General features: G+C 34.0%; 8 protein-coding genes and 1 long non-coding RNA gene across 41 annotated transcripts in view; 3 read left to right on the top strand and 6 right to left on the bottom strand.

Annotated features, from left to right (window-relative positions):
* Window positions 1-210,053: 210,053 nt before the first annotated feature.
* Window positions 210,054-577,288, bottom strand: LOC145944350 (uncharacterized). Its single transcript, XM_083052625.1, has 13 exons — window positions 577,204-577,288; window positions 574,177-574,218; window positions 557,792-557,852; window positions 520,045-520,257; window positions 519,908-519,949; window positions 448,782-448,902; window positions 309,289-309,391; window positions 288,874-289,146; window positions 288,694-288,735; window positions 255,158-255,218; window positions 248,515-248,995; window positions 212,284-212,463; window positions 210,054-211,862 (listed from the first exon to the last, which is right to left on the bottom strand). The coding sequence occupies exons 1-6, from the start codon at window positions 577,286-577,288 to the stop codon at window positions 448,842-448,844; spliced, it is 504 nt and encodes a 167-aa protein (XP_082908751.1). The 3' UTR covers window positions 210,054-211,862; window positions 212,284-212,463; window positions 248,515-248,995; window positions 255,158-255,218; window positions 288,694-288,735; window positions 288,874-289,146; window positions 309,289-309,391; window positions 448,782-448,841.
* LOC145934352 (latrophilin Cirl) lies at window positions 211,766-637,463 on the top strand. Of its 7 annotated transcripts, none has more exons than XM_083037539.1 (18): window positions 211,766-211,846; window positions 302,691-302,737; window positions 376,693-376,821; window positions 584,465-584,651; window positions 606,946-607,052; window positions 608,983-609,160; window positions 609,511-609,683; window positions 610,564-611,205; window positions 612,879-613,290; window positions 613,793-614,018; window positions 614,140-614,305; window positions 614,395-614,609; window positions 614,802-614,905; window positions 616,186-616,230; window positions 617,944-618,112; window positions 619,171-619,392; window positions 626,220-626,417; window positions 628,887-637,463. In XM_083037539.1, the coding sequence occupies exons 3-18, from the start codon at window positions 376,719-376,721 to the stop codon at window positions 629,742-629,744; spliced, it is 4,005 nt and encodes a 1,334-aa protein (XP_082893665.1). In that variant the 5' UTR covers window positions 211,766-211,846; window positions 302,691-302,737; window positions 376,693-376,718; the 3' UTR covers window positions 629,745-637,463. The 7 variants fall into 7 exon arrangements, with proteins under 7 accessions (XP_082893665.1, XP_082892088.1, XP_082895230.1 ...); XM_083035962.1 differs by lacking the exon at window positions 616,186-616,230 and adding an exon at window positions 270,812-270,910 and having other exon boundaries at window positions 211,791-211,846; XM_083039104.1 differs by lacking the exon at window positions 626,220-626,417 and adding an exon at window positions 270,812-270,910 and having other exon boundaries at window positions 211,791-211,846.
* A 230-nt stretch (window positions 637,464-637,693) lies between these two features.
* Window positions 637,694-738,137, bottom strand: LOC145945469 (ankyrin repeat domain-containing protein 16). Its single transcript, XM_083054514.1, has 3 exons — window positions 737,705-738,137; window positions 737,348-737,611; window positions 637,694-638,113 (listed from the first exon to the last, which is right to left on the bottom strand). The coding sequence occupies exons 1-3, from the start codon at window positions 738,030-738,032 to the stop codon at window positions 637,755-637,757; spliced, it is 951 nt and encodes a 316-aa protein (XP_082910640.1). The 5' UTR covers window positions 738,033-738,137; the 3' UTR covers window positions 637,694-637,754.
* An 8,995-nt stretch (window positions 738,138-747,132) lies between these two features.
* On the bottom strand, window positions 747,133-776,157 carry LOC145945422 (dynactin subunit 6-like). Of its 11 annotated transcripts, none has more exons than XM_083054442.1 (6): window positions 762,864-763,892; window positions 760,469-762,762; window positions 757,509-757,829; window positions 748,752-749,059; window positions 747,896-748,402; window positions 747,133-747,308 (listed from the first exon to the last, which is right to left on the bottom strand). In XM_083054442.1, the coding sequence occupies exons 2-5, from the start codon at window positions 760,743-760,745 to the stop codon at window positions 747,932-747,934; spliced, it is 1,377 nt and encodes a 458-aa protein (XP_082910568.1). In that variant the 5' UTR covers window positions 760,746-762,762; window positions 762,864-763,892; the 3' UTR covers window positions 747,133-747,308; window positions 747,896-747,931. The 11 variants fall into 11 exon arrangements, with proteins under 11 accessions (XP_082910568.1, XP_082910544.1, XP_082910553.1 ...); XM_083054418.1 differs by having other exon boundaries at window positions 747,133-748,402; window positions 760,469-761,551; window positions 761,655-762,762; XM_083054427.1 differs by having other exon boundaries at window positions 747,133-748,402; window positions 760,469-761,479; window positions 761,655-762,762.
* Window positions 776,158-777,315: 1,158 nt separating this feature from the next.
* Hr3 (nuclear hormone receptor 3 ROR-beta) lies at window positions 777,316-877,165 on the bottom strand. Of its 9 annotated transcripts, none has more exons than XR_014426842.1 (9): window positions 858,003-858,192; window positions 801,187-801,414; window positions 794,843-795,008; window positions 794,237-794,466; window positions 790,305-790,727; window positions 788,191-788,466; window positions 787,441-787,665; window positions 786,848-787,171; window positions 777,316-782,582 (listed from the first exon to the last, which is right to left on the bottom strand). XR_014426842.1 is itself a non-coding variant. In XM_083054367.1 (9 exons), the coding sequence occupies exons 2-9, from the start codon at window positions 834,174-834,176 to the stop codon at window positions 786,912-786,914; spliced, it is 1,932 nt and encodes a 643-aa protein (XP_082910493.1). In that variant the 5' UTR covers window positions 834,177-834,838; window positions 840,271-841,191; the 3' UTR covers window positions 777,316-786,911. The 9 variants fall into 9 exon arrangements, 7 of the variants coding, with proteins under 7 accessions (XP_082910493.1, XP_082910502.1, XP_082910484.1 ...); XR_014426843.1 differs by having other exon boundaries at window positions 777,316-782,385; XM_083054367.1 differs by lacking the exon at window positions 858,003-858,192 and adding exons at window positions 834,053-834,838; window positions 840,271-841,191 and having other exon boundaries at window positions 777,316-787,171.
* A 15,084-nt stretch (window positions 877,166-892,249) lies between these two features.
* On the top strand, window positions 892,250-908,121 carry Hdc (histidine decarboxylase). 2 transcript variants are annotated; one of them, XM_083054229.1, is made up of 16 exons: window positions 892,250-892,399; window positions 897,931-897,963; window positions 899,353-899,639; window positions 900,057-900,311; window positions 900,941-901,084; window positions 902,331-902,397; window positions 902,514-902,676; window positions 904,716-904,786; window positions 905,102-905,121; window positions 905,219-905,317; window positions 905,474-905,694; window positions 905,913-906,022; window positions 906,316-906,486; window positions 906,775-906,851; window positions 906,957-907,074; window positions 907,152-908,121. In XM_083054229.1, the coding sequence occupies exons 2-16, from the start codon at window positions 897,936-897,938 to the stop codon at window positions 907,487-907,489; spliced, it is 2,169 nt and encodes a 722-aa protein (XP_082910355.1). In that variant the 5' UTR covers window positions 892,250-892,399; window positions 897,931-897,935; the 3' UTR covers window positions 907,490-908,121. The 2 variants fall into 2 exon arrangements, with proteins under 2 accessions (XP_082910355.1, XP_082910346.1); XM_083054220.1 differs by lacking the exon at window positions 892,250-892,399 and adding an exon at window positions 897,257-897,538.
* Window positions 908,122-908,799: 678 nt separating this feature from the next.
* Window positions 908,800-920,558, bottom strand: Qvr (glycosylphosphatidylinositol-anchored protein quiver). Of its 3 annotated transcripts, XM_083054257.1 has the most exons (5): window positions 920,171-920,558; window positions 918,769-918,911; window positions 916,628-916,675; window positions 915,498-915,644; window positions 908,801-915,158 (listed from the first exon to the last, which is right to left on the bottom strand). In XM_083054257.1, exons 2-5 carry the CDS (start codon window positions 918,791-918,793, stop codon window positions 914,902-914,904), a joined length of 477 nt encoding a protein of 158 aa, XP_082910383.1. In that variant the 5' UTR covers window positions 918,794-918,911; window positions 920,171-920,558; the 3' UTR covers window positions 908,801-914,901. The 3 variants fall into 3 exon arrangements, with proteins under 3 accessions (XP_082910377.1, XP_082910368.1, XP_082910383.1); XM_083054251.1 differs by lacking the exon at window positions 920,171-920,558 and having other exon boundaries at window positions 908,800-915,158; window positions 915,498-916,675; window positions 918,769-918,908; XM_083054242.1 differs by lacking the exons at window positions 918,769-918,911; window positions 920,171-920,558 and having other exon boundaries at window positions 908,800-915,158; window positions 915,498-917,625.
* An 11,107-nt stretch (window positions 920,559-931,665) lies between these two features.
* The window catches only part of Gfrl (Glial cell line-derived neurotrophic family receptor-like), a 294,550-nt gene continuing 181,038 nt past the window's right edge, over window positions 931,666-1,045,177 (top strand). For 4 of the 6 annotated variants that reach the window (XM_083054331.1, XM_083054325.1, XM_083054282.1 and 1 more), the window contains exon 1: window positions 931,666-933,687. In XM_083054331.1, coding sequence (XP_082910457.1) covers window positions 933,258-933,687 — 430 coding nt within the window. In that variant the 5' untranslated portion in view covers window positions 931,666-933,257. Of the gene's footprint in view, window positions 933,688-977,676; window positions 977,900-978,355; window positions 978,399-1,045,177 lie in introns of those variants that run through there. The other 2 variants (XM_083054292.1, XM_083054306.1) reach the window with 2 other exon arrangements.
* On the bottom strand, window positions 975,207-976,905 carry LOC145935154 (uncharacterized). Its single transcript, XR_014425173.1, has 3 exons — window positions 976,815-976,905; window positions 975,691-976,002; window positions 975,207-975,252 (listed from the first exon to the last, which is right to left on the bottom strand). It is a non-coding gene; the product is annotated as an uncharacterized LOC145935154 (long non-coding RNA).

Genomic DNA, 1,045,177 nt, shown 5'->3' with positions numbered 1-1,045,177 from the left:
TGAAAATAAATCATTTATAAGTTTTATATTGTTTTAATTCTTACTTGAAACGTACATACATATACGTAAATCGTGCAAAATACGAATCTACGATAAGTAGATAACCTAACCTAACCTTAGTACACTTAATTGGCAATTCAGAGAATTATATATAATTACGCGTCACGATCGTTAATTGTAACAATAGAGAATGATACCATTTGTCTGTGATTAACAATTATCAGCCAGAGCAATTAATTAACTTACGTAATAAATAATATGTAAAAATATCCCGGCCGCATATTCATGTGAAACGGATAATATGTTCGCTTTATTCACTACATTCGTTTGAAATAGAAATCAAAGTGAGAAAAGATGGGAATTATATAAATTATTATATTTTATTGTACTATTTACAAGCAATAAATCTGTCTGTCTGTCTGTCTGTCTGTCTGTCTGTCTGTCTGTCTCTCTCTCTCTCTCTCTCTCTCTCTCTCTCTCTCTCTCTCTCTCTCTCTCTCTCTCTCTCTCTCTCTCTCTCTCTCTCTCTCTCTCTCTCTCTCTTCTCTCTCTTCAAATATATATTTTTGTCATGTCTTTGAATTTTCCATCAATTTAAATAATCGTTACTTTTAAATTATGTGTGAAAGAGAGAGGGAAGGGGGAGAGAGAGAAATATAGATCGCGCACAATAATATATAAAGAGCGCACACGAATCGTAGAATCGTTTAATGTCGAGTTATATCGAATCAAATAATCGATAATTCGATAATTGCGCGGCGGTGGAGGGGGAGACACGCCTGTCGCTATTTTTCGGCGGCGCACGCCGCTCTTGTTTACCAAGTACGCCGCGACCTTATCATTCGCGCGGGAAGCGGGAAGCGGGAAGTGTCCGTCAGGAAGGTTAGTGCGTTGAGCGCGAGACGCGTCGTTGTAATCTTTCGTCGAAATACGATCACGGTGAGTAATAGAAGATATCAAACGCGATCGCATATGTATATTACTTGCGAATTAGAGTTTCTCCATTTACGCGATCTACCAACTTTCGCGATTGACGATTCGTGACTATATTAAGGCAAGTATTTCCCACGATTTATGATGAATCTTGATTGTACATTTTCGAACGGTACATCCCGTCTTAAATAGCCATTAACTCGAATCGCTTACTATCACGCAATATCGTAGTTAACCGTTGTACTTTATTTGATTTAACTCCGATCGAAATCTATCGCGCGAATGGTCAGCAAAGCAATTTTTGCTTGTACATTATATCTGGATATTTATCTTCACTTTTACTTATATATTTATTCTTAAATTATAATGTAATCATCTCAAAACGAGAGCGTATATTATTTGTGCGAAATTGATTACGCAGTTCCTTAATTAATCTAACCAAACAAATCATAACCTTATTTTGTATGTGAATGTATTTTTTCTCTTTGTTTCAGGGACAATATAACGTACATCGCGTGTGATTAACGTCGGGAGTGCCGTGCAAAGTGCCGCGCGATTATATTATTTTATTGATTGGAGCGTGTGTAATCGTAGTTCGTGTTTTCTGCATTCACGAGTGAAGAAACAAAACGGATGAGCGAGAAAGGAGGAGGAGAAGGCTCGAGATGTGACGTCATGGGACGGCGCAGCATAGGTGAATACATATATTATAACTTATTTATCGTATATAATTAAAACATGTTTTTTATTTGATTTAACCCCGATCGAAATTTATCGCGCGAATGATCAACAAAGCAAAGACATTTTTGCTTGTTACATTATATCTGGAGATATTTATCTTCTCTTTTAACTTATATATTTATTCTTAAATTACGTTTTAATATAATCATCTCAAAACGAGAGCGTATATTATTTGTGTGAAATTGATTACGCGTAATTCTCTCTAATTAATCTAATCAAACAAATCATAATCTTGTATGTGAATGTATTTTTTTCTCTTTGTTTCAGGGACATCAACATGAGACGGCTCAACATAGGTGAGTACATATTATAACTTATTTATTTATCATCTGTGAAATTTGATATCTCCGTAATAATGATTTATTCTATATTATTATTCGTGTATTTTGCACAGTTATTTGTGGCGTCGATATTATTATAATTATATTTTATGCGAATAAAAAGTCGATCATAAATCGAGCATAATTATCAGTAACGGGATATGAATTTAAATATCTCTAAACGAAAATGGTCACTGAATAATTAATAATTAATTCGTAGCCCCTTTGTTTGATACTTAAATTATGCATGCTCTGGTGTAACCCGTTGTTCTCCGCAAAATTACTGTTAACGGAAACAATCGAAGAAATAAAGCACTTACACGTAGGAAACGGAGCAATGGGCTGGCTATTTAATAATTCCACTCGGTATCACGAATCGCCCGTAATGTGACCATATTGCTTGCATAATAACGTTAATAACACTCGACGTCAATGGAATCTATAATCGAATTACAATACTGCCATCCTACCACATCAGCCCTTGATGCTGTAATTCCGAAATATGTCGAACGGGCGGAAACCGCGAGTTTTGTGCGCGAGCTATCCGCACGCGAAAATCATTTTGATATAGACACATGAATATTTGCAATCATTGGCACTCATAACGATGTCGAATCGCAATTTTAGGCTGATGTGTCGTGAATATTTGCATCCCGATTTCAGCGTGTTGTTTAAGTCTTTCAGAGAGTGTACTGAAACTTCATTCATATATTAAAAGCGACAATTTTCATTCAATATCTTTTATGAGTCATAAAAGCGAAAAATTGAACAATTTTTAGTTTATTTTTTGTGGGTTATTTGTACATAACTAAAAAAATTGTTGAGAATTTTTTATGGTAGTATTTTTAAAAAATGTCATTATATAAAATGATGAGAGATTAATTTTCATTTTTGAAGTAATTCTCATATCTAAAATTATAATATGTAACAATTTATTTCCTGTAATTTTTAACTTAATCTTTTAATGAATACAACAATAATTCACTCATCCATTATCAATGCTAACAAAAGATATCTATCTATGTACTAAATCTGCAAAAATATATTAAAAACTATAATTAAAAATATCTATAATTAAAAATGATAATTAAAAACATCAAATTTGTGAATGATTAAATTATTACGCACATTGCATGTAAATTTTATTACTTCCAATTTTACACAATATCTCGGATTGTTATAATTTAGCATATTTACATTTATTTTTATATCGTTTATCTAAAAAATACAACTCATTTACATATATTAAAATATATATTTTATTTTCTTCCAAGTTGTAGAATAATATTGATTATTCTGATGGTTAGGTTAATGAAATAATGAAATAATGTTGAAAATAAAAATAATCGCAAGGTATATTGCTTGCAAAAGATATTATATTAATAAACGATAGCTATGGCTTAACAAAATGTAAGAGATTGTCATGGCACTACTTAGGAGCATTTTCTAGCTTATTATTTAATACAACAAATGCATCGACGATAATGCTTTGACGTCATGATACGCGGAATAATAGGTCGTAGAATAATAAACGCCGTCAGCGGGGATAGTTCGTTAATGAGAATTATAATTGCAAAAGTTACATTTGCCGTATTAATGTTGGGATAAAGATGGAAAAATATTGACTGTATTTTGTGACATGTGTTTAATCACACGAGAGATAAATATTAAGTGGCATTAACTGCGTTTGCAAATCTAAAGAGGTAATTTCCAAGTGATCATAGAGAATTTTACATTAATGTTAAATATGAATTATGTTTTTTTTTTCGTAGATAATATCAGACTACTTAATTTATCTTATATTCATATTTCTTATATACATTTTATTTTAATTCTGAATCAGATACAATAAAAATTAAAATAATTAAAAATTAAAATTGTTTAGTTAAAAAATTATTAATAGGCTTTTAATCTTAAATAAGAATAATTAATGCAATGCTATAATAAATTAGTGAATTAGCTTCGTTTCAATCGAAAACCTTGGAAGATATCTGAGCGAATCTTCGCTACTTTATATTCTCCATGTACGATAAGCTCTTCTGTGTTCCGAAATTCTCAAACGCGTCAATTCTTCTTGGAGGAAAGGGTTAAGTGGCCAACCTAAGACGCAAAAAAAGGAGTAAGATCAATTCGTTCCCGATACGCCACGGTAACGATCTCGATTTTTCTATCTCGAGGAAAAAGATTGGACAGGTGAAGAAGGGGAGTAAAAAAAAGTAACGAAGGAGCTATCGTTCAATCGGGAACACGTGTGCGTGCGCGTGAGAGTGCGAGAGTGGTAAAGATTTGCGACAAAAAGCTGGCAAAAATATTCGCAACAATTCGAGGCGATGGATCAATATAGGTGATAACGATCTTTTTATATAATCAGGATATATAACACATATTGTATGAACATTTCGCAATATAGATTTAATACGCGATATCACATTGTCGGTATAATATAATAGTATGAAAATATAAAATAAAAATAGCAAAAAAATATTTTAAAGTCTACATAAAGTCAACATACGTATACAGGACAAGTATATCTAAGGAGATTTTAAGATAGATAAATATTTCGTCGCAATGTTGCATGTATCTCGGCTAATTGTTTCCTTCTGAAACAGCAAATTTGATGTTTTTAATTATTATTTTTAATTATCATAGACATTTTTAATTATCATAGTTTTTAATATATTCTTGTAGATTTAGTACATAGATAGATATCTTAGCATTGATAATGGATGAGTGAATTAGTGTTGTATTCATTAAAAGATTAAGATAAAAATTACAGGAAATGAATTGTTACATATAATTTTAGATATGAGAATTACTTCAAAAATGAAAATTAATCTCTCATTTATATAATCACATTTTTTTTAAATACCACCAAAAAAAATTCTCGACAATCTTTTTAGTTATGTACAAATAACCCACAAAAAATAAACTAAAAATTGTTCAATTTTTCGTTTTTATGACTCATAAAAGATATTGAATGAAAATTGTCGGTTTCTTCTCGTGAAAAGGGAAATTAGGTCGATAGATGAGTTCGTTGAAGGGATTGGGAAGCCTTTTATACGGCCAATGGATCGTAATGATACTCAGGTACATTCCTGGCGCATTTTTGTGCACTCTTTGAAGTTTTATAATCCGTGACAAGTTTACATATGCGGAATACATGCTATTTAACGCGGCGCAAATGATGATACTTTGCAGTCTCGATAGCAATTTCATACGGTAATTTGCCGGTAAAGTAAAAGTTTTCCCCTCTTGTTACATATTTTTTTCCAAGTTTAATAATGCTACAATAATGCGGGACTTAAAAAATTTATTATTATTTTTCATGCGTAAATATATTAATATTTTTCTGTATTGAAATACAAATGAATACTTTATGATATTAATGATATTATTAAGGAAGTAATAATCTCATACAAAATGAATAAAAAATGTAGAACAAAATTTTTTTATGCGAAATTGTGTTTTCAAGAAAATAAATTATAAGATAGTTAAATGTTTTAAGAAATCTTGAGCACAGCAATAGAGTTTGCTGTGTTCATTTTGCTTATATCTATTTATTGCTAAGATGTTTACTTGTATTTAATAAAATATATTTAAATATAAAATGTATTTATTTATATTTCGATGTAGAAAAATATTATTCGATATTAATATAGTCTCATGCATGAAAAATAATAGTAAATTTTTGAAACTCCGCATTACTGGAGTATTATCTTTTGTTTCATAGATCGATATCACACTCAAGTCTATCTATGAGAACCTATCTTATCATTTCCTCATTCGCTTTTTGCTCCTTTATTATGCGCGCGTAAACTCAGACAGGTAGCAAAGCTCGTTCTATAAATATACGAGAAAGGAGTGTCGCACGAAGACAAAGGGAGCAAATGAACAATATTCTAATCGATCGACCGGAAAAAAAGCTTTCAGCCCCCATGAGGGCTTTTTTCTATCTCTCGCGTGCAATATCGATCCTCGATGAGAATTTTTTTCCGCATCGACTAAAATTGAAAACAGCCTCCAGTTTGCGACGCTGACTGTTCTTGCGAAAGATTGTTTTGTTTAAAGCAACCGCTGCACTTTTAATCGATTATAACAAGAGTTTTAGCAACAATTTTATTTTTCAGAGAGGAAATTATTTAATATTTTATATATATATGTATTTAAATATACATTATTAAATTATAATATATATATATATTTAAATATAATATTATTTAAATATTATTAAAAAATTAATATTTTTTTAAATGTTCAAAACTATATGTATATATTGAACATTTTAAAGAAGCATTAAACACATAATATACTGAAATATATCAACGTATTATAATGTATTCCATTATTACAAATAACATTATAAGTGATATGAAGTAAATTATAGAGTGACAGATCATCGATTATAAATTAAAAAAACAAAATCTTGCAGAAGTTAAGTGATTGTATATTTATTTGTTATTGCCCAGATATTCGTGCAATTATTCAGATTTCTGAATTCTTCAGATCGCGATTGATCGTACTGATAATTCGCGCGCGAAAAATGTTCCGCGTTCCTTCCGCATGCGTTCCACCCGCATATACGCAGATGCAGTCGCTACCGAATGTTGTTAAGCGGAAGGAACACAACAGGGAGTAGTGGGTACGCCCGGCGCGAGTTTAATAACGGTTTGGTATGATAATTGAGGCATAAAAGATCGAGTAATCTTCCGCGGTGCGATTGGTTGAAGAAAGAAAGGAAGGGGATACACTCGTCGCGCAGGGCCGCGTGTTTAAACGATTGCAAGAAAAGCCTATGAAAATTTTCTATGCGAAAAATCTAATACACAGAGAGAAGTTACTCTGAAAATCATGGTAATCGTGGGACAATATGGTATGGAAAGAATTTTATGAAAATTTCTCTGATTAATATTTATCACTATAAACATAATAATATCTACACGTTAAAATATAAAATATGTTTGAGTAATTTTACTATGCAGTTTAGTAAAATTAATCAAACATGTTTTATATTTTATTGTGATAGGTATTATTATTTTTATTGTGATAAATATTAATCAGAGAAATTCTCATAAAATTCTTTCCACACCATATTGTCCCATGATTACCATGATTTTCAGGGTAAATTCTAAGAGAAAATTCTCTCCGTGTACCAGTATATAGCAATGTTGATTTTATATTGGATTGATTTCTCTTATGAAGTAAAATAGACTTTAAATTGTACATATCACGTACTATACATATATCCAAGTTTTACCGCGTCAGTTGAAAAGTAATGAAATTGCTTGATGAGTTTGAAATCAATTTTCTTCTGTAGAAAGTTTAACGATACTTCTGATTACACAAATATTAGATACTGTAAAGATTCTTAACTCATTCAAGAATGAAATTTCAAGACTAATTACATGGAAGAACTGTGTCTCTCTTCTCTGTCTCTCTTTCTCTCTCTCTCGTTTTTTTTTTAGTAAATTTTATATAAACTTTATTTAAATAAAACTTAAAAAAGTAAAAGACTTCGAAATTTTTTAACTGGCTGTTGATTATATAAAGTAATTCGTTTCCGAATGTCCAATTTTTTTCAAACAGGAAATACTGTTTAAAATTGAATTTGAACGATTCCTTCAAAATCTCTTAAGACTTTGTTACGATAAATATCGATTTTTAAAAGGCGGTGTGGAACACATAATTATAATGGCCTGTTCTTTTTTCGACAAGAACTGTATGCGGCCCTGAACCCTCGCATCTCAGGCCCCGCTCGGCTCTATTACATACGCGTTGTACGTGCAAGTCAATTTACGGCGGAAAGTAGCTACGTGAAATTGTTCGTCTAAGGTAGTGGTTAATTTAGCCTCAGATTCCACGGCGGTGGCAAAGGAGAACAGAGCTGCATCAGGGCCCGCGGGGGCGGGTGGAAGCAGTGGGAGGCCTTCAATTCCTCATACGCGGCATTCCTCTACCTATCACGCAAATCGGAATGAAATTTTCCGCGAGCAAACGCGAACGTGGGTGCGCGCGGTTTCTCGGTTAGGGTTATTAAATTAGACGGTTATTACGGACGGTCTCCGGGAAGCAAGAAGCGAGGTCGGTCAATGGCGAAATTGGGAAAGGGCGTTGTAGGCAAGAATCGGCGGTCATTGTATCTCGATGAAATCAGTTAAGACACGTGAAAAATTTTAGTCGCAAGGTCGTAAACAAATCGACAATCAGAGTCAAACATTTTTACTACGTTGCATAAAAGACAATTTTTTTTATTATAACAGAATGATTGTTATAAAAGTAAACAAAATAGATTAAATTAGATCAATTTTTTCAATTCACTAAAATTTATTTGTTTGGAAGTTAATAATTTCAATCATAGAGAACATTCAATCATTAGTCAATGTATTTTATATCATTTTGAAAGCTACAAATTAAAAATTAAAAATTTATCAGATCCACCTTTTAGAGAATAATTAAAATAGATATAATATATAAAGGAAAAATCTTCGATTTTAGGAAAATAATTTTTTAATACGCTTTATTCATTCTTTTACCTTCAAATAGCATTGTGTGTGCGCAGGTCGCGTTTTTTTAAATATAAAATCTGCAGAGTCGTTGCATAAAATTCCGCACACGCGTTAATCCACTTCCGCGATGCCATGACGAGTCGCGGATTTAAATGCAACGAACACTTGCGCCGATAGACCCGTCTCGGCTGTGACGGTGATGCGCCCTTTGCATGTCGGCATCCGCGTTAAAGCTTCGGGCGGACCAAATGACCAGTCATAAAACTTATAATGAGCCAGGCCCACGGCCGATCGGTCCGTCCTTTAGTGCGCGCTTCTCTTCTTGTCTCCTCATCGTTTCTTCGTCTTCTCTCGTGTTCTCGTCGGAGATCCCTTGGAGCTGCTCTCTGGGTCTCGGTCCCTTTTCCTCCTCCCGACTCTTCCTTCCCTCCCCCGCTTGTTCTGGTCCCTTGCCCGATTCGGCCGATGGCAATCCATCCATCCTTCTCGTCCGCGGGTTTCTTCGATACAAACTGTACCCGGGTACAGTCGAGATAATGAAAAGGCGTTCTCTCCGCATTCGGAGGAACTTGTGGAATCCGTGCTGGCATTGTGCTAGCCGCCATTATCTCGCCCGCGAAAACTTGGAAACAACAACGGCGGCAACGATTGGATCCCGCGTTTTTCGTGTCTCGAGATCTCGCTTGCGAGACACTATGTAAATAATGAGTGCCCCTCTCAGAACGGACGGGAGGTACGGAGCGATTTTCGAGACGCCTTAGTACTTGGGCAAACTCGGTCGTTCGCGAAAGGTTGCGTATTTCAATCAAACAGAAGGATCGGAAGGGATTGGGAGAGAGAGGTTTCTTTAATTGCGTTTCTCGTACTCACGCAATGAATTAAACATTTGGCATCGAACGATGTATTGCATTGATAAAAAGATTTAAAGTAATGTAAATGGAATTTACACTTATATTGTATTAGAATGGAGAATATCTTGAGCATTCGCTGTAAATGCATTTCTACAATTGTAACGAGAACATTATTTTTATATTTTCAATTTATTATAAATATTTTTCATATATTAGATATGAAATCTAAAATAATTGATAATTTGATAATAGTTGATAATAATTTATAAATTTATTTATGTGGGTGGCCTTACATCATTGAATAATAAAAGAAAAACTATGGCATGTTAGAAATTGTTATTGATATAGTAATCTCTGATAATTTCCTGTTAACATCTTATAAAAATCTATCTCTGACACGTTTTGCATAACGTATATGTTGGAACAAGAAAAACAGACGATAGGAACTGCGAGAAATCATGACGTGTTTTGTGTTTGCGACGCGCACTGTACGCACTGTACGTCGAAAAAATAAAAAATAAAAAAAAAGGGACGACAGAGCCATGTAGAAGAAGAGGAAGAAGAAGCGGAAGAGAGAAAAGAAAAGTGAGACAGAGGCCAGTCGTCCCATGGCGTGCGATCTACAGAACGCCCGATTTTTTTCCATCCTTTTTCATTCCTGCCTCCCGTGCTCCCGGTGGGCCCCTCCGTCTCTCTTTCGCCTTCTGTCTCCGTCGAAAGTCGCCGCATGCGTGCTCTTCATCTTCTCTCCTGCCTCTCGTCCTTTTTCTCTGTACCGATCGTCCAACCAACGTTCCGTCTCCCTCGAGTTCTTCCCCTTCGCCTTTTTCCCTTGGCCCCCTGCCTCACGTGCGTGTACCCGGCCATTCTTTTGTCGAATCTCTTCCGTTCCTCCTTTCGTTGCCGCTCTTCGTGGTGCGGGGGTGGCGCGGCGCGGCGCGACGCTCACGCAGATGGAAAAAGAGAGAAGCGCAAAACGCGCCGGAATTACAGCGAGCGTAAAGTCGTGTGGCTAATGAAGTCGCAATTCAGCGTTTTACCATTTGCCGATTCCACCTTAAGTCTCACTGGATTGGGAAAGGGCCTGTGGGGGAAGAATGCGTAGGACCCGAAGGGAGACGCAGCGGAATTTATACCCGGTGCATCAAGACGCGATAGATCGCGAGAGTAAAATCCATGGTTTCCATGATTTTTTTACGTTTTGAATGAAAGATTTTAGGAAACCTTATAAAATTTTTTATAAAAAAAGGAAACTTATAAATCTTTTTTGATGATGAGCTACAAAATAGTAAACAGATCTCTTATTTATTCAATTATATTATTATAAATAAATATATATATAAAAATTCTTAATGTAAATTATACAATATATAAAATCATATATTGTATACGGAAATACGAAACTTAATGTGACCTAGCACAGACATGTCAGATTAAATGTATGCAAAAAATGTTTAGCATCGCGTCTTGTTAAAATTGTAAAATTAATATCATTTATAGTTTCCTATATTTTTACGAAGCTACAGGAGTTTTATATACACAGTAAGATAAAAATGAATTTAAAAATCCTCAAAAAAAAATATTGAACTGCTACTTCGCTGGAATATGATAGATGGAAAATACGAGTGAAAATATTCTCGACGTAAATAAACACGAAGGTCAATAGATTCTGTTTGCGTTCCACCCGCAGGGTTGCATTTCGACACGGCCGGTATTTTATGCATTTCGACAGGGTACTGAAATTTTCATTATGGTTCACTCCTGGCGCGCGGCAAGAAACAAGGAAATGAGGATTCCATCGATTTAACAGCTTCCTTCGGAATGCTGGCGCGTCCTCGCGTCGTATTACAAAACCACTTGGCACGTGTTAGCCGGATGCAAATGTTGCATACTTGCAGACTAACGCGATGTCAGGCTTGGCGCAAAAAGCGGAAGCCTCTTAACGATACTTTCGCTTATATGTTAAAAGCTATAAGCGTGACGAGTAACTCTGGTGCAGGCTCGGCTTCGCGTTGTCGCATACGTCCGATGGAGCTTAGGATTTTCAATATCGTCGAATTTATATCGCGATATTTTTGCAAGAAGATTTTAATCGCGTAAATAAATTCTGAAAACATTCAAAAAGGAATATAATTAATGCATAAGCATACTTAAGCAATCAAACTTTATCTTATATAAAATTTGTGAAGAATTTCTTGCCAATGTTACATTAGCGAAGCGTAAATTTTGTGGTAGTATATTAATTATCATATATACATATACTTATATATATACATATTTATTACACACATTTATATTATCATTATATTATTTGTCATATATATTATTCTACAATGTGATAGAATATATATCACATTGTAGAGAATTCTACCGAGAGATCTTTCAATTTTATTTATTAAAAGGATAATTTATGACTTTAATGTTTATTTCATATATTTGTAAATGCGTACATTTAAAATTATATTGTCCTATTTTATTTATTTAAGTTTATTATTTTTTATTACAATTTTTTTTAATGGAAATAATTACAACAATCTGATATGTATATGTATATACGGATGAGGGTTATTCGTAGATGGCTTCGATCGAGAACGAGCGAGCGATTGTGCTGGACCGTGTAATCGCCGCTGGTATTAGCGTGCGTTTTACGCCGATCGTAAGAAAGTTTGCATTGTCGCGTGGAACTTGGCGCTGATTAGCGAACTAACTTGATCATCAACGCAGCTCGTCGTTGTGCAACATCGTAGCTGCAGCCTAGCAGCAGCTACGATGTAAGAAAGGCGTTAAGTGAATTTTGCGAGTCGAGCTTTATGACGAGGGTTTTATTGAGAAGCCGTGGCTCATAATTGCGTCGTTCCGTTCGCTGTAACTCGCGAGAAATAATAACTCTCATTCTTTTATTCGATAATAAAAACGTTAGACATCGACCGATTACGGTTTATCTTGGACTGCTGAATATGTTAGCAAGTTTTCGTGAAAAAAAAATTTGTATTTTCTCTCGATACCGATTAGATCTAATTACATTAGATGTAATTGCGATCTGCTGTCAGAGTAATTTAAATAATATTTTAAGTGTAATTATTTTTTGGAGCAAAAAATTATACGAATATTACATACTTTTATCGTAGATTACACGAAGATTTATTTACGTTTATTTATGTCGAACATTGAAGACAGAAAATCTTAAAAATGTGTGACTTGGAATATTAAGAATTAACCATTTTTTCGATCAATTTTTATTTTTTCTTCAATCTATGCTTTTCGGATTGTTACTGAAATAATTATAATTTTATGTTACTTATCACGTGCTAGGATGCATAATATGAGTGTATGCATTATATGTGTAAAAGTGGTCGCGAAAACGTGCATTTATTGTCCTGTCGGGCATTGTTAGCAACTACGCGCAACAAGACATCAGTTTATTGCTGCCAAGGGACATTTTCTCCCCATACCGCCGTCCTGTCATGTCGCGTGTATCTACATGAAGGGGGTCGCGAAATTATCTCCACGTTAGCAAAGATGCTCGGATGAATGACAGATAGTTCATAACATAATAAAATAAAAAATAATAAAATAAAATAAAATCAATTATATGACTTTATTATACTTATTGTTTTATAGCTTACTATATTTTTTAGAATAAAAAATAGTTGTTTCTCTTTGCCTATACATGCACATTACTTTGTACAATTTCAGAATCTCTCAAAAAATTCAGAGAATCAAAATTAATACTATGAGATTATATGTAATAATTTTTTCTAACAATAAGTTCTATTAATTTTTCGAGGTATAAAAGTTTTAATTTTATTTGTGTATGTGTATATATATATATATATATATATATATACATATATATAATATATATGCGATGGAATATAAACTTAACAATTTAATATATTTCACTCTTCAATCTTAAATGTCTTTATCTGATTAAAGATTATTTACGTGACAATATAACGCATATGTTTCTTAAAATGCATTTTGTTGCATTTGCACTATTACAATCTTAATGAAACAAAAAAAATAATCTTCACGAAAATTGCTACTCTTAATATGCAAAGTAACAAGATTGACATTATGAAAGAATGAAAATGCCACGCGAAGAGTATTAAAAATTGAATCATACCTGTGTGCAAACAAACAATGGAAAATAAAAATGATATTTTGTGGAGAATTGTGTCGTGATTTCCGCAGAAGCATCGAGATAAAACTTGGGAAAAATACATCGAGAGCATTTGAAGTTCTGCTGTTTTAGACGTTTTCGACATTTGCCAAGATTCTGAAATAGTTGAATTGATATATCCAGACATTCTCGACATTTGGATATCAATTCAACTATTTCAGAAACAGACTAGGAAGGCGATTTCTTTTCATTCGAGTATCAACTTTTTCTCGTGCAGCAAACGAGAATGAGAGAACTAAAGGGAGAGTTAAGCACGGATATTACAACGCGGATTCTGTGATTTTGTTCGAGAAAATAAATAGAAGTCTCGTCATCTTTTTCAAGTATTATTAATATATAGAATTATTTCTCAAGGATGTTTCTTCTTAGAAATGTAAATTGCGATTTTTCTTAATATGGCAATGATCATGATTTGTGTGATTCATAAGAATAAAACTAAGATATAATAAATATATTTTTATCGAATTTTTATACGATTAAATGTCCTCATGCATAATAATATATTTTATATTTTAAAATTTATATGATCACATATAAATCAAATCACGCAATTAATTTTATGTATAATATGCATAATATAGTGTAAAAGATTGCTTATAATTATTTATTTATTTAGTAAAGGTAATTAATTTTATATATATGTAATCATAAAAAAATAATTGGGGGCCGAAAGAATCATACGTTTCAATGTCAAATCTTTATTGATTTAGGATGTCGATTATTTACTTATACTTTTTTTTCAATAAAGTCATATATTATTTCATGAAGGCACGAATCGTAATCCTAACGAAAACGCGTTTGTCCAGAAAATCGTTGATGCAGACGCAACGTACAATGCTCGACAGCCGGCTTCGATTATAATGACAATCGCGATAATAAATCACGAGGGTTCGTCAGGGGTGTTGAGAAATGAGAAGGAAAAAAAAGAGAGAGAGAGAGAATGCACGCGATATAACACGAAGGGGCTGAAAGGGAAAGAAAGAGAGTGCAGGCAGGGCAATATGCGGGTCTCGATCCGCGTTAACAAATGTCTCTATCCCGTGGCAACGTGTTTCTATAACACGGTAACCCCCGATGAGCCGTAAAAATCGTGGATTGGGGTAGGTTCTCCCGCGCGGCACACATGGCGTTAATTCGTCGCTCTGTATATGTACCTGTATACGTACACACTTTGCTCGCGTAGGGAGATGAACATAGCACGTGGAAAGCCCTCGCTGCGATTATCGCGTCACCGCTTTGAGAAATAGGAAAATTATGCTCTCGGTTCTGAGAGGCAACGTCGCCGCTCGATCCCCGATTGGCCCGGCGGTTTATTAGAGCGCTCGTAATTACGCGAGCTGCGGGGTTAATAATAAGAAGCCGCGCGTGTGAGTATGCATGCGCGTTCCGCGTTCGTCGAAGCGATTTTACGACTCAAGGCCTAATACGTGAGTCGGGCTAGTGTTTTATGTCCGCGTTAAAAGTTAGCCCTCGCGTTTGGAAGCTTGGTTGATGCCGCGTGTTCGGGGAATTTGACGTGTTTCATTAATTAAACGACATAGGGGAGAGAAAAACTTTGATTTAGAACTTAATTTTCTCACTCCTTTAAGAACTTAAACGTGAGAGACACCTTTTGGAAAATTTTGTTATTTTTATTGGGTGAAATATTTAATCAAGACGTGTATGAGTTAGACTCTCCTATTCCGCTTTCCGTATAGTTGATGTTTGCGTTTAAAAGCTAAATCGACGTCGCATGTTTATATTAGAAATGTTGAATTAACTCGTTACTGGAAGTGCAAGTTTTCAGGAATTTTATCTCGGAAATAAAAATTGCTTGCTTTGAGAATTTATATAACATTTCAAATATTATTTTATTATTCCTATTCGAAATATATTTGTTTTTGTGTTTAATTAAATAGTAAAAGCTGAAAGCTCTTCAGCTACGTCAAATATAACATTCTAGATAATTGAAGATCTATACGGTAACAAATGTCGAAATACGATAAAAAAATGTGAATATTTCAAAATTATATCGATCGCACGTCACAGATACTTGTCATTCAGGCGGCCGGCGAATACACATTCGTGTTCACCATCTGCCTTCGTTCCTCAGGAATGTGCCTCCGTTCCGAGGATTACGTATTAGTCCGGCATATAGCGTCCGGCGTCCTTACAAACGAGTCGAGCCACACGCCGCAACTTTGTAGCTAAGACAGCACAGGAGATGGGCATTCCGGTTCTCCGCTCCCGCCTCCTCTGTCGGAGCTGCCGCGAGTCGGCGAACCGGTTGCTCCTCTTATCGCCACAAATTCGATAAATCCCTGGGAATCGACCGGCGTTCTCGATCGCTATGCGTCCGCTATGCGTTTATTTAACGGGGTAAACAGAGCGAAGGTCGCGGAATCATGTAGGATCGCGAAACTACACTGAGTTTGTTCGAGCTCACACATTGACGCGAGAGGCATAATTACGACCTTGTAATTTATCGATTTCACATACAATCGCGAACAGGGAAAATAAAGCGGTCGGTCGATTGGAGCAATTAAAAAAGTTTTGATCTCACAAGAGATCTCAGTGAAAACATCGTGCGAATTAAACTGTTAATACTTGAATATTTAAAAGTAAATAATTGATTGTTTTAAACGACTTTAGAGAGTAATTGTGATTAAAAATTTTGTTCAGCGTTTTTCCATAAGATTTAAAATTTAGTGTTTATTGTTAATGTGGACAACTATAGTAAGAAATATTAACTATTGATGGAAAATGTTACATTGTTAAGAAAAAGACTTTGAGGTACGTCGACGAACTTTAATCTTGCAAGAACATTTTGTTTTATACAGTCTTCTTTATTAATTAATGCTATCTAGAGAAAACACGGAATATCAATTAAGTTATTGCTAGGATTAATTAAACAACATTGAGGAAATTGCAGTTAAATTTAGCTAAAGTTATTACAGTTTTTGTTCATGATTAATAATTTATACGATAATAGAAACGAAGGATATTATTCCATTAGCGTAAAATATCACATTAGCAAACCTAACACAAAACTTGCTCTATTATAGTATGAACGGTAATTTATCTTTCCAATACATAGATTTTTTTGACAAGGCAAATTATCATGCTATATAAAGAATATTGAGTTAGCTTCTTTTTTCTTTTCTAAAAAAATATTTTAATTTTATGTTTTCTATCAGATCATCACACACGTATATACATACATGTAGAATATGTATATGTATATATGAATCATGTATATTAATGTTTCATATTTATTACTTTGATCATTTATGTCGATGACTTCCTATCAAATATCGATTAATTTACCTTTGGTATCGTTTAGCTTGCAATTCAGCGTACTGTATACTGTGAAAATTAGCGAACTGCCTAACCGAGATCTCGATCGGGCTCGCGCGAAAATTGGAGCGGATTAATCGAGCGCAACTCTGTTGAAAGTTGCCGCTAATCGAGCGGCGTACGAGGCTAGCTTAAAGGGCCGATGATGAAGGTAATCAGCCCACTCTGCCGGCTAATGTAAGTGGTGATTTAGCGCGCGCGAAATCGATGAAATTAAAATACACGTCAGTTAAACGCCGGCCCGGCCAAATTGTCGTTTAAGTATAGTCCGTTTGTGATGTCGGCGAAACACGCCAGCCGATTCCGATAAGTCGATCCTTTGAATTTACGCAAAAGCTTCGATTGCAACTGGATTGTAACCCGATTACTGATAACGATGGTGATATAGCTTCTCGTGAATTTTAAACAATAATAGATTGAAAATGATAGAAACTTCGTATAACCTACATTTCATACATATTTGAAGCCTATTCAAGATCTCAAAAATGCACGAATATCGATGTAATATTTTTCAATATAATATTTATACATTAAATATATTAAATTTATATTTAATTGAATCTGGAATTAATCTCTTTTAACGGAATTTTATGGGCAATTTTAACAGAGATAAATTATTATTTATTATTTAGTTGCTCAATTGTTGAATACACACGCAAATAGCATTGCATTGATAACTATTGCCATATAGTTTTTCCTGAACACCTTGTATAATGCAAATGTCATCGCGATATAGCGCAATGAGTCAGGATATAATCAGCGATCTGTTACAAAGTGGTACATCGGTGTTACCGGCATGACGATGCGGCTCGGGACGAATCGCATTGGCACGATTATCACTCGCGAGAGAGATAAAACGAGGATGAAAGGGAAAGAGAGAAAGAGGGCGATAAATCGACGTATGCATAGAAGCGGCACGATCATCGAGGCTGATGGAATTTTTTGTGATGCGTCGCACCTCGCAATTTTCACAGAGGTTTGCCATAGTCATCGTTTATCGCGCGCGGTTTGTCCTTACCATAAGTAGAGGACTCAACCTCAATAAACATCGAGCCTTTCATTAACTCGGTAGATTACCGCTTAATTAAACATTTACTCCTTTATTTCGTTCCACGATACGCACAAAGCAGGCACTTTGATAACAAGAGGTCATTCTTTCGATGTGCTTGAGTTAAACCTTGGATCGTAAAATTACGATATATTTTTGACATTATTAATATAAATAAAACTTGGTGAAAATTATAGCAAAGATTAATGTTTGTATTGATGAACGTTATGCGATGCGCACTTACGATGTTTTCTACGCAAAATTTCGTGCAGCTCCAAGTTTAATTCATAGCTCTAAGATTTTTTAATTTTCGATTAAATTAGATATATATTTCAGTAGAAAGTTTTCGTGACAAAGGATTCAATACCGTTCCTTATCAGTAGACGTCCTTATCAGTAGACTAAATTGTCCGATTTTCATGCCGAATGACATCGTTGCGAGGCATTATCGCCGATCGTAGTTGGTGCACCGATCAGTACGACTGCGTCTGCTATTCCGGTGATGTTGGCGAGCGCAATTGTTCGCGGACAGTGTCCGTATAGATAGTAATCTGGGAATCTCGAGTGTCTACGGCTAGCCATCTCCGGATACGGTCTCCGCGCGAAATGAACAGCGACGGTCGTAGTGGTTCGCCGGACGTCTAAGATGCGTCGACAGTGTCCCCGACGACGCGACGGTCCCCTTGTCCATATTACACGTCGTTTCAAATTATATTATCGTCGTCATTCAGGATGCGCAACGAAGAGACATATTTAGCCTATATTAATATTTAGATGTTTGGGGCTATATTAATTATCAACGTTAATTAACGTTTCCCTAACAATAGTACGATATGATAATATTGCAACACATAATATTTATAAAGTAAACGGCAGAATAATTGCGAGACAAGTAAATGCGAGAATAATTGAAATAACGCACAGTATGTATATGTATTATGTAACAGAATGTTATATTTTAATTGTAGAGATACGCGCGTGACTGTACGACTAATGATTACGTAGGTTTGTTGAAGATTGGACCATGTCATATTATTGTGTTCAATATTAATTTCATTATTTAAATATGTCTACTTATAGGAGATTTATCTTAAGTTTAGAATACATTTTTTTACACTTTAAAACTAAAACAAATTTAACTTTTGAGTAAATAGTTAATAAAATGTTTATCTCATTAAGCTTTATATCATTAAGCTTTTCTTGCATAAATTCTTATATTCTTTCTTTACATAACTGCACATAGAATTGCATAGAATTGCATTTAAGGTGCATTTTCTCTATTTCTGCTTCGTAGTACGTGATTTTGCTTCCTTCTTTAATAAATGGTGAAATTGATATTCTAGCGGCATATATCTACTTTGCAATTAACGGCAATCGTGAACTCAGACATTATCGATTACATTATATATAGTCTTACGAGTTCATTGCGAATTTCTCGTTTTAACTATAATAAGGAGAACTTCCTTATCCAGCGGAATGAGGAGTCGCGCTGAGTCAGCCTGTAATCGTGGCCCGTTTAACAAGCAATTCGCCGTCGTAGAGCATGCATATCTAGATGAACATACCGAGGTTTGAGGTCCATTCAGCGCAGCTCGAGATCGTTGCACATGCGTATACGCATACCTGCGTTTGCGGTATTACGTGATTAAATCCCGGTAATTCCTGCCACATCTACATTCCCTCTGACGAGTAATCTTTGCACAGGCATGTATTTACGAGGATCACACTAGCGCGACAATTCTCTTTTTTTCTTCTTTCTTTTTCTATCATTCTTCATTACGTAAAATGCACCAGAATGTGTCCTGCGTTTTTTTTTTTTTTATTACTTATTACTATCGTTACGAATTAAATTCAGAATGGCAATATATTATATATAGATATGTCTCGATTTGGATAATGGGTTTGGAGAATTAAACGAAAGCTCATGTCTATCGACATTATTACCGGTGATAATGTTGATAGACATGGGCTTTCGTTTAATGGAAGCGAGACTGGAGCAAAATGATCTAGTATAGGCAGGAAACTGTCGCGGTCTCTCTCAAGTAAGACACACATGCGTGCACCGGAGATACAATAAGGTAATTGAATCCGGTATCGATGATCGATAGCTTCAGACGACATAGGCCCCTACTCTGTCTCTCAGTAACGTCGTCAGAAGGAATCGAAGCAGCCGCGTCGCCCACGCGACGCTCCGAGACGAGATTTATTTCAGAAAGCGTTCTACTCGCGTAAAAAGGAATGACGGAGTCGCCGCCGTGGCAAAGTCGAACTTTCGACGCTTTCTTTTCCCGCCGATTCCTTCCAATAATAGTTGTCGAAAGAATTATATCGATGGTCGCAGACAGAATTATTGTTTTCATCTCAAGTTAGTTTTAACAGTGATCGTTGAATTATTGGCTCTTTAGCTCAATACGTGACGCGATTTATATCCAGTTCACTTCTTTATTTTTTTTTTTATGGCTCGTCTTAGATATGCATGTCTTAGAAATCAAAAGCTTGAATTATTCTTCTCCAAATAATGCAGAAAATTTTGTAATGAAAATAATATGAAAAATTTACTGTAGACGAACGAAGATCTGTGACTGTAAGAAAAGAAAATGTAACAATTTATTTTAATATATGTAAATTTGACAATTTAAATATTTTAAAAATTGAAAAGACGAATTAATCATTTTAAAGTTTAAAAAACAAATACATATAGTCTTTGTGTTTTAAAGAGAAATAATTTTTTAAATATTTTATTCTAACATCTTTCTTTGTTACGAATCGATTTATAATGGAATTACACTTTTTTGAGAGTTTGATTACTTGCATCTCACACTGTACCTAAGACTTTAAATTATGATGCACATATAAAGCGAGTGTATGAGAAAATATAACGTATGCAGTAGACACGTTTATATTTCGCAATTATGTGATATAAAAAGGAGCGAACGCGGGCTGACATTAGTAATCCTTCATCTCCGTCGACGGCGACGGCGTCTCGACGCCACGAGAGTGTAGCTGTCGATCTTAATACGCATCTTTGATTATCGCCGGCGCGACTCTTCGATCTTTCGGGCTGGCGCATAAATCGCCGCCGCGCGGAAAATCGAGCGAATACCTCAAACGTGATTCGAGCCGACTATCGCGCGTCTACGGTGATAAATACCATATGATAAATTTTCATTCCGCGTGATTCACACGCACGAACGCGTACACGCGGCTTCTATACGGCCCCGTTGCAGCGGTTCATCAACGCGCCGTGAATACGACGTATTTAAGGTTGTTCGCGCCCTTCATCTCCCTCATCCCTTTCTCCACTCCACCTCTCACTTCGCTTCTCTTCGTTCAGATAGATGCGCCGTGTGCATGCAAGGGTCTCTGCCCCCTCACTACGTCTCTTGTCGTTCCTTAAAAGTCGCGTCACGCCGTGCAAATGGGATCACCCGCTAACTAAACTGTCAAAGTTTGATGGACTCACACTGAGGAGAATAATGCCTCCAGTTTTTACATATATTCTTATTTTCAGAATTAGAAATTTGCAATAAAATTGAATGAACAAGGCTGCGTACTTCTCGAGTATATAATAGACTTTCGGAACTATTTGTGCAAATTAATAACATTGCAACTTTAATTTATATTAAAGCTTATTCTGTATAAATGACAAATATTTTTCCACGTTCCAATTTTTCATTAAATGAATTTATTATTTCTTTTCGCGGCTGTTTTGATACACGATAATAATGTAAAAAAATAAAATAAATAATTTGTGAAATATAATGGAACTCGCGCAATCTCATGGTTTAATTATCCTGCGCAGTCCTAGAAAACGAAATATTTTTTACTCTTTTTTGTATTTCAATTCGGATTTCAAAGCAATCGTGAATAAAAACGTACGACAAGACAGCCAATGATTACACGCGAAAAATAATAACCACGTGCATACGCTGTATTTTGATTCGCGTCATTACTTGTCACATAATGTATTCGTGTGCGTGTGAAAACTTTTCGTATCTATAATTTCGCACTGCTCGGAACTTGCTCATTCTGCGCATATATTTTGCATAAAAACTGCGATTCTTTTCTTTGCAATGTGAACATACATATATATTACGTTATAAAATTTATGGTAATTTATTATAAGATTCTAGAACTAGAGAGAATTTAAAATAATTCTTTTTATATTTAGCGAAGACATTTTGCGCTTAACGCTATGCTTGAAATATAAATAGCGCTGGTTGAGGAAAATGTATGTATTATATTAAAATGACTCGATTTTTTTTTATACAAAAGAATCCGTATTTTTCTCATATAATATTATAATAGCATTACTGACTTTACTTATAGTATTAAATTATCAGACAATACACACATGAAGCGTTGTTACGTAATATATTTTTACGTAATGTTTGGTTCTCTGGGGGTATTTCATATAACTGGAAACAAATATCTTTAAAATGACCAATATAAATTGGCACGGTTTACCCTACTTCCTCAAAGTTCGAAACTCCTCGTATCTTCCTTCAACAGCGAGAGGATGAAATCCTTCGCAAGCTTCGACCGTAACTCAACAGTATCACATTGCAAAGGGCCAATAAGCCATCCGGATGCAGCTGCCGCTCGACCGCAGGAACGGAGGAGACGGATAGCCGTCGGACTTCCGTTTACCCGCTAAATCCTCCTTCTCCGCAGTTTACTCGTGGACGATCCTCGGAATGTTTACATCGTTCCCCGTTACATCGTCGCTAATGGGGTTCGCGCTATCGTCCGCGAACGATCTCGTCGAATGACCGGCTGCGCGCGAATGCAACTCGGCAAGTCTCGCCAATCGTCGAGGGCGTTAATAGCCGCACGATCGAAACGGGCCGCAGTTTTTTGGTCAGTGTTTTATCATTTGGTAGTGATCTTCCCCCTCGTGATCCTTCACGCCTTAACTTATTTCGCATGCAGCTCTCGCGCGCGCGCGCGCGCGAGATTTTGGGAAGGGAAGGGAGGCGAGATGCGACTGTGAACGACACGTTGTTGCAAACGGACGGTGTGTCCTGGATGCATTAAGCTTGTCGTATCTGTCGCGGGAGCGTCGCAAACGACCGATTAATCCGGGATAAGAATCCCCTCGTGTAAACGGATTGAGAAGCGATGCGACTCCTCGGACCGCTTCTACCTCCGACTCTGCTCCCAGTGCAGCGGCGTGGGGAGAGGTTAAGGATTCTCTCGAGTTCCGAAGTGTAACGGATGGGATTAAATCCATGATGGACTAGGTGCAAAGCAGTGATGGCTTCGATCGAGACCTCGTCTCGATATTCGCTCGTGTGAGTGAATCGTGGGAGAGGAATCGAAAGATTAAGTCAGATTCAATTCGATGAAATTCGAAGATCACTTAATGATCGATCGATCGCTTTTGACTCTTCAATCTTCACTTATTTGCATTTTGACTCTGTCTTGTTTTAATAATTTAATAATTAAACAAAATAACTGTGCGTAAAACGTGCACATAATAATGCAGGCAATTTTTTAATTATTAAAATCTGGTATTCTACTTGTAATGAATTTTTTGCGTGCTTTGCTGCATAGGGGAGCAAAAATATATCAAAAGTAATTTCTGCTGAAGCGTGATGTCTCTCACATGTGTTGTATTACTCACACTTGACATTATTTTTCTACAGTTAACAGCTATTTGATCTATTAGAGATATATAGGATCGTCGCGTAGAATCCGTTTGCTTCTTTATGAAGACGTTTTGAAAGTATCGGGTCGAAAGCTGATGCAGATGCAACAAATTGTACCCCACTCGACGGCGTTAAGTCGCGGGGCTCGCTTGTTATCGCGCGCGCGTCCATTAACATCCACTTCGGTTGCGGGTGCGTAGGTTAAAAAAAAAGAAAGAAAGAAAAGAGAGAGAAGAAGTAGTAAGGCTCGAGCTCGGACCCCGCTTGCAACAAGGTTTCGCATCGATATCCGACGTTGTTATCGATCTCGGCGCAGTTAAAGCGTGAAGCCTCGGACGGATCGGGCCTTAAGTGATAAAACATTGCCCGGAAATGTTGCTGTCCGCCCGGCGCGTCCCAACGTGTCCATTAACGTCTTCGACGACTGCCCGGGCATCGCGCCGGACCCCGAGTTCGGCAACAAAAAAGGTCCACATTCCCTGCCGCTTGTAACAAGGTTGCGGCCGCAACGACGTCGCGCCGGCAGGCGGCCCGTTGTCGTTTTTGTCCGCGGGAATCATCTTTATCCTCACGGCGGGCCCGCCGTGTCAAACCTGTTGACCGAAACCAGTCAGTTAAGCTCCTGCGATAGAGCGGTTTGGGGGGTGTGTGAAGCTGGCGTCTGATTTCGTGGAAATTCATAAATAATTAAGAGTTCTGGCTTTATTTTCAGTCGTTCTAGAGTTCTTGATAGTTTAAACAAATAGTTCTGGCCATTAAAGCAACGAAAATGCCTTGAGACAAATTGAGACATCAAGTTTAACGCAGCGTCTCACTTTGTCCTACCTGGCATTTTCCTTATCAGTAATTATCAGGATTAAAAAAATTTATATTTCTACATGAGTTCTAAAAAAAGTTTTGCCTTCTAAATGCAAAAAAAAAATTAATTAAACTAAAATAAAGACAACCGGATACTTATATTTATAGATATTGAAATGAGACGCCAGTCGATTTTCAAGAATTATAATTATTTTCGCGCGCACGAATGTGTTGCGACTCGTGGATATATCCATCTTCAATTCTAGCTTACATATTTATATGTAGAATTTATATGTATGTTATAATGCATAAAATAATATATTTTATATATTTAATATATTTTTTATATTTTATATGTATGTATAATGCAAAAAATAATAAGATTGCTCTAATATATGTATGTATTTTATTGTTATCACAGGTAGTACTGATAAGCTGTGCGCGAGTTCACTCCGGGATTCTCGAGTACCGAATAGATCGTTGCTTCGTGTGATCATAGTTTTCGCATCGTATTTTCTTATTGCAAGTGCAATGCGCGAAATACGCGTGTGTCTCATGCGTCGCGTCGGGAGTGCCGTGTAAAGTGTCGGGCGATCGTAATTATTCGCGTTTTCGCGAATATCGTGAGTGCTACACGACAATGACGGTCAACCAAGAGAAAAGGAGGAGGCCCGGGGCGGCATCGGGCGACAACGGGGCAACTGTGAGGTATGCAAAATAAATATAATTTATAATATACTCAATTTATTAATTCGTTATTGATAAAATTATTTGATTTATTTTCATGGAATAGGGATATATATGTATATACATAATTTGAATATTTTGTTTTCAGATCAATATGCTGTGACTACAACTCCGCTATTGCACATCTCGGTGAGTGAGAAATTGTTTATTTCATATTATTTCTATAGCGGTAATGGTGGGTCATTTCGAAAGAGTTTGCTCTCTCCTCTCTCTTTTTTTCTCACGTCTCTCCGATCTCATCGTATTTGAGCGCATGACTGTATTGTGCAATGTAATTTTTTGTACATTGTGTGTCGTAACCTCTTAACGAGATTTATAAGTGATTTTTTGGGGTGAATTTTATAATACGCCTTTTTTACATCATCTATCACGATAATTAACCACTTAAAACATCAGTTTTTTCTATTTAATATCAAAATAGATATTGCCCGATATGTGGAAGAATTTGTTTTATAACATGGAATCTATATTGAAAATAAAATAATTTATTTTTGTATCTTTCTTAAATCAACAGTTACATAATGCCATCCTTGTTTTTTATTTCTTTATACAATTTCATTTTAAATGTCAATTATTTTGCATTTATGCAAATATAGCTCGACATTTCTTATCGATATTAGCGATTAAAACAAAATTTCTCGTCTCGCAACGGCTGGAACGCAAACATTATAACATAAACATTCCTCTTAAAAATCTGCTAAAAGGTACGACAGAGATGCGCTCTTATCAAGTTTTACAAAATGAACGTCTGCTCTTATCCTCTTCGCGTACAGTATTTTTTATCACTTTCGTGCCGCTTTATCACATATCATTGCCACGACGCCCGTAAGGCGATGGAGAAGTCTCCACCCGAGTTAATCGCGACGTAACTCTCGAGAAAGCTGAAAAATTTGGTGGGCAACGAGGGTGTTTCGTTGTTGCTTAACGGCGACAATCCACCCCTCCCCCCCTTTGTCTCTCCCGCTCTTGGGAAGCTTACGTTATCCGATATTCGATAAGTCGGCCAACACAATCTCCTCGAGACGCGGTAATCTTATTAAATAGGGCCTCCCTCCTTGTTTTACGACCTTTTTGCGCGGGCTTTAAGGCCTTAAGCCTGACGTCTTCGGCTGCTGTTACTGTTGTTGCTACTGCTTCGGGATACATGTCGCCATATATAGATACGCGTTCTTTCGCCTTTTCGTACCCCACGGGATCAGTCCGAGACGAATCCCGTTTCGTCGCGATATTGACCTCGACGACACCGAAGAACGAATGTCCGATTATTTACGCGCATGAAATGCATATCATTCCTTCGAATTTTATAAGGCCAATAAGATCACCATGTGTATATATGTGACAAAATTAAAAATTGAATTTGCTTAATTGATTTATATAATATAACGCGAAGAGCTTTGGATAAAGAATTCTGTTCAAAAAAATTTAATGATTAATACACATCAAGCTACTTGTTATGATTATTCTAATATCATTTATATTTAGTTACAAGTAATGACTTTTACGGAGGGGTAATAATTTTATTTAAAAAACATAAATATATAAAATATAAAGATCGTAAAGAATCTTTTTAATCTTTTTAATAACAAGCTAGCCTTTCGGCGTCATGTTTTTTTCTGACAGAAAATTTGCGTTACGAGATCCGCGTTGAAAGTTCGCGGAAAGTGATAAATTGGCGAAAATGAAAATGATATTTATCTTGTACGTATCTCTTCCGTGCAGTAATAAGATTAAGTGGCGAGATACGTTATAGGCTCTTGCGGATGGAGCGTGCGTTCGAGAGGGACCGCATTCCCCGGATTAAAGCGCGTATAGTTTGATGTAAATTTAAGGTAGCTCACGGGAGGGATCCTCGTCGCGCGTTTCTTTCTTCCCCTTTTTCCTCAGCAGAAACATCGCGACACGGTATATGACTTAAATCAGATTTAAATCCCCTGCGTCGTAGATGCGCGCTGTCTTTTTGCTTTTACCTCCGCGCAAGGCGAACGAGCTCGCTTTTATACTTAATTTTTACAGTGTTGTAGGATTTGGCGGTTGCGCGGCGAGTAATACTGATGGTTGATACGAAAATCATAAAAATCTCGCATACGAATAGATAAACTGCAAGGATATATGCGCGAGCGTGTACTGTAGATTTGTTATATATTAATTATGTGTTTGACATTATATAAATTCATATTATTAATTTATTTGGGCGAAATAAAAAGTATAATAATACATATTATTGATCTAATTAAAAATTGAGAAATTGAATAAATTAAAAAATCATTGAAATTATATATGGAGGTAAAAATAATTTAAATTAAAATAATATTTTTAATATTGGAAATTTTTATTAAATGTAGCAAAAATAGTCTTGGTTACATATTAATTAACTATTTGTTATGTTATTGGTGTTTGAAATATTGCAATCGCGAGATGGCTCGATAAAATTGAACAACTCGATATATTTACAGATTAAACGGTGATATTCTTAAAGTGTTCAGCCTTGAATTCTTTGGAGAATACACGACAAGTATTTATCCTACGATAGCGGCTTAAGTCTGATTTAAGTCACGTGTATCACGTCTCGCCGTGGCCGTCAAAAAAAAGGAACGTCGCCGATGAGGGCTGTTTGAAATTTACAGCAAACCGTACTCTCTTTAATCCGATAACTCGCAGCGTGCGCAGCTCGACGCTACGTTATGATTGGCTAAATTAATAATGGAGTTTCAGTGTCGAGTTACCCATCAGCCGTATCTCACCTTTACAATTACCGCACACGTGCCCGCTTTTAAAATGCGACAACGAATAAAGGCGATGCTTTGGAGAACCGCGAGATAATCAAAACTATTTATAATTAGATGTTGCGCGTTTAGATGCGCGTTGTATCGTCATTTTTCTGTATTCTTATATATAGAAGAAACATAAACTTTGAAACAAATATAAAATTTCTCTATTTTTGAAAAGAAATAATTATATAATAATTTAACTCAAAATTCAGGTTTTGATTCTGTCAAACAGGACATCTTTAAAAAATGACAAGCGAACATCAGCTCTCGATAAAAAAAAAATTTTTTTTTAAGGAAAGTTATTTTTGTGCGGAAAGAATTTTTTTCAATCTTACATATGCATGCATATGTGAAAATGCATGATATTTCTAGTCTCTCATTTCACTTTTTATTCGAAAGAGACATATGGCTACAGAATGGAGCCATGAAGCCCGACTTTTATGTGGCTGTCAATTCTTTTCCTAGGACATTTTGATAGGTATGAAATAAATAAAATATAAATAAAACAATAAATAAATAAAAGGCAGAAGAATATTTTATCCACAAATAATCGCATATCGCTAAGAGCGGTTCGAAATAAAATGCGATTTCGGAGTTCTTTCACAATCTATAGTAATAAATTATTTTTTAGCTCGAGGATATTATTGAGAAATTTTGGAGAGTGGCATCAAAAATAAACTGGGTATAGTGTGTCACTGGATTAGATCCTAAAATATGCAGTTGATATGATGATTATATGTACTATATAGCGCATTTCTTTCCATGATGGTCGATTTCAATGACAGTGGGATTATAAAGATATTTTTTTCTTTTGATTCTTTTTTTGTTTATTTGATATTGAAAGCAAAACGTTAATAAATGGCACAAATATATTTTGATAAATTAAAATACATTTTTTATAATCAAATATTTATTACAAACATAGAAACAGAAGGTATTCAAAAAAGTGAAATTGAAATATAATAAAATATATATACATAGGAAAAATATAAAGAATATAAAAGATATGAAAAATGTTGCTCAAACTTCTATATCGTTTCGAATTTTTAATCTAAATTTATAGATGATAATTATGTCAGCTTATTTTTGTTTTGGAAATTATATTTTCTTATGTTATTGCTGTATCTTCTTAAAGGATTTGAAAAGTAATTTAACTACTTATTCCTCTGTAATCTTTGATAATAAATTATTACTTTATGTGAGGATTACATTGAGAACCAAAGATTCGTTTGCATGACTAAGTAGATATAATATTATTGAATTACTAAGTATGTGGGATTTAATGTCATGTTTGGCGGTTTAATAGATGATTAATTCCAATGACATTATCTTATCATATTAACTGATAGTTATTTAATCGAGTCTACATTTGTAATACTGATGGTTTATATTATTTATATTTTTCCGAGATATGACCGAATTTTCGTTCTTAAATAATTAAATATAGGTACTGTTATTATAGTTACGCTTAACGGTTTCAAATAATAATTACATCACCTTTCGAAACAGGATAATTATTTGAATTATATAATTATATTTATCTACTTCCGGCAATGAGTGTCGCGATAAATCACTCGCTATTCCTCGTAGCGCAAATACATATGTCTACGAGGTGTGAGGAATTCGTGGGAATAATGAAACTGTACTGTAATGAACGATTATCACAACTGATACGCCAAGGTTACAATTTAAAATGAGGAAGTCGCGTCTGGATTGCGGCCCAGAATGCAATGTTGCCATCTCGTCCCACGGTGTAGTGAATTTCTGACGCCGGTATGCACCTAATAAATTAGTCACGTGGGAGCGACGAGAAAAGGGTACCGTGCTACCGGCGTGCAAGAATGTGCATCATGCCGTGGATGCATCTCATTTTTATAATGTGGTGGCGGCGGCGGCGGCTTCGTCGAGCGGCGATACTTTCCGTAATTGACCCAGGCCGAGTCAGCTTTAGCTTCGCGTTGCTACCTTCAATTATTATCAGCGTCCGCATGAATTTTCGAAATATTAATTTTCACTTTTTTATTTCTGCATTTTTCATTTACTTTTTCTTTTATTCGCGAAGAGCAACACATTGAAGTGCAGAACATTAAGGTACTGTATATGGAATATTGAAGATCTTCACGGAATAAGAGAGAAGTTTTGATTATAAAATATTAAAGATCAAAGAAGATGTGTATGCATACATTTTTTGTCATTCAATTTTCTAAAGCTGCGAAATAGGAGAAAGAAAAATTCTCTTTTGTATTATGATGAAACTTAATGATGCAATATCTCATAAATATATATATACATATATAAGATGTCGAAGGGATTTTTGCCTCGGCAATTTATCGGACGAAATGTAAGAAAAAGTTAACCAATTAATGTTGTCATCCGTGGAGATCCGATATGTTCAAATCGAGTGATGCAAAACAGTTTGCAATGTGTTTACATTCTATTGAGAGCGAACAGATTTAAAAACACATTTCTTCCGTCCCGTTCTTCTACGATTTATTCAATCCGCGACACCGTATATAAAGCGTGGAAGCTTTCTGTCCGCCTGGCCAAAAACATTTTCGTGCCGCCGTCATAATTCAGACGGACGCGAGGTGGCCCCCTTTCGATGTCCGCCTTTAATTGCGTTTCTCTCGTGCTAAAGTCAGAAAAAGATACCGTCCGACTTAATTCGGCATATGCGCAATGGGCCCAGCAACGAGACGGGTTGGGCCGTGACGGGCCCCGGGAATAGGACTGCCATGCCGCCGCTCGCGGCGCGCCGAGAGATGATTCGCTCGTCGATTTATTACTTTTAATTAGTATTAAATTCAATCCTGACCGCGTCTCGCTGTAGGTGGCGCGTTTACATCATGTAATTCGTGTCTTCCGTTATGGTCATTTTGCCCGTGGCATGCCCACGCATTATCAAAATGACCGCCCGAGTCGCTGCCGGACTCATTACATCGCCGTCACGAAGTGCCCCTTCGTATTGGAAAATTTTGATTAATGTGAGTGATGAATAAATTCTGCGAATTTATTCATTCGCTTCTTTACGCATGGAATTATACCTATGCATTTTTTCTCTACATATATATTATATATTATGGTACGAAATACTGGTAAAAAAGTAGCTGATGTCATAATATATAATCTTTTTCTTCTAACAATGTTATATATTTTGCATTGATCCTAATCGACTTCGTTACTACGAGCGACGCCTAATGTCACGCGGGAATAAGCTTTTAATGCGATTGGGCTTCAGTCGAAAGGCAAGCACGAAGGGCGAAAAAGGCACGTCCTCGCCTGCACCTCCTCCGAAGAAACGAATGGGATGCCTATGGTGATATTTATTTAACTACCGCACTAAGTCGGCACCCCCCGCGGCGGTATATTTCGAGGACGCGATTCTGCCGTAATTGCAGTAAAAAGCGACCTTTCATTTCGGGGCCCGCGGGACGGATGCTGCTCTCGCGCGAGCAGCGGGGGCAGAACTGGCCGCGCGGGCCCAGCTTGCGAAATGAAGGACCCCGGGCCTGTTAAAATCGCGCGAGCCTTTTATTTTTCGCCATTTCACGCGGACGTCGTCGTGCTCTTTTATTTTCAACCCTAATATTCCGGATTGTGATACAGGGATGATGAGGCTCTTTAATCTCTCCCGATTCGCGACGTTTACCATTCGACCGCTGCAAACCTTTTTTTTTTTATTATTGTGCGTCATATAAGAAATACGTAATCGCTATCAGCATAAACTCATTTACCTCTGGACTTTGCAATTTCGTGATTTTACAGACTATTAAATATAATCGAAAAATTATCTTATCAACATACAGTTTTTATATACGCTACGATGTAATTAATTTGCTTCTCATTTTCCCTAACGAGTTATCTATTGCGAATTAAGAAGTCTTTAAGGATCTGTAATCTTCCTTTTATCTTTTTTGTATCTTTGCTGAATATTAAATGCTAAGTGCTTCTTAAAATTTACAGTTGTAGATAGAGATAGGTATATTTTATATTACACGAACTTTACATATAATTTATTGTTAAATAATCTTGTGATTGTTTAACAATAAATCATCATCTAATGATAATAAAACAGAAGAAACAAAAGATCTAAAATTTTTATTAAAAATTATAAATGTGCACACAGAGATTATTATATCGTTTCGTTAAAAGTTTCGCAATATGATAATTATAATATTTTGTAATATATTTTGAATTTATATATTTTAATTCCTAATATACACGCGCACTTTTTTATTTATAACTTGTCAGTCATTATTAAATCGCTAAACGATAATAGCCGCGGATCAAGAATGATCGAGAGTGACTGGAAGAAAGGAGGAGTGTGAAGAGTGGCGGGCAATTAAAGAGAACAGAAGGGAACAACTGGCTGGTCATGTAAATGATTTCGGGCCTTTCGCGGGGCATTAGGTTTACACACTCCGCCGACTAATTATTAGGGCCCATTACATATTATTTAAAAAAGAAGGTGTTCGGGGCCTCTCTCTCTCTCGCACACATTATAATGGGTTGCAGGTGTTAGGGCCCGCTGTACGATGGCCGTATTCATTCTTCGCGCTTCTCGAAAAGTGCCGCTATTATAATGCGTGGGTCGCATACGACGCGGGGAAAAAAAGCAGGACGCGTAAAAGGAACAACGGACCCCGAGAATCCGCGCCCGGGCAGAAAAGGCCGGGCCTTGCGCGCTCTCTTCCGCTAATACTGACGTGAGGCAACAATACTCGCCAGCGAGAAAAAACAGTCTTTGTGCCGTCGTGCGCAACAAAGGGCCGTGCACGAAACGTGTAAACGGGTCTGGGAAGAGGTACGCAGCTCGATACGCAGCTCGATTTCTTAACGACTCCTTAGTGGCCGGCGACATTGCGAATTCTAAGAACGTTTATTTGTACGTAACGAGTAATAAACATTTCGTATAAGACCCGACGAGTGGTAATCTATAAATAATCGAATTTGTTATCGAGTCGTATTTCTTGTGCGAAACTTCGTTTTCCAGTTTATTTTATTTTGAGCGGAATTTACGTAAATCGCCTTAACACGAAAATCTGTTAAAATTTACTTGAAATTATGAATTATCGGAATATGTCTCATAATTCATTTTTATGTAATGTTTCGCTTTTTTGTGTGTACCTAACATTCACCATAAATCGGAAATATCTTGACATTTTTGAAGAGAAATGATCAGTTTCGCGTATCTTACAAAACGATCCAACAAAGAGACTAACAATAAGAATTCGGGAGAAATGCGGGAGATGTATCCTCGCGATGCGCACACAAGCGTAGTCGTAATACGTATCGTACACGCCTGTCTTTTTCGCGATCTCCTTTTTGCTCGCGTCCCTCGCTGCATGATCGGAGCAACAACCAGTCCTCGTGTGTCCGATAAAATTTACGACGAAGCCTCGCGCACCACGCGGGCTTTATTTTAATACGTCAGGCAGGACCCTTTTCTCTCTCTTTCTCTCTCTCTCTCTCTTTTCGGGCCGGGACGCGCCGTCCCGCTGCGCCAAAAATCTTAAATATTCATAATTAAATATGCTAATGAGCGGGCGACTTCGACGGCAAAATGATTATCAAATTGTACAATGGTTCGGCTTGAAATATCACGACAGCCGACTGGCATCCGTCCGAAAACGCGTGAGTGCGTTTTGACTTTGCGACTCTCGGCTGCATAATTAATGAGAGAACGACGATTCTTGCGGAAATCGCATGTGTGCTTTAGCATCGTGAATTCCATTTCGTCTTGAATTTATGCGTGAGATGAATTTGTCGCTCAACAAGATTATCGCGTAACTATTATTTGATCTAATTATATTCTGCAATCGTGAAAAGATGCAGGAGATAAGGCATTTTTTTAAATGAACGAAGCCTTGATAAATAAAATGTTGTTTGACGCATTTGTGAGCTGAAGAGAAGATATCACACTTTTTTCTTTATATAATTAGTCAATAATACAACGAACACGGGATAATAAATTTCAACGATCTATATAAAGAATATGATCTCTCTTATTACGTATTATTGATCATCGAAGTACCATCTGCAGCATCAACCGTCACTCAAAACGGTATCAATTAATTACCATAATTACCAAATTAAGCCGGGAATTAAAATTCCACGTAAGTCATTAATAACACCCGTCGGACCCATCAATAATTCTAATCACCGCGCGTTTCGCGTCATCAATCTTAATTACAATTCCACCGTTTAATCGACCAACATGCCGCGAGCCTAAAAGCGTTAAAAAAAGCGTTATCGCGTTCTTTTCGACTTGAAATGTTTTTTTTTTGTTCCAATTCCATCGCTGAGACTTTAAAAGTTTAATCGTAAAAGAATTAATAAGAGAGAAAACGATACATTTTAATTATTTTATTAATCCGATCATGTTAATATTTACTTGTGCTATATATGTATTGTATATTCTTATTCTTACATATACATATATAGCTGAAAGAAGTAGTATAGATCGGAGCACTTCTATATATCCGTATGCATATAAGTTTTGTCTTCTACCTTTCTACAGTTGTCTTATCTACATTACGCTGATTTTAGCGTTCTACTGTTTATTACTATATTAAAAGTCCGTGATTGATTGTGTTACTTTAGAGGATGAGGGGGGAAAGAAGTAAGACGGGCAATGTACCGTCCCGCTGCGACGACAAACGCATTGCACGCGTGCGTGCGAGCGAATGAGTGAGCGAATGCATCGGAGGATAGAGCGTACCGAGTGCACGGCCACAAATCTACAGATCAGTGGTTGGTAGCCGGCGCAAGTAAGCATTCTAAAACATAATGTCAGTAATTAATTGTCTGCCAAGGAATGATGCGGCTATCTCACGCGACCGTACGCGAGGCCCTTCGTGGTTCTCTCGTCACGCTTTCTTATCCTCCTACTCCTTCTATCTTGCTCCTTCTCTTCTTAAACTTTTTCTTTTTCTCTTCTTTTTTGTCGATCAAAATTTTCTTCATATAATTGATCCATGAGGAATTGTCTTAAGATGTTTTATTCTAAAATATTAGGTATTTGTTACGATTGAGGTGGAACTTTTAACTTTTAATTTATATTCGGCAGATTCCTGATTCTAAAAGTTCTCAATTTTAATAACTGCATAAAAATGTCATAAATATCTGAAAATAAAAAAAAATAAATTTTATTAGATTTATCATAATTATATGTATTTTATAAATTAGAGAGATATATCAACATATTAGAAGGAATATCAATATATTAGAAGGAAATGAAATACGCGATGATCATTTTTATATTTTTATTTTTGTTCACATACAATTTTTTCTGAATCAACAAATCCTGCAATAAGAAATAGAAACATCTTTACATCCATGTACTTTCAAATATACTCAAACATACTCTTTTCCAACCTTGGATCCTCGTAGTTTGAATGTACAGGAAACTCGGAAGTTTGAAATTTACAATCCTTAGATCTATTCTATAGAATCGTCAAACTTTGCTATTTTTTAACTTTGTCATCTCCGAACAGTTTCGATTTGATCTGATAGTTGAGTCTATTTAAAAAATCACTCGATTCTTTATATTACATTGTTCGCGTTAATGCCATTGTTACATCGAGAAAAGTTATGCATACATAATTTGTGCGAGAATCGTTACTTTTAATGCTTCTAAAAATGGAAAAGTTACGTGATCAATAGATTGGCTTCTGTAACGTCTGTGACGTGTGTCGAAAACGCGCGACATTGACAATTAATTAATATTGACTCGATTCCATCTATCGAGTATTGTGAAAGGTTCGATGAAAGGAACGCAGGACATGCTCGTTCTTATTCAGGAAAAATGCAAAAAATCATTCGACGCGGCGATTTCTGTATTTCCGCAGTGTATCAATAACAAGCGCCGACAATTATTAAGCGGCACATTGTTCGCGTTTGATACGCGCATTGTCTCATTCGATGATACTTGAATTTGATCAAAGATAGGATATGAATAATAATTCCTATGAATGGTGCGCGGAATCGTTTGAGTGATCATAGATAAATCAGGCACGATGGAAATAGTGTGAACGTAAAGCTGAACAGGACATAAAAGAGTTATACACGCACGTAGATAATATTTTTTATCTGAAAATGTTGAGATATAATAAAAAGAAGTTGGATTAAATTTTTGAAAGTGTCAAAGATCAATATAGAAAAATGAATTAAATTGAATAAATAAAAATTTATAATTGAAACACATTTCATATGACAAATGTATTTTAATTTTGTGTTGACGTTGTCGTTACCATCGTGACGAAAGTTTCGACAGTAGGCACGTTATTATTCGTGGATTAGTGAAACAGTACACAAACGGTGCCTGATACTAATTGCGACAAAGCGCGAAGTCATCACAACGCCGGAGCATAAATCAATTTAGGCGCGTGTGTACTTTTGCTGTTAACATAGCACACGGCAATGAAAAGACTTCGTCGTCGACACTTTTTGCTGATAAAAAAAATTGGTACAAATTAAATAAAAAAAAAAATATATATAAAAGATAAATTTATAGTTCATTGGCGATTAAGAATGATTTGAAAATTAATCATTTGGAAAATGCCTTATCTCATTCAAGATAAAGCATGTATATAGACACATGAGAAATTGTTTCTTCTATAGTAGTTGAATTCTTATAGTCTTGAAATAGTCTAATCAGTTATTTAAAAAAATTATAAAATGTAAAAAACAAAATAATATTTTTTTTTCTTTTATAAATATTTCTTATAGATATTTCTTAAATATTTCTTAAATATCAAATAATATACGAAGTTTGCCGAATATTTTTTTCAAGCATATTGTAAAATTAAATATCGCGATCGAAATGCGATCGAAATATTCCAATACTAATCGTGCAAATTACGTAGAGCGAAGTTTAATTACATATTATTACTGAAATGCTCGCAGACGGAGGAGATTAAGAATGACATCAAATGTTAAGGTGGAGTGCGGTCGCGTAAAATTATTAAGCGTTATGCAAATTAGTCGCACGCCGCTTAAAACATAATTTAATCCTTTCCTCGCGTATTAATCTCCAGCATAACCGTCTTCGACGAAATACACATTAATTTCCTCGGTACCTCTCGGCGCGAGCGGCGACTTTTGTCTGCGCCGAAGGTATTCATTTATAAGGCAGGCCATTACTTACTTTGTAAGTAGTACCAACGGTATTTTATTCGCGATGGAGCGAAAAAAGAAAGGATAATACACGCCCGTCGAAAGAAAAATCGAAGGCCGCATGAGTGTGTCCGATGAAGAGAACAATCGCGATCACACCGCACTGATAAAGACACGGTGAAGCTGCACTTACAATAATAATATAGCCCATGTAAAAGAAGAATTACGTGGCACCAAAGACCTGTGGATCTTTACACGAAGAATCTCTTTAATTTTTTAACGTACGATGTTATCTCTTCATTTTATGATCTTTTACTTTTCGCAAAGAATCATATTTCTTCTAGTTAAACCTTAATTTCGAAAGTAACATGAGTCAGATTTCAAATATCTTGTTGAAATGAAATATCGAACTATACCTATATTTTTTAAACAAATACCTTGATTTTATTTATTTAACTTTAAATCGATTTAATTATTTCGGAATTGTATTATTTTTACATAGTTTGAATTTGAAAACTACATGAGACAATTTTTATGAAAAAGAAGAGAAAAAGATAAACAATTTCCAAAATTTAAAAAACTCGAAATTATTAGAATTAATGCTTGGTTTCTTTTATGTAAAATTATCTGATTGTCATCAGCTAATAATAACCATTATTTATTTTATAATCCCAATTAATAATTCCATGAAATTTGTGCAAAAAAGAAGGCAAAAGAGTCATTCATGGTAGATGGACGTCCGCATTCTGTTCTCTTATTGATTCCATTCATAACGTATTTTTTATCCTTATAATGCTCCCGCCGTGTGTGACATGAGAATCTTCATGCAAAACCAAATTCTTGGACCAAAAATACCCGGATGATCCCGGTGCGTTCTCGTAGAGCCGAAAAACTGGCATCTTTGTGATATCTTCGTGGCATATTTTCTTTAAAACGGGATTCAAAATATTTCGCCTCGCATATGCCATCTTCGTCCGCTAACGAAATTATCTCTCTTTGCCACTAACTACATCCGATAACATCGCTGCATTTTTTTTCTTTGCTTGAATATACTTAACTAAATTTTTTACGGATCTCTGATTTTTTTTTGTCTCTCTTTTTTATTAATCAATAAATTTCTGCTTGATCGATATAAGCAAATTGTCATTTCAATTGTATAATCCTTACAATTAATCATAAATAATGTATATTTATTCACATTAATAATTTGGCATTATTGTATCAGTTGTATGCTATTCCACATTCTATTTCTTAAAAGAATAGAGCAAATTTTTGAAGTATAAAACAAAATAAAAAAAAGTAAGAAAATAATTCTTCAAATTTTAATATTAGATTATGACGTTGATTATGTATAGTTTGTTTTAAATTATACGATATAAGTAAATAACAAAAACAATAAAGAGTTCATAAAAAAAAAAGAAAATAGGAAGCATGCCAAATATTTCCTTTATTTTCTATATCTGCAATTTAGCATATAAGTAACACGTCAGCCAAGAAAGCAGAATGTCTGCCAGCCGATTCATCCAGAAATTTCCTGGCAGTTATGAGAGAAAGGAAAATCACGAGGAAATAAAATGCTGTAAGAAATATCGCGGAATATTTTATCGATGCACGTAGGGAAATCTGAAAAAACCGGATCTTCTTTGGTTATATAAAATATATCATGTCTTTTATTTTTTTAAATATATTAAATAACATTAAAATTAATGATCCATTAAAAATCATATAAATTTTTCTTATACATTGCTGTATACACTTCCATCTATTTATAAGATTTTTGTGTATCGTGAGAAGCAAAGTTCTTTTAAACTATTCGTTGAGTTTTGTTCGTGTACCGAACTGCGAATCAACCGCGAAGGTAATAACACGAGAACCCTTACAAAACGCTGCTGTGTCGTTCTCGCTCAATCGCTTTCTAGATCCGATCGTAAGAGGGGTTTATATCCGAGGGCGAACACACTTCCCCAAGGGATCGACGGGTGCTCGTGGCTATCGCGCGGACCGCGGTTGAAAGTGGCAGATGCAAAGGATGGTTGACAGGCGAAGGACGCGCGGGCAAAGGGATTAATCTGGTTATGGCATGCGACCTAGTGCGTAGTAAGAGCCGGCTCGTCTAGATGGACCACAGTGACTTACGCCGTGGGATTACGCGGAATCACCGAAGTCACCGGTGTAAACCCATTGTAAATTTAAATCTATCCGGTCCGTGATGCCATCACGTGCGTCTCCGTAATCCAGCCTTACTTAAGGCGCCGAGTCATTGCTATTCCATTCTATTAGCGCGTGTAAGAACTAAGTTCTTATTAAGGTATTAACCACATATGGTGCTGGTTATTCTTTCATTGACAAGGCAATAAAATGTATTTACTATATATGACGAATTCGTTGGATATATCTATATGCATAACGACTTTGGTGTCGATTTTATTCGCGTTTTTTTTTTTAAACCTATTTTACATTCTCCAGAATTTTAAGAGATTTTGTTTCTAAAATCTTAAATCTTAAAACTATTAAGTTATTTAATGTATAATTTCAAAATAGTGTATATTAATTTTTTGTTCCATTTTGTATTCCCAGTTGGATAATTAATCTTTGCGTTTGTACAATGATCACAAAATCTTCTGAATACAAAACGAATCTGGATAAGAATATACGTAACATTAACGACACTGATGCGAGCTCCGGGATGAGCCTCGCAAACCTCATTGCGCGAATTCGACATTCAATCAGCGTGCACTTTTCGCGCGAGTTCAGCGCACATTGTCTCGTTCGGCGAGCGAACCTCCCTCGACGATGGCGTGCGAGTGATGCATTAACGCGCCCGGGTACAATCCACCAGCAAATGAGAGAGCCCCGACTCTTTCGCGAGCGCCTGGGTGAGCGTGCGACTTGATGGTCCCTACACACGCCTACGAAATTTTGCGATTCCGCGAATTTTTTCACTTCCGTGCGGGCGCCGCGACGCCTTCGCCGTGCCGCGGTTTACCCTCCGTAAACATAGCCATTACTGACTGCTGTTGATAATTAGAGCTTGCAAAATTTCTTACGAGCGAGTATAGACAAAAGGCTCTTTTCGCGGTTTTAAATTCGCTGTTCGATTTCTCTTCGGCACTCCGTTAGTTGGTGTCGTATATTGTCTGTTTTAAGTGTCAATACGCGCGCTCGAAAAATAAACAAGCAAGGTATTTTTCATTTTGCTTCAGTCTGCCTTTTTGGCCTTTTTTAATAAAAAATTTAATCTTCGTACAGAGAAAATACGCGTAAACAATTTATAATAGAAACGAAATACTAAACTAACATCCAACAACAACAATTGGTGAAAACCAATACAGCTTTATTTTTGTTTTTTGATCATAGAACATTCCCCGACATATTGCTCTCAATTTTGGACATATTCTTCACGTCTATAAATCTCTATAGGATTCGCGCGTGCAATTTATATAGCGAAACGGAGAGTGTAACTGGAAACGCGAATGTTTCGATTGTTTTACGTAGCCTCGTTATCGCTTTTCGCGCGATTGCGTGACATTTCGCGTCGCATCGCTCGCTTTATTAGCGTGACATTAATTATTCGTCACGTCGGAATATTTAAATATTCACGGTCGCGGTATAAGCGCGTGTACGCATCGCGCGGCGCCGCAGCGACGCGCAGATTTAAAAAATTGCAAGGGCTACACGAGTCGAGAACAAGCGACCGCGCACACGGCTGCCGTAAATCATAAAAACGGTGCAATATCATGAAACGCTAATGAGGACACCATTGGGACATTTTATATTCATTTCGCGGAATTAGCCTTTCGGTCGCAAACCGGCGTGACGTGTAGCTATGAGCGATAATAATATCTCGACACGATATGCAAATATTTCTTACAACATCCGATAAAGATGTATGAAAAACGATGTAACACAAATAACATGCATGTGCAAAATATGATGAATATGATAGAATTGTATGTTTCTACCAATTGATCGCGCTAGAGATTGTCTGGATATTTTATGCCTTTTCTGATAATAATATGAGATAAAATTTTTCGTGAATCATTATCACGTATTAATTTTTTTTATTATGAAGGAGATAAGCCGTTTATTGAGTAAATATCAATTTTAAAAAATTATTTCTTTTTTTATTATATATGATATAAATACTATAAATAAGTCAGTCATTTAATCATTGTTAAATTCTCACATATTTATGCTATTTTTTCGGGAGACACTTATTCGTAGCCTTATATATTATATATCTTGCTAAAAAAAAAAGGTGACAACAGAAAGGGCTGTTAAGAACTGTGCGATTGGTCAGTCGTCGAAACTATAGGCGACTCATTCTCATCGGAGTGTCTCGCCACCTCTAGGAAAAAAAAAGAGAAAAAGAAAAATAAGCATTTTCTGCCGACCGTGGTCTGCGGCGAGCAACGGACAGAAAGGCCCGTTCGCGCGCAATCTCGCACGTCTCGCTCCACGCCTTTCCTGCGTTTCGTGTAACGCGGCGTTCAATTTTTGCGCCCGCGGGAAAAAAAGGCCTCAGCTCGATTCTCTTAATCTATAGTGAAAATTACATGCAATTACCGCCGCCACCCAGCGCGCGCCGGCATCTGCGAGTCGGTGGTAGAACAGCGCGCTCGCCGTCGCCGTCAATGATCGCGTGATTTCTCGCGTGGCCGGCGAGCGAGCCGAATGCGCCCGGTCGCGAGGTATCGGTCCGGTTGAATATTGCGGCGTGTCACGACCGTCGCCTTTTTGTTGCATCGGAAAAAGGCATTAATGATACGCCTGCGAGAGATACTCTCACACTCCCCCTCTTTCTCCCCTCTCGTGTGTGCGCGCGCGCACGCGCAAACACGGAATACATTACAATGAATTATTTTGCGCTCTCTGACGCCCGTTTTTCGTACAAGCCGAATTGTTTCTCTCGTTCACTTCGAAGAGCGCCCGCGGAGATGTATTATTCTGGCGAAACGAATGCGCGGGTTGCAAAACTGCAGTCGACAAATTGTACAGCGGAGCTGTTAGGCTTATTTCATATGAATCGCTCTTCACGCAGTACCACTTTGTGAAGGTATCTCGTTTGTTTGTGTGTATTTCCGAACGTTTTGCCACACACAGGCCATTGTAATATCGCTACCGGTGAAATGTTTAAGAGTTTAAAAGAGACGATACCGTGATACGAGCACAGACTAGAATTTCGGGGAGTATATAAGTTTTTGAGATCTTAATCTTTCTTAAAAAATGTAATAAACAATACATTCAATTGTGAAAAAAAAAATTAATATTATCTCAATATTTAATTAAGTGATATAGAATTTTCAAAATTATCTTATATGTGAAAAATGACATTTAGAGACTTTGTAATTTTTTATTTTATAATTATCAGTTTGATTATATATGATACTTATATACAGAGTTGAATTTATTTCTTAAGATATTTCATTATTGTGAATTTTCTACATTATTTAATGTAGTGTGTGCGCTACGGATTATGAATAATTTTAGTTTGAACCATCGATGTTCATTTTCAAGGGCAACGACGACATCCCTATCGAGCCGTGGAATTTTCGCTTTAAGTACTTCTATAACGTAACTTCGTTGTCCGTCCGACATCAAGCTCCGTCCCGTTACTTCATTCCCCTTGTCTCCTCATCCTACTCCCGCGCGACTCTTTACGCTGATGAAGGGGTCCGCCTAATGAAAGGGTTGTGTGTTTGATACCCTTAAGAATTGAATTACGGCGAGACTGGGAAAGCCGGTAGCCATTTCGGAAAAGAATGAAACTTGCGCGCTAGTCGAATTTATCTTTCCTGATCTCCCAGTGTTTGTTTTAACGACGTCATTACTGCGCCTTTCGTATTTCAACAGTAATAATAACTACCGGTTCCGGGATATAAGTTTCAAGAAATGAAAAGAACCTCAACGATTTGAGGTTGAAACCTTGATTCCAATCAATGCACAGTAATGAGCGATATAAAAATTATCTTCATAGATAATTGTGTTGTTGTCTAAAAAACAGTAATTAATAGTTGACAAATAGTAATTGATTGTGTGTGAAAATGCAACAAAATTGATATTTTTTTATTTGTATTTTTTATTTGTATATTTTTATAAGTTGGATTGATTGAACCATATTTATACTCAAATTTTACAAATTTGGTGCAAATTTAACGTGTAAATATATTTAACGTGTCATAGGTTTCATTTTTTTACGGAAAATATGTATTAAATGTCATACAATAAGATTGCAACAGATTCGGTGAATATTATTTATCGAACGACAAACGAGAATCCTTTGCGAAATTAATGCAGGTGAATGTGTCGCAATCTCTCTTGGAGTGGCAAAATGCCAAGAAAAGAAACAACCAATCACGCAAATCAGGATACAAAGGACGCGTAGCTCGCTATTAATTGAAGTACGCTCGTTAATACGCGGATCTTTGTCGCATTAAGCCGACGCCTATCTCATCGTTGTCGCAACACAATTTTCGAATAGATTCGTGACAATATAATATCGCTCCTACAGTTGCACATGCACATCAGAAACCTTTATATTCGCGTCTATAAAGCTTTGTTTTTCTACCTTTCTTTTCCATCCAACAAACTATTTTTTTTTCACAATTTATTAGCGCACAGCATGTAACTGAATAATACTGTTCAGAAACTTCATCTACGGATTCTTTGATCAACTTGGAGTCAATTTTTTCTCTACAGAAATTTGATTTCTAGCATTAAATTTATAATTTAAAGTTTAAGTTATTTCAGTACACGTATAAGTTTTTAAAGAATATCGCACCAAATGCATTTATCGCCAAAGTAACAAGGGTCAAGAAGGAAGGTGCACAAAGTTAAATAAGACGATTCCATATGATCGTCTTCCGCGAGAAGGGGAGGGATAAGTTTTTATCTGAAGTCTGTGCCCACATATCGCGAACACTCATGGGTTAATCTCGCCGAGGTTTACGAGACGTCGCTAGAGTAACGCTCGACATATTTCATCGTCCGTATCGCGTTATACCGGGCGATTTTCTTCGGTATATACCTGCTCGCGCGCGCGAGCGAGTTATAAGCTCGTCGCTGAAATATCCGATAAACATGTACGACTTAATTAATGCTTTGTCACCCCGCTGTCTTACCACGCATCTTGGCCGTTCACGCACGCACGACTTCGTCTCTCGGAAAGTACGACGCTTTAAATCACCGTATTAACACGTACACGATGAGAGAGAGAGAGAGATTTCCTTCCGAAGATGTAAAAGACTAATGAGATACATTTCTGAAATATCTACCGGTGTGTGTCTGCTCTGTGTGTGTGTGTGTGTGTGTGTGTGTGTGTGTGTGTGTGTGTGTGTGTGTGTGTGTGTGTGTGTGTGTGTGTGTGTGTGTGTGTGTGTGTGTGTGTGTGTGTGTGTGTGTGTGTGTGTGTGTGTGTGTGTGTGTGTGTGTGTGTGTGTAGGATGAATTTATTACTTATTAATTTATCCTCTATAAATTCTACACGTACAAGAGATGTGGAGCTATTTTCGTTTCTCGCGTTCACGAACCTTTAACAACCTTATTCTTCCGCAATGCTCGCTTTAAAAAAATTCGTAATTATTAAAGAGATATCCCCGCTTTTCGCGCATCCGGACCGACTGCATTCGCGCCACAAATCACAAACCTAACACGCGCCTCCGCTCGCGAGATATATTCCCGCGACGCGAGAAATGATAAATCCCGGGCGCTGCAGAAACTCGCGCGCGCGCGCGCGTTCGCATCCGGTAACCGAGAATAAATGCCGAAACGTTAAATCGGAGAAAAAGGCCGGCCGCGGACCAAAACAGGGTACTTCATGAAATACCGATGCCGCAACGAACGGCAGAATCAAAAGAGCTACGACCACGCGCGCCAAAGCGGTGCGTTCTGCATTCAGAATCGAATGCATAACCGATAAGCCGCGTTCGCATACGTTGTGTTTATAATGCGTTCCGAAGTATTCATCGAGTATTTACGACGTCAATGGCAAATGCAGTAATCCATCATTCGCTCAAATATTTTTACAATCGTTCAAGTAACTTCTGATTTATATACATATTTGGAACTTCTAAGTTCAAAAATGATATTTTTCATACGCTTTTCTAATTGTGTCTACAACCCTGCATTACTTAACAACCTTTAAAAGAAATTTAGATAGATAAAATGATGATAGTTTTTTGATTGTAGAAATTTCATATTCTACAATCGTCGCTTTCTATTTTTCAATTCAGTTTCGCAACGTATTCGAGTCGATTTATAATCATTCCTAATCCCTTCACGTGACCCCTTCTAATCCGCCCTTCATCTGCGACCGCGCATAACGTTGAAATGATAAACGTAACATACACATACACACATATATACACGGGCATAAAAATGAGGCTTAATAGCGCTTTAAAACCAGTCACAATTCATTGTCTCACCTGACGTGCATATTCCGATGCACGTGAGCGATACATATGTCACGATCTCGTAGGGGAGGCACTTGGAATCGATCAAAAGGGTTGCTCGATTAACCGGGGTTTCTCTCTTTCTCTTCCTATTCGATGCTCTCAGGGCATTAACGTCGCGCCAAGCCGAATTTAATGCAGCTTCGGAATGTGTGACGTGCTGCAGGTGTTAAGAGCATTTTCGAGCGTTTTAACGAGCGCGAGAGCGCAATACGGCCGAATGCCGCGCCGAACGAATTACGAGGGTAATACGTAAAAGCTTCGACGACGTAAAAGATCGCAACGTAAGGGTTCGCGTGAGTAAGGACTCCGTGAATGCTGCCGATTTTCACATTTTACCATCGTCTTTATCGCGGCACTCGTCGCTCGAGAAATTCCGCTGTGATCGACACGAAGGAAATGTCTTTCCACCTTGGAAATGAAAGTAGTAACTTGTAATTGATTATATTATGTTCCGAAACCGCAGAGTATATTCGAAACTACAATATTGAAGGGAAGGAAAAGGGAGAAATATCCTTAAGATGTTCTCACGCGTTCGTATACTTGAAGAAATATTCCTCAAGTATCTTTAAGGATACTTTCAATTGTCATTTGTCACCAAAAATTCCCAGGATAATATCTGCCAACTATTCTCGTATTGTATAACAATTTGAGGAAACGTAAGATTAACTTACCAAAGTTATTTAATTATGAATAACAATAAAAAGTACAGAGCGAGAGAAAGAAATTATGAAAGTATGGTACATGATGGAACGATCAGAAGGAAAGTTGCGTAGAAAATATAAAGACTAATTTTTAGTTATGACGTCGGGGAAACTTTAGAATACTCGGGGAAATTGGCTTTACAAGTCTCGAGAAACTTAAGAATCGTGTTCGACTCCGCGACCTCGCGCATAGAAGAGCGTCGACAACGGCGTGAATCGTCGGTTATGCGACCGTCCCAGTTTTGAAAGCGATTTTGCAAGTTTTGTGTCATAAAGCATCGCATGTGCAGAGCATGTGTGTAGATACGCGAAAATACGCGGCCCGCGAGCTCAACCGCGCGCGCATATTCCATACGAGGAATTTTACGAGGACAGTAAAAACTAAACGGAATTTTTCCCCCGTTGATCCTTGCGTAGCCGCGACCGCCCGGCAATTTCGCGTTAAAAAGAAAAAAAAAACAATGTAGATCCGCGAACAAATATCCATGAGACGTTTGCGAAATGCGTTGCGATTCGCAAAGCCGCACAATTCTTTCAAACGCTCTTTTTTTACCGCCAAATTATATTTTCATGTATAAATTATGAAGGTTTCGGAGGATGTTCTCGCGGCATAAAACTAGCAATCTTGCATATGTAAAGGAGTTAGAAGAAAGTTTGAGGGAAAAAATAGACATTTCGATTTTTTACTTGCACATTGTAAAACGACTTGTTTTAAAATTCCGCAAGCTCGGCCAAGTTCGTCTCGGTTGTTGTCTCGGAAAGTACAAATCCTTCCTTCGTCGCGACGCGACGTTGGCAAAAAGCCGACCGAACACCGCCGAAAAAAACGTTGGTTCTAATTAGCGAGGGGCTAATTATTTCTACGCTGGCACGTGAGATCGCTCCGGACGAGAACCGCTGAGGGATAATCGCGATAGAAATGTCTTAATACCTACCGCGACGTGCCGTAATAACCAGACGGCTAATTACGATTTCCTGTTTCTTGCGCCGAGCTGAAAGCGATTGCGAGATCGGTTAGTCGAAGGCGGACATCTGCGACGAGGCTACCGCGTACTTTTACAATGATCGCATTGAATTGCTCTCATTATAAGTTCAGCGATTGCTCGCAAATAAATGCCTTTCTGACGTAAGGAATGAATGAGACAAATTTGCAATTATATACGCGAAATTGCATTGTAAAATTGGTTGGCAGATTTTATGATAATCGAGATTTTTAATTGAATAGCAAGAAAACATCCAGAATAATTTTTTTCTTGATGTGTACGTATTTTGTATATGTGAAAAAAAAATTAAAAGTAATTTTCTACATCTTTGAATGATATAAATTTTGAATTTTATTATATTTTAAACGAAGGCTTTATAAGAATATACGTGTGATTTTTTTTTAGAAGATGTCTAAGGAAGTTAAATATAAATCTGTAAATTAATTACATCCAGTATATATAATTTATAGACCATATCATACTTATACATATTAACTTCTAAATTCTAAACTGTAAAATTCAATGATTCTACTAACGAATTAAAGAATTAATCCAACGTTAATTTACGCAAGCAAAAATAAACAAGAAACGAAATTACAAGGCTAATAAATAGTATTAGGGTTTTTCCAATTTAAAAATCTAAGGATTAAACAAGTATTAGTTCTTGGAACCTGAGGCTTGCGTGCAATCGCAAATAGAGATGTACACTTATATAATGCTAGGCCGGAAGAAAATAGAAGCGGAAAAAGCCGCGAGCTCGTTTTGCTCACCTAATACGTTATAAAAAACGCGCGTGTCTGTGCGGGGTTTTTCGAAGCAGCCAAGAACGATGCGGATTAACATAATATGGCTGTGAAAAAATAATTGTCTTATTGCTGATAATAGGAATGTTGGCTCTTTAATACAGCATGATTCGTAATTAATCCATAAAACATTTAAAAAATTCTTTATTCACATCTGAATTAAGATATTTTTATGTCGAGAATGAAAAACTGGAATAAATGATGAACCGATATTTTAATAATTTTCAACTCACAAACAGATTGAAATAAAGAATTTACTTTTGATGTTTTATGCGTTGCGGATTATTTTAAGTAGCTCATTCGTCAATGTTCTGCTTTATATACATATCATTTTTATTTAGAGCAGCTTATTTCTATCTTTCTCAATCAATATATATATTTAATACTAGAATAACACAAGCGCGCGCTACGCGCACCATTCTTCGGTTTCATGTTAAAAAATGAAATCTTTTAAAAAATAATATAAAGTTTGTTTAAACTCGATTAATATTTTTTCATAGAAATTAGTTGATTAAAACGTTAATTTGCTAATTAAATTTTAAAATAATATGTTAAAAAATTAAAATAATTATATGTTGTAAATAATATGTTATAATATCTTATTTTCAATTAATATTTTTTGACAGAAATCAGCTGATAACTGTCAAAAATATTAATCGTGTTTAAAGTATTATAACATATTATTTAAAACATTATTTTAATTTTTATAAAATATTATTATTTTAAAAATTAATTAGCAAATTAACTCTTTAATCAGATGATTTCTATCAAAAAATATTAATAAAGCGAAAATTTGCTAATTAAATATTCTAGCTTACATATTTATATTTATATTGTGTATGTTATAATTTGGTAATTAAATTTTAAAATAGTAATATAATAAAAGTTATAAAATAGTAATATGTTGTAAATAATATATTATGATACCTTATTCTCTATTAATATTTTTTCTTTCTAAAGCTATATCTTTTCAAACGAATCTCCTTCGAGTTTTAATTAATTATTAATATTATATAAGTCATGTATATAGTATCGCGCGCGCGGTATTAGAGTGAAGTTGCCGATGTTTGTAGCCTCGGCCATTACCGAAACGCCGCGAGTATCAGACAGTTGGAGCTGCGTCCCGCTGTGATTAATTAGTAAGCATAATCGTTAGAAACGATTTCTAACCTTTGTATTGTAATATTTATCAATCGCATATCATAATTTCAACGTTAGTATGTAGTCGTAATTGTTCGAAACGTATATTTCGCGAAAAATTGGATGCAAAATCTCTTGCCAACATAACCCAACTTAATCTGTTTTCGCGCGCGCGAATGTGTTGCGATCCGTGGATATATTTATCGTTAATTCTAGCTTACATATTTATATTGTGTATGTTATAATGCGAAACAATAAGATTATTCTAATATATGTATGTATTTTATTTGTTACAGGTAGCATTGCGATACACAGTGCGATTCACACGTCGTGTCGGGAATGCCGTGTAAAGTGTCGCGCGTCGAGAGTGCCGTGTAAAGTTTCGCGTGTCGGGAGTGCCGTGTAAAGTATCGGGCGATCGTAATTATTCGTATTTTCGCAAGTGTCGTGAGTGCTACCATGGACCAAGAGAGGAGGAGGAGGCCCGGGGAGGCATCGGGCAACAGCGAGGCAACTGTGAGGTATGCAAAATAAAAACATTTTTTTCTAAATTTGTTGTAATACTGCATTGTTTATGAGATATTCGACACACACATATGTATAATATATAATTTGAATATTTTGTTTTCAGATCAATGTGTGCTGTGCACTACAACTCCGCTATTGCACGTATCGGTGAGTGAGAAATTGTTTCTTTTATAACATTTCTGTAGCGGTAATGGGGGATTTATATAATATGTTGAAAATATGTTTTAAATAATATGTTATAATATCTTATCCGCGATTAATATTTTTTGACAAAAATCAGCTGATAATTGTTAAAAATATTAATCGAATTTAAAATATTATAACATCTCTTTCTAAGAAAGTCATATTAATTATAAGTCGATTCTCGCAAGTATTGTTGCATCTTTTCCGCGATGCTCATAAACTGTTTCAATTCGCAATTATGCGTTATATTCGTAGCATCGAGAGGCTGTCATCGCGTGGGTTAGTAGTTTAACAGTTTGTTTAAAATAAAATAATATGTTTTAAATAATATGTTATAATACTTTAAACTCGATTAATAATTTTGATAGTTATCAGCTGATTTCTGTCAGAAAATATTAATCGCGGATAAGGCATATTATAACATATTATTTACAACATATTACTATTTTAATATTTTTAACATATTATTATTTTCAAATTTAATTAGCAAATTAACGCTTTAATCAGCTGATTTCTATCAAAAAATATTAATAAAGCGAAAATTTGCTAATTAAATTTTAAAATAATAATATGTTGTAAATAATATGTTACAATACTTTATCCGTAATTAATATTTTTTGACAGAAATCAGCTGATAACTGTCAAAAATATTAATCGTGTTTAAAGTATTATAACATATTATTTAAAACATTATTTTAATTTTTATAACATATTATTATTTTCAAATTTAATTAGCAAATTAACGCTTTAATCAGCTGATTTCTATCAAAAAATATTAATAAAGCGAAAATTTGCTAATTAAATTTTAAAATAATAATATGTTGTAAATAATATGTTACAATACTTTATCCGTAATTAATATTTTTTGACAGAAATCAGCTGATAACTGTCAAAAATATTCATCGAGTTTAAAGTATTAATATATTATTTAAAACTAATATTGTATTATTTTATTTTATTTTGAACAAACTGTCAAATTGCTAACCCTCGCGATGATAACCTCTCGATGCTACGAATATAACGCACAACGTGAATCTTGACAGCCATTGAGCATCGCGGAAAAGCGACAATAAACTTCGATATATGCGAGTATCGACTTTACATATCTATTTTGGAAAAGGATTTGAGTTTTAAAACAAATGATAAAATGATGTTTTCGAACACGTCGAACGGCTTCATCGTGATATTATAATAATTCCGGGCCAGTCGCGCGCTGTCTTTTCGACGAACGACAAATTTGATTATAATCGCCGGTGGCATTTCCTGCATACGCGGGTCGCGCAGTGCCGAAGATGCAAATGCGAGAATTACAATAACGATTAAGAGCTCACTGCAAGGCGCAACGCGTGAATCAATCAAAATCGTGCCCACGAGAGGTGAGAGCTGTGTTTACGGGCGCGCGCTTGATTCTCTCGGGAGACAGATATAGATGACGAGCAAAACGCACGTGACAATTAGCGCTGCACAGCAGGGCGGAATGCATCCCTTCGTTTATCTTGCCTCCCCCCTTTTCACACGGTTGCGTTTCTCATGCGCAAAAGAAAACAGAGAGAAAGACAAGACAGAAAGAGAGGAAGAAATATTATTTAATACGAAGTTTGGGAATAAGTTCCTTGAAAATACATTGTTATAAAACGAAATTAAAAATTAGTAAATTTTATATGCGAAGATATCTGTTTGATTACCAAAATTGAAGATTACATAATGAAATAAAAAGCTATTTCGTATGATCTAGGCATACATGTATTTATATACATATTATGTTCTTTTCTGTAGGTACACATGTATGTATAGTATATTCGTAATATATAAGTATCAAATTTTCAAAAATTTCAAATAATAAGAATAGGAACAATGTTAGATGGCAATCATTGAATCATTAAAGCTGGAATTTTTATTATTTGATCTGATCAGGATTAATACGGTTGGAAAATTCGAAATTAATTGTAAAAGATGACTTGATATGAGGAATGTGTGGAAAAAGTATGACGTGCATATGTGTTTTATAAAGCTGATCGGAAGGTCCTCCATATTCCTCGTGTCAAAGTGAACAGAAAGAATCAGAGAGAGTGAGAGAACAGCCGCGCCGGATAGACACTTTAATAGACGTAATGAGGGTAATTGAGTTTTCAAATCATTCGTTTTGATTACATCTACGCGCGGGGCCCGGTGGGCGAAGCATAGGGTAGGTAATTACGAACCGCCCAGTCCCAAAAGAGCAGGTGCCTTTCTCCCGGCCGAGGGATCGAGGTGTGAGGTTCAAATACTTGGACCGCCCTAATAGCCTCGAGGTTACGGGGCCCTTCGAGAACCGGAGAAACCGGGCATGAGGGGAGAGAGGTAGAACAGGAAGAGCGAGCAACAATGTGCCGCGTCGGACGAATATCGTGCCAGCGGTTATAACCGCCTGCGGAATATCTTGGACATCCTATATAGCAAGCGGAATATTTTGACTTTGTATAAATAAAGTCCAACGTCAGTTTTAATTATTTCGTGTTGAATATATTTCATGGGAGCGCTCTCGTGTCTTGGGATATTTATAAAACCAAACTAAATACTCCACTCGCACGCGCGTATATCCGCATACGCACATCTTTTTAAGATAATTTAGAGGCCGTTTAAAAAATCATAATCTATGAGAAAAAATATAATATTACACATTTTAAAATAAAAATTCTTCGTGTAGTGTATAAAATAAGATATTTTTGTTTACTATTTCAAAGCTTTATGGCAACGGTGAGAAGATTAATTATTGAAATTACTTGATTTAGCATTTTAGATGGATTTACTGATACTCGCGTAGAAATTTCGCACGTGATCATACATATGCCGTATCACACGTGTACTGTGTAAATAGTGGGACATCATCAGCGTCGCGACGGCCACGTGTATACCGGGCTTAGCGAGATATTCCGCATCGGTTTCGCGTCAGGATAACGGCAATACGCCTCGAATTGATAGGCTTTAATTAATACGGCCTGTGTGCAGTGCCGCCGCGACACCGACTCCGTAATGCCGGGTTTACGAGGGTTTTAGCCGGAGCGTGTCACTTCCACGACCCCGACTACCTTCATTTACGCGTGTCCGTACATCGGTATCCTGACCGTTTGACGAAGACGTTTTTATTCATGTGTGCATGCTCATGCGTCTACGTTGCATATTTATATGGTCAACGGTCTTGTAAGGTGCGACTATATTTTTTTGCATTTTTGCAAATGACTGCACACGAAGAAAATCTTGTAATGCAGAGATAAAATTTTATTATTCTTTTGTCGAAACACTTTTCTGCCGATGAGTTGAGCATTTTAATCACGTACACACAAACATACATAGATTTATATTATAATATTATTTATATATTATATTTACTATAATATTAATATAATATTATTTCAACTTACGATTTTTTTAATTTAACTGCATATTTTTGAGAAAAAAATTTTAACGCTTTAGAGACTTGAAAAATATGTTTACTCGTGTGAAAAAATATTTGTAAAATCAAGAAGATAGTTTAAGATTTTACATAAACATTTTAAGGATGTATATTTCATAAAATTCTTAAAATTTGAAAAATTCTTGCTTTATAATTATTATTGTTGATATTAAAAATAAATCAAACTAAATTAATTTACATTAAATTAATTGAAAAACAAATACATACATATAAGAGGGAATGCAATTCTATATGACTGTACAACACGATTTATATCATCGATCTAAGATTCATCAATGCACATCACTGTTTTCACATGCTCATTCTCATTGCGAAGTAGCTTCTCATCCAGACTCCCTAAGACGATTGTAAGCATAAGACGAGCAACGCGATGTTGAGCACGATGGGCCGTAAGGAATGTTTACTTTCGGTGATTCATTACGGGCTCGCTCCGAGAGTGACTTATGACGGAAGAGGCATGGCCGGTAGTGAAAAATAACAAATTATTGCAATATCCTTCAGTTGAGTCGACGGATCGTGCACGAGCGAGTGAAAGGGGAAAAGAGAGAAAGAGAGAAACAGAAAAGCCGCGAGAGAACGGACGATCAGCTTGCACCGGTAACTTCTCTCTCTCGGTTCGTTTTCTTCGCTTTTCCGTGCACGGTGGATGCCCGTACGCGAAGGGGTAATCAATAATGACTTAATGTCCTCCAATAACGGACACCATGGGTGGTTCTCGTGGCTCGCTCCCTCTGGGGGCCTCCAAGAGATCACTCGGCGCAGTTCTTGCCTCTCTTTGCTTTTTTTATACGCCCGGCGTTATTTGCCTGTCTCGCTCCTTCCTTTTTCTTCCTCTCTTCCTTCTCCGTCTCTACGCTCCTTTTACCTCTCCACCATGGCTAATATACACCCACGTTCCCGTTGTTGATCGTTAAAGCCGGGCATACTTTCACACACGCGGGGGTCGTTCGCTCTCCTCTCGTCCTCTCCTTTTCTCGCGGGTCCCGAGACTCGCGCTGCCCCCACGAGATCGCCGGGCCATTAACCGGCCCGCGAGGTTTTCTCCGCTTGTAATCTACACGGTGGACAACAGAGATAAATTAAAATATAGCCCGGCCGCGAATGACGATGGCGATGGTGCGCGTCGCCTTGCTAATTTCGTTTTATTGGCTCGCGGGGATTTTTATCGGAGCGAATCTCTCCCGGGTGACCATTTTCGGTTATTTGTAGAACCATCTTGAAGAACGAAAAATGAATTGGGATATCGTTAGTGTGAGAATTTTAGTAAATCACTGTCGATAAATTATAAATATGAAAAAGATACCGATAAAAATGCAAAAGTCGAGAATATATTAAATTTTCAATTTATTGTTTCGATTTATCTTTGGTTTATTTAAATAAATTTTGATATTAAGTTAAATAAATATTATAATAATGTTGAATGGGGGGAGGGGAGAATATTAAAAGTATTATGTTACGAAATTTTCGAAATATATGTAGTTCTTTGTAATTATTTTTAATTTCTAACTTTTAATTTATACTTTATTGAGTTTTTTTGGTGATTATATCTTGTATAAAATATGATTAAAAAGCCTTTATATATGTATATATAAATATATTTTATGATTATGTCAAGATAGTAAAATTTTCAGTATAGCAAACAATTCGGTATAATAATAACTATCATGAAGCGGATTAAGAAACCATGCCTCTCGTAAACATTCTTATTACCATTACTATGCTGAGCCATTCGTGTCGACTTGCATTTCTCCACCGAATTTGCGTACCCAGCAGGATGTAAGAAAGGATTAAGCTGCACGTAAAGCACGTACTAAATCTCGAATTTCGCTTTCTGGAACGGCACGAGAGAAATAAAGATAAATTCATATTATAGATGCTCGCGAAAAGAACAATCACAAAATTATATGCCGTTATTTTACACTGAATTTACGTGATTGATGGTAATTTCTGGATTAATTAAGTTTCGTTCAAAAATAGAAAAGTGAATTATCTAATGTATTTTAATATAACGTTCATGTCAGAGAACACGTTTATAATTTCTTGTTATATAATTTTTATAGGATATACATGGGATATATAAATGCACTGTTAAATTAGTAGAACATATGTTTATGTTCAGTTATAGTCCGAAGTTAAAGTTTGTTTTGTTGTTCTTAAGCAAGTGCTATAGAAACGTATGAATAAAAAAAAAGGTTTTTACTTCCTGAAAGCAAATATAGTCAGCTCAATTTATAATTTATAACTGTTTTATGTACTTTGGATATATCAAAATTTATTTTATGTACATTTGTGAAATTTTGTATTTTTAATACTCACTAAAATTTCTAGTGCGTTGCAAATTGTACATATCATAATTTCACGTATTCTAAAAATATGTAATTCTTATAAAAATTACACTGAAAAAAATTAAATTTTAGTCTTATTTTTTTAATTAAATTTTTCTGTTGTAAAATTAGTCTTTTACAAAATCTTTATGAAAAGACTATTAATCTTTTTGTAAAATTCCGAATTTTTAGTAACTCGACTTTTTATAAAAAATTTTAAGTAAAGAAGTTTTTTTGTGAACAAGCTAAAGTTTTACAAAGAACTTGCGACATATACGATATCAAGATATTTTCAAGTATACTTTAATATATTTATTCACTATTCAAAGCTAGGATGTTACTATATTTTTTTAAAAAAAGATTGAAATTGCTGAAGATGTTGCTATCCTCTTTTGTCAACATGAATTAATCATCATGATGGCATATAAATATAATTAATTGTAGCACAAAATTGATAAATATTTTGATCGACTCTCATTATGTTGATATGCAAGTGTAATGATAATAATTGTTACATCGCAATCATATACTTTAATATTCGCTGAAATAATGATTCGGTGGGTAGTTTCCACGTGAAAATATTTTGTTTGGTAATTTATCATTTTTTTGTGACAACGGCCTAAAGTAACCCGATTGATTTTATGCGTTATCATTTCACTTGTATTTTGTTTCTCCGTCGATCCGCTTTACCATATTTTTCTGCGAGACGACCCGAGATTTCGACGCAATTCCGTACCGCTTTTCTCTCCGGCTGTTTCTTCGTCTGCGAGACGTTTTATCATACTGTTTTTATACAGAGATAGGTTTTTCGCGGTGAAGAGAAATGCACGAGACGTTGCTCAGTTGAAATATATGAAGATAGCGTGTAAAGTTATGATCGCGAAGGGAGGTACGCGAGAAAAATGTGTCCCGCTGGCAAAATAAATAATAAGATTCGAAATATAATATCTAAATGAGCTTTAATTAAGCTTAATATTATTATGCAATGTGATATTTTTAATGAAATGTTATATATTTCAGTATTCCACAAAATGCAAATAAGTATTTATATTTTTCCAGCATTGTTTCATTTTATTTAACGAATAATGTATCACAATTCTCCGACAAATTTATTCACATTATTTAACTTTCTATATTTTAGTACATTAATCATCATTAAAGTATATTTTTCAAGTATGAATATATATGTATATTAAGTATTAATTTCTTTATAGTGTATTAAAGTATTAATTTTTTCTATAAATCTACATTTATTAAATATAAATAAATATATATATATATTTTATACATAATAAAATTAGATTCTATATTTTTATTGCTACAATAAGGGGATTGAAGAGCGCAAGAGCGCAATCAATCCACCCTAAGGGAGGAAAGGTCAATGGGATATACGCACGATCATTTAACTTCAGTACATAGATCCTTTCGGCTTTGCCAAGTTCCGCTAGTGGCACGTTGTATGTGTATGTTTCCCGCTCCGACAATAGATTCAAGTGAGTGTACATTCGGTGACACCGTGGGAACCACCGGATGCTCGAAAAGTCGCGAACGCGACGGAAAAGTTCCACGTGCACACAAACGCTTCGTAATCGCGCGTGCATGTTTCATTGTTTTTCACTCACGTCTCGCGTGTCGGTGAAAATTCGTAAGCTCACGTTCGCGAATGCACCGTAGCGTGCGAACAAAAGTTCGTAAACGTAATTCGCAATTGCCACTTACTAGACGAATAACTATGTGCTTTAGATACAGCAATAATACTTCCGGGTTATAGTTTTTCAGTTGTTTTATATTAAAAAAAAAAAAAACACGCAATATATTTTTCCAAAAATAGCGATAATAAAAAATCAGCTTATTAATACCAGCACAGCAATATGTAAATTCAATAAAAAATTTAATAAAAAGTACTCGTAGACGCGATTGAATAACATAATAATTTGATTATATTCAAGATTTTCATAATCATGAATATATAACTGATTTCTAATTGAATTAATTTTATATTATTTTGATGTATATCTCACACACACACACAAAATATAACTTTATAATCATATACTATATATACATATATTAATTTTAACGAAATTTTGTCCTCTGGTGGTCATTAAAACATTATGGAGTTTCTTATGTATGAGATGTCATAAATTTCGGTGGAAAGATTTTGGTAAAATTCCAATATAATATCGCGTAACTATGTTTCCGCATTCCGACACTGTTAATTCTCCTTCGGGGTGCATAATTCCAATTATTATAAAGTCTACAGAGTATATAGTCGCGCTTTTAGGAACGCGAAATGCGCAAGGTAAAGTTTCAGCCATTGTGTTGTGTCCGCAACGCTCGTTTGTGCTAACAATAGACGGGAACATTAAACACATATTCAAACGATGGGATCTACCGGGTGCATGCGGGGCCAATTCAGGAAAACGCGGCCTTCCAGATGATTTACGTGCGGTGGATCTGTTCGTTCCCGGACATGGCGATTGCGCTCGCATCATATTAGTATTGTTCTCAGCCCTAAAGTTATACTTTAAGGACTAATGCCGCATCTCGCACATTTCTCATAGTATTTTTAGTCGATCGATTCAACGCTGCTTTCTTTAGTACTATTAAATAGATATACCTATATGTAAATAAGCCATACAGATATATACATAGAATGCTATATATATAAAATTTTTCATATTGATCAGAATAGAATTTTTCATATTGCCTCTCACATTCTTGTCTCTTTAAGTATTTTCGAATGTGATTATTTTTGCCATAATTAATATCTGTTTAATAAGCAAAATAAATTTCAGATATATAATCAAAGATATATTATAATGGATAGTAAAAGTTGCAATATTTTGATAAATTGCATGTTTATTGTTACATCTTTTCTTACATGTTCTATAACATTATTTTAACTTCTTTTTCTTACTTTATACATATGAACAAGTTTTAAATTAATTTACTTTATTTTTGCGACGTTCCTCAACATGATAAAAGTGGCAGATGTAATGCCATGCTCATGAGATCGTACAAATATTTTATTAACTCCGCAAATAGCTTTTTTATACTGATCGTCTTACGCGTTGCGCGCTGTTCGTCGAGAAACTTAAATGGATATCCATAAAAGCGTGTACGTCTCTACACGGAAATAAGTCGGATAAGTTCGTGGTAAGGGTGGCAAAAGGTGGTAGCATAAAAATAGAAATGGAGGTGACATAAAGTGAGAAACCTGAGCGTCGCCTCCCTTATATAGCGAGGAATAATATCGGTCGGAGGAAAGGATTTTTGTTCGAAAACTCTTGCATGAGGAACGTATTTTGTATTACAGATAAGCGCAATAAGGTTTTTTAGCCGAAGAAAAAGATCGACTCAATATCCGTCTTGGAGACGGAAGCAATATGCTTGTTGTTGCTTCCCGGTAACGTGGTGCGTTTGTTCCAAAGCGTCGGAGTTTCGATTGATACTTATACTCGGAATTTCATCATTCTATATATAGATTTTATTGGAACCTTGTACCTCTCTTTACTGTTGTAAAAAAATAAGATATTTATATTTGAAGTTAATAATAGAATATTTTCTTATAATTTCTTTATTTTTAATCCGTATATAATTTTGTTTATATAAAAATTATATTTAAAAAATTTTGCACATTAAATTTTGCATGATATATTAGTTGTAAAATGATTGAACTGCAAAAATTATTAGCTGAAAGTTTCAATTGAATCTTTTAGACATTTTTTAAATATTTTCTCCAATTGTATATAATATCTTATCTTGAATATTTTATATTACACCACATTCCTCTCTTCTGCTTGATATTTTTTGTCATTCTCTCTATTTTCTTAGCAACATTTAATTATTTCAAAGAGAAACTTTGCTACACAAAGGGTTAAATAATTGAAAGCAGGTCGCTCTCTTTGATTATGCCTGACGCCGCTCGCTTATCACGAAATTCAGACACGCATGTCGAATCATACCTTTTCCTGAAACACGTGCGAGCCCTCGCGCACATCCGGTCGGATCCCACGTATCGGGTACCGTCCACGTACTATATACGTACACGTACATTTAACCTCTAGAGGAATTGACCGTCACGCTATTTCCTCGGCGAACGCCGATGCACTCTCTTTATAGCTGCGCATCGATATTTCATCGACGTGCATTAGCACCCCGTTTTCTCCCGCGTCTCGACGAAGGATATCCAGCATTCGGCACATCCTTCGACTTTCCGACGCTGTGGAATTCCGCTGCACCTTTCGGATCATGTTTAACGCGTAATATACGACTTATAGCCGAAGCGTGGATATCGTAAAAATTGATACACATTTTAGAAATATTTTTTTAAAATTATTTACTCTTATAAATTTTGTTTGATAAATAATTTTCTCTGTAATGCAATTAAATCATATTCTGAAAATTGAGAAACCTGAACAATATTTTGCTCTTCCATCAAATATGTTGGAGATTAATGTTTTTATAAGTATCGGTATTCTAAATAAATTTTTGATTTAAACGGATTCTATATTTTACTTTTAGAAAGATAAAATTTCTTTTTATTTTTATATTATGTACTATGTTACTAAAATCCGAAGGGTAGAACTTGCATTTCCCAGGATCGCTAACGCGTAACGATCTGGATCGTCTTGACGACGGTAATTATCTCGGCTCGATTGACAATTATATCTCGTGTATCTCAGATATTGCCAAGCCGAGATAGATATGATTATACATTTTCATCGATGCGTTACCCAGGAAGGGCAGATTATTGTAATGAGCTGTAGCGGCGTCCCTAAGCACGGTCCGATGATTCGAAATACGGATAACCGGCTCTCGTCTACTCGATTTATCCTCCCCCGCACATCTTAAATACCGCTCTCTCCGATTTTTATCTCTTTTGTCTATCTGGGACATCTCATTATCGACAATCTCGGACTTTTGACATCTGTTCGTCGTATAATAAAAATACTTTAAATATAATTAAAAAGTATTATATAATTATTACTATGTTTAAAAATGTATATACATAAATGTATATAAAATTAGATAAACGCACATTACTGTCTGAAATTTATGTCGTATCACTAGTACGTGCTTTTCATGCAAACGTATCTATCGCATTTTGAGTGCACTAACGCAACCATTGGCCCGACTGAGCTTTAATAGGGCTATCAGTGGGACCAGGTGAACCGCACTGACACGACAGTGACGCCTCACTGACGTGCGAGCTAGGCGGGAGCCTTTAATCAACTGCCATTCAAATTCCACGCGGCGCCCAACAGTCTCCATCAATATCCCGTGCTTTCCACGCGTCCCATCCAACTTGGTGCAGTCCGGATATACCGCAGGTATCTACTCCATTTCCGCGGAGACTTTCCTCCCACTTTCTTGTCACCACCCCCTCAACAACTTCCACATACACTCTCTCTCTCCCCTCTCTCTGTCTTTCTTTCTCTGTTTACGAACCGACATTGAGCCCATTAATAAAGCTCGAGACGGATGTACGCGGGAACTCCACGAGCTTTTAATTCCGCGGTGAACGTATATGTCAGGAGAGTCGTAACGGAACCGCAGGGAAGCGATTCTCGTCCCTTCTACTTCTCTACTTCCTCCCGTGGACCCTTCTTCCTCGCCCCATCCGACCGAGCTCTGGTTCCTCGAGTAGTCGCGGGGGTCTTTAATAAAGTGAACTTTAAGACTCTTGCTCGCACGAAGATAAAGTTTAACGCGAGCCATCGTTCGCTGGGCTCGTGCCACCCCTGGTGTAAAGGGGGTTAAGAAGAATAGGACGGGAGAGAGAGAGAGAAAGAGAGAGGGGTGGGAAGAAATAGCGCGGGGATTGAAGGGGGTTGAAGAACGCGGTGGCAAGTTCTCAACAAAGTTCGCAGGGCTTCCTTCGGACTCGAGGCGTGAAAAAGAGGAAGGAGACAGCGGAATAGTTTTCTGTTAGTTATACCGCGGCTGACCTCGACGGGCGTTCGTTATGTGGACCGGAACGGCTTTCGAAAAGTAACTTCCGGAGCTTACTCCAACGTGCTCCCCCTTTTCCCACAGCGCGTTCTGAAATTATCCCCGCCGAAAAATGCTGCGACAAATATTCTGCATTACGCGCGTTGACGCGTAAGATTATTTCGCGGTTGTTTCTCATGAATAATCGATATCGATCCGCCGAAGAAGAAAGACAGAAAGATTTCGAGCGGAATAATAAACTGTCGAAAGTTTGTTAGAGAGGGGAGGGAGACGTTTTATAATTTTAGATTTTGCTTATAAATAAAAATATATTAAGACTAGTCTAATATTAATTAATGTCTTTGAATATGAAATCTGAATTTATTTAGTTTTTATTTATATTACTTTTTACTTATATTAAATATATGTCATTTCATATTGTACATCTCACTTTTCCCTGAATATATTAGACTTGATGAGCGAAAGTAAACATATTACGAAGGATACCTAGTCACATTTTCAAAAAAAAAAAAAAAAAATCGGCGAAATACTCTTCGCAAATACACACTGTGCTCCCGCGTTTCTATCCCGCTCGGACGTAATCGGGGAAGTGAGTTAGGGAAGGAGGAAGGGGTGAGCGGTTTAATATTAAAACCCTTCGAGCGGAAGTATCTCGAGGCGAAACGGTCGACCGGAGTCATTTCGATTCGGCTTACGCATCGAGTCGAGTCGATGCGTTTTCAGTGCGCCGCGCCAGGCCTATTACCATACAAGGGCCAGTTCAAACAGACGTAGACTGATGTATGCGCGGTTCGTCAGCGTATTCGAATTTCGTATTCAAATGGCGCGTCTCCTCCTAGGATCCGGACGATGGCCGTCGACGGAAGACAAAGATGGGGGAGACGAAAGTATGCCGGGAAGGGTAGGGTATCGATGTAGACTTCATTTCGACATCAATAGACATCAAATCTTAACGTGTTTGGTTGCTTGAATCGAGAGAATATTCATTTTGTTGTGCTTTCCCTCTAATACTTTAATTATATATATATATATATATATATATAATTATATTACAAATGTGTGTGTGTATAATATAAATATTATTCACATATATGAAAAGAAATATATTTAATGTCGATATAAATTTTAAAATTATTTTCTATTTCAGTTCTCTCGAAAGAATAGAAAAAGAATTCTTAATTTGTTTCTGAAGTGATTGTTATCAAAAGCATATAAAAAAATTAAGGTCGTTTTGCATTAATCCTTTTTATAAGAAATAAATTAAAAAATTTTTCACATTAAAAGAGCAATTATTTTTAAATTTTCAGACGCTCTATATATCTTTTATAGTTGTATATTATTTGAAAAAGAATAGGAGAATTGTCATTATTCGTACGAAAATCGAATAGATGTTGAAATCAATATCATCGTTGGCGCAATTGCTCGCGACTGCACACTCCATTTATGTTAGTATTTTAACAGCGTGATGTGCAAACACAAGCTCTAAAAGAGAGAAATAGAGAGAAAGGACAGAGAGGGTGATAGTGATTGCCGATAGTCTCTTCAGTTTGGTCCCTTCAATCCTTGTTTCGCGACACCCTCGGAATATTCAGCGATTTGCAGTGCAGAGATGCGAGTGCACGTTTTAAGCGCAAGTGCATGTTACTGACTGCAGAAAATTCATTGAACAAACGATATATAACTATAACGAGAGATATTGTCTATGCCAAATTTTGTACAAATATTTCGATTCGTATTAATTTAATGGCAATTATCGCGATGGTCCATAAATATCAGAATGAAATAAAATAATCTACTTATTGTGTGCATTATTATGTCTTGTAACTTATATTTAACAACAGCGATTAACATTAAACAAAAGTTTCACTGTAGGATAAGATTAATAAAAAATAACTTTGTGCCAGATAAAATACATCATCTTTTAATATGCAAGGGAATAATCTTTCGACTCTTCATAGCTAAAATAGAAATTATGAATTATTTATATTAATATTTGTCTATACATTTTTTATGTATGATACACATATAACTAATCTTTATGCGCCAACAAATTTTATATGCATTTACCGAATAGAAAAGTCATTGTGAAACAATAAATTAAGAAATTTAATTGAATTATATCTATATTTGAAATGTCATTCAATATTATACTACCATTATAATACCATTTATTTAATTAATCTAATTTATAACAAATATTATAGTCTCTAATCTTGTGATATTTCAGGATTTATTTACAATGCACATATTTCTATGACTTCTATTTTCGATACTATAGTTACGTAAATATGTCACGTTCCCATTGTCATTAGACATAGACACTAGTTTCGAGAGTTTGCGATATATCAAAATCTGAATTCGTCAAAATTACATCGGTTTCTGCATTTAATTATTTCGCGTGGCAGCGACGATGTATCGCGGGAATCTCGTCGAAGCTCGTCGTGCGAATTTCGCTCACGAAACTGAAACTCTCCTACAAAGTCAAGCAAATGTATTCGAAATAAGAACCGAATCCTTACGCGCGCCCACGTCCTCGCATTTCGCAAGCCTCACGCCATCGAGCTCGAGAAGTCGATCTATCGCGTGAGAGCCCGCTCGAGCAAAAAGCCAAGTCGAATGTGAAATTTCGGAGGTAACACTATTTCTCTCTCTCTCTTTCTCTCGCACACTGTCTCTTCCCCTCTCATGGGGTAGGATTTAGCGATTGAGCGCGTCGGGGTCGGGTCGTGCACGCTTGATCCTGATGGTAGGGATGCAGGGGAGGATGGAAACCGGGATGGGAAAAAGGATGTCGCGGCGATGGTGGAGAGTACGAGTGGTCCGAGGGTACGGAAAATGAGAGAGGGAGGTGACGCGGTGAACGCGCGGAGCAAACTTTAAATGACTTTCACTGTTTTCAAAAGTTGAGCTACCAAAGGGACTCTCCGGGACGACGCGTCTACTCCCCTTTGCCCTTACCCTTCCCTCATCCCGGTCGCGTCACGCCGTTTCCATCCCCCGAATCACCTTCGACACCTTCCACCGAGCCCTGATGTGCTGTTTACAAACCTTGCTCCACTCGTAATGGAACTTTTTTCCAGTTATTTCTCAGCCGGAGAACTGCTAGTATGTTTCTGTGGCTAAAGTGTTGGCGTAAACGGTGGCGTTTATATGCTGCAACGAGTCTTTATGGATTTCAGCAATTACATTGTGAAGAAGAGAAAAGCAATATATCTATATATATAAGTCGAAAGATAATATAACGAAAGATTCTTCTCTCGAAAGCAAAACTTAAATCGTGTAAACACTTGACACTAACGGAAAACATAATAACTATAATTTTAATATTACGAAGTATTATCATGAATTTTGACAACTTTTATCAAAAATTGTATTGTGGATGTGTGTTTGTTTGAATTAGATTTTTATTATTTATAATCATAATGTCGCGTTACATATAAATGAGAATCGTTGTTACACACGATTGATGAAACTTACAAAGTTAAACATTTTAAAAGAAATAAATCTGTGTCCTACAATTTTAATGAATAATCTTTTATTTTATCGCATACACACAATATGAGGCTCAATAGATGCGTCAGTCGAATTACATTTCCATTTTACCACGTATCGAGCTGTCATGATAAAATATGCATCGCGCGCTTCTGTCATGACACTTCCGTTCGTGTAAAATAAATCACGAGCGTCGAAATATGTTTAACGAACAATACGCTTCAACATCGCGCCGCTCATTTTTGCGGTGAAATATTGTTAGAAAGCGGAGCGAAATTTAAAACATGAGAAATGCACGCAAGAACTTTGGTTGAAATTGAAATTGACGTTTTTGTTATAGCAATATTTTTGATTGTTCTAAAAACAGGTGAAAAAAGAGCGACAAATCGATGAACGTTCTATCGATAGAAACACACGCGGAAGAATTTTTTCAAACTAACGTATATTAATTAATAATTAATTTATTAGTTGCGGAATTTCAAAGAATCATAATGAGTAATTAATTTATTTAAACAGAAAGAGATTCCTCTTCTATAATCCCTCGCAATTACAATTGCATGTTTGAGCGTGTATATACATATACATATACCAGGTGTCCCATTTTAAAGGACCCACTCAAATATCTCATTGTCAGAAATACTGCGTTAAATCGAAAAATGTTTCCTACAAAAGTTGTAGGGTTTCGAGGGGGACATAACATAGTAATATTCATTTGACCTTGGGCGGCGTCTCCAAGGTTAGTGAAGGTTAACCTTAAGTGAAGGTGAGAATGAATTTTGAAGAAAATAAAAAAATGCTTCAGATAAAAGTTGTTCAAATTAATTAGTAGAAAAAGATGTTATAATAAAAAATATGGGTTTCCATTTAAAAAATTTATTCTCACCTTCACTTGACCTTGGAGACGCCGCCCAAGGTCATATGAATATTACTATGTTATGTCCCCCTCGAAACCCTACAACTTTTGTAGGAAACATTTTTTGATTTAACGCAGTGTTTCTGAGATATTTGAGTGGGTTCTTTAAAATGGGACACCCGGTAAATATTGCCATCTTATATATATTAATAATTATAATTATATTTGTACGATTCTCTCTCTCTCTCTCTCTCTCTCTCTCTCTCTCTCTCTCTCTCTCTCTCTCTCTCTCTCTCTCTTCTTTCTCCTTCTCTCTCTGCCAGTATTTCTCCCGCTTGATTTGACCGAGGATCGTGAAAATTCAACTCGGAAGGGCACCGTTTTGCCGGAACGGGGATGCGCGTGGGCTTTTAATGAGAATTGAGGGAAAGTTTCTCGGGGCTTTCCAACGTAGTCGAGAGTACGTCGCGTGCATTATCCTTAGGGACGAGGCGATATGTCGCGGCGGCGACGACGGGGCATCTACCTCCGTAACTCGACTCGTCCTTTCTCCCTTTCGCTCTTCCCTCCCTTTCTCCGCTCTCGCAGTGCCATTTTCATTTACGAGGACCTCTCGGACGACGTTAAGTTATTAGCCATGCGGAGTGCCGGCATTAACCGGACGTGGAGGGCCCTCCGCGTGCGAGCGGTATGCCGCCTCGCCGATCAAGATTACTCGCTATGCTAATTATAAGGAATTGCGGACGGCGGAATAAAGGCCTGACGGAATTAGTGGTCGCTTGGTAAATAATTACTTCTCTCATGTGCACTTTGGCCTTGTACGAGCACACCTTCGATTCGCTGTCATTTTACGTAGCGGTTAAAAATAACTCATATATACATATATAAGTTTTAAGTAGAATTCTTAGCTGAGCTCGTCTTTTAAACACGAGCTCTCGATCAATGGTTGAAAGCAAGACTCTTGCTTAGCTATTTATTAGAAAGATTTAATTTTATTAGAAATTTTATAACATTTTATTTCGCGTGAATTAGTTTTCTTTAAAAAATAAATTTGTTTTCTAAGAAATTAAATTAAATTTAATATCTTTAAAGATATTTTTTCTTTTAATTTTTGTTACATATTTTAATCTCAATACGATAGTAATGTCCAAAAATTGTGATATGTATCGGTGTGTGTGATATTCTTAATAACAATCGGTATGTATATTATGTTTATCATATATTTGTTATTTGGTAATCTTTCTCTTCACAATATTTAAACAGGCATATTGCTCGCGCATTCTTCTTGAAATTACGACTCGGCAATTTTCTTGCAAAATTTCTCGCACCGCAAACAAATCGTACGTGAATGCACACACAGTCATACATAACGGGAATGTATTTTAATGCATTTATGATGCATTTGCTAACAAGGATCTCTTCAACTCGATGATATGGCGTGTCTCGAGGGGGATGCACAAATTTGTGCTCTTTCGCTTCTTTTTTCGTGTTTTCCTCCGCGGAAAAGGGAACGAGGATCGAGCACGAGCAACGACAAGGAGGGTGGAAGATAGGCGCACACGGCTGTTGCAGTAAATTTTTGTTATTCATGGAATAGCGATTGCTTCCGTTGCTACGAGCACCGACAACCGACGACTAGCGAAGAATACGCTAATTTTACGAGCACTGTCGCTTTTTCTTTCGCGTTTTTTTTCATCCTTCATCTCTATTTTCCTCCTCTTCAAATGGAATCCTTGTTTAACAATGTTAACATTATCTCTCCTGTTTGTCAGATATTTGATAACATGAATTACACGTGTATTCAGAAGAATCTTGAAAAATCGAACTCTCAGTAATGTATTGTGTTTTTTAATTTCTTCTCGCATAAATATCGTTACTCTTAATTTTTAAGAACATTTTATTGTTTGCCCTTTCAATCATAATTTTATTCAATTCCTAAACATGTATTCTTCTTTTAATGGTTGTGTATTCTTAACAACATTAACAACATCTTTATGCATTAAATTTGACGGCAAATTTGTAACTGTTCGCGAAGGGAAGAACTGAAATGAAACCCTTAATAAACAATTTTCTTGCTCCCCCTTTCCATTGCTTGAGAATGTCGACAAGAAGGGTGCGCCGTCCATCTGGTAAACCCTCGCTCGCCCAATCATTATCCGATTCCATTAAGCCACCGTTTAGCTTAAGACACGATCGGGGATGGTAGAAAGGCGCCTCTCAAGGTATCCTCCGACGGCAACGCCGAGGACTTCTTAATCCCTCTTAAATAAGTGCGCGCATCGGCAAAGATGCCGGACGTTTGTCACGCGGCGCTTCGTCGACGGGCCCCGAGGGTTGCAGCCGAGGACCATTGGATTAAAACAGATCGCATCGATCTTGAAGCGGGGGTAGAAGATGCTAAAGGCGGCAGAAGAGAGAGGAAGCGATGAGAAGAGATTCTTTCTCTCGCTCTCTCTCTCCTTCTCTCTCTCCCTTTTCCCTCGCACGCGTCTCCTCTCGTCGAGTGTTCTATTAATTCCGCTTGTTCGTTAGTAATGGAAATTATTCTAGCTCTGTCGCGCAAACACCTTAACGCGCTTTATCGCCATTTTAATCAGCGAGTACTTTAATTAATTGTCCGTTACATAATTCATAGCGGCGCGTCGTTCTATAGTTCGCGGTAGCGTTCGCAATCGCGAACTATGAGCAATTCATAGAACGCCGAATTGGCCGTGGGAATTCGCGTAATAACGGCAATAACGAATGCAGCTAAGAAGAATGATGGAAAAACGAAATGGTATGCGTGGGATAAGACGCATTTAATTTGCAAAACGCACGCATTTAATTTGCAAAATGCTTCCTCTTCCTTATCCGTCCTCTATATATTAGGCGATTCCAATTAGTTTTACACGCGTTCTTCGTAAATACGTTTCATCCTCATTATCGCATGGTTCTCTACGATTGTTATGAGTTGAATCACTTCTTAACAAATTCTACTATCTAGCTGTTATCTCGTAAAGAATGAAAATTAATAGCAGAAAATGGCATTTTGTTTAACATAATGAATCATAATCTTATCGTTTACTCAACGGAATCTCCATAACTTCTTGAAAGAAAGTTTAAATCGACGTAAATCATAGTTTTATACGACAACATGTCAGAAATATAAACATTTGATAAAACATTAAGATGAAGAATAACACTTTTAGAAGAAATAGACACACACACAAACTCTTTTATCATAGTATCGTAATCTTTATTACGAAAAATTAGGAAAAAAGTTTAATTAGAAAAAAAAATATTTATATGATTTAATATCTAGAAATAATTTGAAAATAATAAATTTAATTAATATATTGTGCTTGTGAAAATATTACCGAAAATCAGGAACGAATTTTCTATATAGGTAAAACAAACTAATTTGTAAGTTTAGCAAAAAAATAATTATTTATCGCAACAACGAAAATAAATTAAATGTACATTGTTAATTGGACCAGATATAATGGCGATAGTCGAGATACATAATAATAATAAAATAATAATAACAATAATAATAAAAGCTTTATTGAGAAGTGCAATAACATATAGTATATAAAATAAAATGACAAACTGCATTATATATATTTAAAATTTCTGTTATACAATATATATATTTTATATTTTGTTATATATTTTGTTATATAGTATAAAATAAAATAATATAGTAATGCAATAATAGTATAACGTAGAGAGAATTTATCTTTTGTACTTTACATTTTTTTAACAAATTTGGAATTTTTCTGATTGATAAATCATTATTTAATAATGCAACTTTAAACTAGCTCTTTAAGCAACTTGAACAGTTTTTTTTGCATTATTAACTATTTGGAGAAATAGTTTTTCTAGTATTTTTTAAATTTCTTTTTTCTGGTATTTCTCAATAATGAAACATAAAATTAATTTTCTTTTAAAACTAAGCTTGTAATATTTAGATATTACAATTTTTCACATTGATAATCTTCTCTCTATATTTTATATCATCCTTTATATATTTTTATTTGATCGTGTTTTTTGGTGAGTTTACAGAATATAGCATGGATTGACGTTGATAGAAAAAAACCCGATAACGATTGAAATAAATAATTAATGCAAAAGGAGAAGGGCGGAAAAATAATTCCGGACCATCGACCGAGCGATCGCGATATATAAATTTGACGTCGAAAATGATTACCGCGCGATACTTTGCAATAAATCTTTCTCGGTAATAATCGACAGCGCGAGAGTCTCAATTTAATGTCGACGCGCCGAATGTGCCTGTACGAAAATTTAATTATTTATTTGATCCGACGTAATAATACGGGGCCATCGGAATTAATAAAATGCGAACGGATGGTATATACGGCCGGTGCGTTTTAAACATTGAGACGCATTAAATCCCTTTAAAACCAGTCATCGTTCATTTATTTAATTAAAACGCCCAGCTCGTTGCGCTGCTTTTCACAATTTAACATATTTAGTTTAAAGAATGCTAAACATGATACTTCGTTATGCGGCGAATTAAAAGAAACGGTAATTTCGCGAATAAATGTCGATGCGAACGAGCATTGATCGATCTGCCGCGCGGACTGTTAATAACAAATTTCCGATAAAAGCGCCAATACAATAGCGGCAGTAATAAATTTACTGAAATTCACGCGATATCCGCCCACGAATTGCCGCAGAACATTGGAAATATGCCGCGTCTTTTAAAAGCGCAACATATGCGAGCGAATCATCGATTTTAAATGGAATCGTGTTTAAACATTCTGTGAAAATTAAAATAACACATTCGATAAAATATTAATTGCATAATTGAAGCTGGAAAGTTTCAAACAAAATCATTATTTGACTTTTATTGTACATAGGCTGCTGCAGCGCACAAATTTATTTATTATATATATACTTGTAATACTTTTAATTGTTTCATATTTTAAAAAGATGTTTTTTACAAAGTATTTTTTAAAAATATTTTTTACAGTTCAATCTATATCCATTTGTTACAATTGTTATTTGAGATAAGCTTTAATAATTAATTTAGTTGCTTCCACATTCTATTATTGCAATCGTGTCATAATAGTTCAAATGGAAAATGCAACTGCAGTATTCACTATAGCATTTAATATGTTTATTATTTTTTAATTTTACTTTTTGCAAGTGCTGCATAATAATTGTGAAATTGAAATTTGTTAGAAAAACGAGAGCTTTTTTCTTAACACAGTGATGTTTGATGATACTTAAATAACTGTCCGTGGCATATAATTAAAGGCTATTTTCAGATTAATATAAGAGGATTTAGAGAATTACGAAAGAAAGCGTCGCGTCACACTTTCCAACTTGCGCGAAAATCGCTTTAACTCTGTTCCGAAACTTTAATCTTCTTTCAGTTCGCGGAAAACTGAAGTTTAGGATATAAAACGATAGATGCGGCCGTCTTGCATTTTGATAGGATATCGGCTGGTGAAAAACGCGATTATGTGAAATTTATTCAAGAAGTACTTCCCGAGAATCGTCATGTCAAATATGGAATTTATTAATTGTGTGCGTCGTACATTTTTTATATATCACATGTTATCCATCATTAATTTATTAAAATAAAATATTTATAACTACTCTCTCTCTCTCTCTCTCTCTCTCTCTCTCTCTATTCCCTATATATAATTATTTAATAAATTACTATATACTATTTAAAAATTTATTCATATAATTTTATCAAATCTATTATTTTACCTGCAAACATAAAACAAATAATTTATAATAATTTATATAAAATTTATATTCATAAAGACTCTTTCTCTCTCTTTCTACACTAAAAATATAAGCGCAGAAAAATGGCAGAAAAAAAGTCACAATTTTTCTTATGCACAAGACATATATACGCACGCAAGACAGATTAGGATTCCATTTGTCGTGTCGCAATTGTTTAACATTGTCCTACCGCATTGTTATGCAACATCGAGATGGTCGACAATCCTGCGCCCTAATAAGCCGTTAGCCGAAGTGACGCGTCAGGCGATATAACAAACATCACTTCATCTTTCTCTTGCGTCTACCATGTTTGCGGACGGTTCGTCAGCGAGCTCTGCTGCGGCTTTAAAGCTGGCTGCTGGTGTTTGATGATCCTCAACGACACCGCTCCAGGGCGAATAAGGTCACTCTCAAGGCCGACACCCGTCAATCGTTTCGCTCGGATCAACGTGTCCTCGCTGGACAGAAGACGGAGAACAAGGAGGAGGCGGATGCCTTCCTGTGTGTTTGGACAAAGATCACGGATTGTCTCGCAGGCTAATGAGATTCTCCTTGTCAACGGGCGCGATCTACGCGATACTACAACGGCGATAACGAAGACAACGACAACGAGGGATTTCGCGAGGGAGAAACTCAGTCGAGAATCCTTGTTAGCGAGGCTTTGTGCGGGCGCAGATAATGGCAGGTGTCGATTTTTGACGGGATCAAAGCTTATCCTCTTCACGTCTTCGAATCCTTAGGCTCCCGCCGAGTTTCACGTATCAAATATATATGTAGCTTTCAAGCTAACCGACTTTTTGTCAGATATTTTGATCTAAAGACTTATTTTTAAGAAAGAATCGCTCAAAGAATATATTTAAATCATTATATATAATGCCCGCTAAAGCATTTTTGAGTTTAATAATAAAGTTTTTTTCAAGTTAATTAATAAAAGGGAATTAGAGATGAGAAGAGACAATAGCAAATGTCAAATAGTATATCATATAAAATAAAAATTTTTTCGAGATTATTTTTTGAATCGTTGAAAATTTAACTCTTTCGCCTCCTTGGATTCTCGCAATTATGAGTGCCCAATTATAGAGACACGCATAGTGAATATACACAAAATTACTATTCTTTCGTTACTAAAGTAAATTCGCTTTAATCTGAGATTGAGAACTTAAACAACGATAACGCCAGGGAAAAGTGAGAATAAGCGATGCCTCTGTTTCACAGAACAAAATGATAAAAATAAAAAAATTCTTAGACGACGAACATATCGAAAAAGGATAATCGAATATAGAAGAAGAATATAGACGTCGCGTGAACGAACTTCGCGCACACGCACAAAAACGCTAGGACAAACAAAACCAATCAAATTACATCCCCGACACGCCCTACAAATTGCAAAGTGAGAACGCTACCAACTGGCGCGAGTAAACGAACTGAAGCGACGCTTCTCTTCCCGAGGGAGCACCCGAGGGATAAATAAGGATCAAGGTTCTCTGCGTGGCCAGGATCTACGAGAAACGATGGACGGGTCCTCGTCGTTGTCAGTGCACGGAGCTCGTGTTTTCTTCGACTTTTCATCAGCCGCGAGAATGGTTTTCCATTAAGGCGTTCGAATTGGCGGAAGAAATGAAGACAGGACAAATTTCAGAGGCGCGGAACGAGCTCGCCGGGGACAAGTGGTTAATTACGGTCGTCGGCTATAAGCCGGAGTTCTCGTTTAAAATCGTCATTTGGAGCTCGCGAGAGCTCTCGCGCTTTAAAGTCAAGTCAATTAAATATAGAGATCTTTGTAAACGCGTTGCGCTTGCACGAAGCTACTATATCCAGCAAAAGCAGGCATAAACGAATCAACAGTTAAACATCGCGCAATACGTGGACAGAGATCTTATAAAAATCGAGCGATAAATTTGCATTCGATGTTAAAGCCTGACGAAGATCTGTCAATTTATTAAATATTCCACAAGCAATATATTATCAAACGTGTTTTTAAAATAATATCTCGAAAGATAATTTCTAATATTAAATATAATATGATGTAAAACTGATATCTTTTTTGCCGATCATGTTCACTAACTGTTATTTATTTCACACTTCATTTATCGTGTGTGGATTAGGTTCGCGAAATTAATTACGGTTAAGTAGAATGATGTAGCAGGGAGTGAAGTGAATAAATGAGAAAGAGGACAATGACGCCGCGTTCGATCACCAATTAGCAGCGGTTCCTCCTCAGCAGCTTTTCTTTTTCCCCGCTTGCATCTAGATAGTGGCGATCATAACGAATCGTCCGTCGATGTCTGCCGCGAGGTATCGTTAGAGAAAGAGAGAAGAACTCTCGAGAGGAGAAAAGAGAACCAGTTTGGGACCGGTCGCGAAGAGATGGAACGACCAAGCGTATCCACCGATCGGATTCAAAATTGATATTCCTTTCGTGGGCTAACCGACTGCGATCTCTCGAAAAAATCGCAGAAGACTTTGGTGCGCGTTTCTCTCTCCTCTCTCTCTCTCTCTCTCTCTCTCATCTCTCTTTCTTTCCTCTCTCTCTTTCCTGCTTTTGGCGAACGACAGCTGCTGCGACCGCTGCCAAGACGCGTCGTTATACCACGAGCGATAACACAATGGCCGCTTCCTACGCGGTTATCACGCGCCGATCGCCGAGAGCGCCGATCCTCGGGAAATTATGGACTGTCACGATGTGCTCTCGATAACTGGCCCGAGGACGTCCGCGAATACACCCGGCTATCCCTGTGTCGTCGTCTCGAGATTTCGTCGCGCGACGATTCTTCGATAATCGGTCGAGCGAAGCGAAACGGTGGGAAACGTTATGCGGAACTTCTGGAATTTCAGACCTTCCTCTCCTTAAGCAGTAAAGACTTTTAAAAATATTTTTGGAAAGTTATATCATCAAAGTTTCACAAATTTCTAAGACACACATTATGACTATAATTATGACATTTGAAAAGATTATAGTTTTTTAAATTGTTATATATATTATTATATTATGAATATAGTAATATAAAATAAAATTAAATATAATTAAATAGTAATGTAAAAATCTATAGAATCTGTGGAAAAGAAATCTATAGAAAAAAGAAATCTATTTTAGAGTGTACTCAAGATTAATTATCAAAAAAATTAATACGAGTGGGAGATTCAACGTTTTGTGTCTCGCTTGAATGCTTGAAATTGCAATGTGATATTAATATTCGTACTAGATTGACTTGCATATCACACAGTTCGATTGAAGAAAAAGGACTTGTGAATTAGCACATCCTAAACACGAACAGAAACATCGAGCCGAGAAAATTATTAGATTTCTTAGAAGACGTCGATGAAATTATTCCAACAAGCGTTTTCTATCTTTATACGACCAACATAATTTTAATAGCATACGATCGTTCTCTCGCGTGGTATTTTAATTTTAATTTTGAGCGTGCCGGGGTCTGTTTGCACAGCATTTTAATTGGCTTCGATTGATTGCCGGACAGAAGAGAAGCACTCGATAATTGCGAGAGGCAGATTTATTTATTAATTGTTTACATACCTGAATGAGTTTTCTCGATTGACTCTCGCTTTGTTCCCTTGCTGATAATTCTAATATATAGTAATTATATATACAATTATATTTAATTTAGAAGTATATGTGTGTGCGTTTCTCTATTTAGATAGTTTTATTCCTAAATTTTAGTTGTGGTTGAAATTTTCTTCAAAAAAATTTACATCAGAATATATACATTATATATATAAATTCATTTTTTATTTTAGAATTTTATTTTTATTCACATCAGTATGTATATCAGTTTAAGTTTTCCATTAAAAGAGAGTACATGTATGATAGATTAAATATCTCTTTCGAAAAGATTCCTTTGAAAACACCTCGAAAAACTCATATTTTTGAAGACACATCTTGTGTAATTTACGATTGACAGCTAAGATATTCGAATCCCAACGGGATGTATCTTTCGTATCTTTCGACGTGCACCGATGAACATCCACCTCGCGGCCCTTTACTCTTGGTCCCATTGACTTATTTCACGATATCGTTGGAATTCCATCATCGCGTTTCCACTTTTATGCGCGTGGCACTCAGCCCTGATATTTAATTAACGACAGTCCAACGCGACTCGAGAACGATATATAAAAGGCGTCTCTGAAAATTTGCATCTCCACTCAAGTCACGTCGCGTGTGGCTCTTACCCACACCCTCGCCTATGGTCACCACTCGCGCACGTTAAGTCCCGATGGTCAATACTTAACGAACGATATCGTAAAATTCCGATCACCGTTCGCCGGATCGAAATACGTCAGACCGGCTTAAGTAGGAACACTCGTGATTAAAGACGAGACAAAGAACATAGCCATCAAAAAAGGAACGTTATTTATTCGGTGAACTCGTATATTTCTAAAAATATGTATCGTCCGCACACTAAATTTTATTCCACATAGTATTATATTTTTGTAAAGTTATTAGATGAAAAAGATTTTTTTTATTTAAAAATCTAATAATTGAGAGTTGAATTAAATAATTAAAAAGATTAACACAAAATTAGAGCAAATCAAGTGATGAGATTTAAAGTATCCGCAAGGCTAACGTTTTAAAAATATTTTATATAATATTTATTTTCTAGTTTAATAAACTAGCAAAATAAGAAGATGAAGAATCGAATGTCTTCTGTGTATTATAGGAATAATGGACTTTAAATCTACAAAGAATCTACCATTAAGATTTTATATATGTCGAAGAAATACGGCGTCGATATATTTTTGTCTTATACACTTCGTTTTCGGGGATTTGAGCAGCACATTTACTTTATGGACATACAAACGAAAGGATCGTAAAGTCACACGAACGTCACATTGACTCGCTGGCTCACTCGCGCGTAGAAAGTCGGAGCGACAAAATCGTAATCTCGGCGACACGTCGGATAATTATTCGGATATCCTCGAGAGAAGAATGCCCGAGGTATCTAGATACCTTTAATGGGGCAAGCTTTCAGCCGCTTATCTGGCCAAGGCTCACTTAGGCTTTTACCCGGTCCCTCTCTCACCCCCGCGCAGATAAAATACACTCGTAACACATCCTCTTCCCCTTCTTTCCCACTTGTCTTTTTCCGCCGCCGATATAATTAACCGCTATCGCCACGAGAGCGAACGGTCCCCCCGTTTTTCTGCCTTTTTTTCGCCGGATCGAAATTCCATTACGAGCCATTTATTTTATGCGTGCGTGATCGTCGTCCTTACGGGGAGAGAGAGCGAACGCGGTCCCGATAAGGGACGTCGGCTACGCCCTGGACTAACGTCGTTACGTTTGCGAATGAACGTCGCGAGAGGAGAAACGGTAAAGTTCTGGTAAATGGGAGATGTCCGGGGAATTGAAGCCCAAGGGTCTTCCCTTACGGGGATTGTCATCTTAAGTTCGAGAAAATCGTGGTGCTTTCGAAAATGCAGCGCACCACATTCTCTATTTGCTGTAGAATTTCTTGTAGAATAAATACAATAAGACTTTTAACGTCGCTTTTCAATTATTATATGATGGGAAATTAATCTTAATTATTAGAACAAATATTTCTTAAAATAGATATTTTAATTAAAAAATTTAATAAGATTTATTATAAATTAAATAGATTTTTCCAAAAGAAAAAGAAAATTAATTTTTTAATTTATCATTTTTCTCACATTTATATTTATATGATTGGTCTTTTGTTTTTTATTTTAAAAATAAGTAGTGATTAATGAAATTGACATTACACAATTATATATATATATAATAATCAAAGAAATTACTAAATAGGAAAATAAGATAATAATGGTGTGGTAATAATTCATAACTAATTACAATTCTAAATTGCGAAGCTACATTACGACGCACAGAGATAAATTACGTAAATTATCTTAATGCTGTATCAATACAGTATTGATGAGTATTGTATAGCAAAGTTATTACGTCAGGAATTTACTCCAATATTGTGTACATGTAAATTAATTAAAACGGATTGACAGGACGCGAGATTGTTCGCTGGATAGCTCGATTTCCACACTCGCCGCGGCTAATAAACCTTAATTAACGATCGTTATCTCGGATAATTTTCCTGGCGCATACCGATCGCGAGAACTTCAACGTAAGTTAATCAACGTTCTGTTAGTAATAAAAATTGCGATTTTTCCTCGATGGCGAGGAAACGACCTTCATCGCGTACACACAACGCGAGAATCCTCCGGCGGCGTGATTAAACTATATTGTTTCAAAATAGAAAAAGATAACGAGCTGATGCTTGGAAATTCGAAGTACGGAAGAGAGCGAAAGTTGTGCCGCGATATTAACTATCGTAATTTAATATTTTTAGCCGATCGAGCAGACTCGAAGAGTGACTCACTCGTACACCGTCAATCCATCTCCGGGAGTTAATCCCACGGGAACACGATTAATCCTACGGGATTATGTAACGCCGCAGTGTTTAAGCGCCGGGCCTCTAAAACTTCGCTACGTTCGCTTAGATTTAGTAAATTCTCCGCGATTTGCCCGGTACATTTTTATCAATCGAATTCGTACGCATGTTTGCAGCTCATCGGCGCTTGTTTATTGTCAATGAATTTATATCTAATATTAATCGATTGATTAATATCAATCTGTCGTTTACACACACACACACATGCGAATAAAATTTACAATTTTTTAGCATACTAGAACAACACAAGCGCGCGCTTACGCGCACGCCATTCTTCGATTTTATATTAAAACGAATGATATTTTTTTAAAAATAATATAAAGTTTGTTTAAACTCGATTAATATTATTTCACATAAATCAGCTGATTAAAGCGTTAATTTGCTAATTAAATTTTAAAATAATAATATGGTAAAAAATTAAAATAGTTATATGTTGTAAATAATATGTTATAATACCTTATTTTCAATTAATATTTTTTGATAGAAATGAGCTGATTAAATACTGTCAAAAATATTAATCGAGTTTAAAGTTTTATAAAATATTATTTAAAACATATTATATTATTTTATTTTATTTTATTTTGAACAAACTGTTAAACTGCTAACCCTCGCGATGACAGCCTCTCGATGCTACGAATATAACGCACAACGCGAATCGAGACAACCAATCAACATCGCGGAAAAGCGGCAACAATACATGCGAGAATCGACTTTGCATGCACTTTTTAAAAAGGGACTTTTTAGAAAGGGATAACCAGATACTATATAGTTCTAATATATTCAATAATTTATATAACTATTGTATTAAGAGAGAGATATTTCTATATTACTATCACTGCCGCTCTTACGCATTGTTATATCATTATTTGATAGCTGCAACATAAGATACTCTCTTTTTCTCTTCTCGCTATCTTGAAGCATGTATTACTTCAGTCAGAGCCATTCATGAAATGATGAATCTTTCAAGATATATTCCTTTTATTTATCGTCTCTGCAATATCTCTGCAATACGCAAGCTGTTATTCCGCTTCCGGCGTTGATCGGAATGTTTCTGCATGCTTTGTAAGACCGGTCTTCCGCATAGGAGCTTCGGCATCTTGTGGTTACCTATAAAAAAAAGAGTATAGATACGATTGCGGTTTATATTCGCCACAGCGCGAAACGTCTCCGCCGCTCTTATCCTTTCTTAGCAAACTGCTAGAAAGTATCAGAAGCAACGGCTTCCCTTATCAACTTCCTGGAGCTCATTAATGTCCAGCGATACTAATTAAAGAGACACGTTGGCATTTTGTCATTGTTTGCGTGCTTCCGGTGAATTTGTAATCTGCCGCATCGCGGTTCCAACTATCTGCCAAGAAAGGTGAGATAAAATCCGGTTGTCGACGCTATCTTCGTGCTAAATAAGGCAATCGAGATTCGTAATTACCACGCAGCATCGGTCGAGAAAAATCCAGGAAAAGCGAGATGCAGTATTTTCCGCGAATCCGGTCTGACGTTGGAATCCAGTTGCATCCTTGATTTGCATGTCAATATTGAAAAAAATGTGTTGCGTGGTATAAGTAAAAATATTATCGACAAATTAACATGAACTTAAACCTGGGAAATCAAACAACACTCGAATTCGCTTTTGATTATTTCCGGAATTTTCAGAAATAATTTATATGTATATTATAATAATTTGAATAATAATTTTGCAAATAAAGATACTGCATACTCTTTGCTAATGCAATGTAAGAAAATTAGAACAATATGTTAGAAGATTGGAAAAGGCAAATTTCTTTCAACCTTCTGTAAATCGTCATAAATAAACTTGAATAAACTTGAATAAACTTGAATAATTTTCAAAGTTATAGAAAAATGTATCAAATTTGATAAATATAATAAAATCACACAGTAGTATTTACATTGAAAATATTGCGGATTTTGATATATAAAGTCGTTTTTAACAAAGAATTACTTTTTTCTCAAACATGCAACTCCCTCCAATAATTATTCGCTATTCCACTCGCTTCTGTTTCTCCTACTTTCAATAATCGCGGGTTACCGAGATTTCGGAGTCAAGCTGGTTTCGGTCCACGGAAGGCATGTCTCAATATTTGGGAAGATATAATCGGCTTATAGTCTCGAGCCGGTAACTTAGGATCGGCTCCTACCTGCTCGCATTCGTGTTCCACGGACTTGACACATGAACGGGTCCAAATATCTTTTTAGAAGAATAAGTAAGAGGAGGAGTCAGAGAAGGAGATAACAGGAAGGGAAAGAGAGAAAGAGAGATGAAGAGGTGAAGGAAAGGAAACATCAGAAGGATGTAAAAGGGAGAGAGAAAGAGAGAGATGGTAGAAATGAGGCCCCCACACACGAACGTATCAACTCGGTAAGGAACACGAGATTTCAATTACTCGGCTACCATTTCATCAAACCAGAACTTTAGCTCTTCTTCGTGCCCGCAGAATTCTCTGGCGAAGCCGCCATGTCACCTTTAACGAACGACGAACGACGAACGATGGACGAGACTGCATACCGGACGACTTCGTTCTTCCCTTCCCTCTTTCGCCTCTCTTCCCTTTCGCTTAACCTTTCTTCTTTGTCAGTTTTTGGGACCTTACGGAGAATATTCGAAGAACTTGTGATTTTTTTCTTGTCACGCGCAATTTCCGGATAGAGGATGTTTTAAGCGTGCTAAATTTTATTTATGATTTCTTAAAATGCTTATTTTTTTTTTTTTTTTTAACAATAGATTCTATTAACCTTAAAAAATATCTCGAAATGCTCCAACCAAAAATTAAATTTCTCTAATTTAATTCTCCAATAAACATTTTATCATTGAAAAAATCAATTTTTCGGTTTTATTAGAAACCTGAAACCTGAAATGTATTCCAAAATTATTTAACGTTCTATGCAATGCCAGTGTTCGAGTTCTGCACTATGAATTGCACGGCTTTCAAGTTATAAATGAAATGAAGTGGAGAATAACTATAATTAACAAGCCATAGCAAAAAGCTAGTCGACGTATAGTGACAGGTATTACTGTCATGTTAAAATCCGTTTTGTGAAACTCGCTTATATTCGGAAATCCGATTATATTCGTTTTTAATTAGTTGGTCGCTATATTATATTTTTGACTTTTAGTCATGGAAGTATTTTAAACATTTGAGCACATTTAAAGTTTTATTTACACTCTAATAAAATAATATTCTGAAATAAAATATTGTTAGATAGTGTTTTTCCACTTAATTTTTGCAATCGTACGATTTGTTGTAGAATCGTCTGCGCAAAGAGAGATCTCATTCATCATTTATCCTTTGATTTGATTCGATTCGAGAAGCTTTTTTATTTTGCAACCCCTGTTGTAAATAACCGATCGTAAACCCCACGTCCGTTATCTGGCAGCAAAGTTCCGCGGAACATTATTATTACGCTCCAGTCCAAAACTGGGTGAAATTAAAGGAAAACAACGTCGGCCATATAGTTTAAACGCGCCATCGATAAGCCCGCGGGTTGGGCTTATTACTTTTTAATTAACGGCTAACACATTTGAGGTTTGTTCTTATCGACGGACGAATCATTTTCCTACCTTTTTTATCCTCATTCTTTTACTATAGTTGAATGATGGAAAGAATAATTTCGGAAAACATCATTTTTTGAAAATACGAAGATTGCGTGAGAAAAATTAATCGTAATTTTTTCGCAATCGTATCAAAAGAGATATTTAAAAAAAATCGCGTATGTCTATTAATAATTTTAAGTCAAAAAACAATAGTTTGAAAACACAAATACTTTATATATTTAAAAATTGATACACTAAATATTTTTTGAGTTTGGAAAAGAAATAATGTATTGTCATATGGATTGTCGTTCATCCAATCATGGATTTGCTGCAAAATATCTAATTCTTAGATCATCCGTGCATTTCCGTGTTCACGAATCGCGCCGAGCTGTAATAATATTTATCGAGTCTGACGGAAATGTATTGCATCTATTAAAATGTATCCTTCGATATAATCGTCCTTCGAACGAGATAAAATCGACTCGTAAGCCGTAATAAAATCATAACGAGATTGTACCGCGCGGGCAGGGTACGTGGGCCTCAATTATTTCGACGAGGCTCTGTCCCGGAGAAGGGGATGGCTTTCGCGGAGGAGGGAGAAGCCAGTGGATTTAAAGCGGCAGTATCGGGGGTTTATACCGGGAATTATTTTACAATTTTATAGGAAGAGAGCGACCGTGTTTCCCCGTTTTAAATTTTACAGAGGGCATATGTATCCCACCCCTCTCTTATCCACCTTCCAGTCCTGTTACATTTTACGCGCTTTCTCGCGCGCTATATATAAGCCACCTCGGTATAATCTCCAGAAAGAAAAAAAATGTGCACCTATTTCGTGGGCATTCCGGTTCGCGATTTATCGATGATTAATCGCGAATTAGCCTCGTGGATTCGAGTTCGTTCCCTTTGCGAATGAGTGCGAAATTAATAGTATGCAATGTTTATTAAGATATAAATATTAACGCATGCATTGATAACTTAAACACATCGCAGGGTTAATCCTTAATTCCTAATTAATATGTTAATTGTTAATAATATTATAGGGTTATTGATAATAGACAGTGCATGTCATTGCAGACGTTTTATATATATACATTGGAGAGTTATAATATTTATTATAATAATATTTAATTCCTATCCATTTTATATCGTTAAACAAATATTACGATATATCAAACTGTATAAGTATTTTAAAGAATGCAATTTATAATATTGTATAATATTGATGCATTTTATATATCATTTTATGTTCTTTGCTATAAATATTATGAGATTAATAACATATTTTTTCCCTCTCATATTTATGTGAAATAACATATGTTAGCATCATATCATTTAACGTACAGAGTAAGAATATGCAATGGTTACGTCCTTGAAAATCTGCTCTTAATTTAACGATTTGTTTGCCGAGTACTCGGTTATGATAACGTTATTCTTATATGTGAAGAGCGCATCAGACCGGAGTAATATCCTCGACGAAATATAATTGCCGGTGAAGATATTTAAGACGTCGTTTTCCTTTTCAAGCATACATATATCCTCTCTTTTTTCTCTGATCTCCTCTTTTATCCGCTCAGTCTCCACCATAATAATTGCAAGGACCAGAACGACGAATGCAAAGTCATTCTCCACACGCTGTTACACGTTTCAGCAATGAAATAATCAGTTAATTTCGCGACGCGCGAACTGCTCTCATCCTTTTTTTTACAACGGACTTTAAACTTCGTTGTTGTACGCCAATAAACAAATGTGCTATTTAGTCTTATTTTTTGCGTTAATCGTTCGCCTTTAATTTAATTGGTTAGTACATGTCGTTTGTTGGATATTTATATATATTTATGGAGAAGATATAAACTGCTCATTGTACGAATAATCGATACATGTTAAGTAACACTTATTATGCACATTTATGCTGGATTTTCCCAGTTTAATAACAGGTACACACGTGCATATAAATGTGAATAATAACTATTTAAATCTATTTAATAGATATTGATGCATCATGTTTCCTACATTATTGTTTCATGGACATGAGTGATACATTGTAGACTGGATTGATATCGATTAGTTAAATCATATTTAATTGATTCTCTGCAAATAATACCTTGTTGTAGATAATAATACTGATTATAATACATACAAGCGGATAAATTATATTTAATAAATTAAGAATTAGATAGACAGATAACAATTAATAACGATTTTATTTCGAATATTAGAAAATACAGAGAGAGAGTTTTAAATATTACATATGGAAATTCGATTAACAAAACGTGTTTTTAATGCATTTCTCGCGATGTCAGAATAAATTCGAATATCGCAACACGTTTCGCCAAGTCTCGCGACCCATCGTGCCCCGTCCTCGTGAATTTCGCGAGCCGTCGACGGCAAGAGAACGGCTCTGCAAGGGGACCCGCTGCGGACCCCCTCGCTCTCCCGCGACGAAATTTACTGGTCAAACGAAATTCAACTGTCATTCCAAATAACTATTTACAACTTGCTCACAAGAAGCCAAGGCGGATTCTTGCATACGAAAGTACGCGTGCGTCGGCTTCTGTCTGTTTACCTGGCTCAAGCTTGCCAGGAGAGAGGGACTCTCCGGCAGAGTTTGGGCCCGCCTGCATTTCGCCTGCAGGGCGGTCTGCCCTCATTAGACACCGCTCGCTCGCGCACGGACACGTACACGCGTCCCTCAGCGTACAATCATCCTCCGAGATCTCCGTCATTCTCTCGAATGACTTTTCGCCTTTCGTGCTGCGCGGACTCCGAGACTGAGGCTGGTACCCGCCCCCAGTTGGACTCGATGGTTGCACCCTAATCTGTCCTTCGCCTTCTCGTCTCGTCGCTCGCCGACAATTGTATATTTCGCGAGAAAGAGAAAGAGAGAAAATCATTATAACTAGAAAAATTATTATTTAAAAATTATATATTTTAATTTTTATTTAATTATAACAATATTCAGAAAATTTATACTTTATTAAAATATACATATGTGTGTGAATTTGTAGTTTTAGTGCGGATATTAGTTTATTTCTCTAAAATTAAAAGTTAGTGAACTTGACATCTGAAAGGCCTAAATGGCGTGTTGAATGCAAGATCACGTCTAATTTTTTCTTTTTTTTTTTTTGTTGAAACGATCCACATGACACGACGACTAATTCCGGAGATTCGTTACATGGAGTTCCAAAAAGTCGACGAGAGTAGACAGACGCATTCAAAATGATTCCCATCTCAAGCAAGATCGGACGAGAATCTGGCGTTCCGCGTCCCTGCATACGCAATCTCTTCCGCGCGTTCCCTTTTAATTCGTCTTACTTTCTCTCATCGTGTTCCTCCTTAGGTTGTCTCTTCGGTCGACCGTTCATTCGAATATTGCCAAATTTCTCGGGCAGATAAAGCAGCAAGGCCGTCTCCATGGCGCTTTGTCCGATGTGCACAATGGCGCAAGATGGGAGAATAATAAGAAACTGGTGAATTCTCGATACAACGAGCAGAGGAAATCGTAAAAGGAAAGGAGAGAATTGAAGGTAGAAAGAGAGAAAAGAGAGAAACATAGATGCTTTATAGAGACTGCGGGAGACAAAAGATAAACTCGGCAGATTTTGCGATACGATCTGCTAAATCTACACTTATATATTGCCGTCTTTTCTCTTCGATCTTTTCATGTCAGTTGAGTTTCTTAAAAAGTAATCAAATAATACGCTAAAATATTTTAATTATTTTAATTATCGATGTTTAAATATATAACTACTTAATTTGTCTCCATTTCAATTTATTCAAAATCAAGAAAATACACTCGTTTAACGCAATTCTAATAACTTGTATACGTCACAAAGAAGATATCTTTCGGAACTACCGTGCTTACGCAAAATCACCGGCATACCTGTCAGGATGCATCGGGTTCATGGTTCGACTCGAGCGAATCTAACGGCACGTATCGACGCGCCAATCATAATATATGTACGAATGTTCACACAACACATACATACACATACACACACAACCTGTCGGAATCTCTAGCGTTAGTGACAAGAAACGCCTCTCTCTCGAACGCGTGATCAGACCCTGCGGCTACCTCCGACATCCATAATTGGAATCGTTCTTCGATGACGTCAGTGACTAGGCAGCAGTAGTTGACGCCACGTGTTTTTCTGTAATCACATATAATCTTCTTTTTATTTGTTATACGCAATTTTAATTCTTGCATTAACATTCTAGTATGCTTTAGAGACTATAAAATGATTGAAATAATCTTAACAAGTGTCTTAAAATTATTTTAGCATTTTCAAAGCGTTTTGATAATTAAAATCTTTCATTAAACTTCTACTAAAATAAAATTAATACCTTTGTGATATATATTTTGTTTTTCTTTTACTTTGATTATATATTTTTATTTTAAATGGATCTTTATGTACGTTTAACAACCGGGATTTAGTTAAAACGTTAATTACTTTACTAAAATACTGATCTCAAACTTTATATTTCATTCGAGTTGAATACAACGCCATTTATAATTACATACTAATTGTTATATAACGAAAGATGAGATAATTATGCATAATCTTCAGACGTTCAAGTATGTGAGATATACATTCTAGGAACATGCGATGATGGGTAGTTAAAGTGTCTAATGTACAGAGTTGTCATTTTGGATATGAATAGAAACTTTCGTCATTATCTAGTCGTCAATGACGTCACGCTAAAGCTATTATTAACTTTGTATTACTTAAGTGTAGCGTCGAGCTCTTTACGAGTGTGACGAACATATTTACCGTTAGAAGCATTAAAATTGGAAAGCAGGATATTTTTATTTTTGCATTTTTATCCGTTGATGCGATGTACATGTATGTATTAATTAGTTGCATAATACTTTTAATATAATGAATCGTTTTATTTTTCTACGATATCCAAACAGCTTTAAAGTTATATTCTTTCCGGCAGTCTTTGCTTTCAGCAAAAATATATACATTTCAAAAATATATACATTTCAATAAATTCGTGAATCGTTTTCTTCGCTACAAAGTCTCTAATTTTGAATTAAAACGATAAAAGTTGTTACCGAACCAACCGCGTAATGACTCTTTCAAATCTTGCAAAACCACACACGAAAACGGTTTCCCACATTCACGCGAACTCACACCGCGCGTTCTCTACAAACCCGACAGAGAAAATCACAGTAAAAAACATCACAAAGCGACTTTGTAATACACGGGGGTCCATTTCAGTTTGGCGAAATGCACCGCCGATCCCAATACACAGTCGATATTCCGCAGTTACGAGCACGTAACCTCTGTTCGTAATAACTCTCTCGATCTCTCTCGATCTCTCTCTCTTTTTTTTTCTTTGTCTTTCCTTCTCTCCCTTCCTGCCCATCCTCGCTCTCTTCGGAGGTCCGAGAGAACCTGCCCTACTGGTCGGTCCACCGATGCTTCTTCGTAGTGGACTCTTCTGTTCGTCTACCGTTTACACGAGCAACACACCGTTCCGGTCCCTTACCGATCTTGTTGTTGCGATAGCATCGCCGAACATACGCGGACACGTTTTGTCTTCTAATGATCCAAATAGAAATTATTCTCGGGCCGCCTACGGAGCCCGACCCTCAATGCTGTCTCCTCTGATCCTTACTCAAAAATACATTCCTTAATGTGTGCTTGAGAATGTGAATCTGTCAGTTAATAAATTTTCCAATGCGTGAAATGATTAAATTTTTTGTTCAATTAGATTCCTTTATATTTATTTCTTTTCAAATATAACATAGTCAAATACTTTTTAAAGGTATTATAAAAAATATATAAAATTTATACGAAGAATTTTTGTAGAATTAAACAATATTTATATAAAATAAATATAAATATGAATAAATAAATAAAAAGAATTATTTGCATGAAATAGATATTTTTATGACAAATCAAATAATATGAATATATAAAATAAGTAAATCATTCACAGAAGTTGCAGATGAAATTAAAAGTATTGTGAAATATTTTTACTGCTTTTTTTCTTATGTGATCTGATCTTCTTTGATTCACAATTTATATGTATGAACGCGTATTGCGTATACATGTACATATATATCAGTAGCGTCGCTTTTCAAAATGACATTATCATGTCAACTATCAATCCATTTGACTGAGCTGCTTCCTCTCGGCACTTAACCGCAAGAAAGAAACTCCAGTTGTCGAATAGCGGATCAACAAATATCGAGTGTTTTTCGAAATTTACGAGAATTTCGAACGCCGTTCTCTTCTCATAAATCGGCGCGTTTCTTCTCGGGAGACAAAACAAACCGGCGACACGTGAAAAAGCAAAACGGAGAAAAAGAACGAACGAGAAAGGGACCATTCGGAGCGGCGTGGCGTCGAGAGGCGTCGAGACGCTAAAGTGGCGAGTGTCACAGAGGGAGAGGAGAGCCAGAGGTTTAACGGTTCGCGTTTACGGAACAAGTGGAGAAACGAGTCTGGAGACTCGGTGCGAGAATCGAAAAAATCGTCGTAAATTTAAAACAGCCCATAAGCACGCGTGCAGCCCTGTCTGGCAATCGGAAGCAATTTAACATATGGTCCTATAGAGCGTGCGATGGAAAGGACACCCACGAGCATAAAGATACGCACTTTTTCTTTGGACCACACTAGTTGCTGATTTATTTCACGCGTCGCGATTCTCTCCCTCTCTCTCTCTCTCTCTCTCTCTCTCGTTGAAAATTGTTAATCAATTTCATACGAATTGGGTGAAAATTATAATAAATGATATTTATGTACGCACAAAATTTATTTTCCACTTGGGCAATATCATAATTGTCCGTCTACTTCTGTCCTGTACGAAATAATTTATGACAATGCAGAAAAATACGCGGCCATTGCAGAGCTACGCATAATAATTACTATACTAACTCGTGCATTAAGGAGAACATGCAGGACATTTTTCAAATTTCACGCTACGCTTATTTGCGACGCACTAAAAGTCTGCGAAGCGTCGACTAAAAGACAGAACTGTCGAGAGAGCTGTCGTAAATTCAAAGCAGACTGCACGCATGCACGTACGCACGCACGCGGCTCTCTCTCTTTCTTGTTGGTCCCCTCATCGGAAGCAATTTACAAACACGTCCCCGTGCGCGCGCCACGTGGCAGGAAAAAGATTCGCATTACAAAAATCTGTCCGATTTTTCTCCGTTCTCGATGCTATTTCTTGGCACACCCCTTAGTACTGTCATAAATAATCGTATAATTCATCGAGCTCGATCGAACGCATCGCTCGCTACTTTGTCTGGTATATCTTCCGGTCTAATCGCGCACTATTATTTTGATGTACGACAGGAGAGCACAACGAGGAGACGAAACGAGAAAGAGAGAGAGAGAGAGAGAGAGAGAGAGAGAGAGAGAGAGAGAGAGAGAGAGAGAGAGAGAGAGAGAGAGAGAGAGAGAGGAAGCCAGATCCCATTTCACGGAACACGAGCCGCGATTGTATTCGTGAAACAATGCGAAATGTTATCGTAAATTACGAGCACTTGAAACGCAACGGGGTAAGAGGTGAGGAGAGACGAGATGAGTGGTGCGGAAATAGAAAAAAATCGCGGAGGGTCGTAAAAGCGGTAACTAGAATAGCGATGTATAGAGCACCATCGCACTGTGCTGGATCAATCGAAAAAATAATAAAAAGAAATCGAAATCATACATACACTCACACACCATGAACTGAGAATCCACCATAAAAATGAACACTATACTAAAATATGAATATTTTCCAGTATTGTATATAATCTATGTCGTAATGGGAATACTTAATTAGATTAGATCATATTGATGTTACTACTGAATATTTTAACAATGCATTAAATCTTAATAAAATATTCAATCTGTTTCTTCATGTAATATATTTTTTAGAATTTGAGATAGGGTATTTTGTTTTTCATTTTATTATTCTTATATCGAGGCAACATGAGAAAGAGAGAGAGAGAGAGAGAGAGAGATCTTAAATTCTCCCGACTATTGTGGGAGATTCCGCAAATTTCGTTCGCTCGCAAAGCATAACGAAAACGACGGAGCGGTTTAAACGGCGGAAAGCGACATCCGTCAGGGTCGATTCTCAACTGGACAGAGATGAATAGAGGTATAAATGTTTAGCGTGCTTCTACATCGAGCTTTGTATCCGTTGCACACGCACGTCGCACGTGCGTGCAGCATCCATCGCCGACGCAGCGTGCAACGAACATATACACTAACGTATTGATCTACACTCGTGTGTTGTATGACACATTGAATGTATACGGCCCCAATATTTGTATCATCCACGTGGACGTCGCGTTCCCTTCGCACAGTAGGATCAACAGTAAGCGTGATTCATTCTCCTCTCGATCATCGGGAGGCACAATAGAATGAGCTCTTTAGCAATTCAGCAAACTCGAAGAATAATAAACAAATTCAAAATGATAATAAGCATTCTTGTTAAACGGACGGACAAAATAGAAAGGAGGGGTTAGAGTTACTTCAAATCGTACACACTCACAATCAGTTATTTCAAATACACGCTGAATGATAAATCTGTTGTATTTTTTTTTACGCGCTTTTTGTTTTAATTAATCAATCGTAATGACATATTTACTTAATGATGCAGAAAAATAATTGATACTTTCTCATATGATTACAGTAATTTAAAATGTTAATGAATATATGATTGAATGTAAGTTTCACTATGAAACAAAGGCGATCGTTTGTTGCGAAATGTTTCAGCGTGGGAATCACAGATGTTACATGATGCCTTCCACTGAGAAACGATTTCCGGGCAACGAAAGTGATCTCATGCGATGGTAGATTTTAATTCCATTAACCTTGGCCCGGGAAAATGCGGCTCCCGGTTTAATTACCGTGTGGCCCGTGATTACGTTGATTACTAACAGAAATAATCTTGAGCGCCGCGTGGCATCGCGATGGCATTTCGAGCAACAGTTTTTTTCTCCAGCACTATATGTTGAGATATATACCCGGTAAATTGAAAATGAAATCGAGAAACGGAAACTCTTGCACATACATCATGCATGGTGAGATAGGATCGAGTGATCAATCTCAGATAACCTGTGCGATTTGAATATGCCCCACTGCATTTTTCCTTTTCTTCATTGCACTCGCGGAATTTGCATGCAGATTTAAACATGTGCAGAATTATGCTATTGCATTGACTTATTAGAAGCAAAATAGTTTATTTAATTATAATTATGGTACCATCATAATGTGCAGGCAATGTACTGTTGAAATATGTAAACAAATAATTTTTGGCGCGTTTTAAAATACTGAAAATTGAAATTTTTAAGCCGCGGATCCCATACGGCGCACAATTATATTACGTATATTACACCAAAAAGTTTGTAGGCTGGTATGGTGATGGTACCATCATAATGTGCAGGCAATGTACTGTTGAAATATATGAAAGATTAATTTTTGGCTTGTTTTAAAATATTGAAAATTAAAATTTTTTACCCGCGAACCCCATACGGCGCGGATTCATTTTACGTATATTAGACCAAAAAGGTAGTACGCTGGTATGCTGATGGTACCAAAATAATCTGCAAACAATACACTATTGAAACTTATATACGATTAATTTTTGGCTCGTTTTAAAATATAGAAAACTAAAATTTTTAAGCCGCGGATCCCATACGGCGCACAATTATATTATGTATATTATACCAAGAAGTTTGTAGGCTGGTATGGTGATGGTACCATCATAATGTGCAGGCAATGTACTGTTGAAATATGTAAACAAATAATTTTTGGCGCGTTTTAAAATACTGAAAATTGAAATTTTTAAACCGCGGACCCCATACGGGGCACAATTATCAGCTGATTTCTGTCAAAAAATATTAATCGAGTTTAATGTACTATAACATTTTATTTAAAACATATTATTTTATAATTTCTATTACATACTATTATTTTAAAATTTAATTAACAAATTAACGCTTTAATCAGCTGATTTCTATCAAAAAATATTAATCAAGTTGAAACAAACTTTATATAAAAATATCATTTTTTTTATATAATATTGAAGAATAGTGCGCGCATTGCGCGCACTTGTGTGTTGTTCTAGTGATATATAAAGTGCGTGTTATTTTTTATTGTTTTTGACTCGCATTTATGATTTTATGTTAATGATGAAATGATTGCGCGACGAAAAGGCTAAAGGTAGTGAGAAATTGTTGACTCGTACTACTTAATTTCTCTACATTCTTACCTTGCGCATAATAAAATTACGATATATAAAGTGCATATAATTTTTTATTGTTCTTGACTCGCATTTATAATTTTATGTTAATGATTAAATGATTGCGCGATGAAAAGGCTAACCGTACTGAGAAATTGTTGACTCGTACTACTTAATTTCTCTACATTCTTACTTTGCGCATAATAAAATTACGATATATAAAGTGCGAGTTATAATTTTATTATTTTTGACTCGAATTTAATATTTTATGCTCATGGCAGAGTAATTGCGTGACAAAAAGGTTGAATTCTTTTCTTTTTAAAGAAAGATATGTATAATCGATACTTGCATATATCAAAGTTTATTGTTGTCGCTTTTCCGCGATGCTTATTGGCTGTCAAGATTCGCGTTGTGTGTTATATTCGTAGCATCGAGAGGCTGTTATCGCGAGAATTAGCAGTTTGACAGTTTGTTCAAAATAAAATTTAAAAAAATAATAATATTAGGTTTAAATAATATGTTATAATACTTTAAACTCGATTAATATTTTTGAAAGTTATCAGCTGATTTCCATCAAAAAATATTAATCGAGAATAAGATATTATAACATATTATTTACAATTTTACAACATTTTACTATTTTAATATTTTAACATATTATTTTAAAATTTAATTACCAAATTAACGCTTTAATCAGTTGATTTCTATGAAAAAATATTAATCGAGTTTAAACAAATTTTATATTATTTTTTAATAAAACCGAAGAATGGCGTGCGCGTAGCGCGCGCTTGTGTTGTTCTAGTTATATAAAAAATATATGATATCAAGAAAATATTATATACATATAATAAATAATAAAATTATTATATTTTACGAATAAACGTATATTGTGCTATAAATATTTCGAATATGTAATAATATATGTATACATATGTATATACGATATACGCGCGCGTACTTTAATTGCTTCTTATCCAAAAAATGAATAACTTTAAAAGCTTGTTTTTCATGCAGTTCGGTCCATAGGAAGTGAAGTTGAGACCGGAGACATCCTGTAGCTTCCCTAGCTTCATCATATTAAAGAAAACGATACGTGATATTTTAGGGCGCGGAAGAGTCTGCTACGCGTGACACGATCGCACGGCGTTCGTTCAACCGCTATAAAGAGCGCGTTTTTATTATTATTACCGGCGATTAAATAGTAGTACCGCGTAATTACCCTAACATACTGGCGATTTTTGTGTAATAATCCTCCCGGCTGGTCGGCCTGGCGGTCGGTGTATTTTTTGCAGAAATTACACGAGATCGAGTCCGGTCAGCAATATAGTTTGCATTCTTGTGTATAAAGTACATGCGAGACAAGAGACTTAATTGTCAGATGTATTCTAATGATGATGACAATTATGCGCTTTGATGCGACTTAAACCGACGCACGCGTCGACACACAATCTGATCGAAGTTATTGTTGCGGAAGAGAAAAGAGAGAATCGTTAAAGAAATCATTTTGTGTCACACAATTTTATTGCAGACCCTGTCATCTATTCGTTTAATTACTTGACATATTTTTGCTCGAATGCTTGAATAATCTCAAGACGCGCAGAATTGTTACTACAAAATAATTTTCACGGACATTATTAGATTAATTAATTAGCTAAAATATTATTTTGAATACTCGGCTAATTTAAAAACGGAAAAGTATTATTGTTCTAATTGTTGAATAAATTGTTTGATATTTTCAATGTTGCATATCTTGTTTATATATGTACATATAATTTTTGATAATTGGTCAGATAATTATACTATTAAATCGTACCATTTAATGTTCAAATTTAATGTTCAATAATTGTGATTATTGTTTTACTAATTATCAAGAATATTTTTGTACTTTTTGAAACTCACACACACATCTAATCGACATTCTTCTTTCTATCGCGATTTTTAAGTAGTCGTAAAAATATTACAATGTGCATTGATTACTATTTGATAATGAAAGAAATATCTATATATAAAATTTAATAAGAAATGCGCGATATTATATAGTTGTTTAGATTAATGTTAAAAAAGGATTCTTTACAAAGTTATTTTAATCTGAAAAAAATATCTTTTTACAGATTCTTGAAACATCGAGAGTGCATTGGAATTATTGGGCATAAATCATACTTCGCTAATACTGTCATCTGATACATGCTGCGATGGTAAGTATTTTAAAGTTCAATTTACGAGTAAATCTTCTTCCCGCACAAACTTTTGACTTCATTTAAGTTGTTCCATTTCCACTGCAACACATCAAGTTGCTCCTTGAAACATTTGCTCTGAATGCCGTTTACTACCGTTTACTTCTTGACTTCATCGAACTATTCAGCGAAACTCAGATCTACACACGTTGCTGTAATTTCGTAAATTAATGTTTTCGATGTTTGAACTTCCCATATAAACAAGATAATTTAGTCATCAAATTTCCCAGATAATAATAAAGTATGAATGTATTATTAGATACTATTAAATTGATAACAAAATTATCCGTGAGATTTGCACTGCTATATGTATTTATTTGCGTTTTTTAAATTACACTAGAACAACACGCGCGCGCCATTCTTCGATTTTATGTTAAAACAGAATGTTTTAAATAATATGTTATAATACTTTAAACACGATTAATATTTTCGACAGTTATCAGCTGATTTCTGTCAAAAAATATTAATCGAGAATAAGGTATTATAATTTATTATTTACAAACATATTACTATTTTAATTTTTTAACATATATTAAAATTTAATTTTTTACCATATTATTATTTTAAAAATTAATTAGCAAATTAACGCTTTAATCTGATTTTTGTCAAAAATATTAATGAAGCGAAAATTTGCTAATTAAATATTCTAGCTTACATATTTATATTTATATTGTGTATATTATAATTTACTAATTAAGTTTTAAAATAATAATATGGTAAAAGTTATAAAATAGTAATATGTTGTAAATAATATGTTATAATATCTTATTCTCGATTAATATTTTTTCTTTCTAAAGCTATATCTTTTCGAACGAATCTCCTTCGAATTTTAATTAATTATTAATATTAAGTCATGTATATAGTATCGCGCGCGCTATTAGTATGAAGTTGCCGATGTTTGTAGCTTCGGCCATTACCGAAACGCCGCGAGTATCAGGCAGTTGGAGCTGCGTCCCGCTGTGATTAATTAGTAAGCATAATCGTTAGAAACGATTTCTAACCTTTGTATTGTAATATTTATCAATCGCATATCATAATTTCAACGTTAATATGTAGGCGTAATTGTTCGAAACGTATATTTCGCGAAAAATTCGATGCAAAATCTCTTGCCAACATAACCCAACTTAATCTGTTTTCGCGCGCGCGAATGTGTTGCGATCCGTGGATATATTTATCGTTAATTCTAGTTTACATATTTATATTGTGTATGTTATAATGCGAAATAATAAGATTATTCTAATATGTATGTATTTTATTTGTTACAGATAGCATTGCGATACAGTGCGATTCACGCGTCGTGTCGGGAGTGCCGTGTAAAGTTTTGCGTGTCGGGAGTACCGCGTAAAGTGTCGGACAATCGTAATTATTCGTGTTTTCGCGAGTGTCGTGAGTGCTACGAAGGACCAAGAGAGGAGGAGGAGGCTTGGTGGCATCGGGCGACAGCGGGGCAACTGTAAGGTATGCAAAATAAAAACATTTTTTCTAAACTGCATTTTTTTAAAACTGTTTATAAGATATTCGACACACACATATGTATATACATAATTTGAATATTTTGTTTTCAGATCAATGTGTGCTGTACTACAACTCAGCTGTTGCACGTATCGGTGAGTGACAAATTGTTTTTTTTATAACATTTCAATAGCGCTAATGGGGGTGTATATTATTATGTCCATGTATGTATATACGATATGTTGAAAATATTAAAATATTAATATATTTAAAATATGTTATAATATCTTATTCGCGATTAATATTTTTTGGCAAAAATCAGCTGATAATTGTCAAAAATATTAATTGAATTTAATATATTATAACATCCCTTTCTAAAAGAGCATGTTAAGTCGATTCTCGTAAGTATTGTTGCATCTTTTTCGTGATACTGATTGACTGTTTCGATTCGCATTGTGCGTTATATTCGTAGCATCGAGAGGCTGTCATTGCTAGAGTTAGTAGTTTAACAGTTTGTTCAAAATATAATTAAATAAAATAATGTATTTTAAATAATGTTATATATAATACTTTAAACTCGATTAATATTTTTGATAGTTATCAGCTGATTTCTGTCAAAAAATATTAATCGCGGATAAGGTATATTATAACATATTATTTACAACTTATTACTATTTCAATATTTCTAACATATTATTATTTTAAAACTAAATTAGCAAATTAACGCTTTAATCAGCTGATTTCTGTCAAAAGATATTAATAAAGCGTTAACCTGCTAATTAAATTTTAAAATAATAATATGTTAAAAATATTAAATATGTAGTAATAAGTTGTAAATAATATGTTATAATACTTGAAATTCGATTAATATTTTTTGACAGAAATCAGCCGATAACTGTCAAAAATATTAATCGAGTTTAAAGTATTATAACATATTATTTAAAACATATAATTTTATTTTATTTTATTTTAAACAAACTGTCAAATTGCTAACCCTTGTGATGACAGCCTCTCGATACTAAGAATATAACGCACAACACAAATCGAGACAGTCAATCAGCATCGCGGAAAAGAGGCAACAATACTTGCGAGAATCGACTTAACATACCTTTTTTTAGAGAGTGATTGATTAAAAAATGAAAATTCAATCAGTTTTTATTGTCTTGAACTATGCTGGCTTTTCTGAATTTATGATCGAATGCACGGACTTTTACGTGGCACATAAATTCAGGAACATAAATCACAATGTTTATGGAACGGAACATTAGGTATATTTGGCGAAATAAAATAAATTATATTACATATAAAAATGACAAATATATAAAGACACATTAATTCATGAAGGTTTAAAATCTAAATTAAATATACGAGTTGCACACTTCACAGATTTTATATTTCCTCGAATTATCTTACATAATATATAGTTCAATAAGAAACATAGATATTACATTCTTATTATCTATTTATCTATTTATTATTATTTATTTAAAAGTTATCAATTTTTATTTTTTCCTAATCTCAAATTTCAAATTGGATTTACTTAAGATATTACAATATCGATCTTGAATCAAACTATCGTTACGGAAAGATGGTTTGAAAATTTATCACGATCATTGAATAGAATATAAGTGACAGAATATAATAATGAAAAAAGAACTCGAACGCATATGCTGTAAAAAATGCTATAAAAAATGCTATAAAAAATTAGCCATCAAACTTCTTTATAAGTTTGGCGAACAATAGTCTTCCGCATTCATTCGAGGTGTTTCTTCCCAAGCATCGAGAATAAAGCTCGTTCTCTGTTTGCGCGTCGAGTGGTCAACCGATTCAAAGACATGATATCTTTGATTATAAGTTGGGAAAAAAAGAGCATCCTGACATATAACGTGAGAAACAAGCGGCTGCGAAAAGAAAAGACAACCCCGTAATCCCCGCCATCACTGCTGTCGCGTCTATATTCGATACCTTGCTCTCGATTATATACCTCATATAACACGTGACATTAAAGCGCAGTATTCCATTATTTAATGTATCGTTCACGTTTACGATTAAAATCTGCCAATAATATAAATATAAAACTATAATAGAATCTTAAAAAGTAGTACCTATAAGACTAATGAGTAAATAAATATGACGTAATAAGTTTCTTAATTAAGATTATAAGAATAATAAAAAATATTCAAAAAAGTCGAGGAAAAATCTTTATTACTTTAGTTGCTAAAATCTGGAATCTAGTTTTAAAAGGTTTGGATGTTTGTTTGCTAAAGAGAGTAATATCATCAGTATTTAAAGATAACTGACGAGATTCGAAATATCATCGTTCGTTTTACAAGCATTCTCTTTTCTTGACTCTGGATTCGATCTTGTTCGCACGTTTACTGCTTTTATCCACGATTCGTGGATCCGAACTGAGATTGAAAGCGCAAACTCAATTGCAAACTTAGCGAAGCGGTGTATAATTAACAGAAGTGGCGATGCAGTTTGAATATCGCTCAAACCAATCAACTGTTACAAATGGAATTCAAATTGATATGAAGAAATTTTGACAGATTTACCAAGATAATTTTAACATCTTTCAAAGAGATATATGCGGTTAAAGATTTATTCTCTCTCTCTCTTTCTCTCACCACACAGTTAAAAATGTAATTTTTAAAATATAACTTGACGAAAAACTTGAAATTTTAGTTATATTTTTGCAAATCACATATATTTACTTTATATCTATCTCAAATTATACATTCAGAAAAATTCATATGAAATATATAATTTACTAAAATTAAAAATTAATTATAATACGGTCAATGTTCTTTATCATAATTTAAGAGATATATAAATTTCTATGTAAATACTTAAATTAATTAATTTATTTGATTTTCAAATTTTGTGCACATCAGATAGATCAGCATATATAACGATTTTATTTAATATAATAATTATAACAAAATCAACCGATTATCGTTTTTACGGCGTTGCTGCGTTTATCGTGATTTGTATCCGAGATTCGCATATGCGGCATGCATTTGTTTGCTGTCCTATGTCCTGTATTTATTGTAGACGAGCCTTTACACGAATAGCGACTTGCTGCAGATTCATCAAGCGGAATGTTGTGCCGGCAATTTCTGGAAGATAAATTACGTCTGCATACACTCCGTGGATTCCTATTTGCGATGCCGCCTTGCTACAAGATTTCGCGGTTTGCTTGCATGTATTTGCAACGTCGAAGCACGCTTCCGATGTGCGAACAAATACATCCGTCGGTTACATAAATCAGTTGTACTACGTTAATTGGCAACTGTTTAACTTTCTCCTCGATAAAAATGTACCGCGACGTAATCTAATTTGATGAATCTTCGGTGAGTTTCTCTTTACAAAAATTCAACATTAATAACGAATTCTGTTTTTTCTTAGTAAAGATTCGCTATTTTATTACACATTTATATTTACAAATATTCTATATATTCGTGAAACATATAATATATGAATTTATTTCTCTCTCTTTGATTGTGCTTAAATATCTTTATTTGCTTAGCAAATTGCATGATCTTTTAATAAAAATGCATCTCTCTCTTTCTTTCTGCTCTTTCCTTCTCTTTTTAAAATAATTTAAACACGACGAGCATTGAATTATTTTCATCTTTATCTGGATTAGAGCTCGTTGGACGAAACGCATGCATCTGTTTATCCGTTTCTTAAACTACCGGAGCTCGACCGTTTGCGGAATTTATAGTGAATCACCGACGGTCGGGATGCGAATCGATTCGGACGCGAATCTCGTTTTAAACTGCGGCGCGAATGAAATCTCGGATACTCGCATTTCCGTTCGCTCTCAAACGATCCCAACAAGCTATCGAGATGCGATAACTGAAAAAGGAGATTCTCCTTTCGGATTGATAAATAGAATAAAATAGGAATGAATATATAAGAGTAAAGCAGGATCGATGAAAAAAGCGAGTAATAGATACATCTTATTGCATAAAAAAAATTTTAGCGACATTGACGATTTACTTTATGAAGATGTGATTATGAAAAAATCTTACAATTTAAATGTATTATAATTTGTATAATTAAAAAAAAGAAAAAGTAATATATATATACTTTATATATTAAGAGAGCAAAACTAGAAAATATGTATATACGGATCTGTTATACACACAACAAAATCTAATCCACATAAAATAATTAACAAAATATAATTTCACAAAAAAAGAATTGCTGCTATATTAGTAAAGGATAAATACATAAGAATATATTATATAAAACATAACAGAAAAAATAAAAATTAATTTTTGTTTATTAAAGACGAGGTGTATTCGAAAAGATACAGCAGTCGGCGACATTTAATTTCCCGACTCTACGTGTGACATTGTGTAGAAGATTACCATCAGTCCGCTCGTAAAACATCGCGAGATTTCCCATGATCCGGTCCTGCCGTCGTATAACAACTAAACGGAAGAGACACAATATAGATGTAGGTAAAAGCCTGCCGCTGTATTGATCTATCTTAAGGTCGATTTTCGTTGCCTATATAAAGAATCAAAGGATATCAAAGTTATAAAAACCCTAATTAAACAAACGATCTTAATTATTATGTTTAAATTAGGAATTTGAAAGAAAAATTATCGCTCCAGAATTATTACGTCGTTTAAAAAAAAATAGATTTTGATAATAAGATTGATGTTTTAAATAAAATGAATAAGAAATAAGAAACAATATTTTTAGCACTATCAAACACATAATATATCCAGGACGCGCTCATGTAATGTAACATCAAGTCCTTTATTTCGATCTCGCAGGATCTTTCGGAACGCTCGACTCTCAATATAAAGCGCACAGTCATTCAGGACGATAGTTGACAGCGCGGCTTTTATATCATTGTCATTTGACGTAACCCCGTGTCGGGCATTGCGTGAACCGATGCGACGGTTCCGAATGATTAAGTATTAAGTAATAAGCTATTTTATCTCCCATCTCTCTCTCGATGCAATGTCGGGTAAGGATTCCGCGCAAACAATCCGGCCGGCATCAGCTGACGGACAACAGCTTTCCACCTTGATTCGTGGCGGTCAGGTCTGGCCCAGACTCGAATCGGTTTCCCAGCATCGACGATTGCACGCAACCGGGACCCTGTGCCAGGCCTCGGGTTCGATCGCTTAGTGTAATCCGGTCGGTATAGTGTAAGTGGTTCACCTTGATAGGGCCTCCTTTACCTCGGGGCCCTCTTCCTCCTCTTCCCTCGGATCCGAGATCCCACCGTTGCTAGCTTCTACCATCGGGTCCCGTTTCCCCCAGCCTCTCGCCGCCACCTATTCCTTCTCCCCTATCTCTCGTTCTCTCACTCTTCCTTTCGCGTCCTTCTCGCATCCGGAGGGTCTCGGCAGGGCCGTGCGTTTTCTCCCCGTGACCCGAGGGCACCACGGGCTGGCCCGCCCATTTGTAGCGCCCATGTCTACGACCAGCCGCCCGCGGAGCGATACATGATTCGTGTGCATGTGTGTACCTGTGGGAATGTATATGTGCCGGGTATAGGCCGGAACGCTGAATAAATCCTCGAGGTTTTTGCTCGGTTCTACATCAATATTTGGCATACGCGGTCAAATTTGAGTTCGATTAATTGTTCCGAAAATTACTCGAAAAAAAATTGTATCATGTTTAGACTTGATATATGATAAAAGTAATGATTTTTAATTATTATTAGAATTCTTCTTATTATCTTTTTCCGAAAATTAAATATTTTATTAAGAGAGCAATAATATAATTATTTAATTTTTAAAGACTTCGAAATTATTTGTGCGCGCACGCAACATATACAGGCTAAAGTTCGATTCCAAAATCTTTCTTAGGAACATACGATTTTTGGATCTTAGATCTTAGATAGTATTAAAATCTTAATCTTCTAAATTCTTATATTTTATTATATTTTTACATATTTTTTATTTCTCAACAATTGTATGAACAATAACTGTCCATCTAGTTTTTCTCGAAATTCTTTTCGCGTAATAAAAATAAAATTAAAGTCGTTTATAAAATATATATGATTAATTTTAGTTGCGCGTTGAAGTACACACATCTTCGTCCTTCTACCGTTAGAGAGATGACCGTGCGACGTGTACGCATCCGCAAGTGGCAGAGCGTGTATGTACATAAACGCGCATTATAAATGCACGTTCATACGTGCCGCTGACTTTCTCGTGCTATTACAGTTCGAAAGAAAGAGAGAGAGAAAGAGAAACAGGGGTAGAGTAAGAGTATACAAGAAAGAGAAAGATCGTAGATGTAAAATGTCGTGCGCACACGCCCTGCCGTAATTGCAGTTTGCGTTTCTCACGCGAGAATCTTCGACGTGATCTTCGGCTTCGTATGAAGCTGCCGCTACAGAAGAAGACGATAATTTCTGATGCGCGATAAAATCGCTCGATTTATCTCGCGGAATTGAGAGACGGCGATTCCGACGGATTTTGGCAAAGGACGAGCTCAATCTCTTTCGTAATAATATCGGAGAGAAACGACATTTCTCGTGGGCGGATACGAGATTAATCTTAAATAGTAGTATATATAATTTCAGCACGATAAGATCAAGATTAAGACTAACATGCACCGATTGCTATTCTATCAATTATTATTAATTTTCGATTTAATTAGATAATAGACATTTCATCGACGACATTACTGATATGCGGCGTCAAGCCTCTCGTGGACAACTACTGATCCAATTGATTGTAAATTATCGTCGTGTATGATTGTTGATGTCGATCGATGCAATCGGTGGTAGCAGTGAGTTATGCGAACATCGGCATATATTGCTCTGATGAAATACACTTAAAAATGAAATGGTACGAATCAAACGTAATGGACATTAAAGTCATTTAGACTAATAATAAAGAACTTGAGTAGTCTCAAGTTCAAAGAACAAATAATTCAAAATAGGACATTCAAAAGGACTTTAGTCTCTAAATGAATATTTTTATTTATTACTTTTAGAGTATAAATTAAAATGTATTATGTAAAACTATTTTTATATATTATTATTTATTAATATTTTAATTTTTAATATTAAATTATTTTTTATTATAATATTTTCAATTTCTAAATTTTTTGCTTAGTTGATTAAAATATCTTATCTGACATTTATTAAACAATTGGCTGATACATTTAAATGAAAATTCACTTGAGCAATGCGTTCTTTTTAAATACAATTCATTGAGAATGCTGATAAACAAACGTCGCTCTTCTCTCATTCATGCAGAATGATGATAAATTATCGAATTATAATGCAAGCCGATAATTACACGAATTAACGACTCGCGGTCGCGTCAACAATTCAGATTAATTAAGCACTCGCGAGTCGCGAAAGCAAAGCAAATCTTGTATTTGCAATAGACCGTTATCCATTGTCTGTATTTCCAAAGACAGGGATTGTGATGATTCGTCACGTTATATCGATTGCAAAATAAATTTCGCGGAACACCGGAAACGGTGATCGCTTCGAAGAGAATAGGATGATCGGTCTCTTGACGAGGCCACTTGACAATGGCGAAAGAAAACATAGAACAAGGGAGCAGTTATTGCGGTAAATTACGGGTACGTGCGCGGAAGCGAGAGAGATCGATCGTTGTTATAAAAGTTTTAATCGCACCGCCGGTCACTGACAAAAAGCATTTCCGCCGTCTTCTCTCTCGAGTTGTCGAGGTGTGCCCGATAGCGGACGTGCGGGGTCAGGCCGCGGAGAGGCCAGGTTGATAGGTAGGTAAGAGTAACGCCTGGTTTGAGCCCACCACTAAAGATTAATGGACGCGTTTTTTGCCGCGAAAATAAATCGCCGCTTTGCAGGGACGTCGATCTGTCTATCGGCCGCGACTGATCCCGAGATCGAGCGTGTCGCTGATTGTGCGCATCGGAATTTCGCTAGTTATGGTCGGTTAGCCATCTGCTTGGTTTATTGGATTGAGTTGTCAATTTTGTGTGTGTGTGTGTGTGTCTATTGAATGATATAAGACAACTCGATATAGATTATTTTATGAAATCGGAATGTCTCATGTATATTCATAGAAGCATTTTCACGAATTTAATTTCTTTAAAAATTTTCTTTAATAATATGTATATCATAACTTTCTTTATATATCATAACGTGTCTCTTCGCAATAAACATTAATTTAAATTTCTCCATACGGATCTATCTGATCTTATTCATTATGATGAAATATGTTTATTAGATAATACAGAGATATTGAGATTAAATTAATATTGATTCTGATGATTTTTTAAATTAATTGAATATTATTAGAAAGAATATCCGATATATATTTTATTTGATTATTTTAGTTTTTGTTGGCGATAGATATAACCAAATAAACCGAATATAACATTAACTCAGTTGTTGCTGGTAGAGACTACATAGGTGAAAAAGAAAGGTGAACAAAAACGGAATACTGAACTATGTTCCAACTAATTATCAAAGTTCTGAAACGGCCGGTAAATCCATTATACAAACAATATTTACAGAGTCGCACCTTCCCCGATCTCGTTTCTCTTCTCTTCTCTTCTCTTCTCTCTTTATCTTTATCGTATTTCTTCACGCGAGTTCGCGACTGACGTGACTCTTTTTGCATGACAGCGAACGGCGTGAAAGCACGACGATAAAGAAATAATTGGTCCCCGCGGGAACATGGCGGAACGGGGATATAAATTGATTTCGATTTCATCACGTCACTGAATTCTCTCGAATAGAGTCAGATTCGGAAAAACAATATGTTTTACCGAAAGGTTAAACGGCTTAAAAGAGCGATAGAAAATTTATTACGAGTACTAAAAATCCGTAGTTATAAAATTGGCAGATTAATGACATAATGACTGTCTTCTGATTTTATTTTTCTATTAATACACAAATTCACTTTTAAGAGGTAGCAGTTTTAAAGTGGCAGAAATAATTTTTAGAAATTTACAGAGATTTTATAAAAATATTATTAGGTTAATTTAAAAAAATATTATCTCTGCTTATTTTATATATAAGCATTTTTATTCCATCCACGATTTTATCAAGCTTTCAGAATATAAAGTTTCTTTTTTTTAATGAAGATTTTTATTCGGAAAAAATGTATGTCGCGAGAGATTATCGCGGCGAGTCCTCATCGTGTTTCATCCTTAAGAAGAAACGAGTTGGCTTGAAACGAAACGTCGCTCGTTGGATTGAATTATTTCATGCCACCGTCGTCGTCCTTCTCCGAACGGACGTATTGGAAGCCACCGATGGCAGCAAGGGAGAATGATGAGGAGAAGGAGAATGAGAAACAAGGAATAAAAGAAGAATCACTGGACGGTCTATACCTCCGGCTACTGCATACGCATTTATTATAATCCACGAAATCCCGAAGAGAAGATTCCGCGGGTTATCCTCCGCGTTGCGGACAGGATCGAAGCGGTTGATAGAGGGAGGAAGGGGCGAATGGGAGCGAGAAGCCGAAGAGGGAGGGTTCTTCTCTCTCCCGATACGAAGAGAAAATATATCGTCGAAACAAAAACAAGATGAGTCCTTCTTCGTATGAGTAAAGACGGAGAGCGAAGCCGACGAGGATGAGGAAAGGGTTGAAAGAAGAGAGAGAAAAAGAGAGAGAGAGAGATAGGATGGGAGAGGTTGGAGGAAAAGAAGAGGGTCGGGTCGAGAAGATAGCTCCCTTCTCTGCGGTAACCTCAATTTTTGAGCATAACTCATGCGTGAGCGAGCCGCGTTTAAATCTTCTGTCCGAATAATAAGAGGAGCGCATTTACTTCGAAGCTACTGCAGTGACAACCTATCTAAAGCCCGTCGATGCACCACAACCGAGTATGAGGATAAAATAGAAGGAGAAGAAGAAGGGCACGTGGAGGGGCACGTTTGGCAAGGCCGAAGGAATCGTTATTCTTTGCCGGGTTGCCAATTCGCGAGATGGTCCTTTGATTTTACCGATCTTGAAGACAGTCAGAGACCGGTCGTTTCGACATCGAAAAGTCAAATCTAAAGAACGCTTACATTTGGATGCTTTCCGAATGTCTACATGACAATTGCATCCATTTTTTTCTAAATTGAAATTTCGATACTGATCTGTAGATATTAATTTTATGCTTGAAAAAACTTGTTTTCCAAATCTTATCATGAATTATTCATGAATTTGTAAAAGAAAAAAAAACTGACCCTTTCAATCGAGAATTTTTGAAATAGGATATCCATAATCATGTTTGATGCTTGCTTTAAAATTCATGCTATTAATTATTCCACATTCCCATGTAAACATGAATAATTAAATCTTATGTGTGACTATCGCAATTTTTCAGGTGTCCTTTAATGTGCTAATTCTTATTAAGTTTCCGTATTTCCATTAGATAGAATTCTTGCAAGGTTTACGCTTTACCAGACATTAACATAACGCGTCGCGAGCACTCCATCGAGAGCTGACGTCAATTAATATGAAATCATTCGAGCCAAGTGCTCACATGGAAATGGATTCTGCCGAGAACTCGAATTACCGGTTCTTCTAATGGTACAACAAAATAACAATCGAGTCGCGCACGTCTCGTTTATTCGCTATAATAATATTACTCTATTCTTCTCCTAGGGATAAAATTTCTTCTGACGAACGCGCACAAAGAGAGACGTGCAATGTTGATGAGTCGGTTATACATTAATAATATCGATGCGCATATCAATGTCTTTCGCCAAAGGTGCATGTCTGTAATACGTTAAGTAACGAGATTATCAAGCGGACTCGAGTGCACGTCCGGTCTGCGAGCTCGAATACTTATCTTGTTACGCGCACAAAGTATTTAAAGACGCATGCGAGCCGTTCTTATACAACGGATCTAATTAAGATCGGCATAGAGTGTGCGCGCAAAGCAAAAACATTTATATATACAGGATGTCTGTAAATTCTTTTTTTAGATTCCACGCGAGATTCTCTAAATTCGCGGATTCAATGATAAATGTCTAGGGATGCATATGCGTGCAAGCATATTATATCAATACATCTTCGCAAATATTAAATTTACGAATAAAAAAAGAGAAAGTTTTAGTAAATTTTTATTATATATATCTTATCATAATATAAATTATTTTAAAATCTCCTAAGTACAAATAAGCAAATACTATAAGATATCCAAATAAATATCTAAAGATCCAAACAATTTTTAATTAATTAAGAAATGTTAGGATGAAGAGAAATAGAAAGATGCAAAAAATACCAAGAATATTATTAAAACTATTATTTCTTTAATATTTTAAAGACGCAGTATTATACGAGAGACACTCCTTATGTACATAATAATGTTAATTCGATATTTTATGGCGATCTCAGAAATCATTCTATTGGTAGAGTTATTTCTCTTTCTCGGTTACTATTATCAGTAGGTTGAGATTTTTTTTTTTTTATTACTTGTGTTCCTCATTTATTGATTACTACACGATTTGTCACGTGTACGCTAAAAATAGCTTACGATATTTAAAGAATTTACTTTTTATACATCGTAAGCTATTTTTATCGTATATGTGATAAATCATATAGTAATCATATTGAATGAATAAACACTTGATTCAATAGGTACAGAAAAATGATTTTAAAGCGCTAACAGAAAACTTTCTCGCATGTGCAACTTCATTTCATTCAATTTAATTAGGAAGGAAACATCTGTGTACTAGCAGATTTGAGAATGTAAGAATTAATTAACAAATAGTGCGAATTTTAAGTGCGATTACTAAATAAATAATCAACTCGTGAATATTTTTTAAGCTTCAAAACTTACCTCTGTTAAGTTAGTACCTTCACCATAAAAAATCGAAATAACATATGTACGTCTGCACTTACGGTAATTATTCAGCGAGCATGTTATGATATGTACGATGTACGTACATAGTCACAAAATATTGCGTAATGTATCATGGCAGTACAGCAAATACTGAGCTTTCTAACCCAGCGATCGAATCGAAATTAATCGATACACGAAACTGGTTACGCAATCCTATCGCCTTCCGTGAAAGTGAGGCGAATCGAGATTTACGGGAAAACTAATAACCCGTTGCTTCTCGCATTTTTTTTATTTTCATATCTTTACGCATACAGAACATGCAATCGCGAATAATTACTAATACTTACCAAAAGGTCGATTATGTTGTCCGACCAGACCTTTGAAAGTCAGCTCTATACACGAAAAATATACTGGCTTTGAGATTAAATATCCGAATGGATCCTCAAATATATATACGTATAAAAAAATATTTCTCTTACCCCACTATATAATTGAAATATTTCCATAGAAATAGTATGACTAATTCATTCTCGATTATGAATGTAGGTATCGTAGACATATTTCTGAAAACAAAAGAGTGTTTTCCACCCAACGTAGTAAGATTAACGTTACATTATTACAAACAAACTAAAGATGTCATTGTTTATCTCTAACATCATAGCGCGATATTCGATCACTATGTTTATACGATATTGAGAGACACGGGGGGTCACAGGGGCTCTTCCGAAAAGAGCGCAAGCTAAATGCGCGCGAAAGAGAAAAGGGATGGCGGACTTTTTAATTTCCCGCAAAATAGAGTTCTTCTCCGCGCGCGCCAGCTCGCTTCCACGCCCATCCCTTGTCCCGCGCAGTGATAAAGCAAATAGAGCCGCTCCCGCCGTGCCGCAATAAACTCCATCCCGCCCTCTCCACCCCGCTCGCCCCCGTCCACTCCCGAAATCGCGCAATTTGAATAAATTTACATCCGTTTGTGTACGCGAATAAATTTCACTTCGTTCTTGGCGCCTCTTTCTCTCTCTCGCTTCCTCGCTTCTCATCCGATTCGCGCTTTCCCGTCCGCGACTCCTTGTCCCTTGCTCTCGCCGCGCGAAAATCATTTCGGGCCAGTCCCTGTCCCTGCGGTTTCTCCTTTGCCATCGTCGATGAATAATCAAAAAGGGGCGTCTTTCGCGGCCGACCGCTGGTTGATAGCTGCTGCCCGACCGAATGTCGTGCCGCCGATAAACGAATGCACAGTCATTCGCGAGTTTGTCACAGTTGCATTCATGCCTCTTGGTAATTTTTGATTACTATCGCCTTCTCTGTGCGCGAAGAGAAAAGGGAAGAACTTTTTTCCGCTCCGGGATCGAATATATAAGAAACGTCCGATTTCGATTTTGGATTTTTAACTAACTGGGATTGTGCGATTAATTTGCTGAGTATGCGTGGTATGAATGGAAGAAACTGCGTGGTGAACGCGATCATATATTTTTTTTTCGTCTTCAAATCGCACAAAAAAATAGCAGCGTAATTGCCTGCGCCTGTTAGCTCGCTCGATCACGTCCGATGCTTGTTTTGCGTTTATCGCGATACTTGACACATACAAGTCACGTTTTAATTACGCACTCGTTTATTCCCGATTAGCCGCCTCTCGCCGTGAAAAAAATCTTTCGCGCTCGTCGTTTTAAGCTAATGACTTGCAACGACGACACATAATGGAGAGGATTTCATAGCTTGAAAACACGATCTCGCGCTGCTCTATTTGCGAGTCTGACGTTCTGGTGATAGGATTCTCTCGCGGGACCATTATTCTGCACGGTGAGTCTCAAAACGGCTTTTTGAACCTTCTCACAAAAAGATGCGAATACGTCACACAGTGTTTGTATGCAGGATGTAAAAAAAAAAAAACAACAACATATAACAGAGTTATTTAAAATGTAATCTGCAAAAAAAATTACTAAAGAATCTTTGTATCTCAAGAAGCAGTTCTTTTTTCGTCGTAATTGTGGCTGTATATATCCGAGTAATAATAACGAGAGTACCAAATGTACGTCAGAGCGTACGAGAGCGTGATAAATATTTCGAAAGGGTTAAAGGAAAATGTCAGTCAAGCTACGCGAACTATGAATCGGCGTCGCAGTTTCTGCCGACAGTCGAGATAAGAAACGTCAGCGGGAAAACCTCGTGGAAAGCCTCAAGAGGAAGGAGACAACAGTTGGTATTCTTCCTTACCAGACACGCATTGTTTACCGCCGGGCATCCGTATATGCATACGCCCGGGCACGCGTGTACATCATCCAACCACACGCGCCGTGCAGGCGTGAATACATAATACGCGCGCACAGCAGAATCAATGGCGAGTCTCGGGGATGAAATACGACGCGTAGACGCGAAATAGCGTTCGCTCTTTCTGTTAACCCTATCCGCGCGGGTCGCGGAGGCGCATCCGGGGCGTGTAATAAAGCCGATAATAACACCGAGCCGCGGATATTTAGTACTAGCTGTAAATCTTGGGGCAAATCGACGCCCGTCACCGCCGCAGTAATGGCATTCGTCTGAATGCCATTACTGCGGCGGCAGCGAGCTGCACCGCGTATATTAACAACATGCGGTAGTTTCTTCAGGATAGAATTGGATAACTCGGGACAGAATTTTAAAAATATCTACACTTTGCTTAAATTTTTTTCTACGGGAATTTATAGCTTTATTAACAATAAATAAGATTTTATATTAATAAAAAAATTATAGAATTCTATTTGATGAACTTTGAAAAAATCAAAAGCAAATCTATTGTCTTAAATATTTCAGGTCAATAGCTTAATTAATTTTTAAATTTAATTATAATCTGTACAAATTATAATCGGTACAAAAAAACGTTGGCAAGATCATTCTTTGAATAGCACGGTGAATTAACTTATATGCGCGACGCTTTGGAAAAAAGTCATGATATCGTGACGACGAACTTGTCGAGTATACATATTTCGGTGAATCGCAGATCGAATTATGTAAATCGCACGAGGAAACTCTCGCTATATCAGCGGCATTATTCGTCCGCGGAATTCGTGTCAAAGGTGCGGCGCGGTTTAAAAGCAGTCGACATATTTGTTCCATTAGCGATGCCATTCGGCATTAAACATGCCGGATTTCCATACATTATGCAAATGACGGTCGTTTCGTAAACAAATATTATATATCGATTCATTAAAACAAACTATTGTCGAGCACGTTGTTTTGATCGACGCGCGCGTTGTATACAACATGTTCGCTGTCCGCTCGAACGAGCTGCCACCGTCTAATTACGAAGGAAGTAATCATCGCTTTTAGATAAGGACCAAGGCAAGTAGTATCGTTTCTCGGCGCCTCGAGAAGTTAATGATTATCATTATCAGCAGAGAGGCCAATTTATACGACTCACTCGTATTCTCGCTAATCGAATCCGGTTACTGTTAATTTGTAATTTTCTTTCACGAGATCGTGTGATATGATATAGTCTATCACGATCGTCAGATATACGTTTTATATTAGATTTTTAAACTTGGGTGGATTCTCTGAAAAAGGATGTTCTTCCCAGAGAACATAGTTATTTATATTCTTAAAAATTTGAATTACATTATAAAAACTTGTTTATTGAGAGATAAGAGTCGATCAATCGACTTCATTAAATGCTAATATATTGTATAAAGCAAATTAGATTATATTATAAATCGCGCAAAATTATGAATAATATTAAATTCTCAGAAATATCTTCTGACTAATATTCGTCTAATTTTTTTATTTTAAGTAATTTATTTTCATATATGATATATAATATATATTTCGCGCGACTATATGCGATGCATCAGGCACGTATCCGTACAATGAATAGGGATGTTTCGATTTAATCGGTTTGGGTGTTAGACGACGCCTACGGAACTTACTTAAAGCTTAAGAGGAGATCGACCGTTCGCGAGCAGCTGCTCATTATTCCATCTGTCTAGAGCCGCGTATCCGTACGCTCGACGCAAGAGAAGTCTAACACTGCCTTTCAATCAGGCTACTCTTACAGTATAATTATAGTGGCGCACATATGGCACAAACAGCAAAAGTTAATGGCAGTCGCTGAACTAGAGAGAGAGCAAGTGGCCGCGAGGTACGTTAAGTCTCGATATACAAGATACGGCCCGCTTCTACAGTATTAAGGTTTTAATGATAGGCTTCTTTATCGCCCGATTTGGAATCGGATTTTGCTTCAACAAAAGCATCGCAGCAATATATTTACATATAGAATTAATGTTTAAAAATAAAGTTTGCGAATTAAGATTTAATGAGAGTAAAGTAAAAAAATTAATTATCCTCTTGGATTAATTTCAAGATTCTGCTTTTTTAAAATTGTTTTCATATAAGAAATAAAATTTTCAATTTTTTTATCTCTCTGTTATAAAAGAAGTTTATAATATAAATTATTTTCTTATCAAATTGATTATTATGTCATGTCTAAAGACAAGATAAGAATGGATAAGGTAATTAAAATAAATTATCTTTGATAAGAACATTGAAGAAAATATAATTATTTTGGTGTGCGATGAATCGGTCTGTCGTTAAATTAAAGCGCGTTTAGCTCTTTATTACGGGGGAATTTCATGGTTCGAGGTCGTTTAATAACGAGACACCAATTTCACCATCGCTGCCATCGTTGGGGGATGAGATAGTGTTCGAGGGCGCGCAGTTTACGAATATCTCCCTGCTCGCCGAGGGATGCGTTCCTTTGGCAGGGCATTTTCTGAAGCCGGGACGACGCGCATTAGCATTTCCGTTACCGTTACCTTCCTCGTGGGTATCGTCCACGGAAATTTCTGTCGTGAAGCTGGCGATGGAGCCGCGAATATATGTATACTGCACAAGCTTGCAGCGCCCGCAGCGTAATGTGTGGAAACACCGGGCTCTCGACACGTCAACTGATGCACTTTAATGTCCACTACCAAGAGATGGATATGTTAACTTAACAAGTTAGGAAATTGAGTCATCCGGACAGTTTTCAACAATTCGGCAGAAAGCATAATAATTCTAATTGCAAATTGCAAATTTCTACTGCATAATAATTCTAATTGCAAAGATTCGAGCGAGTGAGACATGATTTTGATGATATTAAATTTTATTTCAATCGACTTAATGAATAGTCAAAGGGTTTAAAACGTTAACGTAAATATAATTTACCTCTACATCTCTCGTAAAGACTATTGAAACTCGAACTTCTAGCTACAACAGGAAGTATGCGAGGACTCAGAAGCTCGATAATTCCTAACGGGATCTCCGACATCCGTGCAGAATCGGCGAATTATTATTAAACGCCGTCAAAACAGCGAATTTATTTCGATGCGGTGTCTTATTGATGTAGCAACGGGGACCAAGGCTCCACGCCGCGGGGGGTGACCCGGGGCCCCATCCGAGCACTATAAGGATCATAAATTTCGTCGGGTCCAATATCATGCCTGTAATTCTTTAAGCGTTTAACCTCATCCCGGCCTGGCCTATCGTCGCGAGATTATTTTGATGCCGGCCGCCAAATATCAATCAGAACCGTTCTGGCCGGGCCGATCGATGGATCCAGCGATCGATCGCACCGATCCGCGCGCGCCGAACGTTGCGCGCTGTTTTATTTCCGGACGTATTACCCGAATAAAAATAACGGATTACGCAGTGTCGAGTAACGAGTCGGCGAAAAAAAAATTCCTCGAAATTCTATTCGGAGCCCGCGAGATATTCCGCGCTGCATTCGGTTTGCATTCCATCGCCCGCCGAATCGAGATACCGAGCTATGTGTATTTCACGGCTGATTGATAGCAGAATTTCTACAACGTCCGTTGAAATACGATGCGATAAAAAGCAAAATGAAATTGCGACATTATGAATTGTATATACGGCGATATTGTGATATTCTACAACAGAACTCGCGCTCCCAAAAGGCACTACATTCATTCATTTTTACGGAAAAAGAAAAAGTCACCCAGCGCTGTATGTGATGGCCGCTTATTTGTGTAATGCGTATGGGAATTCGTTGTTAAAATAAATTCGAGTAAAACGTATCAAATGCCATTTCCAGACAATATGTGTACTTGACGCCAAAAGGTACCAAATCAAATTCTATGTGCCCTTTGAGTCTATATTTAAAAAAAACACACGCACAAAAATGATATCACATGTTTGTCTTGTTTTCGCAATTGATTCGATTTTTGATGATAAATATTTTACATCTCTAATATTGTAATAAAGAATAGTATTTTGACAAGTATGTGATACGAACATGTATTAAAAATTAGGTTTAATTGGAATAAAGTGGTGAAATTATTTATATTGTACTAATATTGGACATGTTATGAAATGCTGGAAGCATATTCAATAGAAAAGGGAAACATGCCCCTTGGTGTTTCTGAATAATCGAAAAGGCTAAGTGCATGTTCATGTTACATTCGAACATCTTGAACATATATGTATATGCGATAAGGACACGTAAATTATCGGACAAGCAACTCGAAAATAACCACTCTCAAGAAAACACTTAATTCTACATCTTGTCCTTCTATAATATTATTACATCACATGGATTTTTTAATTATATATGCACGCATACACAGACACATACATATATATATGTATGTATGTATATATAAGCAATCGAAACATTATGAATTTATTTGTTGTGACGTAATAATTATTTTTTACATAGCCAATGTTATTATATATTCACATTGCATATTGCATTACATTTTTTAAACAAAGATTTTAATTTTATAATTATTATATAATGAACTTATCAAACATGCATTTATCAAAATTATTTTAATAATATATAATTTAAATATATTTTAATTCTCTAGCGCACACACACACATTCAGCACACAACTTATATGGTACATATAAAGCTTTTAAATATTTTTTTATTATTGCTATGTTTTTGATGTACTCACAAAACGTTTTTGTAACAAAGCATGAACGTGTAACAAAAATGCAACAGACACACTATGCCGTCGAATTGATAGAGTGTCGATGAAATATAAAATCTCGATCAGTATCGATATGCAGATGTACCCGATGCAACAGGCATGAGGTGAAAAAAAAAGGACGAGAGACTCGCGCATAGTTTGCTTTGCATACCTATGAATTATGAAGACGAGACCAATGTGTGTAGTCGTCTAGTCAAACTTTATGGTCACTTTAATCCGGCTTTGTGTCACTCTCCAACGACATATCGAAAACATTTATGAGTCGCATCGCTTATCGATAATATTCATATGATGTCATGGTATCAGTAATAACTTGAATGTAGAACATTCCGCTAATCCTTTTCACTTTAAATGTGAAATTGAGCACCGTCCTAGATTTATTTATAATTCGCACAATTGAACAGATTAACAATTCAGGGATGTAAAACCGCACAGTTTAAAAGAGTATTAAGACTAGTTTTTGTTATTTTGGTCATTTCAGAAAATTTTATTTTATTTGATTTTAACGAGTAATTCTATTTTTCTTCTAATAGAGAGAAATATAATGATAAAAATATAATCATTGACATTACAATTTGTAAATTCTTCTGTAGTTTTCTCTTTGAATTTTATACAAGTTTATATAAGTTTTAAAAAAAGGTTTCAAGTATCTATACATGTGTAAATTTCAAGTATAGATACTCTTATAAATTCAAAAATATGGATTACTTTCAGATGTTGATTACAAAATTGAAAAATAAATAGTCATAAAAGTCTTCTCATAATACATATTTGATTATGATAGCATCACAATAGCACATTTAAAACAATCACAATAATCATGAAAAATCCAAAACTGTTGAAAAATTAATATGAAAAAATAAGCACAAATTGCTGATTTAAATATTAAATATATTATCGCGTGCGATATTCCTCTTTTAAGCGTCATATACAATAGAAAACGGTAAAAATTATACAAGAGAAATCCCTCGAATATCCGCTGAATGTTTTAGCGTTCGAAACCCGCCGTGCATTCATTCTCGGCAATTTTTCTCTCTCTCTTTCTCTCCGCGGCATCTAATTTTTTTCTTTCTCTGTCAATGACCCGCGCGGGTCAGCACGCCGCTCTTTCTTTTCTCCGGGGTGTCCCGCGTTCCTACGGCATCCACGTCCTCCGTCTTCTCCTCATCCGGGGCGAATCGCGGTACGTGAAAGACGCGCGCTGCAAGAGAGCGTGTGGCCGACCGTAGAATAATAATAACTCGCCGATAATGACCGGACGGACGGACGGAGTCTCGGCCGGTGCAACATGCGACACGACCGTGCAGCAGATGCAATCTGCGCCTCTTTCTGTTCCCCTTCTCGGTCTCGTAGGGACCGGTGCGCTCCTCTTCTTCTCGGGGCGCAGAACCGGCGCTATCGGAGAAAAATCGGCGCGTATGACGAATGAAGTTCGCCCGCACACGCGGTGATGCAATCGGCGGGTGATGTATATGGGCTTGCTGATGGCGCTGATACTATGGCGACCGTGTCGATGCGAAATAAACTTCGAGATAAGCAATTGAAATCTGAATTTCAGAATGTCCTTCCTACGTTGTCGATACACTGTCATAAATTCAGATCGTTCGAGAAGCGACACACAGTGGGCGTTCGCATGTAAACAACATTTTTTTTATATTCATGGCTTCGGAGACTACCGTGTGCCTCTTGAGAGTCCGCATTTGGTTACTGTATAAATTGACATTTTATGCATAACTCATATATTAATCCATAATCTATATTTTACTATATAATTTGTGTACAAAATAACGATTACAGTGTTACATACTCTTTTCGGAGCAAGATCTCTCTAATGTATTCAAATTAAATTTATATTATATTAATTATTCTTTCACGATGCTATTTCTGTAAAATTATTTTTTTAAATCGCGAAAAAAATAATCATAATTATCAATCGCAACAAATTATCGCAATTAATTAAATCAAGGAACAAAATTAAAAATTAAATTTTATAACGAGTATTTAAGAATAACTATTTGCACATTGCTTTAAATTTACAATGAAAACTGTATCTGACAAGAGGAAAAAGGATTTTGGCTTATTTTTTAAAAAGTTCATAAGTTTCATCAATTATGTATATAATTTGATTTTTTCTTTTTTTATATATTTATAAGCGAATGTGTTAATGTGTCATGTATATCTATTAAAATTTTTCCAAAATAAATTCTGCGCAAAATAACTTGTGTGATACATTGAAGACAATCGATCGTGCGCGAACTATTTCTCTTGTCTATGTCATTTTCCGCGACACTTCTATTTAAATATAAATTTTTCTCTGCCTGCTTCTTGTTTTCTCTTTATACCGACATTTTTGATAACAAGAACGTGTGACATTGTTTTTTTCGTGGAACCCTAGCGTTTTTCATCGCGAGACAGGTTTCGCGGAACGATAAACTTTGCGGCGGTCGCATACAATCGATACATGATCATACGTTAGCATTATCATGAGTGTGGGTGCACATGGCTATCTGTAACGCGCGCGTGTACTTAGGCTTCTTTAATTTTTAATAACTACGGATGACGTACCATATCTCGTCGTGGAGAACGCGTGCACCGCGAATAATAGCGGCCTTTGACTCGGCCGGCCACCCACGCGCCCTAATGACAGTTCCATTATCGAGACGACAGTTTGCTTCTTTGTTCGTAAACTTGCAAGCAATCGTTGCAAAGAATATACATCATGTTCCTTGTATCGACATCTAGACGATTGCCTCTATTAGGCAACAATTCGCGAAATCGATTTCCTCGGGATATTTCTCTACAGAATTCACATAAGTTTTCAATATAAAATTGCTGATTTATACGACAATAAATCGGGAATATCAAATATGCGAGAGCATAATATCTCGAGATGTATTAAAAAATAAAATTATATAATTCTTTATTGAAAAAGAAAATAAGAGAAAGAGAAAATAAAATGAAACATTATTTTTTAATGTTATAAATATAATATATACAGATATCAAAATTCTAAAGAAAAATTATATGTTATGTTGCTTTTAGAAATTTAATTAATGCACAACTTAAATTTTATATTCCTATTATAATATTTTATACATTACGAAAATGTATACATATATGTATATGAAATATAAAAGTAAGATTATTTTCCGTGAAAGATTAAACTTAAAAATATTACACGTAGAGGAAGAAAAAGAGGAAAACGCTATATAAAATAATTAAAACAATTTCTTCTCTTCGTTCGGAGTAAAAATCTAAAGATATAGTAAAAAGAATGGCAAAATAACGTCATTAAATGCATAGGAACTAGAATCTCTGCACGAAAAAGATATTTAGCAAGGAAAAATCAAGCTTAATGATACTCAAAGATAAAGATCAGAAGATCATTTAGGTAAATTAAGATTTCATTAAATACACTAGTCGCGCATACACTGTTATTCACGGCATTGCACAGCGAGGTGACGCGACGCGCGGCGTTGAGTGTCAGGTACGCGGCGTTTGCAACGTCGTGGTCTTGCAAACAACGCGGTTTCACGAGAGCGCCAATTAGCTAACGACGAAAGTTTCGAGACATCGTCGGAAAGCTAATCAAGATCCTGCGGATATACCATAATCACCGATGATAGTGCCGCAAGATATCGCCGTGACGACGTCAACGTCGACGTCGCGCCATACACTGATTGTGAGATAAAAAAGAAAGTGGAAATCGCGATTCCAAAATAGTTGTCCCTATGCAATATTCGGATTTGACCGTTTTTATGCTGATTCTATTAGGAAATTTTATTCTTAATATTTTTTTGAAGCCTTAATAATTATTATTTATGTGACTTGTGCGTTAATATCTTGTTTAAATTATGAATGAAAAAATTGTATCTTTATATTTTGGTCCTTCTTAGAAGGATAAACTAGTATGTATGAAAGAGAATAGCTCTATTTAAGATATATTTAATATATGTTACAACATATGTCGATTTCTTCTTGATGTTATTTTTTCGTAATTTTTTAACCAACCATTTAGTTTTTAACCGAGCCATTCGAACCAGAATAATTTTTCACCGTAAATCAGAGAACCGGCTATTAATTTCGGCTGTCTTTTCGCGGCAACTCGAGTTTAATTGTACCTTTTCTCGTTTTTAATTGTACCTTTCGAAAATTATAAACGGCGATTCCACATGCGATGTTATCGATTTTTAATACGCGAGAGCTGGAAATATCGACGTATTGCGAATGTTCAGAGGACGAATCTCGGTAGCGAAATTTTTTTATCATGCCCGCGCGGGATGACAGGTAAATTGATTTGTGATTGGATCACGATACCGACTCCGGCTCAAAGTCGGGTTTTATGGGCGATTGTCGGCCGTGAGACCCCGGACAGCATGCTCCTCGTGTAGCGGGCCGGGCGTTTTTGTCGCGACGATCGTGCGATCGAGGCTCTGTCGCGATAGTGTCGGGACTTCATCATCCGTCATATGAAATGCGCGACACACGCCACGCGCAAGAAGGACTTGATTTTTGTAAACTGCATTGATTTTGATAACGATGAATAGACATAAATCATATATGACTATTTAGTCATAAACTGAGAAATAGATATTCAATAGAATCAGAACACTGCCGATCATATTTTTATAATTTTATTTCGCTTTCTTTGGTTATAACTATTAGTTAACATATATTACTAAGAAGAAAATTAAATTTCCAATTTTTAGAATAAACTATGAATCACAAATATTTTAATCTTGATGCAACTATATTTTTTGTTCGTCAGTAACATGGTTGAAATCCGCACGGCGTTTCTTTCTTGGAAAGTCGGAAAGAACTAGGTACATACATCGGACGTGTCGTGTTTCGAAAACGTACTTGCGATTTCTTCTCGATATCAGGATATATTCTTGTACACACAACTTGATTGTGTAAATGTCAATCGATATTGCAAATATTGAGTCACCGATAATACATTTTCCCTGATGCAAGAAAAATAATTTTTGTCAATATTTTATATTTTTTAATATTAAAAAAGAGAACTGGCGTTGTCTAACAAAATTATGCACTCGGATTTTCTATTGACTCCTCTTTCAAACAATTTATTAATTTTTCGGTGGCTTAAATAGTTACAACTATATTAGAACCAAATTTAATTAGTAATGAAAAGCAGATTGCGTGCAATTCTCGGTTTAATACGAAATTATAAGAGCTTTTAGAGCTAACAAGTCTTTAAATTTTAAGATAAGTAACAACAATATTTAATTAAAAAGCAAACTTTAATTATTACATATATATTATAAAATTATAATAATTATTCATTGATTAAATTTTATTCACAGTTAATGTTTAAAATAAAATTATCTATAATATTTACAATAAAGATTTAATGAAAATCCGTCCAGTCACTTTTTTCTGACAGAATGATAACAAAAAGAAAAACAAGCAGAAATTTAATATTTATATAGGTACGTTTCGACACGCGTTCGGCATCTTTAACCTCACATCGACAACTCAATCGCGATGTTTTCGCTACCCGTGGATCGATCGATACTCCGTAAATTCAACCGCGAGTCCGGCTTCTTTCGCACGGAAGGAAAAAGGAGTATGTCGTACGTGTCGTGTATTGGCAACTCACCGTCCCGAATCCGCGTACACGCGTCGGTACACATATGTATAGTTGAACAGACTCTACAGAACATCACGTGCTTTTTCTGACGAATACAAGATTGCTTTTGCACATGACCTTTTGCACTATCTATCCATATTTCGCAAATGTGTATAGTGTTAATTATTCGATCTCTAACATATACAGAAAATTGAGTTTCAACAGAAAGAAATGATCACATAAATGCATATTTTGAAAAAATCTATCTCACATGATTATAAATATATATTATATGTATATAATAAATTTTTAGAAATATCCAACAGCGAAGAATGTGCAAACTTCTAATTAAAATATAAATTACATTTTTAATTAAGAAATCACTTTTTACAGACGCTATTTTTGATGTAGAACAATGTATTAATTCTAAAAAAAAATAAGTTTCATTTATAGCATGGAATATCATGTCGGTCCTCACATACATACTTGTGGTCCTATTTGTCCTTATTTATCAACCCGCGCGTGTGAGTTTTTCTTCAATTCTCGATGCATTATCTTGATTGATTACCTGTTACGACGCTGATTTATATTCCCCATTGCTGTTTGGTGGATGGAACGAAACGCGAAGCTAGGACATTCGACATATCAAAAAAGGCCATTCCTTTTATGCAGTTTGCTTGAGAGTTAACATCTCAACGATGAGTCTCTTTTATATCGTTTTTTTTTCACATGTTATTTATAATAGAAATTTTAGCATATTATGCTTTTTCTATTTTAATAATCGTTTTGCAATTGATTGTTTGGAATTTTTTTATTTTTTTATTTTACATTAAAAAATGAAAAGAATTAAATTAAAAAAAATTGTTTAATAATAATATGTACGACAAAAACGCTGTAATAAATTATAAATTCTATAATATACTATAATGTGCATCCAGTTAGAACGTTTAAAATATAAATCGTGTTAGTCGTGTAAAGCGGTGTCTATATTTTTAAACTCTTTTTAAAACTTTTTGTAGATATAATAACTAAAAACGAATGTGAAGAGGCCTATATATTTCGTAATGTATTTTTTACAATTGAATTAAACCTTTGAGTGCCAAAATAGCTGCGAGCGACGCGAGAAATCGATTAAAATTACCAGTCTCGTCAAAGCGATGCGTAAAAAATCCGTTCGAAAATTTCATGGTTACAGAGTGTTCAAAATTTGTTTAAGCCGTGAAAAACAAAATAGCTCTTAATGTTGTATCGACATACGTTTCCGGGTAGCAAAAAAACACGTTTGGCTTTTGCAAATTATTATCGCTTGTCGAATATAAACAATAAGGAAGAGAATAAATAAACATTTGTGTTCCAAGCATTTTTGTAATGAATATTTGCGTTTTGTTAACAGTTTTGCTAAATAAAATTACAGTTTGGGGATATTTGAAGAGGATACACGTAAGAACAATCGCGAAAATCGCATCGCAGTATCTTGCGCTACTTATCATTGAAATGTGACATATCTGAAATATTTTTTTCTGACCATATCTACCGCGACTGGGGATATATGGAAAATGAAGAACTCATCAAAAAGCAATTTTCGGTCGCCTCCGCATTGCGGGTGTGAAGTAAACGCGCCATCCCGGTATATTTCGACATGCATTTCGTTTTCGCGGAAATCGAAAGCAATGCAATTGTCCGCCATTACTCATCCCCTCTCTTTTCCTAGTAGTAATCTCAAAAGCGCATTTTGTGTATGTGTGTATGTACACATACAGAAAAATGCTCATGCACATATCAATTCGGTCATCATGCGAGTAGCGAAAATGTCGCGCGATAAAGTAATTAGAAGGATCTCATATCGTTACTTTAAAAAATTTTTTTCTCTTTTTTATTTTTTTACTCTCCTTTTTGCTTTGTCACTTCTTTTTACTTTTTTATGCAGTTTTATACTATATTAAATAACTTTCTATATTTTTAACTTTTCCATTTATCTCATATTATCATAAAATATTTCTTGGCGTATAAATATACATATATAAGTGTCTCAGCTTGAAGAATATAACTAAAAAAAGATATATTTCTTGCAATTAAAGTCGACTTAAAAATATAAGAAATTTAAAGAAATTTAACCTAATTATCAAACTATATTTATTACATTCGCGAAAATTAAGGAATAAATATATTAACTTTCAATTAATATGTTAGATTGATTTATAATTAGTAATTAGTACCTCTAGAATTCGGAATGCCGAATAGACTAAAACTAAAATTAATATATTTCGTTATTTTCGGTTTTTTTTCATTATGAATGATTTTATGAATGACACACAGCATATTTCAATTGCATTCATCGAACTATCCATGTTATTATCGGCTAGCTACAAGCTGTGTAGCTCTAACTATTCTGTTAGCAGAAGCGTAACTAACTTGTTACGACAACCGATAGACCGCTAAATTAAGTATACTACTGACACAGTTGTTGCACACTTGTTGTTTGTTAACTGAAGTGCACGTAGACGCTAACAACGCGGATTACCATAAACCTGCTTTGTTGCCCTCATAAAGGGCGATCGCATTTGCGATTTAATTTAAAATTTGCACAATGTGCATATGAGCAATTCGATTTAAGTTGAACGTGTGAATTTTGCTGATCCATTATGCACGACAAGGAAATTAGGACATTTGCATATAATGATAAAATCATGCAGAAATAGAAAGAAATTTTTAAAAATTTTGATATGCAAAATAATATCATTTTTTTGTAATTAGAGAAAAACTCTTAAAATATAAAAAAATAAGCTAAAACACATAAAATACCTGATCTAGAATATATTCACGTTATATTTATAATCCAATGCTATGAAATATATTCGTAATATAAACAAATTTTTTTTCTTAATATTGCGCCCGATATTATTTCCAACAACGTTTTAATTTGGATCAATATTTCTTGCGTCAGAGAGAGAGACAGGTTTCTTCAGTTTCTGTCGGCGATGCTTATCTGTTTTCAAAACATTTTCGACTGTAGCTTAATTAACAGGCCACCGACCAATTAAAATCCGTTCGGGACCTTTACGAATCTTATCTACGAGTGCAGGACAGGCTTCGATAAGGACGATGAGCAGGGAGACGGTGATGTCACGACGGGGCGTTCGTTTCCTTTGAATTCTTAATAATCAAAAAACCGCGCTCATCGAGTAATGTCATGCATTAGGCAAGATCGCAGAGAGCCTTATGGAAAGAGAACAAACATAAACGTATATAATGGTGTTTCACCAACCGGCCAGGAATGCGCGGAAAGAACACTTGTTATTTCCGTACGTCGTCTTACCTGTGTTCGCGTTGAGCCTATTCGTTTCAATAAAACCTAGAAAAATTTGGTCGCTTTGCTTCAATGGTTTCAAAAATATAATAATTTTTGTTACCGTCATGACAATGATTGACAACACGTCTTATCAAAAATTATTCTACCTGCATCTGTAACGATTTTGAAGGAGAAATTTTAGGAAAGAAAAGAATCTTGTATACATATATCATCACGCTAATAACAAAATCGCGGATGCAACTTGCACTGATCGATACCACGTTGAACGTTACGAAAGATCGATAGGACGATTTCCTCCTCGACTGATAATGACATACGGCACGAAGAGCGGCGAAGACGAAAAGAAGCGGGCCACGGTTTACGCGAGACGTTGCGTATCGAGATATCGAAGCCCAAGCTCCGCCCGTTCCGCAGAAGCCCAGAGTCCACCAATGAAGATCTGAAACCACCAGCCAGCACGCGACCAGTTGGGCTAAGGGCAAACGTAAAACTCAGCGATCGGCAAGATAACTGGTGTTTAACACGCGAGCCGAACCGGCATTAAGCCCGGCCCACCGTGCGATTTCCGCAGCATTTCGTTCGCTCCACTGTCTCGCGGCGATTGATTTACAGCCCCGCGCCGGCTCTTCTTCCCGCGGAAAGAGACGAAGAAGAGGAAGGACGGGGACACACGCACGCGTGTGCGTGGCATCCGCTCTCGGGGAAAGAAAGGTGCTTTCTCGCGCTTACTCGTGTAACGCTGGAGTTCGTTGCACCGGACTGAGGAGAGTGCGGTTCGCGTGAAGCCCTCTGCGGACGACATGTTCGTTCGTCGGATATTCGACAGATTTTTGCGATATTTCGCACTTGCGGGAATTCAGTTGTAAGCATCCACATCTTTAAACAGATCTATCGACCCTTTGTCAAAATATTCCCGTGGAAATATCATGTTATATTCGGCTCATTTTCACATGTGCTGATTCGCTATAAGTACACGTTCAATTGTTACATCAGTGCTAGCTACAATCATTAGGGGTATACTCAGCGATTGCCCATTGTTCCAACATTAGTCCCCTTTGGCCATTTAATATATCAGCAGTAGCTATATATGGCTATGCCCAATAACCATTGGTATATATAATTGATGAGGGGTTTTACAACCCTAGGCATTAGGGGGTGGACGACAACTTTAAGCATTTCTTTAATAAAGAAGATTCAACTATTTAAATTTTATTCGAAATATTAAAACAATCTTCAGCTAAAGACGAGAAAATATAGTAAATTTCACGCACGAAGACAATAAATAAAAATTGAGGGAACAACAGATTTCTCTTTGGTTCTACTATTAGTCGCAACAAATTAATGCAGAGAATCGAATGCTATTTTAATGCTGATTATACATTCCCCTTAAAAGCGATCGCGCAATAACAGTTTTTGCGAAACAATCGCCTCCTTATTTTGCAGAAATGCGGCGGATAAGTATCGCGTATCTACAAAGCGATGGTTAAAATTCAGTCGCGGCCCGAAGCCGCCCCCTCATAAAGGAAGCGTCGGTTCATAAATTGCCCCCTCCCCTTCCACGTCCTTCTCTCTCCTTTCCACCTCACCCACGGCGCAACGATCTCAATTTTGAGGGTGCCAGCAGGAAACTACCACCCTCGACAAAACTTACTGAATTCATTATAGGACGAACAAAGGCACCACCGAGAAGCCTCAGGCGACGTGCTCGTCGCACGCCGTTGTAGGACGATGTAGTGTAGGGCCCCGATGTGTTGGAGGCCAATCGGGACCCTTCGTGGCGTGGGGAACCCTACTTGCGACGCCGCGACGCTAATAAGTGACAATTGCCTGCCATTAAACGTGTCGGTCATTGCGCGGCGAGAATGGACGCCGTGCTTTTTCTGAATACAATGAAAGTTGTACATGACGGAGAAGTGAAACCGACGTGAAAAACAAAGGGAGAGAATAAGTAACTAGCCAACGTGACTTAAAAACGACAGAGTTAATCCTCTCCTCGATATAACTTTTAATTAAATAATTTTTATTATTGCAGTTTTTAATATTATTTTTATTTTCAATACATCGAATATTTTAACATTAAAAAAAAATTTGAAGTAAAGTCTGTTTCTTAAATTATATTATATATGAAACTCTTTGCTTGCCGAAATTGCTTTAATAATAGAAGTAAATATATTTTATTTGTTTTTTTCTTGATTTATATGCGTTTTTGAGGATTGTTGAGTTTTCGAATATTATAATTTTTTTGAAAAATTAATATAAAAGAGTGTGTAGCAGTATTATTTTTGATCACATTAGAGAGATCACGCGGAAAAATTAATGTGTATGTTGTAAATTAGAAAATTAAAAAGATGTAGCATTGCAAAACGCATGGCCAGAGGTATCAATAAGAATAACTTATTACGTTTCGTCGAATTCGTCTAAATGGGCATTATTTTACGTCAAATTCTTGGCCGGATTTCATTCCATTCCCGATTTGTGGAATTTGATTCTGCGGGAGGTATGCGCACGAAATCGGCATAATCGTGTTTGTTTCGCATTACCTATCTCGCGGGCGAGCAACGCCGGTGCAGGAATGCGGTCCGATTATTCGGAGGAAGCCGTAGGATCCGTCCCGAGATCTTCGTAACGATCGAGACGTCAGAATCGCCGATAACGTCGCTCGAAAAACCCATCATGAATTCTTCATGTCACACCTCGCGTCGAAAAACCCTGCGACGAATCCGAAAACTTTCGGCCAGAATCGACAAAAAATTGATGACGCAGATGTTTATTGGTTATTATATATATCTAGCATATCTGATTGTGATTCATAAAATTGATGACTTAAGTTAACCAATCGTCAAATTTTCATTTAAGAAATTTGATTGTGTTAGAGAATTTGATAAAAATAATTAATTAGCAAAAAATGTGGTAATTAGCATAAATGTAATAATAAGATGAGTCTTCTTTTTCCTACATGGCTCTTCCTGTTTACAAGTTTTTTACAAACGTATACGGTTACATCGGAAGCCCCTTTGGTATCATTTTTTCAATGTAAAATAATAATGATCGGTGAGCGAGAGCAACGGGCGGACCAAGGAAAAAACCGACTTTTCACGCCCGTAAGGCGTAACTCGTCGCGCGCCGACAGGTGTGTAAAATCATTTAAATCGCCGGATCAAATTCGGTCCTGATCGAGCTGAAATACATGCGGAGGCGCGCGAGCAGGTGTTGCGAAAGGAGAATGAGAAACTACGTTCGCACACTTTTCTGTATCTTCGAGAGAGCAAAAAACTAATCAAAAGTACTGTCTGAATAATTTTAATTTAATTTAGATGAGTGATTGGTCACACTTACATTGGGATACAGTATACAGCCTCTGCCTATAATATTTAAGATAAACAGATAACTGTAATAAATTAACCGCATCGTCTGTATTATTTATCGAGTGAAAGGAATTCTACTTTTGTACACAGAAATTGTAGCGCATTTAAAAAAATCAATATATTATATATATAAAGCATATAGAAAAATCATCAGATGATATATAAATGCCAAAGTAAGATATATAATTATTTAACTCTTTGTCATAAGTTTCGGACGTTATTTTTGTATTTTTTTTTTGCTGGAAAATGACGGGAAAAGGTGTCAACTCTTTCAAAATATTCAAAGGAGACATGAAACCGAAAAGTTTGGGAACCCCTGGATTAAAGGAAGCAAATCGAGCTTACCTTCGCCGGCATCCCTCTCCCTGTCGAACACGCCTACCGTCTGATCTTGTAACGCCGCGAGTTCGATCGAAGATCGAATTTCACGGCGAGAAGAGATCTCACGAAGTAGGCCATCTTTTTTATCGCACATCTTTTAAACGCCCGCCGTAGGTCGCAGCTGCGGATGAGGTCGCGACGATCCATCGACTGACCTCACTTTTCTTGACAGGCCATTTCTATTCTTACCCTAACTCCGTAATGGAAAAAGCACAAGAAAGGGGGTGGAATTAGACTTATCTTTTTCTTAACATTATATATATTTTCTTTCCAGACCATTCAGACGATATACACTTTTTTCTCTTTTCTCCTTCTGTCTGTGAAAGCTAATTCTTTTATCTTACCTACCTTAAGTGTAAAAAAATATAAGAAAGTAAATACTGTTCAAGAAAGAATAAACTTGATTATTCAAGTGATGTATGCATGTGACTTTCATTTTTGTTTGTCACAATTTTATAAAAGGATAATGTAATTATTTAAATAATGCAAAATATCTATAATAATATTCCAGATCACACGTTATTTAATGCTTGCGAAATAAAATATTGTTTTTAAATAAGCAGAAAAATGTTAATTCTCTCTTCTCTTAAAATTCACATCGCGAATATTTTTTTAAAATGAAGAGTTAAAAAAAGATAGAGGATTTATAAAATATACAATAGAAATAGAATACACTACACACGCACTTGTCCGTATCTTCGTTTATAGTTTGGTTAGCGAAATTTCTTCTCTTGCGAGAAAAACAGCCCTAGAGAAACGCACGTGACTCAAGAGTCCGGCTCGGAATGCCGGTGCAGAATCCTCGTGGAATCCACGCGAGCAAATTTCCTATTTCCACGGTGCTGTCGGATGCGCCGTTTCTCCACCCGGCGTTTATCGTCCGCCAAAGCCACACGAAAGACGCACACATACTTGCGCAGCTACTTAGGCCGGTATTACACTGTCTGTGTGCCAGGTACTATAAGGTTGGCAGATTATTGATGAAGCCGCGGCCGCGCGAGGCACCGCACACACATCCTGCTCGCGAGGATACAGTTATGATTGCTACAAGCAACAGCGGAGCGTTGCTAACGTTATTAACGTGAGAAAACGTGACTACCTTCCTTTCTCCGTTCTTTCTTCTCTTTCCTCTCATGGTATCCCGAAGCTCGGCACTTGACATTATTTTGCACGTAGAACTGCCGATAATAATTGCGAATCTGTTCGAGAAGATAGAAAAGTAGGATGCATACTTTTCGAGAAAGGAGGCCAGAGTTTGACAAATATATTTTAGAAAAATAATTTTCCAAGTTTTGACGATGAGACGAATAAACATATTTATGATCAGAACCGCTAATCAAAATCTTATTAATAGTACGTTTATAAAAACATATTCCTTTAGTTTTGAAGCTATAAAAAAATTCAGCGCATGTTATATCGATAATAACATCCTGCAATCACCAGATGAATACGTCGAAAGTAATTCATGAAGGAAAAAAATCTATGATACAAACACATTGAACGAGGATGCCTTCCGTGATTAGCGCGCGACCAATCGTATAATAAAATTAATTTCCGGCCGGGTGGTTGACACGACGCGGCCGTTTGTTTCCGGTTGTATATTATACGGCCGAGTATCAACCGGATGACAACGGAGCGACTTGTCGATGAACCGAGAGAGGACAGCGGGGCCGCATTCCATCGGGTTAAGATTTATTTGCCGAATAAATGTTGAGGAGGTATTTTTAATGGCCGACAATAGCGGCCTGATAGTGATCTGAGAAACGTATTGTCGTTGAACGTCGTATATAATCCCAGAGGCATCGATGCAACCAACACAAAAAACGGACGCATATCAACCCCCCCTCCCCCTTATCTTTTTCTTTCACCCGTTTGGTCTCACCTCTCGTCAGAATCTCACCTTCCCTCGAAGAATATCTCTCTCTTCCTTCTCTCTTCTCTTTCTGACTCATCGATTTTAAAAGCGAATTTACATGATTCATATATTCTTGATGATCAAACTTTTTTATTTAGACATATCATCGATATTAGATTAATTAATACAATTCGATGCAATTTCATTCTTGACTTTGTAACCCCAATGCAGAATATATTACACTTAATTACAATACTAATCACAATACTAATCATTAATGCAATATTATCAATGCAGAATATATTACACTTAATTACAATACTAATCACAATACTAATCATTAATGGAATATTGCATTACACGACAGAATATTGCATTAGTAATACCTATTCTATTAAACATCTGTCGAGTATGTGATAGCTTTAAAAAGATTATGATATGTCAAATTAATCCACATTCTTTCACATTAGGAGTCACAGAAAATTGTGAAAATATTTTGTGTATGTTATGTTGAAATATATTTCAAGAACTAGCTTATGGCTTACGCATTTTATTTTGTGCGATCATTGGAAATCATTTAAATACGAGTAAAAATAGAATTTTAAACATTTTTGCGGAAATACTATTTCGACGATTCACTTTTCTTTCACTTCGAAAGACTCATCCGGGACGATCATCCAGAGTGAATCGTATAAATTTGCCTTAAGAGAGAATCTTTTGCGCTCTCGTCGCGCCATGATCTTTTCTTGTTCTCATTCTCTTGATCCACGTTTATTCTATCTATGCCTCTTTCTCTCTTTATTTCTTTTTGCTTGCTCACTCCTGCCTTTTTCCTCGTCTCTTTTCATTGCCTCACGAGCAACGGCGACGCGCGTCGCCAAGTAAAGCCTTTGAAGTCGATTCTTTTGTAAATCGATGTTATTATTGTAATTGAATACTTGTCTCCCAGAGGGGTATCCTTTCGGTTCGCGTACTTACGACGCGGGGATCAAATCGGATTTAACGCCGAGAGCGAAGTCCGGAATCGGTAGTCCAAGTTCCATGCTTCCACTTCGGAGCTTCCACTTTATAGAACGAATAACTATCGTGATTTTTTCATAAAAAAATATGATATCAATAGTAACATTCTGATGTTTTTTATTCAATAGCGAACCATAAGTATCGCATATTTTAAACAAAGTATGACAGATTATTCGTACATCGATTTTGCAAATAGTTAAAAAGAAACTTTATCTGAAAATTATTCATTCCGCGGATCGAACAACAAAAAGATATTTTTTTCTTTCTACGAGTTATTAAATATCATACTTTTTTTCACGTTAACAATTTATATATTATGTAACATCAAAATTTCTGTGAATTCAATTAATTTCACCGTTATTTCCTGTTTCCGTTTAACGCGCGTATAATTCGCGACATTACTGTCTTTCCCTTTTTCTTCCTCTCGGGCAAACCGGAACTAAGCTTACAAGCGCATTAGCGTACACGCAGCGCGCGAACGCGTCTTGTTCGAAAGTTAGAAATATCCGTTTTCTCGGCGAGGAGAGAGAGAGAGAAAGAGAGAGAGAGAGAAAGCGAATCTAGACGCAATTATGGGACGGCGCGGCGTCGCTGTAGAAGCTGGGTTTAATTGGACGACTTCCAGGCGCCATCGGGATATTAGGAACGCGGCAACATCCTGGGGAACGGAGGAGGATCGACCCGTCAGGATCGTGTATCGACTAATGTCGCTTTAACATTGTACCGAATTATCAGTCGCCGCGCCAGACCAACCGGATTAATTAAGCTAATTATTGCTTACACTCGGATGCACCCGACCGAGCCGTTTCGCACGGCTGCAGACGCGTTTCGAAAGCGCGCGTATAAGATCCGCGATTATTGCACGGTTAGACGGTTCGCACGCGACAAACATCATCGAGAAGTGCGCTCGCGAATTTCCGACCAAAGCTGCCGACATTTGGCAAACTGAAGCTCCCAATAAATCGGATTTCTGCGTGAGTTTCCAATAACGAAATTTGTTCAATTTAATACTTTTCTTTCCGTTGAGAGAATTGTATGTATATCTGAACAGTTGGTATATATGTATATTACAACTATTTTATCAACGCAAATGAAATTAAATTTTAATAGTTAATATACATATATGCAGAATTTCTGATACTGTTTACAATGAGAGGAAAATTATATAATCTGGATTAATATCAATGTTAAATAGTTGATATTAATAGACTTCATATATTAAAATAAATCTAATATTAACAAAATATTTTAATAGGCTTAAATTATTAATTTACTTGTCTAATCGTATTTGATTAACTCGAAAATGAGTTGTTTGAAATTATGTATCATACTAATTAATCTCGCCTGATTTCATTAATTGTCTCGTCTTTAATGAAAATAACAGAGCGCGACTATAGATAAGCTCTTTATCGGTATCAATACTTCGCAAAACTACATACGTGATGCACTTGCACTTTCCTTTGTCATCGACGGTTTCGATGTATGTGACTGGTTGCACATCGTATTTATCGGGTCGGTCGTTGCTGTTTCCCTTGTTATCCCGGCAGTCGTTACCGTTATTGTACGACGCTCGCCGGGTGCAAAGACGATGCTGAAGTGTACTTGCATCGCAGCCGAGAGATACGCGATTTGGTGCGATACGCGCCGAGCGTACCGGATTCGACACGAGTAAATTTTGCGCTCACGTTCTCTCTAAGTTGCACGTTAAGGATTACGCGCTCTAAGGAAGATGCCGAAGGAATCTCGAGGCTGCAGCATTGAAAATTACGCTCCCGCGCGATATCCATGCTTGAACGCGCGCGCATGTCCCTGTATTCTCTGCTAAATGCGTATTTTGTCAAGACAATAATACATTCCTCCTTGGGCGAGATAAATATTTATATCTTTGTTTCAATTTTATTTTTTATTTTACGCGAATGAGATTATACTGATTTTATTTTCGTACCTCTTGTCGCGTGTATCTTTTTCATTAATTATTTTTATAGAAAACCTATCAATCCTGCAAATGTGACAGACAATTGTTATTTTAGTTCAGCGAAAATGTGTTACGAAAAATATCTGTATATATTTTTAACTACCTTTTTTCTTCTCTTCTAAAAAGTTATTCTCAAATTATCGACGTTTACAAAACGCTTTTTGCCAAATAATTAAATGTATTCTTGCATTTTACGAATAAAATCTTTTTCGAAGAGAATTCTCGAATGTTTAGATACTGGACACTGTTCTACATCTAATAATTCAAATGATTATTGAGCTTCCAAAGTTTAACAACATGGCGCAACTAATTGCGTATCGATCCTAATGTCGATTTATTGCCTAGACAATTGTGTAATCGGCTTGCGTGCATTTCGCTGTTTAGCACATTAAGCAGATCGATGATATTTTGCAACGCGCATCATCATCCGCGAATTTGCTCGCGCATCTGTCATAAACGACGCTGTTGCAATTTCGACTCGCGTCATCGCCCTGCATTGCAGAATTTCGAAAGGGGACCAATGAGACCATCATAATTTCCCAGACATATTATTTCGGCAAACATTTCCCGGCACACTACCGGAACGGCGCGGTGTCGGTTTATTTTTGCGCGTAATGAATTCCGGTTCGACGAATTTGCCGTTTTATACGCTGTATTTGCCGAGATAAAACATTTAATTGCAATGAATTAACTTACTGCGCGGAATTAAATTATTCCGGCACGCTTGGGTTTTTAAATCCGCTCAGCTGCGTTTCATCACAATGATTTGCACGCATCTTTTTTACACCAAAAAACACATGCGTCCATATTTATATCATGAACCTAGAATAAGTTTCGAAATTAATATTTCTGTTATGAATAATTAAAAAGAAGGATTTAATATTGACGAAACTTTATAAAAAAAATTTAAATACAAATAATATTTTATTTATAAATATATAATATTTCTAAATAAATTCTTTTTTATAATAATATTGCTCTTATACACATTTTGTCGTACACAAGAAGGATAATATTCTGATATATTTTTTTCATAGACTTTTCACTTTAAATTTATTTTTATATTTGTAATAGGGATAATGATGTTCACGTTTTTTTAGACACGGCGCATTTTTGTTTAGCATGAAATCGATGTTACGAGCACGATTCGACTAGCGAAAGAGAATGGCGATTAATCTTGTCGCCGCTCTTAGCTTCTCCTTTTCCACCGCGAGCATAATCCACGACGCTGCTTCGGGTTCCACAAGGAAACCATAGATTCTCTCTCTCACCGCCGCGTCTGCCGTATCCTCGGTCCTCTCACCTTGTTTGAAACAAGACGGGCTTACACGCGTATTTATGTATAGCTCGCGCTTATGCTCGAAAGCCCGACGTACAAATTTTGAGCCCTTCCGAGCGAGGAAAACGTCAGCGGGAGATAAATTCCTCTCAAGAATTGAAAAATGCAAAACAAAATCTATTGGCTTCGTTCTTGATAATTAAATCAGATTATAATCTTATAAATAGAAAGATACAATAGAAAGAGACATCGATTTTTTATTTTAGTAATTGGATTTGATTTTGGCGAAAGAATTTATTTTGTTGAATTTATTGATCGTTCCATTTACTCATCTAAAAAATAACATTTATTTATTCAATTTAACAAGATGAAAAAAAAATAAATTTAAAATTACGCGTTAGACTGAAATATATATATTTTTTAAATATAATGAAATTATAACAATATATGATGACATACAAGGACAGAGTGTGAAAAATGTGGAAAAAATTAATTTACAATTGTTTCATTTAATGTGTTAAAATATTACAATGTTTTTATTGTGAAATTATTATGCGATATACATATACAAAAGTAATTATCATGAGTGCAAGCAGTGTTGTGACCCGCCAATATCGCTTGCAATTTCCTCGGATGAGTATCATAGCATCTAGAAATTATCGCAGCGCGACGTCGCGTCGCTCCATACGCAGTTGCAATCTCTGGGATGTAACAGCGCGCATATATGCGCCGTGCACGGTATAGTAATCGGATCATAATGTAATCTGCGATTGGATATAGCGGCCACTCGCTCGCGTGCTAAGGAATCGTATAATCGATCCGATCGATTACGTGAGAGGAGAGAATAAATTCACGAATTTGGAAAATTTCGGAGGCTCTACGCGAGATAAGATCCCACAATGATATAAAAAATAAACCTAATGTAAGAATCTGATATCTCTCTATGATCGCACGACTTAAAGGGGATGAAATCGTGTATCGTGAACTTAATTATATACAGGCTAAAAATCAATAAGAAAATTCGAGAAATTACGCACATGATCGCGATACGAACTCTACAAATTATCATGTTACATCGCTCTGCGCGCAGTTACAATTTCTAATATGTAACAGCACAGACGCCGTGCTCGGTATAGTAATCGGGTCATAATGCAATCCGCGCCGATGGATATATTCGACGACCGCTCACGTACTCCGAAATCGTGTAACTTTATTGGAAGACGACGAGGGACTTCCGTCCGGTTATCTCTTCGAGCCGACATGGCCGCCCATGGATCCTGAAGGGACGCGGACAGGGCGCAAGGGGTTGGTACTAATAGCCCTTAAGTTGGATGAAGTTCGCCATTGTACGAGCCGTCTGAGCGTACGTGATCAGTTTTACCCTTGGATAATCGCACCACCGGAAGCCCGATCTTCCTATCGTCATTCTTAACTAAAGACTTGCGCGGAAGACACTATATTAGTAGAATTTCCGTGAAAAGATGCGATATGTTTTGCGGTTTTTTTTATCAGCAAGACTTTTGAAATCGTAGAATATTATTAACAGAAAGAAATACTGAAAAATTTTCGAAAATATGAATAGCACAGTTTTAACATTATTATGTAGAGCCATGTAGTTTATACAAGTATTAATAGATTTCAATATCCATTTTTTTTTATATGCAGTTAATTTATTCGGATATTTTACGTGCTCAAGTTAAAAGAGAGAATAATTTGCATCTGTGTAATTAAATATTCGAATGATTATTTTCACATTCAGACATCAGTTATAAAGTGACCTATGAAAAATGTCTTATTTTATAGGGAAAAAAAAAATATTTTTCTCTAAAATTCTGTCTCTAATTTCAAACTTAATGATGCATATATAAGCGATATCAAAAAAGAATCTCAATAACTAGCTTATCATAAAAAATGACATATATTGACTACCATCGCAGATAAATTATGTTTTGACTATCCGGAAAAGAGTAAGCTGCTTTGACTTATGTGCTCTCCGTTGAGTATCAGACAGATAATCCTTAAAGGAATGAATTTATCGTTCTGTCACTCAACAACCGCGCCGCAGCATCCGAAGATCAATCTCGTAGCGGTAATCCGCGCCGCGCTACCTACAAATTACTCAAATAGCGACTCGACAACGACACAACGGTGCATGTACGTGCCGCTGACTCGACAACAGTACAATCATCATCGCATGATCGTCGATGTCCGGCGCGACGCGATTACACGCGTTTTACAATAGCGGAAGTCGCGAAGATGCGCGAAGGGCACGAAGGACAGAAAGGATAGAGGCGGCAAGTTACGCGAAGAAACATGCGTTAATGATTTCGGCAGGTTTGTACACACCCGGCAACATACATTGTAAGGGCTCGTTCACAAAAGAGCATTAAACTTACCGGTGACGATGACCTCCCTGCCAGTCATCGTCGATAATGACCCTTTCTCCTCCCATGCGTCCTCTTCTTCTTTCCTCCTTCTCCTGTTTCAACAATTCGTTCCTTCCTTTTCTGCTCTTCCTGTCTTTCTATTTCCATTTTTTATATAGTTGTAGTGTACTAATTATATATCGTATGCTATCAGTAACTTTTCTTCAAAAGATCAACATTTTTGTGTTTCTGATCTCTCATTAATTTATAATTAATATTTGATTTGCGCTATTTATTAAATAACTTGTCTGCATATTATTATACACACTTGATGCACCTTTTTTGTATCATTATTTCTTTCTTATCATATTCTCCGCCGCGGATGTTTCCTTCGTATATTTGTCAAGAGAGAACGTTTGCCTCTTCCTTCTTCCTCTTCTCGTCTTTTCTCATTCTCCTTTTCTTCTACCGCTATTTCTTCCTCTTCTGCTCTTCCTTCGCGCATTCTTTTTTTCGCGAGCGCATATACACGCGTGCCTTAATGACGCGTATGCAACGCAACCAGCACGCGTCTCCTAATAACCATCGTCATTAGCGCACGCGGAACCAACGCGCCGCGAGGAGGCGAAATTTTTGGGCGCGGCGACGACGCTTCAACAATACTACCCGTCATTTTCGGCGCGCTCGTGTGGGCACGTCATTAAGGCTTCTTTTATAAACGCATCTTTTGTCGCATTTCCTAACGCGACCTTCACAACATGTGCCGACGATGAATAGTATCAAATGAATTGATTTACGCGCATTCAGTACCTATCTGATTAATTTGTATATATAGCGAGGAAACAATTCTGCTTTTGCCACCTTAATTTTGAAAATGCTGGAAATTTTTCAAGAAATGCTTTTTTTTTTACCATTCTACTTACTAATCTTGCATCAGTATTGCAAAATTTTATACAATTCCTATTTATTAAAAAGGACAGGAAAGTAAAGAAACGAATATGGTTTTATAATATCCTTGCAATTTTATTTTATAACTTAAAAAATTCAAAAATTGTCTGTAAGTTTTTATTCAAGAAAATTGTGCATAATACATAACAAGTACATGGGACTTAATAATATAGATCTATACACTTAAGTCTCCGATATACTCCCTAATAATAATACCTCTAATAATCTCTGATATTTGATATAACTCCATAATAGACGACATCCAATTTGCGACACAAGCTTGAGAGAAATCTAAACTCCTCTAATAATAATAATTCCTTAATGAGTTACGGGCTCTCTCTCTTTCTTTAAAAATATTACTCTATTATAGATTTTTTTCGGGGGCATCATGGGTGGTACAAGTTGGTTAGATTTAAATGCAAGTTTCGCAAGAGACTAATTTCTAACGTCATTACGGGATATTAATCATCATCGTGCCTTTCCAACTAGTCTCTTTAAAGTTCGACGCAGCCGACGTTACATCATTACGTTACATCACCGTCAGGTAACTCGTGAAAAGAGCGACGGGTCGCAGTAGGAACCGGCTAACGGCTGCTGTCCGACGATCGGCGTAATTACAACGATAATTCCCGGTCGACGAACATGGAGCCATCGCGACGTCTTGCGTCGCAGCCGTCCACTCGATAAAATAATCCCGTCGCGATTCGCTACGTCAGAAAACCGCAATTGCAGTCCGATGTAGAAGCCATCATTAACATGGGAATAAATGTTTCAAACAGACTGCTGATAGAGTAATGCGTCGCATTTAATAGCATCGCATCGCTATTAAAATGATACTTTCTCTGTATATGTATATAATACATATACAATATCTCTGTATGTATGAATATAAATTGCATTTTTATTTAAATGTCTAATTCAATAATGCAAAAAATATTTCTGAGAATATCACAGTTTTGTTTAATAAAATGCTTCTTCATTTTTTTATTAAATATTTATTTATATTTTCTATACAATTACATTATTTTATACAATTATATTTAATTCTTTGTGATTCCGATTATTTTTTTAAATATTTTGTTTGAAATCGATTTTTTTTGCCATTTCCTGATTGTTAAGTACGATTGTGTATTCGATACCTTGCTTGCTAGAGTCGTTCCCATCGAAAAGCATACGTAGTAAATCGCGATCCATATAGTTGAGCGAACACGTGAGATTCCCGTAGCATGTTTTGCCACGCTCGAACCACGACGACCTTTCTTTGCAGAGCATTTTGCACGATCGCAATTGCGATCCAACGCGGCGCGGCGCAATTGCAAAAATCAGTGTAGCCGGTATATATAATTGATAATTGATAGATATACACCAGAGTGGGTAGATTAGCTGCGCCGCAAGTGTCTGAAGTGATCCATCGATATGTATCTGTTGTACAAGGTAAACGAGAAAAGTTGCAAGGACAATCCATACACACACACACACACAATCGCGGATTTAATTATATTAGATTATTATCTGAGTCACTGTTTTCCTTGAAAGAGTTGATGTATGGTATCCAGCTTATTTTTTTATTTTCAATATTAATCGTTTAGATATGTACTTTTAAATTATATTTAATTATTTTGTTTCGAAATTAAATTTGTTATCAAGTCTATTTTAAATAAAAATTTTGCTTAAATAAAAATTTACATTTATTTAGTAGGAAGCTTGATTCATCGGACGAACTTAGTTTGCATTATTAGATAATTTTCTGATTATAAGTTATTTGCATATTTTCTAAGAAAACATTGATGGTATAGATTTATTAAAATTTATCCTCTCATTATTAATACCCAGCTGTTAGTACTTTGTCTAACATTCTTTGAGCAAAATTTGCATCGGAGATCATACTATCAATGTATCGTTTATCGTTTCACTTTTGTTACTCGATATCATAAATGTTACACTTCGTATCATAAATGTTACATTAGAGCCAAATTGATTCCTACTGATCCCTAATGAGACGCATGTGTTGAATCAATGATTATATAATCTTTTCATCTCGATTTTTCAAAAATATATATAAAGAAATGCATAGTTTTATCCCAACTAATAAGCGAGACTGACAATTAATTCTTCTATTTTTTATATAAGTCTATTGCTAATTTATTATTTTAATTATTTACTAAACTATTTTGATTTCGTCTATATTCCTTTTTGTGTACTTATTTGGCCATAATTTTGCATATTTTATTTACTAATCACAATTCCATCATTTTATACTTTTAAGTCCTTATATATATAATTATATACACAATCTGTGATTTATTCTTATAAATATCCTTAGGACATTAAAGAATCATATGTATTTTCTTATTCATTAATCATTTTCACGTGATAAGAAATAAATCTCTCTCTACCTAAGAGTCTAAAAGGAACCGTTATATCTTTCTTAATGCTATCTCATGACTCACATTCGAAACCGCAACGGAGCACGTACAATAGATTAGCAATTCTTGTTAAGCTAATATTGTGCATGACCCCGCTTGCAATCACACATTCGTCACGGACACATAGGCACGCGTGTAATTATGTGATTTTTAAAATAAATTTTTCTGGAGAGTTTTGTCAAGGAAAACATATTTGAAAAAGAATGATTAGACACATCGCTATAAATATCATTTGATATTAGGAAAAATTTATTTCATTCATTTAAAAAAAGATTAGGACTCAATGCAGGATACGACGAATAAGTGCAGTAAGATATCCTTTTCTATATTTAATCGATTATTACAATTAATAATGAACAATAAGACAGATGTGAATTCAAAGATATTTCATCGTAGCATCGAAAGAATATTTGCAATTGTCGGAGAAATATGGTTGAATTAATCAAATAATGTAAAGAATTGCGAAAGCAACGATTATTCGTCGGCCGAAATATTATTTGGCCCATTGTTTCTTTATGTCTCGACGGATTTTAAATATGGTGGGCGCGCCTGCAACCATAAAAGAGTCATATCGTCTCGCGATTTTATTTCGCGATTTTCGCAAGGAACGAAATGCTTGTTCCCGGTAACTTCGCCAACGCGACGAATAATAGGATCTACGATCCGCCACATAAATCTTCTTAAGATCGGGGACTATGTGTCACATAAAGTACATGTTTTACGCGCAAGAAATACGCCACACAGAGAAGAGTGTGTGTGTATATGTGTGTGCGCGCGCACAAACGTCGTCGAGAGGATCGAGATAAGAATATATGTCATAAAAGATAATATTAGAAGGATAATTTCTATTTAAAGATATATGGATTTGAACACGACAATTTAAAATTTAAAAAGGTCTAAACCGCTATATAATTATATAATTATCAGTTTTACATTGATTGGTTGATATATGTAGTATTCCTCACCCAATTTAGTAGTGCTGAAATTGAAATTAATACTCGAAATAATACACGACACGTAAAATTTATTTAAAGCTAAAATAAAGGAATATTTAAAAACCCCTTTCTGAGAATAATTAAAATAATCGTAAAATTTTCAGGATATATATGAATGACAAGAGAATAAGTTTATAGAAGATATTCTCGATCGGAGATAACTTTACATTTGTAATGAAACCACAAATTATTTTTGATAATTAATCTAAATCAATTTATATATAGAATTATCAAATTATAAACAAAATTGGAATAGTAAAATATCATTTATTACATGACGATATAATTTTATATTATATTTTTTTTTACTTTGAGAAGTATCATGTTTTCATATAGAATTACGTTTAACGAATTAGTGCGTTTGAGACGTTTAACTACTATTATTAAATATAAATACCTTCTAAAAAATTACTCTTTCTGCCTTATATCTCACAATAATTTGGGCTATTATTTTTGCCAAACATTTTTCAAGAGATGTTTGTGTTATGAATATTTTATATCACACACATATCGGCATGAAATATATTTCTTGCGTTATACAAATTCTGCAAATCGTCGTCCTCGTATAAAATTTGTGCAGCGCGCAAGCAAAATTCTTATTATCACCTTCGCGATTTTACTTTCATATTTTTGTTAATGAATCCGACGGTTTCATTCACATCCCGTTCTCATCCTAGAATCCTCAGGCCAATCGCCTGGGACCTGATGGATCACCGATGGCCCGATAAACGCGGAATACGGAGCGCGCTTTATTCGCTCGCGTCCCCGAGGCGCGCGGCCGCGAATAACGGTGACTAATGAAAACATGCGTTCCCTCATCTCCTAGACGCGCGCGCGATAAGTTCTCGCATGATTCATTGCGCCATTACATCGCGCGGCCGACGGCTCAATACGTGCTCATTGTGATATCGGCAATTTATTGCGCGGGCGGGGTGGCGGCCGCCGTCGCGGCGGACCTGAGATCGATCGAAACTTTCGCCGCTCGCAAAAGTTTTGTCGCTCAAAGTTCGCCGTCGGGTTTACCTGGCAGGAAAAACAACTCGACGCCTTAAACTAGAACTAAACTAATGTCTAGTAATCGATCAAGACATTTTAAGTGTAGCATATAATCAAAACAAGTTAATATATCGGTTACGTATCTTTAACATACATCATTGGAATAACTAAGAAGGAGAGACAAGTTAATTTCTTCGTAGAATTAAATTGGATAGTTGAAATATAATTTAACGAGTCTCACATATTTTCGATAGCTAATAGATAAATATTAATTAAACTCACGATCAACTTGAGATGTTACTTAAGAATGTTGAATCGTCATTAAGTATGAAATATATTGATTATAGACTCTTTTAGCTCTTTCTATCGTCAATTTTTAATTATATTCTTTCATATAAAGATCAGTGACTCCGATTATTCTTTCTGATTTGATAAAATCCAAAATAAGCTTTTTTGTTTCTTTTATTATGAGATCAATATCTGTACGTTTTGAAAACTTATAAGCAATTGTCACAAGTTGATTTTCCTAATTCGCGTTGAGAAAAATGCTAACGTTATCATTAAACATCTGTGTTTCAAGAAATTTCATTTTGCAAATGAATAACGGATCGATTTGATAACGAGCTTAACGTCGATATTTTTATATTTCTCGCAAACTAGAATGTATATACATATACCTTACTTAGCAAGCTAATGAAGCATAAGAAATTTAAAAATTCATCGAAACGATAAATGTTGACTCTATCTCAATGCTCTTTCATTGAAAGTAAATTACCTATCATAAAATGGAAAATGTCAGTTGTTTAATCAGCATGAGTATTTTTTTAAATCTTTATATACACACAGGCTAGAATGCTGCGACAAAATGAAATATCGACGTGCGCGTAATCGGATTTATTATTTTTTATTACATAAAATTTTGTTACATATAAAATATTTATTGTAATTTTTTAAACAATAATTTTTTATTATATTAAATGGTCTGTGATATTTTATAATGAATTTTTCAAATAAAAGAGTAAGCAGCGATTTTATATATTTTTCGTATTATTTCTATTAAAATATTATGAAATTAAAACAAAAATATTACACTTTATCGTAATATTTTAGGGACGAAAATGATTTATGAATTATATAAAGGAAGATTATAATATTATTAGAATTATGTATAAATTCTAAGATCATGAAAAGATTATCTTAATCAATATTTCATATCGAATATTTGACGTTGCTCCATTCGTCACGTCCACAGCTTCGCAGAGGATATCTCGCAAGGTAATCTATAAAGACCCAGTTTGTGTGCGCACAATTTCGAGTAACGTTCCCGTCGATCATGGGTGACCGATGTCGGAAGTGTTGCATCGCATAATTTGCAAAATTCAACGTAATGTGCCACGCTGCCTTTATATTTTCTATCTCTCTCTCACGAAGGTGAAGACGTAAAAGCTTATCGCATACGCCAACGTAGGAGAGATGAGGAAATGCCTGTTTTCGTTAGTCACCGTTATTTTCAACGCGCGAGTGGTACGATGCACCGAACTATACCGTGCAAATGCACCGTTGCTTGTCTGCCTGCTGGGCATGTATCAAGCGTATATGTGCGAACACGTATGTGTGTATATATATATTTTATGTCTCGCTTCTATATTTATATATATATAAATATATACACATACACACCAGGAGAGTTTATCACTTTTAGAAATTTATCTCCCACGCGGACTACAGAAATAGTTAAACATTTCCACGTGCGTGGGAATGCACTTATCTAGGTTCATCTTCCATTTCTGACGTTAAAAAAATTATTTAAAAATAAAGAACTATAAATAGAACATTATATATAATTATAAGCAGTGAAATTAATCAAACATATTTTGAATGAAAAATATCTCAAAGTCTCAAAGAAAATTTAAAAATTTTATAGTGATTTAAAAGAAGAATTCAGGCATTTAAAAATTCAAAGATTCAAGTCTAAGAGATTTAAAGAATCGTAGATTGAAAGATCTGAAGATGCTGAATCTTTGATGCTAAGATAATGGATGTAGAATATAAAGTTATTCTACATTTTATATAATTTAGAAATCTAGAAATTCCAATATTCATTTATTAATTCAAAAACTGTAAAATTCAAAAATTTTATGATAAAAAGAATGAAGTGTAAAAAAGAGACTATGTGATAGAAAATTTAATAAAAAGGATAATTAAATCAAAAAGTCAGAAAAACATCGGAATTAAAGGTTTTTCAACTCAGCGTCCTTTTAAAAAAAGAACTCTCAAAGCCTATAGGAATCCAAATTTCCATATTCATCATAATTTAACGTATCCATCATAATTAAGGTAACGGACGGTAATCGCGACGTGGGAAACGCGTTACAACACACGCGCGCAATTATGCTGACAACGCATTACAAAATCACGGCGTCGTGACATCCGCACGTATGTATCGTCGATTTCTCGCCGCGCGTATATGGCCGTAGCATCGATTGTGATACGCGGCGAAAGGAGAGAACGGAAAAGGGATGAAGGAGAGGAAAAAAAGGCACAATGAGACGCGTCCCACGCGTCCGCGATACGAGAGGGAATGCATGTTTTCATTAGTCACCGTTACTCGCGCGCGACGCCCTCGCGCGCTGCATCGGCCCTCGTCGCAGCATCCACGATGCAACGCATCGTCAATATCGCGCAAGTATGTACTCTCTAAGCACGCCGCGAGGCACTCCGCTCGAGGAGCGCGCACATACCACGATCTTGACTCGGTGGCGAGAGAGAGCGTGTTTTGATATCGCGCGGGAGGAGGAGCACGTGAGTGCGCGCTGCTGCTGCATAAGCGGACGGGAATGTCCATGTGAGAAGCGGGGAATACGAGAAGAAATGGAGATAAATAACTGGGATAGCAAGGACATCTCTCTCATAAGCGAGATCGTCCGCGGTGAGCCTTGGTATCGTTCGGCGGGGACGATAACGCTGGAATGCAAGGTTCGAGCGCGTAGCGAATGCAATTTTCTGCGCAACTCGAATAATTTTAGGATTTTTATCGCAAACTATATGTTTATCTTGCGCGTTTATATCGTATAATATAGGGGATGGGGTTAATGTAACGTGTACAATCGTCGAAATTCTCTCATCGTTTCACGATGTATATATATATATATATATATATATATATATATATATTTTAAAGCAACAATTCTGTGGTTGTGTAATAATTAAACACTTTCGAAATTTTCATGAGCTCGAATAATTAATATTTCATAATTGAAGGGCGAAGTTGATAATATATTTTAGATTGTAATTATTATAAATTATTATTAAATAATGACGTTTCTTCACCACATTGTTTAAATAGATCAACATTTATTATCGGTCCCCGTTATATATAATCTCCATTGAAAAATCCTTTAATAATAATAGATAACGAAAATTACATATATATTGCTGATCCCACGCGGCCGATGAAATACACCTTCCTCATCGAGAATCGACGTGCAAATCGACAAACAATGCCGATGCTTCTAACCACGATCATCCTGATCGACCTTGAGGCCGCCATTGGAATCCCGTTAGCGATCGTACTTTATTAAGTGAGAAGGAAGTGTATCGTTTAGTAGGCGTGTATTATAATTTACAAGGATAAGGCCGCGTGCGATCGGTCCCGATTAATTGCGGGATCGATACGAACCGATAAAAGGCGAATGCGCTTACGCGCGCGATCGTCTGACGCGATTGTCTTGATCCTCTTGATCCTCTTAATCCTCGAGGCACCGCGCCAATCGGTTCGCAATTTTCATCTCGAGGACCGTTAGTCTCGCGAATAGTTCGCAGATTTGCGCGGATGCGTGCGAGCGGAGCGGAGCGGATCGGATCGACGCGCATTTTATCTAAAGCGCGAAAGCGTGGCGATTCCACGCCTTTTCCGATGCGTTACCCACGAACCGTTACTGATAAGACAATCAGAAGATTGCCTGGTTTGTCCGGAAATTATTAATGGAAGTCGCAGATTGACACAGAAACTGTCAATTATAAAATATTTATAATTTATTTTGACTATATATTATAGTTTAAATAATATGCTAACATTAAATATTGAAAATCATCAAGAAAAAATTGAAAAATATTTTATTTTAGTAATATTATAAAGTTTTTAAAATCTTGTCCTGTATTCTATATAAATGTTTCATAATTTACACACATTACTATATAATTGTGATAAATATTTTATTTATTATTTAAATAGAATGAATTATGTGTGTAAAATTAATTTGATAATTTTAAATAATTTTTAAATCGCTTCTTACTTTACGTACAACTGTTGTTGCTAGAATCAGATTATCGTGAGATGCTTTTCCATTTATTTCCGCGGAAAAATTCACAAAAAATTAGCTCGAAGATATTATATATTAAAATTACAATTGTACACTGCTTTATAATATAATAAAATATTTTTAAAATTTTACGATATATGTATATTATAATTCAATATTATAATTCCCGTTTAATATTTATTAACAAATTTACGATATTACAGCTGCCACCAAAGTTTAAATATTAGATTGCGATCATTAATTAATTCGTATTCATCAATTCTTCATTGGATTATTTCAATGTTCAGCTCGATCCTTGTTACCGCTTCCCAATTGCATGTATATATGTAATTCTGTGAATTCCGGTGTAAAATATATTGTATATAGAACTTGACCAGGTACGCCCAACGGTACCTGTATCGATTATCGTTTGACCAACTAAAGTACAAGGATGTTAGTTTAATGAATAACGACGTATTCAGCGACACGATGTTGCAGCTCATACAAGCCCATGTACGCGCGCATATGTAAAATCGATTTCATCGACGAACCATTGTCCATATTTGACGAAGCGAAACGAATGGCGAAGTGGCACGAATTCGGTTTTCGCATTCGCTGTTCGAGTTATATATTCGATGGAAATATTGCTAATCGCCGTCTCTCTGACAAGCTCAATATCGGCGACATTTGACTTTCGAAAGAAATGCCAATTAGCGTCCTTCGCTTTAAGCTTTAATAAAAAGTAAATTTAAATAAATTATGGCTCGTGTGTATTCTATAAATTAATAAATAAATAAAGGCCAACTTAAATGAGCTGTGTTAATTCCAGATATCAAATAAACTTTATTATTACGATTAACTTAACAATTCAATATATTAACTCACGTATACGTTTCGACTGTACGACAGTCATTTTCAATACATCTATATTTCTACAATTAATTTATAATATTTAATGATAACACATTTAAAACGAAAGATTGGATTTCTATGTCTAAAAGCGTATAAATCGCATGTCGATGATTAGTCTAATTAATGTAATTAATGTCTCCCAATGTTAAAATTTTTATTCTGGATCATGTTCCATAAAGGAAATTTTCCTGCTCCGATTTTGTCGTTACTAAGCGAAAAGTGAGGCAGTTTGATTTCTCTATAAGATGATCTCTTATTGAATTCCATAACTTGAAGGTAGTTCGAGTATTAATTTTAGTTATGGAATTTTATAATAATTATTATTTCTGTCGAATCTCCAATTATTATTTATACTTACAAATGTGTACAAGATTTCTTGCTGGTTTATCGTTAAGACTATTATTAGTTGTGTATGTTGATGTGCCAAAGGAACAGTTAAGAATAATAAATATCTATTGAACTGTTATAAATACATTAGCATGACTCACCCAATCTCTCAAGTACATCAAAATAACAACTATCCAGTAACTCGGTGTCTTTTTTTAAATTGATGCTACTTTTATGTTCCTTTATATGTATCATTTCTGATATTAATCTTTTATGATAATTGTTTTCGTAATCTAATATTCTTGTATTATCCCAATCGAATGTATGTGATTGATTTAATATATGTTCAGAAATCACTGAGTGTCTCGTTGAGTCTAATTTGATATTATTCTTATGTTCCCTGAGCCTAGTGTACAATTGTCTTTTCGTTTGTCCTATGTATGTTGCTTCACAATCCTTGCAATCAATCTTGTAAATGATGTTAGAATTTTTTGATAACTGATTTTTATCTTTTTGTGTTGTGATAATGTTATTTAGTTTTTTTATACAACGGTATCCCACTCTTGTCTTTGATTTTTTTATCGCTGACGCAACTAGTTCTGACATTCCTTCCACTAGAGATTCCACTTTAATAAAAAGATCATGCAAATAAAAATTTTTATTTTTAGAAAATTACAATAAAATATTTGTGTCAATTAGTGTGTTCATATATATTTATCTTTCTTTTATATATTTAAAGAAATTATATAAAAAATATATAAAAGAAAGAAAAAAATATAGTGTGTATACATATTAAAAATTTTATATTTCCAATATTCGTAATTATTAATTTAATATTTGTTTTTATTAACCAATTTCTGTGTTATATAATTTTTAAATAAAAATTTTCCGATATAATATGTGATATTTTTATATGTTGATAGTAATCAAATATTTTATAAATAATTTTTGTATATTGAAGAAAAATCAATTTTCCTAGGTATCAATATTTTATTACTGCGTTTTATTACATATTTATTCTGAATTTCTATATTAAACATTGAACAAACTTCAATCAATTGCATTACATAGTTTACTCGTGTGCAACTATCCGGACTGTATAGGTGAATTTCATATTTATTTTGTATCCGGCACGCTGAAAGCGAGCATAATTAGTAATCAAATGTATAGAAACACCTTTACAGATGGCTCGGGTTTGCATTTATGCATCTGTCTGTCCACTCTCGTCGGTCGGTTAAAATTGTCTTTGTATCGAATCTATAGTCAGTTGATTATTATCCTATTTCTATAGACCATGATGGCCTCCTGACAGTAACTCTGTTCTCTGTCTCCTATAATGTCCGTACTACTTATGGAATTGTGCTTATGGAGAATAGTGGCCCGTAGAAGGGAAGTAGAAATGTCCGATGCTCTTGACAGGTGCTCGTGTATTCACAAACGGACAGCCCTTCGTTGCTAATACATCAATCGCTATATATATATGTTTAAGACATATACGATCGATGTCTATACGCAAATCGCATAATCGAGTCGATATGTAAGCACTTCCTTCTATCGTTATTTTTTAAAGTGCTTACAGAAGAATAGAAGTCTACCATGCTGTTTATAAATAAATAATAAAATCATGTGTGAGGTAGTCTTCACGTCACATTCCTGTGTGTATTCTTTTATTTATGTTTTATGTAATTGTATTCAGAAAATGGATTACAATCGAAAATTTCAGACAGATTTTACACATTTAAAAATACTGAATAAAACGAATTTTAAATTTTTAGTATAATCGAAAAATATGTACAAAACCCTATATAATATATAATATAAATCTATAAGAAAATATATTGAAAAAAATGTTGGAAAGGGTAAGGTTCAACTGGTTTGATTAAAACTCGAATATAATAGGCCGAGCATAGTCAGCAATTTACAAGATTACGATGTACTTTCACTCTATTCACTTACGCACCGCTTCAAATTACTTATCGAACAGTGTCGTGAGTATCGAGAATAGAAAGGGAATAGACAGCAAGCTGTCTGATGTACTTGACAGGTGCTAGCTATTCATAGACAGACAGTCCTTCACTTTCAATGCATCAATCTGTATACACATCCCATATTGCAAGCTCCAGATACGTACATGTAGACACATGAGACCAAATATATCGCTACCGTAGATTTATGGCTGAAAAATCTGCACTTAAATAAAGATTAAATAAAGATTTTCTTGATTGCGCGCATCCGTGTATCCGTAGCAATATATATAACATGTAAAATTTTTTGAACTCACAATCACAAACTTACATTTCAAATTAATAATGAAAGATAACACAAATGCGCGTATTAAATATATGAATTTGAGATATAAATTGACATTTTATATTTTATAATCGTCGTCTCTACTCTTTACTTAAGACGTGCAAAATAAAATCGCCTAATTAATTTTTAAGCTAAATAATATTCTGTAATAAAAAGAATACATTCGTAGATAATGTGCGCAAATACGTCGGATTACTTATTGAATCGCACCTTACTCTATCGGGAGTATGAACGGAACAGACAGGAAGCTGAAATGTTCAATGTATTTGACAGGTGTCCGCGCATTCGCGTACCCTCAGCCCTTCACTCCTCTCTCTCTCTCTCCCTTCCTCTCCTTCTCACTCACTCTTTCTCTTCCCTGACACATCAATCTCCATATATATAATACATTTGAAACTACAATCGGAGCGTGTCGGTGTCATAGATTGGACGATACATTCATATCAGTCAGACACATCTGCATTTTCATTTTTTGTCATCGATTATTTGTGAACTTCGTATTTTCAATCATTTCTCTAGCATTCAGTATTATAAAATGCAACTTGATCTTTGAAAATGTACTCATAACATATATAAATGTAAAAATACATATTATATATGTATATATGCGTGTGTGTCTGTGAATTATATAATTATTTTTAGATAAATTTATTCTTCAAAATATCTAACACGGATAGATATTAAAAAAAGATATTAGCAAAGATGAATATAGCAACAAGTATAAATTTTCTAACATATTTCTAAATAAATTATAAACACCGAGTAAAATTAGTTTTATCAAATTTTCTAACTATAGTGCAACCATAACATATGCATATGCATTTATAATTTAGAATACGATATGAAATATAAATTATCTTTTACCGAGCTAAATCAATTAAATTTACTTAGTATCGATTAGAGTGTAACATATTATTTGATAAATTTCGAAATTAATTAAGCAAAAAAAATTAAATTTTTTTGTAGGTATACATTTTTTATAATAATATTCATTCATTAATTCTTCGAGAGAAAGAAAGATAAGTAATTTCTTATCTTTCTTGCTTGCGCGATGTAAATAAGAACTTCATTTTATTCATATAATTAAGTATAATGATTTTACCAAATAATGCAGAGTAAAACTATTTATAAATAAACATGTGACAAGCAAAAGCAATTCTTCTTAGTTTTAAATAAAGAACTGTCGGGATTTGTGGTAGAATGCGACGTTGCGTATATTTTGCAAATTACTTATTGAATCAGATTATATGTATGAGCTAGACAGGAAGTGGCCGATGCGCTCGTCGAATGTTCGTATTTACATGCAGCAGCCTGTGCTTTTACCGTATCGATCGCTATGCATGTATTTAAAGTTATGATCGAATTATGCTCGTTCATCGATCGCACGGTTTGTATGAACATGCAATACCCTGTCTATTATCTTTTTTTCCTGATTAATAGTTGCCATATCAATAGAATTAGCACCCAAAACGATTCTTTTGTAATTTCGTATAATTATCAAAATCTTTATATTTTTTAAAATATCTTTGTAATAAATCATCAAAACAAAATGTTGTTAAAATAAAAAATTCAAAATATTAAACGTAAAAATTAAATTTTGAATAACACAAAAAATACGATAAATTTGGAATATCTAATAAATTAAACGCAAAAACACAATCGTAATCTACTTCAATATGAGAATCACTACGGTATACGCCCGACGCCTTCGTCATCGGATGACATTCGAGCCAATGCACCAACGCGACCACCAGTGACGTCTATGCAAACTCAAATTGCCCAATTGTCCTGCCATAACTGCCTTGCTGAGATCGGCCGAGCGAACGAGAGAAACAGGATGACAGTCAGGAAATCAGGAAACGCTCCATGTGCTTGACAAGCTCCATACGTCGACCTGTATATCTCCTTCGATACGTGTGAATGCGTCTGTCGATCTAATCGCATTTACAGATTGATGGAGATGGATTGGTCGAACATTCGGCGATTCGACTGTACGATTAGTAGCACACATAATTATCGAATTCGTACAGAATTGCGTTGCATTTTGCCAAGTAATGCAGACTTTGTTTCATTATTGGCGACCACACGCGATCGACACGCAAGATCATCGCGACATGTCATTTTGGTGAACATTCGCTGAAAGAGTGCTTTGTTTCTGCTTGCGAATGCTGAATAACTCGCGTCTTCGTAGGATCGGCAATTGCGCGATTAAATGATGATGCAGACTATTTTATATAATTTGAGGTCGCAGTTGAACATTACCAAGAATCGAAAAATTATATATGCTATTTTTTGCACTATTATGAATAAATCACGTTTTCTTAGATTATAGCATTCGTATGCATAATAGTAGAGTAAAATAATGAATATTACTTCAATGTTCTCAGACTGGGATAATTAAAATATGTGACGTTTCTTTTTTCTACTTCAAGAAAAATTGATTGCGTTCTACTTCTAAAAAAGAAAGATATTAAAATATTAGCAAAGTTATTAAATCGATCATTCGACAGCTTTTTTTATATAATATGTATTATATATCAATCTGCTTTTGATAATATGTATTATATATTAATCAGGAATAATATACAAAGATTCAGTCTCTTTCTTTCTCTTTCTCTCTTTCTACTTTTCCATATTCTCAATATTAAATATTAAAACAGGTCATACGAAAAGTACAGTAAAAGTATTATGTTAAAGTAAAAGTAATTAGCAACATCACTCATAAAAAAAAATTTAATATAGTCTACTCCGAGTGAAAGCAGAATATGGAAAGTTCATCCTTGTACTGGCAAACATCCGCTACGGAAACGAGTGAAAATTAACTTCTGTTCAAACATCGGCAGATTAAACGGACGGATGGATAAAAGAGGTCTCCGCGCGAAATAGATATCGATCTTATGAAATCGATTGTAATTAATTAATAGTTTATTAATACGTTATTCCACATCGTTGAAATTCGATATTTTAACGCACTTTGTTAATTTCTTGCGTGTCGCCGCACGGTGAAAAGTTGCAAGTGTAAGAGAAAAGAATAATAAAATGCCAACTCAACTCTATATCTGTACACATAAATACTCGTATTTGTCTATAAATATTTTCCTGATCCTCTCTTTTGAAGAGAAAAAGTTAGAGAATTTGTTTCACTTTCTCATTTAATTTTCTATATAAATCTTTTTAAAAGAGAATTTTAAAGTTGATCCTCTAAAATGCATATATATAACTAGGCTTTGCAGACTATAACTGGTTATAGATTACAATGATTAAGTACGACCAATTAACCAAAATAGGAGCACTTGTTGAGTTTAACAGTACATATATGTATATAATGTTCCCGCACAGAACACCGAAGTGCGCTTCTTCATATTTAATTAGCAGCGACCGATACGACTGAGAATTGCAAATTACGGGAAAATATACGGACAGAGTATGGAGGAACCTCCCGTACGTACTCTCTCGCGTTGACGCGGCCCTCTTCTATCTGACAAGCGCGATAACTACGCGCCCGTAACGTCATCGCAAACGCGGCGTAAACGCGCAGCCTCCCGCGGCGCGGCAAAGGCCGGTCAGGGGGCCGCGATTACGCCACCGTACCGCGCCGGTTTGCCGACGATTGCTGCTCACGCAGGGAATTCCGACGTGCCGGCCACGGCCACCTGCCGCCGACATTTACTTTGTGGAAATCCATCGACGTGGCCCAAACAATCCTACGGCGTCTGTTCGAACATCAAAGTGGACAACGTCCATAATCCTACCCAGCGCGATTCAAAGGATGCAAACGTACGCCCGCGCGCGTGCAGACCGCGCCGTCACTGACCGTCCGTGTATATTCGAGATGCAAATACAGAGTGTCTCCGCGCGGACAAACACATTTCCTTGCGATGACAGACGTTATAGCATTGCAGGAAACTGGAGGAGAGCGAGCAAACGTTAAGGCTTTGATAGCGCGTTGAGCGAGAGATGAGAAAGATTGTCTAATCCTTGACCATATGCCGTGTAGAAGAAGTGATATTTTAATTAAAAGATATATATGTATGTATATAAATAGAAGGAATGCGCTGTCTTTCATTCGTGGCAACGACTGCGGCTTAAGCAATCACAGTAATATGGCGTGTGTGATTATGAATTTATCCAAACGGTATGTGCCGTTCGGAAGCATTAAAGTCGTAATTGCTTTCAAGCATTTCATCATAATTATCGTGTAGTATCTAGCGTTGAAAGGAAATGCTATTATAACACCCTGTATATACATACATATACCGTAGAAAGGAATATTATGTGGTATGGTATTACTGCGAAATATTCCCTCGCCGTGAGTTACAAGACGTTTTAACTACCGCGGCTGTTTGCTGCAAGGCGGGATTAACGGCGGAATTTTCATAAAATTACGTAGATTGTTGCTTTATTTATTATTCACACGCGCGATTACTTCAGCTCTTAGTTACGTGTAGATAAAAATTTTTACTAATAGCGCACAATCATCCGAGGAGCAAGATGATATCATATTTTTTTTAATTTCCTCGAGTTCAAACATTGACACAATTTTAATAACTCAATTAGCAGTTGTGTAAAAATTATATTTATTTTTTACTTAAACTAGAACACTACAAAGCGCGCGCTTCGCGCGCGCCATTTATTTCCTTCAACTATACAATATAAGCTGCGGTCGAGAATGTGCTACTAATATGGAACAAAGATAGAATGATGTTTCGAATTAATCGTAGCGCATTCTCGATCCACAGCTTGTACGTTAATTACATATTATACAACAATTATAATATTTATCTTTTCATTTTTTGGTACCATGCAGACACCAGCGTACAAATTTTTTAATACGATAAACATAAAATAAGGATGCGTCGCACAGGGTCAGCGGTAAAAAAGTATCGATTTCTAATATTTTAAGACGAGCCAAAAATTCATCGATTATACATTTTAATAGTACATTGATTACAGAATCATTTGGTGCCAAACAGACACCAGCGTACAAATTTTTTAACTTGATAAACATAAAATAAGGATGCGTCTCACAGGGTCCGCGTCAAAAAAGTATCAATTTCTAATATTTTAAGACGAGCCAAAAATTCATCGATTATACATTTTAATAGTACATTTATTACAGAATCATTTGGTGCCAAACAGACACCAGCGTACAAATTTTTTAACTTGATAAACATAAAATAAGGATGCGTCGCACAGGGTTCGCGTCAAAAAAGTATGGATTTCTAATATTTTAAGACGAGCCAAAAATTCATCGATTATACATTTTAATAGTACATTTATTACAGAATCATATGGTACCATGCAGACACCAGCGTACAAATTTTTTAATACGATAAACATAAAATAAGGATGCGTCGCACAAGGTCCGCGTCAAAAAAGTATCGATTTCTAATATTTCAAGACGAGCCAAAAATTCATCGATTATTCATTTTAATAGTACATTGATTACAGAATCATTTGATACCAAACAGACACCAGCGTACAAATTTTTTAACTTGATATACATAAAATAGGGTTGCGTCGCATAGGGTCAGCGGTAAAAAGTATCGATTTCCAATATTTTAAGACGAGCCAAAAATTCATCGATTATACATTTTAATAGTACATTTATTACAGAATCATTTGGTACCAAACAGACACCAGCGTACAAATTTTTTAACTTGATATACATAAAATAAGGTTGCGTCGCATAGGGTCAGCGGTAAAAAGTATCGTTTTCCAATATTTTGAGACGAGCCAAAAATTCATCGATTATACATTTTAATAGTACATTGATTACAGAATCTTTTGGTACCAAGCAGACAACAGCATACAAACTTTTTCATTTGCTATACATAAATTAAGGATGCGTCGCATAGGGTCAGCGGCATAAATGTATCAATTTCTAATATTTTAAGACGAGCCAAAAATTCATCGATTATACATTTTAATAGTACATTGATTACAGAATCATTTGGTACCAAACAGACACCAGCGTACAAATTTTTTAACTTGATATACATAAAATAAGATTGCGTCGCATAGGGTCAGCGGTAAAAAGTATCGATTTCCAATATTTTAAGACGAGCCAAAAATTCATCGATTATACATTTTATTAGTACATTGATTACAGAATCATTTGGTACCAAACAGACACCAGCGTACAAATTTTTTAATACGATAAACAGAAAATAAGGATATGTCGCACAGGGTCCGCGTCAAAAAAGTATCGATTTCTAATATTTTAAGACGAGCCAAAAATTCATCGATTATACATTTTAATAGTACATTGATTACAGAATCTTTTGATTCCATGCAGACACCAGCGTACAAATTTTTTAATACGATAAACATAAAATAAGGATGCGTCGCACAGGATCCGCGTCAAAAAAGTATGGATTTCTAATATTTTAAGACGAGCCAAAAATTCATCGATTATACATTTTAATAGTACATTTATTACAGAATCATTTGGTACCAAACAGACACCAGCGTACAAATTTTTTAACTTGATATACATAAAATAAGGTTGCGTCGCATAGGGTCAGCGGTAAAAAGTATCGTTTTCCAATATTTTGAGACGAGCCAAAAATTCATCGATTATACATTTTAATAGTACATTGATTACAGAATCTTTTGGTACCAAGCAGACAACAGCGTACAAACTTTTTCATTTGCTATACATAAATTAAGGATGCGTCGCATAGGGTCAGCGGCATAAATGTATCAATTTCTAATATTTTAAGACGAGCCAAAAATTCATCGATTATACATTTTAATAGTACATTGATTACAGAATCATTTGGTACCAAACAGACACCAGCGTACAAATTTTTTAACTTGATATACATAAAATAAGGTTGCGTCGTATAGGGTCAGCGGTAAAAAGTATCGATTTCCAATATTTTAAGACGAGCCAAAAATTCATCGATTATACATTTTATTAGTACATTGATTACAGAATCATTTGGTACCAAACAGACACCAGCGTACAAATTTTTTAATACGATAAACAGAAAATAAGGATATGTCGCACAGGGTCCGCGTCAAAAAAGTATCGATTTCTAATATTTTAAGACGAGCCAAAAATTCATCGATTATACATTTTAATAGTACATTTATTACAGAATCATTTGGTACCAAACAGACACCAGCGTACAAATTTTTTAACTTGATATACATAAAATAAGGTTGCGTCGCATAGGGTCAGCGGTAAAAAGTATCGTTTTCCAATATTTTGAGACGAGCCAAAAATTCATCGATTATACATTTTATTAGTACATTGATTACAGAATCATTTGGTACCAAACAGACACCAGCGTACAAATTTTTTAATACAATAAACAGAAAATAAGGATATGTCGCACAGGGTCCGCGTCAAAAAAGTATCGATTTCTAATATTTTAAGACGAGCCAAAAATTCATCGATTATACATTTTAATAGTACATTGATTACAGAATCTTTTGATTCCATGCAGACACCAGCGTACAAATTTTTTAATACGATAAACATAAAATAAGGATGCGTCGCACAGGATCCGCGTCAAAAAAGTATGGATTTCTAATATTTTAAGACGAGCCAAAAATTCATCGATTATACATTTTAATAGTACATTTATTACAGAATCATATGGTACCATGCAGACACCAGCGTACAAATTTTTTAATACGATAAACATAAAATAAGTATGCGTCGCACAAGGTCCGCGTCAAAAAAGTATCCATTTCTAATATTTCAAGACGAGCCAAAAATTCATCGATTATTCATTTTAATAGTACATTGATTACAGAATCATTTGATACCAAACAGACACCAGCGTACAAATTTTTTAACTTGATATACATAAAATAGGGTTGCGTCGCATAGGGTCAGCGGTAAAAAGTATCGATTTCCAATATTTTAAGACGAGCCAAAAATTCATCGATTATACATTTTAATAGTACATTTATTACAGAATCATTTGGTACCAAACAGGCACCAGCGTACAAATTTTTTAACTTGATATACATAAAATAAGGTTGCGTCGCATAGGGTCAGCGGTAAAAAGTATCGATTTCCAATATTTTAAGACGAGCCAAAAATTCATCGATTATACATTTTAATAGTACATTTATTACAGAATCATTTGGTACCATGCAGACACCAGCGTACAAATTTTTTAATACGATAAACATAAATAAGGTTGCGTCGCATAGGGTCAGCGGTAAAAAGTATCGATTTCCAATATTTTGAGACGAGCCAAAAATTCATCGATTATACATTTTATTAGTACCTTGATTACAGAATCTTTTCGTACCATGCAGACACCAGCGTACAAATGTTTTAATACGGTAAACATAAAATAAGGATGCGTCGCACAGGGTCCGCGTCAAAAAAGTATCAATTTCTAATATTTTAAGAAGAGCCAAAAATTCATCGATTATACATTTCAATAGTCCATTGATTACAGAATTATTTGGTACCAAGCAGACACCAGCGTACAAATTTTTTAATACGGTAAACATAAATTAAGGATGCGTCGCATAGGGTCAGCGGCATAAATGTATCATTTTCTAATATTTTAAGACGAGCCAAAAATTCATCGATTATACATTTTAATAGTACATTGATTACAGAATCATTTGGTACCAAACAGACACCAGCGTACAAATTTTTTAACTTGATATACATAAAATAAGGTTGCGTCGCATAGGGTCAGCGGTAAAAAGTATCGATTTCCAATATTTTAAGACGAGCCAAAAATTCATCGATTATACATTTTATTAATACATTGATTACAGAATCATTTGGTACCAAACAGACACCAGCGTACAAATTTTTTAATACGATAAACAGAAAATAAGGATATGTCGCACAGGGTCCGCGTCAAAAAAGTATCCATTTCTAATATTTCAAGACGAGCCAAAAATTCATCGATTATACATTTTAATAGTACATTGATTACAGAATCATTTGGTACCAAACAGACACCAGCGTACAAATTTTTTAACTTGATATACATAAAATAAGGTTGCGTCGCATAGGGTCAGCGGTAAAAAGTATTGATTTCCAATATTTTAAGACGAGCCAAAAATTCATCGATTATACATTTTATTAGTACCTTAATTACAGAATCTTTTCGTACCATGCAGACACCAGCGTACAAATTTTTTAATACGGTAAACATAAAATAAGGATGCGTCGCACAGGGTCCGCGTCAAAAAAGTATCAATTTCTAATATTTTAAGACGAGCCAAAAATTCATCGATTATACATTTTAATAGTACATTGATTACAGAATCTTTTGATTCCATGCAGACACCAGCGTACAAATTTTTTAATACGATAAACATAAAATAAGGATGCGTCGCACAGGATCCGCGTCAAAAAAGTATGGATTTCTAATATTTTAAGACGAGCCAAAAATTCATCGATTATACATTTTAATAGTACATTTATTACAGAATCATATGGTACCATGCAGACACCAGCGTACAAATTTTTTAATACGATAAACATAAAATAAGGATGCGTCGCACAAGGTCCGCGTCAAAAAAGTATCCATTTCTAATATTTTAAGACGAGCCAAAAATTCATCGATTATACATTTTAATAGTACATTGATTACAGAATCTTTTGATTCCATGCAGACACCAGCGTACAAATTTTTTAATACGATAAACATAAAATAAGGATGCGTCGCACAGGATCCGCGTCAAAAAAGTATGGATTTCTAATATTTTAAGACGAGCCAAAAATTCATCGATTATACATTTTAATAGTACATTTATTACAGAATCATTTGGTACCATGCAGACACCAGCGTACAAATTTTTTAATACGATAAACATAAATAAGGTTGCGTCGCATAGGGTCAGCGGTAAAAAGTATCGATTTCCAATATTTTGAGACGAGCCAAAAATTCATCGATTATACATTTTATTAGTACCTTGATTACAGAATCTTTTCGTACCATGCAGACACCAGCGTACAAATTTTTTAATACGGTAAACATAAAATAAGGATGCGTCGCACAGGGTCCGCGTCAAAAAAGTATCAATTTCTAATATTTTAAGAAGAGCCAAAAATTCATCGATTATACATTTTAATAGTACATTGATTACAGAATCTTTTGGTACCAAGCAGACAACAGCGTACAAACTTTTTCATTTGCTATACATAAATTAAGGATGCGTCGCATAGGGTCAGCGGCATAAATGTATCATTTTCTAATATTTTAAGACGAGCCAAAAATTCATCCATTATACATTTTAATAGTACATTGATTTCAGAATCATTTGGTACCAAACAGACACCAGCGTACAAATTTTTTAACTTGATATACATAAAATAAGGTTGCGTCGCATAGGGTCAGCGGTAAAAAGTATCGATTTCCAATATTTTAAGACGAGCCAAAAATTCATCGATTATACATTTTATTAGTACATTGATTTCAGAATCATTTGGTACCAAACAGACACCAGCGTACAAATTTTTTAATACGATAAACAGAAAATAAGGATATGTCGCACAGGGTCCGCGTCAAAAAAGTATCGATTTCTAATATTTTAAGACGAGCCAAAAATTCATCGATTATACATTTTATTAGTACATTGATTACAGAATTATTTGGTACCAAGCAGACACCAGCGTACAAATTTTTTAATATGATATACATAAAATAAGGATACGTCGCATAGGGTCAGCGGTAAAAAGTATCGATTTCCAATATTTTAAGACGAGCCAAAAATTCATCGATTATACATTTCAATAGTACATTGATTATAGAATCATTTGATACCAAGCAGACACCAGCGTACAAATTTTTTAATATGATATACATAAAATAAGGATGCGTCGCATAGGGTCAGCGGTAATAAGTATCGATTTCCAATATTTTAAGACGAGCCAAAAATTCATCGATTATACATTTTAATAGTACATTTATTACAGAATCATTTGGTACCATGCAGACACCAGCGTACAAATTTTTTAATACGATAAACATAAATAAGGTTGCGTCGCATAGGGTCAGCGGTAAAAAGTATCGATTTCCAATATTTTGAGACGAGCCAAAAATTCATCGATTATACATTTTATTAGTACCTTGATTACAGAATCTTTTCGTACCATGCAGACACCAGCGTACAAATTTTTTAATACGGTAAACATAAAATAAGGATGCGTCGCACAAGGTCCGCGTCAAAAAAGTATCCATTTCTAATATTTTAAGACGAGCCAAAAATTCATCGATTATACATTTTAATAGTACATTGATTACAGAATCTTTTGATTCCATGCAGACACCAGCGTACAAATTTTTTAATACGATAAACATAAAATAAGGATGCGTCGCACAGGATCCGCGTCAAAAAAGTATGGATTTCTAATATTTTAAGACGAGCCAAAAATTCATCGATTATACATTTTAATAGTACATTTATTACAGAATCATTTGGTACCATGCAGACACCAGCGTACAAATTTTTTAATACGATAAACATAAATAAGGTTGCGTCGCATAGGGTCAGCGGTAAAAAGTATCGATTTCCAATATTTTGAGACGAGCCAAAAATTCATCGATTATACATTTTATTAGTACCTTGATTACAGAATCTTTTCGTACCATGCAGACACCAGCGTACAAATTTTTTAATACGGTAAACATAAAATAAGGATGCGTCGCACAGGGTCCGCGTCAAAAAAGTATCAATTTCTAATATTTTAAGAAGAGCCAAAAATTCATCGATTATACATTTTAATAGTACATTGATTACAGAATCTTTTGGTACCAAGCAGACAACAGCGTACAAACTTTTTCATTTGCTATACATAAATTAAGGATGCGTCGCATAGGGTCAGCGGCATAAATGTATCATTTTCTAATATTTTAAGACGAGCCAAAAATTCATCCATTATACATTTTAATAGTACATTGATTTCAGAATCATTTGGTACCAAACAGACACCAGCGTACAAATTTTTTAACTTGATATACATAAAATAAGGTTGCGTCGCATAGGGTCAGCGGTAAAAAGTATCGATTTCCAATATTTTAAGACGAGCCAAAAATTCATCGATTATACATTTTATTAGTACATTGATTTCAGAATCATTTGGTACCAAACAGACACCAGCGTACAAATTTTTTAATACGATAAACAGAAAATAAGGATATGTCGCACAGGGTCCGCGTCAAAAAAGTATCGATTTCTAATATTTTAAGACGAGCCAAAAATTCATCGATTATACATTTTATTAGTACATTGATTACAGAATTATTTGGTACCAAGCAGACACCAGCGTACAAATTTTTTAATATGATATACATAAAATAAGGATACGTCGCATAGGGTCAGCGGTAAAAAGTATCGATTTCCAATATTTTAAGACGAGCCAAAAATTCATCGATTATACATTTCAATAGTACATTGATTATAGAATCATTTGATACCAAGCAGACACCAGCGTACAAATTTTTTAATATGATATACATAAAATAAGGATGCGTCGCATAGGGTCAGCGGTAATAAGTATCGATTTCCAATATTTTAAGACGAGCCAAAAATTCATCGATTATACATTTTAATAGTACATTTATTACAGAATCATTTGGTACCATGCAGACACCAGCGTACAAATTTTTTAATACGATAAACATAAATAAGGTTGCGTCGCATAGGGTCAGCGGTAAAAAGTATCGATTTCCAATATTTTGAGACGAGCCAAAAATTCATCGATTATACATTTTATTAGTACCTTGATTACAGAATCTTTTCGTACCATGCAGACACCAGCGTACAAATTTTTTAATACGGTAAACATAAAATAAGGATGCGTCGCACAAGGTCCGCGTCAAAAAAGTATCCATTTCTAATATTTTAAGACGAGCCAAAAATTCATCGATTATACATTTTATTAGTACCTTGATTACAGAATCTTTTCGTACCATGCAGACACCAGCGTACAAATTTTTTAATACGGTAAACATAAAATAAGGATGCGTCGCACAAGGTCCGCGTCAAAAAAGTATCCATTTCTAATATTTCAAGACGAGCCAAAAATTCATCGATTATACATTTTAATAGTACATTGATTACAGAATCATTTGGTACCAAACAGACACCAGCGTACAAATTTTTTAACTTGATAAACATAAAATAAGGATGCGTCGCACAGGGTTCGCGTCAAAAAAGTATGGATTTCTAATATTTTAAGACGAGCCAAAAATTCATCGATTATACATTTTAATAGTACATTTATTACAGAATCATATGGTACCATGCAGACACCAGCGTACAAATTTTTTAATACGATAAACATAAAATAAGGATGCGTCGCACAAGGTCCGCGTCAAAAAAGTATCGATTTCTAATATTTCAAGACGAGCCAAAAATTCATCGATTATTCATTTTAATAGTACATTGATTACAGAATCATTTGATACCAAACAGACACCAGCGTACAAATTTTTTAACTTGATATACATAAAATAGGGTTGCGTCGCATAGGGTCAGCGGTAAAAAGTATCGATTTCCAATATTTTAAGACGAGCCAAAAATTCATCGATTATACATTTTAATAGTACATTTATTACAGAATCATTTGGTACCAAACAGACACCAGCGTACAAATTTTTTAACTTGATATACATAAAATAAGGTTGCGTCGCATAGGGTCAGCGGTAAAAAGTATCGTTTTCCAATATTTTGAGACGAGCCAAAAATTCATCGATTATACATTTTAATAGTACATTGATTACAGAATCTTTTGGTACCAAGCAGACAACAGCATACAAACTTTTTCATTTGCTATACATAAATTAAGGATGCGTCGCATAGGGTCAGCGGCATAAATGTATCAATTTCTAATATTTTAAGACGAGCCAAAAATTCATCGATTATACATTTTAATAGTACATTGATTACAGAATCATTTGGTACCAAACAGACACCAGCGTACAAATTTTTTAACTTGATATACATAAAATAAGATTGCGTCGCATAGGGTCAGCGGTAAAAAGTATCGATTTCCAATATTTTAAGACGAGCCAAAAATTCATCGATTATACATTTTATTAGTACATTGATTACAGAATCATTTGGTACCAAACAGACACCAGCGTACAAATTTTTTAATACGATAAACAGAAAATAAGGATATGTCGCACAGGGTCCGCGTCAAAAAAGTATCGATTTCTAATATTTTAAGACGAGCCAAAAATTCATCGATTATACATTTTAATAGTACATTGATTACAGAATCTTTTGATTCCATGCAGACACCAGCGTACAAATTTTTTAATACGATAAACATAAAATAAGGATGCGTCGCACAGGATCCGCGTCAAAAAAGTATGGATTTCTAATATTTTAAGACGAGCCAAAAATTCATCGATTATACATTTTAATAGTACATTTATTACAGAATCATTTGGTACCAAACAGACACCAGCGTACAAATTTTTTAACTTGATATACATAAAATAAGGTTGCGTCGCATAGGGTCAGCGGTAAAAAGTATCGTTTTCCAATATTTTGAGACGAGCCAAAAATTCATCGATTATACATTTTAATAGTACATTGATTACAGAATCTTTTGGTACCAAGCAGACAACAGCGTACAAACTTTTTCATTTGCTATACATAAATTAAGGATGCGTCGCATAGGGTCAGCGGCATAAATGTATCAATTTCTAATATTTTAAGACGAGCCAAAAATTCATCGATTATACATTTTAATAGTACATTGATTACAGAATCATTTGGTACCAAACAGACACCAGCGTACAAATTTTTTAACTTGATATACATAAAATAAGGTTGCGTCGTATAGGGTCAGCGGTAAAAAGTATCGATTTCCAATATTTTAAGACGAGCCAAAAATTCATCGATTATACATTTTATTAGTACATTGATTACAGAATCATTTGGTACCAAACAGACACCAGCGTACAAATTTTTTAATACGATAAACAGAAAATAAGGATATGTCGCACAGGGTCCGCGTCAAAAAAGTATCGATTTCTAATATTTTAAGACGAGCCAAAAATTCATCGATTATACATTTTAATAGTACATTTATTACAGAATCATTTGGTACCAAACAGACACCAGCGTACAAATTTTTTAACTTGATATACATAAAATAAGGTTGCGTCGCATAGGGTCAGCGGTAAAAAGTATCGTTTTCCAATATTTTGAGACGAGCCAAAAATTCATCGATTATACATTTTATTAGTACATTGATTACAGAATCATTTGGTACCAAACAGACACCAGCGTACAAATTTTTTAATACAATAAACAGAAAATAAGGATATGTCGCACAGGGTCCGCGTCAAAAAAGTATCGATTTCTAATATTTTAAGACGAGCCAAAAATTCATCGATTATACATTTTAATAGTACATTGATTACAGAATCTTTTGATTCCATGCAGACACCAGCGTACAAATTTTTTAATACGATAAACATAAAATAAGGATGCGTCGCACAGGATCCGCGTCAAAAAAGTATGGATTTCTAATATTTTAAGACGAGCCAAAAATTCATCGATTATACATTTTAATAGTACATTTATTACAGAATCATATGGTACCATGCAGACACCAGCGTACAAATTTTTTAATACGATAAACATAAAATAAGTATGCGTCGCACAAGGTCCGCGTCAAAAAAGTATCCATTTCTAATATTTCAAGACGAGCCAAAAATTCATCGATTATTCATTTTAATAGTACATTGATTACAGAATCATTTGATACCAAACAGACACCAGCGTACAAATTTTTTAACTTGATATACATAAAATAGGGTTGCGTCGCATAGGGTCAGCGGTAAAAAGTATCGATTTCCAATATTTTAAGACGAGCCAAAAATTCATCGATTATACATTTTAATAGTACATTTATTACAGAATCATTTGGTACCAAACAGGCACCAGCGTACAAATTTTTTAACTTGATATACATAAAATAAGGTTGCGTCGCATAGGGTCAGCGGTAAAAAGTATCGATTTCCAATATTTTAAGACGAGCCAAAAATTCATCGATTATACATTTTAATAGTACATTTATTACAGAATCATTTGGTACCATGCAGACACCAGCGTACAAATTTTTTAATACGATAAACATAAATAAGGTTGCGTCGCATAGGGTCAGCGGTAAAAAGTATCGATTTCCAATATTTTGAGACGAGCCAAAAATTCATCGATTATACATTTTATTAGTACCTTGATTACAGAATCTTTTCGTACCATGCAGACACCAGCGTACAAATGTTTTAATACGGTAAACATAAAATAAGGATGCGTCGCACAGGGTCCGCGTCAAAAAAGTATCAATTTCTAATATTTTAAGAAGAGCCAAAAATTCATCGATTATACATTTCAATAGTCCATTGATTACAGAATTATTTGGTACCAAGCAGACACCAGCGTACAAATTTTTTAATACGGTAAACATAAATTAAGGATGCGTCGCATAGGGTCAGCGGCATAAATGTATCATTTTCTAATATTTTAAGACGAGCCAAAAATTCATCGATTATACATTTTAATAGTACATTGATTACAGAATCATTTGGTACCAAACAGACACCAGCGTACAAATTTTTTAACTTGATATACATAAAATAAGGTTGCGTCGCATAGGGTCAGCGGTAAAAAGTATCGATTTCCAATATTTTAAGACGAGCCAAAAATTCATCGATTATACATTTTATTAATACATTGATTACAGAATCATTTGGTACCAAACAGACACCAGCGTACAAATTTTTTAATACGATAAACAGAAAATAAGGATATGTCGCACAGGGTCCGCGTCAAAAAAGTATCGATTTCTAATATTTTAAGACGAGCCAAAAATTCATCGATTATACATTTTATTAGTACATTGATTACAGAATTATTTGGTACCAAGCAGACACCAGCGTACAAATTTTTTAATATGATATACATAAAATAAGGATACGTCGCATAGGGTCAGCGGTAAAAAGTATCGATTTCCAATATTTTAAGACGAGCCAAAAATTCATCGATTATACATTTCAATAGTACATTGATTACAGAATCATTTGATACCAAGCAGACACCAGCGTACAAATTTTTTAATATGATATACATAAAATAAGGATGCGTCGCATAGGGTCAGCGGTAAAAAGTATCGATTTCCAATATTTTGAGACGAGCCAAAAATTCATCGATTATACATTTTATTAGTACCTTGATTACAGAATCTTTTCGTACCATGCAGACACCAGCGTACAAATTTTTTAATACGGTAAACATAAAATAAGGATGCGTCGCACAGGATCCGCGTCAAAAAAGTATCAATTTCTAATATTTTAAGAAGAGCCAAAAATTCATCGATTATACATTTCAATAGTCCATTGATTACATAATTATTTGGTACCAAGCAGACACCAGCGTACAAATTTTTTAATACGGTAAACATAAATTAAGGATGCGTCGCATAGGGTCAGCGGTAAAAAGTATCGATTTCCAATATTTTAAGACGAGCCAAAAATTCATCGATTATACATTTTATTAGTACATTGATTACAGAATCATTTGGTACCAAACAGACACCAGCGTACAAATTTTTTAATACGATAAACAGAAAATAAGGATATGTCGCACAGGGTCCGCGTCAAAAAAATATGGATTTCTAATATTTTAAGACGAGCCAAAAATTCATCGATTATTCATTTTAATAGTACATTGATTACAGAATCATTTGATACCAAACAGACACCAGCGTACAAATTTTTTAACTTGATATACATAAAATAGGGTTGCGTCGCATAGGGTCAGCGGTAAAAAGTATCGATTTCCAATATTTTAAGACGAGCCAAAAATTCATCGATTATACATTTTAATAGTACATTTATTACAGAATCATATGGTACCATGCAGACACCAGCGTACAAATTTTTTAATACGATAAACATAAAATAAGGATGCGTCGCACAAGGTCCGCGTCAAAAAAGTATCCATTTCTAATATTTCAAGACGAGCCAAAAATTCATCGATTATACATTTTAATAGTACATTGATTACAGAATCATTTGGTACCAAACAGACACCAGCGTACAAATTTTTTAACTTGATATACATAAAATAAGGTTGCGTCGCATAGGGTCAGCGGTAAAAAGTATCGATTTCCAATATTTTAAGACGAGCCAAAAATTCATCGATTATACATTTTATTAGTACCTTAATTACAGAATCTTTTCGTACCATGCAGACACCAGCGTACAAATTTTTTAATACGGTAAACATAAAATAAGGATGCGTCGCACAGGGTCCGCGTCAAAAAAGTATCAATTTCTAATATTTTAAGACGAGCCAAAAATTCATCGATTATACATTTTAATAGTACATTGATTACAGAATCTTTTGATTCCATGCAGACACCAGCGTACAAATTTTTTAATACGATAAACATAAAATAAGGATGCGTCGCACAGGATCCGCGTCAAAAAAGTATGGATTTCTAATATTTTAAGACGAGCCAAAAATTCATCGATTATACATTTTAATAGTACATTTATTACAGAATCATATGGTACCATGCAGACACCAGCGTACAAATTTTTTAATACGATAAACATAAAATAAGGATGCGTCGCACAAGGTCCGCGTCAAAAAAGTATCCATTTCTAATATTTTAAGACGAGCCAAAAATTCATCGATTATACATTTTAATAGTACATTGATTACAGAATCTTTTGATTCCATGCAGACACCAGCGTACAAATTTTTTAATACGATAAACATAAAATAAGGATGCGTCGCACAGGATCCGCGTCAAAAAAGTATGGATTTCTAATATTTTAAGACGAGCCAAAAATTCATCGATTATACATTTTAATAGTACATTTATTACAGAATCATTTGGTACCATGCAGACACCAGCGTACAAATTTTTTAATACGATAAACATAAATAAGGTTGCGTCGCATAGGGTCAGCGGTAAAAAGTATCGATTTCCAATATTTTGAGACGAGCCAAAAATTCATCGATTATACATTTTATTAGTACCTTGATTACAGAATCTTTTCGTACCATGCAGACACCAGCGTACAAATTTTTTAATACGGTAAACATAAAATAAGGATGCGTCGCACAGGGTCCGCGTCAAAAAAGTATCAATTTCTAATATTTTAAGAAGAGCCAAAAATTCATCGATTATACATTTCAATAGTCCATTGATTACAGAATTATTTGGTACCAAGCAGACACCAGCGTACAAATTTTTTAACTTGATATACATAAAATAGGGTTGCGTCGCATAGGGTCAGCGGTAAAAAGTATCGATTTCCAATATTTTAAGACGAGCCAAAAATTCATCGATTATACATTTTAATAGTACATTTATTACAGAATCATTTGGTACCAAACAGACACCAGCGTACAAATTTTTTAACTTGATATACATAAAATAAGGTTGCGTCGTATAGGGTCAGCGGTAAAAAGTATCGTTTTCCAATATTTTGAGACGAGCCAAAAATTCATCGATTATACATTTTAATAGTACATTGATTACAGAATCTTTTGGTACCAAGCAGACAACAGCGTACAAACTTTTTCATTTGCTATACATAAATTAAGGATGCGTCGCATAGGGTCAGCGGCATAAATGTATCATTTTCTAATATTTTAAGACGAGCCAAAAATTCATCCATTATACATTTTAATAGTACATTGATTACAGAATCATTTGGTACCAAACAGACACCAGCGTACAAATTTTTTAACTTGATATACATAAAATAAGGTTGCGTCGCATAGGGTCAGCGGTAAAAAGTATCGATTTCCAATATTTTAAGACGAGCCAAAAATTCATCGATTATACATTTTATTAGTACATTGATTTCAGAATCATTTGGTACCAAACAGACACCAGCGTACAAATTTTTTAATACGATAAACAGAAAATAAGGATATGTCGCACAGGGTCCGCGTCAAAAAAGTATCGATTTCTAATATTTTAAGACGAGCCAAAAATTCATCGATTATACATTTTATTAGTACATTGATTACAGAATTATTTGGTACCAAGCAGACACCAGCGTACAAATTTTTTAATATGATATACATAAAATAAGGATACGTCGCATAGGGTCAGCGGTAAAAAGTATCGATTTCCAATATTTTAAGACGAGCCAAAAATTCATCGATTATACATTTCAATAGTACATTGATTATAGAATCATTTGATACCAAGCAGACACCAGCGTACAAATTTTTTAATATGATATACATAAAATAAGGATGCGTCGCATAGGGTCAGCGGTAAAAAGTATCGATTTCCAATATTTTAAGACGAGCCAAAAATTCATCGATTATACATTTTAATAGTACATTTATTACAGAATCATTTGGTACCATGCAGACACCAGCGTACAAATTTTTTAATACGATAAACATAAATAAGGTTGCGTCGCATAGGGTCAGCGGTAAAAAGTATCGATTTCCAATATTTTGAGACGAGCCAAAAATTCATCGATTATACATTTTATTAGTACCTTGATTACAGAATCTTTTCGTACCATGCAGACACCAGCGTACAAATTTTTTAATACGGTAAACATAAAATAAGGATGCGTCGCACAAGGTCCGCGTCAAAAAAGTATCCATTTCTAATATTTTAAGACGAGCCAAAAATTCATCGATTATACATTTTAATAGTACATTGATTACAGAATCTTTTGATTCCATGCAGACACCAGCGTACAAATTTTTTAATACGATAAACATAAAATAAGGATGCGTCGCACAGGATCCGCGTCAAAAAAGTATGGATTTCTAATATTTTAAGACGAGCCAAAAATTCATCGATTATACATTTTAATAGTACATTTATTACAGAATCATTTGGTACCATGCAGACACCAGCGTACAAATTTTTTAATACGATAAACATAAATAAGGTTGCGTCGCATAGGGTCAGCGGTAAAAAGTATCGATTTCCAATATTTTGAGACGAGCCAAAAATTCATCGATTATACATTTTATTAGTACCTTGATTACAGAATCTTTTCGTACCATGCAGACACCAGCGTACAAATTTTTTAATACGGTAAACATAAAATAAGGATGCGTCGCACAGGGTCCGCGTCAAAAAAGTATCAATTTCTAATATTTTAAGAAGAGCCAAAAATTCATCGATTATACATTTCAATAGTCCATTGATTACAGAATTATTTGGTACCAAGCAGACACCAGCGTACAAATTTTTTAACTTGATATACATAAAATAGGGTTGCGTCGCATAGGGTCTGCGGTAAAAAGTATCGATTTCCAATATTTTAAGACGAGCCAAAAATTCATCGATTATACATTTTAATAGTACATTTATTACAGAATCATTTGGTACCAAACAGACACCAGCGTACAAATTTTTTAACTTGATATACATAAAATAAGGTTGCGTCGTATAGGGTCAGCGGTAAAAAGTATCGTTTTCCAATATTTTGAGACGAGCCAAAAATTCATCGATTATACATTTTAATAGTACATTGATTACAGAATCTTTTGGTACCAAGCAGACAACAGCGTACAAACTTTTTCATTTGCTATACATAAATTAAGGTTGCGTCGCATAGGGTCAGCGGTAAAAAGTATCGATTTCCAATATTTTAAGACGAGCCAAAAATTCATCGATTATACATTTTATTAATACATTGATTACAGAATCATTTGGTACCAAACAGACACCAGCGTACAAATTTTTTAATACGATAAACAGAAAATAAGGATATGTCGCACAGGGTCCGCGTCAAAAAAGTATCGATTTCTAATATTTTAAGACGAGCCAAAAATTCATCGATTATACATTTTATTAGTACATTGATTACAGAATTATTTGGTACCAAGCAGACACCAGCGTACAAATTTTTTAATATGATATACATAAAATAAGGATACGTCGCATAGGGTCAGCGGTAAAAAGTATCGATTTCCAATATTTTAAGACGAGCCAAAAATTCATCGATTATACATTTCAATAGTACATTGATTACAGAATCATTTGATACCAAGCAGACACCAGCGTACAAATTTTTTAATATGATATACATAAAATAAGGATGCGTCGCATAGGGTCAGCGGTAAAAAGTATCGATTTCCAATATTTTGAGACGAGCCAAAAATTCATCGATTATACATTTTATTAGTACCTTGATTACAGAATCTTTTCGTACCATGCAGACACCAGCGTACAAATTTTTTAATACGGTAAACATAAAATAAGGATGCGTCGCACAGGATCCGCGTCAAAAAAGTATCAATTTCTAATATTTTAAGAAGAGCCAAAAATTCATCGATTATACATTTCAATAGTCCATTGATTACATAATTATTTGGTACCAAGCAGACACCAGCGTACAAATTTTTTAATACGGTAAACATAAATTAAGGATGCGTCGCATAGGGTCAGCGGTAAAAAGTATCGATTTCCAATATTTTAAGACGAGCCAAAAATTCATCGATTATACATTTTATTAGTACATTGATTACAGAATCATTTGGTACCAAACAGACACCAGCGTACAAATTTTTTAATACGATAAACAGAAAATAAGGATATGTCGCACAGGGTCCGCGTCAAAAAAATATGGATTTCTAATATTTTAAGACGAGCCAAAAATTCATCGATTATTCATTTTAATAGTACATTGATTACAGAATCATTTGATACCAAACAGACACCAGCGTACAAATTTTTTAACTTGATATACATAAAATAGGGTTGCGTCGCATAGGGTCAGCGGTAAAAAGTATCGATTTCCAATATTTTAAGACGAGCCAAAAATTCATCGATTATACATTTTAATAGTACATTTATTACAGAATCATATGGTACCATGCAGACACCAGCGTACAAATTTTTTAATACGATAAACATAAAATAAGGATGCGTCGCACAAGGTCCGCGTCAAAAAAGTATCCATTTCTAATATTTCAAGACGAGCCAAAAATTCATCGATTATACATTTTAATAGTACATTGATTACAGAATCATTTGGTACCAAACAGACACCAGCGTACAAATTTTTTAACTTGATATACATAAAATAAGGTTGCGTCGCATAGGGTCAGCGGTAAAAAGTATCGATTTCCAATATTTTAAGACGAGCCAAAAATTCATCGATTATACATTTTATTAGTACCTTAATTACAGAATCTTTTCGTACCATGCAGACACCAGCGTACAAATTTTTTAATACGGTAAACATAAAATAAGGATGCGTCGCACAGGGTCCGCGTCAAAAAAGTATCAATTTCTAATATTTTAAGACGAGCCAAAAATTCATCGATTATACATTTTAATAGTACATTGATTACAGAATCTTTTGATTCCATGCAGACACCAGCGTACAAATTTTTTAATACGATAAACATAAAATAAGGATGCGTCGCACAGGATCCGCGTCAAAAAAGTATGGATTTCTAATATTTTAAGACGAGCCAAAAATTCATCGATTATACATTTTAATAGTACATTTATTACAGAATCATATGGTACCATGCAGACACCAGCGTACAAATTTTTTAATACGATAAACATAAAATAAGGATGCGTCGCACAAGGTCCGCGTCAAAAAAGTATCCATTTCTAATATTTTAAGACGAGCCAAAAATTCATCGATTATACATTTTAATAGTACATTGATTACAGAATCTTTTGATTCCATGCAGACACCAGCGTACAAATTTTTTAATACGATAAACATAAAATAAGGATGCGTCGCACAGGATCCGCGTCAAAAAAGTATGGATTTCTAATATTTTAAGACGAGCCAAAAATTCATCGATTATACATTTTAATAGTACATTTATTACAGAATCATTTGGTACCATGCAGACACCAGCGTACAAATTTTTTAATACGATAAACATAAATAAGGTTGCGTCGCATAGGGTCAGCGGTAAAAAGTATCGATTTCCAATATTTTGAGACGAGCCAAAAATTCATCGATTATACATTTTATTAGTACCTTGATTACAGAATCTTTTCGTACCATGCAGACACCAGCGTACAAATTTTTTAATACGGTAAACATAAAATAAGGATGCGTCGCACAGGGTCCGCGTCAAAAAAGTATCAATTTCTAATATTTTAAGAAGAGCCAAAAATTCATCGATTATACATTTTAATAGTACATTGATTACAGAATCTTTTGGTACCAAGCAGACAACAGCGTACAAACTTTTTCATTTGCTATACATAAATTAAGGATGCGTCGCATAGGGTCAGCGGCATAAATGTATCATTTTCTAATATTTTAAGACGAGCCAAAAATTCATCCATTATACATTTTAATAGTACATTGATTTCAGAATCATTTGGTACCAAACAGACACCAGCGTACAAATTTTTTAACTTGATATACATAAAATAAGGTTGCGTCGCATAGGGTCAGCGGTAAAAAGTATCGATTTCCAATATTTTAAGACGAGCCAAAAATTCATCGATTATACATTTTATTAGTACATTGATTTCAGAATCATTTGGTACCAAACAGACACCAGCGTACAAATTTTTTAATACGATAAACAGAAAATAAGGATATGTCGCACAGGGTCCGCGTCAAAAAAGTATCGATTTCTAATATTTTAAGACGAGCCAAAAATTCATCGATTATACATTTTATTAGTACATTGATTACAGAATTATTTGGTACCAAGCAGACACCAGCGTACAAATTTTTTAATATGATATACATAAAATAAGGATACGTCGCATAGGGTCAGCGGTAAAAAGTATCGATTTCCAATATTTTAAGACGAGCCAAAAATTCATCGATTATACATTTCAATAGTACATTGATTATAGAATCATTTGATACCAAGCAGACACCAGCGTACAAATTTTTTAATATGATATACATAAAATAAGGATGCGTCGCATAGGGTCAGCGGTAAAAAGTATCGATTTCCAATATTTTAAGACGAGCCAAAAATTCATCGATTATACATTTTAATAGTACATTTATTACAGAATCATTTGGTACCATGCAGACACCAGCGTACAAATTTTTTAATACGATAAACATAAATAAGGTTGCGTCGCATAGGGTCAGCGGTAAAAAGTATCGATTTCCAATATTTTGAGACGAGCCAAAAATTCATCGATTATACATTTTATTAGTACCTTGATTACAGAATCTTTTCGTACCATGCAGACACCAGCGTACAAATTTTTTAATACGGTAAACATAAAATAAGGATGCGTCGCACAAGGTCCGCGTCAAAAAAGTATCCATTTCTAATATTTTAAGACGAGCCAAAAATTCATCGATTATACATTTTAATAGTACATTGATTACAGAATCTTTTGATTCCATGCAGACACCAGCGTACAAATTTTTTAATACGATAAACATAAAATAAGGATGCGTCGCACAGGATCCGCGTCAAAAAAGTATGGATTTCTAATATTTTAAGACGAGCCAAAAATTCATCGATTATACATTTTAATAGTACATTTATTACAGAATCATTTGGTACCATGCAGACACCAGCGTACAAATTTTTTAATACGATAAACATAAATAAGGTTGCGTCGCATAGGGTCAGCGGTAAAAAGTATCGATTTCCAATATTTTGAGACGAGCCAAAAATTCATCGATTATACATTTTATTAGTACCTTGATTACAGAATCTTTTCGTACCATGCAGACACCAGCGTACAAATTTTTTAATACGGTAAACATAAAATAAGGATGCGTCGCACAGGGTCCGCGTCAAAAAAGTATCAATTTCTAATATTTTAAGAAGAGCCAAAAATTCATCGATTATACATTTCAATAGTCCATTGATTACAGAATTATTTGGTACCAAGCAGACACCAGCGTACAAATTTTTTAACTTGATATACATAAAATAGGGTTGCGTCGCATAGGGTCTGCGGTAAAAAGTACCGATTTCCAATATTTTAAGACGAGCCAAAAATTCATCGATTATACATTTTAATAGTACATTTATTACAGAATCATTTGGTACCAAACAGACACCAGCGTACAAATTTTTTAACTTGATATACATAAAATAAGGTTGCGTCGTATAGGGTCAGCGGTAAAAAGTATCGTTTTCCAATATTTTGAGACGAGCCAAAAATTCATCGATTATACATTTTAATAGTACATTGATTACAGAATCTTTTGGTACCAAGCAGACAACAGCGTACAAACTTTTTCATTTGCTATACATAAATTAAGGATGCGTCGCATAGGGTCAGCGGCATAAATGTATCATTTTCTAATATTTTAAGACGAGCCAAAAATTCATCCATTATACATTTTAATAGTACATTGATTACAGAATCATTTGGTACCAAACAGACACCAGCGTACAAATTTTTTAACTTGATATACATAAAATAAGGTTGCGTCGCATAGGGTCAGCGGTAAAAAGTATCGATTTCCAATATTTTAAGACGAGCCAAAAATTCATCGATTATACATTTTATTAGTACATTGATTTCAGAATCATTTGGTACCAAACAGACACCAGCGTACAAATTTTTTAATACGATAAACAGAAAATAAGGATATGTCGCACAGGGTCCGCGTCAAAAAAGTATCGATTTCTAATATTTTAAGACGAGCCAAAAATTCATCGATTATACATTTTATTAGTACATTGATTACAGAATTATTTGGTACCAAGCAGACACCAGCGTACAAATTTTTTAATATGATATACATAAAATAAGGATACGTCGCATAGGGTCAGCGGTAAAAAGTATCGATTTCCAATATTTTAAGACGAGCCAAAAATTCATCGATTATACATTTCAATAGTACATTGATTATAGAATCATTTGATACCAAGCAGACACCAGCGTACAAATTTTTTAATATGATATACATAAAATAAGGATGCGTCGCATAGGGTCAGCGGTAAAAAGTATCGATTTCCAATATTTTAAGACGAGCCAAAAATTCATCGATTATACATTTTAATAGTACATTTATTACAGAATCATTTGGTACCATGCAGACACCAGCGTACAAATTTTTTAATACGATAAACATAAATAAGGTTGCGTCGCATAGGGTCAGCGGTAAAAAGTATCGATTTCCAATATTTTGAGACGAGCCAAAAATTCATCGATTATACATTTTATTAGTACCTTGATTACAGAATCTTTTCGTACCATGCAGACACCAGCGTACAAATTTTTTAATACGGTAAACATAAAATAAGGATGCGTCGCACAGGGTCCGCGTCAAAAAAGTATCAATTTCTAATATTTTAAGAAGAGCCAAAAATTCATTGAATATACATTTCAATAGTACATTGATTACAGAATCATTTGATACCAAACAGACACCAGCGTACAAATTTTTTAACTTGATATACATAAAATAAAGTTGCGTCGCATAGGGTCAGCGGTAAAAAGTATCGATTTCCAATATTTTAAGACGAGCCAAAAATTCATCGATTATACATTTTAATAGTACATTGATTACAGAATCTTTTGGTACCAAACAGACACCAGCGTACAAATATTTTAACTTGATATACATAAAATAAAGTTGCGTCGCATAGGGTCAGCGGTAAAAAGTATCGATTTCCAATATTTTGAGACGAGCCAAAAATTCATTGATTATACATTTTATTAGTACATTGATTACAGAATAATTTGATACCAAACAGACACCAGCGTACAAATTTTTTAACTTGATATACATAAAATAAGGATGCGTCGCATAGGGTCAGCAGTAAAAAGTATCGATTTCCAATATTTTGAGACGAGCCAAAAATTCATCGATTATACATTTTATTAGTACCTTGATTACAGAATCTTTTCGTACCATGCAGACACCAGCGTACAAATTTTTTAATACGGTAAACATAAAATAAGGATGCGTCGCACAGGGTCCGCGTCAAAAAAGTATCGATTTCTAATATTTTAAGACGAGCCAAAAATTCATCGATTATACATTTTAATAGTACATTGATTACAGAATCTTTTGATTCCATGCAGACACCAGCGTACAAATTTTTTAATACGATAAACATAAAATAAGGATGCGTCGCACAGGATCCGCGTCAAAAAAGTATGGATTTCTAATATTTTAAGACGAGCCAAAAATTCATCGATTATACATTTTAATAGTACATTTATTACAGAATCATATGGTACCATGCAGACACCAGCGTACAAATTTTTTAATACGATAAACATAAAATAAGGATGCGTCGCACAAGGTCCGCGTCAAAAAAGTATCCATTTCTAATATTTCAAGACGAGCCAAAAATTCATCGATTATTCATTTTAATAGTACATTGATTACAGAAACATTTGATACCATACAGACACCAGCGTACAAATTTTTTAACTTGATATACATAAAATAGGGTTGCGTCGCATAGGGTCAGCGGTAAAAAGTATCGATTTCCAATATTTTAAGACGAGCCAAAAATTCATCGATTATACATTTTAATAGTACATTTATTACAGAATCATTTGGTACCAAACAGACACCAGCGTACAAATTTTTTAACTTGATATACATAAAATAAGGTTGCGTCGCATAGGGTCAGCGGTAAAAAGTATCGATTTCCAATATTTTAAGACGAGCCAAAAATTCATCGATTATACATTTTAATAGTACATTTATTACAGAATCATTTGGTACCATGCAGACACCAGCGTACAAATTTTTTAATACGATAAACATAAATAAGGTTGCGTCGCATAGGGTCAGCGGTAAAAAGTATCGATTTCCAATATTTTGAGACGAGCCAAAAATTCATCGATTATACATTTTAATAGTACATTGATTACAGAATCATTTGGTACCAAACAGACACCAGCGTACAAATTTTTTAACTTGATATACATAAAATAAGGTTGCGTCGCATAGGGTCAGCGGTAAAAAGTATCGATTTCCAATATTTTAAGACGAGCCAAAAATTCATCGATTATACATTTTATTAGTACATTGATTACAGAATCATTTGGTACCAAACAGACACCAGCGTACAAATTTTTTAATACGATAAACAGAAAATAAGGATATGTCGCACAGGGTCCGCGTCAAAAAAGTATCGATTTCTAATATTTTAAGACGAGCCAAAAATTCATCGATTATACATTTTATTAGTACATTGATTACAGAATTATTTGGTACCAAGCAGACACCAGCGTACAAATTTTTTAATATGATATACATAAAATAAGGATACGTCGCATAGGGTCAGCGGTAAAAAGTATCGATTTCCAATATTTTAAGACGAGCCAAAAATTCATCGATTATACATTTCAATAGTACATTGATTATAGAATCATTTGGTACCAAGCAGACACCAGCGTACAAATTTTTGAATACGGTAAACATAAATTAAGGATGCGTCGCATAGGGTCAGCGGCATAAATGTATCAATTTCTAATATTTTGAGACGAGCCAAAAATTCATCGATTATACATTTTAATAGTACATTGATTACAGAATCTTTTGGTACCATGCAGACACCAGCGTACAAATTTTTTAATACGATAAACATAAAATAAGGATGCGTCGCACAGGGTCCGCGTTAAAAAAGTATGGATTTCTAATATTTTAAGACGAGCCAAAAATTCATCGATTATACATTTTAATAGTACATTGATTACAGAATCATTTGATACCAAACAGACACCAGCGTACAAATTTTTTAACTTGATATACATAAAATAGGGTTGCGTCGCATAGGGTCAGCGGTAAAAAGTATCGATTTCCAATATTTTAAGACGAGCCAAAAATTCATCGATTATACATTTTAATAGTACATTTATTAGAGAATCATTTGGTACCAAACAGACACCAGCGTACAAATTTTTTAACTTGATATACATAAAATAAGGTTGCGTCGCATAGGGTCAGCGGTAAAAAGTATCGTTTTCCAATATTTTGAGACGAGCCAAAAATTCATCGATTATACTTTTTAATAGTACATTGATTACAGAATCTTTTGGTACCAAGCAGACAACAGCGTACAAACTTTTTCATTTGCTATACATAAATTAAGGATGCGTCGCATAGGGTCAGCGGCATAAATGTATCAATTTCTAATATTTTAAGACGAGCCAAAAATTCATCGATTATACATTTTAATAGTACATTGATTACGGAATCATTTGGTACCATGCAGACACCAGCGTACAAATTTTTTAATATGCTAAACATAAAATAAGGATGCGTCGCACAGAGTCCGCGTCAAAAAAGTATCAATTTCTAATATTTTAAGAAGAGCCAAAAATTCATCGATTATACATTTCAATAGTCCATTGATTACAGAATTATTTGGTACCAAGCAGACACCAGCGTACAAATTTTTTAATACGGTAAACATAAAATAAGGATGCGTTGCACAGAGTCCGCGTCAAAAAATTATCAATTTCTAATATTTTAAGAAGAGCCAAAAATTCATCGATTATACATTTTAATAGTACATTTATTACAGAATCATATGGTACCATGCAGACACCAGCGTACAAATTTTTTAATACGATAAACATAAAATAAGGATGCGTCGCACAAGGTCCGCGTCAAAAAAGTATCCATTTCTAATATTTTAAGACGAGCCAAAAATTCATCGATTATACATTTTAATAGTACATTGATTACAGAATCTTTTGATTCCATGCAGACACCAGCGTACAAATTTTTTAATACGATAAACATAAAATAAGGATGCGTCGCACAGGATCCGCGTCAAAAAAGTATGGATTTCTAATATTTTAAGACGAGCCAAAAATTCATCGATTATACATTTTAATAGTACATTTATTACAGAATCATTTGGTACCATGCAGACACCAGCGTACAAATTTTTTAATACGATAAACATAAATAAGGTTGCGTCGCATAGGGTCAGCGGTAAAAAGTATCGATTTCCAATATTTTGAGACGAGCCAAAAATTCATCGATTATACATTTTATTAGTACCTTGATTACAGAATCTTTTCGTACCATGCAGACACCAGCGTACAAATTTTTTAATACGGTAAACATAAAATAAGGATGCGTCGCACAGGGTCCGCGTCAAAAAAGTATCAATTTCTAATATTTTAAGAAGAGCCAAAAATTCATCGATTATACATTTCAATAGTCCATTGATTACAGAATTATTTGGTACCAAGCAGACACCAGCGTACAAATTTTTTAACTTGATATACATAAAATAGGGTTGCGTCGCATAGGGTCAGCGGTAAAAAGTATCGATTTCCAATATTTTAAGACGAGCCAAAAATTCATCGATTATACATTTTAATAGTACATTTATTACAGAATCATTTGGTACCAAACAGACACCAGCGTACAAATTTTTTAACTTGATATACATAAAATAAGGTTGCGTCGTATAGGGTCAGCGGTAAAAAGTATCGTTTTCCAATATTTTGAGACGAGCCAAAAATTCATCGATTATACATTTTAATAGTACATTGATTACAGAATCTTTTGGTACCAAGCAGACAACAGCGTACAAACTTTTTCATTTGCTATACATAAATTAAGGATGCGTCGCATAGGGTCAGCGGCATAAATGTATCATTTTCTAATATTTTAAGACGAGCCAAAAATTCATCCATTATACATTTTAATAGTACATTGATTACAGAATCATTTGGTACCAAACAGACACCAGCGTACAAATTTTTTAACTTGATATACATAAAATAAGGTTGCGTCGCATAGGGTCAGCGGTAAAAAGTATCGATTTCCAATATTTTAAGACGAGCCAAAAATTCATCGATTATACATTTTATTAGTACATTGATTTCAGAATCATTTGGTACCAAACAGACACCAGCGTACAAATTTTTTAATACGATAAACAGAAAATAAGGATATGTCGCACAGGGTCCGCGTCAAAAAAGTATCGATTTCTAATATTTTAAGACGAGCCAAAAATTCATCGATTATACATTTTAATAGTACATTTATTACAGAATCATTTGGTACCATGCAGACACCAGCGTACAAATTTTTTAATACGATAAACATAAATAAGGTTGCGTCGCATAGGGTCAGCGGTAAAAAGTATCGATTTCCAATATTTTGAGACGAGCCAAAAATTCATCGATTATACATTTTATTAGTACCTTGATTACAGAATCTTTTCGTACCATGCAGACACCAGCGTACAAATTTTTTAATACGGTAAACATAAAATAAGGATGCGTCGCACAGGGTCCGCGTCAAAAAAGTATCAATTTCTAATATTTTAAGAAGAGCCAAAAATTCATCGATTATACATTTCAATAGTCCATTGATTACAGAATTATTTGGTACCAAGCAGACACCAGCGTACAAATTTTTTAACTTGATATACATAAAATAGGGTTGCGTCGCATAGGGTCAGCGGTAAAAAGTATCGATTTCCAATATTTTAAGACGAGCCAAAAATTCATCGATTATACATTTTAATAGTACATTTATTACAGAATCATTTGGTACCAAACAGACACCAGCGTACAAATTTTTTAACTTGATATACATAAAATAAGGTTGCGTCGTATAGGGTCAGCGGTAAAAAGTATCGTTTTCCAATATTTTGAGACGAGCCAAAAATTCATCGATTATACATTTTAATAGTACATTGATTACAGAATCTTTTGGTACCAAGCAGACAACAGCGTACAAACTTTTTCATTTGCTATACATAAATTAAGGATGCGTCGCATAGGGTCAGCGGCATAAATGTATCATTTTCTAATATTTTAAGACGAGCCAAAAATTCATCCATTATACATTTTAATAGTACATTGATTACAGAATCATTTGGTACCAAACAGACACCAGCGTACAAATTTTTTAACTTGATATACATAAAATAAGGTTGCGTCGCATAGGGTCAGCGGTAAAAAGTATCGATTTCCAATATTTTAAGACGAGCCAAAAATTCATCGATTATACATTTTATTAGTACATTGATTTCAGAATCATTTGGTACCAAACAGACACCAGCGTACAAATTTTTTAATACGATAAACAGAAAATAAGGATATGTCGCACAGGGTCCGCGTCTAAAAAGTATCGATTTCTAATATTTTAAGACGAGCCAAAAATTCATCGATTATACATTTTATTAGTACCTTGATTACAGAATCTTTTCGTACCATGCAGACACCAGCGTACAAATTTTTTAATACGGTAAACATAAAATAAGGATGCGTCGCACAGGGTCCGCGTCAAAAAAGTATCAATTTCTAATATTTTAAGAAGAGCCAAAAATTCATTGAATATACATTTCAATAGTACATTGATTACAGAATCATTTGATACCAAACAGACACCAGCGTACAAATTTTTTAACTTGATATACATAAAATAAAGTTGCGTCGCATAGGGTCAGCGGTAAAAAGTATCGATTTCCAATATTTTAAGACGAGCCAAAAATTCATCGATTATACATTTTAATAGTACATTGATTACAGAATCTTTTGGTACCAAACAGACACCAGCGTACAAATATTTTAACTTGATATACATAAAATAAAGTTGCGTCGCATAGGGTCAGCGGTAAAAAGTATCGATTTCCAATATTTTGAGACGAGCCAAAAATTCATTGATTATACATTTTATTAGTACATTGATTACAGAATAATTTGATACCAAACAGACACCAGCGTACAAATTTTTTAACTTGATATACATAAAATAAGGATGCGTCGCATAGGGTCAGCAGTAAAAAGTATCGATTTCCAATATTTTGAGACGAGCCAAAAATTCATCGATTATACATTTTATTAGTACCTTGATTACAGAATCTTTTCGTACCATGCAGACACCAGCGTACAAATTTTTTAATACGGTAAACATAAAATAAGGATGCGTCGCACAGGGTCCGCGTCAAAAAAGTATCGATTTCTAATATTTTAAGACGAGCCAAAAATTCATCGATTATACATTTTAATAGTACATTGATTACAGAATCTTTTGATTCCATGCAGACACCAGCGTACAAATTTTTTAATACGATAAACATAAAATAAGGATGCGTCGCACAGGATCCGCGTCAAAAAAGTATGGATTTCTAATATTTTAAGACGAGCCAAAAATTCATCGATTATACATTTTAATAGTACATTTATTACAGAATCATATGGTACCATGCAGACACCAGCGTACAAATTTTTTAATACGATAAACATAAAATAAGGATGCGTCGCACAAGGTCCGCGTCAAAAAAGTATCCATTTCTAATATTTCAAGACGAGCCAAAAATTCATCGATTATTCATTTTAATAGTACATTGATTACAGAATCATTTGATACCATACAGACACCAGCGTACAAATTTTTTAACTTGATATACATAAAATAGGGTTGCGTCGCATAGGGTCAGCGGTAAAAAGTATCGATTTCCAATATTTTAAGACGAGCCAAAAATTCATCGATTATACATTTTAATAGTACATTTATTACAGAATCATTTGGTACCAAACAGACACCAGCGTACAAATTTTTTAACTTGATATACATAAAATAAGGTTGCGTCGCATAGGGTCAGCGGTAAAAAGTATCGATTTCCAATATTTTAAGACGAGCCAAAAATTCATCGATTATACATTTTAATAGTACATTTATTACAGAATCATTTGGTACCATGCAGACACCAGCGTACAAATTTTTTAATACGATAAACATAAATAAGGTTGCGTCGCATAGGGTCAGCGGTAAAAAGTATCGATTTCCAATATTTTGAGACGAGCCAAAAATTCATCGATTATACATTTTAATAGTACATTGATTACAGAATCATTTGGTACCAAACAGACACCAGCGTACAAATTTTTTAACTTGATATACATAAAATAAGGTTGCGTCGCATAGGGTCAGCGGTAAAAAGTATCGATTTCCAATATTTTAAGACGAGCCAAAAATTCATCGATTATACATTTTATTAGTACATTGATTACAGAATCATTTGGTACCAAACAGACACCAGCGTACAAATTTTTTAATACGATAAACAGAAAATAAGGATATGTCGCACAGGGTCCGCGTCAAAAAAGTATCGATTTCTAATATTTTAAGACGAGCCAAAAATTCATCGATTATACATTTTATTAGTACATTGATTACAGAATTATTTGGTACCAAGCAGACACCAGCGTACAAATTTTTTAATATGATATACATAAAATAAGGATACGTCGCATAGGGTCAGCGGTAAAAAGTATCGATTTCCAATATTTTAAGACGAGCCAAAAATTCATCGATTATACATTTCAATAGTACATTGATTATAGAATCATTTGGTACCAAGCAGACACCAGCGTACAAATTTTTGAATACGGTAAACATAAATTAAGGATGCGTCGCATAGGGTCAGCGGCATAAATGTATCAATTTCTAATATTTTGAGACGAGCCAAAAATTCATCGATTATACATTTTAATAGTACATTGATTACAGAATCTTTTGGTACCATGCAGACACCAGCGTACAAATTTTTTAATACGATAAACATAAAATAAGGATGCGTCGCACAGGGTCCGCGTCAAAAAAGTATGGATTTCTAATATTTTAAGACGAGCCAAAAATTCATCGATTATACATTTTAATAGTACATTTATTACAGAATCATATGGTACCATGCAGACACCAGCGTACAAATTTTTTAATACGATAAACATAAAATAAGGATGCGTCGCACAGGGTCCGCGTCAAAAAAGTATCCATTTCTAATATTTCAAGACGAGCCAAAAATTCATCGATTATTCATTTTAATAGTACATTGATTACAGAATCATTTGATACCAAACAGACACCAGCGTACAAATTTTTTAACTTGATATACATAAAATAGGGTTGCGTCGCATAGGGTCAGCGGTAAAAAGTATCGATTTCCAATATTTTAAGACGAGCCAAAAATTCATCGATTATACATTTTAATAGTACATTTATTAGAGAATCATTTGGTACCAAACAGACACCAGCGTACAAATTTTTTAACTTGATATACATAAAATAAGGTTGCGTCGCATAGGGTCAGCGGTAAAAAGTATCGTTTTCCAATATTTTGAGACGAGCCAAAAATTCATCGATTATACATTTTAATAGTACATTGATTACAGAATCTTTTGGTACCAAGCAGACAACAGCGTACAAACTTTTTCATTTGCTATACATAAATTAAGGATGCGTCGCATAGGGTCAGCGGCATAAATGTATCAATTTCTAATATTTTAAGACGAGCCAAAAATTCATCGATTATACATTTTAATAGTACATTGATTACGGAATCATTTGGTACCATGCAGACACCAGCGTACAAATTTTTTAATATGGTAAACATAAAATAAGGATGCGTCGCACAGAGTCCGCGTCAAAAAAGTATCAATTTCTAATATTTTAAGAAGAGCCAAAAATTCATCGATTATACATTTCAATAGTCCATTGATTACAGAATTATTTGGTACCAAGCAGACACCAGCGTACAAATTTTTTAATACGGTAAACATAAAATAAGGATGCGTTGCACAGAGTCCGCGTCAAAAAATTATCAATTTCTAATATTTTAAGAAGAGCCAAAAATTCATCGAATATACATTTTAATAGTACATTGATTACGGAATCATTTGGTACCATGCAGACACCAGCGTACAAATTTTTTAATACGATAAACATAAATAAGGTTGCGTCGCATAGGGTCAGCGGTAAAAAGTATCGATTTCCAATATTTTGAGACGAGCCAAAAATTCATCGATTATACATTTTATTAGTACCTTGATTACAGAATCTTTTCGTACCATGCAGACACCAGCGTACAAATTTTTTAATACGGTAAACATAAAATAAGGATGCGTCGCACAGGGTCCGCGTCAAAAAAGTATCAATTTCTAATATTTTAAGAAGAGCCAAAAATTCATCGATTATACATTTCAATAGTCCATTGATTACAGAATCATATGGTACCATGCAGACACCAGCGTACAAATTTTTTAATACGATAAACATAAAATAAGGATGCGTCGCACAAGGTCCGCGTCAAAAAAGTATCCATTTCTAATATTTCAAGACGAGCCAAAAATTCATCGATTATTCATTTTAATAGTACATTGATTACAGAATCATTTGATACCAAACAGACACCAGCGTACAAATTTTTTAACTTGATATACATAAAATAGGGTTGCGTCGCATAGGGTCAGCGGTAAAAAGTATCGATTTCCAATATTTTAAGACGAGCCAAAAATTCATCGATTATACATTTTAATAGTACATTTATTACAGAATCATTTGGTACCAAACAGACACCAGCGTACAAATTTTTTAACTTGATATACATAAAATAAGGTTGCGTCGCATAGGGTCAGCGGTAAAAAGTATCGTTTTCCAATATTTTGAGACGAGCCAAAAATTCATCGATTATACATTTTAATAGTACATTGATTACAGAATCTTTTGGTACCAAGCAGACAACAGCGTACAAACTTTTTCATTTGCTATACATAAATTAAGGATGCGTCACATAGGGTCAGCGGCATAAATGTATCATTTTCTAATATTTTAAGACGAGCCAAAAATTCATCGATTATACATTTTAATAGTACATTGATTACAGAATCATTTGGTACCAAACAGACACCAGCGTACAAATTTTTTAACTTGATATACATAAAATAAGGTTGCGTCGCATAGGGTCAGCGGTAAAAAGTATCGATTTCCAATATTTTAAGACGAGCCAAAAATTCATCGATTATACATTTTAATAGTACATTTATTACAGAATCATTTGGTACCATGCAGACACCAGCGTACAAATTTTTTAATACGATAAACATAAATAAGGTTGCGTCGCATAGGGTCAGCGGTAAAAAGTATCGATTTCCAATATTTTGAGACGAGCCAAAAATTCATCGATTATACATTTTATTAGTACCTTGATTACAGAATCTTTTCGTACCATGCAGACACCAGCGTACAAATTTTTTAATACGGTAAACATAAAATAAGGATGCGTCGCACAGGGTCCGCGTCAAAAAAGTATCAATTTCTAATATTTTAAGAAGAGCCAAAAATTCATCGATTATACATTTCAATAGTCCATTGATTACAGAATTATTTGGTACCAAGCAGACACCAGCGTACAAATTTTTTAATACGGTAAACATAAATTAAGGATGCGTCGCATAGGGTCAGCGGCATAAATGTATCAATTTCTAATATTTTGAGACGAGCCAAAAATTCATCGATTATACATTTTAATAGTACATTGATTACAGAATCTTTTGGTACCATGCAGACACCAGCGTACAAATTTTTTAATACGATATACATAAAATAAGGATGCGTCGCACAGGATCCGCGTCAAAAAAGTATGGATTTCTAATATTTTAAGACGAGCCAAAAATTCATCGATTATACATTTTAATAGTACATTTATTACAGAATCATTTGGTACCATGCAGACACCAGCGTACAAATTTTTTAATACGATAAACATAAATAAGGTTGCGTCGCATAGGGTCAGCGGTAAAAAGTATCGATTTCCAATATTTTGAGACGAGCCTAAAATTCATCGATTATACATTTTATTAGTACCTTGATTACAGAATCTTTTCGTACCATGCAGACACCAGCGTACAAATTTTTTAATACGGTAAACATAAAATAAGGATGCGTCGCACAGGGTCCGCGTCAAAAAAGTATCAATTTCTAATATTTTAAGAAGAGCCAAAAATTCATCGATTATACATTTCAATAGTCCATTGATTACAGAATTATTTGGTACCAAGCAGACACCAGCGTACAAATTTTTTAACTTGATATACATAAAATAGGGTTGCGTCGCATAGGGTCAGCGGTAAAAAGTATCGATTTCCAATATTTTAAGACGAGCCAAAAATTCATCGATTATACATTTTAATAGTACATTTATTACAGAATCATTTGGTACCAAACAGACACCAGCGTACAAATTTTTTAACTTGATATACATAAAATAAGGTTGCGTCGTATAGGGTCAGCGGTAAAAAGTATCGTTTTCCAATATTTTGAGACGAGCCAAAAATTCATCGATTATACATTTTAATAGTACATTGATTACAGAATCTTTTGGTACCAAGCAGACAACAGCGTACAAACTTTTTCATTTGCTATACATAAATTAAGGATGCGTCGCATAGGGTCAGCGGCATAAATGTATCATTTTCTAATATTTTAAGACGAGCCAAAAATTCATCCATTATACATTTTAATAGTACATTGATTACAGAATCATTTGGTACCAAACAGACACCAGCGTACAAATTTTTTAACTTGATATACATAAAATAAGGTTGCGTCGCATAGGGTCAGCGGTAAAAAGTATCGATTTCCAATATTTTAAGACGAGCCAAAAATTCATCGATTATACATTTTATTAGTACATTGATTTCAGAATCATTTGGTACCAAACAGACACCAGCGTACAAATTTTTTAATACGATAAACAGAAAATAAGGATATGTCGCACAGGGTCCGCGTCAAAAAAGTATCGATTTCTAATATTTTAAGACGAGCCAAAAATTCATCGATTATACATTTTATTAGTACATTGATTACAGAATTATTTGGTACCAAGCAGACACCAGCGTACAAATTTTTTAATATGATAAACATAAAATAAGGATGCGTCGCACAGGGTCCGCGTCAAATAAGTATGGATTTCTAATATTTTAAGACGAGCCAAAAATTCATCGATTATACATTTTAATAGTACATAGATTACAGAATCTTTTGGTACCATGCAGACACCAGCGTACAAATTTTTTAATACGATAAACATAAAATAAGAATGCGTCGCACAGAGTCCGCGTCAAAAAAGTATGGATTTCTAATATTTTAAGACGAGCCAAAAATTCATCGATTATACATTTTAATAGTACATAGATTACAGAATCTTTTGATACCATGCAGACACCAGCGTACAAATTTTTTAATACGATAATCATAAAATAAGGATGCGTCGCACAGGGTCCGCGTCAAAAAAGTATTGATTTCTAATATTTTAAGACGAGCCAAAAATTCATCGTATATATATTTCAATAGTGTATTGTTTGCAGATTATCTTTGTACCATAAGCATACCAGCGTACTACCTTTTTGGTCTAATATACGTTATATAAATCTGCGCCGTATGGGATTTGCGGCTTAAAAATTTTAATTTTCGATATTTCAAAACGTGCAAAAAATTAATCTTATATACATTTTAACAGTACATTGTCTGCACATTATTACGAATTATGCGTGACTGCATGCATATATCGCGGTAATATATGTCGAAACTCATTTCTACTGCGCATTCGGATTTCGAATTATATCAAGATTATCGAAAAGTGTCGGACGAAATATATTTGTGACTCTAATTAAGAAAATAATTTTTATTTTAAAAATTATATCTACGAAACCTTAATTGTAAATTTGTATTCATGTCTCACTTCTATTCTTAACTTAATAAATATACTACTTCTTAATTAAATAAATATATTAGAAAATATTAATATAGTAAGGTAATTAAATTTTAAAATAGTAATATGTTATAAAAATTAAAATAGCAATATATTGTAAATAATATGTTGTAATATCTTATCCTCGATTAATATTTTTGTTACAGAAATCAGCTGATTAAAACGTTAATTTGCTAATTAATTTTTAAAATAAGAATATGTTAAAACATTTAAAATAATATGTTTTAAATAATGTAATATATAATTCCTTAAACTCGATTAATATTTATAACAGCTATCAGCTGATTTCTGTCAAAAAATATTAATCGAGTTTAAGGAATTATATATTATTTTAATTTTTATAACATATTTTTATTTTAAAATTTAATTGGCAGTGTAATGCTTTAATCATCTGATTTCTGTAAAAAAATATTAATGATGTTTAAACAAACTTTATATAAATACATCATACTTTTTTTAATAAAATCGAGGAATGGTATAACGCGCGCTTGTGTTATTCTAGTCTTTTTCTAAAAAAGACATATTAAGTCGATTCTCGCAAGTATTGTTGCCTCTTTTCCGCAAAAATATTAATCAAAATTTAATGTATTATAACATATTATTTAAAACATGTCATTATTTTATTTAATTTTATTTTGGACTAACTGTCAAACTGCTAACTGCTAACCCTCACGATGACAGCCTCTTCATGCTACAAATATAACACATAAGGCGAATGTCAAAAATATTAATCAAGTTTAAAGTATTATAACATATTATTTAAAACATATTATTATTTTATTTTATTTTATTTTGGACTAACTGTCAAACTGCTAACTGCTAACCCTCGTGATGACAGCCTTTCGATGCTACGAATATAACACACAACGCGAATCGACAGAGAGCCAATCAGCATCGCGGAAAAGCGACAACAATGTCAATAACATGCCTTTTTTAGAAAGAGGATAAATATTATATATTATAAATGTCGATCATATGTTTTTCCCTTTCTCGCGTTTGTTTTTTTTTACATTTATAAAAATTATTAAATTATTTTGTTTTTATCGCGCTTACCATAAAATGATATTTTATGTAAATAGAAAAAAGTAGGTATTATAATTTTATTCTTTCATTTTAATTTCCTTTTTCTCTATTTTATTAAGATTGTTACTCTCTAAGAAAGCGTCTTGCATTTTTTTTTTACGACACTCATGTCGTCATGATATATAAGCTTTCACATCACTGTCAACTGAAAATTAGTTCCCAAATGTGACAACGGTCAAACGGTGCAGCAACGGTTTCTCTGTCTCGACACGGCGTCGTATACATGATTTACCGAAATCAGTGATCGACCCTGCCTCTAGACACCTCCAGGGAAATGTCGGAGTCGTGTCGCGTCTCTCGGATTGGACCTGAACAGCATCCAACACGGTGGCGAGAGAAGAAAAAGAAGGATAAGTAGAATAAAAAAAAACGAGGAAGAGAAGAAAAAGGAGAGAAGAAGAATAGCGGGATGCGAACGAATGGAAGAAAGAGGAAAACACGGCCTCGTGGCGAGCCGGTCGCGCGAAGAAAGCGGGAGAAGAGGATGCGCCGAAGATGAAAATAAAGGAAAAAGGAGGCTGGAGTCGTTACGAGAAAATAGAGTGGCCTGGTGACACGTGGGAAATCCTGGGCGAGCGCGGAGGCGCCTTAGGTGCGCCGTCTATTTTGTCGCGAATTCGAGCACAAAGACGAGCCGAGACATGTGTTGGAACCATTCGGAGTCAGCGAATCTCTGGATGGCTCCGCAGGACCATACGGCAGTCCTGCATGCAGATTGGTTCGGTAATATCGAAATTCGCTCTCCCCGACACATCGCAGGTAAATTGTTAACAAATAAATTATTTATAAAAGAGGCATTTTATTAAAGAATAAAAAAGAGTAACGTAGCAAAAATGTAATATCGTTATTTCTGCACAAAGATAATTCATTAACGGAGATCCATTAGAGAGATAGGTAATAACCCACGGCTATTCCATAATAATTCCTTGTGCAAAGAAGTTTGAATACGCGCTCGTATGTTCACATACGAGTATGGGAATAACATGGATGAAATGCATCAACATATAATATGCACGCGTCGCGACATGAGACACCGTTATTTATATATTTATATTCGCGCTGACAATCACGATTTCGCGAACAAGTATCCAGCCGGATTTTATCGTCGTCGCCGGAGCTTTCTCTGCTCGGAAGGAATAAGATATTTCTCGTGTGTCTCTTTTCACACCATAAACAACGGTCGAGTTGTCGATACACCGAAGGGGCGAAGGCGCCAATGATGACTTAGCAAGGCATAAAGGCAAAACCCGGTAGTGGCATACAACGAGTTATACATTCGCCACGTGTCGCCACCTTTTTCTCAGTTCTTGCTCGTCGTATATAGCGCATCGTCGCGATGAAACGAATGTCCGGGGACTTTATGGTCGCCAATGTGGGCCAAGATGCGAACCGGAAAGATCGATACTCGATCAAAGAGCTTGCGAAAAGATAAACTTTTCTAGTATAAAATTTTAGAAGCAAATCAGAAGTATATATTTAATTATAAAATTACGATTTTTTTTATTTCGATATATATCTCGTGAGAAAATATAATAAGATTGTAAGATTTATATGAGAACTACTATGTCATTTTTTTTTAAATACAAATAGTGATACCAAATTGTTCAAGATATCCTTAACTCAACTTGAACAATTTCTCACAAGAATTATTACCAATAAATTGTAAAATCCAAATAGGCGTTAAAGTAATATTTTATCTCGCTCGATCTTTGCTCCAGGCTCCTATTACACACTTCACGTAAAACTATAATATCAGCGGTAGAATAGCACATTGTTGCACGCCGATCGTTAAACACTACGAGGTAACGCTTCTATGGGGATCGATCGAGCGTAAAGGTAGACGGATCACGGGAGAGAGAGAAGGAGAGTGAGACCGAGAGAAATCCATTTACTGCAGAGAAATGGGGGGAAGTGAGAGAGAGAAGGAAATAGTGGATCGATCGGCAAGCACGTCCGCTTAGAAATGCGATCGCGCAATTATTGCCAGCGAGCTCATATCGCCCATTTAGAATCCGGGTAACGAGTTAATATGCGCGCCAAACAATAGCGCGCGAAAATAGATTTACGAGGCGCACGTCGATTCACTAGGAAACGCATATAATTGTTTCACGGCTGAATGCCGGCGCATAATATTGCGCATTGTAACATGCCGAGCGGAATCGCGAAACGCCCGCGCGTTTACGTGCCCCGAATCGCGGCTGATAAATGCCGGGCGTACGCGGAATTCGTGCGTTTTATCGCGAAACGTGACACCTGTTACGGCACGCGAGATACGAAAGCGATCGCGCAACGCGTTCTCGCGGGACGCATCCCAATGTGTGTGCAATGTCGCGCAATTATTCCTCGCGAGAGATATGGCGATTACTTTCCCCAGGATTTGGGGAAATTAATCCCCACCTGTGCTTTTATGTTGTTAAAATTACCGTTCCTACGATTTTATTTTATTTTATTTTTTTTTCACTTTTCTGTACAATGTACATTTATTTAGAAAAGTGGATAAATCTTTGAGATATGCATCGGAGATATATTTTTGGTTCTCTCATATTTATTCTCGTTTTGCAGGATGTTAAATGTATTAGTTTATTACTTTTTCGTCATTCTATTATTATTCTTATGTGTATTATTATATATCCGTATTACTGTTATATTACTTAACTCTTGAATGGCCAATTTGAGATCAACCTATATTAAAACTCTTGCCATATGCATTTTACAATCTGAATTTTTCTATAATAAATTTTAATACATTCTTCAAAATTATATAATAATTTGAAGACGAAAAATAATAAAGAAAATTATATACACATAAACGTATCAGGCAAAGCGATATCGCTACATCTTCTTGAAGGACCTATAGACAGTTGCTATTTTTGGAGCAAAATAAAATATCTATACTTGTCCATTTTTCTTCTTTCGCTGTGTTCTCGCATATTGGCAAATTGCAACTCACGGCCGAGAGAACTGCAACTGAGAGACGCACCGATTGCGGCAGATCGGTTTATATGCGAAGATATCACGGCATCGATCGGTGGGGCAAGCCGCGCCAAGTTCGAGTCAACTGAATTATGTTCCGTCTATGTCGATTTGCACGCCATTCCTGCATTAGCTATTGGCAACGGATCATAACTGCCTCCGGCCAGTTCGCTGCGCGCTGCAAATCGCTTCCGTTACACTTTCGTGAGAATTTATATCGGAAGTATGCAGGAACCACACCAGCACCGGCCGTCTCTTCTCTTCCGCCCTCCCTTTAGTCTTTTCGCGATGGAGTAATTGGAGTAATCGCGCGCAATTGGGAGACGTTCCAATTTCGCGTCTGTTCTGTAAAAACAATGCGCAACTGTGCATCGCTTGATTGCAAAATGACAACGGCGATGCGGCCGCCGCGTTCGCTCTTTCGCTGCGTGAAAAATAAGTCCTACTCGTTTGTATTGGAAAATCGATACACAACATAGGTAAATGCATTCGCCTGTCTTCGTTCGAGCGAAGTTTGCGGACGATAAATGATAAACAGTATGGAGCGAGTATAACAATGTGATGCGTTCCCTTCGCAGTACGATCGATAAGATGAAGCAAACGAGCAACGATGCAATATATGAGACTTTAATCGAGTGATCACATAAGTTCACATAAGCGTTCAATTATTGGATGTATGATGTAAGTATATGAGATTTTCTTTTAGTTATAGGAAAGAAGATGTAAGGAAATTGGCCAAGTATAAAACTTGGAAATAATTTTTAAACATAGTGCTGGAACTCGTATTATATTGTGTGAAATAAAGACTTAATATATGAATGTGTGTATGTAAAATAATTTATCGAATGTTAGTCTCTATTAAAAATTTAGATATACTCAATGCATTGAACTAGTACATAAAATAACTCTAATCATAAATTAGAGTGACGCGAAAATCCTAGATCGATTCATAGATATATAGGTGTCCCTCCAATTTCATCAATGAAAAGTGTAATTGAAACAATCATCGGATTGCCACACCCGGTGTTCTTACATGATGGCTGTACGAACATCCACAAATTGCTGATCTGTCGGCAAATGACGCGCGCTTGTAAACACCAGACAAGGCGGATCGATGAGCAGAACCAGCAAGGCGAGTGTAAGACGAGTAAACTGCGCAGCCTTAACGTGTACATAGACGTGTTTGCGAGCAAATATAGCAGGGCACCTGCAAAATTGAGCGCTAGCAGGATGTGCATACAACATCCGGCACGGCCTGCAGATACTGCATCTGAAATTTAAACCGCTTCATTTATTTTAGGTCCTCTCTCTCTCCCTCCCTTTTCGTGTTTCCACGATTCGCGCTTTCAATAGTATTATTTGATGTACTATGGTACCGGGCAATTCACATAAAATGCTCCACGTAATGAAATTTCCCCAACAGTTGGATTTTAGTATTTCAGTCATGTATAAAACTAATCATGTATAAAAAATATACATTTAAATTAAATATTATTTAATATTACTTTTTATTTCTGCCTTGCTTTTTTGGTTGATTTGTAGTGCGGATATATTAATTATATTAATTATATTATTATATTTATATATTTATTATTAATTATAATATGGGATTATATTTATTCTATTAATCATAAATACTATGCAATTAGACTAGATAAATGAATTGTAATAGGTATCCCCTTCCCCTAGCATTTCAAATACATGTATAAATAATTTGATTTAGAATGTAATTCAATATCTATTAATAATTAATTAATTATATTTATATATTTAGTATTTTTCATTGCTAATCATTATTGGCTCGTTGATTCATCAGGATTGTTATAGTATACAATTTATGCGACACAAAATCCTGCCGCAACACAGATATTTATTTCACCGATAAAACTGTAATAGCAAAGCATTTCAATTCGAAATCTCGGAGACTACCAGAAAACCTTTTAATGAAAATATTCAAGTTTTATATGCGTTAAATTTTAATTAAAATATTTAATAATTTAATATTCCATGCTATATATAAAAAAAGGTCTAGTTAATAAAAAAGATAACAGAATGACGCATAGTTCATGAACAATCGCGCGCCCGATGTTCCCTCCTGTGGCTCCTACTTCATTGTTGCACAATTTCGTCAGCGCAGTCGCGAAACAAGCGTACTTGGAGCGACGTCGCGTCGTAACAAAGCGTGCGCGGTAAATCGCCACGGGAACGTTCGCATCGTTCTAAATTATGCCCATCGACCACGGGATCCCATAAAGATTGACAGTGACCGACCGCAAGCGTTCATCGAAAGTGGTCGGTCGATCTTCTCCGCGTCGCGTCGTCATCTTTCCTAAATGGAATTCTGGTATGACGAAACGAAAGTTATATAAAATCGAAATTTTATTGCGTCTAATGCTGAACAACGACAAGCACAATTTTCATTAACTTTCATTAACTGTCGAAAACAGTTTTCCGAGAAGAATGTAAATGTAAAGCGAATGAATAACGCGTTGAAAGTTTCTGTCACATAGAGAAGCAACAATATAAAAAATTATAAAAAAATTATATCAATTACTACAGGTTCATTGTAATTCTTCCAAATTATGCTATGGTGAAATGATAATACAAATATTACAATTATCGCACACGATTGCCAACTCTACTAGCGCTGCTAGAAACGATTCGCCGTGCGCTTTATGCTTGCGTAAAACGTAGTGCTCTCGTAAAAAAGGACGCTTACCAGACGAGCACGTGCGCGAAATTGTGGAAAGAGTACAAGAGGGCCTGATACGGTGAGCCTTTATGGATTTCTTAACAGCAGCGGCTTCATGAAAAAGCCTCGCATCGATCTCTTTCTAAAGGAATAAAAGAGTTAAACTATTCTATAGTCGTTCTAGCGAACTTATTATATCCTCCCATATACCGTATAATTGAATCGAATCATACAACTGCTGAATGAAGATCTTTACGCTGACAATGAGTCTAGAATAAAACAAAATAGTAATATATGAAAGATTATTATTTTTTTTACATATCAAACGCGAATGTCGTGTATTTAATAATTAAATTTAATGTGTTATTAAATAAATGCATAACACATTATTTATAAGTGGTGATTTTAATTAAATGTGCTGTTTTTGGTTTTTTCTTCAAAAAAAATGTTGAAAAATTCTCTCTCCTTCTCTCTAATTACAAACCTGCACAAAATTAAATTGCAAACTCTCTTTTATATATAGGTACATTATTATATATTACTTAAGAGATGAATATTAGAAAATAGCGTAACGTGCATTAAGAAATTTAATTGCAACAATGACATGTTTCTATCATGCAAGAAAGGAAAGATAAACCTGGATAGATTGAAATAACGCTTAAGGCGATCCTAGCAATAAATGACACCGCAAATTTTATTTTTATAGTCTCTCGTGTCTCTAACTTAGTTATAACTTCCATCTACGTCCTAAACTCACTACGCTCTTCTCATCGGAGACGATTGAGGAAAAAATCGATCACGTGCAAAAAGCCCAGCTCGTATTACACACTATATTTTTTCAAATACACATATTTGAACAGTTTTTCAGTGTATAATGTTACATTAAAAAATATGAATACTTTTAACAAAATGTATGAAAATTGTTAATTTCAGCTTACAAGCATACATACGCTTGAACAATACACAATACAATAAAAAATAAATATAAAATTTCTGGATTAAAAAATTTTTCTTTTTCAATAAAATACTTTTATAAAACTATTGTTATAAATGAGTAATTCTTTTTGTAATTTTAATATTATATATATAATAACTCAATTTATAATGCAACAACAAATGTTTTGACATCATGCAAAGATCCTAAAAGAATTCCCATTAAAAACATCTACATATTTTAAAATAATAATGCCAATATTTGACATACGTGTGTATATACGTATGTGCGTTGTGTGCACATGTATATAAAATGTATCATTTAAGATTAAAAATCTCTGCACCTTACTCGCGTTAACATGATAAAAGCTTCTTTACAATATCGTTACTTCGTCTCGATATTGCAATTCTGCTGAAACTAGCCGCGGGTATTTTTGCCCGGCGTTTCCAGTAGCCAGTGGCGATATGTAGCACTTTTGTTAATGCCGCGAAAAGCGAGAATCGAGCGATACAAGGCATTCCCGAGATAGCGTAATTGCCGACGCGTACAGAATCTTGTAAGGCATGCGCCATCCGCTCGAATGACAGTGCTCGATCACTGTCACCTGGATGCCGGGATACCGGCGTGCGGCAAGAAGAGGCTCTTTAGAGGACGAGAAAAAGAGGGAGAGGCCGAGGACTCGGAGAGTTGACGACACCGAGATCAATCATTGCTTACGTTTGCGCGAGAATAGCTCAGCCGGGGATAATAACGCCGATTTTCCTCTTATCGCGAGTAATTCTCGATTAATGCGGTTAATGATCTTTAGGAGTGAATCCTTTCGTTGCATTACGAGACTTGCTACAGCCGCGTGTTACAGTGATACAGAGATTTTTACATTGCAAAATTAACATTTTAAATAATAGTGAATAATAAGAAGAAATGCATATTATTCTTTTCCTTTAAATAAAAAGCTTTTTTGTGTTAACGTAATTTTAAAATAATTTTATCCTTATTCGTTAAAATTAATCTCAGAAATTACGTGTTACTATATTTTGTGATATATTTTTAGAAAATAAGAAACAAAATTGAAAAATACATTTAATTCCTAGATTTTTGTCAGGGATCTAATTTTGTTAAATAATCATTAATATTTTCAACGAGAGAAAAATAATATTCCGAAAATAAAAACTAAATCGATTTCTAGCTTTTCGAAAAAAGTATATAAAAATGCTCTAAAATATACTCTGGATAAAAATAGTCTGTATACATAGCGAATTCAAAAATTTATAATTACGTATCCACTTTTGCCAACAACTTGCGACAAACGAGCCGAGAAGACAACTTTCCTGTTAAATTTTTCTCGAATAACGAGAAAATATCATCCCCCCGGCACTGGAAGATCCTTTTAAGCCCGCTACTCTTCGGGCAAACAAAGTTTACAAACGAACGAAAATTCGATTTAGACTCCCATACATCATACGGCGCGCTCCTCTCCTCTCTCTTCTCACCGTTCCCCTAGTGTGTCGTCATTCCATCTAGGAAATTCACGGCGTAGTCCCGAATCTCGACGACAGACAACGGATATCTAATTTTTCTGTTTCGTAAAGTTTGTGGAACGAGTGCCGATCGTCGCAACATTCCGCGAATTCCTCGCGAATTCGTCGCACTGAAAAGTCGAGTGGAGTTGATCGTTTCTGTATTTCCGCCGGAAGATTCTGACAAATCACGTTTCGGGAAAGTCATTTTGCAGAATGTCGAGGAATGCCGTTCGTTTTTCGCCCACACGTTTTTGTCCATGCCGGTAGATGAATCACCGGAATTTTAGGCAAGTATATTTACAGTATATAAATATGTCGAAAGAAAGAAAAATGCGTGAATCAGATAAATATCTGGTAGGAATTTTTATTAGCGATTTCGTGTTGTTTTTTTCGTTTAATCGTCAGTTAGCTTCAACATTTTGTAATTCGCGCATACAAAACATGACTGCAGAATGTCTAGAATCATATGATGACGTGTGTAAAAACGTTTAAAAACGTGTGTAACATTTGCGTTATCATACATGCGAAGGATACTCTTAAAAACTTTGTTGTGACAAATATCTTGATTTGCATTTAGATCTGCCAGTGGCATGCGAACTTACATACATACATATATATGCTTCTATATGAGAGAAACCATTTTTAAAATGAGCATTATCCACGAGCGAAAAATTAATATTTTACAATAAGGAGATATACGATGTCCTTCTTTCATAATTTCTTGCATGGTATTTACACTTATTGAGACTTAACCACATGAACCGGTCGATCCTGCTGTCCGTTTTTATCACTTACGTCTGGTACACAACCGGCTCATAGCACGCGATGGCGACTCTCCCCACATCATCTTTCTTTCATGCCCTTCAATCTCCATGTTTCTCTCTAATCCTTAGTTTTGTTCGAAAATCTGAATCATTATTTCACTAAACTGTTTCAGACTTTGTCATAAACAATCTCACATATATATATATATAATTCAGATTTATTAGTTGTCGAAAAAATTGAAATTAAAAATAAAAAAATAATTTTGACTAGAAAATATCACCATTTGGAAGGAAATTAAAATATTATTTATATTATTTAGTTAACTCATATATACATATTTGGATATAGCTTATTTATAATTTATACACCCCTGTTTTAACTTTTTAAAAAGCCAATTTTTAAATATACTTATATCCACTAATACTTAACAATTTCATAATTTTATTCTCAATGATGAAAATATACAATTTTTCTCATCACTTGTAGAGCGCGTTGACATTTGGCATATCTCTGCCGTAGTGTTAATTGATTAAAAATATTTGATTAGAGTTGATCATTTTGTGATTGTTGACAAAACAAATTTAAATTAAAACCACTTTGCGCTTCAAACTTCAAACACCGTATAAGCTTTTGACAATTTCGATTTAACATATTTTTCTTTCGACGCCCGCGTCGAGACAAGATGAAAGCGATTTCGGCGGTAGGGCTAATCACAAAGCGCTTTTCAGTTTATATGAACATGCACGTCGTCGCCAGGATCAAAAGCTATGCGGGAGATCGACAAGCCGATCGCTTCACAAAGTATTAATTTTCTAAGGGAACGCGTTTTTTCTTTAATCCTTCCAAATTAATTTCCATCGTCAGAATATTTATTTTCGATATAGTGTAACTTTTAATTTCGTTAGTCACATGAGAAAATCAAACAGGTATTTGATATCGTTATGAAAAAAAAAACGCTTGATTAGAAAATTCAAAGATAGGATCCTTATTGACATAAAAAAAGCGCACAATTAATATACTATAATATTATACATTTCAAGTGTAGCAATCTTATTTTAATTTTTGTTTCAATTTATGAATTGCAAATCTAAAATAAACCATGATAAGTCTCCAATTATCTTCAAGCCTATATGTATAGAATAAAAATAGCACACGTAAAAACTAGTAACATTTATTGTTGGAATGACGAAGAGAATCTGCGTAAATACCATTGCAAGTAAATTACTACAACGTGCTCAAGGACACTTGCTGTAACTCGCATAAAACCATCAGCTTACTCATTCGCGAGCTCCGATCGTGAGTATACGTAAGTGCACTGGCATGTTCTCCTCCTCGCTTGCCTTCTCTCTCTTACTTCAACTGATGTATTAATTATCGCGAAACGCATCGTGCAAGTATAGTAATGGCGGTGAGACCGAGTGAGGTGGTGGACGGCTCTTAATGGCGCGAAAGGATGCAAAAGCGTGGCGCGGCATGTCGCTCCGAAGAACGCGGGATTAGGAGAGGAGAGGGGAAAACGTGTACACGAGGAGGGATGATAAGAACCCACTGTACACGTCAAACCGCAATCACTAATAGTACACCTCCGGTCAGAGATAATTATCGGGCCGGTCGCGAGAGGCTACACTCGAGCCGGTGGCGCACGAAGGTGTTTGCCGAGGATCCGGATCCTCTTTAAAACCCGCTTCTTTTATGCCGCGAATCGATTCGCATATATATTCCTTGCTTAATTTATTAGTGCGAAATTAACCGAGTCTTATTTTCCGCTCAATTTTAATTTCAACGATATAAACACACGTCACGCACAGGGTATAATGTGTATGCAAATGATTTCCACTCTCGTTTTCCGAAGCTTATCCATACTCGATTTTTACGTGCTCAGCCAATACGCTCTTTTATGCAAATGCACCCAAGCCTTTATGTCACTTTTATATTAAAGCATAAGTTTCTAAAGTTTTCTCTCGAGAATGAGAGAATACGCATAAGCATTTTGTGTCGTCATAATTTTACACCTTATAATAATAAGGCGTAAAATTCTATATCAAGAAGAATGTTAGGACTTTCGTATTATATAAAAGAAGGATTGAAAATGAAAAGTTTGGAAACTGCTGATCCGCGAAATAAATGTAAATTTGTGTCGTACGCGCGAGAGATATAATTTCCACAAAATTATAGTATAAAGAACTAGTTCCATCACCTTTTGCGACTAATAGAAGGAGGGCTTTCTGTGAGAAGCTCTCAGAGCATGAGAAAACGGCGTCTGCATGTTTTATACGAAAAACTAAGAGAGGGATAATAAAGGCGGAGCGGCGTGAAATAAAACACAGCATTGAATAAACGGCGGAATACAGGATACGCTGTTTTCATGTCAGCCATTATTCGTTCGGTATACGTCCTTTTTCAGTGGTGCAGCCATTAAAGCATGTAGCTGCTTTAAGATTTAGAACGAGCACGATGTCCCCGTTCGTTCTTAAGCGGGTCCGCGCTTCCGTCAATGAAAATTTCATTTCACCATGGGAATTGCCGTCTGTAGCTTTACGATTCCCGCGGGTAAGTTACATTAAGCAAAGCGATAAAACGACCGAATTAAAAAAACTGATTTGGATAGCCGACCGCACTCTCGCCGTAATAAAAGCGTAAGTCCTCGAAGCAATTACACCGCCGAGGATTAAGAAGTGAACGCGACCTGGAATTTCTCTCATTGTTAAAAAAAACTCTCCACCATTCCTCTTGCGATAAGATCCTAAAGAGAACGAGTTGTTTATATTTTATTGACGCAATCTCTCGAAGCTCGCTCAGTTGCCCATCGATTTTCTATAATTTGTTTTCTTAATATCGCAAATCTTCTTTGACCTGATATCTTCGTTTACTTTGAAAAGATAAAGTTACAAGAGCATTAATATATCTTAAATTTTCTATTTTAATAGCAATTAAAAACTCGAGAATAAAATTATCATACTTATTCCGTGTTTAGATTTTAAGAAAATTAATATAAGTCGTTTTTATTATGTGTAAGTATATCGTCAAATCTTGATAAGTATATCTATCTAATAGATGGACGAAATCTGTTGGTATTTTAAAACCAGAGAATTAATATATTTCTTTTATTACCCATTAAATTGTGCTTAAACTTTTCTCGTTATAACAGCAATGTAAATTAGGCTGTCCCGACTGAGTTCTTCATGTTCTTTAGATTGCGGGAGCTAGGAAATTTATCCAATTTAAGATTAAATACACCTCAATCTTTATATATAAATATACTTATATACATATATGTAAAGTATATCATTCTAAGATAGGGGAGAGAAGGAGAAGGCAATATTATTATTATTCGTGTGAATGTTACGAAATTTCGAATGCTAATTGATCAATAATTAATAACTTATTAATTGACGTTATCACTGTCGGAGAAATTTATTACTGACGCCCGATGTCGGTACATGTTTAGCGAACATAGTTCGAGTTTTACGTCGGAACTAATTCTCGAGCAATTAATGTTACCGTTACTCCGGTGTAATGCATACTTTAGTAAGGCGCGACACGTGTTTGCTGTTGTACGTAAATGCTACTCCGGGCTGATTCTGTGAGAACGCGCGCACGTGACACGTGTTGTTACTATTTTGTCGGTACGTGGGGCGAAAAGGAGAGAGGGCTGTTTGCAAAGTATATTTCTCTGTTAATTGTGTAAACGCGATGTCTTTGCAAGGCTTACCTGGTGCTTCCGATTCGTAATCGGAAAACAATCTACTCTAAAAGTCTCGTATTTTTTTCCGTGGAAATTTTAAATTCTACATAAAATATTTTAATCACGCGACATTACTACAATAAAAAATATTATTTCAATTTTTCAATCAAATTAATTTAAAAAATTAATTAAAAGAACAATTTGATGTTTTATTTTTTTTCCAATGTGCCTTTTGAGTTAATCGACATATTTGTATAAAAAATTACTTTGTCATCGTTGATCGGAAGGCTAGTATCTTTCATAAGTTTAACATCTTCCTCTCTGATCCTTTCTCGCGCCGGCCACCAAACGTATTTCGATATATAACGAAGAATCGCTTTATCGCATCCGGCGTTATTCAGCGATTAAATACGCCATTAAATCACTTCTGCTCGATTAGGAAGCGCGGGAAATTCATTTCGCGACGAGAATGCGCAATTTATGCGATAACGAACGACCGAACGATTAATGCAGTCTATCGGGATTCCTTTCTGACATCGCGCCGGGCATAAAGTAACTCCGGCGGCTCGCGTTCCGCTCCGTTTTACTCGATTGTTGTCAGAGTGAAAGGAATTGAATTTTCGGATAATATTCATCCACTGCCGATAACGACGTTAAAGCGTCGCGTGATAACGACGTTGCCACGGCAAATTGCATCGCCATGCGAAGAAAGCGGAAGCATCTATTTTCTTTATTCCACACTTTTCGCTTATCGAGTTAAACGTTCCACGTATTGATTAAGAGGAGGATGTATCACTCGCCTTTCAAGTTTTTAATTAATAATGATAGAGTAAATAAATCATGATTAATATAGTTTGAAAAATGCGGTATTGCTTATTATTAGCGCCGCGATAAATATGCGATTGTATGTGTTACGAGACAGCTGAAAAAAATTCTCATATCAAAGTGAATTATAAATTATGGTTTTTTTTTGGTACATTATGTAATGTATCGATTTCGTGTTTTATCTCATATGACGTCATTATTTAATCTCTAACAATTGTTCAGCTTTCTCGCGAAGCAAGTCGCGCGACAAAGGCCGGCGTTGGTATTAGGCCGGTTTAAATTGTACATGAATAAATCCAATCTTCCATCAGGAGAGAGCATGCTAATCTCGCGCGACAAAAGCTCTCGGGTTCCGGAAGCTGTACCAGTCGTTCGTCTACGTAGACATCTACATAACACGTGGCCGTTCGAATCCGCTCGCATTCAAAGTTTATTTCGTTTTAGACGCGAGAAACTCGCGTCATAAAACTCTCGCGAGGGTCGCAGCCGAGAAAGAGAGCGACCGGGAGGCATAGAGAAAGAGATAAAAGATCGTGTCATATAGACGCGAAAAGTTTTGAAATATTAGTTCCGCAGGCAAACGCCGGAAGTTGGAAACTGTCCGAAATTGACTACGTTACTAGCGAGCGCGGTGACGCGCGCTCACGAACGAATGGTAATTCTGTTTTCGTAACAACGCTGATCAAAGCGTCGCGATCAAACGGACTTCTGTAATATGGTGCACCGTCCTAATCGCGCGGCTTAATCGAGAAGCGAGTGTGAGCTTGTGAGCTAGAATGTATACCCGCTTGCTTGGCAAGCGAGTTCGGCTTTTCTGGCTGACGTCGCTTTAAAATTGTAATGTATTGTAATGCGGTATCTCCAATTCTTTTCTCTTTATTTCAGACAGGTGTCAAACGCTCGGTGAATTTTTAGCAACGATTTCGAATCTCTCTCTCTCTCTCTCTCTCTCTCTATAACGAGGATTAATAGAGCGTTGAAAAGACATTTATAGGAAGTAAATAAAGAATTAAAAAAGAAAACAAATATATATAATTTTTCTTAATTTAACAAAGCGTGAAGAAAATTTATCAATATTAAATTGTATGTAAATGATATATTGCATGTCAACATCCAGTTATTAAAAATAAATACGCAAAAATATTAAAATAATAATAATTTACGATAAATATAAATACAATGTATATACATATATATATAAAAAGATAAATATATTAAAAGATTAATAAAAATAAAATAAAAAAATAAAAGCATTTATCATGTTGAATTTAATGTTGATTTGTGTTACTGTATACGAATCTGAATAAGCAGGAATGATTTTTTCTCTTCGATAAACTGAGAATTCTTGGTCGATGACAGTAACACTTTTAATTTATGATTTCCTATCAGCTTTTTTAAGCATTCCTGAGGATATACTCAGCGGAACATACAAGCCGAATCCGTTTGTGGTTGGCAATCAAATTCCGCGATCAGATTTATCTGGAATCGTTTTCGGGACGGCAATGAGTACATAATGAAGCTCGAAGACTAATTAGACAAAAATGAGTCATTTTCCTCCACACGAAAATTTTCGAACCGGTTTAATCGAATTACGAAACTGAGTAAATTATTAAATAAAAAATATATAAAAGTCTGAAAGAATGACTATTTTAATTAGATGATTATTTGCTCGTAATTAATATACCTAACAATAATTAAACTGTGAAAGAATGAAATTTTATTCTGAAAATTATTTTAATTTTAATAAATCTCCTTTTCACTCATTTAAAATATAATAACTATCATGGATGATTGGAAAAACAGATCCCCTTTTTCTATGCGGACAAAGTCGAATAAGCGAAGACGCATTCGTGTGCATGCGTGTGCTTCAGAAAGGCAGACATAGCATTGCTTAAATCCCCTTTCTAGGCTTCGGAAACCTCCGCGGCAAGTGCATTTTGTTGTGCGCCCAGAAATCTGTTATTCAATTTGAAATGGCTTTATCGTGCGTCTGAAACCAACCCCAGATTTCGCATTGATGCCAAACTACATGGACTATGAAATCCGCCCTTCGCACACACTCAGCACGCAGAGAGACACGAACATACATACATACCTGCGTATCCATGCGCACGCGTAGGCTCTTCCCTCCGCGTTTTTCTCTAGTGAACTACCAACAATAATGGTGAGACTGAGTGCTCGAAACTTTCGAGCGTTCTTTCAACGACACTTCCAGCGTTTTCCTTCGAGTGCGTGGCGGGGTAGAAAAGGCCACGATCAGAAAGTAAAATACATCGCATTGGCGAAAAATAAATAATCCAAAAGAACGCGTCGCAGTATAATATGCGAGAAAATATAAGATTGCGAGAATGTAATTTTATTCAATATACATGTAAAATGATTCCATCACCTTGTCTCTTCATCGATCATTAATTTATTACATGTACACACGAATATCAGTTTGCTAATAAATAGTACAACTAAAATCTAATATATATTCAATAGTTTTTTATATTTTTTTTTTTTCTGAAATTATATATATCTGAATTAATATTTCTGAAATAATTAATTAATTCAGTATTTATATATTTCTATAAATATTATAGTTATAGGCATTTTGAACGTTATATTTTGAGAATTTGATTTATATTACAAAAAAAGAGAAAAACTTTTATTATAATATATGTGAAAGTTTTTTCAATACTTTTAATTTATACCTATAAATAAATATTGTATATAAAATATTTCAAGCAGTATTTAAAAAATAATATTCGCCAGGTAATAATATTTATTGGATAAAGGAGAATAAAAATACTTTATTAATATTTATTGGATAAAGAGGAGAATAAAAATACTTTATTTTTGTGTAAGAAACATACACACATATATGTATATAAGAACTCGATAATTTAATTCGAAGTAAAATATTTTGAAGAGCGAGGGGAGGGGAGGAGATATTTCTATTATTCACAAACAATTATTATTAATAAACCTATTATTTATTAATCGCAAAAAGAGAATTCGCAAGCGAAATTTAATAATAATTTTATCGGTTAAAGATGGAGTTTAAAATATATCAACAGTATTAATAATTTAATATTATTCACATGTCCGAGTTTTCAAAATATATTTTAAGCTTTACAGAGAGTCCAACGCGCTCCTGTGTGGTAAATAATTTTCGTCAAAAGTGTCAGCTGTCACGTTTTTCACGTGTATGCTTATCAATTGCTAGTGCTTCTGTTCACTCGGTATGACAGCTACTTGCAAAAGCTGCATACACCTGATAAATATATACCGCGACACACTTTCGGATGCTAGATACGGTGCGCTTACAAAAAGTATTCACGAATACGAAGAATCCCGTGAAGGCATGTGCATTCGCAGAATAACGAAGCGTACAAAACGGTGCATATCCATCCATACGTCGTGTACGACATCCGATAACATCCATGCAAGCAAGTGCATGTAGGAAGCATAGAGCCGAGTAACGTTCTCGATAAGAACACGGCAATTCCACATTTTTATATCTCACCGAACAGGGAATAAAAAGGGAGGGAAAAGGGAGAAAAGCAAAACGAAGAAATCTGCAGTTATTCCGATTTTAGATATCTCGCCTCGTGTATCTGCTAATCCGAATATGCACGAAATTAGCGGCGCGAACCGAGGATCGTAAAACGTTAACCCATTTTCATCTTATCGATCCGCTCTCGGGTCGAGCGGAAGTAAGAGAGAGAGAGGAGAGAGAGAGAGAGACAAACGAAGAGAAAGGGACAGCCGGGGAATAATGCCAGACTAGTCGTTAAACAAATCCTTAAAAGCGCTTAGATTGGTGTCTACCAATTAAAGCAGATGTAAAATCGAAACGACGCGTACGATTCCATCGAGTGTGCTGTTCAGATCAATTTGACTAATCCACCACATTATTGCTGGAAAAATGCAGTATGATAATAATTTTCAAGTTCGTATAATATAGATTATTATTATTTTATTGTCATTAAAGAATTTTGTATGAACAATGACAAGTTTGCTTATTGTTTCTGCTTAGTACTTATTTTTTCTTGTCAATGTAAGTAATAAGAAACTGATAGAGAAATATTTAAACGGGTCGAAATTGAAGGAAATTTCAAAGGTATAATAAAGCGAAATTTAATCACAAATTAATTTTATAATATATATAATAAAATTAAAAATCCATGAAAACAATTAACACGCTATAGAGAATCATTGTTATAAAAATAATCTAGAATATTTAACGACTTATAATAACAGTAAAAAATACGTAAATAACAAGAATCTAAGTGTTTCAACGCTGTTTCTGTCGCTGATAAGACCTTCTCTACACTAATATTTATGTTTCGCGAAAGAAAAGGGTTAAGAATAAAAATTGCAAGTTTTCACAAACGTCACCCCTTTCCTCTCTCTCTCAAGGACAAATGCGTGTACATATATATATCCTCACCCTTACGAACACATGTACAATCACACAGCCAGGGATGTGCGCGCGCGCGCGCGCGCAGTCGAGATTCAGGCCGGGAAGGCAGAGGTGGGTTCACCTCTTGCAGACTCGCAGGTACGTGCACGTAGGTATACGCGCACTCGATTGGCGTCGACTGGCGTCCCGGGAGGGGCGCGACGCCAGCCAAGAACGGATGTTGATACTAAACCGCGGACCGAGCTGCTCCGAACGACAGTTCAACGAGCGTGTGTTCCGAGGCCGGATCACGGTGGTCCATCCGAGCCGGCCGGTCGCGCAAAATCGATTCCGTTGATCGATCATCGGCCACGTTTGCCGCGAGCGAGAACGGCGCGGTGGAAAAGATCGCGATCGACAAATTTATTTCGCGAATCTTCGTGGTTGACGGACGTGTTCAAGATTTGATTTGGAATTTATGCCAATTGATTATCGCGCAATGTCATCATCGTCATCATCGTCGTGACACATCGGTGAATTAGTCACGTGACTCTCGCCGAAAGGGGATCAACCGGCGCGCTTAAGATCCTTTCGACAATTCTAGAGACTCTTCTCGCAGAACGTGCCAGGACGACGCACGAGGACAGTTGGATAGTTCTCGTACGTATGATACATGTGTATATCGCGCGTGTTTGTGTGTGTCATCTGTTGTGTGTTGATTGAGTCACAGTGTTGTTTGGTGGCGCGCGCTACCCCGAACGTGATCCAGCGGGTGAGTGCGATAGGAGTGCATTCGCGAGAGATAAAAGGAGAGAGAGGGAGAACGCGAGATTTGAATTCTCAAGTGCGTACCACTTCCGGCTAATCGGAAGCCTGCGTGCGAATGCCCCCGAGAGATGCGTCCAGCAGTGCGGTCGCCACGAGTGACCGCGACAGTGCAGCATCCGCTGCTGCGATCTGTTCGGCCGAGTGAGTTCCGGTTGCTGATTAATCCACCGATATAGTTCATTCGACTTTTCTTTCGCTCATCGGCGATCTCGTAAATCGTTTCTGCCGAGCCGACCCTTGCGTTCAGCTTCAGGTTCGTAAATCTAGTGATCCTGTGAAGCTGACGAAAGGGTCCAGAATTCGTCGAAAGTATAACAGGAAATGAGATAAAAAAACGAAACATGTCAATCGAATAGATGAATTTTATTTATCTGAAAATTGTGCAGATCGTAAATAATGATCTATGAAAGTGATAAATAAATTAATAATTCCACGTAAGAGAGCGATTGAAGATTAAAAATTAAATTTTACTTAACACGTTATAGTGATTGGACAGCGCTTGTTCATCACTATCAGTTTTGTATTCTTCATAAGACAATTCGAAACTTTTGGTTAAACAGATTTCGAAATAAAATGTGTGATTTAGTGAACCGTGGCTGAGAGCAAGATTTATTTCAATTCGATTATATTATTATTTCCCGAGGGAACGTTCAGGAAACTCTGTGTTCCACTTCAAGAGTGAGTCGAGGATGGAAAGAAGCTTGACTTAACATACTCGCTATACGAGTCTATATTGCTGTTGCTTCGTTATTGGTCACAAAACACGATACGAAATTTCTGCTACATAAACAGTGATCTAAGAAAAAAAAACAAGGGAATTTTTATATTTTAAATAAAGTTATCTTTCTATCTTTTACACGACCATTTAAACTTCGTAACTTTATTCAATAAAGCGATTCTCGGATAGGATATGAAGTTTAATTTAACTTAGAAGCGCATTGGCTTCATTCTATTTGTTTCAATTCATTTGTTCTTTCCTAGAATTATCAGTTCGTATTCTGATTCATAAAGGATCGTTCGTGTATGAGAAATGAATATTGGAAAGAGATTATTCTAAAATCGATGGTTCCATTCGTGAAGAAAGATTTTAAAGCGCAAATTAAAATTTGACTTAATGTATATCGAAACTCACTTCTCGATTCTTGAGAAATATCCGACGACAATTAAAGATCGGATCACCGCGGTTCTAATTAATCGACGGTCCTAAAAGCGCCGACAAGCGTCTGCGTCAATTACTCACTTCGCGAATGAATTTTTAAAGCAGAAGAAACGCAAGGGTCGATCGTTACTTCGTGAATGAATATTTCAAGGACACGCCGGTGGTGTTTAATGTGTAGCGAGTATAAGCGAGCTTCTCGAGATATAGAATGTGCAAATTGAGGAAAGGTTGATTATAAATGATCATAAAAGTTGATTAGTTGACTATAACGAGAAACGGGAAATACGAGAAAGACTTGATTGTTGCTTTCGTTTTGTTCCTTTCGAGAAGATTTCGGATTGCGAAAGTTCCGGACTGATATTACCGATCGTAAACAAGACCGATGCATTAAGGATTTTCATTTGTCGATAGTAGCATGAATGTTGTATGAGCGTGGTTTCTTGAGAGGAGGATCTTCCTTTGGAAGGTGATCGTGAACGTCGAATTGGAATATCGAATAGACGATCGAACATAGAGAGTTTACGTGTTGTTCGATAGACGAGTTGTTTGATAAACGCGAATGATCGCGACGATTAATCGTCGAAGAAGTAACGGTGTGCTATTATTAATAATAATTAACGGATTGCGCGACTGCGAATTCTTTGCTCTTCGGGATGGAAATATTATAATAAAGGACCAATAAAAAAAAATGAATCGCACAGTAAAATAATAATTGAAATAAAAGTGATTACGACTAATTATATCTAGATAATTAACACGTATCGAGAATCACGCTTCTGTGGAAGTATCGATAGGACGAAGAATGTATGCTATGTGCACGTGATCAAAGTGCTACATCAAAGGAACGTTTGACAAGTGACTAGAATTCGTGCATCGCTGCAACTAATTAATAGTCATTAACAGTAATTAATACTGTTTGAACCAATTCGCGAAACTGCATGTGTTTCAATCGCCGACAAAGGATACGAGTACCGAAGGAAGAAGTATTGAACCAGTACGTCGAACAATAATCTTGCATCGCTGACAGCTAATTGATAAGGAATAATTAATGACGGATGCGCATCGCGTTCTCTTGATTCTGACAATCATAAATCCTCACGAGTACCGATCAAAAGCAGGGAGAGAACTAGGACACACGGATGATTAAGACCTAGGACCTAGGTTTTAGTTAATTAATGAATAGTCACACGGTTGCTAATGTCTCATAAATGCTTCTTAATATATATTATACTGAATTACATGCCACTTGCAACTGCCGCTCTCTCTCTCTCCTCAAAGGACCAAAACGGGCGCAGTGACAGCGAACGCTCAGGTTCTGATTAATCAGGCTAATTAACTCTATGTGCTACAGTGTGTACGACGTTTCGCCCTTTGACAACGTCTCGTCTTCGCACGTGTGATGTATTCGCGTATGATTGAAACGCGCGATTTTGGAATGAAGACTTCGCAGTGTGACGTTTATGCGCAGGAATAATTAACGCGACCTAAGGACAGCTGAGGGATAGCGGAAACGGTCGCACGACGGGACATCTTCATTGACATCTTCATTGACGAATCGTTCGCCAAGAAAGGTCTTAATTAATAATCACGCAAAGCCATTGAGATTCGTGTGCCGTTTCGCATAATAAGGGAAGCGTTCGGTGGGGAGGAGAGGAAAGTAAAAGAGCGAGAAAAAGGACGGAGAGAAAGAAAGAGAGACGAGGAGTCGCAGAGAGAAAGGAAAGGCAGACGAACAGAGAGAGGAAGAGGCTCCCGGTGCTACTTCGTCCTCCTCTTTCACGTCTACTTTTTATCGTTTCGCGAAGGCCCGAAAAAGAGTTCTCACGCCGCACGCGAGAGAGACCCCGAACACGCACGCAGGCACGCACGCACGCACGCACTCGCTCCTCAGAGAGAGAAGCGGAGAGCCCGCGGCGCGCGAGGGATCTTGATTTCTTCCTGCTCGTCGATTTTTTTTCCCCCCTCTCGGATCTCGCCGACCGTGCCGAGTACTGCCGGTGCAACGCGCGAAGGTGAGTCCTTTTGATCCTGCAACGGCGGGATACTACTACTAATACTACTATAGAATAAGAAGCACGATTGAAAGAGCGCCAGAGACTAGTTCGCTTCTCTTTACAAATTTTAGCGAAACACCAACAGATGACATTTTTCATTCATTTTTTTAAATAAAGAATTATCGTGCGCTTTAGAAAATTTCTTTTGGAATAAATGGTGAAAAAAATTTTTATTCAAAAAATTTGGTACTATTGGTACCTGACATATCGTTTTATTAAGGGAACAAGGATGTTTAAAAACATACTCTTCTACATTTACCTATTTATGCTATAATATTATTATTGTGTGTGATTGTATAATTTGAAAACAAAATCTTCAGAGTTGTGATAAGAGTTGCGCTAATAATAGCACAATAATTACCAACTACGCGAATATTGGTCCATGTACCACATACCTGTTTGTGTGCGACTCAGAGGCGAATCTATTCCGGGACAAACTAGGGAACCGCCCGAGGCGTTGCATGTGCAAGGGCTTCATTAAGTCATAACTCCGACGCGCTATCCGGATCGATCATCATGTAGGTCTCTTTCAATCTGATATTGTGTACTAGAGATCTTGCGCATTACTCGGAGTTCTGTAAAAATATAATATAATAATTTGATTAGAGATTTTTATTATAAAAGAGTTCTCTCGCCGTATATACAGAAAAAAATTCTTTCGAAGCACACTTTCAAAACATATACATCATTAACTTCAGCCATCATAATTTATATAAATTACAACACATTTCATTCCAATATAATTACATCATTGTTATATTTTAAAAAGACACCCCGTTGAGCGCATATCCGATACTCTGAATGTCTCTCGACAAAAAGCTTTTACTTTCGCGCCAAATATATAACGGAAATTGCAGAACGGAAATTCTAGAAAATCCTTACGTATAAGTCTGCTTATAAGTTCCTGAATAAATACAACGCGGTACGTGAAGGGCCCACCGCTTAAATTACGGCCACGAAGGTATTGCACTTGTTCCGGTGCAACGCGCTGGAAAGAGACAAAAATGCGCCATTTTCCGGAACAAATGGTCCCTACATATGGAAGCATTACGCACCTCCATGCGCCCATCCTCGGTACGAAATTATAACGAAATATATCGCAACTTTCGCCCCATAACGCGCACTCGTGTGTGCACATAGTAGGTATATAGATAGTACGCCTCCGCGTGGATGATTTGTGCTCGTATTGCAAAAGTAAGAAGCGGAGAATTAGCAAGCAGCGTAATTTATCGATCGATATCGATATTAGCAACGAGGCGAAATATCGTAAATGTCAATTATCGGCTTCCATCGGCGGCGAGAATTCTCCACGGGATCCGAATTTATGACGTTAAACCTTAGGAAGATGCTATAAAGTTAATTTCACATTGTGAATCCTATTCGCTTTTAATATTACTCTTTAAGTTGTTGCGCTATTTCGCACCGTGTTGGTCAATGTTGCGATTTTTATTCCCTACGATCGTGATATAATTGCACGAAGCTATAATGCAATTGCAATATCTATTACATATACTCTTTAGTTAGAAAGTTTGTAGCTTGGACAGCACAAACAAAATTGGCAATCATTATTCTTAATTATTTTATGTTATGTACTCATTACGTAAACAGTCATATCCTGTCTTTAACGATTATACGATCATTATTCATCATTCGAAAATATTTCGCATGCACTCTACAATTACGTTGATTGGCAATATTTCTCTCGGCAACGTATGACACAAACCTGATATTTATAGTAAATTAAATTGCTTTTTTCTCTTTTTCATGTCGCGGAATATAATATACATTATTTTTAAAACTGCGTGAATCTAAATTACAGGATTTTCACGCGCATAGCGTGCTCAATTCGATATATATATATATATATATATATGGATTCTTAAATTGGAGCACCTCACATCTTATTCTTACATTTAATTACGTCCGGACCGTAATGCTCGGAAAGAGGCATTAATTAAGCGGAAACGTGACGCAACGACGCCGCTGCGCGATCGGGTCCGACAATGCAGCGATGCTATGCCTCCCGGTGTTAAATGCGCCCGAAGCATCACGCTCTCTCTCTCTCTCTCTCTTTCTCTTTCTCTCTTCTCGGAGGACAAGCTCTCCTCTCGTTCACCAGAGGTAGAAACTGGTTTCGGAAGAGAAGAGAGATGCCGTCTCTTGCCCTCTATGCCTTCGTCCTCGCTGCACATCCTCTCCGCTCCCTCATTCTCTTTCTCACACGCCGGAGCGGAGTCGATCAAGTCTCTCGCTCAAGCCGGGACCCGCTCGCTCGTCTTATTCTTCAGATTCTCTATCTCGACGAAAAATCTATGTCAACCGACATGTTGACACGTGTTCAAATGTTACGGGCGCGCGAGCTCGCGCGGAAAGAAGGGAATCAGGGAGGAGGCTTGGAAGTCGGGTTACTGGTATGCAGTGTCGGATTTCGCCGTGTCTCCTCCGAGAGAAGAGAGCGAAGGGGGAGATCGCGCAGAGAGAGGAACGCACACCTCGAGATGCAACGTAGGAGAGCGTATACGCATATGCGTATACACACGCGACACCCAGCCGTCTCTCATGAATCAAAACTATTCGTGACGGAGGGGGCGGACAGGGACAGAAAGAGGGAGGACATATACGTGTTTGCTTACAATAAGCGGGAGGTCATGTCGCGGTAGCTATATCGCATTGCCCTGATCTGAGATATGAATTTAATTTTATTATGACGTGAGTCGACCGGTTATCTTCGAATCGCGCCTTCATTCTCGTGGGGAAAGGGGGAGAGGCGAAGAAAGAGAGAAAGAGTGATATACGTAGAACGATGATGAGAAGAGAGAGATAGGACCGTGGACGACCTATTTTAATGTACCGACTGACCTTTTGAAAATGTTGCGTTCGGGGGAAAAAGGCAGAGACGCGTAATTGTTCTGTTGGAGAACGTTTGATCGGCGTGGAATCTGGAAACAATATAAACGGATAATAGTGAACGCGATGAATACTACTGCGCGAATCTCGTCAAGTTTCATTCCCTTGTAATCTCGCGCAGCTAGTTTGCTGGAATTGCATGCGCTAAGTCACTCCCAGGTGTTCCATGAAATAAGTGCTTGCGTAAAATCTATAATCACTTTCAGATATTCTGTAGCGTTACTACAGAGTCGTGAAAATTTAGACAGAATTGAATTGAAGTACAACAAGAATATAAGATAAAATACACTAACTATATTAAATATAAACTAAAAAAAATAAATAAATAAATACCGCATTAAATAATAAGGGAGTAGGCAGTAAGATACACATAAATGTGTTAATTGAATAAAGGGGTGATTTCACGATCAGAGAGAATAATACAGAAAGATGCAGAAGTTCAATCGACTAGTCGTAAAGCTCACATAACACGTTATAAATTTTCTATCGATTCAAGTTATATGAATTAAGAGAGATAACATCGGACTTGGAAATTAGAATATTAATTTAATATGAATTAAAGATTTCGCAGATTAATTGCATTAAATTGCAGGGCGCGCAATTTACATAAACAGGCTAATTAAACTGACAATGATATCCGGTGACTTTTATTGTCGCCTAGCATGACTGCATTTCGCGTATGCGTGCACGCGTGAAACCATGACGTGCACGCCATCACGACAGACAGACGCGGTTCGGTACTTTGCGCGCCGGTAAATTAATATTCGCGAGTGGGCGGCGCGCGTATAAATATTCAAAAGTAGGCACGTTCGGCCGTCTCGTCTGACTCATTGGTTCGCTGGCTGAGTCTCCCTGTCCGTTTTCACTTTCTGAACGTTTTCGCTTTTCAGCGCATCGCGGCTTACACACCCATAAACCCCGGATAACGTATACGTACGGTGAGAGTTAGCGAAAAACGCATAAATGCAATTTAGCCGACAAATGATTTAGGCGGCCATATTTGTGGCAATTAGCGCGAAGAATCGCATTACAGAATCTATTTAATTAAAAAAGACAGTCTGGCGAATAATTAATAAGCATGAGTAAAAAAAATTTTATCCGAGATTCACTTGGATTTACAAGAGTTATTTTTATATAAAAATATTTGTTATTATGATTTTTATTATCTCTTCAATATGTGAATCTATAAATACAAAGAAATGCATTTTAATCTTAAAAAAATTATGTAAAAATATATATATATTACATAATGTCATTTTATATTCATCAAATCATTGCATTACATTGCAAATTAATTTATTGGCTTATTATTAGGGTTTACGAAATATTTTCAATATAAAATAGTTTAAGATATTTTAAACACAAATATGAATGTTCTTGTTCACGACTTTAACTTGGCATGATCCTTTAATTTCATTTAGTCATCGTTCATTTACATCATATAGAGAAAAAAATGAATTTTGTATACTGCGGGATTAACGGGATGGAGTCATCGCGGTTTGAGGAATTAATTGCATCGCGTGGATAATTAATGATCCCAAATCGATGGCATTTGAATCAAAACTGATAGAAATGTAATGCCACTCGATTTATATCGTATGCAATTGGTGAATATTTAAATAATGCAAACGTGGTTCGTGTGGTATATTTATTTCAGTGCGCGAATAATCATCGCTGTTAAATAGACGGTGCTATTTCAATCATGGGTTATAAAAATGTGATAACGTATTGATTTTAAACAAATATTTTTTACCGTAGACAGAAAATGTGTTTTTAAATAATATATATTTCTTAAAAGCGATATATATGTGTGTGTAAAGTGATTTACGTTAGATTGTACAAGCTATTTTCTCAGAAATTATAGAAATAGTGAGACAAAATATAATAAATCGAAACTCTAGTCACGGAATTTTTTGAATGGATATTACTTTAATAGAATTTTAATCTTTGCACAGCACACACACACAATTAACAAAGCTACTTTAAAGTTTAAAAAATGAATTGGCATGAGAAAAAAGAATATTCAATTGGATTTTCACAGAGAAAAAATATTTGATCGCGCATTCACAGGGAATCTGCTTCTAAATTTTGATATAAACTTTATAAAATATATGATTTATTTGATACAAATACAAAGTGATTCTATATGCATATAATATATGTATAAATTAATTAAAATGTATATTTAGAATCATATGTGTATAAAATAATATTAAATTAATATAAATGTGTCATATTATTGAATAACCTAAACGCAGTATAAACACAGTAGCATATCTCTAGCATTTTCAATAAAACATAATTAATCTTTATAGTTACAACTTACCAATAATAATTAATTAACTTCAAGTAACCCTCTTTTATATAAGCAGAATCTTAATTTGCAACTCGAATGTCGCGTGCGCGTCTATATTTTTTTTTACACACGTCGTCTCGTCAACCAGCATGTAAAGAGCGTGCTCGTACCTACCGATTCTCGACAACCTTTTTTTTTCAAAAGGGCACGATGTGGGCGCGCATAACAAAGATGAGTTTACTGGGATGAAAGTCATCTGAAGCCGGAGCTATCTCTATTCACATAGCAAAGCGCCAGAGAGAATCGGCGCGCCGGGGTCAAGTCGCGCGCGCGAGCGTATAACTAGATACTTCAGGAACTCTCATTACGATGATCCGCCGGGGCAATAGTCGCGGCCTGCAAACCAATATTAAGAAAGCATTGTCGCGCATCATATCGGTGAATCACCTCGACACATACAGCCTGTCGAACAATGCACGGAGTCGTCGAATTATTAGCGCTTGCACCGATTGCGTCAGCAGTCTCCTCCCTCGATCGTAGTTTCAAGAGCATTTCAATCTGCTGACGATCCGTGATAATAATTAGCGGCCTCTTAATGAATTTTCGCATTCTATTCCATTCTATGCTGTGCCCGGTTAATGACAAATTTTTTTCGGAAGATAGAAATAAATCATACAAAATTTTTGAAATAAAAACAGTAAAAACAAGTTTTAATAAAACAGAAGCAGAGAGGCAAAAGTTGTCTTTTTTTTCTATATTTTTATTTTCCTGAAATTCATGTGGAATTGAGATTAATGAAAATTTATAAATTCAACATATAATATATTATTCCTCGTGTGACTTATAAGATTATAATAGAAATATATGACACACGGAAATGACGGTGGCAGAATAAATTGCCAGCTCATCATGATATTTTTGAATGAAAAGTATTTTCTTTAAATTCTGAGTTTTATTTCATTATAGTAGCTTTTATATTTTTAGGGCCGTAAAACTGCAATTTCTCGAAAAATATAAATTCAGTTATTTACTTATTAAGTTTGACATTATTATAAAAGATCGACTATACCTGTGCAATTCGTTAATTACAGTTGTTATTTAATACATTTATTTGCACGATTATTCTCTTAATTGAAGAAAATTAATCCGAAAGAGAGATAATCTAAATAAAAATACTTTTTGTATATTTTCTGCCGAGCAGTTTATACATATTTCAGTTGCAACAATGGTACACGATAAATATGCAAATAATTATGAAATTGTGTCGACATGACAAGAAATAATAGCGACGTCGTACCATTTCTTTCGTGTCGTTACGACCTACTTGGATATTAATAGTAATACAATTAAAAACGGCAGACCGCATCTAATTGCTAGATGGAATTAGTTATATGTATGTCGCGTACATTTATACATGAGATAATCAATCCGGAATTTTCATTATGGACATCTTTGAACTCTATACGATGTCTCGAATTTTTTCGTCTGTACAAAGGAACAAGAATATATATTTAATTGTCTCGAAGTATTTATGAATACCATTATACACTATTATATTTTCTTTAATGTAAATTTTAAGATTTAAAGATTCCTGAGATTGAATAAAATGAATGATATTTTATGTGATCTTATTTTAGCAAGATATTTAAGATGTACATATTATTATTTATGCAAATTTTATATCTTCGTATTTATTTTATTGTAGAAATTTAATTTAAATTAATTTTAAATTTATTCTTATTCTACAATTTTAAAAAATTCTTACACAATTGTAGCCACATATAAAAATTTTAATATTTTTTAAATATTTTTTCAAAATGTAAATTAAATTTTTGTGATAGAATTTTTTAAACTGCTCCAAAAACAGTTTTTGCGTTTAGCATTTTGTGTGGATACAGTCAAATTACATTTTAATAAATGTCACTGTCTCTGAATTCTTTTGACAGAACTTTAGTGATTTTTTTTATTATACGTGCTATTTTAGATAGACTGTAAAATAAATCACATAATTATAATATAAAATAAGACTACCGTTCTTCTTAAACTTTAACAATTAAGCTAGATGAATACTTTTTAAATGTCCTCGAGACTCGCTTTAATCAACATATTCATCACATTTTATTACGAAATCTTTATCATGATCGAGTCTTAGGCATTCCTATAGACATTCTTATTCTATCAAGATCATCATCATTGTTTCTCATCAATCAATGCCATATATTTTCACTAAAGTTAATATTAAATTCATCCATTTAAATTGGAAATTAATCTCCCACACAAATTTCGAATTAATTATCGAATTTAATACCATATATTAGTTTGAATCAACAAATACATCATTCATTTATGTCACTAACAGCAGCGAAAATAAGCCGTCGATAATAATCGACGCATATGAGTCTTCTGCGATAAAGAAGTAATAACGTGAAAAATTATATCTCAGTCATAGAACAATTTATGATATTGCGCACCTTGTTGCAGGATCAAATTATAATACCGCGATTATATAACTGCAGTATACACTTAATAATGCGACGCAAGCTGGTTTTCAGCTGGACCACGTCGCGGCGAAATGGTTAATGAAGGCGCAATCGTGGCTATTGCGGGACCATAAGCGGCATTAGCTTTATTAAATAAAATCGCATCAAGAGGATCGTATAGGACAGAGTTAATTGAATGATTGGGCCTTGTACGCTCACTGGGTGCGTTGCATACCGAGACACATATACACACACATACACACACAGACAGACAAGGTATATACGCGTTTGGCCTCTATTCAGCGCGCGTTCGTTCATACGTCGTAAAACACTTTGGTGTATTTCGTTTGACGCAGTTTGCGCATTAGTAATGCAAATTCCGCGCCGGCCGGTCGGCTTTGGCAGCGCGGGTTTTCAGAGATACCGATGCGCCCAGTGCCTTTTCGGCCGTTCGAGAGGGATGGAAATTCCGCATTGCCAAGGGCGCGTTAATTTTGATATGTACATCCGCAACCACCGGGCGAATTACACCGCCGCCATGCATAACGCATGGCAGCCGAATGGAAATCGACTGCATCACGGAGGAAGACGGAGAAGGAAAGCGAGATAGGGAAAAGAGGAACAGCCAAAGTAGTAATAGTCAACGTTGTCTTCTTCTCTCTCTCTCTTTCTCTCCTTTAACTGTCTAGCGATACTCCATGCTTCGCGATTCGCTATCTGAGAGCGAAACATTCCTCTCTGTTCTCCCGCAATTTTGCGACGTTGCTCTAAATATTAAAAGTTGTTTTCAATTTTAAATTCACCCGATTCACTGTTCTTAAAGCCGGAATGATATCGTGTAGGATCAAAACCTGGAAAAATATATGTGTCAAGAAAGAGAAAAAAATTACTATTCTTTCATAACCGACATTGTTTACGTTATTGCAAGTGTCTCTTAAAATTATTGTTGTTATTTTAAATATATTTATCTTTTACTTGAAAAAATAAATAATTCAAAGAATTATGCTGGATGGGATTGACAGATTTATGTAGCGTATACCGCGAAGCGCTAAAACTCGAAATGGATAATGCGTCATTAATTTCACTATAATCACGAAACGCATATTAGTGTTAAGATAATGAACAATTAATTTGTAGGATAAAATACACTCTAGATTGCCAAATTCCTATAATGTTATTCCGTCGTACGCCTGAAGCTGTACACGACTCCTTCGTCATGTAACACGTTTGTATAAATGTTAAAACAGATCACGATTATTTGTCGATGATTATCTCACACAAATCCTCTAAAATGAAAGAAGAGTTTATCATAAATAATGATAATATTTTACTATTGAAACATTTCAATAACTACGTTTGAAACAATTCTTTAAAAAATTATGACTTGTAAATTCGATCACGTACGATGTTGATTATGTTTATGTTTGATATTGCGTTTCTTTTTTATGTTGTTGGCACGGCTCGCCTTCCGTTATTGATCATTCTTATCTTAGAAAAAAGCTTTTTTCTCTTTGTAAGGGGAAAAATATGTTCCCCAGCAAATTTTTCCCAGGACAACTCTCAGAACAGGAGACAACCTTTTGATCTTTTATCATTTGCACCGTCGACCTCGCCCTTTCTCAACGTGTTACTTTGCATCGCTCCGCGTTTTGGTTTGTAAAATCGTCCCATCTGATGTCTCCGCTTTTCTTCTTTCTTGTTACTTTGTTCCTCACGAGATGCGCTTATTTTCGGCACCGACACAGTTCCGCAGGCGTGAAGGGCGCTCTCGCTTTGCAATCATTGCGGATGCTTTCGCGAAAGTATCAAGGGTCACTGCGGGCGCGCAAATTGCGGCACCCGCAACGGGTCACGCATATACAAGGGATGGATTCTTGGAGCAAATGCAAATGATGGCCGAGCTAGCTCGCTGTTTCCTTTGATCTTCCTGAGCATCATTTCTGAGATATTTACTTCTCATATCATTTTAATATTTCGTATGAAGCTGTATATCGTTATACATCAGAAGCACATTTTTTCGTACTTTACCCATCATTTTTTACCAATAATTTCTGGCGCGCTTTATATAAACATGACACAGTAAAGTGCATACAAAATTTTATAAATATATATTAAATTATTAAATCAATTATATATAGACTAGTTGAAGGAAAGTCAATTTTTGTAATGAAAAAATTAAAGCGAAGGATATAAGTTTCCTTCTATGAAATTATACAATGTAGAATATTATTGTTATATGATTTTTTTGTGATTTATTACAAGCCTCTTTTCTTTATGATCGAGTAAGAACAATATTTGAATTTTAAATTTTAAGATAATAATCAATAACCAACAAAAATGCGTGAAAATCGTCGTAATTCGGAAAATATATTTATCATAAATTTAATATTTTCTACAATTCAGAACTTACAAATATTTAATATATATGCATCATAATTCATACTTCTTTGTTAATTATGATTCTGCGATCGATGGATAAAATTCGACATTCGTGCGACGTGAACGCACAAACATGTAGATGTTATTATCACGAACAGAGACTATACGAGAGAGTTTCTGCCTCGATCAATCGGGATCTCTCGGATTACGTTCTACACGCTGGCCGATCCAATTCTGTTGCCACCCAGCCCGTTATCTACCTAATTAAACGAAACTAATACTGACGTTGCACGTAGCAGAGCTGAAAAGGAACCTATACACGTAGACGAGCTTGCCAAATCCATTTTTCTCACACGTCTTTACAGGAACGGCTAATTGTAAGCTGCAGCAATAAATACAGCATTGTAGAAAATCACATGTGATATATAGCGTTCATAATTGAGGCGGCATAGCAAGCAATATTTTCGAATTGTTTCATATATTATTCAGTACTTGTCCTTTCTTAAATGTACTTTGTTGGATAATAAATTTTAAAAAGCGATGCTAAAATTTCCGGTTTTCAATATAATTTTTTTTTTGTGTTTAATATAAATTTTTATAGAAATAATCTATAAATTTGCTACAAGAAAACTTATTCTCAAATAATAATTTTTATTTATCTGAAAGCTTTTGTTATTTGAGAAAGAGAAAAATAGGTTGTATGTGTGTAAAGATAATGTTTCTTTGCAAGTTTAAACTTGGAAGAGAAAATATAAAAATAAATCTCGATTTTGTCGCTATATCTCGTTTACAATCAAGATAATACAAATGGGTGAGCAATCGTTTTTCGAAAAGCGCCGAGTCCCGAGACACACTAATCAGCGGGTTAATCGCCTAGGACAACAGACTTTAGCTGCACGCAAAGAGGCGGTATCCTCGCGCAAAGATACGCAAAGGACATCTATTAGATGCGATTGATCTCGCAGGATTCTCCAACGAGCGACATTACTTAACTCTTAATGCCTCGTCCGAGGAACGATCGAGTTTAATCTCGCAGAAGCTATATACGTGCCACACGACAGAATGCAGTAGCTTTCGCATGCCTTTCTTCCCTCTTCCTTCTTTCCTCCCTCCCGCCTGCTCTTCCCTCTCGAGTCTTTCTCGCCGCAGGATGCAGCTACCAGGCAGATGAATAGATAGCGGCTAATTTTCAGCGTTCATTAGAGCTGCGGGTCTCCGTACGCGTGTATTCTCGTTGCGCTCGCGCGACACTTACTGCCGGACTCGTACTTGCATACGCAGGGCCGCAATAAGATCTCTCTCTAATCCATTTGCAACTGCGATGCAAACAGGTCATCGCTCGGTAATCGTTAACTCTTCACGAAATTGAGGATATTATATCTTTACAGAGTTCGGAAATAATTTCAACCAGATTCTGATGCTGTAAAGATGAAACTGATCTCTTATTTATTCGCGACGATCTATTTTTTGAAGCAAGCAAACTTTCAACAACATCCTAGAACGTTTTAAAGAATTTCACTTCGCTGTATAAAAACGAAATCTCCAAAATATCGCGCTGCAGTTCGGATTGCGCATCTCGGTAAAGCGAATGCATCATCTTTGGAACGGTTCGGTGGATGCAGCCCTGCTTGTACGATGCGAAGGCCGCTCGCGGAGCAACCGGTACACATTACGTACATGTACATACGTGTGTCTCTACGGTGGTGGCAGCAGAGAGATCGCAGCAGGGAACATACAGGCACGCCAAGAGAGCAAATAAAGAGATCCGGCATCCCGGAGAAATCTAATTCCTAATTGGTGCTTCGCTCTGTACTCTGCTCGTGTCGGTTATCTACCGCTATCGAAGCGCACGACTGGACTTTGTGTACCACTGCTGCTGCTTGCAGAAAGGATACTGTCGAAGAAGAGAGAGAGGGAGAGAGAGAGAGAGAGAAAGAGAAATGGAAAGCGAGTACGACAGAACAAGACGAAAAGAGGGAGAGGAGACGGGGGAGAATAATGGCTGCGGTTTAACTGTCAGACACAAAGGGGGTCGAAACTGCCGAATCCATACGAGGAGCGAGAGGGTGAGAGAGCGCGAGAGAGCCCTCCCGGGCTCGATTACAAAAATTGAATGTAGCCTCACCTGTCAGTCGGCGGGACGGACGCGTGCGTTATCGCGTTAAGTGTAGAGTACGCTTTATATCACCGCCAGATATTGGACTGGTTGAGAGATCTAGCGCACAAATATATATATATATATATATATCTATATATATACATATATATATATTTATCAATCTCGTAGGACGTGAGCGGATGAAAGTCGGATTCTTAGCTTGAGTTATTCTCATGGATAAATTATTTCCCATTGTGTTTAACGCGCCGGGGATCTATCGCGTGAATAGTGATTGAGAGGGCAAGTGAATGGAAGAGGTCTATATGTCATGCTCTTAAGCTGTATTATAGCCATAAATTGTTCTTCCTCACACCGAGTCATGCATACCGTCGATTAGTATAACGATATTACAGCCTTTTATAAATATTATCGATTACAATGCCGAATAATATTTAGCGAAAATTGATGAGTTATCGATGAATAAACTACGTTTGAAATCGCGAATCACACTGCTATATTATATGTATATCATATATTTTTTATTTTAAAACTCCCCGATAATTTTTAGATATCAGAAATGTAACAATCTTCACTTGACATCTCATAATGGATTTAAGAGAGTCGAAATTAAAGGGCATAAAATAAATATTGTTTACGTTTTAAGTATAGCAACGTAAATGCGCATTCGTAATAAATCCGCGAGCTATTCTTTTTGTTGTAAGGATCAAACTTTCTTCTCGCGCGTCGAAGAAAAAATTGACAAAGATGCGCCTCGGTGCTGTCGAAGGGTTAAGCACCACGCGGCCTTGAATGCGGATTTTTCTCACAGGAGTTAACTCGGCATAAAATAGAGCCGTGTCCGACGCACGCATCGCATCGCATACACTCATTCACTCACACGCTTGCCCGCGATTGCATTTACATCGCGTTGTTGTGTTTGCGAGAGAAGAAAGGCAGAGTAGCTAGCTCGCGCAATTTAACAGCGGCTCGTTCGTTAACCCTTCAATAGTTGCGCAGGTAATTGTAACGTTCGCGAATGATGAAAATCGCTTGCCAAAAATTTCGCATTTTTTAATCTTTCCCTTTTTATAAAAGAGAAATTTTTTAATACATAATCATGGAATTTATTTCTATAATTCTTCTAAAGGTAAGAGAAAATATTATCTAATATATATAGCAGTATAATAATGATGAGGGTAATAATGAGAGACACCTTCTCCAAGAGTAAGAGTAACGAATGACTGCACAAGTCGGCAGTCGGTCGCACGTGAAAAATTGTGTCACCCTAAAGACCTAAAGCAACGGCGTCGACGGTTTCTTTAGCATAAGAATGTCAGGATGCGCCACGAGATATTCGCGCATTGTTCGACGAAAGAAAAATACGTGGCGGCGGCGTCCGGCGAGTGATCGAGTGCAGTTATGACGCCCCGGACGGCGCACTCGTATTCGAATAAAAGCCGAGCGTGGGAGGTGAAAGAGTGAATAATAACTGTGAGAGTAACGTCCGCCACGCTCTCGGGGAGGCCCGGACTCGCTGTGACTACTCTCGCATCTCAATTCGTTCGTTTCACGCTTTCAATCGTAGGGGTATATTGTTTTTTACATGATATTTTTTTTATGCACACACAAACCATTTCAAAACTACAGCGTTCTCTTTTATGAATTTACCATTCGAAATTGAAATCGATCAGTCTTGGGATATTTGATCAAACATTAATTTACAGAGATAAATGCTTCAAATTAAATCTCCAATTAAATCTATACGAAAATAAATTCCACACGTAATTAACTAAAAAGGCAAGTTTACTTTATATTATCACAAAACTTTAATAAAAAAATATGAGATATCTTGAATAAATTAATGAGAACCATATATAATTATTACAGTTAATTTTACTTAATTAAAAGATACATTAAATTTATATCATATATAATAAATATCAAAATGTAGTAATTACACAAGTATTCTTTTTTTTTATTTTTAATTTACAGATGCAGTTTTCTATATGGCTATTAGATCTATAATAAATAATTAAAAATGTTTCATAAACTGTTGTATAAAAAATTGTTTTTCTATTTATATTGTGTGTGTGTGTGAATAAATTGACCTTATATTTATATGATTGGTACCGTAAGAAAAGTAGCTTATAGACGTTGAGTATGATAAATGTAAATTCTTAAATGGCTGCTGTAGGTGATAGCTCGCGACTCATAAGCGTATCGAACCGTGTCGAAGCAACTTGCTCGTCGTTCGAAAGGAAAAGTAAACGCGGAGGCAAGGCCGGGAGATATGAGAGACGAGGAGAAGACGAGAAGCGATATAGTATGCAAAACACGAAGTATCGTCCTGAGAAGCGAGCCGCTCTCGGCTGCACCGTAATTGGCCGCGCGCGGTGCATTCTTATCCTCTCGGAGTTGCAACTCGTGTACGGGCACTCTCTTAAATGTTGCGGGCTCTAAGCACCGGATATACGATAATTGCTGGCGGGAGTCGCGAGGGCACCGCGATTGTAAAAACGAGTCTCGCCCAGGGGCGAATCTAAAACCTTTCATAGCATTGAATTGAAAACTAGCATCCTCAGAGATCGTCCTCATTATTATTGTGCTGCCTCTTTATAGTTCATTAGTGTTCTCTAAATAATCATATTGTATAAGCTGTTAAAAACATAGAAGAGAATAATATTTTATATGCATGTATATAGAGTCCGCCTTTTTAATATCCCGCGAGTGCAATTCTCGATATTCATTATTTCATTTTCGATCTCTATTTCGATCGACTGACTCGCAGCTCACAGCGTGAACTAAACTATTATATATATGTTTTAAACATATTTTTGAAAAATTTACCTAAACGTGATCTGGTGTAGTTCCAAACGGAAAAGCGCATCAGCATACTGCCTTGAATTCCAGAAGTGGTAATTGCAATTCGAAATAGTTTAGCTCACGCTTTGAACTCGCGAGTCAGTCGATCGAAATAGAGAACGGTAAAATAACGAATATCGAGAATTGCGCTGGTGGGATATTAAAAAAGCGGACTCTATTAGCACACCCGACGCAATAAATGAATGACTTTTTTTTATGAGAAGAAGCAAACAAATACTGGTAAATTTTGTGTTAATTTTAAATCGAATACATTTTGAGAATGTATACGTATGCTTTTAAAATATTTATTCAAAGAGACAAATGTTATATATTTTTTATTCATAATGATGTAGAGAACGATGTAAATTGTATTTCTTGTTTATTTATGCTATCTATTTATATTAGCATAAAAATATATATAGATTTTTTTCATTATTTTTATATAATTAATTTATGAACTATTACAATGTCAGTGTATGTAATCCTTATTAAGTAAATTAAGATTTGTATAAAGCTGTATATAAACGTCTATAATAAATTGACCTATAGTAGACAGTTTTTTTTCGATGGAGTACAATGTATTATAAAATTATAATAATTGTCGAAAAAAAAAATATTTTTTTAATTATATATTTGGTACGAAACGCACAATCTCTCTTGATTGTTATGATACAAAATACTACCCTACATTGTCCTTTGCAAAATACTCCAAATGTCTATATTGTCAATTATGATATAGCTTGGTGCCTTTCATATAAATGCCATCGAAACGAAAGTCACGCAAAACGTTTCGAAGGGCTAACACTTCTTTGAGCGACGACGAATGTGAGGAAATTATACGTTGCGTGTATCTTTGATCGGCGATACGGAGGGAGAGAAGGTGTGTGTGCAACTATGTGTAATGACGTTGATGATGCGCCGGCATAATTGCGGCGATGCCGAGAAGTGTTTAAAGTACATGCGATTGCGATTTGGATGCCCGATAATGAGCCATTGTTTGCGGATATTATTGCATATAGTTGCATCATTCTATCTCTGAATTTTTCACACTTTAGTTGTAATGAATGTAAATTGCACGCCTTTTCTGATTCCCCCTTAAATAGATACGCGTGAAATATCGGAAAATATACACGAAGGTAAATCTCGTATTGCGCCAACGATAATTGTTACAAAAACTCCCAAGTTCGTGATGGTAACGCTAAGTATAATGTTAGATTTTACTGTTAAATAACAGCAATGAGTACTGAAAAAGGATTTGCGATCTAATGTAATGCTGTCCAAAGTGCTTGCGATCTTTTCTCTCTTTAAGTCTACGAAACCATTCAATTCTCGAGATGTCCTCTTACGATAATCCCATAGCGTTGCGAAAGACACGTGTTACCCTTAACCCGAGTCGCGTGCGAGCTCTCACAGAAGGACGACGCGACGGGAGCTTGGCATTTTCCTCGCGAAGGCGACGTTGACGTCTTCGGGATTCGCGGGCTTCGAGATTACGGCTGCTACTATGCCTTCTCCGTCGCGGCGAAAGGTGAGGTTGCCGAGCGGAGAAAAAGAGAAAAAAAATCCGTTCTCATGCATTTTGCATGAGGGGAACGGTTTTGTCAATACCGTTGTTGTGATCGAAAATTGCTCCTGGAAGATACGATTTGAATAAGAGGGCATCGGGGACCGTGCGGTCGCCTCGCGTTGAACTTGAATCGGGACCCGACTGTAACGAATAAATTGCTCGCATTACGTGCGTTGGTTGCCCGGACGCAACCTTTTTCGCGCCCGTCGAATAGACCAACTTTCGCATCCGCATTTCAGCGTAGCGATTTATCTGTGACACCCGCGTTGTCACATAAATCTATGATACGTACATCAGTTCGGAGTCCTGCTGGAAGAGGGCTTGCTAGAAAACTGTTACCGTGAAAATTCTTCGAATCCCTCGACGCGTGTGAACACTACATTTACATAGGAATTGCGCGTGTCGTCGTAATGTAATTTTTGGAGGATATAAAAAAATGATTCGGGTCTTTGTATCTTTGAGATCTCTCTCGAAGAAAAAGAAATTTAAAGCGCGTAAGAATTTATTTGATCGGAGTATAACATAAATGTCTTTGCATTATTAAGAATTTAGATAAAAATAAATAACGCGATATCAAAATAGCATATAAACATCGTGTTGAATAAATAAAAAAAATCTACTAATATTTTGATATCAGCGATGTCGTCAATATTAATATTTTAAGCTTCTACGTGATTTATTTCTCGAAATGTTAAGCTATATATTAATGTCGGTTTATCGTCGCCGATATTCGCGCTATTTGATAAAGCCAACTCATTAAAAACAGATCAATTACATGGCTCATATATCGCGTACCGAGTTAAGGGCCTTGAGATTTGCGACGATTCGTTCGTCGTGCCACTCATATGCGGTTCAGTCAGCTCGTTTCGCTATTGCAGACGAGTAACAGAATGACAAACTACGAACATCGCGCCGAAACGCAAACGTGAAGTAACGGTACGTGTTACACTGTTAGCACATTAATACGCGAAACGAACGGAAATCCTCTTGCACGAGAAATGATTCCATTAGTGAAATGACCGCACGAATGAAAAATCGTTTGCTATTGCGATTAAAAAGTGCGATCGCGGCTGTTATCGCAAAAGAAAGATATCCTTCACGAACGAAATTTCTTCATAGTCTATTTATAGACGCTTAACTTCAAAGAAAATATTAGTTTGTAATTTTTAATAAAGATTAAAATAAAAAAATCGCGCGAACAGCATGAAAGAACGGGCTATTGCATTTTCATCATTCTATCTTTATTTTTTATTTCACACCTATTTCTCCGCTTTGTAAAGAATATCATAGAGTGAACGTTCGCACGTAACGCAAACAATCAAGCCCTGCCTCCGAACACGGGTTGACGCAAAGCGTCCAGAATTGCATCCAGACTTTTATTGCTTGTCTTTTGCATTGCATCGATGCCCCGCGGCGCGTTAAAAACGAGCTTTTTTTAAAAAAAAATATTATGCACTTCGTTAGTCTTTTTCACATTTTACAAAAGCTGTATTACTTTCTACAAAAAAGTAAAATCACAATAAGAGTATTATCATTGCTATTACAATTAACAGATTAAATTTCTACTCTTTTAATTTTCTATTCTCTTTTTTTTTATTTTGCTTTTTATAATTTACATCATATATAGAATCAGAGTTTCACTAGTTGATAATTAATGATATAATAATGAATAAAAATTTTAATATCAAAATCTGATAAGAGAATCACACATCACCCGTTGTAATTCTCGTATAATTTCGTTTTTGGTTCTTTCTTTTTTATTTCGACATAAAGTAAGTTGCAAATCTAAATTACATCTAATCATACGTTATATGATAATGACAATAAAAATTGCCCGCTCACAATCACTGTGGATCATTCTGTCAAAACGAGCAGTTCTACATACGAGGACCTACGAGACGCACAGAAAGAAAAAGAGAGAAAGAGTTGGGAGAGAATGTTAAGCCGGCTATTAAAAGCACGTAATACCCATAGTTAACTATACGCGGGCGCGTTTAGCGCGAAACGCGCAAGTTACGGGCATTATTATCCATCCGCTGCGCTCGCGGCCTTTTTCCATTCGGCACGGCAGAATGCGAAGCTACCGTTCCGCCGCGCCGTAATAAAAGCTATTTCACTTCTTAATCCGCGCTATGGCAATTTTCCGAGTCGAAGCGAAACGTAGGGACCTTTTTGCCGGGCGTCTCCTGTATCCGTTTCGTTCCGTCCTATTCCGAACGTTTTCTAACGCGACTTTCCTGCCGCTATTCATCAGCGATCATACTATGCGTTTTTGTGCTTAGTTTCTCGGTTCGTTATTAGAATATTCTCTTTAGCTTTTTATCCGCGCGTATATATGTAATTTGCAGTCCGATTGCTCATTCATTAACGCTTTAGTTACAGTCTCGTATATCGATTTATTATACATATTTATCAGTTAAAATAGCGATTATATGACAGTAACAGATAATAAGCGTAATTTAATAATAGTAAATAATAATTGTAATAGAAGTAGGAATAAAAACGTATTGTATTGAGAGAACCCCATATGAAGTTACATATAATTTTGCTACGGATTTTTTATTGACATCTTTAGAAAAAGAATTATAATTTAGATCTGAAATTACGCGGACTTTTTTTATTTAATGATATATAATGATATATTTATTTTAAATATTGTTTTGTACATATTTGTATCTACTTTTAAGTTTTTTTTAAATCTCTGTTACTTTTAATATAATCGAATCATTCACATGAATGTATTTACATTTTCATTATGTGTATGTATTATTTCCTATGATAATGAAAAAGGATGATGCGAAAGAATACAGATATAAGTATATGAAATATCTCATTTCAAACATATGCTTTTGATTGTTCCATTATATAAATTTTAATATTACGCGCGTATATACAGTAGTATATAATTTATTAACTAAAAATATTCAATTATCATTTGTATACTGAAAGGATCGCTCGTCGATTTTATTTTTTTTTTTTCTCCATTCTTCGCGCGTCTCAGTCATTTTAATCATTTGATCATTTGACTCTTCCTTCTTCGCGAGCCATATTTACGGAGCACATCCCCATTATCCGCGACAAGCCGACTCCAGAAAGTTCGCGAAGCGTATGCGTGCAATAAAAAGAAGACAACATCGTGAGGAAGAGGACGACGAGGTAGGCAACGTTGGATTATAACGGCGACGGGTATTGACGTTAACGAGGATTTCCTTACGACAAGCGTCTCGAATAACGTACGTGAGATCGGTAGCTACACGCGCATGCATTGCAGACGTGTTATTTGCACCAAAGCACAAGCATAGGTCGTCTGTCTAACGGCCTGTCGTTACGTTTCGCAACCTTGTCGCATCCTCTGCCATCAATTAGTAGTCCTACGTTGCTCTAGATCGCCCTGGAAATTCTATACGGTCGTTGCGACATGCGAGCGTCGTATTAAAATAGCGCGATCCTGCATAAATCAATGAGAATATTTTTATGGAGAGCCAGATGTGTATAAAAACGCTGAAACGCCAGTGTGTAAAATGTTCTTCATGAGAAACTTAGCTGTTTAATGTCTCGCGAAGGTTGCCAGATTTGTCGCAAGAAAGGATATCCGAAGGGTTGTAAGCAAATTTAAAATTCATTCTTTCCGATCTTTTAATTTTCAGTAATAATGTCAAACCTGAGATGCACAATTCGTTATGAGGTAAAATTTGCTCGAGACTTTGTTTTAAAATCTTACTTATGTGTGTTTTTAATTTATTCAAATCTCAGTAGAGCAAATTTTCTTTTCACGCGTCTTAATTTTATTGGATAACAGAAAGAGAGATAAAGGTGTGAAACACGTCATTTAGTTCACAGCGCGCGTACTTGAAACGTCAAGTCTCTCGGTCTCCCTTTCTCTCCAGATCTTGCCTCGCGGAGACCTCACCTGCCATCACTAGACTACGGAATTCCACTCTTGCTCCTGCTTCTCGTCCTCCTTCTTCTTTTGCCGCTGCTTTGGCGAGAAGATAACCGATCGTTTCTTCGATACCGGCGCGCGGTCGCGCCGGATTCGTTTGTCCGGCCCCGTTTCGTTAATGGAGCCGTTTCTCAGAATAAGTAGAAGTGCACTCGGCACACACGCGCTCGCTCCTTTTACGCCGTCCGTCATCGAGGACTCGATCGCCCGCGTTTCCTCTCGCGATTCTGCTCCGCGCAACCCTTTCTTCGGCTTTGTTACATCGGCCATTCTTCGCACGATGTCCGACACGTTAAAGCGACGTCGACCCCGTTTATGGACATGTATAACCTCGACGGTCATTTCGTTCACCTTACAATAATGTTAATTAGAAAATAAAAAAAATTCTTGCTTCTCTCTCTCGCTCTTCTTTTAATGTTACACGTTAAATATCGTCTCGTTTTTTTTCCTCGCACTATGCGAGCCGCATTCATTGCCTTTGCTGCATCGAGACAATCACGACTTGAAGCTCTTGAACTCTTCGTTTCATTTATCAGAGACGAGATGTCTCTAAAATATTCTCCAATGATTAAAGATATATAATTATATAAGGTCCAATATAATTTCTATATATAAAAAAGTATGAATATGAATATTCTCAGCCATAGTTAGACATGCTTAGGTTTAAAGCCGATGTAAAACGATGTGAAATTTAAAACGCAGTTGCTAGCTTCCTTTTCCCGTCTCTTCCCCGTCGTACACGCGTATCCCTTTTATCGCGCCTCTCGTACGAAGACTTGGCGCGACCGCATCCTTCACTCACAGATAATGGAAGTGCGGATCGCGCTTCGTTGCACCGGCGCGGCGACGCAACGCGGTGGAGAATAGCGCAGCGTTCCGACAGGCGAAAGAAAGCGGTCGCTCGTTCGTTTTTCGCGTTCCACGGCGTTTTTTTGCGGGTCTCGAGTGTCAGAACGAACGGGCCGAGATTTGCACGCGGACCTCCGTGCAGGTAGCAATCGGCTTATTTCCAATCGATTCGGTCCGCAGCGAGTTTCTCCTCCTTTTCTCTCTCCTCTTCTTCGCCCATTGCCCTCATCTCCCATTCACGTGCACTTTCCGTTCTTCCTTTTTTTTTCAACGTTACGCCTCTGTCGCCCCTTCCCTTCTCTTTTCCTCCTCTTCTTTCTGTCTTTCTCTCTCTCTCTTTCTCATCCACCTTCCCCGAGATGCTCGTTCCTTTTTTTCTCTGCCGTTTCTTTTTCACTCGCCGGCTTTTTGCAATCTCGACATGGACGAGATTAAGGAAACCTTGTATTAACCGACCATATATTGGAGAAACATTTGGCGATTTCGATACGGCGGCAGATCGTTAGGCGCGATAGCGCGAATACAAGTATATCGAATTGACTACCGAATTGGGTTAATTTAAACTTTTAAGCGGACCGCGAGATAACACCACGATGGATGTAAAGGCATCCTTTGAGCGAGCAGGCAACGCGTTTGCCACTTTATTTTTTCGATGCGATTTGTGCATAGCAAAAGAGATTGTTTTTTCTACTACAGCTGATGACAAAATTGTTATATCAATGTAATATTTAATAATAAAATATTATTATTGCATAGAATATTATTGTAAGATTGTAATTCCAATTTCTTATGTGTATCGTGTACCTTAAATAAATTATATTTTTATTGCTCGAATTTGTTAAGAGTTTGTTTTAGAGAAAATAGATGCTGTACATTTTTTGTGTATGTGTGCTGTGTCATTTTTTTTATGTATTCTTATATTGTATCACGTGTGTTCCTCGTTTATTATTATTCATTTTATGTCTTTAAACTCTGAAAAATCTATTCGGCTTTAGATTCGCGGTTTTCTCCTCGATCTGGCTTGCTATCAAGTATAAGATACTTTTAAAGGGTCAAAGCGTCACACGGTAGAAGACTTAACGATTCGACGCGACCGCAATACGGTTTATCTGTTCACGGTTACGGCGCTTATCTGTGCGCGAAATGAATGGCTATGCGCTAAAATCGAAGCCATCTCTACTTGCGGAAATGGTTCGATTCGGCGAGCCTAGCCGAGACGATACTTTTCGCGAAGAAAACTCGATTTCTCCTTATCTCGATGCGAGGGAATGCTTCTCGAAGAGGAATCCGCCAACTGACCCTTTCGGACTTTCATCGTACTCCCTTTTCCCTCTTCTTTGGTTCTAATCGGACACTAATAGTTCCCTGAGGACGCCCACGCGGTCGAGAATTTCAACGCACGATCTCGTCCGCGTCCAATTACGGTTTACAAACATGTATACTGGGTGTGTCAAAGATCACACACTTTCTCTAGCTAGATTCTTTAACGAGATTGGCTTATAAACTCTTCGAATAGATCTTTCCTCACATCTAATACTAGTGATTTAAACTTAGAAAGTTTACATCAGTACTAAATTTACAGTAGATACTGTAGATAGTGTCTAGTATTAATGAATTAAGCTTAGAAAGTTTATTAATTTGCAATACTGTAAATGTATAAAAAAAACTTAATTTAATCAAATCAAATTTTAATTAAAATTTTAATTACCAGAATATTTAATGTTGCATAAATAATAAAAAGAATAATAAAGAAGATATAATGACATTTTTCTTAAGGAAAAGTCAGAAATCGTTAGAACAATTCAATAATAAAAGATATGCGCGTACATGTATGTATATGTGAAATATTTGCAATTTATTTCTTTAATATCTCTGAAGAATTTCGTATTTTCTTTCAGAACAAATTTAATAAATGGCATAGTTACTCAACATCGAATAAAAGATTTCGATGATTAAGTTTCAAGATTATAAATATAGGTTTGTTCCTTGTTCATTCAATGTAAAGTACACTTCGTTTTAGTAGAAGTTCCATTTAATTACTCCAGATACTCAATGCGAAAAGTTAGGAAAGTTGGAATAGCTAACAGTGTGTTCAATGAAATATCCATCAAAGAAAGCTTAATTTCATATTAAACCAAGAATCATGATAGCCGAAAGAAAGAGCGCGAATTTCTGATGCACCCTGTATACATATGCGATCTCTTTATTCTCTTCGTCCGAGGGCCGCGCCCTTCGTTCCGCCGCGTAGGCAAACGGCCCACGGCCCTTATCCTACATACCGCAACGTAGGAAGAAAATTAGGATATGGATACATCGCGAGATGGAATCGGACGTCAATGCTCTCTCGCAAATGTTTGAATTAATTCAATCTGTTAGACGACGACTCTGCATATTTGTCCTGCATCGTCTTCGTCTTCTCTTGTATATTTTCTAATAAAGTTCTCAAATTTTGCATAGGTCAATTATTCTATTCACATGGATAATTAAATAATTATTCAAATAATTTTAATAATAGCTTAAAAAAACCAATTCTAAAAGGCAAACAAATATGAATATATGTTTCGATGTCACATTCAAATAAAATGTATATATATTTTATTTATTAAATGTAATATATATTTTTGACAAATTCACCGATAAAATTACTATTTCATAATAAAAATGATCAAGCTTACAATAGCTTTCATGAAAATGGGCAACTGCCGTTTGTCCGTAAATTTCATTGACCTATGATACTTTTTAGTTGAATAAACTTTCTCTGTCTCTCTCTCTCTGACAATGAACTATATAAAAATAATCAATAAAATCCAAAAGTCCTTTTTTTAAACCGCTATTGTTTTTAAAAATAATATTGGTTAAAAAAAACCTTTCAATCGTCCGAATGCATTGCGTAATACCGACCTTTCTATCGGATAAATAATTCGTAAAGTTCGCTGAAACCATTTTTTATTTCCACGTCAAATCGCGCATGTTTGCATATATTCATACAAGGGATAAGCGTTAGTTTTTCTTTTCTTTTTTATACTTTCAGTCTAGGCGTAATTGGGGCAGAAACCTTCGAAGATAAGGGCCTTTTGCCTTCTGCCAGCGCTTTCTAATGTAAACACTTTTAGTGAAAAGTTTAAATTACCGACTGTACTTTTGTGCTATCTTAAGTAAAGTGGCGAGTTTTAAATCGTATGAGTATTAAACTAATTAAGGAAAATTATCCCGATAAACCTAATGGGCTTTATGTAACAAACTTTCGGCAGCGTCGTCGCGTTTTTAATCATCTCTTGTTTGGAGCAAGTTAATAGAGTGTGTTATCCTCACTATTTAATTAAATGGGGTCGCTGATATTAAATAGCGTTTTAAGTCATCGATACGCATCTCTCTCTTTGCCGCCTTTTAATTTTGTCACTTATTATTAATGGGTAAGCTATAATGAAAAATGTCTTTATGCGATGAAGCAAAGATTATATTCTCTCCCTGCGATTTTATATATATAGTCGCAGAGTTTTATTATTTTAATAAATTAAATATTTCAACATATTTACTTTATTATGATATTAGGTAATATTAAATAATTACACACACACCTATTTAATGATTTGATTAGATACAAACATTGTGTTATTTAATATTACCATCGCTATAATAAATATGTTCCAATATTTAATATATTAAAAATTTAAAATAGCAATTATCAGTAAATATTAAAAGTTATGCAAAAAAATTATGAATTACAAAAATACCAGCGTTCTATTCATTTATTGTGTGAACATTGTTGTATAAAATATTCCGTTTAATTCACATACATACACATTCTTGATGTTTTCTCGTTATTATTATAAAATAACGTAAAATTAAATAAAAAATGTTTCAAACTTTTTTTTAAATCTAAAATTTTTTATTGAAAACATGTCGTTAAAAATGTTAAGTATGGCAATGCAGCAAAAAACGAGATAAACTCCGATATTCCTGGCATTATTAGAGTTTCGTAGCAAATTGTGTAAATGAACGAGATGCGCGGAGGATCGAGCGGAATCTAACGACGATATACAAGAACGATGCGACGGAAATAGTTGCGAATGGTTTATTGATATCTCTCGACGAGACAGGATATTCCGCGATTAAGTAATTGTGACTCGCGACAAGTCAGGAAACACTTCTGATAACGACCTCTAACAGAAATTAATAGCAGGGCGGGGGCGAGTGATTACGCACCGCGCCATGAATCGACGCTTATTACAGACGTTGAATTTGAAATCAATCTCCATTAATGAGATTTATAATTAAGGACAAGGTCCGCCTGATGATCCGGGAGCGAAAGAGGCGAGAGAGAGAGAGAGAGAGAGAGAGAGAACCGCCGCGTTGCACCGCATCGCGCCGAGTGCCTCTCCTTGAGAGCCGCGCTGTGAATAGACAATAATTATTCTTTAGTAAATTATCGAGCCTACACAGCGCCACTTTTTCACGGCGATTTAATCGCGCTTAAGATACCTCTCTCGCGAGTTAACTCCGGCGGCGGCGGCGACGGCGGGATCGGGGCGCGAGAAATCGAGCTCTGCTCGCTAGGGATTTATCGACCAAGGCCGTCTTCTTCTTCGAAGCCGGGATCGTCGTTTCTGGGTAATCACCTCGCAACAATGTTTAATCACGGCCGCAAATATGGAGCGTTATAAATCGAGCGTGCAGTCACACCGAGGCACATATACACATACACGCACGCATCCGATGTATGTCCGCAATCGTTTATAGTGATTATAATGATGCGAGATCGCGCATAATTAATTGCCCGCAATGATGTACTGAAAGCGAAGAATTTTTGCGAATCACGCGGGTATGAGTGGTCTTGATTACTCAAGTAGAGTGTGATAAATAAAGCGTCGACTTTTTGTAACGTTGCTTACGAAATATTTTCTTTTTAGAAATATATTAAGAACGATATTACACATATGTATATTGCGTTACTTGATGAATATAACTGCAGTGAAGAATAGTAAGAATGTTAAAATGAGTGTATATATATATATATATATATATATATATATATAAAAAGATATAATGTTATAAATATATTTTTTTAATTTTACTGAAATGTATAACTCTTATTTACTAAAAACTTTGTAATGAATTTTCTATTCTTGGTACTTGGGTTTTATTACTCATATCTCGAATTATGGTAATAAAAATAAAGGAGTTATATGCGTTTTACGATTATGCTATGTTGTTAGCATTTCTTACATTGTAGACATTGTCTGTATTGATGAATTATATAGATCTAGCTATAGTACTCGACAGAAACAGCGTAGTTTTTGTAACGATCAGCTCGACGAATTGTCTGAGAAAAACGCATCTCTTTAACGCTCCGCTCAGGCATAACAATTTTTTTAGCTACTTAACTCGTACTTGATATCCTCTTTCTCTATCGCCTTCTCTTTTCTCCCCTGAAAGAACCGTTAAGTTGTTTTACAAGAGTCCACGTAATTCTTTCCTCGCCTTCTTCTTTAATGCCGCGGCTAAAAACGCAGGAAAGAGAATGACGAGAGTGTAGGAAGAGGGATAAGAAGGTCCGCCAGCGTTCTAATTGACCGCGACAAATAAATCATAATGAGGCGGCTTCTTTTTCATCACTACAGCGAACATTACGCTTTTTTACGCAATCTTCATTACCATTCATCGATTGCGCTCAAGCGAAGTAAGACGATAGATGAAGAGAGGTTCGAGAATAAATTCTCTCGTCTCCGATGTAATTTGTTTAATGCCGAATAATTACGTTTGTACCGGCGAGAAAATGATCATTTCTCTCATTCATAATCTAGATAATTAGATATTGCTTTTATGGGGCCCCGTATTTCAAAGCGCGTTCGCTTGAATAATATAGTTCCCTCGGCAGTCACGATGCAGCATGCGTTTATTCGCGACAGATGTTTCCTCCGGAATGCAATATAATGCCAAGTGCGCTCGCCGGAGTACGCACCAAACTGTGTTTCAGACAAAAACGTGTCGAGAGATACTAGCTAAGTTAAGTACATTATCGTTATCACGGGATGATCGAAAATGATTCACGCCGATAACAATATTGAGAATATCGTTTAAAGAATTTGAGATGAATCTAAAAACAAGAATATCGTAATTTTCGATTATTTCGATATTAACATATATTTTCATAAAAGGTTAAATTAAAATATTTTTTCAGATATAAAATATAGAGTAATTAAAATAAATAAGTTTATTAAAAAATTTTAGAGTCATTTCTGTGATCACAAACGTAATATTTAATAAAATCTCCAAATCATAAATCTCAATAAAGGAGAAGATTAAATACGAGAGCGATAAAGAAAAACGATAAAGACAATTTCGAGCGCAAGACCTGACGCGAAAATACTGTCGCTATTTTGTTACTCGGTTAAGCGCATTATCGTGCTCGAAACTTACGTAGAAGTGCAGAAAGATTTTTACTGGAGGCAGCATCATGTCGTTGCGGACCGAGCGGAATATGAAAGAAAGAGAGAAATGAAGAACGGCAAGGAAGGATGGACGACTCTCTCTCGACGTAGAGGTGGAGACGAAAAATCTTTTAAGAGACGCGACGCTTTAAGGACGTATTAAAAATGGCAGGCGGTAGTGAGGCCCGAGGTGCAGCCCGCAGTTTACTGTGGTATAAATTAGACTTGCTGTTCCAGCATAATCTGATATATTAACGAGTCAAACCTCAGCCCCACGCTCTTCTCCGCCCTCGTTTTCTCTCTCTCTCTCTCATCTCAAACGAGAACGACGAGGAGGGGAAAAGAAATGCACCGGTCATGATGCAGGCAAGAGAGGGATGCAAACGGGAGAGGCGAAGAGGCAAGCCCGCGGGACGTATCGTCGATTTTTACTTGCTTAGTATCTGGCTTATAGTCTCGCAGTTTTTACGGTTCGACGATCTTGCCTGGCTTAACGCCGTAATTGAAATTGTGGCCTTGCTTATCGGCCTGTCGTAACGCTGAGAAATGGATCTTTATTAGGGAGCCGTGGCAGAAGTGGCGATCGCGAACGGAAGAGGTGGGAAGAAGGGGTAGGCGAGGAGGGAGGATTAAAGCCAAAAGGCCCTGGAGGAAACGACTAAGGGCAAGATACGCTTCAGGGATTAAGATAAAGGGAGGGGGCACCGTTTCTCTCGCGACTGAAACAAAATGTGCGAGACTTAAATACTTGTGAAAGCATGAACATGAATATGCGCTCTTATTACCGCATTATTTCGCTCTTTCTCTCTCTTTCTCTTTTTCTCTAAAGTTCCATGAAATCCTGTTCGATCACCCTATCGCGGATTCTGTGAGATCGTAATGAGGCGCGCGATCCAGATGAGTGTGAATACTCGACCAGAATCCAGAATTCCAGCGCTTATAAATTGCGATATGTGTACGAACAAATTGCACATTTAGTGTGCGCGCGATTTTATCTCATCTTTTCGTGATAAAATATGTGACTCAAAATGCGTTTTGAATTCTCTCTGTTGTCGATCGCGATATTCTCCGAAAAAATTTATAAAGCTGCGATATAAGCAAAACAAACAATATATAGAGAATATATATATATATATATATGTATATGTTGGAAATTATTACAAGTAAATAATATAAAATAACATTTAGTCAATCGCTCTTTTGATTGTTCAATCTCCTCATTGTGATTAAGAATATCGCATTTTCACTGCGTTAAATTCTAATACCAAATTCCTTAATAAACATGAGATCAATCTTTCTTCTGCAAAATTTTGATGGAAAATTATCGTTTGTCGCAATGTTTTGATATTCAATATTAAAATTTGATATCGTAACAATTAAGTTTTAAGGATGAAAGTATGAAGTTGATAATTAAAGTAATCAATAGAAAAAAACAAAGTTATCTGTTTATATTTCTCAACGTAATTTGTAGGAAGTTATTAAATTTTTTTCTTTTAGTATAGCTTCTTTTAATTAAGATTTTCTCGAGAAAAATTATCTCAAATAATTGTATTCTCATTTTTTGTCGTAATATGTCAATATCTCGTAAGTAATTCAATAAAAATCATACAGAAGCTCGTCAATTCTTGTTACAATCATTCATATTTCCATGTAGTATCAACGTGAACGGAAAAAAGAATATTTGAAAGGGAGGAAACAATTCCAGAAAAAAATAAAATTGCAGAAGTGACAGCCGCGCGCACATGCGATTAAAATAATTGGAAATCTATTGCAAAAAAAATAGCGTCGGTTGCGAAATAATTGATTTCTCCGTGTCGATTCTTTTTCGCGTAATACGGGACATCGAGCCGCATTTGAATGATTTATTTGCAGCGCCGGCTTTTTCGAGTGCGCGCCGCCGGTTGATTTGATTGAATTAACGTGCGCGCCAAATGGTGCTCGCGTGTTTCGCAGGCATATATATATATATATATATATATATATATATATGTATATACATATATACGAATGCATATATGTTTATGATATGCTTGAACACACACGCGCCGACGAGATTATCGGTGGCCCGCGAATAAACTATCCACCCGACGCTAACTGCAATCCAATTGGCAATCCGCTGTAACTTGTTTCTCTATCAGTTGCAATTCGTATGTATAAACTTGTTGTGGGATAACGCACCCTGCGAGCTCGTTTCGTAGTATGGTGTCACTGCTTGGTGTCGTTAAAGCGCGTCAGGATCATTAGAAGGGTTCTATGCTATGAATTATCGTCGTATCCCGATTTTTGTAATTAGCGACATCGCAAGAGAGATGTTAGCGAATTGAATAGCAAACCGAATGCTTTTATGAGTCGCTTCCATCTGCATTAATAATGTATCTTATGAATTAAAATAACAATTCTGCAATATTTTGTTAATTTAGGATCTTGTACTAGTTAAATTGTGACAAATTATTAATAATATTATTAGTAATATTTTCATCAAAACTCTGTTGCATATAACTGCATATATGTAATAAGTCAATTTTCAATTATGTGCATTTAAATTGATTCGATATTTATTTTGTCCACAAAAAATAAAATGTTTTTTCCCAAATGCTGTTATTTATTTCTGTGAAATGCAATTTACGTTTATTATATTTTGATTGAAATCATACATAAAATATATCGTTGTGCAATAGTCAAATATATCCTAATTTAATGAAATTAATCAATTTGATTGAAATAGTCTGGTCAATATAATTGTATTAAAATGATATATGTGTGATATTATTAGCCCGTTTTGCCATTGTTCTTGAAATTATTTATATGTTGACTATAAACAGCATACTATAAACCTGGAATTGAGTATCTTTATGTGATTAGAGGCAACCCTTAGCGATGCGACAGTACGAGTCTGTCCTGAAACAGGTTTAATGTACTCGAGTTCACGGTACACACGGTCGCGGTATCGATGAGTCTCGGTTGAGTAGATAAAATCGCCCGGAATAATGTTTCCTGCGACCATTTTTCTTGTGTCACGACCGATAAACAGTACGACCGTATAACGATGTCATAAATTATTGCTCGCAAAAAATGCGCTCGCGCATTCAAATGAGAAAGTGGGATGTAATAGACCGCATAATTATATGCCACGATAAGCTGGTTAAGACGATAATGATAGGCCAGGCGTGCGTTTATGAATTTAGCGGCACTTTCGCGGACACGCAGACACAACGCGACTCGCAAAATTATTTTAGATAATGTCGCGCGAGAGAGTGTTCCGCGGTCGGCACTTTTTATTAATGTGCGTTATAATGCGCGCTATAACAACACAGGAAATATTCGCTACGCACAAATGTTAAGTACAAGTTTATATATGTATATAAATAAATCTCAGACAAAAAATGTGATCTAAGATTAAAATCTATATCGCGCAATTCTCATATTTAAATTCTACTCTTTTAAACTTCTGAAACTTTTTCCTAGCATTAATTGTTCGAGACTTTATTAAGTATGTTGCCCTCTCTATGAAGCGTCTACGATCGAATCTCCGGAACTTAACCGGAAGAAATCGGATCCACACGAAACCGAATTGTTTTCTGATCGATCGTTCGAGCTCGTTCTAAGCGTATGACGTCGAGCCGTAAGCCAAACACTCGCCTCTGATTGGTCGTCATATTCCTATTATCCTTACGGGAGAGCGCCTGCAGGATAAGCCGCTCAAGAAGTATACGATTGGTCAACTTACGAGACACATTATATCTATCTGCAGCAGTGGAAAAGGAAAAGAGCGGGAATGAAGAGAGTTTCCTAATAAGCACAGGAAAATAAGAGAAAACAAATAAAGAGGATTTGCCGAGATTTCTGATTTTCAGCAAGACCTACTCAGTCTTTGATAAGATTGCAGATATTTTTATACCCAAGTAAAGATTCCTTGAAATTAATCATAATTGTTTTAACTAGTTTTAATCATGAATGAGTAAAGAGAATTTATTGCGTTCTTTGTTCGTGACGTGACTATAATTTTTCCTGCTAAAACACGAATAAAGATATTTTATCTTCATTCATGACACATACAGTTTTTAAATACAAAGGTTAAAGATACATTAATTATGCTTGGAATAATGATGTTTTAATCTCACTTGCAAGAATTTAATGTTGCTTCCGAAATAAAAAATATACGTACATAAATTTTCTTGAAAATTGATTGTAGCAATGCAAGTTTTGTTGGCGAATTAATGTGTTACAATTTTCGCGGATAAATATATGTAGATTTCCTGACCAATTACAGTTCTCATATCTCGTTGGTAGTTAAGAATATGTTATTGTCATGTGCAATACACTCGTGTAAACGTATTCGCGGCAAGAAAGTCCATACGACGAATCGCGGAGTGTCTGTGCGGGAAGACTTAATGGCTTTGTTAATGTGTACCTTTGGTAATTAGTATAAAATTGCTCGCAATTTATAATTTAATTACGGCCACTCCCACCACCGAAAACATTTATTCACGTTCGCGGATTCGAGTTTGCAACTGGATATTCCCGCCGTGAATGCCAGCCGTCGTTCCACCGCGTCCAATGGAAACAGATTACGTTAATTATCGTCCTCCATATATATTCCTGCTTAACTCCCTTTGTTTTTGCAACTGAAATTATGCTGCCAGCGTACCATCTATCTCGAGGGCTCGACCGAACCAACACCTTTCGTCTGATTATATTTCGGAAGATGCTACAGATTTAGCACCATTAAACTAACATCGAACAAAATTAATATGGAAAGTGAAGATTAAATTTGAGAGACCTCTAAATTATATATTGGAAATCAAAGTGTGAACAAAATTTTGTAACATACGTATTAATGCTTGCATACGTTGACGCAAAATACGAATAAATTTCTTTCTTACGTGTTTTTAAAATTTAGACTACTATCCTTTTTTCCGTTTTCCTATGCAGGTACTGACGAACCAATAAAAAAAAGGATATCTGCACAAAAAGGGGATTCAGACGAACCGTAGTAATTTCTTAATGGTTTCAGAAATTATGCGCTCTAATTATGCGAGCCCGAGAAAGCAAGAGAGGAACGAAAGATGGAGGAAAGCTATTTTACTGTTTTAGAGATCCCATGGAATGGCTAATTGCCGTGCTTTGCCAATTTGATTGCAATTCTTCGCGAAGTATCGAAAAGAGACTGCAGAATATAAGGAAAAAGAGAAAGAAGCGAAAATAGAAATAGTTGTTTAGGAATAATTATTAAAAATAATTTCTCGCTATCAAGACAAAAGACAAATTGTGAAATAATTATAGAACAAAACAGTTTACGAGGTGCGTATAAGTGCGTATGCGCGCATATATATATACGTATGTTTACATACGTTGTATGTACAATACATGACGGTAATGGATAGTTGCTCGTTACCCGTGTGCTCTCTGCTAGGAAAACTGTTCGAAATTATAACCTCCGCGAATGTTTTACGACACCGTCGAGTATTGTGTACGAAAGCCCGTTTCCATTTTTCTCGGCAGCTCACGCGTCCCCATTTTTTTGGATCCCAACACAAAACCGTCGGGAATTTATGCTTTACTTAAGCCGGCAAACTCGGAATTTCGCGTGACACTTTCGGAAATTTTGACCAGCTTAATTAATTTATTACGGTATGCGATGACTTTCGACTAGAAATTGCTTCGGGCGACCTGATTTCTGGGATTGCTCGTGTGTGTAATTAAGCGGCGGGTTCTAATCAACGTTTGATGTTTTCTAGGAGAAATTGTTTCCTCTGTGACTGTTTCCTTTTTATTATATTTTTTCGCAAATAAAAAAATAAGAGTCCTTAAAAATTATAAGAACATACGGAAGAGTTTTCTCTCTCAGCATTGAATTAATTTTTACATTTTTCTTATTCTTATTATAAATTTTTATAATTATTATTCTTAAATATTTTCTTAAGTGTTTGTAGGACATCATGTTTGATTAATGCAGGACATCATGTTTGATTAACAATTTGTACTGTTGTATATTCTAATTTATTAAAACTGTTTCACTTTCAATATTAATGCAATCTTGTAATTATGCGATTATTAAAAAAAACTAACTGAAATGCAATCATGAGAGAAACATATTTATATTTCTCATATTTTTTTTATCTTTTTTACTTTCTCTTTTTAAAATGTAAATATGCACGCTAGTTAATTAATGATTTTCAGCGTTGGTTTTTCATAAATCCACAGAAAGAAATATATTAACTAAATTTCATAAATAATAAGATAATAAGATTTAATATAATAAACGTTTTAGCTCTGTATAAGTATGTAAAACATGGAAAGATCCTTTGGGATATTCGAACCACAATTAAAATTCATTAGAAAAACTTAAGAAAGGAAAACGCTTAATATGTTCAAAAATATCCTAAAAATTCTCCAAATTTAGTATAGAAATATGATAGCACCGATTCGCGTGAAATTTTAAATTGTTCTTTTAACAAAGACACTCTGTCCCGGAAGGGTTTAATCGTTCGCGAAAATCGCGCGGGGCTTTCTTCTTTTCAGCGAAGATGCACTTTGCCGCGCACAACGGCAGCTGCATTACAGTGGGTGGCGCATTAAAATGTTTGTTTTTCCTCCGGCGACGTTAACTCACCGGCTCGTGCTCCGCTCCCTAGAAACGCCTCGCCCGTAAATAACACTTTCTGCGCGGGTGTCACATAACGTCTTCTCGCTACATGGACTTCGTTTCAGGCACGTTTTTGCGGCGACCTGCGACGACGCATCGTCATATTCCTGGCACCGGCGCCAGATTCCCGGCGCTAGTTAATAAACTAAGAGCAAGAGGAATACTAAGCGAAAGAGACGGAGAGGTAGGTGGAGAGGATAGGGGAGAGAAGAGCGAATAGAAAACTTGTATTAAAGTGCACGTCAGGACTGGACCCGGTGAACTTACAGGCCGCCCTGAACTTGGCTTCTCACTTTATGAAATGCAACCCCATCTTTGCGTAGCCTCTCCATTCCACGAACTTGACTGCCTCCGAAATGGGAGAGAGAGAGAAAGAGAAGCGATGAACACTTGCCACACCCGTAGCTCTAAAATCATTTCGTGTTCAGGCTTCGAGTGAACTATCTATCTTCGAGTAATAAATCGACAAATTCTTCACATACACACGCACACACAGAGAGCGAGAGAAAGCGAGAAAGAGAGAAAATTCGTTCTCTTTCTCGTACATTTCGTACGTTTCGCTTCAGAAGACGCATTCCCTTCTTTACTACTTTTCTTACCCTTCTAGATTCACATATTTTCTCTCTTATTCTTTTCCTCTCTCCATGTTCATTTTTTGTTTCAGAGAAAAACCGAAACGAACATGCATCGCGACGAAGTCAGAATCCCTCCATGTTTGGACCGTGTTTTCCGCGAGAGGAAAATTCAATGTAACAGCGAGATCACTGAAATTATGAAAGCGCGAGACATTGTTTTCAGTGAATTATTAGATTTGATTTCACATTTTATACTTGCAAATGTTTACAAAGATGTCGAGAATAAAGGAGTAGAAAATTTTGGGACTGTTGTATACTATCAATAATTAATTTGTATATATTTTCTCTCATCAATTTAATTATAATATTAATATAATAGTAATGCAATGACGTTTACGTAATTTGAGAGAAGTAGATTATATGCCTTACATATATTTCATGAATCTACTTACCATTACATAAACGTCATATATCGCATTACTATTATATTAATTAACTATTTCATTATTTTATATATATACATATATATGTATATATGTATATGTGTGCAATATCTATTAATGATTATTAATTGCGATTAAATTGTGCCAATGTAGAATTAAATGCCGTTTATCGTAAATCAGAAGTGCGTGTGTGCATGATATTAAAATTTCAATTGTAAAATACAAAAGATTTTACAACGCTATCACAAAATTCAATATAAAATGTCATTCTCTCCCATATATCGCATATAATATTTCATACAACGATCATGGTCGCATCGATTTAATATCGCACACACAGAGCTATGATCTTTCAACTAATTCACTAGTAACCACATACAGCACAAGCATTGAATTGATAATATCTATAATATACATTCGGAAATAACCCCTGCGCAATCGATGGCAAACGCCATCTCGCTCTTTCTCTCCCTCTGTTATTCCGTGTGGGAGAACTTTGGCAATAATTCAGCGCGCTTTTTGCGCGCGTCGCGAATATAGATTGCAGCCTCCATCGCACACGCGCGCGTGCGAATCGATCGCGCGTCGCGCACCGTCGCTTTTTGCGGTCGCGCCAAGCGATGTTCGCGGCGGAGACAAATGAACTCGGGTCATGATCATTTTTCCAATTTCGCCCGGCGACTTCTTGCCGAACGGGGCGACGCGACAGGGACGAGCGAGTCGGTTGAAAATAAAAAAGTTAAAAAATGCCAGGGTTTTCCGCGAGTCGCGAGTTCAGGAGAGGAGCGTCTGACGCGCATGTGACTTTCCCGATAACTTGTAGCGCTTTTTGCGCGTTTATCGTGCTCGTAATACAAAGCTTCCATCCACGCGTGCCTGATCGTTTGTTTGCGACAAATGTTGCTTGTTTTTATCGATATGCGATTTTTCGCTTTCGCAAGCATTGTCGTTTATATACGTTATCCTTTCGTGCGGCGAATATATACGAAATGCAATTATATCGGATAAAAGAGTGTTAAATGAAATTAATATACGCTAACAACGTGTATCTCATCATTCGCGTATCCATGATATTTAATCTAAAATCCCTGCATTGCGCGAAATTGTCCTTCGAAGAATTCATCTGTGAATAAGATAAAATCAAACTCACCCACTCGCGTTTCCTCTTCTATGATCTGCGAGGTCGACGTTCTCTTTTCTTCCTCTATTCTCGTTCACTCTCTCTGATGCTCGTTCGGATTCCCTTGCCCTGCGGCTTTTCTTCTCTGTTCCTCCCTCTCTTTGTCTTTCTCTCTTTTCTGTACATCACTCTTTTTACTCGTCCTTCTTTGATTCTTCGAGTCTATCCTTCGCTCTCTTTTGGCGAGACTCTCTCCGGGCAATCTCGCTCGATAGAGCCCGCGTTAATTTGCATAGCCACTTCGAGAGCTGAACGATCAACGGCCGTTATTATACTGCTATAATTGGCGTAATATTGTGCTGGTATGAACCTATTGGCCGTTCATGTAGTCAGGAAGCAATATGACACTAATATTTTTCTTCCGCTCGTTTGAAACTTCGTACGACATCTTCGCACATCGCTCCCTTTGTCCAAAAGTATTGCATTTTGTAGAATAATACTTTTCACTAGTCTGAAAAAACAAAAAATAAATGCATCACATTAAAAATTTATGAATGAAACAAAAAATATATATAATTATTATATATATGCATCGTTTATACCGACGTATTTCAAAATGAGAATTACAACAAAAAAAAACAGCGATTAAATCATGACATATTTCACGCTGCTTTTATTTTTATATATGGTTTAAATTGTATCATTAATTAAGTATTAACAGGTTAAGCTTTTTAACGAAAATAAAATTGTTAATTTCGGTTTTTTAAATTAAGCTAGCCTTTTCTCATCTTACATTTTCGAAATAAATTTAAATCAAATCGCGTTTAGAAAAAAGAGTCAACTCCGATCGAACCTTTATTGTTCATTGTCATGTCAAGTCCTAGGGAAAAGATCCCGCATTCAAACTATCCGAAATTCAAGGCTTTCAATTACTCCTACAGATAAATTAGATCGCGACCGGCAGATTAAACCGGTCCGGCTCGAGCGCGGCGGTTATGACTCGTAAAAATCAAGTCGCATCGATCAGACGGTGAGCGAACGGGGGCTCGAAGAGTAGATATATATATACATATATGTGTTATATATATATACACACACACACACACATATATGTATATATGGCGAGCAGGGGGAGAAAGGGGGAGCGGGACAAAATATCCCTGGGTCGACGGCTCGAGCCCGATGTCACAACGAATGCCTTATCGATATCATCCTGTCGAATGCTCATACACGAGATATTCCGCATAGCAATGTCTCGGTAATTGGATACACGATCGGGCTGCGATGGTTTTCGTGTCGAAACTCGATCCGATTCGCGAACGATGGATCCAGAAATGTCCCGCGCAGGACACACCTGCCCGTTTCGACAGGCTATGATACGAATGACAATAGTAAATATAGGCGAGTTTGCACAACTCACTCTTAACGGTTGTCCCAGATAAGTCGTTTAAGTTGAGAGATAAGTGATTCGCGTAAACAAGGTTGTCATAAAAATCGATCCATATGAACAATAAATTTATTTGAGTAATCTAGACAACTTGTTTAAAACTACGTGCGGAGTTCAATTCCGAAAAATTGGAGAACAATTTTGTAAATTTTCTCCTTGTATTAAAATTTTTCATGCAACTGCATTTGCCATGAATTTATTTCTCATGATGTTTTCTAATCAAAAACTCGCTCGTATATTCAGCGAATGATTAATTCAGTATAAAGTCGGCTCTTAATATATTCCATACACACGCAAACGTCATCGATTTGCAGATTTCGACGTCGGGACATCGTTTGCAGATCGCCCGGTGCTCACAAGTTTGCGCAGATGACGCGATAAGTCCTTCGAAGTCATCAATACTTTTCATTGTGACCATTTGAATAAAATATCATCGCGAGCAGATGCGTTCTTCTCTGGCCGGAAATGCAGCAATGCGGTTGCACAGCCCAAGGCGAAATTAATATGCAAACTTCTCCAATGTCCAAGAAATGCGAAAGTCAGAGGAAACGCGACGTTATATTTTATTTCATTTTTAATTTCAATATATTTTCTATCTAAAGCCGATCCCTATATAGAACGGGAGAAAAAGAGAATAATTCTATATTAATAGAATTTTCTATTTAAGATGAGAAACAAGTACATGTTCATGTTTTTCGGAAAGAGGAAAAGAGAAAAAGGAAACGAGAGTAAAAAAAATAGTGCAGCTAAAAAAACCGGAATTGATGACATCGAGGTAAAGAGGAAGATTGAATAACGCGCTAGTATTTGCGAAAGATGCATTGCGAGTTTGTCTCGATTGGATAGCGAATTATTTGATCGATAATAATCCGCGTCGCCTGTAATAAGCCGATCGCGAAGTAATTAGTAATGCGCGCCGGTGACTGATTCTGGCGGAATTACGCGCCACTGATTAGCGCGGTACCGTAATCCCCGTAAATATGATTACGGAGGAAATGATTATCCGCGTAGCGAACCGACCGTGCATACCGATCGATATGGATCCATAAATAGATCCTTGGAGGATTCCATAAAGCGGACGTGCAGCATCACGGAAGTGATAAAATCGAGCAGATCGAGAAACGGCATGTGAGAATATTATTTACATCATTATATCTTACGCGCGGGATATCCGTATGTAATTTAATCTCTTGTAGAACAAATTCCCTATTTTTTATATAAAATTTATATAAAAATGTAGTTTTTCGCGATATGCAAGTGTTAATAGTAGCGATACTATTTTTTCACTCAACAAAATAATATCAATGCAAAATAACGATTAAAATGTTATAAAATTAAAAATTAACTTTAGAAATATGTCGATTTGACAAATAGTGTATGATAATTAAATGAAAAATATTTTATTTTTACGCAGTTTGTCAATGCAACTATAGTAATTTCTGAAACACTTTAATTATCTGTAATTTTTTTAAAACGTTATTCACATCGATGACCATACATTAATTATGATGCAGAAGAGCGTTATTTTTATTTTTTACGTTCGATGAATATATGTTATACTCGTATCATATATGCTACCGAGATTTTCATTTTATTCTATTCAAACTATGTCAAATACAAAATATTATCTCATAATTTTACATCGTTATATGTGCGATTAAGAAATTTACTTCAAGAATAACGAATTGTATTTTTGTATCAATTGTATAATTTTTTCTATGTTTATCGATACATCGGATGAGTTATGCATTGCGTTAAAGTTTGGTGCAAACTTAAACGTTCTTCTGTGAGAATTATGCAACTATGAATGAGACGATAGCAACAGATAAAGGGAGTCGGTGATTCGCTGACGCCATGGGATAGACGCAAATACGAGAAAAACGAGTTCGCGACTCGCTATCGTTCAGCCAGATAGACCCTAATGCTTACGCAGGAAATTTGTGACCCATTGGACCGGACTCGTGAGGGTGCAAAGCAAATGTTTTCTTTCGATGTCCTCCCTAATGCACACATTTAAGTGTACTCCGTTCGATCTATAACGACGACGGCGGCGGCCGCAAACCCAGAGCGCATCCTAGCGGGACAATATTATCTCGAAAAATATTTAACAGCGATATTTGGGTTTCGATTTTATTTAATATTACGTCGACGCGAGAAATATTCGGCAAATAAAATGACACGTACGATTGTTACAAGGTTGTACAGCGGTTGAATATATGAGATTCCACCTGTTTCGGCCAATTTCGAATTACAGAAGGATTAAAGTATTTTTGTTAACAGAGAGATGCTGACATTGATTTAAGAATGATCTCTCTTGATACATTTTTTATATTACAATGTCTTTTCATCAAGATGTATTGCTTGTGCTCTCATTATACCTACATATCTGCGATAGGTTCTTTTGTAGCGAGAATCGTATATAAGAGATTTGTAATATTATCGTGGCCAGCGTGTGTGAGTATATATCACCGCAAAAAAAAGTTCTCCGAGGAAACTTATTTAATCGCGATTGCTATCGATTTTCCGTACCAACTTATACGCCAGTGACGCGGGAAGCCGTGATGCGAATCGGGATCCTGCAGAAACTGCGATAAGATTTCAATGATGAAACGGCGAGCTACGCCGATGGCTTCAATCACGTATGAAGTGATCGCAATGAACGTTTACAGTATTGAAAGGCATGCTTCCACGGCGCGGACGCTATAACTCGTACCCCCCTTGCCATTAATATAATCTTGTATAGATCGTTTTAAAATCCCGTGCTGCAAGATGAAGCGAAGTAAGAGCCGGCTGTTACTGCTGATCTATTCAGCAGTATCGTTCGCGATGCAAATTGATTTGCAATTAATCGCGCCTCCGCGAGATCCGAAGATACGATATTGCGCATACTTTATAATTTATAATTTAGCGATATCGTGTTAGTTTGTAACTTTCCTTTGGTGCATATACTATTTTTCGATTCATATTTCAAACGCAATTAATTTTACATGGTCGTTATTCAGGAGTATTTAGTCTGCGATATGAATAACTTTGCAATTAAATCACGTCGCTATAGAATCTATAAGAATAGGATATCGTTATCCTTATTCAGTGCGTTTTCCTTATCCAGAGTGTTAATATTTTTTTATATTTAATTTAAAAAAAATCATATTCTCTTAAATAAACAATTTTAGAGTTAAAAAGAGGAAGAGGTTTAGCGTACCATTAAATCTTCCAAAAAAGCACACATTTTTTGCCACTCTAAAAAAAGTGTCTGTGTATAGTATTATTTTGTTCGTACGCATTAACGGCCTAACACACAATAGAAACGCACGGAGAAAATCCGGTGCGCTTTCAGTGGAACGCGGAACGCGTGAATCCAGCGTGATCGCGCGCGATCTCTTTTCTCTCTCTCTCTCTCTCGATCCGTAAATGAAAATTCCCGACTGCATTGATATGCATCTACAAGATTCCGACTGCGCTCGACGCGCTCTCGGCGTTCATTTCGTGCGATTTCAGGACTTTCCGGCGGAATCTCGTAAAAGCGAATTCTTCACGATCGCTCGCATCACCGTACCACCCTCTCAGAATTGCACCCCTGCATCGTTCGCCTTGATGCATTTCCAAGACAAGTTCTGAAGCTGCCTATCTTATCCTGTTTTTCGACGGCAAATTTGCGATAAGAAAATTATTATCGCAGATTCTCGATTGTGGATGTGGAAGATAAGGATTCAATGTATATGAAGAGTGTGTGCTGGAAGTTTCATTCTTCTTTCGGATATATTACGCATTTTTTCATGAATTTTATCAATATATTTTTAATGAAATCTCAAATAAAGAAAATACAAATATTCTTATTTAGTACATGTTTTAATGAATAACTGTTCTAAATATACTTAAGCTGATTTTTAATTATTCTCAATCAAAAGAGAAATTCATTTATTTAACTTATTTAATTAAATCAAATATGCTTTATGTGTCAACATAAAATAAACGTAAAAATACGAGCCAAAATTATTTTTTTACGAAAATATAATATTCCATTTCCACTTTTATGGGAAACAATGATTGTTCAGTATTTGGAAAATATTGTTGTTTTATTTGCATTAAATAATAGTCACTTGCTTTGCCCAGAAATAATCGTGTGTGTAACTTTTTTTTAATGAATAGATATTTCGTTTGCTCTTTGGCAAATAACACTCGAATTATTCGGCAATGATTACAGATCGGGAATTTTCACTAATCGACCGCCGGTTTTATGCGGAGCATTTAATACGCGACTGATCAATCTATTTCAGAGATCCACATCGCTTTCATTTAATAAAAGAGCAAACTGGATCAAAATATGACATCGAGGACCGATAATTCCAGTTTAAAAAAAAAAGCGCGAGCAGCGAGGTGTGAAAAAATAATTCGCTGCCGTATATTGCTAGCATGCAAATCTCGTTTTTGCTAGCATCATCCGGATACACAAGAAACAATGAATTTCGATGAATCAACTCGAAAAAAAAAGAAGAAAAATGCGAGCTCTGGGGATTAACTAGCGCTCCCGGCTGAAAACGAAATCACTCGCACGACGATAATTATATAAACGATTTTTGGAATCGACAATTTATGATGAACATAGTTCATCATAATTACTACTTTAAATCATTATTTATCGCTATTACCACGTTATAGTGTAATGTAATCGTGTTCTATAAATTCCTTCTGCATCCGGTCCAATTAATTTCGAGAATTGGCTAATTACTACACATATTACGCTGTTCTCCATCTCATTCCTCGAATTATGCTACGGCAATATACGATTACAGTTATCGATTATCTCAAACTTTTCTGAAATTTATAGGCAAACAAATCGATAAAAAAATATCGCTTCTCAATTTTTGTTTCCTATTGAATTATCATAATAATTTTCACTATACGCTTCAATTGTTATTCATTATCTTATGTAATACAAATGTAAAAATATAATTTTGAACACATATTTCATTCTCTCTGCGTATAATAAATATTTATGATTTAGCTTATATTATTCATTTAACTGCTATATTCTCTTCTCAATAATTTTATACACATAATATTTTCTTAAATATTCTACTATCCCTTTCTAAAAAAGGCATGTTAAGTCGATATTATTTAAAATTTAAAACATGTTACTATTTTTATATTTTCAACATATTATATATACCCCCATTACCGCTATAGAAATATTATAAAATATAAAATAAACAATTTCTCACTCACCGATACTTTACACGGCACTCCCGACACGACGCGTGAATCGCACTGTGTATCGCAATGCTACCTGTAACAAATAAAATACATACATATATTAGAATAATCTTATTATTTCGCATTATAACACAATATAAATATGTAAGCTAGAATTAACGATAGATATACCCACGGATCGCAACACATTCGCGCGCGCGAAAACAGATTGGGTTGGGTTATGTTGGCAAGAGATTTTGCATCCAATTTTTCGCGAAATATGCGTTTCGAACAATTACGACTACATATTAACGTTGAAATTATGATATGCAATTGATAAATATTACAATACAAAGGTTAGAAATCGTTTCTAACGATTATGCTTACTAATTAATCACAGCGGGACGCAGCTCCAACTGCCTGATACTCGCGGCGTTTCGGTAATGGCCGCTATTTTACGAACATCGGCAACTTCATTCTAATAGCGCGCGCGCGATACTATATACATGACTTAATATTAATAATTAATTAAAACTCGAAGGAGATTCGTTCGAAAAGATATAGCTTTAAAAGATATAGAAAGAAAAAATATTCATCGAGAATAAGGTATTATAACATATTATTTACAACATATTACTATTTTATAACTTTTACCATATTATTATTTTAAAATTTAATTAGCAAATTATAACATACACAATATAAATATAAATATATAAGCTAGAATATTTAATTAGAAAATTTTCGCTTTATTAATATTTTTTGATAAAAATCAGCTGATTAAAAGCGTTAATTTGCTAATTAATTTTTAAAATAATAATATGTTATAAAAATTAAAATAATGTTTTAAATAATATGTTATAATACTTTAAACACGATTAATATTTTTGACAGTTATCAGCTGATTTCTGTCAAAAAATATTAATTGAGAATAAGGTATTATAACATATTATTTACAACATATAACTATTTTAATTTTTTACCATATTATTATTTTAAAATTTAATTAACAAATTAACGCTTTAATCAGCTGATTTCTGTAAAAAAATATTAATCAAGTTTAAACAAACTTTATATTATTTTTTTAAAAATATTATTTGTTTTAATATAAAATCGAAGAATGGCGTGCGCATAAGCGCGCGCTTGTGTTGTTCTAGTTTAAAAAATTGTAGATAAGAAAAATGTAGAGATAGAGATAAAAGATAAAAAAGAGGAAAGCTACTAAGATGTTAAAATAACAAATTATATTATGAAAATATAGTAACATAAGAAAACTCTGTGTGTTTCATTTAATGACAAGTGAGCTGAAATGCACATGCGTCAATAGATCAGAATCGGTCTTGACGTAGCAATTCGTGGTTCAGTTTTCAAGCGTGTAACGCCGAACGACACGATGTCGTTACTTGCGAATCCAGTACACGAATGATATTGCATCGCAACTAGTAATCGAGAATGTCATGATGTGAATTATCATGCGATATCAACTCTCAAAAAACGCCAAAAAATATTATGTTCACTAGATATTCCAACGCCGCTGTTTTATCGCGTGCTATTTTTTGCATTTTAATGGGAAAGATTACATTTCGCTAGAAATTATATGCAATTGATGCACAATTATTAAATTTGAATTCTAGTTTGTAAATATAGATTCAAATAGTAAAATTTTATCAATTTCGGTATTTATTAATCAATATAAAAAAATTATAGATCTAAAAATTATAGATTCTTTATTGCATCAATTTGAAATCATTATGAGATGAATATCTCGTTATAATAAAAATAAAACAATCAAGCGTGTTAAATATATAAGAGCGGAATATCTTTCTTGCTATATTCAAAAATGTATTTTTATGATACAAAAATAATCTAAATTAATTCACAGTTTTGATGCAAAGTATATGTATAATAATCTTTAGATGCATCATGCTTTAAATATAAGTGTGAAAAATGTTAATGCAAAGAGAATTGCATATATAAATATATACAAAAATAACTCTGATAAATACAATATATCATACAATTGGATTTAAATATCGCAATAACCGATTACAATAGTTATTTATTGTACGATATGATATTGATTTTATGACATATATCCGCTTTAAAGGGCCAAAACCATACATTTTATCTTTCGAATTTTATTAATGTACCAAGATTTTCGGGTCGGCCTTCTACCTGGAATATAAATTTACTTGTACGTTCCACCTCTGGTCGAAAAATAATTAAAACGTTCGATTAAGATATAAGATGCGGGTATAATTCATGCTTGACAACGCGCCGTATTCTCGTGGATGATTTTTAGCGGCGATACAATACGTATATATCTCGCGCAACGTCAGCGATTATGTATTATATGTTGGGTGGTGTCTTCTCGATCGCGATTGGCCGTAAATTATACGGTTGCACGACCGCATATGGCTACGCTGATTGCACTCGCCTCAAGTCGGTCCCGACGGATATGTTTAATTCCATACTCGATAATGCAGCATACGTAATTAAATTGCCGAGTTTCACTGCTAATTAATAACTATTGTGCACACGTGCACATTTGTTGTCATTAACACATATCGCGAGTATTGGAATGCAATCAGGTTTCTACTTCCATTAATGAAGCATGTTGTATATATTTTGTAAGTCTTTTGCTTCGCGCAAGGATTAAACGATGACAAATACAAAATTCAATAATATATATAAAATTCAATAATATATATCACAATTCTAATTACACAAATATGTTAACAAAAATAATTTTTTTCGCACATTCTTTATGTGAATTTATCATTTAAAATGATAATTGCATTTTGTATATCAATGTAGATTTGTTTTTTCTCAAACATATCTTAAACATATTTAAGTTAAAAAAGAATAATTAGAAAGACAGAAACAATTAAATTTTAATAATCGTTAACTAAAATTTATGAAAAAAAATAAAGCAAGATCAATATTGTAGCTTTTGTATCAATAGTATCTTTACGTTACATTAATTTATTTTAACGAAAGTGCAATGGAATCAAACAATTATTATATCATGTAAAGCTATCCTATCAGAAGATTATCCGATTGATCAGCGAAAAATTGATAAGCAAAGAACCGCAGACACGCCAGAAACGAAATCCTCGATGCGCGATCATTGTATCGGTTAGTTAAGAAGTTCCCGGATGGACGACAGCCCGATGGAAACTCGGATCATTGTCAATTTATAACGATGTGATCATAAAGCTGATCCGCTAACGATCGGATCATGTTTCCTGGAGACGCCGATCCACGAACAATGAGACGTGTATTTTCTTTCCGGCCATAATCAAGCAATGGAACTACAGCAGCTCGCCACAAAACCTGCGGATTATGTCATCCATAAACTTCCTCGACAGCTTTCCTTGTTTGGACACCGTTCCTTTCCCTCCCCATATCGGTTCTATTTCTATATGCATGGGTAGAGCGCGATTTGTTTCGCCTGATTCTCGAGCTATCGTCGCATCGCGACGAATCCTTGTAGATTAAGACGAAGCAGTTGGACATGTTTGATTTGATGATATCGAATAAATTTGTCATATGACATAAATTATATGGCAGAAAATAATCACCGTCATTTATTAGTGGAATAAGAGATCATATAATAGAATAATGTGATAATTTATCCAATAATAAATAATAGCAATAAAATCTACGCTATAATAGAAGCTATTGTAATAATGAAATTAATCATATCGCACGTGATGTAATAATATATATATATATATATATATATATATTTCTTACGTGACCTAATAACGTTAACAATTTTATTCCGTGAGTTTCGTTAAAATCTCATCGAGTTGTCTTATCGATGGCGGCGCAGCTTATTACCACTCGGATATATTAAACGAGCGGCGATAACTTAGCCGCGGTGAGGGCGGCTATCGGGCACTGTCACTGGCTCACAGTGGTAGGATATTGTTTTTAGGCTGCGGTTTTGCCTCGATCTCTCTCCCACCCTCTCCTTGCTCTCTTCTATCTCTCTCGTATCCTCCTGGGAAATTGGACCTGAAGCGGCGCTGGCAACGCTCTCTCACTCGCCGCTCATTTATTATCGTTGCTTTACCTCTGGGTGGCCAAATTTACCAAACGCTGCGGTTCGGCCTCCGAATGCGTTCGCCGTCGCGGTGGACGACGTCACTCGACGTTACACAGTTGAAAACTAAGGGACGACCCAGCTTCATAAGTCCGAAAACATTTCATATTTTGTGTGACTTTTCGTTTGACTTGGTATTGTTGCGAAGTTAGAAATTAGAGAACGTTTCCGTGAGCATTTACGTCTAACACTTTCATTATGCGATATATTTATATTAACGTTGATATAAATTGACATTTTGTCAAATTTTATATTTATTTATATATATTTTTTAATTTGTTTTTCAAAATTATATAGCATATTAATTGTAATCGTATTATATTGTTCCATAAATTCTGATAAAGCTTATGCTTTTTAATATAATTTGATATTCACATATGTATTTCAATCTTTCATATTTCTGATATTATTTTGTCAAGCGTAATAATGTGCGAGGAAGACTTGCATGAATTTGTAGCACTCTTCGACGAATTCTCGTCTAACGCGGAAAAATATCTAAGAGTCTCACAAAGATAAAAATGTTGGCAAACACAGGAAAAATGTAGCTCGCGCAAAGACGTGCGAAGATGAGAACATCAGCGATGTATCTTCATTGTCGTTTCCGCTCTTTCGCAAATCTACTCTGCGTCTTCCAATCATGGAATCACGAAGAATAAGAAGGTGACGCCAAGTCGTACTTTCGGAGATGCATCTTGCTTATCCAACTGACAAATGCACACCTACCATTTGCAGTTATTTGTATGACTTATGATTCATCTTAATATAATTCTCAATGGATCCAAACAAGCTTCTCTCTAATTTTAATGTAAATTAATTTAAAAATCGTCACAGTCTCGCGTGATAAATATTGATAAAACATAAAATTGAATATTCAATAGCCCAATTAAACGATTCAATAAATGTCTTGCGGAAGATTGTTGATGTTATGACACAATTATTACAAATATATATCAAATACATATAATTTTAAAATAATTTACATTCTCTTGCATAAGCGCGTACAATTATTCTCGACGTGTTGCAGATTCACAGATCAATGTTGAGAGAAAATGTGGCACGAAACACGTATCGGAAGTCGTCGAGCGATTGTTTGCAAGATCGACAGCAAGCTTGTCCAAAATAAGGACAAGCCGTTCTGCTTATGTGTACACCAACCGTAGATCGTTCGTGTATTTATTTTCCTCTCTTCCACCGCATTTTATATATTCTCCTCGCGTGGCAAAAATGGACCGAGGAGATATGACGGTCGATGGAAGATGGACATAGCGCGGGTAACAAACCGGGTTCTTGAACACGAAGACGGCCACAACCGATACGATCGAGTAGTTCCAAGACCGCGGAATGATCAAACACACGCGTGTTCCTGTGAATATCTTGATGTAACTGACTACGCTTTTCTTGTACAAAAAGAAAAGAGAAAGAAATATCTACACGGTTTCTCTTATAAAATCTAGTGGTAAATTTTTTTTATACTTTCTCTATATATGTAATTTATTACAGAATATAATTTCTAGATGAAATCAGAGAGCATTACGTTGCATAAAACGTTAATGAGTTCATCTCAAAGTCTAATTCGTGCACTGCATTTTCGAAAAAATAGAAGAATATTATACGTATTTTTAAAAAGGTAAAATATACAACGTTAAAAAAAATACTACAAAAAGATTCTATTCAATAAATAACATGAAAAATTGAAGATTATATGAATATTTTAAAATAGCAATTTGATCTCATTTTAATGTTCCTTTCAATTTTCTTTATTCTATTTTCAGTTGATCGAATAATCTCAAATATTTTTGTTTCCATCTCTTGATAAAAAACGTAATAACATCTTATCAATAGCTTATCAAAAGCTTTACATTTTTTAATTTTATTTAGACAATTTTTCAAGAAATCAGCGAATTGAGTTATCGGATTTCTAGTGAAATAAGAAATTAACGTGCTCAATGTCGTTAATGTCTCAAGTTTGAAACGAGTAGTTTCTGATTTATACTGTAAATCGAGCAAATGGGAGGTGCAGCAAGCAAGAAGTGCGGAAAAAATACAGCGACAGTACACGAAACGCAGATATGAAAAAAAATGCTTAGTTATGTTTCCTTTTATTAAAAATAGCTGGTGAATTTCTGGTATTACGCTATTACACAAAGTTAGAAAATATCAATGTAAAAGTAAGTATGTTGAAACAAAAATACCAATTAGTAACTTTATAACTTTTTTACATTTTTTTTATTTTCTAAATTATAGTAATATGGCATAATAATATGCTTCCATAAATTTTATAATAAGCTTATATGAGAGAGAATAATATATGCTTACATCACCAATTATATATAAAATTAATATATCTGTAGCATCATGTTATGTTATGTTTAACATTTTTTTACATTTAAAATAAAATCATTTTCCACTTCAAGGTGGTTCAGAGAATTATACTAAGAAAATTAGACTCTCACAATAAAGATATATTTAGTCATTGCAGTGTCAATATGATCAAGATACGACAGCACTTTCTCGTGAGGATAAATCAGACATTGTATAGCAAGTTCTCGCAGGTTGGGGGTTGACCTGCGGTCAAGGATTATTGAGGGGCTCGAATGGCGCAAGAGGGTGGTTCAGGAAAAAAATACAGCGACAGTTCACGAAACGTAGATAGCGGCCGGCTTCACCTATCGCTCGCTTGTACTCGCGCGCTATAATGCGAAGAAGGGTGATCGAGAGAGAGGTCTGAACCCGTATAAGAGAGAGAAAAAGATAGCGAATGGTGAGAACGAGCCGTGAAGAGAAGGAGAGAATACGAACTGAAGGTGGTCTACGAGAGAAATAGTGAGCGAAAGATATACGATCTCATAATTCGCTTCTAAACATCGCTAATTGCAGCGCTGACCCTCTAAATCTTTTGGGATGCTATCTGCTCGCTCTTGAAAATGATCTTTCTCTCTCTCTTTCTCTCGTTGTCTCCCCTTCCTCTTGCACAACTGTCGAGCCGACATCTCGTTCTTACACATTCTCCTTTAACCTTATCGTGGCTAATCCATTTTTCAAATCAATGCAAGATACATCTCCAATGTTTTTTGAAGATAGAAAAGAAAAAAGATGTAACGAAAAAAGATTTCGCCGATAATAATTTATATGATATATATTTATGTTTTCATACAAATAGATTAGCGCTCTATTGAGTATGTTGCTACACATTATAACAGTGATTCGAATGAATGAAGATTGTTATTCTCAGCGAAAGGATTATTTTATAAATAACTGTACCTATTTAATATAATATTATTAGGATTTTTTAGATAAACACGAAGAATTACATAACAGGATAGATTAATAATCTCTTATTAACAATATATACCGTGATGTTCAACTGAATCTTTTAATAACAAAATCGTAAAGTTACGATATCATTCTAATAAGCAATAATGCTGATATAAATTTTTTGATGACTCATTTAATTTTTATTTAATCTAAAATTAATTAGTTATATGCAATAGAATTTTAACTTTGTAACTATCCGATGTTTTATTTGCAGTACATGATTCGATAGAGATAATGTAAAATATAAAAAAAAATTTCAACATAATTTTTATATATAAAAATATATAAATAGTATATATAAAATATAAAAAAGAATTTCAATGTAGCATATATGTATATTAAATTATATGTATTGCAAAAAAATTTGTAAAACGAATCCAATATACTGAATAAAAAATTATGACTTTCAAATGCATCGGAAAGTTAAATCGGAGAATTAAATGCATCATCTGTTTTCTGTAGAACAGAGAGTTTCCTCTTAAATTCTTGTATTTCCTCGTGCACATAATCGCGAGCTGTTAGATGATAACCATTCCGGCCTGCTATTACGGAATTGCAGTATCGAATATTTAACGCGGTATCGCGTTTAATTCGTCGCGCTCTCTTGCTCACAAAAGCGATATTGAGATAATTTCACCGCGGCCGGATGTTTCTTTAATGGAGAGGAACGATCTATGCGTTCGTGAGCCTTCGTCTCATATCGCGCCGGAAATGGGACAGACTTGACAGACATTGGCGCAACGCGCGCTTACTTATAAATCTTTATTAATATCTTGAGCAAGAGATGCTGCATTTCTTTCTCCGATTACGCAAACTATTTTCTTCGATTCCTCACAGTTTGCCGGCTCAGGAAGAGCCCGAAAAGACGACTAAAGGAGAATTCTATAAGGGAAGCGGAAAAAGGGGAACAGCGCTTTTCAATTCACTTTACGAGGCTGTTCCCTCTCTCCGAGAGAAAGAGATTTCTTTGTTTTATCGAGCCGTAATGAAATGCGAGCCGGCGAATTTCCCTAACGCTACGCGAATCACCGCGACCGTCCCTTCATGCATCAACATGGTTTCCTCCCATGTTACGTCTCATGCTCACTCGATGGTGATTACGATGTAATATGATGTGATTAGCTATTAAATATTTTAATCAAGCCAAAGTGCATAGCAGTTTTTTAATAAGCAATAGCTAACAAAAAGTTACACGAACATATCAATGAAATTGAGACTCATTAATGTGTTATAAATAAAATTTTACATGTGTTGTGCGCGAATATATATATTGAGAGAGAGAGAGAGAGAGAGAGAGAGAGAGGGAATCTTAATTAAAATTAGAATTTAGTAAAATATTCTTTTAACAATGGACATGTAAGATTATGTTATTCTTTCCCTATCTGTGATATAATACTTAATAAATATCTTTTTGGTTCGTCTTCCCCTAATCTCTTGCTGTAAACGCACCTATTTTAAAAGGAAGTAAAGGAAGTTTGAAGATAAGTGCAATTTTGCCACAGTAAGGAGGAGAAGCGAGTCGCTTTAAAAATAGCTTCCGTTGGAAGTGCATTTCGATTTCCCGCAAGTTTCCAAAGTCCGATCTTAACGTTGCTTCTCTCGAGAAGGAAATGTTACCGCATTTCGCTTTACGAATTTCGCCCAACAAGCCGAATGCGCTTTATATTCGTTTTTAACGGACTCTTTTGAGCCATCAAACGCCCGTCTATCGGAAGGAAATTCAATAAAATGGTCAAAAACATGTTTTGGCAAATGTAGAGCGGAGGGGAAGAATATGTGTTTGTGTGTGTGTGTGTGTGTGTGTATATATATATATACATATAACAATCTCTATATTGGATTTATATATAAAAAAAGAAACAGCGCTATTCTTTATTGCAATTATTTACACGAAATTCGCATCAGTTATTAAAAATCAATATTTTTTCAAAATTGTTATTTGCATTTATATTTCCGAAACGAAAGTTGAAAAAAATATATGACGTTAAAGCAATAATTTTATCGTCTTATGCGCAAAAGCATGTAGAAAATTTATCATTTTAATTTTTTTATCAAATTTCTGTTTATTAAAATTTATTCATTGCCAATATTTTAAACTGAACTCGTCTGATTTATTAGAATCTCTCTCATCACTAGACTAGACTTTTAAATCTGTGATTCTCCCTTTGCAAAGAAATTTAGAGAATTAAAGATTAAATTCAACTCTTTAAATTAATATGTTCTAATAAATAAAATTAAAATAAAATAGAATAATTTATTAAAAAAAATACATTTTAATAATGTGCAGAATTTCCAGCAATGATATTAAGAAACAGCTAACACGAGTTGAAATGAATCGTATTTCTAGGAATACGAACATCTTCCATCTGGTATTCTCTGCTTTTCGGAAAGTCGTATTCCATATCGCAGTGTCAAACATTTTCTTGTTAAAAGGGAAAAACGCGGCACAACCGAAAGGATCGTTCGAATGACTTTTCTCTCGCGCAGGATGGCATTCGTCAGGAAACAGGACTTATCGCAGAGCACGATCCTATACACACTTCACCCCATGAGGTTTGTTTTCCAGACGTGACTTAACCAAAACAAGCTCAGTAAACACCCGTTCCCGTCGCGTTCGTGTTCCAGTAATACGGCACGCCGTATATGTATATTTAAAGAGGCCGTTCAAGGGGTGCGCTGTGTTTTTGAAATGAAATCCGAAGCTGTCACCCGATGACGATGGCGGTCGGAATTTTTGAGCAGTATGTGGATATAGCAGTACGAATATGGCATGAAGGTTTCGATCATGGTTTTGTCACATGCACACATACACACACAACTCACGTGCTCTTTAGATAATCTTTAGAAAATCTAAGAAATTCAACAAAAATTCGATTTTGCGATATAAAAGCAGCAGTTCGAGTCATAATATCGATATAGTTTCATCTGTATTATAAGAAATTTAAGATTGGCTAAGAAGGATTGCAGAAATCAAAGTCGAACTGTAGAAGAGAAAGAGGAGGGAGAGACTTAACGATTTTTTAGTTACAGAAAAATAATAACTCGGAAACACAAGGCCACTCGCTTTAATTGATTGTTTGGATCAACCGAGAATAGCAACAGTCGTCGATTCTGTTTATAATTTATAATCCCAATGGTCCTCAACGCAGGACAGTTTTTCTATCTCTCTCTATTCCATTCTTTCTCTGGTTCGCGCATTTGCATGTAACGAGCGGGGCTGCCCGATGTCTACAACGCGCTGCAATCTTTTTAGTGTCGAATAATAGCTTCTAACCCTTATCCCGATGTTGTACAAAGGATGGCGGAAATAATTCCTAGCCAAAGCTTCGAGCCAATCAATATCACGTTTATCAAATAGTCCGCTCATTTAATTTTCAAAAGTCCTCGTCAATGTGTTCTTATGTTCCATGCGGTACAGAACGTAATCTGATATATTTAAATATTAAAATGTATTCAGTGAATTCGTTTTTCATTACAGAGTGTTTCATGAATTTACATATCATTCTTTTTTTGCAAAAAATTAATTAGTAACTCTATAGAAAATTAACTTTTTTGTGTATATACCGAAGAGTGAAAACAGATCAATTTATGATTATCATATCTAAAAAAATAACATTCAAATTTAAAATTAAATTAATATAATAATTTCTCTTATAAGTTTTGATCAAACATAATCGTATATCTTTAAATTTATTTCTTAACTATCTTTATGAATTTATTATAAATATATACACGTCTAATTGTAATTATAATTCATATAGCCCAAGTTGAGATAATTAATTTTTAATATATATTATGCATTGAGAATTTTTTTGTGTTTTGACATGTAAAGAATTAAGTGAAAGATTACAAAAAAATGTACAAATTAGAACTTATTGTTAGATGCTTCATTTTCGTGGGCGCGTAAAAATGTCTGCCGCTTCTGTTTGGTAAGCGTTGCTAAGTTGTTGCTGCACAGATTTTGTACTCTGACTTAATTTGAATAACCTTCATTAATCAAATTATTTCTACCCCGCTGTCATGGCAGGAATATAATATTTCCGAGATAGATTCTACCGTTAGACCAGCTCTTAACGAGCGACGACGCACGTACTTCGTCGTTTCGACGGAAATATAAATACACGCTACACTGCTATCCGTTCATTCTTGCCAGGCATTTTCGTGATAATAGCTCATTTTTCCGAAGCTTCTATTCTAATTAAAAAATAAATATAAATTTTACTACTTTTCCTTTCAGCCGATCTCACAATCGGTTAATTATACGAGTATAATCAAAGTTTTTCTACTTTAAATCAGTGTATGCATGTGTAATTTTTTTGGCATAAAGATTTATAAATCGAGCGCCATCTCATAAAAATATCGCTTTTACGTGATTATCTTTTATCGGTGTTTCCACTATAAGCCTATTTATCTAATTACCGGTAATGATAATTTATGGTTCACCAAATCGTTCGCGGTGCGGCGACTCGTAACGAGTCAATTTTGTCGGGCAACACTCGAGTATGTACATTCACCGAGGAATTAACCGGGAGGGCGGCGTGCGCTATCTGAGGAATTCTACTCAACTATCTTTAATCGCGCGAATTAATCGTCCACGGCGAATACCACTCGGAAACCACCCCGCGACATTTATCGTCGCGCGAATACGGCCGCGCGAGCGTGAGTTGACATTCCTCTCGTGAGCGACCGCGCTTTTTGCACGCGGTGTTCGCCTTTTCTCGTCCCGCCTTTTCCACTGTATCGTACGCCAGGTGGAAATATCTTTTCGCGATTAGGTCGGAGGCGGCAGGCGACGTTGTCACGGCACGGCAATGAGAAACGTTATTCCTCATGTTTTCGCGATACGTTAACAGAAAACACGAGAGTTTCTAGTACATACATATTATCGCGGGGGGCAGCGGGCCCTTGTGGCTGCGCGGCTGCCATGTCGGACTGGGGGTGGCCTGAAACCTAATTGTTCAGATACACGCATTTCACTGCCACCGCGACGCCACCCGCACACGCGCCGACCTTTATATGTATGAATCGAATAGAGGGTAGAGGGTGATTCAGCAGTGATGAATGAATACTATATATGTCTTTTATATATTATATAATATACATACATATATATATATATATATATATGTATATCAAATATAATGTAAACAAATATAAAAAAATATTGCTATCCCAAAGTTTTAATAAGAATTATCAGATGCTTTATCAGGTTGTACAAAAAGGACATGTCAAAATTATATTGTATATATGTATATATATAAATATTTTTTTTTTATTTTATAAATACTATAAATACTAAAAATATATTAATAAATATATTAATAAATACTAAATATGAATTTTAAAAAATTTATAATTAATAGCATTCGAAATGTATATAAAAAAAATTCGTGAATATTTTATATTGAGAATGCTGCAAGAGAGAGAGAAAGAGAATTATAAATTTATATAATATTAAAAATATTTCTTCCCTTATATATATGCGTGTTTTATTTGCGATACAAATATTTTATCAGCGATACAAATCATCTCTGAAAAGCACTGTAGTCGGCGCACGTCAATGACATACGCTCATTATTCTGTACAGGGGGTTTCGATCTAGCTACGCGAACCAGCGAGATTGTTTTAATGAAACCATTTCCCTCTCAAACCCCCTCGGTGCTTCCCCTCTTCACTCTTCCCCCTATCCCTCGCGATGATGCAAAGGGAGAAGAATTTCCGATTGATGGCACAGATAATGGAGCTGCCAAGACGCAAAGACCATCACGTCTGTTCGAAACGATATTCCGAATGAGAGGAGGATGAGGAAGAGACGCGGAGAGACGATGTCTCCAATTGACGGCAATTTCGCAAAAACGTGAAATTCTTTATTATCTCTGGTATTCGATTTCTCCCTCCCTCCCGTCCCTTCTCTCTTTCTCTCTCTCTCTCTCTCTCTGTCTCTCTGCCTAGGTAATTTCCGAATAGGACATGTGAAACTGCGCCCCCTCCAGGTTCATCGACCCGATTATCAGTGATTGAGACCTTCAATCCGCACCCGAATATTTCCAATCTCTCTCGATATAACCGAAGTCATTGTCTATCAATATTTAACCTTTTGCGGGGAAAACTACTAGTGCAAAAAAACAATTGATATGTGATAATTATGTTTCATAACAAAAATTCCTGTCATAATTATTTTTTTTATAAATACTAGAAGATTTTAATTATCCGCGATAGAGCTCTATAAATTGATCCGCAGATACGATCTATATCGCGCGATTCCCAACGCGGAAAACAGGCAATACATTTCGAGATTTTTGACAGGATTTCGAGACTTTCGAGAATCAATAACATGCCTTTTTTAGAGAGGAACATATGTTAAAGACCTTTTAATATATATATTAATATACCAAGATCTAATAAAAATTTATAAATACATATATATTTCTGCATGCATGTTGTTCAATCTTGTAAAAAAACGTTCCTCGTTTTAAACATAATCGTTTTAAAAAAGTTAAACGTATGTATTGGATATAGAGAGTATAATATGCATATCGGTGAACGGAAATAATACGACTGACGCTTTGACCGATCTCTATCACATGGATCACTATACGCTTCGCCGCGATAGCTAGTTGAAATTTTATCTTCGTCTGTGCGAAATTTTTTATTCCACCTGTTTTAAAATCGGAACACGATTTATTTTTCGCACAGAAGTTCACTAGAATAATCTCATAGCACGAAATCCAACATGCATATAAAGAACATTTGCCATATATGTAGAAGATGAAGTTGAAGTAATATTTATTATGCATCAGCACGAATAATAATATCATGAAAGTTTAATTCTATCAGAAATTCAACATTAATAGATAATTCGTAATGTGACGAAGATTTATTATAAACCATTCTCATATAGCTTTTGACATCTTTATTACCTAAAGACCTAAAGCTTTTTTTGAAATATTGCCATTATTATTCTGGATGTTATTTCGCACATGAATATCGCAATGTTTGGCTCATATCCAATGATAGATACATACTCAATAATCACATATACATATACGTATACGTCAATTATTATGTCAATGGTTTCCCTTAATCATTGAGGATATACTCAGTTATTACCCAATATAGCAATATTAATGCCCGTCATCATCGAATATGTCACAAGCGATCGCATTCTATAACAGATTTCAGTAAGCATGATATTTTAATTAACACAGTTTTTAAAGATATTCTTGATTTCAAATATTTTTCAATTGGAAATTAAATTAACCCTCACTAGCTTTGCTCAAATATAAGTTTTTTTTCTATATAAATTATCGTATAAAACATATCTAAATAATTTCATTAAAAATTGGTTCGCGCTTTTATTGCAATCATTTTTATAGAACTTATTTAAAGTATTATCACAAAAGTAATTAATCGTCAATCGAGTTACTTCAATATAATCTTCTCTGCTTTTTAAAATATTTGATTCTAAAATAATATATATATTGAAACAATATATGTATATATTGAAATATTTATCTCAATTTATATAATTATTATATTTCGAGAGATCTAAGACAGTCAACCACCACGAATAAAGATTTATAACCGCTTAATATAATTTTACAATAAATAATTTAATAAAGAATATTTGGGATTTTTTGTTCTTATCTTCTGCGAAGAAATCGAGTATGCGCACAGAAAAAAAATTTGTTATATGTTGTTTAGTTATAGTTGTATTAATTATATTATTATAATTTTCGCGTTAAACTTTTTGATTTAATTGTAATATAGATGACTTGATAATTATAAAGTCGCGGTAGCCATGTGTTCCATTTAGAACGTAATACAATTTCAACACTTTTTTTTAATAAAAGCAATTATGATAGCAATTTCAAAAACAAAATTCAAAAAGAGTGTGATATAATACAATTTCATAAATAAATTTGTTCTGTATAAAACACACAGGTAACACGCAGATCAATGTCGTTCGTTTTTATTAATTTATCGCGGTCGTAATATTGGAAGAATATTTCTCAATTTAATTATGATTGAAATTTTATCATCAGTTTTCTTTATGTCATAAAAATATAATTGATTTTATTTCTGTTTTGCAGCTAAAAAGTTTTTCAATTCTTATATATCAATATCATTATTTTGTATGAGCAGTATAGCATTTTAATTTATAATGCTAAATAACAGACATGATTTACTTTAGTTAAAAATTAGTTGATAAGTTAAAACGAAAAATGCAATATTCATGCAGTTGTAAATTTTTTTTCCAGGTATGGAAAAGGAAAAATCGCTTCTCAACCTGCAGAGACACACGCATTTTATTACGGTGCTGTTATGCTATCTCTTTCTGAAGACTTGAGCTTTTTCGGGTAACTATGCTAAGCAAATGCTATTGTGCATATTGCACAAAATGCGGTTACATGACCCTGTAATGAACGATTGACATGAACGATTTTGAGGGGAGTTCATAGTTCGTAGATAGAATCTAGATGCACACACAATTCGGAACAGAACTCGATTGGCCCAAGTATATTTTCATTTCATCAGCGTTGTGCCCCATTTACGATGTTCTTTGGTTAGGATCTTTACTTTTACGAAGGGTCGATCCCTCTAATGGCTGCCACAAATTACGATCAGGATGCATAGACTTGAGCTAGGCAAAATTCTATGCCATTATCGCATCACGAAATAGTTTGCAAAATAATTTAAATCGCTTTCAATTTTGTCATCAATATCTATCGAAAAAATTCCAAATTAATAAAATTTTATTACAAACTATTATAATTATTATTATATCTTAATTGATCATATAAATATAATATATTAAAATATCCATAACTTTTTATCACTCATTGTACATTTAAATTTTCTTGAATCATTCAAAACAAATAAATAAACTAAAAAGAAACCAGTAAGTTAGGCAAAATAAAATAGCTTTTGAATCAAAATATACATTATTCTTTCTTAAAAAATTGTGCATTATAAAATAATTTGCTATAGAAGAGACTTTCACAAAAAGTATATGCAATAATTAATGATTTATCGTATTTGGAATTTTTCACAATAGAATGATGAGGTCCACATAGAATTTTCGTTTTTAACACCTGATATTCGTGCGACGTCGCGACGCTGACGAAGCCAGAGCGAGAAACTGACTAGAGTAGAAGAAGAAGACGATAAAACGAGTCGCTAGGCGGTCTTATTTGCACAACATGTATATTTAATTTACCCGTGCATATACATGTCCGTCGTTTTTCCATCCTCCAGCAACCTACCTCTCGCTCTGCCGCCAGTAACCTCCCCGACGACCCGTTGCGCAAAACTTTTAGGGATTGCGCGCGTTCGCCTGAATATATTTGCATGCTCCACTTTTTCCGCGTTTTTATTCGCCGTCAGAAATTTGCGGTCCCCGAGCCGCGGCTGGCCGTCGTTGCGAGCTCTTGATCGTATAAACTCGCTGCGACACTTTAAGGCCACTTTACGCGATTTTATTGTGCGATAGTCGCATCTTTAAAATCATCAAATGTGAGAAGAAAGTAAACCATATAAACAATATTTTTCCAAAAATTATTTGTACTGAACGATGATACAAGTCTGTTTTCTACTTTCATTCACGATAAATTATTCGAAGTAAAATGTGGAAAAAATTTTAAGTAAGATTTTTTCACGTCAAATTTTTACGCGTGTATTGCGATATTATATTGCGCAATATGTACATAAATTAAATACATTCTGCAGCCTTCCAAGAGCCTTCTCAAAGAACTTGTATAAACATTACTTTTGGGAATTATATACATATACACACATCAAGTTTTGCGTACATATATCCAGATATAATGTTAAAGAAACATACTTCAACAATAGAGCAATATTTTTTTTTATACCGAGCAAGCATAATTACTTTTGCATGTTGGATGCCGGTGAGCGAGTCGCTTGATAACGCGGCGCATCGTCGGAGCGGCACGTTCGCGTCTTAGTTAGCCGAGTCGGCGCGTGCTTCGCGTTCGGTTTATTAAAAAGAAGAAACGTGATCACGAGGATTTCGCGCAAGCGGTATCGCGCTGGTTTTGCACGCGCAAGCATTTGGTTACATGCGTATTGTCAGACGACTAACGATAAGCTCGTGCATGACATTCCATTCGAAGATTGAAACTCTGTAGGCAAAATGACAAATGACCAACACGATTTTACGAAAAAACGAATTCGATGAAAATTATCACTTTGGTGCGAGTGCAATTAATTAAATATATCTTAACACTCTATGCGAATATGAGCTTTATTTCAATATTAAAACAAAGTTTAATATTAAATTTTATTTTAATATTAAAAAAGGACGCTTTGTTTTAATATTAAAACAAAATTACGACAAACAATATAGCTTTATTTCTGTAACACAGTTTTTTTTTAGATATTTTAAATTAGATTAAAATGTAAATCTCTCTCTTTTCATCAGTTTATGTAAATTACTGTTAATATCAGCATATATGGAATATAAGTTTTCTACGGGACAAAGTTTAGCTCTTCAAAATCTTCATAACAGACGTAATCAAGTGAAAATTCTCAACATATATAGTCCCGAGAAAGACGAGGAACAATTGAATTATACGCGAACACACGGCGCTGGATTTTCCCGCTCGGATTTCGCTCGGAAATTTCGAAAAGTTCCTTCCGCATCCTTTATTTGTCGGTATAACGATGTTGAACGGGCCGTCGACCCGCTGCACCATGTATTCAGTTAATGAAAACATTGTCCTACCCACACGACGCACACGTACTTACACACAGCACACACGGTTGCCCGCGTGTGCACGCGGTTAGCTTGTCACACAAGATCTCCACCGCATCTCTCGCGGTGCAACGATGCAGCGGTGTCTGCGTTTTGCGGAGAGACCATACATCGTATATCTTCAGGGCTAGTTGTAAAGGTTCGTGTATGTCTGCCTTTTGCTAACCGCTTCATATCTCTCCTCTCTCTTCATATAAAATATCGTAAAACAAAACCGATCATATTGTTTGGAAGCAACGTTTTTTATCAATTCATAAATCTCTCTGCGTATGATTTTAGATTTTTCCTTTAAACTGTTACAAAATACAGAACATGCATATGCATTCCCTAAATTAGAATGTTTCGAATGTATTTCTCTGATCGCCAGAGTATCAAAATTATTTTTTTTTTTAGATTAATAATAAATACCTGAAATATAAAGTATTCTAAAATCTTGTGAATTTTAAAGAGAAAAAAACTGTCTTAAATTAACGCAAATCTGATTGCGTGTGACTGCAATAATATTGCAGCTTGCAGATTGCACTTTCCTTCTCTGATATACACATATCTGTCAACCTACATAATATATACAAGAACAAAAACGGACACGCGTTCGTTGTCGAATATCACAGCATTGTTTAGCTGCACCGCGTTGCAAGCATCGCGGCGTTAGAGAATGATGCAATGCGTATACAATACATACACGCATGCCATACATATACGCATGCCATATTGTCGGTAAATCATCCGTGTGATGAAGCGAAAAGGTTAACACAGTAATAAGAATGTCAGAATCGAACGCTGCTATCTGTGAAGCATTAAATATATAAAAATCATATATGTATATATAATTATTTCTGATGATATTATTTGGCACCAAGCTCTAAAAGTTTTTTATTATTTTATAATTAAATTTATTGAGCCGAGATTTAAATATTAAATGAGATATAAATATTAGTTATAAAAATTGTTAGACTTTTGTAATACTTTCGAAGCTGCAATTATGTATCTGAATAATATATTCCGCGTGAAATTGCGAACGTAACGCGCCGTTTTCGATCTCAATGCAAACCTGTGTGCACTTCGCGCGTTGTGAATATTATTGCGTCAATATTTTTTAACTTTACGCGAGAGCACGTATGGCAGATACGGTACCTGCAACTTTTGTGCCCGGGCGTTTATCCCGATCTAACAACGTACCTAGGAGATCCCCCTCACTCTCTATTCTCAACTTGTTCTCTCGTGCGAGTTTCTCTCCTCGTACGTCGCTTTCTGTCGAGTTCTCTCTGTGATTCAAAAGCGACACGACTAAAGCGCTGTCAAACACGCTCTCGCGCGGGTATGAGCGGGTGACGAAGCAATCTCTGTGTCGACAAACGACCGTAATCATTATCAAAAGAGTAACAGAGAGAGAGGGAAAGGGTGCAAGAGAACGAAAGAAGGAGAGAGAGAGAGAAAGAACGAAACGGTGCGAGCCGTATTACGTACGTGTATAACAAGGTACGCGGGAAAGCAATGTGTGGTTCAGCAGTATACAGAGACACCGATAACGATGTCGTTACGTACGCACAGGCGTGACGACTGATTAGGATCGCCTGTACGTTCCTTATTCGCCGTTACTAATCGCGGGTCAACGATGTTAGTCACCGCGGTCTTTTGCGCATCGTTCGGAAGAAACGAAAGAGCCGGCGCGTCGCGACGCAAAGGCGCCTGGAGAAATCTTCTCCGAGAAGAAAAGACGTCATTTTAAAGTAATTACAGCATTTTGCTGGATTCGTATAATCTCTAATAATGATTCATGTTCTCCAGTGATAAACATGTACACGTAAAACAATTCTGTAATATGGCTCGTCCACCTTTGAAACAAGTATAAAATTACAACGTAATTGCTTAAAATACCTTTATAATCTCTAATGATAATTTTTATTCTCTAGTAAATATATATACGAAAAACAATTCTGTAATATATCATCCACAGATTTGAAGTATAAAATCAAAACATAATTGCTTAAAATAATATAAAACTGGAATATTTGTACTATTCTCAGTGTATAGGTTGAAAACGATTCTATAATAAAGACACAGAGAGTTTATATAACAGAGTAAAATTTTTATGCATAAAAACTCACGCTTACACACAGAAAAATGTAATTTTCAAGTAAGTTTATTCAACTTGAATTAAAATTTCGCAATCAATCATAACTTCTACATATGCTCGAGAAGTATTTTTTTGTTTGTCCTATATTCTTCTCCTGCGCGAAATTTAGATTTGATGAACGGGCGTAGGGCGCATTAGAAAAGTAATGTGTGCGCGAAGGGGTAGGTAAACCGGCGGGTTAAATATTAAAAGGCGCATGAATAAGCGCGATAGTGCTCGTATCTTAGCGCTCGGCTGCCACCCGGTGCATACATATTCATGTCTCTTTGCTCTTGCCGCGCCTCGGTGGCACCTCGAGCACCTCTCTTCCGTCCAGCACCCCTGTGTCCCGATCTGCTACCCTCCCTCCACCCCTTATCCACCACCCACACGTACATGGTTACGTACCTATCCCATGTGCCCAGAAGACGATTGCCGGCAGCGGATGCTATCGCCGTGAAAACACGTGGAGCGCGGCCCGGAAATTTATATCGAACTCACGGAGGTATTTTACATCGCTGAGTCACGTGCCTCCCCCGTTTTCTTCCTTTTTTACTTTATTTTTCTTTTTTGCTTATAGATGGTAACGGAACATCAAATATCGAAAATGTATTCTGAGCAACAATAGCTACTCTGTAACACATCGCAACAACTGCATCGAAGAGGATCGTCGATGTTCTGTATACAACGAGATTCAGTTAACTACAAAATTGTAGATTTATTTTAAAGATATTTATCGTTCAGATTTTTACAGAGGACAGTCTCTATAATTTTTTTTGCCCAATTTTTTATTTCTAAACAATTCTTTACTTCTATTTTATTTTCTCGCGATATTACACAGCTATTGAGGGATGATCTTTGATCTATTAAGATCTGTTAAGATCTTCTTCGAGGTTATTGCAATAGCGTGAATGAACCTGTTTGAACGTCCAAAATGAGGCGGAAACAAATATAAATCGCGAGTTAATAACGAGTTCTCTCTCTCTCTCGAGCTGAATCCAAAAAGAAACGGTCTCTCTTCGTGGCGATTTCTCTCGCAGATACGCTCGATTCCGATCACGACGACTGTATAGGATTAGACCGATGAGATCCACGATTAGTTAATTAGACGAACATCGAGGAGGCCCTGTTTGTCTCTAACAGTACATTGTCGAAAGCCGCTAACGATTCTTCCGCGTCGATTTAAATACGAGAGATAGATCCGCGAGAAGGAACGGGAAATCTAATCTGATAATCGCGCGTGCACGCTATATCCCTTTGTCTACCTGGATTTATCTAAATGTCAGAGATGTCGTCCGCTACTGCTATATGGCGATCGAGAAATAAATCCTCATGTCGAAACTGATAACTGTCGCTCACAGTCGATATTATTACCGCTTCGTTAGCTGCGTTCAAAGTAAATGCATTTGCATTTGAGAAAACTGTCGGCGAGACATCAACAGTCTCCGATAGAATTTCAATTTCAGTTTGTTGCATATTGAAATTATGTTACATCTTTCGCATTCATTGCGGTAAACTACTTGAAGTACTTGAAAATATATGGTTTATTCCATATCCTCTCACACACATACATTTATCCTTTGGAAAAATGATGTAATTTTGTAAAATATTCACAATATATGAAATTGGCGACAATTCTACATCTACGTGAGCGATATTTTGTTAAGAGATCTCTGAAACTTAGGATGCGTTACTGATAGTTTACGGTTGCTTTGACATTTCACCGCGGAAAATAAAAATTCTTTTGGAAAATTTCACAGTATGAATAAGAATATAATATTGGAAAGCTTCGTTAATGGACAACGTTTTTGTGAATATTTAAACATTCAGATTCCGCGCATCATTAAATTTAAACTGATCTGAACCATAGAAAAAAAAAGAACAATTTTCGAATATTTCATGCAATTTTCCAACTCTGTTTATCGAAGACCGACAACCATTTCATTCGACAAAACGGATTTTATTCAAACATCATAATATTTATATACAGAGATCGGATTAACAGACGATAAAAAAAAGGTTTATCGAAGCAAAGCAACGTTTATAAATAAACGAGCTCTCGCGTTCGATAGATCCCGGAATATTTGATACTATATTGAAGGTCCGAAAGATAGAAACACCATATGTATATTCAGAAAAATGTTCGCTCGGCAATAGCGGAATATTTTTCTGACACACATTTCACGAGCAAATCTTTTAAACGGGATGAAGACGACGTGCTAGGTTTTATGACAGCATAACCGGAATGCTGCTTCGCTGCCGGGAATAGAAAAGACATACCAGGAATGAAAATCGTTTCGCGAGCGAAGACTCACGCTCGCAATGAAGCGAAAATGTCTAGTAGCGATTATGTTACTACGAATCTGTGTGCTACTGAAGCTAGCTTGACGATTCAAATATAATCCTAGTAAAATGTTCGTTTGACTGTGTTTTAGAAAGCTGTCAAGAATTTCGGGTTTTAAACAAATTGAAAAATAAATTATTAAAAAAATATTCAATATTTCTTTTATATTGATTGATACCATTGAAACGAGATTTCCAGATGCACATATTTTATCTCACTTTACATTGTATATGTATTTGCTGTCGCCAAGTTTATCGTTGGCGACGCAATTATTCGCATGCCGTTAATTTTATACCTTTATACATTAATTTCTGCACGCAGAGACACTCGTGGTCTGTTTAGCAATAACGTTAGTTTCCACTCGCGTCCTGCGGAAAGTGGGATTACATTATCTTGATACACGTTTTTCGACGTGGCGTAATTAATACCCGGTGTACTCAGCACGGTGGGTATACATATCGTCGTGGGTATATATCGCGACGGATATAACGTGCCGTCGTCGTCGTCGGTCTCGTGTGCTCAGCTGCCCGCGCTTTCGTGAGCCTTGAAGAGTGTCATGAAACGAATGTAAAGCTTGCTGAAAAGCTCGATAGCGATAACGACGGAGGGCAAAGCGGAGCGTACCGAATCGCCTCGCACAGATTACACGGCTCTTGTAGTAAAATAAAAACTTTTATATAATATATAAAAGCTTTCTTCATCATTAATTTCATATAACATAGGAACCCTGATTATGAAAGTAACGTCCATTTTCATGTCTCACGCAATAATTTTTGCGAAATGCAGATACATAAACTTGTAAATTCTACTTCGTGTAAAATATTAGTTCGAGATTTTCATTGATTGAAAAACTATTACTCTTATTTATATGTATAATAACGTTATAATTTTACTTGATTTGACAAATTTGAAACAAATTGAAATTATATATTGCATTTTTCTCTCTTTTAAATAAGATTTATAAAGTATCTAATAAGTTATGATATATATTAATATTTTTAGAATTTTTAGGGTTCTTAGGATTTAAAAAAATTTTTATTTAGCTTGCTAGATAAAAAAATTAAACCGGCTCTTATTAGCTCATTCCTTTCAATTAAAAATTGATAACAACCATACATATATCTTATTACAAATATTTAAATATTACATAATTATCTAAATCAACTAAGTATATGTAATAGAAAAATTGTTATTAGAATCGATAATTCATATTTTTTTATTGCTTTTCACGTGTTATATCTATAAAAATTCTCTCTTTCTCTTTCTCTCTCTTTCTTTCTCGGCAGTAAAGTGTAAAAACGTGCACACAAGTTTCCAGAAAAGTACATTATGCCGCGACATTAAATGGATCGATCTCGACATCGAATGCAAAACTGCAATTAATAATCTGATTCTCGTCGCGCGTACGTCGTCCGAAAAAGACAAAAAAGGGAACAGGAAATTATCAAATCCGCGATGCATTCGCGATTCTGGGCAATGATTGATTGCCGGTGTCGCACGGCGCCGTAGAATGCACTAGATCGCACGGCGGCAACTTTGGTGCAAAAAAGAGCTTGCATGCAAATTTTCCGGGCGAGTGAGTGAGCGAGGGTGATCGCGAAGTGCATGTAATTCTCCCGGAATTCCGATTAAAACGACACAATTTTGTCCCGTGCGGACGAAATTGGCCGGCGGATTCTGCCGATTTGACTGGCGACCACGTGCCCTTTATTATAATTGCAGTTGGCACAGAATCGTCATTCGACAAGGATACGGAAAAATATATAGTCGTCTATACATAGAAAATTGCAATCAGAGAGTTGTAACCGGAAACGAAACGTGACACAATGCATATCGATTGCATACTTTGGGTGACAAATTTTTGCAATCCTACAGAATTATTTGTGAATTTCCGATACAATTTTAATATTCGTTAGCTATGCATGAACTCTTTATGTATTAACATTCTTAAAGTTTAATTGATTTCTATTCAATTGTGTTGTCTATACAGGATCAATATTATATCAAACTAATTATTGGAGACAATTAATAATATTTAAAAAAACAGCTGCAATTTAATAATTTGTTAATATTTTCAACTAAAAATGCTGCCTGAATGTGCAGAATTATACAAATTATATAAATTGCATATTACATAATTATGCAAATTGTAGAGCGTTTGACAATAGGAAAGTTTGCATAAGTATCTGTTATTTATGTTATAATTGAACGATGATATATATATATATATATATATATATATATATATCCTCGCGTAGTTACTGGATAACGATAAAATAAATAATTGATCCTTTGTTAATTATAAATTTGTGCATCCAAAGGATTTCGATAAAAAATGGCTCACTAATCGTTCATAGAATACCGGGCCGATATCATAGTACATTGGACGGATAAAACTGAAGATCGCGCCCCCAAATGAGCCGATTGCGTGCGTTTTCAAAGAAAATGTATTTCTGACGATAACAAGAAACAATATACATATAACTTAACGCTGCCATTATTAACCCTTCGCATTCCCATGTGACTATATGGCGAACGCGATACAGGGGGAATGTCCACGCTGTGTTTTTCGTATGATAAATCTTACTACGTACGACAGTGTAATACTTCATCACTGTCCATTCATATGCGCGATGTAAAATAAATGCCTAAATACAGATAACATTGCAATTAAATACTAATTAGAAGTTTCTGTGTGCGCGATGATAACAAATGCCATATTTTAATACCTACAAGCTATTTTTACGTAAAAATGTAGAGAATTTGCAGATTTTAAATAAAAATTACGATTTGAGAAAGAATATATTATATATATATATATATATATATATATATATATATTATTATATTATATTATATACAGCACCGGCCAAAATTATATCACCTTTTGATTTTTTCAGCATAACTTGTTTAGTGCACGGATCTCTATCAAATCATAACATGTTTTGAAGGTTGGTATAACATTGAATTATAATTCAATATATGTTATACCGTCCTTCAAAATATGTTATGATTCGTGTAGAGATCCGTGCACTTTAAAACAAGTTATGCTGAAAAAATCAAAAGGTGATATAATTTTGGCCGGTACTGTAGAACAATTAGTGCACTCTATTTATGTAACTTCATATAACGTTGTAACGTTCTTCTAACGTTTATTTAACAATAAGAAAAGTATATACTCGAAAAGAAATATATTTCCGTGCAATATTCTTTTCACATATCTAACATTTCAATATTTAATCATTATTAATCATTATATTTACAAATATGTCAAATCTTTTTATGTGAGAGAATCATACTGTGTATTTATGAGGAATTTCTATTACGTTGGTTAAGTTCGGTTCGATTTACCATCAATGAAATTAAATTAAATTAAAGTTAAAATAATCGCAGATATGCGCATATAATTGCATATTAATATTTACATTCAGATTGTAATTTATTGAATGTGTATTATATAATTTGTATTTAAACGTGGTTGAGAAAAATAATTATTCATGCACGTCTCATTATCTTTATATGCATTTGTTAAATATAATACCTGTTTGGTCATTAATCTTAATAATACTATTTAATACTATTAATCTCACCATTATTTAATTCTTCTTGAAATGTATATTTCGTTTTAACTTCTTTTACTTTAGATTTTTTTCAAGAAAGAAAAAAATTTTTTTTAAAGTGATTTACTTGTAGAAGGATTGTACAAACTGTTCGAGACTCTTTAAAGAAATGTAATTTATTCGATCGTGAAAGAAAGAGAACTATGTGAAAGAACATTCTTAATCTTCAAATAGCATCCTTTCTTAATCCTGAATCGATAATCAATCGGCTGTCATGAGTAACGTTTCGAATAGCGTTTGCTACAAAAACTGAAATAAGTTTACGAAAGCTCAAATGTTACACTCGGCATAAAAAATCTGTATAATCTTTTTTCAATATTGAAAAACCATTTTTGTTTTACATCAGAATATAACCAATGTTTTATCAGAATATAATGAATTATAAAATTAAGTGTAAAATATCAGGAATTTTTTTCTTTTTTCTAAATAAATCATAAGTTATTAATTTAGAATTTATGCAATAATATAATTAGCCCATTTTGTTATCGAATTCGCTGAATCTGAGTAAAAGTCTACCGAGATATTCTACAAATCACCATGTCAGATACGCGATATTTTTTCCTTCAGTGTTTTTCTCGCGGGTCCGCAATTCAAGTGGCAACCGCATCGTTTAGCTCGACGACGGTAGGCGCGTCTTTATCCCGGAAGTTCAAAGAAAACGCCGTAAATAGTGGATTGTGGAGACCATAACAAACTCGAATGGTACATTTCACATTTATCAAAGAGCCCTCGTTCTCCAGCTTTCGCATTACCGAGCTTAGAGGCGCCCGAGATGTTTCTTGTAATCCGTCGTTTCCTACACCATCCCCCGCTCTTTCTCTCTTAGTTGTACCCCCTTGTGTTCCCTCTCTACACTGTGTTCGGCCTCTACGCAGTCACCCCCGTTAACCGCCCTCGCAGGATAATGCTGAAAGAGAAAGACTTCAAACGGAATACTGTACCTCCGTACCGATATAAATAACAATCTGTGAAGCTATATTGATTTTGGACAGACGAGATGCACCGATGGAAAGTTTCGAAATGTATCGTGTTAGAAAAATACGGAGCGTTTCAAAGAAGATATTCTACGGCGGAAAGATTGTCTATCTATGAAAGAAATGGGAGAGGAAACTTGCTCGAGCAAGAGAGTCTCACGCGAGAGCTAATTGCCGGGAAATCCTTAGATCCCTCCAAGACGTCATCGTGTCTTACCGAGGAAAACTCGGCTTTGAGTTGCGTTAAATATATATATTGAGAAAATAAAACTTTTAAAAATGTCTTATTGAAACACTCTATACATTCCGCTCGGAGAAGGTAGTCTTTCAGAACTTCTTTCCGAGATGTGTTGTGGGCGGATGCGACGAGCGTGTTGGGAAATTGTATGAGAACTTTTGCACTATCGGGACTAAATAAATAGAGCGTGAGTGAAATATTGGCAACGGCCGCACGAAACGAAAGAGGCACGCAGCATCGACATCGATTGTCGTGGTATCGACGGGGGTATCAAAAAATACTGCGCACGCGAATGAGAGAATATAAATTTGTAAGTGTGTATATGTGTGTTCTCCGGAATCTGAATTCTTAAATGTATTCTTTATGTACACAAAATTTAAATTTAGAATATTGAAAAATCACATATTATAATCGCATTAAAAATAAAAAATGTGTTTTTATTCGAAAAAATAATCGCGCAAATTTAAATTTTAATGAACAATGGAAAATGAATTTCTTCCACGAGAGCGCATTTCCGCTTGATTAAAAAAGAACTATAGCAAGGGTACATCATACTTTACGATCCGACCTGCTGAATATTTAAGTCGTTTTTTTCGTCATTCCCTGATTAATGCATTTTGCCCATCGATCAACGATCCGCGTATCTTTCCGCGTCCCGACGTCGGACGTTGCGAGGTGCACGCCGTTTCTGTGCGAACGCGCACCTGTTTAACGGCGGTATATTCCTCAAGACCGTACACACGTCGGCACGACACCCGCCTAGTCCCGCGCAAAACTCTGAATCATCGGCGGCTGGTGGCCATTTTTCAAAGTTGCCCGAGCCGTGCTGCATTAATAACCAGCGGCTTCGTGCCGTGCACGAGCGGCGATAACAACGAGAACAAAGAAGTCGAAGGGGTGGATTTCAATCTGTACGCCGACACGGGACTACCGAGTCTCGTGATCGTGGCTCTAGGTAGCTACTCGATAATATCCCAAGCCATTAGAAGCTCTCGGCGATACACAGGCCCCCTCGAATCCTTGGGGTAATCGTCGCCCGAAGCGCGTCCGTGTCACTGTCGTTATCGCGCTACGATTCTGCGTAATTATTTTGTCATCGGATCTTAGTTTATTAGACAATCGTTGCGATTATGGTAATTCGAGAGAGAGTAGATCGATTATAAGACATTATATTTATTATAATTAGTATAAATGTTTATCAATTGTAACATGCAATTTTCAAGTTTATTGATTCTCGCAATGTTGATTCTATGGAATGTATACTTTATTTTTGAATAATATCGCTCATCATTATTCATTTTCGCGTTATTTAATTGTAAAATAAATATTTTCTCTCCCTCTCTTTTTCTCTTTCTCTCCTTTTTATCTATGTTTTTGCTGTTATTATGCAAATTTATTTCATGATGGTGTTACAGGCAATCGTGTTGAAAAACATAGAGATCTTAATTGAAACGTAGAAAGAGAGAGAGTTTATTAATATAATCAGTACGCGAACATTATTATTTTTAGATTCTTATTATATATACATATATTTATAATTTATTCTGGAAAAAGATGTTATAAAGATACAAAAATATGTATATAAAAGTCTAAAGATGTATTAATCTTGCGGATGATATATACGGATACAAAACTATGATTTATTTCATGGATCCGAAATTATGGGAATATAAAACGATGGCAGCATTCGCCATAGTTTTTTATTACTTGAAACATCTTTAATATTACTCAACCGTTCGGCTTACTCATCTATCTCTCGGACAGGATTCCAAATCCCGCTGTCAGTTTATCCATCTGTTGCTAAGATAGATGTTATAGACGTATACATTGAGGTCAAACAAACCATAATAGTATCGCTTATCTACTATACTGCATTTATTTTTCTAGCCCTAAAATAAATGTGTTACTGTCTTTTTACATATAAAAATACTATGTCAAAATATTGTTTTGAGAGATAAATAGTATAAAGTAACAATTTACTGATTTCATTTTATTATTAGAAAAAATAAGGATTTTTAGACCAATAAGAGCCTTTAAACCTTACTAGTGTTACCGTGATTGCATATATAACATTAATAATACAGTATTTTTAATTATTGTGAAGCTCTTTTAAAATTTTGAAAGATATAAATATATTTCTGTTTTCAAAATATATATGGTATTTTTTATTTTTATCTAAATGACATAATTTTTTGCATTTTCAATCTCCATAGTGATCTTAGATACTTGTTCTCTGTGGCAATGAAAAAATAAAATCAAGATTGATTCGAAATTTACGAATAATTGAGATTCTAAGCTTTCTGAGACAGTAGCGTGCTTGGTGGTGTATCTACGCAAGCAACTTGTAGGTATTTTACTGGCTTTACGCGGGAGATCTTACTCGCGCGCGCGCGACTTGCTCGTGACTTGGTCGTGAGAAGCGATTAGGCGAGGGAAAAAAATGATCAGGTATAAGGATAATGAGTGGCGGGCGAAAGGAGAATAGCAGAAGCAGCGGCGCGAAGAGGCGCATACTCGTGCCATAATTTTCGAGACGAAAATTAAGATTAAGTCTCAAGTAGTAACGTTAGCGATAAGGCAGACATCTCAGTATATGTATAAAATACTTTGAAAAAACGATCTTGAAATTAATAAACTTTTATAAAAAGATTATGCCAAACCTTTCGCGTTTATTTATTCGCGCTATCCGAGACGACAGACGCAGGAGATTAAGTCTCAAGTGATAACGTCAGCGATAAGTCAGACATCTCGGGGGTATACGTATGAGACACTTCGATAAAGCAATCTTGAAATTAATAAAGTTTTTTAAAAATATCATGCCAAACCTTTCGCGTTTATTTATTCGTGCTATCCGAGACGATAGACGTGGGAGATTAAGTCTCAAGTAGTAACGTCAGCAATAAAGCAGACATCTCAGTATATCTATAAAATACTTTGAAAAAACGATCTTGAAATTAATAAACTTTTATAAAAAGATTATGCCAAACCTTTCGCGTTTATTTATTCGCGCTATCCGAGACGACAGACGCAGGAGATTAAGTCTCAAGTGATAACGTCAGCGATAAGTCAGACATCTCGGGGGTATACGTATGAGACACTTCGATAAAGCAATCTTGAAATTAATAAAGTTTTTTAAAAATATCATGCCAAACCTTTCGCGTTTATTTATTCGTGCTATCCGAGACGATAGACGTGGGAGATTAAGTCTCAAGTAGTAACGTCAGCAATAAAGCAGACATCTCAGTATATCTATAAAATACTTTGAAAAAACGATCTTGAAATTAATAAAATTTTATAAAAAGATTATGCCAAACCTTTCGCGTTTATTTATAATAATGGAAGTTCGCGCTATAATACTCAAGATGAATAGAGGTGTCGGATGTTGGTGGGCATATTATTGAAAGAATCGCTCAAATATCTTTCTTAATTATTTTTATATATACGAGAAGTGCATTTATATAATTCGTTTGGAGGCACATCATAAAATTGAAAAAAAGCTTGACAAAAAACAAGATCTTTAATCGCACAAGAATAGAGAATGTAAAAATATTGATATCTAATATTAATTCGTGAAATTATTATACTAAATGAGATATTATTATTATACATAAGTAAATTTATTTGAATTCGCGAATCGATGAATAATTGATTGACATTAGAATAGAATATGGATCATTATCTCTAAATGATATCTCATATATTGATTACGTTAATTTCATTTATTATCCGTGATTTTCCTGCAAATTATTTCTCAAAAGGAAGCGATGACATAATTTAATTTCTTTACAAGATTTATCATAATATCATGTAATATTATGTAATCGATTCTCTCAAACATTGATTTCACATAGAATTATGTTCTATCAAAAATAAACCAATTAATTGTGATAACTTGTAATTTCTATTAAATAAGAAATCACTCATGGCTTTATTTTCTATAAAGTTATAATAAACACAAGTTTTTTTAAGAATCATTTTATCGAAAAGAAAATAAATACCACTAAATTAAATATTTAAAACTAAAAATGCAACTTGAGAAACTTTTTTTTTATAATTTAGATTAACTAAATTTAAAAAATGCTACTTTTTATTTCCTCTTTAGGAAGAGTCAGTATAATACTTAAAAGCATAATAGCGTCCAGTAACATTTTACACCAAAACCAGTATACTTCGCCGAAAATGATATTTGTGAGCGTACTGATTCAGCTTATCACTCAAATCTTCGGCCCCGAAATAAGAAGAACGTGCCGCGGAATTTCAGCGACGAGACAGTCTACAATCTTAATAATTTGCATTCCGTCGACGACATTCGATAATGAGCAACCGAGGGTATATTTACCGCGACAGTCCTCTCCTAACGACGATTGTCCATCCCCTCAGGCCTTCGACCGATAAATAACTTCCTTTTTCCAGGCCGTCGCTTTAAACCGCGACGAGGAAAGGAACAGAGGAGAATCAGAGAACGCGGCGTTTTAATTTCCACCAATTAGAAATAATTGCGATTAATTATCTCGAACAAGAGAGAGTGAGAGAGAGAGAGAGAGAGAGAGAGAGAAAGAACGCGAAAAAGAGAGGTAGCATCTGTTTAAAGGACGCTGACTGCCTAACAGAAGGAATAATTGAATCGCCCGAAGTTCCGACTTCGACAATGAGTGTTTCGTTTCACCTGAAACGAGCTTTCTTCCACCGCCAGCGCCGGCGGCGGCGGGCAAAGCTCGACGCGCTGTTAGTCTTTTGTTCCGGCGGAGCTTTCAATTAATGGCCGAAGCATGCGATCCGCCGGAGTAGCCACTGAAAATAAGGAATATCACGGATAAAAGAAGCCTGGATGTCTCACTCTGTCAGGCTTTCTTCGAAGAAATGCGAAGTCGCGACGATCAACTCGATGATTGATTAATTAAATTCAACGATAGCAACGGGCTTTTTTCCTAGTCTGTCCCGTTTGCATAATTTATGATGTATTATAGATATAATTGTATTGTGATGTTTAAACTGTTTCGTAAAAAATCAATACAAGTAAAAAGAAATATTAAAGCACATTTTTTCACACACAGAATTATTATATATTTTAATTACGTTTCATTGTTGTTATTAATTTTTCAATATGATCGTGACTTCCACTAATTTTTTTCAAGGAAAAATCAATACTGAAAATTTAGATTCACAAAAAGAAATAAATTTATAAAACAGGCGCACTCTAGTTCGAACAACATCGATTGCTAAAAAAATAAAATACATAAGTCTCTTAAAAAGGAGAATTGTTCTCAATAATTTTGATGACATTTGTAATTATATTTTTATATTCAGAATAAAAATTAATGCCCTTAAAATAATACGCTATGATTGATAGTGACTATCGAAACTTCTGTGATATAGCAGTATTATTATATTAACATTTCGGGACACGACGTTGCGAGGGAAAAGTAAAGTTTTAGTATAGTTCTAGTACATCGCGTGTACTTCTGTATACGTATAAATTCACTCAGGATGCTTCGGCGCGCAGGATGCTGGGGTACGCGCATGGGAATAAATCAGGTGCCTATTGATTTTGAGCCATACAATCTGTTTCCCAGTCCGCTACCTCTCGGCTGCTACTATGGGAATATCGAAGATGCCACTGCCGTATTTCTCGCCCGATTCGCAACGAAGGGTGTCGATTTTAGATTTTACAGATCGCTTCGCCGCGTTCGGGCGGATCCAGCAATCCTCGATATCAAACGCTATGTTAGCTGACTATAGATTTCACGCGATTCAATACAAATTTTCAGGCTAATTCCGTGCGAGCCATTTTCAGCAATACTTTGTGATTTCATGTGCAAAGTAAATGAATTTTAATAAACGAGTGGTACAATATTATATAATGTGCATTTTATTATTAGAAAATGTCGTTGTCAATTCACTATTATCGATATTTAATGCAAAATATTTATTGTATAACTGTTATATGTATATGTATAGATTCAATATAGATTCAATAGTAAAACTATTGAAAATAAAGCCAGAACTTAATTATTATATCATACACCTCCATTACCGCTATAAAAATGTTATAAAATAAACAATTTCTCACTCACCGATACGTGCGATAGTGGAGTTGTAGTACACAGCACATTGATCTGAAAATAAAATATTCAAATTATGTATATACATATGTGTGTGTGTGGGGAGGGGTGTGGATACACAGTGTTTTAAAAGTCTGAAAACGGTCGAATGTCTTAATGCAATTTAGAAAAAAAAGTTTTTATTTTGCATACCTCACAATTGCCCCGCTGTCGCCCGATGCCTCCCCGGGCCCCCTCCTCTCTTGGTCCATGGTAGCACTCACGACACTCGCGAAAACACGAATAATTACGATCGCCCGACACTTTATACGGCACTCCCGACGCGACGCGTGAATCGCACGCGTATTTCGCGTACATTTCGCAATGAGAAATATAACGATGCGAAAACTAATCGCACGAATCAACGTTCGTTCACACTCGAGAATCTGACAGTCAAACTCGCGCGCAGCTTATCAGCAATGCTATCTGTAACAAATAAAATAAAATAAAACATTACTTTTAATTTTTATAACATATTATTTTAAAATTTAGCAAATTTTTGCTTTATTAATATTTTTTGACAGAAATCAGCTGATTATAGCGTTAATTTGCTAATTAATTTTTAAAATAATATGTTATAAAAATTCAAATAATAATATGTTATAATATTTTTGATAGTTATCAGCTGATTTCTGTCAAAAAATATTAATCAAGAATAAGGTATTATAACTTATAATATATTATTTACAACATATTACTAATTTTTTACCATATTATTATTTTAAAATTTAATTATCAAATTAACGCTTTAATCGGCTGATTTCTGTGAAAAAATATTAATCGAGTTTAAACAAACTTTATATTACTTTTTTAAAAATATCATTCTTTTTAATATAAAATCGAATAATGGCGCACGCGTAACGGGCGCTTGTGTTGTCTAGTAAGATAAAAATGATAAATGATAAATGATATATTTAACATCGATGCCTAATTTCAAAGTCAAGTGTAAACGAAACATAGAATGAGGGGAAAAGACACAGTCATTTTGACTAATCGACTTTATGAATATTAATACCACGATAGACGGAGAGACATATCATAATAATTATGCATCCCGTATGCTATGACGGAAACGTGGAGAAAAGAGCGAAGAACGAAAGAAATGATTACCATGCAACGAAAATTATTTTCGTTGCGTAGACACAAACGGTAGATGATAAATCGATATATGTTTCTAAGAATTATTTTGATAAAAATTATTGTCAAACTGAATTTATATTAATGTTTCGAGAGTAATGAATAATAAAAGATTATTAATAATATAATTTGTATATTATGAGTTTAACTAATATAATAATTTACCAAAGAAAGAAAGAGAGAACCATTTTCGTTATTTTTTTAGTATTTGCATATTACAATGAATATCGAAACTTATTATGAACATCATATGTAAAAACATTATCACTTTCATTAATGCCGTATATATAAACTAATTATCCATTTTAATAATAAAGTTTCGATACAGGTTATAACAGGATCTTTAAAATCGCAAATGCACCATGCCATTCTTCTTAATGAGACTCATTATTGAATTAATAACGGAAATGCTTAAAAAATACGAAATAACTATTAACGCGCAAATATTATAAAATGGCCAGTTTATTGATAAACCTTGTATGTGTATGTATATGTATATACATATATACAATATATAGTATTATATATATATATATATATATATATATATATATATATATATATATTATATGCTGCTTATATTTCCATTATAACACCCCGAGTCCTTCGTCGGAGATGATCGTTATAATTCAACAGATAGAGATCGTTGAGAATTGAAATGATCGATAATGAATCCTTCCCGTACAATTCAAGCGTCTATAAAAATTTAATTCGTTTCCATCGTCTACTTAAAGGATTCAATTTTTTCCTCGAAGCTACCGTGCACCGATCACTTTACTAGTAGAATCGCTATGATTATTATTACATGATTATGGTGTAACGGGGAAATTGATGAACACTTTTCGACGATCAATAATAAAATCCTAAGCAGGAATTTCTGCCTTGATCGCCGCGCAAGATTATCCTCGTGATACATATATTTCCATGATATATACAAGTATTACTTTATTTCATTGCTATAGCTGAGACTGCGAAGTAATGCTTGGAGAATAAAATCCGTAGATTTTCTCTATGTTTTATTTATACATGTTGCAAATAACGTAAACGTCAAAATATTTATATTTTGGATTTACGAACATTTCACAACTTGTTGCGGCTAACGCTATACACATATCTGAGTCCACATCACATAAGCTATACAAGAGCAATTCACAAGTTGAACTTAAAATTGATTAACACATTAAAGCGCTAGTAGAAACAATAATTATTAACTTAGTACTATAATGCTTAGCACCATAATGTTCGACTATATTAAAATAACTTTTTTTTCAAATAATTACACATGTATAACAATTTCATTTATTAAATTATTAGAATAGAAATTAAAATATTAATATTAATTATTAAAATTAATATTTCTCAACAATAAAGAATACGTCGTATCTCATAAATTTAATGCGAATGCTTTTATCGTAAAATCTCCTATATTGAGAAACGCTGTGACAGAAAAGCCGATATTTAAATATGTAAAAAAATATATGTTACTGTATAAAGCTACTTGAATTTATCAATTTAAACTGGTCTTTACCCGTCGACGCAACCAAGGGTAACAACGACGATGACGGCGACACGACGGCGACACGATGACAACGGGCGCGGAGAAGGACGAAGGTGTCGAAAAAGAGGCAAGTAGGAAGGGCTCGAACCTCTCGGATTCCACGACCTCGGCTGCACCGGCAGATGCAGCGAATCTACGTACGTCCGCACGTATGTTGCATACAACGTCGCGCCGGTGCAGCCGAGGGGAAGAATAAGGTAGGCGTGTCGCGGCCGCGTTACGTGCGTGCGTGTATACGACAAAGAGAGATACGCGGGCATAAGCCGGCTTATTACGCGTCGCCGCGGGTTACAAATACGCCGAATAATGGTCGTGGCTCCGTGTGGCAGAGCGGGCGGTATATGCGTGTGTGCATGTATATATATGCGCTCCGGTATCGTATTAAATTATAATAATTCCGGTGCGAATTATTAGACCGACCGGGAGAGAGGAAGAGGGACAGAGAAAGAAAAGCGTACCGAGGGCCCGGATGGCTGGTTACGCACTTTCTACGTACCGTTGTGGCACCATATTGCGACCCAGGTGCGTCGCGCCGGGAGTTCCCCGACGTTTGTTAACAAATATTTTAAGCCGTAACCAGACACCCCCGTTGATTATGATTCGTCTGTGGAATTGTGCCACCAGAAGAAATCAATGGATGGAATTTCCAGAAAAGATTTCACCAGAGATCTGGCGCATGGATGCGAGTTCTTTAAATGAAGAACTTATAAATATTTATATAATAATTGACAAACGGAAACAGGAGAGAATTATTAAAACCTAATTTTTTTCTCCACAGAAGAGATTTAAAGTAATACAAATTTTAAATATAATTTTTTTTTAAATTTTGAATAGTGTATATATCAAGAGATTCAAATTTCTATTTCTATGAAAAAAATTTTAATGAAAGATAGAATAATTATAAATATTATGTAGCGCATAATAAAGAAAACATTTTCAATAAATTAAACTTTAAAAATGCTCTCTTGTTTGCCAATAAATAAATAAATAAATTCTCCTAATTATATACGTATATATTATTTATATTAAATATATACTATATATACATATATAATTAAATAAATCTGTTTAACTAAATTTTCTTTGAAAAAGAAAATATCTCTCTCCAGTATGGCTAAATGATAATTTAATGAATAATTTCTGAAAAATATAAAAACAAAAATTTCTGTTTTGCACACGTAGTGCGGATCAAGATGATTCATTATAAATGCTCTAACATTCGCTTCGAGAGAAACCTATTACCGCCATTTCTATTGCATAATGCATTTTGCTCGCAAGATGATGTTACATTCGGCGAACACGCAGCGTGCTATACGTCGCGATAATTCTCCGAATTAAATTGCAAATGCCGACGTATTCCCAAGCAGCGTGATATATGGCAACGGGTTAATTTGATTCATCTAGGTTGTAAATATATCTTTCTTCCGACCAACCCGCCCTGTACACTTCTGCACGATTAACAATGCGCATGCGGTAGATGAAAGCGTACACATCCGCAACAAAATATTACATGAATTATAAACCGGTGTGTGTGCATCATTATTCTCCGCCAACTCAGAAACGTCAATCAACGAATTTTTATCGTGAATTTATTCAGTTTAAAATTAGGGGTTAGGTGACACCTTTTTAAAATAAAGTCAATTGTGTTGATGTAAAAATATATAATAAATAATTAATTTTCAAAAAAATAATTGTACTTATTTGTATTTTTATTATGTACGAAGATTTTATGATTGTAAATTTGGAATACGCGAAATGATCAATCTCGCGCGTTTAAGAAAGACGTTTGTTAAACCCGAAACTGCGACGAACCTAGAAGGCCTAATTACACCGTCGAACGCAAAGAAATCGAGAACCCCGATATACTTGCTGACGATCGAGTTTCCGTATCTTTCGTGTCGGGGGAATAGCTACCAGGAGCCAATTATGGTTTCCTTCGTCATTGTCGAGCCCGGAGAGAGGTTCGCATTACCAGTGCGGGGAAGAACGGCTCAAGAAAAACGCGATAGCGAGAATCGTCTCTCGTATATACTCGCGGAGGGTTGAAACTATTTCGTGCGGGCTTTGTGTCCGATGACGAGTATGACAGGCACGTAAACGACGCGTTTCCGGTCTACGCACGGACAGATGCTGATACGCATAGGTCTCTATGGGGTCTGGCAAGGGGTCTACGAGGAACGGACGAGGTAGGCGTGCCAGCTATAGGCGCGTATACTTATACTTATGAAGACGTAGCGGAATTAATGAGATTGTTGCGTTATTACGAAAATTGAGAATGCGACACCATGATCAGTGTCTGTCCTGATACTTCTCTCTTCCTTCGTTTTTGTTATTTTTATTTATTTATTTCTCTATTTATTTTTATCAATATAATTTGCTTCTTTCCATTTAAACACTGCCTATAACACTTCACTTCAATGCTTATTAACGAATAGAAATGCAGGGAATGTGAGCAAATTAAAAAACATATGTTTGTTATAAGTGTAATAAATAAATTGAATAATCATATTTATATATCATTGTATAACTTATCAAAAAAATTATATATGCGTAATACATAAATCTAAATTATTTTTAAAAATCGTGATTGACATCTTTTTAATATTTTATAAAATTGCAGTAATTACAGTAATTTCTTATTTTAATGTTTGATATTATTTTTCATATATGTATAGTTTTTGTAGAAAAAATTGATATATAATTCAACAATAATAAAGATAATAAAGATAAATTAAAATTACATTTATATAATATTTTTAACTTATTGTTATTAGAGTTTGCAAGCTGTTTTATGCAAAGTCTTTTATATTTCTTTTCTTGTTAATATTTCATAGAATATTTTAACGATTTATTAATATAAATTTTAATGTTAATTAATTTTTGCGAATTAGCTTGTAGCAGCTTCATAAAATATACAGTAATATATATTCCACATATTTTACACTATACATTTATATTCAAATTTAAAATACTACTATTGTTAAAAAAAAGTACAATCTAAAGTATAATCTATTGTATAAACAGTAATTTCACAAGCACTTGTTAAACTCACTACTTATACAAAACAATGGAATAATAAAATAATATTAAAATAAAACAGAATAAAATTAAATATTTGATTTCGTTAAAGTTTTAAAAGATATGTACTTTTTGTCTTTAAGTAAAAAAAGTTTCCTCGCGACGAATTGTATATTCTGAGCGATTCGATAATATAATTAATAATTAACAAAGAATTTAAATAATTTAAATAATGTTAAAAATAAAATATAGCTAACACGCGTGCGTGCACAGTACGTAAATGCTAAAATTAAGAAAGGTAGGTTAGGAATCGTATTAATTATAGTAACGATTAAAGAAAATAATATTCGTGTCAGGCGTTCGGAAAAAGGAATTAGCGACCGTTATTTTCAGAAGAATTAAAGAACGTGAGAAAGAATCAGTTCGGACCGATAATGTGGATGACCGACAACGCTTCAATATTGAAACGTCGAGAGGATTGTGTGAAAGTGTGAAGTAGTTGTGTATCGTTTTCAGACTGACAATAGGACCGATAAAACTTTATCGTTCGTTCTTGAGAGCGACGTCCAAGAAAGAAATATCAATGAAAGAATGTCGAATAAAAGAATGCTTTTCCACAAGACATACAACTTTACTCTCTTAAATCCTACCATCGACAACTCGAAATTTTGTTTTGCATTCGAGACACGTTGAAAATTGAAGAGAATTCTAATAACTGGCGAATTACTAAAGGTTTGCTAGTTCGCGAACATGAATTTAGCCTCAATATTTATCATACTAACAAGCTTTTAAGTAGGTAAGATCACGAACTCAAGACATCGAGATTTATTATACTAGAAAGATTTTTACTATAATATCTCTGATTAATAGGCTCTATCTTGAGATTTATTATTTCCGAAAAGATTTCTCAGTTAGTAAATTTACGAGTATGAATTTGAGATTTTGAAATTCACGTGATACTTGCAAGTCTTTAAATACATGAGTTCATAATCATCAATTTTGTATTTTGCAATTTATTTATTTTAATATAATTTATCCCAGATTTATCGTATGAAAAGCATGTTAATTCATATTACCAATTAATATTTAAATTTTCTCAGGTAAAGATCAATTTTTCAAATGTGACATACTAATTTATGAGATAAAGTTTTGATATCTACAAAATATTCTCTCTTTATATATAAATATAATTTATTAATATTTTATATATATATATTTCAGAAAATATATTAATATGTTATTATCAATTCGTTTTAATATTCACGATAGAATTGAGTCGGAAATTTTGTTGAACTGTTGAAGATTATAAAAAATTAATAAGTAATGAAATAAATATCGTTTGTAATAAAGTGATGTCATAATTGATACACATTTATTAGATTCTCGTCGAAAAATTTTTACTCGTTGCTCGATGATTTCATAAAACGATATCAAACTGATTATTATGTTATTGAAATAGAAAAGATCGATCAACCAATACTTGATATCAACAGTTATCTCGAGGAAGATAAGGTCGCCTCGTAGCTGCAGCTGCAGCAGATAATCGTATTGTTCGAGGCTGAACAAATAATTCTCCCGTCGTTTTCAAATCGTTATTACGGAGTGTCCCTAAAAAAACGATAACCGATGGCTCTACTATCGAAGCAAATGTTCATTATAATTGCCGCACTTTGTATCAAATTAAAGAACTTTTTTATTTGTGTATATAAACTTGATATATGATATATCATTTAAAGTAGATATTATAAATATAAGTAAATGATATTAGAATTACAGAAAAAATTTCGTGAGCGACAAAGGAGAAAAGGAGAGGCAACCTTGATTTCAAATCAAGATAGTACCGAAAGCAAACGATACAGTTGCGATGAAAATAAATCAAGTCCAGATTCGACCGACAGGAGTTTCCTTTTTCCTCTTTCCTCTCTCTTTCTCTTCTTCTCTATATATCTCGTATTAATAAAACATGAACGAACAGCGAGGAATAATAATACGATTGACAGAATTATGGTTAATTGACACCTATCGATCGTTTACGATAATGGGCCAATTAAAAATTAGTGCTCTTGTCGGTTGTTTACGTCGCGCTGATGATTGCATTCACGCTCTCATCTATGCAGTTTGCACACGACGTCGCGCTACCGAATTTACGAAAATTCCGACGGCGGTCGCGCATTTACGATGCAAAATAATGCGTTGAAATTCCGCTCGGACTGTCGTCCGCGGTTGTAACTTGTAACTCGGCTGGCGGATTTTTTTTGTTTTCCTCGAAAGTTATATACCGCCGACGGAAAAAGAAAATTGAGAATATTCAAATTTCTTCTAGTTAAAGGAATCTCTTAATCTCGTTTTACTAAATTTTGCAAAAAAAATTCTGTTAACATATTATACACGCCTTAATTTATCTCTACATATAATAATATAATCTCACATATGTTTGAATTCTTCTATTACAATGCAAATTACGATTCCCCCATTTCAAATTATTATAATTGTTTCCTAATTATTATTCTCTGATACCAATACATATTAATACATGAAGCGAATTATCATTTAGAAGCTGTTCCAAATGAAGCGGTTTATAAGACAATGGCTTCTTATCGTGCGCCACAATGCTAACGGCTGCTGCTTATTTTGCATAAAAATAAGAAGCGCCTCCCGCACGATGCGTGCACGCATATTTCTTTTACGGTCAGTTACTGAAGACATTAAAGTCGAAGGGATTTCGATGGGTGGGCATTGCGGCGCCGCACGCCGTCGCGCTAACAAGACGATCTTTAAAGGAGGAAAGCGTTTCCCCAGTCACCAGTTAACATCTTTGTCTCGTATTCCTGTGCCTGGTTTGTGAATATATTCATGAGGTAACCCGCGTATCGACCGGCACTCATCGAAACTTTCGGAAACACACCATCTTGAATTGCAAGTAAAAATAAAGAATGCAGTTAAGTGCATTTTGTATCGACAATAATAGACACAAAAATACGCGTCATTTATTTTCAAGTCGATCTATTTAACAATTTTCGAGTAATCAATACCGAAGAAAAAAATAAAATCAGAAAATATAGCAAGAGAATAAGGCAAATATCTACGATAGAGAGAGAGAGAAAGAGAGTTTGAGAATCAATATTTCGAATCAGGAACAAAACGGAGTGACATTTTTGTGATTCAAAGGCACAAAAGAATGAATATCCTGTGACTGTTGATATTCATTTTCATGCGTTCCATATTATGACATCGGTTGTTCTCTCGTGTCAAGATATTGAATTAATCAAGAGAGAGAAATCGCTCTCATCGCGACTTCGCGGATGTGCATTATCGATACATCAACGTGGTCTCGCTTGAACGCGTTCTCCGGCAAAGTACACCGGCGGGGCTTTAATGGAAGCTGCATATATGTATATCGAGGGAAGGGAGAGGAAGGGTCGGATGTGTTTCACAGTGCCGCATCGCCCGGACGCACAATAAACCGATGTGTATTCGAAGGGGCTTAACTAGACGAACTATTCCTGCGCAGTTTCTATTAGTAAATCACCCGCGCACTGCATGGCATAGATAACGACCCCATAGCGCAGCGACAACGCCTCTTCGATGGGGGGGACTTAATTAAGTATATATTAATTAAAATCGTTTCCGCGTGCCCTCCTCCCGCCAACGTCAACTATATACCCGTTGCTATAATGTTTCTCTCCACTTTATCCCTTCTCTTCCCGTTCAGTTCGCTTGCATGCATACTGTCGCATATTTGCGAAAATTAAATTTTGATCGCAACGTCTTTGGTATCAAAAAATTAAAAAAAAACATACATACAAAGACAAAGAGGATGAGAGAAAGAGAAAGAGAGATAATTTTATATATACCTACATATATACTATGAAAAGTATATATAATATAAAATATATATGTATGTATATAATATATAAAATATATTTTATATTATATATACATATAATATATAAATTTTATATATATATATACTATATAAAAAGTAGCAAAGAATGCAAATGGAGAAAGACTGGTGTATATCTATCTTGGATAAAATTTTCATATACGTGCGCATATGTATGTTAAAGAGATTTTTCTCGAAATAATTCTTTTTTAAATAATCCTTCACATCTAAAAGATTCTCGAAATACTTAGTAATTGCCCCAGTGCAAAGCTCCGAAAATAAATTATATGACAACGATTCGTCAGTCGAAGTTATTCAAGTTCGACATATGGAGCCTCAAATAGGCCAGTGATTCTAAAAAGGTTCGGCAACGAAGCGCCAGCGGCGCAATCTCAGATTTCGCGTCAATTATTCGGGCTTAATAAAAATGTACGTTACGGATGGCGAACGCGAATAAAGGAGAGTCGTCTGCCACCCGCAGCCCCCTCTCGCAAAATGCAATGTCAAGGAGACGAATCGGTGACATCGGAGAAAGGCACCCTTGTTAACGTTTACGTCGTCTGTTTCCTTTTGTCGGAATAACCCTTTCTCTTCGGGCGGTTTAAATCCGGTCGGACGCGTCGAATAATATTTATCACGCAATCTTTTCATCAGCGAGATTAGTATATTAATCCTCTATAATATTTATTTAAATATAAAGTAAAGTATAAACTCAATTTTCGCTTTGCTCGGAGATTATTCCGGCGTTCGCGATAGTATTGAATTGTTAAATTTTTGTCACTATACTTATCTCGTTAGATAAAATCAAAATACAAAAATAATTTCACGATTCCGATTTTATATCTATGAAAGATATATATATTTTTCGTAATGCTGTATCTCTTTACAATAATAAATTTTCTATTCGCGTACTGTGAGCTAAACATAGGGACTTTCGATCGACCGAGTACCTATGTATGCATTGAGTGATGTGTTAGAGTAAGTAACATTTCATGTTTCGGCTCGCAGAAGACTCGAACGGCACGCGGGACACGCTAATAGAAATATATTCGTTTGAAGGAGCACACTCCCGCGTACGTCCCGCTGCGCTTCGTTCGATCGTGCGTGACTATCGAGAGAAGATTCGAATTTAATCTTGCGAGAAATTGTAGAAGTAGACGCGTGTACAGAATAGAAGTAGATGCGTGTACACGTATGAGTTGATATATAATAAGCAGAATATTCTGCTTGAGAGAAAAACTACTATTATCTCGACAATGGAAAGCTTCGAGATTGTAGAAAGAAAATTCGAATTTTAGCTTATGAAAAATTGTTAATGTGAAAAGATACATGCACATTATGAAAGGAAGTCACTTACGTATACGCATGATTAATATAAGCTAGAAAGAGAGGAAAGAAAGTTCTCTTACAATAATAAATGCACAGGTGGATATTCTCTTGGATACTCATCAATCATATTTTTCAATTTTCCCTTTTGTACTTCCGGCAAAATTTCTCGCGCAAAAGTGTCGCCTGCAGTGGGTATGAACAACGCAATATGAACACAATGTTCATTGTATCGTTATGCCTTTTTCTGTACCGCCTGTCGACGATAAATTAAATCGTGGTCGAGTGCCACGTACGTATTTTTCACGGAGCGCGTTATCGTATATGCTTGAGCGACTCTTGTCTCTCTTTTTCTCTTTCTTTCTCTTTCTGCTTCTTCGTTTTGCTTCGCGTTCCATCGTCTCTTCGCCTTATCGGAGACTCTTGGATTTTAATTTCGCCTTAGGGCGACAGCTCATCCTCCGATAAATAATGACCCATAGCCTCCACACGGTCGCCGAAACGTCCTCCGCGTCGCTTTTATCGGACCAAGTTTATTATGCGCTGTTCCACTGTTTAAATTTTCACATATCGAAACATCAATCAAATATTTCTCTCTATTTTGTGTCAGTGAGAACCTTTATACATCTTTTATTTTGGCAACACGTATGTTATAATGGCAGATATAAAATAACGTTCCGAAAGAGAAACAGATCAATGCCTCGTATATATTTATATAGCGCTAAATATAGTTGTTTGCTTTTAAAGCTATCTATCGAGTACAGCAGATAATTTATTTGTTAGAGAATATCGTGTCTACTATAAGATTGATATAAAATATAGTTAACAATATGAGATATGAGTATGATAATTCAATTGCGCGTATTTATCAAATTATATTTAAAATAATTATATTTAAAATAATATAAGTATTTCATTCAGATGAAAATAGAAATTGTTATAATATATCAATTTTTATTTTATTATTTCCAAAATAAATATTTAAACATTCTTCTTTATTAATAAATTATTATCATCTACATATATGTAATACATACACACATTATATATGTATATATGACTTAATATATTGATAATTATTTTCTTAAAACAAGAAAGCTTGAAAATGTACTATCGAAATAAATCAGTAGAACAATTTTCTCTGATGCGAAAAACAGCGTGTATCATACTGTTGTAAATCACACGCACACCAGATAACGTAACAAATTGCTCGGCATCGGGCCTGATCGAGAGCAGAATGGAAACGTGGACAAAAAGGACAGCGGCTGAAGGAGAGCAAGGGATCGAACACCTTTATCGAACTATCGACGAGCCTCTCGTACCAATTCCTGCGCGTGTAATTTCACGCCCAAATCGCGGAAGTTATGGCAATAGGGCTGGCGATACAAGCCATAAACGGGGTTGCCTGACCGTGAACGTACGTACGTATATATATATATAGGTCTCTGGCGAGGTCCGAGGCCAGGTATTTTCTCTCTCTGGCGAGGCCCGGTCCCTTGAAAAACAAACAGTTAAAGCTAGGTGGTCCCTCATTAAGTTGGCACTACTCCCGGGTCGTTCCCCTTTAATTCGAGTCGATTCCGGTGCCGCACATAGAGAGGGTCTCCGAAAGGACCCCGGATCCCTCGGGGCCCTATTATACACGCGCGCACGTTTACGCGCAGGCAGGTGAGATGTTAGCTATGCAGAATCAACGTGTTCGATACCACGTTGTCACCACGTTGATGCGCACGCTGGCTACACGCACGTGTTCATATTTCACGTGTACGAATGCTATGAGCATACCAGAGGATGTTATTACCGCGATGGACTGAGGACGCGAAGAGAAATTATACTCAATCTTCCTCTAAAACTGGTCGTACCGTTCGCATTTAAGAGCTTGTTTTCGACATTAATCTTTAAAAAATGATTATTATTTTCGAAGAATCGAGTTGGTAATCTCCCGCCAGAGCATGGCTTGACGATAATTTGTGTACGCGAAACGTGTGACCGAGGTTTATTTTGTCTTGACAGAGAGAAATACTTTAGAGAGAAGAATCTTTGTAAAATGTAGGAGAAAATCATCAATTAAATTATTAGACGGCAAAATAATTTCAGAAATAGGAAAGTATCGTCATATATGTGTCTTTAAAAAAAAAATATTTCTGTAAAATATAGCTATAATCTCTTTTGCGTACTTGATAATATTAATCTAAATTTATTGACTAAATAAAATATAAATAAAAATTTTTAGTTATACATATAATACTTATAATTTGAAACAATTTGTTATGATAAATATCATCAAGTTAATAGTTTTCCTGCAAGCGTCATGATTGCGTATATAATAATGATTATTTATTCTCGAAGGTTCATAGCATCAAAGATTGTACGTAGTTGCCGATGTGCGCGCAATACTCGTGGCATAAGGAAAATGCCTGATAATGGAATTACGTATAGAGAAGGGATTAGCGAAATCCCTCGAATGCAAAAGCTTATTCTATAATCTGTACAACATGCCCGCATCTCCGATGCGAATCACAAGCGAACAAATGAGCATATATAATACGATTTGATTTTTTTTTAACATTAATGCTAATTTTGTATAATTTTCATTTATTTATATAAAACACTACGAAATTTATAGCTAAGATATAATCGATTTTTTTTCATTCAATTTCTTTCTTTTTTATTTTTTTGTATTCTTCTTTCTGTTAAAATTTTAAAGATTATGATTAAATTTATTAATTTTGATATTCATATAAGTAATATCGTCTAAAAATAGCATTGAGGCTTTTTTCTATTATTGTCATCAATTTATCCTGATTTTCTATTGCTTTATTATCCTGATACAGCAATTATATAGGAATTATATAAGATTATAATGAAATAAATGCAGACGATTGAGGAAATATATTTAAATTAAGAGCCGTTATTATTCGTGCAGCGATATATAGTTCGTTGGGTCGGCGATTCGAAAACATATCGCACATATACGTTCGCGTAAGCTAATACACAAATGTAACCTTGATATTACACTGTGTTAATGCGTGTGGTTTTATTTTACAGATACGCGTCAACTTTGCGGGAAAAGGACGACAACGTGGAAAAATTACGTAAGTAGGTATATACATATACTATACACACACATTATATGTATATATACATATCTAATCATATATATATATATATATATATATATATATATATATACACACTAATGTAATGTGCTAATTAGTTGATATCTATTAATTAACCGATAATTGATAACGGATATAACCGCGTATCGTTACTCGTCTATGTCATAGATCTAGTGTCATCTCCCTTCTGCTTCCTTGACAAAGAAACACTGCATGTTACACACACACACACAATCCTCTATCAGAGAAAATTCTTCCCACGCCTGTATCACGCGAAACCTGTGAGTGTACTAAGAAATATAGTAACTCACATGAGCGACGTATAAAATGTTTGCGGAAACATTTATTTTCTTTAGTTAACTAGTAATAAAATATTATAATTTAACATTATTAACATTTTAATCAAGTTTCAAATATCATATAGAATCGAAACATTTAAATATAAAGATTTGAATTTTATTATACTTTGAAATATAAAAAAATGTTGCTGTAATTAAAACAGTCTTATTTCATAATAACAACGACCTGTGTCATAATAATCTTTGTAAAAAACTTGAAATATCGCTATATTTCAATATAATAAAATTATGAAGAGAAATATTCATCAGCTTAATTAAAAACTATAGAAAGCTTTCTATTTTAATGAAGTCATATGTTTATAACCAAGTAGCATGTTAAATGTCATATTCTGAATCTCGAGAAACTAATCATAAGTGTCGTCATACTTTGTAGAGAGTTGTAGAAAATTGGTTCGATAAATTTAATCTCTAATCACTGAAAAAAAATTGATAGACTTATCGAATGTACGCTAAATGATCCCACGATCTAATATTCTTTTTCTTTCAAAGACGAATTTATATTGGAAATAAAATTCCAAACCATTAAGAGACTCTATAAAATAATTTTGTTCAGAAATATTTACTCGGAAAATCATCTTGTGATTAATTCTCTCTATCTCTCTTTTCATAATATTTTTCATATGGCAATAAATGAATTATTTATTGCTATACGTAATTTCATAATAGTTAGATTTTTGCAATTAAAAAAAAGTATGTTAAGGTTGTAATTTGGATTTCAATTTAAATGACACCATGGATTAATATACTAAGATTTTGCGTTATAGAAATATTTTATCGACAAGAGCATCGTGTCTTCATTTTGATTCTTCCTTTGCAAATGTCCGCGCACAAAATTAGTCCGGTTCTCGAAGAAACATGCACTAGCATTTAAGTGTCTTCGTTATGTCGGTATATTTTATGATGTTGTTCGTGTAACTGCCGTGTTTACGATTTTATTGAACCTGCTTATGCCGGTTTTATCTCGTACAAAACGCATCTAATATGTCTCGCGTGAAAAGGAAAACGCAATGGATTCTTGCACTTTTAAGAATAGTTCTGAGCACGCAGTAAATCTAAATATCAAAGTATATGGTTAATTAGATTCGACTTTCCGAGGATAGACATGTTATTGCAAGATCATTCATGATTCGAAAATTCTAAAGATAATAATTTATATAAATGAGTCTTTTTAAATGAGTTAGATAAAATTAGATCAATTCCACAATATTTAGAGAAGATAAAAAATTTAAATAAAAATTTTTATTTTTTGATTCTCTATTTATAATTAAAAAATTGAAATCACCTAATTTATATGATTGATAATCCTGATTTTGATCAATAAAACAAACATTTATTGTTGAAATAATTATTATCTATATGAATATTGTGAAGAGCAAAGTTAATGTTATACCGCACTTTTGTTTTTCATATGCTTTATACTTAAACTTTGTACAAGTACATTATTTTATAATTTTATCTTTTCTCGCTTGGTTTTTCTGACCATTTATTAGAAGTATGGCTAAAGTTTCGGTTAAGTAAGTGTTCGAAGTTTTATACCATTCATTCGAAAATATTATGCTAAAAGTTCTCAGATTATATTAACTCTATGTATCCAAAATTGATGTTGACAGCTTAAGAGATAACTCTTTTCATAAGAGAGTTAATCTTTTGCTTTCGAAATATTTTTATCGTGACATTATAAACTATTACACTATTTTATATCGAAAGTTCATACTCCAAGTTCAATATTTTTAAATAAAATTAAGAAGCTTAATAATAACGCGCAAATCATTCTAGCTCTTTAAGTCCGATTAACTTTGTCTTTGAAAGTAACCCGCCTAATATATCGATTGATATTTAATCATTATTTATTTACAGAATATAAGCTGGAAAGAGATAATAATGTGTACAAAAAATTAATACTCGTGACATATAAAAGTTATATGCAACGTAAATATGTTATTCCGTGCAAAGTTATGTATCTTATAGTTGTCTATAAAAGGTTAATGTTGCATCACACATCGTTAAGATTTTTCATTGATTTCAACGCAATACATATTAAATATTTGCAAAAGAAAATTATTAAATATTGATTTATGAACAAAATTGTATGTATTAAAAATAAATTTATAATATAATAGTAATATATATATATAAAAGATAAAACTGTAAATATATGTATATACAATTATGTTACATTACTTGAGAATTAAGAAGAAAACTATCAGTTTGACGTTAAAAATAAAATCGTGTATTTATCAAAGTAATCGCGTGTGCGACGCAACATTAATAACATCTCATCACTCTCTGCACTCTGGCTCTATACTAAAGCGTTAAAACAACCCTCGAATATGATAAATTAATAAATATGGCCCGACTGAAAGTATTCAACGATTCCGATGATGAAAATATTCTCGATATCTCAATTATTTGTTGGACGCGTGAATTCCTGCTCGTTTTCTCGTCATCGGCATGAACCGTGAGACTGAATGGCGGCACGGAAGGTTAAAGGAAAATGCAGACTTCGGTTCGACAATAGGTCACCTACGGTCCCTTACGCCCCCACCTCGCCCTTACTCTCCCTTTTTTTCTATCGTCCCTTTTCGAGTATATACTCCGGAATCTCGACCGAGCCAGCTGCTTTAATGCTGCGGAACTGACTGTAACGCGCCGGCAATTGTCATGGTCTCGTGAACTGTAAAGCGCGCTAGGGAACATGCCACGAGCAATTCTGTCCAGGTTTATGTTGCATCCTCGACTGTTGACATTTGCCACCGGGCCCGGGTGTTGTCTGCGATCACCGGCACGAATCGTTTACATCGAGATAGAAATAGGATAAAATAGGCATATACATACATAGATATCGAGGGAAGGATCGTGACAAGGATTTGGTTGTCCGGTTAATTAGGCAACAATAGTAGATCATGAGAGACACACGCCGAGGATTTATAGTATTTTAGTAGAGATTTAGTCTGTGAAATTATTTCGAAAGATAATAATGGCAAATAGACAAAGGCACATTTTTGCGAAACTCTGTCTCTATTTATCAAAACTTTTACTTCTTCTATGAATTATTAGCTTATATTTATTTTTTTATTTGTATTATTTTATGTTAAGTAAATGTCTTTTTTCGAATTTTATATTTCATATAGATTTTAACCTTTTCCTTTTTATTCCTACAATAATTCTTTTCCTATCCTTACAATTATATTTCTCACCATTGAATTTTGTTTCAAAATAATTTGTCTGTACTTGTTTGACTTTCGTATAAACGTTTAAAGATAACTAAAATTTGAATTCTTAAAAAAATTCGAGTTTTCTTTGCTTCATTGCGCGAACTGTGACGGCATAGTTATCGAGATGTGTTATCAGCCGTGCGAAACGACGCCACAAATTCCGTACGATGTTTCAAGACGCGTTTTCGGGCCGCCGTTGGATTAAAACGTCATCGCGGTATCGTGTCACAGAGTACAACTGCGATCCTGCAAACGACCCTTCGGAGAATAAACTCCCTTCCAGTATTTATGGACTTTTGGGATTAGCGGGGGCGAGGGAGCGAAGTAACCTCCGCGCACGAGAGAGCATCTCTTTTGTAAACTCGGTCACGAAACACCTCGACGACGAGAGGCGACCCTCTCCTGCGATGTAGATCGCGATCTACCTTGTTTATGCGATACTCTCGCATAAGGGGTGCTCTTTTGTCCGCGGTTGATTCTCGCCGGGAGATACTGTCAAATGAATTTCGGGGATGGCAACGATATATTTCGCATTCGACTGCGCTTCCGCGTGGTCTTTACAAGCTCTTCTTGTCACGCATGATTTTTTCAGAGACTTCGAATATGGACGTACTTATTAATGCAATTTTATTCTCAATTTAATTGTATATAAATATTCGAAAGAATTATAAGCAAAGTTATGCGATAATGTATTTATGTCAATAACGAGTATAACGAATATCTGTTTTTAATGCACAAATGATACTGTTTATTAAAATTTATAGAGAAAATTTTCTTTTAGAATTTTCCCTGAAAATCATGGGACAATATGGTATAGAAAGAATTTTATGAGAATTTCTCTGATTAATATTTATCACAATAAAAATAATATCTATCACAATAAAATATAAAATATGTTTGATTAATTTTACTATGCAGTTTAGTAAAATTAATCAAACATGTCTTATATTTTATTGTGATAGATATTATTATTTTTATTGTGATAAATATTAATCAGAGAAATTCTCATCAAATTCTTTCTATACCATATTGTCCCACGATTGATTTTCAGGGTAAATTTTAAGAGAAAATTCTCTCAGGGTATGTGAGCTACGATTCTCTTTAATACCGTTCATCATATTTCGATTGTTAAATTATAACTTTTTCTATCTCATTAAAATAACAAAGATAATTTTCGTTTATTATTTAATCAAAAGATTGTATAGAGTAGGTACTATAAGTTAATATTATAAGCAAAGATGAGAGAAAAGTGAAGGTGAAGCGTAGTTCACCTTCACGTCAACAGAAACTTCCCGATGTTTTCCGCAGTTTTCGAGACAGGCGTGCGTTTAAATGCGAGAGTTTGCGACCTCTCCCTTGGATTGTTTTCCTTCGTCGTGGATAATTTCCCGTCTGCCACTTGCACCTCGCGCGGTAATTTATTGTAAACGCGAAGGCGGACGCGCCGGTTTAAATGATTTTCCTGATACGGCAGCGAACGGATGGACGGACAGACGGAAACGTTTTCCGTCGCGACGTTAACGATTCATTACGGAAGTGTAAATTAGCGAAAATCGTATCTCGTAGCTATCTCGTATTGCTCATCGCCGGAAATATGCAATCATCGTTAAAGAAACATTAATTTTTTAATATTGGTACATACCTAAGATGATTCACTTCAAATTGTTTGCACAATTTAAGTATTTTTCGAATTGGATTTTCTTAAAAATGTATACACATACATATTGCAACAGGAATACTTTTCATTAATTGTAAACAAATCGATTGGCAAGTTTTGGAAATTATGTATTATTGATTGTTAGTAAAATAAAATCTTATTTTCAATGAATTTTAGATTTTCTTATTTCAATACAATTTTAATCTAAAATTAATCAAGGAAATATTGAATATCAAATATTAGAAAATTGATTGTGAGACAAGAATGCTAACTATATTTTTTTCGGAAAGGAAAGATTTTAACTTAATCGAAGTTTATCATGTCATATACATAAATGATAAGCGTTAATTTTAAGATTTGACTTTGTATCATGATTAGTTATTTTAAATTTGATTCGTTCATTTAGCAAAACGAAGACAAGTTTGGGCATCAGCACAAAATAAACTTGTTTTTTTTTCTGCTTATTTTAGACGCTTTCAATATTTCAAAAAGCGTTTGAATTAATAATGGAGTATAAAATAAGATTGCAGAACAAATTTGTGAATATATAACTGTCATTTCGTTAAATAAAATATATTGGGTCTGTGTTCGAAAGGCAAATATTTTTACAATGGAAACAATACTTCATTTCGGATTCGTATAATCGATGAAATAGTATACAGTAACGTTGTTTTGATTTTGTAAACGATAATATTGAAAAACAATGTCTATAAATAATAGCTAAATAAATAAATAGAAATTTGCATTCAATATTTTATGAAAGAACATTTTGTCGTAAATTGATTTACAATTTGTCATAATTTCATAGCATTAGCGTTATTATGAAAAGTTTTCATTTTGCATGTATCTTTGTCAAGTTTCAATATAGATATTTTAAATTCGTTACATTAACCAATCAATTATGTTTCTTTAAATCTTTTGATATAAATATTATATACAATACAAAAAATAATATTTAATTAAATATTTAAAGATCTAAAATATTCTAGATATAATGCATCACATAAAAAAGATATTTAAAAAATTCAAACTCATAAATGGTAAATAGTACGCAAGCATTTTACATATCATGTATACTTTTTACGCTATCTCTTTCAAATAAATAAATTTATCATATTATACCAAGTTATTATATTACCTATTTTATTTTTATCTGTTTTATATATGTATATACACAAATTTTAATATACTTTTTTTTGTATTATTTTTATTATTATTTATTAATTAAATATATAATATATAATTGCTATTATTTATATGACATTATTTTTTTTATTCATTAATAATGGTACTCACATTGTTTTGATGACGTAGTACTGAAGGAATGAAAAGCAACGGAGCACAAGTTGTTTATATGTGTGATCTACGTGGGAATATATCGTCCTTGTAACGGTGTGACCTGCAATCAAACAAACAATGTATATGAAACTGGCATTTATTTTCTTATACGTAACAGTATCAATGATTAAATGATAAGAATTTATTTACATTATCTCAATATTAAATTGAAGAAAGCAAATTCATTGAACGAAAGCGTTCGTTTGACACGAATTGAATACGAAGTCACGATTTCAAGCGTTGTAAATCGCGTACGTGATATCGGAATATCCCTAATACTCTCTCCGAGAGAGATATCGATAACTATGAATTCAATCATTTCACCGAGAACTTTGCGTTATTGCACAATTTCGAACTTTGTCGCAACTTCCAAATAGCTATTTTACAAGTTTCAATAATCGTTAATATTTTAAACGCCTTATAGGACGCCATCTTATAGTTGCTACATGTTCGCGATGTTCGTAAATGATATCTCAGCTTTAATTTAAAGACAGATCTTTTTTCGAAGATTCCTTCGCGAGCTGGTTTAAAGAAAAAGAAAGAATGAATGAAGAAAGCATTACAAAATCTCACATACATTCTTGTTCCGAGAATCCGTCTTCCGTTCGCTCGCCAGTGTGTGTGTGTGAGAGAGAGAGAGAGAGAGAGATTAACCGACTCCGTCTCGCCAAGACTATCGACGCGACTCGGATTGTTGGATAACCAATCATATAACACGATATCGTTAGTCGAAGATTCGCGCTATCAGCTTGGTCGCGCAGGAATAACACGATCGCAAACGGTGAAACTGACTTTCAAGTTGGCCGCGACGAAAATTCCACGAAACGCGTTTACACGAACCGTATAGGAGAGAGTATCTTCACCAACTTGAAGGCAGTCACGGGACGCGGCGGGGGTCGGCGCGGCGCTAGTACGATACGCAAAGAACCGAGGTGAGTCGAGAACTGCCGAGTGGGAGAAGCGTGATGGTAGGGGGAGCCGCCGCCGCTCGGCTGACGTGGTGGGGGGGAGACGCTCGCTCGTTGCCTGCGTTCACTCAGTTCCTCCGTCGCCGCTGTAGGGATTGTATCGCCGAGGTCAGGGAACGTTTCGTCGCGCATTGTCGTTCCCTTCGCAGTCGCGTCGCGACGGATGTTACGTTTGTGCTTCTAATACGCTTAATTACGCTCTAATACGTTCTTAAACGGCGCCCTTGCCATCGTCGCCGTTTATCTCGCCGCGATATTCCGCCATGGAGACTCGCAACTTTCGTGCGTTACGGTGAAATAGCGCCACGAGCGCTATCGCGCGATCAACTTCACACAACAGTGAAACGCGCGCGTCGCGAAATCACAATTGCACGATATCGCGAAGTGGTGCGTAACTTGATCGCCCCGGGATCTGATTCGTTCCCGGAATCCGTTCAAGGAAACCCTCCGAGACGAAGGACCGATAGAGGAGACTTAACGGAATACGCAGCCGGAGCCGGAGATTGCAGCCGTCGGCAGGACGTGCCTCGGCTAACTTCACTCAGCCAATATCTGTGTCAGGATCGCTCGGCGAGTCTCCGCATTCCTGGAAATCCCGACGGAATATAACGAGGCCCGGACCTCGACAGTGTGTTTCGTGCGACAGTGACAGTGACAGTTTGGTTTTGTTTCGGTTTTCGATTTTTGTGCGATGTGCTACCGTCTCACCGTTCTTCGAATCTTCTGTCTCGTAAGTACCACAAATAAACGCTTTTCCATTCTCGCTCTGGTATATTTCCGCGATCGTTTTCTTTCATTTTGTCGGCATACAACGGTTGCGATTCGAAATTCCACGATTCGATTTCGAAGATGCGTAGACATGGTGTGTGTGTGTGTGAAATTGGCGTCTCGTTTCCACTGGCGTGGAAATTCATAAATAATTAAGAGTCCTGGGATGAATAAAAAAATCAGCGGAATACGACGTCCGTTACTTTCCGATTTTCAAGTGATTATACGCGCATTTCAGTGCTGCCAACTGTCAAACTGAAATTGACGACAATTTTACACACGTACTAAATCACGTCGTTGCGATGCAAAACTTGTGACGTAAGATGCGATTTTGGCACTTCAATGGCGATCTAATAAATTACCTAAAAATGCACTAGGAACAATAATTTACTAAATCGCGCACAATCTAACGGGAAAAATTTCGTGCCGTCGACTCGCACTCATTAATTAGCCGCTTTATTTTCAATTGTTCTAGAGTCGTTGGGACTCTTGAGTTTAAAGAAATAGTTGCCATTAAAGCAACGAAAATGCCTTAAGACAAACTGAGACGTCAACTTTACGCAGCGTCTCACTTTGTCTTACAGCATTTTTCTTATCATCAGTAATTATCAGAATTTAAAAAATTTATAGTTTTATGTGAATTCTAAGAAGAGTTCTGCTTAAAAGCAAGAAAATATTAATTAAATCGAAATAAAAACAACCGGATTATAATTTTCAAAAATCGATTGACGTTTCATAGATATAGAGATCCGATTATCTTTAATTTAAAAAAAATATATTTTGAAAATGAACGTAGGAAGTACATAGTAACATTAACTTACTTTCCTAAAACTGTTGTTTTCTTTTCATGAAATATAATACTTTCTTCTTGAAAATAAAAATGAAAGAAGAAACTGGAGGCAAATTTACTCTCTCTCTTAACTTGTGAAATTTACTTAACTCTAATGTAGCTATTCTATCATATCCGGAGAAACGTATATATTTTTATCCATATTTGAGAAAATCAAGATCTTTCTTAATTTTTAAATATTAAAAGGGAAGAAAAGATAAATACCCGCAGAAATTTAGAACTGATTAAAAATTGTAAGGAGAAATTTGATTAGAATTGCGAAAATCCATATTTGATTACGATGATATAATTCGAGCATGCATGCGAGATGATCAACGTTGAACTTCGTGGCAAGTTATCGCTATCGCGTAGCGAAACTTTAGAAAGAAGTTCTTTGAAATTTAGGTGCCGGTCGCGTGAATGGAGAAGTCGATTCGAGGGGTGCCTGATGATTCATTTATATCAATATTGGGTGGGCGCGGAGCGATTAGAGTTCCTCCCGTTGCGTTGTCATCCGTCGCACACGCAACGCACGCACTCATCACTTGCGTAACACTTTGCGGCTTGTCGACGTCATTCTGACGCCTGTCGTCTCGTAATCCTCAGCTAATTGTTGAAGGCACAATGCAACAGATGAAAAGTCATTTATTTCGTCGTATCATGATTGCATCTTTTGGTAATATCGTGTGTGTGAAGCTGACGTCTCGTTTTCTGGCATCCTCGAATTATATATCGTGTTAAATATATAGATTTTCGCAATTCTAATCAAATTTCCCCTTTCTGTCGCTATGGAATTAAGTGGATCTATATACGTTTACAATTCTAATCAGTTTTAAATTTGTGCGGATATTTATCTTTTCTTCTCTTTTTATATTTAGAAATTAAGAAAGATCTTGATTTTTTCAAATGTGGATAAAAATAAACACGTTTCTCCTGATATAATAGAATAGCTACATTAAAGTTAAGTAACCTTCGCGATGACAAGTTGCTTTCAGTTTCTTCTTTCATTTTTATTTCCAGGAAAAAATATTATATTTCATAAAAAGAAAACGACAGTCTTAGGAAAATAAGCTAATGCTAGTATGTACTTCTTATGTTCATTTTAAAAATACATTTTTTTTAAATTAACCTGTGTGTGCCTCATGTGCTATAAAAATCTTATTAAAAGAAGACTCATTTTATTAACATTTTCAATATCACAAAAATCAGGAACACGTTAATTCGAGGAAAACGATATAGTCATGCGCATACACTCGATTCTTAATAGTTGATTTTACTCACTTGGGTCTCGTTTTGCAATATCATGATTTATCGCATCATTGTTCTTATGACAGTTTTTATTTAGAAACACTTGCCATTAATTATGATGTGTGCAATTAGAAAAGAAGTGCACATCATTCGCAAGATGCATAATTAACAACGAAGTACATGTCATTACGGTTTGTTATTAATAGACTATATCTTACAATACAACAATAAAGCATCATATCATTGTGTACATTCTCAAAATTACAAAGCCTAAATGCAAATATCATCAAAACATTCAATATCACTATTTATTATAAAAATAAAACGTATTAGGAGATTCTAAAATAAATACCCAAAAAATTAAAAAAGATTAAGCTATCGTGTTATATATATATGTTCGCATTTTTATAAAGAATTCTTATTAATTTTATATTTCTGCATTGTTAATTCACATTCGTTAAAAATTTTTTTTTAAATTATGTAACCGCCGTCTTTTCACAATCAAAATGTTTTTTTTTTCGACATTGTTATCAAAAACAAGGCAAGATGTAAACGAGAAATTATTTACGAGCGGGCTAGCTGATGGCCGCGGACTTTCGTGTAAACAGACTAGTTTGTATTCTCGGGGCAACGTGCACGCGCGCTTTGAGCATTGACTTGTAAAACGAGACCAAACAGGAGGTCTTCCCGCGGGACACGTCAAAGCGAGCCTTCCGTCGCTCCCGGTAATCTTTGGCTTAATGACACGACATCGCGTCGCTTGCATCGTCTCACGAATTATCCTTAGAAATTCAAAGCAGCTCGGCAGTCACAAATTTAAATCTTCAAATGCGCAAGTTTCCATTCGCCGTCTGTGCGCGATCTAGATCTTTGAAAGCTTAAAATAAGTTTTCTGATATGAGAAAAAGATATGTCTTTCCTAGCATCTAGCTAGTAGTATATTTAGAGGTATCCTCAAAAATCAAATTACGTTCTCAGAAATTATATATATTTTGATATAAAATATTAAATGTGCGCTAAAACATAAATAAAGCAACTTTTGATTGTAATAATGTTTTGATGATAATTGCATTTAGGTTTTGTAATTTTGAGAATGTGCTTAAACAATGATACGATACTTTATTGTTAAAGATATAGTCTATTTTTGACAAACCATAATGACATGTACTTCGTCATTAATTATACATCTTGCGAATGATGTGCACTTCTTTCCTAATTGCACACATCATAATTAATGACAAGTGTTTCTAGTTAAAAATCATCAGAACAATGATGCCATAAATGATGATATTGCAAAATGAGATCCAAGTAAAATTAACTATTAAGAATCGAGCGCGTGCGCGTGACTACATCGTTTTCCTCGAATTGACATTTTCCTTCTATTTTCATTGATGATAAATCAAATTTCAATGCGAGAAGTTGCTGATTGAAAATCAAAGGCTGCATTTCCGCGCCGCTACCGAGATTTCTCTCTGTCGCAAAAGTTGCGAAAACGAAGTACGGATTTATTCACGCGTGGAAAGTAAACCTAGCAATTCGTAGTAGCACACTCGAATTAGAATTGATTTCGATTTTGCATTTAAATTTGTAAAAAAATCTCTAATGGAAAATCGAGGATTGCATTATTACGTTTCGAGCTTTCTCACATTTTCCTCCTTTGTTTTCTATTAAATAGGAGAGACACAAATATATCGGATTACCACAAAAATATTGTATATGTGTCGTAAAGTTTTGTGTTATACATATAATATCATAATGTTTCACGGTGCATTAACGCTTAGCACTCGAATAAATTTTGCTTATGCAGCACAAAAATAAACAGTCGACGATTGCGTTTTTAAATCAAGCGAAATGCAATTTACATAATTAGCATTTTTCAAATTTGATTTCCATGCTTGTTCGTTAGCAGTATACGCGAGTTATATTTGTATAGCATTAAAAGTCTATTTTTATGTCTTCTAAATATTATAACATTTATTAATATTTAATCTTTCATACGTATCGTCAATTGAAAAACTTAAAGCATTAAAAAATTTGCATGTTAGAATATTCCTCTTTATGCTCTAATATGCTGCCTCTATATTATCCTCATTTGTTACTACTAATTATATCGATTTTATCTAAATATATCACATAATTAAAAATAAATATAAACGTATTTAAAAATATGCTTGCTGACGTGTTCAGACAGTTTCCTATTATATCAGTGCTCACTGAAATTTTTCTCGAAACAAAATATAACTTTAGTTAACTGTGAATATACAGTTCTAATACGAAATAATATTTTTCAGCAAAAAAAAATTAAATAAAAACATTAAAAATACACATCCGCGATTGAAACAGTTTGATCCGCGGACATGATGCACGAAATTTGTTTATAATCCTTCATATTTTCATTACTGATTACAGAATTAAATTGAACACACGCGATTGTTGTTATTGCGAATTTTCACCAACTCAATTCTCACACACGATTGTTGCAATAATTTTCGGGATATAAAATTTGCATCACAAATGCATAAATAACAATAATTTCTATGTTCGTGTTATATCCGCGTGCGTTTCACTTAATACAAGATTTCATATGTAAATTTAAAAAACCGGAGTAACATTTGCACGATCTCTGTCGTGATAAAAAAGCAATTCCTCGATTTTCCATCAATAACATTTTTCTGCCCATGCACCTTTTCCGAAAAATCACAACCCGCATCACTGCGAAATGACATCGGAAAAAGATTTCTCACTTCGATTTTTCATCAATTTAATTCATATCTGAGATTGGAAAGCAAACAATAAAAATAATCGGGTGTATTTCGGCGATCAAGCAACGTCCAAGATCAGAATCACAATTTTTCCGAAAACGAACGCACAGGCGAGTTTACGTTAACAAATTAATTTCCAATCGACGCATTTCGACTTCGAACAGCGTTTTCGCATTTTTTTCACTTTCGTTACAGAGAGATTCACAGAATATAAAAATTGTGTACGTTCGATACTTCAAACCTGCATTCCGTTCTGTTGCTTCAAATTGAAGCTCGTTTCAATCTCGATCAGAATCGGTCGATGCGATGGTACTTTGATACGCATATATTTCATTTAATAAGATGTGTTTCTACGTATATATGTTGAAAATAATATAAATTTAAAATAAAGAGAGAGAGAGAGAATTTAAAAAAAATACAATTTTTAAAAAATACAGAAAATAAGAAAGTTTTAGCAGTTTTATAATACATTTTAATAAAAATGTATAGTAAAAAAATGAAATATATATATATATATATATATAAATTCTTTCTGATTTCTTTGTTTATTAAAAAATTAACTATTAATACGATTTATTTTATTATTTATACATTGTCTCTGGCAACTTGTAATCGCTGCAACAGGATGATTGAGTTAAGAATTTTAGTTTTAATATCAAAGAGACTTTTGCTTCGCATAAAATTTTTTATAGACTTGCATTATGCTTTTTTAAATAAATTTCTTGGAATAAATGTTTTATTAAAAATGTATGAATTCGCGCGCGATGCAATAAAATTTCGAAATACTGTTGTGCAATCCTTTTAACAGTATTAAGTCAGCTCGATTATTTTTTGAAATTGTATTTTCTATGCATTAAATGCATTTTCTGGAGTAAAGAATTTAATCAGTTTAAGCTATCAAAGTCATTTATCATCTCAATTTGCTTGAGTATTCGGGAACGATTTTGCGATAGTTTACGAAAGAAACACGTAAATGTCCCTTGTGTTTTTCATCATCCCCTACTAGTCTTCCTTTCCCGATATCATTAATCTCTGGAAAAGAGAGGGGAGTAAAGAACGCATATGCCATATGGCATACGTTTATATGAAAAAATGCAGAATCATTCTCGTGAACTTTGTCGATGATGATTGACCGAATAGGGCGAGCAACGAGTGTACTTTGGGAAATATGCAATTAATTGATCTATAATAATAATAATGAGCTAAATTATTATTCGAGAAGTTTATTTACGAATAAATTCGCAAATATTTGACAGTAAATTTTATAAATTAAAAAAATTCGTTGCAATTGTATCGAGACAATTACAAATATAAAATTTATTGGAAAAGAAGATGTGGATTAAAAATTATATTCTTTTAATAGAATTATATTTCTAAATAATAGATTTTTCTTCTACAGATATATATATATATGTATATAAAATATATGACTTAAATAGAGAAGATCACATATTGGTAATTACAAATTTAAAGTATCTAATGGAATTGAGACAAATAAGAAAAAATACTTTCTTTTCTCTTCTTCAAGAAAAGCTCTTTTCATGTCTATCTCTTTTTTCATTATTATCGCGACGTATACTACGTAACTATACTTCGCAACGATTTCCTTGCAAGGCGAGTATATTTTTCTAAATCACCCAGCCATTATCTCATAACGCCAAGCTGCAAATTACACGATCGGCAATGGGAGAAAGTCATACGATATTGACTGATAATACGAATGCGGAACAACGTATCGCGCGAAAAGTATATCTCGATCTGTTGTGGTCATGGGAATCGATTCGTGGAGCGAAGAGATTTTATTGTTAAATCTGTAATTTCGTGGAAACTTCCGCGATTTGACACGCGACTTTTTCTACACGCGTGCCTTTATTTTTGATTCAACGTAACGACCGCGTTCTCGCGAAAGGCAAATATTATATAAGATTAGGCATATAATCACATTAACACATTTAAACATTTTTCTTTTTTATTATTGTTCCAGTTTTGTACTATAACTCTTCGGATATCAATTTCAATATTCTGACATAATACGCGATGCTAGAATTGTTGCGTATAACTATATTTCCAAACATTGAATTATTGATACACAACATTGAGATTATTAATATCTATTGATTTATATATTATTAATATTGTGTTTACATTATAATCCTACCTTCAGTGTAATATATTTTATATATCAGTTTATCTTAATCTAATTAATTATGTTTGAATTGTTAAACAATATTGCTTTTAACAATATTATATTTTTATAGAAACTATACAAATAGATTGCATATAATTTCAAATTTGATTTTAATTAACTTCACGTATCTTTGATTTGTTCCTTCGTAAATAAAAAAGCTATCAATTTTTATAGCTAATTAGTAATATAAATGTAATGACAAATCGAGTAAATTTTTGCAAAAATTTTGTAAGAAACAAATTATTTGCTATAGTGAATTTTTGCTTATTATATGTAGGTATATTTTCTCTATAAAAAGTTTATGAAAGCTTGTTTAACAGCTAAATGTCAGTAATTATGCCAACATCAACTTTTCCTCTCGCTCCTTATCCAGCCTTAGACAATAAACTGCTCCGATGTTCCCATGAACAGATAGATGCGAAGTGGTGGGAAGGAAAAGAAGAAGGGAGGAGGGCGGCAATTACGCGTAATTCGCAGGTGTTGTGAGAAAATGGCGGTCGCTGGATGTGTTTTCGACCTTAATCGCGGCAATTTTTCTGCCATTACTAAGTTTATCGGCACGGCTCTCGCTTGCTCGACACGATCGGCGGCCAGCGCGCGATCTTCTTTTTCTTTTTTTTATTACGATCGTGCTCGATCTTGCCTGATCTGCGGAAGAATAGAAAATACGCGCAAGAAACAGCCGTTGCGGCGTTGTTGCACTCATTAATCTCGAGAGCAAAGAAAGAAGCGTTGCACAGTAAGCCCGAGAACGACGAAATTCGCAATAATCCAATTGGAGAGGCTATAATATCGCAGCTATACCGACGATAAATTTCTTATTCACTTATTTATCTGTTTACGATATCCGTTTCTACAAGATGCGGCATACAATTTTTATTTCTATGCTATTATCGCAAATAACAAAAGAATTCACGAATAATTCTATTTAACATGTGTGAAGCTCGAAATATTGTAAAAAAATGTATTCCGTGCTAACATGAATTATTTACTTTTGTGAACTTGGCACATCATACTTAAAAATCTATAAGTTTTTTGTAGAGTTCTGGCATTCTTTCGAATAATTCTAGAGTTTTATGTAGGTATTTTAAATACGAAAAATTTCGAATGATTAAATACAAAAAATTGAATTCGAAAATATGGTGCGCCAAGTTCATGCAGCGCACCATATTATATCATGAAAATAAATTATTTTTTCGGAGTTCACGTTAGTTTTATAATAGTTCTACAATAATTCTATGTCAATTATACCAATTCTAGTTGTACGAATTACAATTTGGGCATTGAGTTTTAAAAATTGATTTTTTGCGTTAATTGCTAGAAGTATTGGTATAATTGACATAGTACTGTAGAACTATTGTAAAACTAACTAGAACTTCGAAGAAATAATTTATTTTTATGATATGGTGCGCTGCGTGAACTTAGCGTATCATATTTTCAAATTTAATTTTTTTGTATTTAATCATCGGCACTATTTAAAATACTTACGTAAAACTCTAGAACTATTCAAAAGAATGTCAGACCTCTAAAAGAACTTTTAAATTTTTAAGTATGGTGTGCCAAGTTTACAGGAGTGAACTATTTTTATTCTGATATCATACATCTGAGAAAGTAATAAAGAATAGAAAATAAGGAATATAAACTATAGAATTAAATATCAAAATTATATATACCTATATACACACACACACACACATTGTATATACATATAACAAAAAGCATTTAATCTAATATACTTTAAATAGAATAAAAGAATGTTTAAATAGTTGCAATTTTAAATAATTCATTATCATATTTTATATTGTGTTGTGTATTAATTATTTACCACAGTTCTAAATAAATATTCCAATCTATAACAAAAATATTAAAACTTTTTCTAATTTGTATTAATCAAAAGTTTTTTAATTTGCAAACCTCAAAAATATATATTTCTAGTTATTTAAACTAATCACCACAAATTTCAAAAAAGCGGATTATCTCAGTTTTTTAAATTAATTCTTTACATCTCTATATCTCTATATTGTTCTTATTTCTTTCTATCGTCGATTTATCGATCGAAGGATTCTCGTGTCAGAACGATATTAAAACGCTATTTGTTTCTCGGGCAATGAAGTAAATATGTCGAAGGCGATGTAGAAATACGATCAGCTGAAGCTACATCCTAGTATTTTCCGTTTCTCCGTATATCTTCGCCACCTGCACTCGTTTCTCAATTTTTTCATCGGGATGTCCTTTGCATATTTCATAAGGATTCCGCGTGAAAGTGCAAAAACCGGAGTCTGCAATGGATCGCGGATAAATGAAGCAATAAAGTAAAATTCGCGACGCGACATCTTCAATAAAATTATTGATAAAAATCTTGGAAAAATCGATACAATTGAGGTGGAAAACATAAAATAAAATATATCGTATGTACATTACTATATATACAGAATTGCAGTAGGCTAATTAATATATAAGACATTTTTTCTTAAATTCATATAATATTGAAAATTTTTATTTTATCTTTTTCCAAATGTACTATTCGTGTACCTTAGATATTCAGTGCTTCAATTAAAGTTGTTGAAATGTGGAAATGTCTCCATATTTCTTTCTTTTTTAGCACCCGGGGACTCGCGGATGATGTATTGTTTTGAATGAAATATTAATTAGGAGTCACCACATTGTATGTCAAACTATTCTTTTCTTTATACGAAAATATTCATTATGATTCATTAGCGACGTCCCGTGTTTCCGGCATATGATTTATCATGCGTATCTCGTCGAGTGACATTAATTAACGAAAGCTGTACTAACGTTCAAAAGAAAGCGAAACGTGTAGACGATATAGTATGTGTTTTACGTCAGAAAAATTTTCGTGAAATATTCGAGAACTCTGCGTCAAAGTTGGGATACTCGCCGCAGCTTTATTTCCGCGGCTCTTTGCTGAGCGAACGAAAGTTATTATGATTTTTCCCACATAAAAGAACTAACAATTGTCTCTTTTTTCTTAAACTAATATAAATTCCACTTCTTTGAAAATAATTTATCGAGACCATCAGTCTTAGACTATTTAATTCATTTGTAAACATTTGTAAACAACTAATATGTGATTATAGATTAGTATATATGTACTTCAGCAAATAATCTTGCTAAAATACATACATAGGTAAATATATATACCTATAGGTAAAAATTCAATATAATATATTTTAATTTTGAAAGTCATTATCCGCAGAAAGATAATTTTAAAAAGTGGATGTGGATAAAAAACGTACATTGATATATCATATTAATAACATTTCAAAAATAATCAGCTTTAAAAATCCTTTGATGATAAATTTTCATCGAGCATTATCTCAATATATCAAATGTATTGTAGATATTTTCACATTAACTTTTATCCGCATATTGTAGATATACTCTTGGTTAACTTTTTGTACGTATTGAATTCTCGGAAGCTGATTGTTAAAATATTCAAAAATTTTTTTCAAAAACTAGAAGCTAATATTTTCATGAAGATAGAAAATTTTAATAGAAAAATTAAAGTGCTCCTAAGATTCATGGAAAGGACTCGAACACGAGTCGTGGTTTATCCGCATATATTCGTGTAATAGATTGGTGTAATTCTCGTTTTATTCTTACATCCAAATATTTTATTTAATATATTTGATACAAACGTTAAAATGCCATATTATTTTTAATAGTAAAAACTTGTATTATAATGTATAACTGCATATTATAAAATATACATATATCATAATTTATAACTTATATACACACATATATACATATGTAAGACTAAATATTTAAAAATCGCAATATCTCTCTCGCTCTTCAAAATCTTACTTAAAAATATGAAATTTACTTTATAAAATAATTACGGTATAAATATCCTCCCTGTAGTAACTTAATTCGTTTAATTATATAATGAATTAATAACATGCGCAATTAGATGCAATTAGACGTCAAATAGATTACCTATGTGAACTTGAATGAACACCCGACTTTAAGATTAAATAGATTAGGTCGCATCGAGAAATAGATTCGCACTTGCAAAATATATAACATATACATACGTCTTGCATTTTATAAGATAATCATTCTATCGGAGTCAATAATATCGTTCTAATGCGTGTTTATTTTCATGCAATCGCACGGATTACAGCGAGAAAATCTTAATAACCTACCGCATCGAATTATATATGTTGTTTAATGAGCTTCAGCGTATCATGGTGTTATCGCAATTTTATTCGACGTCGCTCAGAGTTATTGCCGAGATAGCTTATCTCGCGAGAAAGTTTTTCGCACTATTCGCCATCGAAACGCTTCGAACGATCAATACTTATCCTCAATGTTGGCAGTATACGTAAAATATATGTAATATAATTTTGTTCTAAAAATTAATAATGTAAAATATTAAGATCCTTTATTGTTTTAAGTAGGTACTGTTCATTATATCTCGCAAGATTTTTAATCATATATAGATTCTTTTTAATAATTAAATATAAATAATTAAATATAAACTAATAACTTCATAGAAAGAGAGAGATCGTTGCATGTTGTGCTTGAAATAATTTACGGGAATATTTATATGTCCTTGACCGATGTCAGAAAACTTGCATTCGGTATACATGGTAGAAATTCAACTGCATGGCATGCAACTCGCAGCAACGCGCTGAAGGGTATACAGTGACGTATCGTGCGATAGATCAATCTTAAATTGTAGCATATTTTTACATCGAACGCATTTACATTTTTAACGTACACGCTATTTTTATGTTTGCTTGATTATATTTCTTGCATTTGCAAGATTTTTATAGTCTTTCTGGCAGGACGTAAGCTTAAGTTATACGCGAGAATAGATTTGTGTTATAGATAATATAACGTTACAACTCTTCTTTCATTTTTTAAATTTTTATATATTTTTTTATATATTTAATTTTTTACACAAGAGATATCGACTTATATAAAGCAATGATATTAACAATATTAACAAATGATCAAAAATAAAGTGAAAGTGAAACAATAGAATAGAGTGATGCGAACCATATCTTGAAGATTCTTTTGTTATATCAGATCAATTTTTCTTTACCTGCGTCTCATTTACATTGCTTGTTCCTCTGCTACAGATCGGCATTTTCAAAGCAAACGGCTTAATTAATTAGTTTTCTTATGTGGAAGTCGGAGCGATCATAGGTAAATCGCCCGATAAACTGCGGTAAAACGACGATGCGTTTCTGCATATCTAATACAAAACTTTTCGCTACAACTTTGATGAGTTAGCTTCGATCGATTACGATATGCATGAGGACGCGTGAATGTGTGTATGTAGGCACACGTTTGTCGTACGCAACGCGTGCACACGCGTGCATCTCTCTTTCTCTTTCTCTTTTATCGGCGTACGCGCGTACGTGGGTGGCGTGTTCGCCAAGTTATGGTATCCGCGCGCTTTTATGGAGCGCCTATAGGCGCGTGTAGAAGACCGCGCAATCGCTTCGCGACGTCTGTTGTAACTTGCGTGCGTGTACGTGTACACTTTGTAGCGGCTGCACGTACGCTCGGCGTTCGTCGAGCAAATAACTACACGTGTCCAATTAGAAGCACGAAACTATTCGCGATAGTGCCCCGCGTGACGTGTAATTAACTCGGGGTTGGATGTGCCCGCAAGATTTCGTGAAGCCCACGATTATCCGCGAATAGCTTGTCGCGAACTGTCCGCCGTGATACATTGGTGTCATTTTTTTTTTTTTTAATATGTGGGAAAGGGGGAAAACATACAGTCGAGAATCAAATTGACATTTTTATGAACTTTATATTATACAGGATATTGTCAACGAATAAACATAAGAAAAAAAGAGAAATAACATATATGTATTAGACAGCATATTAAAGTTATAAAATTATATGTGAATTTAAATATATAATATAATATCGAAAAATTATAAAACATATTGGGGCATATAATGATAATTGTCACTTATATTTCATTAATTTTGTTTCATGAAAAACAACGAGTATATGTATATATTTATAATTGCGTCATGCAAAGTTAAAATGATGGTACTATTAAAGGAATAACAATATCTGCAAATATGTGTGTGATGAATCTTTGCATATAGAAATCGCATGTGAGACACAATAAGCGAGAGATATCTTACTATTATATGAATTTCTTTTCGTTAAATGGTCGTCGCGATTACTTTTTTCTCTAGATCCCCCTCGCGATTACATTTATCTAGAGTTGTTTTACACAATCTCGCGCATGTCACCCTAATCTATTCATTTGTACGTTTATCGATCCGTTACGGGTGGGGTGACACAATAAAATGTTCGTTCGCCCTAATCTTATCTTTAAAAAATAGCATATTCGTGTGAAAACCATGCGTGTCTTCGTCATTCTCGCGGGGGTGCGACGATCACGTATTCCGCGCTTTTTCGTAAGTGTAATTTGTGCGTAATTATCGCGGCCAGTAATATTCCTACCCGCGATAAACCGTTTACATGATTAATAGAGGCCGGTATTTCGCGAGCCTACGGCGCTCTTCTCTCTTCTTCTCCGAGCATCTCGCTGCTGCGTCGTGTATACTGAGTGATCTGCAAAAACCGCTTTCTACTTTTTAAGTTAATAGTCTGTTTTTATTCAATTTTAATCTTATTAATGAAATGTATTTGACTCAAGTTGAAATTATTATTACATTTTTATGCGTTGCTTTTGCAGAATAGAGTAATAAGAAAAAAATTAATGATTATAAAGCAGAATATAATTAAAAGTAATACCCTCTGTAAAATTATATTTTTGAAGTTGTATCTCTATGATAAGAAAATCATATCAAATACGCAGTTATTTGATATTTAAAATGAATTAGAGAATTGGAAAATTAAAAGAAACTTCTTTGAATACAAATTTGAAATTAATTGCATATTTATATATAATTAAAATGGACAATCTTCACTAGTTTTTATTTCTCGGTATTAAATACTGAAACAGTCTACTTGAAGATAAAAATATGAAACAAATATTATCAAACGTAATTTATTTGTATTCTCGAAGTCAAGACTGTTTCTAATTTAAATATCATTGTATAAAATTAAATCTATCTTTTATCTTCCTTTTTATTAAAGTAAAATCGATATTCGATTCGTTTAGCAAGCTATTGATAAAAAGCAGAAGTAGATAATTGTTGGACATCCCGTATATATGCATATAACTGCGTTCACACACACACACACACACACACACGTGTGCTGAGTGCACGCGCACGACCGCTCTCGCTCGAGGTATGCTATTATCATAATTGCCGCCAATAACGGCTCCGTGATTGGCGCACTTCACGCTTTCCTGGTGCTTCTTTTCGGAAGTTTTGCATCCTTTGGCCAGGTTACCCCGTTCACTTTGGCTTTCTTTCTATATTTTTTTCCTTTCCTCTCTTTGCCCTGTCTTTTTCTCTCTCGCAACGGCAATTCTTTTCGTGCGCGTTTGCACGCATCTTTAATCTGCGATTTCGAATTCCCGTATGATATAGGAAAAAGGGAATAAGACGGAGAGGGAGCAGAATGTTGCAAAAATGAATGGCAATTCACGAGGACGAGGTCGGGCGTGCGCATTGTTTCTCGGTCATTGTCGTTGCCCGCCATCTTTCTACGTTTCCACTTGATCGACCGATAAAATATTATTTCGGATAGAAGTGAAAAGTCCTAAACAAAAGTGCCGCATCGTTATCCGTTGCGTGAATAATGTTCTAATTATTATTGCTACTTCGCATATATTCTAGAGCGATATTTTTCTGAATAGAGATTTTTTTATGGAAAGCTTTGTAATATCAAAATGAAAAATAGATTGCTCGTTGATAGATTAGTGCGACAAATTGATAATTGAATATGTTCGCAATGCTATATTCAGTAGATTTTATCGGGTTTTCACGCGCGATAAGCTACGCACTAATCACGGCAGTATGTCGAATCATGCGTCAAAGGTTTTAATCCTCGAGCATCGCGGGATTGATCTCTCTGTTGCACCTGCCAATACGAGTAACGTTCAGCATAGTCAGGATTCTCCGACATATAGAAGTACATTTGCGCACGATGAATCCTATCAAAAGCGAGTTATATCGTGTGATAGGTCCTGCTCGAATTAAATGCAGTGAAAAAATCTAGTTTTTGCTAGGCGGTACGAGCGTAATTAAAAGCGCGCGTCAAAAAATCTGGTTGAGAGGCTTTCGTGGTTCTCTCTATATATAGTTAGCCTTTTAAATTGCTCGCCGAGGTGTATGAAGTATTTTACACGTTATTAATAAAGTTTTTATTTAGAACTTACAAGGGACATGTCACAACTGTCCGGAACCGATTTGATTCTCCTTCAAATATGTTGTTAAATACACAAATCTAAAAGACACGTATTTTTTTTATATGTGCGGATATTGAGTTTTAAGGGGTGAAACACCCCTTTAAAGAAAAACGATATTTTTCTTTAGGATCGAATGTCTGGTAAACTATAAGAGGTAGAAAATAAAGACGTACGACAAATTTTAATGGCTTGAAGAGTACTTTAAAGTTATATAAACAAAATTTTTTTATTTTGAAAAAAAAAATTAAGTGATGGGGGTATTTAAAAAAAAAATAAAAATAAAAAAATTTTGTTCATATAACTTTAAAGTACTCTTCAAGCCATTAAAATTTGTTGTACGTCTTTTTTTTCTACCTCTTATAGTTTACCAGATATTCGATCCTAAAGAAAAATACCGTTTTTCTTTAAAGGGGTGTTTCACCCCTTAAAACTCAATATCCGCACATATAAAAATATACGTGTCTTTTAGATTTGTGTATTTAACAACATATTTGAAGAAGAATCAAATCGGTTCCGGACAATTGTGACATGTCCCTTGTTAGTTTAGAATGTTTTGTAGACACTATTATTGAAAAAAATTTAATAATTCAGTAAAAAAATAAAATTTTACAAATTTTAATGTCTATGCTAATTAAAGTAATAACCTATGAAAAATACTACACCACATTTTAAATATAATACTTTTACTTCTAAAATCTCAAATTTTTACAATATCATTATATACAATACAATATTTAAACAACATAGAAATTGTACATCCTTTACAAATTCCATTTTGCATTAGCAATTATATAATTTGCACTCGCAGCAACCGCACGTATCATTAAGCAGAGAAAAGATTGATTTTGCTCTAGTTTGAGAGAAGTTACGATATTGCGTACTGTACGATAACACAACCAGCACCACACTTTACCTCGCGAACGCCACCGCGGCCTATGGCAAAGTGGCTTTCGACGTGAATACAGCTGCACCAAGCGAGCGACACACAACCTTCGGCGTTTTCCGCGCGCACCGACACGCCGACACGCTCTTTCAGGACGCCGAAAGGCAATATCGACTGGCGAGATACGTCCACAGCAGACGTCGTCGCCGTTGAATCTTGCGCCGAACTCGCTGGTTCCATTACCAAACTGTCAACGCGCGCTTGGTAGTTGTTAAGCGCGAACCGCGCGAATTTCACCACACAAATCTCTCCCCGATCCGGAGATCGCTAATCCGCGCGAGCTGAAACGTAGACGTCTATACGTGTATACTAGACCGTTAACATTCCTTGTTTAGAGTAGCCGAAGTCGGCATTTACACGCCCTTTGAGGAAATTGTTCCAGTTCTAAGTTCTAAGAATTGCGCAGTGTGATATTGTGTTGCCTACGTGATTCACAAAATCATATTCTGCTCAACTTCTGTAAATGTGAATGGATAAATAATTATAATAATTATAAATAATTATAAACGCATAAAAAAGTAATCTAATGATAGATAAATCAAAATAGAATAAAAATGAAAAAGTTTGGAGAAAAATCGCAAAGTTTATTTGACATTTTATTTACTAATTTAATCTTTTTATTATGGTCGATTAATTTGATTTATATTTATAAAAATGCAACTAAAAATATGATATATGTCAATGGAGTTACATTTCCATAATGTGACTCATGAAAATGTAAAGAAGTAATAAAAGGGTCGTGTGTATCCACGGTAGTTGGGGTAGTTGAGATGATTGCAGGGCGTAGGTTAAGTCTGAGTTAGAAAAAGCGGACATTTCAACGGATTTCAGAGGGAACGAAAGCGTGTACGCGTGCTGCGTGATTACGTGCAGTTACAAGCCCCTTAAATCGCGTAAAAGATAAGACCGGCTTTACATTAAACGTGCGTCCGACAGAAATGCGCGCAACCCCTATAAATAGCGAAAGAGCCGCCTGCCGCCCCTTATCCTTTCTCTCGTCCTTTCATCCGCCGCTCGACGTGAAAGTCATCGAAAGATTGCCGATTCAATGTAGCTGCGTAGATTTAGGTGTGCTCTCAAAGTATCGATAATTCGTGCCACTCCCGTAAATAAAAAAAAATTAAAAAAAAAAAAGGATGAATGACCCTTGTTATATATAAGTCTATAAAAATACAATTACTTAATTTTAAAAAAACTGTCATACTTATAGAAATTAATACCTATATAATCACGATATCTGTTATTAATGTCTCTCATTCGATTAATGCGATCACTTTCTAAAAGAACATATTATTTCTATTAAATTCTTATTATTAATCAGAATATATGAAGCATGCTTTTAATTAATGTTAATGTAATGCTTAGATGACTATGATCATCAACGGAAATAGTTAGTACTCGAGAAAGTTTCTTGATCCAAGGACGACGGGTATCTTTCTTAGTGAGATCCGCAAAAATGATGACGTAAAAGAGGAAATATTTCTATCACCGACGTACTTTATATTGACTAGATAATCGCACGTCGACGATAAATTGAAATTTATTTTAATTTTAAATGACTTCACACGGATATTAATTAATGAGACAAGAAATAGCCGCGGTGCATTTATTTATGATAATAAATCCTTGTTTATCGCTAATTGATTGCATATGATGGTCCATTGCATCGATGATATAAAAAAGGAATTGAAAAGAAAGATACATGTGTGGGATGTCCTTTTTTGTTATACTAACAGATTTCTATCAATTAAGCAGCATCAAATATTGATTTTCAAATCTTTAGATAAATGGAACAATTAATATTAATTTACCCTGTTATAGAGCTTTCTAAAGTAATAGAATATATATTATACTCTCTCTCTCTTATTTTTATTGAAACAAAAATTGACTTAAATTTATCGCTGAAAAGAATAATGATATTTCTAGAAAAGACGATTGAGCAAGAAAAATATATTAATAAATATATATTAAAAAGATGATTATATTACTATTCTGCAGGTCGATGGCATTCGATTGCGGAATAAACGATACAAATATTTCTATATTGCTAAACGGGTTTATTTGCTGCACGACGAAAATGTAATAATCTATACCAAATTAATTATATTCTTAAACAAAAGCGACCGGATATTATTGCCATTGCTGTTTATTGTTGTTTGTATCATTAAGCCGGCTATGTATGTATATGCACAGCGGTCACGATGAAACTTTCAATTTAACGAATCACTAATAAATTCGCGTAATTGTGTTGCGAACACGGTCAGCAATTACGATATAATAGTTATTTCATTCCTGTGTACGAATAAACTAATGAAAGATTCAATGCCGGACGCAGCGCGCAGAGAGAACGGTCTCATTTGATATTTAGTTAATATAAATATGAATCTTTTTTTTCTTTTTACTTAAATCTCTTACAATTTTCAAATTTTATTTTAGAATAATGTTGCAAAAAAATAAGAACTTCACAAAGAAAGAAACTTTTGAAAAAAGATCCTAATGTTTATTATCGTTACGAAAAGCAATCTATTGCAAATTGTTATCTTATTTTTACCTCTAACTTTATTGTTTGTTACTATATTGATTCCAAAATAAATTGGATATATTTGTCAGAGAATATGATTTGACGCTAAACCATTAAAATGCTTCAAATTTTTAATCTATTTATCTAACATTTATGTAATCTAACATTTTTTTTAATGTGAAAGAAATTTGGTTATATCACACATAGAAGGATGTTAAAATTATATATTTTTTATTCTCTGAAATATATGCAATACATTTAGAGTTTTTAGAAATATAATACATTACGTTATTTACACAAATACATATATGAATTTATGTTGAATAGATGCAACTTATGAATTAACAAGATCTTAATTAAAGTAATAATAGTTTTAATAATATTGAGAATCGCGTGCAGCATAGTTAACTGAATTTTAAAAAGAGTAAGAAACGTGTCGTGAATGCAATACTCAAATTCGCTAGCGAGAAGACTCGACGATATTAAAATTGTACGTGTAGCAATTTCTGACGATGGCAACGTTAATTAGTCGAAAACAGTATAGATTGTATGCCTACAAGCTCCAACGGGTCCCGTTTTATTACTTAGTGTAACGAGCGCGGTAACGCACGGTCGTTTCTAAATAAAATTAGCGTTCACTAAGCGCCCCCTCCGTTTGCGCTGCGTCACGTAAACTCCGACGGGTTACGCAAAGCGTGTCTAGGGGGTTCAACCCCTTAAGGATCGCGCGTGTCGCGAATTCACTACAACTCTGTGGAACTCTTCTCTATTGGATCGTACTACTAAAAGTAAAAGCGTAATTAGGAAATGTGTTTATATATGTTAGCCTTTAACAAGAGAGAGGGAGCATTTTGTTTAATAATTAATACCGTCTCAAAAAATATACATAATGTAATTAAATATACCTATAAATCTCACTTATTTTATATATTATGAAATATTTGTTGATACTCTTACTAACATAATACTTATTATTATACTATACATTGCACATCTATCGCGCTACAATGTAAGCTTGCTATAATTTTCGTATCGCGGTTTTCCGAAGAACAAGATCAGCGGAAAAGGGTCCGACGATTTTCCCGATCAACAAACGTGTTTACACGCCTAACGATCGTATCTCGCGAAGTGGAAAGGGGGTGGCGGGGTGGGGCCGCCGCCGGCGGCAACTTTGTTCGCTCCTGTCCTGGGAAATATCGCGGAAGGAACATCTGTGCGCTCGTTTCTTTGCCTCCCCGAGGATCCTCCAGCGCGTAGACGGGCAATAAACCATAAGTCGGTGACGGCTCGAAGAAAACTCGAGAGCTTGTTTCCTGCATTCTCTCTGTTCGGCCGAGAGGCGTCTCTCCTGTAAGAGACTTCCCTTCTTCCCGCTGCTCCTTCCCGTTCTGCTCTTTCGCCATCTGCGCGAAAGCATCGTGCCCACACCCCCGCTTTTAATCGTTATTGTCGTAATGTTACTGTTACGACGCACTGCGGCATACAGTGTGGTGCTGCTTCCTTCGGGGGATCGCCCCTGTCGTCCGAGGGATAATCCTGAATTTCGTATTATAGCCACAATTCGCACGATTCGCCGCGTTTCGTATTCGGCGACCCTTGATGTCCCCTTTGCTACCCCTTCTGCGTATACTGCTGCCGTATCCCCCACGAGCCTGCTTTCTCATCCCTTGTGACGGTTTCACGCCATTATGTTTACTCGATGTATCTTTTAACTCTTGTTTCGACGATTTATGAGATTTTGTAATTATTTGAAAGAGGAATTTATTATTGCGGAAATTTAGAAATTAATTGTGATCTCTTATGTATTAGGAAACCGAGTGACACGATAATCATTTCGAGCAATTCTTAAATAAAGTATTTGTAGATTTTTTTATAGACTATAGAAAAAATAATATATAGTATTATTGATAAAATATATGTATATATATATATATATATATATATATATATATATATATATATATAGATTCAAATGCAAACTTAAATTTGTGCTAAATATAAAGCAACACTGAAAGAAAAAAAAACAATTTAATAATAGATTTAAGAACTCGGTTTATTTAAAAAAATTAGGAGACATGTGCGCCAAAAATTATACAAACGGTCAGAGATATCATATATCACATATTTCGATTAACACAGTGCTATACATATCCTCCACACATTTATATATACACATAGATATAGACGTATGTTCCAACGTGCGACTGCAAGCGCGATCGGAGATAACGATCCTGAAACGCAAGAGGGTCCTTTGAGAATCACATGACATCTGCCGAGGGGTGTGGTGTGGAGAGATGTAATGGTACCATATTACAAGCGTCAAACCGCACTATGCTGTCTCGAAGCAACGCGATTGTGATGAAAGTCGCGCGTGACCAAGCAATTCTGCTTTGAAAAAAATCACTCGTTCATGTTCGCAAAATTTATATTTCATCTATTAATTCTAAATTTTCTTTTCTAATTTTTTGTCTTTGCAGATCTCATATATGTATATGATTTTTCTTCTAGAGTTTCGACGTTTTCTATTACTTTTTGGTGTATTATCAATTTTATTGCTAATATTTAATATTAATATGTCGATTTATTTTTTATCTCTATGTCGGACATAGTACAACTATGCTTTTTTCTTTTCTTTTTAATCATACTTGCTGCGCCGAAGTAGCGAGACAGCACGGGATAACTCTCAGAGCTATAATTTGCATAAATCGCTTGCGGTAGGTTCTACGAAGAAAATGCGTCGATGATATTGCTTGCATGGCACTACATATCCCAAGAAAGCTTACAATCGCATGATAGGCGACAAATCAGCGAATGGCAGATTTGTTTGATACCTTGTAATAGTCGATTTTAGCATTTTTGCGTAATCGGTCTCTGGCATTGTTCGCCGTGTCATCATATAATATGGTATATAATATAGTTCGAAATAATGTAATATAATATATAATAATTTCGAGCTATAGTCAGTATTTAAATAGAAAATAAGCTTGAAATTATTCGTTTCTTCAATATTTGCATACGTGCAATTATAACGAAATTTTTCATTCTTTTTGTTCAGTTAGACCAATTAAAATTCGATAACTTTCTCGCGATATTCGTTTTAATAAGGCGTCTTTCTTGATATGATCCTTGTAGATAAAAAAGCATCAATTTTTCAATTGCGCGCGCGATTAAAATCTGATTATGATATATCAGAATAATCGTCTTTTTTTTCTTTTTTTCGTAGCGATAAACACTCGGGGCGCTTTTTGTCGCAATGTCGGTCCTTACGTGACATGTAGGCTCTTCCTCTTTCCCTCGTGCCCTCCGTCTGAAAACGGGAACAAGTCCGTTCTCTCCCTTTTCAACGACGAGTGTCGTCAGGCGGAAATTTAATTCAAACGCAAGTTGTGTTTGTACCAGCAGAATGTAATGCATTCGATCATAATTCTTTCGGAAGATATCTTTTGCTGCGTCGTTTCTCAAAGGAACGATATTAATTTGTATTCTCTGTGGCGACACGGTTCCGCGGTTCGATTAACATTGCGAATTAGTACAAAGGGGACACAACAATGTTAGACAGAAATATGAATAAACGTTCTGACTTAAATTTTTATAAGATTTGCATAAAAGTGCAGCATACAAGTTCTGAATGCAAATATGCACGGTTTGAAAAGAAGCTTGGTATAATTTATGTGTGGAGAATTTTAATTTAAAAACTCGTGTGTAGCAAGCTTATAGTTATTTTTAAATTTACTTATATTTGTCTAGTACGCGTATATGTCAAAGTATTCCACCATATTTCTAACGCCATTCAAAATTATTTAAATATCCATTTAAAAATTAAATTTTCAAAAATTGCAATGACTTTAATCGATTCGATTTGCTTAAATCTTCTACGAAAAATATAGATACCTTTTAATAACGGTCCGTACATCGATTATTTGTGTCGGATCGCTAATGTGTTAATTACGAATTATTTTATCCGACGCGCAAAAAGAAAAAACGCAAGATTTTTATCCGAATAATGATGTTAATAACGATCAGATATTTATTACCCGATCGAGCTCGATTATGACGGAGAGATATCTGCGTGATCGGAGAAACACGTACCTACATACATAGGTATACTCGCGTATTTTCTCGCCGTAACTCGCACGGTCATTTTTAATTCCGTCATATAGAGTTCTTAATTCTTCGCTGCTGTTGCTGCTACTCGCTCACACATCGCGTTTTTCGAATTACGCTCGCGTCGCGTATCTCACCGAAGGGATCTGTGTGCCCGTCGTTATTATTATGCTCCTTTCTCCGCGAACCTTCCCTCTTCCCTTGCCTTGGTTCCTCGTGCCCCTTTAGGTTAGGCCATAAAGCGGGGCCGGTGCGCTCGGAAACCTTTCGTCTTTGTTCGCGCGCGCTGGCAATAAAAAGACGGCTCATTACTATTGTGATTCTTATTGTTATTACCGTCGTTATTAGTAAGCAAGCGAGCGAACGAACGAGCGTTAAAAATTTCACAGCCTCTCTTGCAACAAAATCGACCGCGATCGAGTCGATCAACATGTTATTTTCCCTTTTTTCTTATTATGATATTAAATAAAGTGTCACTATAGTGATAAGATTTTAGACTTTTTGCTAATTGTCTCGCGGTCTAAAAATTTGAGATTTTTACGAACGCGACTTTTTATAAGTTGTGCACTGAGATTTGATCATTTTGTTTTTCATGCGATAATCAATTATTCATGAAATGGAAAGTTATTTTTAATTACTGCTGCTGGGGAGAGAATTGTTATTCATGAAAATTTGATAAATTTTTTATATATGTAAAAAGAAGGTCAATTTACGACGGTGAAGAACATTTTGGCTATATTTCGAAATTGACTGCCAGTACTGGAAATCTATAGTTCACTTCACATATATTATAGATTTTCAGTACTGGCAGTCAATTTCAGAATACAGCCTTTGTTTCTACAAAATAACTAAATAAGCTTACATTTGTTTTCGTGTAAATTAATTTTGCAAACTGAAAAATAATAATTAACGGAATAAAATCGCTTTCAATGGAACGAAATCATCAGTTTCTCCAGCGAAAATTTCTATTGAGTTTTTATGCGCAAAGTCGCACTTTAGCCAGACAATGACATACGCGAGACATCGGAGGCGCGAACACGTCGTTCATCTTGGTAGCTCCTTCGAGGGACGCTAGTTTTCCGCTTTATTCCCGCAGAGCCTTGCGCGATCGCGAGCTAAACTTGAGCTACGGGACGTGTAATTTCGGTCTTCTACTTGAAACAGGTTTTACGTTCGTCCCTGCAGGGTTACTGTATGTACAGTTCCTAGAGTTGTGAACGCGTGGCTGAACGTATTTTCATCCGCTCACGGAGCATAATATGAGACTAACTTTCCATCGGCAAAGTCGCGCCAAGATATATCCGTCATCTACTAATGGAGATTAATAATTATAAATCTCGCTAGAGACTCGCCAACGTGACGTAATTTTGATAGTGTTGTTTGCAAAGTTTTTTGCCCGTTCTCACTAGAAATTTGTATGTCTTTTGTCATTTATAATTTATAATTAGTAAATTTATAAAAATATTTATAATTAGTAATAATTCTCAATTTATTAATGTGACAAGGTTTACATTTATTCTGTAATTCGTCTCTATTTTGATTTGAATTCTGACGTTTTCTCGGCAGATGCAAATCGACTTTTATATCATAAAGAATCAAAGCATCCGAAATCAGAGTAACTTTAATCACTGACGGTATCTTCACAGTAAACTCAGTCTCCGCACGGTATTGGAAGATGAGACTAATGACAGTCGCCGTGTAATAGAGGGTATCGTAAGTTCGGCGAAGTTTGACTTCGGGAAGAAGTTCCGGAAGCAGCGAGAGGATAGTTTAAGCTAACTTGGAGCGCGATGAATCAAGAATGCGTCACGTACATTCATCGGGGTTCCATCCGACTTTTCTCCTCGGGGATTTATTTCTCTCTCGGATTTCCTCGTTAATCCTGTATGTCCAGTCTCGCGCTTTTTCTTAGCGCAGCTGAAAAATGCGAAATGCTTTGTTTGAAATTCTAGATTTCTTCACATTTTGCCAATAGAAATTTATTTATAAAGCAACAAAAAAGATAGATTAAAAGCATTATAAATTATCCTTTTTATTGTCAAAAATTTACGAAAGATTTTTCTAGAGTTTTGCATATGTGGGTGAAAAGTACACATGTCACAATATACTTAAGCACTAAAGAAGTATGCAATGCTTATTTGAAGAATTGTTCAATCTATTCAATGTTTGATTTATACTTTTCCGCTAAACATTCTCGGGTTAATATTTCAATATCGATTAATATGTATGTGCTATTGCACGAGGCAGATCACAAGATTCGCTACAGCAGATAAATTCCTCTATTGTCTGTACAAGCAGAGAAATGGTAATTTTTCATGAAGGCAGCAATATGCAAATTGTTCTAACAGCATGACAAGATTTACAGTGCATGTGATTCGCAATGCGAGATTTGCGATCATGATTTATGCGAGTGGCCTTGCAAATGTTTAGAAAACCGTAGTAAATAATCAGCCTTTCGCGAAAGTTAATAACAACCAGGGAATATGAATCGGTCGATACCGATCACGCTCAAAGCCGCGGCACCTCGCTGTTATCTTGGCCGCATCGCAAAAAATCGATCTCTTGACTAGTGAAATTCTCCTTCAGCGAATGAAGATCGTATACGATCGATAACGGCGTCAGACAATTAGCCGTTTCTCGATATCGAGCGGGGGCGTAAGAGTGGATCTTAGAACGTGTGATCGAGAGAGGAACGGCGGGAGAAAGGCGCGTGGGGGAGAAAAAAGCATAGAGAAAGCGGGCAATGAGACGTGTTCGGTAATTAGCGTATTATGCATTCGGCTACATTTGATTTATCGGGAGTCTCGAAGGGGAACAGGATGTGCCCCCGGGGCGCACCCAGATCCATCTCACGCAAGTGCTCTACCTCCCTATCCTCTTCTGGATGCCTTCTTCCTTCTGATACGCGTTTCTCTTTGCCCTTGTCCTTCCCTCCTTTGATTTCAGGAAGGAAAAGGAAGAAAGGAGTTTGGCACTTTCCTCTGCTTTTCTTTAACTTTCTTTCTCTCTGTCTCTCTCATTTTGAGAATACTTCTTGAATGTTTCTTTTTCTTCGTCTTTTTTCATTTGTTTAACTTTCAATGTAACATCGTTCTTCTGCAGGCATATTTTTAATTTTATTTTTCTAACGTTATGACATACTAATATAAAGTAAAAACACTCAAGGTATCTAAAGAATTATTAAAATTTTATATTAATAATATTGGATTCTTTCTCTCTCTTATTCTTCTGAAACATCAATTTAAATCGCGAGTGATGTAATTTCGAATTTCGTAATGAATTAATTTCTTTTTCTTTATTTTTTATCCCCCTTTTTCATTTGCATCTTTTCAACATAAATTTTTAACATTGAGCCTCTTTCTCTATCTCTAATATCACTTCCACTTTTGTCTTTATTCTTTCTTCTTTACTGCTATTCCATCTTTTTCTCAATTCTTTTCCTGCCTGGATTCTTCAATTCTTTATGTTTTGTCCAATCTTTTCCTCTCCATTCTTCTTTTTATTTTTTTTATCCTGCTCCGCAGCTCGACCGCCCATCCTTCTCACTAACGCACGGAATCCCTCCGCCCCGTCTTCTCATCGCAATCCTCCTTTCCTCCTTCATTCAGAGTTGGGGGACCTCTCCCTACTCTTTTTTCCTTCTCTTCGTTCTTACTCATACCTCTCTTCGCCATTATCCGCTTTCATTGGCCTTCGGTGCCCCGCCGCGGCAATAGCAGAGAGCGGCTCCCTTCACATCTGGGGATAAGTACGGGTTTGTATGGGATATAGCCCTGGGTTCCAGCGACGCGTCGAGTTTTTGATACCGATCCACTATCATCCGATCCTCTGCGATCGCGATTTATTCGGCGCCAACTTACTCGATAGCGTGCAACATTTCATAAATAGATAGATTCAGAATGATTGATTACGACACACTTTGATTTCATCTTTTTTTATAAATCTCACACGTTTTTCCAAGTATTATAGTTTATAATTTATAGAAGTTTATTAGAATATACAATATGTGTAAGAGAGTTTCAATGGCGATTGTAATTTAAAGATATACTTTTCAAAATTATATTGTAAATATGGTTTCACACTTCTAGATTTTGCAATTTAAACTAAATTTCTCAGATTCACCACGTGATTGTGCAAAAGTTTTATATTTTTAGAGATCTACGTCTCTCGTACACACAAAATTCCACTTTACAAATTTACATTTACATGAATTTATATTGACCAATTAAATGATATATTTTAACTTATTTTTTAATCATAGTAATGCTTTTTGTGCATCGTGGAATGTATCGTGAACTCTCTACCTGGTTTTATACATTCGCGATTTAAAGATCAAGTGGTACTTCTATACTTGTATCGTCGACCATCTCGCGAGCAGTTTACTTAGGCACTGAACATGGCCAATCGTACACAACAAACCGGTCACTTCCTCTGCGCGATGGCGATTTAGCCGTTTCGAAAATATTTTTCTGGCGAGTCGATGAAACTTTTTCCGAGCGAGGAAAAACACTTTACTGGCCGAGAGCCAAACGGCATGTGGTCGGATATACCGAGCGCGAAGTCGAAGAGAGGCGAGCCGGCTCGAGTTTGCAAAGAATTGCAGAGAGTTTCGAGAACTCGAAAGTTGTGTAGAAAACGAGGCGCGAAAGCCGATGCCGATCGGCTCGTCTCGTGTACAATCGCAATCGTCCTTTCCGAGACGCTTTCTCGAAGAACGAATCGAGAAATGCTGCTACCGTCTCCGTTTGGCGGAAAACTTCTTTGAACGAGGACGATGGCAAACAAACTCTCGGACGTTTTTCGTTCTCAAAACAAACCGGCTAGTTCTCGGCGGAATACGTAACACAAATAGCAGCGAAATCTTTACCAGAAAGCTTCTTGTGAAAAATGCAATTGTTTCTAAATTATAATTAAATATTGATTAATAATTGAATATTGGAGTATATTGATGTGTTTCGCAATATTAAAATTAATATTATATTAAAAAAAGATCCGTCTGATACAAATATTTTAATAAAGCAGTAAGCTTCATATTGGAAATAAATTTATGAAACGTTGCAATCTATTTGAAAAAAAAATACGTCGCGAAATTATTATTTATTATTTATACAAGATGGCGGCGCTCCGATACGAATAATTCTTTGTCCCCTCGCACACCTTTTTTACGGAACAAAGATCTGAAGCTCATAGGACCCTTACGGAGGGTATATCGCGATGAATAACGCGATAAAAACAAGGGACGTCGGGGATCTTTTACCCCTTTCCTGTTGTCGCAGTGGGATGACTTTTATGCAAACGATCGCCGGCGTACTACGTCAGCGTTCTCGGATATGCTTACGCGTTGCACTTTTCCGCCCTGGACGGGACATCAAGGAATTTTAACCCTTTACGATTTTTTGCACCGAAACACACTCAACATGATCTAACATAGTGCAGGCAATCTCGCACGAAAAACATCACACTGATATTAATTTTCATGAATAATTTCGCGAAGAAACTTTTAACTTTAATTGTTAATCATTTTTTAGAAAGAATATTTTTGCAAATGGTTATAACGATACGAAATATTTTAGTTTTAACTTTGTTTTTTTTACATGTATTTTCTCTAGACCGCGTTAAAAATCAGAAAATAACGATAACGAAAATAAAGATTGAGAGCGACATGGAAAATATATTAAGGAAGAAATATAAAAGAGTGTTTTGTTGAATGATTTATTATTATATTAAAAGATTTTCATCGGATAAAAGTATCCTCGCACGTGCAGTCAGTGAAAACAGAGGAAATGAAAGGGTGCAGTAGTACAGTAGATCGAGATGAACAGTATATCATGCTACTCGAGCATAAAAACAATTTCATTAAGACTACGATAAATGACGGCCATTAAGCGCGAGATGCATTCGATATCAGTGTCGCGCTGGTATATCAGGGTGTAAACTGCGGAACTCGCGAAATCACTTCGAGATATCTTTAACGGGGCTGGATCAAGCAGGGAGGTGACGGGGTTGCGGAGAGCTCTCCTCTCCATCCTCTCCAGGGAGCTATTATTGATATGATCACCACCCCGGTCGTGCATGTCACCCTTGTGTGGCGACGGAGTCATCCACCTTAGACCCTATTATTATTCCTACGTGATGCTTTTCTATTCGGAGTTCACTCGGCACGCTCGCTCGCAGATTATAAAAATCGATCCACGATTTTTTCCTACATATGTCATATCGAGTTTTTGAGAGTGATAGTACAATTTGCAGTTTGTGAATAAGTTAACGAAGTATCTCCGTTTGAGTTAGCGTTAACTTTAGTTTTCATCATAGTCTCGTAAAATGCGTTTATCGCGCAGGAAGACGGATTTCTGATGACAGTGTAAGGGAGAGGTTGATCCTTCGAGATTCTATTATAGATATAATCGGTTCGTCCGTGCGTGTCAACCCTTGATATTACGTTGATTCGTCTTGCCTTCACCTGAAGTGTCCGTCATGCGCTACGCGTATGATAGATATACATGATTTCATGAGAATTTAATCCTTTGGCGCGAGATTTTTTTTAGCATAAATTGTAGAGGCAATTTGAATTTAAGTCAGCAAAGCGTGCAATTTAATTTTTTGATTGAACATGCTATTTTTTATTATTATTTTATTATTAATTTGATCAAAATTAAATTATGAAGATGCAAATTGCGAAAAAATTATTGCATTTCTCGGCATTTATATTTAACTTGACATAATATAATTAATAATAATTTAAAAGATTTATATAATTAATTAATAATCCGAATGAATAATCTGAAACATGAAAATGATTTTGTTACGACGCGCGGAAAATCGCGCGTAAATCTCGTACGTTCAGAGTATCTCCTTTTTTTACCGTGATGTGTAAAGCCGCGATTTCCACCAGACGCCGTTGAATGTATGTCAGAATGTACATCGTTGCACCCCGGTTTCGCATGGCGCTATAAAATTATTCAACCGCCGCACGCGTCAGACGTTTCGGAAGAAACGTTAGTCGTAAAGGGAACATACGAAAAGAAGTGGGCGCTGTTTTCATTTTTCGCGGTGTTAACGTTACTTTAAGAGATCACACTTGTGGATTATTAGAATATCATCTCATTATTTTCTTCCGCTTGATGAGAGCAGTATATGAATGTCCTAATAATTCTTTATGTGACTCAATACTTTGCATAATCACCTGTATAAAATTGCGAAATCTCTAAATATATTTGTAATTTATATACATATATATATATATATATATATATATATATATATATATATATAAGTAGATGTATCATGAATATTGATTAACTATTATTTTTCTTTTTCTTTTCCTCGCGGAAAAATAAAGGAAAAACAAAATTAAATACAATATGCGTAAACTGTAATCTTGAAATGACAATGTGATGAAAAATTATCGTAAAAGATAGAGAAAACTCATTAAAGTCATATTTGCGTCTCATTTCGTGGCAATCGATAATGAAAACCAAGTTACACATAATATTAAGAAATATAATGTATATTTTTTTTCAACGAATAATATTCTTCTCCATTCTATAAATTTATCTCTATTTATATAAAAATGTACAGTATTTTTATTAATTGATATTCACACACACACATGCAAAATGAAAGAATCTACATTCTACATTTAACTTCTTTTTCACTTCTATATGTAAATTATAGGCTGATGTAAAGTTTTAAGATATCGAATACGTGTCGTGATTTAATCAATTTGTCGAATTAGTCGTAACAATTATTGCGCGACACGATTGCGATTCTCTTATTGTAACTTTGATCGTCGTCCTAACAATAAGCAATAGTAACATAAAGATGTTTTGCGTTTACGGTTGTTATACACCATTAGCGTTCCCGCAACATGGAATACTCATAGTCAGTTCTTAACGTTATGACATCTGAAATCCTCGGTGAGATGATACGTCTTAAATCAAAATGCGAGTTAATAAAGCTTTCGCGTATCTCGGTTTCGCGCGAGTAACGCTCCGGCGAACAGTATTCCACGGGCAATAAAACGCATTTACGATACTCCCGACGATGCGACGCCACTCGCCCTTTTCTGTTCTCAGAGTTGCTCAGAAGCTTTTTCGTTATGTCGCACCGCGTGTCGTCCATCCGGTTTCTGACATAAAAGACAGGCGGGCATCATTATACTCGAATAAAAGTTAGATCTGGATAAAGAAATCAATTAACTCTTTTGACATAGTATCTAGTTTTCTTGTATCGACAACTGAATATCGTTTGATAGCTCAATATATTGTATTCTCGAATTATTATATGAATCAATCACGAGAAATCATCTCTGATTTAATTAACACTTTGATTTTAATATATTTAATAAAAATTAAATGATTGGCATGTATATACACACACATCATTTACTATATTAATTTTTAATATCTGACTTGATGGCACTTTGATGCTGGATGCTTTTGAAAGTTATGAATTCTTTATGTTATGTTCAGAAAAATCACCGACTTATATATATAAATCACTTATTTATTGACTTAAGAGCTATAAAATCGGCATTTTGGTCATATTACATTCGCTTTTGAAAATCACGAAAATCGTTTTGGGAGGTTCGTAGTCTGTCAAATCACCGACTTTCGCGAAACGAGCGATTTTCTCGAATAACGACCCCATCACTTTGCGTGTTGTAAGACGCGCGTAAATGGTACCAAATGGGCTCGCGTCGTATTCACTGGTCCCGCGTAAGGGAACCTGGCAACGGTTCTGGTGGTCGTCACTGTCAAATTGGAAGTGGCTTCTAAATCTTGACTGTGTCCCCTCAAATGGATTGTTACTTACATGTGCGTAATTGTCGTATGTACACACGTATTTGCGGACATCACGACCAATATATGCGTCTCACCCTTTTGCGATTTTAATTGCACGTAAACGCGATTCTTGATCGTACAACGAGAAATAAGAGATAACATTTATTTTTAGAACGCAATTTTGTTCGAATTGACTTTGATAGCATGTTTTATTCTCTAGCTTGCTATAATCAAAATTATTTAAGTTTTTTAAAAATTTATTAGATACTTAATTTTTAAAATATGTTATGTTAATATGTTATTTTGTGTGTGTTAATATTTAATGTTATATTATGGTGAGATATAATTAGCTTTATTTATATTAAAAATATTTTTCGAAATGTTTTTTTGTTTATATCTTTAAATATATTTTATAATAATAAATATTATATAATAATAATAAATATATAAAATATTTATATATTTATTATTATATTATTTAATCAATTTTTCATCATCATCATTCAGATTCATCATAATCAATCATTAAATCAAAATTTAAGTTACGATATAGAAAGTATTTTAAATAACATATTCTGGAATAGAAAGAAGTCTTAAACAGTAATATCAGTTTTATTCACCATTGTGTTTCACATCGTTTCCGCGTTCGGAGATATAATTACCACGTCAATAAAAATTGTCGGAAAACGATGCTAATATAAACACGATATCGGTCATCGAGTAGCGTACATCCGTTTCTGGCGCACTTTCGTCCTGTATTAACGTGGCTTTAACGGGCCACCCTCGTCGTTACGAGAAGGACACGCCATTCTCGCGTTACCGTCCCCCACGACGCAAGAAGAACACGGAAGGGGGACAGGAAGAAGCAAAACGAACGATGAAGAAAGGAAGAGAGAGAGATAGAGGGAAGGGAGGGAGGGAAATATAGAAAGAGACAGAGTTGGAAGATAGAAAGCACAGGGTGGGGCCGGTGCGTTGTGTGTTCCGGTCAGTGCCGTCTCTCTCCTTCACCGTGGCCTCGGCGTGCCCTTTGGTAATTTATGTTTGCTTTATGGCCAGGAGAATAAGGAAGCGTCTTATTAAAGACAACCGCGTTACTGCTCACGAGTTGCTTGTTCGCAGACAAACATGGCTGATGCGAAATATTGTCTCTTTCGACGCGCTGTGTCGAAAACAAGCATTTGGTAATAATGGATCTAAGTGTAATACTGACACGTACTGGAAATATTTTTAAAAACCTAATCAAATATAAACTAAACGCAAATTAATTTCTTCGTATAGTGCATTTTTAAAACTAATGAATCGATAGGTAGTTTATATTTTATTTCACGAATTATATATTTGAGAGAATTTAATAAATTTACAGATATATTCTTTTATTTTTTATATAATCTAGAATTTAATGGTAACCTGAGCTAAAGATTGCGCTCAATAGATTTGATTTAACAGGAACTTTCTCGCGCACCGATTTCAACGCGTTGCACGCCGATTACGAGAACGCGTTTCCACGTTATTAACCCGCAGGTGATAGTGATACAAAAATAGATAATACCGAATGTGTAGTGGGCACGGTCAGAAACTACCGAGTATAAATCCGCTTAGCTCAAACCAGCGCCGACGTCCGGCAAACAAAGCTACGGGCTCTCCCGTGGGACTTCACATGCTGACGTGCCGACGAGAGAATTCTCAGGTAGATTTCAGATAATCCTGCTGCCGTCGCGGGCGCATGGCTTTCGGAAAAGCATCGGTATAGGCATGGAATACGGTTTCCCTCGGGGTCACGTCGAGAGTATACGAAAAGAAAGGCTCTCGTTTTCTTTCAAAAAAACTCTTAGATTTATTGAGAAAAACCCCGTCGAAGGTATAACGTTGTTTAGTGTAAAATAACTATTGAGATTATTTCTCAATACATGCGATTCCGTTACGCGTATATATATATAATGTGCAATTTAATTATACTTTATCTTATTTTAACGTCAAAGAGTCTGTTGAAATATTATGATATGTCGTAAGATATAATTTTAATATCACAAAAATAATTAGAATGCAAGATGAATTAGTGACAATATTTTCTTTATCTATAATGCTAATTTATCATATTGCGTTAAGCTGTCCATTGCAATATGCATGGAAAATTGTTACAGGTGACAAAAAGGAATGCTGACGTTTACACGTCGTTGAAATATTCGCGTTATCGAAGTATTCGTAGTTGAAAATGAACAGCGATCATTTAACGCGCGAAAACGATGACGGGTCACCGTAACACATCGTTTCCGTAGCACTGTGAATTTCTTCTATTATTTTTTCGTTCTTGGGGGATTGACACGCGAGGGAAAAGCCTATCTCGTTGTCGTTGGATCGCGCTGCATTTTGCATAAACGTCACGAAAGTTATTTCTACGACTATAACGAATGGAAGGCCATGAGGCCCATTAGACTCGCTATCGCGGGAGGCTGAGCGGGCCCGGCTCTCACTTTTATGGCGAATCGCTTTTAGCAAGTATCTAAATGACGATTTCTCGGCTAAGTTACTCGCCCCCTCTTTCTCCACCGACCGATCGTTTCGACTTTTTTAATGCTTTCCATTACGGATAAGCCGGCCTCGAAAATGTAGACACTAGTGGAATGTACGAGCGAGTCGCGTCATTCCCGCTTTTAGTTCCCGAAAGCCGATCTTACCGCGTCGACAGCTGAACAAATCGCGGAATTAATTTCACCGACGAGACGCGACGACGTATAAATCTCAAAATCTCTGCGAGAGAGCCGTGTGTGTCCCACTGTTAGCTTCACGAGCCTGATATTTACTTTTAGCTAGCGAGCGCCAGCTAATATTCTGAATAATTATTTCTGTTTGCTGCTTTTGTTATTACCTCGGATGAAATTTGCGAGATTAAATTTCAATGATTGTATTTCAATGATTATGCCATATGGGGGGAAATATCTATAATAGCTACGCGACCAAGTTTTTGTATTATTATCATTACGGAATAAAAGTAAAATTAGCAATGATTACACATTTTATATTTGAAGAAAATTAAAAGGTAAATCTCGTAAATCATGAATGTATACCAATTATTATGATGTACAATTTATGCGGGTAATTGTTGCTTATATTATTTTACCGCGAATTCTTGTTGATCGTATTCTTGTAGAATTTTTAATTTATGATCTTCACTCATATACACATTTGCTGTTACCCTCTTTTCTCATCAGTAGCATATAAGTAGCATAAACTCTCATCTCTCTAATTCTTTAGCCGATTTCAATGTAATGCTACAAATTAATTGATTCGAGAAAATGCAGACGCGAGAACCGACTGGGCAACTACACCGCGCCGAATGTATTCCAACTATTCGCAATCAAAATCCGCGAGCCGCTCTCGAACAATGTTTGCCGAACGATGTTTGCAGGGGCCGGTACTAGACCGAACCGGAGCCAGCCCGCGTTCTTGATCGGAACCCCGCGCGTCGATCGTCGGCATGGGGTATTAAAGCGACGTTAATCGTCGCGGCCGGCGAACAATGGCGACATCGAAATTACAGGTATATACGCCCGGCTCGCACGCGGCTCGGCGCGACGTGTCTCGGCTCGGCTCGGCTCGGCGCTACTCTGATACCTACATCCTACATCGTTACATGGCGCCTGTATATGTGTACGTGTATGTACACTCGTAAACGAGAGTATCACGGCGCGTTTTACGCGTTGCTACGCGCGTACGTACGTGCGTGCATACATGCGTGCTCCCTCGACCCTCTGGAATGTCGACCGGCGAATATGCGCGTGTACGCTTCGATACGATTCCCGCGATGCGATACGTGTCCTCGCGCACCTTCGTCGGGGTCAGGAAAAACGGCCGGCTCGTTTCTCGCGGTCTTTTTTTTTTTTCTCTCTACCCTTCCCCGGGACCCATTACGCGCGTACGCATAAAGGGATCTTTAATTGAATTTTTTTCGAAACCGGCACAAACACGTGCACAAAGGCGAGTCCGAGTATACTTCTCCCATGTTTTTCTCATCTTCGCGTATCTAACACCTTCATACGAGCTAAAACAACTTATCATTATTATTCTATCGAAATGACATTTCCGTTATAGCTGATTTTTATAAAAAAAAGTTGCCTAATTTATCACGATCGTTCAGCTGCTAGATAAACTTTGTTTATGATCTTTAGTAAGATATAAAACACTAAAGATCCTTAAATTTTATGAATAATAATGAAAAAAGTTGTAAAAAAATAAGAAAAATATTTTAGAAAATTTTGATATAAACTTAATTTTCTAAACAAATTATAAAAATATTTATTGCAAAAGAAAATAACATTTAGCAGGAAAACAAAATTTTAATATATGCTAGAAAAGCTTGGATTGATACGTAGAAATGTATGAAGACATGTATGAAGATTGTAAATATTTGCAAAGTCTACATCACAAAAGTTTACATCACGGTGGCTGTAACTTTGAAACTAATCTAGAGACTAATCATCAATAAGTCATGGCTTCACGCGATGTCTTCACGGGAACGTACACGCCCATACGAATTTACAACGCTATTAAATCATGTAACAGTGCGTTAATGATGTAGGAAATTTAATGGCTGTTTGTGTCTCCGTGATTAATTATTCCTAAAAGCAGAAACTATTTCTACGCGTGTGTTACACGCGTAGTCGGATATGTACAAACACATATTAATCTTTATTAACACACTACCGCGCGCATTCCGCACGTTATACAGCAGATAATTTAGTTATTCCGCAATAGTGCTTTTCATACTTTGCACGACGCCGAATTACACCGTCAAGCGATAATCCCACGCACAAAAGCCGGATATTCCGCTACTCCGTGTAATTTCATATCACCGTGTAACATTATAGCGAACGATCGAGCGATGCTCCCTTAGGCCCGCATTCACGCCGCATATTTAACGTTAAACATATTCAATCTGATCACTATCTTATATTTATATAGAACACAATCTTTATATCAATTAAATTAAATTATTTAATTTTTAATCTAATATAAAATCTCAATCATCGCTTCTTTAATCTCAGAATCATTACGTAATTCTCAATCTTTTTAATGCTAAATTAAATACGGACCTGTATTTTCAGTGTGCTTGATCGGCTCTTTAAGTATATTATAATGATTACTATAAGAAAAGTGTTATATATCGATAAATTGTAGATTTAGATAGTCACAGTTTAATGCTATAAATATTTCTTATTACAATTCAATTTATGTGTGAAATTTATATGCTCAATTACCTCAATGAAATTTAGAATCATGAGAGCTACGTTTAAGCGCTAAATGCGCGCTGATAATGCGAACCTCGTATTCGAAACAAGATTAACATGTCGTCCAATTCGCCGATGATTCACGATCGTTCCGTCTGTTCCACGGACGAGGGATGCACCCCTTATCCCTCCCTGTCACTCCACCGGTTATTACGCAGCTTTTAATAATAGAGACACTCGCGTATGCACGCCTCTCGCGCATAAATCTCGCGCGCTCGCTCGAGTTCGCGCTGGCGATTAATATCTTCCGATGGAAATCCGTCTCCCCTTTGTTCCCTCTTTTTGGTTCCAAGATTAGGCTAGCGTATGTACGGTACAGCTTTGCCGTTTGATATATAGATCGGTATTTCTCTTCTCTTTCAGAAGATACAGAAATTTAAATATCTATGAGTCCACTTATATTATATTATAAATTTATATTTTTTATAAAAAGTTAAATTAAAAAGTTACATAATCGTGAAAATATAATATTATATTTTTGCACTCTCTTAAGTTATTGTTATATGTGGAAATATTTTTATACTTTCAATACTTACAATTAGTATAATCCATGTGTAGGCTCGACGTATCCAATATAGTTTAAATAATTAATTAAGTAAGATTAGATTGTCAGAGGATTTTATTTGACTCGTTTAAAGAAATCTTATCGGATATCTTTACACATCATGAATAATTCAACATACTTTTTCTTAAATATATCATAAACTTCTGTCTGCATTTCATTATTTTTTATTATATGTATTTGAATAATTTAATTATAACATTATTCGCTACTTTATATGAAAGTATTCGCATGAATCAATTGTAAGACGGTTTACATCGTGTGATGACGGAACACTTTCGGCATATGAACATCTGAGCCGCTGTGTGTACACACCGAGTGACGGTGCTCGGCATATATTTGCACCGCTTCAATACATAACCGCTCTTGTACCGGCAGTGCGCGGTAGTCGTGTTTATATCGTAAACATTCGCCGCGACCTACGTCGTATTAATAATATTCGGATCGCTGCTCGGAGTCGAGCGTCGATCGGGCCGCTCCTCCGTAACCCTTTCACGCCAGTCGAGCTTGTAATCCGACGCGCGCGTGTGTCGAAGTTATTGCATTCACCACTAGTGAGTTTAGACGATGAAATCAGTCACACGGAGGAGAACGCGTCTAGCGAAAATTATCTGTGCAATTGCGATAATCGATCCAAAAGAAGCAAAGTGACACGATGTAATAATTGATTGTTAAGCAAAATCAATTTCGGAAGAAAATGTTAATGAAAAATTCGGAATGTGTGTTAGGGGACAAAGAGATCTGAGAATTTAAATTATCTTTGGAAATTTGTAAAATACATATAAAAACTAAACACTAATAACACATCTCTAATATATTTTAAATTCTAGAGAAGATTTTTAAATTTGTATATATATACATATATTCATTCATCATTTTTAATTGCAAAAAGTATCTAAAATTCTACAAAATATTAAGAATTAATTATAACATGTATGAAGACATAATCCTTTTATATTGCAGCGCGTTTTATGTTTATTATTTTGCAGCACCGATACGATTAACGTAATTTCTCTCAGAATGGCCTTCCGCTACATTCTCAAAGTGTGTTTATTCGCACGGTGCGCGGCATGTTTTTTCGCGTTTACGCTTGGCCAATCACACGATGTAAATTTCATCGACTTTATCGCCCATATACATTAACTTAAGAGTTAATTGTACGACCGATCGAACCGCGATTTCGCTCGTGCGAAACGGTCATTGTCATTGACGTAATAAAATCAGCTTGCATAACGAGTTCCGCTTGAGGGGCTGCATGACCTTTGCGAACGATAATATTCAAATAAAAACAATTTTTTGGAATTGATTAGCTATAGTGTATTAATGATAGTCGACGTTTTACATAATATATATTGTGTACCATCATGTAATAACAGAGATATAAAATTCAGTAAACTATGAATTTTAAATATGTGTGTGTATATATACAGATATATATATTTTTTTATATTTATATTTGGTGCGTTATTATATTTGGTGCAATAAGTGACGAGGTATTAGATTATTTATTGAAGAAAATTTTAAAAAAATTGAATAGAAAATTAAATGAAATTTCATTATTACAATTCATAAAAATAAATAATATGAATAATTTTATAAATTACATTTTTAGATGAGATTGTTTTATATTAATTTATATGCAAAATAAATTGTGCTATTATAATACTAAAAGAATTTTAAAATTGATTTTTTTTATTGCATGATTGAAAGAATTTCATATCCTCTTAGGTACACGCAATGAATATTTTTTCTTTCGGTTTCCGCACATAGAAACGAATTTTCCACACCAGTCGTCACCCCCAGTACGCGAAACGACCCTGAGAAAGCAGGGAGAACTGGCTCGACGGTCGCTAATGAAACCGGCTAATTAAAATTAAATTAGGATTAATTAGGGATCCGTAGTCGTCGAACGCGAAATTAATTTCTCGTCGGAGTTTTGGGGATCATCGGGGGGCTCGTATATTTCCTAGTCGTAAAACAACTATCTCAGGGGTAAGAAAAGGTGGTCGATAAGAAATAATATTTGTTACTCCAGAACACGTTTTGTGAATATTTTTTCGGATAATAATATAGACACAAGAGAAAGGCAGAGATATATGAATAAAAGGATAGATTTTTAGAAAGCAAGTATATTTAGCAAATTTTTAATATTTTAAAATATAGAACGAAAAAATGAATAAAATTAAAAGAATTTGTCAATATGCTTGCTAATATAAGAAATTATTACATGAAAAAAATAAAATAAAATAAAATATAATAAACACAAAAATAGTTTAATTTATATTTAAATGCCTCATATAATCACATAATTTTTTAAAATGAAATTCTTATATTGAGTGTAAAAATATAAAAAGTTGGAATAAAATTCAGAAAAGCAAGTAATTGTATTCAATGCTAAATACGTATACAATTATTTGTTTATAAAAAAATCCGCTGTATAAAGAAAACAAGCACAACAAAAGAGGGACCAGAAAGAGGGAGAGGGGTAGAACAACGCGTTCTCTCCTCCTACCGGACATAATTCGAATGGCCGCCCGTGGTACATACATATATATGTCCGATCTGATTGCATGCCGCAACGATATTAATCATACTAGGTTGACGTACCCTCGCCCCTTCGCGTTATTTACCTCCTTTCAGCCCCCTGCCGACCCCCGAGGGTCTAACGAGACCGTACCTATGCCGTGAGGTACCCACAATCCAAGAGTTGCCTTGTGCGTCCGCGGGCATAGTCTCTCTGTGTGTGTGTGTGTTTTGCAGGTGTGTGAATATGTGTAAGGCGGACGGATTCCTGACACGATCGCGGTGTGGAATTCTCATAAAAAATACTCTGGGATTAATTAAAAAATGCCACGTCGCGTAAAAATGGAGGACATGAACTAAGGGAGCCGGATCGTTTGCTAAAGAAAGGAAGATTGTGAGGGGTAGAGATATGGGTGGGAATTATGTTGTGGACCGGAAGATTATATTTAAGTTCTTCCTGGAGGCACTAATCGATCCTCTGTCCTTGTTTCTTTCTTACTTTGGTTCTCTTACAGTCTTACAACATACTTTTTGTGATTCCAAGGGCCCTCGATATTAGATACTCTAACTTTAAAATATATATTAATTAAAAAAAAAATCTTTATTATTTTTCATTATTGACATTATTAAAAATAAATTTGTTCACTATTTTTGAAATATAACATACTTTTCTTATTCAGTATAATTTATATATTTTATTTAACATATATAGTTTCTTTCTTTTTTTAATATAGATCGGTCTAAAGAAGGCAGAGTATTATTAAAGTTTTTAATAATTTAAGCGTCACAGTAATAGTATTCTCGTAAGCTTAAAATGTTAAAAAATATTAAGATAAAAAAACGTTAAGAAAATATTTTCGTTATAAAATGAAAAAGTTTCACTCTTAAAGAATCCCTTCAAATCACTGAATTGTGAGATACAAGTGATTGAGGACCGTAATTTTGGAACGTGAAACCCGAGAAGAGCAAAGTAAACGAGACATTGATCCGTCCAATAATATCCGTTCCGTTTGGACAGGGATTTATATAGGATCTATTGCATCGCGGGTATGCATTCGAAGCCACAAAATGTTTCTATTCATCGACATAGGTGCCCCTTTGTTCTAACCATCGATTAGGAATATGTATCGTTCCCTCTTTTTCCCCTCTCGAGAGTGACGCGTAAAAACTGCACCCCCGAAAGTCGTTCACCCACATGCGGCCGTTTAATGGACGTGTCCTGGTTAGCGCCACGTCAACGTCTCGGCTCATTCCTCCGACCCTTCGAGAACGGGAAGACATTTCCTATACCGAAAGTAACTCGACCGGATCTAATCTACTATATCGTCCGTACTTCATTAAGAGCCATTTCCAGTGACGCGGAAAGGTCCGCGATTTATGTTCCCTGGATCACATTTGTCTCGTTCGTCGCGTCGCTTTGAAAACGCCCTGATTTTTCCTTCGCTTAATGGTCGATCGATTGATGTCGCCGACAAGCATTTATATCAAACAAGCAGTGGATTAATTGTACATTTTCCGTGGAACGTTTTCCGACGGACGTGACTATTTCGCAATCGTTTACTTTACAAATGTCGAGTTATAAAATTTATGTTCGAAGAGTTGTGCACTTTTTTTTTAAAATTCCATTTATACCATTTCCAAGCTGAATGATTTGTATTACAGAAAATAACGATTCAGACAAACGGAATAAATCGAGCACGTTTTATCGGCATTGTATTCACTTTTAAAGATTTGCAAGTGAAAATCCTGTGGAGCAAAATTTCTTCAGTTGTATTGCTAGACAACGGGAGGCAAAGAGGAACAAAACCGTAACTTTGTTCTCGTCGGAAGAAGTTAGTGCCTCTCGAGATCGAGTCGAGCTGATGCGGTTAACGAACTGTACAAGCCGCGCAATGAAATAACCAAGGGAAGGCAAGCTGTTTTCCAGCTCGACGACGGGAGGGAAGAGAATCGATTGATCGAGAGAGAGAGAGAGAGAGAGAGAGATTGATCGAACTGAGCGTCCGAGATCCTCTCGCCGGTATCTATTCACGGTCGACAACGATCTCGAATCGGGCGCGGTTTAAAGACTCTTTTAAAAGTTTTCATTTATCGGTTCCGGCGAAACTTAATTACCAGCGACGTTAAGAGGAGAACCTACCGCGTGCGTCCTTCCTCGCGTAAATCATCAGCTGATCGACGCGGGTAAAAAGACACGCTTTACCACTCACGGTTCAGATCCCCGCGGGCTTCCTACAAATTCATTTTTCGACTCCGGGCCCGGTGCCCTTACCCGCGGCACGGAAGGTTTTAATGGCCTTTAAATAACGACCTCGCTCGTGCCATCGGCCATCCGGTTTCTCGTACAGAGTTACATTAGTGATACCGATGCAACGTGCATTCGCTGCACGTATTTCATAAGACTCGCATATGAATATCGAAAGTTTTTAAATGAACATTGATCAAAATTTAAAATTAATATTATGATTACGTCATGATGTCGTCTTCAAAAGTTTCTGGATGAAGCTGTAATATTTAAGAAATATATAATATTTACAATATTAAGAAAATCGATATCAATTTCTTAGTAAAGAAAATTTTATTTTTTTAAATAGTATATTCTTTGAGAATACTCCAAGCTTCAGTGACTTGCGTCAAACTTGACGAGGGAATGGATATAATCGAAAGTTGGAATATAACAAAATACATAAGCGCCAAAAATTCATTAATGTACTTCACTATATTGTCTTTAGCTTGCCTCTTTTTATTCGTATCTTACTGCGAAACGTTAGCCCGGATGAGATCCTGCGAGCATGACGAGCTGGAAAAAAGCCGACGATTATTTACGCCATTTCGATGCTTAACGTCGCGCCCTACGGCCCCCTATTTACTTGGAAGTGGGTGTTGCTGACGTATATCCCGACGTCACCTTCGCGCCGCCGTATAATTTGTCGGTTAATTTCATTTCGTCCGACGTGTAATTATGTCCAACGCGAGACTGGCGTACAAGATCTCAACATGAGAACTGATAGTCAAGCGCGAGCTTTAAAGTATTTGCGCGGAGGACTAATGGTTTTTTAATTTAACTCTCTTAAAATGTATTAGAGCGTATAAAAGAAATATAAATATATTATATAGAAATACAAAAAAATTTGATGAATACGCGCCAGAGAATTTCCACACATTTTTATTGTAAATTAGCATCAATTTTTTATTGATACATATGCAGTGGATTAGCAACTGTTAAGCAGAAAATAAGGTTTCCTAATTTATTTTTACTTTTGAGATTTAATTTTCATGGCAAGCTTTTCAATTTTCAATCGTTTGCATAAAAAAACTCATTTCTCAACTCTGAAATAACTATAATTCTTTAAAGTTTGCATGCCAGCACCTATAGTTGAAAAATTGCACTGCACATTTGATATACAATGTACAAAGAATGGATTTTGTGCATGTACGCGGAAAATAAAACGTAACCTATCTTTTTCTCAATGATTATTTCAACTATCGTGCGCCATGGATAAAAGTTTCCATTCTTTTCCATCGGATCTCCGATCGCTTTTACGATACGATGAATGTCTCGCGTCCAACGACATCTTCTCACGACATCACCGGTAAGAAAACCAGCGATCGTTTTCGATGCGCGTTCCATCGCGTGAAGATCGAGACAAATAGGTATGAATCATGAACCGGCACAGACATCGGTTTTTGCAACGACAGCTATTCTAGCTAAAATAATAATAATAATATTATGTATAATATTTAGCAATATATTTAGCGCGCGGATGCATAGATTATGTGGGAATATAAAAGATTTTTCATAAATTCAGTTTCAGGGATGCAAGTACCTACATAATAAAGTCTTTTATTTTGCATTTGACTAATCATAAAAATATTACTTTAGAAGAAGTTTGATATTAGAACATTTGTTTAGTTTAAAATTGAATATTTTATAATAAAAAATGAGAAAAATGATACAGCCAAATAGGCTAAGGTTAAATATTTATTTATTTTAAAAAACCATTAAATCATTTTTTATTCTCTCTTTCTCAGTTAAAAAATACAAATTATTCTGTATATATTTTTTTATAATGAACAGTATATACATAGATTTTTATAATGAACTAATTCTCTCTCATACATTGTCATTCCCATGAGTAGGAGAAATCTGGTCATACGCGACTCTTTAAAGAGGAACGAGACTAATTTATCGCGAAGGTCGACCGTCAACTTCGTTTCTTCTACAAATTTGTCGCAACCTCGCGCGACGAAAAATTCCCACGTGATCTTTTCCTCGTTTCCACAATGCCCGTTAAGTTTCGCACGCGAGCAAACTTGTGATACACGTATATATTGTCCTGAAAAGGAAAATCTAGAAATTACAAAAACATTAGAAACGCACGTTACTATGAACTCATTCATGTCCAAAACTGGAAGTATGTGATTGGAACAATTGCAACATTATCGATAAAAAAAATACATTTTTCATATATGTCGCATTTATTTCTAAATTTTATAAATAGAAAATGCTTTACATACATATTTAAAAATGTTCTTATTTTCAAATAATAAAAAATTATTGTAAAACTTTCCAAGAATATTTATACATGTGCAAATATATTTCAAAATAACGAATTACAAAAAAATTATTTTAAAAAATTATTTTAAAAAACACTTAAAAAATATTTTATACATTTTTATCTTAAAAAGATATAGTTATCTTTGATAACATTAGGAAAAATGCGTGAAGAAGGTTGATCCGAAGAGACATGAAATTCAAAGAGATATATTTATAATTCGGTATAAGATAGAAATTCGTACAAAATGTGCTCGTTTCGATGTTATAGATGTATGGCATCTTCATTCAAAGAGTAATCATTTAAGAATATCGTTAAATGGGATATAAAGATCAGACGCGAGTGATTGATAACGCTTTGCGACATTCCGCAGCAACCGGCTTCCTGCTGCCAATTATTAATCGACCTGACTTCTTCTACTACTAGACTTCTTGTCCGACGCGACCATGAGCTTTCCAAGAACGTATACGAGTTGCCCGCGCTCACGCGTACATACGCATACCCGAACCATTAATTACAACTCATTAGAGGAGCAACCGCCATCTGTCCCGAGCGTGCTGTGAATCACTCTTAATCATTTCATCTAGAGTCCGCTAGCACGGTGACCCTCGCAGTTTCCTCCTCAGTTCTATCTCTCTTTCTTTCCTTTCCTTTCCCTCTGTCGTTCTCTCTCTTTAAACTCTTTTTATATTCTTTTTTATGTTCTTTTAAATATATGCTTGAATGGAGATGTGGAATATCTTTGTCCATTAAATTATTCAAGTTACTTATTAAATAAATCAGCATTATGTTAGCAGGACTGTAATATATAGATTTTTTTAATTTCTATTGATAATTCGATTTTAAATACACATAATTAATATTAATGTTAGTAATTAATAAATTGCGTGCTTATCTCGTAATTTAGATATCCAAATCTTGTTATTTTGTTTTTACTCTTTTACTTTTATATTGTTACCTTGATTTTATTTTATATATCTATATATGTTATAAGATCTTTTATTATTTTGATATTACAATTTCTCGTAATCTATAGCTATTCTCCAATCGCGTTTTACCGGTCTATCTCTCTTTATTTTATTTCCTCTTTTCCTTTCACTTTCCATCTCATTTCTTGAACCCTATGTGGCTACCAAGTTGCACGTGTGCGAATCGAGATGAGCTGGTAAATCGATGATTCTGCCTATATTAGATCGCACGATCGAGCTGAAGCAGATCTCCACTCTCTCGATTGTCTCACTTTCTCTTTAGTCTTTGCATTTTTAGCGAGAAATAAGCGGTTATTTTTAGGAGCAATCAACTCGCGATTGTGCGAGAGACTCAATTATCTTTACCTTGACGCGCACCTGCCTATCATAATGCGTTAGCCCGCGGATTAATGGATTCGCACTTTTATGGCCGGGAAACATGAGGTGCATTACGCGCTACTTGTACTTTATACCAACGCTTTACACGGCGTACTTTGAATTGCGATTATCCTTGTATCTTTTAACAAAGACTCGAAACTCATACCATGCGTAATTTATCGTCGAAAAACCGCATTTTCCCAGCAAAATGCTTCTCTCACACCTATGCGTGTTATTTCAAAAATAATCCGACACCACCCATCTCATGCAATTTAATAGCGAGAATTATTCATTATATGGGAATAACTCACACAAGAATCGCGAGGGAAGACACTTAAAGAATGCAATTTGATATGTATCGTTTTAATTAATATAAAATTTACGCAGATTTAACAAACCTGTAGTTAAAATATGTTTATAAAAGATATTTAATGTTGAGAGAAGTTTTTGACAAGAAAAGTCTCCGATCATGTTTTCTTTTAACCAAAATCTGACATCAAATTATCTAAAAATTTAAAGAGATTCCAAAATTGAATTTATAGTAAAGAGTAATTTTTTTATATAGTAAATATATACATTTTTGTTTTTTTATTCTCTTATATTTCTTTTATCAACTTTATATACTATAAACGTAAAAGTGCATTGAGCCATTTTATTCGCAATAACTTTTTGCATAGGTATTATGCAATTATTTATTGCAAACAGTACTACGTTGTGTTTAATGAACTCAAAAGTCAGTGCACATTCGTTTGGGAATCAATTTTATTGCATCGTTGCTCTGTGCACAATAAGTACGTTTGAGCGTATGTTTATATATTTTGCAAGTAGAACAATCAATATAGCATCAAACAATCTCAAATAGCTTATATCTTAACAAAATTATAATTTTATATTTAATTATCAAAATAATTAATGCTAAAAATTAGAAAAATAAAAAAATTCTAATTTTGCAACAATATTTATGTATGTTATTTATTAAAAACACTAAAAATATTATTGAATATTCTAAAATAAAGCTTTCAACAGATCAACTAAATTTTAGTAATTTAGACCTATATAAAACTTAAAAACTGATAAAGGTTAAAATTATTACCATTTACGAAGATCAATAAAAAGCGTGTAAAAGTCTCAGCGTTATAAATAATAAATAAACTTTATAAAGTGACTAAACTTTAAGAAGACCCCGAATAATTGAAAAAAGTTATCAGTATGAAATAAGAAAGTTTAATAAATTGTTTCGATCGGATTTATAATAATTTTAATTCATTATGAATTAATGTCAAAGATATATTATATTTTTTACTTAGAAATTTTTATTTATCTATTTATCCAAATTAATTTGATTATTTTATTATTATACATGTATCAAATTGTTTTACAACCATACTAAATTTCGATAAGAATTTATTCGCGTTTTGAATCTTCTACATTACTACAATAGTTCTCACATTTGATGGAATTACAGTTCTGTATCAGGATTAACTTTTTTTCGATTACATAAAGAAATTGCTGAACTTTGTTTAAAGTTCTTCATTGCGCGTTATTTAATCGATGCTGGCGTAATATTTCGCGCAAACTTGCGCTCTGAGTGAATTCACCGAGGAACGGTTGTACGATTTCCCGGCTATCAAATATCACTCAAAAATTGCTCGAAGGAACGTGATATTCTGAACTAGACTGTATTTAAGGAAGCCACAACGAGTGAGAAAATGAGAGAGCAAGAGAAGTAGTGCAAAAGATAAAAAAAGAGATCAATTTTATGTCTTGGAATTTAATTTGTTGTGAACGACAAGAAATGCAAGCAACATTAATCAAGATTAATGATTATAAAAAATTAATAACAGATTTAATTATGCAATCGTATAGAAAAGGAGAAATGCGAAAACAAAGACATACGAAGAAAAAAAGAGGAAAATATTTATTAAATATTTAATCTTTCGATATTATTTCTCTACTCTACAACATTAACAATTTGTAAAAAAAAAAGAAAAAAAGAAACAAACATAATTGATCAATAATTTTTCATTAAACCGTCAATTTTACATAGATATTAAAATAAAGAATGTAATAAATGATAATGTAAGAGTCCATTGAATAATGAAAAAAATCTGTTTATGTGTGCTGTTATGAATTGAATAATATAATAAAAGCTTAAATCACTTTTATTAGTAAGAAACAGTGAGAGAACAACATGGTCGCTTGACTATGACAGGTGCGGAACAAACCGGTGGATGATGGAAGTCTTTAGGAATATATCCGTTCGCGGGAATTCATTAACGTTCGGCCGTTCGATCGTAGAATCCGACTCTCTCCCTGGACTCTTCTTCCCGTTTTCCAACTCTGGCCATTTGCATCAACATCCACCGACCGTTGAATAGATTAAACGAATACACACCGCGCTGGTAAGCCGATGTAACGTCGCCCCGTGGATTCCGGCCGTGAATTTTAACCGTGAAAATATGCTCGCACTCTTTGTACGCGGTCCCGACGCGCGCGCAGGCAGGATAATCCGCCGAAACGAACAAACTCGTTTCGAAGCGCTTCTTCCGAGCGTAGAGAGACCACTCGACATAATGCTAGATTATGGTTAGAGGTCGAGCTCTTCTCTCTTCTTCTCCCTCTTTTTCTTTCTCTCTCTTACCTTTGATTCCTCTGCGTATGTTGGCAGACTCGCATCGTTGCTCGTCTTCTTTTTATCCTGGTGATGCCGCACGATCTCGGGATCTCTCTACGTAGAATTTTGTATGCAGACGGTATCAGAAATCGTTCGACTCGATTTACCGAGGCAGATTCCTTGGATAATTTGAAGATGAATTTACCGTAGCTAAATCTTAATTAATTATTTAATCTCTTCGTTTTTTTTTCATTTTTTACATTAATTAATTCGATATAATTAAATATGAAATTCTAATTATTAAAATTAAAGTTTTTAATTGTATCTGTCCAAGGACTATTCATCTATTTGAGGGACGAGGGGCATTATAGATAAATAATATAATAAATATAGCGTATATTTTATTGGTAACGGCAAGAATAATCACTATCTTAAATGGAACTTCGTCATTTTTGCGCGACTAAATTTCAACTGAGTTTGAACAGGCTGTCCTCGAATAAGGACGAGCTCTAGCGTCGGGTGGGTGGGAAAAGCGAGCTTGGAAAACGTTTCCCTGGCGAGATCCGTGTCCGGTCGTGCAGCCCTTGCATAAATATGAGGGAAGAACGAAGCACGCGGCGACATGAAAATGCGATGAAGGCCTCGCCGATGATAGGACAGGGGTGGTGAAATGGGGGTTCCAGGGGCGCGGACGGCGATGAGAGCGGCGCCGGAAAACGAGCTCGAATTTCTCATCCGCGAAAGGTAACTCTGTGAATTTCCGCCGCGGCGAGAATTCAGCTAAACGGCAGAACGACGTTAAAAGTCGGCTTTTGAAATTTAGACATCGTTCCGAGTCGTCCTTTAATCCTTCCATATGCAAGCTGTATAGCAAATCGTAGTTCTGTCATCTTTTAACCTTTTCATACGGCAAGCCGTTTTACTTTTTAATGACATAAATAATAATTTTAATGGCATACATTTAATATCATGAAAAATATTCCAGCTGATGTAAACATTTTAAAGACAATATGCATAATTTGATATAATTTAATGACAAATTGTTTATTTGTATAGTAATATTATAATTAGGTACATTATATATAAGTAAATAGTAGGTATATTAAACTAATAATAATAATATATTAAAATAAATATAGTATATTAAAAGTAATGATATATTAAAATAAAAATAAAAAATAAAAAAATTAAAATAAATTTAAAAAGATTTTCTCTCTCTCTCTCTCTCTCTCTTTCTCTTTTTTTCTCTTTTTCTTTCTTAATAGTTCGATTACATTATAATCAGCTAAATTTAGTAATATTTTATACTGCTTGTATGTGTGACGATTTAAATCATAAATTCGAACTTTTAATAATAGTAATCTATAGCGAATTTGGTTGGAAACGACGGAATGAGAAAAATGTGGAATGGAAATCGCAAAATGAAGCTGTGTATCTGACAGTTTAAGAAATTGTGCCATATAAAATCTTGGTCGCATAATAAGAAAGTTCCTGTAAATATGCAGAAATTGCCATCAATATGCAATATACCGCTTTTACCTCTTGACGACCGAGAAATGCAAAATTAAACGCAATACATTTCTCACTCATAAATATCCGATATGACAGCTATATGAAAAATCGAAACGAAAAGAAAGATTTATGCATCTTGAAAAGCGATAAAAAGTATTTCTATTAGTTATAAAGTCTCTTATTTTATAATCTCATAATATTTTTATTCTAATAATATTACTTATTAAATATTATATATCACATTTGAATTAATATTGGGAAAGCAAATCAGAAAATTCTTGTATATTTTTAGATTTTAGATTGCAGTATTTTTTTCAAGTTGTACTATATTTCGTTTATTAAATTTTTTAAATTTTATTTAATAGCAATAATTCTCCAAAAATTCTATTTGTATATAAAAAACTTTCTTTTTAGGAAAAAAGATATATTTTAAGTTTTTATTAAAATAAGAGCATTTCTATATGAATATTTTGTTTCTTTTTTTAAAATTTTATCTTACGACTTTACATATACCGAGATGAGAGAGTCAGATATTTTTTTTAACGCAAACTATTTTAAAAATCGATAATAGAAGTTCTCCAGTCATCTTTAACAAATTAAAAGAGCGAATAATATATTTCATTATTAATTTCTCTCTTTTATCGTAATAAAGCTACGAACGCTATAAACTTGTGTTGTGTAGATATGTGTATGAGAAATCATTAATACAAGAGACAGAGATTATCTTTTTATATTTTATAATTATATTGCATTTTAAAATATCTTAAAGAAGAATACGCAGTTTTGTTCAATATTTTTTCTTTCATAATCGTTCCATGTTATTTCAATATTTTTATGGAAGAATAATATTTGAAAGTCAGAGAAGGTGATTCTCTCAATTACATATCTTTTCCCGCTTACGTAAAGTACAACTGACTAAAAATATGATCTTTTGCACAAATATAGAAAAATCATGAAGCGAAGGGTGAAAATATTGGCGGAATAAAACTCGCGAATTACTTCGCTGCGGCTCGTCTAACCGGGAGATATCATTTGCTCGCTCAAATATTTGGGCATCCTTGCTGGATCTCGTCTTTTCGCTTGGCTGCGTTTCGACCTCATCGTTCCTTTTTTTCGGCGCGCATCCCACTTGGAAATCGGGGTGTGGAAAAAAGGGGTTAGGGAGCGAGTGTGGACCTCTTGCACTTTAGTCCGATTAAATAGTACGGTCCTGGTCGGGCGGTTGGTAATTACGCAAAGTGGTCGGCGGTCTCTAGTTACTTCGCGTTTTCCGCCGAGCTCCACTTCCGCCGCCGCCGACCCTCGTGATTTCTCGACGGGGGAAAACGAAATTTCCACCATTCATTATTATCCCGCGGCCTTGCTGTACTGCTATCAACGATCCGTATCAATCCGTGCACTTCAACTCTTTACTCGAAAAAGAAAGAAATATTTTTCAAGATATTAGCGACAACAATAGTTCAAATTGATCTAATTCGCTTTTGTCGCAAATAGTTTTTTTCCTAAATAATTAGTAATTAATCGCTGGAATATTGTAGAAACTGCACTTTAAAGAGAAATAATTGTAATGATATTAAAGTAATTTAAATCGAAAATTATTATTAGCTTGATATTATTGCATTTTGAACTGCTACTCTTTAAAATTTTATATTTCAAAATATATATATATATATTCTTAATACTGCAATGAAAGAATTGATGTTATACAATCTTTTGTTTTTTTCTGTCAATTTTAGAGATAATTTCCTGTATTATGTTAATTCTCTACATTCGTTCTTTATTATAAATGATGTAATATAAGAAAATAGCTTCCAGCGAAAAAGAAAAGATTAATCAGCATTGTTGAACTTATATATCCGTGCGGACAATGAGAGCGAATTATAATAAAATCTGATGTAAAATCTAAACTCGCGAGGACAGGCACAATAGAATCGTGATGAAAGCGAAATATTTAACGAACAAAACTCGCGATGGAAAATGCAGCTCGCGCAATGCCGAGTGGACGGGATAGAGAATTGGTTGCGTTGGGACGTTTAGATTTTAAAGCGCGCAAAGGACGAGTGCGCGGCCGATTTGGTTCGCCCCGATCGACGTAATATATATCTATCGTTGCGGTTTGCACCGGGGTTGCGGTTTCGATTTGCGATCGGCAAATGGAATCACGCGTCCTCCTCGTCCCGCAGCGTCGAATCTCGACATTATAATCGAACGACTGATTCGCACTCACGCGAATTCGAAATCTCGTCTCTCCCCGTTCGCTCGGACTCTTGGTCATCTCTTTGGCCCGCGCGAGTTCAACTCGGCACTGAAGTAAAAACTGCATCGCGGCAGGAAGCCGAGGTAATCAAATCAATTTCAATGTGAATTTGCCTGCTTCTTGCCGCCAGCAGTCCCTCACGTTTAACGACGTTATTTCGCTCGCAAGTTCGCGCGTCTCTCGCTTCTTGCGGGAGAAGCGAGCGCAAAACAAGCGAATTGAAGTGCGAGAACAACCATTTTAATCGCGCCGGATTCCATCGAACTGCGACGGGCGATTTTCTCTATATATTCTAGTATTTCGTTATACTTTTTCGTTACTCTCGTCGCAATATCGATCGGCGTCAGTTGTTTTCGGCATCAGATATTTTCAAGTCTCACAGATAGAAAACAATATCTAATTCGCACATTGTAATGTTTTAAATTTTTAGATTATTTAGTCAAAGATTATGCAAATGTTATATTTATAAGGAAAAAAATATAAGGAAAAGTAATATACTCATTATGTAAAAATACAGAATTTGATTATCAGATTGGTCGTTACAATGTCTTTGCACGAAAGACTTTTCAGAAAAATATTTTTCTGAATCACGAGAGCCTGGAATATATTGCGTGTCGTGTTCTTTTTTTTTTGCAATTAAAATATCTGATCACCTTAACATCCTACCGCGTGACCTAATAAATATGCAACGCGATTCTTCTTGTGCCAGCTTCTTGCCGCGTGCACTGTCGGGGATTGACATGTAAATCATGTTGAGCCTTTTTGCCGACCATATAGGACATCATTAAGTTTCTGCACCCTCGGGAGCGGCGGGCACATATAAGTAACCGGACGACGAGAGTAATAAACGTCGCGAGCACACGGTATAAATAATCATCGATACGACGACAGCTTGCTCGTAATTAAAGGAGATGGTGATGTACTGAAAACCGTAAAATACGGAAATTTATGTCTCACGGTGAAGCATAAAACTCGGCGAAAAACTCCGAAGATGGTGCATCCCTAGACATCACGTTCGGTTTGATACTGTCGCGACGCCTACTTATAATTTCGTTTGCTACAGATATCAAAGTATAAACTTGCAAATTGAAACGCTCAAGCTTTTTCCATCTGTTTAAAATTAATTTTATATTTATTTATTTTTGCGGTATAATTTATAATTATTTATTTTACAATAATATTCGCTATTTATCACCCTGAAATTAATATTTGGAATTATGCAACTGTGCCAGTTGTCTGTTATATGAATGCAAAATTGGAAGCTGAATCTATACATATAATATTCGTTTATTTTATTCTCACATTTCACAATTTTTTTATAATTAGAGTAATTATAATTAAATGCAATTTACTATAAAAAATATAATTATAATATAATGATTTAATGGAAACTTTTAACAAACGTAAAAATATTTTATATACATATTCGCGAAGAAATTACGATAGGGTTGAGGAAGACATCTGTCAGTATTTCTCGCAAGAAGGATTGCGGAGCGAATTGAAATGAAGAGATCAAAATGGGGGAGGCGAGAAACTCGTTCGAATCGGCTGCTCGATCTCCGGGTTGGCAGGATAATAAAAAAACGACGATAGGAGAGGGTGAAAGACGGACGCGAATAGGGGAGAATCAAGAGAAGCTATCCATTAAAGGCACTCGCGGCCACCGGCGGCTCCCATTTTTTGAGACTCTATTGAAAGGGGAATTTGCCTTTCCTGTTTCGAGCGCCGCCCAAGAGATATCGGCAGAACGCAATTAAGAGATTAAAATAAAAGCGTAATCGTGCGACGGGGACTTCTCGTAAAATGATAACGGTTTAACGCGAAAGCGACATTACCCAGAGTACAATAATTGCAATTGCAGTTTCCATTCTATTTTTTTGCCTTTGTACAAGATACATACACATATGTACATTATGCACAAATCGCTGCTTTGTTTAGACTTTCGATGTGTATTGATCCGCAGAATGTATAGAATACGAAGTTCGCCTATTATTTATTATTACCTACGCGTGAAATACGAATTTATCATTTGTGTGTGTGTGTCTCAGAGACAAAAAAAGATAAGAAAATCCGTGAATTTATTTTACACTTTCGATCAATAAACGGTCGAAACACATCCCACAATGTTAACATTATCTAAATCCTTTTAGTATAATTTTAACCCTATAAAGCATTAGAGAAAAAAGACTTTCTTTCTATTAAAAGATTTATCATATATTGATTTCAAAATTTATATAATTAAGAAGAGAGAAAGAGTCGATTTAATCTGCTTTATTTTTTAAATTTATATTTAAATTTCTGATAATCTTTAATAGCTATATGTACCAGAAATATATGTATAAATTACTGATTTGCAATATTATTTTGAGGGATACATTGTTACAAAATTCATTAAAGGAAAGACTTGCATTTAATTTTCTTGCATAATTTTTTATCTTTTTTATATTATCTTATAGAATAACTTAAAATTTCTCGCGCATCAATTTAAAAATCTAACAAAATGTGTAAAAAATATTACACATTTATAAATACCAATGTTGTAAAAATTCGATTGAAACTGTTTTGCATAAAAATTGTACGAACAATTAAATATCTGTAATGTGATAATAGTTTTACTCAAATCACTCTTTAAATCGAAAAGACATTAGACTCGCGTCCTTTGTTATGTGATAATAAATTTCTTCTTCTCGGCCGACAGAATTAATTGCGTCCGAAGTACGGGACCTGCCGGGTAAAGAGCTTTTCTTATTCAGGCGATATCGTCAGTTCGCCTCGAGCGAATGTCGGCTGCCGATTTTGCCAAATTTAAAGGGCTTTAGCGATCCGGCGCCAATGCGCGTTTAAATTGATGGCTTCACGGTCCCTTGCATTTCGCGCTTAGGTACTTCGTATCTGCCCCTCCCGCTCGGACGAAGCCTACCCTCTTGTTCGCGAGGGAGGCGCGATCTGGAGCTTTATCCTATTAATCAATGCGCATAAATTGTTTTAAGGGAATCGTTACCGTGCCGTACGACGTTGTTGTCGGGGTTAATGTCGCGCGCAGAATGAGAGGGGAAATTCGAAGCGGCGAACCGGAATCATTAGATGTAACACGAAGTAGACGCCGATGGGCTGAGATTTATTGGCTTGGAAGTAGAGAAATTCCGCAGCTGCACACTCGCCTATTTATTATCGCCCGATTTGAAAAACTTTGTTCCATGATGTGATTTGCATTAATTACATTTGATTTACCTGAATCGATAGCATTAGATTTCTGAAGATACAAGATACAAGATATATCGAGTTTTTCGAAATTATAAATAAGATAAAATAAACAAATTTTTAATTATTTTTATGTTATACACACAACAGATGCTAAAATAATTAATTAATAAATTTTGATTACGAAATACCAATGCGGAGATACGAATACGGAACGCATTCTGTAAGCTTTTATTTCAAATTTATTCAAATTTACTTAAAATTTTTTTATATCAAATATAAATATATTCTGCGTATGTGTGTTATGTATGTGTTGAAAGGAAATATAAATTTATATTTTTTTAAAGTATAGTCTTTTTTTAACTGCTCAATATAAGAGAGCGGAATGAAAATAGGAAGAATCGTTTATTAAAGGCATCCAGCTGATAACTAAAATTGATTTAATAATTGATATATAAACCTAAGAAATGAGCTCCCGATTATTTGCGGTCGAATTATTTCGCGTTTATTTCTGATAAATAATTTCGACGCGTTGTGGCGGAAAGGCGGCGGTGAGCCTTTCATCATAGAATTCGCTCGCGATACGAGAGCTCATTACACACCAAGCGATTTAATTCGGAGTTGAAATGCCGGATTATGAGCCGGTCCGCTGATATTAATATCAAACGATTATCTCGTTCGATTATTGTTATCGTTGTGCGATTAGCGGGTGGATTTATGCACGCGCATCCGCTCGTACAAACTAATAATGCTAGCTATTTTGCACCAATATAGCAAATATTGATTATATGATATTATTATCATGATAATAGAAATAATTTTAAAATGCCGCTTCTAGATTTGCAAAGAATATTCGTAATTTATTCATTATCTCTTGGCGCAACTTTATTTAATAAAGATTAAAACTTAAAGAGATGAGACAATGTATGAATTGAAGAAATATAATAAATATTTCAGAGTAGAAGAAAAAGAGAGAGTGTAATTTAGAAAGATATTATTATGTTAATAAAATTTTGAATGTTAGCTTTAAATGAAGAATTCTAAACAATTAATTTTTTGAACAACTAAAACTTTAAATAAAAAATGTTTAAGAAAAACAATAATGGTTAGTTAGATTTAATCACAGCAATTGGATGAAATCGATTAAAAATACAGTTGCCTCTTTTAGTTAAACTTTTTTGAAAAAAAATCCATCTCTATTTTAAAGTTTTTCCCTTGGTTTTTCCTCTTTTTCTTTCTTCATTCGCACGTTATTATCGTCTCTGTGTCAAATGAAAGGATGTGACGAAATAAGAGCGGAGATAAGAGAAGAAAAAGCCGGGCAGGGAAGGTAAATAAGGAGAAAATAATTCGAAGACGACCGCCTCGTGGTTAGTAACTCGGCAGTTTCTCTGGGAAATGTGAGAGAGGAACAAGCGGAGACGGCTCGGAGTTGGCTTAACTCGCGTTATTCTCGTTGTCGCCGGAGCAAACGACTACTCGCGTCACTGAAGGCACCTCTTTTTCTTTTCTTATACTGCGTTCAACTGCTAGGCATCGTGGACGGCTTCCGGTGACTGAGATCTCGCGGAAATCTTACAGGGCTGAGCTGGAATACCGACATAAACTGGTGAATCCATGATTGTCGCTAGAGCTTGCGTAAATCTTTATATTTTTCTCTTCGTTTCTTTTTCACACATAAATTTCTTTCATAAACTTAATCGAAAAAAAAAAACTGAATCGCATTAAATTAATGGAAATAAAATTACTTTTGATTTGATATATAAACGTAACGTGCAATTATGACAATTAGTTTATGTAATTATAATTTTACTATTTTTATCTTCCTGAGAAAAATTGTCTTTTTCAGATTTCATATCAGTAGAGCAATTTAAGAAGTTTACATTTAGAGAAATTCGACAAAAAAAAATATGTTTCGCTCAAATATCGCGTATATCAAATATATGAACATTAAACCGCTATCATTTTGTGTATATCTTTAAAGTATCTCCGGATTATGAATAAATCGCATTTTTCTCGTCTTTCTTTTCCTCTCTCCCAGATTTATCCCAGTGATACCGCCCACCCTCGTGCATCATGCACGCCGTAATAACGAATAATGCGGGGCAGTTAGACGGGCCCCGACCCCACCGGTCCTTAAGTGAAAAGTGAGCGCTCGTTCCGTGGAGCACCTCTAAGCCGGGATCGTGCACGCGGAACACGCAGTGGGGATCAAGTTTTCCGAAGGGGGCGAATAATATAATCGTTACCTGCGGCGTTCGCGTAATTTTTCCTTTTATATCGCGATGCGATGCATTTTCCTCGGCGTCGACAGCTTTCGTTACTCGATGACAGGTTTGTCTCTTTCGCAAATTGACAACTGTGACTTCTAAGACTTTCACTGCGTGCAGAAAAATTATAGTTTGTTACAATATATTTGTTCGCTATTAATCTTGTTTCTCCGTGCATAAAGTATTATATTTCCATAAGTCGCAGATTCGTGTATAAATTCTTATGGTTTTTAATTTTTGAAAATATTAAATAAGAGAGAGAAGGAATAGTTTTAAATGTCTTTATTTTGACATTTTTGCGACATTTTAAGCGAAAGTGTGTTACTTATTATCGGCTGATGCCGGCTCTATCGTGAGATATAAGATAACTTGCTTATAACTCCATTACTTATTACTCTACTTTTGCAAAATGAATAAAGAGTTAAAAGTAGTGAGAAAGAAACTTGACTGTCATTCAGTCTTTTATAATAATCTGTGCATTTTATTGTACAATATTTAAGTGTATCGTGCATTTTTGGAGAATACATTTATTTAGTTAACATATGAGACGTTGACAATTTTAATGATATTTAATATCATTTTCATTTCATTATTGCCAAATCGCGTTAGGCAAATTTATATAAATAGAAATATAAATAAGTTTATTTTCTTAATTTTTTTTCAATTAATAAAGTTAGTATTTATTCATACAACATTAAATTCGAGATGATTTATCGATTACAACATTTTTCACATTATAACAAAGCACGAAATTTTACGTAATGGTTTATTTTATATATTACATATACAATATATCTATAATATATTGTATATGTGATATATATTAAATATATTAATAATAATGGAATATTTTAAAACAGAATATATTGTGGATTATAAATTTGATACGATTTTTTTATCTTCGAAATATAATGGAGAGTAGTATATCGAAGCAATTTTAAATTTTATGGCGTGTAGATATTGTCTGATAGTTTCGAAAGTCGATTGAGAGCTCGTGTCGTACATGTGTCCTATAGAAAGCACGAAAGCAATAAAAGACTTCGCCACATCGCCCATTCGATAATCTCATCCGTGTCACGCTTGCAATAACACCCGATTTCTGATAGGTACTATAGGATTTCAGTAAGCTTCTGTCTTGGGAGTCTTTCTCAAAATCGAAGATATCGAATTTGCATTTTTTGCATTTGCATTTTCTTCGTAGATACTGAATTTGCATTTTCCAGATGCGAAATCGTGGAAACCGCGATGCTTGCAGCAATGACTATATTCCGATTCCGATAAGGTCATAACCTAGTTTTCTAATAATATACGAAATGTTAAAATATTAATGCAAATTAGTAAAAAATAATGAAGCACACACACAATACTCTGTTACTTTCTATATATTTACGAAACATTTCGTGAATAATTTAATTTTTTATTATATACAATTCAGTGTGCATTTATTTTCAAGTTATAAACTACTACGTGTTAAATTTTTTATATTTATCAGCAAAAGCACTTTAAAAAAAACATAAAAACGAACATGTAAAAAAATAATACAATCGAACTATTTGCATTAATAACGATAATTATTACGTATCTTGAAAAATAGTATGTATCGTTCAAGTTGCTCAGTTCCGTAATTGTTCATGAAGCTACGTATGAATTTTTTTATTTCGCAAAGATAGGCCGCGAGACAAAATTGAAAGCCGTCCGTATTACTTGGCTTCTGTCAGAGTTACGAAGTCTGATATCGGCTAGTGAAATTTTCAAAGCACCATGTCAGCTCCACGTCGCGTCACACCGTGGTTGTCTGTTGTCTGCTCGCGATGAACTCTTGCAGGAGCAAGACAGAGTCAAGCTTCGACGAGGACGAAACGGAAGAAAGGTTTGTCGAAGCTTGCGAAGGGAGGGAAGGACGAGTGCGATGGCATTCGAGTGGCACGGGAAAGCGACACGACGGAATTTCAGAAATTGCACCCGACATTTTCGCATGCAGTGTGTATATAGCCAGCCGAGTTGCAGCTTCCTGTGGCTCCTTCTCTTCTTCTACCATCTCCTCCTCTCATTCTCATCCATTTCCTGGGGTGTGTGAAGTTGGAACCCCTACGTTATGCTATCATAGTTCTGTTAAGAGTTCTGAGTTATTTAGAACCATATAGGAAGAGTTCTTGATAATTTTTAGAAATAGTTCCGGTCATTACGATAACGAAAATCAGTTTCAAAAAATAGGGGTGCCAACTTCACATTTTTTTACACATCGAGTTCCAATAGATTTGAGCAGAGTTTTAACGTTCTTTTAAATAGTTATATAGTTTCTGATTATTTATTGAAAGAGTTCTGCAATTTTTAGATAAAAAAACGTATCTTCGATATTGAAAGTATGTTTTTTATCTCTATAAAAATTTCAAAACTCAAAAAATAATCAGGAACTATGTAACTATCAAACAATTTAAATTTACTCACCTCACGGTTGCTCCTTTGTTGCCCGATGCCTCCCCGGGCCTCCTTCTCGTTAAAGTTTCGAAACACTTGCACTCGCATTATTTTTTTTCGTTCGCAACGTGCGGCGGGATAGCTAAAACCCGGGCGTCGCCGCACGTTGCGAACGAAAAAAAATAACGCGAGTGCAAGTGTTTCGAAACTTCTACGAGAAGGAGGCCCGGGGAGGCATCGGGCAACAAAGGAGCAACCGTAAGGTGAGTAAATTTAAATTGTTTCATAGTTACATAGTTCCTGATTATTTTTTGAAAGAGTTTTGCAATTTTTATAGAGATAAAAAAACATACTTTCAATATCGAAGATACGTTTTTTATCTAAAAATTGCAGAACTCTTTCAAAAAATAATCACGAACTATATAACTATTTGAAAGAACCTTAAAACTCCGCTCAAAACTATTGGAACTCGATGTGTAAAAAAATGTGAAGTTGGCACCCCTATTTTTTGAAACTGATTTTCGTTATCGTAATGACCGGAACTATTTCTAAAAATTATCAAGAACTCTTCCTATGGTTCTAAATAACTCAGAACTCTTAACAGAACTATGATAGCATAGGGGTGCCAACTTTACACCCTGATATTTCGACACTCGGAGATATATCCGTAAATCGCGGCAACGTTGATTTTGACTTTTCAGTGAGTTATCGCAAGATCGAACGCTGCCTAAACTTCGATCGCGAATCGCGAATACACAGATTGTTATAACAAAACTCACATAAAATCTAGATATGTAATTTCTAGTTTCAATTTTTGATTAATATAAAACAGAATGTGTTATGTTATATATAATATTATTTCTCAGGAATTAACGAATTTACAGACGTTAGCTACTCTATACACGTTCTTGCAGAGTTCTCTGCTCTTGTTTTCGACGAGCCGGAATCGCGATGCGGTTTTCGCGGGGAAAATTGCGAGTTAATTTCCCGTGCGATCGCCCCCGGCCCATAACATCGGCTCGTTGTCATTGTCAATTATTTTTAATTGTGCGATCGGAGCTCCGGGCTTTGCTCGATATACATTAAAATTTGCACCTGGATATAAAATTGAAACTCACGAGATCTCGCGGTCGCGTACACCGTACTTCCATCGATTCGATAATGCGATTTTCAACAAATCATTTTTATTCTTCTCCCCCCTTTCCCCCCTTTCCCCCCTTTCCCGAGCTCTTTCCTCGCCGCTCATTGCTTTGTAACCCTCCCGTCCAATTCGCTGCGAGCGTGATTTCGCGCGGGGGTCGTCGATGATGAACGAGTTCGTGTTTGAAATCATTGCGATGCGAAAAGTGGGGACGGTAGAGGATAGATGGGAAGAGGGAACCGATTGGAAAAGGAGGAGGCGAGACCGGCAGGTGCGTGGCTGTTCAATATTCATCGACAAGAGGCGTCGAAATGATTTTAAGTGCCTGCAGAAATTGCCGCGGCATGGGCGTTTTCTGATAATCTGCATTATTTCGATCGCTTTGATCGCCGCTGCTTTAATAATATGTAGATTTATGTTTTCATCCGGACAGCCGCGGCGGCGCGGCGCGTCACTTCTCTCGCTCAGTCCAACAGTATGTGAAAATTATTATTGAATTATTTTTTACATTCTAAGTATTGATGCGATACACCATCTTCATTTATTAAAGTTTTTTTCAAAAATAATGAAAAATTTTCTATTAAATGTAAAATAAATTTTAACGCTGTAATTGTACTCGTCAAAATGCAATTGAGTAGTGAAAATTGTTTTCGACATTCTATCACACTATTTTATAGGAATCTTGAAATGAGAATAGAATAAGCTGCATCTTTATTAGGGAAATTTAGAGAATTATTGAGAGAGAAAATTATCATCATATATTGAAAGCAAAAATTTATAAACTGTATTTTAAAATTAAAGTATTAAATTGAATAAGAACGGTGAATAACAAGAAAAACATACTGCAAAATCAAGATATTCATATTAAGGAAGGGAGGCGAGTGATAATGTTAGATAATTCTTAATCATGGAATTGAATATTTTCCAAAAAATAAATATCTAAAATTTTGTATTAAATATTTTGAAGAAGTTATAAAAAGCAATGTTAAAAATATGAAGACGCGAAGTCAAGTTATATCTCTTTAACACATTCCATTGTATTACTTAATTAATTTTGCCGTGCAATGGAAAAGCAGGAAAGTCTTCGAAGATTTATGAGTTTGCCAGCTGCGAGAGTTATTACTGGAAATAAAAAAAAAAATAGTTAATTGTAGCGCTATAAATCTTTGCACTGAATTAAAATAAATCAAATAAATTCTGCGAATCAAAATGCACTATAATAAAATTCGATTGAATCAATATTAAACTACGGAAATATTTTCAAAAGTATTTCAAACTTTCGAAATTGAAATTTAACAGACTTTTTGTCTGCTAATATTGCAAAAATGCAATATTATTTGAAGTTATAAACATGTTATAGTGTTACAAATGTATTAAAATTTAAAGATATATTATTATAAAAATGCAATATAATGATTAAATTATTGTACATCTTAAAGATCAGATTTCCAATAGATATTTTTTCCTAGAAAAAAATTCGTTTTGTTTTTTATCGGTATTTGTTTTGGTGTGCAATTTGGACGTCCAATATGTAACGTCAATCAAAAAGCATTTTTTTCTAGAGATTGGCTGTAGAACATTGCGATGGTTCGGTTCGATAAAAGCGGAGCTGAAGAAGGTATACCGCGAAATGCGTCGAGAATTCCCTCCAAAGATGTTCGATTACCGATCTGAAAAATCCGCGGCACACAGAATAGTACTAAAGGAAAAAAAAGTATGGTCTCGCCGGGAGATTACTACTCGTTCGACTGTATCCAAGCGCATACAGTCGCACATATGCTCTTCTCTGCTTCTAAGCCTCCTCTCTTCTCTTTTTAATAAATGATCTTTCTCTCTTTCTTCGTCGCGCCGACCGACCTCGCAGATGGGAATCGCGTTGTCATCGAGCTTATCGCGATTATCGCAGCGTGCGGTGCATCGGGAGTACACGTATGCACATCGTGTGCAGCATCGTAGAGCATCGTAGAAGGGAAAAGGAAAGCTGATAAAAGGAGAATCGCGCATCGCCGATTCTATTCGCGCGACGAACGCGCGGCTACAAGGTTAAAGCAGATAGCATCGCCGGATTAATTATGCGTAATGCATGGGACGTGCGCGAGGATGCATTTGTTCGTTGCACGAACGGGGGGCGGAAGGGAATAGAAGGAAAGGAATAAGCAACGCATTCAATTATCGTCGTTACTCCGGGGTCTTTACAGATGTTTCGGTGATAATCGCATTGCTATACGCGACTTCCACGTTCGTCGTAAGGTTTGAATGCCGGCGGCATCGAGAGAGAGAACGAGACGAGGCAAGAGAGGAAAACGGAGGGAGCACTTAATTAGATTCGTCGGAAAAATTAACGCGGCCCACTCGAAACGAATTGGCAACGCTCCAGATGTTCGCGTCGCGCCGCTGCTCTCTTCCGCGGCCGCGGATAAGCGCCAATTCGGCCGATGCGATGCAATCTGCGGAGTGGTCCGCCGTGATACACGCAGCGGCGGTCACGGCTCGATAAACTTCCTCTCTCGGTCGTAATCGAGATGGTTGCTGGCGAGATGTGCTTAACCCTACGAACTTTATTCCGAGAGACCTAAACATTTTCGACGAATTTTTGTTGAAGAAGTTGCGATTTGTATATCTGAAATTTAAAATATATTGAAGAATTGCCGAGTTTCTCTTTTTTCACATACAATATTTCTACGATGAATATTTTCTTCGAAATCTATTGTCAAAAAAAAATTCTGCGAAGCTTGAGAAAATATTTCGATATTGAAACGAGAGAAGAGGACAATTATATATATAATTATCGATATTATAATATTAATATAAAATTAATAATTTAATTATTATTAGTTTTTTCAAATATTGTTTTACATAATTTTACATTTTATCGAATATGATTATTTTTAGGAAATAATATTTATATAAATTCTTTTCCTATTTTTCAAAGACTAAAATAATTAATTGCTAATTGTATCTTGCAAATACAATATACATATACGAAATATCTCAAAACTTTTGAGACATATTGTGCGAAAAGACTCTCCAACTTTTCAAGAATATTTTCTTTTTGCACTGCTGACATCATTATTCGTCCTCTTAATCTTGACCAACCGTGCGAAATTTCTCTGAATCTGCAACTCATTACATCTCATACATTGTCGAGTTTGCAGATACATGAAATACTTTGGGATTTGAGCAAATGACATTTATAGATTAAATTCCGAACTTAGATCCCGCGAAAGTGTTTCGCGACACATCTTACGCCATGATCGAAAAGTTAACATTTCAACGTTCGATCTTACATACACTTTGCCGGTGATCTGACATATTCTTTTCGTTCTTTTTTATCGCATAAATTTCACATGGCATTTTATTCTTATTTTTGGGGGGGAGACAAACTAATAGGTCGATAGCGCACAAGCGCGACGCCGCGCCGCGGGAAAAATCGAGCGAGCATCGTCGGTAAATACTATAAATCAGCTTAATCCGCGCGTCGAGCGAAACGAAGGGTTGGGGGATGTGTGCACATTCGCGTGAATGTGGGTTAACGAAGGCGAAAAAGAAAAACAATTTTGGCGTCAGCGTTTCGGAATTTGCAGACCGCGCGAACACAATGCGATGCCATCGAATAAAAACAGCGTGCGTTGCAACGGGCGCCGAAACAAGACGAATTATAGGGTGGTGACTCTAAAAACCACAAGATGTACATCATGTTTAAAAAATAATATAAAGTATAATACACACACCCGCGTGCACATTAATCAAACCAAATTATTTTGATACAATAATTAATCCAAAGAAGAAAGTAACTAATTTATTTGTCTCGATGAAAAGACAAAAATTATTATTATGAAGGAAAATTGTAATATCTGTTTCGACTCTTAACGTTAGCAAATATATATCCTTATTTTATACATACGCACACACATACCACACTATATTTTAATCTATCTCTTTTATCTATTTATGACATGCACCGCATGCATCTCGACTTGAATTCGTTCTCACTCGCCGCGAGCATCGCGATTTCCATGTAATCGCGACTATAAGTCGGTGCGCGAGAAAAAGAATGGTCCCTCCCGGCAAAGTATAAAATTTAAGTAAACGCAATAATATAACACACCGCTTGCGCTTCGCGCGGTGTCCGATCCCGGTATATTGAACGCGTAGTTCGCGCGACATGCGAGCACATCGGGAGCAGCAGCACACCAATGCACAACGCGTGATCATTCCTTTTTTCTGCTTTCAGGCGTAGTCGGAGCTCGGAACCTCACGATGGAGTGCCGCAAGGGTCGACGGAAAGGAGCGCCGATCCTCGTTGGGCTGCTGTTTGCATGGCTCTTGACCAACGGCTGCGCCGTCGTCGCGCGAAATATAGGTGAGTGCGAGAAAGTATTTACGATTTTGGACCGTGGTTTCTTGCCACGGGTAAATTTCCCCTCTTCCCGCCCTCCCAGAACCTTGCGCCAATTAAGGGACCGGCTACAACGCGCGCGGATATTTACGCATGACGTATCCGGTACAAGTTCTCTCGTAAGGCGCGACTCGCCGCAAGCAGAAGCCAGTTTTGCATCTCGGCGCCTTTCGCGTGTTCTTTTTAATCTTGTAGCGAGCATATTTCAAATTGTCACATCGCTACTGCAATTGGTGCGCAATCGTTGCCGCAAAATTATGCCGGCTGATTGTCAGGCTAGCTTTGTTTTGGAAAATTAATGACTGACAAAGTTTCTTTATTTTATAGTAAATATCAGCATAGGTACAATGAGGCATTGATGATAGATATAATAAGAATCAAGTAAGGCATTAATTATAAATAATAATGAATTGTCAAATATAGTATAAAATCAAGAGAGAATGTAGATAGAAATTTTAATTCTTCGCTCTCGGATAAAATAAAATTTACAATTTAAAAACGTAACTTTATTTATAAGTTATGTTTCTTGGGGACATAATTATAAAAGCATTATGTTTATTTATAAATTTTAAACGAGAGACAAAAATCTCTTTGAAGAGATTAATAACGATGGCGGAAACACCCGCGACGTGTATACGCAGGGGGCGGAAGATCGTTGTTGCCATAAACCCCAGAAAACCCCGCTAGATGGATGGGATGGTTTCGGCCGGCATGTTAAGTCCAGGAACATACCGTAGCACGCTCGTAGAATTAAACCGTTCTCGTGCTAATTGATTTAGGAGATCCCGTCAATGTGTGTGTATATATGTACGTTGCAAACATGGACAGTCACTTGATAAGTCCTCAGTAACAAGCTATGAATTTGACACTTTTTATAAATATCTTTTTAATATCTCTAACATAAATTGTGAAAAAATATTACATTCTATCTTGCTGTTTAAAAAACAGTTCTGTTATCTTTCATACAATAAAATATCTTTTGATATTTTACGTATGATAATGTCTAATAGAGCTTAAATTTGCGGTTTAAAATCTCTGATAGGTATAAACTATTTACGTCGCAACACGTGATTCATTTTAATACAATAATTATCCAACTTACTGCAATAAGTAATAACAAATTCTTTTTATAGAGATTTTAAGAGTTTTAGAGATAGCGCAAGTTTTATCATATTTATTTTTTGTCTTATAAAATTCCTGAACCGCCCGATTTACATGCATACATATATGCTAGACATACATTCCCACAGCTTCACAATCACGTCCATATTTTTTGTCACGTTGTTGCCGCTCACACGTGGGACGCACGTGCGGGGTGAAAGTTCCCGCAATGCCTTTTCGAAGCTTGGAAAGAATTCCGTTCAGGTGCTGACCGCGGCGCCTACAAATTTCTCTCGGGACCATTTTCGCGCTCGCATATTAGCTTGACTGCGCGCCCAGCTGCAATCTCCGACGTGTAATTGATCGCGGAAGTTGAAGAAAAACCCGCATTGCCAAGCTACGCCAGCCGGTGCAAACCGACGGATTATTTTCTGTTCATAAATCCAGTGCTTTTTGACGGAGATAAAAACAAAAAAACATGTTTTGAATACTTGTAGCATCATCCATGGTTAGGAGGAAACAATCGCGGATGTAAAAAATATAGGGATTTAATCCTTTTTATGAATTTTTTATTGAAAGAAGATTGAAATGTTTTTGATAGTATTTAAACAAAAAATTTGATAAATTTGAAATAGGGTCAGTTTTTTCAGATTCTTGTGTACGCAAATTTACTAGTTTAAATTACTAACTTATTAAAGATCCTTACTAGTTTTAATCAAGACAGGCATAATATATCACAATGAATTGCGAAAGCGAAGGGAAGACAAGGAAGCGAAACAAAGGGAAGTAAAGGGAGGGGAGAAAGGAAGGAAGGGCTGGTCTAGCGCCCGATAGGGTTAAAATGCAGTGACGCATTGAATACATGTGAGCATTAACGAGCGGTTGAGTCTCGAGAAGCGATCTTCAGGGAGGGTCGAGGCTAAGACACGCAGGAGTTAGGAGGAGGAACAAACGAAAACCCCTGAAGGATTGGAGAGAGACGCGTGTCCTCGCTATTCCTTTATGATTATCATACACCCGGGTGCCCTCAATCCACGTAGCATTGTAGAGTTGCGTTTCCAGTGTTCTGCTTCCAATCCCTTCTAGCTACGCGCACTCCCTTTCCGGTTATAGGTATAGGTATACGCATTACGTACATATTCGCGCGTATACATACACACGCGGAAGAACCGCAGTAACCTAACGACAGATAAATCAAAATCGCATTGTATGCTCAGTGCTGGCGAGGCTCAGACAGGGCTTTGTGTACTTTCAAAGGTGGATAGAGATTTAGGACGTCGTGTGGATTCGATACCGCTCGCGACTGCGTTTCCGCATGGAATCGCAGAGTCGCGATATACGAGTCAAGTTGCAGAGAATTAGCTTATTTATGTCGAATTAGATTTTCGCGTTTGAATAAATTGATTGCGACGCAGTAATGCTTTTTTTATCACATTTATTTTTAATAATTAATGAAAAAAGATATTAATATATGTGTATATATATATATATACATATATATAATTTTAAAATAAATATTTACTTTAATTAACCATGCATGCATTGATTATGTACAAGATTAATATAAAATATAAGTGAACATTAGCATCAGATATAAAAATTAGATGATAAATTAATAAAGGTACATAAATAGAGTGGTATTATTTGAGAAATCATATTAATTTTATTATAAGAAAATTATTGCACAAAAATCTCTCATATAAGCAAAATATAATAAGTTATGTAATATTTCTTTTACGATAAAAATTGAATTGCTTAAAAGAAGTATAATTAATATATTTTTGAAGATGTCTTTCTAAAAATTACATATATTTATTAGAAATTAGGCAGTTTATTAATATTCCTGCGTCTTTGCCACATTCGCAATTTTTTTCTTCCACATATTAACCAAGTGTACGCGCGTTATTTCAGTTATTCAGCAATTATAGTTTTTTAGTATCGCTCCGCCTGTCATAAAAACCGAAAATGATTTTTCTTAGTGAGCGTATAAATATATACCGGGGCGCTTCGAAAAATTACATAAAAACCTTGATAGCCACCACTTTGTAATCTACCCTGATGATCATCGTAAAACGTTAGTTAACGGCAGGCAGGATGATCTCAATCGGGCTGACCTCGCGAATAATGCGCGATAAAATTTGCAATAGCGGCTATCGGCATCGGAGCGGCGCCGAAAGACGTCGTTCACTCGTGGCTACTCCTTCGCGATTACTCGCGCCGCTAACATTTTTACGAAGGGCAGAATTTCCGGCTTTTACCGGCTCGAGAATAAAAGCAACAACGATCCCGTAGCAGTTTACGGCTGAACACTCGTCGTTAGGTCTCGATTGGATTATCACGTGGAATCGTCAATCAAATTTTAATCGCTCGTAGAGATATATATTGCACGGTACATTAATTTTATTTATAGTGTTCGACATATATAAATGATGTCCAACAGAAAAATGAATGATTCGATCTGCAAGAGAACATAATGTTTCCTCGTTTGTAGTCAAGATCAATTGGGTATTTGAAATTATCTATTTAATACGTTTCGATAAAATTGTTAATAATTGATAGTCGTTGATTTAATCAAGATTTCTATATAGTCACAAGCACATATATCGTAAAAAATTCTCCACAAAATTATTCACGACTTGGCAATTTACCATTGGCCATAATTGTCGTAAACAGTTGCCAGTCTGCGTTATACGTACCATTGTGGACCACCTGTAGGGACACACGTACTGTGAAGATCTCATCTCTTGTCTTTTTTTCTGCCGTTACTCTCCGACAACGAGAATTTATATAAGCGCGGTAAAGGGGAGGGGCGCTGCCGGACAATTTACAGCCACCACTTACGTCGCCGTGCCGCATTCTGAGCAATTAGTATTTACGCCGGATAGATCGGTAATCCTATTATACACTCGGCACAATATCAAGATAATAAGCATCGTGGACAGCGCGTGATTACAGACCGCGTCGCGTCCCCGAGGCGGACCGAGTTTCTCTTCGCGAGATAAGATTCCTCGAGGAAAAATTCTCACGCTTCTCCAGTAACCTTGATGCATACAGCTACACGTTCGATGATATGTTAAAAAGTGGGAAAAATCTAGGAGGTGTTATACGGGGTTCGAGATTAGCATTCAGCAGATACAATCTGTTTTAGATGTTTATTTGATTACATAAATAAGCACCTTTAACTCAAATATTGTATATTAATAGATATTTGACTTGATATAGAATGTGTAAGACAAGAACGTCACATTTATTATTCATAGATATTATAATGTAGAAAATGTGAAATATTTTGCGTTGCTTTTCTTTTTTTGTTTTTAAATTATTTGATAAATTGTGACTACACACAATTATTCGATTTCAAATATAAATATATATTAAATTTTAATAATAATACACACATTCTTATACATATATAATATTTAAAATTCCATTTTTATGGAATTTCTAACCGGGGAAAACCATAGTAAATATGTATTTTTAATTTAAATAAACTTAACAAGCTGTGTAAGATTAATATTGTAATTAAATATTAATACGATATTAATGATTTAAAATGCACAGAGGAAAAGCATAAAATGTATATTCCGTTATCGAAATAAATTTATTACAGTTTATTATACACATATACATATATACATATATGTATATGTATGTACATATTATAATAGCATTATTGAATGCACATATACATACTAATGATATATTGATGAAATCAAAATCGAAGAAAACGCAAACTAAAAATAGCCGAATAAATTAGAGATAAATTTTAACGAGATAAACATCCTCAAACTATAACAATATATATCATACAACAATTTCAAAAAATAAAGAAAACAATGTTATGTAGTTAGACATAGGACATTTGTGTTCCAAGCTACCAAACTACAACGCCTGTGCTAATTCCGGCGTATTGAAATATGAATGAAATATCGAACGCGACGTTAATATTTTCGCCGTTTCGTGACATGCGACTTCGATTCCGGTCGCTTTGTGAAGAATTGTGATGGTGAAATTTTTGCACGAGGCATTGCTCGCAAAGTACCATCGATACGTGAAATATGTAGTGTCGACAAAATAAGTAAAATAATTTCAGCGTTCATTGTTTGTCTCGATAATCGTTTCACCGGCAAACGATCGATCCAACAATTCTCGCAACTCCGTATTCGACCTCGTTCGCGAACCGATGACTTCTCTTCGTCCTCGCTTACGTTCACCTAACTCGAAAAGGACCGTACCTCGTAGCGGACCTCGGTGCCGAAGATTTGTGGCACATCGGTAACACGCGGCGGCCCCAATTTACTGCGCATTACCTCGCCCATCCGCCTCTTCGTCTCGCATTTTCCTCCACCAGCGTTATCCACCGTCGTCTCCTCTTTGCGGGTCTTGAGCCATTTCCTCCTTTCTTTTTCCGTCTCGTATACCGACGGTCGCGCGATTTTCTTTGCCTCTGCTTCTATTTCTTTCCTTTTCCCGCTTACTTGAATCCCAATTTTGTCACTTCCTTTAGTTTTTTTTTATTTTATTTTTTTTATTTCTCTGTCTTCTTTTGTCCTTTCTTCTTCTTTTTCCAATATTACTTTTTTTTTCTTATTTTGTTGTTTCTTATTTTTAATTTTTTTCTAATTTGTTTTCTCGTTTCACTATTTTTTCTTCTTGATTTTGCTTTTTTAATTCTATCTTTTATTCATTTTTTGTTATATATTTTTCCCTATATTTACTCTTATCTTTTAATTTTATTTCTGCACGCAATTTTATATTTACGACAACATATGGTTCTTCTCTTGTTTCTCTCTAGCCAAAATTTGTCCATCATCCCTCCTTGTTTATAGCCTTGCTGGGCGCGTCCCCGAAAACCAACGTGTACAAACGGCGGCGTTTCACCCTCCTGCGTTATTCCTTGTTCGTAACCGCTGCTACGTGACTAATCTGATTTCCCACCCACGGGCTGCATCTCATCTCTTTCTCCTCTCTTTCGACCCTTTATAATATGTTTTAACCCTCTCACTGTTCCCATCGGATTCAACGAGTTTCGCGCGATCAAGCGCGCGCATCGCGACGAGATCCGTCTAAATTTAGACAATCGAAAAAGCGATCGAATGACGCGTCTGTCGCAATATTCCGGTCGTCGAAATAGCGAGCGTGATGTTAAATAACATCGAGAATAACAGCAATCGATAAAAGTGCTTTGACCTCACGTTTTGAATAACTTGTGAAACAGAAACAAATCGTACGAGATTATTTTTACCTTGTATTTTTATAAGCTTGACACATTGTCATGATACAATTATAAATTATTTCTATATAGATTACTATATTCAGAAAAACAATAAAGGAGAGCTGTAATTTTTCAATTGCAATCCGTAATATTTATATCCATAAGAGTTATATCCGTAATAGTTGTGTGTAATTTTTCTATTGTTATTTATTTTTTATTGTTTCTTTTTAACGCGTTATATTTTTGTTTTTTGTATACTCTGGATTTGTATTTTTAAAATTATCGTACTTTAAAGGATAACACATAGAAAGTTCACAATTCTAAATTATAAAGATTTAGATATATTTTTGAACAAGTTAAATTCTGCGTTCCATTAATATTCGATTTATGTATGCTAATATTAATTAACATTCATAATTTTTTAATTTAATGAACTCTTCGATGAATCAATATGTAAATGATCTTTGAAATATTTTTCAATAAAGAGAAATATTGCTCATATATTTCTGTCGCATTAGTCGAGTTTCTCTTTATAGTGAAGCTTCTTTAAGTATAATTATATCGATTCATTTATAAATGAATTGCTTAAATGAATTAGCTCAAGCAAAGAATTTTTATACCTTTTTGCATCACTTTACGTCTTTGGAACGAAATACTGTAAATAAAATAGAGCAGCGATAGAATCAAAAAGAGTGATAGAATCAAAAGAAAGACAATAATTAAATAGCATATTTCCTAAGACAAAAAATTTGATATTTTTGGCAAATTTTTTTAGTTTATTATACATATATGTTATGCACACTATTATATATACTATATACCTATACATATTTGAATATCAATTTAAAAATGAGAATCCTGAAATGTTAAAGTTTTTGTCAGGTATTCTCGGATAAATCTAGCATTTCGACAGTGACCATGTCGATGCAACACCGCTTTCTCCATATGAAAAATGTCTTTCAGATTGATGGAACGCGGCCAAACGGAACCCCGCGTCCTCCCTCAGGCGAGAATTTCGTTCTCTTGCCGCTCGCGTTTTCCAATTCGCACCAAATGGATCGGTCGCGCGGAAAATAAGAGATTGTCGTGATCTTCTTCGCGCGGCGCGACTACTCTCACCGATGGCCTTCGCACCAATCGTGATTTCAATTTTCATGTGAATCGAAGCAAGTACTAGTATCTTACAGAAGCGACATAATACATTGTTATACGTACAGAAATATTAATCGATGAATATCCACACGTTCTGATAGAATTAACAATGTTTTTTTCTTATACTATTATAGAATTATATAAGAGAGAGAAGATATTGGTTTTTTATAATTTTTTAAAAAATGTGTTATTTTATTAAATTATGATTTTCTTTTATTAAAATTTTTTATTCAAAAATTTGCTTATTTGCTAAATATATATCTAATGATACAAATATAAGTTTAATTTAATAAAAATAACATGTACGAAATTATACAGTTATTGCTATTTCTAACTCGTATAGGAGACCCTAATCTTGATAGAACGGGATATTTTCTTGCTTCTTTTTACGCGCATTCCATCGGTGACGAGCAGTGAGAGGACTTTAATGCGCGTAACGTTCATTTCCGGCGTACGTGACCCAGTTCCGTAAAGACCCCCAAAAATGGGTGCCCGACACCAAGTTATACAATTCTTGCCTGTTTCTTATTCGCCTCGCGATACTAACGGTGTTTTTCAAAGTAATTGAAAATCTAGCTTTTCTCGTATATATGTATATTGCCATTCCTGTTTCTTTCACACTTCCGTACATTTACATGTGCGGCTTACAGAATTTTTATCGTGACTTTTGTGCCGAAGCTTATTTACATAATTTTTGAATATAAATACAATTTTAATTTTTTATTACGGCTCAAATAATAGCGTGATTATATAAATACTTGGTAGACAAGTTGATTTATTGATATATTAATTTATTATACTTACCATCAAATAAAACAACGATTGTATCCGAACATTATTATTGCCTGATTTAGACTATTATTCCTGCTATAAATATTTCGCGTTGTACTATTGTCATGTGGATAAATAAATAAATTAGCATATTTATGTGATATTTTTTCACACATAATGTAACTTTAGATATCTCAATTATTTTCTGGCGCCGTTCTAAATATGAATTGTCGGATGCTTGTCTGATTAAAGCACTGTTGGATATAAGATAATAATATATCTGCACTATAATGGTAGAAAACGCAACATGAAGAAACTTATAATATAATTCACTTCCGAGTTCAATAATTTGGTTCTATAGGCTCAATATATGTGTAAAAGTCTGCATATAGAATTAATGCATTCGAAACTTTCCCGAATAGTCAGTAATTGTGTCGTTCACAATAGTTCGTAATAGTTCAATAATCAGTTTCTAGATATATACAGTTATAATAGTTCAAAATTTTATTTTTGTATAATGTTAGACATTTTATTTTTAATACTGAGAATATATATATAATAATAATAACACAACATAATTGTGTTATATCAGTGTGTTACAACACAGTGTTAGGTAACGTTTAATTATAATGATATTATATAAATTATTTAAACTATAATATCTTTACAAAATATTATAAAACAAAAAATTAGTATTTTTTATACAATTAAATTTTAACGTGCTAAAACTTATTATAAAAAAATAGACACAAACTTTTTCTAATTATAAGGATATAATTTCTACATTTATTGAATAGTTAAATTGTGTTATATGTAGCATCCATTTTGGTTAGATCTATATTTACGTAAAAGGAACTCGATGTATGATTTCAACACTTAATTTCTTTTTTGCACAATTTATCGCTGTTTCTCGTTGTTTGTATTTTAATTTCCTTTTTTATTTACGTATTATTCTTCTCTGTACCGGAGCAGAAATTAAACGCATGAGTAGAACACGAAGAGCATACAAAGTGTGCGGTTTTCTTTTCATATTTCTTTTAGCGAACATAATATCTCGCGCTTATTCTATATGCACTTTGCGAACAAGTGAGTTAGCTGTGTATATTAAATCACTTATCAAACAGTACCGGAATCAAACGGTAGTGCGTCGTTCTCGGATCGCGAATCACACAAAAATGGACGCGATCTTTATGGTTTTTTTAGTTCGCGAAAAATCTTTATCCGCGCGGATTAATTCGTTTCGCCGTCGTCGACTCTCGCGCGACTGCGATTTATGTACGATTCTATCTATCGTCAATCTCTTGTCAAGAAGCGAAGATTCATCTCTCACCCGCCCCGAAGAGAGAAGCCGATGGCGGCTTTTGTCGGTGAGCGGGCTAGAAGCGCCATCAGTTTCCCCCCCACGCATCTCGAAACAGCCAGCGTAATCGATTTCCGATTTCAGAGAATGACGGCAATTTTTCAACATTTCGTGAAAAATAACTCCGAAATAAGCCACTGACACCGCTTTCACTCTCTTCCACCCTACATGATATTCCTGTATCTTTCAGAATGTTAAATATCTAGAAGAGAGAGTATTTCTTTTTTATTTATTGCATAAAGTGCAAAAAGTAAGTCTTTGTAAGGAAATCTAAACTTAAAATATTTTTTAATATATATGTAATTTGCAACAATACGGATCTTGTGTTTCCCTTTTTTTTTTTCTTCAAGTTGAATTCATTTCTTTATGCATCGTGTGGAAAATCACCGTAAAACATAGGATAAGAGAGTCGAATCCGCGATGGGAAATGGAGGGGCGTGGCATTATCTATTTAATAGATTACGTTCGGCTCTATTGGGCCTGTGTTAGCCGCTTCCACGAATGGATCGAGACGCGGGCGATAAAAAGAGGATAACGGAGGTTTAGAGAGACAGAGAGAAAAAGGAAAGCGCGGGTTGACCGGGCAGCTTTCCGCTAAAGAGCGAGAAAAACATGGACCCGGCTTTATTAAGACGCGAACGGGGAGAGCGAGTCGCGATAATAAAACGATCTCTCTCGCGCAACTCCCGGCCGATCGTTCCATTGTTTCTCGTAATGCTCTACCCTCCTTCCACGAGTTTTCCTTCGGTTCCCTGAAAAGCGCTCCTCGCTCCATACCAATCTCGCCACTCCATCTGCACCCTTAGCGCTCCTCGCTCCTCCTTCGTCTCGTCTTCGCGCTCTTGACCCGATTTATCCGCGTATCCGCGTCTCAAATCGTCTGCCATCCGTTTCATCTTCCATCTCCCTCGTCGCTGTTTTTTTTTCCGATCGCGCCTTCGTTAACATTCATACGAGCGCTGCTCGAGACCTTTTTATTAAGTCAACTCACCCTTCGAAGTGCCGGGAGAAAGAGAACTTAAAACCACCACCCGTCCTCGCTTATCCTTCTTTCTGGTCTCTGGGGGGCAACCGCCAACCTCGGGATTTTTTCCCCGACGTGGTGCGTCGGTTTGTTCATACTCGTGTACGGTTTGCACGAAAGCTTTTCGGAGGCTAAATCCGCGTATAAGCACCGCGCCCGTGTACGTGCTCGTTCCGACGTTCTCCCTCGACGTTTCGGCTGCGCGTTCGTCCACGACGCGGATTTCGATTGAAATCCGAGAGTCGCTCCGTCGTCGATGAACCCGAATTGTCTGTACCGAAATCGATTTCCAATCAGTTACTGTGATAGATATTAATTCATCGAAATATATACATATGTGTTAGGACACACATTCAAGCGTGTATATAGACTACGTTATCTCGAATTTATACTGAACAGGAAACTGTTAGACTTGCGTCGTTAAATATGAGCAAAAATATTACAATTAGTTATATTTCTAACAGAGCTGAGAACGTGACAAATATATCGTTTTTAATATACAAGTTTTCGGAATTTTATTTTAATAATTTACTTTTTGAATTATTTTCAAAAAAGAGTTTCGATAATTATTTAAGAAGATGAATAATTTTGAATATTTTTATCAAATTATATATGAAACACTTACGTCATAGCGCGATATGTAATTATATATAAAATATATAATATATATTTTAATAATCCAATATAATATATAATAATCCAATTTTAATCTCTAAAATATCGCGACGTTTGAAAACATTAATGATATTTTCGCGCGGTGAAATAATAAATTCTTTAGTACAACAGTTCTATATCGATTGGTCTGTTCGAGAAATTCATTTTCTCTTTTTCATTTGATCGATGGAAAGAAGCGCGAAGAAAAAGCGTGGCCTGACTATGATGGAAGTTCTTGGTGAAGTTCTCGCGGGCGCATTAATGCGCGCCAAATTAAACCGGAGTTTCTTCATCGTTGCGGAACTTTAAACCGCTTTGTAAACTCTGGTGTTGCTTGCTCGAGCGAGTATAAAGCGCCTCGCTAAAGTATCGCGGCGCATTACACGATACTGCCCCTGTCTGAATGTATCGAAACATCCTGATTCCGCCAAAGTTCGCGACGAATAAAGTAAAGGTTACGCCGCTCGTCAAGCAAGAGAAAAATTCTCGGAAAATCGCTAAAGTGTAGAAATTACTCGCCAACGTTTCTTGGTGAGAAATCGTCCATTGAATATGCAACAAGCACCAATTAACCTTCGCTTTTCTAGTTTGCAATTACGTTTGTGACGCTTCTTGTAACAAGGATGTACAAATTCTTATTTATGATTTATCTTAATATTTAGTAAAATTATGTTTTGAAATTTGCGTTATTTTATATTTTCAGATTAAGACTTGAAATTATTTTTTCTATTATTTTTCTTAGTTTTGAAAATTATATAAAGAATTTTTATATAATAATAATTTTGTGTGATATTTTTAAAAATTTAATTCGAAATTATTTGATAAAATAAATTAGCATGCTATGGACATATTTACATATTACACTGTCAGTAAATCGAAAATAGCCACAATTAGAGATTATTGCAATATTTGTCTCTATATTTGGTGTTGGCTGTAAATGTAGCAGAAGCTATATTTGCTATTAGCTAAATTTAGCATTAACCGAGCTTAATGTTACTTAGTGCTTGACATTATGTAGTTACATAAAGCATCAATTACAAGTTTTCCGTTGCATTTAGTATCGACACGCCAAGCCGTTCACTTCTCTTTCGAGCAAAATCATTTTAGTAACAGCGCGACCACAAAGTAACCCCACTTTACGGTACATTAAATAACATGAAACACTATGAAGCCGTAGATCGGGGTAAACGTTCGATGAGGTAGGCGCGTGGTAGACTCAAATACTGGGAGTTAGTGCGAACGCACACGTTAGGGTATGACCCAATGAATAACGCTTATCGCTCGAGTCGTATCTGACTTCAAAATGTGTAAAACGCGGCGCGCTGCTGCTACATACAATTGTGACTCGGAATCAGATTAAATAGTAGTCGTACATTAACCCTTTTCCCTGCAGCGTCCTTAATCACGAGTATACTTTTTCTTCATTTATGATATGCAAACATATAATTGCAGAGTCACTCGGTATTATTAACCCAGTTTATAGACATGTTTCGAATTATACATTTTAATTATACTTAACATTACTTAACATTTTGAATGTATTCTTTATTTATTCGATTGATTGTACTCTCTTTCCAGAAATAATCTAAGAAATTAATATTTTTCAAACTCAGATATATCATTATATTCTCTATAATGTAGGAAGTTGTGGAATAAAAATTAGGAATAAAAATTTAATATTATATAGAAACATCGTCTAGGTCTAATCTCATGTTGAAGAGATAAATCCTTTAAAAGAATAATGCAGTTATAAAGAGATTTAAGATAGCGAATGTTTCAGATTATTTTGCGCGACAAGATTTATAGCAAGATACTTAAATGTTATATAACGTCATAGGGCGATTTAATATCATGAACGCGATATCACAACCGGATAAGCTAACAGCATCTCCGGGAGATCATCAGAACGTATATCGTCCGTTCGCGATTGCACCGTTAGACCGAGAGATAAATCCGCGAAAGTTATTCTCGCACCGAGTTTCATTGGGCGCTATCATTTCACGGTAATATTGTTCGATCGCGAGACTTTATAGCGGAATCGGTCGGCGTCTCATTTACGCCATCGACGATAATACAGAGACGACAGAGATTCTTCCGGTAACTGCAACGTAATAACGATTGCGATTTTATTGTGGTGCTTCTCCCACTGTATGTCTATGTGCATGTGCATGTGCATTGAAGGTGTATGAAGCTGGAGGCGCAAGACGCCACGGTATTATCGAGTAATACTCATCGTCCAAATGGTTCGACTTCTCGCACTGTGAAATTGATTCGCGAGATCGGATAAGCGTCAGTAATTCGATGCTATAGTGCAAAAAGAGTTGTAACTCAAAATAGCTATTCTCCGCAGATCGTTCGAGAGTTCAACGTGTTGTAATAAATCGTATGCTTCCGTAACAAACTCGATTATTTTCAGCGCAATATTTTTTCCTCGAAAACAATTTGACGTAAAATAGCGTAAAGCGATGAGGCCCGCATTAAAACAAGATGTCTATTAATATGTAATAGCGAAAATATCTTTCGAAATTATATTTTATTTTTATTATTTGATCATAATATTGTTGTTGATTCTCACGCGCGCGTTTACTAATTAGCATTTCGGCAACTCGTTTACATAATTCGCGAACAGTCCGAATTATGCACTTCCGCCGGACGCAACGTAAAAGATTACTCCTGCGGAGTTTCACGCGAAACTCCGCTTTCTTCGCCGTCGAGTTGGTTACTTTTTTTCTGATAATTACCATCGTGCCCGCGCGTTAGTATATCCGAACGGTATGCATTGTTTCAAGAAGGGCTGTAAAGAAACTACCACGTTGCTACTTGATTTATGAAGTTTATTAAAGTCTACGTGCTACGTCAGGTTGAAACGTTAAATGTGCGCGATGTAGGTAATTGTTTTTCAACCGCTATCGGTGCGTCGTCTCTCTCTTTTTTTTCTTAGAAAGTTAGCTGCGATTAATTTGCATAGACTGCACGCGCGCGCACATCATATATACACGTGTATTGTGTAAAGAAAGCACATTAGAGATTAATAATCATTTTTTTGATCGAGCATTTTCCGAAACCAATCGATCACGTTTGGAGAATCTGTCGGGGTGCCTGTGTCGCGTCAAAATGTACAATATTTCGACCTGTCTCTCTTGCGACTAGTTTTTTTTTGTGAAACTATTGCATGTATCGGGGGCTCTCCTATACAATCGGCTCAACTGCAATCATGATGCGTCCTCCTCTCTCTGCGTTCGTGCAGAGAGAGACCAGAGCGCACACGCTATTATTCGTTATCAAAATACATTAACAGAGTTCGCTATCGTGCTCGTTATCAAAACACAAGCGGCAATGTTTCATTAAAAGTTTTCCGCAAAAAGAGGATCACCGTCTGCAATACATTTGCGGTAATAATAACTCGAAATACTACACGAACAGTCGAAACGCGTTGTCGAGCACATGTGCGCGTTTGTGAATATCAACCTCATTTATTTAATTATTCACTCATCCGTTCAACGTGGAAAAAAATGTGATAATCATGAATACGATAAGGGAAAAGGATGTACTTTGGATGTGTAATAAATTCTTTCCATTCTATTTTGGCAAAATAATGATAATAATTTTAAATCGTTTTTTTTTTTCATTGCGCTGAGAAAGTAGACTTAAAATTTATAAATACTGCTATAAACATTATATTACTACCATGATTACTAATTTCAGATCGAACTAAGCATGATGAATGGGTTTATGAGTTTATTAGTCTGCTATTTGCATTCACAGTTATATGCTTGCTAAAGTCGAATTGCTTTTCCTCCGTTATTTTTTTTTTGTACTAAACAAGACAGTTTTATCGCGTATCGAAACGTATATGTCGAGCGGATATGTCGAGCCGACGAGAGTTTGCAACTCGATGAAACAACGACGGTGCATTGCGCGGATTCCTGGCTGCTGGGAGTGCGAGCGAGAGGTTGCCGGAGAGAGCCGGTGCAATTAAAGCCGGATATATTGTTCCCGAGAAGAATAACCCGCGGCGCGGTTAGGCGTGTTCGCAACTCTCGCGTTGAGGGACGCGAGTCGTTCTCTTCTCGAGACGAGAGTAAAATTAGGGCAACACCGTTTATCAAATCGCGGATGCTTGTATTTCTCATCGGGAGAGAACTCGATGAGAAATTGCATTAGAAACTTATGCATCCTTTCTTCGCGAAAAGGATAATTAACAAGTCAGTTAATTGGAACAAAAAATTTATTCACTAAAAGATTGTTATACTTAAGAGTATAACATATAAAACTTCTTAAAAATATATTATGTATGATGTATTTCGTAAATTAAAATATATAGCTTTTTCAATTCTAAATCATTAAGATTATATTTCGCATTATATGAACATATTAACGAGAATAAATTTCTAAATCGGTAGCAAAGAGAACTAAAAATATGTAATGTGTCGATATAGAATGCGTCAATTATTTATAAGGTTTGTAAGAGGAAATTGATTATATATGTATGTATGCATATATGTATACAAACGCGTTCTATTTCCTTCACGAGAATGGCTTTAAATAAGGAAACAATTTTGGTTTTCGGAAACATTGCTGTCCATTAAAATCGCTCGATCGAGATAACAGCGGGCTCGTTTCAACCAAATTTTTAAGACGGGATGACACGGATAACACGGGCCGATATGTATCCTTAATTAGGAGCCGGCACATTGTTCCGCGATGCTTAATGCGAATGCACACCGCGTTTGTTCTTTATGCATGCGAATTCGTGGCTTTTGCATGCACACATGCACGGAGACGTCTTCATTGCACCAATTAAAAGTAGTGGACCATGGTTTTCGAAATAATGACGTGCGGCGATTTGCGCCCTAAACGGCGATTGTAATGAAATCGCCATCAGCCGAATTGGCTACGCAAAGTTTCTCGATGTGTTTTTCTTCCCCTCACTACGAGCTTCTTTATTATGCCCGCCCGATATTTCCGCACAATTAAGTCGCCTTAGAAGCCCACGTAAAGCTTGTTAAGACCCCGTATTACCCGCTGCAAATGCAAATTGCATCACGAGCGCGACAGTGATAATTTTAGAACATTTTGGAGAATCGCGAATTTCGAATTATTTATAGAGAATAAAATATATAAAATATATCTAAAAGTTTATAAAAAATAGAGAGAGTGAGAGAGTAAAGGATATATTGAATCATATAAGATTTTTAACTATAAATATTTTAATTATTGATATTATATATTAGCCTCTTATAGTTTATCTCTAAAATGAAGTAGGTTGAAAAGACTTAAATTAATACTTAAATGAGGAAATAATTTTAAATTTTAATAAATTTTATAAAATTAAGAATAATAAGATAGAATAATAAGATTTTTTTAAATTAAGATAAATATAATAAAATTTTATATTTATTGATCAAATTTCTCAGAAATATTGCATAACCTACTGGCATAATTTCCTTTTTCATAGGGCAGAATGCGAGATAAGAATCTGACAATGTAGGCATTATTCCTTGTCAATTAACAAGCATTCAAATTTCCAAAAGATTCGCCGTACAATGTAGGCTTTAGACGGTTGCGGTCGCGTAATAAACATCGCTCGCGCGGAAGTTATAAACGTCTCTTCTCTCGCATCTCCGCGAGAGAGCGAACGGGCGGGTCAACTCACTCGCGGCGTTTTCTCGACATATAATAAGCGACAGTAAAAAAAAAAAAGGAAAAAGAAAAGAGCGGCGAATTCACGAAGAGCGGGTTAACGACTCACAGACCTGCAAGGAGCTGCTGCTATAAAAATCTTAAGGAGCCGACTTACTCTCCACGCCGAAAGGGAGAGCAGCGTTGCCTCGGATAGCGAGCGCAAGAATGTTATCTTTATTGCGAGGCAGACGAGCGTTATATATTTATCGGGCAACGGCCGATTATGGCCGATGACGCGGATAACGGACTCGATGGACCGCAAGACCTCTCTCGGATCGCAGGGCTCACTTCCGGAAATGATATACCCGAAATCGCGTTACCTTCGATGACTTTGCATTTTTGTTGAAACGTGGAACGGCAACATGAATAAATTTTTTCCACACATTCTTACCGGGGACAATCGCGTCATATGAAGCTTGTAATAAATGACTTTTTAATTTGTAGAGATTAAGAAATGATTCTAAGAATGAGAAATTCTCAGATAAGAAAAATAATGAAATAAGGGAAAAAAGTGTTTCATCTATATATATTGTATTTATTTATTAATCGAGAACTATTTATTAAATAGATGGAATTTTAGACGTACTTACTATTAAATAATATTTTTTATATATTGTAAAAAATTGCAAAAGAAATGAAACATTGGATGTGTTCTTGAATTAAGCAGTTAAGTTAAAGTTGTTTAACTTTTATATTTTTATTGTTTGAAAATATTATTTAATTCGTTGTTTCTCTGTGCAAGAATTTTATTTTTATCATGAGAATGACGAGCAATAGCCGATTATTGCGATGATGCGGATAACGGATTTGTTGGACCGCAAGTCTCCGATCGTGGAATTACATCCGGAAATGATATTTGTGAAATTGTTTCTTTCGATGACACAGCATTTTTCGTTGCTCGATTTTGCGGTTTTAGATTGATGATTATGACGGCTGCACTTTGATCATAGCATTCCTGTAATTGTGCAACAAGATGTAATATGCTTATATGAATTAAAACGTGTACTTTTTTTTAAATAGTTAAATAATTTTTAAAGTATTTATTAATAACTTGTCTAACCAGCCCTATTAAAAATTAGTTTCTTTAATTAATTGAGTTTTCTGAGATTGATTTGCGAAAAGATCGAGTCATACCTTTCCTATAACGAGCGAGTCGGTTGTCGAAAGTATTACTTCCTCGAAACAATTACAGGAACCGAAGTCGTTATTATTTTCTTTTTTCAATCCTTACTACGTGCTTATACGTACGAAGGAGGCACGGTGAAACAGGATGAACAGGATAGAAGGGCGGAATGGGTGAGAGAAACAGGTTGGCGCAACGCCTCACTTTAGACATACAAAACATCACATGCAATGCAGCAACTTTTCTCGGTATTTTGCGCTTTTCTGTACTCCTTCCCTTTCTTCTCCTTTTCTTTTTCTTTTTCTAATCGTAATTTTGTTCTCTTTGACTTGTGGATGAACATTGTTGTCTCATCTTCTTTACAGTCTATTATTTGTACTTCTCTTTACCTTTTTGTCTGCGCTTTATTCTGTCAAAATGCATTTTATTGCTCGTCCCCATTCAACATGCAATTGTCTTTAGCTCGGACTTACTAAGCAAGAATTACTTCGTATAGAAGCACGTTTTGTGTCGGAGTCGGATTATTTTTCTCGCGAATTATTCGCGAAAATTTCAATTATAATACTCGATCAACGGTTCGCGAATAATAATTCGAAAGCAGCATTCGCGGGAAAGCGACAGTTTTTCGTTAGATTTCGCAGAAAAATCAACCATACGTCTCGCGCGTGTGTATATGTTCAGAATGAACAATTAATTGCCGTTGGAGCTTGTGCCAACTTTCGAGCCACGAAATTATTAACCCACCTATTATATCGAGCTCGCGCATAAGCAAATATTCGAGCATTATGTTGCGTGATTTATTACATTGCGCCTGCGCCGCAATACAGCTCGTGCTTTGGAATTTACGTGTGTATTGAACGTAGAACAAATATAGCTATATTCGCCGAAAGCTGTAATGTTGAATAGTAGAAGTCTTGTAACGTGAAAGAGGGACGATCTCCGAGAGAAAACACGATATTTTATGTGTAATTTTCGAACATATATCTTTGCGAGTAGATAAACTCTGATTGTGAGCTCACTTAGTTTTCGTTTTTTATTTTTACACTTTCTTCCTCAGCTCTCAATTCTAACGCTCGATTATGCAATTCTTTTTTTTTTAATTTAAAACTGGACCTTTAATTCGCAATCTGCAGTTTACGTAATCGTTGTGCACAAGAAAGGAATATATAATAGATAACAATAAAAACTATCGTGTTGAACGCAAAAATAATTCTTGCTCGTTTCTAATAATACACGTTCCCTTTGCGTATTTCGAGAATAAGCGAGTTATCGGGATTACAGGCGCGATATTACAGCGGTTCATTACGTTACATCCGTGCTCGAATGTGAAATTTTGATTATACGTACAACGTAATTGTCATTCCAGCCGTTCGATCGATTCCTCTCGGCGCGTTCGTGGAAAATCAGCGATAATGACGCCGAAAAAACAAAAACGCGCGCATCGCGAGCGCATCGGATCGCGCAAATTACGCACGAAACAATTTTAATGAAGCCGGCGCGCCATAAAGGATTACAAATTCAATCTCCTCGCAAACGAGAGAGATGACGCGCCGCCGGGCATTCGTAATAACAACTAATTTACGAGCGTGATAATGGAGTGCGAATTTTCGCCAATCAGCTTTGAGCGTCGCCGGTCGCGCTTAAAAACGCGCGCACATCGCCTTTTTTTTTTTCGCGCCTGATATATTTGTTCCTCCTCCGCCACTCTCTCTCTGGTCGCCCACGCTTTCGCGGAACTTTTTTTTTTTATACTTCAAACGCAATTAGTGCAGTCAACGTCGGCACTGGTCGGGGGGGATTATAATGGCGGCGCGCGTGCAGCCGCGCGGCTAATGAGATCCGGAAAAATCGGGCCTTCGGTTTTAGCCCACCAACCGGATTGTTAAATGACACTCGTTTGTGAAGCCGGGCTTCCGCGTTTCGGCCGCATTCGGCGAGAAACCGCCTCGAAGCGACCGAAACGACCGTCGTCGGTGTTGGAGTTCTCCTTTTTGTTTTCGCGCGCCGCTGCACGGGGCTGTAAACGAGGCCGACACCTTGCACCACGATTTCTCTTTTTTTTTTGTTCCTTCTCACAGACTGCATATGCACGAACCCGCGATGTCGCGTTCGTTTTAGTCGAGCGAGCAAATCGTCGACTCGGTTCGTCATTAACGCTCCTACTATCAAGATGTAATAAAATTATGACAGACTAATTAATAGGTTTTATATGTCAATTGACACGAAATTTGAGATTTAATTGCAGCGTTTCAGAAGAAAAACTAGACTTTAAAGTTTGTGAACAACTTTGATAAACGATTTGAATCTACATTTTTTTTAATAAGCGATGATCGTAATTATTATTGTCATTACACGTTTGCGCAGTGTCCACTTTCTATTGAAAAATAAGCATATTGTTTGCGAATATTTTTTTATTTGAAAAATATCGCGCGCTTATCCCATGCGATGGCTACATGCGAAGGAAAAAATCGCGAATAACATGCGCGATGGGAGGATATCTCGATTTTTCGGCACCTTTTTGCGTAAAAGAAAGTTCGCTCGGGAGTTGCGTGTGCTGAACTTGAATATACTGATTCACATACACGAACCTGCGCGTTGCATTTTTGTTTGTGCCGTTAAACGAGAATTAAGGGTTTCAATGTAGTCCGCAATAAAGGAGAAACAAAGAGGAGTAATGATGTAAAGAGAAAAAGAGAACATCATGGCAAACGAGCCGCCAATTCGGCTAAAAGCGCTGTGTTCAGAGGTTGTGTGTCCAAGCTAAACGTCGCGTAATGACGTTCATTGCTATTGACGCTTATAGCGGTCAAAAATGCATGCGCGTTCTCTGGCGAAAATCTTTCCTTCGCACATAACTCTTCCGCATAGTATATCGCTTTGTGCAGCTTCCAATTTTTAACGATTTCTCCTGTGCCTGTTAAACGCATTTTTTCTCTATATAATAGCATGTGAATGTACATCTGATGCAACCGTCGCATCTTACGTGATAAATTATTAAATTAATTTATATTTCTTATATATTTTGTTAGTGTTTTTGTGAAAGATAAATGTGCTTAATTACTAAAATTATTCAAATGCATGCGTCTTATATATTTATTGGAGATTTAAATTATTTTAAATTAAAGAGTTTTTATCTCTCGTATTGTTTAATTTTTATATGTAAGTCCACATATTTTTGAATAGGCGCGAGTAATAAAATTTCGATCGTTCGAATACGACGCGAAGTCATAAAGATGACGCGACGTGTTGGTTAGAAGTAAATTCGTCGCTCCGGAAAAGATCGGGAATGATAGTGGACAGGGAATGAATGTGGATAATTGAACGGGAAAGAGGGCGAGTCTCGGAAACGACGTGGCTTTTACTAACGAACGCCATTTGGCCCACGAGCAGTGCCTCTCGAACGGACGCTTTCGCTCGGTTGTTTGTTCACCTCGCGTATGTGGAAAAAAGGAGGAAAGAACGGGAAACAATCGGCCAGCCGAATCTAACGGATGCCAAAAAGTAATGCGTTACCAATTTCTGTGCCGAATCAATATTTATTCCGCGATCAAATTATTCGCGAGCAGATCGGAGTGGTGGAAAACGGACTTGCTTTCTCTCTCTTTTTTCATTTCATTTTTTTGTGATTTTTTGAAATAAATATTGGAACGATAGATATTATTATAATTCATAAATATATAAATCCCTCGCTTTCTTATAGTGTATCTTTTATATTTATAAAAAATTGCTCTTAATCGCGTATCTTGAAATAACGATAAATCCATAATGATTTAGAAAATTTGAATTTATTATTATATTTAACATTAATATAATAAATAAAATTAACGATATTTCAATAAAATTTATTAAGAATATATTCTAATGATATTAAACTTATTTCTTGTTAACACCATAATATAAAGATATTTTAAGATTTTTTAATTTTTAGTTTATTGAATTTTTTAATTATTATTTTCCTTTTAAATCGTAAAACATCAAAATCCAAAAGAAAATTTTATTTTAACTGAAATGAAAAGAACAATGTGCACACAATAATGAATGAAAGTTTAGAAACAGAATTATTGTTATAAATTCAAAACAACATTGGTTTCTTGATGTAAAATAAATTCATAGACATTAATGGTTCATAAATTTTTAAATTAAATTGCGGTTTTGATATCATTAAATAGGTGAAGCGTGAACTGGTTTGAATTTTGCGTAGCTGGTTGAATGAAAGCCGTGCATTAAAAAGGAGTCGAACGAAAGGGTAAAAAGGAGCATCATTTATTCACGCAGGTGCGCGTAGAAAAGCGAGAAGATCCGCGTTTCCCTTGTCGCGTTAGGCCCCAACGCGATTCTTAGCACTGAAAATAAAAAGGAACCAGCTGTTGTATGTAATAACAGTATTAATAATAATAAGAATAAATTACTTTTTTTTTAAATTAATAAATTAATTTTTTTTAATTAGTATACAACGCCAAATTTTATTGCATGTTTTCCTATATTCACAGAACTAAAAGAGAAAGAGTGAGAAAGGGGGGGGGGGTAGAGCAAGGGAAGCATTTTAATTAAAAAATGCAGCAATCCTGGTAGAGAATTAATTGTGCGAGCGTATTGTTTACTATTTGTCGACGCTTCCAGCACAGGAAATTAATAATTCGGCATGGAGCATGTATATACATACATGGACTATGTATAGCAAATTTCTATGCACTCACTTATACACGTAGAAAATCAACAGTCATCTTGTGCATTGCCGAAATTATTATTATTGATCGAATAATTCTGCATATCAAAAGTGCAATATTATTGGATTATAATGTCGGCTTGTAAAATTTCGTTATGTTTTAACTTTAGCGTCAATGTGTAAATAACAAATATAATATATTCGATTTTTCTCGAAGTTTAACAACAAAGTTTATTAAGCTATTTCTTATAGAAAAGTGAAATATTTAGAAAATATAATAAAATAGATAAAAAGAAAATTGATAATTATCCTAAATGTGCAGTCGCTATAAAAGTAATCAATCGTCTTTCTAGTCTTTCTACCTCCTAATTTTCACGCGAACCTCAGCGAATAGCGCGAGTATGTACCTTAAGTCCCAGTTACTTTCCGAACAATTGACCTCATTTAAGGGCGCCTTATAACACGACAAAGGGACATTAGAGCCTTCGCGAAGAAGGAGAGAAGGGTTGCATGGATCAAGCCGAAGTAGTTGCTTACAAAAAAAGGGTCTTCGCATGGTACGGCGCTTTATTTCGCCCCGAACTCTTGTTCCTTTTCCATTCCTCCTCTCTTCTTTTTCCTTTCCTTCCTCCTGCCGTCTCCCCATTCGTTCCTTCTCGAAACACGTCGCATTGTGCTCCGAAATGGCGGCGTCTCGCGTGGATGGCGAATAAAGGGAGGTACGAAGAGCGCGTAGGATGCAATTAACTCGGGACGAAGAGCTTAATCCGCGAAACTCCTTCGTCGTCACGTCCCCCCGTCCGCCTTTACATCGCAATCGCTTCCCTCTCTTGGACGTTCCTTATAAATTTTCGAAAAATTCCGCGGCCGATCTAATTAAACACCGGTGAGCTCTCCCCTATCTCGGACGATGATTTATGAAAGATTCCAGGCGATTATCCGCTTGCTTAATTGACCGGCGGTCTCGATCGATTTCTAATTCATCACGGAGATCCTCCGAGGACGGCATTCCTCGCTCAGACTTCTCCTTGGGACACACCATCGCCACCGAGATGGTACATCCATCGACTTTAATGATAATTGCCGGCTTCGGCGTGACCGAAGTTTTGCGGCGATAAAACTTCTCGCCTCGAGACGCCTCACCTCGCACGTGGATGGAGATTTATGCAATCAAGTTCGAAATCGGTCAAGTCATCCTTATCGCATTCTTAAGAAGACGCAAATTTCTGAATCATATTTTTTTCATCGAAAATTACGAGAAAAGATTACGAGAAAATTAAGAAAAGAGAGATTAGAGAGAAGATATATATAATTCCTACTTTATAATATATTTGCAGATTATTATTCATGAATAATTAAGAGCACGCATATAGTTTTTTATTTGTATATAGGAGACAGAGAAAAAGGAAGATGTAAATGTTACTAATAAAAATGATATGGTTTGTTGATTAAATGTAATATACGTTTTTTTTTTTTTTTTTTTTTTTTTTTAGAATAACATCTTAACATAATATTTATATATCATTTTTAAAATTAATTCCTTCAAAATTGAAGTAAGAAAGTTTTCGATGCTTTTTAATTCAATAAAGATTAAAAACTTCATATAAATGCGAATTTCATTGATTTTTCATAATGATATACCGAGAGGATGAACGAAAGAAATTTGAGAGTTAATTATTATAGCTATATCATATACTATCGTGCTATTAAATTTTTTCACGACATATTGTACGAAAGTTGTATGATTCTTTCATGAAGCTAAATTAGACAATGTTGTTCAATGAGGAATCTTCTGATTTTGTGGAAATTAGTAAAAGCAAATATTCCATGTTTTTATTATTCAAATTTTAGAAACGTATTCACAGAATTCAGAAAATTTATGATAAATTAATTCCATCTTGCATAAAACTGTCTAATTACTATTTCTCGTTTTATTATCACTTGAAAGAAACGAAGAATGAAAATAGTTATGAAAACTAATGATGAATACTTTCGGAGAAGAAATACGAGGGAACCAGAGAAAGCGAGGGAAGGGGGATAAAGGTGCATCAGCTCACGCGTCACTTTTCATTTGCGCTCTACAGTTCGGACATTCTCGAGACGCGATATTTCCTCGGACAGAGGAGTCCCATAATGAGACAGGACCGTCTCTTATCGGACCTTTCCGCCCAATTAAAAACGAGGTACTCTTAGTCGAGTCGCGATCGCGCGCAATGGCTCGGAAATCATCCCAGTCGTGTCTGTGACGAGGAGGGTGTCTCGGACGTCATTAAATCCAGAGAATACGCGTCGTCCTTTTCCGAAGACATCGAGGATCTCTCCTCTATTCGACGATAAATTAGATGCTCCCGCGAATCTTCTAATGAGCATGTCGCGCGAGAGAAGCGAACAGATAGATCGTCGTGACGCTCGATATCGAGACCGATGTAGTTTCCCGATCGTCGTTGCACCCGTGATGCATCGTGTGGTGTGTTATTTCATACTGCGGCATCTTTCATGTATCACGTGCATAGACGGCAAGGCCTTGATGGCTTCTTTTCTCTACGTTTTTATGGCTTAATCTTTAACCAGAATCGATGCATCTTCGGCTTTTCTTGTAACATTAAAATAAACTTGTCAGTTTTTTTTTCACGACTTTTTTCTGTATTATGCTGCACCAAATGTGCATTTTCGTGGAAAGAAAAATTTCCCGCAAAATTGTGTTTCTCATTATCACTTGTATCGACTTATATTAATTATACTAAATATAATAATATTATATTATAATTATATTGTGATTTATCGTTTATTGAGAATAGAAATAAATCGAGTTCGCGCCGACATTTTTTCGTGTATAAAAATAATATAAAGTTTTAAAATTAAAACTTTTCAGTAATATTTGATATTATATTGCTTCTCGTAAATGAACACTAATATTTCAACGACTTGACGACACTTTTCGGAGCGGGACGTAGATAGCGTTGGTAGTTGAACATAAGGGCTCCATTTCATCAGTCTCGTCGCGATCGTTATTTTCACGACTAACAATCCATAATAAGCGACCGAGGGGCGTAGGCAGGAGTTGGGTGGTGAGGGCTGATTGTGATTCCGTGCAGACGTTCGTTGGAATTCATGAAAATAGAAAGCTGGGTAGTCGAGCAATTTGGTAGTTCTCCCCGCGTTGAAAATGGTCTCGCGAGGCCTCCGTGTCGTCTCTTCTCGCCCGCTATATTCTCGATAGAGAATGACAAAGGTGATGATGTGGGAGGGAGGTGAGGGGAGGGGGCGGTCGATGTGTCCCGGATGGTGTCGCGAGACCCTTGTGGACGGCCGGAAGTTTATTACAGGGATACGGCCGCGTTCTTTCTTTCTCTCCCTCCAACTCTTGCTCTATTCCTCTCGTTCGCGGATACTGCTGAGTCGTGGAGATGAATAAAGCGAGTTGGGGTTGGTAAGATGGAGAATTGGGGTGAGAACGGCTAGATAGTATGAGAGACAAGGGGAGGAAAGTGGTCTCGAGCTATCGGTGTTCTCGATAGACTCCGGTGGAGCCACTTAGCAGGCTCGCCTCGTCGCTTGGACCTTTTTTCCGGTCTTCTTCCTGCGCGTCTCGAGTTCGTCCCCTTCGTCTTGCTATGTATAGAGTGTTTCCTTCACACGCGCCGATTAACCCGCTTTTTAATGAAAGTGCGAGGAGGTAACTCAACCGAGATTTACTGGGTTACGAAAAATGGCGATTTCTCTCCTTTTCTCCTTTCTTCTCTTTTTTTCATCATGTTTTTTTATGGTTTTATGACGATGAAACTTGAGTCGCATTAAAGAAAAAGGGAGAGGGAAAGAGAGAGAGAGAGAAAAAGAGAGAAAAGAGAGAGAGAAACAGAATCTGTCAAACATATCATAGCGCCGATATAAATCTGTCGAAGAGCATTTTATTCGACAGCTATTTTCGGGAGACAATAGATTCAATAAGATAATAAATTAAAGAAAATTCTTAAAAATAAAAAATAATTTTATAATTTTATTGATCTCTTTTTAAAATAGCTTTCTGTGTTAGCTATTATGATGTCACTTTTAAAATATTCTTTCTTCTTTGAAATATTTTATCGATGTATCATGACCAGTTCACATAAAAAGTTAATTCACTTTATAAAATATTATATATATATTTTATGTGTATAATATTATATACATATATATTATATGTATAGTGACTTTTTTCGCCAATTATTTGCTCTTTTGAAATATTTTCTCGATATATCACGACCAGTTTCACAAAGAGTTTATATATACATATACTTATATGTATAGTGATTTTTTTCGCCAATTATTTGCTTCAATTGCAATAATAAAAAATATTGAGCGTCCTGAAAGAAGCCACTCTGTACATAGATATACGTACACATTGCCTGCCGGTTTCGTCTTATAGAAAAGAGTAATCCCGCCATCCACTTTTCGTCCCCCGGGGGATTTCGAGATCGCTTTTCCGCCCGGTCGACCGTCGCCGCCGCCGCCACCGCCGTGTCGGGTATGAATAAATATTAGAATTTTGCGGATAAGCCCCGTTTTACGAGGCGATACTTGTTTCCGCGAGGACGACGCGGACGGATCGATCGAACGACCGCTCCCCGTCTTTCGTCTTTCTCTTCACCTCCTTCTCTTTCTCATCCTCCTCGGCTCATGCCGATGGCATACGGCACGTTTCGCCTATCAGCGTATTATTATATTTCAGTTCATTGGCTGGAATCGCGGCCGATAGTTTTATAGAGAGAGCATTCGCATTGCGTTTTTATTCACGCCTTGTTACTCGCCTGAACGTGTATATCGTGACCGATTATACCGTGTTGCGCGTGATATTCGGATTCCGATCTTACTACCTTTTACACGAAGGCTTTGCCATCTCCTCAATTTATTAATCTTTTCAAAAAGAGATCAAGTTAATTATTCCATGCAATTAATTAAAGATGATATCAATTTAGAGACAGAACTTGTCAAAATATCTAATGCGCCGAGAATTTAGAAATTAATTGTACTTTGAAAAATTATGTGTGCATCCACATATTGTCAAATTTTAAAAATATTTTATACTTGCTATATATTTATAAGATCTATATTTGTTACGTTACATTTATAATATAGAAAATATAATTAATACTCTATTTATACCTGGCGGCTTTGTGTTACGTATTTGATTATCTTTTACAAAATTATGTAATAGAAAAAAAGCGACGCAGTCACGCTTAACGTATGACACCAGATAAGCGTGCAGATTATGTAAGAGAGGCTTACAGTTATGCGACTATGGATCGAAGCGTACTCTTCGAAGGGTGGATGAGGTCAAGACACCTTTGGTCGTCCGCTCGTGCGAAATGATATAATCTCCGTGATATTCTCCGCGTGGCCTACTTCTCGTCGTAACCTCGGAAAGTCGATTTCTTTCTCGGCGCGCACATGCGCGTACGATTTCTGCATACTTTTAGACATATAGTCGTTTTTTTTAACTCGGGCGCAAAAGTATTTCATTACTTGATATTAAATGTAGTAAAAAGTAATCATCGAAGGGTGTGCAAAGAACAAATTTGCAAAACATGGACAATTCATTCCTCGTAGGAAGTAGATAAACCTCGGCTAGGGCAAATGATAGAAAGGGATAGTGTAGAGGGTGAGAAGCGAAATTGATCTCGCGGTTGATGTTGCAAAAAGAGATATTGGAAGACTAACTCGTATATATACATATATACACGGACAAAAAGATGTAACACACAATAGAGAACGTAATAAACATACATGGGGACGCAACTTGCTGGCGAAAGGTCCCAGATGTGAGCAACGGGAATACATAATTACAATGTCCTCGTGCTTGGGGAGATTCTCGGAGAGGTTAGCTGATTCCACTCAGTAATCTAGACGATGTTACCCATGGGACACACCACTGCGAGCAAACGAACAACGAGAAAAGCCGTAAGAAGATTGAGACGTTTACAGAAGGGTGTTTCGTACGGTTTCTTTGCGACAAAATTTTCCCACTCGTAAACTAAGATGTAAACAGTAATACTCTTCAAAGAGTGAAACGGGAAATTCGAATACTATCGATATCCACATATGAAAATTATAGTCATTTTAATCGTGATATTTTCTATCTTCCGGTATCTTAAAATTAAAGTCTATAAAGTTTTTTAGACATCCCGTATACCTACTACGAGTGAGCATAAAGTTGTTACATTCTTTTTTTCCCCAACAAAATGTCTTCATCGTCGCGGGGACTTGCTGCCATTAACTTCAAATTGCATGGACGAGCACGAAAGAGTCGCTCAGCTCGCAATTGCGGTGAGTGAAATTCCGACAGAGCAAAAGAAAAGCACAGTATGTTTCGCGCTTCCTTTCTTTCTAACCAAAATTGTTTCCGTTCTTCTCAAGCACGCCAATGGCCGCCGATGGTCGAACTGAGTGGATTTTTTTTTCCCCTCTCGTGGAGAGTACAAATGACTTATCGAAGTCTCTCTACAGAAGAGAGAGACGCACCGGTACGCGCTCACGTGAATGGGGCGACCCGCGTTGTCGAGTGTCACCAAAAGCACCCCTGAAAATTGTAGCATCCTCGAAGCCACCAAGCGTTTCACGGCAGGACAAACGATGCGTCCGTGCTCTCCCTTCATTCTATTCACCCAATCGCGCCACATCGCAGACTTAATCGTCGATTACGAGATGAAAGCTCAGACTTTTGCATACGTCTTTGACTGACGATTTTGATTCAGAAAAAAATACGGGATGGAATAGAAGTTTGAGAAATAAGATGTTTTATCTTTTTTGGAAAAACAAAAATTTGAATTAAATCGAGAGAGAATTTCTTTCTCTTTCTCCCTCTCCCTCTCTTTAATATAAATATATAATGTATAATGTGTATACATATATAAAATTTTTTTCTCAAGATATATAATTGTAAAGGAATTGTAAATGATATCTTTTGCAAAGAATTCTTTATTTTATTTGCATATTTTAGTTAAAAATTTGTAATATATAAATTACATTCTTTACATTTAACATTGTTTTTATCACTTTCAGTTATTAAATAATTATTAAATACGATTGTGTTACTTAATCGTATGCAGCGTGCTAATTACATCTCTATCATAAAAGAAATTATATATATTAAATATATATACATTACATATCGTTAACACATTCTCCATTGAATCCGCCATCGATTTCGCTAATTAGGAGCAGCGAAAGCAACAAAGATTACACATCATCTATCGATTAAGCGAATCGCCAGAGAGGGAAAGGAAATGATGGGAAAATTCGAGGGGGGAATAGGGCGCCCGGAGATCGAGTTTTTACGAGCTTTAGTCCGTCTCGTATTGCGTTTCCGTGGTGTTCGTCATACATCTCGTTCGCAGACAATACGATCCGCCGCCAAGATAAGACACATCCCCCTTCATCGCGGAAAATGATGGTCGATTGTATCGTGCTCCCTTGCATCATCGCGTAACCAGCAGAACGCACATATTTCATGAACGTAGCACACACACATGTCGCGCCATCACTTTGCACGTCGTTTGATATCCTCTCATTTTCCCGCGCGTTGCACCACTTTTCACGGGTGATGACATCTCGAAAAGAAATATTTTTTTAAAATTATATTACATGTATTTTGACATGTATTTTATATAAAAATAGCATAGCAAAATATGAAATGGAGAGATACTCGTACAAGTTACATATATTTATTTTAACAATATATTACGTTTGATGTATCTATATATATATTTAATTAATATTCATAAATTATTTCCAAAGGGAGGGAGAGATTAAATAATTTACTTATCTATTTGTGATTTATTTTCCATTATCTAATGCATTATCTAATCTATGTCTAATTTTGTTATAATTATGCAACTATAGCACGATAGTATTGAGTACCAGTAGTAATAGCATGATATGATAATATTTAATCTAATGTAAGAACTAACTTACTGAATCTCAAGTCGGGTGCCATTACTCGATGCACTCGCGTATTCGACGCACGCGTGTCCCTGGCTTATATACGCATGGCAGAACAGGATCGTAGTATATAGCACGAGCTTATCTCTCTGGAAGCGAGAAATGCAATAGAAGTAATAACATTCCTTATTATGACGTTACGCGCGATACGGGATCGCGAGAGTTCGTGTTTCACAAACGTTACCCACACTTAACTCCGCCACCTTGCTTATGCGCTTTACGTATATACGTATATATGAGTATACGTGAATTCATGAACACACACTCTTAAAATACTATCAATATAAGCCCGCGCCCCGAAGTTCGTGTAAGTGCATCATCTGTATTCGCGATGTACTTATTGACCTCTCAAGCGTTGCTCTCTTATGTGTATATGTCCACGTCTATCCACATATACGAATATAAGCGTATATTGCTTAATGCAACGGTATATTGTATATATGAACAAAGGAATGTTGCGCTACTAGACGCATTCGAGTGCATAGCGTGTACGTGTGATGCGTATTACATCGATAAGCTGTGCTTATTCGCTTGGTTAATATTATATGGATGTTCATGTGAGCATATGCGGATGCATTACAGGACCGCGCATTATGTTTACGCGCAGTAGATGCGCGCGTTTATGCGCAACGTTTGCAAGTTTGCGAACAAGGCATTCAAACATGTTACGTTTATTACCTAGTACAGTGGCGTCGCGCGAACAGAGAAATAACAATTACATCCTTTTCGTCATAATGTAAGTACTAAAAAAGTATAAAGCTTAAAACAACAGCAGCACCAACAAAAATAGCAATAGCGAACATTTATATGAAGATTTTCGTTAAAATTGATGATTAAAATTCATTAATGATCATGTTAATTTGATGCAAAATAGCTTAAAATGCGCTTAAAATGCGCATGCCAAACGTACTTAAACTTGTTAATTAATCCGGTCAAATTATAAATACAATATTTAGGATTTTATTTTTTATGATCGTTGTTATCCTTAGAAGTAATAATTTATTTTTAAAGTGGCAATTATTTGTTCTATTGGAAAGAAAATTTATGTTTTTAATAGGGTTGAAACAATTCAAGACATCAATGATTATCTATCTCAAAGATTAACAATAGTACTGGTTCCATATGACACACATATGATTCTATTCTCGGTTAAAATCTGCTCCATTTACTAATGAACATAAAAAAAATAACATTCCAGTAAGCGTTGAACAGCACTGTGTATGTATTATGCAACGTCATCTGGATACACGAACAATTGATATAGTATGGGTGTTAATAATAAAAGCTGCATCTCTCTCGCGATCTCGCCGACTAATCAACACGATGTTTGCGATATAAATGCAACACGTACGATATCGAAAAAAACTCGGCTTGAAATTAATTTGAAACTGAACCGTGTGATGATTCGGACTTTATTTTGAGAATAAAATAAAGTTTACTCTGAAGTTGGAAAAATTTACAATAGAATATAAAAGTTACATTGCAATAATATTTATTGATTTTTAGATGTAAAATTCAACTGCTCTTTAAAAGAACGTTTTATGCGTTAACAAATATAAATTATTCTACAATTTTCTTATCATAGAAACATTGGATGATTTTGTTTCAATATTTGAATAACAGAAACACACGGTGCAATACATATCCTAAGATTAAAAAAAGTAGTAACAGAGGAAAAATCATTTTTAATAATAATATAATGTATTATACATTTAAATTAATTATGATATTCATGATATATGTATTAAACTGCATCCGGAGCAATAAATATCAAATCAAATAAAACACAAAATTAATGAGATTAATTCTAAATTAAGAATATATAGAATTAAATATATAAAAAAAATTTTTTTTTATATAAATGCTGTCAAAATAAGTTTCATTAAAGTTAAATAAGAAATAAGATTTTATTATAGGTGTATTTTATTTTTTTAAACAATAAAGTATACTTAGAGATATAGAATTATAGAAAATTAAAAAATCATCATTTCCATGCATTTTATATATATATATATATATATATATGTAAAATATTCTGTAAGCACTGTGCACGGCATCGCTTTGGGCGTCTAAATTATGCGTGAGCGCACGCCCTTGATGCATCAAGTAGGTACACGCGTGTAATCGTGACGGTTGATAAATTTGCCTATAGGGAGTCGCGAAGGAGTAATTCGAAAGCACGTTAGTCTCCATAGCGGAAACTCGAGATTTTGCTCTTATGAAAACGAAGTATCAAGTACTCATGTAAAGGGCTGACGTTCAAAGGATTTGTTTTCGATAAAATTCTTATGTAAGAAAGAGAAAGCTTAACCGCAGGGTTGGATTCGTTGAAGAAACTGTTGTAACGTCACCGATGTGTGTAATGATAAATCAGGCTGCCGATTACATGTTCGTATTTTGTGACATGCACTCGTTGTTTATTCGAGCAACATCAAAAGATATATATGAATATAATAATACATATACATAAAATATATAATAAATAAATATCAGAATAAGACAAGAAATAAAAATTTATATTTTGATGATGAATAACGGATAATTTTCGTTCTTTGTGAAGGAATTACATATTTATATATTAAACGTCATTTTTTTTTAATTTTATTTATATTTATTCTAATTTCAAAAATATATTTATTTTATTAGTCTGATTCTCTTAAGATATGTCTATTGAATGTATTATGATGAAATTAATATTATAAAATTTTAATGAGATCTAATTAGTCTAAATATTTTATCAATCATTTTATCGAGATTTTTTATACTGATATTTTACATCACAACTGAAAGAATTAAGTTATGTAATATTTAATATTTTGCTTAGAATACTCTCTTTCTTCATGCATTCTGCTAAAGAGACCTCGGCATTGTAAGTAAACTGATTTTCTGATTCTTCTCTCAGGTTCACTAATGCCTTGTCGAGAACACGTCTCATTTACTGGTAGACGAAAAATGTTCTGATAGAATGATCTCAATCAAAAGTCTGTCGCCATTTAGAGATTTTCTGTTAAAGAAGCTTCTTATTTGAATTTGCTTTCGTCTCGAACATAGAGCTCAATTACTGCTCGGCGAAGCGAAGGATTCCATCCGAGACTGTAAAAAGACTAAGCACCCTTTTTTTATCGTTCTACTATCAAGTGCGAAACGGTTTTACGGCCGTTACGAAAAATCCTTCTCGTTTCCAATCCCTCAATCTTCCTGCGCCTTTAATGCCTTTCAAAAATTAGAAGGGGTACTAAATTAATGCTTCATTGCTTATTCATCGAGATCATAACACTACAAAAGCCCAAGGATTGATCGCGCCTACAAAATTTGATGGAACCGTCAGATTTCTTCGTTCGCATCGTTTCTCGAAATTAAATGCATTTCGGAAATTAACGCATCGCGAATTTAGTTAATAATTCGATAAAAAATTGTCAAATCGATTTCTCCTATAAATTGCATTTATATAAAGCCTAGTACACCTCGCGACATCGGAAATCTTCCGCTTCAATTGCGCCGCAAATAAATATCGACGCACGGGATAATCCCCGAAATTTCTGACGGGCTCTCAAAATAATTTCGCGACTGAGGGTGGTTTATCCCGGAGCGATCGAGTTGGTCGAGGGCCGCGAGACGTGCGATCCTACGGAAGAACGCGAGTGCGCCTTCGTAAGAGGGTGGCGAAGGAAGCCAGAGAGAGGTATATACGAGGTAGAGAGGCTTGATAGAAGTTTACAGCTGTTTGCGTCGGATATCGATGATCGCAAGGGAGGCGGCGATGCAATAAAAAGCGAGCGAGCGAGCACGACGTTATGTGGGAGACGGAAAAGAAATTTGCCTTTAAATTCCTCCGCGCCGCGTAAGGGGTGGTCTTCTCCGACAAACCCCGTCCCGAACCACCGTTTCTCCTGTCCCGGAATAAGTAGATCGAGATTCGAGGCGCGCCTTTGCTGACGCTACTGGATGCTGGAACGCAATAGAATCCCTTCCGCCAACAGGATCCTCCAGGATACCGCGATATCGCGGCTAAACGAAGCGCTTTCCGACTGATTTATCCACTCGATCGCTCAACTCCCCGTACCCCCGTCCCCCTTTTCTTCTTTCCATGCTTCTTTATCCTTCCTCCCTCCCCTTCTCGCCCTTCTCTTGTACTGTCTTTGCATTCTCTTACGGCGTACAGGGCGCGGCGCGACTTCGTGAAGGATTTTTCTTTCTTGCAAAGAGTGGCTCCAAAGAAAATTTAAGTCCATAGAGCGCCTGTAAAGTATGTCGGTACTCCGTCGTGCGGAAAATGTTTCGACGCAGAAATATCGAAGGAGAGAGAGAATGGATAAGAAGCCGTATTCGATAAAAACGATTGAGCGACTTGGAGAAATTTTTTACAATCATATGTCTCGTAAGCTACAAGATCCAAATAGCTTTCTGTAACTTTTGATATCTCGATCGTGTTTGAATTATACGAATATGATGAAAAACTTGATATTTACATAAATTTGACAATTTTCCATTTTTTTTATTTTAATCTTTCATTTTTTTAAAGATTGTTATAAGAACTATGTTTATTCTTAAGAGAGCTATGCTTATAATGATCGTAAAAATGATAAAAATGATAGTCAACTTTATAATTTTTCATAGACAGAGTTCTCATTTATTTGTTCATTATGAAATTGCTCTTACAACAATTCTCGCATTGTATTTTCTTCGGTTTTTTAATCGAGAATGTCGATAGAATCGTAATTCTTCTATCCATACGGTTTACTCTGCTCGGCGAAAACACTTTCGCAGTCCGTAAAGCAGACATCGGCTGATCTCGATAGTCGATGGAATCGCCGGATTTATATCCGCCGACGGAATCTGAATTACTTTGGAGGCGCGAGCACACCTCTTTGATTTTAGATTCCGTAGATCTCTGTAGCCTGACAAATCGTCAGTAATATGAGAAGCGAACGAGTCGGGGCGTGGACGTGAAGGAAGAACCGTGTGTGTCCGTCGGCGTTGCTTTTTCCGTTGCCCGCCTATTTTCGCCGTCACAAATCATTCGGCACCCAGAAAAATATGTTTCTTCGACGTGACCAGACCCGCATTAAAGTGACTATAGCCCTCAGAAATGGTTCCCGAGTTTTTTTTTATTTTTTTTTATATCGCTGTACGTGATGGTATTTTTATTAATTTTTTTTTATTAATATATGGAACATGATAATTTCTCAATTGTCTGTTCACATCATCGAAATATTGTTAAACTCTAAATTTTCAATTCTATTTTTAATTTTTCTAATGAGAAGAATATTACATCGATATTGTCAAAATATTTTTTTACGTCATAGATTTTCTGTTAACTTTTAAGAAGATTTTTAACTTGGATTTTGTGATAATTTTTATTTGCTTCTAATTTTGCAAAAGTCGAAGATTATAAAACAACACACATTATCAGGTTTCTCTATTTTCTATTGAAAAATATTTATTTTTACACAACTTGAGTTTTTTAAAATTATTTTTAACTACATACAAGGTCATTTTTTGTTGTAATTAACGAGTAATCCAGCCCTGCGGTGTTCGTGTAACTTCACACGTTTGTAAACCCATTAACGGATTTAAGACGATCCCCGGTTCTCTCTAGCGCGCGACCGCCGCTTTTCTCACTTATATACCGGAAGAGAGATTTATGGGCCATTAAACGATTCTACGGAATTTAATTGCTACTTTATTATCATGAAACATACAAGATAAACGCCGAAATTTTAAAAGCGATCCAGCTATTGGCTTTATCATATTCAATTTTTACTACTAAATTTATTCAACTTTTAAATTGATACATTATATATCTAGTGATAAATACATATGTACATTGTATATACAGGCTGGTTCTTGTAACGGTTGCCACGATTTTTAAGGCACTTACTAATCTGACAAAGAAATCATAAACAGAAATTTATCAGTTTCTAATCGACGACAAATTACAATAATAAAATAAAAATAAAAATTGGCCGAACATTTTTTGTTTTTATTGTACATATTTTATTATTACTATTATAAATAAATTTCTTATATATACATTTATAAAAAAATAATTTTAATTGGAATAAAAAATATAAAATTTAATCTTTACGTTACAGAAGAATTAAAGGTTCTAAAAAGTAATATTTGCAACATTTTTAAATTGTGTATTAAATGCAGTAAATATTTGCCGACATATATTTCTTATTAAATTGTAGAATAAACGCGAAATGCAACGAGTATTTTCACAAACATCGGAATTGGCAATATATGGGATGAGGGTTGTGTAAACCATCGCGCGATATATCAGAATCTTTTCCAATACTATCCTGAGAGTGTTTCTCAAATTGATACGAGGTGAAAACATTCCTAACGACCTTTTCGCATCAAAGTACTTCAAAAATACTATACGAAAAATTTTTAAATAAAATATCTTGCAAGGATTGCCCTTTTGATTGTATTTCAAGAAAGTATTACGTTTCGATGGCTTTAAACGCGTATTATTTATTTTGAATCACTCGCGTAATTCATTCATGAATTTTCGTAAAAACAGATATTGCAAGATAAAATTTATTTAATGAAAAATGTTATTGTTATTTATTTGTTTTTATAAAAAATGATATTCTCAATTATCTTTTCAGTTATAATTTTTCAAATAAATCTATTTGTCATTTTTTTTTAAACTTGTATGTTAGAACCATTTAAATTGATTATATTTAAATATTACTTATTTAGATTTGTTCAATTTTTATCTTTAATCCAAAGATTTTAGAAAATAATGATCTAGAAATGTAACAAATTTAGAATTTAAAAAAAAACATTGGCAAATCTTTTTACCAATTTTTTTTTATTGTTGTCCTTTGTTGAGGAATCCACTTAAGCGAGTGAAGACTCTGAAAAGCGTAAAAAATTTAGAAGAAATGTTCTTTTGTGAACTCCATCTGGAATATCTCGGCGTTTAAACGTCTGGGCGGTTCATTGACACATGGTATTAATAATGCGCATTGTTACGCGGATGTCGACGACCGGATCAACAAAGTCGACAACACACGATGACGCTGCTTCTTAATTGCCGGAGCGCGAGTGTCTCAACTAATTACACGCTCTATATAAAATGTTTAGACGCGTCTGTTTCTCGGAGTCAAGTTTTTTTGCGGATTCTCAAACGTGATGTCTTAATTTTTTTACGCAGAAATAATAAAGAATTTTAGATTTTTGATGAAGGTTTTCTGACTTGTATCATCTTATTATTAATTTTGAGAGACTATTGATTTTATAAAATCGAATCTTGTGTAATTATATCTTTGTACATCGTATAATACATTCAAAGATTGATTATGCTAAACATCATCACGTAAAAACCTTTAATGAAAGATTAAAACTAAATGGCGAGAGAGATAAGATTGGAAATATTTAAGGAACTTTACAGCGGGGTGCGAACGTTCGAGAGTGAAAGATTTAACGCGAACGGAAAGAGACCGCAGGAGTGGAGGCTCGCGGTGATTTGGGTTCAGCCGCGGTATTATCGCCCATGTACGGTATTGCCGGCGGCAGGAATAATAGTTAAGGACAATAGAATCTCGCGTAGCGATAGCGGCGGCGGCGGCGGCGACCGTTGACGGCCAGCTGATATAACGTATACGTTACTGCGGGTGACGGACAATGGTTGGTAATTAATTACCTACAAAGTACGGAGAGAGCTGCATTGTAGTCTGTATCTGGTATTTATCTTGAAACATTAACAATGCACAGAGAGACGCCGGCGCGAGTAATGCGGTACCGTGCGCGAGAGGAAAAGATATAATATGTATATATATATATATATATATATATATATATATATAATGTGTTTTATATATATTATGTTTTATATATATGTACGTATGTATGTAAGAGAGAGAACGCGAGAGGAATCTCCCCCTTTATAAAGAGATTATTGCCGCGTAAGTAACGCAGCATCTAACGTGCATACTCGACGTCGTTTATGTACTGTTCTCCATTATTTATTCCTGGTTTTCCAGGCTCTTGTTTTCAAGGTTTACCGTTTATTTTTTTTTTAATTTGAAAAATTAATATTGTTAATTATATTGTTTATTCCTTGTATAACAAACGCACTTTATCGCGCATATATTGTCAGTCAAATAAGATTACTCTAATAATGATATCTATTAGCAATATTATAGTAGGATTGAGATTTTTTATTACACTTTCTTTCTTCTTTTCTATCATTATATAGAATACTTAAACTCTTTTAATTATCTATAATTGCTTTTTAATAATAAAAATTCAGTGACATATTGACATCAACAACTTATTATGTTTTCAATTATATTTGAATATATTTTGCGGCATTATTCATAATATAAATTAATTTATTAACTCGATTTTTTGTGCTTCTAAAAAGAAAAAGTGTTTTAAAGTTACAATAGAATTAATTGATCTAATCTGCTTTTAACTTAACAAACACGCGAAAATGGCTTCTTGCTCATCAAGGAAATTCTCGCAGCGTGTTTGCGAATAAGAAAAGGGTCGGAAGTGCCGGCGAAACGACGCATTCTCGGAATGTACTTTCAGTACATCGTCGATTTGCAAGAGGTAACATCTGTAACTGTAGCTAAAGGTCGGAAATTCTCGTCGCATTACCGGCCAATCGTGTGCATGAGTCGTCTGGCGCGCCTAATGCATAGCACCTAATGCAACCGTGTTTCGTGCGAGGCACTCACCCCTTCATGCTCGTTTCAAACCCCTCTGTGTTACCACAAACTCGGGACACGAACGGTCAGATTAAAATCAGAGTCCGCGGCCGGGTAAAACGACTTATGCTTGTGAAGTAAAAGCGACAAGGAACGAAGGATTATCAGTTCGGAATTGGCAATATATCATTTGTATTCTAAATTTATCTCTTCGAAAGTACAGCAATCGATTAACCGATTAATCTTTTGACCGTATTTAGCTACTGAATTGCGGCGAATATATTGTAAATATGATATTATAAAATAATATTTTATATCGAGAAATGATACCAAAATTAAAAAAGGAGAACCCATTTATAGAATATCTAGAATTATTATATTTAAGATATTTTAATACAAATGATATATATTTATATAGTAATAGAATTTTAGAGAGACTAAATTAACTTTTTAATTTGTATATAACATTATATTTCTACTTGTACCATGTGATATAATCATGTTCAATAATTTATATGCATCTTGTATACTTAGGTATATACATATAATATAAATTTGACGTATATATATTTTTTTTGTTACAGGTAAGTCCACTTTACGGCTTTTCTTGCATATCCAGATAAGTTCCAGATAATTTTTTCGTCAAGATCGGTAAGATAAGTTGGCATTTTTATTTATTTATTTATCAATTTTCGTAATTTTGAATTATTTTTATTTAAATTATTTTAAAATTATTTTTTTTTTTTAGCTTCACATGTTATGTGAAACTAAATTACACATTTATTGTTTTAGTTATATTTTAGTATTATTTTCGAACTCAAAATTTTACCATACTATCAAAAGTTGCATTTTATTGAAAAAGCACTTATTTTGCTACTCTAAAAAAAAGTCTTTTATATATTTAATAATTTTTTTTTCTTAGAGGCTTTAGTAACAGATCTTACAATACACAGAGTAATAACATTAAAGCCCCTAATCTTCTTTTGAGAGTGTTAGGCTCTTAGACATAGAAACGTCATTCCGATAACTTGCACGACGTCCCGATCCGATCCCTTTAAAGGGCATCCTAATTGCGGCGGTCGAGGTCTGGGACGCGATCGGCCTATAGCGTCCCTTCAAGGGACACGAGGGCCGTCCGTTAGAAAATTGTATCGTCCGGCATGCGGTGCGGGACGCGTGTCGGAGAGAGGAGATGCAATCGGCCATGTAAAACAGGGCTGCTGCCAACAGACGTCTACCCCTTCCTTCTCTCTCCCCTTTCTTTCCCTTGCTTCCCTTCATATCTCTCTTTTTCTCTTTCTCTCTTTCTCTCTTTCCCTCTTTTTCTCTCGGCCGAGTGCAGCGCGATGCAGCGCATGAGTGTGGTCACGAACGGTCACGAAGGTGCGAAGAAATGGGTGGGGGATGGTCTCCCGTCGTTCTCCTCTTCTCGTATCTTCCCCTTCGCGATTAATCCTCCGGTCAGTACCGCGACTCTGATTTGATCTCGACGAGCCTTTCGATACCTCGCTTTACGTTTATTAATCGGAGCGATAATTTAAGTACATTTCAAGATATACAAGTACATGCACCGCGCGAAAGAAACAAAGGAATCTTAATTCACTACTCGATTTTCAGTTACAAAAGAAGAGTAGCATGATACGACTAAGTGAGTTATAGTTAATAATCTACTCAAAACCCACCTAACGTAGCTCGTTCTATTGATATAATTTCACTTTATAGTAAATACTTATTATTATTTAATAACAATAATTGGTGAAAACGTTATTCACATGATTATTATCATGATTATCAGCAATCTGTATAGAAGGATGTAAAATAAATCTCAATAAATTGTTCTAGTATCTAGAGATCTAGAGAAATAGAGTAAGATTTAAGGATCGTTACTTCAACATTCCGCGCCTATAAAACGTGAGCAATCGTGCGAATGTGACAATTACAGAATGCTTGAAGTGAATCCCATACCTATTTCGGCATCCCCTTCATAGTTGGCGGCAGTCTAGTCTCGGGAGAAGGACTTTCGGGACAGACTTTGGCCACTCCATTTGCCGACCTCGAAGTACCTCGGCCGCCTCCGCTCCGCAACGAACTCGTTCCTGAGTGGCTTCGCGATTGGAGTACTTAAGTAGGACACGGCCGAAGCGTTAATGAATCTCCCTCTGAATCCGTCCGCGACACAGAGTCAATATCCTTTAACGGATTCTTTTCTTACCGCATGGCAACGCTGATTCGAATCGAGATTCACAAAATCATCTCTTTCTTCGCAAATTTAACCCTTTAAAAACGTTCTGAGATTAGGAATAAAAATATGAATTCAATATTTTTTAAATTGAAACATAAAATTTTATTAAATCAATTATCTTGAAATAGCGATAAAAAGAAATTCAGATAACATTAAAATAAAACCGAGGAATACACTTATTCTCCTCGCGCAAAATGTATTTAAAATATTTCTGCTGCTGAATTTATTTCGTAATTGAGGATGATTCGTTTTTTTCGGTTTAGCCAAAGAAATATTTTGAGATATCGATGAGAGGATGAGCGAGATAGCATTGGAAACTGATTTCTAACTGTCGAGCACCGACCCGCGTTATATCATCCATTATGTTATATCCGATCCCGTTGTGACGCGAAGTTATGATTCACGAGTAAAACATTTCACCGACCGAAACTACTATTTCTTCGGCTTCGTCGACGTTCTTGAGACATCAGGGAAAATAAGGCATCGTACCTTTTTTATACATGTTGACGAGGAGGGAGGGAAAGAAGAACGAAAGAGAGATGTTCACAAAAAAAAAAGATGATTTGTGACGTTGGTTTCTTTCCCATTTCTAACAGGTCGTTCGGCACATTATAAAATCAATGGTTGTGATGTATGCTAGATCTGTGATTTATATAACTACTAAGTAACATTGGAACTGATCGCAAATTTACATAAGAAATTCTGAAAAAGTAATTAATATAATTATTATATATTATATTTAAGAGTTTTGCAGTAATATCTTATAGACTTCAATGAAAAAATGTTGAATACTATTTTCTTTTGCTGTGTGTAATTGTAGAAAGTATTTATTTGCAAAGAATTATATTTTACTTGATACACGTTATGGTATTTTTTTATTCAAAATTATATCGCGTGCAATTTTTAGATCAAATTCTTAAATCAGTCCTTTAGATTAATTTTTTTTAAATATTAGTTACAACATTAGAAAATTAATAAAGTTCTTTAGCTTAGGTTTATGCATATCAATGTACATTAATTATCACGAATCATCAGTTATTATTTTTTTTTTTTCAAAAAATATTTTATACTATAATCTGTAACTCTGAGAATGTGCATTATGATTACATCGTATTTTTATAAAGTAATCTTTTCATATTTATATTCTACTATTTTATATCATTGCATCATTTACTAAGCATATAAAATTTCCAGTCGTATCTAATTAAAAGCAACACTTACAAGATTAATAGCTGTCGAAAACAAATCACAATGTCGCGTCCGGATAGCAAAGGATTATTTCAATCCTCCTTGTCTTGAACATTTTGCTTCGCTTCGAAAGTATCTTGTTTATTCGCGACATGTTTTTTTGTTCCGCGCGTTTTATCCACGGTCGTAAATATATACCGTGTGTCCCCGGTGTTATGAGAGCAGCGCAGAGTCTCGCAAACTGAGCGTATTGCAAGAATGGGAGAAAAAGAGCGAAAACGAAACGGAACTATCCCGTCTCTATATTGCATTCGGTCCCCTTTCCTCCTCGTCTTACCCTCGTCGCCTTGATTTTACAATCGGTACCCAGTGCAGGCCGATACTGCATTTTATTCCTCGAGGGTGGGTTGCCTCGAGGGGCGCCCGGACGATTTTATTGGATGTGACATCGACGCTCTTCCTACCCTACGAGACCTTCGATCCTTCGTCCTCACCCCGTCTCTTTCGTTCAGACGGAAAGGGCCTTCAAATGGCTGCAATATCCGCTTGTATTGACTCCTGGAATTGGGAAGACTTTCTCGTGTCCGCGGAGTTGTCTCATCCTCGTCGCTTTTAGCTCGTGTATGAATAAATTTTTGTGTCAATTAGTGTACGCTTTGCAATTAGCTACTTATATTTATATCAGACAGCATACAATGTTGCTTGTTAGGTATAATCAATTTCAAAAGATAAGGTACATAATAAAAATATAAGACACTTCGCTGATAATATTTTAATATGATTGTTTAAAAATTGTATTCATGCCTCGACTTCTTAAAGAAAAATTTCAAATGATTCAAGGAAGTTACAAGACATAAAAAATGCATATAATTTATTTTATTATATAAAAGAACCGAGAACAGACATGTCTCATATTTAAATGTTTATTTTAGTTAGCGATTTAACTCTATATTTCTTATACTATATGGATAATCAGGTGTGTGTATTGATTGTCAGACGTCTCTAGAAGGAATTCCTGAAGGCGTCGTCCGGCGGGACGAACCGACACAGACTCTCGACTCGACCCGAAAGGCGAAAGAGATTACGATTCTCTCTCATCCCTTGTTTACCCTCCCTTGCGAGTCACGAGAGCCGAAATAACGTCTTCCGCGCGGCGACGCGCGGCTACGGAGCTGTTAACGTCGTACTAAATCTTGTCGAGGGCGCGGAAGGGGAATTACGTTTTCGTTTGGGCACTTCGCCCGATGGATTGTAAATCGGAGTGGAGGAGCTTTCTTATGGAGTCCCGGGGATCCTTTTTCTCTCTCTCTTTCTCTCTCTCTCTCTCTCTCTCGCAATCCGCTTCCTGTCATCATTGCAGTTTATGCGCTTGCCGTCTTACTCGATAATTTTTCTCGAACGTTTATTTATCCATTATGTATTAAAAAAAATTTGAGCAAAAATCTGTATAAATTTCAGTTCTATAAATATCGTCTTATTCTCACATTTTTTCGCAAGTATTTTCTTTGAAAGATATTAAACACATTTAAGATATAATTGTTATATCTTTTAAAATTATTACATCTTTGTACAAAAAAAAGCTAATAAGAGAGAGCAATTTTTAATTTATTTTTTATATATTATATTTTTTATTTATTTAAAATTCTTGTCTTAACGTTAGAGTCGTCGTATATTGAAATATACTGATTTCTTTGCTTTTGATGCATTTTCAATGCGAGTGCTTTGAGATAATTCGTTTCTTCCATTGAAAACCTTATTTATTTGAAGCGTATATCTTCGTCTTGGAAAACATCGCGAAGTAGGTACGGAACATGCTGACTTCGTTTGGCTAGTCGCCAAAAATCTAATGCCTTTCAAAATGGCCGTGATATATCACATTGCAGATGCATCAACGCTCTCGCGAAAATAATTGGATAGATTTTGAGTCGCCGCCTTTTTCGATTATAAATCACCCGGTTTTTCGACTGTGCTTTCCAATTTTCCGCCTTACCGCTTTATCATTCCTCGTCCGACGCATTTTTTCTCTCTCAATCTTCGTGAATTTCTCGCTGTCCCGCTACCTCGATTTACATTCATATGATTGAGGATGTTTTGCATTCAATGACGAACAATCGTCAATGAAAAGAATTCGTTCTAAGGGATGGAAGAGGAGGAATCTCAAATGTTACATTACTTATGTTAATAAGACCCATAGATCATTCCGGTGGACATCGCAATAACCCAGATTCAAACACCGATGATTTAGGACGCTATGCAAATGATACCTGGCGCGACAGGATGCAATGAAACTGTCGGGGTTTATCATCTTCCACCCTGTAACCCTCCCTTGCAACGCCTTATCTGTTCGAATGCAAATCCGAAATTTGTATCGAGAAAATGTATACACACAGTTTCTTGACAGCATAATTATATTGCGCGACGTGTTTCAAAACGTAACTCTAGCAATTGCTTCAATTTATAATAAATTCTCACATTTATTTTATCTTATTTTCTATCGTCTCGGTAAATTAATAAATGAAAGATGATCGCGAAATGTACGTAAACATTTGTGCGAGTCCGAATATGCTTATTACGAGCACGTGATGTACAGATCTCTCGTGGACGATGAGCCGTTCTCGAAGCACCGAAAGTCAAAGGAGCGTTTACCCGTCATTCTAAGACGATAAATCAAACCGCGAGTCGCATTCGCCTGTTCGCGAGAACGTGTGCGAGTGACACGAGGTGGAATTAGCATAGCGGTGATGACTCACGAGAGCTCGCAGAAATTCTCTTCGGGGTGGAGCTCGCGCCGAAGGCGGGGGACGTCTTTCTTGACTGACTCGAGCGAGGCGAAACCCGCAAAAATACGAACAAGAACGAACGCGGCCCCGGCAGCTATCGTTTAAAGTATCGTCGGCGATTTATCATTGGCCGCATTAATGGCACCGGAATTCCGTGTATTCCATTTGTATCTGTCCTCCGCCGACCGACCCCCGAGCCGGAACTCTAACCTCGTACCAAAAGAAACGGACCTGCTCGATCACCTTCCGTCCCACCTTCTTCGTCCTCTCTCCCTAACGACGGTAAAAGCTACGTTATTAATTCAGGAAACGACGCCCGGCGCCGAACCACAGGAGGGTGGTCTCTTCATCCGGATATAAACGCGTGTATCGCAAAAAGAAATCTCTTTCTGCTAAAATCATGATTTTTAAAATATATTTAAAATTTTGTATTAAATAAATATATTTAAAAATTTCTAGTTATAGAAAGATCGATACTTATTTGATTTAGAATCAATAAATCATAGAAATAGTAACAATAATTTCTTGATATAGCGGTATCAAGAGCGTAAAATTATCGTAAAGAAATTACATCATATTTTAATCTCTTCGGAAACAGGTTTTCTTAATTATGAGTCAAAAATGAATTAATTGCAAAAATTTACTTTCATTATTTCACGCTTATTTTCTCAAACGTAAAAGGACGCGCCGCCGTCTATTCGAGTTTTCCCTTTAAGAGGAACATAATTACAATTTTGCGCAAAGAAGAAGTGACTCAATTTCGGAAACGTCTCTCTCTTTGGAAGCACATTTCACGTGCAGTTGGGGAATGGACGGCGCAGCATGGTCGGCTGGATTTCCCTCTGTGCATTTTCCACCGAAGGGGGGGATGAAGGGGGATGAATGCGCGGCCGCCTGGCTTTTCTTTCGAGCGTGCGGGAACGAACCCGCGGCTATATCCTGATTCCGCTCGAGGTGAAATCGGGCAGCCCGCGGACCATCTGTCCATTTCCTCGGAGAGTGCTACCGTTCGCCTCGGGGAGTCTCGCCCGGCGCTCGAAATCGAAGCCCAGGATCGACCTTCGTCGAAGTGAGCGCGCGAGAGAACCGAGAGAGAAATTCGGCGGCGATCTCGTTTCGCTTCAGGCTTCGCTTCGCTCTTTCTTTCTCTCTCTCTCATCCTCTTTCTTCTCTTTCCCGCTGTTTTTCTCGTTTTGCTCGGATCGTCCGCAGCAATTTTGTTTCCGCTACGTATTTTCCTCTGTTTCACCCGCTTTTTATGCTGTTCCGGCTAAAAATGGCGTTTGGCGGAGTCAGGGAATGTGATGCTAGGTATATTAACCCGTTTGCATCAACTAAATAAATAGACTTACAAGCTATATCTGTGGCGCCGATAGAATTTCGTTTGGCAAGCGGCCCGCATCGCCAATGGAATTACTATTTTGATATTTTTATATTTACATCTCGCGTGGTAAGCTGTAAGCTTTTTTATTAAGTACACTCAGTTGTATATCCTAATGAAAATAATGATTTTTATACAAAAAAAAATTTGACAAGTTGTAAAAAATCAGAAACGTTTGCTAACAGTGATAATAATAATATATATTCCACCGCACGAAATTAACGTTGATAATGATAATGAGAGGGAAGAAATCGGGCGATACTTTCTGAGAGTCTTCTAATTAAATAATTAGTCGCAGTCGAGCGCTGAGAGCTACAATCAAAAAGCGAGAAGAAACTTCGCTCTAAATGCGTTCTTTATCGCATGCTCGGACGCTGCGAGGACTGATTAGCGCTATTTGCATTGTGTTAAAAGCGATATAAATTAAATCCATTCTACAGAGGAAACAGAGATTCTACATAGAACTCTGTCATTAACCATTTGATATCATCGTTATGAGAGATTGAAATAATTTAAGTTTTTTACAGTATCTGAGAATAGTTTGATTTGGTCGAATTTTTCTGGAAAGGTTCTATATGTTATAATAACAATTTCATTTGACGTTGAATCGATGTCCAAGCATCATTCACAATTAAAATTAATCAAAGATCAAAGTGCGGCGTTGTTTCGAGATTCAGATCGGCAATAATTTGATATTACATTAAATTAATAATATCCGATATACGTGCTGCACATATGGGTTAGATTGTTCATAGCGTGAAAACAAAAATAAAACAATATTAAATTTAGTATTAATCAATTTTGTAAAGTTTTACCTGCGAACGACAATAACGGTGCACGCAGATGGTGACGCATAATATTTACATTAAATTTAATGAAACGTTAAACTCACGAACAAAATACGATTAAAATAAAAAATATAGATGTGCGAGAGAGAAAGAGAGACGAATTTGTAGAAGGCGTGGAGGGGGGGGGGAGAAACGCGGGAATGGTCGAGGGCTGTGGGGCGAGTTTGTTTAATCCGACAAGTGTCAGTAAATATGGACGACAAATAAAAGACTTTGGAGCGAAAATTCTGCAGCGTTGCGTACGGGAGGTGGGACAGAAATTATACAATAGAATGCTTGTTGGAAGCCTGACGCCAACGCGGATGGAAATTCAACTTTAATATTTCTTTTGTGCCCGGTTAGACATCCCTTGCTCTTTCCCTCGAGGCCGAACGAGTGGGCGCCCAGCCCATTATGTAAATTCGCGATTACATAATTAAACAGTTACCGCGATGACGGGGAGTACAAAATACTCCGTTCCTCAACGTGCTTTTCTCTCTGCCTCTCGTACTAAATTTCCCTTTTATCGCGAATATTTTGACAAATCAGTGACGTCGCTTACCATATCTCGTAAATCTATCCTGTTAAACAAAGAAAGAAAATATGCCAATTTCTCTCTCTCTCTCTCTATCTTTCTATTTCTGAATTATTTTGTATCAATTAATTCATTATTTGTATACATAAAAATTTTGCACATATTTTATCATCACTTTGAGTTTTTTGATGAATTATTTCTTTAGGAAAAATTTGAATAAAGAACATTTGAAATTTTAATATAAAAATCCACAGATAAAAAAAAATTTGCGTATTTTTAGTACATGAACGTATTTCTTGCTTTTTACAATCAATCTAAAAAAGGAGAATATTGATCCCGTCGTCACGAAAAGGAAAAATAGATCACCAGGGTAAGCACGAGCGACCTGTTCTTGCTCTTTTTCTTTCTCCATCATTCCTCTACCTTACCTCTTGTGCAAATTATCATGGATAATCGCGCAAACGGCGTTTTCCAGCTTACATGAGCAAGTAACCACATAAAGCGATAGAGCTACAGGTATAGAACGAGATAATGGGACCATTAATTTAGAATCTGCGGACATCAAAGAACCTCAGAATAAAAACAGCACATTATTTAATAAGATGTAATTTTTCGTATACAGTATATCAATTATTATTACTTTTATTTTTGCTACGGATTGTACTCCATCACAAGTGATGCATTTCATATTATTTCTCTACCTGATTCCAATGGATTCGCATTATCCATTTTGTCACCGTGATGGAAAGAAGATTCGGTTCGAAAGAAATGCATGCACGTAAATAAACGCACGTAATGTCTTGTCATTTGAATCAGTCATAATTTTTCAATGGAAGAAGGTATAACGATCTCGCGCGCTCATTCATGTGATCGTAAAAAAATACAGGTGGACGAAGAGTCTTTTTACCTTTATCATTTATCTTTGACTTCAATTTGAATAATAGATTATCTAAGTTTCCCAGATCGGCACAATTCTGTGCTTCTTGACATTATTGCTTCTTAATCTCTACTTAATTCCTATTTATCTTTCTCCTTCCTCTTATGTGTGTTCTTTTATCGACTCGTAATTTATACGTTATCGCTTTTAAAAGACTAACCTCGAACTGAACCGTCGGCTTATATTTACTCAACTTGGCCACGATTGCAGACGTTTCTCGAACAAGTATTTTAATCTTCGTTACGATCATTTTTACGATGCTTCCCGGAATTTGAGAGAATGCCTTTAATAATTATGTGTACAAATTGTTATTTTGCGTCGACTCGTTCAAATTCTGGATAATCATATTTATTTTGATCGAAATCGGATTATAACTAAGCCAAAAATTAGTCTCAATATTTTAACTTCAATAATAAAGATTCTGACATAAAGTTCTTATTTTAAAAGTAATAATATTTTTATATCTTGGACAGCAGAGATATAATTTTAATAATAATAACGAATAATAATTATATAAATAAATGATATTTTTTTAAAAATAGAATGTCAATTTGCAGATAAGATTAAAATATAACTTTTTATATACATTTTGTATAAGAAGCTGATCAATATTCTTAGATTAATAAAATCTAAGCTTATAAATGTACATATCGACAGATACTAATATATTTTAGAATGTAATTTCAGAATATTTCAGAAAAGATTAATTTCAAATTTAAAAATTAACTTATTGTTTTATAAAAATGACTATCTTATATAAGATTTAGATGACAGAAGTTATTTAAAAATAATTTAGAGAATATTTTGATCCTTTTAAAATAAAGATAGATAGAATAAAGAAAGATATAATATTTTAAGGAAATTTGAATTATAAGTTTACAAATATTTTCACATAAATATTTATTTTAATAAAGATCTAATTTTAATAAAGTCAGTATTTCAAGAAACTTAATGCGCGTTAACAATATTTTAATTTCTATAAATATATATATATTTTTGTCAATCGCAACTACGAAATTTCGATCAGTATCGTGGACTTTCGTCGATTCTCGCTAAGGCTTTTGCTCGATCTCGAAGATGAGCGCTGCCTGACTCACCTGCCGAGTTATGCGTACCTGCGCGTTCCTTTTGCTACCTAGGTGGTCCAGCCACGTACACATGGAAGATCATTTTTTAAAAGAGTTTTCAGTTCAGCGTGCGCGCGCGGCGCGCGCGAGCTTTATTCTTTATTATGTCCGGTTATCTATCTTCGAGCTTGCTGGTCGTTTTTTCGCTCGGCTCGAAGAAAAAAGAAAGAGAGATAGAGATAGAAAGGGTGAGAAGAAGGGAAAGAAAGAAAGAGAGAGAAGCGAAAGCCGGCGGCTTTCGTTAGAAACGCTGTCTAGACCGATCACACGCTTTTTTACACGACGCGATTTTATTGTCCCTCGCTACTATATATATATATATATATATATATATATATATATATATATATATAAAAAGCTACGGTAATGACATCATACGATACGATACACTCGGCATTCACTTAGCAGTTAACGCGGTTTGGCTCACAAGAAGCTCATTACACGCGGAGCTTAACATAGAAGCCGTGCGAGAAGAAACTATATTGCGACTCGCAAAAGTGATTTCTTTTGAATTATACGTACTTTCTGTAGAGTACTTTATTACTCAGTCCAGATTTCTTCTCATTACATAACACATGTTATAATTTATTCTATGATCCTACGTTCTCTTTGTACGATTAATAAGCTATTCTAAGAATTATATATCTTGAATTGTTTTCACCCTCATTATATGATCGTACTATTTATTTCTTTTTGTACAAGCATTTTTCTTAAACAATCTTTTTTTTTGCAAGTTACCGTTTTTATGGTCTAGTCAAAAACTTATCGATCCGTAATAAATATAATATCGATATGCGAGCCGTTCTTACAAACCTTAATACGCGTCGCAACGTCATGGGATGTCGGCGGGGTTAAAAAGAAATTTTATTTTAGAAAAAGACGCACGTAGTACGAACGCCCGGGGACAGACGAAATTGCAGATAATTTATAATTGTGGCGATGTATGCGCGTAGCGAGAGAAGAGAGGGAAACAGGAAACAAGAGGATGGAGATAAAGTTAAAGAGCGAACGAGAAGAAACAAGGGGGGAGGAAAAAAAAGAGGAAAAATGCGAGCGAGACAGTTGTTTTCCGACGTAAACGAAATTACAAGGAAGCTAACCCGCGTGATGCAAACTCAATGGCCGTCCAAATCGTTCCCCGCTTTCATAGTCGCGTTTCTCCATTCCACTTCTCTTTTTCCTCCCTGTCTGTTTCCGCCGCTTTCTCCTCGGCTTTCATTGCGCTCATAATTTCGCGCATTAGGCTGCTTGCGATTCGCAGCTACGCATTCTGTTGCCAGTTATATTCGACATGAATTATGAAACAGCTTGTATTCCGCTGCAAGCTTTGGAAATAGGCAGAAATAGCATAGATTAAACGAAAGAGATAATAAAGGTTAAATAAAGAATTGTTCGTGAGTGCTAATTTTTGATGAAATTATAGAAAAAAAGAATATGTCGATAAATTTTTATCATTCTTAAAAAAATCACAAATTGTTATAAAATTTATTTGACTGATATTTATATTGTCTGGCCTATATATAAAAATGTTACGATAAAAAATGAAATGCATACGAGAGAATTGAAATGTTTCTAAATTTTTTGAATTATTGTATATCTGAGTTATATTTTTTGTGTAATATGTAATAGTACAAAATGAGAAATACGAACGCTGCAAGTCAACAAAGTGTTTTATCTCTCTCTCTTGACCCAGTTTTTTCTTTAAAATCAATATTGATTCCATCTGTTAAAAATTAGATTAGTAACTGAAATTGATACATTTTTTGAGTTTTGTATTTTTAGAGATATATAGATCGCGCGCGCACAACGCTTGGCGGTGGAAAACAATTCTGGACATAAATGTGAAAAAAAGCAAAACGTACGGGGATATTGCTTTGAAGTCGCGCGGAGCTCGGTAGAGAAAGAGATCTCCAAAGAGCTCGGCAAAGATATCGCCATGCTGCTCTTCGACTAAGCGCTTCCAAGGACCAAACCCTTCGAGCGCGCGTCCGGTAGAGAAATTCCGCTCGTATTTTCGTGCAAGAACATCGCGCGACATCGCTCTCATACGATATTAAAGTTCGCGCGTAGCGAATGCCGGGGAAGGCGTCAAAAAAAAATTACAAAAAAAACTCGCGTATGAAAAATTCATACGTGCCGTTACGCCGCCATCGTATAGAGGAGCGGAGGTTAAGATAATATCGCGGCTTAATATACTCGCGAGAAGATCTGCATACGCAAAATTCCTCAAGTCCCGCGGCTACGTCGATTTGCCACTTAATCTCGCGATGCCGAACGCAGAAGGAAACCATAATTCGATGTTTTTTTTTGCGCTTTTTTCCAATTTGTTTCGCATCGAAACTACATTTTTTATTTCCCTTATTTTCGTCTCTTTTACGTTTGTATATTTTGCATGATTTATTTTTAGCTTATATTTTTTACTTTTCTAATTATTTTTCATATTTCTCATTATTATTTTTCGTTTATAGCGAGTTTCGCGAAATGTGTTTTTGTTTCTAATTTTAATAAATTCTTCGATTAATATGTAGTTGAATGTTCGTTTTTAGCGAAAATATCGAGGAAGATTATCTTCAAGATTTTACTATAATTTTCTCATCATTAAAACATATACTTTTGTAGGCAAGCTTTATATCAAAATTCTGTTAATAAGTTTGCTTAAAATTAACTCAAAATTAATTAAGGCAAAGTTTACCTAAAATTAACTGAAAGATTAATAATGACTTGAAAATATTGCTGTTAGAATATTTTCAAAAATAATATTTAAAAAATTAATTTTAAATTGCCAAATGCCAAAGTCATTAAAATTAAAAATGAAAATTCCAATAAATCGTTACAAAAGTTTTTTTTAGAAAATGCCTTACAAATAAATATAATTTAAACTCATTTACTTTAGTAGATCACCGGTCCATTCCGCGTCACTCTCTTTTTATTTTAGGCCGCGGACCATTCCGTCTTCTGCTTTTTGCGATTGAACGAAGACGGATAGAAGCGGATCCGCACACCAGCGGTTTCATAAAGTGCCGCAATTTCCGGCAACGGAAAGGAAGAAAGACTTTCCGATTCGCGCGCGCGTTTTAACTCGCTGTTGTGCGGAGAGAGAGAAAGTCGTCGAAAAGTTGAAAATCCGACCGTTCCCTTTCCTTCGAAAGTTTTCGGTCTCGACCGCCGGAAATGGATTCGTTGGAAGGCATCGCCGCGTCGCGTCGTTTCTACCTCCGGTTTTCCGCTGTCGGATTTTTATTTTTCTCCGCGCGGCACGTCTTTTGGACCCGTAGAATTTTTATTGGCCGCCCGCGCATTTCGGACGCTCTTGTTTACTATTTAGCAAGTATAATTTTGTAGAGCTTAACGGCTTTTGCGTATACATTAGCTGTAAATACCTGCGAGAGATGGTATCGCCTGTAATTGGTTCTCCGCCCTTGCCATCGCCATCGCCCTTCCATGACCAACCCTCGTTCCTTTCGCACACGCGCGAAATCAATTTGGCTGTTCTTATTTGAAAACTTCGGTCTTCCCCTTTATGTTTACAGTATGAATTATGATCGGAATGAAATTGATCTTCTCTCTCTTCGAGAAAACCGCGACCTTCGTTTTCCGACTGTACTTTCCATTTTTATATATAATCAAAGTTTATTTATTTATTCCCATATAATCGACTCGCAAAATAAGAGATAATTATAACAACATCAAACGTGCCTTATTGAGACAGTATGATTTATACTAATTAACCCCTGAAACCGGAATAACGAGTTACCTTTGATACTTTAAAATCCAATTATAATTACTTTTTTTATCGATTCTTATCAGCAGTATATCTCATTTCCATTTCTCGATTCCATATATCGGATCCGTGAGCGGATAACGACCGAGTTTTCCGAGCCGCTTCATAATATCGTCTCGTTTTATCTGCAGCGCTGGTCCGGGTGACTCGAAGGGCCGATAAGCGGCTGCTCTCTGACCTCAGTCCGTTTGTCTGTTGGCCATTTCGTCTCTCTTCCCTCTTCTCTTCCGAAACCTTTTCGTTTCTTCTCGCGCGCATTCGCATTCACTCTGCGAATATGGCTCGGAACGAACCCTGGACTTAATGTCGTAATTAAAATGCACATGGTAAGCTGCCGCCACGTCGTTGTCCCGCGGCGATGACTAAACGAGGCGAGGTAGACGAGGGGGTGGTGGGCCCCGAGAATGGAAGGGAGCCTCTCTCGCGCTCGCGTTTTAAGGGAGGCCCGGAGGCGAGACTTACTACTACAACCCTCTTTTCCTCGGTCGTCTAATACCACTTCCAGAATCATCTCGGAGAAATATTATAATGCCGTCCGCTATTTGTCCCAACGCGAAAACGTTTCTCACGGCGAGCCGCGCGGGTGTAAAGTAAACGCGGTCCCGTTAATGAAAGCAAAATTATATAAGGCCGCTGTCACGCGGCCGCATTTTTTCTCGGGACGAGGTCGCGGTTTAGGAGCTCCGCGAAAAATTATGGCACGCTTCTTCCGGCCGCAATTTCGAGCAAGCTCGCTATTCAGAGCAAGATATTCTCGCGCGCTGGCCTCGTAATCGCGCGTAGCTTAGTCATTGCACAACGAACGTCACTTGTATGATAATTCTAGAAAGTCTGTGGTCGCGAAAGAGCGGCAATTTTTTATAGTTTTAATAAGAAATACTTTGGCGATTTCTCATTTCTTGCTATATAATATTCGTTTTTAAAAAAGTTTAAATCAATGCAAATTATTCTTTCAATTTCACATTCGTTATTTTTTGCAAAAATTTTGCTCACTAAGTGTATGAATGTAAATATATCGAAAACAAATCTTGAAATATTAATTAATATTATTTATAATTTTTATTTTTATAATTTAAGAAATTGTTCCGTCTCTCTCTCTCTCTCTCTCTCTCTCTCTCTTTCTCTCTCCTGCACACATACACATATTTATACCACCAGCGCAATATATATTTATCTTACAAATTTTTATTGCAGAAGCACAAACGAAAGCGATTCGAATTTGCCGCAAAAAAGTCCTTTACATGGAAACTACCTGCAATTGCATCGTGTTAGCATGAAAGCGCGTTGGTGTTCTTTTTATTCTGTACTTTATTAGAAAAACGCGATAAAACTTTAACATACCGCCTCGCCTTTTCTTTTTTCTTTTTATTATACCTGCGGGCACCATCGCTGTACCAATTAACGTTTGTACTTACTGGACCAAATAGCTCTCCCATTATAATACATCTCCTGGAACGATTATGGGAGAAAAAAATAAACGGACGAAAGGGCCGAAACTCTCTGCGTGTGTCCTTTAAGTCCTGTTCGTGAAGGAAACAAAAGTCCGAAGAGCGAAATACGACAAGATTTCTTTGTTATTTCTTTTATATAGTATTTAAAATTTATGATAGGTACATAAATTTTCCGCAAAAAATATTTTTTCTCTTGTATTATCTTTACAATGAGATCTCTTTATCTCTATTATTCGCATCTCTATTATTTGCAATTTATTGCATCATTTAACGCGTATATTTCCAATTCGACATCGGTCTTTAAATTCTGCTCATATCATTTAACTTTTAATTAAGAATCGTGTTTTTTTCTAAGCGTCGAATTGATGTATGCGTGGAAAAAATTCTGCGATATAAATCATCAAAGCATTTTATGCGCGGATCGAATTCCAACGAAATAGCAAAGCATTGCTGACGTGACGGCGGTTTCTTTTGCTCCTTTCCCAGTCGCGTGACACACTTTTTGACACTCTTTGACACGCCGGCTCTTCGAAAGATCGTCGGCCGATATCAACACTTTTGAAGCGGCTAACGCAGCTCCGCTTCGAATCATTATGTGCACGTAACATTGGTAACCTGCCTGCACATGCGGACGGAATCACGGCGGAAGAAAAAGAGCCGAAGCAACACGATTCGCGAACGAGTATTTTACACTGAAACCTCTCGCATTTTCCTTGCATAAATTTTCGCTCTCTTTCCCTCCCTTTGTCGCGCACAAAAGCATTTGCTCAAACTTACACACAATTATATATTAATTTTAACATGAATCTAATCCTTTTATCCGTTCGTGGAAAGTGCATTTTGTCACGGTTTTTTTTGTAGAGAGCAAGAAATGCAGAGTATACTGAACTATAATATTTTTTATCTTTATGAATATATTATAAAATCATGTATCGAAAATTGCTCATTTTCAATTATTACATATAAGCGTAGTTTCTTTGGATAATATCATCAATGTTAACATTAATTCAGGACAAGTAAAGATCGGTGTTTATACGGTGATCTTAATAGCGAAACCTCATCGAAGCAAACAAATTTATGCATGCCGTAATTCGTAATTTCGCCATCATGTTACGAGAATGCTGATTATGCGAAGCTCGTTAGGAGTCTAATGCGAAGCTCGTTAGGAATCTAATCGTCGAATAAATTTAAATTTCGCGATGAAAGCTAAATATAGCGTCTCGGGCAGACTTCCGTTCTCAAAAATAACGTCACACGATTAAACTTTCCTCGCGATGTTGGACGTGTGTGTATGTGTGTGTATTTTTTGTGTGTGTGCGTGCGCACTTATGACAGGAGAACCGATTATTTTCTACAATTTTGCCCTTCCTTCCGTGCATCCCGCTTCTACCATGCTATTACGTAGCCTCTCTTGAACGCTTACGCGGCAATCAACCGCTTTCTTCCTAGCAAAGTTGGCGCGATACTGATATGGAACGTTGATACAAGGATGATCGCGAGGAGATAAGATCCACGGCAGAGAACGAGTTTCGTAGATTGCCAGATAAAACTTGTACTTATAGCTGAAAAATCAATTATTACCACTTGCATCCCGCCGCGGGAGCAAAAGGTTCAGTAATGATTTTCTCGCGGATGTTTTCCATTGAGAATCGGGAAGAAGCGAGATTTCTGATATGATCACATATTTTTTTGACTTTTATTAATAAAAATGTATAAAAGCGCGTTCCTCTTTACCCTCTCAGTTGATTTCTTATACTATACTTATAATATACTTAATATAAGTTATCCAAAAATAACAGCATTTACAATATATGCTTTAGGTCCTCGTAAGAAAAATATTAATATATATGAGAGATGTTGAATTATTTATTTTGTTGCACATCACTTCTGAAAATTTTTATCATTTATAGAATATTTATGTCTGCACATATATTGCGAATTAAATCGATCCAATGAGCCCGAAATAACGAGTCAGACTTCCGACGTACACCCTGTGCGTCCTTATCTGATGCATCTTTGAGCCCTACAAGCGTCGCATGTGTCGCTCACGATCTCTCCCTCTGATATTTCGCACTCATCATCGTTCCTGCCCATCATTGTCCCCGCGCGTATGTGTACGCGTCACGGCCGCGTCCCTCGTCACGTAACGAGTAATCGTAAACTCGGCGGGGATTTCCAGTCACGTAGCGAAAGTCCATTCTGGGCTGGCGCATGACGGTGTCGCGCTCACGCGCGAGCGAACGAAGGGCGAAGTGCGTTTCTCGTCTGGCCCTTCGCGTTATCCGCGCGGTGGAATCTCGAGGATATCCAGGCGAAAGGGCATAGGAAAGGGAAGGGGGGTCCGGAGCTCTTGTGTGCGCGGATGAGGGCCGGCGAGAGAGAGAGATCGATCCAACACGCGCGTAAAACGTGATTGGGTAATACAATAGATGTGAGAAATCGATTGCCCGCTCCGCTCATCCTCTATAAACCAGCCTCTCGTCGCGCGTCTAGCCATCTCTCTTTTTCTCTAGTAAGTTATCATCTTCTTTGCCTTCTGCTCTATCACGGCGCGTCTCCTTTCACCTTCTTGAGTCGCTACGTGACTCGTACGTGACTTACCGGGTTTACTCGTGTACGTGCATCCTGTTATGTAAGGAGTTTAAATTGAGTATCCATTTTCATCGCCCGCTCTCTTCAAGTATTTCTATTGTCGACTTTCTTTCTTCATTTTTCTTTCTTCCAACTTATTTGGGTTTGCTTGGATTTAACTAATATCGAGCGATGTGTGCTCAATATTTTTAAATTAATAAAAATCAGGGTTTTATATGAATAACAGTCTAAATAATATAAAGAAAATTTTAAATATATACATATATATATAGATATATTATATAAACTAAGACAATTCTTCAATTAATACTAGAATATGAGATGTGTATTTTCTATAACTTTTTATATCACTATATACAAAGAAAATCTTTTCACTTCGCAATCTTTCGAGTAGATTTAAATAGGAGAAGAATAAGTCCTTTAACTGAAACGGACTTTCGTTACGTGTCTGGAAATTTTGCATAGTTTACTATTAGCTATTATGCGAAGTCGTCAACGGCGAACGCGACATACACGATGATGCGGGTAAATTCCTGCTGGCGAAGGCGGCGACAGCAGGGTAGAACGATTTCCAAGGCGGAAGTTAGTTTGTGCCCTTCCGGCCGTGCGACACGGTAATTCTGAATGCCTGAATTTCGACGAAATTGTGGTGACGCCGTGAGGCACATTAAGCAACGATGAGCATATTTATCGTTCACTTTCCCGTTTTACGCGCTTCTCTCATTCAGTCATTTTCCAGCCAGGGTTCCTTCATCTTTCCTCCTTTTCTTCCTTATTCTCTGCTTGTTACTTGATCACGATGAAAGACCGCTTTTGTTATACCCGGAATTACGCTTAGATCATTTTTCTTTCCGAAGATTTCGCGAAATATGAAGACTCAACTAGGGATATTTTTATGCTTATATTAAAATGAACTGGCTTTTCAGCGAATTTTAGTTTAATATAATTATGTTTAATATAATATTTCTTATCTTAAGACTTTTCTCCAAATAGTCTCTCTAATATTCTAATATTTTTTCTGTTACAGGTGAGTTACCTGAGTTTACTCTATTTCCATGATATTGCAATGTCAGCGAGATAAGGTAATACATTAATTTATTTAATCCAAAGCAGTGCTAAAATCATTATTGGGTTTATTCTTATGTTGAATTTTTCTTGAAGAAGCGTGAGAAATTTCAATTTAAATGAATGAACGGGCGGTCGTTTATTTCGACCATATAAATTTTAGAATAAATTAGTATAATACAGCGGTTAAATTATTCGGCGTCGAATAATTTGACGGTACCATTTATACGAGAAAAAGATTGCGCGCGATAAACGCGTGTGTGCTTACGTTTCATATAATAAAATCTAGTCAAATCGCGTAAAAGAGAAATGAGAAAAGAAGATCGGAAAATTATTCTCTCCTCTCTCCGAGGACAAAATTTGCGCGCACGTATCGTCAAGTTACCCGCTCGTGAACCCGCTCGAATATTTCACAATTCTCTACGCTCAATTTCGGCGCGCCTATAAATTCGACGGTCCGAAAAAAAAAAAAAAAAACATACGTCCGTTTCCGCGTTTCGCGAAATTCCACAATCCGTCGGCGTTTGATGCGGTCGTAACAACCACAGCTCGAACGAGCAACGCGGAAACGGCATCATCCGCGACTGCGCGTAAATCTCAGATTGACGGTTCTGACCGCGCGCTCACGTTCCTCTTCTTCCGCGTGACAATATCGATAAAAAACGCGGTTGTCTTATTGGCATCGCAACTCCAAGTACATATCTCGATTGATTTCTGATAACCGCCTTGCCTGAAGTAAATTCAACGAAATCTACCGAATGATCAACGAAGATGAATGGCTGGATCAGGAATTTTGATTAATTGATTAAAAGATTGCCTTTTTTATAAATAAAATATTGTGACAGAATTTAATGTAATGAAATGCATCGAGACACTTGCAACTTAAAGTATAAAACCATGTTAGAAGAATGAATAATTAAAAATAGGATTATATGTGCATAGAAATTATAATGAAGGAAGTATATGTCTTTGTAATATATTATTTCTTTATCGCCAACTATTTTAATTTTTTTTCGCGACGAAAATGTGCAAAGAATCGCTCAATTTTTTCTCTCTCTCCATTTCAAAAAATAACACATTCTGCCGTAGTTCGCTATGTCGTATCTTTAAATCGTTAAGTTGATGCACGCGAAGAAAACCGTGAATCACTGAAATTAAACGTCATACGTTATACAATTAATCCTCGTTTTCTTTTCTCCATGCGAGCAGTAAAAATTAATGCCACGGATATTTATAGAAATTGAAAAATTATCGACGTTTTCTTCAAGCTTTCTTTTCACAAGCTCACTTTTCTTTATTCCTTAGTTTAAATAAAATTTAAAATTAATGAAACGTAGTAAATTATTAAAACAGTGCCTAAGTTAAACTCAAGAAGGAAAAATTTTCGAGTAGAGAGAAGTTTAAAAAAATCTCAATATATATAACTCAATATTATAATAATAATTCTTAATATCGTATATATCAGCGAGATATTAATCAATAATTAACAATTAACGATGATATTGCAAAGCACACGTCTTTAGGATTAACAATCTTCCGTCAGTCATCTTCTGTAGTTCCTATTATTAACGTTCATACACGTATTGAACTGACTTGATGGACACGAGCGATTCTGATAAATCTCAGGCATCATCCCCGGAAGCGACTAATACCTCGAAACCGTTACGATCTCACAGCGGGATGTATCAAGCCGATGCACGCGTAACATATACAAGGTGACAAGGATAGAAAGGGAGAGAGAGAACTTAGGGGCGAGTCGCGTGATAAAAGGTGCAGAGAGCCGTATAGAAAGGGGGCAGGGCCCTCTCTATCTCCTGGGCTGCTGTAGCCCGATGTAGTCGTCCGACTACCTGCACCCGCACCACAACCCGGCCCGGTGCGCAGCGGAAAAATGCATTTCCCAACGGTTGGGAAATTTATGGCGCAGAGGACAATGGCGTCCGACGTTTCCGACAAAGCTACGCGTTACGCTCTCCTTCTCTCTCCTCGATACCTCGTTTCCTCTCTCGCGCGCGCGCGCGCACACATACATCCGCACACCGATCTCAATAATTTCTATTCTCTGTTTGGGCAAACGCGTTGCACAATGCGTCGCGACGTCTCAATTCTCGGGCGACCGTTCCTGCCTGCCGACTCGAAGCGAATTTACAGGGCTCTCTCCGATCATCTCGGATGAATCATTCGATTGAATGCGTTCAATGTTCTCCTTTAAAGCGAACATTTTTTTATTTCGACTCGCGCAACCCTTTCAATGTGATATTTTTATTGCGAAATCGTGGAGTGCGTGACGCTGAAAATTTTTTGTGTGCCACACAAGAGAGTCATAAGAAAGGCTTTTAACACTACGTAATTTTATTATTATGTGTATACAATTTTAAAGATATCTACTTACTAAGATTTTTTATATATTTTATATATGTGCGTGAATATGAATGTGTCAAACTAGTAAATAGTTACAAAAAATTTTATTTTAGCATTTACTGTAATTTAATATATAAAAAGTTTACTCTATCATTTTTAGTTTATGAACGTTTTGACTTACTACAATTCATTTAAAATGCTCTTATGTTTTTAATTAAAGTTTCGCTTTCTAGAAATTTGTGATTGATGGAAAGATTGCAATATCACGCAAACATATTTTATGAGACCATGTTCAGAAAAATAGGAAGAAGATTGTTGTCGAAACAAATTATCAGGTAGGGCAGTGAACAATTTGTTATCACGGGAAGCTTCTATAATTCGAGTGACAATAATAGTCCAAAAGAAATTGGTGTTGCGCACGGAATTCCGTTTTGGCGTTATCGGATCACGCTTATCGCAACTATACGCGCACGATACAATTAAAAAGAGATTAGTGCTTCTCGCGATTAACGCACAAAAGTGCGTACGAAAGCGCCGATGATAATAGACGAGATCTACGATATCCCACGTATGGCGATCGCGTTTTATAGGAAAAATTCGATTGGGAACTGCTATACATAGCTACGAAAACGATGACGACGATGATGCGGATTCTCGTTTGACCGGCTGTCGCACTTTGCAATTACGCAAACGGGTTCTTCTTTCGCAAAAATGCAAGCGCGTGAACGCGTTTTGCCAGGTGCAGAACCACCACGATTAGTTTGATATTGCCATCACTTTGAACGCATAATAATAAATTGTGTCCGTTTCGCGTAAAACGAATATAATTGATGACAATTAAAAGTAATAAAATGTAAAACATTTAAAGATGAAAAAATACATAAAGAAAATTATTAATACTTAATTTTTTATGTAGTATGAACATTTTGTTTAATTTTGCGTATGTAACTAATTGTTAGATTCATATTGAAGTTCTCTTAATTCAATGCATCTCATGTAGACAATGGAAATAATATATAATATTATTCAAGTTATGTATAATATGATATTAAGCAATGACGTTTATTTTAAGAAAATTATATTACTTTTTTTATTATACTGGAGCAATTTACATAATTATATTGAAATACACATGCAACATCAACGTCTAGACGAAGCTCAAGCGAAAGATTCATCATGAAGAATCGTCAGAAAGTAACGTCGCATTCGCCGAGTAGAACCCGATCCTTTAAAGTGCAATAAAATTTACTTCAGTGTTACTCCTGCCTCCGCCTTCTGATTTTACGATTACTCGAGATCCGGAATAAAATCCGAGCGAGACGAGTCGCTCGCTCGCTCATCGAAGCTTAGTTTTATTTTGCAGAGCGTACCTCTCGCCGGGGGCTTTTAAATCGCAGCGATGGCTTAAGAAACCGGACTTACCATCGGTAATCCGCTCGCTCGATACCGCCAAATCGCACTGCTTTCCAGAATGCGGAATCCTCCACCTTCTTTATAATCGCGCGAGAAGAGAAAGAGGATCTTTTAGCGGTAACTTGGTATATTCTCGGGCAATAACGGCTGCGGTATCGCGATTAACCGGTCGATGATCTTTTACGATGCCACCGATGAGACAAAAAAAGCGATGCAATAGAAGGGGGAATAAGGAAAAGAGGCAGATGGTAGGTAAGACACACTTAAAGAGCGTGCAATTTTTATGAGAGCTACTAGTATATTATTAATAAGGTTATCTGTGAAAGGTCCAGACCTGTATTGAGGTCAATCATGATAAATATATTGAAATAGCGATGAATGATTAAATGGTTGTCACACTACACTCGTCTGAATTTTTATTTTGTATATACATATGTTTTAATAGTAATTTCTACGAGAGTAATAATGGATTTTTCGACGTAATAATTTTATTATAATTTTGTAACCTCGTTACAATATCTTTTTCTGTATATAGACATTTTTTTTATTTTTCTTGTTGCACGTTACAACACTGCATTTATGCTTTCATTTGTAGCATGTTTGGATGAATTATAAATTTGTACTGTGCCACAGAGAGGATTAAGTTTCAAAGTGATTATAAACGTATAAAATAATTCTCTTCAGAATATGTATTTTAAGATTTATATAATATTAATAATATAAAATATATATTATAGATTTTGAAAATAATTATATTTTTTAAGATTAGGTTGAAGAGAGTTATATATTACATAGGATATTACATAAAAGAAGACTGCTTTTTCCATTAACACTTCCCAATTACATGAAACATCATTGGTATGTCTCCCTACCGGTAAAACAAACAATAATCGTATCGTTAACATGCTGTCTTCAATTCGAAATCACTTTAGAAATAAGATCGCGTGGGGTTATGACGTAAAGTCATCGCATATATCCCGTATAATGACCAGCGCTGTTTACTCAGCTGGATCCGAATCATAATAATCCCCGGAGCGGCCGTGGATCGGCAACGAGTACACGGCGGTGTTTGTTCCATTTACTCGAGGGTGCTCCTCGGCGAGAAACTTTATGGTATTCCCTTCCACTCTCTCTCTCTCTCTTTCTCTCTCGAGCGATGCGCGTCTTCCTGCGAGAGAATGGGGTAGGTGTGCGGAGGCACACGGGGCTCCCTTGTTCCGCCGTCTCGTTAACCGCAATAACTGCGTGCAGAAACTGCGCGGAACTCTAATTGTTACTTGGCAAGCAAATCGGATAGATACCGCCCTCTCCGCCGCGCCGATTTCACCCCGGGGCCCGTGTCCGTCCGGCCCGGTGGTTATTATCAGATTTCTCTCCGGCGGATTCGACCCGCGAAATATACGCGCGCACCGTTCGTTGTATCGCGATCGCGCGCGAACAGTCGGGAGAAGAGGATGCACGAAGCGAGAAACGAATTACCGTGGTCCGTTAATTATGCGCCTTCGCTCTCGATCGGGGCGAACAATGTGCCGCGGCGGTTTATTAATCGCGGGACGGATAATTAGGAAGCGGAGGTGCAGGAGGAATTCTTCCGTTATCGTGGATACCGTATATTAGTGCTCTGTACTAATCTAATTAACTTGCGCGCGGGTAATTTAATGAATTGAGAAATTATTTACACGTGATATTGTTCTCATGTTTTTTTATTTATATAGTGTTGGAATTTATTATTATTATTGGTATTTGTAAGTATATACTTGTTAGCAGCTTGTCAAGTTAAATTCTTCCTCTCGATCTCTCGCATTCGCTTTTCACATCAGAAATCGCGATTTCGCTCGATCCACCGGAGAATTGTTCGATCGCGAACGAAGGGAGATAGCGCAAATTTACTCGTTTCGGGCGTTTCTTATCCGCGCGCCAACGGCACTTTATTACTTCTCCGCTACGTCTTCGCTTCTGCCCTTTCTTTTCTCCGTCTATCTCGCTCTTATCCCCTAGTACTTTGTTTTCCCTCTTTGTCGGTTCGCTTAAGTCGACGAAACCCGACTAACCGAGCTCGGGATTATTGTAGACTCGATCTCGGAAATAGTTAAAACTTGGAGAGCGCAATCTATTTTTCTCCGTTACCGACACCGCCTTAATATTCTATATCCGAAACGATGTCCGTGAAAAATAATTGACTTGCCAGCGAGGAGATCGGGGGGAATCGATGAAGGAAAGAGGAGGAGGGGGTACAGACAGATCATGGGATGATGATGGACCGGACGACCGGTCGATTGGACGTTAATTCGCAATAGCATTTGCGGAGTAATCAGGTACGCTCGATACTCGCGTCTCAATATCTCCCTCAGTTAGCTCCCGCATCCTGCATTAATGCACTATCGTTACTTTTTTCCTAATTAATATCGCATCAAAAATTGACGTAATGGCGACCGGTTGTAGACGACTATTCAAGAGACGTTAACGTGCGATCAGTAATGCGCGATTAGTTTTTTAACGCTGCTTATTTTTTTGGAGCATTATATCTGCACATTTTTTTGAAAGATTATTGCGCGATCGTTTAGCGAAGGCTATCATTATGACCTGAAATGAATAAAACGAATTTTACGTATCAAATTTGGTGACTGTTATTACACACCGACGATGAATGTATTGCACCTAAGCTATAAACGTAATTTCTCTTGACGTTAGATCGTGCTTTTGTAGCATCTGTTACAAAGTTAGTAGACTGTATCTTCCGCGGCATGATTCCGGACGTTGAATCCTAGCTCATTCACTTAATAGAGATCTGAGACAAAAGGAACCGCCAGACCGATGAGATCATGATCCGCGCGAACCTATTAATGTACACTATGCTACGCGTCACATTGTGCCTCGTTTTCACCCCGTCCGTCAAGCAATTTGATCTCTTCTCTTTCTATATAAATTTACAGGCTTTCAGAATAGATTTCCATCATCATTCTTTGATATACCAAATTTTTGAATACCGATATTTTTTTGACAAAGATGGCAAGACTATTAATAATTAAAATTGTAAGTTATATCAATAATAGACGATTATATTGAAATATTTTCGTAAATAAAACATACAAGAAGCACTGAAGGACTTTATATATTTTTTTAATGCGATTATAGATGCTCGCTTTGTCGCGAAATATAATCTTAATAAGCCTTACATCTACAGTTTTCTTCTTCCATTCTTAAAGATACTGATAAGAAATTAATTTCCGTTATTACGATCGTTATCCATTTTTATGATGATTTTCGCGTCGCGAGAAATGGACCGACAACGTGCATCGCAAAATGCATTTGTTTGACGAAGTGCATCTTGTCGGTAGCTGTACTGCACTGCGCTAATTGATGGGATTGCTCGTTTTTTGCCGATCAAGCGCGAGTCGAAATAGCCGGCAATCGAATGGCTGATAGGTGCGTGACGGCATTTTGACTTTCGTTTTTTCTATTATTATGACAAAACACAGGAATGAGAATCGCGTGCTTAGCGGTTCATGCGACAGCTGTGACGGGCAGTCGAGATGAACAAGAGGAGATAATACGCGTCAATAAATTCACCGGTGTCTCACCGCGCCCATTTAATGCCAAACGTGCGTCCATCTCATTCTCATCTCGCACTGACAATGCATTGACAAGAAGTAAGCAGTATTTATGTGAATTAATTTAATATTAATATAAATATTAATCAAATATTATTATATGTAATATGTGTAATTAATGTTGATTAATATAAATATTAATCAACATTAATTACACATATTACATATAATAATATGACATAATTTATGCGTGTGTATAATTAAAAATACATATTGATTAGGGAGATTATTTTACTCTTTCTCTAATATATTAATATAATATGCGAGAAACTCATAGAATATTTTTACAATATATTGAGATCGCGAGTGTATTCTCTTTAACCGCATCATCTTCAACTAATCGTTTAGCAAACTACGATAACGAACTTGCTGCAATCGCATGGAATTATTTCGGGTGCACATGTACTCTCGCCAGGCGCAGAAAGTGCTCCAGATGGCGGAGTACGACCGCATCGATTTCTCGCTGCGAGCAGACCGCGAAACGGCAAGAGCGCCGAGTTATGTTCGCGAAAACACACCGCAGCTCGCGAAAACTTGGTGGAATTAATCATGCGACCACACGCTGTGTTTCCGCCGTCGCGGAAGTAACGAAGCGCGATTGTCGCGTATTTTGGCGTAATTGGTGAACTTTGCGGACGCATTCTTCTTCTTTTCTCATCGTACGCCGAATTACAGATGATACTTGGTAATTAGCAGTCGCGATTGTGAAATGTTGAAAAGTATGAATTTCTCATCGCGAACTAACTTGAACGAGAAAATCGTGTTTTTCTTGCCTCGAAACGTTATTTTTTTATCATTATTTGCAATGATAAAAATTCTATGTTCAATAAATATTAAAAACTGAGCATATTTTTTTTAATAAACGTACTCTCTGAAACAAAAATCAATTAAAAATTTAAGTTAAGAGCATTATATTTTATCAACGAATTTATACAACTTCCAGTAAATGAATATAATAATATATAGCTAAAAAAAGAAATCGATGAAACAAAATTTAAAAAATAACTCGCTAAATTCGCGTAGTGCGAATTGGGGTTAATGATTTTCAGTAGAGGACAGTTGAAAAAAAAAAAAGCGTAACTCTTCCACCGATGTTTATCGCGGATTGTCGGTGATTAAAAATTTGAAACAATGTAATCGAAGTCAGAACACACTTGTTGTATTGGCGCTCGCGATTGTTTCCTCGGAATAACGAGTCTCATTTTGTCAGAAAGCTTTCTAATGACGCGAGATTGAGAAACTTTTTATTACGCGAGTGCGAGAGTGCTCCGGTAATTCCGTTGATTAAAACCGCTTGTTATGCATAGTTACGCGCGCGTGAGCGCCGTTACAGATTATTCGCCGCTTTTCCGAATATAAAGTTGCTGTTGCATTTCACGGTTCGGATTAAAGTTTACGCCCATATAACGACAAGTTTTTTATTCAAGCCATATTGAAGGAATAATACATTCCCGATGATGTATTAACTCTAGTGTAAATAACATGTCGCCAAAGTTAATTTAAACTGCAAGATTTTTACATCTGTAAAAAAATACTTTACAATATTTTACATTAAAATATCACAAGAGAATTTATATAAAATATAATAGAAATTATAAGAGGATATAATGCAACTTTTTATAAATAAAATAAAAATGTGTAATATACCGTATATATCCTTTGAAAAAAAAAATCAGGCTAATTTAAAATAAATCGATACAAGGATTATTTACAGTATATACACGGTGTATTAACTATAGTTATTAAATGAATAACGGTAGAACAAGAGTAATAAATCAATGCGTGTTTCTCTTGAGCGACGTGAAACCCGTACTTTCCTTATTTTATAACGTTAAGTTTTTGCGTTATTTGATGCCTTTTTTTTATAAGCACTGCAAGGAGGTAAGAACCATTCGCGTGCTATAGCAACAGCTGCGAAACGTCGGGCGTCACATAACGGATTAAAGGACAGTATATATACGTCAAGCGTTGTGTAGTAAAGAGACATCGAGGAAGGAAGAACGCGTGAAAGGACGATAAAATAACGAAGCTAATGCACACGAATTTCTCATTTCGTGTTCGTGACATAAATGCGCTTTTCGTAATATATCTCATTTTATATACACTATTATAAACTTTTTATTTATGTAATTTATTCATATATTAATTTTTATACTTGGTGATTGGATCTTTTGCTTTAGCAAGAAAATAACTTGCAAAGTGTGCGCTGCATGTGTATAATTTCGTTTCTTCTTAACGAATTTTTTCTCGAAATTTTGATATGTACTCGGTATTAAAGCATTCGTCAAAAAGATAAGGGACCCCGAATGCCTCCAGACAAGCGAGCATTTGTAAGCGTGCAACAATGCGTCGCATACCGCGTAAGAGCGAAAAAAAGTGCACACGAGGAAAGCGGCGTGCACTCGGAGAATACACGAGAGTGCTCGAGAGTGCCTGATATAGCCAAGCGTGGCAAAATGGCCACGCGCGCAGACTGCATGCACGCGACATATTAGCAGGCCGGCATCTTTGTGCACAACGGCGCGTGACTGCATGTGCATAACCGCAACTCCGTCTTGGAGAACACGGTCTCTCTGTGCTGCCTGAATGCTCTCTCTCTCTCTCTCTCTTGTTCTTCCGACAGCATTCGCCACCTGACCGCCGAAGAACTGCCAAGACAGATGAGATATGCTTTGAACTTCGAGTAACTTGATATATAATTCTAGTCTAAGGAGTGGCGGTCGTTTATTTTGGAAGCTTCAAGAAATTTGTTGAAACAGTTAAGTGCGTTGCGTCAGCTTCTATATTTTATTTGGTTATCGCTGTTGCAACTGGAAATTTGACGTGTGCATGGATAATGATATAATTTTATTGTTATATTATTATTTACACTGCACATAGTTGGAAATGCAAAGTCTTTCCTCCCTTTTTCTAATTACATGAATGATTGATTATACATAACTTGAATCGAATAGAAAATTAATTTTTTGTTAGATGGCAACCTGAATTCTAGGAGAATAATAGTTTGATATTTTTCTACAGAGAGAGAGAAAAGCAAAGAGCATTAATTAAGTCTATGTCTCTACGAATATCTCCACTAATTTCCTTTTTAACTAGAGAGCTAATAAATTTTAAAATGGTTCTTTATTTAATTTTACATCAAGGAAGGATTACGTTACTTTTATAGGATAGAATATGTAATCAAATTTTTTTCCGAAAATGACAGAGGTATAATGGAATATATTAATTTAATTTAATTTGTATTTCTTCAAAAAAATGTATGTGCGCTTATTTTAAAATGACTTATTTATTAATAAATTATTTATTAATATTAATCGTAGAAATGACGGATTTCTAGTTCAAAAATTAATTATTAAACCATTTGTGTTAGAGATTGAATATCTTCAATTGTGATGCCGCTGTACTTCTGTCAAAAAATGGTTGTCTTCAAATTAGCCACAGAATCCTTAAGATAAAAGATAGAGAAACTATGATGAGCTTGAAGTATTATATAATATCTTAACACAAATTACGACCGATTATCATAATCTAGCTGCGAGACACTCGTTTCCATGACATGCTTTATTTCATTTCGCGCATGTTCATCTTAAGGGTTTTATCGTGAACGATAATAAATTCCTCTGTGTCGGCTCTCGCCGGCACCCCGCTGGCGGTTCTTTGCTCGGCTGATTCGAGGTGGCCGAGAAAGACGATGACATAGTCGAGCCAAGCCGAGCCGAGCCCACCCCTTTTCTCGGACGGCCGGAGAAAGGGGTGAAAGATAAAAGAGAGGATCCTTCGTCGGTGCGCGTTCTACGAAACTCGAACCGACCGACCCACGGTAGCAGCCCCTTGCTTCCGCTTCTTCTTTCGAAGGGGTGCTTTGAGCGATCGCCGTGAGCGCGATGCTCACCTCTTTGACAATACGCCGGGCGTGCATTTAGCCACACCACCCCCTCGCGATCGCCTTTTGTCGGTTTTTAGAACGCGCTCGCTTCATTTTCTTTGTCGGCAACGTGTGTCGCTGATCAGGAAACAAATGAAGCGTCGCGGAAAGCGAGTGTGAAAGCTTCTTTCCTTCGACAGGCGGTCGAAAATGTTGTGATCGCCCGTCAGATTATTTATAATTCGCCTATGAACAACATTATTAAGTACATACACAGAGCGCCTTCTCTTCTTCCTCAAGGGAAGACAAGGCTCTGCGACTGCTCGAGATAAAAGATAAAGTTCTAAGACGGCGCTTGGCTTTTTTTTTGTCCAGGTTTTAAACGCTTTGACGAGACTCTGCCGTCCGATGATTGTCGAGGAAATGAAGTGTCCAAAAATTGAATTTATGTGCCACTTGAAAAAGCGGTCGATGAACTCGTATATAGTTATATTTATGTTTCGTTTCGTCGATTTTCGTTTAATTACGTCCATTAGACCCATCAATTATATTCTGTATTGAAGCATAATATTTGCAAAAATATTTTTAAAATATTTTTATATTGTATATATTATATGAGACTATATAAATGCCTGAAATAAAATTTACAGTTAAATAAAAATGAGGTTGATTTTTTAAATATGAATTTTAAATTTAATATTCTTAAGAGATATTTAAAATCACAAGTTAAAAATTGATACGCATTGAAAGTTATTGCCTCGCTACAATCATTAAATTTTACAAAAATTCCAACTGCGTTACTGCGTTTACGCGCTTTTTAGAATATCGACATTATTATCATAATGAGGAGAGCAGATAAGGGAAAAATTATACGCTGCAAGAGGGGAAAGAGAAAAGAAGAGAGAGATGATGGAAACTAGATAGAGAGAAAATGAGATAGAGAGAGAGAGAGAGAAACGTCATATTGACGTACATGCATTCCGGTTGGTGCATATTTGTAATGCAAATCTTCGCGAAGACCATGGGAGCGTAGAGAGAGAGAGAGAGAGAGAGACTAGGGAAGGGTAGGATGGACGAGGGTGATGGTGGAATAGCGCAGATAGAAAGGGCCGTCCATGATGTACACGCCGATGACAAATAGCTGAGGAGAGAGAGTCGACTCCGGTGCAGAGCAGTTCGCGCACGATATTACGGCGGGCTACGCCCATACATTTCGCGCCGCTCTACCGACGCGCCGCCAACGTCGACCCATCGGATTTCCTTCCGTTTTCCACGGAAGTTCCATCTACACTAGCCCCAGTCCTGGCAAACTCGTTGTCGATGTCCTAATTAAACGCGCAAACTGATAACAGAAGGGCCGAGGATACTTACATTTAATCAGGGGACCTGTACACGTTCCCTCTTTCTCTACTAGAGATAGCACTGTCAATATCATCGTAGCTTGGGTTGATCGTCACGGAGGAATATTGACGTTATCGCTCGTGATGATAATCTGAAATAAATGATATTAATGCAATATATTAAGTAGTAATATTTTTTTTCTTTAAGAGAATTGATTTTTCATAATTTCGGAATTCTTATAATACGAAATACGATGCGTTTATCGCATATAATATTATTTTGCACGGTATATATTTTAAATAAATCTTACTTATATCGATATAACATACATATGTATTTTAATAAAATTTATTAAATGAAAAATAAAATATTATATAATATATAATAAAATAAAATAGTAAAATTATTTTGTTATATTAATCATTTGTAAATCGTACTTTTGATGTTTCTTTTAAGGGTGGATTTTAATTGATAAACAGCACATAGTCAGGTGTTAATTTTTATATAATACTTCAATATTTTTTCTTTTATCTAAAATCTAATGAATTATGCAGTTAAACTTTAGCTCGTAAAAAGCAAAAAGAATTAGTGACATATCATTATATCTTTGTGAATGCAAACACACCGGATATCATTAATCAACCGACTATGTAATATTCCGTGAAATGCATTTATAATTCCCTGTATTCTGAATTCTCTTATAAACGTGAGAATGTCGATGGAATGCGTATGTCTACATCACTTTTTCGTTAAATTGATATATCCATGCTATTACAAAACTAGGTCAGAGATAACTGGGAGGTTAAAACGTGAAATGGTTTTCCTCGCCGATTATTCCCTCTGCCAGTCAGTTGTTATCCTGAGGGAACATCATGTAAGCTCGCCGAAACGAAGTACGGCACAGAATTTGCAGCACGAAGGCCGGCAAATCGAAGAAGTAAAGGATCGCTTACACGATCCTCGCTTCGTGGATCGGTATCTCCCAAACGTTACGGACGTTACGAACGTTACCGGTAACTCTCCCCGGTCCCGTTCCCCGATAAAGTCCGTTCCTTACGAGGCAGCGAATACGCGCCATTACCGTTATCGAGGGACGCTGGCGCTGTGGCATTGTTAAATTGCGTCTTTGCGAGCTTTCGACTCTCGACCCATTTCCCACTACGAGGAAGGGCGAGAGAGAGAGAGAGAGAGAAAGACTTTCGGTACCAATTCGAGAGATTTTGCACGAAATTTTTGTAATACCAGATTTTCCATACTATACGGATCTTCTATATGTGGAATTTTTTACGGCTGGCACACTAGCGTGATAATACAAGAGTTTTATGATACGAGCTGATGCACTTTTGCGAAACGAAATTTTAACAGGATAGAAATTTTATAATACAGATTCCTTATGATGGGATTTTTGTGACACAGATTATTCGCCTATCCTGGGGTTAAACATGGAAAATGTGGAATTATACATAGTATAAAATCGTAACAATACACAGAGAGAATTTTCTCTTAGAATTTACTCTGAAAATCATGGTAATCGTGGGATAATATGATATGGAAAGAATTTTATAAGAATTTCTCTGATTAATATTTATCACAATAAAAAATAATAATATCTAGCACAATAAAATATAAAATATGTTTGATTAATTTTACTAAAAGTATGGTAAAATTAATCAAACATATTTTAAAATTCTTTCCATACCATATTGTCTCACGATTATCAGGGTAAATTCGAAGAGAAAATTCTGTGTATAAAAAATTTTATTTCAAAGATTTTCTTTGATCAAGAGAGCACAACGTTTAATATTTCAGACATTAGAAAAAAAATTTTTTTTTTACGTTATATTTTAATTTAATTCATATATAACAAATCATTCAATAAATTCAATAAATCTTTCACTACTTTTTTTTTTCATTGTCGCAATTTTTAACTTTGTCAAACACTTCTAAGAAAGGGAGAAGAGTACCATTTAACAAAATTGCATGTCACGTCCAACTCGCCAATTTCCCTCATTCTCCGCTTCATCGCGCATTTATTTCCCTCGTCGCCATGTAACACGCGGAACACGCCGCATTATGTAAAAGGGCTTCGCTTTTTCCATCTTCCTCCCTTCCTGCGCGTTCTCGCGCCTTTCCTTTTGCCCTTTCGCTTTTGAGGGATGTATCGCGGCGTCCGAGAATACACCTTCGCGCGAATTTCGAGCCCTCCATCCCTCTTTCCGTTCCTCCGGCCCTTTTGAACTAGTACCCGCTGCAACCGGTTCGGGAAGTAGGTGGTCGTTCGACTTGATTCCGCGTTTCAAAACTTTTGCAAACAAAGCCCATTGTACCGAGAACGAGATAATACATCGCGCCCGGCGCGAGCGAACCGGGTGCTTCCCTCCTCTCTCGCGTTCTCCTTTCACCCGGTAAATTATACCCTTCCCGCGAATCTCCGACGACTTGCGCTCTCGTGCGCAAACTAGACGTGCAACGCGCGTGAAAATCAACGATTCACTGTTTACGTCGGGGCGAAGTTCAGCAAAGTCCATGTCGAATGAGACTTCAGGCTTTAACAGCGGGTTACCAATGTTATATCCGGAAAAAGCGAGTTAACTACGCGAACCATAGCTTTCTCCTTCTCCGATTGCCTAACGGAACAGTGAATGATACTTATACGACTTTACCCTCACAAGCCCTTCAAGTTTAAATAACTAATTTTGCGACTTGGCAAGATGTTCTGTGTAAGATGCACCTCTATTTCTGGTACAGAGTTGTGGAAAATGTGTTTCTCCTTTTTTTCCCTAATATATTTCTCCGTAATTTTTACATTGCTTTTTAATTTATATATCTTATCATAATTAATTTTGTTATTTTATAAGTATTATATATCACGAAAAAAGATGAAGATTTGAAATCTTTTGTCAATTTTTTTTTTTGCTAACTATAGAATTTCTTACGGGTTTAACTCGTCGATTGAAATAAGATTAACATGACTCTAAAACATGCAACGAGAAACTGAGAGAAACAAACCAAAGGAAAACACAGACTGCTCGAAAACATGTGATAATCATAGACGGCGTCACGCAGTCTCGGACAGGCATGTTTTCAACCACAGAGAGGTTGACTTTCCTATTTTGCTTACGCTCTCTGCCGAGGGTATGTCTCGACGAAACAGTCATTACACATGAAGCAAGCCTTTCATATCGACGACTTACATATGTAATTTCCGGAAACATTAAATGCATTTAAATAAATTATTTCAGTTACTTCAGTTATTTTCTTCGTACGACATGGTTTAATAATAGATATTGAAAATTCATTTTCTCGCATGTCTTTATATTTTTAATGTTAAATTGTGTGCACTTATATATGTTAATATTATTCCATTTTGCTAATATCAATCTTTCTGATTGTGCATATGTGTGTCGAGTCTTTATAATTGATATGATAAAAATTCTGAATTTTTTTATAACTATAATTAACATTTTCCGAATTTTTAATTTATTTAGGCTTTACTAAATTTGTTATACCTAATTAACTGAAATTCCAACTCACGAAGCTACATTGAGTTACAAAGCTACTGTGCAGAAAGGTATCTCGGAATGTGTCGGAGAAAATTTCGGATAGACGGACGGTCGGACCGAGACTCTCTCGAGCCATTGCACTCGTCCTTTAAATAGCGTCTATTCATAGATAGTCCATTGCTCGACGGAATGAATGAACGCGCTAGACGCGACTTGGCACTCGCGCGCGAATTCCGCAGACACGCTTCATGAACGAACGCGTGCGCGTATAAATACGTCTAGGCCACCTGTCTCTTTAATCCTGTCTGCTGAACCACCCCTTTCACGTGTGCATGCCCGCGCCCCGAACGCGCAGACGGTGCGAGACTAATGGCTGCAATAGAACCACGAAAAGTCTCGTAATAAGGTGCTCTCGAGAAGAGACGCGGGTCGAAAAAAGGGAAACAAGACAGAAAATGAGTAAATGCCATTTTCCTCAGCGAAATATCTCTCGTTGCGAATGACCGCGTATAATATCAGAAATAAACGATGCTATTTTTCTTCGCCTATGAAATGATGACGATTTCTAATTGCGCCTAACGCTTTCCCGTATTTTATAATTTTAAATGCAGATTTTTCTTTAAACTATCCTGATTTTTTTTAACTATACTGATCAAATCTATTTAAACTCGAGAACGATTGATCTTTGATACGTAATATATGTACAAGCATCTGCGATTTAGAGCTGATGATCGAAGGACGGACAGTGTAAGTGAGCGAATGCAATCTTCGCGAATAATTATTGACATCAATGTCGAGGGTGAATTAAAAGGAAGCCACTACGTGCTTCCTTTGATCCGCGCCCGGGAATTGCCTGCGTTTGAACGACCTTTGTTTTCCCTCTCTCTGTCAATCTTGCTTATCGATCAAAAGCAAAAACGACGAAACGTTTCGGCGTTATACATATAGCTATCGGGCTAATCGAGCTAAACGATACGTTTCCTCGCGCACAACAGAACGGAGTCGTAATATCCGGCAGACATAAGAAGGCTCGTGCTGCGTTTTCTATTACCGGCATAAAAGAATTATTATTATCGCGTAAGAGCCGCAGGAATGGTAACGACATTCTTTGGAAAGGAAAGCGGCAGGATACAAAAGGGTCTTTTCGTCAACGAGAGTACATACGTCCTCTGTCTCCCCTTCGAAAAAACTCATTCCCCTCGTTATACCGTTTAACAGTTTTAGCGACGTTTCTCGAGCGTATAAAAACGACAGGCAGTAATCGACGCGCAATGGTTGCGCAAATTTCGCGTTTTTGAGCATTTTAACAGAAACTAGAAACATTGTACGACGAAACAAAACTGTCTAAAGTCGCGCGGTGCGATTTATCGCGCAAGGATAGAGCGATCATCCTATAGATTATAGATTGGCGAGAAGCGCGAGATGATTCGTGACCGCTGGCGATTTGAGAAATCTCGAGCGTGCCTCGCATCGCCTCGATCAACGAAAGAATGCCCCGATGTTGATGCTGCACCTGCACCGTTAAGAATCGATGCATATACCGAGTTGTTGCAGCATTCGACGTACTTGACCGCGCGAACGGGATCGAGGTCCTTCCGAGTGAAGGTTAGACAAAGGTAGCAGTTTGCGAGAGGGAGGGAAACGGTTATTGAGTAGCCAAGAGAGAGAAGGAGAGTATATACAATGACTCTGCGCTGTGGAACGTCACGCTGCACTCGGCGCATTATCCCGAAGCTGCAGGTTTGCATAAAATATGGTCCCGCGCGGACACGTTTCATTGCGCCAACGAGAATAATCCGATTCCTCATACGGCCTTCGGACGATTCGAAACGGTAGCGAGAACCCGGCGTCTCGCTACATTAGCTCTCGTTATCAATGCGTTACATGCGAGCGAGCTAAAGTTGTGTATCGCTTTGACGTTGCATATAGAATTACAGCTTCGGAGATAATTAGTTATCGCAACAATTTCCTGTCGCGATAATCATATTAAAAATAAGTTTCATTTGGCAAAATCTCTGCTTCATCGAATACAATAATTTCATATGAAATAAATAATAATTAGTGGTATATGTATTAATTTAGATTTTTATAGACATTTACTTTTCTTGTATGAATTTTTTTTTCTCAGTTTTTTATATTTCTACACTGAGAGAATTTTCTCTTAGAATTTACTGAAAATCATGGTAATCGTCGGACAATATGGTATGGAAAGAATTTTATGAGAATTTCTCTGATTAATATTTATCACAATAAAAATAATAATATCTATCACAATAAAATATAAAACATGTTTGATTAATTTGACTAAACTGCATAGTAAAATTAATCAAACATGTTTTATATTTTATTGTGATAAATATATTAATCAGAAAAATTCTCATAAAATTCTTTCCATACCATATTGTCCCACGATTACCATGATTTTCTCTGTGTATTTTTGTTTAAATTAATTGATGGTGTCTGAAAAATTATTTAGGATTTTTTACTCGCGCTTATTGGTCCTTTTTACTATTCATATTTATAATAATAGTAATAAGAAATGACGCAATTAAAATGTTTCTGATAAATATGTATTCCGCGCAGGTCTATAAAAGAAATTAAATTCCACTATCCTTGTCTCTCGCTAACGTGGATAACGATACGCAGGGCATTATCTACTTACAAATTCCGTTAGTCGGGCGCATGCGACAGGTTGTGAGCGAATCACCTCGGCTCGCTCCATTAGTTCTCGTTATCAATGCGTTACGTGCGAGCGAGCGAGCGAACGCTGATCTGCGTGTCTCGTGAGCGTGTTCCGCGGAGGACCGACCGACCGGCGCTCTCGCGTGCATCGATAAATCGACGGTTCGTAAATCTTTCGACTTCCGGCGTGGTTCGGTGGCCGCGCGCGATCGATCGTTTGGGGAAGTCACTCGGGCTATATCCTATATACCATCGGTAACGCTCTATCGAGGATTAAAGCCCCGACGATAGGTGCATCCTCCGCTAGTTGCCTTCTGTTTAACGTGATTTAAAGCAGCCGGTACCGCGCTACGTGAATTATGAACGACAGCGACGATCGGACGCGGATGTTCGCGTATATAAATTGATTTCACGAGATATAGACGGAAAATCGATCCCTTCAAAATGATACGTACATATTAGATTTTGAGATGACTATCTTTGAATCGCCCTGTTTTATCTCTGGATTATATTCTATTTATTGGTAAAAGTCGATTTTCGTATATAACACACACGTGTAACAGCAGCTTTGCCGTTATATATATATAAAAGCAATTTTTATCAGAATCGATGAGATTGAGGATAAAATATTTCGTTTATTCAAACGTAAACATATTCACTTTTTAATTTGATACTTTGGGGTTAAACTGGGTATCAAACGAGAATTAAAATTAAATATATGAAAACTGCAAATACATGATTTGAATACCACGATTAGTTATTTTGTAATTTGCTTGTGTCAGCGTACATAGTTTTCTGCCTTTTCGTGCCTATATAAAATGGAAAATAAATTGTGTCGCAATCGCGTGAACGGACAGAATCTCGGCGATCGCCTTGGCGTTCCTGACATAACGAAGCATCTATACCTGCCGCAGTCTCTATCTCGCGAATTCAGGTATATTCATCGAACGCGTACCTTTCACCCGGCGAAACGAGATAGAGACGTGTCGGCGCGATCATCGGAATTAAAGGTCTCCGCGCCGGCCGGGATCGTTAAATCCTAGCGCGATTAAGCTAGACCCCCGCACGACTATACATTTATACAAAGTGCCTGAGACCTCTACTAGGTATTCTTGGGCCATAAATCCTCAGACGGATTTAGGCTCGATGTTGTTTTAACAAAGCAATCATTTTATCTTAAGATTTGGTATTAATAATTTGATCGCGCGACAATATTACATATTAAAATCAATAATTTTCGTCTTGAAGAGATATCGCTAAAATTTTTTAGCATATAAACATTTTTATGAATTATATATGTATATAATTAGAAATATGTACAAATTTAAAGGGCTACCGATATTTATATCAGACTGATACTCCTAAATTTAAATAATTTTTGGTTCGTTTAAATTTGAATTTTTTTATAATGTAATATTTTTTTAATGCTAAAAGAATGTGTGTGTATATGCAATTACGTGATCGCGATGTACAAAATCGGATAGATTCGAAACACTTGATATGCGCACACATGTATATCGAATACATACGTTCGCGGACGCCTTCGTCTATCCGCTGAAGGGGATGTTGAAGGAGGGATGGTTTGAAAACGCCTGACGGGCGGACGCGCGAAGCGCAGGTGTCAGTCGAAATTGGAGCGTCTTGTACGTGTCTTATTTGGAAGTCACCTTCGCGGAAGGGGTATACAAACTGTATGTAGTATATCGCCGTCAAGAGGAGCGAGATTCTCGGGTCCAGAGGGAAGGGAAGGGAAGGGATGGCGAGGGACGACGGGCGCTGCAACTAGAAGGAAACTGCTGTTGCTACCGTCGGTTTATCCGTACGATAGCGGGGCCAATCAACGAATCCGCTCCTCAGGCTCTCGACGGTTGTCCGCCTGTCCGCCCGAAGCGGAAGCCATCCGTTTCCGTCGGTTTCACAACAGCGGCGCGCGAGGAGTCAGCCAGCGCAGCGCTTGACGAATCGTCAGCGTTTATCCGCGACGCGCGCGGAATTCCGAGAGATCGTCTCTCCTTTGTGTGTGTGTGTGTGTGTCTCTCTCTTTCTCTGAAGCGGTGCTCTAACCCGAATTACGTCGATGCGTGACCAGACAGGCTTAACCCGCTTGTAGTGTTCAGACGTACTGGAGAGACATCGCATTTCGTTTTAACAAGGTTTAAGAGCTAAAGCTTAAAATTCTCGTGATTTTATAATATACGTGCGTACAAATTTTATTTTTAATTTATTAGGCTGCTAAAATCGAGAATATATAATTATATTTAATAAATTAAATTTTAATATCAATCTTTTTTTTTTATGCAGGACACTTGGACAATTCAAATAGTTATTTTCATGATAAATTCTTATTAATATATATATATATAGTAATATATCTTATCGATATTATATGAAAATTCATTTACTAATTATAATTAATATTTGAAAGGCAGCTACTGACCGATATTAGTTAATTTCCCATTGATCTCAATTCAAAAATACATTTAAATGTCGAAGCGTCGAATAAAAGTTGCATATTAAAATGGATGATAAAATGTCACGAATTGTGAAAATTAATCCGTTCTTGGATTCATTACTGCAATTATCCCTTCTACCTACCTTCTTACACTTTGCTGTCACTCGCGCTTAATGCTATTTAATATTTCGCATGCGTAGGCACTCGAGTGTTTTCAGCACACGAGCTGGTGGGCTGCGCGGAAAGAGACAATAATAATGTAGATGCGGGACGCAATCATCGTTAATTAGCGATCTTCAGTCGTCTCAACCCCCTCACTTTTTTGTTCTTTCGAGACAAGTGTGGGTGACGGCGTGTTCTCGGAACGAACAATGAACGAGCAAGCGAGAATCAATGGCTTGTCTTTTAAAAGAATGATCGCGAACCCTCGCTCTCCCTCCTCGATCCTTGGTGCCCCCTCGTCTTACACGCTCTCGGGTGGCTGCGTATTTATCAACAGCATACCATACTCTCTCTCTCTTATTGTGCTTCCTTTTCACCAACTTTTTCATTTTCGCTGAAATCGATGTCAGTCGGTATGCCGCCTATAAATGGTCACGCGTTAATTGGTACGTTGTTCTGGAAAGGACGGGCGGACAATAGCGACAATGGCGAATCTGTTGGGTTGGCTCAGATCGCGAGTGTGCTGGTATTGGAGAACAATCGCTAAAGATTTGTTTGAGGTTTTGCGAGAAATTTAAGATTTTATGATTGTACCATTTTCAAAAATATGTCGGAGCAATGAAACAATTTAAGTTCGAATATCTCAATATGAACGTATTATTTATAATCCAGGCTGTCAAATAATAGCTATTGAATATGCACAAATAAATTATTATATTATTGTATAAATTATTGTATAATTGATTTATACTATAATTTTTTTATATTTATTTATTTATTTGTAAATGAGAAAAGAAATTCCTTTGGTACAAATAATACGATTTCAGTTACTAACATCAGCAAAAGATGCTGAAAGAACACGAGAATAACAACAAATTTCATAGAAAAAAATCTAACGAAGACAATAAGATAATTTGAAAGAAGAGCATCCTATAAAAAATATCCTAAAAAATTAACATAAATATCGGAGAAACCAATGTAATCTGCGATAATTGCGCGATGGAAAAATTCATTAGATGCTGGATCACTTGAGTCTAAAGTCAACTCATCGAGAGTATCGGTAATTAACTCTTCGCCTCCGGACGCGTCGAGATTCGGCGAGTTTTCGCCGAATTAGCGGAAACCTCCTCCGTTTCGACCGTTCGTTCGGCAAACATTTTCGCGCAAAATCAGCGAAACACGACGTGCGAGCGGGCGCAAATCGAAGCACGCTAATTTGAAGGTGGGCTCGGTTGCGTGACCGGCATTCGGCAGTTGCCATTTCGGCGGCATCGCCCCGGAGATTTCTTCGGGATACGGACGATCTCTCGAGATTAAGCTCGAACGACGACGGATGTAATCGCGCGTTTCCATGCCGACTACGGGTTGTGCAACCCGTGCGAGATCTCGGGACGATCTTTCGCCAGGCGATTTGGGATCTTTGGTATTATTACTGCAAGAATCAACGCGGAAAAACATAGGAGTTTTTCAGGAAAATAATCTAAATTAAGTCGGATTGTTTTCCTAGCAACAACATACAATTGGAAATCTTGTTGCGATCCTGCTTTATGAAATTGAGCAAAATATTCACGATGTTAAGTTACATTTCAGAGAAATAACACTCCTCTCGGAGTTTCTCAAATCCTCTTGCATCGCGATCGCGATTCACCATTATCGCAAGTCGAATGCAAAGCGGAAATCTGAATGAGACATTCAAGGTACCTATACACAAAAAACGCGAACGCGCGGTTTCCATTTCCTAAACGACACACGGTGAAAGGCGCAAAAAGGAGCTTCGTGCGGCTCGTTACGTCGGAAAACATCGCGGGCGAAACTACAAGTGAATACGATACGACGACGACGACGAGAAACGAAATTCAAATACGCGTAATGCATCGGCCAGAAATGTCGTGAAAAAGGAAGGTTTTTCCCTTGACGGAACTCGGCTTCGAAAATACGATCGAGAGTCGGCCACAGCGAGAAGAAAAGAGAAAGAAGGTCGTGGACGGCTTCTTCTCGCCGGTGGTTTCTCTCCGTGTCGCCGGGAAAACGTCGCCTTTAATCGAATCCCATTAAGATTTAAAGGCGAGCCGCGCAATAAATTACGCTACCACCCGCCGTGAAACGCTATCGGCCCCCGATAGGCAAAGAAACGTTCTCGGTGCTCGGTTTACGGGTCCGGAATTATTCGACCGTCTCGATTACGGACCTGTCGCGCGACTCCTCGTTAGATCGAAAAGAACTCGTCGACAGAAACGACGAAATATCACGGTAATGCCGGGAAATCGAACATGCGCGATAAAGATTCAATTGGAATAACAGTGCAGATTTATTATTCCACAAAGCTTCGTAATCCCGAAGATTGTATTCTGACTGTGATTAAGTCGCGGGATTTTACAAATTCGTGTATCTCTCTATGTAGTTCAATTATAGAATTGACTCTTTTAAAAATTCGATAGATTTAGAAATCAAAAAATTTTACGACAATATGATTCCACATTCCAAATGTTTGCCTCCTAGAGTCCTTAGAGAGATTTAAAAGTTTATGTATATTATAATTTTCCGTGGTAAAGATAGCTATGTGAATATAGCACCCGACTTTTTAAAAATTAATTTTTTAAAACGGAAAATGATAGCATTTTGTTTGTAGTTTTATCAATTAATAAATAAAAAAAAATTTTTTAATGACTCGCACCCGACATTGAGATATCGCAAATCCGCTTGCGCAGTCTTCTTTAGAATCGTTTGTAGTTGTGTGTAGTGATTTTCCTCTCGTTTGTAGTTGAGCGGTTTAAAAGTTATAAACAATTGTTTATTCGTCCAAGAGCTAACTTTGTCAATTTTTAAGATTTTTCAAATCTGCTTGCCCAGTCTTCTTTAGAATCGTTTGTAGTTGTTTGTAGTGATTTTCCTTTCGTTTGTAGTTGAGCAGTTCAAAAGTTATAAACAATTGTTTATTCGTCCAAGATGTAAATTTGTTAATTTTAAAGATATCGCAAATCCGCTTGCGCAGTCTTCTTTAGAATCGTTTGTAGTTGTTTGTAGTGATTTTCCTTTCGTTTGTAGTTGAGCGGTTCAAAAGTTATAAACAATTTGTTTATAACTTTTGAACAGTTCAATTACAAACGAAAGGAAAATCATTACAAACAATTACATACGATTCTAAAGAAGACTGCGCAAGCGGATTTGCGATATCTCAATGTCGGGTGCGAGTCATTAAAAAAATTTTTTTATTTATTGATTGATAAAACTACAAACGAAATTATTGTTACTACAAACAACTACAAACAAAATGCTATCATTTTCCATTAAAAAAAAATTAATTTTTAAAAAGTCGGGTGCTAGGTTCACATAGCTAAAGTGTCGTTTATAATTATAGACTGTTGAATCTCGATTCATACTACTTCAAAAAGTCTGACTAATTTTAAAATGTACTACTGAACATAAAGTTAGATTTTTATTTCTTAAAATCTGTTATTTTGCTCTTTAATAGATTCTTAGACTAATATATTACACATAATTAATAGTTCCATTTAAAAATTAGCACTGTTTAATCTTGATTTACACTACTTGAAATAGGCCGACTAATTTTGAATTATATCACTGGAAACGAAAAATTTGATTATTTCTTATAACCTTTTTTTTTCTGTGTAATAAATTCATAAATTAGTATGTCAAAAAGTATCGTTTATAATTATATATTGTTGAATCTTGATTTATACTACTTCAAAAAGTCTGATTAATTTTAAACTGTACTACTGAACATAAAGTTAGATTTTTATTTTTTTAAATCTGTTATTTTGCTCTTTAATAGATTCTTAGACTAATATATTACACATAATTAATAGTTCCATTTAAAAATTAGCACTGTTTAATCTTGATTTACACTACTTGAAATAGGCCGACTAATTTTAAATTATACCACTAGGAACGAAAAATTTGATTACTTCTTAAAACCTTTTCTTTTTTTCTGTGTAATAAATTCACAAATTAATATATTACATAAAGTGTCGTAGCTGTGTGATCCTAGCATTCGACTTTTTAAAAATTAATTTCTTAAAACGGAAAATGATAGCATTTTGTTTGTAGTTTTATCAATTAAGAAATATAAAAATGTTTTAAATGATTCGCACCCGACATTCAGATATCGCAAATCCGCTTGCACAGTCTTCTTTAGAATCGCTTGTAGTTGTTTGTAGTGATTTTCCTTTCGTTTGTAGTTGAGCGGTTCAAAAGTTATAAACAATTGTTTATTCGTCCAAGAGCTAACTTTGTCAATTTTTAAGATTTTTTAAATCCGCTTGCGCAGTCTTCTTTAGAATCGTTTGTAGTTGTTTGTAGTGATTTTCCTTTCGTTTGTAGTTGAGCGGTTTAAAAGTTATAAACAAATTCTTTATAACTTTTGTTTATAACTTTTGAACCGCTCAACTACAAACGAAAGGAAAATCACTACAAACAACTACAAACGATTCTAAAAAAGACTGCGCAAGCGGATTTGCGATATCTTTAAAATTAACAAATTTACCTCTTAGACGAATAAACAATTGTTTATAACTTTTGAACCGCTCAACTACAAACGAAAGGAAAATTACTACAAACAACTACAAACGATTCTAAAGAAGACTGCGCAAGCGGATTTGAAAAATCTTAAAAATTGACAAAGTTAGCCCTTGGACGCATAAACAATTGTTTATAACTTTTGAACCGCTCAACTACAAACGAAAGGAAAATCACTACAAACAACTACAAGCGATTCTAAAAAAGACTGCGCAAGCGGATTTGCGATATCTTTAAAATTAACAAATTTATCTCTTAGACGAATAAACAATTGTTTATAACTTTTGAACCGTTCAACTACAAACGAAAGGAAAATTACTACAAACAACTACAAACGATTCTAAAGAAGACTGCGCAAGCGGATTTGAAAAATCTTAAAAATTGACAAAGTTAGCCCTTGGACGCATAAACAATTGTTTATAACTTTTGAACCGCTCAACGACAAACGAAAGGAAAATCATTACAAACAACTACAAACGATTCTAAAGAAGACTGCGCAAGCGGATTTGCGATATCACAATGTCGGGTGCGAATCATTAAAAAAATTTTTTTATTTCTTAATTGATAAACCACAAACAAAATGCTATTATTTTCCGTTTTAAGAAATTAATTTTTAAAAAACCGAATGCTAGGTTCACACAGCTACGATACTTTATGTAATATATTAATTTGTGAATTTATTACACAGAAAGAAAGAAAAGGTTTTAAGAAATAATCAAATTTTTCGTTCCTAGTGGTATAATTTAAAATTAGTCGGCCTATTTCAAGTAGTGTAAATCAAGATTAAACAGTGCTAATTTTTAAATGGAACTATTAATTATGTGTAATATATTAGTCTAAGAATCTATTAAAGAGCAAAATAACAGATTTAAAAAAATAAAAATCTAACTTTATGTTCAGTAGTACAGTTTAAAATTAGTCAGACTTTTTGAAGTAGTATGAATCAAGATTCAACAGTCTATAATTATAAACGACACTTTAGCTATGTGAACCTAGCACCCGACTTTTAAAAAATTTTTTTTAATGGAAAATGATAGCATTTTGTTTATAGTTGTTTGTAGTAACAATAATTTCGTTTGTAGTTTTATCAATTAATAAATAAAAAAATTTTTTTAATGACTCGCACCCGACATTGTGATATCGCAAATCCGCTTGCGCAGTCTTCTTTAGAATCGTTTGTAGTTGTTTGTAGTGATTTTCCTTTCGTTTGTAGTTGAGCGGTTCAAAAGTTATAAACAATTGTTTATTCGTCTAAGAGATAAATTTGTTAATTTTAAAGATATCGCAAATCCGCTTGCGCAGTCTTTTTTAGAATCGCTTGTAGTTGTTTGTAGTGATTTTCCTTTCGTTTGTAGTTGAGCGGTTCAAAAGTTATAAACAATTGTTTATGCGTCCTAGGGCTAACTTTGTCAATTTTTAAGATTTTTCAAATCCGCTTGCGCAGTCTTCTTTAGAATCGTTTGTAGTTGTTTGTAGTAATTTTCCTTTCGTTTGTAGTTGAGCGGTTCAGAAGTTATAAACAATTGTTTATTCGTCTAAGAGGTAAATTTGTTAATTTTAAAGATATCGCAAATCCGCTTGCGCAGTCTTTTTCAGAATCATTTGTAGTTGTTTGTAGTGATTTTCCTTTCGTTTGTAGTTGAGCGGTTCAAAAGTTATAAACAAAAGTTATAAAGAATTTGTTTATAACTTTTAAACCGCTCAACTACAAACGAAAGGAAAATCACTACAAACAACTACAAACGATTCTAAAGAAGACTGCGCAAGCGGATTTAAAAAATCTTAAAAATTGACAAAGTTAGCTCTTGGACGAATAAACAATTGTTTATAACTTTTGAACCGCTCAACTACAAACGAAAGGAAAATCACTACAAACAACTACAAACGATTCTAAAGAAGACTGTGCAAGCGGATTTGCGATATCTGAATGTCGGGTGCGAATCATTTAAAACATTTTTTTATTTCTTAATTGATAAAACTACAAACAAAATGCTATCATTTTCCGTTTTAAGAAATTAATTTTTAAAAAGTCGAATGCTAGGTTCACACAGCTACGACACTTTATGTAATATATTAATTTGTGAATTTATTACACAGAAAAAAAGAAAAGGTTTTAAGAAGTAATCAAATTTTTCGTTCCTAGTGGTATAATTTAAAATTAGTCGGCCTATTTCAAGTAGTGTAAATCAAGATTAAACAGTGCTAATTTTTAAATGGAACTATTAATTATGTGTAATATATTAGTCTAAGAATCTATTAAAGAGCAAAATAACAGATTTTAAGAAATAAAAATCTAACTTTATGTTCAGTAGTACAGTTTAAAATTAGTCAGACTTTTTGAAGTAGTATGAATCGAGATTCAACAGTCTATAATTATAAACGACACTTTAGCTATGTGAACCTAGCACCCGACTTTTTAAAAATTAATTTTTTTTAATGGAAAATGATAGCATTTTGTTTATAGTTGTTTGTAGTTACAATAATTTCGTTTGTAGTTTTATCAATTAATAAATAAAAAAATTTTTTTAATGACTCGCACCCGACATTGTGATATCGCAAATCCGCTTGCGCAGTCTTCTTTAGAATCGTTTGTAGTTGTTTGTAGTGATTTTCCTTTCGTTTGTAGTTGAGCGGTTGAAAAGTTATAAACAATTGTTTATGCGTCCAAGAGTTAACTTTGTCAATTTTTAAGATTTTTCAAATCCGCTTGCGCAGTCTTCTTTAGAATCGTTTGTAGTTGTTTGTAGTAATTTTCCTTTCGTTTGTAGTTGAGCGGTTCAAAAGTTATAAACAATTGTTTATTCGTTTAAGAGATAAATTTGTTAATTTTAAAGATATCGCAAATCCGCTTGCGCAGTCTTTTTTAGAATCGCTTGTAGTTGTTTGTAGTGATTTTCCTTTCGTTTGTAGTTGAGCGGTTCAAAAGTTATAAACAATTGTTTATGCGTCCTAGGGCTAACTTTGTCAATTTTTAAGATTTTTCAAATCCGCTTGCGCAGTCTTCTTTAGAATCGTTTGTAGTTGTTTGTAGTAATTTTCCTTTCGTTTGTAGTTGAGCGGTTCAAAAGTTATAAACAATTGTTTATTCGTCTAAGAGGTAAATTTGTTAATTTTAAAGATATCGCAAATCCGCTTGCGCAGTCTTTTTTAGAATCGTTTGTAGTTGTTTGTAGTGATTTTCCTTTCGTTTGTAGTTGAGCGGTTCAAAAGTTATAAACAAAAGTTATAAAGAATTTGTTTATAACTTTTAAACCGCTCAACTACAAACGAAAGGAAAATCACTACAAACAACTACAAACGATTCTAAAGAAGACTGCGCAAGCGGATTTAAAAAATCTTAAAAATTGACAAAGTTAGCTCTTGGACGAATAAACAATTGTTTATAACTTTTGAACCGCTCAACTACAAACGAAAGGAAAATCACTACAAACAACTACAAACGATTCTAAAGAAGACTGTGCAAGCGGATTTGCGATATCTGAATGTCGGGTGCGAATCATTTAAAACATTTTTTTATTTCTTAATTGATAAAACTACAAACAAAATGCTATCATTTTCCGTTTTAAGAAATTAATTTTTAAAAAGTCGAATGCTAGGTTCACACAGCTACGACACTTTATGTAATATATTAATTTGTGAGTTTATTACACAGAAAAAAAGAAAAGGTTTTAAGAAGTAATCAAATTTTTCGTTCCTAGTGGTATAATTTAAAATTAGTCGGCCTATTTCAAGTAGTGTAAATCAAGATTAAACAGTGCTAATTTTTAAATGGAACTATTAATTATGTGTAATATATTAGTCTAAGAATCTATTAAAGAGCAAAATAACAGATTTTAAGAAATAAAAATCTAACTTTATGTTCAGTAGTACAGTTTAAAATCAGACTTTTTGAAGTAGTATGAATCGAGATTCAACAGTCTATAATTATAAACGACACTTTAGCTATGTGAACCTAGCACCCGACTTTTTAAAAATTAATTTTTTTTTAATGGAAAATGATAGCATTTTGTTTGTAGTTGTTTGTAGTAACAATAGTTTCGTTTGTAGTTTTATCAATTAATAAATAAAAAATTTTTTTAAATGACTCGCACCCGACATTGAAATATCGCAAATCCGCTTGCGCAGTCTTCTTTAGAATCGTTTGTAGTTGTTTGTAGTGATTTTCCTTTCGTTTGTAGTTGAACGGTTCAAAAGTTATAAACAATTGTTTATTCGTCCAAGAGCTAACTGTCAATTTTTAAGATTTTTTAAATCCGCTTGCGCAGTCTTCTTTAGAATCGTTTGTAGTTGTTTGTAGTGATTTTCCTTTCGTTTGTAGTTGAGTGGTTCAAAAGTTATAAACAAATTGTTTATAACTTTTGTTTATAACTTTTGAACCGCTCAACTACAAACGAAAGGAAAATCACTACAAACAACTACAAACGATTCTAAAGAAGACTGCGCAAGCGGATTAGCGATATTTTAAAATTAACAAATTTACCTCTTGGGCGAATAAACAATTGTTTATAACTTTTGAACCGCTCAACTACAAACGAAAGGAAAATCACTACAAACAACTACAAACGATGCTAAAGAAGACTGCGCAAGCGGATTTGCGATATCTCAATGTCGGGTGCGAGTCATTTAAAAAAATTTTTTATTTATTAATTGATAAAACTACAAACGAAATTATTGTTACTACAAACAACTACAAACAAAATGCTATCATTTTTCGTTTAAAAAAATTAATTTTTAAAAAGTCGGGTGCTAGGTTCACATAGCTGGTAAAGATTCATATTTTATTGTAACAGATTTTTTGTATCAGCAGGAAAATAAATAAATTTGTATCTTGAAGCAATTATTTCTATGGAATGATATTCGTGATTTAAATTTACATTTTTACATCTTGACGTTAATAATATTTAAAATGATTCAAATTGGCAAATTTACATTTTTACGTGTTAAGTAAACGTGGTATATAGTTGTGTTTATTACGGCTTACATCACGATTATTATTTACTCGTTATTATTTTCGTATTTATTGACATTATTGGATTTCTTAAAATAGAAACTTATCCGCATTTTTATGCTTAACATCTTAACACAACTAGCGCTTCCCATATGTAAATTATCGAATTCCATTAATCGAAATTTGCTCATTCTAATCTGTCGCAAATGAATTCTTTTAATCGAAATAAAAATTATAGAAATTAAAATAAAAGTACTTTGAAAGTCGATATTTATAACTCCGTGACAATTTAGTTCATCTTTGTTTATTTATGGATCCCAATTCCGTATTCTGTCTTTCACCCGTCCTCCGATGAGTAAGGCCGGTGGCCAAGGTCTCGAGATTGGTTATCGATGCAAGACGCGTCTCCGTAGCGCCAAGGAGAAAAAGTCGAGCCGACAAGACGAGTCGCAGTTAGGTACTAGCACGCCGGAAATCGTGTTTGATCCGGGTGACAGAATTGACAGGTAGCGACCTTTAGATGAATTCAGGAATCCTTTTGTAACTTTAAACTTTTTTATTTTTGGCTCTCACTATATGATACAGTGTTAAATGTCACAATCGTAGCGTATATAGAGCTCGTTAAATTCCTGGAATATTTTGATGCCTGATTTTTCATTATTGAATTGCGATCACTTTTAGATTCTCGTATATATAAAGAATGAATAAATTTCAATCAAATACTAAAGAGGAATACGAATTCATTCATTATTAACAAATTTGGCATTAATTTCTTTCAATATATCTATAGCGTAATTATGAGATATCTATGTAGCATAATTTACAAAAATTATATTTTGATGAAATATACACATAGAAAGTGAAATATAATAAAAATATCTAGTAATATTATAATAATATAATATATATTGTAGCAATTTCAATCCGATCGTAGTTGCCACAAATTATATTTCGTCTTAAAAAACCTATAAAAAATATCAAATAATGTATAACTCGATCTCTCGTCATATATTTGTAACAAAAAATTCCCTGAAACTTCAAACATTGAATTTTAGTTGCGAAATGTCGATATTTCCTTTGTCGGACATTTTCGATCGAAATAGCAAAACGAGTCGCAACAAAGATCATTACATGCTCGCAATCGCGCATTGAGTCGTTAGCGACGGCTCTGTATATGCGCTCACACTAAACGAATCGCATTACGTGCGCCATTATCGTAGAACGTACTACTTGCCTTACTATCGGAATCTGAAATTTCGCAGTTGCGCCTCGCACCTGCTGCGCTCCGCCGCGAAATTATGCGCGCCGCAAATCGCAGTCTCGCGTGCTACGGCGGACAGTGCGATCGATAGTCGATCTCTCGCGCGGCGTGTCTCGCGCATACCAACGAGCTCGAGGAAAACGAGCCTCTTCTTCGTTGCATCTCACCAGCATCCTCGCACCACGCTATGCGCTGACAAAGTTTTAACGACGTACGATGGAGATAATTCTTTTCTCAAACGCGTTTCTCCGTGACTCGATTTAATCGGTAAATGATCCTTCATTGCGTTAGCGTTGTCATATGAACGAATTAGAAGATACTTTTTTTTTAATGATATAATATTATACGCGCGGGATGTTCTCTTTCTCTCTTTTTGTTTATAATATATAAATCAAATTTATGATTTAAATGGTTTTTACAAACCTAAAGAAAGAAGTTTATTAAACATTATCGTTTGCAACTTTTTGGTATTTAAATATTTTTAAACTCTGATTTTATGTAAATAAAATAAGAGATTTGCCACTAAAACTTGATCAATGGGATCAATGGGATCGCAAGAATTAATGGCCCAGTCAAATTAGTTTTACTCAAAGCATCGAATAAAATACACGATTAAGTAAAATATTAAAATTGAGAGAGAATAAGAACATTTAAAATGATAAAAAACCAACATATAGAGAAGGACTGAAAATAAGAAATGCTGAATGAAAAATTAAATGAGACAGAGCGATCAAATTTTCCTGTGAGCGAGCACCATTTTAACTCTTCTGTCGTTATTATATAACTTCTCAAATTATGAAAGGTTGATCTATATATATCGTTCATTAAACGTAAAATGGTGTCGTGGACACGAATATTCTAAAATGACTGACACATTAAGTGAAGATGTTCGCTTTCTTACAATTCGGATATTGAAGTCACATATGTAGGTAATTAATGATAGACTGTCAGAATGAGAAGAGAGTAAAGAAGCCACTGCGGCAGCACAATCCTTTGGGAGGCAAGAAAAACGGCCGTTTTGAAAGTTTCGAACAAATTTAATAACGCTACGCTAGAAAGTATCTCACAACTTCCCTAATAAAATTGCTGTCTAACAATAAGTATCGTTGCGGGATAGTCTTCAGTTCGACAATGTTCTTTTCATGATCTCGCTCGCTCGCGGACTTTCGTTCTTCTAACGATTGTTTTCCCAATGCGCATACATGTGTTGGAAAGGGTTATTTACAATTTTTTCTGGCCAATCTATCAAGTAGAATAATGTTACTTTTGATAAATATTCTTTTTTATTTAATTTAATGGATTATAGAGAGAGAAGTAGAACCGAGACATAGATTGAAATGTTAAGACTATAGAATGGATTCTGCAGGATAAATATAGAATATTGAGTCTTTAATGTCTTAAGATCTTAAGACAAAAGTGCATATTAATTGTTCTTAACTTTAGATGCAAATATGCGTTACAAATTAACGTTTTTAGAATTTAATATAGTATTGCAAGAAATAAAATATATAATAAGATACAAGAAGAGAAGAGAAATATAAATAGAAAAATAAGATATAAATAATCGATAAATTGTAAAATGTAATATACGAAAAAAGTTATAATACTGCGTATAATGTTGCAATTTTTCTTGTACAAAATATCCGTGAGTTAAGAATTTTCTAGGATTTAACATAGTAATGTAAAAGGAGAAATAAAATATAAAATAAATTGTTGGAAAATTGTAAAATGTCGAGAGAGATTCTCCTCGCGATACCACTGCGTAAAAAATTATTACAACATAGAAGGAGAGGAACGGAGATGTATGTTTTAATTATTCATATCTCCTACAAAAGACTGTGCACAGACAGATATTTTTTAGGATTTAATTTAATGGCTAGAACAGAATTAAATGTAGTATAAAACACTAGGAAAGATCATGTAACGCTGTTTGTGTATTTTCTACAATGCCACTGAAAAATATAATGAAACGAGAGTGTATACTAATAAAGTCACTCATCGTCTATAAAATAATTGCCTTCAGAATTTAAAAAAATGCAAGAAAGGAAGAACGATAAGAAAAGCAGAGAGAGAAAGAGGGGGAAAAAAAGAAAAGAATAATTGGGGAAAAATAAAAAATTTACAGATATTTCGAATATATGTAATTAATACTATTCGAGATATCACAAATGATACATATAACATGAAGTATCCGTCTTGGAATTATCCCTAACTACCAGAGTCTCTGTAATTTTCCGGCAAACTATCCTGAGTCGAGGAGGTCGGTTTTATTTTTAAACGCGCCCAGGCGTTAGGTATTTAATAAAACATTCATTCGCGCAAATTGCGAAGGATAGATATCTTCTTCGATGTCAATTGCGTGAGCAAACGAAAAGAAAAACGGTCATGACACGCGATCTCGATATTCGCTCGTCCTGGACACACACAGACACACATACAAATGCATTCTTTTTCCTCTTCTTTTCTCAACTGCATTTTGTTATACGACAAACTTTCGAGATCGCTCGATCTTGGTCGCGAGACAGAAAAAGAAAAAAAAGATAGATAGAGGGGAAACCATTTTATCCGCGCGCGTATTCCGGCACAGATCGAGTTTGTAGAAGAAGCCGGTGCATCGGGCTAAGTAATTAATAGTTGATCGGAGCAAACGCGCCTACGAGGAGGAATAAAGTCCCAGGATAGGAAGAGAGAGAAGGGAGGAAGAAGAGGCAACGGCCTTAGTTAGCAATAAGGCAGATCGCGGTAGCGATACGAAGAAGAACTCCTCATGATGGCTCGAGATATGCGCGTCTCTCCTCTCTTTCTTCTCCCTTTCATCCCTTTTTTTATCCTCTCCTTGCGCGAGAACGCGAGATTGCCGCACGTGAATGATAGCGAACGAAGAGTGGCGCTTCGTGTTAAATATGCATCGTTCGGGAGATAAATTGCGCCTTAACCAAGAGCCAGTCGGTCGGGTATTATAATAACCTAATAAAAGTGATTAATACGGGACCGCCGCGATATATTATTCTGCGGCATCGTCGGGGATGCGCCGTCGGGCAAGGCGGTTATCCTGGGTGTGAGACGCCCTCTCGATGGACGGGATATTCTACTTCCAGCGACACGCATCGCCGCTCCTAGACCCTGCGGTCGAGCGTGTATGTTTGTGTGTATGTATATGTCTGCTTGTGTGTATGTGTGTTTCTGTGCGCGGCTTATTGCGGTCATATGTGGCGACGTCGGTAAATGGGCGCGCGACACCATTAATTTGTGAATAACCGACTTCCTGGCGGAGAATTAAGGGAACATCGCGGTTGGAAAGACGAAGAATAAACAGAGTCGTTTAGTATCTTTTATTTTCATATTAGAGGCACGGACGGTTACCACATTTCAGACGCGCGTTTCTCATTATTCGGACTTCTCTCGCGATACATTATGCTAATGCGTACGAATATGAGCGAGTAGCGTTGCTGCATTCCCTGAAAATATATCATGATCTTTTAAAATATCGGCGTCTGTATAGTGCAAAATATGCATTCGAATAAACACGCGCAAACTGCCACGCGAGAGAGACAACAATATAGGTACGTTATTTTAACATTCATTTGAGTTTGGGCACAAAACAAACGGAATTCCGCTTCGGATACTCTCCGCTACGGCGCGGAATGTGACCCGCGCGGAAACTTCCTCTCGGTACCTACTCTTATTTTACCCCCTTTCTCCGGATTTACATGCGCGACCCGTGAACTCTTGCTTGCCGTATCATTATTGCTTTTCGGCTTGTTCGTTACACCCTATACGCGAGTATATATAGCGCTGCGGCAAAAGTTTCCCCGTTTCCGCTCACCTTACCCTCTTTACCGTCCTCCGCCTCGCTTTAGAATCTAGAATCTAGTATACCTTCGCTCGCGATTCGACTCGATCGAGCTTCCGCGTTTACGGATCCCATCTTCTCTCGAGATCACGCATGGAACGCGCCGCGACGACGACGACGGAGTGCATTTATCCGAGGGCATTTTAGTGCGCGCCGTGATGGTGGCAGGCTGCACTCACCCCGAGAATCGCTCGTAAAAACCTGCGAAACCAATTTTTCCGCCCGCGATCCGCCATTCCTTCGTCCCGCTTTCTCGAAATAACGTCGATGCAAGAATGGAGGCAATTTTCGATTCGCGCGATTGACTGTCGCGACCCGCATAAATAGAACGCACGCGATGTAAAAAGTGCGAATGGAAAACGAGTTTGATTGGTTTTACAAATTAAATTGTGCATTGTCGTCGAAGAAAATTTTACTGCCAATTAATTGACAAATTCACTCCGTTGTAAATGTGCTTTATGCGCGTGACACAATTAAATAAAATATATTGTATTTTTTATTTAAATATTTATTTTAGCTTCTGAAAACAATAGCTTATTTTTCATTTTTTTGAGACACATTATCTCTTATTTTTTTATATTTTAATCAAGATTGATTTTCATAATATTTTCATAATATGCAGGATATAATTAGAAAACTGTCAGATATTTTTATATCCGAAATCTATTATATACATGCGTACTAGTAGCAGCAGTTTTCAGGGAATTTTCATTCAAAGGGAAATAATTGTTGAACGTCAATTAACAAAGTTCTGAGTGTTCTCTTTTTCTTTAGGTTTCTTTTGATTCTGAGTTTATTATATAGCCAATGTTTTATTCACTCGTTTCAATGAGCTTTCACGAAACGCAGCGTGTGCACGCTATACCGTTTCCATCATATCGGAAGATGCGGCACTGAATGCTGGCCCCTCTTTTCGGCAGAGATCGAAAACTGCAGCTTTTGGCCGATCGTAATTGAGCCGTTGATTGCAAAAGTGGCTTAGAGTTTACTACGTTTTACGAGCACCGTTTGGGTGCCTTTTGCGTGGCATCAGTGTCATTCCGCGTTTTTATTTTCTGAAAGAAAAAGAGAGGCAGAGAACAAGAAAATGAGCAGGAGAGAGAGGCTGTTTCGCGCGAGCTGCAATTCACCCTAGCTCCTTATTGCCCCCCGCAAATTGACCTAATTCTCGCTACGTGCTGCGGGTGCTCTATAATCTCTTTCGAGTCGTAGGAAATCTGATCCTGGGCGAAGCAATTTTCCGCGCGAGGTCACGCGACGGATTCCTCCATCTTTGAGAGAATGATTGAAAAATATTAGCGCTAATGCATGAGTAATCTTTATTTATCTCGTAAATTATATCAATCTTTCTCTTGATCTCTTCGAGAAAAATATTTAAAAAAAGAGATTGGAAGATACTTATTTTTAAAAAATTATTTATTTTTAGGTCAATCTCTCGTATTTATCTCTCAGTTATTTTTAGTTACAAATCTATTGTATATTATTTAACAATGACTCGTAGCTTGGGACAATTTTTTTTCGATAAAAAAATTTCTACACTTTTTATTCGCATAAACTCGATAAAGAAACTTTTCTCCATAAATGAGAGCTCACTGCTGAAAATTATCTTTTAGACTTTAGATTTAACGATTTCAAAAGTGAAATGGAATTAATATTAGTACAATGTTAGCTAAGTTATAAAACGAGTAAAATATTAAAGTTTAAAACTTCTATTGATTTTTCTTCGCTTATATGCTCTTTCTCTCAACTTTCGACTTGTCCCGTTTCTATTCCAGACGAGTCTGACGGTTGCGAGTAATCTCTGTGTCTGATTTATAGTTTTTAATTTGAGTCTCATTTCAACCCTCTTGCACGTCGCGCGAGAAGCGCGCGGGGAATGAAGAAGCTCGGAAAAAAATTCGGACCAATCTTTTCAATCTTAAGTAGTACCGTTTTTCTTTGTCCAAATCCAAATGACGAAAATTCACTTTAGAAGATTGTACCGTTTGTGTTAATTCGATAAAACTTGCCTTCGTGTATTTAACATTTTTACAGTCTTACATTCTTCAACTCTCGTGATTTACAATCATTTCGAATATTGTCTTCTCTTTTTCAATTTTAAATAAATGCACTGTCAAAAAGTTCATTCTAAATGAAAATTAATTAATTATATATTTGATATATTCTAAAATTTGTATTTTAATGTTCTTTGATCGTCAAATCTATAAATCTGTAAATTATTATTTCATAGAATTCTTGAATATGATTTAACAATATTCTTTTGGATCCTCTTCCAATATGCATAATCTAGATTCTTTAAATTCCAGAATAGATTTTTGGACCAGCATTTAAATTTTATTTCTATATTTTTGACTTTGAAATTTATGCTGGAAATAGAAGCGTGTTTTCGGCGAGATTTTTCGATATTCGAATTCATAGTTCCTTGGGGACGAATATCAAGTCATTCGAGTTGAGTTTCGGAGAGTCTTCGGACTTGGACTTTGAATTTTCCGACCGAGTGGTTTCCGCAACTTTGAACATCGTATCTAGTAGGACAAGGAGCGGCTATTGCCGGAGATCGGTGTGCACAGATGGTGGACGCGTTTCGTCCGACCTTCTCCTCTGTGGTACTTGGTTCTCCATTCGCGTTCGTGCGCAGGCCGCGAGAGTGACAGCGTCTGGCCTTCCTAGAAGCGGACGAGGGTCCGACGAGAAGAGCGTGTTGGTAATCGTCGTTCCTGGATGATTGCGGCGTTCGTCCGTGCGAGGAGGCGCAGGTGTCGCGAGATTCGCACGTTCCAGCCGGATATGGGCTGGCATTATCCCGCAAGAGGAAAGAGAAACGGCGAGGGCCCTATCGTCGGCTTCGCTCGTTTTTCCGACCGTTCCGCCATCGAAGGGCGTTGGGAAATGAACGCGATAACTCTTCCGCCGACAACGAAACTTTACGACGCCGTTAGATTTTGTTACCATCTGCCATCGCGTTAATATATACTTTTGATAATACGATGTGTCGTGTATAGTCCACATTAATTTTTGCGTTATATTATTTGAAGGATTAATTAATATTTAATTGAACCGGCTTGATTTTTATTTAATGAGACGCAGTTTCTCTTATAGAATTAGGTCGTTTTAAAATATTCATTTATTACATTTAATAGAATAGAATATTTTTGCCCACATTACAATTGTCTTGCTTTATAATAGATACAACTTTCTAATTACAACTTTTAATATCCAGTTCAATGGAGGTCAATCAAAAAATCATTATACACACACACACATGCAAGTTATTTAAGCATTGACTTTTAATCTAATTTTTAATGAAAATGGATTCAATCTAGTTCATACATATTTTCAGCGCGTTTCAAATGTTCACATTTTTATACACTTTATGCCAAAGACGATCATGGATATGAAAATGTGCAGAATTTTGAAAGCTTTAATTATAATTCCATTTAGAATGTAGAGAAATATGACAGCAACGATTTTGAAACATTCCGACAATTTGACAGAAACATTCAAGAGTTGTTAGAATAAAATATGATATTCTTTTTCTCTCGTCAACTGGAAACATTTCCTCTCGGATTTGTTAATTTTCTCAACAAAATTCAACAACGAATTATCCGGAAGATAGCACTCCCTTAACGTTCGCACGTTAAAACTAAAACTAAAACATTTCATTAAAATATTCATGCAATGCAACTGACTTTATATTTCACGAATAAAATTGTACAGATTTCTAGGATAAATTTTCATATAAACTAATATTTACTGCTGTCTGCACGAATTTTTAAATATGATTGGAATCTTCGTATTTGAGAAAAACGCAAAATTTATAGTCAGATAATAATCTTCAAAATATTTAGATATTTAAATTTCTCATTCCCTAGATTAGAAAAATTTTAGTTTCAAATTTTTAGGTTTTAAGAGCATCTTTGAATCTTTGAAATTGAGTTTTGTAAAATCCTTGGATTTCGAAACTGTTGCAGTCTAAATTATTTCATTTTCGATTTCGTGGATTGTGCAATTTTCCGCGTTGTTCTCAGATCCTCCGACATTAATCTACATTAAAAATATGCGAAACGCGAAGGATTAAATCATCCATCCCGTATACATAGAGAAGCAAAGAAACGAAACGAAATCGTCGGACGCGGCGGCGTCCACTTACGAGATAAATCTCGCAGCTTGGTAACCCACTCGCTCGCTCTCGCGGCCTCGCTTTAATGCACTGCCGTTACTTTTAATATACTAATCACGCCGTAACGTATTTTTCCACGTGCGCGCGGCGAAATTCGCCCCGGGGCGAAATTTCACGTCGGGGAGTAATTTCCCCGTACGCCGATATTTCACGCGCGTGCCCTGGGCCAAGATTGGCTCGATTCTCCGCCGAACCCCCGCCTCTCCTTCCCGATCTACCCTCTCGCAGTTTTCTTTCCCTTTTTTTTTTCGTCTCCGCTTCGACCGTTATTCCCAACCCTCCCTCTTTTCCTTGCCGCCTCTTCTCCGACTTCCTTTTCGGTCGGAACTAGCATCTCTACTGTCTTAAGTAGCCGTAAAAGAGACGCTCGCCCGTGGAATTCGTAAGAGTACCTTGCTCGCTTTTTCCGCCCACGCTTTGCTCGACTTGCTCTCTTTATTCATTCTCTCTTCCCTTTCCTTTTTCTCGCTTCTTTTTTCTTCCCTTCTCCTCCTTCCTCTCTTTCTCCTCTTTTCTCTTTTCTCCTCTCCTCGGCGAAATCGCGCGAATGTCGAGAATGGCCAGAGAGCGGAATTTCAAGAGCGAGGTCCACCTTCTGTTTCCTTCGCATTCACACGCGAGTTATACGTGTGTGGAGCATACTAAAGCGATGGTTTACTTTGGTTTATTCTACATTATTATATGCCCCGAGTTCACCGAGTTTGATCTCGCCGCGTTATAGGAGTTTGAGCAGACAGACACTTGTGTTTTACAAGAAATCGTTAAATTTGATTGCAGGATCGCCTGTACGATTGTTAGAATAACGTTCTACGTGCTGTTTAGATTATTATTGATGATAAAAGTATAATTTCTATGAATGTTAACCCGGAACGTTCATCCGAGCAATTTAAAATGTGAATATGTTATAACACGGAACGGAAATTGGTTGCCCACGCTTACTAAGATTATCTCATATGTTATATTTCAGAGAAATAGAGGGAGGGGTTTGTGTAGTTATAGGAGTAATTAGATAAAAATCAATAAAAAAATATCATGACAAAAAGTTGAGACACTAAGAGAATAAACATATATAAAAGTTGAAAGAAAATTAGTCTATAAATATTTTTGGCAAAAACAGTTATAAACGGAAACCATATGCAAATGTTATTATTAATATTAATTTACTGTACTGTTAACTTAGTAATGTAATTAGTAATGTATCGTATATTATTTACTAATTGATTGATTCCTATTCAATGCACACATATACACACCTGAATGTTTCCCAATTTCAATTATTGGATATCAGTACGCAAAATTTTAGTCTGCGTTTCACGCACGATCGCATCGCAAGTATCGAACGAAACTATCGATATCTGAAAGTATCTCTGGTTTTTGATGGAAAAAAGTGCGTTTTTTCGGAGCATTGCCCGCGGCCATCATAAGAGCGGATAGAAGTCGTATATATTTATGAACGTGCATGTTATATTCTGCTCGCTTTTTACTTGGCATGATTTCAGAGCAGCCATCCTGTTTCCACCTATTCGTTCCTGGTGATCGCACAAAAAAGGCATACTTTTTCATCTCTCCATATTATTCTTCGACATTTTAATTTCAATATCGCGGCCGAATTGCGGTTGACCCGTGACGACCCGGGGTCGATCTACAGATCGTTTATCGTGCCTGAAATCTTTGACCTATGCTTTCTACCGAACATTTGGAGTACTTAATGTAACTGTCTAAATGGATAATATAATATGTAAAAATTTGTGAATAATCGTGTGTATGTTTATTTTTATAATAATCGAATTTAATAATAAGTAAAGATGAAATATGTATGTCTTACATATTTTTGAACTTTTAAACTACTTTTGTTTAATGATCTAGATTTGTGTAAATATATAATATATTTAATTAAAAATCTTTTTGTAATAAGTATATAGTATTAAAACAAAAACTGCAATAAAAAATTTTAGCGAAATAGACATTGAAATACTAAATAAACTATGTAATCTAATTAATTTTAAATTGCTTTTATTTATTAATAGATATATTTTATATGAATTTTAATTTAAAATTTACGTAATGTTTATGTTCCTTTTTTATCTAAATCTCTTAACCGAATCAGAATTGATTTTCCTCGACGGAATTCTGATTAGTCTTTTACTGCAACTTTTTAATTTTGAACTTTCAATATCTTAGCAATTAAGTTTGATATTAAAACTTTGTTCAAGTGAATCCTACTTTTTAAATTTTCCGAAAAAGAAATTTTATCTATTTATGACGCTAAAGTATAATTTATTTTGTCTTAAAAATTATATTTTTCATTTAACCTATTTCTAAAAAACAGATTTATAATTTGTTTTACATAATCGTTTCTTAAATGGAATAACTCGCGATAGTTTCGCTCTATATATATCCTATATACAGAGCTATGCGCATGTAGTTATGACAAAGTGAACTAGATACCGGATATAGCAAAAGCCGGCAAAATCAACTATCTCTATAATCCTTTTACAATGTTATCGCTTGACAGCGCCGACACGGGAATATCGGAAACGGGCGAAAAAACGAGACGTGTGCGATACGTCCGTTTCGCGGTTTACTTTCACGTGAGAGCACAGGAGCGACCGAGAGAGGATTGGGAGAAAGAGGAAAGAGCAGCGCGAGAGATAGAGAAAGACGAGAAAGACAGCACGTACGTCCGACGTCGGTCGAGTCTGACGAAACTTTGCTCGACTCTGCTCCGGGAATATCCCGCGGAAACGGAGGATTAATTCTCCGTCGGAAGTTTCTGACGTCTCGAACGTTCGAACGGGTAAGGGAGAAGCGTTTAAAGTATTATCCTCGAGACGGTTTCCCGATGCCCGAGGTCGGCGCCGCGAGATGTGGCAGAATATCGAGGAGAATGCGCACTCGATATCGACCAATTCATTCGGCAAGACTGACTTGTACTACTGAACTGTCTAATATGTCCTAAGGACAAATATCTTGTCTCTTATAGGCTAATAATAAGTGTCCGCATTTGATAACGATTATTACGATATAGAACGACGATACACATGTGTGTCGATTTAAAAAAAAAAGTTATCTGTAAAATTATCAAGCAAAGTTTTTATCGCAATTTTAATTATTCTCTACAATCTTTTATTGTATATTTAACATAGAAATTAAAGATTAAAGTTTTTATGTATGCAAGGGAATTTTTTACTGGATTACAAATTTTTATATCTGAGAATAGTTAATATTTATTAAAATTTTTATTATAATTCTTACATATATACATATATCAATAATCTTTGTATTTAATTGACGCTTTCTTAAGAAAGTTCGAAGATATGTAGAAAATGAAGAAATTATGTAATACAGAAAACTTTTCTTCTTAATATTTATTGAAATTAACTAAAATACTAAATTCTCATATTTTTTTACAGAGATATGTATGAAAATAACTAAAAAATTAAATTGAAATTTGTACAAATGCTCACAAATTATACATTAAAGATTGAGCTATAAAGCTAAATTTATATATAAGATATTTAAGCAATTATTCAGTACTCTTCTTTTCATATTTTGATAAAGAAGATGTAACGAAGGTGTCATAGCTGGTCGGCTTTAATAGGGGTTAATTCCATAAGGACCTATCCATCCCGTCATTAATTAAACCATCGCTCGCGATTTACGCCTAATAAATATCTACCAGCGTCTAATATCAATCTGCCAGACGCATCAATCATGGAAGTAATGGATCACGCGGTGACTTAATTGCGATCGGATCGCCAACCCCTCCACATGACGCCACCCTTCCGTTTACGTCATTCGTCAACATCCCCGCGGATGTTCGTCATTAGGTCGCGACTTATCGAGCCTGGCACGCGTCTCTCTCGCAGCCCTTTTCAACCCCCTTCCCTTTCCGACTTGAGGAAGACCCGACGTAAGACCCTTATCGGTTCCGACCATGCTGGAGTGGATCCGTCGAGCGACGTTAATAATAATCTTTTTCGACGGCTGCGCGTTCTCCTCATCCCTCTCGCCACGGCTTAAGATGCATATAAATATTTCCGAGCACGGCCTTGAAGTGGGTATTACCGCACGTGAAAGGGCGCGCATCTCTCTTGCCGATAGCCTTTTGTAAGCTCGCTTATTTTGCGACTTTAACCCTAGAAATATAATAAGGTGAAAATGTGCTGAGCTAACGTTCGTAAACATTGATTATCACCGTTTAAACTTAAAATAGACATTTTTTTTAATCTTCTAACATGTATACAGTATCTCATAGATATGTATTCTGTCTTTCTAATAAATGTATTCTGTTTTAAGTCATTTAGTATATGATATGCGATTTGCAGGGATTAATAAATGAGAGAAAGAAAAAAATGTAGACATAAAAATAATTTCCAATTATTTTAGCCGTAATTAATGATATAACATAGGATCTTGAATTCCAATTTTCTCAATTGTAATCATCAACACGGTAATATAATTCCCGGGTTTATCAAAATCAGGCAATTTTATCGCCGAATACGCCGCATCTGGATATCTTCACTTGCGCACGTTAAATTAAATCTGATCACCCGATAAAGAAATGTATAAATAATCGAGTCGCTCCGATGTAGGAAATGCGGACGCAAGCAGGAGGCGGATTATCATGCGTAGTCATTGTAATGGCACCCTTCGTGGGGCTCTGTTTTAATATCCATCACCGACACCGACCCCCATCCCGCGGCGATGCAGTGGGGGCCGTCCGCCTTTCGAGGGGCCGTAAACTCGAAATATTTATTTCGAATGCGGCTTGTAAAGTACGTGGGGCCCCGCCATTACAAGTCATTTTCATGAGGCCCCCGAGATCAAACGAGCTGATATTTACATTCTATGCCTTTATACTCGTGTGCTCTCGGCGGGTCCCGCGACGATAGAGCGAAAAAAAAGAAGGCTGAAGAAGGGGGAGGGCCCCCCGTTCATCTTTGTCATTATTCTAACAAAAGTTTATATCACATACCGTTAATTGATCGCGCATGCTGGGGTTCGCGACTGATAAGATCTCGAGCTATCCAGAAAATCTATGTCAGAAGATTTCTGAATTTAATACTGAATTTAATACGTCTTTTTATATTCAATCTATGATCCTTATTATAGCTATGCTTGTATGTTTAATTTAGCTTGAAACTGAAATTATTGAAATTTTCATTCTCTTGAAATTTTTGCAAATGAAAAGATATTTCTGAAAATATATATATATAAATATATTTATTTTAATTCTAAAGTTTTAAGCTATTTTTATTGAATGATTTTTTATTTCGACATATACGTATACCTTTATAATATGTTTACTTTTGATAAGATTAAATATAGGATTATACAATCTTCAATAAAATTCATAAAAGATATAAGAAGAAAAATAAGGGATATACATTTAAAAAATTCATCTGATATTTTAAATTTCTGCCGTGGTTCATAATTTTCAGTAATACAAATATGATAAAGGCATTGGGGAAAATGGAATGAAAAGTCGATGAACTAAGAATCGAGATTCACCGACGTACCCGAAAAATGATCGATAGCGTCGAGTCGAATCGCCTATCGTGAGAATCGGATATGCAGTATTCTGGCAAGGATTCGCGAAGGCGTGCAAATTCAATGAGAAGTAGGTCGATTCTCCTGTTTTTCGAGGGCAAACTACTATATTTTACTTCGAACCGGATGGACCGGTAGCGTTCGTTTTGGAGAAATTCGAGCACTGCTCTGGCGCTGTTGATTCCGATTCCTTTTACATAGTAATATAACTTCACTGCCCGAAGAAGTAAACATTTCAGTCTGAATTCGATCAAGATATTTATGGGAAATCTTTTGGATGCTTTCCGGAAAGCATAAATTGCGGCAAAGTGCATCACGTATTTTGCGGATACAATTCAAACTCTAATATTTCTACTGTCTTGTTTAAAAATATATTTAGAAGTTAGTGTATTTTTACAAATATTTTTAGTAATTAACATTAATAATTTTTTTAAAAAAGACTATAAAAAATTGCAAAAATATTACAGCTTTTCGCTTTATTAGAGCGTCATTCTACAAGTATTTCGTTGTGAATACTAATTCAATATTTATTCCAAATATTCATTCATTCACACATGAACAATCATAATTATGATCAAATCCTATTTATACGATTCACTTTTGTTTCGCTCATAAACAAGTCTTCCGGGATGCGTTTAAAGTGCGTCGTCTGAATTCGGTTTAAGTCTTCGCAGCTGTCTATAAACGCGCTCGTAACGGTCACGGTGCTCACGGATGGGGACGAAAAGAAAAAAAACCGGTGAGACATTCGGTTGTACGAGGGCACCGCGAAAAAGCGGCATAATCATATTTAATATCGTCGTAAAAATGTGCATTTATGCATGTTGAAGACAAACGCCGCGCCCGTGCAAGGCATGGATCGAAAAGAGACAATTAACGGGAAGAAGGGCGAGGAGAAAAGATCAAGGGAGGAAAAAGGGGGCGAAGAAGCGACACGAGACAAAGCGAAGCCGGCATGTATTATTCCGCCCGGAGCGTTCCGCATTTTTATTGTTATAGCCACGGACTTAACGTCGTCGTGCATAAAAATCACTCCACTATCATTGATTTGCATCCGTCCAACCGGAAGAGGGGTCATTTTCTTCCTTCTCTCTCTTTTTCTCTCTTGGCAAATTAATTCGTATCCAATATACTGCGGAACATTGTCGAAATTAAAACAATGACTATGTATTCTCAAAAGATACTTAAAAAAAATCTATCTTTTATTTAGTCATAAATATTGCACGTTACCTGTATATATAATATATTTTTTTAAAAATCGGTTTAATAACTATAAAATATATACATTTCGAGCAGTATTCACTTTTCTCAGACATTTAACCCGTGCTCGAATAGACCTCTCTGCGACCTCGCGGCGCTTTTTCTCTCTCAAGGGAGACTACTTCCTTCACTTAAGGCTCTCCGTATTGAGACGAGTGTTTCTCGGATTAACGTGGACTTTTGTCGTCTTAATTAGCTTACGGGACACACGGCGAACGCTGCTCATACTAGCCGATAGTACAAGAGTACGACTGCACCGTCTCGAGGTCATCTTCTCAGCAATCTGCGTGCACTCCTAATGAGCCTGGCTATAGGAAAGCAATGCTTTCTATGTTAAACTTGATTCCGGCTGTTTTCTCGTTCTCTCTGTCTTTCTCTCTTCGGAGATCCTCTCTTTCTTCTTCTCGAATCCCTCTTTCCGTAGTCTTTTTTCATTCGCGTTTCCCCTTGCGCGCATTCGTTTTCTTTTATTTCGTTCGTTCAAACGAAAGCGGCGGAATGGTAATCGATTTAAATTAAAGAAACCTACGTAAAGATTGCTAGTTAATTCATGTCCCTATGGTAATTCACGGTGTACGATTGATTCCAACGTACTCTTTATGACACACAATCTTGAAGCAAATAATGTGAACTTAACATAATTCGTTGCTTGATTCATTTTATTTTAGTTATCGAATTTAATTTAACGCTGTAATGCAACTTAAAGATTTAAAAAATTCTCCAATATTTTATAATTTTAGATTCTTCAGAAAGAGAGAGAAAGAGAGAGAGAGAGAGAGAGAGAGAGAGAGAGAGAGAGAGAGAGAGAGAGAGAGAGAGAGAGAGAGAGAGAGAGAGAGAGAGAGAGAGAGAGAGAGAGAGAGAGAGAGAGAAAGTATGTATTTTGAAGATACTTTATTTCGCAAACGAGATTTCTTGAATTGAATAGATCATAATATGAATGAGGAAATATGAATTAACTGTAATCTCTAGATTTCAGAGAAGTAATATTTTGAGATTTTATATTGCACTGAACTTATATACGTCCTAGGTTTAAATATAAGTTTTATAGAATTTATTTATTTAATAATTCTTGAATTTTCGGAATTTTTTTTGATACTTATAAAACGCACATTAATCTAGAATTCAAGAGAGTTAATATGAATAACAAAATAAATTAATCACGAGATCCTAAATTCTATAAAATTTAGTTTTCGATTTTATGTTCAAGAAAATAATGTTAGAATATTAGGTTTTAGATTCTTTTATAAAAACTCTCGCTTCGACAGGTGTCCCATATTCTACTGATATTCATTATAATCGACCTTTACATTTTTCCTTTCGATAAACCAATTATTTATTCTATTTTACCTTCTCGAACGATTCACGACTCGGTCCCGCGCGAATCTCACAATTCCCGCCCGGAAGTAGCAAAAATCGCTTTTGCAGGCTTACGAGAGCCATGAACATTTCAGTTCGCTGGCCGTTTTTCACCAGCTCCCACCAGCGATATCGGCGGCGGTACTGCTGATAGAGAGTATGGGAGCTGACACCGCGGGGGTTGCCGGTGCTACTTTTGTTATTTATGTGAGCGACGATATAACCACTCTCTCTCTTTCTCCCTGTTGCCTTCGCGCGCCCTAAAACGCCGCGGCGCTCCCTTCGTTCTCACTTTCGTGTTCGAGGTCAAACTTCGGTTTTCAGGGCAGGGGTAAACATATCTCGCAAAATGAGATCCTGCTGGTGTTATATTATTATTGCTCGTCCCGCGACTACCGCATCGTTGAAATGAAACGAGATCTCAAGATCGTTCGAGTATAAACCTTAATTGAGCATAACGCATTTGTAACACTCAATTGATATGCGCAATTGTATAATACCCTAAACATTAACGTTCTCTTGGGTATTTTAGTTGTAACTGACACGTTATGATTTTAAAGATGTGATGGAAATTTGTTATTCGTAATAAAACTTTTTTTCTTTGATTTATATGCAGATCTATGAATTATCATATATGAGAGGTATCATATATGAATTTAATTTAGTTAGTTTTAATTTTAAGCGTAAATATATAACTGATATATATTATATACGACACATTTCATTTTGTCGCTTTTTTGATTGACAATGATATAATTTATTTTGCATTTCGTTTCGCTGTAAATATTCTTCTCCCTTGTCACTCACCTTATTTAATCTTCCTTCGTGGGTTGTTTAATAGACGAAATTTAATATAATTAGATATAATTATCCGAAGGAGGGTAATATATATAAATTATACAATTTAAGATACATGCTAATTAATTTACTGAGTATGCTTCCTTCCTTTAACTTGCTAGCAAACGGATATTCCAAACTCAGTCCTTGCCTTTACTTTCTCGTTTGCTTTCTGTCTTTCTCCTTGATGTTTTGTAACGAAACAGACTTATATTTAAGAAGCAAGAAAATTGTATGGACAGAAAAGCGATGCACACAACAAATCTTAATTCTCATTCTTATTTTATCTCATCTTTAGAATGAAAGAGATATCATTTGATCTAATTTTTTAAGTAAATTAAAATGATTTATTTTTCCTGGAAAATCATGTTTTTGTATTAGATTTTTTATTTATTTCTTTTGTAGTACATCGCAATATTTCAGGAATTTTGTTCAATGCATAATCATTTTGTGTGTTCTATATTTCGCTAAAGTATGCTTAAAAAATTATACAACAAATTAAGACATAACATATGACAATAATATAATAATAATATCTAGTAATATAGCACTCTATACATATAGGTATATAAAAGAGAATATGTCATAATTATCTTCTCTTTCTCTTTTTTGCAGGTAAGTTGTCATGGATCAATTAAGCACGCAAAAATTACGGATTCCTGGCGAAGTACGGTATGTGATAAAATAACACTATCGTCGTTTACTTTATTAGTAAAAAATGTGAAAATATATCTGAGTTCGCTGGGTCTCGGGGATAGTTTTGAAAAATTGAAAATTCAAGAATTCATAATAGATCGCAAGTGATAACACCTTTTTATATGCATCTCTCTCTCTGCTTCTTCTTCTACTCCCTCTTTCCCTTCCGTTCCTACTTCACCACGACTCGTGTCCGATAAAAAACCGACGGCGATCGTGTATGGGGTTAATTTCACTTCGGCCTTCCACATACACGCACGACGTTCCGCGCTGATGGATTTTCACCTCTCACCCCTGCCGACTCATCTGACGTTAATTATACGGGGAATGAGGACGAATACGCGAGGAAGAGGGGAGGGAATGCCCGGATACGCCGTTAAATTTATGACGTCGGCGAACATATCGGTAGATATAACACGTCGTGTACGACGACTCGGCGATCTCGATGAGCTCGACGACGATTAGGCGCTCGTGGGATAATTTCAGCGATTATACCTCGATTAGACGCTCTTCCGCTCTTTTTAATGTGAACGCGATCAACGAGACAGATCGCAATCCTCACCGCCGCAAACCGCGTTGGATCGATTTTAATTAGCAATATGCCATTTAAATTGCCTCAATAAGGTCGCGCAGGCATACGGTAATGACATTTAATACGAGAAATATCGTATAATAATCGTGCATTAAAAAATTAAAAACGTTCCTTTTTAATATATTAAAATCTTTGCGTTATTGAATGTAATAATTTCAAGTACCAATAGAAATAGAGAGATAGAGTCAATAAGAATTGTTTTAAATTTCATTTTACTGACATAGTAGTTGAGTTAATAAAATATGAATTTTCTAAAATAATGATAACATTAATTTTTTAATTATAGATCAATTTTTTAAAACGTTAATTTTCTCGACAATATTAATATATATGTGGAGATATATATTTTATTTCATTTTCTATCTAATTTTCATATCAATCACAAATATAATTCTCATAAAATAATAATCGTAATAGAATCTTTAGGAAGAAATAGCATCTCGCATCATATTTTTCTTCAATTTTCTACATTTTCTTCGATAATGACACACATAGATATATACATATGTATATCTTAAAGTTTTTCTTCTTCGCGAGAGAAAGCGGAACAAGCGGCTTTCCGAATTTTCAAATTTCCAAATTCTTGGCGAAACAACCGGAACTCGTCGGCGTCTTCCGTCGTGTCGTTCGACCGCGAGCTTGATGCAACGATAAAAGCACGTAGGCTGCACAACACGGCACGGCACGGAACGGTGCGGTGCGGCATAGCACGGCATAGCACGGCGCGGCACGGCACAGCACAGTACAGTACGGCATCGCGCTTTTCGTTCTTTCGATGTGCTGCAAGAGCGGGGGATGCTGCGCGCACACGGTGTCGGTTATATTACACGTCGGTATAACGCGCGCGTGATTTATGCCGTATGGCGGCGCGCGGCATTAAATGGATCATCCAACGTCCAACGTACGGTACACACGCGGCCCGGCAGTCACCTACGTAGAAATCCGCGATTTATAACGCGGCGGAGCGAAGGGCAGCGCGCGTATATTTCCCCGTCCCCCTATTGCCTTTCCCTTTTCTACCTTTTGCTCTCTCTCTCCGCTGCAGTTCCTTTTTATCGCGGCCGCGATTGTTGCAGCGCCGTGTCCCGGACGCGCGATTGCATTCGACACCGTCGTGTGTCCATTGTCGGCAAGATTAACAATCGCGGGTCTGATTAAGCGGCGATCGATGCTCGCGCCTTGCCAGGAATTTCTGGTGTTTAAATCTCCGACGTGTTTTCGAGAGAGCCGGCCGCATATCGCGGTGAACTTTTCTCCTTGCACTTTCGACAGGTTTGAGAAAGAAATTAAACGAACATAAGGGGAATTATTAATTCCTTTAGATAGAAAAGAGAGGACTTTAAGATTTTAAACGATATTTTTTGTAACAAGTATTAAAATTCTAAATTTTTACCTGTTTGTATCTGTTTTCTTAATTGTGATTGTTTTACCGTCATATGAAAGTCATAAAATAGAAGAGAATTGCATTTCTAACAAATTAATTTTGGCAATTTCGCTGAGTTTGATGAAAGCTTAAGGGAACAGTTTCGATTGCCAATATATACACTATTGAAGATTTGCGATCTGTCAAATTTTTGTAAAGAGAAAATCGACAAGATTCATCAGAAAATTGATGACTGAAAGGATACTATGTATATATTCTCTATCATCGTGGGAAGAGCGGCATTCAGACGGAATGGAAAGTTCACATCGAACAGGTATTGGGAGATATTATATCGCCTAGCCGGCTAAACGAAAGAGAGTTCACGTCGACGTTATAACCAACGATGATATTTTGCAGCCAATAATCGCATACGTAGAAATCCGCGATTTACAGCACAATGGTCGTAGGGCAACGCGCATTTCCGCGTCTTCGCTTCTGTGAGTTCTCTTCTTGTTATACCTCCGCCTCTTACAGCCGTTCCCGTAAGTGGCAATGTCGGCTTTCGCCAATCGATCGAGCATGTCTGTGTTGAGCGTGGAACGTTGCCGTTGAATTAATTATGCGCTTTCACAACTCTCCCCAAATTTGTAACAGCGCACATATATTGCTGAGTGAGAAGTGAATCGTGTCGCGAGAGATTAAGATGACAGCGCATCTTATTCATCGAAAATTCGCACTCTTTTTTTACCTTACATCATGATTTAAAAATCAACTTTGTATTAAAAGATTCATGTACACATTTTTGGTAAAAAATATAATTAAACTCGAGAAAATATTTTTCAAACTGTTATAATGAAAGATATTTACTCTCTCATTTCCTACACTATCTAAAAGTTATATATTTATCCTTATTATTTCTTATTTATTTATATAATTAACACTACAGCCGTAAAATTGAAGGTATTTATAATACGTACGAACATTTCGCGACAATATCTTGAAACTTGATCTTATCCATTTTATTGTTCCAACATTAAGAACAATACTCTCTGTCTGACGTACAAATGCGGCATGAAATTCTAACTGCCGGCGACGTCTTCGGACACACGATATCGACACATCTCTGCCGAGATCTCTCTCAACTTTCCGCTTCGCGGCCCGCGCTTCTACGCGCGAGAAACAGCGAGTGACGCGAGTGGTCTCTCGCTGTGCAAGAAACCAGTTTCTCACGTTTCAAGTTTTCCGCGAAAGCTCCATAACACACACGTACACACATGGGGTTTAAGGGGTTAAGGTCGTTCTCGCGCGCACCCATGGCCGGTCCGTTACTATCCGCTTCTCCTTGCCGCGTCTTGGATATTTACCTATCTCTTCCGGATGGTAAATCATCGTCCCGACACATTCCGCGTCGATCGCTAATTTAAATATCAATTCGCTATACCCGCGCTATCTTCTCTCATTTATGGCTTCCGTGTTACGTTGCATGCTTCTTTAACATTTATTTAACCATATCAAAACAATTTCTTGTTTATAATAAGTTTGTATTGTTCGGAGCTTTCGAGAAGAGAAAGAAATCTGTCTGATGTAACATTTTGTTCTCTGCATTGTTCTGGCGTAATTGTTTGCTTCAAACTAGTTGCTTTTATTCGATTCCTCGCATGTCGACAATCTAAAATGTCATTCTATATAGAATCTACGAGTTGATATTATATTTCTTGAGGACAATCGTTTTTATATTAAATGCACATTTAATTAAAAGTGACAAATGTACGACATACATTTAATTATTGTGCATTTTTAACGACATCCAGAAAAAAAAATTATGATTAATTATTTTAGAATCTATAGAACATATATATAATAATCATACTATATTAATATTTAATTTTGTGACTTCTTTTTATCAAAAGAGATTATCTCAATATCATAAAAATTAAATAACTGATATTCACCAATTATTGTGTGCAGATAAGTAGAAGAAAATAAAACAATGATTTTTTAAAAATAATTAATATAGTTTTTAAATAAGACACTAATATATTATTGCATAAAACCACTGGCATGTTTGCACATTAATTATAATAAAAGAATGCAGATTAGACAGAATCGATCGATATTTTCTTTCATTAAAACGCATTTTGTTAGACATATATATGTTCGCGATAAGAGGTTTTAGCAGTTGGATTGGCTGTCAAAAGTGCAAGGTCGTATCGCTGAAAGCGAACGGGCCCAAACGGTCCCTTCGGAGGACGTTAAATGCAATGTCTCCGAGGTGTAGCAGCCGCTGTAGCTTGCGAGGATAGAACCGGTTCCTCGGCTGAAGCCTCTTCTCTCGCTCACTCTCGGTCATTCGATCTCTCTTCTGTTCGAACGAGCAGTCGATCCAAGCCGGCTCGAGGTCACTACAGGCCATCGCCTAAACCAAAGTAAACCCCGTTTCATCTCTCTTCTTCCGACTAGAATCCTTTCTCTCCTCTTTCTTTCTCCCTTTCTCTCGTTTCGTATCACGCTGTCTTTTCCTCATCTCTCTTTCTCCACATCGGCTCTTTCTCCCTCACTGTACTCCTTTCTCTCACCTCGACTCTCCTTCCTGTCTCTTCCAGGCCTGGATCATCCACCGGCCATGATGTCAAGGGACTTACAGGCCCGAACTGGATAAAGATCGTTGGTGTACGAGGAGAAACTGGTAGCTCGTACTTAAAGTGGTTTTCGACATTCGATGGTGCGTGAAAGGAGATTTGCTGTCGTTTACATTGAGTCAATTTTACCATCGATGTTTTTCGATGTTACGATATTGTGCGATTAGCAACTAACTTACATATTTATGTCGATGTAAAATAGCGTAACAAATTCGTATTGTATTAAATTGATTACGTCACGCGTATTTTGATATTAGTTTGAGTACGTATTTAATTATTTAACAACGAAATATTAAACTCACATATATATTATTATTATTATAATTATATAAATTAAAGATGAAATTATATAATTGATCATTGTCCAATTATTAAATATTAAACGTAATGAAACATGATTAATAATATTATTGGCATATATTTCTCTTACTATTATTTATTCTTTCTTTTTTAAAGATTTTTTTTAAGTGACAGGAAAATTACTAACGTGACAACTAAAAATGTCAAGCAGTATATCAGATGTAATAATCAGATGTAATGATAAATTTCGAGATAAACAGGGCCTTTGACGTATGTTAGCCATTCCTGCGGCCGCCTTGATATTCCTCTTTCGGTCAATCCCCCCGTCCTCTCATCTCGCAGCCACGGGGGTGTGAATTACGCATCCTCCTCTTCGCTCCCTTCGGCATCGCGCGTAAGATTACAGCCTAGAATCGAGGCCCGATCCGTCCGTTCGCCGACCGAACGCTCGATCGATCGACTGATCTATCGGACTGGCCGATTCGGTCGGCGATCAAGCATCAACCTGCTCTCGACCGTCCGGGAGGTGCCTTCTGATGAGGCGCGAGATGACCGGATACTCCTTTGTGAGAATACATCGTGTATAAGGGATCTCAATTGGTCGCGAGGCTCCCGGAGATCTCTCGATGGCATTATTAAGCAACGGCAACGGCAAGTGCAACGGCCACCGTATTACGCGTGTAATGACGACGCGATCGAATTAAATCTGGGTCGATGCTCAATCGGCCCTCATAATACCGGGAATTCAGAGTATCTCAAGAGACAGAATAGATCCGCCACGGATATCGATCAGTGGCGTATCTGACAAGCAGCTAGAAGGCCCCGATCAATAAAAACATTTATATTTAATGGATTATGTTTATTTTTAATCCTCGAAAATATGTGCATTTGTCTATTCAATTTTTAATGTAATAAAAATAAATTATAGAAGCTATATATAATTTTTAAAAATTTAATAAATATTATATAAAAGAGTAATATAAAGAATTAAAATTAATTTGATATTCAATTGTTTTAGATTTAAGTACATGTTGATGAAAAGAAAAAAAAAGAACATAAAGTTACATGGACGATAGTGTGAGCAGTTGTGCGACATTCGACTCGTTTTGGTGCCTCTGCGTTTTCTTACTTGCGTTCTTCCGTGGCGGGACGCATCCCTCTATATGCGCGGGTATATAAATCCCGAGATCCTTAACCGGTTCGCGAGGAATTCGCGCAATAAGAAACGTCGAAATCTCTCGTCTTCTTCATTCCCTCTTTCCGATCCGCTAGCGCGATCGCGGCTAGAAGAAACGCTCAGAAAAAGTCGGTAGTTTGTCCATCGAGAGCGTCTAAGAAATTACGAGATCTTGATATTACATCGATGAAATCGATCGATCTTCAATTTCCGCCGAGAAATTCTATCATTACGCACAGACTAATCTCTCTATTTTGTTTTTCATATATGTTAGGCATAACATTATTATAAAAGTAATAGAGTAGTGATATAATCGCACATTTTCTTCCTTCTGCTTGGTGAATTAATACAGAGATGTTCTAGATTTGATATTAATATCAAATTTTATAATTATGCAGTTACTTTTAATTCATGCAATGCATTTTTTCAACTGGCAGTTAATCGGGGTTATAAAGATTTTATTGACGCTTTCCTCGCGTTTATGATTTGCTTGTTGCTAGTTTGCTAGCGTCATTTCGCGCCCGGCTCTTTCGCTGGTGATGTACATACATCCCTGGCGCTCCGCTTTCTCGCCTCGAAAATTTCCATACTAGATACACAATACGTCCATAAATCACCGCATTTCACGGAGAGATACGATCGGAAAGAGCCAACCTGACTCGAATTTCGCCGCGATCGATTTTACATTGCGACTTTCCGCACCCTCCCCCGCAATCTCGGCTGTCCTTCGACGTGCGAATCACATTAAAATAATCTCGCGAATCTGCGCTTTGATAACAATTAATAATAAATCAGAATAAGTTTACGTGCATTAATATTTCATTCACTCGAAATTGCGCGTTTTGCTATCTTCTTCTTTGCTGGCTTCTTATATCTTGTGAAATCGAGATTAAAATCAACGTTCTACTAACATGTCAAACAAGACATATATATATTTATATAAAAATTGATTATTTAAATTAAAATTCTGTATTTCTCAGATTTTAGGAATAAAAGTTTTATTTTATTTAATCCATATTATATTAAGATTTTTTTCCATAACATATTTTTAAGATGGAAATTACATCAGAGGATCGACAAGTGCCCCTGCTTTTCTCTCCGCCTTGTCTTCTGTTTTTATCATTCGCCACCAGATCCTTACTGTTAAAAGAACCCGGGTGCAAGACACCCGAACGCATATTTTAAGTTCATAGCTCGCCCTCCAAATTTCGCCGACGAAAGACAACGCCACGAATTCGCCTCGTACGCGAAACTCGATTAATATCAGTGAGTGAAGAGAGATGGGGATATGTGGGGTTGCAATTTACGGGACGACACCTTACAAGAACAAAACGCGATAGGGCATACCTAGCGAGCCGTAATATCAATCATCGCGCCGATTCCGCTCGCGTTATCGGGCGTTTTCCACGTACGGCATATATACGTGCAACATCGCCGGAGGAGAGAAACTATTCATTTTTTTTTTCCGGCAAAAATTGCCCTCCCGAAATCTGTTCACGCTCTTGCGTGGAAAAACATGCCCTTCCATCCCTCCCCTCCCCCCGAACGACTAACCATTCAATATTTTCAAAAACCAATTTCGCGTTAGAATGTTTGCCCTGGTGCACTGTTGGTGGAACGCTAAAGGGGTGACGAGGAGGAAGGGGAGAGATTGGGGGATCTCTCGAATATCGGGGGCACGTGTGCTTAACCACGTAGAACGTATACGCTGTATGGCTCTAGATATATCTATACGCGTAGATCGTAGGGAGAGATGAGAACGGCGCCGTAGAGTACACCAATAAACGATAATCCGAGCGGCATGACTAGCACCCGTCTCCTCCCTTCCCTTCGTCTCCCCATTACCGTGCATTTAAAATGGACCGCCTATGAGCGTGCAGGGTCGTTGTTTCTCGGGAGGATCGACCTTAACGTCCTGGGACCCTTGCGGGTTGCCCCGAATATGGGGTGGTCGGCATTCCTCCTTCGCCGCTGCACCCTCGAATATTCAATCGGATGCATTATCGTGACGGAGCGTGGGTCGCGGGGATGACCGCAACGGGGGTCAGGATGTAATCCTGCAGCCACTGCAGGTTGCGGGTGTTGTGCGACCGACAGATATACGCGACGTCGCGTCGGAGAGAAGGGGCTCGTTTAATACTGTGTGTTTGCGCAGCGAGTGAAACGTGAATAAATCTGTAGGGCGGTAAAAACGAAGGCGCGGCGGGATGCCTTGCGAGAGATACGTGGATTACGTGTAATTGACAGGAGATATGAATCTGTAAGGGTTTATTATTGGTTCGTTTAAATCACTTGTGAGCACCGAAGACAATAATTTCATTGTTTTACATATCCAATTATTTGTATCCAAATATTGTATCCCCTCTTTTAAAAAAAATCTCTGCAATAATATTTATATAATTTTTCTTGTGTATATTCCGTCACTATTTCGTATAAAATATTAATACTAATATAATAGTTTATTTACTTGTATTAATATTTTTTTGTATTATTCTTTTATTATTTTCATTATTTTTTTCTTATTTAATTATTTTTGTTATTTTCTTTGTCACTCCATATCGTATCTATTTTTATTTATTAGATTTCATTACCTTCTTTCTTATATCCTAGCTACGACATATATACCGAACACTTATAATATATTACAGTGTATACATACAATAAACTCCACTCTATGTCTTTCTGTCGCGATTCTATTCGCGTCGCGTCGGTCCCATGTGCGTCTAATGACAACGCGTGTAACATATGCGTCTACGGTACATAATGCGAAATTAGAACCAATGATTGGCGGGCTGTGCAGGTTCTAAAGATGCCAGCGTAACTTGGGAGATCGTTATTATCCAAATATCCGCTATATTTTGGATGTCTCGTGCAAGGGATAAAATCGACCATAAAGTCCTACAAGGAGTCGTATAATTTGAAATTTGAAATTTTCAGAAGTAAGAGCTGTTGTATTTCTCATCGAAGAGAATATTTATATTTATCTTAAAATATACATGCGAGATATTTACTTCAATATTTGTTCAGATTTCTTTTTCTGTCTTGTCTCGCGTTTCTGTCGAGTAGGAAAGTTATTTTAAGTAAATCCATATGTAAAGCATGCGTTATATTTGCATTATCTGAGCCGAAATAATAATTGAATTTAATTAAAGTTTCTTTTTGTACATGCAATGACATCTGTCAAAAATACTAAAAAAAAAAAAAGAAAATTTGATTTTGTATTATAAATTAATTATATAATTAAATGAATATTTATATAAAGATCTAATTGTTTAAAAACACTAAATAACAGTTTTCATGGCATTATAAATGAAAAGCTCACATCATCCTTCTGACATTTAGAAATATACATGAGCAAGTTAAATATATTCGCGAAACAAGAACTGATTGACAAAGGAGAGATTGATAAATATTTTCTTTCTGTCGAGGATGAAAGTCTCTGTCTCGCATATAAAACGCTTCACGCAGAGAAACTCACCTTCTCCGTAAGACTTAAGGGCGATGGAGAAGTGGTTTATCGATATTCTGCCATACTCGAGAATAATATTCACGTTTGAAATACGCAAGCATCCTGGTGGCAGCGGGTGACGTCGAATTAGAAACGCTTGAAAGTATCGATATTGTCCGATATTTTCTTCAGAAATGTCGATACTTTGGATCGCTTCTTGACAACACACCAACCACCGTAAATTATTCCGATGCTCTCGATGCAGCGATGTCTTACGAACTTTATCGGTTTTTGATATTCGAGTATGAGAATGTGTGTTTATAGTTGAAAACATTAAAGGCAAGTTACTAATACTTTTTCCGAGAGTCAGTTTAAGAAATGTATATCTTCTTTACTGGATATTTAAAAAATGTTGAATTAAGGGAATATGTGAGAGAGAGGAAATAAAAATTAATTCTATGAAAGATGAATTCTATGGAAAATAAATGTGATGCCTTCGAGCATCCTTGCAAGGAGATGTGAATAATCGAGACAAACTAGAATCGCGACGGCACTTACTATGACGTTGACAACGTTTAACGCACTTCCTCGTTGCAATTAGCGATGATAATTTTGCGGCGTGCTATACTATATTCGCTCGTTCGACGAGACACTAAAAGCAGCCATTCAGCGAACGTGCGATGCACTTTCCCTATTCTCGCGTATAGACTGCGAAATGCGTCTCGGAAACTCCGTCGGATAGCCGTAGTGGGGAATTACGTCATAGCGACGTCGTATTACGGTCATTCTAATTTTTCAATAAAGCGTGGCAACGGTAACGACAAAACGCGCGCATCGGGAAAATATCAAAGCGCCTCGCCGGGATAATTTATTATCATAATGTGAATGTACAAGATGGTACTCCCGCTCCTGTTCTTAAAGGTGAAGAAATGCTACACTTTCTCTCTCGAGTGTATTTCTTTGCTTTTCAAAATGGAGAAGGAAGTTGAAGTCCAATTAAAGACTTTTAAACCGCCACTTTAACTCGGCAAGCGTTCAGAAACTGGTATAAAGTTTATTTGAATATCTTCGAGATTCCGAAAATCCTTTTATATATTCGTACTTATGTATGTTCGAAGGATAGATTCTTAATTCGTTAGTCGATAGAGAAAGGTTTTACGGTGAATTTGGCGGCAGTTTTGCCGATGGATTTTCCTCGGGCGAAGCTGTAAAGAAGTTTCACGATCCGGATAAAAATACGCCGGCTGCGTTCGCGTGTATATTTTATTACGGACGCGGTGATCGAAACACAGATCGCTCCTGACCCGGGGACCACTCTCTCTTTCTCTCTCTTTCCAAGTTTCGTTTGAAAGTCTAATTTTTCGCGAATCTCTTTCGCGTGCGCACGCGTGTCTTCTCTCTCCATGAACGAGATCGATGTGGACCGACGCGACGGTCCTTAAACGATTTACTTCTTTCACTTGCTAATGATATTGCCAGATCTCCGCCGTGCGCGAGAAAAGTCCCAGCTGCGATCGCATCGTTCTGGAGTACTTACGGAAAGTCCGGCGTACGAGTTTCTCATAATTCGCTCAAGTGTCTAAAATTGAATATGCTGAGGTACTAGGCGTAAAAATATTTATAGAAATTATACAGAGATATATTTATCGAAATTATTAAATATAGAGTGTCTTTTTGAAAAATAAGAACGAGCTTGGAGCATTTCTCGCGCGGTACAACGATATAATGTGCTTAAAATTTATTTTTTCAGATTGTATTTAAAGTGCAATTTTGTTTTTCGAGGCAATTATCTTTTTATCTCGAGGAAAAATATTTTGAAAACAATTTCGGTGCTTTTCTATAGGCACACGAAAGTGTTGCGCATGCAAAAGATTATGTGATAGTCACGCATGTGTATGATAAGTATTAAAATTTAAGTGTGTGTGTGCACGAGAAATTTGTCCGGCGATATGGCCAATCGCGATTCATTCGCGTAACTTGAAGTGGCGTAAATTCTGAACCTAGAACGGTGATTGATCTCGCGAGACGGTGCGGTCATGTCCAGACCAATGGAGGAATGTGAGGTGGCCATCTTGAACGGTGGGGATAACCCCCCTTCTAAGAAGGCCCTGAGGAGCCCTTTACACACATCCATGAGGCTTCCCCTCGCATACTGCGGTTACCTACCGATCGTTCTCATCCGTCCGCGTGCAGTCTGGCACAACACACATATACACGCATACGCACACCTGAATTGATTGGCTTTACACAGGCGGGCGCCGATGTCACAATAATTATTAAAGCATAAATCTCAAACGTCGCGGCGGCGAAATCGCGATTTGCGGTTCTAGTGAGTATATTTGCGCGTCTGCTTCGCGTTACACCGGGGATGTTTTGTTGAAAGTGTTGGAATCGTAATTAATTAGATTAATTAGAAAAAGCATGTGATTTTTGGGGGAAACCGATAACATGAAAATTGAGAAAAGACTAAATTAGATTAGTATTATTAATTTTCTGGAATACATGATGAGAAGATATATTCTATTTGTAATATTTCTACATTGATACTTTTGGCATAATGCAAATTAAATTAAAATCGTCGCGACAGACACTTTACCTACTACATGTATAATTATTACATATCGAATATATTATACTTTTATATAGAAACGATATCAATTAGCATTCTTTGTGAGCAAGCTCACATAAGTTGGTATTGATATAATATTTGCAATCGAAAAATGATCTCACGAAACTATTTTTAACAAAAATAATTTTATAGGAAATTTTTTTTTACCAACGAAAATATTTCAACATGAAATTATTTTTAACAGCAATAATATTATGAAGAAATAAGTTCTGAGAGAAAAATGTAATATTATAAAAAATACTTTTTATATATCATTATTTTTATATCAAGAAACCGTGCGCATAATTGTATTTTAAAATTATTTTGCTATTAAATAATACAAAGATCGCGCAAACAGAAATATCTTTATATCAGAACTATTATAAAAAAAGAAGCTTTGAAATAAGTTCAGTGCTCTATTAATGCTGCATAATATCTGATAAATGCATTTGTACAGATTTCTATTATTATGGCGTAAACTAGGTCTTCTTTGAAACTATTCCCATAGCTATTTCAATTCTCTGGAATTATTAGATTCGTTGATTTCATACTGACCAATTCAATTATATTCCATTGAAATTTGTGGCGTGGTTTACAATATCATCTGGTATAATTTTATTGCAACACATTAGGTAATATGTAATAGTGAATATTAAAAGAAATTATCACACACATCAATGATATTTGATGAAATAGCGTACGACCTGATACCATGATTCACCGAAGAGATCGTTAAACATATATATGAGTAAAAGCAAATGAATATACGATGCAATTGCACGCGTTTTCGATTTGCGCGAATTTGCGATAATGGCCGTCAGGAATCAGATTTCATAGGGAATTTTATTCCCGTCACTTCGCGGCTCGAACTTTTTATCAGACACGACGAGAAAGTTTTTGGAAGCCGCGGATCCAAGCCGGTGGTCGTCGAGAATGCGGCCACCCTTTCTCCCTCGAATATTCTGCCCGCGCCAATCAGGCAGCGTAAAAGTTACGCGGAAAATTCTATGCCGGGATTTCGCGGAAATTTCACAGTGCCGATAGTCGATCACGGCGCATCGGCGCAATGGAAAAGCGAACAGCTGTTGCAAATGGTCCAGAGACGGTTCCAAACATGCGACATGTTAATCGATATAATTTTAGTAAATTAATCTATTACTGATTTTTCTTAGCTAGCTTATTATTAATTTATTAATTAATTATTATCAAACACATTTATTATTATAATTAATTTCTGACTGGTTTACTATTATAGGATTGATTATTAACAAGTTTATTATTATAATAAATGAAAGAAAATATACTAAAAAATTTGAGCGGCAAACATAATGCGTTTCCTAATGGATGGTAAATTGCTCGTCTGTGGGTATCTCAGTTCAGTTGACAGGTGCGATGTGAAGACAGATAATAATACGTTATACAGTTATGACATACACATATGAAAGTTACTGTCATTTATAAAGAGCCTAGCGTTCTCTGTGTCCATCTAACGGCGATGTTATTTTTCCCGTGTCTCATGTAAGTCATCGGAAATGAACCTCCCGTTGCGGCGAGTCAGCGCTAATTAAGAATCGTACCTAAATGAGCCTACATTGGCGTAGCTACAACTTTTCACACAGGATCTGCCTATAGGCAAAATTTTTTTAGCATTATATATATGTATTTAAAGAAAATTTATATATTTGCCATTATTTATTCTGGCAAGTGTACTGTAAGCTTTGAATTTAAGTTACTTATGTTTATATTATTTTATATTGAGCTAGATGTGAGTTCACAGTATTATAAATTTAATTAAGCAATATATAGTATAATTAAATACTATAAATTTATAAAATTGTCTTCGCTACTCAAAACTGCATCATATTGAAAAGAAAAATTGGCTCATTTTCATAAACGAAAACTTTCTTTCTCGAAATGGACGGTTTCTTTCCTTTTCTGTTTTAAGAATTCAAAAGGATGCAAGTGTACTCTTGCTTACATCTTTTCGCGCCATCCGTGACATAAGCAACATAGTGTGTCGACGTGTCTCACGGTTACGTGTTCGAGATCGCTACTATGCTGGATCTCGCTTTACCATCCTCATCTTCCAAATTCTTCGCTTCTTCTCGACGATCATATTTGATTGTCGTCTCTTAGTGAGAAGACGGCGTCTCAGTGAAATAAATTGTCGTACGAGAAAAGTAGAATAGATATAATCAAATTTTGCTCGTATAGCTAGACTACTGTCGAAAATGGTGAATAAATTTTTAAGATCGAAGGGGAAATGGGAATCAATTTATATTATTATTTATATGTGTTATTAGCGTTGAGAATAAGAAGAATAAATTTTGTATTATTAAAAACTTCATTATTATGAAGAAAGATGTTCAGACAGTTAACTTAACGCGTTCATATGCATTTTTCTATTTATGAAAAATTAATTCAAAGAATTAAATAATATTATATGATATATTTAAAGTAATCTATTAGAAATAAATTTTTTTTAACAAGAATTTTTAAAATATATTTATCGGAGACTTCCTATGTAGAAAGTCTGACTAAAATCGAGATTTCCGCATCAGGCTGATTCTTTTTTACAAGTTCCAGTTGCGTTTCCGCGCGCTTAAAGCTTATGGCCGCTAAGCATACTTTGGTCCTAAATCAAGATATGTCCTGCGTGGCGTGCTCGGCCCATACAAAGGCATCTGGGGATCATCGTGCCTCGACCCGATGCGTTTCACGCATTCTCGCGTGCGCCCTTCGGCGCGATACGATGGCTGCTGCAGCCGTCGCCGCGTTGTATGTTTCTCCTCTCCTTTGTACGCCGTGAACGGAGGCGCTAATGGCGAACGTCTCGCTTTCTTGCCGGTTGGCCGGTTTCTCTGGTTGCCGCTCTTTCTTTCTCTCTTTGCTTTTTTTCTCCCCTTTCTTTATCTCATCCTCTTCCTCGAAGTCTCCTCTCGAAGGACTCTGGTCATTATCTCGAGGAAAATTTCCTTTTCTCACCCGCGACCGCGCAGAGAAATTCCACCGTGCACGTCGATTGCGAACGGGGGTGGCAAGTGTGGATGGGGAGAGACGTTGGTTGGAAATCGAGAAAGGGGGGGCGAGGGGGAATAAAAGTGTGCAACGTGGTTGGAAGAGAAATTGCTTCGTTTCCGAATCCACTGTGTGTGTTCTAGCTTGATTGACCCCCTGATCACCTCCTCTCCCGCCTTTCTTGCCGCTAGATAGGCATACCGTTTCTCCATCTTCGGCTCTCTCCAGGGTAGAAAAAAAAACGAACCTATTTTCGGGAAGCCGTCGTCTCCTTTCCGATTAGGTGTCTGCACGAGTTGCGGGATAAAACCGGAAGTACCGTTGAAGCGGAAAAGGGTGTCCTGATCGTGAAGGTCAAAGTAGGTGAGGGAGAGAGCGCAAGGATAGATAATGATATTTCCGTTGGATTTTTGATTGCGGGACTTTATTGCAATTTCGGTTCTTCGAATTCAATTGGTAATGCGTCAGAACACGTCCATACTTACACAATGTAAGTTAATTTATTTTTCCTTTTAGAAAATTTTTTAAATTAAAGATTACAGTTATATAGAGTATAGAGAATAGTATAGTTTATAAAATACGTATAAAATATTGAGGTATTCTGTAACGAACTTGAGATTTTGTTAAGCATAAGTTTAATGGAAATCCTAAATCGGAAATATTAAGTAATCTTTGAGAAAGCTTAAAGAATTTTGCCTTATTCAACTAAAAGAAAATAAATAGAAACTTCGCTTTTAGCAATTTTGTACTTGCTTTAATATGAGTTTTAATTCGCATGTTAATTCTCTATGTTTAACGTTGAAAATTGAAATATAATGTCATATTATTTTATGTATTGTTTTTGAAAAATAATATTTATCAAACATTTTTATAAGAAAATGAGGATATTAAATGTCTCATGTACTATTAACTATATTAACTTAATGTGTGAGTATAATATTATATTCTAGTATACTCATATAAATATAAAGTTTTTTACGAATTACATATATTATACTTAATATTATATTACGAAATATGTATTATTATTGATAAAAATTTAATCGAGAATTTCAATTAAAAAAAGATTTTATTATTATACTATATCAGATAGATTATTATTTAAAAATGATACATTGCTTTTATTTTATTATAATATATACATCATAATTACATTAATTACAGCGTAATGTATTCGAGTTATTTGCGTCGAACTCACGATCCCGCTCGTTACTACAGTTGGACTGTTATTACTTTTGCGTACCATTAGAGTGTTCGCCATTGTAATTTAAACGGTCGCTTTGAGCTATGACACGTATAACATCCGCGAAACAAATGGTCGTACCTGGCCACTAATTGCGTCTATTCGCGCAAATTCTTTCGGTATCGGCTTTGATGAGATTGGGATAAATAACGTGTACGCAAACCTCAAATCGATTTGCAGTCGAGTCACAATTGTTCTAGTTTAATTTACTCTCTATCGCATGACAAGTCGACATTATGTTACTTTATTCCAAAGCACTATTTTGAAGGCAAACACTTCCTCCCAAACGGAGAACGAATAGCGCGATTCGTGCCGTTATTCCGGTTTTCTTTTTGCTTCTATTTGTCCGTAGATTTATTCGTTAAATATAAAGTACATACATAGCATGTTTGAATAGTTATACCATATATAGAGCGAAAAGTATTTTAAATGTTCAAGTGGAGAGAAGAAAGAATAAAGTACATTTCGATAACAAATAAAGCTATTTTTACATTCGTGAAAATAGCTTTATTTATTATGTATTTATACTTTCTATAATATCGTTTCAACATGTAAATTAAAAATCTTTTTTTTTTTTTTTTTTCAATAAAACTTTTTTTCTAATAATATACAGGGTGTCCCAGAATGATGGGGACTAAATTCGTGTGCAGATTCCTGGAATCATTTGGAGACGATTTTTCGTCAGCAAAAATGTCGAGACACCAATAATTTTCGCGATTATAAGCGATTGAAAATAAAGGGTTTTTCGCAAACTAAGCGCCTTGTGGAAATAAACTAATAATAAATTCACATTCTTCAGTTAATTTCAGGTAGAGTTTACTTTAATAGAATTTTAATTTAAGGCTTAGTTACAAATATACATGATGGCAAAAATTGGAAACATGCAAAAAATAATGACCTCCCTCGACATTTTCGCTGAGGAAAAATCGTCTCCAAATGATCCCAGGAATCTGCACACGAATTTAGTCCCCATCATTCTGGGATACCCTGTATATATATATTAGAAATAAATATATTTCTTAAAGTATTCTAAAATATCGAAATAAAATCTTTAAATTCCAGAAATCTAAAATTTAATATTAATATTACTATTAATTTAATATTAATATTTTGCAGTTAACGTGATACTTATCGTGAATCGAATATCCAATAACGGTCCATCAAATTTATTAAAATTCTCCTCATTAATCCCCTAAAATTCTCGCGATATCGCATCAAAATGATGCTCGCTCATGATCGACTAGGTTCGACAATTCAAGCGTGATTCGCGTCCGGCCATTAATTAAGTTGGTCGCGAATAATTAGGTCGCGGCGAATAAATTTGGTTTATCTCTAATTATCCTGGCGAGAGCTCCAGCATTCAAAGGACCCGAGGCGGGCATGACGCGTATTATTAGGCAGCACCACTCGGTGTCTATAAACGTGGTAACGATCGTCGGATTTAATTGCCACTAAAGCAACGGTCGAAAGGAAATTAACGCCCAAACGGAAGCCCATTTTCGTTACCGGTCGAAAGTACTTTGCGTCTTTAAGCTTTAAAGCGTCGCGCTTCAGCGGTATATATAGGTATATATATGTGTGCGCATAAACGCTTTTTTTTATTCATGCGCTTCCTAATTAAAGACGACGATTTTTTGCCTGCGTTAGCGAGAAAAGATTAAATGGTTAATAAATATTCCACGATCTAAGGATTAAAAGAATCTTATTGTCGAAAATTTCGACAAAGATTTAACTAAAATTTGAAATTTTCTAGATTATAGAAAGAATGAGATATAAATTATTATCAACTATTTTAGAATATTAATAATGTTAAAAGATTTTCTCGAATTTGGGAAAGAAAGACTTTATTTAAAGATTGCCTAAATGTCTTAAAAATATGCCTTTCTAGTATATGAAAGAGATAAAGAATTAAAATTCTCTCTTTGCACAATGTTATTAATAAATAAAAATTTTTAAAGTTAAGAAAATTAAGAGTTAAAAAAATTAAGAGTAGATAAAAATTTTTTTAAGATTAAAAGAAAAATAAGTTAAAAAGAATTGAAAGATAATTATATTAAATTCTGCATGGAAGAAGCAAGTTTCAAAGTGCTGCTTACTAAATTATAACATTAAATGGATATTTATTATACTATTAATTTATTATTTTACTATTAATTCTGCTGCATTTTTCGGGATTCAGTCCTTTGTGTAGATACGAATTTCACTTTCAAACTTTGTACAACGTAAATACTGTTTAAAGCTTGACTTTCTTCATCAAAATCAGGTCTTTGATCTCGAGAGTAAAACTTTACGAACTTAGAATAGTGAGCGTGATGACTCCGGTTCATAGATCTCTATGACGAAAGCAGAGATGGGAAGGTAGATCAACCGGTTTGATTAACTGGCAAGAAAACTAAAGAGACAGAAAAGAGGGAGATAGAAGAAAGTAAGAGAATGAAAGAAAAAGAATGAACTAGCTTACGAGAGAGACGAACACGTCGTGAAGAAACAAGATAAAGAAGAATAAGAGTAGCAAAATAGAGAAAGGAGAAAAGCTTGCGCGAGAGAGTGTGAGAGGTGGCGACAAGAAGCTGTGTTGCTCTAAGAGAAATAAAAAGATGAGAAGAAGAGAAATGTGATGAAAGGTGATGAAGAATAAGAAGCTAGAGAGCAGAAAGAATATTAGCAAAAGGAGTTTTGTGTGGAAGAAGCAGTTCTGTTCCGCGAGGAGAAGTAAGGGAGAATCGAGAGCGATAATGTTTTAGTAGGCGAAAAGGCAAGTCCCTCTTTTTTACTTTTCCCTGCCTTCATCTCGCCGTCTTTCCTCTCTACGAAGGGCCACCACGTAAGATATAGGTCTTCCTTTGGGTCATTAGTCCAGTCGCGTGCCACTTTTCTGGGGCACTAGTTCGTAAGAGACTACTCGGGAGAATGGAGGTAAGATGGAAGACCTTTCGCGGTTGATGCTTGCGAATCGCCGTGAAGCAACACGCTGACATGCTTCCTTCCGGACTGCCGCCCTTGGGACGTGACGTCGTGACGCGATGCGCGTCCGGAATGCATTACGACGCGACGTCAACTTACTTTTTGATCTATTAGTCGACGAGGATGGCAACGACAGTGACAGTCCGGAAAAACTTGTCGAAGAATTGCGATGAGTGTCGCATGATTGGTCTGAGTTTTTTTTTTCTATTCAATGCTATCGAAGAAAGGTCGCATCGCGACAATTGCAGTGAGATTTCTGCGATTTTTTGCGCTAGAATGTTGTTTATATTCGATAACGAGACGTTATAGTCTTTATAGATTATTCTTTAGAAATTTTTTAATATTGTTTTGATCAAAGTTACGCGCACAGAGTTGAGCGACACTTGGAATTACGAGTTCTAATTTTATAAAAAAAGTTGAGAAAACTTGATTCATATAACAAAATGTAAGATGTGATTGCCAGTCGAATTTTAAAAACTTGATTCATATAGTTCACAACATATAGTTCTGACAATATTTGATTTTAGATAAAAAAATATTTAATACAACTATGTGTGTATATATTCTATTATTTTTCTCACCATTTTTCAAAATTACAAGATAGATAAGAACTTTTTTATTTATATGTTTCTAAATCTTTGTCAAAAAATTAAATAATGAACGAATTTAATTTTGTGTGTCTGCTCATATATTTTTAATATTTACAATGTTAAAATAATCGAGTAAGATTGTACGAATAATATTTTCTATCTTATTCTCGCTACAATTGTTGGAATATATGATATCCTTCACTTGATTTACCTCGAAGGGTCCAAAAATATTTTATGACCGAATTTCTTTCTTGAACGAAAGCAAGAGAAAATTGATTCTTCTATTTCGGTGATTCACGATTCGGAGTTTATCTGGCCGTATATTTTTTGATATTTTTATTTGCGAGATTCCAATTATCGCCCCAATTATCACGTTGAGCATTTGTGATTATTAAGATTATTCCAATTCTTCCAAACTTGAGACAAAAAATAAAGAAATTGCTAAAGTAAAATATTCGTTTCGTTTATTTTGTTATATGTATATAAAATATTTTTTATCGTAAATAAATAAAGCAAATAAATAAAAAATTATTAATTATATTAATTTGATTCAATGTTTATAAATTTAACATATATACAGATGTACTTAAATAAAAAAATTTATAGATATTAGTTAATTATTTGCTTTATTTTGATTAAGTAGAAGCTTTTACGAGAACAAAACTGAGACACATTGAGAATTATAAAATTATATAAATAAATTGAAAAATCTCAACGTGCGTAAAAGGAATGGCATGATAGCGAGATAATACACCTTGTATAATAAATACACACATCGCGAGAGCGACGTGCACTCTGCGTGGAGAGGCCACAGCCTCTTAATGTTCGTCGATCTCTCGATGTGTTGTCACCGCTGTTTGTTTATTGTCCACGCCAACGAGCGTGAGGTTATTAATTATCATTTGACGCGCGTCGATGAGGGTGGAAGGGAGTGCATCCAATTAGTCGAAGGGCCACTCGCGCACGGTCGCTCTTATATTCCGCAAATCGATTTCCATATCGGTCACAAAATAATTCCGTTGCCCGTTCGTAACGGCGTCTCATGTTCGATATAAATAGAGAAATAAAAACAATCTATTAACAATGTATAATCTATTAAAATAAGATTTTTTTATTCATTTATTATATTCTTTAAAAATTCTCAATGTTTGAAAATATATCATAATATATAAAAGAAACACGGAGAGAAATAAAAAACAGACTGTTATTTATACTCGAAGAAGTTTTACTGAAATTTGTTAAAAAATAAATATTGCACTTAAGCTTATTAAATCTATTAAAAGTTTCAAGCATTGCAGCGTTATAAAAGTAATGTCTAATAATCGATAATGTCGAATGTAAATACTGACAATGAGACAAATAAACATTGCTTTTAATTGTAAAAAAATTACGATGTTTAATGGTCTTTCTATTCCGATAGAAGAGGGAAACGAAGGGTCAGCACGATATTTTCCGCACAATTAAGCGGCACTGTTTCTCGTCAGCGATATCGAACACTCGAGGACTTCTTCGGTAAGTCCTTCGAAGTTGAAGAGCCCCGGTAGTCCTTTTAGATTACCGAAGGCATTTCGGATCTCGAAATGATCTTAACCAGAGGCCCTTTGTGCCCTTCTTCCGGCATGACCACCGTGTCTCGATCGAGGGGCATTTGATAGACAAAAGGTGCCCTGCTTTTTTTTTCCGGCATCTCCTCGGATTGATTCGCCGGCGGCGTCGCACGACGCGAGAAGAAAAGTGCGACGCCGGGGAAAAGCGAGGGTGGGGTGTGGCATGTGCGAGAGGGCAAGGTAAAGGTGGAAGGGCTTAAATCAATAAATCGCAAAAGCCCACATCTCTCCCCTTCCCCCCCGTTTCCTCTCCCACCTCGCCGCCACGGCGTTATAACTCTGTGCGCGCGATCGCGGGAGACAAAGGGACTCGACGACAAGGTACAAGGATGACACGGCGCTCTTGAGAGGCGGAAGGGCCCGAAACCGCAGAGGAGATTGATGTTATTCGATTCTCGGATTCGAGATAAGCTAAGGACGAAACGGTACATCCGTGAGAGGCATCTATAGATCGGAATCGCGGCTTCGATTTACGTTTCAAGCGTACGTGATGCCTTGCGAAAGGCTGGGATATTCAGGATACCTTGATCTGTGGTTCTAGAACTATTATACATGTGACAAAAGAAACAATAAAAATTTCAATTTTCTTCCTTTAAAGTCTGGCAAAATGGGGCGTCTTGATATTTTTTGTATCGAAAAAGAAAAATCAAAATTTTTCTTTAATTTAAAGAGTTCAGTTATTTTTATTATAATGAAGAATGCATTATATACATTACAGATATTATTAATCAGTAATAATTCAAACGGTGATAGATAAAAAATAATTTTAAAAAATTTAAAAATTAATTTTTACATTTAAAAAATTTTTGTAACGTCTACTAATTATAAGATAATATATTACTGAAAAATTTAAATATTTGGAGTTGCTTTTTTCTTCTATATAGCTACGACTATTTTTATCTCTTGCCATAACTCATAAACCCAACATGTTTCATAGCTCTAAGAGTATTGTCGAAAACTCTCAAACGGTTCGGATAATCCGAGATTAAACGCAAGCGTCAGCGATCGGTCGGAATCTGAATCTCTAAAGCACGCGACTCGTTTATCTTCGCGAGTCCGAACGGAACGTGAAACGTTCGACGTGTTTTCTTTGTCATCTGACACGCAATCCGCGCCGGATATATTTCACACGCACAAGCGGCCCTTCGTAATTAGAAAGCCATTCAGAACTACGCGCATCCACTCTACGCTGATGGATACTAACCATATCTCACGAGCGATGATGACGGGCACCACCTTTCATGCAGGCCGAGCGCATCCATGCACGACGCGGGGCTGCTGTGAAAGTGATGCTGCTTGTGCTCGTTAAAGTTGATCCCCCCCCCCCCCCCGACTCTAGGCGATGAAAAGGGGGCGAGATAGTCGCGCCATGTCGGTGTGATCTTAAATCTACCAGCGTAAATTTAATGCTCTCTTTTCCAGTTTCCCCAGGATTTTTATTACCCTTCCTTATGGCACGCAGCCATTGACGTTAATCGAGCATGTCGGTTTGACTGCACTAATATACAAGATGCACCAGATCTAATATTTCAGTCTTTGAGCAATTTAAAGTCCGTATATTATTTCAATGCGAGCAAAAAAATTGCTAAAGATATTTTGTTTATACGAGATAGGTATATGTGTAGGTATATAGTAGGGACAGTGTACATAATATGTAGTGATGTTTAGCAGTTCTCTAAATTATTTTCAGAAAATAAAAACGTTTCTTGTTATAAATCTTGTGTTCCTTTACATTTACATTAAGATGTTTATTATACATGTGTTTATTGTCGATACGATTAAAAGCATATGTTAACGCGATTACAATAAAAAGTATATCTTAAAAAAATTTTATATATATTAATTGTGTATTTAATTAGCTTTTTAAATTGCAATGATTTCATCGCACAAAAAAATAAATTAACTTGCCAGTTCGCGACTTAATTGTCGTAGTTATTCTGTTTTACGTTTCATGTAAATGTATAATATCGGTTTGTGTGAAACAATCGCGAAAGAGAGAGAGAGGAACGTGGGAGCGATTTAATAAGCGTTGATCGAAGAAAATTAGCGAGGGGCTAAAGTCGAAACGCTTTACGAGCACGCGCTACGTGAGTCACTTTCACGCCCCGGGGAACTGCCGTTCCCAATTAATTCGCTATCCGGCGGAATGTTTCATTAAGGCGTTTATTAATCCCGTCTTATTTCTATTAACACGGCTGACCTTCGCTACGAGAATTGTCTTGATCTCTGAGAAAGTCGACGCAACGCGATGGCCGCTGAAAAATTACTCAAGCCGGTTTAATCGCGATAAATCGCCGCAATATCGCGCGTTAAATTGCAGCGCATCATTGGTAAATAATTGCCATTATCGAAAACGCCTATGCTTCCGCACAAATTGATTTCGAGATACCGTTCGACGATGACCGTATATAATGTTTTCCTTTTTGTATTTCGAAATATTAATTAATTGCAGAAATATATATAGTTATATGTAATGTTTAGTTTGATTTATATACATATGTATAATAAATATAATAATTATTTAGTTTGTACGAAAAGATTTAAGCTCGGTGAGAGAACATTCAAGGATTTGCTATTCTCGTTTTGCTGATTATTATTAGCTTTCCTTTGCCGAAAAAACAATTCGATGGACATTCGGTCGAGTATATTAATCGGCTGGGCGGAAATCAAACCGGGCGCAGTTGAGGAACCGGAAGAGCAACCGGGGTTCTCGACGTGACCGATGGAGCGAGAACTATCTCGCGCGAGAGTCTAGCACCGGATAACGGACGGGTCGTCAAGGGCGAGAAAAAAGTCCTCGGGACGATCGGCGCCCCCGAAGTTTCGTCCGTCGTGGAAATCGAATTTTCGAGCTGAACGCCGCGCCAGGCGAGAAACTTGAAAATGGACTTTGTAATTTGCCACTCGGTTTGACTTCGTCGCCGCTGGGCGCGAGACTCGTCGAGCTCTCGATGATCTTGTTTGCCGATTTACCATCGTCCGAACTTTCAACGACATTATCCCGCCACTTCCGCGCGCGCCAATGCGACTGGAACTCTGATTAACTCAATACCGAAGTACTCTTTCTATAACTGTAAATAGTCGAGAAGAAATGCTTTCTCTATATAGAGTCATATTTCTTGATATTTAATTTGCTTTAAGCTACTGAAAATTTATAAAAACAAAAAAATGTATCTTTTTCGTTGCAAATATCGGAAATATCGTTGCATTTCTTTTTATATATGTTTTATTCGCGTAATAACAAAATATTTGTGACATGCCGATGTTAACTCACGTGTATCGATAATGTCCGATGCTATAAACAGTATGCCATATTACAAGAATTCCATTAATTTTTTATTCGGCATTTCTATGTTACGGACGTTCTGCAATATTAAACTCCCGAGCGTTTGACACGACTGCATTGATCGACTGTATTGCATTCGAACGCATTGTGACAAATATATATATATACGTCGAGAAAAGTATTCAATATCGCGCGTTGATTCGGCACGACTTAATCGTTCAGCAACACGAATTCACCGATGCGCGTTGGTGAATGCATCGCCGATGCAGCGACGTGCAGCACCCCGCGTTTCTGATGCCCTCCGATGAATGTGTCGACCGAGTCGACACGGAACGCGAGTGCTTTCAGGTGCATCTGCGCGCTCTGTGAAAGCGGATGTATCCCGGAAGATAAATTATCTTCTCGTTCGAGCGACTTTGCAACGTCCCGCTGCATTCGCAAACGAGCTCGACTGCCCGATGTGCCTGTCACAATGCAACGCGTGCCGGTCATGTCGGAAACTGAACGGATTCTGAACCGCGTCGACCACCCTGTAGATATCTTCAAGGTGCCTACCTACGTTCGTATAATATAGCTGCTTATATCCATCCACCCGCCTACCGATCCTTATGCATATATATGTTTCTCGCATTGGCGAGAAGCGCGAAATGCATTTGACGCATAAGGGAGTATCATCCGCTTTATGATCAAATCTACAGCTATGTAGAAATTAAATTTATACTTAATAAAATTGAATTTTCTATATGTGCATTTCTCTTATCTGCACATATGTACATACTGAAGTTATACATTGCTTAACTCTTGTTGTATTTAGTTTAGATTTTAATGAGGATTGGATTTTAATTTATGTATAATTATGTATAATTTGCAAGGTACTGATTGATTTTCAGAATTAATATGGAAATTGAGATAATATAATATCGAGTATATTGTGAACTACATGCAAGTTTTACTTTTGAAATATATCGTACCTCCATGTAATATAATTGATATAAACATACACATCAATAATATATTATTACGTTACAGGATGTATGCACACAACGTAATAATTAACGGCTTATTTTGATTAATGAATTTAAAAAGGCAAATCTTTTAGCGCAAGAAAATGCCGGAAAATAATTAAAGTATATATACATACATATTTGTTTTAAATATATATATACATATTTGAATTAATGTGACAATCGTAATAGTTTCCGTCCTCTCTAAAGATACACCATCACGAAGTGCATCGTCCAGTTGATTGTCGATCTAAATGACGCGCGTCATTATTGCGTTTGACAGAACGGTGGCATTTTAGCTCTTCGCCTAGGTGCAATGTAATATGTCGTGCCTGTTGATCGAACGACACCATCAAATTGTGCGCAATGTTGCGTGCACCAGCAACATTCGCACGCGCTGCCGTCAAAGAGACACGCAATCGATTTCACCCCCACCGACCATCCCTGACGCGCGATTAGTGCATTAAATATAAATATCACCATCGATGCAATATCGTCGTCCGGATAAAATAAAACGACATTTTGTTTTTATTCATCCACACGTAAATGTTTAAGTAGAAAAGTATAAGTAGAAATATTAAAATATTTGCTCTTATTTGAAATTACAAATATTTTATTTTATAAGTAAGAAGAGATAATTTTTTAAAACTATAAAGAAATTTTGCAAAGTTAATTAATCATTGATATCTGATCATTGTGAAAAACTGTTTTTCGATACAAATTGTATGAAGTCTCAGAGATAATCTTAACAATCGCCAACTCCTCGATCGATTAGCTAATATCTCAGAGTGAGTTTATCCCGCTTGTCGACAAGACATTCGACAACGTTATGTTACTAGAGTAATACAAGGGCAAAATCTAACATGATCATTAACATTGTTATCTAATATCTCGTGATCTTGTTTCAAAATCAATCAATAATTTATATGCATATTCCAAAAATTTCCTTAAAATTAAATTTAAAAAAAATTTGTTTCGAAGTTAATTTATGTATAATCGCAAATTAATATTTTTTAAGTTAAAATCTATTTTTTTTTATTTGTCATAAAAATTATATGATAATTTATAATTCCATGTTTTTGCGTATTATAATCATAAATATATTCAGGTGATAAAATTGATTATTCTGATGCATCTATTTGATGCATAACAAGTAATCTTATCATTTTTCTAATACGAGAAGGAATCGGTTACAATTTTACGAGATAACTGCAAGTGCAGTGTGCTCAACCTAAATACGGAATCGTAAATTCCGTTTCCAACAGCAGCTATAACTTAACTGCAGGTCGAGTAAACAGAATGACACTCAGAGTACCATTATAAGCGGTTCCTTCTCAACGATAATTCGGTCGGAGATAATTCTAGCATCATTATTTGCTTGCCACCCTGTACAGTAGGATCGGTACTAGCAGCCAATAGTCGCGTTGGTATGCACTTAGGATACAATACACGCAGATACATTGTGCCACTCGCCTAAGCGCTAATACTGACGTGGGGACGGATGCAGGGCATCACCGGCAGAGCGGATGCATAGTCGATACAACTACAACCAAGGGGGGACAGGAAGAGAGAGGATAGGCAACGAAACAGAGGGAGGGGAAACATGCTAGAGCTGATACAGCTCTCGGCTGCTTGCAGAGGATCGCAATACCGCGACATTGTTCCCGTTTGCGGTGGCTCTGCCGAACGTGTCGTGGATACGAGCTGCACTCGAAAAGAGAGGGTGGAGGGAGGAGAGCGAGAATGTGATGGAAAAGGGAGTGGCGGTGAAAGGGGAACTAATCTCGCTGCCCCCGAGTTTTTCGGAGCAAGTAACAAGGTGAACGTAACAAGTGCGCGCCCGCCGTTTGTCGGGGGGTAGTTTGTTTGATTCCGAGATTCTCGTGTGACGCGTTTCTTCAAGAGGGTAAGGATAGCAAGGAAATGATACGCGCGTACGTGCGAGCATGCGTTCGTCGGTGCGTATATCGCGCCTGAATACGCGGCGATAGATAGATTGTTGGAAAGCTGCGCTTGCTTTGATAGGGCAGATCGATAGGATACGCGAAACAATATGTGTTCTAATATATATGTGTGTATATGAGTCCGAGAACGTGAGGAATGTTAAAGTTTTCATGTATGTTTAATTTTGGATATTCAAAAATTAAATTCATAATCGTGAGCTAGCTAATTAAGTGGGTATGTATAATTTCAAAAAATTATAATTCAAAGAGATATAATTCTGAGAGAGAGAGAGAGAGAGATTTTTAATCTTTTTTTTTTTCATTGTTTGAAAATTAGGAAAATTATAAAAATAATTAAACAAATAGTTTAAAAATCGATTTTAATAATTCTGAAATATCATTTGAAATCAAAAACCCTAAGTATTAAATCTAAGTTCTGATAACGCTTTAAACAATTAAAAATTCAAGGAAAATATTAATTCTTTTTTCTTATACAATGATTATGTATAAATAAAAATAAATAAAAATTTAATTTTTATATTATGTAATTAAATATAATATAAAATATAAACATTTTCAAATTTTCTCTCTTTTTCTTTTATCAATATTTTAATATACATATATTTAAAAATATATACGTCAATTATATTCGTTACTTTTTAAAACAAAATCTTTTATCTTGACATGACATTACTGGTAGGTTAATCGGTTTCATCAACTCAATTTTTTTTCGTCAGATCCGTCAGATATCCGAGATCACCCGCGAATCGAAAAAGAACGTTTGACAGCTCCGCTTAAAGCACTTTCGCGCTTGCAAGCTCTCCCTCAGCAGGCGTAATGGATAGAAAGGACTCTGGCGAAGCTCTCTGCCGCAAATCCGAGTTACCAGCAAACCCCCGGCAGTCACGTCGATTTTTATTCTCGACTTTCATATCCCTCTGTGCCGAGGCTCGAGCGTGTTCAGTAAGAGTAGCTGACGGAAGTTGACGCAAAACGTCGGATGTTCTCCGTTCGAGAGCTATACGACTGCGTTGTCACCTTTAATACACACAACCGACTTTCACGCGATACTTCGAAAAAGCTTGAGACAACTGTCTGAGATATTTAATTTCGGGCGTTCCCGACCACGTAATCTTGGCGATAGTCGAGAAAGTGTGTCCGGGAAAGTTTATATTTTTATGTCATTTTTTTCTACGTATAATATAAATGAGTTAACATTTTTGTTTATATAATTCATCATGATGAAAGATCGGAAAACCAGTGCAAAAACTTTTTGAATATTAAGCTTTATATAACAATGTAACAAAACTCTGGAAAAAATATAATTTTTTAAATATTATATATTTAATTTATGGAATAATACGATTCACTGTTTTTTGACTTTGAACCATTCATTCGGAATGATCATCAACCGCGGATCGTGTAAACTCGCCTTTAGATCGACGCATCAGGGTTGCGACGTTGTTGGTGAAACAGGGTTAATCGGATTCGTACGGATTATCTTTGATGTCTTCTACCTCAAAAGAAATACAGTCGCGTCGACGTGAATAATTCGCGGTCCAATATCGGCTCAACCCCTTCTTCCGCAAAAAGAGCGCCAAAGGATTTAAAGGAGCCGACTGCGAACACCGTCAGGAATGAAGAAACAGGGTGCATCCGCACACAATTTTATGTGATAGAAACGATGCACCATACCAGTCAGCAAAGTTTTGATCTTTGAGAAAATTTGCATTAAATTTATGCTTTTTAGGGGAATCAGAATGTAAAATACATCGAAATTTGTGATTTAAACTGGGTTAGTGAATTTTCTATTAGGAAATTTATATGTAGCAGTTTGTAGAGTGAGAAAAAGAAAGAGAGAACATAAAGATATATAATTCGTATCTATGTTCATACAATACATTTATATTATTCAACCCATTTCATTGATAATATATTATATAATAAATTACTATACTTTTTAATCTATATTAACACGTCCTTCTATAATAAAAAATAATTTATATTATTCTTTTTTGCTTTATTTAATTGATTTGATTATTCTTTTCTTTCTTTTCCTTTCGATAATATATAAATAAGAAACTTCTATTTGCGCTAAAAATTCCTGTCTAGCGAATTTAATATATACGTATAGACAGTCTAAATGATCGATTACTTTTCTGGTAATACTGATACGAGGTAACTATTAACTGCTTTCTTCGCGTGTATTTTTCCCGTCTTCGAATATCGATTCAACCGTTCGTTATCCAGACGAACTTGAGGTTTTCAACCTCTATCGCGTAACCGTTTCCGTTGTCACCGTTGACCCGTAACACGGATTTCGTCTTACCAACCCATATTCCCTGGTCGCTACTCTTGAACGACGCTGTATCTTCCTGCCTGCCCGCTGTCGAGATGTCTCACCCTGCGGAGGCTAAATGGAGCGCGACCAACCGCAGAGCGAGGGTGATATTCGCTGCATAATTAAATACATCAGCGCGAACCCTTCGACCGAGACTGAATACGTTGCGTTTATTCCTATAATCCTTTTCGGTACGGAATTATAATAAGAGAAAATCTGGGGAATCGCAAATGGAAAATCATAAAATATTAATGATCGAGAAGCATCGAAAATAACTGACTTCTATTTTCATTAGCAAGGATAGTAAAGATATATATTATATAAAGAGAAAGAGAGCTGAGAATTGATTTAAGAGATGGTAGCTAAGGATTAAAATCTATAGAGGATGTCGGAAAGTTTAGAATATTTTAAAGCTTTTTTAGGATGTTTTTTAAAAGTTTGCATTACAAGATGAATTAGACTAAGGTTTAGACTTGAGAAAGTGAAAGACTTTTGACATTTAACATTAAAAATTCACCAACTTTTCAGGGAACTATGTGTCTTGAAAGACGGTTAAATATCCCATTCTGTAATAAATATTAATTGTATTAGACAGAATATAAAACGCGTGAGTAAGTCTTTAAACAATGGTTATACCTATTGTAATGAGAAACTATTGTTCTATCATGCATTTACTTTCACACTGAATATATTTGTATCTCTATATCTATCTATCTTTCCAAATGAAACTATATCAATATCGTGAAACTAGAATACTCGATGTTTTTTTATAGCTTGTAGATGGGTGGACAAGGATAACAAATATTTTCATTATTTATACGTTTAAACGATGTATATGATTCTTTTCTTTCATACATAACTATGTAATTATTATAATGAAGTTATAAATGTGTATTAAATTTTAATTTTTAATTTTATTTACATGTACATTTTTAAAACGGAATCCGTGTCGTAAAGTTAAATAATCGAGAAAACTAATTTAGCATATCTGCTTTAAAAACGTAGGTATATATACAAATAGAATAGAATTCAGATTCAACACATTTAAAGCTTATAAGCTCATTACGGTAACCACACAGTTCGCATGATTCGCGATATATTAACATTTTAATACATTTTTACGCGTGAATGTGAAAGTGGATTTGATCCAACAAAATAGAAAAGTAACATATTCCCAGAGAAGTAAACGTTAAAATTTCTTCGCGATGTTAGATCGGAGGATGTGGGACGATTAATCGAAAGGATTCGCAGTACGATACGGAAAAGATCGATCGCCGTTGAGCTATCGAGAACATTGGCACGACGTACTCGCGGAAGATATGTCGAGGAATCGTACGTGCGGATAGATCATGTGCGCACGTGATCCAGGGATCGTGTGGCTCTCTCGTATTCCGGATTCGCCAGCCGTGCCGCAAGATGAAACGGATTATTGCTTCGCCACGTTTATGTACCCTCCTCGATATATCTGTCCACCGGCCCCTAGATAGCGACATATTAATGCCAAAGGGCTCTACGCGATGGTCCCGACTATATGTACCGTAGATACTTCCGACTATATATGCACGCGCATGAGCGTATATATACGCACGGCTTTCGAATATGCACACCGAATATGTACGACCAATCACTGCATATCCTCCTCATCATCATCGAAGACGAGTCTCCTTACGCTTCGCATGATATGTCCGCGAAATTGGATCAAGCGATCTGGGATTGATCTCGCGAGGTTACCAGGTCATGGATGATATTAGATCAAGCCGAGAGATGACTTATAAGGCTATACATTTTAGATAATTTAACGTCCGATGAGGAGAAAATTTTTAATTTATGGGAAATTGCAGTCTACATTTTTTTAATTTTATACATCTAAATAAATATTATTATTTTATGTTAGGGAATTATAATATATTCAATGGTTGCAGTTTATGAAATGTGTATAACTTATTAAACTTTTTTAATAATTGTAAAATATGTATAATATATAAAACCATTATGATGAAATAACGATAAAAATAATAAGTTAAGAAGATAATAAATTAAGAAACTCATTTTTCATGTACGCACTTGGGAGCATATTTCGTACTTGAATCTATACATGCAAGAGATTTATTATGCAAGAGACTTTGCGCCTGCGAGTTCTACTTTTCTTAGGTTCCTTATCGCCATTATTGATTTTCGATTATCGGCCACCTAATGCATCCGACGTTTTTAGGTTAAAGACCACCAGCATCCTCTGTGCTCATCGCTTTCCGCGACTCGCGATAAGACTTTGCGATCATGCCATTAGATAGAAGAACCGTCACACTTTGGTGCAGTTGGATCCGATTGCGCTAAGAATGAATTCGCGTTCCGAGAACTTGCGTTTGAAAAATAGTGGAGTGAATTTAAAACTTGTTATCGGAACCATGACTGTAACGCGAAAACGGCAGTCGTTATGGATAAAAAGTTTGAGGGACGACAAAACACTGATAGAGAAATAATCAGCATATTTGAAAAATAAAAATACAAGAGAGATAAAATGTTGATATACAGCATTGTTAATATTATAAGAAAAGAATATTCTTTAATTATAAATAACGTCTTATTATAAATAAGACGTTATTTATAAATAAGACGTCTAATTATAAGTAACGTCTTAAATTCGCAAGAACGGAGAATTAAATTCTCGGTCGCGAACGTTGGAAAATGTTCGCAATGGCAATGCCTGTCAGCGCCGTGAAAAAAGAGCATACGCTATGTGCGGATTATAATCCGCTCATGTTCGTCGGCTTAAGAAATTCCTACCGACTGAATTGCGGGCGTGTCTAATTAGCGCGGATGATTTCCAATGTCGCGGTCCGCGCCGTCGTTATTTCGGGAGGCTTTACGAGAGGCGCGCGTTAAAAAGCGCGGAGACGGCAGTCGGACGACGATAAATTGCCGTAAAGATTTCGCTGTCGCCGTTAGAGCCGCCAATTAAGCGGGTGGGATAATCGGCATCCGCTTCACGATAATTTACGAAACGACGGACGGTTAATTTGACGTGCGCGGCTCTGGAAGCGTGTAAGGACTTTTGTCTACGAATTCATGTCAGAATTTATCCCTTTCTAAAAAAGGCATGTTAAGTCAATTCTCACAAATATTGTTGCCTCTTCTCCGCGATGCTGATTGGCTGCCTCGATTCGCGTTGTGCGTTATATTTGTAGCATCGAGAGACTGTCATCGCGAGGGTTAGCAGTTTGACAGTTTGTTCAAAATAAAATTAAAGAAAATAATAATATTAGTTTTAAATAATATGTTATAATACTTTAAACTCGATTAATATTTTTGACAGTTATCAGCTGATTTCTGTCAAAAAATATTAATTGGATAAAGTATTATAACATATTATGTAAAACATATTATTTTATTTTATTTTATTTTGAACAAATTGTTAAACTACTAACCCTCGCGATGACAGTCTCTTGATGCTACGAATATAACGCATAATGCGAATCGAAACAGTTAATCAGCATCGGAAAAGCTGCAACAATACTTGCAAGAATCGACTTAACGTGCCTTTTTTAGAAAAGGATGTTATAATATTTTTAATTCGATTAATATTTTTGACAATTATCAGAGCTGATTTTTGTCAAAAAATATTAATCGCAGATAAGATATTATAACATATTATTTAAAACATATGTTACTATTTTAATATTTTCAACATATTATATTGTATACCCCCATTACCGCTATAGAAATATTATAAAATAAACAATTTCTCACTCACCGATACGTGCAATAGCGGAGGTGTAGTACACAGCACATTGATCTGAAAACAAAATATTCAAATTATGTATATACATATGTGTGTGTTGAATATCTCATAAACAATGCAGTTTATAAAAAATGTTTTATTTTGCATACCTCACAGTTACCCCGATGTCGCCTGATGCCTCCCCGGGCCTCCTCCTCCTCTCTTGGTCGACCGTCATTGCTTCTTCGAAGCATTTACGACACTCGCGAAAATACGAATAATTACGATTGCCCGACACTTTACACGGCACTCCAGACGCGCGAAACTTTACACGGCACTCCCGACACGACGCGTGAATCGCACTGTGTATCGCAATGCTATATCTGTAACAAATAAAATACATACATATATTAGAATAATCTTATTATTTCGCATTATAACATACACAATATAAATATGTAAGCTAGAATTAACGATAGATATATCCATGGATCGCAACACATTCGCGGGCGCGAAAACAGATTAAGTTGGGTTATGTTGGCAAGAAATTTTGCATCGAATTTTTCGCGAAATATGCGTTTCGAACAACTACGACTACATATTAACGTTGAAATTATGATATCCGATTGATAAATATTACAATACAAAGGTTAGAAATCATTTCTAACGATTATGCTTACTAATTAATCACAGCGCGACGCAGCTCCAACTGCCTGATACTCTCGCGGCGTTTCGGTAATGGCCGCGGCTACAAACAGCGGCAACTTCACTCTAATAGCGCGCGCGCGATACTATATACATGACTTAATATTAATAATTTATTAAAACTCGAAGGAGATTCGTTCGAAAAGATATAGCTTTAGAAAGAAAAAAATATTAATTGAGAATAAGGTATTATAACATATTATTTACAACGTATTACTATTTTATAACTTTTACCATATTATTATTTTTAAATTTAATTAGCGAATTATAACATACACAATATAAATATAAATAGGTAAGCTAGAATATTTAATTAGCAAATTTTATTAATATTTTTTGACAGAAAAATCAGCTGAGTAAGAGACATTGAGAGAGAGAATGTCTCTTTCTCCGCAATAATATTTTATCTCTCGTATTCATAGAAATGTTTTCGAGATGTCTTGTGTATTTGAAGCTTGATTATTGTAAAAAATAATTAATTTGTTATATAATTAATTTGTTGTATAATAATTAATTTGGATAATTTGTCAGTGTATCTGCTTTAATAACCGAGCAATCACAACGTCTGATTAATGTCTCATATTACTACTGAAAAAAAATTAATTGAAGCTCTACATGACATATATGATTAAAGCGTCAGCTGATTAAAGCGTTAATTTACTAATTAATTTTTAAAATAATGTTATAAAAATAAAAATAATATAATATGTATTAAATAATAGGTTATATAATATTTTAAACTCGATTAATATTTTTGACAGATATCAGCTGATTTCTGTTAAAAAATATTAATCGAGAATAAGATATTATAACATATTATTTACAACATATTACTATTTTAATTTTATCATATATTATATTATTTTAAAATTTAATTAGCACATTAACGCTCTAACCAGCTAATTTCTGTGAAAAAAATTAATCGAGTTTAAACAAACTTTATATTATTTTTTTAAAAATATCGTTTTTTTTAACATAAAACCGAAGAATGGCGCGTGCGTAGCGCGCGCTTGTGTTGATCTAGTAATTTAAAATTCTGTATAAGATATAAGTAGCTCAAACAAGTAATGATGATAAATAAATAATCAGCACCAATCCAAACATGATTTTTAAGAATAAAATTGACATCAATCATTATCGCGTGGCTCACGACTGCAATTCCAAGCATTTAAATTATCCTAATTTAAATAAAGCATGAAGACGCGCACATAGACGTCCACATTCTCGCAGCACCATAATACGATTTACTGATCTCCATGTACTTTCCTTTATCATCTTTTCTTTTCTCGAAGCTTTACCGCATTCGTCTGCCATTTGGTCTTCAATCATGCTCGAATCTTTCATCTCGATAGCGTCGAGCATAAGTGTAAGACGTATCAGTGACTCTCAACTTGACACCGACTGCCTGGAAAGGCACGTTTCTCAAAGAAGATCGATCGCATTCATGGAGAACACTGACCTGATTTACAGTGTTTCACATCGCCGAACAGAAACGTTTCACGCGATCAATTTTCCTTTTTTTCAATTTTTTAAATTAGAAGGATACCCTACTCTGTAAAAGTTGCAATTCTTTTAAATTACAATTTTTCCAGTCATAAACTTTTATATTATGTAAATTTCCGAATCATAAAACTGTCGATTTTAATTGTTCGATCATATTTTTATCATTCATAATTTTTTCAGTTCTAAATATTTTTAACTACAAATATCCATAATTTAAACAAAAGTTTTCGAATAATATATTTTCGAACAACATTTGTTAATTATGAATGTAATGTTTTATAATATCTAGAAATATAAATTTTTTATTCTTATATTCACATTATACATATATAAATCTCTTAATCAGGACGAAAGTTTCTTTCTCAATTGAGCAAAATTACGTTTTAATTTCAATAACTCAAGTTTTGACAGATTATATATATTATATTATATAATATACATATATATATTAGGAAATCAGATATGAAAATTGCTTGTATTTCGCGTCTATCTGCAAAGTAATCAATTCTCGCCATCGATGAAAGGAAGGAAGCGAGTCCATGGATACGGAGGGAAACGGCGAAAAAATGATGGCGGGTGCGACTTAATGTAGTCGAAGAAATAAACGAGACAGCGGTATATATCAAAGCGCGGACAGCCTCGTTGCGTATAAATGATATAAATAAAATCAACCTGGGAATACCGAAGCTATTTATCATCCAGCTAAAATGCCTCGTACCTTCGTTCTCTTTCGTCCCCATTAATAACGATGGGAAAAACCATTTCCTTGGACATAGCCTTTCTTTCAACACATTATATTTAATTCGTCAGGAAAACGCGCATTTGAGAAATAAGTTTTAGTGTCTAACTTAATTTAAAATTCAATTTATAAGAATGTTCTACAACACGCATAATCTCTGTATCATTTATGCAGTACTTTAATCTGCTTGCAAATTAATTGTTATATATATATATATATATAAAGTAAATTTATTTATTTAACTTGTTAATTTAGTTAGATACTCTTACTATAGTTAGGTTATTAACTTGTTAATTTAATATTTCTAAATTTAAATTAGATTTTTTTTACTCTAAATTAAAAATTTTTCCAGCTATTGCTATGCGCGTTAAAAACTTTTCCGAAATATTCTTTTCTTCAAGTTAACTTATCACTTTGGTAAGAGTAAATCTGCGATATTAAATCTGCGATTTAATATTCCATCGCGCGTTTATGTACATATTTGTTGATGTGCCAGCATCGTAGATTTCTCAATTTTTGGTTGCACACAGATGCATGGAATCGCAAATGTATGTAAACGTAACGGAGAGCCCTCGGGAAAAGCCACGGTATGACATCTGGCCAAATATTTAGGTGTCGGAGTAAGATATGTTTGTGTTGCATTGCCTCATTCGACATTCTCAACTGACACATATGTCTGTCTTTTTCTTTCAGGTAAGCTATCCTGGGTCTCTTTCGTGGGTGTGTTTGTGAAAGTCGTGGCATCGCTGCAGTATGGTAAGATCAGTTATAATGTTGATTATATCATCACTGTGTGCAATCGGACATTCAGCTTGACGCAAATTGCACAACCATACTATTTTTTTAAATTTCTTTTTTTTTTTTTTTTAGTGTAGTATTATTTGTTATTTATATATATTGAATGTCCTGATTAATATTTATCAATGTTTTTATATATCATACATAAATTATATATATTAAGAAAATTTTAAAAAAGATGTAATATGTAAATTCTAAAAAAATATTAGCAATATCCAAGTATTGATAATATAGCAGGACTGATGGCACTATAAACAAATTAATTAAGCATGACCTAAACTATTAATCAAATCTGTCCGGTTGACGAAATTAATAAATCAGGACGAAATTAAAAATTCGTCCCGACGAGACAAAAAAAAATGGTCACGTTTTATACGAGAATCGACGTAATACGACGGTATGAATTACGAATTATGGAAACGCATTGCTCATCCGGGAGACATCAATCCGGGATAATCGACGAGTCGCGAGATTCCTTTTTCTCGCGCGAAATGAAGCATGACATCGGTTTGTCCTCGTCGTCCGTCGGAATTTTGTTCGCTCGCCATTTGATATTCGCCTCGTGATTTATACTTTTAGTTTCGTCTCGTCGAAAAGTTCCGCCTTCCGCGGAAAAAGAATAGAAAAGCCACGATGTATCGTTTAATACGGACTGAAATAATGTCGACTGACAAGCAGAATTTTTAACTGGAACTATGTGAATTATGTCGTATAACAAACATTAGCGCAATAAACACACGTGTGTTGTGGTTATCGAAACTTCAAGAGGCGCGCATTATTATTTCATCAAGCTCGAATTGCATCGTTTTACAATATGCAGAGTATGTATTCTCTCTCCGCCCGTTTAATTAAAATCTTTAAAAAAAATTAAAATAAAATTCAGAATTATTTTGAATTTATATAAATTATATTATTTTAAATTATTTTATATTAAATTATTTTTTTATATATAAACTATTTTATAATTTTATATTGTAAAGTATAAAAAATGTTGCGATATCATGACAATATAGTATACTCAATACGAATTTGAGATTATTTAATTGAAATGATATATCAAATTTCGCATTGATACAAATTCTGTGTTTAAAAAAGCGTTTGAAAAAATATATATTCCGCAGATGATGATAATTCTTCACGGTCGACCGATCATAAATCTCGATCGAATCATTCTATTCAATTGGTATATCAGTGAGACGATCGGCGTATATGGGATCGCCGTGAGTTATCGTGCAATATTACAGAATTTTCGACGGCGGAGATGAGGATAATCATAACTTCTGTGCGTGGCATCCTCGATAATTCGACGGTTATCAAGGATCGTCTACCGCCGCATTCGCGTCGCGTCTACATATTTATTAGGAATATATTCGCAAAGTTCTTCCTTATTGCATCGTACGAACGCAGTATGGAAATGCGCGCGCGGTGCATCGTGCTATCAACGTTTATGCGGCTTAATGCACGTATCAAATTCATCCGCTCGTCTGCATCAATCTCATGGAAAGATATGCATCTTCTGATTAAAGTAAAAATCTTTAAATCTCTAAAGAAAAATTTCAGAAAAGAGTCTTGTATTGAATTTTGAATTTTTGTAAAGTTTTAGAATAAAATGTCGAGTTTTTTAAAACAATTAACTACTGATTGTGAGTTAACTATTAAGCTATTGTTATGGCTGTCACGTTTACAATGATTACATTTAATTATTTCAAGCGATAGAGAAAGATGTTTGTAAAATTAATATTAATTTATTAATTTTATTTAATTAATTGAAATTTATGTCAGCTAACTATAAATTATAATTTTGCGTATATATTTTAATGAAATATGTTGTCATTGATCCATCAAATTATTAAGAAATTGAGAGAAAGAGGCATGTAAATATATCTATACATACGTTAACAAATATTTAAGCTGATATTACTGATGATTAATCTCTTGTAAAGAGATATTTTGTTTTCTCTTTCTTTTTATCTATCTGAGAATGCATATTCATATATGATTGTTATCAATTTATTTTTTATTAAAAATAGATACGCTTAATTTGGAAATAATAATTAATTTCGCTAACAATCTGTCGCGAACCAACATTATATAGCGGCATTTCCCACGCCATTATCGAGCACTACTACAGTAGTTATCGCCGTTAGCGCAGAAACCGATGTTGTTCGAGAACGTGCTCGCGAGGTGCGTCGTAGCAATATGTATTAGCAATAAACTATATACCGATTAATACAATAATACTGGACAATAATGATCGTCGTTTCCGTCGAACGACTGTAACGAGCATAACGATACAATCACCGGTGCAACAATGTTCCATCGTTGCGACTAATTATAACACTTTATCATGATACGATTCGGGCGATACTTCGAAGCTAAAAGAGTTCATCGGGAAGTAGATTACAGCTATTGGCTTTTAATGATACTACGAGAACGAAATGAATCGTGGAATATCCGCGAAAGTATTTATCTAACGTAAAAATATTAAATGACAATATTGACATTCCTTATAGAATATTATTCAAAGTATTGAAATAAATGCAATTTATAGCAATATTAAAAGATAAGAAAAGTGTAAAATATTTCAAATTCGCGGTTGTTATAATAATAACTAATTAGATATTATAATTGAAAGGCATACAAAATGCCTTTTTCAAAATGAAAATTCTGATTATAAATAATACCTCTCTCCATAATTTTCATTATAAATATAATACTATTAAAATCTAGAGTATTTTATCAATATATTGTATATTGATATTAATTGATAAAAGATTTTTATTTAAAGCAAATATAAAGAAATTTTAAAGCATGTATTTGCTTAAACGTATTAAAGCTATTGTATTATACATAATATACATATATTATAGTCGGCAAGTTAACTCGCCCTTAAGAAAAATTCCTTATGATTTTTTTTATCAATTGCATCATCAGTTTGAACTCCGATTATTTGAGAATTAAATTTTTCAGATATTAATAGTATTATATGAATGTCTTTACATTGCTATAATATTGTATTGCCATTCTTGAAGTGTTTTTTCTCAACTTTAACCCTGCAGGCTCGAAGTGTTAAGTAGCAGAACAGTACTCGCGCTGGAAAGAACGGCGAGGGAGCTTTTTTGGCAGGCAAAGTAATTATTCATGTGGGTAGGGACATGAGGAAGGAAAGCTGCTTCGAGAAATGGCGAGAAACGGACGTAGCCGTTGGAGAGAATAAAGCATGGTGTAGTGGAGTGTGAGTCGAAGGTTGCGTGGCCGGCGGCGAGGGATAAAGATGAGGATGGGAGAAAAAACGGCGAGATAGTACGAAGAAAGTTCTCAGAAGGATATGCGGGAAGCACCGTTGAGAAACAAGCGGGCAAGAGATGAGGGCTAAGAGATTCAGAGGGTTGTAAGATGGAACGAACGATGTAGAAGAGGGATAGCGTGAGGTGTAAGGAGGGGAAGGTGGCTCTCACGGGACTTGTACCCGCGAAAGAGCCACGGCCACTCAGAAACATCCGGTCTTTCCGCGCGAAATTTACACCGTTAAATGCTCGGTCTCTTAAATGCATCGATAGGTATATTCGCATTAGTTTCCCGAATGCGAATATTTCTCAAGCAATGTGTATTTTTTCTCTTTAAGATTAAGAGTTCTTATCTTTTTCTTCTTTTTGTTATTATTAAATAACAATTAAAAATTTATATATTTTATTATATATTTTAATTATATAGATAATTAGTATATTTTTGTAAACGTAAAAATTATAACTTTATGCAATAACTTTTTTTATGTTAATTGAATTTTATATTGATAAGAATTATTTCCTGCAGATATATATATACAAGTTATTACACAATTTGGTATTAAAACGGATTATTTGCGATGTAAATATGAATTTACATCAAGCCGAATTTATGAAAATATTTATAACCGAATTATTTTTAGCGACGTAATACAGCTGATTAAGCTTTAGTTAATATCCCTATAAATAATCTTCCTGCAAATGTAAACGTCCACTTGTTTTGCATAAATTCTTTTTGTTTATAAATATAATTTAACAAAATTATATTTATTTTATTTTATTCTCCCCAAAATACAAAGCACATACATACACGTATACATACGCATATGCATGTGCTTGACATTATATGATACACATAAAATGTACGAATTATAAATTTACCATAATCGAAAGTAGATATAAAATCTTCATTTAATTTTAAATAGTTTTGCATAGAACAATAATTGGTAGACGCTTTAAAGAAGAGAACAAGATATTTGAACCAAAAATTTCGCAGCATTTTCTTATTTTCTCTAGACACCCTTTTTTCGAAAAATATATTTTGGTGTCGAAGATTAACGCATCGCGTGAAAGAAACTTATTTGCAACGTTCTAGAAACGAATTTCGTCGGGGGAATAAAGTCACGTAACACGCGTACACAAACGAATGTGCGACGAATTTCAAATATTTGCTCACGCACGTGAGAGGATGCGTGAAAATTTATGCGATTTATTTCGTCCTGGTCAAAGCGACGCACGCCTTTTATCCCTTTTGGTGCCTTTACGTGCACAATTGCGGAATTAATGCGATTTGAAAATATGTACGCACCAATATAAAAAGGATGATATTTGATATAATTTATTTAAAATAATTAGTGTATAAAATTCTCTTAATTCTTTATGGAATAATCTCTTCATAATTTTATTTTCTTTTTATAAAGAGAGATCATGTCAATTTAAAGTTTTACTTTTATAATCACAAATTAATCGATTTATGTTTGAACTTTGGAATTCTTACGAAAAAAAACATTATGCGAATAATATGTATAAATACGCAAAATATTTTGGAAAATTATGACAAATAAATTTGAAATTATTCATGCATATTCCAGATATTTACACAAAATTAAAAATCTCAAAATATCACAGAAATACAAAGCAAGTATAATTTTCCGTTTATTATCGTAAACATGCATCGATAAATACAAATAAATTATTAGATTAACAATGTCTCCAAAATATATATATCGATATTATAGTAGCGCGTGCATGGACGCCAATTACGCGGCCCGTCGCGTCGCCGAACAATTTCGATAAATCGCGGGGATCCGCTAATCGCCTGATATATGAGGTTGTATTTCACGATGCGAGAAATTTTTCGATAAACGAAATACATGTTCGCGTGGGGAATAATCCCCGAAGCGCTTTTCCAGACGCACGAAGGCGCGGCGTTCGTTAGGGATTCTTTTTTATCCAACACATCCGGCGAACTAATTCACGCGAGCTAAAACCTAACAATACGTACATCTATAAAGAAACTGTACCACTTTAATTAAAACCTCATTTTTCTATGTAATTCTGTCTATTGTCAAAATTTAAAAATAAAGGCTATTATTATATGTCATTTCTTACTTTGTTATATTATAAAAAAAAAAAGAGAAATTTAATAAAATTTTGTAAATATATTGATAGTGTGTAGTATTCCATATACCTAACATAATATATTATACAACAGATAATAATTGAATTATATATATACGAAAGCGCGTGACACAATTAATAATTACTTCGGAACGAACCTGGACAAAGAGAAGGAAGAATAGATTGTTCACCGTCACATTAATGGCGCAGCTAAAATTAAGTAGCATTTTGCACAACAAAAAGAAGAGAGTGATTCAGAAATGGAAGAGGAGGGAAAAAGAGACTTTCGAAGAAGAGGAGAGTTGAAAGGTAGTAGAACAAAGGTTTATCTTTGTTAGCGGTTTTCTCGAAAAGCGAGTGGATCATAAGAGTGAGCATTAAAGCACGCTCGTTTCTTAAACGCAGTGAAGAGTGCAGAGGCTGCTGCAGCCGCCCCTTGCAACCATCTCCTCGCTATATTATTCGCTACGCTGACGAGAGCGCGGACGGTTGGCTAACTCGAGACTTAAAACTTGGTTAATGTTTCATTTGCATAAGTGACGGCAGTTGCAGGTTAACGCGATTTTCGCGCGAACGGCAAGAAAATTGGCCGTCGAATGTTCTGCTCGGTATATTGCTATTCTTAGCTGTCAGTCGCAATCGTTCATTGGATCCGATTGGTTGATATATGGACAAAGCCTTCACTTTGTTTCGGAATTAGGCCCTTTACTAGACATCACAAAAATATCTATATCTATGGAATATGAGTATTTTTTTAGAGAATAAGAAAACTTTACGAAATTCGAGAGATATAAAAATTTGGCTGTAATATCGTTCTGATCGGTAAAAAATAGATCAAAGTTGCCATCGTCGAGATATCAACGTGGTCGCGTGACAGGATGAGAAAAAAAGATCGGGTTTTTCTACAATTCATATCGACAGAGCGTCGGCGATTCTCCGCGGAGAAAAGAGCGAAAAACACAGCAATTTTCTTCCCTTCTCTCACTTTTCTCGTTGTTCCTGCTCCTTTTCTATGAGAAGCTCTCGCTGCCCATCAACTCCCCGTGCCGAGAGTTAAATAAAATTTATCTCGCGGGACGCAGTCTCCACGGAATTTCACCGCATTCCAGTGAATGCAGAAGGTGCATCCGGATTTGATGTGACGTCGATGGCACGGAGAGAGCGGATAGGAGACCGACGAGATGCAGTAACGAATGTAGAACGGGAGTATACTGGCGCTCATACTTTTCCCATCGATTAGATCAGTTTTATACAGTTTGAATGAAGTAATTAAAATCGTTGAGCAAGTGAGACAATGAAATAATTTTTAATAAAAAAATTATTAGTTATTATGAAAGCATTGAAGAATTAGAATTAATTTGTTTTTCAGAGCAGAATTATTACATTGATTCTAAACAAATTGATTCTAAATTGATCGAAAAAAAAAGATGCTCAGCAATGTAAAAAAATGATTCGCGATATTTGAAATCAATATTGAATAATTTATCTTTGGTAAAAATTTAAACCGAGACTTAATGATAAGACAATTAATATTGAAAAATAAAGACTTTTTATTTGGGAAATTTTAAAAATATAAATAAACAACCATCTTATTTTCTAGTTATTTTCAAAAGATTTTAAATAAAAAATCTGAATATTTGACACTATATCATAATAGACAATAATATTAATAAATGCAGATTTCGTGGGTAATATGAATGTTTAGAATGTGAATAAAACCAAGTGAAAAAAAGATGCTTCTCTCAATCCGGCACTGACAAGAAAGCGGACGTCGTAATGTGTTCAAATTGCAACTCGGCTACCTTCTCTTTCATTTCGCGCTTTTATTCCCGCCGCGTCAAATGCCGCTTACAACTAGCTTGACCCAATTAACGATGCAATCCGTTGCTCAGATTCTCGAGTACTTCTCGCCCCGACATAATCAGTGATACGATTTGTGATTGCAAGAAAATAACGTATATAATTCAGAAACTGTAGAAGTGGAAATTTCCACGCAAAGTAGATTTTGTTATAATTTAAGAAATGGATGAACAACTCCTTTTTATTTCTTGTAATCGAATATTAAGTGTATAAACTTTAATTCAAACGGAGATCAATTTACAAATGCAGATTGTTTCTATTTTTTCCAGTGAAAGTTTTTGTTATTACAGAATATTCCAGACTTGTGTTTCAGATATACAATTTTAGTCTTCAACAGATTCCAACATTTTGCTTTCAGATTTTTATATTTGTAAGCCTGTTTAATTTCTTCAATTTTAAATCCTATACAACTTAAATTTTTATTTTATTTTCAAAACTCGATTCGAAACAATCACTGTTTTTTAAATCTTCAGTATCCCTGAATGCAGGACATACCTGCATAATGTATATATATATTAAGGGCCTGGACGGACAGCCGGCATTCTTGGATACCGAGTGGCGCCTAGTTATCCCGCTGGACGAATTATTATCTCAAGCCGAATGCCAAGCAACCCTTCTGGGACCCGGGCAATTTAACGCGCGTCTTCATGGCGAATCGCGGTATAAACTGACGTACCTTTAGATGCCATGTATGAGTAATGGCAAATGAAGATTTCCGAACATCACGTTGACATGATCATGATCGCTAATCATCTCCTGAATATATTATTGATCGTATCTTTACATCAATAAAACGTATGCAATTGAATATATACAGTAAATGTATATACGCAATAGTTTTCTTTCTTATAATCTGTGCAAACAACTTGGATATATTTTCAGAAACTTGCTAGTTCGTTAATCTCTAATATGGTTTGTTATCGGTCCTTTAATTACTGCTTATCTAAAGTGACGAGAAAAGCAAAAAGTCAATTCTCCGTCGTTGAAAGCACCCGGAACCGAAACGCACGTTTACGAAAGTTGCCAAATATTTTCTCAAGCACACCGCCGGGCCCCGAAGCGCGGAAATACGTGCAGGTGGCAGGTGACCGTCGGTGTTTCAGACAGGTTCGTGTTTCTGATCCTTCTTCCGTGGACGTGCCACGGCGAATCGAAGCAGCTGGTTTTGACTCGCTGCCCCTTTCGAGACTCGAATGACGCTCGAATAAAATATTTTTTTGCAATGAGCTTCACATGTTATTATATTATTTTAACTTCTATCTCTTTCTTTCAGAAATAGATTTGTCTTAATAATACTATCTTAAAAGATATAATAACTTCTCGATGATTAATAAAATTGATGAATAACAAAAATATAAAAAATTAATAATGACATTAATTCAAGAAAGCGAGCAGTTTTTTCTCACGCGCGTTATTTTTCTCTGAATTCAAATTATTTTACAAATCACTCGTGTAACATATCAACGCTTTTTCACCGCTTCTCTCCGCGCAAGCTAAGAACCATCTCCAATGGAGGTGGAGGTCTATATTGCAGTTAATCTATGTTCCGATTGTATCTGCTCATTGGGTTACGAAGTACCCGGGCACGGGCCTCCGGACATTAACTGCCGTTGTTACTGCCTGCAACGATCGCAGATACCGGCAGTTTCACCGTATTCGCCCCCGTGTCTCGTGTGTTTGCATGGGAGCAGTCTGCGGAGTGGTCTAATCGATAGAATGGAATGGAGAGGAAGATCGCGTCGTGCGAGCGAGAGCAAGGTTTGATAACGCTGGAATGAAATCCTGCGAGGCCTCGTATAAGCCCTCGAAAAATTTCTGCTCGCTCACCTTAGATGAGTTAGTTTTAACTTGATTCGAGTTTTAACGATTTTGCGTCACGTATAACATACTGATGTATTCGCGTTTAATTATTTTTTACGCTTTTATCGTCTTCAACGCTTTCGAATAGATATATAAATTTTTCAAAGCGAAACCTCGGTTACAATTACAAAATAAAGATATACGGATAATTTATATTTAAGAGAATGTATATTTCAGAAATGGTTTTGAGATAAAGAGATAAGTTAATTCTGATATTTCATATTATATCATCAGGGGACGGTTGATAGTTTTAAGGACGACACGCACAAATCTCACGTGCATACGAATCCGCGTCTCGAGTTGTAATTCCCAGGACGCTTGGGATTCCCCTTGAATTCGAGTGCGTCAAGTTGCAGGGTGAGACACGGGATTAATTACTGTATAGCCAGACGGAATGCCCTGGTAGCAGCACGAGCGCAGTTGCATAGGAAGGTTTCTGCGGCGGTAGTTCACCAACTTTGGACTACGCCCCGAAACACGCCCCAGTGTTGGCCATTACTTCGCGCGAATCTGAATCTGATTAATAATCCGACGAGTAGGTTACATTCTGTCTCATTGTCATTCAGATCGCGCATCTGGATTTATTCAAACTATCTTGCACATAGATATTAAAATTTGATATAATTCCATTGATAAATGTTTGTGATTGATAAGTCTGTGATAATGTTTAAAGAGTTTAAGAATCTATCTATTATTAAAAATTAATATTTTCTTTTATATTCTAACGTTTGTATTGATTTTTTACTTCTTTACATTCAGTTGTCAACTACAGATAGATTTGATGCAAAGTAGGATCTCTCTCTCACTCTCGCTCACTCACTAATTTTTGATATATTATCTTAAAATTTAAAATAGTTTCTAACATACATTTTCACACACTTTTGTTCAAAACAATAAAAAAATTATATATGTAGTTTTTGTGAAAATGAAATTAAAAGTAATATTTTATTGTTCTCTTCTCTTTTTTAAATATTACAAGTTATTCTTCCTTTCATTAGTTTCTAATAAAATCTTCTACTTCGAATTTTTCTCTCGCGCAAATACAACCAAAAAAGAAATTGAAGAAATCCACAAAAATTCGAAAGCGAAAATATACTTAAAAACAAAATAGAAGAGCGGAAAACTCTTTTACTTCGTTTTTCTTCGTCCTAGAAATTTCGGAAAGCGTAAAGTCGAACTTTCGCACCAATAGCAGTAATTGCCAATATTATTAATTAAGTCTAGAGTCGCGCGACATTTTTTTTCTTTATCGAATCTCACGAAGAACCCAATAGTCTTTTCTTTCTTTCTCTCCCTCTCTCTTTCTCTTTCATGACTGGTCAGGCGGTCGTGTCTTATCTTCTGGAAAGATTCTTCGGGTTTAATTGCGCTAGTCAGTCCCCCGACTCCGGAGAACCTGCCGTTGGCCCTTTGCCTATCTTTCATCTTCCTGGTTTCTCCTCTAATCCCTACGGTTACCTAGACTATAGATTCACTACGTTGTCGCCGATGTCGTACTCGGGGAATTCGAAAGCCGAATGAGTATCCCGTGAGAATGACGCGGTGAATAGTGAACACCTTTGTCGTAGAATTAAAGGGCGACGTTTCGTTTGGCCTCGATAATCTGAGTAAGTATGTTTCACAAGTTAACTCTTTCCCTTCCTAATTTCGAGATTGAAGAGTCATTTCTATCATATTTTATACGTTCATTTATTTTAATAATAGAAAAAAATTTTTTAAGAATTAAAAACAAATCAAAGAAACCATTTTAGCTACCGTATTATCGCATTGTATAAATTTAATTGACATAATATAGGATAATCTGTGATATAATATTTTATATTTACAAACTAATAAATCGAAACGGATAAATCAACTTTTGTGAAATATATGATAAATTTAAACAAGGTTTAAACAAGATTCAAATTAATGCATATTTTAATATGATTAAAATCACTTATTTATTGCATAATTACGGTTGAACAGATCATTGTTTAACAGGAAGATTCTGACACCATAAGCACTTTAAAATTCAAATCAAAATTAATCTAAATATTTTTTTTTCAGTTTCTTTACGTTATCTTGCATATTATGTTAAGCGATAATTTTATTTTTATTATTATTTGTAGAATGATCTATCGTTATACAATGCAAAATGTAGCAGCTAAAAGTGAGGATATCAGGCAGATTTTTTTTTGTAAATCGCTACATTAGAAGAGGGCTTTGGACGCCGTGAAATCCAATATCATTGGTAACCAGCTGAAACTCTGATCCTCGTTAGAGGATATCGAACGGATCGCTACCGCGCAGCTCGTTTGTTTTATTTTAATCGGGAAATACGCGGCAGGTGCGTATGCTTTTCCGTCGATCGCGCGGCTAGCCGTAACGATTTTTCGATACGGCTTTTTCGCGGCGTTCAAAATATTTACTAATGAACGGTATTGTGCCTAGCCGTGTCGGAGCAGCGCGAGTTGAGCTCTGCTCTGATGTCGGCTTTAATTCCCAGACGTGGCTTTGAAATCAACACGATCGAGGAAGAGCTTTATGTACCATTGGTACAAAAATTTACACATACGAAATTGTTAAAAATAATTTTCACATTCTATACTTTTCTTATATCACGCTTATAATTAGATTTCTTTTTCCGTCCTATCGTATCCTGATGCTTTAAAATTTATATGTATCTTAAGCGTGTATCTTGAACATGGAAGCGAAATCACAGTAAAAGCTATCGCACGAGGATTTGCATAAAGAAATATATTATTAAAACGATTATGTATACACGATCTGTGCGTGTGTTATATTCCGTAAGGTAATACACTGGTTTATAGTAGTACGCATAGCAGGCTGGACTCGAGGGAGGCTGCACCTAGTGCTATAATGCATTTTTATTTAAGTTTATGCGCGAGGTAGCACTAATATGTTCGTCGCGTGAATTTCACGGCGCGAGGACGAGAAAGAGAGAAGTCGCCACTTTTGTTGCACGGAAACCGCAATGTGATGGACGAAAAAGGCCGCGCGCATAATTTAGCAGGTCGCCCCTCTTCGCGCCATGGATCGTTCTCGCAGACGGCTTTTTCTGCAGCGGTGAGAGGTATACATCGGTACGTCGGTGCTTAATCCGCGCGCTAATTAAATCGCAAAAGAGAGAGAGGGAGAGTCTCTTCGCCTTGGCGCGTCCGTGACTCTGGGTTGAATAAAAGCAAAACGAGCAAGAGAGAGATGCATTGAGAAAACAAGAAGAGGAGGAAGAGAGGGAAAGAGAGAAAGAGAAGAGATTCTGGTTCGCTCTTCTCTCCCGACGTGATCGCATAAATTATTTGCGAGACGGCACGACGATCGGCCGCGACCGAATCTCAATATGAATCGCGGTAATCGCGCTAATGGAACCCGATTCGCCGACGAGGACGCGAAAGAGGACCTTCAGCCTACGCCCTAAAAAATTGAAAAGTCAACAGGAATTACGCGATCGTATTTCTTCGGGATTTAGTATAGGTGTATACTCGGCAGCGTGTAACTTCGCAGTCAACACACGTGGTAACTTTGTTGTCGATACGAGCGGTCAGCTTCATTCCAATGAAATCAAATCACCATGAAGCAGTCGAGCTTCGTTAGCGATTTCGTGTTCGTAGATTTTCGTCGTGTCGGGGTACGTAATGATACATTTTCGATGCTATTAGCTAAATGCGATTAATGCAAATTTTGAAAAGTCTTATATAAATATATATCTATAAAATATCTTTTTTAATATATAAATAATTTACCCTTAAATATATAATAATTGTCTGATATCTCAAGAATTATTCACAGTATTAAAACTATCTATTAAAATAATTATTATGGTAATAATGTATAATTTATATATTTATGAGGATACGTGACATTAACATATCATTGCATAAGTCCAGAATTAAACGAGATATCATAGTCCCAATAAAGCATTACATCGTAATATTAATTTCGACTTTTATTTGATTACCGCGGCCTCATACTTCTCTGTATCTCTTAATCCCACACAATTCTCCGAACATGCACTTCCATCGCGCTACATATGGACTCAAATTATTCACCGACCGCGCTCTGGAGCGTCGCGCTCATTTCGATGACGAACGGTCATTGCGCTTCGAGCATCGATTCGCGGCTGCGCTTAACCGTACTCAGAAATTTATGAATTATTTCGCCACGTAATATGCGACACGGCGCACCACACGAAAAACACATCGCTCGAATGCATCCGTCAATATTGGAGTGGGACGTGTTAATTCTACTGATTAAAGTGATTTAGAAATAATGCACCGTATTCGCGCTTACTTTTGTTAAATTTGAAAATTTTTAGCACTGTGGATTAAATGACGAAAAACAGTAATCTACTTTCAAACAAATATGCGATATGTTCTTACTTTTAATTTAGTGTTACGATATCAGCATCTCTTTCTCAAAAGAAAGATTGTTGATTTAAAGAATCTTAAAATGTTCAAATTGTCAATTCAAATTTTATTTTTTAGTTATTTTGTGTTAATTTTTTTTTATAGAAGCTTTAATCGTTTTTCGCATTTTTATTATGTGTAATATATATAGACAATTTTTTTCTAAATATAACTTTCAATTATATGTCATGGTATGCAACAACTACTTTGCTACAAAGAATTACGAATATCATATACAAGGTCTAATAGTCTCATGGTATCTTTTGTTTAATGCACTGTGCTTTAAGCATAGAACGCTTGACGAGTATCCTATATTCCAGAAGCTAACTTTATTACAGTACATCGTTATCGTGCGTCATTGTTTCGCCGGTCTCGTTTTATAGCAGCTCCGATAATGGCGAAAGCTAAATAAATTAACGGTGGATTTTCTAATGATTTCGCGTTACGAGCGGACATCTCCCGTTGATGATACCGTCCGAAAATTTTGGCTACATCAGATTTGCGCGCAGCTATTCATGTATAAACTCACGAATCCGCGAACTTTACGCTCACCTAATGCGCGTACATGAAAATCCGAACCACGAGTTGTGAATGTGTCCTGCATGAGCATATTTCTGCGAGAATGCGATCGTAAAACGTTCTCCCACGTAAACTATTCAGCGTTCCTTATACAGCCGTCTTTAACGAGCGACAAAATCGAAGTTTCCTATTATTTGTACAATAAACAGAAAATAGCGCGAATTTTTTATAGTTTAATATCGCGGTTTAGGATACAATGGTTGTACAGAATATAAATTTGTAGATTTATTTTTTAATTAATTTCAAATAAAACTAACTTTTAACTAATTTTTGAAATAGTTGTTTGCAGATATTTAATTATCAAACTATTGAAAATTATATAAAAACTAGAACAAACGATAGTATCTTATTAAACATATCAAAAAGAAAATCATCTCCAAATTGATCGAACAACGAAAAGAGAAAGCAATCAGTTCTGAAAACAGACAATAAAGAAATCGTGTGTCCTTATCGTGACGCTGAAAGTATAACGAGATATACTTAATTTTTAACGTATCTATAGAAATAGCATGAATATGAAGATTGCATGAGGAAAACACGTGTCGATTGCTCTCATACGTTATCGAATTCGCCGAAAATTCCATATATGGGTCACCAATCAAGATTAAAACGAACGGGAAGGGGGAGAGGAATGGGAGCGTTCCATTCGTTTGCATACATAGATACATCTGTAATGATAGGGCCTGAGGCTGTCCACGCCCTCGCATAATAGCCGCGATGCATTATGCATGCTTCACACCCTTCTGACGATTCGGAAAATCACGGTAGGTAGATAGGTAGGTAGGTAGGTAGGTAGATAGGTAGGTAGGTACATAGAGGTCTTTGCCTCCGTGTACCATCTGTTTCTCTTGGCGAATACATCTATGAAAGTGAGCACGAGTCATCCGTCTCGTCTCGTCTCGTCTACGCGAGAAGCGAGTCAACTCGAGCGCAAAAGCGCCCCGATCGATTCGATTGAGTCATCTCGTCGGAGGATCATATTTTTATCGCCACGCTGCGCTTTGTTCCGCCGAGCGTATCGTCGAGTGCATCATACGCCCGCCTCTATTCTCGGATGCGTCTCAAGATTCGATTTTTCTTATCATAATCGTATTGGAAGTTAATAATCGGAATAAAAAAAGGTTGAGTTAATTACGAGAATATATAGTATTCCGTTATTTAAAAGAAATTCATCGTATACCTATACACAGTGTCTCGAAACTACGGCGCCTTTCTTCAACTATGAAATATAATTTTTTGTTAGGGAAAATTTGATGAGACACTTAATTATGAAGTTACCTAACGTTGGAAATTACAACGTCAAAAGAGTAATTGAATAAGGAAACTTTGTTTTGTCTCCAGTTAGTTTAAGCTGCACTTTATATTAAGCGAGATTTAATTAAAATCTTAATTACTAAAACATTTAATGCTAAAAATTAAAAATGGAATTTTTCTAATATTTTCAAACAGCATGTTGTTTTTATATAAAAGGTTTCTATTTTATCACAAAAGCGATTAAAAGTATCATTTATTAATAACACTCTATCCGGTTTTAAAAAGAAAATTGTTACATTACTGAATCATAAGCATATAATATATAAAGTGAAAATATTAATACGAATTTTTTCAATAATAAATGTAGAATATAAAAAAATGTAGGTAAAAAATAAGCTTTAAAATAAATTTTATTTAAAGTAAAAGGCAAAACAAAGAGAGCTGATAATGTGCAACGCATACAGATGCGAAAAAATTTAAATGAAAAACATATATATTATACATATAAACGAATTCGGAATGGTATATCCATTTGGAATTACAAATAGATCGTTCTATTAAAAGGATATTTTTACGTTACGCCCATACAATGGTTGAATAGATTCGACGTTGCATGCGCACGTTGCAGTTGCATGAAGTGTTGCATCGAGCAGCCAACAGAAGCGGTTCGAACAACGGGGTTATTTTTAAAAACGCAGCTCTTGTCGATTGCGAAAAATATTCGTTCAAATTAACGCAATGCTGAAAGTTGTTTTTTATCGCACGCTGTCAATTTCGATGAATCGTAAGCGGATAAACGATGCGTGTCGTAATAATCAGTGAGAATAATGCAATCATATCGGAGTCGATGGAAAATAGATAATACGAGATATTATATTACGAATATTTAAAGAAACTATATGTTTGAATAAATAAAATTCCATCTAAGTAATTTCGAAAATAATTAAAAAAGTAAAATTAATTATTGATTACGTATATATTAGTCTTGGAATATTGTCAAAATTAAATAGATTCAATTCTTTTCTTTTATTCTCTCGTGCAAGTAAAAAATATATTGTTACTTTGTGTAATTATTTTAATAGTTTCAATTACTATTTTCTTTTATTAACAATTGGAACATTGCTTGGAAGGGAATATAGTAATAAATTCGAGGCATTCCATGTAACGGAAACATTCATTCTCCTTCGTCAAGCGCATTACGAGGTTTTGTAAATTTCGTACAACTCTCTCTCGCAAGGGGATAATGTCGTCTTGCGTAAGTAGTATGGAATGCGTGTAGGTGCTATGCGTGTACGTACGCACACATGCGAGAAGAGATATTCACAGAAGCCGTAATGGGCGTGTGTATATAAGGTGATTTTATCGATGGCGATGCACATCCGTCGCGACATCCCTGCAACGAAACGCCGACGATACACTGGGATCAGAGTCATTCGTGGAATGCGGAGTGATTAATCGCGCGATTAATCAGGATTAATAAGTGTTAACTACATAGGAATGCGGAAAATAATAATCGCTGCGATAAAATATTTTTATACAGGTAACGAATGTGATCGCTCATCAATGTTTTTATTCAAATAATTTTTTTATTCAAATTATTTTGTTCAAATAATTTATTCTCCTATATATTATCCTTTTTTTTTTAATATTTACATTTAAACATTTTAACAAAGAGAGAGAGTGAGAGAGAAAGAAAAGCTCTTAATATGTGTTACATTTATTTTTGCGAGAGAGAGAGAGAGAGAGATTTAGAAATATAATTATATTATTTTCATGTTTTTAAAAATAAAATATTAAATGTAAAAGATAAATATGAAAATAATGAAATTTATTTTACATGTTAAAAAGATTCTTTAGAATTCTTTCGAAAAGATTTGACTTATATATATATTTTATATATTTTTTTTAAACTTTTCATATTTTTTCTGAATATATATTTATACAATTTAGTAATATTCTTTTATGTAATACACGATATATATAAACAGAAGTTAAAGAATGAATATCTCCGCAGCCAGTCTAGGATCGAAAGTAGAATCTCCTTGTTGCGCACTTTATAAATGTACGACAAGCCGAAGGCAACCGGAAGGCCTTGTTCGCCAGGACTACCTAACTGCATCCTACCTAGCGCGCGAGACGGTCAAGGCTTTAAGAAAAAAGAATAGCTTGAAAAAAAGTCGTGCCAAGGTCCCACTGCACCGAGAACAAAGTGTATTTTTAAAAAGTCGCGATTTTTCTTTCGGACAATTTTTGCAAAATAAATTACTTTTAATCTTAGCTTTTAAAATATAAGGACATATTTGAAAAAAGATAAATATGTATATCTATTTATTCCGTATCTAATATTTTATTTCGAAGCAATTTAGATTTTTTAACGTTGCACAGACAAGCACAATGCTATTTTTATCTATTAAACTAATGATTTTTTCAAAAGCTTGCAATTATACTAAGTTTTTTTTTCTTCTCATTGGATAAGTATGCATTGTTAGAAAAATAAAATTTACATGGATTAAACATCATTAGCATTAATACATAACGAATGCAAATGTTTCGGTGCGTAATACGTTGAAAACGCGCGAGACTATTTCGCGTAATTCTCGCTCCGTACAAAATATGCATAATTAGCCATGTTGGCCGTCATATTAAAGATAGCGGGAACAGTCGCGATTGTGCAGACGAAAACCGGCGTGGCGGTAGCGAAAAACACAGGCATCCGCGACTTCTTATTTAGCGCGCGTCGCTTCTCGCGAGTGCATTCGTTATTTCGCGCGCGATGCTATTTGCATTTATTCCTACATGCAAATAGATGCCGGCTGGACAGGATAAACACGCTGAAGAAACAAACGTGAGGCGGCGAGATGGCCGGAATACGTGACGCGTACCCTTAAGCTCCCTGAAAAATTCCCGACTAGCGCGCACCGGGAAGTTCTTCTGCGCGGAAATTAATATTAGCAGAAAATAAAGCAAAGACCACACACAACTCGGCACGTAGCTGCGAGCGTGTCATCGTCTTAATGTTTGCGAAAAGGATTCCTACTGCGGAGAGAAAGGGGAGGCGAGTGGAATGAGGCGGTTTGTTTGTTCGCGATGTACTTTGTGGAGCTGTTCGCAAAGCGCAAATGCATAGTTTTCTGCGCCATGAATCTAAATCGCATTCATTTCTCGAGATATTTAATAAAAAAATCACATCATACGCGAAAAGTGAAAGAGCAGTTCAATAATAAGAATTGAATTTATCCCTTGTGAAATGTATTTCTTAATTTTTATAATTTATATAAATTATATTTGCATTAAAAAAATAATTTTTCTACATTATAATCGTATACTTTCTATTTATATCTTTTTGTTAAAAATTTGTGTAAGATATACAGTGATCACTACCATAGAAATAAACCATGAAAGGTCGGGATTATCTCAGTTCTGAGATATAAAGAAAAGGATTTCTCTCTTTTCTCAACACACTTTTTCCGGAAATCGTCGGTTCCGAGGGGCGTTACTGAGAAGAAAGTAGCTTTTCCGGCGCGTTTTTCTCTCTTTCTCTCTCTCCCTTGCACGACGTGCAATTATATCAAACCACTATAGCAGTTCCTCAGGGCGCACAAGATGCGTATATGCAACCGGCGTTTTAAAGGGTGAGAGAAAAAGGAAAAGGTTGGGATGCTGTGCAAAGGTCGTAAAAGAAGGGGCACCATAAAATAGCATAATTGCGGTTTTAATGTTCCTTAAACCATATTCTCGTATTCGTATTCGTATGCAAAGCACATTAAATTCCTTGTTTCTTGTTCTTCTTTCTTTTCAAGTTCCAGATTTTTTACAGACTTCAGACAGAAATTGCAAAAGATTTATGATTCGGAAAGATTTTTAAAGTTTAATTCCCAATTTAATTTATTGAATCATTTTTAATAACGGTAGAATAATTAGTATGTTATAGATAGCTAGATATGATCCTATGTTTATAATACATTAAAAAACTTCAACGAATAAAAAGTCTCGCGGTGTTGATATGTAGAACAAATCTTATTCTTTATTAATTTGAAATTATAACTTTTGTTTTAATATAATTTTATAACCTGAGATTGAATTGTAGAAGTATTTATTAAAAGTAGTTTGTACGTGTAGAAGTATAACATGAAAAATTCAAATGCTGTGAAATAAAATATCATTCATTTAATCATCGTACATCGTTATATAACATCTTCAAGTTTGCTAGGAAAAGCTCTTTTAAGATTTTGTGTAAATTTAACGAAATCTCTGTACTGTTATTCTATGTATTCTATGTACATTGCAATTATTATCATTAAAATCTCTCTCTTTGACCATAATCCTGTAGAATTTACTGTCACAAGCATCGCGAATGAAATTACGCATGATCGTTAATAGTAAATGGCATTCACGAGAATTATGGTCGCGGGAATCTACTTAACCTTTTCGAATGTTATGTAATCGATAAATTGCGCGATGCAATCGCTCTTCGCTTTTGCCGCGGATTATAAATCACGTGCGTAGCGATAACTAATCGAATCGTTTATTGCGGCAGTTGCGTAGGTCAAGCTCTGAAACAGGATGAATTCAAACGCGGCACGATACGAGCGCGAATTGACACGATATGCGCCAATAATGACGAGATCTTCAAAATTCGGAATATATCACTGTCGAGATAAACTGTTCGATCCGCGAAACACAATGTTTGGTCGCGCGATGATTGAGAGTAAAATCAATCATCGCTGCTCGTCGTGTTCAAAAAGTTCCGAAGAACCACTCCATTTCTCTCCGGCAATCGGAAATTCGAGAGATCGTCAAGCACTTGCGGCGTTCCAGCAAACTTCCGCCTTGTAAGTTTTACGATACTTTAGAGGCGCACGCGATCGTACATTACGCCGCATCGACGATGTACCGCCGCGGCACTCCATAATTTTTTACGCGGCTCCGGATGCTCTTAAATTAATCAACTTCTACGGAAGAAGCTTTAGCGCACGGTGAGTTACAAACATTTTACAACGGTTTCAAGAGAGATCCCGAATATTGTGCCGATTTTGTTAAGTATAAAAAATCTCAATCAAATGTTAATTATTTTAATGCTGCCAATCTTGAAAACAACTCTAATATTCTTGAAATTAGATTATATGACAACTTAATGAGTAAAATTAAAAATTAATAGAATTATATATACAATAAAATCGTGAACTTTTATCAAACTCTCATAAAAAATATATTTTGAATTTTTTTTATAATATCTCCTCCCTTCATCTTATATAGCGCAAAACCCAAGATTATATATAAATATTTTTATATAATATAATTTATTTAATATAAATACATATATAGAAATACATGAAATCAAAGATATAAAAATAATTAGAATATAATAAATTTATATAAATAAATTTCTTAATTGCGTAAAAGATCAACTCCACAATAAATATAGACAAAGGACTAAAAAAACTGTAAAAAGTAAAAAGCTTCCCTTGGAAACGATTATCGTTGTTGCTAGCAATTAACAACGACGCATATGTATTATTAGGGTTAAAAAGAAGCCTGTTCGTGTGTGTGTGTGTGTGTGCTTGTGCACGCGTAGGTTACGCCCTATACCGACAGACTATACAGAAGACACGTTATTGCGCTCGTACATGCACGTCGATTCGATCTGGCGCCGCACCCTCGCACGAACTAATAATTAGACACCTCTATGCAATTCCATCCATTTTTTACTACTCCATTCCGAAGGGTGGAGGTTTTTACCTTCGTACGTGATCATAGAATGAAGAAATGCCGATTTCTACGTACTGCATCAATATATCTATTGATTTTCATAGTTGATAAAACTTTATATAATTCTTCAATACTATAATAATTCAAATATACTAAAAAATAATAACAATGAAAATTGAAGACAATAATTTTAAAAAGTTGGTATCCAATTGATATCTATCAAATATAAATTTTGCGTACTTATGCAAATATATCAATATGTACTTATATATTATTAAAATGTCAATTTTGTATAAATAACTAATGAACTAATAATAACAACTAATGTGTGAACTAAATTATAATTATTTAATTTAATTAGAACTCATGTAATATTCAATATTTTTATATCGATTTTTATTTAATATTTATAACGGATATGTTATATAATAAATACGGCGGAAACTCTTAATGTAAGCGATCTAATTGTAAGTCATTTTGAGAATTTCTTTTGTTAGATTAATTAATTTTAGCTCTCAATTCCTAAGTTCAATTGCTAACATACACCTGCAAAATGTTTATTGCATTTATTACGATTTATTCTGCGACCATTTGCAATGTAAATCATTTATTTTCAGAATTTATAATTTAATTGAAAATATAGCTTTATCAAGTCGACATACTGAAAACCGATTTTCATTCTGCCGGGAGCTTCAAACATTTTTTTATTTATGGATTTTATATAATTCTATATTACGCACAAACGAAAATCTTCAATTAATTTCTGTGATCGAATTAAGAGATTTCAATACGTATTTCCGAGAACATTTCATTACTTAATGCAGGGGCTAATGTAGAAGCAGGTTTTGCAACTTTGCTGCATGACAGAGAGTGAGAAAAAGAAAGAAAAAGAGAGAGAATGTTTTATTCAAAGTTTCTGTAACTAACAACATGAACTGTAATATCTTCTACATTTTCTCACACCGCATTGTTGCTAATCATACGGGATCTACACGCTTCGCATGTATAAAGGGGTCTTATTACCAATACCTCTTATTACCTATACAACGGCCAGTTCAGTTGTTCTTTGTAACTTTGTTGCAGCTTATCAACGCGGTATTATCTTTGGTTCATTTTTCTCAATTAAAAAATAAATAAATTATTGTTGTATTTATCATTTTATCATTTTTTCCTTGTTTTGTTATCATATAAAACTATATTTTTTATATGACAAAATATCAAAGTCATGCATTTACTATATCTGTTTACAAGCGCGATTTCAGCCATCTTGGCGTGTGCAAAATGTGGCCGCGATCAATTTTTCTCCGCTCGTATTTTCGACCGAAATTTGCATTCCACCTGCGGATTAAAAGTTCCCAACCATCGATGCACCGAAACTCGCCTGCGCGAGATCGCTTAATATCCGATTCGGGGCGCGCCTTGCAATTTCGCGGCGACTCGCGCCCGCACTCGCTCCTAATAATACGCGGCGATATAATCGACCGCTATTGCGCAATTTTATCGCACTCTTACCGGATTAAAAGCTCCCTGCGCCGTGCTATCGAAGCGATAAGGTCCACCCACTTTTCTCCCTGCGTCCAACACCGACGGTTAATTTAGAACCAGCCGTGCAATTTTGTCGCGCGAGAGTAATCCCCCTTTCTTACGAATTTATTTTTGCCTCCCACAAGATACCAGAGGCGGACAGATTACGAGTTCTACGAAAGTATTTTATTATTTTTATGACAGCCAATTTGAACCGCTTTTCAATTTCACCTAGATTTCGTCGAAATTTTTGAAGTAAAAATTCTTTTGTAAAATAATAATTGTGAAAAATATATGATTGTGTGCATATCTACATATTGTGCTATTTAAATAGTGTAAATAATGCGTCACTTACATTTTTTATTAACTATATTTTTTAATTATATTATTAACTATATAAATTAAGATGTTTGAATTTGTTGTGTCTCTATCAGAAGATTTCTATAAGATTCAAATTTCTTCCGAAAATATTGCGTCTACTTATTTTTGTATCCATTTCTTTTTTGATCGACGTTCATCGTTCCGGTATGCAAGTGTGGTGGGCAATCTAGCTAATTTGAAATCGATATCCGGCGATATCGACCGCGACTACACCGAATGTCCTGCTAATAAAAGCGTCGATGATGGAGTTTGGCAGGTAAATTGGCTCGAGCTATTGTCGACGAAGCAAGAAAGCACGACACGAAGAGGGGAAAAACAGTTTTCCAGCGTGATTGACTCGTCGTAGCGAATTTTCTTGGATAGAGAGGATAATAGTAAGGATGAGGAACGATACCGGCAATCGAATCGTTATGAAATCAAAAATTCATTCCGCGCGAAACTTGATAATTTCGATAGTTTATCTTATCATCAATTAAAATGTCGATTTTTCCTATACAGATTATTACAATTACAGACTCGATTCAAATACGTCGCGAGAAATCTAGGAGAATAAATATAAATAAATACAAATTTTTCTCTCCTTAATTGATTTGAGCATCGCTGCGCTATTTATTTAAAGCACTAAGATTAAATCTCATGAAAATATAAAATGCATTAATATATAATATTGCATTTTCATTTATTATGCTCCGCGAGAGAGTCGTCTTCTGCTAATATATATTAAAACATTGTATATTTGAAGTGCGCATAGATTAATATGAATAACAGAAATTTTAATACAGTAAAATAATTAATTTAGAAATTTTAAGATGACCTTTCACTGTAACGAGGACACGCTTGTTGAAGATTCTTGTACTTGAGTAGTGGAACTTAACGCTCGTCGAGTCGCGCGAAATTTGTGACGTCGCATCTCGCGCGCGAAGCTAAGATCCCGGGCACTGATAAATATAAGTCAGATTTGATGCAATTACCAAGTTTCGAGAGTGTTTCAAAGTGCAGTCTAGCCGAGACGCCGCGGTGCTCCGGTGCATTGTGCAGAGAATGAAGGATCGTGCCGCCTCTTTGTATTCTGGCGAGAAACCCCGCGCGGGGACCATAACTTTTCCCGAGGAGAGACTTTATATATAATACCGTAACGCGTCGTCGACTCGCGCGGCGAAACCACCTGGACGGCAAACTTTCGTCGTCCGAGATTTCCGAGATGCCGTACAGCGAAAACAATGCTTGCAAAAGCGACATGGCGCTTGCATGGCGCCCACACGACGTAAAGCGTCTCCAACTCATGCCGAGTATCGCGAGTTTTATCACACGTAACATATCGCTGATATTGATAATGATGGATGCAACATTTTGTATGAAATTTAAAGCCAATTATTAGTTCTATTAGTACTTTGATTTTAATGTGCAAAAAGTGTAAATATATAGACATCAATATCTCTAGTAATTTTTTAAATAATTTTAAATCTTAAATTTATTTTTGAGAATAAAGTAATCATGAGAGAAATGCCGAGTTCTCTTATTTTCTTCTTTGCTATATCACAAAATGTTTTTCCTCATAAAATCCAATTTATACAAATTCTTATATAAAAGAAATCTAATATATCTCGAAAGATATCAAACTCCGAGCCAACTGATTGATCGCCTAGTGTCTCTTCCGGATGTCCAGAAGTCTATAATCTAGATTACAGGAATATCAAGGTACCTAACGTGCAGCTGTGGTCCATTGCTATCATCGCTATCATATACCCTAAGATCTCTAATGGCGTCGCATGTTTAAGTCGTTTAGCGGCGGTTTTTGGGTCTACCAAAAAATCTATTATTTTTCACTTTCTCCGTCTTTCTTCGAGGCGAATCGAGCGGGTAGCGTTGTTACTTCGAGGGAGAAAAACGCCGGACGACGACGCGAGGGTAACTATCTTAAAGTGTCGTTAGGAAGTCATCCATTATGCGACAAAGGCCGCTCTCGCTCTCGCTGACTAGAAGTCTCCTCGGACGCGAGAATACGTCTCTTCCCCGTCTCTTCTTCTCCTTGGTCCATCTCATCGTCCCCTTTATCCCTCACTCGACACACGAAGACGAGATATTGCGAGCGAGCATCGTTTCGACAAGGCCGACGACCGCGTTTTTGTGTCGCGATCCCGACCGACTTATAAACGACAGCTCGTAAATATGTTTTGGCAGATTGTCACGGCGTGATTATATTTCATTCATACGCATTATTATATAGATTAATTTTTTTAAGAATACAAAATAAACATTAATGTTTTTTAACTTTATTGTTTGACCCAAGTCGTCTGTAAAGAATAATACAATAAAAAAATTGTAAACGAATTTCAGTGCATCCTATTGTTAGTATACTTTTTAAATTATCATTTAGAAGTAAATATATATATTAATGTACTTCCGAAGCACAGCATTTACTGCAAAGAGTAAATATATATCTATTCGACATTTCCGCATTGCTACAGCTAAGTTACGGTCTATGAACGTCTTTTTCTTTAAATAAGAAAAAAAAAAAAGAAGATCGGGGAGCGCAGAGAAAATTAGAGTACGCTCAGAAAATGCGTGAGTACGGCTCGTTTCGGCATCGATTGCGACTTTAGACTATTGATTATACGAATGTGGCCGCGGGCCGCTCTGTGATTTGCATAGGATGATTAAGGCTCCGTGGTCTGGCATTAGGCGCATACTTGGAGCATTTAGACGCACCAGCCCGACAACACGCGATTCGATGTTTCTACGACCGCCCCTACTCTTCGTCCGCACGACTCTCGCTAAATTTCATTTCGCATTCATTCCACCTTCACTGACTGAATTCACGTAAGCACATCGGGGCTCATTAATTCAGTCATCCAGAAAAAAAGGAATTGATATCATTTATATTAACTATTATAAGGGCAGAATATGTCTCGGAAATGTCATTGAAAGCATGGTTTCTTATTTTATGATTTCATTGACCAATATATAATATACATGATGAGTTTTTTACTCATTAATATATAAGAGATTAATAATTAATTTTTTCCAATAGCATCATAATTTTTTATAATGAATGCCTTTACGATTTTATTACAAAAATCTTTTTATTCTGGAGAAAATTAGTGCTGAAATATTTAGTGTAATTTTGTATATTTTATCAAATACCTCCCACAAACAATTAATTTTTATTTTTTAATTCTATTCTCATAAAATCTCGAACAAAAATTTCCAAGTTTATCTCTTTGCTGGGTCAGCAGTATTTTTTGCAGGGATACACGGCCGTTTAAAGTTATATCGCATAAATACCTCTTTGCTTCCGGACAAACAATAATAATCGAAATACAATAGCGAAACGCAGAAAAATTCGCTCCATTCTTCACGCGATAAATTTTGCCTCTCTCTTTCTCTCTCTCTCTCCCTCTCTTTTTTTTGTTATCATTATCGACCTTTATCGCCGGCTTTTCGTGTCGCATCGCAAATCAGCGCGCATATTTCTCATCGATCCCCGATATCGCGGAATCGGTATCGAATCTCGCGCGTTATTCTCGGCGGACAATGGCTCTCGCAGGACATTCGCAACGAATCAGTATCAAATCTCGGTGCACCGTGTATATATTGTATTGTATTGTATGTGTGCGTGTTGCTACCCGCAGGGCGTATCTCCTTGACACTGCGTCGCGCTTGCGCTATCGGTATCTCAAATGTGTTCTAGTGTCCCGTGTCCTGGAAGGATTACAGGAATTTAATACTCTGACATCTACGACCTCGAGATGCATTGCTGATTCAAGTAATGAAACGAATGTATCGCATATTTTAACGTAATAATATTTCATACTTCTCGTTCTCTGCCGCTTTCCCGAATCGTATTCATAGGACGCGTTTCCACACGAAAAATGCGGAATAGGACAATGGAATTTTTATTTACGGAAACTTTAAAACCAATTGACATGTTTCAGATAGATATTATAAAATTTCAATTTTAAATATTTGGATATTTATGTATTTTATTATTACATTTTAATTCTCTGCACACATATAGATATATATCATCAAGATATATATTCCAACGTTCGAAAAACTCGAATTATCGAATGTTTTATTTGCCGCATATTTCGTTAAATTTCTAACGATGCAAAAATGGCAATCAATTAACAAGACCGCGAGCGATCTCCGCGAGAGACTATATTTTCGTAACGCGAAGGGAGCTGCGAGGGCGATCGTCCTCGCTGAAAATTCCGGAGCGTATTTAAAAAGGGAGTGAACGAAAAGGGGTGAATACCGAAGAAGAGGAAATTCCTTCGGGAATTTCTTCAACGAGAGCGGGACGACGAACGGAATGAATCGGCGAAAGCGTGCGTCGATCGGGATCCGAGGGACTTTACGGTCCATCGCTCGTCTTACAAAGCGCCCAAGCACTCCCGGCTTCTTTCAGTGGACTAACGAGCCGAAGGGTTCCGGCGCAAGGGAAAAGAAAAAAGGAGCAATTACGCTCTCGCAGGGAAATGGTGCGCTTAAAGTGCAGCGAGCGCGCACAATGGCGCGCCGCGCGCCGTGAGAATAATTTTATTTCCGTGTGCATGATAATTGCGCCGTTACAGTTGCAATCATCCGTTAATTGCGTACTTTCCGAAGGATTGCATTATTCATAATTCGCTCGCGACCACTTGGTTACGCGGACACTTGGTTTGCAGGAGCGAGTCTCAATTTATTATGGCCACTGAATTCTTTGAAATTTAATAGGAAAATTGCGACACGCGTATTTCGAAAAATTAAGCCATGTAGAAATCAGTAAGAGGATCATAAACAAATAAATAAAATTACGCCCGGATTATTTTAAGACATTAATTTAAAAAAATTAATTTGAATAAAAATAACTAAAAACTAACGTGTACCTTCTCTTCGTTTTCTTGAAAAAACTCATGCATCAAATTTCCATAATCTTTAAAACATGTGCTCGATAAAAAAGTTCCAAAACTTGACTCTTGAGATATATTTGAGAATTTTAGTATTCAGAGGCTTAAATCTTCCAAGCTGCAAATGTGCTCAAATTGAAATATTTATGTCCTGAACTGCTAAAGTAAAGTTTATGAAAGTAAAGATGTATAAGTAAAGATATCGAACTGTGCATTAGAAAAATTTAAAATATTCTACTTTTTACTGTTTAAAAATTTAATTGTATAGTTAAAAATTTGTATATCTACAAAATAATTCAGTTGTATAAATTAAAGCAGTCGAAAAATCTGAATTTTTATCGAATAAACTATTTAAAAATGCATCATTCATGTATGCAAAATTGCACAACTGCTTTTATTAAAAATTCAATAAAACTGTCTAGACTTCCTAGATATCGATGTCAGTCATCTCGAAATTTGTATGCGACGAAGACGTGCAGTTGCTTCCAATGCGGAGTAGTTTCTTGGTTCTGTTCATCATCTTTTCATGCGTTTCTGCTATCAGATAGTCGTAGCTTTTTATTCATAATGAAAATTCTACAGCGAGCTCAAAACGAGGTCGATCTCGCCGCGATCTCGATGTTTCCCATTCCGATTTGTTCCGTGCCATCCATTGAATGATGGAGGAATTTCTTTCTCGTCGCTCGGCTTTCAAGAAGCTTTTAGAATTTCTCCAAAATGATCGCTTGAAAGCTCGCGAAAGTATCTTATGATAGAACGTTCGTTTCGCGTTCATACCGCGCCGTAATTACGAATAATTGCATCTCGGAATAATTTGACGTTTAAAAAACATGAGTATTTAAAGAATGAAAAATCGTAAATTTAACTATTTTGAGATTATATATCTGAAATTTTTGTTTTTAATAATTATACACAAAATATTTTAAAATATTCTCGGCATGTTCTGCATAAAAGACTCGCATTACTTACTTTTATTATTTTAGTGACGTGTCAAATTAATTTATTTCATTTTATTAATCATCTTAAACCTAGTCTATTATGCATATACTGACTTATAATAGTTTGATTTACATCATCTATTTCATGATTTTAAAACCGTATTGATGGAAGATCTCAAGCGCTATTTTCTGGTAAGCGTTTGATTATTCAAATGAATATACGATGTTCGTACCGGATTTATGCTTGTGAGCTTCCTCGGCTCTAATCTGGCAAACGTAGCGAATTAGGGCGAGAATATCGTTCATGTCGTATTTCTGTCGCGTTCACGAGCGGTACTAAAAAAGAAAACTTTTCCGCTTCGGATCAACGGATCTGCATGTCCAGTGGCTGCATGTTCACCAAAGCGGTGATACTTTGTGCCGATGACAACTTTGTATAGCTCCGACCATTGGATTTCGTGCTCGAAATCAGTCGAAACGAAAAAAGCTCGCGCGTGCCAAACGAATAATTCACGAATTAAAACAGTTTCGAGCGCGACGCGAAACAATACATTTTTTGGGACGTTTTTCAGAAAATTTGTTAGAAATCTGGGCAAAAAAACTACGTGTCAAAATTGGGAGAAATTAACAAAATACAACGAGCTAGTTTTAGAGAAAAAAAATCAGAAAAACTGCAAGCAAGTTTTGTAATTTCTCTCAGTGTGTTTAAAAATATAATTAAAAATTTTCGATTCAGAGGAAAGACCGAAATGTTTAATAAAAAAGATTTTAAAACAAGTTTTTGTTGTATCTATTTTTCGCATCTCTTATTAGCCCATTTCTTTATCTGAATTTTTGTATTTATATATCAGAGTTTTTTTCGTTTTATTATAATTAATTTATAAATTTCTTTACGAAAATAATATCATAAAATCTTTTATAACTTTTTTGCCTTTTAAAAAAGGCTAAGTCAATGATTTATACGTTTAAACACTTCGCAAAATATTAGCCTTGATTTATTTTGCTATAAATCCTAAACTTTAAATGGGTCCCTTTTCCCTTTGTCATTATTTACAGGTCGTTTGTCTCATAACTTATGGAACCATGAAACGCATCAAAAAAATAATGTTTCAGTATACATTTTAACAGATCAGTTGCGGCACATTATTGTACGCGATCTGTATTCTTCAATTAATGCTATCAACCCGCTCGAGTGGCCCGATAGACAGCATAGCTCCGACAAATTCTCCGATTATAGGCCACATCCCGCCGTGAATAAAGAGTCGGTGGCCCTTTGTGGGCCGTCACGCGTATTATTTATTCACGTCACGGGATCGAAGAATACCCGGACCTCGTACCTGACGGCGAGACTGAAAGACGACGAAGAAAGGGGATGAAGGATAAGACGGCGAGCAGGGGAAGAGCAAGTGAGGAGAGGGAGAGGTGAGAGAGCGACAGCGAGGATGCGAGGAATAATAAGTCGAGATAACGAGCTTTTCGATTCTCTCCCCAGGTCGAAACGGAAAATTAATTAAGTAACTCCCAGGGTTCGCCAGGCATTCTTAACCTTGGAAGACACAATGAACGAGGAATCGTGCTCGTGCGGGAGTGAGAGAATCCGAAGAGAGACCTCTCGGAGCAAAGAATGAGAGAGAAAGAGAAAGAGAGCTGGGTCGGCTATCAGGGTCATTAGTTACGGATGTCTCGTCGAAACCGGGACCACTCTCGTCTCGATAAACAGGAGACCCATTTCGAGACTTCGAGAAGAACGACAGGGTGGGAGGGTCCTCGCGAGAGAGAGATAGGAAAAGGAGGCACGCGAAGAAGGCTTACAAATAATAATTATGGCCCCGGTAATATAACGGGCAGCGCGTCTGTTATCGGGAGACTCGCCCGGTGAGTGCACTATGTTGTTCATGAGATACGCAGTCCCGGCCGCTCGTTTCCATCTCGTCATCGCGATCGTCGTTCATTTTTCGACTCCCCCTTTCATCCGACACCGGCCTATACCTCTTTCGTTCTCGATAGCATGCGAGAGACGACGTTTGCGAGACGATATCTGTCGTTCGATATCGATTATTATTGATTCAATATATGCAACATTTAACAAAATAATGGATAAAGACATTTTCTTAATTTTTAGGAATAATGCTGCTCAAAACAATTAAACGGTTATCTTTTTTGCTCTATCATACTAATGCAGATGTTTAAATTTTCCTCTCAATATTGAAGATTTGATATTTTCAACATTTTTTCTAATATACCTGAAGTCAATAAATATGTTATGGAAATATATTTTCATTGATATGTCAATATTTGTTTCAATAGAATAAATAATGCTCTTGAGAAGAAAAAATTTGAGAAAGAAATGTGGACCGATTCCGAAATACATGGCACGAATATAAAAAATGGGTCAAAAAATATTCTTCACTAAAATATTTAAGAAACTAAATATATTGAGCTAAATCAGGTGTATAAGAAATGACAGAAATCAAGCTTCGGTTGCAGGCGAAATCCGGTATTTAATCGAAATCGATCTCTAGTATTTCGACGCTTCCGCAGGCGTCATGGCGGTCGCTTTGTCACGCCCGTCTTACTTACGCGAACACACGGGTCCGGCAATCTGACTGCTCTCCGTGGAAGATACGAGGAGATTTTCAGCGGCTTTAAGGAGAATTGCGGGGGACGGGAGCTCAAATCATGGTGGCGAGATGGAGAAGAAGCCGCGCGGGACGGAAAGAGAGAACCGCCCTGGATGGAAGTTTCGAGGGCTCGGTATGGTGCACCGAAGTAGATTGCACGGATGTCACGCTTAATCGGATAACTTAGATTCGAAAGCCGGACTTTGACTCTTTTATATAGTGTACGAACGTACGCGGACACACGTCAGCGGTGCTCAACCTGCTACTGACGGAAAATTGCCAATTAAAAGTTTTTAACTCTCAACAACTATGGTTAAATGTGGGAGGTATGATTATTATAATGGCGTCAATTTAAACTATCGGTAAATAAAAGGCGTTACATTTTACAATAGGTTAAAAAAGATGTCAGCTCTATCTTTCATTTTGTTTTTCACAATTAGAGAAAAAAATGAATAATCTATCCAAATCAATCATTTCATATTTTTATATTATTCTGGAATATGCATTTTTGAGTAATCATGAAAAAGATAAGAAAAAAAAAATTAAAGTTTGAATATATCGGAAAGTTAATTGTTTTAAAATGAATCTTTGTCACATATTTGATACAATATTATCACTGATTTTATAATAAGTAAAATAAGAATAAAATAAATAACATGAATGATCATATATATAATATGAAATAGAGTTAGAGAAATTTCACGAGGAACTCGAGAGTGATAAGTGCAGCGACTTTGTAGCAAAGCTTATTCTTACTCGATTTTTTTGCGAGTGTGCATGTGTGTGTATGGATCATTTGTGCATGTATATGTGGGTTCTCTCCGCCTTCTTTTACCCGTCGCCGATCTGTCCGTCACGGTGCATGCATGCACGCATGTGCGTGATGTACTCGATCCGTTGCTCTGCGTGCGAAAGCGTGAAAATCGCGGCGGCGACCTGTAATCTGTTGTAGCGACCGACTCCGAAGTCGCATAAATACCGGAATTATATTTTATCGGAGTAAAATATTTTCATACCGCAAAAAAGCGAGGAGGAATCACGTCGAGAGGAATTTATTCGTCGTTTCCGAGCGTGATTACGAATACAACTACACATGTATGACTTTCCGGTCTCGATAGAAATCGTTTTATTTTTACAGACTTAAGTAAAAATCCGACGATTTTTTTTTAATCCTTCAATCATTTCTCTCCTTATTCCGTAGGCCTTTATTTCCACGCTCTTCCTCTTTCTGCTTTCGCCTTCTTACATGACTTCCGATAAAAACAGCTTTCAAAATTATATCCGCTCGAGGGAAAGGATAAGTATAAAGAAGTATAAAAAAAGAGTTAAAATCACATCGAAAGCTCGTTAGTTTACTTCTTTTCATTCATCGCACAATTCTGATTGAAAATTCTACAAGCCAATATATATTTGAGGTACCTATATACTACTCTCAAAATACTTTCTAATGATTACGTAAGTGATTTTAAATAATCTAAAGGCACGTAAATTTGATAATTAATCGTTGAATGCTTTTGATAATTGACTAATGACTTCGTTGCTTTATCCTTGTGAATTATCTCCTTTAAATGTTTTAACGTAATTGCACTTCCCATCAAATTTCAGTATTTTTGTTTAGCAATTCATTATAGTTGAGTTTATCTTTAAAGATCAGAATTATAATTAAAGATAAAACTTTTATTGAATTTGGAATATCTAATCAGGAAAAGAGATTTACATATACACATACACATTTAAGCGAGATTCAAGAATAATGTGCGTGCGCCCACGCACATTATACGCCCCATATAAATTATGAATCTCCAAATTAAAAGCTGGCACAAACCCCAACATCTGCAGTCTCTGCGCCGCCCCTAAATCACACGGAACGCATTAAACACGTCATGGCCGTGTCGCGAGCTCTACGCCACCCTTCGACGAAGAAGGGATGGAGAACAGGGTTAAAGGCGAAAATTTCTCTCGCGCGGCTCTTTTTCCGCCCTTGCCGGTTACTGGAGAAAATTGTGACGTTTCTTGAAAATGTGAAAGCATCGAAACGATATTCCACGTAGTTCAGTTAGGGAGGGAACAGCAAGAAACGGTTTTATCCATTTTCTCAAATTCATGTCAACGCATTTTTAAATCGACGATTTATCGCGCAAGACAGAAGCAGAGGCAGTTTAATATCTCGCGTTATGATAACAAAAACATCCATTCTTTTTCTTTCTTTGTCCTTTTCTAAAAAAGATATGTAAAGTCGATACTCGCATATCGAAGTTTATTGTTGTCGTTTTTCCGTGATGCTCATTGGCTGTTAAGATTCGCGTTGTACGTTATATTCGTAGCATCGAGAGGCTGTCATCGCGAGGGTTAACAGTTTGATAGTATTACAACATTTTAAAACTGATATTATTATTTTATTTATTTTTATTTTGAACAAACTGTTAAACTACTAACCCTCGCGATGACAGCCTCTCGATGCTACGAATATAACACACAATACGAACAGTCAATCAGCATCGCGAAAAAGATGCAACAATAATTGCGAAAATCGACTTACAATTAACATGCCTTTTTTAGAAACAGATGTTATAATATTTTAAATTCGATTAATATTTTTGACAATTATCAGCTGATTTTTGTCAAAAAATATTAATCGTGGATAAAATATTATAACATATTATTATTTTAATATTTTCAACATATTATATACACCCCCATAACCGCTATAAAAATGTTATAAAATAAACAATTTCTCACTCACCGATACTTTACACGGCACTCCCGACACGACGCGTGAATCGCACTGTGTATCGCAATGCTACCTGTAACAAATAAAATACATACATATATTAGAATAATCTTATTATTTTGCATTATAACATACACAATATAAATATAAATATGTAAGCTAGAATATTTAATTAACAAATTTTTGCTTTATTAATATTTTTGACAGAAATCAGCTGATTAAAGCGTTAATATGCTAATTAATTTTTAAAATAATAATATGTTTTAAATAATATATTATAATACTTTAAACTCGATTAATATTTTTGACAATTATCAGCTGATTTCTGTCAAAAAATATTAATCGAGAATAAGATATTGTAACATTATTTACAACATATTACTATTTTAATTTTTTAACATATTATTTAAAAATTTTAAATTTAATAATTAGCGAATTAACGCTTTAATCTGCTAATTTCTGTGAAAAAATATTAATCGAGTTTAAACAAACTTTATATTATTTTTTTTAAATATCATTTTTTTAAACATAAAACCGAAGAATGGCGCGCGCTTGTGTTGTTCTAGTAGAATAAATAGTAACTAATAAATTCTCAATGTATATCATTTTTAGAGTTAACACACAAAAATATTTTCTGTATTTTTTAAAATAATTCGAAATGCTGGTACATGAAAATATATCGTCATGTATAGGATGTTTCGTATATTAAAATATTAAGAGATTAGATTCCAAAAATTAAATTTTTCATCAGTATTATACCGATAATCAACTATTTTTTTCTAAATTATGCTGGATTTACAATGTATATGTACTGTTTTCCTAAAAATTTGTCAACTTGGTCTATTTGATCCATGCGTAAACACGAAGCTGAACGAGGATAAAATTTGTCTCTGACGTTGAGCGCGCGACGTCGCGTCGGGGGGACGTAATCCCGACGAGGGTTCGAGCTGGTGGTATCTCGTTGGGAGTTGGCCGCCCCGCTCTCTTCGGGGTGCGCGCTCTCTCCGAAATGGGTGTAACGGCGAGTGTAAGGGGGTGGCGGCGGATAATATTTTAAAACGAGCGCGAGTCTGTTGCGGGCAGAGCTCTCTCGCCAGTGTGGCTCGTACAATGCTGAAGAGAGTACGACGAAGAGAGCGGAAAACGGATGGCGAGGTGGAAGAGAGTAGGACAGGGTTGCGAAGGAGGGAGGGGGTTGTACGTAAAGGGAGGGCGTGCCCGCGCTGTTATCTGGCTTGTTCCCCGGATGAAATATCGGCTAGCAGTTTCAGGCCTTCTTCTCCACTCCTACCTCGATCTTTTCCTCCGAGTCTTCCTTCCTCATACGCCTTCTTCCTCTTCTGCTTCTATCCCCCTTATATTCTCTCGCTTGTCGGAATCTCTGTGATGGCCCTGCGAGGCGAAAAGTTTTTCCGCGCGCGCCATTGTCAGACTTTTGATTGCGTTGGGATTTCTCTCCTTCTCTCTCTCTCTCTCTCTCTCTCTCTCTCTCTCTCTCTCTCTCTCTCTCTTTCTCTTTCTCTTTCCCGCTTTCTTTTCTTCTTATTTAAATTTGTCTTTTTCCCTCCGTAGCTTTTACATCTTTTCGTGTTTTTCATACATCTCTTCCAAACTCGGGCTCTCTCTCTTTCTCGCATTCTCTCTTGCTCTTTCTTTTTTCTCTTCTTTCGCGATTTTCATTTCCGACTCTTCTCTTCGTCTGTTTTCACTTCTTTTCTTTCTTGAGCCTAACCTTAATAATTTTGTTATCTTTATACTTAAATTCATCTCTTTTTCTGAAGTCTTTTCGTTTTCTTTATTTTCTTGTATTCTTTTTTTGCTCATATTTTTTTCAATTTAATATTCAATTTAATATCAAAATTTTAACTTTATCTTTGTGATTTCGAGATCTCTTATCTTTTTTTTCCATAATATTTTTATTTAGAAAAATATCTATACTTATATGATATTATATTTTTTCTTAGCACTTATTTCTTCGTCTTTTTCTCTCTCGTCTGCATATTTATATTCGCATCTCGCCAATTTCTTCTCATCTCTTTCCCAGAATATACTAGCGCTCATCGTCCTCGTAGACCACGTCTACGTCTATTCTCATATCATTATTATATATCACCAGGGGCCCCATCGATCATAGCAGCCATCGTTCCGGAAGCGACTACCCTAAACGATCTTTTTAGAAAGTTGAGAGAAAGAATAGAAAGAACCAAGGAATTATCAAGGGATAACGTATGCTGTCATCTTCTTTCTTACGAAAACATCGCATATTAGCAACATGCAGCGATACTTTTTTTTAAATTCTTTCCTAGTAATGCGAAGCCGAGAGGAAATAGGAAAAACTTGAATGGAATGAAAAAGTTTAGTAGTTTGATCTTGTCCTCAAGATCTTGTCTCGCAATCGTAATCGTCATTGTCACGTTTTGTCACTCCCTATCCCCCCCCCCCTTTCTGCGCAACCAATTTTATATATTGAGATTGTTAACATATGCTAATCCATTTTTCATTATGTAAACCGAGATATACGAGTCTGATCGTTTGAATGCTAATACAAATTGTTTTTAATATAAGAAAACGATGATAAAGTGTAAAAGCGTAATAAGAGACCATTTAAGAATAAACAGTTCATATACAGAATATTTAATTATTGTACTGTCTTTTAACTGCTGATTCTTTAATGAAGTCAGAATCGATTTTTTTCTTACAGAAATAATGTCAATATTGATATTTTTATAACTAAGTTTTAAATTAAAAATTATGATGAAGTCAATTTCAGATTAAACAATGAATATTTCATTCGCGCGATCGAAGCTTTAATTTACAGATTATAGTTTTCCAATCTTTCTTTGCTTTCTTCTTTTTCTGTCTCTTTTTTTTCACTTTTAATAACTTATAATTTAAAAATTTTCTTTCTTTTTCTTTCTTTAGCTCGATACATATTTTTTTAATAAAACGGACATTGTCAAATTAAACAAAGCATTTATCTTTAAAATATTATTTACTAGTACTTTTAATCATTCTATATATTATACGTATTTTATTTTAATGTCTGCTTTTGATATTGTACCACTCGCGGTTTAATAGTCCATTTAATAATACATTACACATCATAAAAGTAATCGCAGCGATCACGAATTTTAATTTAATACTTAATTATAAAAGTATCAATATTGACATTATGATAAAAAGGCATCTTCGTTTGCCATTTCGCTTTTTGCGAAATGTATTTTGAACGCATATTCAACGCACCGATATCTAATAATAATAAAATAAGTAAAATAATTTTGTTTCTATCGAAGACATCGCGATCTTTCAGCGATATAACGAAGTTATCATTATAAATGCAGTGATTGATCTATAACACTAATTGTAAGTCAAAATCATACTTTTTGTATCTTCCAGCGCGACATTTTCTTTAATTTCGCCCAATGTAATGATTAAATTGCTTCAATTAGTCGAGATATTAGTAATGTAATTAAACTTTTTACTTCATGAACCATGGTGTATAATATTATAAAAAGAGAGATCTTAGTGATAAAATTTTAAATTATATTTTCTTTGAAAAAAGATCCCGTTGAAACGAGTTTAATAGTAAATAACATTTTATATAACATAATTTCTTTTATTTTCTTAATATTCTGTAGTATTTACAAATTGTAATCCTGCAACTCAAACGTATAAAGACATGTGTATCTTTTAAAAGTAACAATATATTTTAGAAACACGATATAGTATCTGAAACCTTTTGAGTTCTAATCGCATCGGCATATCGTGTAGCGCAAGAAAACATTTTTACGAAGGTGTGACATAACGCTTCTTCTATCTCAGACACGAGTTATCGTGATATTATCGCCGGCGATAATCCTGACCGCTCGACCAGCGTGACATGCAGTCGCAAATATTCATGTGGCATAGCAGAGACTCGACGGAGTTATAGTCTGCTGGATTAAATTGTAATCGTCGGTTAATCTGTCCCGTAGGATCACGGTCTACCTGAAGCAGCAAATCAATCGGGACCTGCTGGTTTCTTATCAGACTTTTCAAGCGAACCTCGGGAGGAAAGAAAGACTTTATCTTGGCCTTGCCTTGTCCCCCCCCGTACATATCGCACGTTTCTTTATGTACTTTTGCAATCCGAGCCATTCCCATGTCTTATAAATTAAACCTGCTGATATATAAATTAATGCATTGGAAGTATATATTTTATTCGAAATTTATTAGAGCATTATCATAAATTATATGAACGCAGAATAAGTGATTATATTTCTATTTCTTAAGAATTAAAAAAAAATTGAATGATTTAATTTTGCTAAAAATTATTGCATCACTACTATTAAAAACGCGACGTACTTTTATGTAATTCTATTTAGAAAAATATATAATTTATTTAAAAAGTATCAATGACATAACTTTGCTAAAAAAGATTTTTCTTTTATGTCATATTCGCTGTTCAGAATCGTTCAAATTTCGCGTACCGAATTTCTCCTCGTAACTTAATATTTACTTAAGGAAGATATCAGGTGCTCTATTTCCAATATGAATCATCCGCTTTATCTCTATTAAATATAATATCAAACGAAATTAGACAGCACTCCTGCCGCGAGGGCACCGACCGACTTCCCTTAAGTCGACCAGCATCCCGCGCGATGCGGCAAGGGTTCCGCACGATAAATCCTCGCCGAGTAAGGAAGCCAAATAACTTAAACGCGATCTCGCGCGAGTGTAGGAGCGTTTGGAACGAACGAACCAGGACGCTCGGAGGGAAGAGGTGAAGGAGGTGGAGACTCCGAAAAGTAACGTGAGAAATACGACGAGAGCCGTGGTGCGGGTCAAGAGGTGTGAAGACGAAACGCAGGCGAGAGAAGAACGAGAGGACGGAGGAGGAGGGCGGAAAGGATCGCGAAAATATTTGGAACGTTCAATTCGAGGTACAGGAAGCGAGATATCGGTGTTCGGCGAAATAACCGAAGAATCTTATGCTCATTTCGCGGAGAGCCGGCCGAAGAGCCGCCGGCAATCCCGTATCGGACTCGAGATCGCATTGTCACCACCGCCATCCTCCACCTCTCTTCTTGTTCTGTCGCCTGCCCTCCGCGCACTCGACTGCAGCATCTCTGACATTCGCATGGCACTAAATCTAGCACAATGGCGCGGGTGTAACGCTATATATATAGCGTGTTCCGCGGGTCGATGCCGCTTTACCTCGTCCGCTCACATCGGATACCTGGAGATCTTGTACAGGGTGGTGCAGAATTAACTCATTTTCCCAATTCTTTAATGTACTTAATAAATAAAATTAAAAAAAAAAAAAAATGTCTCCAGATATATTTTTAACTATAAATATTGGAGACAATGATAAAGAAAATTATTGTCTTAATAGTTAAATGTCGATGATTAGGAAATGACTGACATAAAATTCCATTCTTCAAATAGTTAAAAAAAATCAGATCACAATAAAATATGAGTTGTAATAATATATATTTCGAAAGGATAATTAATTATTTGTATATTCAAAAATTAGAAATGAACCACGCTGTATAGATGTCCATTGTCCATGCGAAAATATTCATCTATTTTCATGATGCAAACTGACATTCAATATTGCGACATCTTTAGTGATGTCTATTAATTCATAAAAATTTCCAATAAATCGAGATTAGTTCGACAGATAAACAGTAAATTGTTATCTGTGTGTAGTTACGAAAATGTAACTATATTGCATAACAGAGAGATACTCATAATATAGATACAGCTCAAATAAATAATAAGAAAAGAAAATCGGCTTTCGTTAAAAACCTTCGTTAAAACTTGCTCATCAGCAACATTAATAAACTTGTAAGAAGTTTATAAATTATTTAATTTTTGTAATAAAAAATATTTTTAAGAGTGATATTAAAAATTATGCTGAAAATTACAATAATGCAAAATATCATTAACGATTTATGGCTTGTTTCCTTATAATGTCACCCTGTTACAGAATATCGCTCTAAAATTGTTAAATGAATTCTGTCGCAATGATGTGAATGTCAATAAAGTAAAAATTAATAAATATGAATGCGCACGCATAAAATCGAATGCATTTTTTATGCGAAATTTTCACTTAAAAATAGAGAAGGCGAGGTCGTTCTCTTTGGAGTCGCCGTTTTGGAGTACTTTTTAATGGAATATTTAGCAGAACGTACATTGAATGTTCATTGAATGATATTCCTGACGACGTTGTCGTTGACTTTCAAGTCGAGTCAATCGATGCTATCTGGCCGAGCCATGAAAGCGCAAACTCTCTCCAAAAGTAGCGAAGCCTCCCCAAGAATCGCCAAGCAGTACTCGAAAGCGATTTTTCGAAAACTCATTCGATGTAAAGGTCTTTCGATGTAAACGGACGCGGATTCAAAACGAATTGAAATCGCTTATTTGCGAACAATTCTATAATTTTTCTAGAAAAAATTGGTTTTCTTTCAATAATAAGTTTTATACTAATTCCTAAAAAATTCAATATAATTAATATTGGAGAGATATATAATACTGGTTTAAGAAAAAAATATCAAATTTTATTTTTGTGAAAAGTTATTTACAGCATGGAAATTTTATAAGCTGCGCTTGCTGCTATTCTCTCGCTTGAAAAATTCATAAGATCTGCATTTGTTTCGTTGCATTTACAATTGGGAGTTTCCTTGTAAATAATCAATGAGCGGTAAATTATTTATGGCCTATTGTGCTTGAGAACTACGGACATTATAATTTTTGCTTCGCAAACTTCACGAAACGGACGATTTAGTATAAAAACGCCATATATATAAAATATCTCGAAATTATTGCATTTTTTCTCAATTACATATTTTTCTAGTAATCTTTTTTAAATTATATCTCAATATTAATCTTTTTAAAAAATGTTCCATATGAAATATATATATTTTTTAAAGGGTGCAGCTCCGTTTTGACCTACTTGCTCGTTCAAGAGCTAGAGAAACCACTTCGAGAACTCGCGCGTGATAAACGTCGATTCGCTTGGGAGAAATTTCCGATTCGAGGGAAACGCGTTTCCCTCGATTTCGTGGATACGACCGCGGTTCCTAATTCCTCCGGGCAGAGTAGATAGAGGTGGATAGCTTGATACAGAAGGCGATTCCAATTCCGACGGTTAACGCCTGCTCGGAGAATCGCTATCGAAGGTGTAGTCCTGAATGTTTAAGGGAACGCGTCGCAATGTAGTCCTTATTCCCGGTACATTCCCACGACGGCCGTAACGGCCTTTTGCGAAAAGAACTTTCGCCAAAGTTGCTACTCGCTTACGACCAAGAGATACATCAAATTCGTCCGTCAAAATGTTCCAAAGATTTATGAGCCATTCAAAATTTAAGTAGGCATACAAAGAAGAAACTTTCGGTTTATATATCATAAAAAGTTTTAATTACGAATAAAATGGCGAACAAGTTTTATGATAACAGTTAATGTTGCGTTGTAAGATTATATGAGACATTGCTGTGTATGAATTTTTTATTTTTTATGTAGATATTTTTTAATAATGAAATAAGATGCATGTGTGTGTGTGTGTGTGTATGAAAATTTTGTAATTAATTTCTTGTGAATTTCACAAGTTTTTGTATAAAATTTTTGTCAAAGAATCTCTATTATATTTAATCGAGCATTGTATATTCTGAAAGTTATTGGAAATTTTAAATATTTAAATTATAAAATATTCTGGCTTTTACAGCACGATCTTAATGATTTTTTCTTTACAAGAAAATAAAACGATGAAGTTCGCGAGCTAATTGATTTATCGATTTAACAAGGCGTATTAAAAATCTTCCGCTGAGCTCATTAACGAGCATAAATAAGGAATCAAAGACAGCAACAGCAGAAAGCCGTTTGGCTAGAAAAACTTGGATTTAATTCTGCAATTAAATCTTTTACCTGAACTCTCCATTTTTCTTTCTTTCTCAAACCACCCTCTTTTGCTTCTAAGACTTCTTGAAATAATGCAAAACGTTTCTTTTCAAACGCGGCACCCTTCGTAGCATGCTCCGAGATCTTAATCTTCTTCAAACTTACGAATCTGCTGCTGCGGTTTGTTGCCGTTTTAAGATTACACAAGAGAGCGCCGAAATGGTGTCTCCTTGGTCGGATTACAGCACGCTTGTTCTCAGGTATTCCCCCGGGGAATAGAGTCATCCTTACCCTCCCTCGCGCGAGAAGATGCGTATTTCGCATAGAAATTAAAGCGCGCGATAAAATAGACTCTAAATCGCAATTAATTAAATCGTTAGCCGCTCGCGCTTCTTTTACGACCGCGGTAACTGTTCAGGGATATTCGGATGTCTCGGAATGGTCTTTAAAAATTAATAGAGAAAGGGAGAGAGAGAGAGAGAGACACAATCAAAGAGAAAGAGAATTTTACTGGAAATATACTCATTTTCAGAATATATGGCGATATTAAATGTTATGTACAGCGAAAAAAATTGTATAAAATATATTATGTATGTATATATGTATATATGAAGATAATAACGTGCTTAAAATAGAAATAACTAAAAGAAAAAAACGAGAGATTATATTAAGAACTATAAATTGAAATACTGATAAGTTATATGCATTAAAAATATTATAAATAAAAAAGAAACGTTTGCATATATTAATAAATTGTGCTTTTTATCAGTATCTACAGAAATGAAAATACAAGCTATAGAAATAGTAACGTGCGTGACTTTCATTGACACGAATCACAATTAACATCTATTTATTTTTTTGTTTCAGGTAAGAAGCTATCGCTGCCACTCTCACACCGAAACAGACTCGAGATAGGTAGAATCAATTTGACAGATTATAGATTCTTCTAGGAATCGTCCCAAGAATAATGCCTGGAGCGTGTTTGACACGTTTCCTTTCTCGCGCTACCGTCCTGATGCGGACAGACGGATTCGGCGTCCCTAGCCTAATTACAGGGCAGCTCTCCGAGCACCTGCGCCTCTTTCCCGTTTCGTTTTCGTGCCTTCGCAACGGACACCCGTGAGTCTAACATGGATATGCGATCCAGACTTCTCTAACCAAGTTCCCTCCCTCTGTCTAGCTAACGTTGTTCTTATGGTTTCGACGCCTCCGGGGAATCAAAATTATTTACAACCCCTACTATGTTAACTACTGTAAAGTGGAACTAGATTGCATGTAATAGCAAGAAAAGCGTTGCCATAATGAATTAAGATTGTAATTCAATGAACAAAGAAATTTGTGTTTGTTTCTCATTAAAATATTTCAATTATAGATATATTAAAAATTATAAACTTTGATAAAAATTGAAAATATAATATATATTCTTCTTTTCTCTTTTTAAATTTTTCAAATTAGAATTTTAAAATCTTTAAATTTTTCGAGTATATTTTTAACGTCCTCCAAACACGATAGAGATTAAAAACGCTAGGAAAAATTAATTTATTAAACGAATTTGATAAATATTTTAAATTCAATCAAGAATCAAATATGAAATTAAACAGTCTTGAAATTTAGACTTTCTCGATAATTTTATTAAATTTAATTATGCACTTTTTTCGTTTTTAAGAGATATCATTTTATAACCGTGTTATTATTTTCAAATTAAAGGCAGTCTAATAAAAAACGGTCAACAGATAAATCGATATGACAAAATTTTGAGGTTTTTCAAGCGAATGAATTTTTTAGTTCGCACTTTTTTTGCACAACTCGCGTTTCACTGCTTTAATTCTTCGATACACGTATCAAAGGACTTCGCGATTACTTTGGCAGCAATGGTCATCATGATAGACCGTGTAGAATCTAAAATAGAATTGCGAGTAGAATCTAAAACGATTGGCATAACACCTGTGACAAAAAGTCTATCGACAGCAGTAAAATTAAGGAAAAACGGCAATGCAAGAGTGTATGATTTCGAAATGTTTTTCAATTATCACTAATAAAAAATTGCATCTTGAAATATTTATGTTGCATATTGAAACAATGTTTCATTTCTTATTTCTTTTATCTTACGCGTTTAATGTCAATTTTCTGATATAATTTATTGTTGATTCTCAAAAATTTTCACCCTGTTTGCTTCTTTTTTAATTTTTAATACGAAATGAAAAAAATAAATATAGCAAACAATTTTTCACACTGTGTGGTCAGGATTGAATTTCTCGTGTCGTAAAGATGAAACGTCTGTAAAACTCGATGTAATGGAACGGGGGCGAAAAAAATGTGCTCGTTCTTTAATTAACTTGCATCGTATGCCATCGAGTTGGCCGACTTTATGAGTCGGTGCCGTGGAAACACGTGTTACATTTATTGCGCGTGATAATCTTTGACCCGTGTCTCGATCATGCAAAGTAATAATGGACGCCAATCGTAACCAAGAAACTTGATACGCGAGAGGTTTAATATTGCTTTGATATGTTTCTATAAGAAGCATTGAAGAGGGATTTTTTTAAATCGAATATATGCCTAATTGTAAGATACATGAGCAGATTTTTAAATTGCATAATAGTGCAGACACTAATGTATTTTATGTCCATAATATGGAAATTGTGCTACACCACAAAAAAAAAAAAAAAATTATATATATATAACGGGAAACGAACCGATATATGTAAATTTTTTTATAAATATTAAAAATATGAAATTTAAATATACTGGATATTTGTACAAGATATGTGTAAAGTATTGTATTCAAACAAAGAGTATATTATAAAACTCTCGAGAATTTTTATGTAATGATAAAAATAATTTTAAAAAAATACTTTATTTCGAAAATTATATATTTCCGAGATTTTTATAAAAAATGTATACCATCTCGAAAGACATCATTTCCTCTCGCATTCGTCAATTCTCATTCTCTACTGTTCTAAACCTGGATTCTCTCGTTAACGAGAATCTATTTGTCACCCGGTGAGAGATGAGCGCATTAATAATGACAGATAATTAAACATTGTAACAAGCTCAGATTTGCTCGCGAATTCATATGATGAAAGAATCATGAAACGCTGCCGATGCTTGATTCGTCGGAAACTATCGAATCAATCCGACGCATCGTTGATCCCGGGGATAAGTGCGAAAGAGGAGTTAGAGGAGCAGAGAAAAGGGAAGAAAGAGGATGGTTGCACATGCACACACACGGGGTACAGTGTCGCGTTTCAATATTTACGGGTTGAAATATTCACGGAATCACACCGGGGGCGGCGAATGCACGGGAATGACTTGTCCGGGTGGCGGCGCGCGTCCATTCGGATGATGCGTCGCGACGCGGTCGCGCGGCCAGTTGGCGCGAAAATTATATACATCAAGAGATGTCGGCGTCGTGAATATTTGATCGGCCGTTACTGTTGCGCGCGCGCACGCATCATCAATTATTCCGTCGCGGTGCTTTTTCGTAGGCGGCGGCGCGCGATAACGCGTGTTCCAGCCGTGACAGATGTCCATTATATACCAGCGCGAGTACCAGGCGATTTCGAATGATGATAATAATTGACCCGCGAATGTAGCAGGGCGAGCGCGTCGCAATGAAGGATTGTTTTCTTCCGGTACGTTCGTACAGGCGGGAATCATTAATGGTCCCTGTTGTTGTTTTCCCGTGCACCGACACCTTTTCTTGCATAGAGATAAAATACAGTGCGCCGGTGAATTCAGCGCAACAACAGGGACCATTAATGATTCAGTGTACGAAATATCATGTTGCAACTTGGTGTATATTCGTTTTCCAATTCTCCAGAGTAACATTTATAATACCTATGTCTCGACTTTTATAATATCTCTATATAATATATTTAAGAAAGCAAAGATAATTTAGAAAATGAGATTCAAAAAAATAATTTAATTTTTGTAAAATAAAAGATTGATTCTAAAAGGAAAAAGCGTAAAAAGGAAGAACGTAAATTGATTACCTAAATTATTAATTTTTGTTAAAAGCGAAAAGATACGCGTATTTTATATATATGTATATATTTTACGAACTAGGCGCGTAGATTGTTGTCGCCCACCACTGTTTTCGACAAAATACAGTTTCCAGCGCGAAGATCGCAGCCTCTCGCCTTCTCGCGACTGCATTAATTAGCGAACTTTATGAATGCGCCGGCGCATATTAATCTCGTCATTTCCATACGTCGCCGGCGGTAGAGCCGATTCACGTTGGCGTCGTGTAACAGCATTATGTGCGTATTCCATTATTTATAATGTAATCGGAAGCCGCGCTTTTGTAGTCTGGCGCGTTACGTAATTAGTACGAGAATTATCGGCGGCACGATGGCGACGGCGGTGACCGACATTTCGGTACGGCTAATTTTAACCCAGAGTGGAATTGTTGTGAACGCTATTTGCCGTAAAAATACACTTTGATGTAGTTAATTAAAATTAACCTATAATTTCTCGCACCGGGATGTGAGCGCCATATTTGCTCGTTATACATTTTATTGCCTTTTTCTTTAATTTTTTTTTGTCTCGATATATATATATATATACTTTAACATATCATAATATTTATTAATAATTAAAATCTAACACTTATTGTTAGCTAGTATAATATAGTATAGTATAAAGTGTTTAGTTAGAAAAAAGTGCTTAATTACAGCATAATGCGAAATATTGATTTTTTCTTTCTTGGCCCGACTGTGAAATGAGTTGTTTAATTAAAATAAATAAGCATAATAAGGCTTGAAAGAAATTTGAATTCTTTCATAAAAATGATTAATACGGTTAATTATATTAACGAAATGTTATTCCTTCGCTTATAATAAATGATTAAGTTCCATTTCTATACTATCATTCTATGATGCATTAATGCTAAAATATCAGAGTCAACAACACGATCAATCGTAATTTGTTGCATCAATCAATAATGTATATGTGTTCAAATTATAAAATCAAATTATCAAATCGACCAAATAGAGTAATGCAGTAAATAGCAGGTTATATATGTCTCAGGATTTTCTGTAAATTTACTTATTTTATACAAAAAGTCTCAACTTTCTATAAAATGCTGACCTATAAAAGAGATTTAGAGCGTTTTAGGAAAACAATAAGTTTTTCTTGTAAAAAAAAAATTGATTTTACAAAAAGCTTTTGTAGCATGTACAAAGGAGGTATTATTATTCTATTATTAGTATTAGAGAGAGGATATTTAGATATATATTATAGATAGAATTTATACGGAACAACAACACAGGTGTAATTAATGTATCGAAAACAATATACCGATCAGAAAATAATTAATTAATTATTATGTCTATCATTGAAAATCGAAGTATACTTACAGCGGATATTTAGTGTAAATATATATATATATATATATATATATATATATATTGCGCGAAATACTATTGATGAGAACCAACGATATTGTCGGTGTAATTCGATCGCCAGAGATCGCGCGCTTGTCCCGGAATGAAAATATTATGAATGGATCATTTTCTCTCTTGGGAAACGCGATCGTTACTAAACAGGCCGACCAAGCAATCAGTTCGAATTACGTCGTAGGTACTATCCTACGTGACGTCATCGCGATAAGATTTATCAACAACGGTTTCTTATTTCCGTGCTTCTTCCTTCCGGACTTATCTAGTAAATGGATTAAACGTGCGACTGCTCTTTCTTTCTTTCTGGGCTTCAACAACTTGAGCACGTGACTTTTTGGAGTTTCAAAATGAATACAACTGATTTTTTTCTAATCTTCTTGCGAGATATCTTGCGACAAAACTGTTTCAAAAGTTAGAAGAAATCTCGTATGATAAGCTAGTCTGTAGAAATATTCGTTTTCGTCGAGGATGTATTTAACCATTGCGAGATCGCCGTTTCAGTAATACAAAAAATCGTTATTCCTGACCCGGAGACAGAAAAAAGTAGAGGAAAAGCGCATCCGGCGCGGATGAACGTCGCTCGCGGATGCTGACGCTGTCGATATCGGTTATCGGCGTTCGCGGACGTCGCCTGATCGATGACCCGCGCGATAGAAATGACGTTTCACAGGACATCGTTTCATTTGCTCGAATGTAATTTTTTTTTCGTTGCCGCGAGCGCTCGTCGGACACTTCGGCAAACGTGAATAAAATGCTAAATTTTAATGGTTGATTTTTGTAGAACGTCTAGAAAAATCTGCATTGAATTATAGGAGACTAAATATTTTCTCTGACCAAATTTTGAAGTCGGTTTTTTTTATAAATTTGAGAATAATCACAGCATAATTATTATCTTATTTAATATTGAACATCAGAGAGTTTCAAAACAGAACATTTTGGAGTATAATAAAATATTCATCTCCAATTAATATTAAGCAGGTTTTAATTAATAGTAAAGTATTAATTAGAAGTGTTATTTAGGTCGAGATTTGACCTTCAAAAAAATTCGATACTCTTACATATGCATTTATGATAATAAAATTACGAGATAGTATCTTGTATATATAAATAACAAAATATAAATTGCTTGAGATTATGTCTCGTAGATTTCTTTTCACAATCTTAATTTATCTTAAAATATGATTTCAAATTAATTTTTTTTATTTTTAGTTAATTTTAAAGTTAAAAGAAAACTTTTAAAAATGAAGGAAGGTATTGCAAGTGTACTGCATATTATACTAGAACTTGTATGTACACGTAATCGTAAGCGCATTCGCTCGTGGGAAAAATTGTGCCGGCGCATGCAGCCGGTATAATCGGGCCCTTTTTGATCACGATTCTGTAATGGACGAGTATGCGAGCGAAACGCTATTCCGCATGCAAAACGCGGCGACGAAAAATAGTGCGCGTGAGAAATGACTGTTGGCGTGCGAGAGAGCACGTAGCATTTGCGATGGCCATAGGCCATTGGATCATCCTCTTGAATGGACGATCGATTCCACAGGGTGAAACGTGTATGTATGTACATTTATATTTTACGTATCAATACAATTTATACGTATCAACGTATAAATACCGAAATACGTTAGTCTTTTGTCAATTACAAGATATTTTTGCACTTACCCCACTTATCCTAACTCATATTAGTGCAAAATTTATGATATAAGTTAAATTAAAATTTCATTTATATATCATATTCCTTTCTAAAAAAAAAGGCATGTTAAATCGATTCGCGCAAGTATTGTTGCCTCTTTTCTGCAATACTGATTAGCTGTCTCGATATACGGATAAGATATATTATAAATTATAACATATTATTTACAACATATTACTATTTTAATATTTTTAACATATTACTATTTTAAAATATAATTAGCAAATTAACGCTTTAATCAGCTGATTTCTGTCAAAAAATATTAATAAAGCGTTAATTTGTTAATTAAATTTTAAAATAATAATATGTTAAAAATATTAAAATAGTAATATATTGTAAATAATATATTATAATACCTTATTTTTGATTAATATTTTTTGACAGAAATCAGCTGATAATTGTCAAAAATATTAATCGAGTTTAAAGTATTATATAATCTATTATTTAATACATATTATATTATTTTAATTTTTATAACATTATTTTAAAAATTAATTAGTAAATTAACGCTTTAATCAGCTGACGCTTTAATCATATATGATATGTCATGTAGAGCTTCAATTAATTTTTTTTCAGTAGTAATATAAGACATTAATCAGACGTTGTGATTGCTCGGTAGATACACTGACAAATTATCCAAATTAATTATTATACAACAAATTAATTATATAACAAATTAATTATTTTTTACAATAATCAAGCTTCAAATACACAAGACATCTCGAAAACATTTCTATGAATACGAGAGAGAAAATATTATTGCGGAGAAAGAGACATTCTCTCTCTCTCTCAATGTCTCTTAATCAGCTGATTTTTCTGTCAAAAAATATTAATAAAATTTGCTAATTAAATATTCTAGCTTACCTATTTATATTTATATTGTGTATGTTATAATTTGCTAATTAAATTTTAAAATAATAATATGGTAAAAGTTATAAAATAGTAATATGTTGTAAATAATATGTTATAATACCTTATTTTCGATTAATATTTTTTGACAGAAATCAGCTGATAACTGTCAAAAATATTAATCGAGTTTAAAGTATTATAACATATTACTTAAAACATATTATTTTATTTTATTTTATTTTGAATAAACTGTCAAACTGCCTCGCGATGACAGCCTCTCGATGCTACAAATATAACGCACAATGCGAATCGAAACAGTCAATCAGCATCGCGGAAAAGATGCAACAATACTTGTAAGAATCGACTTAACATGCCTTTTTTAAAAAGAGATGTTATAATATCTTAAATTCGATTAATATATTTTTGACAATTATCAGCTAATTTTTGTCAAAAAATATAAATCGCAGATAAGATATTATAACATATTATTTAAAACATATTACTTTAATATTTTCAACATATTATATACACCCCCATTACCGCTATAGAAATGTTATAAATAATTTCTCACTCACCGATACGTACAATAGCGGAATTGTAGTATACAGCACATTGATCTGAAAACAAAATATTCAAATTATGTATATACATATATGTATGTATATGTGTGTGTCGAATATCTCATAAACAATGCAGTTTAGAAAAAATGTTTTTATTTTGCGTACCTTACAATTGCCCCGTTGTCGCCCGATGCCTCTCCGGGCCTCCTCCTCCTCTCTTGGTCGACCATCATCGCTCCTTCGTAGCACTCACGACACTCACGAAAACACGAATAATTACGATTGTTCGACACTTTACACGCTACTCCCGACACGCGACACTTTACACGGCACTCCCGACACGATGCGTGAATCGTACTGTGTATCGCAATGCTACCTGTAACAAATAAAATACATACATATATTAGAATAATCTTATTATTTTGTATAACATACACAATATAAATATAAATATGTAAGCGAGAATATTTAATTAGGAAATTTTCGCTTTATTAATATTTTTTGACAGAAATCAGCTGATTAAAGCGTTAATTTGCTGTACAATTTTTAAAATAATAACATGTTACAAAAATTAAAATAATAATATGTTTTAAATAATATGTTATAATACTTTAAACTCGATTAATATTTTTGACAGTTATCAGCTGATTTCTGTCAAAAAATATTAATTGAAAATAAGGTATTATAACATATTATTTACAACATATTACTATTTTAATTTTTTACTATATTATTATTTTAAAATTTAATTAGCAAAGTAACGCTTTAATCAGTTGATTTCTGTGAAAAAATATTAATCGAGTTTAAACAAACTTTATATTATTTTTTTTAAAATATTTAAAAAAAATATATTTCTTAAAAATATATCATTCTTTTTAACAAAAAATCGAAGAATGGCGTATTTTTTATTGTTTTTGACTCGCATTTATGATTTTATGTTAATGATTAAGTGATTGCGCGACGAAAAAGCTAACCTTAGTGAGAAATTGTTGACTCGTACTACTTAATCTATCCAAATTCTTACTTTGCCCATAATAAAATTACGACATATAAAGTGCATATAATTTTTTATTGTTTTTGACTTGCATTAATTATTTTATATTAATAGCTGAGTGATTGCGCGACGAAAAAGCTAAACGTAGTGAGATATTGTTGACTCGTACTACTTAATCTATCCAAATTCTTACTTTGCGCATAATAAAATTATGATATATAAAGTGCGTGTTATTTTTTATTGTTTTTGACTCGCATTTATGATTTTATGTTAATGATTAAATGATTGCGCGACGAAAAGGCTAAACGTAATGCGATATTGTTGACTCGTACTACTTCATTTATCTATATTCTTATTTTGCGCATAATATAAAATTATGATATATAAAGTGCATATAATTTTTTATTGTTTTTGATTCGTATTAATTATTTTATATTAATAGCTGAGTGATTGCGCGACGAAAAAGCTAAACGTAGTGAGAAATTGTTGACTCGTACTACTTAATCTATCTAAATTCTTACTTTGCGCATAATAAAATTATGATATATAAAGTGCGTGTTATTTTTTATTGTTTTTAACTCGCATTTATAATTTTATGTTAATGATTAAATAATTGCGCGACGAATTTAAAATTTAATTAGCAAATTAACGCTTTAATCAGCTGATTTCTATGAAAAAATATTAATCGAGTTTAAACAAATTTTATATTTTTTTTAAAAATATTTTTTTAACATAAAACTTAAAACATAAAATTTTTTAAAAATATATCATTCTTTTTAACAAAAAATCGAAGAATGGCACGCGCATAGCGCGCACTTGTGTCGTTCTAGTTTTATATAAAAATTATGCAAATTAGATATAGGCAAAATATTGAAATTATGAGAAATTTTTTATTGCGCACATCGAAAGAAAAATATTAGTTTAACTACAATATGAATAATTTACGTTTATAATTTCGTTTAATTTAACTTATTCTAACCAAATATACTTTTGCATCTTATTTCATTTTGCTTTATTTCAAGAAAGTTATATAAAGCCAAGAGTTCTCTATTATTCATAAAAAATAATTTCACTCCGGTAAAAAAAGCGATGTAATTTCAAATTATCTGATATATTATACACTTGTAAAATTATATAATATAAATGCCGGATGCTTGAAATGTTCAATTATTTATCAATTACTCGATCGATTGTCATTACCTATAAGAGATTATGAGAAATATATATAAGAATCATTAAAAAAATAATTATCGCTTGTAAATATATCACGGCAGAGCGGTAATTTATAATTCCCATACTTTATCATTCCGATTATTTTGAATGAAATTGCGCAAAATATTTGTTTCAGTAAATAACTGCTGCCTTTGATATGCATTACGAATCTTTATTTGCGTTAATTAATTGCATTGATAATCATTAAGTACATAGAGAATGATGAACGTCAAAGGATGGCATACGGAGTAATTTGTGCCACTATCTGTTGACTTAAGTTTCGCCGCACAAATGACAGCAGCCTTATATACATATGTACATAGCAGCGCGTTGAATTCTGCAAAAGCAAATACTAAGGCCGTATGCCAAACGCGCGACTTATTACTTCATCAAAATATTTAATATTTTATAAAATCAGGCTTTGAATTGTAATATGCATTATGTACTTTATGTACCAAATTAATTTTGATATAAATATGCTATTATATATTAAATCTAACATATATACATATGTTGCGAAAGATAATGTAACTCAAATTGATAAAATAATAATTAAATTTTATGTACGATATATATTTGTCGCGAAATATATATGATTGGCGATGCTAATCATTCGCAATCATTTTCTCTGTGAATAATTAAAAATTACCAGCATACGTAATTAATTAAATTTCGTAATGGAGTCCAGGATATCGAGGTTATTACTGCGGCGGCTATTTATCCCAAAAATATTTTTCATGATATCTATTAAAAGATATCCGTCTATATATTTCTTGTTACTTTTCATGTCTTGCATCGATCGGAAGTAATATTATGGAGACGCAAGTTTGCTCGACCTTCCACTCGGCCATGCATCTTTAGCAGCAACGGCTGCTGCATTTCGTGAGGCGCTCCTGGGACGTATAAATCAAAGTCCTCCATGGAGACTTGCCTCGGTTACGCGCCCAATCCTCTCTTCTTCTCCTTTCCCCCTTTCTATCTCTAACCTGAGGTGTTTCAAGCCAGACCCAGACGGGAAGATTTCTAATTCAAACTAATCCTTTTTCGTCACTCTAATTACATTATCAATTCACGGATGGATAAACGCAACGCGGCGCGTTCGCGTGCACAAGCTTACAAGCTGCAGGAGTGCATACAGCGATGCATTTACATGCGCCGGCCTGTTGCACGTCCCCCTCTCGCCTGTGGCCCCTATCAGCCCCCTGACTGATTTACGACGGTCGAATAAATTATAAGAAGCGGATATAGAAGAGAGCATTAGCCCCCGCGCATGGGCGTCAGGTGTTATCCAGTTTGTGCAGTCGGTACTGCGGCAAGAGGAGGCTAAAATACGAGGAGGAACAGGGGAAAAGTTTTCGGTTATCGTCGCCCTGACGCAATTGCATCCCCCCGTCAAATTGAATCGTAACTCGACGGGAGGCGATGCGTCTCGCGTGTCGCGCGTCAATTAACTCCGCCCACGATTACAAGCTCCAGGCCGCCGGCAATTTCGACGGAATCGATATTACTCGACTGGCGGAATGTCGGAACGGGTACTTTCTCGGACGCGATGCGACGCGACACGACACGACACGACATCGCGTTATCCGACATCGGCAGGTTTGATATCCCCGCGGAATTTTCGACGTAGCGCGGTTTTCCTACAACTGCAAGAGTGGCGACAATTTATTCAAACAATATACACGTTTCTCTGCGCTCTCGTTACCTTCATTCATTTAATATTTTTAGAGAAAATTGAAAATATTTATTTTACGTAAATGGATTTTTAATGGATTTTTTTAGGATTAATTTTTTGAAATATATAAACATAGAAAGGCAAAGAATCTTATTCTTAAAATATTCGTATGTCGACTCTAATATAAATTTAACTGAATTTTAATTAATTATTTTGTTTATTAATTTTCGCAGAGAGGAAGAATTTTGCTTGAAATTATATGTGAAGAATATAAGATTAAATTCTTTATTCACAAAATTTAAAGCGTAATAGATTGAGAATTTTTCTCGCTGTTTTATAAAATGGTCATTCAAAATCTTTGCGAAATATGAAATATTGTCAATTTTAGTTTCGTCAAAAAATCTGTAACACGAGAGCATATGAAATATTTGACAAGCCTTGTACAAAAATAAAGTCTCATTAAACCGACAATCAATTTAGATTCTCGCATTGCGATCGAGGCTCGGTATTCGCGATCAACCTTTCGGATCAGCTAAAACTGTTCCTCGATTCATTCTCGGTGGATACGACGGGAAGGAAAAGGAGTGACGAGTATAGTAGCGGAGGAGAACGGAATGTAAACGTGAACAACAATACCCTCGCAGTGTTTCAACCGGCTGGTATATACACACGCCACGAGCGCAATAAGACAGTAAAGGTTTCGAGGTCTGAGACCGCATCGGACTGACGACATCCCGCTGTTAGGTCGGCTCTTTCAAGTCGACCGCCGCGGCAGCGGGAGGTACGAGTCGCGGCGGACCTCCGATATATTATTATCCGAAGTCATTAATGGTAAACTGCAATTCTCTCCTCTTTTTTACCTCCGCGAGCCGGTAGAATGCCCGGCACGACGACCGCGCGTCGCGGCGCCTGGAATTCATCAGAAAAATGTCATGATCGATCGTAACACGTGTGAGATATCAGAAAGAATACGTGTTACTTCGAAATTAGAAAGTCTTGAAAAAAAATATCGTTTAACCGAGTTTACGCGCTACAGAAAAATATTTTTTTTTTCTATCAATATTATAGAATAATATATTTTTGTTATATATGTATTGTGATTTATATTTCTTTTCTGGTTCCTCTTATTTTATTTTTATTATTAACTGCATCTCGAAGTCTGCAAGTCTAAAGTGTGAACAATACATTAACAAGTTGTTGAAGACAATAATTCATATTTCATATTCTCACTCGCCTATATGCAATGGTTGAGAAGAAATATATTTTAGCTTCATCATTTCCGTGAGCCAGACTGCTGTTTAAAAAAGACGTTCATGGGACGGAGCTAGTAGAGTACGATGGAATAATGATATTGAAAATATAATGCATTTTTGATTAGGAAGGGGAGCATTAATAATGTAAGGCGGTTCTAAAGCGGAGAAGCGCGCGCGGTGATATATAAGAAAAATTCATTTCTGCCGAAGCCAGCCGTTGTTCTCCTCGGGAAGTCGAGTAAGTAATTTCAATGGAAATTTCACGGTGTTATACTTAGCTCCTAAGAGGATAGATGACTGGAAACCGCACAAGGAAGGATTCTCTGAGATCTCAGGACTGGAAACGCGTTGAAGGAAGCTTTGAGGATACATCATAGAATTATCTAATTCTCCATTTGCAGAATTAACGTTTTTCTTAAAAGCAAACGTGCTAATATAATTTGAATGGATTGAGAGCAATATTTTTTGATTTAACAATTATAGCTTCCAAATAATTTAAGCATTAGTTAATGAAATGAAAATATAATCCAATAGTATCCAATGATGATATAATCAGATTGTTCCTGAGATTAAGGAAAAATGAAATATTTTTTTATATTATGTTTCTAATCATGTATAGTAATATAATAAACATTTTTAATATCACACTATTGAAAAATGTTTAATTTATATAATTATTTAGAAACGCGAACACGAGTTTTAATCAAATAAAACATGTCCCAAAATTAATATATTGGCGCAATAATAATAATTAATTAAAATGTACAACAAGATACTCGTGACGTAAAACGATGTACTTAAACGATACATTGGTTAAACAACATATAAAGTTGTATCGTACGTGTCTCCTAACCGCGACCACATGATGCGCGCGCGTCGGTTGCACTCGCATTGGTAACGAATGCATCGCCGGAATGTGACTAAAAGGGCGCATAATAATTTCATTGTCCGACGCTCGAGTTTGCAACAACTTTTTCTGGTTAAATGCCGAGAGTGGGCTTTACATTCGCTCGATTTCACGCTGCGGCAACGCGTTTTACAACCCGCGAACAATCCGCGTGCAGTAAGTCTGGCCGCGGATAGCAACCGCATGACGCATAACGCGTCAGCCGCAGATGCAGCGGCGGGCGAGCGCAGCGAAAAAGGCATTTCGACAGCGATGCGGGGCCGTGCAATAATTTTCTCGTTCAACGGCCGAACGAGCACCGAATGTATTTGTTCTGGTCGGGGTGTAATTTTCATAGCAAACTCGACGTCGGAGCGAATTACGCCAAGTTACGCATATAGTTCGTCAAAGTTACGTTCTCCGCTGTTATAGATTTAAAAAAATATTAATTAACCCTTCAATTTATAAAATACATATACATAATATATATCCTGAAAAAGTAGCTTCTCATATATATGTTATTGTAACATAATAAACGATATGTAATTTCTTAAATGTAAAAAATTCTTTCGTTAACGTCGGCGTCTCCCAAAAGCGAAAGGATAACGCTTGATCAATTAATACGTCAGTAATCCGGAGGAAATTGCGAACTCCTCGATCACGCTCGAAGGACTTCAACGAGTAGCTGACTCGAGAGCATAGCGTCGGCGGCGATCGAGAGCTCCAGAGGGCGAAGCGATAAAGCCTGAAAGGACTCTCGGGAGAGTTCTAGCGCGGCCGCGAGTCCGAAGATTTATACGCAACGGGCAGCGCTATAGAAAGAGACAGAGGGAATCCTCTCGCTTTCCGGTGCTTCGAACTTGACGAAGTGCATGCGCCGCGGTCAAGTCGCAACGACTCGAAACACAGACATCTACATACATATACAGTGCGGTTCTCTCGAAACTCACCGCTCCCAAGGGAGGCGACGTCTTCCCGGTATTCGAGCGGTGACCGCACACACTGGGGGCCGAACGCGTTTAAAGGGACCAAATTCTACAGTGAATCCCGAAGAGATCTTCCGCCCTGGGATACCTCCGAGCTGACCAACTTTGAACGACTTTGTCGCTACGAATATATCTCAAAAAGTGACGTAACGACGTCTCCGTAATATATTTCTATTTCGCTACTATTCGACATTTCGTAACATTGTCATATAGGCTCGTCACCTCGAATCAAGTGTTTGTCCTTTAAAAAGGATGCAATATATTTTTCAAGAATTCGAAAAAAAGCATTTCTCCGAGATGGAAGTAACATATCTAGCAAGTAGTTTGATATTTCTTCATGTACTAACGTACTTCAAACAAGCTCTGAATTTTTCATGAGGGTGTTTTTTATAGAAATTATATTTATATATGCGCGTGATCTGCTTTTTTCATAAAAATTTAAAATTTGATTCAAATACGAGAAATACACAGAAGATTAATAATTATCACTATATATATAAATTAAATTTCGAGGATGTGTAATCATATATATAAAAGAATTGTATTTAAAAAAAAAATTAATTAAATTACATTTAATTGGAATTTTGAGCTTAAAAAAATATTGAAAATCATGAAATTATTAAAGACTACGAATCTTATCACGTAAAAAGGAACTTCAAGATAATTCAATATATATGCTTGAATGCAACAGTTAGAATTATTTTACAAACGAGTGCATTCAGCAGACGCGTACACTGACGAAGCGCTTATGCGAATCGATGCGTTTATAGCAGTAGCGTTTTGATCGAAACACACATCGCACTCGGTGCACATTTCTGCCTCATCCCCGGTTAATCGAGCATGTCGATGACGCCGTATATCGATTATCTGCCGCTTACCGGGGTGTTATCGAAACGCGCTTAATTAACGGAGAACAAACTGCAGCGAGAATAACGGCGCGAGTCGAGCGTTAATCGCGATGCGAGGAGCAAAAAGAGGCAGCTGAGAGAAATTGCTTTCGTGTTATAAATTCTCTTCTTGCCTTCTCTCTTTTCTTAGCTCCCTACCATTTTTATCAAAAAGATACGTTAGCCTTATAACGATGCTTTATCCTACTGTTGAGATGCATTTTATTTCGTGCAATAAAACTTTACATTAAATACATGTTTCTGGTCTTCAGCTTTCTTGTAGTTATACATATATTCTTATTTCTCTGTAAATATTTACGTAAATAGATTACGGTAAGATAACATTTATTTAAATTTTTATCTCTCAAACATTTCCATTAAACATTTTTAATGTATCCTTCGCTTCCATTCCATAATTCAAATGCAAGACACGAATTCAGTTACGAACAAGTTGATTAAAATAATACTTAACATTTTCTTTTGAACCAAGTCGAATCGAAAGGAAAGTTGGATCGAAGTTTTCTCGTTGTCTCTTTACCTTACCGAACGGATTTCATAAGATCAACGAAAATTTAGGGGCGATCTTGTGCTCGACGACGCGGAGCGGCACGTAGTCGCCGCAAAACACGGCGTCATTCGCCAAGTTAGTACCGACCGACGTAGTGAGGGAATGGGACGTTAAATCGAGGTGCTCCTCTCGTGTGCCCTCCACGTAATCCCGCCGCATCCTTGACCCCCGCGCCAACGTTTCCATGCACGCAGTAATTTACCGCGAAACACGCGCGTCGTTACTCAGCCATCGCTTTGTTCTCGGATTTTCTGCAAGTCGACGCTTGCCCGAGATCATTTTTTTGCCTCAAGATCCTTTACGTAATGATCGATAATGACGGTTGGACATGCGCCAACTAATGACTTCGGGAATGGAATGCCTATATTACCTATGTTGCCTATACTGTTATTAAATATATTTGTCCTTATTTTACATTAAATTTATCATATCGTCGAGATAATTTTGGATACATTGCATATTTTTATTTTTATTTTTATTTAAATCGTTATTAAGTAATATTATAAAAATTTTAAATAAAATGTATCAAATACATGTCGTACAAGATTGAAAAAGTAAAATTTAAATTAGCTTATCGATATACATTCGATATCATCCATAATGATAAAATAAGCCGGAGATTAATACATTGACAGAGAAAGAAAGAGAGATAAGATCGTAAAACTGCGTCCAGGTTTATTTAGGGGAAGATATGATGGCTGCTATAATATGATACCATCCAAGGAAAGAAAGAACGAAGGAAGAAGACAGCGAGAGGGAGGCAACGACAAGGGAACAGGCCTGCGCGAGCAGAAGGCAGGGAGAGTGGTGTAATAACTCTGTCCGTGAAAGCCTCGTCGTGAGTTCATTAGTTCCGTACCGACGCGCCATAATGCCAGTTTAGTCCGCGGTTAGGACTTTCCACGGAAATACTGCGGCGCCAGTAAATTCAGCGAGTTTATTCGCGGATTTCGCGTCCAAACGTTCACATCTCACGTTAAAATATTATATTATGCATCCCGTCAAATGTTTTCATAAACTGAACTCACATCAGCCACTTTAAAAGTAACCAGCTGGATTTTTTATTCCATGAATGTGAAGTTTATTTTACTGCAATGATATTGGGATGGATTAATTCTGATGATGAGATTAATTTTAATAAAGAGATTGTTACGAAAAATTAATTATAAAGTTTTAAATTTCAAATCTCTTAAAAAGTTTTGAAAAGTAGATATATAATATCTCAAGAGTTATAGGTGATACGTGTTTCTTAAAATGTATATAACAATTTTTTTCGATTAAATTAAATAAAAATACTTAAAATTTGAATCTACAAATGTATAAGATAAGATTGATTACAAGTACCTACTAAAAATGAAAATTTTCCCAATTTAATCATTTTTATATTTTAAATAGAAATAGAATTCTTCTCACATAGCGACAGCGGAAGGAAAAAAATATGTATTTTGTTTTACACTTCTTTCATCAGAAATAATCCGAATGCAAATATTTTTTTGAGATAGGAGAGTCTCTACACAAACTAACATATAAACCGCAAAAACGCACTCGTGCGAATAGATTAAACATCGCAACACAACGTAATCCAATCAGCAACAACGTACCTATCCTCTAGGCTTCTCGCGCATGCGGAGGTTTTCCGGAAACGGAAGCCTATGTAGATCCGGCCGCAACGGACGTCATGTGTACGACAGGCTCGACCGCGCGCGTATAATCTCTACATTCGGTCCGCCGCGAGTTGCAGCTGCAATTGCGACGTGCAATTGCATGCGCGTTACCGCGAACTTCAGCCGAAAGACTAAAGCAACTAAAAATTAAAAAAAAAAAACGCGTTTTTTGTTACAGAGAGGTACGACACTGCATACGCCTGCGAGGGCAAAACGCTGGAGATCGAGTGCGGCGAGGGGAAGCTGATTCACCTGATACGGGCGAACTACGGCAGGTTCTCCATCACGATATGCAACGAGCATGGGAACACGGAATGGAGCGTCAACTGCATGTCGCCCAAATCGTTCCGCGTGCTGAACAACGAGTAAGTACCGCACGCGCCACGTTTGTATTTCCGTATATTTGCTGTGACTGACTTCATTCGATTTGCCTTGAACATATCCCTTTGATCTATTCCCCTAGGAATTGCCGCGGGCAGAGCTGACCGGGATAATTTAGCGAAAGATAAATACGTACCCGTTTAATTGCAAAAGAGAAATTATTGAAAGAATGCGCAACATACAAACCTCAAAAAGAGGATTTTATATTTAGAAAAGTTATAAATAACTCAATTCTTCGTACGTCAAATCACTTTTTTAATTGAAAAATCGAATAACTGATATTAGAATAAATTATATATTTAAATTATGCCTATGTTTGTATATTAATATATTTTTTATTTTGACCATCGAAAAATCACTTAAACATTGAAGGAAGAATTTTTTTTACATATATTGTTAATGATCGATATATAAGATCTATAATAGAAAATAATTATTGAAAGTAATTATTGGAAGACTAATTAATTTCTGTATGGACAAATACAATTTTTAACAAGATGAATGTTCGATGAAGCGGAGAATGAATTCTTTAAATTCTTACAATTGCGGAAATTACTAGTGGAGATAATTATTAGAAATTCTTCCTGAAGCTACAAGTATATCGCCAATTGACCCCAATCATTTTTTAATGAAGTGTAGAATTGTGAAAAAGAATATCTGAAGACAAGCTCGGCAAATATTTTTAAGCTTTTTGCTAAAGGAGTAATATTCTCTGTAAGGAATAAAATATTTTATATCTCTTTATATATAATTAAGATAATATTATATATTTTGCCATTGCAATTAAATGCGCATATCTTTTCTAATATAAAATGTAATAAATATATTAGTCGAACGCGTAAACGAATAAACTTGTAAAATAAAATAATATTCAGCTCTGCTCGCGAAACGCTAGCCGATCCCTCGCAAGTATGTTTAAAAAAGATAGAGAATAATCACACAACAATGCACTACACATTATTAAAATAAAAGTGATCATCGCGAATAATGTGATCGATATAATAGATCAGATCTTGTCATTTCGGCAATTATCGCACGATCAGCTGTTTTCTGATAAATAAATTTATTGAGATTTTTCACGGAGTTTCAGTGTAACAGCTCGTGCCATTAACATGAAACGCTTTTTATTTTATTAACGAAAACGCACGTATATGATATGATTTCGTGATATATAATCTTAAAGGGAATCTCGCCGTACGATCTATGAGATCTGTTGGTGATCGCTGTATCAGCATCTCTATTTAGCATCTCCGCTTCGAATTTTGAAAACGCATCGATTGATTAATCGTGAAATTATTTATCGGAATAGAAATCAGAATAATTGAGTAATCTTTTTTAAAAAAAATATGCGATAAATTTTAAGTATAATATGTTTATAATTATATCACGGACAAGATCGATCTTTACATATCGTTCGCAAATATTGTCGATCAATTCATTTTTTGTTTTCAAAATATTATTCAAAGTGTATTCTCGTGAGGGATCTCTAATGAGCGTCATTCCTTTCCATCCTTGTCTTGCTATCTTTTCTTCAAATCAACAAAATGGAGCATAAATTAAGAAAAATGAATAAGAGAATAAAATAATCGAGCGAGAGACACGAGGTTGGTGGCGGACCGCTTCATATGGTCGAGTGAACTGGCCAATTGCTGGACCATTGAAGAGCGCGTTTCACGACGGATCGGTTAGGAAGAGTCGCAGTATTAGCGATAGCTTCGCTATCACGGTCCTCGCGAAAATCCGCCTCGTGTTTCTCGCTCTGTTGTGAAAAACATTGCACGTCCATTAATTCTGGAGATCGATTACATAATTTTCATCTCAAGAGTATAAAAAATGCAAATAAATTTGCTGATATCGTAATTAAAATCATAGAAAGTGAAATTAATTCACCAATTACAGTGATCGAACTCCAAGCATTTTATTCTGAGAGGCGTAACTAGATCGATGAAAAGAAAAATAAAGTTTGGGAGAAAAATAAATAAAATTTTACAATGCATGTGTGTGTGTGTGTGTGTGTGTGTGTGTGCATGTGTGTACATAATGTGCATTAATATATATACATACACACAATATATATACACATACATATGTAATATATTTGTTAAATTAAATTATTTCTCTATTTATATTAATCATGGTTTTAGGATAAGATAATATGTTAAATAAATTAGAAAGGAATATATATATATATATATATGTATATATTCCTTATACATATATGTATATTTATCTCTAGTTACGCCAATATTTATTCTCGGACTTTTCCATTTCTCAGTCTTGTGAATCCGATCATTTAATCGCAAAAATTGCAACTGTTCTACGGAAAAATATATTGAAATTGACATGTTTATAAAACACGCTATGTTTTTTGTCTATCCACGACAATAATTAGAAGTTTCTCACGTTACTTTGTAATATATTGTAATACAGGATGCAAAAACGTATTGAATTTTATGTAAATTCAATCTATATTATTATAGCCTATCCTTCCGTGGAACAGTCGACCTATCTAGACTAAAGAGTCTCAATAGATCTTTATATGCATTAAAAAATACTCTTCAGATTTTTGCCTTTTTCATTTATCACTGTCACTTATCAGTCTGCATCCACGAATACACAAAATTATTATTTGATATTCGTCTCATACATTATATGTAAACTTTTCATTAAACAAATAGAGATAATTCTGCTATGTTTAGCATAAATTATAGCATATGCAATAAGAATAGTGTGAAAAGATATATGGGGACTAATGTATATATAATATTTATTATTTAAAAGATGAGATGTCGGCGAATAGCATCGATTGATTGATTCGTGAGAGAGAATGAGAGAGAAAAAGAGATAGACAAAGAGCTATTTCAAATAGATTTTATATTTAAACTTTTATTTTAACTTTCTCGTTTGTTTCTAATAATTATAAACAAACAAAATGTAATAAATTTGATTAGGTTCGAAGAGTTGATTAAATTCCAAGAGTATTTTTGATCAATTTCATAAATTAATATCAAGGCAATTAATTTATATAGTTTCGGAAAACGATTATTCACTATATCTATTGTAATAATATCATTTGGAATAACAAATCTCAATGAATTATATTAATTACAATAATGCAATTACATTTTTGATATATATTATATGTCTATACACATATGTATATTATATGTGTAATTTTGGATATATATTATATATAAATTTATTGTATAAATTTATGTATAATATATAATAATCTATAAAACAAAATAATCTATAAAACAAAATTAATATCTGCATATAAGAGTTTTTGAAAATATTTTATATATTTGGCTTTCTTTTTTGGATTGCACTTTGCAGATAAAAATTAAACAACAATTTCACACAATTTATGCTACAATATTTGATTTATTTAAAAAAAAAATTAACGAAATATTATTTCGATTGATTTATCGCTCATCGAATGGGGATGAGGATCTTTTCAATAGAATCTTTTAATTTTTCTTCTTTCTTTTTCTCTCATCTCGGCACAGTAATTTTTTTCAAATTGATATACATATACAGGAGGATGGACGATACGATCGGTCATATTTTTCCCATTAATGACGAGATAACAGGTTAATGGAAAAATTCATAATATCCACGTTCGGTTTGCAAGCGCTATTGATATCTCTCGATGCTCATCTGCATCGAAAAGAGAGAAAACCTGATTTCCGGACAATTTTAATTTTCTCGCGGAATGATTCTTTCCCTCCCCATGCGTATCGATATTGGGATAAATTATTATCGCTACGATCGCGTTTAGTGCGCGATCCATTCGTCATTAAAATCGTCGTTGCATGCTCAATCGATGCTTTTGCCTACGTCAACGTTTTTTCGCGGAATTATTTGAGAATCAGCATTTATTGTATCGGCGATTGTATTCGGAATTATCGACATCGGTTTACTGCCTTTCGCAATTTTTCTTATATTTAACATTTTAATATAGGTACTTATATTTTATTATATAATAATTGTAGAATACGTACGTTCTGCCACGTTGAAAAATTTATTTGTAATAATAGCTTGACATATAATATTATTATAATGTGATAATATTTATTATAATATAGAAATTAATTAGCAAAAAAATTTTTTAGATTGATTACTTAATAATTTATAATAATTGTTCAATTGTTACGTGACAGTGCTATTTGAGAAATATATAGTGTTATTTTGAGAAGTGTATAAAATAAAAATAAAGTAAAAAAAAGAATCTCTCCGTAAATATTATTTAAATTACGTGCATGATAAAAGATTTATATTTCATGAGATGTAACAAATTTCATAATTAATTTGCTCTTGATTGCAATATCGTATTCTGCAATTATCCAAATAAATCTTTACTTTGATGCAATAATAATCAGAATTAAATTATTATGGGATTGCGACAAACTAATTCGATAATCCGATTGAGCCGAATTAAATTGAACTTATCGCCGAATACAACATTTTCGTTTACGCTGCTTCGTTTGTTTCGTTTCTTTTCATTATTTGGTTATTAACAATTTACGGCGCTTTCTTTAACGGAGGAAACAGAGTGATTTTCTTCCTTCTGCAAGCATGTTTGTTTATTTGTACATTTGGTGAAGCATAATGCTTGGGTTTTACCTGGTGACTCCTGGAAATCCTTTTAACACCCTCACCTCACGGTCGATAATCGTATTAACACATTGTAAGCCGTTTCTAGTAATTGCCAGAGCTGGCAGTTGTCATAAAAATAGCGCAACGTCTATGAATATAAGACATATCCGACAATTAGAATGTTAAATATAATAAAACGGCTTATAATGCGTTAAAATTATAATATCTGTTATGTGTATGTATATTTGTTAGTTATTTGATTAGAAAAGAAATTGTTGTGGTATTGGTTAAGGTATAAACTAAATGGAGCAAGCATATCAAACGCAAAAGCTGTGTTGTAGATTAATATATAACTATATAGTTATATAACTAATTGCTTAATTTAAATGATTATATTATTATACTAATTGTGTTACATTTGATATTTTTTCTTTTCTTAATTTGTACGTAACATTTCTCTTGCTCGCTGGAGCGTGCATCGGCAATTGAATTAACATTATTGATACAGAAACCCTTGAATATCTCAAAACAAACTTATATGGATATATTAATAGGTGTACTCAATACATTAGTATAAATTAAATATGTATTTTAATCTTTCTCTTGTTTCTCACTTCTGAGAAAGTACCATGCCTAATATATTTCTATATACATTTACAGTTTTATATTATATAAATATTTGATTAATTTTTTCAATTAACATCTTTCTGATGTTTTTATATATTTTGAAATGTTTTTCACGTAATTCCTAATTGTATAAAATATTAATACTCATGATTTAGTATAATCTTAGAATTCTTACAAAAATCTAAAAACAATCGATTACTCCTTGCGAGAATATTCCATATAGCAATTTCTGATCTTCTGCAGCCAACTAATCTTTCTTTCTTTTTTTAACTTTTCATTTGAATAATCTAGCTATCAAACTACAAACGAATAATCGTTCGCTTGAAAATAACAGATGCATAACCATGCCGAAGAAAGACGTACAAATCGCGCTGCATCAAATTTCTGCGCGTCGTACTTGCAAATAATCGAGCGCGTGGCAAGAGAGAGAACGGGTCGAAATCATTTGGAAATTCCGTTTAATCGTGCCGTTAGCGAAACCAATTGCGGATTAACCGTCTGCTGGTTGCAACCGGGCCAAAGCGGGGAAGGAAGAGGGTGCAGAATGTCGGCGTAAAAGCTGCGATAGGCGGGTACGAGGAGAGAATTCACGTCCGAGATTGCGATTTAAGTGAAATTGGTGGATAACAGAGGGGGGAATGGTTAGTGAGGGGAGATTTTGGCGGAACGATTAATGAAATTGGATGCTGAGCCGTCGCCGCGAACGTATCTGTATTATGCTACACCCCCGCATTTGTCAAGTAAAATCATCAAGTAAAATTGTGACAGAAACTAAACGCGTCATTATCTCTTGAACATGCTACTTCTGACGTTTGAATTAGGCGAAATATTCACAAAGCAGCCAGTCGGATCAAAATTGCGTATGTTATAAATAAAAACTTATTATATTAAATATTATATGCATTTCCGTGTAATTTTTAAAATGTTAATTTTTAATCGCATTTTAAAAGATAGGGAATGTTTTTAACTATTTTTGTGCACTTGACCGCAATAATTAATGTTATACCAATATAAAAACGAAATTCTGTTTTCTAGACATTTTTTATCGTGCTCTGATAACTATTTCATAATCATTTCCTTTATTTATCGTGCCCCTATAAATTCTCGCGAACATGTCATTATTATTATTTGTTTTACTACGTTATACTACGTTGAAAGAAATCGCCATTTAAATATTATGATTGATAAATGAAGAGCTGAAAAAAATAAGCGAAATGGAGAAAATTTTTTTCTATATATATCTCGACAAAGCATCTGAGTTTATTTGTAGTTAAATCTCTCGTTGAGATTCGATTGACTACTGAAATTACTTTTTTCTTTTCTCTGCTTTTTATCATGCCGCGAAATAATATGTTATATATTATATGTAAAAATTGCAATTATATTTAGCGCACTTGATTATTTATTTTTATTATGTTTTCTTTTCTTCGCGTATAATTTAATGGAAATATTTATATTCTTCTAATATAAAAAATTTGATATTACAAATAGATTTTTTTGTCTCATAATTATTATAAAATTTTATTTTTCTTTATCGTACATTTATTGTACATTATTTATGCATAATTCAATAATATAATCAAAATTATAATAGACAAATTTGCATTGCATTGATGTGTATATTTTTATTCTCTCGTATGTGCACATAATGATATTTTTATAAATATTATTTTCTGATTAGAAATTGTTTAAAACAATTAAGAGCATGATATCTAATAAAACTAAAAATTCTATAAAAAATTGTGAATTATAAATGTTAATGTAAGATTAATTATTCTGATTCTTAATTTTCAATTTTTTAAATTATCATAAATGTTTTACATTTTTGTATTACATTTTTGATCAAATTCTCCAGATCGCACTGAAGAGGAAAAACAATAATTATGCCGTTACGAAGTATCATTGCAAACCGCGTATTTGTGGGCACGAAACTTTTGTCCCGTTCGATAAATAAGTTGTTTTCGCGTGGGGAATGAAGCGACTAACTGCTAATGAAATGATCGCGTCGACAAAAGTTCGTGTTTATCCTTCATCTTTCAACGAGAATTTCTTTGTAATGGAGAGTTGTCCTTCTTCTATTGTCACACACAAGTTCTGGGAAACTTTTCTTTCGCCGACTATAATATTTCATCGGAGTAATAATCGACGCCAGAAACGATGAGATTAACGAATTGGACGAATTAATCCGCGAATAACGTTGTTTTTTTTCTAGTGAAGTTATACCGAGCGCGATATGTTATAAATAACAAATGGCTTGACATAAAAAATAGTATCGAATAATATCGGAATAATATAATTTCTTTACGTTTTTTCACATTGTAATTAGTGCAACGAGTTTGAAAAGAGTAATCATTAGTCATCGGTGCAAACTAACTCTCTAAAATTCGCGCAACGTTGTCAATAATTTGTGGTTCAGATTTGTTTATTAAAATTTTTATCGGCGCGACGGTGCGCATGGAATAATTCACTATAAAATATCGTTGAAAGACTCGCCGGGACAGCAATTATTTTTTGCAAGAGATAACTCTTCTCAAATCGCGACGTTAATTCGCTAATGGCGATGCAGCTTTCAAGGGAAGTTTTATCATCCGCAATGGTTTTGTTGCAAATTGTTACGTTGATTGGCAGACGCGTTGAAATGGAAATCGCTTTTTGTCAGATGATCTTTCAGACTAATTTGTTTGCAATTTTTTATAACAATGCACGATGCGAAAGTATTTGCTATAAATTGTTGAAATAAATAAAATAATAATTTTATATTTATTATTTTCGTATCAGAATTTAATCCGCTGTAATTTTTGTTATCATTTCTGGAATTAATTGGGCGCAATATGGCCCGATGTTTGTATTACGCGAATTTATCTACAATGTTATACTTATTGAGATGGATGAAAATGATTTTTTGCGAAAAATACTTAACGTTTTCATAGACTTTGATAATTTCTTACGTTGTAAACTTAATTACAATCATATTACAAACGCTTTAATGGTGTTATATAAAATTAGTTCTCTTTCAATTTCATTTAATAGAAAATACAATTATACTTTATTGACAGAGCTCATTGTTTCTCTTAACTTTCACGTTTTCACGAACTGTAAAATGTGTTTCCGCTTTAAACTTCAACTAATTATATTTCAAGAATCAATAAATCAATGAACAAGTAAATAATGAACACATATACAAGAATCTCTTATGTTATTATCTATAAGATTTTTGATTAACGCAGTATCGATTTTTTATTAGTGTCACACAATTTAAACATATAAATTCTTGACAATTTGTTATTAATAATTTTATATGAAAATAATACGCAATAATTTTCTTTTATATGCAAACATATATATTTAAAAATTTTGCCTATTAAAACTATATATTAACTGAAATAAAAAATTATAAGAATTTTTCCATTTTTTTAAATTTTGGTCTGAATTTTCTAGAGAAAAATGTCTCAAAGTTCTTATTAAATGTCTATCAGTGATTTTCATTTAGTGCGGAAGCCGTCGCGATTGTATTTAACCTAAGCTAATTGGAATCTCAGAAAATTCTGCCGATAATTACGACGTTAGGGTAAATTGTGGTCGACCTGTCATTTCGTTTAAGAGCATTCACAGTCGAGACAATGAACGAAGTTTTGCTGCAATTTTCTTCTTTTGATATCTCGTAATTTCTACATTTTTATCTCCATTCGATTTTTTATTTCTTCGTTCGTTAATGGTCTCGTCTGGTCTTTCCTATCGATCGACTTTTTTATAGTTCTTCGACTCACCCTTGTTTATAATTAATGAGATGCGAAGGAGATTGAATTTATCACTTCGGTAGAACGATTTGTGTCGATTTTTATAATAATAATCCAAAATTGCAAATGCACTATTTATGAATTTCTATATGTTTCACCAATCTATCACAATCCGTATTTTATTTGTTTACTTTTTTTTTAGAATATTAACATTATTATTAATTCATTAATATTTTATACATAAAAAATAACTGTATTATATATTAATATCTATTAATATTAATATTAATAAAAATTAATATCTCAAATAAATACATATAGATATATAAATATAATAACATAAATATTCAAGCCGAAATTTTGAAATTGATTTAAGATACAATAAGTTCTACATACATGATAACATTAGGAAGAATTAATCCAAGCGAGTGCGGATTTCAATCGTGTTAACGTCAAAGTTTTCCGTGATTCGTTACTCATGTACGTCTTTTTTTCCCGCTTTAATTTTACGAACACTCCTTCGTTAACGACTAAGTCCTTTTCTTATCCTATTCAGTCTTTTCCAACTTACAGTTCCCTCTTTAATGTATCTTTCTGCAAGTTTTCACAATATATCTCGCCTGCTCTCGTTACCGCCTGCTTTAGTGTAGAGGGTAGCGCAATAAATATCGCTATCCCCAGTATCTCTCGTATTTCTAAAGACACCAAAAGTATCTCGGAAAACTTTCACAGTAACAAGCGGCGAGTGAACTGATATTGTTACCCTCATTGTTGCTTTTTACGAAGATGTTCCGGAATTTCTGATTAATTACTAATTCTTAAACAGAGTTATGCTATTTAAACGAAAGATCATAAAAATTCTCGATTAATAATTATTAATATAATATTCTTAAATATGTAAATTTTATTTTCAAAAGATAAGAAAAAGACTTTCTCTTTTTTATATTAATTTAATAAAAAGCAGTTAATTTGGAAAACGAAAAAGTTAATTTTAAAAAAATGAGAAAAATGTAATTCGAACATACATTTTGTGTGGAAGGAAAATTGGCTTTATCGAAACTCGCCGTTTGCCATTGTGACCCAAAAAAAATTCTATCATAATTATCGAAATAAAAAAGATATTTTAGACGACATTTCTCCAGCTCATACACAGTTTTTATACATATACTGCGTGTAAACGGACATGTGCACATAAATATTCGCGCGCGCGTATGTGTATACCCGCGCACGCTCTCAAGTTTTCTCGACAAAAGTCGTTTAATCCTCGGGCGGATTAAGCGAAAGAGACATTTTAACGGTAGAAAGGGGAGAAGGGGGAAGAGAGTATTCGGTTCGATACTTAAAAGTATTCCAATCACGAAAACGTGGAAGAAGTCCAACGAATATTTCACTCGTCGTTATGCTACAAGCGGATTGGTAGTTCACAGGAATTAGAAGAGAAAAGAAATTCAGAAAAAGGGTGGAGGAATGGAAAGAGGGAGAAATGAAGAATAATATTTTCTTTAAATTTTTTTATCGTAGCAAGTTGAACGTTTCGTTGTCATACGTTGATATCTTTGTACAAGATGTTCAGAAATAACATCGATAGAATTTGAACGAAATTAAAAATGATAATGGGCAAATCTCAATATGAAAGAGGAACAATACTTGTATTAAATATACAAGTAAATGTCTTTGAAATTCTCAGATCTGACTACGCAATATGAGAAGTTTGATATTCTTGCTCCATCTTGTTCTATTATATAGTCAATTACTGTAACTTATGCATGCAATCAGTATGTAATAATATTTAAAATATGAATCGTTCTCAAATGATGAAAGTGATATTAGTCACAATTTTGAAATTTCTTCAAAAAATCAATATATTTTAAAATAAAACAAATTTAGATTAATTGAAATAATTGAAGATTACAAGTAATAAGATTTGTGAAAACTTTTTTTTAAATAATTATTTTATATTATTTTTTTCGTTTTCTTAAATTAATCTATAATTTTTTGAATGATATAAAATATTATAAAATTACAAAATAATTGTCTCATTTTTTATTTCGCATGCAGCATTTTGCTGCATTAGGCTGTTTTATTTGATGTAATATAAACTTATGATTTAAATTATTTAAAAACTTTATTAAAAAATTTAACACAAAAGAGGAATAGTAATGTAATTTGGAAGCTCTTATTTTTCAAGGTTTGACTTATATCACTTTTTAATGAACGAATATCTTGAAAAGAAAGAGGAAACGGTGTTTTCCGCTCTCTCCACTCGGTACAGCCACGCGCGCGTAATTCGCGAGCTATTGTACCGTTCCCGTCGGCCAGTTGGCGGACTCGGTACAATATATATATTTTTTTTATCAGACATTGCGATAAAAATGTTAATGTCTAGCTAGACGCTTTGATTTTTTATTTAAATTCACGATCGTGGCTGTACTGCATATGTGTGTCGAAGGAGAAATCTTGTTACGATTTGATATATTTATATATGTATTATGGTTTTTTTAAATTTTGTTAAATTTTTGTCAAGTTATGATAATCGACAGTTGCAATTAATTCTTTGAATGTTTAATGCGCGGAGTAAAATTACAATTTTTTTTTGCTTTATATTTGGGATTTATTTTTGCAATTTTGTACTGAGATTTCTCTGCGCACGTCTACTATTACAGGTACACGTACAAGCTTTGTCTTATTTAAAAAATATACATATATATGTATATATAAGACAGAAAAAACGCGTGTGCTGCCATGGATCCTTCCTTTTTCTCTGCTCGGAATGCCAAGGAGAGATTCTGTGTTGTGTCTTTTCGCCCTTCTTTTTGACTACCCGTTGTGTAAACCCGCGCAGAATCTCGTCTACTAAAGGAATTGTCCTGCGGGAAATTCCTGGTAGGGAAAGAGGCTTTTTCGTCGGCATTTTCGTCTGCTTTTATGTTCGCAATTGCTATCAATTTTTATGGTACGAATACATATCTATACGATATAAATTTTCATAATACAATGGATTATTCATTATATAAATAATGAAAAAGAAAATATTCAATTTTTGCAATTCGACTTATATACGTGTATTTCTTCACTTATTGTTAGTCAAAATAATAAGAAATTAACTTAAAAAAAAATGAACTGTAAAAAAATATTATTTAAACTTTATAGCTTGTATCTATTTAATTTTATGATAATAAAAATTTTTAGATTTTAGGAACACATATAATTCGAATAAAATTTAATTCTTTATTTAAAATTGAAAAGGTTTTTATAGAAAATATATTTAAAATTATATGCTGATATTTTTAATTGATCACGATTGAAGAAAAGGATTGAATCTCATATATAGCGTATCCCTAATGAACTATACTTCAAAATAAAGATCTTTTATTGAATTTGAAATCAATTTTTTTATTGATGCATATTTAAAAATTACTGCCTGAAGCAATTTTTTTTACGATTTTGCACAAATATTGACGCTACGTATAGCGCGCTTTGAAAATTGCGATAAAATCACTATAATCTTCATCCGCTTGACTGTGACATCGATCGTGCCAGGTTTTGCGTACGAAATAGAGCTATCTACGAGCCATCGATGCGCACGAGGATGTTAAACATCGAAAACACTAAAAATCGGTTGGTAGAGACAGGTCGAGCGACGATCGCGTTTCGATTTATTCTGGCGCGAACGAACGAAACGCGCATACTCGTAGTTAAACGCTAAAAACACCGAAAATCGCCAGGCAGGTCGGCGACGAAATCGCGTCCGGGCGCTTCGATTTATCGAAGCGTAAATGAACGAAGCCAGCACCAGTTCGCTCGCTCGTTCGACGAAATGCCGGTATATTCTCGCATACGAGAAATACATCCTCGCGAACAACACAAAACCGATTAATTTCCAATTTCAGCAGGCGCGTATCGCCGATCGTGTTTGTGCTCCGCTCGATCGCCACTCTCGTTCTCTTTCGACCCGCTCTTTTTACGCGCTCCAAACCCGGTGATTATTCTCAAAGTGAAACCTACTTGCAGTTTTCGATCAGGCAAAGCGTAGATGACAGATAGTGATGATAACGTTTCAGTATGAATATTAAGTGGGAGGAAAAAATGAGACACAAAAGATGATAAAATTAAATTAAATTATGTATAAATATGTTATTTCATAATGAATTTTAAATCGATATTTTATCGATAGTCATATTTTTTAGCAGAAGTCGGAGTTCAAGTCTAATTCTTTCTGGTTTCACAAACATTTTAATCGTCCTTTCGCAAAATGATCAGAAGCAAATCCGTGGTCAATGTTTCAAACTGTCAGAAACTGTTATATTGAGTAATTTACATTGTTTGATCGCTACATTTGATTTTTTCACATTATCGCTAGATGCAATAATTTTGTGAAAGATTGGGGATTGTATAGTATCCTTTATATACATAAATATATTTCCGAAATCTCGAGCAAATATTGAAGCTATCAGTTGACTCGTATCGCGATTTTATAACGCTTATAAGCGCCAAAGTGAACGCCTGTCCCGATAATTTTCGCGTTTTTATTCTTTCGACATTTCACACTCGCTCATCTCCGGTTCTTATTTTATTTTTATTTATTTATTTTTTCTTTTTTTTTAGTTTATCCGCTGTACGCTATCATCGAGTTTCAGCGCGACGCGTTCTTTCGAAATCCGCGCTAGTCACGGAGAGGTTTCGCTAACACAAAGACATTCCTACGACGATTAAAGTCACTTGACTCGGTTGCACTCCTTTTCGCCCGCGTGTCTGGCCTGAAACGGAAAACTCTTTGGCTTCCCTTTTCTGCTCGATAGCGTATAGTAGGCGTCGCGCCGGTTCGCGTTACCGCATGAGATCGCGTTCTTTCGTTCGCGTTATATGTGAATTGGGCGATTAATGGCTGGATTTTATTGATTAAGGGATCGGAAATTTAATCTGGAAAATCTCGAAGGAACGCGTTCTTTTATAACCGAGTAGAAATGTAACCGGATATAAAGCAATATATCTATCGTAAATCAATAAACATGTGGACGAAATCTCACCAGTTATTTACATATGTATAAACTTATAATTGTATACGAATTTTATTGTTGGTCCGATCAGTGGTTTTTCAAAACCACAATATCGCGAAATGTTTTTAAATATGAATTCTTCGATTTTTTAAAATTTATACAAATTTTATAACAAGAACGTAAAGATTCTCTTCGACGAACAAAAATTCTTATTAGTAAAAGATTTATAGCTGTTTTTAGATCGCGCGGAATTCGGCCACCTGCGAATTTGTTCTCGCAGAATCGCGACGTGACGAAACTTTTCACTCGCGAGTTATGTCCGTCACGTAGCCGCGATACCGGAAACGTCGTTTTAGGGGTGTTCTAATGGCGCCGTTTTGTGCCGCGTACAGTTTAGACCACGCGCGATGCACACGGTTGCAGTTTACGAGGCTTTCCCGTCGGGGTGTTTCGTGGCTCGCTTACGGGACGACAAGTTTCTTACTAGTGGAGCACAAAGTGCGAAGCGAGTTGCATCTCGCAAGATGCACATAGATATACAATGCAACACATACATACAGTTTGTAAACACGCGCCTCGTTAAATCGCGAGGATTACCGACGACCCGCGGGGCGCTTTTAAGCTCCGCTTACACGACCGAGGGCTTTTACTCGCGGATTATGCGCGTGATTAATCCATTCGTTGCCGTAAACACAAGCATTCATCCAAATAGATTTCAAAGTTTTGGCCACGCTAAGAAGATTTTCAGAATTAATGAATGGAAAAATAATAATATTTTTAATATTTTTAAAATGAGATAACACACTGCATCGACCAATCGACAGAAATGATAAAATTGTTGAGTAAATTTTTTTCCATTCACGTTGCTTTATAGACGGATATTTTTGTCACGTTAATATTGAATGCTTCGCTATATAATAACATAAAAACAGTCTAGCTTGAACAGAATGAATAAAAGTTAAAACGCTCTTTGTCTCTCCTTTTTAAGTTTAATGATATAACATTTTTATTTCTGTGATTTCTTATAAAAAAAAATATAGTACGCGAAAATTATACAATTAGAGTTGCATACTTGTTTAGTATGCAATTTAAAGTTACCTACTTTTATTAGCAGAGTGACTAGAAATGTGAATAATGTGACGATGAATCAGCAAAGGGAATAATAATAACGCATCGTAAAACCTTGTCGAGCCGATATTAACCGCGAACGCCGCGGGGAAAAGGGCTGAATCACCATCGAATCGATCATTATAGCAGGGCTACCGCGACGAGTATGTTTGAAAAAAGAAAGACAAAGGGAACTGGGCGGAGAACCCCGTGGAGGGAGAGAGCCTTAATAATAAACGGCGCAACATCCGCGAAATGGCGATTTTTCGTGCTCGTTTGTAGTTTACCCGTCTGAAATTACGTTTACCCTCGTTATATTCTGCCGTGCAAGCCGGACGATACCCGACGATGGGGATGAAATCGGATAGAGGGGTGTACGATAGTAAGAAAAAAATCGATATACATATATCTAAAACATACCGTACTATATATCATGAATTAATAATTGTGTTACTTTACTTTGACAAAATGTTGCATCTAGATTAATTTTCAGTAGTATAATACAATCGCAAAAGTTAAAAATTGTGCGAATAAAAAGATTTTTACATTATATTTGTGAGCCTTTAATGCAAACGTCGTTATTTGTAATAAAAGATTTTCAAGAAATTTTGTTTAAAAGCATTCTGAAATTTCTCGATATTATTTTAGAAAAAATTGCTTTTTCTATATATTAAAAAAATATATAAAGACATTTGTATATTAATTATTAGTATACATATATAGAACAATCTTAATAAATATGGAAAATTGTTAGTTTCTATTATTATTGTAAACATTTTCCATATTTCAAAAATCATTGTATTTAGTTTTTCAGAAATAAGATTATTTATAAATTAAACATATATTTATTATGGTCTTTTAAAATTAAATTTGAATTATAGTTTATAATAAAATTTGAAAATGAAATTAAGATATTAATAACTGAGACATTGCTCTCAGTATTTTAATAATAATAATAGTTTTCTATATCTTTTCGATTATTATTTCTGTCAGATTGTCGGCGAAATCGTCGACTTATTTCACTTGTGCATATAAAGGTAGATGTTCGATTCAAAGCAAATAATTAATGAACAATGAATATTATTATCACGTCAGCTCGAAAATCGATTATAAGAAACGGATCTTATCACTTAATTCGAGAAATTATATAATTCACTGACGAATTCTACTGAAAAAATAAAAGCGTCAGTGCGTTATAATTGGCTGCACTGTAATTTAGGTTATCGATGAAACGCCACCGATGCGACCACATTTATATCGCGATACCAGAAACTATTATGCGAATCGTATGAATAATTACAGTAATGCAGCATCGCTCGATGCATAATTAATAAATCGCGGTACTACATAGATATATATATTTATATTATTGCAGCTTTTAATCGCGTTATTAATATTGCATTTCGCTGTCAAACTTTTTCTTGTCGTTGACACTAATTCGTCGAGTTAAAAAAACAGACGAAATAAATATTATATTACAGGGTTATTTTTACGTCAATATACTGCAGTTTGGTAACTACTATTGGCGACGGAATATTATTGTCTAATAAATCAAAATTGTTACGTTGTAATTAATTTCGAACAAAAGCCAATTACATCGTAAACACGAAACTTGGCGTCTGTCGATACTTTGCTTGAACTATGGCAATATATCGACAACATCCGATTTTTTTGCAGAACGATAAGAATTTGGTCATTCGGTTTGTTCGCCGCGACCGATTAATTCTTTTATAATTCTTCCGACGAAATAACTCGCGCGTCTGTCGTCGCGATGCATCTGTAAATTTTCTGCTATCCAGGGATTTCGGAATTACACCATGTTATACGACATGACAGTCGCGTGACATTTTATCGAATTTCGAGTTAGCACACTTGGCGTATGTAAAGCCCCACAAAAACTCAATCCCGGGATAACAAGCGGCAGATAATGCTCCGAAGACCGAAATATCATCAGAGCAAAATAGAATTTTCCCGAAATATTCCGAGAATGAAAGCAAAGTTCCACAATAGGAAGGCTTATAAGGATGTCATTAAAATTTAATAATACTATTTAATTTTGTAAAAGTTATAGCAGGAAGAGATTTTTAACAGTTATTTTTCAAATATATATTCTGAGAATGCTAATAAAAATTGTATATTACGTTTCTAAATTTTTCATTTTTTTTTAACATCGCAAATAATATAAAGAAAAATTTCTATTCGCTAATTTATCTGTTTAAAAAATTTTTATTTGGAAACAAGAGGATATTTCTTCACCTATTAATGTTGGATAAATTCAGCGCATAGTATGACACGCAATATTCGATAGTACAATTAGATTAGATTAAATTGGAGTTAGCTCACTCACCGTTAGTCGAATATCGTAGAAGAGCTGATAATCTGCGATCCGATAATCCGCGATGAATTCGTTGTTGCAATTCCCCGGTGCTGATTCATGCTCCTCGATGTATTCACAAATAGAATAAAAATGCGCGTATTCCTTCATCGCCATCCGATGAGACACGATTGATATTGATCACTGAAAAACATAGGGTTGTGATTACGAGGTTAATTAACACGCTAAAACAATCGCCCGTATGTTCACTCTACATTCCCGCCTAATTTGTCGTGAACGTTAGGTCGGTTAATAGCGGAAACATGGCTGTGACGTAGGCGTGACGTAGGCGTGACGTAGGCGTTTCGCGCCTATTCTACATATACGCGGTATATATGGTATATATGGAGGTTACCTGTTTGTTCATAATTCCTCGATGCTCCTTTCGATGCTTCTTGCAACACTTGCCGATGCTTCTTTCGACGCTTTCCGATTTAAATGAGACTCGAGACGTTTGTCGAAGAAGCGAAATACACGAAATGCGCGATATCTCAAGGACGCCACGAGACGCAACGCGACGCAAATTTCTCGCCAATACCGGAAAGATACATCGTTCGCAGAGCAATTGATACACAGAAACGATCATCCGTCGATTAGATTCGACATTCGCGACATTATTTCTATGGAGAATGCGTTCGGTACAGATAAAAGGAACGAAAGAATGCGGAGTGATTGCGTACCTGTTATCCCTAACGGCGCCCGAGACCAACTAATCGGCGTTCGGTGTGAACTTGGCCGCACATAAACAACAGTCACGTGAGTCGCGTCGCGTCGCGTATCGCGTAGTACATCGTCTTACGGAGAGAAGTATTAATAACGATATTGAAATAACAATTATCGAAGGAAGGACATTGTTTCCGACATCGTTGGTTAATGTATCTTTTAAAAAGTATGTGCTGCTTTATATTTACTATGTTCTTTCTTTCTTTTACGTTTTATATTTATATTATATTTATATTCTTTTCAAAATAACCTCTACAGTGCTGTGTATAATTTTGGACACATTTTTGTCAATTAAATAAATCAATCATTAAGTACACAGAGAGAATTTTCTCTTAGAATTTACCCTGAAAATCATGGTAATCGTGAGACAATATGGTATGGAAAGAATTTTATGAGAATTTCTTTGAATAATATTTATCACAAGAAAAATAATAATATTTATCACAATAAAATATAAAATGTTTGATTAATTTTATTAAACTGCATAGTAAAATTAATCAAACATTTTATATTTTATTGTGATAAATATTATTATTTTTATTGTGATAAATATAATTCAGAGAAATTCTCATAAAATTCTTTCCATATTATATTGTCTCACGATTACTAAGATTTTCAGGGGAAATTCTAAGAGAAAATTCTCTCAGTGTATTTATTATTTTATTAAAGTAGAACACACACACATGAGAAATATTTCGAAAATAATATTTCGAATAACAGTTTGTTTTTAAATATTCTCCAAAAATATATGCTTTAATGGTAATTTAGAATGTTAATAGTAATTTAGAATTTACGATAATATAAATATAAATTTAATATTTATTTATTTATACTTAATATAAATTTATAAATAAATATATAAATGCATTTTTAAATATTAAATTAAATTTTATTTCTGCACATTTATTTAATATAAATTTATACCGATCTTTCGATATTTTATCTAATCTCTGAGTTGGAAGAAAATAATGTTTTACGGTACATAAAACTCGGATTTTTTAACATTCGCTCGCGAATTAAGACAGGAATTCAAATTCCATGACACTGGGCATACTTGCAAATAAAATACCGCGTCATACACACATGCATCGTGTTCTCGTTTAAGTTGTTACTTAAATCTCTATTGAATGATATTACACGAAACAACAATGGTCTTATGTTTATCGGATTGGCAAACAGACTATTAAAGCAAGCACAATTATTGACAGGATGCAAACAAACGAATGCACTTCTCATAGAAATCTGTTATCGCAGCTGCATATATTTATTAACTGATATATTTTTGAATAGTTAAGCGCAAAAATATAGATAATTTTTTTATATTTTTACACGTAAAGTTGAATTATTGTCATCATTCTTGTATATTTTTAATGTAAGATATTTTTTTATTTTGCACATATATTCAATGAAAAATTGTACAAAATTAAATAGCGATATTGTTAGATAATTATAATCTTCCATTTGAGCAATTATTTATAAAAGTTTAAAAATAATCTTCTGTTTATCTTTCTCTTTAATGAATAAAATAAGTTAAATTTACATTTTATCAGCTGCAAAGCAGGTCAAGCATATAAAATGTGACATAATGTGTCTAGTCGCATAAAGTTGAAAGAAAGTGCAATATATAAGTCATGATTTATATTTATATTTATTATATTATTAAAATAATTGTTTTTGAGCGATTGTCTTTTAAACGTATTAATATAAATTTTTCGGGAATCGTAGAACTTAGGTCGAAAAAAATATTCGCAATATTAACTAAAAGATACTTTGATTGTCCTGAGATAAAATAACTCTCTATTTCTATTGTACTTTGCAAGGAAAATTTCCGGAAGAATCTCTATTTGAAAATTCACCAACGATAAAATCCTTAACGTGAAGCCATGTCGAGCGTGCTTGGCAGTTCGGCGAGGCGGAAAGTTTATTACTATACAATACTGCGAACTAAATATTTTCAAGTCCCATAGTTATAACGAGAATAACGCGGTGGCAAATTGCCGAGATTCTTCCGGAAGAAAATAATTCCACGACCTAACGATGAGTGGACGAGCCGTTCTGCTTTCTGTCCTTCAAAGCGTCGCAATTTTGCTTCTACGAAAAAAATTTGCTTTCTCGCAACGAATAAAATTCGCTATAATTATTTTTTCAATTAACGCGAGTGAACTTGAAATACACCACGATGCGCAAAACTAAATAAATACAGATGTTGGTTAAAAAAATCTACGTTATTTTTTGATTAATCGATACAACGCAAATAAATGATAAAATTCGCGAATCAATTTTCATTTTATAACGAATTAATTAATTTAGTTGAATGAAGAAACTAAGTCTCATTATTTCGTTATTTTGAAATGAGAATTGTCACTATAAATTAATTAACACAAAATTATATAATTAATAATTATATCGATACGACAATTTGCTATTCTCGCGAACACAAACGCGAACTGCACGATAATTTATCTATATTCAACATGGAGGTATATTCTCTGCATGTGGTTAATCTTTGTACATATACCGTGGGATATATATTATGGACCGACTGTAATTCGAGTGACACACTTCTAAACACTTTCTCGTGCACACACGTCGTGTCCCTTTGTCGGGATTTGGGACTAGAGTTCTCGCCTATCTTACCTTGAGCGCTTAATTTGTGCTTATATCTGAAACTGTTTCAAACGTGTCATTACTAACCCATTGTCCTATTGTCATACGTTAACACGCACACGAGAACAATCGTGATATAACGGATCCAACGAAGCTCAGCGAACGAGTCAAGCTTTCGTTCCAAAATTGCAGTGAGACTAACAAATCGCTTTTATTCCTCGAACAAAAATTCTTAAAAGCATTCGCGACTTCTTCCAAAGAGAATAAAATTTATTTAATATATTAATTAATTGCAAAAAGTTTGAATTATAAGAAATGTTCAACAAATAAATCAAGTTTTATTATTTCTCAAATTTGGTGAAATGAATATTAAATCTCTCTATTTTTTACAAATTTTATAAACATCATTACATGGATATTTCTTGAATTTTTGAACATTGTCAGGTCAGTTATGCAAAATTATGTTGAATTTATTTGATTTTATATATTATTAAACAAAATAAAAAATATTGAACGAGATTCGAGTCATACTTATGCAATATTAATGAGACCGAAATTACCAAAATGCGCGAGACCGTCGTGCTCAGCTGATTCTCAGTTGGTGATTCCGCGAAAAATTTGGAAATCGCTATAAAGTCGTTCCGTTGGGTGACGTTTTCGCACACGTGACGATTGCAGGTGCAATCATCGTAATTCCTGCTCGGTGGACGTGCGCAGCGACGTTTTCGAGGAGGATCCTTGTCCAGGCACCGGAAAGTACATCGAGGCTCACTACCAGTGTTTAGGTTGGTTCACATTTTTTTTTATTTTGACATTTTCGCGATCGCGGATATATACGTGGAAAATCTCAAGGGATTCGTCTCTCGTTCACGATGCTGCGGAAAAACCTTATAATTATGGACTTTAAAGGGTAAAGAAATTTCCTCTTCTAAATTGATCGTCGATGTTAGGATATTACACAGTTTCGAATACTTTTTTTTTGTAATTATATATGTAACTCTTTCTTTTTTATATTTTCTTATACAATTTTACTTGGCGTTTGAAAAAGCTACATTACTTTATTTTGGTTTATTAGTTTACTCGATTTTTTATTTTGTAATTTTACGAATGATTTACTTTCTATATTACATAATTCTTTAATATAATTGAGAAACGCCAGTGACTAAATATTTTAATGGAATATATTCTTCTGATCGAATAAAAGACATAAAAGATCTACAACATAACTACATATTTTTAATTTTCAACTAAATAAAAGTCAAAGTTACATTAATAAGAATTTAATCAATTTATCAATCAACAATTTTATTGTGAAAATATATTACTATTAATATAATATTGTAAATAACGCGAATTGAATGGATAAATTTCGACGAAAAAGTCTCTTCCTGAGAGCATTGCTCTACTTTCCCATCTGTATCGAAAAAAGACACAAGATCCATGGCGGTACACGTGGTAAGGGTGTACCATGATCATTTTGTTAAACGCGAGTCGAATCCCCGTCCAGGTGCAACGACCAGCAAAACTGCAGCATCGTTGCGTCCACGCTGCAATTCGGCGATCCTTGTCCGAATACACACAAATATCTCGAAGCGCACTATCGGTGCGTGTCTGGTAAGTAAAGAAAATTCTTCCACTTTTACATTAACTTTTTTCTCTTGATTATTTAAGAATTATTGTACTTTGCAGAACATTTCAGAAAGGTTAAAAAATTATTAACATTATTTTAAAAAGAGAGATAAAGAGATAGAGAAAAATATAAGAAAAGCTTTTTTTATTTTAATAAGATAATTTAAGTTTTGAGAATATATTTTAAATATACTATATTTTCTTTTAGTTTATATTTTTATAGTATTTATCATTTTATTCTAAATAAATATTAAATTGTCTTTTTTTTATTGACAATGCATCGATTTAAGATACCGATATTTTAATAACGATATCCTTTTCGTCCTTTTTATTTCTTTTATCGTTATCACGACTTTTGTATGTCGCGTATTTAATCTCGCGAAAATTTGATAGGTCAGATATGAGTTCCATGTGACCCCAATATATAATATATCCTCGAATAGCCAAATCTTTTAGTATCCTCTAATGCATCGAGAGATATAAAATTAACTCCTCTTTTCTCTTTGACTCATACAAACGTATATGTATGCTTATCTTAGTTTCAGACGTGATTATCGCGATTAATATGGGTAACCCCTGATATTTTACCTTATCGCCAACTCCTTCGGTCAATAACGATGATCTCTATATAGAGATAGTGTCGTAAAATACGCAAACTAGTTTACTTTAAAATTAATATATTATCGCTATCTTGAATTAAAGATTTTCTTCTCAACGACTATAGATATATTCGCGATATTAAATCGTATAATCTAATTTTATGCTCTGTCACTCTCTTTTTCTCTCTCTCCATCTCTATTCTTTGACCCTTCGAATTCTCTATTTGCGAAATGCTTCTCGGATGGACGATTTAAATGTGAAATAATAGCCCATGGAGATTTTTTAAATTTTCATTTATCGCGTTCGTTCAATATAAAACTTGATATCATAAAAATTGATATTCCGAGGAAAGAGTGGCAGGTTTTCCATGTTCTCTGTCTTTGATATTGAAAAAATAATGATAGATTTTTTTATAGACAAGATAATTTTAATAAAAATGTTCGGAAATATTGATATTACATATGTTTCATAATATTTCTATTAAATAAAAATATTTCTTTTAAATAATAGTTTACATATGTTTAATATTTTTTTTAAATAACAATTTTTCCTCCTTTTAAATAAAATTGTCAAGCTATTGTATTTACTATTTAAAAATTATTTTTTTTATATATATTTTTAATATATTAACGTTGTTTTGTTTTTTACTTTATCAAAGAAATTTAATTTAGTTCACAAAATTATCCTGATCAGTTAAGTGCATCAAATATTTTAATATAAAAATCCAATATTATTATGTTCATATCTGCTCTTCTCAAAAGAAGATTTACTCAAGCTTTATCGAATGATTACGATTAACAAGAATCCGATATAAATCCGATACAGCGGATAAGCTCTTCCCAACGTAGCGAACCAAGAAAAACAGAGAAGAGAGTATCTCGATATCTCCGAGCCGCGGATATCTCATTCCCTTCAGTCCCTATCGGGAATATACGCAAAGTACAGACAGTTCATTCAAACTCTATCAAATGATTAACCAGAATCCGATATAAATTCGACGAGGAAGATAAGCTCCCCATCGCACATCAATCTGAGAGGAAGAGAGATGTGGAAAGAAAATGAGGGGGAGAGAAAGAGAGAGAAAAGAGAGAGAGGGGCAAGTTTGATATTCCTGAGTCGCGCAGACCTCTCGAAAGTCTTAAATGTCTCGCACCCCTGAAAATCACTTTTCTTCTTAATTATACTCAGTCTTCTATTCCGATAAGCTCGTAGACGAGCTTCCCGATTCTCCGCTTCTCTACGAAAGTACTTCCTTCGCACCGTTCACCGATCTTTCCATCCTCATTAAAACGATCTCGACGAAACACATTTGCAGCAGCCACCACTACGACAACGTCTCGGCCGAGTCCGCCGTGGTTCATAACTTCGCAGCCGAGCGTCTGGAGCACCGCTAAGCCGACCGTCAGGCCTCCCTCGAGGATTACGGTACCAACGCAGCAGCCACAGTCGCCGGTGCCGTCCACCCCGGCGATGCCGATAACAACGCCGGCGAGGTTAGTGTGCTACATAAACATGCGCGGCTTGATAGGTTTAAAGCCCAGAAATTCAGGCTTTAATCTAGAATCATATATTTACTTATATGTTTCATTATTATCGCAAATTTCACGTATATATTTATATTATACGTATATATTTATCAATATAATGGACTAGAAAATAATTTTTTTGCGTGGCCATTAATTTCATTCAATCGCTGTTCGCACATCATCGGTAATAAATATTTTTCTTCACGTCGTTAATTTGTATTAAACGCAATCTGATACGATGATCATAAAGTTTGATGTATATGTGACTAGAGAGCTCTCCTCCTCTTTTGAAAATGAAGAACCTTTTTCATTTTCAGTCCTACGTCAACATCCCTTAGCGATGGCGACGACGCAGAGAACAAAGACTCAATATCTCCTGTGAACGGGCCTGCGGCAAATGGCCCGGCAATGACGCCGATTATGCCTGAGACCACTCAAGCCCCGACAACGTCCACCTTCGCTCCCTGGAGAACCAGTCGAAGGACCACCAGTAAGTATTTCTCTCCTTGAGAAACATTAGATAATAATGCGCCATTTCAAACAATAATATTGATACCTTGAATTAAACAAGGAATATATTATATGTAAAAATATAAAATGTGTTGTATGTTACGTGTACATACGTATCTAAATCATGAAATATTAATTGCTCACATTTTAATCATATTTATCTATTTGCACAAATTTTAATTGCAAATATTTAGGAAATTGAATTTTTATTAAGAAACAAATATATATTTGAGAAATCTGATTTATAATTTTATTATAATTATATAACAAGGTTTCGCTTTTTGCTATTGACAATCTGAGATTTTCAAGAGTTTCTTTGTCTTTTTTTTTAGATTGCCAATTAGTTAATTATATTCGATAATGTATGATAACTGCAGGAGCATTTACACAACCTATATTCGATATTCCGGTTATGGATCCAAGAATCTATGGATTGACTTTGAGGATAAGCCGCTCGTATCAGACAGCGCGCCATAAGCATGATAAATGACCGAAATTATGTAGTTATAACAGCTGATGTAGCATATAACAATGTCTAGAGACGGGCTGCTATTACCTATTATTTATTTTTCTTTATTTTTCACTTTTATCACTCTCTACAATACATGAATACGCTTCTGTTGTTTATAAATTGTCACGGCTAAACGGCGCATTTCTGCTCCAATCGCGACGAAGCATTAAGATTCCCCGGGGAGAACCGAAATTCCATTTCCGAGCGTCGTTGCGCACCGAGCTGCATCCCCGAGGACGTCGCGACGCCGAAATCGCATTAACGCCATGCCGTTAACTACAGCCGTTATAATCTGAGATAGCCATTTAAGACGAGGAAACTAACCGAACCGTAACCGCTATTGTTACAGTACCTAGCACGCTGTATCCGGAGTCCAGCTCGAACGGCCAGTGGTACGATTACGGTAGACAGGTGTGTCCCCCAGTGGTAGCCAGAAACTTGTCCTGGAACACGACCAGGGCCGGCGACGTGGCCGTGCAGAGCTGTCCCGGCGGTGCCAACGGTCTAGCTAGATGGCGATGTCTCGCCCGTGGAGATTCTGCCTTCTGGCACCGCGATAGTCCAGACTTGAGCGAGTGCCGGTCCGTCTGGCTGACCACGCTGGAGAACCGCGTGACGGACGGCGACGTGATTCTCGGCATCAGCAGGGAGCTCTCGCAGGTGACCAACAACAGCCGCGGTTTATACGGCGGTGACATGATGATCACCACGAAGATAATCAAAAACATGGCCGAGAAGATGGCACTAGACATAAAGACTTACCAAGATTCGAATCAGAGGGAGGTCAGCGTCACGGAGCTGCTCCAGGGCGTAGTGAGGACCGGTAGCAATCTACTCGACAAGGCACAAATGGCGTCCTGGAAAGATCTCAGTCATCAGGAGCAGATGAGGGTCGCCACGTCGCTGCTAATCGGTCTCGAGGAGAACGCCTTCTTGTTGGCCGACACGCTCATGAACGAGAAGACTATCATACACGAGGGCAAAAACATACGTGAGTACTGCTAATGATGATTGGTAATTGTTACGGTAATTTACGGAATATGCATTATTAGATCCTTTAAATGCCGGATAGGGAGGAAGGATATTAAGAATCTCAATATTCTCTTTTATTAGGTTGTCATTTTTTTCTACTTATAGCTCTTATTATAACTGCTCTGTCTCTAGATAATCTTAAAATCATATTTATAATTTTATTTACAATATAAAATAAGAGATCACGATTTGATTTTGAATTTAAGAAAAAAATATTTTTTATTTAATCTTTTCTTTAACTCATCTTATCAAGCATATAAATTTTAAATATAAGAGAAAAAATACATTATATAAAAAAAATTATATATTTTCAAGTATCTTAAGCCTATAAATTTACTTACGATTTTTTAGAAATTATTATATATATATAATATTATCTCTAACTTGATTAATTTAACTTTAAATAAACATTTTGTCTTATATATATTTCTTACCAGACAACCTAAAATTTATGCAATTGTGTAATTTATCTTAAAGTGAAATTGTCATCCGGAGTAGTTATTTTCGTCCCGGCATTTTGAAAGTCCTGTAACGAACACACGTTTCATATGCCTTCGGCGTTCGTCGCCAGCAATCGAATGATTTATATCGTTCGCGTATCCAACACCCGATAATCTCCGGTATAGATAAAATACAGATCCGAATCCATCATAATTCTCCGGTACCCGCCCGGATTACGTTGTAATCCGGCGAGTATGAGGCGGGTGCACGCTATTATTATTACAAAATAGCTGTAGAATTATACGAGCGACTTGATTTGCTTCCCGGAAGTGCGTCGCTGCTTGATTGAGCCGCAGTGTATGTACGTGCATCATAGCGTCATCAGATGCACGCTTGATAAACTGCATAACGCGGCGAAGGACAAAAAGTGTCAGAGGAAGAAGGGGGAAAGATGATGAGCGACAGCCGGTCGGATGCTGTGTAACATTCTTTCTTCGAGGAGAAAAATCGAAATCGCATTAAGTCCTTCCTGACAGCGCTACTGATTGATACCGCGATCAATTCTTAATCTTTTATTTCGCTGCAAAATGCAATATTAGAATTATCGCACTTTTTTCAGCTATTAAATTTCTTGACGAATTTGATGCAACTAAATTTTTTGAGGACATTATTTTATTAATCTGCCTTTTTTAATTTTATTCAATCGCGTATAAGAATAAAAGCCGAAGGAAACATAAAAATTAATTTCTTTTTGCTGTAGTGGTTTTCAACTTGTTAATACATGTATCTCCGTAGTATTTTATTAATGTATTTCATTAATTTTATAATAGCTTTTATGTTTGGTTAATATTTAAAAAAAAAATATATATTTTAAAATTATACTTAAAAATTTATTATAATTATGTATGACATTTTACTTTATTTATTAAATACAGTGAAATGATTCGATCTCAGTCAGCAAGTTTGTTTGGTTAATTAAGTTACTTATTATATATTTATTTGTAAAACAAGTTAAATTTTGTTGTAACTTACTTAAAGTGAATATTTATTATACAAGTTTGAAAACCGCTGTGTAATTTAATTCGCGTCTTCCGCGAATTTACGGCTAGAATTCTCACGGAGCGCATTAATCGCGCCGAGGGAGTAAAACACCTACTCGCTTAATTAGCCACGTGCGTGTCTTCACCACAGTGATGGAAGTTCGCGTACTGGACGCGCGTAACATCAACAACGAGCTAGAAGTTTTCCCCAGCGAGGCCGCCCAGCAAAAGTGGACCGTCTCGAACGATCGCGTGGAACTTAGCAAGGGCGCTTTGGTGGATAGCAACGAGGGCGGCGTCGTGCGGCTGGTCTTCATGGCATTTGACAGACTCGAGGAGATACTGCAGCCGCAAGCCGAGCCGCCGTCCGTCGTCATGAACGACGATCCCCAGCCCGTGTCGCGCAGGAACACCACTCGTATTCTCAACAGCAAAGTTATCTCGGCGTCCTTGGGAAAAGGCCGGCACATACAGCTTTCGGAGCCCGTCCGGGTGTATTTCAGGCATCTGGTAGTTGAAAATGTCACCAACCCCACTTGCGTCTTCTGGGATTACATCTTGAGGTAATTTCGCCTTCATCCGATCCTGTTTCCACTTTGCGCAATACCTAGGAATACCGGGGAGAAAGAGTTTTCCCTTCTTATTTCTTTATCTCCAATTTTCTTCCTATGTCTCCATTGCGCTATATACAACGGTCACGACACATTGTTGAAAATTTATTTGTTATTATTTATTTTTTTAATGAATTTTTCAAATTTGAGACTTAATTAATGAGCTTGATATTTTATATATAAATTTGATAAAAAAGATGATTTAAAATTGATTGAAGAATAATTTTCAAATAAATTCTTTATCTCGAAAAATCTAAAATTCTTAATTTTCAACATCGAATAACTCAGTTGTCTTAGATAAGTCTTAGATAAAGCTTAATCTTAAAATACATAGTTGGAAAACTCATAATTTATACGTGACTGGTTTTTTAATGCATCCTATATTGGATGGAAAATGATCAACAACGTGAACAATGTACCGCCTCTACACGCGATACTTATTTATTTCACATAGCGCGTGGTCGGACGAGGGATGCCAGATACAAAAGACCAACGAGACTCACACCATATGCGAATGCAATCACTTGACGAACTTTGCCGTGCTGATGGACGTGCACGCCGTCAGGCTGGACATCGCTCATCAAGTCGCTCTGCAGATCATCACGTATATAGGCTGCATCATTTCCGTCGTCTGTCTCGTTCTGGCCATTCTCACGTTTCAATTATTTCGTGGACTGAAGGTAAAATATATATATATATATATATATATATATATATATATATGTATATCGATCGGCATTCACAATTGCTGCGAAATGAAATTGTTTTCTGTACTCCCGTTTTTTTTTTTTTTTTTTACAGTCGGATAGAACGACGATCCACAAGAATCTCTGCGTGTGCCTACTGATAGCCGAGATACTCTTTGTTTGCGGGATCGGTCAGACGGATCAGAGGATCTTCTGCGGCATCGTGGCCGGCTTATTGCACTTTTTCTTCTTGTGCGCGTTTGCTTGGATGTTCCTCGAAGGTTAATTAATTCTATCGTCTTATTCGTAATTTGTAATATATTCTGTTCTATTGTACTTATTTTCTACTCGATTTTGTGTCACATCGCAGGATTCCAACTATACGTGATGCTGATCGAAGTCTTCGAGGCAGAAAAATCTCGACTTCGATGGTATTATCTGGTCGCATATGGCGCACCGCTGCTAGTTGTAGCAATTTCCTGCATAATTGATCCACTCAGCTACGGTACTGATCGGTATTGCTGGCTGCGTGCAGATAATTATTTCATCTTCAGCTTTGTTGGGCCTGTGATACTCGTTATACTGGTAATCAGCTGATATATTATTAATTAGTTAAAGAATGGAATCGATCGATGAAAAATGTTAAGTAAAGTTGACGATGTACGATTTGCAACTACTACATATATATTAACGTGACATTTTTTTGAGATTTTCAGTTTTACGACAGTGGCACCGAAAACGCCGCTATATAATCGATTTTAATTATCATTTTCGCAGGCGAATTTGGTATTTCTATCCATGGCGATCTACATGATGTGTCGGCACGCGAACACCACCGTGGCCATGAAGACTAAAGAGCATTCCCGACTGGCTAGCGCAAGGTAAGAACAGCGATCCCTAGTAGCTTGTTTTATAGTAAATCACCGTAAATTACGAACTGTATATACCGTATATCAATCGAGTCCGTCCGTTGTCCGTCACATTCGAGATTTGATCCTCCCGTCGATGCGTAGTATCCGAGATGTTTGTTTGATGCTTTCGGTTTACACGTTCGCAAGCTTTACTTGCTTAAAGAGATCTTCCGAACGCGGATCTTGTTGTCACGCATCTTTTGGCGGCCATGCTAACTTTTTGGTTTTGGTTTTGAGTCCTATGTTTGGAATGACCGCAGATTTCGTTCTCGTTCGACACATCACTGTATTGCTGTGATATACACGATATATCATTTTAGGATATACACGAGTATATCGTTCGATTACACAGCTCGTCGTATGCAGGGTGCACCATTCGGGATAATTGAAAAAAATTGTCGAAATAAATTATAAACTATATGTAATTCAGATAAAAAAAAAATCTTATATTTATGAATTTTTGTTTTGCAAAGTTCTTAATTCCTATTTTAGGTTTCAAAAGATAATGCTAAGTGAAAAGCGCGAATGAACTTTTTAATAATAATTTTTAATTGCTTTAAAAATACGAGACTCAAAATACGAAATACAAATTTTCAATCTATAGATGTTAGATTCTAAAGGCTTCTGCTATGATTCCATAGATTTCGAATTTTACAGATTGTTATATGTACTTGTGAATTTTATTTCATAGATAATTGTATGAACAACATATTGCAGAAAATATGTTAATATACTCATCCTTTCTTTGGGACACCCTGTATATCATCACGTTTAATTTATAGATTTTATGAACGGAAATATAATTTATATGTAATTATTATGTGTATAAAAGAAAGGAAAAAATTGTCTCTATTTTTACAAAATTATGAAAACATGTAAATAATTTGGTGATGGTAGTGAAAAAATTATTGCAATCCCGATTCGGATTATTATAAATGACGTTTCTCATTAACGATGAATATTAAAATATTTTTGTCGCTATGTACAATGATTTTTTTGTTCGCATAATTGACATAATTATAATAATTGTATCATCAATTTTACTTGCGAGCAAAAGCGCTATGCTTTGCTTACTCGGAAAAAAGTAATACGAATCGAGCATTGCAAATCAAAACGTAAGCTATAACAATTAATTAATGGTGCCGGAACAATCACCTAACTGCTGTCTTGTTTTATTTTTGTATTAAATCTTCTACCCACTTCTGTCTACACTGTTCTACATTCTTCTGCATGGCGTGGTTGGTTGGTAGTGGAAAGGAAGAGAATGCTCTTCCCAACAAATTGCAAGCGCACTTGTAAGATATTTACCATTTTTATTATTACTCACCCATCATATTATTAACATCGTCATTAATCACCATCTCGCTCGTTTCATTATTTTTTTTTTCTGTAGTCCATTTCATTTTAATTAAGCTATCCGAATATCATTGATTTTGTGAACGTAGTTGTAGTCTTTAGTCTCTCACATCATACATCGAAACACTCGCCATATGTCATATCGTGATACTCACCGGAAATCGATCTAAAGTGCCAATGTAACATATTTATGTGTGCATAATGTAATTAATCCAACAGTTGAAGGAATAAGTGTAAAATACATAAAATGCATATATTCATAAATATTTGAATATTATGGATTTTAAAGTTAATGGTTGCAATAAATTTAAAAATGATTTTATTTATGAGAATTAAATTTTCTCTCTCTTAAACATGTGGTACGTGCACACTTATTCCTTCGCAATTAATCATAACAATATGATCTATTTAATCATTTCGAAACTGTGTTTTGTTTTGTTTTAATTGAGAGCTTATCATTTGTTTAAATCGCAAGAAAAAGATATTGATGAATAACATTATATATGTGTTATAAATAATTTTAATGTATTAATTTTATAGTAATCAATTTAATTTTAATTATTGAATCAAGAAGTTATTGAATAAATAAAGTAATTACTACATAAAGAAAACTTTTTTTATCAACTAGATTGTGTCAACTTTATATTAACATAATAGCTAAAGTTGACTGATATAATAATTTTATATTATTAATTATTTTTTTGTTATGGCACTTGCATTTCCTGTGAGTAGACACAACGGTTCACTGCATGTAGTATTTTCCTTAGTTTCGGGTATTACGCCTGATTTACAAGTAGATAGACGTGAAAGTATATCGTAGAGATATATCCGCCTACCTGTGTAACGTCACGTTCTAATCACAACAATTTAGATAAGACGTCGTGATTCCGGCGACGTTCAAAGCAGTGCCTGCGAAAATAAAAGATCAGACTCTGCATAATGTCATAATACTTAAACGTCGCCCCTCGCGTGTCTCACGACAGCTACGTGACAGCGACATTATTTTTTCCTCCAACGTCACATTTATTAATCATAAGCATTTAAATGTGTGTTGCGATTGACTGAAGAAATTTATCGGATCGATTGCAGTCATCTTTTCGTTTTCTTATGACTAACAAATAATTCAGGAAAAAAATGGAAATTATTAAGAAAGACAAACGGGCGTTTATTACTTATAATAAAATAATTCAGATAAAACCTTTTATATAGAAATTTTCTAAAATTGTCGTGGAACACGATATCACGGTTCTAATTTTATTTTAATAATATCAGTTGTAACAAATATAGAATATCGCAAAGAATTATCGCAAAAAACTAAAAATGCATCTTATTTGCATCATCGATATTTTCTTTATTTTCTTTCTCTTCTTTGTAGAATTAAGATTATCGAATCTACATGTATCATTTTTTTAATTGAAATGTCACAAAAAAACTTAAATAATACAATTGATCCTGAGTCTTTTTAGAAGAAGCGTTCGCAAGATATTTTACAAGATTTGAATTTTTCGACGAAATATATATTCCATTGAGATTTTACGCGATTATATACATCGATCCTCTTTAAGCGTCGCCATCGCGATTTGTATTATATAACAGAAACCTGGGACTAGCTGTTCTTCGATGTAATTTATTATCCTGTATCTTTTGATCAGGGCCTGGCTGCGGGGCGCTATCGTGCTAGTGTTTCTACTAGGTCTGACCTGGACGTTCGGGCTCCTCTACTTAAACCAAGAGTCCGTTGTGATGGCGTATATCTTCACCGTATTGAACAGTCTCCAGGGGCTGTTTATCTTTGTGTTCCATTGCGTACAGAACGAGAAGGTAAGGGAATACATCGGGGTACAGAAGTCCGCCTTGATTTAGACAGTTCTGGTAACATTGCCGAATGTTCTCGGAGAGAGAAAACAGACAACAAACTTCGAAGTTATTCGAAAAATATGTAACATGATAGAAATATGTAATTTTTATCACATAAGAATAATCTCGTGCAATTCTTTATAATAGCAATTCAACTTTGCATCGATACGCTTCCTATAAGATCATTTTTATTGCATATTTTTAATAAACGATTGATGTAACGAAATGTTATGTACTTCGTTGCCTGTAGAAAAAAATTGTGTACATTTTATATTTCTTTACAAATGGGATTAGTAGCAGCAAGTTGTAACGATCTTTTATACAAAATCCATGTGTTTCCACATTTTTGTATAAATTTTTGTGCAGATTTAAAAATTGAAGAATTTCTTAACACTTAAGTTTAACATATCGATTACGTAATTGATAATGCTAATTAAGATTGCCGAGACGATAATCATGTCAACATCGTATTATTTTGCTCACGAATATCAGAACATGAAGATGAGAAAATGATATGTTTAATAAAGTGTTGTGGTAATACAAATTATATTGTGCGTTTACTTCACGCACTTCGTCACCCGTAGTACGCTTATTATAGTTTTCTCAAGAATTTAATTTTTTTATTGTTGTCATCGCGAAAAGCACCGTTATTATTCTCATTTCTCGTTAACTCGGCACCAGAATTGCGAATCTTCTCAAGTTTATATTGCACAATATTCTCACAAAAATAGCTGCAGACGGCTTCCTCACTTTTTTGCCTAAAGATAATATATAAATTTTGAATAAAATATAAAAGAGCGTAGTTTTTTCTTTTTATCTTATTCTTTCGACAATAATTTTAAACGTTCACTATTGCTATTTTTTGCAAAGTTGTCAGCAGCTTTCTGCAGTTCTTTTCATATATCAGACCCGAAGAGACGCACGTGACGCATCCGCACGCTGTCTCGCACAGGCCTTTAGTTCTTTCACGCACCGTTAAACTCGTTTTGTCGGGTCGGGCGGGTTCTGCTTCGCTCTTGCAGGTGAGGAAGGAGTACAGGAAGTTCGTGCGTCGCCATTCCTGGCTGCCGAAATGCCTGAGGTGCTCGAAGACAGTGACAGGCGGCTCGGCCGGCTCCACCGGTGGCAGCGGCGGCACCGGCGGCGCAAACGGTGGCAAGGACTTCGCCTCGCACAACACCTCGTCGAATCCGTCGGCCCCTACCACCGACAGCTCCGGACTGTCACCCCATGCCGCCACCAATGTGGGTACCAACGCTAACACTACGTCACCGCCGAACAATCACAACAACCTGACCACCTGTAACAATACGAATCTTTCGATAAACGTGAACCTGAACAATTTGTCGCTGAGACCGCCGGTCGGGGCACACCAGATGCACATGATGGCACCTAGCAACCACAATAGGCATCTCACCCAGCAAGGTATCCAAACGCCGCTTATACACCAAACCGAAACGCGCGGATAACGAAGCGAAATAGAGAGATCGCTCCGCGGAATCGCAGTGACCGATATCTCTTATGAAAATTGAGGTCATGATTTTTACAAATATTATGTCGTTTTGTATCTTTTTAGATTGATTCAGTGAGCATTATTTGCAAGTTGATCGTTATTTTCTTATTGAGAAATGACAGTTTATATAATATCTAATTTTGAAAAATTTTTAAATTAATTAAATTAATTAAATTATTAATTAATTAAACTAAATTATTAATTAATTCAAGGATTATAAAATCAGTCGAGCTATGTAGACTTAATCTCAACATTGATCGATAGATATATTATCATTTTTTTTCTTTTACTCTACTTACAATTAGTAAAGATGAAAAATAATCATATTACATACAGAATCACGTCATATTTGCAAAAATTAATACATATAAATTTTCGTAAGAATATTGGTTATTATGTTCTTTTGTGGAGCCCGAAACTGTAGGAGTGCGAAAGGGGAATGTGCGTCTTTCCTCTCCCTCTCTCATTTTTTTCAATATAGCAATGACGGTGCAATACTTGGTTATTATGAAGTACACAATCAATGTCTGTTTTTTTTTATATAGACAAAATTAGATAAGCATATGTAATAACTTTTGTATGCTCTCATGGGAACGATTTCCGAGTATCGTCAAATTGCGTTTCCTTCTTTTTTTCTTTGTATATTCTTTTCTCGCTTTGCTCTTTCCAGTATGATTATTTAAATAACACAAGTATGATCCGTCTGTAATTAATTATTATCGCTCACTTTTTGCCTGTCGCTCAAAACTCAAGCCTGCCTTCCTTTAAGCTTGTCCCCTTCACAACTGAAAGATTGTTGCTAGTCATAGTCTTCTTTTCACGTTGAATTACGGTTTCTGTCTATCTCTCTTTCTCTCTCTTGATTCTCTCAACGCGTGTAAATAGATCTTACAATTAGTCCGTCACATATTTAGCGCTAGATGTGATTTATTTAATCCTCAATCTTATGCTTACAATATATTTAATTAATAGAGCAACAGAGTTTTAATTAAAATACAACATCTTATTTTTTTATCTTAATAACTTATTATTAATCGTACACCAAATTTATTGCAGGATATATTTGAGGCATGAAAATTCTGCTTCATTGCCTTTATTCATAAGGCTTGGTGTGCATTCGAGGGTTTTTTTCCTTTTTTTTTTAAGAGTGAATTGCAATAGTATAAAATTTTCTGATATATATTTTTTTATTTCAAAATTATCTAACAGTCTAACATATGTATATATAGAATTGAAAATAACTTTTGTACGCTTACGGTTGTACAATCAAAAATTTTGTTTTTTAAAAGTAAATCCTTGTATTATACAAATATTAATTTATCGAAACTCTTCGATGAATATATTAGATTATTGTTCTCTGATAGCTCTATATTTATAATGATGTTATTAAGTACATTTGATTTTATTGCTCGAAACAAAAAATGTGTCTGAAAACTTTTTTTGTCAGCAAACCACTTCAAAAACTGACTCGCAGAACGGCGAGGTAAAAAGGCATTTAACGAACCATTCGACTCTTTCGATTCTATCGCGCTCAGAGAGTCGAAGAGAATTGGCCGACAAAAATGGAGTGAGAAGGAGAGAAAAAGAGAAAGAGAGAGGGAGAGAGAGAGAGAGAGAGAGAGAGAGAGAGAGAGAGAGAGAGAGAGAGAGAGAGAGAGAGAGAGAGAGAGAGAGAGAGAGAGAGAGAGAGAGAGAGAGAGAGAGAGAGAGAAAGAGAGAGACAGAAAAACTAGCGAGACAAAAAATTTATTCAGAAAATGTATTCAGAAGAAATGGGTTGAATGTGCTCATGCTGTTATATGACTTGTAGGAAAACGCCAGCAAGAGCGAAACTCCAATGTTAAAAGTAACTAAATATAAGAAATTTCATAATAAAGTTTCAACGCAAGTTTAAAAAAAAAATTATTTTAATTTTTAATGTTAAATATAATAATTTTAAATTACAATTTCTGTTTTTTATAAAATTTCATGTTTTATTCAAAACATGAAACTAATTTATTAACTGTAAAATTTTTTAATTCTCATCGTTAAATTGCTTGTGTGTACTTACGTTAATGTTTAAATTTTTCTAAAGGGGAAAATAGATTACGCGAAACGATGATAAGAAGTAAAATTTGAATTTATAGCATTTTTTCTTTCTATATAATTATATATAATTTCTATATAATTATACAAATAGTATTTTTTTCCAGCAAAAGAAATCTGACCTTTTTTGACACTTATTCCCTAGTTTATAATAATTTTAATATACCAAAATGTTTTAAATAAATCATTGTTTAATATTGATTACTTTGCGCTCGTTAAAGAAATAAATAAAATTCGGTTTCTTTTGTTAATCTTGATTTAATTTGAATTTTTCGTTAATACGACGTCGTTATACTTTCAATTAAAGATATCAGATTAAAGATCTCTCTTTCTCTCTTATTCTTGGATTTCTTATTTGAAATATCAAACAAATACAATCTCTTTTGAAAAAATTAAATGATCGAGTTTGAATAAATTAAAACACATCATTTTTAATCGTCAATTAGTTTCAAATAATTTATAAATGGAAATATGTTTTTAATATTTATAATTATATATATTGATTAAAAAATTGTCGACTTTATAATGGTAAAAAGTTATTTTTATATAACTTTATCGAATTAAATTTCTAATAATCAGATTGTCATTTTTACTTTCGGAATCAGTATAATGTCATTATTTTTATTATATATTTCTTTCTTTTTTTTGTATTTATTGTCATGCTTTTCTCTTACAAAATTAGCACAAAAAATAATCTTGCAAAAAATTTTTGAAAGAAAACTTGATTTGACAAATCTTTGTATCTAACATATATTTCGGAGATAATATATTTGTCTTTTCCTAAAAGAGAAATCAATTAAAGATATGTTCAGATTATCAATTTGATAATGATCAATGTCCCCCATTTGTAAATAACGCGTGGAAGGCAGGCACAGCACGAATACTCGAATTTGCACTTTCGCGAGCACGCTCGCCCGCAAAGACTTCCTACTAACAGTGGTGATTTCCGTGCTTCTTATCTGGCCTCGGGGTTTGGTGTAACGCGGTTGCTGGCTACTTTGTACCCTCTCACCCAAGCTCGTTCCCTTTCTCATCACGAAGAGCGCAATTTTGCGCGATTCGCCGTTCATTTCAGGTTTTCCGGATCATCGATGAAATCTGTGATTCAGGTAAAAAGGCAGTAAGTGACATAAATTCGACGAAACGGATATTTTACACAGAGAATGGTAGTTGCAGTTGTGCAGTTGAAGTAATTTGGTAAGTCAAATTTAGCAATTAAATAAATAAATATAAATAAATAAATTATAAATTCTTATATTAAATGATAAAAATTCTTGAATATATTATATAGCTAATAAAGTAATTAAGTAAAAGTTTAAAGCTATAAAGCTCTGAATTTTTGATCGCTGACTAATTCTACAAAGATTAAATATGGATGTAAAAATATTCTAAAAACACATTATCAAAATCATTCATATTCATATCCATATAGCGTGATCAAGATAATTAAAAAAATATAAACTTTATTTGTTCATTACTGCCTTTTGCCCAATCATAGAAATAATCATAGAATAATTTTGAACACGCGTGAAAAATTGTAACATTAGTTACATTCACGCAATCATAATTTACAATCGTCATTGCATTTTCTATTGTATTTCTTTCTATCGTTAATCCTTTCGTTCACCATATTTGATATGTCGAACAAGTTTTATTTAATTAGCAAAATGATGATTAGTTTTTCATAATTGAAGCAAACCTCTGTGATAATGTATCCTACTTATATTCCTTATAATCATAAGGAAATTCTTATCAGTTTATTGTATTTATTTTATTTATTATATAATGTATAAATTTTTCAAAGTTATGTATAAATCATACTTTTTATCGAGAAAAAGATTATGTAATGTTTGTTTGCACTATTTACAGATTGATAAAACATAATTTCAAAAAATATTAATTGAGAAGTAAATAATCTGAAACTAAAAAAAGATATGACAATATTATATAAAAATTTTAGTTGCTTAATTATCGAACTTTTTTTATATCCACATTTACCAACTAGATCCATGACAAAGGAGTTTAATCAAAAGAATTTCCGTCGATTATAGAGAGAAGGTATACGTTTAGAAAGATTCGTAATGTACCAGTGGACCTAATTCCAACTAGACACGCGAAGGGCGGAGTACGAAGGGATGCACTCTATGCAGACACTTACACATTGCATTTCACGTCGTTTTGCTCTCTTGCACTTACTGGATCTTTCGTATTCCGCCTGAACGCGCTTCAAGTATAATTAAGTGATTTTGTTTTACCTCTTCCCGAATAAGCGATCGATTGAAAACGCTTTTTCGAAAATGCAAATGCACGCGCATGACGATTATATGTTGCGCTTGCAACTGTTTGCGCAAAAATGCGTTTTCCATCGAACTCACCAACATATTTCACATGCCGCATTTTATTTAATCTCTTTGGACTTGTCGCGCATAGTATTATTAATCGACTCGCAAAATGCTGCGAAATCGTATTTATTAATACATTAATTTATTCTAATTCGAGCAAGCAAGAAAACACGAACATGTTGCACATTATTTATTTCCTTTCGATTGAAATATTAGTTCTTTACTATATAAAATTAAATATTAAGACGCTTTTATCATTAATAGAAATGCAAGAAATAAATAGGTAATTGAAAATTTAATTTAATAATTATAATAATAATGAGAATAAAAAAAAATATCGTGACCAGACTTGCGCTTCAAGTATAAAGGATTAAAAAAATAATCAAATGCTCGCACAAGCATTCACTCACACGATCAACTACTTAACAGAAAATTAAGAAAAAAAAAGTAAGATTGAGTGAGGAAAATCAATCCGTTACATTTATTACACACCTTCACCGCATCACACATGCTCATTCACCGGCCACTTTTGCTCTTTCTCTTTTTCTCTCTCTCTATATATATCTCTTTCTCTCTACTCCTATCCATTGGATGCGTTTCTCTAATTAACACATGTCTATGAGATAAAGTATAGAGAAAATTTTCAGATAGATAAAACTAGATAGGCGATTATATTTCATCGCCACAAACTTCAAATTCTGTGTAAGTTACAGAATTCAAGATGAAGAAATTCAACTCTGTTCCAATAATTACAAGAATATAATTCAACTAATATTTTGCCATTTGAAAATTTTAAAAAAACATCTTTCGATTCATTTTTTTCTAAATATGAATAATATGCATGTTTATAAATTCAAGCATTTAGATAATTGAATTTTTTGGATGGAAAGAGCTTCTTTGAGCTTGCTCTTGCTTCAAAGATCTTTTACTCCGTTTCCAAATTTCATCATCATCGTATAGATGAATCATCCAAGCGGAAGACATCGTACTTTCTCGATCTGTGTCAGAGAGCCGCAGGTCGTAGGTTTCGTTAAGACCGGAAGTCCGACTATAACAGGTCGCGTGACCCGTCCCTATAGAATCTCGAAACAAGTGCAATCACGTGTCGTCCTAAGCACAACAACCACGCTCGTCCATCGAAGGGCGAAGGAGGGAAGGAGGCCGCGATGTGTCCAGGGAGAGCCCTTGAGTGTGCGTGCCGACGTCGCGTATCTCAGAACGCTACGTCGTAGATTCGCTCCCGCACGGGTTAAATCTGTTCTGCTTCCGGTGCCGCGCGTCGCGCGAGATACCGGTGCATATGTACAGCGCTCATATCTCCCTTGTGTCGTGCGGAATTTACGCGCCCTTCCTCTCCTCCGTATCCACACAATTATGTATCCTAATTGGTGCACGAGGTCTCTTGTCCCGCTGCTTCATCGATCGAGGAGCTTAAGCCTTCCGGTCTTCCCAGCCCTGTGATTTCAATTGGGAACACGTATATTTATGGACAGGATTTAGCCGTAATAATGAAGCTAATCGATAAAGCTAATATTATATAATACATTATTTTTTCAAAGTTTTTAAAATGTTTTTTTCCTTAATGTTTTTTACGGACTATAAAGATTAAATTATTATTTTGTAGAGTAAGATCTATACTTGTTAAATAAAAGAAAAATTTGACTAAAGATATTTAGGAGATACAATCACAGGGCTAAAAATGTTAAAATAGATATAAAAAGAAGTTTTTATTAATATCTTAACATCTTACAAAGATGTTTTCGAAGAAATATCAAATTCTTGAACTTTTAATTTTTTATCTCGATGATTTTTGCATTATGACAGATTCTTTCAGTTTCCTACTTTTTGCTCCTAAAATCAGTGCAGCGATTGAAAAACTCTTTGTTTACTGACATGAACAACTTGTATTGAATCTACGCAAATATTAATATTAAAAATTCTGTGATTTTATATATACATATATATATTTCAATTCTTCTGACGGTGATTACGCATGGAATAATTATCTAGAGAATATAATTCATTCATTCACACGCATACACTGAAACACACGAGCGATACTGACAGAGCTGGCCCTGCTTATCAGTAAACAAAGGGTTAAGGGGGAACGGCGGATTGGTTGCTTTTGCAGTACTTGGTATCCGGTCGAAGCTGGGCGATAGTCGATAGGCAGCCGGCAGTACCGGTGCCAGATGAATCCGCCTCGACCGAGGCTCACATCGTGGCCACCCTGCCGTACGCACGTCACGCCTTCTTACCCTCAGCTCCCAATATCCCCAAATCTGCCACCGCCACTTGGGGCCACCTTAACAAAAACCTCATGTGGAAGGTAACTAATTCACCGCTAAACTCGCTCGCTGTTTCTCACCATCTAGAGGCGGCTCTATCGTAAGACAAACTTTACGATCGTTTAAATTTTCGTATATTAGAAGGTCTTAATACAAATATCTTTATTTACCGCAACTAAATTATATTTATAATTACACAATTTTATTTTATTAGTTTTATTTTATTTCTTAAATTACATTTCAATATTTATCATAATTTAATTAAAATCTTGTTGCAACTTAATCAGCGTAATCTTTATTTTTGAACGAAACAGTCCAACTATAAGCGTTCTAGTGAAATTTCGAGATTATGGCTTTGTATTTGCGTGCAGCTCGCTAATATTATGATACGTACGTTTGCAAGGATTTGCTAAACCTCTGCTTCTGCATTGATGAGATCCTCGCTAAGTACGATCTTCACGTTGACAAGCGGTTCGCGTTTACAAGAACCAGCGGTCTTTGTATGCGCAAGGATCTTGCATTTGCGAGGAGTACACTAATCAAGCATATAGTCCATGTTTGCAAATACCTTGGCAACTGTTACCCTTGTATTCGCGAGCATTTAGCTATTTCTCGCGAAAGGATTTGGCTAATTATGACTTTATATTTGCGGAAGTTTCATTACATTGCGGTCCGCGCATTTATATAAAGATTGTTAAGTTATTAAGTTTTTTTTTCCCAAAAGTCTAATATAATATATACCTCTACCAAGAGAGTTTAATTAAAACTAGAGCCGTCTCCATTTTCATCGTGTGTCTTTTGATCTCTTTCTCTCTATTTTATTTCTGCATGGTGTGCAGTATTAATTTTCACTCATGCACAGCATTTATTCATCTTTACGCATCCTAGGAGTGAGCCTGATCCGAATTTTGAGCATGGAGATGCGGATACACTTTGTCTCAACGTGTATTGTGTAATTATTTTTCAAGTTTACGACATGGCGTATTCCATAATAATTCTTCGTTTGCAATCTTTCTTCATCTTCTTTTCCTGCATATTAAAGAAACTGAACAAATAATATTTTTCTGAAATTTTGAATATAAACGGATTATACGGATATATACGGATTCGATCTCTTACATATTCAGATGATTTGTCCGATTATACAATACAGAGTAATAAAATTTTGCATTAGTTCAACAAAATATGTGAAATAAAGCATGTTGAAAAATAATTTATACATTTGGCATCATGGTATTAAGAAGAGAGAATTAACTTTCCTACATTATTTACGAAGTACAATGTAAGAGAGTAAAATAAAATTGCATAAATTATGGCGACATAAATCAACTTCTCCATCTGTAAAGGAAACAGGCTTGTTTACTGGACGTATATATATAAAGATTTCTTTTTTCGATCTCCGCAATCCTCGAATTCTTTTGCAAAAATACTATAAGTACTGTTGCATATCTTTTATACTTTTACTTTTGGCGATGCTCGTGGATTACCGGGATGTAGCAAAACATGGTGATGGATGAGCGCCGGCAGAAGTAAAAGCAGAAGAAACGGAGACGTTATGGAATAAGCCATGTCGTTCTTCCGGTATCTTCCCCTGTTGCCTCTCCCCTTTCTCTTTTTTTCTTATTCTAATGCGCGTCCACCGCGTGAGAACAAATGCGAATACATGCGGTTATGACGTTTTATATCAGAACACAGTACTCCATTTATCCTGTCATGAATTGTATGTAGCTCATCTTGTATGCCTTGGTTTACGTTACGTTAGTTTTTTTTGTACTATGTGTACAATGAAGAGAGGAGGATGATTAACCGTGAAATACGGTCTTTATATGCAATACGAGCGAAGTTTTCTCGCTCGTTTCTCTCCTCTCATGCATGCGCAATCATCAATTGAGCCGTTTCATTTGAAAGTGACATAAAAATAAATAGATAGAGATAGCTATTTAAACATCTTCACAAGTGCCACGTATAATTTAAATTAATTGAGTGTATGAGTTAAGTGTATTCTTGTTGACAAAATATACATTGAAATTAATTTATGATTTATTAAATATTTGCAAATATCTTTAACGCGCTCTTTACTGCATCAATTCAATGTTGAAATAAACGGCTCAATTGCACAAGTTTCCTCGTGAATCATCAGTCTCATAACTCTTTAATATTTGTCGCGTCTGATAATTAAATGATCAATGTGATATTCTACAATAATAAATTATTGAATACTATTTTTTTATATAATTTGCAAAACTGTCCAACGCATATCTTTATTTCTTAATTAGTCACTTCAGTATCTAATTAAAAACTAAAGATAGTCTACTTTATAGTCTACTCAGACATGCACTATTATTAAATGTTAATTTTTTAGAAAATATCAAATGCGATATTACAATGCATTTTAATTCAATGGACGCAAAAGTGTTAAATCTCATCATTTCATGTTAAATTTTTTTTCTTCCTCCTTCGCACAACATCTCTCATCGCTCTAACGCAAAACATTGACTCTCTCTGCGCAGAACATTTCTTTTAAGTCCTACTCCCGCGATTCCGGACACGGCGGCTCCGAACAGGAGGATTCCCCGCGGACGCACAACACCCTAACGCTCGGCCACTCCGGGAGGAGACGCGGGCCGAATGACGGCGAGATGAACGCCGGTACCAGGACGACTGGCGGCGGTAGACGCGCCGCGATGCCGTACAATCATACGTACACCGAGATCGTGGATGGTCGGGGCAACGGCGGTGCCGGTCACCATCAGCTGCACGGTCACCACGGCCAGCACGTGCATCTGCCGCGCGGCCTGATCAACGAGGACGACCCGGTGTACGAGGAGATCGAGCGTAGCGGCGTCGGCGGCGTCGGCGTCGGCGTCGGCGTCGGCATCGGCGTCGGCGGCGGTAACGGGAACAGCGGCGTCGTCGGCGCCGGCGAGATCCAGGTCTCGGACATGTCCGACGAGGACGGCCGACGACAGAGCGACATGAGCAGACAGTCCTCGAGGAGCTACGGCGATCATCGACCGCTGATCCCGTACTCGCCCGCCGCCGATCGCAACCTGGGGCATTACGGCCAGGCGATGACCGAGCGTGGCGGCAGTGCCGGCGCCAATCTCGCGCATTACGACTCGACGGAATACGGGCCGACGGTGGAGCGTACGCTGAACGCCTGCTGGGAGAAGCTGCGCCGACAACAAGCCAGGTATGAACTCGGGGACTTGCCGCGGCTACCGGCGGCGTACGGGATGCCGCCGCAACAAGACCACACGCGGACGGTGGCCGTCTTGGACGGTCACACCGTCGTCTGCCATCTGCAACCGCAGACGGACATGTACACGGGCCGCGGTATGCCGCCGCCGTCCTACAGCGAATGTTAGGTCCCGTGGACCTAGGCTCGAGGACTCTTTCTCGTTCTCCTGCGAAGGAACGATGGACGCTCCCCGAACCGTTTGGACGGTTTGTTTTGTCCGGGAATCATTGCATGGTGGTGGCTGCTGGGTGAAGGGATGACAACGGTGATAACGATTCGTTCCTGAAGAGAACAATCACGCGTCGATTTTCCCATCCGGGGAATCCGCGAGGGATGTGGATGTGCCGCTTTTTAGCTCAAGCGTAAACGCGACGGTGTCTTGATTAGATGCCGGACCGTCGCGTTTTAGCCATAATCGACGTATCGCGAGCGTTCTAGGGAGCGCCGCCCTTGTCTCCGTTCAGGTGGAATTCGATCGGTCGTTTCCTCGGAACGAGCGGGACGAAAGGAAAGAAAGGATGAGAGTGAGAGAGTGAAAGGGAATAAAGAGCGAATGCGAGATTGACGGGTGTCCAACTAGGCTGCCACGTTGTCCAACGGACACCCGGCGTCTCTTAGGATACATCGTATTGATGTGTGCGTGAACTCGTACCACCGCGACGCGGATTCTGTATAATAGAACTGTAGCGAACCTCTCGTTTAAGCTAAGTCGACGACGACGACGACGACGACGTGCCCGTCGTGGCCGGGCGTTTGGAATTGGTGAACTGAGTGCGCAAGTAAAAACCGGAACGTGACGAGTTCCTGGTAGGATGGGAGCTTTGCGAAGTCCGAAGCGATACGAGGATCAGAGATTTCGAAAAGATTTATTCTGGACTTAAGCGCGATGTTCTTGCGGATTTCATACGAGCGTGAACGAACCAAAGTTTTGTTATATCTTGATGTTAAAGGCAGCTCGTGGAAATTTTTGCACAAATTTATCGTATATAATTATCCGAGAGATCAATTTTTAATATTAATTTTTTTAATATATGAATGCTATAATATAATTTATAAAAATAATAACTTTGCAATAATAACTCTATATTTGCTATAACAGTCTTGAATACACGTTTCAGCATTTAAAATATTTATTTTCAAGAGATTTCTACTGCTACAATTTTATTAGAGATTTCACCAATCAATTTTTTATTTATTTTAATATATCTATTGTTGATTTTTTATAAAATGCGCATGTTTTAAAACGGTCTATGCGAATTGAAATATATTTCAGCTTTTGAATAGATATCGAATTGTTCAGGCAAATATATACGTGCCGTATCGTTTCTAGAAATCATTTCATCCAATATATTTCCTATAGCAATAACATCCTAGTGTTATCGAAATCGAAACAGATCCTATCTCCGTACGCGACGGACTTCGAGGGAGGAGATATTACGTGAGCATCATCGATACTCGGCACATCTGCGTCAACCCTTCCCAGACCCGCGCCACCGCCGCATTGATTGTAACGGGTTGGGAAGGGTTACGGAACACGACAAACCGCGTATCGTAAGCTGGCATTCAGTATGGTAAGTGGATTCACCGGCGGCTCAGTCGTCACTCGTACGGCAATATTAGGTGTCGCGTTGATCGTAGTATTAAACGCGGTTCGCCGTACAGCCGTATGTAAACCACGTGTAAATCACAACGTGATATACGTATCATTTGCATCTAGCTAGCTACGGCGAATTGCGTTTAATACGCCGCTTTAATGTCACACCTCGTATCTCGCCATAGTGCGACGGATGAGAATCGCCCTTATCAATCACTTTCGCATCTATATACTGTAAGTATTTGGCGGGGCAAAGCTTTCCAGGCGTGGGTGACTTTCCCCAACTCTTAGAAAAAAAAAAACAAAAAAAAAACAGGCATTGTAATATAGATCTAGACATATCGCCTCCGGCCGAATACGCGATGCGCCGGTGTCGTCGACAAATCGAGGATCGACGCGTGCCCGTATCTTGATCCTTACGCAGGATTACAACGGCTCGATAAAGGAATCGAAATATCTTAATCTGAGATGAGATTGCTGCAGCGATATTAATTTCTGAGAATTTAATCGAGAATGTTGATGACACTATTTTTTTTTATTATAATACTAAAATAGAGAATATCTTTTTATATCGTGACACAAAGTAACGCAGTTGGAACGATCTCATCGCAAGTTAATGATATTTTTTGCTTCATTTCAACGGCTCTTGATAGTATTTGTGTTATGCAAAACATATTTATCAAGAAAATACATATAAAATATATTATTTAATAATTTTTAATATGAGAAATATAATCGACTTCAGACATATGCACTCTGTATTTTTGTAGCATTGCTTGTTTTTATTTTTTAAATATTGCTGAGAGAGAATCATAAAAAGTTATTTGCAAATTTAAATTATTTTTTAATGTATAAAAAGAAAAGTAAGAGAAAAAAAATACAGAAATGATATATATATATATATCTTATTTCATTTAATCTAATTAAATATAATTAGGTGTCGCCAACTGATGGCGAAACCTAACTTCACAGCCAAGAAGCCAAGAGCCAAGCCACAGTATGTGGCCGAGCGCGGCGAAGACCACCTCGCCTGATTAGATCCAAGATCCCTTTTCTTTTCTCTGTAAGTACCAGAATCTACTGCTTCTTACTGAGTTTTAGAAATTGCAATATGTATGTATATACATATATGTATGTATAATATATATACATATATGTATGTATAATATATATACATATATGTATATATGCATATTTAGTACATACATATGTCGAAACAATAAAAATTGTTATTCTTTGGCATTTGAGTTTTATGGATAATCACGTATTTTATAATTATATTGATGTAATACATATACGCATTACAAATAATTTATGCGAGAGTTTTTTTACTAATTTATCTAATCAAAGAAAAAAGAAAAAGAAAAAATTTGCCGAATCTTTCCTATATAATCATTTTACTTAGTTAATTTTGATAAAAATATAGTTATACAAATGGCATTATATTATCATATCATTATATATATCATTGATTGCATATTGAATGCAATATTTTTTATCATCGATCATTATTAGCATGATCAAAAATTGATAAACCATAAAATTAATCTTTCAATTTGAAATAATTCACAACACAATTGATTACTACAGAATTAAAAAGTTTATTGCAAACATGACCTTTTTAAAAAAACATAAAACATTGGAATATGAATTTATATTTTAGTTATAATTCTGTAACAAGAAAAACATCTGTTATTATATAATTTTCATTTATCCATCTTTTGAGGAAGCTATCTATTTATACTTTGTCTGAAGCCGATTCTATGAGACTTCGTCTTGACACTTGGTGCACTTCTCGCGTGAGTTTTCACCGAGTTGTGTTCCGACGAACGAATAACGAGCGCGTTTTCGGCGATGATGGCCGAAAATTAGGTTTCCTCCTTTACAGGAAAAACAAAGGAGAAATCGAGAGACAATGGCTGAAGCGCCTTTATCGGTCGTATTTATGGCAGCTCCTCGTCGCGCGCCGCTTTAAAACGTTACGCGTTTTAGTCCCAGAACGTTATTTTTATAAATTAAAAGATAAATAAATATATATATATGTATGTATATGTATGTATACAGTAACAATATATTATTATTGTGACGAGAGAAAGAGAGAGAATGAGAGAAGGAGAGAAAGAAAGAGAGAGGAACGGCAAAAAGGGCCCAGAAATCGTACGTGGGCTGGTAAATACTAGTGATACAAGCGGATTTCCCGAACGACGTGGAAAAATGCGCGAAAATACTTAGTCACTGTTTTTTACTATTTTTTAAAACAAAAAATCGTGTATGTACGTGAGAACGCGTGAGTTAAGCTAACCGTGTAACTAAAAGAGTCCGCGTGCGCGCTATTTATTTTTTATCATCCGCGAGTGTTTTTTATATCGCGAGCGGAAACTGTGTCGAGTGGAGGTTTGTTGTGTTCTCTAACCACCTCTCGTCGCTCTCATTGACAGAAACCATGAGAATCTTCGTCGGGCAATATACTGACGGCAAGAAGAGTATCGAAAGTGAGCTTCGATAGTCCTCTTAATATATGGTACATTGTGGATAAAACTACGTTCAACTATGCAATAAATACTTGTTTATAAATTTTTAACATTTATTCCGTTTTTTATTGTGTACATTTTATTTTGCGACGGCTATTTTTAATTTGAAATAAAGGATTTAAAAGAATTAGTACATAGATTTTAGTTTATCGATCCGAAGATTAATTTGATTTGTTTGATTCAAAGAGTGAAGAAATAGTAATTTTATACTAATGATAGAAATTTCGTTAGCAAGTAATAGATTCAACGTATTTTTGTCCGCTTTGTCGCGATTTCGTGGTTGCTTTATGATTTATTTCTCGCTCATGCGAAACACGCATATAGGAGAATTGTAATAGTGATAATCGCGTTAAGAGTACCAGCTATGTTAAGTGTGTATAAATATATCTCGAGCAATTTTTTAGCATATTATTGTTCATTCCAGTGTTTTCGAAACATATGTCAATAGTTTCTCAAAGCACTCAACACGAAAAATGTCTGCTTTTACAGACATTGATTTGCCAATTATAGTTATCTATAAAGATATTCTGTAACCGCATTTGATGTTAATTGGAATGATTAAAATATATATTTTATATCTTGAATAACATAAGAGGCGACTATACGCGTTGTTGATATGAAAAAACAGAATAAATTTTATTCTCGAAAAAATTTAACATAATTATTTCATTCAAGAAAGGTAAACAATAGAAAAATGAAATTTAAAGTAAATTTAGAATTTATGTAAGTTTTCACAAATGTAAAGATTATTATTTAATAAAAGTATTATTAATATAAAGGCAACAAATTATACAATTATATCCTAACAAAACCGAAGCAACCGATAATCTCGTATAGAAATGTCGCCTCTGAAAATACCACATTATACAATGAATATTCGAATATTACAGAAAAAAATAATTAAGACTGTCGACATACCTTTATGAGTCGAGCATTCGATTTCATTGCCAGATCTTTCCTATTTTTTTTCTTCGAATTGCGATTGAGAAACTACGAACTCCTTAGAGTTTAAGTTTCGCCATGACTGATTTACAAGTGAGTACATCTTGAAAAAGCTAGTTTACGTATACTTTTCTACGACCGGAAATTGCGAACCTCAGCCGTGTAACATCTAATTGCCAGATAATTATTACAAGCATCCACATTCCATCCGTTTGACGTTCGTGCGAATCCAGAAATGGAACCACGGGGTCCGAAAGTCGATCAGTGTGTTAGACGAGACCGGTAGTCCGCATTCTCGATGCATCTTTAGCACTACACGACGAATCGAGATAAAAAATCAAACATCCACGCATTTAGCACTGTATTCGCGATAAGCACAGTCGTTTAGTCCGAAATGTGCGATGAGAATGAGATCGGACGTGTCCTTGTTTCGAGTGTCCCGACTGCGTCGTCTCGATTTTCCCGACTGAAGTTTAATCGTGTACACAAAACGGACACTACGTGAGGACACGCAAAGCGTTATCAATATTGCGAATGACTCCGAATGCGAGAACCGTATGTACATACATAATGTAAATAAGGCTTTGTACATGTTGAATACTTGTAAAGTGGAGCGCGAGCGCGATAGATCGAGAGAGCTGAGAGGATGCGAGAAACTCGGAGATGATGACCGATAGATGCGGAAATAAAGCATACCCTAGGTTAAGCGAGTTTACTAGTAAGTAGCGAAGCTATTACGAGCTATTATTATCGGTGACGCGGCGTGAAGGACGCGCAAGGCGAATCTTAATTTAAGTCTCAACGCGTATTAGTTAATGTGTAAATAAGCGAAGGAAGTAAAATATTAAAGAGCCCAAGTAATCGTTGGATATTTATAACGAACTCTACTAAAGTAGGTCGACTGACGGAAGGATAAACGAGACGGCTGGAATCGAAACTCGCGAAGTCCGTCTTAGTCCGCGAAATTATATTTAAAATGATCCTTTTTGTGTGCTCCTTGCTAGCATTTATTTGAAATATAAAGTTATATCTGAAGCGATCTTTTTTTCCCAAGATCTATTTTAAGTATAAAATTATATCTAAAGCGATTTCTCTCATTTCGCTCTGGTTTGCTTTAAATATAAAATAATATTTCAAGCGAATCTTATGAGACAGGATCGCTGCAAATATAGTTTTATGTTTGAATTGAAATTTAACGGATTTTAATTGGATTTTACGGATTACGATCCAGATATCTCGATAAAACCTGAAAAGAAAAAATGAAACACAAGACAAAAAACGTAATCGTACACACTCGTCCACACGTGTATCGCTGCGCGAGAAAGGATCAAAGGACGAGAAAAAGATGTGTGTGCGGTGTTGATTGGACACGGACAGACGATGTACAGTGCATGTTTTATCCTTAGCCGTTTTATAAATGTAAATATCTTCCGCCTCCCCCCCGAGAATCACACTCTCCTTTTATTCCTTCTCCTTATCCTGGTCCGTTTTCTCGCGATGAGAGCGAGACAAAAACCCAAGATTAATTGATCGTTCCAATCAGAGATGTTCCTTCATTCTGCGCAACGATCCTTTACTTTCCTCTCTCCCTCTCCAAATCTTTCATCTCGAAAACTCTCTCTTTTTCCGTAAATCTCCTAACTTTGTCCTGTGAGATACTTAGCGGATAAGCTTTCGTTTCGGAGTGAAAGAGTCGAAATCCATCGAGCGAAGTCAAAATTATCTCCCGTCGAATTATCGCCACCTTCCAGGGCCGGTTAGAGACGTTTTGTAGCCTCCTGCGAAGTAATATTTGCGTCCTCTACTATATATACTGTGATTTACTGTGAGAAAGTAAAAGATAACGAGAGAGAACGTGAAAGTTCAGCGCGCGAAAATTACTTTAAACCTTTTTTACTTCTATTTTTTCAACAACATCGTGATCGCATGGGGCGTCAAAATAGCGGTCTCTGCAGTAGGCGCGATGATTGCGGTAGCTTTAATTCTAATCCTACCATCGGTACCTCCACTACGATGAATGCGACTGTTTAAAGTTGCTGATACTTAGAGATATCAATAGAGGGGAAAAGTTTTAATAAAAACCGCTTCTGATCATCTCCTTTTCCCAAATTGTCGTAACACTCGAATCGAAAGCCGCGAAATCGTTGACCTTTAGAGTTCACACGATCGCATAGAATTCGTACAATTCTGTGATCTTACTTTTTACGTTTTTCCTTCGTGATGTAAGTGATACTTAACGCTAGAACGCTAACCGGAACCGTCGATACAGATATCTCAGATGCAAATGCCAATTTCTTGCTAATTGGTCTATTTCTTACAATTATTATAAATTTTATATCAATGACTGATAATCGTTGACATTATATTTTGTTTCTTAGTTCAGCTGTTTGTTTTATTTCCAAGTTTTTTTATATAGTTCTTAAAAATTGCGCGAGATATTGTGTACCGCGACGTGTTAATTCTAATTGCCAGTTATGTTATGTTAGCGTCCTAGAGTTAGTTTAAGAGAGACGCTATGCAGTCTCGTCCAGCACGCACACACTTAACAGCAAGCGCATGAATTTTCTGTACTACGTCGCCTGCCTGCGCACGCTGAAAAAGAAAGTTTAATGAAACAGAGGAGGAAGGATAAAGGTAGAAAACGAAGAAGAATGTAAAGCCTAGGTATCTCCGAACTAATAAGCGCCTCCGTTTCTTGATTTTTGTATGCTTCTTTAAAACTGTCTGATACAAGGAAAAACAAAGGATAAATAAATGTGTACCAATCTCTGAATAAAAACGCCACCCGTCTAAGCCTTTTCTTCAACCTATGTAGTAGTTGAAATTTTCGTCGAGAATTGAGCGTAATTGTATCAAGAATCTTTCTATTAAAAAAAATTTACGAAAAGATTTTTTATAAAGAAAAAAAGATAGATTTAATTATATATATACACAAGAGATGCAAAAAAAAATATAAATCAAAAAGATGAAAACGTTTGATTCACATCACTTACGTTTATATAATCTCTACTTCCGAGAGACTTTCAAAAGATACGTAATAATATATAACAAATATTTACGAATAAAGACTTTATTTAGCGCCATTTCTAATCAGAATCTCAATAACATTGCTATGATTATTTCTTTGAGCTATCATCAACGGTGTAATCCCGAAAGAAGCTTCGCGATTCACATCAATCAAATTGTGTTCCAAAATGTATTCAACAGCTTCCGAATTGTCAGTTAGCGCGGCAATGTGTAGAATAGTTTGACCGACATTGTCTACAAGACTGACATTAGCGCCCAGATGTATAATGCATTTCGCTGCATTCAAATTTTCTTGTTTCATCGCCTCGTGAAGCGGCGAAGAGCCTGAAGAGTCCTGTACGTTCAAGAGATTCGCACATGATGCGACGAGTAAGTTAATCACTTTCTCATGGCCGTGAAATGCTGTAACAATTGAAGAATTGAAATAAGTCATGTTGCAAATTAAAATTTATAAAGAGATGAAAGAGTAAATAAATAAGAATACTGAAATTAATTAGCTAACAATTTAATCTTATTTATTTCTAATTTCGAAATGAGTACTGCCATTTAATTTGGTAATGTTTTCTTATACTTTTAGAAAGTGATATAAAATTATTGAATGGTACCAAACACTGGCGGATCCTTGGAGGGGGGGGGGGGGTTAAAACCTCTCCCTTGCAAATTAAAAGAAACAGTTTTGCTGAATTTTTTAAAATAAAAAGTACATGTTAAGTCGATTCTCGAAAGTCTCGAAGTATTGTTGCCTCTTTTCCGCAATGCTGATTGGTTCTCTGTCGATTCGCGTTGTGTGTTATATTCGTAGCATCGAAAGACTGTCATCGCAAGGGTTAGCAGTTAGCAGTTTGACAGTTAGTCCAAAAAGTAAAATAAAATAATAATGTTTTAACTAATATGTTATTATACTTTAAACTTGATTAATATTTTGGCGGAAAAAAGTCAAAAATACTTGCGAGAATCGACTTAATGTCTTTTTTAGAAGAAGATTAGAATAACAAAAGCACGCGTTACGCCATTCCTCGATTTTAAATAAAAAAGAATAATATTTTTATATAAAGTTTGTTTAAACTTGGTTAATATTTTTTGATAGAAATCAGAAGATTAAAGCATTACATTGCTAATTAAATTTTAACATAAAAATATGTTATAAAAATTAATATAATAATGTTATAAATAATATGTTATAATGCCTTATCTGCGATTAATATTTTTTGACAGAAATCAACTGATAACTGTTATAAATTATATATTATAATATATTAATCGAATTTAAGGAATTATAATACATTATTTAAAACATATTATTATTTTAAATGTTATAACATATTCTTATTTTAAGAATTAATTAGCAATTTTACGTTTTAATCAGCTGATTTCTCTAACAAAAATATTAATCGAGCATAAAATATTACAACATATTATTCACAACATATTGCTATTTTAATTATTATAACATATAATTATTTTAAAATTTAATTAGTTCGCCTTATTAATATTTTTTAATTTATTCATTTAATAATAAAGTAATATATTTATTAAGTTAAAAATAGAAGTGACATAAATCCAAATTAACAATTAAGGTTCAGTAGCAATTTTTAAGGCCAATAAATATTTCCTTAATTAGAGTCATAAATATATTTCGTCCTACACTTTTCGATAATCTTAATATAATTCGAATTGCGAATGCGCAGTAGAAATGAGTATCGACATCTATTACCGCGATATTTGTATATAGTTACGCAAAATATTAAAAATTAAAATTTTAAGCCGCTGACCCCATACGGCGCGGATTCATTTTACGTATTAGACCAAAAAGGTAGTACGCTGGTATGCTGATGGTACCAAAATAATCTGCAAACAATACACTATTGAAACTTATATACGTTTAATTTTTGGCTCGTTTTAAAATATAGAAAATTAAAATTTTTAAGCCGCGGATCCCATACGGCGCACAATTATATTACGTATATTACACCAAAAAGTTTGTAGGCTGGTATGGTGATGGTATCATCATAATATGCAGGCAATGTACTGTTGAAATATGTAAACGAATAATTTTTGGCGCGTTTTAAATAACTGAAAATTAAAATTTTTAAGCCGCGGATCCCATACGGCGCGGATTCATTTTACGTTTATTAGACCAAAAAGGTAGTACGCTGGTATGGTGATGGTACCATCATAATGTGCAGGCAATGTACTGTTGAAATATATGAAAGATTAATTTTTGGCTCGTTTTAAAATATTGAAAATTAAAATTTTTTACCCGCGAATTCCATACGGCGCGGATTCATTTTACGTATATTAGACCAAAAAGGTAGTACGCTGGTATGCTAATGGTACCAAAATAATCTGCAAACAATACACTATTGAAACTTATATACGATTAATTTTTGGCTCGTTTTAAAATATAGAAAATTAAAATTTTTAAGCCGCGGATCCCATACGGCGCACAATTATATTACGTATATTAAATCAAAAAATTTGTAGGCTGGTATGTTAATGGTATCAACATAATGTGCAGACAATGTACAGTTAAAATTTATGAAAAATTAATTTTTGGCTTGTTTAAAAATATTGAAAATTAAAATTTTTTTATCGCGGACCCCATACGACGCGGATTCATTTTACGTATATTAGACCAAAAAGGTAGTACGCTGGTATGCTTATGGTACCAAAATAATCTCCAAACAATACACTATTGAAACTTATATACGATTAATTTTTGGCTCGTTTTAAAATATAGAAAACTAAAATTTTTAAGCCGCTGATCCCATACGGCGCACAATTATATTACGTATATAATACCAAAAAGTTTGTAGGCTGGTATGGTGATGGTACCATCATAATGTGCAGGAAACGTACTGTTGAAATATGTAAACGAATAATTTTTGGCGCGTTTTAAATAACTGAAAATTAAAATTTTTAAGCCGCGGATCCCATATGGCGCGGATTTATTTTACGTTTATTAGACCAAAAAGGTAGTACGCTGGTATGGTGATGGTACCATCATAATGTGCAGGCAATGTACTGTTGAAATATATGAAAGATTAATTTTTGGCTCGTTTTAAAATATTGAAAATTAAAATTTTACCCGCGAATCCCATACGGCGCGGATTCATTTTACGTTTTTTAGATTAAAATAGTAGTACGCTAATATGCTTATGGTACCAAAATAATCTGCAAACAATCCATTTCTAAAAAGTGCATGTTAAGTCGATTCTCGAAAATCTCGAAGTATTGTTGCCTCTTTTCCGCAATGCTGATTGGTTCTCTGTCGATTCGCGTTGTGTGTTATATTCATAGCATCGAAAGACTGTCATCGCGAGGGTTAACAGTTAGCAGTTTGACCAAAATAAAATAAAATAAAATAATAATGTTTTAAATAATATGTGATAATACTTTAAGCTTAATTAATATTTTTGACATTCGCGTTGTGTGTTATATTCGTAGCATCGAAAGGCTGTCAACGCGAGGGTTAGCAGTTAGCAGTTTGACAGTTAGTCTAAAATAAAATTAAATAAAATAATAATATGTTTTAAATAATATGTGATAATACTTTAAGCTTGATTAATATTTTTGACATTCGCGTTGTGTGTTATATTCGTAGCATCGAAAGGCTGTCGCGAGGGTTAGCAATTAGCAGTTTGACAGTTAGTCCAAAAAGTAAAATAAAATAATGTTTTAAATAATATGTTATTATACTTTAAACTTGATTAATATTTTGGCGGAAAAAAGGCAAAAATACTTGCGAGAATCGACTTAATGTCTTTTTTAGAAAAAGATTAGAATAACAAAAGCGCGCGTTACGCCATTCCTCGATTTTAAATAAAAAATTAATATTTTTATATAAAGTTTGTTTAAACTTGGTTAATATTTTTTGATAGAAATCAGATGATTAAAGCATTACATTGCTAATTAAATTTTAACATAAAAATATGTTATAAAATTTAATATAATAATGTTATAAATAATATGTTATAATGCCTTATCTGTGCGATTAATATTTTTTGACAGAAATCAACTGATAGCTGTTATAAATATTAATCGAATTTAAGGAATTATAATACATTATTTAAAACATATTATTATTTTAAATGTTATAACATATTCTTATTTTAAGAATGAATTAGCAATTTTACGTTTTAATCAGCTGATTTCTGTAACAAAAATATTAATCGAGGATAAAATATTACAACATATTATTCACAATATATTGCTATTTTAATTTTTATAACATATTACCATTTTAAAATTTAATTACCCTACTATATTAATATTTTCTAATACATTTATTTAATTAAGAAGTAGTATATTTATTAAGTTAAAAATAGAAGTGAGACATGAATACAAATTTACAATTAAGGTTTCGTAGATATAATTTTTAAAATAAAAATTATTTTCTTAATTAGAGTCACAAATATATTTCGTCCGACACTTTTCGACAATCTTGATATAATTCGAAATCCGAATGCGCAGTAGAAATGAGTTTCGACATATATTACCGCGATATATGCATGCAGTCACGCATAATTCGCAATAATGTGCAGACAATGTACTGTTAAAATGTATATAAGATTAATTTTTTGCACGTTTTGAAATATCGAAAATTAAAATTTTTAAGCCGCAAATCCCATACGGCGCAGATTTATATAACGTATATTAGACCAAAAAGGTAGTACGCTGGTATGCATATGGTACAAAGATAATCTGAAAACAATACACTATTGAAATATATATACGATGAATTTTTGGCTCGTCTTAAAATATTAGAAATCGATACTTTTTTGACGCGGACCCTGTGCGACGCATCCTTATTTTATGATTATCGTATTAAAAAATTTGTACGCTGGTGTCTGCATGGTACCAAAACATTCTGTAATCTATGTACTATTAAAATGTATAATCGATGAATTTTTGGCTCGTCTTAAAATATTAGAAATCCATACTTTTTTGACGCGGACCCTGTGCGACGCATTCTTATTTTATGTTTATCGTATTAAAAAATTTGTACGCTGCTGTCTGCATGGTACGAAATGATTCTATAATCAATGTACTAATAAAATGTATAATCGATGAATTTTTGGCTCGTCTCAAAATATTGGAAATCGATACTTTTTACTGCTGACCCTATGCGACGCAACGTTATTTTATGTATATCAAGTTAAAAAATTTGTACGCTGGTGTCTGTTTGGTACCAAATAATTCTGTAATCAATGTACTATTAAAATGTATAATCGATGAATTTTTGGCTCGTCTTAAAATATTGGAAATCGATACTTTTTACCGCTGACCCTATGCGACGCAACCTTATTTTATGTATATCAAGTTAAAAAATTTGTACGCTGGTGTCTGTTTGGTACCAAATGATTCTGTAATCAATGCACTAATAAAATGTATAATCGATGAATTTTTGGCTCGTCTTTAAATATTGGAAATCGATACTTTTTACCGCTGACCCTATGCGACGCAACATTATTTTATGTATATCAAGTTAAAAAATTTGTACGCTGGTGTCTGTTTGGTACCAAATGATTCTGTAATCAATGCACTAATAAAATGTATAATCGATGAATTTTTCGCTCGTCTTTAAATATTGGAAATCGATACTTTTTACCGCTGACCCTATGCGACGCAACCTTATTTTATGTATATCAAGTTAAAAAATTTGTACGCTGGTGTCTGTTTAGTACCAAATGATTCTGTAATCAATGTACTATTAAAATGTATAATCGATGAATTTTTGGCTCGTCGTATAATATTGGAAATCGATACTTTTTACCGCTGACCCTATGCGACGCAACCTTATTTTATGTATATCAAGTTAAAAAATTTGTACGCTGGTGTCTGTTTGGTATCAAATGGTTCTGTAATCAATGTACTATTAAAATGTATAATCGATGAATTTTTGGCTCGTCTTAAAATATTAGAAATTGATACATATATGCCGCTGACCCTACGCGACGCATCCTTAATTTATGTATAGCAAATGAAAAAATTTGTACGCTGGTGTCTGCATGGTACCAAAAGATTCTGTAATCTATGTACTATTAAAATGTATAATCGATGAATTTTTGGCTCGTCTTAAAATATTGGAAATCGATACTTTTTACCGCTGACCCTATGCGACGCATCCTTATTTTATGTATGTCATATTAAAAAATTTGTACGCTGGTGTCTGCTTGGTACCAAATAATTCTGTAATCAATGTACTATTAAAATGTATAATCGATGAATTTTTGGCTCTTCTTAAAATATTAGAAATTGATACTTTTTTGACGCGGACCCTGTGCGATGCATCCTTATTTTATGTTTACCGTATTAAAAAATTTGTACGCTGGTGTCTGCTTGGTACCAAATAATTCTGTAATCAATGTACTATTAAAATGTATAATCGATGAATTTTTGGCTCGTCTTAAAATATTGGAAATCGATACTTTTTACCGCTGACCCTATGCGACGCATCCTTATTTTATGTATGTCATATTAAAAAATTTGTACGCTGGTGTCTGCTTGGTACCAAATAATTCTGTAATCAATGTACTATTAAAATGTATAATCGATGAATTTTTGGCTCTTCTTAAAATATTAGAAATTGATACTTTTTTGACGCGGACCCTGTGCGACGCATCCTTATTTTATGTATAGCAAATGAAAAAGTTTGTACGCTGTTGTCTGCTTGGTACCAAAAGATTCTGTAATCAATGTACTATTAAAATGTATAATCGATGAATTTTTGGCTCGTCTTAAAATATTAGAAATCGATACTTTTTTGACGCGGACCCTGTGCGACGCATCCTTATTTTCTGTTTATCGTATTAAAAAATTTGTACGCTGGTGTCTGTTTGGTATCAAATGATTCTGTAATCAATGTACTAATAAAATGTATAATCGATGAATTTTTGGCTCGTCTCAAAATATTGGAAATCGATACTTTTTACCGCTGACCCTATGCGACGCATCCTTATTTTATGTTTACCGTATTAAAAAATTTGTACGCTGGTGTCTGCTTGGTACCAAATAATTCTGTAATCAATGTACTATTAAAATGTATAATCGATGAATTTTTGGCTCGTCTTAAAATATTAGAAATCGATACTTTTTTGACGCGGACCCTGTGCGACGCATCCTTATTTTCTGTTTATCGTATTAAAAATTTGTACGCTGGTGTCTGTTTGGTATCAAATGATTCTGTAATCAATGTACTAATAAAATGTATAATCGATGAATTTTTGGCTCGTCTTAAAATATTGGAAATCGATACTTTTTACCACTGACCCTATGCGACGCAACCTTATTTTCTGTTTATCGTATTAAAAAATTTGTACGCTGGTGTCTGTTTGGTATCAAATGATTCTGTAATCAATGTACTATTAAAATGTATAATCGATGAATTTTTGGCTCGTCTTAAAATATTAGAAATCGATACTTTTTTGACGCGGACCCTGTGCGACGCATCCTTATTTTATGTTTACCGTATTAAAAAATTTGTACGCTGGTGTCTGCTTGGTACCAAATAATTCTGTAATCAATGTACTATTAAAATGTATAATCGATGAATTTTTGGCTCGTCTTAAAATATTAGAAATCGATACTTTTTTGTCGCGGACCCTGTGCGACGCATCCTTATTTTCTGTTTATCGTATTAAAAAATTTGTACGCTGGTGTCTGTTTGGTATCAAATGATTCTGTAATCAATGTACTAATAAAATGTATAATCGATGAATTTTTGGCTCGTCTTAAAATATTGGAAATCGATACTTTTTACCACTGACCCTATGCGACGCAACCTTATTTTATGTATATCAAGTTAAAAAATTTGTACGCTGGTGTCTGCTTGGTACCAAATAATTCTGTAATCAATGTACTATTAAAATGTATAATCGATGAATTTTTGGCTCGTCTTAAAATATTAGAAATCGATACTTTTTTGTCGCGGACCATGTGCGACGCATCCTTATTTTCTGTTTATCGTATTAAAAAATTTGTACGCTGGTGTCTGTTTGGTATCAAATGATTCTGTAATCAATGGACTATTGAAATGTATAATCGATGAATTTTTGGCTCTTCTTAAAATATTAGAAATTGATACTTTTTTGACGCGGACCCTGTGTGACGCATCCTTATTTTATGTTTACCATATTAAAAAATTTGTACGCTGGTGTCTGCATGGTACGAAAAGATTCTGTAATCAAGGTACTAATAAAATGTATAATCGATGAATTTTTGGCTCGTCTTAAAATATTAGAAATTGATACATTTATGCTGCTGACCCTATGCGACGCATTCTTAATTTATGTATAGCAAATGAAAAAATTTGTACGCTGGTGTCTGCATGGTACGAAAAGATTCTGTAATCAAGGTACTAATAAAATGTATAATCGATGAATTTTTGGCTCGTCTCAAAATATTGGAAATCGATACTTTTTACCGCTGACCCTATGCGACGCATCCTTATTTTATGTATATCATATTAAAAAATTTGTACGCTGGTGTCTGCTTGGTACCAAAAGATTCCGTAATCTGTGTACTATTAAAATGTATAATCGATGAATTTTTGGCTCGTCTTAAAATATTAGAAATCGATACTTTTTTGACGCGGACCCTGTGCGACGCATCCTTATTTTATGTTTACCGTAATAAAAAATTTGTACGCTGGTGTCTGCATGTTACGAAAAGATTCTGTAATCAATGTACTAATAAAATGTATAATCGATGAATTTTTGGCTCGTCTCAAAATATTGGAAATCGATACTTTTTACCGCTGACACTATGCGACGCATCCTTAATTTATGTATAGCAAATGAAAAAATTTGTACGCTGGTGTCTGCATGGTACGAAAAGATTCTGTAATCAAGGTACTAATAAAATGTATAATCGATGAATTTTTGGCTCGTCTCAAAATATTGGAAATCGATACTTTTTACCGCTGACCCTATGCGACGCATCCTTATTTTATGTTTACCGTATTAAAAAATTTGTACGCTGGTGTCTGCTTGGTACCAAATAATTCTGTAATCAATGTACTATTAAAATGTATAATCGATGAATTTTTGGCTCGTCTTAAAATATTAGAAATCGATACTTTTTTGACGCGGACCCTGTGCGACGCATCCTTATTTTCAGTTTATCGTATTAAAAAATTTGTACGCTGGTGACTGTTTGGTATCAAATGATTCTGTAATCAATGTACTAATAAAATGTATAATCGATGAATTTTTGGCTCGTCTTAAAATATTGGAAATCGATACTTTTTACCACTGACCCTATGCGACGCAACCTTATTTTATGTATATCAAGTAAAAAATTTGTACGCTGGTGTCTGTTTGGTATCAAATGATTCTGTAATCAATGGACTATTGAAATGTATAATCGATGAATTTTTGGCTCTTCTTAAAATATTAGAAATTGATACTTTTTTGACGCGGACCCTGTGTGACGCATCCTTATTTTATGTTTACCATATTAAAAAATTTGTACGCTGGTGTCTGCATGGTACGAAAAGATTCTGTAATCAAGGTACTAATAAAATGTATAATCGATGAATTTTTGGCTCGTCTTAAAATATTAGAAATTGATACATTTATGCTGCTGACCCTATGCGACGCATCCTTAATTTATGTATAGCAAATGAAAAAATTTGTACGCTGGTGTCTGCATGGTAGGAAAAGATTCTGTAATCAAGGTACTAATAAAATGTATAATCGATGAATTTTTGGCTCGTCTCAAAATATTGGAAATCGATACTTTTTACCGCTGACCCTATGCGACGCATCCTTATTTTATGTATATCATATTAAAAAATTTGTACGCTGGTGTCTGCTTGGTACCAAAAGATTCCGTAATCTGTGTACTATTAAAATGTATAATCGATGAATTTTTGGCTCGTCTTAAAATATTAGAAATCGATACTTTTTTGACGCGGACCCTGTGCGACGCATCCTTATTTTATGTTTACCGTAATAAAAAATTTGTACGCTGGTGTCTGCATGTTACGAAAAGATTCTGTAATCAATGTACTAATAAAATGTATAATCGATGAATTTTTGGCTCGTCTCAAAATATTGGAAATCGATACTTTTTACCGCTGACACTATGCGACGCATCCTTAATTTATGTATAGCAAATGAAAAAATTTGTACGCTGGTGTCTGCATGGTACGAAAAGATTCTGTAATCAAGGTACTAATAAAATGTATAATCGATGAATTTTTGGCTCGTCTCAAAATATTGGAAATCGATACTTTTTACCGCTGACCCTATGCGACGCATCCTTATTTTATGTTTACCGTATTAAAAAATTTGTACGCTGGTGTCTGCTTGGTACCAAATAATTCTGTAATCAATGTACTATTAAAATGTATAATCGATGAATTTTTGGCTCGTCTTAAAATATTAGAAATCGATACTTTTTTGACGCGGACCCTGTGCGACGCATCCTTATTTTCAGTTTACCGTATTAAAAAATTTGTACGCTGGTGACTGTTTGGTATCAAATGATTCTGTAATCAATGTACTAATAAAATGTATAATCGATGAATTTTTGGCTCGTCTTAAAATATTGGAAATCGATACTTTTTACCACTGACCCTATGCGACGCATCCTTAATTTATGTATAGCAAATGAAAAAGTTTGTACGCTGTTGTCTGCTTGGTACCAAAAGATTCTGTAATCAATGTACTATTGAAATGTATAATCGATGAATTTTTGGCTCTTCTTAAAATATTAGAAATTCATACTTTTTTGACGCGGACCCTGTGCGACGCATCCTTATTTTATGTTTACCGTATTAAAAAATTTGTACGCTGGTGTCTGCTTGGTACGAAAAGATTCTATAATCAATGTACTAATAAAATGTATAATCGATGAATTTTTGGCTCGTCTCAAAATATTGGAAATCGATAATTTTTACCGCTGACCCTATGCGACGCATCCTTAATTTATGTATAGCAAATGAAAAAGTTTGTACGCTGTTGTCTGCTTGGTACCAAAAGATTCTGTAATCAATGTACTATTGAAATGTATAATCGATGAATTTTTGGCTCGTATTAAAATATTGGAAATCGATACTTTTTACCGCTGACCCTATGCGACGAATCATTATTTTATGTATATCATATTAAAAAATTTGTACGCTGGTGTCTGCTTGGTACCAAATAATTCTGTAATCAATGGACTATTGAAATGTATAATCGATGAATTTTTGTCTCTTCTTAAAATATTAGAAATTGATAATTTTTTGACGCGGACCCTGTGCGACGCATCCTTATTTTATGTTTACCGTAATAAAAAATTTGTACGCTGGTGTCTGCATGTTACGAAAAGATTCTGTAATCAATGTACTAATAAAATGTATAATCGATGAATTTTTGGCTCGTCTCAAAATATTGGAAATCGATACTTTTTACCGCTGACACTATGCGACGCATCCTTAATTTATGTATAGCAAATGAAAAAATTTGTACGCTGGTGTCTGCATGGTACGAAAAGATTCTGTAATCAAGGTACTAATAAAATGTATAATCGATGAATTTTTGGCTCGTCTCAAAATATTGGAAATCGATACTTTTTACCGCTGACCCTATGCGACGCATCCTTATTTTATGTTTACCGTATTAAAAAATTTGTACGCTGGTGTCTGCTTGGTACCAAATAATTCTGTAATCAATGTACTATTAAAATGTATAATCGATGAATTTTTGGCTCGTCTTAAAATATTAGAAATCGATACTTTTTTGACGCGGACCCTGTGCGACGCATCCTTATTTTCAGTTTACCGTATTAAAAAATTTGTACGCTGGTGACTGTTTGGTATCAAATGATTCTGTAATCAATGTACTAATAAAATGTATAATCGATGAATTTTTGGCTCGTCTTAAAATATTGGAAATCGATACTTTTTACCACTGACCCTATGCGACGCATCCTTAATTTATGTATAGCAAATGAAAAAGTTTGTACGCTGTTGTCTGCTTGGTACCAAAAGATTCTGTAATCAATGTACTATTGAAATGTATAATCGATGAATTTTTGGCTCTTCTTAAAATATTAGAAATTCATACTTTTTTGACGCGGACCCTGTGCGACGCATCCTTATTTTATGTTTACCGTATTAAAAAATTTGTACGCTGGTGTCTGCTTGGTACGAAAAGATTCTATAATCAATGTACTAATAAAATGTATAATCGATGAATTTTTGGCTCGTCTCAAAATATTGGAAATCGATAATTTTTACCGCTGACCCTATGCGACGCATCCTTAATTTATGTATAGCAAATGAAAAAGTTTGTACGCTGTTGTCTGCTTGGTACCAAAAGATTCTGTAATCAATGTACTATTGAAATGTATAATCGATGAATTTTTGGCTCGTATTAAAATATTGGAAATCGATACTTTTTACCGCTGACCCTATGCGACGAATCATTATTTTATGTATATCATATTAAAAAATTTGTACGCTGGTGTCTGCTTGGTACCAAATAATTCTGTAATCAATGGACTATTGAAATGTATAATCGATGAATTTTTGTCTCTTCTTAAAATATTAGAAATTGATAATTTTTTGACGCGGACCCTGTGCGACGCATCCTTATTTTATGTTTATCGTATTAAAAAATTTGTACGCTGGTGTCTGCATGGTACGAAAAGATTCTATAATCAATGTACTAATAAAATGTATAATCGATGAATTTTTGTCTCGTCTCAAAATATTGGAAATCGATACTTTTTACTGCTGACCCTATGCGACGCAACGTTATTATATGTATATCAAGTTAAAAAATTTGTACGCTGGTGTCTGTTTGGTACCAAATGATTCTGTAATCAATGTACTATTAAAATGTATAATCGATGAATTTTTGGCTCAACTTTAAATATTGGAAATCGATACTTTTTACCGCTGACCCTATGCGACGCAACCTTATTTTATGTATATCAAGTTAAAAAATTTGTACGCTGGTGTCTGCTTGGTACCAAAAGATTCCGTAATCTGTGTACTATTAAAATGTATAATCGATGAATTTTTGGCTCGTCTTAAAATATTAGAAATCGATACTTTTTTGACGCGGACCCTGTGCGACGCATCCTTATTTTATGTTTACCGTAATAAAAAATTTGTACGCTGGTGTCTGCATGTTACGAAAAGATTCTGTAATCAATGTACTAATAAAATGTATAATCGATGAATTTTTGGCTCGTCTCAAAATATTGGAAATCGATACTTTTTACCGCTGACCCTATGCGACGCATCCTTAATTCATGTATAGCAAATGAAAAAGTTTGTACGCTGTTGTCTGCTTGGTACCAAAAGATTCTGTAATCAATGTACTATTGAAATGTATAATCGATGAATTTTTGGCTCTTCTTAAAATATTAGAAATTGATACTTTTTTGACGCGGACCCTGTGCGACGCATCCTTATTTTATGTTTACCGTATTAAAAAATTTGTACGCTGGTGTCTGCTTGGTACGAAAAGATTCTATAATCAATGTACTAATAAAATGTATAATCGATGAATTTTTGGCTCGTCTCAAAATATTGGAAATCGATACTTTTTACCGCTGACCCTATGCGACGAATCATTATTTTATGTATATCATATTAAAAAATTTGTACGCTGGTGTCTGCTTGGTACCAAAAGATTCTGTAATCAATGTACTAATAAAATGTATAATCGATGAATTTTTGGCTCGTCTTAAAATATTGGAAATCGATACTTTTTACCGCTGACCCTATGCGACGCAACCTTATTTTATGTATATCAGGTAAAAAAATTTGTACGCTGGTGTCTGTTTGGTATCAAATGATTCTGTAATCAATGGACTATTGAAATGTATAATCGATGAATTTTTGGCTCTTCTTAAAATATTAGAAATTGATACTTTTTTGACGCGGACCCTGTGTGACGCATCCTTATTTTATGTTTACCATATTAAAAAATTTGTACGCTGGTGTCTGCATGGTACGAAAAGATTCTGTAATCAAGGTACTAATAAAATGTATAATCGATGAATTTTTGGCTCGTCTTAAAATATTAGAAATTGATATATTTATGCTGCTGACCCTATGCGACGCATCCTTAATTTATGTATAGCAAATGAAAAAATTTGTACGCTGGTGTCTGCATGGTACGAAAAGATTCTGTAATCAAGGTACTAATAAAATGTATAATCGATGAATTTTTGGCTCGTCTTAAAATATTAGAAATCGATACTTTTTTGTCGCGGACCCTGTGCGACGCATCCTTATTTTCTGTTTATCGTATTAAAAAATTTGTACGCTGGTGTCTGTTTGGTATCAAATGATTCTGTAATCAATGTACTAATAAAATGTATAATCGATGAATTTTTGGCTCGTCTTAAAATATTGGAAATCGATACTTTTTACCACTGACCCTATGCGACGCAACCTTATTTTATGTATATCAAGTTAAAAAATTTGTACGCTGGTGTCTGCTTGGTACCAAATAATTCTGTAATCAATGTACTATTAAAATGTATAATCGATGAATTTTTGGCTCGTCTTAAAATATTAGAAATCGATACTTTTTTGTCGCGGACCCTGTGCGACGCATCCTTATTTTCTGTTTATCGTATTAAAAAATTTGTACGCTGGTGTCTGTTTGGTATCAAATGATTCTGTAATCAATGTACTAATAAAATGTATAATCGATGAATTTTTGGCTCGTCTTAAAATATTGGAAATCGATACTTTTTACCACTGACCCTATGCGACGCAACCTTATTTTATGTATATCAAGTTAAAAAATTTGTACGCTGGTGTCTGTTTGGTATCAAATGATTCTGTAATCAATGTACTATTAAAATGTATAATCGATGAATTTTTGGCTCGTCTTAAAATATTAGAAATCGATACTTTTTTGACGCGGACCCTGTGCGACGCATCCTTATTTTATGTTTACCGTATTAAAAAATCTGTACGCTGGTGTCTGCATGGTACGAAAAGATTCTGTAATCAATGGACTATTGAAATGTATAATCGATGAATTTTTGGCTCTTCTTAAAATATTAGAAATTGATACTTTTTTGACGCGGACCCTGTGCGACGCATCCTTAATTTATGTATAGCAAATGAAAAAATTTGTACGCTGGTGTCTGCATGGTACGAAAAGATTCTGTAATCAAGGTACTAATAAAATGTATAATCGATGAATTTTTGGCTCGTCTCAAAATATTGGAAATCGATACTTTTTACCGCTGACCCTATGCGACGCATCCTTATTTTATGTATATCATATTAAAAAATTTGTACGCTGGTGTCTGCTTGGTACCAAAAGATTCCGTAATCTGTGTACTATTAAAATGTATAATCGATGAATTTTTGGCTCGTCTTAAAATATTAGAAATCGATACTTTTTTGACGCGGACCCTGTGCGACGCATCCTTATTTTATGTTTACCGTAATAAAAAATTTGTACGCTGGTGTCTGGATGTTACGAAAAGATTCTGTAATCAATGTACTAATAAAATGTATAATCGATGAATTTTTGGCTCGTCTCAAAATATTGGAAATCGATAATTTTTACCGCTGACCCTATGCGACGCATCCTTAATTTATGTATAGCAAATGAAAAAGTTTGTACGCTGTTGTCTGCTTGGTACCAAAAGATTCTGTAATCAATGTACTATTGAAATGTATAATCGATGAATTTTTGGCTCGTATTAAAATATTGGAAATCGATACTTTTTACCGCTGACCCTATGCGACGAATCATTATTTTATGTATATCATATTAAAAAATTTGTACGCTGGTGTCTGCTTGGTACCAAATAATTCTGTAATCAATGGACTATTGAAATGTATAATCGATGAATTTTTGTCTCTTCTTAAAATATTAGAAATTGATAATTTTTTGACGCGGACCCTGTGCGACGCATCCTTATTTTATGTTTATCGTATTAAAAAATTTGTACGCTGGTGTCTGCATGGTACGAAAAGATTCTGTAATCAAGGTACTAATAAAATGTATAATCGATGAATTTTTGGCTCGTCTTAAAATATTAGAAATCGATACTTTTTTGTCGCGGACCCTGTGCGACGCATCCTTATTTTCTGTTTATCGTATTAAAAAATTTGTACGCTGGTGTCTGTTTGGTATCAAATGATTCTGTAATCAATGTACTAATAAAATGTATAATCGATGAATTTTTGGCTCGTCTTAAAATATTGGAAATCGATACTTTTTACCACTGACCCTATGCGACGCAACCTTATTTTATGTATATCAAGTTAAAAAATTTGTACGCTGGTGTCTGCTTGGTACCAAATAATTCTGTAATCAATGTACTATTAAAATGTATAATCGATGAATTTTTGGCTCGTCTTAAAATATTAGAAATCGATACTTTTTTGTCGCGGACCCTGTGCGACGCATCCTTATTTTCTGTTTATCGTATTAAAAAATTTGTACGCTGGTGTCTGTTTGGTATCAAATGATTCTGTAATCAATGTACTAATAAAATGTATAATCGATGAATTTTTGGCTCGTCTTAAAATATTGGAAATCGATACTTTTTACCACTGACCCTATGCGACGCAACCTTATTTTATGTATATCAAGTTAAAAAATTTGTACGCTGGTGTCTGTTTGGTATCAAATGATTCTGTAATCAATGTACTATTAAAATGTATAATCGATGAATTTTTGGCTCGTCTTAAAATATTAGAAATCGATACTTTTTTGACGCGGACCCTGTGCGACGCATCCTTATTTTATGTTTACCGTATTAAAAAATCTGTACGCTGGTGTCTGCATGGTACGAAAAGATTCTGTAATCAATGGACTATTGAAATGTATAATCGATGAATTTTTGGCTCTTCTTAAAATATTAGAAATTGATACTTTTTTGACGCGGACCCTGTGCGACGCATCCTTAATTTATGTATAGCAAATGAAAAAATTTGTACGCTGGTGTCTGCATGGTACGAAAAGATTCTGTAATCAAGGTACTAATAAAATGTATAATCGATGAATTTTTGGCTCGTCTCAAAATATTGGAAATCGATACTTTTTACCGCTGACCCTATGCGACGCATCCTTATTTTATGTATATCATATTAAAAAATTTGTACGCTGGTGTCTGCTTGGTACCAAAAGATTCCGTAATCTGTGTACTATTAAAATGTATAATCGATGAATTTTTGGCTCGTCTTAAAATATTAGAAATCGATACTTTTTTGACGCGGACCCTGTGCGACGCATCCTTATTTTATGTTTACCGTAATAAAAAATTTGTACGCTGGTGTCTGGATGTTACGAAAAGATTCTGTAATCAATGTACTAATAAAATGTATAATCGATGAATTTTTGGCTCGTCTCAAAGTATTGGAAATCGATACTTTTTACCACTGACCCTATGCGACGCAACCTTATTTTATGTATATCAAGTTAAAAAATTTGTACGCTGGTGTCTGTTTGGTATCAAATGATTCTGTAATCAATGTACTATTAAAATGTATAATCGATGAATTTTTGGCTCGTCTTAAAATATTAGAAATCGATACTTTTTTGTCGCGGACCCTGTGCGACGCATCCTTATTTTCTGTTTATCGTATTAAAAAATTTGTACGCTGGTGTCTGTTTGGTATCAAATGATTCTGTAATCAATGTACTAATAAAATGTATAATCGATGAATTTTTGGCTCGTCTTAAAATATTGGAAATCAATACTTTTTACCACTGACCCTATGCGACGCAACCTTATTTTATGTATATCAAGTTAAAAAATTTGTACGCTGGTGTCTGTTTGGTATCAAATGATTCTGTAATCAATGTACTATTAAAATGTATAATCGATGAATTTTTGGCTCGTCTTAAAATATTAGAAATCGATACTTTTTTGACGCGGACCCTGTGCGACGCATCCTTATTTTATGTTTACCGTATTAAAAAATCTGTACGCTGGTGTCTGCATGGTACGAAAAGATTCTGTAATCAATGGACTATTGAAATGTATAATCGATGAATTTTTGGCTCTTCTTAAAATATTAGAAATTGATACTTTTTTGACGCGGACCCTGTGCGACGCATCCTTAATTTATGTATAGCAAATGAAAAAATTTGTACGCTGGTGTCTGCATGGTACGAAAAGATTCTGTAATCAATGTACTAATAAAATGTATAATCGATGAATTTTTGGCTCGTCTCAAAGTATTGGAAATCGATACTTTTTACCGCTGACACTATGCGACGCATCCTTAATTTATGTATAGCAAATGAAAAAATTTGTACGCTGGTGTCTGCATGGTACGAAAAGATTCTGTAATCAAGGTACTAATAAAATGTATAATCGATGAATTTTTGGCTCGTCTCAAAATATTGGAAATCGATACTTTTTACCGCTGACCCTATGCGACGCATCCTTATTTTATGTTTACCGTATTAAAAAATTTGTACGCTGGTGTCTGCTTGGTACCAAATAATTCTGTAATCAATGTACTATTAATATGTATAATCGATGAATTTTTGGCTCGTCTTAAAATATTAGAAATCGATACTTTTTTGACGCGGACCCTATGCGACGCAACCTTATTTTATGTATATCAAGTTAAAAAATTTGTACGCTGGTGTCTGCTTGGTACCAAATAATTCTGTAATCAATGTACTATTAAAATGTATAATCGATGAATTTTTGGCTCGTCTTAAAATATTAGAAATCGATACTTTTTTGTCGCGGACCCTGTGCGACGCATCCTTATTTTCTGTTTATCGAATTAGAAAATTTGTACGCTGGTGTCTGTTTGGTATCAAATGATTCTGTAATCAATGTACTAATAAAATGTATAATCGATGAATTTTTGGCTCGTCTTAAAATATTGGAAATCGATACTTTTTACCACTGACCCTATGCGACGCATCCTTAATTCATGTATAGCAAATGAAAAAGTTTGTACGCTGTTGTCTGCTTGGTACCAAAAGATTCTGTAATCAATGTACTATTGAAATGTATAATCGATGAATTTTTGGCTCTTCTTAAAATATTAGAAATTCATACTTTTTTGACGCGGACCCTGTGCGACGCATCCTTATTTTATGTTTACCGTATTAAAAAATTTGTACGCTGGTGTCTGCTTGGTACGAAAAGATTCTATAATCAATGTACTAATAAAATGTATAATCGATGAATTTTTGGCTCGTCTCAAAATATTGGAAATCGATAATTTTTACCGCTGACCCTATGCGACGCATCCTTAATTTATGTATAGCAAATGAAAAAGTTTGTACGCTGTTGTCTGCTTGGTACCAAAAGATTCTGTAATCAATGTACTATTGAAATGTATAATCGATGAATTTTTGGCTCGTATTAAAATATTGGAAATCGATACTTTTTACCGCTGACCCTATGCGACGAATCATTATTTTATGTATATCATATTAAAAAATTTGTACGCTGGTGTCTGCTTGGTACCAAATAATTCTGTAATCAATGGACTATTGAAATGTATAATCGATGAATTTTTGTCTCTTCTTAAAATATTAGAAATTGATAATTTTTTGACGCGGACCCTGTGCGACGCATCCTTAATTTATGTTTATCGTATTAAAAAATTTGTACGCTGGTGTCTGCATGGTACGAAAAGATTCTATAATCAATGTACTAATAAAATGTATAATCGATGAATTTTTGGCTCGTCTCAGAATATTGGAAATCGATACTTTTTACTGCTGACCCTATGCGACGCAACGTTATTATATGTATATCAAGTTAAAAAATTTGTACGCTGGTGTCTGTTTGGTACCAAATGATTCTGTAATCAATGTACTATTAAAATGTATAATCGATGAATTTTTGGCTCAACTTTAAATATTGGAAATCGATACTTTTTACCGCTGACCCTATGCGACGCAACCTTATTTTATGTATATCAAGTTAAAAAATTTGTACGCTGGTGTCTGCTTGGTACCAAAAGATTCCGTAATCTGTGTACTATTAAAATGTATAATCGATGAATTTTTGGCTCGTCTTAAAATATTAGAAATCGATACTTTTTTGACGCGGACCCTGTGCGACGCATCCTTATTTTATGTTTACCGTAATAAAAAATTTGTACGCTGGTGTCTGCATGTTACGAAAAGATTCTGTAATCAATGTACTAATAAAATGTATAATCGATGAATTTTTGGCTCGTCTCAAAATATTGGAAATCGATACTTTTTACCGCTGACCCTATGCGACGCATCCTTAATTCATGTATAGCAAATGAAAAAGTTTGTACGCTGTTGTCTGCTTGGTACCAAAAGATTCTGTAATCAATGTACTATTGAAATGTATAATCGATGAATTTTTGGCTCTTCTTAAAATATTAGAAATTGATACTTTTTTGACGCGGATCCTGTGCGACGCATCCTTATTTTATGTTTACCGTATTAAAAAATTTGTACGCTGGTGTCTGCTTGGTACGAAAAGATTCTATAATCAATGTACTAATAAAATGTATAATCGATGAATTTTTGGCTCGTCTCAAAATATTGGAAATCGATACTTTTTACCGCTGACCCTATGCGACGAATCATTATTTTATGTATATCATATTAAAAAATTTGTACGCTGGTGTCTGCTTGGTACCAAAAGATTCTGTAATCAATGTACTAATAAAATGTATAATCGATGAATTTTTGGCTCGTCTTAAAATATTGGAAATCGATACTTTTTACCGCTGACCCTATGCGACGCAACCTTATTTTATGTATATCAGGTAAAAAAATTTGTACGCTGGTGTCTGTTTGGTATCAAATGATTCTGTAATCAATGGACTATTGAAATGTATAATCGATGAATTTTTGGCTCTTCTTAAAATATTAGAAATTGATACTTTTTTGACGCGGACCCTGTGTGACGCATCCTTATTTTATGTTTACCATATTAAAAAATTTGTACGCTGGTGTCTGCATGGTACGAAAAGATTCTGTAATCAAGGTACTAATAAAATGTATAATCGATGAATTTTTGGCTCGTCTTAAAATATTAGAAATTGATATATTTATGCTGCTGACCCTATGCGACGCATCTTTAATTTATGTATAGCAAATGAAAAAATTTGTACGCTGGTGTCTGCATGGTACGAAAAGATTCTGTAATCAAGGTACTAATAAAATGTATAATCGATGAATTTTTGGCTCGTCTTAAAATATTAGAAATCGATACTTTTTTGTCGCGGACCCTGTGCGACGCATCCTTATTTTCTGTTTATCGTATTAAAAAATTTGTACGCTGGTGTCTGTTTGGTATCAAATGATTCTGTAATCAATGTACTAATAAAATGTATAATCGATGAATTTTTGGCTCGTCTTAAAATATTGGAAATCGATACTTTTTACCACTGACCCTATGCGACGCAACCTTATTTTATGTATATCAAGTTAAAAAATTTGTACGCTGGTGTCTGCTTGGTACCAAATAATTCTGTAATCAATGTACTATTAAAATGTATAATCGATGAATTTTTGGCTCGTCTTAAAATATTAGAAATCGATACTTTTTTGTCGCGGACCCTGTGCGACGCATCCTTATTTTCTGTTTATCGTATTAAAAAATTTGTACGCTGGTGTCTGTTTGGTATCAAATGATTCTGTAATCAATGTACTATTAAAATGTATAATCGATGAATTTTTGGCTCGTCTTAAAATATTAGAAATTGATATATTTATGCTGCTGACCCTATGCGACGCATCCTTAATTTATGTATAGCAAATGAAAAAATTTGTACGCTGGTGTCTGCATGGTACGAAAAGATTCTGTAATCAAGGTACTAATAAAATGTATAATCGATGAATTTTTGGCTCGTCTTAAAATATTAGAAATCGATACTTTTTTGTCGCGGACCCTGTGCGACGCATCCTTATTTTCTGTTTATCGTATTAAAAAATTTGTACGCTGGTGTCTGTTTGGTATCAAATGATTCTGTAATCAATGTACTAATAAAATGTATAATCGATGAATTTTTGGCTCGTCTTAAAATATTGGAAATCGATACTTTTTACCACTGACCCTATGCGACGCAACCTTATTTTATGTATATCAAGTTAAAAAATTTGTACGCTGGTGTCTGCTTGGTACCAAATAATTCTGTAATCAATGTACTATTAAAATGTATAATCGATGAATTTTTGGCTCGTCTTAAAATATTAGAAATCGATACTTTTTTGTCGCGGACCCTGTGCGACGCATCCTTATTTTCTGTTTATCGTATTAAAAAATTTGTACGCTGGTGTCTGTTTGGTATCAAATGATTCTGTAATCAATGTACTAATAAAATGTATAATCGATGAATTTTTGGCTCGTCTTAAAATATTGGAAATCGATACTTTTTACCACTGACCCTATGCGACGCAACCTTATTTTATGTATATCAAGTTAAAAAATTTGTACGCTGGTGTCTGTTTGGTATCAAATGATTCTGTAATCAATGTACTATTAAAATGTATAATCGATGAATTTTTGGCTCGTCTTAAAATATTAGAAATCGATACTTTTTTGACGCGGACCCTGTGCGACGCATCCTTATTTTATGTTTACCGTATTAAAAAATCTGTACGCTGGTGTCTGCATGGTACGAAAAGATTCTGTAATCAATGGACTATTGAAATGTATAATCGATGAATTTTTGGCTCTTCTTAAAATATTAGAAATTGATACTTTTTTGACGCGGACCCTGTGCGACGCATCCTTAATTTATGTATAGCAAATGAAAAAATTTGTACGCTGGTGTCTGCATGGTACGAAAAGATTCTGTAATCAAGGTACTAATAAAATGTATAATCGATGAATTTTTGGCTCGTCTCAAAATATTGGAAATCGATACTTTTTACCGCTGACCCTATGCGACGCATCCTTATTTTATGTATATCATATTAAAAAATTTGTACGCTGGTGTCTGCTTGGTACCAAAAGATTCCGTAATCTGTGTACTATTAAAATGTATAATCGATGAATTTTTGGCTCGTCTTAAAATATTAGAAATCGATACTTTTTTGACGCGGACCCTGTGCGACGCATCCTTATTTTATGTTTACCGTAATAAAAAATTTGTACGCTGGTGTCTGGATGTTACGAAAAGATTCTGTAATCAATGTACTAATAAAATGTATAATCGATGAATTTTTGGCTCGTCTCAAAGTATTGGAAATCGATACTTTTTACCACTGACCCTATGCGACGCAACCTTATTTTATGTATATCAAGTTAAAAAATTTGTACGCTGGTGTCTGTTTGGTATCAAATGATTCTGTAATCAATGTACTATTAAAATGTATAATCGATGAATTTTTGGCTCGTCTTAAAATATTAGAAATCGATACTTTTTTGTCGCGGACCCTGTGCGACGCATCCTTATTTTCTGTTTATCGTATTAAAAAATTTGTACGCTGGTGTCTGTTTGGTATCAAATGATTCTGTAATCAATGTACTAATAAAATGTATAATCGATGAATTTTTGGCTCGTCTTAAAATATTGGAAATCAATACTTTTTACCACTGACCCTATGCGACGCAACCTTATTTTATGTATATCAAGTTAAAAAATTTGTACGCTGGTGTCTGTTTGGTATCAAATGATTCTGTAATCAATGTACTATTAAAATGTATAATCGATGAATTTTTGGCTCGTCTTAAAATATTAGAAATCGATACTTTTTTGACGCGGACCCTGTGCGACGCATCCTTATTTTATGTTTACCGTATTAAAAAATCTGTACGCTGGTGTCTGCATGGTACGAAAAGATTCTGTAATCAATGGACTATTGAAATGTATAATCGATGAATTTTTGGCTCTTCTTAAAATATTAGAAATTGATACTTTTTTGACGCGGACCCTGTGCGACGCATCCTTAATTTATGTATAGCAAATGAAAAAATTTGTACGCTGGTGTCTGCATGGTACGAAAAGATTCTGTAATCAATGTACTAATAAAATGTATAATCGATGAATTTTTGGCTCGTCTCAAAGTATTGGAAATCGATACTTTTTACCGCTGACACTATGCGACGCATCCTTAATTTATGTATAGCAAATGAAAAAATTTGTACGCTGGTGTCTGCATGGTACGAAAAGATTCTGTAATCAAGGTACTAATAAAATGTATAATCGATGAATTTTTGGCTCGTCTCAAAATATTGGAAATCGATACTTTTTACCGCTGACCCTATGCGACGCATCCTTATTTTATGTTTACCGTATTAAAAAATTTGTACGCTGGTGTCTGCTTGGTACCAAATAATTCTGTAATCAATGTACTATTAATATGTATAATCGATGAATTTTTGGCTCGTCTTAAAATATTAGAAATCGATACTTTTTTGACGCGGACCCTATGCGACGCAACCTTATTTTATGTATATCAAGTTAAAAAATTTGTACGCTGGTGTCTGCTTGGTACCAAATAATTCTGTAATCAATGTACTATTAAAATGTATAATCGATGAATTTTTGGCTCGTCTTAAAATATTAGAAATCGATACTTTTTTGTCGCGGACCCTGTGCGACGCATCCTTATTTTCTGTTTATCGAATTAAAAAATTTGTACGCTGGTGTCTGTTTGGTATCAAATGATTCTGTAATCAATGTACTAATAAAATGTATAATCGATGAATTTTTGGCTCGTCTTAAAATATTGGAAATCGATACTTTTTACCACTGACCCTATGCGACGCATCCTTAATTCATGTATAGCAAATGAAAAAGTTTGTACGCTGTTGTCTGCTTGGTACCAAAAGATTCTGTAATCAATGTACTATTGAAATGTATAATCGATGAATTTTTGGCTCTTCTTAAAATATTAGAAATTCATACTTTTTTGACGCGGACCCTGTGCGACGCATCCTTATTTTATGTTTACCGTATTAAAAAATTTGTACGCTGGTGTCTGCTTGGTACGAAAAGATTCTATAATCAATGTACTAATAAAATGTATAATCGATGAATTTTTGGCTCGTCTTAAAATATTGGAAATCGATACTTTTTACCGCTGACCCTATGCGACGCAACCTTATTTTATGTATATCAGGTAAAAAAATTTGTACGCTGGTGTCTGTTTGGTATCAAATGATTCTGTAATCAATGGACTATTGAAATGTATAATCGATGAATTTTTGGCTCTTCTTAAAATATTAGAAATTGATACTTTTTTGACGCGGACCCTGTGTGACGCATCCTTATTTTATGTTTACCATATTAAAAAATTTGTACGCTGGTGTCTGCATGGTACGAAAAGATTCTGTAATCAAGGTACTAATAAAATGTATAATCGATGAATTTTTGGCTCGTCTTAAAATATTAGAAATTGATATATTTATGCTGCTGACCCTATGCGACGCATCCTTAATTTATGTATAGCAAATGAAAAAATTTGTACGCTGGTGTCTGCATGGTACGAAAAGATTCTGTAATCAAGGTACTAATAAAATGTATAATCGATGAATTTTTGGCTCGTCTTAAAATATTAGAAATCGATACTTTTTTGTCGCGGACCCTGTGCGACGCATCCTTATTTTCTGTTTATCGTATTAAAAAATTTGTACGCTGGTGTCTGTTTGGTATCAAATGATTCTGTAATCAATGTACTAATAAAATGTATAATCGATGAATTTTTGGCTCGTCTTAAAATATTGGAAATCGATACTTTTTACCACTGACCCTATGCGACGCAACCTTATTTTATGTATATCAAGTTAAAAAATTTGTACGCTGGTGTCTGCTTGGTACCAAATAATTCTGTAATCAATGTACTATTAAAATGTATAATCGATGAATTTTTGGCTCGTCTTAAAATATTAGAAATCGATACTTTTTTGTCGCGGACCCTGTGCGACGCATCCTTATTTTCTGTTTATCGTATTAAAAAATTTGTACGCTGGTGTCTGTTTGGTATCAAATGATTCTGTAATCAATGTACTAATAAAATGTATAATCGATGAATTTTTGGCTCGTCTTAAAATATTGGAAATCGATACTTTTTACCACTGACCCTATGCGACGCAACCTTATTTTATGTATATCAAGTTAAAAAATTTGTACGCTGGTGTCTGTTTGGTATCAAATGATTCTGTAATCAATGTACTATTAAAATGTATAATCGATGAATTTTTGGCTCGTCTTAAAATATTAGAAATCGATACTTTTTTGACGCGGACCCTGTGCGACGCATCCTTATTTTATGTTTACCGTATTAAAAAATCTGTACGCTGTTGTCTGCATGGTACGAAAAGATTCTGTAATCAATGGACTATTGAAATGTATAATCGATGAATTTTTGGCTCTTCTTAAAATATTAGAAATTGATACTTTTTTGACGCGGACCCTGTGTGACGCATCCTTAATTTATGTATAGCAAATGAAAAAATTTGTACGCTGGTGTCTGCATGGTACGAAAAGATTCTGTAATCAAGGTACTAATAAAATGTATAATCGATGAATTTTTGGCTCGTCTCAAAATATTGGAAATCGATACTTTTTACCGCTGACCCTATGCGACGCATCCTTATTTTATGTATATCATATTAAAAAATTTGTACGATGGTGTCTGCTTGGTACCAAAAGATTCCGTAATCTGTGTACTATTAAAATGTATAATCGATGAATTTTTGGCTCGTCTTAAAATATTAGAAATCGATACTTTTTTGACGCGGACCCTGTGCGACGCATCCTTATTTTATGTTTACCGTAATAAAAAATTTGTACGCTGGTGTCTGGATGTTACGAAAAGATTCTGTAATCAATGTACTAATAAAATGTATAATCGATGAATTTTTGGCTCGTCTCAAAGTATTGGAAATCGATACTTTTTACCGCTGACACTATGCGACGCATCCTTAATTTATGTATAGCAAATGAAAAAATTTGTACGCTGGTGTCTGCATGGTACGAAAAGATTCTGTAATCAAGGTACTAATAAAATGTATAATCGATGAATTTTTGGCTCGTCTTAAAATATTAGAAATTGATACATTTATGCTGCTGACCCTATGCGACGCATCCTTAATTTATGTATAGCAAATGAAAAAATTTGTACGCTGGTGTCTGCATGGTACGAAAAGATTCTGTAATCAAGGTACTAATAAAATGTATAATCGATGAATTTTTGGCTCGTCTCAAAATATTGGAAATCGATACTTTTTACCGCTGACCCTATGCGACGCATCCTTATTTTATGTATATCATATTAAAAAATTTGTACGCTGGTGTCTGCTTGGTACCAAAAGATTCCGTAATCTGTGCACTATTAAAATGTATAATCGATGAATTTTTGGCTCGTCTTAAAATATTAGAAATCGATACTTTTTTGACGCGGACCCTGTGCGACGCATCCTTATTTTATGTTTACCGTAATAAAAAATTTGTACGCTGGTGTCTGCATGTTACGAAAAGATTCTGTAATCAATGTACTAATAAAATGTATAATCGATGAATTTTTGGCTCGTCTCAAAATATTGGAAATCGATACTTTTTACCGCTGACACTATGCGACGCATCCTTAATTTATGTATAGCAAATGAAAAAATTTGTACGCTGGTGTCTGCATGGTACGAAAAGATTCTGTAATCAAGGTACTAATAAAATGTATAATCGATGAACTTTTGGCTCGTCTCAAAATATTGGAAATCGATACTTTTTACCGCTGACCCTATGCGACGCATCCTTATTTTATGTTTACCGTATTAAAAAATTTGTACGCTGGTGTCTGCTTGGTACCAAATAATTCTGTAATCAATGTACTATTAAAATGTATAATCGATGAATTTTTGGCTCGTCTTAAAATATTAGAAATCGATACTTTTTTGACGCGGACCCTGTGCGACGCATCCTTATTTTCAGTTTACCGTATTAAAAAATTTGTACGCTGGTGACTGTTTGGTATCAAATGATTCTGTAATCAATGTACTAATAAAATGTATAATCGATGAATTTTTGGCTCGTCTTAAAATATTGGAAATCGATACTTTTTACCACTGACCCTATGCGACGCAACCTTATTTTACGTATATCAAGTAAAAAATTTGTACGCTGGTGTCTGTTTGGTATCAAATGATTCTGTAATCAATGTACTAATAAAATGTATAATCGATGAATTTTTGGCTCGTCTTAAAATATTGGAAATCAATACTTTTTACCACTGACCCTATGCGACGCAACCTTATTTTATGTATATCAAGTTAAAAAATTTGTACGCTGGTGTCTGCTTGGTACCAAATAATTCTGTAATCAATGGACTATTGAAATGTATAATCGATGAATTTTTTGCTCTTCTTAAAATATTAGAAATTGATACTTTATGCTGCTGACCCTATGCGACGCATCCTTATTTTATGTATATCATATTAAAAAATTTGTACGCTGGTGTCTGCTTGGTACCAAAAGATTCCGTAATCTGTGTACTATTAAAATGTATAATCGATGAATTTTTGGCTCGTCTTAAAATATTAGAAATCGATACTTTTTTGACGCGGACCCTGTGCGACGCATCCTTATTTTATGTTTACCGTAATAAAAAATTTGTACGCTGGTGTCTGCATGTTACGAAAAGATTCTGTAATCAATGTACTAATAAAATGTATAATCGATGAATTTTTGGCTCGTCTCAAAATATTGGAAATCGATACTTTTTACCGCTGACCCTATGCGACGCATCCTTAATTCATGTATAGCAAATGAAAAAGTTTGTACGCTGTTGTCTGCTTGGTACCAAAAGATTCTGTAATCAATGTACTATTGAAATGTATAATCGATGAATTTTTGGCTCTTCTTAAAATATTAGAAATTGATACTTTTTTGACGCGGACCCTGTGCGACGCATCCTTATTTTATGTTTACCGTATTAAAAAATTTGTACGCTGGTGTCTGCTTGGTACGAAAAGATTCTATAATCAATGTACTAATAAAATGTATAATCGATGAATTTTTGGCTCGTCTCAAAATATTGGAAATCGATAATTTTTACCGCTGACCCTATGCGACGCATCCTTAATTTATGTATAGCAAATGAAAAAGTTTGTACGCTGTTGTCTGCTTGGTACCAAAAGATTCTGTAATCAATGTACTATTGAAATGTATAATCGATGAATTTTTGGCTCGTATTAAAATATTGGAAATCGATACTTTTTACCGCTGACCCTATGCGACGAATCATTATTTTATGTATATCATATTAAAAAATTTGTACGCTGGTGTCTGCTTGGTACCAAAAGATTCTGTAATCAATGTACTAATAAAATGTATAATCGATGAATTTTTGGCTCGTCTTAAAATATTGGAAATCGATACTTAGTACCGCTGAACCTATGCGACGCAATCTTATTTTATGTATATCAGGTAAAAAAATTTGTACGCTGGTGTCTGTTTGGTATCAAATGATTCTGTAATCAATGGACTATTGAAATGTATAATCGATGAATTTTTGGCTCTTCTTAAAATATTAGAAATTGATACTTTTTTGACGCGGACCCTGTGTGACGCATCCTTATTTTATGTTTACCATATTAAAAAATTTGTACGCTGGTGTCTGCATGGTACGAAAAGATTCTGTAATCAAGGTACTAATAAAATGTATAATCGATGAATTTTTGGCTCGTCTTAAAATATTAGAAATTGATATATTTATGCTGCTGACCCTATCCGACGAATCCTTAATTTATGTATAGCAAATGAAAAAATTTGTACGCTGGTGTCTGCATGGTACGAAAAGATTCTGTAATCAAGGTACTAATAAAATGTATAATCGATGAATTTTTGGCTCGTCTCAAAATATTGGAAATCGATACTTTTTACCGCTGACCCTATGCGACGCATCCTTATTTTATGTTTACCGTATTAAAAAATTTGTACGCTGGTGTCTGCTTGGTACCAAATAATTCTGTAATCAATGTACTATTAAAATGTATAATCGATGAATTTTTGGCTCGTCTTAAAATATTAGAAATCGATACTTTTTTGTCGCGGACCCTGTGCGACGCATCCTTATTTTCTGTTTATCGTATTAAAAAATTTGTACGCTGGTGTCTGTTTGGTATCAAAAAATTCTGTAATCAATGTACTAATAAAATGTATAATCGATGAATTTTTGGCTCGTCTTAAAATATTGGAAATCGATACTTTTTACCACTGACCCTATGCGACGCAACCTTATTTTATGTATATCAAGTTAAAAAATTTGTACGCTGGTGTCTGCTTGGTACCAAATAATTCTGTAATCAATGTACTATTAAAATGTATAATCGATGAATTTTTGGCTCGTCTTAAAATATTGGAAATCGATACTTTTTACCGCTGACCCTATGCGACGCATCCTTATTTTATGTATGTCATATTAAAAAATTTGTACGCTGGTGTCTGCTTGGTACCAAATAATTCTGTAATCAATGTACTATTAAAATGTATAATCGATGAATTTTTGGCTCTTCTTAAAATATTAGAAATTGATACTTTTTTGACGCGGACCCTGTGCGACGCATCCTTATTTTATGTATAGCAAATGAAAAAGTTTGTACGCTGTTGTCTGCTTGGTACCAAAAGATTCTGTAATCAATGTACTATTAAAATGTATAATCGATGAATTTTTGGCTCGTCTTAAAATATTAGAAATCGATACTTTTTTAACGCGGACCCTGTGCGACGCATCCTTATTTTCTGTTTATCGTATTAAAAAATTTGTACGCTGGTGTCTGTTTGGTATCAAATGATTCTGTAATCAATGTACTAATAAAATGTATAATCGATGAATTTTTGGCTCGTCTCAAAATATTGGAAATCGATACTTTTTACCGCTGACCCTATGCGACGCATCCTTATTTTATGTTTACCGTATTAAAAAATTTGTACGCTGGTGTCTGCTTGGTACCAAATAATTCTGTAATCAATGTACTATTAAAATGTATAATCGATGAATTTTTGGCTCGTCTTAAAATATTAGAAATCGATACTTTTTTGACGCGGACCCTGTGCGACGCATCCTTATTTTCTGTTTATCGTATTAAAAATTTGTACGCTGGTGTCTGTTTGGTATCAAATGATTCTGTAATCAATGTACTAATAAAATGTATAATCGATGAATTTTTGGCTCGTCTTAAAATATTGGAAATCGATACTTTTTACCACTGACCCTATGCGACGCAACCTTATTTTCTGTTTATCGTATTAAAAAATTTGTACGCTGGTGTCTGTTTGGTATCAAATGATTCTGTAATCAATGTACTATTAAAATGTATAATCGATGAATTTTTGGCTCGTCTTAAAATATTAGAAATCGATACTTTTTTGACGCGGACCCTGTGCGACGCATCCTTATTTTATGTTTACCGTAATAAAAAATTTGTACGCTGGTGTCTGCATGTTACGAAAAGATTCTGTAATCAATGTACTAATAAAATGTATAATCGATGAATTTTTGGCTCGTCTCAAAATATTGGAAATCGATACTTTTTACCGCTGACACTATGCGACGCATCCTTAATTTATGTATAGCAAATGAAAAAATTTGTACGCTGGTGTCTGCATGGTACGAAAAGATTCTGTAATCAAGGTACTAATAAAATGTATAATCGATGAATTTTTGGCTCGTCTCAAAATATTGGAAATCGATACTTTTTACCGCTGACCCTATGCGACGCATCCTTATTTTATGTTTACCGTATTAAAAAATTTGTACGCTGGTGTCTGCTTGGTACCATATAATTCTGTAATCAATGTACTATTAAAATGTATAATCGATGAATTTTTGGCTCGTCTTAAAATATTAGAAATCGATACTTTTTTGACGCGGACCCTGTGCGACGCATCCTTATTTTCAGTTTATCGTATTAAAAAATTTGTACGCTGGTGACTGTTTGGTATCAAATGATTCTGTAATCAATGTACTAATAAAATGTATAATCGATGAATTTTTGGCTCGTCTTAAAATATTGGAAATCGATACTTTTTACCACTGACCCTATGCGACGCAACCTTATTTTATGTATATCAAGTAAAAAATTTGTACGCTGGTGTCTGTTTGGTATCAAATGATTCTGTAATCAATGTACTAATAAAATGTATAATCGATGAATTTTTGGCTCGTCTCAAAATATTGGAAATCGATACTTTTTACCGCTGACCCTATGCGACGCATCCTTAATTCATGTATAGCAAATGAAAAAGTTTGTACGCTGTTGTCTGCTTGGTACCAAAAGATTCTGTAATCAATGTACTATTGAAATGTATAATCGATGAATTTTTGGCTCTTCTTAAAATATTAGAAATTGATACTTTTTTGACGCGGACCCTGTGCGACGCATCCTTATTTTATGTTTACCGTATTAAAAAATTTGTACGCTGGTGTCTGCTTGGTACGAAAAGATTCTATAATCAATGTACTAATAAAATGTATAATCGATGAATTTTTGGCTCGTCTCAAAATATTGGAAATCGATAATTTTTACCGCTGACCCTATGCGACGCATCCTTAATTTATGTATAGCAAATGAAAAAGTTTGTACGCTGTTGTCTGCTTGGTACCAAAAGATTCTGTAATCAATGTACTATTGAAATGTATAATCGATGAATTTTTGGCTCGTATTAAAATATTGGAAATCGATACTTTTTACCGCTGACCCTATGCGACGAATCATTATTTTATGTATATCATATTAAAAAATTTGTACGCTGGTGTCTGCTTGGTACCAAAAGATTCTGTAATCAATGTACTAATAAAATGTATAATCGATGAATTTTTGGCTCGTCTCAAAATATTGGAAATCGATACTTTTTACCGCTGACCCTATTCGACGCATCCTTATTTTATGTTTACCGTATTAAAAAATTTGTACGCTGGTGTCTGCTTGGTACCAAATAATTCTGTAATCAATGTACTATTAAAATGTATAATCGATGAATTTTTGGCTCGTCTTAAAATATTAGAAATCGATACTTTTTTGTCGCGGACCCTGTGCGACGCATCCTTATTTTCTGTTTATCGTATTAAAAAATTTGTACGCTGGTGTCTGTTTGGTATCAAATGATTCTGTAATCAATGTACTAATAAAATGTATAATCGATGAATTTTTGGCTCGTCTTAAAATATTGGAAATCGATACTTTTTACCACTGACCCTATGCGACGCAACCTTATTTTATGTATATCAAGTTAAAAAATTTGTACGCTGGTGTCTGCTTGGTACCAAATAATTCTGTAATCAATGTACTATTAAAATGTATAATCGATGAATTTTTGGCTCGTCTTAAAATATTAGAAATCGATACTTCTTTGTCGCGGACCCTGTGCGACGCATCCTTATTTTCTGTTTATCGTATTAAAAAATTTGTACGCTGGTGTCTGTTTGGTGTCAAATGATTCTGTAATCAATGTACTAATAAAATGTATAATCGATGAATTTTTGGCTCGTCTTAAAATATTGGAAATCGATACTTTTTAACACTGACCCTATGCGACGCAACCTTATTTTATGTATATCAAGTTAAAAAATTTGTACGCTGGTGTCTGCTTGGTACCAAATAATTCTGTAATCAATGTACTATTAAAATGTATAATCGATGAATTTTTGGCTCGTCTTAAAATATTAGAAATCGATACTTTTTTGTCGCGGACCCTGTGCGACGCATCCTTATTTTCTGTTTATCGTATTAAAAAATTTGTACGCTGGTGTCTGTTTGGTATCAAATGATTCTGTAATCAATGTACTAATAAAATGTATAATCGATGAATTTTTGGCTCGTCTTAAAATATTGGAAATCGATACTTTTTACCACTGACCCTATGCGACGCAACCTTATTTTATGTATATCAAGTTAAAAAATTTGTACGCTGGTGTCTGTTTGGTATCAAATGATTCTGTAATCAATGTACTATTAAAATGTATAATCGATGAATTTTTGGCTCGTCTTAAAATATTAGAAATCGATACTTTTTTGACGCGGACCCTGTGCGACGCATCCTTATTTTATGTTTACCGTATTAAAAAATTTGTACGCTGGTGTCTGCTTGGTACCAAATAATTCTGTAATCAATGGACTATTGAAATGTATAATCGATGAATTTTTGGCTCGTCTTAAAATATTAGAAATTGATATATTTATGCTGCTGACCCTATCCGACGAATCCTTAATTTATGTATAGCAAATGAAAAAATTTGTACGCTGGTGTCTGCATGGTACGAAAAGATTCTGTAATCAAGGTACTAATAAAATGTATAATCGATGAATTTTTGGCTCGTCTCAAAATATTGGAAATCGATACTTTTTACCGCTGACCCTATGCGACGCATCCTTATTTTATGTTTACCGTATTAAAAAATTTGTACGCTGGTGTCTGCTTGGTACCAAATAATTCTGTAATCAATGTACTATTAAAATGTATAATCGATGAATTTTTGGCTCGTCTTAAAATATTAGAAATCGATACTTTTTTGTCGCGGACCCTGTGCGACGCATCCTTATTTTCTGTTTATCGTATTAAAAAATTTGTACGCTGGTGTCTGTTTGGTATCAAATGATTCTGTAATCAATGTACTAATAAAATGTATAATCGATGAATTTTTGGCTCGTCTTAAAATATTGGAAATCGATACTTTTTACCACTGACCCTATGCGACGCAACCTTATTTTATGTATATCAAGTTAAAAAATTTGTACGCTGGTGTCTGCTTGGTACCAAATAATTCTGTAATCAATGTACTATTAAAATGTATAATCGATGAATTTTTGGCTCGTCTTAAAATATTAGAAATCGATACTTTTTTGTCGCGGACCCTGTGCGACGCATCCTTATTTTCTGTTTATCGTATTAAAAAATTTGTACGCTGGTGTCTGTTTGGTATCAAATGATTCTGTAATCAATGGACTATTGAAATGTATAATCGATGAATTTTTGGCTCTTCTTAAAATATTAGAAATTGATACTTTTTTGACGCGGACCCTGTGTGACGCATCCTTATTTTATGTTTACCATATTAAAAAATTTGTACGCTGGTGTCTGCATGGTACGAAAAGATTCTGTAATCAAGGTACTAATAAAATGTATAATCGATGAATTTTTGGCTCGTCTTAAAATATTAGAAATTGATACATTTATGCTGCTGACCCTATGCGACGCATCCTTAATTTATGTATAGCAAATGAAAAAATTTGTACGCTGGTGTCTGCATGGTACGAAAAGATTCTGTAATCAAGGTACTAATAAAATGTATAATCGATGAATTTTTGGCTCGTCTCAAAATATTGGAAATCGATACTTTTTACCGCTGACCCTATGCGACGCATCCTTATTTTATGTATATCATATTAAAAAATTTGTACGCTGGTGTCTGCTTGGTACCAAAAGATTCCGTAATCTGTGTACTATTAAAATGTATAATCGATGAATTTTTGGCTCGTCTTAAAATATTAGAAATCGATACTTTTTTGACGCGGACCCTGTGCGACGCATCCTTATTTTATGTTTACCGTAATAAAAAATTTGTACGCTGGTGTCTGCATGTTACGAAAAGATTCTGTAATCAATGTACTAATAAAATGTATAATCGATGAATTTTTGGCTCGTCTCAAAATATTGGAAATCGATACTTTTTACCGCTGACACTATGCGACGCATCCTTAATTTATGTATAGCAAATGAAAAAATTTGTACGCTGGTGTCTGCATGGTACGAAAAGATTCTGTAATCAAGGTACTAATAAAATGTATAATCGATGAATTTTTGGCTCTTCTTAAAATATTAGAAATTGATACTTTATGCTGCTGACCCTATGCGACGCATCCTTATTTTATGTATATCATATTAAAAAATTTGTACGCTGGTGTCTGCTTGGTACCAAAAGATTCCGTAATCTGTGTACTATTAAAATGTATAATCGATGAATTTTTGGCTCGTCTTAAAATATTAGAAATCGATACTTTTTTGACGCGGACCCTGTGCGACGCATCCTTATTTTATGTTTACCGTAATAAAAAATTTGTACGCTGGTGTCTGCATGTTACGAAAAGATTCTGTAATCAATGTACTAATAAAATGTATAATCGATGAATTTTTGGCTCGTCTCAAAATATTGGAAATCGATACTTTTTACCGCTGACCCTATGCGACGCATCCTTAATTCATGTATAGCAAATGAAAAAGTTTGTACGCTGTTGTCTGCTTGGTACCAAAAGATTCTGTAATCAATGTACTATTGAAATGTATAATCGATGAATTTTTGGCTCTTCTTAAAATATTAGAAATTCATACTTTTTTGACGCGGACCCTGTGCGACGCATCCTTATTTTATGTTTACCGTATTAAAAAATTTGTACGCTGGTGTCTGCTTGGTACGAAAAGATTCTATAATCAATGTACTAATAAAATGTATAATCGATGAATTTTTGGCTTGTCTCAAAATATTGGAAATCGATAATTTTTACCGCTGACCCTATGCGACGCATCCTTAATTTATGTATAGCAAATGAAAAAGTTTGTACGCTGTTGTCTGCTTGGTACCAAAAGATTCTGTAATCAATGTACTATTGAAATGTATAATCGATGAATTTTTGGCTCGTATAAAAATATTGGAAATCGATACTTTTTACCGCTGACCCTATGCGACGAATCATTATTTTATGTATATCATATTAAAAAATTTGTACGCTGGTGTCTGCTTGGTACCAAATAATTCTGTAATCAATGGACTATTGAAATGTATAATCGATGAATTTTTGTCTCTTCTTAAAATATTAGAAATTGATAATTTTTTGACGCGGACCCTGTGCGACGCATCCTTATTTTATGTTTATCGTATTAAAAAATTTGTACGCTGGTGTCTGCATGGTACGAAAAGATTCTATAATCAATGTACTAATAAAATGAATAATCGATGAATTTTTGGCTCGTCTCAAAATATTGGAAATCGATACTTTTTACTGCTGACCCTATGCGACGCAACGTTATTATATGTATATCAAGTTAAAAAATTTGTACGCTGGTGTCTGTTTGGTACCAAATGATTCTGTAATCAATGTACTATTAAAATGTATAATCGATGAATTTTTGGCTCAACTTTAAATATTGGAAATCGATACTTTTTACCGCTGACCCTATGCGACGCAACCTTATTTTATGTATATCAAGTTAAAAAATTTGTACGCTGGTGTCTGCTTGGTACCAAAAGATTCCGTAATCTGTGTACTATTAAAATGTATAATCGATGAATTTTTGGCTCGTCTTAAAATATTAGAAATCGATACTTTTTTGACGCGGACCCTGTGCGACGCATCCTTATTTTATGTTTACCGTAATAAAAAATTTGTACGCTGGTGTCTGCATGTTACGAAAAGATTCTGTAATCAATGTACTAATAAAATGTATAATCGATGAATTTTTGGCTCGACTCAAAATATTGGAAATCGATACTTTTTACCGCTGACCCTATGCGACGCATCCTTAATTCATGTATAGCAAATGAAAAAGTTTGTACGCTGTTGTCTGCTTGGTACCAAAAGATTCTGTAATCAATGTACTATTGAAATGTATAATCGATGAATTTTTGGCTCTTCTTAAAATATTAGAAATTGATACTTTTTTGACGCGGACCCTGTGCGACGCATCCTTATTTTATGTTTACCGTATTAAAAAATTTGTACGCTGGTGTCTGCTTGGTACGAAAAGATTCTATAATCAATGTACTAATAAAATGTATAATCGATGAATTTTTGGCTCGTCTCAAAATATTGGAAATCGATACTTTTTACCGCTGACCCTATGCGACGAATCATTATTTTATGTATATCATTTTAAAAAATTTGTACGCTGGTGTCTGCTTGGTACCAAAAGATTCTGTAATCAATGTACTAATAAAATGTATAATCGATGAATTTTTGGCTCGTCTTAAAATATTGGAAATCGATACTTTTTACCGCTGACCCTATGCGACGCAACCTTATTTTATGTATATCAGGTAAAAAAATTTGTACGCTGGTGTCTGTTTGGTATCAAATGATTCTGTAATCAATGGACTATTGAAATGTATAATCGATGAATTTTTGGCTCTTCTTAAAATATTAGAAATTCATACTTTTTTGACGCGGACCCTGTGCGACGCATCCTTATTTTATGTTTACCGTATTAAAAAATTTGTACGCTGGTGTCTGCTTGGTACGAAAAGATTCTATAATCAATGTACTAATAAAATGTATAATCGATGAATTTTTGGCTCGTCTCAAAATATTGGAAATCGATAATTTTTACCGCTGACCCTATGCGACGCATCCTTAATTTATGTATAGCAAATGAAAAAGTTTGTACGCTGTTGTCTGCTTGGTACCAAAAGATTCTGTAATCAATGTACTATTGAAATGTATAATCGATGAATTTTTGGCTCGTATTAAAATATTGGAAATCGATACTTTTTACCGCTGACCCTATGCGACGAATCATTATTTTATGTATATCATATTAAAAAATTTGTACGCTGGTGTCTGCTTGGTACCAAATAATTCTGTAATCAATGGACTATTGAAATGTATAATCGATGAATTTTTGTCTCTTCTTAAAATATTAGAAATTGATAATTTTTTGACGCGGACCCTGTGCGACGCATCCTTATTTTATGTTTATCGTATTAAAAAATTTGTACGCTGGTGTCTGCATGGTACGAAAAGATTCTATAATCAATGTACTAATAAAATGTATAATCGATGAATTTTTGGCTCGTCTCAAAATATTGGAAATCGATACTTTTTACTGCTGACCCTATGCGACGCAACGTTATTATATGTATATCAAGTTAAAAAATTTGTACGCTGGTGTCTGTTTGGTACCAAATGATTCTGTAATCAATGTACTATTAAAATGTATAATCGATGAATTTTTGGCTCAACTTTAAATATTGGAAATCGATACTTTTTACCGCTGACCCTATGCGACGCAACCTTATTTTATGTATATCAAGTTAAAAAATTTGTACGCTGGTGTCTGCTTGGTACCAAAAGATTCCGTAATCTGTGTACTATTAAAATGTATAATCGATGAATTTTTGGCTCGTCTTAAAATATTAGAAATCGATACTTTTTTGACGCGGACCCTGTGCGACGCATCCTTATTTTATGTTTACCGTAATAAAAAATTTGTACGCTGGTGTCTGCATGTTACGAAAAGATTCTGTAATCAATGTACTAATAAAATGTATAATCGATGAATTTTTGGCTCGTCTCAAAATATTGGAAATCGATACTTTTTACCGCTGACCCTATGCGACGCATCCTTAATTCATGTATAGCAAATGAAAAAGTTTGTACGCTGTTGTCTGCTTGGTACCAAAAGATTCTGTAATCAATGTACTATTGAAATGTATAATCGATGAATTTTTGGCTCTTCTTAAAATATTAGAAATTGATACTTTTTTGACGCGGACCCTGTGCGACGCATCCTTATTTTATGTTTACCGTATTAAAAAATTTGTACGCTGGTGTCTGCTTGGTACGAAAAGATTCTATAATCAATGTACTAATAAAATGTATAATCGATGAATTTTTGGCTCGTCTCAAAATATTGGAAATCGATACTTTTTACCGCTGACCCTATGCGACGAATCATTATTTTATGTATATCATATTAAAAAATTTGTACGCTGGTGTCTGCTTGGTACCAAAAGATTCTGTAATCAATGTACTAATAAAATGTATAATCGATGAATTTTTGGCTCGTCTTAAAATATTGGAAATCGATACTTTTTACCGCTGACCCTATGCGACGCAACCTTATTTTATGTATATCAGGTAAAAAAATTTGTACGCTGGTGTCTGTTTGGTATCAAATGATTCTGTAATCAATGGACTATTGAAATGTATAATCGATGAATTTTTGGCTCTTCTTAAAATATTAGAAATTGATACTTTTTTGACGCGGACCCTGTGTGACGCATCCTTATTTTATGTTTACCATATTAAAAAATTTGTACGCTGGTGTCTGCATGGTACGAAAAGATTCTGTAATCAAGGTACTAATAAAATGTATAATCGATGAATTTTTGGCTCGTCTTAAAATATTAGAAATTGATATATTTATGCTGCTGACCCTATGCGACGCATCCTTAATTTATGTATAGCATATGAAAAAATTTGTACGCTGGTGTCTGCATGGTACGAAAAGATTCTGTAATCAAGGTACTAATAAAATGTATAATCGATGAATTTTTGGCTCGTCTTAAAATATTAGAAATCGATACTTTTTTGTCGCGGACCCTGTGCGACGCATCCTTATTTTCTGTTTATCGTATTAAAAAATTTGTACGCTGGTGTCTGTTTGGTATCAAATGATTCTGTAATCAATGTACTAATAAAATGTATAATCGATGAATTTTTGGCTCGTCTTAAAATATTGGAAATCGATACTTTTTACCACTGACCCTATGCGACGCAACCTTATTTTATGTATATCAAGTTAAAAAATTTGTACGCTGGTGTCTGCTTGGTACCAAATAATTCTGTAATCAATGTACTATTAAAATGTATAATCGATGAATTTTTGGCTCGTCTTAAAATATTAGAAATCGATACTTTTTTGTCGCGGACCCTGTGCGACGCATCCTTATTTTCTGTTTATCGTATTAAAAAATTTGTACGCTGGTGTCTGTTTGGTATCAAATGATTCTGTAATCAATGTACTAATAAAATGTATAATCGATGAATTTTTGGCTCGTCTTAAAATATTGGAAATCGATACTTTTTACCACTGACCCTATGCGACGCAACCTTATTTTATGTATATCAAGTTAAAAAATTTGTACGCTGGTGTCTGTTTGGTATCAAATGATTCTGTAATCAATGTACTATTAAAATGTATAATCGATGAATTTTTGGCTCGTCTTAAAATATTAGAAATCGATACTTTTTTGACGCGGACCCTGTGCGACGCATCCTTATTTTATGTTTACCGTATTAAAAAATCTGTACGCTGTTGTCTGCATGGTACGAAAAGATTCTGTAATCAATGGACTATTGAAATGTATAATCGATGAATTTTTGGCTCTTCTTAAAATATTAGAAATTGATACTTTTTTGACGCGGACCCTGTGTGACGCATCCTTAATTTATGTATAGCAAATGAAAAAATTTGTACGCTGGTGTCTGCATGGTACGAAAAGATTCTGTAATCAAGGTACTAATAAAATGTATAATCGATGAATTTTTGGCTCGTCTCAAAATATTGGAAATCGATACTTTTTACCGCTGACCCTATGCGACGCATCCTTATTTTATGTATATCATATTAAAAAATTTGTACGATGGTGTCTGCTTGGTACCAAAAGATTCCGTAATCTGTGTACTATTAAAATGTATAATCGATGAATTTTTGGCTCGTCTTAAAATATTAGAAATCGATACTTTTTTGACGCGGACCCTGTGCGACGCATCCTTATTTTATGTTTACCGTAATAAAAAATTTGTACGCTGGTGTCTGGATGTTACGAAAAGATTCTGTAATCAATGTACTAATAAAATGTATAATCGATGAATTTTTGGCTCGTCTCAAAGTATTGGAAATCGATACTTTTTACCGCTGACACTATGCGACGCATCCTTAATTTATGTATAGCAAATGAAAAAATTTGTACGCTGGTGTCTGCATGGTACGAAAAGATTCTGTAATCAAGGTACTAATAAAATGTATAATCGATGAATTTTTGGCTCGTCTTAAAATATTAGAAATTGATACATTTATGCTGCTGACCCTATGCGACGCATCCTTAATTTATGTATAGCAAATGAAAAAATTTGTACGCTGGTGTCTGCATGGTACGAAAAGATTCTGTAATCAAGGTACTAATAAAATGTATAATCGATGAATTTTTGGCTCGTCTCAAAATATTGGAAATCGATACTTTTTACCGCTGACCCTATGCGACGCATCCTTATTTTATGTATATCATATTAAAAAATTTGTACGCTGGTGTCTGCTTGGTACCAAAAGATTCCGTAATCTGTGCACTATTAAAATGTATAATCGATGAATTTTTGGCTCGTCTTAAAATATTAGAAATCGATACTTTTTTGACGCGGACCCTGTGCGACGCATCCTTATTTTATGTTTACCGTAATAAAAAATTTGTACGCTGGTGTCTGCATGTTACGAAAAGATTCTGTAATCAATGTACTAATAAAATGTATAATCGATGAATTTTTGGCTCGTCTCAAAATATTGGAAATCGATACTTTTTACCGCTGACACTATGCGACGCATCCTTAATTTATGTATAGCAAATGAAAAAATTTGTACGCTGGTGTCTGCATGGTACGAAAAGATTCTGTAATCAAGGTACTAATAAAATGTATAATCGATGAACTTTTGGCTCGTCTCAAAATATTGGAAATCGATACTTTTTACCGCTGACCCTATGCGACGCATCCTTATTTTATGTTTACCGTATTAAAAAATTTGTACGCTGGTGTCTGCTTGGTACCAAATAATTCTGTAATCAATGTACTATTAAAATGTATAATCGATGAATTTTTGGCTCGTCTTAAAATATTAGAAATCGATACTTTTTTGACGCGGACCCTGTGCGACGCATCCTTATTTTCAGTTTACCGTATTAAAAAATTTGTACGCTGGTGACTGTTTGGTATCAAATGATTCTGTAATCAATGTACTAATAAAATGTATAATCGATGAATTTTTGGCTCGTCTTAAAATATTGGAAATCGATACTTTTTACCACTGACCCTATGCGACGCAACCTTATTTTACGTATATCAAGTAAAAAATTTGTACGCTGGTGTCTGTTTGGTATCAAATGATTCTGTAATCAATGTACTAATAAAATGTATAATCGATGAATTTTTGGCTCGTCTTAAAATATTGGAAATCAATACTTTTTACCACTGACCCTATGCGACGCAACCTTATTTTATGTATATCAAGTTAAAAAATTTGTACGCTGGTGTCTGCTTGGTACCAAATAATTCTGTAATCAATGGACTATTGAAATGTATAATCGATGAATTTTTTGCTCTTCTTAAAATATTAGAAATTGATACTTTATGCTGCTGACCCTATGCGACGCATCCTTATTTTATGTATATCATATTAAAAAATTTGTACGCTGGTGTCTGCTTGGTACCAAAAGATTCCGTAATCTGTGTACTATTAAAATGTATAATCGATGAATTTTTGGCTCGTCTTAAAATATTAGAAATCGATACTTTTTTGACGCGGACCCTGTGCGACGCATCCTTATTTTATGTTTACCGTAATAAAAAATTTGTACGCTGGTGTCTGCATGTTACGAAAAGATTCTGTAATCAATGTACTAATAAAATGTATAATCGATGAATTTTTGGCTCGTCTCAAAATATTGGAAATCGATACTTTTTACCGCTGACCCTATGCGACGCATCCTTAATTCATGTATAGCAAATGAAAAAGTTTGTACGCTGTTGTCTGCTTGGTACCAAAAGATTCTGTAATCAATGTACTAATAAAATGTATAATCGATGAATTTTTGGCTCGTCTCAAAATATTGGAAATCGATAATTTTTACCGCTGACCCTATGCGACGCATCCTTAATTTATGTATAGCAAATGAAAAAGTTTGTACGCTGTTGTCTGCTTGGTACCAAAAGATTCTGTAATCAATGTACTATTGAAATGTATAATCGATGAATTTTTGGCTCGTATTAAAATATTGGAAATCGATACTTTTTACCGCTGACCCTATGCGACGAATCATTATTTTATGTATATCATATTAAAAAATTTGTACGCTGGTGTCTGCTTGGTACCAAAAGATTCTGTAATCAATGTACTAATAAAATGTATAATCGATGAATTTTTGGCTCGTCTTAAAATATTGGAAATCGATACTTAGTACCGCTGAACCTATGCGACGCAATCTTATTTTATGTATATCAGGTAAAAAAATTTGTACGCTGGTGTCTGTTTGGTATCAAATGATTCTGTAATCAATGGACTATTGAAATGTATAATCGATGAATTTTTGGCTCTTCTTAAAATATTAGAAATTGATACTTTTTTGACGCGGACCCTGTGTGACGCATCCTTATTTTATGTTTACCATATTAAAAAATTTGTACGCTGGTGTCTGCATGGTACGAAAAGATTCTGTAATCAAGGTACTAATAAAATGTATAATCGATGAATTTTTGGCTCGTCTTAAAATATTAGAAATTGATATATTTATGCTGCTGACCCTATCCGACGAATCCTTAATTTATGTATAGCAAATGAAAAAATTTGTACGCTGGTGTCTGCATGGTACGAAAAGATTCTGTAATCAAGGTACTAATAAAATGTATAATCGATGAATTTTTGGCTCGTCTCAAAATATTGGAAATCGATACTTTTTACCGCTGACACTATGCGACGCATCCTTATTTTATGTTTACCGTATTAAAAAATTTGTACGCTGGTGTCTGCTTGGTACCAAATAATTCTGTAATCAATGTACTATTAAAATGTATAATCGATGAATTTTTGGCTCGTCTTAAAATATTAGAAATCGATACTTTTTTGTCGCGGACCCTGTGCGACGCATCCTTATTTTCTGTTTATCGTATTAAAAAATTTGTACGCTGGTGTCTGTTTGGTATCAAAAAATTCTGTAATCAATGTACTAATAAAATGTATAATCGATGAATTTTTGGCTCGTCTTAAAATATTGGAAATCGATACTTTTTACCACTGACCCTATGCGACGCAACCTTATTTTATGTATATCAAGTTAAAAAATTTGTACGCTGGTGTCTGCTTGGTACCAAATAATTCTGTAATCAATGTACTATTAAAATGTATAATCGATGAATTTTTGGCTCGTCTTAAAATATTGGAAATCGATACTTTTTACCGCTGACCCTATGCGACGCATCCTTATTTTATGTATGTCATATTAAAAAATTTGTACGCTGGTGTCTGCTTGGTACCAAATAATTCTGTAATCAATGTACTATTAAAATGTATAATCGATGAATTTTTGGCTCTTCTTAAAATATTAGAAATTGATACTTTTTTGACGCGGACCCTGTGCGACGCATCCTTATTTTATGTATAGCAAATGAAAAAGTTTGTACGCTGTTGTCTGCTTGGTACCAAAAGATTCTGTAATCAATGTACTATTAAAATGTATAATCGATGAATTTTTGGCTCGTCTTAAAATATTAGAAATCGATACTTTTTTAACGCGGACCCTGTGCGACGCATCCTTATTTTCTGTTTATCGTATTAAAAAATTTGTACGCTGGTGTCTGTTTGGTATCAAATGATTCTGTAATCAATGTACTAATAAAATGTATAATCGATGAATTTTTGGCTCGTCTCAAAATATTGGAAATCGATACTTTTTACCGCTGACCCTATGCGACGCATCCTTATTTTATGTTTACCGTATTAAAAAATTTGTACGCTGGTGTCTGCTTGGTACCAAATAATTCTGTAATCAATGTACTATTAAAATGTATAATCGATGAATTTTTGGCTCGTCTTAAAATATTAGAAATCGATACTTTTTTGACGCGGACCCTGTGCGACGCATCCTTATTTTCTGTTTATCGTATTAAAAATTTGTACGCTGGTGTCTGTTTGGTATCAAATGATTCTGTAATCAATGTACTAATAAAATGTATAATCGATGAATTTTTGGCTCGTCTTAAAATATTGGAAATCGATACTTTTTACCACTGACCCTATGCGACGCAACCTTATTTTCTGTTTATCGTATTAAAAAATTTGTACGCTGGTGTCTGTTTGGTATCAAATGATTCTGTAATCAATGTACTATTAAAATGTATAATCGATGAATTTTTGGCTCGTCTTAAAATATTAGAAATCGATACTTTTTTGACGCGGACCCTGTGCGACGCATCCTTATTTTATGTTTACCGTAATAAAAAATTTGTACGCTGGTGTCTGCATGTTACGAAAAGATTCTGTAATCAATGTACTAATAAAATGTATAATCGATGAATTTTTGGCTCGTCTCAAAATATTGGAAATCGATACTTTTTACCGCTGACACTATGCGACGCATCCTTAATTTATGTATAGCAAATGAAAAAATTTGTACGCTGGTGTCTGCATGGTACGAAAAGATTCTGTAATCAAGGTACTAATAAAATGTATAATCGATGAATTTTTGGCTCGTCTCAAAATATTGGAAATCGATACTTTTTACCGCTGACCCTATGCGACGCATCCTTATTTTATGTTTACCGTATTAAAAAATTTGTACGCTGGTGTCTGCTTGGTACCATATAATTCTGTAATCAATGTACTATTAAAATGTATAATCGATGAATTTTTGGCTCGTCTTAAAATATTAGAAATCGATACTTTTTTGACGCGGACCCTGTGCGACGCATCCTTATTTTCAGTTTATCGTATTAAAAAATTTGTACGCTGGTGACTGTTTGGTATCAAATGATTCTGTAATCAATGTACTAATAAAATGTATAATCGATGAATTTTTGGCTCGTCTTAAAATATTGGAAATCGATACTTTTTACCACTGACCCTATGCGACGCAACCTTATTTTATGTATATCAAGTAAAAAATTTGTACGCTGGTGTCTGTTTGGTATCAAATGATTCTGTAATCAATGTACTAATAAAATGTATAATCGATGAATTTTTGGCTCGTCTCAAAATATTGGAAATCGATACTTTTTACCGCTGACCCTATGCGACGCATCCTTAATTCATGTATAGCAAATGAAAAAGTTTGTACGCTGTTGTCTGCTTGGTACCAAAAGATTCTGTAATCAATGTACTATTGAAATGTATAATCGATGAATTTTTGGCTCTTCTTAAAATATTAGAAATTGATACTTTTTTGACGCGGACCCTGTGCGACGCATCCTTATTTTATGTTTACCGTATTAAAAAATTTGTACGCTGGTGTCTGCTTGGTACGAAAAGATTCTATAATCAATGTACTAATAAAATGTATAATCGATGAATTTTTGGCTCGTCTCAAAATATTGGAAATCGATAATTTTTACCGCTGACCCTATGCGACGCATCCTTAATTTATGTATAGCAAATGAAAAAGTTTGTACGCTGTTGTCTGCTTGGTACCAAAAGATTCTGTAATCAATGTACTATTGAAATGTATAATCGATGAATTTTTGGCTCGTATTAAAATATTGGAAATCGATACTTTTTACCGCTGACCCTATGCGACGAATCATTATTTTATGTATATCATATTAAAAAATTTGTACGCTGGTGTCTGCTTGGTACCAAAAGATTCTGTAATCAATGTACTAATAAAATGTATAATCGATGAATTTTTGGCTCGTCTCAAAATATTGGAAATCGATACTTTTTACCGCTGACCCTATTCGACGCATCCTTATTTTATGTTTACCGTATTAAAAAATTTGTACGCTGGTGTCTGCTTGGTACCAAATAATTCTGTAATCAATGTACTATTAAAATGTATAATCGATGAATTTTTGGCTCGTCTTAAAATATTAGAAATCGATACTTTTTTGTCGCGGACCCTGTGCGACGCATCCTTATTTTCTGTTTATCGTATTAAAAAATTTGTACGCTGGTGTCTGTTTGGTATCAAATGATTCTGTAATCAATGTACTAATAAAATGTATAATCGATGAATTTTTGGCTCGTCTTAAAATATTGGAAATCGATACTTTTTACCACTGACCCTATGCGACGCAACCTTATTTTATGTATATCAAGTTAAAAAATTTGTACGCTGGTGTCTGCTTGGTACCAAATAATTCTGTAATCAATGTACTATTAAAATGTATAATCGATGAATTTTTGGCTCGTCTTAAAATATTAGAAATCGATACTTCTTTGTCGCGGACCCTGTGCGACGCATCCTTATTTTCTGTTTATCGTATTAAAAAATTTGTACGCTGGTGTCTGTTTGGTGTCAAATGATTCTGTAATCAATGTACTAATAAAATGTATAATCGATGAATTTTTGGCTCGTCTTAAAATATTGGAAATCGATACTTTTTAACACTGACCCTATGCGACGCAACCTTATTTTATGTATATCAAGTTAAAAAATTTGTACGCTGGTGTCTGCTTGGTACCAAATAATTCTGTAATCAATGTACTATTAAAATGTATAATCGATGAATTTTTGGCTCGTCTTAAAATATTAGAAATCGATACTTTTTTGTCGCGGACCCTGTGCGACGCATCCTTATTTTCTGTTTATCGTATTAAAAAATTTGTACGCTGGTGTCTGTTTGGTATCAAATGATTCTGTAATCAATGTACTAATAAAATGTATAATCGATGAATTTTTGGCTCGTCTTAAAATATTGGAAATCGATACTTTTTACCACTGACCCTATGCGACGCAACCTTATTTTATGTATATCAAGTTAAAAAATTTGTACGCTGGTGTCTGTTTGGTATCAAATGATTCTGTAATCAATGTACTATTAAAATGTATAATCGATGAATTTTTGGCTCGTCTTAAAATATTAGAAATCGATACTTTTTTGACGCGGACCCTGTGCGACGCATCCTTATTTTATGTTTACCGTATTAAAAAATTTGTACGCTGGTGTCTGCTTGGTACCAAATAATTCTGTAATCAATGGACTATTGAAATGTATAATCGATGAATTTTTGGCTCGTCTTAAAATATTAGAAATTGATATATTTATGCTGCTGACCCTATCCGACGAATCCTTAATTTATGTATAGCAAATGAAAAAATTTGTACGCTGGTGTCTGCATGGTACGAAAAGATTCTGTAATCAAGGTACTAATAAAATGTATAATCGATGAATTTTTGGCTCGTCTCAAAATATTGGAAATCGATACTTTTTACCGCTGACCCTATGCGACGCATCCTTATTTTATGTTTACCGTATTAAAAAATTTGTACGCTGGTGTCTGCTTGGTACCAAATAATTCTGTAATCAATGTACTATTAAAATGTATAATCGATGAATTTTTGGCTCGTCTTAAAATATTAGAAATCGATACTTTTTTGTCGCGGACCCTGTGCGACGCATCCTTATTTTCTGTTTATCGTATTAAAAAATTTGTACGCTGGTGTCTGTTTGGTATCAAATGATTCTGTAATCAATGTACTAATAAAATGTATAATCGATGAATTTTTGGCTCGTCTTAAAATATTGGAAATCGATACTTTTTACCACTGACCCTATGCGACGCAACCTTATTTTATGTATATCAAGTTAAAAAATTTGTACGCTGGTGTCTGCTTGGTACCAAATAATTCTGTAATCAATGTACTATTAAAATGTATAATCGATGAATTTTTGGCTCGTCTTAAAATATTAGAAATCGATACTTTTTTGTCGCGGACCCTGTGCGACGCATCCTTATTTTCTGTTTATCGTATTAAAAAATTTGTACGCTGGTGTCTGTTTGGTATCAAATGATTCTGTAATCAATGGACTATTGAAATGTATAATCGATGAATTTTTGGCTCTTCTTAAAATATTAGAAATTGATACTTTTTTGACGCGGACCCTGTGTGACGCATCCTTATTTTATGTTTACCATATTAAAAAATTTGTACGCTGGTGTCTGCATGGTACGAAAAGATTCTGTAATCAAGGTACTAATAAAATGTATAATCGATGAATTTTTGGCTCGTCTTAAAATATTAGAAATTGATACATTTATGCTGCTGACCCTATGCGACGCATCCTTAATTTATGTATAGCAAATGAAAAAATTTGTACGCTGGTGTCTGCATGGTACGAAAAGATTCTGTAATCAAGGTACTAATAAAATGTATAATCGATGAATTTTTGGCTCGTCTCAAAATATTGGAAATCGATACTTTTTACCGCTGACCCTATGCGACGCATCCTTATTTTATGTATATCATATTAAAAAATTTGTACGCTGGTGTCTGCTTGGTACCAAAAGATTCCGTAATCTGTGTACTATTAAAATGTATAATCGATGAATTTTTGGCTCGTCTTAAAATATTAGAAATCGATACTTTTTTGACGCGGACCCTGTGCGACGCATCCTTATTTTATGTTTACCGTAATAAAAAATTTGTACGCTGGTGTCTGCATGTTACGAAAAGATTCTGTAATCAATGTACTAATAAAATGTATAATCGATGAATTTTTGGCTCGTCTCAAAATATTGGAAATCGATACTTTTTACCGCTGACACTATGCGACGCATCCTTAATTTATGTATAGCAAATGAAAAAATTTGTACGCTGGTGTCTGCATGGTACGAAAAGATTCTGTAATCAAGGTACTAATAAAATGTATAATCGATGAATTTTTGGCTCTTCTTAAAATATTAGAAATTGATACTTTATGCTGCTGACCATATGCGACGCATCCTTATTTTATGTATATCATATTAAAAAATTTGTACGCTGGTGTCTGCTTGGTACCAAAAGATTCCGTAATCTGTGTACTATTAAAATGTATAATCGATGAATTTTTGGCTCGTCTTAAAATATTAGAAATCGATACTTTTTTGACGCGGACCCTGTGCGACGCATCCTTATTTTATGTTTACCGTAATAAAAAATTTGTACGCTGGTGTCTGCATGTTACGAAAAGATTCTGTAATCAATGTACTAATAAAATGTATAATCGATGAATTTTTGGCTCGTCTCAAAATATTGGAAATCGATACTTTTTACCGCTGACCCTATGCGACGCATCCTTAATTCATGTATAGCAAATGAAAAAGTTTGTACGCTGTTGTCTGCTTGGTACCAAAAGATTCTGTAATCAATGTACTATTGAAATGTATAATCGATGAATTTTTGGCTCTTCTTAAAATATTAGAAATTCATACTTTTTTGACGCGGACCCTGTGCGACGCATCCTTATTTTATGTTTACCGTATTAAAAAATTTGTACGCTGGTGTCTGCTTGGTACGAAAAGATTCTATAATCAATGTACTAATAAAATGTATAATCGATGAATTTTTGGCTCGTCTCAAAATATTGGAAATCGATAATTTTTACCGCTGACCCTATGCGACGCATCCTTAATTTATGTATAGCAAATGAAAAAGTTTGTACGCTGTTGTCTGCTTGGTACCAAAAGATTCTGTAATCAATGTACTATTGAAATGTATAATCGATGAATTTTTGGCTCGTATAAAAATATTGGAAATCGATACTTTTTACCGCTGACCCTATGCGACGAATCATTATTTTATGTATATCATATTAAAAAATTTGTACGCTGGTGTCTGCTTGGTACCAAATAATTCTGTAATCAATGGACTATTGAAATGTATAATCGATGAATTTTTGTCTCTTCTTAAAATATTAGAAATTGATAATTTTTTGACGCGGACCCTGTGCGACGCATCCTTATTTTATGTTTATCGTATTAAAAAATTTGTACGCTGGTGTCTGCATGGTACGAAAAGATTCTATAATCAATGTACTAATAAAATGAATAATCGATGAATTTTTGGCTCGTCTCAAAATATTGGAAATCGATACTTTTTACTGCTGACCCTATGCGACGCAACGTTATTATATGTATATCAAGTTAAAAAATTTGTACGCTGGTGTCTGTTTGGTACCAAATGATTCTGTAATCAATGTACTATTAAAATGTATAATCGATGAATTTTTGGCTCAACTTTAAATATTGGAAATCGATACTTTTTACCGCTGACCCTATGCGACGCAACCTTATTTTATGTATATCAAGTTAAAAAATTTGTACGCTGGTGTCTGCTTGGTACCAAAAGATTCCGTAATCTGTGTACTATTAAAATGTATAATCGATGAATTTTTGGCTCGTCTTAAAATATTAGAAATCGATACTTTTTTGACGCGGACCCTGTGCGACGCATCCTTATTTTATGTTTACCGTAATAAAAAATTTGTACGCTGGTGTCTGCATGTTACGAAAAGATTCTGTAATCAATGTACTAATAAAATGTATAATCGATGAATTTTTGGCTCGACTCAAAATATTGGAAATCGATACTTTTTACCGCTGACCCTATGCGACGCATCCTTAATTCATGTATAGCAAATGAAAAAGTTTGTACGCTGTTGTCTGCTTGGTACCAAAAGATTCTGTAATCAATGTACTATTGAAATGTATAATCGATGAATTTTTGGCTCTTCTTAAAATATTAGAAATTGATACTTTTTTGACGCGGACCCTGTGCGACGCATCCTTATTTTATGTTTACCGTATTAAAAAATTTGTACGCTGGTGTCTGCTTGGTACGAAAAGATTCTATAATCAATGTACTAATAAAATGTATAATCGATGAATTTTTGGCTCGTCTCAAAATATTGGAAATCGATACTTTTTACCGCTGACCCTATGCGACGAATCATTATTTTATGTATATCATTTTAAAAAATTTGTACGCTGGTGTCTGCTTGGTACCAAAAGATTCTGTAATCAATGTACTAATAAAATGTATAATCGATGAATTTTTGGCTCGTCTTAAAATATTGGAAATCGATACTTTTTACCGCTGACCCTATGCGACGCAACCTTATTTTATGTATATCAGGTAAAAAAATTTGTACGCTGGTGTCTGTTTGGTATCAAATGATTCTGTAATCAATGGACTATTGAAATGTATAATCGATGAATTTTTGGCTCTTCTTAAAATATTAGAAATTCATACTTTTTTGACGCGGACCCTGTGCGACGCATCCTTATTTTATGTTTACCGTATTAAAAAATTTGTACGCTGGTGTCTGCTTGGTACGAAAAGATTCTATAATCAATGTACTAATAAAATGTATAATCGATGAATTTTTGGCTCGTCTCAAAATATTGGAAATCGATAATTTTTACCGCTGACCCTATGCGACGCATCCTTAATTTATGTATAGCAAATGAAAAAGTTTGTACGCTGTTGTCTGCTTGGTACCAAAAGATTCTGTAATCAATGTACTATTGAAATGTATAATCGATGAATTTTTGGCTCGTATTAAAATATTGGAAATCGATACTTTTTACCGCTGACCCTATGCGACGAATCATTATTTTATGTATATCATATTAAAAAATTTGTACGCTGGTGTCTGCTTGGTACCAAATAATTCTGTAATCAATGGACTATTGAAATGTATAATCGATGAATTTTTGTCTCTTCTTAAAATATTAGAAATTGATAATTTTTTGACGCGGACCCTGTGCGACGCATCCTTATTTTATGTTTATCGTATTAAAAAATTTGTACGCTGGTGTCTGCATGGTACGAAAAGATTCTATAATCAATGTACTAATAAAATGTATAATCGATGAATTTTTGGCTCGTCTCAAAATATTGGAAATCGATACTTTTTACTGCTGACCCTATGCGACGCAACGTTATTATATGTATATCAAGTTAAAAAATTTGTACGCTGGTGTCTGTTTGGTACCAAATGATTCTGTAATCAATGTACTATTAAAATGTATAATCGATGAATTTTTGGCTCAACTTTAAATATTGGAAATCGATACTTTTTACCGCTGACCCTATGCGACGCAACCTTATTTTATGTATATCAAGTTAAAAAATTTGTACGCTGGTGTCTGCTTGGTACCAAAAGATTCCGTAATCTGTGTACTATTAAAATGTATAATCGATGAATTTTTGGCTCGTCTTAAAATATTAGAAATCGATACTTTTTTGACGCGGACCCTGTGCGACGCATCCTTATTTTATGTTTACCGTAATAAAAAATTTGTACGCTGGTGTCTGCATGTTACGAAAAGATTCTGTAATCAATGTACTAATAAAATGTATAATCGATGAATTTTTGGCTCGTCTCAAAATATTGGAAATCGATACTTTTTACCGCTGACCCTATGCGACGCATCCTTAATTCATGTATAGCAAATGAAAAAGTTTGTACGCTGTTGTCTGCTTGGTACCAAAAGATTCTGTAATCAATGTACTATTGAAATGTATAATCGATGAATTTTTGGCTCTTCTTAAAATATTAGAAATTGATACTTTTTTGACGCGGACCCTGTGCGACGCATCCTTATTTTATGTTTACCGTATTAAAAAATTTGTACGCTGGTGTCTGCTTGGTACGAAAAGATTCTATAATCAATGTACTAATAAAATGTATAATCGATGAATTTTTGGCTCGTCTCAAAATATTGGAAATCGATAATTTTTACCGCTGACCCTATGCGACGCATCCTTAATTTATGTATAGCAAATGAAAAAGTTTGTACGCTGTTGTCTGCTTGGTACCAAAAGATTCTGTAATCAATGTACTATTGAAATGTATAATCGATGAATTTTTGGCTCGTATTAAAATATTGGAAATCGATACTTTTTACCGCTGACCCTATGCGACGAATCATTATTTTATGTATATCATATTAAAAAATTTGTACGCTGGTGTCTGCTTGGTACCAAAAGATTCTGTAATCAATGTACTAATAAAATGTATAATCGATGAATTTTTGGCTCGTCTTAAAATATTGGAAATCGATACTTAGTACCGCTGAACCTATGCGACGCAATCTTATTTTATGTATATCAGGTAAAAAAATTTGTACGCTGGTGTCTGTTTGGTATCAAATGATTCTGTAATCAATGGACTATTGAAATGTATAATCGATGAATTTTTGGCTCTTCTTAAAATATTAGAAATTGATACTTTTTTGACGCGGACCCTGTGTGACGCATCCTTATTTTATGTTTACCATATTAAAAAATTTGTACGCTGGTGTCTGCATGGTACGAAAAGATTCTGTAATCAAGGTACTAATAAAATGTATAATCGATGAATTTTTGGCTCGTCTTAAAATATTAGAAATTGATATATTTATGCTGCTGACCCTATCCGACGAATCCTTAATTTATGTATAGCAAATGAAAAAATTTGTACGCTGGTGTCTGCATGGTACGAAAAGATTCTGTAATCAAGGTACTAATAAAATGTATAATCGATGAATTTTTGGCTCGTCTCAAAATATTGGAAATCGATACTTTTTACCGCTGACACTATGCGACGCATCCTTATTTTATGTTTACCGTATTAAAAAATTTGTACGCTGGTGTCTGCTTGGTACCAAATAATTCTGTAATCAATGTACTATTAAAATGTATAATCGATGAATTTTTGGCTCGTCTTAAAATATTAGAAATCGATACTTTTTTGTCGCGGACCCTGTGCGACGCATCCTTATTTTCTGTTTATCGTATTAAAAAATTTGTACGCTGGTGTCTGTTTGGTATCAAAAAATTCTGTAATCAATGTACTAATAAAATGTATAATCGATGAATTTTTGGCTCGTCTTAAAATATTGGAAATCGATACTTTTTACCACTGACCCTATGCGACGCAACCTTATTTTATGTATATCAAGTTAAAAAATTTGTACGCTGGTGTCTGCTTGGTACCAAATAATTCTGTAATCAATGTACTATTAAAATGTATAATCGATGAATTTTTGGCTCGTCTTAAAATATTGGAAATCGATACTTTTTACCGCTGACCCTATGCGACGCATCCTTATTTTATGTATGTCATATTAAAAAATTTGTACGCTGGTGTCTGCTTGGTACCAAATAATTCTGTAATCAATGTACTATTAAAATGTATAATCGATGAATTTTTGGCTCTTCTTAAAATATTAGAAATTGATACTTTTTTGACGCGGACCCTGTGCGACGCATCCTTATTTTATGTATAGCAAATGAAAAAGTTTGTACGCTGTTGTCTGCTTGGTACCAAAAGATTCTGTAATCAATGTACTATTAAAATGTATAATCGATGAATTTTTGGCTCGTCTTAAAATATTAGAAATCGATACTTTTTTAACGCGGACCCTGTGCGACGCATCCTTATTTTCTGTTTATCGTATTAAAAAATTTGTACGCTGGTGTCTGTTTGGTATCAAATGATTCTGTAATCAATGTACTAATAAAATGTATAATCGATGAATTTTTGGCTCGTCTCAAAATATTGGAAATCGATACTTTTTACCGCTGACCCTATGCGACGCATCCTTATTTTATGTTTACCGTATTAAAAAATTTGTACGCTGGTGTCTGCTTGGTACCAAATAATTCTGTAATCAATGTACTATTAAAATGTATAATCGATGAATTTTTGGCTCGTCTTAAAATATTAGAAATCGATACTTTTTTGACGCGGACCCTGTGCGACGCATCCTTATTTTCTGTTTATCGTATTAAAAATTTGTACGCTGGTGTCTGTTTGGTATCAAATGATTCTGTAATCAATGTACTAATAAAATGTATAATCGATGAATTTTTGGCTCGTCTTAAAATATTGGAAATCGATACTTTTTACCACTGACCCTATGCGACGCAACCTTATTTTCTGTTTATCGTATTAAAAAATTTGTACGCTGGTGTCTGTTTGGTATCAAATGATTCTGTAATCAATGTACTATTAAAATGTATAATCGATGAATTTTTGGCTCGTCTTAAAATATTAGAAATCGATACTTTTTTGACGCGGACCCTGTGCGACGCATCCTTATTTTATGTTTACCGTAATAAAAAATTTGTACGCTGGTGTCTGCATGTTACGAAAAGATTCTGTAATCAATGTACTAATAAAATGTATAATCGATGAATTTTTGGCTCGTCTCAAAATATTGGAAATCGATACTTTTTACCGCTGACACTATGCGACGCATCCTTAATTTATGTATAGCAAATGAAAAAATTTGTACGCTGGTGTCTGCATGGTACGAAAAGATTCTGTAATCAAGGTACTAATAAAATGTATAATCGATGAATTTTTGGCTCGTCTCAAAATATTGGAAATCGATACTTTTTACCGCTGACCCTATGCGACGCATCCTTATTTTATGTTTACCGTATTAAAAAATTTGTACGCTGGTGTCTGCTTGGTACCATATAATTCTGTAATCAATGTACTATTAAAATGTATAATCGATGAATTTTTGGCTCGTCTTAAAATATTAGAAATCGATACTTTTTTGACGCGGACCCTGTGCGACGCATCCTTATTTTCAGTTTATCGTATTAAAAAATTTGTACGCTGGTGACTGTTTGGTATCAAATGATTCTGTAATCAATGTACTAATAAAATGTATAATCGATGAATTTTTGGCTCGTCTTAAAATATTGGAAATCGATACTTTTTACCACTGACCCTATGCGACGCAACCTTATTTTATGTATATCAAGTAAAAAATTTGTACGCTGGTGTCTGTTTGGTATCAAATGATTCTGTAATCAATGTACTAATAAAATGTATAATCGATGAATTTTTGGCTCGTCTCAAAATATTGGAAATCGATACTTTTTACCGCTGACCCTATGCGACGCATCCTTAATTCATGTATAGCAAATGAAAAAGTTTGTACGCTGTTGTCTGCTTGGTACCAAAAGATTCTGTAATCAATGTACTATTGAAATGTATAATCGATGAATTTTTGGCTCTTCTTAAAATATTAGAAATTGATACTTTTTTGACGCGGACCCTGTGCGACGCATCCTTATTTTATGTTTACCGTATTAAAAAATTTGTACGCTGGTGTCTGCTTGGTACGAAAAGATTCTATAATCAATGTACTAATAAAATGTATAATCGATGAATTTTTGGCTCGTCTCAAAATATTGGAAATCGATAATTTTTACCGCTGACCCTATGCGACGCATCCTTAATTTATGTATAGCAAATGAAAAAGTTTGTACGCTGTTGTCTGCTTGGTACCAAAAGATTCTGTAATCAATGTACTATTGAAATGTATAATCGATGAATTTTTGGCTCGTATTAAAATATTGGAAATCGATACTTTTTACCGCTGACCCTATGCGACGAATCATTATTTTATGTATATCATATTAAAAAATTTGTACGCTGGTGTCTGCTTGGTACCAAAAGATTCTGTAATCAATGTACTAATAAAATGTATAATCGATGAATTTTTGGCTCGTCTCAAAATATTGGAAATCGATACTTTTTACCGCTGACCCTATTCGACGCATCCTTATTTTATGTTTACCGTATTAAAAAATTTGTACGCTGGTGTCTGCTTGGTACCAAATAATTCTGTAATCAATGTACTATTAAAATGTATAATCGATGAATTTTTGGCTCGTCTTAAAATATTAGAAATCGATACTTTTTTGTCGCGGACCCTGTGCGACGCATCCTTATTTTCTGTTTATCGTATTAAAAAATTTGTACGCTGGTGTCTGTTTGGTATCAAATGATTCTGTAATCAATGTACTAATAAAATGTATAATCGATGAATTTTTGGCTCGTCTTAAAATATTGGAAATCGATACTTTTTACCACTGACCCTATGCGACGCAACCTTATTTTATGTATATCAAGTTAAAAAATTTGTACGCTGGTGTCTGCTTGGTACCAAATAATTCTGTAATCAATGTACTATTAAAATGTATAATCGATGAATTTTTGGCTCGTCTTAAAATATTAGAAATCGATACTTCTTTGTCGCGGACCCTGTGCGACGCATCCTTATTTTCTGTTTATCGTATTAAAAAATTTGTACGCTGGTGTCTGTTTGGTGTCAAATGATTCTGTAATCAATGTACTAATAAAATGTATAATCGATGAATTTTTGGCTCGTCTTAAAATATTGGAAATCGATACTTTTTAACACTGACCCTATGCGACGCAACCTTATTTTATGTATATCAAGTTAAAAAATTTGTACGCTGGTGTCTGCTTGGTACCAAATAATTCTGTAATCAATGTACTATTAAAATGTATAATCGATGAATTTTTGGCTCGTCTTAAAATATTAGAAATCGATACTTTTTTGTCGCGGACCCTGTGCGACGCATCCTTATTTTCTGTTTATCGTATTAAAAAATTTGTACGCTGGTGTCTGTTTGGTATCAAATGATTCTGTAATCAATGTACTAATAAAATGTATAATCGATGAATTTTTGGCTCGTCTTAAAATATTGGAAATCGATACTTTTTACCACTGACCCTATGCGACGCAACCTTATTTTATGTATATCAAGTTAAAAAATTTGTACGCTGGTGTCTGTTTGGTATCAAATGATTCTGTAATCAATGTACTATTAAAATGTATAATCGATGAATTTTTGGCTCGTCTTAAAATATTAGAAATCGATACTTTTTTGACGCGGACCCTGTGCGACGCATCCTTATTTTATGTTTACCGTATTAAAAAATTTGTACGCTGGTGTCTGCTTGGTACCAAATAATTCTGTAATCAATGGACTATTGAAATGTATAATCGATGAATTTTTGGCTCGTCTTAAAATATTAGAAATTGATATATTTATGCTGCTGACCCTATCCGACGAATCCTTAATTTATGTATAGCAAATGAAAAAATTTGTACGCTGGTGTCTGCATGGTACGAAAAGATTCTGTAATCAAGGTACTAATAAAATGTATAATCGATGAATTTTTGGCTCGTCTCAAAATATTGGAAATCGATACTTTTTACCGCTGACCCTATGCGACGCATCCTTATTTTATGTTTACCGTATTAAAAAATTTGTACGCTGGTGTCTGCTTGGTACCAAATAATTCTGTAATCAATGTACTATTAAAATGTATAATCGATGAATTTTTGGCTCGTCTTAAAATATTAGAAATCGATACTTTTTTGTCGCGGACCCTGTGCGACGCATCCTTATTTTCTGTTTATCGTATTAAAAAATTTGTACGCTGGTGTCTGTTTGGTATCAAATGATTCTGTAATCAATGTACTAATAAAATGTATAATCGATGAATTTTTGGCTCGTCTTAAAATATTGGAAATCGATACTTTTTACCACTGACCCTATGCGACGCAACCTTATTTTATGTATATCAAGTTAAAAAATTTGTACGCTGGTGTCTGCTTGGTACCAAATAATTCTGTAATCAATGTACTATTAAAATGTATAATCGATGAATTTTTGGCTCGTCTTAAAATATTAGAAATCGATACTTTTTTGTCGCGGACCCTGTGCGACGCATCCTTATTTTCTGTTTATCGTATTAAAAAATTTGTACGCTGGTGTCTGTTTGGTATCAAATGATTCTGTAATCAATGGACTATTGAAATGTATAATCGATGAATTTTTGGCTCTTCTTAAAATATTAGAAATTGATACTTTTTTGACGCGGACCCTGTGTGACGCATCCTTATTTTATGTTTACCATATTAAAAAATTTGTACGCTGGTGTCTGCATGGTACGAAAAGATTCTGTAATCAAGGTACTAATAAAATGTATAATCGATGAATTTTTGGCTCGTCTTAAAATATTAGAAATTGATACATTTATGCTGCTGACCCTATGCGACGCATCCTTAATTTATGTATAGCAAATGAAAAAATTTGTACGCTGGTGTCTGCATGGTACGAAAAGATTCTGTAATCAAGGTACTAATAAAATGTATAATCGATGAATTTTTGGCTCGTCTCAAAATATTGGAAATCGATACTTTTTACCGCTGACCCTATGCGACGCATCCTTATTTTATGTATATCATATTAAAAAATTTGTACGCTGGTGTCTGCTTGGTACCAAAAGATTCCGTAATCTGTGTACTATTAAAATGTATAATCGATGAATTTTTGGCTCGTCTTAAAATATTAGAAATCGATACTTTTTTGACGCGGACCCTGTGCGACGCATCCTTATTTTATGTTTACCGTAATAAAAAATTTGTACGCTGGTGTCTGCATGTTACGAAAAGATTCTGTAATCAATGTACTAATAAAATGTATAATCGATGAATTTTTGGCTCGTCTCAAAATATTGGAAATCGATACTTTTTACCGCTGACACTATGCGACGCATCCTTAATTTATGTATAGCAAATGAAAAAATTTGTACGCTGGTGTCTGCATGGTACGAAAAGATTCTGTAATCAAGGTACTAATAAAATGTATAATCGATGAATTTTTGGCTCTTCTTAAAATATTAGAAATTGATACTTTATGCTGCTGACCATATGCGACGCATCCTTATTTTATGTATATCATATTAAAAAATTTGTACGCTGGTGTCTGCTTGGTACCAAAAGATTCCGTAATCTGTGTACTATTAAAATGTATAATCGATGAATTTTTGGCTCGTCTTAAAATATTAGAAATCGATACTTTTTTGACGCGGACCCTGTGCGACGCATCCTTATTTTATGTTTACCGTAATAAAAAATTTGTACGCTGGTGTCTGCATGTTACGAAAAGATTCTGTAATCAATGTACTAATAAAATGTATAATCGATGAATTTTTGGCTCGTCTCAAAATATTGGAAATCGATACTTTTTACCGCTGACCCTATGCGACGCATCCTTAATTCATGTATAGCAAATGAAAAAGTTTGTACGCTGTTGTCTGCTTGGTACCAAAAGATTCTGTAATCAATGTACTATTGAAATGTATAATCGATGAATTTTTGGCTCTTCTTAAAATATTAGAAATTCATACTTTTTTGACGCGGACCCTGTGCGACGCATCCTTATTTTATGTTTACCGTATTAAAAAATTTGTACGCTGGTGTCTGCTTGGTACGAAAAGATTCTATAATCAATGTACTAATAAAATGTATAATCGATGAATTTTTGGCTCGTCTCAAAATATTGGAAATCGATAATTTTTACCGCTGACCCTATGCGACGCATCCTTAATTTATGTATAGCAAATGAAAAAGTTTGTACGCTGTTGTCTGCTTGGTACCAAAAGATTCTGTAATCAATGTACTATTGAAATGTATAATCGATGAATTTTTGGCTCGTATAAAAATATTGGAAATCGATACTTTTTACCGCTGACCCTATGCGACGAATCATTATTTTATGTATATCATATTAAAAAATTTGTACGCTGGTGTCTGCTTGGTACCAAATAATTCTGTAATCAATGGACTATTGAAATGTATAATCGATGAATTTTTGTCTCTTCTTAAAATATTAGAAATTGATAATTTTTTGACGCGGACCCTGTGCGACGCATCCTTATTTTATGTTTATCGTATTAAAAAATTTGTACGCTGGTGTCTGCATGGTACGAAAAGATTCTATAATCAATGTACTAATAAAATGAATAATCGATGAATTTTTGGCTCGTCTCAAAATATTGGAAATCGATACTTTTTACTGCTGACCCTATGCGACGCAACGTTATTATATGTATATCAAGTTAAAAAATTTGTACGCTGGTGTCTGTTTGGTACCAAATGATTCTGTAATCAATGTACTATTAAAATGTATAATCGATGAATTTTTGGCTCAACTTTAAATATTGGAAATCGATACTTTTTACCGCTGACCCTATGCGACGCAACCTTATTTTATGTATATCAAGTTAAAAAATTTGTACGCTGGTGTCTGCTTGGTACCAAAAGATTCCGTAATCTGTGTACTATTAAAATGTATAATCGATGAATTTTTGGCTCGTCTTAAAATATTAGAAATCGATACTTTTTTGACGCGGACCCTGTGCGACGCATCCTTATTTTATGTTTACCGTAATAAAAAATTTGTACGCTGGTGTCTGCATGTTACGAAAAGATTCTGTAATCAATGTACTAATAAAATGTATAATCGATGAATTTTTGGCTCGACTCAAAATATTGGAAATCGATACTTTTTACCGCTGACCCTATGCGACGCATCCTTAATTCATGTATAGCAAATGAAAAAGTTTGTACGCTGTTGTCTGCTTGGTACCAAAAGATTCTGTAATCAATGTACTATTGAAATGTATAATCGATGAATTTTTGGCTCTTCTTAAAATATTAGAAATTGATACTTTTTTGACGCGGACCCTGTGCGACGCATCCTTATTTTATGTTTACCGTATTAAAAAATTTGTACGCTGGTGTCTGCTTGGTACGAAAAGATTCTATAATCAATGTACTAATAAAATGTATAATCGATGAATTTTTGGCTCGTCTCAAAATATTGGAAATCGATACTTTTTACCGCTGACCCTATGCGACGAATCATTATTTTATGTATATCATTTTAAAAAATTTGTACGCTGGTGTCTGCTTGGTACCAAAAGATTCTGTAATCAATGTACTAATAAAATGTATAATCGATGAATTTTTGGCTCGTCTTAAAATATTGGAAATCGATACTTTTTACCGCTGACCCTATGCGACGCAACCTTATTTTATGTATATCAGGTAAAAAAATTTGTACGCTGGTGTCTGTTTGGTATCAAATGATTCTGTAATCAATGGACTATTGAAATGTATAATCGATGAATTTTTGGCTCTTCTTAAAATATTAGAAATTCATACTTTTTTGACGCGGACCCTGTGCGACGCATCCTTATTTTATGTTTACCGTATTAAAAAATTTGTACGCTGGTGTCTGCTTGGTACGAAAAGATTCTATAATCAATGTACTAATAAAATGTATAATCGATGAATTTTTGGCTCGTCTCAAAATATTGGAAATCGATAATTTTTACCGCTGACCCTATGCGACGCATCCTTAATTTATGTATAGCAAATGAAAAAGTTTGTACGCTGTTGTCTGCTTGGTACCAAAAGATTCTGTAATCAATGTACTATTGAAATGTATAATCGATGAATTTTTGGCTCGTATTAAAATATTGGAAATCGATACTTTTTACCGCTGACCCTATGCGACGAATCATTATTTTATGTATATCATATTAAAAAATTTGTACGCTGGTGTCTGCTTGGTACCAAATAATTCTGTAATCAATGGACTATTGAAATGTATAATCGATGAATTTTTGTCTCTTCTTAAAATATTAGAAATTGATAATTTTTTGACGCGGACCCTGTGCGACGCATCCTTATTTTATGTTTATCGTATTAAAAAATTTGTACGCTGGTGTCTGCATGGTACGAAAAGATTCTATAATCAATGTACTAATAAAATGTATAATCGATGAATTTTTGGCTCGTCTCAAAATATTGGAAATCGATACTTTTTACTGCTGACCCTATGCGACGCAACGTTATTATATGTATATCAAGTTAAAAAATTTGTACGCTGGTGTCTGTTTGGTACCAAATGATTCTGTAATCAATGTACTATTAAAATGTATAATCGATGAATTTTTGGCTCAACTTTAAATATTGGAAATCGATACTTTTTACCGCTGACCCTATGCGACGCAACCTTATTTTATGTATATCAAGTTAAAAAATTTGTACGCTGGTGTCTGCTTGGTACCAAAAGATTCCGTAATCTGTGTACTATTAAAATGTATAATCGATGAATTTTTGGCTCGTCTTAAAATATTAGAAATCGATACTTTTTTGACGCGGACCCTGTGCGACGCATCCTTATTTTATGTTTACCGTAATAAAAAATTTGTACGCTGGTGTCTGCATGTTACGAAAAGATTCTGTAATCAATGTACTAATAAAATGTATAATCGATGAATTTTTGGCTCGTCTCAAAATATTGGAAATCGATACTTTTTACCGCTGACCCTATGCGACGCATCCTTAATTCATGTATAGCAAATGAAAAAGTTTGTACGCTGTTGTCTGCTTGGTACCAAAAGATTCTGTAATCAATGTACTATTGAAATGTATAATCGATGAATTTTTGGCTCTTCTTAAAATATTAGAAATTGATACTTTTTTGACGCGGACCCTGTGCGACGCATCCTTATTTTATGTTTACCGTATTAAAAAATTTGTACGCTGGTGTCTGCTTGGTACGAAAAGATTCTATAATCAATGTACTAATAAAATGTATAATCGATGAATTTTTGGCTCGTCTCAAAATATTGGAAATCGATACTTTTTACCGCTGACCCTATGCGACGAATCATTATTTTATGTATATCATATTAAAAAATTTGTACGCTGGTGTCTGCTTGGTACCAAAAGATTCTGTAATCAATGTACTAATAAAATGTATAATCGATGAATTTTTGGCTCGTCTTAAAATATTGGAAATCGATACTTTTTACCGCTGACCCTATGCGACGCAACCTTATTTTATGTATATCAGGTAAAAAAATTTGTACGCTGGTGTCTGTTTGGTATCAAATGATTCTGTAATCAATGGACTATTGAAATGTATAATCGATGAATTTTTGGCTCTTCTTAAAATATTAGAAATTGATACTTTTTTGACGCGGACCCTGTGTGACGCATCCTTATTTTATGTTTACCATATTAAAAAATTTGTACGCTGGTGTCTGCATGGTACGAAAAGATTCTGTAATCAAGGTACTAATAAAATGTATAATCGATGAATTTTTGGCTCGTCTTAAAATATTAGAAATTGATATATTTATGCTGCTGACCCTATGCGACGCATCCTTAATTTATGTATAGCATATGAAAAAATTTGTACGCTGGTGTCTGCATGGTACGAAAAGATTCTGTAATCAAGGTACTAATAAAATGTATAATCGATGAATTTTTGGCTCGTCTTAAAATATTAGAAATCGATACTTTTTTGTCGCGGACCCTGTGCGACGCATCCTTATTTTCTGTTTATCGTATTAAAAAATTTGTACGCTGGTGTCTGTTTGGTATCAAATGATTCTGTAATCAATGTACTAATAAAATGTATAATCGATGAATTTTTGGCTCGTCTTAAAATATTGGAAATCGATACTTTTTACCACTGACCCTATGCGACGCAACCTTATTTTATGTATATCAAGTTAAAAAATTTGTACGCTGGTGTCTGCTTGGTACCAAATAATTCTGTAATCAATGTACTATTAAAATGTATAATCGATGAATTTTTTTCTCGTCTCAAAGTATTGGAAATCGATACTTTTTACCGCTGACACTATGCGACGCATCCTTAATTTATGTATAGCAAATGAAAAAATTTGTACGCTGGTGTCTGCATGGTACGAAAAGATTCTGTAATCAAGGTACTAATAAAATGTATAATCGATGAATTTTTGGCTCGTCTCAAAATATTGGAAATCGATACTTTTTACCACTGACCCTATGCGACGCAACCTTATTTTATGTATATCAAGTTAAAAAATTTGTACGCTGGTGTCTGTTTGGTATCAAATGATTCTGTAATCAATGTACTATTAAAATGTATAATCGATGAATTTTTGGCTCGTCTTAAAATATTAGAAATCGATACTTTTTTGTCGCGGACCCTGTGCGACGCATCCTTATTTTCTGTTTATCGTATTAAAAAATTTGTACGCTGGTGTCTGTTTGGTATCAAATGATTCTGTAATCAATGTACTAATAAAATGTATAATCGATGAATTTTTGGCTCGTCTTAAAATATTGGAAATAGATACTTTTTACCACTGACCCTATGCGACGCAACCTTATTTTATGTATATCAAGTTAAAAAATTTGTACGCTGGTGTCTGTTTGGTATCAAATGATTCTGTAATCAATGTACTATTAAAATGTATAATCGATGAATTTTTGGCTCGTCTTAAAACATTAGTAATCGATACTTTTTTGACGCGGACCCTGTGCGACGCATCCTTATTTTATGTTTACCGTATTAAAAAATCTGTACGCTGGTGTCTGCATGGTACGAAAAGATTCTGTAATCAATGGACTATTGAAATGTATAATCGATGAATTTTTGGCTCTTCTTAAAATATTAGAAATTGATACTTTTTTGACGCGGACCCTGTGCGACGCATCCTTAATTTATGTATAGCAAATGAAAAAATTTGTACGCTGGTGTCTGCATGGTACGAAAAGATTCTGTAATCAATGTACTAATAAAATGTATAATCGATGAATTTTTGGCTCGTCTCAAAGTATTGGAAATCGATACTTTTTACCGCTGACACTATGCGACGCATCCTTAATTTATGTATAGCAAATGAAAAAATTTGTACGCTGGTGTCTGCATGGTACGAAAAGATTGTGTAATCAAGGTACTAATAAAATGTATAATCGATGAATTTTTGGCTCGTCTCAAAATATTGGAAATCGATACTTTTTACCGCTGACCCTATGCGACGCATCCTTATTTTATGTTTACCGTATTAAAAAATTTGTACGCTGGTGTCTGCTTGGTACCAAATAATTCTGTAATCAATGTACTATTAAAATGTATAATCGATGAATTTTTGGCTCGTCTTAAAATATTAGAAATCGATACTTTTTTGTCGCGGACCCTGTGCGACGCATCCTTATTTTCTGTTTATCGTATTAAAAAATTTGTATGCTGGTGTCTGTTTGGTGTCAAATGATTCTGTAATCAATGTACTAATAAAATGTACAATCGATGAATTTTTGGCTCGTCTTAAAATATTGGAAATCGATACTTTTTAACACTGACCCTATGCGACGCAACCTTATTTTATGTATATCAAGTTAAAAAATTTGTACGCTGGTGTCTGCTTGGTACCAAATAATTCTGTAATCAATGTACTATTAAAATGTATAATCGATGAATTTTTGGCTCGTCTTAAAATATTAGAAATCGATACTTTTTTGTCGCGGACCCTGTGCGACGCATCCTTATTTTCTGTTTATCGTATTAAAAAATTTGTACGCTGGTGTCTGTTTGGTATCAAATGATTCTGTAATCAATGTACTAATAAAATGTATAATCGATGAATTTTTGGCTCGTCTTAAAATATTGGAAATCGATACTTTTTACCACTGACCCTATGCGACGCAACCTTATTTTATGTATATCAAGTTAAAAAATTTGTACGCTGGTGTCTGTTTGGTATCAAATGATTCTGTAATCAATGTACTATTAAAATGTATAATCGATGAATTTTTGGCTCGTTTTAAAATATTAGAAATCGATACTTTTTTGACGCGGACCCTGTGCGACGCATCCTTATTTTATGTTTACCGTATTAAAAAATTTGTACGCTGGTGTCTGCTTGGTACCAAATAATTCTGTAATCAATGGACTATTGAAATGTATAATCGATGAATTTTTGGCTCTTCTTAAAATATTAGAAATTGATACTTTTTTGACGCGGACCCTGTGTGACGCATCCTTATTTTATGTTTACCATATTAAAAAATTTGTACGCTGGTGTCTGCATGGTACGAAAAGATTCTGTAATCAAGGTACTAATAAAATGTATAATCGATGAATTTTTGGCTCGTCTTAAAATATTAGAAATTGATACATTTATGCTGCTGACCCTATGCGACACATCCTTAATTTATGTATAGCAAATGAAAAAATTTGTACGCTGGTGTCTGCATGGTACGAAAAGATTCTGTAATCAAGGTACTAATAAAATGTATAATCGATGAATTTTTAGCTCGTCTCAAAATATTGGAAATCGATACTTTTTACCGCTGACCCTATGCGACGCATCCTTATTTTATGTATATCATATTAAAAAATTTGTACGCTGGTGTCTGCTTGGTACCAAAAGATTCCGTAATCTGTGTACTATTAAAATGTGTAATCGATGAATTTTTGGCTCGTCTTAAAATATTAGAAATCGATACTTTTTTGACGCGGACCCTGTGCGACGCATCCTTATTTTATGTTTACCGTAATAAAAAATTTGTACGCTGGTGTCTGCATGTTACGAAAAGATTCTGTAATCAATGTACTAATAAAATGTATAATCGATGAATTTTTGGCTCGTCTCAAAATATTGGAAATCGATACTTTTTACCGCTGACACTATGCGACGCAACGTTATTTTATGTATGTCAAGTTAAAAAATTTGTACGCTGGTGTCTGTTTGGTACCAAATGATTCTGTAATCAATGTACTATTAAAATGTATAATCGATGAATTTTTGGCTCGTCTTAAAATATTAGAAATCGATACTTTTTTGTCGCGGACCCTGTGCGACGCATCCTTATTTTCTGTTTATCGTATTAAAAAATTTGTACGCTGGTGTCTGTTTGGTATCAAATGATTCTGTAATCAATGTACTAATAAAATGTATAATCGATGAATTTTTGGCTCGTCTTAAAATATTGGAAATCGATACTTTTTACCACTGACCCTATGCGACGCAACCTTATTTTATGTATATCAAGTTAAAAAATTTGTACGCTGGTGTCTGTTTGGTATCAAATGATTCTGTAATCAATGTACTATTAAAATGTATAATCGATGAATTTTTGGCTCGTCTTAAAATATTAGAAATCGATACTTTTTTGACGCGGACCCTGTGCGACGCATCCTTATTTTATGTTTACCGTATTAAAAAATCTGTACGCTGGTGTCTGCATGGTACGAAAAGATTCTGTAATCAATGGACTATTGAAATGTATAATCGATGAATTTTTGGCTCTTCTTAAAATATTAGAAATTGATACTTTTTTGACGCGGACCCTGTGTGACGCATCCTTATTTTATGTTTACCATATTAAAAAATTTGTACGCTGGTGTCTGCATGGTACGAAAAGATTCTGTAATCAAGGTACTAATAAAATGTATAATCGATGAATTTTTGGCTCGTCTTAAAATATTAGAAATTGATATATTTATGCTGCTGACCCTATCCGACGAATCCTTAATTTATGTATAGCAAATGAAAAAATTTGTACGCTGGTGTCTGCATGGTACGAAAAGATTCTGTAATCAAGGTACTAATAAAATGTATAATCGATGAATTTTTGGCTCGTCTCAAAATATTGGAAATCGATACTTTTTACCGCTGACCCTATGCGACGCATCCTTATTTTATGTTTACCGTATTAAAAAATTTGTACGCTGGTGTCTGCTTGGTACCAAATAATTCTGTAATCAATGTACTATTAAAATGTATAATCGATGAATTTTTGGCTCGTCTTAAAATATTAGAAATCGATACTTTTTTGTCGCGGACCCTGTGCGACGCATCCTTATTTTCTGTTTATCGTATTAAAAAATTTGTACGCTGGTGTCTGTTTGGTATCAAAACATTCTGTAATCAATGTACTAATAAAATGTATAATCGATGAATTTTTGGCTCGTCTTAAAATATTGGAAATCGATACTTTTTACCACTGACCCTATGCGACGCAACCTTATTTTATGTATATCAAGTTAAAAAATTTGTACGCTGGTGTCTGCTTGGTACCAAATAATTCTGTAATCAATGTACTATTAAAATGTATAATCGATGAATTTTTGGCTCGTCTTAAAATATTAGAAATCGATACTTTTTTGTCGCGGACCCTGTGCGACGCATCCTTATTTTCTGTTTATCGTATTAAAAAATTTGTACGCTGGTGTCTGTTTGGTATCAAATGATTCTGTAATCAATGGACTATTGAAATGTATAATCGATGAATTTTTGGCTCTTCTTAAAATATTAGAAATTGATACTTTTTTGACGCGGACCCTGTGTGACGCATCCTTATTTTATGTTTACCATATTAAAAAATTTGTACGCTGGTGTCTGCATGGTACGAAAAGATTCTGTAATCAAGGTACTAATAAAATGTATAATCGATGAATTTTTGGCTCGTCTTAAAATATTAGAAATTGATACATTTATGCTGCTGACCCTATGCGACGCATCCTTAATTTATGTATAGCAAATGAAAAAATTTGTACGCTGGTGTCTGCATGGTACGAAAAGATTCTGTAATCAAGGTACTAATAAAATGTATAATCGATGAATTTTTGGCTCGTCTCAAAATATTGGAAATCGATACTTTTTACCGCTGACCCTATGCGACGCATCCTTATTTTATGTATATCATATTAAAAAATTTGTACGCTGGTGTCTGCTTGGTACCAAAAGATTCCGTAATCTGTGTACTATTAAAATGTATAATCGATGAATTTTTGGCTCGTCTTAAAATATTAGAAATCGATACTTTTTTGACGCGGACCCTGTGCGACGCATCCTTATTTTATGTTTACCGTAATAAAAAATTTGTACGCTGGTGTCTGCATGTTACGAAAAGATTCTGTAATCAATGTACTAATAAAATGTATAATCGATGAATTTTTGGCTCGTCTCAAAATATTGGAAATCGATACTTTTTACCGCTGACACTATGCGACGCATCCTTAATTCATGTATAGCAAATGAAAAAGTTTGTACGCTGTTGTCTGCTTGGTACCAAAAGATTCTGTAATCAATGTACTATTGAAATGTATAATCGATGAATTTTTGGCTCTTCTTAAAATATTAGAAATTCATACTTTTTTGACGCGGACCCTGTGCGACGCATCCTTATTTTATGTTTACCGTATTAAAAAATTTGTACGCTGGTGTCTGCTTGGTACGAAAAGATTCTATAATCAATGTACTAATAAAATGTATAATCGATGAATTTTTGGCTCGTCTCAAAATATTGGAAATCGATAATTTTTACCGCTGACCCTATGCGACGCATCCTTAATTTATGTATAGCAAATGAAAAAGTTTGTACGCTGTTGTCTGCTTGGTACCAAAAGATTCTGTAATCAATGTACTATTGAAATGTATAATCGATGAATTTTTGGCTCGTATTAAAATATTGGAAATCGATACTTTTTACCGCTGACCCTATGCGACGAATCATTATTTTATGTATATCATATTAAAAAATTTGTACGCTGGTGTCTGCTTGGTACCAAATAATTCTGTAATCAATGGACTATTGAAATGTATAATCGATGAATTTTTGTCTCTTCTTAAAATATTAGAAATTGATAATTTTTTGACGCGGACCCTGTGCGACGCATCCTTATTTTATGTTTATCGTATTAAAAAATTTGTACGCTGGTGTCTGCATGGTACGAAAAGATTCTATAATCAATGTACTAATAAAATGTATAATCGATGAATTTTTGGCTCGTCTCAAAATATTGGAAATCGATACTTTTTACTGCTGACCCTATGCGACGCAACGTTATTATATGTATATCAAGTTAAAAAATTTGTACGCTGGTGTCTGTTTGGTACCAAATGATTCTGTAATCAATGTACTATTAAAATGTATAATCGATGAATTTTTGGCTCAACTTTAAATATTGGAAATCGATACTTTTTACCGCTGACCCTATGCGACGCAACCTTATTTTATGTATATCAAGTTAAAAAATTTGTACGCTGGTGTCTGCTTGGTACCAAAAGATTCCGTAATCTGTGTACTATTAAAATGTATAATCGATGAATTTTTGGCTCGTCTTAAAATATTAGAAATCGATACTTTTTTGACGCGGACCCTGTGCGACGCATCCTTATTTTATGTTTACCGTAATAAAAAATTTGTACGCTGGTGTCTGCATGTTACGAAAAGATTCTGTAATCAATGTACTAATAAAATGTATAATCGATGAATTTTTGGCTCGTCTCAAAATATTGGAAATCGATACTTTTTACCGCTGACACTATGCGACGCATCCTTAATTCATGTATAGCAAATGAAAAAGTTTGTACGCTGTTGTCTGCTTGGTACCAAAAGATTCTGTAATCAATGTACTATTGAAATGTATAATCGATGAATTTTTGGCTCTTCTTAAAATATTAGAAATTCATACTTTTTTGACGCGGACCCTGTGCGACGCATCCTTATTTTATGTTTACCGTATTAAAAAATTTGTACGCTGGTGTCTGCTTGGTACGAAAAGATTCTATAATCAATGTACTAATAAAATGTATAATCGATGAATTTTTGGCTCGTCTCAAAATATTGGAAATCGATAATTTTTACCGCTGACCCTATGCGACGCATCCTTAATTTATGTATAGCAAATGAAAAAGTTTGTACGCTGTTGTCTGCTTGGTACCAAAAGATTCTGTAATCAATGTACTATTGAAATGTATAATCGATGAATTTTTGGCTCGTATTAAAATATTGGAAATCGATACTTTTTACCGCTGACCCTATGCGACGAATCATTATTTTATGTATATCATATTAAAAAATTTGTACGCTGGTGTCTGCTTGGTACCAAATAATTCTGTAATCAATGGACTATTGAAATGTATAATCGATGAATTTTTGTCTCTTCTTAAAATATTAGAAATTGATAATTTTTTGACGCGGACCCTGTGCGACGCATCCTTATTTTATGTTTATCGTATTAAAAAATTTGTACGCTGGTGTCTGCATGGTACGAAAAGATTCTATAATCAATGTACTAATAAAATGTATAATCGATGAATTTTTGGCTCGTCTCAAAATATTGGAAATCGATACTTTTTACTGCTGACCCTATGCGACGCAACGTTATTATATGTATATCAAGTTAAAAAATTTGTACGCTGGTGTCTGTTTGGTACCAAATGATTCTGTAATCAATGTACTATTAAAATGTATAATCGATGAATTTTTGGCTCAACTTTAAATATTGGAAATCGATACTTTTTACCGCTGACCCTATGCGACGCAACCTTATTTTATGTATATCAAGTTAAAAAATTTGTACGCTGGTGTCTGCTTGGTACCAAAAGATTCCGTAATCTGTGTACTATTAAAATGTATAATCGATGAATTTTTGGCTCGTCTTAAAATATTAGAAATCGATACTTTTTTGACGCGGACCCTGTGCGACGCATCCTTATTTTATGTTTACCGTAATAAAAAATTTGTACGCTGGTGTCTGCATGTTACGAAAAGATTCTGTAATCAATGTACTAATAAAATGTATAATCGATGAATTTTTGGCTCGTCTCAAAATATTGGAAATCGATACTTTTTACCGCTGACCCTATGCGACGCATCCTTAATTCATGTATAGCAAATGAAAAAGTTTGTACGCTGTTGTCTGCTTGGTACCAAAAGATTCTGTAATCAATGTACTATTGAAATGTATAATCGATGAATTTTTGGCTCTTCTTAAAATATTAGAAATTGATACTTTTTTGACGCGGAACCTGTGCGACGCATCCTTATTTTATGTTTACCGTATTAAAAAATTTGTACGCTGGTGTCTGCTTGGTACGAAAAGATTCTATAATCAATGTACTAATAAAATGTATAATCGATGAATTTTTGGCTCGTCTCAAAATATTGGAAATCGATACTTTTTACCGCTGACCCTATGCGACGAATCATTATTTTATGTATATCATATTAAAAAATTTGTACGCTGGTGTCTGCTTGGTACCAAAAGATTCTGTAATCAATGGACTATTGAAATGTATAATCGATGAATTTTTGGCTCTTCTTAAAATATTAGAAATTGATATATTTATGCTGCTGACCCTATGCGACGCATCCTTAATTTATGTATAGCAAATGAAAAAATTTGTACGCTGGTGTCTGCATGGTACGAAAAGATTCTGTAATCAAGGTACTAATAAAATGTATAATCGATGAATTTTTGGCTCGTCTTAAAATATTAGAAATCGATACTTTTTTGTCGCGGACCCTGTGCGACGCATCCTTATTTTCTGTTTATCGTATTAAAAAATTTGTACGCTGGTGTCTGTTTGGTATCAAATGATTCTGTAATCAATGTACTAATAAAATGTATAATCGATGAATTTTTGGCTCGTCTTAAAATATTGGAAATCGATACTTTTTACCACTGACCCTATGCGACGCAACCTTATTTTATGTATATCAAGTTAAAAAATTTGTACGCTGGTGTCTGCTTGGTACCAAATAATTCTGTAATCAATGTACTATTAAAATGTATAATCGATGAATTTTTGGCTCGTCTTAAAATATTAGAAATCGATACTTTTTTGTCGCGGACCCTGTGCGACGCATCCTTATTTTCTGTTTATCGTATTAAAAAATTTGTACGCTGGTGTCTGTTTGGTATCAAATGATTCTGTAATCAATGTACTAATAAAATGTATAATCGATGAATTTTTGGCTCGTCTTAAAATATTGGAAATCGATACTTTTTACCACTGACCCTATGCGACGCAACCTTATTTTATGTATATCAAGTTAAAAAATTTGTACGCTGGTGTCTGTTTGGTATCAAATGATTCTGTAATCAATGTACTATTAAAATGTATAATCGATGAATTTTTGGCTCGTCTTAAAATATTAGAAATCGATACTTTTTTGACGCGGACCCTGTGCGACGCATCCTTATTTTATGTTTACCGTATTAAAAAATCTGTACGCTGGTGTCTGCATGGTACGAAAAGATTCTGTAATCAATGGACTATTGAAATGTATAATCGATGAATTTTTGGCTCTTCTTAAAATATTAGAAATTGATACTTTTTTGACGCGGACCCTGTGCGACGCATCCTTAATTTATGTATAGCAAATGAAAAAATTTGTACGCTGGTGTCTGCATGGTACGAAAAGATTCTGTAATCAAGGTACTAATAAAATGTATAATCGATGAATTTTTGGCTCGTCTCAAAATATTGGAAATCGATACTTTTTACCGCTGACCCTATGCGACGCATCCTTATTTTATGTATATCATATTAAAAAATTTGTACGCTGGTGTCTGCTTGGTACCAAAAGATTCCGTAATCTGTGTACTATTAAAATGTATAATCGATGAATTTTTGGCTCGTCTTAAAATATTAGAAATCGATACTTTTTTGACGCGGACCCTGTGCGACGCATCCTTATTTTATGTTTACCGTAATAAAAAATTTGTACGCTGGTGTCTGGATGTTACGAAAAGATTCTGTAATCAATGTACTAATAAAATGTATAATCGATGAATTTTTGGCTCGTCTCAAAGTATTGGAAATCGATACTTTTTACCGCTGACACTATGCGACGCATCCTTAATTTATGTATAGCAAATGAAAAAATTTGTACGCTGGTGTCTGCATGGTACGAAAAGATTCTGTAATCAAGGTACTAATAAAATGTATAATCGATGAATTTTTGGCTCGTCTCAAAATATTGGAAATCGATACTTTTTACCACTGACCCTATGCGACGCAACCTTATTTTATGTATATCAAGTTAAAAAATTTGTACGCTGGTGTCTGTTTGGTATCAAATGATTCTGTAATCAATGTACTATTAAAATGTATAATCGATGAATTTTTGGCTCGTCTTAAAATATTAGAAATCGATACTTTTTTGACGCGGACCCTGTGCGACGCATCCTTATTTTATGTTTACCGTATTAAAAAATCTGTACGCTGGTGTCTGCATGGTACGAAAAGATTCTGTAATCAATGGACTATTGAAATGTATAATCGATGAATTTTTGGCTCTTCTTAAAATATTAGAAATTGATACTTTTTTGACGCGGAACCTGTGCGACGCATCCTTAATTTATGTATAGCAAATGAAAAAATTTGTACGCTGGTGTCTGCATGGTACGAAAAGATTCTGTAATCAATGTACTAATAAAATGTATAATCGATGAATTTTTGGCTCGTCTCAAAGTATTGGAAATCGATACTTTTTACCGCTGACACTATGCGACGCATCCTTAATTTATGTATAGCAAATGAAAAAATTTGTACGCTGGTGTCTGCATGGTACGAAAAGATTCTGTAATCAAGGTACTAATAAAATGTATAATCGATGAATTTTTGGCTCGTCTCAAAATATTGGAAATCGATACTTTTTACCGCTGACCCTATGCGACGCATCCTTATTTTATGTTTACCGTATTAAAAAATTTGTACGCTGGTGTCTGCTTGGTACCAAATAATTCTGTAATCAATGTACTATTAAAATGTATAATCGATGAATTTTTGGCTCGTCTTAAAATATTAGAAATCGATACTTTTTTGTCGCGGACCCTGTGCGACGCATCCTTATTTTCTGTTTATCGTATTAAAAAATTTGTACGCTGGTGTCTGTTTGGTGTCAAATGATTCTGTAATCAATGTACTAATAAAATGTATAATCGATGAATTTTTGGCTCGTCTTAAAATATTGGAAATCGATACTTTTTAACACTGACCCTATGCGACGCAACCTTATTTTATGTATATCAAGTTAAAAAATTTGTACGCTGGTGTCTGCTTGGTACCAAATAATTCTGTAATCAATGTACTATTAAAATGTATAATCGATGAATTTTTGGCTCGTCTTAAAATATTAGAAATCGATACTTTTTTGTCGCGGACCCTGTGCGACGCATCCTTATTTTCTGTTTATCGTATTAAAAAATTTGTACGCTGGTGTCTGTTTGGTATCAAATGATTCTGTAATCAATGTACTAATAAAATGTATAATCGATGAATTTTTGGCTCGTCTTAAAATATTGGAAATCGATACTTTTTACCACTGACCCTATGCGACGCAACCTTATTTTATGTATATCAAGTTAAAAAATTTGTACGCTGGTGTCTGCTTGGTACCAAATAATTCTGTAATCAATGTACTATTAAAATGTATAATCGATGAATTTTTGGCTCGTCTTAAAATATTAGAAATCGATACTTCTTTGTCGCGGACCCTGTGCGACGCATCCTTATTTTCTGTTTATCGTATTAAAAAATTTGTACGCTGGTGTCTGTTTGGTGTCAAATGATTCTGTAATCAATGTACTAATAAAATGTATAATCGATGAATTTTTGGCTCGTCTTAAAATATTGGAAATCGATACTTTTTAACACTGACCCTATGCGACGCAACCTTATTTTATGTATATCAAGTTAAAAAATTTGTACGCTGGTGTCTGCTTGGTACCAAATAATTCTGTAATCAATGTACTATTAAAATGTATAATCGATGAATTTTTGGCTCGTCTTAAAATATTAGAAATCGATACTTTTTTGTCGCGGACCCTGTGCGACGCATCCTTATTTTCTGTTTATCGTATTAAAAAATTTGTACGCTGGTGTCTGTTTGGTATCAAATGATTCTGTAATCAATGTACTAATAAAATGTATAATCGATGAATTTTTGGCTCGTCTTAAAATATTGGAAATCGATACTTTTTACCACTGACCCTATGCGACGCAACCTTATTTTATGTATATCAAGTTAAAAAATTTGTACGCTGGTGTCTGTTTGGTATCAAATGATTCTGTAATCAATGTACTATTAAAATGTATAATCGATGAATTTTTGGCTCGTCTTAAAATATTAGAAATCGATACTTTTTTGACGCGGACCCTGTGCGACGCATCCTTATTTTATGTTTACCGTATTAAAAAATTTGTACGCTGGTGTCTGCTTGGTACCAAATAATTCTGTAATCAATGGACTATTGAAATGTATAATCGATGAATTTTTGGCTCGTCTTAAAATATTAGAAATTGATATATTTATGCTGCTGACCCTATCCGACGAATCCTTAATTTATGTATAGCAAATGAAAAAATTTGTACGCTGGTGTCTGCATGGTACGAAAAGATTCTGTAATCAAGGTACTAATAAAATGTATAATCGATGAATTTTTGGCTCTTTTCAAAATATTGGAAATCGATACTTTTTACCGCTGACCCTATGCGACGCATCCTTATTTTATGTTTACCGTATTAAAAAATTTGTACGCTGGTGTCTGCTTGGTACCAAATAATTCTGTAATCAATGTACTATTAAAATGTATAATCGATGAATTTTTGGCTCGTCTTAAAATATTAGAAATCGATACTTTTTTGTCGCGGACCCTGTGCGACGCATCCTTATTTTCTGTTTATCGTATTAAAAAATTTGTACGCTGGTGTCTGTTTGGTATCAAATGATTCTGTAATCAATGTACTAATAAAATGTATAATCGATGAATTTTTGGCTCGTCTTAAAATATTGGAAATCGATACTTTTTACCACTGACCCTATGCGACGCAACCTTATTTTATGTATATCAAGTTAAAAAATTTGTACGCTGGTGTCTGCTTGGTACCAAATAATTCTGTAATCAATGTACTATTAAAATGTATAATCGATGAATTTTTGGCTCGTCTTAAAATATTAGAAATCGATACTTTTTTGTCGCGGACCCTGTGCGACGCATCCTTATTTTCTGTTTATCGTATTAAAAAATTTGTACGCTGGTGTCTGTTTGGTATCAAATGATTCTGTAATCAATGGACTATTGAAATGTATAATCGATGAATTTTTGGCTCTTCTTAAAATATTAGAAATTGATACTTTTTTGACGCGGACCCTGTGTGACGCATCCTTATTTTATGTTTACCATATTAAAAAATTTGTACGCTGGTGTCTGCATGGTACGAAAAGATTCTGTAATCAAGGTACTAATAAAATGTATAATCGATGAATTTTTGGCTCGTCTTAAAATATTAGAAATTGATACATTTATGCTGCTGACCCTATGCGACGCATCCTTAATTTATGTATAGCAAATGAAAAAATTTGTACGCTGGTGTCTGCATGGTACGAAAAGATTCTGTAATCAAGGTACTAATAAAATGTATAATCGATGAATTTTTGGCTCGTCTCAAAATATTGGAAATCGATACTTTTTACCGCTGACCCTATGCGACGCATCCTTATTTTATGTATATCATATTAAAAAATTTGTACGCTGGTGTCTGCTTGGTACCAAAAGATTCCGTAATCTGTGTACTATTAAAATGTATAATCGATGAATTTTTGGCTCGTCTTAAAATATTAGAAATCGATACTTTTTTGACGCGGACCCTGTGCGACGCATCCTTATTTTATGTTTACCGTAATAAAAAATTTGTACGCTGGTGTCTGCATGTTACGAAAAGATTCTGTAATCAATGTACTAATAAAATGTATAATCGATGAATTTTTGGCTCGTCTCAAAATATTGGAAATCGATACTTTTTACCGCTGACACTATGCGACGCATCCTTAATTTATGTATAGCAAATGAAAAAATTTGTACGCTGGTGTCTGCATGGTACGAAAAGATTCTGTAATCAAGGTACTAATAAAATGTATAATCGATGAATTTTTGGCTCTTCTTAAAATATTAGAAATTGATACTTTATGCTGCTGACCCTATGCGACGCATCCTTATTTTATGTATATCATATTAAAAAATTTGTACGCTGGTGTCTGCTTGGTACCAAAAGATTCCGTAATCTGTGTACTATTAAAATGTATAATCGATGAATTTTTGGCTCGTCTTAAAATATTAGAAATCGATACTTTTTTGACGCGGACCCTGTGCGACGCATCCTTATTTTATGTTTACCGTAATAAAAAATTTGTACGCTGGTGTCTGCATGTTACGAAAAGATTCTGTAATCAATGTACTAATAAAATGTATAATCGATGAATTTTTGGCTCGTCTCAAAATATTGGAAATCGATACTTTTTACCGCTGACCCTATGCGACGCATCCTTAATTCATGTATAGCAAATGAAAAAGTTTGTACGCTGTTGTCTGCTTGGTACCAAAAGATTCTGTAATCAATGTACTATTGAAATGTATAATCGATGAATTTTTGGCTCTTCTTAAAATATTAGAAATTCATACTTTTTTGACGCGGACCCTGTGCGACGCATCCTTATTTTATGTTTACCGTATTAAAAAATTTGTACGCTGGTGTCTGCTTGGTACGAAAAGATTCTATAATCAATGTACTAATAAAATGTATAATCGATGAATTTTTGGCTCGTCTCAAAATATTGGAAATCGATAATTTTTACCGCTGACCCTATGCGACGCATCCTTAATTTATGTATAGCAAATGAAAAAGTTTGTACGCTGTTGTCTGCTTGGTACCAAAAGATTCTGTAATCAATGTACTATTGAAATGTATAATCGATGAATTTTTGGCTCGTATAAAAATATTGGAAATCGATACTTTTTACCGCTGACCCTATGCGACGAATCATTATTTTATGTATATCATATTAAAAAATTTGTACGCTGGTGTCTGCTTGGTACCAAATAATTCTGTAATCAATGGACTATTGAAATGTATAATCGATGAATTTTTGTCTCTTCTTAAAATATTAGAAATTGATAATTTTTTGACGCGGACCCTGTGCGACGCATCCTTATTTTATGTTTATCGTATTAAAAAATTTGTACGCTGGTGTCTGCATGGTACGAAAAGATTCTATAATCAATGTACTAATAAAATGTATAATCGATGAATTTTTGGCTCGTCTCAAAATATTGGAAATCGATACTTTTTACTGCTGACCCTATGCGACGCAACGTTATTATATGTATATCAAGTTAAAAAATTTGTACGCTGGTGTCTGTTTGGTACCAAATGATTCTGTAATCAATGTACTATTAAAATGTATAATCGATGAATTTTTGGCTCAACTTTAAATATTGGAAATCGATACTTTTTACCGCTGACCCTATGCGACGCAACCTTATTTTATGTATATCAAGTTAAAAAATTTGTACGCTGGTGTCTGCTTGGTACCAAAAGATTCCGTAATCTGTGTACTATTAAAATGTATAATCGATGAATTTTTGGCTCGTCTTAAAATATTAGAAATCGATACTTTTTTGACGCGGACCCTGTGCGACGCATCCTTATTTTATGTTTACCGTAATAAAAAATTTGTACGCTGGTGTCTGCATGTTACGAAAAGATTCTGTAATCAATGTACTAATAAAATGTATAATCGATGAATTTTTGGCTCGTCTCAAAATATTGGAAATCGATACTTTTTACCGCTGACCCTATGCGACGCATCCTTAATTCATGTATAGCAAATGAAAAAGTTTGTACGCTGTTGTCTGCTTGGTACCAAAAGATTCTGTAATCAATGTACTATTGAAATGTATAATCGATGAATTTTTGGCTCGTCTTAAAATATTAGAAATCGATACTTTTTTGACGCGGACCCTGTGCGACGCATCCTTATTTTATGTTTACCGTAATAAAAAATTTGTACGCTGGTGTCTGCATGTTACGAAAAGATTCTGTAATCAATGTACTAATAAAATGTATAATCGATGAATTTTTGGCTCGTCTCAAAATATTGGAAATCGATACTTTTTACCGCTGACCCTATGCGACGCATCCTTAATTCATGTATAGCAAATGAAAAAGTTTGTACGCTGTTGTCTGCTTGGTACCAAAAGATTCTGTAATCAATGTACTATTGAAATGTATAATCGATGAATTTTTGGCTCTTCTTAAAATATTAGAAATTGATACTTTTTTGACGCGGACCCTGTGCGACGCATCCTTATTTTATGTTTACCGTATTAAAAAATTTGTACGCTGGTGTCTGCTTGGTACGAAAAGATTCTATAATCAATGTACTAATAAAATGTATAATCGATGAATTTTTGGCTCGTCTCAAAATATTGGAAATCGATACTTTTTACCGCTGACCCTATGCGACGAATCATTATTTTATGTATATCATATTAAAAAATTTGTACGCTGGTGTCTGCTTGGTACCAAAAGATTCTGTAATCAATGTACTAATAAAATGTATAATCGATGAATTTTTGGCTCGTCTTAAAATATTGGAAATCGAAACTTTTTACCGCTGACCCTATGCGACGCAACCTTATTTTATGTATATCAGGTAAAAAAATTTGTACGCTGGTGTCTGTTTGGTATCAAATGATTCTGTAATCAATGGACTATTGAAATGTATAATCGATGAATTTTTGGCTCTTCTTAAAATATTAGAAATTGATACTTTTTTGACGCGGACCCTGTGTGACGCATCCTTATTTTATGTTTACCATATTAAAAAATTTGTACGCTGGTGTCTGCATGGTACGAAAAGATTCTGTAATCAAGGTACTAATAAAATGTATAATCGATGAATTTTTGGCTCGTCTTAAAATATTAGAAATTGATATATTTATGCTGCTGACCCTATGCGACGCATCCTTAATTTATGTATAGCATATGAAAAAATTTGTACGCTGGTGTCTGCATGGTACGAAAAGATTCTGTAATCAAGGTACTAATAAAATGTATAATCGATGAATTTTTGGCTCGTCTTAAAATATTAGAAATCGATACTTTTTTGTCGCGGACCCTGTGCGACGCATCCTTATTTTCTGTTTATCGTATTAAAAAATTTGTACGCTGGTGTCTGTTTGGTATCAAATGATTCTGTAATCAATGTACTAATAAAATGTATAATCGATGAATTTTTGGCTCGTCTTAAAATATTGGAAATCGATACTTTTTACCACTGACCCTATGCGACGCAACCTTATTTTATGTATATCAAGTTAAAAAATTTGTACGCTGGTGTCTGCTTGGTACCAAATAATTCTGTAATCAATGTACTATTAAAATGTATAATCGATGAATTTTTGGCTCGTCTCAAAGTATTGGAAATCGATACTTTTTACCGCTGACACTATGCGACGCATCCTTAATTTATGTATAGCAAATGAAAAAATTTGTACGCTGGTGTCTGCATGGTACGAAAAGATTCTGTAATCAAGGTACTAATAAAATGTATAATCGATGAATTTTTGGCTCGTCTCAAAATATTGGAAATCGATACTTTTTACCACTGACCCTATGCGACGCAACCTTATTTTATGTATATCAAGTTAAAAAATTTGTACGCTGGTGTCTGTTTGGTATCAAATGATTCTGTAATCAATGTACTATTAAAATGTATAATCGATGAATTTTTGGCTCGTCTTAAAATATTAGAAATCGATACTTTTTTGTCGCGGACCCTGTGCGACGCATCCTTATTTTCTGTTTATCGTATTAAAAAATTTGTACGCTGGTGTCTGTTTGGTATCAAATGATTCTGTAATCAATGTACTAATAAAATGTATAATCGATGAATTTTTGGCTCGTCTTAAAATATTGGAAATAGATACTTTTTACCACTGACCCTATGCGACGCAACCTTATTTTATGTATATCAAGTTAAAAAATTTGTACGCTGGTGTCTGTTTGGTATCAAATGATTCTGTAATCAATGTACTATTAAAATGTATAATCGATGAATTTTTGGCTCGTCTTAAAACATTAGAAATCGATACTTTTTTGACGCGGACCCTGTGCGACGCATCCTTATTTTATGTTTACCGTATTAAAAAATCTGTACGCTGGTGTCTGCATGGTACGAAAAGATTCTGTAATCAATGGACTATTGAAATGTATAATCGATGAATTTTTGGCTCTTCTTAAAATATTAGAAATTGATACTTTTTTGACGCGGACCCTGTGCGACGCATCCTTAATTTATGTATAGCAAATGAAAAAATTTGTACGCTGGTGTCTGCATGGTACGAAAAGATTCTGTAATCAATGTACTAATAAAATGTATAATCGATGAATTTTTGGCTCGTCTCAAAGTATTGGAAATCGATACTTTTTACCGCTGACACTATGCGACGCATCCTTAATTTATGTATAGCAAATGAAAAAATTTGTACGCTGGTGTCTGCATGGTACGAAAAGATTCTGTAATCAAGGTACTAATAAAATTTATAATCGATGAATTTTTGGCTCGTCTCAAAATATCGGAAATCGATACTTTTTACCGCTGACCCTATGCGACGCATCCTTATTTTATGTTTACCGTATTAAAAAATTTGTACGCTGGTGTCTGCTTGGTACCAAATAATTCTGTAATCAATGTACTATTAAAATGTATAATCGATGAATTTTTGGCTCGTCTTAAAATATTAGAAATCGATACTTTTTTGTCGCGGACCCTGTGCGACGCATCCTTATTTTCTGTTTATCGTATTAAAAAATTTGTATGCTGGTGTCTGTTTGGTGTCAAATGATTCTGTAATCAATGTACTAATAAAATGTACAATCGATGAATTTTTGGCTCGTCTTAAAATATTGGAAATCGATACTTTTTAACACTGACCCTATGCGACGCAACCTTATTTTATGTATATCAAGTTAAAAAATTTGTACGCTGGTGTCTGCTTGGTACCAAATAATTCTGTAATCAATGTACTATTAAAATGTATAATCGATGAATTTTTGGCTCGTCTTAAAATATTAGAAATCGATACTTTTTTGTCGCGGACCCTGTGCGACGCATCCTTATTTTCTGTTTATCGTATTAAAAAATTTGTACGCTGGTGTCTGTTTGGTATCAAATGATTCTGTAATCAATGTACTAATAAAATGTATAATCGATGAATTTTTGGCTCGTCTTAAAAGATTGGAAATCGATACTTTTTACCACTGACCCTATGCGACGCAACCTTATTTTATGTATATCAAGTTAAAAAATTTGTACGCTGGTGTCTGCTTGGTACCAAATAATTCTGTAATCAATGTACTATTAAAATGTATAATCGATGAATTTTTGGCTCGTCTTAAAATATTAGAAATCGATACTTTTTTGTCGCGGACCCTGTGCGACGCATCCTTATTTTCTGTTTATCGTATTAAAAAATTTGTACGCTGGTGTCTGTTTGGTATCAAATGATTCTGTAATCAATGTACTAATAAAATGTATAATCGATGAATTTTTGGCTCGTCTTAAAATATTGGAAATCGATACTTTTTACCACTGACCCTATGCGACGCAACCTTATTTTATGTATATCAAGTTAAAAAATTTGTACGCTGGTGTCTGTTTGGTATCAAATGATTCTGTAATCAATGTACTATTAAAATGTATAATCGATGAATTTTTGGCTCGTCTTAAAATATTAGAAATCGATACTTTTTTGACGCGGACCCTGTGCGACGCATCCTTATTTTATGTTTACCGTATTAAAAAATCTGTACGCTGGTGTCTGCATGGTACGAAAAGATTCTGTAATCAATGGACTATTGAAATGTATAATCGATGAATTTTTGGCTCGTCTCAAAATATTGGAAATCGATACTTTTTACCGCTGACCCTATGCGACGCATCCTTATTTTATGTATATCATATTAAAAAATTTGTACGCTGGTGTCTGCTTGGTACCAAAAGATTCCGTAATCTGTGTACTATTAAAATGTATAATCGATGAATTTTTGGCTCGTCTTAAAATATTAGAAATCGATACTTTTTTGACGCGGACCCTGTGCGACGCATCCTTATTTTATGTTTACCGTAATAAAAAATTTGTACGCTGGTGTCTGCATGTTACGAAAAGATTCTGTAATCAATGTACTAATAAAATGTATAATCGATGAATTTTTGGCTCGTCTCAAAGTATTGGAAATCGATACTTTTTACCGCTGACACTATGCGACGCATCCTTAATTTATGTATAGCAAATGAAAAAATTTGTACGCTGGTGTCTGCATGGTACGAAAAGATTCTGTAATCAAGGTACTAATAAAATGTATAATCGATGAATTTTTGGCTCGTCTCAAAATATTGGAAATCGATACTTTTTACCGCTGACCCTATGCGACGCATCCTTATTTTATGTTTACCGTATTAAAAAATTTGTACGCTGGTGTCTGCTTGGTACCAAATAATTCTGTAATCAATGTACTATTAAAATGTATAATCGATGAATTTTTGGCTCGTCTTAAAATATTAGAAATCGATACTTTTTTGACGCGGACCCTGTGCGACGCATCCTTATTTTCTGTTTATCGTATTAAAAAATTTGTACGCTGGTGTCTGTTTGGTATCAAATGATTCTGTAATCAATGTACTAATAAAATGTATAATCGATGAATTTTTGGCTCGTCTTAAAATATTGGAAATCGATACTTTTTACCACTGACCCTATGCGACGCAACCTTATTTTATGTATATCAAGTAAAAAATTTGTACGCTGGTGTCTGTTTGGTATCAAATGATTCTGTAATCAATGTACTAATAAAATGTATAATCGATGAATTTTTGGCTCGTCTTAAAATATTGGAAATCAATACTTTTTACCACTGACCCTATGCGACGCAACCTTATTTTATGTATATCAAGTTAAAAAATTTGTACGCTGGTGTCTGCTTGGTACCAAATAATTCTGTAATCAATGGACTATTGAAATGTATAATCGATGAATTTTTTGCTCTTCTTAAAATATTAGAAATTGATACTTTATGCTGCTGACCCTATGCGACGCATCCTTATTTTATGTATATCATATTAAAAAATTTGTACGCTGGTGTCTGCTTGGTACCAAAAGATTCCGTAATCTGTGTACTATTAAAATGTATAATCGATGAATTTTTGGCTCGTCTTAAAATATTAGAAATCGATACTTTTTTGACGCGGACCCTGTGCGACGCATCCTTATTTTATGTTTACCGTATTAAAAAATCTGTACGCTGGTGTCTGCTTGGTACCAAATAATTCTGTAACCAATGGACTATTGAAATGTATTATCGATGAATTTTTGGCTCTTCTTAAAATATTAGAAATTGATACTTTTTTGACGCGGACCCTGTGCGACGCATCCTTATTTTCTGTTTATCGTATTAAAAAATTTGTACGCTGGTGTCTGTTTGGTATCAAATGATTCTGTAATCAATGTACTAATAAAATGTATAATCGATGAATTTTTTGCTCGTCTTAAAATATTGGAAATCGATACTTTTTACCGCTGACCCTATGCGACGCAACCTTATTTTATGTATATCAAGTTAAAAAATTTGTACGCTGGTGTCTGCTTGGTACCAAAAGATTCTGTAATCAATGTACTATTAAAATGTATAATCGATGAATTTTTGGCTCGTCTTAAAATATTAGAAATCGATACATTTTTGACGCGGACCCTGTGCGACGCATCCTTATTTTCTGTTTATCGTATTAAAAAATTTGTACGCTGGTGTCTGTTTGGTATCAAATGATTCTGTAATCAATGTACTAATAAAATGTATAATCGATGAATTTTTGGCTCGTCTTAAAATATTGGAAATCGATACTTTTTACCGCTGACCCTATGCGACGCAACCTTATTTTATGTATATCAAGTTAAAAAATTTGTACGCTGGTGTCTGTTTGGTATCAAATGATTCTGTAATCAATGTACTATTAAAATGTATAATCGATGAATTTTTGGCTCGTCTTAAAATATTAGAAATCGATACTTTTTTGACGCGGACCCTGTGCGACGCATCCTTATTTTATGTTTACCGTATTAAAAAATCTGTACGCTGGTGTCTGCTTGGTACCAAATAATTCTGTAACCAATGGACTATTGAAATGTATAATCGATGAATTTTTGGCTCTTCTTAAAATATTAGAAATTGATACTTTTTTGACGCGGACCCTGTGCGACGCATCCTTATTTTCTGTTTATCGTATTAAAAAATTTGTACGCTGGTGTCTGTTTGGTATCAAATGATTCTGTAATCAATGTACTAATAAAATGTATAATCGATGAATTTTTGGCTCGTCTTAAAATATTGGAAATCGATACTTTTTACCGCTGACCCTATGCGACGCAACCTTATTTTATGTATATCAAGTTAAAAAATTTGTACGCTGGTGTCTGTTTGGTATCAAATGATTCTGTAATCAATGTACTATTAAAATGTATAATCGATGAATTTTTGGCTCGTCTTAAAATATTAGAATTCGATACTTTTTTGACGCGGACCCTGTGCGACGCATCCTTATTTTCTGTTTATCGTATTAAAAAATTTGTACGCTGGTGTCTGTTTGGTATCAAATGATTCTGTAATCAATGTACTAATAAAATGTATAATCGATGAATTTTTGGCTCGTCTTAAAATATTGGAAATCGATACTTTTTACCGCTGACCCTATGCGACGCAACCTTATTTTATGTATATCAAGTTAAAAAATTTGTACGCTGTTGTCTGCTTGGTACCAAAAGATTCTGTAATCAATGTACTATTAAAATGTATAATCGATGAATTTTTGGCTCGTCTTAAAATATTAGAAATCGATACATTTTTGACGCGGACCCTGTGCGACGCATCCTTATTTTCTGTTTATCGTATTAAAAAATTTGTACGCTGGTGTCTGTTTGGTATCAAATGATTCTGTAATCAATGTACTAATAAAATGTATAATCGATGAATTTTTGGCTCGTCTTAAAATATTGGAATTCGATACTTTTTACCGCTGACCCTATGCGACGCAACCTTATTTTATGTATATCAAGTTAAAAAATTTGTACGCTGGTGTCTGTTTGGTATCAAATGATTCTGTAATCAATGTACTATTAAAATGTATAATCGATGAATTTTTGGCTCGTCTTAAAATATTAGAAATCGATACTTTTTTGACGCGGAACCTGTGCGACGCATCCTTATTTTATGTTTACCGTATTAAAAAATCTGTACGCTGGTGTCTGCTTGGTACCAAATAATTCTGTAACCAATGGACTATTGAAATGTATAATAGATGAATTTTTGGCTCTTCTTAAAATATTAGAAATTGATACTTTTTTGACGCGGACCCTGTGCGACGCATCCTTATTTTATGTTTACCGTATTAAAAAATTTGTACGCTGGTGTCTGCATGGTACAAAAAGATTCTGTAATCAAGGTACTAATAAAATGTATAATCGATGAATTTTTGGCTCTTCTTAAAATATTAGAAATTGATACTTTTTTGACGCGGACCCTGTGCGACGCATCCTTATTTTATGTATAGCAAATGAAAAAGTTTGTACGCTGTTGTCTGCTTGGTACCAAAAGATTCTGTAATCAATGTACTATTAAAATGTATAATCGATGAATTTTTGGCTCGTCTTAAAATATTAGAAATCGATACTTTTTTGACGCGGACCCTGTGCGACGCATCCTTATTTTCTGTTTATCGTATTAAAAAATTTGTACGCTCGTGTCTGTTTGGTATCAAATGATTCTGTAATCAATGTACTAATAAAATGTATAATCGATGAATTTTTGGCTCGTCTTAAAATATTAGAAATTGATACATTTATGCTGCTGACCCTATGCGACGCATCCTTAATTTATGTATAGCAAATGAAAAAATTTGTACGCTGGTGTCTGCATGGTACGAAAAGATTCTGTAATCAAGGTACTAATAAAATGTATAATCGATGAATTTTTGGCTCGTCTCAAAATATTGGAAATCGATACTTTTTACCGCTGACCCTATGCGACGCATCCTTATTTTATGTATATCATATTAAAAAATTTGTACGCTGGTGTCTGCTTGGTACCAAAAGATTCCGTAATATGTGTACTATTAAAATGTATAATAGATGTATTTTTGGCTCGTCCTAAAATATTAGAAATCGATACTTTTTTGACGCGGACCCTGTGCGACGCATCCTTATTTTATGTTTACCGTAATAAAAAATTTGTACGCTAGTGTCTGCATGTTACGAAAAGATTCTGTAATCAATGTACTAATAAAATGTATAATCGATGAATTTTTGGCTCGTCTTAAAATATTGGAAATCGATACTTTTTACCGCTGACCCTATGCGACGCAACCTTATTTTATGTATATCAAGTTAAAAAATTTGTACGCTGGTGTCTGTTTGGTATCAAATGATTCTGTAATCAATGTACTAATAAAATGTATAATCGATGAATTTTTGGCTCGTCTTAAAATATTGGAAATCGATACTTTTTACCGCTGACCCTATGCGACGCAACCTTATTTTATGTATATCAAGTTAAAAAATTTGTACGCTGGTGTCTGTTTGGTATCAAATGATTCTGTAATCAATGTACTATTAAAATGTATAATCGATGAATTTTTGGCTCGTCTTAAAATATTAGAAATCGATACTTTTTTGACGCGGACCCTGTGCGACGCATCCTTATTTTATGTTTACCGTATTAAAAAATCTGTACGCTGGTGTCTGCTTGGTACCAAATAATTCTGTAATCAATGGACTATTGAAATGTATAATCGATGAATTTTTGGCTCTTCTTAAAATATTAGAAATTGACACTTTTTTGACGCGGACCCTGTGTGACGCATCCTTATTTTATGTTTACCATATTAAAAAATTTGTACGCTGGTGTCTGCATGGTACGAAAAGATTCTGTAATCAAGGTACTAATAAAATGTATAATCGATGAATTTTTGGCTCGTCTTAAAATATTAGAAATTGATATATTTATGCTGCTGACCCTATGCGACGCATCCTTAATTTATGTTTACCGTAATAAAAAATTTGTACGCTAGTGTCTGCATGTTACAAAAAGATTCTGTAATCAATGTACTAATAAAATGTATAATCGATGAATTTTTGGCTCGTCTTAAAATATTGGAAATCGATACTTTTTACCACTGACCCTATGCGACGCAACCTTATTTTATGTATATCAAGTTAAAAAATTTGTACGCTGGTGTCTGCTTGGTACCAAAAGATTCTGTAATCTATGTACTATTAAAATGTATAATCGATGAATTTTTGGCTCGTCTTAAAATATTAGAAATCGATTCTTTTTTGACGCGGACCCTGTGCGACGCATCCTTATTTTATGTTTACCGTAATAAAAAATTTGTACGCTAGTGTCTGCATGTTACGAAAAGATTCTGTAATCAATGTACTAATAAAATGTATAATCGATGAATTTTTGGCTCGTCTTAAAATATTGGAAATCGATACTTTTTACCACTGACCCTATGCGACGCAACCTTATTTTATGTATATCAAGTTAAAAAATTTGTACGCTGGTGTCTGCTTGGTACCAAAAGATTCTGTAATCTATGTACTATTAAAATGTATAATCGATGAATTTTTGGCTCGTCTTAAAATATTAGAAATCGATTCTTTTTTGACGCGGACCCTGTGCGACGCATCATTATTTTCTGTTTATCGTATTAAAAAATTTGTACGCTGGTGTCTGTTTGGTATCAAATGATTCTGTAATCAATGTACTAATAAAATGTATAATCGATGAATTTTTGGCTCGTCTTAAAATATTGGAAATCGATACTTTTTACCGCTGACCCTATTCGACGCAACCTTATTTTATGTATATCAAGTTAAAAAATTTGTACGCTGTTGTCTGCTTGGTACCAAAAGATTCTGTAATCAATGTACTATTAAAATGTATAATCGATGAATTTTTGGCTCGTCTTAAAATATTAGAAATCGATACATTTTTGACGCGGACCCTGTGCGACGCATCCTTATTTTCTGTTTATCGTATTAAAAAATTTGTACGCTGGTGTCTGTTTGGTATCAAATGATTCTGTAATCAATGTACTAATAAAATGTATAATCGATGAATTTTTGGCTCGTCTTAAAATATTGGAAATCGATACTTTTTACCACTGACCCTATGCGACGCAACCTTATTTTATGTATATCAAGAAAAAAAATTTGTACGCTGGTGTCTGTTTGGTATCAAATGATTCTGTAATCAATGTACTATTAAAATGTATAATCGATGAATTTTTGGCTCGTCTTAAAATATTAGAAATCGATACTTTTTTGACGCGGACCCTGTGCGACGCATCCTTATTTTATGTTTACCGTATTAAAAAATCTGTACGCTGGTGTCTGCATGGTACGAAAAGATTCTGTAATCAATGGACTATTGAAATGTATAATCGATGAATTTTTGGCTCTTCTTAAAATATTAGAAATTGATACTTTTTTGACGCGGACCCTGTGCGACGCATCCTTATTTTATGTTTACCGTATTAAAAAATTTGTACGCTGGTGTCTGCTTGGTACCAAATAATTCTGTAATCAATGGACTATTGAAATGTATAATCGATGAATTTTTGGCTCTTCTTAAAATATTAGAAATTGATACTTTTTTGACGCGGACCCTGTGCGACGCATCCTTATTTTATGTTTACCGTAATAAAAAATTTGTACGCTAGTGTCTGCATGTTACGAAAAGATTCTGTAATCAATGTACTAATAAAATGTATAATCGATGAATTTTTGGCTCGTCTTAAAATATTGGAAATCGATACTTTTTACCGCTGACCCTATGCGACGCAACCTTATTTTATGTATATCAAGTTAAAAAATTTGTACGCTGGTGTCGGTTTGGTATCAAATGATTCTGTAATCAATGTACTATTAAAATGTATAATCGATGAATTTTTGGCTCGTCTTAAAATATTAGAAATCGATACTTTTTTGACGCGGACCCTGTGCGACGCATCCTTATTTTATGTTTACCGTATTAAAAAATCTGTACGCTGGTGTCTGCATGCTACGAAAAGATTCTGTAATCAATGGACTATTGAAATGTATAATCGATGAATTTTTGGCTCTTCTTAAAATATTAGAAATTGATACTTTTTTGACGCAGACCCTGTGCGACGAATCATTATTTTATGTATATCATATTAAAAAATTTGTACGCTGGTGTCTGCTTGGTACCAAAAGATTCTGTAATCAATGTACTAATAAAATGTATAATCGATGAATTTTTGGCTCGTCTTAAAATATTGGAAATCGATACTTTTTACAGCTGACCCTATGCGACGCAACCTTATTTTATGTATATCAGGTAAAAAAATTTGTACGCTGGTGTCTGTTTGGTATCAAATGATTCTGTAATCAATGTACTATTAAAATGTATAATCGATGAATTTTTGGCTCGTCTTAAAATATTAGAAATCGATACTTTTTTTACGCGGACCCTGTGCGACGCATCCTTATTTTATGTTTACCGTATTAAAAAATCTGTACGCTGGTGTCTGCATGGTACGAAAAGATTCTGTAATCAATGGACTATTGAAATGTATAACCGATGAATTTTTGGCTCGTCTTAAAATATTGGAAATCGATACTTTTTACCGCTGACCCTATGCGACGCATCCTTATTTTATGTATGTCATATTAAAAAATTTGTACGCTGGTGTCTGCTTGGTACCAAATAATTTTGTAATCAATGTACTATTAAAATGTATAATCGATGAATTTTTGGCTCGTCTTAAAATATTAGAAATCGATACTTTTTTGACGCGGACCCTGTGCGACGCATCATTATTTTCTGTTTATCGTATTGAAAAATTTGTACGCTGGTGTCTGTTTGGTATCAAATGATTCTGCAATCAATGTACTAATAAAATGTATAATCGATGAATTTTTGGCTCGTCTTAAAATATTGGAAATCGATACTTTTTACCACTGACCCTATGCGACGCAACCTTATTTTATGTATATCAAGTTAAAAAATTTGTACGCTGGTGTCTGTTTGGTATCAAATGATTCTGTAATCAATGTACTATTAAAATGTATAATCGATGAATTTTTGGCTCGTCTTAAAATATTAGAAATCGATACTTTTTTGACGCGGACCCTGTGCGACGCATCCTTATTTTATGTTTAACGTATTAAAAAATTTGTACGCTGGTGTCTGCTTGGTACCAAATAATTCTGTAATCAATGGACTATTGAAATGTATAATCGATGAATTTTTGGCTCTTCTTAAAATATTAGAAATTGATACTTTTTTGACGCGGACCCTGTGTGACGCATCCTTATTTTATGTTTACCATATTAAAAAATTTGTACGCTGGTGTCTGCATGGTACGAAAAGATTCTGTAATCAAGGTACTAATAAAATGTATAATCGATGAATTTTTGGCTCGTCTTAAAATATTAGAAATCGATACTTTTTTGACGCGGACCCTGTGCGACGCATCATTATTTTCTGTTTATCGTATTGAAAAATTTGTACGCTGGTGTCTGTTTGGTATCAAATGATTCTGCAATCAATGTACTAATAAAATGTATAATCGATGAATTTTTGGCTCGTCTTAAAATATTGGAAATTGATACTTTTTACCACTGACCCTATGCGACGCAACCTTATTTTATGTATATCAAGTTAAAAAATTTGTACGCTGGTGTCTGTTTGTTATCAAATGATTCTGTAATCAATGTACTATTAAAATGTATAATCGATGAATTTTTGGCTCGTCTTAAAATATTAGAAATCGATACTTTTTTGACGCGAACCCTGTGCGACGCATCCTTATTTTATGTTTACCGTATTAAAAAATCTGTACGCTGGTGTCTGCTTGGTACCAAATAATTCTGTAATCAATGGACTATTGAAATGTATAATCGATGAATTTTTGGCTCTTCTTAAAATATTAGAAATTAATACTTTTTTGACGTGGACCCTGTGTGACGCATCCTTATTTTATGTTTACCATATTAAAAAATTTGTACGCTGGTGTCTGCATGGTACGAAAAGATTCTGTAATCAAGGTACTAATAAAATGTATAATCGATGAATTTTTGGCTCGTCTCAAAATATTGGAAATCGATACTTTTTACCGCTGACCCTATGCGACGCATCCTTATTTTATGTATATCATATTAAAAAATTTGTACGCTGGTGTCTGCTTGGTACCAAAAGATTCCGTAATCTGTGTACTATTAAAATGTATAATAGATGAATTTTTGGCTCGTCCTAAAATATTAGAAATCGATACTTTTTTGACGCGGACCCTGTGCGACGCATCCTTATTTTATGTTTACCGTAATAAAAAATTTGTACGCTAGTGTCTGCATGTTACGAAAAGATTCTGTAATCAATGTACTAATAAAATGTATAATCGATGAATTTTTGGCCTGTCTTAAAATATTGGAAATCGATACTTTTTACCACTGACCCTATGCGACGCAACCTTATTTTATGTATATCAAGTTAAAAAATTTGTACGCTGGTGTCTGCTTGGTACCAAAAGATTCTGTAATCTATGTACTATTAAAATGTATAATCGATGAATTTTTGGCTCGTCTTAAAATATTAGAAATCGATACATTTTTGACGCGGACCCTGTGCGACGCATCCTTATTTTATGTTTACCGTATTAAAAAATCTGTACGCTGGTGTCTGCTTGGTACCAAATAATTCTGTAACCAATGGACTATTGAAATGTATAATCGATGAATTTTTGGCTCTTCTTAAAATATTAGAAATTGATACTTTTTTGACGCGGACCCTGTGCGACGCATCCTTATTTTATGTTTACCGTATTAAAAAATTTGTACGCTGGTGTCTGCTTGGTACGAAAAGATTCTATAATCAATGTACTAATAAAATGTATAATCGATGAATTTTTGGCTCGTCTCAAAATATTGGAAATCGATACTTTTTACCGCTGACCCTATGCGACGCATCCTTAATTTATGTATAGCAAATGAAAAAGTTTGTACGCTGTTGTCTGCTTGGTACCAAAAGATTCTGTAATCAATGTACTATTGAAATGTATAATCGATGAATTTTTGGCTCTTCTTAAAATATTAGAAATTGATACTTTTTTGACGCGGACCCTGTGCGACGCATCCTTATTTTATGTTTACCGTATTAAAAAATTTGTACGCTGGTGTCTGCTTGGTACCAAATAATTCTGTAATCAATGGACTATTGAAATGTATAATCGATGAATTTTTGGCTCGTATTAAAATATTGGAAATCGATACTTTTTACCGCTGACCCTATGCGACGAATCATTATTTTATGTATATCATATTAAAAAATTTGTACGCTGGTGTCTGCTTGGTACCAAAAGATTCTGTAATCAATGTACTATTAAAATGTATAATCGATGAATTTTTGGCTCGTCTTAAAATATTGGAAATCGATACTTTTTACTGCTGACCCTATGCGACGCAACGTTATTTTATGTATATCAAGTTAAAAAATTTGTACGCTAGTGTCTGTTTGGTACCAAATAATTCTGTAATCAATGTACTATTAAAATGTATAATCGATGAATTTTTGGCTCGTCTTAAAATATTGGAAATCGATACTTTTTACCGCTGACCCTATGCGACGCAACCTTATTTTATGTATATCAAGTTAAAAAATTTGTACGCTGGTGTCTGTTTGGTACCAAATGATTCTGTAATCAATGTACTAATAAAATGTATAATCGATGAATTTTTGGCTCGTCTTTAAATATTGGAAATCGATACTTTTTACCGCTGACCCTATGCGACGCAACCTTATTTTATGTATATCAAGTTAAAAAATTTGTACGCTGGTGTCTGTTTAGTACCAAATGATTCTGTAATCAATGTACTATTAAAATGTATAATCGATGAATTTTTGGCTCGTCCTATAATATTGGAAATCGATAATTTTTACCGCTGACCCTATGCGACGCAACCTTATTTTATGTATATCAAGTTAAAAAATTTGTACGCTGGTGTCTGTTTGGTATCAAATGGTTCTGTAATCAATGTACTATTAAAATGTATAATCGATGAATTTTTGGCTCGCTTTAAAATATTGAAAATTAAAATTTTTTACCCGCGAACCCCATACGGCGCGGATTCATTTTACGTATATTAGATCAAAAAGTTTGTAGGCTGGTATGCTGATGGTACCATCAAAATGTGCAGACAATGTACTGATAAAATATATGAAAGATTAATTTTTGGCTCGCTTTAAAATATTGAAAATTAATATTTTTAAACCGCTGACCCCATACTGTGCACAATTATCAGCTGATTTCTGTCAAAAAATATTAATCGAGTTTAATGTACTATAACATTTTATTTAAAACATATTATTTTATAATTTCTATTACATACTATTATTTTAAAATTTAATTAACAAATTAACGCTTTAATCAGCTGATTTCTATCAAAAAATATTAATCAAGTTGAAACAAACTTTATATAAAAATATCATTTTTTTTTATGTAAAATCGAAGAATAGTGCGCGCATTGCGCGCACTTGTGTGTTGTTCTAGTGATATATAAAATGCGTGTTATTTTTTATTGTTTTTGACTCGCATTTATGATTTTATTTTAATGATTAAATGATTGCGCGACGAAAAGGCTAACCGTAGTGAGAAATTGTTGACTCGTACTACTTAATTTCTCTACATTCTTACTTTGCGCATAATAAAATTACGATATATAAAGTGCGAGTTATTATTTTATTATTTTTGACTCGAATTTAATATTTTATGCTCATGGCAGAGTAATTGCGTGACAAAAAGGTTGAATTCTTTTCTTTTCTAAGAAAGATATGTAAAATCGATACTCGCATATATCAAAGCTTATTGTTGTCGCTTTTCCGCGATGCTTATTGGCTGTCAAGATTCGCGTTGTGTGTTATATTCGTAGCTTAATCGAGAGGCTGTTATCGCGAGAATTAGCAGTTTGACAGTTTGTTCAAAATAAAATTTAAAAAAATAATAATATTAGGTTTAAATAATATGTTATAATACTTTAAACTCGATTAATATTTTTGAAAGTTATCAGCTGATTTCCATCAAAAAATATTAATCGAGAATATGATATTATAACATATTATTTACAATTTTACAACATTTTAATATTTTAATATTTTAACATATTATTTTAAAATTTAATTACCAAATTAACGCTTTAATCAGTTGATTTCTATGAAAAAATATTAATCGAGTTTAAACAAATTTTATATTATTTTTTAATAAATATAAAACCGAAGAATGGCGCGCGCGTAGCGCGCGCTTGTGTTGTTCTAGTTTGTTTAAAAAATATAAATAAAGATAAACAAACATTAAAGAGCTATCGACGTCAGGATCCGCTAGTGTATATATATAAGTATAAGATACACTGTAAATTATACTCATTACGCATACAAGGAGTTAAGTATAGATTAAGTCAGACATAGGACGAAATGATGAGATAATTTCATTGCACGAAAATAATTAGGTGAAATTCTTTATATCTACATAATATATATATAATATATATTATATCTATATATATTATATCTATATAATATATATTATATATAGATACAAAGAATTTCACCTAATTATTTTCGTACAACAAAATTATCTCATCATATACTCATTACGCATTCAAGGAATTAAGTATAGATTAAGTCAGACATACGACGAAATGATGAGATAATTTTGTTGCATGAAAATAATTAGGCGAAATTCTTTATATCTATATAATATACACACACACATATATATATATATATATATATATATATAAGTATAAGATACACTGGAAATTATACTCATTACGCATTCACGGAGTTAAGTGTAGATTAAGTCAGACATAGGACAAAAAATGATGAGATAATTTCGTTGTACGAAAATAATTAGGCGAAATTCTTTATATATATATATATATATATATATAATATATACATTATGTATATGTATAAGATACACTGGAAATTATACTCATTACGCATTCAAGGAGTTAAGTATAGATTAAGTCAGACATACGACGAAATGATGAGATAATTTCGTTGCACGAAAATAATTAAGCGAAATTCTTTATATCTATATAATATTTACAATATGTATGTATAAGATACATTGTAAATTATACTCATTACGCATTCAAGGAGTTAAGTATAGATTAAGTCAGACATAGGACGAAATGATGAAATAATTTCGTTTCATGAAAATAATTAGGCGAGAAATTCTTTATATTTATATAATATATATATATATATATATATATATATATATATATATACATACATACACTGGCGGATCCTGGGAGGGGGGCGGGGGGTTAATCCCCCCTGCAAATTAAAAGAAACAGTTTTGCTGAATTTGTTTAAAAAATATAAATAAAGCAAAACAAACATTAAATAGCTATCGACGTCGTTGATCCTGGAATAAAAGCTATAATCATGAAACCAAAAATATTAAATAAAATAATTTTGCAAAACTCCCCCTATTATCGACGTCAGGATCCGCTAGTGGTACCAAATATTATTAATAGAATAGTACCAAATATTATTTAAAAAATTTAAGAAATAAATTCATACATACACATAGAGAAAATAATAAATTGAGATATAAGTTAAATATAATATTGATTAAATGATTTAACTTTTTAGAGTTTGATTCATCTAAAAATTCTTCTTTTCTTAAAATAATCCTAAAAAATAAAAGAAAATAAAAATAAAAGAAAATATAAAAATATCACGGTGTTCACTGGATAAACTCTTCGTGTATCAAGCAGTTCTACCAGCGTTGCCCGTTGTACATGACTTTAACTACTGTGGATTTCAGTTCTACGTCTGACTCGATATAGAATTCTCTACTGAGGATAGCCATGATTTCTGTAAATTTAACATTCTATTTTCTTAATTTTGATATAATCGATAGAATTCTCAATTGCGCACGATCATAATATCTCTCTATAGTTTTTTAATATTAATAATTTTCTCTACAAAACTAATATGAATATATATGTATATTATTGTATGTGAGAATAGTTGCATTATTTATATTATTTATAATAAATTTAATGTAAAAAAATGAATTCAGAATATCATATTAAAAATATATATAATTACCAGCAATATGCAATGCGCTGCGACCATTATTGCTTCGATCGTCGATGCACTTCGGCAAGTGCTTCAACAGTAAATCGATAGCATTCTCATTACCAGCTCGACAAGCGATAAGTAACGGTGTCCACCCATCTTTATTGCGTAAACGTGCATTAGCGTTAACAGACAAAAAACTACTGATGCACTGGTAGGCTGCTGGACCATTTTTGGTGCATGCCAGCATCAAAGGAGTCCAGTCGCCGCGTTTCAAAGCATCCACTGATGCACCTATATGAATCGATTGATGGTATAACTTATTATTAAAAGAGATTTATTTACATGACAAATAATTAATTTAAAAATAGAGATACAACAAAATACCATTTTCTAATAAATATTGCAAAACATCCTTTTGCGCAAATTGTGCAGCTTCGTGCAAAGGCCTCTTCATATCTTTGTTGGTGACATTGACTCTAAATGCTGGCATGTCGAAACACTCGCACAGATATTTCACAACATGTATATTTCCCGCTTGTGCCGCCACGTGCAGTGCAGTATCACCAGATGTTGAATGACGAAAGTCGCTCCAATCGCGCACTCCATATTTCTCAACTAGAGTTTTTGCTCTATGGATGTCTCCGTTTTGACAAGCACGTAGAAAGTCACGCGACAAGTTAGGGAGCTCGGTCGTTGCAATATTATCACACATGTTAAAAAATAAAAAATACGCGGAATTTTTAACTCAACAAATGTTTCAAAACGTAGGAAATTTTGAGGAAAACCCAAGTAATAACAAACGCTCTTCAGGATTTTACGACAATAACAGATATGTGCTGTCACCAAACGACTAGTCGTACAAACTTACCAGATCAATGAAAGAGCTGGTCTTTCACGACAAAATACGTCTGAATATCGTGACCTTATTTACTGGCAATCGGTCATATTAATTTCCAAATGAGAGAAATAATTTATTTTAGCAATAAAAATATATTATTTAAAAGAAGAGAAATGAATAAATAAATTTATTTTATTTTAGCGAGGAACTTCTTGAGGCATTAAAAAAATTACACATACATATATACATATGTGTGCACATACGTGCACGCTTATATATATTATATAATATATAAGACTTATATGAAGAGTAATATGAAGACTAATATGAAGAGAGCAAAGATTAAACAATTATAAATAAAAGTTAATTGAATACAAGATTTAAGATTATATTCTAAATTCTATATATAATATTAAATGCAATATTGAAAGAAGAGAGTATATAGACTATTTTTACATCAATTGTAAATAATGCTATAAATTTGTATAATTAAAAAAATAAAGAACACATACGTTGACATCTCTCTTCGAGACTCTTTCGAGAACTCTATATTTTTACTTTTGCATATGATTTTCTATTATTTCTTGCGTATAAAAGGAGAGACGTAGCACAGACATAGAACGGAGACCAAGGACGTGCAGCACATAGTCGGGCTCCATTATGAGGTGTAGGCATGTCAAAATTATCATACATATTGGCTGGCCAGATGCCGACACGAAGATATGCTGTCCGGTCCTGAAACGTTCGATTATTTAAACAAACCGAAGCGATACGATCGCGGTCACACCCATTACTTTAACGCGCCCCGTGCAGGTATTCTCGTCCAGGTGAAAGATCCCGTGCATCACGACAAATCCTCGTGCGTTTTGAACGCATTTTAATCCTCTCTCAATCAAATTATTCTTAAAATTAATAAAAGTTATATATATTTTTTTAATTATGTACATTCAACATTTCTCGCAATTGATTTAAAAATAGAAAACAATTATTTTGATGCTATATTACTGAAAATAAAAAATTAATATTGTCAGATTGCGTAAAGTGTAAAAAATATTCCCAATTATATAAAAAATAAATTAAATCGATATACATATATCTGTTATTAAATCTTTTATCTTTATTTAGACACAATACTTGTTATTCTATTCTTCTCGTTGTGCATAAACTTTTTCCTTTATACAAATCGCTTGCAATAAATTTGTGTTAGGCTTTCACAATAATATTCCCATTCGACGAATATTACCGAAACCTATGCACGGATGGTCGGGGTGTTCCATCTTACCGCAGGGTGCACAAATGAAACGATCCCAGGGGTGAAACACGAACGCGTGAGCGACAATTTCCCCGCATGCACGCGTCGAAATGAAATTCGTGTCGTGTGCGCACAGAAATTACGAATAGGTAGGTAGATATATGCGCGCGTTCTTAACTCTCACACATGAATAATAAACGAGGCGCTAATGCGCGCCCCTTCGACACCCCTGTTTCTCTTCGTCTTAACCAAGCCGGCGTGTCCGAAAGCGCACGGTAATCAGACACCCGCGGTTACATCATTAATTCATTCGCTCGCTTTATGCTCCGTCGCCTATATCGATTGCCGAATGTCACGTGTCGAAGTTTTCTCCAATATGTATATATAACATATATGATGTGTTTGAACCATTTTTAATTAATTAGAAAGAGTGTAACTTAGACAAGAGAAATACACACAAACATACACGTACACATATGTATATATCATATATTTTAGTAATTTTAAACAAAGTTAACCCTTGGAAAAATGCTTGAAGATTAAAGCAGATTGATAATGTGCGAATGCGAAAAGAAAAGAGATAATACGCATACATGTGCAATGTATGCACTTACGAACGGCTTGATATGCAGACAGCGTGCATGGCACGGCGGCATTGCTTACCAAAGAATCTTGGTTCTCTTTGGCTACAAAATAATTCCTAAAATACAAAGTAGAATAGCAACTTCGTCATGATGGTTTATCATAACGTTTATATTTGTTGAATTTCATCAAATCTTAAATTATATTACACATCCATCTCTCACATAATTTTATTCACATGTTTGCCATACAATAGAAGTAATTGAGATTAAATAAATTGTTTAAAGCAATAGAGCTGTTATTTTGTGCGATGAGCAATTTTATTATCAGCATTTCATATTCATTAAATATTTGGATGTCTATAATGTCATATTACGGTAACACTTCATGGTGCAACTCGGCTCGACTAAATGGCAAACGCGAGAAGCTAAATGGCAAACGAGAAGATATTTGTCCGTGGATCAAAGCGCGGTATCGAGTGGGCGTATCGCCCGGGGGTCAGGCAGTCGATCTCTCTCGGTTTTGCCGCTTAACAAGGATCGCCTTCTCTTTAAATGAGACTCGATGACCGGGCGGAAATCGAAAGCGCGTCGCGATGACACCGTAAAAAAAATTAAGAGTCCGCTCGCCGATCTTATTCGAATTTAATCCGGCCAATAGATCGTTCTGCTAAAAATCTGCGGCGTGTATTAAGTTGAGATGCATCTCACAGAATTGCAATTGAGACATACTGGAACATATGCATCTTTTTCTTTTTTCTTAGTCTTATGTACACATTTATATTAAATATAAAATAAAAATATTTTTTAGCATTCTATTTTTAGTATCGAGGTATTCAATGTCTCTATAAAGTTCTCCTTGCATCAATACCTTTACAGTATCGAAGCCGTAACGCGTATCTACGCCAATCGAAAGGTATGTCGTTACCTACACTGTGTAGAAAGAAAGGGGTGGCTTTTCCAACCACCTCGTTTCCGCGCTCTCGATTTAGCCATCGGCAGATCGACTGGATGGATTGGACGCAGGACTTCAGCGCTTAATACTCGTCCGTCCCCGCCTCGCAAGATCCTCTCTTCCGCGTCTCTCTCCCCGTCCGATGAAAGAGGAAACTTCCTGCGGCTCCGGGTCGATCTTTCGGGTGCGGTGGTGTAATAAAAAACAGTCCAGTCAGCGGGGCGTGGATCGCCGATGGCGCGGATGGCCACGTCTCGTTCGTCGAGTCGACAATCGCCTCTCAGCCCTATCGCGCGACGTTCGTTTCTTTATTTATCCCCTGCTGCTTGCGTTTTCCGTGAATCGGCATAATTCGTTTGATTCGTATTATTTGTATCAGCAAGTTTGCCTTTTTACGTGATATGATAATTTATAATGCAATCTTTGATTTAAGAGATTATTACATGATATATTTGATGCTTTAATTATTCTGTATTCTGCCCCTATTAATATCGATTCGTATTTATAATTGATTTAAAAGGAAGTAAGCAAAGAAATCACAGTGCATAGGGTTGTTTTGAAAACAAAATATTCAAATGTTTTAATAATAGCCATTATAATGTAACGTTGCCTCAGAATTTCGAAGATTCTATCAAAACGAGTGAAACATAAAAGGAACACGGTCAATATAAGATCCATTCAAAGTCGCGCGAAAGAACAGAAGATAGAGAAAACTACCTAAGCGGTGTCGACGAGATTTCGTAGCTGTCATCACGTCGACGTCGTCGTCGTCGTCGTCGTCGTCGTCGTCGTCGTCATCATCCGCATCACGACGATTCTACGCGGTAAGACGCGCGGAGAGAGCACGGAAGACACGGTGCCCGAACAGAGTTGGATGGAGGAAGCTGGTAGCCAGGATATCAGTATCAACGTGGTGTAATCAACGAACCACGCCCCTTGGTGCTATGCTCTCTCCGTTCCGCCCACTACGGCAATTACACCCTCGAGTCACCCACTGGAGGGGAACATTAAATTCTCCCCTTTTCCCCTTCACCAGAATCCCCCACTCATCTCTCTATGGTTCTGCATCACCCCTCGATCTCCTTCCATTCTCCGTTCACCTTTCGCCAGCTTCGACCCCTCCAAAGTATCTTCTTTCTCCTTCTCACTGTTCCTCATTCTTTATCGACGAAATGATGCAAAATATTTATCGTTACATCGTTATATTATTTTTCAATCTTGTGTCGATCATTTAATATATTATGCTTGTTATGCTGAATATTGATATAAATAGTATTTTTGTTCAAATTTCGTATAAGAAAAGATTTGTGATCCTATTTGTTCCCAATTGTAAAATCTATTTAATAATATAAAATATTATATCACATATAATTATGTGCAAATGTGCTGCTATATGCAATACAAATGTTAGATTTATTTATATTTTAATTATGTATCTAGCGATTGTTAGATCAATTATCAGTCAGGCAAATGAAACTTTGACAAAATCCCAGTAATCATCTTTTGCTCATTTAAAATTAATTTTCGTGATCGATCGTTTATGATCTGTTTTATACTTCCGGCTAACTCCTTGTTCCGTAATGCAACGCTTATCTGATATATGTATATGCGATACGATAAAACGAATTAAAGCTGCACGTGCAAAATGAAATTCCTGAGGAAGAAATGAGTGGGCAAACTTTTAAGTCAGCACATTGCAAAAAATACGAGATTTCCTCTCGAGTTTTCGCGACTGATAAAAATTATTTTAATAGTTTGAAACTTTAATTTAAATCTTCTTCTGTATGAGCGCACAGTGACCTTTCTATTTTTGCGAAAAAAGTCAAATTTTTAAACTAATTATATTGTGAGCTAATAATGTGCATATAATACTACTCTTCTGTTCGTATAATTAATTAAATTTTTTTAAAACAATTTTTCATGCCTTTTGTTTTTCGATTTTTATTAGTTACTATGTTTGTTTTAATTATATTGTAATTTTTCTAACAGATTTTTCTAACAGTTAAATAGATTATCTTTTATTTTCTTTAATTCTACTGATTTTAAAACTTATTTTTAATTTATTATTAACATATATGTACATGTATAAGTAATGTGACTACATATCTGCATGTTTTAAGAATTTATTTATTTATTTATTTTATGAGTGAGAAATTAGGTTTTTAAATTAGATATCGCACAAATGTTGTTAATTTTTCATTATGCTGATAAATTATTAGTCATATAAATTTTTGCAAATGCACATTCGGTTTGGTGATAAATGTGATATTTACAGCTTAACATTTAGTGATCAAATAAATGTTAGGAAATAACTGATTAAGGCCAGATAAAAAGAAACATGAGTTAATCCAATTTTGAAAGAGCGAGAATTGTATGAGTTTATGCGAGTAAATTTAGATCACTTTATATTCAATATTGACAATAAAGTTTGATATTAATCTAAGCGATTCTTGACTATTGACATAATAATTATATAAAAATAGATGTAATTGTGTGGTGAGCATGAACAAAAATAAGACAAGATAAAAAATAAAAATAGAATGTATTTTATGTTTGAAATTATTTGACATGAAATACGCGCACGCATTTCATAATTTATTTTCTGTAAATGCTTGAATTTTTCAATTTCAGTGAAGATTGGATATCCATAATATTACCAGGAATTAATTACGGCCACGTCTATAATGTCCAATGTGCAATATATAAGTATTAGTTTTAGATTAAAAGTGAAAATAGTTCTTACGGTTCATATGTTAGAATTTGGCGATTTCAATGCCCGACAAAAAGGGCATATTCGTTCTTAAAGTCTTCGACATGTCTTGAAAGATTAAACAGGAAATTGATGTAACTTTATTCAGATTTATTTTAGTAAAATGTGATAACTTTAATCTAAATTAAAAACTCGTTTCTCGTCTGTAATTTAAGAGAAACTGACAAGAAAATTATCAATAAATAAATAAATTCTTTTAAAGTACGATTAGAATTACCGCGATTACTGATGAAACCGATCATTAATTTATCAAAGCTAATTAAGCATTAAAATAAATTTATCGCAATAAAACTCGAAGATCTCTTCGAGAGAACAAGTTATACGGATAGAACGAGAGCATCTATAGAACGTTCGACAGACGTCCGGAACAGCATTAGAGGACACGAATTGCGGGCATTCGCTACGCTCTCTCGAGCCGCGATTTGTCCGCCCAATTTCACGGCCCTTTCGGGAAAAATGGGAAAATCTCTTCTCTCTCGGTCTCGGCAACGAGTGTGGGAAATAGATCGCGTTATTCTCCCGCGGTTGACTTTTTGACACGCCCATGGCGAACGCGCGGATTAAAACGTTCCTTCCAGTCTTACATTAGGTGGTGGCATTTAAATCGTACAAACAGTTTAAATGCCAGCGAGAGTGATCATAAGGGATTATAGTTTAATTCAACTGCAGTGTATTTGAATTGATGGAAAAAATTGCGCATGCGTAACAATATAAGTTAGATAAATGATATTAAATCATTCTAATGGGATATTTTTCGCTTTATCATTATCTACCTAAAAAAATTTAAAATTTTGTTCCTTATAGAATAATAAAAAAGCATTATATAATAAAAAATAGCTAGGTTTAGATATTAGATATTTTCACAATATCTTTCATAATTTTCAATAAAAAAATTATGATATTTATATCATTGTACTATTTAGCGATTAATTTGATGCAGTTAATAATATGTTCTTATTTTGGAAATAAACGATGGCTCTGTTTTAGAAAGTTTGATTTATAATTTTAAATTTATATTTATATCTTTGTGCCATAGTTAACTAAAGCTTATTTTAATGTTTCTATATCCAATATAGAGATTATATATTTGAAAGACATAAAATAAAAAATAAGACTGTTGGTTTAGAAAATTAATTAAAAATTACATTATTAATCTTTCAACATTGTCAATGTTTAGATGTTAATGTGTGTGTATACATAAGAGCTTCTCTCAAATACCTTTAATATTAATACATTAATATGAACAAAATAAAACATTTGAATTATGCACAATTAGTATTAATGACGATTTTACCATAATCTTTATAATAACTTTTGTTACACAAAATGAACCACCCAAATTTCTCGAAATGAAAAGTGTGTTTCTCTTTTACATAAATTTAAACATAAAAAGAACAAGAGTATAAACTTTTGAACTTTAATCGTTGAAGAGACGTAAAACGTTAGGTAGAGTGATCGAGCCTAGAAACTGTTAAATTTGTTCTCGCTGTTCGATCGATTAACTTCGACCCTCGCCCTATGCAACGGCGATGTCAATCGAGGTCACCGTCGCCGCCGCAATCTCGGTATCGCCTTCCGGAGCGCGTCCGCGACTCCGAACGATTATTAGTTTTCCGCCTCTCCCGGAAGCCGTCGGCTCGTTCTCATCGACCGCAAAGAACGTGGTAACGTCGTCGTCCACCGCCCGTCGTACGTTACCACGCTCTATAGGGGAGAGTTGCTCTTTCCGCGTCCTCCGGGTAGGCGTGGCAGCGTCGGGAGAGATGATTTATCCCTCGCGCGAGGCGCAGTAACTGCCGAGATCGCTGGCTAAACGACCGCGCCGGTCCTTTTCGTGTATTAACCGTAATGCACTCTGCCTTGCTATTGTGTACACTGTATACGACCCCCTCCTCTCCCCTTTCTACTTCTTTGGACCCCCCTTCAAACCCCCCTTCAACTACCCCGTCGACCTTTCGTTTTTTTTCTCTATCATCTTCTTCTGCAATTTTTTGATACTCTTTTGTTGAACTTTATTATAATTCATGAAAGATATTTCTGTTTTGTGCGCGAGGAGTTTCGTCTAAGATTAATTATTTCTATCTTCGTTGTACATTTGTTTCATTTCTGTTTTTTTCATTTTGAGCCCAAGTTTGATTAATTGATGTACATGTTACTTTAGATTATGGTTTTCAATATGGATTTTTGTATCACTGGACGATACGTATCGATGTATCTCTCGCATAAATTAAAAAATAAATATATTATTTATAAAAGCTCTCAAGTTATTAATATAACGTGATTTTGATATATATTTATTTTTCCATTGTTCCGATTAATCAGCTGTGGATAGTGGCAATTATAATATTGTAAAAAACACAATAAAAAAGTTAAGGAATGCATAAAAATAAAAAGAAACTTTACAATAATTATTATCGCATTCTAAAAATTAATATTTATAGATGTTTTATAAAATATACAAAACACAGTTATATTAAATTTAATAATTAAATAACTTGTTTATGTATATATTGCATACTCTCGTTACTTACCTAAGAAGAAAAGATCACCTGTCATCAATTACTGCGCCGAGAAAAATTCGTGCATTTCTCGTGCTTCTACTTCTATTTCAAAAGTCGGCTGTTCCGAGTCAAAGGAAGCTAAATCGAATTAGCCGGCTGACACATTGACGCGTTTTGCATCGTGTATCGTCCTACAGTTGCAGCGGCCCAGCCGAATACCCGGCATATGGGGTCACGCCTACGAAGTAAACGGAGGGGGCCCCGATTTCGTCTGTGGATCCCTATTCAGAGGCTCGGGGCCCGCACGCGACGCAGCCTGCGAAAATGCGCAATCCACCGATTTGAGACGACGATCTGATCCCGTGGGAGCACCCGATGACGATGAGTCGACCCGGGGCGGCTGGTCCCTCGAGAACCGCAACAAAATTGTCAAAACAAGGCAAACGCAGGAACCCTCGCGCGATTAGCGATCTCTGTCAATCGATCTTTCGAGTCAAAATTCGCGAGATTAATTAGCTGGGAGAATGCGAATATAAAAGTCAAGAACTTTGAAAGATTTTTAAAGACATTATTTCGAACATTTATTCTAGAATAAATTAATATTTCTTATGCCATTATATATATATATAGTAGTGCAAACCTTGATCTTCAACGATATCGAAATTCTATCTTTAATTAGATTAGAGTTAATTATAACTCGGCAATGTGGTCCGTTCAAAGTTTAGCTTTAAGAAAAATGGGAAGATATCTCCTTTCGATTTTATTATCGATAATACAATCTGTGTATATAAATCTTCTTTATTATGTAAATATTTTTAATTAGCAAGGGTCTAAATGACTGATGCTTTTTTTTAACTTTTAGATTAATATAGACCTAATTGCGTCGAGTAGGCATAAGGTAGAAGACAAATGATATTTCGGATTATAGTCGCACGTTTTATTGCCGACACGATATTACAACGTATGCAAGTCTATAGTCCGACATTTTGTGCGCTTCCGCCTCGTTGTAACATTTCGCCGTTGTAATACAGCTGCGATGATCGCACGGCTGATCGATACGCGGTATCGCCGCCACGTAATAGTTCGCCAGGCTGAAACCCACTGCTTAATGTAAACTATCTACAAATACGAGCTACGTTTATGCGGAATTACTATCTATCTATCTGGTATATGTGTGTATTTACAAACTTCTAGGACTTGCTATTTACAATGCGCGTTGTAAGTAAAGTCGGAAAAGGATCTCGAGCGCTCGAGCAATATGGTCGAAATGGCTCTCGCGTATTTAGAATATTTAAATTGGTGCGATAGATAGCGAACCGAACAGAGAGATAGAGTTCGGCTCCAAAAACTCTGAATGACTGTTAAAAATATTTGAGAGATAGAAAATATTCGAAAAATTCTGTGCTATTGTTAGCAAGCAATTCATGCATATTTAATTTAACTTCGATCAAATATTCTCCTGTCTTAATGAATGATATAGCGTGTAACAAAAAATTACGTAAGATAAAAGGAAGATATACGTGTCAAGGTATAAATATTCATCTTCCCATAATTTAACTCTTGATTGATAGGTATATATGACTTGATAATGAGGGACATCCGATTCTCCATTTTGCCGCGCGCGCGTTTTACACCGATTATCACTTTACCTCTCTCCTTCCTTCGCGTCTTAACGTACCAGGCGTCCAATTCATCGTCCACACGACATCGTTCACTACCTCCCGGAGGATCCGAGACCAGCTCGATGCGCTGGTACCGCGAAGGCCCTCAAACCACCCCCAACCCCGATCTCCACTCCCATACCGGCGCCTAGTGGCGGCTGCACTTGGCCGGTCAGAGTCACCGACGAGTTTACTAGTCCCAAGGCGTCGCCCAACACCGACGCCGCTCCCGGGGATGCGCTCTCGCCCGAGGACGGTGTCGGTCTCGCACGCGGTGCTCTCGCGCACTTCTCCAGGTGATGATGATGCGACCTGACAGCTAAACGGCTCACGTGCACCGGTATCGGCACCACGATCCTGGTACCTGAACCGGTGTGCTGGCCAGAGGTACCATTGTGGCGACCAGAAGCACCGGAGGGCGTCATAGCCGACGTCGCCGTCGAACCGACGCCGATGCCGCCGCCGCTCAGCCCGGCCTTCACCCGCTTCCACTTGGCACGTCGATTCTGGAACCAGATCTTCACCTGCGCCAGAGTTACGTTAATTTGAAAACTAAGTTCCGCAAATAATTCTTTTTTGGTAAAGAGAGAAGGACCAGTTGCATATAATAATATAATTAATGTAATATATGTATGTATTTAAAGAAATTAAATTTTGTGTAACTCTGGATACATCGCGCAAATACGTCCTTCGTATCATAAATTAATTTTGACATTGCTATAAATTCTCAGGGTTCTCAAGATTGCAAATTCTACACCGAATAGAATTTATTTCAACAATTAATTAAATCCTTTCGAATATTAACTTATTCTTTAGTATCAAACATCAACTGTGTATGGACTCGTCGATTTATCGTTTGTGTTCAGCACTGACCTGCACTTCCGATAGCTTCAACGCGTGCGCTATGTGCGAACGCTCTGTCAGGCTCAGGTACTTCTTTGCGTGGAATTCGCGCTCCAGCTCTAACAGCTGTTCCGAAGTGAACGCGGTTCGTCGCCGTCGGGCTTTGTTGCCACTGGCGTTCGATGCTGACGAATTCTGTCCGTTCTCTAAGGATCTGCTGGGACTTGTTGTGACATTGCCGACGCCGACGCCATCGGAAATGTCGTGACCCTCGCCGGAACCCGCAGCTCCGCCACCCTCTTCGTCACTCTCGGCTGACACACGACCATTCTCAGATCCTGCAACACGTGGATGAGGCACCTGTCGAATCTTTTCTTTACATCTCAAAAATTTAAATCTAATTAATTATACCGAAATATAATGTAGCAAAGAATTTGAAATTGATAATGAAATAATTAATTATTAAATTAATTTGCGTTACGTTTATTCTATATTCTGTCAATGATGCGAATCTCTCGAACATTCATTACAAGCACAGATACGAGTAAAAAATATAACTCGCTTTTCAATTAAGACGCGATTTCTATAATTAATCCATAATTGAATTATTAAGAACAAATAACAATTATATTTAACATTCAAGAAAAATAATCGTCGAAAAAAGTCCTTAAAATATACAATTCTAAATAGAAGAGTTATAAAATCCACGACTAACTCCAGAGACATTAAGTCATCAACAGACTTTATCGCTATCGAGAGTACATCGCTGCGGTATGTATAGCCTGGCGGCTATTTAATATGCGGAGCAGATTGGTCGTTCCTTCATAAAAGTTGCGCTCTTCGATCGTCGGCAACGTTCTCTCGTCCGTAATTTCCCTTACAGAGTTTTTTTTTCCTTCATCCGCGAGGCAACCGAGCGCGACATGCAATATGCACCGGGATACGAAACAAAGTTACTGTGGAGTTTGATGACTCCGTCGGGTCATCATTTATTGAAAATTATTCCTATCCAGCGTGGTTATATAGCTGCGTTTGAATGGCTCGCACTCGGTTTAGTTGATCGACGTTTTGACGATCGACTGAATAAGAACGGAAATTCGCATCAATTCGCAGATATTCATAAATGTCCAAGAAAACTATTTAAAAGTTGTCTTTAACATCAATGTCAATTGGAGAATTTTTATTAAATAAATCAAACGATCATTTTAACAACTTTGAGTCGAAAATACATTTTTATAGAATTTTTAAAAAGTTTAATATAAAAGGAAAGAGAATTATCTATAATTTATTTAATAAAGACATTTATTTTCTTTAGTCTTTTAGAAATCTGTGAATGAGTTATAAATCAATCAGTATTATTCATTTATCTTTTTAAAAGTAATATAAAAATATATATATAAAATTTGTGTTACTAAATGTGTTAATTAATCTATTAAAATAATATTTAATTAAAACTCTGCATAGGTGCTTTTTAATATGATGATAGGTGCCTTTTAATATGTATTTGAAACAAATGTCAGAATATAAAGTCACGTTTTATCAGATCTAAAGTCAGATATTCTAGCAGCTAAATTAACACATATTAAAACTTATCCACGTGCAGTCCATTTCCCTCGGAAATAATATAAATAGAATCGTACAGGTTTTCTCCTCGTCGTATTTTCTCAAGTAAGCAAACCGCACGTGATTCGCACAACTTTTCCCACCGCAATATGGTCGAGTCGCATGATCAAGAGCCGATCGTTATTTGCGGGCGCATTATTTCCTGTTAAAGTTCGTTGTCAACGGTCAACTCGGCTATGGTCAGCTTGAGTTATTCATCGCTCGCGATTCGCGTCTTTCTTATCCCGAAGTTCGCAGATCGCGCACTTACAGGAGCGCGCAAACTTTCCACCACCGCATCGTCGGTTTGATGCACTCTTCTCAGTTGCTAACTTATTCAGAGGGTTTCGATTAGGCGAACGATACGCTTCCGCGAGCGTACACGGGCGTTGTCCCCTGCTTTCCGTCTTTACACTTTGCGGCGGAATCGATCTGAGAGAACGACATTGTTACATCCTCGTTTAGCCGGACCATACCTACTCCTTTAGCGAATAGAGTTATTGGAGCGAGGCTATAACCCGAAATTTAAACACGACAATGGAATTGCTTTTGCTTGTTTGAAGCTGGCAATTCGGCTCTTATAGCAAACAGATGAAGCCGACGTAAATGAGCACTAGAATCAGTCGCGAAAAAACCATTATATGTGATATGTGTCTTTTTCAATTAGAGAGAGAAAAAAAATTGTATATAAAGATTAAAAAATATGCCTATAGTACATAAAACCGAGTTTAATAAAATATGATTTTTAAATTAATTTAGTTTATATAAATATACATTCTACATTAATAAATTCCAAATTTAAATTAATTTTTTTAAATTAAATTAATTAAATTAAATTATTCTAATTTATAATATAAAGTGTAAATTGTATCAATTTTTTTAAATTTTAATTAAATCGTTGATTTATCCGCGGAAAATACTTAAAAAAATATATTTGTCAAAATAATATAAGTTATGCAATGTATACGCGCGCGCGAAAGACTATCCTATTTACAACAGGTAGGGTAATTTGCTCATGGATCGATTAGGTCGCAAATTTACTCGCCAATTATACGAACACGCAACAGATTAATTGGGTCGCGGCATCTTTATTGATTTCACCCTAAGAAAAGCTGCTGGTATCTACTTGCTTAACGTAATATTACAATGTTATCGATTCGTCGTACATAATAATAATCGGCGAAAATAGCCGGCGTGCTTCAGAGCTCATATTTTATTTAACCATTGGCAAATGGCAATTATTGAAACCTGTCAATGATGAAGCAGCCGGAAATTAAATCATTTAAAGATTTTTATCCTTGATTTATGTGTCGGATCAATTTTTGCAATCTACCCAATTCCATTGTTTTCATTCTCTCAACTATTTCTTCACCAGCTGATTACCGATTCTTTGTTATATGGAAAAGAGAAATATTTTATGCATTCATATATAGAAATTTTATATCTTCCTGATTATGAATTTTTAACATGTTATGAATTTTTAACAAAATATCTCGGAATATTAGAATTAAATATTGTTTTTTAAAATAAAATTTTTTTTTGGAAAATTAAAAAAAATTCTTGACTTAAATTTTTGAAAAATAAAAATTTTTCTTGACTTTAAGAATAATAAATACAATGAAGTTATATAAATTATTCTACGGCTATAATGTCTTGCATAATGACGCGGGGTTTCACGATCGATCGGCGGAATCGTGCCAATCCCGGTATCGTTGTTACCAAGGGGCACTGTTCCTTTTTTTTTCGCGACAAGTATGGCGCGGTCCTTTACGGAGCAAGATGCGATCCTCCCATATCGTGTCGGACGCGCCGCAGGCTCTCCACACTCGGGCAATGAATAACGAAAATTCACCGACCAGGAAAACTGCGGGAAAAGCAAAAAAAAGCTCGAGGGTCGAGTGCCTTCGTCCGATTGCAAGTATGGATATTAAGTAGTGTGGGAAACAATTTATGCATCTGTGGCCTTTGTAAAAACGCAATGAGCTCGCCTGAGTTTGATTATACTCGTAGCTCCTGTACACTTCATTGTTCATTCAGCATTAAACGTAAATCTATATATCATGCATAAAAACAAATATGGATGAGATACGGGACACTCCATAACGTCGCATAAATATCTTATCACACACTTTCGTTGTTAAACTTTTAATTATATCACTGTACTTCTCCTCGCTATTTTCGCAGCTTGGCGATAAGATTTCAGTATCCACGTGTGCGTCCAGCCAGTGTGTGGGGAAATATATCCGGCTCATTAAGTGTTAAGGAAACAGGCGAGATTCGCGACCTGATTCGAGAATAATTTGCTCGATCGCGGCCCGATATAGCGCCCGACGCGATCGATCGACGAGCTTCGCCGGAAGCAATTATCGGGATCAGATTGAAAGTAGCGCTCATTCGCCGCGTATGACTCTGAGTAAATGTATTTTTGGATATGCGACATGAAATTTCAATTGGGCTTATTAACGGTCTCTCTGTCAGTTTATGCCGCATGATGACGTTACCGAGTATCGCGACGATCGATATAGCAAAGTTGTTGGTTTGTCTCCCTTTCTCTTCTTGTATCTACTGCATGTTGCGAATATAATATCACACAGCATTTTTAGATCTGCGTATACAGCAAAATATAAAAATGGAACTTAAGAAATATAACAAAAATGATATTGTAAAAATTAAATAAATTAGTAATATTTAACATATACGAAAAAAGAGAGAGAAGAATATGTTAAGGAGAATATATTTCTATCTCTAATCTTTATTCAGTATTTAAAAAATGATCAAGTATGCTTGAAGAAAAAATTATGCGAGACTATTTGTCACGATTGAATAATGCACGTACATTCCTTTACGTATTTCATCATTTCGAGAATTTTCGTTTCCATTTAATTAAATCACGTTCATCGATGGGCTTTTTCTATAAATGCTCTCTATACGGTGGATAATTGCCGAATCGTCGAGTCGCCGGCAGATTATAGCCCAGATTATATCGGATGTTAATTCTGCAACGCTGGCATTATAAATATCACACGATGCTCAACGTCGCGGCAAAATTGACGGCTTCCATTCACGGCGACGCGACAGTCACTTTGTTACACGTTACCGGCTCTCGAAGCCGATCCTTCATATAATCGGCTTCATCTTAGTCGTCGTCCTGACGGGTATGAATGACGAATGACGTGGTCTAAAAGGACCTTTCGTCTCGCATGCCAAATCGAAATATGATCCTTTCGTTCCGATGCGCGATACGCTAATCGGCTTCCTGTTGCAGAATCGGTGAGTGCGATTAAAATTCAAGTGACATTCCATGATTATCTTCTCGTGTGCACTGTTTAAACGTCGTGGAATTAAATTCGAGTACAAAATAGAGGAAACGAGCAATCGATTACAGCAATTACACTTAAAAAAAATCAATTAATCTTATTCTCGCTATAGAGAGAAATTAAATTTTAGATTATCGTAACCACAAAAGACGAAATAAGTCACAAACGTTTTAGTTTTAATTGTTTAGAGAATCTAGATAAATTACAAAAATTAACTTTGAATTATTATAACATTTTACTGTAAGACAAAATCATCAGAATATTGAAATAATTTAATAGCATCATCAACAGCAATGTTGAAGGAATCAAAAAACGACCTATCGGATTTTTTCATTTAACATTTATTTAACGAGATACTTTTGTAAATATATATCATACGAATATATCTGAAAACGATTTTATTTTGCAATATCGCTTATAATTCTATATTTGTGTGACATAATTTAATTTATCGTGCAAAAGAATTATTCGATCAATGAATTTGTAATTTTCAACGAACGAAGTAAAATAAATTTTATAAATGATTATTCGATTATTCGAATTCCCAATAAAGCGACGGAAAATCATTTCGCTTCACCGTGTGAATGGAATTCTAAATTTTGCATAAATAATCAAATGCTTTGTTCTTTCGACTCTTTCACATTTCCAATTCACATAGCTAACTTTCGTGCTCGAATGATGAAAACGTTAACATACTTCCCGCCATGTCACATCTGGGCCAACAATAAATAATTCGCTAGTGAATATCGCGCAAGAGTCGTTCTCATTTCAAAGTACTTATCTGTTACTAATCCAATCTTCAATATGTCTATGCGTAATCGTTTTTAAACGATTTTAAACGATTTTAAACGATGTTCAATATGTTAACAGATTCGATATTTTCGTATCTTTCACAATGATGGAATGCAAATCCCCATCTGTATATTCAGGATTTTGAAAGTTAAGATATTTACTTTAAAGTTTAATTAAACGTATAAACATTTTAGATTGTATTATTCACAAAAATTCTGAATGATGTAATAATGAAAAATATAACATTTATATGAAGAAAATATTGTACATTTTTTTTACACATACAGATATATAATAGTTTCAATTTTTAACAGCAATATAGAAAAGATTTCATTAAAATTAACAAAACAATATAAAATACGAAAATTTACTTGATATAGTTATTTTTATAAATGAAAGAATTCAATATGTACAATAAGATCTAATAGATTTCTCTATTAAAAGTATTACCTTTTAATTAAAAATATTTTCAATACTTTCAATACACATTGATACTTTCAATCTTCAGTTACAGAGATTGTATAATCGAAAAATTTAAAGATCCTAGACATTGTAAAGGAAGAGTTATTTTTAGTCATTGGATAATAGCTCCGACAATCGATAAAATCTTCTTAGCAGCACCGTTGTGTATTTATGACGCATCGTCTCGATCGACGATCGCATTAAAATAACTATCCGTTCGTAGACGTATAAAAATTCATTGCCGATCAAGAATAAAATCAATTCGGTGCGAGAAAGCATGCACAATGCATGTACTTTAATCGCACTAATCGTGTTCATTCTATCATGCCTTTCTTACGCGAACCAATTTATCTGTTTCTATTATTTAATAGTTAAGATTAATCAAACTTGAAAAAGAATTAGTCAAAATTGAAATATACATTTCAAAAATGCACGATAAAAAGTGCCAGTTATTTTATACGATTATATTATATTATACGATCTAAGTAATGTTTCATTTTATGCATTAAGTTAAAAGAAAATGCACAGGCAATATATAATATTATAATTTATTTGAAATAACCATGAGAAAACAAAGATAAATTTATTAATTTTAAGATTATGATTATTAAAATTTTTAATTCTTAAATTGTAGGATTATTTCTTAGAATTACTCAATGCTTGAATCTACATTGCTACTCAGAATCTCAATTCTTTACTTTATGATTCTCGATTTCGGATATTAGATTATCAATCGAAGCAAAATCATTTTCTGAAATTGGTATTTAAGGCCTTTGAATTCTTCTGACTTTCTTCCATTTCTCATTGACTCTGATCAGAGCAAGATCAGGATCGGTAATCCACGCATTGTACGAGAACGCAATGCTCACACGTAGGTGGATCGCGACGAATTCGTGGAACGTCGCGATCGCGCCTCGTCGTGACAATCGGACGCACCGGTTCGGCGCGGTGCGTCATAAATGACCGATGACAGATTCCCCGAAGTCATTTCGTCTTGCATACGAAATCACCGCCAGTCGGCGGTACATCAATAAAAAATGTGTCCGGCCACGAATAAATGCGCGCGCCTGTACACCATCGGAATTGTCCCCACGAAAATACGTGATCGACGATCACGTATTCTTCGACTTTCGGCGATCGTCCGATGGCGCGTTTTCGGAGAACTATATTTGCAAAATATTATATAAGAATTCTTAAAAAAAAACTGATTTCCCATTTAAAAAATATATATATATAATAATTTTTTAATTAATTTTTTTATTTTATGCCCCCTTATTTGAATTTTATTTTATAAAAAGTACATTCCGAACAACTCTCTAGAATATTATTTTTCTTCTTTTTCTTCTTCTTCTTAGACTCTAATTAGATACTAGACTTCTTCTTAGATTCTAACTTTACGATAATTTATCAAATATTTTTAGAAAACCTCCGAAAAATATAAGATTGTTGAAGATTAGAACTTATGGAAGTTACATTAGAAAATTCGGTCAGGATATATTCTGAGGTATCATAATACTGCACACATTTATATGTCTGTACACATAACGAAAGATCGGGGCACGGGACCGCGATAATTTATGCACGCTACCGTGTATCTCGATTCTTTGCGGTCGATCGTATGTGTGTGTTTGTGTGTGGCGATCGCACGACTGCGATCGTGACCAAAGACACGACATCGGAATTCGTAAACGTTTGACAGACGGACCCGCCGATTTCTCCCATTTCGCGATTTGGGTCCACAGATCATTCTGCGCCCCTTTTTAGAGATCATCGCTTTGATAGCAATATGTTTCTGTACAATTTAATGCTTAATTATTGAATAATCATATTACGATTTAATAATTTTCTTTTTGAAATATTATTTAAAATTATATTACAATGAAGATCACTTTATAATAACAATAGCAAAATAAACTTATCGTATTAAGTTAGTAATCAGATAAATTAAAGATTGTCAGAAATCTATTTATTGATCGACACACATTTTTACCGGCTTCAAATTATAGCACTACCGAGAGACTTAAAACTATGTAATATATACAGTTATCACCATATAATTTGTCACTATAAGATAATCAAAGCACTTGCATATGCTCTTAGAAAACTATAAGATTGTTCCATAGTACTCTTTGCATTTATAATAAGTTATTACTAACTTTGTGGCGAGTTATATTCAGCGTTATATGTTATGTCTGTTGTATGTTTTCCACATATATATACTTCCCGCGCAAATCTTTTTATTTTATCTATTTTTGAAAGATGACGTAATAAGAAAATTAATTTATTTGTAGAAATAATTGTAATAATATTTAATTTGATTTATTTAAATTATTTAGATTATAAATTAATCACAAAGTAAACGATTAATTTAATAGAAGGACATATAAGTGCTACATCTCAAACATCATATTTCTTCATTGAAAGAAGACTATCAATCCTAATAACCCGCAAATTCTCTTATTATTTCTTTTGTTCTTTTTACGAAACTACCCCTAAAAATATATTAATTGCTTAGGAAAATCTTTTACAGATTTTTATTTCTCTGGCGCTTACAATATATTCTCTAAATAAAAAAAAATGTTAAGGAGAAAGAATGTTAAATTGTGTATCTCACCGTGCCGCGATTTGGAGAGGTCATGAGCCGGCGATGCTGGTGAGCCGATACTGCCGTCCTCATCTTCGCTGTCGGTGAAGCTGCTCAGTGCACGTTGATTCGTTGTGCGACGACAACCGTCCAAAGGGTAGTATCCCTGCGAATGAGCGGACGCTGAAACGGAGAGCTGCGGCAGCCGGTTTTGATGCAGCTCGGGGTGAGCAGCCGGATAGCCGGCGGACGGATGCTGCGGCGGCAGCATCGGAACGCCGGACGCACCACTGCCGCCGTACATCCGCATCGGTAGCCAGGCGCTGTACAAACCGAGTGGCACACCGAAACCTGCGCAGATGATTGATGGATTTAAATAATTTATCTGGTCAATAGATTCGGATGGATAAGTCGATAGATTTATCCGGATTGTATCTCTAAAGCAAAGCGGTCAATCGAGCTTTGAAATTTGATTTAATAATTTTAATTCAATGAAATTATTAGCTACTATTAGAATTATTTCAATAAAAATTAATTCAAAATTTAATTATATTGAATATTAAACATATTTTTTTAGCTGCCATTTAAAATGACAATTTGAAATTTTTTATTTTTTAATAGAATTTTCTTATTATAGTCTCTTTATTTTTTAAAATTAGATAATAGGAGCGTATTTCAAACTACAGAAGCATGAAATTTAATTATTAATGTAAAATTTAATATCTGTTAAATATTCTATTAATGTCTTCGTTTACGACTTTGATCTTTTCTATGCTATTAATAGTAATTCAAATGAATGCAACTGCAGTATTAAATTTTATTAGTTTTTTTTCGTCCATTCAGTCTCGTTAGACAATGTCTCTTGCTTGCTAAATGTTTGTCTTGCATCTAACTTGTATTTTCTTAGAGTGCACATGTTTTTAATCGTATACATTCATATTCACATTCACTGTTGCTATATATTATTGCTTAGTGTAATTGCTTTATCATTTTAGATAAATTTTAGATTTTGGTTTTCATATATATATATTTTTGTTAATTTTCTTTTAATTAATTAACACTAATTATGATTTTGTAACGCATATTCTTCTTCATTAAATTCATATATCAATGTTTTTTGTATCAATGAAATTTTGATATGTATATATGTATGTATATCATTTGCATATACATATATCATATATACATATAACATCACGATTTCAAGTTAATGTTTAACGACATAACTTTGAGTTAACTGCACCGCACTGCAATAAGTTGAATAGAAAAAGGACGATAAGTTCCGAAGGTTTCAATTACATGCATATCCGTGATCGCAGATTATAGTCTGCAAAACGTCGCCAGCACCTGGTATCTTTTCACGTTTTGGAGCATCGCTTAGACACTACGGCGCCTTTGACTCGATAGAATAAATTTTTATAGTGATTGTGTCATATCATTATCTATCTGAATGTGCGTTGCATCGAATAATCCAAAATTTCAATAGTCGTATCTCAACGCCAACAAATATTATGCAATTTCTGATAATTGTAAGAATTTATTTTCTAAAAATATATATAATATTTAATCCGCATATGAACGTAACACTTCATATGTAATTGTTTGCATTTTATAGTAATGATATTAATTTCATTATCAGTATTATGATGTCAGCCATCGCCGACTAAATCGGGACATAATTCTCCCGACGGAAGATAAAATTCGCGAAGAAGCGTAATTAAGATTATATGAGAATCTTGCATTATTTTATTTTTAACAAATTTACATGTGCACGAGTGAAGAATTTTTCTTTTTTCAATGAGAGTTCTTACAATGACTTGTTAAAGCTTAATAAATATAGATGTTATTATTTGAGACATTCATTAATTTGATTGTTTATTCATAATTGAAATAACAACCCGATAGAAAACATGTAAAATATATGTTCTCTTGAACTGAACTGATTAATATCACTAATTAAAGCTATGACAGGATTTCAGTAGTAAAAATCAGTATTTCACGTACAGCAAAAACACAATTTATGTCTCCGTTTTATTTTTGATTGTAGCAGTAAGATTTCACTGAAACACACATCAACCACTGATTCTTCTTAATAAAATTTCATTACTAGCAGTGCTATATTTATAATTCAAAGCACTGTTTATCAGTGATAATGCATTGATTCCATTTTAAGAGAGTTACGAACAATTAAAAGCTTTAAGAGAGATGCGAACATTTAAAGCTTAGTAGATCAATAAAGTCCGTTTTACGAATATGAAAATTTCACAATCTCAATATTTCTTTCAAAAATAGCTATTATAATAAAATAATTTATTTTTATTTTAAATTAATTATTTATAATAATATTTATAATTGCACACGCACACACACATGTACACATATTTGTGTGTATTATGTATGTATGTGTGTGTGTAATATTTGATGAGATTTAAAATTGTTTTCTAACAACTTTATCATAATTATCGTCGAAGATCACAGAAAATATATTGGTGAGAACTGAATGAATTGTCGGAACAGAACAGACATGGTAACCCGCTCTTTCCGCTGCAGTTATCGATTAATTTTTATGTATTTGTAGCCACCGTATTTTAAGTCGCAGTCACGATATTAACTTTTCGCACACATCTGTATCATTCTCTCTCGTCTGAAGAATTCATATTAAAATAATCTAAAATTTATAAATTGTCTCGAATCGATATTTAAAAAACATAAAAAGAAAAATGCTCAACATAATAAAAGTAAATATTTATATTAAAAAATTTTTTGTTTTTATCCTTATTGCAAAATCTTTCTCTTATTCTTTGAATATTCGTAACAAGTTTCGCCGTCGGGAAATTTCGGTTAATCGGATTCGCATCCAATATTCTTCGCAGAGAATAAATTTCTACATATAAAATATATATTTTCTAATTTTTTAAAATTAATTTATGGTGCTGTCGATTGCGAAAAATAAAGAAAAGTAAAGGGGAAAAGAAAAGGGGAGCACTCACCTGAGGGTAGCGTGTTCGCCGTAGCAGTTGCTAGGTAATGCCTCTGATAGAGCTGATACTCCCGGTCCCGGTGCTCTTCCTCTTCGCTGCCATTAGTCCGGTCATCTCGCGCGACACCACCAGCATCGTGGTCCTCGCGTGCGCCACCGATCAGGCTCTCGATCGTAAAAGGTCGCGGTGTCGGACGTCGCGCGAGCTTCACTTCCGCAGCCGACGACTCCAGCTCGTCGCTCGCCGAGCCGACGTCGAGCTCGGTCTCCTCCACACTTGCATCCATGACTCGTTGGACCTGACGGATGGATGTACAAAAATCGAGAGCAGAGTCGATCTCGATTCGATACTACGTACGAAGCATAATCTTCCCTTGAATTTGTATAATTTTCCCTTCTTGAGCACAGAAATTGCACGTTTCTCGCACGATTCAAAGTCGTTTCCGTCCTGTGATAAATTCCGTGGGCCTGAGTGTATTTTAGGAAACTGAATCGCGCAGATAATTAAATTGTATTATGCGCCGAATCTGAATGAGATTTGCAGCCAGTGTCGGATTAGCTTTATTCAAATTGTCACTGTCAAATCGTTGCAATATAAATTTAATGTTGTCGATTAATGTTAAGGCGCGCTGTATGTCAATAGATTTGTGTTAACACTTGTTTTGCAATTTTTTTTCACTTTGCGTGATATTACATTTCGTGTTGTAATAGCTATGGCACATTTTATGGCGAGCATTACACCATGGATAATTTTTACTGTCAAAACTTGCCTTTTTTCTTTTTCTCTTTCTTCTCTTTTTATTCTGCACAATATTGAAATATATGTAACGTGTAAATATCTATTATAAGACTAATGAAAAATTATAGTCTTTTAATTCAACGTGGCAGTCAATGTGTCGACGATAATTTCTTTTGCATTTTACTGACAATATCTTCTGTGGTAGAAGTGATCAGTGTTTCACAATTTAACAGTTTTCGATGTCTCTATCTACAAATTAACATGCTTTGGCACTGGTTACAACTATATATATAAAAAGTAAAAGTTTATTACACATTCCTCGCTGTCTTGAAATCTTCGTGATTTGCAGAAACACTATTGATTATTGTGATTATAATACAAGCTTATGAAAATTAGATATACGATGTCTAATAAGATCTGTTTTGTATGAAAAGTAGCGTTCGATTAGTATAAATACATTTTTGCATGTAATCCTCTTTTCTGGCTCTTGACTATAACTTGCTTCGGCTTTTCCATATGTATATTATATAGCACTTTTGCTAAAACTGTTAGATAAATAGTTTAACTTGTCTAGGGGAACGATAAAATATGAAAAACTGTTGTCGAGTCCTTGTTAAATTCGTACTAAACGTTAGATTATCACCGAATACCAAAGGTTAATAAAAAATACTATTAATTATTCGCAAAATTTGGCAAATTTTTATCAGCACAAATTTACAGATGGACATAAATTATTAGCGTTGGGAATTTCTAAAATTATGTCCATCTTTATAAATTTTCTTCTTTTCTTTCATTTGGCAACTTCCTCGACTATTAACAATTCTGCACTACTTGTTGATGACAATAATGATGGCACCCGCGAAACTATATGTACACCGAAGTATAAAGCTATAACAAGACGGCAACCGTATGGCACACGGGTCGACGGGCGACTGCCGAGGGTATAGAGCAAGGTATTTTAATTCGTGATCCCCCAGCATGCGCGGTTCCGGTGTGGTGGATGGGGTAGCTGCGCCGTACCGACCTTCATTCGACCCTGATTGGTTGCATACGAACCAACAGTCGTCCGGCCGCGCCTATCGTTGGCTGACCCACCATCTTGGTGCCAGGTTTTTGATCCGAGGTGCTTGCATTCGGATGCTTCGAGATTGGAAACGGTGGACAGTTCAGGACAGTCGTGGTATATAGGATCCATTTTTAAATGTCATGCGACTGCTGTGACGGCGTAATTAATGTTCCTTAACTGAACATGACTTCTGGATAATAATTGAAAAGATAAAATCCTCGAGAGCATCTTTCAGAAGGTAAAAATCTCGAAAATTGTTCTCGAAGAGCAAAACCTGAAGAGTAATTTTAATGAAAAAAAATTTTAACGCTCGCTCTCCGAGAGTAAGATTATGACTATTCAAAAATGTGCATTATTGACATACTACACGCAGTTTAATATTATCTAATATTCTGATAAAATTATCTTTTTCTCTAGCATTAACAAATATTTTTTTGTCGATGCTTGATAGAGAGAGAGAGAGAGAGAGAGGGAGGAGGTTGAAAAGATGTTTGATTATCTATGAAAAAAATATAGAAATATTAATATTAATTACATAATATATAATATATAAATCACATATTGACATTCGAATTTTAACATTTAACAAATCTCACATACTGAAATTATGAGGGGTAACTTATGAGTGACGAGGCTTGAAAGAATTTTGACAGGTAATTGACTAATTGCATTTTCTTGTAGACATGAATCGACGTTAACGAGCTTTCTTCTATGGTCTATTTATTATATCCTCAACATGTTCCCCATTAAGTTATCCTCGGTGCCACCCCCAAAGGATATTTCCTAACGAGCATATATCAAAATTGGTGCCTTGCTTTATCCGTTCACAAGAAAATTGACATGGCTCACCTATTTGTGGAACATTATTTGGAGTCACTATTACATCGTCTCCTGATTGTCGTGTCTTTCCAGTTTCTTCTAAATATTTTAATATACTATGTATTTTAATGCAAAATACTTTTTTATGTATATAACATTTTTTCTTAATTACTCTAAGAAAAATAAATTGTGTTTTTATTAAGAAAGAAACACTGCTCGGAACTTAGATAACAAATTCTTTCATCTATAATTGTTTTGGCGTTAATAGATAACATAATTAAATATTGTCAATATTGTAATGTTAAGTAATTATTGAGCGCCTTCTTTGATTATTTCAGTATGAGAGAAATATATTATGTTCTATTATAAATTTGGGAAAACATAATTATTAAATTATGCCGCAACGTCATTAGAAACATATTATACTTGTTACTTCACACATATCTGCGTACACGTCGAATTTTAGGATAGATTACGCCCACGCATCGTTGGTGGTTCCGAGCCGGCTAATCGATGGACCACTATAGTAACGATACTATTTCGATACCTCGTTAGCATGCCGTCACTTTAATTGGATTCTAAAGTTACCCAATATATATTGTTTTGTGCATAATTTATATTTATATTTTCAATTATATTTAATGTTTCGGAAATGTATACATTTTAATTTAACAAAAAACATTTTTCTAATATTTACTCTCAAATATTATATTTATATCATCCCCTCTCCCCGATTATACTCTTATTCTAGCTCGTTCTTATTCATATATACATGTATTATATTTATTTCATTTAATTTGTTACATTTATTTTTAATATTGATCTGCTGTAAATTCTGAAAGAATCATAAGTATTTGTATTTAAAGTATTTTTATATAAAAAATTTTCGTAATGCTCTGATGTGTATATAAGCATAAACTTATATATAATATATTAATTAAATAATATATATTATCTCTCTTAATAATTTATTCGAGTTTTAACTCAAAGAGATTATATATTTCTATATTCTATATTCAAATGATATTTCTTAATAATGTAACAATATTTTACGATTATTAATACTCTTTCACGAATTCGAACATAACGGATGTAGTTTTACGAGCTGTCGTCAGAGAGGTTTATGGCAAACGTTTGCACTCATTTGCGCGACAGAAAGGCGGAAATGAGTATCGACGAAGCTAAAGAATCGAGCACAAAGCACGACAAAGTGGCACTTAACGCCTTGTAAAATTAGAGAAGGGACACAGAGGCAGGAAGAGAGATAAAGGCATTACGCCAGCGATGAAAGGTGTTTAAACGTGGTTCGCTCTGGTAGTCGACCTCCTCTGTCAAGTTAAGAACAAAGTCATCACTCGAAATAGAAAATTTGTAAACTCATCTTTAAAGAATTAATCTCAATACAAAATAGATAAATGTCAACAGATAAATGTGCTGAAATTTTTAGAAAGAATTTTAAGAAAGACACTTATCGAAATTGTTAATATTACATTATATTGTATAATGTGATAGTGGAGAACAGAAGAAGAAAATTGTTTTTACAAACATACTTTTATCTGGTACATCATCCCCGGATAAAAAGCAACGACTATAAATTTCATCTGTGTACCAAGCAGTGGCAATCGGCCAGACGACGTTTCACCCTGCAAGTAGTCACTGACAAATTGGGGCAGACCATGTCGCGCAGTAGAATATGTAAGGCACGCGCCAGGTCGGCGCTGCAGAATATAAAAAAAATTTTATATTCTTCTTTCAATTCTTTAATGAGAAACAATATAAATCAAATCAATATTTTGCTCTCTTATTAAAAACATTTATATATAAATCGCGCTGAATTCCGGAAATTGACGATTATTTTTAAAATTACATATGAAAGAAAATTAAATGTCACATACGCATTGCGTCAATCATAAAACTGTCTTTCTCAAAGAAGGATTCAAGTGCAAACGTAATAATAATTTGGACAGATCTCTCTAAAAAGAGATTTCTATGTAATAGATTTCTGTAACTTTGCCAGACTCCTCAGATTTGCATTAAATCTGAGCCGGCGTAATTTCCGTCATATTCGTTAGCGATAAAGCTGGAAAATTCTTCAGCTACATTGTGCGAGCGTCATACATCACGAATAAAGAGAAACGTTCAACCCCAAGTTGTACGAGTCGCCATGTGCGCGGCTGCTGCTCGCGCAGAACATAGAACACAGGAGAGAGCTCCGACCGTGAATGCTCAGACGGCCTTAAATCTCGTCTCGCTGTTCGCTTCGCGGACAGCGGAGCGAAGCGATGCTGCGGGCGTCGTCGGTCCACGTCTTTTTGCGCGGCGGAGGCGTCGGTGCGCGTCCCGCTCGACTCGTTACGCACGTGTGAACGGAAATGTCGACGCTTAAACGCTCGCGGCCGGTCGAGTTTTAATTGCCTGCCGTTAGTTACCCGAAGAGAAGCAAGAGAGGAAGAGAGAATGAGGAGAAGGAGCGGAGAGAAGGGCGAGGTGCGCGCGCGTTTCTCTCAAGAGCGATCTCTCCTCGCTTTTTGCTGCGGTTTTCTGCCGCCACCAATCGCATCCGACGACCAATTTGTCCCAGCACGGCATCTTCCGCTTCTGACTGTCTTCTTGCAACCAGAATTCGTCTTCGTACCCTTCTCTGTGTTTCCCCTACGTTTTTTTTTCTCGTTTCGAAATTGCAGTGTTATTAAATAACCATTTAATCGCACAATTCTGATCAGCTATAATGTAGAGTTAAATCTCTCTGTTAGTTCTCACTTCGTTCGAAACGCATATTTTATATTTTTTTATTTTATTCTTTTTTTATTATAAAGTTTTTATATTTAAAGAATTGAAATATAAAATTGAGAAAGATAAAAATTCTTAACTTCTCATAAATGTTAAACGTTTGTAATTAAAGACTTCATTCATTATTTCAATGAGATACTTTGTATAAAATCTTACTTTTAATTTTTTTCAGATAAGCTTCGTAATTATATTATTTTAAGTGCTAACTGCGTCACGCGGACAGTTCGCGTTTCTCTGAAAATCGCGGTAGGTTCTTGTGAATGACTGGCTCTACTGCTAATCCATCACTCGCGAAATAGGGGAGGTCGACTATTAAACGCTATAGAGTATATTCCGCGCGTGCGTTTCTAAACATAGCGACACGAAACGAGAGAGAAGGGTCAGGTTCGCGATTGGCGGTGCGCACGAATGTGCGTGCTGGTCAAAATCGATGGTTAGCAAATTAGTGGGCGTCGCGAAAACCGAGAAGCCGGCTCGGCAGCATCCCCTCCCTCTTATAATGGATTAACCGCTGGGTCCACCGAGCAAGGGATGAAGGGGGCTCGTCGAGTCACGCGCAAATTAGCGTACCGTCTATTTCACGCGATTCGCGCGTGTTGAAACCGAAATTACTTCGTGTCTATTTTGATAGTCTGCTTCTAATAATCCGATAATAACTATGGACTTGAAGCAAAAGCGAAGGATGAAGCATCGTTCCAGCATCCGCGGATGTTTACGTGTATATATATACGCGCACGCACGATGCATCGCATGCATCGCCGCGTTCATTTCACGCGTAATCGCAAGCGCGTCCCATTTCAGGTCGAGGATGCTCGTGCTTCTTGCACGTCTCAATATAGCACCCCGTTTAGTCGCGCCCACGATTAACTTGATTTAGGCATACGCCGTTTAGCGTTTCAACTATATGAGACCGCCTACGGTGATTTAAAGACGTCGCTCTTTGTCGCTCATCGTTTTTTCGTATTAGAGGTATAAGATGATTAACATGTCCGACACGATGCCGGAACATGCATGAAATGTTAAAGAAACGATATCGTCTTAAACGGTACTTGCAAAAAGCTTTCAAGTTCCATTTTTCAGCAGTTGTTCTTGTCTGCGCTAATTTTACTGCTTATTTTCTACGAAGTCACAATTTATTTCATTCGTTCGTCAAACACAAGAAATAAAATAAAAAAATATAATCTTTATATATTTAAAAAACGTGTACTGCTCTATCGAGAAGTTTTTTTCGAGAAGAGCTCATATTTTTTTGTCTTTTCGAAGTAGAGAAATTTATGAATTCGCTATCATCTAGCGAAATCTAATACTTCAAACTCGATTAATATTTTTGACAGTTATCAGCTGACTTCTGTCAAAAAATATTAATAACTATCTGCGATAAAATTTTGAAAGTTATCAGCTGATAACTGTCAACAATTATTATAATTGCAGATGATGCATTATAACATAACTATTTTCATTAGGCATTACAACATTATATTATATACTATTATATTATTTACAACATATTATATACTATTTTAATTTTTATAACATATTATTATTTTAAAATTTAATTAGCAAATTTTTGCTTCATTAATATTTTTTGACAGAAATCAGCTGATTAAAGCGTTAATTTGCTAATTAAATTTTAAAATAATATGTTATAAAAATTAAAATAATATATTTTAAATAATATGTATGTTATAATATTTTAAACTCGATTAATATTTTTGACAGTTATCAGCTGATTTCTGTCAAAAAATATTAATCAAAGCGTAGCGCGCGCTTGTGTTGTTCTAATTAATATAATTCGGATATGTGGGTTTATACATTTTTTAATCTATAATTTTCCACTTACGATGCACAAAATAGCAGTTAAAAATACAAAGAGCCCGCACGCGCATGCAGTCAGTTATATTCGGATGCACGCAAGACAGTCAAGATACGAGTTCTTTCTGTTTCTCTCTCTTTCTCTCTCTTTTACGGTGGTTACTGTCTGCAAAGCATGGTAATCAGGCAGCCGATTGATTAGCCGACAAAGTACCGCCAGCAAATTAGAAGAATGCCATCTACACGTCCCCGTCCCCGCCCTTCATTGTACGTGTTACCACATATGCGTGTACGTACGCGCTGTCTGTATCCTTCATCAATGCGTGTGCGTATAAGAAGTTTCACAAAAAATGAGCTAGACATCTATTTTTAAAAAAATTATATAATATACATATAAACATACACATATATATTTTCTATAAAATTCTTTGAAATTTATGGGAAAAGAATAACTTTTTAATATAGTTTGTGTTCATTTTCTTTTTGTTTATCTATGATAGATCTACAAACACATATGTATGAATGCGTATAAAATGTTTCGTTAATATTTTTTAAAAAATATTAAATACAGATAAAAATATTATAGAGATGGGGAAAGCTTTTATAATTATATAAAAAAGTATTATATGATTATAACTTTTTTAGACATAACTCTCGTGAAACATCCTGTACATGAAGGTAACATACATAAGATAAGAGAAAGAGGGGAGATTATCTGGTAAAAAGTCTATCCTTGAAGCAGTCCAGTCTCGGTCTGCTCGGTGCATCCGAATGCGCGTTGCCCTTTGAAGTGTACCGACAGCCCCACACATCAACTCTGTCGACATTCCCTTCGTGTCCTTCGAGAAGAAAAATATCGTTATCCGCCCACTCAGTGCTTACGTCTTCGAATAAGCGAGGGTGTAAGTGGATGACATTGATCCGTGACACTTCCGTATTTAAAATTCTATTTAGTGAACGGAGGCTTAAAACGGAAGTCGGGAAACTTCAGTTCCTCAATCAAATAGTTCAGATTTTTTTAAATTTACTTTTTAATTATGAATAGTATAAGTATCTTATTTCAGAAAGGAAGTCTTTACATTACATTCTTAATTCTTGATATTTTTTAATTACGATTTTTATTGATTACTATTATTATTTGTGATTCTCAATATATGAATAAAATTTTATCTTTAAATATGCAAGTTGCAAGTGAAAATTATTGATATTTATCATATTATCGTATTATATCTCCTCCATAACATGCTCTATTTAAATATATTTATTCTCAATCGATTTTTATCAAAGCTACTGTATCAAAGATTTAATTATTAGAAATTACAATATATAATGGATGGATCTTGCTAATTCTTTAAATATTTATATATGCATTATATATAATACAAATATATAATAAATTGTAAATTTTTAGAAACACTAAAAATTAAAAAACAATTATTTTCATAATTAGTCCCTAAATTAGAAAAAATTTACCATCTGAAGCAATTATATTTTGAAATTATTTTGTCATATATATAATTAGAAATTATTTAGATTGATTATGTAAATCGGTCTTAATGACAATTTATATATAAATCAGGAAGTCGTAAAATTATCACTCCCTACACCCTCACTTGATGCGAAGCATTCGAGCACAAAGGATCCGTTGGAAATGTCGAAGATGTGGCCAGATCCTACAAATAATCCCGTCGAAATGTCGTCGCGCTTCGGTGGACACATAAATGCCGGGTTCGTTCGAGTATGAATTACTCGTACGTCGTGTCGTCGCGACGACAATGTTCTAGCGACTTTCTCCACTTGCCGGAAAATCTTTTTAATCCATTTACACCAATTCTTTTGCTGTTTTTGTATCTCTAACAATCTTTATCTCTCCCAGAAATGTGTGTTCTGTATGTATCGTATTATATCTTTTCCAACGCGATCTCTATTTAAATACATTTTATTCTCCATTGATTTTTGTCAAAGCTATACCGAAGATTTAATTACTTGAAATTAAAATATATATGTATAATCTTGATGATTTTTTTTGAATATTTTTATATATAATAATATAAATATATAGTAAATTAATCGATTTGTCATTTGGTTAAGAAACAGAAAATTTTACTTATTCTGTTGTTAATAATATTATTATGTTATATAGGATTAAATAAATGTGAATTAGTTTGAATACATTTAATTATAAGTATAAAATATAATTGTAATTAAAATCTTCGCTATCTTCGAACTCAACAGATTTGAACCTTTATATTATTTCTATCGTTAAATTTAAATAATTAATAAGTGATATATACACTGTTTACACTGATAATATTTTACTGCTTTGATATTTCCATATAGCTTATATATTCACTATAATATGTATGTATAATGCGCGTAAATGTGTACGCAACCGAATCTAAGCGACAAGGGTGGAAGAGGAGAGGTGGAACGACGGATTTCGCGGAGAATACACGAGAGTATTGAAATGCAAAAGGCATAAAATATATTTGAAAGTTAAATACGAGTCAAGTGGCGCCTCGGTAGGGGGTAACCAGACGCGGTGAAGTCGGGGGCCCTCCTCTCACACCACGCAGAATTTCGACGATTTCCTGGACCTCTATCTGCGAATCCCGCCGAGAATTTTGATGCCGTTAAAACTCGCTTATCTCGCGGATTCGTGCAGGAACGCACACATTCGTTGCAAGGACTCAAAATTTGTCAGGGGAAAGATATTACATTGTATTTTATAAGTAATATTTTCCAAATTTTTCTGAATATGCAATATATCTATTCTTTTCTGTTAAATTCTGTAATCTCTTCTCGTTCTTCTCCTTTCTTTGAATAAATTAAAATAATCGTCAAAAATATAAAATTGACTCTTCTTATCAGCGCAACTCTTAATACAACAATTATTTATCTCCTCTCGCTCAAGATGACGATCGAGATGAAGTCGAGTCGTTCGTTAGCGAGATAACTCTCTCGTCCTGGCGCGTCCCGATTTCCGAGGATTCTCCATCGCGGCCGTCCCATTGTTCCGTAGCCTTAATGCGTGCGTCGCTGTAAACAGCGCTACAATGGAACAACTTCGTTAGCATAATCGCGTCACAGAGTCACCCGGGCGGCCCCCCCGCTTTCCCATCTCCGTGCCTCTCCGCGCCACGACGGCTCCCTTTCGGATTTTACGGGTGGTTTGCCCGTGCGTCCTGGGCCTCCTCTACCTTCTCGTAGGCGGGCCCGATCCGATCCGCTCCTACGTTTAACCGTCGCCCGTCGAGTATTATTCATTGTCGCGATTCAATCGTTCATCATTGTATCGAGAGTGTCATAGGCGCAGCGAAAAGGGTGCGAAAAATTGCACCCCTTCTGTAGGAAATATTCAAAAAACGGGGAAAAGTCATTTATAGTATATGTATATCTTCATTTTTCGCGAAATCGATGAAATCGAAACCGGAATTGTTAATTTATTGGAATCAGCTGGAATTTTTGACACCATTAAGTATATATCGTGTATCGATACATTCGACGTAACGTGTATTTTTATTTCACATTTAAAATAACTTTTTTTTGAATAAAGATATTAAAATAAAATTTTTAGGTTTTTAATTCTAATGGGCTTTTGTTAATTTTTCGCGTATGATTTGCCAAAAAGATTTTGTCGGCGCCGATGTAGATTGTATATTTCTCTGTTACGCATCTCTCATCTTTCCTTTCTCCGCCTCCCTCGTACAGATTACAAACTGATTGAAATGGATCGCTCTTGTCTCTTGGTTTATTTAACCATGATAAATGAAACTTTTTCATTATCATAAATTTGTATTTTTAAAAGTATTGTATATTATAGAAATTATTCGATGATAAATATAAACAAAGATATGTTCCGAAATTAGTATTAATATTCGTAAATTATGTGCAGCAAGGGATTTTCAAAGTAGTAATTTAATCATTAATTTTTTTAAATCAATAAATAAGTTAAAAAATATAAAATTAATTTCTGAAAAAAATAAAAATCCATCGATTATATATCAATGATATTATAGATTAATAAACAATTTACCTAATATTTATATAAAACATAAATAAGTAAATTTTTTTGTTTAAACCGTAATTGCACGTGAAAATTCCATGTGACGATTAAAGACTCGGAACATTCCGTACTAAACGCGATGTCGATCGGTCAACTTTGTCGGTCGATTAGTAATATTAATTCGCAATTATTATAATCCTCGGCAGCATCGAGGCTTTCGCGCGCGCGATGCCAGCCTCTCTCTTCCAACACATCTCCCCGTTCTTTCCGCCTCTCGAACCCCGGGGACGGCGCTCACAATGGAAATGTTAAGCGAGTCGTGGATTCGCAACGCTCGTCACTCTCGTTTGGCATTGGACGAGCGGGGTTCATGTCTGCGGACGTCAATTTGCGAGACTTGAACGTCGAGGAGGTCAGGGGATGAGGGGGGGTTGATTTCGCGTTCTCTTTCCTCCTGTACCCATCAAATAAAGCCTTCCTCTATCTATCTTTCTCCTAGTTTAGTTGCGCAGATACTCTGTAAGTGTGTGATAGCAGCGGTTGACGACCGTGGCGGTCAAAATCAAAACACACCCCTAGGGCTGTCCGTCGATTATTATCGTTCGCACGCACCGCTCGCGATCATGACAATCGCTCAAGCGACTTTTGACGGCACGCCTAATTCGGTGCTCAAATCTCGACCCCTCAATCGAATCTCTCAGTTAAAAATAATATACACGGTTTGCCTCCGAGTGCAATGTGTGTTCACTTTTACGCGATTACTTCACACGCGCGCATATGTATTTGCCTTGCATAACTTATATTTAATTCTCATTTGCACACGTAATTAGCTGTTGTGTAATTGTATCGATAACGGATGATTATTTGTTTTTTTTTATTTCCAATTAAAGTATAATAATATAATTTTTCTTCGTAAATTTTATTACTAAATTCTATTAGTTATTTAATATATATTGTCTTATTAAATATATCTTTACATTGATTGGAATTAGATCAGTGATGAAAAAAAGGGACTTGCTGATATTTGAGCAAAATAAATTTTTACACATTTTGCTTAAAAAATTCCGTCGTAAAAAAATATTATACATATATAAAAATATTTACTTTAGCTTCATTTTTAGCGTGGAAAAATATGTCTTTTAAAAGTGTTCAAAAAAATTATATTTCTATTTATATCACGCGATTCGATTGCATTTCTTCTTGCGAATTATTAAATCAAGAAGATACTCTCATGAACAAAGCGAGTGACGCTGTCGAGAAGAGATTACGTAAATTTGTTAGAAAAGCATTCGGAGCTCTCTCTCCTCGTTAGCTTCTTCACGATTGTCCGTGGTTGCGGATTCAACCCCCTCGGAAAATAATATTTTTCTTCTCATTTTCTCTGTGTCTCTTTCTCGCACCCTTTCGCTCTTTTCTCCAACGCCCGTTGCGGACGTCAAAATATGACAGCTCTCTCGAGTCACCACTTTCGCGACAAGAGTTACGTCACGGGGGGTTGCTGCGGCCGATCATTAAAGTAAAGGCGCGTTTATGACTACATTGCTTTGTAGAGATACTTAAGTCGGTGTCTGGTCAATTTGCGGTTAATAAAATTAATATACAACGTTATTTCTGGAAAATTTCAGTTAAAACATTGAAAATATAGCTATCTAACTTTTATCTTAAATAAACTTTCATATTAAGTAATAACATTTATATCGCTCTCGAGATTTTTTCTTGTCTTTTATATTAATTTTGAAATCTAGAAAAGTATACACTTGAAAGATTGTTCAAAGATTTATATTATAAGCAAATTGCTGATTTGTGAAGATGTAATATTTTGATTTAATGATTATATATATATATATATATATTTTGATCATCTGTTATAGTTTTTCGAATTTCAATGCAAAATGTTATTTTCTTATAAGTATAAAATCAAATAAGGGAGAGTTTGATAATCACTGGCACGTTTCACTAAGCTGACGGAAGCGGTAAATGGTTCGCAACCAACACCCTCGACGAGATGCTAATTCATATTCATAGATGTAGCGTTTAGCATTACGCCGTTAAATTCCCCGGAGAGTTGGTTAAGAGACGGAGTGGCTAATATTTCTATTCGTATTTCCGCTCGTTGTGAAAAAGAGACGAGGGTTCCTTTCATTTTTTTTGTGGATCAATTAATTTTTTATGCGAAAGCTCGACAAGATTAGTCGACAAATATAAAATATTTAGTCATTATTAATAATAATGTTTGTTAATTTTTTGGTTGTGTTAAAATATTGCACAATATTGGGATAATATAGCAATATATTGGGATAATAAAAAATATTGTTTTAATTAATTTTTTTTCTCCATTTTAAATTAAGAAAATAGAGAGAGAAAGAGAGAAAGTGAGAGTTTATGATTGAAATATTTTGAGCTGTATCAATACATCATTATGTTAGACATTTAAATATTTCTAATTCAAATAAAGCAGCTTGAATTGAAATAATATAAATATTAAAAGAATAAGGGACGAGGAAAAAAGTTGTTGTAGAGAATTTTCACAAAATTGAATATTAGTGTCTTTAATAAAGAAATTGAATTCGGAGTAATACTTTTGTGATTTTAAAACATTATGTTTCCACTTTGATCGTAAAAATAAATTAGCAATTTTTAATATTAGCATTAGTTATATAATATGTATGTAACCCTCACTTTTTTGTTACATATATTTTATATATATATATATATATATATATATATATATAACAAAAAAGTGTATATTATATATATTTAATCTTTTACACAATTTTCCAAAATATCTATATTTTTAATAAATAAAAATATATTTTAATATTATTGTAAAATTTTAAAATTTATTACAAAAAAATTAACATATGTAACATTTATAAATAAATATATACATAAATTTTGTTTCTTTCTCATTCTCGTTGAATAATCACGAACATAAATATGTTTGATAAATATAATACAACTAATGCGAAAGTTATACTCTCGCTTTCTCTCGTTTTATATTATTATATTAAATTTATATTATTATAAAAAATTAAAAATTACATGTTATTAGTCCCAGGCTTCGGCTTCATATTCGACTTGCGAAAGTGATGATAGTTCGGGAGCACTTTTAGCAAAAAATCCAACTGTCCAATCTGCGGCTAATTAATACAATAGAATAGAAAAATTAAGTTTTAAATATTATGAAATAATAGAATAAAAATAATAATATTATAATACTCACATATGGCTTGTCATTCATTTCCCTACGTTGACACTGACTTCCATATACTATCATATTTTCAGGTACAATTTCTCGTTCGGTTAAAGAGCATGCAGCTCCAATTACACATCCATTGGTTAATTCGATTTCTCGGCCAACATGCGCTGGACAAAAAAAGTTATTTGCAAAACATGTGTATAAAAATTTATAATTAATATTTTTATAAATTTTATTTAATGATTCTCTTAAATCGTGGCTTCTTCGGCTTGACATAAAATTAATTCTAATTAATCTTAATTCTTGTGTAAAATCTAATCTCACGATTACAATATTTGTTTATATTAAAAAATAACTCTTTGTTGAAGTATTATATATACCTTTTGCTTCCAAAATATTGTTATCTCCAACTTTAAATGATTCACATGTACAATCAGTCTCAAAGACATTGTAGTTTCCTATTATCTGCACTGGAACTGTTACAGATTCCGGAGCATCAGGAGGTGATCTGCAAAGTATATAATATTTTAGTATACATTATAATAACACATATAGTGATTAGTATGAAATTACATGTTCTGTAAACAATGTGAATATATTAAACTTACCTGTTGGCTATAGTTGCCATTTCTTCAATTATATTGCCTTCTCCTATGATAATTGGACCAGCCTCCGCTAAAATGCATGCTCTAGGATGAATTATAGTTTTTGCACCAATGGTAATGTCTCCTTTCAAAATACTTTCTTCACACACTACTGCACCAGGTGCAATTTTTAAGCTGTAAAAATATAATTATAAATGTATACAATCTGTTTATGTATAAAAATTTCATTGATAAAATGTTAGTTTAGTACTTTCTAGATAGTACTCTCTTTTCTAGTTCTTCATTTATTTTTTGCGTTATATTCAGCACTTTAATATAATGTTTATAAAAATAACCAAATATATAATGATTTATTATAATTATATATGTAAGCAGGGTAGAAAGCATTAAACTAACCTCAAAATACAATTTGACGTTGTAACATGAAATAACATTTTTATTGAATACTAAAACTTTATTAATCAAATATCAGTGTAATATTAAATATTTATTAAACTTACTTGACGCGGCGATAGGCCGAAGAATTATTAGAAGTCGTTTTTCCGTCCATTTAATGACTGCTCCAATTCTGTGCTTGTGCTCGAGACGCGCTTGTACAGCTGTTGATATCGATACATCGATACATCGAAACGTCTACGTCTTTCGATAGTATCGCAATAATTTAAAAATTTAAATATTTAAAAATTTTTACAAGTATTAACACTATTGAAAGATATATAGTGTTCGAAGAATTCTGGAAAATTATATATAATATATTCTGAGACAAAGCAATTCTATACAAACAATAAAATCAACTAAATTATCAATAAATATAATAAAACTGTAGTGAGTGTAAAATTGAGATATTAATATCATTTTATGATATTAATATCATTTTCTATATTTTACTTATAAAATAAAAAATTATTTTTTAACCAGATAAGTTAACTAAACATATATACATATATATATATATCGAAATTATATTGTTAAAACAATTTATTATTGTTAAACAATTCTTTAATGCAGCAATATAATGTATATAATTATATTATGATAATTATATTGTTGCATTAAAGAATTGTTAATTAAAAATTATAAATTGTTAATCTAATATTTTTTATCAGAATAGAACTGTTTTATTATCCATTGCGTATATTAATATTGATTACAATTAAGAAACTTGAAAAACTTGATTAAATTACCCATCTTAGAAATGAAGATAATTTTTAAAATGACTTCTTTTGAAATATACTGAGCACTAAAAAAAGATTGAAACATTATTATAATTATAATAGTGAATTAAAATAAAGATAATAAATTTAAGATTTATTACTCTTCCTTAAATATTCAATGAAAAAAATTGTTATTAAGAATAATAATAAAAATAATTCTGAAATATTCTTTCATTTTTATACAAAGAAAATACATAATTGAGTAATGTAAAATTATTTTATGTCTCATTATAAATAACTCTTATTTAATAAGAGTTAAATAAATAAATTTCAAGAACCAACGAATACGAAACATTTATTAGATTGAATATATAAGTTTAATACGTTAACTACTTTTTTTGTTAAGACGTTAAATAATATTTATTAAGATGTACATAAGTAAAAAAAAGTTAGTTTAACTATATAATGATAAAAATTGAAGGACATACAATATGAAAACATTGTTGGTGTATGCAAATACGCGTTCTATCTACTTAAGCTATTTTAGGGATACGAGAGAGAAAAAAAGGGAAATTTCGACTGTGTGATTGCGCAACGAAAGGGATAATATATTCATATATGAGAAACACACGATTATCTTCGTTTAGATATTTAATATAACTCTATATTATCCGTCAACTTTTATTTATTATATATATTTTTTATATATTATATATTATAAAATTTAACTCCAAATTGCGATAATAACGTCTAATTGCAACGTGCGTGCACGTGTACGTGTTGCGCCTTATTATACGCGTGTATTTGTGTATGTGTAGTTGTGTATTCGTATACACCTATTCTGTGTACGTGTGTGTGTGTGTGTGTGTGCGTGTGTGTACATGTGTTGCTCTTGAATAAGGGGATAAAGATGTGAGCGAAGAAGGGTATCGTAGATGGTATGCATTTTGCACTCGCGCGTAACGTGACTGTGTACGTGTTCGATCTACAATTAAACGAATCCTACGCACTTATTCATTAATCGGCAGAATAATATGCATTCTCTTAATTTTTCGCTATAAATATATGCAACCTTCCGAAAGCGTGTCAGTCGGCGCACCGTAACGGATTCGCCGTCGCTCTCATCGATCCTTTTTCAATCACATTAAGCCTCTCGGATGTATATTAAGTCTTTTTCTTGCATGCTATATTATACACATAAACTTATTTAAGAAGAATAAAAAATTAATCTTTTTTATCAATTAATTTTGTCACTGATAGTAGGATTGACTTAGAAATAAATTTTTAAAATTTGAGAAAATTAGTTGTTATCTTTGCATTTGTAGAAAGAAACCTTATGCAAATAAATAAATAATAATGTGAAAATACGCCGCTAATCCATAAATATCTAAATAACTAAAGCTGCCATTTTCGTGTGTGATGTTTAGTCACTTTTATCTCTAATGAACAAATAATGGAATTATCGCTTTTCAAAAATATATGTATATTAATATTATTTATATAATTTAACAAATAGTAGTTTAAATAAAACCGACGTAAAGAATGCTAGTATGCAATTTTTGACTGTAAGTAGAAATCTGTAGAAAAAAAATTGACTCTGCATATGCATCCGAGAGTCCTTCATTCGTCTAATTCATTTTAAGACCTTATCGTAATGTAATTGCGCAATGGCGTATTTGCATGATTTCATCTTATTTTGAAAAATCATCTTAAAATGATGTTTTAAAGACATCAATAACAAACATTTATGTTCATTAAAAGTTTAAAATAATTTCAAATCTCTGGTATGATAATTAGCAGTGTTTTAATTAGAATATATATCAGAGTAATCTGTTTTTCATTCTGCCCTAATGATTTTAAAATTTAAGAATTTTTTTTAACAATAAAAATTCGAGAGTACAAAGACCGAATAAGGTGACAACAAAGATTAAAATGTACTTAAAAGATTCAGGCCTGAGAATTTTGAAAAGCTAAATTTTTTTAATGAACTCAAAGAAAGGAAAAAAAATCAATTTAAAATGTTACAATCTAAAAAAACTGAAACTTATGCATCAAACACAATATAAAATTTGAGATCTTCTTTTCAAGATTATAGTACCCTCCCATTTTTTCCTCAAATTTAACAGATATGAATAAAATATTAACATTCTATTGAGTTAACATATTGTATCATGAGCAAATCTAATATTTTTGTTATCATATTAAATTGTAAAATTTAATATTCGTTAACATTTGTAAATAACAATAATTCATCTAATAAAAATTATCAAATCATTGCATATCTAAGAATTGCAAGTTATCATTCACTCTGAGTGTGAGTATCTGTTTTAACGTAGTTTTAATAATCCTGCCATTCGAGAAAATAATATAAATATATAAATACATAATAAATCGAACTATAAAGAGCTAATAACAATACATTCTTAACACTTTCGCAACCGCTGATATTTAACTGCAAATTTAATTGCAGTTTTAATATCGGTACATTTTCAACCCATTAAAGATCGCAATTATTATATTATATTTATATTTTATATAGAATTGTGTGTGTTACACTAAATACAAATATAAGTGGAGTATAACTATTTCAATACCGTTATGAGATGTTAGAAAGTTAAATGTCATAAAAAATATTCAGAATTTTTATCACAAATCTCTGATAATCTTTCTCTGACATCATTTCTTCATCATCACATAAGCTTTTGAAAAAAAAAAAAAAAACTATAATGGGTTAAATACGTGATAACTGTTGAAGACTGCATTACCCTAAACAGTATAAATTATTTTACTTACGTAATTATATAAAAAGGCCGAACGAGAGATGAACGCACACAACATGCTGCGCAGATTTTATAATAAATACCTATATACAACTCACAACATAAAAATAAAAGATGTCCGTAATCTATACGTGTAGAAATTAGATTTTATTCATTTATATTAAACTTTATAAATACAAACAAATAATAATAGCGCTATGAAGTTTCTATAATTAAAAACAATCTGTCATACCCCGCTTATACCGTTTAGGGTTTACATAATTAGCTGCAATATTTATAATTTGCCTTAAACAAATTCACTATAGAATGAGACACATAGTATTCGCACGTCATCGCTATAAGTAACTCTTAAATAAAAATGTATGTTGCAATTATATATAGCATTATTCTTTAAATCGATATATTACAAGCTATATAGCTTTAAGATTCTTAAAGAGTTTAAATATCTCGTCTCTCATATATATATAACAAGTTAAAAATATTTATGATAAAAGTACAAGGTGTGACTTACAAATATTCTTATTTCAGCTTGCTCCTTAACAACGTAGTGTTATTTATAGCAGAAAGGTGATGGCGTACGAATACTTTTTTTTATTCCAGCCTGCCTCTTAGCAACATAATTTTATACTTAGCAACGACGCGAAGGCGTACGAATGCATTTTAATCGGCCCGGCGCCCAACGGCGTAATTTTCATCTAAAAATACGCGGGCGGTCGCGAAAGTGTTGATAAATAACAGCGAGCCGTTATTAAAAATCCTTCTTAATCTCCAGCCTGATCTTCGATCAATGATCGACGATAGCGAGGAAAGCCGGTGACGGTGCGTATATAAACGCTTCGTGAGGATGTCTCAGCGCGCGACGACGGGCTGTTGTGTTTTTTTTTTTTTTTTATCCATAAGAAGTATACGGATTTACGTATAAAGAGACGCGTCATACAAGTGCCGTACAGTACCAAAAATGTTTTTAATGCGCGCGCATAATGCGGTCGATTAGCTCTATCTACGCCTGCATCCGTGAAAGTCGCGTCCGCGCGTCAATTCATATATCTAATATTTTTTTTCTCTCGCTCTCTCACTTTTATTCTCTTTCTTTCTCCCTTTCACTCCCTTTCTTTCTCTTTTTGTCTGTCTCTGCGTATGTATGTATACGTGTTATGTGTCATCGTTATCCGTGTGATCCGGCCGAGATGGTCCAGGGACGAAAAAAATCTGTTTATATAATGCTCATCATTCTCATTAATCGTCGAATCTCGATCGTTCCGCTCCTCGAAATATACTCCCATATGTATAGTGTTTATATATATTTATTTATTTATATATATTTATATATTTATTAATTTATAATATATATATTTTTATTTATATATATATGTATTTATGCTATATATATAAAGTAGCTCAGAACTATACTCGAATCACTACTCGAAGTCGCGACGACGGCGGAACGTGTGACCGCTGCCGATATTTTTTTGCGTTTAAGCTAATTGTAAGGACGCGTTTATTCGAATATTCTTGCTAATAATAAGTCAAAGAAATTTCAAGTATCGAATCGATGATATAATACACATGTTAAGATAATCGTGGTTAAAAGGGTATCTCTATAGATCTAGCTCTGTCGTATCTTTAAATAGAAGACGGTGCTTTGCATCTGCTTCTTTAGTCATGTCTTCACTTAGTAAAACTTATTTGAATATTTGGCGAAGTGACGCGTCCTTTACCGGCTATACGAGCGGAAAGAAGAAGCTTTGATCATCTCACAGCTCGTACAAGCTGACTACAATAATGACGATTAATGATCATGTCTTCATCAGTTCCTATAAAATATTTTTTATTTCATGTTATGATTCTTCTCACTTCTATATAACTTGCTTCAAATTCCTTCTTCTCCGTTTCTAAATTTCTTTCTTTTGTAATTTTGATAGTCTTCATGAAATTTCTTAATTGTTAACGCTTCATTTATCAAGAAATTTATTCTTTACACGTCATTATCACGTATCTATATTTTATAATTAATATAAATCACGCGTAAATATCTTTTGTACTAAATTTTACTCTTTGCCTATGATTGACGATAAGGATACAACAAATATAGCAATTAACAACGAAGGCGAGATAAAGTTGGAACGTGAGAGATGATCGAGCAAAAATTCTAAAACGTGATAAAAACATCCTCATTATCGCCATTATCACGCTTAATTACACCCAACTTTGACGCGGTTCCACGGTTCCTCGCCCTCAGCAATATAAGCTCTACCCTTCATTTGCTGGGTTTGCTCGCTCTCGTATTCTCTCTGTTCGAAGGTGTGATAATATCGGTCTCTATATCGTACGAGCGGCCCGATCGAGAGATTTTCTTCCCGTAAAATAAAAAAAGAATGCCAGTTCTCGATTATAGTATTATATTATTATTATATTATCTCTCCGTCCTAGAACCGCCTAAGCAGGACTTGGTTAATCACCATTTCCCTCTCTCCCCCTCTCTTCTTTCTCTCCACTATTTTTTGTTTTTCTTCAATTAATACAATATATACTTTATGTATGTATGTATGTATCGTAACAACCGATATCTCAGTTCTCTCGCTCCTTTTCATCTTCACTCACTATATATTCGCTCGTTCACTTCTCGCTTACACACGCACATTCTCTCGCTTTCGCTCGCTCGCTCGTTCGCTTCGCACGCATTCGCGATTTCTTTTCTTTGTCTATATAATATAATCTTATAACGACACGTGCGTATGTGTATACACATTTGCGTCGGTGAGACGTATCGCGCGCGCGTATACACATACGCATCCACACTATGTATATATTTATATATTTATATTTATATATATATATATATATATATATATATTTCTTCTGTATATACTTTATGTTGCTTTTTTATGTATACTTTATATATAACAATGTTTTTATGTTTATTTAAGGCCCAATACGTTCATTACGAAGGAAATTATCTGCAACAGAAAGGAGACGAATATATGATTAAACAACGCTTGTACCTGGTTTGCTCCCTGTCGTAAGCACCGTATGAGTATAGAACTATTCAGTCGACAAGTTGTATATATGTTCCTGACGTTGTCATCGTCGTCGTCGCCGTGAAGAATGAGATGCGCATGAGATGTTCGCGATACGCCAGACACCAGTAGATGATCTACGCGTGATTGAACAAGTGATAACTTAAATGAACTCGCCAATTTTGTGATTTAAGATTATAATCACATTTCTTTCCTCGAAGAAAAATTAAGAGAGAAACAACGAACAATAATAAAATATGCGATATATAAAGTATATATATAGTATAACTAGTATATACTCAATTTTTTTAGACATCAGATGTCGTATATTATAGCATATGCTAAGAATCTAGAAATGCGCGATAAAAGTGTAATTTGATTATAATAGAAAACAAGTAACATCAAATTAAAAAGATTGGAGCAAACGTATTTTTCTATTTGCTTTTTTTCACTAAAGAAAAAATACTATAATTAATGTCAAAAATTAAGCTCTATTATATTCTTAAATTTTATTCTAAAATGTCTGTATAAGAGTAATCGCGTAAAAATCAAACTCTGTAAGACTTGTATTTCTTCCATCAAAAGTAGAAGAACTATAATATCTTTTTATCTTTAATCATGTAAAATTTGTTTCAAAGACTATATTCACCGTTCTAAATTTTTTACCTCAAAAAAATTATTTCTTACATTTTATAATTTTTTCCATTTTGTCAATCTGCAGATAAAATTTAAAACAAAAAAATTAAATTGCAAAATTTTGCTATTATATAAAATTCTATCAATGATTTTGGCGAGACCATGTACCAGCGTTCTATTCAGTTCGATGTTTTCTTTTCCGCGTAATTTTACTGTATTATTTTTCCTACTTTCCTAGATTTACCTTTAACGTGCTTATTTTAACGTTTCCTAGGAAGAATCATCCGACCAAGGATGATAGGCAACCAATTGGTTGCCTCTCGAGAGAGGCATCATTTAATATTTTTATTTAACAATAAGACAGCCCATCGTGATAAATATTTGAAAGCCTACCGGACATTTAGTTTGACTTAAAGGTTAAAAGTTTTGATCTCGAACAATATGCATATTTTGCACAATAATATCATTTACATGTATAACTAATACAACGAATTAAATATCGAACACAATTTTATTATGCGAGCGAAAAATACAGAAAATCCCAAAAAGATGTAATAGCAAAGTTTTATAAAATAACTTATTGCAAGAATCTTGAATGAAAATTGCTTTTAATTAAATATTTGTTATAATAAAATATTCAGAATATATTATATATGTACAAATTTTATACAAGGCTAATTTGTCAAATAACAAAATTAAAATTGTAACTTATTTTTAATTATCTTTTATAAATAAGTTTTTATCAATAAAACTCATATATAAAAGATTAAAAAATATCATTTAAATCTTTTTGAGATACTCTGTAGTAGCTTTAAATTCAATTACTGGCAGTAAAATTTCCTTATATCGATATTAACAAACTTATCGACATTATATTAACTCATATTAAAACAAATTTATATATTTATAATTATATATCCTTATATTATCTACTATAATCTTTAGATTCGAATATGTCATAATCATAATACGTTAATCGTAACTTTGTGACTTCGAACGCGCGGAGAAACATCTTAAAATATACATATACGTTTAACATAACATTTAGTATTAAAATTTGAGTAAAGTTTAACAAGAAAAAAAAATAAGTTAGTACGCTCTATAAACCACATAGCACTATCCGGTAGGCTAATCATTAAAATAACCACGGATGAATGAGATTGATAGATGAATCAGACTCAAAATAAAATTTTTTAAAAGAAAATGTAAATTGTAAATAATTTTTTTTTAATGTTATAAAAAATATTGCTAGAGTAGATTGATGTGAAATTAACAAAACTGATGTTTTGTGAATATAATTAATTTTTTTTCTTGATTAAAATCCAATTCAATCTTCAATCATATTCATTCGCTATTGTTATATTTTAATTTCTCATTCAAGACGTCCAGGAAATAATGGATTAAGATTTAATATTTAAAGAAAAGATTTTCTTTAAAGAGAATTTATGTGTTATTGTACTTACTGTAAGCTGTGAAAATGTTAAGAATTCATATTTTTGAAAGATCAAAAACTTGAGGACGTTTCCGAAGGAGAAATAGAGTCGATCTACTTTCGGATCAGATTGTTGGTAACCATACATAAGCATATTTACAAATTATTTTTTTGTAATCGTTAATCTTAATTTTAACCCTTTTAACGGTAGTGTCAAGCTCATCTCACTTCGATTTCAAAAATATTATGTGGTAAACGATAAATAGTTCTTAATTATCATTAAATTATAATAGAAAATTAAGTTATATAATTATTTGTATAAAATAACTTTTATAAATTTCAATCTCTCAAATATATTACATTATAATATTTTATCTTTATAAAGATAAATTAGAGATAAAAAATCTTGACTTTATCTGAAATCTTAAACAAATGTAGTTTACCGATTAAAGGGTTAAAACGTCTATATTTTTGTTGTTGTTTGTTATATCGTATTCATCGCACAAATTGAAATAAAAAAATTTGTACACGGACAATCGGAAATTCGCCTACTCTTTTTCCCTATTTTCTAAAAGATTAATTTTTTCTTGTCTTGCAATTTAAACAATAAAAATGATATATATACACAATGTAGAGCAATATATGTAAGATCCTTGAATATTCATTGGTACTCGGATAAGCGAGTTTGTAAAATGCGATGTCAAGCAGCTATTTGCAATGAAAAATATACCAATAACTTGAAAAATATATTGTATTGCATGTATACTCACATGATAATATATTAAAACCATGATAATGTTTTATATTGTGTGTCAAAATTACAATAAAATAAATTAAAAATATTATTAAATATTATTAGTTGTAAAAAAAAATATGTCCAGATATTTTTATAAATTTTTATTCTTTTTTTTAACTTTTTACACAAATACAATAAAATGATATAAAATCTTGATTTAATATTAATATTATATAAATGTTTTTATTCATTTTATGTTCCCCTTCATTCTGCACATATTTATTTAATTAAATAAATATAAAGTAAAATAAATATATAGAGAATAAAAAAAATGTCCCATTATCACATTTCCAAGTTAAGAAAAATGATCTTTTTCTCGCGATTTCTTACTTTGTCTCTTTTCTCGTCAATGACTTTTATTCGATTTATCAAAAACTTCTTAAACACAACCATGTTTGTAATTTTATTGTTAATACCCATATTTAATTTTGATAGAATGTCTTGATGTATGTTTTGTATATGTCTTGATACATCTAAAAAGTTTTGAAATCACAATATAATATATATTTAAAAACATAATAAAATTAATACAAGAATAAATAAGTGATTTGAAGTATTTTCTTTACATAAAGTACCAACATAGAAAGTTATATTTTATATTCCTTACCTTTATTTTAAACATGTTGTTTCTAATTTCATCTATTTATTATTCTTCTTCGAATTTTATAAAATTAATTATAGCTGTCACAGCATTCACTTCATATTTTTAAAATTTCGGATTGTTAATTTCAAAATTGAAATCTTTATATCTTTATATCTATCTTTTGTGACCTTTAGACCTTGTGTTAAATTTATTATCTTTGAATTTATCATCTTTAAATTTATCACTTTTGCGATATTATTTTTGAAAATGTAAAAAAAAATATCGAACAATTTTAAATTTACTTAGTTTATATTATTTATTTTAAATATATTTTAAGTGACCTTATTTTGAATGGTTTATTTTAGATAATCATTCTAGAAAGAGAAACTACAATTTAAATTTATATTTGATAAACTTGATGCTAAATATGATCATCCAAGTTTTATTTATCTAATGTCAAAATTTATTTAATGTGAGAGTGATTGCATTTATTGTAATCATGGGCTGAGAACCGTAGAGCCATTTAGCACTAAATGTAAAACGTGACTACGAACCCAACCCTAAATTCTAAAATATAGATAAGCATTAGCCGACATCGTTTCTCGCCTTTCCGAGCACCCGCTCTCAATAAATTGTCTTAAAAGTACTTGTCTTAAAAGCACATATCTCCGAATCCGAAGACCCAGAGTCGAACAAGCTAACGTAACGTAAGCGACTGCCATAATTCGCGTTGCATCTGTTGTTATTCTCGACACGAGGCAATAACCCTCATTGGATCGTCGACACGATATCGATCGATCGATCTGTCAAAGACATTCGTGTCACCACGCCCTTTATTAACGAGATCGTTCTCATTCAAGCCGGCTCGCGGATTCTTCCTAGGAAGCGTCGTCACTTCCGGTTCCCCGGGCCACGAGATCGTCAGTTATTTCTCTTCCGGGATGGTCGGACTCACCTTGACCGAGCAAGATCTGTCCGCTCGGCAGCGCCGGGATGACACTCCGCGCCGCGTTGCTCGTTCAGCTGTCGACGCTGAAGAGCTCCTTGTGGAGGGCCGGAAACTCGAGGAGCGGCTGCGACCGCTTGAATTTAGCCAGCGCATCCATGTGCAGTAGCGAGATCTCTCGTAGCTGCGGTATCTTGGCGAGGATCGAGTCGCACACGGTCACATCGCCCTTGATCGGCGTCACGTGATTCCGATCAAGTTCTGACCTCAACGCTCTGATCACCGCCTGTGACAGCCTATTGATGTCCCCCAGGCACTTTAGTCCCGGTCGATCTGCGCAACGTATCGTAAGCCAGTCAATTGTGATGTTATTCGAGTGATAGTGAAAAAGATAAGATTATTAATACATTATTCCGATCTATAGAATTCGATAAGATAAAGTATATATGTATATATAAGTTTGATAAAGCAAACATAAATGCGAGCATTGAAAATTTGAAATATGTATTTATTAATGTATTTTGCGCGCTGCGGGTTTTTAATTAAAAAATAAATTAATCCAGTGAAGGTAAGACACCCTGTATTTCGCGTGTGTCATTTACCAGGGCTAAGTAGAACAGCCGCGCTATAGAGTGCCAACTCGGTTTCGGTGAGCTTCAGTTCGGCGATACTTCTGGCCAGCTCGAATACGTTGGAAACAAGCTTCATTTCCGCCGTATCCGTTGTATAAAATGCATCCTGCAGCAGCAAGGTATCGCCGTATAAAACGCAGTTTTGCTGGAGATCGAGGTACCTGCTCATTCGTAGCACAGCCAACTCGAAGGAACCTGTTATATTTTAATAGAGTATCTCAGCATATCTTAGCGCTTTTTTATTTTCGCTTATCTAACTCCTTTGAAAAACTGACGCGGACATTATCTTCATTACTCTTCATTAAGCTAATTAAAATGAAAAATGATTATATATATCCAGTATCTATCACAACAGTTACAATATTACCTATTAATTCGTCAACGTTTAAAGAAAATTAGAAAATTTTCAACAAACTCTTTTGATATTAAATTATTTTCCCACTATATACTATATGTAATACGAAATAAATATTGATTTATATTAGAAGCTATTAAAGTTGTTTTTGCACAATTGCATTAAGTAAATAATAGAGATAATGCAATTACTTACCTATCCCATTTAAGAATTAAAAAATAGAATAGAATCTTCAGATTATATAACTTTCACAAAATTTGCGCGTTAAATCGCACGCGCAAGAGTCCGTGAAAAAAAGAACCGCTTGAAAAAAAGAAAGCTTTATCGCCGATAGGCGAGAAAGACGTGTTTATGCAGTTACGTACCGGCTTTTAATAAAACAATCTGGTCATCTTGCGAGAGCTTCATGAATCCAGGGACCATTTTGGCGAACTCAATGATCTGCTGGATAACGGTGGTCAGTTTTTGAGCACACTCCAACCAGAGCTGCTCGTGCGCCATATTTTTATAGTACAACATTCTGGGGATGTCGGTGGGGGGCTTCCGGAAGGACTCCTGGATCTGTTCCGTAGACACCAGGCATGTCCTTGCGTGCGCGTCCGCTATCGTTTTCGAGAGAAGCTCGCTGATCTGTGCCGGATCTGCGGAAATTCAACGTATTTCCCGCTCGTAATTCGTTCCCTTCCTAATAGATAGGTTTGGTAAAAGAAAAAAAAAAAGAAACGGACGGTGAAAGAATTTATTTCGCAAACAAAAAGAATCACAAATAGAGATCTTAAGCGTGCAGCATAAGCGTACGATTCTTATTCCTTGTTGCACAAATTATCCTCATGTGTAATCATTGTATTAATTGATAAATTATTTTTTTATACATATATTACAGGAAATATTTTTTTATTACAAGGTTAATCCAATTACAAATATAATAGTGCAAAAATAGTTTAGATTTAGATAATCTGTCATGCTGTAAAGGATAATGATGTTTGAAAAGATGTTTGTCTCATTTATGCTCATGCAGAAAGCGGCGTATTTGTAGATTTCAATGCATTTATATATCATAGTTATATATATGCTAAATATTTTAATTACTTAATTAAAGTTAAGGCTAAAAAATGTAATTTTTATAACAATATATAAAGCACTATAAAAACAAATATAAGAAATTAATCTTGGGGAGTATATATTTCGCGTTTTCAGAAAAATTTTAATATTTTTACATTTACATTTATACATTCACATACATACATATGTACAATGACATCAAGGAATACTTTTAAATAAGAAATGTAGTTTTAGATAAATGTACAAAGAAAATAAAATAAAATTTATATTTTGTACATCATGATATGCAAAATAGAGAAAAATGCACAGAATACTATTTAAGAAAAAATTTCAAAATTATTAAATTATTAAATTCAATTATTATTCATATAATCAGAAATAGATATTACGCAAGATATATGTATAGATATGTATGCACAACATGCTCAAAGAGAATAAAAAAATTTTATAAATGCTATTTTTTATAATTTCTCCGAGAGTAACTGTAAAAAAAAAAAAAAACACGCATAAAACATTCAAAGCGTTTGGACAGACATAAAATATTTTAAATTAATATAATACAAATAATATATATGTATGAACGTTTAATAACATATTGTGTAATGTGAAAATTCAAGTTTCGAGATAAAGCTTCAGAGGACTAACATTTTTAACATATAAATGTAATTTAAACACACAATATACAGAAACGTTTATAATAATTTTATCATGTTGGCAGGTAGACATAGATAGCCGCAACTTGTAACATAAAAGAGCAAGCAATTTCCATTTTTCAACAATTCTTTATGAATTTTTCATGAGGCTAGACTAGTTTGCATGTTGATTAATGAATTTCGTTGGCAAATCACCCTTACTCAAGATTCTATTATAATGTAATTAATTTATCTTACCATTATCTCTAAAAATTATTGAATTTTAAGATGTTAGGGTATATATGCTATATGCTCAATATAAATATATTTCAAAATAAATGATCTTTTCATTTTGTGTGTGTATGTCTGTATATATGTATAGAGAGAGAAAGAGATGCAAAGAGAAATCTAAAATTTCTAAAATTTTATCAAAAAGACAGATATTATCTTATTATGTTATCTAAATTAATAATATGATTTTAACAGTTTAACGAGTTTATTCTCATACATTGCTTATTATTTAATAAATATATGTCTGTCCTATAAGCAGTCTTCATTCGCATGTTATTATTAATAATAATAAAAAAAAGAAATATTTTAAGATATATTATATATAAAATACAAAATTCTTCAATAAAAAAAACTTGTAAAAAAATAGAATCTCATCATAATCTTCTCCCAATTTCGTCAGTCCTCGAGAACTTTTCTGCAAGGGATCGACAAGCAAGTGGCTAACGAGGGGGATAACCGCATGCCCATGCAAAGGGACACAAACGCAACCTCACATCTCATCGCATAGGACATACTGGGCAGACTCGGCACTTCGTCATCCTCAGATGGGTTGCTGACCCTTTGCTGCTGGTTGCTTAGGAAGGTCGTCGAGTCGACCATCGTGTACGAGCCATGGCCCAGGCCGGCGAGCTCGACGGTGGTCTCCTGCTTTACGGCGACGATTCCGCCGCCGCTTAGGGAGCCGCTGCCGCCACCACCGCTTCCACCCCCGGCAGCCCCACCGGTGGCCGCGGCGGAACCGCCACCACCGCCGTTACCACTATTACTACCGCTACCAGTACCGCCACCACCGTTACCACCACCACCACTACTGCCGCCGCCGCCGCCGCCGCCTCCGCCACCGCCACCGCCACCGCCACTGCCGGTACCGCCACCCCCGGCGCCGTTCCCGGTCGTCGAGGCGGACAGAGACTTCCCTGATGCGCCGAAAAGTCAAAGTTCACGAGGGCTTGTATTGGTCTCAAGAGGGGTTTGGGCCGAATAGGTCTAAATATTTCAGCCCTGTGAATGAGTCCTATGCAGGGCCTATCTTACGCCTGGGCAAACCGGACACGTGTTTTACTTCCCTTTTATTAAAGTTTATTAAGGTATATATTATATATAGTTTAGGGAAATATAGTGTCTCTTCCTTTTTGCCTTTTTTATTAAAATATAGAGTGTAGATAGTCTCATTAATATTTCTTTAAATTCCCAGAATTCTAAAGATAGGCTCTATATGGGACGTTTCAATAAAAGAGGAGAGTAATATTTGTAAAGGAAAAACACGTGATAAACTTTTTTTGAGAAATGTTTTGTTTAAAAATATTACGTAATTATTAAGCTCCGAAGTTGTCAATATTAAATAGAGCTTGCTATTTAAGTAATAACTGTTTAAGTAAAACTGTTCATGTATAAAATATATATATATATAACTAACAATAAAATGTATAATTGTAAAGTTAAAAATATAACTAAAATTCTGTTAAGTATAGTAATAATTCATAATTAATAATTTTCTGGGGCGTTCTACAGTAAGGTTCATCTCTATATAATTGAACTGATTGTGAGTTTAAATTATTGTCGAAGCATCTGTAAAGCTTCACATAAAATTTCGATTGAAGCTTAGAACGTGTCTTTTAATAAATAAAGAAATAAATTTAAAAAAATACTATAGCATCGGCAAATCTGCATAAAACGTAACATTATCAATTACATTTAAATGTTGTGATAATGTCTTTTAGCAGATCTGAATGTGTTCTATTCAATGCGACACAACTCTGTTAAAGTTTAATTTCTACTATATTGCATAATATTCAAGTTGGGAAAATTTTGCATCCAGTATTTACCGTAATAACGGATTTTAATCTACGTCATAAAATATATGAAGATATTGTATACTGTATTATTACAAGACATAGAATTGTACCCATATAAATTGTAGCGATTTAGGTATAAGAATGTTTGTAACAAGTAAGAGTTAACAAAAAAAGAAAATGAACGAGAAACCGATTGACAACAAATGATGAAACGATCGAACGGTGATTGTAAATATGAAATCTATGTACTCTCTCTCTACATCTTTTCATTATCTATAATTTAAATATTCTTTATACTACTAAATTGCATAAAATTAACAAATATTATAGAACAACAAATATTATAGCTAACAAATTTTTTAGTAATATCAATTTTTTAAATTGTTGTTATAACTTTTTTTAGCTTTGGAAATTTATAGTTTTTCTATAAACTTTTACGAAATTTGATAATTTTTAACTATTTGTTAAATGAAAAAAAAAGTTTTTATTTCTTTAAAATTATAATATAATGTAAAATCTTTATATTTTAATTTTTCGGTCTGATAAAAATATTCGACAATAGTAAATATTGTCATTGTATCAGCCGATTGCATGGTAGATCGCTTATCTATTTCGTTGTTGTACAAAGTTTCGTCTGTATATTGAATCAAATTCAGATTTAGTTGATCTCAACTAACACAAGCTTTGTTGATTAAATCTAAGTTAACTCGAAAGGGAACACAATCGATTGTGTGGTTGAAAACTAGATTCCCAGTATACAAGTATTTTGCATTGTCATAGTACATTGATAAATTATATATAATAAAAAAAGCCAGATTAAATATCTTCAATAAATAACGAAATATAAAAAATGAGTTGTTTAATATAATTATTTAATAAAATTATTTATACAAATAATTTAACTCTATGACATTAATTAAAGCTACATCTAAAATTTTTTACGAGTTTCAAACGCAAATTTATAAAAAACTGGTATGCTGCAATAACGCTAACTAATTGAATTGTATTTATAGTATATATAATATTTGTAAGCTAAAAATTTATAATTAATATTGCAGATATAAATACAAATAAATTAGAAAATATTATTATTACGTAGAAATTTCTTAAAAATTCTGCGATAATATAATACTAACTTATTCGTATTCATATAAAAATATTTACAAAGTAAGAGTTAATAATGTTAGTAAATGTGTTTCTAAATTATTGTTAGTTTTATATTTCTCATAGTTAATTATGAAATAAAATTTAAAGAAAGAAGTAATATGAAAGTACCGAAGGAAATATTTATATTGATGCTGCGCAAAAATTAATTTTATTTTTTGTCGTATAATAGAACACGAAGAATATTTGCGGTGAGAAATAATTATCGATGATAAGGACTGATAGCATGATAGGAGCTTTGGTCACATTAAAGGCGTGAACGCAATTAACTGCGAGTTAATGACAGTGCTCCGGAATGCATTTAGCGTGTCGGTTACGAAGCGAGAATACTTAACAGTCGCGTCTACATTACAAGATCCAATTTAATGCGTTTACTTATTAAAATAATCTTTTAAATAAAAAAACACTAATACGATCGTACCGAATTCAATTTTTGCATAACGTATCGAAAAAATCTACAATGATGTAAAACATTTATATAAAAGAGAAATGTAAATTGAAAACTTGTCAAATTATATTTTACTATTTTTTTCAGTTTTATCTTATTGCAATTTCTATTGTCTTAAATAAAATAGCAGTTTTATATATTTCCGAGATGATAGTAATTAAAATGCAAAAAGTTAGTTCTTTATAAATCAGAAAGACTTCTAATCATATATATGTTTCTCTTTTGTATTTGTATTTTTATACTAAAGTAAAATGGAGATACTCTTAATTTTTTATCATAAAACTTTTTAATAAAATTTTATGTGTTAGAAATTTATAAACACATGTAATATATATATATATTTTTATTATGAAGAGAAGTACTACTGTATTTATTTGCAGAAAAAATTGAATTATGCAAAGCTCCAGAACTATCGTTGCTCATTTCTTCAAGAAATCTTTGTACAATTTGGAATAAATTTTTCTTTATGGAAATTTGATTGGACAATTTGTTTTTTTATAACTTGAAAACTTTTCTCATTAAATATCTTTGTAACTTAAGCGCCCATTTAAGATTCTCTTAAAGTAAAGTTTAGTTTTAAATCCGCTAAAGAACAAGCTATCTTTATTATTCTTTATTATCTAAAATTTAATTTCCGAAAAATCTTTTAATCTCCAGTGTTCAGTACTTCAATAACTTATTAATATTAAAACAATCACATCTCTCTCTTTTCATTTGTAGCTATTTATAGCTAAGAAAAGTTATGATAATTCTGGGAAACCTGATTTATTTTTTAAACCATCCACAAATTTTTTCGATAATGAGAATAGAATTAATTTTTATTTTATTATAAGATTTTTAGTTTCTACGAATTATATTTCATTATACGCCCCTATATGCATGTGTGTGTGTGTAATATAATTGGAAAAATATTACAGTATTATCTTTTATCGTTTCATTCAATGATACGTGTCAAAATTAATGAACGATTGAATTGGTCCACGTCTATGTTGGAAATCGTAAATGAAACATTACTTACCGGTAGTGACTACGCTGGGAAGCACCCCTCCTGTCGCTGTGACGGCTGAGGGTGTGTCGGGCGCGACGGTATCCGCGACCTGTGTCTGCGTCGGCCTGGGATCGTAGGTCGTCGTGCTGTCGACGTAATCAGCGCTAAGCTCGTAATTCGTCATCGCCTGGTGATTGTAATTCGTGTAACTGCCGGTACCGGGACCTGACGACGTGTATTCGCTACCGCCGTAGGTGTACCTGTCGCAGACAAATGACGGGTCCACGTGTAAATCCGTCCTCTTTCCCGTGACGCAAGTTACAAGAAAGAAGAGAGCAACATCATTTTGATGTCGTTCGTTAGCATTCATATTTAAATTTATGTCGCAACAATGACAGCTAACAACCTCAAACTATTGTCGTTCTTTCATAAATTATAGATTTTTATAAATTTTATAAATATTTAGAGATATAATTTTATAAATATATAATAATTTTATATACACATTTATATATATATATATATAATTTTATAAATTATACATGCATGAATAAAAATTTAATTAAATTTTAAAATAATCTGACGTAATTTTTTTGACATTCTATTATTTTATTATGAAATTTTAATCGTACTTACCCGCCATTATAGGGATGGTGTTGATCCGAACTGCTTGGTGTCTGGTGCTCGAACACACTGCTGTCCGGCGCCGTCTCCGAGGCCGCCCTCATTTGTGCCCTGTGGAATCTAACTTCATCTTCGACCTTTTCCCGTTGTTTTTTCGACATGCGCCCAAATTTAACGGCTGCGAACAAAACAAAGAGTTTCATTAAAATTATATCGCATTATTAAGAAAAAGTTCAATAAATATTAACAACAATTCCTTATTTGTGATAAATTAATAAAATAATTTAAAGTTATACGTTTATAGATTATAATATATTGAAAAAAAAAATTTCTTCATAAAGCACTCTTAAAGATTCATATCTTAATGTTGTCGTACATTGAATAATAATTTAAAATTCTTTGATCAAAAATCATTAATCACAATGGAACGGTCTTTTGACGTTTCTCCATTATGATTCTTATATTAGTTAATTAAAATTGAATATAGCAAAATATAGATTTTTAATATAAATTTTATTGTAAGAGAATTCTGCAAAAATTAAAATACAATTCAATATTTTAAAATGTACTCATAGTACGCATACATTTTTTACCACAATCTTGTAGATATCGATCCCCTTATTCTATCTTACGCTTATTATACTAAATTATACAGACGATGTAAAATTTTCATTGTAATTCTGCACAATTCCTAGATAAGATAAAGAATGCATAATCGAATATAGTGTCAAACGCTCCGTTTTCGATTTGATCTCTTTCACTATTTTCCATCCTATCCTCCCTATCCTGTCTTCTTCATTTTTACAAACTTATTTTCACCATGTACGAACAATCAGAACACAGAGAACAAATAGAAGAACAATCAGTGCGACGGTTTGTCACGAGGCGATAAAATCTAACGGCTGTTTTGTGGATGGATCGAGATCAAGTCGCACGCGATCTTTCTTTCACTGTTTGTCGACAGACCGGTTGGATGGTTGGTCCCTTCCTCGTCGCGAAGAAGAGGCTCGGCGAGGAACGCGGAAGAGCCTCGCCGCATCCTCCTCGTCTTCTTCAGCGACGCTATCATCGTCTGGTCGCGACGCACCCACCCAATGACGTCACACATGCGAACTGTTCGGGCAAACATGCGTGCTGTTTCGAAAGCATAACACACTATTTGGAATGTTCGTAACTTTACGCACATATATATTTTGCATATTAATATTTTTTTGCCATCTTGAAATTTATTTTTTCTTGATAAAAGTTCTGGAGCACAGGTTTTTTTTAGAAGCAATTGATAATTAGGAGTTTATTATGAGTTAAGCCAAACAAGCTTTTGTAGATGGCAAAGTCTTTTTCTTTAATTAATTTTAAGGAAATTAAGTATACGTATCAATTTTTATATTTGACACTAATGAAAGATTAAATACTAAATATAAAAAATTAGTAGAAGAAAAACAGCGCTAAAAAAAGCAAAATAAATTGATTTGATAAGAATGTATTAAGTATCTCGTGTTGAAACTATTAGTATTATATTTCTCAATCAAAAAGTGTCAACTTACATTATTTTTGTCTTTTAATATGATAAAAAAAAAAAAAATTATTTCGGCTACTGTCTCCGATATCAATGCATTCTCAATGTATCGCATACAATCACGCGCGTGCGTATCACGAGGGTGGTTGAGGGTTCGAATGACGGGCGGGAGCCGAGAGGGTGATAAGGGGGATAGCGACGTCAGTGACTAACCGAACAGCTATCATGCAGAGGCATGGCGAGGAGAGGGACGAAGCGGAGGGTGATCGACCGAACGCGGATAAAGTGTGAACGAGAAAACGAGACGAAGAGAGAAGCAAGGAGAGAGAGACAGAGATGGCAACAGGAAGAGTATGCACACCGACCGGTAGCTTACGATGCACTTTCTGGTATTCTGTGTACGTGCGCGTGTCCAGTAGGAACGATGTATGTGTTTGCTGCTTTATCGCGCCGGAGGGTAAATAAAGCGATACTGAATCTGAAATGTACGGGCGAGACGGACTTCAATACTGAATCCTAGTTTAATCCTTTCAATCCGAGCTCTTATATATCAAAAGAGAAGTTTAAAGTCTGAATTCTTCACAAGGCGTTTCTCTCTCTTTCCTTTTTTCTCTTTCTATCTGTTTGTCTCTATGATAAACAAGAATCGAAATTGGTACAATTTAAATAAATTTGATTTTAGATGCTTCAATATCACAAATAATTATAAAAGCAATAAAAAATATATCAAATAAATGCAATACCATTTAATTAATTAATTAATTAATTAATTATCATTAGTTTGAGATATGTGCAATTTGTCATAATTGCTTTCAAATATTTATTTAAAATATGTATTATTTAAAATAGGTTTATTATTATAGAATTTTAAGTTTATTATATAAAATTATAAAATTATAAAAATCATAATCTATGTAACAATGATTTAATTATATTTTTAATAAAGTCAATATCTGGAATGTGTGCTATATATGAAATTTCAATTATTAATATATGCCAATAGATTATTTCGATAAATCTTAAATATTTTAATTTTAATGAAAGACGAGAAATCTCTGTAGTATAGAGATTTAGCCAAATTTTGTTTTATTTCAAGTATTATGTTATTATCGCAACAATATTTTTATCTATATTCAACAGATGTACGTAGATTTCTTTGCGAGAAATACTATAAAGTTTAATTAATTATTAATAATTTGGCAATTATATAATAGGCAATTCGTTAAAAATCGAGCATAACATTTTGTCATTATAATTAATATGATATAAACAACGCGTGCGAGTTTTGATTATAGAGTCGTTCAATTTTCGATTAATTATTCATTTTGTCTTTGCGTGGGGAATAATTTCAACTGGACTTTCAACGAATGCGAATCGCGCATCGACCATCGTCAACCGTCAACAATATAATTTATCCGTAGCTAGATAAAAAAGCCTTGATAATTGACCAAAAAGCAGGAAACTGCGGTCACGTCCGAATATCGCGGCTAAATATCGCCTGACCCATGTAAAGATGGCAAGACTTATCATATTATTTATTCAATATTGCATAAAATTAATTATTATAATAACAATAAATAGAAGATATGAATAAAGTTAATGTAATAGTAGGTATATGAAAAATATTGTAATTATATGTGAAAAATATATATTATAGAATTAAATAATAAAAAATGCAAAAAAGAAATTAAAAAAATGTATAATTTAAATAAACTAAATTTCTACAATATGCAAATTATATCAGCAAACCTATTTACAGACATTTAAGACATTATCTTCTAACCGAATGCATTTTGATTTCAATATCAAGATTTATTTAAAATAATTTTCAGTCTTGATTAAATTTTGAAATAAATAACAATCATCTAAAATTTATCATTTTATTTTGTTTGTTTAATTTGTAATCAATTTTTTTTGTTAACAGTTTTATATCAACTATATTGAATATAATTTACGATATTTCAAAGATTTCTGATCGTTTGATGCTCGATTTAGATTCACGGAAGTAATAATCACGAAGCTACAAAAATAGCTCGCGCATATAAAATTTATGCCGCACCTCTGCAAGCCAGATCGGGTTTATTTATCGAACAGTATAGAGAAGCTTGGCGACATGAGATCGAAGAACGGAACAAATTTGCTCAATCGATGGTGCTGGTGTTTTGCTTCACGATGCATAAAAAAAAAATTACAAATATAACAAGATTCTGAAAAATATATGTAATCAAAATTTCCTCGGGTCAAAAGTTTGAATCGAAAATGTCAGTGTTTTATTTTCTATAAAAAATCGCAATGCAATTACATTGCATTAAAGTTGACGAGTGCATTTAGTGTTTCGTGTTAAAAAGATACAACCCATATTAATATAATATAAGCAGCAAAAAATTTAATTTATTTTTAATTAAAATTTTAAAGTTTGCTTTCAAACTTATTATTTTTTTGACGATATATACGCGACGTATAGTTAAAATAATTTCACATTTTCGTCGCCTAGATATTACACATCGCAAAATAAATTTCCCTTTTTGATATACATTTTTCTGATATGCTGTATGTATCTGCGATAATCGCACTATATGTTGACGGCATATTGCTATACTTGGTGCATGTTGATAAGAACCTGGTTCATCGTCTTTTCGATGTATGGCCGCGTATGTATCTGATATATTTTGAATAAACGATTTCGATATGCCATTACAATGCTACAAATAACATTCACGCGTTATGACTTTGTTAATCAACTAGATCGATTATCACAAAAATTATTGAGAAAGTTATATCTAGTATTTATTATTTTATAGCTATATAAATTTATATACATATATATATATAATATTTAAGATAATTTTTTAATGAAGTTTTAGACTTATTTTCAAAATTTTTAATGCGATGCTTAAAATAAATTTATTCCTTGCTATTGTATTTGTGTCATTTTCAGTTTTCAGATCTTTATATAAAATTAGTATCTATTTTTATAAAAGGTAGATCTTTAATATCAGGAATTCATTTAATTGTAAATCATTTATTTTTCGAGAAAAGAAATTTAATTGAGACAGTGTCATATTCCAGCATAATTGGAACAGTATATATTTATTTTGAAAATAATATAGCTAACAATAAGTAATAACGTTATACGTAACTCTCATTTCACAAAATAAATCATTCATATAACGCGAGAGTTTTAACTTTATTTGCTACAATCTGTTTTAGATTCTTATTCAATTTGTAAAGAGTGACAATCTTCAACTATAATTTGATATAAATGGGACGTTAACTTCGTGGAAAATATGCTAAATGTTACTGATATTAAATTCTTTTCTTACCAAGATCATAAAATTATCCTAAGAAAGTACCAAATTTACAGATGTTATTCGAAATATAGTTCCATTTGTGTAGCAGCTTATATTAACATTCATCTTTCGGCATAACAAAGTATTACATATAATTACTGTGAGATATCTGGGTCGCCCTTAATAGCGACAATAAATTTTTAAAAAATTATAAAAATCAGTGTGAGACTTTGTTACTCGGACTTAGAATTGCTACCTCACCACTATGTTTCCGACCATGTTTTGTTCCGATAGGCTTTATCCGTCCACCCACAAGGGATCTTCCGTCTCTCGATTCGTCTTGACGGCCTTGTCTATTAATATCACAAGCGGCTTCGAGAATAGGCTTCGGACAGCGTATACACAAACGCGGCGGTTTAACGCGCCGAAGACAGTTCGTGGCTCGCTCCGATAAGGTACAGCGATGACTCGCCGCGGGGAGGAAAGACGAATCCCTGATAAGGGGTCGTGCACCTCGGTTTGGCACGCGTAGCCTCTCGTTACAATCCGCGTGTATCTAACTGTCTTCGTCATCCGCTGACGCTTCTCCGATTTTTCACGCGAATGGATCGCACCGTTTGTTGATGCTTCATTACGCAACAAATCGTTACTAACTAAGAATCAATCAGTTTCTTCTTCACTCATTACGTAATTCATTAAACATTTAAAGATCACAATACTTTCTTCTTTAATTCTAAGCTAATTAGATTTGATGATTTGTATAATTTTCAAAAGCCGAGTTGAGTTTAATACATATACCTATATATTGTTTCTAGGTAGATTTAAATATAAGTAAAAATATATAATCAAGTTTTAAATAAGACACAAAAAGAACTGCGTCAAATATGATATACATTTTGCGGATTGTGCATTTTTCTCGTCACATCACTCGCTTATATTGCGTTATTATCTGCCTGTCGAGTAAATATCAGGCATCGGTGTTGTTCGCGCATATGTCGCAATATCGCGTCCACGAGCGATAGCCCTTCGAACAAAGAAGCTTTTTAAAGAGCTTGTGTGACGTTGAGCTATGTTTCACGCGAGTCCGTAGAACTTGTATATCGCGTAAATTTGTTGTTTCATATACCGATTGTATATGAGAATCGTATAAGATATCGCGCGTCCGAGATATACATACATGGGTATAACTTCAAATTATTCTAAGGTTTATAGTATGATAAGGATCTTCTGATGGGTTCATTGATCTTCTATGTACTCATTAATTTTTATAAATGAAAAAAAAAAAAAAAAAAAAAAAAAAACAGTCTTGCCATATTTAGAATGTATTATAATATTTTATAACGTAGAAATAATTTTTATATATTTTATAAAGTCTTCGTAATTCATTAGAATGGTGTAATGCTAAATGTGAAGCAATTATGCAAAAACAAGAAAGTTGTGTGTGAAACGTGATAAGTCTTTAAATCTTCCAATTCAAAATTTACGCAGAATGACAAGACTATTTGCCTTTTTAAAAAAAGGTGACGAAAGAAACAGTCGAGAGCACTCACCATCTCTTGACATGCCGAGGCGTAGGCACTTTTGCAACCGACAGTACTGGCACCGGTTTCTGTTTACACGGTCGACCACACAATTCTTGTTTCGCGGACATTGATAGTTGACGACCGACGACTGCGACCGCCTGAAGAAGCCCTTGCAGCCCTCGCAGGTGATCACGCCGTAATGCACGCCGCTGCTCTTGTCCCCGCACACCTTGCACGGGATTATCTCGATCTGGGCTGCAATCATAAAAGGAACGAAAACCTTAATTATGAGATTCTCTGCGACAAGACGTCTTGTGAAAACTTTCGTTTTACAGCCCGTCGCAATCTTTCATGTTTATTTTGAGTATTTTTACATCAAGAGAGCTTCAAAACTCGTGTGTATGTACATGTGTGTATTTAGTCATGTCCAACCAATGAATTACATTTGCATATAATCTTCCCCCCTCCTGTCTTCCTCTCTTTCTCTGTCTTCTTTATTTCAGTACATCTCACATTTGCTTCGTCCAATTAATATAAAACTTAAAAAAAATTCTTTTACTCCATATATCGCGAAATACATATAAATCTTTTTTTTAAAGATCTATAATAAAGCATCTTTTTTCTCTCAACTATAAGATAATACAAAAATTCTTGAGTAATATGAAAATATTTTAAATTATATGTGCAGTTCTGAAATTAAAATCGATGCAAAATTCAATAAATTTAATGTACTTCATATCACAATAAGGTATATTTTATATCATATACGTTAGTGGATTTTTGCATGCGATATTATGAGAATCATTGCATCGAAATTATAGATAAGTTTGAATCAACAATACGATTGCGTTTTTTCTCCCATTTAGAATCCCATTTAGAATGCCATTTTTCTTTAATAATTCTACCTCGTATCGAATTGGCCGGTAATCTACGATCGATGAGAATCGCGCTGCCAGCGCTGGCGGGAGGCTGCGCGGATCTCTCTCTCGATCTTTCCGTCGATTGAGGACTCGTACTGTCCGCACCCCACGTAGGCCCGCCAAATCCTGACAGACTTCCTTCCATTTACGGATCTTTCTTGTTGATTTCATTTACGATTGATCGTGGGAACAATAGTGGCTCGATCCTCAAGATCCGTACGCGTGATATTGCAATTGACGGATTGCAATGGACGCGTTCCCAATTAGTTTCTTTAATTAGTCTTTATCGTAAAGTCACATCATTAAATTTCACATTTGTGTTTTGTATGGTGTTCTAAAAAGTCGTGTAACCATTGCTGAAATTTGTTAAGTTGCTTTTTGATTAATGCTTTTCATGAAGTGCTTTAAAAATTGGAATTAATATAAAATAATAAGAGAGAATTAAATTCATTAATATTTAATATTTTTATATTTAATTGTATGTTTATCTCGCTAAATTAATCTAGGTCATTTGTTTTACTTATTACAAAGTGTGAAAATGTTACACTCTTATGTTAGAAGACAAATAATCTGATAAAATCCCAAATAAAAGTATTGTATATAATAAAAGCTTCGCATATATATAAAATATATATGTATATAATACAATATATGTTTTATATATGTATATATAAAACTGAAAAAAAGAATATATAATATATGTATATTTATAAGATAAAAAAATCATTTTCTTTAAGTTTTATTTTGTGAAAAATAACGTTTCTCTCTCTCTCTATATACATATAAGCAAGATAATTTGCGAGTTACAAAATCTATCGTTTTCGTTATCTGCTAGAGTGATTCAAATTCTTCGTAGGCTTATCAACAATGAGGAAGATAATAATATCCAGACAGATACTGTGCTATCGCAATTTAATTTGATTTCTAGTAGACACTGGTTTGAACTACATCTCTTTAGTGTGTATGTCGAATTCATAGATTGAAGTTTGAACCACAGATTAAATCTTTTCCTGGACTTGATCGATAAATCGAAAAGAAAATATAATCTTTAATTAGATATTGAGAAATTTTAATTCCTCTTGCATAGTCTTTAATTAAATTCTCACTCTCCACATATTTCTAATAAAAAAGCGCGTATTATATTCACGCATCAAAACCAAGGAATGTGAAAGCAAATTTTCCATTCGTAACGCGCTACAACACAATTATTTTTTCAACTTCCCGAGAAATTAAATTGCCGATTCCCGAGGAGTGAAGAAATTGTATGAGATGAGAAACTTCGGTGGTAAGCGCAAGAAAAAAAAATCAAGAAAGATGCAAAAGCAGTTTCGTGAAGCAAAAACAGGCGGACCGAGAGAGACGTGGAAGATGAGATTCGCACGTGTGTGCGTGCGCGGAAGCGTGGATTCGGTGCGTGCGGCCGCGGCCGCCGTTTGGATATATCACGCCTCTCTCGTCCGGCAACTCTAGCGCCACGAGCAGAGCGTTGAGGCGCTTGCACCATACATACGCGGCCGAACATTACATAACCGATGCCGAGAACGATGAACCCAGAGTACAGTCACCCGGCACGCTCGCATCTTCGACGTGCGTCATGCGGAGAGCTCAGCGTGCAGCGGCACAACAGCGTGGCGGAAAGCGCTATACCCGGAACTCCCGAAATCGAAACGACCGCCGTCGTATATCGTTGCGAGTCTATCGATATAATCGATTTTTAGATATTTAAATGGCAAACACACAAAGATGACACATGATCTCTAGCTTTATGAATAATGGATATAACGTTACACGATGAATATCAAATTTAATATCTGTGTTTAATAAAATAGAGCATATATATTTGATTGATTTTATATATTCGTCATAATGTAATATTTAATTTTTATTATCTGCGAGGGGAGTTTTGATATTTCTCTTTCAAATTATCTTGCGTTTTAACACCTTGTTTTTATTTACTTTTTTTTTTAATTTGCCTCGGTCATCTTTCTTTCATCAATGATAAAAATATTTAACGCTACGAGAGAAGCCTTTTTTTAATTTGTAATTTTATACAAGAATCTTTAGCGATGTAATTTTCTGTTCGATTTATCTTATGTTTTTCTTACTGCTCACTTTACTTCTGTTTCTTTTTCTAGATCACAATGTGTTTGTCACGACAATATAATATGTATTTACGCAGTGCTCACTATAGCACGTTACATGATTCTTTTTTATCTGGTTAAATACACAGATTGTTCCTATCACCATTTAATGCAATGTCTCGCAATTACATCTTAAAATATATCAATCTTAATCACACGTAAATTGTATATATTGCTGCTATTGTCTATTGTTAATCTATAAACTTTATTTTACTTTTCCGGGCCACAGCTGGATTATTTCTTTTTTTATTAAACTTTATTCAATCGAATTTAAGAGATGCAGTACTGTCAAGTATGTTTATAATAAAGAAATGTTTCCTACAAATTATATGTAACTTCTCTGCAAAAACAATATAATTTTACGGTACTAAAAAAAGTTTTAGAAAATAGAATTGTATGATTATATTTGTTAATTAATATCTCGAACAAAACCATAGAAGATAACTTTCGAAAAATGTTTTAAGATTGTTATGTTTCAACTATTATGCACAATTGTTGATTTACAGTAAAAGTTCGAAAATAAAATTCTCACAATAATTCCCACAAGATTTCTACATATTACTCCACATTGATAGGCGCCATAAGAAATAGAAACAATTTCACGTGCCACAGTATGCATAGAGTTCGTCAATAATATTGGACATAAATTTCCCATCGCAAAGTGAAATACGATTTTCCTTCGAATTTTCCTGTCCCTCTAGAGATGAAAGCAGCAGCTCTTTCGTCCAAAGTGCGGTCCAAGTCGCGAATAGTGCGCAATTCGCAACGCGCGCAAGCGTAATGGAAAAGTGTGGGCTCACGCATGTACATACACGTACTCTTCCCCACGATATTTTTCACCTGGAGACCCTGCTCTAGTCGAGCAATTCGATTACACTCCGCGTCTGCGTCGCATACGTTTCACATTAAACGCGTACGCACTGCTATCCACGCACCACTCGCGATTTTTATGTGATGAGAGCGGATGGAGAACAGTGCTCCAAGTTGGAGCACAGTGGAAAAGGACAGTGGGCAAGACTTTCGCGAATCGATTCTCGTCTATAAGACGAGAAGTTCTCCACTTGGACGGGAGGAACGCGACGTATTTCCGTTTGATGCCCGTGTGTTTGAAGAAGGAAACGACGAGGAGGATGCGATCGCAGATTTCTTCAGTAGATGGAGAATTTCGGGAGACACCCGGAGTGTGTATGACCGGAGAAGAAGCGTACACGCGGCGTGACCGCGTCCTCTCTCTTTTTCTCTCCTTCTCACTTGTATATTTCTTTCTTGCCAAGAGAACACCGACCTCCTCTCGCTCACGCTCGCGCACACGGCCGGAAAAACTTGCGGAAAGTTCACGACTGACGGTATGAATATTTCGGGGGTTTTGACGAGCCGCGGCGGCAATAACGTGTCGGACGAGGAAGGAACGAGTGAGAGAGAAAAAGAGAGTGCGTGTACGCCCGCACCTCGCGAGTGGAAGAGAGAAAGAGAAAATGTCAGTAGGAAAGACGGAGACAGAACGTGTGTGAACGAAAGGAAGGAAAGAGCGAGAGGGAGAGAGATGTTTTTTGGAGACCGGCGTTAGCGGGCTGGCATCTCACAATATGTCAGAACTCCCCGCGCCCCCCTTCTTCGCGCGACGATGCTGAGGGTCACTGAACTACGCGCCTCCGCTGATGATGGCCGAGTGCCTCACCCTTTGCTCCCTCCACCCCTCTTTCCATCTGACACCATCTCCCTCCCTTTTGACAGCAAAACGACCCCCACCGCCCCCTCGAAGACTACCGAACATCGTCGGCAACGGCCGATCCGCGTCGGAAAGGACCGAAAGCCACGTCGGCCGCATTACGAGCGTGCAGCGCGCGCTTTCTGATCTCGACTCGTGCGACGCGTTTGCTTTATTAGCGCGCCTTGTTAAGGTCACTGGCGTGCTACCTAAATGCATGCGCGTATCGTGTTTCCCGTATCGGAAGCGCGGCTCGTGTAATTTTGGGGGATTTCGTGGTGGGGGTAGAAGTCGCGGTTCTTGTTTTTGGAGAACGCGGAGTTTGCTGGCGAAAACAAGGGATGAGAATATAAAGAGATTGTATTTTTTTCTTTTAAGATATTTTAAATCACAATTTTTTTCGTAATGATAAAATTATTCATGATTTTTCACTTATATTTTGATTTGATGATACGAAATTGTAAATGAAGAAAGAATTTAATTTTTTTATTTATCTGTCAAAATATTTAACGTTTGGAATCCAGCAAAATATAAAAGATGATGAGTCCAAATCCAATAAAAAATTGTTATACTTAATATCGTTTACTGTACAAATAATAACTAATCATCTAATCATCTTATCAATTATCAGCATGTTTACACATTAACGAGTGACGTTCCTCATCAGTAATTTATATATAATACCTATAATATATCATTTTTTAAAAGAAATATTAAATTAATTTCATCCCCGATCAGCTGAGTATTCTCGCGCTCCTGTAACCAGTAACATCTCATAGATTTTATCTATAGAAATTCTTCTCTTATTTATTATACGCGCTTTTCCTTCTGACATCATTATCTGGTCCTTCGTCTCTTTCCACTTACGGAGTCATCCCATCCCTTATTCGGCACTGTCATTGTATGCAACCTCCCCTCCCCTTTTTCCTTTCATTTTTCCTTCATTACCCGACTCTCTCTTTCTCTCTTTTTCTCTCTCTCTCTCTCTGTTCTTTGCTGAACACGCGCCGGTTTTATCCCCACTTTCTTTCATCTTCCCACTGTGCGCCGTTCTTTCCACGCCATTTTACTCCTTCCTTCTCTCTTCGTTCCCTCACCCTCCCGTACCCCTCTGTTCACCCTCCCCTACTTCATCGTTCCCCATTGTCCTCGCTCGCCTCCCTGTCCTCTCCCTTCTCGCACTCGCCGCTCACTCTGAGTGATTTCCTCCACTCTCCCCCTCGCCGTATCCCTTTCGCTCCTTCGCTCATTTATTGCATAACCGTGCACACGAGGTTGCCAACCTGCGCCGCGTAATACTCTATAAATACATTTCGCAAATAAATATTCGCGCGACGACGATATGCATGCGAGCGAGTCGGCGATTGCAAGGCGTCGTCACTCTCGTCGTCGTTGTCGTCGGTCTGCCTTTCTTGCCGTGGAATTCAACATGTAAGATTGCGCGATACCGCAGATTAAGTAAATAAGTCAGTTTTTGATAACGAGATACACGCCAGTGGCTGAGTACTTCGTTTATTTACATTCCTTATTGTTTAGGAAACGGGCAAGATAGTGACTATCATTGAATTTTCTGTTTGTCGCTCACTAATATTTTATATAGAAATAGTTTGGTATCATCAATTTTTTACGCATCATATATTAATCAATTAGATTAGATCAATCTAAAGCAATTTGAATCTGTTTTTCATCGTTTTTGTCATTGATACAATATAAATTTTTGATATCGTAACTATTCACAATACATTTTCGTATTGTGTGTATGAATTCTGTATACCATAGATTATTATTAATACAAATTTTCTAGTGTCATAAATTCTTCATCACCATCGAGCGAGATCTCTGATATAAATTTTTAAAATCTTTAGTATCATAAATGTAAAAAGACTGTCAACATCACGGTATATATAGTCTATGCTAAATTTAAAAAGAAAATTGATATTATATATGAAAAGAGTGTATAATTCTACAAAAATTTCATCAACGCACGAGATGCGCACTAATTAGCCAAATAAAATCATTACAATTAATAACTTCGGTTCCGCCATACCCTAATTTACACGAATATTTGAGTCAACTGGCCTAACACAAGATATAACCATTTTTCAGACTTGGGTGTGTAACGATTCGAACGCAATGTAGATACGACCGAGTGCAAAGGGTTAACGTCGCCGCTCGCTCGCTCGCATTCACGCGACACTCGCACGCTCGCATTCAGGCTGACGTCACTTCTGACCGGTCCCGAGACGACGAACTTTAAGACAGGCGTTTCCGAGCGGTATAATAAACGTCGAACGCGTAATTCGTGCCAAGTCCGCACGTAATGCTGTAACCGCGGTATAGCAATATGCTCGCGCGCGTCATCTCGGAAAGCTCGCGAGGTTCAACGACTCTCTCGGGCTATTATCCGTCGCACGAGCGACGCGCATTGTTTGGCGAACGATCGTAGGCGATACGCCGAGATTTTGACGACGCAGATCGTGATGACTAAACTGCTACTCTTGTTAACCCATTTCAGCGATGAAACAGAAGAGAATGTAGAAATATAAAATAATATCCGTAGAAATTGATTCACGCCGAGAGATACGATTTCTTTTGATTTTTTTTAGGAAAATATTAGAAATTTTAAATAGCCATCGAATAGTGAGAGAAAAAGAAAGAGAAAGATAGAGAGAGAAAGAGTGTCTACATAATTTGTATGCATTATATTCGAATGTAATTTCAATTCACTCCACACATAAAAATTCAATTCATAAGTATTATAAATGTAACCCATAAAATTAAATGTCAGATTCTATGTGGATCAAAAACATCATATTTTGATGTGGTGTCACATTAGAAATAATAAATATTTAAAGAAATATTAAAAAATTATTTTAATCTCCTCCAACAAAAATTTTATGTGTTTTCTCTCTCTCTCTCTATTCTCTTTTAAATAAGATCTAAATCAAATATATAGATTTTAAATTTTTATACATTAATATACATTTTAATATTATTTCATCTATTTTTCTGGCTGTTAATAAGAGACCTAGTTTGCAATATAAATGATTAACGAAAATTCAACTACGATAGTATATATTAATTTCAAGATATTATTTCGTTAAAATTAAAAAATCATGTAATGCGAGTTTCATATGAAATCGTTAAACACGAAATTTAAGTAGAAATTGAAACCCCAAGCGAATTTCAATAAAAAAATGAAATATCTCGGAAATCCATCTGAACGCAACATGTAACATTTGCATCAATTTGCTGTTAACCACCGAATATGATATGGATATTATAAAACGATTACTGTAACGCGATAGAAAACGAGTCCGTTATTAATACCATTATATCTGTCTGATTGGAAAGAAGTCTTTCCTCCTAAATAGATCAATTTCGAATATTTGTCGATAACGTCGCAATGATAATTGATGCAAACTCGACGCCAGGCGATAATGGCATTTTTCTGTCGAGCTTTACATTGGCGACATAAGTATATAAATAATCATCATGATTTTTCATATCAAATTCTAAACGTATTTAATTAATAGCGTGGCAGAGAAAATTAATACATTAGTGATATACTGTATGTGCACGGAATATGTTCTTTTTATATTATATTACTATGCGATTTTTCATTATAGTTAATTTATGCAATTATGTCTTCGAATTTTAATTCAAGAGATCATATAACAAATTGTAATTATAATAAATATTGTAATTATAAATATTGTAATTGTAATTATAGTAAATAAAATTGTAATTATAATTTGTTTCTAATTAATTTGTAAGTTATGTGTTACTTTATAATTTTGGATCTTTCTTAGGCGAACTTATTTCAGAGAACTAAAATAAAATTTGTTAACTATGTATCATGTTTTACTGTATGTTTTCTTATTTTTCTTTTGCTCTCTCATTTTTATGTTACTACCTTATTTTTACATCATAATGACTTAAGTTTTCTTATTTTTACCGGTATACAAGTATCGGAAATTATTATTTATACTTTTTATTTTTATTATAAGTTAACAATAATATTTAGATTATGCGTCAAGTTGAGAAAAATATTTTTTCAAAAAGGATTATCATGTATAAATAATTATATTTGTTTTATGTCGCGTACTACGACTTACTTTTATACCGATTGCTTTGCGTTCTGACCTACATTCAGATCGAGATTCACGCTGTACTCGCTACGACCATGCACTGGTTCCATGAATCGCACTCTAGGAATCATACTATAACGCAAGTCGAGCATGGTAAACGCTAAGTCTTGCAATAGCAGCATTCGAGATTTAAAATTAAATCACGAAAGCACAAATTTGAAAGATTAAAAAATGGCATATTGGCTTTGGATATTAAAATTTAAGTGCTCTAGTTACATACTCTCTCAAGTTACGATGGCATTTTAACCTGATAAGTTTAAGTCAAATTTATAAATAAGAATGACATTATTATTTTATATTAACGATCGAAATTCGTTATTTTATTTAGCTATGTAACATCATCATAGAAAAAGCTTTCGCAAAAAGGATGATTAATTCTATCGGAAACAACATATTTGTTTGCTGTAAATTGTTGCAGATTAAGATTTGTTAATGGAATTGCCTACAAAAATGTTTCGCTAAATTATAATGATAGATCGTCAATAAATCATTATAGTTAAATTTAGATTTTAAATATTAATTTAATTTTCAAATTAAAGAATTAAATTGAAACTTCTCATCAAATGACTTACATTTGCGAATATTGTAATTTCGAGATTCACCGTTTATAAATTTGACAAACAAGAACTTAAAAAAGCAATGTGACAGATATAAAGTTAAACGATGTCTATTAAAATTATGCATATATATCCATTATGTAAATGTTATAATAAATGAGTATATTATACTTCTCAATTAGCTTGGTTATATATGCATGAACAGACTATTATAACGAGGTCAGTTATAAATTCAATAATACGAGTTTTGCTCCTTGACTTGAGAGAAAAAGAGAGAGAATACTTTTAATAAATGATTTCCATATATTGAAAAAAAAAAAAAAAAAAAACTACCAAGAAGTTGCTAAAGTATAAAATAAAAAATTTAATATAAATAATAATTGCTGTAACAGGATCAGTTTTAAATTCAATGATGAATGTTATATATATTCTCGAGGTACTCTCCCAATAGTTTATACAATATATTTGTCAGAAATTAAATTTTTTATAACAGCATTATAACAATTGATGGTTAATGTTTAAGGATCGCTTTTAGATTGTCTCTATTTTTATTTTTATTCTTCAAATAATAAAATAAAGTAAAACCGAAATATTTTTTATATATTAATATCTTTTTCTTTTAGATATCTTAGAAATATTTTTGATACTGATAAAATATTATTAACAAAATATGATCTTATAATCCATAGAACTATATCTCTTTATAACTCATAGAAAATGAAAATTTAGGCAATCGCGTCATGTTTTACGGAAAACATTGCGGATATAATAAAAAGAATAACAAGAAGTTAATAATTATTCGAACGGTTTCGGTCTAAAATTCGTCGCTAACTGATTGGTACAAAATAATAGCTTTTCAAAGAATTTTATACAACTCCCTCGATTTTGCACCATTTTATGAAAGATGCAACTAATGGATGAGCTTTATACATATATGAAGCATTTTGCTCTTGCGCTCTTTCTGTTCCTTTTCTCTCTCTTTTTCTTTATATATCCGTCACTCTTTCTCTTGCTCGACCGCGGACAAAAATGACCTGTTACAGTTTCCTTAAGAGAGGCCCCAGATGTTGTAATGCTTGCGACACCGATAGTCACAGTAGTACACGCAGGCCAGAGCCGACCGATCGAAAGATCGCTGGCTGCCAAGATCGTCCGGTATTCGAAATGATCTTCGGATTTGGGCCGAGCGAGACGCGAATAGCTATTTCGTACAACACCGTAGTGAACGCGAGTCTAAACAGCACCGCGCTTATGAATGCGTCCGGACGTATGTTGCGAATCTATTTTCGCTCAACTTCCTGGAGAACACTGCACGCGCAATCAATCTTATCTGTCAAATATATCAACGATGCAGATATACTTTAATATCCAAAACAATAAATGTATGTATCTCGGAGAATATAGAATAACAGAACAAATAAACATAATTCTGTATATAACTTTTCGAACATTGATACATTCTTAGAATGCTCTATGATTTTTATTTTTTTTTCGTCCATTACGAAATCGCGAAATAATAATTATTACTTTTGCAACGACGTGTTAAACATGTGACAAAGTTTCAAGAACCATTAATATGAAAATATGAATGAAATTTCGTTTTATTGCAAGCAATTGTGAAGCTCTTGCCGCATTTCAATGCTCGAGATAGCTGCGTTAGATTGTGTTATACTGAGCGCATCGTCATCTGCGGAACGTTGACCTTTACTTTTTGGCATTTCGTTCTATCGTGTGCTAAGACTTGGATTATATCGGACGGATTGATTTGTCGGAGCATTTCCAACGCGACAGAGACCTTACTTTTCACAGATCATGGATTATGTAATCTTTGTTTATATAATGTATTTTATATTCCATATTGCGCCGATTAGTGTATTTATAAATTTAAAAATATTAAAAATCTTTGATATAAGATCACACATCAAATTTCTGAAATTATTATGTCTTAAAAAAAAACTTATATAAAAATTTAATAAAAAATCATATAATAAAGATAAAAAATTATTCACGACAAAAATAGTAGTTTTTAAATTAAAAAGTTACAAAATAAAAAATATAAAAGAAAAATATATAGTAAGTCTTATACGATATGGTAAATTACTTATACAATACGTACATAAGTTATGGATAACAATTTGCAAAGAGAGATTAGTCTGAAAAACTTCAATGCTAATAAAAACATATAAGACAATAGCCAATTAAAAAAGCGAAGCAAATTATAGCATGAATTTAATAGTTGCAAACGTGGGTTCACTATATTATGTATATGTACATAATAACACGTACGTCCACGTCGCACTCATTGACAACTCGGTTCGCGGTTTTAGACGATTGCTGGTTGCTTCGATGACGGTATATATCGGCGCAATATAGTTTCATATTATCCACTCCTCGTGCAATGAGGAAGACACATTTCATAATTTCATAGACATAGGTAGCTATTGTTCTTTATGTGTACTCTTGTCGCCCTATTGCGATAGCCGCACTATAGTCAGGAAGTAGATATATAAAATTCAAGTCTCTCTCTTTCCAGAGAGCAAGATAATATAACTTCAATTCAATTTTTGTATAATATTAAATGTCGCAATTTTGGGATTTAGTATGATTAAAGGCTTGACGTAAAATTCTGATTCTATATTCATATTCTTAAATAAAATTATTTTAAGAAACAATGCTGTAAAAATATTATAAATATTATTTATAAAAATGTTGAACGATCATGTAAGAAAAGAATTTTTCTTTAAGTGCATTCTTTCTTTCGAAATATTGTCTAGAAAAGTAGATTATCCAGAGATTCTTATATAATATCGTTTATCTTCAATCTCTTAAATTTTTATTGCAAGAATAAAATAATTATCTTCATTATTTATTGAACATTTAAAAAAATATTATTAACTAATTGGAATTGGAATTGTTGGATATTATTATGTAACATTTATAATGCAAAAGTCAGTTATTGTCTGTCCAAATGATGGATTTTTCTACTTTAAGTTTTAATTCAGAATTATAAATAAAAAATGATAAAAACCATGTCACGTAAATTTAGATTTCAGCTAATTTGATAAAGTATGATTCTTTTATGTGAAAAATGAATATAAATCATTTGAGATGTGATGTATTTCTCACGTTAATGACAGGGTTTTATTGTACGCAATTATACACAGTGTTTTGTGCCATTACGTTGTATTCTTCATCGTCATGCAATCGACGAATAGAGACGGTACGAATCATGCAACGAGTCATTGGTGGGTATCGAGCCGTAACAATTCAATGTCGATGAAATCTCACTTCGATTACAGATCAGAACAATGACACGCGCCTTCGAAATCACGAATTCATTTGAAATTCGCGAAGAAAGAGAGAATATTAATCTTTTTTATTATAAATAATAGTTTTAAGGCATTTTTATTATGCTACTACACGCATCAAGTAGATACCAAAAGTATCTCTAGAGTATCGGAGAAGAGTATTGCAAATGATGAAAGGGAAAACCGATCCCGAAATCGATATCTAACAATTGCCGGATATAAGAGCGGAAAAGTGTTCCAAGGGGGTAGGCGAGTTGAAGAAGAAAAGAGAGAAGGAGGAAAGTAGAAAAAGAGGAAAGAGAAAGAGAGAGACACAGGGGTCGCGTCAACGGACATAGAAGCGATGTCTAGTTCTTTCCCTTCCCCCCCATCCTAGCCTCACCCCCGCGTGCGAAAAGTCAACGTTTTTCCGGCGGTCAATACGAGGAGAACCGAGCGACGACCGGGTGTCGGAAGGTTAGTAACTTGGTCAACGGTGAACGACCGGGAGTCTGCATCACGCCTGCGCCGTTACGCCGCTGACCCAGATGCGCGCAACGTGATTGCCGCTCGGCCGTTCTCGTCGATCCTCGCCGGCCGCTCTTAGGGGGCCCCGCGCGGCCGCCCCGCGGCTGACCCACATCGCTGTTACTACTGTTGGCCCTCACTACTTGCCGCGTGGACGGCGATGCGCGAGAACGTTTGTTCTTTTGCGCTTCTCGTTAAGCGATCTTCTCCGCGATTTTTTTTAGCATGTTAATCCCTTCCAATGTATATAAACGACACTTTAGAGATCAAGACACACTAGGATATAGAATACTAATATTTATGATAGACATTAATTTTTACAATACGTATCATATATGCCAATCATCTGTCATATAATAACGTAATGCACACTTTATTAAATAATCTATCCGGCTGTCATTGCAACTACTAACGGACTGCTATTGATTGATTGTAATTATTTCACATTCCGATTTTGCAATACTGAAACGTATATACAATTTTGTTTATATAAGAAAATCTTGCTGTACGGTTATAAATAGTATTTTTAATATTAAGCTGATTTCAAAGACAATATATTGATTCGGCAAATATTTAAATTTATATGACATTTACGTGGCGAATATGTTATTGTATTATCATATATACATTATAATATAATATCGGTTTTCTTTATTTTATTTAGTATTCGATATACTTGTTATTATTTTTCGATATACTTATACGAACAAATATATTAACTGCATCGATTGGAATCACATTCTTTTATTTGCAAGATATTTTTTGAAACAAAAAATAGCTTGGTAAATAGAGAAATAGAGAAAGAGAGAGAGAGAGAGAGAAAGAGATTATTTAATCTTTTCTTCATAATTAAGAATAAAGTAAAAATTATCCATGTGTAAACACACATTCTTGTTTCATATATAGCGGTATAGTTGAAATTTTCGACTTTCTCCAAAGTTTTCATTCTCAATGGTATCACTCTTTTGTATTTTTAATTAAAGCCGGAGAACAAAATATCTACAAAATATCTTTCTTTAGAAAAATTATCACACACAACTCTCTATATGTATATTAACATTCCAACATACAAACTATATAATGCATTAAGTTATGAAATAATCCCGTAGATTATCTCGCTGTTTTCACGGATTTTGCCCTTTTCGCGTTCTGCACCGCGGAATTCTCCAAGGTCTAACGTCTGCGCGACTTCATGGAGAACTTCGCGTTCTCCGATTTCGATCGGATCGCCAAATGCGACGTGAAAAGCCTTTTTGCGCTTCACCCTTTTGCAATAATTTCTGTGTGTCAAGGACTCGAATGTAATCTTCTTATATGTCGCTGCATCTTTAGGTTTATGCAAGAGAAAAGATAATCTTTTATTATTGTGATTTACTGTGCAGTTTTATTTCGTTGAGTAAAATCGAACATTGCGTCGACTTAATGAACGAACCTTCGAAAACTGAAGGTTACATACAAGATATCTCAAAGGAACAGTATAATGATAATAAAGTGACATTCTTTAACAAATTTTAAACAATCTTTTTCAATAAATTTTCTGACAAAAATTAAATTAAATTTTTTCAGAATTTTAATATTTTTAACATTAAATATTTTTAAAAAATTAAATAAAAATTAATAATTTTTAAGATAAAATATTTTTCATTAATAATTTGTTTCGTATTCTTTATTTTCAATTTGGAATAACTTTATATTTTGCTTTTACAGAGCTTTTATTATTATCTTACTCTGAATGTGATCAAATATCTGTGTCTTAAAATATCTATATCTTAAAATATCTTTTAAGATATAGCTTTATTGGAGAATACCCTATATACGAAATGTCAAAAGAGCTAATTGCAAGCTTTTTATTTTGTATTTTTATGCGATTCTAAAGTCACTTTCGTTTGCACGATAACATGAGCGATCCACGCGTGAGAGATGCGTGGTGAAATTTAGAAAGCACGCCCGCATCGACGTGCTTGCGACGATCCATGAGCACTTAATATTGGACACACAATCGAGATATTTAAATACATATTACATGTACATGAGCACGCAGGTGAGAGAATTATGTTGTCAAAGAGCCGTCCTTTTTATTGTCACAAATCAGATTACAATGAAGTAAATTAGTATTCACGCCCAATTTAGCTTCATTACGCAGAGATTAAATTAACAAAAATTGTGTTCTCTCTTTTTCTTTGCTTTCAAAAAAATAAACATTACTTTTCATTAAATACAATCGGGAACAATTTATTTTTAGGATACCTCCCGGCGTTATTTTCATATGGTCAATGATCCTTAATGAATCCATGCTGTGGATTGAAATAAAAATAAGAAAACAACTTTTCTCTGATAAAATGTAGCCAATTTTTGGAACAATGTTTCTCGGGAGAACATGGTATGAGAAATATTAAAGCATGTAAATAAATATTTTGACATACTATGATATAAGACAATATTGAAAAGATATTAATTTCAATTTCATATTACTATTTATTACAAACAGTATAGCCGAGTATTTTTTATATAGTAACAGTAACTGTGTCTTATTAATTTCAAATTTACAGAAATAAAATAAACTTGAAATAATATTATCTAATTTTTATTAATAAAAAATAAGGGAAATGCAATTATTTTATAATTTATTATTATGATAAATCATGATGATATAATCACAATATTTTTTCTAATTTTCATATTTTTGAATATTCTACTATGTATAAAATAAGCTATAAATAAGCTATAAATAATAACCAAGAGATTATCTTGTAAGATATAACAAATATAAACAAAAAATTAAAAAGATTGGAAATTACAACTTTATGCAATAAAATACATAATTGAGATGTATTCTAAGAAATATGTTACTAAATCTGCGATTGAATCATTCTATAATCGAGAAAAAGAAAGAACAAATAGAGACAAGACTGATCATCCTAAATCTGTTCGGGAGAAAAAAACGTAGTCAGTCGTTGCTCGACTGAGAATTGCGTAAGCGAGAGGCGCGTTTCGCGTTTCCGTCCCCTCAGAGAATACGTTTTTTTCCCTTTTTATACCGTACCGGATTATAGCTTCGTACTCCACTCGTGTCGCAACACGGCGGCCGCTGCGTCGTTGCAGCCTCGAGTAAAACGCGACTTTTGGTTCTGCGAAGAACGCGTGTTCACGGAACAGTCCTCGACGATTTCACATTCGCATCGCGATTCTGTGCGCAATAACGAGGTACGAGCGTCGTCGGCTATGTCAGTAATAGCTGGCAGCGAGCGTCATGTATGTATATATATGTTGTGTATGGCATACGTATAGGATTTTATTAAACACGTGATATTCCGGTATTTTCAATGAAGCGTCTCGAACTCGCGAGAAAAGGTCATAAATGATCTAGAAATGAAGTATATATCTAAAAGAAAACGAGAGAGAGAGAGAAAAGGGGTGGTTTTGATAAATTCATATTTTTGGTAACATCTATTGTAAAATTACTGATCCTGTTTTGCTGACAATGAATTGTAGATTTCATAAATTAATTTTTAAATTAATTAAATTAATTTTTCGCTTACGAAACAATTATATAATCTTCATAAATTTTGATATAAAATATATTTTTTATCCATCGATATAAATGTTCTTTATTTTGCAGTGTAAAAAAATTAGTCAATGTCTTAAAATCATATATCTCAATAAGTTCTCCGACCTATGACTTCTGTAAACTGTAAATTCTATGAGTAGTTTTTAAATGCATCTCTATTGTGTCATAAAGAAATATAAATAATAAATGTTAGATCATTTTGATAAATCAGGTTCACTTGCTTATGGATTGCTTATGGATTATCGCGTTCGTCACAAAACGAAGGTAATGCGCGGGTGAAATGCGCGATTGAATATTACGTGGCGGCAATGCAACGCTTCGCCTACGTCGTTTCTCACGTACCTACATACCTGCATCCACCCACGCGCCACTCGCGAACTCTCACGTTCTACGTTAGCCGCATCGTCCGTCGACCATCAGAGAATCCGGCACGCGAAAAAACTTCCGGAATGAATATGTTCTTTTGCACTTTTTCGGTCTATTAATAACTTCGTACTAGATCTCAGAACGACTAATACACGTATTTCCCCATATTTATATGCTACACTTCCTGCGCGATTTTTTATTTAGGCAATCAAAAATTTATTGCAGATATTGAATATGTAAGAAAAATTATTTATTTATAATTGCGATGTGCAAAATCAAATTTTGGAACGTGTCATAAGTTTAAGTAATAATGATATAATTGAAATTAAAATAGATACCTTATGTAATCTGATAACTGATAACAAATTGAAAGAATGTATTTTGGTCGTATTTTAAAAATTTAGTTTATTTTTTAAATAAATAATTTATGTTTAAAAAATTTATAAAGAGCTAAAAGAATTAAGACATATCTTATTGACGATTTCTTCATCGTCAAATGATTGTTCCGATTTTGTGCAAAGGTGTATGTGATTGTCGGGAAGCAGTCGATGACAGGGCTTATGCATTACGTGCAAATGTGTGGGCGTGCATCTGTAATCGATGTTGTAATTGGTCAACCGCGCGAACGTCTCTGACAGTGATATGATATGTATTACAACTCCAAACACTTTTCATCGTTAGATGAAACCTAATGTTACAAACAAGTGTTATAAGTCAGCAACGTTGTAAAATTGTAAACCATTGTTTTGTGTAAATTTTAAAACCAGTTATCTGCCATAAGGTAGTAACTTTTATAAAAAGATGATATCAAAAGCATGATAAAACTATATTAAATTATCACTATATTGAAAAGGTGTCATAAACGTTTAAATTTATATGAGCTCAAAATACGAGCTGTACAAAAGATGATTAAATTGAATTTAAATTAGTATTTTATAATGATGAATAAAGCCGAGCAATATTTTATACGAGAGGAAACATAATCGATGATGTTACACTTACAATATAAATAGTTTTCAAAGATAAAAATTTTTTATACGTTTATTTATTTAAATGTTGATGAATACAAAAATATCTCAGTGAAAATAGAAAACTTATGTGAAAATTTGACGTTTTGAAATTTAATATCTTAACCTGAATTGCTTGAAGAAATAGTATTTGTTAAATACGAAAATGTCGAGGATAAATTTATTCGAAAATGGTACATCGCACCGTTCTAGAGATATACTGTATGAGAAGTTGATCGAAACTCACAATCGATAAGATGTACGCGAATAAACGTACTTTAATATTGGTAGACGCCCTCGTTACCCGTAGAATGTAGGTTAACCACGAAGTTAAAAAAGCAGGGTGAGATATTTTATATATTCCGAAGAGCGTGCGCGTGGTGTTAACTTTTTAATATTATACTAGAATGCCGTAGAAATCGTGTTACACAATGTTCATTTCTACTTACTAATGCGCAAACGATTTTCATTTTCTTTAATAAGTTTTTTGATATGATATCATAAGTGTGTATGAGTTTTATTTATATATTATGAAAAGTAATAATAAAATTATAGATAAGTACATGCGCACCCGCGCGTGCACACATATGTTTCAAAAAATACATATCTTTTTATAGGATAATCGATATCGCGTAATATTAATATCAATTTATGACTTGTCACAATTTTTAGGTAAACATTTCCTATATATTCTATATATATATATATATATATATATATATATATAAAATACAAGAGAGAGAGAGAGAGAGAGAGAGAGAGAAAGAACGAGAGAAAAAGAGATGAGGTAGACATAATTCAATAATCTAATTGTGAATATAGTATCCACATAGAATCCACAAAATCAATAATTTAAATTAATCATTTAATCATTTAAATATTATAAAAATGTTAGAAGATTGTTCTTTTTTATTCTTATACGATATTACGGATTGTGTATTTATTTGTAAACACAATTTTTGAGAATTTTGACAAGTACAGATTCATCATTATTATATTAAATTATAGAGAACACTATTTGTGTGAAAATATTGGAAAAGATAATTTGAGAAACAGTAATAAATATCTAATATAAATATGAGACAAAAATGAGAAATCACTTGTATTTTTGTTAAGAGAGAGTTATTTCTGAGAGAAAAATAATTTTTATTGTCTGGAGCAGTAGTAAACATCGACGATATGTGCAGACATTAAATCGTGAGAACGTTCTCTAATAATTTTAATTATTAAAACTTAAAAAAAATTTTTCTGAAAGAGAAAATGTAAGAATTTGAAAAAAGTATAAGGGAAAGGAATACCTAACTACGTATAGAAATTTTTCTGAAAGAGAAAATGTAAGAATTTGAAAAAAGTATAAGAGAAAGGAATACCTAACTACGTATAGACAGATATGGAATTATCAGTAACATTATACTTATTTAAAGAAGAATAATTTTTTTACTTTTAAAGAACTTTCAAATTTTTCATCCAAATATTAATATAGCGGAACATTAAAGTGAGAATATAAAAGCGTCTTATTATCTGGAAATATGAGGCCAAGTGTCCTGGGGCTTTGAATTTATAAAGATCCAATGCCTAAAAAGCTCGTAATAGTTAATTTTTTTTTTTAATTATTAACAAGAGAAGAAAAGAGAGAGAAGGAGGGGCCTTCTCTCTCTAATTTAATAGATTTAATTTTCATGTTTAATAACAGTTTATATTCTCATAAAATTTTACCTTATGTTCGTAAATTAATTAAAATTTGTGATGGTATAAGGAACATAAAACTATGTCGAAGGGGGTACAGATAATTTTCTTAAAATCAAAATTAAAAACCATACTTTGCATATAATTGCAATTGAACGATCCACACACACACATTTCGAAATACGAAACCGGTACTGCGCCGAGGAGGATGGCCGAAGAGGATGATCGTGGTGCACACGTCGTGATCCTCATTATCAGCTCCGCGATGCACCTTTTTGGGAACCGCACTGATGCAGTGCGGGGCGTCGATCGGCATATCGGATAGAGAGGAGAGGCCGAAAGTCGGAGGAAAGTCGATGACGACGATGACGACGCGTATGCGTGTGCGAATGTGTGCGGTGCGTGAGGAGAGAGAACAAGAGAGAAGAGACAGGCGGAAAGTGGGACGGGGGACGACAAGCGCGCGCGAAGCGGCGAGGCGGCAGGGGTACAGCGAGAGGGTACTGCGAGGAGAGCTGCAGCGTGCGCGCATCGGCGCGCACTGCACAGTGCATGCACCTTCGAGAGGTGTGGGTGAGACGCGCGTGTGTGTTGGCGCGAGCGTGTAACTGGGTCGCGGGTTCGACAACTTCAGCCAAGGCTGCTCGCGCAGTGGTTCTCGAGCCTCTTCTCCTCGCAACAACGTTCGATTTTGTATCGAGCCGCCGACGACGACGTGTAACACAGCGAAAGCTGCGATGTTGTTATCGAGATGTAATGTCTTTTTTATTGCTACTGTTTGCGTTGCTCATAATTATTGAGTAAAGCGTAAAATTTACATTGTGTTGAAATATGAATTTTATATGAACTTTATGAATTTTGTATGGTTCTCTTACTAGTATGCTATTTTATATTACAAGGAAATGTGTAAGGAGATTGCAAGAAAAAATATAAAATAAAATTATATTTTTTTATATGAAAAATGTAAAGTTTTTGCATAAATAAAATGTAAAATGTAAAATTAATATTCAATAAAATATAAAATAAATTATTTTCATAATATGTGTTATATACATATAGCATTTTAATCTGCCATTTAATTCTCGATTAGTATTTATTATTTTCAATGTATGTGTGATCTCTTGAGGCAATAATTGATACCGTTTTGTATCATATAATAATATTAATTTAAAATGGAGATAAGAGGCATCATCATGCAATCTTCAAATAACACAACGAAACAATATCATATAAATAAATGTGCATTACCTATTTCAATGTGCAAGCGTATTGAGATAAATCTAAATCCTTTTAAACTACTATTAATCCTATTATAAATGTTAGCTTGATATTGCATTGTAATAATTATATATTAGTATATAAAATAATTGCATTATGATGACAATTATAATATATTGATTTAAAAGCTTCAAATATATCGTATTCGAGTAATGGTTTGATTTTCAAATACGGAGTTATCATTTGAATAATTAGATTCAGTATAGAATATGTCTCCTTAGTACGTTTCTTTACTCGCGCGCGAATCGACGAAGGAAATCGTGAGTCGCGCTAGGTTGCGAAATATTCTTGCACGTAGCCGAAGGCGAAAATGGCAGGTGTCATTGCGGTATAGCGGTGGAATTATGCGACAGGTATTACGCTACACTACATACTCTCCGTTTGGTTGCTCTATCTCTATCTTTTTTGGTTAGACGATAGTCATTTTTTTTTATCTACTTTAATCTTGTTGCGATAGATTTTTATTTCGACATATTCCGCATCTTTTATTTTTTGCACGTAAAGAGAAGAAAAATAAAAATGACATCCTTAATAGATTCTTTGTAAAAATGATCTTATTCTACTTATGCACATATACACGAATTGTGCTTTCTATTAATCAGAGATACTAAAAAAAATGAGAATATCTCAATTATCAAGACATTTGAGAACAATCGATGCTATTTTATAACTTGCAAGCAGAAGGCAGGAAATGTTGAACATGCATGTATATAGGATATTCGTTCTTTCACCTCCGAGTTATAGAACGACCGTTCTCGTTTCACAGTATTGATCTAATGTTGACTGTTAAAAAGCTGTGACACAATCAAAGACCTCAAAGCGTATTATTATTTGTATAATATTCAAACTTTAATTTAAATTTTCAATTTTTTTTTTAAACAAAGCCGGTTTAGATAGCGAAGATATCTAGCTGTCATAGATTATAGAATTTGCAGTTAAAAAATCTATCTCTCTATTTCTTTAATACCTTCTGAGTTCTGAATATCTATTAAAGTCAGAAATATCAAGCTGCATTCTGTACGATTTGAATTATCATGATGATCATGTTGAAATTACTATTCCATTTTCAGAGTGATTCGTATTATGACATTGGACATCGGTCGTGACAGGAGAGATTCAATGACATAATATCACTTGAGAATGGGAATTACCTTCGGAAAGATCAATGATCCACCAAGCGGTGCTTTCGCTAATCGTCATAATTATTGATAGGAACTTAGCGACGATAAACGATCGCGAGCTCTCTTTCTCTCTCTTTCTTGTTTTTTTTTATAGTACCGTTTAAAGTCTCCTTGCTACGCAACACCTTTGCTACGGCCCCGATAAAAAAGACAGTCACGTTGCGTAGTTTATACGTAAATAAGCGCCGGGACGAGATCCGACTATCATATTCACGCAGGATGCGATTACATAAACCAGCAGTCTTTCTCTCGAACCCCTCTACCATTCGCTTGTTCTTGTCCCCTTCTTTTTTTCCCCCCGTCTCTACTTATTTGAAATCTTTAAATAGAAACTTTATCGAATTAAGTAAATTACTTATTTTCAAAACTTATTTGTTAAATTTATTTTATTATACGATAAATTATTTTAATATCGCTAGTAGAATAATCAAAGGATCAGTATTAAAAATAATCGACCAAACTAGCACAAATTTTTACACTTGTTGTATACAAATTAGATTGTAAAGATTGTAATGCATCATATATTGGACAAACTAAAAGACATTTACGGACTCGTACGAATGAACATTTTAAAAATATTAAATTACATGAAACAAATCACTCTGTTATAAGTAGACATAAAATAAAATATGGACATGAATTCGATTGGACAAAACTCAACATATTACATAATGAGAAACATGTGCAAAAAAGAGAAATTGCGGAAATGTTTTACATTAAAAAATTTAAGAATACAATTAATCTTCAAAAGGACACGGAGAGCTTAAATAATATTTATGATAAAATAATAAAGGTCGTGTAACACATTTTCTAAGTTAATATAGTTAGTTATTGATAAAGTTTCATACTGACTTAACGTTCTTTCCTTTTAATGTTGACAACATGTGAGCAAATTTTTTATTTAACATGCTTACCTAAGATTTACATTTTATAACGTATGTACTCTTTTTATATCCAATTTAATCTATGCATATTACTATCTTTATTCAAACCGTTTAGAAATATAAGTTTAATTATTAATTGTATTATTTTAGTTTATACTTGAAAAGGACCACAACCATATGGTCGAAACGTCGTAACTTTTAATAAAGTGTAAAAATTTGTGCTAGTTTGGTCGATTATTTTTAATACTGATCCTTTTATTTTATTATATTATTTATGCTAAGATTTATATATTCTATTCATAGTTTTACTTTTCTCTCTCTTTTTCTCTTATTAGAGAAAAATAATTAATTTTCCTTTTTTCATTTTTGAATTATTCAAAATTAACTTAAAAAATATTTTATATTATTTTAATCTTAAATTTTTGCTATATATATATTTGAATATAATTGTGTTATCTGTATATATATAGTTTTATGTAATATATCATTACATGTTTTTATTTTTTTATTAATGCATGTAGCCAACGTAATTAGAGAGCATAAAAAATGCACCTTCTGTTTTTTATTACGCTTTAAATTTCGTTCCTATTTTTATTTTTTAGTGCGCAATTATTTTTTATCTACGCAAACACATTTATTTATCACTTTTATATTTTTTGTATATACGCATTTAATTCTTACCGAGTTTGGGTATGAAATCTTTCAATGAAAAGTCATATAAAATAGGCGATAAACTCTATCCTATTCTGCTTCTATTCTATTGTCGCTCTTTGTGGCGCGTGCAACACACAAGTACGCAGGCTTGAAAAATACGAAGTTGATGTGCTCGAGCGCGAAATCGCAACGACAATGCGCCGCGACGCGGACGTTGAGTAAACACGACGCTCCCCGGAATCGATTTCTCCACCCTGCGCAACCCCCGTTCCGCACCGTCCTCTCCGCGCTTCCGTTACAAGCATGCATCATCCGTCGTACAGCTGAAAGCGCAACCCATCCTCGCGATCGGACTTTTGCTGCGGTGAAAAGTGCGTGTTAACTGTTTAGGAAATTGAACCCCCCCTTCTCAACAAAGTTATATCTATAAAAGAGAACACAAACTCCCAATTCATTAGAAATGAATTGCAAACACTTTGATATATAGCGCTTTGTTTTGTGTTTGATTTTTATCTCATTTTAATTAAACCGCGATGTGTACTATGGAAATGTAATTTTTGTTGAAAAAATAAATAAATATATTATATATTATATCAATATAATTTTTCTACTTTTAATTATATAAACATTGCAAAGAGATATAAAGTATATTTTCTGAATTATTATTGTAGCTTTAATAATTTCAATTTTTTGTATTTTGCGTTGAATTCAATTTTATAAAGCATATTCCCTTATTTTTTAAAAATGTTTTTGATATTGAGAGAATTTTTACGGAATGATCGAGATATTCTGTCAATATTTGTTTGTGCCATTATTATACTCTTCTAATATAATATTTCAGAAAGAGAAACTTTATCTATTTTAATATATTCTAGAATTTCTTGTTTTAGAATTTCTACAATCGCGTAAACGGACGAAGTCGATCGATTTCTCAATCTTATGGGGTATTTAAAGCTCTGCCCTGCCCTGCCCTGCTCTGCTTCCGTTCCCCGGCCCCTCTTTCCTTTCCTTTTACAGTCCCAGCAACCCTCTCTGCAAAAGCGATCGTGCCTCCCTCTTGCAGTATGCGTGTGTGTGTATATATGTGTGTGTATTACATCAAATGTAAGATTTACATCAAACTTCAACAGCGTTTTCTCCAAAGAATTCCGAGAGAATGTTTCTTTAGCGAAAGTTTGTGTCAAGCTTATCTTTTCTCATAAACAATTATGAGTCTTTATAAATAAGTTTGAAATATAATCACACAATAGAAGATCATAAACTTTTGATCTCTGAAAAAATTATATTTAATTACTAAAATTATAGCTAAAAAAAAAAAAAAAATTATATATTTTTTTATTCAAACTTTTAAAGTTTACTTTAATTAAATTTTTTCAACATTACAGTATTGATGTTTCTTAACACAAAAAGAAGAATTATATCATACAATAATTTTTTATAATCTCATCAGCATTTTAAAATTAAATGTTTCAAATTTGATTTATTTGAAAAAAGCGATATTGCTAAAGAAATCATTTATGTAAAGTATTCGGTACACAATCGATCTCGATTTTTTCGATGCTCTACTGGAGATAGATCGGCGATCAGTTGCAAGGACACTACTAACAAGCCTAATGATACAACGCTCGCATAGGTATGTTCGAACAGATAGGTCTAAATCGGTAACGATGCCGACGAGCCAAGATGCTCGCAATGTTGTCCTACATCCGATCGCGTCGTAGCACACTGAGACCGTGCAGTCGATCGATGATCTTCCCTTTTCTGTGCTCCCCTTTCTCGCCCTTAATCGATATCAAGAGGACTCCCATTTATGAGAGCATTTAGCGGAATAATTTCAAGCGGAGCATATATATTTTCATTACGTAATATATATTATTACCTGGACTTTGCGCGCGCATAGATATCTGTAGATTCCTTTTAATAAATTACCGCTATATTTCTCTGCGCTTAATGACCGATGAAAAAATCGTAAAGGAACAATACAAAATGTAATCTTGGATTTTACTCCGATCCGCGTAATACCGATCTTGTTATAGAGTCTCATAATGCACATGTAAAAGTGGCCATCGAAAGCTGCCGCGATATCGGGATATCCCGCTTTAAGGAGCTTCACGCTTACTCCCAAGGCGCATGCACGTCGTTCCGTAACTTCCTTTTCGAGGATCTCGAGACTCGTCGACGCATTATACCAGTGATTCCCCACATTTTCAACGCACGACAGCACAGGAAGTAAAAACTACACTGAACTCGTTCATGTCTCTCAAGGCACATTACCGGGCTTTTTCCATATCATATTCTACGATTTGCAAGCTTTCGCAAAATTTCTACAAGCTTTGCTATAAAGTTACAATTTTCAGTAAGTGGATTGCTCCTAGGATTGTTGATTTTTCGCCATTCTTGAATCTTAGAATATTTTGAGAATATTTGAGAAGACAATATACAAACAAAAATAAGATAGTTCTCTCTTTCTGAAATAATTCACTATATTACATTTTTGTTTTATCATTATGATAATGCATTGCACAAATTAAATATAAACAAAAATGTTAAAAAGAATATGGAAATACTTAATGTGGAAAATTAAACTAGAAATTTGTAATAGAATTTAAATGCGCATTTGCTCAGTCTTTATAAAAAAAAATTTTAATTTTTAATTGAGTATTCTTTCCGGAAACAAATATCAATACCAATTCGTAAGAAGCTAAATTAAGAATCAGCAATATTTTCTCTCGCCCTTATCGTCTCATCATATTTACGAAAAGCCGGCGCTATTCACGAGCTGGAGATTCTTGCACTCCATTAACACAGAGCGTTTGCATCGACGAGCCGGAAAGCCTCGTCTCTCTCTCTCGTCACAGCGAGTGGGAGATATTACAAAACGGCAGTAGAGCATTGTTTTACATCTCCTCCTGCTCCTCCCTGTCCCTCTCGTCTCGTTTCCCTCTTTACCCCGCCTTTTATCTCCCAGCGAGAAGAGAAACGCTCGTGCTTTCGGACGATGCGGAAACGATGCACGTGCGAGCGTATCGACGTTTCGCCGTCGCCGATGACGGTGGCGGCGGCGGTGGAGGCGGCGGCGGCATCGTCGTCGTCGTCGTCGTCGTCGTCGTCGACGTCGACACGACGAGAAGCGCCCGTCGGTTGCACGGCCGTGCAACTATCGATCTGGGAACCCACGCTTCCGTTCCTCCTCCGTCCTCTGCCTTCAACGCCGACGCCACCACCACTACCATCACTATCCACCACCAACACCATCACCACCACTACCACCCTACCTCCCGTAACTGCAGCCGCAGCTGCAGTAGCAGTGACGGTAACAACTACATCGGCGATTTCGCGAGTAACCATCTCACTTTTCTTTATTTGTATATTCATTTGTATATGTGTATATTATATTATTTAAGCGTCTCGTTTTATGTTTAATTATACGTATATTAATTTAAAATTGCATGCACAACTTGGTGCTTAAATATAGTAATTTAAAGTAAAGTTTCTTGAAAGAAACCGCGATAGATTTTATGCTACAGCGTAAGAGAGAGAAATAGACTTTATATGATTACAACGTTAAATTAATTTTTTTCTACCAGATTATGTAATACAATAATTCTAATCTTGTCTTTTATTTGCTAGTATTAATTAATTGTTCGTGTCATTATAGTTGGAAATATGGATAAATAATGATAAAGCATGAAATTATATTAATACACATAAAGATAATAAAAAAGGGAAGAAAGATAGCTAATTGTTGAGCAATTTTCGTTACTGCGTTATTACAGTTAGTTTATGGATAACTCATTCTTTTATTTTCATTTTCCATTAAGATTTCTCACTAACAATTATTTATATTATTTATTTTCCAAATGTAGTTAAATTACTTAGCTCTCTTATCAACGATTTTAACGTTACTTTTAAGTATATTGAGAGAAAAGAAAGCTGTGCACAGATTTATCTTATAAATAAATCTTTCAGATGTTTTACGCGCGCGAATCTGAAAGAAAATTCAGATGTATAACGTAATACGAATAAAATATTAAATGGTGCTTACATAAAATAAACAAGAAAATATTTCGCCGTAAATCGGTTATAAGAACATAAGGAATATTATGTATCGAGAATGCACTTTGCACGACGATGGTGCATAGAAATAAATTCCATTGCGCCGTTCCAGGAATAAATTAGTCCATGATATTCTATTAGCAGAGCGGCGTACAAATTCAAATAATAATGGTGAGCGATGCTCACGCGTAGCCGATTAACTTTCGCATCGCGAACGAATTATCGCCGCGTTATTACGAGATAAAACGCGCAACGAGGCATCCGAGTACTTGCAATATAAGATAACTGCTGTAAACAACTTTCAATCAGAAGAATGCATTCTTTATTTTTTTCGCTGTCAATTTTATCCCTTTCGCCTATTTCGTAATGCATTTTCATCCTCGTGTTATTTCGCTTTTTACTGTCTTTTGATCGAGAGATTAACTAATTGACGATTTGTTTATGTACATACTAATTAATTAACGTACGCGCCTACACTCTCTGCCTCAGTGTAATTATTAGGTCAAGGAGATAATTACAACTTTTAAATAAATGAAATAATATGTGAATATATTATATGTATATAATGGATATATTGCCAATGATAATATTATCATTTTTAATGATTTCGTGATAATCTGGTATTAAATGTTTACTTATTATTCAGTAATAATTTTATAATAATTTTATTTTATAAATTAAGAAATCAATGCTCCGTCAATATTCCATTTATTTAAATTTTAATTGGTCTGTCTTTGTGCTCTTATTAGACGATTCCAAAGTAATCAAAAGAATTATATGCTTTGAACGTCTTATACTATATAGCCATTATTCTTCGCATTTGCATCTCTCTTTCTCTGCTCGTTTTTTTTTTTTTTTTTTGCATTTCTATATGACTTATCATAGTTTATTACCACGCTTTAGTCATGTAAATATCCTACTTATAGCTCTCAAGGGGCTTGTCCCAGATTTCACATAAAACTGCCGTCAATCTATTTGTCTAACCCTTTGCGGAGACGATGGCGTTACATTGAAATTCCCAACAACGCGAAAAGGAAAAGTTGGAGGACGCTTTTGCCATTTCGACGAAGTCGACGTGACGAGTCGCGTTGTGAGACATTGATGACAACGACAACGAACTTTCGATCGACTTCGTCGTCGGGCATCGGCCAGGATATTTTTTCGCAGGTGAAAGCTATGGCCACGTGAGATATACTCATGCGGTGAACGGTGGCGCGCGTTTTCGGAGCGGACGAACCGGTTCGAAGGTTCTTCGTTGCGAAACCAATGCAAGCCGTCGTCGTTTCGCCGTGATCGCTCATTTCGCGCGTCATCGTCTTAATCATTTGAGGAATCAAATAAATATCAAAATACTTGTCAAAAAGAAAAATTTCTTTCTTAAACACCTGAATAAATATATATCCGGCGCTAATAAGTCTTTCATAAAAAATGATATAGGAAATATTGCGAGAAGATAAAATATGAAGGATCTGAATATTATATCATATTTTAGTTGCAATATATTTGCACTATTTATAATGTATAATATTGTATAAGTGCTTATTAATTATTAAATGGTTAATTTATTTGAGATAATAATTTATATTGAATACAAGATATGTATTTCCGCAACCTCCATATTCAGATTAAAAGTATGATAAATCTATAAATAGTATTAGTTTATTATTAAGTTATAATTCAATGCAATATAAAAAATTAAAAAAAATAATTTTTGCTATTTATCTTGATAAGAAATTTTCTAATTAATTGATAATTTTTCTTGCTTTACGATCTATGTCGATTAAACATGTATTAATTTGAATAGTATAATGATTCTTATCAAATACGGTTAAGTTTTTAAAAATATTAGAAACATTTGATTTACTACATTAAAGTTTTTTATACGACACAATTGTAATCTTTTATGCAACATAATCAAGAGTTAAAACCTCACAATTAAAACTAATTAATAAAAAAAATCTTTTAAGATTATAATTTATATAATTTATTGAAAGTAATATTATTCTTTTTATCATATTACGATATTAAATCTTTAATTAAAAAAAAATATCTATAGGGATGAACTTTAAATGTACATACACAATTGATTTTCTATACTTTGTTAAGGATTATAAATAATCTTTAAAAATGATATTAAATATTATAAATAGTTTTCCGTTAAAAGTGATAAAAAGCTTCAATTTAGTTTAGCACATTTCTCGCGGATTATTTTAAATTCTCCGCATTTGATGTCAACTCTGATCAATTTAAAGTACATTTTTTAATATTTTCAGAGTATATCTTTCTTTAAAATGTCAAACTACCAAAATAATTCATATCTCATTAAAAATGTAAATATATTATTATATTTTAACACACACATAAAAGTTAAAAAATTATTTAGAAAGTCATTTAAAATATATGCTAAATATTTATTATAAATATAGAAAATAGTAATAGAGATTATAACGTAATACAATTTTTCATAAAAAAAACTGTTTAAAACAGTTATAAATCAAAGATGATGTGAAGAATCTAATAAGGGATATGTGTGTAATATTATATTTTGATATATATATATATATATATATGCAACGGATATATTTGTATTCTTATTAGAGATTATCTTTCGATGGAGATAATCGCATTATTGTATCAATTATTATCAATATAATTACCATTGGCAATACGCAATATAATTCAGTGACAATATATACAATACATGCGGTTTAAAGGTTTTGAGGGGTTACGAAACCAGTGCTCTATCGTTATCGATATCCGCCTGATTTATACATCTGTCTATTATTATCCTGTATATTAATACTATGACACACAAATTGTAGCTTTTTTGGAAATCTATAAAACAAAAAATAGGTTAACTAAACTAGTAATATTTTAGCAATTAACACGACAAAGTTAACATTAACACCAAAGATGTTAATAAATGCCTGTAAAAACAACATTTGCATTTTCTCATAATTATTTTTTCTCTTTAAATATTTTATATCAAATTTAATTTGTAACTTCAATATTTGCAATATTTTGGAGAAAGCCAATTTAAAAAAATGTCACGATTGTTCGTGCACATGTATAAAAGATTATTGCATCGATATAAAGAAGAGTTCTAAAAAAAATAAAGAGAGAAATAATTTTGTATCTATATTACAAGTTGTCCGAAGACGTGTGGAAGTGATTTTATGATATCGCGCCTCGCGGTCGTCCCGAATACGAATACTCGATCGAAACGCACGATGCCGAGCGAATTATGCAAAGCGAAAGTACCCACGTAAGAACGGGTTGCGCAAAACCCCGTAAGAAGAATACCCGTATGAGGCCGGCTCTGGTAATATCGTATTTGCGAAGAGGACGCGGGAGTAAGTCTCCTGTCGACAGATTTGCGCCGCCCCCTTAAATAGATTTGTTCAAGATTTATCATCTGTCAATCTTACGAGTAAAATACGACTCGAGCGAAAGATGTATAAGAGTAACCTACTTTTGTAATTATTTTAAGGAAAACTAATATTACTTAAGCATTTTGAAAATTTATTTTCACGTTAATTACTCCTGGTTTATTCTCAATGCAAAACTGCTTCATGCCACAGCAATAATTATAAATTAATTACAACCTATACTGATGCTATAACATATCATAATACGCAGCATATTAAATTAATATGTTAAATTAATATACCATATATTATATTATGTTAATGTATTGCTATTATAAATGTCTGTATCTTCTTCTCTGCCTCACTTTTCTTTCTATATGCTTCAGCAAATACATTTGTAAAAAATTAGTAAAATTAATTTATTGAATATTTTCTTCTATCAATTTTTACATGAGAAAAATTTACTTTATATTTACATAGTTAAATAATAAAAGAAAACATAATTGCAACGTTTCGACTCTGATCAAAATTCTTAATAATGTAACAATATGCGTATCGAATGTCGATTACGATAAAGATGACAGCTGTATCGATATATATGTTTAAACCGAGCATTTGCACTCGCACCGTTTGTAATTAATGACAATTAATAAAGCAAAATATGTGTATGTATGTGTAAAATCTTACTCTTATTATAATATTAAACAAAATATATCGTACTTTTAAAATTCTGCACTGTATCTATTGTTTTTATATTTATCCTATTAATTCGTTTTTGGAAACAAGAATTGTGCATCACAGATTAATTTAACTATTATTAAACGAGTGAGTCACTTCATGTTATAATAAAAATTAGTATGCTAATTAATTCACGAGAGGTAATATTTGGTATTGATTATACGTTGTGTATGAGTGGATATTAAAAACATAAGCGAACAATCCGAGCACAAATGGATATGCCAAAGAGATGTGTAACGAGAGATTTATTACAACGTTCGGCGCACGCATGATTAATGGGATTTTATAATTCACATTGAATGGCGATCAGAGATCGCGTTCTATTTCGTCATGTAGATGATATATGAGTATAAAGGGTTAAAGATCGAGTATTCCAATATCTCAATATGCCTCAATCTCTCTTTGCCTCGATGAAATTTTAAGATCTAGAAATTCAAATGTCCGAGAATATATCAGGACTAAAATATTCAAGACTTGGATCTCTTAAGAGGATGAATAAATGCTCACCATTTCAAATAATCTAATAATTACCTATTTTCATGCGATTTTATATCTTCTTATAATTAAATATGCATAAAAAAGCAATCCACTAAGATTAACAGCCGTCGATATCTCTCGATTGCAGCTAATTTCTACTTAGCGGGTCGTTATTCTCATCTAAATTATCTTATTTATAATGAATTAATAGGAAAAGGGAATATTAAATTGATCAGTTTAGCAATCGATTAATCCGATTAATCGGTTTGAGAAATTTTATAAGTTGGACCATCTTTGAAATAAATCGAGTATCGTTCTCTCGCGATCGAGTTCTTTACCTTTTATGCTCCCCGACGAGGTGTGCGGCGTCTGGGGCGCGTGCGAGGTCAACGGCAACGGCGAGCCCGAGGAGGTCGCGGAGTGTTCCAGCTTGGAACTCACCGCGCTCCACATCTCGAACATGTTGAACGCCGTGGTGACGGTGTCGCGGTCTGACGTTTGCCAGGCTGATGCCCTGCTGAATCACCGGGCGCCCTTCGCCGGCCCGATGTAACATTCGCGGCCGCGTAACCGCGTTTAAATCCCCTGAAGATTCTTTTCGCTCCCGTCAGGGCCGATGCACCACTGCTCTTTAAAGGACACTCTGTCTGCTATGGTGCGACACTCGCGTATATTAGTACTTTGTCGATTCACCAGTTATGTGAAGTTCGTATATTTCCGTTCTTTTCTTTATTCTGTTTTTTTTTCTTCTTCTTCTTCTTGTTCCTCCCCTTCCTTCTCCGCCTCTTCCACGCCACCCCAACGACGGTGCAACGTGACACGATTTATTGCGCTATTTATTACCACTCACCCCCTTGATCGACGTAAAAGTCGTCGTTGTTGTCGTTGGCTTAATGATCGCACCGATGGTGCTTACTCTTAGTCGCCCCGAAGTCGCAGCACGCCGAGTCGAGTACTCGTCGTAGTCGTTAATGTCGTTGCGCTCACTTTGTTTGCTGTTATCGCGGTTGTTGGCGCGTTTTCCGTAACCGTTGTCCACGTAACCGTCGCTGCTGTCATCGGGAATCGCGCGAGCTCCCGACGACGTGACATGGCTTCGTCGAACTTCCCTTCTAGTTCTCGATCTGGAAGGAAGTTGTTATCGCACCGATCATGCGAGAGTTGTCATACATATGACGTTTGTTGTCTTACATTCTCTTTGTGAAACTGATTTAATTGCTAAATGTAATGAACATTTTTAGGAGACTAAAAATATTTGTTGAATCTTTACTGCATTACGTGTTATATATAAATTTTCTACGCGCAAAAACTTAATTCAAATAAAACTTAAAAATCTCTGATTTTTATTAATCTATATTATGACGTGTTGTACGTGATCACTTCAATATTTTATCGAATTTATTTCTTAATAAAAAGAATAGAATTCGAAAAGAATATATTTTAAAAAGAATATAATTTTATATATATTTAGATTAAACCAGTATATATAACTAAATCTCTTTCTCTCTGTTGCAAATCTCTGATTTAATGTAACTTCATATATTTTTTCAATTTCAATAAGTGTATGAGGAAAGTGAAAGAGGATTGAAAACGTCAAATATAAGATTAACTCATGCTTGATCGGATACAACTTCCATCGAATCGTTTCGTGCTACTTCATTCGGACGGAGGAAGATTAAAATTTTGCCAGACAGTGAATTAATATTAGAATTAAGAAAACAAAATTCTCAAGACGAGAAACTTGCGACAAATTACAAACGAGACAAACGAGACAAAAAACAAATCGTAGAGAAATTACCAATGCAAAATCTAAATTGTAAGACATTTATGTAATCTTTTCGAAAGTTCTCGGATCAACTTTCTAAAATGGCAACAAAAATCGCTCTTATAATATGCAATTTATAGACGCTAAATAAAATATAATAATAGTAAAGTGTACGAAAAAGCCAAATTTTATTTATATATAAAATAAATTCAAACTTTTAATTTATTTCCTAAACGAAAAGTTTTCAAGAATTTGAAACAAATGTTTTAGTCAAAAAGCTTGAAGAAATCAATATATACATGAAAAATACACATTATTACGCGTTCATAAATTAAAGATTGCAAGTATTTGTCTACAAAAATCCGTAAAGGATAAAAATAGCTCTCAAATAAAACCCGTTTAAATAGAATAGTTTAAGATTAAAAAAAGTAAAGAATTAAAATGGCAAGTGTATATAAAACCTGACGACACGTCATTAATCCTGAACGATTGATCTCTGGCCGACGCGAAAAAGCGACCGACTCCTGGCGCATCGATCCTGCATTTCCATGTAGCGTGATGGTTCCCCTTTAATATCAACCGCGTTGCAAGTAGCGGAGAGCTCGCGCCGAGGGGAACCGCGCTTCGCTATCGAGCGAAGCTCGGCGACCACCGGCCGAGCTTTGCGAGCCTGTTTCCCGACCACCCATCTATACAGGGTGTCCGAAAAAAATATATACGCCGATCGTACAGCAAAATCAAGAGATTGATTCCTGACTTTATTCAACTTTTGCTTATGCAATTTAAATTTGATGCAGTTCTATTTAAATTAAATTAAAATTTCGATAGCTGTGCAAGATGTAGATCTTTGATCTATTGAAAGAATATAGCAGTTTATACATTCTAAATTTAATGTTTAATTTTGTACAACAATTTCAGAAAGAAATGGTAGATTAAAATAAAATATCTAAATATTAAAATTGTAAAAATCAAATTTTTAAGAGATATATCTAATACTATGCACAGATTTAAAAGACTCATTATTAATTGATGATGTAAGTATGATAAAGAATTAAAAAATTTGAGTATCTAAAAAATCAAAGAGATCTACATATAAATAAACAAATAGCATTCATTTAAATTAGAAAGAGATATTAATATTATTATTTGAAGTTCAGTTAAGAGAGAATTCTCTCTCTCTCTCTCGGTTTACAATCGTTTGGGAAACGCTGCTCTCAAGAATACTGAAATCACCGTTATATATGAACGTGGTGGATGTACGTTGACCACAATAAAAGGAGAAAATTGCGAGGGAAGAGGAAGGAAGGAGGAAAGTACAAGAGATAGAGGGAAAGAGGAAGAGGGCTCGCGGTACCGTGCGTACGGTTTATGTTCCCACTAGCCTACTGACTCGATGTTCTCTCTCAATCTCTATCCTCTTCGTTCTATCTTTCCTTCGCTTTAGATCTAGCGCATATCTTCGATCAGAAGATCGCGTTGTCCGATCTATCGCAAAGGGCAACCGTGTCTAAACTACTTTTAATTAATCCGACTTATTTGTATAAGTTGATCGTAATAGTTGAATCAATAATGAATCTTGTTCTAATCAATTTTTATTTTAATTCAAGATTAAATTGTTATGATCAAATTAAATGATCAAAATTAAAATTACAAATAAATTTTTAATTTTAACTTTAATATAATAAATGTTATTATACAATATTTTATATTTAATACATATAAAAATCAATTTTAATTTGCTTTGTATATTTTCTGTGGTTTTTTTATCTGCATAATAAGTAAAATAGATAAAAAATCTGCGCATAATAAGTAAAATAGATAAAATATAACGATGCATAAATTTATGATGAAATTAGAACAAGTTGAAACCTAATTGAATATTTTTTTCGATATTTTACAGACTATTATTATTATTATTAATGCTATTATTGTCAATATTATTGTTACTAAAATATAATTTACATCTATATTACAATTATAGTCTTCTTTTCAATAATACAAAAAAAAATAATATCGCGATATTAAATAAATAAAATAAATAAAACGAGATAAAAATGATATTATTTTCATTCAGTTGTCGCACATACTAATGATAAGTTTTAAATATTATCTTAGAACTTTCTGTGCAACATATACATATATAAAGTCTAAAAGTCGGTGAAGTACGGCGCGCGGGCGTGCGAGCTCTTGTTCGCGCGTGTGAATTACTTTCGCCCTGGGGGGGCATCGCATTTTATTTAGGTCGTATACATCGAGCGTATACTTCGGTTCTGGCACGAGTGTGTCGGTGGCGTTATTACGGCATCAGCATTATCACGAGAAAAAGACAGAGAAGAGAGAAAGAGAAAAAAATGCACAGGTGACCCGTGTGCACGCGACTCATACTTATTCCCATCCGTCTCGATCTAAATGTGATTTATTGGATATTTTACTTATTTCATACATTCGGCAGAGGCAATAGTTGAACAGCTATCGAACTTGATCTAATGTGAATAATTGATTTCGTGCGGTTTGAAGACGATAAATATAATACGTTTCTAACTGTACAAATAAATTCACACATATATATATGATAACAATCGACATACAATACATAAACATTAATGAAAATGTATGACATGCATTTCTTAACAAATTTGCTTTACAAAAATTTGCAAAATTTCAAGGAACAATTATGGATTTATTTGAAATCAAAGATTCATGAATTGCTTAATTTCACACATGATCTTTACTTTATAAGAAAGTACTTTATAATTGATAAAATATTTATAAAAAAATATTAAATCAAAAATATTTTTTTTTGCTATCAAAATGTTGAAACTAATTGTTATTCGAGAAACACGATTTCACTAATATCGGCTGACATTTCAAGACACTTCGTACATAACATAATTTTATGTTTCCTATCGTCTTCATCCCATCACGTCATATGGATACTTCCGGTTGCTTTACGAGGACACCGTTGTAGATAACAACGGGAAAATAGTCTATCTTCTAATATACATTCTATGATTACACCATGTAAATTATTCCATCGTATGCACCGCTGGTATTGCACAAATTTTGCACACTATATCGATTCAGACGCACTTCTAAATATCAAATAGGCCTTCCTTACAAATCTTTTTGATGATTATGAAATTCATGTGCTAAAATCAATAAGAGAAGATAAAAAAAGAACCAATTATCGGCCTTAATTACTTTTTCGTTTTTTTACCAACATTTTATATAAAAGAGTTTTTTTTAATGCTTTATATAAAAAGCAAAAATTACAAACAGAAATTTATTTTTTGGTATATAAAGAGAGTTGAAAATAATCTAGAAAAAATGTATAGATAAATATATATATTAAAAATTAAAATGTTGAAGAATTATAAATTCACTTAAATTATAAAAAGTCAGACATTTAAAAAGCTTACAAAAAATTTTCAATAGAAGAGAAGCTATATAAATTTTCAAGAAATCAAAGTTACATCATAAAAACGCCGGATATTTCCTATGTATACATTTTTAATATTAATTTTCATCTGATTTAAGATAAAATGCCTTGTTATATCAGTAAATTCTGTTTTTCTTTGTATCCATTCATATTGAGAAAGGAATAAATCTCTATTCGCGTATTGCCTCGTGAATGCAAGATATCTCCAGAATGAGAACCTGCACTTTTCCGTTCGCCTGCGTGCAACGCGCGCGCGTGCATTGCGCGCATACACATGCATATAAGTGCATACATGCGTCTGTATCGCCGTGCGTGCGATGTAGGTATTACTTAATAATATTCATAACCGGGAGGTAAATGTTGGAGTGGGAGAGAAGACGGGAGGGAAAGGGGAACGAGAAAGAGAAAGAAAGAGCGATAGAAGCAAAAAGAGGAGAGCTTGTTGAGAAAGAGAGAGCGGGACAAACGTCGCGAAATCGTGGATGATCGAAGATGTGAGAGAATAAGGAAAACTTATGAAAGATCAATAATGTAAAAATGAAAAAGACGTCATTAATATTCTATAACGCCAACAAGCTTTCTTGAGTGGAGTGAATTTTTTCAAAAGAAAGACTCATTAATTGAAGTTCATATAATGTTACTGTAGATACTGGGGAATAAATTATACTTTTTTGTGACGGTTGCACGAAATTCCGAATCATCCCTCATAGATAATTCAGTTTTATGTTTTAGACCGATATTTTTATTGCATGTTTTTTACTAAATATGATGTCGATTATTCAATGCTTCAATGCTAAATGTTATTAATTTAATAGCTAAGCGTTCATTAATTTAATATTTAAAATAGACGTTCGAATTTATTAAAATATGTGTTATATAAATGTTTAGCAAAGATATATGAAAGACTTTATACTACATATACATATACATATTTATATAAAATCGTGAATAGAAAAATAATCTATATAATTAATTATTATTGATTATCTAAACATAAAAAAATATATTCAAAAAATTAATTTCATGCCAAAAAAAGAACATTTAAGAAATCTCTTCGTTTCCTGTTTTAAGATTTCTAGCTAATCCTAAAATGACTTTTTTATATGGTTTCTTATACCGAGAGAAAGAGAGAGAGAGAGGAGTACACAGTATAATTATTTGATGGTATAAACTTTTCATTGATGAGAAAGCTAATACACTCTCCTGCACTCTACTCCCGAGGATCTATTTCTACGTCGCTGTCTGGCACCGTTATGACGCATTGCTCCTCCCAAGAGAAACACCTACTCCCTAGAGAGAGGGTGAAACCGCACGAAACGAGCCGAAGGGGTGCGTTTTATCCTGCGACCCACCACTGTGTCGTTCGTCGAACTGAACAATTCCGTAACGTCGTAGCAATCCTCGAGGACGCGCCTCGAGGTATCATAAAAGAATGCGAGACCAACCCCGAAGAAGTCGCGGTGACACTTGCTCGCACTCGCTTCTCCCTCTCCTCCACGTTGGCGAACGCGCTCGCATCACTCACTTTCACTGACGCGCCGTGCGGCAGGCCGGCCGCTACTGTCCTTCCGCGCGCAAGGGGTGGTACCCCGGCGCCGGCACGAGAAAACGTCGATACTCCTCTTTTTCCCTCTCGTCGCGGCACCGCCGGATTATAACGACGACGTGCACGACAATGTCCGCGAGCGCGCAATAGAAGGTATAGACGAAGACGGCGACGACAACGATAACAATCACGACGTCGATGTCATTCGGCACTCCGATACTCCGTATTGTGCCCAATTCGGAGCGTCGTCGACTGACACACTCGGATGCGGACAGTCACGAGCAGTTCCACCGCATCCCGACTATCCGCGCGCAAGGGTCGCACGCGGACCAAGCAACCGCGAGAATGGGCCTCGGCTCGCCGCGTGCCATCGGTCCCTTACGCGGGGACGCGGTGGTAACTGTGACGATCTTGGACGACGCGTTAGAGAATCGCTCGAAGATGCGCTTTCTCGCGATTGTATCGCGATGGTATCGGCACGGTATGTATGCTTTGCGAACGCCGGTTTCTTCAGTTATTGCCGGATAACGCACACCCTAAGGGAGGGATCACTTCGCGGATCACTCTGAAACGCGAGCGCGCGGTCGAGCGAAGGGGTAGGGAAGGACAGGGAGAGATTTCGGGAGGCACTTGAAAGAGATCGCGAATTGTGTCGAAATCGCGAACGATCCCTTTTAACGGGCACCGTGGCTATCGCGCGACCGTAGCTCTGAGTTGACTGATGCGCGTCGCGCAAGACCGGAGAGAGCCAGCCCCACCGTTTGCCCTCTCGCTCCCTCTCTTTCTTCCTCCCTCTCTCTTTGCCAATGCCTCTCTGTCTGTCTCTCGTGTTTTGCGGGCTGGTTGAAAAGAGAGAGAGTGAGAGGGACGAAGAAAGTGCGAGCGCGATAGTGAGGAGGGCTAAGCGCGCAGGGCACAAAGTGGGAGACAGGTTTGAGGAAGGGTGGAAGGGATATGCGGAGGGGATGCGAAGGAGGAGGAAAGAAGAGAAGGCGCGTCGTGAGTAAGGAAACTCTCACGACGGGAGGGAAGAATGGGGCGAAAGGGTGACAACGGAACGGAAGGTGGAGGGTTTTCAGATAAGTCTACGAGACTGAAGAGACTGTGCGAGAGGAAAAGGGTGGGTAGGGTTGCTGTAAACAGGATCACGTTGGGGTAGGTCTAGCCGCGGCCCATGCTCCCTTCGATACTTTCCGGAGTCTTCCGCACGGACGCGGATGACGCTCTGATCGCGAGGTGTTAGCCCTTTCGTTGTTAATGATCCTGATTACAAAGGGTGATTCTGTGCGATAGAATGTGTTCGTAAAAAAAAATATGAGCTTTTGAAGTGATTTCAGCTTGAAAAGTTCTGATATAAATGTAATATGCTACGTTACATCGTTGTAATGTGATGATACATGAAAAAAAAGGCTATTATAGAGGAGTTGCACGTCCTGATATTACTTTATAGCTGCTAATGTTATTTTCGCGATTGTGATAAGCTTCTATCCAATATTTTTTACATATGTGCATATTTTTATATGTCTATACATTTACGTGTTAATTACGGCAAAAATGATTGATTCGTGAAGATTTATAAAATTTTACTTGCACTTGGAAAAATTATTTGTATTAAATTATTGATTGAGGTAATCTTGTTGAGAGATGTGTATTAGCATAATCATATAATTTTTAAAAATCAAATCTATAAAATCATTAATTAGATCTCTCGTTTAAAGCGCGTTTTTTCACTCGGCGTCCCGATTATGTCAGCTCTTCGTCGCGCGCTAATAAATATAATAAAGAACGATTTCATCGTAAATGTAACACATATGCGTGACAAAGGGATGGAAAGGGAAACAGGGAGACAGGGAGGGAGTTATGAAAGCGTTTACTTTCTGTCTATGAGCAGCGAGGCCGGTTACAGGATGGCGCACGCACTCGCCACGCCACGATCGATCTCAGAAGCGATCGATCGGTAGGGATGCCGCTGTCGCCGCGACAAGGTGTTATTCGCTTAACAGAAAGGCGTTGTCGTCGTCGCCAGTCCGAGAGTATCTATCATTAAGATTAATCGTGAATCGTGATTTTATAGTTCAAACAACACGAGTTAATGTTCGACTATCAAGAATAAAATGAGCGCTGGTGAGAATTTCAAAAAAGCATCGGTGATTTATGTGAAGTCGTAAACTATGTCGGACACATTTATGCATGCTCAAATGTATCCTCGTCTTGATTTTCAACAATGATTACATTTTACTATCTTCCTTCTTTCCCCAGAATTCACTGTGTGTTTCAATATTAAGTACATATTATATTGTTATCTCATTGAGAGACGTATATTACATCACACACAGAGTAACATAATAAAAGTTATTTATTTAAAGGTAAAGCTCACAGTGGAGAGAAATGCTCGGATAATATTTTATAATAATAAAAGAGTGAAAACTGAATTAATGCTTCTAATACTTAGGTAAACTTAATTATGAGTAAATTAAAATTAATGGTAATTAGAAAGATTGCTGGAAAATTTGGCAAAAGAGCGAGATATTTTCAACTAGATCTCGTCTATAATATAATGAATTATGCTTGTGAGATGTAAGAAGAGGCGCAGAGATGATAGAAATCTAATAGCGAGAGTCGAAACGTTTCCTGAGACATAAATTGATAATGTAGATCGTAATGGCCCAAAGGAACCTAACGATCGCTGTGGCAGTAAATAAATTCTCTAACCACCGTTCTACACAGAATTTCTCTTCTTAGATCTCTAGTCTTTTTACGTATAAATTTCTTCTTTGTATCATTTTTCTTTTCAAATATTTTATTTCTTATATTTATTTTTCTTCCTTAATTGATTACTGTAAACAATTTTTCTACTTTTATATTTTTATATCTACGTATTTATACGTATTCTTCGCGTAATATTTTTGCATAATATTCTTAACTTTATATTTTATCATACTTATTATACAACTCTATCATTTAATAGCTCGATTAAAAAAGACATTTGCTAGATCAAAGTAGCTTTTTTTGGAATAATGGTTCATCTTCGCTCAGTAATCGAAATACACATATAGAACTTTTTCTCGATCGTACAAAAGCGTCCGACACTCGATATCACACCGTTAGGTCGTTCACTCCCTCCCACTCAAGCTTATGTCGTTTCGCGCATTATTCCAGACGACGGATTCTCCGCAGGTACGTGGGAAGACGGCGGCGCGATCGAATCGATCGGCCCGAACGAAAGAGAAGAGGTTCCCTATTATCTGACCCTCCCCATTATCTGGTGAAAAAAATAAACCGGAATTCTTAAAATTTTGATATATAAAACCCATCCGGTGCTATGTTTGTGTAAATCGAAACTGCTATCGATTGTTCGGATTCAAATTGTTCAAATTTCAATGTAGCTGCATGTATTGCAAAGCTCAAAAAAATATTTTTGTAACAAAAATACAATATAATCTCGCGAATAATGCGCAGCTTAAATTGAATATAAAATTTATTAAAATATAAAAATGCGCCGCTAGTTAAACAATGGTTTTTAATTAAATCATTTATAATTTTTTGACTAAATTAGTTAATCTTTTATTATTTGTCGTTCGAAATTGCTACGCACATTAAAAAAAAAAATTATTAATATTAAATTATTATAATTAAACTTAACATGATTAAAAATCAAAAATTAAATTATAACTACACGTCTAATTTTCGCAAATATTTTGCGAAATAAATAAAGAAATTGCGTAATTCATTTTCAGCTGAGTGCTTCTTTCTTTGTATTCATTACGAAATTATGTAATAAAAATTACAGTCAATACATAGCTTTCCAATTCATTAACATAAAATATGACATCAGAAAAATATGTCTTGTAATTTTTTCACAAGCTTGGTTTTTATTGAAAAATCCTAAAAATGTGGCAAATAAATGCTTTAACGAAGAATGATATAATATGATATAACATAATAGTCACAATCATGTACTATTATGAAATACATTAATATATTATAATATATTATAATATATATTGATGTATTATGATATATATGATGATATATTTTTATATTATGATAGTACATAATTGTACTAATATGAAAAGGGAGCAATGCTACTGTTATTGCAATTTTCACCGTTTAAACATATGGGCGTGGAATCTTGAGGGTTTGGTGGCAGACTGTGACGTAATTCTCTACCGGTTATCTCGTCTGTGAGATGGAAACGACAAATTACAGTTATTTACGCGCATCCACTGTCAATGACCCATGTGGCTTAAAGCCGGATATAAAAGAGCTCGAACGGTCGAGGACATTGCGGTTTCGGATTCTGAATTTGGGAGTTTCATCAGTATTTTGCCCATCAATACAAAATCTCGTTATTATAAGTTGTTTCCTTTCAACATTTCACACGTATTAATTCTTAAAATGTCAATTCTTTAAATGATTCAAAAGGCAGAGTGCTAATCATTATTATTATTGTCATTATACTTATTCATATACTGATTAAGAATTAATCTCATTAATTCCATTTTTATTATAATTTGATTTAATTACTATAAATAATTGTTGCTGTAAAATTTAATTAAAAGAGGAAATAGATGGGCGTGTCATATAATAAAGTTATCGGTGTTTTTTTAAAAGTTCCATGCGCCAGTTTGATTCACGTTAAAAATTATATTGTATACACCAGCGATAGAGATATAACACGAAAAGATAATAACCATTTATTTTATGAGAAGAAGTGAATTTTCCTAAGAATGTGTCATACCTTCTTCAACCACTTGCCCTTTCATTTGATGCTGGTTAAGTTAAGAGGATATAGTAAGACACTTTTATTAAATTCCTAGAAAGACATAATCAACCGCGTGTGAGAAATATTTTTTTATCTAAAAATTAGAATAAGAAATACCGTTTTTTTTTCATAGTCCACACACGATCAATTGACGTCGTTGTAAACTAATCAATCTCTATGTTTCAAATAACATGTTTAATTACTGAAGAGATTTCTCTCGAAATCAGAAAATTGATTCATTTAAGATTTTCGACTCTTCATCGTGTTAATAATAATTTTATATTCTCCATATAAGCAGCCTAGATATTACGACATAACTTACTTTCTGCTTAGGGTAGCAACCCCTGGTGTCTTTGCGACACCGATGTAAACATAATGCGACCGCGCAACGTGACACGAGGGTAGTGGGATCTGGCGTTCCTCATTGCGATCGACATGGAGAAGGGCGGGGGTGGCCGAGGCGCTTTTTTTGTTTCGCCTTTTCCCTATGCGAGAGGGAAGAAGACGAGACGAGGTAAGTCGGGGCGACGCGATCGATAGGCATGTACGCGTTATACATATAAGTGCGATCGATGCGGGCCTAGGCACCACAAAGAGCGAAGCATGTATATAGGTATGTAGGTAGGTAAGTAGGTAGGCAGATAGGTATAGGCACAGTAGGTTGGTAGACCAAGCTGAAAGCGCGCAGGGATGTACCGTTAGAATCGCGTTACCTGACGCGGCTATTGCGTGCCAACTTTTTGCGACGCCATTGTCATTCTCGTCGTTGTAAATCGCCGCCGAAAACCTTGCCGCGAAATCACCGCGATGGCGCAATCGCGCCGTGAAAGTACTGCGAATTTGCGACGCGATGCTGCTGAAATAGAGCCGAAGGAAACTTTCCAGCATATGATTAAAATCGAGCTGTAGCGTTTATAAATATTGCCATGTCTTGTATTTGTATGTATATGACATGTATGACAAATTTATTTAAATTTTGAGGCAAGGATTGCTAAGGATTTACTACCAAAAACTATTAAATGTTTCATCAGATTAGCGGTAAATAGAAAAGTTAAATTTAAAAGAAATAATAGACTCAACATTTTTAAAAGAATGTAAATAAAAATAAATAATATTTAATGAATATTAAGAGAATAGATTATTAACAAACATAGTTATTTTGCGTTGTAATTAATAATTTAATTTACGTTGAAAAGTAGAAAATTGTGATAAATGATAGCTCGAATTTGACGTTAAACAAACTTCAAATTCATCAGAACAAAATTTTGATTTTTGCATATGTTGTTCCCGAAATTATTCAGTCTCCTTCATTTCAATCAAGCTATTGCTGTCATCAAACTTATAAAATCGGAGGCAGAACGCCGCATACAAAGTTATAGAAAACACAAGTCCGTTTCGCGCGAACCAGCATTTACACGAGATATTTTCCGCGTCTACTCGCAAATTATTGGAGCGCAGTAACCATGCTCGTTGAAAAAGCCGTCATATCGAACTCGCGCACGAGTATCCCAAGGTCGAAAGTCTCGAAGTCGTTTTCTGCGACAAGCTAGCTTTGTAGCGAACTGGCGAACATGTTACAGCCAAAATCGGCGCGCACGGTTGAATATGGAGGAGCTGCTTTCTCATTCGGGTTCATTGCGCTCTTTCGGTGGGACCCGCAGCGTGGTAAACGTGCGCACAAGTAGTAAGGTGAAATTTCCAAACGCGGACTCGGTCGTAAATTACGTTACGACAACGAGGTGTTTGACAAGCTGTCCCCTCGAATACCGTTGCACGAACTGACAAAACGGGTCCGCCTGCCTCTCTCGGTGCAAAGTGAATTCGGAATACTGAAATCTCCTTTTTTTACGCATTTTTTTGCATACGTCGTATCCGGTGAAATCGACAGCTGATGTGTCACGGTACATCGGCAATTTTCTATTCTTTCTGTTTTTTGAAATCAAACGTTCATCAATTTTGTTTTTTTTCCCTTACTTTCGAAAAAGTCGATAAAACTTTTGTAAAAACCTAACAGCGATCATTCATTATTAATAATATTTATTTCTAATTAAGTCTTCTTTGTATTAGTAATAATTTAAATCAAAATCAGTTGATACCTTTAATTTATTATTATTTATCTTTTATAAAAATCATGCTTTCAAGACAAATTTAGTATATCCTAATTTTTAATTTTTCGTTTTAACAGTATTTTGATTATTTAGGATTAGAATAATTCCCGGCAGTACTCTCAGCTTTCTTCGCTAGTTTCGCGATTCGAGAAGGATTCGTTTCTGACGAAAATGAGAAGGAGAAGGTGAGAGAAAGATGGAGAAAAAGGGGATATATATTTAGACGGGCTGGACCGAGGCCAAGCTCATCAACGAAAATGAAATCTGGGTCTTTCTCTCTTTCTCCTTCTCATTCGTTTTGAGTCGTTCTCAGTTGCTAAAACGTCGACAACGTATTCACGTATGAAACTTTATCTCGTCGACCTCCCTTTGCATTCTATGATCGAGGTGTATTAAAAAAAGATTCCAGTAGATTTAAAGATCCTTGAAAAGATTATGCAATCAAAGATCTTCGAAATTAAGAATCAATATGTTCTATGGAACATGTTATCAGTCGCATTAAGAAATTTATTTACCTCTCAATAATAAGAGATTTTGTAAAATTTAAATATTATTTGTTTTATATGTTTTTCGTTCTTTAAAAGAACTATAATATGAAATATTAGATTAGATAGATTCGATAGATTATCATGTAATAAAGGATTTATGAAAATCCAAAAATATATTGTAGCAAAATTGGAGCAAAAATATATTGTAGAACGTTCTTATGTTATAATATCGAGAAAATCAAAGATCAATAAATCCTAACACTTTTATGTGGCATATATACACGGAGAGAATTTTCTCTTAAAATTTATCCTGAAAATCGTGGGACGATATGAAAAGAATTTTATGAGAATTTCTCTGATTAATATTTATCACAATAAAAATAATAATATCTATTACAATAAAATATAAAATATATTTGTAATTAATTTTACTATGCAATTTAGTAAAATTAATCAAACATGTTTTATATTTTATTGTGATAGATATTATTATTTTTATTGTGATAAATATTAATTAGAGAAATTCTCATAAAATTTTTTCCACACCATATTGTCCCACAATATTATTATGATTTTCAGGGTAAATTCTAAGAGAAAATTTTCTTGTCAGTGGATATGTAGGTATAGTCACGTAGAATCTACAAATCTATGAAAAACTTTTCCATATCACGGTATAAATTATTTAGCAAATTTATACCAATAAAAAAAGCAGTACATATTTTAAAGATACGATTGCATCTGTAGATCAGCTGCATGCTTCCGGCAATACAGTTTACCTAGCATGAAATAGCTTCGTGGTAAACGTGATTTTCAGATAAACGGTAGTCTACTATGCAAGCACAGCAATAAATATTCGGGTTGCGCGACATTTCAATCGCCCTTCATTACGCTATCGATGTACACCCGGGGGCTTAGCTGGTGGCTATCTCGGTAGCGCAAATCCGGCTTACGAAGAAGGCGCGAGAGCACGCAAAGGGAGAGAAACGTCTGTCAAGCTAGTCGAGCTTTCCCCGCCTGCGGCACCAAAATCATTTCCGGGCCCGGATCGAAGCCCGATCGTAACCCGCTCCCGGGTCCATTTTTGTCAGTCAGGCCCCTCTCTTCACAGATTGCATAATTCGCACGAAAAAGGAGAAAAAAAGGGGCGTACATTCTCATACAAGATAATCAAAGAGATATAATCTAACAATAAGAATTTAAATAATTTTTTGTTCGTCCCTGTAATTAATTCTTATGAAGTATTTTCTGATTAATATTGTTATGCCATCTGCGCTAATTGCATTTCTCTTCAAGATATGGTGTACTACATAATTTTTAATATTAAAAATAAACAAATAATAATATTTAGTACATATTACTAAATAGTACATAATACTAAAATATTTAAAAAATTAATAAAAATACTCTTAAAAAATACACAAGAGTTTTAGATTGTTTTAGAATGACTCTTAGAAACTTTTTGTCAAAAAAAGATGGTGACAAAATATTAATTAAATTAAAATTTATTTTATATAGAATAAGCATACGTAATGTTTCTTTTAGAGCGCGTTTCTTTTCGGCGTCGCGTCATAACATTTTGGAAATGATCGTGCGCATAACAAGCGTAGAAAGTGACTAGACGTCAATGTCGAGTCAATACTTTGAGATCGCACGATTCGAGCAGCCAATTAACCGATATTTCTGCCAAGGCATATTTTACATCGCGATCCCCAAGTCGATCGTTTTCACAACGCGATCCCATCTCGCATAAATCTATCTACAATTATTACGCAAATACTCAATCACACATCGACATGGTTGCATTTTATCATTCCTCGATCTATTTTCAAACGCCGCCGGCTAAATTGTCGGGTGTACTTCGATTCACGATGTGTGTGTATGTATATATAAATATACATCATACTTTAGTACACAGAGAGAATTTTCTTTTAGAATTTACCCTAAAAATCATGGTAATTATGGGACAATATAGTATGGAAAGAATTTTATAGGAATTTCTCTGATTAATATTTATCACAATAAAATATAATAATATGTTTGATTAATTTTACTAAATTATATAGTAAAATTAATCAATTATATTTTATATTTTATTGTGATAAATATTAATCAGAGAAATTCTCATAAAATTCTTTCCATACCATATTGTCTCACGATTACTATGATTTTCAAGGTAAATTTTAAGAGAAAATTCTCTCTGTGCACATATATCTTTCCTACCGTAATATTTTGCTTAACTCTTTCCAAATCGTATAATAATGTGTTTTCCCTGCGAATTATCTAACTTGCTATATAATATGCTTGTTTATCAATAATTTAAATTTTCAATATCATTTTTCGCATTAAACCATCTTTCTTTGTAGATTTTTAAATTTGTCCATGTAAATTATCATACAGATTGTTTATAAAACAATATCAAGAAAATTTGCTTTGTACAGAGCTGTCTTATATTATTTGTTAATAAATGTACTCACTGGAAAATCTGGTCTCATTGGTCGCCAGGTACGTAGCTCACATATACACCCACAATGAAAGTAATGGACTTACCTGAAATAGAAGAAACAAATGTTAATATGGAATAAAAAATTAGGCTTATTGTTTAATTATAGACTCTGCTTAATTATTGCTCAATAATTACTTTTCTATAAAAATTAATTTTGCTTAAAATTTTAATGAAAAAAAATAAAATATAAATGTTTATAAATATATACAAAATATATATAAATATATATAAAATATATGTAAATAGTAAATATATATAAATAATTATACGATTTTATAATCTGTAACGTATGTAATATCACATACATAATACGTTACATTCAAATCTCTAATAATTATCATATAGAAATAATATATACATATATATATATATATATATATATATATATTATTTGTGTATGATAATTATTACAGATTTGAATAAAACATATTATTTCTAGCTTCTCCTCATATCGCTTTTAAGCCAGAGAAGACTTTATAAAAGATTTTATTGAACTTTTAAACAGCTTAAAATAATGTGAAAAAAGAATGTTGAGGTTACGTGCAGAAGTGAATTACCAATTAGATTGATTGCGTAGGAGTCAGAGAGCGGCGGTCGAATTGATTCTTCCCCGAATTGTATAATGTATCAGAAGTACGAATTATGACGTTGAATCGAATAACAATGGACAATATTCACTGAAAATTTACCGAACAATGCTTGTACATTACTATAAAGACGCGCACCGCGCACCGTAACCGAACCGTTTGAAACTGCCGAGAGTGCCGGGACGCCGAGCGGCCGATGACTTCCGAATGTACCCGAACGGCGCGAACGCGACAACATATCGTATGTATAAGAGATATGAATATACAATGCAAAACGTTTCAAATTTAAATAGCAGAAACTCGTCTAAAATATATAGAAATCTATAAAACTGCAAAGCTCCAGTTGTCAAATAAAATATGCATAATTTTTTTCATTTCAATCATTCACGTGAATCCGATAAAATCAATTAATCAAGCGCGCTTTCGAACGCGACTTTCCAAAGCGGGAAATCGCGCTGCATCGCGTCTCATCTCTCGCGTGCGCGAGAAACGATCATTGTCGGCGAGAAGCTGTCGCAATCGGAAGTTCCGTCTCGCAACTAACGCTGCGTCGTTCCGATTCGACGCACTCGTGTTGGTTGCCGTGTGAATCGGTGAGCGAGAACGTGTCCATTCGAGCACTTACGTTTCTCTTTGTCGAGAGATCCATGTTCGTCGGCGTAAAATAATAAAAAAAAGGTAACCTCTTTTCTCTTTCTTCTCTTCTCGCCTCTTAACGGTTGACTAATTGAGAGTACACATAGTACAAAATATATGGCAAAAATCTCTCGAGAATAGAATTCATCTTGCCTGAGTGCTTTACTTGTAGTGTTTCTTGAAAACTTTGCATTTTCAAAAGGAATATTTATTGAGCGCGGAAACATTTATTGAGATTTTCGCACATTATTTTTGTATGTAATGGTGCAATAATCGATTCATCGTCATTTTTCTTTCATGTTTCTCTTTCTCTTTCTTTCTCATAAAGTTTATTCTTCTATCAACCTTTTATTTTATTTATTTATTTATTTATGTTTATAGATTTCCCGCGACTGGGGTCGGTAAGAACGAGAGTTGGCGGTAAATTCGCGATGGTACTATTGAGTAATCAAGTACATTATCAGTCCGTCTGAGCGCTGCTGATCAAGCCGACTTGAATCGAGCCGAACCGAGCCGAACAAAGCCGAGGCGACCGGCCTTGCAAGGCTGCCGGTCATTGAACCCTTGGCCTACTGCAGTCGCGTGTGCCACGTAACACGTGAGAGTACACGCAAGTGGGGGATAGGTGTCGAACGCTAGAGGAAGAAAAGGACGAGCAGTGCGAAGCATCGTAGTAGGCGGGGTGCGGTGGATGCATGATCTGTTGATGACTTCGAGACATCCTCCGCGAGAAGATTAAAAGGACCACGCGCTCGCAATTTGGCGGAGGTGAGTCCTTTTATTCTTAACAATGTTTCTTCAACAATATTCAAGCATTTGATACAAGGACGATGGAATTTGTGAATTACGAAATTCTAGAGCCTTAATTTCTTAATCAAATTCTTAATAATAAAGCAACAAAATGACCAAATAAGTATTAATCACAAAAAATGTGTCTTCTTCATGCATATTATGGTGCAATATAAAATTAAAAAAAAGGATATACATTGTTAAATTTAGAATAAATTTAAATAAGAAATAGGAATTAAAATTTGTGACATTTTCGTCGTGAATCTGAAATTTAAATCTTTATCTATATATTCGATGAAGAAAAATATATAAGGAATGCAAAATTAATTATTAATTATATGGAAGTTTCTCTTCTTTTTTGTACTAAAAAAAAAAAAAAAATTTACATTTTTCATGGAATTATTTTGAAGAGCTATATATTAACTGCAAGTTTTTAAAATAAACTAATAATCAAAAGCGTTATTCTCAAATGAAAGTGCGAGATTATATTATGATATAATAAATAAGGCATTTTTTACATAAACGTGTCTAAAAAATGATGTTAATACTATTGTAATTTTACGCGAATGAAGAGGCCAAGACCATGTCATGGTCGCATGCGATTTGCGCAATGCGGGGCTTCGCTGTCGAACATACTATTGCTGCATAAAGCATCGGATAAGCTCGTTATATACAGACGTAAATCTCTCGCAACAGACCGATATGCGTAAATTGATACACGTAACTGTATTCAATTAAAATAAATCTTTTAATATTATAAGGGAATAAAATTCTCTTTATAACTTGTGTCCAAATTTTATTATGTCAGAATTTAAATACGAGATTGAAATTAATTTAATAATTTATTAGATATAGAAAACTGAATAATTATGATATAGTGTTTGTTCCTGGGGAAAATAAAAATTAAATTAAATTAAAGTTTCAATTTTGATTATCTAAAATGGCATACATTTTTGTGAACTTTTAAATTAAAAAATTTTTTTAAATTTTAATTATATATACATATTCATTTTTTCCGCTAAAAAGTAAAGAAACACAGAGAGAATTTTCTCTTAGAATTTACCCTGAAAATCATGGTAATCGTGGGACAATATGATATGGAAAGAATTTTATGAGAATTTGTCTGATTAATATTTATCACAATAAAAAAAAAAATATCTATCATAATAAAATATAAAATATGTTTGATTGATAATTTTACTATATAGTTAGTAAATTTTATTATATAGTTTAGTAAAATTAATCAAACATATTTTGTATTTTATTATGATAGATATTATTTTTTATTGTAATAAATATTAATTAGATAAATTCTCATAAAATTCTTCCTATACCATATTGTCCCACGATTATCATAATTTTTAGGGTAAATTTTAAGAGAAAATTCTCTCTGTGAAGAAACGCATTTCGCGCATTTTACAAAATAAACTCAGACAATGTTTATTTTGAATGTTGCACTTTTTTTTACTAGAAATATTAGAATAGCTCACACAATTAAATTTTCATAATTTCTAATACTCGTACACGTTCCATTGTACACACACACACATTAGAAGAAAAATTCGAATTATTTTAAAATAATCAATGAAAATAATCAAAATCGAGAACAATGACTATTTTTCCGAGAATACTAATAACATTGGCGGTAATTGAAACTAGAAATAATGACAAGAACTTGTCGAGCATTGCTGCTACCAAGTTTAAATCGCACTATTCCCGCAATCAGTTACGTTAACGGAGCTAGTTGATTCAACGTAGTCGAGGCTAACAATAATAATAACGATAATAGTGATACCGTCGGGGAATGCACCGGGGAATTCTCCCGGACACGAACGGTAAAACGACAAGGAGCCTGACCTCCTAACCCTTAGACCTGCGGGACACAAGCGCACGTTTACGATCACGTTTTCTCGCAGCTCGTCTTTTCCGTTACGCATAATTTTACGCGATGCTCGCACGCGCGTGCGACACGATCAAAACGGCGCTTTTAACGCGTGGTTGCGCGAATCTTGTCATAACTGTTGTCAAGAAAAATTACTTATACCGGATAACCGGTGTTCACGCCCCTACCGGTGCAACATCTTTTAAACTCGACGTGTTTAGGTGAACGTCGCGCAGATAAGCTATCGTTATAATTATCGTCTTAAGAGCGATCGCGACATGATCTTCCCCGATCGCAGATCTCGATTGATGACACTTGTTTTAATCGAATGGCAGATTCGTCTGCGTTTGACAGTTTCTGATTACTCATTAAACAAACGGTAATTTTCTTTGCATGTTGATCATCTTCAGGTAATTATTATGTCAGATGGATAACAATTATACACCGTTAAAGTGTCCCTTCCTGCTCATTGATATGTTATTATTGGCCATATTTGCTCCAGCATGAGCTAATATTAATTGTAGTTTTCAACTGGCTATCTGTCTTTTTTCTGGATCGTAATACTGATTATAATGTAGATGGAAAAACAAAAAGTTCACAGCTACGACTAATAAATTGCGCGTTGGTGGATCTATCTCTGTGTCATGTAAAATCTACGTATTTACCGACCATTGACACATCGTCGCTACGTCATATAAAATCAATGTTCTACCTATTGACGTATTTTCCTAATACGTCACGTAAGAACTATAGATTGACGATTATTGATGTAATGTTATAATATCTCTCGCGTACCCATTATATTTTAATGTCAACCTTATGACTGATCAATTATTTATAAACATCCTATAGACTATGCTGCTAGGCAATCGTTAGACATCAAACGTAACGGTAAATGTCATAAATTTAACTCTCAAATAACATTGTCAAGGAGGTGTTAATCATCTTCAAATATTTGACAGCCGGAAATTTCATTTGCGTTGAGTCATATGTGCGTATTTCAGTTACTCAGCATTTTAAATGTGATTTCGCATGATGTTTTCTATTGTAATGTTTTCAGAGAATTGTGTGTGTGTGCATTCTGAAGTATTTTCTGCTTCCAAATATTCTACGTGATTTAAATATATAATATATATTTAGTATCTCTCAGAAAAAATATTATACAAGAGAAAAATAGCATGTTATTTATGATATTGATCTATCTTTTGTTAATCATTATCAGTGAAAAAGGACAGACATTGGAAAGACATTAGATATAATATTTTAATAATAATTAAAAATATAAAATAATAGTTTGCGTTTAGATTCTCAATATAGAACTATTGCATATTTTACATTTGTTGCAATATAACAAGCTGCTTTTTTGTCAGAATAAATTTTAGAAAAAGAAAATGAGAAAAAGATTTTTTGTTTTTATGTTTTAAATATATGTTCGCAAGAACTCGCATATAATATTTTAGCAATATTTATATAAAAATAATTCAGCGTTTATATTCTTTCTCTCTCATTTATTGTAACAATTTGCCGTAATAATTATCGGTTTATTCTTTTAACAATCTATAAATATAATTATATTTTCAATACTATATCAATTTATTTTTACGTGTAAAAATTTTAGTAGATTAATTTGTGCGTATATACATATATGTAGGAAAGCTCATGCATCTTATAAAGTTGGAGCAAATTTTTTATTGTAATTGTGTTAATTTTGACAGAAAACTATTTTTGCTTCCCGACTATTTATATTTATCCATTTATAATTATCTATATATGGACTTAGATACACTGAGAGAATTTTCTGTTAGAATTTACCCTGAAAATCATAGTAATCGTGGAACAATATAGTATGGAAAAAATTTTATGAGAATTTCTCTGATTAATATTTATCACAATAAAAATAATAATATCTATCACGATGAAATATAAAACATGTTTGATTAATTTTACTAAACTACATAGTAAAATTAATCAAACATATTTTATAATAAATTGTAATAGATATTATTATTTTTATTATTATAAATATTAATGAAAGAAATTCTCATAAAATTCTTTCTTTACCATATTGCCCCACGATTACCATGATTTTCAGGATAAATTCTAAAAGAAAATTCCCTCTGTGTAGAATTCAAAATACTATAGAAAAAAAAACTAATAATAAAACGACACATTAAAATAGAAAAATTGCATTTTAGTGTTTTCTCGCGTAAGTACGTCGAATTTTCCCACCGGGTCCAACCTTTCCTTCGTACTTCGCGTATTCGTGCTCGTCAGGTCGCGAAGGAGCCTCAGTGACGAGGATGACGGGAGAGGCGGCGGCACGTGGGGACTACTCGTGCATCGGCGAAGTAACGGTTGTCCGGTAACCGCGTCAGAGCCGGTGCTAGCGGTACTTGCCGGCGTTCCGTTACTCGACCGACAGATCCGCTAAAGCGACTCGAGCTCTCTCTTTCTCGTTTGTTGCGCGCTGCTCCTTTCTCTGTCATCGCCGCCGCCGACGCCGACGCCGTCATCGTCCCTCGTCACCCGGACAAGAGTACCGGCGCATCGCAAAAGCCGTTCTGTCTCGTCGCGCGATTCGCGTGCTGGTAATGGTCCGGCGTTACGCCAACGCGATTACGCGGTTACGCGAGCGAGATCGTGGACCCGACTGCCCATTCTCAATACGGTATCGATCTTAGAATACAAATCGTGAAACGCGAGATGATATTCTACTAAATGTAAATAATGAAAGACTAATAAGGGAACAGTTGGAAGTGTCCCTCATTGATTTTAATGAACTTTGGATATGTTGTAAAGTATTGAAAAATATTGGACTCATATTTTTTTAGCTGCGTATCTAAACGTTTAGAGGGTGAAACATCCCCTTGAAAAAAAAATCTTTCTTTTTATTTCTGAGCTAATACGAGAAACGGTAAAAGATATAAAAAAATTATTTCAAAAATATAATTTTATGGTTTTTAATAAAACAGTGTAATAATATTTTTTGAAAACGTCAAATTGTTCGAAATTTCCCTCCTCCTCATAATTTTTGAAATATGATTACACTGCTTTAAAAAACATTAAGAACCATAAAATTTTTATTTGAAACATATTTTCATATCTTTTACTGTTTCGACGGTATAACTCAGAAATAAAAAAAACTGATTTTTTTTTAAGGGAGTGTTTTACCTTCTAAACGTCGATACGTAGCTAAAAAAAATATGGGTCTTATATTTTTCAATACTCTACAACATATCCAAAGTTCATTAAAATCGTTCCCTTGTAAGTAAGATGTTTTCTCTCGTGAAATGTTAGATACGACATATGTTTCAGTAGCGAAAGACCACCTTTGAGTAATTCGGTTTCTTTTTTTTATGAAAGTTTTGATTTTTGCTTATCAATCGAATAATTTTCGAATACAATTTAACATTAAAAAATACGATTATTTTTGACGTGTCAAAATGATTAAAAAAATATTAAAACAGATTTCATAATTTTTCAGATATCTTTTAAATATTTTCTATATTATCAAATAATTATCTATATTTTTAAATAAGTATCTAATTATTTATATAATTAATCAATTATTTCACAAAATCTCAAACTGTGCATTATATTTTTTTGCATCATGTGGACCAGCATATTTATTGCTATTCCTAATATCGCGCTCTTTTGCTATCATCATTTAGAAAATTAAAATTGCTTAATATCTTCATTTTTTATAATTCATTCAAAAGCGAAACGTTAACATCAAGATCTAAGAAACTTTCAAACAATGTTCTCCATTCGTTTTCATACCTGTTCCCGTGATCGGCGGGGATGTCAGCTGCGAACTGCTTATATCCGGAGGTTGTTGCGTTTGTTGTTGCTGTTGCGGTTGTTGTTGTGGTTGCTGTGTTTGCTGTGTTTGTTGTTGCTGTTGCTGCTGCTGCTGCGGACTGTTCGCAGCGATGTCTGCAGTGCCCGGACTTGCAGCGCTTTCAGCCATTTTTCGCGCGGATGTTTGCTTTCAGCAAAAATACGAATTATGGCATTTCTACGTATGATAATTATTGAAGACAGCGTCGTTGTTGTTGCGTTGCGTCAAGGCCAGCGACAGGATGAAAATGAATGAATTATTTGAATATTCAGTCGCTTTCGATATTGCTCGAGAAGTACGAAGTGCTTTGAGCTTCTATCCCATTATATATTCTTGTCCATTCATAGATATTCGTGTATTTATTGCAGATTAGTGTTGATTTATTTACATCTCTTTGCAATCGTTAGACTCATCTCTTTGTAACCGTTTGAACATTTTAAGGAAGATCTTTTTTTATTTTTGAAGCGCCCGATATTTTTGGTGCTGCTTCTTAATCTTTCGTTGTCGCTTGTGTTTGATTGATATCAATGGCAATGATCTTCTATTTTCTTGTGTTCATTTAGATTGTCATTAACGTATCAGTGCGCCACGCTTTTACAATATGTCGATGCAACGCGCCAATGTCGGAGAGAATTTCTATCTCGATATATATGTCTTTGATCGATTTTTCGGCAAATGCGACTAAACATTTCTTTTGATTCATCTTCGAGATTCAATCAATTTATCAGCTTTAAAAGACAGGGACAGAATGCGATGGTTAAGAAAGACGGTTTCCGGAAGATTGTTCAATATCACTGTTCACTAGAGAGTGAAAATTCTCGAAATCACTATTTTTTTAGCTTCGGGCATTTGAGGGAAGAGAAGCGTCATTTCCATTCTCAATTAACAAAGCGAGTGATTTTTTTATGCATCCAAAGATAGGTGAAATTAAGACTCGGACTAAGAAGGAAGGAGACGAACGACAACAAACATTAGGGAGGAAAGTATGAAACAGGGGTAGTTGGGGCGGCCTCGAATGGCAGCCTGTCGAGTCGATAGGTCAGTGGGTCTCGTTCGGAGAGGGTCGCTTCGATTCAACCACGCGTTTCCTTCATGCGCAGCCTCGAAACAGCGAGGGAGCGTAGCGGTCGAAGTTCTTAGACCCGGCGCGAGTTCGATCTGTACGACCGACTGGAGAGATGAAGAAGTGCAAACACACTATTGCCGAAAAACGAAAAACTTTAACAATAGTTTACCTCGAGAATGATTGATTATTCATATATATAACAATTTTATATTCCCACGCAGAAATCGGTTTCTTTAACGATACAACAATTGTAACGATCGATTTTTAACGATTGCGGCTTTTATAAAGTCGCATCAACGAAGCGCGTTATACGGAATAGCGATTGATTTTTATTGCAAGTTTCGACGAAAAAACATTTTCATTTTTTCCCATTCTTTTCTTCATTTACAAGTTGTATTTATCGCCAGGTTAGTTGTGATGATTGTGACAAATGTGATGTTTCAACAAAACTCGTTATTAGAATCGTTTGATTTATGTCATCACGGGTAGCTCGAGATAGCTCGGATCCGATTCGAGCAAGCGAGGAAGCTCTTCAACGAAGGCGCTCGTGATCTCGTGCGATCGGTAGGTCGACAGGTATCCCTCGAGGATCCAATCATGGTTGTTGATCAGTGGCTTGTCCTTTGCAAGGATCATTGATTGAAGAGCATAGGATCGCCGATCGGATCGAGCTCGGAGCGGTGAGAGAGCGAGGCGGTGCTTGCGACCTTCGACGATTAATTCGGCGGCTACGGTCGATATCTCGCCACCGAGCAGCCTCGCACGGGATAAGATACTTTAGCACTCGCGACAAAACGTTACCACCGCCGTTTCGTGTGATCGTTCCTCGAGCGCGGCTGTCCGTGTCGCGATACTCCTCCCTCGTTGACAATTGCCGTCTCGTCAATTTCGTCGATCACTGATATCCTCGATCGATCACTACACTGCCAAGGACGTCCACACCGCGAACCACTTGTCTTCGCATATCCTCCGGTATCATCGAAGGTTATTTCCTGTCCAGATTCTTCGGGATGTTAATGAAATGCATTATTCCCGTTGACGATCAACAAATATCATCCCCTAAGACGCTTCCTCGTATCCGATGTCAAGTGTTTAGGTCTTTGTGCGATCATCGGCGAAGCTTGATGCCGCGAGTTGAGAGTTGACGCACTCGGATGTTGTTGAAGATAGCATCGGGAAAGCACGACAGGCTTTCAGGGATGATTCGAGCGCCTCGTGGTTCACGTCATCGTCCGTCGTGCTCACCGATGATGGAAGCAGAGGCTCGTAGCTCGTCGCGAATGAAGGCACGTTACTTTTTTCGTTGGAAATCGCAAGCAAATCGCGCGCAGAATGAGTGACTCTGCGTAGTCCTGGGCTCGTCGTCGAGGAAGGAGCTCGAGTCCTCGTCCCGGGCTCAAACCTTCCTTCCTTCCTGCCTTCCTTTCGTTTCGGCGTTATGCACTTTGCGGGGCACCAGTGGCTCCTGCTTGCACCGACCATCACCAGATGGCATCCGGGAACTTGACTCGCCCCCGAGCAGCCCCGTTGCGCCCCCGGAACCCTCGCCAACACCACCCCGCCCGGATTACACTAGCTATAGCGAGGGATTTCACCCTCTGTGCAATATTTATATGGCAGAGGAAAAAAATTTTTCTTATATTGAAGTTCACTATTTAAGTTACGATGTAGAACAAGGAAGGTAGAGATAAATAACAGGATAAAATAGCGATATATAATAAATGATAGAATGAATAAATAAACGAATTAGAAGAAAAATTATTATTTATAATCGATGCCATTAATTGATTATTACTTTTCTTTTGAATGTACTTGTAATTCTTTTGTCTACTGCTATGTTCTTTCTTGCTTTCAACGTTCTATATAAAATATAATCGCATATGCGAATACTTTATATTTATACTTTTTTATATTACATATAATCCACACATTTAATAATTTTTATTATGTATACTTTTACGTTTTGAACATTTTTTTAACGCGAAAGTTTTTTTATGAATTATTTGTATTCAAAATATAATTATATTGAAGTAGCATTGTTATGGAGTTGAATGCGTAATAAATGAATGAGCTAGCGTAAAGCGGCCTTTGCACGATTCGGAGGTGGTGCACCCTTGCGCATGTGCGACTCCCGCGCGACTTCGCTACCCTTCCTTCGATCGCGTTACTACCCCGAGTTCGTTGGAGGATAGTCTTATCGGATAAACGATAGGATAGGTTGTGCGATACTGCCTGTCTGTTGTTTCCCCTGCTAAGACTTCATTGCTACAATTTTTTCGATGATAAAAACGATATAAATATAGAGGGTAGTGATTCATATTATTCAGTATTTAGGTTTTTTATCAATAAATAATTGACAAAGCAAAGTGGGACGATATCAATGCATTTGTCAAAAAGTATCGAAATTTTTACTATTGGAAAAATTATGGTTGAAATTTTTGTTTCATGATATACAAGATAATAATTCTATTAAATTAATATATTGTCATAATTATTTAAAAATAAATTTCTCTCTTCAAATATATATAATATAATATGTATATGTATATATATATTGGAAACAAATTTTTTGTTCATAATTTGCGAAGAGATTAATGATTATAAAATCTTGTAATGCACAGAGAGAATTTTCTCTTAGAATTTACCCTAAAAATCATGGTAATGGTGAGACAATATGGTATATGGTAAGAATTTTATGAGAATTTCTCTGATTAATATTTATCACAATAAAAAATAATAATATCTATCACAATTTTACTATATAATTAGTAAAATTAATCAGACATATTTTATATTTTATTGTGATAGATATTATTTTTTATTGAGATAAATATTGATCAGAGAAATTCTCATAAAATTCTTTCCATACCATATTGTCCCACGATTAGCATGATTTTTAGGGTAAATTCTAAGAGAAAATCCTCTCTGTGTATTAGACACTTTTTAAATTTCAATAGCATTTCGCTTCATACTGTTATCGCCCACCCTTTCGAACGGATCTGCAGCTCGAGCGTGTCCGTTTCGCATTAAAACCGTCTCCGGGATGCGAAGCCAGGAGGGGAGCCACGCGCGAAATGATCCCTCTCCTTTGAGTCCTGAGGAGGCTCGCATCGAGGTCCGACGCGAGAGCCGTTGCATTTTCAGAACGGTACTCCTAACTGTATCTCACATATGTGTGTACGTGCGTATGTGCGCCGTGCCGCTCACCTGTCGGCCAGCCGCACCGATCGCCGAATAACAGCAGCCGATGAACTCACCGCACGACCGGTGCGGCCATTGATCAAAGAACTGGTCATCTTGTTAGAAGCATGTAGAAATTATTTCTCGGTCTCCTTATTTAATTAAAGAATTATTTTTCTCGAAAAATATTTATAATTTAAATTGAAACACAAATTACAACAAATTATATAATTATATATTATACAGACAAGTCATAAATAGACGTATAGATTAGAAATAAAATCTCTTTTATTTTAGATTTTAGAGAGTACTGAATCTCTGAAATATATTCTTTTTTATTAAAATTATTATCTGTTAAAGTATATATGTTATAATTATTAATTTAAACTTAATTAAATTTTATGAAGAAATAACATTTTCTAAAAAATAATAATTTACATAAGTTTTTTTTTTATTTACAAAATTATATCTAAATAAATTAAAGAAGTCCTCAAAAAAGGATACACAAAGAGAGAAACGGTTAGTGATCTCTTCTCTCTTCTACGCAGATATCTACATGCGGGTTGCGTGTACGGACACTCACGTAATGTGGGCCCGTTTGTCGTGAGATACCGTAAGACCTTACGGTGTTACGTCACAGCGGTAGAGAACTGGCGTCGTTAGGAAGACGTACAAAGGACGACAGAGAAAGGGGTAAAGGAGAAAGGAAGGACAAACGCGCTTCTCTCTCGTGCGGAGATGAACTCTGCGTGTTTTAAATTAGAATTCTCAACGCGTGTGAGACAAATTCTATTTCTGTCCACATACACGATATCTCGAAACGGTATACATTGTTACGTTTGGCTCCAATCTATTTTTATCGAAAATTTATTAGAGTTTAATTCTCGATATATTTCTTATTTTGACAGATATTTTGAAATGTGACAAATAATTAAATTATTATTAATATAAATAAAGAAGAATAGTTTAGTTTTAATTAATTAATTTGCAGTAGATTGTCTGTTAGGAATAAATTAAGAGATTATATGTGTGCGCGTGTGTATCAAAATATATTATTAAGTATTAAACAGATTTGACGAACAAAGAGCAAACAATTAAAATATATTTTAAAAGACTGTATGTTAAAAAATCTCTCTCATAAAATTGAATCATATTAAATTAGATTCGGCAAATAGAACATCATTTTTAAAAATAAAGATAATTTTGATCAAAAAAATAAAACATTTTTTGAAGAAAATTATCTAAGGAGATTCAATGTTTTTTTTAAATTTGATCTAGATTGATTCGAGAATTAAAAATAGACACGAACAATTTCGAAATGCGTTTAGCATCGCACGATTGAGTTCGTAAAAGTAAATCGGGGCAAAACAGCCGTTGACTTTCCGCATGAATCAAGGAGAGTGGGTTAGAATCGTGGATTCCCGCTAGTTTTATACCGTTTGCCGTTAAGCTTTTCATGCGTGCGTGCGTGCGTGAGTACGATTCCGATTTGCGGATGTTTGGCTTTATGCGAGCCGATGCGTGTCCTGATAAATTCTCATCGCGTGCAACGAATCGTTCCCGTTGCGCTCGGTAACGAAATTTCTTCCTCCAATCTCTTCCATTTTATATTTTCTAATTTTTTCTCGAGTTTTATATGGTAACAAACACACATTCATAGTTTATTATAATCGAGAGTAATAAACTTGTAGACGTAAAAATTATATTAAAATTATATTATCTAACACATCTAATATTAATAACTTTTTGGAACAATTTAATTATAACTTTTAATTATTCAATAGACTTTTCAAAGTAAAATTTTCGAGTTCTACATCTTGATACATCACAAGTTAATATTTTTCGATTTGTCATCTTCTATAATTATTTTACAGATCCGTCTAATATTGGAAAATTTATTCCCAAAGCTTCTTGATTACTTTTATAATTTTTTTCAATTCTTATTTTTAACTACCTATAATTTGGTTTATAATCTGTTATAATTTAATTTTTTTAGTCATTTAATATTTTTTGTGCGTCGATTTATAAATAGCCAAAGACTGTCTTTTACCGTTCGAATTGGCGTACCGTTATCGTTCAAGAGACCTATCGTTTGTTCTTAGTCATTATATTATCTTTTATTTACAAATCAAACGGCGAGTTAACGGACGAGTCAGTGCATCGTTAAGCGTTTCGCAAAATCGCTCTTGGTCGTTCCTGTTGGCGCGAAGGCTTCGGTTAAAATCACCAGGCCCTTCCACAACCCCCTCCGGCCCAGCCACCTCCACCCCTCGACCCGGACCTCTCCTTCCCGTACCCTCCGTTCTCCTGTCGGCGGGCCGCGTCCACGTGTTTCTATCTGCGGTCAGTGCACTTTGCTGCACGAACCGCGGCCGTTTACCGAAGGTCCACGCGACCGCGCTTAATAATCATCCTCCGGAGGATCGTCGACCCTGCGCGCCCGGGAAGAGTGCAGGAAAACAAAGCTGGCATACGGAATTCGGCAAATTGCGTGGCAGGGAAAATGGTCGGTGCATATCACGGCACGTGCGATAATAAATGAACCTCGTGTCGAATTTTGTTTGTCGGCGAACAGAATGATTTCAAGTTCGATACTGATAAGTTGCATTCGAAGCATTTAATTTTAATTGCTAGAGAAAAAGCTGAATATATTTTAAACTTAAACTACTGAAAATTTAAAGAGATATTTAGAAGAAAAGTATTGCAGAACAAACAATTTCAAGTGTATCAATCTTAAATCTGAATGTATGAATAAACACTTTTTACTTTTCTGAATCTCTATCACAAAGAGCTTTTGTTTCTAAAAATTTTATATATATACATTATGCATCACTAATTCTTTTTATAAGTTCTCTCTATATCCTTTTTACATTCTTCGTATAAATTTATTCATTTTTGTTTATATGTCTTATTCGAGGCATTTTTATATTAATATTTTTAATCCTATAATAGATTATCATTATTTTTTAGACTTTTTTTCTTAATATTATTGAATCAATAAATCGATAATTATTCACATACATTTTCATAGATATTCCTATAATACATATATATAAATCATTAAATCTCCTAGCTATCTTTTTCATATGTAATGTCTTTATTAACAATACTACGGATCCTACCAAAGAAGAGATCTTCGTTTTATAGATCTCTCTTTCAGAGATGGTTGGATCCATAATTCTTCAATCCTTTGCGTACGCCTTCGGTTTCCTACAATCTCGATCTCGCGGATTCTGCTTTTATCAGCTCGAGATAGAAACGATGTGTAAAGGCGGAAGTAAGGGAGGCCACGGAAGATTCTCGCCCGATAAGGGAATACGCGTGGGTTCCGGTCATTCGTCTCCATCTCGATACTCTCTGGCGAGAACGCCGCCGAGTATCTCCGTGTCGCTGACACGTACTAAACGGAATGCGACGCTCGGAAACATAGCGTCGCGGAAGTAGAAAAAATGCAGATGCAATCGCTGCGATACGACGTACTAATGACAACGTGAGTATTTTTGTATCGCGGATTGCTGACATCACTTGCGTTGAAACATTCACATGTAATTCGCCTCGTCATCGCGAAATCATTTCTGTTTTCTGCGAGCTGTTCAGTATTCTTATTAAGTCGACAGTTTGCAAACAGAGCAATCTCTTTAATTCACTGGGCGCTAATGACAGATAAATGATTCATATATCTAACTAGAACTATTTTTTCTTATCGAATTGAAATTTAGATAAATTTTTGATATTTTAAATTATTTTAAATTCTAAATTTATATCTATTATGAATGTAATTTAAATAATTAAAAAATTATTTCTCTAATAATTTAAAATTTTCAATATTATAATTTTCAATTTCTCTAGCAATTTGTAAACATTTTTCAAATGTTAAATTATTCTTTACAGTATGTTTAATTATATAATATAATCACACTTGTGAAAAATTATTCAGGTTTGCATTTGACAATTATTAGGTAAATATAATTTAACATACTAATAGGTAACTTTTAATGGATCGATTGAATTGAGAGATAACGATTCCATATCAATTACTATAGTCCTAAAGTAACGAAAGTTTTTTTTAAAAATTTGTAGCTTCTAATTTAAATAACAATTAATTTTATTGCGTCATCGCCAATTCGTTCTCAACTACGTGATCTGCTTACGCGAATAGATAGACACGAATACCAGTTGGCTTATATATGCCAACGAGAGTTTTAAAGAGTGACAAAGACTGAAGGATAGGAATCAGGAAGAGCGAGAGGTAGGAAAAGATAAACGAATGGCCCTAGGAAGGTTCACGGCCGGGTGGTTGCTTCAAATCAAGCAGGTAAGGTGCTTCGAGGCGAAGGAGAGACATCGCTCTCTCGCCACGTGGTGACGAGGGGGTCAACGTCCTCCGCACGAGGTTCGTAGAGGTGAGCACTCGTGGAGGTGAGCCACGGCCGGTGACTTTGCCGCGGACTTGCCTAAAGTTCTCGCTGTTCATCCCGCTGTTCATTCTTTGTGTCTTATGAGGCGCGCCGCAATCCATCTCTTTGTTCCGCGTAGATACCGTCAGGAATTTTTGTCGACCCCCCTCGCGGTTCAATCACGCGACAGCCATCACGTGCAGGCCGTCGTGATTGATGTGCCGTCGTGTATATTGTACATCGCGATATAATAGGCACGCGTGCAAAGAACGATACAAAGTTGAGTATATCATTCTATAGGTACATCGAAGACAAAGGGTTAATTACTAACGCCTACGGGTTTCCTTCCAGGCCATTCTTTGCTGCGAAATTTTTTTTCGATGAGCAAAGGGAATGTCTGAGAAGGCAAAACGCGTTTGCGTGTTCATTGCGATAGGCTACGATACGAGATTATACCTCGTTCATTGTTATTTTGATGCTAATATTAGATTTTTGAAGATTGACGAGATTGTAATTGATATATTTATTTGCACAATTCATAATTGTGTACATAATAATTTATTATTATAATAGTCTATTAAGTATATGTGTGTACAAAGAATTTAAATTTTTAGGTATCACATATTTTTTCTCATCAGTATTGAATCATTGCATTTTCACAAACTGAAGAGACATATCATCACGAAAGAATGTAACAGTTAACAATTCATTTAAAGATAATATCTTTATCATTAAAAAATATTTCGGATTATTTATAACTATTTCGTATAATGTCTTCAAACCCTCGTTAAAATACAGTAAAACTTAATGCGCTCTATTGAGTCTGACTGACGTTCTTGATTTACCGATAATCCATAGTATTGACTTTTGTCATTCACAGGTTTCTTTCGCGGTTAGTTATCACGATATCTTCGCTTTCTGAAGATATTCATGAAGCAACGCGAGATTTGTCCTTCAATGTATGCGTAGGAGATCGCGAAGGGAGTGCGTTGCACGATCCGCGTTCGCGAATTTTGATGATCTTCCGGATAGAGGAGCGGGCGAGCGCGAGTTTCGGCTGTGGTAAGGACAAGCCGAGCCGAGCGAGTCGAGCGAACGGGCGCGTAACACCTGCGGTCGTCGACCCTTGCGGTGCTATCGAATACCTGCCGACGCGACGACTCGCTCTCGCGTCGCTCTTTCGGCCCGTGACGGCTTCGATTCGGCAATCGAATCGCGATTTTCAGTACGACTTAAGCTTTCGAGTTCTCGTCTTTTTTCCGAAAAGAGGCTTTTCTTATTTTCGCCAAAAATTAAAGATCACTGTAATGAATAAATTAATATATGTATGTCTGTGTGATTAATCTATGAAAAACCTCTATTTGAGAGAGAAAGACACAAATAATTATAAAAATTATTAATAGTTTAAGCGTGACTTATTAATATGATGGATTTAAAAATACTAGGATACACATATTGCTATGTTCACAGATTATTACGATCTATACATTAGCTTGTGCATTTCCGTATAGACATACATGTAATTCTCTCACTATTTTACATTATTGTCCTAGGTTTCTATATTGAGATTTTAAATTGATTTAGTGACATTAAATCTGTCCCATTTCGTGTTCTTTGCTTTCTAAGCTATTTTATGCTTCTGTTAAAAAAGAAAAAAACAGAGAACTTATCACTGTGATAGTCGTCTTGATATCTATATATCTAAAATAGACTATATATTTAAAAACATACACACATATACATATATATATTCCTTTTAAAATAACAAATATGATATAAAATTTTAAAATACGCGCACGCGTGTTTTAAATCTGATAAAAAAATAATTCAAGACAATCCGGATAGTTTGATTTATCGCATGTAATTAATAAAATATTAATAATATAAAAATAATATAAATAAAGACATCTTAAAACGAACATAAATAGTTAAAAATTTGTTTTGGAAAAAATTATCAAACTCTAGTTGTCTTGTTATCTAATTAGATATATGCAATATCAACTATCACACACACATTTAATCGTTCTATGTCAATATTACTATTGCGTGCGCCGGATAGGATCAAAAAATACGTGAAAGGGCGTTGAACGTGGTTTCGACCTTCCCCTTCGCGACCTTACGCGTCAACAGCAATGAGAATTGAATTCAGAAGAGAGGAGATATCGTTCTATGAGTCATGAATAGAGCGTGGCAGTGACCGAGCTCGTTACGAGTCGATTCTCGCTATCGCGCATTCCGTCTCTCTCAAATGTACTTTGAAATGACTCTTCGAGCCATCTGAGGATATATTTTCTCTTCTGGATTCCAAATTTAATTTTTTTAATCCGATCTAAACAAATGAAATATTTTTTGCAATCCTGTTTAAATTTTTTGCCTTCTGATTTGAACTAGCTTAATAAAATTCTTTCTGTTCTTAATTGTCGCATTCTTCTGAGAAATAAAATAATTATTTTAATCTTTAACTTTAGATTTAAAAATAGATACTAGACTCGTGTGTGAATAGACATATATATATATATCTTCATAATACAGAATATATTTTATATAACTGTATTCATTAAGAGAAATATTAAAGCCATCATGTTGTATAGTAGTTTCAGATATAATTACCTTGATTATTATTTAGCATTAACGCTAGTTGATTAATTAATTAATTTATAATCTTCATTAAATGTTGATACAAGCTTCTTCTATACCGATAAATCTCTAACGTCTATGTGATTTATTGGCGATTGTCGCGGAAGAGCTAATTATAGCGAAGAGATTGGAATCGCTTCATCTTTAAATTCTTCGCTGATCGATATAACATTAACGCACGTTAACGGGCAACGAACTCGCACTCGAACTAACGGACTTTCCTGCTCTTATTGAATGAGAATCTTGGAGTTCGCGCATGTTCTTCTCTTTTCGACAATCAAGATGCGAAAGAACTTGTTTAGAGCGCGTAAGCGCAGACAGTATTTTCATCACTCTATATATCCTTCATAAAAAGTAATTAAATTACCGGATGGCAATTTTTATACTTTATCTTTTTAATCTAATTGTAAATAAATAATTTTTACTGTAATCTCATCGAGAGGTATACTATTATATACTCGATATATGTAATATATGGAAGCAATATGAAAAACAGTAATAAAAATTATTTATTTAAATTTAAGCTTACATTAAAAAATATTATATTTTTTTCACTTAACATTTTCACTTAACATTTTTATGATAATTTTCCATTTGAAAATCTTTCCCTTTTTTTATTTAAAAGAGGATACTTCATATATTCATATATATTCGAAATAAAAAGCATTTTGGAGTAATTAATGACATGTGCGTGATATTTTATAATCAAACGTCATTAAAATATATGAATATATTAAATATATTAAATATATAATTATATTATAAATTGATGATGAAAATTCAACAAACAATTCATATATAAAAATATATAATGTTAATATAAATGTAAAATACATTAAATTCAGAAATTAAGATATTTTTAATTCTCAATTAATTCTCAATTATGAGTAATAGGGAGACACGTGTATTCTAGTCGTTCAACATTATAAAAAAAATTCGAGAAAAATTTAATGTTTCGTTAGAAAGAGATACAGAGAGAAGAAAAGAGAAGAGAAGAGAGAGGGATGTATCTCATTCTCAAATCGATCTTTCGCACAAAAGCAGGTCGGAAATGCTACTGTAGATCATCGTAAAGATGTTGAAGGAGACACGGTCCAGGGTCGGTTCCGAATGAAACGGTATAGTAATATAGTAGTAGTAGTACAGTGAAGCGAAGGATGAGGGAAAGATGAGACACGAGACGCCGGTGGGGGTGGAGTAGTAAGAAACAGCTGGTGGGTTGAACGAGTAGCGCGAGTTCAATGACTGGAGAACTAAGGAGCGAAGGAGTCTGGTTTTGAGTTAGATAGGTAGGTAGGTAGGTAGGTAGGTAGGTAGGTAGATAGGTAGACGCGTGACGAGTGGCGCAATTACGCGCGTAGCTACGCACGCTCGCATAATGTACATACGTATACGCGCGTATCACCCGTGAGCTTACTACTCCGATACGCGTGATATCGATATTTAAAGAGAAAGTATTCGATGCTGTATTTGGTATAGGGGTAAAGATATCGGTGCCTTTAAATATCAATCACTTTCGAAATTATTATTGTTAAAAATAGTTTTGATGGAATATTTATTGAAACATGTTCAAATAATATAATCTTGCATTTAATTAATGTTTGAGAGTTCACTGCCAATTTCAGCTTGTTATCTATTAAAATATCTACTAGATAGTTATTAAAATTGTTGTGATAACTTTAAAATAAAATAAAAAAAGATTCGATACACACGAACTGTGAGATAGAGGAAGGAGAATTTCTATTAATAGTACTTAAAGGTTTCGTAGTATCGGTTGTATCTCTAGTCACGCCTAATAATGGCCCTCGAATTCTAAAGTTACAGTAATAGTCTTTGTTTACTGGAATATGAATGACTATTTATACGCAATATTTCTTCAACACAAACTTGTATCCTTTTTGCGAAGAATAAATATGTATTATATTAAAAAAAAACTAATGTTTATTTACATTTTTTTATTTACATGTTTTACGTAATTAAGTTTGTCATTAATTTGTAATTAAGAAAAAAAGTCAATGTCAAATTTATATTATCAAGATGAAATAGTTGGAACTTATCACTTTATATATTTCTGTTTAGTGATAAAGAACTTCGCGTTTAAAAATGCAGCAGTTAAGAATTATTATTTAAATAATTTCATAGATGTTATATAATACTAAATTTAAATTTATGTGAATCATATAAATATGTACATTTTTTCAAATGTAAAATAATCTCATTACTTTCGTTTTCTCATTATACAGTATAAAGTTACCTATTTTGTAATATAATTTACAATAAGTTTTTTGCGTGATGCATGCGTCTTTTGATTATTGCTCGAGGTACGGGAAGAAGTACTATAAGATCGTTCGGACTTGCTTGAAATCGCTCAGAGTGGCTCGGTCATGGGCCTACCATAACGGTACATGGCAGCGTAATTTGGGTAGAGGCTCTCATCGACATATACAGGCTCGGTTCATCGCCTGCTTATACCCTCCGTGCGTTTCGATGTGCGCGATGTGACGGGCTTGGGTTAATGTCTTTACATCGGTCAGGCTGTACTTACATTACTTGCTGCGATATAAATAAATATCCGAGGTTACCACCCTCTTTCATTCTTGCCATTCTGGAAAATTGTAGCTTAATAGGGTGATTTTAGGTCCTTTCAAATAGCGAAATTAATGAATGCTTGTTCGCCGATGTTATATATATATGTGTGTGTGTATGTATGTATGTATATATGTCTGTCTATATAATCAAATACGAATAAATCGTAATCCAAAAAATTTGCGTCTATTAAAAAAGTTATTTCCTGAGAAGCATTTATTTCAATTCCAAGATTCATTTCCAAGAAAATTGTTCTCTAATGTAAGATGCATAAGGGTTCAAATATTGCAAACGCTATTGAAATTACAAGTGGTGATTAATTAAGCAATATTATATTTGTAAATGTCGTAAACCATATTAATTGTTAATCATCAGAATACTTTTACTTCTGAATTTGTGTTAATTAAAAGCTTAATAAAACGAAAACATTTGCATTGTTCATTGATGATGGGCTTGTATTATCTAACAATTCCAAACAACAAGGTAGACAGACTCTGATGATTGATTTTACGGGTGCAGAATTGATTTTAACAAGTAATGAACTGTATTCGTATGCTTCGTTTTCTGTCTATCACAATCGGAACATGATTTTTATAAAATCTGAAATATACTAGCAAAATTGAAATATGTATAAACTGTAATAAAAAAATAAGTAAAAATATGTAAAAATGAAATTATGTCTGTAAAATAAATTACTTGTTTGCAAAAATAGTCAAGTTTATAACTATTTAGTTTTTTTTTCAATTTTTCAATTATTTATATTAAAATATACATTGAGAGAGACAATTACACGAGAAATTACTGTATGTCTATATTGTGAATTTATTTTCATGCCACGCTGAATATCTACATTTGATTGCATGTCATTGCAGTATGACGCCTTTGTTTTTTCGCGACGTGACAATTCTGAATTTTCATAGTGATTTGCGTCATTCTCATAGCATTTCGTATATCATTTCAATTGACGAAAAAATCCGGCATACAAAGTCACATGAAGCTAGACCACAATTTTATCTATCTCGCACAGTGGAGCTCTCTTACATGTCTCAGTTTGACTCTCCTATTTTCACCGATTCAAATAAATTCTTTTCGGGTCTGCCAACGCCGAAATTTTCACGACATCGTTTGTATCGCGTATTCTCTGATAAGGATAAAAAAAAATGGGGAGAGCACCAAGGACAAAGACGGAGAACGGGCGCGCACGAATGCGTGGTGGGATCACGTGCGTGCGTGCGTGCACGCGGTATACGCTCAAGGGTTCATTGACCCTCGCTTTTGTTCGTGTACCGAGTGTCGACGGCTTATAGTTCGGCAAACGGGCGATGGGCGCCGCCGGCCCATCGGGGTCCGGGCCGAATCGGGAACCGAAATCCTCTTCATGGCCGTCCCCAGTTAGGTAATCGATCGCAACGCCCTTAAGTTTACCAAGGTCTTTACCACCTGTCGCAGCAAGAGAATCTCGCCTTTCATTATCTGTCCTTCCCTTCACCCCTTCCTGATACCTTCGCCCCACCTTTTCGAGGTCTCTCCTCTCACTACGTTTATTTCCTTCTTCCCATGTTGCTCAATTTTTGATTGCGTAATATTTCTTGGAATCCAGATCCCAATATTTCTTCAATAATCCCGATGGTCTATTCAATCGTTTTAAGTTTTAATCTTTTTGATATTCTGCAATTTGTGTGTCTGTTTTATTATTCATATATATGGTATGTTTTTTTAAACAATATTTCTATAGTAACACTAAAGTTATATTGTATAGTGCATATTTTGCTTCGTGTGCTTATCTTTATCTTCGTATGTGATGTTGTTCTAAAATGACTACGTAGCTATCGTTTTCAGCCCATTAATGTAATTTGACACATGCATCTGCTTTCTCATACATTCTTTTAATATCGACATGTCTATCTATAGCTTATCATTTAACTTTACGTCCATTATTATACATCTATTATTTCCGTTATCTCCGTTTCCGGATATTTGTTTTCTTAAATTTTTAATATTCTATATTTTTTACATTTGTTTTACATTATTTTATATTATTTCTATTATGTATTTCATATATTATTACATATATGATTAATTAATTTATAAAAAATATTTTGCAGTACTTTTATTATTTTGTAAATCTTTATAATTTGTTAATATATTATATGTATATTCTCTTTAATAGAATAAATTATTTAATTATTTTGGCGCACAGAGAGGAGATTAGATAATTTTAATGGTATACGTTTCCAAAGTTAATCTTATTAATGTCTCTACTATAATATCTCATTTTAATCCTATTCCAGCATTCAAGTCTTTAAAGCGAATCTCTGATTATTATAGAAATGTAAATGGACAAAATTTTTATTATATATTTTTCATTTAATTTTCTGATAATTTTCGGAATAACAGCAGATTATCAATTAAGGACATTAATGTAATTTGTCACGATAGAAAAATCATCAATTGATTTAATTATGTGCATTTATTATAATACGCAGAACAAATAGATGGCTTAACAATGTATTTTAATAATGTATTCTATGTATATATATATATATATATATATATATATATATATATATATATATATATATATTAAACCCGGTCAGCCGATTATTAATTACATCTACTGTTTTCCAAATCTAATAGAATTGTTACTTCTTTACAAATTAAATATTGATGAAATTATTTTATTTTTGGACAGAATTGACTAAAATATCGCAAAGGAAATATTTCAAATTATACTAATTTTAAGTATTCATAAGGGACCAGTCGACATACATAATGATGATATTGTGATTATCAAGGGATAGAATCGATAATAATAGCGATATTTGCGTTTGAATGTGAAATTACGTAAGTTTGAAAAAATGTATTGTCTAAGATTTTATATTTTTTAAGCAAAATCATAATTAATTTTTGCTTTGTGAAAATTTAATCCATTTTCTAAACGTATATCATTTACAATTTACGTCTCTTTGAAATGTCATTAATATTATATAGTGATATTTTAAATTGCATTAATTTATTAATTTATTTATTGTAATGTATTTATTATAATTTATTATGCGATTGTGTTACCGTAGGATATTTTATCTTTGTTGAAATATAAGCTTTTCTCCCAATTCTAATAAATAATTAAATAAAATTTTCATAATTGAGATTGATATAATTATTAGAAATTAATTTCGAGAGATCGAAACAGATGCTCACAGATCAAATGAAGAACGTACATCCGATAGATCCCAGAAGAGCGTCGCGGATTACGCGAGCACGTCGTCAGTATGTTACTGACCTCGAGTGACCCTGCCATCATGACCGCAACATGATCGCGTACTGTTATCTTTTGCAAACAAGTCTATTTCTCCATAGTTAGTAATTATTTTTCCTTAATTCTTTTTCATTCTAATTTAGTATTTTTTTTACTATCTCTCTACATTTTTGAACAACTCGAGATTAATTTATTATTTAAATCTCTTCAAGATAAATAAAAAAAAAGTTTATAAATTCAGGTAAAGCTAATGCAGAATGGAACATTGATGGAAAATTTTGGCTATTCGCTTGTCAAGATACTATGCATATCAAACAGTGTGCTCTTTTATCATTATAATCCTTTATAATATATATAAAAAATAAATATTGTTTTACAAACTCTAGAGTTAGCGAAACTCTTTAAAAAGAAGTAAGAAATTTATACACGTTTTCTAAAGGATTAGAAATCTAGCTAATTACAAAAATGATAAAAACAGCGATAAAATAGATTGTCAGAAAAATTAAAATTATCTATGAAGGAACAAATTATGCGATCATTATGTCATAAACGAAATGTGTGTAATGCAAAGTAGATAGATATCATGAAAAAATATCGCATTATTATAGATGATTATTAATTCGTCAATTCAAAAATTTACACGTTAATTCTGAGATATCAATGAGCAGATGTTTGACGAGGGATTCATCGGTGTTCCAATCTGTCAATTTACTATGATGTTTATGAAAACATGTCATTGTTAGTTTGCACCAACACAATAAACGCGATATACAGTATGTTTTTTACAACAATGACCCAAGCCAGCACTTGGCAAAAAAGATGCGAGTCTCTTCTCCGTTAGATTAGTCAGCCGCAACGAAAGGGTTAAAGCGCTCGAAGAATCGATGCCGTGTGAATCTTTGATAGCGCCCATTAAATCTACACATTCGAATTCGCTTATATCGTGAGATTCTCCGAAGTCTTTCACCTTTTACGCCAGGAATAAATTTTATCGCGATTATTGTCGGAATCAAATAAAATTTTATAATGCACATGACGTTATACGAATTAATTATTATTTTTTTCTGATTATCGTTAATGGATTTACACATGTGTATAATTAAAAAATACTTATAATATTTTATAGTGTGTTATAACACAAAAAGTGTCACAAAATATTCTCGCATGAGGGGCACGGGTTGCATAAAATTCTTTTTATTTTTTATAAACTGATGTGATGTGACGTGTCACTCACCTCTTATCGTGCTAGGCATCTTGTAGAGCTCGCATATCCTGGTATTCACCAACGCCGCCTTTTCCAAAAATCGCTCTTATCTCACCTCGACTCTCTCACTTATCACCCACTTAAGCAAATCCGTTAATCACTCTCCGTGCGTAATGAATAATTCTTTCCGTCCTTTTCGGTTCATCCGTTCAATCGGTTCCTCACTGGTCATTCAACCACATATACACTTCTTAACATCAAAGATTAAAGAACGCGTCTCCGCCACATGATATCGAACGTCGCGACGCCCGATTCAAGATCGATTACGACTTCGTCCTCCACTTATGATTTCTTAAATTTCTGTTTGAACGCTCGCACACATTCAAGCTCTTCTTTTTCTTCTTCTGTCGCACTGCTCCAATTTCAAAGACGCGAGTACAAGTTTTCAATATATAGGCCACAATTTTACGCTCTTTCAGTCTTTCCACGTAAAATCTAATTAATCTTTTTAATGATTATTAGATGATAATGTCTTAAATCGGCTCGATAAATTAAATGCTCACAAATTGTATAAAATTAATTTTATATCGACTAAATCTCGAATCGTTGGACAGCGAGTTCGTTGCTCTTTGCGAACATGATGCGTTCCCACACGACGTCACTGACAACGATGCTACTTTTGAAACCGGAATCGGCGCGAATAAAAATCGACAAATCGTGACAGCAGGATGAAAAGTCCAATAGTAGAGAGATTATCACCAAATTTTTTTTATAATTTTCCAAAGATCACATTCAAATTAGTGTATATGTGAGCTGCTATATTCTGATCTTTACTTGTATATCACTGTAATCCTAAATTTGCACTCATAGTATTTGATGTACTCTTTCGCAATTTCGGCTATTTTTACCTTCCTGTATAAAAATTATTCTTCCGTAATTAATATATAATCACCAATAATATAATCACCAATCAGATATTATCCTCGTTTATCTTCTCCAGACAATTGAAGTCTCACACATGATCAGGAAGTGATTTTTGCCTCTTCGATGAACTGTTAATAAATCGTGGCGCGATTATCACCTATTAATTTTAAATGACTTAAGGATGACTGCCAGCCAGGTGTTTTTATGCGAGACTCGATCTTGGTTGCTCGGGATTTTTCTTCCGCTGCCTCTCTGTACGTTCCGTTCGGTTCTACCTATTCTTCTCGAGGTTCGGCGGTGGTCCGGTGGTGGTAGCTGGTGAGTGACTCTACCGCGGTGATCCACAGGTGCTCGCGCACGGTGTGCTGTTCATCGTTGTACCCTCACCACCGTCGGCTGCCACCGCCGCCGCCGACACCGCCACCGCCACCATCACCCTGCCCCTTCTACATGGGTTCACCAGTTCATTCTTCCGCCTCCACCACCGGTTCACCGTCGTTCGCGTACCCCTACCAGACGAGGAGCGGTAGCATAAATGCGAGCGGTCTTTCTTCATTCCCCACCAAAACCACTGTCTTCCTCACTATGGTCCTCTTCTTATGTTTTTCCTCCTCTTCCTCCTTCTCCTTTATCTTCTTCGTTTTTTATCCTTCTCCATTTTTCTTGCGCTCTCCCGCCTTTCCTCTCCTCCTTTTTCGTCGGTTCTCTTGGCCTGGATCTCCTGCTCCCTACTTTCTTCTCACGCTTTCTTCTTCCGCTTTCTTTCTCATCTTTTTCTTTCTTCTTTCGTCTTTTGCGACTTTCTTTCTATTCTGTCTATTCTGTCTATCTATTCTTTTTCTCATCTTTTTCTTTCTTCTTTCGTCTTTTGCGACTTTCTATCTATTCTCTCTGTTCTTTTTCTTTGATGACTTCTGCCTTCTGATATTTTCTTTCTTCTTTTTTCCTGTCTTTAGTCTTCTTTGGCTGTCTACTATATATTCGCTTCTGCGCGAGAATTCTGACATTTTGTTTTCTTTATTTTATAGCCTTGCCGTCTCCGTTTCCCCATGCATGCGGATCTCTTCCGTCATACCGACATACGTCGCTCGATCGCGCCATTCACCGTTACTCGCCCGTAGTATGCTACCCTCTTCAAGTTTGATATCTTGCCGGATCCGTCATGCATTAAGCACGCGAATTAATCAAAGATATGCAGTCTCGATATTTAGTTAAATGAGAAAACAACTGACGGATAATCAAAATTAAATGTAAAATTGATTATATATATATATATTTATATATTTCATTAATTTTTAATTTAACTTTTTAATTACGCGCACATGTGGAATACCAGGATATGCGAGCTCTACAAGATGTGTCTAATAGAAATTATTATCAAATGTAATTATATATTATATGTATATATAAATTAATTGATTTTGGTTATTTAAAATAAAAAATAATTTAATATTTTGGTCCTATTTTTCATCTTTTCTGGTCGCATTTATATCTAGTTAGAAATGTAACTTCAATCTCTATCAAAGATCAAGAAAGGAAAATATTTCTTTTATTGCCAGCTGATTATTATTATTAGCATATAAGTTTAAAGATTTTACGTTCTTTTAATTTTAGATCGTCAAAAAAGTTATGGTTGTAATTCATTAAACATCATTTTATTATAACTTAATATTCATAACTTTGTTTTAATTAATCTGAAGCCATGTTATGAATCAAATAGATGGATGTGCTAAAAAAATTAGAATAAAATTGAAGCATTATAATAATAAGTTATTATATAATCATTTACACAGTTAATAATCATACACATAATTAATAATTATTGACGTGTTCTTATAAATGAAATAAAATTAAATAAAATCTATGTAATAAAATGGAATGTTATCCTTTTTTCATTTCTGCTTGTAATATGGGATAAAATTTCTGAGTATTGCTTTCTCGTATCAATTTATATAATATTTCATCCTAGATTATAATAATAATATTATACATAAAAAAAAGAGAAATTAAACCACATTTTAAATGTATAAAATTTAATTTTTTAAATATTTTTACAGAATTAATAAAATTCAGGCAATTAATATATTTTGTAACTAGTCTGTGGTATAAGACAGAACATTGGTACTAATAAATCATGATATATGTAAATGATATTGAAACAACATGTTTTCTTTCGTGAACTTTATGCGTACAGTGCGAATTCGTCCTCGTACGGGTGATAAATTGATGAATAATTATATATTCAGAGAGAATAAAATATTCAACCAAATCTGTTTTAACTCCATTTTAAAGTAACAGATCTATATATACACTATCTACAATCTGTATCTACAATCTCTGCAATCTCTACAAATCCATTACTTCAAAATAAAATAAAAGTTTGTCACTCACCGATCAATGCGCAACAATGGAGTTGATGATATTAAAGCCATGTTGATCTGTAACATACAAATAATAGATTCAAATTATATACAACGCCCAAAATAATTAATATTAAACAATTATTTTCCTACACATTAAATTTTATATTAATAATAGTATCAAACAATTATTTTTCTACATATTGATGTACTCCAACTTCCCTTTCAGGATAGACCTTCCAGGTACTGAACCCTCTCACCAACATCAAGGTGTACCCGTTGAGAGAGGGTTATATTATTATAATTACATAATATAATTTGTAATATAATTATAATTTATTTTATCATTGAGAGATTTTTTTTCGATAAAAAGAAATATAATATAGGCATGCTCTAAAAAATGAGCCTCTATTTGTTTCTATTATAAATTATAATAGAAACAAATAGGGATTGATTTTTTGTAGCATGTTTATATTACATTCCTTAAATAATATTCTCATAATTATAGAATAAAATATAAGAGATATATAATATATGTTATATTGTAAAATTATATAATATAAATTCTGAATGTTTTGTTTAATGCATTAATTATTTATTAATAAACAACATCGATATATGATGATTTTCCATTATTTGGATTACTCAATCTTAATTGCAATGCAGATATTGTCGAAGTAATGTATATACACACACACATATATATTGATATAAATCGTAGAAAATTATTATCGCTTACTTATCTATGGCATTTATCATTTTTATTCCTTTATTGTTTCGATTTTTATTTCAAGTGGATAAAATATTTTCTGCATAAAATATTTGTTTCGATAGCTGCTGCCTACTCATGAATCTTTAATCGAATTAATTAATTGTTGGATAGTTAATAATCGCTAATTTTTGTAAAATCGACAATTTTTTTTGTAAAAAATTATCATATTTCGAGTACAGTATGTACATACACGGAATAGTTCGTATTTCGCTATGTATGTAAATGACAACTGAGCGGTTTTGTGTTGTACATAAATATCGGCGCGCTATATGTCAAATTGTTTTCGAAGCAATATTTTTATTTAATGTTAAATATTTAATGTTTTTTAAAATATTTATATGTGTGCGGCGAAAGAGAGAGATATTCTGTTTGTCGCATTTCTAATTGATTAATAATAAATGAGATAATATCATGACCACCTAAATTATTCGCTCCGACTATTCGTGTGTTATTTCGTCCTCTCAATTCGAAAATGATAATGATAACAAATTACATATCGGAGAAAAATTTAAAACGCTACACATTCGAGCAAGCGTATTAACAAGCATCGTTAAGAAATAATTCACACTTATGTATATAAATATCATGACGTAAAATTTCTATATTCTCCGATTACTTCGATTCCTACTTCATATTAATAAATTGCACGATAAATAGTAATAGTAATAGTTATTTGCTTGGATAAATAGTTATTGCTTACATGTGTTTACGTTTATATAATTTGTTTATCGTTAATTGCAATAATTATAATAAAGAATGATTGCGTTTGCATTCTAATACTTGTTACGAAAAGAATTAAGGCTCCTGGGTGCTCACCGCGGCCATATTGGAATCGTAACGTCAGAGGCGAGAAAACACACGCTATTTTTTTTAGATGCCATTTCTAAATAAAAACATATTTGCATAAAATAACACTTAAGATCTCTTTAATACACTTCTAAAAAACGCCGAAAACTATTCTTTTCCCTTGACAGTCAATCAACAACCCTAAAATGATCGAGATATCAGACTTTGACATGCGGAATGACTGCGCATGTCCAAAGACCAGAAGGATTGGGCCTCATAATTACATTTTACAGCTGTTGATTGATTATAAAGGGAAAAGGATAGTTTTCGGCGTTTTTTAGAAGTGTATTAAAGAGATCTTAAGTGTTATTTTATGCAAATATGTTATATATGTATATTTAGAAATGGCATCTAAAAAAAATAGCGTGTATTTTCTCGCCTCTGACGTCACGATTCCGACATGGTCGGCAAGGTACCAGGAACCTTAAGATGTCTAGAGAAGTAATGAACGACGCACGGAGCTGATAATTCGGAGCTGCTTACGCCACGACCTTCTTGATCGAGTCTCGTCGCGCGAATGACAACAGGACAAGCACGTGTTGACAATATATAATAGGCTACATATCGTGAACACCAAAGGTTAATATCGTTTGAGACAATTATTATTTTTTTTTGACATCTCAAAATATTTTACATTTAACAACATAAATTAATGCTGAATATTACTTTTGTTAATTTTAATGAATGGACTCTCGCATATAAAATCTAACGTTTATTTAAAGAATAAAATAACATTTTGATTGAGTAATATTATTTATCTAACAAAGTTATCTATGTCATAAGTAAATATTCGCAATGAATAACTTTAAATGCAACTAGCTATTAAATTATATACTTGCTGTCAATTAGAGGAATCATAGCGGTATCGTGTACTGAAAAAAAAAGAATTACTTGTTTCACGCAGATTTCTCTTACAATTGTCATTCTAGATATTTCGTCGTGAGAAAGTTTGATCGCAGAGAAATAATTTAATTGTGTAATTCAAACTTATCATTACAAAAAATATGTATAACATTTCATTAACAAATTTGGAAACATTAATTATGATTTTGGTGTCTGTTAGATCTAATTTAGAATATGTAAAAATGTAAGAGAATTTCCACAAATGTTTAAAAAATTTTGTATTGTTGTAATCTTAATATTATAGAGAGAGAGAAGTATCCCTCTTTCCATCTTTTTTATTATATTTGCGTCAAACATGTGATTTTGCAAAGACAAAGATGATCAATAATTATACTAAAAGAAGACATTATAGCAATAAGTTTTTTAAAAATCCTAAAATTTCTCTCTCTCTCTATACAAGAAGAATCTGTAAACAAAGATTGATGTATTCTGAATTTTGTTGGCAATTTTTTCCATATATTAGTAAAATATTTCGATGTTGTTAATGGATGTTGCGTGGATATAGTGGATATAAATGATGGATTTGAAAATGTCCCGGCAGGTAACAATCCAGTGGATCCAGGCACGTGGAGAGAGCTGAGCAGGTAATAGGATCTACACGATATATCTATTTACTAGGAAATCATTATGTCTAAATAACGTCTAGCTTCTTTAATGTGTGTAGAACAAAAGTGAATAAAATTCAAAATGAATGAATACATACTTATAGTTCTTGAATACATTACTTTATGACGAGACGTGTTCAGATTTGTATTCAAGCTAAAAGTTTCCTTAAATTAATTGTTGAAATCACACATTATATTGTATAAATAAATTGTTAAAATCACATTATGTTGTATAAATAAGTTGTTAAAATCACATTATATTGTATTAACATTTTATATTAAATTAAAATTCTATTTTGTTCGGATTTAGAATTTATTTCTCTACAATATTCTCTATATATCATAAACACAAGATATATTCTATGTGAATCTTTTCTCATTATTATTATTATTTTTTTAAGAAACTAATTCAAATTTTATTTCTCATCTAGAATATCTTATATAGGAACATCCAGTGAAAAAAAGTATTACGAGAAAGAAGATATTTCGCTTCAATGGCGAGAAAGAATCAAGATTTGTTACGCGAGCGCTCGTTCGGCGAATTCGATTCGTCGTATCTTTCGTACCCTTGAACGCGCGATAATCTCAAGGAATCGCTCGGACCAAACCCGCGATCGTCCGCTAGCCGAACGTGAATATTCCGATGGTCATTGACCTCAGGCCGGTCTTTGGCGCCAAATCCAAGGCTAGCCCGACTCTCGATGAAATGTTCGCTGCCAGGTATTTAGTTAGATCTTCGTATCCGTATACGCGAGTACTCCACCGTTTTTTTTTAGTCAAATTCAGTAAATTTTCTAGCTATACGAGCATTCACATCGTGCCTGATCCTTCATTTCCTCAATTTGGCTTATCCTCTTCGGGATATATATTGATACCGATCGATTTTCGATACCTTACATCAATCATGTATACATATGTATTTATTGATGGTTGGATTATTCGGGGGGCAATAGAATGCAAAAATGCTATGTACGTAGAAATTTTCCAATGCAATTCTTATTTTTTATACACATTGACAAAATTGATATTTTTTAATTTATTTAAAATCTTAATTTTCGGAGAATATATATATTTTTTCGCAAAACATAGACATCAAAAAAATTTGGATAAATTGGAAAAAATGGTTCCTCGAGCTCGATGACATTTTGCATTGCCAATGGACGGCTCTTTCGGTTTTTTCTGCCACCGTCAACCAAAGGTACAATGTTGATGTTACCGGAAACGACGATCGATTCGAGTCGCGCGCAACCCTGCGGTAACGAGCTGGCAGTGCGCTATTGGCGGATCTTTTGTAGGAAAGCTTCGCCGAGTCACTCGAAGGTGAAGGTCTTTCTTCTCTTCGATTCCGTTCTCTTGGTGCCGCTCGTTTCTCTTGACCCAAACAGATGCTGTTACGTACAACAATGAATAAAGATCACACGACGTAATATGCCGACGGTTATTGACGTAACACGTAAACATAGTATAGAAACATATTAAAGTTAGCATTTATACTAGAGAGAAACATCTTCGTAGAGTTTCTCTTTTTAGAAACTATGTATTTTATTAATAGCGCAGTACAAGTTCGTCAGTTTTTAATAAGTATTTTTTATAGTTTTAATCTGAGCTTTTTACGCGCCTTAGTTAATTTTCAATGTTGAATTAAAATTTGAAACATGTTATGTAAAAACTTACGTGCTTGAGTTAGCATGCGTAAAACATTTGCTTATTAAATAAGAACCTTAAGAACTCGCTTAGCAAAATGCATATTATGTCCATACAAAGCTATTATAATTCAAGAAATTTTTGAAAATAAATATATTTAATGGAGCATGGATTATAGAAAAAAGGGATGACTGTAACTCATTGCCAGAAATGACTCATTGTCAGAATTTTATATGTCGCGACATAGTCATTTTGACGTAGCTTCTTGTACATTTTGTCATAGACAGGGTGTTGAAGAATCACGTGTTCGCAAGAGCTCTTGATCCAAATTAATGTAACTCTCGTCAAAGAGTCTCAACTGAGTCTATAAGCGAACAAATAGCAAATATCCATAAAGAAGCGTTACTTGAACAATTTTATTCTATAAAAAATTGTATAAAAAATTGAAAGAAACTTTAATAATTGACGTTTTTTCGTGCTCGTTTCTTGATATTTGTTTGTGCTGATTTTCCTGTGATCTGGACTTAACTTAAATTTGCTGATGCTGCGCGGGAGCAGCTATATTGCTGAATCAGGCGCGCGCAAAACCACGCTTCTCGCGCGAGTAGGCGTGCTGGAGAGCGAAGATTCCGGACGTCGAGCCGCAACCGCAGCACGGATACCGCGCGCAAGCGAACGAACGGCTCGCAACGGTAAAACGTAACCGTTGTGCCCCCGACTGCGAAAATTGTGATGAGAAGAGGGGGCACGAGTATTACAAGGGCGGGCGGGGGGACGCGGGGTGGAGATCGACGATGTAACACATAGCGGTACAGCATCCCCACCGAGGTGAAATCATCCTCGGGGTTCACGGACAGTCGTAATTCGTGGCTATCGCGCGCGTACGGGGAGCTCGTTTTTTAATTTTCCGTGGGATACCGTGACCGATAGCTCGGGAAGCGGTATTTTATGATAATATCGCGCCGCTATAGAGCGCCGCTGTAAAGCGGCACAAGCAATAACAATCTGTTTATTTCCCTTCGCAGAGGTAACGATTCAGATGTTAGCAGAATTGAAGCTTTGTTTGACTATTTCAGTATAAAATTAAAAATTTTAGTAATTTTGAAGATATATTTATTTTAGCTACTTTTTAAAATATTAAACTTTTAATTCTAAACGTAATTTGAAATATGGATATAGAAGAAGAAATTTTTTAATTTGTGTTATAAAAGTTTGAACATATAATTGTGTCAATATAAAAAAAATTTCTGTCTATTAGTAAAGTGTTACATTTTACAATTTTAATAAACTTATAGTCAAGATTATATATGTGTGTATATTTACTTTGTTACATTCAGATATTATAAAGCTCTTTTATATTATATGGTACTTCTGAAATTGTGTAGTGGTAATGAATATTAGATAAATCTAAAGATTCTTTTCTGAGATAAAAAAATGTAGCATAAATAATATTTTATATGCGTGTATTTATTGGATGATTGCAAAAGTTCGTGTCCGATTTGCATAGATGGTGGTAATAACTTCAAATCGGGCACGAACTTTTGCAATCATCCAATATATATTATATTGTTTTAGAATTTTGTTAATTTAAGTTCCAGCTTCCTGAATGGCATCAGCATTCCTAAAAAGATGGTCTTTTCACTCTATGTATTTTAACGCTCTACATCGTTTTAATATAATCGTAAAAAGATGTATCTAACGGTTGATCGTGATAAAGGCAAAGTTGGTAAAGCCGTATATTTCGGGTATCGGAACTTCGGAAGGCTTTGCTCAATCGCTGCTTAAGAACTTCGATATTGTCGTCTTTGAAGTTCACAGTCTGTCATTTGCGTCTATCGCTAGTACATGTTTATAATTAATTTTGCCTCTTTCTATAGTTTTACTTTAGACACTGTTGCACATTCTTAAAGTGATGTTAACTCCACAATGTATACGTCAATTTTTCTGCCGGCATTTTGTAAATTTCTAATACTAATTCGGCAAGATAATTCGTAAACATAATCAAATAAATCGAACTGTATATTACCAATATCAACGATAGCTTCATTACAGCAGCAATAAGAATTATTATGGCAATAAATTAATGAAAATTAAATAATCTTTAACATATAAAGATTTATTATTTATAGATATAAACCCATCAAAAATTTAATTTAATCGATACGTGTTAATATTTTTTTTATCCATTTATCTATGATTTCTAGAAATTCATAGCTTTCTAAAGTGACATTTTTAGAAACTCATACAATATTTTCTGTCATTAAACCCCGTCATTCTATTTTAAATCTCAACAATGTCTGTTGTTTTGTCAGATTTTAGATTCTTACGTCATGATATGTCTTGACATGCTTCAAGTTCGAAGTAGTATTTGTAAAAAATTAGTAATCGTAGTTTTTGGAAGAACCTATATCACTGACCATACATTTTTGCGTACGTCATCCTCTGTAAAGTTCACGGTCGGTCATTTGTTGGCTGGTCCGTTCACCATCGCGAACCGTTCGTCTCCACGCGAATAATATAATCTGCTTTTTAAATTTCATGCGTTTCTTTTTCTGGTTTCGATCACTTCATTGAAGATTTTTTATTCTATAGGTGTTTCAATTGTTTGACGTATATATGTAGTCGGCCTGTAAGTGATAAAATTATATTTAAATAGAACGTTTCTTTTGTTGCATCACTTTTTTTGTACAACTTAAAGTTATATGTTCTCCTTATTATAAATGTTTTTCGCATTGTGACGTAAAATTATTTAAGTTTCTACAAATTTCAGTAATAGATAAGAGATTATATATATAGTAGTTATTATTATAAATCGGTGAAAAACAATGAGATTCTCTTCAATGCCTAAAAAATTGAGAGAGTTGCATTACATTTTACAGATTTCGTTACATCTTATGTTATTAATTTAGGATTAATAAACTATTTTAATTAAAACTTTAATTAATCTTTATTATTTCTCGTCATAAAAAGATCGAAAAATAATAAACAGAAATGCTATATTTCTGCTATAAATTTTATTCGATTTTTGCTTGAATATATATATATATATATATATAATTCCTCTAAGAAATTACAAGCGAAATTATCTCATTAGAAAATTCGATGAAAGAAAATGTTACATTCTAAAAAATGTAACTGCATGTGATTCTGTAGTATGTTTCTTAAATAGTGCGAAACTTTCGTTTAAATATTTGTTGTGTATCACTTTTGATCCTTTCGACAATATTCGTTCAGAAGTAAAATATGTTAACTTTGAAATCTTTCGATATTTTAACGTTTTATTATTCCTCGCATTGATTGAGCGTAAAAGTCTTATCTCAAATTTTTACTTTCGTATTTCTACTTCTTCATAACATCAGTATTTCGGTATCAAAAGGAAGTATGAATATCGATCCATTTGCTATCCTAATTGCGGGCAACCCTAATCGAAATGCTCATACAACACTGTGTGCGCTCTGTAATTTTGGACATGATCAAAGATCATCGCTAACGTTCTTCGAATCCGAGAATTATGTTTCGAACGGGACACGTGCTGAGAGAGAAAGAGAGATAGGAAGAAACTGGTAACATGAAGAGCAGAGAAAGAGAAGAATTACGACGCCCACGGCGATCCAACGGTACATCGCACCCGCTCGTAATGCTTCGTACGGCTGTTGTATGCTCTCGCTTCTGGAGGGAGAAGAGTAATAAGTCTGTATATAAATATGTAAATCTTCTAACGCCTTGTACTTTGTACTATGTACATCGCACTTCATTCTTCATGAAGTTGAGACGTGTATGATCAGGATGTACCCTTGCAACTATACTACTGCGCTTTCATTCATATTATCTTGAAGTATAAAATTATCATAAATCCGAGATATAAAATATAAATATAAATAAATACATAATATAAATACATACAAAAATAAATTTTTTGTACTATCTTATATGGTTAATAAAATATATATTTTTCTTTCTAGAAATAAATATAGGTTTGAAACAATTTTATAAGAGATTTGTATTTTTTGTACAATTCGTATATGAATGAATTTTTCGATGCAATTTCCAATTTTGTATATTTCTTTAAAATGTAAAAACAAAAGAGGAATAAAATATCAATATATCTTTATTTCAAATAACACAAACTATTTTACTACATTTAATTTTATGTATGTAAGTAACAGTTATTAAATAAGGATTAATAAAAAAAAAATATGTATTACCTATATCAAAGAATGATTTAATAAGAGATCACTCTTATTATTGTATTACTTACTATCTTACATAAAAATAATGTATAGACTTTGAAGAAAGAGAAAGAGAAAATTTTCTAAAAAAACTTATTGTAACTATATATATCAACAATTTTTAATAAATTGCTTCATAAATGTAAATTAATTAATGTAATTAAATGTAAGAAAATAAGTGTTTGAAATTTTTTATGTATAATATTAACGTTTGCAAATGTCATTTATTTTTAAAATAAAATATTTTTTGAAGTTTATAAGATTTTTATCAACAAAATGCTTTAATTTCTAAGAAAGAGAACCTTTTGTAACTGACGCGCCATCGACAAGCAAAGAACGAAAGATCCAGGTATATACTCGGTGAGAAGAAGGTAATAGCACAATTATCTTCCGTCGTGTTTCTTTCCATCTACATACTATGTTACCGACTTTAAGAAGTAAATCGTTGATTTTATTATATTTAATATTATCATCATAATATTGTGCATAAAAATATATATTAATATTTTTTAATTACTTTTTCAAATGAATAAATTATTATGAATTATATTATAAATATCTTTTTCTTAATATTTTTTAATTCACAATTTATAGATGTATGTTTTCGAGACTAAGCTTTTTTTTAAAATTAATCTACATAATGTACATCATTTTTATAACAAAAATGTGTCCCAGTGAGAAATAATCAGTTAAAAAGACGATCGAATCAATGACATTTTAACCAAAGAGATCGGTTTATGTAGACATCTAAAATTTGGTCAATTAGACGTTTTTGTGTCATCGGGTTTTCATAAACATCTAATTTTCATAAACGTCTTAAAAAAGTTAAATTTGAAGGACACAAAAATGTCTAATAGACGAAATTTTAGACATCTACATAAACCAATTTCTTTGGTTAAAAAGTCATTGATTCGACGTCTTTTTAACTGATTATTTCTCATTGGGACACATTTTTGTTATAAGAATGATGTACATTATGTAGATTAATTTTTAAAGAAATCTTAGTCTCGAAAACATACAGTGTTATGTATTATTAAGTATATTATAATTTTTAATTATTATATCATAAATTATATCATAAATGGTATGAATAAAATTATTAATAAAATTATTAAAAATTTTACTATAAGAATAATTTTATAACATTGTATCATGTAAAATTGATAATTATACTTGCATATAATATACATTGTAATTATTGGATTGTATAATATTACATTAAATATAGTATCGCTGTATTTATTTGTACCTGTTTGAAGAGAAACCTTATTTTGCCCTTTTTTTTCTTAAGATGTCACGTTATAAAAAGCTAATATGTTAATTTTACTTGTTTGTGTAAATTAATCTCATTAATATAATTCTATTTTTATTTTCAATTGTGTACATTGTTTTATTTATTCTTGTTTTTATTGTGTGTGTGTGTGTGGCAAATAAAAATATTAATAAACTAATATTATTTTACACAATGACAAAACAGATCAAATGTTAAAATCCCCGACCTTTAAAATTTTGGTGGGTGTGCTTACCATTTTACATATTTGGAACGTCATCCGATTTGATTGTGCTGTCCGATAAGTTTGATCTTATTACGCGTAATATCAAATAATGTGCTTGATTATAATTATTAACGATTTGGTTTGCTTACATTTGTGAATAAAGTCTATGTTGATCTTAAAATACTTGTTAATTTGTCAAAGTGATGCCAAATAAAAGCATATCGGTAAAGCGTTGTTTAAGAAAACAATCATTTTTCCCAATCTTTTTGTTGCGTGTAACATATGTAATACATAATATACCTAATTCAATTCATTTATATTTTAAGTATGTCGACATGATATTACTTCTTATTTCTTTTTTTATAAAAATTTTTATAAAAATATCGCGTAGCTAATATAAAAAATAAAATAATTTAGAAATAATTATTACATTTTGTTGCAGGTTTCTAAGAAACATTATATCTCTCACTTTCTGTTTTATATACATTAAAAGTAATAGTATTCTATATATTTTTTCGCTTAGTTTTATCCCGAGTTTTGGAAGATAAAGATCTGCTAATCATGCAATCTCTGTAGTGAAACCTTAAATACATTATCGTACTACGTATCGGTTTAAGAACTTGGGGGCTTCATTCACATCATGAAGTCACATCAATCGATACTTTGAGTACGCACTGGCGCGCACAATCTACGGAGAAAAGCGCACTTGTCAAAATGAAACGATTGAAAGATTATCGCTTTGTCATTATTATATATGTTAATCATGTATCAAACGTGTGGATATTTCGTACAGAGCAAATAATGAATCGATTATTGCGATATAATAATTTTGTAGCAAATTAATTCTGCGAGTTATCTAAAAAAAATATATAATATAATTTTTAATTAGAAAGATAAACATAAAAAGAGAAGAATTCAAAGCAGAAGTATAAAATTTTATTCCAATTATCCTAAATTCTAAAAAAATTCTAAAAAAACAGTAAGTATGAAAATATTATTTTGAGAAATATGTTATACATTAATGTACTAATGTACAATTTTTATAAAAAATTAACATTTTGAAATGTGAAATTTCATTAATAGTTTCTTTAGGAAAAAAGAATGTATATTTTTATCTTCGAAGCACAAAATGATATATACTGCAATATAAAAATGATATTGCTTATAAAAAATTTAAATGTAGCATTAATTATGCGTAAAAAAGTATTAATATAATTTAAAATTGAAAAGTTGTATCACATATTCTACATTCCTTCATTTGTTAATTTACAATTCTAAATGTGATCATGATTGATGAATTGCAGTAACCTATCTTATCCAAAAAAATTAGCAAATAAAATGAAAATATTTAATGTTCTTATTTTATCATGTTTATTATGAAATTAAAGCTATTTAATTATATATATTATATATATTAGTATAAAAATGAAATAGATATAACTTTGTTAACATATGCGTTGATTATCTTGTAAATTAAATTTTTGTATATCACACATATGTAATATAAAAGTATAAAAATTGATTTTGTAATTTTATATATAGTAATTATTATTCTATTGCATAATATATTACACAGTATTGTACAATTTATTTATAATATAAAATAGAATAATTTATGAAATAAATTTTTGGCAGAAACTTCAATTTCTATTAATCTCTCAATCAATTTTTATTTCTTTTTATAGATCATTTTATAAATTATTTTATGGATTATTAGATCAAATTTTTCTTTATACTTTCAAATATAATATAATTTTGAAAGCTAGTATAAGATTTTTAGTATTTGTATATATATATATATAGGAATATGTTCTTTCTGAAACGTTACATGTAAAGACGCTGATCGATTTCATGTGATAGTTGGAATTTCTTTAAGATTGTACAAACTCTTATGTTTATTGCAGTAAGAATCTCTCGGTGCAATAAATTAACTTTAGGAGAATACTAAGTAATAGATGGCAGGATTTCTCCGTTTCTGGCTTTCTCGTTACGCTTGCGCTATCAGAGGAATCGTACGCGGAGCGCGCGGCTGTATAAAAGCAGCCACTTGTTGAACGACACGCATTCCGCCGATTCGCTTCCGTCGCGGATATTTTCTGCTCGAGGACGACGAAGGGAGGCATCCGACAAGTGACCACGACGATATTTCCTGTATTGTACTACTTCAAGTTACATTCCTAGCTCAATTCGTTAACGACCTGAATAATCAACGCGGGACTTTTGATCAGGTCAGTCGATCGCTAATAAATCAAACTAATGCACGTTAAAGAATAGATTGGTTTTGTGTGCTCTCTAAATGAATGCAAGTTGTTAAAAAAACACATAGTGCAGTAGAATCTTTATTGTTTCAATTAATTAAAAAAATAGACTTGCAAAACTGAAACTTCAAGTAAAAAAAGTTTACGTTATAAATCCTTGTGAGAAAAAATATTGTACAAGATGTCCGTAAAAAGTCGAGATCAAATTTATACAATGTTTAAAGAGATCAAGTAGATGAAAGAAGTTTATATATACCTATGTTCAAAAATATTTTATTAAAAAGTTATAAGCTTTCAAAGAGATTCGCGAGCAAAATTGTTCTTATAACTTATTAAATGGAATCGCTGACATATGTGTGACAAATAATTCAGCAAACATGTAATTGTTCATTGTAATTATAAAAATGAAATCACAATGAAAACGACTCAAACACCAGAATTATGACATTTGAACATTTGACAGTAGCAAAGACATGTGATAGAAGACCGTATAAGTTAAGACGTATAAACAATAATTAAGAATTATTTGTTTCCAAGTCTGTTTCGAGAGTTATCTATTTACAGACACCCTATATATAGCAGAATAAGAATTGTATATATTATAATTTAACATATATGAACTATCACGAATTGCACGTGGAAAACACAAGTCTATTTGAAAGTAAAAGTTGTTTCTTCATTATAATATATCCATCTTCCCTGCAAAAAGCATTAAATAAAAAGGGTAAGAAATATATTATATAAATGATACTAATATTTTTAATTAAAATAAAAAGATCAATTTGTAATGTATATGAAATTGAGAGTAACAAGAATTAATTTTCGGCAAACTTTTTATTTGTTGCACTTTTGTCAATGTAAATAATAGTTTTGAAAATAAATATACTTAAAGAGTTAATAGTAAAAAAAATAATATTTTTGAATTTGAATTCAAAATTTAGTAGAGAGAGAGAGGGAGAGAGCAACATTTTTTAAATATATTTTTCTATGGAGATTTGTTAATTTAGATAAAATAGTATCTTGATTAATTTGATTAACAATCTCTAATAACTAATCTCGTAACTGTATGTGATGTTAATTTAAGAAATTATAGTAATTGTTTAATGAAATATATAATATAAAATGTAAAATGTATTTACATTTTGTTAAATTTGTTTATGTGGTCGTCGAAAGAATTTCAATCCATGCGATCTACATAAAAATAATGTGACTAAAATAATGATATACTGTAAATGCAAGATTGGATAATTAATTGCAGGAATTCGAGAGATTATTTCGACGCGATAAGCGACGTATTAATCGATGAATAGAAAAAAATGCTTCATACATGTAATTAAATATTTAATATTTAAAATTTGTTCGGCGAAATATTGTGTTATTATTTAAAACAACATTGTATTCTTTTACATACATAACACATACATACATATACATAACACTTGATTTGTTTTATCATCAATAAAATTAATTTGATTATTTAATTAAAACACAGAAAAATTCCAAATGTTAAATTTTAAAGAAATTTTCTAACAATGAATAAAGTGCATATACATATATGCAGTTAACAGTTAATTTAACTGTTTAAGCACTTAGCTTATTTTAAATATCTTGATATAGCGATAATGGTTATTCCACCACATATTCTCGGTATACTAACATATTTAAAATTTATTTTTACTTTCTTATAATTTGTTAAAAATATATTTTTTTATTAAATGTTAAAGGTTGAATGTAAATACAAAGATAACTGATTCATTTGTGCGTAGATTCGCGAAATTTGATGATATGACATTAAATTACTCGATAATCGTTAAAGCGATTTGATAGTATCGTTGGCCTAACTGGCACTTACTGGCATTTTCCTCGTTGAATCGCGAATCACTGGAAGAGAATCCGCGGGCGGTCGACGGCGTCGCGGATAAATCTCTCGGCAAACCGCGCTGCGATGGTGAAAGCTACGGGAAATTACAAAAGTCGGAAGCGGAAACAGAGAAAGGACGAGCTTTTAATATCGCCGGGCGTCATTCTGGCTTCAGATCCTCGTTGTTGCCTGCGATCGGTTCGATTTTCCATTCCACGTTCGTCTCGCGATTCTTTCCATCTCTACGAGGCGGGTCGTCTCGCCAAAGATACGATTTCGGTCTGTCTATGGTTAGAAGATCGCTTTCTCAGCTTACGAAATTTGTCAACGCATTTGAAGCGAAAAATCTAGAATGATGTTAATCTGAATCATGATAAGTTTTGGGCAAAAAATGGAAGAAAACGAGAAACATGAAAAATTCTATAATTTAAGTTGCAATTTGTATTTATAATATTTCTACTTATTTTTTTCCTAAAAATATACACTAAGCATTATTATTAATTTGCTATAATAATGAAAAAATGGAGAATAAAATATGGAAAGTAAAAATAATACTTATATTATAAAATCATAAAAAAATGTCTATTTAAAAATCGAAATTTATTATTTCGAATCACTAAATCAAGTAGATTAATTCTCTGTATGCAAATCTTCTTTTGTGTTATATTGTTTTAATATATTGTTTTAGTGTAGGAGGGAAAGTACACACTGGATGTTGCCGATATCAAGCATTTTTCATTGCATATTAAATGGTACATGCTTATAATAATGATTAGAAAATTTAAAGTTTCATTTGTTAACCATCCGTGCGACTTCTAAGAGATTCAAACTCAGTCAATTAAAAATATAATTAGTATATATAATTGTTTGCATTGTTGCATTGCTGCTATTTCTAAATATAAATTCAAAATTATTAAATCATTATTTGCCTTGATTTTTACTGTAATAGAATAATTAATTATTGTAATAGAATAATTAATTATTTTTAATAATAACTGTAATAGAATAATTAATTATTTTTAATAATAATTAAAAATAATTTTCAACTGTTTTTACAAATCATTGTGTTGTGCTAATGTTATGAAAATTATGTTACAATGCGATGGTAAATAAGAATATGTTAAATATAAAGTAGAATGCATTTGCATAATGATGTTAATGTTTTCAATCATATATAGGTAATATCATATTTTTGTGTGTGGATTCTTTTATGTGTGTGTGTGTTTGTGTATGTGTGAGAGAGAAAGAGAGAGAATGTGTGTGTGATAATAATAAATATATAATTGTTTGCATTGTTGCATTGCTGCTATTTCTAAATATAAATTCAAAATTATTAAATCATTAAATACTAATTATAAATTTGGACAAATACAAAAAAAGTTTTAAATTCTTGTTTTTTATTTTTAAAAAATTAATCATTTCTGGTTTTAAAATGCATTTAAAATATATATTTTTTTAATTCTTTAAATTTATAAGAGATGAAGAGAATGAATTGAAAAAATAATTTATTCACAAATCTGAAATATGTTATATTTTGCGCGGGAAAAGCTTCACTAATAATGTAACAAAATGTAAAAAAAATGTAATAACATAGGAGTTGATGTTCACATTGTAAATAATATAACATGAGAATTAATATAATATTTTCATCGCAAATTTTCTATTAAATCCTGTTACTTAGCAAGAAAATAAGACTTTGAATACGGAGATCTTTTTTAAAATATAATAAGTATGAAATAATTAATTTGTTTTTGACATAAAAATGAGTTAATAATTCATTTAATTATAAATAAATTGTTAAGAAGATTTGTGTGTGTGTGCGCGCGCTTATCAATATATAATTGATAAGATTTCTCAAAGTTACTTATATTGCAAATACACATATAATACAGGATGTCGTAATGAGGTAATAATCGTCCCACTCATTGCGTGCAGGTTGAGCGAATTAAACGAGTAGGAAAGTACCGTTTTGAGATCTTCGCAATAATTAATGAGAAATTAATTAAAACGGACTTTTCTTCACAGTTTAATTTGCTTTATCTACACGAGAAGTTTGGCGATTATCGGATATTCTATATATATGCGGAATATTAAATTATGTATTTTAAAATATAGATTAATTACTTATTTTAGATGATTAATTTATCACAAAACTTATTTTTATTTTATTTTCTCGATCTGATTGTCTATAACTGCGTGTTCTCAATTCAAATTATATTTAGATTTTTGAAAAGTTAAACGATAAATTGGACGAAATCTATTTGACTCTAACTAATAATAAGTATTGCCGAAATATTTTATGTATGTATATATACATACGCGGAATATTAAAATTTTATATGATTTGAGTTCAGATCAGCGTAAGCCAGCTCTGTTTCTATTTATAATAATAATTAAGTAATTTTATATGAAAAGTCTTTTTATTTGAAATTTTTTTGTAGTATGAAGAATTATATTTAAAAAATTATATAGACTTTGATAACTGTATTAAATTTAGAATTTAATTATGTATAAGAAAAATTTGTGTATACAACTAATAATTAATATTATTATTATATAAAATTAAATGTTTTAAATTCAATAATTTTATTATTAATTTTATTAATAGAGGTTGCTTTTTAACTTTATTAGACCAAAAATTTTAAAATATATTGCGAAAAGAGATAAGCGAAAGGAGAAGAGAAGAGAGAAAGAGAGAGATTTATAATATTATTTTCATTGAAAAAATCTTTTTTTCGACAATTTTGATTTCTGAAATAAGAAGTAAAAAGTTAGAGTGAGAAAATAAGCAAGTAGGCTTACTTGTTTTCAAGCAAATAATTGAAATTGACAAAGATATATAGGATGAATATTGAACTTCAACTAAAATCTATGATTGTATTTGAAGATTAAATGCGTCACTGTTGCATTGACAAAGACCTGATAACGACTGATAAATTCTAAGCCGTGGCGAAATCCTAAGAAGCTCGACAGTCATGTGACGCTAACGCGATCGATGATGAATCCGTAGAAATTAACTTGCAGACTCGTGTCCCGAATTTTCGTGTACTATGTCGTTCGTTCTCTTGTAATCGCGTCTCGGTGATGCTCGTGTAAATATCTTGTCAATGAAAAATTTTTTCATTTCTGCAAGTTTCGATTAATTTCTTTATCAGCTCCAAGTTGAAGAGCACGCGACGGGCATAAATCAGTGTGCAATAATTTTCGTGATCTGAGTTGATAAGGAATCATCACATGCTATCGATAAGGTACGATTAATAAATCAATTATAAACTGGAGAAATTATTTTAAAAAATATCACATAGACTTATATAATTTTAGAGTATATATAAATTATTATTATTATTATATATTTATTATAGAATTTTTTTTGTTATATATGTCATTATCTTTGATTATTATTTTTCCAAGAAAATCACTTTTGACATTTAGCGCTTGCAACTTTTTCTGGGGGACAGAGTCCTTTGTTTGCGTATTCTCTCGATTACTATTGTCAATCGATTGTAACAAAAAGGGTCTTTACAACGTTTTCTATAAACCAAGAAATTAACTTTTTAATACAATATTATTATATTTATAATACAATATATAAGTCTAAGATTTTTTAATAATCCTAAGTGTTTTATATTATCTGTTACAGATAGAATGAATTTGGAGGAGTACCGCAGACATGGTAAGTAAAAATACATATATAAACATATAAGATTGAATATAATAAAAAGTGAAATTATCATTATTCGAATTTATTTATCAGTGATAATTCATATAAAAGTACATTTAATTATTAAATTTACTTAAATAATGAGAGATAAAAACTACAGTGATATGTGTAATATTTTACAAAAATTTTAAAATAAAAAGATTTGATTATAAAATCAGTGTAAATCAGAATCAAAGTCATGCGTTAGAATCTGTCGCGATAAATAAATCAAGCTATTTCAGAGCAATGATTACACGACGTTGAAACGGCATCAATAAATAGAGATCACCGGTAGAATTGGTAGAGGCTTTATAGCTGCGATATTGTTTCCAATACAACATCGTGACGTTACAATCTAAATCTTCCGCTTCGGAACTAGGCAAGACTTGAACTCGCTTTTCTCCCGCGATTTCAATCTCGGTCAATCGTTCTGTTCATCGGTCCCGGTAAATTAGATTTGACAATATAATGCACTTTACACTACAATATAGGATTATTCAATTATCGATGATTGTTAGTAATAACAATGAATACAATAAATTGTTTTTTGTGGAATGCTTCTAAAAAAAATGTCTGGATAGAATAAATTAATAAATACATAAACATAAAGTATAATAGATAGATAGAGAAAATGACTTTTAAAAAATTCTGAAATTTGTTCTCATTTATTACAGAGAACAATTTCAACAACACAGCTCTTGTTTGACATATATATATATCAGAAAGAACAATTACGTTTTCCAAATACGTTTTCCAAACAAAGAACCTCGATTGTAGAAAATAAAGTCACCTTTGAAAAATCTTGGCTTTTCTTTGGCATAGAATAGCTTCTTGACACCTCAAACTATCTTTTGTTTCTGTTTGATTGCATTTAGTTGCGAGATAATAACAAATACGTTAAGTTTCAAGCGAAGAAGATTCGCAAACTCAATTTCTGCAGTTTACTTACAATGTTTAGTACTATAATTTTAAATTCTAGTATGTTCGTATTTTTTGGTATTTTTAAAATTTGCGACGAGTGGCAATATTAAATTAAAAATTCCAATGTTGGAGTAAAAGAATAAAAGAAATATCATATAATTTTTACATAATTATTTTACTATAAATTTAATTATTACAAATTGTTGTATGGCAAAATTTAATTTATAATTATTATCATTATAGCTAATTTTATTTTATTTTTCTTTTATTTAAATGTTAGCTACTATCTATAAAATTAGCCAATTTTTAAAACTTGTTATTTTCGTAAATATGCAAAAAAAATTGCAACGTGCAAACTAAGACGCATAATTTACGAAAGAATAAGTCTCGCTGCAGTATTATCTTATCTGGGAAAATTGTAAATATTTAAAACTTTTATAGGAAAGGAAATGGTGGATTACATTGCCGATTATCTGGAAAATATCCGTTCTCGACGCGTTTATCCAGCAGTTTCGCCGGGATATTTGAGAAATGTCCTGCCAGCGTCGGCTCCAGTAGACGGCGAGTCTTGGGAGGACATATTCGCCGACATTGAGAGATGCATTATGCCGGGTGTGACGCATTGGCAGAGTCCGCACATGCATGCTTACTTTCCCGCTCTGAATTCACCTGTCAGTTTACTGGGCGACATGTTGGCCGACGCAATAAACTGTCTAGGTTTCACGTGGGTAAGCACTATTTCGTATATTTATCTTTTTGTAGAATATTTGATATTTAATAGTTTTCGTTATTCCGCAAATATAGTCAACAATAATCGTAATCGAATCCTCTTAAATTAATTAAAAGATTAATATTTCCTTAAAATATTTAAAAAAATTTTATTTAGGATCTAAAATATTTTAAGATTTTTTTAAGATTTACAATATATATAGATATAGAACGCTTAAGAAAATATAACACAAAACATATAGTTTATCTTTTGTATAATTGTTAATGTTATATATTGTATATTAATGTGTTTTAATTTTTAATTAATAATATGGAGGAATAATCGCGCATACAAATTAATATCAGAATAATTAATATCTACAAATCTTGAAAAAATTAATCGCCTCGATTGAAATTTGATGAGATTGTTTATGTAGGCTTCCAGTCCGGCATGTACCGAGTTAGAAACGATTGTCATGAATTGGTTAGGCAAAATGATCGGACTGCCTGAAGATTTTCTGCATCGACCCGGCGGTTCTGGTGGCGGTGTCATTCAAACGACAGCCTCAGAAGCCACGCTAGTGTGCTTACTTGCAGCCAGAACCAGAGCTATCAGGGACGTGCAGGAGAATGATCCTGATCTTTTAGCAACGGAAATCAACTCGCGACTGGTTGCATATTGCTCGGATCAGGTCTGTAGTCGCAATTTTTGATTAAGTATAAGAAATTTAGAAATGTATCTCTGAAAAATAAAGTATGAGAGTGTAAATTTTTCTGACATTTTATTTAAACATATGCGACAGCTGGGAACAATCACGTGAAAGTAACGAGAAGAGAAATAAACCTTAATAGCAGTGAAAATGATATACTTCATATTGCGATGATTAAAAATAGCAAGGCGTTCCTTTGAGAATTTTTTAAAAATGCACTTAGCCAACATTACATGGATAGATGTATACTATTTATATTGGAATAAGTTTCTCTTCGAATATTAAAACATTTCGTCATTGCCTTTGATGAACATGTGAAATAAATAAAAAGTATTTGGCAGCTCTTTTTGCAATAAATGTCTTTACATTCTAAATTTAGTTATTGACATTTTTTAAAATCTTACATTAAAAATATTATACAAGCTAGCTCTTATGAGAAGAAGAGTAGAATAACTTTAAAATCTAATGAAAAATTTATGGAAAGAGTTAGTTGAAATTAGACTACGCGGAATAACAAATAAAGTATTTTTTAAAACAAAAGATGTAATAATTTAAAGATGTTTATTTTGTTATAAATTTCTTTTGCATTTTTATTGTTACTTGTTGGATAGGCACATTCGAGCGTGGAAAAAGCTGGACTTATAGGACTGGTTCGAATGCGATATATCGAATCCGATAGTGACTTTAGCATGAGAGGGGATGCTTTACTTGAAGCGTTAACACGTGATCGAGCTGACGGATTGCTTCCTTTTTTCGTAAGTTTTTATGGACGTTCTATTTTTACTAAATATAATTTTTTGCGGATATATAAAGTATAATAATATATAACATATTATATATAAGATATTATATATTATAATATATAATATATAAGATATACGTATATTTAATGCGTTTGCATCCAAACAATTTATTAAATACGTTTAGTATCACTTATTAATCATCCTCGAATATATAGTTTTATCTTATTGTTAGTCATGATTTTTAAATTATTGAGATTTTGATACATACAATAATAATAAATTAATTAATTAAATAATTCAATTTTATTCTTATATTAGACAATTTTTATATTTTTTATCCTCTCTCTTTCTTCTTTTTCGTTTTCTCTATGTTAAGACATTTTCTATTAGAATATTTATTGTTTTATAATATTATTTTATTTTGTAACTTTCTTATTAAAAATTTATTATAAGGATCATAGCAGATTGTAACATCGCAGATTGTAATAATAGCACAGGAGCATCATGAATCCGCGGTTACTAATGTTGCGTCACGAGCGCAAGCTTTTACAAGCTAGTAGTACAAGTATACCTGTAGAGCGGCCACAGTTCGCCAATTATAGATATATCTCTTACAATAGACAAGCGCAGTGAATCAAGCCGGCTTGACGTCGCGCTAGTTAGTCCCACAGGAGCTCTCTAGTCCGATTTGAGTCTTGCGAGTTTGCCCGCAATAAAAATACTTATAATCGAGACTTTACACAATAAAATAATATTTTTCCGAGGTTTATTTTGCCACTCATTAGATTTTTTATCATGACGAAAGATGTGTGATTATAACAGTGAGTTTCTTTAATATCGGTTAGAATTATCTAGAGTCTGTCACGGGAAATAGACAAAGAAATATAATAATAATAATACGATTAAAATTAACAAGTGTTTAAATTAACAAGAGAAATAAACTCTGAAATTGTAGATTACTTGTATTACATGTATTTATTATAATTTATAGTTATATATAGGTATTCATATTATATTATATGTTATTATATATACAATTTTTATAAAAATATTGAATTTTCTTTTTAATTAATATTACATGGTTTATGTGATTGTATAATTTTGAGAAATACATTTTAATTTATTATGGGAAGCTTTTAAAAATTTCAGAATAAATTAAACTTATAATACAAAAAGCAAATAATTTATTATATTCTATTTAATTATTAAAAAAAAATCTTTTCTTGCACATGATGTAACATGAAACAACTTTGCATAGGTATGCGCAACCTTAGGCACAACTGGTGCGTGTTCTTTCGATAATCTGAAAGAAATCGGACCAATATGTGAGTATCAAATTCACTTAAAGTATCTGATACATTTATTATTAGTCTGCTTTTTGGACAAATGTTTTATGAATGTTTATAATAACTTTTAAATATTTTATACGCTATTATTATAGGTGAACAAAATGGTTTATGGTTACACGTCGATGCAGCCTACGCGGGTAGCGCTTTTGTGTGTCCTGAATTTCGCGGTTGGCTTCAAGGTGTGGAATTCACCGATTCTATTGCTTTCAATCCAAGCAAGTGGCTCATGGTCCATTTCGATTGCACAGCCATGTGGTATGTATAGTAATTTAGTTTCTTTATGAATTATGAAAATATTTTACGAGAATGAAATAATTTTCTTGATTGATTTAGTAGTAATAGTCTAAATAATCGAATAATAAATTCGATTTTTAAATAATTAAATGTTTATCTATAATTTATAAAGAAAATCATTACAATATGTCAAAACTTACAGTTTTGCTAATATATACCATTAATTGATTGCACGTGATTAATTTTAAGAAAGTAAATCACGTGCTTTGAGAGATAATCTATCATTTTTCGATTTTCGTTTTATTAGTTGAATTGCGGAGGTACAGTCATCTTTTTCTTTTCCTTCCGCAATTTCCTTTCGAGGCTACTCCAACGATCGAACGCAGTTCACAATCTTTCGGAATATTATTTGAATTGCGTTTAAAGCTGATAGCTTCAAATCACGATTTAATATTTTTTATCGTATTGCATTGCGACATATTTATTAGAGTATAGTCTTTTTTATTTACGCAGAGTTAAATATATATATATATATATATATATATATATATATATTATATAGATATAAAGAATTTCGCCTAATTATTTTCATGCAACGAAATTATCTCATCATTTCGTCCTATGTCTGACTTAATCTACACTTAACTCCTTGAATGCGTAATGAGTATAATTTACAGTGTATCTTATACATACATATTGTATATATTATATAGATATAAAGAATTTCGCCTAATTATTTTCGTGCAACGAAATTATCTCATTATTTTGTCCTATGTCTGACTTAATCTACACTTAACTCCTTGAATGCGTAATGATTATAATTTACAATGTATCTTATACATACATATTGTATATATTATATAGATATAAAGAATTTCGCCTAATTATTTTCGTGCAACGAAATTATCTCATCATTTCGTCCTATGTCTGACTTAATCTAAACTTAACTCCTTGAATGAGTGTAATTTACAGTGTATCTTATACTTATATATACATATATATGTATATATATAATATATATATAAAATATATATATAAAATATATATGTATATATATATTTATAAAAGTATAAAATACACTGTAAATTATACTCATTACGCATTCAAGGAGTTAAGTGTAGATTAAGTCAGACATAGGAGGAAATAATGAAATAATTTCGTTGCACGAAAGTAATTAGGCGAAATTCTTTATATCTATATAATATATACAATATGTATGTATAACATACACTGTAAATTATACTCATTACGCATTCAAGGAATTAAGTATAGATTAAGTCAGACATAGGACGAAATGATGAGATAATTTCGTTGCACGAAAGTAATTAGGCGAAATTCTTTATATCTATATAATATATACAATATGTATGTATAACATACACTGTAAATTATACTCATTACGCATTCAAGGAATTAAGTATAGATTAAGTCAGACATAGGACGAAATGATGAGATAATTTCGTTGTACGAAACTAATTAGGCAAAATTTTTTGTATCTATATAATATATATTATATAGATATAATATATATTATATATATATTATATAGATATAATATATATTATATATATATTATATAGATATAAAGAATTTCACCTAATTATTTTCGTGCAATGAAATTATCTCATCATTTCGTCCTATGTCTGACTTAATCTATACTTAACTCCTTGAATGCGTAATGAGTATAATTTACAGTGTATCTTATACTTATATATATACATTAGCGGATCCTGACGTCGATAGCTCTTTAATGTTTGTTTTTCTTTATTTATATTTTTTAAACAAATTCAGCAAAACTGTTTCTTTTAATTTGCAAGAGGGGGGTTATTTTATAATAATGAATGTTATGATAGTTAAGAATAATAGCATATAAATCATTCTTAAAAAATTATTCATATTTCCGTAAATAGCACGCAGATTTTGCAAGTGATTAAAATATATTTTAGGAAACATAAAGCATATTAAAAAGCGAGCTAACAAAAGCACATTTCGTATTTATAAATACTACGTAATAAATATGGATAAAATAATAAATTGAAAAGACTTATATAATATTTTAGGGTAAAGAACAGTCAGGCGCTGCACAGAACTTTTAATGTGGATCCACTGTATTTGAAACATGAAAATTCAGGTAATTTTATAATACAATAAATTCCTCTTGATAATTTTAATCGTCAGAGATTTGGTGTTATTTATGTATATTAATTCTGTCAGCATTGAAAATTAATTAAGTAGAAATCATTAGACACACCTATTTTAAATATTTTATACTATTTACTTTATAATTGATTTTCACACATATACATAAAGTTTTTTAATATGTATAAAGATTAAGCAAGAGAGAGTACTAATATTATTAAATACTTTTATCTTTTCATAAATCTTATATTAATTACGTTATTAATAATAAAAGTAGAATCATAATATAAAATTGTTCTTTTGATAGGTCTTGCTATTGATTATATGGTAAGCAATATCATGCTATAAATTCTTGTTAATTTTCTCTTATTTTCCAGATAAATTTTTAATTATTACTTATTCTTTATTTCAATATTAATTTTAGCACTGGCAGATTCCTCTATCCAAAAGGTTTAGAGCTTTAAAGCTATGGTTCGTTATCAGAAATTACGGAATTACTGGCTTGCAGAAACATATACGAGAGGTAAATAATATACAATAAATGTATATATTTTTGATTAAGAAATTAAACTTAATAAAAATATTTAAAAAATTAAATTATTTTAAAGTTAATTAGCGTTTTTTTAAATTTTTTGGATAAATTACATACCTAATATAAGTATGAAAATTAAATTTACAGGGCGTGAGACTAGCACAAAAGTTCGAAGCTCTAGTCTTTGCCGATGCCCGTTTCGAAATTCCTGCTCCAAGACATCTTGGTCTAGTGGTTTTTCGTCTTCGTGGCGAAAATACTTTGACTGAACGTTTGTTAAAGAAGCTCAATTCACGCGGTCGATTGCATTGCGTGCCAGCAGCCTTGCATGGAAAATACGTCATCAGGTTTACAGTTACTTCGACAAAGTATGTTTCTCAATATAATTCAAGGATTAATATCAAGGATTATATATATAAAATTAAATTATTCAAAATTAAAGTATTTTCTATAAAAGGAAATATTTCCTATAAATTTCCTATTCAAATAAATAATATTTTTAATTATATTTTTTATATATTTTAATATCTGTGCGCGTTTTTATCGTCACATACCTATAAGTAAAATAATTAACTTATTCTTTCAGCACAACAAACCAAGACATTGTAAGAGATTGGGCAGAAATACGAAATACCGCGAATGAAATTTTGGGTGTTATTTCCGGATCACCTGTGCGAGCCAGAGTTCCTCTTGGAGGTAACAATAAATCGGGACTCAAACAGTTTCAGGCAACTTAACAGTCAGAAACCTATATTAACAATAATTTTAACTTGTTCTTTTGAGAGAAAAACATTTGCATTAAAATGAAATATATATAAATCATGATATATAAAATAACGTGCGCACATCAACAAGATTTTGCACTATATAATGTTTGTTTAACATATAATAAAGTATGATAAATTAAAATTATTTTCTATACAAAAAATGAGTTGATAAGTAAACAATTTTTTTGTAACATAAAATATAAAATTGATTTCGATTTGCAGACACGAGACAGAAGAATGAAAATTTCGGATCGAGCTTATTATTGGCCAATTCACCGATGTCACCGAAAATCGTAAATGGTAGTTTTGCCGCCATATACGACACGGCCGATGTATTTGAAGAATGTATCAAGACTTTTGGGAAAATTAACCTCGAGGCGAGGGACAGTCCAGGTAAGTACTTCATATTTTGTATGATTTGAGATGAACTGTAATTATATTATTTATTAGAAAAATATTTTAATATGTATGTGTGTATATATATATTATATATACATATATATATATAAAATATATTTGCCAATACAAATTTTAAATGTACTCTAATTAAAGAAAATTATAAAAATAAGATTCACACACACACACACACACACATAATGTGCATATTCCTTTTATAATGGCGAAATATTCAATGTTCATATATTTATAGACTGATATATAATTTCATATCTGTGATTTTAGCCATGCGTCGTCGTATTCGCGGGATACTAATGTCAGGCAAACAGTTTTCATTGGATTCGCGCATGGATCTCGTGCAGGTATACTTAAATCACAATCGCAAATTTTTATTTTTATATATTGAGTACCTTATTCATATGAAATTGTATTGAATAACTAAATTGTATATGAATATACATCTATAGGGATACGTTTGCAGCCGTCCATGTTTGGCTTCTCCTTCCGAGTTACCGTTAATGAAAGAGGATGAATTCGCTGGGGCGTGCGAATCCGACGTCGATAAAAAAAATGAATCTGATAATGGTACATGTGTATATCGATTACTATGAATAAAATCAAAATAAAATGATACATTGCAGAATATAATATAATTATTACAGATAAATCACTTGTTCATAACAATTGGGAGGAATCTGATAGTTCCAAAACATGTGAGAAAAAACTGTCACAGGCCGGTTCGAGTTACACAGTAGTAAATGGTGCATTAGTCAGTACCGATGTCGAAAATAATGGCGATAATACGGTGACCATCGCTTCGGCCAACGCAGGTTTTCCTAGAAGTGAGACTATAGCTGCTATCAGTAGTAAGCCCTATACAGGTGATCTAGAGCCTATTCACGTTTTGAGAGAGAAATGGATAAAAGGGAAGGGAAACGAAGAAGACGACGGCAATAAGGAGTTCTGTAAAAAATGTGGTCACTACTCTACACGTCAGTAATTAGTCCCGCATTATGTATTCTTGACGCGTTAAAGATCGTACTCATTTGCACTCGAAGCCACTTTTTTGCGCGTTTGCAATTTAATTTTATAATAATTATTTTTGCAACATATCATTAGCCTGATATCAAGTGGAATTAATGAATAAATTACATTGCCTCGCTGAATAAATCTTAGAGAAGTAAAATAATTCGTGATAAATTAGAAGATTAAATTCAAAATTACTGAAAGATTTCAAAAAGATTTACATTAAAAATATCTACACAGTGTTTTACATTTTTTTGGAGAGTAAAACGTTTCTGTAAAAGACAGTTTCTGAGAAAGAAAAATTAAAGATTTGATAAATAGATACATAAACATTAATTAATTTTGTTAAAATTATTAATTAATAAATTAATTTAAATATATAATTAAGAATTGTATTGTTTATTAAAATAACAAAATTTATTAAAAAGCACTAAAGGAATAACATGTGAAAATATAAACAATGACTGCTTTATTTTCATATATTGCTGTGGTTCTCTTTATTCGTTAGAAAAATTGTAGTGATCAAGACGGCGTAGAGTGCAATATTTGTAAAAAATGTATCAAATAAATGCATAACATGACAAAATATATTTAATGGCTTATTAATTATTACTCGCACTCTTTAACTTTTTGTGTATAAAATCTTAAATATATACTAAAATGTATAAATGATACTTATTTTATCGTAGATATGCATCTGCCAAAAAGTTCCTGCAAAAATATTTGTAATTAACATCATATTGAAAAAGCTAATATTATATTATAAATATTATATTATATTATAAAGAATTAAAAGACATTAAATATTAAGCTAGAGAAATGATAATGTGTATCTACCCTCCCCCCAGGAGTTAAAAATATTTCTTCGTAACATTCATTTATTTATAATATTTATGTTTACAAATCAGAACATTCTGTTTAATCATTTTCTTTGCTTATATCTTCTGCTTACAGTATTTTTTCATTTCAAAACTTAATTATTCTTTACTAATAATTATTGAAAAAATAAAGATATACTAAAGTACTTAAAATGTTTTGTTTGTTGATTCTTTAGAACGACAAATAAATTTTATTTTGTGAAACTAATTATATCGATCAATAATATGGTGATCATAAACATGGTCATATATGTAATTTTATGTAAAACATTTTATGAATTCATGAATTTAATTTTATGATTATATAATATAGTTGGCAATGTTTTATCAAAGAAATTGATTGTATATATACGTATATATATATAAAATCAATTAATTTAGTTTCCTAATATAGTAATTTATATATATATATATATATATATATATATATATATAATATAATGTGTTATATTTTTAAATTAATTTAAAATCAATTAAATCTGAATTGGCATTGAGTAATATAGCATTATAAAATTATTTCTAAAAAGTTGATTGAGAGATAATTAAATACTTATATATAATAATACTAATATTCAATGTAAATATGTTATTAATATACCGGCAACAGAGAAAATTTATTTAATTCCATTAATAATAACATCCAGCAATCCTCACATATAAATATGCAATATGTATAATACCATAACTTTTTTAAACCGCTTGCCACACAAGTGACGATACAAAATTGAGCATTAAGGTATTAATGAATTATCTTTCATCTAAGAATTATTTTATATTTAATATCATTAAATTCAAAATCAAATATATATTTAGCTTACGTTAGTTTTCGTTATTTATAACTTAAAATATATTGTTTCCTTCTTTCTTGCGAAGCTATTTAAAAATTTGCGACAGAATATGCCGTAATAATAAAAGCAAGGAGATTAATACTATAAATACATTTGAATAAGAAGATTCAGTTAATAGGAGTTAAGTCGATATTTTTGCTGAAAATTCACAAAAATAGATTAAGCTATTGATATGGTAAAATACGTTAAATATTTAACGATTCGAGAACGAGGGACATATTTATCGTCATTTTACATTTTATCAATGTAGGCGATAACAAAAATATATAATGTTCATCGCCTTTTACTCTTACATTTACAAATAATATTTAACACATGTTATAACTTTGTGATGTATTATAATAAAATAAAAGTTATCTCTTTCAAATTATTTCTTATACATATATACTAATTATACAATCGCACATGTATCATATAGAAGTACACTATTAAAGAAATACAATGTAATTCAACAATTAACCCTTTAACCGTCATTTTGGATTCACTTCTTCATTTATGCGACATTATATTTTTTTTTTTAATTTATCGTAAGACAAATATCTTATTTCTGATACATAAAATAAAAAATTTAATTCATCGGGTTAAAGGATTAAAATATTCTTTCTTATATCTATACATTTTTTCGTCCTTGCGTGTCGATGCTTTGCTACGCTAAATAATTCATATCGCAAGTAGATTGATTTACTAATTACACACGTGGATACTTTTCAGCTGCGAGGCCAGGTTTAGTACCGATTATTATTGGTAAGCGAGGATTTGATATCGACATTCTGTGTTTCCGTTGCGATTCAGACGTGTAACGAGGAAACGTGCTCTCTCGACTTGTTTGTTTTTTCCAACATTTCTCAACTAATTTTTTTAACACGTTTATGATCATAGTAGAATTATAAAATATTGCTAGTGCAATATATGTGCATTTTGATTAGAATTATGATTCAGAATTGTACAAGAAAAACTTAAGCTAGAAAGAGATGATTATACTAATTTAATTAAATAAAGTTTGGCTTAGCTTACCTTTTATATTATTCTTTTATAAATTATAATCATATAATCTTTAACTTTGCAATAAAGTGTGAAGTGAGTAGTGACATTTTTATTATATGTTAGAAATATTCTCGTTTTAACATAGATAAAAATATTTATAAATATAAATAAGCTTTAAATATCACGTTCTATCTTTATTTAAATCAAAGAAACCCATTCTCATAAGCGAAAAATAATATCGATTTATGAGATAGCTATTGCAAAATCGAGTATAATTAGCAGATTAGCACAACTCAATCCGAGCAGTTTCCTCGCGTGAAGAGCTTATATCTGACATAAGAAGAAGGCGCGTTAAATTGAAAGGATGCTGGACGAAGTAGATTAAAGGAACAGAGAAGAAAACTCAAGGGGTTAAAGGAGAGATATAAGAGCAATATAGATCGCGATAGAATGGGTATATAGCCTCGCAGCCGCGCGTGCGACAATGAACAAATGACGCGACACGAGCCGCATGGCTTGCCAGAGAAACGTCGGTCTGCTCGCCATCGAAATGTCAAGCAAGCACCGAAGCTTGTTTGGCAAGAGGCTCCGCTTCGAAAGCCTCTCTGTGAGGACATGCGCGTTCAGCTTGGCCGTGCCAGTCGCGAGCGACTCCGTTAATAATCGACGATTGCATTCGGCAGGGGCGAAGATTGCATCATCATCGAGTGGCAGTCGATTACATTTAACATCGGTGATTTAAATTTTTTGCAATCATTCTTGCTTAACATTTTTTAATGGCGAAGAGATATCACACTTTCAGTCGGTTAAAAAATAAAATTACTTCACTAATGCATTTCATATCGTTGGCAAATAGCATACTGGCTAAGTAAAATTTTATATCTATATATAAATGAAGTTGTATGCAAACGTTAAAAACTGTAGTATTAATTAATTCATTTTTTGCAAAATATTTATAGAAGTCACCGATGTATATCAGACTCGAATGCCGCGATTGAATCGATGATTCAACAATTTTCTTTGCTGAATGGTTAAGATCTGATCAAATGAGATTAAGCTCGCAGTTGAATATGATTTTCAAAAGCGAGAGGCTCGTTAATTGCGGCACAAAACGAAGCTGAAGGCCCACGTTGTGCTTTGCTTTTCGTCTGTTTTGCGTTGCATTTATCGGGGTGGAAGGTATCGTGGGTTATTTATAGTTGTCATAGTAGTTATAATTGTAATTTTTGTTAATGCTGTTATTGTTCTTGTTGTTGCATTCAGACGAGTCATGGGTGGAAAGAAACAGCAGCACAATTTTTTTTTTTCTGTATAAGCGCGAAAAAAAACTTTGAATATTTAAGATTTAATTAATTGCGTATATAACGTGTATGTAATAAGATTTAAGGAAAATGTATAAATGCTGTTCGCTTTCGACCAATGACTGTGGAAGTGGAGTACTCGTTCACACGCAAGAATAATAACGGATAGGGTCATGCAGTCTCATGCAAGGTGTTGCTGTACGGCTATTTGAAAGTCGAACGCCAAAGCTGTTCCTACATACTAGATCCTAGTTAAACATAAGCTGTATAAAATATTTTATCTAAAATAGTAATAGAAAAGTTATATAAAATTAAGTTAAAATATTTTAAAAAAGCATATTACATTTGACAGATAAATATATAAAATATATTTTTATATGAAAAATTGAGAAAGAGGAGTATCTTTACTTAAAAGAAGAATTCAATTGTATAGTGAGGCTTAAAAAGTCTTTTCTCTTGCGTTTTCTATTCTTCATTTTTTTCCTAAAAATATATGATTATATACATACATACATAAAATATCTTATGTTAATCTTTACTGCGTGCAGATATGATAGATTCAAATTAGTGATTAAAGATATTACGATTAAAAATAAAATTTTTCTGCGCTGACTTTCCATAATTCGTACAGCCTTGTGAACGCTACAATCCATGCACTCAACTTCATTTTCGTCTATATATGACGCGATTTTTCTTCTAAGTTGAAACTTGATCACTATATTGATTTATGCCCTTGTATATGCACCCGTTTTCAGAAGATGTTGGAAAATTATCATAAGATTTTTATTTTTCAAATTTCGAGACTCTTCAAGTTCTCAAGTTCTAAAAGAATTTTAAATTCAAATTTTATACTCTGGAAACAATTCTTAAATTTTTAGAATCAAAACTCAAAATTCTTTACAATGTTTTAAAGAGTTTTGAGTAGCGGTATTGAAATTTCAATCTTTATATGTCAATAATTTAGAAATTCTCTAAGATTTTTTAAACAGAAAATGGTTTTTATGAGACTTATTCGTTTCAAAAAACGTGCGCATATGTATATTTAGACAATTTCCGGGATTCGAAAACGTCATCCTCGCTGCTCGTCCCGGTCGGTTCTGCATCTGTCGGTGCTGTCTGTTGGATGTGCATGCTGCAACCATGCCATCTAAAGTAGTCTTTCTATAATACAAGCTCGCCTTCTATCATAAACTCAATGCCTTTCCGTTACTTTGAGTATGAGAATGTCTTATTAGAATAACGAACGGACAAGGTATCTACGAGAAAATTGCGTCGTTGAAGAATGAAAAGAATGAAAGAAGAGTGCATAGGTAAAGAATCAGGCTGTGTGATAAAAAGAGAAAGAGAGAGAAAGACGGTGTGTGAAGAACAGTGAGTGAGAGTTGTGATTGAGTGGAATCAAGGAAGCGTTTTGCTAAATTGATTAAATTTGCTTGACGAATGAGCGCCGTTTATCTTTATAATATTATCGTCATGTAATAATTGTTTGAAATTATTAAGATATATATATATGCGATACTAAGTTTAAACTAACTAGACAAATGCAGAAAATAATAACGCATGTAAAAGCGATAGCATAAATGCAAAAATATAATTTGGAAAGATGTCTATTCAATTTCTTTCTTCGTTATATATCGCGTAAAATTCTAATTATTTTGAAAAATAAAATCATACTTGTTTTTCATTACTTTTATACATTATTTGCATTATTGCATATGAAAAATTATAATTTTTAAATTTAATGAAACTTTAATTCATTTATTTGATTTTATTTAAAAATTAAAAATTTTCTGAGTATTCTCATATGCAAATATTTTTTTTAAATAATACATTTTTAAATTATACGGATCGGCGTCCATACGTCGTGCAATTTTACTGTGCTTTTCAACAAGTTCTCGCATCGTACGAAATTCGACCAGTCGCGTCGAACATTGTCGCATTAGAATGAGAGAAACGACACAGTGAGGTGCATTTTCGTGAGAAAAAACCGAAAGCTAGAGTATCCACATTGGTTTTTCTCCTTGTAGTACTATTAGGGTAAACGGTTAATCCATCATCGATGTTCCCAGACGACAGTCGAGTACATGCAACGATAACGCCGAGGAAGGAGTTCAATTTCCACGAATATTTGATGAATAATTTCATTCAATTTTACTTGTTGATTTGTAAGTGGAACGTACTTTTCAAACTTTAAAATTGGATAGTGCAATTAAAAATGATATAATAGCCAATATTTAAAGCATTAAGAATGTTAAATTTAAATAAGAAATATTGCAAAATATTACGTAATTTCGATAACTTAGAATAATTTGTATATGCTTATATCAGAAAATTACTCTGTAGAAATAGAAAATACTTCAAATAAAATTATTGTATTAACTTTTATATTACAAATGTAGTTTAAATCCATAATTTAAACAGAGCATGATATTTAATATTCAATATTCAATAGATATATTTAATATGTATTTAATATATATTTTATTTTTTAAACACTTATTTTATACTTTTTCTCTTTTTAATAAAATTCCTTCCTCAGAGCTTATCACGAATGTATTGCAAAGATGCTAGCCGTGCTTGCTCGAAGAGCAACTAACAAAAAACTTGAACTCGTATCAAAATCGTCAGAGAAATCGATTAGATAGAGAGTCGGGATGATTGCTACACAAGAAACGCTTAGATATTCTCGATGCTATCTAAGGCCAATGATCGGAACGAACGATGCACACAAATTGTGCAACTCTCGCAGTAAAAGAAACTTGACTATTGATTCTGTTAATCGTACATCAAAAATAAACATTACAATTATATAATATCAAGTTTTGTAGAATGCAAATTAATAGTAGTTCTTTTCAGCTTTCCTCAGCTTCGTTTCCTAAAAGTATAATAAATAATTAATTTAAACCATATTATAACGCATAATAAAATTTTTTATAAGAATAGATGAATAAATACTATTTTTGCGGAGAGATCTACTATCCATATATATATTTTTTTTCGCAATGCGTTCAATATGTATCAAGCTCATCTCAGCTCATTCGTATTCTCTGTTATGCACATATTTTCTATCGTAAGATATGCAACTTGGATAAAATTTTTTATATCATAGAAATATATTTTATTTCTACACGCGATGGATGGAGCGACGACGCGCGTTTGAAAGAGGCACTAAATTAATGATAACTACAACGACACGTCGATCGTCCACCGCTTTTTACTTTCTCTCGGCTTTCTTTTATATCTCGAAGGATCTAGCCTTCAGGATCGAAGCCAGCTCGATCGTTCGTTCCGACAAGTGGTCGTATCGACTCGCTAGAATCTCTACGGAGGATATGATTGGACGCCACTGCGATGGGTGGATCGAATTAATTTGTGTTATACGACGTGATCATTGCAACGTTCTACAAAGCAAGCTGAGGCTCCTAAGATGGCCGAGCGTAGAACAAGGATGGTCGACAGGATCAGCAGGAGTACGGGATTCGAGCGCGAGGTCGGGAGTACACGATTGCACATATCCTCCTCACAGAAGCACATGTGACCAGTGCCGGTACTTTCCATCATGCACACGTGGTCCACCATGAATAAGTTTATTTGTAGTTGCGAGGTGCAAGTCCTCCTCACGCTCTCATACGCTGCAAGCAAAAGAGAATGATAAGCAGCAATTAAATTCCTGCAACCTTATAAAGTAATCGTGATTTCATTTCTATACCATATCTATGTAATTTATAATACAATAAGAGATATAATATAGTGAAACTTATATATATATATATATATATATTAATTATTTATTTATAATATAATAATTATATATTAATTATAACAAACATATTAAATCTGTTGGATTTTTGTTTCTAGAATTTTCCCCTTCAAATCTAACCAATTAAAATTTAATCTAAAATTTAATATAAAAATAAAAAAAAATATATTCTTTCTAGAGTAAATACTTTATAGTGACGTTAAATACTCACGTGATTTCGCGTTGCGGACCATTTTCACGCAGCATCCATTGCAGGTCAGCAGGGGTGGTTGGTCCCTGGGTAATGCAGTGTAGTTGAAAGGATCCTTGCATCTGAGATCCGTCCATGAATCACATTCATAACAGTAAATGGAGCGAGCTGTGAATAGAGGCATTCTCAGAAATGATGCATTTTTATCGCACTCGGAAAAGAATGTACACGAAGTCAAAGCATAATGATTCATCTACGTGACAGCCTTTTTGTAATCTAATTATATTTATACCCAATTTTTATACAAATCTTTATTCTCACTCCGCGTTTAGTACTAAAAGTGGCTTTTTAGTATTATATTTATATTTATATTTTATATTTATAACAAATATATTTGTAAAATAGAATACATATTAAGAATGAAGAGTATAATATTACGACCAAATTTGTAGCAACACAGAAAATTTTAATTAAACAGCCATTTAGCGCTAAACAAGCGGTTATAGTAAATTAAAGTGTAAAAAATTGAAAAAGAAATAACTTTAGTTAACAAGTCCGAAATCAAATACTTACAATTATAAGTTATTCAATTTGAATAAATTATTTAATCTTGATTTATTATCTCAATTACGTTGATTGAGATATATGTATAGAGACTAATCTAGAGATTTTTACTTCGCAGCCACATCACTTTCCAAGTGCACATTTTCTCATGTAAAATTGTTTGCATCGATGGGCGCCCGCGCGCGCGTGAGCTCTAAAAATCAAATATCAGGCATCGTTCGCATTTGATAGCAACACAATAGCGTGAGGTGCTTTGGTGATGTGGCTGTGTGCTCGATGAAACTGGACGAGAATAGGGTTAAACTATATATCGATTCATACTTATTATGTGATTTTATTTCTGATTTTATTTTTATGGAAAATTAATTCCCCACGTTCCTCGTCCAGTTCAAGGCGAAAGCGAACTCGGCCGATTAACTTTCGACGGAGAACGCTTCTCCATCGGCCTCCGAGGATATCCTCGAAGTGAATACTCTGACAAGAGTCACTTGGCCGCGGACGCATCGAGCTTTATCGAGTCCCTAGCGAACGAGTCCGACGACACGGCACGGGCACACCGAGGAGAGTAAGCTGGTTTAATCACTCACTCTGGCACTCCGCACGACAGACGTTGGCAACCGCGAGTACAATTGCCGCTGAAAACGAAAGATTGGTTACTGCGCATTTAGGCAATGTGCGTCGGCAATGTATGTACGCAGGTCACTAGTTTAAGTAACTTGATGTGTACGTGTGTATATGAGTCTGGTAACACAAGCGATAGTACTAGCGCTATTATACAGCCGGGCTACGGTGGCTGCGACTACCACTACAACCGCTACTGTCTCTATAGCGCGGCTCTAGCGTATTAAAATTAATGATACTGGGGACCGCTGACAATTGCGCTAGCTAATAAATGCTATCACTCGATTGATCAAAGAGGAATCGTGCGGCAGACACGTCCAGATTTGTCGAATCGTTGTAATCGTATAATTTGAAGCTTGTTAGATATTTCATCCTTATAGAAGTTGTAGGTAAATGTATGATAAATAATTTCTCTTCGGTGTTTCATGACCGAAGATATAAAATACAGCGCGGCATATAAAATATGGCATATACATGAATATGGAATGACATGTATATACATGATGCATACAATATGGGAACGCAAATAGAATACACAAAGCATACACTATATATATAGAACAAAGTATAGAACAGTAAGTGGTGTAATATCTGATGTAATTTAAAAATTAAACTCGATCGTATTCTCGGCTTAAAGAACTTCGAAAAAAAATACATCATATTTTATATAAAATATAAAATAATTTTTTATCTTGAAAAACTAGATTGGAAAAATAACAAATAGAGATTTCATATATGATACATCATATGTCTGAATATACGTTTTTATTAAAGTTTTTATTAAAGATAATACACACATGTATAGTACACACATATATTTAGAACGATGCGAAGGTAGTTTCTTTTGCATAGTTTTAATGCTCTAATATGTGTAGGTATAAAATGGCAAAGGAGCAAAAACTTCTATGGAATATGTGTAAAAAATATTGAAATTAGTGAGAGAGATTGCATTTCACTCATGATTCGTTGCTATTAAAGTTGATAATAAAGAACATCATGTTTATAACCGTGTCGTATAACGAATGTTGTAAAAAGTAAGTGAACTAAATCAATATTTTTATGCTTGAATGGTATGTTTTTGTGATTGTTATGCAGCAGGTGTATCAAATTCGTCGTAATTTGTGAGAAATATAAAGTTTACTTGTGTGTGAGCATCAAATAAAAAATGTAACAGATGTGCGGATTACGTAAGCCATAAGCAATAAAATGACAAATAAAATAGAGAAATACTAAAAATAAATTTACAAAATAGATTTGCAAAAGAATAGATTTGCAAAAGAAAAAATATATTATGTTATTATACAATATATTTTACAATATATTTTGCAAGATTTTTATATTAACAGAGACAAGATATCCAATCAAAAATAATTGCATTAATAAACAAGAAAATTTGGAGATGCCTGACGCACTTTTCTGAAAAAAAACCTCCGTATTTGATTAAATCTAAAGAACTCGTATTAATACAAAATTTGTAAAAAGTTATAAATTCAAAAAATCTATTTTTTTAGACATATTTATTTTTAAATAATAATTATTTTTTAAATAATAAAGAAACGATATAATATTGATATTTATCTTTCTTTTACGTAGTCTTGTAGATTTTTTTCAAATGCGGATTTCTCTTGGATGTTACGTACGTACGTGTCCACGTACCTAGCAGCACGGAGGCAGCGGCCGTACGCGTGTTGATTAATTGAATACGTAATAACATCTACGATCTAGACTCGTAATAAGGTTTGTAATAATTGCAAACAAGAATTGTACAAATTTATAAACACGTCCAGAGTTACCAGCGTCTCGATGTCTTTCACGATTGTTCGTACTTGTTAAAATTATTAAAATTTGCATTTAAAAGGAAATATCTTGTGTTTTAATTATTTTTTATATTGCTTAATATTTTAGTTATGACATTTTTTATCTCAAATTATAAGCAACAGTATAATGTTGGTTGTTCTTCAATTTCAAGCCATAGAAACTAAATATTATATATGCTCGAATATTTACGCAAGTGAGAAGCTTATTTTAACGCTATCTTCCTGCGAGAGATATAGAAAAATCTTTCGATATTAAGTGAAAAGCTCATAGAGGACGCACGCGTACTTACCCCCTATCAAGTGATTTGTCCACATCCTGACGGCGGATGTCCTTTCACTTCATGTAGCTTTATGTCATATCGAGGCTTTCTCAAACATCGAACAGTGCTCGATTAGCGCAAGCTGATTCAGCCATATATTTCAGACGATCTTGCTGAAATTACGCAAATAAATCTTATAATAATATAATTCAGATCTCTAAAAGCAGATCTCTAAAGATTTATAGATCTAAGTTAGATCATCTAACTTCGTGTTAGAATATTATGTATGATAAAAATTTTTTATTAATTTTATTCTAAGCTTTTTGGATAGTAATAATTATAAAACTAATTAGAATAAATATATATGAATTAATCATTACTTTATTTATTTGCTAAAATATTTCTTTCATTTTATTTTTTCTTTGCATTGATCAAAAAATGTTTTGACATAATTTATTACTAAGTGCAATTTAATTTAATTATATATATTGTGTATATATATGTATATATATATATATATATATAAAATTTTAATAGTTATATAAACTAATTTGATTTGAGAAAAATTAAATCAAATAATATAATTTTGTAAGAATTAACAAGCTAAATAATTGATTTACAATTAATTTTCTTCGGTACTACATTAAACATATATGCTTATATTGTTTTATTACACAATAGAAATTATTTATTTAATCACTTCAAAATATATACTAATTCAGTAGTTACGTATTATATGAATATATGTATGTATGTATATATGTGTGTGTATCTCAATTAAATAAAAATTGATACATAAAAGTCTGTTTAAAATAATATTTTAAATTAGGTGGTAACATCTTATTACTTTTGCGTTTCTGCGTTTTTATTATGCTAACGCATATTTGAGAATTGTTGTAACGTCAGCATTCATTTAAGGCACTTAGCAGTTGAATGAGATAATAATGCTTAAATTGTCATGAATATCAGCAATAAAGAAGTTCATGATTCTTTAAATGAAATTGTTACATAAGATGTTTTTTTATGTAAGATTTAAACACTAATAAATCAATTTAAACACTAATAAATCAATATATTAAACATATGCTTATATTTTTTATATTACACAATAAAAATTATTTATTTAATCACTTCAAAATAGATTTCACAAATATATAGATAGATATAAGTTCTAAATATAATTTCTGTAAATCTACATACTACTAAATACATTATTTATATATACAAAGTTATCTTGTATTATTTTATATTAATAATAACAGGTATATATATAAAAAGATGTTTAGCTATTCAGTGAATCATATGATTAGAATATTGGTTGAAGCTACACAAAATCGGAATATTGTGTTGTAATTAAAAAATTTTGCATTGTTTGTATTTAGACTATAAGGTAGATTTTTTAATGCATTTATGGACTTAAATTTGCACATACTTGTTCTTTTTGCACCACCGGATCCAGAAGCTTTTTTCATGGCAAACACTGGTGTCCTTTTTTTCGAAGATGTTTCGAACACAGTCTATTTTCTTTTACTGATTATTGTTATCCCTCACTATTACAGATTTGATTGTCAACTCTGCAACGAGATTCGGTACTCCTCTGTGCCTATACACTCTTCAAGCTCGGACACCTGAACGCGTCTATCGACGAGTCTACATCATCGGTGCATGGCAACGGCAAAATGAATCTAACGAGGGCACGATGCAGCACGATGCAGTTTCGCGAGATGCCATGATGCGACTAGGCGATCGCGATTATGCCGTAAAAGCGGAGTACACAGATGCTTTGAGGGAACTGACAAGCGCGCGAGTCGACGCGCCGATTAAAGCGGGGATTCAGGTCGATCAATATGACGAAGTCGCCAGTCTGTGCCACGTGCTCACATTGCGGCAACTATACCGACGAAGCTTCTGCTACTCGACAAATCATACATGGGAGCACAATAGCTTTTTGCTGATACTATTCAACATAAAGCATGAGAAATATAAATAGTCGTGAAAGTTTTTCATCAGCCATAGAAGTGAGACTAATGAAAGAAAATGTTAGGATTCTATAGACGAAGATAAGCGGGTCGGTCCATTAAGGAATAGCGCTTGCGCACTATGTGGCATAGATTTCTTGTGAAATTTAAAAGCCAGGAAAAATAATTGAGAAGTCTATTAAATTAAGTATAAAAGATAAATACATGGTAAATAAAAAATGAAGAAATATGTAGAAAGTAGAATAATCCTCTGTATAAATATAATAAAAATAATGTGTCAATTTTATATTTCTATTATATAATCAATATTTATAGAAAAAATTATTTTGGATCAATTTGAACAATTATATTTTTCGATAGAATTCTTGAAGCGTTAAAATAAGACAAGAAAAAAATCTTTGAAAAAATTTTTTTTATATTTGAAAAACTTTCATCTAAAACTAAAAACTTTTTATAACTTTTGTTTTATCGTGATCTCTTTGAGAGTCCTCAATTATTTTTTTAAAAATGGCTAACAGATAATCTTAACACATTCTTAAAATAGTATATAATAGTAATATATGAAAACAAAAATGTATATATATATGTATAAAGATACTCGTTTTAGAATTTATAATAAAGTTTAATCTTTTTTTTGATGTAGCAAAAAAAATGTTTTAATTTTGTGAAAAGCATTGACATAAGAAAAATTAATTATTATTAATAAGACAAATATTGACAATTAATTATTTTAACATCACTATTAAGTTTATTGGTGATCGTGAGCATTAAGATTCCAAAATGTTTATATTTTATATCTATTAATTTGTTTTTAAACGAGTTACATTAAATGACATTAATTGTGTAGTTATTCGTTATTATAATAGAAAACTACAAGTTTCTTAAATTAGAACATTTTATTCAATTAGATTATACGCGCGCGCGCGCGTAGATAAAAATATATTAAAACATATTTGATAAAATACTATTTATATGATATTAATGTACATATATGTATAGTAGTATACTTTATAAAAAAAATATTTGCTTAAATAAATTTAATTTTTGTAAAGTTATTTTGACATTTTTCATCTATTTCGCATTTGTATGGTACTGACTGTTAAAGTGGTTATAATTATAACATTGATTATAATAAATATTAAAAAATATAATGTTACTACTGCTATTCGATAAATCATACATGGTAGCACAATAGCTTTTTGCTGATATTATTCAACATAAAGCATAAAGCATGGGAAATATAAGTAGTCGTGAAAGTTTTTGATCAGCCATCGAAGTGAGACTAATGAAAGAAAATGTTAGGATTCTATAGTCTTATACTAATAAGAATGATGATGTTAAAATATATGTAGCATGGTAACTATTTGTAATTACACATATTACATGACTAAAATAATAAAGTTTACAATAAATTAATTTTTGAAATGTACATCATAAAAAATAGTGCATTTTGTATATGCTATAAATAATTTAGAAAACAATTTTTTTTATTGCAATTTTGTCATTTTGTATTAACTAACATGTATTATTTATTTTGGTTTCTCTCTAATTTTCAAAAAACTAGTAAAAGTGTTGATAAAATATTTAAAAACAGCATTTAAAAAAAAAATGTTTACTCGGGAATAAGTTGAAGAATGCTGGAAATCAATAAATTGATTTCTTTGGGTCAAATCTAAGAGGATTATTTCGACCGACTGTAAACGCGCGAAGATTCCTTCGGAGTATGATAATGAAAATGTTTCTGAATTACCATATATATAGAGCTCTTTTACGATAAAGCCATTCTTTCAAAAATCTCATTTATTTTTCTTGAAAATAATTATTGTTGTAAATAAAATAAAAATTAACAAAATACGATTTTGTCATTTATTTTTTCGAATCTCATCTAAATAAGTAATGTTTTATAGTTCTTTTAAATAGTCAATAAATTTTTAATTACATCTTCTCAATAAAAAATGACAAAATAATTTAAGTGTCGTAACAATATATGTATATATATTATTTTTTAATAGCTTGAAAAAGATATCCACAGTAGCAAATATAGGAATCCGAAAGGTTCTTTCTCTGCTGCCGGGATTATGAGTAGGTCGATAAATAACCCTATGTACAACAACAAGTAATTGTTATAATAAAGCAAATCCTTTTTTGTTCGATCTTCGATATTTATTGGTGGAACGTAATAAAATGTCAGCAAAATAAATAGTAGTGTGTGGCAAAATGATATAACCGAAAGATGTCGATCATGTACAAAACAGAAGAGCATGTTTTATTTATTAATCGTAAAATAATATTAATTATTATTTTTATATTGTGAAATAAATCTTTTTTTTTTTTTTTAGTAAATCATTGTTGTTTCAATAAAAAAATCACAATAATGAAATAAATAACAATATATCAAGCATATACTGTATGTTAGTTCAGTGGATTGTATTTCGCCTTAAATTGGTATGACAATCGGTTTAGCTATATGTATATCTTGCTGACGTCAAGAGTAAATTTACCGAAATTTCCCTTACAAACTATATGTATTGCAGTCGAAGAACTGACTCAAACTCATCGAAATATCTGCAATACAATTAAGACAACTAATATTATTCGTTTTATTATTACATCTCTGATATATAAGTCTTAAGATATATATGAGATCTTCGTGATATCAATAATATCAATGCAACAAAATCATTCTATCTATAAAATATATCAAGCATAATATTAAAAAAATGGTTAATCGTAGAAAAAAAAATAAAAATAACATTAAGAAAATATCTACATTGTTTATAATTACCGTTTTAAACGCGACTTTCGAGACGACAAATTAGAGATTAAAAATATTTAATTATGTAGAAACTCAGTAAATCTAAAACGTATTATTAAATGAGCAACTTAATTCTTTAGAAAATCAGTTCAAATATAGTTCATTAACTTCCAATTACAACATTAAATTAAGTAACATTATTAACAAATTAATGACTGTAATACTTTACTAACTTTTTACTATAATAACGCAGATTGGATTTCGGATAAAGAATTGCTCTCGATGTTGAAATAATATTAGAGATCAGGGCGTCTATCTATTTGAAAATAATTTAAAAAATAAAATTATAAAAGTTCCCTTTCCTCTGAATACTATTATAATCAAAATGTCGGGACGTGAGTTCCAATATATTTGGCAGTTTCTAAAAAGAGCAAGGACGTGCTCAGGAGCCGCGAAAACCTCGAAAAACGTTCCGACTTCAATCGGTGAAAGATGCATCGATGCATCTCGGGACGCGGAGCGTGCAAGTTGGCCCTGCGATTGGTCCGACGCGGTGCGGTGCATCGCGCAGAGCCCGCGCGCCGCAGTGCACGGCTGCAGTCGAGTCATTATGCAGGTACTGCCTGTCGCTTCTGGCTTTAAACCCGCGACCGCAGACCGACGTTGAGTGTCGACTGTCGCCGGTGTTGACTCCCGACGCACTTGCGTCCGGATACGATGCATACTCTGTACTCATCTCGTCGCTCCGCGTCTCTCGCGTGCCGGTGAACCACCGAATCTATTATATCAGGCTAAATGTGTGATTCCCAGTGTGAGACAAAACGAGACGCGACCGCCGTCATGGCCCGTCACACATGCCCTTGCTATGTCACTGTACATTCGTTAACCCTTTAACCGTATTCGCTTCGTGTATGATTACATGTAATAATTCATACATAATTGCACTTAAAATAATTATTTTAATTATCGACTATTTTCTTATTTTGTATAAAAATTTTGATTACATTAAATCAAATTAAAACACTATTTTTCTATTAATTAGTCTTCTACTAACTATAACAAAGATTATTTTAAACCAATGTCACCGATCTCTCTATAATATTTTGTTCTATTTCTTTCAGATCAAATCTTATATAATGGCACTTTTTTATAAAAATTAGATATTATAAGGAAATTTTATATTCAAGCACATTTCTAAATTAATTAATAAATATAAAGTAATATTGAATAGATTATAATAAAGCCTGTAAATAATATAAATTTGGAAAACTTTTAAATTACATGTCAAAGAGAATCTTTCTTTTTCTTTTTTTTAAATAGAATTTAGCAGACATTTGGTTTAAATAGTATTTCTGTTTGATGTTAAGTTTAGATGCAGAGTACACGCGATGTATATACATAAAACGATCCTCAGGCACATTTAATTTTAAATGCACCGTGAGAATTCAGGTCAAAGACCTCTGTCTCAATTGAGCTTCATCTTCTGTACCTACATTGGCTCTCAGTTTAAATATCCTTACTCGCACGTTTTACTCACTATTTTCACGAGTAGTATTTTTGCCGGTATATTTCGCAAGTTGCGGTACATAAATCTCGATACGCAGCAATTACTTTCCACTTAAATCACAGCGTCACGATGCAGCTGGCCATCGCCGAAAGTCATTATGCGGCTAGCTTGCGATTCGCAGTTTATCGTGAACGCCGGTCGATCGTATCTTTTGAATCGCAAAGAGAACTCACGCTCGAAAACTCACTCGAAGGACTAATTTGGCACGTGATCGTTCCGTTAAAGAAACTCGCTTTAACGAATCCAGCGAACCTAGTCAAGCAAAGTCAAGGACGATCGCGTTAAGATACGATGCTCCCTCTTATCGATCATATTATTAGAGAACCTCGACGGGGTTCGAGTCATTGCAAGATTAAACCTGAAAAAGCTCACGGAGCAATTTAGTTAACACTTAAACCTTTTTCTTTTTAGTGGGGAGAATCGATTTTTATTTAATCAATTAGAAAACAACATATCAAATACAGATGATGTATTAAAGTATTTTAGAAGCATTAATTAGAGCTGAATCTCTTTAATATCATTTAATACATCAAATGTATTATTTGCTATTTTATCACTGTAGTAAGTTTATTATATTATTAGTTTAGTATTTGTTAGTATACTATATCTATATTTTTAATGTCCATATTATTGCAAATTTTTTTCAATTTAAATTATTTTCTGTTAATTTTATTAATGTTAAAAAATTATTTATTGTATTTGTTATTCCTAGCGAAAAGCTTCATTTCATAATAATAATATGCTTAATTTTTTATAAGTTTTGTATGATATATATTTAATTTTCAATCTACATACATCAATTTTAGAAATTGTGACGTTGGATTATTGCAGGTTTTATATATATATATATATATATATATATATATATATATATATATATACATATATAAAAGCTATAAAACTAAGAAAAGTAGGCCAAAGAAATATACTTCCACTTTACTTCTTGCTCAATAAATGGAGTTTTAACTGATGTCATTATAACGTTACTGCAATATTAAGAATGTAATCTGGAATTTTTGCATTTTCACAAAGATCTCGAAGGACATTAAAACAAAAAGATTATGTAGCTTAAGTTGCTAAAAAGAGCTGAAAAAATATGCTTGCCTTTATTTAAGATTAGATATTCATAAATAATTTCATACGGAAATTATTAATAACGATCTTAAGCGTATGCCCATTCCACAATATCAACACGGTAAGCCGCTTATATCGCTGATTATAGTGGGCTTCCACTAATAATCGTTAAGCAAGCATATGCCGAACTACGTTACAAATTGTTATTAAATTAACCAAAGTGTAATTACATGATCAATTTTCCGTATAAATTAGGTTCGACACATAAATTTTACAACAAACATTATTTTCCAGTGCATTATTTTGTTTTTATAATTAAATAGCTTTTCGATCCCAAAATAACCGTTATATATAATTTGTATTTATAACAGACATTTTATTCTACATTTATATTAACGCCTGATTGGTCGTCTAATTAATATTTATCAATGATTTTAATAATCCAATTTGATCGATTGAATCATTTCGAGAATATTATTGTAAACCCAGCTTCTCGGCGGATTCATACTCTCGACGATCATTTAACATATTCATTCAAACTAAAACTACTCAAAGTAATTAATTATAAATTGTATTAAAAGTTTATAATTAAATAATTATATCAGCAGCAGTGAGCCAGTTTATGCAATTTAAAATAGTTTTTAAAAATTATTTATCTTTTAATGCATAATCCTCGTGTTGAAAATTTTTGGTATACCAACTTTTTATAGATCACATTGTCTTTTATAAAAAATATCTAGCATAATTATAATTTTATTTTATTTGGTTTTCTTTGTTAGCGTAATAGTTAATAAATTATATATTTTAACGATGTAACGTCAGTTAGTTTAACATCAATTATTTCATTAGTAGTAAATACTCGACCCTAAAATTTGGAAAAAATTAATTATTCGCCGCTAATGATTAAAACATGAAAAAGCGCGTTCAAAAATATGGGAAAACATTAATAACATAGTCCTCCAAAAAATAATATAAAATTTCGAAAAAAACACGTGAAATAACGTAAGATATTTATATAAAATTACAATGCAAACAAATGTGAATTAAGCCTGGTAGATCTTTGGATTGTTGGCGCCAGTCAGTATACGAAGCTAAGACACGCACGTCTGACCTTTAACTTTGGCCGAGATGACCGATCGAAGCACTTGGCCAACGTTATAAGTACATATTGAATATTCGCGAGCATTAGATAAATCACTGAACTTGAAGAACATCCCTTGCGGCTCGCGGTGCATGATCGCGGTTGCGTGATCGTTGGCTCCCTGACCTTTACAATTTCTTTTACGAATCCTATTTGTGATCAGTGACGTTGTAAGTCGCCGAAATAAGCCCGTGATGGTTCGCGCCAGCCTCGTGAAATATTGCTTCGTTACGCTAATTCTATACCCTCAACCGGTGCATGTCGATCGCACATTTCTCTTTCACTCTCCTGCATTGAAGATATACCGAATTAACTTTCTCAAATATAAATTTCAGTAGCGAGTAGTTGGCCGGCTTGGCCAATTTGATTTTGGGCTTGCGGCAAGATGACCGCATGGCCTACTTTAAAATTGAACGAGAAGGTTGAACTGCGCGATATAGTTAACTTAGATTAAATTTAAATTTAGGACTTTAATCCATTCGTTTCTACAGTTATCTTTTCGGAGCATTGGATTTATTCACGACGATTGGTTCATAATGTGTGTTATTTGTTCTTATAGTTATATTATATTTACTGATAGTTATAAACTGGCAATAATATTGCTGAGGAAGTAAATTATATGCTGTTATACAATTTTATGCACTGTTTTATATAATAATTGAGTTAAAGAGAATATTTTATAATAATGAAATTAAGCGAAATTCCAATGTAAAAACATTTCAACAAGTAACAGATATGTAAAACTTAAATTATAACAAAAAAAAAGATTTTTTTTTATACAAATCAAATTAATATTTAATTTTATCGTTCCACATTCAAGAAAAAACGCAAATATAAATTTGATGTTCTTTTTTTAATCATTACGATCTGTACAGTTCATCGTGTCACGATTTTGTAGGGCGCGATTCATTGAATATATAGTAAACTTTTATCACTTATAGAAATGCCGTCCATCACATTGATGGAATGCTCTAATAATACTTTTTCACTAGTAAGTGAATCTGGTGAGTAGCATGTACTTTTGCACAATTTGGTTAATTAGTTGCTCCATCATAAAGAACATTCGTTGAAAATATATTGTCAAATCTTTCTATTGAATCTGTGTTATGCACTCACTGTACAAAAATTTATAGAGTATTATACATGTTAAAAATTACATTTAAGAAAAAAAGTTAGTTTTTAATGTTTTCATATAAATATATATTTATATTTTAACAATATATATTTTATATTTTATTTAACTGCAAATAAAATTAATATTAACAAAAATTTAAATGAAAAAACTTATTGTTAGCTCTGTATAAATATACATATAATTTATAATATTTTACATTAAGTGTTAAAACAAGTATATAAAAAACAATTGCAATTAGTTAAACTTTGGATAAAAAATTAAATCTGGCAAAGAGAAAATAAAAATAAAGAAAAGAGTATATTAATTACAAGAACGTGATGTCAATAACATTATGTCATACAAATGCTTGAACTTGAAACGATTGCAATCAAGAACAAGAAGTTCGAGAGCGATCCATCAGCACTTCTGCACTCAGCTAATCAAACAATTACGATCTCAAGCAATTAAACTTAGTTAATATCACTCGCCAATATTAGTTCAATCGCGTTTAATGGACGCAAGCGAATTACGATTGTGCGCGATGCGCGTCCTTTTACATTAGTGATGGAAAGTAGATAATGCATACTGACCAGTATTAGAAACTGTATATGCAGTTGCATTACCCGCTAATTATTCGTAGAGTAGCGATTTGATTGTACATATTTAATACATGCACATTTAATCAAATATATAAAAAAAGTCCAAATATTTTTTGCATTTCTTTTAATTTATATGAATTTAAATGTACGATCATAATTTTTTCAGAGAACAAATTTGTTCAATGTTATTTTTAAAAAATTTGAATATTTAATCGTAAATAATTTTGCAATTGTAAAATATTTTCACAGTATTTGATAATTTCACTTTTAAATATTTATATAAAGGGTTAACAAGTATGCAATTTACAAAATGATAAATTGTTACACGAGAGCAAATAACTCACTCAAAGCATGACGCCTGCAGGTTAATTCCACGTTTATCGATCGAAAGGGGAAGAGCGAAATAAAAACGGAAATAAAAACTGGAACGCGCAATCAAAAAGGTTGAACCACGATTTCGGATGCCAATTTTGTAACCGCGGGATGGAAACTTGTCGATAGCCGAATCTACAGCGAATTAATGTATTGAGCGCATACATTTAAAGTTAATTAATTCCGACCATGCCAAGTTTTTGTTAATTTTGTAACGCGAGTAATGTTTAAATTAAATTTAGCATAAATTTAACTTATATTATTTTGATATAATTGTTATTTTTGTATAAAAGTATTTTGTTTTGTGCGATTTGTACATGTATAATGGTATCTGCATCTCAATTACAGAGATGTAGAAGATCTCTATTTTCTATTTTCGTTCTTAGTATTTAATGCGATTATCTGATTTTTATTTCATGTCAATTGTCTTTTATATATGCCATTGTTAAAATAATTATGTATTGGAAGAATCAGATTACATTACTTGCAAAATTATTATCAAGCGTATAAAAGATTTTCAAAGATTTTTAAAAAGGGTTTTAAAAAGAAAATTAGCTTGATAAATAAAGCAATGATTGAAAATGTGAGATATTTTCTCTTCGAGACATATATGTGAATATTATAACCCATCCTTTTTAATTATAATCTTTGTATAAATTTTAAATTTCCGAGACAATGGAAAATCTAGGTCATATTTGATCTCTCATTATAGAATGTCTGTAACTCCGGAGTGTAGAATTTTAATCATGACAAAAGAGTATCTCTCATATATGAAAAATGTCCTCTTTAAATAAATTTATTAATTCAGTCTTGAAAATCATACTTTGTATTAAGCTTCATTTTGATTGTTCGTAGTTTCATGAGTAATATTATTTAAATTATATACAAATTTAATACAATTTTTTAAAATACAGTTATATATCCATTTTTTGTCACAATATAAAGAAATAACGCGGTATCTTATCAGTGTCTAATCTGTGTTTCTAATCAGTATCTTATTCTTATTGTGTGAAATTCGATATCAAATATTTTGATGCAGCAGATTTACAATAATACAGTAATTTAAAAAGCAGCATCGAAATTAATCGAAATAACAGATTCGCTTAACAAAAATAGTCATCTGTCGATTCTTGAGAAATACTCAAATGTACTTATGATGATTATTAGCCTTTGTCTATATTGATTTATTGCTCTAGAGACCGCTTTTCTCGTCGATATTGTCAATACTGTGAGGTATCGAAGATGCAGTTCGCAGGAAGAGTATCGAACAGTCATCGGTGTTTGTGGTGTGCTCGATGCCGAAAACGTGCGCGAGTATAAAGGATGCATCAATACCTCGTTATATTTAAACAACCCCCAGTTCGGTTACGAACGACGACTATAGTGGGAGCCGGCGGGCACTTCCGCGTAACCGACCTCGACAAGCCGGGGCGAAATGAGGTCAGGAACGGCGCACACGATGCCGAACGAGGGTCGCGGGTTTGCTTCGCGGCCCACCGGCGCCGCGGCAGCCTAGCTGCTGCTAGCCGGGGGTAGTTTACCCCTCTCGGAACTGCTCGGCTCGATTCGACGCGACGACGCCGCGCGGGGACACCGTCGCGGCACTCCACCTGCACACCTGCAACGCGCAGCTACACACACCTGCATACGTATTATACGGGGTGTCTGCAATTTTTTGCATTGTCTCTCTTGGATCTTTTCACAAATTAATTGATCCAATGAATTGACTTTTTCTCCAAAAATTCGACAAGAGAGATTTTTTCAGTCTTGAATACGGTGCTTGATTCATACAGGCCTGTCTCTTAAGTTTCAATCATATTTGCAGCTTAATACAAGATTTTTTCGTTATCTTTGTTCCTGCATTGTTCGCATTTCAATGCACAATTCTCGAAAGGATATAAAACATACATTATTTAAATGTTTTGATAATTAAGCTTGTCATAAAACTTTCTTCATATTAAAACTAATTGGAATGTAACTCAAAGACGGGGTGTTCGATAAACTGTTAAAATTTCCTCAAATCGAAACTCTCTAAGTCATTCTAAGAGCAAAATATGCAATTTTTAATGCACTTGAATCGCGTATATTGCAATTTCTCGGATTATCGCGGGCAGAAATTATGGTACGATCAGCAGGTAGCTTATTTTCTGCTATGTGTCGTAAGATATAAGTCCGCGACACCCCGTATATACACGGACGAGGGAACCAGCGCCAGTTCGTGCGCAGGAGCTATCGCGTGTCGACGAGCCGGAGGGTACAGGGGTTGGCGGGGGTTGGACGTCCTCGCGGCGGTTCTCGCTCGTACGGCAAGCAGCCTCAGCGTCATTGGGCGTCGGGACGCCGCCACGACGCCGCGCTCTCGGTTTCGAAACGCGAAAGCGCGACCGCGAAGTGCCGCGACACGAGGACGGGATCCTTTCGGGGGATTCCTCGGTGGAATATTCGTTTTGCGAACTTGCGAAAATCACGCGAACAAACGTTTCCTCGAGGGAGAGACGCGTCTAAAAGCGGGAAAATTCGCTGATCCACTTTGAGGAAGATCGCGACGCTGTTCCGAGATCGGCGGTCAATTAATTTTTTCGGAGACATCGATCTCGTGCGAAAATGATATACGTTATCGTGAATCTAACGATTATCGTCGAACTAATCGTTCTCGCATGTCACGACAACTATCGTGACGATCTGATCTACGAGATCATGGAGGCAATATCGACAACAGGATAATTCAATCGCAGATAATTCAATCTTCCGGAAGATCGACGAGATTTAATGGATAGATTGTTAGTGTGTGTGTTTGTGTGTGCACGTGTATTATGATCTGCCGAGACGAGGATGGAATGAGAAGACCGCGTGATCCTCATCTCAATATCGAGATTCTTGATGTTTTTCGAAAAAAAAGCTTGTCTTTTTACAATATCGATAATCTTCCAATCAAAGTCGTGCGTTGCTCAAAAAATCCTCGCTTGCCCTTGGATTTGGGGAATTTATAAATCCTGAATTTTGAAAGATAATAGGAGATTCAGTGTAGTGGAGAGTAGTGCCATATTTTTTGGAAGTGTCTTAAACTTGATATACAAAGAGAGATGCTTCAAGTGAGATAGATTACAAATTTACAAAAAAAATCTTTAAAAAAACTGCAAGAAGTGTCTTATTGAAAAGCGTCGGAGAACATTTTTGCAAAGTGTTTATCCTTTAATCCATTTAACGCCTCGCTGGAAAAAGGTTCTTAGTATCATGAGGAGAATTTATAAATTTTAAGTCTACAAGAGAGGAAGCTTTCTCATACACATAATAAAATCTTTTCATCAAGCGATATGTCGAACTTTTCACTGTGAGTCTACATAATTTTAGTTCTCATCCAAAAGACCGTGATACTGCAAGAATGATCTAGATAGATCTTGCACCCACGAGGGTACGATAAAAATTTTAGCGAAACATTAAAATTTTTTGATTTTATATTCGTATCATGGTGTACTGCGAAAAAGATCGTCCGCATTAAGAGAATAATTTATAAATGTTATATATATATTTGTACGTAAAAAAAATCTCGATTTTTTAATTAATACTTCGCTAAAAATCAGAATTACTTGTAAGATTGATTCATTAAATTTAAATCTATGAGAGTAGAAGAATCTCTCGTAAAATTTCAATAAACGCTTATGCAAAGTATCTCGAATCTTTTAATTACACATTTAGCTAATTTGCTCAAGAGGACTACGTGGTAAAGGACTAATTACATATCTGAATAATCGAGTAGAGAGATAGGAACAGTCCTGAAATATTCAAGTTACATCTCGGAATAGTTATTACAGCATTAAGAGCGAAGATAAACTCCTTGGCTGCGCCATCGATTCCGCGGACGGATCGCGCATCCGCCGGCGGAAGTTGGATTTCTGCGAGTGTAGGATTCGAGTGTGTATGTGTGATGACGATGACGATCGCGCCGCGGGGACCATCGAGGTGACTCGCGGTGGCGTCGACGGCGACGACGGCGACTGGGGAGGTGATACCTGGGGAATCGAGTGGTACCGCGGCTCGCAGGATGCTGCGAGCGGGAAAAACGGAAGGAAGATCTCGCAGTGCGAATTCGCTCGCAGTTCACGATTGTTAGGACCGATGACGGGGGATCATGACGTTCTAACGGCGCGCGTCACGCCGCGCGTCGTCGGGACGCTCGCGTCGCGTTCGCGACCCCTACTGACGACCCTGACGATGCTGCTCGTCGCGCTGTCCTGCTGCTGCGCTCGCGCCAGCGAATTCCCCGAACGGGAATGCTGCGACCTACCCTACCCGATCCCGGAACCCACCGGCAGGTCCACATCCGCGCCGACGCCGACCGGAAGGAGCGGTAAGTACACCTAAGGAATATATTGTGCGTATCTGGTTAATACTACATGGTTAAAGCAAAAAAAGATCCTATATAATTTAAAATATTGAATCAAAAATTTGTTACTACGTAGGATGTTACTACGTACGGATGTTACTACGTAGTGAGACAATTTCCTGCTATAACGTATAAAATATCGAAGGATACGTATAAGTATATGTATGTGCATATGTATGTAAATGAATTTATAAAAGCTTTTGTCTTTTAGATATTTTTAATCTATAGAAAAAAATAGTATAAAAAGAAAATTATTATTTTATTAATAAAATAATAAATAATTATCTTCATAATTATAAACATAATTATAGACAGATGCGACATATGAAAGTCTGCAAAAGGAAGATTATTGTGAAGTGACTAAAAATTGTTGTTTTATCTGTAAATAGAAGGGAGTGTAAAAAAAGAGAAAATACATATATTATATGTATTGTGATTATCAATAACGTTCATCGATTAAGGTCAGCGCCGGTGAATTTTGATTTTTAATGAGATGGGATATAACTGGGTCACGCGCGAGCGCGAAAATCTGCTTTCATGCAATTCGCAACACAACGCCAATTATTAGCGAAACAATGAAATAATATTCTGGCACTATTGGCAACAGAGAGACTGGAAAATAAGTTTCAATTTAATTGTAATGGTGCTATGGTTAATCATCATAAGAGCGCATTTTCATTAATATTTCTGCGAAACTAATTGTTGTGCGATATATATATATATATATATATATATCGCACAATATATATTTTGTGCCAATATATATATATATATATATATATATATATATATATATATATTGGCACAAAAGGAAAATATATATACATATATTTCCGTAGAGTTAATTTTGACAATAAGGTACGTCTACTGCAAGAGTTCAATTTAAAAAATATTTATGATTTGAAATAAAATCAGGTCCAAAAAGAGAGAAAAGCAAAATAGAAAAAGAGTATTTTAAATTTGAAAACTTTAAAAGTAAGAGATGTTATGTAACAGTCTTAAAATTTGCTTTATATTCGTAACTAATTTGCGACCTTTATCTTTAAAAATATTAATTTTTTATGCCATATAATATATTTGACTAGAATACATTGACAGCAGAGGGAAGATAGGCTCCAATAATTGGACGGAAACCAATAACTGTTAGGTATGCCCTGGCCACGTTCCGCTAACCGCAGCTACTGGATACTATGATTCCTGTTCGCGGATGAGCGGATCATTAATTCGGTTACAACGGGTTATTAATTTAACAATGCGTAACCAACTCAAGTCGTATTATGAATTTAGTGACCCAGCGAGTCGTAACTCGCGTGTCTTTAACTTCTATCAGGATATGATTAATAAAAACGTTACCGCAATCAAAAATTAATATATGAAATTTGTCCCATTTGTTGGTAATGATATTGATTCACCTAAATTTTAGTCGGACCGTAATGTTTAATGATAATACATGATGTTTATTATAAATTATATTATGTGTTGATAATAATACAGATTTTAATGAAAAAAGGCTTTGTAGTATATAATTATAGGTTTTTAAAAGAAATATTTTTAAAAAATTTAATAATATAAATAATGCACATTAAATTGATTATCACAACGGCATATTGAATAGTTGTTAAATGATTTGAGAATTGAATATAAGCGCTTAGAGCAGTAGCTTCTTTTATCAGCAAAAAATCTCTGTAATAATTAATCAATAAATTTTTGGAGGAAAATTCATACAAATTGAAGCATAGATTTAAAAATCCAACATAAATAAAACGCATTATTTATATTATGTACTATAGAATTGTAAATAATTTTAAATAATTTTCTGAATAACTTGTCATGCAGAAAATTAAATATAAACTTAAATAACCAATATTTAGATTCTATAGAGGAGTTTTTTTATTTGCCAATATGAGTGCAAAATGTGGCTCGCGACTTTCTCGAATTAAGTCGAAGTTTGCAGTTGCACCGCGTCGTTGTATAAAATAACGAGGGAAGTTACCGCGTAATTGATCGCATTATTTGTGTCCGTGTGAGCACTCCAGCTTCGTACTCGGATGAACTTCGATTGAGGTCGCGCGCTCGATCGAAGATTATCTACGCTCCTCGCTCGCTAGAGCGATAGCGTAAGTTCAGGCAGAGTGGAAGTCGTTTGTACCCCTTGTGGAATTTCTCGCAAGGCATCGTCTACGTGACCATAGAGAACATTAATGATGAAAGACGATCAACCCGATCCGCTCTATTCGCAGGTTTATACCAGGTGACCCTGAACTATATCATTTGCCATTGTTCTAATCATGAATACACAGTAAATGTTATAGCTATAATATTTAAATAGCTTATTTGATAAAGCACAAATTTTTATTGAGAAGTCATCAATTATTATTGATTGTGGTTTTCGAATTTTTAACGTTATATATGACAGTTTTAATAAATAAACCCTTAAATCCTAAACCTGCAAAAAGAAAGAGAATTTTCTTATAGAATTTACCCTGAAAATCATAATAATTGTGGGACAATATGGTATGGAAAGAATTTTATGAGAATTTTTCTAATTAATATCCACAATAAAAAATAATATCTATCACAATAAAATATAAAATATATGTTTGATTAATTTTACTATACAGTTTAATAAAATTAATTTTACTATACAGTTACTATTGATTAATTTTACTATACAGTTTAGTAAAATTTATCAAACATATTTTATATTTTATTGTGATAAATATTAATCAGAGAAATTCTCATAAAATTCTTTTCATACCATATTGTCCCAATTACACGATTTTCAGAGTAAATTCTAAGAGAAAATTCTCTCTGTGCGATAAACTCTTCACTCTTGTCAATCATGATCTCGTATGTTTTATCTGTATTATGATAATGTATAGTTTTAGAGTTATTTGTATAATACATTATACGTTGCGCAATTCATTTATATGCTAAGAGAAATTACTCTATTTAATAAATATCTTGTATACATATATGGCTATGTTAATATATTAATACAAAACTGAGTTGAAACATAGCTGAGAGTAATTTTTACTCCGTTACGCACAAATCTAATTATTATCGCATATTCGCTATTTAAAATCTGTATGTTTATTTATATCCGTATTTTATCGTTGGGATTTAATGCATTTTGTTTAGAATAATTCTTTATTTCCATATGCAATTGCATATACACGGAAATGCATCGAATTATTATTATATTTATCATTCGTGTTTTTCTAAATATGAATTTGGTGGTAGTGTTAACGAAACTAAAACTAATCGCTTTTTAAAAAAGGTATGTTAAGTCGATTCTCGCAAGTATTGTTGTCTCTTTTTCGCGATGCTGATTAACTGTCTCGATTTGCATTGTGCGTTATATTTGTAGCATCGAGAGGCTGTCATCGCGAGGGTTAGCAGTTTGACAGTTTGAACAAAATAAAAGTAAATAAAATAATATGTTTTAAATAATATGTTATAATACTTTAAACTCGATTAATAATTTTGACAGTTATCAATTGATTTCTATCAACAAAATATTAATCGAGTTTAAAGTATTATAACATATTATTTAAAATATATTATTTTATTTTATTTTATTTTGAACAAACTGTTAAACTACTAACCCTTGCGATGACAGCCTCTCGATGCTACGAATATAACGCACAATGCGAATCGAGACAGTCAATCAGCATTGCGAAAGAGATGCAACAATACTTGCGAGAATCGATTTAACATGTCTTTTTTAGAAAGGAATGTTATAATACTTTCAATTCGATTAATATTTTTGACAATTATCAGCTGATTTCTGTCAAAAAATATTAATCGCGGATAAGGTGTATTATAACATATTATTTACATATTACTATTTTAATATTTTCAACATATTATTATTTTAAAATTTAATTAGCAAATTAATGCTTTATTATCAGCTAATTTCTATAAAAAAATATTAATAAAAATATTAATTTGCTAATTAAATTTAAAAATAATAATGTATGTGTAAAGCGTATAATTTCATGAAAACTTAAATAATTAAGAGTTCTGGCTTTGTTTTCAATAGTTCTACTATTGAAGATAAAGTTAAAACTCTTAATTATTTATGAGTTTCCACGAAATGAAACGGCAGCTTCATACATCTCCATTACCGCTATAAAAATGTTATAAAATAAACAATTTCTGACTCACCGATACGTGCAATGGCGAAGTTGTAGTAACAGCATATTGATCTGAAACCAAAAATTCAAATTATGTATATAAATGTGTGTGTGTTTGGTGTGTGGCTGTATGTGTGTGTGTGTGTATGTACAGGGTGTTTTGAATGTCTGAAAACGGTCGAATATGTCAATGCAGTTTAGCAAAAAATGTTTTTATTTTGCATACCTCATAGTTGCCCCGCTGTCGCCCGATGCCTCCCTGGGCCTCCTCCTCCTCTCTTGGTCCATGGTAGCACTCGCGAAAACACGAATAATTACGACCGTCCGACACTTTACACGGCACTCCCGACGCGACGCGTGAATCGCACGCGTATTTCGCGTACATTGTGCAATGAGAAAAAACTATAATCGCGAAAACGAATCAACGTCCGTTCGACACTCGAGGATCTCGCAGTCAAACTTGCCCCAGTGTCGTCTGATGCCTCCTCGGTCTTCCTCTTCCTCTCCTATATAAGTAAACCTTACCTGTAATAACAAAGAAAAAAAAAATATATATATATAGAGAGATACTTAAACAAATATAACAAAAATTATGTTTCTTAAAAGAAATGTTATTATTTATTTATTTTGCACACCTTATAGTTGCCCCGCTGTTGCCCGATGCCTCCCCGGGCCTCCTCCTCCTCTCTTGGTCCATGGTAGCACTCACGACATTCGCGAAAACACGAATAATTACGATCGCCCGACACTTTACACGGCACTCCCGACGCGACGCGTGAATCGCACGCGTATTTCGCGTACATTGCACAATGAGAAAAAACGACGCAAAAACTATAATCGCACGAATCAACGTCCGTTCGACACTCGAGAATCTCGCGCGCAGCTTATCAGCAATGTTACCTGTAACAAATAAATATAAAATACATATATAGAGAGATACTTAAACTTTAATATTATATATATTAATTTTTTTCACAGAAATCAGCTGATTAAAGCGTTAATTTGCTAATTAATTTTTAAAATAATGTGTTATAAAAATTAAAATAATAATGTTTTAAATAATATGTTATAATATTTTTGACAATTATCAGCTGATTTCTGTCAAAAATTATTAATCAAGAATAAGGTATTATAACATATTATTTATAATATATTACTATTTTAATTTTTTATGATTTTTGTGAAAAAATATTAATCGAGTTAAAACAAACTTTATATAATTTTTAACAAAATATCATTCTCAATAAAAAATTGAAGAATGGTGCGCGTAGCGCGCGCTTGTGTTCTAGTTAATGCTAAAAAACAAATATAGATAATAAGCAATATATTTCATTCATGGAATAATGATTCTTTTCAATTGAAACCTATACGATTAATTAATTTTGTTATGTCGATATAGTGAGGAAAGTGCGTTATTTACAGAAATTATTTTAATTATAATTTTGAATATTTAATTATTATTGTAAAATATGATTATTCACGTTAATTAATCACCACGTGTCGGTAAAGTTTTCAAGAAACAATACTTTTTACTTATAGACTATCATATTATGTAAACGTTTTCTGCAAAGTGTCTATCAGGAAAGATTTAATGACGAAACGTGATCTGCTTCATCGATTGCCCCGCTTAACGATCGTGGAATTAATTTCCTGGCGGGCGATTATGAGCTCGCGAAGCGTAGCCGGCTTCTTTTTCAGAGGCGCTGAATTTTCGCGAAGTAATCAGTAGCGACGGGAGTCACGTAAATGCATAATTGCAGTCGGTTCGTTTGCACTCCTTCTCATCCGTGACATCCCGAAATAAGCTTCCGCGAGGGAATCGTCTTACATTCCCCACGATACTTCGCCACGGTGGCGCGGCGTTCTACGTGCTTAATGATGAAAGATGATCGCCCAGGCGAGCTCCAATTTATCGCTCGTTTATCGGCGTTTCATAAACGTTCGGACCAATCGAAACAATTCTCTCCGTAAAACTTGTGGCAGACCGTTTAATTTGCGTTAACTGGAAAACTTTGTCCCAAGAATTGATAGCAATTTTGACGGAAGTTAGGATTTTAGGTAATCCTTCATAATCCAGAATAAAATTGTACCGTGTGTCACGGAAAATGAGAGTAAATGGCATTTAACGTATTATGAGAAAAGTAATTTCAATGTATATAATCTATGATATTCAATATATAAAATCGCGTATGAATTCTACAGTAATTACTTAAATACATCAATTACTTAATTATAAAAAATATTAATCTTTTTAACAATATTTTTCATTGTGTTTAAATTATCATTTAGTGTGTGAATATTATTCGAAATTTTATTACGGAGACAAAAGTATTGTAACTAACAAATTGATTGTATTAATAATCAGAGCTGTTAAATTCGTCAAATTTATGCATTTTATACGATAGCAGCATTGATTTATATTATATATAATATAGAACAAAGCAACATTCATCATCATTCGATGGAAATTTACAATTTGTGGATCATATATAAAATATTAATTTCTAGTATATAGCTTATTCCAAAGGGTCACGATTTAATGCAATTAAATTGTCATTTAATTTGTGATTTTCATTAAAAATTTTATAAAACACGCGAGCGATAAAATGTCATGTTATTGTGAGTGACAAATTTCTGATCGATTATTAGCGCATTGAATTGATGAAAAATCAAGAGATAATTTGAAATAATTAGATTAATATGTAATGTGACGTATATTGATATCTTTGTATTGATTTCCACACCGCCCCGCCGCCTACGGTTTCATGTAGACACTCCACGATGGAAATTGTTCATTTCCCTGTGGAAGTGCCGCTTGTCCGAAACATTGACTATATCTAGACGTGGGGTATAAATAACGAAATACGTTTAATCCGATCAAACCGGGCTAATCCCAAGATTTATCGTTCGATATGCTGCATAATTCATCGATTCTTAGCACGCCGGATTTGTGAATCGCACCGCAGAATACTCCTCTCGACACGAACCAGATGGATTCTCGACGTTGGTAGCATGTTTTATTCTGTGTGTAATATCGATCCACACGTAGTGTTCCAAAGTATTGAATAATTTATACAATTTCTATTTCACTTTTTACAAAAAAAAAAAAAAAAATTTTTTTTACGTTTTTAATTAGTTTAAATCTTGAAAAAATTAAGATCTAAAGTTACTTAGAAATATTATATTAAAAAAACATTATTTTAATTATAAACTCATTCAAGAATTTTATACTGTAAAAAGTAGTTTTTACAATATAAATAGAACTTTAATAAAACGATGTATATCAAAAATGTGCATCAGATTCTTTCTTTTATCAAAGAGTAAGATATAATCTATTCGCTATTGATTCTTCTCTTATCAAAGAGTAAGAGATAATCTAATCTTTTAACAAGATTTTGTGTTCTTTTAGAATGTAGCTTCTACATGCAATCATTTCTCAAAAATTTATTTCTCAAAGTAAGTGACCTGAAAATCTTTTGACCCTAGATATTTCTAATTTATTTCTTATCTATTGCAGGTTTTTTGTATTTTTATCTTACAGCACACATGTTCGAAAGATGTTTAGAGGATGTTAAACATCCTCTAGAAATCCTTTCGAACATGTGTGATGTTAGGATAATTATTTATTGAAAGTTATGGTTTTAACATTAGAAAGACTTATAATCATTTTTATAACTTGATTCCTTTAGATTAAAAAAAAAATATGTATTTTTGTATATCGTGTACATCGTGATGCGCTTTACTAAGAAGTTCTTTGCATCAACCGTCTCCTTTTGCCTTGCGTTTCGGACGTCAAAGGAAGCGCTTTTTACATCCGTCGAAATGCGTTAAGGCAAACGATATAGAAGGTGCCAAAGAGAGTTCGTTTATATAAAAGAAACTTTCTCGAGAAAATAAAATATCAAACTGCGAGGTTAAAAAGGGGAAGAAATTCATGAAGCGTTCGCATCTTGACACGTTTTCTCTTTGAAGATCAATTTGATTCAAGAGAAAGAAAAGTTGCATAATCGACGAGAGTTAACGATTTATTGGCAATGTTTTATTTATTTACTGATATTTGAATGTTGTATTCTCGAGAGAATATGTGCTACGTATATTTCTAACTATACATTAAAAAACTCTTTGTAAATAATATTATATAAAAATCATATTTTTTGAATTTATAATCAATTTTAAATAATATGTAGTTTTTCGTTATTAGAATTACTTTCTATTTTATTTCGGGAATTCTCTTTATATAAAGTTATATTTATTATAAAATAAACGTATAGAACATTAATGTTCATAAATATATTTTAACAATCATAAATTCAGAGACTTAAAACAAAATTTATCTTAAATCTTAAAAAAACAAAATTTATCAAATAAATAAGTAGTTAAATATAAGTCGTAAATCATGTTCTTAATGGAGATATTTTAATGTAAGCTGACAAGCATAATGCTTATTTATTAGATATATTGATTTTGTGGCTGAAAATATATTCTATGCATTCTAATTTATGAAAGATGCATTTATCAAGCTAAAGACTACTATATGTGATAATTATATTAGTATAGATTATTTAATATATTATTTTAGTTAATTAATATAGATAAATATATACTAAAAGATAATTTTTATTTAATCAACTAATAATACAAAATTATTAGTCAATGAATACTAAAGAATAATTCAATAATTTTTAAATGCAAACAATTTTGAAATATGTAATATTACGTATTTTAAATAGCAATTTATAATTTTATATATTCTTGTTTTATATACATATTATTTAAATATAATCAACTTTATAAATAGAGTTTTTAAATATTGAGTTGCATATTATTCCGGTCACACAAAGCACATGTATAAGATAGATAAGATCGTAGGATGAAAAGCAGAGTGCCGATGCAAAAGAGGCAGGGATGAATATCTCCATTGATGTTAAATCGCACGCTGAACCAGTTTTAACGTCGCAGCTATTTTCATGCGACCTACTTTATGTCGAGTCGCGCCGTAACGAGCTTGCCTTCGAACAAATTCAAAGTGCCTTCAAGTCGACGTTTCTGGTCGTTCGCTCGGCAATTGCAAAATTTTTAACCGTTCCGATAATACCGCTTTCGCATAAAATTTCACCGTAATTCTAAGTCAGCGTCGCGATTTTATCTTCGTTATAATTAATTTTACTCCTCGATAGCGAAACACTATTGTCATCGAGTTGATATATTTGCAAAGAAAATTAATACATCGAATATAATCGACAGTATCAAATTATAGTTTTTAATCACAATCTTTAATTTTAAACATAATTAACGATCTTTGTTTACACAAAAGATGCTTTATTTCGTCGTTCGGTATAATCGACCATGCTGTACTGGCTCAAAATAGTTGGCGCATTCTTCTCGAATGACGGCGCTTAAAGCATGTTTGGCGTCGCGGGACGCAAAATTAATTTCACGGCCGTTAATCACGTGGAATGACGTTTCATATGCGCGCCAGCAGAGTCGTCCAGCGGAGTCGCGACGGAGTAGCCGTGTTCACGAGACCGCCCCGGAATTCCAATGTCATCAAGAAGAAAAGCTTCAACACTCCGGTTCAACACTCGGATCGTATAAGCTCTTTCGCGTCTACTCGTCACAGCTTTTTCACGCTGGAGTGTTTACCCTCTTTCTCCCTCCCTCCCGGCCCTCCCTTCTCACTCTCTCTCTCTCTTTCGTTTGTTTCAACACAACCCCGCTCGTCGAACTCGCCTCCTGCAAGCACATCTTCGCGGCGATATGGTGCTTCCTGCTGCCTTCAGGGTTCGTTGCTTCCGTCGCGGAATATGAGAAAACAGCGAAGATAAATTCGCACACAGAAATACGACTTCATATTCTGGAGTATTTTGTTAAGCAAGATGATCAAAGTATTTGAATATAGAAATTGCACACCAATATATATATGTATATGTATATATATATATATATATATATATATATATATATATACTGTAGCTTTATAAAAATTACGTTTAAATCTATATATATATATATATATATAGATTTAAACGTAATTTTTATAAAGCTACAGTACATTTCTTTTCTTCATATAATATTTGCCTCTTCAGTTAATTTATTCATTGATATATAGTATTAATTGTCTAATTGTATGTTATATTAAAGACTTACAAACTTAAAAAATAATTAACGCATTTTATATATTTTTTTTTCAGTGCTAGTTTGGCGTGAAGTTTTGAAAACTAAATTGTTAGTTATTTCGAGAAAAGATTCTATTGATATATCTTTATAATGAAATAAAAACAATGAATTTTTTACATGTCAAACAAAATGCGCTAAATCGAGCACTAAATACTGACATACACTTTACACAAGCTAGTATGTTTTGTTATCTCGAGAATCAAATTTACGCGAATCGATCGTCGTGCGAACGTTAGCAAGGCGAATCGAAATGCATAACGACTTCCGTCCGGAGAAAACGCTTAATGAAATGTGACTGCGGGATTCACACATCGAGTAGAGATTAATCGTGGTGAGTTCGGAATGCAGTGGCGGATTTGTCGAAAAGGGACAACGAAACCGGGAAATAAATCAAGCGCCCGTTTAATCCGCGACGTTCCCGGCAATTATGCAATATTGTTGGAGAATAGCAATTAATTAGTCACTTCTTTCGATCCGGATCAAGCAATTTACGCGATTAAGAGCAGTAATAATCCAGTAAAGATCGCGTTATAGAAGACACGTTTGAGAGACGCATCTTTGGAATAGAGTTCCGATAAAAATAAGAGGATAGAAATGACTTGACCTTGTTGATCAGCCAGACGAAAAGTTCGATGCTTGTTAAAATCGACAGCATACGGAAATTTTCATCAGCGTATCTCGAAAATTCACACGGTATTTCATATCTTCTAGCTTCTATAGTATCATTGTTATCAAATTGACTTAACATCCTGAAATCCTTAATGTAACGGAAACACAAAGTTTGATTATGCAAACATGCTATAGCAGAAAGCATACATCACCTAGTTTTAAATATTTCATTATAAATAGAAAAAATTCTATTTATAAGAATAATAAGTTAAAAAAATATAATATATCTTATATTATTAAAATAATAAATACAAAAAATTTTTAGTTGATAAAAGTTTTATCCATAAGAATTTTGAATATTTTTATATTTTAATATTTCAAATTTTTCAAAAAGACTCTGCTAAAGCTGTAACTAGAAATAATTAATCATTGAAATGATAAGTTTAGTAAAAGTAAACAAAATATTATAAAATGTTGAAGTTCAATAGATAATGTTCAATAGATAATTAAATTAATAATACAATTATATAATTATAAAATAAATTTAGATACATGTATAATAATAAAACTATTTTTATGTTTTAAAATAATATAAAGTATGCGTATCGCGAGATCGTCTTAATTAAATCAAAATAAAGCTTGTAAGTCTGATCAAAATCCAATTAAGATAAAATAGATTAGATAAATGTAATCACAGTCAAACGAAACTAAGATAAATGAAGCGATGACGAGAGATCGCATCCTGCTTGAAAGAAAATTAACAAGACAATCGCATTGTAACTGAAATAAAATAAATTGAATAAGCTCAATATCGGATTGTTTAAAATATAATAAAGTAATTGAAAGAAAATGCGAAACGTCGGCATCTATGTTGATCTTAATTATTTATAGCTACTTCACTAAAAAAAAACCACTGAATTCAAATAAATATTTAATTTAATGGTTCCCTTCACACATTTGTTTGAAACAAGTAAATATTTATCTGTTTTAAAAAAATATTTCTTACATCAACTAAATATTTTTTCACGGCAAATCAATATTGTTTGTTTCAAATAAGTGATATATAAAAGAGTATTAAAATAAAAATTTATTTTTAAATTATTAAATAATTTTTTTTCAGTTTTGATAAGGAGGTTTAGCGTTGTTCATTACAATTTTTCAGAGACTGTTCGAATATCTTTCTTCGAAATTTGAAATACGTCATTATAATACGTAACTATTTTAATATTATAAAGTTTCGATTTAAAATGTTTTAAAATGTTCAAAATATTTCTCGAGGTATGTCCTGATTTAGATTAATATTTCTCAAACTGACCACTGTGGACAAAATTATTTTCTAATTAATATATTAATTAAAGAAGGGTTTTTTAGACGATAATTTGACAGTGATAATTTTAACTTTCTCTGCTGTTTTCTCAGACTTCTCAACAAATATAGCATTGCGAAAAGGCAGGGAAATAATAATAGTATATATAATTTAACTTAATTTTTATAATAAAATAATAAATATATTATTATAGTGCTTTGATTTACTCTATAATATTCCTGAAGATCAATAGAGATACAGAAAGGCTGGGACAAACATACCTAGACGAGTCAGAAGCAATCTGGCATTACGGTCATTGGAATTTAGTGGAATCAGTCGACGCTTCGCGGGGCGTCGAACCCTTATTATGAACCAGCAGCAACGCTTGATGCAAGTTACAAGGGTTACCGGGGTCAGGGGGAAGGGTAAATAACGTTCGAGAAACCAATATCGGCAAAGCCCCGGTTGCTGCGAGACAAAAGTTTCCTGGTCGAGTTGGCTGGGTAAAGGCAACTTCCGGCAATAGTGTTGCGGCAAAGAAGCAGGAAACAGGGAAGGGAGGGCAAATGGTGAAGAAGGAGGAAAATAAGGCGCTCGTCCGTTACTCTCATCGATCATCGGTTGTAACTATCCGTTCGTAAACGTTACGTTTTTCGAACGTAAAATAATATTTCTTGTTACAAAGCGTCACTGTGTTATTCGTCGAACAGCATTTTTTAGTGTTATCTTTTTTCATGAGAAATTTTTGTCGATGAAGTAATACAATACACATACAATACACATACGCACACGACACATACAACAACAATTATGGTTAATTAATTTATATAAATTCTAAAGTGATTTATCATACATATAATTCTGCTAAAAGAAAAACATTCTAAAGTTTTTAAAATTTTTCTGAAGTATATAATTCTCAATTAAAGTATCATTTTAGAAGATGTTACATAATGAGATAATGTAACTATAGATCATATGATTTTATTTTAATTTTGCCATTTGTAAATTGCTCTAACCACGTATTCTTGACATAATTCGGAAGACGTATTTATAGATGTATATTATAGGCTTACAACGTGTAGTTGCATTTAATATAATCAAATGAAAAATATCATTATAAGTTAGAATTCCACAGTATATGTCGTCAAGCATATAAATGCAATAATGAGATATATTTGAACAAATGCATGCGTATATGTTGTAAAGCGATCTGTCTGAAATCTCTCGAATTAAATGCATTCGCGCGACACAAAACTATTCGAGACTCATCGAGTTCTTTGCCGTATGTACACCAGGTATGAAATACTATGTTACAAAACATTTGTTGGTCTCGAAGGGTATCAAATTCATGAAATGACTTTTTTTCGTTCAGGTGCAGTTGAAAATCGAGTCCGTTATCAATCTCTCGGACGACTCTCGATAAAACTCATGCGATTTTCGAGCGTATAACGTTTTAAAGTGGATGTTTTAGCGCGCATAGACTTAATCTTCAACGCAAGTTACTGTATTAAATATAATGCAAATTATTTTAGTGAAAGATTGTGCATTAGCTTTTGAAGTAAAATTTTTGTTAAAAATTTTATTGATAACTATTCTTTACTAGATTTTTTAATTTTTTTAACGTTAAATATTTTCGTAAACTTTAATTAAACTAAAATTTACCTGAAATTATCTTGAATATTACAGAGAATATTATTATATCTATTTATATTTCTGTAGTTATATTTTCCTAGTTTGCAAAAAGTTTTTTATTTTTAATTGCTAAGTTTCGATTTCTTATTTGTTTAAATTATTATTATTTTATCAGTAAAGACGGTATGCTTAAAAAAGCATTCTAAAAAAAGCGATTTCTTATATAAAATTGCGATGCAAGCAAAATTCCTTTATATGCTTTTTATTGCCGTAGCATGCATATTCGTGAAATCGCGGAAAGGCTCGACGCGACGTCAAGTTGTCGGTTCATCGTTTACATCCTTATTACGGGCCTCGTCTGCAGGAATTGCGCTTCGTTCGCGTCAATGATTTCTGAGTAAACTCCCGGGAGGTAAACGGGACGCAAATATCACCAGCGTTTGAACGAGCGATTTATCGAGCACTCGAGCCGGCTCTTTACGTACGCATCCTTCGTGCCTTCGCCATTCGCGTGTGCATGTGCATTTATGTAATGTGATTACCGAAACGAGTCTCTCGCTCTCTTTCTCTTTCTCTCTTTCCTCTCGTGTCAATATGCCCGCTAAATATGCCGGTTGTGTTTAAATAAAAACAGCAGCTGACTCGATTAGGTACGCAACGTGATTGGTTAGAACGAAGTTGTGGATTGAAGAGCAGAGTCAGTTTGTTCAATCTTTTTACTGTACGTCTTTTTATGTCTTTTATTAAGAGACAAATCTAAATTTCCTTATTTTTTGTTAAAATCAGTCTTTGATCGATAAATTTATTTATTTAACGTATTGTTACTGCTTTTAGATTTTAATTTAACTGTAATTTATACTAAATTACTTATTCATTTTTATAATTGTCATGATGAGATACAAAATTATATATTAGCTACGTAAAAATGTATAAATCACTAACACAAATATAAAAATATAAATGTAAATATAACACATAAATTATTAATTTATTTTTAATTTAAGCAAAAAGCACAGTGATAATAATTATTATTTCTAACAATTATTTTTTTAATTTTTGCTTTTTTTGTACATACTTGACAAAAATTATTTATTTTATTCCACATAAACTCTATCGTTTATAGAACGACATTACTCGACAAAGCAATTTTGAAGCTCTTGTGTCGCGCATCGCTACGTGTTACATTGTAACGATATCATAAGTGGCTTACTATTCGCATTTCTATCAATGTACAGTATTTGCACAGCAGATTCGAAATAATCATTGACAAATATCCTCAAACATCCTTTGATCAGATTTCCTTACGATGTGCATGTAATTACTATAAATTGTAATAGTCTATGGCACTCATTTACTAATTGTTGTTCCTTATGAGAAATAATTACGTTATTCAAAATACCTATATGTATATTGTGCTAAACACTTTATGACAAAGTTATCAAATGTTTGATATTAGAAGAAATAATTGGTCAATAATATGTTTGTTTTTTTTTCAATAAAGAGATTAATATAACATTGCTATTTCAATTTAAAAAATCATACACCGAATTATATTACATTACGATGTCATTTGCTTGAATACCACGTTACTAGTATTTTGTGTTGATACAGTATTTAAGAAAACATTTACGGATTTTTTCTAAACAGAGATATTCCAACTTCATAAAAATAATTTAATTTATCTATCTTAATCTTTTTTTTATTTATTTGAAATAAAATCGCAATGACGGCATATACTCGTAATATCGTTAGGACACACCGTACGGCGGAAAGCGCGCTAAAGCTCGCAACGTGCCCGCGATAAATCGGAAGTGCGGTAAAATAGAAGTTTTCCGAGCGATTGAGCCCGCTCGGAAATGCATGCGGCGTATTTTTCCCACCGCCACCACTATTTTTCCGCAAACGTAGCGGCGACCCGCGATGAGTTACAACTGCCATAATGCTATGCTAGTCGGCGCCTCGGCGCGATCACGTAGAATCGCGTACGTGAACCGAGTGGTTGCACAACGTATATACATATCGTCGATATACATTCGACGAAGACGCGGTCGAAAGATTATTCCGGTGAAGCGTGGCATTAAATGCTCTCTATATGCAATTACGCATTCGCGATGCATTCGTGTCGCTACAATGTCCATATAACGGGATAACGCAATCCGTCACAGCATCATATCAATGTATCCCGATTTCGAGGAATCCGACTTCGCATCTTGTTAAATTTTCCAACACATTTTGATATCAAAATTATAATTAATTTTCTTATATTCCAAATACGGAATCCTAGATTTTTAATTATAATTGATAGATTAACTTTCAAAAATAAATTGCCAATAAAAAATTAAATTTAGAATGAGATATGGAATAAATAAATTAAGAAACTCATTTTCATATTTTTGTATATGTAAAGTGAAATAGGTCAGAAATTTTCGAAATTAGTTTCGATCACTGGCGGATCCTTGGGAGAAGGAGAGGTAAACCCCCCCCCCCTTACAAATTAAAAGAAACAATTTTGCTGAATTTGTTTAAAAAATATAAATAAAGAAAAACAAACATTAAAGAGCTATCGACATCAGGATTCACTAGTGTATATATATAAGTATAAGAAACACTGTAAATTGTACTCATTACGCATTCAAGGAGTTAAGTTTAGATTAAGTCAGACATAGGACGAAATGATAAGATAATTTCATTGCACGAAAATAATTAGGTGAAATTCTTTATATCTATATAATATATATTATATAGATACAAAGAATCTCGCCTAATTATTTTCGTACAACAAAATTATCTCATCATTTCGTCCTATGTCTGACTTAATCTAAACTTAACTCCTTGAATGCGTAATGAGTATAATTTACAGTGTATCTTATACTTATATATATATTTTTTTATATATATATATATATATATATATATAAAAGTATAAGATACACTGTAAATTATAATCATTACGCATTCAAGGAATTAAGTATAGATTAAGTCAGACATAGGACGAAATAATGAGATAATTTCGTTGCATGAAAATAATTGGGCGAAATTCTTTATATCTATATAATATACATATATATATATATAAATATAAGATACACTGTAAATTGTACTCATTACGCATTCAAGGAGTTAAGTTTAGATTAAGTCAGACATAGGACGAAATGATGAGATAATTTCGTTGCACGAAAATAATTAGGCGAAATTCTTTATATCTATATAATATATACAATATGTATGTATAAGATACACTATAAATTATACTCATTACGCATTCAAGGAATTAAGTATAGATTAAGTCAGACATAGGACGAAACGATGAGATAATGTTGTTGTACGAAAATAATTAGGCGAAATTCTTTGTATCTATATAATATATATTATATAGATATAATATATATATTATATAGATATAATATATATATTATATAGATATAAAGAATTTCACCTAATTATTTTCGTGCAATGAAATTATTTCATTATTTCGTCCTATGTCTGACTTAATCTAAACTTAACTCCTTGAATGCGTAATGAGTATAATTTACAGTGTATCTTATACTTTCATATATATACATATATATTTTATATATATTATATATATATATATATAAAAGTATAAGATACACTGGAAATTATACTCATTACGCATTCAAGGAGTTAAGTATAGATTAAGTCAGACATAGGACGAAATAATGAGATAATTTCGTTGCATGAAAATAATTGGGCGAAATTCTTTATATCTATATAATATACATATATATATATATATATATAAATATAAGATACACTGTAAATTGTACTGATTACGCATTCAAGGAGTTAAGTTTAGATTAAGTCAGACATAGGACGAAATGATGAGATAATTTCATTGCATGAAAATAATTAGGTGAAATTCTTTATATCTATATAATATATATATAATATATATATATACATACACTGCCGGATCCTGGGAACTCCCCCCCCCCCCCTTGCAAATTAAAAGAAACAATTTTGCTGAATTTGTTTAAAAAATATAAATAAAGAAAAACAAACATTAAAGAGCAATCGACGTTGATCCTGGAATAAAAGCTAATCATGAAACCAAAAATATTAAATAAAATAATTTTGCAACCCCCCCTCCCCCCCCCCCATTATCAACGTCAGGATCCGCTAGTGGTTTCGATTATAGTTTATAAATAATCCACTTACTGAAATTGATATAACACATGAAATAATAATTGTAGGCAAATAGAAAAAACTAGAACTTTTAGCAATTTAATACGCTAAATAAGAAAAATAAATAGCACAGCTGAAAATATAAAATCGTCAAATGCATCGATATTTTTGCATCAATATTTTTATATACATCTTTTCGTTCTTATCCAGTTAATGAAGTTGAGAACTATATTTAAAATTGCTATTAGCACGAATTCATATTGAAAATTTTGTCAAGTATAAGAATTTCATTCGTCATATATTTTTGTAAGAATGGAATCTATCAAACGTTTAAGCACTGCTGTTGGCACAAATTAACTCGAGGGTTAATTTTCATTTCGCCAATCTCTCTATAGATATATAAAATTCATCGGAATTCTTTAGAATTTAATTTCTGTCCATAAGTATTAATGGAAATCTCAAGTTTGCCTTATCGCAAAACGCAATTAACGGGGATTAGCGCTCCGCTCCCTCGAGTCGTTCGATCCCGACGGGTTGTCGCGAGCGGCAAACTGCACTTCGCTACCTACCTTATAGATTACATATGAATAAATGATCGACCGTGCAACTCGACGCGACGCTGTTGGAATATCCGGAAAACACATACATATACGCGTCCTTCGCATTTAGAACGTGCGAGCGTGTTCGCTCTCTCGCGGGTGGCGTGCGAGATCGTCGTCATCGTGTCGACCGCCAGACGGCAGTAAACGGTCGACCGCGATCCCCCGGTGGTAAGAAAGGGGACGGTTAGGGAGAGGGTGCAAAGAGGTGGGGTGATTTTCCAGGGTGGGGGTGGGACGGTGACGACGGTTCTTGTGCAGGGTGTAGGAGAGCTGCGAGCACGAGAACGAGCAGCGGCGAGAGCCCAAGGAAAAACCGCCGGTCAGATTAGATCTTTCCCTCGTATACGGTTAAGCTCTACCAGGGCCCTACGTTTGCGATAAGGCCTGAAAACGCGCTCGTTCACGGAGCTTTCGTGTCGAAACCCGACGCCCCTTCGCGTGTTTATCCCTACGACAATCCCCTCCCTGCCCCGCGATCAGCAGTAGCGACGGTGTTATAAAAATATGCCGGTATAGCTCGCGCGCATGGTTTCTTCGATATACAAGCATTTGCGACGCGAATTCTAGCTTCTTAAAAGGCGCTCGCAAATACGACCGAGAGACTATACGAGACCCCTTTAGGAAGTACTACTCTTATCGCTGATCAATCATATATCTCGGATTTCTTGAACTTGACCGCGCTTATTTATTATTATTTGCATTTTTTATTTATATAATCTATTTCTTCTTTCGTAGATTATTTGTGCTCTTTTTTACTATTTGCTTCTGTTATTGATATCTATAGTAAACCTAAATATTTACTTCTAGCAATATTTTTCACGGAGTTCTTCGAATATTGAGTTTTGAAAAAAATATATATTGATTCTTCGAAAATAACCTAGACATTCACACAGTTTGATAAAAATTGCTCATAAAAATAATATCCCACGGCAAGACTGTAGATTAAGTAAAACAATATCTCTTTCCCAATTTTTATGGTTTTAGTTATATTTGTGTTTATGGTTTTAGTTATATTTGTGTTTGAAGAGAAGTAAAAACAGCATCCTATATAAAAATATTTAGCAATGATATAAAAATCCGATAGAAATCCTATAAAAATTATTACTTAAAATTTAAAATATTAGAGAGCGCGAGAGATTTATGCAGTAAAATAGTTGAAATAAAAATATATTTTACTCTATGCTGCTTTTTATATTTTATAAAGCTTTTGGGGCAAAACTAAATATATTTTCGCTTAAATTACTGAAGAGCAGCTTAATTATTGTTATTTTTATCCTATATTTAAAATAAAATAAAATATTGGAATACTAACGTACATTTACTTTTTAAAGCAATTAAAAGATATATATAATACTTTTTGTACTATTGCACATATTATCAATTAACCATCATGCTGAAATGGATCTCAATAATAAATGGTTCAGTATAGAAAAGCCGAGTTTGCATGGGCGGGCCAGCCATCACAAATTCGCCGGCGAGACAGTTTGATTCACTGCAATTGAATAACAAAATCATCGTCGACTCGCGAGAAGGCATATAATGAAAGGAGCGTAGTAATCAACCTTCTCCGTCATTTATGACCGTCAGGGCCTCTCTAGACTCTAGATGATCGGTTGCTCCGCCCTCGACCTCCGTTCGGGCGACGATGACGAGTTTACACGCTATCTGGTAAGCATACGCTAACTTTAATGCTGTTGTCGATTTTGACATGCAAACATAGAGGAAGATTTCAAATAAATAATAGTGGTCAAGTTTGAAATCTTCTATATAACTGGAATTTTTTTAAACAATTGACAAATGCTCTTTTGTTATTATAAGAATAAAAATTATTAGATAATATTTATATTTTTTCTATCTTGTTACCATATTATAAACTTGATACTTAAAATTTATTTTTTATCGATTGTGTATATTAGTCTTATTTGATATTAATTTTCTCTAAGTTACTACGAAAACTCAGTACATTTTAATAAAAAAAATTAATATTCTATAGTAATTGTAAAGTTTTCGTCTAAATGTTTCAAAACTAGAGAATAAAAAAGTTATCCATAAATATATATTAAAAACGAAGGGAATGGCACAAATAGTTATTGGGTGACATCTTGTATAGTTATTCTACGGCAATGCTTTTATATTTTTTTTCTCAAGTTTGTTTGCGTGTAGACTCGACGACATTAAAAGCAGAAACCTGCGGTGGTTGGTACGCCACGTGGCGTGTGAAGTCGTCGTCATAGCCCTGACTTGTTCCCCAGTCCAAAATAAAGGATCGGGCGTGATTTCTGGTGATTGTGCGAAAGAGTGGCAGAATTTGCAAACGTATGCGGTCGCTCTCTTCTCGCCGGGTAATAATAAGTTTTATACGTTCCTATGGGTGAACATAAAATGCTTTTATTCGCAAGCTGTTTATCCGTAGATGTGTTTCCGTTATTATTTTTTGCGACGTAAAATAAACTGTGATATATTATATTGATTAATTTTAGAATATTGTAAAAAGCTTTAATTAAATTTAATATAAATATTTTTAAAAAATATTGCTCTTACGTTTCTTACATATTATTGTGTAAATTGTTTTTTTTTCTGTAAAATATAGAATGTTTTTATATATTCATAACATTCAAATTAATAATATTCAACGGCTACTAAAATATATATAAAATTTATATAATTATGAATACAAACAAATTTTAAGCAATTCTTATATATTTTTATGTATACTTAGGATTAACTGATTATATTTTTTTATGTATATTGGGTTGTAATTATGTATATTATAATACGCACATACGTATCACATGTTTGACTCATATATTAGACATTAAAAATAGAACAATGTTAAGTTTTTTATTTTATATTCTTTAATTCCATTTTTAATTACTGCACGAAATTGACTGTTTCCTCTCTCTGCGTTTTTTAGTGCACATCAGTAACAGTTATACGAAGAAATAGCTTTATTACGACTAAAATGCAAAAGCAAATATCGTAAAAAACCACATGGAGAAGCATTTGATTCGATCCGGGTGCGATGCGTATCGATCGAATTAAAACTCGAGTGACGGTCGCACCTATCGTCGACTCTTACTACTAGATATTTCGCAGCATATCAACATCGGGCATTCCTACGTAATTGCTGTGAATTTAAATTCAATTGTTTATCTTTTGTGATAAATTATTAACATTGCCGAATTAACATATATGTGTTATAAATTCTTGTAAGCTATATTTAGATCAAAGTTACATAATTATTGAGCGAGTTTCATGAACTGATATATAAGGATTATGGATTTCTTGGATCGACGTTTAAAATAAAAAGATATAAATAAAAGTTCGCTTTCTTTTGGCAACTGCTTCCAAGTTGGAGGCATATCTTATTTATAATATCAAGTATTTAAAGATTATTAATTAATTGTAAAAAAGCTTATTGCATTTGTTCCGTGAACTGCTCGTAATCTTTTTTTCTTTCAATCAAAATCTGTCTTTCCATGCTTACATTTTTATAATCTACGAAAAATGAATTTAGCACAGTGTAAAGTAATTTTAAAAAAATGAGAAAGTTTTAATCAATATATTTATTATTAATAATAATAATAATATATATATATATATATATATATATGTTAGTAATAATAAAAAAAGATTATTTAACTTTTAAAATATTCGAAAAAGAGAGAAGAGAGAAAGAGAGATATGTTTAAATTTAATATAATTTTATAATTGTTTTATTTATTAGAGGACAAAAGATTCTTCCAATCATCGTCAAATAGTATACGATATTGATATTTAAGAGTGATAAAGTTTATTGCAACGTAAATTTTACGTTGAAGAGATTTCCTCGATTTCGATAAATCATACTGCGACATACCTAAATCATCTCTCTAACCTAACGTCGCTAGAAAGAGCATCCGTTCGCGCGCGATCTTCTCTCGCCACGAGACACTCGGTGCATCGCGGGCGCGATGCAGATTAGGAAAGTACGCCGGAGGTGCAACGATATATTGGCAATAAACCGACGCCCGGCGCATCGGGCCGTGGATAAATTATTGTTGGACGAAGGAATAGGCAGCTCACTGCAATTCCGTTGCCACGTCGCGTCGCGTCGCTGTACAGCATGTTGCGACGCAATTATGTGATGCGGACGGAAAGACGTGCGTGCCGATTACGCGGTTTAGAAATATTACCGATGACAAGCCATTCCCGAACGATCATTAGCATTTAAATGCGCTTTGATCTTGTTTAATTATAACGAATTCAGCTATCATTTCATTTTATGAATGTTAGCAAATTGCATAATTCTCAATCTTGAAAAGTATCTCAATAGAGATCCTTTTCAAATTTGAGAAGAATTATGCAATTTGCTATAATATTCATAAAATAAGATTTTATAATTTACGATTTTTTATTATAATGAACTCAACTATCATTTCATTTTATGAATGTTAACAAATTGCATAATTCTCAATCTTGAAAAGTATCTTAATAGAATACTTTTCAAATTTGAGAATTATTCAATTTGCTATAATATTCATAAAATAAGATTTTATAATTTACGATTTTTTAATAATTATTTAGCTTTAGCTTAAGAATAATGATTTAAGCTGCACAAAGTTGTAAACTTAATCATTCAAAAATAAATTCAATCAAGAATAAATTTAATCAATTTATTTCTATATATTTTATGTAATTGATACTTTTATACGATATATTTATAATTTTTGATGTTATTAAGCACCATTCGATTATTTTTAATTCAACGTTGCATTGCACGTCACTTGTCTGTTACACACAAGCATACATATACTAAATATTCAATATGTAATATTCTAGATATGCAAGAGCGTATTAGATATCCTATCATCTCTAAATTGTTACGAGTGTAACGTTATAATGGCTGCACAATCCAAAATTGTATCACGTTAGTGAACCTCGCGATGTGTGTGTATGTGTGTGAATCAAGATTGCTAATAAAAACTCAGGATACATATTTATATCTGCATAATATAATTTAATGGCCACCTATAAAAAACAGACTTCTTTTCCGCGTTTTTAGATAAATGTCAATGGCGCGTCTTGCAGCCGTTTATAAAACACACCAGCGACATTATTGATTTCCCAATGATGGGCCGCCTTCTTCCCCGATTCTTATTCTTACTGGTCTCTTTGCGCTCACGTGCGATTCATTTCCCTCGACGGGGTACGGCAAAATTATAAACGAAACGACGGAATCTCGTGACCTCACTTTCGTGCGAGGCATCGATCGGGTCGAGCACGGCGACGGCGACGGCCGCTTCGACGGCTCGCTCGTTCCCGCTTGTTTCCGCTTGCGAAAATGCGGATTACAAAACCGTCTTGCTGCATTGCGCCTAAATGGCTAATCTAGATCGTCGAATTATTCAATTTTACATAAAAGTGTAAGATAACAGATTTGGTTATACTTTGAAGCAATAAATGTGTATAAATAAATAAATCTCTTAAATTTATTTTTTTTAACTTGAAAAGTATAACAAAATAAATAATTATTTTAGGTCTTAGATTATAAATTCTCTTGAGGAACCATATTTATGTACATAAAATTGATTAATATATAATTAATTTTATGCAAAGAAAAATGCTCCTATAAATAAAAATAATCGATTAGATTTTGATAACAAAGTTATATTCCATAATTGTAGTTTAGCAATATTTTTTTATATATGATACAAAAGATTGTAGGCAGGCATTGTACTTTTTTAAATTGATTAATAATTTTATATCAACTATCGCTACTGCATTGCTTTGAGCTCTTTGGGCATATAAATATGTGCTAATTATTATCATACTCTATACGTTTTAAAGATGTCCTCTTTGACACAATCAATCGACTGCTCGCAAACGATGATAATTATAAACGCGTCGAGTAGAATATCGAGTTCTCACAGGCGGTCGCTGCGGTATCCAACAAAATTATATTCGTAAGAGAAACAAGTATAAAAAGGTAAAAGTATGTGAAAATTTATGAAAAAGAAAAGAAAAAAATTATAAGAAAAAATACACAAAAAATTGTTAAAGAAAAAAATACATAAAAATGCAAAAGAAAATACATTTGAATTTATATTTAATGAATGAAATTGATCGGCAATCAAAAATAAAATAAAGTTTTTGTGTTGAAGACTGAATTTTTCATTTTTCTATTTTCTACTGCAAATGATATTGTAAATGCTACTGTTATATTTGATATATTCGATCAATGAAATCATTACTATTGATAAAAGAAAAGAAATAATTAAAAATATTTTTTGTGACACATAAGTTAAAAAAAAGAAATTTGTAAAAGCGAATATATTGCAAATGGTATATAGATATATAGAAACAGTTGTCGAAAACAAATGTAAAAAATATAGAACAGTTAAGAAAGAAATAATGAAAGTAGTACATTGCAATTTACACGTTCGAAATAAATGGTCTAGGTTAATTTTCGTCAAAGAAACGTAAAATAAAAATCAAGGTACAAAACAGAAAATCATTACGGCTTAAGATCGACCTTTCATTGTAAGTAACATTTATTATCCGCTATATCGAGTGTTTGTTATTGCAAACGAAGGAAATGAACTAAAAGGAAAGAGGAAAACGAGATAGTGCTTATAGTGTTCTTGGGATATAGTGTTCTCTGAGGAAAATCGGACAAGTATCTGCAACCCGCCAGTAAACAAAGCGAAGAAGGGTGACCGGTCGTTTCTTTTTGCGAGCGCGTTTCCGGTTTCTGTATACACGGTGTTACAATGTACAATGAAGAAAGAAAGAACTTCGCAAGAGATTGTTTCATTATTTCTTCGAGTGCATCTTTGCGACAACTCGTTGTTGAAAACTACGAGAGGGTTAGTTTACTACTTCATTTTCTGTAAATTGCGATAGAGAAATAGAAACGACGAAGGTAGAAACGACAACTTCGATTTGTTAGAAACTAATACCAGGGAAGCGAGAGATAAAGGAAAATATGACGACGCAAATGTTATCGTTCAAGAGATAATATACCCTTCTGTGTGTTTTGTTACACAAAAGTTTGGTTTTTTTCATAGATAACGATAACATTAGATTCGAAGTTTTATATAATCTCGACTAATTTGTTTTTTATTTAATTTAAATCATTGTAAAAACAAATTATTTTTTAAATAAATTTTGAAATATTGAATTAATTTTAAATAATATAAATTAAATTTTTAAAATAGTTATTCTTAAAATGCAAATTATATGTATATCCATATTTTATTTAAATTGATTGTATTTTCGTAAATCATACACATTAACTATCTTTTTATAATAAAACCAGAATATATGGCGGGATAAAATAAAAGATACAAACTTCAAAATAAAATAAAGTGAAATGTATCAATAAGTAATTTGTCCCAAAATAATTGTTAGAGCAGATAACTCATATTTTTCGTTGTTTGTATTATTTTATTTGTTATGCTTTATTATATAATATGCTTTATTATATAATATGCTTTATTATATAAAATTCAAATACTTCATTTCAAAGCTAAATTTAGGAATACAGAGTGTGTATATATATCTTGAAATATGATATTTTAGTTATACATATAAGAGATTTCAATAAAACCTCCAAAAGTTGATTTTCAAAACGGATTATATAAAAACAAATAGCAAAATTTTGCAAAATATTTGTTGCAAATATGTATTTTATACATATAACCGATTATTGATCAACCCAATTTGGTTTTGCGATTTGCAATTGGAGCTAGCTGAAGCAACAAAATAAAAAACATGAATCTCTTATAATTATAATAATATGTAGATTAAATAATTTTTAATTTTATGTCAAATTTCTATTTAATTATATATTTAATTTAAAAAAAATAATATGTGTGTAAAATAATTTTCTTATATTTTCTTCAAAAGAGGGAGATTTCTGTTTTTTAAATGTCTTTTTTTTATTCTTCCTAATTTCTGTAATAGCAAAGATAATCGCACATTAAATTTGAATTATAAGTTGTGTGTTAAAAATAGCAAGGCTATTCACGAAACGCGAATTGACTCATGTCAATAAGTCCAGTCTTTGAAGTTGCGATCAATGAAATATGTCGGAAGTGCGTTGATATATCGGATGCAACGTGCCAATGCATCAAAGCGGATCCACCGTGAATTTCGCACTCGGGAAAACCGGGACATTTCTGACAAGTGACGGGTGAATTTGCGAAGTCAAAACAAGAGCGAGGGGCAGAAAATCAAACAGATAAATCGCAGTGAATCGGCTTCGAGCGAACTGTATGCAAAATGAAGCCGGTAATGGCCGTCAACTGCAAAATCTTGTTTTCACGAACCTGGTTCAAGGGGATAAGAACAGTCGGGTTGAGGAATAACCGCTTGCTCGCTTTGATTTAAGACGGAAGTTCCGTCCGTCGCCGTCATGTCATTGTTATCCTTGGAGTTTGCAGCTGAAGTGCATCAGAAATGCACGGAACGGCTAAGAGCGAGCCAAACGGATTGTAGAATTATAATTAGAGCATTCATAACGGATTACGTAATAATCCTAATATTTTATAATAATAATAGTTGTGTTATAATGTGAAAGCTTAAGCATAAACTTCTGTACTTTTACAGGAAAATATCTTTCGCATATTTTGATCTAAGTTGAGCTTAAAGTAACTTTAGTTATTGAAATTCTAAAGTTACAGAATTAACAGACTAATCTTTATAGGATTCTCTCTAATAAAAAATTATGAAAAAGAATCTATTTTTAAAGGAAAGAAGATATGTGCGTTTCTCTTTTGTTTTTAAATTTAGATCTAAATAAAAATACTTTTACAAGTTATATATACTATATATTATACAACCAAACATCTTTTTCATTACGTTTAAAACTACGAGTCACAAAACAATGAGATCGACAAAATTAATTTTCGTCTCATCCGAGTAAACCGCGGTAAGAATGGTAGTATTTGAGCACTACCGTGTTTCTTTGAAGTCGCGAAACATCTCAGACGATTTAATCGCTGCTTCAGCACTGTCTTTCTGTACATCCGCAATGTCGTTGATGCACCGTTGACGCACTTCGCCGAGTTTAACTTCAAACTGAGTCATGACGACGTATAAACTTTCGACTTAAGTCGGTCTGAATGCCGTTCGGTTGCTGCCATTTGTCGGGGTGCATCCGCGAAAACAGGATTTTCGCGCTAAGCGCAATTACGCGCCTCAACTTACGAGAGCGCGGTTTCCTCGATACAAAACCGCGTCTAACTAAGCACAAATGTTAAATAAACACGTAAATAAGTTGTTTTCCTTGCGTTCAATTTTTTATCAGAGAATTATATATAATAAAATACTCAAATTATATATATAAAAATCTAAAATTAAACAAACATGTTATAATAATATATTCCATTTCTCTATAAATTATTTTAGTTCTCTATAAATCACAAATTTTGTAATTTTATAATTATAAGGAAAGAGATAAGATTTGCAAAGTGTGAATATATGTAAAAGCTAACAAAAAAAATAATAAACGGAATAAAACAAAAATTTTTGTTTAGAGCGATGGAAAATACCGGTTTTTCTTGTATTTTGTTTTTTGTTATGCATCTGCTTTATTTTAGACTTAATAATATATTTTTGTCGTATAAAGTTATTAAATATGAATTACATCAAATTATAAGTGTTTAAAGATAAATAGATTTTATGCAGTCGTGAATTTTATTTCTATAATAGGGTATATTGTTTTTAGTCACTCATTATCTGACAGACGTCTTTCTTAGAATTATAGTTTCAAAAAATAATCGGACAGATAAAATTTTCTTGCAAATGAACGCAGGCAAGACTACGATTTAAAAAAATGTAAGAAGATCAATTATTGCTATTGTTTCACTGGCTAATTAGTGGGAATTTGTAAAACATAATTGCAAGCTCGCGTGCGCGGCGCGTGGCATAACGCGGAATTTTTTCTATTTAAATTGCACAATTTCAAAGAAATGTTTAAATTAATGAGTATCTTTTTTGCGCTACAACAAAAAAAAGTTTGTTTTTGCTAATTAGTTATTACTTAAATTAATAAGCTAAATTCATTGATTAATGTTATAATTTGTGGTGTGATTGTATGTGCGCCTGAGTGTTATAAACATAACGTAACTATTTTTATATACCTTTTTATTAATTTCATTAATCTATTTTATCTAAAAAAAAAGAACGAATTTACACATATTTATGACTTTAAAATTTAAATCATTTTAAAATTTTCTTGCAAATAATTTTGTTGTTACTAGCAAAATACGATTGAATGTCAACAAAGACTAGCAATATCAGATATTGCGGTTGTATAAACGATGCCTGCTCGATACGCCTCAATATTTATTCGACATTGTTTACTTATTGTTCCACTTTCGAGCCACAAAAATGCATCGCTGTATCGCTTCTACTCTTAAATTCACCAACAGTCAAAGTTGTTCATTTTATTTCGAAATTGGAGTGAAAAATAATAAAATGCACAAAAATAACGATTGTGTAAATTAATTTTTCTTATCGTTTGAATTCTTTTACTGTATTGACTTTGCTATACATTGACAAAATTTATAAGACTTTAATTTCATTCATTAATTTATAAGACTTCAATTTTTGATTCTAAGAATTTAGAAGAATTGTTTAAATTATGCCATTATCTAGTATAAAAGAGGAAAGCACATTTCCCTTTAACAACTTTCTACGCTTTGTTATGCTACTCAAAAAAAAGTTTAGCTCCGCAGACGACATAACGACCTCGTCATTGTAAAGAACGCGAAATATTAGTTCTAAGACGAAGTATCTTCTCTCCTCTTCTGTTTACATTATTTGTTTCAAACTCTGAAAGACCCTTCGTCAATGCACAATGCGACTGCATTCTGCTCACACGCATAAATTTAAAAAGAAAGACGACGAATCGCATAACGAATAAAAAATCGTCGCTTTCTTCCGTGTTTGTCTTCCATGTTAATTAGTGGACTGAAGTCGGCCCAGGACTAATACATATTTTATGCACGCTGGCGGCGACTATTTAAACCCGCCTTTGCTGCATGACCAGTTGCAATAATTACGACGCTCGAGGGTTTGACTTGATAAAGGGCATTGGCAAAGGGAATCGGCGAAAGGGATTCATAATTTCTGATAGAGCACATCGGGCGGCATGCATCTTCGAAAAGAGCATATGTCGAATGCAGTCTTGCACTGAAGCGTATATCGTTATTAAACTTTTCATATTTGTATTTGTATTTTAACTTTTCGTATTTGTATATAGCCTGAAGAAGCTTTCTTCTATATCTTAATGTATCAAGATAAAAACGTTGCATAATGATAGAAATTTGATTAAAGTAATAGTCTTATCAGTCTGCATTGCGAATATTTAAGAAAAATATTTTCCAGATATGCGTATTTTCTTAAAAGAGATTATATTTTTTTCTGCAACTCTTAATACAATAATTAAAAAAGTAAAAAATAAAAATTTCTTCTAAAATAATTTCGAAATAACATTTTCGAATAAAATAAACAGGCAAAAATATCACATTATTGTATTGAATATTTCATTTTAAATGTGTGTTTCTTAAAATATACAATATTATTATAAATAATTCGCCTCTCTCATCAAATCTTTTAAGAATTATTTGCAACATCGTGGCATTTGCACTTTCTGCACGATATTCATCAAAACGTGAAATCAGCAAACTCGCGCTCCCAATTTTAATCAAACCGCGTATCCTACATTAAATTTTACAACGGCAGCTGCCACCCGTCACGAAGTGCGTAATGATGCTTAGCCGGAAATCCTGTTTTCGCGGATCCAAAGTCGACGAAGATGGCGGCGAAAGTCGACTGCGCCGGGCTGACTTAAGTCGAAAGTTCGCCGCCGGTTACCCCGTCACTGTTTTCCTTGGTTGGAATTTAACTCGGCGTAGTGCATCAGGAGTGCGTTGGTGCATAAGGAACGAGAGCAACCGGGTGGGTGGGAGGCAGCATTAACGCTGCATCCTCGCGCGCTAATCCGGGCTGTTATCCCCCGGACTTAGACAGGGAACGGACGAGCTCGAACCAACTCTATCCATCCCGAACACGTCTCCGTCCTTCTACCATTTTCTCAAACTCCAACTCTTAATGAATGCTTGTTGATTTATACATTCCCAATTTTGCAGAGAAAAATCTTTGATCGGAATATATTTAAAGAGATTAAATTGTGAAAAATATTTTTTCGAAGACTTATCCCTAATGATATTTTTAAGTGCGATACTTTAAATGTGAAAAAAGAGCTGTAAGTGTGTGTCATATTTTTAGAAACCTATCTTCGCCGCTTATAGAGCTATACATATATACTAAGTTAAAAATCTGATATATATTCTTTTATCTGAATGAAATTATCACTCTGATTCCACAGAGAACATTTATTTATCTTCCATAAATATCGTATAGTCTGAAAGAATTCTTGCATAAAATTCTCCGTTCCTCAGAGACCAAAAATGCGAAAATAAATATCCCCTTTCACAGGAGGAATCCGTGGCACAGAGATCGGGTGAAGAAGTTCCATACCTTAATATTCCTCTACTTTCGCGAAGATCATTTCTGCTAGCGACGGAAAGGGAAAGAGTCGAGAGAAGAGCCGGCTGCTATGTTTCCGCACGTTACGTGTCTTGACCATAGAAACGGTACAATGGCCTCCGCCAAACAACCGTGTCGTAACTTGCGAGTAGATAAAGGATAATCCTCCTCTCTCTCTTTCTTACAGGGATTTCTTCCTTTCTTCCATAACTACTTCCTCTCTCTCTCTCTCTTTCATCTCCTCTTAATTCTACCCGCTTTCCTATCTCTGAAACGTGCTTAGAAAAGCGGTCCTTTTGGAAAATGTGATGACGTGCCGTTGATTATTTTACGCATGCGTGTTGTCATCGTTTTGTCATTTTCTCTTTTTTGGAGCATTGTTTTGACGATGTCAATACATTTTTATTAACAAGATTATTAATAATAAAAAGACTTTTTAAAATAATACCTAGTTAGTAGCTCACACATTAGTAATATATTTAATTAGTTTTTCTGAAATTAGTTTTTCTTTTGAGAAATTATTTTCTTTGAAATTTCCATTCATTATGCTATTTTTCATTAGATTAATAAGATAACTAACTTATGCTAAAAAAACTTTTTTTGCAAAGATTAATTATGACAAATTTTGCAGATATATTGTAATACTAACTTGTTATTGAAAGATTCAGAGTTTTTTCATTATACGTTTTCTTTATCAAACTTTTATTTTTATAAACCTAGGATAAAAGCCAACGCCTAACAGCCAAGGAATACTCTTTTTCATTCGAGGTTTGCCTTCGAGGGAGTTAGCGATGTATTAAGAGTATCCATGGCTTCAGGCTACGAGAACGAGACTCACTAAAATTTTAAACTAGCACGACTTTGCGCCTCGTAAACTTTGCAGATCTTGAGAAATTCCGTCCTTTTGTGTCGAAGAAACTGACGCTAAAACCGCGTACTATAGCTTATTTCGAATATCAGCGTGTGCTGTATACATTCTAATTATTAACCATTCGACCATTAACGCGTAACTCGTAAATCGAACAATAATAAATGAGTTATAGTATACTTTATCTTACAATTTTAATGGTTTCTACTCGAAAGAGAAAGCTATCGCGTATTCACGTTATGTATGTAAAAATAAATACCATGATTTATCTTCTTATAAATAACATAGTATATAATCAACATAGAAATATATATGATCAATATTTGAATAAATATTAATATTAGTGAGATATTTATTTCATTTTTAGTGAAAATAAAAATCGATATATTAATAAACATTTTATATCTTTTCTGTGTGAAATAATAATTATCTGTGTACTCTTTGAAATTATTTAAAGCTATGCTGAATTTGTTTCAATAAATCCTATTTAGAAAACTCAACAAACACTGGAACTTTAATATAAACTATAAACAGAACAACATTGTTTATTTTAATCGAAAATTTTATCGAAGAGACGTATGTATTTGCGATCGCGAGTAGGAAATCGCTGCAATGTTATATATTACATTTCGGTCTTAAAGCACGTTATGCTCCATAGCCGGAGGCGCATGAAAACGTGCGACGAAGAAAAATTCGACAGTACTCCGTCGGAGTCGGTGGACTTTGTAAGCCAAACCAAATTCGCGTGCTTGCATTCTTCGCGCTTTATATACCGTACGCGTTCTAAACGTCCCGCGAAGAAGACACTACAGACAAGAAACACCGACGTGTACAAAATATTCATAGCACTAGGAATTGCAACAGCCGTATTCTTTCTTTTCTCTCTTTGTGAAATTATGTAATTGTTTTCAAACGGCGCGATTTTTTTCGGATTAGCTAATTCAATTGAAATTCAACACGCGATGCTGGCACATCTGTACAAGATAAACAAATATTTCGCCTTAGCATTTCTTTTGAATAATTTATTTGGCGTTATTATTTTAAATATTTATTTAAAAATGATAGAAAATAAAATTTTTGAGAACATAATGCGAGTTTGCAAAAAATAATAATAAATGAAAATTAAATATTCATATTTTTCCAAAATAAATTGATTGTAGCAATTTGATGTGTAGTTTATAAAATAAATGATTTTTTATTCACTCCACGGATCAATGTAAGATCTCGAAATTGGTTTGAAACAATGCTCCTCGTAAACAATTTCGATTCATGAGACGACTCTAGTATGCCGCATAAAAGCGAGAAGCATGTCGCGTGCTGGTATTTCTATCCAGTTACCGATATCCCCGATAAACTTGCACTGTCGTTGGCGAGAAACGATCGCAATGAAAACTTGATTCCACGTAGCCGCGCGCATCGATGATGCAGTTCAGAGTCTCGATCGAAAAAAGTCGCGCGATGCAATAGCGAAAATCGCGGGATACGTTTGGTTACTCGGCATGGCTGGCAAAAATCCATGCCGACCGTAAAAATAAAGGGCCGATAAGAACAATGGTACGATACTGTAACGGACCGACCTTTATCAGGATCAATCTCAAAGTTTGAACCCTGCCATGATGCGACAAGGCCGGAATCGTCGGGTTTCATCGGCCGCAAAACTTTAAGCGAGATTAAATTTTACATCGTCACTCCACTTGAGAATTATATAGAGATAAAGGCGTATCTTCCATCAACGAGATAGGAACTTTACACACAAACTAGTCTTAAATTACTTTCGAAAATAAGGAAAGAAGCGGTCGGAATACGGCGAGATCGCGGAAAGTCTCTCGCGGAATTCTTTCCTTCGTTAAAACAAGAAATGACAGAATATGGTAGTATCATTTTTCGTGTTTTTAAAATACTCTTAGTCCTCCATTTTGAAAATTATATACGTATAAATGTAAATATAAAATATTATTTTTTATATAAACTTAAGAAATACAATTCTTTATGGAAGATGTTTAAGTTCATATAATGTACTTCCCAATAAATGGCATTTTATTTTATGTGGATATTTAGAAAATAAAATTGATTATATTTTTGTTATTTGCTTATATTAATTAAAAGAATGAAATAATCACACATGTATGAGATTATAGAAGAAAGAGGAAAGAAATAAAGATATCAATAAACTAGAAATAAAATTGCGCATTCTCTTTCTCAAACTTCGTAAAATATTCACAAGTAATAACTCTCTTCCTTTTTCTTTTTCTCTTTCTCTTTCTCTTTCTTTTTTCACAACAGTTATAATTTTACCGTAATATTAATAATATATGTAATAGTACATGTTCAGTCGAATAAATCAGCCTATCGACTGTATATAAAATTTGAAATTCTTTATTTCCACATATTCCTTTGTTTCAAATTAATTAAACAGTTACTAATTATGTAATAGTAACAAATGGAAGTAATATAATCAAAATATATCTTGACAAATAAAAATAACTAATCAATACAAGATTAATAAATACAAATTATGTTTGAGCATATTATTATTATTTATGTCTATTTTCAAAAATTATATTTTTGGAGATAGCAATATGTATAGCATTGCATTTTAGTCTTAAATTGTTGTTATTTAATTCTGTTCCTAATATCCAAAATCGTTGTCAAGATTTTTCGATTAATTTAATAGCTGGAAAATTACGATTTTTTTCTCGAACATTAAGAGAAGAGGTTTTCGACTGAAAGACCGAAAGCTTTCGCCGGAAGCAACAAATGTTCACCCAGGCGAATTCAGTCACAAAACAGCACTCGCGAGGAAAACCATGAAAGGATCGCATGATGCGGTCGGCTGAGGACAAAACGACAAAGAGAAAAAGAATAGAAAGAAAGAAATAACGACATTTTTCGTTGAGAAGTTCAATGGGAGATAAAAAAATCTCTGAGATATATTTCGTAAGTATTTGTAAAAAATAAATCACCAAAGTAAAAATCTATTCAGATTTTCGGCGATGCAAGGAAATTAATTAGTACAGTTTATAAAATATTTCCTCTATTTCTACTATATAGTAATAATGTTTATATTCTATTATATTTATTTTATTAATCACCGCGTTGACGAATATTAAATGGATAAAAATGTAATTTTTAAATTTGTTATTTTTAATTTCGTTATTTTAAACTTTGTTAAAAATAAAAAACATTTAACTTTTATTGTTGTTAACGAAGATTGACAAACTAATGCTAATTATGTTTAATTAGTATCGATAATTTTGACGGGTATAATTTATGAAAAATTGATAAAATTTTTTTTAAAAATTGCTGGGAATATTTAATACACGAAAGTTTCGATAAAGCATTAAAGAGAGTATAAATTAATATGTTAAAGTATTAATGTATAAATCCTTAATAACATAAATTTGTAATTAATTAACATATAATATGCATTAAATTGTTATTAAATTTTTATCATAAATAACTTTTTAATTTACTTAAAAAATGTTTTATATCTCTAGATTTTTTGTGATATTTACTATCTAAAATTTACACATTTTTACATTCAACATATATACATATGTATACATTCATATATATACATATATATTTTTTATTCTTTTGAATTTAGGCTACACTGTTGAATGTAAAATATTTAAATTTTAGATAGTAAATATCGCAAAAGATCTAGAGATATAGAACATTTTTCAAATAAATTAAAAGTTATTTATGATAAAAATTTAGTAGTAATATGATTCATATTATACATTCAGTTAATAATATATATATAGGTATATATACATATATATATATATATATTTTTTTTTTATTTCTGATAGAGTTGCGACTTGAAAATGAAGAAATATCTATTTAACTGAAACAGAAATTCCGTTCGCAAATTTTTCGCGTGGTCCTGAAGCGGGCGCGCTTTTCGCATGATAAAGCTCGTCTCGTGGCGAGCAACACACGGCGAGTGTAGCTGCGAGCGCTTTTCGCGAGAAAGCGAGCCGACCAGAAGGTTTTCCCGTAGCCGCGAATTTATGCGACAAACGGGTTTTCTCGCGCCACGCACTGCCAGGAACTCGACTTGCATTATGCAACGCGACATAAAGTCGTAAGAAGGTAACGACGATCAGAATGTAGGGAAGACATTGTTAAATATTCAGCGAGATGCAGACTCATCGTTGATGCGATGATGCACAATCGCACCAGTAGCCTATATAAAATAATGTTTTTTTTGTCATAATAGTTTTCCCAATTCTATATAATAATTGTGTTTAAAATTTATATTTCTTAAAACCTGTCAATATGCTATGCAATATCGTTTTTTTTTTATTTGAATTTCAAATTTAATTCAGACATCTCTGTTTGTCTGAAGCTACAACTTTAGACGATCTATAATTTGACAATAAAATTTAACATAAACATTTATTTATAATTTTAATGTCATATTTCTTTAAAAAAATATTTTCTGTATTGTAGGATATATAAATTTATAAATAAAAACTGTCTTAAACTTCGCGAATTATAAGTCGTTTAAAGTGAGCTTAAGACTTTATTGCATGTATGAGTTAAAAAAGAAATATGAGAAAGACATCTTTTTTAACATTTAGAAAGTTTAGATCTAAAAGAGTCAAGAAAAATGTGCGTATTGAATAGCCTTACGTGTGTATGTTACATCTATCGTGATGCATTTTCGATATGATCGAGGAATCGAAACGAGGAGGTACGATATGAATTCACATGAATACATCTGCGGTGAAATCGCGAACGAACAGTATGAATGAATGAATTTAATTCAGACATCTCTGTTTGTCTGAAGCTACAACTTTAGACGATCTATAATTTGACAATAAAATTTAACATAAACATTTATTTATAATTTTAATGTCATATTTCTTTAAAAAAATATTTTCTGTATTGTAGGACATATAAATTTATAAATAAAAACTGTCTTAAACTTCGCGAATTATAAGTCGTTTAAAGTGAGCTTAAGACTTTATTGTATGTATGAGTTAAAAAAGAAATATGAGAAAGACATCTTTTTTAACATTTAGAAAGTTTAGATCTAAAAGAGTCAAGAAAAATGTGCGTATTGAATAGCCTTACGTGTGTATGTTACATCTATCGTGATGCATTTTCGATATGATCGAGGAATCGAAACGAGGAGGTACGATATGAATTCACATGAATACATCTGCGGTGAAATCGCGAACGAACAGTATGAATGAATGAGGAATTGTGTTCTATAGAAATTCAATGCACGTGCACGCGCTCGCATTATGCTTGATCGATTTTAAACCTAGATCGAGACGCATAAGATGAGTGACATAAGGCAAATGATATAAATGGAAGCGAACGAACGCGTAAACGAACCCGAGTAAATTGACAGTATGGCAAATTAGAAAATTTCATATTATCTCGAGAAGTTTGTATATGTTTTTATATACTCAGAAAATTTTCTCTTAGAATTTACCCTGAAAATCATGATAATCGTGGGACAATATGGTATGGAAAGAATTTTATGAGAATTTCTCTGATTAATATTTATCACAATAAAAATAATAATATCTATCACAATAAAATATAAAGTATGTGTGATTTTACTAAATTGCATAGTAAAATTAATCAAATACATTTTATATTTTATTGTAATAGATATTATTATTTTTATTGTGATAAATATTAATCAGAGAAATTCTCATAAAATTCTTTCCATATCATATTGTCCCACGATTACCATGATTTTCAGGGTAAATTCTAAAAGAAAATTCTCTCTGTGAGTACCAGTTATTTAAAAATAATATGAAGAATTTTTGTAAATATCTATCTATCGATTCATATACAGAAGACAAGAATTAACATATAAAAAATAAATAAAAAATTAAAGAAAATTATTAAAGGCCTTGCTAATTAACTTGGATTGACAGCATTTAAAGATGCAGATGATCGAGAGATTCAACCACTGCACTGTTCTATAAATCGCATGAGAAAGATTTACTATCCAATATAGGATTTTTTTACAATAAAATCGAGAAATCTCTTGCTTCAACGATTGATTTTATGATTATGTTTCCACTATTGTAATAAGAACACAATGCATTATTGACAAATGTATTATTGTTGGAAAGTATTGGAATCATTTTTTTCTGATTTATACATAAGAAAAGAATATTTACTGTATATTATCATATTTTATCGACTATTGATTTTAATCTCATTTCTGATATTGTCAAAGATATTTTTAATCCGCATATGACATATAAATTGATTATCCAGACTTTGATTATACAATTAAAGTTCTTGACACTCTATTATTTCTGCAATTACGTGTTGTTTGTATGCTAATTTAAGGGCAAATATATAAAGAATTGAAGAAATATTTTTTTATTATAGTATGTTGTATTTAAAACTATAAATTACTGTTACGTGCGTGTTTGTTGAAAATAATGAAAAACATATTCTCGATCATTATCAGAAATTTGTGATAGAAAATTAAATTTAAAAATTGGGCGATTGATATGCAAAATTGTGATAATACGATTGTACACTTCTGTCGATATATTACGTTATTAATAATAAAAAAAAGTACATAAAATCAGAGAATGAACAAGAGTATATATCTTGCAGAAATATAGCATAATGCAGGTATATAATGAAAAAGGATATTGGTTGATTAATTAAATCAAACAACGATAATCCAATATGTACATTGTAAATACGTACGTATAATAAAAAGCTTCGACAAACAGATCGAAGTGATATTGGAAAAGCTTATTCAAAAATGAACAAAAATGTAAAAGCGGGTCAAAAGAATGATTTACAAAAATGTCTTTATATTTATATCCAATCGCGAGAAAAAAAATGAGTTATTCTCCATAAAATTATTGTCGATACAAAACTACAATTTTTATTGTAGTTTTTGATATATTTTTATATTGGCAGATAGTTTAGTTTATTATCAAATCATTGTTTTGGACAATATATATCGAGTATTACGTTGCGCGTTGAAAGCTAATAGTTATAATTGAATTGCTATCATCATGACAAATTGAATTTTTCAGCAAAAGCGGTATAGCTATTAAATTCGTGTTCTGACTGTGCTTTACAACGATATAAAGTCCGATTTCGATCGTTTAATTGCAATTAGAGAAAATGGATTTTGCGAATTTTCAACAACGCTTAGAAAATCAAAAATTTGTAAACGGTTAAAAAATTTTTTATACAAAACAATTTTTCTCTCTACTTCAAATAAAATTTTTGTCAATAAAAATGAAAAAATAGATATTTAGAATTGTTCATATTTTTTACAGATGGATCATATATATCCTATTGTTCACTCAAAAAATAATATTTTAAGTTTAAATAAATAGATTAAAATTCAAATATGTATAAAAAATTAAACAATGACACAGAAAAGCCGATTGTAGTTTATAAGCAGCAATATTACTGTGTATATTAAACTATTTGTTTTTAAGTTTATTTGTTTATTTCTTAAATTAAAGAAATAAGTATAAATAACGAACATATTGTATAGGAGAAAAGTATCAATATTCTGTCAATATCAAAGTACAGTATTTTGCGCGAGAAATCGCTTTTGCTGACCAGCCGTCGAATGCAGCGGTTTATTATTTGTCTCTGGCGGATTTTGTCCAAAATTTCCAGCACGATGCCGCGACCGTACAATAAAAAATTGATCGCTCTAATTGCCGCGTGGAGGCAAATTTTAACGAGACCTTATTGGCAGCGTTATCAGTTGCATGATGGTAACGTCGAGCGAATTAAAGGCGAAATTTTGCGGCTACGGGTGATCGTTTGCAGCGGACAAACGCAATCGCGCGATAAATTAATTGCGTGACTTTCATCGCGGCGACGCTTAATGACGAATAAACGCGAGTTGAATGCGGCGAGAAATTAATACCGTTGTCGAAATATAACGTAAATCAAATCGTAATAAGCGGGTTGGATGATAAATACTGTATATAGATAGAATTTATGTAATCAACAAATAGTATTTACGATAAAGTAAACATATAATATAAATGCAAATTATATATTTATCCTGTTATTAAATATGTATAACTTTATATGTAAAAGTTATTTAAAAAATTAATTAGAACTATTCTATTCTCTATTTTTTTATATCCATAAATTTATTTATTACGACTATAGTCAATCGATACTACATTGTCTTTCTTTTTTTAAATATTTTAACAATGGAAAGGACTATTAAAATAAGATTCTATTGCAGCCTTTAAGAAAATACATGAATGTTAATACTTAATTCCGAGAGTATAAAATAAATAAAAGTAGCCAAATTTAAGATTGGTCAGAATATGTTTTTCACGCGATAGTCTCCACCGGAAATACTATTTCCCGGCTAGTTGACATGATAGGAAATTTACTCGTTGCAGTCGGAAGTTTACTCGCTACTGGAATGTAACTGGAACTGGGAACTGGATGTAAAAGCGATAGTAGCGCGTTCGTCTAACTGAAATCGAATACGTTTTTTGGGTTTCCATTTGAAAACCCGACCGTTTCCAGCTCTTTCGCTTTCATCTTTTGTGCGCGAACGTTCCTTCCGGATACTTTCAGTTTCATTTCCAGCTCATTCCAGATTTTATTTCAAATGAAAGAGATTTTATCACATCTTTGATAAAGATTTTTTATATACTCTTCTGCTTGCTTTATTTAAACAAAAATTATGAAATTTTTCATAATTTTAGATAAATTTTTAATAAATAGAAAATTTACTCAACATCTTGGACAAATATTTTACAGTTTTGTAAAATTTATATAAACATGAGATATATTTCAACATTATAACTTTTATATATAATATTATATGTAACAGTTTGCAGTATGTATTAATGTATATTTTTTATATTATTTTTTTATACTATTGATTTTATAAAAAATTTATTTAATTTAAGTAAATAAATTTTATGATGATTACTAAAGATAAAATATATATGTTGCAAACATTTTATAAAATTAGTTTTATCTTTATAAAGAATTAGTGGTAGAATTATAGCATTCATCTTAAAATATTTTATAAAATCGATAATATTTAATAATATTTAATATTTGATAAATTGTATATGTCACAGGTTTTTTGTAAATTTAGCTTTTTCATGAATAATCTTTTGACAATCTAAACTTTTATCAATAAAAGTATTGATAACAGTTTGGATTGTCAAAAGGTTATCCATGAGAAAGCTAAATTTATAAAAAGCCTGTGACATATATTTATCAAATATTAAATATTATTAAATATTATCTATTTTTATTAAATATTTTAAGATAAAACATATAATTCTACAAAGATTGGACGCATTATAGAATGTCTAAATTTCTGTATAAAGATAAAAAATTAAAAGATAATTTTGTTCAAAAAATTATACATATATACATCTAATACATACATCTGATGTAAAATATTTATAATTTATTACCTTTGAGAAAGTATAAAAAATAATTTAGCACTCACCGATACGATGTGCAACAGCGGAGTCGGCGGAGTACAACGTTGATCTGCAAAATACAAGTTTATTTAAGTTGAATAGAGCAATGCCCAAAATAATAATTATTTAGAAAATATTTATAATTACGCCTTTTAACATATATTTAATTGAACAAGTTATTATGTAGTCTCTTAAAAAAATGTTTTATATATAAATTTCTATGAAATATAATGAAAATAAAAAAATCTAAGTTTTGCAGAATTTAAATAATATTAGAGATTTTAGATAATGTATTATATATATGTATTATATACAATATGTGTGTGTACAAATTATTATAAAATTTTAATATGAATATTTTAAGATTTTCAAAATAAAATCTAGAATACTTTACATGCATTATATTATACACAATAATGTAAAATAAATTATTACTGCAGAGAGATAAATGAGCAATTATTTTCAATATAATAACAAATAATAAATTAAGTTAATAAATTTTGCTTACTTTATAGTTGCTCCGACGACGTCCGATGCCTCCCTGGGCCTCCTCTCTTGTCCGTTCTGTGTTGGTTCCTCATGGCACTCGCGAAAAGAAATATTAATTGCGATTGCGCACTATTTATTAGATATACAACGATCGCGCGATACTTTGTACGGCACTCCCGACATTTTAATCACACGAGACGCTCACTTTATTATATTGTAACAAGAGGAAAATATGCAAAAACTACGTACACACGATAATACTCTCTGATTTTAACGATTAATGCACGCTCTCGATTATATTGCTCTTGCCATATTTGTAACGTACATAAGTCTGAAAATAAATGTACAAGGTAAAATTAAAGACAAATATCCATGGAATGCAATATTAAAATATGTTGTCGCTTTATTGACTACCAGCGCAATAAATCTCAACCGTATAAATATTATAAAATATCATTGATATGTGCAAACAAATTTTTAATAATTGACAAATATTAAGATATGTATGTGATAATAAATACGTATCACACTGTGTTAATTATGATTGCACTAATTAATTGAACTCGATCGTCTCAATAGCGTTCGAATCAAAATCGATCCATTTAATAGAGCGCGATATTACGTACATCGAAGTTAATTGATGTTAAATTATAATTAAGATATAACTCGCGGGCGAATTAATCGCGCACATATATAATAATAGTCGCTAACTCTAATAATCGTATGAAATGATTGCGTTTGGCCTAGTATTTGTCACGTATATATTTCGAGAAATAATACGACACGGAACGCGCGCGAGAATATCTTCCCGTATATACGAGCTTTGCCGTGCGAATGATAACAAGGTTAGAATTCCTGCCCGAATCTTAACGTGCGGAATGTAAACAACAGCGTTATACATAGCAAAGATCGACGCCGAGATCATTCGCGACATTGTTGTTATTACATTATTTACGATTAGTATATATATATATACATATATATTACATGTAACGACTGTATTAGCTCGTGCGATTATATACAACTTACATGATAAAAACGATACGAGTAATAGTGTAGCAGTGTCGCAGTTCCATTCGTCGAGCAGATATATTCACGCGACATATTTTGAAAGATAATAATACAACACGGGAAATCTCATACCTTCCCGTCCGAGACGCCATGCTATATAGACAATGTAGCCAACTGTGCGGCGAAAAAACACGTAGCTCTCTCACCACTCCTTCCGCTCCCGCGACTGGAAATAGGGACTACTTCACGTCACTGACTCGAGCGACGCCCTCGGCGGCCCCTCGTCCTAACTGGAGGGGGGAGGAAGTAGTGGGGAGAGAGTATTTAGCATGTTTTTTCGCGACACTGTTCATACTGTTGTGTTGTCCACATTGTCTATGGTGACGCGTCTCGGACGGGAAGGTATGAGACATATGTATATTATCGTAATAAATAACTGGCCAAACGCAATCATTTCGTACGATTAATAGAATTAGCAGTAATTATTACGTTTATGTGCCTGCGATTAATTAACTCCGGCGAGTGTCGCGTCTCACATAAATAACTATCTCAATTAGACTCGCGCATATAAGACGAATCGATTTCAGCTCGAACAGCATTATGATGCATTCAATTAATTAGCAATCGTATTTAACACACTGGTACGTATTTAATATTTCAATGCTTGTCAACCGTATACTAAAAATTCGGCATTTAAACATCGTGATTTGTGTACTTTACGAGATTTATATAATCGAGATTTATCGTAATACGAGTAATCAGTAAAGCGACGACAAATCTTCGAATATGATGTCCGTGGATATTTGTCTTCAATTTTAATTCGTGCGTTTATTTTCATACTATGTTATAAAATATATAGGATAGCGAACGATAACGTATATTACTCCGTATATTATTTGTTAAAATCAGAGGTAGCATCGACGAATGATTTGCGACATTGGTTATGTTAGTTTTTGCATACCTTCCTTTTATTAAAATATAATAAAGTTGTGATAATGTCGGGAGTGTCGGGAGTGTTGGGAGTGTCGGGAGTATCGGGAGTGTCGGGAGTATCGGGAGTGTCGGGAGTGTCGTACAAAGTATCGCGCGATCGTTGTATATCTAATGATTAGTGCGCGGTCGCAATTAATATTTCTTTTCGCGAGTGTAAGTGCCAAGAGGAAGGAACGAGAGAGCAGGCTCAGGGAAGCATCGGGTGACGCCGGAGCAATCGTGAGGTTAGCAAAGTTTATAAGTTATTTAATTTATTATTTGTTATTTTCGAAATTAATTGCTCGTTTATTTTTATAAATGGTAATTTGTTCTACATTATTTCATTATTGTGTAATATAATGCGTACATAAAGTGTTTCAGATTTCTTTTTATTTCTAAAAGTCTTAAAATATATATATTTATAATAAAATTTTATAATAATTGGCATATACATATAATATTAATACACATTGTCTCAAATTTATAATATTATTTAGATTACTGTGCAAAATATCACAAAAGTTATGTTGAAAGATTACCAACTTGTTTTTTTTAATTTAAAATATTGTAAATTTCTATATTCAAGAATAAATACAAAAGTATAATATGGACGCAATAATTCTTTTTAAAAGAATTGCATTATAGATATTAATTTGGGCATTGTTTTATGTATTCAATTTAGGTAAATTTATATTTTACAGATCAACATTGTATACTACAACTCCACCATTGCTCATCGTATCGGTGAGTACTAAATTATTTTTTAATATAGTTTTGAAATAATGAATTTATGAATATTCTACATCAAATGTATATATTATATGTATAAATGTATAGAATTTTATAAAATTTATTTCTTTATACATATAGCAAGGTTTAGACTCTTTATAAAGCGTTTTTTAATAAATCTTTGTAGGATAGCGCATCCTATTAATAAAGATTGAATTTACAAAGAGAGTTTGTAATATAAATATATATTAGTTAGGAAATATTTAAAAAATATATAAAATTTTTGCTATACATATATTTAATAATCTCAATATTAGTTATTATATATTTTTATAATTTAAGATTGATTGCTCATACAAGAAGTAGATATCTAAATAATTTCAGAAATTTTATAAATAAAAAAAAACTTGATATTTTTTATCAACTTATAAGATTATTAATATACCTAGTTCAATGAAAGATATCCTTACATTATATTAGCCAACACCCGTGTACATATCCGATAGCCAGAAACCTGAATGCGTGCATGGAAGGGTTAATTTATGCAAATGCTACGTGAACTTTCCGCCTGGCATGTTAATTAAGATTGAGTGATCGTCGTAGCGTGTTAATTAAAGTGTTTTGCTTAGCGTATACCTGGTTGTTTGCGATGTTCTGTTCGTGGGCAGTAAATGCGACAGTAAAGGCACTGCATATATATGTTAAAAGCTCCCATTATATTTTATTTATTTAGCATTATTTATGTTCTTCTTTTGTTTATACCAAAGATGCTTTAAGCATTCGTATAAACATGGAAAATATCAAATAAATAATCACCATGCTAATTTAATGTCTATTATTGCTTATCAAAAGATATTAATGATACAAGTATCGAAATTATATATTTTCAATTTTCTCGTGTACTTTTCATTACTCACATTTATACACAGCATTTCGTACAATTTTCTTATTTAAAGAGAAGCCAATATTTTTATTTATACTTTTTAAAATATTTTTTAAATAAGTAAAAATATTGTTTTATTTGGCTTATATTTGATTAAATATATTTACGTAATTAATTGCTCATTTATTTTGTTCACGCGTGTTCTCTATCATAATATTCATAATTTAACATAAGATGTTTGTTACATAACATTGATTGCCAGGCGTTATCATTAGAATGCTGTTATAATTTTTTTTTAAATATTCAATTATAGTGTACGTGTATTGTGTATGTACACAGAGAGAATTTTCTCTTAGAATGTACCCTGAAAATTATGGTAATCGTGGGACAATATGGTATGGTAAGAATTTTATGAAAATTTCTCTGATTAATATTTATCACAATAAAAATAATAATATCTATCACAATAAAATATAAAATATGTTTTATTAATTTTACTATGCAGTTTAATAAAATTAATCAAACATGTTTTATATTTTATTGTGATAGATATTATTTTTATTGTGATAAATATTAATCAGAGAAATTCTCATAAAATTTTTTCCATACCATATTGTCCCACGATTACTATGATTTTCAGGGTAAAATCTAAGAGAGAATTCTCTTAGTGTATCATAATTAATTAACTCAAGCAATGATAATTAGCATTTTTTCAATCAAAGCTGAGCAAGTTGTACTTATGTGAAGTCTTTTCGTAAAATAATGCAGTATTGATTTCAGTACGGTTACAAGTTTTTATTGTAAAAATTTTAAAAAATAATAGTTTGTTTTAAAATAATAACATTAATTAATAATATTAAAAATAAAGAAATTAACAAATTAATTTTTATTAAATACTTGAAAGCATATATCTATTGCTTTTTTCATTTTTTTGCAACAATTAGGGGTTTAAGTTATTATTATTATAATATAATTAAAAACTACAAGAAACGCTTCTCTGTCGATGATAGCTTCTTCGCCGCAAGTTTTCAACACTGTATTTATTAGTTTTGCTTCCAAGTTCTTAATTATAAAATAACTTTATCGGCTAATTCCTTAGTGAAAAATTTCATATGAAGGACAACCTGTCTGTTTATATTTTTTATTGCATATTTAAAGCATTTATGGACGAATAATTATATAAGAATCATTCACATACACTTAGCGCATTCTTTATTTGATTATCGACATAAATTAATGAAAATTGCAATTTATCGATGTGCATCGTGCATTTTTTAACTTCTCGTTTTGTAATGCTTTAAACGTTTGACGATCATTCGAAATCACTCGGCCGCGACGCAAACCTCGAGAGATGTGGACGCTATAAAATCGGCGTTAATTAGCGGCGAGGTTTAATTAAACTACCTGCCGACTGGCGTTTTACAAAGCTGTACTTACTTTCATGCAATCCGATAATTTCCGTGGGGATATAGTCAGGTAGGAATGCATTGATTTCTTCGATAGCAATCAAATATGTCTTGATTCTATATCTTACTTCATACAATCATATAATTAATTAAAACAACAAATTCAGGATTGCACTAGTATGCGTCAACACACATTAAAAAGATTCTCTGCAGCAATTAAACTAAAAAATTAGAAATTTTAACATAATTACCACAAAAAATTATTTTTTATCTAAAAAATCAACAAGATCATTGTTGATGTTAAATATCAGATTCGTTTACTTTGATAATTTTCTCGTTTAACTTAACTGTTAAAATATAATCGTATGAAATAAGGATTATGATTTCTGATAATCGTTTTATACACTGAGAGAATTTTCTGTTAGAATTTACCCTGAAAATTATGATTATCGTGGGATAATATGATATAGAAAGAATTTTATGAAAATTTCTCTGATTAATATTTATCATAATAAAAATAATAATATCTATCACAATAAAATATAAAACATGTTTGATTAATTTTGCTAAATTGCATAGTAAAATTAATCAAACATACATATTTTATATCTTATTGTAATAGATATTATTATTTTTATTGTGATAAATATTAATCAGAGAAATTCTCATAAAATTTTTTCCATACCATTTTGTCTCACGATTACCATGATTTTCAGGGTAAATTCTAAGAGAAAATTCTATCAGTGTATAATTAATGATTTCTCATAATTTACTCGTTGGATTTAACAGAGGATTTATATATATTATTATATGTAATAATTATATATATATATATATATATATATATATATATATATGTATGTATATACATATTTATAAATTTTTATATAGAACTTATCACACAAATAAGCATTATTTGTTTTGAATTGTTTTTATTAAAAGAAAATTAAATTAATTTTTAATATATATGATTAAAAAGATAAAAATTATTAAACTTTAGAAAATTAAAACAAAGACTACTCCCTATTCTATTGAAAATTAAGTATTAGAATTTTTTAGGATTAGTGATAATTAATAATAAAGTTGAGTTTCCATTTAACGATCGACAATCATGGCGCAGAAATTCCGACGAAGCATGTCACGTGATTTCGCAAAAATTTAAACATGCGTGGCAATCTTTGAATTCCGTTTCCTCCATGTTTCCGGCTAATTAACGCCGTTTGGCGAGCTATTGGAATGTCATATCCGCGGACGTGTGAACGGACACATACTGCGCATTCGCATGTTTCGCGCCTGTGCCAGAACTCCATGAAACAGATCAGTTCGATCAATGCCGATGTAGTAAGTTATTCTCGAATTACCGCCAAGAATGCTCTAATTTGCATTTGACATAGATAACCGAAATGAAGAATTATCAATAAATAGTCATCGTTAATGCTTATTTAAATGCTTTTTTAAAAACTATGTAGGATTAGTGCTCGTTTAATATTTTATTATTTTATTATTTTAACATTTTTTTTTATTATTACTTCTAATAATACATATACTCTTTACAAAATAAAAATTAATAATTAAATATCGACAATTAAAAATTTCAGTATATCATAAGAAATTGCTACATATTTAAATCGTTTAGAAAACATCGTTTATAAAAGAAAAAAAGCTGCTACAAGCGCACATTATTTTTTCGATTAATTGATTGTTAGCTTACTCTATACATTGTAGCAGAATATTCGCCGGATATTATTTACACACACATCCGATGTCGTCCAACAACTTCTTTGAGATGGGACATTTTCGCGAGCAATAGCATAGAGTGGCTCACACTGAAAGCATTGACCCGTTATGTGTAGTGTCCTACGGATCATTATAACTCGAGAGATACTGGTATATAATGTCTTTCCGTCACACATATGTGCTCCGTTTTCCGTGCTCTTTCTCGCAAGTAGGTCGAAGAGTATCGATTGTGCATGCACACGTTTACGGATATACGTGTGCATATGAGAACATACATATGTACATATATGCGCACATACATATATACATATATGTGCACATCTGTGTGTACGTGTGTCGAGAATTGGACATGGGATCGCGTTCATATCTCGAAATTCAATTTCGAGTGATACACATCGGTACGCGCAGTTTATATATCGCCGTGAGACAGAAAGACCACGAGTTTCGAATTATACAAGACGATACGTTTCGCGATACTTTAGCTGCTAGAACGAATAGTAAAAATAGCTACATAAATAAAATATTACGAGGCGGGAGGGAATCAGTAAAATATTATGTATATATATTTGATCTTCTAGTTTTTGCAACTTTACTCACAGAAATAAAATTTATACCTTAAATTAAGAAAAAGTAAACTGCAACTTTTTCTGTTAATTTTTTAATTTTTTAACAGCTGCGATTTTAATTGCAAACGCTGTGCAAGCAATATAATGATTAACTTACCATGTGTAACCTTATGATTAGATATAATATTTTGCTGAGATATTTTAATCACGCAATATAGGTAAACTATAACCGATTAATTCGAGTCTTGCAATCCCCTTTAAATTGATTTCAATATCGCGACGTCGCGCAAAAAAATTGCAGCGAATCAGTTTTGCAGCAGGCTATCTTTCTTCGTTCTCATTCTTGTGTCTTGACGTGTTTCTTTTTTCACCATATTATACAGACAAATTAATTTTCTATAACGCGCAGCGTAGTTATCGATGGCATATTTTGTGATTTAAGGCAAGCTGGTGTACGAAATCGATTTTATGAAATTTTTTGCTCTTGTGAACAGGCATAAATAATTCACGATTTGATGAAAGTGTGATGATTTATAAAATAATCAAGAGTTCGTAAATTAAATTAACGCTTTATTGCAAATCTGTAAACTAAATTGTTTAATCCTGTTTATATTGATGTAGAGTATAATAATAACCAGAATAGAGAAATATAAGAGAGATTGCTCGCAACGCTGTTAAGATTCGTACAGATTTATTACGTATTCTTGTATCGAATCATTATTGTGTAACAGAAATTATACAAATCGTGTAGAACTTGGATACGCGGATACATAATGGCTTGATCAATGCAATGTCAATATTTACACGATTTGTAACGCATTCTTTTTACACGATGATGATTTAATGACATCATGAGAATACGTTAAAAATTTGTATGGATCTTTACAGTTACTCTTTCTCCGCGTTATAAACAAATTTTATAATATTGTTGCGCCGTTATAATTACTGAAAAAATGAATAATTTTTATTATTGTCACTTTTTTGTATGATTATATTATATTTCAAGACGGAGATATGCAGATATTCTGTTTTAGATATCCCATTTTCCATATTTAAAAAAAAAGAGTAAGATTTAAAATTACTAGAATTTCTTTCACTATATACATCGATATTAACATGTTTTATTGTTAGTCATGTAGACATTAAAAAGAGTATACAAAAATTGTAACAACTCATTATTTTTTAACGGTAACGATAATGAGTTTAAAAACGTAATGAGTTACTTTTAAAAACGTAATGAGTTACTTTTCAGAAAAAAAAAACGATAACGGTAACGAGTAACTTTTATAAAGTAACTTTTCTAATGCTGATAATAACCCACGATGTTATTAAAAATAAAAAAAGGTAGAAAAAATAATTTTATACTTATATTACTTTCGCAGTGAATAATTTAAGATAATTGAGTTGTTAAAATTGTTTATCGGATTTATGAATGAGTTAGTAGATTATATAACAATTTGAAAAATAGGAAAAGGGAGAAAAGAAAAGAGAAAGAGAAAGAGAGAGAACTCTGACATAAAAATAAAATTAACAATAAAAAAAGGAAGAGATAATAACTTTTCTAAATTACTCCCCTCTTTGATTAATAATCATAGATTATACAAAAAAAAAAAAAAAAAACACGTATAAAAGAACTTTGTATAATTGTCTAATAAAAATGCTGATTTTGTTTATCTTTTGTATCACACTGTACATATATTACGAACAAAAGCTTCATTATATTATCTGACTATAATTTTTGATTATGGATTGGTCCATTTTGCATTAGTATAAAAACAGTCGCATCTGTCGAAGGATTGCCGGTTCCATTGTGCTCCTTGTCGACAATAGGATACGGCAAACTCCTTTCACCTTGCTCGCTTTTTCCTTCCTCTTTTCTTTTCTCAGTCTTTTTCCTTTCCGCTCCACTCGTCGCGGCGCCTTTGTAACTCACGAAAAAGTTACGTCGCTTTCTCCTAATTGAAGCTGCAATCAGTCCATGCAAATAGTTCTCTGAAGGTGCATCCTTCCATGCAAAGGGCGCGAACAGGAAAGTCGGGAAGCTGGCCAAAGTGCCCTTGTTCCTTTAAACTTCACGTGCCATTCCATTAGGATGATTGCATGCTGAGCACATCAATGTAAATAGTGCTTAGTGTTATACAGCCTGTTACAAAGAAAAGCTGTATTCATTTAAAGCGATTGTGATGTTTTGTATGCTGACTTCAGCTATCCATTACATATTATTCATATTTATTAAAATCATTTTACATGCATTTTTACCATTTTGCATCAAATGATATAAGTAATTTTGCATTGTAATAAAACTAAAATAATCATCTTTTACTATTATCAGCTGTGTTCTGCTATATTAAAATAAATATAAAATGTAATGTAATTTTTTAAATTTAACACTATAGATATAAAGCACAAATTTCTGATTAAAAAAAAAAATTTTTTACCCCCGAAAGAAAATGTGATAAAATTATGTATTATATATAATGCAAAAAATTTAGTATATTTTGAAATTTAATCTCAGATCGACTTATAATTATTGCCTCTTCTCTTTCTATTTTAATATTTTCAAGATAAAGTATCCAGCATTGTAGCATAAAAGAAGCAATGCTTAAGAAGTATGTAAATGAAAACTCGACTTTTTATTTTATATCTTTTCTGTTTCGATGACGATGTGCAATCGAGGTCGCCTTTCAACTGACGGCGGTAATCGAGTCTCTATCTAGGGCACGCTAATTACTGGACTTCGATTGCGATTCATCGTTATCCTGAACGATTTGTTCGCGCGGTTGCAAACGATGCGCGCAAATGCGGCCACCTGTTGCTCTCACAGCATGCGAAGAAGAAAGCCCGCGATAATTATTATGGCGGATACGGCTAGTTCTCTCCCCCCCCCTCTCTCTCTTTCATTTTTTTCCTTTTCTTTTCATTTCGTCGCTACAAGCAACTTTCCGCTGTTCGCCTATCTCTTTCATATACACTCTATTTTCCTCGGCTTCCGCCCTTTTCGTCACAGTTACTTTACTTCGCGTCATTATTTTTTTTGTTTTTATCGCGCATTTTCCACAAAAGGCAAGCAAGTGCTTTGGAAAATTCGTTACAAAAAAGGCAAAATTTTGTGAAGGTAGACGAGAAAATAGTATCGTTGCAAAAGTAGCAAAAAATTAATTGCAATTAATTTTAATTAAGTTAAGAAATTAATCCTGTCTGGATTAGAATAGTTTGATTTTAAATAGATAAATTGCAATAAAAAATCTCACTAAAGATATTAATAATTTAATATTTATTAACTTTTAATTTTAAATGTTTCTTAATTATCAATATGTTGTACGTATTGTGCAAACTTACAATTAATGTTATTTACATCATTCATTACTAAAATAAGTCTTTCATTATTAAAATCTTTCATTATTAAAATAATTAAGAATTTAATATTTGATTAAAAAAAATCTTTGAATTTAGATTCAGAAATATAGGATACATGAATTAATTGTATATATTATATATTGGTATTTATCTTGAAATATCTCAGATAACCACATAACAGCCAAACTCTAATATTCATTTTAGCAAACTATGTAATTTTTAATTTCTAGATATTGAACTATTATATTTTTAATTATATATTAGTTAAGTATATCTTTATAGATAAAAATAAGAGCATTTTCCAGTCAGCAAATATTATTTCTAGAAAAGGATAAAATTACATCTCAAATTTAATTTTTATTCATATTTTCACACATACATACTCATAAACGTGCACATACACGCACCTCTTCACTTTTATAACTATTGTATATAGATTTTGTGAAATTATTAAGTATTAATGGAGATTTATGTTGTTATTGTTGAGAAATGGTATATACCATCTCTCAAATGATAATCATGAACGGAATCGATAAGATAGTGAGACATGCGCGCCTTGCAGCGATATATTGAAGGGAGCAGCCGATTGTGCGTCTGACATCTTATCATTCACGAACGATACCCATTGAAATGCTCCTTAATCGATAAACGTTTCTCGCATTGCATTGTTGTATCGATTCGAAATGCCTTGCGGTATCTCGGCATTATAAGTTCGAAACAATTCGCCGCATTCGAATGCATTTCGCTCACGTGCGAGACTGAAAATGTAGTTGTACTTACGCTTGCGATGAATTGTTAACGAATGCCTTTTATTAAAAAAGAGTATAATGTAATATGCAGCCACGGTATATAATATAAGACACAGTATGCAATATATAAAATGCATATTGGCAGGTATAAAGTGCAGAAACTCATACGCTCCAGTTGAATACTTATGACTTACGAAATTTGTTTGAACGTAAGAAGCTGATATATTTTTTTTATTTAAATGAATCACAAATAGAGACCGAAAATTTAAGAGAATAATTTTTTTTATTCTTATTAATCTTTCCAGTTTATCTTATTTCTTATTTTTATATTTTATATATATAGATAATCATGCAGAAATATTATGTAGATTGCTAAAATTTATTTTATATTTCTACGATTGATAAAATGAATACGAGACAAGGAAATAACCTAAATTATATAAAGAAAAAAATATATTTTCTAATAATATCAACAATTTATCGCAATTCTATAAAACTTGCTGCTCTTATATATGAAATAATTTTCTCGCCAAACGCGCGCGCGCTATTGTACGACCAATGGAAAACGCGATTCCGGCATATAATACTGTGCGTTTAATCTTCACTCGTTCGAACCGACGAGGAAGCTGACACGGGAGAGGAACGTAATGAAACAGGCAGAAATAAAAAGGATGTTACCGTCAAGATCTGAAAATAATCCAGAAGATGGGGAGAAACAGGAGGAAGCGCGAGAAGAGAGAAGGGGGTAGAAGATACGGGTTCTCCCTTTCGCGTAATTAAAATTTCCATTTCTCTCTTCCGTGTGGTCGGCTTTGTTTTCCTTCTATCTATGCGGGATCGCGGCATCAAAGGTATCTTGTGTGCCGCGGTAATAATAACGGAACCCTCAAAAAGCGTTTTCACCGTAACGAGTCATAGGATTTAAACCGTTCTCTCTGTTAATTGGCCTGTCGCTGCACTCAGCTGCATCCAACTCTCATAGTACTTCGAATAATGAAATGCGATTGCGCGGACGACTGGTCCTTCTCGGATGCTGTCATTAGCTATTTGACGTTTGAATCCCGAGGGATACTAAAATTAGATGAAAGGAACGTAATTTATTAATCAATGACGCGCGCGCATCTTCTAAGCGTTATTCACAATCCGTTTTAATAATTTTATCAAATGATGTGGCATGGTTGTATTTTTTTAATATTAATTCCATTATTTAATTCCATTTATTAGTGTGTCGCGTCTGGAAAAATTCTTATTTTGAGTTGTATAAATCTTTCATCTTTTATTGAGTTTCGTTTTTAGAAATTTATGTTCAACAATTAAATCGTTTGGCAACAGAAATCAAATGGCACGATTTGCTGCATTTAATTAAAAAGAGAGAAACGCAATATTTCTCTTAACTATTATAGTTCTTAGACACTTACACTTTAAAAAATTACATATTTGCAAATAATGATGCAGTAATAATTTAATACATACATTAATAACATATTTTTTTAGTTAATATCCGTGCACGCGTGGCAAGAGATCGAATTATTTTTATATAATCTATAAATAATATTTATAAATAATATTAAATGATTTTATAATTTAAAGATCAATCACTATTTTGAGAAATTTTTCTTTGCGCTTTGCAATATTTCAAGCCTAAAAATGTATGCCAGAAAATTCGGTGAAAAACTTTTGCCACTGTATTGTATATGCGGCTCTGAATCAAGTCGTAGTAATCGCGGTCGGAGCACTGGCTATGTTATCTGCCACACAGGGCAGTAGAGGACAAAGGGTCAAATTCGCTAAGGATACACAAGCAAATTCACTGGCAAGTCAATTAAGACGGAAAATCTCTTCTTGCTCTTCTGGTTTATTCACGTTCGCGAAATAATAGATGATGACAAATCTCCTTCTGCCATTATTTCACTTAATATTTTAGATATTTAGCTTCTATATGCTATAAAATATAAAATATTCATTAATAATTTTTCCAGCATTTATGGATTATAATTTAAATAATTTTTATGGCTGGATGTAGGTTACTAATTTGACAAGAAAAGAGATTAATTTGATGAGAGAGAGAGAGAGAGAGAGAGAGAGAGAGAGAGAGAGAGAGAGAGAGAGAGAGAGAAGGATATATAAATTTTATCATAAAATTCATGATACATTGGATTTATTTTTGCTTTTTATCTTCTTTCTTTTTTAATCTGTCAGCTCATCGTTCAAAAATTTATTTGTGCATAAACTGCTATCAGTGCGCACCAACAAATCAAATCTGGTGATTAGTCGCATTTACGAAATTAATAAACATACATGGTTGACAATTTTTTGTCTAACCACGCACTGTTTACTTCAATCGATCATCTGTCAGTCATGTCTTTTAGCTTAACTGATTAAAAATCAATATTCTTTACTAGTATTCTTTACCAGTTTTTTGTTGCCACGCTAAGATGTTCATTATTCTGTTGCAGCGATAACTACTGCATAAAATAAATTAAATAAACAAATAATCTATATTTTACAACAGAGAAATATATTGCAAAAATTTATGAGCTAAGATTTACCCGTCCAAAGAATTTAGATTTTATTATATATTAGAGTATATATTAATATATGTATATGAATAGAACAGAAAAGAGGTAAATAGAAGTTAATTAGAGGTTATTTAAAATTAGATGAAGAGTAACACAACACTAAAAGAAATAACAATATCAAGAAAATAATAAAATATTAACAAAATTTGAAAAATTAAAAGTAAAAATAAAAAATCTTCTAATTAAGTAAGCTCAAAGTTAATAAATTATTTTACTATTAAGCTTACATGCCCAAACGCATGTCATTACATTTAGGTAATATTGGGTATTTCAGGTTATACATTTTCTTGTAACACAAATACGGCGGCGTCGATTATGCCAGCCTATTTCGCTCTCGGATTCTCTGTGGGGGGTAGAACTGCGAGATGAAGGAGGCTCATTATTATCAAGGATATACGAGTTGGTGGGGGACGGAAATGTGGAAGAGCGTCTTGTGAGATGTAGGGTGCGTGACATCGCGGTAACTTTGCATTTGGGTCGTCTGATATGTGCGCGTTTATGCGCTTCGTATACGATTAATAACGGGGAAGAGCTGGGGAAGAGGAGCGCGAGAGAGCCCTTATCGTACATCATTAGATCTGAAATCGATTTGGGTATTGGTGAAGGAGGCAGTCTTCCTGGCATCCCTCGCTATTGCGATCGATCGTTCCTTGTTACAACAAGGGATGGTATTTCTTATTGCTGTCTGTAAAAGCTTTGTAGTTTCCGACAGGAGAGCTTCGGGTGCTTGTAAAGTAAGCATCAGGTTATTGAAGAGGATGGATTATGTAGAATTAAGAGAGCGTTTTTGATGGTATGACAAATAAAGCTTGCTCTAAAGAGGATTGATGATAATATAGGCTGTGAATTTATTAAATTCGTTTTAATTGACAGTCAGTTTAATTAAATTTTATATTGAAAGAGATTTTTTGAATTAAAACGTTTGTTTAAATAAAATTTTATTAATTTTGTATTGTAAATTATTAATTAAAAACTTAAATATATTTCAAATAAATATTGATATAATTTTGTTATAATAGATTATTGTAGAAAAAATTATAATTTTATTAATCCATCAATTTGCTCTAATCTTTCATATCTAATTTCCATATCTAATTTCCTTTTGATAAATTATTTCGAATTATCTTATTTTTATTTTGGAATTGACATTTGAATAAACCTACGCGAGAGGAGTGCACAAATGGCAAAACTCCAGCACAAATAATACGAATTGCAAGCACATCAAAGAATGGCATATCGCCCTGTGGCGATAAAATAATCGCTTACGGAGCGACGCTCGGTCAGCCAAGTCTGTTGATTCTCGAGTGTTCGATGAAGTTAGTAATAATACTGGTAGTGATAGTGATGAGAGATGGTGGTGAGAGGTAGTGGACGAGCGTCGACTGCACTTTCCTCGAGATTAGAACACGAGCGCATCCCTTAGGGCGATGTGGACTGCGACGTGAATCGAGATGGAAGATTGATAAGAGATGGTTGAATGATGTACGAACAAGAGATGGGAAAGATCGATCCATTCGACATCGAGTTTATTTGATTGAAGGAAGATTCCGATAGATTCTAAGAGCGCAAACGCGACAGAGTGATGTTCTTTAGTAGGAATAATATCAATACCTCAGGCTTCAGTAGATTTTAACAATTTTATCGCGAACAATGCAAAAACATTTCGCTATTTGTTGTCATTATTATAGTATGTATTTGAACTTTGAACATAGCGTAGTATTTAATGGATGCATTCTTTTTGTTTAAAAAATTTTTAATTAAATGTTTAAATTAAAATATATTAGAAATTAGTATGATCTAAACATTGTAACTTTATTTCAAAAATACTTTTCGTATTTTGTAAAAGTATTAATTGTGATTCATTGGACATAATTTAGTCAAATACGTTTAAATTATCTTATTTATATTAATGATGCATGAAAATCAAATTTTGATTTACATAATTATTGGCCAACAGATTTCATCGGTGTAATAATCGCGTAATTAAACATTGCGCAATCAAAAATTCCGATTCTTTCGATTTTCAAGAATGAGTGCAATAAGTGAAGGAGTGCTCGTTCTCCGTAAGTTTCAATCTCTCCATGATCCGCTGTGTAATCGTTTCCTCCTCGCTTCAGCGTTCAGTAACACAGCCATTTCTTCAATGTTAGTTATATTTACCAACTTCCGTTGCACTCGGCATCTGAAGCCGGCGGAAAACGGAAACTCTTCCGCTACATTGCTTTCCCTTTACGTGCATCGTCCAACATTATAGTTCCGCTGCACAAGTCTGCCATTTCGCGGTGCACAGACGATGGCCTTTCGATAACCGCAACGGTGAGAGCAAGATTAAGCTATAGCAAAAATAGGAAAAGAGGATATGATGGAAGAGAAAGAGGGGGGAGGGAGAGAGGAAAAGTTGTTACATAATTATTATTATATTATATAATTGTTTTAGAAAAAATTTGAAAATGTGGAATGTGAGACTTTACAATACATATAAAAATAAATATAATTTTAAATACTTTATAATGCAATATCTCGCGAGATATTTTCCAATTCGTATATTTTAAGTTAAGACGAATAATTAACCGTTCTTTTTGAGGAATAAACTTTTCTATATGTATGCATATCTAAAAAATAACTTTCTTTAGCAAATCAATATATTCTCTTGAGAATTTGCAATAGTCGGCGAGTTCCGTTAAGCGTCGTGGACTCCCTCGCAAACTCGCTCTTTGTAAAAAGCTGAAAGTAGAGCGTCACTTTGGACTCTTAAGGCGAAAAGTTATTTACCGTCAACCTTCGCCCAGAAACAACAAAAAGCAACCGTGCATACACCGTTTCACTTTTTTATCGCGGCGTATAACTCGCGTCAACTCACTTCCAGTTCGTATTTTGTTGAATTTTTGATACATTTTATTGATATTATTCGTTCTTATTGCATTATTAAATGAGAAAAGTATAAATAAATGTGCTGCTACTTTGGAATATAAGCTTTTTTTTCTCGTGTATAGTTTACATATTATTTACTAACAAATATCTGTTTATGATAGATTATTATTATTTTAATAAATTGTTTAATTTAAGTAATCTTTTATTATAGTACTCGTAAATTTTATAATTAAACTATTCGCTCTTTTTGAGCAGCGACGTGATACATACGTGTAAGAAATTGGACTTATTCTCTGCTCGAAAAGTTCGAGATGGGAATTCACGATAAGACGAAGACTCGAGACTTTCGAGATTTCGAGTGACCACATTTCTCGCCTTTCAATGGCTTTGCAAACTTTAATACGCCGATAAAAGTTCTGTAAATCTACTATTTCGATTGTATGAGATTTTTTTATAGTGTTAAATAATTTGCCAAAGTCTCTTCGAGTATTATTCTTGAGTTTTCAATATGATAATGTCAAAGCTCAAAATGATTAATATTTTTATTGTATGTTTAATATTTGTCGAAAATACTCAAAAATTAAATTGTAGATAATATAATTATTATAAGTATATTATTTATTATTATTGCTTTTATATATATTCTCAATATTATCCATATGAGCTACACAAATAACATAAAATAAGAGTTAAACAAGAGATATTTTATATATTCTGTTGTATTTTGTCGATAAATTTATATTACTAAGTAAATTAAAATAAGTAAATATGTGTACTCAGTAGAATGAGTTTCCTGTCGATGGTTCTTATTTAACACGTATATGTGAACCGTTGATCGAGTTTCCCATCTATCGTCTCAGATTTTTCCGCTGCAGCCACTTTCGTAATTCTTTCCTATTTTCCTGTCTCTTCGTTCGTATCTATCTCTCATCTCCAAACCGCCAGCCCTTTGCCATTGTCCACCATTGTTGGCGGTATATGTGCATCGCGGAAAGCGAATTCCTTCTATTGTACGAACACGGAAAGTAATTCGAACACGAAAAGGGCCTCTTGCTTCATCCAATCGTTCTTCCAGATTGAGGAAATCGAAAAGTTGATGCAACCGCGATCCAATTTCTGTGGAGATACTGGTAATTTTAACTGGTAACTTTATTTTCGAACCATTGACTGTCGAGAAATGTCGCGAGTATAACACTTAATTAACACAATTTAATAGTATAGCATAACAAATGGAAAAAGAATGCACGAACGAATGATTAATTTAATAATTGAATATAATAATTTTTTCTTATCAATATTAATTTATTTTATAATTGCAATTAAATATATACACATATCATTAAAAAAATTAATTTTGTGTAAAAATTACGTGATATTAAATAAAAACTATTTGAATTTATTTAGCTACATTTTGACATTGTATTGTATTATATATATTTTGATATTTAATTTGATGTTTACTTTATTACACAAATATTAATACTACAATATGCTTTTATATTTAATATTTTTATCTTGATAGATATATCAATGTAAAAAAATGTACGTAGATTCTATTTAATATAATATGAACTATATCTAGAAGCACGAATCTTCAAATCATAATCTTCTTTTTAATCTATGATCACAATTTTGATGTTTAGACAAAACAATGCTATACATCCCTGTATTTTTTCTATCAAATTTCTTTCAGTAATTTTACTTCTCTTCTCACACAAGACATTTGATGTTCGAAAGAGTATTGTTATATAGAATCGAAGTTACTGGCAAAAGCGGCCACAAAATTAATTACCATATTAATTAACATTTTGCCTTCACAAAGTGTTAAAGCGCTCTTTGTAGCAGCATTGATCGCATCACGTGCACCGCAGAATTTTTAATTTCACCTGTGAAATACCCTGATACTATTGATAAGAACAGTATGCGAGAAGCATAAAACGTACGACATCAAAAGATGATGAGACAAACTTTATTCTGAATAGTAGAGAACCGTGTAAGCTTATCATATCTTTATCAACACTCTCAGAAATTGAATAAAAATGGGATTGTACACGAATAAAGAAATTGTACTATATATTTTTATGCAGTACCACGATTATACAGTATTATATTTATTAATTTACAGATTTATTTGTACTGTGATACAAAGATATTTCAGAATAGATCCCACTCGTATCGAACATTCATGTGCGTAATAACTGGAGGAACAAATGAAAGAAGAAATTATGTCTCATTTTTGTAAAAGCTCATTTTATGATGTTCTTCTTGATGTTTGCATTGCATTTACTACTCAAAATTCGAAATTCAAAATTTTATATATACAGAGTGGATCATAAAATGTTACAAGTTGTTTTCTCCGAAATCATTGGAAATATCGACTTGATTTTTTTATATTAAATGGAAAAGATGTTGATTATATTTGACATATAAACAACTGTTTGTGAGGAGCCGAATAAAAAAAATTATATCCTGTTTTATTTAAATATTTAAAAGAATGAGGAGAGCCTTCCTTTGTCTTTCTAAAAGCTTCCTATAAAAATTTATTTACATGCCAAATAGTCAGCCTGTCTCATTTAATGTAAAAAAATTTAAGTATCTCCTGCTTGGTTGCTGAGAAAACAGTTCGTAACATTTTGGCTCACATCATATGTTAATTCAAAGTTATAGATATGTATATAATAGTTTTCTGTTTATCAAAATTTATCATTTTTAAATAAAAAGAGAAATAAGAGATAAATATATACTAATACAGTATGTATTAGTACAATAAGTGCAATATAAACATCGAGATTTTTTTATCAGAAAATTAGCTTTTTAAGAATGAGACAATTTCCTGATTCATCTGCTTCTCTAGTTATATGAATGTTCGAGTGTGATCTATTCTGAAATATTTTCGTATCATAATGCGGATAAACGAATGACAATCACTGAAAGAATATTCCGAGGGCTCTTTATATAAATTCTCACGTAAATTCGCGACAAACGAGGCTAATGTGCGCCGTTATTGGGATGTTTATAGTTATCGATATTGCGTCGTCGACATTAATGCGACACCGAAAATGTTCGGGAAATTGCGCAAGCCTCTGCGACCCTGTATTCTCTTCGATATATATAACTCTGAAAACTTACTATTATTTTTATTTTTTTCTGGAAAAAAGGGAGAGAAAGAAAAAGAGCACTAGAAATTATACTAGATATTTCGAAATAAGAAATCTTATTCATTTGAAAATGTTTATAGAAATGTCACAGCAAATGTTATTTATTCGAATATTGTATAATGCGGATTAGGTAGAGATTTATTTTGCCGTCAAACATCTAATTTAGGGATTAAATTTAGAAAGCACTAATTGAGAGCGTCCTTTCAAAACAACAAGCGGAACAATGTTTAGGACATCAGACAATCATCGTGCAGCAACCAGAAAATTAACGGAACAGTAGCAGTAAGCGCTTAGATAATGGCGCTTTGTGTTTCGATTCTAGAGATCGATCATGGTAATCCGATTAAAAGCAGAATCGACGCCTTTGCTTGAATGAGAGATCGCTTTTGACTCGATCAATTGATTAGATCACATCGTACAGTATCATCGTACAATCGGCTACAATTCTGAGTTTGATAGTTTAAGACTAGGATATTTATACATACCAGTTTATAATGCACTTTAACTGCTTAAAATTACATTCTTAATTATATAATATTATTTAAGAGAAAACAAAGAGAGAAATAATATTCTTTCTTAATTAAAAAATTGTATTATATTAGAAAATATACTTGAGAGAAAGAGAAAGAAGAATTATATATATTAAATAAGAATGTGTCAATATCAAATAAATAGCAAGAAAAAAAGGGGCAATTTTTCTAACGCATTAATAAAACAAGAAATATATAATTTACAACAGAATTAATAACAGATTAATATAAATAACAAATATTTTATGATAAAAATTGAAGATAATTATTTTCTAATTACATATAAAAATATTTTGTATTATTTTCTAATATAAACTCAACAATTATCAGGATTACCGTTTTACGATGAATGATGTTCACTTTTTACGGATTGAAAATAATGCATTACCGTACGCAAAAGCGGAACAGGCCAAGGCAACGTGTGATCCTTTTCGTTGTTTTGTCACCGCTTGCCACCGCAAGCAGCTTAACCCGCAGGATTAAAGGATAAAGAGACAGGCGTGAGGGGAGGATCAAACGTTTTCCGGATAAGCTGTGTCGGAGTTTCGTTATGGCTCTCTGTAGGGAAACGTATATGGCGGCAATTAAAGATGAGAAAAGAGATTTTATGAAATGTGCAATCAAATGCATAGAAAATTACTCATTTTCAACGTATTTTAATTATATTTTCAACGTTATTCAAATTATTTTGCCCTATTCAGATAAATAGTCAAATAAGCTGATTTCGGACTTTTTAAATTGATTTCGCTCGCTTTTAAGATACAAATAGGTATATGTGTATCGTATATTTATACTAATAGAGTTTATAACATATTTTTGATTGCATTTTAAAGCTAAGGTCGAGACAATTAGAAAATATACGAGTCTCTGATTATTTTTTTAGAAGAAAACTAGATACATGCTAGAAACGAGTAATTTATTTTATGGTTTCTTACTGAATATAATTTTTATAAATATTAAATCTATAAACCTAATCTCTCTCTCTCTCTCTCTCTCTCTCTCTCTCTCTCTCTCTCTCTCTCTCAAGATATATACATACAAAAAAGAAATATTTTGTTAGAGTTACATATATTATTATGTTGTAAATATAATTAATAATGTTTTTTACAAGCTATATTTAATAGATTCACTCAGTGGTTTCGAAAAATTATATATAATAATTATGCAATTGTCAACAATAATTATTAAATCAGTTTAAACGATTTTCTGCAAATAAAATTTTCGAAATATAGATGAAAATATTGAAAATATTAGCATCATTCTTAGATCTCGTTATTTCATATGCGCAGCTATATAGATGTTTTTCGTGATTTCAATTTTTCGTGAAGTATTATTTATAATATTCTCATTACTTCAATTTCAATTAAATGAAATTACTAAAGTCTCGGTTTTAGAATTAAAAAATTTGTGGATTTTTAGAATAAACGTTAAACATTTATTTCTCATTTCTTACACAGCAATATAAAATCAGTTTTAATAATAAATAACAATTATCAATATTAAAGGCAAACAAAAATTGCGTGTGACATTAAATCTATGCATATTTTCTACAACATTCATAAACTATAAAATGACACATTATTACTCGATTTTTGAATAAGATTTATACAGATGCAAATTAAAAGCTTAAATTTCTTGACTTAAATTGAATTGTATTCTCGATTGATAAAAATTTTGAACTAATGATCTATTATTGTATAATATATAACTATATGAGGAAAACGTTATCCAAAAAAATTCCACATATTTGTCTATAATATATAGAGAAACTTATGTCAAGCCAAATTTAACATCGATATATCGAAGTATAAAATTACACAATAAATAATAGAAATGTATGATATATATTGTGTAATTTTACACTTATTGTTGATGTAATTTTACATACTTTTTTACAATATAGGCTTGGCACATGTAGGTATAGGAAATCTGTGAATTGGAATCAAATCGTTATCTTCAGAAAGAAGAGTCTGCAGAATTGCAGTGGCTTGTATTCCCATCGAGTTAAATCACGTTCTAGAATCCGTTGGTTCCTCGATATTAATCCAGCGGTGAGCTGAAAACGTTATAACCGGTCGACGTTCGGAAGTGTTTCAATTTCAGGAATTAATTCCACCAACGTACGTTTATTCTTGTATGTAGGGACTATAGTTGTTAGGGACGCGAGATCGATTCATCTAGATGTACGATAACTTTCTGATGGTACGGTGGCGTGAATAGTAATAATATCGGATTTATTCATTCTTTGATATCGATCTCTGAAAATGAAATCTGATGTTTAATATTTGATGAGTTTATTATGTTTTAATTTTACTGTATATCTTTTAATAAAGATAAAGAAAAGGGAGAATATTCAATAATAAATATCTGAAATTTTTCATTTTAATTTTACTGTATATCTTTTAATGAAGATAAAGAAAAGACAGAGAGAATATTTAATAATAAATATCTTAAATATATTCAAAAAAAGAAAAGATTTATATATTTATATTTTTTCTTTAATAAAATATTATCTCTAAAATTTTATGATTGACCTCATTGATAGGAAGCACAAATATTATAATTATAATTAAGATTTTTTCGTAACATTTTTTTTGGATACACAAGCAAATATATATATATATATATATATATATATATATATGTATATATAAAACAAGATTATTCAAAGATATTCCAATATAGACGTTATGCGTGGTTCAAAGCTGGATATTTTTAAAGGAATTGTGAAGATATGAAAATTGCAGGAAGATATGACGTTTCCTCGTTGATTTAAATTATTTCTGCGGCGACAAAACGCGGGGTTGACGTGACTGTCAATATTACATCGATTTCTTTGCCATAAGAATGCGTCAACGAGGCGGAATGAAATGCAATAAAGTTGAAAAATTCACAACGATATCCGCTTTTCAATAGCGCGACAAATTGCTTCGTAAAAAGAAGACGCTAGGCGCGAATACGGATATCAGCGTTGTTAAGCGCGAGATGAGGAATGCATTTGAATAAATGCAAGATGACGTTAAAGCCGGATGTCGCCGAAATCGGAAAATATCCTGGAAGGATTTGCGATTCTATGGGCAAAGGGAAAGATACAAGCGCCTTTTACAATATAAACGCGTGGTTCAAGAGAACCAGCTGACAATGAGAAACACGAGAGCTTTGAATCGATTTTCTACCAAATACATGCACGCACGTACATAAAAGGTGTTCTAGAATTTTTCCACTTCTGTTTGTCAAGAAGATGATAATTGAAATAAAAATTGTGATAATATAAGAGTTGAGATGTATGAAATAGAAAAAATTGAAAATTTTTACTCTGATTAAGATATAGAAAGTTGTAAATAAAACTCAATAACAAACATATTGTTTCTTATTTCGTCGAAGAAATTAATAATATTTTTTTTTAAATTATGTTTTTGTTACATGCTATTTTTATCTATTTTTCTTTTTAATTATTTCAAACAGTTGCGCCAAAGCATTTATAATCATAGAATACAAAACAAATACTTAAGTTGAAAGAATTTTTATTGTAATAGAAATTCTATTTATGATTTAATATCGTCATTTGAACACTTATCGCGAAAATTTAACAGTTGTAGCCGACGATACGATTCTATCCGATTTTCTGAGACAAAAGAGAAAGGATATACCTTCTAGAATACCTTGTATAACTTCATGCATGCACGTATACATACTTGCATGAAATCGAAGTTTCTAAAGCGGACGAGACGAAGGGATAAAGACGACATGAGAAGGAAAAGAAAGAGACAAGAGATACAAGTGTAATACATTGCTCTAGTTATTGAGTTTCGAGAATCTATTTAGTATCGACCGTTTTCGGTGGATTTGGCAGCTTTGAAAATTCTTCGTCGATATATCGGGATTCCATCTGACAGTTGAGCTCTCGTTATAGTGAAAGCAATTTCTATAAGTTTAACAATGCCGCATAGGTGGTGTTAGCGGAGAATAATATGCATTTTTATAAGTTGCAAGGTATAAACAACTTTATCTCAGTATTTATCTTTTGATGATAGTTAATGTTTTACGACGACGAAGCGCAGACGAATCAGAAGTTGCCATTTTGTCTTTAGCGAAGTTTGTTTTGTCGATATTTACCTCGCTGAAACGACACTCCCTTGAATATCGCAATTTCGAGTATTACAGAAAAATATAAGCACTTCCCAATTCAATTCTAAGATTATTCTAAAAAATATATTTTTAAAATAAACTTCCCAATCAATTTATACATTGAGAATAAATGCGTTTATAGATATATATTTAATTTTTATAAAATTCTTGTTTATTTGAAAGAGATTATATATTTTCTATTTGACAAGTATATTTGTAAATATTTTACAAACGCATATTATATATTATATTGCAAGATGCCATTAAGCATTCAAGAAAGTTTTAAGTTTTAAGTTATTCTCACATTTGGGTCTTATTGTTAGAAACAGTTACTTCTTAAAACTTCTTAAAAATAAGTGGTTCAATTTTCATAAGTTTGAATTTAATGTAATGCTGATATATATGTATTATATATATGAAAGAAATGCATGAGAAACAATATTTTTAACTAGCAAGCAAATCAATTTAATAAAAATAAAGGCAGCTTAATATGTCAACGTTATCACATAACTTATATAAGTTAAATGTAAAAATACAGATTTAAAATGTAAAAAATACACTTGATTAATTTCAACAATGAAAGCTAAAGATATACTTGTAAAATATATATTATTCAAATTTAGGATTGATAATTAAACTTTTTAGGAATTATATTACGTAAAATTAAGAAATATTAAATTATTCTTTTATAATAAATTAATTTTTTTATACATCGTAGACAACAAGGGCTTTCATTTTCGTTCAATCCTGATACTTCCAATGCACAATTAGTCTTTGGAAGATCGGCGAACGGGCATTTTGCTTTCCGATACTAGAGAGTGTAATCGTCCATAGCTTGCAAAGCTCGAAAGTACCGTCTGTTACAGTCGTTTAACGTGGAATTAGACCGCTCTGTTGATCTTTCGAGACAAGCTACGTGGCATGGATAGAGCCAGTTTAGCCATTCGGGGTCGCGTACGAAACGTGGGTTGCCGGCGGGTACCACGGGGTAGGACGAGACTCAGAGATTGGTTCGCGTCAGTTCGTGGCTCACCGGCGAGGCACGGGTCGCATCTGTCTTCTCCCAGCCCTATCGTAGCTCGCAGGGTGAGGGACGACCGGCTTCGCTGAGGCCGTTCGAGCCGGCGTGATAGATACGCGAACCCGGGGTGCGAGCAACCCTTCGCATACCAACTATAGCGCGCACTTTTGCTTCCCTATCCGGACACCCTCATCCAAAAGATGGCTCGAACTTAAAGTCAGCATGAATGTTACGATGGAAGATAGTGCGTGTGGCATATAAATCTTATTTACAGACAATTTCCTCACTTGTTTTAATTGTCTGAGATTTAGTTATTCCCTTTGGAGATAACAGTTACCTAACTTACGAATAGCGTTAAAAGATGTTCAGAAGAAAACAAACATTAATAGAGTTTTTTAAAATTATTATTTTACGAGGAATATTATTATATATATATATATATATATATATAAAATTATTATTTTACGAGGAATAGTATTATATATATATATATATATATAGAGAGAGAGAGAGAGAGAGAGAGAGAGAAAGAGAGAATTATATTCTTAAAATGTATATTTATTATTAATGTTGTTTTAATGAATGATATGTGATACTGATACCCTGGGGTTTAGTGCCATATTTGCATTAACCGAAGGTAAATTTGTTCTATTGTTTGCAGGCATTGTTGGGATTAATTATGATATATATATATATATATATATATATATATATATTCGCCACACGCGATTAATATCACACAGTATAATTTTCATTATTTAAATTTGATATTTTTTATTAAATTGAAGAGACGTTTCTAAATTGATGCATATATTTTTCTATGAAAGCTAATTTCTCGACGATTTTTAATTATTATCATATTAGAAATGTTTACAGATAATTTACAGATAATTTTTATCTCTTGAAGGATTCAAATGATATATCCAAGCTTCTAAAATGTAGAATACTTTATGTGTCTTGGCATTAAATTAAATGAATTCGGTCTCTTGCAGGCCAGCTTTGCACAATATTAAAAAATTTATCTCAAAATTTTGTATTAATAAAATAATAATTAATAAATTTTTTTGTTAATAAGATAAAATCAAGGTTTATTAATTACTTTTTTAGAATTCAACGGTTTTTAAAAGTTTTGTTCATTGCGACACAAACTTACGTCTACAGAGATCGAATAATTTAATATCACTTACAATTAGAATAATGTTTACTGAAAATACTTGACGAGAATGTGACGAGAATGATGAGGAAATTTTTGGCTATGATCCCGATTTTGTATAGGTCGCGTGGATCGATATGATTTTTTTACGACAGTTAAACCAAAAATTTACGGGCGCGTGTGTCGCCTCATCTGCTTCATCACGATAACGTCTATCATGCCACATCGCGAAAATAGCGGAGGGACGCGCGGTCGGTGTGACATGAAATACGTGACGCGGAAACGTATGGAAAATTGCAAAAAGCGACAATACGTCGAAGGGACGAGATATATGAAATGAAGTGTTTGGAAAGAAGGAGATAAATGGTAGAGAAAAGCGCAAAGAGCGGAAGAGTGGATGGTATGGCTGTGCGAGAGGCGGAAATGCGAGGGAAATTATGCCGCGAATAAATAACTCAATTATAACGACGTTTAGCTCCGGGGCTGCATCATACGCGCGTAATATGTAGTTTTCGAGAACTTTCGTTGAGTTTGAATGAAAATTAAAGTCTCGATTTAGCGATTTACAAGTTGGATAAAAATATGTTTATCTTTTTTATATTGAACGCTGCTTATACATTTATTTGAATTATTAAAATTGTTGAATATTTCTCCCAAATTTTCTTTAATATGTATGTAAGACGTTATATTTACTATATATATAATTACGTTAGCATTTTTAGCACAATTTCAGTCATACATTGCATAATGTTTTTTACCATAATATCTGAAATGTCCAAAAAATCAAATATTTAAATTTAAAATAAAAAATTTTGTATCTATTAATAGAAATAAAATTATTTTTCAAAATTATTTCCAGAAATAAATAATTATACAAGTAATTATATAAAATGATTGCAATGGTTGAAAAATGATTGCAAAAATTTCTGATTTTATTTCATGTTAGTTACATAATTTATAATAAAATTTTAATATTAGCCATACATACAAACGAAAAAAGCATAAATGAAAAAGCATATAGCTACGCATAATATATTTCGAGATGCACACATATGTGCTGGCATGCATGGAGATTGCACAGGTAATCGAAAGTGTCACTGTGCGTCGACTGCGATGAGAAATATGAAAAATGAAGTGTCCGGAAAAGAAAACCAACGGTGAATGATTGCACATAACATAGCCTGTAAGTTTACAGAAGCAGCCTAGCCGTAAAGAAAATTACATCGATCGTATCACGTATCGTATCTAGGTCCACTATATCGTAAAATTTATTTTTGCATGACTGTGTAAACTCGATATGGCAGAATTATCATTTCGAGATAAGGATTAAACATGTGCAGCAACATTAACGTATACAGCAATATTTTAACGTATACACACAGCGTATTGCAATTTTTATTAAGTTATAATTCTTTGAAAGGGAAATTACTAAAAAAGCGAACGTTTAATTTAAACACACAAAAAAATGTATTTTATATAATATATAAAATATAAGATTTAGAAGAGAAATATATATATATATTTTCTCTCTTGTTACTAGAATCAAAATAAATCATAATACAGGAAGTTTTAGTTTTAAATTCTCCGAGATCTTTTCGTCGTGACAGAAAAGTTTTCTCGAAGCTATATGATAGGAGAGCTACGTTACACGTGGAGTGAGAAAAGGGCTTCGAAAAGATCGCAAAAAGCTTCAAAATCACTCGTGTGTTTCTCGAGAGAAACAGCCTCTCTCGATGACTTTGAATCAAAGCAGCTCGAGACAATAAGTCTGCCGTGGAGGAACTGAAGAGGGCTGGGGTCGGGCGTGAGTTGAAGAGCTCATACTTTGCTATGACGAAGATACGGAGAGCCTCTTCAAATGTCATACACCGCGCCGGTGCATGAGTATACTTGGATACATGCATTGTTCGTTGTGCGAAGGGCAGTTTTCTTTAGCACACGACATTGATTAGACACGAGCATATTATATTAAATGCAAACGGAAAATTTTAATGGTTACTTTTATTTCAAAGTTATTGTGAAATGTATCTCACAACGATATATTTACACATTAAAGATATAATTTATATATTACACGAGAAAGATGTACATGCAAGTTATGAATCATATCATGAATTACGTGTAATAAAGTTAGGTTGAATTAATAAGCAAAAAAGAGGAACCTCTATAGTATGAATAGCATGTGATGATAAAATAGCCTATTAATCTAAGAGATTTTTGCATCATATAGATGAGAAGATTGCAATATCTTGTGGTTAATAAGAGTTATGCATAAAACTCTTTATCGATTGAATTTTATATATAATAGTGTAGATACTCGAAAAATTAATACGATTTTCTTATCAATTATCTAGGAAAAAATGATATAATGTTAGGAACATATTATTATAATAATATTTTTTTAGCAGTTACATAACAAATAAATTGCTTAATTCGAAATTTTACGTTTGCAAGATTAGTAATAACATTCGAGGCAAAGATACTTTTAAACAAATCATATTAAAATATAATGGATATCAATAGATTGATTAGATGTAAATTAATTAAAACATTGCAATGTTTAATTAATACCGATAAATAATAATGGATTTTCTCTCTCATCTCTCTCCTTGTTTTGAAAATTCGGCTCGCTTTTCTTTTTATTGTGCAAAATGAAATGCTGACTAAATCTGGTACCGCCTGTGGATACATAGCAAGTCTCGACGGTCGATCTCACACTGGGAGGCAAAATAGCATTGCGATTGAATGGCATCACGATTGAACGGTCCATAATCTGACAGCCGAAATGTGCGGCTGCAGGATGGACTGGACCATTTTATCGATCCCCTTGTATGTAGGAAAACAGGATTCCCGGTAAAAATATGTTGCACATAATATTGTAAATACGAAATTTATCTGTTCTCTTATCTGCCAATCAATCGCATATTTTATCAGCAAAATTTCATACATTGATTTCAATTTTAAAGATACTGTATATTTTATAAAAGCTGCGTTTCCCTCTTTTTTTTGCGCAGAATTTAATAAAGATAGGTATATTTTAAAATTTTAATTGCTTTCATTTACACACGTAAAGAATAAAAATAATTACATATATTATAGATTTTGTTTATATTTTTATATTGTTAAAATATATATCATAAATATTAAATTGCTCTTAATGATTAAACTTAAAATATTGAAATAAATGCAGGAAAATAAAGCAAGAGCAATCATATTATTAATATATTTTTTTCAAAAATTCGAACGTAATAATTATTAAAACATCTATCTTTCGAGATGAAAATATCTATGGCTCTGTACGATCGTACAAAGCATTTTGAACGGAACGCGTTTTGTTTGGCATCAACAAATTGATACTCACATCAATTTTGTACAAGTATCCTGGAAAGCTTGAAGGATCGAACGGCATCGTAAAGGTTGTTCGAGGAAGGTTTACTAAGGAATATCGATAATCCTAACTTCTCCGTTTATCACGTTGCGCTTGGAGGGTTTACTGATGTTTATCATTCAAAATGTTGAAAGTGCTCGCTGTATTTTTACTGCGGTTTAACATGAAAATGACAACAGGTTGCAAAAATTAAAAATCAAAAATTAAACTTTTCTAAAGTAAAATAACAATTAATTTCTTTTAAAGCAGATCAAAAGAATAAATCTTTTTGTGGGGAAAATGGCGACATCTGAAGAGTGATTTGAAATTATCACGACGATATATAAATTTCGTAGAAAATTTGCGCGACGAGTCCGCTTCCTCTCGGTTTTACCCCTACTCGCGGTGTCGTGATTAATCGAGTGCACGATTCGATCTCGGCAATCGCTTCGACAAATGATGATTAATGGAGCCACTTCGCCGAGAAAACGCGCGCGCTCCCCGAATCGTCCACGAAATCTCGAGCTTTTCGACTCGATTCCTGCATTCGGGACCGCCAGTGAGATTTATTCGCCGTGCGAGCATGGAAGTAAAATCCCTGAACTACCGCCTTCTCAGATTTATATGGCGATCCTGTTCTCCGGTAGAAACAGTGTGTATGCACCCTGTAGATCTTCCCTCCATCCTCTCGATTCCGCGTTTCCCTTACGTAACCACTATGAGTTACCTTGCACGAACGAACGATCGATAAATATCAAATGCATCCACACGAAAACAGGAAAATGATAAATGTATCTATGTTTACATATCTAAAATCTAAATTTTAACAAAACAAAATGTCGAGTATTTAAATAAATTTTTTTCTTGTATTTTAATTTTCAAATTTCTTTCTTCAACGAAATTATATTTTTCGTGATATAATCACATCTGTTTGCTCTAGTTTGCACAAGAGCGCGATACCATCTAAAATGTGTGTATAAGTATAAAGACTGGCTGCAAAAAGACAAATTGATTTAGATTATTTTTCCCGATTATCTACAATTGTTAGATTTATTTGCCAGCTTAGACATTAAATATCGTTGTGAATAATCGAGTAAGCAAACAAACAACCGTCCCACTCGTGTCTCCTCGATTAATCGAGTGTTTGCGTCTGCTTCGCCATTTGTAAAAGGAAGCGAGACTGAAAAATCGCAGCAGATATGTAGTTTCTGGCCATTGTGAATTTTTCGCCGTCACCCTAATCGAAAAGTTTTGTCGTTAAGCCTCCTGTAGAGCGCCAGCACCCCGTAGGGTTTTTTTTCCCTCCAACATTTGCCGAGTGAAGACGTTTCGATGAAACGAGGGCTGCGATAGTGAAAAAATACAAGGAAAAGGAAGAGAGGAAGAAACAGAAAAGTCGGAGGGAGAAAGTTTCGACTCGATTGAAGCACTAAGCTGACTTTAAAGTTCCTGTTGTGTAAAAAAAATTGCTTCCCCAATCGAGAAAAAAAAATGAAAAGAAAGCATACTTAACTCGCGCACCAAAAGCTTATAACAACGATGTTGCATTTGCCAGAGGCTTTAATTGTATGGTATATTATGAGTTAATTCGTGTGCTGCCCCGAGGACGCCATCCACGTCGATGCTGGCACAGAGTAGTCGGTGCATAATGATGTATTTTAGTCTGCTACCATTCCAACCCCTTTGGTAGAGATAAGCAAGCTTGTTCTATATGTACTGTTATCTCTCTTGTAAACTGCCCATAAACATCTAAATGGAACCCTTTTTGAGGAAAGGAAAATGGTTTGATGTATACATCGGTGTATTATAAAATGCTTTTATAATACAAATATACATTTATAATCTTATTGTTAGCTAAGCGCTATATTAATTAAAAACGTTTTAGAATTTAATAACAGAAATATTAATTGGTTACTCATTAGATTAGTTATTAGAATTGAATTTAATCTAATTAAATAAATACGAATGTTTTATAATGAGTTTAACTAATTCGGTTCTTGAATATGTATACACACATAAGTTTTAGGAGTAATTATTTTTACGATGATACTAATAATATTTTAAGTAATACCATTTAAGAATGACCAAATTATGCATCTGTTATTTTTAATTAATTGCGTGCGAAAAGTTTTTATGCCAACAAAAAATATTCGATGTAATGCTTTATTCCCATAAGTTTTTTGCACTATTTCCAGTATTTGTGTGAGAGAGAAACCAATTTTAAAACAAAATTTTATTGCAATACGTTGCTTTCCTTTTGTATTTATGACGTACTTAAAAAACAAACTTTAGAAAATATTTTACTACTCGAGATCAGCTAATCAGATCAGCTAATCAATAGATTTTTCAAATGTTGCACGCAATTAGTTAAGGGGATAACACAAATACATAATTTCTGTAAATATCTCTACAATAAAATTTCTAAATTTTACTTTCAAACCATTGATAGATTAACACAATTTTTTGCAAAAAAAAGAACGATTTTTTTCATTGAATTCTGAAAGACGGAGATGTTTTATTCACTTGCGTTAATGACAAACGACGTCCTTCTACTGTTATCCTCATTTTCGCTATATTTCGAAGTTGGAGTGGTGCTGCACCGAGAGTGGCGAGAAAAAGTATCTGCAGCGACTCGTTATGGATAACTAATTCCAATAACGGGCTCGTTAATCAAGTCACACTTTCCGGCAAACGGACGGACGTGCGACTTCCGTTTTGTTCCTCTTTTTTTTCGTCGACTCTTTTTTGCGGACGGACGCGCACCGTTAAAATAAAGAATCGTGAATTTATACGTCTGCCCGGGATGGTGGCCGTACTTTGTCAGGCACATATGACTCCGCGATCTGTATTGCATTTTTTTATCTCTTCCACACACGCGGCTCTTAATTAAAGAAACACCGCGAAAGTGAACGCAACTCATCTATCTTGATTTCAAAGTAAAGACAAATTAGTTAATCGCATAGCACTTTTCAAACGCATAATTTCCGTTATTTTATATATAATAAATTCTTATTGAACAGATCTTAGAGATTCTAATCTCTAGAAATCAACATAATTTACTTTATATAATCTTATATATATTTATATAAAATAAATTTTACACTTTTTAAAATTTATCAAAAATTGCACTCACAAAATTGTATAGTTTTTATCTATGTACATTTGTATTAAGGAATAATAGGTATTCTATTTTAAAAATATAAAAGTGAAAAAAATACGTAAAGCATGAATATTACCTATATAGTTTGATTTGTAAATACAGAATTGTAGCGGTTTCTTGTATCTAGTGAAGCAGTTATAATTGGCATACCAATTTCGTACCTTCACGAGCAACAAGACTCATTCTCTATAACTATTTCCCTTCCATCAGTTATTTGCGGTAAATAAACGATTGAAGGTATCCCGTTTAATTGTTTCAGTTGTAGTTCTCAGACCACGACATTCGTCGCGTTCTCGATCTTTCTCATCTTCTTTTTTCTACTTGAGTGGTCGTGAAGCAATCCTATTTATTCACGCAATACATCATAAAACTGTCGAGCTAACTCAATATTTCTTCATCTCTTTTACGGTTTTTGATTGATGTTAAATGGCGTCAAAAGATTTTCAGAATTTACTCGACGTTGCATTTGGTAGCTATACACATTTTCACTGAATCTTTTTCAAGCTAATCGATCAAGTAAAGAGTGTACTATTTTTATAATTTCTTAATACTCTATGTGTTGATTAGAATTAGAAGAAAATGATTCGTTAATCCGCGAGAGAGGAGATGCATTTTATTACAAAATTATTCCCACAAGCTGTGATTTTTTTTTGTTGTCCTCGAAATTTCCGCGGAAACTCGAAAGCGCTAGGAAATGGTTAATAAATTTCAAGTAACTAATGGGCTTGCTCGCACAATCACGCGCGTGAGCATGCGAATCTTGGAGGAAACCCTTTCGCCGGCGCTCTAGTTGGATCGGCTGCAAGCCCGATGGCTAATTAGATATTAACGACAGAATTAGGAGCAGGCGGTGGGGCACAGCCTAATGGGATATTAGCTGGCAAATTAGAACGCTGGAACTGGAAATTAGAAAATTAGCTCGGCGCGCTGCCGAGCACGTGACTATGACATTCCTTTGCGAGGACGCGTCGATTTTTCATAGAGATCGCAGTAGGTCATTAGGTTCACATGCACGAATAATAAGAACGTTTTAATTATATAAAATATTTTTTTAAAAGAGGGTCAAAGATTGAAAGATTAAAACATTTTTTCTTTGTTTCTATATAACATACATTATCGTATATACATATAATACGTAATCGTGACTCGTTCCTATATAATAGTATATAACATACGTTACACGCAGTCCGTGTCTAAGAATTAGAAATATCTTTCAAAATTGCGATATTGGAAATCTATAAAACGTCAGTGACGTTAATCATAATTTTATTCTCGACATATTCATTTGCATATAAAATCGAACATTTGAAAATAAATCTCGCAAGAGATTGGAATTGCAAAATCATGAGAAAGAAATCATTTTGATAACGCTGGATATTCAAAGTTGGAAAATATTTCTCCTTAGCGTTATTCCAAGATCTGAAGAATTACTGTTCTAAAAGAATCGGTTTTAAAAAACTAAAGCAAAAAGCTCATTTTTGTAAAAAGATTATTTAATCGATAATCCGTAGGTTTTCAAGATTGTCAGGAGTAAGAAATAATTGTTTTTTGTTCAGAAAGAGAGTTAAGATCGTCATAGAAGTCTTTCTAAAATTATGTCACAAGAGTTTTGATCGTCTAACGACTGTCGTGTCGCGAGCATTTTGCCCGGTACGTAAATATATTCGTCGAAACTGGGGTTATCGTGATACCGGGCCGAGGGCAGATACGTCTGATTGATACCTGGTTCGCGTGATTCCCGCAAAAAGGCTCGTCGTACGACAACGCGAACGACAACGAGGCGACGATGACAGCGGCGACAGTAACGCTTGAAAAATTGCCGCGCACCGCGGGGCGATTGGTTTTTTAATTTTCTCGCGCAGGCTCGCATCCGCGATAAGCGCTCTTTAAAAAAGAGTTCTATGCTCGTTAACGAATTCATGAATTCCGAACGCCACGTCGCGCCGTCCAGGCGATCGTTTGTCGCGTTTGTCGCGTGTTCGATTAATCTATCGGCCATCGTGTGTTATTCATTAAAAGTTTCTTGTTCGTAAACATTCACAACAACTGCAATATGTATTACGTACATATAATTTATCTCGAAAAAATAACAACTCAATTTTGATTGTTATATGTGCAATAATTTAATTTGATTTAATTTTTGGATGTTGTTTATTATAGTTGAAAATAAAATTTCTCTTGCTCACAGGAACGAATGTAACATGATCAAATTAAAATATTTTAATCGAATTATAAATGCCCCGTGCAAATGAACGAAGAAAATATATCAATTTTTTATTGAACAAATGCCGAATCAATCAAAATTGAAGAATCTCGTTTTGCGAAATTATTTTTTATAAGAAGTCACGCATATCGCGGTACTGGATGTTCGTCTCGGAAGAACCAACATCGATCCATGATGATGTTTCTCTGCTTGGAATTCAATAGGAGTTGTTTAGTATTAGTGGACTTGTTGGTCTCCAAACGGCGTCGCTACACTTTGACAAATACCCGTGGGGGATATTGGAACGGTCGGCCAACACACGGCTCGAATACGGTTTGAGATGCCGACGGAGTGAAAGCCCGCAGTAGAGCAGAAGTCGTCTGCACAAGCTCGTTGACCCAAGCCGTGGTGCGACCTCCCATTAGACACGTAGGTGCCTATTCGCCTGTCTTACACTCGCCTCGTAAAGTTGAGACGAGCAGCTCCGTTAAAATCACCATTATTTCCCTTTTTCGGTTCGTTTATCGCCTAATACGTGACAAACATGTCTGCTTGTGTTGCTGTCCAGTAGAATTTAATTCTTCCTGATTGATTCGATAAGATGACTATATCGCAATATGTCTATGTTATAATATTAGACATGATTTGTTGTCGTGTCTAATATTATTGTCATGAAATTATAGAAAAAAGACATGAAAAATTCATGAAATTAAAATATAAAATATGCGGTTCTTATTATTTTTGAGTAAGATATAATGAATATATTTCACTTTTTTTTTATTTGTCTTGAAACTTGTTCCATTTTCAGATTAAATTTTATATTAAATTCTTTTCTAAAAATTCAAAATTTATAATTATAAGTTATATAAACCTTTATATAAATTATATTTGTCATATTCAATAATTTCATATTTTTTTAAATTGAAAAATAGAGTTCGATTTCTCTCTCTCTCTCTCTCTCTCTCTCTTTCTCTCTCTCAGCGATACTTTTCGACATTGTCTTGTATCAAAATACGGTTCGACCAGTCATTAAGGGCACCTAAATTCAGTTCCGGATCGATTCGAATCACGACGTTTCCCTACCAACCCCTCGCAGCATCTCTCGCGTGAATTCGAACGCGTATATATAAGTCGACGCAGAGCTAATCGCGGGATTACAGATCCGTATCGTGAAGATTGAAGCGAGTGTTGCCGCGACTACGAGAGCGTTTAGTGGCCCTCGTAATCCGACGATCGATCTCGTAAGCTCTCGAACGAAACAGAAGGAGAAACGACACACCGGGCGTTAATTATGGCGTTGAAACGCGCAGTTACAGATCCGCTTGCACTTCCGAGAGTTTGTTAGCTCGTTTCCGTGGAATATTCTCACGAATATTGAATGAAGATAAAGCAGAATAATGCTAAAAGACATTTTAGAGTTAGCGAATAAATAAAATTAACTTGAAAACAAATTCAGAGCAATAATGTGAAGTTTATTATAACGTTGGACTCATTTGAAAGATGTTGCTGTAGTTAATTTTTAAAGATTTCTTATATAAACTTTTTAATAAAAACTTTTGGAATTAGTTTTTTTTTTTTCATATAGAAGCGATTAGTTTGTTTTATATAGAAGTCGTTCAATCACAAAGTCAAAATTTAATGACATTTAAAACTTATAATTAATGACATTTTATTAAGATCTTTTTTACCTCTCTTAACAGTAAAATTAATTTAATTTATATTTCAATATTGTAACATTATTCTCTTATTTTTTTTTAAATTTATTAGATAGAATTTTTTTTATCAAAATAAAAGAAAACAATACTAAACAATATTGAAAGGATATAGTAATTAAAATTAAAGAGCTTTAACAACAAGACAGTTTGTAGCTATATACAGAAGCTTAGGAAAAAGAAATGAAAAGTGATTAAACTGAGACGAACATTTAATGGCATTTATACTCGGAAAATTAATTCCGCGTTCGACTTGACATAGCTATTTTCTCATGCATTGTAGCGGAAGATTTTGATTAATCCCCTGGGTTTACATGTGCGAGGATTTGCTACTTCTAATGTAACCAGGTATGCCACTTCATTGTTCTTGGATCCCCATCAGGGAATTGTCGAGGACGAGTGGGACTATGTGAACCAAGAAACTTACCGTCTAGCAAGTAAACAAGTTTTAACATAATTTGCCATGATAGAGGGAATCACGAAATTCGCTCGACACATGCGTGAAAAATTTTACGTAAAGTTGAGAGAGTGCTCAATGCGAACAATGAGGATTTACATTTTTGTGGATTAACATTTGCGATGCGCGCGAATCTTTTTAATTATGGTAATTGAGAAACGTGTCCCTGGAGCAAAGCGGTTTGTTCGCGCAACGTTATGGCTTATAAATGCAAAATATTCTGACGATGACCCACTTCGCCAAGCTTCGTCAAGTTCTCGTTAACGAACATCAAATTGACGAAGCACTTATCTTTCATGGTTCATTGAAAATAGGAGAGATTTAACAATTGATAACGTTAACGCAAACACTTGTTAAGAAATTATATTTATATTTAATACTATAAAAATATTTTTAAAAATATCTTTCTATTATAAGGAAATAAAATTTATGAGAAATGTAGCGCCAATATATATCAAACATATTTACTATTCTTGAAGTTTCTAAAATTTTCTCTATAAGTTAATTTATATATATATATATATTCGAAACGTTGAATTATTAACATATGATTTAAATTTAAAAAATACTTTTCTATATTTATATTTTTAGATTCTCTCGGTTTATCTGCAAAAAATGCAAATAAATGTGAATATGTTCGAGTTGATATTATTAATTTGTTAAAATATATAGATAACTGTTTATATATATATATATATATATATATATATATATATATATTATATCAAATATGTCGCACTTTATTTAAAGAAATTTTTATAAAGTATATATTTTTGGAATTTTTTTGATGCATTACATCTTCTAAATATTTTATAAGTCTAATATATTATTTAAATTGAGAGGTAAAAAGAGAGAGAGAGAAGTAAAATAAGTAAAAATATAAATAGTTGTATGAATTGATGAATATTTATAAATATATATTTAAATAGCTAAATTTAAATGTTAGATTATGAATATTTAATCTCATAATTGTTATATGCTTCAATGAACTTTTGGAGTTTTGAGGTGTTGAAGATTAATATGATCTATCCGATTCGCTCCAGTGTTAGTTCACAAAGCGCGCGCGATTCATATTCGAGTACTTAAGGAGAGGATCAAGTTCGCGGGCTAGCGATTTCGCTGCAGTTTCGTAAGTAGTTAGAGCATACCGCGTGTGGCTCGCGCAGAAGCGTTCTCTCTTGGGGAAACGTGGATGACCAACAGTTTAAACAGAAATTTGATCTATTTGCTACCACAATCTGAAGCTTTAAGCTGACGTCGATAAGCATTTGCGTCGAAGTGGCATGACTACAATTGTACGTCAACATTTTCGGCATGATACAAAGCTACAAGTACAATGTGCAATATCTGCATCTTTTTAAAATTATCGCGCTTCTATAGTTTTAAATTGTTTCTTATAGTTTGTAAAATTTTATATTAATGACGCTAGATGTGCTTTAGTCGGAGGCTGGCTTGATTATAACTGGAGAAGTTGGAAATAAAACTAATAGTTAAACAACTTTTATTTTTCTTTATAAATAAAATAAGAAAATTCTATATACTATATAATACTATGTAATAAAATATTATTTTATTGTCATTTCTCGTACTGTGACACAAATTTATCAATTTTTCGATTGAATCGACGACACGCTCTTTCACTTTGCCTAACTGCGGCATTATTTGCTAGCTTAACCAGAAAACCCGAACCTTGTTAACCTTCGTTAACCTCGGTCCATGTGTGCGGACATAGGTAATCCACTTATTTACCTACTTCAAGACAAAGTACCGTAAAAGCGAACCTGCCAAATGGCGCGCGAAATAGAGTGCAAAGTCGAGTCTTCTTCGGTCCTCAATCGCCTGGCTCTCGATCTTGCCTGTCATATGGAAAGAACATTCGGATCGCACGTAGTCGCAATCTATTCGGAATGGACGGTATGGTTGCTCGCTATGGTTGGAATGTCTTGTGTGTGGAATTCCATGCCGAGGATGCTCGATCGCTAGGATTTTGGTGACAATCGAGAATGTCCCACCGCGAGATCGAAAGCGATCTAGTGAATCCATGAGAAATAGCGCGCGTTATAGGTACAAATAAAAGATCAAAGAATTGAATTAATGATAGAGAAGGTATTAATTCGAGTAGATATTAATTCGAGTAGTAATTATTTCGAGATGATATTTCTCTTTCAAATAAAATTAAGTGACGCGAATATAAATAATGCATAACAATATATGTACATAATCTTAAAGTTAACCGTCCAGAATTTATAATATTAAAAGATTTTAGTGATTAGTGAGATTATTTAGAATTTTGAAATAACCATTAAAAATGAAAAATAAGTGAGAAAAATTTATTTAAAGCTTTGCAAAGTAAATTAAAAAATTCAGATTTATGCAAACGGTTAAATTTATTTAGAAACTGAATAAACTAGCATATTATTATTAAATCTTTAATCGTTTCTAAATTTGCTACTGTTACGTAATTTTTTTTGTATTTGTTTTAAAGCAAATTCAATATTGCGACATGAGGAACAATACATGAGCACCAAAACTTAAATGTGAGATTATCTAATGTAGCAAAAAATCTTTGTGAAATGAGTCAAAAATAAATCAGGAGTTGATCCGTGAGTTGGCATGAACATATAAAAGCCGCGTATTCGTTCTTGACAATTCCATTTTCCAAGATAATTACAATTGCATCGGAATGCCTTAAAAAGTCAAAGAGAGAGGCGAGTAACCTTTTGGTTACATCTCGAAAGTTGAGACTAAACCATCGCTTTCGACGAATGTATCACGCGAAAAACTCGTTAAGCCGAAGTCAAAATGTGATCATGAGCACAACGAGATCTTTCCTCCACAGTATATTGCATCCAACTTTTGATGGATCGATAATACAAGTCCTATCATAGTAAGTTTAAGAGTATGCTAATGATACTTGACGTTTTATCATCCAGATATAATACTGTTTTATATGGAAAGCTATTATTAACTACGATTAAGTCAAAAGAAATATATATTTTTTTAGCATATCATTCACATTTAATTTTTAGAAGATGTATATTTTTATGTCAACAACACATTTTCTTTGATAAATTTTAACAATTAACACAAATAATAACAATTAAATTATGTAGTTAATTTAACATGTTTTTACATAATTTTTGACATGATATTGATTCGTAATATATATTTTAAATGCATTAACAGATATAAACTTTTTGTAAAATAATTGATATCGCAATTTACGATTAAAAGCCTTTACTTTTGATTTGTGCTATTTAAAAAACAAATGATACGATCATCCGATCGCTTTTGAAGTTTATGAACGGGAAGTTATTGTACGATCTCACAGTGGGGGATTGTTGAAGGCAACGAGGAAAGGTATATCGTCGCGTATCGCAGCGGAACAACGGGAGGCGAAATCTCCTACGCCGAGTGCGCGGCGTAACTGCGCGCGTGAGGTACACGATGGAAGTTGTTCGTGACTGTTCGAATGGTCTTTCTAGTTAAAATGTCGTCACTAAGGGCGACACGCGCAGTTACACACCGGCGAACCTAACAGAGGTTCGCCGGAACAACCCCGTCTCTAACCAGAAAGCGACTTAACTTCGTTGCCGAGGTGTGTCGACCTCGTACGACCAATTTGCGACACTTCGAAATGGAGTCCGCCAAGAAGGAGCCTCGAACTCGACCAATTTTACGCGACTCCGCAAAGAAATAAAAGAGTAATGCCAGGCGAATTGTTCTATCCTTGGAAATAAATGCGATTCGTTCGCTCATTTTGTCTGTCATTAATCTTTAGACTATTAAGGATTTTGTGGAACATTGAATTTTTGAACGATATTGATATTCCATGATATTTTGTCTATTATTGAAAAAGCACTCTATTCTATTTTATATAGTTTAGAGTACATCATATTATATTATATAGAAATATTTTTAAAGCAATCTCAGATATGAAATCTCATTGTCAGAAGATGCATAAATATCAGTCAAAATTTTCTTTATGTGTACTTGTACGAGTTTATTTTTCAAAGCGTGTATTTATGAAAAAAATTCTATATATTGTTCTATTATTTTATGAATCAAGAAAATGAAAGAAAACATATGTACAAGAAAAATTTTTGAGATTGTAATATATGTATATAATATTCAATCCATTAAATTAATAAATTATGATAAATATCAGTGAAAATAAATTATTTGGACATTAATAATGCATTGAAAAGTAAACTTCTTATAGTCCGTTATAGTAATCTACCAGAGTAATCGGATTGTTTATATATATGATATCAAATTAAATCAAATCATGCACTCAATTATTCATAAAAATAATGAGAATAAACAAAAACGATATTAATTCATGTATGAATTCCACAACTCTCAATCGAATATTCTAGGATATTTTATTTATAAAAAAATTCTTTATATTTTTCTATGCAACAATCTGTAAATCTATATTTATCATAAATACTCGACATCAATATTCTTGCTATAAATTCAATACCTCAACGCTGATGGGTAATTGAAATTATCATTAATTTATTGTAAATGTTATCACTCATTAATTTGCTACTTTGATATTACATATCATCATATATACATTGATATGACAAATACGACATTGCACATGAAACATTAAATATGAATTTTCCCATATTTACATTTAATCAAAAATTTGACATTTCGCAATAAATATCAGTTTAATTATCTTTCATAACTTATAAATTAATAATATTATATAATAATAACATAAATACCATAATTGTAACTATATTATTAATTTATTTATACTTAATCTATAAATAAAAAATATTTCTTCAATTTTGTCACAAAATAGTGCTTCAGTTCTTTTATATATATATATAAAAGTTATTATATAAAGCATCTTCAATAATCTCTTTTAAGTAATTTTTAAAAAAGAAACTTACATATTTTTAATCTTCTTAATAATGATGTATTTTAATTCTAGCAGCAATTATGTTAAAAAATCTGCACCGTGGAATTAAAAATAATTGGCTGTATGAGAGAAGTAAAAAATTAATTTGCGAGTCCGACGGACGCGTTCTTTTCTTTCTTTAGCGCGATGAGCGTCTTTCGAGCTTGTGCTTTTGAATGGCCGATTAGTTTGGCTCAATTAAATCGCCGTAAACGGATTCAGCGTCTGCGACAATAGAGCTGAGATGCCTCGTCCGATCGAGTGTGCAGCCCTCGCGGAACCTTTTGTAGATAGATTGCTGCCCCCATCTCGAAATACTTCTTCTTATACTCCTTTATACTCTTTATCCCCGTCCTCGGAAGTTTTCCAAAGAGAGAGTTTCTTTCCCTTCCCCCCTCCGCCCGCGCACATTTAATCCCCGTTCCGATCCAAACGGGGCTTTGTCATTTCCCGAAAAAGATAAAACGGAATAGAACAAATGCCTTTTGAAAGAACAATAAAAATAGGAGAGTGGATTCGCGTTACTTGAATTAATTTAAATAATCCAAATTTAGATTGCAATTGTTATATGATACAATGTGTACGATAAAAGTATTAATATCGCTTGTAATCGCATGCATGTCAAAATAATGTCATGTGATAAAAGTATTAATGTACATACATATAAATAAATAACTAATAAAATAATACATATATATTTATGTATTAATTTATTAGTTATTTATTTATGCATGTAAAATATATAAATAAATAATATATAATATTTATATAATATTTATATAAAATAATATAAATATTTTATATTATTCGTATTCTCCATTTCTGAGTCATTCACCAAATTCTTCTGATAGGATTTTAATTAAAGAATACCTGTCTAACTTACATGCGCGCGCACATAAATATGTATTACAGCGACAAGCTGCATCATAGTTTCAACAGTTTGCATACCTTATTATGTGCCTTATATACCTTATCATGAGTGTGCAACGATATGAATGTCTTTTTTTAGCTTTCAATCATTGCATCTTTCGAAGTTCAGTTATGAAACATTGAAGGAATTATGAGATACTAAATAGAAATCATATAAATTCTTCGATGAATGTGCAAATAATTCGTGTGTGAATAATTGAAATGTAATATATTTATTTTAATAATAATATATAAAATTTGTGAAACACATGAAATGTTTAAATTTTCAATAATTTATATGTGAAGGTTTTTATAATGAAAATGTATGTTTGCATATGTGTAGAGTAAAAAGTTTTTACATAGTTTTTATTGTCTTAGTGGAAATTTTTTATAATTTAATTTTTTTAAATATATTTTTTTATAAGAATTTATATATATTACGTACTATTTATATTAAAAAATTTTTATATCTGACAATTATTAAATGTAAAATGTTTTAAGAACATTTTATTATATTCTCTTTATACAGCAGCTACGTTACTTGCAGTTTTGTCCGTTTTTGAACAAAATATATTCGTATTTTCATCTTCCTGTTGAAATAAATATTAGATGTAATTTTTATTTAATTATAATATATCAAACCAGATTTATAAAATTTTTTTTAAGTAATGATGTAAATTTGAAAATATGAGATAATAGATAACCGAAACCATATGTATTGTGTTTTTTTTTTTCATAACTCTTCGCCATCGATTTAATTAACTTATTACAAAAAAAAATTTTAATTTTGAAAAAAGGAAAACAATAAACTGTCAGTAAAAAATAAAATATAAAATATTTATCATATAAGTGCAAATGCGTTATTCTTAATTAAGAACTACTTGATTTAATTATAATATTTGAATGAAAAAAGAGATAAAAAGCTCCAGTGCGCGATCGAAAGAACGCGAGAAAGGGAACCTTGACATATATCTGAACAATTATTATCTTCGTAGTAGCATCTTTTATCTCCCGTCGTCGTCTTGTCTCGTTCGATCGTTAATCACGATCTTGTCACGCGCGAGCGCATGCGTTCGTCAAAGCGGTCTCCTCTTCGCGCGTGTACGGGTGTCGGATGACCTTAATTAAGCTCACGGCGAAGAACGTCGGCACGAAATAAATCGCTTTGTACGTGAGACGGAAACATAAGTCGCTTCTGTAAACGTCACGACATCCGTTACACATGTGGCTTTATAATCGCAAAGCTAAATACGCGCAGTTAGAGAATAATACCATGCCCATTGAATATTTACGACATATATTTTCATTCAAACAAATATAGTTGAACTTGAGCAGAAAAGGTGTGTTTCAATTTGATTTATTTTAACTGGAGAATACCACTTTTTATGTAATTATCAACTTTATGAATATTTTATGTTGGAAATTCATTCTTAAAAAGAGAAAGAGAGAAATAATGTTTTGGAAATTTTTGCAATTGCAAATAAGTCTCTTTTAAATTTAATTGATATCCATTCATTCATTTTATATCGATGAAAATCTGTCATTGAATGAAGATCACGTAATTTGACAGCTCAAATAAGAATTATTATTAATATTCTATAATTTTATTTATTTAATGTGAGTTTCGTATTGCTTTAAAAAACGAAAAAAATTATAATATACTTCTCTCTGCATATGTTGAAAGACTATTATCGCAGAGATTGTCTGTTTTGATGGTTTTTTTTTATCGAGCGTGCAACAGTCAAGTTCGTTTGCGACGTGTTGCTTTCGTCATTGATGGAAAATATTAAACATAAAGATTATTTAAACAAAAGTATTAGAAATAGCATTTTCAAAATATAGGATGCCATTTGAATAAAACCAATCTATAAAAAATTAATTATAGATTAACAATTGATTATGATTGATATTAAATAATATAAAATAAAATAAAGTTTATAAAAAACGCTTAAAAATAAAAGTATTGAAAGTTTGAGAAATAAGAAAAATACTGCTGAAAGGTGACTTATATAGAAGTTTTTTATATTTAATTATATAAAAATTATTTAATTAAAAATATTATTTATAAAAATGGTAATAATAAATCTTTTTACACTTTTAAATATAAATATATATATACATATAATATGATAATAACTATAATAATAATATACTAGTGTTATTTTTCATTAATTATTGCGAGAATCGCAAAGTGATAGAGAAGCTTCCTACTTGGTTTAGCCCGCTCTACTTGTACACGAGAGGGTGCGCTTATTACCGCACACCCTGTATAGTGTAAAGACGATCGACTATTTGAAGGCAGATGGAGTCTCCTTTCTAAAGCTTGCATCAGGCGATTACACACTTAATAGAAAATTGATACGGGATCTCTATTCTTTGCCGAGGTCGAAGGAACTCAGTCGTGAAATGATTCTTGAGAGTGGTGATCAATTGTGTGATTTGCTCGTGCTTAAGAACGAAATGTAGTGAATTTAATTATAAATTACTCGCGCAAAATACATTAATATACGAATCGTGCACTAAAATTGAAAAACACAATAATATTAATTTTATTTTTTGTTATTATTATTATTATTATTAAAAATAGAAATCAAATTAATAAAAAGAGAGAATGTATAACACTTTATCATTTATTTATTATAAGATAATATTAAAATATTTTCTTTATGTTTCACAGTGATTCTAGATAGAACCTTTTATTGTATTAATCTAGGTTTATAATTATATGAATAACTGACACAAACAATATATTCATTTTCCTCTGCCCGCTAATTATGGTTAATTACGTGTTTAATGTGATAGTGATATGCGGCGAAACCAATGTCCGCGAAATTTGAGAGAGACTTCCATAATGAAATTACTACCGAAACTGATAAATTCTCTTGAAATTTTAAGAGGATCATTGATGATGTTAAAGTTTTCCTAATTACCACGTCATAATTACCATTATGCAAATCTGCTTGGCAGATCCCGACATAAATCTTTTTATGTTCCTTTTATTAGACATTATTGTTAAGCATTGAAGCGCAACAAAACATTATTAGTTAGTGAGTTTAATTATCTTTCAAATGTTTACACACTGAGAGAGATATTTGATTGCTATTATATTATATTTATTATATCTATGATTATTACTATGTCATATTATTTCTTATTTTATGCGAATTCTATAACATTTCTTATTTTTCCTCTAATTTTTTTATTTCAATGGAGCTGAAACATATAACGGTATATTAATTATGATACTAAGGTCGGTGATACTATAATTAAATATAAAAGAGATTAAAGTTGACTATTAATGAATTATTTATAACTTACTTGCTCTCAATAACAATTTATATTTTACATTTTCTTCTACATTCTCCTTCTGTTTGCGTCCGTTTTTATTGTTCTTAACAGAGTGGAAAGCTCCGCTGCAGAGAACCTTAAATTTAAAGAGCAGAATCTGCATCTTATAAAGTCCAGATACACTTTGCATTTCAATGCAATTCGATTGTGCTAGAAGGAAGACTGAGTTTGCATTAATGCTAGGTAATACATTTCGCGAACGGCTTGTTTATTTGATTGACGTCAACGATGTGGAAAGTTCCGGATTGTAAAAAATTCGGATGTTTTCAATTTTTATTTATGAAAGGCACAAATAACGAAAATTAATATTAATATATATATATATATCGACGTCATATATATATACACTAGCGGATTCTGACGTCGATAATGGGGGAGGTTTTGCAAAATTATTTTATTTAATATTTTTGGTTTCATGATTAGCTTTTATTCCAGGATCAACGACGTCGATAGTTCTTTAATGTTTGTTTTTTTTTATTTATATTTTTTACATAAATTCAGCAAAACTGTTTCTTTTAATTTGCAAGGGGGGGGTTTACCCTCCCCCCCCAGGATCCGCCAGTGCATATATATATATAAAGAATTTCTCGCCTAATTATTTTCATGCAACGAAATTATCTCATCATTTCGTGCTATGTCTGACTTAATCTACACTTAACTCCTTGAATGCGTAATGAGTATAATTTACATAGTGTATCTTATACTTTTATATATATATATATATATAATATATATATAAAAAATATATATAAAATATATATATATATATAAGTATAAGATACACTGTAAATTATACTCATTACGCATTCAAAAAATTAAGTATAGATTAAGTCAGACATAGGACGAAATGATGAGATAATTTTGTTGTACGAAAATAATTAGGCGAAATTCTTTGTATCTATATAATATATATTATATAGATATATAATATATATTATATATATATTATATAGATATAAATAATTTCACCTAATTATTTTCGTGCAATGAAATTATCTCATCATTTCGTTCTATGTTTGACTTAATCTACACTTAACTCCTTGAATGCGTAATGAGTATAATTTATAGTGTATCTTATATTTATATATATACACTAGCGGATCCTGATGTCGATAGCTCTTTAATGTTTGTTTTTTTTTATTTATATTTTTTACATAAATTCAGCAAAACTGTTTCTTTTAATTTGCAAGGGGGGGTTTACCCTCCCCCCCCAGGATCCGCCAGTGCATATATATATATAAAGAATTTCTCGCCTAATTATTTTCATGCAACGAAATTATCTCATCATTTCGTGCTATGTCTGACTTAATCTACACTTAACTCCTTGAATGCGTAATGAGTATAATTTATAGTGTATCTTATATTTATATATATACACTAGCGGATCCTGATGTCGATAGCTCTTTAATGTTTGTTTTTCTTTATGTATATTTTTTAAACAAATTCAGCAAAACTGTTTCTTTTAATTTGCAAGGGGGGTCTTACCCCCCCCCCCCCAGGGGGGATCCACCAGTGTATATATATATATACATATATATACATATAATCCGCTATTGTATTACTGCAATTTTAGTTTATTTCTACTACTAATTATACGTACAAATTCTTATTGTTATTATATATTTAGTTTTTTATTTATGCAGTTTTTCTTATATTTCTAAATTAAAATTTTTATCAAATTTTAAAAATTCAAAATTTTCCTTATAATTTTTGTTTTATATATACAAACACATATATACATATATGTATATACATATATATAAATATATATATGTATATATTTTTTGTTTAAATTATATTATATGTATATAAATTATATATTATATTTGCATAAACAAATATTTTTATTATTAATAATTTTGAAGAAAAATTTTCAATGAATGAAAAATGTAGAATATAATACGTTTTTATCATTTTATATTAAAAATAATCGATCTTATAATATTATTTTAAAATACATAAGCTTTTCGTTTCAAAAATTATTTTTTTATCAAGTATGTATTATAGTAGATTGTGGTTGTAATAAAACGGCTTGCATCTCATAAATAAATGCGATTGCCATGTTTACATGTCCGCAGCTCGCATCTAACTGTCGGTTGTCGAAAGCTCATTCAATTAGGTAAATCAATTGGATGAGTTAGGAGCGAGATAACCGCTTATGAACGGAAATGTTTCATCGTTTGGTGTATCGATAACATATTGCATGTATACTCTCTTTAACATATCCGTGAATCCGCGTATGGATATATCCTGATTAATCAATTTTAATTAACCTTTTGCCATAAGATAGTGAAATCAATACTTTGAATTGAATGGGATTAAAACTATAATATAAAATAAATATATAAAATTCTCTAAAAATACGAGGAAAAAAAATTACTTTGCGCTTTGAAATAATTATCAGCAATTTCTTTTTGACTAATTTTAATTACATGGCATTTTTGCGAGTTTGGAATTGTTAAGAGACTGCATATATACATTTCATTCTTCTATTATCGTTCTGCTACTACTATTTTTTCACGATCGTGAAATCTTCTTTATACTAGTTTGTACAATTATTTTTTGGACAAGTAAAATACTTCGATATCGAGAAAAAAAATTATCAAACTGTCATGGCTCGCTGCATTTAATTTCGCGGCGATAAAATGTGTCAAGATGCGATAAAACGATGATGACAGGCATCTCGGGCGAGAAATTGATTTCGCAACAAGTGAAAGCTTTTCTCGTTGCTGCCCGGAAGCACGCATTTTACTCGGAATTACACCTTTTTGATGACGAAGTGACGCTAAAGGTCCCGCGGCTCGATGGACCACTCGACTCGATGCATCAATTTCCTGCGGGTCTCCATTTTTTCTCGCCGCTTTTATTTCATTATCGACGTCGCCGATGATCCGTCAATGTCGCCGACTCCAAAGAGCACGACGATCGCGCCGAAAATAATGCGATCCGTCAGCTTTGTTCTCCTTCTCGTTGCTGATACGAAAAATTTTTTCCACTATAAAAAAATTTTTATTAACCAAATCTGCATGGAAAATGCATTGTCCAAAAATTATTTTGGCTTAGAAATGAAAAATTGATTGATATTTACTAATCGACACTATTCTCATATTGCTTTTTATAATTTCGCGGGTGTAACACAATGAAAGTGAAAAGCTTTGAAATTAAATACGTATAACTTGTTCTCTCTCGTTGCTTATTACGTTAATGTTAAGTTGCACACGTAGAATGGTGTATTGTTACTATTTATTTTTATAAATAAATATACACTGTTTATAGACTGGTATATACCGTAACTGTATCCACATTTATCTGATAGATGTTGAATGTCAACAAAATAAATATTAATTGCCTCTCACATTTGTCATATTTATATTTATTCAGATTTAAAACGCATTATTTATGTAATAAATGAAATAATTATTTATTTAGAATTTTAAATAGTGAGGATTTCTTTTTTAAATACTTTGCATACCGCGACTAAAAATGCTTGCAATAACAAATTTTTTACACAGACTATAAGTTATGTTATTTTAAAAATATTTTAAAAAAGAATATTAAAATCAATCATTGCATTAAAATACACATAGGAATCAAGTTATTTATTTATAAATAATAGAAATATTTTGCTGCAATCTTAAGAGAATTAACATATCGCAAAAATCAAAAGTGTTTTTAAAGAAACGATCGATTGACGAGGAATAACATTAGTCATCCCTTATAATTATGACGGGTCACGAAAAGCTTGGAACTCAAAAAGAGGGAAACGTGCTGGCGCGGCGCTTCGAATCGGCATGAAATTTATGCACAAACTTTTGCGGCATCCGCGCTGCCATAAATCATCAATGTCGAGATGCCATCGACGGAAGGAAGGATCGAAAATTTTTCGAAAAAATGGCGTAAACTTTCGAAAGGCTCGTGAGTTTGTCTGTAACTTTGTCCTCATTACTATTTAAACAATTTGCCTTATCGTTCAGCATTATTTGCATTTGAAACAACAGCAAAAACAGCTTTGTGTTAGTCGCTTAATGAAACATTGCACGAGATGTTAAGAAAATAAACACTTAATAAAACATTGCTTAAGCTATTAATAAGAATGAAACAATAAAAATTATATTTAAAAATTAAACTTTATAATTGTTTACAGTAGAATTATTTTAAAACAACATAATTAAGCAGATTTTATAAATCTATATTGTTATGAAACATATGTATCTAAATGATGTTTATTTTCATTAATATTTTATGCAATGTTTTATTAAGTATTTATTTTTTTAAATTGTAAAAAACTTGTTAGACAAATACATTTAAAACCAACAGTTTATTATTAAGCGCACATAATAATTTTTATTATGGAACATACGATAAAAAGAAATATAACTTTTGCTCTTACGTGCTGATATAATTATAGTAATAATATAAGTTCTGGCAAGTTTTCAAGATTTTTTCTTACCGTTCAACGAAAATTTGAAAGGTAACCAGGCGAATTATTAGAGAGTAGAGAAGTTGATCTCCGTAACTCCGGTAGAGCCAATTCCAATTTTCTGGCTGCCTGATCCGGTTTATATATAATCAGATTGTGGTTGATATATCATCCTTCATGTTATAATTATTCAAAAGTTTACCGACTTATCGATTGGGATGAAACGAATAGCCGAAATATTTGATTTGCAAAGAAGTAAAGGAGGATAAGAAGGGCTTAGGCTTATACTTTTAAAGTAAAATAATTCGTTAATGAGTTTTTTCTCTCTAATATACGCTCGAATAGCTTTTCATTCTTTTATGAAACATATGAATTATAATTAGATATAAATCTTGAAAATCCGATTTAATTAAACCCGAGACACATACTTGTATCTCACATACAAAATAGATTATGTCAATTCGTGTCAATATGTAATTTACATATTATGTAATTTATCTAATAAAAGTAACAAATATTTAATTTTTATAAAATAAAATAATTTAAAAATTTTATAATAATAAATTGTTTTATTTAATCAAAGGATATTTAGCTTTCTGTGATTCTTTTTCTTAATTCTGTAACAATGATACACATATAATAATAGTATTCAATATTATAGTCGTTTAAACATTTAAAATAATTTTTTAAATATATTTAAATGAATTGAAAGTTATAAAATATAATAATTAAACATTTTTTTATTTAGAAGCACAATCTTTTAATTTCGATTATTTAACTAAAGAGAAAGAGAGAGAGAGAGTGAGAAAGAGAAAGGGAAAAAGGGGGAAAAGAGAAAAAGAGAGAGAGAAAGAGCTTTGACATGCCAGTGATGGCTGTCGATCAAAAGAGGATCTTCCGGGCTTTCTGGGTGATTTTTCATGCCAGCGGAATACGGACGACGATTTTTCAGGCCACTATAAAACTGAAATTTCTCACGCCCTCCATCCAGCGCTTCGAAGCGAACGATCAACACCGATATCCGCGGCTCTTTTCATGTCAGCTTCGCTTTGCATCCTTAGCCTCCCTTAAACTTTCCGACATTTTTCCAGAGAGAGGAATGAATTTACTCGGTCTTCAGATGACGACGATGTAGGAGGTAGATAAATCGGTCGATTGTCAAGGATTGCATTAAACATGGGAAAAACGTAGAAAGGAACAGGAATGGTAGAATATGAATTTTATTGAATTAATATATTACGAAAAAACGTTTTTATATAATTTGTTAAATGTTGCCATTTATTAATCTTCATTACTGATAAGTAATAACCCAGTTATTTTAATTTAAGTCATAACTTATCTAATAACTTTTTAATGTCTATGGAGGCATTGTGAAAAATGGCGAAAGGAAATAATGTGGCACATAAACCAACTGAATTATACATGTTGTGTGACTACGTGCTATCAAAAGTTACAATAGATTATCATAAGAAAAGTTCATTTTAATAATTACAAATAATTACGTAGTATGTAAAAAAAAGTATGTTTTTCTTTACTTATTTAATGGCATCGAATTCTTGAATTATTTTGTCTTTTTCTTTTTTTTTCTAATGTTTGAGCTAATTCTACGCGTGTGTAAGATATATATCTACACATGACATCTTCTCTTTCTCTCTCTTTCTCCCTTCCTTAATATATAAATCAATATCTTTAGAGCGAAACACGAAACAATATCTTTCTGTGGATTATTAGCAGAAGAAAAGAGTTATTAAATCAATACATATCTGTTTTTTTGCTTACAAGATGTTAAACGGGCATTGGATTTCCTCGTATCGGATTGTTGAAATATTGCTGGCAAAATTCTTCGTTAAACAATAGCTTATCGAGAACTGTGTACGAGGATCTTTCCCGAGCGTTCAGGCATTGAAAGTGGCTTGGCGATCGCGGCAATTAGGATACCATGCACGCGCCCCATGCGACACTAATTGCGCTTAAGTAATCTAATGGCGATACGTGATAATTTGCATACGTGTGCGATGCCCGCGTCGATTCATGCACGGCGCGCATTTAGTATCAGCGGCCGCACGATCGAACTCGCGCGTTTATGACACTTTTATCTCACGGCAAGGCTCTACGAATACACACTTCCGGACTTACATGTATAACGCGTTTATAGCGTGTCTAAAAAAAATATATAGGGTGTGTCAAGCTGACCGTCTTTTTTTTTCAACCTTACTGTTTGCTCATTTTTGTTACGATGCATATTTAATGGACAGCTATCATTTGTCATTTACTTTAATAATATTTTGCATTACATATCTAGATGAAAGGGAAGATCAAAATATATTTGTGATAAAAAGATTCTGAAATAAAGAAAAAATTAACACAGCACATATTACTTATTTATGCATTTGATGTTTAATTGAATAAATTCTATATGATAAAAGAACTAATGTCCTCTCAAAAAAATTCTGTTACTCTGAATTAAAAATATTTTAAGGATCTACAATCTCGATATTTCATAAAAATATAAAATGACATTTTAGCATTATAAAAGAATTTTATAATGAGATTTTAGAATTCCGTAATGGTTAGCAATAAATAACAAAATATTTATTGCAAATGCATGTTGATGATCATATTTCTCTTATTATTTTTGCGCGAGAATAGTAATTAAATATGAAAATTATTTATCCCAAATAATTATCTATGTTATAATAAATAAAGTATAATTCGGTAATTATTTAATATATATTTCATATTTATTGTTTCAGGTAAGTTGGATTGGCTTTATGCTGCTTTTGGTTATTACATCGTGTAATCATGTGATAATTCAATGGTCGATGCACGTACGTATATTATTAGATTAATTATAAGTAACGTTATCGCTGTAGAAGACAGATCAATTTTTGCAATTAATTTTGCAAGCTAAATTCGGGAATCTCGAGTGCGGCGGAACGATAAGCGTCGATAATTATACTGAGATGAATGTATGTATGCGTCTACATGTGTACATATATGCAATTGTATCCGAATCTAGGTCAGGTATCTGCGTTCCATCGCCGTCACGCAATGTTTATCTCGAAATCGATGGTAAATTATTGTTGGATTGAGTGCAACCTCTTGCCGGAAGCACCGTATTTTTGGCACTGTGTTTTGTCAGACAGAGACTCTCATTACTCACCGCATTTTTCTCTAATATTAACGTCTCTATGTTAGCCACCATTTTTTTAAAGCCAAACAATTTTCGAATTACACTTTTTTCAAATTTCAAATTGTAGAAAATTATAATACAATCGTATACTCAATATTTTTGATTTTATTTATTTATTATTTTTATTTATAACAAAATATTTAACTTTAAATAGTGTTAATTAAAGTTTAATTATCTCTTATAACAATATATTTTTATAATTATTTGATGTTTGAATATTTTATCATTTTAGATATTCGCAACAAAGAATAAGAAAAGAACGTTATATTAATTTAATATCTATCATAAAAAAGATGTTCTAAAATTATTTCTTTTGTACAATTTTTTCGAAAACTTAACGCTTTGGTTTTGAAGTTATTTGAAATATGTGCACTCTCTCATATACACGGTAGAATCTCCTTTTGCTAGAGAGAACACCAATTCTGTCGAACCGCTTGTGAAAGCGAGACATGCGTGGCTGAAGGAAATCGAAATATTAACACATTCGGAACAAATACAATACAATCCAAAATGGCAGGTATTCTCTACGTATCAATACGCGAAATACGATATTTCTGATATACGGAGAGATACTCGTGTTGAATATTCCATCATGATGATGATGTTCGTGCGTAGCGTTAATTTTCATCAGAGAGGAATTTGGTTATATTGATGATTATAGTAAGAGGCGAAAAAAGATATATTTTATAATAATAATGTATCGAAATATATCTTAAATATTTCAGATATATTAAAAATCTATAGCATATATATATATATATATGTATATAAACAAAGTGTCTCAAACGCAAAATATTCTCAAACTATATAAAAAAATATTTAACATAAGATGCTTAAGAGGAAGTTACAGATCGCTTATTCTTCTTGCAATTGCAATTTTTTATTTTTAAGGAAAATAAGATTTAAGTTGACAGACTCGAAATTTTTTGCAATTCTCTCTCTCTCTCTCTCTCTCTCTCTCTCTCTCTCTCTCTCTCTCTCTTTAGTACAATTATTGTCATTAAGAAATTTAATCGCGTCACCGTAATAATTGGATCGTCGTTGCAATTTCGTTAAAAGTCAAAGGTATGCCTGCCCGCGCTAACTCTCGCTCTAACGAAGTTTTCACTCGATAAAGCACAAGATAAACTGGTAATGAAAAATCGATAAGGCGTCACACATAGTTTGAAATCTTTCTTCCCATGAAGCTTACCTCGTCTGAGAAATATTCCTGCACAGGGAAGATTGATATCTCCGGTATTGAAGTTAGCAAGTTCCGCTAAGTGTTCTATAACGAGAACGATAATGCAAAGTTTAAATAAACGTTTAAACACGTACGATTACATTATATTTTTTATTAAACATTGTAATAATAATATAGAGATAATTAACGTGTTTGATAAATTACCTGTAATGGAGATATAGTGCATACAATCTCAACATATATGTATGAATTAAATGAACTATTTCGATTCCATAGCTTCATATTTGACATACTTGTAATCTCTCAGTACTTTATATAAGTCTAGAATAAATTTAATTTATTTTAAAATTTTAAATTTATAAATTTGTTTTTAGAAATAATATTTAATAAAATTATTAAAAGTCACAATCAATATTTTAAATATAAAATTGTGAGATTAAAAGAGCTGAGCTTATATATATATTATAAATATAGTTACATAGAAATATAATTAATAAACATATACATATGAAGATTTTATCATATTTTCTATATCTAGCGTTAATCTTTTAAATCTTTTTTGGAAAAATTAATGCATAAAATATATATATATATAAATCTTCTTTTGTTATTTGAGTATCTTAAAAAAGATTGATTTTTGATTTGGTTCTGCTGTTTGTTATTAATATACAATTTTTTAAGATTCTAGAATTTACGTTATAGTTTGTATATACATATACAATGTATCTTTCTCTCATTTCGTTTTAACTAATCGAATATAATTACGCACGCGAAGCAAAAAAAGTTATGTTACTCTTTGATAATTTTTAAAACTCAATAGGAAGCAGCAAGTTCTGGCACTTAGTACTTAAGGAGAAAAGAAAAGAGAGTATTAAGTAGCTAGGCGAAGTGGTCTTTGCCGAGTTCGGCCACATACTACTGTGGCTCGGCTTCATTCTTGGCTGTGAAGTTAGGTTTTGCCGTCAGGTAGCAATACGACTGCGCAGAGTCTTGTGGTCGATGGTGGGGATCAGTTTTGTGCGAGAAGTGCAACGTGGTGGATGCATAGGACGCTCGAGTCTAGTGGAAAGGATAGAAAGAGAGAGATGTTGGGTCTGGTCAGCCGAGCTGCTTCGCCGGGCTCGGTTCATTCTTGGCTGTGAAGTTAGGTTGCGTCGTCAGGTGGCACCACTGTACAGAGTCTTGCGATCGGTGATGGGCATCAGTCTCGCGTGAGACGTACAGCATGATGAATATATGGAGACGCAGGTATTTCGGTTCTTATAGAAAATTCTATTTTTTGTTCGCATTTTATATTAAAGATTTAAATTTTTATGCATTGTGCATAATTAATTAAAATATTTTTATGCATGCATTGCAGTAATAATTTTTACGCATGCATTGTAATTTTTAATATTTTATTATGAAGGAAATAATATAATTTCGCTTTGCGCGCGTAATTATATTTGATATATATATCGAATATATAATATATATTATCGTATTTTACACACATATATTATGTAAGATGTATGTGAGATATGTTACTTGACGTTTCCGCTCAACGTTTATTCAGAAGCCTTTCATGTTATAAGAGAGATCGAGAGAATCTCTCGCCCAAGCGTATGGAAGCGTTCTCTAGAAGTATCAAAGGGCAGAACGTGTTCGAGCAATCGAACGTTCTCTTTTCCGTACTTCTGGAATGTAGCTGCAGGCGTCCCTTCATCTCATTTCTATCTCTTGCGAAAGTATACAAGGCGATAAAAAAGAAGGTTCCAAAATTTAAGCACGTAGATAATTCATTCAAAAAAGTGAAAAGGGCTTAGTCAACAAATGTATTCGAATCCAGCTCTTGACGAACGAATTCATGTTTCGATAATCTAAATGATCTAAGTGATGTAATTGCAATTGTCTCCAACTTATCTGTGAATGAAATCGTGGCAGGTTATATTAAGACTCATTATCTCATGCCTTTTCATCTTCTTAATGATTAGCAAATGCAAGAATAAAGAAGCATGTACAATACAATTAAATATTTGCAATATTTAAACATATTAAAGATAATATAAAGATAAATTTTCTTTTCATATATTTTAAATTATAAATAAAATGATTTCGATAAGATTAATATAAGTTATAATTTTTCAGTATTTTATCGATGTGGCATGCAAGAATAAGTAATGCATATTTATGGAACATAAAATAATTTCTCATTTACGACGAAGTTTATCTGAAGTTTGATATATGTTGAACAATGGTTTTTCATTCTATCTTTTTTTTCAACGAATATTGCGTGTCTATAAACGTTTTAATTCTTTTTCTTAACACCCTGTATCTTTCTTTCCTGCAAATATTTTTTCTAAGATTGCCGTTTTCTCTTACGCGAGCGCAACTCGGTCGAGGTCGAATCCAGCCGAGCTGCGATGCAATTCGAGAAGTAAAATCAATCAGTCGGTCGGAACGCATTTGCTCGGCAAATTTCCAGCGTCGCGCGAACTCTGTTCGCCATATCTCTCGAAAACTTTGCGACGCGTAAGACACGGTTTTTCATCGAGGATATACGCGAATGCAATGAACGTTTTCCGTCATGGGATCGTGTGACGCTTTCAGGATAGGATTATTGGTTTTCAAGTATTTCTATTCTGTTCGAAACACATATCGGTCTTTGATATATATGTATATACACATTGCAGAGATATAATAACATCTTTCAGTGTAAAAAAATATTTGTTTATTTTTCTACTTTTTCATAACAAAAGAGTTATTAAAATTGTAAAGATTTAAATTGTTTAATAATGAAAGATGGGCATATTTATAAATTTGAGTTAAATATTTATTATGATAACGTTTTTTATGATGACATAATCGCAAAATTAAAAAAATAAACATAAATGTAAAGAAATGAAAATTGTCATTAGTTTTATTTTACATTAATACATTTAATTAATATAAATTTAAAGAAATTGAATTTTGATTATACAATTACGTTAAATTTTAATTAAATTTTAATTAATGTTATATTTGAATATTTAATCTCCGGAATACAAAAAGAAAAGAAGAATAAGATATAGCTAATATAAATTCAAATCTAGCACTATTATAGAGAGAGAGAGAGAAAGAGAAAGAATATTTATGTGTCTTCTCTATTTCTTCTATTAAATAATGGGCAATAAGATAAACAAATAATATAATCTTTGATATTCAAGAGCATATAGAGTAGTTACACGGGAATAATTAGTGGATAATTTATTTACGAATGAATAAAGACTTCACACACTACTGGCATTGATTGGACACACATCGGTTGAAATTAATTATTGAGTTATACAAGAGATTCAACCTCGGAGGCAAATGACACACATCGGTCGAAATTAATTGTTGAATTATACAAGAGATTCATCCTCGAGGCGAATGAGTTTAATTTTATCGAATACAAACAATAGCATTTATTAGCATATATCTCAAGACTGATAAGTAAATTCTATATATGTTTAATATTTTTTTTATGTTTGTTTAATTTGATTTCCTCTAAAGATCGATCCTCTTGATCGATTGCAATATTACATCTTTATATGAAATTTGACCTTATAGGGGTCTCGTTTTATTGAATCTTGAGAATTTTGCTTGAGATATCGCGAGATATCGTTCTGAGAAGGATTAAAATTAACGAGTAAAACGATCAATCTTCCGATATTCGAGAGGCGCCAGTATTGGTATGTGTATTTGAATGGATATTGATAATATTTTGAGTTTTCATCATCGCATAATTAAGTCAATGCCCTCGATTGCTTCTTCCACTCTCGGCTCTTAACGAGAATCTTTTCGAGGATCTTGCTGTATTTTCCGCTCGCCTGCCGGAGGAAGCACGAGCGAGCGACTGACATCGTTCATTAATTCGAGTGATTTAGTGCACTTTCCTGCGGAAGCTCTTAGAAAATGCAGCTATGGTCGTGACCGACAGTGATATACCGTCGGGGAGACACATTTATGACATAAATTTAGAATGAAGTATTTTTAATTCGTAAAGCATCACGCTTACATTCACTTTGTATAATTTGTCTTTATTACATTTCACATTTCTTATAAGTCTTACAATCTTTTTTATTATCACATAATCAATGGCAAAATTATCATATGTAAATTAACGTCTTAACATCTTATATGCTCTGTACATTCTTTTATTATTTCTATTTATTATCAGAATTTATTTCATTGAAGAAAATAATGAAGCATACAAATATACAAACATATAGATTTTAGATCGATATTTGTTTAAGTAAAATCACGTAAAAAATTTGAGTTTAATAAATTCTCTTTAAGTGGACTAAAGTGAGTTCTGAAAATCACTTCATCGGCAGCAATTTCTAAACCGGTTTCCGCATCAAGGAAAACAGAACGTGTCATTTCGCGGCAACGAGCGGAACTTCCGTCGAAAGGTTCAATTCGTGCTTTTTACTGGTCTCTCTCGAAGGGTCGAGGGTGTTCTCAGAGGACCAAGAGGAGGATCGATCAAGAGGCTGGGAAGGGGAGGTCTCACCGAGAGAGATAACGCTTTCCTCCTTGCTGGCGTAGCTCCCAAGATATCCAAGGTCGTCGTGGAGCCCTGCTTAAACGAATTTGAATGACGAGCAGGACAATTCGATCCGTTCGGATAATACGTCCTTTGCTACTTCCACTTCGACAAGTTCGCCGTGGGCCCTCCCTTCGAGCTCTGATCCCGCACCTTCCCTTCACTGACATTCTCCCGATATCTTCTGGGACTGACAGTGCCGTATCGCTTCGTGGATAAGCACCCCCGTCGCTCTTCCTCCGGCGTTTTTGCCGTTAGGAAAGCTGCGGTGGATAAAGGGATTCGACCGGGATGATAGGGGCTGTAGATAATGGCGTCGCACGCTTGATTCCTGGACGTGGTAATTTCAGGTTGTTTCTGTTTTTTTTCGACAACAATTGAGACAAAATATGAAGGCAATATTATGGCGCATTTATTAATTTTATTAAAAGATACACGGATGAAAGCATGAACGTGCTAAATCTCTTTAAAGTGTTCTTTTTTAATTCGCAAAGCAAACTGATCCAATTGAAAAGTCACAGTGTATCTGAGTATCTATGGCTATTCGTGTAGGTATATATTCTTATGCTCTATTTTTCTTTCTTCAATTATGATTTTGATTTACTTTAACGATGCTATTTAATGTTTGCATCATGTGTGAATTTTGTTGGATTAATACGCTTATTAGCAATTATAATAAATTATTATTGATAAGACAAGTGAAATAAAGTATAGGAAAAATATTTTTTAGTATCTGTATTAAATGCATTATATAAAATATTTAGATAAAATTTATTTGGCGGAAAAAGATCTTATAAAAAAATATGTTTTAAATTTAAAAAAAAATTATTTAATCTTGTTATTCGATTTTTTTAATATGTGATTTTAATAATATCTTTTTTTTCTTCTAACACTTTATAAAATACGCGATTGATTACTTTGCTAAAATACTAAATATATTTATTTGTGAGAAGAACAAGAGAAAAACTCAAATTAATACTCGAACTGTATATTTATAAGTCAGAAAGTGGCTCCTCGCGTTACATGTATATTACATTATTTTATTATCTACATAATGCCTCTAATGTGTAATAATTTATCCTAAATTAATACACATATGTACATAAGCTAATCATTAAAATAGCATGCTATCAAATGCAAGTCTCCCCGAATTAACACAAACTGCCTAAACACTTCCAGCTCTGTTAACATATCGCACTGCACAAAACTCATCATGAAATCAGTATCCATGCAGACTCACCGTTGAGTATCCCCAAACTATAACTCCGTATCACTGTTTCTGTTTATACGGCAAACTGCATGGAACATACACAAACGTATCTCAACGAAACGAAATTCCAGAGCGAATCCGTTCCTAACTTTAGGAAATCGCCGACTATTTCAAATAAGCAAAGATTCTAATATAAGAATTTTAAAAATTGATTTTGCGATAAATGATTAATTTACTATTTAGCAACAATAAATAGTGGTTCGGTATTATCGAAAAATGTAAAAAAAAAGGGAAAAATGAATAATAAGTATGATTTGCGATAATTCTTATTAATATAATAACTGGAAATTGATAAACATTTTAATTATTCACTATCCACGTATTAAATTTTTTCTGAATGGCTTTATATTATATTTCTAGCACAATTGTTCGGTTTATCTCTCTCTATAGTATTCGAGAAACAGATCTTCTTGATATTTGTACCTAAGCTTTTGGAAAATTTTTCAAGAAACTTCAATAACTTCTCGATTCTTGTAACACTGTAGGGTAGCGGAGCGATGGGATGGTAGATTTCCTCCTTTTTTCCGCTAAGATGCTTAAGCGAAACGTCGATCGTCGCGAGTAAGACAAGCGCGAAAGTAACCCCCTTCCAATCAATCTTTCTCCGTATCCGGCATCCAGAGAGTGGCGCCTCGCCAACATTCGTGATCTTCCAGATGGCTCGCTTTTCAACCCCCTCGGCTTCTTTCTTCTTATTCTCCTCAGTCACGGGGAAATCCTTCGTTGACAAGGAACGAAACGTTGTCCATAAAGAGTGAAAAGCGGATGAAGGGAGGAAAGGGAGGGAGAATGTCCAGTCTCAGAAGAATCTTCAAGGTATGGGATGGATGAAGCTGTCGGTAACGAGGGCGCGATTGATGCATTATACCGAGGGTAGAATTGCTCGTTTCAGTCTGCTGCTGATCGATCGACTGCGGATCTATTATCTCAAGATGTACGTCGGCGGTTTAGTATACAGGATGTTCGAAGAGAACGCCTTCTCTCGAATAGAAATAGCAAGATTAGAATAAGATTCAATTTTTTTTACATACAAAAATAAGCAGGGATATTTTTATATTACTAGATATCTTGATTACAGAAAGAAAGAGAATTGAATAAAGTTAAAGCTAAATATAAATTGTAACGCAATTTTTGTTTCTCTCTGATATCGAAATCAGATCTTTCTTTATTACATATATTTATTTACGTAATCTGGTAATCGCCAAATTTAATTTTACTGAAAAACAAAGCAATTCAATTACGTATAGTATATGTATATACGTAGTATGTATACATACGTAGCAAGTATGTTATTTTTGTAATTGCTAATACAACAGCTTTCAATTGGAAACGGTAGTTAATGGATTAGCACAATATTCTATTCACAATTGATGCATTATACATGCATATTGTATGCATTTGAGAAGAGAAATGTCAACTACATGTACCAATGTCAATAGACATTATATCTCGATGTCAAATGCAACGTCAATGGTCTTTTGAATTCAACCGCTACAGCTGTATTTAAGATGCTTTTATGTCGAGCGAAGTTATCAGCTCGTTGCATTTTTATAATTGCTGGCGAGAGGTTTTGCAGAACGCTAATTTTCCGCCGCGATCAGTCGCATTAACGCGACTCTTGATTAAGATGACAGTCACGTTTTGCACGAATCATATGCCTGACTTGCGATCATTGATTATCTGAATTTAACACAGCTTGCACAAATTATGTATGTATGTATATACAAGTATATATCGGTGTAACGTAACTTTTATAGCTCTCTTACTTCAAATTATCAAAATTTAATTGTTTACATTTTAATTTATCCCTTTAAATAAAATAAAATTAATTTAGTAAAATATATATATATGTATATTTATGAGCTTCGAGGTGAATTTCTAACTCACACTTTAATCAATCTATGTTCCTTCTCATTGCTATAAATGTATGATATAATATCTAGCATAATGTATGATATACATACATACATATATGAAGAAATCTGTGATGAGAATTAATTCATAAACTCTTGACGTTAAGATTTATTAATCACGGATATCTAATTTCGTTTATCGTAGACATATCCAGTATCAAAAATCATATTAAAATGAATTAAGAATTCAAGAATATAATCATAATTTTTTATGATTTGTCGTAATATTATAATTTTAAAAATATTTCTTTTAACCTTTAATAAAATCTTGACGTGAACGCGTGGATTATTGAGAAATAAACATATATTAATATATTATATCTTTACAAGCTGTTTTGTTGTTTCCTAACTAATTTTTTAGAGTATGCTTGAGCTGACTTGAGTTACAGTGGTATGAGAAATGCTACCCCGGGATGACAAACTTTTCTCTTCTCAAGAGCCGCATAAATCCAACGACGCAAATGAGAAAATATAGCAAGTAGAGCTCATTTGTCGCGGCGTTTTTTTTTTTTTTTTCTTTTTTTTTTGCCGCGAGGGATTGAATCACGAACGTGTCGCCGATTTGACGTACAACGGTAAAGAGAGAGCACAAGAACGCGAAACAGTGGCACAAAATGGGAAAAGTTGTGCATTGTTCGCAGTACATTTTTCCACGTTCCTCATTCAAGCGAATTTGCATGTTCGGCGCGAAATTCCGCGATACAGGAATTTGTCGGAATTGTCTCAGGCCGCAATAGTCCTCTCTCTTCTACTTCTATTTCTTTATTCTCTTTTTTCGAGCCCGTAATGGCCGCCGAGCTCGCGGTTGTTCTGGAGATGCGCCAGACCTCGCAGATCTTTCTGTCACTCTTAGAATTATTATCCACTTTTTCCCGTTTTATTATTGTCGTTTGGCGACGTGGAGCTTTTCATAAACGTTTCCCGTTTCACCTCCGCCTGCCCCCACGTAATTACTTCTCGACGTCGCATCGCCGTATCTTACGATGCGTTGAAGGAAATTAAAAAAGGTGCATTTATCCGCGACGAGGAAAAAATTAACTGGCGGATCTGCTTTATTGTGATTTTCAGCGCGATAAAAACCATTTTACTTCCTACTTGTAACACTTTTAGCAATTGGTGTTTCTTAGTTTTATAAGAATAAGAAGTTGACAGAACGTTTTTCAATTCAATTTATTGCAAAATAGAACATTATTTTTTATCTGTCATATTGCTCAATACAAAAATATTGAAATATCTTTTTAAAACATATACATATATAGATAATTAGATAATTTTTTACATGTTAAAATTATTTTTAAATTTCAGAAGAGTATTTTCAAACATAAAATTATAATATTTTTATTATATAATACTCTCTTTTTATTATATGTATTATATATATATATATATATATATATATATATATATATACACACATTGTATATAGATGCGTGTATGTGTATATTTTTTAAAGAAAATTTGAGAACTTGCTATGCGTGTTGGTGCAGCTTGATGTGCATACTTAGAAAAATTACTTTATCCAAAGATATTTGTGTGCGTGTAAATTTAAAAGTATAAATTTACTTAGAGAAAAATCGCAGTCATATCATCAGAAGTACTAACAGCTGAAAAAATTCCAAATTGAAATATAAAAAGAAGTGTAGAAAACGGTAATTATAGTTTTAAAGAGATCTCAAGAAATATGTTGCGTTCTGCTACTTTAAATATATTATTGTGATTTGCAGCCAGTGCCAGAAATTATGGCTGCAAAATGGCTGTGCAATTTCGCGACCGAATGTGCATGTGTGTTCGACTGCAAACCGTTTAAGCTGGCAATAAAATTCAACGATTTTGGTTGTCCCTTCCGAGCGCCTATCCCCTCTATCCTGTACGAGTGTAACCGAGCGCGAGCGTTTCCTCGTCCTTTCCCTTTTCCATCTTTTTCGTCCTAACAGACCGCGCATTTGTGAGTCGGAACACGCGCGCCCTGAATATACGATAAAATTTTCCTCTAGATTTGGGTTCATCTCCGACTCTCAGTCGACCTTCTCCCGAGGATTCTGTAGGATCCCGTGCGCGCGTGCGTGCACTGGGTATCCCCGAAATAACGGAAATCTGAATGCTTTGAATCTGCGATCCGCGGATCCGGTAAATCCCAATGCTTTAGAATTCCATAATTCTCGTAGAGTGAATACATACATTCTGAGCTATTTCGGTTTGTGGAACGTAAGTAAATTGCGTCGAATCTTTAGTGCAACTTGTGGAGAGTAAATTTGAGTACTCGCTATTACCGCGGAGTGTTGAAAGTAAATTTACGGGCGTTAGATTTTCCGTGGAAAATAGAAAGCAAATGGGATACTTTGAACGACCCTAATCTGGAAAGCAAATTTGAACAATTTGCTACTAATTTATGGAAAGCAAATTTAAATATCTCTGTGATTTCTCCGCAATGTACATGAGGGGTAGATCTGTACATTTTATTTGAACACTAATTTGAAAGAAAATCTTAATTTAAGGAGTTATATATTAAGAAAACAAATTTATTTTTTCATAATGTTTTAATTCTTTCGATTCTAAATCATTCTATTTGTATTCGAAAAGTGTGGATAACATAAGAGATGAAAGATTTATTTTGCTTCAACACAATTATGCACGCATGCATGATTTACAATGCTGCAATTTGAAAAAAGACTATGTATATAAAAAGATTATGTATACATATATAAAATAATTTATATTATTGATTTAATTTTTATTAAATAGAATAATCTGTGGATTTTTTCATAAAAAAGATATCTAAATATAGCTTTCCTCATAGAAAATTAAGATAAAAATATATCTCTGAGAGCTAAGTAATAGTGCCAATTATCCATGCTAGGATAAATATGGTTTACATGATGATGAGTAATCGCGCGTAGATCGGACCGCGTGTTAACATCAGCGCACCCTGTATACGCGTTCGCACACAACCCTCTTCTCTTTCCGATCGAAGGCGTACGAGCAACGTGTAGAGAATCATCCTCTTCCGTCGGGCTTCCTTTTCCTCTTTTTTCCGCCATGTATGGCCGATATGCCGAGCGATCTTATGGATTCATGGCGATCGGTGAGATGGATAGTGTTTTTTTCTCTCTTTATTTTTTTCTTTTTTTTCTCTCTTCATGTGAGAGTCGAGTCCACTCGAAAACATACAAGTCGAAAAGACCATCCGAGTATGTGGCGCGCATTTTTTGCGTCAAACGCGCGAAAAAGCACACGGAGAAGCGATTCTCTGTTCTCTCGTGTAATTATCGAGATGAAAGTGTCCGGGAAAACGCGAACGCACGTTTGCGAGCATCTAGAGATCGGATGAATCTCGTCGATTTTGTATAAATCAAACGCGAAGACGATTATTCCTGACGTTTGATTCGCGACGATGACTGGTTCTTTTTACGCGTTTGTTCGCTCACAATTAATCGAATCCGACTCTTTAAAATTTGATGGAACGTAGATACAAGTGGTTTGAATTTTACAAGATAAATTTAAATATCTCTACTCATTACGGAGCTTCAATAAATTGGAATATTTCAAATGCGGATAATTTATGGAAAATACATACATATTATAGAAAATATATTAAATTATCCAAGCTCGAGTGTTTATAAACTAATCATATTCGTATGGAAAGGCCGATTAAAACGAGCAATTCATAATTAATTACAATATTATTATAATTTTTGATATAAAACGATACACAGTCTTAATTTAGATATATAATAAGTAAACGATACACAGTCATAATTTAGATATATAAACGTTTCGAACTATACTAACAATAAGTCTTCTTCAGTAAATTTTCAAAAATTCAGTTTCTATGCGTTACAATACAATAGTTCATATTAAAAACAAAGATAAAAGCAGATCGCTGCAGATATGAAATTACTTAATGTTATGGTGTAATTTGAGACAAATTAGAACCCTCTTATAATCATTCTCGTGTATGAACGTTTGACTAAATTTTATTTTAAACATTATCAATCAACGATTGGAGCATTTCTTCAACACGAACATTCTTCGCTGGTCAGCGAAAGACGATCCCTTTCACTATGCCAATGTCGATTTGTTTTAGTTAATTGTTTGTTTTAATGATTACTTTAGTTGACTTGATTTCTAGGCTTCTAATTTTCGCTAGGACACGATATTCGATGTTAGTGTCTATCCGTTGAAGGATGACGAGTTAATGGCATTAATAGCATTAATGGCATTAATAGCATTAACTCGTCATCCTTCAACGGATAGACACTAACATCGAATATCGTGTTCTAGCGAAAATTAGAAGCCTAGAAATCAAGTCAACTAAAGTAATCATTAAAACAAACAATTAACTAAAACAAATCGACATTGGCATAGTCAAAGGGATCGTCTTTCGCTGACCAGCGAAGAATGTTCGTGTTGAAGAAATGCTTCAATCGTTGGTTGATAATGTTTAAAATAAAATTTAGTCAAACGTTCATACACGAGAATGATTATAAGAGGCTTCTAATTTGTCTCAAATTACACCACAACATTAAGTAATTTCATATCTGCAGCGATCTGCTTTTATCTTTGTTTTTAATATGAACTATTGTAACGCATAGAAACTGAATTTTTGAAAATTTACTGAAGAAGACTTATTGTTAGTATAGTTCGAAACGTTTATATATCTAAATTATGACTGTGTATCGTTTACTTATTATATATCTAAATTAAGACTGTGTATCGTTTTATATCAAAAATTATAATAATATTGTAATTAATTATGAATTGCTCGTTTTAATCGGCCTTTCCATACGAATATGATTAGTAATACATATTATAGGTTTTTCTAATTAGTTTTAAAACGAATAATTTTGATCACATTTAAGCATTAATGATCTAAGTATTTACAACAATATTGTTTAATTACTTTAAGAAATAGCACTCAAGCTTCAGAGAATAAAAGAAATATACTATAATGCGCGTGGTATTTTTTTAAAAGCTGATTTTAAACTAAAAATCGCACAAAAATTATTAAACATATACTCTTGCATTTCTGTATTTTAATAGAAAAAGGAATTATGCAAACTGCTTCAAAAGGAACTGTGTTAACCGCGTTATAGAGGCGCAAATACTTTTTTCTTCCGCAAGAATTAACGTTCGAACAGCATTGCGGGCACAACAGTCGCGCATTCTGCGGCGGAATAAAAATTGCAGAGGTTCTAAATAGGTCGGGCGAATCTGTGTTCGTTTTACATGGCGCATATTGCTAGCACGAACTTGCGCAAATTTCGTTTCCTTTGAGTTCGCGTCGTATTAAAATGTACGCGAGTGCAGTTTTTTCGCCGTTTTTACGCCGTAATGGACGCGAAATTACGTTTCATTAAGTACGCGCCTGCGCCCGATCCTCAACTGCTTCGTCTTTAATCTTCTCGAGAGCTCGTCCGCTAATCGAGAACCCAACGGGATCACCGATCGAGGCTCTCGTTATCCTGCGCTAATTTTAATGACGCCCGTCGAGACGCTCGCATCGAGAAATGCCGGAGGGTTGAAAAATCTTCCTTTTAAACTGCATTTAAAATTCATACCGCTGTCCTAAATAAAGCAAATAAGCGAGCCAGATAAGCGGGAATAAAAATAAAAACCTAGCAATTAGAAAGATTTATCTCGATTTTTTATGACAATAAATTTAGTTCTTCGTTTTACTAAATTTTTTACTCTCTTATTATGTGTGTACTATTCTGTAAATATTTTTACATTTCTGAAAATACCAGTAAAAAATGAAGGATACTTTTATCGCATCTGCGCTCAATGTTTAAAGTCATAGGTAGATGAATTTTTTACACAAAGATCATGAAATTGAAAATGAACGAACCTCGATTTTCATTGACAAGAATTTACAGCATGCGGAAACTGCGATTTATCGCGACGGAACGGAATCGAAAGATATTGTTGTACTTTCTGCTTCCTGCGCAATATCAACATTCCGGACGAGACATTTCTCACCATTCTACAATACTTTACGTCGGTGATATAAATATCCCGACAGACTAAAAGTTATCGTCGTCTCTAAGATAGCATTAG

The sequence above is a fragment of the Prenolepis imparis genome, unplaced genomic scaffold, assembly GCF_030444845.1.
Source record: "Prenolepis imparis isolate NDT839.2.m4 unplaced genomic scaffold, iyPreImpa1.0 SCAF_1, whole genome shotgun sequence".
Taxonomy (NCBI): domain Eukaryota; kingdom Metazoa; phylum Arthropoda; class Insecta; order Hymenoptera; family Formicidae; genus Prenolepis; species Prenolepis imparis.
The sequence above is the reverse complement of the archived record's forward strand: the minus strand, read 5'-3'. Positions and strand labels throughout refer to the sequence as shown.

Coding starts and splice junctions, on each gene's coding strand:
- Qvr (XM_083054251.1), bottom strand. CDS start 915,729: ATGAATCATTATGCTTTGACTTCGTGTACATTCTTTTCCGAGTGCGAT. Junction 915,159..915,497: donor GGTCCGCAACGCGAAATCAC/GTGAGTATTTAA, acceptor TTTTGCTTGCAG/CGTATGAGAGCGTGAGGAGG.
- Hr3 (XM_083054343.1), bottom strand. CDS start 858,192: ATGGCTGAAAGCGCTGCAAGTCCGGGCACTGCAGACATCGCTGCGAAC. Junction 795,009..801,186: donor CCTCGGCATGTCAAGAGATG/GTGAGTGCTCTC, acceptor TTTTGTTCGCAG/CCGTTAAATTTGGGCGCATG. Junction 787,172..787,440: donor GGCTGTTCTACTTAGCCCTG/GTAAATGACACA, acceptor TACGTTGCGCAG/ATCGACCGGGACTAAAGTGC.
- LOC145944350 (XM_083052625.1), bottom strand. CDS start 577,288: ATGGAGGACTTTGATTTATACGTCCCAGGAGCGCCTCACGAAATGCAG. Junction 574,219..577,203: donor GATGCATGGCCGAGTGGAAG/GTCGAGCAAACT, acceptor TTTTGTTTTCAG/ATCAATGTGCTGTATACTAC. Junction 557,853..574,176: donor TTCCGCTATTGTACGTATCG/GTGAGTGAGAAA, acceptor TATTTGTTACAG/GTAGCATTGCGATACACAGT.
- Hdc (XM_083054229.1), top strand. CDS start 897,936: ATGAATTTGGAGGAGTACCGCAGACATG. Junction 900,312..900,940: donor TTGCATATTGCTCGGATCAG/GTCTGTAGTCGC, acceptor CTTGTTGGATAG/GCACATTCGAGCGTGGAAAA. Junction 901,085..902,330: donor ACGGATTGCTTCCTTTTTTC/GTAAGTTTTTAT, acceptor AACTTTGCATAG/GTATGCGCAACCTTAGGCAC.
- LOC145934352 (XM_083035127.1), top strand. CDS start 270,876: ATGCTATCTCTTTCTGAAGACTTGAGCTTTTTCGG. Junction 270,911..302,690: donor GAAGACTTGAGCTTTTTCGG/GTAACTATGCTA, acceptor TTTATTTTACAG/ATACGCGTCAACTTTGCGGG. Junction 614,610..614,801: donor CTGTGATACTCGTTATACTG/GTAATCAGCTGA, acceptor TCATTTTCGCAG/GCGAATTTGGTATTTCTATC.
- LOC145945469 (XM_083054514.1), bottom strand. CDS start 738,032: ATGTGTGATAATATTGCAACGACCGAGCTCCCTAACTTGTCGCGTGAC. Junction 737,612..737,704: donor GCAATATTTATTAGAAAATG/GTATTTTGTTGT, acceptor CGATTCATATAG/GTGCATCAGTGGATGCTTTG. Junction 638,114..737,347: donor CAGCGCATTGCATATTGCTG/GTAATTATATAT, acceptor CAATTGTTACAG/CATTTCACGGCCATGAGAAA.
- LOC145945422 (XM_083054442.1), bottom strand. CDS start 760,745: ATGGATGCAAGTGTGGAGGAGACCGAGCTCGACGTCGGCTCGGCGAGC. Junction 757,830..760,468: donor GGCGAACACGCTACCCTCAG/GTGAGTGCTCCC, acceptor TCATCTGCGCAG/GTTTCGGTGTGCCACTCGGT. Junction 749,060..757,508: donor CCTCTCCAAATCGCGGCACG/GTGAGATACACA, acceptor CACGTGTTGCAG/GATCTGAGAATGGTCGTGTG.